The sequence below is a fragment of the Diabrotica undecimpunctata genome, chromosome 4 (assembly GCF_040954645.1).
Source record: "Diabrotica undecimpunctata isolate CICGRU chromosome 4, icDiaUnde3, whole genome shotgun sequence".
Lineage (NCBI taxonomy): Eukaryota > Metazoa > Arthropoda > Insecta > Coleoptera > Chrysomelidae > Diabrotica > Diabrotica undecimpunctata.
In genome coordinates this window covers 45,921,439-47,043,431 of record NC_092806.1, presented here as the reverse complement: position 1 = coordinate 47,043,431, position 1,121,993 = coordinate 45,921,439, and the positions used below count along the sequence as shown (strand labels likewise).

The window sequence follows — 1,121,993 nt, the reverse complement described above, 5'->3', positions numbered from 1 at the left end:
CAAACTTAGGATACGGTATTGACTGTTGAGGGAAAATGTTTTGGAGAAATAGAAAAGAAATTTTGTGCTGCATTATAAGAATATAATATAAGAATAAGGAAACAATAGCAAAACGTTTTAAAACCAAACCTAAGGGTACGCTTACCATTTAAACAACTAGCATGCTAGGAAAATGGGGGTTAGAGGGGTAAAATGCGAAAACATGGGATTGATTCCAGTTTACTCCAATTAGCCTCTTCTATTCAAATCCGACTCTCACCTTCACGCTGGTGTAAACTATAAACCGTGTAAACCAACTGGTGATCCGGTATCCAACCTGGGGGGAAAATTAGGTCGGGCACTTACGAGAACGGGTGAAATGGGCCTCCGAGAAGGGGGTTTGGCGTTGGGTTAACTACCCAACCCTGTAAAAACCTTTTGTTATGAGAGCTACAAAGAAAGAAACCGGACTGTTTAACCTACGACGAACTCGCAAACGAAATAACGATAATGATTTAAAAATTTGTACGTGGAACGTAAGAAGCCTTTATCAGCCTATTGTAAGCAGCAAGGTCAAACAGTGTAATCGATTTCAAAGCTATTGATAATAGGTTATGTCGAATAAGACTTAAAGGGAAGAAGTTCGCTAATACAGTAGACTCCCTCTATAACGAGAACTGAAATGGCAGACTAATTACCTCGATATAAGCGGATCTCGTTATATCCAACAACAATAATATTGTGCATACATATGAATATGTAGTTTTCTAAAACATTAACTTTCTATAGTGAAGCCATTCGGGGCAATATAAGATGCTAATAAATATTGTTTGAATGGCGTTTTTAAAACAAAGTTGTTTACTTTTATTGTCAATAAAATGCATTAAAACAAAAAAGAGTTGTTTACTTTTACTGTCAATGATATACGTTAAAACAAAAAATCTGTATTCTGTAAATATGTATAAAGCGTATAAAGTTATTTTGTCATTTTTGACTGCTTTAAATTGTCCAGTATTCTATCTATCATATTTTCTAAAGATGTGAAACAGTTTTATGCTTCTTCATTTGCGTTTTGTCTTGGATAAAGTTTCTGACAACCTTTAAAACACTTTCCACATCTTGTCTATTAGGACCCATATTATTAGGTGTGAATGGTCAACCCAATACAATGACACTTGTGAATCATAAATTTTACATTTCCGACGAAAGAATCACAAATTGTAAGAAGTTTATTGCGCGCAGTTAAAAAGGGTATTTATTTATAGCTACGGCCGGGCCAAAACGTAAAAAACACGTTTTTAAATCTTATTTTCACTCGTTATAAGCAAATTTACCTCGCTATAAAGGGTTATAGTTCAATAGAAATTTCACGGGACATCTAATGTACCTCGTTATAAGCGAAACCTCGTAATAACCGTGTTCGTTATAAAGGGAGTATACTGTATTAGCATTATGATCATCCATGCTCCAACGGAAGAAACAGAGGATGATGAAACATGTTCTATGAGGCACTAGACCGAGAGTACGAGGAGTGCCCAAAAAATTACATCAAAATAATAGCAAGAGACTTTATTGCCAAAGTCGGAGAAGAGAATATAAGGTAAATGTACATATTATCGGCACCTTTAGCACGTTAAGCACAATGGAGCTACATTTTAATTAGTTTGGTAACCAAATTACCTGAACAACGTGTATTTAGATTATGGTTTGGGCTAATAAAATCTATCACAATTATACATAAAATATTTATTTTATCCTAAAACAAACTTATATTATTTAAAATATTAATAAAATGAAAAGTGTCCAAAATCCCCATTATCGGCATCATTCTAAATTAAATGCATGCTCTAATCTTCGGCACGAGTTAGATACCCAAGATTTAAATAATTATATAGGGTACCTAAATATTTTGTTAGATAGGTACTATTGAAGTAAATAAATTATTGTAGGTATGTAAATACACTAAATTGAAAATTCAAATAAAATAAGGTATTTTTCAAAAAATAAATATAGAATCTTTAATGTATCTATGAAAACTGAATTAATAAACACACATTATTTTAAGAAGTCTTTGACACAAGGGGCATTTCAGTTCTTCTCATCTTCATCATCATCATCATCTTCAGTTAGACCAAAACAAGCCTCATGATAGTATTTCAAGCAAAAACCACAAAGGCGCATGTCCAGCTGATCGTCAGTGTCACACAATGAACAATACCAAGATTCCTGTAAAGATTTAGATTCTTTTTCTTCTTCAATTCTTCAATTTAGTCTTTGTCCTGCGATTAGAAATTCTTTTATTCAAAGTTTGTGAAAGAGCAACTTTTTTTTCTTTTTGTTTTTTAATTCTTTCTTTTGGATGCGCTTTTCTTTCCGCTACATTTTTAGTCTTCTTGTTTTTTCTTTTCTTCTTTTTTCTTGTAATATCGTTGCCACTGAGGTGAAGTTGCTACGGCAGGTACCTTATCCTTTATCACTTTACGCGTAGCAATATTTTCTTTAGGTGTAGGCCAAAATAAAAATTTTTTAACGGAGTTGGAATAGATTTATCCATAAAATTATTGTCTAAATTCAAACTTGTCTCAGTATTAGAATCTGAATGATTCGGGTTATCTTTTTACCTTGGTTTTCCATTCTCCACCGATGCACGATCTTTTTCCATTCACGTTTTAATGGTCGAAAGACCGCAACATCTAGAGGCTGTAAAATATGTGTTGCGTTTGGACACAGAGCTATTAGAATAATATTATTATTACTACAAAATTCACTTAGGGCTTAAGTGTGATGTACTTAAAAGAGTTTTCGCCAGTCATCCACCCATTTTCAGACTTTCCTATCGCTCAGTGAGCCGATATTTTCTCGATAACTGATTTGGGAATTCTTGTATATTTAAAAACGATCATGGGTGGTAAAATTTGACCGGAGGCACTACAGGTAACCAAAGTTCTCAGACATTCCTTCTCGTCGTTGCTAACAAACGAATAAACTGTTCTATCCCCCTTTCTAACCAACACTTTGTCTCCCTTAGGAGTCAGGAAAAAAGTCGATTCATCACAATTGAATACACGACTAGGATCAAAGGTTATGTTTCGATTGTTTGTACTTTCTAAGAAGGTCCCTACTTCAATAAACCATTGACGAATTCGATTTTCTGTTATATTCTAGCACAAGTTAGGTTTTGGGAAATTCTTGTAGATAGTTCGGAATGCCTTTTTAAAAATAGTTCGTACCATTTACGTCCAGGCCTACCATCCACGAAATTATTAGGCCTATTAAGTTCATTAAGCAATAGCTGAACACTATCCAACAACTGCGTTTTAGTTGCAGGAAATCCACAGGCTGCAATCCGAAATAGCCATGCTACTAGTAGGTTTTCTTCTTCTTCTGTTAGTGTGGTCCCTGTCCAGATTTCTTCTCTAAAGAAGTTCTACCATTTACTTTGTCCTGTAGAGTCGATCTGGGTACCTTATACAACTTGCTAGCTGTTTTAAATGGCATTCCTGACTGAACAGCTACAACAGTTTTGTTTATATCTTCCGCAGAATATTGAATTCGCTTTCTCCTTTCCATTGCTAATTTTTGAATTGTAGTCTAAAACAAAGAATTTCCAATTATCGGCAGTGTTATACTCGGTCAAATTATGGCTATTTCTACTAGAGATACGGGATGCCGAAAATTGGTACAAGGAAACATCGTTTTTTATTGCATATAATGACCAAACATTTGTCCTAGTAAGTTAAAAGATTACGCTAAAATCAGCTTATATACAGTCTAATGCATATAACCAATTATCGGCACTCCAGCCGACGATTGAATCATCTGCTAATATTTACGTACCTATTATCGGCACCCTCAAAATATTGCAAAAAGCTATAGAAAAACAGTTTTTGGCCAACAAATAATCAAAATAAACTATTTCTCAACATATAAAACATAATAAAACGGTTATTCGATATTTTAATCCGGAATTATAGTATTATGTAGCTTACCTGTTTCTTAACATATACAACAAGAAACACTTCCCACAAGAGTTTGGCGCCAACTGACCAATGTATTTTTAAATGTTGTGATTGCAGTCACAGTATAAATAACATTGTTGTCTATACTGTGTTGCAGTTTTCGTCTGACAGTTGGCACATTGTTCATAGTCGTAGATAAAGGTCCTTATAAATTAGTGAAATACTTTCGTCCAACAATCACGCGCAAGAATTCTTATTTTTGTCGATTATGTAGAATTACTGCCGATAATTGGGTCAGTGTCGAAAATAGGAGCGTTTACCTTATTTTCGCCCACCATCGGAAAAGAAATCCTACACGTAGACTCTAATGATAACGGTTTCAGAATCATAAACTTTGCGATGTCTGACACGCTTTCCTCATAAAGATATACATAAAGGAACTTGGAAACCTCCTAATAATGAAACGATTAACCAAATAGATCATAGGTATAACCATCGATGCAAGCCACTGCTTTAACTAATTAGATGTTAGGTCTTTTAGAGGAGCAATATATAGAGGATAGTGATTACTATTTAGTTAAAACACGATTTAAAGAGAGAATGTCCAATTTAAAAAAGGAGATCAGGTGGAGAGAAAAAATCGACATTAATAAACTAAAAGATCCCGACATTGCAAATGTATACAGACAGCAAATAGAAGATCAAATAAGGACAAAAACCTAGAAGAAGAAGATGACATTAACCAACTATGAGCAATTATACGAGATATTGTGTTACAGAAATCGGTTGAAATATTGGACAAAACCAAGTCAGAAAAAAGAAGTCATTGGTTTGATCATGAGTGCGACATGGCCACAAATAGAAAGAACGCAACATATCAAAAAACCATTGACGCAGGTTGTACATGGAGAAAAAAAAGAAGAGTATAGACGTCTTAGAAGAGAGGAAAAACATCTCCATCGACGTAAGAATACGAAGAGAACACTCTCAAAGAAGATACAAAGTTTATTTGACAAAAATAAAATGAGGAAATACTTAAATAATAGCCATCGAGAATTCAAACCACGATTAAAAATTTGTAAAGACACTAACGGTGAAATTCTACATTATAAAAACTCAGTTCTTAACAGATGGGCACAACATTTTTGCGAATATCTAAATATAAACTATATTAAAGGAGGTTACAACGGAGGTTCTCGCATTCGCTGACATTATAGTTATAATGGGCAGAAGTCTGAGAGACATGGTGCAGTGTTTTACAAGGCTTGCGGACGCGGCAAGTGAATTAGGACTTGTGGTAAACGAGGAAAAAACTAAATATATGTTAGTTTCTAAAAAACCCCGAAATATCCAACAGGGAATTCAAATTAACAACCTATCATTGAGCTAGTCAAAGAATTCACATATCTTGGATCGCCAGTAAACCCAACAAACATGACAAGCGACGAAATATAAAGACGCCTAGAATAAAAATATAAAACGTGCAATAAAGCTCAATATATATAAGACCTTTGTTTGGGAAAGTATTTAGTATTTATTTATATATTTTACATTCAATATTTTTATTACTGTACTATAATATGATCTTGATTAATTATATATTCTAACTACGTATTTACTTTAAAAGATTATAATATATTATTTTCTTCTATTTCGGTAAAATCTCATTGTCAAACTGGCTAGCAGATAATCTGTTTTTAAGTTCAAAGAAATACACTGTCTTTGTTATTTTGGGAACTTCGTCGCAACCACAAAAAACGCTGTAAAATATCAAATTTCTGTGACCATTTAGTTGAATTATCGCCATTCAAAAGCGCCATACAATAGAGTTGATTTATGGGTACGCACTTGACTCACTTGCCCTACGGACCAGCTAGCAGGGTGGCCAGAGAGTTTCTGACTATTTTATACCAAGAACTTTTCACTTTCTATCGAGACAGCGAACGAAACACACCCCCAGTTTATCGGTTACGTCCTATCGTGCCTCGGCGTCCCTTTGCGTCGTGACGCGCAGCTACTATTCTACTCCTGCTGCGATTAATACACCAATATTTCAAAGGTAAGTGTTTTTTCTTTGTACAGATAACATCAATGAGTTAAGCCAGCTAATTTTCATATTTAAATGAATTGCTAATTTATTCACAATCAAAATATTGCAATTTTTCTTCATTATTATTCTAATTTCATTTAACCAGCGACCTCTAGGTTTTACACAAAACAACTTTAATAAGACTGATTTTGATATATGGGGCTGAAACGTGGACCTTATCTCAAAATGATGAAAGATTTCTTAGTATTTTTGAGAGAAAAATTCTTAAAAAGATTTTTGGGGCTGTAAATGAAAATGGGCTACAGCGTCGAAGATACAACTTTGAATATATCAGTTATACACCAATCCAAATATTGTGAAATTCGTTAAAGTGCAGAGACTAATATGGACTAGACACATTGCTAGGATGTCAGTTCACAAATACACAAAGAGATTAACATTTTCAAAACCAGAGGGCACAAGAAGCAGAGGAGGACCACGAAGGAGATGGATTGATGATGTGGAAGAAGACCTACAGATTCTAAGGGTCAGAAGATGGAGGGAAGTTGTCAGGAATCGACAGAAATGGCGACTTCTTTGTGAGCAGGCCAAGATCCACAACAGATTGCCGATCCACTTAGGATGCTAGGAAAATGTTTATATAACATGGAGAAACAAGCTATTATTCATTCACTCATATAACATTCACTGCATAGAGTCAAAATATCTTGGGATCACATTGGATCGAGGCAAGATTTTCTTAAGAAACAACAATTCAAAAGTTAACTTGAATAAGTTGGGTAGCTCAACCAACTCTAGTTAGGACCTCAGACCTGGAATTTGTATATTTCTATGAAGGAGTACTAAGCTCCAGTGTGGTCTCGCCCTTGTCTATATTCTATTCACTTGGGGAAAAAAACTAGACAAGTTAGAAGTGTGGCTAAAATAATTAAATGTTCCAATCATATAAACCCATTTGAAGATGGTCTTTTGCTAACCTTCTAAACATTAATCTGTGATTTAAGTTGTTCTAAATAATAACTAGTAGTAGTAAGAGCAGGGTACGGAAACTGTAAAATGAAACCCTCAAGGATCAGTACTTGCCCCAATCCTTTTCAATTAATACATACTTACAGAAGATTTCTCCAAGGTAAATACTTAAGTGGCTGGAGGCTTATCCCAAATATGAATAAAACGGATTCTGCCTGCTTCCATTTGAATAACAAGCAAACAAATATTGAGCCATTTCAATCCATATCCGAAATATCTAGGCATAACCATGGACAGAACACTGTGGTTCAAAAAACAGCTAGAAAATATTGCAGCCAAAATAAACACCTGAAATAATATCATTCAGAAATAATGTGGAACATCCTGAGGAGAAAGTACCACCACCCTCAGAACATAGTTCTCAGGCTGCTAGCCAAATACTGATCTCTAGTACGGTTGAACAGCAGCCATGTAGCAAAGGTCAGCAACAAACTCAATCAAAGCATGAGGATCATCAGTGTATGTATAAAAAGTACTTCTACTCCCTAGCTCTCTATCATCATATATGTCATATTATACATCCTTACATCTGTAGAAAAGAGAACCTCCTAAGGGAATACAGAGAAGTAATTATGAACTGCCAACTATACTTAGGCGCAATAAGAGGCTTAAAGGGAGACTCTAAACCACATTAGAATATCCCATGTGCTATAGCTTGACTCACTATACAAATAGGGACTGAGTCCTACACAATCATGTGAGTATGGAGAACCTAGAATAACCATTTATGCTTAAACATAATTTTACACAATAGTAGAACATTTATGACCAATGTACTTAGGCAAAAACTTCAGATGTAAATAACTTAAACCTTGATACAGCTTTGGAATTGAATCGATTTTTGAGATATATCATTTATAAAAAAAGTCAAATCAATTAAAGTTTTATTTATCCCATGCCAGGCACTCTATATAAAAATTCTCCATCATAATCGTAATAACAATCATTTAATCTATATGTATAACCCTTCTTTATTAACTTCTTTGGAATCACTATCCTCTCTGGATAAATCAAGTGTGAATAGTCCCTTTCAGTTTTTACAGTCAAAGAGGATCCTGCATTATTTGTATATTTGTTTTCTGGAATAACTGAGACATCTTCCTTATTTAATACTACCACATCTTCTTCTTGTTGGTGTGTACTAACATAAATATTTTTCTCTTCTGCACTTAAACCTAATCCTCTGCTTGCTTTTCTTTCAATTGTATCACTTAATTGGGTTAGAGTAATTGGCTTTTTGTCTTTAATGTCTTCCTTTTTAATAGGTAGGTAAGTGTTCTTTTCAAGACTTTCTCTTGATTTCATATTTTTATTAAAATTTACTTTAACAACTTCATTTTTTTCAGTCTCTACTTTGTTTTTTAACCTTTGGTAACCAGTTATTATTTCGGAAAACTCTGACTGAATTTTTGGTCTGTTCACAATTTCTTTTTTCTTGTTGTCCAACTGAACATTAACTTTTCTATTTGTAAATTTCTTTAAATGTTCTACTAAATCTGGAGGCAAATCTATTAATTTGCCTTTTCTAAATTCCTGCCAATTTTTTTCCACTGTGGCATCATGATTTTTCATTTTTGAGTCTGCCTTTGAAAATTTTGCTTTTAGGACTTTCTGAAACAAAAAAAAATAAAATCAGATATTTCTGATAGTAATATAGACGTAAAAAATTGACTATGAAATAAAGAATAGCAAAGAAAATTCTCCCATGTTCCCCTAGCAATAACATAATACAGGTGTCCAATTCTTGTCACTAACAGTGACAAACGAAAAATATAACAGTGAGTGGCAAAAAAATGGCACATTTAATTTACACTGAAATGTGGCAGAGATGACATATATGTAAAAATACAAAAATAATTAGATCAAGGAAATAGAAAAAAATGACAGGTACAGAATAAATGATGATAAAAAATGAGAAATATTTTACAATTTAATATGAAAAATATATTATGCATAATATTGATTATATTTTAAGATTTGAGAAGCAACAAACTATAACTATATTTGATATAAAATGGACTAATTAATGTGACAATGTAAAGATTTGCAGCAGATGTTTACTTTTGTAGAAATTGCAGTACCTATGTAGATCAATATATCAAACTAACATATATTTACTTTAATAACTTCAGGCAAAGCTGGAAAACTCTCTGCTAACTTTTCTATTGTCCACTCCTCAGGATCTGTACTATGAAGTAGCCTCATTTGTTCTTTATCACTCCATGTGAGGAAATTGGGAAATTTCTCTTTAAAATACTTGTTTTTAACTATCATGTATTTAATCTGTTCATTTCTAACTTTTACTTCTTCCATATGTTGTTTATAGCTTTTATGTGCATCCATGAAATCAGTCTCTAGATCATCCAATTCCATGTCTTGATATTCTTGCTGAAACTCCTGAGCCCCCAATACAACTTTTCTTTTGTGAATACCCGGGTCAGTTTTAGCTCTATTAGCTCGGGAATACGTTCTACTAATTGTAGAAGTCAGTGAGCATATGTATTTTGTTGTTAAAGAAATCATGGTTTAATTGTATTTTAAAATCAACAAACAAACCACCTTCTCACTTGTTCTTACTTCTAATTCTAACCTAAAATATGTCAGTTGTCAGTGTAGTGTCAAACAGGCTTCTTCTCCCAATCATGAATGTGTCCGTAGCAGAGATATGTAAAGAGTGCTCTCTTACATATCTCTGGTCCGTAGTCCATGTCTATACGTCCATACCTTAAATTTTAGGGGAGCTATACCATTTTTTAAAAACGTTGCACGTCAGAATTTACCTTAGAGTAGGGAATTCTACTCGTCAAAGGAGAGGTAACGCGCCATCTAGCCTTCAAGCGAAAGTGAAGCCGATTTTACCCGGTCCGCCATTCGTTTGGTGCTCATTTTCGGATTGACACAACTCGTTTTGTTAATTATTTTTGTGCGATTTCTGAGTGAAAAGTAGCAATTTTTTTAACTCTTTAAAATGGTGATGTGTTCGGCTTACGGTTGTAAAAGCAACAACAGAAAGAATGAAGTGGAAGTTACATTTCACGTGTAAATAAATATTTTTGTTATGAGTGCGTAGATGAAAATACACTAAATACTCCTTTATTCTTACATATTGCCTTTTAAACTGTTATTTATTTAAAAAACAACACCTTAATGTACTTAATTACATAACTAAAATTACATGTTTTAGTTATAAATTTCGAAAAATTCACATGTAAACTTAAAAACAGCATAAAGGAGCACCATTTTACCAGTGGTGTATGATTAAATTAATTTATAATGGGATTTATAAAATATATTATTGCAACCACAAAAATGAAATCTTTCTTCTTGTTTAAATGAATAAAAGTTAAAGGAATTTTCCGGTTGTGAAGCTACTATAAAATTTATACAAATTACAAATAATGTTTTTGATATTTTAAACAGTCGTTCAGTAAGAGCAAAACATTTTAAGAAAGCATTATGTGATAGCAATATAGAACAAACAAAAAAGTTTGTACAAGAGGTTATTACGTACTTCTCACATCTTAAATTTGATAATGGACAGTTAGTAACCGATTCGGAAAAAAAAACTGGATTTTTGGGAGTTATCGTCTCTTTAAAAAGTGCTCTTGGGTTGTACGACGACATTGTTGTTCAGAAAAAATTATTACATTACCTTCCTTTGTACAAAGTTAGTCAAGATCACGTTGAACTTTTTTTAGTATAAGATCAAAAGGGTGATGGAATATTTCTACTGCCAGACAATTCACTGCTGCTTATAACAGGTTGTTAGTGCGTAGTGAAATTCGATCTGGTGGTTTAGGAAATTGTGTTCCATTGGACGATATTCCTATTTTAAGTGGTTTATGTCGATTTAAAAAACTTGAGTTGAATATTTGTTCACCTGAAGCTCGATTATTAGAAACATTTTATGAACAATCTTTAGAAACTATTTGGAGCGAACATGACTACATAATGAATTCGACTGTAATTAGTGAGTGTTCCATTCAAATAATTACTTACATAGCAGATTTTGTAGCCCGAAAATTGCAAAGCACAATAAAATGTGTAGATTGTGTAGATGCATTGTCTGGAAGCAAATTAAATTATTTAAACTCATTAATTACAAAAAAAATCAAGGAAGATTAACATATCCGTCCAAAGATGTGATTGCAATTTGCAAAACATCGGAACATTTTTTAAGAATAAACGAGCAAAATTTGCGAAAACCCAATTTTATCTCTATTCTAAAAAATAAAATCATGCTCAACTGCGTTCAATTTGAACAATATTTTTGCAATCTACAAGAACATATTTTAGGGCGTGCTTCAAATCATATATATTTTTTAATTGAAGCAATAATGGATAAATATTTAAATATAAGATTACATTTTATAACAAAAAAACAAAATGAATTTGATAATATTATTCGAAATAAATATAACAAATGAATACTGTTCAGTAGACAATAAATTGATAATTCAAAAAGTTGTTTGCTTCTATCACATCCCCTAATCCCTAATCCTGGTTTATTTCGACCTATGTATAAAAGTCGACAAATTAAAAAAACTGTCATTTTTTAAATCTTTTGTGTACGTCTTGCATATTGTTATGAAAAATTAATAAAAATAGAAAATTAAACTAAAATTATGATTACTATTATTTGGAATTTAATGATGTAGTTTTATATTGTTCTTATTGGCCTAGGTGATACGCCACTGGTACACGTGTTTGGTGCTCACTCGGCTTCACTGTTGTTATCGTTGCCGTCACTCCTTTGACGAGTAGAATTCCCTACTCTAAGGAATTTACATAAAGTGACGTCACTTACATTTATTATTTCCAGAACGTCAACCTTAGAGTTCAAATTTTCCTAACACAGCTAATAATGCGAAACCCATACGGAACTACTCGATCTTTCATAGGCGTCAACATGATATATAATCAGAAAAATGCAATCATTATATTGGGAATTTTAGAATTATATGGATTAAATGACCAAAAACATTTGTTATTATTAATAATATAACTTTTAAGAAATACCTCTTTAAGTGTAATATTTCACAAAATAATAATTTTAATTAAATATATTAGACAATTGTACGCAACTGATACGGGAATACTTCAAATTTTTTGACAGTTCAGCATGCGGCAAAATTGTTTAAAGTGTTGCCGCTTTTTTATAGTAAGAATTTTGTTTGTGTTTTGATTTCTTACACAATTTGATCATAATATATTATATATTAATAAATTGTATTTATAAATACATATTAAATTTAGATTAATAGCTTTAAAAACTAATTATTGTTATGTATTGTGATTGTTAGCATAGCATACTTCGGACATACAGTGAGAAATGAAAATAAATACAGAATCCTACTATTGATATTAGAAGGGAAAATATAAGGAAATGGAGGACCAGGATACCGCCGAATATCCTGGCTTAAGAATTTGAGACAGTGGACAGGTATGACCACCACAGACCTATTTCGAACAGCTGCTAATAAAATACGATGGGCCATAGTGGTAGCCAACATCCATAGAGGATAGGCACTAACAAAAGAAGATTGTGATTGTGCTATACCAAAACAACTATATAAATAGTCTGTAGATAGCTGATAAGCTTTCATATAAGATAGATTATTTTGAATCTGAACAAGGAATAATGGCGGGACGTTTCTCCTATTAATGCTCTAAATTTAGAGGTAAGTTTTGTAGAAAGGATGTCTTCAATTTCTTAAAAATGAAAATAAAACACCAACATGGTTCACACAACTTTATTCCAACTTCATGTCTTCTTGTCGTCTGTCATCTGTCATTACACATTGACAACCTTGACAGAACATCAAATTTAAATTAAAAAAAGGCGGTAACAATAAGAAGCCTACAACTCGGCCAACCGACAACAAGAGCGCCCTCGCTCTTCCATATACAAAAATACAACTATTTGGAAGTACATAAACATGACAAAAATCATAACATTCATAAATATTTGTCATAACATGTCATTTGTTATAAACTGTCATTGAAAGTACATAAACATGAAAAATCTTAACATAAATATTTGTCAACATCTCATCTGTCATAAACAAAAATATAACTACACTGAAAGTACATAAACATGACAAAAATCATAACATTCAGAAATATTTGTCAAACATTATTTCTAATAAACATAAGTTATCATAAAAACCTTTCAGGAATTATTCCTCATAAACGTAATTCATCATAAGTATAAGTTCTTAATTGTAGACATAATGGGTAATAATAGACACTAATTGTTTTGGGCAAATATAAATTGTAGTTGTTAAACATAAAGTAAGTAATTTAGTGTGAACAAAAATGTGAATAAAATAAGAACCATAATATAAAAGATTAAAATACTAAATAAAATCTTAAGTTCTGTATGGATAAAACCCATGTAGAACTAATAATTCGTAGAGGAAGACAGTTTAGTGTGATGATTTCATCCATAATCTGAGATGATCAGCATCAAATACACCTTCGAATGGTTTCTGAGTCACCTGAAACCCCTCAACATCAGAAATTATATATCTGTCATTAGGTAATATTTTCTTAATAATATAAGGTCCCTTAAATTTAGGTAATAGTTTCTTATTTACACCAGGTGTAACATCAATATTAGGTGTCATGACATAATCACCAATATTATAAATTGAAGCTTGTTTATGTCTTGAATCGTAATACAGCTTATTGACTTCTTGGGATTTCTCAATCTTGTCACATGCATTATGTCGTAGTTCGTTAATATCAGATTTGTCTTTGTTAATGGATGACAGAAAATACTTTAAATGATCTTTGACATTACCTACTTGGTTCATTCCAAACAATAGTTTAGAAGGTGTCTGGCCTGTAGTTCGATTAACAGTGTTGTTGACGGCAAATTCAACTTCATTAATTACTTGATCCCAACATTCTGGGCCCTTGGTTAGTTTCGCTATCATTGGTATAATGAACCGGTTGAACCTTTCAATTTGTCCATTGGCTCTTGGTACGCCAGTAGCTACAAGAACATGCTGTATTCCATTGTCTGTTAAAAATTCAGTGAATTGTTTGGATGTAAATGCTGAGCCTCGATCAGTGACTATTTTTAAAGGTTTACTGTAAGTAAAGAAGTATGAGCTTAAATACTTAATAACCTCATTACAATTAGTTGACTTGCAAGCATACAATTTCAAGAATTTGGTAAAGCCATCTACAATTGCAAAAATATGTCTATAACCAGTTCCTTTAGATTTTTCAAGTGGTCCACAATGATCCAAATGTAAAATATTAAATGGTTTGTCTCCTTTTGGTATGTTGTGTAAAAATCCTTCCTTTTTACCACTGTTAGGAGCAAATACAATGCACTTCAAACAATTTGTAATATAAGTTCTTACCTTTTGTCTCATATTAGGAAACCAGTAAGATTCTTTTATGGCTTCACAACATTTATCTAAGCCCACATGTCCTAATTCATCATGGCAACTCCGAATCACATTGTTTTCCATTGATTCAGGTACATAAAATAGTAGTAAATTATTACTTTTTCTATAAAGTATGTCATTGTTCATTTCAAACAACTTATGCTCACTGGATTGTAACGTCTCCTTTAATTTACATATAATATCATCTTGCCCTTGTTTAATAGCTAAATTATGTTCAAAAGTGTTTTCCTCAATTATTAAAATACTTCCAAAGCACCTACTTAAAGCATCAACATGCTTCATGCTTGTCCCACTTCTGTGTTCTATAGTATAATCAAAATTATCAAGAATGAGACTCCATCTCATAATTTTAGGGCTAACATCCTTCTTCTGTAAAGCTGTTGTTACACTATTACAATCTGTCAGTATCTTAAATTTAATTCCATATAAGTATACTCTAAATCGGTTAAGTGTGTTGATAACTGCTTTTAGTTCCAAAATAAAACTATGCTGTTTAGATTCTGCTTGAGTAGTTCTCTGACTGTAAAAGAACACTGGATGAAATTTTTGGTCTGCTTGTTTTTGGAGTAATATCCCACCATAACCACTAGAGCTTGCATCACAATGGATTTGAGTTTCAGCTGTAGGAGAATAGAGAGCTAAAACAGGTTTGGACACTAAAATTTGTTTTAAACTATGAAAACTTTTCATTTGTTCTCTTCCAAATTCAAATGAAACATTCTTTTTTAATAGATCATAAAGTGGTCCAGCAATTATTGAAAAGTTGGAAACAAATTTTCTAAAATATGAAGTAAGGCCTATGAAACTGTGTAATTGTTTAACATTTCGTGGTACTGGGTACTCTTTAATTGCATTAATATGTCTATCACTTGGTCTTATCTCATCACCATTAATTATGTAGCCTAAATGATTTATTTCAGTCATTAAAAAGGAGCATTTGTCAAGACGGAGATTCAATTTGTTTTGAACCAATAAGCAAAATATCTCTTTTAGAATAGATAAGTTCTCTTCAACAGTTTTTGTTGCTATTAATAAGTCATCAATATAAATTAGTAATTTGTTATGTTCCATTAAGTCCTTGAATATAGTATGAATGTATCGCATAAAAACAGATGGTGAATTGCGCAAACCAAATGGCATTTTCAAAAATTCATATTGAGCACTGGGAGTTACAAATGATGTGTATTTAATTGAAGATTCCTCTACATTAACATGATAAAAAGCACTTTTGAGATCCAAAGTTGAAAAATAATGTTTATCTTTAAGTTGACAAAGTTGATCTTCAATTAGTGGGATTGGAAAATTATCCCGTAAAGTGATTTTGTTTAATGAACGATAGTCTACACATAGTCTGAAGTCATGAGTTTTCTTTTTAATTAAAACTATTGGTGAACTATACTCTGAATTACTCTTACGAATAATATCCTTATCTAACAAGTCGTTAATTATTTCTTGTACAGCATTTTTTTCAGCATATGATAACCTACGTGGTTTATAATAAAAAGGAACATGATTTGGATCTACAACAATTTTCATTTCACATTTAGTCATAGGTTCATTAGGTCTTTCTGGATTTACATAATCAGTCATAAAAATATCAACTAACTTTTGTCGATCTAAATTATTTAAATTAGGATTGATATCAATATTAATTTCATTTTTATCTACATAGTCAATATGTAAAATATCATTGTCAATATTTGTATTTTCAATATCTTTAGAAGAAATCTCTACTTGATTCCCTGAAAAAGATACAGTAAGGTTGTTGTTCTGCATAAAATCTCTACCTAACAGACATTTATATGGTATGGTTTCATTCGGTACAACATAAATGAGTAAATCAATAAGTATGTCATTAACTTTCATTTTAAACAACACAGAACCCAAAATTTCTAATCTACTTTGGTTAATACCCTGGAAAGTTTTCTCAGGAATATCAGAAAATTCAAAATTGAAAGATTTTACAGTATCTAAAGTTATTAAGGATATAGCACTGCCTGTATCTACAATAGAATCAATATAAATAGAAATTTTGTCCTTCAAAAGACAAATTGGCAACATATACCCACTTGCATTATGCTGTTCCACAAAAAGTGCAGTGTTGCTTTCTACCTTGACCTTGGGTGGATTCATCCTGGACTCATTCTTGGGGCAGTTATTTCTTTGGTGATCCATTGCTCCACACATATAACATGAACCCTTCTGTCTAGCTGGTTTAGTACATTGAACTGCAGAATGTCCCATCTCATTACAGTTGTAACATCTAATAACTTTGCTTCGTGTAGCTAGATTATTTTTAAAAGTAGTTGGTCTTTGCCAGTCATATTTTGAATGTTCACGTTTTGTATTATAGTTTTCCTTTGCATTAGGTTTCTCTTTTCTATCGCTTATTCTACCTTTTCGAGCACTAACAATTCTTTCATAACTCACGATGTCTTGATACAGGGTGTCTTCATCACGATGCTCTTTTGACATAATAAAATTACTCAATTCCTTACTCCACAAACCAATGGCAATTTGTTCTTTTGTTTCTTCAAATGGCAGTTCAAGTGATTTGCATAGAGAAACTTTCATATGGAAATAAATGGACACATTCTCATTTGGATTTTGAGTACACTCTTGCATCTTTCTCCATAAATCTGTTTTATTTTGTGAAAACAGAAACGTTTTCCGGAAAGCCGTTTTGAATTTGGACCAATCTGTGATTTCTTCATTTCTGCCTATAAACCAGAACTTTGCAGCACCTTCGAGATTGCTTTTGGCTGTTTGGTATATAAATGCATCTGGCCAATTGTGTAGTACCGCTGTAGACTCAATTTGCTTTAACCATACTGCTGCTTGGCTGGAATCACCTTCACCACTAAATTTTTCAATAGTTTTAGATAAATCTGGCATTATATTAAAATTTGGTACAGGATTACTTATTGTTGACATGCTGTTTTGTAGTTGTAACATCTGAAGCATCTGTGCATTCTGTTGAAGCAATGAATTAACAAGATTTACCATATCATCATTCGGATTCACATTATTATTTGTGCCGGGGCTATTTACTTGGGGTGTTAACACAGGTGGTGGTGTACCCGGTAGGTTATTTTCGAGGTTATCCATAACGAAACATAAAAAATATAATTTCCTTCTGTCCTAACAACACAGGGGGAACATAAGTATAACCCCACACCTGATTCTGTAGAAAGGATGTCTTCAATTTCTTAAAAATGAAAATAAAACACCAACATGGTTCACACAACTTTATTCCAACTTCATGTCTTCTTGTCGTCTGTCATCTGTCATTACACATTGACAACCTTGACAGAACATCAAATTTAAATTAAAAAAAGGCGGTAACAATAAGAAGCCTACAGTTTAAAATTTAGAATATTATATAATTTTGTATTAAAATGTTTTTTTATGCATTTTAGTGTGTTGCAGTAATTCTTAAACTAAGTGTATTTACTTTTAATATAATAGTTTGACAAATATTTTATAGTTGACATTTTAAAAATTCCTCACTTACTAACTATTCTGATGTTTTGGCAACGCTGTGGGGTTCTGAAGTCGTAAGCATAGAAAAACCGAACCACACACCGAACCCTGTGTTCGGTTGTTCTCTGTCGTAAGTCGTAAGGTCGTAAATCTTGAATGACGTGCAGTGTATTGTCACTGTCACGTCACAGTATAGACCTAGAATAACAGAGACACATAGAAGCGACACAGCGGTCCAAAAGCGGGTACCATTTTTGTATACGCATGCCCGATTCTGGTTGTATTACTGTCAAAAACACGTGCTTATTCTTTAATTCTGGTTGTATTCGATAGTCCGTAGGCGTCTATGGTAAATACTCGACGCAACAAGTGCATTTGACCATTTATATAATTTATTTATAGTTAAAAGGTTATAGTTATAGTTTATAGTTAAATATATAAGTTTATAGTTATAGTTTATAGTTAAAAGTTTAATTTATATTTAAAATGGCTGGATATATTTGTGCGATTCGCGGATGTTCATCTGTGACAGGAAAAGGAATAAGTTTATTTAGATTTCCTAAGAATAATAACAGGTAATTACTATTGCTTTGTAATTATTATTAGTTATTACTAATTACATAATAGTATTGGTTTGACTTTCGAACAGTAAGCCGACGCCGACGTGTCTGTCCGAGCTATAAAAAAATAAACTTTGGTCTGCCAAGGGATACCTAGTTCAAACTGAAAACATTAAATTTGGTGACAGTGCTTTTTCTTTTATTGAAAGACGCAAGTCTCCGAAGGCTAGGTCAAAAAATCAACAGATGGTGGCCAAATGTCGGCGCGCTCGAAGACAATAACAATACGAATATAGTATTTTTAAGAAATAAAAATATATAGAGGGTTTTATACACGGGAATATTTGATTTAAGAGCGTAGGCGCAAAATTTGGGGCAAATGTTTTTTAAATGTATTCATTTTTTTCGAATCCTGAAAAAACTAATAAGTATTTTTGAAAAATTTAAAAGCAGAATGAAAGACCACATTATTACTGAGGGCCAAAAGTCCCCGAAAACTTTTATAATGTTTATTTTAATAAGTTACAGGGGTGAAAAAAAAGAGAAAATTTAGTGTGATTTTTAATTTCAAATATCTCATTCAAAAAAACTTTTTGTTTATTCTAAGGGACTTTCGGCCCTCGGTAATAATGTAATCTTTCATTCTGTGTTTAAATTTTACAAAAATATTTGTTAGTTTTCTCAGGATTCCAAAAAAATGTTAAAAAGCATTGGCCTGAAATTTTGCGTCTACGCTCTTAAACGAAACAAAGAAATTACTAAAATGCTCAAACTAAAAATTGTTGGAAACATAATTAGACCGATAATTGGGAAAATCTTAAAATTCCAACAGAACAAGACTTCAAAATTGCAAAAACATGGTTGCAAATAAACAAACTTACATTAAATTATGAAAAAACTAAATAGGTACTCATCTACTTTTTGCTATATACAAAAGTTTTCTGCCAATTTTTAATTCGTTAAATATAAATAAAAAAGATCAAATATATGGATCGAAATACATAAAATATTTAGGAGTTTTAAATGGGAATTACAAATAAAAAATATTAAAACTTTATTTGTTGTATATCTCAATATTTAGTGACACTTTTGTGACTTCATCAGGAGAAAACTGAAAATTTATTAAGATTAGATATTGACAAAAGTTAAATATTTCATTACTTACAATATACTTAGAATATACTAATACCATAGAATAACAGTGCTAATACTCTTATAATTGTAAGTAATAAAGTATTATTTATAAATACAGACAAAGTTCTTTGTTTAAAATTTGTTCTGTTAAAAATTTGTAGTGCCAAAGTGTGGATAGAAGCTTGCAGACGAGAAGATTTGTTATTCAAAATGGATTCACTTTATAATAATTATAGGATTTGTGAACTGCATTTTGAAGATAATGTTATTGTAAAAGGAAATAGAAGAAAAACATTGGCGCATGACGCAGTACCTTCAATATTTTCATATAATACGATTCATAACGATAATTAAATGCAATCATTTTTTTTTTCGAATCCTGAGAAAACTAACAAATATTTTTGAAAAATTTAAATACAGAATGAAAGATTACATTATTACCGAGGGCCGAAAGTCCCTTAGAATAAACAAAAAGTTTTTTTGAATGAGATATTTCAAATTAAAAATCACACTAAATTTTCTCTTTTTCTTTCACCCCTGTAACTTATTAAAATAAATATTATAGAAGTTTTCAGGGACTTTCGGCCCTCAGTAATAATGTAGTCTTTCACTCTGCGTTTAAATTTTTCAAAAATACTTATTAGTTTTTTCAGGATTCGGAAAAAATGAATGCATTTAAAAAACATTGGCCCGAAATTTTGCGCCTACGCTCGAAGAATTTATATTGTGTGATATGCCCACTGACTATTAATTTTCTGGTTGTTAGCTGTCATTGGCGGCTTGGCCACGTAACTTCAAAGAGCTGTCGCTTCTCTGTGTTTGGTTTTTCTCTGGTATAGACAACATGTTGTTATTGTTATCTATACTGTGATAGTATAAACAAAGAATATAGACGCTTAAGTTTCTATATTCTTTGGTATAAATGGAGTAGATGTGTTAACCGTTTTTACAACATAGTAAATTTATATTTTCGGAGTTTATTTGCTAGCTATGGAATTTAACAATGAAATTAAGGAAGAGTCTCTTGAATATGACGAAAGACATATAGAAAGCCAGCTATCCACATCAAAAGATCTTGGGTGCTTGAAGAATGAACCAGAATTTAACTTAGGTAATACAATTGGTTAACTAAAAAATGCGATATACTTAATTCATATTTTATTAGCTCTAACAGTAAAAGCTGGTATTAAGGAAGAGTTTGCTGAGGGTCATATAAAATGTATAGAGAGCCTACTACCCACCTGTCTTGATCTGGACTGCTTGAAGAATGAGTCAGATGAATATAACTCAGGTAAGATAAATGATAAGAATATGTAATTTAAACATATTTTTATAGCTTTAATTTTATTAAGATTAAGTACTGACAACACCTATTTTCAATTACTCAATAACTTTTATACTTTGGTTTATCCATGGATTTGTGGAGGAATTTGAGAAAAATATTTTGGATAAATAGGACCAAATTCCACCAGTATGGTTGAAGTATATTGATGAAGTGTTTTGGCCCATGAACTAGAATCACTGAACAAAATTTTGATGGACATATAAAGAGACTATAAGATATATAATTAAAGTCTATAGGAAATCAAATCACATCAACAGATATTTAAATTCATTCAAACCACACCTTAGACCACCACCATTTGTTCAAGGCAACTTAGAATTCTTGTAATTATTAATTTAACACATTGTATTCCTTCACGAATTTCTCGCATTGGTATTCTAGATCAGACTGAGTATACTGAGTAATATTTAAATTATTTCGAGTTATCTTAGACTCCTCTTGGAAAAGTGATATCTGATCTCTTAACTTTTCTATTTCAAATGAGCAACTTCAGATTCTAGAGTATCTTTGCCCTTTCTATGGTCAGTTGTGTGAATTCAATTTCTTTGAGACCTATATCTACTAGTATTTCTCCTAGGACTATGTGATGGGCTTCTAGATGTTGATTTAGATCAACTTCTGACGTCATTGAGGTACGTTGCAGTGGGGAAGGGGGTTCAAAAATCTTCAAAAATTGCGTTACGCAATATTGGAACGCCCCCACATATATATATATATATATATACAGTGCACAGATTCTAAATGTGCTGGTGGGAAATGGCTTCTATGCGCTGTATTATAGTCGATGTATGAGAGAAAGTTTTCAAAATAATGAAATAACAAATAATAATATAAAATTTGTTATTTCATTATTTCGAAAACTTTTTCTCTCATACACCAACTATAATACAACGCATAGAAGCCATCTCCCACCGGCATGTTTAGAATCTGTGCACTGTATATATATATATATATATATATATAATGTTAGGAAAGATTTCTGTGGTTAGTACAATTAAACCTAGAGCTAAGATTAATACTATTATAAAAATAGGGCGTCCGAGGTTTTCTAGACCTCTTTTTCACATTTTTAACCTGTCATTAAAGACAGGGATGTTACCGTTCTACTGGAAAACTAGCCTTATTACCCCAATACTAAAATCATGGCTTACACCTTGAAACGTGGCTTACACCTAGAATCTTAGATGCTGAATTGGGATTGAGTGACTTTAATGTGTATAGACATGACAGGGACCCTCAAACTAGTTCAAAGACTGGTGGTGGTGGTGTTCTTATTGCTGTCCATAAGCACTTTATTCAATGTTGTTGGGCCTATCGATTCCTCTGTGGAACATGTTTTTACACAGGTAATGTGTGGCTCAAAAAAGTTAGTCATTTGTGCAGTGTACTTTCCTCCACGGTCATCTGGGTCAGTATATGAGGAGCATTTAACCTGTATGTTGGACTTAGCGGATAGATTCAGTGATTGTGAATTCTGTATTTGTGGTGACTACAACCTACCTGAGGCATCCTGAGATAATCTTAGTAATGGTGTTACAGTTGAGTGTCCGCATCACTCTCCAGAAAATATTATTTGTACTTGCTACAATTTTCAAAATATGTCTCAAGTAAATGCTTTGCCTAACCTTAATAATAAATTTTTAGATCTAGTTTTATAGAGATGCAGTTGTGTCGATTTCAACTGATATTCTATTGAATACTTCGCAACATCATTCAGCTTATACCATATTGTTACATGCAGCCAATTTAAATTTGTTTCTTAGATGATGTCTTCTATCATGATTTTAAAAAATGTAGTTATCCAGTTTTAAATGAATATTTAACCTCAATTCCTTGGAGCAAGGTATTAGATGAATCAGATATAAATTGCTGCTTAGAAAATTTTTACCATATTTTATATGATGCCATCAATATGTTTGTTCATATCAAACGGTTTAAATCATTAAACTTTCCAGTTTGGTTTTCAATTGAGCTTGTCATACAGAAAAAAATAGCTCACAGGAATTTTAAAGCATCAGGCAACTCATATGAGGAATTTTCGGTGTTAAGAGAAAGATGATATAAATCATTACAAGCAGTATGTTATAAGAACTATTTAGAGAATATTCAATCAAATCTTTCAAGTAATCCCCACTCTTTTTGGAGGTATGTTAGTGCTACACATGGGTCTAGTGCTTATCCTAATGTAATGTCTAATAAAGGTGGGGATGTACTAGCTCAGAATGGTGATGAAATAGTCAATCTATTTGCCAGTTATATTTCAGGTACATATAATGATAGTGAGTATAATGTACCTAATTTTAAATTGGACTATAGTGTGGATTTCCAGATTCTGAAGTTTAGTCTAACTGATGTTTTTGAGGGGATTATGAGTTTAAAAACTACATATTCTACAGGGCCTGATGGTATAAATGCAGCACATATTAAGAACTGTATTTTTCCCCTTTGTAAACCTTTACAACAAATTTTCAATTTATCATTGTCATCATCTGTATTTCCACAATATTGGAAAAATAGTTTTCTTACACCTATCTATAAATCTGGCCATTGTGAGTGTGTTAACAATTGTAGAGGTATAACTATTTAATCAGCAATCCCGAAACTTCTTGATAAATTGGTATCGATAAATCTCACCTGGGCTTGCAGAAACATAATTATTGATGAACAACATGGATTTTCTAACGGGAAGTCAACAGTAACAAACCTTGTCAATTACAAACAATACTTGTTGGGTGCATTTCAGAATAAAATTCAGGTCGACAGCATGTACACTGATTTCTCAAAGGCCTTTGACCAGGTTAATCATAATCTTTTAATCCACAAACTTCATGCATCTAATTGGATTAAAAGTTTTCTGATGGGACGTACACAGCAAGTTCGTATTAATAATTATATTTCAAAAGAATTCCATTGTTATTCTGCTGTACCACAAGGGTCTCATTGTGGTACCTTGTTTTTTAACTTGTTCATTAATGATATTGGTAAGGCTATCAAAAACTTACACTTCCTGCTATTTGCTGATGATATTAAGTTATTTCGTTGTATATATGATAAATCAGATAGAGATCTGCAAGATGATGTAAATAATATATGTTTATGGTCAAAACAAAATGGTTTAAGCTTAAATCCAACTAAATGTTCTTGTATTTCATTTGGTTGTATAAATAATCTAATAGCTAATAAATATGTTCTTAATGATGTACTCTTGGATTCAGTTACTGAGATTAGAGATTTGAGTGTATTATTGGATTGTGCATTGACATTTAGAAGCAATTTTCTTAAAATTTAGGAAACAAGATTTCGTAATCTTGCTTTTATTTATCATAACAGTCATGATCTCTCACCTATTGTATTCAAATTATTGTATTGCTCTCTGGTACGCTCAGGTCTTGAATACTGCTCTGTTGTTTGGTCCCCATTTCATCAAGTATACATCGATGGATTGGAGAGCATTCGGAGGAAGTTTCTAAGATCTTTAGCTTTTAAAGCACATATTAATATAAAAAATACTGAAAATTATTTCATAGATTATTCTATAATAATGGCTCAATTTAACATTGTTATTTTTGTTTAAAATTCTAAACAACGTTATTAATTGTCCCTCGTTATTAGCCAATGTACACTTAAACACAATACATAGAACTCGACACACTGCACTCTTTTATATTCCTTTTCATAGGACTGATTATGCTCATCATTTTCCCTTTTCAAGAATGCTCGGCTCTTGCAATGACCTCCTATTGGATCCTTTCTGCCCAAACATTAATGCTTTCAAAAGGCAACTTAAGAATCTAATTATTGATCTAGATATGTGATTTTTTTTTTAACTTTTGTGATTTGATATACTGTTTTAATGTACAAATTTTAACTGTTTACTTGTTTCTTTGTTATTGTTTTGATGTTTATTGTACATGATCTTTACTGTTTACTATTTGTTGTATTTTATTGTAAATGCTTCTACCATTGAAATAAATAAATAAATAAATCTGGAGATAATTCTCAAGTGAACAATTATCGGGCTATTGGCATTCTAAGTTGTATTCCAAAAGTTTTTGAGAGCCTTGTCTGTGACTATTTGTCAGTAACTTTAAAGGCTGTTTTATCGACCAGCAATTTCCTTATAGAATCTCTTAAAGATGACTTCCAGGTTGATGCTTTATGCATAAAATCACAAGATTTTAATCAATAAGTTGAGGAGTCTGGGTATCCAGGGTGAACTTTTAGAATGGTTGTTATCCTACCTAACTGAAAGAATACAAATAGTATGTGTTCAGGATTTTCAATAGTTTGAGATTAAGGTACTTTCAGGAGTACCACAAGAATCACACCTAGGACCTCTTCTATTCAATAACTATGTTAATGACATTGCCTCCTGTTTCCTCTTTGCTTCTTTCCTAATGTTTGCTGACGATTTAAAATTATATTTGAAAATTGAGAATGATGGAGACTATCAAAAACTACAGTCTGATTTGGATTGGTTGAGCTATTGGTGTGACAGCGACGGAATGGAACTTAATGTTAAAAAGTATCATTGAATGGTTTTTGGTCAGAATAAAACTTCTACAAATCATATCTATACTATTAATGGTTGCCCTTTAGACCCTGTATCTCAAAAAAAATACCTAGGTGTTGTGCTCGATTCCAGCTTATCCTACATCCCCCATATCTCATCTGTTGAGACCACTTTGCTATTTACTTTTCTTCCGGTTCTGGCATTTAAGTCACCTAGTAGAATTACTTCCTTCCTAGTTCCAATACTCTCTACCAGGTCCGTCAATTCGTCGTAAAATTTATCCTTTACCTCGTCCTTTTCATCTTCAGAAGGTGCATATGCGCCCACTACCACTATGTCACGTCCTTTTAGCTTCATCTCAACTTTTATTAGCCTTTTGTTTATTTGTTCCCAGTTCTTAATATTTCGTGACAGCCTTTTCTTTATCAATATACTTACACCTGCTGCTGCTCTTCTGTCTTTTCCTACTCCAGTTTTTGGGCGCTGGAGACTCGCCCTCGGCCTTCTCATTCTGAGATAGGATTTGCTGACTATGTGTTAGTTGTTCTATACTTTGAGACGTTTCTTGGTATTTGTGATACCCACATATCGGCATCAGTGAGTACCCCAAGATCTAAAGTCAGCCGTTTCACCCTCCTCCTTTCTCAACCGGGCTTGGGACCGGCTTTGACAACTTTTCTTCAATGGTCAAAGGATTAAATCAAGGAGACCGGCTGGCACCGACACTATTCAACCTGACTCTTGAATATGTGATAAGACAGCTGAATATAGGAAGAGGTAATCTCCTAACAAATAAATCAATACAGATTGCTGCCTATGCCGATGACATTAGCATTATGTCTCGCAGAACAGAAGAGGCAGCAGAAATATATTCACAATTAAAAACAGGGACAGAAGAGACCGGACTAAAAATAAATATTCAAAAGACAAAAAAAACTAACACAGGCAAGAGCTAGGGGAAATAGACGCACAGTTGAATTAGAGGACTATATTGAAACTATAGCCAAAAAGAGCATAAGGATGCGTAAGATACAAAGGAACGCCACGGAAAAGGTGGGATAAGGTCAGCGCGGGACCGGGACCAGCAAGGTTGGAGGCATAGTTTGGAGGAGGCCAAGGCTCGATTTGTATGCTGTGGTGCTATTGGAAAGAAATAGTTTTTGAGAAATGGAAGAGTATAACTATTGTAATAGTATAAACTAACTGAATATTGTACCTAATCTTATGATAACGTAAAATGTGTGTATTTTTTTTATGAAAACTGTTAAAACTATAAGAATGTATTTTATATGATTTCTTTTCATTAGAATACATTTTGGAATTGTATGTATACTTTGTAATGATTCAATTTTTTGTAATTTGCGTTTATTGTAAGAACTTTTTCTAAGAACTAATTCTTTTGGATATTAGTTTTATTTTTTATTTTTACTTTGTTAGAAAATTTATTTTATATTATATTATTTAGTTTAGTAACTCTGCTTTAGCTCGATATTATTGTATAATAATAATAATAATACTCATTAAATTACCTTTCAAAGGTATAATTGTTTTTTAATACGACTGATAGTTTTTGAAAAAAATATAGTTTAAATTAAAATTTGATTGTTGTGCATGCAAGTTTAATTTGTGTTTATTGAAAGTATATGTTTTATTAAATTTTCGTTAATAGCCATCATTAATAATATTTCAATCGATCAAATTTATCGAAAATCGTCAAATTTAAATTATACCAAATTTAGCGAATTTTAGTTAATAGACACTGGATTTTTAAAATTTTATGTTATATTGCATTACCTTTTTCTTTCAATTAAAAAAATATTCATTTTGTTTTTTATTTTAGGCTTTCTCGAAGAAGAAAACACTTCAGTAACTATGAAATCAATATCGGTACGTTTATGTAATAAAGGACAACACAAGTGCGAGATTTGCTTTAAGCAGTTTTCTCAAAAACATCATCTGAAAGTACATTTGAGAACACACACCGGAGAAAAACCTTACAAGTGCGAAATTTGTGTTAAACAATTTACCTATGCAAATACTTTGAAAGAACATTTGAGAATGCACACTGGAGAAAAACCGCACAAGTGCGAAATTTGTATGAAACAGTTTCCTACAGCAAGTAGATTCAAAAAAACATTTGAGAGTGCACATTGGGGAAAAGCCCTACAGGTGTGAAATTTGTTTTAAGCAGTTTTCTCGAATAGATGTTTTGAAAGGCCATTTGAGAATTCACACTGGTCATTACCGGTGTAAAATTTGTTTTTTGCACCAAAGAACGCCATTTTCTGAAGCTGGCATTCTTAAACGGCATATGAGATTGCACACTGGGGAAAACCTATACAAGTGTGAAATTTGTTTCAAGCAATTCGCAAAAAAAAAGGTATTTAAAAATACATGTGAGAGTGCACACTGGAGAAAAACCTTTCAAGTGCGAAATTTGTTTTAAGCAGTTTACTTATAAAGCTACTTTGGATAAACATATGCAAATTCACACTGGAGAAAAACCTTAACAACGTGAAGTTTGTTTTACACTATTCTTTCAAACAGGCTACTTGAAACAACAAATACTAAAGAAAAATCTTGAAAGTGTCATGCAAATCACTTCTTTCAAAACGGATTCATTTTTTTCTTGATACTTATATTTGTTCGTAATGAAAGAATTTCATCCAGTTTTATTCTCTATTTTCAGAATTCTTAGATGAAAAATTGTATTGGAAAAACAATAAAGCCACTAAAGTAATAAACGTGTTTCATTATATTATATTCCTCAAAAATTGCATACAAAACCTGTCAACTATTAAATACCCGAGAAAACAGTTTTTAGTCATAATAGTGCATATTAGTATGTACAGTAATTATTACCATTGTCTTTACCTCTATCCTAATACGAGGTCGCTTTCCTAATTACATTTCTCCATAAGTTTCTATTTCAGATCATGCCAATATCAATTTCCTTTATCGACATGTCCTGTCTAAGCATCTCCCTCAGGTCTTCCTCTGAGGAACTGGCAAATCGGCATTTCTTCTTATTGTGTGATTAACGTTGAACATGCCCAAACCATCTTACATAATGCTCTCTCATTTTGGTCTGAATCGGTGCCGCTCTTAAGCTTCCCTTTGTAGCGGTTATATTTGCCTACCACATTGGATCACTTATAGGGGGTTGAAACTTGGAACAGAAATTACTGGGCTGGAGATAGGGCAAGCAAACAAACCGAAACGTCTGCGAACGGCTACTCTTGGTTTGGTTGGAGAGCTGGGTCGTAAGTAAATGAATAAAAAGGGGGACTGGACAGGGGTAACTACAAAGGAAGAAAATCAAAAAGTACTTACATAGATTTCCTGGTCAACACAACACAAGAAGGTTCCTAAATTATTTAAATTGGACGCCGTTTACAAGAATCTTTCTGCTGGATGGAAAGAAAGGCTTTTCTTTCCTAACAAAATGTAAAAGGGTTAGAATCTTTTTTAGAGGAAATAATACTACACTTGGTTTAGGGAGAAACATCACATATTTGTTATTACTTCATTATAAACACAAAAACAGTTAATACAAATAAAATTAACTGAATTTAAAAACAACTTACAATGGTACTATCGGTTTACAACAAGCTCTAGACGTTGGTGACAGTATAGGAATTTAAATTTTGGTTGGGCGACATTTTGTAGTGGTTTATCAACATCGAGTTAGAAGCTATGAGCATATTAACGTGTGTATTAAAAACGGCATATGTAGGCGTGGCTAACGATGATACCAATATGGCGGTGGGATCATGGCCGGACTCAATAATATTAAAACTACTATAAAAATATGACTAGTTATTCAGAAGATTTAATCATAATCTAAAAAAGTGCAATACATTTTTAATAAACTATGATTTATTTATCCCGCAGTAAACACTAAAAACACGATATATCATACATAAAGATAAATTAATACAGTCAAATACTATTAATTTATTCTCTGAAGTACGGGCCATTACTTTGTTTACATATTTGTATACTAACTATTAGAACGTTATTCCTGAAGATTTTTTATTAACATTGCTACTGCAACTACGTTGAGAACCAGAAACCATTATTATGCACGATCACAATATATTATTACAGTTTCTATAAAACTAAAAATATTCGAAAAACAACAAACGTAAACAAACATATACGATCTGTCAAAAGTGTTAAAATAATCTTAACAATATGGCCGAAGTGAGGTCGTTTTTAGTCGCGTGATGCCCTCTCCATAGATTCCAACTCGATGGGTTTCAACAACTAAATTTATGGTTATGTACCAAATGTCCGAAGAAGATGCTAACTGTCATATGTCAAGATTGAAATATTAATTAAATTGTAAAATTACTTGCATTTAAAAATATGACAATTAGCCAATCCATAAAATTTATAATTTTATTGATTACAATTTTTCAACTTGTCATGAAAGCAAATTTTTTTTATTTTTAATGAAAAATGTCTATTTTTACTCTACTAGTAAAATTTTACGAAAATGTACGTGGTATCACTGGCTGATGTATCTCCTTTAAGAAATTCTTGGAATTAGAATTGGATTAAAACACTGCAAACAAACACAAATGCGTCTCACTCAAGCTGCAAAATGGTCTGAAATGAGCAGGGAAAACAAATAGACAGGATTCTTTGAAGTTGGGCACTGGATTCGAGCATCGGATTATCTTTTTGCCAGCTTCAAAAACTTGGCCACTCAAGTTCTTGCTTGAAAACAATGTGGACCTCTTAAATTGTTGTAACGCTGTTTTCAGATTTCTCACATTGGACACAATACAACACGTACAACAAATCGGTGATTAATTCAACAAAACTGCCACATTGCCATTGATTAAATTCACCTCTCCACAATAGAAATTTTGCCGGCTTTTTTAGATTACACACGCCGCATCTTTTCCTTTCAAAAGTTCAATTCCAACTTTAACTCGACCTCGCTTGACTCTCTGTCGTACCGGCTCTTGGCCTTCCTAACCTCTCCGATCAGTAACAGGGACTGGTTAATCGAATTTTTTTTTCAGTGGCGCCTTTCACGGGAAATTCTACCTTAACATTGCTTGGCTTTGAAAATTGCAGAAGTTAAAACGTAATAGCAATTATTTAACTACGCAGTAAAAATGCGTAGCAGAAACACACTTTTATACATAACCAGGGGCGTACCAAATAAATCTTATACATTAGATATTCGATAGGTATAAGGAATTTATACATGGTACACCTTACTATGTATAGTCATTCTTAATTTTATTAATTTTTGTCAATCCACTCATTCATCTAAGCATTCTCATTTTCGCCACTTGCATTCTTTGTTCCTCTTCCTTTTTAACTACCTAAAAGTTTCGTAAATAATAGCTGCACTTATGGCAGTTTTATCAAATTATCTCTCCCTAATTTCGTGCCGTGACTATAAAAACATGTCTATTTAGAGATTTGATACACAAACAAAAAACGCAAATTAAAATTTTTTTTAATGTACCTGAACTTGAGTGTCTTACCGTGTTTGAATTGTGTGCAAAAGATGGGGCAGATTGGTTAGATAGTTTTGGGAAATTTATTTTGTTAAAATTAAAAAAAGAGCTAATTTGTAAGGCTGGCCCCAGATAATTTGACTGTATGGATCTCAATAATCCGGGGCTTATTTTCTTTATTAAGAAGTATACTATTAACCTATGAAAAAAAAGTTTAAAAAAATTACATTTATTTGGATGTCCAGTTTTGGTCCGGACGTCCCTGGGCGTACTCCGGGTGGACTAAATATGAACGTCCGTGCTCGGACGTTTTCTGGTCGTCCGACATTTAACAATTATGGAATCAAATAGCAGATATTTCAATAGAATAAAAAATAAAGATAAGATAAATTAAAAATTGTATAGTTTAATATATCTAAAACATGTATTTGTTTTTATTAGTTCGGTATATATGTATAAATTTTGTGTACCTTCATTACTACGTTTTTGTATCTTCTTAAACATCTGAAATATCAAATTCGGAGTATAAGTTGATTAACCTGTACCTACGTTTAATAAAAGATAATTAAAACTTGTTTTATAAAGGATATCTATTTTAAAAAAATAACTGTACCAAAAATCAATAAATTTAAATTAACTTCAAAATTTTATTTATAATTAAATATTACAATAACATAATTTTATCATCTCTTTATAATTACTAAAATTAAATTAGCCAAATTATATAAAAACACTTAAAATTAAAAGTCTTTCCTATACAACTACATTAAATTGTTGCGTGAAGAAGCGGTCTTGACTACGTCATGTGTGACGCAGACCGATTTTGGAACGTTATGTATCATACCTTGTGTTCATTGTACCATGACTAAACAGCACTAGCACTGGTTCTAGTGCCACTAAAACATGGCTGAACGTCTGCGCGTTTATTGTTTCATGGAGAGTGGGCATTCTGATTGTTTCTTATTCGGTGTCCATACTATATTTTCTGTATTTTTAAAATTGGAATAATATATTTAAAATTCAATAAAGTAATTTTATTATTTATTTAATTTTTTATATTTTAAACAAATTCAATAAATTATAATGTTTGCTCCTAACGCCACCTGTTAACGTGTTAACAAAACAAACGTAATTTACTTATGACAATCCTGTAAAATTCAGACCGAATATTAATAATAAAATATAAAAATAATTGATAGTAAATTCAATTATTATATAAACTAAATTATATTGTTACGATAAATATGACTCATATTTAAGCTGTAAACATATTTTTCTAACAAGTATTTTGTAGTAGGTAAATATCCACGGGTCCCCGTCCGATAAAAACCTGTCTGGTTCCATGTCGTTCGAGAAAGTTTAAGAAAGGTCACCATCCAATTCTACGGAACTCCAGAACAACGGGTAATAAATATATATAGAGGGATTTTCATTGTGTTAGTTATTTGTGTTAGGAAAAAGGGTGATTTAGTCCAACGACTAAAGATCGCTTTGGAGGAAGACGGTTTGGACCCGGAAACTTATATATTTGAAGACAAACATGCTGCTGTCATCTCGTCGATTTCGAAACTAGAGAACAAAGTTTCTGGTGACATCGCATCATTAGAGAACAAAGTTTCCGGCGACATCGCTTCTTTAGAAAACAAAGTTTCTAACGAGATTTCTTCTCTGGAAAGCAAAGTTTCTGCTAACATCTCTTCGGAAATCTCTAAAGTCACTTCTGAGATGTCTGCCCTCGAGGATAGAATATCTTCGTTAAAGTTGCTGCCGATAAGTTGGCCTTCGAAGAAAAGATGAAAGAGATGGAAAGGAAGATGGAGGAAACAGGGACAGCAGAGAGAGGAAACAATCCAATTACAGTAAAGACAAAAGAAGACGAGACGAAATGTAGGTTGGAAACACGGCTGAAATTTGAAGGAAGTTGCGGTTCTGTTCATGTTAAAGTCCCAACTTTCGGCGGAAAATCGTCATGGAACAACTACATGAAACAGTTCGAATTAGCTGCAAGAACCATCCATTCGGTCTGAAAAAGAAAAGGCTGTAAACCTGATTATCCTTCTTCGAGGAGATGCCTTAGATTTGCTTCAGACCATAGCCGTAGAGGAGACGGATGATTTCGAACAACTTAAGAAGAGGTTAAATATGCGATATGGCCACGAACATTTGGAGCATGTATATCAGTCGCAGTTTAAAAATCTAAGACAAAAGACAGATGAGGCTCTTCAAGAATATGAGGTAGATATTGCCAGATTAGTAAGATATGCTTATCCAACAGCTCCCGAAGACATGATGGAAAAGTTGGTCGTTCAAACATTTATTGATGGTCTTCGTGATCATGAAATGCAGAGAACACTGCGATTAACTCGTCACAAGACGCTGGTTGATGTCTTATCCGCTGCTCTCGAATACGAGTCAGCTACACAGACCTCTGGCGGGTACAGTAAAGTTAGGACTGTAAAAGAGGAAGGAGATGAAAAGGAGGAGAGGAACTTGACCAGCTCGTTAATATGATGAAAAGTAATACATACAAGAAAACGAAGACCATAAAATCAAGAAACGCATTATCAGGAAAACTAGAACGGGTCGGCTTTAGGGGGGCAGCTTCGACCCGGAACTTTTCCAAAACCCTCTCATACTAATAGCTTCTTTGAAATGTCGTGAAGAAAGTGTATATGTAGATGGAGAAGTAAATGGTAAAAGGCATACGTTGTTGGTGGATACCGGAGCGACCAGAACCATTATACGCCCGACAGTTATAAACAGCCGTAAGAATCTGTTACCAACGAGGTTTGTACCATAGAGAAATCCAGGTACAATTAGGAATTGGAGCAGAAAAGTTCGTCCATAGTGTTACAGTTGCTGACATCGAAGAGGATGTTATATTAGGAATTGACGTAATGAATATGCATGGATTCTAATTGGATTTTAAGAATAAGGTAATCAAAGTTGTTAACCAGGAGGTACTTCTTCATCCACATGATGACAACACTATGCAAGCAGCCGTTAAAGAAGATACAGTCGTGCCTGCGAGAAGTGAAACAGTGTTAGAAAATTTAATAATAAATAAAGATAATAAATTAGATTTATGAAAATGGTTCAATATGTTTAAAAATAATAATTGTATTTATATTTAAATCGTATCTTTTTGTGACAGATATTCTTTTAATTTTTTACTTCTCATTTAATGTCTATGTTTTGTTAGTTATTTTTCATGCAGTTTTTGATTTAAACCTTATATATGATATGATGACTAGAAACGAATTGGTCGAGAGTAGTGAATCAGTGTCAAAAACCGCTATTCCATGACGCTAGCCGTGGCGATGCCATCTTGGGGCGCTAGTTCCGTGACGCTTGCCTCAGAATTTTACTGTAGAAAAAAAAATAATACAACGCCAGTATAGGAGCTTCGCTTCAAAAACCAATGAATTTTATATTGTCACTTTTTCTCTTTTTGGACTTTAAGTCAGCCTATGATAGCATACTAAGAGATATATTATATGAAAGCATTAGTGAACTTAACATTCTCCATAAATTAATAAGACTTGTAAAAACAAATTCAAATACAAGGCGATTTGTCACAAGCATTTGAAACATATGCGGGGTCACGGTAAAGAGATGCGCTGGCGTGTTTTCGCTTCAATATAGTGATACAAAAGACTATAAGAGATGCCGAGTTACATAAATAAGGGAACAATATTTAATAAGTCAACGCAGATTATGGCTCACGCTGACGACTTTGAATTGATCGCACGCGCCACACGACTTAAAAAATGGTTCCCACCTTCTCAACAGGCGCACATAATATGGGTCTTAAAATAAACGAAGAAAAAAACAGTGTTGACATCGATTCCTAATAAGAGAGATAGAACTAGATATGCCGAACAAAACTTTTGTACAATTTTGAGGTAGTAAACAAGTTTACCTACCAGGGTTCCCTAAAAACAAGCGATAATGACTCATTTGAAGAATTAAAAGAAAGGATCCTGCTAGCGAACAAATATTATTTGTACAAGCAACTAAAAAATAGAAATTTAAACCAAAAAATCAAACTGCAATATATAGAACCCTCATCATAGCAACAGTGCTGACATAAGTGTCAGAAACATGAATCATCTCAAAATTTCGAGCTCTACGAGAAGTATAAAGAAATAGTAAATAGTATTGATATAATATCTTTTATAAAAATAGGTAGGCTTAGATGGGGCTAGACATGTGTAAAGAGCAAATGAAAATTACACACCCAGAAGAACCTTATTAGCGGCAGGAGTAGTAAATAGGAGTAGGGTTAAACCAAGACTGAGATGGCGGGATGCAAACTGGCAACGGTTGGCGATGAACAGAAGCGACTGACGAAATATACTTAAGAAGGTAAAGGCTCAATTAGGGCTTTTGTACCACTGATGAAGTATCTAAACACAATCTAAATAGTTATCCTGGAGTATGACTTTTTTGACAGATAATTTAGTGTTTTTATCTACATTACCATCCTAAAACATTTTGCACTCTAAACTGATTCATATTGATAGGACTACTCAGCGAGTCTTAAAGTATGGGCTTTATTGCAGATTTCCCTTTCCTAACTCCATTCAAGCCATGTAGCGAGAATGCATGACTCACGATTGACGAACAAAATTACACATTGGAGGCCCAGAGCAGACAAACGTAGTAGAGGAAGATCACCTACACTTTGGGTTGACGACATCAGGCGTATCACAAAAAATTGACAACAAAGAGCACAAAATCGCAAAGAATGGAGGAATTTAAGGGAGGTCTATGTCCAGCAGTGGACGTGATAAATGAAGGCTGGATGATCGGTCTAAAAGCTCCTGTTTTCCCAAGTTCTTTCTTAGGTTTGGGAATAAGTAAGAGATTTGTTGTTTTCCAAGCTTCTGGGAATTTTTGCTTTCTTAGGAGGTCTTTCATGATTTCTTTCACTCATGGTGCTTTTTTCTCTATGATTATCTTTACAATTTCTGCTAGAACTCTGTTGGGACCAGGTACTCTCGCGGCCTTTAGTGCTTTCCCCACCTCCATCAGCACCATCCCTTCTACATGTAAAGGTGTGAATTTCTTTATCTCTCTCTCTCTCTCTCTCTCTCTCTCTCTCTCTCTCTCTGCGGGAATCGCTCTTATGCCACTTCTCTTGTATTGTTTTGAATATAAGAATTTTGTTAACTATCATACTGGTTCTTCTTTTTGTCTCCAGTGACTTTTTTCTCAGTTAAATGTATCCTCTTCGTACCCCCTCTGTGATATCTGTCCACCAATAGGGCGGTTGCTTATTCTTCTACTTTGTGGGCAACACCTTCAGGTCAGCTGTTTGATTTTTTCGTATCCCTCTTCATAGTTTTTAATGGGATATCCTTCCATTGCTGTGATTTTTTCTTTTAGTTTCTGTCTATTGATGTATTTTGTTCTTCTACCATCGTTAGTTTTCGTTATGTTCTCTTTTATTTTGAATAGGATGTGTCTATGATGGGTAGATATTTCCCCTTCTCGTATATTTCCTTCCGCCGTTTTTCTCCTCATGGTAGTCGTAGCTAGAGTCTGGCTTTCCCCTCTATCAAAGGTTGGTTTGCTGTTAAGGGCCGATAGGTTCATTGAATGGATTACCTCATTCCACATATCTCCTCTGTCATCATTCTTTGGTGCCCCCGATTTCGCATTTACGTCACCCACAATAATCAATCTCTTTTTCCCTCTTGCATGACTGGCTATGTCTTCCACGACTATCTTGGATTGTCTTCGTGTAGTATTCGAGGAGATGTAGGTCGCCACCAGGACGAAAATTCCGAGGTCCATCTCCTCAGGTTCGCTTGTAACATTACTATCACTTTAAATTTTTTTATTGTGGGATTGAATTTAATGGTTAGTTACCCTCACTCCCCCCGCTTTGAGCTGTGACTACTCCATTTTCGTTCAAAAATTTCCTGTGCTTCGTATAGTCGTTTGTGTCCGTTCTATGTTCGCTGTTACATACGCCACAGTAAGGTGTATTTGGGTAATTTTTCGCGTCGTGGCCTTTTTTCTAACAGTTAATTCACTTGTCCCCCTTTTTTTGCCCAAAATGCAGGCATGCGTAACAACTCTTTGGCATGTATTTGGGGGCCACGATTTTGCATAGTACCAAGCCTAATTTGGTCCATTTCTTGCTTATTAGGGTTTGGGCTGCTTTCGCGTTGGCCGTTACTATTACCGTTTGATCCCCGCTGTAACCTGCCTTTCTCTAAAGAAGTATTATTTTCTCTCATTTTTTCCTCTCCATTCTTTTTTTTTTTCATTCTTTTAATGCTCCATTCACCTCTTCGTCATTCATTCATAGTTTTATGTACTTCATAAATGATCAAAGTTTTGTCCGGAAGTCTGGAATTAACTTTCAGTCCCGTTTTGCTCGCTATCTCTTTACTTAGGTGTTTTATTTTATTTCTTTCTCCTCTTAGTTATAATTTAAGATCCCCTTCGCCGTTTATTTTAGAGTTTGAATGTTTACCCCGCTATTTGTAACATCTACCTTATTTCTTACTTTTTGTCCTATTTGTATGTTTTGTCTCCGCATTTTATTAAGATGTTTCCCCATTCTGACTTTCGTTTTAGATTTGGTAGCACCATAGTAACGGTCACCCCCAAATTCTGTAGATAACATTCCAGGACATTTCTGTAATTCTGCCAAGCCATATCTTGTCCAATTATGCAGAACAAGTTCTGATCTTTGTTTTCTCTTACTTTAACTTCCTTTATGGCTTCAGCCAAGTTTATTGCATGGTTATTATTGGATCTTTGTCCCATGTTGACGCTATTTATCTTCTTTCGGCGATTTTAGCTATTCTGTATCCTATTCCAGGCCATTCTGCTCTATATTATATAAACTCCTCCTTTGTAATCCCTTTTTCTAGAGAGGCCATAATTTCTCTCTCAATTTTATTTCTTCCAAAGTCTATATCTTTTACGATATCTCCTTCATTCGCTTGCATCCCCATTTCTTTCTTTTCCAATGGGTTTTTCTTTGTTACCTTGCACAGCTTCTGCATAATATTCTTTATGTCCCCCTTTGTGGATACATATTATTTTTTCATGTCAACTAATGTTCTTGATGTTTCATATATTTTTCTTCTATATCCGTATATTCATACAAAATTCGTAACTATGAATGTATCAAATTAAGTGATGTATTGGTTGCCTATATTCTGGTTAAATATTTTAAAATCTTTAATTCTTGGAATTTATGGTCCAATGAGTCACCCTACCATCATCCATCTATTTAGTCATTGATAATTTTAAACCCAGCTGTCGTTGGTAAGGCCTATCAGACGAATCCCTCGCATTCGAGTGCTGCGCGTTGTTTATTACAACTGTCTTGCGCCGTTTGTTGATATCAAATCCAGTATCCAATTTGCTGAGTTTGATTTTTTATTTACTAGAAATCACAATCTTGTTTTGTGGAAAGTAGAAGTGGATTGTATAAAAAGTGAGTGATTCTGTCGATCGAAGTGTTGTGTAAGGCATAATATTTGTAAATAGAACAAAACAGGTTTGTTTTCCTAATTTTTATTTTTAAAAATAATTTGTTACTTATTCTAACCTCTACCTTAATATTGTTAAATGTTTTTTCGGTTGTTTAACTTAATTACATGAACAGGTTAATTGGTCGTTAAATTATCGATACCTTCCTAAATTTACAATACGAATTTAAATTAAAGAAGGGGCGTTCCGGCAATTGAGTGCACACCCTTCTTTTTAGGGCATCCTGTCTATCTAGGAAAAAATAATAGGTACAGAACTGGTTGTCGTTAAGTTACAAATTAAATTTTTAATGGTATAATTATAATTGTTGCTATATTATTGGTGTAATATTTTAAATGAATAATTATAATTCCAAAACCTTGATCTAGATTAACTTTTTATGTCTTAGTTCTTGAAATTTAATCAAAAACATCATGTGTTTAACAGTCCAGGATAATTTTTCTCTTAATGGTCCTATTTTTATAATAAAATGATGTAATGTTAAATTATTAAAACATTCATGGATCTATTTTTAGAAAAGATTAATCAAAAATTCTTGTGGCAATTCTAAGACTATATAGGTAAATCTATTAAGTCTAATTGGCTTGACCTTTTATAAATACCATTCATAAATGAAAGGAATTAAGCCTTTTACATAAATAAAAGAAAGATACCTCATTTGTATTAAGAAAATGGACAAAATTGAAAATTTAAAATAGACATTATTAAATGGTGTCTATACAAATGAGAATTAATTATAGAATATAAATTATTATATTTTATTTTATTAATGTGATTGAACAGTAAATAGAAGTAAGTGATTTTAAAGAATGGTTAAAGCTAGCAAACCTTTCTTTTTCAGTAAAACTGTAAAAATCTATTCTATCTATCTGATCTTTTAAATTATTTTTTCTTTGTCGAAAATATATTTAAAATGAAAATTATTTAATATGTTTTTCTTCAAATTACCACATTGTATAAATATATATATATATATATATATATATATATATATATATATATATATATATATATATATATATAAAATAAAGTTTATATATATATATATATATATATATATATATATATATATATATATATATATATATATAAATTGACCAAATATATTCTTATAATAAATAGCAATTCAATGGTTACATTCAATTTCCATGTACACACAAAGATTAAGAACAATGGAACCTCTGGTAATCTGGCCTCTACTGCTACTCAGATGCCTCCCTGTAATCTGACAAGACTATAACAATAGGTGAATTACTGAGCTTTAGAATATTTTGAGTCATTTTAGAAACATACAACACCAAAATTCCTAACAATCATAGGTGAAATAAAGTTAATGTTGCACACTTATTTAACTGAAAAAAAAAAATTGTGAATAATGGAAGTATATGGGCAAATCCCCATAGTATTTTTCATTTTCAAAAAAAAACTTAGAATTTTTAAAATAATGGCTCACCTTTTAAATGGGTTTTATTACTTATATTATTATTTAATATATATATATATATATATATATATATATATATATATATATATATATATATATATATACAGGGTGGTCCTTAAGTAATTGTACAAAAAGAAACAGCAGATTCTACACTTAATATGATGACAGCCAACATCTAAATAAGGACACAGCACCTAAAGAAGAAGATGAAGAATCTTTTCTGCAATAAGACATTTAGCAGCCATAATAAAACATTTTGTGATGTTATATTATCATCTTTGAGTTGTTTTAATAAGAATAAACTATGAATTATGCTTATCTACAGCAGGCTAATTATTATTCAGCTGACTTATAAAATGCGATTATCTCGAAAATGGTTGAATTTTAAGGTTACTAGGCATAGTTTCTAAAGCTGTTATTATATATTTCAGTATTGATTTATATGTGATTCATGCTGGGTCAAATGACCCCTTAAATATGTCTCATGTGCTTGTAATCTATAATATCATATCAAGTCTAAACCATGTGCAGAAATCGTAGTAAAAATAACCAGAAATTTTGACTAAACAAAATTATATTGCAATTTATTTTAGTTTTGACAATGTGCTTCTATAGATTGTCTCAAAGTGACTAGTCTGTACAGGGTAAATGCACAACATCGAAGCCATACTACTTCTTTGCAAACTTGTATTAAAATAAACTTCACTTCTTACTACTTAGCCTAATCAATCTTTTGTGTTGAGGGTACCTTAAGTACTAATGCCCACTAACGACCCTGCCTGGCTTCCTTCTGTCATTGGTTCTCAAACATAAACAATATTTACTACAACATACTTGGGTTAAATTAAAATAAAATAGAAATTAAGAAATGCCTTTTATTCATGTCACACAAGCAGTTTGTTTTTAATTCTACAGTATGTGCTAGCGATACAAACCATTTGTTTATAGATTTAAATAAAATCGAATTAAAATCGAAATTAAAATATAACGAAACATTTTATTTATGCATTGTTCCGTTCAAAATTTAAGGCGGAAAGGACTTTTAAAAACCGCACTGTATATGTTCGCAGTAACAAAATGTAGAAATAATCGAAAATAAAACTAATAAATAAGTTAAAAATAAAAGAAGTCATTGTATTTAATTTCGTATTTAAGTAATCGTAATTGTACACCATTATATTTAGTTCCTTTTTCTGTCAATCGCTGTCACATTTAGTTTCTGCTTCACTATCATCATCATCATAATTATCGTCACTGTCATCACTATCTCCGTTATTTATATTTATAATAGTTGGTTCGATATCATCCAACAAATTGTTAATTTCCCACATTTTTTTTCTGTTGCTACTACGTGGTTTACGTAGTTTTTCCATTTCTCTTGTGTAATGACCTGTACGCTGCTGTAATTACATTTCGCATTTCAGCTTCTTTAAAATTCGCGTTGCGTCCAGCTATATACCGTTTCACTTCACTCCAAACCATTTCGATGGGATTGAGTTCACAGTGATAGAGTGGGAGCCTCAGAGCTTTTTGGCAATATCTTCTATTATGTACCTCTCAATATTTTGCTTTGAAGGCCTTGACTAGTCTTCTTCAAAAAATAGGTCCTTTGACAGAAGCCATTCTTGAATATCTTTTTTTAGTGTTGAACTGTTGGGAATTTGTTCTGACTTTCTGCTGTGATAGGAGGCATTGTCCATTACCACAACAGTTTTTTCTGGCAAATTTAGCATTAAGTTATTTTCGAACCAATCTTCGAAGGTTGGTCCATCCATTTCGTCGTGGTAGTCCTCAGTATTTTTCTTTGCCAAAAACGTGAGCTCTGCTCCATCACTCAACTCCACGAGCTGTTGGAGCTTTTAATCTCCCTTTAATCCTGTTGTCAGACCACGAACAAAAGCATTGAGATGAGATGTAATTGTTTTATGAACCCATTCTTTTTTCACACTGTGCCCGATATTTACCCATGATTCATCCAAATACACTATGTTGTATCCATTTGCACGGTATTTACGAATTGCGTGGTTACAGGTTTTTCAATCAAAATTGAATTTCTGCCACGTTTTATAAACACAAAATCCATATCACTCAGCAAGCGATGTAGCGTGGCCCGTGAAAAGTTGGCCAAAGTTTCTTCGACATTTACAACAGTTAATGTGGTGTTTATTGTTGGTGGTCGGTTGTCACGAAAAAATTGATGAACAATTGTACGAATTTGGCCCCTGATACCTTCATCGTACTTGTTGTCACGAGAATTACCAACCTTTCGCTTCTTGGGCCTGCTCTTTGGAGATTGTAATCCAGCAGGTGATGAATATTCATGTCGTATGCGAAACAGTCTTTTCGCAAACACCACTCATTTCTGACACTTTCCTAATTACACTTGATACAGAATCTTTGTTATCCTGGTTAAGATGATAATTAATGATATTCATTAGTATCTGCTTCTCTGTAAGTTTCAGAGCTTTTCCACTTTTCCATTGAACAATTTCCTGCATTTTGCGGTAAAAATTCGGCGTCAAATATAACAATAGCCAACAACAGAAAATAACAATAATTGCCAACAGCAAATCACAACAACAGCCACCAACAAATAAAAACAATAACAAAACAGTAACAGTACATCCAAGATGCTACAAATAATCGTAACTCGAATATGTTTACGCGCTCCGAAGAACAAATAAAGACTAATTAAGGCACTGGATGTATCAAGCTTTTAAACATATTCTGTACAAGAATTACTCTTATTGCTTCTTAATTACTGAATAACAAAGAAGAAAGTATTTGCCGTTGATATCAACCAAAATTACAAATTCCTTACACATTATGGCAGTAATTAGCACCGCAGGGACATAAATAACATTTTAAATTTAGCAGTTAGTAGAAATTACCGGAATTATTTTAAACTTTGAAACAAATGTTTATTTAATGCACATTTTATTATACTACTGCTACTAATAAAAGATAAAAGTTGATAAGTTACTATTAGAAACAAATAATGTATAGTATTATGTAAAATTATTAGCAAACGATATTTGTAAATTACATAAAATTGTACGTGAGGATTTGTTGAGAACTCCTGGTTTATTCCGTTTATTTTGAAAGATAGACAATAGAGAACGCCATCGCTCACTGCATAAAACTGATCACTTTGAGACAAAGTATAGGATGCGATATGTGTATTAACTATTTTTGATTCTTCATTTTAACACCACATTTGAAAGTTAAAATATTAAATAAACTTTTAAATTTTAGAATGTTATAATATTTCTGTAATAAATTAAAAATCTATAATAATATTTATTGTCAAGGATATCGAACAATAAAGAATAGTTTTATGTGGAAACCTTTTCCATGTATGGCAATTGGAAACTAGTGCCGTAGTGTTTACCTACATTCCTTTCGTGAAAAGGCTTGTAAGATATTTATGGAATATTATAGAAGGTCACAGGGGAAACGTAAATATACACAGAACTCTAATTTACGTTTGTTTATAAATGTGGCTTTTCTTTGAAAACAGATTTTTTTGTTAGGAAACATCTAAGGAAAAAATATAGTAGATAATTAAACTACAGTGTATATTTAGATACTGCACCCTAGGTAAATCTTAATTGTGTATCTTTCAATTCAAATACAGTAAAATGTTTTATAAAGAGCGGATCAAATTTACGGATATAAAAGGGGAAGAAGCTGATTTAAAAGTTTAGATTGGATTTAAACGTATACAGGCCATATTGTTGGTAACTAAAATTTAGAAATTAAATTTGTCTGTGTTGTACTTCTTATGTATTTTACCATTTTTTCTTATAAGAACTTGTCAGGTCATCTGACCTTAAAAATAATTCCAACCAAATCTTAATTCTTCTCTAGTGAAGTAGTTTACCAGCACTAGCGATGCCTGTCCATTTATTTTAATTCTTTTAGCGAAGAAGTTCTTCCCTTTAACAGTGTATGAAATATATGTCATAAAATATGTCATCTTAGTGTCAATTAGGGATGCACGCGTGACGGGACTGGCACTTTGTCCCGTTGGACGTCCATGCCCCAAAAATGCTGCACTTTTATTATTATCAGAATGATTATTTGGTAATTAAAGTTATGCAATTATCTGCATGTTTATAGAAATTAAAACTTTCTGTTTTCTGTTTTAATTATTCATATTGATGAAACAATATTGCGATGCACGCCTGGTATGCCAAAAATTGTTTTGTTGTAGGTCCTCCTAATAAAATGTAACGCTACATTACGGCGACACCACCAGATAATGATATCTTTGAATTTAACTGTAAACGTGATAAATAAAAAGAGTTTATTTCCCTTACTTTCTTATGTGTCAGTAATTCAAAAATTAATACCATTCCTAATGCAAGAAGCAGAATGGGATTTACTAAATCCAATAGAAGGTTTTTTTTAAACTGCTAAAAATGATGAGAGAAGTATGTCACGCTTTCCAGTAAGATCATGTACTACTCGACTACTTGGCCAAAAAAATATTAGAAATTAATACTGACCAAAACAACGACGAGTAATTCAATTTGAAAATCTCTTTTATAGCACCAAGAAATATAATTACCAAATACTACAATAAAGCAAATTGGCTATACTGTATTTCTCTAGTAATCTAACCCCGCCAAAAATTGGAAGCTTTCGATTTATCGGAATAAAGACATTAAATAAGAAGTCAAAAAATTAAAAGAATATCTGTCACTAAAAGATAGGATTTCCGCGCTAGTCCACAGTACCACCCTACTGTTCCACTTTTTTTCAGTCGCATAAGCAGTTTGTCAAAAAATATGAATTTTATGAAGAGTAAAGTAGGTGCCTTTATTTTTAACAATATCGACAATCGTTATTAAGAAAATTTGGTTCCAATTAAAAACCAAGGTTTATATTATTCATACAAACCGCAGTTTGTATATAAATTAAGGGAAAAGATTATGATAAAAGGTTCGAATTGTGTGTTAATAGAGGTGTAATTTCTTTTATTTTATAAATTCTAATTAGCGAGTATACGTTTGCTGTCAAAAATTCATTGGTTTTTCAGTGCATCCTAGATTAAATGCCGATGTATAGACAATTTGTAAATTAATAGGAAATTAAAAAAATAAATAAACATAATAAACATCAAAATTACTAATAAAATTTCAACTTTCCATTTAAAATAAGAAAGCATACAGCGATTTTCAGTCTAACCAAAAGTAATAATTAATAAATTACCTTCTTTTACTTACCCCTCCTGGTCTAAATTTTCAGAAATATACAACAATAAAACATTGAAAACTTTAATTCAATTGTTGCGTGATCCTATATCAGCTGTTCCCAACCTTTTTTAGCTTGAGGCACATTATCTTAAAAACTCGTTCAGCCACGGCACACTTATTTTTTTGTAGGTAAATAATCTCTATAATGAGTATAATCATGATGTATTCTTATGTGATTTTTTTACTATGTTACTTTCTTTAAAAATATAATGTAAAACTTTTAATTTAATTACGAAAATTAAGAAAACAAAATTTTAATGCTTTTACAAATATATTAATTTAAAAAGAGACGAGTTGATAATAAAAAATAATGGAGTATAAAACAGAATTCCCCTCTAATTAACCTTCCAGCGGTCGCGACCTTTGTACCAACAAGAATGGTCGCGCGTATTTCCTAGATACGCTTAATGCTAATTAGTTATTTTAAGATGTAGGTAATGAAATATGTATTGTAATATTAATACAAAATATATTCGGTGGAAGATTGATACACTGTATTTCTTAAATTTTTTTATTGAATTTCATTAAAAACAACAACGGTGTCATAAATCCCAGATGTCTCCTAGATATGGCACATTACACATATTATTGTATCGCAGTTTTGCAGTCTTGACAAATATGCTTTGAATGTTCCATACAGATAAATTTCTGACAAATTTCACAGCTGAAGCGCGTGATCCTTGAACGTTTATCATTTTGACAAGGCCTACATCTTCTTTTACTTGCTGTGGCCTCCTCTACTGTCTCGATACCCAATTATGCTTTTCTATTTGAAATTTTTTCTTTGCGCTCATTTTGAAGGGAGTATTGTGTTCTTCGTTGGACGTGTCCTTTCACAAGAGCATTTGAAAGTAGTCGAAGGTATTTTCTTCTAAGTATTTTTTCGTTATTATTGGTGGAATAGATTATATAACTATTGATCGCGGCTACATTTAACATGGAAAAAAATACTACCATCGGCCATCTTCTGGTGTTCCTGGCAACATTGTAAGAAGCACAAAGTTTGTTTACTGTATCTACACCTCCCTTTGCCTTGTTATAGAATGTTATAATCTCGGGTTTCTTTTGGTCACCTGTTTCTGCGTCGATTGCTGCGTCATCATGTTAACTGTTTAAATTCATTGGGAATTTGGTCTTATTTTTTTCATCGTTCCTACAAAGGCAATTTTTTTCTCATCAAATCAAAATCAGAAAACCAGTTGCCAGTGGTCAGTGTTCCCCCCGTATTAAATATAGATGTTGTCAACCTTTTTACCACGTCTCGTGGTTTGTTACTTATGGAGAATCGGCCATCTGGTTGAGTCCCTGCATAAATTTCCATGTTATAAGTGTAAAAGATGCGAGCGTCAAACGTGGCATAAATTTTGATCCCATATTTATTGGGTTTTGGGGATGGGGATGTATTGAATAAAGGAGCATCTTCCACTAAATGCCTCTAGTTTCTCGTCAATTGTAACATTTTTCCCAACCGAGTAGCATTTTTGGCAATTAGACACAAACTCCTCGAAAATATTCCTTATTGGAGCCAAGCGATCCATTCTTTTACGTTCTACTCTCGTAGCTATGCCATTAAAAATAGAAATCTCCAACTCATTACTGTTTTGAAATCATCCATTCTCCATAGTTCTTCAAGGTTAACGAGATTACCATGGCAAATGCCCGCCAAATGAAGCAAGCCCAAAAAGGCTATTATTTCTAGTTTGTCTGTATACCTGGCATCTCTTGGACGACAATAATTAGATCTTACAGAACTTATTTGTGAAGTTCACGATGCTCTCAATCATAGGATCAGTTATGAGGCACTTCCAAAGATCAACGATGTCTGTGAGATTCTTAGCTGGTCCAATGACCCCAGGGAGACGGAGTAATATATTGCGAGGTGGTCGCTTACTTTTTTTGTTTGGATTTTTTTGCCAAATCCATGATTCGAAAACTTTTCCATTTTTCTTTAGATGAGCTAGATAAGCCTCGTTGGAACTGTCATTCGGCATTACTTCCATCACTCAATTCGGACTCAGAATAATTGTCATCACGTTCCGAAACACGTTCTTCTTCGTCTGTATCGCTATCATCCATACGTATATCGTCATCCGACTCAGCAAACATCAAATTTGTAACAGCTTCTATATCAGTGGGATCATTGAGATTGAAAATCTTCTTCTTATCCGCCATTTCTAAAATAAAATAAATATGGAACTAATTGTAACAAATGGTCACGTGTATATGAGAGATACAGACCTCTTATATCAACGTAGAAAGTTTTCAACACAAAAAATGCATGAAATAGTAATATGTTATCAATATTACAATAAGAATAATGTAACTATAACAAAAAAAAACAGATGTTATAAAAACTTACCTAAAAAGTCGTGCGTATATCTGAAATACTTACTTAATCAGTAGACCCATTTGTACCTTTCGGTGTTGGGCCGTTTAAAATACAATTCATTATATTTGACAGTCTTCTGAGGTGTCCTAGCTCTTAACGAACTTTCTCCATTCCTTCCTATTGGATGCCATCTGTGTTGCTTCCTGCCAAGTCTTACCCTTACTTTGCAGTATCTGCGAGATGTCACTGTTCCATTCTTTAATGGGTCTTTCTCTTCTGTTCTTCCCTATTGGTTTGGCGTCCCACACTCTTTTTACTTGTCTATTATTGTCCATCCGGGTTAGATGTCCGAACCATGCCAATTTTTTCTCCTTAATTGACTCGAGTATCGGTTTGATTTTGAGTCTTTCTCTTATTTCTTCATTTGTGATTCTATCAGTTCTTTTTACTCCTATCGTTCTTCTGAGGTATTTCATCTCTGCTGCCTGAATTCTGCTCTGATGTCTTTTGTTTAATATCCAATTCTCTGCTCCATATGTCACTGTAGGTCTATATATTGTTTTGTATATTGTCGTCTTGGTCTTTGTTGATATTTCTTTGTTATTAAGGAATCCTCTATTTAGTGCTTTGAATAGTTTTCCTGTGTTTTCCATTCTGTTGTTAAGATCGTCCTCGATGTCTCCTTTGTTGTTGATTATTGTTCCTAAGTATTTGTATGAATTTGTCTGTATTATTTTTTGTTGGTCTATCATTACTTCTATTTGATCTTCCGTCCCTTGTTTCCTATATCTGAAATACAAATACAAAATTCTCAGCAACGTACTATCCCTTGACAGGTTATTTGTGCACTGGAAGGTTGGTTTAGTAATGGAGTAGGAATAGCGAAAAGCACCCGATCGCAGCGAAGCGTAGGTAATAGATATTATACTAAATCTATTACCCGTGTATCTACCACATACGCGCGACCGTTGCAAGGTTAAAAACAGTGACACCATATCTAATGCGATATTTGTGCTTGTTGACTCTTCATTATTAAAGCCTTTCTAGGACGTATTGTAGACAAGCACACCCTCAAGTCGTCCTCTAAAGATTTTAGCTGTGAACGATTTTTGTTCTTGATGGCGTTCATCGACGAGAAAACAGATTCACAGATATAAGAAGTTTAAGTCAATGTTCATTTTGTGGGATAGGGTTAGGATAGCTTTATTTCGAAAAGGAATGAACAATTTGTACCCATTTAGGATCGTTTGATCCTCTTCAGGCTTGCGTTGAATGTGTTGAGTAGGCAAAAGCAAAACAGTCCGAAAACCCGCTGGGGCGATAGCGTTTTTCTTCTTCTTCCGGTGGAACATCTTGGAGGCTGTTGAGATGGAGTCACTATTCGAATCAGAGGCGAAAGGCTTGTCTGGATTGTGATGTTCTTTCCAGAGAGAGTGTGTGTGTTTTTTGAGCTAGATGCGACAGAGTCGGGTCTCTAGTTACTATTGTTCCTGTGTCATTTTCGAGCTTTCGGCAGATAGAAACGCCTACTTGGCAAATTTCAAATTGATAATTAATTGTGTAATGCTTCATCGTATCTGCATCATTTTAGCTGTGGCATCAAAATCATACATAAAATAATTAAATATTGATTGTTATTTAAGTCTGCTATATTTGAAACCCAAAAAATAGCTTATGCTATCGTAGAAGACTTAAGCGCCGTCTACATTCTCGATCGAAGTTCTTCGGACGAAGTGTCGAAGTGAAGTTAATCGAGGCGAGGTGACTCTACATATTCGTGAAGTCTAGTAAGTAATGTAGTGTGACATTTCGTATTCGAACTTCGGGCTCTTTGACTTGGGCGCGAAAAACCCACACAGAACGGAAGAAGAACGAGGCGAAGCGAAGTCGCCTATATGTCTACACTCTCGTACTCACTGAACTTCGATCAACTTCGCGAGTAGTAGAGTGGCCGCTTTATAGTAATTTAATTTCAGTATGTCATTTTTTCCAATAAATATTGAGCCACTGACACAAGCTAGTTTCAATGAGTAGCGACTGTATCATTTAAGCTGCGAGCCACTGTATGTCATGTTCCCAGGCTTTTCTTCAATCTTGCTTAGCCGTGAATAGTTTGTCGATGGTTGATCTTGCTTCAATAAATCCTGGGCAAATGGGCAATGAAATACAATGACAAGCTTTAAACATTTTGAAAATATTACTTATATTGTGGAAATAAAACTAAAAGCATGAAGTTTGATAATCCTGTAATAGTTATAAAAATCTGGTTCCGTCTAAATTTAGAGATCCCTAAAATAGAGGGTCAGTCAGAGAGATTTCTCTCTATAAATTGAAATAAATAGGAGCTATTCAAAAGATAAGTATTATGAACTAGATTTTAATAATATTGAACAACAGAAACAGTTGGTAAGAATACCTATTCATAACTTTTGTGACGAATCGTTGACGAAAGTATTGTCGGCTTTCACAGAAATTTATTTAGCAAAACAAAAGTAACTTATGTATTCTTGTCTATACATATTCTTATTAATGATATTAGTAATATTTCTTTATAGTAAAAATCCGATGACTCACTCTTTTTAATAAGGATCGAGGTCTAATCGTGTCTTTTTTAAGATTAATTCTTTCAACTTGAATCGGTGTCACCAGTAGACTGTTTCGCAGACTTGTTTATCAAACTATACATACAGACATCTACCATAAAATGATAAAATAGTAAATATTGAATTTAAAAATATTAAACGCAGTGGTGTAGGCAGAGTTTCCGGCTTGTGCAGATAACTGTCTCAGCGTATTTTTTATTGATGAGTCAGTGTGTGGTATGCTGATTAATTTTGTTTGAAGTTGAAAACCATCAACAATCGTATTTATACGTAATTTTTATTGAACATTTTACAATTTCTTATAACAATATGTAGATTGTCCATAGACTGTTTCCCAGAAGGTCGACAAACCATGAAATTTCTGTGTGTTTTAACTCTATGGTCTTTTCCATTTATCCGTGCAGCTACAGTTCTCTTAAATGTAATTTTACTGCATATGTTCGTATGATAAAAAACCAATTATTAATCATCACAGAAAAATATATTTAAGTGCACTATTTTTTTTATCTGATTTTTTCAAATACTTTTTCGTATCTTGTTGATAATTATTAGTCCGGCAGCTGGGTACCTTTCTGTATACATGGAAGGGTCGATAGTTAAAAACTATTCTATCTTATCTAAATTTTTTCACTGAATACAAATACGTAGGTTCTCCATCTCAAAAAGTGGTAGGTACCAAATTTTATAAACATTCTTTTTATAAATAAATTTCCAAATTTGAATATTTTAATTTACGACTAGTCCCATTATAAAGTACGGCTAAAAATGCTGTATATGTTATACAGTGCTAGTCAAAAAAAAGTCTGTTCCCCCTCGTATCTTTTGAACGGTTATTGTTATAATAGTGAAATTTGGAGGGAGGTAACAAACGGGCGTAGGCTTCTTAACTAATCATAACGAGTGACGTAATAGTGACATATGACGTTACAGCGCCACTGTGACAGTTCATTTTAAATAGGACCTTATGGCAAGTGATACCTCGTTTGAAAGGTATTGAAAATACCTATTCAGTCATAATAATTTTGTTTGGGTTTAAGCTCATTTTGATGATTAAATTAAATATATACTAAAATTGTAGCTTCTCATTTAATTATGATTTAATTATGATGTGATCAACATCGGATGATAAGTCTAACTAACCACATTTCGAAGGCATACACCAAGGTTATTTACAACAGAATAAGCAAAAAATGCGAGGATAACATTGGAGATTCGCAGTTTGGGTTTCGGAATTCTCTTGGGACAAGAGAAGCACTTTTTAGTCTGCAGGTACTCATCCAGCGCTGCAGAGATATGAACAAAGACATGCACATATGCTTTATAGACTACGCAAAAGCATTCGATAACGTAAAGCACGAAAAGAGAATTGAAGTTCTCCATAAGATCGGAGTCGACTACAGAGACATTCGAACAATAGCGAGTCTCTATTGGGGTCAAACAGCTAAAATGAAAGTAGGATCTACATTGACCAATAAAATTGAGATCAAGAAAGGGGTACGACAGGGCTGTATCTTGTCTTCTATTCTCTTTAATATATACTCAGAAGAAGTATTTAAGACAGCGCTGGAGGAAAGCACAGAAGGCATAAAGATAAATGGAGAAATAATTAATAACATAAGGTATGCTGATGACACTGTGATTCTAGCAAGTAGCATGGAGGAACTGAGTTGCCTAATGAGTAAAATACAAAAAACAAGTGCACAATACGGACTCAGACTAAATATCACAAAAACCAAATGGATGCTAGTAAGCAAAACCCAACAACCACCACAGCAACTGATATTAGACAATGAAAGAATTGAACACGTGGATTCGTACATCTACTTGGGAACAACAGTTAACTCAAATTGGGATCAAGCGAAGGAAATACGTATAAGAGTAGAAAAGGCAAGAGCATCGTTCACTAGCATGAAGCAAATTTTCACCTCTAAAAGCCTCACCCTACCTCTCAAAATTCGACTTCTGAAATGTTATGTATTCCCGGTTTTGTTATATGGAATGGAGGCGTGGACAATGACCGCAACATTGATGAAAAAAGTAGAGGCCTTCAAAATGTGGGCTTACCGACGTATATTACGTATATCCTGGACTGAGCACGTGACCAACGAAGAGGTACTACGCCGGATAGGTAAAGAGAGAGAGGTAGGAATAAGTATAAAGAAAAGAAAGTTGGAATACTTGGGTCACGTTATGAGACATAATAAATATAGAGTACTACAGCTGATCGTTCAAGGGAAAATAGACAGCAGAAGGGGTCCAGGGAGGAGAAGACACCCGTGGTTCCAAAACTTGCGGCCATAGTTCGGATTGTCATCTGCTGAACTATTCAGATCTGCCGTAAACAAAGTCAGAATAGCCATGTTGATTGCCAACGTTCGGAACGGACAAGGCACATGAAGAAGAAGAAGTTCACCCTGAATTCGTACTCTTTATTCAACTTTTTCAAGAGTTAGTTTTGTTAAATTTACCAACTGATTTCTAAATTGATTCTAAAATTTGTTTCAGGGTTGCAATCTGATGAATTGTAGATTTATCACCTCTGAAATCCCTGGTATTTTCCTACTATCCGTTCTGCATATGGTGCCATACGATGACATAGTAATGTGGAAAATGTTTTATACGCTGGATTTAGCAGCGTAATCCCTCTGTGGTTAGAGTATTCAAAGATATCTCCTTTTTTGTGTATGGTGTAAAGTATTCCAATAGCTTGGTGTAGTTCTCTTCTGTTATATTTAGTTTTCAACGATCAAGCTATGCCTTACTAATGGTTTCACCATATGAGAGGAGTATGCAAGCTTTTTATCTAACATTGTAATAGTGTAATGATATCATCTTATTTGTCTGTTACCACATTTGATGTTATTTTCCTGCGGTTGGTCGCTTTTTCTACTTGCCATGAGTTTTCTATTGACATATCCGCAGTTTCTGCTTCGTCATCGCTTGTTGATGTCATTCTCTTGCTTGCTGGCTATCTCTGTTACTTATATTGGTGTTGTGTGGCGCGTTTTTTTTTATTTATACATTGTTCTTGATTTGGGGGAAATATATTGGTAGAAGTTGTGGGTTGGCGTATTTGCATGTTGTACATACTTGGTGTTTGTGAGGAGTTTTGTGGATAAGCCTTTATATTGTTGATTTGTTTGGAATCTGCATTAGTGGGTAAGAATTTATTTGGTTTGATGATACTGGATTGGTATTGGCTGGCTGTTAACGTTTTGCATTTATGGGCTAAATATATAGTTCTCAAATCCTGGTTCGTTCCCCGTTGGGCACATTATAAATAATTTAGTGAATTGTTTTTAAATTTAAAAAAAATTGATGAGTTTATTGTTTTTAAGTATATTATTAATTAGTTGCTTTTTAATCCCTTGGTGTTAACATTTAACTGTTAATTCGAGAACCGGTCGCACGCTGAAGACCTAGATATGAAGTACAAAAGCTGATTCTCAAGGGAAAAATGGAAGAAGGAAGAAGAGGAGTACACAGAACAATTTTTTCATATGGCGAAGACCGTGAAGCCTTTGTCATGTTGATCGCCAATGACGGATACTTTTGATATGGCAAAAAAAAGAATTTATTTCTGGATTTTTATTGCTTGAATTAGCTCTATAATTCAATAGATAGTTGTATAAAAATATAAATAAATCTAACTTCTCGATCGAATCGGACTGTAGTCCTTTTTGAAAATAGTAATCACATGGGACATCTTTGTGAAAGATACCCTTTTGAAACATAAATCTATTAGGTACGTTACTGTTTTCTTTCTGAAAGGACTCTTCTACTTCAAATAAGTTGAGAAATATACTTCGGTCTTGAAGTTTTTTATATTTTAAAATGTTTTTTTTTATTTACATAAAATTAACTTCTAATCAATCTAGTATGCCTAGATGAAAACAGCATTTTTAAATACAAAAAAAATACATTTATGATTCACTAAATGTCTGACGTGCAGCGGATATCATTTGGCTTTTACCGTATAATAACTTTAGTCTCAGATAGCAAAACGACAGTTTTCCGATTGCTTTTTTTGTTTTATGCAATGTGTAGCGAGGTACCTGTGAGAAATAGATTATCTAATAAATGATATCAACATGCGAGGTACAAGATGGCACAATTATTGATTATTTCTTTGCCGTGATTCGAGTGTGGATTTTTTTTTTCTTCAAATAGTGTGTCATTTGTTAAACTAGATGTCTATTTAAATTAAGAGGTCTGCACGTTGAACTCGATGCTTTCTATCGATCTCACTTCGCAATAACAATTAATTATATACCTAAGCGAACAAAACGTTGTAATTATTGAGTCTGTTCACGTTTCCTCCACATTCTGGACTAGATATTAACTTTTAAATGTCAACCGTGTTTCTGATAGTAAAAACGGAATACAAGTTTTCAATAAAACACCGGAAATTGTTTCCCGAGTTTTTCTTAACTATATTTTTAAAGCCCATTGTGCATTATTGAAGCATGTTCCTAATTTTAAAATAGTATCATTTGTAGAATTAACAGTATTATTATAAAATAACCTATCCTATTTTTTTATGTCTTAGCCTCTATGTTTATAATACCACAGAAAAAAATTCTACAAAACTACCAAATAGGTAAATAAATTTCTTCGTTTCCTACGGTTTGCAGCAGATCGTCATGTTAAATCTTTTGCCTACATGCGCTTAGTGATTGGTTAATTAAGAAAATGAAATATTAAAAATACAAAAGTACATTCTTATCAAGTAAATTAATATAGCTATAAACTTAATGTACACATCTGCTTGATAATTGAATTACATATAACTATATAAATATTTTTACTCATAACATTTATAATTAATTACTACTCTTTCATGATATGGACATCGCTTTTGAAGCTAATCTTCTACAGTGGAGTTGTATTACTTTTTTATAATATACATAGTAAAATGCTGAGGCGAGCGTCGCGAAACTAACGCCAAGAGAAGGCGTCACGAAATTGCGTTTCTTCGTATCGATTCACTACTCATCAATTCGTTCCTAGTCATCCTATAGTTGTTAATAAATTAGTTTCAAACTATACTCAAATTTTATTATTAAACATCTTTTTTTTTCTTCTTGTCCCTCTTTATAAGCAATTCTGCTTGTTCATTGGCGGATTAATACCTCTATGGAAGATTGTCCCCACATCTTTTGCGCGGTCGTCCGATACTTCTTCTGCCGATTGGTGACTTATCTCTTGCTATTTTGACAACACGGGTCACCTCCATTCTGCTTATGAGGTTATTCCATTCTTTTTTTTTTCTATTTTGTGTTCATTCATTTATACATTGTATGTTACATTTTCTTTTAATGTCTTCACTTCTCTTTCGATCTCTCAGCGTATTTCCTGTAATCCTTCTCAGTACTCTCATCTCTGTAGTTTCCAGTAGCCTTTGCGTTGTGTCTGTGTCGGGTCTTGTTTCTGAGGTATATGTCATTATTGGTCTTTATAAATTCTTGACTTCATAGTGTTAATGTGTCTGTTTCGCCATATAGTGTTATTAAGACATACTGCCAGTCTATTTGCTTTTTGTACGTGATCTCTCACTTCTTTGTCCAGGTCTCCATAGCTAGACAGTGTAATTACCAGGTATTTTATTTCCATTACTTGTTCAATATTGATGCCATCAATTTCTATTTTACATCTGGTAGGTTCTTTGCTGACTAATATTGTTTTAGTTTTCTGAGATGAGATTGTCATATTAAATTCTTTTGCTCTTAATATGTTAAATATGTGAACCAGTCTTTGCAGACTACCTTCACCTTGGGCTATCAATATTGCGTCGTCTGCGTAACAGAGTATTTTTATTTCTTTGTTTCCCATTCTGTATCCTCTTTCTTTGTTAACGGTTTTGATGATTTCATCCATGATCAAATTGAAGAGCATGGGGCTCAATGAATCCCCTTGTCTTATTCCGCTGCCTATTTCTATAGGTTCTGTAAGTTGTCCATCTATTCTGACTTCCATTTTGTTGTTTTGGTAGATGTTTTCTATAGTTTTTATAATATTTAGAGGAACTTCCCTATTATACAGAAGATGGATTACATCTTTGAGTCTTACTCTGTCAAACGCTTTCTTTAGGTCAATCAGACACAGAAATGCCGGTCTATTTTACTCTAGTGATTTCTTAGTAATTTGCTTTATAACGAATATTGCATCTGTACTAGAGATGCCACTTTGGAACAGGATCTGTTCTTTTCGAAACAGGTTTTTATTTGGAACAGGTTGGAACAGATATTGATCAATAAGTTTTCCTGTTCCAATATAACAGTTTTTTATCACACAACAGACCAGTGTATTTACAACTACTATCAATCAGAGACCGGTGTTGCATTACTGTGCTGTTATAATATGGTTGTTGCAGTTCCATGCGCATAAAGCATGAATGTAAACTTGCTGGCTTGTGCGGCGTTGTCAATATTAAATATTTTTTAGAAAATATAGTAAAAAATCTAAAATAAATATTAGAAATATATTTCATAACACAAAATATAATAAAACTAAAAAAAAATATAATATAATCATTCTTTGGCAACGATAAAATCTACATCCATATTGATATATATTATTATTATTGCAGATTTATTAATAAGAAAATACTTAAAGTTAATAGGTAAATTCATATCAACTAACAAAAAATTAAGTATACAATTTGTTTAACCATAAAACTATTATATGGATGTGTACTATAGTTATCAAAAAGGAACACAAAAGTAGTAGGCAATAACTTAAATTTTTCCTGGATTAATTAAATGGATTCAGAAAACCTAAAAAAAATTGTTAACATTTATAAACAACAAATATTTTAATTTTTTTGCACTAAGTCTTGTTCGACGTTCATTTAAAAGATTTCCTGCCTTAGAAAATAACCTTTCACAAGGCACAGAGGTAGCTAATGCACAACATCTAGCGCGTACCAAACGACTTAAATACGGGTAATTATGTTCATTTTCTCTCCACCAGTCTAAACGATTTTTACTCCGACTAACGACTTCATCTTCCAAATACCTTTGAAATTCAATTATAGCCCTCGAACTGGAAGTAACTTTGGGTTTAAATTGGGAAACATTTTTATCTAAGGAATCCCACAAACAATATTTTGCTTTATTTTGTTCGGTTTCTGCCAATAGTGAAACGGGATTTGATGATGTGCTAGGTATAGGCTCAGGTTCATGACGTTCACATTGTGCGTTAATAATTTCCGTAAGGGCAGTTATGATTACTTTTTTAACTTTTTCGACGGCATCGCTGTTCTTAAACCCAAAATATTTAAATCTAGGATCCAGTAAGGTGCAAATGGCTAGCGTATCACTATATTCCACATTACCCAACCTGGACAGAAGACCTTTCCTTAAACAGTTTAAAACGTCTTTGGATTGTTCATTAAAATTTTCCACTGACAAATCATCACAGACATTAAGAAGTCCTCTAGTTAATACAATCACTAGCGAGGCTGACATGTAATTTTCACCACTCACACAATTCGTTGCATCAGCAAACGGCTCCAGAATTTGACACAGTTCTTTGAGTATAGTCCACTCCTCTCCTGAAATTGTAGGCAATGAATCGTCTAGGAGACCTAACGTGGAACGAAGACTTTTTTCCAAATCAACAAATCTTTCTACCATATGATAAGTTGAGTTCCATCTTGGATAACCTTTAATGGTATATTCACTCCATTTTTTATTTGTGTATCAAAAAGCATTTTGATAGCTTTATTACTTCTTTTGAAATGCGCTACTATCGTCTTCACTTTTATTAAGATACCCTGAGCCAATTTCAAAGCATCCTGCACCGTTAAGTTAAGGGTGTGAGCAAAACATCCAAAATGTTCCCACCCTGTATTGGCAATTGTCTTTTTAATATTAGCAGCATTGTCGGATACTGCAAGAATAACTTTTTTCTGTAACCCCCAACTATTTGCAACATCGATTAAAGTTTTTGATAAATTGGTTCCCGTATGGCTACCTTCAAACAAGTCACACTCCAAGAGAATACTGCGCATTTGAAATTTATCGTCGATAAAATGGCCCGTGATTGCTATGAAACTTTCATTGTTTGCCGATGTCCAGCAATCTGTAGTAATGCAAACATTTAAAATATTTTGTGCGGCCTTTTAGTTCTATTTAAACACCTTTCATATAAAGCTGGAATTAGAGTTTTAGAAATCGTTTGCCTATTTGGAAGTCTATATGAAGGATTTAAAGATTGTACAAATGTTTTAAAGCCCACATCCTCCACAATACTAAATGGCTGAAAATCCATAGTAAATAATAATAATAAATTCGAATCGATGGACTTTTTTGTTTCAGAAGATAATTTTTTGTTTGAAAAAGATGTAATTCTTTCTTGTGTCATAATTCTACGTTTTTTGATTACGGGCTGTTCAGGTGGTTCAGGTATGTCTCTGGTTGCGGTGGATATACAACTAGCACTTGACTGCTGTGAATCGCAGCTAGTAGTGGTAGTGATGACAACACTGGCACTGTCCACAACGTTTTCTATATTTCCAATGTCACTACTTACACATATAACTGATTTTTGTGGAATGTTCACAGTTGGATGCTTTCTTTCAATATGTTTTTTTAAGTTTGTTATTGATGATTTATACGACATTTGTAACTGACACATATTACACTTCGCAATCGTGTTGTCAACTATGGTAAAAAAGTTCCAAATTGGGCTACTTTTATTGTGCCTTGATACACTTTTCAATAAAGAATTCGAACTCATCATAAAAGAATATTTTACTTAAAAGGAAAATAACACTAGGTATTAAACCGGCAATAAAACTATCTAAAATTTAATTCTACTGCGACTCGCGACAAGACTTAAAACTTTCAAAACATACAACCACAAATACAATGATCTATTGTTAACGCAACAACCTTCCTGGAACAAACCGAACCGGTACTGAAGCAACCCGTAGGCCGTAACACAGTGTTAGAGTTGGAACAGTTTGGAACTGAAGCAGTTTTTTTGAAACAGAAAATTTTTGGAACTGAAACAGGTTGTAACAGTTATTGAAAAACCCCTGTTCCAACCATCCCTAATCTGTACACGATCTTCCACAACGAAAACCCTGTTGTTGATCTGCTAAACTTGTCCTCTGATTTATTAGCACTTGTAAAATTTTAGTTATAAGTTTTAGCGTAGCATTTAACAAGTTTATACCTCTGTAGTTTTCTGGCTGTTTTTTATCTCCTTTTTTGAATAGTAGAATTAGTTCGCTCGTTCTCCATTCTTCTGGTATTTTATTGTGTTTTATAATTTTATTAATTAATGTTGTTAATTAATAATTTAATTTAATTAATAAGTTAATTCGTATGGTGTCCCGTCTTTACCTGCTGCTTTTCTGTTCTTCAGGTTTTCAAGTATTTTCCGAACTTCCTGTACATTTATATTAAGTTCTTCATTTGTGATAATTTCTGGTGTTTCCGGTTCTATCGTCGTTTATTCTTCCTCTGCATAGAGCTTTTTTAGGTAGTTAATCCACGTATCCTTTTGTATGTGTTTTGGTTCTATTAGTTCCTTCACCTCCGTTCTTTGACCTCTTATGAAGCGCCATATTTTCTTTTGCAGACAGTAAAAATCATCATCATGTAATTGTCTTGAAATTATGGAGTTTTTCGCCTTGGGAACGATTTATTTTTATGTATATTTCGTTTATCAAGAATTTCCTTGGCCGAAGCTAAGATATTAGTCTTAATTTTTGCCCAGCTTTCTTCGACTCCATCACTTTCTGAGATATTTGTGTTTCTGCTTTTTTCGGTTATTCTTTTTTGGAATAGGTTTCTTGTGGAGTCATCCTGTAAGCTTTCAACTTTTATCTTTGTGGTGTATTATGGTGTTATGTTTCATTAGGATTTTGCACAATACCAATTTATGATCGCTTCCTATTTCTGCTGATGTTACTGCTCTTACATCCAAAATTTGAGAGGGCTGTAACTCTCTATTCGACAGAATATAGTGTATCATAGATCTTTGTACTCTACTGTTTTCAAAAGTGTATTTTTATTGTTCTTTGTGAGGGAAAAATGTATTATTAATACGTATCTCGTTTATGCTGTAGAGGTCCGTCAGAAGGTCTCCGTTTTCATTTCTGATACTTCCATTATATCGCTGTTTTAGTCCTGGAACTATATCATTGCCAACATGGACGTTAAAATCACCCATAATGATTATATATTCATTATTTGGGGTCTCGTTTATTACAGTCTGAAGGTGTTCGTAGAAGTTTTCCCTTGTGATGGTATGTCTGTTGTCTGTTGTTCTCTGGTGCATAAATTACTATCACATTGAGAGGTTTGACATCGAGTTTAACTTTAACACTTACTATTCTTTCAGAGGTATATTTACATTCTTGTATTTGGTGTAAAAATTTTCTGTGTACTAAACGGGGGAAACTCCTTTGGCTCTGGTTTTTTTAGAAACACCACTGCATATCCTCAGATAGTCATCTAACATAATTTGACCTTTTCCTTTTTTGCTCGTCTCTTGTAGTGCACATAATATGTCAATATTTTTTTTATAAGCTCTTCTGTAATTTCTTTCTCTCTTGTGTTAAGAGACTTTACGTTTCAAGTACCTATGTGAAGTATATTTCCCATTTTCCATAAATTCGTTGTCCTCTTTCTCGCGGTAGTAATGAAATCATTCCTGTTCCGATAATCCTATTTCTATGAGCTGTATGGTTTTAAAGTTTATCAGTAGGGTGCTAATCTGGCTGTAGACCCCCTCTTCCTTTATCCGGGCTTGGGACCGGCAACAATTCTGTCGAGCTACTCGATCCACCCAACAAAACTGCAGGCAGAGTTTATAATAATATTAAAACATCTTTTAGTTTATATAATAATTAAATTTACTAATGATATTTATATTAATATTTTAATATTTCACCTGCCTTTAACGGAGTAAACGTCAGGCGTTTGACGGACTAAAATATTATTTTATTATAACGTACGTATATAATTTGTTTAAAATATAAATAATAAAATTACTTTATTAGATTTCAAAAATATTATTTAAAAATACAGAAAACATTTTAGTGAAGCTTCGCACTAGTCTACAGTACCTCCTCTACTATAACACCTTTTTTTTTCAAATATTTGAATAAAAATTAAAAAATTTTACCAATACGCGAAATTTTCACTTTGGGAGCATTCAAACAATCGTTCAATACTAGAGCCGCCCGTGCTTGAAATTGTTAGTGACGTATAGAAAAAAATTAGGGAATTAGGAGAAAAATTAAGAGAAGTTAACTTTTAAATTTAGAAAAGGTTAAGAAAATTAGATTGCAGAAAATTGATTACATTAAACTGATGTCCAATATTCAGGACACTTTCCTACGTATACTGTGTGGCAGTAGAATCTATGATTCCTGAAGACGCAAAGAAACACGCAAACGAAAATCTTTGATGATTATAGATTTTTCTACTTACGACTTTCTCGTGTTAAAAAATAACTATCGTGAATTGATTCTCATATAAAAAATATTTTGAAGTGAAAACATTCCCACGGGAGCGTAAGGCTTGTATTGATTGATACGTCGTTCATCACGTGTTATAACATGTGCAGATTGATATATATTTTATAACCTAGCCTTCTAAGGGTTTGTTTCTATGATGTATACTGTATGATTTTAGGTTTGGTTAGTGAACATTACAAAAATTTGCGATATTTTGTATCCAGCGTATTTTGATATTCTTAAATTAATATATAAAATTTACATCACGTAGTTTTTTTCACTAGTTAATAAAGAAAATAACTTATTAGGCCTGTAATTACGAAATCTACGTGTTCTCAGTGTTCACATAGTTCCTTCATCGTCTGCATTTTCCTGTTTCTCTTCAGTTAATAAAATCTGCTTGTTTCAGATTGCTTTCTACTTTGTCTAAGTATTTTATCTTCAGTCTACCTTTCCTTTCAATAAGCTTAGTACGTAAAACCATTTTCCTTCGTTGTCAAATTCCATCGATTTTATTGAGCTACCACGTATCATAGTAGAGCGCGAAAATGTTCAAAATGGCGGCTATTTGCCTAATCACAACGCCGAAGTCTGTTACGCCATTCATCAATCGCTGTATGGATGACATCCATAGGCACATTGTCTACAACTTCTACCAGAACTTATTTCAATGACTTTTGATTATGGTTATGTCTTGTACAGACTATCCGCTCTAAAAATAACCGCAATTATTAGTCGAGTAGATTAAGGTCTGGGCTGGCTGACGGCCAATGTTCACTACTAATAAATTCGGATATATAATTTTGAATCATATACAAAATAGTCAAAATGAAACAAATTTTGTTAAAAAAAAATGTTTAATTTATTAATGTTTGTATTTTGAGAACGATTTGAGAACGAAGTGGAAATTGAAACGTTAATATACTTATTTTGTCCTTCAATTGTGGCTTAGTTCCATTAAAATAATATCTACTTTAAAATGCCACAAGAAAATAGCTTCAGAACAATATTAGGTATTCAATTAGATTTTCGGGATTTGGAAGGGAAAATGTTTGAGCTGTATTAGTTTTATTTCGAAAATCGTATATTATGGACCACGTTTCTTTTGCAACACTTCTAGAGCTTCCCAGACGATTTTGATAGTACGCTTTTTTAGCTGTTTTGATAAGTTTTAGATAGGTACTTGTTGATATATTCAATGACAGAGACGTTGGTAATAAATTTCATTATTATATATTATAAATTTCAATAAAATCGCCAAGAAGTTCATTATTTCGTTGCGAAATTTTTTAATATCTATCTAAACTGACTGTTACAAATAAATAAAAATTACAAAGCTTTAACGTAAAAATGAAAACCGTACATATCCAAGGATGAGACCTGTTCAAGTACACCTGATGAAACCCCTACACACACACTTTCAAGTACACCTGACAGGCTTAACTGTTTAGGCGTACCTGTCAAGTGTACCTGATAGTGACTGGCCGACCTTAGACTGAGACCATTTTACGCTTTTCCACGTTGGCCATCAAGTTCTATTACATAATAGTTCGTTGCATTTTCCTGAGAGACTTTTGAAAGCCCACGAGGGCGTAGTATATGCTCCATTGTCTTTATTTCTTCTAAACAGACCAATAATAATATATGCCTGAGAAACAAGACCCAACACAGCCACAACGCAAAGGCTACTGGAAACGGCTGAGATGAGAGTACTGAGAAGAATTACAGAAAATACGCTGAGAGATCGAAAGAGACGTGAATACATAAGAAGAAAATGTAAAGTATAGTATATAAATGAATGGACATAAAATAGAAAAAAAGAATGGAATGGAATTCCTTCTACGAAAGCCGGAGATGTTGGTTTTCGGTAAAATTATAATTCCTGTCAAGAGAAAGTGGTTAGGTTACAAAAACGACCACACTAGCCTTGCCATTTAAGTATCATTTTCGCGTGGCACTCTTCGGCCAATACTCCCACTCTTTTTTTTTCCTTAGCTTGCCTAAGATCAGAATTCCAATTCATTTTCGAGTTGGTTCCTGTGGCACGCCGTTTGTCTCCATCAAACGGCGGTAAGTGTATTTTCAATTCATCCTTATCTATATATCTTCACACAGTGCTTCCTATATTAACTATTTTCTCTTTTGTCAAGCAGACGTCTTCCAATTCGAAGAAACGAAGTCACTTCTGTTTGCCTATCATTCGTCTCTACTGTTTGTCTCTACCGTTCGTCTACGTTTCGTCTCTACTATTTACTACTACCTGTACTGCTACCTGTATTACCTGCTGCTTCTCTTTCTTCCTTTTTGCCTACATTAATTTGAGAGATTGCGGATTGAAACACCGTAATTCGTTACTGTACCTAAATCATCCACGCCTCTTGAGAAGTCCCAATCAGAACGCGTCAAGTGCCTTTATTATTGGGACCGTTCTATGAAAGACGTCATTATCTGTCCCTACTGACTGCCGGCTAAGTATAATGCAGATTATCAAATTTTGAGTACCGACATTTATACCTAAATCGTATAGAAGTTGATTTACGACTTCAGTCCAGTGTACCTTACTTATTTATGGATGTTTACTTTAACTCCAAGCGAACTATTTATCAGTGTAAAACTACAGTATAATATATACGTATAAATTACAAACCATAGATTTGAGGTGATCACGATCAAAAATTTAGTAAATGTTTACGTATTCTCAAGGCATAAAAATTACTTATTTGACGAATATTGACGTAGATACAATTATAATATTCCTTGCTTTTTTTCCTATTCTTGAGAATACTAAGAATGGAGGAGACCCGTGTCGTCAAAATAGCAAGAGATAAGTCACCAATCGGCAGAAGAAGTATCGGACGACCGCGCAAAAGATGGAATCACAACCTTCCATAGAGGTATTAATCCGCCAATGAACAAGCAGAATTGCTTATAAAGAGGAAGAAGAAACAGGGGCTGCTGGAATTACCAGGTCATAACTCATAACCCTGATTAGCCCATCTACGAGAACGTTCGGTTCTATAAAATGACTTTTAATGAAGAAATATTGGCTTTATTTTTGTATCATACTATCATCATCATAAGTGGCTCGACAATCCGTTGTGGATCTTGGCCTGCTCACAAAGAAGTCGCCACTCCTGTCGATTCCTGGAAACTTCCCTCCATCTTCTAACCCCTAGAATCTGTAGGTCTTCTTCCACATCATCAATCCATCTCATTCGTGGTCGTCCTCTGCTTCTTGTGTCCGCTGGTTTTGAAAATGTTAATCCCTTGGTGTATTCGTGATCTGACATCCTAGCAATGTGTCCAGCCCATCTAAGTCTCTGCACTTTAACGAATTTCACAATATCTGGATCGGTGTATAACTGATATAGTTCAAAGTTGTATCTTCGACGCCATAGCCCATTTTCATTTACGGCCCCAAAAATCTTTCTAAGAATTTTTCTCTCAAAAATACCAAGAAGTCTTTTATGATTTTGAGATAAGATCCACGTTTCAGCACCATATATCAAAACTGGTCTTATTAAGGTCCTGTATATATGTATTAAGCTTTAGTGCACGTTTTATATTTTTATTTTTTAGATGTTTCTGGAGGCCGTGAACAGTTCTGTTTGCTATTGCTATGCCTCTTTTTATTTCGTCGCTTGTCGTGTTTGTTGCGTTTACTAGCGATCCAAGATATGTAAATTCTTTGACTTGCTCAAAGGTATGGTTGTTAATTTAAATTCTTTGCTGGACGTTTCGAGGGTTTTTAGAAACCAACATATATTTGGTTTTTTCCTCGTTTACCACAAGTCCTAATTCACTTGCTGCGTCCGCAAGCCTTGTAAAACACTGCACCATGTCTCTCATACTTCTGCCCACTATAACTATATCGTCAGCGAATGCGAGAATTTGCGTCGATCTATTAAAAATAGTTCCATTCATTCTAATATTTAATTGCCTGATTGCCTTTTCCAAGGCAATATTAAAGAGCAGACACGCCAACGCGTCCCCCTGTCTTAGACCATTATTAATGTCAAAGAACGCAGAGTTTTCTCCTTCAATTCTAACGCATGAGCTTACGTTTTTCATTGTTAGTTGGGTCAACTTAACTAACTTAGGTGGGATCCCAAAGTCTATCATTGCATTATATAATGCAGTTCTTTTCACACTGTCATAGGCTGCTTTGAAGTCAATGAAGAGATGGTGTGTTTCTATGTTATATTCTAGTGACTTTTCTAGAATCTGCCTATGTGCCTATCTGCCTATGTGCTTGAATTTGTATCATACTATTATAGTACAAATTTGTAAATGTTTGTTTTTCGGCAGGTGGTTTCTACTTGGCGTTCATTTCTTATTGTATTTTTCTGTAAATGTTTTATATTAACATCTTTACCATAAATCTTTGATTTAAACTAATAACCTTGGGTATAATTTATGCATTTAAAAATTGTTTCTAAAATAGAACGACTCCTCTCACTTTACCCGTCACGACATAAAATATGTTTTATATTATCAATTATTATTCAATTTATTTTTATAACACACAAAGTCTGGTTGTTATAAAATTTAAGGTGAAAGATCTCTCAATAGCTACTAGTCAAAACATTTTGTTGGCGATGTAATAAAACAATGTAACAGGTAAATAGCATTATGCTAACATTAACAAACGCATTCTCCATTTTCTTACCATGAGTCATTAGTTGTTTAAAATTAAAAAAAGGATTTTTTATATAAATTGGAAAATACTGTTAAAAAAACGGTTTTAAAATATGTAAATCATACCTTATATAAGGTTAAGAATACAAGAAATTAATAATGTCTTTCATTTTAGCTTTTTGACATATTTATCTATTTTTGGATGAATATTGTATACACCAGATATGCTCTTTATAGATTTAAGCTGACTTATGATATAATAATCGAATGAAAAACAATAAAGCAGCTGGTGATGACCAAATAGGTATTAAGGCAGTTAAAACAGGAGGAAAGACAGTATTGAAAGCATTGACACAATTATATAACTTATGCCTTTCAAAAGGTTACAGTGGAATAAAACTGTTATAGTAGTCATGCAGCAAAAGGGAGATATAACAGAGCTAAAGAACTATAGACCTATTAGCTTGTTGTCTCAAGTTTATAAGTTGTTTATGAAGATAATAACTGATAGGTTGACATCAAAACTAGACTTCTATCAACCTTGCGAGCAAGCAGGATTTAGAGCCGAATACGGAACAAATGATCATTTGCAAACCAGTAAGCCGTTGATTGAAAAAACCATTGAATATAATGGACCCCTGATACTTGTCTTTGTCGACTTTGAAAAAGCATTTGATACGGTCAATCAAAGTGAAATGCTCCAAGCTCTAACACAATGTAGAATAGATCACCGATACATATCCCTCATCAGTTACATCTATCAGCATGCTACAGCCTGTGTAAGACTTAATGAAGATACTGGGACCTTTCGTATTGAAAGAGGCGTTCGACAAGGAGACAACATTTCTCCTAAATTATTTACAACTTTGCTAGAATACGCTTGTAAAACAATAGGTTGGAACGAAAAGGGCATCAATGTAGATGGAAAATTTTTAAATAACCTTAAATTTGCAGATGATATTGTTCTTATTGCAGAGAGCTTTGATCAGGCACAGATAATGCTCCAAGAACTCCATACTGCCACAAAAAGAGATGGTCTTAAAATAAATTTTTCAAAAACACAATTTATGACAAATTTAGTCCACATCAAAAACATCTCAGTAGAAGACAAAGATAATGAGCCAGTTGACTCCTATAAATATTTGGGCCATGAGATCAGAATAAGTCGAGACAACCAAACAATCGAGCTGAAAAGAAGAATAAATCTCGCTTGGGCTGCATTTGGAAAGTTGAAGTATATTATTAGGTCTAAGATTTCAATGTGTCTGAAAAGAAAAGTATTTAATTAGTGTATTTTGCCAGTGATGACCTACGGCGCAGAAACCCTAACACTCACTACAACAACAGTGAGTAAACTACAAGTTGCTGAAAGGGCAATGGAGAGAATAATGTTAGGGATTTCTCTACGTGATAGAATACCCAGTGCTACTATACGCAAAAGATCAGGAGTAGCAGACGTTATTGAAAGGATAACAACACTTAAGTGGAACTGGGCAGGTCATGTAGCAAGATCAGTTGATGACCGGTGGACAAAAAGAATTTTGGAATGGAGACTCCGAATACAAGCTAACAGAAATAGAGGTCGACCCCCAACGAGATGGACAGATGACATAAAAAGAGTGACTACAAATTGGATTCAGATGGCGCAAAATCGGACCAAGTGGAAAAGCATGCGAGAGGCCTATGTTCAGCAGTGGATGTTAGAGGCTAGTTGATGATGATGATGATGATATAATAAACACATCCAAGCTTATTGAAGTTTTAACATATTTTAGATTTTCAAAAAAGATCATAGAACAGATCAAATGATTAATAAATGAAACAAAGAGCAGACTTATGATATGATAGGGCACATATCCAACAGTGTTGCTATCAATTAAAGTTTGAGACAAAGTATTCGCTATCTACAATTTTCTTAGCGTTTCTGCTTTCGTCTTGAAACAAGCGAAATCTACACTAAGGGCTGTATCTACTACCAAAGACAACTTAACTCTGTAGACATGAAATGACTGAGCTACGAAACATCTAAGGATGGACAAAAGCGCCAAAGCTGGAGTTAAGAAGCTGATACCATTGCAAGCAATCCCACAACGAGTCTTTATTACTGTTTTCCATTTATACCTAATCTTATTCCTAAATTAAAAGGAATTTTCAGCAAATTTGAAAGAGTCAAGATATCAACTAAAAATAGACTAGATTTCTACCAGAAGAAATTTTCTGGTAGAAATATATATGGCCGCATCATATCTCACCAAAATGATTGTAGACTTCTTAAACCTTTATGTGCCCTAGCAGAATACGTTATTCAAAATAACCACATTATGAATTTTCATGATCCAAAAATATTGAACACAGATAATAACAAACATAAACGTACTTTTCTTGAGAAACGTACTTTACTTGAGAAACGAACTTTACTGACTTGGTAATGGCAAGTGCGACCTTGCCGAAACGTCGCCAAAACAATGGTTTTTCTTCTTTTTATGTAGACATGAATCTGTCTGTTTATCAATGTGCCTTGTGTGGCAATGTGCAATGTGGGCAAGTTATCGTTCCATCGTCTTCGTGGTCTTCATACCGATCGTCTTCCTATTGTCGTCTTTAATACCCTATTTATTATCATTCGGCTTATACGATCGTTCCATTCTATTCTTATATTTCTTACACAGTTCTTGATGTTCTCCACCTTGCATCTACGTCGTATATCTGTACTTCTAGCTCTGTCCCATAATGTCTTACCATCAATTTTTCTAAGTGTTTTCATCTCTGCTGTTTTTAACATCCTTTTTGTCCTCTCTGTGTCAGGTCGTGTTTCTGCCGCGTATGTCAATATTGATCTGATGACTGTTCAGTAAAGTCTGCCTTTCATTTCTTTCCCGATATTTTTATTTCTCCATATTGTTTCATTCAGGCAACCTGCAGCTCTGTTTGCTCCATTCAGTTGATCTTCTACTTCAGTTTTGAACTTTCCGTAGCTAGATAATGTGATGTCTAGATATTTAAACTCCATCACTTGTACTATTATCTGACCTTTTTGTCTTTTTTGGAGAAAATATGCATTTTGTCTTTTTTGGAGAAATTAACATGTTCAATTTTCTGGCGGTTTTATTAATTTGGTGCAGCATACATTGTAAATCATCTTCACTTTGAGAGAGTAGTATTGCGTCTTCTGCATAGCATATTATTGTTGTTTTTCTCCCATTTAGTACCCTTTTTTAGTTCTTACTTTTTTATTATTTTATCCATAATCAGGTTGAACAATAGAGGACTCAGTGAATCACCCTGTTTTATATCACTGTCAGCTTCAATAGGGTGAGTTAGTTCTTCTTCTACTTTTACTTTTATTGTGTTGTTTTTTCGATACTTTCCTCTCTCCAAGTGATTTTGTTGCAGCGTTAATTATGTTATTTTTTAGTTTTTGCCTGCTTTCCTTGATGTTATCGTTTTCTAATATTTCATTCCCAGTGATCTTCTCTGATAAATGAAGACAAAACAAAATACATGGTCGTCTCAAAACAAGAACGACGACGAATAAGGCAAAACATTACTATAAATGATCACAACTTCGAAGTGGTTAAAGAATTTAAATATCTAGGAGCAACAATCACAAATGACAACAAATTAGAGCGAGAAGTTGCAACTAGAATAATGGCAGGAAACAGATCTTTCTTTGCAATGCAACATCTAATGAAGTCAAAACTTCTTTCACGAGGTACAAAAATCCGGATATATAAGACCATAATACGACCAGCTGTCGCGTATGGAAGCGAAACATGGACGCTAACAAAAAGAGAAATAAATAAATTGCTGGTGTGGGAACGTAAAATTCTTCGAATGATATATGGCCCTTGCAGAGACAGCGTGACAAACGAATGGAGGGGCAGATACAATAACGAGCTAGAGTCTCTATTCGGAAAAGAAAATCTAGTCAGATATATAAAGGCCAATAGACTCAGATGGGCAGGGCATGTGATACGCAGTAACGACAATCGCCTTATAAACAATGTGTTCTGGAAAAGGCCAGAGGGAAGAAGGTCTGTAGGGCGACCTAGAAAAAGGTGGAAAGATGCAGTCAAAGAAGATCTAGAGAAAATGGGAGTGCGACAATGGAAATTACTGGCACAGGACCGACAAACATGGAAGGCAATAGTAAACGCGGCAAAGACTCACGAAGACTTGTAGCGCCATTGATGATGATGATGATCTTCTCTGATATAGTTACCAGCTGAAGTCCGTTTGAAGAGGTTTACTCTCCGGACAGTGGAACTCACTTAAAGCATGGGTGTATGTTACCTGAAGTAAAATTTAATTAAAATATTAAACATCAAATAATATTAATAACATTATGTACAATCTTTGGTAACTTTAAATATTTTAAAGGGTTTTTACCCTAATATTTTGGTGGCTCAGGCATGGTAACCTGTATTTTTAACCTGATGATGTAACTGTTGTTCCGAAAACGTTCGTGTTTTTGATGTAGCCCTTTTAAGGGTTTTTATAAAATATACCCATTTACAAAGATTAACCTCTTTCTGATATTCTTTTTCTGTATAAGTCCTTCGACTTTGATTTTAGTTTGTGTTGGCGCCGCTCTCTTGGGTGAGAAGTATTTCACAATGATTCTTATTTTACATAATACTAGGCTATGGTCGCTATCTACATTTGCTGATTTGAGGCATCTTACGTCGATTATTTTCGATAGATGTATATCTGTGTTGGTTATAACATAATCGTGTCATAGATCTATGTCCACGGGTGTTATTGAATGTAACGGGTGTTTTTTTTTTTAGAGGTATAGAAATAGAAGTTGGCAACACGTTTTTAAGGGGCGGCCATTTTGACATTTTGACAGCTGTCAGATGATTATTATTTACTTTAGTTTGACATTTCAATATGAATAGACTGACGCCTGAACAACGCTTTCAAATTGTGCAAATTTATTTTGAAAATCATAGTTCTGTTCGGAATACGTATCGCGCACTACGTCCATTTTATGGTATACATACTCGCCCATCAGAGCAATTAATTCGATCAACTGTGGAACGTTTTCGCACCACGTTCACTCTTAATGATAATACGCATCCACAGAGACGTCGTACAGCGCGTACAGAAGATGTTATAGAGGAAGTATAGAGGAAGACCCGAATCAGTCTATACGCCATCGTGCACAGCAGTTGGATATGTGTCCATTCACTTTATGGAAGATTTTGCGAAAAGATCTTGGTTTGCGTGCTTACAAAATTCAACTCGTGCAGGAATTGAAGCCACACGATCACCTAGCAAGGCGTAGATTCGGTGAATGGGCCCAAAACGAAATTGCCGTTGATCCCGACTTTCATAAGCGAATTTTGTTTAGCGACGAAGCTCCCTTTTGGTTAAATGGCTACGTCAACAAACAAAACTGCCGTATTTGGAGTGAAGATAATCCTCAAGTGTATGTTGAGAAACCACTATATCCAGAAAAATTGACTGTTTGGTGTGCTTTGTGGGCTGGTGGAATCATTGGTCCGTACTTCTTCAAAAACAATGCTGGCCAGAACGTTACAGTCAATGGTGACCGCTATAGAGTCATGATTACTGACTTTTTTATTCCTGAATTGAACAACCATAATATGCAGAAGCTGTGGTTTCAGCAAGACGGCGCAACATGTCACACAGCTCGTGCCACAATGGATTTATTGAGGGAAACGTTTGGTAACCGCATAATCTCGCGTTTAGGACCCGTGAATTGGCCTCCAAGGTCGTGCGATTTAACACCGTTAGACTATTTTCTGTGGGGTTATGTGAAGTCGCTAGTCTATGCCAATAAGCCTGAAATGATTGACGAACTGGAAGACAACATTCGCCGCGTTATTGCCGATATACGGCCACAAATAGTGGAAAAAGTCGTCGAAAATTGGGCCTCCAGATTAGACTACGTCAGAGCCAGCCTTAGTGGTCATATGCCAGAAATCATATTTAAAATATAATGTCAAAAAATTATCTTTCAAATAAAGTTAATTTCCTGTTCATATAAAAAATAATCTTTGTTTTATTCCACTTTAAAGTTCTATACCTCTAAAAAAAAACACCCGTAATATTTGTGTTGGTATTTGTGGTCAAAAAATGTGTTGTTTATTCTAAGTTCGTTATTCGTGAAGAAGTTTATCATCAGTTCTCCATTTTCTTAATTCTTAATTCCGGGTATTACTTGATTGCCTATTCGAGCGTTAAAATCCCCAATATCTACTACTCGTTGTAATTCGTCATAAAACGCTTCCCTTGTTGTTTGAGGTTTGTTATTTTCTGAGCCGTATACTCCGATGATGGTCAGGTCTTCCTTCTCCATTCTTATCTTTGCTATTACAATCTTTTCTGATATGTATTGACTATCTTTGATGTGATTTTCGTGTATTAGTAAGGCTACACCTTCTTTGGCCATGTTTTCTTTTACTACTCCAGTATATATTCACCTAATATTGATCGTCCTTTTTTTTTCCTTTTTTGTTTCCTGTAGAGGACAAATGTCTATTTGTTTCTCTTTCAGCACTTGGGTTATTTCTTGGTCCCTTGATCTGAGCGATCTGATATTCCATGGTATTTTTTATACGAAAAAGAAAGTAGGTTAAAATTTATTCTTTGAGAAATGTGTGAATTAATTGGAAAGCCTTTCGTAATTTAATAAATAATTTAATAATCATTTTGTGTTTTATTTACGTTAATTTCTGTCATTTCAAAATTCCAACACTTGTTTTTACTTGACTTCATCAAAATTGGGAATCATTCCCAATCTATTTTATTCCATACTTACACTCGATACATAGAGAATTCGTGAAACGAATCTGCAGATATTTACATAGCTTTGTAGTACGTTCATTTAAAAAAAAAACAATGGTTTTATTCTCGAGAAATTTTAGTGTAAGAAAATTTGCAACTGCAATTAACAAACAAGTACCATGGGAAATGGTACAGTTTCTTAACTGACAGAGATCGCCGTTTCGGAGATTGCACACAAAGAAGTGTTCTTAAAATAGCATCTTATCGTAAGTTCAACATAAACAGATACACTATAAAGTATGAATAAACACTATATTTTTCTTGCATGTAGATAAATAAAACACCAGCTGTCATTTGTAATTAATATTTCAATTTATAAAAGTGGTTATTTCTAAATTGTTAATAATTTATGGTTTTCCGAAAAAAGAATATGTTATTTGTTTTCATGGACGCCGCCATGATTATTTTCAGAGGGGTGCATCTGCTTTTCAGGGGGGTTTATCTCCATATACACCTACTATTAACCAATATAAAATATAGAACTATAACATGTATAGTTATGTACTTTCTTTCCGGGCATGAGTGTGCGATTGCACCTCGCTACCGGCGCCCATTTTTGTAGTGAATATAAAGTGTTACAAAATATGTGCAATTTACTCTTTTAATGCTCTTCTAATCTACTCTTTTAATTATAAACGTATTCTAATTTGTTTCAATGATTTCTGTAGTATTTTTGGTTATATACTTTGATAGTTTATTATGATATACCTCCGTAAGTGCTCATTTTGTATATTCGAATGACCTTTATAAAAGAGCGTATGGAATATATTTGGGAGAATTATCTCTTCTGGAAATCTTCTTAGTTTTTGTGACATACGGATAGATCCAAGATAGATGAAAATGTTAAAACTGACAAGGTGGAAAAACATGAAGCAAAATCTTTGTCTTTTTCGTTGTATATGAGCAATAAATCTTGGTATTTTGAAGTCTCCTTTCCTTTCTTCCTGTTCCTCGCTTGTTCGATTCTTGACAGGATTTCTTTTTTTGGGTTACACTGGCTGTTAATATTTGCCTCCAAATATTTTATGGAAGTTACCTGTATTATGAAGATGTATTATGTTATGGTAAGACAGACCCGGGAGAATTATTAAGGATCAAATAGACTACATTTTAGTAAATAAAAGATTCCGAAACAGTTTTACATCTGTCAAGACTTATCCTGGAGCAGACTTAGAGACAGACCACGTTCCACTGGTAGGAGTATTTCGAGTAAAACTCAAAACAGTGCAGAAAAAGAAAGCACAATCATACAACCTACGTATGCTGAAAGACCTTGATACGAGAATGAGAGTCCAAGCCACGTTAAACGAGTAAGTGACAGCAATTAGAGACGAATCGAAGGAAGAACAAACGATCAAACATATTACAGAAATAGTGCAAAATGTAAAGGATAAACACTTAAAGATAAACACTTGAAGAAAAAATCATGGATGACAGATGAGATCCTGAAATTAATGGACGAGAGAAGAGAAGCCAAAAATGACCCAGACAAATATAAAACCATAAATATATTAATAAGAACGAAAATCAGAGAAGCGAAAGAAAAAGAAGCCAGGGAAAGATGCGAAGAAATTGAGACTCTGCAGTCAAAGTACGATAGTCACAATGTACATAGGAAAGTTAAAGAACTCACAGGGGGACTAAGACGAAGGCAGAAAGGAAATATAACTGATTCTGACGGAAACATCATCTTGGACAAACTGAGTAAAATAAGAATATGGAAAGAATATCTAGAAAAACTATTTGAAGACCAAAGAGATAACACCTTTAAGCTAGAAGAAGAGGTAAATGATGGACCAAGAATATTACAGCAGGAAGTTTACTCCGCAATTACACAGTTAAAGGATGACAAAGCGGCAGGCCCTGATAATATACAAGCAGAACTACTCAAACTAATGGACAACGAATCAATAGCAATAATCGCAAAGATATTTAAGGTGAAGTGGGGTATATGTGATAATGGGGCAATTGTAATAGTGCATTTAAAAATGGCTATTTAAATAATTACGAGTGTGCCACCTATTAGACGGAACCTGAAATATGTTAGTCTAGTGAGCCACCACTAGAAACTACGTAAATCCAAAAACAGATTTTAGTTGAGTAGGGATAGCCGACGAGTGTGTTCGAATTCAACACAGAATTTGTTATACATTTACCCCGTTCGTGAAGTATTATATTATTTTTTCGGTAAGTAAGACTATTATTATATTTTTAATTGACATAGCAGTTTATTCTAGTTTGGGAGAACATTATGGTGTAGGTTATTTAAATAAAAACTTAACATTAACCTCAAATTTTTGTTATAACACATTTGCCCCTTGGAATTTTGTTGTTGGGGTAAATGTATTATTACACATTGGGGCAAATGTGTCATTAGTATATCACATTTACCCCGTTTATATAACTTCTTGAATTTAAAATTTAAACAGTGGTAGGGCAAGTTTTACAAGGTTTATTTTTTGTTATAGATAACATGGTTCGCTGCTACAAAAGAAAAACTTCAAATGAAGGAAAATATTCGGCAGCTGATCTCAACGCTGCAATGTCTGATGTTTTAGCAGGTCGAACATCAATTTATAAGGCCGCAAAATTATACAAAATACCATATGTGACTCTACATTCCCGTGTAAAAGGTAAACGGGGAGCAGTAAAAGCAACTAAAGGACGTCCAACGTCAATTTCTTCTGCTGACGAAGTTAGATTAGCCAATGGTCTAAAAACGATGGAGAAATGGGGATACGGCCTATCAAGAAAAGAAGTATTAGAAATTGTAGGAAACTTTGTAAAGACTAACCATATTGAAACTAATTTTAAGGATGGAGTTCCAGGCGAAGATTGGTTTTTGGGGTTTAAACAGAGGTATAGATTAAGTATTAAAGTTCCACAAAACGTGGAATACTCCCGAAAAAAGGCTCTTGATCCTTTTATAATATACCAATTTTATGATTTATTAAAATCAATAATGGACGAATATGGTCTTCACGACAAACCTGAGAGAATCTGGAATTTGGACGAGAGTAGCTTGTGCATTGACCCCAGGAAGACAAAAGTTGTGGGAGGTATAAATACACCTTCATCGAGAACAATAAGTTCTCCTGGTAAAGAAAATACCACAATTGCTCTTATGTGTAATGCAGCTGGCCAAAAAGCTCCACCATTAATAATTTATAAAGGTTTGCACTTATGGGATCAATGGATAGCTCCACCAGGTACTGATTTTGAGGGTACTGTTTATGCAGCGACAAAAAAAGGTTGGATGGAAGAAGCCGTTTTTAAAAATTACTTCATAAACACTATAATTCCATCACTTCCATCTGAAAGACCAATATTAATTATTTATGATGGACATTCCACTCATATGAATATCGAGACGTTAGAAGCCGCTATGCGAGAACATATTATAATTCTAAAACTGCCACCCCATTCCAGCCACCTTTTACAGCCACTAGACCTGGCTGTTTTTAAATCCTTTAAAGTTAAATGGGATGAAAAACTTGTTGCCTGGCAGCGGCAGCATGTAGGCCAAAAATTACCAAAACAAATATTTTCCCAATTTTTGTGTACAACTTGGAAACAGGTGAACTCCGAAGTAATTATCAACGGCTTTAAAAAAGGCGGAATCATTCCTTTTAATCGTCACGTCATCCCTGAAACATCATTTCCACCCTGCTTGCTTAATAAGTGGAAGATGATAAAACATTCCAGATTATCTATACACGAAAATGGTAATGAAGTATTGGTACCAACTAAAGTAACTCAAGAAGTATTTTATCAAAACAAAGAACCTACGCCTGATGCTCTAATCGAAACTACCACTTCCGATAAAGTAAAAAATATCTCTGGCAAAGTCGACGAACTTGAATCAATTCCATGTACAAGTTTAACTGAAAATAAGAATGTAACATTTGAAGATTTATTGTTATCAACAGTAAAACAACTTCCAAACGCACCAACCAAAAATAAGAAACGGTTATGCCCTGGATCTGAAGTATTGACATCACAACAAGCTATTGATATTTTAAAACAGAAATCTCAACAAAAAGGAAACGGTACTAAAATTCATAAGATAACTAAGGCAAAGAACAAAAAAAGAAATAAACGAGAGTCATTATCATTTAGCAGCAGCGAAGACGATGAGTCAATGTCCCCAATATTCATGGATTCTGATAACACCGACGAATTTCTGGATACACTTTTGGAATCAGAGCCAGAGGTAGAAATAGCTGCAAATGATGACGAGGAAGACAAAGAGAATTTGTATTCAACAAAAAGTGTGAACGTAAATGTCGGATGTTGGGTATTGGTAAAATATTGCCCAAAAAAGATAAACAAGCATTAAATTTACACGACCTCAAGGAAACAAATTTGTATGGCCAATAAATCCTGACATTGATACTGTACAACAACAGGATATTATAAAAGTACTACCAGATCCTATCGTCGACAGACGTGGAATGTACGAATTTCCAGTTACCTTTAAAGGCTTTAACATTCAACATTAACTGAAAGAAAACTTGGAGTGTTTGTTTAATTTTATTATATTTTTATTTCATTTGTTCTGACATTGTTTTCGAAAATTTTAAATTCTTTTGTATTTTTTCAACAAAATAAATTCTAAAAAAACACAAGTAGAGAGCTTGAATTACATTTTTATACAATAACCCCAGACTATCAAATATAATATTTACTACAAAAATGTAAACTTTCTTCACATTTGCCCCGGTCCCTGGGGTAAATGTGATATATTGATATGATTTTAAAAAACATCATGCAACATTAACAACACTAAAGATTATTTAATTTTTTTCTACACAATGAATACAAAACCGTTCAAAATGTATATGATTTTTTTGATAAATTTTTGAAACGTTTCTTTACAGTGTTATAATAATGAAAGTTGAACAATCAAAAAGTAGATTACATTTACCCCACTTTCACCTTAACAACATATACAACTCTGGAGAAATACCAACAGAATGGCTAAAATCTGAGTTTATTACACTTCCAAAAAAACCAGTTACCAAAAAATGCGAAGATTACCGTACTATAAGCCTCATGAGTCATCTCCTAAAATTGTTTCTAAAGATAATTCATAAGAGAATCTACAAGCTGTGTGAAAGTCAAATTTCCCCCAACCAGTTCGGGTTCACAAATGCTGTTGGTACTAGAGAGGCTTTGTTCTCAGTACAAGTCTTATTCCAGAGATGCAAAGACGTCAACTGCGACGTATACGCATGTCTGGTTGATTACGAGAAAGCGTTTGATCGAGTACAGCACGCCAAGATGATGCAAATACTAAAAGAAACGGGGATTAACAACCAAGATCTGAAAATAATTAGAAGTCTCTACTGGAATCACACAGCAAATCTCAGAGTTGAAGGTGAACACACTGACTATGTGAAAATCATGCGTGGAGTGAGACAAGGCTGTATTTTATCTCCTCTAATCTTCAATCTGTACTCTGAAAGAATATTTATCGAAGCTTTGCACGAAACTGAAAAAGGTATTCTACTAAATGGTTGCCGGCTAAACAACATCAGATATGCAGATGACACCATAGTATTTGCGGACAACTTAGAAGACCGACAAGTTCTTATGAACAAAATCACGTATTACAGTCAACAATATGGACTAAATATAAACGTTAAGAAGACAAAGCTTATGATAATTAGCAAGAAAAGAATAACAGAAGGTCAACTCTACGTCAACCAATCCCCTGTAGAAAGAGTGACGCACTACAACTACCTCGGCACCATAATAAATGAAGAATGGACCAACAACCAGGAGATTAGAGCACGCATCGGAAAAGCTAGATCCACCTTCAATCGGATGGGGGCCTTTTTCAAGAGTCACAACCTCTCTCTTGATACAAAAGTAAGAATGCTGCGATGCTACGTCTTCTCTGTCCTTTTTTATGGTGTTGAATCGTGGACCTTGAACGAAGATATGTGCAGAAAACTGGAAGTATTTGAGATGTGGCTATATCGGAGAATGCTTAAGATCCCGTGGACTGACCGAGTCACAAATGAGGAAGTCCTCAGAAGAATGAATAAGAATCGAGAAGTACTGACCACCATCAAATCTCGAAAGTTACAGTTCTTCGGACATATTATGCGAAATGAATCCAGATATACTCTTCTTCAAGCCATCCTGCAAGGAAAAATATTTGGAAAACGAGGTCCAGGAAGAAGAAGAACATCTTGGTTAAAGAACCTCAGAATCTGGTTCAATACAACATCTGTACAACATTCGTAACGGATAAGCACATCAAGAAGAAGAACCTGTATTATTATTCGTCCCTTGGCGTACAAATGTACGTTTGTTGGTATCTTTGAAAATACTCGAATTTTAGTTTTGAACACATTTAGATATAAACCGAACATTTCGCTATGACGAACTACCGCATTTATTATATTTTGTAGTTCTTGTGCGTTGCTTGCTATTATGACGGTATCATCAGCGTACCTGATGTTGTCTAGGCTGATTCCGTTAATCTTGATTCCACCTTGAACCTCGTCTAATGCTTTTTTGAATATAGATTCCGAATACAGATTAAATAATAGTGATGATAAGACGCAACCTTGTCGCACTCCTCGTCAGATTCGTATATCTTCGGATGTTGTTGCTGAGATAATTCGTAAGTCATGTTCGTCAATTCTAGTTGTTCTCAGAATTTCGATCATATTTTGATGGTTAATGCAGTCAAATGCTTTTCGATAATCAATAAAACATGCATATACATCTACATTTATATCTCAGCATCGTTGTGCTAAACACATTTAAGGCAAAAAGAGCTTCTCGTGTTCCCAATCCATTTCGCAATCCGAATTGAGTAAATTTAATAACAGTTACAAAAAGTATTCTGTAACTGTTCATTTTTATTAATATCTCTTGGTTTCTCTTTGTCCACGAATTGTTCCAGCATGTTTTCGTAATTCGTTATCCTTTTCGTAGTCATGTTTTTTGCTAAGATCGTGTGCTAAGAGTGTTTCTGTCCTGTATCTGAGACTTTGTGCTCGGTTCTATGAGCATTTCATTTTTTTTTTTTAACAAGGGCAGGTCGCTGGCTGCTCAAACACTTCTCCTTTATCCGGGCTTGGTACCGCCAACACCGCTGGTGAGTTACTCAGTCAACCCAGCATGTCGTAAAAAGTGTGAAGTATAAATCAAAATCCAATATTAATTTTTTCCTAAAAAATTCATAATATCCGTTGTCACAAACAAGGCAAGTATCTTCTGTACTATTCTTGAATAATACACAAAATTTTAGTCTATTTATTTAGTCAAAGTTTATGTTTAGACAATGAAGGAAAAACGACGAATATACTTTTAGTATAGTCTGGGTTTAAATAAAGTCTTTAGCTGTTTTATAGGTATTTTCGGGATTTTGTAAGTTTATATAAAAGATTCTCCAAACTTATACACTCTTAACAGCACTTGGATATTTTTAGAATGCAGAAAGTATTTTACTTATACAGAGACGTTTCAGGCAAGGGAGTAACTTTCTGTTTAAAGGTACGTTTTGTTTATTTATATGTTGGTAACAAAGGCCCTTATACGGGAGGCTACTGTTTTTTTTTTAATCAGAGATAAAAACAAATATTTATCGTCCAAAATGAATTTATTGTTTTTTTTAAATATCCCCACGAAGACCAGTATTCTTTTGAATTGGTTTTTACTAATTTTTAAAGGATATTTTCCAATATTTACGATGTTACACCTAAGTATACAGTTGAGAAATTGTTTTATCTAGCTGCCGACCGAGAAACATTTCATCAGATTGTTAATACGACGATAGCCAACGCTTGAAAGCAAGCACGGCACACAAAGAAGAATTAGATTATTGACCTTTTCAACCTTAAATTTTATAAATTTTAAATTAAATACTCATATGGTCATAAGTGCTAACATTATATGTGTTGTTCTTCGTGTGGCTGTTTACTTTTGGCAGAAAATGTAGAAATTTATAGAAAAAAAAGTGCCTACAATTGTCCCACCAATGAGGGTCGTTTTCTCTAGAAGATTTGTGTTTTCCTCGAACATTCCTAGATAGATAGATAGATTTAGAGAGGTGGCCTTTTGACCTATTCCACTGCGACCTTTTCGAGACTGTACCTTCCATGTAGCTATTTACCGGTGGATATTCTTCTCCTAATGCAAAGAACCGCACATTTGCCAGACTGTCACACTGACATAAAATGTGCTCTGCTGTTTCTTCTTCGAGGTGACAGAATCTACACAGGTCATCATCTGATAATCCCATCAGCTTCAAATGCATATTCAGCTTACAGTGCCCTGTTAGAAGACCTACTATGGCGGTTTTCCTGTCTTTGCGCTTTATTAGGTCTGCCGTAAATTTTGGCAAATGTTCTGTAATGAACTGTTTCGCATGTCTTTGTCCTGGTGAATTCCTCCACCATTCCAGAGATTTGTGAGCTACCCACTTCCTTGTAGCCGTTCTTGTTACTGACTTTGCAACGCCGCAGAAGGGTTCCGATCCAATGAATGGCATTGATGAGCCTTGTTTGGACATTTCATCTGCTTTTTCATTGCCCTTATGACCCTCGTGCCTCGGTACCCAGGCTACCGTAACCTTGCTACGGTCTGCTAGCTTATTTAGGGCACACACGCAATCCTATACTAGCTTAGAATTGACCTCTACAGAATTGAGTGCCTTAAGCGTTGCCTGACTATCTGTGAAGATGGCAACTGAATAGAACGTTCTTTCCTGTCTTTCTATTTCTTCCACGCAGTGATGGATTGCCGTTATTTCCCATCCTTAGATATATCGCATCCTTAGATAGACTTACCGGGAAATGTATCCCTTAATTTGTCCCTACTATGCCGTCTCCCACACCCTCCGATGTGTTTGTGTATCAGGTAGCAGCAGCTTGTATGAGTACACATTTATTCCAGTCTTCCCTGCCTGGTATCTTAATTGTGAACTTATTGTTAAAGCTATATCTCGTAGCTGTTGCATCGATAGGTTTCCCCATCACAATATCGGCTTTTAGCTCCTCGATTAGCTTTCTGTTGACTTCCAACGATGCAGTAGGAGTTGTTTTTATGGCCCCCGTAATACACAGGCATGCTAGTCTTTGTCTATTACCTAGCAGCCTTATTGCTTCCACTTGCTGCGTCTTTGTCCACCACGTCACCGAGTCATAGGTTATCATGGGTCTAATAACCCTTGTGTATAACCATAGAGTCATTTTTAGATTAAGTCCCCAATTCTTACCGCACATTCTTCTACATCTGCCCAGGGACATAGTAGCTTTCTGTGTGGTTTTCAGAATGTGAGTATTCCATGTAAGCCTATGATCAAAATATATCCCAAGGTATTTTGTTTCTTTGGCAAATGAAATCTCTGTTCTTCCCAGCACCGGTGGTTTTAGGCCTTGTAGTGCTGTTTTTTTGGTGAAGTTGACGATTTGTGTTTTCTGAGCATTGACTGTCAGTCTCTCTTGTTTACACCAGTCGTCAACTATATTTAGGGCTGCTTGCATTCTCTCAGACACCACCTGAGCAAACCTGCCCCTGACAACGATTGCTATATCGTGAGATATATCTATCCGTATCCTGGACAATAAAAGCGTTCTGTGGACAGATTTTTGAGGAAATCATCTACCATGGTTGCTCAAAGTAGAGGGGAGAGAACTCCTCCTTTTGGACAGCCTCCACCTACTTTTGCTTTGATGGTTGTTTTACCCAGAGTGGACATTACTGTCCTATTCTCCAGGGATGCCCTTATCCATCTACATATTACCGCAGGTGCGCTTCGTCTACTCATAACTCCTATCAAAGAGCTGGTGGTAACATTATTAAATGCCCCTTCTATATCTAATAAAACGGCCATTGCTATATCTTTGTCTTCCATTGACTTTGAGATAAGCCTATTTACATCATCCAACGCAGAGTCCGTTGATTTACTAGGTTGGTATGCATATTGACGATTGCTTTAATAGAAAAGAAGATAGGCTTATCGGTCTATATGACTTTGGTGTTAATTTACTACTTTGATACTTTACCTATCTTAGGCAAGTATATGACTTTAACCTTTTTCCATATTTCCGGCACGACCCCCCATGCTAAACTGGCTTTGAGGAGCTTGCATAGGTGTGGTATCAATACCTCTAATCCCATATGCAACAGTATTGGATATATGCCATCTGTTCCTGGAAACTTATTTATAGCCCATCTAATTCTGTTTGGTCTTGTGATTGCTGTGGCTATATCCCAATCTGTAGACCTTGGCCTAGTGAGCCTATGGTGTATGTTGGTTTGCCTATCTCCATCATCTAGAATTGTTGAGCCCGGAAAGTGCGTGTTGTATCAGTTCTCTAAGCCTTTCCTCTTTGGTGTCCGTAAATTTGCCATTAGCTTTCTTTAGGAAAACTACTTCTTTCGTTGTAGCACCATCCTTTGCCAGGACTTTATAGATTCGAGAACATGCCGGGATATCTGTAACCTCCTCGCAAAGCTGGATTTGCCTATTTGTTCTATCTTTAAACATTTCACGCATTATATTAATAGAGTCGGCTCGCTATTCCCAGTCCGAACTGTCTAGTGAATGTAGTAATTATTATTTTTTTGCGAAGTTAGTTACTTTTTGACAGACTAAAAGTGGCTGGAAATTACTATACAACCAAGCACACGTACTCATAGCCAATATTTATAGTAAACAAACGTAAATAAAATAGAGCTTTCCGAATTACCGACAATCAATATTTATTTATTTGCACCATATAATGTATTGATAACAAATAATAAACTTGTTTGGTGTACAAAATAAAAATATTTTAAGGAAATAAATTCATCAAAATTAAGCAATCACCAGTAAATCAGAAAAGGTCTACGGGTGCTTGCGGCATACTTAATTGTTGTTGACGTTTTATTAGGATGGAATCAACATAACTTTGGTTCTATTATCTTACAAAATAAGTATACTTCCCTGTGCAAACAGGATTTAGCAAAGCAAATACATGATACTATAAAAAACAAAGCAAATATTAGCAATTTCCAACAATTTTAACGACAAAATTTTATGGGTTTAGTATACACTTCCCCTATTTGTATTACTTCTTTTTTTTTTTTTTAATGAAAGAGTCTATAATAAAAGTTTATCTAAGCTGTTAAAACTGTGAGATAGAAACTTTTGTGTTATAGGCTTCCAGCAATGAATCTGTCAAAATATGCCCGAACTAAGCGAATGAACATTATCTAAACACCTAAACAGTAATGCTTTAACACTAGTTTTGTTATAATTGTTAGAAAATCCACTTATAAAAAAAGGAAATCAATCATAGACCCGTCAATGGGGTGAGATTGATCATGATGATTTTGTAGCAGTAGCATTTTAGTAAATAGAATATGATCAATTTCAAGACTGACTAATTCGGTCAAACGGTTTTTCGAATTTTTACAAAGAGGTGAGATTGATCATGCGGGGTGAGAATGATCGTACTACGTTTGTTGTCTCTTCTTTATTTATACCAAAAAAAACCAGATTTTTTAGAACTAAAAATGTAATTCAGGACATTTTAAAGAAAAAGAAAATTTGATTTAACATTCTTTTACATTAATTTCTCCGCGAAAATTATACTTTTGTATCTTATCAGAAATCGCCGTAAGTGTAGGATCTGGTAGTACAGCAACTACTTCCTTGAAAGGAACTTCAATTTCGTCTCCTTCTAAAACTCCCTTTACCTTACAGACATAGCGAAATCCCGTCTTTTTCCGAGAACCAGACAAAAATTTCACCAGAAGGAATTTTCCCTTTGCGATTTTGTCTAATATAGGACAAAAGTATTCAATATCCACTTCATCTTTGTTAATATCAGCATCATGTTGCTGTCATCTAATTCAAGATTTTCATTTGCATGATCGTCACTGCACTCCTCAGATGGTTTAGGTTCTGTAACACTTTTGATTTGGTTCAGGTGCTAACAGTGTTCGTTTAGTCGAGATTTTTCAGAGCCGGAATTGTACCTAAAGTCTTTAGGTTAGTAAGAGAGCATCTAATCTCGACTTTATCAATTGCATTGTTCTGAAGCAATTTTCTGGTGGCATTTTAAAGTAATTACTATTTAAATGGGAATAAGCCACAATTAAAAAATTCATTTTAATTCAATTAAAATTCCACTTCGGAAATCGTTCTCAAAATGCAAACATTAGTAGATTAAACAAATTTTACATAAAACATAAAAACATTAAACAAATTTTGTTTTTTTGTTGAAAAAAACAAAATTTGTTTAATTTACTAATGTTTGTATTTTGAGAACGATTTCCGAAGTGGAAATTGAAACGCCAATAAACGTACTTTAACCTTTAATTGTGGCTTATTCCCATTTAAATAGTAATTACTTTATCAATAGCGTCTTGTGGTAGTTTTTCCAAAACTCGATTGGGGTTGAATGGTGCAATGTCACATGTTTCAAAACCAGAAAGTAAATTTCTTTTTATAGCACTTTTCTCTCCGTCTGGATTTTTAGGTGGTAGTTTGTTCATGATTTCAAGTGTTTTCTTTAACAGCTTAGGAAATGCCACAGGTTTTGGAATTTTGCATTTTCCATGAAGTTTTTCTCCAGCTTTCTTCTACCACTTTTGTCCAAAAAACTTTGGAGGAACTTTTTTCTTCATATGCAAAACACAGATTGCCCACCTGTTGTCTTAATCTTCCTTCCATGGTACTTGTTATTTAAAGTTCCGTAGGCCAATCTCTTTTTTCATAGCGACAATCAATTTTTAAATGCGTCGTGCAACGCCTGATTACCTTCTTCTGCATTAAAATTACCATACGTTCTACTGCCTAATTTTTTTGTACGTTCTTCCCATTTTGATTGATATTCTTAAATATGTAACAACAATTATAAATTAATTTCTGAAACGTACGTAACGTGGGCTTAGATTGATCACTTAATCAATGTCACCCCATTCAATATTATCCGCTATCTTAAAAAAGCTGGCGTTAGTTAAAATGCTAGATACTTAAAATTAATATTGCAGAACCATACGAAACAATTTTATAACACTAGAAATAGCGAACTTAATTAATTTACGTTAATTTCAAAGCAACAGAACTTATTTCCAATGTCAATTGCAACGTAACAACAACGTAAACTGCTCACAGCCGAGATCCAAAAAATGGGTGTCAACACTCGCAGAAACAGTTTTACATTGTTGCCGGTTGTATCTACATATATGTGATACAATGGCAAATGATCAGTGTCACCCCGGGAGATCAATCTCGCCCTATTTTACGGTAATTTAAATATTGCTTCCACAACTAACTATGATTATTTTATGAAGAAATTAGACAAAAAAAACATATCAGTGATTTAACGTCTAACTGGGAAACAGATAAGATAAAAATTGGAAACAAATGGGATATACAAAAGAAATAACTGAGGTGTTACATTTACAAATTACACTACTAAAAATTAAATAGATAAATATTCTTTTTTACAAAAGAAATAACTGAGGTGTTACATTTACAAATTACACTACTAAAAATTAAATAGATAAATATTCTTTACACAGAACAATCTGTAATAAAAGACAAAGAAGAAAAAAAGCTTAATGTGTAAAAATTAAAGCAAAACAAGCGTATATGTATATAAAGAGAACTAAAAGAATAGCTAACAAGAAACTTAGATCCCAAAAGTAACAATATGGACGAAATAAATAAGGATACATTAACAAACACTTCGGAGAGCCAAAGAAATAGCAATTGCAAATAAATAAAAAGATAAAAAAATTAACAAATAAAAGAAGGATATTAGTTGGAACAGTAGAAACAACTTCTATAGACATTAATAATTCCATGTAAAATATAAATATTTACCATTCTTTTTTCGGTATGTTGTTTTGTATAAAACTTAGAGGTCGCTGGTTAAATGAATTTAGAAATAATAATGGAGAAAAAATGCAATATTTTGACTGTAAATAAATTAGCGAAAAATAGCAAATACAACTGTGAATAAGTTACGAAATTAACTAGCCTTACTCATTATTGTTGTCTGTACAAAGAATATAGACTCACCTTTTGAAATATTGATGTATTCGTAACAGGCAGAAGAATTGGTCGCGGGGCGTCACGACGCCATCTGAGGCACAGAAGAAAAGAGGTCCCGTGTGGTGATGTGAAAATGAGATAGCCAGCTTAACAATTTTATGAGATTTTATGAAATAACCGGAAACAATACCATGCGGTCCATATGTATGGAATAAATTCATTTTTGGCGTTTTTATGTACTATCTGAAAAAAACCTGAAACAGGTCGATTTTTATTCTTAAATTGACAATTTACAGTATGAAAATATTATCCTCTTCCAGCACCCCCTTTGAATTATAAGCATCCCCTCGAAAATTTTAAATAACAAAGGGGGTCGTGTGTCACCTCGATCGTGTGTGATTTTAGTCTTCTATTCAGAAATATAAAGTTTTTTAAGTTTGGTGCAATCATAACTGAGAAAATTGATTTTTAATAATATGTAAATTTTGATAATGTCTCTATCACAAAACTTTAGGTTGAATGAAGATAATAATGTCACATAATATTTAGAATGTATTTTTCAATGTAATTTTCAATTAAATTAAATGTTCAAAATAACCACCATTCACTTCTTGACAATCGCCGAGGCGATTTTGGAATTCTCGCACAACATTTTGTTCCACGTTCCACGTCTTCCAATCCACCTATAGGGAAAAATATTTACATCAGGAAAAAATCTTCGTAATGTAGGCACTAAAAAGTTAATCAAAAAATCTAGATAAATCTCACCATCAACTGTGCCCTCAAAAAAATAAGGACCAATAATTTTATTGTTAATGATACCAGCCCAAATGTTAATTTTTTTAGGATATTGGAGTCACACACACCCAGTGAGGATTTTCTCTGGGTTTGTTAACCGTTCCGTTTAAATGAAACGTCGCTTCATCAGAAAAAACTATTTTGTTTATGAACTGCAAATCTGCGTTCATTTTGCCCATCATCATTTCACAGAGTTCTTTCCTTCTATCGGGATCATCTTCATTTAACTCCTGAACCAACTGAACTTTGTAAGGGTAGTATTTTTCTTTATGCAAAACTCTCAAAATAGATGATTTACTTACATCATTGACGGCGGTCAGTTTTCGAGTTGTCTTATGCGGATTTTCCTCAATCTCTAGAAGTACATCTAACTTTTTTCATCAGTAAATTTAATATTTCTACCTGGTTTTTCAATATTTTTTACATGTCCAGTATAACGAAACTTCTTTTCAATTTTTCTAACTGTAGACTGCGAAAGTTGTTGACCAGGGTATTTATTATTAAACATTTCACAAACCTTCTTTTGAGTTCTTGTTTTATTACCACAACCAATCATAATTAAAATGTCTATTCTTTGAGTCTCGGACAAATGAGCCATAATTAAATTTATTACGCGCACAATAATATTATACTGACGTCTTTTAGTAACTTTAAATACCTAAATGACAGCAGCCTACTAGATTCATATCAATTGTGTATTTGGCTTTTTGACTAATATTTTATTATCTTCAAAGTTTTTTCTCTAATGTTTAGCAGAACAGATACGAAAATACCTGATTATTTCTAAAGTATATTTTAGTAGACCAGGCAATATTGCTTATTTAAAAGTTAGGATAACGGAAGAAACTAACAAAATAACCCCCGAGGTCATACAAAATGTACGAGAATTCCAAAATCGCCTCGGTTATTGTCAAGAAGTGAATAATGGTGGTCAAGTTGAACATTTAATTTAATTGTAAAAATCAATTTTCTCAGTTATGATTGCACAAACTCAAAAAACTTTATATTGCTGAACAGGGGACTAAAATCCCTTTCTAACAAGGTGCCACACGACCGCCTTTGTTATTTAAAATTTTCGAGGGGGTGCTTATAATTCAAAGGGGGTGCTGGAAGGGGATAATATTTTCATACTGTAAATTGTCAATTTAAAAATAAAAATCGACCTGTTTCAGGTTTTTTTTTAGATAGTACATAATAACGCTAAAAATGAATTTATTCCATACATATGGACCGCATGGTATATTTTAAAGCAAATAAGTTAGAATATACCATTAAATCATAGCATATTATAGTATAGTAAAAGTAAGTAAAAAAAATATAAAAATATGAAAATAAATAACTACATACTTTCCCAAACATTCATTTACAAATTTTGATTTCCCTTATTTTTCCAAATAACCTTTACCAATATGGAGTGTTTTGCTTTTGTTTATGAAATATCATCTTAAAAAACAGATATATTTTTATTGTTTTGTAATTATGGGTAGAATCATAATTCAAACTGTATATATTTTAGAGGTTTGTTTTAAAAATTCTTCATATTTTCAAAAGCAATTATTATAATGCGTTAGAACCCAACCCTGGATTCTTCCAGTATTTGGCAGATGTGTATCTTTTGCGAAGTATGGTGTTTTGTTGTGATTATATACGAGTGAGGCGGCTATAAGATTTACTACAGCGACAGCTATGAATTGCTTCCATATGGTCAATCCTTAGACGAAAGACATAAACCGACATAATGGCAACACTAGTAATCAGTGTTAATTACTGTGTTAGAATAATTATCCCATTCATGTTATGGTCTAAGTTATTTGAAGTATAATGTTAATATATATCATTCAATGTGTGATGGATCTTCATATGGATAAACGGAATAAAATAAATTGTGAGTCATGTAGCCTTTTTATTCACCAATCCTTGCATATAATTTTGAACAACATTAACATGTTGACTGCCAGTGTTGCATATAGGACACACAATAAACTTCTGCGAGAGCCCAGTGTTTCTGATAGGAAACACCAGTTGACTATATATTGTAAGCTGGTGTTTCCTATAGAATACACAGTTTAATACATTTTACATTGGAGACATGTAGTAGTGGCTCCAACAGATACCTCACGCGAATGGGTTGGTGAATAAAAAAATAAAATATTAAATGAAAAACATATTATTTTCAAAAAATAACTAATGATATTTATTAAAGCACGTTAAACAAAATATTTTATTGCATCCGGTGCACATTGTTTGTACTTGAGTTGCAAATTTGATTTTTCCGTCAACCACAGTTTCTTTTTTGCCATACAGTTTGTAGCATTCCGAACACCTTCCTTTAGTTTTTAGTGGTTGATCTCCAATCATTTTTTGAATTAATCATTAACATCAGTTGCGAGTATTTGCAACATAGAACGGATTACCTGTTCCCTAAATTCAGTAATTTTAAGGGACTTCTGCATGCTCAAATCATTATTGTTGTATAGAAAATGTAATGCTGTACTATATGACGCCATTTGGTCGCTCAAATCGATGGAAGACTTTCCTGTATTATAGTCAACTATACACTTGGGCTTGGTAATGTTACTTTCAGAACGTGTAGTCGTTTCTCTCTGGAACAATTCTCTTATACTAATACCATTTTTACTCATGTTGGCAGCAAATTCTTCCTTTTTTAGTTTGGCAGTAACAACATTGTGTGACAAATATGTCCGATTGATTCTGAGTGTACCAACTAAGTGGGTATTTCGGTTCAGCAGACGATATGCCAATGAAAAGCTAGTGTAGTAATTGCCCTTGTATAAAACTCTACCTTCATCCAGAAGATCGTTAGTGAGCTCCATTACTACACTCTCAGCAACGCCCACCTCTACATTTTTTAATCTTCCACAGTATATCGACATATTCCAGGTGTATCTTTTGTCAAAACACAACTTAAAAAAATTTTATGCCATATTTGTGGCGTTTATTGGGTATATACTGTCGGAAGAGCAATCGTCCTTTCCATGGAATCAGATTTTCATCGATACAAATTTTTCTTCTAGGCGTATAAATTTTTCGGAAATTGCTGGTAAACATATTGTTAACGTTTCGTATTTTATATAAGCTGTCATTTTCTGGGGCTTTCGTGTTGTCCGATAAATGAATGAATTCGAATCTATTTCTGGACGTAACATACCTGGCTAGCGATAAATTATATAAATTATCTGTTCGCCAATAGTCGCGAAGAACTGATACTTTCATCAATCCCATCCATCCAACAAGAGCAAGGAATTGATATTTATATTTCTGATTTATCAACTGGTCGCATTGATGAAGTCTTGATCGCTGAGAGATATCTTGACCAGTCGTAAGAATTTGAGTGGCGTAAAGATGTGTTTCATCAACTTTTACACTAATAATGTCGTCATTTAGGAATAGTTCGAAATATTTAAATGGTTCAGCATTGGCAAACATTGCTTTGTATATTTCTTTCAGATCACTTTTGTATTCTGCAATAAATTCAAACTGATTTGGATTATCTTCTGCACATCTGCCAGACTACATTCTTTAGCTGATTTTCAACTAATTCTCTTTCGTTTAAAGCTGTTGATATACATGGTTGATTGTTGTAATCCCTGAAGGTTGAACTAGAAACTGATGGAGGTACTCGTAGAGTCAATTCAGGATCAGAATCTTCGTCGGAATACCCAATCGAATCTGAATCTGATTCGTCTGTCTCACTTGGCATAAAATCAGGATCGTCATGCGAATCGTCACTTGAAAAGTCCATTATTATTATTTGTTCACTACTATAGGTATAACTGTTTTTCTAAATAAGTAACTAAAATGTCTCAATCTATTAACACTAATTTTAGTAAATCACTTCAAATCTGAAACAAGAAGAAATATTTTATTAGCTCATTTTGAAACAATGGAGAATATTTTCAAATTGGAATATTAAAAAGTATTTTCAATATGTTTCGCCATCTGAAACAAAAAAAAGTTAGTCCACAATAATGTCATGGGTCCTATAGGACACATTGGCCCCTACATTTATTTTTTTTTGAACAACTATCTCATAATACACACGCTAAAAATGTCAATCAAAATAAAAAATAATCAAATTTCCAAATTCACGTCGACTTTATAAACACATAAGGAAGTGTTTAAAAAAAAACTATTCAGTAAAAATTAATGTTTTATGTATTAGCTCTGGCAGTCAAGCTCTATTAAAGTGGACTCATTAAATTTAACAAAACTCATAATCTCTTTTCTTATTTTATGATTTCCAGTAAGCAACATTATTGAAGACGTTATTGAGCACTTTTGTACAGCTGTCCGTCGTAAATATGAATATCCGAAAATATGTATATCAGAAAGCTTTTAGTTTTACTTTTTATTAAAGTCTAATCATTTATGAATAGTAAACATAAATTATTCAGTAATCTAAACTTCTCTTCCAAGAGCTTAAAATAAATTGGTGTGAAAATTCGGTGTTCAGAAATAAAGATAATCTCAAAAAAAAAAATGATTTTGTGACCTCACATAAATGCGGCGGCGTATACGAGGACAATAATTATTAATTTGATGTATAGCGTATAACAGACATAGTTACAAGTGTGAGAAAAAATCGACAACCTAGAAAAGGGGAGGGGTAACTAGGCAGAAAATATACGATTAATAGAGTCTAAACAGAAAAATAAACTGGGTAGTAAATTACATGTTAAAATACAACAGAGACCAACAGAAACACCAATCTGAATACTGCTGAAACAGTTGTACATTATAAGACAACTAGTAGACGAAGCTTATGAGGAATGCAAAACGGATGTTAAACACAGAAACAGAGCAAAATAAAGTCTAATGCCGCGACATATTAAGAATGATTCGTATTCATTGCAAAAACAATTTACTGGAAGAAAAGAGATCGAATATCACGGAAAAGTGCATGATATAGAAATTAACACTACGTCCTCGAGTGTTTTTATATTGTTACAATCTGACCCAGAAGATCTAAGATCGAACTATTGAGGCCCAAGACTTCAATAGTTTTCTTCCATTTCTTTCTGTCCCGTGCTAAGTTTTTCCAATTTTGTGCCCTCAACTTTCAGATCTTTTACTGAATCTATCCATTTTCTTCGAGGACGACCTCCTTTTCTTTTCTCACCATTATCTTTGGTTATTTGCATTCACTCGTTATTGGTTCTTTTTCGCAAGACATTCTCCTTATTACTGTTTGTTAGTGTTATTCGTAAGTAATCGAATTGTCCAACAATTTCGAAATTCTAATCTTTAATAGGTTTACTATCCTAAATGTTTCGGATTTCCCCTCATCTTCATATATTTTGTTTTTTCCTCATTTATTTCTAAGTTTCCCTTTCAAATATATTAAAAATTAATTTTAATTCAGCGGGTCTTCTTGTGATTAAGACAAGATCATTCGCATATGCTATACTACACATTGATGTCTGTATGATATATGGAACCTTTATTATAGAACACGCAAAATTTTTTGTTTAAGACTAATTTAAAAAATACAGTTGATAAAGTGTCACTTTGTCGTAAGCGTCTCTCTCCAATGGCAGTACATCCCAAATCGAGCCTTGGCCTTTTCCAAACTATGTCTCCAACCTTGACGGTCTCGCACTGATCTTCTCCAGGTGCTCACGTCTAGCAAATTTTGCGCGTCTGCTGCCACTTCATCCTCTTACCTTTTCCCTGGCCTTCCTTTTGGTCTCACTACATGATAAGCCCATCAAAGTATCTGAAGTTTAACGAATTCTGAGATCTCGTGCCTATTTGAACAGTTGGTAGAGTTCATGGTTTTACCTGTATCTCCATACTCCGTTTTCGTTAATAGGTCCAAATATCTTCCTTGGGACTTTTCGTTCGGAGACTTCCAGCTTTCGTTTTGTGTCTTCTGTCATCACTCATGTCTTGCACCCATAAGACTAGGCGACGAAATGATAATGGAGCGGCTTCTGGGTCAGACAGTAAAACTTTGAAAGATAAAAAAATCTTTTTATACTTTATGTTTAAATGTATGGTCGCTGAATAAACTATTAGGCTAACATCATCGGCCATTGCGACGGCAAACTAAGGAATAAGCTCAAATTATGGGCGGGTGTGTATTTTATAAGCGATCGCAAGACTAATTAAAATATGAGTGGTAATATAGTCTTTATTAGGTACTTGAGGGAAGGAATGTACAGCTTCGTCCGTAGCAAGCAGTTTGTTTCGTGTGGAAAGTTACAATCTTCTAACGTAATCACGCCCAGACAAAGCTAAAGGTATGAGAACGTAATAAAAACAGTCTACGAGTACGTACAATGCTCAACAAAATTTTTATTCAAGAAAATTGAACCGCTACATGGTGTTTGTTCTTTGATTCACACTTCATGTATTATCTAAGTGATTTCTTCTTTCAGCCTTTCGCCCCATTCTTTCAGAAACTCAGCAATGATATAGTTTTCACTAAGAGCTTTCTTAAGTTTTTCATTATCGTTTTGGTCTACTGCTACATCATCTGGTAATTAAATTTGTTGGCTTTGATCTTGATCCTAGCATGTAATATATTTTGGAAATATTTTGCCCATCTTTCTAATTTTTCATCAATTCCACCTAATAGATTTTCCTCTTCATTTCTTCAATATCTTGGTGTAGTATTTGGAACTTGGTGGGTTCGTTTTCGTTTTATTTCTTGGTAGAAGTTCTTGATTTGTTTATTTTTAAAATTATCTTCAATATAGCTCAATCTCTGCACTAAGAGCAATCTTTTTTTGCTTCTATATGGTATTCGTCTCCAGCCCTCTTTTAGCATATGCTTCAGGACTTTCTATATTGTTTTTTCTTATGCTGGTTATTCCGGCTTCCTTTCGGTCTTCAACTGCTCTTTTACAATCTTCATAATACCAGCCTTTTTGTCTTTTTGTCTATTCCTTGGTAATACCTTGTTTTAGAGTTGTTGTCATCTGCTTTATACATCCTCTAACTTTGTTTGGTTTACACATTTTTGTTCAACCTGCTCTTTGAATTTTTTCTTCGAATATTTTCATTCTGTAATAGTACACCGTTATCTCATTTTACTTTTTTACAGTTCGTTTTATTATTTATTGGCGTTTCTTGTTCCATTTTAACTTTGACCAAGAAGAGGGCCGTATTTGTGTCCGCTCCCATATAGGTTCGACTGACACTTTTATGGCACTGATATTAGCATATGGTTTGTTCGATTAATTGTCTGCCCATCTGGTGATTCCAAGTACCTTTATGAATTTTTTTGTAGTCAAAGTAAGTATTTACGTTGATTCTAATGCTTTGTCAGTCCGTTTGTTTTTTGACCCTCCTCCCAAATCATGAGGGAAAAACCAGGAAAAAAACTCATTATACTATCGCGACAGCCTGTTGCATCTCTTTTATATTCTTTGCAAAGATTCCGATGTCCAAATCGAAGAAAAGTATTTGTTTTAAATGTCGAACTTAAACTTCTCTCTTTGTGTGGGTATGTAAGACATTAAAACTTATAATAATACTTAAAGTAATTAAGTTAGTTTTTATAGATATTTCATTGAATGCAACCTATTTTCGTAAATAAATTAAACTCTCAAAGTACACTTGTAAAACTTCGATAAAATCCACTCCCTGATATTGCATTGGTCATTGACCATGTACCTTTATTGTTAATTCACAATTTGATTGCCACAAATTGACCAATTATTGTTAAATTGAAAAACCCTTAGAGACTTTATATCCGTTCACTCAGTTGATATCCGTCCCTTGATTTGTGTTGTGTTGTAGGAGTTTTTTACAACTAAGCTATTAAGAGAATGAAATATATTTAAAAATCTTGGAAAATACAAATATTTCGCAAGCTTCCCTTGTAGATATAATAACACGTAATAAAACAATTAATGTCTGGTGTTAAGATAATTCGTAGAAAATAAACGTATTTTAATTCAATATATGTAAAAAAATTCTATTGTATTGAAAAATTAATAATTGTAACGTAAATTATGTCTATCTCGCCGTCACATATCGATATTTTACTGGAGAGATGAAGAGAGCATTTCATGACTTTTGGAACGGATTCAGGAAATCGTGAATAATAATATATTCTTCTTCTCAACGCCTTATGCCTGTATAAACTTTGAATTTGAACTATTCCACCGTCTTATCAAGCTTTTTATGATTTTGTCTTTTCTCATTAACTTCATTTTTCTTTATTTTTCTCTCTATTTCCACAATATTATCTTATCTCTTTCCATTTCGCCCTCCCCTTCGTTTTTTTCTTTTTCCCAACATAGAATTTGTCATGTTAGTCTATCGGTAATCATTTTTCTCATTTGTCCTTATGAGTCCAATTGTTTCTGTTATATTTTTCTATCATATGTTTAATTACTCTTATATTTTTTATCCTTTGTTCTTTATTCTCTGAAAAAAAGAAGTCAACGAACCAACAAAACGGATTAAAAACGGGAAGCTGGAAGGGAATATGGAATAAAACCAGAAATTATGAAATGGATGAGCGAGGAAGCGATAGACTGGTTCTGGATCATATGTAGTGAAGCATTGAAGCAAAATAAAATATCAAAAGATTGGGAAAATAATTGTATTCTACCAATTTATAAGAAAGAGGACAAAACCAACTGCGAGAACTATACAAGTATCTAAACTGATATGGTTTCTACTACGAGTATTCTTTTGCAAAATATTCGTAGTAGGTGAATAAACTTTATCAGTAGTATCAAAAACCGCACTGATATGAAGGAATTAGATTTTTGGTGAGTGATATTGGTCTGTATATAGAGATCAAGTTTTGCGGTTTCCCTGGTTTTGGTATTATGATAATTTCATCCATCTTCCAAGCATCTGCCACGTGTTTTAGTCGTAATGCTCCGTTTATAATATTCTTCAACTTAATTATAGCTTTTTTTGGTAGTTTTTATGTACAGTAGACTTGCGATTATCCGAGTCTCAGTTAACCGAGGCAAAATTTTGCCTCGGTTTTACTTTTATAGTCGTACTTGTTGAATCACAATATCGAGTAATAAAAAAAGGGTCGATGGTCACAAGTTATATCGGCAGCTGTTATATGGGCAATCCATTGAAAATTGTGGATTATTGATAAGAAGAGAATTGTATGTAAGGTATGCTTTAGGTCAAGCTGATGTCGAGTCTGTATTTTCAGAAATTGGTGACCGCCTTACTTCCAGAAATTTCTGTGTCGTGTTTTTTCTACAACTTCCTGTTCGTTTCTATGTTAATCAGTGTGAATTGAACTACCGATTTGTTTGCTGTCGTTCATATCGTCAAATTAAGTTAGTGTACGGTAAAATTTTTCCTTTTATGTTCTGTTTTGTGTATTTATTCAAGTTTATTAGTTTCGGTTTCATAATTAATTTTTCATAAGTTGATTTTTGTGAGTGTAAGGGAGCATCTTTCTGTGCAATATGAGTGGAAAGCGAAAGAGAGTAGTTGTATCTTTGGAAACAAAAGTGAATGCAATTAAGAGGTTGGACAAGGATGAATCAATAAAGAATGTTGCTTCATATTTAGGTGTCGGAGAAATACTGTTGGAGATTGGAAGCATAAGCGGAATGAAATCGAACAGTGGGTCAACCGAAGTGTGAGTGGTGGTAGTGGATTGGCCCGGAAGACTATGAAGACAGGGGACCATGAACAAACTTATAAGGCGTTGTTCTTGTGGTTTTCACAAATGAGAGGGTTGGGCCAATACTCCAAGCAAAAGCTATTGAATTTCATAAGAAGTTTATGGATGGAGGAGAAAACTTTGGTGATAGTGAAGGATGGATTGACTTATTGAAGAATAAATATGGCATCCGACAATTGAATATTTGCGACGAAAAACTTTCTGCTGACTCAACTGAAATTGAAACATTTTATTTAAAATTACAAGACATTATCCTTAAAGATGGACTAACTTCAAACCAAATATTTAACTGTGATGAGGCAGGTCTTAACTTTAAAATGCTTCTATCGAAAACACTAGCTGCTAAAAATGAAGGAGTTGCACCAGGTTACAAAAAAAGCAAAGAGCAAAGCGAGAGTCACAATCACAATTTATAGCAACCAACGCAATGCATGGATGGACTGTAACACTTTTAAGGATTGGTTTTTTAATGACTTCGCGCCGGTCATTGATGCCTGAATAAACAACAATCTGCCCCGGAAAGTTTTGTTGTTGTTGGACAACGCACGATCCCACCCAGATGCAAGTTAATTGATTAGCAGTGACATACGAGCTGTGTTCCTTCCACCCAATGTGACGTTTCTCATCCAACCCCTAGACCAAGTCGTTATAGAAGCAATAAAGCAATAAAGGAATTATCGGCGGAAGCTTCTTCAGTTACTGCTAACTAAGCTTGCCAAATTTTTTTCGTTTGTATGGTTTTTATGACTTCGCATTCCTTCCCCATCTTCAGCAGAGCATCTTGATTTGTTACTCTTTCTGTCCATGGTATTTTCCACATTCTCCTGTAACACCACATCTCGAATGCCTCAATGTTTTTGATGTTTATCTTTTTCAGTGTCCAGGCTTCCATGCCGTACAGCAGAACGGAGTAAACATAGCACCTTAACATTCTCGTTCTTAAGTTTATATTTATGTCCCGGCTGCATAGGAACTTTTTCATTTTGACAAACGATTGTCTCGCTATCTCTATTCGCCTCTTGATTTCTCTTGTCTGGTCATTAGTATCAGTGAAGCAAACCCCTAAATATTTGTAGGACGTAACTCTTTCAACTGGCTGATTATTTATGGTTAAATTCACATTGGTGTATAGCTTCTTTGTTACAATCATAAATTTAGTCTTTTTGATGTTCAGTTTTAGACTATACTTTTTGGTATGGGTGTTTATGTTTTCCATCAAAAACTGTAAATTTGCTAGGTTATCTGTTACTATTAGTGTGTCATCAGCGTATCGTATATTGTTAATTAACTCTCCGTTAATGTTCATACCAATGTTTTGCTCTAGGAGCGCTTCCTGACATATTGTTTCGCTATATATATTGAATAATAGTGGAAAAAGCGCACAACCCTGACGCACACCTCGACGAATCTCAATTTCTTCGGTTAACTCATTATCAACTTTGATTATTGCTGTTTGTCCCCAGTACAACCTGGATATGATGTTAATGTCGCGACTGTCGATGTTTTTGCTTCTTAGGATTTCATACAGCTTTTGGTGTCTGACTTTATCGAAGGCCTTCTCAAAATCTATGAAACCTACGTAGAGTTCTTGGTTTACATCCAATTTACCAATTTAAAATTGGTTAATTTATATGATAGAGATGGTGGCACAAATGTTATTTATTCTTCAGCATAAGGCGCAAATAAGTCTTCACATTTTAATTTCAAAGGTGAAAGTGAACAGAATACAGAAGGTAGGCCTTTTTATATACCAAAAAAAACTGCCTAGGCAAAATACCATATCCGAAGTTGACTGAGATTAGAACTCTTGGGTGGTCTTGGTTCTTTGGCTAGTATTTAAATATAGTTGCTTGAAGGCGCTTGGTACACGTAATGCAAATTTTAAGATTTTGGCGCTTGGCTCCTTTTCCAGTAACACCCTTCAACTTTGAATCAAATTCATTTATTACACTTACATATTTCTTCAGTTCGTATTTTGTCTGCTCTTGTTTCTGTTCTTTATTGTTCCCTCTAAGTGCCATTATAATACTTTAAAATATGTATCTTCTTCTAGATAAATGTTTCAGAAGTTATTTGTCAGCAACCATTTTCTCCAAATGTTAAAAAATGTTTAATAATGATTTTTAAATTAAATATTAATATTTCATTAAAAATCAATTTATTGTTCGAGAGGCTATGCACTAATAAAACTATGAGCATTCAGATTAAAAATGCATTATAATATTGATTAAGACGTTTTTATTGTTTAATATATTTAGTATAATTGAAATGTGAATATAAACTACCTGTTTTATTAAGTTTTATCATAACATTATATAGCAGTTGACACTGTGTCGGTAACTTTTATAATAAAAACAATTAAAACCAAGGAGGAACTGTGTCACGCAAAGGATATTAATTGTCTCCAGAATTGTAATACGTAATGAAACCTTGAAATTTTTTTCTAAAAATATACTCAATTGAACACGCTAAATATGTAGTTTCCCTATTATAAGCCATACATTAATTGGTGTAATAATCCAATACACTGTTATTATCTCCGATTGATATTGAGCTAAGCCTTAGTGAACAAAGTGAATAGTTCATTGTATATGTAAAGAGTTAACAATTTTCTTCCCATGAATTTCTTGTTGAAGTTTTCGAATTTTTATCGTATGTACTGCTGGTGGGAATGATCTAGATATATCTAAACCAGCCGGTCATCCGATTCGTTTTGGTCCTATGAAAACGATTTAGCTGTTTTAACATTTCCTTGAGTTATCAGTTGCAGAAACCTGCTTTATACCTTTTATTGGAAGGCCTCCACTTTAGGATATTCATCTTCTTGAAAGATCAGGTCATACCATATCTAACCTGGTCTTCCCACCAGTACTTTCGTATTTTTCGACTTTCGAAATTTATTGGTTTCTATTTTGAAATTTTCTTGATGAGTTTATCTTCTATTCTTTTCTACATACATCGGACAGACAAACCGACGAATCCATAACCGTATTTACGAACATTCTATATCTGTCAAACATTCCGATACTACTTCAGCCCTAGCCCAACATATTCAAACAGGCCACAAAATAGATTTCGAAAAAGCAAAAACCATCGCCCCCATCCGCTCCTTAAAATCGAGAATCATTCGTGAAGCTATCGAAATCGAAAAACGGCCTAACAGCTTGAACACGCGCGATGACGCGAAACGATTGCCGGCAACATGGCGACCCCTGCTTCAGCGACCTCCCGCCCACACCGCTCAGGCCACGTCAGTTCAGACCACGTCAGCGCATACCGTTCCCGCGCATACAGCGAGTATAAAAGCAGCCACACAGGGTAAGGCCGGTTGTCACTCGACACTGAGGAGTAGGCAGATTGAGACCTCAGTACCGAGAGACAGTTCTTGCAATACAGAACACGATACTGGTACGTCTCGAGTGAGGGGAGTAGGCAGATTGAGACCCCGAACTCGAACCGAACCGTATCACTCTTGATAATGGCTCCAAAATGGGTACCGAAACGTCGAGTAATAAATTCTCAACGCGGTTCTTCCCGAGAACTGAGTAATTTTCATATATATATATATATATATATATATATATATATATATATATATATATATATATATATACCGGCTAACCTGGCCACGCTTCGCTGTGGGTTAGTTATTTAACAGAGTTAATGATGATAACAACTATTGAATCTGGAAGTTGGTTTCGGTAACGTCAAATTGCGCGCTCAATGAGCTAATTATGATTCAAGTAATTATTCAGTATAACCGGGAAGACACAAATAATTCATGTTTGATCTCAATAAAAGTGCAGAAATTATCTAGAACCTTGATGCATTGTGTATTTAGATGCGGTTTTATTTTACCGTTTCCAATGTTTAGCAAATGTTTGGAAAATATTTACGCCGATAGATCATTTTGTACTTGTACTCTTATCTTGTGTTAACGATTGTGCTAAATATGCATTAATCTCATCCGCATATGTAAAGAGAGAATAACCGGTAATATCTGTCGGAAGTCACCAGACAGTAGTAATACAACATCACCGAGTAGTTTGTCGTTGCCGTTCAAATCTTTCTTACTTCTATTTACTGCTTCGAGTCAATCTTTATGAGACATAGTACATTTATCCCAGATAATAACTGAACTCGTTTGCATTACTGCAACCATTACACTTCTTTTTTTAATGTTACATATTTAATTTGGTTTGCTATGAACGTCTAATGGCAGCTTGAGTACTAAATGTGCTATTCGCTAACCATCTAACAATTTTCGGAATCAACAACTGTAAGTTACCTACATTTGGCGCAACTCAACGACCGTAAATTATCATAAATTATGATTAAAATATATTACAATAATTACGATAAAAATATATATGGAACATTTTATGGATTTAGTACACTCAATTAGGTTTTAACATTCTCAGTAGATTTAAAAATTTAAGTTTATTTAGAATTCTTTTATTAAAATTATAATTGTTAAAATGTATTGAATTAATGCACAAACTTATATTTGTAATGAGAATATAAATCCGAAATCGAATTCAGGATTCAGCCCAAATTTGTGCTTTCGACAAATGAGTTTGAGAAAAGCTGAGAGCTTGCCATGAGTTTGCTCTGAATAAGCCAAAAGGCTGAAATATGCAAATCAGCGAATGGTGGTACGCTGTAACGAAATCAAACGTAAACCGTCTATTTTATTTTTATATTTTTAACTTTATTGCAGAGAAAATGTTGAAAAAACATTTTTTATTGTAAATAAACAAGCTTGAACATTTTAAAAATATTTTTAATTCTAATCATACATAATTCTGTCAAAAATAAAAATATTTTACTATCGAGTAAAAATCACATTTTTCTAAAACATTTCATATACAACTAATAAAAGTTCATATCTGATGGTATTATGGTATAGATCAGTATATTATAACTGTATGGGAAAATAAAACTGCTTTTACCATTTTCCTTATAATTTCATCATATTTTCTCGAGTTTATGTGAAACTAAAGAGGTAGAGTCTTATAAAACATTTTGTATAAGAGTATAATGTAACTGTTGTTTCTTCTTCTTGTTATATATCCAAAATATCTAAGTATATTTTGGTTAATAGTTGTTAATAGTTGTGGTGAGTCTAATTTTCATGTTAAGTTCTTCTAGCATTGTATTATTTGTGTGATGTGCGGTCCATGGTGTGCGCAACATTCTATGATACACCCACATTTCAAATGCCATGATACGCTTCTGTGGATTTGACTTTGTCGATCTGGCTATTGTGATACGTCCACGGATCTCGTTTTCACACCCTCCACTGTTAGTGATATCACCCGAACTTCTGTCTTGTTGCAAAAACCTTATCCAAAATTCTTAGAAGATCAGTGTCTTGTTTTAGTAGAATGTAATTGTGGACGTGGCCCTAGTTCTTTCTATTTCGGGGTAACTGCAATAAATCATAGATTATTTTGAAAATTATTCTACCCACATAAATCCAGGTCATTATAATAGGCATATATTTTAGCTAAACAAGTTCGTAACAATCATCTTCCTTTTGCTAACACTGGTAGAATTAAGCTAATTGAGACTGGTTGATCTTTTCGTTTTATTTTCATAAGTCCTTAAGATAACCCTTACGTTTGTTAACTGGTGACGTGGAGACTGGGCAATACTTACCAATAACCGGACAAGGTTGCAAAATGAAAACGACTTTTTACGGTGCCTTATTCGTTTACTGAATGTTATCGACAATTCGGGTATACTCGTTCCGATTTTGTGCGGCACTGAAAAGTGCATGGGCGTTGAGATTGGTCCATTCCCTTCTATTCTTTAGCCGTGGATATTTCTTTCCCACAATGCCTTTTTTCCTTCAATCTTCCCCTCCCTAATCAATTTTAAAAATTGGCTGCTTTCCTTCGCTTTACTATTTGCAGCAGGTCTCTTTCTCTCCTTATTCGAAGTAATATTTCGGCGTTGGCCGTATATGATTCATCTAGGGAATTTTAAGGATTCTCCAGAACACTTACATTTCGAAGGCCTCAAGGCAATTCATGACGTTACCTTTTATTCTCCTAAGTCCTCAGTCTACACAACAGCACTGAGTAAATGTAGCATTTCACAAAACGGTACTGTACCGTTAAATTGAAACTCTTGTTGATAAATGTTGCTTTTGTCTATTAAAATCTGCTACATATCTCTGTGTCTAGACCAAGGCCCTCAGCTATCCAGCATCCGAGATATATGAACTTGGAGACTTGACGAATATGATTGCTGTTCACGTTTATACACAAATGTATATTCGGTGTTCTGTTCATTTTTAAACCAAATTGTTCTCTTTCTGTAGTTAATCTGTCGATAAGTCGGCTTAATGCTTCCTAGCTGTCGGCTATTATGATTGCATCATCGGCTTAGCAAATATTATTGATAACCTGCCCATTAATCTTTATGTCATTCTTAGTATCTCTCAAAGCTCTTTCAAAAAATGCTTCAGTTTTTTGGCCTTTGGTTGCCTTATCTCTACTCCTGTAGACTTGTTGAATGATGATTCGAGAATGGAAAAATTTAAATGAACTATACCTATCTTGCTATTCAAAAAGTTCACCAATTTGGTGGTGTATCTGTTATGGTTTGGAACGGGATCAGTTGTAACCTCGATGACGCTCAAAGTTATATCGACAACGTTTTGCTGTATACGTTTATTGTCACCGATTTTGTCTTAATGCATGATAACGTAAGGCAACATATCGCTCGCGTTGCCTAACTTGAACTTATGAAGTTGACTACGCTGAATCCCACCCAACTGAAACCCCCTTAAGGGTATATGAAGGCTCATTAAAAGTGTGCCGGGACGGCGAGGCGTGCCACAATAAATGTTAAGGGAGTGTATACATATTATTAAATTACAAATAAACTTGTCAACTTGTAAATCACTTGCAAGATTCTTCTCGATAGACATTTTTCAGTCTTTGTGATACATGTTTTCACTTTGCTTTAGATAGTCACTGATTATGTGAAGCACGCTACTTTTACGTTCCGTGAACCTTTTATTAATATTTTTAAATATTTAACATTGTGTATTTGTCTACAATTTTTTGGGACATACCGTAAATTATTCACTACTTTTACCTCGGCATAATAAGAATAACCACAAGCGTAATTATCTATTTCAGTACATGTAGATATTTATTAGAAAAAACTTCGAAAGTTTCTTCAACCAGTTTGTTATTCTGTTTCACGGTTTACTTTAATTTAATAGCAATTTTATGGGAATAATGAAAGATATCGTTACATTAAAACATTTACAATGAAAGGTATTTTTATTTTTGTTGGTTTACAGTCTATTTAAATTCTTTCTATTTGAGTTGTACCTCTTTATCTGCTAATAAGAATATATTTACCTACATCCAATATAAATTATTATGTTTTAAAAATATTTTATATAGTTATATGGGGTAGCAAAATAAACAAACGATCGAAATTTCAATATTATTGAAACAACTTACAGGGGTAAATCAATTAATAGCGTGTTGATGCACCTCGGTGGGCAACACACTCTTGGATGCACTTGGACTCGCTTCTGATAGTCAATATCCTCCTGGCGTATCTCGCTCAATGCCTTAATTAATCCTTCCCTAAGCGATCCCATAGTTTGAAGAGGATGCTCTAAATTAAGAAATCGCCAAACCATGAATCCATGTCTCACACATGTTCAATTGGGTATCTCGAAGACCAGGGTAAAAGATTGACTCCGGTCTGTTCGAAAAAGTACATAATGACTCTTGTAATGTGTGGCTTTGCTTTATCATTCTGAGAAATTTGATGCTGCATCGTGTAAATGTAGGGTATGCGAATGAGGTTTCAGAATTTACTTTACGTATCGCTGAATTGTCATGTTCCTTCCCATAACCCCAACAGTGCGATATACGTGCCGTTCGACAAAAAACTATGTATTTCGGCTTTCACCACGTTGTCTTCTTACCCTGGCTCGGCCATCAATAATCCTTAAACCGAATCGAGATTCATCACGAAAGACAACCCCATTCCATTCCTGGTTTCAAGTCAATCTTTCTCTGCACAATTCAAGACGATTTCATCGATGTTCAGGGGTAAAAGGTAGCACCTAATGTGGCCGAAATGGAAAAAGGCGAAAAGTGTGAACTCAACGATAAATTGGTCGCATCACAATTGACCTTCCATGTTCTGCAAATCGTTAACCCTTCGTCTGTAACGCCCTGTCTAGTGGACCGAAAAAAAAATTTTTTTTCTGTTCCATCTGGGTTAGTTGCCTCCCATTTTAGGTATTCCCGGAAAGTGGTAGTTTGTATTCAGACAGCTATAAACCGCTGTTAAACTATTATTGTATTTTGAGTATTTGTAGTGATCGGTCCATTGGACGCAGCGTTACAGAAGACGAACATATTTTACGGTTGTGTTGTGCTTAGGCGACGTTTTGTAGAGAAATTTGCATTTCAAAACTTTATTAGTTCATTATGAATTATGAAAAAGAACACGAAAGGTTACAACGTTTATTTGATGATGTTTTAAGTGATGAATTAAGCGATCCAGACGTAGATCCGGAAGACAGTGAGGAAAGCCTTTTAGGGGATAACGTAGAAGAGCAGTTAATTTATAGTGACACGGAAGATGATTTAACTGATAATGAAAATGACATCGAGTACTTTGTTTTATAGCCAAAAATGGATCCAGATGGAAAAAGCATGTTAACGAAAAACCAAATGTTAAAACGCGCCAGCATAATCTTATAGCACATTTACCTGGACCGAAGGGTGATATCAAAAGGGCTAAGGAACCATCTATAATATGGTCATATTTTTTTCTTTTCAAACAATATTTTGGAAAAAATAGTGCAATATACCTTTGAATTTATTGTTTCGAAAAAGTATGATTCCATACAAAATATAATCTACAATACTACGGATCTAACTGAAATTAAAGCTTTCATAGGATTGTTGTATATATCCGGTGCAAATAAAAGTGGCCGTCAAAATTATCAAGATTTGTTTCGCCAATGGCATGTCCATGGAGATTTACCGGTTGACCATGCCTGAACGAAGATTTTAATTCCTTCTTACCGACATTCGTTTTGATAGCAAAATAACTAGAGAAGTAAGAATAGAGATAGCCTTTAGAAAAATTTTTAAAGAATTTGTTTCAAACCTTCCTAAACATTTTCATCCATCAGCATACCTAACATTAGATGAAATATTAACAGGATTCAAAGAGCACTGTCCATTTCGGGTTTACATCCCTAATAAACCAAACAGGTATGGAATTAAGATTTATGCACTAGTTTGTGCTAAGTTGTACTATATTTATAAATTGGAAGTATATCTTGGCAAGCAGCCATTGGGTCCGTTTTATGTAGATAATTCGAACTTATCTTTAGTCAGCCGTATGATTTAGCCAGTTCGTAATTCTAATTGCAATATTACCATGAATAATTTTTTTACAAGTTTAGCTTTAGCGGAAAAGTTATTACAAGAATTTAAACTTACCATTCTTGGAACTATAAGAAAAAATAAACCACAAAGTATCTGCAGAACTAACTTCTCTGAAACGACCAGTACATAGTTATATGTTTGGGTTTCAAGAAAAAGCTACTCTAGTTTCCTACGTACGTAGCGTCGTAATAACAAAAATGTAATATTATTATCCACGATGCATCACGATGACAATATCGATAAAAAGACAGGTAAACCAGAAATGATTGTGGATTATAATCCACATATTATATTATATGTATATATAATAAGACTAAAGGTGGGGTAGATACTGTTGATCAGATGTCTGAGGCATATAATTGTGCAAGATCAACTCGACGTTGGCCTTTGGTCTTATTTTTTGAACTGATGAACCTAGCGGCAATTAACTCTTATATTATTTATAAAATCAATACTCAGTCATCTACGAAGCGGCGTGTATTTCTGGAACTGCTGGGGTATGAATTAGTCCAAGAACACCTTTTGCGAAGAGCCCAGCAAGATAACGTCCCCAAAGCTCTTCGATTGTGGCTAAAGGAAATCATTGGCCTCAACGTCCAAGTTGATCCACTAGATCAAAATAAAACCCATGGAAGATGTAAAGATTGCGAAATAAACAAAAACCGTAAAACTAGGTTTAGGTGTGAAGTTTGCAACGAATTTATCTGTCTAGAACATTCGCATGGACTGTGTGGTGACTGTTTTCATGACCATAATTTAGATGAATAATTTCAGTTTATTCTTGACGGTAGCTTAATGTTAGTATCACTATTTTTTACTTTAAATATTACTCTTTATTAGCAGAAATGTTTTTTTGTTCCTACCTTTATTTTTAATTAGCACTTTTTTTCAACTTCTATTACTAGCAAGATACTAGTTAAAAAACAACCCACAAAAAGTTATTCGTAAACAAAATTTATTGTTAAAGGTTTAAATTTTTCAGTTATTAAAAAATTAAAAAAAGAAATTTTAATGATTAATTTTTCGGTCCGTGGAACCCAGCGTTACAGGAATTTTGGTTTCGAAATAAGTTACCGACGAAGGGTTAATTTGCAGTAGACTTCTGTTGTTCTTCGGCTCCGCTCTGTACCCCCCGATCTTCGTGATTGGCCTTCTAGACGCCATGCCCGATAACATCTTATAACACAGTATCTAAACTTCTGTGAACCCTATTCGCAATTTCCCGAAAAGAAAGTCTGAATTTCCATTCATTTGATGGAAATTTGCTCGTCTTCGTACTCTAAGCAATGTAAACGACTTTCAAAAAAAAAAAAAATAACCGCACACCGCAAAATTTTAATTGGTATTAAACTTAAAAGTTAAAATTTTTAGTGGTTAGCAAATTTAGAAAAAAAAAAACGATTAAAAAACGAAAACCTAAACTGATATGGCTGAAATTCTAATCATTTATTTATTGAAGCGAAGCTTCTATCCTGGTGTTGTATTACTTTTTTTTTCTCTACAGTAAAATGTTGAGGCGAGCGTCGCGGAACTAGCGCCACGAAATGGCATCGTCACGGGTAGCGTCATAGAATAGCGGTTCTTGACATCGATTCACTACTCTCGATCAATTCGTTTCTAGTCATCTAATATTTACTCTTCTTCTTATAGTACCGTGCACCATAGTCCGTCGGCGAAATATCTTAAGGCCAGACGTCTATCTTTTGCGGCATGCAAAAACTCGCCAGTGTTATTTATGCCTGTTCAGTTCTTTATATATCGTAGCCACGACATTTGTTTTTTGCCCTCAATCTTTCGTTGGATAATTAGTTGAGGGATTGAGTACTTTTTTCCTTTCAGGATATGGCCCATATTACTCTAAGCCGGTTTAAATTAAATACTGCATGAAAAATAACTAACAAAATATAGACATTAAATGAGAAGTAAAAAGTTAAAAGAATATCTGTCACTAAAAGATTCGATTCGCAACGATTGTCAAAATTTAATATAAGTCATTAATAATTCTCATTAATTTATTAATTTCATATAAATACAATTATTATTTTTAAACATATTATTTAGTTTATATAATCATTAAATTTACTATCAAATACTATTTATTTATATTTATAATTAATATTTGGTCTGAATTTGACAGGCTTGTCATACGTAAACAACGTATGCTTTGTTAATAGGTTAAAAGGTGGCGTTAGGAGCAAAATAATAATTTATTGAATTTGCTTAAAATATACAAAATAAATATATAATACAATTACTTGATTTAATTTTAAATATATTATTTAAATTTTAAAAATATTTTATTTAGTTTATATTAATAATTAAATTGACTATCAAATGATATTTTTTTTGCAATTATGTATCAGTTTGACTTGTAAAGAGCGTAGGCGCAAAATTTCGGGCCAATGATTTTTAAATGCATTCATTTTTTTCGAATCCTAAAAAAACTAATAGGTATTTTTGAAAAATTTAAACGCAGAATGAAAGAATACATTATTACTGAGGGCCGAAAGTCCCTGAAGACTTCTATAATGTTTATTTTAATAAGTTACAGGGGTGAAAAAAAAAAGAGAAAATTTAGTGCGATTTTTAATTTCAAATATCTTATTCAAAAAAACTTTTTGTTTATTCTAAGGAACTTTCGGCCCTCAGTAATAATGTAATCTTTCATTCTGCGTTTAAATTTTTCAAAAATATTTGTTAGTTTTCTCAGGATTCGAAAAAAATGATTGCATTTAAAAAGCATTTGCCCGAAATTTTGCGCCTACGCTCTTAAAGTGATATAAAAAGAGTTATTAGTAAAACATTTTCATATCATAGACGTATTATATTAACATAGACCGAACATGCTGGTCGCGCGTGCTGACGACACGATCTCTTAGGGTACGGACATACCGAAGATACATGGATGTGTACGGTAGAGGTCGCGGTCGCGTTCGATACATCGATGTCAAAACAAACCTTCATTTTTTTATGAGATCGTACATACCAAGGATAAATTACCCGTTCACTCTCTCGACCTATCATCGCGGTTTACAGCGATGTCGATGCCAGAACAAAATAGTTTGTTTTACATGAGCGAGCTGTTGATCACGTGGTAAAGTACAAGTTTATTGGTGGTTTTTAAAGCACGTGACATTCGCCGGAGATACGGATGGTATGATAAATATACTGAAATGTATCCAGACTCATTCTCATATGAGCATAGAATCTGGTGAGTGGTGTTTCTTAAGCTCTTTAAATAGGTGAAATCGATTTAAAGTATTACAAATGATCCACTACTTTTCACTTAAATACATCCATTCACTGTCGCCACTACTGTTGCTCATGTACATAATGTTATAATGTAAAAAAGCTTTAAAAGCAGTAAAAACTTTACCGGAATACATATCAGTCACCTTGAAACCGCAAAGAACACTGAGAAAGGAAGGTGTCTTCGGTATGTCCTGTCCGTCATCGGTGTAAACCTCGACCGTGACCTCCACCGCGCACATCCATCTATCTTCGGTATGTCCGATCTATCCCTCTCTAGCGCATTGCCACTCCTCACTCTCTCTCTCTCTCCCTACCAAAAAGAGACGCTGCTATACTTACTTGATGTAAGACAGAGACACAACGAAAAAGAAGATGGTGTCATCACTTAGCTCTACAGACTGCTCAGTCTATGTTAATATATACGTATGTTTTATATTTTATTCAGTTACAGCAGAAGAGTCCATTTGTGTACTTAACGGGGGGTGGCCGTTAAGTATACAAAACGTCAAAACTGAGCATAATTTGATATTTTTATTTTTGGAAATGTTTCATAATTTTTTGTACAGGAAACGTAAAACGTTCTTACTAACGAATGCGATAAATCATGTAAAAAGGTTAAAAAAGATACAACTACAAAAACTGTTGCTGAATAGAAATTTGAAAATATTATGAAATTGTAAAGAGAATAGTAAAAACAGCAATTTTGTTGATTAATGTAAAGCTTCGCGCTAGTCTACAGTACCTACCGCCTACTGAACCCTTTTTCGCTTTTCTCAAGATAAGCCTGTATACCAAGCTTTTATTAAAATAAAATAATTTATAATGGGTGTTTGGATTTCTATGTCACTTATATGTCAGTTAAAATAATAGGGGGTATTTAAACAAGTTTAATCGCTGTCTACAGTGATTTTTTGCTTGTTATAAATTAAAATCGTTAAAAAAGTTCGTGTTTTTCCTTTAGTTTTTTATTAAAATTAGTGTGTGTTGTTTTGACCCATCTTATAACATTAAAATGTGAAAACCTTGAATTATCTGTCTTGGACTTTAAAATATACCATTTCTAAGAAAAATTTTCATTTTAATAAGAAAAATGCGGCTAATTAAAAAAAGAACTCACTGTATATTGCCAAAACTTATGTTTATTTCTTTTTTTTTAGATTTAAATGACTGAAACCATGGATCAGGAACAGGTAGTGATGACTCCAAAATGCAAAACCCACAATTCTACCACTCTAATAATAGAAAGACGAAAAATAAATAAAGCGAATGACAAAATGCACGTTGCTGGAGGTGAACATACAGGAATTATTATCAATAAAGAAACAGCATCAGGTATGGTTCTCTAAAAACAATGTTTCTTCTACGTCACATTGTCTATGAATATTGTTTAACAATCTCAAATATATCTAATTCGTCAAGACTAGCTTATGAGGAATTTTTTTATGATTTTAAAAATGGTAATGACACTGAACTTATAACTTTTTGGACTCTATTAATTGGCAGGATTGTTTGACTCACAATGATATTAATGTTTCAACTAATATGTTGTATGAAATTCTTTTACTAGGAATTTTCCAAATACCTTTGGACCTGATGGTGTTCCCAATTTTCTTTTAAAAAAGTGTGTTTGTATTGTACTGTTACCATGCCAGTACATACTTTACTTAATAACTCATTAGTCATCTTTATTTCCTGATGTTTGGAAGGAGAGTTTTGTTGTACCGATATTCAAATGTGGTCAGAAAGAAAACATTGAAAATTGTCGAAGTACATATATGCATTCAGTCTGCAATACCTAAATTATTCGATAGTTTGATAGCTAAACAGCTATCTTGGTTGTGCAGTGGACTTATCTCAGAGTCTTAGCATGGTTTTTGTGCAAAAAAATCTACAGCTACTAATTTAGTTTGTTATCAGTCTGAGCTTATGGAGCAAATCGGAGGCCGGAAACAGGTGGATGCTATATGTACCGATTTTAGTAAAGCATTTGATCTTTTGGATCATTAAATTCTTCTTGCAAAATTGCTTTATGTGGATCAAAAATGCGTTGTCAGGTAGTAGTCAAAGAGTTAAGGTTGCTGGTAATATTTCAGAGTCAATAATAGTCACATCAGGTGTTTCACAGGGAGGACACACGACATCACCTATTTTTTTCAACATATTTGTTAATGATATTGTGAGTTGTTTTTTAGGCAGTCAGTGTTTAATGTTTGCTGATGACTTGAAGTTCTGGAGGGTTATAGATTTTAGAGATCAGTTGTCTTTACAAGCTGATCTTAACCGTTTATATAATTGGAGTAGTAGGAATGGTCTTCATTTAAATGTTAGTAAGTGTTGTTATATCAGATTTACCCGTAAAGTGAGCAGGATTGGTACAACTTATTTCATTGATGAGCAACCTCTTAAGTATAACTCTTCTCTTCATTAAAGATTTAGGAGTTACTTTATATGAAAGCCTTTCCTTGGTGGAGCATATCAACTAATATCCATAAAGGCTTCTAAATTACTTGGATTGTCTCAAGAAATTGTAAATATTTTTCTCTGTGCAACTAGATCAGTTTATTGTTGCATTGTAAGATCCATCTTGTTGGAATATTGTTGTACCCTACTTTCAATGTCATGTTGACACATTAGAAGCCGTTCAACATATATTTTTGAGATATTGTGGATTTAGAACTCAAACTATTGTTCTTAATCATGATTATACTAATATCGAACAACTACTAGAATTACCACCACTTAGTATTAGGCGGGATATTCCAGGTGCTATTTTTGTTTTTAAAATTATAAATAGTTATATTGATTTCCCTTACCTGCTGAATGAAATCAGATTTAAGTCTCTTGTACTTTCATAAGTTTATTATTTCTGTATTATTGTATTTACCATTATTGTCTTTATCCCGTTAATAAATAAATAAATAAATATATTTTCTTGCGATTCTTCATCATTTGGGCACATGTATGTATTTACGTTCATTTTAATGTATATTGGTGATCATTCTTTTCCCTACTTATCTATTTCCATCTATTTTTCCAATATTTCATATGTATGTGTATGTACGTTATTCTCATCATTTTTGTTTTTCTCCCTCTTCCTCCAAGATTTCCTTTTCTCTTAGGTTGTGTGTTTTATTTTGTAATCGTTTTACTACCTTTTCCTCCTGTAATCATTTTCTATACGTTTCTTCTTGTGTATTTTAGAATTATTTTTATTAATCACTTGTTTTTTCATTAATTTTCGAATGACGTATTTGAAATATCTGTTATAGTTCGTTTTTGTGATTTATTCTTCAATGTCTTCCAATCCTGTTTAGCTAAATTGATCAAATAATATTCAATTCTATTTTGGAAGATTTTATGTTCCAATGGAAAAACTCATTATTACGATATTTTTGTAGAATTATATCTGAATTACACTTTTTTATTTGTTTTTAGAAAATGGAGTGTCACCGCCAGCGCAGCTCTCTCTAGAATTCAGAGTATTTCTAGTAAATAAAGAAACAGGTAAACACACTCAAGAATCTCGAACGATAAGGTTTTGGTTCAGAGATACCACAGATAGCCAGGACGAGACCGATGGAGGCCAAGCGGGAGTTGCCCAAGATTTTTTCAGAGAATTGGTCAGCCCCCAAGAATTCCCTAGAGGTAAGTGAATTGTGATGATTTTATTTCAATGTCTATTTAATTTATAATGTCTTGTTCTTATCTTAATTCATTAAAAAGCACAATAACTGATATTAATTTATTTATCACTAAATATACATAATTTATTAAAAAGCGAACGTAACATTTTATCGCGAGCGCGTCTTCAGAATTAACTGTTTTCTATTCTCCAAAAAGTCCTGTTATATATTCACTACTGTTAGACTAGAAACGTCTACGGCCCTCTAGACAGAGCGGCGAATTGTTCTCAGAACCGGTATGGTTAAATCGGCTTGTCTCCAGAAGGTTCGAATTGTTGTTTTTATTACAAAGGGGGACCCATCGTGTGTCAGGTAGGCATTACCTAAAAAATACGTGAATGAATGAAAATATTAGTAATAAATATATTTACGGTTTTGGGTCAGAATTTATCGTAACATTGCCCCCCTCTTAAAAGATTGTTCCTCCTGGAACCTTGTCGGGACTGGAACCGGAACGGTATGCTGGTATCGGCAACTGGACCCTCTTTTACAACTTCCAGTTGTATAAAAATGACAAGGGACGGTTTTTTCTCCGCACCAGTAACTATGCGGATTGCAACAGACTAACACCTGGACTTCGGTGTCTTTAAAGATCTCTTCCACCATATTTCGGATAACCCTCCAATCTAATTGGCGGCACTCCAACTTTGGCATGGCTAACTTTTGCACGTCGGACTCCAGTACGTGCTCTCTCAATTGAAGTAAGGCTTCCCATACATCTCGGTAGGTAGGTTGGTCACGGGCAGTGTCTTTTGTTACCAGGTAGAAAAGGTAACGTGATGCGTCTTGGAGTTTCAAGGTTTTACCGGGAGCTGGCACTTGGCATTGAAGTTCTGCAACTCGACCAAACTTCCTTCGAAAGACGGATGCCAACCCTGGTGCGTCTTTGATACTGGCCGGGATGGTAAGGGCCAGCGAGTAGTCATCGGGGAGCGCGAGTAGATCTTGCTTTTCTTCAGTAGTAACACCATGTCTCGCTTTACCGGTACCTCCATAGGCACCCATGAATTCCTCAAACGTGAGGTCAGACACATCATGGACTTGGTTTACTTCCACTTCTTCATCTACGTTGTGGTCACCTTCGAAAGACGCCAACCGGTTATGGTGTACTATCATCGGCTTTCCCCTCGGAATCTTGCTTATTCGGTAGATGACATCGTTGATTTTCTCCATAATGAGGTATGGACCTTCCCAAAACTGCTGCAATTTGGGAGAACAACCTTTTCGCTTCTTGTGATTATACAGCCATACTTTGTCGTTCTTCTTAAAGCAACCCTTTTCGGCTTGTGTATCGTACCGTTTCTTCATTCTGTCGCTAGCGATCTGAAGGTGGGAACGGACCAACTCATGTACATCGTCCATTCTTCTTCGTAATTCGATCACATAATCTTCACCTGCTACATCTTCTCCAGGTTTACATCCAAACTCGAGATCACAAGGTAGTCGCATTTCGCGTCCGAATAGGACTTTGGCTGGTGTCTGGCCTGTTGATTCGTTAACAGCAGATCTGTAGGCCATTGTGAAGAACGGAAGGTATTGGTCCCAGTCTCGCTGATGATCGGACACCATCTTTGTCAAATACTTGCCAACTGTCCTATTCATTCGTTCTACCATACCATCCGATTGCGGATGATACGCGGTAGTTCTTGTTTTCTTCATGCCTAGTCTATCACATATTCCTTGGAATAGATCGCTTTCGAAGTTCCTGCCTTGGTCACTATGTATCTCCAAAGGCACTCCAAATCGGCTGATATATTCTTGGATCAACTTATCTGCAACGGTGGCGGCCTTCTGGTCGGGAAGTGCGTAAATCTCGACCCACTTAGTGAAGTAATCCATTACTACCAGCATGTATTTGCCTCCATTTTCACTTTCTGGAAATGGCCCAGCGATGTCGCCGGAAACTTTGGCTACATCAGAAGACACTTTCGAAATATCGTCAGAAACTTTGTTCTCTAATGATGCGATATCACCGGAAACTTTAGCTACATCACCAGAAACTTTCGAAATCGACGAGAGGACAGCATCATGCTTGTCTTCAAATATATAAGTTTCCGGATCCAAACCTTCTTCTTTTAAAGCGTTCTTTAGTCGTTGGACTAAATCAGACTTTTTCCCGGTAGAAACTAATTCCCTATCTTCAAGATGCCTTCTTAAATCCGTAACTGTGAGCTCATAAATCGTCGTCATTTTCACAATTTATTTTATATCCCACTTCTGACACCACTGTGATGATTTTATTTCAATGTCTATTTAATTTATAATGTCTTGTTCTTATCTTAATTCATTAAAAAGCACAATAACTGATATTAATTTATTTATCACTAAATATACATATTTATTAAAAAGCGAACGTAACATTTTATCGCGAGCGCGTCTTCAGAATTAACTGTTTTCTATTCTCCAAAAAGTCCTGTTATATATTCACTACTGTTAGATTAAAAACGTCTACGGCCTTCTAGGCAGAGCGGCGAATTGTTCTCAGAACCGGTATGGTTAAATCGGCTTGTCTCCAGAAGGTTCGAATTGTTGTTTTTATTACAAAGGGGGACCCATCGTGTGTCAGGTAGGCATTACCTAAAAAATACGTGAATGAATGAAAATATTAGTAATAAATATATTTACGGTTTTGGGTCAGAATTTATCGTAACAGAATATTAATCGTTATTAATAGATAAACTGTGTCTCTGAGAAAGAAGTAAGGTTGGTGGTTACTTGATTGGTGTTTATTAACGCCTAATATTATATCACATTGATCATAATAGCAAATTTTTTGTTTACTCTAGCTGTTTGCAATTGGCAGCGCATTACAAATGTAAATCTTCACACAGTAGGTAGGGGTGATCGTCAAGCCATAAACAAACCATTGCCGTGATTGAAACCAATAAGGTTTTTCTTGAAAAATTCATGAGTTATCTATAAACATGCTTTTAAAAAAGACCCCATGAAATAAAAAAACTCTTAACATAATGTATATAGTTTGCAAACCTCATGTTTTTATTTGAAACTTTTTTATGGACTTTTTTACTAATTAATTATAAATTATGTAATCCATTTCCCGTTTAAAACCGATTATAATAAAAAAAGTACTTATATCATTTCTGACCCTGCATCTATAGATAAAGCGGTTTTTAAAGAAAGACCATTAAGATTGTCATTAGGATAACTTATTTTTAAATTAAAATGGATTTCATACTCAATTTTTAAGGATAGGTAAGTCAGTTTATTTATAACATTTTAGCAGTTGATGTGTTAAAATGACATTAACTTTTAATTTTGCTTCAGCTTTAAAAATGCGGTTATTCTCTGGGAGAAAAAACTATTGTTTTAAATGTACATCATTCACTTATTTATCAATAACCATCAACAACTTGAAATGTATAGCGACAATTTGCTCCAGTGTGGTGCTGTTAGTGAAAGAACCATTTACATATTTTTAAGTGAAAAATAAACAAGGAAATATTACTGAGTCAAAAAAAAAAGATTAAGGAAGATAATCAATGGAAATGTATTTTCACATAAACGTCCCTCGAAGAAAACTTCACTCGTTTTATTTAAACAAATAACTTGGCCAAGATAAGTTGTAGAAATTACTTTAAAAAATCGGTTTTTGCCATGTAAAAATCACAGGCAATATTAAAGAAGTATCAAAAAAATTAGAACAGGCAGGATATGCGTTTTCTATTTAGATGAAATCTGGATAAAAGAAAATCATACTATTTCAAAAGTATTGGTAGATAAAAATATTACAAGGTCTCGACAAGCTTTCTAAAAGGATATTCAACTGTTTTAAATGCTCCCACAGGAAAAGGCCGAAGATTAATAATCACGCATATTCTCATCGATTGTGGTTTTGTGGAGAATGGTATCGAAATTAACTTAATATTACTACGAAGGAATGAACTCAGGTGTTTTTGATTACAGGATGTGAGAACTTACATGAAGAGTCAAATGATAACTGGTCGAGAATAATAAACTTTGCAAGCACCAAATATATGATAGTAGGAGGAACAAGATTTCCTCATAAAATGATACAGAAAGGAACATGGAACTAATAGATGCAAGGCATTTTTCCGACCTCATGGATGTCAGAAGCTACCGAGGTCCAAACATAGATAGTGACTACTTTCTTGTAATGGCAAAAATCAGAGGAAGAATATAAAACCTAAAGAAGGATAAACATATAAAACAAAACATAATTAATGTTGATAATCTGCGCATTGAAACCGTTGCGAGAGAGTATAGGAGACAAATGGATGAGGAAATAGAGAGCCTGGAAGTGGGAGAAAATGTGGACAAAATGTAAAAACATAATAACTGAGAATGCATCGGAAATATTGGGGGAAACCAAACCAGTAACACAAAACGAATGGTTTGATGAGAGGAGTGCCAAGAAGCAACAGATAACAAAAATAGAGCATACCTAAAGACAAATCAAGCTAGATGCACAAGAAGAATAAAGGAGGAATACCAGACCCTAAGAAGGGAGGAAAAAAGATTACATAGAAGAAAAAAAGGCACTTTAAAGGAAAGTCATTAGAAAACATAGAATTACTAAGAAATCAAAACGAAACTCGAAAGTTCTACAGAAATGTAAACAAAATGAGTAAAGAGTTTAATCCAAGAATAGGGAGCTGTAAGGATGGAGAAGGACATATCCTAAGTGATACGGCCTCAATCTTGGAATTTTTCGACGCAAAATTTAAGGGCCATTAGATCGAAGAAGCAGAATTTATTCAACCTAAACGAAAGACCACCTACCACGGAAGAGGTTGCCCAAGCCCAAAAAGCTTAAACATAATCAATCACCAGGAAGTGATCAAATTTGTAGTGAGCTCTACAAGACTTGTGGCGACGTCTTGCTACAAGCACTACATAAACTTTTACTTCTTGTTTGGCAAAATGAGACGATGCCCTGTGAATGATCTCAAGGCGTGATATGCCCGTTACATAAAAAAGGCGATCAGCTCTAGTGTGACAACTAAAAAGGTATGGTATAACCCTGTTAACAACTGCTTACAAAATACTAGCAAATATTCTCTACAAAAGTCTAAAAGTTTACACAGTTGGCCGGATTGGAAAATACCAGGTCGGATTTACTTTAGAAAAATAAACAATTGACCAGATTCATTCAATAAGACACATCCTCGAGAACACATTAGAATTTAACATTGAAACTCATAACCTGTTCGTCGACTTCAAGGCTGCATTCGACAGTGAGTGAGTTTGGTATACCAGAAAAACTTATCCGATTAACAAGAATGACAATGTATAACTTAAAAGCCATCGTTAGGATACAGGGAAAAAATTCTCGATCCTTTGAGATAGAGGATGTCCTAGCTTGCCTCCTATTTAACATTGTCACACACACGAATTAGAGACGACGGTACTATTTACAATAGATCGATACAAATCTTAACATACGCTGATGACATTGACATAATAGGGCGTAGCAAGCGAGATGTTGGAAAATATTTCCTAAAATTGAAAACGGCAGCGGGTTTGTCATCAACGAAGACAAAACCAAGTACATGTTGGTTATTAAGGATCCTATAGCAAATGAGGAACGGGAAACAGTCTTTGGAAGTTATATCTTTGAACGTGTTGACAGCTTCACATACCTTGGCTCGCTAGTGACTACTACCAACAAAAAAGCGAAGAAATTAAAAGATAATAAACCTTACAAATAGGGTATACTATGGACTCCAAAAACAAGTCAACTCAAGAAGTAACGACAGAAAAACTAAAATTATTATATACAAAACACTGCTGAGGCCGATCCTCACATATGGGGCGGAAACACGGACTCTAACGCAGAAGGATGAAAGACTTCTGGGAATATTCGAGCGTAAGATACTCCGCAAAATATTTGGAGCTATAAACGATTAAGGGCAGTTGCGCAAAAGACGTAATTCAAATTATACCAACTCTTTAAAATGAACCAAATGTCGTAACGTTCATTAAAACACAGCGACTTAGATGAGCTGGACACATAATACGAATGCCTGACAACATTATTGCTAAAAAGCTAACGACAGGAACACTTATAGGAAGAAGCAGAGACCGACCGCGAATTAGGTGGTTAGATGGAGTTGAGATCGATTTAGGAATACTAGAGATCAGAAGAAAAACCGAACAGAATGGCGACGAATCTTAGAGCAGACCAGAATCCATAGAAGAGTGTCGAGCCAAAGATGATGATGATGTTTTTGAGCATTATTTTTCTCAGTTATTGAATTTCCTATTAAATTATGCTGCGTCGTTTTTGATAATCAATATATTACTCAAAATTAGTGGAAAAGTTATTGACGGTTTCAGGGAAAAAATAGATATTATTGACTGGCTCCAACCCAAGGCAATACGGTATGATACCAGTACGTATAAACCTATATTGTTACAAATTGTAAGGCAACATGGATCGTACTTAAAAAAATATGCCATTAACTAAATGGCACAAAGAAAAGGAATAGAGGTATTACCACCTTGTTATTGTCAGATAAATCCAAGAGTTAATATAGGCGCAAGTAAAAGATAAAATTGCCAGACAAAATAAAACTTTTAAATTGAAGGTTGTCCGACAACTGTTATTAAATTCTATAAAAAAAAGTAAAGAAAGTTCACTGGGCCAATGCCGTAAACCACATCAAAAAAGAGGAAGAAAGATTATGAATTCTTTATAATAATGTTGAAGAACTTTTTCATAATCATTCTTATCGGACCGGACAACAAATCTTATTCAGATGAAGAGAGTTCATAATTTCTAAGTTAATTAATAAGCTTTTAATGTATCTACATTGGTTAAATGTTATATATTTAAATAAACATTAATACGATTCATCCGCTTTCACAGATTTTATTTAACATATATAATCGTTCTCCTCTTAAATTTGTCCCTTTTAATGCTTCGATACTGGTCCGTTATTTTTATACTTGTATTAGGTATATAATCGAGGGTTTGTATTGTAATCTATATGTGAATATGGTGATCTTTGAAAAATAATATTTGTAAGTACATTTCAACAGTAATTAATTTTTATTGATTTAACTTTGAGTACTCTTACCTGCTATTTGAAGATGTGTGAAGATTTACATTGTGTAATGAGCTGTCAATTGTAACAAAATAAGCAATAGTAATTTCATTGTAAATCATGATGAAAACTAGAAAAAACTCATGAAAGTGTTGGATCTATAGACAATCACTCAACTGTGTATCCAAGTGTGGAGAAAGCTTCAGAAAAGATCTGAATACATTGGTCAATTTTTACAATACTGACTTTGTTTACTATGGCTAAGTTCATATTTTTAGATTTGCCTTTTCCTATGTAAATTTAGGAAATAATGGGTAAAATAGATTTTTGCCAACTCGCCCAAAACTAATAAAAACTCCATGTTTTGAAGATTGTGTAGTGTCATATTTCTGTTATATTTCAAAGATTTTACTTTTAACTGTATATTATTTTAAAGATATTCTATTTTAGACTACGTTGGTTTTATAAAGAAAATAATGAAATTGATGCAACATAGTTTCAAAAGTATAGTCAAATTAGAAGTAGAATTAAGGCAACTAGAAGAAACAGTAGAAGTTCCTTCACGACCACGTAAGTACCATACATGTCTCAAAATATATGTACATATTTATATTGTTCAACTTTCTTATAGCTCCTGGGTATATTAGAATTGATCTAGATTCCTCCTTTATCGGTAAACATTGGTGTGATTTATTTCTGAATTATCTTAATTTTTTTTAAATATTTTCACTAATAGTTAAAAGTTTTTGGTTTCTATTTAGATGTAATTGGTCTAACAAAATAGCATGGTTGCTTTTAATAAGTATTGTTAGTAAAGTATCAAGTAAAAATCAAAACTATTATGAGAATGATCAAAAAGCTGTAGTCCTCGTAATACAGTGCTTGCAAATGTATATATACCTATAGTTTCTTTTTGGATAAAGAGTCACGAATGCAGTAGATAAAATAGCCATGGCTAAATCGACTTGAGCCGGACATATTGAGGGATGGTAGATGGACTAGAATGGATGGTATATATATATATATATATATATATATATATATATATATATATATATATATATATATATATATATATATTAATGCCACGCTATATACCTTATATGTACTATATGTCTCACGTTGTTTGATTTGATGTGTCATGCTAGGATTCGATCAGTTGTTTATTTTGTATTCAAACAGAGGCCTTCTGTGTACTTCAAACAGAGAAGTCAATAAATTAAAATTTGTCTTCTAGTTAATCTACTTTCATTCATAGTGTCCTATGATATCTCGAATGTTGCTATATATTCATTAATAACGAATATGCTGTGTAGTGCCCTTTTGGTAGTTGACTTGTTTGTTTCTTCTATCTTAATATATTCGTTATATCTTCCCGTTTCATTTGCTATGTCGCATGTTACGATTCGATAAGCTGCTTAGTTTGTGCTCAGCCAGAGGCCTCTTTTAAGTCGATAAATTAAAATTTTGTAATCTATTTTTATCCATAGTGTCCTATGATATCTCGTATGTAACTATATGTTCATTAATAATGAAGATACTGTGTAATGCCCTTTTGGTAGTCCCCTTGTTTGTTTCTTCTATCTTAATATATTCGCTATATCCACCTTTTATTTAACACAACATACGTAGCAATCGGACCAATAACAACGGAAATATGATGGAATGCCCTTTTGGAAATGCCGCCATGTTTTTTTTGTCTCTCTCAACATTATCGCTACCTCCTTTCCTTTCCAATGATGTATAATACGTTACGGTCCGACGAACTATTCTACCCACACTACAAAATGCTCAAAAAATGAGCAGAATAAAAGCGTTTTCTTATGGGATTTTATATAAGACATGAGGCAGAAACGGTATAGCCTCTTTACTTCTAACATAAAGCTTTAAATTATTTTGCTTGATAAATCTTACCTTACAATTACAGTAAACTATATTTTTAGCAATTTTGCGAAAAAATTAATTACTGATGAATGAGTAAAATTTGCGAGTAAGGATATTTACATCATCAGTGTGTAGAATGAATTAGCAATAAATCAACCGTATCGTTTTAAGAACAAAATATGATTAAAATGTCAGTTGGTAGTTCAGATTTCTTTCCTAGGTGGCGCTAGAAGTTATCGTTCCGGACAAACTGCGTGAAGTGTCATCTTAGCCTTTTATATAGATAAATATATGTGGGCAATTATTACAAAAGGCCAACAGCGCCAAGAAATCCCAACAAGACATAGGAAACAAATAAAAAATTTGAAAAAGGTAAATATCTGGGAACAACAATTAATGAAAATAATGAGTATACAGAAGAGATTAAAACAAGGAAAGGACAAGCAAGAAATGCTTTCAACATGCTTTAAATATAAGACTTCTGAGATGCTGTGTCTTTTGCGTATTACTTTATGGGTGGGAGACTTGGTCATTAAAGAAAGACATTTCAGATCGATTGGAAACCTTAGAATTATGGACCTACAGAAGAATATTACGAATAAGTTGTGTGGGCAGAGTCACGAGTTGTTGAGAAGAATTGGAAAAGAGGTTTTAAATACCATTAAAATTAGAAAATTACAGTATCTGGGCCATAGCTTCTTCTTCTTAGAGGATATGGCACATGAATAGAAAGGATACCCAATTAGATGAAGCGAGACTACAGTTTTTAGTTAGAAACATATTAAAATTTATTTTTTAAGTAATATTAAATAAACAATCAACCATGTTTCGCCGTTTTCAGTTGGCACATTTACTTGATACTTATCAATTTAATTTAATCCCAGTTTGTTGCCTTTATAATTGTATCAATACTGCAAAATTTGAATACTTGCTTTACAATTTTTCATTTTAGTTTCAGCGGAAGAGAATTCATTAGGCCATATTGTGGTACTAACCGTAGAAAAAGTTTTAGAAATAATAGAATCGTCATATCCTAATCCGATTACAATTAAAGATATTGCTAGGTAAGGAGTGTTTTGTATATTTTTGATTATTTATTTCAATTAGTATAAAATAAAATGTGTAACTCATCTCTACCTCTTTCCATGTATTATTTATCTAATGTAAGAATATACAGCATTGGCCACCCAAGAGTTCCCTTGATATCTATCAACTGACATCAGCTATAATTATTGAATGAAATGTTTAAAATTATATCTACCAACGCCCACACAATTATAAAGTCGCTGTAAGAAATTACGACAAATATTTTGAGGCCTTTCAGGGATTGCTAGACTACATTCGTTCTTCCAATGAAGCTAAAATGGTATTATAAATCTTGCTTTTTAAACAACCCTGTAGGAGGAAGTCTAGGGAGTTAATCGAGGAATCATACTGACCGTTCCATAGAACCTCTTCTTCCAATCCATTGCCTATCATTAACGTATCACCTCATGTTTATTTTATGAGGAGGTTCTTGTTGGAAAAACAAATCATCTCAGTACCTGTTTTCATTTTCGATTATCTGTCAAAATGGGATCATATGTCCCCTAATAATTCTGGATATGCTTCTCTGTCCAAATTGCAATGGCTTTATATGTATTTTATGGAAAACTCTGGGATTTTCATCAGCCCAATCCTGATGTACAGTACTATTTAGAAAAAAGAACATTTATAAAAAAAACAAATATTAAATAAAGAATTTGGATTACTACTTATGTTCTCAGTAATAATTTCACAAACCTATAGTTGCCTTTCTGGATCATCTTCATTTATTGTCTGTAATAAGTGTACTGTGTAACGTTTCAGTACTAAGTTTCAGATTCTAGAGCTATTTTTTTAGTACTTGAAGTAGGTTCCAATTAATATGACCTAAAATTGCAACTTCTGCTGCTTCAGTCCTAACACGTTTTTCACACTCCCTTTTTTATCAGCTGCTGATCCCGTTTGCTGACTTTATCAACTTGCTTATCTTGATGAAGTCAACAGTTATCCTGCTTTTTTTTATGTATAAAATTTGATGCATGTTAAACTTTTGTTAAATTTTCTTCCGATCGTACTGATCCTACTGTAAAATCTGATAGAGACAACGGCTGGGATGAAGAGGAAGTTGCACAGTGTATATCCCAACTCCAATCCCGTCAAGTGGTCAAAGCTATGGAACATGGTGCATTCACTCGTCAACAATCTCATGATACCCATCAAGTTACTATCGTCAAACAGATGCCAACTGTCGCCAGCTCGAAACAACCCACTATCGCCATAATTACTGCCCAATATTGCGAAAAATTAGCTGTAGATGCCATGATCGAAAATAAGGAGACTTTCGTTAGATATACCACAGTGGGTAAGTTGTTTTGCTTAATATGTTTTGTTTTACGGTTAAAATTTAAGATTTTTGTTTTAAAACATGCCGTAAAGCTTTGATTTTGCTTTTATATTTTTTTGTTTACATCTAAATTGTAATTTTATTCTACCTAAAAGTTGTTAGATCTGAGTTGGATGTTGTATTGTCTATATCATTTACATTACCAGTAACTTAACACCATTTACAAGTTTTGTTCGAATCTGTTCAGCATCCATACTTATATATCCTTAATCAGTATCATCCTTGTTATATATCATATACCAAAGATCAAACTTAATCGTCTTGTCTTAATATTTAATAAATGCTTCAATCTTTTAATGTGTACTGTATTCAATATATTCATTTGGATATTTAGTTCTGAAGTTTAAACTTGTACTGATACTGTTAAATTAGCAGATATCATTTTATATTATTATCAACACCATTATAGAATTCATAATCTATGAAACACAGGCCAATGCAAATTCAGATCAATTCTTAGTCAAAATAAATAGAAGAAAGAAATTCAGTAATTCAAACAAGAACATATATAACCATGCTCTTTATATTCCTCTCGTACCAGAGATTAGAATCATCAAGGCTATTCTACTTTTATTACAGCTGTTCTAGACAGTTCATTTGTGGTACAGCCAAACCACTCTCTTAAGTTTCTCATCCAAAACATTTTTCTACAGCCTAGATTCTCTTGATGTTTTCTTGCATTACATTTTATGAAGGTGAATAAGATTATAGAAGAGAAACTAACAAACCAGACAAAAGTAGACTAAAGGTGTGTCACACATTTTAAAATGTATTAACACTTTCGCTGCAGAACTTTGTTTCAGAATGTTCTCCTGTGCAGAATGAACTTTTGATAGCATATATGGAATACAAGCCCGGTCCAAAGTCCGGATAAAGGAGGTCTACAGCCAGGTTAGCACCCTGCTGATAGACTTTAAAACCATACAGCTCATAGAAACAGGATTATGCATCGGAACAGGAATGATTTCATTACGACGACTAACGGGAGAAAGAGGACAACGAATTTATGGAAAACGAGAAATATACTTCGCATCGGTACTTGGAACGTTAAGTCTCTAAACACAAGAGAGCAGGAAATTACAAAAGTGGTTGTAGAAAAAAATATAGACATATGTGCACCACAAGAGATGAAAAAAGGAAAGGGTCAAATTATGCTAGATGACTATCCGATGATTTACAGTGGTGTTGCGAAAGAAACCAGAGCCAAAGAAGGAGTCGCCGTGTTAGTACACAAATTTTTTTTACACCAAGTACAAGAATGTAAATATACCTCCGAAAGAATAGTAAGTGTAAAAATTAAACTGGATGTCAAACCTCTAAATGTGATAGCAATCTATGCACCAGAGAACAACAGAGATACCACCACAAGGGAAAACTTCTACGAACACCTTCAGACTGTAATAAACGAGACCCCAAATGATGAATATATAATCGTTATGGGTGATTTTAACGCCCGTGTTGGCAATGATATAGTTCCAGGAATAAAACAGCGATATAAGGAAAATATCAGAAATGAAAACAGAGACCTTCTGATGGACCTCTGCAGCATAAACGAAATACATATTAATAATACATTTTTCCCTCACAAAGAACAATACAAATACACTTTTGAAAACAGTAGAGGACAAAGATCTATGATAGACTATATTCTGTCGAATAGAGAGTTACAGCCCTCTCAAATCTTGGATGTAAGAGCACCAACATAAGCAGAAACAGGAAGCGATCATAAATTGGTATTGTGCCAAATCCGAATGAAAACACATATATGTGATAACAAAACACTAGAATACACCACAAAGATAAAAGTCGAATCTGTCGATCTTGTACAGATGTAATATTCATTATTAAGCAAATTACTGAGAAATCACTACAGTATAATAGACCAGCATTTCTGTATCTGATTGACCTAAAGAACGCATTTGACAGAGTAAGACTCAAAGATATCTTCTGTATAATAGAGAAGCTCCCCTAAATATTATAAAACTATCATAAACATCTACCAAAACAGCAAAATGGAAGTCAGAATAGATGGACAACTTACAGAACCTATAGAAATAGGCAGCGGAATAAAACAAGGGGATTCATTGAGCCCCATGCTCTTCAATTTGATCATGGATAAAATCATCAAAAGTGTTAACAAAGGAAGAGGATACAGAATGGGAAACAAAGAAATCAAAATACTTTGTTCCGCAGACGACATAATATTGATAGCACAAGATGAAGATAGTCTGCAAAGATTAATCCACAGATTTAACAAAAGAGCAAAAGAATTTATTATGATAATCTCATCTCAGAACACTAAAACAATAGTAGTCAGCAAAGAACCAACCAGATGTAAAATAGAAATTGATGGCATCAATATTGAATAAGTAATGGAAATAAAATACCTGGGAATTACACTATCTAGCTATGGAGACCTGGACAAAGAAGTGAGAGATCAAGTACAAAAAGCAAATAGACTACTTAATAACACTATATGGAGAGACACTAAGATGAAATCAAGAATTTATAAAGTCAGTGTAAAACAAATAATGACATATGCCTCAGAAACAAGACTCAACACAGCCACAACGCAAAGACTACTGGAAACGGCAGAGATGAGAGTACTGAGAAGAATTACAGAAAATACGCTCGGAGATCTAAAGAGAAGTGAAGACATAAGAAAATGTAATCTACAGTATATAAATGAATGGACACAAAATAGAAAAAAAGAATGGAATAACCACAAAAGCAGAATAGAGGAGACCCATGTCATCAAAATAGCAAGAGATGTCACCAATCGGCAAAAGAAGTATCAGACAACTACGCAAAAGATGGAGTGACAACCTTCCATAGAGGTATTAATCCACCAATGAACAAGCAGAATTGCTTATAAAGACAAAGAAGAAGAAGATATGGAATACACAGATATTGCCAAATGGTGCCATCCACACAGACCAAGAAATAAGAAAGATGACATGTCAGTTTCTACTGCGAAAGTGTTAAACACGGGATACAATGAATGTTTATAAATACTGCCATTTTTTCGTTGTTCTGTAATATTTATTCTTTAAATTATAGAGCTTAATTTTTGCATAATTGATCCAAATTTTGTCATTTTGACTAGTCCATGAATGGTTTTCATATTTTTTTTAATTTACAAATGTTCTACAAAGTAGTAGTAGTAGTAGTTTGTACTAGTGTACAAACACTATGAGGAAAAAATATAAATTTTTCTGCATTATCAATAATATCCTACACAAATACTACCAGCAAATAAATTCAATGTGGTGATTGGAGAAACTACTTTTTAGAAAACCAACTAGGTTGCTGTCTATAAACAATATTTTAGTGATATTATCACTCTTTTAGGTTTTTCTCACAAAATCTACATTGGCAAGTGAAGAAGGTACTTTTACCAGAATAGTTTACAACAAACATATATCTAATTTAATAAACACTAACAATATTCTACAATTATTATTACAATACTTATGACAAGAAAAGGAATCATACAAAATATTTAATTTTGTCAAAAGTAACTTGAAAATAAACTAATAATTTATTTTTCTCTTATAGTTATTGTTTTATTAATTAAAATGATAATTGACTACAGCACTTGTTCGAGTAAACATGTTACGTAGTAACAATTTTTTAACTTAAAATACATTTAAAAAAATATAATTTTAATCCTAAAAACAGAATCATTTATAAAACAGTTTCAATTATCACTCTAGATTTTTCTATGTCACTGTTCTCACTATCCTCGCTACTTGATTCTGTTTCTGTCTCACTACTACTGTCATCATCACTTGAATCTGAAGAATCGTCACTGTCATCACTTGCAACTGAAATCTTCAGATTTTCTAATTTACTTTCTAATGTAAAGCCTTGCTCTATTTCACTTAGATTCAGCCCCAAATCTTCTTTTTTTATTTCCATAGAGTTTATTTCTTTCACAAAATCTCTCCACTTGTTTCTATCCCAATTCATAATATAAATAATATAGTCTTTTATAAACAAATTATTTAAAATATACCTACAACAGTCGCCTCCAAGAAAGATATGATAAATTTGAATAAGACATTTAATAATATACTTTTCATTTAATGTTAGCAGCTTTTTTAGGTCTTCTAATACTTTTAAACTAAGATCAAAGTTTCTAAACAATGGATAGGTAATACTTCTCCTAAATGCTGATATTAGAGCTTCTTTGGGTTGATCAAAAACATCTAGCCAACATAAAGTTGCAGCCAGTTTGACGATTGTCCAACCAGACTCTGAATTAATATCATAATCTGTAGTTCTTCCATCATAACAAAATGCATATAAAATATCTATTAGTCCATGGTAAACATACTTTATTTGCAGATCAGTTAATTTATATTCTATGTTTGGTAAATCTTTTAAAAAATCCAATTCTTTAGTATCAAAAGTAATATCACTGTCTTCTAGTGCATTCCAAGGAGACTTTAATTCTATTAGGCTTATAATTTCTTCGTTTTCTATAAAATCTGCTAAGTAATGACCCATATCAAATTTCCCTTGTTCAAATTGTAACCTCAGCTTTCGCCTGTCTTTTAAATTGACTTCATTAGGATCTATTTCAAAAACATCACTGAATTCAGAACTAACCACTACAAAATTTTTATGTCCCATCAAAGCAAAACCAAATCCTTCGGATAATTCTTCATCGTTATCTAATTTTGCTTCGTTATCGATAACGAGAATCTTTTTGTTATTTTCGTAACTAGTTTCTACTTTACTCACAAGAAATTTTGTTATAAAGTCAAGGTCTTCAAAATGCTCTCCTTGCACAGCCTTGTCGTATGTAAACGAAAATTCGCCTGAATCACATTCGAAAGAGCTTTTGTAATTGTCATTATCCAATAATTTACCTGGCAGGAATAATCTTAAGAAGTAAGGTTTGCAGAAAAATAAAAATACATTGTCCTCTACTTCCACTTGTAATTCTCGTAAGGAGCAATAAGGAGCTCTGATTTGTATTGTCAGGGATTTATCATCTTGAGTTAGCTGGAACCTAGGTGTAATCATTTTGATCAAACATCAAATATATTGAATTTCTTTGTAAAATTAATATAAAAACGTGCAGCTAATAAACAAATTAAAATGTATTTCAAATGTCAGAAACGCCAATGTCAAATTTATATGGTCTGAACACTTTAGTTAAACAGCCACTGGTCGTTTATAAGGAGTAGATAGCTAAGTTTAACAATTGTATTAAATTTATTTTAAATGAACATGTAATCGTATAGGTCCAACGAGTCCTATGGGAGAAGGAAGGCCTAGATTTGGTAAGACAAAAATAATGGTTCATCACCATTTCACTACAACAAGAGGTGTTTTTGTGCACATTTGTTATTGTTTTTCGTTCACTAAATCACGTTGTTGATCATACAGAAAACTGCAAAAATGTTTCACTTGTTTTATTACTCTTCACTTTCACCCTTTGTAAAATATAGGGATGCTTTCTTCACGGGGGGCAATAATATTGCATATTTTATTTTGGTTTTGAGTTAATAGGGTGATTTAAAAATGATCAGGCTACTTGCTATTATATGTACGTATACAAATAAATTCTGTTACAATTTTTTTAAAGTTTCCGTACAGCTGTATTAAAAACAGCTATAATCTGAACTAAAATATGCAATATTTTGCAAATTTATTGTACTTGTCTTATAAACTGTTTGTGTACTTGTTATTATTGCTTCTAAATGTTTACCATTTGTAAGTGTACTGCTTAAGCTACTGTTTTAAGAATATAAACATTGTGTTTAAAATTTAAATACATATTTTACTTAGATGTATCAACCCTTGAGTAGCCGCTAGGATAGTGCGCGTAGTCGATGAGTTCGCGCTGCCGTTTTTGTTTAATTAATTATACGAAGTGTATATATAGAGGGTGTCATAAAAAGATTGATCTTAAATTATACTACGATTTTTAGGACGGAAAATGGGTCGATTTGTTCTAATTTATTTATATGTAAAAGTGCGCCTAGAATAAGTTTCGGGGGTTACAAAATAAAGCCGAATTTTTTAATATTGCTCTAAAATGCAAATAAAGTCAAATCAAAGTAGCAAACATATTTTTTATCGATTTTCCCCTACCCAACTTTTTTGTAGTATAATATTGGATTAAAAACGGGACGTCAAGAAAATGAAGTAGGGGAGATCGGGGTTGGTTGTCATAGATTCGCATATTAATTTTTTTTAAGATTAGTATTACTTGTTTTGAAAAGTGCGCATTACGTTAAGATAAAGTAAACATTACTTCAATATTCCCTTTTTTCGATCTCTAGATGTATTCCAACATACTCATATAAAATAATAAAAGTAGCTCTACAACCTATGTCAATTTACCCCGTGATTGGGGCAAATTGTCATAGCCCTTGGGGTAGGTTGGCATATAGGTATAAAACATAATTACACTTGAAAAAGATGCAAAGGAACAGTAATCAATAATAGGTAGGTATATAAAATAATAGAAGCCGAAAAAATGTAGGTAAATGTATTTAATAAGAAGGTATGAATTCAAACAACTTTAATTTTTTTTTAATTAATAAAATAATTAGAAATCTGTATTTAGAAATACTGTTAGTATTCATCACAATCGTAGTTTTGACATCTATATGGCACAATATTATTATCAGTGCATATGAAGTGTGCTGAAAAGTTGCATTCAATTTATTCGATCCACTGTTCTCCAGGGCGACTATTGGAATGTGGCTCCCTACAAACTAGACAGAAAGCATGATCCTGGTCTGAGTCTTTATCTAAAGATACTGTTAATGGACGCTTCTTCTTTATTTTTCTCTCGAATAAATCTTTTTTGGCATTATCAACCGTCGTTTTGGTTGAACTGGATTCAGAGTTTTTGGGATTCTTTTCTAGCAGTAACTGCTGCCTTCTTCTCCTGTGTTGCCCTTTTTTCCTCTTCTAAAGCTTTTTTGATTGGTGTGTCTGTGAGAATTGCAGTAGAAGGTCTTTTTCTTTCTCATTTGGTATTTGTTTTTCTGTCGCCAGCTTTAGAAAATAGTCTGAAGTTTATCAATAAATTGTTGCTGGAAGTTGATGGAAGGGCAGAGGTACGATCAGAAAATAATTTAGCCGATGTATTGTTAACAGATGATATAGACTTAGTTGCTGATACAGCACGGTAGAATTTAATAGTTGATATTGTAGGAGGAAAAGGATGTGAATTAACCTGATTTGGCGAAGTAACTTAAATCGGCACGAGTGTAGGCAGATCACACTGCTCCAAAGACAGATTTAAAGCAGGTAGAGGATGGTTAATTGGCACAGTAACTTCATTTGGTTCCGGTCGAGATTGATCAATGAGTGCAGTTTGAATTGGTCGATCTGTAGCAAAAGAAGCCATAAACTTCTCAGGAGGGAATGCTGTGCAAATTTTATAAAATGTGTCTTGGTCATCCATCCCGAGGAATTCGCATCACCCATACTGTCAGGTGGACCACTTCTAACAAAGTGCGCTCGATAGTTTTTCTTAGGAAATATAAAATACGGAGGAATTGAATTGCCTAACGCTGAAACAGCAATGGCCAGTGCCACTAGGATATCCCGTTCTGCAGATGTTATTCTGCTAATATGTTTAAATCCTTTACGAGCCACTACTCTATCATTTTTCTGTATATTATATATGTTATATATGCCACTTGCAGTTAATTTCAGTCGGTCTAAAACTGTTTTAAGATTTTTTAAAAATTGTGACACATTGTGTTCGTTAAAACTTGTGGCTCTAGCTTGACTAGTAGCCTCTGGAGTTCTGATGGATAATGTCTGTTGTCGTTTAAAAAACGAAGTAAACTAATTGGGCCCTGCCATTTGGTTTGTAGACCAAGATGTTAGAACCGTAATATTAAGAGTCGTGGCATATTGAAAAGTCAACATTTGAACCTGCTTTGTTGTAAGTCCATAATAAATATCAGGTGCAGTTTTGAGATAGTCACATAAAGCCTCACCGTCTTTCATGTTAAAGATCTAAAACAGTATATCGTAGTTATTACCTAAAAAAATTTGGACTCTTAAAAATATTTATACCTGTCTGTTTTTCTGATATCCTGCATGCAGTACAGATCGAATACCTCCAGGTTCCGTTTGCAGTATATCCGTTTTAATTTTTTTACAATATCGTACAAGAATGCGCACGCCTATATTATAGTCTTGCGAAACAACCTTCAAATTCAACTTGTCGATAATATGAGCACGTACAGTTCGTTCCATAACGTCAGCAGGTGTTTTTCCTCGCTCTGTTTTTCTTTTGTAGGTTCGCATTGTTACGTTTGCAAATAATTAGATAATATAATTAGATAATACTTTTGTTAAAAACAATCGATTTCATAGTAATATACGGGGCAGGTTGGCACAACGTGACAACCTGCTCAGTTCGTTAAGTGCCAACCAACCCTGATGACGGTTTTTCAACTAAAATAGCTAGCACGTGTTTACGAATTCATAAACTGTATATATACTTTCACACCATCATCACAGAAAATAACTTAAATGTTTGTACTCGATTATATTAACGATAAACTTTCAATTAGAAACAAAAAATATATTTATTTAATTTAATAACCTATTAAACACTAAACGCGCGATCTCTATTTTATTTCTTGTTTTCTTAACCTGATGGCACTTATCAGTTATGCGAGTTTCCATATGTTTAAAATATGTATTTTTTCAATTACTGTTTCACCAACAAAACTATCGAATGTCCTTCCGGACTACTGAGGGGTTAAAGTCAAAGAGAGTATTTGTACATTTTTTTAATAATGGGTTGAGATTAAGTTTGAACGTGTACATAAATGTGAATATTGCGCCAATATTTTAAAGATTACATTTCTCACTTTGTATATATTTATGTACAATATGTATATTTCAAAATTTAGATCAAGAAACCTGGATGTATGATTGCAATATGGGACAATGTGGTATATGTTACAATTTTTTATTTTTTAGAAATGGAAATGTGGAATCACTAAGAAATGAAATTATATGACAATATCCGATATATTTATCCTCATAATTTAGTTTACCCATTTTCTAATTATCAAATATAAGATAGCTAATTATGTATTTCATGTTTGAATCATAAATATGCGCACACTAATTTCAACATAATGTTTGTATTATGCTGAAATATTTATTCATCATGGCAGGCATTCTGTTATAGAATTGACCTATATTTCTATTCTTCTATCACACAACACACCTGTTGTCTCTTTCAAAATGTCTTTCTGTGTACTCACTTTCGTCTAAAAGTTAAATCTATGGTTAAATTATAACACAACAATGTCAAGGGCATTTAAATCTAGACGAATATCTACCTTAGGTAAAATGCTAAGAAGAATATACACGTTACAATTATACTACATTTAGACTTTACATAACCAGTTGAGATGAGAACCGAAACTTATAAAACTTAAGAATGTATGTGGGAACCACTTGAGAAGATACGTAATAAACATAAGAACATGCAAGTTTTCTTATGTTTGTGTCTATATAAAAGATAAATAAATGGCCGATAAAATGAAAACAAATGGACTGACTTATCAGTAGAGCGGGAGAATATACAATAGTATAGATCACGCAAGACAAATCGCCAAAACATGTGAAAATCACAAATCAGACTCAAGTAGGCTTGGCCGTAAATAACGTAAGACAGTAGTAGTACCGAGCTGGAAAGCTGGAGAGCCGGCGTGGAAAGACAACTCTTTGAATTAATTAAAAAACGCAAGATTGGTTACCTTGGGCACATATTGAGAGGAGCAAAATATGAAATACCACAGTTAATCCTACAAGGAAAGATCGAAGGTAGGAGAGGAGCCGGCCGCAAACAATTATCCTGGTTAAGGAATATTAAAGAATGGACAGGAATACACAATACAGGCGAGCTGTGTCACGCCGCCAAGAACAGAATTCTAGTAATGAGATAGTCGCCTACGCACTTTGGTGTATGGCATGTTAAGAAGAAGTAGTAGTACAGTTAATGTAGTTTAGTAAAAAAGAGAGATTGCCGGTATAAGCAACCCCCCCCCTTATTGGTCATAGGCTTCGGGCAGATGAGCTGGTAAGTGGCAGGGCACTCCTTTGTCCTAGGGTTGGGAAACTGGCCCTAAAGGCGGATGAGCTAAGACATTAGCCAACGGCTAGTCGAATCATCATGAAATGAGAAGACAGAGTAAGCAGACGTGTATCGAGACCAAGATCCGGCAGGAAAGGATTTTCAGGTCGTCAACCAGCGAAATCCCTACCAGAAAAAGAAAAAAGCAGATCGTCAATTTAAAATTGGAACGTGGAATGTGACTAGCATGTTCGAATCCGGAAAAACACACAATGTAATCCAAGAAATGAAAAGAAATAACATCAATATTTTAGGAATAAGTGATACCCGATGGATAGGAAATGGAAAATGTAAAGTTAGAGACCATACGATATACTATTCGGGTAATAATGACACACAACATCGACATGGCGTGGCATTAATACTGAACAATCAAATCTCACAACACGCCTAGAATTTTCTACCTTTTTCCGAAAGAGTTATGCTACTACAACTAAAAACGAAAGACAGAAAAATAAACATAATTCAAATCTATGCCCCAACGGCCGAAAAAGGTGAAGAAGAGGTGGAATCGTTCTATGAACAAATTCAAGAAGCATTGAGAACTACCAAAGCATGTGACGTCACAATAATAATGGGTGACCTTAACGCCAAAATTGGAAATTGTAGCTCAAGCAACGTAGTGGGAAATTTTGGATTAGGTAATAGAAATCAAAGAGGAGATGATACAATTCTGTCAAGCTAATACAGTAGACTCCCTCTATAACGAGAACTGAAATGGCAGACTAATTACCTCGTTATAAGCGGATCTCGTTATATCCAACAACAATAATACATGCTTACATATGAATATGTAGTTTTCTAAAACATTAACTTTCTATAGTGAAGCCATTCGGAGCAATATAAGATGCTAATAAATATTGTTTGAATGGCGTTTTTAAAACAAAGTTGTTTACTGTTATTGTCAATGAAATGCATTAAAACAAAAAAGAGTTGTTTACTTTTACTGTCAATGGTATACGTTAAAACAAAAAATCTGTATTCTGTAAATATGTATAAAGCGTATAAAGTTATTTTGTCATTTTTGACTGCTTTAAATTGTCCAGTATTCTATCTATCATATTTTCTAAAGATGTGAAACAGTTTTATGCTTCTTCATTTGCGTTTTGTCCTTGGATAAAGTTTCTGACAACCTTTAAAACACGTGTGAATGGTCAACCCAATACAATGACACTTGTGAATCATAAATTTTACATTTCCGACTAAGAATCATAAATTGTAAGAAGTTTATTGCGGGCGGCCCGCAGTTAAAAAGGGTATTTATTTATAGCTACGACCGGGCCAAAACGTAAAAAACACGTTTTTCAATCTTATTTTTTCTCGTTATAAGCAAATTTACCTCGCTATAAAGGGTTAAAGTTCAATAGAAATTTCACGGGACATCTAATGTACCTCGTTATAAGCGAAACCTCGTAATAACCGTGTTCGTTATAAAGGGAGTATACTGTAATATGATTGTTATAAACACGTTCTTTGAATTACCTAATAGACGTTTGTACACGTGGAAATCGCCAAGAAATAATGAACATCAGATAATGAGAAATCAAATAGATTACATAATGATCAAAGAAAGATATCGGAATAGTATTACTGCAGTCAAAACACAACCTGGCGCAGATATAGCATCTAACCACAAAGAAAACGAAAACCATGGTTATCAGTAGAAGTAAAGTCATAACAAGAATACAGATAAAAAATAAAGATATTGAACAAGTGGACAAAATGAAGTACCTAGGAGTCTGTATTGCTGAAGATCTAAATCCGAAATCAGAAATTCGATCAAGAATAGAGCAATCAAGGCAGCTTTTTGAAAATGAAGAAATTTCTGAGTAACCAAAGACTCAATCAGCAAATTCGATATCGGGTGGTCAAATGTTCTATCCATTTATCCATTCTGTTCTTCTTTATAGTGCCGAAGCTAGGACTGTTAATGTTAACAAAATCCACAAGGAAAATAATTCCTGCAGCTGGCTGTATACCACGTATCACAAAAAAGAGGTTAATCTTTGTATATGGGTATATTTTATAAAAACCCTAAAAGGGCTACATTAAAAACACGGACGTTTTCGGAACAACAGTTCCATCATCAGGTTAAAATACCTAAAATAAGTATAGACCATTTAATTAAAGTAAACGTGGTTTTAAATTTTGACTAAGGTTAAAAAAGGCAAAATGGTTATACTTACAGGTTACCATGCCTGAGCCACCAAAATATTTGGGTAAATACCCTTTAAAATATATTGTGTTACCGAAGATAGTATCAACATTATGTACTATCTTCGGTAACATTTTTCTTCCAACATTTTTTATTAATTTCCGTGCTGGTCTCATCTCATCATCTTGTTGATGTGTTCTGTAAAGTTCTGTGTAAAATTCTTCTATTCGTGTCAGTATGTTTTCTCTAGTTGTGATTTCATTTTCGTCTTTTCCCATTAATGATATCATCTGACGTCGTCCTAGTGTCGGTCTGAGGCATTTCATACTCTTATTTTTTTCAATAGTTGTTGTTATTAATTTTTAGTTTTCTTTTCTTTTTTGTTGTCTGATTCCTTTTCTAATCTGCCTATTAAGTTCTCTATATTCGTCGGTTCCCCTTTTGTTAGATTTATTTAAGATCTTCCTTCTTTTTATTTGTTGTAATATTTCTTTGTCTAATTCATTGTATGTTGTTTTTGGTTTTTTCAGTTGCAGAAGGCTTTTATTCACTGTTTCGGTAATAAGGTTATTCAAATCATCAATATGATTGGAGTTTATCTGCTGTATGCTAACTTGATTTAATGCATGCGCTATCTTTTTATTAAATTCACTATTTTTGATTTCTTCAGATGTCCATTTGTATCTTTTTTCATGTATTCTTTTTCTTTCTAGTTTTTTTTTAATTATTAGTTTTGTTCTTATTAGTCTATGATCGCTTCCTAGGTCAAACTGATTTAATACTGATACGTCTTCTACTAGGTTTCTATTCTTCGTTAAGATATAATCTATTTCATTCAGACTTTCAGACTTGAAAGTTTGGACCGTTATCTCCTCACGCTGGTCCAGTGCGGGTTGAGGAGGGAAGGGAAGGATTTGGGTAGGTCTGGGTTAGTGGGTAGGATTTAGGGCTTAGGATCCGTTTCTCTCCCGGAAGAGGATTGGGAGAAAAAACCGAGCTCGCGTGGGCAGGGGCGGCAGGGTGAGCAGGGGCGCATATAATGTTACAAAGAGTTAAATAGAACCATGCATAACGCAATCATCATGCTAATAACTGGATTGCAAACAGATCACTTGGTAGAGCCAATATAAATTAATAGACCAGGCGGTATCTGTTTGGCGTTGGGTAAATCTTATTATGATTTAGTGGTATATGATAGAAAAAAAAATGTTAATTGAAAATTGAAAAAGTTATTCTAGGTATTTCTTTATTAGTGTTAAAAAATTTCCTTAGGCTCCCATATTCAACGGATTTGAATAATTCGAATTTTATGTGAAAGCGTGAATGCCCTTTTATATATAAATTTGTTTTTCAAGTATTCATAACTTTTTTTTGTTAGCTCTGCATAATTTTGAAATTTAGTATTTTTTTTCCAAAATTATTGCAAAATTATTTTGCGAAAACTACTTGATCGATTTTGTAATGTTTTTTATTGCATTAAAAATATTTTCTTGGTAAATTTTAAAAATTCTATGTGGCTTTTAAATACCTGAAAAAGATTATTGATTAAAAGAAAAAAAAGTGCATTTCATAAATGGCTAAACGACATAACCCCAGGAACACGGGGAGAATATGTTACCCTCAGACAACAAGTTAAACAAAGAATAAAGCTCGAGAAAAACGAATACTGGGAGAGAATGTGCAGAGACATAGACAACACGATAGGGTATAACAGATCAACGGAAGCATGGAAAAAAATAAAAAACATCAGAAGTAATAAACGAAGTAAAAATACCATACAGATAATTACATCAAAAGAGTGGACAAAGCATTACACAAAATTATTGCAGGAGAATAGGCCGGAGTATATCTCATACCCTGTGACAATAATAACTGAGGAAGCAGAAATCACAGAGGAAGATATAAATAAAGCACTAAAGAAATCCAAAAACAATAAAGCACCAGGACCAGGGAACATAAAAATGGAACTGCTGAAATATGGAGGCGCAAGGATAGTATCCTTTATACGAATGTTGTTCAATAAAATCGAAGCAGGAGAGAAAATTCCCGATGAGTGGAATTTATCATACATGTCCTCCATTTTCAAAAAAGGTGACAAAAGGTCACCAAATAACTACAGAGGGATCAGTGTAATGCCTTCAATAGCAAGAATCTTTTCATCAGTTATAAAAGAAAAACTAGAACACATGGACCATTATAGCGAAGAACAAGCCGGATTCCGAAAAGCCAGATCATGTTTAGATAATATATTCATTATGAGACAGGTGATTGAAAAGAACAAAGAAAAAAACATTGAAACACATATGACCTTTATCGACTTAGAGAAAGCATACGATAGCGTGCCCAGGAAACAACTATGGGAAGCAATAAGAAGAATGCACGTTAGAGAGAAATGGGTGAATATAACACAAAGACTGTATAAAGAAACACAAGTGCAAATAAAGTTAGGTAATGAAATAACAAAAACAATCACCGCAACAAAAGGCCTCAAACAGGGATGTGATCTCTCACCTATACTTTTTAACATATATATAGATCAGGCTTTGAAAAGATGGTATAGAAAATGCGGAACAATGGGCATACCAGTACAAGAGAATATATTACATTCACTACTTTTCGCAGATGATCAAGTCATTTTTGCACAAGACAGGGAGGATATGGAATATATGATAAGGAAATTAAAGGAAGAATATGAACTTTGGGGACTCAAGATAAATATGTGCAAGACCGAATACTTATGTATTGGACCCGAGGTTGCAGATTTGAACTTAAGTTTAGAAGAAGAGACTATTAAGAGTTGTAAGGCTTTTAAGTATTTAGGGTCAATGATTAGCCGAGATGGTACTTGTATGAAAGATATAGAAATGAAAATAGCACGAGGACAACAAGCCACAAGAGCACTTCATAGAGTGATATGGAACAACACTCTAACCAAAGAAAACAAAAAGAGGATCTTTCAAAGCATAGTGATGAATATTACCCTATATGGAGCGGAAGTATGGCTAATGACAACAACAATACGAAATAAAATAAGAACAGTTGAACTGGACTTTATGAGAAGATCTACAAATCACAAGAGCGGATAGAATAAGAACGGAGGAAATATGGAACAGAATGGAAGTAAAATGCTCAATTACAAAAAAGTTGGAAAACAGAGCCCTGCAGTGGTACGGGCATGTACAAAGAATGCCAGAGCATAGGTGGCCGAAAAGAATATTAAACTGGGACCCGCCGGGAAGAAGACGGAGAGGAAGACCTGCTACAAGATGGAAAACATACGTCGGAAATGCTATGATAGATAGAGACCTCAGAGAAGGTGACTGGGAGAATAGAGTGCTGTGGAGGACGAAAACGGCGAACTCATAATGGGAAAAGCCGAAGAAGAAGAAGAAGAAGAAGGTTTCTGCTTGGCGTTCATTTCTTATCATATTTTTCTGAAAATGTTTTATATTAACATCTTTACCATAAATCTTTGATTTAAACTAATAACCTCGGGTATAATTCATGTATTTAAAAATTGTTTCTAAAATAGAACGACTCCTCTCACTTTACCGGTCACGACATAAAATATGTTTTATATTATCAATTATTATTCAATTTATTTTTATAACACACAAAGTCTGGTTGTTATAAAATTTAAGGTGAAAGATGTCTCAATAGCTGCTAGTCAAAACATTTTGTTGGCGATGTAATAAAACAATGTAACAGGTAAATAGCATTATGCTAACATTAACAAACGCATTTTCCATTTTCTTATCATGAGTCATTAGTTGTTTAAAATTCCCAAATGTATTTTTTATATAAATTGGAAAATACGGTCATAATGGGAAAAGCCGAAGAAGAAGAAGAAGAAAAAGATTATTGAAAAAACATTGATTTTTGACCCTTTTTAAATTGTTTTTGCTGATTTTGCAATAATATTATTTTTTCAATTTGCAATCAAGTGTCAATATTTGACGAAATTTAATTAAAACTTTTTTGTTTTCATAAAATTTAAAAATCTGAAATGCATAGCTTAGCTCGAGGTATAGCAACGAAAAGGAGAAAAAAATGAATTCTTAACAATTTTTTTTTACAAATTGTTTAATAAAAAAATTTAGCCTACCTTTTGAAGTGTCCGCTTAGTGAAATTATCATTTCTAATAATATTTCGAAGCGATTGAAGCCAAAAATATGATCATATACGATTTACTCAAACCAGGGTAGGGTGTTTTAGAACAGATATCACCTGGACTATTAGTAATTCTACTACTTTGACTATATTCGCTTATTAAATAAAATTTCCTTACTTCACTTCCTTGAGATTTTAGTGTAAATAGAAACAAAGATTGTTAGTCATATATATGTAATAGTGATTGGTATACAATATAATATAATAAGGTTTTTTAATATAATGATTGGTATACAATGATGAACTATGTAAATTAATAACTGGATTTTCTATAAATCTGTATACAGACTAAGGTTAACACAGAAAATACTGCTCTAATATTTCTAATTGATACTCTATCTTATAAATTTAAAAACGACTTAATTTTTATCTAAAATATAGCATTAGTTACGATGGTAAAAATAACAATATTTCTACATTAAATCACATTCTTTACAAAACTTAGAAAACGCTAGGAAGCAAAACTTCCAAAAATAACGTAAATGATTTCAACTGGGTTATTATAAAATAAGGTATTTTAGTCTTTGTTTTTAATAATTTATCAACACACGTCATAGTGCTTTAGAATTTGTTGTCAAGATTTGATGGCAGTATAAAAAATTTTATTCTATATTTTTATTTTTATATTGAAATTAAAATAGTAGTGTTCAACAGTATTCAGTTATCTTGTGATTACTTAGAGTTCAGTTTTCTGAAGCTCTAAGAGTATTTTTGCCGAGGGATTAGAAGTGTAATAATCTTTTACTACTATCTACTAGGCTGCAATAATTTCCCTTTCCTATTTTCATACATCTTCCACGATGCGGCTTTTTGGAATACTGCAGAATGGTTCTGGTCCTACAAAAGGAGTACTAGTTCATTATTAAGACTATCAGCAATTTCGTTACCAGTAATTTGCTTATGCCGTGGTACCCGTAACAAAGTAACTTTGTTGTGTTTCGATAGTTGCCTAAGGGGGTGTTTTTAGATCCAAGCTGTTACAGACTCATAAGCCACTCTTGAGTACAAAAATATATTGCTACTAATTCCGCTTGAAATATTGTAGGAATATTGTCAACAGCTATAGAAAGACGTTGCGTTAGTACCATTAACAGCTATTCTACTCCCTCGTGTGTTTTTGACCCGTCAATATAGTTATTTTGTGTTAACTTATACTCGTTAATAACATTCAGTGAGACTTCGAAATCTTTTTTTGCAGTCATAATGTTTGTGGATTGTCTTTGCCTTCGACGCCCTGGTTCCCAGACAATCTCAGCCTTTTTCCGGTCTCACAGTTCATTCCTTTCTCTGATGCAGTCTCACACCAGTCTAGACGTTACTTCTTTCTGACATGTCAGTAGCTTCAGTGCCGCTTGACTGTCTGACTATGTATGAATATGCTCTTTTTCAAGAGAGTTCTCATTATTTCCCCTTGTACATTGCAGTATCGCATAAATCTCCTACAGTATATTCCTACCCCCACACCCTCTCCTGTTTTGGATCCGTCGGTATACCAGATCTTACCTTGCTGGTTGTGGTATTCCTTGTTTCGCCATGCATCCCTGTCTGAAGATGTCCTTCGTCACAGTCCTTGTGATACTCATATTACAGTCACTTCACGCGAAGTTTCAGTGATGGTTTTATTCTGTAGGCTCCCAATCTTGCCCCTCCTTGGATTATTAAATGTAAGGGAAGCAAATCTAGTACAGCCTGCATAGATACTGGTGAAGTAGTGCGCATGGCAACAGTTATCCCCAGACACGCAAGTCTCTGCACTTTGCATAGTTTGGCTTTTATAACTGTTTAAAGTGTCTTAGTTCACCACATAGGTGGATATAGGAAACTGAGCGATCGATCAAACGTATATTAGTTATTAGATAATTTAACAGATATGTAATGTATATTAAAAACAACAATTTAATGGGTATTATAAACAATGTAATTATATTATTTAAAAATATATATATTTTCTGTGTTAGTCTTCTTCTGAAATCATTTTCATTCAAAGGGGGAACTAATAACAATATTTAAAATATACAATTAAGTATTATGTTTTTTCTAAATATTTATTCTTTCAGGCGAATCCAACGTGTACACTCTCGGCAATATAGGAGCACACAGAATCGTGTGCACCAAGTTACCATCTGTCGGTCATACTAGAGAAGCGATGACAGCTGCCGGTAATACAACTACAAGACTCTTAGGAACCTTCCAAAAAGTGGACTACGTATTTTTGGTGGGTGTTGGAGGTGGAGTGCCACATTATACGGATTACAATCGACATGTAAGGCTGGGCGATGTTGTTATATCGTCTCCTGTGAAAAACAAGTACGTATGATATTCTTCAATATTATTATAAGTAATCTATGATGATATTTTTAAAAGTTGATGAGTTGATAATGGTGATCAGTTAACTAGCTTAGCATATGTGTCAAAATGTGAAATATATATTTTAATAATTTTACTACAACACCGAAGATTAATAAATTGTAAGATTTTCTGTTTTTGCGAAATATGGAAATCTATAGTTTACTGTTCAGTTAAATTCAATATGAAAGACTTATAATGCTTTTTATCTAATATTGCCACCTACAAAAAGTAAAAGACCAAGTAAATAAAAGTAATATAATATTAAATCTTAAAGCTTAGCTAACTACGTAGTTTCTGAACTGATTTGCTTTAACTAAAAGAGTGCTTTAATTTAACCCTTTCATTAATGATTTCATTGTAGCTAAATAAAACTGTTTGACTTTGTTAAAAATGACTTTAATGATATTCGTTGATAACTAGAGACAAAGCGATTGATTTTTTTACATTGTTGTATGTCCTTGTATCCTTAGAAAGGACATGGGACATATATGTCCCATTAGTGTTGAATGGTGGGATAAATAAATCCCATCAGTAAAGAAACAAACTTATATTCAAAATAAGAAAAGTACATTACACAAAAAAACATTTCTTCTTATGAACGATGTGGTAAAAAACAATTTTTGCATAGAGGCACATTGCACGCTATACAAATAGTCGTAGTTCGAGTTTCTGATTTATTTTGTGAACATCTAATGCACCTTCTCCTAGTAGGTATTTGTTGTGGCAAATGGTCTCCAACGTTGATCATATGTTTCTGTCGTTTAGATATTCTTTAAGAACGGCCATTTATTCGTCTTTTTACATTTGATTTCGATCTTTCTAATTAAATTAGCGGTTCTGCTAGTGATATCAGAAAATTCAAAAGTGAAAATTTTGTATTATCTTGTTGTACACTATTCTTATGCAAATCCTTGTAAATATTCCAAGAATTTACAATAGCGTACATAACTAATCTATAAAACACTTTCACCAAAACTCCACCATTTTGCAGATTTTCGGTCCATATCATTATGCTAACGTTTTTATTATTATTGTAAAAAATAATTGCTTCTGGACAAGTGAATTCAGCCTTTTCTCCAGTTTTCAGCTTTCTGTTGACAATTTCAACAGTTGTTACCAACAGAAAATTTAGGGTGTTTAGTGGGTTGAACGAAGTGAAAAATCTATCAAAGCATAGACAAACATCTGGTGACCGTATGGTGTTGGCTAGAGTTTCGACAACTCGTTCTCCTAGAGTTCAAGTAGTTGGTGTGGATTCTTTTTCCGAGTAAATATTGAAATCGTATTTATATCCTGTGAAAGAATCACCTTGTTGCAATGTTTTTATACCTCTTTTTACTGGCTTCATAGGAAGATACTACTTCAGGACGGATCTTTCTTTGAACTTCATTGATTCGTCGATGGACTGATCGGAACTCTCAGTCCTCGCCTTTACAAAAGTTTGTTTCAAACAAGAACTTACTTCATCGATGTAGTATGTTTTTGATGTATTACCATTTCTTTCAGGATTATTGTAGTAGGACTTAGATAGCAGGAATAATAAGTGATCTCTTGAAATAGATCTTTTTTTTATGAGGGAATTCGAAAGTGATTCGTTTTTTGTGGCCAGTTTTGTGGTATAGATAGTACTTTATTGTAACACATAACCATAATACCACCAATCGCTGTCATCATTTCTTACATATCTGTTTTTTTCGTGTGTAATTTTATATTTCTGTTCTTTGGAAGTGCTGCTATTCTTTGATTTGTACAGGAAGCAATATGCGTAAATAAACTACGTGGAAATAATTTTAGAAAAATATCAACAGGACGAGAACCTTTATCAATATTGAGTATTGTTATCCCATTTCTCTGAGTAGGAATTTCTTTTTTCGGACAAAAGTTTGTATTGGGTATATTCCATTGTGCAGTCAATTCATTTCTTTCAGAGTCATCTTCAGATATTTCTGCTTTATCAGAACTTTCTTCATCGGAAGCAGTGATGTCCACACGGTCAGGAGTATTCTCAGGTACTTCATCAGAATCTAAGACAGAATCGTCACCAGGTGCATAATCAGATTCTGAGGCAGCATAAGGTTCTTCTAAGGATTTATTTTCATAAATATTTGAGAGGTTTTTAATTTCTTCGAGAAGCTCTTTTTGTGTTAGAAAACGTCTACGTGCCATAGTAAGTCTGCAACCAAACAATACGAATGGGATAAATACGACCCAGCATAAACTACTACTGGGACACCAGAGTCCTGTTTAGAAATCATGGTAAAATTGACGAAAACAATATCAAAAATAAACGATATATATCACTAACTTGTGTTAATCAGCAACTAAATTATATATAATCGGTTAAAAAAACAGAGCAGCCACTTTTTTTACTAAAATTGTGTTATTTATGAGTTGTTGATGTACGTGTTTAACTAACATAAATTTATAGATTACAGACGTAATATGAGGACCCTTAAGCTAGCGGGGACAAATGAGCGGAATCCAATTTCACCCATTTTTCACTAATTTATTACCACCATAATAATTTTTCACCACCAAGCCAACCTTAAGGGGAGCGATTCTGCTGGTTTAAGGTTCAAGCTAGCAGAATTCGGAAAAAAAACTTTTTGCCTATGGCACATTTTTTAACCATTTTTCACTAATTTATTACCACCCTAATAATTTTTCATTACCAAACCACCCTTAAGGGAAGCGATTTTGATGGCTTACGGTTAAAACTAGTAGAATTCCAAAAAAAATATTTATGATATACCACAGTGCCCTGCACAGGTTTTTATGAATTTATTACCACCTTAGTAATTTTTCACCCGTTAACTACACCTTATGGAAAGTCAATATTTCTGATAGATTAAAGTTTAAGAGGAACAATTCTTTTTTTTTAATTCACTCTTTTCTACTTATAACTGAAATAAAAAACTGTTTTTTAAATGTTTACTAAACTTTAACCACCCTGATAATCTTGCACACCTAAACCAATCTTATTTGGAAACGTTCCTGCTAGTTTAATATTTGAGCCAGCGAAATTAGACAAAAATATATTTTTAAAATACCACAGTGTTCTGCTAGGTTTTAACGAATTTTATTACCTAGTAATTTTTCACCCCTCAACTTGCCTCTTATAGAAAGTCAATAATTCGGTTAGGTTAAAATTTAAGGTGAAAAAATATTCTTTTACAATTTCACTCTCCTCTACTTACAACTGAAATAAAAAAGTTTTCTGTTAAGTTTATACTAAACTTTGATCACTATGGTAATTTTTCACCCCTAAACCAATCTTATTTGGAAATGTTCCTGCTAGCTTAATATTCGAGCCAGCGGAATTAATACAAATTATTTTTGAAATACCACAGTGTTCTGCTAGGTTTTTACGAATTTATTACCACCCTAGTAATTTTTCACCCTCAACCCATGTGGAAAGTCAACAATTCTTAGGTTAAAATTTAAGGTCACGAAAAATCTATTTTTACAATTTTACTGTACTCTATCAGTCAATAATTCTGTTAGGTTAAAATTTATGGCGAAATTTTTTTTTATTTTCCACTGTACTCTACTTATAATTGAAATAAAAAAGTCTTCTGGTAAGTTTTTGCTACACTTTCACCACCCTGATAATTTTCCACCACTAAAGCAATTTTATTTGGTAACGTTCCCGCTAGCTAAATATTCGAGCCAGCAGAATTGAAAAAAATATATATTTTTAAAGTACCACAGTGTTTTGATAGGTTTTTACAAATTTATTACCACCCTATTAATTTTTCACTTCTTAACTTCTCCTTGTGGGAAGTCAATATTAAGCTATTAAGCGGAAGCTCGAATATTAAGCTAGCTAATTCAAATAAAAATTTTGAAATACCACATGATTCTGCTCGATTTTTACTAATTTTTCGCCTTTCATCTAACTTGTGGTAGCTTAAGTTAAAATAAAAATAGTAATTTTTAAATACCACTGTGTGCTACAAAGCATTTCCAATTCATTTACCACCTTCACAATTGTTTATCCCTCTATAAGAAGCCAATCATTCTCCTAGGTTAAATTTTGAACTGACAAAACAAAATTATAAAAAGTATTTTTAATATTTTTTTTGTATTGTACTTTTACTTTACAACCTTTTACTATTTTAATATTTTTCACCTAACACACTGGGCATGAATTCCGCACTTTACGTTCTAATTTTGGGGGCGTGAAGTCGTACTTTTTCGCCCGGTATAAAAAAAATGCACGTTTTCACATTTTAAGAGTTAAAAATCAACTATAGCCGTGATCGTGCTTAGATGAATGTGTACTGGTGTTTACTGTTAAAAATTACTTAAAAACTATTGTACTCAGCATACACACTCAGGGACAGTACAGAGGCGCTATATTTGCAATTTATTGCCAAAGTTAAATAATAGTGAAGAGGGCGGTATCAATCTAAAATCCGATTAAGACTGCAGCCCCCACTCCTTGATTGGCGGTACACTTCGCTCAGGTCTATGGATGTACCCGATAAATACGAATCTTTTAATGTTTTAACAATAGGTGGCCAAGGTGTCCCGAGCCTGCCTTACAATTAGGTAATTAATGTAATTAGCATAATAAAATTATTTGAATTTAAATATTTTTTACCTGGTAATTATTTTGTTAAATATAACAATTCCATTGTATTTACTAAACCTCAACTTGATTTCAGTTATTTTATATTCATAAAAGGGACTCATAATTCGATTTCTCTTAGCCATGTACTCACTACTATAATCAGAGTCAATTTTTTAAAACAGTTAAAATTTATAATTTTTGTAATAAAGTATTTTCATATTTTCAATATTTAAACATTTAAAAAATAAATATTAGCTTATTAGCACAGAGTAACATTTCAGAATGTTTTTAATTGGGTAGTTAAAAACAATGACTAAGTTGGTAAAAATATAGTAAAAATCTAGTAGAGCACTTTTGTATTTCCAAAAAGATTTCGCATTTAGCTAGCGTGAATGAGTAGCTTGTTGAATGTTTCCCATTAACTGTGGCTTAGGGGGTCAAAAATTATGAGGGTGGATAAAATTCAGTAAAAACCTGGCAAGCAATTTATATTTTCAGGTACAAGAAGAGTACAGTAAAATTGTAAAAATAGATTTTTTATCACCTTAAATATTAACCCAACGGAATTATTGACTTCTCATATGGAATAGTTAAGGGGTGAATAATAACTAGTGTGGTAATAAATTCATAAAAATCTAGCAGAGCACTATGGTATATCATAAATATTATTTTTGGAATTCTACTAGTTTTAACCGTAAGCCAGCAAAATCGCTCCCATTAAGGGTGGTTTGGTGGTGAAAAATTATTAGGGTGGTAATACATTAGTGAAAAATGGGTGAAAAAATATTACGTAAGTTAAATTGGATTCCGCTCATTTGCCCCGCTAGCTTAAGGGTCCTCGTGATATGTAGGTTGCATACTACTAGGTAATGAGTAATGAATGTCTAAAAATACGGATGCGTTCGAATATCATAGGCTTTGGGGACAAACAGATGCCAGCAGATTTTTTGAAATCCGCTGTGACATACATAATATGTCTCTACAGTAATGAAAGGGTTAAAACCAATAATGAGATTTGGCGTTTTCATCTAAATGAAATTTATTTCATTGCATAAGAATATTCATTGTAATGTACCTTTTTTAGGAACATATATTTCTATTGCGAATCAGCGAAATCGACGGACAAAGGCAACGAATTTGAAATTAAACCCTACAGTCCATCGAACGTCAAACTCCAGGAAATAGCTACACAATTAAAACTGTCGACCGATGCAGATAGTGGACTCACTCCACCTTGGTTAAATTACTTGAGAGACGGCTTAAATATTTTGAGTAATCAAACGGAACCGGACTTCAAAATGCCCGATAGTGAGACTGATAAGTTGTATATGAGTATAGGAGAGAAGGACTTGATAGAGGTTGCGCATCCCGTGCCTCAAGATAATTCTAAAAAAAGGTGAGTAAATTTCTTAACATATTTTATAAATAGCATCGTATTGTTATAAGTGTAATATGAAGCAAATTTATGGAAATTTAATTATTTCAAAAGCTATGAACAAGATATTTATGAAATTAGTTTTATAGGAGTATAGTAGTATAATGTGGCCGATCTTCATATGGTATTTGCAATGTTGTCAGATCTTTTATTTTTCCGATAGTAAAGGAAACTTTTTTTTAATGGATCATTCTGTATATTTTATGACAGATTACCTAAGCAATTTTGAATATTGTTCATATAACTTTACCTATGCTTAACCCTTTAACTGCCATGTGCGTCATATCGACGTTCACCACTTGTGTATTATAACCTGTTCTAATTTAGCCTGGCAATGAAAGGGTTTTGAATGTAAAAGTTTCAGATTTAATTTCATCCGAATAATTAATATTAAAATGATCTCTTTATACCACCGATAACTTGAATGAATGAATCGTAAATCTTTTTATTGAAATTTACAATAGATTTCCAAAATATAATTCATTTACTTTTAAACAAAAAACCATTCCATCTTTAAAACTACGTAAAACATTGTGCAACATGTCTGCCTATTCCTCTTATATTTACAGTTATTCTGTTTTTCAATTATTTAATATTGGTGGGCTTTGTTATGTACATCGTGTTGTATAAATGACCCCGTAAAAATAATATAATATAATCATATCAGGTCACCGTGGGGGCCATTTGATAAAACCAAATCTTCCAGCCAAGTTCTGCTAAATAAGTTATAAGATATAGTTTACAACCCTGCGTGGGTTCTAGCGTCCTCAAGAATTTCTCTCCAGTCCTATCAATCGCCTTCCTCTGCCACGCAGGTATTCCCATAGTTCTCATGTCTTCATCGATGTTATCAAGGAACCTTGTTCTGGGCCTTCGTCTTCTTCTCTGACCAATGGGTTTATCAAGGAGCGTTTTCTAGCTGGGTTATTTTGTTCCGTCCGCATGACATGACGTATCCACCTCAGACGTCCTATCTTAATATGTTTTACGCTATCTGGTTCCTGGTATATTCTATAAAGTTTGAAATTGTATCGTTTTCTCCACAATCCAGTGTCATTCACCAACCAGTCTTAGTACTTTCCTTTCGAAATATCCTAACATGTTTTTATTACTTTTTGTTAGAGTCCAGGTCTCTGACCCATATGTTAGGACTAGGCGTATTTTTAAGTTTTATTTTTGTATTTCTCTTTATAATTATGGATTTACGGAGGAGATTGAGCCCAAAATAACATCTGTTGGCCTTGCAAATTCTGCGGTTTATCTTTGCGGTAGTATTATTTTCAGTGTTAAGGAGCGCACCCAGGTATATAAATTCGTTCACTGCTTTGATGACGTCGTTTTCTATAACAAGTGGTTGTAGGATTTGTGGTTGCGTGCTTATTTTCATATACTTCGTTAGGTTGGTGTTTATTATTAAAGCCATTTTTGTAGCTGATTCTTTTAATGCTACAAACGCCTCTCGTACAGCGTTTTCTGTTGTCCCAACAATATTGATATCATCAGCATAGGCAAGGATTTGCACTGATGTATTATATATTAAATCAATGGTTATGATTTGTGACATACGTATTACTTTTTCCAGAGCCAAATTGAACAGTATACAGGATAGGGTCTCCCTGGCGCAGCCCGTTCTTTTGTTTTAAAAAGTTCAGATAGTTCCACCTTAATTCGTACTATACATTCAACTTGTTCAAGAGTTAGTTTTGTTAAATTTACCGAGTTGTAGGGTACTTTCTAGTCTATAAATATGTGATGAGTATTTATGCCATATTTCAGTGTTTTTTCTAAAATTTGTCTCAGGGTTGCAATCTGATGCATTGTAGATTTACCACCTCTAAAACCAGCCTGGTATTTTCCTACTATCCTTTATGCATATGGTGCCATACGGTGACATAATAATGTGGAAAATATTTTATACGCTGCATTTAGAAGCGTAATTCCTCTGTGGTTAGAGCATTCAAAGATATCTCCTTTTTTGTGTATGGTACAAAGTATTCCAATATTCCAATCATTGTGGAAGGATTTAGGTGTCCATATTTTTTATAAGCTGCTGTAATGCAATTATGGTATCCTGACCATCTTCTTTATATAGTTCAGCTGAGGGATTATCTATTCCGGGTGATTTGTTTCTGGCTAGTTTTTTAACTGCATCTTTAACTTCAAGAATCGTTAGTACTTCTTCTTCCCTCTCGTCTGTTCCCCTTACCCTAATCAGAGCCATTATGCGCATTTAGAACAGTGGACGTGTTGCATAACAGAATTTAATATTTCTTAGGTAACTTAAAAATCGTGAAACATACAGGATTATCCATTTGACAAAACTAAGATCCCGATATGTGACAAGGGAAGATGTGACAATAGCTCAAATACTATGCGAAAATGGGCTATATTTCAAAACCCCTACAAAGTAAAATTCGTAATTATCTTATTCGCCATTTCTGAAGTAACTCAGCGCTTTATACATTTTCTTTATATTATATTAAATCCTACTTTAGTTTGAATTCGAATTGATCTATGTTCATTTTCCTTTTCTCTATAAATATAGTTTGCTTCCAAAAATTTTCTTAATGCACCAGAAATCTTTTTTAACACTTTACTCAGGCCCTCGGTAAATATAACTATCATCCGTAGGGAGTTCAATAATTGAATCAATGCAAGATGAACGAATTTTTCATCTCATCGTTCATCGTCAATAACTGGATGTATGTAGATTGGAATACTTTCGGGACACTAAATACTGAGTAACTTTTAGCGCTGAGCCATTTTGATCAATGTTTTTAACCTATTGGTTTGCTTGTAGTGGAAAAAATTGTAATACCAAAAGGAGAGTTAATTTTACAGAACAATTACAAAAATTAACATACTCTTAACAACCTTTATATACTCTTAAGAATATTAGGTTGACTTACAATTTGATACCTCAGTAAGTGCATCTACTCTAATGTGATTTATGATTCTTTTCGATATCTACAAGAAACTTTGCTGATAAATGATATTCGACGACGGAGAGAATTATTAACCGTTTTATTGCGGCGAACTTGCATACCAGTACATATGTACGTTCTGCATTATCAACATAATCTCGTGTCGCGCCGTCGCGTCAGTACGAATTACTTGTTTATAAGCTTTATGCAAAATTATTAGTTATTGAGTTCTAGCTACGTGTTTTTCAGCGATGTGTAGTATCTGGGTTCAAAATTGATTTTGAACTAATGGAATTTGATAAAAGGCGTGATGTATTCTTCTTCTGGGGACGACATAGCTTCCAGATATAATTTTCAGTTTGAGAGTGAAAAAAGAGTGTGAGATATATTCGATGACGATGAAATTAACAAGCAACATAATTTTTAAATTTGAATGAACCACTCTTACCGAATCTACCCCATAGGCATTTTTAACAAAAATTTACCAGTAAAATTATGCAGAATATTGTTGACAAAACAATCGTTTTTATCAACAGGAGTTTGAGAAAGAAAGTACAGAAAAATCACAAGACTATCACAACAAAAAGTATACTGGAAATAATTTACTATTACAAATAAAATATAAGTACCTATATATTTCACTATTTCTGATTTATTTTTATGATAATGTAAAATTTGATATCAATCCGAGGGTACAACACCTCTCAGAATTTTGGCTAATGTCTACAAGATCGAGAACAACTCAGAGAACAACAAGTGTATTTTTATATTGTTCGCGCATTATCAAAATCATCTGTAGTAGGGGCAATATTGCCTTAGAGACATCCGTACCAGTCAGCGGTAAATGTGCGGTGACTGCGGCATTGAAAAGTTTAATTGATTTTCTTCTAAAGTAGATCTATAAAAGATGAAATCAAATTTTTCGTCCAAATGGAATATTGCAATACCAGTCATAATCCATACAAATAAAGCTAGTTAAATTACTTCTATGTAATGATCGGTTATCACCGATACACGTTAAAATATTGTGTATTTCCCTGAAATGAAAAGTGTCGAATAAACTAGTATAACAAACTGGAGACTGAATTCACATTCGATATTTATCATTAAATCAAATAGCTGAATTGCATGCGCTCTATAATTTCTCCCAGATCCCGAAATCTTCTTAACCCGTGAGGCGAATCAGTGACACTAATCTTTGGGATGACCCAGTTGACCCATTTCATTAAATATAAATAAATAGTTTTTTATATATATTGTATATATTTTAAATCCGCCAAAGTATGATTTAAAATCTTAAATGTAGTTACAATATTTTATTACTTTTTCTGTGTTTCTTTTTTGCTTTCGAATGAAAGATCAACAAAAAAGGTGGAAATCCGAAGATACCATTCTGTAAGACCTGTTGTAAATAGTTTTAGAAACCCACTAAAGACTGTATCTTTTACTACACCTAGAACCATATTGAGAAGGAGAACGTTTATAAGGTGTGACGTAATGAATTATTAAAGTGTACTTGCACATTAAATTTTTATGTTTGTAAATTGTTAAAACCTGTTAATATAAATGTATTGCATTTTAAGTATATTAAAAAAGCTAACTTTAGTGTAAAGGTGAAGTTTAAACAAAAATTAATAATTATGTAAAATATACTGAACTTGTAAATATAAACGTGTATTGTAGGTTGTATAATATAAAGTTTTCCATATGGTACAAACTTAATTAATAACTATGGGAAACTTATTAATTTTATGAAAAAAAGTTATGCTTTATTAAAATATCTGCACATTCTAAAACCCAAAATACAATCAAAGATATTAATTTTTTTCAGTTATATACGTGGTTTGTCAAAAGTATGAATTGTAGATATTGTTAAAAGTATGAATTGTGGATATAGTTCAAACATTCCTGACCATGAGGCTGCGCGAAGGCGGAGTCAAATTCACGTAAAGGCAGAAAGGTCCTATTGTAAGTGGAATTATACAGTGCATAGTACAATGCGTTTCGCATGGAAGTGGGGACTAAACCAAATTTCGTCTACTGCGCCGTGGTCGTGCTTGCACTATCTCTAACTCTTACATAAAATTCATATTTTTTTACTAACCACGTATATGACCGGAAAAATTTAATATCTGATGATTCTATTTTAGGTTTTAGATCATTCTGGACTTTTTTTTAAACAATAACTTTTTTTCATAAAACTAAAAATAAAAAAGTTTCATTTCAAGATTCAGTTTCAAAAGTTATATATATATATATATATATATATATATATATTGGAGTATATACATATATTTGACTACATAAGAGATATAAAAAATCAAGTGTCTAAATGCGGACATACGAAATTAACAGGTTTTAATAATAAAATATTTTTTGAAAGTGTTTGTATTACTTTTGTTTTATTCACACTAGAGGTACGTTACTAACTAAGATCAACGATTCTCTGAGTGTTAAGCAATATATTACAAATTACATTAACATTTAATATTGTTAAGCTATTGTTGAGATATAATTTTTCACTATAATGATCATCATTCATTCCTCCCTTCCCTATAGCCTTCCATCTATTTCGATTTTATGCCTCTTGCGTCCAGTTTTTCTGTCAACGTTTCATATCGTCAGTCGATCGTGTTGATGGCTGACATTTTTTGTCTGACTGTTTTGTTTGTCAGAACTATGGAAATGTACAAAACACCTTATTTTCATCGTTTTTTTCTTTTGTTATACTTACGATAACGCCAATAGCATCTTCGATGTCTGTAACAAAGTGCAGTGTTGATTGCAGCACTGATTTTTAAACATTTACAATCGAATACAGTGAAAAACGTTCAGTACATGGCCACGTGCCCTTAGTTACAAATAATTTATTCCCTTAATATAACGTACCTCTTGATGTTTAAGCTTTTTCAGTACATTTTTTAGTTTTACACTGTGTGATTATGGAAGCACCAATAAATTACCGTGTGGAAGAACAATGAGCACGCTTTTTATTCCACGAAATAAAAAAAGTAAAGCATAACAGAACGAGTATTTAAAAATAAATCTACTGACTGCATTATATGTTTTAGCTGAACTTGTGTATATGAATATTTCATCATTAAGAATGAGGGTGGTTTTTAACAAAAGTCAAAAAGTTTCATTCCGTGTATGAATTGGTATCAATAGACTATTCTAACGTTATTTATGTATGCCCTACGTCTTTAGACTCTCGGGTAGGTACAAATGTATATACGGAAAGCCAGCGAATGGATATTTCCACTTCTCCAGTGGTAGCTGCAAAAAGCGCCACCTATATTGGTAGGATTAACCCTTTGAAGCCTATTTTTATTAAATTAAAAAAAATAGGATTTTTGCGAAATTTATTTATTTTAGTATATTCTTAAAACAAATTCAATCAAAATAAACAATGCTGATCCTGAAGTATATTCTGCGGGATGTGGTATTCTCAAGATAACAGCAGGAACATACGTAACAAAAAATTAAATGAGAAAAAAAACAGGTAGCACTTCTTTCTTCCTATTCTTTATATTGTTTTGCATGGAACGTTGCAAAACAATTTTTGTCATGTTTGAGACAAAGTCCGACATTGCAAGATGAACATGTCCACTGTGTTCTGCTAACATTTGCTGTCGTGCTGCAGTTGGCACATCTCAAAGATGTAGTTCTTTGGGGCATATGAGAAGACTTCGAATGGCGCAGTTTCAAGTGAATATGCCTTTTGAATTTAGTCACTGGTTTCTCTACCGATGATCTTCCCCTTTTTAATTGTTCTGGAGCTCCAATAAGGCCTATAATCACAGAGAGTCGGAATTCTTTTAAATGCATACTTTTGGATTGGCTTCTAAGTTGAAATAGAATGAATGCGTTTACGACGCAAGCATCCCAAAATAAAAAAATATTCTATGCCCCTACTTGTGTGATTTATGCCCCTACTTGTGTGATTTACGATTCACCTCATAAAGACTTTTCAGCGTGTCAAATTTGTCAACATATCCCATATGTTAGTTGTAGAGCACTACCATTTGTAGACATGAAACATCATTCAGAGTAGCGTCTTTTTGTCTTCTCTTTACAACTGTTGGATTTTGGTGATTTGCTAAAAGAATCACACTTCTGCGATCCATTAACTTCGACGCAGATAGTCTATCTGTTGAAATACGGCAATCTGAATCTCCTCGATTCATTTGTTTGCCAGTTTTGAACTCTGGTAAATCCTTTCTTTTTTTTGAACGGTTCCACTTTCGTGAATTCCGTCTGACAATAAAAATCTCTGAAGATCAATACAGTTGAAATAGTTAAAGAACACTGAGTGGTGTTTATTTACAAAGAACCTTGTTAGATCCTGTACGACTCGTTGTCCTAAGATTTTTTCGGTGGATTTTCCCAATTTACCGGTATATATCTGGAACTCGAACATGAATCCGCTTGAATCTGCTCTAACCCATACTTTGTAGCCATGTTTTATAGGTTTATTGGGCATGTACTGTCGGATATTGCTTCGACCTTTGAATCGTATCATAGACTCATCAATCACTTGAATCTCATGTGGATTCTTTTGGCTGCACTGTATTATCAACCAGATGTAAATTGACTAGTAACCAAGCGAATATGTTACGTGACATAGCCGAACTGATGAAAGGGTCTCGTAATTCATCACGTGACGACCAATAATGTCGGTATCTGGGCATTTCCTTTATACCCATTAATAAATTTACTCCAAGAAATGTTTTGACTTCGTCTTCTATAAAGGTGTAAATCCATTTCCTCCTCCGTGTTTTTGAACGTAGTATAGATTGGTTTAAAATCCAATTAGGTGAATTAGATCCTCAGGAAATAGTTCCAAAAACACGTCTGTGGGGTTCTCTGCAGAATTTGGAATGTTTAGACCTGTAGTTTCAATCAATTAATTTTTTTGTGTTATATAACTTTCATTTTGGGTCCAAAATATAAAGTTATCTCGCTTTACTAGCCGTACTGCTAGCGGTACATCGTTTTCACTATGCGATTTCTTGATTATTTGGAGTATTGGTTGTTTCATCTTGATTGTTAATTTGGTCTTCAAACACGATGTCCATATTTTCAATATCAAATACATCCTCATTATTTGGTCGCCGAAATTCATCAACATCCAATTCATCTCCCAAGACGCTTTCAATATCAGAGACAATTGACTCCTGGTCATTTGGAATTTCATCCAATAAGGCGTCAACCTCGTTTTGGGACATATTTTCCAAACGCCTGAAGCTCCACTTTTGATTTTGCATATTGGCAGAATTCATATAGGAAGTGCCCTGTAGTCGTGCCAGAATACCACATAAAAGACAGTAATCTACAAAAAAATTGAAATGTATTCATGCAAATAACAGTACTTAGTGTGAAACAGACTTCAAAAATATCACTTACTCGTAATTTTTGTAATTAATAATAATTGAATAAACAAGAAAACAATTAAAATATGTCGCTCTGTCAACTCCGAATTCCGCTTTAAATGTGTGCTTGACTAATTATGTTATCCAGTCAATGTGATTCAATCAAATCGGTTCTAACTGTTTAGACACTTAGAATGTAATATAGGCAACCAATTTTTCATACTGGTATGACTGGTGGTCATCTCAGCATACTGACAGTCGTCAAAGGGTTAAACGAAAACGACTGTCGTTTTCTATCTTTTACGAAATGTGTAAAAGATTAACATACACATACACATACAATATATAAATAAATGGCGAAAGGAGCACAATTCATCAAACTTTCCGTGTATAAATTGGTATTAATAGAATATTATAAAGATATTTCTGTATGCCCTACGTCTTCAGACAGTCGGGTAGATACAAACTCATACATGGAAAGCCAGCGAATATGTCCTGCTATTTCCACTTCTCCAGTGGTAGCTAGCATCTACCCGACTGTCTGAAGATGCAGGGCATATAGAAATAACGTTATAACAGTCTATTGATACCAGTTGATACACGGAAAGTTTGACGAATTGTGCTCATTTCGCCGTTTATTTATATATTCGGCGCCTCAATTCTCAATTCATCAAAGCCGTAGCAAAGCTTGCTGAAATCTTTAAATCAGTATATATATATATATATATATATATATATATATATATATATATATATATATATATATATATATATATATATATATATATATGCTTCCGTGTTTCGCGTTGAACCGCGTCGATTATCACTGCGCCGAGCTTTCGACATTCTTTCTGACGTCTCTTTCTAATAAGTCGGGTGTGTCGACCACTTGACCTAAATGACCAATAGGAAGGTCAAGTGGTCGATAAACGCGATCCATTAGAAAGAGATGCAGACACTGCTTTGCGTCAGTTTTCTCAGTCGCATTGGGGGAGAGGGTCTGTATTGCAGCTCTCAGTCTATTTGTATTATATGTCTATGGATAAAACTGCTCATAGGCTGACTTATTAATGATGAAAGCGAGAAAAAAATTAAATAATTTCGGTACAAAAAAATTTTAGTGCAAAAATTGGTATGTTTTAATTGTCAGTAGATTTATTTACTTACGATTAAGAATAAAACAATTCGGATGATTAGTAATAATTATTGTTTATTTTAGACTTGATGGCTGTCCTCGCATCCATCTTTCAACAATAGCGTCTGGTCGTCAAGTGGTGAAAGACGATCGACTGCGACAACAATTTGCCAACCAAGTCGGTGCTCTGGCGTTCGATTGCGAGTTCGATACAGTGATAGAATCGATTTTGGGCAACTGTAAAGATAGCTTCTGCATCATAAGAGGAATATCCGATTACAAGGACGGCACTAGAAGGAAAGAATGGCAGCCCTACGCTTCATTGGCAGCTGCCAGTGTTATGAAAGCTATCGTCTGTGGAATGGAGAATTAGTAGTAATAGATTTTTATTTCGTCTACGAGATATTTTGTTATTTATTATAATGATCAAAGAGCAGGTTATTTTAGAAACAAATTAATATATTTCCTAAAGATTTTAATAGTAATTTTAATTTTCTTATTATGTTTTTATTATTATAGACACAAAAACCCATAATTTGCCATGTTTATTCAATTATCATCAACATTCATCCTTCCACTCTTATTTTGGACATAAGCCGTGGGCCACATCTAAGATTTTGTGGTGCTTACATTCTATTATTTAAGATCATAGTGCACCCGTGCTCTGTCAACTATATATGCATCCTTACTCAATTTTATCTTTTTATTTCTGTTATTACGTTAAGGATCTTGTTTATCTTCTCAAATCCGCATTTATAACTTCGTTTCTGAGAAATATCCACATATTTGCCATGAATATAAGTATTTTTTGTCCATACATATATCATAACAACTATAGCACCTTGGTTGAATGTTTCAGGTGTTTAATTGGTGGTAAAGGTGGGTAGGTGACATAAATTGTAGGCATGTTGTAGAAAAGAGTTATTACATTACTATTTTTACTGTATTAAACTACTAACTATATACTATCAAAAAACTAATTCAGCAGAATTGATACTAGCTGTTTTATTTTGTAATTATCCGCATCAACCACCCAATCTTATATTATTATCGATATAAACATTTTGGTTAGTGTATGTGTGTGTGTGTGTATGTTCAGTAAATGTCTTATTACTAAGTAGAATCGGAGTCACTTATTATATTCGAACAACTACGGCACCTCGGACAAGTACCGATTCGTTGAATATAAGAATTTCTCATTTTTTATTAGAAACATTCCCCAGCCAGGTCGGATTCGAAACTGCGACTCACCTAGCTTTCACTATACAGCGCTATCGAGATTGTTGATACATAAAAATTGTTGTACATAAAACATAAACCTTCAGAGTTGCCTAAAAGGTATCGTAGCAACATCTACTAACACGATATCATTCGTAAAGAGCATTTACCAAGGAGCTCCTTCTCTTACCTTCACTGTCGGTATATCCATAACAAGATTAAACGGGTAGGGGCTCAGTGAAGAGGCTTGATGCAAACAAACCGTCACTGTAAAAACTTTCGGTCAATCCGACACTAGTCCTTTGTGTACGTTCACCATACAAATCCTTCACGAGCCTTATATACTTTTCAGGAACCTATATTTCTCGTACATCTCTATAGATCTTGTCTAAGAGCTGTATGGCCTTCTCAAGATTTATAAATACCAAATGTAGCTCTCTTTTCTTCTCGTCGTATTTCTCTATCGACTGTCTCAAAGAAAACAAGGCATCCGTTGTCCTTCTTCCTGGCATAAACTCTTCTCTCTTTTTCCATCTCTCCTACTCATTAAAATCGATCTTAATATCTTATATTTATCACCTATCATGTGTCCCAAATAGTCCCGGTTCCTGTTCTTCTTAACACCTTCTCGTTTGTCACATGGTCAACCCATGAGATACGCATTAGTTTACGCAATGTCTACATTGAGAATGCTTATATGCGATTGATTGGTATAATTTGAGAGACCATGTTTTAGCCTCGTGTGTTATTATGGGCCATATATAACATTTTATCATGCAGACTCTTAAGATTAGAGGAAAAATTTGAAAGTATTTTTGGAATTTGCTAAATCGCCAATATGCCAATCGTGCCATTGCTGTTCTTATTTTTATTTCTACATCAATATGTATTTTTATAGTTATAGTGCATCCAAAGACTTTGAACTTCTCAACTCTTTTCAAAGATTTACTATCTACTAATATTTGGGCCTGCTTATGGTCGTATATTATGATCAAAAACTTTGATCAATTTTGATTTTGAGGCCTAATAGTTTTCCTATTTTGTCGACATCATTCAGAAGTTCTTGTAAATCCTTTAACTTATCTGTATCGGCATAACGTATGTTGTTTATATGTGTTCCGTTTATTTTTTATTCCTTTAAATAGATACTAACAGTACCTAATAATTTTAGAGAGTAATAAAATACTGATATATTTCAGTATTTGAACTTTGCTAAAAATACAACTCTTGATTTATTTGCCACGCATGGCTAGCTTGTAACAGTAGTTGAAACTTGATAGATGCGTGCATCTATCAAAAACTTATGCTTAGAAAATTGGTTATTAGATTTTGTTCCTATAAAAGAATGTCTCGTGTGAACACGCTACGTGAACGTTATGTAAACGTGACATAATATAATTTGTTCGGTAGTTTTAAGGGAATTCCAATGTAATTAACTTTTACGTTTATTAAAATGTTGCAACCCGTGCAAATCTGGCTAACAATTTATGTTCCCTACTTGCACCTCTCAATTTCAACAAATCTCAGAGTGATTCTTTGACGTTTAATATATATATTTCTTCATTTTTTTCATCTACTTGCGGATGCCAAATTGGTAACCATTTCAGTTGATTTGTAATCCTACTCTACTTCTGGTTTAGGACAATATTCTGTTATATTATTTCTGTGCCAGGTTGCCAATATTATTTATCTTCTTACTTGTCCCTGTATAATTAAAATATTTTAAATTATATAAGAACGAATTTTGATGTAAGATATAATATCTCTAAGATTGTCAAAGCAGAATGTACTATTTTTAATCATAATTTTTTTTCCAAAGTTTTATTTGATACTGATAGTTAAATAAGAGAAGATGAAAATAGGAGGCAATATCACTAATGAGATACGCGAAACGCCAATTATGGTAAAGTTTCATTGGCCAGATTTTAAAAGAACCCGTTTTAACGGCATTGTTAGAGTAAATTTGAGCAATGAAACAGTGGTGGGAGCAAGTCTGTCTGAATAGCAGATAACGCTAACTAATTCCTCGCAGATATTTCACAGAATTAATTTCGAGCTTCCAATCGCTTCGCCGATAGGAGGAGTCCGGTAATCCGGGTCGAAAATACGTCATTTGGTCCATTTCAGTATAATTGGCGTTTCCTACATTAGAAATTAAATCTAAGAATCCTCTCTTCATTTATACCATAGAAATTAATACACATTATACCTTAATTTGTATTTTTTTTTAATTAACACATCTTCGTTTATCGATTAAATAAGCTAATAACAATAAAATCGTTGATGTTACCTATTGTAATTTATCTAGTTGTTCACGATCTCTAAATGAAAATTAACGTAGTTAATATATAGCCTAGCATAAGTAACAAAGTCAACGAAAAAGTCTAAAAAAATTACGGAAAAAAATTTAGCGTGGGCACAATGAATATTTTAGAATAACAATGACGATAGAATACTAACTGCCATTATTATATCTATATTTGATTGTTTAGTGTACAGTGATGTGATAGTTAGAAAGAATATCTTTCAATATCGAATAATTATGCTATAGGATCACTGTTCCTCATCAATTCTTCATCTTTCGTAAAGATAATTTGGTGTTATATAGTTAAGTTGACGATATTTCTCCAATGTTTTTTTTATGTTGCTCTTGTGTGGCAAATTCAGAAACGAGTAGCACTTAATGATTTTAATGTGATCCTACAATCGTATATTGGATCTTGGTCTATATCGTTTACTTGCAAAACACCAAGCTATCTAACATGTCAGCACTATTTTATGACTAATATATTTCGACGGTGCTTATATATGGTGCAGAAATGTGGATCATAAGAAAGAAAAATATTGAGAAAAAAGCTTCTTTTCCTCTCTTCTCTTCTTTCTCTTTTTCTTTTGAAATCATGCTAGACACTTCTCTCCGGCACTTGATTTTTAGTACCAAACCATACTATGAAACGCTTCTTTTCTTCTCTTCTCTTCTTTATCTTCTTCTTTTGAAATCAGGCTAGACACTTTTATCCGGCACTTGATTTTTAGATCTTTTTACCAAACCATGCTTATAACCATGTCATTTTGACTTGCTATAAAACTTGTATAACTTATAGTCAAATAAACTTTCTATCCATCTTTTCATTAAACTCTACATGAAGTCCTGTGGTCTTAATACAACTCAGCAACTTTTTTATGGTTAGTTTAAGGATTTCTCCTGACTCAATACTTGTTTTGTCAGTGTATGCCCTCCTCATGTTACTAAGCATTTCATATTTACAAAGAACATATATGGCAGGTTCTTTCTCCATTTCACTGTGGTTCATTGGCTCTTTTCTGGTTGTAGATTTCTTAATGGACACTGACCAATCATCATCTTGACCATCTTCAGCTTCTGTCTGCTTATGCCCTTTAGACTATCTTAAAACCTATACTCGAATCATACGGCAAGTCATACTTCATTTGAAACCTACACGGAAATTTTCTAGTCCTATTTAAAATTATCTGACCAAATGGTGCCCGTAAGCTGTTTTTAATGTTTACGTCCCGAATCCCATAAAAAATTGTGAACAGGATCCAAATAAATTAATAACTTAAGTTTTATGGTTCAGAAAGTAGGTGGCGGCCATTGTTTCTAATTGAAATTAGTATTTTGTGGTTTTGCACTGAAAGTGAAAATAGTGCAGATTCGGCTGACAAAACTAGAAAAGAACTTTTAAATAAGATATATATGATCATATTTAAAATAATTTTACAAGTGACGCCAATCTGTCATTTTAATAATACGTCACTTAAACGTCATAAAAAATATGAAGATGTCTTAGTTCACTTACCCAGAAATTTATGAGTTTATATAAGATTTATGATTCATACAGTTCAAAATATGTTGGGAAATAGTAAAATTGTTATATATCTACAGACAATGTTTAACAGTTCAATATCATTTTCTATGTTGTGTGCCTTGTTAGCTTAGTTGAACATCTGACTGATTTTTTAATTAAAACTCTACAACTTTTACTCTTAACTCTTTAAAGGCCTAAAATATGTTAGAACTTGAACCTATATGTGTATATCATTTTAAACAAGAAGTAGTTTTGAAAAGGAAAATCTCAAATAATGGTGCATTTTAAAAATCGCTGTACACTAAATTGTCATTTTTATTGTAGATGAAAATATATATAAATTAAAAAAATAATTTTTACAGGGTACGTCAGTACCTATCCAGTGATAAGATGCTCTAAATTTTACTTATTTGGAAGATTTTATACATGGCTTAAAGTAGGGTGAAACTTTTTAATCTACATTTTTTAAGCCTTAAAAAGTATCTTGTAGTTTCTCTTATAGTGGAGGTAATAACAGTAAGCGATTTTTTTTAACCACCTTGTACCAACTCTTGCAGAAGAGCTCTGAAGATCTTGAAGAAGTTTGCATGCATGATCTACCCGTCTGCAATAAGGACCGTCATCTGAAATTGTTCAGAAACATTTATGTTGACTTAATTATTTTCCCAATTATTGTTTCTCTTCTCTGCAACAAAGCGGTGAATAGTTTAGGAGAGATGGGGTCTCCTTGTCTAATACTGTTCTCCAAGGGAAATGTGCTTGGGTTGCCATAATACATTCTGCAGCTGTTGTACTATTATAATATATATTCCGAAGAGGAGTTGTATACCTATGATCAATACTGCACTTTGTAAGAGCTCTTAACATGGAGCTATGCTGTACTGACTCAAATGCTTTCTCAAAGTCTACAAATATTATAATGCATGGCTTGTTGTATTCTATAACTTCTCCATCTAGGTCTTTATTACTTGTAGGTGGTCACTCGTTCCAAAGCTAAAGTGTAAATGATTACAGTTATACTAATTTAGTAATCAATCAGACTATGTTATTAATTTTTCCTAACGTGAAGTTTCACCCTAACATCTAATAGTTAAAATTGCTCATCTTATAAAATAATTATACACTACAGAAAAATAGCTCTAGGTTTTAGATATATCACTCAATATGTAGAAGATAAACTAAGAACAAGCATATATTAAAATTGAAGTGTTTTACAGATTCTAAATTTTACGAAAGTTACCAAGACTTAGTGATTTAAGAATGCGAAATGTATCTTTTTAATCAAGACTGTAAACGGTAAATGTTTTTGTTTTCAGTTTTAATTTAATTGTTTTAGTGGATAAGATGTTTTACACCAAATCTGGTCAACCGGTCAAATTTTTTATTTAAAAAGGAAAAACATTTTATAACATAAATATATTGTTTAGTTAATAATATAGTTATTCTCGTATAAATCGGTAGAGAAGATAGTATGAACTAAAATGTTGAATATTACAACAAAAACAACATTATATTGTATATGAGATCCATTATGCTCTATTATCTTACTACTGTGTCTTATGTGTACTTATGTCTTCCCAAAAGTACACAAAATGTCAGTTCGATGGATCAGCGGACTCACATTGATAAGTACAAGGTGTAGTTTAGTAACTGTATGATACGAAGCACACTGCTGTTGGAAATTTTTAATTGAAATTATTGAGTAATCCTATTCAGCCGGTGCGATGGGTGAGTAGTACGGTGAGAGAAACTATCTTGCTAATTCATTGGTACCTACATGAAGGCATTGAGACACTAGAAAACCGGAATATACATACAAGCACAAAATATGTGCATGCAGCTGATCCGACAAATTTATTGTTTCCATGTACTTTTTAGTTGACGAAGACATTTTCTACATTTACTTGATTTGTTTGATTGTATTATTTTTTTCTTTATATTGGACTCATAATTCCGTACTTCTTTGCTAGCTAATCCGATAATTTTACTAAATATTGCCATATCAATTTTTCGAATTAGCTCTAGTTTCTTAATCCTTTACTGGATCCAAATTATATTTAAAAAAATTACCTGGTATAAATCGAGTTACTAGATACATAGCCCAGTCTGGTTATACAAAAATCATCGATTTCACGGCAAAATGTTTCGCAGATATCTGACGCTTTTAAGACATAGATGGGGGTTACTAGATGACGGATAGATAAAAAGATACTCCTAATTTTACCTTGCGTTTTTTTTAAACAATAATTTATGCTCAGAATTTGATTTTTTATCTATAAGTTTTTTCTCTTATAATTTAAATAAACAATATTTATACTATTTTTTTATATCAAGAATATCTTTATTTTCCCGTTTTTTCAATTAAAATTGATAAATAATTTACGGAGATATTTGCAAAAAAGCAGTTTTTTTGCACTAATTTATAAATATACAAACGTTTATTTTGTAAATAATTTCGATGAAAACTCAATATGCATTTAACTTCTGAGATAGTCTAAGTCTTAAAGAATCCTATGAAATTTGCTGAATATGTCTAGCATCATGCATAGGGCAAGCTCAATAGTTTAAATAATTAGCCTCAAGGATAAACAAATTAAATAACTTATAAAATATTTGACTGATCGGGGGAAAATTTCGCACAAATCTAAAAGATGGTAATTCCTTGATGTTTAAATGTATTAATACCATTTTATTTTGTTAATAAAAAAATTAATAAAATTTATAAATTAGTGCAAAAAACTGATTTTTTGCAAATATCTCTGTAAATTATTCATCAATTTTAATTAAAAAAACGGGAAAATAAAGATATTCTTGACATGAAAAAATGACATAAATATTGTTTATTTAAAATATAAGGGAAAAAATTTATAGACAAAAAATCAAATTTTGACCATAAATTATTGCTTAAAAAAAACGCAAGGTAAAACTAGGAGTATCTTTTCATCTATTCATCATCTAGTATCCCCCACCTATGTCTTAAAAGCTTCAGATATCTGCGAAACATTTTTCCACCTTTTTTTTTAACCAGACTGGGCTAACAGTAAAATATGTTTTGTGATACATTTGTCAATTCCAAGTAAAACATCTCATCTATAGTTCAGTATATTATGTTTATTAAAGTATTCCGCTAAAAAAGTGCTATAAAATTGGGGACTGACGTTTTCTAAAAGAGACTAACTGAAATGTTTTTTAACGACACAAAATGAAGCTGATTTTTTTAAGATATTTTGAAACCACTTAAAATATTTGTCTCCGCACAATAAACATAGTTTTAAAACAGCTATAATAGAGGATTCATTCCTTTGTAATGAGAATAAAATGGAAACTTGAAATACAACATTCTGAACTTCATACATGATAGTCTGAAAAGTTCTTGACCTTATTTTAATAGCTATCTTTGGACATCTTCATTTTTCAATAGAATTTTATACAATATCAATTAATTCTATCTATTCAGCAGTATTCCAGTGCCATTATGGATGAAGAGCGGCGACCAGTACAGAAGGTATTCAGTTTTTAGAGTAGATAAAAACCCGAGAGAACCAAATCTTGGGAATAGGGTGGATAAGTTTTAACATCTCATAATCTAAATCCCTATTTGCTCTAATGTCAAAACACTGCATTGTCACTGCATGTCATTGTCAATATATCAGAAAAATTCCTTTATAATAAAAAAACATCGAAGCCTTTACTTTTGCCGTCGATGGCACCATGCTCCACTGCTTGAACTACTGTTTGGTTTCAAGTGCGTTGTGGTGAATCCATGTTTCATCTATTTTAATGTATTTTACGTAAAAAGTCACTTTTTGTTTTTATTAAAACGCGCCAAACACCTTTCATAGAGTATCATGACAGTGCGTTTTTGATACGTTAAAATAACCGACACCCATCTTGCACAAAACTTTTTATTCCTTTATTTTCTATCAGCATGTTCCTTTGATATCGTTGAAATATTAGAAATTTCACACATCCTTTATGCCTCAAAATCTTACCTATGCAGTTTTTAGACATCCATCGGTCGGTGTTAAACATTTTTTTGCTAATTTTATCAGTGCACGTTGCTCGATTTGCAAGAATAGTGGTGAGATCTCTAGGCGAGGTCGAGAACTTATCAGACTGCATTAGTGTAATACTTAAAAGGGCCAAGATTAAAAATGAAAAGAATGTTTATCTGATACCTTGATGTATTTTATTTTAAAAAATTAGGAGGAATGTACATGTGCCTGTGATTTAAGTGTAATAATTATTTAAACATCTAAACAAAAGAATAAACATTTTAGTAAGTCTCTTAAAACCGCATTTAAAAAGTATATATACATTAAGCACTTTGAATATTATAATTAATTATTATTTTAATCTAAGGTTTTTTATGTTACATTTTACAGCTTGCCATACATTTTAAGTTGATTTTTTATACCATATATTTGATTTTATGAATTTTTCACTTTCATATTGTAGTTATTTTAATGTGTACAATACCTTGTAACTATTTATTCGAATTGTTTTTGTATAAAAGAGTAATATATTTATTTGTAGCATATACATTTGTTTTATTTTTTAAACTACAATGCTAAGAAGCAGCAAGTATATGTTTTTATAAAACTACATGGTGTATGAAAAGAAGGCAATTGTATTTGGGCTTGTTTTTTTTTATTAAAAGTAAAATATATTCGCTTTGAAAAAGCGCCAAAAGTTTGGTTCTACAGAAAAGGTTTAAAATTTATTATAATTATGTTCAATAACTGAACATGAGAGGCCGTCTCCGAATTTATCGATAATATTTCCACTTTGAAAATAACAGACGATATTAACTCAACTATGGAGCAGTGTAATCAACTTATCTTAAACGCTGTCCAGAAATTTATTGGTAAATCTAAGTCTGTTAACGGTCGATGTCCTGTACCGTGGTGGAATGAACCTTGTGCTACAGCAATCCGTGAAAGTAAATCAGCCCTAAACCGATACAAAAAGCATAAAACACTCGAATATAAAGTAAAGTTTAAAATGCTAAAAGCAAGCAATGAAAATTAATTTCAATACCCCTCTCCCTGATGTCTGGAACAAAGTTAGAAAAATATCTGGTGTACACTCTTCACACAATTTAAAGGGTTTAAAAGAAAATAATAATTTCATAAAATCAAACAGTGATATTGCAAACATTTTTGGGAGAATCTATCGACAACAGTATACAGCCAATTTTCTTAAAGTCAAAGAATTCGCCGAACAAACTCCCGTACATCCATTAGAAGTTCAAAGTAATTCCTTAAACCATTCTATCTCTTTTCAAGAGATAAACTTAACTCTTCTTAACCTGAAGGATTGTAGTCCCGGACCTGATGATATTCCTTCAGCATTTCTGAAACATCTTCCTGTTTTAGTCATAACGTGTCTCTTAAACATATTTAACATAATTTGGCTCCGCCACCAATGGCCAGATATTTGGTCAAGGGCAGTAGTCATTCCTCTCCTAAAAACTGATAAACCTAAATATGATCCACAATCATACCGACCCATATCTCGGACATCGACAGCGTGCAGATTACTAGAAAATATTTCAACTCTAGGCTCTTATGGGTTTTAGAAAATTCAAATTTCTTAATCTCCGAGCAAAATGGCTTTAGAAAAGATCGGTCAACCACAACCACAATCGGACAACATTTTAGACTTGGAAAGTGAAATACATGAAGCTTGTAACGTTAGGCACCAATTTGTAACGTTCCAACGAACATTCATTGGGTGCCAATTTGTAATCCTTCGAGGCTCAATTTGTAACATCCCAACGTTGAGCTGCTGTTGTCAACTTGTAACCGCAAACCTTAGTTTGCTGCTACAATCCGACTAACATCACTAACAACGTTGGAGTGACAAATCGTTTCCCGTTGGGACCAATTTTTAACGTCATAACCCCTAATGTATCAATTGCAAAATTGCTACATTAGACGTTATACGAAACACTCCCTGGCTAGCTCACTCAGCACGTGAATATGGCCTACTCTGGAGCAACACACACAAACAAGTAAAAAGAAGAAACAATACACAGTTAAATTAACACATGTTTATTAAAATATTAAACAAAAAGGGCAGAAAAATACATGTTTAAATATTATATTGAATTTAAATAAAAATTATTTGACTTCTTGCTACAGTGTTACATTATAGTAAGGAAAAATGCTTGTCACCAAATCCTAGGTTTTATCCTGGTCTTTTCTGTTATGGTTGTTAGCAAGCCATGTTGTGAGTTGTGGATTTTCTTGCCCTGGAGTCAACTCTCCTATTGGAATGATAGTGCCATTCTCAGGCCGGTTGGTCTTCTAGATGTTAATATAAATTGACCCGCACCTGAGAAATGTATCCCGGAGGTTGACTCCTAATTCAGGAGACGACACAACAATTGGTTATTAAAAGGAGTCTTTGTCACTAGCATCACAGAATACTCTAGCATTAAACTAAACAGAGAATAAAGATGGCACCTCTCGTTCCAAAGTAACAGAAATAGAGATGAAAATAAAATTCATTTTTTAGAAACTTGAGTAAAAGATAAAAATGATGATTATTAAGAAAATAGGAAAGGTAGATACTGAAATATATATATATATATAAAGAAGATAGATTTGGACGCCAACTGGTTTTTATACCAAATACCAGTAAAAATGAAAAGAGAATAATGAATCAATTAAGTAACGACATAATTCTGATACAATCTATATCTGAGAAAATATATAGAAAAATAAGAGATACAATGGAGGATATAGAAGAATATGAATTATGACAGAAGATATGGAAATTGGAGAATAGAATTAACGAAATATATTAACATAAGAAAGAAAGCAGGCAATGTAGCAGTTATAACGCTACAAGCTCTTGCTACAAACCAAAAATGCGTTATTGTATTTTTTGATTTAGAACGTGCATTTATTAGAACTACAACATTTTGAGAAAACTTCATAACTGGAATATTCAAGGTCACTCCCTTGTCTTCATCCAAAACTTTTTAAACAACAGATCTTTTCAAGTGAAAATAAATAATATTTTTTCAAATATTTATCGTTTGGAAAATGGTACACCCCAAGTCCGTGCTCAGTCCAACATTATTTCTATTGGCAATAAATGATATAATTAAAAATATTCAAGCACCGCTACAAGCCCGTCATACGCTGACGACCTAGTGGTATCTATTAAAGGCAAAAATATCTCCTTAATGTCCACAATTCTTCCAAACTTTTTAGATACTCTCGAAAATTGGTCGCACCTTACAGGTTTTCAATTTTCAATAGAAAAATCAATAAGAGTTGTATTCTCTTAAAGCTCCTTGCCACAACTCCCAACCCTGAGAATCTATGAGAAACAGCTGGAGTTTAGAGATCATCACAAATTCTTGGATTTAATCTTTGATTCAAAGCTTACATGGAAAGATCACAACTCACAACTTATCCTTTTCTGTAATAAAAGATTAAATGTGCCAAGATCTCTTTGTAACAAAAACTGATGCTCAGACCAATCCACTCTAATTCTTCTGTATAAATCTTTAATACGTTCTAAACTAGATTGTGGAGCAATTTGCCTATTCCACTGCTAATCAATCTCTTCTTAAATCATTAGATGTAATTCATAATAAAAGTCTTAGATTAATAAAAAGGACTTTTCCAACTTCCCCAGTACCCACCATTTATGCTCTTTTAGGAGAACCACCGCTACATCACTGCCGCATGTTCCTCGCAGTTTCACATGCAGCTTGTAATATTTTAAAACCAATATATCAAAATACTTTTACAAATAAATATGTTAACAAATTCCAAGATATTTGCTATACTAAAAAACCATATTACGAAAGAATTAAATCCATACTTCTAAAATCTAAACACTAATTTTCCGGATGTTTTCTCCTCGGATATTAAATATCCTGAGCCTTAGCTGATCGATTTACTAATCTGTGATATATCTCTGGCCTATTTCGATAAATCCAGTACAAACAATTCCCTTATTCGGCTAAATTTCGCAGCCCGCTTAGAAAAGTACCCCGGCTACTATAAAATCTATACAGATGCATCCAAATCCGAAGACGGAGTGGGGGCATCAATCGTTTCCTTAGAAAACAATCTTTTTTTCCGTCTACGTCTAGCCCCACAGCCCCAGTATGCAGTACATATTCAGCTGAGCTCTACGATATAACTATTTCTAGCGTGCTATAAAAATTTTTAACGAGCTTACCTTCACAAAAGCCCTGATCATAACAGATTCCCTTAGCTCTCTAAACTCATTAAAACATATGTTTCCGAAAAATCCTTTTGAAAAGTTACTAAAACACCAGCTGCCCCAAGCTCATCGATATGGAAGAAGAGTTCAATTTTTGTGGGTACCCTCACACGTCGGAATAACGGGAAACTAAGAAGCTGACAGGACTGCACGACAGGCAATTTTAAGCTATTATCCGGAACCCATAGACAAGTGTGTTTCCAGTGACATAAAAGCTTTTTTTAAATATAAAGTGTTGTATTTGTGGCGAAATGAGTAGTTTCGAACTAATTCGAAGCTATAAATGAGTAATGTTTCACAGTGGATTTCATCGTCGCTTAACCGGCGTGAACAAATTGTCCTTGCGCGTCCACGTCTAGGACATACCAAAACACACTCTTACCTTTTTACAAATAATAACCCACCCATATAGGATCAGTGTAACGTTCGATTAACAGTTACAGACCATATTTTTAATAAATTGTGGTAAATATGATCAAGAAAGACATCGTTACAATATCTCGAACTCTCTAGCAGAAGCTCTAGGTCAGGAGTATACCTATAATATATATTTAAGATCTATAAACATTTTCTATAATCTGTAGTTATTAAATTTTGTTATTTATATTTTGTTCCGTCGCTAATAACCTTTTGGTGGATGCGACTTTTTTTTCTAATAAAAAAATAACTGAACATGAGGAGTACGGCCCTGGCAAAAGTTGTAAAGAGTACAAGAGTTGTACGTTTGTCTCGGCTCTTGATATTTTTGTGTTTAATTGCGAATACTAAATTATAAATTACAGTTAAAGTGTAGCAACATTATTTAAGACTGTAAGTTTAAATATTTCTTATTAGTTAAACTTAAAATCGTATTCTAAAGTGGATTTATTAGTTTTTTGAATGGTTCATCGATCGTAAATAATTATAATTTTATCAATAATAAACAACAACCAGTATTATTTTTTGTTGGGACAGAGAGGTACTATTTTTCTGATACTGTGAAAAATAATTAATTGGTATGTCACTATATAGAACGTCTTTTTAAAAAGCAAATCTTACTCCTCAACAGCCTCACAGCAGAAGTTTCCTACTAAAGATCAAGCGATTATTCTTAGTACTATAAATAACGCCCTTCTTCAGGATTATTTAATTCAGCTATGACATTTTAATTAAACGAAAAAATATTTTATTTTTTTCTCGTTTATCCAATAACAGAATATATATATATATATATATATATATATATATATATATATATATATATATATATATCTAAATAGTAAATTCACCCTAGATGAATTTATGAAGAAATATGGTTCTATTGTAGTGCAAGGAGAAATCTTACGAGCTAGTAGACTTATAACGCCAGCAGAAAACACCACCTACAGAATTTTCATGTCAAGATCATCTGACATGTTATACGTGTAAGCAATTACGCCATATTTCAAATAACTGTCCAAACATCAACCGTATACCATCAACCACTCAGGCCCAACTATACCAAATCCTATTTCAACGCTACATTCGCAGTCTTCTATCGATATTGATAGCCAATTACATGAAGTTGGAGTAGGTGATCCAAATATTACACATACTCCAAAACCATCTTCATTTTCTTCTAATCCAGAAATTTTACAACCACCTAATGAAATGAACTACAATTGCCGATGAGAATATTTCCACTAAAACTGAAAAACGGTCTGAAGAAAACAAGCTTCACTTGAAATCACGAAAAATCACCCTGTTTATCCGTGAAAAAAAGCATTGAGATAACATTATCTCCCCTATCAAAAATTTTAATGCAAATACTCAATTATTTATTCCCCCACCCCTATCTCACAAAATGCAAATCAAAAAAATCCAAAAGCATTACACCAACCTCTGATTCTCTTAAATTATTCATGAAAACTCCACATCATTTCTATTAAACTATGATTAACTCATGATGCTAACTAAAAATAGCCAAGGCAGTCAATCACCTATAGAAATTCTCAAGGTATATGTATTCGATTTTCTTGGCCTAATAAATCTGTTAACCATATCTTATCCATACATATCCGACAAAACTACGAAACATCGTTTCACCCGACTGAAAAATAAATTGCAACACTACCTAGGTAACGACATTGCAGATAGTGAATTATCCTCTAATCATAATTTTCAGCTCTATACTACAGTGGAATATTGATGGACTATTCCATCGCCTACCTATATTCCAAATCTTTCAATCAGAATACTCCCCAGTAATAATATACCTACAAGAAACTAATGTTACTCCTTCTAATATCTACTCAACAAAACAATTCAACTGTTTTCGTAAAGATAGAACAAACACCAATCGCGCTAGTGTAGGAGTGGCAATCTTGGTCAAAAATGCAATAAACCATTAACCACTCAAAACAGATCTCGAAACCATTGTGGTAAAAATTTCAGAATACAAGTTAATTACGAAGACATCCGCAAACTTCTTCGGGTGGCATCTCCGCTACGGAGGTTGGTAATCATCATAGCTATTTTAATTTTTGAGGCAGTAGCTCTAAATATTTGTTTTGAGCTGCATCCAAACCATTCTCTCAGGTTCTTGAACCATAAAATTCGTCTTCTTCCAATGCTTCTTCTGCCATCTATTTTTCCTTGCATTATGAGTCGCAGGATGCCATACTTCTCGTCCCGCATCACATGTCCGAGATACTGTAGCTTTCTTTCTTTAATTGTAAGTTCAACTTCCTTCTCTTTACCTATTCTTCTCAGTACTTCATTGTTCGTAACTTTATCTACCCAGGAAACCCTGCATCCAATGATATATTTAATTTCATATGGATGCAGTGTTTCCTTCATGACAGACAATGAAAAAAAAAACGATAACTGATTACTGAGCAAAATGGATTTAGACAGAATCGATCAATGGCTGATAACATTCTGGGACTCGAAAGCGACATTATGGAATCGTTTGCAACTAATAGAAAATGTACCGCGATATTTTTTGACTTAAAAAATGCCTTTAATACTGCCAGGAAACACAGCATTCAAAAAGCTTGACAAAACTTTATAAATAAACTGGAAACATGGTCTCAGAACACTGGCTTTGAATTTTTTACTACAAAAACAAAAGTCATGGTTTTTGCAAAACCGACAAATATAAATACCAAGCCAAAGCTTCCGTTACATGGAAAACCAATAACAGTAGATCCTCATATTAAATTTTTAGGAATGCATTTGGACAACAAACTAACATGGCGAGAACATATAAAGCAATTATAAATTATCAAACAGGAAATGACATAGACGTATAATGAAGTTCCGACCAAAACACAATAGTATTAGTATACAAATCGTTAATCAGGTCTAAACTATTTTATGGATGTATCGCTTATTCCTCTGCCACAAAAACTATTTTAAATTCTCTAGATACAATTCATAATACTGGTCTAAGAATCGTACTACGAGCATTTAGGAGTACACCTATTGAGAGCATATACGCCGAACTTGATGAATTAATCATTATCATTTCCGTCACATGTATTCATTATTTCTCTTTCTTTTTAACTGCACATTAAGTTCCATCCATTAAGGCTGGTCTCATGGTAGTTTTATAGAATTTTCCTTTCAATTTCAATGGAATTTTTCTGTCACAAATCTCCATTCACCTTCAATTTGATCCATCTCGTCATGACTGTACTACATGCATCTTCATATATTTCGCTACTACTCTGTAATATCGATCCTAGATACTTAATACTATTACTTTTCACAATCATTTCACCATCCAAAATGTTCATTTTATTATTCATTATCATTATGTATTTGAAGTGGTAGGTACTGTTTTTGGCCTACTAAGTTTTAAATTTGTTTCTTCAAAACGCTGTCCCCGTTTTGGTACTAAATTCCATTCAGCATTTTCCACGAACATTACATCATCAGCACATATTAAGTACCAGATAATGTTATTCAGTCATTTCTCTGTTATCTGATCCAACATTAACAAGAACAAATAAGAACTAAGCACTGAGCTATGACACAATCCTACTTTCATATGAATATTATCAGTTTCTCCCACACGGTCTTAACGCTAGTTGCTACTCCATTACACATATCTCTCACAATCTTCATTGGGACTGCTTTCTCATTGAGCGCCTATTACAAAACCTCTCGAAGAGCTCTATTATATCCTACTTTCGCTTCCTTTTTAAGAACTAAGTTTGGAAGATCTGTACCCAACCTACATTCTTGCCATTCAATAATTTTCTTATCTTATTTTTTCTTGAACTTCGCACTAGGTCTCTTTATTGTCAAATTTCTTTCTTGAGGTTTTCTAACTATTCAATTGCAGTATCACTTTCAGCCTGTTTGCATTAACTCCTGGACAAAGACCCATGAGTTCTGTTGTTTGTAGCTACTTGCGAATAGAACCGTATTATCTGCAAATCGTAGATTATTATTAAAGACACCGTTCATTTTTTTTCTATTTGGGTTATAATGACTCTTACTAGAGGGTGAGTGACTACTGAGCGGAGATAAAATGCATCTCTGTCTGACACCCTTTCTAATATCAACTTCATTCTCATAGAACAGGTTTCAAAGATGTTAAATAGGGAATGGAGATCAAAACTCGAACAGAGAAAGCAAGAAATGCCTGCAATCACATGAGAAATATACGTTGCAACATGACATTCAATGTGTAGTTACGAATGAGAATGCTACGTTGTTATGTCTTCTATCGTATATTGTATGGCGGTGATGCTTAATCGTCGGAATGTGGTGCTAGCGCCAAATGCTTAAGGTGTATGGGACATTAAACTTTAAGTTAGTAATCTTTACTCAATATACGTTAGACCTATTCTTGAGTTTGCCGGACCAGTGTGGAATCCAGATCTCATTCGCGATAAGATCCTACTTGAAAATGTTCAGCGTAAAGCCACAAGACTGGCATACGGCCGTATAAGACCTAACTATGAAGATAGATTATCCATGGCTCATCTTACGACATTCGAGCAGCGACGTCTTCGAGGTGATCTAATTATGTCCTTCCGTATTTTAAAACATAATTTTGGGAACCTAAGCACCATATTCACTTTGAATTAAGACGAAAGATTAAGAGGCCATCGATACAAATTAAAGAGGGAACAAACTACTGCAAGGTCCAGGGTGAACTTGTTGTCAAATAGAATCTTTAATATCTGGAACAATTTGGATCAAGACACCATATCTGCAACTAATGTTAACATCTTTAAAAATAAACTTGATAGCGGTTTATTTTATTTTTTTTTCTCGGACAGCATTATTTATTTATTGTCTCACAATTCAACTTTTGTATGATATACTTAATTGTTTATGTTTACTTAACTTTATAATTGGTATTAGTTTTATAAGGATGTTTTTTATTTTTGATTTTTGGGCATAATAGGAGCTCGCTCCTCTGCCCTTATTTGTAATATAATAATAATATCGGATTACCAATAATACGCCCTTGGAACGCGCGGGAAAATAACCAGAAATGTTTACATCAGTAAATTTCAGAAAAGCAGAACATTTTGGACACAATAATTATGATAATTAAATGATAAAGATTGTCTACTACACCAAATACTGCATGATAAAATCGAAGGAAGAAGAGATTGGAAGTTCGACAAAAAACATCATAGATAAAAAATCTTAAATTGATAAAATGAATTCAACCAGCACTAAAATAAGATCAAATCATTTTTAATACATAAAGAGTCCAATGGAAAAACCACCTACTAGACAAATAAAATTTTCAGAAGAGCATTTCAAAATAATGTAAATCTACAATTTCCTGAAGATAATGTTAATGATCAACTTTTTAATAGTAACTCTCTGCATTCTTCTTAAAGTGCCCTCTCCTCAATGGAGGTTGGCTACTACAATTTTAAAATCTTCTCTATCTTCAGCTGTTCAAAATTTAGCCCTGTCCATTGTCGGATGTTTCTGAGCCACGATAGTCTTTTCCTTCCTAGGCCTCTCTTTCCCTCGATTTTTCCTTTCACTATAAGTTGGGCATATTGGTACTTATTATTTCTCAGTATGTGGCCTAGGTATGATGTTTTTCTAACTTTTACTGTGTTAAAAAGTTCTCTTTCCTTGCCTATTCTATGCAGCACTTCTTCGTTTGAGGTATGCGATGTCCATGAAATTTTGAGCATTCTCCGGTAGATCCACATTTCAAAGGCCTCCAATTTATTTACGGTTGATGTTTTTAGGGTCCACGTTTCAACTGCATATAGAAGAGTCGACCAGACGTAGCATTTTGATAAACGTAGTCGAAATTCGAGTTTCATTCGAGAATCACAAAGCAGTTTTTTTATTTTTTCGAAAGATTTTCTGGCCTCTTCTATTCTCGATCTTATTTCTAGATCAGGATTTAGGCTGCTATCGATCCAACATCCCAGGTACTTAAATCTATTGACCTGTTCTAAAATGTGCCCATTTATTGTGCAAGGTTGAGGTACGTTTTGGTTTTTTCGGATTGACATCACTTTGGTTTTTTTTAATGTTTATTTTCATACCAAATTGCTCACAGGTCGAGTTGGTCTTGTCGATGAGTCGTTATAGACCTACGTCGGAATCCGCAATTAACACTGTATCATCGGCGTATCTGATACTGTTGATATTTACGCCATTCACCTTGACTCCATCCTTGGAATCCTCCAATGCTTCTTTAAATAGAAACTCGGAGTAAAGATTAAACAGCAGAGGCGACAGAACACATCCTTGTCTAACTCCCCTCCTAATTTCTACTTCTGCGGATGTGGAACCTTCGATCCTAACTCTGGCGTTTTGGTTCCAGTACAAGTTTTTTAAGAATTTGATGTCTTTTCCATCTAAACCGACTTCTTGCAAACGTTCTAATAGTAGGTCGTGTCTTACTCTATCAAATGCTTTTTCGAAGTCTATAAAGCATATAAATATATCTTTCTGTTGGTCGTAGCATTTTTGGGCGAGAACTAGTAAACTGAACAGGGCTTCTCTCGTTCCCATGCCGGCTCTGAATCCAAACTGATCGTCTCCGAGGATTGTTTCGCACTTTCTATAGATACGATTATGTACGTATTAAACTCTCTGCATACTAAACATAAACATTAATTTTTCAGTTTAGAATATTAAAATACTTTATAAATTGATCTGATGACTCCACAAAAAAAAAAACGGGAAAAATACCGAAGATCATTAAACTTTTGTTCAGATAGTAACAACAAATCTGGAACAAAAAGTGAAATATTTGGCAATTATGAAATAAAACCAGAAACTATTCACTAAAATTTATAGGTGGCTTTCATTTATATGTTCTATCTGGGAAGAAAAACTCCTTTTTAAGTAGATTGAATTACTTGAAACTTTTCTTTTGTGGAAATGTTAATACAGATGACACCCATGAAGCATTGTAAAGTTTCCTGAAAACCCGTGTTGGGAATGAACATTTTTTAAATCTTTTTCTTTTCTTTGTCAGCTGTGATTTTGTAGATTTGGTTTAATCACCATCCGATAAATGACATCAAATTTTGTCCAAGCAATATGCTTACAAAACAAAGAATCTGTAAAATGCTAATAAAGTGACCCCGGCACTTTTCTTATTTAAAAGCGGTTTTAATTAAATTGGCTGAAACTGCAGAGAGGTATGCTGATCAAATGTGCTCATTGTCCCAAGACTCAGAAATCAATTGTCGGTTTTAGTTCATTTAAATAATACATATTTGTATATTATGCAGGGTGTTACTATCAGGGAGTGACTATGCATGAAAATATAATGACATTTCGCTATATAAAATGCTTTGTTTTCCGAGATACGGGGTGTCAAAATGTTTTATTTATTGCTCTGACGCCGGTTGAGATACATAAATGAAATTTGGTGAGGTTTAATTCACATTTTTTCCATATAACTAATAATTTTATATTCTATATTGGCGTGCATACGGGTAATGGTCTTAATTTTTCAAAGAAAAAATGGTACGCCACTGAGATACTTCAAATGAAAAATAATTTTTACATTCTTTGTTTAATTTGTGACAAAAAATATTTGAAAAAAAAATTTAACATTTCTTTAATGCATTCTCAAGAACTATCTAATACAATAATATTAAACCAAAACAATAACAGACAGTGCCAGTATTACAATTTTAAATAGGTGCAAAACTACAAAGAATTTTCAAAATTACCCCCGGAAACATGACACAAAATTGAACTCTCAGCCTCATTAGTTGTCATATTTGTACAAATATTCCTGGTGCATTTCTTATTTTTACTTATATAAAAGTGCTTCAGTTAAATTGATTAAAACTTTGCAGAGAGGCAGCCTTGGCCATGATGATCAAAAGTTCTCAGCGCTTCAAGACTCAGAAACCAGTTGTTTCTATTGATTCTGTTATAGAGCTTCAAAATGTTGGTTTTAGTCCAACATTTTTCAAAATCATGAATTTGGAAACGTGCCGTCCTACAATATACAGCATCTGAATGTCAATAAACACGAATATGTCAGAAACATTAAGAAATGTCATTCCGTTACTATATTCGTGTTTATTGAATTTCAGATGCTATATATTATGGGACAGCACATTTCCAAATTCATGATTTTGAAAAGTGTTGGACTAAAACCAACATTTTGAAGCTCTATATTGCAATCAATAGAAACAACTGATTTCTGAGTCTTGAGAACTTTTGATCATCATGACCAAAGCTACCTCTCTGCAAAGTTTCAGTCAATTTAACTGTAGCACTTTTACACAAGTAAGAAATACACCAGGAATATTTGCATGAATACAACAACTAAAATACAACTAAACATTGAATTTTGTGTCACGTTTCAGGGGGTCATTTTGAAAATTTTTTGTAGTTTTATGCATATGCACGCCAATGATAAATATAAAATTCTTAGTTCTATGGAAAAAATCAGCAATGAAGACCTCTAAACCTCATAAAATTGCATTTGCAGATCTCAACCGGTTTCATAACAATAAATAAATCATTAGTTTGAAAGAAAAATTTCAACACACTGTATCTCAGAGAAAGAAGCATTTATAGCACACTGTATATTATACAAAGATGTATGGTTTAAGTGGACTAAAAACTACCATTTTGAACCTATGTAATCCAGAAGCAATTGATTTCAATATAATGCAATGATTTCTAAGTCTTGGGGTAATGAGAACTTTTGATCAGCCTGACCAGACACCTCTTTGCAGTTTTATTCAATTTAACTGAAACCACTTTTACATAAGAAAAGTGCCGGGGTTTCATACAAAAGTAGGGTTGCACCAAAATGAAGTATTTGGAATACTTCAAATAAAATAAAAAGTTTAGATGGTGAAGCAATTGTGAAAGGTAATAGTTTTAAGTACCTAGGATCAGTATTACAGAGTAATGGGAAAATAAATGGAGATGCATGCAGCAAAATTAAGATTGGATGGATAAAGTGGAAGCAAGCAAGTCATGTGTTGTATTTGTTACCTAAACCATAAAACTGCCACAATAACAGCTATGATGTATAGTACTAAATGCTGGGCATTTAAAAAAAGCAATGAATGCTTATTGCAGCAATGAGAACATGTAGATGGATTGGGATGACAAAAAGGATAAAAGTAACAATGGATCCGTTAGTGAAAGTCTAAAGGTGGTGACAAAATGATAGCATAGTATAAGATGGTTATGCCATATTTAACAGCAAAATGATAATCATCCAATATGAAGAATCACTGTGTTGCACATTCATTGAAGGAACAGGAGAGGAAGACCTGGTGGGAGATCCTAAGGTACTATATGTCTATGAAGGGTATTGCTACTGTAATAAACTTACGGAGAAATGTAATTATGAAAGCCAACCCTACATAGTAATAGAAGCAAAGAAAATAATGATCAAGATGGAAAAGAACAAACAAAAACACTTTTAAAGTGAATAAGATATTATGATACAGCCATGTTTCGAAAGGTAGATGGAAATTACCTATACATTAAAAATAAATTTTAAGGATCAAATATTCAATAAACGGATTCAAGAACACAAGGATAGAACAGAAAAAAAACGCAAATTTAACAAAGTATTATGACAGACATGTTAAAGTTACATATGAATTATCAAGGCATAATAAAAATGATTCTATGGAATTTCCAAGAATAGTGAAAAGGACTAAAGATGCCATAAAATGAAAGTTAATAGAACCAAACCCTAATTAGACAATATTAAAAGAGGAGCAATTGCAATTATTAAAGTCATGCAATCATATATTTTGATATACCAGTAAAATTTATAACACATGTACATATGAGATGTTAGAAAATATGTTGTAAAATATATTGAGATGATTAATAATACACAACTAAAACTTTTCGTTGCAACAAAAGTAGTTTAGCCCTGAAAAATTTTTCAATATTGAACATTTACACAAAATTTAAATCGTTAGTCCTAAAACAAATTGTACCAAGCAACAAATCTTGTCTTATATCATTTACAATACGGTATATCTTTTACAAGAAAATAATACCCACAAATGTGACAAATAAAATCTTTACACCAAGATATTTCCACTTTCACATCAGTCATTGAAAACAATGATGTTGATAACTGATGTGAAAACAAAAATATTGATTTTGTGCAATTACAAATGTTAAAAACTGAAATGTCCAATACTAATACATGTGTGTACCTCTGGAAAAAATATATTTTTCCCTAAGTTAATGGCACTGGCAAAAAACACCAGTCTGAAAAATAAGATATATAAATATACACATACTGCCATGTATGTAATATACCTGAAGATTATATGTTATGTACCTATAGAAAAAAATGTTAGATATTTGAAGGTTACCTAAAAAATTAAAAGCAATATTTTTATTGTCAATAACATCTAGTATATTAAAGTCTAGTTTGATATCCTTCAAATATCTGCTATCAATTGGAGGAACAGGGATATCAAACTAAAAATTAACACATCATTAAGCAACAACGTTTATTTCATACATTGTCTTAAAATATAAAAAATTACAATTTACTTCTGACCGCTATGCGTGCTGGATTTACTATCACGCATACTGGCAGACCTACGCCTCTTTAATAACTCACGACGAGCCTTGGATTCCTTCTTACGTTGGGCCAATAGTTTAGCATATGCATCTTCTTGTTCTTTACGTTTAAGACACCTCTTCTTCTTCAAAGCAAGACGATGACGTTTTCTTTGCAAAACAACAGGTGTAATAAGACGTTGGATCTTGGGGGCCTTGGTTCTTAACTTCTTACCTTCTTTTTGGGGTAAAGGTCTCTTTACTACGTACTGACGTACATCATCTTCTTTGCCAAGATTGAAGAGCTTACGGATTCTGGATGCTCTCTTGGGTCCCAGGCGACGTGGGATGGTAGTGTCAGTAAGTCCGGGAATTTCTTGTTCTCCTTTTCTTACAATAACCAGGGCCAAAACGCTGAGATTTCCATCAACAATGCACCCACGAACTGATTTCCTTTTACGTTCACCGGTACGTCTGGGTCTGTAGCAGGAGTGACCTTTTGAAAGTAAAAGTCTGACCCTACCGTTTGTAAGAACACCCTGTTTCATGGGGAATCCTTGTTTATCGTTACCACCAGATATTTTCAATATGTAGCCCTTCCATTCATCACCAAGAGCATCGGCCTCAACTTCTTGACCCATGCGTTTTTCGTAAAAGATACGAATTTTGTGTTCGTCAACAACTTCGAAAAGTTTCTGGCAACCCGTGGCAGGGTATGAAACGTTCAACTTCATATTGACTTATTTTGCACTCAAAAACTACTATTTCAAACTTTACTTTTGGCAAATTACACTAAATACGGGAAAAACTTCTCGTTAGTGTGCACATGGAACTGCCATGTTTCAAAAAGGATATTTCAGAAAATGTCATTATCGACTTGGAAGGAAGTCAGTCTGAAGCGCCACCTATAAATATATATAGAATACTTATATGTGCCGAATATTTTACAATGAATTACAAGAATTACATTAATTACAAGAATAAAGATATTCATATAAAGAAAACGAAAGAGTTCAAATTATTTATGAACGTAATATTTATTTTAAATAGTATAAAGCTATCTAAACATTGAATTTTAAACTGTGGTGACGTCATAACTTATAAATTTCTTGTTGAGCCAATTAACAATTTTTCAATTTATTTTCATTACATTATAATAGAACAGTTCTTTGTTAATGTGCCATAATTATTTATAGTTTTATTTGGTGCTGCAACGAGAAATAGAAATTTTTTTCAGCCCTGGTCAATTATCTGTGTAACATACTTCACATAACATGTAGGCTGAATTATAGATTAAAAGAATTTAAAATCAATGTGGCGATTTAAGTAGCATTACACTAAATTTATAATATGTATAACAATTGGTTATAGTACCATGTATTTATGATGCACGGCTTCGAAAAACAAAATTAGCAATTTTGGAATGAAAAGTTTTTATATTTTATACATAGGGAGTCTTTTTTACGTTTGATTGCAGTTTTAATATCAGCGGAATGTATACTTAATTATTATTATAATTTAAATCTGTTCCTTTGTCACATTTCAAAATTTTCTCAATTATGTTTTTTTTTTGGACAACGACAAATGGTAAAAACTTCCAAGGAAGCTCTACTGGCATAAATATCAAACCGTCAACCAAATAATTTGTTTGGAAGTTTGCTGATTTTTCCCAAGAAAATATTTTATAATCCAACCAATATGAATGTGTAAAAACCCATAAAGCTTTTAATCCCAAATAATTTTTAGATGTCTTAATGCTAAAAGTTTTTTTATTGATTCGTAAATAAGGAGTCTTGAACATGCACAGATGTATTAAAATATTATTCCTTGTAATTTTAACTACTATGTAATTTGATATAAGGTTGAATCACGTTGAATGCTCGAATAATGACTATAGATTTTTCCCAAGAAAATATTTTATAATCCAACCAATATGAATGTGTAAAAACCCATAAAGCTTTTAATCCCAAATAATTTTTAGATGTCTTAATGCTAAAAGTTTTTTTTATTGATTCGTAAATAAGTAGTCTTGAACATGCACAGATGTATTAAAATATTATTCCTTGTAATTTTAACTACTATGTAATTTGATATAAGGTTGAATCACGTTGAATGCTCGAATAATGACTATGGAAGTCTTGGTTGGTTGGTTGATACTAACAGAAGACTATTCTCTCTTGTGATGCCAACCATAATATAGTTTTGCCTTTTGTTAATTTTAAACTGTTTGTCCTTGTGTAGTGTAGTTAGTGTAATGTACAAGTACAATTTTATGTTTATGACATTCTCTGTTGGATAGGCCAAAATTGACGAAATGCCGCTGAAGATGCTCTAGGAAGCGAAAGTACTTGAGCAAGATTTAATTAATAAACCGTGTTCGATATCTGCCTTTCATTTGGTCAAAGTTAATATGTAATTGATTTTTATCTCAAATTTTGCAGAAATTGTCTCCGTCTTTAATGATGATGTAAATGATTTGTTCCCAATTTTTAGAAGTGGTAGAACAAGAAGAGTTGAATAGTGTCCGACATCCGACTGGTATGTTGCTGTCAGTTGTCTTTTTGATTTTCCGGTTTGTTTGAATTTGACAGCTATCAACAATTTTTAACCTTACACTTTTCTTAAAAATATATAACAAAAGTAAATGAATGTGAACTGAAATTTGAACAATGGTTCGTCACAAAAACAGGTAAAAATTATGTATAATCTACTGCCTATTATAAACAATTTTTTTCTAGGTATATAGTTATTGAAATTAATGAAAATGAAGCAGAACCTTCCTCATACTTAAAACTAAAAGAACCATCTCTCTATGCATGTATTCTAAAACAAGTTAAAAAATTACATGGTGACTTTGGCGAAGCTGCTATAAGAGCAGGCTTTGTATCTAAATATTTAAATGAACACACTAGAATAGGAATTATTCGAAGTAGGAGAGGACCACATAAATTTGTAACATCTGTAATTCCGCTTATTCGAGAAATTGAAGACAAACGCGTATTTATTAATATACTGTATGTAGGTGCTACTATTAGAAAATCTTTTCATTTTTTAAGAAACTATCAGCAAAAAAAGTTTGATGAGTATTGTGTTAGTTTAAAAAGTGAAGAAGACAGAAATAAATTGAAAGAAGTTATGTTAAACTTTGAGAGCATTTTAACTAGAATAGGTGTTTAAGTTTCCTGTTTATAAATAAATATACATATAAAATAAAAAATAGGCTTTATTATAAATAATAAAACATAATTTTACAATTAAATATATCAACATTTTAATTTTCTACAGTTTCCTTATGTTATTGTAAAACACAACTCACTTTATTCTGATCTCTATAATGATTGGCATCCTAAAAGAAGAAACAGTTACAAGAGTGCAAAGGGTCACATTCCAACAAAACATAAACAATACAATTATACAAAACTATAGTTGTTAGGTATACAATTTTCAGTTAGGAAAAACCAACTCCAGTTTGATGTTGGGTACTATGCAGTTATGATCATTGATATACATCAGCTTAAACAGGCCCAAGGCTTCAATGGCTTTATGTTTCTAGAGTTTTATACTCATAACAATCTAAAATCTTTTTTTACTGATTCCATCCATTTTCTCCGTGGTCATCCTCTTTTCCTTTTTGTGCCAGCTTCAGTATTTATTAATACTTTGGTGACTCTTCCTTAAATGTATTCTAGCTACTTAGAGCTGAGCCATCTTAGTCTTAGAACTTTCGCAATGTTTGACATTTTTTGTTGTTCATTTATTTGCATTATTTCATTATTTGTCCTTTTTCTCCAGATATGCCCATCTTTTATACCCCATATTATATTCTTCCGAGTATATATCACTTCCATCTTCCTAGCTTCAGTCCTCTGGTTTTGCTATAGATCCAGCTCTTGCTTGCATAAAGCACCATTGGTTGGATAACCTTTGTATATATTCTTCTTTTTGCTCCTCTGGATATTTTCTTTGATCTCAGCATCTTATTTAGAGTTCCAGCAGTTTTACTACATTTAGACAGTCTTCTTTTGATTTCTTGAGTCTCTTAATTTCTATTTGTTAATGTTACTCCCAAATAGTTGAATTGTCCAACTATCTCAAAGTTATGTTCCGTGGTCTGGGGCAAATACTTTCCAAAACTGTCCTAAATGTTCTCTCCTCCCATCTCCATATACTTTGTTGTCACTTCATTTACTTCCAGCTTATACTCCCTGGCTGTTCTTTCGAGTATTTTAAAAATTTCTCTTAATTCTTTTGGTCTTCTTGTTGTTAGGGCAAGGTCGTCCGCATATGCTACACATTGATGACTATGGTAGTAGATTAAGCCTTTAGTGCATATATGGCTTTCCCTTAGAATTCATTCCAATATTAGATTATCTCAGGCCTCTAGTGATATTAAAGCTGTCAGAGACATGACCTTCTATCATAACTTTACTTTTGTTTTTCATTCCAGAGGGATTTAGTTAATTGTATTATTTTATCCTTAAAAGTCAAAATATTTTAATGTTTCTATCAATTTATGTCTGTTTATTATGTCGTATGCTTGTCGAAAATCAATGAATTCATATCAACTAGCCAGGATCTGTTTAATTTTTTTAGTGACAGCTTGAATTCATATCAACTAGCCAGGATCTGTTTTCTTTTTTTTTGATCTTGATTTTTTTGATTTGATCTCTTTAAATCAAATATGGGAATTCTAGTTTGAAAGTTTTTAGATGCCTGTTTATATATTATTCTCATAAATGTCACAGGTAATAACTTTGAGATAATATCAATATTAGTTCATTTTGAATTAGCATAATTTTTGTAGGTGATAAATTTGTAATAAATTATAGTCTTAGTCCAGATTTGGCAATATGAGGTAGATATGCCAGCTTTAGAGAAATTTATTATGACAATGTTGCTTCTACGTAAATATTCTTGCTAATTTTACTAAATCTTGATTTAGTAAAGATAGCAAGAATAACACAGAAAGCACTAAATTAAAACCATATTAAAATAACATTTAAAGCATATTGTAAAGCATAAAATAGAATATAGTTAACTACACTCAAGCAAAATCAAAACTTGAAAGCAAAAAAGATAATGCTTATTTATACCAGGTGATTGGTCAAACTTAATGTACATGTAAAGGTAATTAAAAATACCTCATTATGTTATTCGATTTTATTAGAAGATTTATATAAAATAAAAGTCAGACGAATTTTATTTCATCTAAAAAGTAAGACAATAATCCACATGCAACAATTGAAAATTATTTTCAGCACAAATTTTCATTTCACGCAACATTTAAACCTTGATTTTCCAGTTATTGGTTTGGTTATAGTGGTCCTATTAGCTGGTCTACAATGTCTCTAGACCTGACAGAAAACGAAAAACTGAAGAGAATATAGTTAATAAAAACTCCTGTTTTAAGAAAATTATGTTTATCTTATTTGTCAATTAAGGTAATTAAACATTGAACATCATGTTGGTCCAATTCATCCCAGATTGTCTTAAGCGCCAGAGCTTAACTCAGCCAAGTGGTTAGCATGGGTAACAGTGCGCAAATCCATCTTCCCAGTGTGTCCTATAGATGCCTGATTGGATTAAGATCATGACAAGCTAGACAATGCCGACTTCTTTTAAATATTCATTAAAGATCCGTTATCATCTATATAAATTAAATTGAAACCTGTGAATGATTTAAAAGATACTACTTGCTCATCTAAAATGGTATATTGCTCTCTTCATCTTCAAGAACCAAGTTATCATGGACATTGCAATTTATACTTGCCCAAACCAGAACTGAAACTCATCGATAGTTTATAATTTCGCAATGTTGCATTAAGAAATCAGCCTCCTTGTGTTCCGTATACTTTTGCTAATGTCTAGTGACATTAAAAATAACAAAAGTCTTGCAAAAGTAAGTATGTGATGCTCTAGGGATAGCAGTGGACATAGCTGAATATCTGGATGATGTAACTTTCTTTCTAATCTCTGTAATTAAAGAATTTCTTGCTGCTTATCAGACATAATTTTTTTTAAAATATTTAAATTCATATTCTTTATAAAAAATATCATCAGAAGTGATAAAATAATGTAAAAGTTAATAATTGAACATATATATAAGAGTTTCTATAAAATAAGTGATGGATTCGACCGTTACTTGATGGAAATTCATTTTATGTAACAATAAACCACTGAAAACTTTGTTTTTAAAACTTCCACAAAATAAATATATTAAAAACAATAACAGCCAAAATAAAAAGCACCACAGTGGTGTATACAAACTTAAATCTGGCGACTGCCCAAAAACTTACATCAGTCAAACTGGTAGAAATTTTAACAAACGAATAGCAGAACATAGAAGGGCTTTCAATAATAGAAAACATATTCTAGATACGCACTTCACCTTCTAAATTATAATCATTCTTTTAATGACGAATTTCAAATTCTTCACATACAAAATAAAGGACTTTAGCTATCTTTGTTAGAATCTATGGAAATTAACAAAATAAAAAACACAGACATAATTCTAAATGACCAACTTGAGACAACCAGTTCTCTCCTCCTCAACCTATTTCGTTAAAGACTATACCTTCTGTTAGCTTTCAATCCCCCTTCTGGCCCCTCACCAGCGGAAATTCTCTTTTTCATTTAGACCTAAGTTAGGTCTTTATTCAGAACTTGCTTTCTGGTACATTGCCAATCTCTATATTTTTGGCAGGTCTTCTTAATGGTCGACAGCCAGTGGGGTTGTCTTTCAGAACTACTGTCACCAATATACACTATTGCCCAAAATAAACAGAACTGAAACATAGATGTCTCTTTGTGCGCGCTGACATATTCAAATTAACTAGTATAGACCTGTCAAGTAATCCTTAAACAATTAATTATTAAGGCCTAATTGTTAAAAGTATTTCTCGTGGAGCATTATTTTCGCTCATACGGAATCGGCCGACGTAATAGTGCAAGTCTACAATACGTGTGTGATCAATTCACACAACGGTTTAATAAACGTTCTCCAAGTAATGGTGTAATTTTGAAGGTTGTTAAAAAGTTTAGAAATACGGATAATGTATTGTGCCAACGAAAAGGAAACTCAGGGCGTCCCAGGACAGTTAACAACAACTTTAACCATGAACATGTTTTTAAGCGAATCTTGGAAAGTCCGAAAGCCAACCAGACAAGAACAGGGTTGCATCTTGGCTTAAAACGAACCTCCTTGCAAAGAATCCTAAAGGAGCTGGGTGCATTTTCGTATGTGATTCAGGTACATCAACAATTACATCCCAGGGATTATCACAGTAGAGTGGAATAATGTGCCAGAATTCTTGCACTACAGTATGAAAATCCTGAATTTTTGAAAATTTTTGAAAAAAGCACATTTTCATTTGTCAGGCCATGTAAATCATCGCACAAATCGATTTCTGGGCTTTGCCAGACCAGATGAAGTTTCTTACATAGCGCAAAAGTGAGTGTCTGGTGTGCAGTTTCGGGACACGGAATCATTGATCCATACTTTATCGAAGAAAATGGTAGGCAAGTCACACTTAATCAACAGAGGTATATATAAATTTTAACACGCTTTATTCCTGATCTACGTCAATTTTGTCGTGCACGTAATTTGGCATTTCGAGACCAATTTTTCCAGCAGGATGGGACAACTTACCATCTGCTGTCGCAGTTCGTCAATTTCTTTAGGGACTTTTTCAAACAAATTCATTTCACGATTTTGACTTCCACTATCCTGCACGTTCTCCAGACTTAACATCTCCAGACGCATACATTTAAGGCATGGCTAAAACTGCCGCTTTTAAACGGGCACCACATCAATGAGTTAAAGATGCCTTCTTCGCGGACTTGGGACAACCTTTATTCCATAACATTACGAGAAATCTGGAATATCGGTATGAAGTCTGCCTTGAGAGAGGAGGAGCTCATTTAGAACATATTATAAAGTGTCAATAATATGTATTTTTTAAAATAATTACAAGTTCAGTACTGTTTATTTTGGGCTATACTGTATTTCTATCCATTCTTTTTATATGGTTAAGTATATCGTATAACAGAAATGACGTCCATGTCTCTCCCTTCTACTTGCTCCATTCCGCATGTATTTCTGATCTTTTCATGCTTTACTCTTTAATATATTTATCTAAGGGTCTTGACTCCTATCATTCTTAAGATCTTTATCTTAGCCGATTTAATAGGGTTTTGGTACGATGCTTATCGGCTCTGGTTTCAATATCATCACCATGTACCGCTACAACCCTGAATGGATCTTGGCTGACTGTACTTTATCACCGTTAAGTTGTTTTATTTCTGTTTGTTCTTACTCTATATCATTGTGCGAATACATCGTGATGAGGTCCAAAAATTTTTCTAATTATTTCGTCCACGTTTCGCATCCATATTATTATAGGCCTGACACTGGATTTGTAGATTTTGATGTCTTTGTTAAGTTTTTCGATCTTATAAGCTTATCCATTGCATACATAAATCGGTTTGCAGCCTGGATTCCCTTTTTTATTTTGTCAGTGATTGCCGTAATTATTGCTCCTAGATCTTTAAAACGTTCAAATAATGTCCGTGTATGCTAGCAGCAACTTGGAGCCTTATGCCGTTCGGCAGTTATTTCGGCTGTTCTCACCCATTTGTTTAATAGGAAATTAAAAAGTAGTGGTGATATAGCGTCATCTTGCTTGAGTCCGTTGTTTATTTGAAAACTGGTGGATAATTTATTGTTCACCAGTACTTTATATACTCCACACTCCATACAAACTTTGGTCATCTGAATGAGTTCTTTAGGTATATAGAGTTCCGTCATCGAATTCTATACTTGATTTCTCTCAACGGTATCATATGCCATCCGGAAATCTATGATGAGGATATGTGTATCGGTTTGATAAATTCCTAGCCTTAATGATATTCCCCTCTAGTTAACACATGTTGTTTTGTCTCCTTTTTGTGCTTGAGCATTATGATGTTTTCCTTCTATCTTATTGGAATTTTTCTTTTTGCCATATTAGCGTTATTAGCTGGTATATTTGGTAATGAAGTGCTATCCCATACTTTAGAAATTCTGCTGGTATCTCATCAACCCCTGGTGCTTTGGGTATATATAATATTGTAATATTTTTTCCATTCTATTAATTTTTAATCTTATCAATTAGCTTTCGTTATTCCTTAGTATTGAAACAGAGTTATTCCTATAATTTCCAGATAATGGTTTTTGTCAAAACCAAAATTACTCAACGCGGAGTCAAACCCGGAAAACTACAGAAAGCACATATAGCTCCCGCGGAAATTTCAAGTGTAACAAACTTACCTTCTGTTACGGAAGAAACAACCCCACAACCACAATTTATGTGAATGTGAAATAAAAAGCGTAGAAATCCAGAAATTAGGTAAGATAAAGGGTGTACCGTATGCTAGGAAGAATCAGAATTACTCTGTACCCTGGAAATACTCGGTACAACAAAGCAAAAAAAGATAACTCAGCAAAACTTTTCTATATTAGTGAGAACAATAAACCATTAATGAAACGCTTTTAATAGGTACTACTATATTTATTGCTATATTTTTAACTATATACATGCTTCTTTATCTTATTTTATATCTCATATCATATATCTCAATATAAACATATCAAATTTTTGGATATTAAGGCAAGTTCTTCTTTAGTCACAAAAAGTTGGATGTGGCGAAGAAATAAACATATTCTAAAAAAGGAAAAACCATTAAAAAAGAAGTTTATTTCATTTTAAATATCTTTTAATATAAAGACAATGAAGCGCGGAGTTTGCGGAAATCTTAAGCAGTTTAAAGACTGAAGTGCTTGAAAATTGAAAATGATTGTACATATAGATTTATGGGCAGACATAGTTACATTATTCCAATTTTAGAGAAACACAGATACCCAAACGACACCACCAAAATCTTTTAATAATGTAAAAACAATTAGAACGGACAGACTTACTCACAATTGATTTTATTATTATTATTTTTATTTGGAGTAAGTCTTTCCTTTCTATTTTTTTACCTATAGAAAATCGACTCACATTTATAAACTTCATCATTCTTTTAATATGCGTTGCAGCACATTATTTGTACTAATAAACATTAAATTATATCTTTTCATAATGCTTTTATCATATAAATGCACGTTCACAGATTTTAGAACCGCAATATTATCGAGACAATTATAAGATACCTGAAATTTATAAACCTGTGAGCTGAACGTGATACGATAAACAGAAATATCTTTTTCTCTAGCGCTACAACCCTCTGGGCGTTTTAACCTGATCAACAATTGCATTCAATTTCTGTCTGCCATTAGTGACCTTTTTTCAAATTCGGAACTACCATAATCCTTAGACCATTTTCGACACTCTCTAGCCAACATTTTCTAGGGCGGCATCTTGGTCTATTTTCGGCCGGTCTCCTTTCGGTGATATTTTTTGTATTTCTTTCATTGATTATTCGTAGCAAGTGGCCAAGCCAACAAATTCTATGAGATTTAATAAACTTTACTATATCGGCGTGTTTAATTAACTCGTCGAACTAAAAGGAGGTTGCAAAATTTACAAAAATAAAAAACGTGTTCAGTCAATAAGCTTCAGTAATCAGTAACGCACTATACTACGACAATTTTCAATTAAAGGAATGAGAGACATATTTTATTCGTTCCACATTCTACATGTGCATCGGCGTGGTGTGTTCTGTTTCTTGTAAATATATTTATTAAATAGTCTATATTATTAACTTTAAAATAGAGTTTGAGGTAAGTAAACAACAGAAAAATAGCAGAATAATATGATTGATGTTTATTATTTTTGTAGCATTAAGATGGATACCGTAGAGGGCCCAAGAAATGCACAAAGAAAGCGGAAGTTTATGTCGGTAGAAAAGAAGCAGATTGTCTGTAGAGTGTATGAAAATTTAAAAAATACACTTTGTACAGTGGAAGCTGTAGATCAGTGTTCATTTTTAACGGAACTATTCGTGTCGACAATTAAACGCATTGTATGTGAAAAAAAAAAAAAACCGGTATTGTCCAAGCTCCAAAAGTACATTGTCGTGGTAGAAAAAAATTTAATTGGACGAGTACCAGAAAAATTTTGTAAAAATTCTTTCTTTTTTGAAAATAAAGTGCCCACCCTCGAATCCATTAGGACAAAGATAATGAATGGAGAATGATCTCATTCCAAAAATGACCAAAGGGACGTTAAGGACAATAATAAAATATTTAAAATTTATATATGCCAAACGATCCCGTGAATCTGTCTTAATGGGAAGAGAAGATTTAGTCTCATGACGACGAAGATATCTTCGCCCTATTAGAGAGGTTCGTTCTGACACAAAAAGATTTTTTATTATCGACGAAACGTGGGTAAATGCTGGTCACACAGTATCCAAGATCTGGCAAGATACTACTGTAACGAGTTATCGTCCAGCATTTGTGAACGGTTTATCAACAAGGGTTACGAGGACCAACGGGTAAAGGGCAATTACTGATTGTCGCCCATATGGGTAGTGAGAGTGGCTTTTTAGTCAATGGTGCACTCATTTTTTTTATCTAAACAACGGGGGATTATCACAAAGACATGGACGGCCAACGCTTTGAAAAATGGTTTGAATCCCTTCTTTCACGAGTCAAGCTAACTTCGGTAATAGTGATGGATAACGCTTCTTAACACAGCCGATTAGTAGAACATCTGCCAACTATGGCCACCAGAAAAACAGACATGCAGAGTTGGTTAGGACAAAAAGGAATTCCATGTTCCGAGGACATGGTTAAGGCTGAGTTTATAAGTGTAATTGACAGATATCGCCAGCATGTTGTAGATACAATGGCTCGTGCTAAAGGCGATTTTGAGACTTCCTCCTTACCATTGCGAGTTAAACTCGATAGAATTAATCTGGGCTTAAGTAAAGGGTTACGTATCTCGTGACATATAAAATTTCTGATGTAAAGTTTGTTAGAATTTGCAATGGAACGAAGATTGGGCTAATGTCGTAGCCCATGTGATCAAGGAAGAAAAGAAAATGTAGAGATTTCGACAAAATAATAATAGACTTAAGTGTGACTGGGGATTCCTCTACGGACGAGTCACTGGATTCCGAAAATTCATAAGCATAACTTGGGTAATTATTTTGCAAAGTTTTCTGTTTTTTGAAGTACTAGGCACGCTATAATAACAATACAATTTTACTTTATTTTGTTAGACAACTACAAGATACCTGTCAAAACACACATGATAATTTATTAATTATATCGGCGTTAGATTTAATTTCTACGTAATTACTTATGTGTTTAAATAGATAATTACAATATTATTTTGGCACGCCTTTGCAAAGTTGATAAGGACAATATAGTTTGTTCGCTTTAAGTGCGATGTTGCCAATTAATCACTTTTAATTGAAAATTTTTTAAGTATAGTGGCAACTTTCAAGGCAATGAAGTGCATAATTCATAATAAGAATTGCAGAACTAATTTTATGGCCTGATCTCAACATGGTTAGTACTATAATAGAATCGGCTTCTTCTCATTGCGCCGTCTCCTTTCGAAGGTTGGCGATCCAAATGGCAATTGTAGTTTTGGAAACTGCTGCGCGAAAGATCTCTGCGGATGAGCGGTCGAACCATCTCCTCAGGTCTTTCAGCCACGAGTTCTGGCGTCTTCCTACTGATCTTTTGCCCTGTACTTTTCCTTCCAGTATAACTTGAAGTAATTCATATCTTTCGCCTCTCAACACATGACCAAAGTATTGCATTTTCCTCTCTTTGATTATTCTTAGTAATTCTTTTTGTTTACACATGCGACGAAGTACCTCAACATTAGTAACTCTTTGTACCCATGGAATCCTCAACATTCGTCTGTATATATACATCTCAAGAATACATAGAATCGGCTATGATCGGCTAAAAACTAATTACAAAGTAACCTATGTTCAATAACTATTAATCAAAAAATCCATCTTATGGGTGAGGATCTAATGACCAAATAGTAGACAAAATAAAAAGCAAGGAAGAGCAAAGATGAACCTTATTTGTTACTTACTCTTTGGATGATATTACTGTTAAAGACCTTGTATTCTCAGCATCAGTGAAAGTGCAAAGGTTTCTTGTACATCTTTAAAAATAACTTTTCCATGGATGTTTGGTTTTTCATATTGTTCTTTTTAGATGAACTGATGATGCTTCTTGATTAAGAAGCGAAACGTCTTCAATAAATAGATGAAGTAGCCACCTTCTTTGTCTTTGATTTCTCCACTTTGACACCCACCACTCTTCGAGTGTTCCTTGGTTTATATTGGATTGACGGTCGTACTCCTTTTCTCTCTCTCTCTCTCTCTCTATATATATATATATATATATATATATATATATATATGAGAAAATAATTTAAATTAGGAGTAGTGTATAGTGAATCTGTGTATCGGCGATCAAAGTCTAGCCGCAATGGATGCTAAAAAGCGCGCTTATTCTCAGTAAAGAATCGTATGTATGTAACAAACATAAATACTTGCTATATACTCCAATTTAAGATCGTATTCACGTGGATATGTCTCATGCCGTGAATTAAGGTTACATATAGAAATTCACACTTTTCTGAACGAAGAAAAATATGCCTACTGCAGATACTTTATCGAACCAGACTTTTTACTAAAACTAGCACATTTATGCGCCATATTTAACACACTGAATGTTTTAGCAAGGCACTAACAAATACATATTGCTGTCATCGAAGCTCTCTAAATGATTTGCAAAATACTTTCCGAAAGAAAATGTCGAGAAACCTTAGTAGATTCAAAATTTATTTGTCCAAAAATGAATATCCTACCAACTATAACTTTTCAACTTAAAAAGCTTTAAATTCCCATTCCCTTAGCAACATTTCACCCATCAGCTTGTCTTTGTTTCCTTATTTTTCTTTAATAATAATATATTCTTCTCTATTTAACAGCCTCACATTTCATTATTTTCAATTGTGTGCCTGGACACCGAGGAAGTGTCATTATAGTCGTTTTCAATAAAGGATTGTAGTTTGATACTATGTACTAGGAAGATTATGAAGCACACACCTTGTGCAACACATTTTTGAATATGACTAGGGCGCTGTGACAAAATACCAAGCCTTTAAGTGCAAAAGTTGATGAATCCCTGTTCTAAGTAATACACAAGCATGGATGGATGTAGGAAAATCGAATAAATGTTCTAATGATATAAAATATTTTTACTATTATAAAAATAAGACATTCTTCCTAAAACCTATTAATTCTCCGTTTTCCGCTAAATATGTGACTTTATATCTCGCGTTCTTGGATAATAGATACACATCTCAAATAAAAACTACATAATCATGATTGATTTAAATGAGGTTAATTTTAGTTTTTGATAGAGATTAAAATTTCGAATCGAAAAGAAAACAGCATTCATTGCAAGGCAGAGATGCAAAGAACATTATTAAAAGCTATTTTAAATTACGACAATGCAGTGCAATACTAAATGTTTCAAAAAATGTATATAAACATGTGTATAATAAATTCTTTCAATCAACTTATGCAATTGTACTACTAGTAATGTAATACAAAATATTCTAAATATTTTAAAAACCATAAAATTTTTAAAGTCACCTGGTTTTTTATCTGTAATTCTCTTTTAAATATACTATATAGGGTGAAAATACAAGAAATGAACATACCAGAGGTATGTTTTGAAACTCCTCCAACTCCCGCCCGTTGTTTTGGTATATAGGGTCACTGCCGTGTTGTTACGAACATTAGAGGAGTGAGGGGAGGTTTACTGTTAATTGATCGCTGGAGGGTACGTGTTACACGTAATAGCATTTCAACATGGAATGTAACATATTAGATCGCTTTAATTTATCAAATTTTTCTTTATTAACTATTAATCGTACTTCTAGTTAAAACAATATTCTAATAAGAAACAAAAAGAATTTCTGATTTTAAATATTGACTTCGACTGCCTAATTTAATAACGGTTCAAAATGCTACCTCTATCAGCTTCACAAATTCCTAAACTTTTATCAAATAATCCTCTTTTGTTTCCTATATCAGATTTGAAAACTTCGATAACTTTAAGTGTTATTCCAAGACTAAGATCATAAATTTTGCTATCGATATATCTGCATAGAGAAACATCATTTGGGTCCAAATTTGGGAGCTCGAGATGGCTAATAAATTGTTAGTTTCGTCGGTTTTCGCCGCCAAGAAAAAGTTTCATTGACAAAAGTCAAGAATTAGTCAGGTAGAATTATACGCAGGACAACCGTTATGTTGCAACCAAATATAAGTATCAAAATTTACTTCCGTATGCGTATTATGGTAGTAATAACGACAATATTTTTGTTTTAAATATATTACTAATCACTCTTGAAAGACTTCCAGACCCCCATCTAAACGATCCTCGGGTACAGCCCTTACACTCCTGTGCAATTGTTATCACATGCTTGTAAAGCTAATCTTCCATTGCACCGATTACTTGTCTTCACGATCTTCTTGGTTTACCGCTTTTCTTGGTTGGTGAGGATCCCCTGAACCATTCGGTTTGGCCATAATTAATCATTCATCTTTTCGACATGGCCATACCATTTCAGCCTTTTGCATTGTGTAGTTTTCAGGATGTCGATGTATATACCCATACGCTCTCGTGATTTCAATATTCCTTATTTTATATTTACTAGTAAATACAGTAGTAAAATTCTGGAATGGAGACCTAGACATAATGCTTATCGTAATCGAGGGCGTCCTCCAACAAGGTGGTCAGATGACATCAAGCGCATTCAGCACAACTGGATTCAGGGTGCTCAAGATAGAATGCATTGGAATTATTTACGGGAGGCCTATGTCCAGCAGTGGAATCAAAACGGCTGATGATGATGATGAGTAAATATAAAATCGTAAAGGGGAAATAGAACAGGCAAAGTATTGAATTACAATGTGCGGGAGCGTGTTCAACACCCAAGAAACACGTAAAGTACCTAAGAGTGATATTGCACCAGAATTGAAAATGGAGGGAGCACGTGGGGGAGGTGGCCCGGAAGGCCGCGAATAGTACGGCTGCGTTGGGAAGTGTGATGCCCAACATTGGGGGACCCAAATCCGAAAGGAGGAGGGTCTTACATGGTGTTGTACAGTCGATCGTCCTCTACGCTGCCAGTCTGGAGCGGGGCGGTAAAGATAACGGCCTACAGGAGGCACATGACACAAGTGGACAGAACAAGTCTATTGCGAGTGGCATGGGCCTACAGGACTGTGTCTGCGGCAGCCTTGTGGACCATCACTGGATGTGTTCCGTTGCATGTTTTGGCGGTGGAAAGAAAAGAGCTATATGAGAAAAGAGGCCCAAACCTTACTATGGCCGAGAGAAGACAGGAAAGGGAAAGGTCAATTGAAAGATGGCAAGAAGAATCGAACAACACGGAGGATGTGGTACAGTGGACGAAAAAAATGCTGATCCCGAACATAAGAGATTGGGTGGACTGTGGCCACAGGCGACTGGATTATTTCCTGACGCAGGTGCTCACAGGACATGGGTGTTTTAAGGCCTACCTCTCTAGGTTTGGAAAGATTGACACAGATGAATGCCTATACTGTGGACACTCGGACACTGTGATACATACGATGTTAGATTGCAACAGATGGATAGTAGAAAGGAACAGATTGGAAAGAGAGACAGGTGTGAATTTTGTTACAGTGAGGGAAATGATTGAGAGAATGATTGAAAATCAAGCAGGCTGGACTAGCGTACACAACTATATCCATGCAGTGATCAAGAAAAGGAAGATGAAGAAAGACAAGGTAAAGGTAAGAGGAAAAGATGCTGAAAGTTGAAGCTAGAAAAGTGAGTTAGACTGTATGAGTTAGACTGTGGGAAAGGAGGAAATGCCCGTCTGGGAGTGATGCCGTACTAGGAGCGATGAGGGTCTTCCACGCGCTTCCTGGAACGCGATAGGGAGTCTCCTTGCTGACAGTCTGTACAGCGGCCATTCCGCTTCCGGATCGCTGGATGACAGAGGAGGGTCTGGTTTAGCAGGTAGGCGTTCGGCGTAGACTCGGCGACGAGACGGCATTTTAAAGTACCTCGGGAACTATCGCCGGGAGTACGAAGAACGAATCCTGCACTAAGGTCAGTCAGGCGGCGTCCTGGACTGAGATGTCTTTTGAAGATTCCAGAACCCCCCTCTATAAAGACGAAAAAAAAAAAAAATTATTTCATTATTGCTAAATTATCTTGTTCAACTCTAGTTGCTATTTGTTTTGTATTCTGACCATCGTTTATAACACTGTATAATGATTATTGGAGATGGGTAGGCAAATCAATATTAGGCAGAGCAAGAAACGAGAGAATTCAAGAAATTATGGGCGTTAAACATAGAATAACAGAGGACATCAGAATCAACCAAGATGGTACAGGCACATACAAAGAATGGATGATAGGAGAATCCCAAAAGTATTAAACTGGACCGCAAGACAGACGATAGAAGGGCTGACCGAGATTAAGTTGTGAGAGAAGGAGTCGATAAGGATATAAAAGCGAGAGGAATAGAAGAGTATCTTCTGAACGACTGAGAACAATGGAAAATGGAAATCAGAAAACTAAGAAAAACGTTATAAACTGATATAAAGTGAAAAGCAAGCTCGGCACAATTGGTGAATTCGGTGGGACCTTATTCCGGCTCTGCTGACGAGTTAATGTAGCGGTGTTAGCGATATAAAAGATCTCTTTGTCTATTCCACTTGAAATAAAGTATCAACACTATGTTAAATCATATATGTTCAGTTTTTTACAAGTACGCTCCTTTATTACAAAATATAAAAAGTGGATTATCTGAAATGACAGTTGCTAGGTACTCAGTCAACTTTATGTTATATTTCTTTATATTTTCAGATAGCGGTAAAAATGGTACATCTAAGAAGATCGTTGCCATGTATAATAGTTAATAGTAGCATCTACCGAGTAATTTATTTAATTAGTCAAACATTAGTAAGACAAAAATAAATATTGCACAACAGTAATTGCTTTGCATTGTCCAAATATAAAGTAGCTTCAACCAACCTTAGGTAAAGAGGAAGCAGGAGTATATCAAATTAATTATTTCAAAAAAAGCAAAATGTATATCTTGCCATAGTTAAACCTATTATTTTTACATTACTCGTCTAAACAAGAACGTCAATGTACAACAAACGATAATTACGGTGGAATTTAGTTGCACAAATTTTAAAAGATGCATTTTGACGGTATTTGTTAAATAAATCGTGGCAATGAAACAGTGAGGGACGCAAGTTTGTTCGATAGAACTAACACTTCAAAGATGTCACTGAATGAATCCTGATCTTTCAAACAGTTCGTCGGTTGGAATCATATCAATTAAAAATAGTTTGGTATAATTTTCTTAATTCAAAAATGTTCAATTTGAAGGTTACTTGTGGAATCCAAGTCTTTTTCTAAATGGACTTACTCTAATAAAGTTATATATTTGCATACACAAGGACATAAAATCGTTTGATATACATCTATTTGGATTTTTGTTGGTCTACTCGTATTATGACGTTCTGATATCGGTATAAATTGGTAATGGTTCTCACATCCTGATCATCTATTTCTGTGTTCCTCAATATGTTTCAATATGTCAATTTTTCTGTGTTATATTCTGACTAAGGCTTTCTCAAAGTCCACTAAACGTATAAATACGTTCCAGTTGACATCTCGATACTGTTCGAAATTTGTGTAGTAAATAATGCCTCTTCAGTGCCAAAGTTTTTTCTGAATCCCAGTTGGTTTCCTTTTATTCTATCGTACAATTTTTTGATATGAAATACACTTTTGAAAACAGTAGAGTACAAAGATCTATGATGGACTATAGTCCGTCGAATAGAGAGTTACACTCCTCTCAAATCTTGGATGTAAGAGCACTAACATCAGCAGAAATAGGAAGCAATCATAAAATGGGTTTTGTGCAAAATCTGAATGAAAACACATATATGTGATAACAAAATATCAGAATACACCACAAAGATAAAAGTCAAAAGCTTACAGGATGACTCCACAAGATACCTATTCCAAAAAAGAATAACCGAAAAAAGCAGAAACACATATATCACAGAAAGTGATGAAGTAAAAGAAAGTGGGCAAAAATTAAGTCTAATATCTTAGTCTCTACCAAGGAAGTTTTTGGTGAAAGAAATATAAATAAAAATAAATCGTTCCCAAGGCGAAGAACTCCACGGTTTTGTACAGAAGTGAAGGAAAAATGTAAAGAAGAGAAAAAGCTTACCTGAAATACATGTCAACCAAAACATAAGAGGCATATCATAATTCCAAGACAATTAGAAACAAAACATATGCACTTGTAAGAAAAATAAAAAATGATCACTGGGAACGCTGTTCGAAAGAGGCCAAAGAACCGAGGTAAAGGAAATAATCGAACCAAAACACAGAAAAGGATACGTGGATTGACTACCTAAAAAAGCTCTATGCAGAGGAAGAACAAACGACGCTAGGACCGGAAACACAAGAAATTACCACAAATGAAGAACTTAATATAAATGTACAGGAAGTTCGGAAAATACTTGAAAGGCTGAAGTACAGAAAAGCAGCAGGTGAAGACGGGATACCAAACGAATTATTGAAATATTATGGAGCAGCAATGACAGAACAATTAACAACATTAATTAATAAAATTATAAAATACAATAAGATACCGGAAGAATGGAAAACGAGCGAACTAATTCTACTATTAAAAAAAAAAAGAGATAAAAAACAGCCAGGAAACTATAGAGATACACTTTTTAAATACTACCCTAAAACTTACAACCAAAATTTTACAAGTGCTAATAAATCAGAGGTTTAGCAGATGAACAACAGGGATTTCGTACTGGAAGATCGGGTACTGATGCAATATTTGTTATAAAGCAAATTACTGTGAAATCACTAGAGTATAATAGACCAGCATTTATGTATCTGATTGACCTAAAGAAAGCGTTTGACAGAATAAGGCTTAAAGATGTAATCGATCTTTTGTATAATAGAGTTTTGTATAATATTTGTTTTTCGAAGGATGCTGAAGATCTCTTGGACAGAGCACGTGACCAACAACGAGGTGCTAAGAAGAATGGGTACTGAGAGAGAACTCCTAAATATTGTAAAAAACAGAAAAACGAGTTATCTACGACATATTTACAGAGGAGAAAAATACAATGAAGGATGTAAGAGACTGGACAGGCATGGACACACATTCGATACTAAGAACAGCTCAAGATAGAGAGCAATTTGCTGTAGTTATATCCAACCTTCAGTAATGGAGAAGGCACCTTAAGAAGAAAGTATAATAGAGAAGTTTCCCTAAATATTATAAAAACTATCGAAAACATCTACCAAAACAACAAAATGGAAGTCAGAATAGATGGACAACTTACAGAACCTATAGAAATAGGTAGCGGAGTAAGATACGGGGACTCATTGAACCCCATGTTCTTCAATTTAATCATGGACGAAATCATCAAAAGCGTTAACAAAGAAAGAGGATAAAGAATGGGAAACAAAGAAATAAAAATATTCTGTTACGCAGACGACGCAATATTGATAGCCCAAGATGAAGATACTCTGCAAAGACTGGTCCACAGATTTAACATAAAAGCAAAAGAATTTAATATTACAATCTCATCCCAGAAAACTAAAACAATAGTAGTCAGCAAAGAACAAACCAGATGTAAAATAGAAATTGATGGCATCAGTATTGAACAAGTAATGGAAATAAAACACCTGGAATTACTGTCCAGCTATGGAGACCTGGACAAAGAATTGAGAGATCAATTATAAAAAGCAAATAGACTGGCAGGATGCCTTAACACTATATGGCGAAACAGACACATTAACACTGAGATGAAGTCAAGAATTTATAAAGCCAGTGTAAGACCAATAATGACATATGCATCAGAAACAAGACCCGACACAGCCACAACACAAAGGCTACTGGAAACGACAGAGATGATAGTACTGAGAAGACTACTTATAGGAAATACGCTGAGAGATCGAAAGAGAAGTGAAGACAGAAGAAAATGTAACATACAGTGTATAAATCAATGGAAACAAAATAGAAAAAAAAAAAGAATGGAGTAACCACATAAGCAGAATGGAGGAGACCCGTGTCGTCTAAACACCAAGAGATAAGTCACCAATCATTGTTCATTGAATAATTCTACTAGTACATAAATTGGTTCTCTGTTAGTAGTCTTAAGATTTCTATAGGTGTTTCATTCAGTACCATGCCTTTATCAGTTTTTATACGTGTTAGTGCTTTTTCAATTTCCCCTTTGGCAACTGCAGGTCTATTTCTTTCTCTTGGTTCTATCGTCTCTATTTTTTCGTCAGTTTCAAATAGCTCTTTTATCTATTCTTTCCATCCATTTATTTCTTCTGCACTTCGGATTATTTTGTTATTTTTGTCCATTATGTTTCCAATACTTTTGTTCTTGTATAAACCAGCCGCTGCTTTAATTTTTCTGCATATGTTAAAAAGCTATCATGATGTTTTTCTAATCTTTCTATTTTTGCACATTTTTCTAATAGCCACAAGTAGTTTGTTTCCTCAATTTTTTGTTTCATTACTGTGGGCTACTACTAACAACAATTTTTTTTATTCGCACCATCGAATCACATTAAGTATGAAGTTTATTAATCATTGAATTGATTAATAAAAATGTATTTTTATTTGTAATTGTTATCATAATATAACAGTAATTATTTGTGTTATTAAAGTTCATTGATAACAGCAACAATGAACTAATATGTATCTTCATGGGAAAATTCAAATAAATAAATATCTTAAAACTGCTTTCCTTTTGTGTACGATAGATTTTATATAAACACAAATGTTTATAACACAAATATAATATGCACTTCGTATTATATATTTATAGATATTATCAGTAAAAATGTGACCTGTAGTATAAGACGAAATTAAAAACCTGAAAGAACTTTGTAAATTACGATTTGGTAATATTTTTATTAGTATTGGAGTTTGGAAACGAAATACCTTCTACAGACGATGCGACAACATAAACAGTTTATATATTTTATATGTTGCTACCCACGTTGCTTTGCAAACAGTTGAGCAAAATTGGGAAGAAGTTTTTTATGCCATTTTTAAAAATTATTGAAACCAGATGTTCATTTACTTTGGAATTTGTTGTATATCACAATAAAATATTTAAAAAGAGCCGTGTTTGCACCCGTTTTTCCATCTACTGAAGTGTAGATACCATTTTACATGTCCAAAATATTCTCTTGTGCTTTCTTTAATGCCGGTTCCATGGCTCAGCGGACTGGCAGACACATTTTGGTGTGTGTAATTTTCTAGAATGATTGGAATCACGGGCTAGCTAAAGAAATATTTAAAATCCAGTATCAAATCCAAAGGGTCAGCAGATTGGAATTGGAAGTGATAAGTGAAATCTAGTCGGTCGATAAGTGACTAATAGGTTGAGAGATAGGGTTCGGTAAATACTCATTCATTGATACACATTTGATGGCGTTAAGCAGCTCATATATGAGAATATAGTAGCTTTCCTTAATATACTACCAATATTACTGGTTATGAGCTAATACGTCCATAATTCTTATTCTCTTATGTTTTGTTTGATAGCAAAGGTTCTTCGTCTTCTTCGAAGTTCTCTTCACTTCTAGTCTCAGATTTTTGATTTTGTGTTTATCAATATAATACTTACTTATACAATAATTCAATAATACTTTTTGGTGATGCAGATATTGTGAAGACCATCAAAATAAACCGCCTAAGGTGGGTGGGCCACGTTATGTGGATGGATGAGAGTGATCCCACTAAAATAACTATCTAAACAGGCCGGTCGGAAGAAGAAGAAGGGGGCGACCTAAACTCAGATATCTGGACGATGTACAGGAAGATCTGAGGGAGATTGGAGTGAGGGGCTGGAGAAGACAGACACTCGATAGGGAAGGATGGAAGAATGTTTTGAAGCAGGCCAAGGCTCACGAAGGGCTGTAGCGCCAACTGATGATGATGTTTATCAATAATCTCAACAATGATAATAAGATAATATTTTCGTAAAATATTAGATTCTGCGTTTTTTATAGTAAGTTGTTTATTTATTAGAAGAAGACACTCTCGTTTTGTACTCTGCATGCAAGATATTTTCCAAGAATCGTATGATACCACCACATTTCAAACGCCCACAATTTCTTACTTATAGAACCAGTTCGAGTAAATGCATAAATAAACATATTTGATATCCATGCACGTATGTCACTCTCCAGTCAGTTCAGATTCTAAAACTAAAATATCGGATTTACCAATTGTTCCAATGGAAAAAATATATCTAGCTACCGTCGATGTTTTTGTAAATGCCATACATGCCGTACTGTTCTCGGTGATCATTTTCTGCACACCACGTAATTTATGTATAATTTTTTACGCTGGTGCTGTCTACAAAATTCTATCATTTGTACAGCAAAATCTGTTTAATAATTTGGCCATTTATAATTCCTTTTTCATTTTTGTAGAGCCAGTTTAAAAATAGTTTTTCTTTCTTTATATTAATTTCTGTTTCAATATTTTTGCTTCTAAACATGCGTCTCCTTCAATAAAACTTGTGTATCATATTTTTTATTTTAGGTATATGAATTCCATCAACATATACTTACTTATATCAAGTTTGTGTGTCAGCGAAATGCTCGATAAAAGCATTTTGTTTTTCTTTATTTAATTCCCCCCTCTCACTCAATTGATGGAGCAATAATTTGCTTGGAATTAATCACATTATCGGCATATATTAACGTATACAACATCAGAGGCAGATAAATCGGTGGTCCAAATCGCAACATCTAAATTAATTCTTCTTCTTCTTCTTCCTACTTTATAAATAGGCTTAATGCTTGTTTTACTTCGGTTTTTAGCCTCAATTGACTCTGTCTGACCACCTTTTCCTCGGTCGTCACAATGATTGTCTTCCATTTGGCGATTTGTCTCTTGCTATTCGTACTATTCTATTTTCTGTCATTCTTTCGATGTGTTGATTCCATTCCACTTTTCTTCTTTTGGTCCACGCGTTTATTTCCTCTATACCACATCTCGCTCGTATTTCCTCACTTCTTACTCTGTCTCTTAGAGTTTGGTTTGTTATTTGTCGTAAGACTTTCATTTCTGTTGTTTCCAGTAGTCTTTGTGTTTTCGCCGTATCTGCTCTTGTTTTCGCTGTGTACGTCATTATCGGTCTTATTGTTAATTTATATATCCTGGTTTTAGTTTCCGTTGTGAGGTATTTGTTTCTCCAGATTGTGTTGTTGAGACATCCTGCTGCTGTTTGCCATGTTCACTTGTTTTTGTACTTCTTCTTCCACTTTTCCGTAGCTTGACAGTTATATTCCCAAGTATTCAGTTTCCATCACTTGTTCTATTATTAGCTAAATTAATTAAAATATGAAAAGACCGAACAATAACAAGTAAGCCTAAGATCAGGTTGTCAATGCCCTAATTTTACCCATTGCTACATACGCGGCCAAATTATTTCGGCCACATAACCAGAAGAACGGTGACCATGGAACTATTGGTAGTTGGTTAGAAAAAAAGATTGTAGACCGAGGACCAAGAGGAAGATCTCCAACACGATGGGCAGACCAAATGAAGACTTTGGTTGGAAAATCCTTACATGAAGCCATCCATCCGGCATAGGATCGCAAGCTAAAAATATTTTGAGTGTCACGTCCTGACAAGGGCTCAAGGAATGATGAGTGTAGAATGTAAAATAAACCAATCCCACTCCCACTCCCACACAGAATATAGTCACAATGACATGTTTCAGCTGCTAGAGAATGGCAATTTTGAACTAACAATATTTGTGTACTAACTAACATCTGACAGATACTTCAAAGTACGAGTGGTTCAGGGTCGTATTTTAAATATCTGCCAATGGTGCATTTAAAAACAACTCAATTTATTAAATTATGATACATATTGGAAAGATCTTTAATATCAGTCCTATTATTGATAGATTTTTGATGTTTTTTATGTGAATCATCTCCAATATGCATATTTTGTTGTAGTTTTGTTCTTTTTCCAAAATCTGTACATTTTAAAAATCAAAAGAATGGCAAATTAATAGATTCTTTGTACAAATGTCGGAAATGTTGGCAAAATATGACATCAACGTAAGACATAAATCTTCAAAAAAATCAGGAAAATATTTTTCAAAACTTAAACCCAAGATCCCACAAGACCCAAAGTCAGCACCACTTTTTCATTCCATGTTAAACTATCAACATGTGCAGACATAAAATAAAATTGTGTATTACGCAATGTTTAAATAATTAAAATGCTTATTGAAAATGGCAAATAGCAGAAACGTTTAAGCAATAATTAAGTGTTTCATTTATAACAGACCGACAAACCCAGAAATTAAATATATAGGAAACTAAATAACGGAAAACTATGAAACTGGGTCCTCTTACAGGTCAAGTTGACTATGTTCTTTGGAATTTAAAATCAGTGTTATATTTTATGTTATATTATTGAACCCCAATTTTCATCAAGTAACCACCAACTTTTTAAACACTCATGGATCTGCCTAAATTGTATATAGACTTCATTCAATTAATAATTAAGGCCTTAAAAACAATACCAGATCTGTTAGTGTAAACATATTTTATGGACCTCTTTACCCCTGCTTCCCCTTAAGGCACACGACAGCCAACGAAAACACATGCCTACTTTAAATTAATTCAAAAGAACTAACGTCAAGATGAAAATGGCTATTGACATGGTCTTCAAAAATTTCAAATTTCACTTCATCCTCAAATTGTTTCCTACAAACAGGGCAAATTTTTTCGATTTTATTTGGTTGCCTCGGTGTCGGTGAGCGCTCTTCTTTAACGGAAGTTTGAGTCTGAGTATCAACACCGAATCTAGGGATGTCGTCGGTAGACGTTGCCTGTTCAATATTAGTGTTTTTCCTTTTATCACAGTTCTTACAGGAAAACTTTTCTAAAATATAAAACAAGAAATTAGCTTGTAAATAGTCAAATATGTTATAACCTAAAGATGTTCAAAATAGTTTAACCAATTTAAACATTATGTGCGTTAAAAGGGCTGTCCCAGTAGCTTCCTACGAGCGAACGGTCGAAATGAATACTGCTAGGGCGCTGGTACCTGTCTGTCGTAAGAGGCCACTAATGGGATGAAATAATAGGTATTGAGCCGTCGTTCGAGTTTTGACATCGCAGCAACGAACGCAGGGCGCCATCTGCCCTTCATTCCATACGTAAGTACGTGGTCGTTGTTTGAGACGTCAGTAGCGGCGCTACTATAAGCGAGATGAGTCCATAAGTCGCAGTGGTCAACGGGTTGAGGTCTTATTGACGAGCTCTACATTCCACCTAACCTCTGTAGGAGGTTCTGCAAGTTTAGTACGACCAGCCTCTAGCTGGACGTGCGGTTGTGGGACGTAACTGCAGTAGACTTAGAGAGCCCCACCCCCATCTGGAGACGCACTCGCAGGGGCATTGGTTCTGCCAGAATAGTCTAGACCTCTTTCCGGATGTCTGGCCATACCCTTGCGCTATCCAAAACGGGGCTTATTGGGTCGTCAGCGCTCGAAGGTCAACGAACTTCAGCCCCGGGGAGGGAATCTTCGTTATCCATTTGTGTTAACACGGATTCCTTGATGGGTATGGGGTCTGTCTAAGTATCCGTCTCATAAAAACTTGAATTAAACTTTTGAGCTCTGGGGGGAGAGGAGGGGGATAACCAGCCCCCTGGTGCGGTCGTAACTAAGACTCTTTTAATGATGCAAATATGTGTGTTAAAACTAGAGCTAGTCTTCTGTTATATGAAATCGAAGAAAAAAAAAGTATTTACTTTTCCTGCTTGATAAATTTATTTTATGACTAATGGTCACTTTTTGTAAACTAAATTGGAACATTTTCTTTAAGGTATACAGTAAGCACCAAAACAAATATACCGAAATAATGTTTAATAATAAAAAGTAAAGTTTTTCACTTTTCAGACAAAATATATATTCTGAAATACCTAATTCTTATGTGTTTTACATGTATTTTCATTATGTAACACATCATATAATGAATATTCCATAATTATGACCTACGAAACACATAAATTCTTCGTATTGGGTAATTATTGTTTCAATGTTGAACATGCCCGAACCATCTTAATCTATGCTCTCTCATTTTGACATCAATTGGTGCCACCTCTAGACTTTCCCTAACATGCTGATTCTTAATTTTAAACATTCTCATTTCCGCCACATGCATTCATTGTTCCTCTATATTTTTAATTTTAACTACACAACATTAAGTTCCGTACATCGTAGCTGGTCTTATGGTAGTTTTATAGAATTATCTCTTCAGTTTCAATGAAATCTTTCTGGCACCAAACACACCACTCGCTTCCTTTCAATTCATCTATGCTACCCTAATTCTACTGCAGACATCTCTATCTATTTCCCCATTAGTCTGTAATACAGATCCTAGCTACTTAAAACTATCACTTTTCACAATCATTTCATCATCTACAGTTACCATTTTATTTGTAGCAACTCCTGTTCCAGCTTGTGACATATCTTAATATGGCCCTAACATACACACATGTCCAAAAGTTTTGAATATGTACAAATAATATATCTACGCCTATGGTGGTTTTAAAATTGTTATTAATATTCATTCTAAAGCGTTTTTAAATGAAAATGATAAAAAATTTGAATCGTTATTGTATGATTTTGATCACATTCTGATACACATACGCTGATTAGCGTATTTACACATTTTTTTAGTTTTTGTTTAAATTTGAATTGAGCCGTTTAAAAATGCCTAGAAACGTGATATCTTATTTTGATATACCTAGAGTAATTTCTTTGTTTTAACAGGGCTTTAGTCAAAGTTATAACGCGAATATTCTTGGTGCTACTCAGAGTGCTGTATCGAAAATAAAAAAAAAAATTCCAAGATACAAATGACGTTAAGGATCGTCCCAGAAGTGGTAGAAGTCGATGTACAATAGCAGCACAAGACCGGCAAATACCACTGTAGCTCGTAGAAATCGTCTGGAATTTACAAGTGGTATATCCAGAGAAATTTCTAGGCTTCAAGGACTGAATATTTCATGGCAAACAATAACACGCAGATTAAATGCAGTAAATTTATATCGTAGAAGACCGCTACGTGTTCCTAAACTAACCTACCAACACAAAATAGTAAGGTTGCAATGGGCTAGAGAAATGGTGCATCATGGTCCTAACTGGAATAACGTGATGTTCTCTGATGAGTCAAAAATTGGCTTGGTATCTGATTCGCGAACAACACTGGTTTGGAGGGCCCCATGACGACAAACCCGACTAGAAGCAGCCCAACCGCGTGTCCCATTTGAAGGTGGCAGTATTATGGTTTGGGGTGGTATTATGTGTGGTACACGGACGCCACTGCTGGTTCTATAGAGAAGAGTCACTGGTGCTATGTACATCGAGGAAATTTTAAATCCTATCGTACTTCTATTGCGAGGGGCAGTAGGTGATGAATTTGTGTTTATGCATGACAACGCACCTCCTCATCGAACAGCAGCAGTACAAAATTTTCTGGAAGAAGAAGAAATATCTACATTACAGTGGCCCTTGAATTCCCCCGGCATGAACGTTATTGAACATGCTTGGGACATTCTCAAAACACGCATCAAGAAGCGAAGCAATCCCCCTATTACACTTCGAGAACTAAAAGATGCTGTCCGTGAAGAATAGGAGAGAATTCCGCAAGCCCAGCTCGACCAGTTAATCGGCAGCATGCCAAATCGCCTACAGGCATGCATACAGGCCAATTGAGGACTTACTAATTATTAGTTTTATTAAAAATTATTTTTTTCTATACTAATTTACTTTTAAATGTAAGTTGTACATTGTAAGTTTTTCACTTCAAGAGAATAAATAATTTTTTTGCATATCGTTTATCTGGTTTTGAGATTTATTTAGTATTGTTGAGAATTGAAACAAAATGATGTTTAATTATTGAAAACAGTTTATATATAAAAATCAATAAAAAGATGAAATATTTCAATATTCCAAACTTTTGGACATATGTGTATTTGTTATTTAATAATACAGAGTACGGCTCTGTTTTCAGTACAAAACAAACAACTTGAACCGATACTTTTCTTCACACCTGTATAAATTAGTCTTTTTTTTATTTACACAATACTCGTTTGTCATACTTCTGAGAGGATATTTCTTCTTTGACAGATTTCATTTTAAGACCACGAGCAATAACACTGTTAGTTACGTACCAAGGAGCGTTTACGATAATCCTAAGTACGTTGGACTGGAATCTTTGTAGGATTTCGATATTTGAGTGGTATGCAGTCCCCCACAATTGAATTCTATAGCTCCATATCGGTTATAGGACTACTTTGTAAATTAACAATTTGTTGGTGATTGTTAATTGTTATTTATGACCTAACATCCAGTAAGTTTATTAAGTTTTAAGTCCAGTTGCTTTCTCTTATGTGTTCTCCAAAGTCCAGATGGATTTCAAGATATTTTGTACCTTATCTTTGTTGCAAGAATTGATTATTCAATGCCACAGTTGGACAGGTACCTCTTCGTAGGTTGTAGGTGACATGGATATATTTAATTTCATTTGCTTTAATTCGCCAGGTTTTTAGACAAGAGGCAATAACATCCAAGTAAGTCTGCAAGATTTGAGAAGCAATGAGATCTTTGTAAGATGCCATAACAGCATCATCTGCATATGTTGCAATGGTTATATTTTTACTAGTAGGAAGATCAGTTGTGTAGATGATATAGAGGATCGGACCAAGTACACTCCTCTGAGGCACGCCAGAACTTATTGGGTGTAGAGTTGTGGTTTTGTCTTTATACCTTATTTGAAAATGTCTATTTTAAAGGTAGGATTTGGGGATAAGAAAAATGTTGTTCGGTAAGCTCTTTCTGATTTTGTATAATAGTCCAGTGTGCCAAACTTTGTCGAAGACATGGACGACGACGTCTAAAAATGTAGCATAGCAGTATTATTGATCTTCAAACAATCTATATAATTTTTTTTATTGCTCAGTGAACTTATTCGATTGGGACATGTTTTCCTCTAAATCCAAATTTATGGTTAGGAATTAATTGATTTGATTTCAGAATTGGCATTATTCATACTATTGCTATGTTAACTTTGTCATAGCAGTGAGTAGGCCAATAGGTCTGTAGGATGTTGTTTGCTCAGCAGGTTTTCCTGGCTTAGGGATTAGTATAATTTGGGCTACCTTCCACAAAAGCTGAAAGTATCCCGTCCTTAAAACATTGTATATTTGTGTCAAATACCTCAGTCCCTTGTACAAAAGTTCTTTCAGAATTTTGAAGTCGTAAATTAAGTCGTATCCTTCAGATTTTACTGCATTAATATGAACTGATTTTCTAATTGTATCAATTATATTTTCTTTTTGGGTTCCAGAAGAACATACAATTAAACTGCTGACTCAATAATTAAAATCTCGGCGCATATTAATTGGATCATACTGAAATCAGGATCACGAATAACTCAGAATGATTAGTTTTCTTTAAGATTGTTAATATTTATACCGCTTACTGTTGGTTTTGTGATTAATTTTATTCTTTCTAGTTTCAGATCTAGAACAATTTTTGCGCTAATTAGATTATGGTCACTGCCTGTTTGAAATTTATTTATTACACTAACATATTTTATTGCAGAAATTTGTTGGTTCTTGGTGGTCATTATTAGTGGTTCTATTTGGTGCTACCAAGTCCATTTTCTGTTCGATTTCTTCTTAAAGAATGTATTTGCAATATGCATGTTTTGGAAGTGTGCAAATTGAACCAGTCTCTCTCCCCTTTCATTTCTCTCACTGATCCCATACTTTCCCACGACTTGTTGCTTGCCGTTTCTCTTTCCCACTTTGACATTAAAGTTATGTTACTTTAGAGTTCCTCTATTTTTCCTCCCCCCTCTCTCTCACTATCTCTCTATATATAATATATATATATATATATATATATATATATATATATATATATATATATATATATATATATATATATATATATATATATACTCAGGTGCAAAAAAATTGATCCATTCCTTATTTCTTATTTATTTGAAGTTGTATAATTTTAGAGACATTAAATTACGTATGTAAATTTAGATGTACCCTCGTATACGAGAAATAAAATAATATTTTTAATATTGCTTTTTATATTTCTTAAAACAAATTGGTATTTCAGGTTTTTGTCAAAAAGGGTCTGAAGCAAGTAGATATTTATTGAATGTGGTTTTTAATTCAACAACCATACTATTATAGTGTAGTGATTTTATTTTCAAAACGTGTTATATTTTTATTTAATTATCCTTCCTAAATGTCTCTAACTCCGACAGATTCTACAAGGGCGGTGACTTTAGTTCAAGATGGTCGTAGCCAATATTATGCAGCTGAAATGTTGGGTGTTAGTCGATCTTCGGTTCAAAGAGCAGTTCGGCGTTTTAGCGACACAGGTAACTTCACAAGAAGACCAGGATCAGGTCGTAGAAGGGTAACATCCGAAAGAGATGATCGATTTCTGGTCTCATCATGTTTGAGAAATCGGCATCTAACTTCAGTTGAACTGGCAAATCGTCTGAGCGAAGTGAGAAATGTGGATGTAAGCAGCTCGCCTCGCATGAGCTCGCCTCGCTTTTGCAACAGAACATGAAAACTGGAGTGATGCAGATTGGAGCAATGTATTGTTCTCAGATGAGTCCAGATTTTATCTAAGGTCACCAGACGGCCGAGAAAGGGTTTGGAGAAGACACGGAGAGCGATATTTTCAATGTAATATTGCGGAAAGAATAAGTTATCGGGGGGGCTTCGTTATGGTTTGGGCTGGTATCAGTTCAGAAGCCCATCTCTTTTAGTTATTGTAGATAGAGGTTCTATGACTGCTGCAAGATACAAGTATTTTAGATCAGCATGTGGTACCTTTTGCTCCTTTCATTGGACCTAATTTTATTTTTATGGACGACAACGCGCGTCCTCACCGTGCTAAAATCGTCAACCAATATATAGAGGAGGTGGGAATTGTCCGTATGAACTGGCCAGCTTGCAGTCCCGATATCAATCCCATAGAACATCTATGGGATATGATGGGAAGACGTCTTCAAGCACGAGTACCCCGTCCAAACAACTTGGCTGAACTTACAGCGGCTCTTCAAGAAAGAAATATGGGACCAATTTGATATCCAGAGGTTAATTCCCTCAATGCCTAGACGTGTACAGGCTGTTATAAGGGCCCGAGGGGGAAACACTAGATATTGATTTATTATCAATGTTTTTCTTAATTTCAGAAAGTTTTGAATATTCTTGTATTTTTGAGTTTTGGCGTATGTCTCTATAAATAAATGATTTTTTTGGATAATCTGTAAAAATTATTTTAATCTAACATACTTTTACATATATACCTGATTTAAAACTAATATCTTCAAACGTTTTCTGTTTTCAGCAAATAATACCCATGGATCGATTTTTTTGCACCTGAGTATATATATATATATATATATATATGTAAATTAATGGGAAAATCTCAGTAGTCGGCTGTATACCATCTTTTAAAAACTTATACAGAAGTAAAACACTTCACATTTGTATTTAGGTATAAAACATATGGAACATATGGAAATACGTGCTTGGCGGAGGAAGGCGATGGATAGGGACGACTGGAGAAAAATTCTTGGGGAGGCTAGGACCCACACAGGGTTTTAAAGCCAAAATGATGATGATGATGACATATACCATATACCAAGTAATTAAAACTTTTTAAAAAGTGTCGTCAAAATTTATACAGGAGCATAACGTGACGTTTTCGATCTAGATCAGATCATCCTCAGTGCCTTCTTTTGTAATTGAAGCTAACACTAAAATTGTAGCTGTGAGATCAATATAGGTTTTACATTGTTACAAATTTAAATTCTAATGTGATTCTAGGTCGATGACATTAAAATTTTATCCAATGTATAATATATTATATATAAAATAAAAGATTATACACAAAACTTCAAAAATAAAAAACATAATAGATATCTCTATTGAGGATTATTTATAATCTATTTTAGATTAGAATGTCGTATCTAGAGATGCAATCTTCCCCAATATCTTACAATTTAAACAAATGACACATAACCCTTTAAATACTTTAAATTATTAAAACATGTATTTTAGATAAATAAATATTATATATTTACTTACGTTTTGATAATATTTCCATTTGTTTGACGCTTTTCTGTAAAGCATCTTTCTGCATTAAAACTTCTTCTTTAAGCTGTTTTAATGAATCTAATACTAAGTTCATTTCATCACAAATACCCTCATCCATATTTTCTTCAAAATTAAAACCAAAATCATCTGTAATAATCTCATTTTCTGTGCATTGCATATTATTGATGTCTATACACATTTTTTCAAGTTCAATTTTTTGTTTGGAAAAACTGTCTGTTAGTTTTAAAGAAATGTTTTCAAGTTCCATGCTAATATTTTCGTCGATTTCCAAAGTTTTCTGTGGAGAGTGCTTTACTAATGGTGTGCTTTGTGTGAAGGTTTTGGATCTAAACATTTAGATAAATAAACATATTATTTATTAACAGTTAAAAATGTAATTAAATTAGCAAAATACAAGATTATTTTAATTAACAGATATATTGACAACTGAATAATTTTGAAAAAGGAAGTGTACAGGTTTTCTTATAGAAGCAGTTTTGTGTGATACCACCATTTTAAGGTAAAAATGAAAGAAAAGAACTAAATAATAGCAACAAATTTGAAGATCATTAGATCTTATTTTTCTCCATTAAAGATTTTACATGTTGCGTCTTTATAAGTCATTGTAGGCCAAATTGTTTTCTTCATGCTTGTTCATGGTCGCTGAATTTGTGAGGTGAACAGGACCAAGTAGAAGCTAAGGATGGCCATAATAGAGAGATGAGCGATATTGAGATCTGGAGTTGGTTACCGGATCTCACTGCTATACTTCAGTGGCTGTTGAGGAAGTGTTAACCAATGTGAAGGCTTGCCTTAAATTGCACTGCGAAGCTAAGGGGTTGGTAAGTGACTACTATGCGGACTCTGGGTATAAGGCGCCTTCTAGGTTTCATTAGCTTTGTCTCTGAATGTAGGACTCAGCCGGGAGTGACCGTTCATTTTCTATCACTAGATAAAAACCGACAAAGAACAATTAACTACACAAGGGAGAGGAACAGCATAGTCTCACCTACAAAACCAGGAAATTATGGAACTGGATTTTGTTCCAGGCAAAAAGAAAATACTGAGAAGTAGTTTCTGTAATCATAAAAACAATAATGCAGCTCAACAAGGACCTAAATAGGTAAAGGGGAGGTAAAGTTTAAGTGGCGCAGGTTTTAAGTATTTGTTGCAACAAGGCCTGGACCAGAATAAGTCTCGATAACAGGCCCTGAAGCCCATTTAGAGGCCACAAAAACTAGAAATGGTTGAACCCATAAGGCATAGGATCAAAAAGGGCTCGTTTTAAAGAAAACATCCCAGAGGCGCAGCATAGGAAGAAAGAAATTAGAACGACGGCATTAGAACGAATACCATAACGGTAGAAGAAGCCTTTCGTTGTTTTTCACATGCTTGGGATTTTGTATATCTGCTTGCATGTATTGAAAATATGTCATACGTGGCAGAAAGGACCTGCATATTTAATTAATTCTATTTATTTAGTTTCTCCCATCAATTCCAACAGTCTTTCTATTTTTCATAGTTCTATTAGACAAATAATATAATCAATAGTGCCTTGGGCCAAGTTTAAGAACCCCTCCGCGAGACCTTGTCATGCTCAATCGTGGCTGTTAATTCTTCACGGTGAGCATGACCAAGTGAAAACTAAGGACTTAGATTGGGGTGAAATTGTTAAAGAAATATTCAAATTATACCATTTTAAATGAGATAAATCTATTTATCTAAATCTATATATTTAATTTAAAGAATAAACAAAAATCAAAACCACAAAAATTTATTTATCTAACCTACATAACTGATGGTAAATTATCAGTAATATCAAAATCACAATAAATTATTAATTCTATAAGTAAGCTATTTACTATTTTTCCTAGCAATCTTTTTTGTAATATTATCAATTTAATCAATTAATGATGTTAACCAGAACATTAAAATCAATAAAACTAAATAAAAATCATAAATGTGTGATTTTAGCAATTTTCAATAGAACAAACATGTTTGAGAGAAATTATTCTTAACTGTGTCGTGTTGAGCTTCTAGCGCTATTGCAAATTATCAAACGTCTTTTTATAGGAATACAATCTAGTAAATTAAATAAGTATTGTAGACTATAGAATTTAAAGATTAACATGAACAAGTCAAAGATTATGGAGTCTGCACAAGGGAGTGGAAATATTAAAGTGGAAGTGGAAAATAAATGAAAAAATGGTGAAAGCCATTAATAATTATTGCTATTTGGGAGTGAAAATAACACTGCAGCGATCTTTTAGTGACCACTTGAATGACAAATGACAAGTAGCCAGAGCAGCTATAAACATGGTTGGCGACATGTTTCAGCTAAGACAAACCTTCCACTATCATCTAAGTTGCATGTTGAATATTCTGAGTTAGTGTCCAAACTACATATTAAATTTGGAAACTAACATAAAACATGTGTATCTGTAGGCTTTCTGCCAAAATTTCTTCTTCAGGAAACAATAAGAGCTAACTGTGGTTGAAGAAGTGAATTGGAAAAACTTGGGGGAGAAAGCAAAGTGAAATTTAACACAGAGTGGGAAGATAGGCATTTTTGGGTGGATAAGCTGGAACAGGTGATAGGAGCCATTTGTGCTGGGACAATCATTATATAGATTTAATTGGGCTCAGCGTTGATACGGGTTATATGAATGATGAAGTGTATTTTAATGATATGAGGTGGATATTTAAGATTAGATGTGGTGTATCTCAATGATAGACCTGGTAGAGCTGATGATAGCAAAATGTGTGCTTTGTGTAATGACAGGGTGGTGGAAGATATTCCGCACTTCATGGGGCGATACTTGGTATTACGTGAATAGAGATTAAAGTGGTTCGGAAAAAGTAGATTGATTGATAGATAAATATAACCTTATGTTCGAATATAACCATTAGCCCCATGACATGCTAATATGTAACATTTAATCTATTTTTTTAAGATGTAATTTATATTTATCAAATAATGAGTGACCTTTTCCTCTTTATTAAATCGATTAATACTTAATACTCTTATCATTAAGTGTTCTTGTGTCTGAAGTGGTGGATACAATGAAGTTGTGTTGCAAATAATATTAGAAACATAGGCATTATAAATGTAATTGTTGCTACATAGATAAGAATAAATAATGCAACAATTGCTGTGTGTTTATTAAAATATTTGATAATTTTCCTCTAAAAACTCCACAAATTTGAACAAATACATTACAAATACAAACAATTTTAATGAAAATTTTGATCTTCATTTGAATTTCAACATATTTTATTCTTTACTAAAAATCATTATTTTTTTATTTTTCCTATATTTGAGCCAATGCTTTGAATTTTTATATTTGATTATAGATTTCAGCTCATGTGGAACATTTTACCTAGAATAATTTGTTTGTGATATGTAAGATACACTTTCCATTTGTAAAAAGTTTTTGGGACACACTGTACAACTATCTTATAATGCATAGAAATAATTCCAATGTTCAAATTATATGCTGTACATTATATTGTACTGATCGTTTCTAGAACAATACATCCTTTATTTACAAATGTGTTATTGTCAGTATAAGTAGAAACGAGTCTATTATGACTAACTATGATTGGATGGCAGACAGCAGGTTGGTTGTATTAAGAAAATTAAAAAATCTGTAATTAACAGTTGTCACCTATAAGTGCGTGTATTCAAGAAATATTAAAACATATCAAGTATCAAAAATTATAATGACAAACGGCTATTTATAGTGAAAAAAATATTCATAATTGTCAAAAGCTAGGGGACATATTATCGAATCAATATGTATTATATAGTAGAAAGAGTTAAATATATTCATTCCTTAGTGTTTAGCTGGATGTTGTTTACATATGCATATTATGCAATGAATGATAAGATATTCTATTCATAATAGGGGAACCCCATAAATTTAATCTATATATGACCTTACCTTAATAATGTTGGAGGACTGGTATGTTGATTAAGAGTTTCATTTATTTTATGAAATTGTTCGTTTAAATTTTTATTGACATTTATTAACTTTCCTAATTTATTCCACAGCTCTTGATTTTCCGTTGTCACCATTTTTACACGTTCATTTAATTGGTCCTTTTGTTCTGTTACTTCAGTTAAATGCACTCTAAGTTTATCTAATTCTGATATTGAGATTTCGGTGTCCTCTTTTCTGATAGATTTGGTTCGAAGTATTACATTTTCTTCCTCTAGATGTTGTAGTCTTTGTTGTAAACTTTTGCATCTGTCTCTTAGTGTATGAACTGCTATTTGAATTGCATATTGAGCACCAACTGATTCGTCCATTACTTCTTATATATTATGTTATCGAGACACAAATGTTTTATCCATAAAACTTTATACAAATTAGAACTCGTTATTATTTATTTTGTTGATGTCATTACTTTTATTTTGATTTCACATATTGTAACTGTCAACGTCAATCTGTCAGCCTCTCATATTTTTATCAGCTGTCACCAAGCTGTCACTATGTATGTGTTTGTTGTTTCAATTCTCATTAGATGATAGATTTAGTTATAGCATTTTTCATATAAAATGCTTGCACGTCACAATTTATATAAAGTGACGTCACTTATATTTAAAATTTCCAGAACATTAACCTTAGAGTTCAAATTTTCCTAACACAGCTAATAATACGAAATCCTTACGGAACTGCTCAACCTTTCATAGGCGTCAACATGGTGTAATAATCAGAAAAATGTAATCGTCATTATATTGGAAATTTTAGAATTATATTGATTAAATAAACATAAAAATTTGTTGTTATTAATAATATAAATTTTATACTCTGTTAGTCTAATATTAACTCTGTAATTCTAATATTCCACAAAATAATAATTTTAATTAAATAGATTCGACAATAAATTGTACGCAACTGATACGGGAATACTTCAAATTTTATTGACAGTTCAGTGTGTGGCAAAAGTGTATAAAGTTTTGCCGCTTTTTTAGAGTAAGAATGTTTTGATTTCTTACACAATTTGATCATGATATAATATATATTAATAAATTGTATTTATAAATACATATTAAATTTAGATTAATAGCTTTAAAAAGTAATTATTGTTGTGTATTGTGATTGTGCTATGCCAAAACAAATAAAATAGTTTGTAGAAAGCTGATTAGCTTTCATATAAAGATTATTTTGAACAAGAAATACTGGCTGGACGTTTTTACTATTAAAGCAGTAAAAGAGGTAAGTTTAAAATTTAGAATATATACTTTTGTATTAAAATGTTTTCTTATGTATTTTAGTGTATTGTAGTAGTCTTAAAACTAAAGTAAGAGTAAGTACTAAAGTAAAACTAAACACTACATGATTTTATCATATGAGATTTGTTATGATTCCTCGTTTCTATGATATTTTAAAAAATCGTGTTTACACTGCATGATAAGTTATGACTTATGATATGAGTGACAATGAGTGAGGTTTTATTGATTTTTCTTTTTGTTTATGGTCATAGAGATATTAGACACAGTATAGGTATCAACTATTCGATTTTGAAACCATTATAATGGAAAATAAATCTTTGATTGCATTGGCTTCCCGACTTTTAATAATAATACGCCGCCAACAACTGTGTACAGCGTACAGCAGTAAGAAGAAAAAGATCAGACGCCTTTGGGCTCGCAGGTGGCTTTTACGAAGAAATCGTGGACAAGGTATATCAAATTTAGTGTTGATATTATACCAAATTAAAAATAATTAATAAAGAAACTAAACTAAAATTATGACTAAGAAGGCTATAAAACACTAAACTAAGAATAAAATAAGCTAAATAAATAATAAAAAGAAAAATACGACACAATAGCACACATTAGATAATAGGTTCAATATCAATGCAACAAACAATAAATAAATAAATAAATAAAGAATGTTGTCTCTCGGTAAGGGAATGTTGCTGAATTGACATAAGAATAAGGCGCGATATTTAAATATGTTGGTGTTACCCGTATAATACACACTTTACACTACATGATTTATCATATGATTTGTCATATGATTTGGTCATAAGTGAAATTTACATGTTTACACTGTGTGATTTGTCATATGATTTTATCATAAGCACTGTCATGCGGCTCGTCATAGCTTGTCACAGGAGAATAGGACGGTGCCTATTCCGCATGATAAAATCATATGATTTTCGGTAATAATACGGGTAACACCAACATATTTAAATATCGCGCCTTATTCTTATGTCAATTCAGTAACATTCCCTGAGCCAGAGACAACATTCTTTATTTATTTATTTATTTTTTGTTTGTTGCATCGATATTGAACCTATTATCTAATGTGTGCTATTGTGTCGTATTTTTCTTTTATTATTTATTTAGTTTATTTTATTCTTAGTTTAGTGTTTTATAGTCTTCTTAGTCATAATTTTAGTTCAGTTTCTTTATTAATTATTTTTGATTTGGTATAATATCAACACTAAATTTGATATACCCTGTCCACGATTTCTTTGGAAGAGCCACCTGCAATCCCAAAGGCGTCTGATCTTTTTCTTCTTACTGCTGTACGCTGTACGTAGTTGTTGCCGGCGTATTATTATTAAAAGTCGAGAAGCCAATGCAATCAAAGATTTATTTTCCATTATAATGGTTTCAAAATTTAGTTGATACCTATAAGTACTGTGTCTAATATCTCTATGACCATAAACAAAAAAAAATAAATAAAACCTCACTCATTGTCACTCATATTATAAGTCATAACTTATCATGCAATGTAAACACGATTTTTTAAAACATCGTAGAAACGAGGAATCATAACAAATCTCATATGATATTGTCATATGATAAAATCATGTAGTGTACAGTCTACTTTAATACCGAAAATCATATGATTTTATCATGCGGAATAGGTACCGTCCTATTCTCCTGTGACAAGCTATGACGAGCCGCATGATAGTGCTTATGACAAAATCATATGACAAATCACACAGTGTAAACATGTAAATTTCACTTCATGACCAAATCATATGACAAATCACATGATAAATCATCATCGAGTTAGAATCTATGGAGAGGGCATCACGTGATTAAAAACGGCCTCACTTCGGCCATATTGTTTTGCCACTTTTGACAGATCGTATATGTTTATTTACGTTGGTTGTTTTTCGAATATTTTTAGTTTTATAATACTTTTATAGAAACTGTAATAATATATTGTGATAGTGCATAATAGTGGTTTCTTGTTCTCAACGTAGTTGCAGTGGCAGAAGCAATGTTAATAAAAAATCTTCAGGAATAACGTTCTACAGGTTAGAATACAAATATGTAAACAAAGTAATGGCCCGTACTTCTTTATGTATAATATATCGTGTTTTTAGTGTTTACCGCGGGATAAATAAATCATAGTTTATTAAAAATGTATTGCACTTTTTTAGATTATGGTTAAATCTTCTGAATAATTAGTCATATTTTTATAGTAGTTTTAATATTATTGAGGCCGGCCATGATCCCACCGCCATATTGATATCACAGTTAGCCACGCCTACCTACGCCGTTTTTAGTACATACGTTAATATGCTCATAGCTTCTCTATAGATTCTAACTCGATGTAAATCATGTAGTGTAAAGTGTGGGGTGAGTTTACCGAAAGTACAAGCTGATTATAGCCGCAAATGTCAAACATGGAACAAAAAATTTCGGTATAGCAGTGTTGGCATTTTTTTATAATGTAGATGATGTATGCTTCAAATATAGAAATATAAAGCTTTAGAAAAGTACATTTCGTTTATATTATGTTATGAATTCTGCAATTTTTGATTTATATAAAACAACAATGAGTAAATATTTGTTTCTTTGCAGATTAATTGCAGTTAATTATTAGAAATTTTTTTAGCAATTACCCTTTGATAGATTAGGGGATAGATTTGGCAATCGTCAAACTAGCAGTTGCCAGATTACAACAGATTTTTACAATTAATCTCAAAAGAGACAAATATTTACTCGTTATTGCTTCATATAAATTAAAAATTGCAGAATTAATAAAATAGTATAATCAAAATGTACTTTTTAAAAGCTTTATGTCTTTATATTTGAAGCATACAACATATGCATTATAAAAACATGCCAACACTGCCAAACCGATATATTTTTGACATTTGCGGCTATATTCAGCTTGTACTTTCGGTAAACAGACAGATCCTCGAAAAAACAAGTGAATATAACATCGACACCCATCATCTCTTCATAGACTTTGAAAGCGCATATGACAATATAAACTGAGAATTCTTAATAAAAGCAATGAAAGAATTTAATATACCAACACAACTAATAGAACTGATAAAAGAATCTCTAAAAGTAGAAAGTAGAATCCGGATACAAAATGAATTAACGGAAACAATAGATGTGAAAAAGGGACTACGCCAGGGAGACGCTCTATCATGCATCTTGTTCAACATCGTGCTCGAGAAAATACTGAGGGACACAACAGTCAATACACGAGGAACAATCATTAATAAAAGCGTGCAAATACTAGCATTTGCAGATGATGTTGACATAATCGCAAGATCAAGAAGAGAAATGATAGAGGCATACAACCAAATAGAACGAGCTGCACAAAATAGTGGTCTTAAAATCAATCAGACCAAAACAAAATATATGCAGGTAAGAAAAAACGCAGAAATAAGGCAGCCACAAAATATAACAATAGGAGAATACAACATAGAGGAGGTAAAAAACTTTATATACTTGGGATCCCTAGTCACGTCTGATAATAACGTTACGGAGGAAGTGAAGAGGCGAATATTTATTGCAAATAAATGTTACCATGGCTTAATTAGACACCTAAGATCAGATAACGTCGCAAGAAAGACAAAATGCCAAATATATAAAACCCTAATAAGACCGGTACTCACATATGGCTCAGAAACCTGGGCACTTACTAAAAGAGAGGAAACGTTGTTAGCCACCTTCGAAAGAAAAATCTTGCGACACATATATAAGGGCACAAAAGAAAACGGAATATGGCGAAGACGATACAACTCTGAACTATACAAAATATACCAGGATCCGGATATTATAACATTCATCAAAATAGGACGGCTGCGTTGGATAGGACATGTAGAAAGAATGGAAGAAGGCGAAATACCAAACAAAATATTCAAACAGATGCCAGTAGGAAAAAGAACAAGAGGAAGACCGAAACTGAGATACTTAGAACAAGTAGAAAATGATATAACAACCTTAAAAATAAAAAACTGGAGAAAAAAGCACGAAACAGATCGGAATGGAGAAGAATCCTAGAACAGGCCAAGACCCAAAAAGGGTTGTCGAGCCAGTGATGATGATGATGACTTTCGGTAAACACAACCAAAGTGTGTATAAGTCATCGAGTTAAGAATCTAACTCGATGGTATAAGTGTATTTCATAGATAAAATTACACAGCGTTAGCTAAGGTCAAATCACGTTCGGATTTCGCTCCCATTAGTTTGGTGGCGCTGTTAGTCTCGTTCCTGCGCGGAGGGAGTGTGCTGTGGTCAATTCAAAGTTACGGCGCCATATTTGTATTTGTTTTATTTTTTATAATTTATTTTATAATTTAAATTTTTTTATATAAGAAGTGCAAAAAGGTACAATTTTAGACGATTTTTTATTATGGCATTGAACACATTATATGGAATACCAATGGAAAAACGAAGAAATGAACAAATAAGATGTTAAGTATGTTCCAGATTGCATGGATACTACTAGCAGGCATTACCGTTTTCCAAGTCCACGAAATTATATGAATATGTTTGATAAATGGCTGAGTGCTGTTAAGAGCCCTAAATTGTAAATTTATGCGACTAAAATTGTAGTAAAATGCCTTTTGCAGAATTAGGCTTTTATTCACATAAAACTTGACATAAGAATGACAAAACAATTATTTAAATCACAGAATACACCATCGTTGGGATGGTGTATTCTGTGGTTTATTAAGGTGCCGGATAAAAAGTGGGGAGAGAGTTTCTAGCGCCAAATAAGTTCGGAATCGGGAACTAAAATATTTAGCGGCAAATTCAAAATGTAGGTTCTGAATTTAGGCGGGAAATTAAAAAAGGATATACTGAATTTTAGGCGGGAAATTCAAAATGTTCCGAATTTTATATGGAAAATAAGTATAGTCATAAAATAATAAATAAAAACTTATTCTATGCCAAAATATATTCTCTGTCCAAAAATGTAGTATACACTTATGCAATTTTATATACCATAAATGTATAACATATCAGATAGAGACATATGTTTTGGTACAGGATCAGTTTTTATATATTATTTTATGACTATATCTGTTTTCCATTACATTAAAACATCAACATAAAAACCAGATATTTTTAAAAATTTATTTATTTCTGTAATTTATAAAATTTGAAGAATCACAGAATTATAATATACTATATAGATCTAAGTCATCACTGCCATTGTGGTTGTCTTCACCTGTATCCCTGTATAGGAATCTGTCCACGAAACTAGGTTCCATTATGAACTTAACCATCTATTCACTGCAACCTACAAAATGATATATGGAATTACACACAAGCAAGCAACCAAAATAAGTAAGCCCTACCTGCGGAGACTTGCATGTGTGTGTGTGCGTGTGTGTGCGTGCGTGTGTGCGTGCGTGTGTGCGTGCGTGTGTGTGTGCGTGTGTGCGCGTGCGTGTGTGCGTGGTTGTGCGTGCGTGCGTGCGTGCGTGTGTGTGTGCGTGTGTGAGTGCGTGTGTGTGTGTGTGTGTGTGTGTGTGTGTGTGTGTGAGTGCATGTGTGTATATGTTGGAGCTTTATTATTTATCTAATGTATTTTATACACAAACATATATAAATAAAAAATAAACTATATTTATGTGTAAAATAAAAGTAAAATATGTGTAACTATGTACAATAAAAGGAAAATATGTGACTATGTATAATTAAAGTGAAATATGTAACTATTTAAATAAAAGTAAAATATGTAACTATGTATAATAAAAGTAAAATATGTAACTATGTACTACAATTGGGAGTGAGGCAAGAACACATCATTTCTCCCAAACTGTTCACCCTTGTTCTATAAGACATTTTTAAGAAATTACAATGAAGCAACAAGGGTATAAACATCATTTCTATAAACTTAACAGCACAAGGTAGATACAGATGGAAGCAATTGTGAGAGAGGAGCAGATGGAAAATGTTTGATGATGAAGATATATGAGTCCAGTAAATAGAAAACACAATTTTATTTGTTTACAACAAAATGGAAATACGAGACTGTAAACAGAAATTATTTACAAAAAAAGCACAAATGTTTTGTAAAACATGTATACAATATAAAAAGCATAGGGTATTATATTATTAATGAAGAAGCTTTTCAAAATAGATTGAAGAGAACTATACCATACAAATTGTAGTTTTATAATCTAAATAATTTAATTACATTTATCACCTGTACTTACAAAATTATTTTCTCCTACTTTCATATTTTCTATGAGCAATTAATTTCATAGGATCTATCGTAGTGCATTCTGGTTTACTTTTAAGGAAGTTAATAAATTTCTGGTCTCTGCCATTTACAATTGCCTTTACACTTTTACACCACATATACAAAGTCCTATAAATTTACATATTTCCGTCTTACTGCACTATCATAGTACCCTTTTATTTTGCTCCATTTTAACGATCGTGGAACAATGTTTAATTTTTTTTTACACTTCAAGATGATTACAACAAAGACAAAACAAAATTAAATTTGCAATGGCGTACCAACACCATTATTCATTCTTCATCTTCATTATCTTCACTTCAATTCTTCCACCTTCCACGGCACATGCGTCTCCCGCTATGTCATATTCCCACCTAGAGTGACTGTAGCGCTGCCGCCATTACGTACGAGTGGAATCGTCAAAACAGACTTTCCCGATGTCCTATCTCTCTTGCACTACTATTTTTTATGTACTATGTTTGCTATCAACAAGTCCTCGTAAACACTTTGTCTCAGGACCAGCAACCTCCTGTAGAGTCTTACGTTGCCATGTTATCAATTCCAATTGTAACTTTATCATCATAACATATAAGATCCAATAATGTAACTTAAATTCAAATTAATAATATTTAACGGGTTTTTACCCAAATATTTAGTGGCTCAAAACATGTACACTTAGTAAGTATTAACCACATTTTGTATTAACCTTGGTCAAAAGTTTAAATTTGGTGTTTTCTTTAATTAAAGTGGTTATATACTTTTAGGACACACTGATGATGGAATATAGATTCCGAAAACGTTTTGTGATGTAGCCCGATTGGGTGTTTTAATTATACCTATACCTTTTATAAAGGATTTTTAAATAAATTTTTTAAATAGATGCTTCGTTGTCAGGCAAAACAATGAATATTCTTCCTTAAATTCCATCGAATTAGGAGTACCACAAGGCAGCTTTCTGTATCTGCTGTATACCAGTGATCTCTCTAGTGCTCCAAAGGTTACAGTAGCCATGTAACCCGTGTAACAATTAGATTCCGTAAAAATACTTGTTTATTAGTACAATTAGACAACAACAGTTTACCTCAAGCCAAATATGTAAAATACTTGGGAATCTACCTAGACAGGACCAGGAGACTAACATGGTGTAAACATATATTCACAAAACGCAAACAGTTAGAACTAATGCTAAGCCGTCTATACTGCATCATCGGCAGAAACTCTAACTTGTCCCTTGAGAATAAAATGCTGCTCTAGGAAGCCGTTTTAAAACCAATTTGGACCTAGGGCATCCAGGTCTGGGGAGACGCGTGTAACAGCAATACAAATATAATACAGCGGTTCCAAAACAAGATGGTAAGAATGATTCTTGACGCTCCGTAGTATGTACCTAACTCAGTGATTCAACGAGATATATTTTTGAGATACATTTTGAGTTCGTTAAAGGCTTCTTTGCATTCAGAATTAAAAATAAAAGGTACGTCTTTCTGAAGTAGTTTCGTTTCGGTTTAGAAATTTTGGCAAAATTTGGAATAAATCTTTTGTAGTAACCGGCTAAACCTAAGAATGATTTTATTTCTTTGAAGTTCTTTGGTTCCGGGAAGTTTTTGATGCAAGATATTTTAGCTGGATTTGTTTTTACACCATTTTCTGTTACAAGGTGGCCCAAATATGCTACTTTTTTTCTTAAAAATTCGCACTTGTCTGGCTGTATTTTTAAATTTGCTTTTCATAACCTTTTAAAAACTTCTGTTTTTAAAAGCATCTTTCGTTTTGTATTCCTAAGAGGATGTTGTCCATTACTCTTTGGAAAGTAGATGGGGCATTCATTAGTTCGAATGGCATGCGGACAAATTCGTAATGTCAATTTTCGACGGAAAAGGCCGTTTTCTGGATGTCTTGTGGCTCGATTTCAATCTGGTGAAATCCAGACGCTAAATCTAGTGTTGTGAAGTATTGGCATCTTCCTAGTTGGTCCAATAGTTCTGATATTTGTGGTAGAGGATAACGGTCTTGTAACGAGATACATCAACTCCATCAGTGAGGGAAGTAATAAGTGAATCTAGTATAACATATCGCGACAGAGTATCTGTTCACCCCAATAGGTTCACCAAAGGGTTGTTAAATGCCAGCAAGAAGAAAGAAGGGTGAAAAAATTCAAACCAACAGACTTGCTCAATAGGTTTAAGTAATTAGATATAATGTAAACTTTATATTTTACGTATCATACATATTGTAAATGTTAAAGCTAACCTCATGCAGTTACACTATAAAACAGAGTGCGTAATGAAGCAACCTGTACAAGTCATATCCTTGTTCCCAAAACCGATTATTGTCACTAATTATAGTAATTATTGACAAACTGCCGAATAAAGGAGATATATAAAAAAATCTTGCTAAGGGTGTCGAATATGATATCGCTTATACTATTTTGGCAACTTTAAAACAATACTTCCGGTTGCAACTGTGGAACTAGAAGTTCTAGGTCAAATCTTGTACCTTTAATATCACCTTTGACTTACAAACTTTTACACCTCATTTGTTTTTCGATCTGTTCTAATGATCGAGGAGTTGTGTTCACCCACAGAAAGATGGACGGACAGACAGGCATGAAACCGGAAGCATATATTTGTTCTAGTTTTACCAAAGTCCGTGGAATATTATATCGCTTGTACTATTTCAGGAACTTTAAAACAGAACTTCCCATTGCAACTCTGGAACTAGAAGTCCTAGGTCAAATTTTTCACTTTTAATACCACCTTTGGATTCTAAACTTTTATTTGACACCTGATTTGTCATTCTATCTGTTCTAATAAGGGAGGACTTATGTTGAAGGATGAACAGACTGACATGGATAATTTAAGGTTTTTACATTTTAATGTTGTAAAATGGGTCAAATTTTCAGTTTGTCATTAGTGATTCTGTGTTAATGACAAACTAAAAATCAACGATCCTTCTTCTTCTTCTTGTAGTGTTTATCCGTTTCGGATGTTGGCTAACATCATGGCAATCTGTACTTTGAACACTGTTGCTACGTAAAATTTGTGATTGTTGTGTAGAAACCACGTACGTAGACTTTTTAGCCAGGAACTCCTTCGTGACCGAGAAATATTCGATTTTGGCTGTTTTTATTGTGGTTAACAGCTTTTACTGTATTTGTATTTTTATTAAAACGTCCTGATTAGTAACGTGGCCGGTATAAGATATCTCTAGGATTCAACGATAAAGCCACATTTCGAAAGCCTCAATTTTCTTACAGGTAGCGTCTGTGAGAGTCTACGATTCAACTCTGTACAACAGTATAGGAAAGAAATAACATCGTAGTAACCTGATTTTTATGGGTATTGATAAATTACGACATTTGAATAGCTTAGCCATTTTTTGAAATTCAGATCTTGCTTTCTCTATTCTATATTTGATTTATAGGGAATGGTCCCAATTTTCATTAACATTCGTACCAAGATAGGTGAATTTTTTATACTCTCTCTATTCGTTGACCGTTCAGATTGATTCGTCCAAATTACTCTTCCTTTTTAGAGATTATCATAGATTTTGTTTTCTTAATGTTTAGTAATGTTTTGTTTCTTAAGTCCAGATCTCTCACGTACTTCTGTTATCCTATTTATTAACTCCTGGAGGGCTTCATAATTGTCAGCGAATACCACGGTGTCGTCCGCGTATCTGATCTTATTAGTACTATAATATAGTGTCTATAAATCACAATTCTTATTTACAATTTCATTTTTTTTATCTTGAATTGTTCTTCATCTTCTTCTTTCTCTTTATAAGCAATTCTGCCTGTTCAATGGTGGATTAATACGTCCATGGAAGGTTGTCACTCCATCTTTTGCACGGTCGTTCGATATTTCTTCTGCCGATTGGTGACTTATCTCTTGCTATTTTGACGACACGGGTCTCCTCCATTCTGCTTGGTGGTTATTACATTTTTTTTTCTATTTTGTGTATATTGATTTATAGATTGTACGTTACATTTTCTTCTAATGTCTTCACTACTCTTTCGATCTCTCGGCGTATTTCCTGTAATTCTTCTCAGCACTCTCATCTCTGCCGTTTCCAGTAGCCTTTGAGTTGTGGCTATGTCGGGTCTTGTTTTTGAGCCATATGTTATTATTGGTCTTACACTGGCTTTATAAATTCTTGACTTTATATTAGTGTTAATGTGTCTGTGTCGCCATATGGTATTATTAAGGCATCCTACCAAAATATTTTCTTTTTGTGCTTGATCTCTTACTTCTTTGTCCAGGTTTGCATAGCTAGACAGTGTAATTCACAAGTATTTTATTTCCATTAATTGTTCAATACTGATGCCATCAATTTCTATTTTACATCTGGTTGGTTCTTTGCTGACTACTATTGTTTTAGTTTTCTGAGATGAGATTTTCATATTCAATTCTTTTGCTCTTATGTTAAATCTGTGAACCAGTCTTTGCAGACCCTCTTCATCTTGGGCTATCAATATTGCGTCGTCTGCGTAACAGAGTATTTTGATTTCTTTGTTTCCCATTCTGTAGGTATCTTCTTCCTTTGTTAACGGTTTTGATGATTTGTCCAACTATTCTGACTTCCATTTTGTTGTTTTGGTAGATGTTTTCGATTGTTTTTATAATATTTAGCTGAACTTCTCTATTATACAGAAACTAGATTATATCTTTGTGTCTTACTCTGTCAAACGCTTTCTTTAGGTCAATCAGACACATAAATGCTGGTCTATTATACTCTAGCGATTTCTCAGTAATTTGCTTTATAACGAATATTGCATCTGTACACGATCTTCCACTACGAAAATCCTGTTGTTCATCTGCTAAACTTATCCTCTCTCTGATTTATTAGCACTTGTAAAATTTTAGTTGTGTAGTTTCCTGGCTGTTTTTATCCCCTTTTTTGAATAGTAGAATTAGTTCGCTCGTTCTCCATTCTTCCGGTATTTTATTGTGTTTTATAATTCCTGTACATTTATATTAATTTCTTCATTTACACAACCTATATAAAATTGGCCGGATCCGACCAGCCGCAATCCTGGCTGTGGCCGGAGTCGCAGTAGTGCGCGTTAGCTCTACATCTGCCATTTCAACTTATTAAAGATGTTTAGTAAAATTTAAGAAACTCCAATTGTTTTTCATATTATACTGTCAAGGTAGATACTTAGGTATTTTATAACGTTTGCCTTAGTTATTTGCTTATATATATATCAAATGCGTTCTGAAGCTATTTTCTTGTGGCATCTTAATGCAATTTATTATTTTTATTGGGAATAAGCTCCAATTTTATTTTAAAATAAGTTTATTTGACGTTTCGATTTTCACTTCGGAAGACGTTCTCAAGACTTGGTTATGGTTATGGATATGGTAGATCGGGGCAGGACCCATTTATGAGATCTTCAGATACTTAGACCTCCGGCGACGGTTCCAATGTATTACCTCTATCATACGGAATAGACCCATAAGGACCTAGTCTTCGGTGTTTCTGGGGTCCATGCTATTCCGGGCTCCCATATCTGCAGTAATCAGCAGGGGCTCCAAGTATGAGCCCTTCCTGCCGTTCTGAACGTCTAATCCTTAAGTAACCTTGTGGCCTCACAGAAAGCCACAAGTCTCTTTAAAGATAACTCCATCATTTGGCTTGGTTGCCAATACGCCACGACTGAACCGACCAATTATGAAGGGCACTCCAATCAAAGGTTCGGGTCTCACCGGCCGGGTGAATGAGCCCTGTCGTGCCAGGGCGTCAGCTCGTTCGTTCCCTTCCACGCCTGTGTATATCGGTACCCATACCAAGTTAACCCTATTGGTCAGCGCAACATCGGCAAGTGCTCTCTTGTACTCAAGAATCAGCTTAGAGCTGATTTTAAGCTCTTCAAAAGCCCTCAGCTCTGCTTGACTGTCAAAGCAGATAGAGATAATCTTGACCGAGCAAGTCCTATCTATTATCTCCTGAGCACATACCAGGATAGCAAAGTTCTCGGCCTGAAAACCAGGTGAGCCCGCTTCGACGGACCAGTGCAGGTTCCCGTTTCATCCACTCATCCCGATCAGGAAATTAAAGCAAGAAGAAGGATGAGAACACAAATTGGGGGCTATGCTGTCCTGTAACAGAGAGAGTATAGGACAAGAATCGAGGGCCTGTATCCAGAGACGATAGGGTGATTCAAGACCTCAGGAGTTATTCTCCGGCATTCGGCAATAATGCTTCATCGCAGTTTTTGCGTATTTTCGGGTTAAATGGCATAAACGGTTGATTTAAGATTACATAAAAGGAAAAATCTAAGAGATTGAAATCTGGAGATCTAGTTGGCCATTCTATTGCACCTCTCCGACCAATTGACCGCGCGAAAAAACACTCATCCAAATACTCTCTCCCTTATTATTGTTTTAAAATATTATCTTTTTTTTCCTATTATTTTCTTCTAATACTTTTGCAAGTCGCTTAAATCCTGTCACTTGTAATAATCTATTGAGTTCTTTTATTTAAAAACCTAGACAACAAAATAAAGAATAAAATCTTCGGTCCCCTCTTTACCAAAAATTACCAAAATAAACTATTATTCAGTTCTTCGACTTTATCTTTCTAGATGTCTAGAGTGCAGCGTAATGTAATTATGTCTGGATAAGAGTAAATAATACAACTTAATTAAGTAAGAGTAAGATATCATGACCTGAGTGCTATAAATCAATCCATAAGTAAGTTCTTAAGTCTTAATATGAAACAATTAAAGACAACACAGCAAATGATTGACTAATTTCGTCCACTGCCTGATTCCAAGTTTTATCACCCAGACCAGGAATCCCACCCATTAAGTGACTTTCGAGATGTGTAGAACTTCAACTTTCAGTTAAGGAAGAAACGGATTATATTTATATACTTTTACTTTCCTTATTTAATTTTAACCCTTCACCATTTTTGATTTTAACTTTTGGAATTCATAATTTTTTATTTTACCTTTAGAATTCAACACTTTTTATTGTAAAATTTTGGCCTTCAGTCTTTATTATAAAATTTAGGCAAGGCATTATCTTGTGTAGTATTTTAATAAATTTTTGATTTGTCTTATACTTGTTTTTTATATTTTACTTTGTAAGTATTTACCTCAGATCTCTACTTAAAATATTATAGGGGAAAGAACAATATATCAAGTATATATGTTTAATTTTTCATTCATTGAAGTAATAACATAAATTTAAATAATTTATTTACAATTTAATTTATACAAAAAACAAAACAAAACAATGATATTAGGTATGGTTAGCTTTTCTCCGGTGCTTGCCCTTGGTGTTCAAAGGGCGTCCTCCGTTCACAAGGGGCGCCCCACGGATGGCGCCGTGCAGCTGCTGTCACTGGGTCTCGAAAGTGTCAGAATCTGGACTGCCGTAACCGCTAGAAACGTCATCGCCACGAAGGTGGTGCGATGCTGTGTGGAGTTGTTGAGGGATGGTCTGCTGAATATGGTGTAGTGCGGTAGGTAGTTCACCGAGGCTAGTGGGCTGTCGCAGTTGGCCGTGGGGCTGCAGAACCGTGTCCGAATTCTTCTCGCTGTAACAGGACGGGCTGTTGATCACTCTTTTACCATCATTGAGTGTGGTTGGGTTGCCTCCCGCCGATGGCTGAAAGATACCAACCAACCTCAATTTAGGATATTATGAAATGTTTTACGACAGAGAAAACTATAATTTACAAATATTTAGTAAAATATAACATGAGTTACAGTTTAGTCTGTCGTATATAATTAATTATTATATAGCTAAAAATTATATCATAACGAATTCTTAATCAATATTTTAATAACAAATATACCAATAGTCAAATATACAAGAATAAATAAACAAAAGTTGCACAAACAAATTTTTAAATTAGTAATGCCAGTTTGCACCACAGGACGTGGAATTAGAAAGACAATATGAAAAATCTGACTGATCATAAACATAATAGACCAAGCAAATTAGTTAAATTTTAATTAAAAACATATTATCTAAAGTTCTATGATGGAAAGTGGTAGGTGGTGATATAATACACAAAATAGACATAAATTCAACAGCTAAAAATATCCGAAGGGGGTTAAAAAGTTTTTTTTTTATTCCGGTAAAGTTTGACATCCTATTAAAAAATTTCGAATACGATAACTTTTGTTATACAAGATTTTTAACTTTTCATTTTTTTTTTATTTTTCATTTTTGAAAAATTTATTTAATTTTGAAAATTACTTTAGTATGTTCTATAGTACGAGAGATTCGCGTTTCTTCGAAAAATAAAACAGCCTTTCCTTCAAGGAAAAATTCTCTGTTACTTCTGCTAGTGTTCATTTTCTTCGTTAAAATATCTACTTTTTAGTGAAATTAAAAATTATAGTGGTTTTTATTAAAAAAAATAAATATAATTAAAAAAAACACGAAAAAACCCAAAAGGGTTCAGTAGGCAATACCGTAGACTATCGCGAATTTTTATAAAAATCAACTAAATTGCTGTTTTTACTATTTTCTTTACAATTTCATAATATTTTCAATCGAATTTCTATTCAGCAGCATTTTTTGTAGGTGTAACTTTTTCAAGTTTTGTATATACTTTATAGCATGCGTTAGTAAGATCTTTTTTACGTTTCCTGAACAAAAATTAAGGAACATTTCAAAAATCACAATAACAAATTATGATCAGTTTTGACATTTTGTACAACGGTTACTCCCTCGTTAGGTACACAAATGGACTCTTCCGCTATGATTGTATAAATATGAAAATGTTTTAATACTAATAACTCTTTTTATCGCACTTTATTACAATAGTCTAACTGAAACTGATAATTGCAAAAATCCAACATTGTATTTATATGAAATTATTAAAATATAAATAAACATCATTTGATAGTAAATCTAATTATTATATAAACTAAATAAGATGATTAAAAATAACAAGTTATATTAAAAAAAGTGGAACAGTTGGCGGTACTGTAGAACTGTAGACTAGCGCGAAGCTTCATGCTAAGTTTACTGTATTTTTAAAACTTAAATAATACACTCATGGATAAAAATATCGAATATTTTGGAACTTTTCAATTTTTTTTGTAGTCAATATTATTTCAAAATATTTTTAAATTACTTATGATACTCATATTGAAGGCTGAGTTATTTCACTGTTTTGAAATATTTTAATATTAATTTTGATGTTTATTTCATTCGTCATTCGTACATTTTATCAAAAAAAAAAAACCTTCGCATAAAGCAAAAATCATACTAATTCGGTTATTTTTAGTTTAATTTATTAAATTTAGTTAAATATTGTTTTGATTTAATAATAATTTAAGGTAACAGTTGAAGTTTAAAACAATTATGCCACCAATTCGACACTGCAATGAATCCCAAGTAGCACAAATTGTAATTTTGCACTAGGAAGGATATGCTCAAAAAGATATCGCAGGCGAAGTCAATCTACGGTTTCGAATACTTTAAAAAAGTACCGCGAAAAAGGAAATTTTGTACGAACGCCTAGTCAAGGACGCCCAAGTTGCAAAACTGCAATTATTGACCGATTTTTGGTTGTTAATTCTACACGAAATCGTTCATTGACATTGATGCACCTCCGAAATGAGCTATTAAATATTTGACAGGTTAATGTGAGTTCAGATACAGTTAGACGAAGATTAAAGAAGCACACTAACTTAAAGCCCAGACGCCCCGCCAAAGTTTCACGTCTTCTCCAAAATCATAAATCTCGTCGTTTAGAATTTGAAAGAACACATATTCAGTAAAATATCGACAACTAAAAATGTTCTTTTCACTGATGAGACCAAAATTATGGAAGTCAGATGGTCTGAATTACGTCGACAGAAGTGTTGGAAAACTATTCGCCAGATGCAATTTCGCCCATACCGTTAGTTTTGGAGGTGGTGGCATAATTCTTTGGGAACATAATAGTTGGGAGGTACGCACCGCATTTGTGGAAGTGATTGGACGGATGACTGGTGACTCTTACGTTTAAAACATCCTGGAAGATCATGTTTTGCCATATGTTGGTTACATTGGATATAAAAGATTCATGTTAATGCACGATAATGCTCGACCACATGCCGCTGCCATAGTGAGTGAGCCATAGTGAGCCATTATATTGATAAGGTCCAAATTTGAAGATTGGATTGGCCATCGTTTAGCCCGGATTTAAATCCAATAGAGCACATGTAGGATCACCTAAAACGCCGCATACGAAAAAGAAATCCCATTCCAAATACAATAAACCAGCTACGACTTGCTGCACAGGATGAATGGAATGCAATTTCCCAAGAATATGTCCAAAATTTACTTGCAAGCATGCCGAGAAGGATACAAGCAGTAATAAGAACTAGAGAGGGGCATACTCGTTACTAATTATGTACTTCTTTCACTTAAAAAATCTTATTTAAGCAATTTAAATTAGCATTTAAGTTTGGAGTAAAATAATATAATTTATCTAATACATATTAAGCATTTATTTTTTTTTGCAATTTTCTCCACATCAAAATTTAAAATTGTTTATTAAACATTGTTAAAATAAACTCTGTTTCACAATAAACAACTTGATTGACCAGAATTTATTTTGAAAAAACAAAAATTTGAAAATTCCAAATATTCGATATTTTTGTCCATGAGTGTATATTTAAAATTAAATAAAATTATTTATTATTTATTTATTTTTTATATTTTAAACAAATTCAAATAAATTATTATGCTTCCTCCTAACGCCACCTGTTAACGTATTAACAAAGCATCCTTGTTTACTTAATGGTCAAATTCAGACCAAATTTATTAATAGAATATATAAATAAATATCATTTGATTGTAAATTTAATTATTATATAATATAAATAATATGTTTAAAAATAAATAATTGTATTTATAATAAATTATTAAAACGAGAATTATAATAAAAATTTAAACGAGATAATTTAATGTTGTTATTATTCGGATGACATTTACAATTTTTATTAAATTTTGACATTCGTTACGAATCGAATGTTTTAGTGACATATATTCTTTAATTTTTTACTTCTCATTTAATGTCTATATTTTATTAGTTATTTGTCATTCAGTTTTTAATTTAAACCTACTAAGAGTAAATATATGATGACTAGAAACGAATTGATCGAGAGTAGTGAATCGATGTCAAGAACCGCTATTATATGACGCTATCGGTAACGAAGCCATCTTGTGGCTCTAGTTCGGTGACGCTCGCCTCAGCCTTTACTGTAGAGAAAAAAAAGTAATACAACGCCAGTACAGAAGCTTCGCTTCAAAAATTACTTTTTTCTTTTGAATTTTTGCGAGTTTTTTTTTGATAATTTTTTTTAAATTATAAGAAAATTAAAAAGCTAATTGGACCATTAGATTATGTGGAAAAAAAAATAACTCCCTTTTGTTATTCACCCCCCCCCCCAATAATCCGCGGAACTTTTCAGCTTATTTATGTTTATTTCATGACCACTTTCCATAATAAAACTTTTTTTTGGATAACATTTTTTACTTTTTTGCTAATTTTCCTGGTTTATAAGGAGACTTTAATGTTAGTTTATTTTTGTGTTTTATTAATTGAATTGTGGAAAGGTGGAAAAAATTACTACCTATATGGAATATTAACACCTTATGATATGTTTTACAGATCAGCAATTTTACTATACTAACAATATTCGAGTCAGAGAGAACTGGGAACTTACCATAATTTTCTAAAAAGATTTTCTAAAATAATAAATATTTACTAAAAAAAAGTAGTAGGCAATACAGTATATTAAATTCTTTTTGTTCAACCCATCAAGTAACGATAAAGAAACCGATAAAGATGAAAAATCTGCAACCAGAAACAAATACAATATAAAATATAAACAAACACCATAAATACAGAAAAAAAACAAGGACTAAAACGAACAGGGAGAAGTAAAAGATATGAAAGGTTTTAAAAACCACAAAATAGGTGTGAATTAATCAAAATAAGACATCAGATAACTGGTCTTTCTTGTTTGCACTATGAATATAATAATATGTTGGACACATCTGAGCCCATATTCTGAAGCAAATCTAGATGAACGTCAAAGAGGATTCAAACTGGGTAGTAACAATAGAACAGATCTTTGTATCAAAACAGAACCTTAAAAAATTAGTGTATCTTGACACCTTTTACCTATTGGTAGATTTGGAAATTCTTGTCAAATTGATGAGATTGGTAAAGATGATAATGTCAAGAGTCATGAAAATAGCTACTCAGAAACATTCATGACATGACATGACATGCGAATTGAGACAGGGAAATGAGCTGGCGTGCCGGTTTTAGTCGTGTTATTTAATAATTTGTTTCAAATATTGACTACGTACTCGTAGATGAGTAGGACCTTGCCACACACGCATGAACCATAAATCCAAGATGTTCGCTCCACTTTCCAACACAGTAGAGATTTAATGATCAATGAAAATGAGCTAAGCTTAGGCTATTAACGCATACCATAAAACCTGAAGTATAGGAGACTTATTTGGAAGCATTGTAAAATTCACAAACCTAATGTTCAGTGCAAATCAGCAAAACGGGAGACTAAGCGACCCTGAAATGCTTTCTTCAGAATATCGGTTGTAGCTTGTGCAGTGTGCGCCGTTGTACCGTCCTATTGGAACCCACATATTCTCTACTGCTAATTCATTCAATTGAGGAAAAAAACATTTAGGGATCATGGATATGTAGCGTGGGACGTTCATGGTCGTCGTTTGGCCGGCGGCGTTTTCAAAGAAAAAAAGCCCGATGACTCCTCCAGCGTAAACAGCACACCACGCAGTAACTTTGAGTGGATTTAATGGCTCCTCGTGTATAATACACAGATTTTTTGATTCAGAAATGATAATTTTGTTTATTCACGTAACCGCTAATATGGAAATGAGCCCCATCCCTCATAATAGTTTTCGATGAAAAATCGTCCTCCTCTTTGTTGAGATTCAGGAAAGCTCAAGCGTAGGTTAGGACGCGTTTGGTGGTGAACAACTAACAGCTGATGCAGCGTTTGAACTTTTTAAGGGAACATCTTCAAATAACTCACGAAAAATTTGCGTAGGGACCGCCGGCTAATGCTCAATTGCATAACATGATTTGTCAAAGTTCCGGACACCTCTTCATCTTGGGCAACAACAGCGATATTCTCAGCAGAACGACTGCTCCGGGGGCCAGCCAGCCTTGGAAGCATCTCAGTTTTGAGATGCCACGAAATTCACCTACGCCAACACAGCCGACGAATTGTTGCGCAAAACAATGGAAACATTAATTCCGCGTTCTTGTGAAATAAACCGATTTATGGTTATTGATTTGTATTCTACGTTTGTTTTACTTCACAATGGTCAAAACCAAATTGACATTTGGTGCCATTTGCACAAGCTATAGCGTTTTCAAATAGGGTAATTACTTTTGCCCCACATAGTATATATTTAAATAGTGGGAGGGGATCAATCTGTAGAGATAAAATAAGGGATAGCAAAGGTCAGGTCCCAGTGAAGGAAGTTTAAACGAGACCTCCGACTTATAACATGATCGTTGATCGTGAAAAAGTTCTCCGCAGTATGGAAATGAATGTGAAGTGCTTGTTACAATAAAAAAAATAAATAAAATTAGAATACTTAGATGGAGTATTTTGAACATATTAACAGGAATAATGGGATATATGGTTTACTTCAATTGGTTATTTAAGGGAAAGTTTTTGGTAAGAGAGACCCGAGAAGATGCCGTTTTTGAAAGGGTAAAATCGGCGGCAGTGACAGCTTTGGCTTTTGGTCGTAATAGAAAAGCAGACCAACATGTAGGGCAGGTAGGGCTCCCAAGATAGAGATATTGGTCTATCTAAGAGCAGAACATTTTTAAATAAAATCCTGGTTCTACAAGTTAAAGGATGAGGCCTCGAACTAACTCCTCTATACTGAAAAATATACTCCTCGGAATGTACAAGGACTACAAGGGTTCGAGAACTTAGTAAAAAACGACTATTTTTATACCGGAGTCTAAAAGATAAAAGAGCGCAACAGAGAGTATCTATCTTAATCAAAGCAGTATACAGAAATTTATTACAATCTGTAAAGCTGTTAGTGAACAAATTATCAAAATGAATTTAAATTTATATTGCTATAAAGTAACGACATTGGAAATACAAGACGTGAATTTCGATTCACTTATCCATGACAAATGAAACTATCTGAACAACTTAATAAATAAATAACAAAGAAAGGAAATACTAGAGAACTAATAATACTTGGGAATTGAAACTGCAAAACTGGAAGGAAACAGATAAATAACACCACCAATAACAACGGGAAAAGGCTAATAATATTATGTGAACAAAACGAATTAAAAATTGTTAACGATTTTTTCCAACATCGCTCCATACAAAAGTACACATGTGTACAACATACACAAAGTCTCAAGCCAATTATATATTACAACATAATGGGACAGAAAATAAAGCCTTAAGTCCAAGATGTTAGAATGATTAGAGGTACAACTTGTGGCAGTAACCACTATACCCCAGGATCCAAAATAGCATTTCCAGGAAAAAGAGGTTAAACAGATAAAGAGAAAAAAAAATTAAACTACTATACAAATATAGACTGAATAGGAAACTCAAAGATGGTGACTTCATACATTTCAACAAAGTTGAAAAGTACTATGAATGGATCAAATTATGCATCCATGAATCAGCAAAAGAAGCTTTGAGACAGTATGAATAAAAGGACACAAACCATACTGATGGAACGAAGAAATAGAAAATGATATTGAAAAAAGAGGAAAAATATCAACAACTCCTAAGCTCTCAGGCTCACACGATAAAGAAGCATAGAAAATAGTACAGGCCAGAGTACGAATAAAGATTTTGCAGGAAAAAAAGCTTGAGGGAGAAGCTTTTATTTTGCTTTCCGCTTATTGCGGAAAAATTAATAATAATGTATTGGAAGTTGCAAGGGTACAGAAAGCTGGAAACTAATTAAAACAACTAAAACATTGTTGAAGGTAGAAATGTGATAACAATCCTTGAAATTTACGGTGAATGAGGTAAGACATATATGTAAGGTTATGAAAGACGGAAAAGCCACTGGTCTAGGAAACGTCCATGCGAAACTTAATAAATGTGGACCAGAATGGGTTGAAGCGAAGTATAAAGATATGGAAGCTGAAGAACGTGCCGAAGATTGTGGTTGAGAAAAAGAAAGGGTTTGATCAAGAAGTTCATTCCATCTAAGTGGACGTAAAATAGTCATACAACCATGGCCGCACAAAAGCTGTGGAAGAAACCAATATACATATTGAGATAATTAAAGCAAATAAAAACCTATATCTTCATACTAAGGCCAAAATAAAAGTTAGCCATGGAATAACGCAAGGTTTCGCAGTTACGAAAGGATTAAAGTTAAGACGCTGCCTGTTTCCCACACTTTTCAATGTATACCTAGAGAGGATTTAAAGAACAGGGAAGAGGAAATGCCATGGAATAGGAATCATCCTGAATAACACCGACTTTACACTCTGTGTTATGCAGATGATCAGATAGTGTTGGCACAAGAATATAATATAATTATATGAATAATATATATAAATATATATGATAATCTAGAGTATATAATACGCAAACTTATACAAGAATATAAATATTGGAGTTTATACGTGAATCTTTTGGAAGGATCTACTACAACTTTTTAGTTGTATCTATATCCATCTTCTGATCGACAGCGAGTTGAACAATATGAGAAATATAATAACCTAGGTTTGCAAATTACAAACAACCGTACATTAGACGAAGCTATAAGACATACGAATACTCAGAGTAGGAGTGCTATCTCACAACTAAATAGCGTTCTGTAGACCAAACGATATCCAAAGACAACAAAAAAATACCATATTTGAAAAATTATATATGGCTATAAGCTAAAAATTATATATAAAGTATGGCAAACAACAAAGAAAATGCTGAACATAACCGAAATGGATTTCTGACGGAATTCAGCTTGAAAGTGAAGACGAGAAAGAGTAACAAACGACCGTATAAGAGAAATAATGGGCACAGAACAGGTAATAATAGATGAGTTCATAAAGTAATAGATTGGAACCAAAACAAACACAAAAAAAGATACAACCTCCAGAAAAGATGGGTAGATGATATCCGAAATACAGCAGGAAACAATGGATACTTATTGCTTATGCACACACGCATGCTAAAAGGGCACAGACATTGTTTTATGCCATTAATTTTGAAAAAAGACTTATGTTTAACACCAGCGACATCAACGTTCTAGCTTGTTGAATTTATTAAATTTATTATTCTTAATAGTTATGCAATACGTTCTCGCCTGACTCTCAGATTGTCGTTGTTTTAATTGTTTTCCCATTCCCTCGTGGTCACTAAGAATTATGTCACAAACTAAAACTCAAACAGTGTAAAATGATTGCGTGATCTCTTAACTTAATCTATATATTAAATTATTCATACCTGTAAGTTATTAACTTGTCGCCTGATATGAGCCAAACTGCTTGGATTATACGCCATATTTGCAAAAACTAGTCTTTCCTCGTAATCGTATTCACATAGTATTTTATTTTCACATAAATAAAATCGGTCTCCCACGCAAAACCTAAAAGAAATATATATAAGGTTACAGTAAGTACATGAATAAAATTAAGTTTATGACATTTAAAAATAAAATTAATTTAGTTGATTTTTAACAGTTTAAGTTAACACTTTTTAACACACCGAAATAAGATACAGGCTCTTAAAGAATCACTTAATTTTAAGAACGAGCATGAGTCGAATAAATTCATTAATAACTGTTGAAAACTCTTGTGTCCATATCAGATATTAATTTATGTTTTTCTTCTAACAAGAGTATTTCAAACTGAACTACGAGGTACTAATGATCTAGTGGAAGATCTAATTAACGCAGTATGCCAAATGTCTCTTCCTATCAAAAGTTTTACCCATACAGAAGTCAAGAAAGACATAAGCATTAACTTACGAAAGGCACCAGGTTTTGACTTAATCTAGGGTCAAATGCTAAAAAATTTTCGTCGCAAGACTATTACTTTTTTAATAATTATAATTAACCGTATTCTAAGCTTATCATACTTTGCAAGACTATGAAAATTCGCTGAAATAATCATGACACCAAAGCCAGGAAAACAGCACAATGAAGTAACATCGTATCGACCCATCAGCCTGCTACTTACCGTAAGCAAAGTTCTTGAAAGAGTGCTACCTACTATAAAGAATGTGCGTAGATCATAAATTCCTTACATTACTACTAAAACGTAAGTTTAGTTTTCGAGAAAATCACTCCACTACCCAACAAGTAAATCCAATGATAAATAAAATATTAAAAAGTCTTAAAGAAACGAAATACTACAACGCTTTATTCCCGGACATTCCCCATGCGTTTGACAAAGGATGACACAGAGGCTTGCTCCTACCATACCAGACATACCAGAGTCTAATAATACTACAATCGCTTGTTGACGACGTAGCGATACTAAATGTAGCCGCAGATTCCACACAAGCTTCACAGGATCTGCAACATCACCTAATCACATGATGGGTACATAATTATGACGAACAACGGTAAACAAAGGAAAATCAACCCAAATTATACTTACCAATCAAGAATCTAACCCAAGTAGAATAAGGTGAAACATCATTGGATGTCTACCTTCTTCGCCTAACACATGGAACTCATTTACTTAATACTCTGTAATGATGATGATTGTAAATAAATACTTTTTTTTCTTCAGGTTCCTTCTCCTATCAGAGGTTGGAAATCATCATTGCTATTTTAATTTTATTGGCCGCGCTTCTGAATAATTCTAATGAGCTGCAACCGAACTACTCTCAAATTTTTTAGCCAGGATATTTTGCGTCATTCTGGGTTTCTCTTCCCTTGTACCGTTCCTTGCATAATTACCCCAAGTAATACGTACTTCTTGCCCCTCATTATATGACCCAGATATTGAATCTTTCTAATTTAAACAGTTTTTATGACTTCACATTCTTTCCTCATTCTTTGTAACACCTCTATATTAGTTACTTTTTCAGTCCACGATATTCTGTGGATTCTCCTGTAGTACCACATCTCAAAGGAGTTTAATTTTTTGATTTCAGACTGTTTTATTGTCCACGCTTCCATGCCGTATAGTAAAGTAGAAAAAACGTAACAACGTAGCATTCTTGTGCGGATCTCTAGATTAAGGTTACGGTTGCAAAGTAAGTTCTTCAATTTTATGAACGTGTTTCTTGCCATTTCTATTCTAGATCTGATTTCTTTTGTTTGATCTCCATCTTCGGTTAGCCACGTTCCTAAATATTTATATGTTGTTACTCTTTCGATCGTTGTATCATTGATGATCAGGTTATCTACATTTTGTGTTTTTTTTGAGAATATCATTGATTTCGTTGTCTTGAGATTCATTTGCAGTCCGTATCTTTCACATGCATTGTATACATGTTGGATTATGTACTGTAGATCTTCCATGTCACTTGCAAATATGACCGTATCGTCCGCATATCTAATATTATTAATGCTATTTCCGTTGACCAAAATACCTTCCACAATATCCAATAAAGCTTCTTGAAATATCACTTCACTGTAGACGTTGAAGAGTAGTGAAAGTATGCACCCTTGTCGAACTCCTCTAAGTATACTTACTTCCTCTGTCAGTTCTCCTTCGACTCTTATTCTTGCTTTCTGATTTTGATACAGATTCGATATAATTTGTAGATCTCTACTATCTATGTTTTTGGTCTTAAGAATACTTAAAAGCTTTTCATGTTGTACTCTGTCAAAAGCTTTTTTAAAATTTATGAAGCAAGCATATATGTCCTGATTCATATCCAGACATCGTTGTGTCAGAACATTGACTCCGAATAATGCTTCTCTAGTTCCTAGACCCTTTCTAAAACCCATCTGTGAATCACTTATTTCTCGTTCTAATTTCATGTGGATTCTGTTGTGTATGATTTTAAGGAAGGTTTTCCATGTGTGGCTCTTTAATGAAATTGTCCGATAGTCATTGCAATCTTTAGCATTTGTGATTTTTGAAATCGTTACAAAATTAATTAATATTTAAATGGGAATAAGCCACAATTACAAAAGTTGAGAGAAGCCATTCTTTGGGTATGTGTCCCGTCTTGTATATGGAGTTAAAAAGGTCTACCAAGACATCAATATTATCTTCATCAATTATCTTCAATAATTCAATTGGTATATTATTGAGTCCTAGAGCTTTTCTACCTTTTGTGTGTTTTATGGCATAAATAACTTCCTCTTTCATTATTTCTGGTCCCGTGATTTCTCCGTCAACTTCTAATTGTTCTAGTTTTTGGTCATAAAATAGGTGTTCAATGTATTCTTTCCATCTACGTAATTTGTCTTGCGTTTTAGTTATAGTGGTACCATCTGCATTTGTTAATACCCCGATTGGTTACGATTTCCTGAAATCATTTCTTTAACCTTCTTATGGGTGTTGAAAGTGTCATACCTTGCCGCACATTCCTCAATTTCTTGACATTTAATGGACATCCCTGTTTCTTTAGCTTGTTTTATTTTTTGTTTAATTTGTTTATTAATTTCTTGATATTGAATTTTATTTTTGTTTTTATGTATTCTTCTTTCGTCCATCTTTTCGAGAATTTCTTGTGTCATCCATTCTTGTTTGGCAGCTTTTGTAAATGTTAATGTTTTCCGTCCCACAGTCTCTATTGTGTGCTTTATATTCTTCCATTTTGTTTCAATATCTGTAGTGTTCATATTTTGTTGTTTTATTTCTTGGATACTCTGATTTAATTTATTAAATAAATACACTCATGGAGAAAAAATATTAAATATTTTGGAATCTTTCAATTTTTTTTGTAGTCACTATTATTTCAAAATAATTTTATATTACCGATGTTACTCATATAGCAAACTGATGTACTCAATTTGTTTAAAATATTTTGACGTTTATTCAGCGTTTAGTGTCATTCGTGCATTTTATCATAAAACACCTTCTTCACGTAAAGGAAAAACCATAGTAATTCGGTTATTTTTAGTTTAATTTATTAAGTTTAATTAAAAATTATAACACTAGCAAGAACGACAAGATTTTACGTCGGGAAAATCATGCACCGACGCTATATTTATAATGAGGCGAGTGCAAGATACATCATTAGAATACAACAAACCGGCATATCTATGTTTCGTGGACCTTAAGAAGGCATTTGACCGGGTCAAATTAAAGGACATTATCCACTTATTGTACGCAAGAGAGATACTTCTAAGAATAATCAAAACGATCGAAAATATCTACCAAAACAACACAGTAAAAGTAAAAATAGAAGAAGAAGTAACCAACCTTATTGAAGCTAGCAATGGGATAAGACAGGGAGATTCTCTCAGTCCTATATTGTTTAACCTGATTATGGATAAATAATAAAAAAGTAAGAACTAAAAAGGATACCAAATGGGAGAAAAACAACTTAAAATAATCTCCTATGCAACAACTACTCTCTCAAAGTGAAGACGATTTACAACGTATGCTGCACCAATTTAATATAACGGACAGAAAATTTTACATGTTAATTTCCTCAAAAAAGACAAAATGCATGGTTACAACAGAAAACTTACTAAGATGTAAATTAAAGCTGGAATGTCAGATAATAGAACAAGTGATAGAGTTTAAATATCTAGGAATCACATTATCTAGCTACGGAAAGCTCGAAACTGAAGTCAAAGATCAAGTGAATAGAGCAAACAGAGCCGCAGGTTGCTTGAGAAACAATATGGAGAAATAAAGATATCGGGAAAGAAATAAAAAACAGAATTTACAAAACAGTCATCAAACCAATAATGACATACGCGGCAGAAATACGACCTGACACAGAGAGGACAAAAAGGATGTTAGAGACAGCAGAGATGAAAACGCTTAAAAAAATTGATGGGAAGACACTATTTGATAGAGCTAGAAGTACAGATATATGACGTAGATGCAAGGTAGAGCACATCAAGAACAGGGTGAAAAATAAAAAAAATAGAATGGAACGATCATATAAGCCGAATGACATCAAATAGAGTAGTAAAGACGACAAGAGACGTTTCCCCAATATAAAGACGATCAGTAGGAAGACCTTGAAAATGATGGAACGACAACACACTGGAGGCATATTGAAGAACAGAGTCGTGTATGCATAAAAAGAAGAAGAAGAAAAAGAAGAATTAAGAAAAGCCGTCAAAGTACTATACAATCAATCTATAACAACAGTAAAAACTGAGACACAAATAACAAAAGAGTTTGTAACATCAAAGGGATTGATGCAAGGATGTTGCTTGTACCCCTCTTGTACCTATTTAAAATATACCTCGAAAGCGCTTTAAAAAGATGGAAACAAAAATGAACAAAAATGGGTATATATATATATATATATATATATATATATATATATATATATATGCCCGTATTTAGATGATCAAATAACGTAAACTCAGGATTATGAGGTTTTAAACTGTATGACCTAAAAATTAATTGAATAGTACGATATATAGGGCCTAGAAGTCAATACAAAGAAAACCGAATACTTGTACATTGTAGAGCAACAAAAAGATCTCATACTAGGTGACATACAACTACAAATGTCTAGGTAACAATATTTCCCACTATGGAACATTAGACAAAGCCATAAGAGAAAGAAATACGGCAGGTAGAACAGCCATTTCAATGTTAAACAATATTTTATGAAACCAATCCATAAGAAAAGAAAATAAAACGAGGATATATGAGACTATAGTGAAATTTATCATTCCATGAAGCTGTGAGGTCTGGCAAAACAAAGAATATTGGCAACGCTGAGAACAACGTAAATGGATTTTAGAAAAAGAGAAAGGATTAAAAACAAATACATAAGAGAAATAATGGGAAATAAACAAACGATCACAGATGACTTATCAACAAAACAACTTATCCGGTTCGGACATACACAAACAGTGAATGAACAACGAATATCAAAAGAAATACTAAAATAACAACAAGAAGCAAGAAAAACGAGGTAGACCGAGAACTAGTTGGGGAGAAGGAATAGATAAAGAGGTGAGAAAAAGAAATATAGAAGACGATTTATGGAACGACCGGACGAAGTGGCGATTGGAAGTCGGAAAACAGCGAAGAACGTTATAAACTGTCATGTAGCAGTAGAATATTACATGATAGTATGTTATGGATATATGACACTGGTGGCGACAGAAAATAAAAATGAAAGTAGAAGTTTTTGGATTTTGACATCCAGATACAATTACCAATGTTTAAAAGAAACATTTCATAAATCGCTACGCTCCAGAGCCTTCAATGGCCTCGTAATGTACTAATGACGATATATAAAGAACAATAATAAGAGGAGCCTTAACAATAAAATAAAGGGTAGAACACCAAAAGATAGTAAAGAGGTAGCAAACTTGGAGGATCTACGTGTAATAGCCAGTGTTTTGGGCAGAAATTATAGGAGGTCAAGGTTTAATTTGAGCTGAAGTGCCATTGGAAGTATATTTTTACCTTAAAATATTTGCTTTAATCTCGGACTTAAATAAGTCTATAAAATTTTAGTAGATAAAGTAGTCATAGATATATGCATATGATACCTATAACTAAATGGTAGCACAAAAATGCGTGTTTCAAAATAAGACAAATCGAAGAAAAATTGTTCGCGAACAAAGCACTTAGAAGTAGATGGACGTTTGATTCTTCGAAACAAATAAGACGTTAGACCAACGTACAGGCCTCTATTCTAAATGATACCTTATTTTTTCAGAACTGCTGACGTAGTATATTTATATATCACGACATTGCGAGCTGAAGCAAGTGGATTTTTCAGGAAAACAAAAAAAAACCAAAACAAAAAATTGATGCGCATCTGCTATTTAACATTTATTATGGACCAAATTTCTTTTTAAACTTTTTTTAAACATACATTGCGAGGTTAACGTTTTTGATCGATGCGTTTAAGCATGTTTTGTAGTTCCCTCATCGGAGTGAGAGAAAGTGCTTCGAAAATTGCATCAAACATAAATATAAACGCATATTGATTTAATTGACATTGTTTTAAAAAACAATCAAATTATTTTAGGCGATCGTAATTAAGAAGTATTTTGGACGAATATCGCTTAATACGGAGTAGAGTAAAACTAGATTTTAAATATATACTTTAAATAATCAAACTGTTATATTGTCTATGTTAAAACTACCAGTTAAGCAGTTAAGTGAGTATTGTTTATTCTTTTACGATTACTTACCTATGATTACACTGCTGGCATGCGAAGCACTCTAAATGATACACATTATTTTTTGCCCTCATGACCATTTCAAATGCTGGTATAATTTTATTACACGCTGCACAATATCCTGTTGTACCGAATAATCTACAACAAATAAAAATCATTATGTTTACCGAATGATTATTGGTTAAATTATTATAAATATATAGTTTATTTAATGGATTATACTGTTAAAATTTTTGACGTAAAATTATATGGTTGTAGTTGTTCAGACAGAAATTTTGCCAGTGGTAGTAGAGGCGATCCGATAGACCTAACTATTGGCCGCAATGGTAATCCTACCTTATATATCTTGGGTAGGCCGTAAAGTTTTGGACATCTTGACGACTTGAACAGCGGGTCTTCTTGCATTATCGCAAAGGCGTATTGATCTGGAGACAAGGGTATTAATGACTGAATTAATTTGTGAAGGCGGATGATGAGAGTTGGCATGCCAGTAACGATTGGTTTGGGTGGGTTTTCGATAAGCAGAGTAATGAAAATCTTGGAATTGGTTTTTCTTTACGATAACGTAGAGAAATGCTAGGGATAAATCAGTTTCCACCTCCATCGTGAACTGGATATTAGGATGTGTACCATTCAGATGGGTCTGAAAAGACACCAAAGCATCCCTACCGTGGGACCAAATGACGAATGTATCGTCAACATATCGTAGCCAACATGCGGGTTTGAACATTGATGCGGATAGTGCTCTGGTCTCGAAGTTTTCCATAAAGATATTGGGTATTACTGGAGTTAGTTCCAAGTTGAAGTAATGTAGAACACTCTATAAGTCATCTTCATCCCTTGCTATTAGAATTGCGCCATCTGCATAAGATATTATTTTTATTTTCTTATTTTCCATTTGATATCCTTATTTCATTTTTACTTATTTTATGACCTCATCCAATATGAGGATGAATAATATTATAATTAATAAGACTTCCTATTTAATTCTAGTTGTTATTTCGATGCGATCTCTTGTTTTTACCTAAATCTTTACTTTAGTTTTGTTTCTTATGTATATATGTAATTTCAGTTTTTTGATATCCAATGGTATTCTTGTATTATATGGTAGATCTATAGCGTCTGATAGCCGCTCTCTGTCGAATACCTTTTTTACATTGACGAAGTACACGTAGGCTGATTTTTTAAATTATATTATATAGATTTCTCCATTAATCTACGCTTGTGAAACCTTGATCTGATATATTAAATATTTTTCATAACTTACTCGATAGTACTTTTGTTAGGAGTACTAAAGTAGAATTTTCGAATTGAACTTAACAGATTGATTTCTCTATAACTGATAGGGTCGTTGTTCTTGTTCTTTTCTTGAACAGTGAGATTATAAAACTAGTTCTCTATTTCTAAGGTAACCCTTTGAAATATAAGTTGTTTGAACGATACTGAAGATCTCTTGGACAGAGAACGTGCAACAATGAGGCCCTAAGATGCGTGGAGACATAGAGAGAACTCCTAAACACTGTAAAAAAACAGAAAAACGGGTTATTTATGACATATTTACAGAGGAGAAAAATACAAATTCCTATGACTCATAATGAAAGTGAAAATGGAAGGAAAAAGAAGCCCAGGAAGAAGCAAATGCTGGGGGCTAAAGAATGTAAGGGACTTGACAGTGATTGGCAACCTTCTTTAAGAAGAAGATTCCTTAGGTTAGTCCTAATCTTATGACAAAATGAAACATGATTATTAAATATTGCATTAGTTCTGGTCCGCCATATTATATGAAGAGCTCGTTTGCGCTGCCATCTTTCCCTGTAACCTTTCTATTTCTCAGTTTTATTAAAGCTTTTTTCCACGCCGCTTTCTGTTATTTGCATTAATTATTTTGGTATTATTTCCGGTATTTTACAAGTCACCTTAGTCTCCATTGTTGGGTTCAGGTATTTGTGATAATCTGTCCCACTTACTTTTTCGCCTATCTTTAGTAATATGACTTACGTTTATCAGATTTTTAAGTTCCATTTTTTGCTTTACTATGAATCACCAAATCTCTTTCCACAATCCGTAAAAGTAATACCCTATTTGAATGGAAAACTTTTCCCACTGTTCGGTTTTCCTCTTTCTAGGTTTTTACTAGGCCATGTGTCTCATTGCGAACTCTATTGTGCTTTTCATAGATCTCTTGTGTACTTTTCGATTAATATTCAAAGAAAGCTTCCTTTTTTTCTTATGGTATCTTGTTCTTCTTCTTGTGTCCTATCCGTTTCGGATGTTGGCAACCATCATGGCAATCTGTACTTTGCACACTGCTGCTCTGAAAAGATATGTGGTTGTTGTGTTAAATCATATACGTATATTCTTCAACAACGAAATCATTTGCCTTCCTAGGACTCGTTTTCCTTCTACTTTTTCGTGTAACATTACTTGGAGCAATCCATATTTTTGGTTTGATTCCAGTAAAGATTACTAATAATTCTTAGATCGCAGGTATTTATTCCAATATTTGTTAATATCTCCATCAGCTTGTCGTGATTTACTGTATCCAACACCTTAGGGTAATTAATGAAGCATGCATAAACATTGCAGTTCACGTCCCTAGAAGTTTAAAATAGCACTTGTATGCTAAAGAGCGCCTCTCTCGTACCTCTATCGCATTCCGAAAATCAAATTGTGTACGGCTGATTTTTTCTTCGCACAGTCTATATATCCTTTGATCTATGCTTTTTAGAAATATCTTTAAAATATGGCTCATTATGCTGATGGTTCGGAAATCACTGCAGGATTCGGCTTTTGTTTTCTTTGGTAACGCAATAAACGTCGACTTCACCAGTGGTCTTGCTAGTTCTTATGTAAGAGAAAGTACATAACCTTTGCGTACTCTTAGAAACGTATTTCTTCTACTGTATTTTTATTAATTTAAACTAAAGCAACGTGGTTCCAATACAAATTAGCAATTATTCGAGTATCTCCTCCATCTAGTCCCATCGCCTTGAGCTGATTTTTGTCATTATCTACCGTGTCAAAACCTTTTTCATAGTTATTGCAAGACGTATATTTTATAGCTTTAATATCATATTTAAAGAATCCACCTTATACACCCAGATGGGGTAGGATTTTCAGCAAAATAATTTTGACAGGTTTATCAAATTATGTAATCAGGAAGATTGGAATAATATTTTTTGCTCTTCTGATTTGCTTCAACACTTTCATCACACTCTCATGAAGATTTTCAATTTAGCATTTCAAAAAAAAATTCTTAAATTGAAAAGTAAGAAAACTTGGGTTACTAAAGGAATTAGAATTCCCTGCAAAAACTTAAGATCGTTAAATTACATTAAAAAACATATAATATGCAATCATGAATTTTTTATATATTTCTATAAATATAGGTCCATATATAGGAAGGTTACTAAATTAGCCAAATGTATATCTTTTAAGTAGACTTTACACTACATGATTTTATCATATGACAATATCATATGAGATTTGTTATGATTCCTCGTTTCTATGATGTTTTAAAAAATCGTGTTTAGACTGCATGATAAGTTATGCCTTATGATATGAGTGACAATGAGTGAGGTTTTATTGCTTTTTCTTTTTGTTTATGGTCATAGAGATATTAGACACCGTATAGGTATCAACTATTAGATTTTTAAACTATTATAATGGGAAATAAATCTTTGATTGCATTGGCTTCTCTTCTTCTTCTTCGTGCGACTAGAATTACTCCTGTTTGTTTGCCTCTTATTCTGTTTCAGTCGTTGTTGACTGTACATTATCTTTCCACCTTTTTGGCGGCCTTCCAAAGGGTCTTCTGCTACACGGCTTGTTGTTTTTACAGATGTTCGCTAATCTATCTGGTCCCATTTGTAAGATTTACATGTTCGTTTCAGTTTTTTTTCTTGTTTTTATCCACCTGTTAATATTTTGAATTTTGCATTGTTCGCGTATACTTCTGTTGGTTTGTCTATCTGTTAATTATATGCCCGCTATTGATCTTAATACTTTCATTTCGATATTGTTGATTTGTTGTTTCGTTTTTCTTGTATCGGTCCTTGTCTCCGCTGCATATGTTAGGATTGGTCTTACTGTTGTCTTGTATACTTTCATTTTGCTTTCCGTGGTCAGATATTTGTTTCTCCATATGGTTTCTCGGAGGCAACCACTTACTCTTGCCGCTTTTGATGCTTGCCTTGTAGTCTCTGTTCTTATATCCCTGTCACTAGTGATCTCTATTGGCTTCCCGCCTTTTAATAATAATACGCCGGCAACAACTGCGTACAGCGTACAGCAGTAAGAAGAAAAAGATCAGACGCCTCTGGGCTCGCAGGTGGCTCTTACGAAGAAATAGTGGACAGGGTATATCAAATTTAGTGTTGATATTATACCAAATTAAAAATAATTAATAAAGAAACTAAACTCAAATTATGACTAAGACTATAAAACACTAAACTAAGAATAAAATAAACTAAATAAATAATAAAAGAAAAATACGACACAATAGCACACATTAGATAATAGGTTCAATATCAATGCAACAAACAAAAAATAAATAAATAAATAAAGAATATTGTCTCTCGGTAAGGGAATGATGCTGAATTGACATAAGAATAAGGCGCGATATTTAAATATGTTGGTGTTACCCGTATGATTACCGAAAATCATATGATTTTTGTCATGCGGAATAGGTACCGCATTCTCCTATTCTCCATTCTCCTATTCTCCTGTGACAAGCTATGACGAGCCGCAAGACAGTGCTTATGACAAAATCATATGACAAATCACACAGTGTAAACATGTAAATTTCACTTCATGACAAAATCATATGACAAATCACATGATAAATCATGTAGTGTAAAGTCGACTTTAAATCTAGAATCGGAAATACCAATAATAAACAAAAGGAATCTTGGCGTATAGTTAATAATCTTAGAGCTAAAGTTCCCCAAACTGCTGATATATTCTTAGACCCTAGGGAGCTGAATAAATATTACTACTCGGTAAGTCCAGAACTCGCTGGAAAAATTAATTCTTCTTCGGATCAAATGCATTTTTTAAATGGAGTAAACATTACAAATTCCTTTTATTTTCTTTCCACTAACTCGGCTGAAATAAAAATATTATATAAGGCATTAAAAATCCTATGACTGCAGGTTGGGATGATATCCCATCTAAAGTTTTATCCGTTCTTCCTGATAATGTTCTGAGAATTTTAGCGGAGGCAATTAACACATCTTTTTCAATGGGTCACTTAAGCGACTGTTTAAAATGTGCTAAGGTTATTCCTCTGAATAAAGGTGGTGACCACGATTTACCTGCTAATTATGGTCCTATCTCTTTGTTACCGTCGCTTTCAAAGGTTATAGAAAAATTGGTAAAAATCCAAATGATGACTTTCTTACAAAAACGCAATTTACTTTCTTCCTTAAAAATTCGGTTTCCAGTCATTAAAAAGTACATGATGCCATCTTCGAATTCATGGAAAAACTATACTTGGACTTAAATAACGATTATGTTGCTGCCGCAGTTTTCTGTGATCTATCTAAAGCCTTTGACTGTATCAGTCACAAAATACTTCTTAATAAACTGGAAAGATATGGTTTTAGAGGCAGTGCTCTAAAGTGGTTACATGCATACTTGAAAGACAGATGCCAGTCTGTATCAATCAACGAGCGCTACTCTAGTAATATCGTTATTAATTGTGGAGTACCTCGAGGCTCCGTCTTGGGTCCTATCTTTTTCTTGATATATTTTAATGACATAATTAACCTCGACATTAATGGCCGGTTTACTATATTTGCAGATGACACCACAATTTTATGGCAAAACAAGGACGCTAAGGTACTGAACAAGATTATTAGTAGTGATATGCTAAAAATCTTAGAGTGGTACAAAGCTAATTATTTGACATTAATTTTACAAAAACCAAATTAATTTCTTTTAAGAATGATCTAAACAACATTACTCTGGGCAATGAAGGCATTTGTTCTAACACAGTAAACAAATTTTTAGGTCTATATTGATACTAAACTTAAATTTGAGCTGCACACTGTATTTTTAAGCAAAAATATATCATCGAGTTACTTTGCGGTCAAATCAGTTGCTCACCATTTAGATTTCCAGATTGCAAAAAGTGTTTATGTAGCCCTGATTGAATCTAATTTAAGATACGGTATTGCCTTTTGGAGTAACTGTTTTCTTCATCATTTCAGTAGAAATTTTATGCTACAAAAGAGAGAACTCAGATATAAATGCAAGGTCAAGTTTGGTACATCATGCAGGCCTCTGTTCCGGAAACATGGTATCTTGACACTTCCTTGCATGTATATCCTTGAATTAGCGTGCTTAATTTTTAAAAAACATAAAGAGGATATTCGGACAGATTCCCCATATAACACTCGTCTAAATTATGTCATTCCATTTCCAATTCCCTCTTCTACATTAATTAAAAAATCATTTATTTAAACCGGTAAGAAAATGTTTATTCATGTACCAGTCGATATCAGATCCTCAAGCAATATTTTTGTATTCCGAAGAGCAATTAAGAAGTTTTTATTATCTAAATGTTACTATAGTATAGAGGATTTTTTTGAGGACAGTTGCGCTAATTGATATATTTTTTTAATGTATCTTGTGCCTTGTTTGTACCATATGTTGTGTTTTATACATGTAAACCCATTTTAAACACAATAAATTTCCCTCTCTCTCTCTATTTCTCTCTAAATAGTAACGTGATTAAGTATCAGCCACATTTTGTATTTCACTAATTTTATGCTTAAGGTTAATATTTTTTTCAACTTCTAAATTCCTATGCCTATTTGTAGATATACATCCGTATCCACAGACATGAAAAATTGTTATGATCAGCTTACGACTCATTTACTTACTTTATTTTAATTTTCCATTAGTTTTACTTGCCTGATATACATTTTGTAGCAATGTTTACTTTCGCAACTAAATTGGTTGTGTTACACATTCACGGGGCTAATTACACAACAAATATGTTACGTTATCTTACTACTTTGAAGTTTAACATATCTTGGAACAAATTATTAAACATAACAAATTAATTTACCAAAATAGAATTCGAAATTATCTAAGCACGAGCTATTAAGTTTGCTGAAAATCATGCCCTGAACCTACTTCGCACAAAAATGGTGTCTGACGGCATCACTAATGACTAATTCTCGAAGTTTTGACATCACTTCATACTTGCTGCTTCAGAATGCTCAGGACCAAGATGTGGGAAGATGAAAGAGGAAACATGGATTGTTTTAAAGCCGACATGAATAGAGTCGTGTGTATCTCAACCTGGATTAACTAAACAATATAGTAACACGGCTTTCAAAGAAAAGAATATACAATTTAAGTAAAAATCTACATACACAAATCGTGCTTACCTAAGGTAGTCTCTTTTACATAGTATTAAATTTGCTTTGGTATATAGTGTAGATCCTACTTCGCCTAAACGGCAATCACAGCAACCGCACTTGAGACAGTCTTCGTGCCAAAAAAGGTCCAACGCTTTAAGAAGGAATCTATCGTGAATTCGTTTTCCGCACCCCGCGCACTCGCGCACATTGATACCAGTCGTAGATAACGTATTGGGAGCACTAGACACAGACACAGGGGTAACACCGGTAGGCAGGGATATAGACGATCGTGTAGTTGACACTTGGTTCTCTCCAGATTCTGAAAGTAAAAGTAAATGATAAGTTTATTGTCATTTTGATAAAACAAATACAAGTTTAGTACATACTTAAAAATTATAGATTAAGTCTCAACATTAGATGAATCTAATTTAATCTAACTTAACCATTTTTTTCTCACTAGATTGAAAATTTGCAGTCAGACATCAGATTACATCCTGGTAGTGTTGGCAAAGAATATAAACTCCCGAACCAAAGACTCAAGGTTTTATGTAAGTGAACAAAATAGTTAATTAAGTTGACTCTAAAATTAGTAACAATAGATCTGAAAGGCATAAGCGTCAGAAGGTCACTATTTAGTTCAATCGTGTTAGAGCTGTAGTGTATGTATGCTTTACAGAGTTAAAAAAATATTTGCCACGCTGTAGCACCAAAAACTATGAAAAAATTTACACACACACACATATAATATATTATATATATATATATATATTATATATATATATACCATATATATATATATATATATATATATATATATATATATATACCGTTTGTCCAGTAAACTAACGACGCCATCTAGCAAAGAAGTCTGAACTACCACCATTTGACATTTCAATCATATTTTGTTCTTGAAACGATATTTGTTTAAGGTAGAGTCCCGTCCCCTGACCGGAGACCTTCCAACAAATCCTCTTTTTCCGAAGATCATAATCTTCTCCTTCCTCTTGTCTTCTTCGCTGATGACTTTCCCTATGTTCCCTTCACTGCTGATGTACACCATATCATCGCATTCATAGTTTGTTCCAATTTGCTTTGGCAGACTGTACTGTTTGTGGGGTACCGGACGCTCCCGCCCACATTTTTAACTGAAAGAGATGGGCAGACGTAAACATAATGTTGAGAGGAGAGAAATTATGGAGAGAAGTACAATGTCTGATGTCTGGGGTGATTAAGAAAAAGGAGCAGGAGGAAAGAGGAGGAAATTGAACCAGGGATCTGAAATTTATGGTTATTATTATTTATTAGTTCATGGCCTAACGGAAGTATTTTTTGATTTACGGCAATAGGTATGGTTATTTATAAGTTATTAGTTTTATATAAGTTTTATATAAGCTTTATATAAGATGTTAGTTGCTCATTGAGTGACACCTCTCTGGAACGGTAGTTAAGGTTTTAGCCAGACCACGGTTAATCCGGTACTACCCTGGGGTCTTCTGGCTTAGTATCCTACTCGGCAGAAATATGCCAGGGAGTCTTACTCCGTGACGTTAGATGTCCAAAAAAGATTTCCCTCACCGTTGCCTGCCAATATTTCAAATTACACAACAAACTTAAAACACCCTTAAATATTAAAGTAAGCTCCAATGTAGTGTACTCTCTACCCTGTAATAATTGCAATAGAATATATATTGGGGAAACGTCCACAAATTTGTCCGGAAGGTTAACATCGCACAAGAGTGACATTAATCTGAATAAAGTACAAGCCTGTGCATTAAGTGAACATTCTATTACGATGGGCCACACGCCTAACTATGATCAAGCAGAAATATTGAGAAGGGAATAAATTACAACAAAAGACTGTTTCTAGAAATGTGTTTAATTAAAACTACACAAAACACCTTAAACAAAAGAGAAGACATTGAAAATATTAGTGCTATATAGAAGAAAAGAACAACAACTATATAAATGTTCTTTAAAAGTTACACAAAAAAAGGGATTATTCCAAGTTCAAATAAGATAAAATTTATTGTTTATTTGTGTTTGGTTTTTTTCCCTTCTTAATTACTTATTAACATAAAGTCTGTTGCTTGTTTAATAAATGCAAACGAAACATTTTTACATATTATGTCAAAAATTGCAATGAAGGTGTCCAATATCAAATCTTTAGAATTCATATCCGAAATTGGACAGTATAATTTTATCACCCAGTAGACCGAATGAATCTATTTGTTATTAAATACACACACGTAGTTAATTAGGTTACATACACATTTGGTCAATTATCAATAAATAATTTGGACATCGGTCAAAAGTGCTGACAAAGTTAAACCATTTACATAAATTAAATACACATGTCACGCGAGGTCCGCGAAAATATTGACCCAATTAAAGTTTATATAAAACTAAGATCTCTTGCCTAGAGAGGCAATTCAATCAATATTCACTCAACGAACTTGATAGTCGTCAACGATCAACTTCATCAGTCTCTACTCAAAGTAATCCCGGGTCTACACCCATAGTGTACGTCTCTACAATAAACTCTGCTACTATTATTTGGTGTTTCCATTACAACTGAACGAACATCTTCACTGAGCCAACGAAGGGGATTTGTTCATGGTCCTATCGAGAAACAGAATACTTCAAGGAAGTTTGAGAGAGCCTATACAGTCCACGCCAGCAACACCCTCAGTAGCAGAGAGAGACCACTAGACCCGGGAGAACGAGAGCTATACCAAAGCCGAGAGCCACACTAGAGCCGAGAGCAGTACCAAAGCCGAGAGCCACACTAGAGCCGAGAGCAGTACCAAAGCCGAGAGCCACACTAGAGCCGAGAGCAGTACCAAAGCCGAGAGCCACACTAGAGCCGAGAGCAGTACCAAAGCCGAGAGCCACACTAGAGCCGAGAGCAGTACCAAAGCCGAGAGCCATACTAGAGCCGAGAGCAGTACCAAAGCCGAGAGCCATACTAGTGCCGAGAGCAGTACCAAAGCCGAGAGCCATACTAGAGCCGCAGAGCAGCCAAAGGACAGGACCGATTGCAGAACCCACCAGAAGCGAGGGATCCTCAACGTCTAAGAACACAAAAAACCGTAAGTTTTTGAATAATTACAAAATCTTCCAACTTTTACAATCTTACAATTTAACAAGTTTTTTTTTATTACAATTTAACAATTTAGAACAACAATCTCCACTCTATCAATCGTATAATAATGTACTTTAGAATGTATACCATTTAAATATTACAGAGAATTGATAAAACAAAAAATAAACGTCATTCACAACTATAACTTACTAAACAGTAATTTTGTATGACAATTTGAAAAAAGAAACGTTCATACATATAGCTTGCTTTTAATTTCAATTACTTTATTTCGACAAACTTTACAAATACTTTATTTCGAAAAATTAAAATAATTACGTAGCAAATAATTTCATTTATTTTGATAACAATATATATATGTATATATATCATTATAAGAGTGTGTGGATTACATCTTGACCTACCTCAGTACAAAGAATAGCACAGCAGGCAAGGTCAAACTCATATTTCGCTAAATTGCACATTCCGATAGAAAAGAAAGTGTTATAGAACAGGTATACTTATTTAATAAATAACGTACATTTCGTATTGTCTAATATATTTACCGCTGAATGTAAAAATTTATAAGAATAATCATGGAAAGCATATACGTTAAGCAAGCGGATTTAGGAACAGAAATAACGAAACTCGTTTCAAATACAAAAAAGGATTCCCAATCTCGGAAAAATCAACAATACATCCGGGATAGACAGGAAAAATTAGAAGAATATTGGGCAAAATTTTTAAATAACCACGAAAAGCTGCTAGAAGGGGGTATAACGAAAGAAAAATATTTTGAAACAAAATACTAAGATCAGGTATTTAAGATATACATTGAGGGGAAAACCCTGTTGGAAGAATATGGAAGGGTGCTGAAAAGAGGAAAAGCACCGAAAGTAAAGGAGATACAGATAAGAAAATAAAGAATCGAGGAATTATTACGGCCAGAAAATGAACAAGACTTGCAGGAGGATGAAGAATTGCAGTCAGAGTTAAGAGAATACATGGAAAAGGTGAATACACTAATGATTGAAGCAGCAGTAAATGAGGAACTAGACGCTACAGATAATGGAGAAGTAGAGAGAATAAATCATCTAAAGAGGAAAGTCAGGGAAGTTTTAAAGAAAATAAGGCCAGGAATGCAACGGCCAGAAAGCACACAGAGGAGGGACGGTGTGACATTGCCGCAGGTAAAAATCCCTGTGTATGAAGGCAGATATGAAACGTGGAGAACTTTCCACGATCTGTTTACTAAAGTAATACATGAAAACGACCAGTTATCAAACGCAGAAAAAATGCAGTACCTAAAAACTCAAGTAAGAGGGGAAGCCAACAGAATGATACAACACTTAAACATATCCGAGGCCAACTACGAAGTGGCCTGGAACATGCTAAAAGATAGGTATGAGAACCCAAGGATGATATTGTTTAAATTAATAGACAGGATGCTACTAGCGCAGGAAGTAAAGGAATCTTCTGCTAGAGCATTGAAATCACTACATGACACCTTCCACGAAAGTCTGGAAGCCATTTAGTTAGGAACAGACACGGAAGCGTGGAGCCCATTGATAGCCCGAATTATCATAACGAAATGGGACAATGAAACTAGGAGGCTGTACGAAAACCACATTGGAGACAGTAGAGAGATACCGACGTACAAATCGACACAAACATTCTTACAGCGAAGATTTAAGACACTGGAACTGCTGGAGTCAGAAAAAAGACAAGAGAAGCAAGGAGGATCTCTTAGGAAACCAAGAACACATTGCGTGATATGCAACGGAGATCACGGAGTACCGAACTGCAGAGAATTTCAGGAACTCAATGTAAGAGACCGGAACAGGATGATAAAAGAAAAAGGATTGTGTACAAACTGCCTAGCACATAAAAAAGAAAAACAATGTTATTCACAATATAGGTGCAGACACTGTGGCGGAGACCACCACCATATGTTGCATTATGAAAAAGGAAACACAAGCAACAAAAGAAACTCCAATGGAACGAAAGGAGAACAAACACAAGAAAGAAATGGAAGAGATTCAAACAATAGAAGAAACGGGTACCAAGCTGATAGGTACAGAGGAGGAAATAATAATCCATACAACGCCAGAGAACAAAATAACGGAAGGCGAGAAAATACACAAGATACCAATGGGCCTAGGAATAGCAACGACCAACAAAGAGGGCAGAATTCAGTAAACTGTGCAAGCCATAAGGAAGGTAAAGCATTACTAGCGACAGCTGTGGTACGCATAAGAGATGCGAAAGGAGATTCACACATAATGAGAGCACTAATCGACCAAGGGTCACAATGCGCATTTATAACGGAACAAGCTGCGACGACGCTAGGAACAACAAGGAAGCCCATACAGGCGACCATATCCGGGATAGGCTCGTCAGGAGAAAAAACAGCCAACTGGAGTATGAAACTTATAATCGAAACTCATTACGAAAGTGACTTCGAGATGGAAATAGAAGCACTAGTACTACCGAAGATAACAAGGAATTTACCGGAACAGGATATAATTCTACCGGACTATAACGAGAAAAATGCAATACTGGCAGATCCAAGATATTACAAGGTAGGGAAGATAGACTTACTACTAGGAGTAAAAGAATACAGTTACATATTGACAGAAGGGATGCACAGAATAAGTAATGGACTCCTGAGTCAAAACACCAAACTAGGATGGATAGTTTCGGGAATAGCACGAGAAAGGGAGAATATAAAAGCAGAAGTATGCTGTATGATATCAAGACAAGCAATGGACGTACAAATAAAGAACTTCTGGGAATAAGAAGAAGTAAATCAGGACACAAGTTTCTCAGTGGAAAAACAAGAATGTGAAGAACTGTATCGACAGACTGTAAAAAGGAATGAAGAAGGGAGATACGAAGTAAAAATTCCGTTTAGGGAAGACGTCGCAAAGTTAGGAGAATCTAAACAGCAAGCATTCGCCAGATTGATGCAACTAGAAAGGAAGTTTGCAAAAGACAAACAGTTAGAAGCGAATTACAGACAATTCATGGAAGATTATGAAAACCAAGGTCATATGGTAATAGCAGAAAACCAGGCAGATGGGTACTACTTACCTCATCATCCAGTGAGAAAAGAGGACAGTACTACAACGAAAATAAGAGCCGTGTTTGATGCATCAAGCAAAAGCTCATCGGCAGTAAGCCTGAATGATATTATGCACACAGGGCCGAAATTACAAGATTTGACAAATATACTATTACGATGGAGATCCAATAAGGTAGCATACTCAGCGGATCTGGAAAAAATGTTTAGACAAATCAGAATGGCAGAAGAAGACCAAAAATATCAAAAAAATTTGTGGAGAAAGGACACAAAGGACCACATACAAGAGTATAACTTAACGACGGTGACATACGGCACGGCCGCAGCACTCTTTTTAGCGTTAAGAACAATACAACAATTACAAGAAGACGAAGGAGCGAGGTTCCCGTTGGCATCGAAAATTGTAAAAGAAAACATGTATGTAGACGATATACTAGGAGGAGCTGAGACAGTGCAGGAAGCAGAAACAGCCCAAAAGGAATTAATACAACTGTTCAGAAAAGGAGGTTTCATTCTTAGAAAATGGTTGAGCAACGAAGAAAAAATAATGGAGAACGTACCGGAAGATATGAGGAACGTAGACTCCAAGGCATTCAAACAAGAAGAAGTACGGAAAACGTTAGGAATACACTGGTCACCTAAAGAGGATATAATCACATTCAAAATAGGGATAACGACGGCAAAGAAAATAACGAAAAGACACGTACTGTCAGAAGTAGCAAAACTATACGACCCACTGGGATGGATAGCACCTGTAGTAATTCAGGCGAAAATGTTCATACAGGAATTATGGGAGCAAAAGACCAGTTGGGATAAAGAATTAACTAGCAACCAACAAAGCAGGTGGAATACATACCAGGCGCAATTAGTAAATCTGGAGAAAATAACATTGCCCAGGTGGAACAACTTAAGCAAGATAAACAGAGTAGAACTACATGGATTTGCAGATGCGTCTATGAAAGGATATGGAGCGGTAATCTACTCAAGGGTATTAGGCACAGAAATTAAAACGAATCTAATGATAGCAAAATCGAAAGTCGCACCATTGAAAGGGAAAACGACGTTACCGAGGCTCGAGCTGTGTGCCGCGGTACTACTAGCAAATTTAATGAAGAAAACCCTACAAGCATTGAACAGGGAAAACATTGAGGTATATGCATGGTCGGACTCAACGATAACCCTGGTTTGGATAAAGGGATCATCAAAAAGATGGAAAATGTTCGTCGCCAACAGAGTAGAGGAAATAAGAGGCGTTATAGGACCGAAAAATTGGCATAAGGTAGATACAAAGGAAAATCCAGCGGACATCCTCTCACGTGGAAGTACCGCATCAGAATTATTAGAAGCAGAGCTATGGTGGAAGGGACCAACTTGGCTGACTAGTAACAAAACTTTAACGCAGGAATCAGAAGAAATACCAGAGACAAATGAGGAGGAAGTCAAAACGAAAATAACGGTGCACACGACAACGATAAAGGAGGACATATGCGAGAGATTCTCAAATTTAGAAAGAATGAGAAGAGTACTTTCATATTGTAGGAGATTTGCAGACAAATGCAGAAAAAAGAAAGACAATGGACAAAGTCAGCTTACAGTCCAAGAATTAGAGGAAACGCTATTAAAGGTGATAAAGCACACACAGCACGCCTACTTCAAACAAGAAATAAATAAGCTGGAGAAGAAACAGCAATTAGACAAGAAAAATAAATTAGCGTCATTGGTACCATTCCTGGATAGACAAGGAATTCTAAGAGTCACCGGAAGACTGAGACACACGAATCTAAAGTACGGAGAAAAACATCCGATAATTTTGCCAAAGGATAGTGCATTAACAAAGTTACTTATAACAGATAGTCACGCAAGAAATCTACATAGCGGATTACAACAAACACTACAGTACATAAAAAGGAAATACTGGATAATCAACGGCAGAAGAACCGTGAAAGATCATCTAGCAAAATGTTTAAGGTGCAGGAGGTATAAAAGCCAAGCAGCACAACAATTAATGGGAGATCTACCGAAAGACAGAGTGAACCCGAGTCATCCCTTTACTAACACAGGGATAGATTATGCCGGGCCAATAAAAATAAGTACCACAAGAGGCAGAGGACAGAGGAGCTATAAGGGCTACATCTCAGTATTTGTGTGTCTGTCAACGAAGGCAGTACACCTTGAGGTAGTAAGCGATATGTCTACGGATGCATTCATCGCAGCGTTCAAGAGATTTACGGCACGCAGAGGACAGTGCAACAACGTATACAGCGATAACGGAACCACATTTGTAGGAACAGCAAATTTGTTGAAAAAAGAACATCAAAAAATAGATGACGAGATAAAACAAGGATTACTGGCACTAGGTACCCAGTGGCATGTCATACCTGCATATGCACCACATTTCGGAGGATTATGGGAGAGCGCAGTGCGAATAATGAAATATCATTTGAAAAGAATCATCGGGGAAACAGTTCTAACATATGAAGAATTGAGTACGGTGCTGGCACAAATAGAAGCATGTATGAACTCGAGACCATTATGTGGGTCATCAGAAGACCCTGAAGGGAAAATAGCCCTGACACCAGCTCACTTCCTTATAGGGAGGGAAATTATATCACCAAATCGGGAAGAAGAGCTTACGACTTATTTGAAGATGCCGACGAGGTGGAGATTAGTGGAGAAAATAAAAAGAGACTTCTGGAAAATTTGGAAACAGGAATACCTGCACCAATTACAACAGAGAAATAGATGGCATAAGGCGCACCCTAACATAAAAGAAGAAGAAATAGTTATAATTAAAGAAGAGGATACACCTCCAGGCAGATGGCCATTAGCAAGGGTAACAGAAACACACCCTGGAGCGGAGGGATTAACCAGAGTAGTAACAGTGAGAAAGGCAAACGGGAAACTGACTAAAAGACCCATACATAAGCTAATACGACTGAAAGAAGAGAAACAGGAAAAGCCGAAGAAGGCAGCAGCACTAAGATGGAAGAAAATACTAGTAGCTATAATGTTTTTAACGATGTTAAAACCCATATAGGCAGAACCGTATAAAATATATAATCCGGTACCAGGATTTTTCACAGAAGACCTTGGAGAGGTCGTCATAGACCGGGGAACATTTCGAATAAAGGTGTTACTCGAAAAAGGAAGAATTCGAACAGAGCACCAACTAATAGGAAATATGATACAAGGCGTACGAGAACTGTGTCATGAAATAAAAATCGTGAATTGTAAGGATATAATAGAGAAGTTAGAGGAAGGACAAAGAAAGGCGGAGTCAGTAAGCGAGGGGTTGACAGTAGAAATAAAAGGAAGGGAAAGAAGAGGAATATTAGGAACAATATTAACCTCAGTCTTTGGAGTCAATGACGAAGCCTACAGTAACATTGAAGCATTAGATAATAACCAAAAGGAGCTAATAAAGGGATCACAGCACCAGGCGAAGATAATGTTAGAAACAATAACATCAATCAATCACACAGAGAACAGCATAAACGAGCAAATGAACAAGTTTAACAAAGCACTAATCACAGGTCTACAAGAAATATCTAAAGGACTTAACGAAGTAGAAGACAAAGCACAAAAACTAGAAACCGAATATAGCACGTTACGAATACAAACGATAGCATTACAAGTTATGGACTTCATAAACGAATATACTCAATTTTACGAGGGAATATTAAACCTTCACTATAACCACGGACACTTCATTGATATAGTGAAACCGGGTGAAATAACCAAATTAATAGGGAAAGCAGGGCAGATACTGCCTCAAGGGGTCGAAATACGACGACAACCCATCATAGAAACAGAAGTCAGTCATGACGACAGATATATAACAGTCATCGGATACTTCATAGTGACAGGGAAAAATAAGTACAGCATGCTCAAAGTCACGGCCATACCACTTAACGTTGAGGGGTCGGTGTTGCGCACATTTGTCGCCCCAAGGAATCTACTGGTCGTAGATTATAACACACTGCACTACTTCGAATTGACCGCGGAAGATAGAGAAAGATGCTTACTGTTGACAAAGGCGCAGATAGCGTGCTCACCAACGGCTATAAGAAACATGGATACCCAACCAAACTGCATACTTGAAGAAATTTATGAGCGATCTAAGAATAGCACATGTCCAGTGGTAGCCAGGACAATACAGACAGCTCAATGGAGTAAGATGGGTACTCCCAACCTCTGGCTAGTTATCACGCCAGTCACGATACACATATCCATTATTTGCGATGGAAATCGGAACGAAAGAGTACTGGAACGAGTCACATTCCTGAAGCTTTCACCCAAATGTATCGCCCAAACGAAAAATATTACATTACTCCCTACTAGCAGTGGGGTGGACAGAGCAGTGACGAGTTACCTGAAGTCGCCAATCACTCCCGTGGCCCAACTGGTGGCGAGGACACCCCGCAAGTTTAACACGCCTCTAAACACCTACCTTGACATACCAGGAGGAGAGCTACGTCATGTGTTACTTGAGGAGGAGAGTCTGGAACAAGAAATGACGCATACGCAGTGGCGATCGATTCACGAATCTAATTGGCATTATTTTGTGGCCACCGGGATCATTACTATAATGGTAATAATTGGGATACTCACGTTATGGAAGTACCGTCCTGTTGCACGACTATGTCGTTCAGGGAATCCACAAACTCAGACTAACGAACAGGAAGTACCTGTATTAGTTAGTAATCGGCACAACAATGTACCGTCGACTTCCCAAGTTGACATCCCACTTTCCACATTTTCATCCAATTGCCCTAATTTTAATCTAGAGATAGAGTCGGACATTGATAGCTAGGGTACGGTTGGAAGATTGTTGATTATTCTTAAACTATTTATAATTTATCATGTTTGAATTTTACTATGTTATGTAATACTTATATGTAAACTTTGAGTATTGACACTTGGGCCAGATTGCCCGATTCCGCAGTATGTCCAATATCAAATCTTTAGAATTCATATCCGAAATTGGACAGTATAATTTTATCACCCAGTAGACCGAATGAATCTATTTGTTATTAAATACACACACGTAGTTAATTAGGTTACATACACATTTGGTCAATTATCAATAAATAATTTGGACATCGGTCAAAAGTGCTGACAAAGTTAAACTATTTACATAAATTAAATACACATGTCACGCGAGGTCCGCGAAAATATTGACCCAATTAAAGTTTATATAAAACTAAGATCTCTTGCCTAGAGAGGCAATTCAATCAATATTCACTCAACGAACTTGATAGTCGTCAACGATCAACTTCATCAGTCTCTACTCAAAGTAATCCCGGGTCTACACCCATAGTGTACGTCTCTACAATAAACTCTGCTACTATTATTTGGTGTTTCCATTACAACTGAACGAACATCTTCACTGAGCCAACGAAGGGGATTTGTTCAGAAGGTTTGCATAAACATAGACACTTCCTCTGTCAAACTAACCTTAAATGAATTTAAAAAATAGAAGAGACATGGTAACCATAGTAATAAGTTTTGACTTAAAGAATAAGAAAATTAAATAATATAATGTCAAATGTTAAGTAATTCTGTTAATTTGATAGTACAATCCTCACAAGGGTAAGACTGTTAAAGATACAACAACTTCATTGTCTAATGTAGTTTTTTGTTTTAATTTTTAGTATGTTTTGAGAGAGTTAAATAAACTCGAAAGCTTAACAAACCTTAAAGAGTTTTACTTAAAGGCCAGTATTTGACTACAAACCCAAAATATATATATATATATATATATATATATATATATATATATATATTATATATATATATATATAATTATATATATATATATATATATATATATATATATATGTATATATACATATATAAATATATATATATATATATATATATATATATATATAAATATATATATATTATATATATATATACATCACTAGGCGTTATAGTAATTATAGTAATAGTGAAACAGAAATAGTATTAGTTATATGTAAACCTTTAAGTTAATGATTTTGTAAAATGTTCTTCCTTTTGATTAAACCTCTGTACTAAGATTTTCCATCTTAATGATGCGTATGGAGTATGAATCAAAATGAAACAGATGGTCACATACAACGATCCACATGACCGTATAAAATGCATGCATTATTTAAAGATATTTCAGACAGTTAATTTAAAGTCAATTAACACTTTAATTTCGTTTTATAAATATATTTAACACACTCGTTTGCTTTTAATACTTTTGTCATTAAAGCTTAAACTATTTTAATTAAACCAAAGCAACGGCTAATTTAACTAGACAAATCTCAAAACAGAAAAGAGGCAGCGTTTTCGTCTTCAACCCATCTACCCCACGGTTATTGTTGGTGCATAATAGCTGCTGCCTTATTCCCTTCTGATGATTACATTTTCGCTTTCTCAGATGCGGGTTTCTTAGCTGTATAATTAGAAAAGCTTTATTTTAAAATACATTATACAATACCACTGTAATTTAATTACCAGACTATACCTACTGTAGAAGTCTGCTGAAATATGATGCCTTTAATTTTCTTGATGTTTGCTTTTAGACGCAATCGTGTATTAAGGGTAAATGTATATTACACAACAACGTCATACCATTAGACTGGGATTTTCCATATTTTCGTACAAACCAAAATTATTAGTTATGTGTTCAAAGGGTCTAACCTTTAAAAATTTAAAACCTTTTAAACACGTTTTATGTAAATTATTTTCGTTTAAATACTTCTTCACCTACCTAAATATAGTAATTATATAATAATAATGTAATAATATATTCAAGATGGCTCTGCTGAAGAGCGGTCGTGTTAATGAAGCTGCAGTTAAATGCTGTAAAAAGTGTCAAAAAGTAGCACAAAATGGTCTTACATGCACCAAATGTTAAATATTATCGCATAGTAGTTGTTTAAAGCAATTAAAATACGTTAAATATATTGATGATGAAACAGTGACATGTTGTTAAGAAAGTGTGAGGTTAAATGATCCAACAGATGAAATTTTGGATACCGAATTTGACGATAAGGATCCAAAGTTATTGGAAATCAGGTATCTAAAGAAAATTATAAATCAGAATGAAGTAATCATATCAAATCAGCAAATTACTATAAATACGCTAAAAGAACAATTAGATTTAATTAATGTTATAAAATTAACAAATCAACGCCATCTATACAACAAAATGTGAGTTTAAATACTTATTCAAATAAAAACCTAAATAGTGAACGAACGAAACAATTAATCATTAAAGAATATCCAAATAGCGAAAAAACTGTAACCGCAAAAACAAAAAGCCCAGCTGATGTTAATGATAGTAGTGGAACTATGTCCAGAGAAAAATCACAACACATAGCATGACGGCCCAACCGAAGGTATCCCGATAAGTACCCAAGCAAGCCAGCCGATATGAATTTAACTGTTAGTAGGCTAAATAATACAGAATCACGGAGCCTAAACATTCCAATACCCACTGCTCAGACGTCACCCATAAAACAAGTAAACATAAACATAAAACAAACATAACACCTTAAAGAATTTAATGACAAGAACACAAATATTATTCAAATACAGCAAGTTAGAGCTGCAGTACATTAAGCAGAAATTGTGCAGAAAATGACCGCGATACAGAATTTGGAATCAGTAGATGAAGGAACAGGATGGAGAAGAAAGAACGTCGCAGAAATAAACAATTTGTTATTGGGACAAGCAACAGCAATGACAAAGTAACAACAGTTCCCAAGACCGTATCCTTACATATAACCAGATTAACACCAGACACCAAATTAGAAGATCTAGAATCAATGATAAAACAACATTTTCCAGAAGCAAAATGCAAAAATCATCTATCAAAACATCCAGAGATTTCTGCATCTTTTACGGTAATTATTAATTAGTCAAATTTCAGAAGGGCTGGCCTTTCCGGGGCCGTCTGCTCCCTTCGTTCTCCAAATTATTTGAATTAGCGATGTGTGAATGGCTTCTCAGCTTTTTCTATTCTCAAAATTTATTAAGTCATGTACAGCATGGCTATTTAAAGGGAAAATCAATCGATACTGCTATTTACAATTTTATGGACAAGATTGTGGCCCGTTATGAAAATAAACATCTTTCTCTGGGAATATTTTTAGATCTGTCAGAGGCTTTCGATAGTTTGCACCACTCAATTTTACTGAAGAAATTGGAAAGATATGGTATTAGGGGACTAGCTTATCAGTGGATAAAATCTTACTTTGCTGATGGCACAAACATATTAATCTTAGGATCGTCTTTGAATAATCTTCTAGATATTGCCAAAGAGTCTTTGGAGAAGGCTCAGATGTGGTTCAATATAAACAGACTTAAAGTAAATAAGGAGAAAACAAGTTATATGATTTTCAAAACTACAATAAACAGCAGTATCATACCAAGTAGTGTTAACCCGACAGAAAAAATCCAAAGGCGTAAGATCTGGCTACCTAGCTAGCCACTCAATAGTACTCCTTCGTCCAATCTATTTATTGAAGAAGATTTAATTCAAGTAATTTCTCACCATTAAAGCATAATGGGGTGTTGCACCGTCCTGCTGGAAGCAGACAGTTTTATGCGGTAGGATCGGATCTATTGGATTGGGATATAAGTTAGCCAACTGAGGAAGAACATCGTCTCTTAGCATGCTTAAATATTTTTCCGCTGTCAAATTACTATCTACAAATATAGGACCAATAATATGATCTCTTATAATATCTGCCCAAACATTAAACTTTTGAGGATACTGAGTGTGTGTCTCACGCACCCAATGAGGATTCTCCGCTGACCAATATCTATAGTTTTGTCGGTTTACCTCTCTGTTCAATGTAAATGTTGATTCATCAGAAAAAAGAATTGTGCCAAGAGCTATTTCTATCTATCTATATAAGGATTTTTACAGCTGTCGCCGCCTTCCTTCTTTCAGCCAACGTTTCGAGTCCTTTCTGTTCTGCCATTCTCCATCTCTAAGGTCTCGTCTTTCCATGGCCTCGTCCACTTCATCCCTCCATGATCTTCGGGGTCTACCTCTTTTCCTCCTTCCTATTGGGTTCCAATCCGAAATCTTTGCTATCCACCTTGTATGATCTGTTCTTCGCACATGTCCATACCAAATTAAACGTTTTTCTTCGATGTAGCTGAGTATGTCTTGTTCTACTGCCATTCTTCGTTTTATCTCCTCATTTCTGATGCGATCCATTTTCGTCACTCTGCAGCTTCTTCTCATGAACTCCATTTCAGTTACTGTGATTTTGGACCTGTTTCGTTTATTTATTACCCAATTCTCTGCTCCATAGGTCATTATACTGCATACCAAGGTGTTATAAATTCTCTTCTTTGTATTTCTGGTAATCTGTCTATCCCACAGTACCCCGTTCATTTGTTTAATACATGTTCTTGTCTGTGCTAATCTGCTGGTTATCTCTTGCTCGGTGGTTCCATTTTTTGAAAGTATGAATCCTAAATATTTGAATTTGTCAGTACCGTTAATTTCCCTATTATCGTCCATTTCCAAGTTTCTCACTGGTTCTTGCTCTGTTGTTAAATATTCGGTCTTTTTTAGATTTATTTCCAGTCCATTTTTTGTGTATTCCTTTTTTAATTTTCGGAGCATATAGCACAGCTCTAAGAGCTATTTCATTAGTGTTAATTTTATCCATCGTTCTTTCGCAGAAATATATTCTACGATCTGGATCGTCTACTGTTAGCTCCTACACTAAAGTCAATTTATATCGATGAAGTTTTTCTTCATGGAGACACCTTAGGACAGTTGTGTGACTCACATTATTTTGACGTGCAACTTGACGTGAACTTGACGTTGGATTCTCTGCGACACTTAACAAAATATCCACTTTCACCTCATCTTCAATAAAGTTCGGTTTTCTTTTTAATGGTTTGACATGTCCAAGTTCTCCGAATTGTGCATAAATTTTAGATACAGTACCTTGTGCAATATTAGGCAACTGATTAAATAAGTTTGCTACTTCAACTTGACTTCTACAATTCTCCCCGTAACCGATCATCCTTAAAATCTCAATTCGGTGGGTCTCAGTTGAATATTTCATTTTTATTTCTGCAAGAAATTAGCTTTTAATTAGGAATTTATTATTTTAATGTAAAATGTTAACACACCAACAACTGTTTGATAACAATCCGCATTATTTACCGATTTAGTTTAATTAGCAGACTATCTGGACAGTTTTTACCTATTCATGACAAAAAATGTTAACACGGTTACTAAACAGAAATTTTTCCCAATATACTGACACTTAGAGTAAAAGTGTATTGTCTGTATTTAGCTTATTTAAAATAATACCATAACACGTCATATATTATTAATTTCAAAATTTCACCTTGTATTATTCATTATAGACCCTAGATGATATAGTTCGTTGAAATCAGGCCGTTAAGAGTCTTTTAAAAACATAAAAATATACAGGGTGTTTCATTAAAATAAGGATTATGGACTATGCCAGACTTGCGTGGATCACTCTGTTCATTCAAATTTATGTTTAAAAAGCGCATATTTAAATTTAAAAGTTAAGGTATCTCAACGTTTTTTATTATTTTCTAAAATAAGGACACAAACAATTTTATTCCATAAGTGGTTTCCACACTGTATATTTCTCTACTAAAGTGATTTTATTTCTCTTTAATGATTTTATGAGTAAATCTTTGCAGGTTATAGTTTGGTTCTTTCAAATCTTCTTATTGCTCTTCGATTACAAAAAATAGTAGTTTTTTGTTTTCTTTTCCTTCCTGTCATTTCCTTTACTGCACTGTCTGCAAATTTTGATTTTTTCCTATTCTATACTCATGTCGTTGATGTCTGGAACTCGCGGTAGATGATTACTTATTCTGCTTTGATATGGATCCTTTAGCTTTTTTCTTGGTATAATCATGGTATATTAACTAATGTATGCTTTTTATGTTTGTTACTTTCTGATATTGCCTCTTCAACTGCTGCACACATCAAAGAGAATGCCGTAGAGGAAGTGTGCGTACCTTAATTGCGCTATAATTAGCCTCATTGTGACCTCCGTGGTGTGTTCGAATCAGGATTACAATTATTTTTAGGTCATCTAGAAAGAGGTTTTGTATTTTGTAGTATTGAATAATACACAATTTTGTATTGTTTAGAAGCAGACCCCTTTTTGTGACGATTTGAGTTATTTGAGTATTTTTGAATTGTGTAGTATTCCTGAGAATCCGTATATAGTAGTGTGACGTTCTTATAGGCATATATGTTTCTCTGCATAAAAATGATTAGTTGCCTTGTTTGATGACATGCTCTAGAATACTCGATTTTTAGTAGCAACCAAGATTACAGTTCAGCCTTTATGCAGTCGAACAAGTATTTGCTTAAAGTTTTGTTGTGCCAAAACACTCATTTTCAAAAGCACCAAAAATTCCAATATCAATTATAATCTACTGATATATTATGTCTGAGTACAAAACGGCTAAATAGGACAGGTACTGGACGAAAATCAGCAGTAAGTACAGGGCGACAGATAGAAAAAAGAAAGTCGTAAAAAAGCTTAGTGGAAAGGAGTAGAAGATACTCCTTTAAAGGTGATTCTCATTGATCCAACTCTAGATTATGTATAAATAAATAAGTGAAAAATCTGACACAGTATGTAAAAAACAAGAGCACTATTCATAGAACTTCCTTTTTATTTGGGTTTCTTTAGTAGTAGACCTTTCTATATCAAATAAATGTTTTAATCAATCTTGTATTTATTGTTGATTATTGCTATAAAAAGCAAAGCAGACATATAGAGATAAATATCTCTCAAATATTTGCTTTCTGATATTTTGCTTTAAAATATACAAGTAATTGCTTTAATATCCGAAGTACCACAAAAATAAATAGCGTATATATAGCTAATTAAAACCATCTCACTACTTTTGAGAGAAACTTTTAATAACATCCTCCAATTCAGAAATTAGATTTAATCTCTGTATATTAATTGGCAAACGAGAGGAAGGTAGAAATAGACCAATAGAAATCGACTGAAATTATAAATAAAGTTTAATAAACGGTTTTAATAGCTAAAAAAAAAATAAAAAAAATTGTTCTGCTTCTGTGGCAGTTAAGTTTTTGTAAATATAGTTTTGGAAATAAGCCATTTTATCACTAGAGACCGGAATATATGAAATATATGCACCAAATTGGCGCAAATATGCAATATCTGCAAATATGCAGACATTAATTTCTGTCTTGTTCATAAATTTCGCATTTAAAAATCAATAATTCATATACGGAATTCATATACCACAGATATACGGAACTAATAGCCAATATATATATATAAGGAAGCCAAAACAACAATTAAAGTATATGAAGGAAAAAAATCAATACAAATAAATAGAGGCGTGAGACAGGGTGACACAATATCACCGAAACTTTTCAATCAGGCTCTGGAAGATATTTTTAAAAGATTAGAATGGGAAGAAAAAGGTATAAAAATTTGTGGACAACGCTTGAACCATCTAAGGTACGCTGATGACATCGCATTGATAACCGATAAAAAAGGAGAATTATTTGAAATGGTGAAAGAACTGGACGTAGAAGCTGGAAAGATAGGCCTTAATATGAATTACAGCAAGACCAAAATCATAACAAATACAGATAAAGACATCACAATGTGGATCGGACAAGATGAAATAGAACAAGTTCAGGATTATATATATCTGGGTCAAACTATAAAACTTAACAAAGAAAACCAAACAGCAGAGATTAAAAGACGAGTTAGACTGGCATAGGCGGCATTTGGCAAACTAAGCTACATTCTTAAAAACAAAAGATATCCACAGCATCTTAAGACCAAAGTATACAATCAATGCGTACTCCCTGTTCTCACTTATGGTTCCCAAACGTAGACATTTACAAAAGCAAACATGGACAAAATCATAAAAACCCAAAGAGCAATGGAAAGACAAATGTTGCACATAAGACTAATGGATTAAAAGAGAAACGAGTGGATAAGAGAGAAAACAAAAGTGAGGGATGTTAGACAAGAAGTTGCAAAATTGAAATGGAGATTTGCAGGACACAATATAAGACAAAAAGAAGACCGATGGAACAAAATTCTTATAAGTTGGAGACCGTGGGAATATAACCGAAGCAGAGAAAGGCCCCAAATGAGATGGGCAGATGATATCAAGAAGCACGTGGCTCTAGGTGGATGACCATAGCGACAGACAGAGAAGAATGGAAAAGGATTGGGAGGCCTATGTCCAAAGATGGACCGAAGAAGGCTAATTAGAATTCATATAATTTTAATAATCTAAAATATCTATCTGTTAGTATTTTAAAAGTCATATTTTTGTATAGCTTAAAACTGCAGTATCAACATTTTCAATACTACTTCTATTTATACCCTGAAACTCCATGGATGCACAATCTTTCAATACTCAATACTTATTTATGCAGATTCAATAAAACATAAACCAATAAAACATAAAACATAAACTCAATCCTCAGAAAATCTTTCCAAAACATCCTTAACTTATCATAATTTGATGAAATTTATGCGCCCAAGAATGATGACTGTTGTGGCTCCGCTGTGTCCATAATGACAATGACAGTAAGCTCTGTACGACTACCTAGAAGTGGTAGTATTTACACCGCAGAATTATATGGAATGCTCCAAGCATTGAAGACTTCAATCCATCCTACTTCAAATGAAAGCAAAACAATTGCTATATGTACTGATTTTTTTTCTTGATTCATTCCATAAGATGCATCTTCTTGAAAAATCCACTAGTCTAGGAAATACACACCATCTGTAACCAACTATATTCTGCTTACATAACAGTCATAATGATCTAGACTCTATTTCATGTTGGTATATTGGGAAACGAAAAAGCAGACCAGGCCGCTAAAGCGGCATGTTCTTCTGAATCAGCCTTCAAAGAGGTGCAAACTTATACGGATCTTAAGATATTAATTAAACAAAAAATCCTCAGCTCATAGGCAGACCTGTGGAATAAAACAAAAACTAAGCTGCATGACGGTCAATCCAACTTATCTCGTGTCAATATGTCCTCTATGAACAGGAAAGAAAAATCAGTTCTTCGCCGACTACGAATATGTCATATACGTCTCCCACCTTATGACATCACAAAACCTTCCAGTATGTTACTACTGTAAAACCATCCTTTTAATCAATTAATTAAAAAGACTGCAGTAAGATTGAAATACTATTTTTGACATTTACTTCTTTTAATATATATATATATATATATATATATATATATATATATATATATATATATATATAAAATAACAATATTTTAAGAAATACAGTAATCATACATACTTATAGCAGATAGGCAATTTCACAAAATAGTGTTATAGTTATTAAAAATTTAAAACTAAAATATTATGCTTTTTATCTGTGTATAAATTTGTATAAACCAAATACTTCTTTCAGTATCAACAAAAGTTTTTGGTGCATTTTTAAACTTAATAATGTTTGAGTTTTTGTTTAAAACATATTGCAACTTATTTCCTCCAAATATGTCTACGTTTCCTTTAACCATACGAAAAGATTTCTTAACATGATTCTAATTCTAACTAATTCACTAAGAGTAAAATTTTGTTTTCCAAGTTTTTTATGTCCTCAACAAGAAATTTGAAATGTATGCTAGATTTTTAGGTAAATTAGGTAATCGAACAAGGCGTTTACATTCCTCCAGTGCTGCTTAAATTCTGTTATAAAACTTTTCATTCCTTGAACATACTCCGCATAAAAAAATGCTGCTTGTAACCAAGTGTCCCTGTCTCGTGATAATAGGTAAATGGGGTAATGGAATATTACCCAGACGTTCTTTCTAAAATTAAATTCGTAATGGCGATTGTATAATAGCTTTTTTGACATTATTTATCAAATCATTAACATATGGAACATTTTCATGAATTAAATTGCTATAAAATATCTTTAAGTTCCGTGCTTCCTTTACCATAAAGCTTACATTGTCGCCTAACATTAATAAAACTTTATCTCATGGTATACTTTTCGGTAAAAAAAAGAACGAGACAACTCATCTTGAACAAAACGTGTTATGGTCAAATAGTTGATTTTCTTCAATTGCTTTTAGGTAACATTTAAAGTAATTACAAGAACATTTATTTTTTACATGTTTATGTGAAACCCCTATCATTAGATGCACCATATAGCGCACCCGTGAATCAGTACTTTCGTCAACTATAAAAGAAATCAAGTTATCGGCAACAATTTTTCGAATTTTTTTCATGGTCTCATATCGTAGCAAATCTCGATATATTTTTGAAGTTATACTTCTATACGCGCACTCCACGTTGGAAATTTGTATGGGAGTGAATCTGTGAAATCATTACATATGTAAGATAATGAGTAAGAGAGAGACAGAAGATATATTTTCTCTCTCTTCCTCTCTCGAATATAAAAATGTTCCTTTTGTATTTAATATTATATATATTATATATTGTATATATATATATATATATATATATATATATATATATATATATATATATATATATATATCCTACAAGGGAAGATCGAAGGTAGGAGAGGAGCCGGCCGCAAACAATTATCCTGGTTAAGAAATATTAAAGAATGGACAGGAATACACAATACAGGCGAGCTGTGTCACGCCGCCAAGAACAGAATTCTAGTAATGAGATAGTCGCCTACGCACTTTGGTGTATGGCATGTTAAGAAGAAGAAGATATATATATATATATATTATATATATATATATATATATATATATATATTATATATATATATATATACATATAATATTATATATATAATAAAATATTTATTAATATTATTATTTATGTGATATGTTTTGTATTATTTATTAAATGTTCATAATTATATTAGTCTTTTGTATTTCAAAATAATAATCTCAACAAATCACTGTGTGACCCAGAACTGTCAATTTTGAAATACGTTTGTGTCATGTCCTCGGTAGTATAGTAGTAAGTATCCCCGCCTATCACGCGGGAGACCGGGGTTCGATTCCCAGTCGGGGAGGACTTTTTTATTAATATTATTACATGGTAAATTAAACATATGTGTAAGTAGAAAAGTTATGTATATTATTGTCATTTTTAAATACTTATGAATATTGCATTTTAATTTGTATTGTATTTATATATTGAATTATGTTGCAGTGTATTGTATTGTATTTTTATATTAATAACAATCATTTTCAATAACATTTTCATCAAAATATTGATTCAATCCTTCATTTACTATACTTCTATTACAGGTCAAATGTTGTTTATTAATTGTTAGTAAGTTGTTATTAATTCTGTTTCTCTTTCTGCTATGTCTTACTCATAGCATTACATATGTAATGATTGTGCAGATTGACTCCCAAATAAATTTGTAACGGCGAATGCGTGTATAGAAGTGTAACTTCTACCGGCAGTCCCACTTGACTGCCACACCCGTTTTTTTTCTTAAGGTACTTTTATCGAGAATATTAATTTTACAATATTTCTGAAAAATGAGGTGAAAGTGCCATTGTTCAATTTTGAAATTGGAATTCCCAAAGATAAAAAGGCATCGCAAAGGTTCTGGTTAAAAAGCCGCTGCTCGATTTTTTGGGTCACTAAGCACTGAGCCATTGGATTACGACTGATAAACTTAGCAGCAGCCCTAAATAAAACAGTCCCTAGCACCTATTTTGAACAAAAGAACATACAAAAGGTAACCTAGACCTCAACTGATGGAAGAACAACGAGTCAGATTGATCAAATCTTAATAGATTCAATGCATGGAACAGACATAATTAACTGCAGAAGTTATAGAGGCATAAACATAGTCTCAGATTATTGCCTATACCCTGGCCGCTTTAAACATGGAATCCAAGGTCGCATGATCACTCAATGCAAGCATCGACAGGCGCTCGAAACTAGACCTTATGGGAAACTGTTTACACCCTCATTATTTGTGTCATGATACTATAACTTAAATGTTTTATGTATCATGCTTTGTGTTTCACTTTCGCTGGCTGGTGAATTTTGTGAAAATGTTTAAAATTAATGTAAATCAATAACCTCTAAAAAACGGTATAAATATATTATAGCAACATTGTTAGTTCGTTTTTGTTGAGCGGTGTAAACGTGGGAAAAGCGGTAACATAGGAAGCGGAATATTTAACAGGTGCGTGCCATTCACATGATCATTCCATCTTTTCAGCGGCTCAACTATAGTGATTTCAACATTGAGGACTAGAATTTTAAACATTAGTAGAGAAATTAAAATGAATAGAACAAAAAGATTATGTCCAAAAGCTGAGAGATGCGACAATTGCTGAACGGTACTCGGAAAACATCACCAACATGCTAAGGAATCAGATTGTAAATGAAATAGGCCAGGGAGATATAGACTCCTACTGAACCAGAATAACGAAAGACATTGAAGCAGTAAACCAGTGCCGTAAAAATTATTGGTTCGACGATGAACGCAAGAATGCAACAAAAGAAAAAAATGAAGCCTACCCGACGAACTAGAACAACTGTAGAGAATTACCAGACAAAGAAAAGAGAAGAAAAGAGGATACACAAAAGAAAAAAACGAAATCACTAAAATAAGGAACTTAAATATATAGAAAACCTCTTCTTCTTATGGTGCCCTATCCAATTAGTGGATGTTGGCGACAATTCTGGTATACTCCTCTCGATCTTGTCTGGCTCTAAAAAGTGCATGAGCATCGAGGTTTGTCCAATCCCTTATGCTTTTAAGCCATGAGTATTTCTTTCTTCTGATGCCCCGTTTTATTCTATCTTCCCTTTCATAATAAGCTTTAAGAACTGGTAATTGGAATTTCAAATATTTGACCCAGATAGAAAACCTTAACAGAAATAAAGAATTCAGAGCATTCTATAAGAGAGTTAATATCAAAAGAAAAGAATTCAAGGCAACCACAAGACAATGCAGAAGTCAGAATGGCGACCTATTAACAACAAGGAAAGATGTATTGAATAGATGGGTGGAATACTAAAAAGGCACTTAATATAGAGGAAGAAGAAGAAAACCTGGAAAACGAAAGAGATAAGGTAGGGGTAAAAATGAGAGGGAAGAGGAATCACCAATGATTCTTGAAGTTAAAGATGCAGTTAAAAAACTAGCCAGAAACAAATCACCTGGAATAGATAAGCTCCCAGCTGAACTATATAAAGAAGGTGGCCATGATACCATAATGTCCATGTGGCCATGATACCATGATATCATAATAGTAGTTTATAAAGGAAATATGGATACATAAATCCCTCCCCAATGATTGAAATATTGGAATACTTTGCACCATACATAAAAAATGAGATATCTTTGAATGCTCTAACCACGAGGAATTACGCTTCTAAATGCAGCGAATAAAATATTTTCTACAGTACTATGGCACCATATGCAGAACGGATAGTTTTGATTACGGATATGGGTTTTGGAATGGATAGATGCTGGTTTCAGAGGTGGTAAATCGACAATTCATCAGATTGCAACCCTGAAACAAATTTTACAAAAAACACTGGAATATGGGATTGATACTCATCACATATTTATAGACTACAAAGCAGCCTACGACTCTGTGAATAGAACAGAAATATTCAAAACAATGAAAGAGCTAGGAATAACAAATCAGTTGTTTGTATGAAGTATGAATGCAGGGGGAACTGTCTGAACCTTTTAAAATAAATAACGGACTGCGCCAGGGATACCCTCTCTCCTATATACTGGTCATTCTGATTCTGGAAAAAGTAATACGTATGTCACAAATCACAACCACTGGTTCAATATATAATAAAGCAGTGCAAATCCTTGCCTACGCTGATGATATCAATATTGTTAGGAGAACGGAAAACGATGTACGAGAGGCATATATAGCATTAAAATAATCAGCTACAAAAATGGGTTTAATAATAAACACCAACAAAACGAAGTATATGAAAATAAGCATGCAACTACATATCCCACCATCACTTGTTATAGAAAACGACATCATCGAAGCAGTGAATGAATTTGTATATCTGGGAGCGCTCCTTAACACTGAAAATAATACTACCGCAGAGAAAACCGCAGAATTTGCACGGCCAACAGATGCTATTTTGGGCTCAATCTTCAGCTCCTTCTTAAATCCACAATTATATCGAGAAATACAAAAATTAAACTCTACAAAAGATAGAAGACGACACAACTTCTAACTTTATAGAATATACCAGGAACCAGATATCCTAAAACATATTAAGACAGGACGTCTGAGGTGGATAGGGCATGTAATGTGGATGGAAAACATGACATAGCTAGAAAAACACTCTTTATAGACCCATTGGCCAGAGAAGAACAGAAAGACCCAGAACAAGGTTCCTTGACACATCGATGAAGACATGAAAAATATGAGAATACGTGCTTGGCGGAGGAAGTCGATGGACAGGGACGACTCTAGAGAAATTCTTGAGGAGGCTATGACCCACGTAGGGTTGTAAAGCCAGAATGATGAAGCACTGAGCCATTGTCTCTTTTTATTGGGCAATTTAAAAGTTTGTTTTCACAGTTTTTAAGGTAAGAAAGTATCTTTGCATGCTGATCTATTAAAATTTTTTTGTCAGAAGAAATCTGAAACAAAGAGCCAAAGCTTATTCATACGTTTTTTTATCGAAACATGCGTTGACAATGGCTTGCATTTGTTTTAACATTAAAATAGTTTCTTACAATTTTAGAGCCAGCTCGACAAAATACTTTTCCTCCACCCAGCTTTAATTCAGGACATGGCTGAATCCAAGCAATTCATTTTTACTTCACAATATAAACAAATTAACGAAGTCACGGTTTATGTAATAAAATTACACTATTGCGCTTTTAAAATTTGCCTCAATACACACGTTTACACTGTTTGAAGCGAAAACCATAAATGAAACTAATGTAAATTTCAGAGATTCATACAACTACTTATTCCTAAAAGCTTAACCGACACATCCACCCCATTTGGATTTCGGAAAAACACGTCCCTCTAAAAGTGTTTATGTATGTTTGATTTTGTTTGTATATTAGGGTTGTTAATTGTTTACCAATTTACCTAAAACCTTTGATTACAATACCAAATATACCCAATATGATTAAAAGAAACAGAGTTCTTGAATAATATGGAAAGCCTGGCGAAAACATTAATACATTAAATATTAATAAGACACTTTTAATTTTATTTCATAAGTGGTTTCCACACTGTGTATTTATTCACACACCGCATAATACTTAATTCTATTGTTACATTAAGATTTGTAAGAGGAAAACATAAGACAAACCCAACAGAATACAAACGAGTCAATAAAATCATTAGAAAAAAAGCAGAGAAGCTAGGGAAAACTGGATGTCAACCAAATGCCTAGAACAGTGGTCGCCAACCTCTTCAATGTGTTGAGCTACTTTGTTAATTTTGGAATAAACAGCGAGCTACCCACACGGAAGCCACGTAAATGAAATAATCCACAGTTAATCTATCATTATATGTATTTATTTTACTGTTTAACCGGTAATACATAATACATAGGTACTAATAATAAACTAATAACAAAATAACTAATATTACTAGTACGTACTTGTTCATAGCTACATTCCTACCTATCAAACGAAGGTATTTGAAAAATAAACACAAACTTTTATCCAGCCACAACGGCATGTCACGTATGATTTAAAAATAGTTAATAATAACAACAAAAAAGTGAAGCACTATCATAAACATAAACATTGAAAAATAAAAAAGCACGTTCAATGAGAAGGCTGATACTCAGACTCATCGACAATTTTTTTAATGTTTGCAGTATAATTTGATGTAGCCATTCGAATACAATTATCCAAATGTTCATCTGTAAGTCGATTGCGATATTTGTTCTTAATAAACTTCATATTGGAAAAAGAAGATTCACACAAATAGGTTGGACTGAATAATGCTTTCACTTTGAAGGCAACACGGCATAGAACTGAATATTTGTCTTTACTTACAATAGGCCAGATACATTCAGTACTTGAGACTAACGATTTTAAGGCTAAATCATTTTGAAACTCAATGACTTCCATTTCTGTTGCAGCGATGTCTTCGCCAAAGTTCTGCATAACACAAGCTGCAAACTGCTGGATATCAATTTCCATAAAGGGTGAAACATCAAACTGCGCTACTAAAGCCATTTCATTAAAATCCTTAAAACGATTTTAAAGTTACTCTTCAGGGTAGAAATTATTTCTACATGATATTTGTTGCCATAGGGTTCTAATGGATTTTGAGATATTTTTTTCTGAAAGAATAGGAAAATGCTTGGAATCGCTGTTAATTAGGTTTTGTTCCCAAAACTCCAGCTTTTTGATAAATGCTTTTATATCAGAAATCATTTCCGCTAGTTCTTTGTCTCTCCCCTGAAGCTGCAAATTAAGTTCGTTTAATTACTCTGTAATGTCCACGAGAAAACCAAAATTTCTAAGCCAGATTGAATTTTCTAGTTCCGGAGTCGGTTCATCGCGTTGTTTGAAAAATTAAACTATGCCAGATAGGACATCATTAAAACGTTTCAGCACCCGTCCTCTACTTAACCATCGGACTTCAGAGTGAAGGAGTAGGTCCCCGTATTGACAGTCAACTTCATTGGCCAAGGTTTTGAATAATCTTCTTTGTAACGCTTGAGCTCTAATCTTGTTCACAATTTTTACCACCAGTTTCATAACGTTGTTTAGTTTCAAGAAATTTCCACACAATGCTTGCTGATGGATAATGCAGTGGTAACAGAGAAATTGCGGAAAAGTTTTCTTTTTTTGTGCAATTATCTGGGACACACGGTACGATGCTTCAGTTGCAGCCTTATTGTTGTCGACTGTTCTTAAAAATATTGATTGTTGTCCAATTAACTGTTTTTTTAACTGTTTCAGTTTCTCCTTTCTGGCGGCAGAATGTAGTGGGAATGATTTTTCAAAATTAGAATGTACAGTTTTATGATGTCTCTCAATATTTTCTTTTTTTAGCAACGGAGATCGAAGTATTACATAACAAACACACATTTTTATCTTTAACTTCTGTAAAAAAGTATTGTTCTTCCCATTCCGAATGAAAGTGGTATGTCTTTACCTTCTTACAACTGCTTGCCATAATATTATTTTTGTTGTTCTCTACTAACCCAACCGCTGGACGTTGGTTACGCATTCAGTTTTAAACTAAGCGCAATGTCGCCGCGCCGTGCGTATTTATCCCGTTCAAAGCAATCCAGATCGTTCTCGAACACTAACGCGCTGGTCCGGCTGGTCGGTTCTATAAATAGCCGATTCTAGCTTGACGGCGTCAGGGGCAGATCGCTCACCGCAACGTTGCCGCTGTTTATGTTTAATATTATGACAATTAGATTTTTTTGTGGAATTTTCGGAAGCTTCTCTGATTTTTGCAGTTTGTATTTTTTAAATTAAAATCGTTGTGAGAGCTACCAGAATTGCCTCCGCGAGCTACCGGTAGCTCGCGATCGACAGGTTGGCGACCACTGGCCTAGAAATTGAACAACTTCAAGAAAGATGCGACACCTTTAATGTCCATAAAAAAGTTAAAGAAATGACAGGTAGACACAAAAAGAGACAAGAAACAATATTAAGAAATAATAATAACGAGATAATTATAGGTACAGAAGACAAACTGGTACACTTCTTGACAATGATAGACAATGTTCTAAACCATCCACGGATGATCGAATAAATGAAAAAGGTCCAAAAATAACAAAAGAAGAATTTATTTATGCAGTAAAAGCTCAGAAGTACGGAAAAGTCACCTTTTCCTAAAACCAACATTCGGAACATAACAAAAAAATTCAATAACTCACACTGCGATGACTATAGAATATTAAACATAATGTTTCATGTTCTTAAAACTTTTCTCAGAATCATTCATACACGAATTTACAAGAAGTGTGAGTTTCAGATGAGTGACACTCAATTCGGATTTCGAAATGGATTGGGAACACAAGAACCTCTTCTTGCCTTAAATGAGTTAACACAGCGATGCAGAGACATTAATGTAGATGTATATGCATGATTTATTGATTATCGAAAGCATTTGACTGCGTTAACCATCAAAAGATGATCGAAATTCTGAGAACAACTGGAATTGATGAACAAGATTTGCGAATTATCTCAGAAGTATATTGGCACCAAACGGTAACAATTGAAATAGAGGACACAACATCCGAAGATATACAAATCCGAAGAGAAGAGCGACAAGGTTGCGTCTTATCACCGCTATTATTTAATCTGTATTCGGAATCTATATTCAGAAAAGCATTAGACAAGGTTCGAGCTGGAATCAAGATTAACAAGATTATTTTCAAAGATACCAACAAATGTAAGTACATTTGTATGCCAAGGGACAAATAATAGAACAGGTAATTTCCATGAAATATTTAGGAGCAAATATCAACAGCCAGCGTAACCCAAAAAAGAAATCCTATCAAGAATCGAACAAACGAGGAAAACACTCATGAACATGAAAACATTTTTTACAAGATCAGACCTTAGTCTAAAGCTTAAAATTCGAATGATCAGATCTTACGTTTTCTCTGTTTTGCTGCATGGCTGTGAAAGTTGGACAATGGTCTCTGAAACAGTATCAGAAGATACCTTTGATATGTATATATACAGACGGATGCTGAGAATTCCATGGGTGCAAAAAGTTAACAATGATGAGGTTATTCGGCGCATCAGTAAACAAAAAGAATTACTCAGCATAATCAAAGAGAGAAAAATACAATACTTGGGTGATGTGTTGAGAGAAAGATATGAATTACTCCAAATCATATTGAAAGGTAAAGTGAAGGGCAAAAGATTAGTAGGAAGACACCAGAACTAGTGGCTGAAAGACCTGAGGAGATGGTTTGACCGCTCATTTACAGAAATCTTTCGTTCAGCAGTTTCCAAAGCTACAATTGCCATTTGGATTGTAGATTGGGTAGATTGTAGATTGGGTTTTAGAAACAGTTTTTTCATTTTTTTTTTGTAACAATATTTGTGGTTTAGATATATTTAATTAGCAATTTATTGTTTTTCTTTAATTAAAATTTTTCTTGTCTTTTAATTATTCTTCTTCTTATTGGCCCTTAGGGTCAGTTATGGTAGTGAAAACAGTCAAATAAATAGTGTCTCACGCTAAACCAACTTCTTTTCTGATCCAGTTTTTGATCCATTCTTATCTGAAATATATCTGTAAACAACTTATATCTATTAAAAGTGCGAGGTTATTGTTCTGCAGGAAGATTTTTCCATTTTCTCGTGTTTTTTCAATGATGCGATATAATTTTCGTGTACTACAACTTCTGTATTCGCAGAGACAAGTGGTTGAATGTTAAATAAGTCTGGAAGTCATCTTGCTGAGTGGCGTTTAGCAATTATATCGCCTCTGCATAGGTACACACTAGTTTAATTAAATCGGCAATTGTAATTCGCCAACCGGAATTATCTCATATTGAGATCGCGCGCTTCCACTCCAGACACTCTCCACTTGATCAATTTGCGTTCCGATGAGTTAACGTGCAAAGTCGAATACGCAGAGAATTTGAGTCTGTAAGTTTGATAAAATATACGGTGGTTTTTAACAATATATATATATATATATATATATATATATATATATATATATATATATATATATATATATATATATATATATATATATTGTTAACTGACTGGCAAGAAATTAGTTTTTACGACTACTAGTCAACTCAGATAGAATTTGAATGTTCTATTTTTGGTTTTTGATGAAATATTGTTTTTGTTTTAAATAAAAATGGAGATACGCTTGTTGCGAATTAATATTGTGAAAGCAAAATAGAAATACACATTTTTCTGAAACCAGTTTCTTTATTTTTTAAATGCATATAAACCAGTATCATAAGGATTACACAGCGGTATTTGTAACAGAAAAATAAATGCTTAAAAAATTTTAAATCAGAAAATATAAAATGAAATAAGCACAAGGCTAATTATGAGGTAACTGATCATAAAATAAATGGTAGTCCTGTTGTATACTTTTCTTCAATTGTTGCAAATGCTTATATTTTTCTTTCTTAATGGGAATTCTACCTCTGTATAATGCAGAAAAAGAGTCAAAATCTAAAATTTTTGGATTTGCAGCAACTGGAAGGCAACTGTATATACGTATTTCTGACTATTGGCCGTCTTCAGTACGGTGCAGCCAAGTTAGGAAAGGAGCATGTTAACTTGGCAAAGGATGAGAAAGAATAGTCATAGAGCAAATCAAAGAAGGAGGAGAAACGTTAGTAAATGTGTTGAAAACGATGTTCATTGTTTGTTTTAAAAGAGGCGTAGTGCTCCTTCCAATGGCATAATGCAATAATAACTATAGTGAACAAGAAGGTGACATTCTAAACCTAAAGAACTACAGATCCATTAGTTTGCTCTTCCATACATAAATACAATTCATAAAACGACTTGTGAGCAAACTGGATCGTTTACAATTTATTAAAACGCTAACAAAAAAGTGCACAGAATACAACAAGCCTATCTTTTTTTATATTTGTAGTCTATGAAAAGGCGTTTGATACTATAGATCATCATAAAATGCTTTTAGCATTGGCTGACTGCCGCATTGACTACCAATAGATTGCTTTAATTAAGAGTATTTACGAAACTGGTATAGCTTGTGTCCGACTTCATGAAGATACCAAAAAGATCTGAATAAAACATGGAATTAGACAGGGTGATACTATTTCTCCGAAATTGATGGAACGAGAGGACAATATGGGAATTAATATAAATGGAGAGTATCTGAACCACATAAAATTTGCAAATGACATCGTTATAATATCTAACAGAGTGGATAAATCTACAAAAATGTTGGCTCTAATTGGTCTTAAACCGACATACAAGAGTTAAAAAAAGTGATAAAGAGTCTCATGGAGAAGATAAGCACCATGCTCAACCTTCTTACCACCGTCGTAGCAAAGATGAAGTGATGGCCGACAAACTACAATTTGTGATCTGGAATGCGAGTGGCTTTCCCAAATAGCCATTGTGGCCCAATACAAACATGAACTTAGTATATACTTGGTAAGTCATAAAATTGATCGAATACTAATATCAGAAACGTACTTCACAAAAAAGAACGTCTTAAAAATTCCGTACTATACAGTTTACCATACCATGCATCCTGATAGAACCGCACACAGTGGTACTGCAGTCTTCGTTAAAAACACAATCATACATCATCTCGCAACTTGTCTTGCAAAAGAATACATACAAGCCACAAATATAGTTGGAGAAGACTGGACAGGCTCCATTACTTTCTCTGCGGTTTATTGCCCTCTAAAGCTTAAAATAACAAAAGAAGACTTTAAAGAGTTCTTCGACGAACTAGACAACCGATTAATTTGTGGCGGTGACTATAATGCCAAGCATCAGAGTTGGGGTTCTAGATTAGATATAACCCGAGGAAGAAAGCTGTACAAAGCAATAGACAACAATACTTTAAAAGCAGTAGCAACACGAGAACCAACGTACTCCCTGGTTTTCTGGAATTTGGCATAACTAAACAAATTAACAAGAACTATATGCATGCTGAATCGTGTTATGAACTATATTCCGATCATTCTCTAGTTATTATAACACTAAATAAAAAAATCCTTCACAGGGAAAAACCATGTGTATTACATAATCGAAAAACAAATTGGAACATCTTTAAACATCTAGTGGAGAAGAGATTCCAACTAAACAATCCCCTAAAAACCAACAAAGAGATAGAACATGCTGTAGAATACTTTAACTTAGTCATACAATAAGCTGTCTGGTACTTAACAACAACCAGAAACAATGAAAATAAGAATGAATCCACTTTGATATATATAAGAGACAAAATAATCCAAAAAATGAAACTCAGGAAACAGTGGTAAGCAACTAGATCGCCACAAACAAAAACGCAGCTGAACAAAGAGGAAAACAAAGAAGTATTTTCAAACGAATGACATAATTGTGTGGAAAACAGTTTCTGTATTAAAAACAATATAATCCAAAAAAAACGGGTGTGGCAGTCCAGTGGGACTGTCGGTAGAAGTTATACTTCTATACACGCGTTCGCCGTTACAAATTTATATGGGAGTCAATCTACACAATCATTACATATTTAATGCTATAGGTAAGAGAGAGCAGAAAGAGAAAAAGAATTAGGTATATAGGTATATGGTGCATCGTTTGGTGTATATAAACATTTTACCTGTAATAGGAGTATAGTAAATGAAGGATTGTATCAATATTGCAATGAAAATATATATTTTTATTTTCATATATGTATAAAAGGAGTTGAATGCAAAAAAATTTTTTTACACATACTCTGCAGTAAAATTCATTGTTTATTTTGTTATTAATATAAAAATTACAATACAATACATTGCAACATAATTCAATATAATAATACAATACAAATTAAAATGCAATATTCATAAGTATTTAAAACTGCCAATATACATAACTTACTTTACGAAGATAAAAATAAAAAACCAACAACTCGGATTATGTTGTAAATTTTCATTTTATTTTAAAATTTAGCATTTTTGCGTATATTACATATATTTAATAACATTAACGTGAGGTTTTTAAATATTTCAAAAATAAAAAAGGAAATTCATATTGGAATTCGAACTCACGTACACCAGCGTATGAACCAAACACGTAAAAGATTTGCCAATTAGACATGATACTAAAGGATTTCAAAATTGACAGTTGTCTGTCATACAGTGATTATTTTGAAATACAAAAGCCTAAAATAATTATGAACATTTAATAAATAATACAAAACATATCACATAAATAATAATATTAATATATATTATATATAATATAATAAATATTTATAATATTAAATATATATACAAAAGGAATATTTTTATTCTCGAGAGAGGAAGAGAGAGAAAATATATCTTATGTCTCTCTCTTACTCATTATCTTACATATGTAATGGTTTCACAGATTCACTCCCGTGCAAATTTCCAACGCCGACCGTGCGCATAGAAGTATAACTTCAAAAAATCAGATTTTACACACAAAATTGAAACATATTAATACCATAACCTTTTATATTTTATCCACCCTGTGAATTTAATTACTCACTGCACTAAGTATTGGAAAAAATTTACACCTAAACATAATATATTAAACAAAACGGTAATGCAGGTTGAATAATTCTGCAATTGTGCACCGAGACATCGTACCATGGAGCATCTACATTGGGTTTGTATTTAAACGATTCTGTCAGATACAGAAGAGAGGACACAAAGCTTCAAAATTAATCTCTATCAAGTCTATTATGATGATAATAGCTGGCTACGCTGATTATGCCATTTACATTGTTAAGGTTTCGTATAATCGGAACTGGTCTTCGGTATTATTAAGCGGGACATCTGCCAATATCCATTGCTTAACTTGATATGTCTGCAACTTTGCCTATTATACTAATTTGAATTTAGATAATGGTCGTTGTTTGAATAATTCTACTGGAGATGTTATGAAGGTTAATTAGAATATTTGCCTTAGCTCATTTGAAGTTTTCGTATGGTAAATTAATGTTAAAATGAGAAAATTTCCATCAAGTAACGGTCGAATCCATCAATTATTTAAAATGAGAAAAGTTTTATATTTTACAGACAAATATAAATAAATACGTTATCCTAAACTAACCTGAATATAACCAATTATACGCACTCTAACCAAAGTGATACCTTGAGATTGTTAGTATTTACTCAAGTCGTCAAACACGAAAATACCTAATTTTGGTGAGAATTTCAATTTTGGGACCCCAAAAAAGATGCAAAAACGTTTATTACCTCTACCACCGGTCTTCCTCATAAAAGCACTCAAAGAGGGGGGGGGGGAGACGAAAAAAATCTCAAGAATCTGTAAGCCGTAGAAAAAAATGTTTATTAGCACTTTTTGTGTAGAATGAACCGTTCTTTCAGAAACAACGCTTAAAGCGACCGGCGGTTTATGAATGTCAGATACGCGCGCGAAATACATTTTAAAGAAAATTTGTATCAACTCGACGGTAAAAATTCGATATCTTTTGATCAGACTGTCCTATCTACAAAAATCAAAATGCATTTTTAAGATAAAGAGTGCAGATTTTGTATGCAATTTTTGTATTTTTTTCAAATGAAGGCAGTTTCTATAAATATATTGAATAAATAAACGTTGCACAATTTTTGACATTTTTAAGGATTCTCATGAGATCAATAAAATTTTACTTTCATTGGCCGGTCACTATGGAATCTTCATTACTAGAGTCGAATCTTCGAAACCTTTAGCATGAAATTTCTGTTTTGAGTTTTGCTAACAAATTTGAGGTATTCGAAATATGCCTAAAAACGTTGAATCCCTTTACTGCATCGTATTGTTTAAAAACAACATACTAAAAATAAACATTTATTTTAATAGCAGATAAAGATGACTCAGTTTGTGCATGACGTTGTTCACTAACAATGCAGTATTAATCAGCGTAAGTAGACTAAACAATCATAGATGGTGTTGGTTACCAATAATTTGTCTTCTTAGTTGGGCAGTGTAAACGATTAGACAGTGACACGTACTTCAGATTGTTTTTGTTAGTTTTACCAAAGTAATTTGCGTAAATATATTTTACTTGTTAATAATAAGGTAAGTAAAATGCATGACGTCTTGCGGTATACACTACTGCGCATATTTTTCTCATAATGATGTTTTTTGTTGTTGTTGTTTACAAATAACATGATGCATATCTAGTAAATTTTATCTTTTACATAAAACATCATGAGTTGGAAAGATAAAAGGCCGCTGACTGACAAGGAACTTGCCGATATAATAGATAGGCTTTGGGATAGCGAAGATGGGTTTGATGATGATGATGATGATATTGTCGATCTAGATTTCTTACCTGACGAACAAGTTGGTACATACGATGAGTCTAATAATGAGGATTCTAAACCAGTGAATGAAATTGATGAGAATGCTGTAGACACTAATATAGTTAATAGCACTCTAGAGGAGGAGCCTCCAGAAACTCTGTTTTACTCCAAGGGTAAAGGTATACTTATTTCACAATCAATTTGTGATCAAAAATACTGGATGTTATTTTATTTTTAGACATTATATGGAGCAAACAAATTTGAACTTATCCGAACAGCAACTGAAATTCCAGAATAAGATAGCCTTTTAGACAAAATTGTGGAGGAGTCAAATTTATATGCCATAAAGTAGAATCCTAACAAACCACTGAATATTACACTAAGTGACTTAAGGTAATTTATTGGAATTACAATATTTATGTCCCTTGTTTATTTGCCCAATACAAGGACATATTGGTCAGAAGAAATTGGCTTTGAGGAAATAAAAAGTGCTATGTCACTCAACAGGTATGAAAAAATAAGACAATTTTTACATTTCAATAATAACGAGAATGCCTTATGCCGTGACAATCCAAACTACGATCGAGTTTTACAAATTAGATCAATAATTGACCACCTTAATGAAACATTTTCAAACAGAATTCCATTGGAAAAATATCTGTCCGTCGATGAGCAAATTTGTTCTACCAAACCTAGACACTACATGAAGCAATACGTACCAAACAAGCCCATAGTAAGTTGTAAGTCCATATCTTGTACAAGAATACAATCGTCATATGGGCGGTATTGATTTGTTGGACAGCAATATGGACGGAATAAAATTATTCTATGGAGTAAAAAATGGTTTTTTAGAATATGTTACCATCCCCTGATCTAACCGTTGCTAACAGTTGGATTATTTACAAGAATTTAGCTGACCATAGATCTGGCGTGAAGCCTAAAGTCACACGCACAGTTTAGAACATAACTGGCAGAAGCATTATGCAGGAGAGGAGAGAGATTAACAATTGCAAAAGGGGAAGACCTTTAGCAAGTTAAACTAAGGAGGTGTTACAAATAAAGAAGAGAAAAGGCCCAGCACAGGTTATGCCAGTAAAGGATGTTCGAATGGATAGAATTTACCATTGGCGTATATGGTCCGAGAAACAAATAAGGTGTAAATTTCCAAAGAGCAATGGCTATACACATGTGTTGTGCGAAAAGTGTGGTGTAGCACTTTGCTTCACTAAAACAAAGATCTGTTTTAAACATTTTCATTTTTCCTAAATATCGTTTTAAGTATATCCTTATTTGCATATTGTTGTTCATAAACAACACTTATATTTTTCCAAAATAAAAAAAATAGTTGTTCAGATTTTTTTTTATTATTTCTTCCCACAAAAATAACGAGAATCCAGTCTGCAAACTTTTTTTGTAACGAAAAATAAAAAATCACGCAGTGAAGGGTTAAACTTTCATATTACAAACGATCTAGAATGTTTAAAAAGGCTTTCTTTCGATTACACAAGTAGGTACACAAGTTCGAAACAAGACAACTTTATCTACAAATTTCATTCAATACCGTTATCGTGAAAGCATTTCCCGTGATGTGCGATCGTTTCTAATGTAAAAGTTTAAAATTTGCGTTTTTAGGTATATTTCAAATGCCTCACATTTGTTGCTGTGAAATCTCAAAACTCAAAATCGAACTTTTATGTTATAGGTTTTAACGATTAGGCTCTAACAGTGAGAATTTCACTACAATCGGTTAATAAAGTTAATAAATTTGATTGATCTCACGAGAATTGTAAAAAATGTCAAAATGGACTAATTATGACGAAAGATTGACCAGCTGTCAAATTAACAGCAGTCTAGAATAGGTATACGTTCAAGAAACTGCCAAAATAGTGAAAGTTTCGTTAAAAAAAACGAATTGTAGTGAGCTTGGACTTAAGTAATTTATTATATAGTGCTCCAAAAAGTATAACCTATAGAAACAACATTTGGCTTTTCGGAAAGGACTTTCCTACTATTTTCAAGCTTGTATGAAAATCCACGATTTTCAAAATATATAAACATATTAAAAAATATATAGAAACAAAAACCCAGATAAATACAGAGAACATAAATTAATAAGAAACAAAATAAAAGAGGCTAAGGAAAAGTGGATGATGGAAACATGCATTGGAATAGAGGAATTGCAGAAAAAACATGGTTATTATTATTTAAATAAAAAAGTAAGAGAGTCATCTGGAAAATCACGAACAAATACACCTAACCGGTTAATTAATAAAAACAATAAATAAAACAAGTGACTTTATTAACTGCAGCCATTAGTTTATGTGTTCTCGTATAACGACCTTGGTGTTCTCGTAAGCAGCAGCCTAACTTTGTCCGAACATATTACCTCTGTTTGTAAACGTGCGAACTCCAGACTGTATCTTATTCGGAGGTGTTTTTCGAGAGTTTCAATGCAATCATTCTGTAAACTTTACACTCTTTACGTAAGACCCATACTTGAATACGCTGGACCAACGTTGTATCCTGATTTGGTTCGAGACAAGACTTTGTTGGACAACGTTCAAAGAAAACCCACTCGAATTCCTTTGGGACCGAGAAGACCTTCTTATGCAGAAAGACTTAGTATGGCTAACCCAACTTCTTTAGAATTTCGCCGACAACGTGGAGACTTAATTACAACATTTAAAATATTAAAATTCAATTTTGGAAATCTCGATGAAATGTTTACCATAAATCAAGATGAACGCCTCAGAGGTCATCAGTTTAAACTAAAAAAAGAAAAATTTTCTACATGATCAAGACAGAACTTTCTACCAAATAGAGTTTTTGAGTGCTGGAGTAACCTTAATGATAACATTGTCTTTGCTCCCTCTACCAAATCGTTCAAAAACAGACTTGACCGTTTTATATTATAGTTAAAATATTCTTTTTTTTTTAACCAAAAATTGTAATTTTGTTTTTTTTTATATTTTTGTAATTTACTAGTAGGTTACTAATGAAATTTCTTTGTTTTGGGCATAATAGGGACTTGTCCCTCTGCCCTTGCTTAAGTATAATAATAATAATAAAGTATGGACTAAATACTCGTATATTGAAGATCTTTTTATTAATATCCCAATTGAAATAAAACAACTTCTCAGCAAAATTCAGCTTGTTAGTATGATTTGTAGAGGTCAAATCTCTGACAACTGGACTAAAAGCCTAAGATATAGTTACTTCAATAAAAATCAGACACCTACAGTGGACAGGAGAGCTCGCCAGAATAAATAAACGTTACTAAGCAAGGTAGATAAGGTTCAGATGGATGGGTGGTATGGATAAGGATGCCCGAAAAATCGGAGTGGCAAATTAGGAAGAGACTTAACACCAATGGTGATAATGATGATGATGAAATAAATTAATTCTGATTAATTTTTTTTTTAAATGAACTTTGCGAAAATAAAAGTATTTATTTGATTTAAATTTTAGTTTTTTTTTTTAACTAAGGACGTAAGACCAATGATGATAATGATAATGATGAAATAAAGATTATTGACGAATTAATTCTTTTCCAAAATGACGTTTGCGAAAGTAAAAGTATTTATTTGATCTACATTTAAAATATTTTTAAGCTGGTAAACTGTACTGGTCATTTTTGAAGTTATACTTCTATACGCGCGCTCCACGTTGGAAATTTGTATGGGAGTGAATCTGTGAAATCATTACATATGTAAGATAATGAGTAAGAGAGAGACAGAAGATATATTCTTTCTATCTTCCTCTCTCGAATATAAAAATGTTCCTTTTGTATATATATTTAATATTATATATATTATATACATACATATAATATTATATATATACATAAAATATTATATATATAATAAAATATTTATTAATATTATTATTTATGTGATATGTTTTGTATCATTTTTTAAATGTTCATAATTATATTAGTCTTTTGTATTTCAAAATAATAATCTCAATAAATCACTGTATGACCCAGAACTGTCAATTTTGAAATAACTTTGTGTCATGTCCTCGGTGGTATATAATAGTAGTCAGTATCCCAGCCTGTCACGCGGGAGACCGGGGTTCGATTCCCAGTCGGGGAAGACTTTTTTATTATTATTACACGCTAAATTAAACACATGCGTAAGTAGAAAAGTTATGTATATTATTGTCATTTTTAAATACTTATGAATATTGCATTTTAATATGTATTGTATTATTATATTGAATTATGTTGCACTGTATTCTAGTGTATTTTTTTATGTATATTATTGTCATTTTTAAATACTTATGAATATTGCATTTTAATTTGTATTCTATTATTATATTGAATTATGTTGCAGTGTATTGTATTGTATTTTTATATTAATAACAAAATAAACAATGAATTTTACTGCAGAGTATGTGTAAAAAAATTTTTGCATTCAACTTCTTTCATACATATATGAAAATAAAAATATACATTTTCATCAAAATATTGATTCAATCCTTCATTTACTATCCTCCTATTACAGGTCAAATTTTGTTTATTAATTGTTAGTAAGTTGTTATTAATTTTGTTTCTCTTTCTGCTATGTCTTACCTATAGCATTACATACATATGTAATGATTGTGCAGATTGACTCCCAAATAAATTAGTAACGGTGAACGCGTGTATAGAAGTATAACTTCTACCGGCAGTCCCACTGGACTGCCACACCCGTTTTTGTTTTGTTATTCTAATTAAAATATACGATCACGACATTGTGTTATTGACCATACAACACAATAGCAATCGCTGTGACATGTTACACGTTTCCACCTCTATATTCATTTCACAGTAAGTACGAATTGTCGTAATTGTCATATTGATATTAAAAATTTCAAACGAAGTTCTGAAAGAATAAACAAATAATTAATAAAATGCCTATTCCGTTGTACACCGTCCAAGAAAAAGTGCAACTTGTAACATGGTACTTTCAGGGTTATTCGATACACGAAGTAATTGATTTATTTATTGTTGCCTTCGAAAATAGACCCTCACCAAGTGTTACAACAGTTAAAAATACCATTAAATAACAACAGTTAATAGACCCTCACCAAGTGTTACAACAGTTAAAAATACCATTAAACATTTTCAAACTTCGGGATGTGTAAACAGTTGTAAAAAGTGTCATGAAGGTAATGAACTATGTGTTAGACATGTCGATGAGAAGCGTCAAAACAGGGAAATTGATATTTGTGGTTTTGTGGAAGCTAGTGAACCCTGCAATAGTGTACAAATTGCTAGGGAAGTTAACGTGAATGCGCGAACTGTCCAGCGAGTTCTCAAAAGGAATGAGTATCACTGTTTTAATGAAGTTTTGTGAATTTATATTAGATAAACAAAATGCAAATGTACACTTTTTAAAAAATATTTTATTTTCTGACGAATCTTCATTTTCATTACATAAAAAATACAATCCATCCTTATTCTCGGAAAAATAAGCACCTCAGTGTTGCAGTGTGAACGCAGCATCTGCAAAAGTTCAAAAGTTAAATGTTTGAACTGGGATGTTAGGCGACCATATTGTCGGTTCATTTTTTATCGATGGAAACCTAAACGGGCCCAAATATTTACAACTTTTACAGAATGAGATCATTCCGGCAGTTCGACGCCTTCCCGTTAATTTTCAGGAGGTTTATTTCCAACAGAATGGGTGTTCGGCTCACAACTCTAGAGCAACTATTGACTTCCTCAATCAAACGTTTCCTGATCGACTGATAAGCACAAGTGGTACAATTAAATGGCCCGCTAGATCCTGTGACTTAGCGCCTAATGATTTCTTTTTTTAGGATTTTCTCAAAGAAAACATTTATAGGCATCAGTTTGAAAGGGTCAGAAACCTAGTCGAATTAAGGGCAAAAATACTTCATTTCTCTGCAAGCATTACACCAGCCCTACTTAAAAATATGAGGAGAAATCTGTATGACAGATTTGTTTACTGTTTAGCACTAGGAGGTGGAATATTTGAGTCCTTAATTCATTAATCTGCTTTCCTAATTTTTATTTTTTGTTAGGTACATTTTACAAAGTTTGTAAGTTCTTAATTAGGTAGTATTTTTTATGTTTAAGTTTGGAAGAATTTTACTGCTTTTTTTTTATTTAAAAGTACAAACGATTCATATTCTGATTTTTTTTTCTTCTTTCTTGTCTTATTGTTTTAAGCATTGTCCATAAAATTTGTACAATTTGCAGTGACAATAAAGCATATTACTTATTTCTTTGTTTTGTTATTAAGGCTAAAAAATACCCAAAAAAATAGTTTTAGAGCATTATAATAAATATACTCTAGAGATGGGATTGCAATTAATCTTAATTGCTATGGTCAACAAAACAATGTCGTTATCTGTATACATTTACACTGATGCTATTGTAAAGGCATAGCAAAGCATAAGCATCATTTATTCTTCTTTGATCTTTATAACACGAAGAATCAAGAAACACGCGGCAGTTTCGTCTTGAACTATGCTACTGCTACTGTATCAATTCGACACGTGATTTTTTTGTATGCTCGTCAGCCATAAGTTCTAGTAAATTGGATATCGATAAGTGCTGAAAAGGTCACCAGAAATAGGTGCTAATTACGTGGACTAATTTCTAGCATTTTTATATCCATAATCATAAATATGGTAAATACAAAATAATATTGAAGTTATAAACTTATCTATCTTTTAATATCATATTCTTAAACAACAAAACGTTATAATTTATCACTAAAATAATCTAGAACTTTCAGATGTACCGTTTGAATTACTTCTAAAGTTAAATATTCTAATAGTCACTGCGAAATTTGACAAAAAAATCGATTAAATGGTTCTAAGACTTCTTGTGTTAAGCCATATTACAAAAACTTTGCCTGTAGAGTGCATTAGAGTCCATTAGCAGTATAAGAATGAAATGCAGAGGGAAAGATTATGCGGTCTATAAGATGCAATTAGAGTGACATCAATGAAATATTCACCACTGGCTTGTTGTCACATTTACGTCGGCGCTAATGGTAATGGATCAATCTGGAGGCTGTGTTGTTAATGGTAAAAAAACTTAAATGGACAAGTATACAAGGGTGGTACAGTATGCATTTAAAATATATCTTTACCTATCCGTAACACATTGTTTTAACATCAAGAAAGAACGTTATAAATGAGACACAGTTTTTATTTTAGAATGTAACAATACAACAATGCTTGTTTATCAATAACAAATTAATTCAAAGATATAATATAAGGCGTCTTTTATTTAAGTCTTTCGTTTAAGTGGGAAACATTTTGCGACAGGGTTGGTCTTTATAGTCAAGAAAATGGATATTAATGATCTTTTCTTCTGTTTTTTTTTTATTTTAAACAAATTTCATCATGCTGAAAGATTTGATTGTTCTGGTTGGAAAATTGACATATGAGCCATTGCAAAAATGAGAACGGCGGTTCTTAAAGCTCTATATTATAAACCGGTCGTAATAAAGCTAATTCTTCTATTGTATATCTTATATTTATTCATGATAACCATTTCAGAATTGGGGAGTCTTGTACCAGATTTTACAGGGTATTGTGCATTTGCCGCAAATGAAGTCAGTTTCTATAAGGCTGTAAAATAAATAAATGTTGCCCGATTTTTGCCATTTCTTACGATCAACAAAATTTATCATTTCCATTGACCGATCACTTTCATGATCAAACTTTGTAGCTGAAGTTGTGTAGTTTTGAAAAACGTACTTGTTTAATCAAAAATAAGGAGTTTTAAACGGTTTAGATCGTTTGTAATGTGACAGTTTATATTCAGAGTTTTTTAGGCATATCTCAAATGCCTGCCAAAAGTCAAAATCAAATTTTCATGCTATAGGTCTTGAAGATTGGGATCTTTTTCTTCACGTGCCATATCAGAGTTATCCCACGTTGCCGATCACCATTGCGAAGGCTTCTCGATCTTCTTCCACATGAACTAATTATCCTGCATTTGATTTTTGTTCAGTCACGAATGTCTTTTAACCAAGAAACCTGTTTTCTGCCTACACCTCTACGGCCTTCTATTTTGTATTTAAGGATCAGTTGTAATATCCTATATCGATTTCCCCTCACTATATGTACCAGATAAGACATTTTCCGATATATAACAGTCTTTAGCATTTCTCTATCTTTGTTAACCCTCATTAGGACTTCAAAAATGCACCAACAGACCTGCAAAAATGTTCTTCACATAGAGATTGAAGAGCATAGGAGACAAAATACACTCCTATCGCACCCCTCTTAAATTCTTTTGTGTTATTTGATTTGTTCAGTCTCACTCGTGCTTTTTGATTTCAATAGAGATTCTGCATAACTCATATATTAAAATGAACTACATGTTTATTGAATATAAACATGTAGTAGTAGTATTTTCTAAATAGGTACACAGTACCGATTCGAACTTCGTACAATTAGGACGTTAATAATTTGCTCCGTTTGTACACAGAACCAACCGGTTTTCGATTTATTTGGGTTTTTAGTTTAGGTGTTTGTAAATAAACATATACATTTAAAGTTATACATTTTGTTTTAAAAGACTCCCCTAATGGGGGAGTCTAGTGACCCTAGGACTTGTGCGGGTGTGTTTTTGATAAACAAAGAGATCAGTGCAGTTGAAAACCAAATTCATATTAGTAACGTAGAAATGGACACGGATATAAACTCATTAAAAGGCAATCAAAACATGGGAGAAAAAACTTCTGATAAATCACACACAAACGAAACTCGTCTGTTCAATGTTTTGTCAGATAAGTATAATTTTAATATTGTTCATGTTTATATAGAAAGTATCAACAATGACAATCTAGGACGTTTACATCCCTTATCAATTGGCCATATCCTACATAAAAAATTAAAAGTGCCAAATATAATTGAAATAAAGAGTATTGGTAGAAATAGGATTAAAGTTATATTAAAAAATTTAAAGGATGCAAACGACTTAGTACAAAATTGTAATTTAAAAAATGATAATCTAAGAGCTTATATACCGAATCATCTTTTGGAAGTAAAGGGTGTTGTACGAGGTGTAGATACACAGTTTGATATGGATTACTTGTGTGAAAACATTGAATCGACAGCAAAAGTACTACAAATTAGGAGAATGCACCGCAGAGTAGAAGAAAATAATGAGATAAAATATAAACCTAAACAAATGATTATTGTCACATTCGAAGGAAATATTTGACCTGGACAAATATCTATTAACAGAGTCTTTTTTCCAGTTGAACAGTTTGTTGGTCGTGTAACACAATGTTACAATTGTTTGAAGTTTGGGCATGTATCCAAACAATGTAAAAGCACTTCTTCCTCATGCATTAACTGTGGTTCAGAAAAAAATCAAAATCACAAATGTGAACAAAAAGATAAATTCTGCATACATTGTAAAACCAGTGGACATGTATCTATAGATAAAAAATGCCCTTATTATGACAACCAAAAGAAAATTAAAAACATGTTTAATTATAAAGTTTCATACACTGAAGCAAAATCTTTTAGTGAGTCTTCTTTTGCCGGCTTTACAGGGAATAACAAATTCTCACTTCTGACTAACCTTGATGAAAATTTTCCTTCTTTAACTGCAAATCAACAATCTCGTTCATCCGAACCTATTTGGCCAAGAAAACATCGTTTACAAAATAATATGTCTCTAAGTCAACCTAGTACATCTAGGAATATAGATAATTTTGAAAGCACTAGAAAGAAACGTAAAGCAGGATCTCCTATCACGTTATCTCCCACTCAACCTCCTTTATTTCCTTTTCAATTTGGTCCATCTAAATCACTATCATCCAATCCACATAAAACAAATACTAATGATATCGAATTTATTAAAAATAACTTGTTTAAATCTTTATTTACATATTTTGATAATTTTTTTAATAAAATACAAACTATCGATGATATAAAAAATATAAATAACGAAACTCTTAAGCATGATATTAGTCTAGTATTGGAGGATACTTTTACAAATAAATAATTTTCTTGAAGATTATGCAATGGAATGCACGTTCTGTAATATCTAATAAAAATTCTTTTATCCAATTTTTATCAGAAGAAAATGTAGATATTGTTTTATTGAGCGAAACTTGGTTTAAAAAAAATGTAGCGTACAACTTTAAAGGTTATAATCTCATCCGGAAAGATCGTGATGATGGCTATAGTGGAGTAGCCATTCTAGTTAAAAATACTCTCAATTTTAAAGAAATAAATATCCTTAGCAATTTTAATGATGAAATTCTAGTTTGTGGATGCGCGGTAAATTGTGGAAAAAATTCGATTAATTTTTTATCAATTTATCGAGCACCAAAAACTAAAACTAAAACAGATGATTGGGTTAAAGTTTTTTCTCAAGTAAAAGCTCCCCTTATAATAGGTGGAGACATGAATGCACATAATGTATTATGGGGATCTAAAAAAAGTGATAATATTGGAAAGCAACTAGAGATGGTTGCAGATGATCTAGAGTTAGTAATATTAAATACTGGTGGACCTACATGTTTAAATCGGCCTGGTGCTAATGATTCTATGTTAGATGTTACTTTCAGTTCTTCAGATATTGCAAAAAAAATTACATGGTCTGTTTTCTTAGATACACTTGGTTCGAACCATTACCCTATTTTAATAACAGTTGCCAACGCCTCCCATTCAAATGAAAAAATTTTACCTAAAAGTAAATGGAATATTAAAAAAGCAAACTGGAAACTGTATACAGATGTTGTAGACTCTCTCTTTGAGAATAATATGGAATTTGAAAACACTGGCGAAAAGTATTGCTTTCTTATTAATAGCATAAATGAGGCTGCAGAAAAGGCAATACCTGCTTTTAAACCTTTCACTAGCAAAAATCGTCTTCCGCCTCCATGGTGGGATAATGAATGTAGTAATGTTGTGAATAACAGAAGACAAGCGATTAAATTATATAAGAAATCTCCTACAATGGCCAATTACATACAATGCCAAAAACTTGTATCAGAAGCCAAAATATTTCTAAAAAATAAAGCCAAAAAGAGCTGGATTGATTGGTGCTCAAAGTTGAATAAAAATATACCGTCAGCAAGCTTATGGAATCAAGCTAGAAAATTAAACAGAAAACCAATTTCTTCTATAAAATGTTTTGACGATTCCTTAGAAGAACAATTTTTCGATCAAATTGCTCCACCGTCTGTAAAAAATTGCAAAACTTTTGACTATTCTTCCAATAAGCAATATCATTTTTTGTTGGAATCTTTTAATACATTAGAATTGGAATTTGCCTTAAAAAATCGAAATAGTACTAGTCCAGGTTTAGATAATATTAAATATCCAATGTTACTATATCTTCCCAAAAGTGCCAAAATTTTACTATTGGAAATATTTAATGATATAATCATGAATAATTCAGTAATAGCTCAATTTCAAGATGTAATCATTATCCCCATACTCAAACAAGGGAAAGATCCTAATTCCGTTCACTCATATAGACCTATCTCACTTATGTCTTGTGTACTGAAAACTTTGGAACGGATGATTAAACATAGGTTGGAATGGTGGTTGGATAAAAAGAAGTTACTTCCAGATTTGCAGTTTGGGTACAGAAAGGGCTGTGGTACCATAGATGCACTTGTCACATTGGTAACGGATATTCAGAACTCCTTCTCAAGTAATATTTATTTACCGACAATAGTATTAGATATAGAAGGAGCATATGATAGTGTTTGTCTCGATATTTTAATGGAAAAATTAATAAAAAATTTTCATATACCACCACAATTGGTAAACACTATTCTTAACTTTTATTCGTGCAGAAAAATTTACCTGAGAACAAACAATAATAAACTTATAGGTCCTCGTTATAATAAACAGGGACTACCGCAGGGATCGGTTTTAAGCCCTCTATTGTTTAATATCTATACTGCAGATTTGCATAAGATTTCCATTAAAAATCTCAGCTTTAAAATAATACAGTATGCTGATGACTTTCTTATGTATTCTTCTACCAAAAAATACGATAACTGCATTCAAACTTTAGAAAAAATACATGATAGATCCAAAAATTGGTTCAAACACAATGGGTTTGAAATTGCATCAAGTAAATCAAGTATTACGATTTTCACTCGACATAATATCCCAAAACTAAATCAGATAAAATTGAATGGGTATGATTTTAATTTCAGTTCTTCAATTAAATATTTGGGATTGATTCTCGATCGCAAGTTAACTTGGAAACTTCACGTTGAGTTTATGTTGGATAGATGTAAGAAGGGTCTAAATTTCCTCAAATCAATTACAAAAACATGGTGGGGTGCAGATGTGGAAACTTCTTTGCTTTTCTTCCGATCTTATATTAGATCAATTATCGATTATGGATGCATATTATATGGTTCAGCAAGTAAACATATTCTGAAAACAATAGATGTGTTTCAAAACTCAGCATTGCGTATTTGTTTGGGTGCCATGAAATCGACGCCTATTAATGCTCTACATGTGGAAGCTCTAGAAAATCCTTTGGGCTATAGAAGAGAATACCTCAGTCAAAAGTTTGTTATTAATATACAAAATCGTAACACTACTCTCTACTCAAATATCAGAAAACTGAACGAAGAAGATTTAACTAATCGATATTGGAGACTTAAGAACTCACCTCCACTTTGTGAGGCTTTTAGAAGCCTGACAAATTTTGATTATGACTTCAAATCAGAGGATAATCTTCACATCGAACATTTTTATTCGTGCTTGCAGCCCATTACTGTGATACAACCGAATTACCATGTAAATTCTTCTGTTAGCTCGAATATTTTGAGGTCCTGTTTATCTAGTCTGTCAGACTTTTTAGTTATTTATACGGATGCCTCAAAGTCTATGTTTGGTACTGGGTGTGCTTTCTACATTCCATCAACTAATACAGAAAAACTTTGTCGACTAAATCCTAGTTTTTCAATCTTTAGTGCTGAAGCTGTAGCAATATATGAAGCATTAAGATACTTTGAAAACACTCAGAATACATCTGTTACAATAGTATCTGACTCATTGTCGGTTATGTTAGCAATTGAAACTTTAAGTTTTCCTAGTAACAACTCAAATATATATGTCTTTCAAATTAAAAAACTTGTTTATGACCTTCATAGAAACCGAAGAGTTGTTCATTTTTTGTGGGTTAAAGCACATATAGGTCTTAAATACAACGAACATGTTGACCTATTAGCTAAAAAGGCCATTGACACCGGAACGCAAGCTGATCACCAAATCTGTAGACAAGACGTATTAACAATAATTAAAAATAATATCAATAGTAAATGGAAACAATCTTGGCATATATATAGTACGCAGTCTTCCTCGCAATATGCTTCTATACAGCCTTTAATCCCAAGTGATTATTGGTTTAAAAATTATTCTGTTCCACGAAGGTATATAACATCCATAATTAGAATAAAATTTGGACACGCCTGCTATCCTAGTCATCTGTCCAAACTAAAAATTGTAAATTCAAATTTATGTCCAGACTGTCAAAAAGAAGGTGATCTAGATCACATTTTCTTCGAATGTAAAAAATACACAAAACAAACTGAAGATCTAATAAAAAATTTAGTCAACATCAAAATTTTTCCTCCGTACAATATGTGCTATCTGCTATCTCTAAATATAAGAGCTGTAAATGAGTGTTTGATGGAATTTATTTGCAAAAGTAAGCTTAATATTTAACTGTAATTAGAATCCTAACCTCTGTTTTACCCCATTTGTTATTACCTTTTATCCGTGACCCAATCTAGTTTGTCTTAAAAGCAATGTCTTGATGGGTCCCTAGACGAGAAACGAGTGTCCATGTTTTATCCCTATCCTATCCTTAATAATAATTTTAATGCTTAGAATTTGTAATGCTACTTAAGTTTGAAATTTATATTATCTTTTTATTCTTTCTGGGTAGAAAATTTTCATGTTGTGACTGGCTGTATGGCACTTGCCTATGCCATTAAAACAAAAAAAAAAAAAAAATAGGTACACCATATTTTATAGGTGATTTTTTTTATTTTTAGGTCTATTATTACCCTTGAGTTTTTTTAACGTATAATATGTAGTTTTGTAGTAGTTTTATAATCTACATACAATGAAAGCATGTTATTATAAAATCAAATATACAAAATTCAATGTTTAATTTTGGAGTTTTCACACCCAACCCGTTCTTTAGTGTATCAAAATATCATCCACATTTAGCGGAAGGTTTTAAATGTCCTTGTTGATATCCGGTTTTCCACTTGTTTTTTTTTTTTAGTTTATGATAAATACACCAATAATAATCAATGCTAAGTTCTATTATAAATCCCGTAATCTGCCCGCCTATGATGTAAAGTTTGTGTGAATAACAAATCTAATTAATAGTTTAATGGGTCTGAGTACGAGTTATAGAGATCTAATAATTCAATATCAAGCTGTAAATTGTCATTTATCATAATGTAAACTTTGACTTCGAGGCCTGCAAATTCAATTACTGTCAATCCTTCTAATCTTAATCCGACCTGCAGACCTCTCTTGTTGTAACGCACACACAACGGCTTTCAGATAATATTCGGAATTAATCCGAATCCAATTAGACGGGTTAAAATTGCGAATCGCAGACTTTGACGCTTTGCGGAAATGGATACGTTGCCGTTGGTTAGTGTAGTTAGTTATTTTGTTGTGCGAATAGCTATAGCTGTTTAATCTAAGCGCTTTGTAAGCGCATATGTATCTCATCCAATATCCAAGGCTATTGATAATGCAGACGTGTAAAATTTAATGTTATATATTTGTCAGCATTGCATCAAATTTTATTGTCTCTGTCAATTTATACATGTCAAGGCTTTTATGTACATTTCCAAATACTAAGCCATACTGATAAATTTTACTTTGTAGATAAATGGGTCATTTACTTTCGTTACACAAAGAGACCCAGTTCCATAGCTTCCAGATGACAGAAGCTGCTCTGTATGTTTTTGAAGTTATACTTCTATACGCGCGCTCGACGTTGGAAATTTGCACGGGAGTGAATCGGTGAAATCATTACATATGTAAGAAATGAGTAAGAGAGAGACGGAAGATATATTTTCTCTCTTTCTCTCTCGAGAATAAAAATGTTTCTTATGTATATATATTTAATATTATCTATATAATATTATATATATATATATATATATATATATATATATATATATATATATATATATATATATAATATAATATATATTAATATTATTATTTATGTGATATGTTTTGTATTATTTATTAAATGTTCATAATTATTTTATTATTAGATTTCAAAATAATAATTACAATAAATCACTGTATGACCGAGAACTGTTAATTTTGAAATACGTTAGTGTCATGTCTAATTGGCAAAATTTTTACGTGTTTGGTTCATACGCTGGTATATGTGAGTTCGAATCCCAATATGAATTTCCTTTTTTATTTTTGAAATATTTAAAAACCTCGCGTTAATCTTATTAAATATATGTAATATACGCAAAAATGCTAAATTATAAAATAAAATAAAAATTTACAACATAATCCGAGTTGTTGGTTTTTTTATTTTTATCTTCCACAAACATTTTTTAAGTTATACTTCTATATCCGCGTTCGACGTTGGAAATTTGTATGGGAGTGAATCGGCAAAATCATTATATATGTAAGATATAGGTAAGAGAGAGACAGAACATATATTTTCTCTCTCGAGAATAAAAATATTCCTTTTGTAAATATATTTAATATTTATTAATATTATTATTTTTTTATTAATATTATTATCATGGTAAATTAAACATATGCGTAAGTAAGTTACGTATATTGTCATTTGTAAATACTTAAGAATATTGCATTTTAATTTGTATTGTATTATTATATTGAATTATATTGCAGTGTATTGTATTGTATTTTTATATTAATAACAAAATAAACAATGAATTTTACTGCAGAGTATGTGTAAAAATTTTTTTTTGCATTCAACTCCTTTTATACATATATGGAAATAAAAATATATATTTTCATTAAAATATTAATTCAGTCCTTCATTTACTATACTCCTATTACAGGTCAAATGTTTATATACAGCAAACGATGCACCATATACCTAAATACCTAATTCTTTTTATCTTTCTGCTCTCTCTTACCTATAGCATTACATATGTAATGATTGTGCAGATTGACTCCCATATAAATTTGTAACGGCGAACGCGTGTATAGAAGTATAACTTCTACCGGCAGTCCCACTGGACTGTCACATCAGTTTTTTTTCTGGTTCCTTACATGAAGCTAGGGAATAGGTGGTTACATCCAGTAAAACGCCGCGTGCTAGGCAAAGGCTAATGAAATATGGGTCTCTTCTGACGCTGCTCCATTACAAAAAGGTCTCTGGCTCTCGGAGAAGGTAATGTATAATTATTTTGTATACATTGCAGTCGATATTAATGTAAAGTTTTATTTTTTTAATTGTTATGCTACTTGAATTAAGGTGGATGATGACACAGGCCGACAAAATTAGACCAATATTTGTACCAAGAAATTAGAATATACTTTTCAGAAGGTTTTTGTGTGCTGAATCCGAATCTGAGTTCCAAATTGCCAAATTGGTTCTGGTTTCTGAGATATCCTAACCTAAAAGTGAAAAAAGAGTGGTTTTTGCCATAGACATAGGGCAGTTCTAGGAGAGATAGCGTATCAGGTGAGATGACTTGCTGTTATTATCCCCGCCCCACTCACATTGCTAACATTCTGGCAACCTTGTATGAAAACCTGTATTGAAATTAGTGTTAGTTATCTACGGCGCCGTTCTAAACACGTGTTAAGTTATGTAAATAAGCAAAGATATTTTGTGAATCATTGAAAATTTTATAATGGTATGATAATGCTATATATCTATTGCATATTAAACACTGTAACCTGTTAGATTATTTTTCGATTATTCTAACCTCTTTTCATGGTCACATTCCACCTTAGATTAACGAAACCGTTTCGTTACGTACTTTACGAAACCTTAGATTAACGAAACCGTGGTTTCTTTAAGGTAAAAACGACTGAGCCATCTCTCCTTATAGTTTTAGGTGAGTTGGCTGGTGATTACTGTAGGAAAGATGGCGCATGCTGGTAAATGGTTTTTATATTACTTTTTTATTTTTTACAGACATGCCGACAGAATATGTGTGGAAAGGCAGTGTGTCTAGAGGCAAGTGGACGGAGAAGTAGCTTGTGCAAGCAATTACATTAATTAAAAATGGAGAAATGGGTGTAAACGCAGCCAGTAGTGAAAAGCGTGAATTTGGTCCGACTTCTACTCTTGGAACAAATCATGAAATTAAATTGGTAACTCATATCACAAAGTTACAGAAACATGGCTTTGCTCCTACTCGGACAATGGTAAGATTAATGACATTTGAATTAGCTGAAAAGCTTAAATTAAAGCAAACATTTAATAAGAATAGCCAAAAAGGTAATTATCCTTGATTAGAATCATTTCTACGAAGAAATAAGCAATTTTCAGTAAGACAATCTGAAGGTGTATTAGCTGCCAGAGCTTTAGGAATGAACAACACTGATGTTTCTACTTATTTCACTCTAATTGAAAATATCCTGAATGTAAATTCCTTAATGAATAAACCTGGTTTAATATACAATATTGACGAGATAGGGTTGCAGCTTAATAATATGCTGGAACATGTTATAATTTAGGGTTCAAAAAATGTTGCTTCAGTAACATTCAGAGACACGATTTCAGTAATCGTATGCTGTAACGCTGAGTGATTCTTTATACCACCGGTGTGCATTTTTAAAGGTTAAAATAAAAAGCGGAATTTGAAGAACGAATGCCACCTGATGCAACAGTATTTACGGGTGAAAAATCAGCGTATGTTACCAACGAACATTTTCTGCGATGGCTTAAAGAAAAATTTGTCCCAAAAAAACCGATAGGAATAGTGTTACTACTTTTGGATGGCCACTTTTCATATTGCAGTAGTGTCAAAACATTACAACACGCTTCCGAAAATGGTTTCTTTATTATTTTGCCTTCTAAGCGACACCAGTCAGTTTTTACAGCCCTTTGATAGGGCATTCTTTAGATCGCTAAAACATCTTTAGTTTATTATTAAAAGGTAGTCAGCTGAATGCTCCATAACTGTATAGTTTACACGTTTTTGTATCTTTTTAAATAAAGATTATAACGAAAATGTTCTAAATTTTGCATGCCCTCTCTCCTAGAATTACCCTATAATACAAGATAGACTGAGTATTGCAATACCAGCCCGTTTCCCCAGTGCGACAGAAAAAACTGACGAAAAGTAGTCTCTGCATCTCTTTCCAATTTGCCAGGTTTATCGACCACGTGACCTAAATGACGAATAGGAAGATCACGAGGTCTATAAAACCCGGTTCATTAAACAGATATGCAGGGACTTCTTTGCATTAGTTTTCTCTGTCGCACTGAAGGAACGCGACTGTATGGCAGCAGTCAGTCTATTTGTATTATATGTCTATGGTTTTTGCATTTTTTGGCCGTTTTTAAGGTCATGTAGGATTGTAATATAATTTTTCTGCCAAAAACTGTTATAAACATCTTAAAGTATAAGATTCAATCTTCCATCCATCTCATTAAACGCTATAAGGGAGCTTATTTACTTTATCGTTAGTGACTGTAAAATAAAAGCAGTACCTATTAACGGAATATACAAATTCGTGATGTAAATCCGGCCTTTTAAAAAAATTGAAATTCTTTTGAAAACACATTTAAGTTGGTTAAACTTAATATTACGGCGCGTGTGTATCCTAGCTAGAAATTTATTAGGCTATTTTTTATGTATAAATGGTGTGGTGACATGTTTTAGCTTTTGTTTTAATCAAGCGACGCAATCAGTTCGAGAGCGGTCGTCAATCCTTTATGTTTCAGGTAAGTATTGAGAAATTCATTGGTTATAATATTTGCTTGCAAATTATTACAGAAAGTATTTTTTCACTTACATGCAGTAATTTGTTCATTAGAAATGGTTAATAGTTGTCTTTTTTATAAAACACTTTAGTTTTTTGGCCAAAACAAAGTAGGATTTACAAAAATAGATTAGGCTGGTCTTAGGGCACAATTTTAGTAGCTAATCTAATTCCGGTCCAGTGGGAGGAAAAACTAATCGTAAAATATTTATTGTTTTTAGCTATCGCGGGTTTTCCCGTGACACGTGATCAGCTTATTAACATCGTAGTAGTGCTCATTAAAAATCTAAAGTGAGCCAATCCATTTAAGAATGGAACTTCTGGAAGTGGATGGTACACTGTATCCAGAAATTTAGTGTCTCATTATAAAAGCTATTTTAATAACAGCTGTAAAACTGAATAATCCCTTGTAAATACTCTATTCTTGTATAATTATCACAGCTACCAAAGCTGCCAGGACCGGCATAATAGCCAAGCATAGAACAACTGTATATAGGTACATATAATCAGATCAAATATTATCATTCAAGCATAACGTCAAAAAACTCTTTTTATAAACATACAAATTTCCCATAATTATTGTTATTAATCATTATTTTAAGTCTCAACGAACAAAATGTTTTGTGTGTGTGTGTTTTGTGTTTTATTGGCACTGGTTTTCACACTGGCCAGTCAATTTCATAATGATTTTTTTAGTCTATAACTTATCACTAACTCAGGGGAGTAATGTGTAGTCTCTGTGTTGAGTAAATTTCTTGTTACTTTAGTAAAGTCGACTTCATTGTCTTTACAAAGAGACGCTAATCAGATCTGAACGTCTGAGGTCCCTTCGGTGAGTACCGATTTACTCGTTTTAAAAGGTTCATATTTATTCATGTTGACTTGTTATGTTTAAGTTTTCCGTTTCATGTCTGAAAAAGTTATCAAAAAATGGGAAATTTCTTTATTAATAATTTCACGAAAAAAAATTATTCTTCATTAAAGGTTATGCATCACATAGAAATCATTAATCGATAATCTTATAAAATAATAAGTGGTAGATAGGGAAAATCAAAATTATTAATTAATACTGAAGAGGAAAGTGATTTTAAATTTAGATATGTAAGAAAATGTAATTTTAAAATAAAATCAAAATCCACAAGGAAAATAATTCCTGTAGCTGGCTGTATACCACGTATAACAAAAGAGGTTGGTCTTTGTATGTGGGTATATTTTATTTTATAAAAACCCTTAAAAGGGCAACATTACAAGCACGAACGTTTTCGGAACATCTGTTCCATCATCAGGTTAAAATACAGGTTACCATGCCTGAGCCACCAAAATATTTGGGTAAAAACCCTTTAAAATGAAATGTGTTACCAAAGATTGTACATGGTGTTGATAATATTATATGATGTTTAATATTTTAATTAGATTACATTTCATTTTAAAGGGTTTTTACCCAAATATTTTGGTGGCTCAGGCATGGTAACCTGTATTTTAACCTGATGATGGAACAGTTGTTCCGAAAACGTTCGTGCTTGTAATGTTGCCCTTTTAAGGGTTTTTATAAAATAAAATATACCCACATACAAAGACCAACCTCTTTTAATTTTAAAATGTTTGTAGGTATTAAAAATTGTAATTAAGTTTAGATTCATGGCCTTCTAATAATTAAATAATACATTTAAAGTAAAAAGTAAATAAAAAAATACTTTTGCATTTGTTAATTTTGTATATTGAATAAGGTAAATTAGAAATAAAATTAAAAATTAATGCACCTACTGATACATTATTAAAAGGCCATGAACCTAAATTTAAAAATAATTTTTAATTCCTACAACCAAATTAAAATAACATTTTATGCTGCACCTAAACTTAAAAGCACTTCACTTTTAAGCATAAATCAATATTTTGGTATTTTCGTTTTATACGACTTAAAATTTTATAAATTTGATTATTGATTTCTATGCAATGCAGAAATGTTTATGAAGAATAGTTTTTTTCATGAAATTAATAATAAAGAAATTTCCCATTTGTTGCCAACTTTTTCAGACATACTTTATACCTTACTAACAATTGAAAAACTTCTTCCCTTACATGAAGTATAAAATATAATCATATTTAGCTATATGTATATACCTACATTAATTCATTTTAATTTTCACTTCACCATTCACCATTTTATTATTTCACTTGCAATTTGTTTAACAAAACAAAAATTGTTTATTACTTTCAAAATTTGGATATATTTAATAGAGAATCGACACAGAAAATATAATAATTAATTAATCCTAATACTCCATCAGTTTATGTATTTTTTCCCTTAATTATCTATATATTTATTTAAATTAAATATGTAATGTAAATGACAAATAAAATATAAAATTCGTTAAGCCGGTCCTTTTTACTATTTACCTGAATAGGCAAATCCCTTTATGGCTTCGACTTTATCAGCGGGATACTTTTAAATTCTGCATAAGTCAGTTCTTATAATTGTGAATGAAGTTTACTAACATTTTCTAACAAAATCGCAAAATCTGACAGCTAACCATTCCTTCGTTACAGAGAAAAAGATAAGAAATTAGTTCAAGAAAGTATATGATTATTTTAGTCAAAATGGCATCACATATTGTCTTTAAAGATCCAAGCCGAATATATATTTAACTGCAACGAGACAGCCTTTTTCATGGCTCCACATTACAAACAAGTGTTAGTTAGTAGAGGGTCTAAAACTGTATATAATAGGGCTATTTGTCTGACTGTATTAGCAACCATACTGGCTAGTGGAGATATCCCTTCATCAATAGTTTTGTTTCCCTATACAAGGCTACTAAAACATTTAGTTTCAACTATGCCAATAGGTTGGGGTATCGGATACAATGAAAGTGGATGGATAAATACAGAAACGTTTTATGAGTATATCGCAAACTATTTTAATAAATGGTTGAATGAAAAAAACATTAAGCGATCTGTCGTGTTATTTTTGGATGAACATGTTAGCCATATATCTCTTTCATTGAGCAAATTTTATCATGAAAATAGAATTGTTTTGGTAACACTGGTCCCAAATTCCATACATATGCAGCCGCTTGATGTTGCTATATTTCGATCTGTAAAGCTACATGCCGCAAAATAGTTCAGATTTCTGAACCTATTTTAAAAATAAATCTCTCATAAATTCTGCTGAATCCTATTTTGTCACTCCTCCAAAATTTTCAACGCCATTTAAAAATACATTTTATTTTGCAAGTAGCAGAGAAGAGTAAAAGCTGAAAAAAATTAAAAGAAACCAAAAAAAAAAAACAAAAGCTTGAAGAAAAAGAAAAAAAACACCTAACATGACGAAGAAAAATGCAGAAATTGATGGCAAGAGAACACAAAAAATTAAAATTTCCAAAAGCTATGAAATTAAACCTAAACATTGAGAATGAAGAAAAACAAAAAGGAGAGATAGATGGAGCAAATAAAAGAAAATGAAATTTTAAACAAAAATGTTGGTTCTGGGAGAAAAACAGGTGGAAGAACTAGAAAGCCGAAAGCTAACAATTCTATGGATTTGACGGTGGGCGACTACGAACTAGGTGAGTACGTCATTGTAGTTTACGAGGAGAAATATTTTCCAGGAGTAGTAGAAAAAATAACAGAAGATTCAAAATAAAAGTTATGGAAAAAATAGGTTATCATTATCAAAAAATTGTTTGTTTAATTGCACCGCCTCAGTACATTAAGAAAAGGGGTCTTTTTTCTGTACCTGAGGTAAATAATTTGTAGATCTTTCATAGCTCTTTGCTCTTACATAATAAATGAAAAAAAAAACACTGTTGCTAAGTAACTTATGAAATTCTTTTTTGTTTATGTTCAAAATGTATTACGTATGTACATCGTTTTATTAAAAAAATTGCGTGTACAATTTAAAACAAAAAAAAAGATAATTCTTTTGATATATAGGCCGGAATTAAATCACCATTAGGCCGGAATTACTACTAATTTTTCAACATAGGCCGGAATTAAAGTTTTTTGCATTTTAGTGAAAACCATTTTTTTTGGCGAATAAAAACACATTTTTCATTTTTTTATTAATTATTTTGATAAAGAAAACATCAAGCTATCAAATATACTTTAAATCCATTTTCTCTAATATTTCGTTTCCTTAATATTTACGTCTAAAGTCAAATATTCCTTAACTGGGCCGTTATTAGGTCGGTTTACCTTATTTGTATTACATTTTATTTATTTTAATATTCCTGCTGTTTTGACCTTAAATTGATATTAATTTGAGCAGATCAAAATCTAGCTTAACATTTTTGGTAATCAAAGATACGTCTTATTTACAAGTTTTTTGCTACAGTCATATGATTTGCATTCTGAATGATTTTTATTATCACCTTAGACTGCTTATCTAAATAATAAATTTATTTTCCAGACAACAGTTTGAAGTGATCGATGTTTATACATTAATTAATATAAACTTAATTTCAATTTATAGGCGTACTATACAAAAAAAATTGAAATTATTTAAAGTAATTACATTTTTATGTTTTTTTCTTAATTTGAAGCAAGTTTGTAATTTACTTACGTTTTATATTTTGAAAGTCATTAAATATTTTGATTCAACAAAATTTGCAAAATAAACAAAAGTCAATAGATAACTAAGTGATACATACCTAAGTTAGAGACATAATAGACACATGGTCATGTGTTCAAGAACTCCCTGTAAAATCACTGTAACTCAGTGATTCTCAACCTGTGGGGCGCGGTATTATTAATGGGGGGGGGGGGGCGTGAGCCTATTCGAAAAAAACATCAACAACATTGACTAATTTACTAAAATCAAAGCAAAACTCTTACAAAATAAAAAATAAAATACACATGAACACTGATATAACAGGTATAATTATAAAGAGCACTGAACACTAACACTAAATTATGAACAAGTTTAATAATAAATCAGTGACTTCCTTGAGCTTGTTTTGTAGAGCAAAGTTTATCGAAACGGGGTGTAATATTAGAAATAGACGTTCTCAGTTCTTTTTCTATATTTAGCTGCGATCTATATTTGGTCTTCAAAGCAGCCACCGCAGAAAATCCTGTTTCGCAAAGGTAGGATGTTGAAAACGGCAATATTACACGGAACGCTCTGGTTTTCAGTGCAGAAAACTCATCATTTACTCCTGCCCAAAATTCAAAGAGGGATTTATTATTAAACTGTTTCTTGATTTCATCATTTGCGGTGAAGTCAATGAAGGTTTCTTCTTCGGCAGTAGAGAGCCCTTCCGGTGTAATTTGGAACGGATTTCTAACCCACTCGTAACTAAAAAAAATCTTTTAAAATTTTTAGTCAGCATCGCTAAATGATTTTCAATGGTTACAAAAACAACTTTCACGTGTTGTTCTTCAACCTTGTAAGTTTTAATATATTCATCCACATTTGCAAACATTTCTAGGTTTTTTTGCTTTAAATTTCTGCTCCACAATTCCAATTTTTTACACTCGTAACTTTATCACTCGTATCCAATATTTGTGTATTGGCTCCTTGAAGCTGAATGTTCAAAATATTTAGTTTCTCGAATATGTCAACCAAGTAGCTCAATTTCATCAAAAAAAAACTATCTAGAAACATCTCGGCTTCCGGTCTATTTTCTTCTTCTAGAAAAATAGCGATTTCATGTCTTAATTCAAAAACACGTTGTAAAAATTTCCCACGTGATAACCATCTTGCCTCACAATAAAATAACAATGCTGAATGTAATGTCTTTACAAAGTGCAGAAAAGATTCTGGTTTTCAAAGGTCTTATTTTTATGTAATTAACTACTGTTACAACCGTTGTTAGCACAATATTCAGGCCAGGAGACATTTCTTTGGAAGCCAGAGCTTCTCTGTGGATCATACAGTGTATCCATATACACATTGGAGACTTTTGTTTCACAAGCGCTTGTAGACTATGAAATTTTCCGGACATTGCACGAGCACCATCTGTGCATATTCCGACGCAATTCTTCCACTCTATTTTTGCTTCATTTAAATATTCGTTTAAGATAGCAAATAATGCGAGCGACGTTGCTTCAGTTCTATTGGTTTGCAAAAAAGTAGTTCTTCTACTAATAATATGCCATCACAAAATCGAACGTAGGCAATAAAATGAGCATCTTTATTGCTATCTGTTGCCTCATCAAGCTAAATCGAAAACAGCTTGTCCCGCAACTTCCCGAGTAGATGATCCTGTACATCTTTAGCTATATCACAAATTCGACGGGCAACAGTATCATTTGATAGAGGTATAGACTCCAATTTTTTGGCAAAATTATCTCCAAACATAGTTTCTACAATTTGAATTGCAGCTGGCAAAATAAGCTCTTCACCAATAGTGTGAGGCTTTCTACATCTAGCTATTTGATGGGAGGTTTTATAAGAGGTCAGTAAAGCTTTTTGATTCACAGACAAAGTTTTTTTTAAAAATGATTTTTGTTTTTCATGTGATTTTAATTTTAACTCAAAGAATTCTCGGGGTTGATTAATGCACTCACTATGAAGCGTTTCCAAATGTCTTTTAAGTTTATTTTTGAGCAAATGATACATAGAGGCCTTTCTTCTTCATTTACTTCAGTAAACGTAAACCCAAAATTTAAGTAATCTTGAGAATATTTTCTTGATTTTATTTTTGGAACCACTCTCGCCTGTACACTCTTGTTGATGCTTCACTAGTATCGAATGCTCGCTTACGCCCAGTTAAAAATTTATCCATGATTTTGTATAAATTTAAGTATATTTACCTACTGCTTCGAATATTTTAATACCGTGAACTGCAATGAATACACGCAAACTACAACATAAACATTCACAATAAATTTAACAGGTGCAGAAGGACTGACTGGACTGACTAAATTGACGTGACTAAGGTCTGGGTCTGAGGAGGAGAGAGAACTCGGAACTCGGAACTTCTGGCGAAAAGAGACGATCGGTTCTGGATTGGTGTTTCCACATATCAATAAATTTACTTCCTCTCGGTAATTTGATAATTAAGGTTTACCGGTAAGTTTAGTGCAAGGGCGAATCCAGAGAGACTGGCTAAAAAAATTGACAAATAAATATACTTTAATAACGATAAGGTTTGATTGTCTTTATGGCACTCGAGTGTGTGAAAAGTACCTTAAAAAAATTTCGGTACCACCGAAAAAAGTTCATGTACCACTACCACCCCCCTTGAAAATCGGTCCTGGATTCATATATTTTTATTCTATGAGGGGGCGCGGGGCGCGGTGTAAATAATTACATATATAAAATTGGGTCGCAACTGGTAAAAGGTTGAGAAACGCTGAGTCTGTAACTGTAAAAATAAAAAAGATAAGTTCTGTAATATAATTATGTTAAATATTTGAAATGAAGCTAATCGCAGACCTATTAGTGATTCCATGACAATGAACTATTTAGAATGTTACAAAAACCCCTATAAAAATTTGGACAAACCGTGGGTAAAGTTCTTCTCAGGGCCTTCTTTTAGTGCGTCACAGTTTTTCGATTTCTTTCTAACGCATTAAGTTGGATCTGACTGAAAAAAGCGGAAGTTTCGTAATTAAACAAAAAAATATTGCAGCGTTTCATACATAAGTGGTCTATTCGTAACTTACGTTTAATTCGTTGATATTTCAAATGCGCGCTTTCTATAGCCAATTAATTATGCACGTAATATTTGACGTAAAACTTTATCCACGTTGGCCATCCTTTCGAAGTGTCAAAAACTGAAGTGATCGTTGTCGTTCAGATCAGTAATAAATAGTGATCTGAACAAATATACAAAATAATATCAAATTTTGATATTATTTCACAGCGCTGTGCATTATTTTGAGTTTTTAATTAGGTATTTATTTTTTCATTAAAATATTTTAAAAATGCAACGATATACGGAAAAGGAATAAGTACTGATACTATAATGACTGATAAAGTTTAAGTTGATGGAAGTTGTAAAAAAGCGTCTACCATATAAAGTATTTAAGTAGGTATTAGAATTTATTTAATACATGGCATTTATATATATATATATATATATATATATATATATATATATATATATTTTGTTTTACAGATTGGATAGACTGACCCTTCAATATGACCATCGTGTCTCGATACTGCCTCCATATCATTGTTAATTCAATCCAATAGAGGATGTTTGGTCTGACTGCAAAAGGTATTATGATGCTGATATAACTTCTGCTAGAATTACAAATGAAGCCACAGTATTAAATGTTCATTATTCAATGTTCAATGTAAATTATTATTTTTTAATTCTTAGGTAATAACTTTGTTATAACTTAAGGCCCTACTAGAAAAGTGGAGGAAATATGTTAGGCATGAGGAAAACCTTATTAATGAATATTGGGAGACAGAAACAAGAAAAATTGTTACCCAAATTTTCTTATCTAATATTGTTTAGTAACTAGTGTTGAATTTGAACAAACAGCCCCATCATCTTCCATAATTGAAACAGGCACAATTAGAACTAGCAAAATTTTTAAACCGTTCACATTCGATGTTCAAATAGCATATAAAATTTATTGTTTTAAATTCTAAGCTGCAGCTAGAGCAAATGGCTGGACTAATAAAAAAATGGCAGCTTCACTAGCAGTGTAGAGAGCAACCGTATTACAATTTCTTCTTCAGAATATACCCTAGACCTTCCGCAAACGTTAGTAAACAAGAAGAAAACTGCTTATTAGAAATGGATGTGAACGAGAAAGGAGGAAGATTACAAGATATATAAAAAATTAAATCGAGATGTAAAAAGAGAAGTAGTGAAAAGTAAAAATGAGATGTGGGATCGAATATGTGCAGAGGTGGATAGGTATATGGGTGGAACAAGAGTTGGGTAAGCGTGGAAGATGATAAAGTCTCTCCGGAGGAAAGGAAAGGAAAAATCTAACTTACAGTTAATAGATATAAAACAGTGGAAACACCATTATGAGGTCTTACTGATAGAGGATATATGTAAATTCCAAGAGATCGAAATTAAAGAAATATTCGAACATACACAAATAATTGAGATAACAACCGGAGAGTTAAGCGATGCACTCAAAAGAGGAGAGTTAAGCGATGCCCTCAAAAGAGGAGAGTTAAGAGATGCCCTAAAAATATTGAAAAACGGTAAAGCAGCAGGACCTGCAGATATCCCAATTGAGTTGGGTTGAAATGAGACAAAATATCCATGGTGATTAGCTCCCCAACTCAGTGGGGAGGTTGTACGGTCTAATACTAAAAGAAAGAATAGAATCAGAATACCAAGACATAGAAGAACAAAATGGATTTCGTGCAGGAAAATCGTGCACTGATGGTATATTCATTCTGCAGCAGGTAAACGAAAAACGAAAGGTAAGGGATCTATCTACCCACCTATTGTTTGTAGATTAAGAGAAGGCATAAGTTACGGTACCTTTGAAAAAACTGTTTTAAACATTGACGAAAGTAGGTCTCAGTAGAGAGTATGTGGATGCTATCGCAAATATATACAAAAATGCAAAAAGTGTCGTTAAAGAAGGAAACTTTATACCTGAATCATTTCTAATAACAAAGGGGCTTGAACAAGGATGTTGTCTATATCCGACCTTATTTAAAATATATATTTAATCATCACTAGAGCAGTGGAGGAAACAAGTATCCGGAATGGGAATAGAAATAGGCGGTGGTAAATGTCTAACAACTTTATTTTTCGCAGATGGTCAGGTAGTCCTAGCGAATAATGAAAAAGACATGGACTACATGTTTAGAAAACTAAAGAAAGAATATGAAAAATGGGGCCTCAATATGAATATATCAAGGACAGAGTATTTTAAAATAGGAGATGATGAAGAATATCCAGAGTTAGAAATTAGAAACACAAAGACGTGCAATGAATATAAATATCTCGGATCTATAATATCTAAAGAAGGCATTACCAAAAGAGACATCGCAAACAGAACGCAGCAGGGAAAAAAAGCGGTAAACATTATAAACTCTCTACTATGGTCTAAAGATATTAGACAATAAAGAAATTGACAATCTATCGAACCTTGGTTGAGCCTATTATGACTTATGTGGCAGAAGTTTGACAGATCATGAAAATAGATAGAAAAAGAATAGAAGTCGTAGAAATGGATTTTCTAAGGGGAGTGTGTGGTGTATCCAAAAAAGATCATATCAGGAATGAAGATATTAGAAGGAGGACAAATACTGTATATTCCAGTGTAGACAGAATTGAAACGAGACAACTAGTGTGGTATGGTCACGTGAAGCGAATGAATGAAGATAGATAGCCAAAGAAAGCTTTAAAAGAACATCAAAGAACAAGAAGAGGAACGCCTTCAGTTGCGTGGGAAGAAAATGTACGGCACATAATGAGAGATAGAGCCATCAAAGGAGACGAAATATATAATTATATATATAATAATATATATAATTAAACCCTCCTCATTCAAGCTTTACAACATATGGCCAGCAGCATGAAAGTCCTATATCAAAACATAACGAAAGCCTGCAAGAATTTAAAGTCGATATTAAAAGATTATTGCAATAAAAGCGTTAAAAAGTTTGAATTTCCTGCCAAAATTTTTGTAAAAAATACCATGTTGTAGGCAATAAAATACCTTACAAATTGAAAAAAGGAATAAGTTTCTACGATGATTAGGACCGAAGATATCGCCAAAAAAACGAAACACGTTTTATTTTTCTTGAGGTTATGTTTGGGTTTAGGAATCTAAAAAAGTTTTTGGTCAGATACTCTTTAATATTAAACAACATGGTATTTTTATTTTTGGAATATAGTTGGAGGCTTTTTCACTATCTTAACCGGCTAGACCCTTTATTTCCATTAAATATTATCGTAATAAAGGTGTGATAAAATTAACTTGAGAGATCTTGTACTATTAAATTTCTAACGAAGTAAAAAAGAAAGGGCTCTATAAAGTAAAATTGTGTTGTAAGATATCAAGTGTTGACTGAATAATAATTTCTGAACGCCGTTCCAGATGGGGAATTTTTCTTGATAACGCATCTTTGATTTAAAATGACACTGAATAAAAAGATGCCAGGCAAGGCAATAATACATTAAGTTAGTAAGTTAGTCAATAAAAAATAAAACTTTAATCCTATTTCAGTATTAGATTTTTTAATTATATATTACGCGAATGGTTGATAATATATGCTATAATCACCCTGCGATTATGTCTACTAAAGCATCCTTTGATACTGCCACCATTTAAATTCCATTTTCTATCAAAACGGCGTTGGATATTTTAACAAAATAAGTAATGAGATTAATTAACTTCCTCTTATTATAATTTGCGTAGCTTCCTGCACGCCACTGTTCGTGAAAGCGGTCGTATTAATTAATAAGGAACTCTGCTAATTGCGCTGGGACGATGGTGGCTGCTATCTCTATCTTCCGATTGGTTAGCCAGAAAAGGGACTTCAAATAATTAGTACAATTACCAAACGAACGCATCCTGGAAAGAAAAGAGGATAGCCGGAATTAGAGATTAAGTTTAATCTTGCGTCAGTTTAGATTTTCCGTTTCCACGAAGACTCGTAATTACACGTTTTGAGCTTTGGTTCTTTTATATCAGGTATTAGCATATGAGATTGTTAATGTTTTGTTAATTACAGTGGTGCAATAGAGACCTCTATACTGATTTAATAACTTTACAGAAGATGCTTAAGTGGTATGTAAAACAGTTTCATTAAATTGCTAATATGTCTAAGAAAAACATTAAGTATTGTATGGCTGATTTGTTTAATAGTAACTATAGTAGAAAAAAAAAGATGAAAATAATTTATAAAATAGAGCAATGTGAGACGAAGAAGTAAAAGTATATTAACAAAACAAAAACGAGTAATTCCGGAAGCAGTCTGTGCTAAAGCAAATTGGTTTATTATTAATGGTTTCAGAGTTGTAACCGGAAATACTATTTTAAAGTCACCGAAATAGTACATGCAAGTGATACATAAATCGGGTAAAAAGGCAATACCTTACAAAGAACCAGAAAAAGAAGAGCAACCTATGCCCAACAGAGAAAAGAAAATACGAGAACGGTAATAAATAGAAAATGGAAGAAAATCTCGTAAGCAACTATATAAGGGAAGCGTGTAGATATGTACACAATTTAAGAGAAGGATACAAACCATGAACAAAGCTATGCAGAAATCACATTGAGAGAGACACAGAAAATAGAGAACCCCCGACTACGGAAGAGGTAAAACAAGCAATACAAGCACAGAAGAATAACAATGCTCAAGGCATAGACAACGTACCCTCTGAGCTATATAAATTCGGTGGCGAACACCTAGTCCGACAAATGTATGTGCTTATGAAAAAGATTTTAAATGAGAAAAAGATCCCTAGCGACTGAAAAACCGGCATTTTATGCCCAATCTATAAAAAATGGATAAACTGAAATGAAAGGCCACGGAAAAGGTGGGAGGATGAAGCGGCAATAAACGCGCAAAATTTGCTAGACGTGAGAACGTGGAGAAAATCGGCGCGGGACCAGCAAGGTTGAAGGCATAGTTTGGAGGAGGCCAAAGCTCGATTTGGGCTGTAGCGCCATTGGAGAGAAAGTCTATTATAAAATCAATTGATTTATTGTTAATCATCCATTAACTATTATATAAGTCCTCGGGACTTCTGAGATCTGCCATATTTAAGCTCTCCGCCACAATATAATAGACTTTTTTGAACTTGGTATATCCAGTGGACAGGGAACCTTCAAATAGCAACAGTAAGTTATGCCGAAGCTGCCTTCCGGTGTTAAAGGTTTAATGTGGGACCCGATTCCCTCGTTCCACTTATATTTTTATTTTTAGACTCAGAAGAGTCACTAATTTTTGAGGTGGTTCCTTTTTGTTTCCATCTTTATTTTATTCCTACGAGTTGAAACAAAATGCTGTCAAGTACGGCATAACATCCATGCTGTGATAAGCCTATATTCTTTTAGAGTTTACCAGCCATGCATGAGTACCATACATACTCTAGGCACAATTGTGTTGGGGAGCGCAGTAGCCACAGAACAATTCTCACCTATTATAAGTCACAATGAGGTCCAAAGAGTACGTGAATCTTGAAAGTACGTAAATTATTAAAAACCAACAAGAGGAAAAGCTTGCCAACACTATATAACTGAGCAACAACGAAAAAAATATTACAGGGAGCTACTAACAGAAAGCCGTCCCAATTTTTTAGAAAATACAGTAAGACTAAAACACCAGAACCAAAATCAAATAGATTTATCTATGGAAGAAGTCAACATGATTATTAAGAACATAAAAAATAAGAAATCAACTTTACCTGGAGGAGTAGCACCAGAAATGAATGAATATGGATCCAAAAATTTAGTTCTCTGACTGAAAATATCTACCTGAAGAGTGAACAAATGCTTAAATTACATTAATATTTAAAAAAGTAGACTGAAGAAAATGTGAAACTTACAGGATAATTAGCATAATCTCATCAATGTGCCGATGGTATGACAAAGTTGTTAACAAACGAGAAGAAGATATCAGTGGTAAAATTGGCGAAAACCAAGCAGGGTTTATTGCAGAACGGTCCTGTATCGACCAAATATACACGATGTAATTAATCGAGAAGAAAATAGCAAAAAATAGGGCGTTTATATACTTATTTCATGAAAGCGTATGAATTAGTACTAAAAAGTTGTGTAACGCTATGGGAATCTACATATACCTTAACAGTTGATTAAAGGAGTGAAAAATCTGAATAAATGTAATACAGTATGAGTAAAGATGGGAATGAAATTTCCCAACAGCTTTAAGACAATAATGGGGTTGCTGGCGACCACCTACAAAACAAATTTCCTAAAATAAAAAAAACCTAGAGACAAGTAATTAAAAGGAAAAAACATATATACTTTCATCCTCGTAGACAAAGTGTCTACGAGGACTTGTTTATAGCAACTCGCTTCTATTAACAAGTTCTCGTAGACACTTTGTTTCAGGACTAGTAACCTCCAGTGGAGTCTTACGTTGCCATGTTATCAATTCCAATTGTAACTTAAACATCATAGTAAATAAGATCAAATAATGTAACTTAAATTCAAACTAAAAACATTTAACGGGTTTTTACCCAAGTATTTAGTGGCTCAAACATGTACATCTAGATACACTGATGATGGAATATTAATTCCAAAAACGTTCTGTGATGTAGCCCGATAGGGTGTTTTAATTATTTACGTTTTATAAAGGATTTTTAAATAAATTTTTTGTGATATATGGTATATGGCCCGCTACAGGAACTTAGTTTCCTTGGAAGTATGGCGTAAAACATAAAATATAGCGTACCAAATAAAAACCAGCTTAGTCCAAACATCCAGAGGAAAAACCAATGATGTCACATAAATAAACCGGCAGAGTCAATTATCATTTTTAAGAAACGTCAGTATTATTGTAACCGCAAAAGTGTAAGTTCTTGTTTATTTGTGTGATTATTAATAAACGATTATGACTAATAGTGATACGGAGGGATCCGTTAAGAATGTTGCAGTTATCGACTCATGAAGCTGGACAGTCTTGTAACTGCTTAAGGTTGAAGTGCTTTGAAGCAATTAATAAGGCGCAAAGAAAAGAAAAATTGAGAAATTTTAATGCTCTGCGCTCACGATGAGCAAAATTATTATCTGGCTGGTTTAATTTACCTGTCCTGCATAGTAGGCGTCATCGAAATGAGAATACTGCCAGTTTCCATGATGCAAGTTATGCGTATTGAGTGTGAGTTCGCGATTATGATATTCCGGTGTGTGCCAAAGCTTTTTGTTCCATTGATGGGATTACAAAAAATAAAATAAATTATATAAAGGAAAACATCAAACGAAGTGGTGCAGCTCTTAAGGACAGACGTGAAAAGCATAGTGCAATACATAGGAAGCTGAACGACTTAACAAAAGGTTTGGTATGTGACCACATCAAAAGCTTTAATGGTCACTATAGTCTGAAAGATACAAAAAAGACTTATTTACCAGAAGAGCTCACAATCAGAAAATATTTAACTTCTTTAAGGAAAGTCTCATATGAAACGCACAGAACAATTTTTAATAAGGAATTTAAAATTGCTATTGGATACACCAGAAGTGACACATGCGCAACGTGTGATGAATTTCAAATTAACCTTAAAAATTTGACATACTGATAAACTTAGACAATCAACTGTTATGAACGATTTTCGTAAAACAAAGACTAAAGCGATCTATTATAGCGATATATCTGAAACCAAAAAATCTGCAAAAAAAGCAACAAAAAGGAAACCATCTGCATTGATTTTTAAAAAAATATTTTAATTCCGAAAATTACCACTAACGATGTGTACTATAAATGCCAATTGTCTATGTATGCCTTTAATGTACATGTCCTCTCTTCTGGTCAGTCCATTTTTTATACCTATCATGAAGGAATGGCTAAAAACGGATCAAACGAAGTTGCATCTTTTCTTCTCCATTTTATCAGTAATTACTTACAAGACCATATTAAAGAACTGCAAATCTTATGTAACTCTGCCGGAGGATAAAATAAAAACTTTACTACTTTTCGATTTATTCATTTTGTAGTAAACGACAAAATTCATAATCTGAAACAAATCAATATCACATTTCCTGTAAGAGAACATTTCTCTTTGGAGTGTGACAAAAATGTAGAATTGTGGGATTTCAAGAACCTCTTTGAGGTCCCAGAAGAGTTTAAAGAAGTCAACAGGCATTTTCGTTCCAAAACATCGCCGTTTGTTATAGTGAGTGTGTCACAAAATATGGTACTGATATATTTATAAAAATGCCCATTTAAAACTTAGAGTTTAGAGAAAACAGTGGCATCATCTGATCATAGCCGCCTTATCTACTACGCTTCAACATACAATGGACCAGTACTATCTGGATGAATACGAAAACGCTTTGACCAAAACTCAGCTTTAAGATGTGGAGAATTTTTGCTGCCTATTTCGGTATACTATGGTAAGTTATAAGAAACTTTTATAAAAAAATGAGATTTATTCTTTTTTTTTAATTTTTGCTACAGGTCCTTTACCAATTTCAAAGGCTAAGTTTAACGGCCTAATGAGTCTTATGCGGTTTTGTAGTACAAAAGCAGTGACATTTTTCCAGAACCTGGCTCATCTCTAGCAGTAAGTTTAAGTTATTTATATGTTGATAAATAAATAAACATTAAAAAAATACATTAATCTTCTTTTTTAGGCAGTTCAAAAATAAAAACGACTGGTTTTTGTCTGTTTTAGGTGACATTGCTGCTTTTGTTCTTGCAAAACCGTGAGTGATGCAGATTTTTCTGCAATAAAGCCGACTTTAGTTTTTGTAAACCAAAAAACTGTAGTTATAATACATTATAATAAAGTTAACTTGTGTTTTATGTAAACTACTGTTTATAATCCCTGTTTGAAATAAAAATAATTTGTTTTGAACATAAAAATGCAATTTACTTAGTTGTAAAAAGAAATGACATCTCTGGTTTTTTTTCCTGCACTCTTCAATGATTTTTATACATTAGTGTTTGCTTCTTTCTTAGTTCTATACTTTTTACAACATAAGTTTTACATAAAAGAAAACAGATGTTCATAAGTACGATTAAAACGCAAATAGCGGATAATACTAGAGTTACCCGGATAAAGCTAGAATTATCCAAGCCTAGTGGATAAAGCTGCAACTAGTTTTACCCATTTTCTGGGTTTACCACTAACATATATATATATATATATATATATATATATATATATATATATATATACATATATATGTTAACAAAAAAATTTATTTGATATTGTGTTAATATGCCTACAATTTCACTTATGTTTTTGTCAAAGTTCCTCCTTTCCGTTTTTGATTTCTTTGTAATAATACAGAATTCCAGAACATCTTATATTCTTTACATTTCGCATTATTACGTGTTCAATTTTAATTAAGTTATTGTTATAAAATGTTTCATTCCTTTTTTAATTTCGTGTTAATACTAAACAATTCAAGAGTTGTCTTTATTATTTTGAATACATTTTTTAGGTCCAAAATAACCGTAGCTGAATGTTCCAATTCAATTTATTTTAAGGGTTGCAAATGATTAGCGAAACAGCTTTATCTAAAGAAATAATATTTATAATTAAAACCGTATATGTAAAGCAGCAATCACGCTAATAGGAAGATTCGAGGAACGTGATAATAGTCACAACCGCTTGATGGAAACGATTCCTCAGATAAGTTGACAAGTACATGAAAATGTGAACAGGCGCATTGTCGGCGGTTTGGTGGCATGCCTCCACCACTCAGCATGATTGAGGAAACTTTCACAATGTTTCGCGTTATCAAGTTTTATAAATTGCCTTTGAAAGTCAACCTGGGTCCTCCACTTTGCATAAACCACCGCATCGATTACGCTGGTGCCACGCCACAACGTATTTTCAGATTGTATCCGGCCCGTTTATATTAGAATTTTATATTACTCGCCGACTTTTATAGCGAACGAGGCACACACTTGCATGACTCACATACTCGTGCTCGTTTATTACTCGCCAAACGCTACAATGGTAGTTTTTCTGAGACCCAGTAGTAGCTGCGGGACCAACCGGCGGATTCCCGATGGACCCTTCTAAAGATAAGAATATTTTATATGCCTAAATTTTTATTTTAAAGTAAATTCCAATTATGTTTTTAGTTTTACGGCACATTACTAACGATTGGAAAAAAATAGTACTAAATATAAAAGCATATTTATTTATTTATCGGTACGTGTAATGCGTATTATTAAAAGAAAACAACTGAAGATTTTTTTTACATTTATTTATTATCGTACGAAACATTGGGGTTACAGGCGATAACAATGGAAAAACATATGCATAGGAATGTTTGCTAAAATATTTTTTAACATTCGGTTAAAATGTGTTTTATAATAGTCCAAGCGATGTTTGTTCTAGAATACCCTCATTGTTATTGTGGCTTATTCCCATTTAAATAGTAATTACTTTAACCTTTATGTCTATACCCAGGTACCTGGGTATCCTTGGTAATTGTTTTATCTGAATCATTGACGATAGTATAAATATTTTTATTCGAGCTTCTAGTTATTCCTAAAATTATTTAGAACGAAGAGATTTATAATAAAAACCAAAGAAAAAAAATGCATATAATATATTAAAATTACCTGTCAAAGTTTTTACACCATTACGTCCACACCCGTGGCACCCGGGTAACACTAATGTTTAGTAAATTATGAAGCTCTGTCTAGTTTTTTTTATAATAAAAGTGATATGGAAACGTAAATAAAAGTGACATTTTAAACACATTGTCCACACTTACTTATATTTACTGAGTGTTCGTTACATAGTGGACGATTACAAACATTACATGATTTTCGTGTCTTTCTTAGCCGCTTTTTCGCTAAAGACATACAAATGTAGCAGTTTCCAACAATTTTGAGGCGTCCAGTGGAATCTCGAAGTGGTAATGACTCTGCAGTATTACTTGAATCTGTAGGTAGAGGTTTTCCTAACATACACTCAATTCCTGACCTTGATGAAAAATTTCGGTATACATTTGGTACTTTAGATCTAGCAGAAATTGCAGGCATCACTAGTTGTTTCCCTAAGTCTTGTAGAAAAATTCTACGCTTACTGGTTTCAGTAGAACTCTGTGGATTATTCTCTGTATAAATTATATAGGTTGCTAGGCAAGCTACGTCTAGGATATTGTAAAAGAAGGCTACTGGCCAACGCAAAGTTCTGCGTTTAGTGGAATAATGAGAAACCATTTTGTCCATGTTGTCTACGCCTCCTTTAGTTGTATTATAGAACTGAATTATTTCAGGTTTATTTTTTGGGCCACTTACATTATCGTTGTCATGCATTGTTGACAGCAAGATAACGCTTTTTTTCTTTTTTGGTACATATGAACAAATAGTAACACGATCTGCACTGAATCCGTGTAATGACGATTCAGGCTCACGCTCTGGCGAAGGCAGCATTTCTTGTGGAATATATGGTTTGTTTCTTTTTAAAGTACCAACTAATGATAAATTCCAAGACAACAGGAAACGGGCTAGTGGAAGAGTTGTGAAAAAATTATCCATTGTTATGTTTCGCCCAGAATTTTTGTATCGGTAACACAAATCTTTTACTACGCGTTCACCTTGATTAGTTTCACGTCCAGTCGAATTTTTTCCAGTATAAATTTGTCCAGTAAGTGGATACGAATTATTGGCGTCACAAACCCACCAAACCTTGATGCCATACTTGGCAGGTTTTGCTGGCATATATTGCGTGAAATGTGTCCTACCTCTAAAAGGAAATAACTGTTCATCCACAGTAAGAGAATCCGACGGTACATAGTTACGACGTAAATTATCATTGAAAAGATGGAATATATCTGTAATAGCTGCAGGTTTATCATTTTGCAAACGTTCTGCAAGTGTTTTGTCATTGTCAAACCGTAAGAATCTGCTGATGCTCCAAAAGCGATTTATGCCCATACTTGCTCGGTACAAAGGATGAAAGTCTGTTTTCCATAAATCTTTCGAGTGCTCTGAATTTAAATGCCGTACTCCTGCTGTAATAAGAATACCTAAGTATGCATCAAATTCTTCTGTTGTGAGTGACTTCCAAACATTTCGAGGTTTGTCGGGGTTTTCAACATTATAATTTTCACAAACGCTATTAGCTTTTCGATTGGTTTCGCGTATAATTATGTCACACATTACGTCACTGAAAACACATTTGAATGTATCTCTAATCGAAAGAGTTTTAGTAGAACGTACTGGGCCCGTTTTTTCACGCAAAAGGTTACGTTTCAGTGTTCGACTTGCAGTAAACGGTTTTCGTTGCCAAATCGTTTTATCTTTTGCAACCAGAACATCACTTTGAGAAGAACTTTCTTGAAAATCGTCAAAATATTCATCACTACTATCGTCGCCGTCGGTATCGATTTCAATCTTATTATTGATATCAGTAAAAACGTCCTCTACGTCAGAAGCTTCATCTCCATCCGGTTTGCTTTGCGAAACATAGTCCTCATCTGATTCCTGGTTTTCGATATTTTTGTCTACTTCCTCATCTATATCGTCTATAAATTGTTGCAAGTACTTCTGTTGCTTTTCATACGTCATTCTAAAATTGAATGATCTATGTATAAAACATTGTAAAAATAAACAGTTATAACTTACCTTCTAAATTCGCTAGCACTCACTTCTCTTCTTGCCATTATTACAAGTAATTACAACATAAAACACGCATATAGTCACAAAAATATTAACAACTTGTAAGCACAGTTAAATAAGCACTGATAGCAAACAAAGAAAAATCCCAATTGTCTGTTATTTTCGGAATGTACAAGCGAAGTTTACCGAAACAATGCCGGGTACCTGGGTAGCACGGGTATAGACTCCCGTATCAGGTACTTGGGTATTGACATAACGGTTAAAATTCCACAAGAAAATAGCTTCAGAGCAATATTAAAAACACCCTCACTTGGGGAAATCGTATATAATCCAAGTTTTTACTTAATCGCTTTGAAATATTATTAGAAATGATAATTGAGCACCCTAGAAGCAAAGGGATATAAGTGACAAAAAGTAAATTTTGAGTAAACGCCGTTCAAAGTTGAGCCTTCACTGTAATTGCCATGATTATTTAATGCTAGGTTTTCTTCTCCGATTAAGTAACTGTAGGCATTATTATTATTATTTGTAACAAAAACTCATAATTTGATTGACTTTACTCATTTTGAAGCTATTTCTAGGTTTCTAAGTAGCACTTATACCTCTTTACTTCTAAGAAATGCAGCATAAAGGTAAAAATGTAAATAAATCATAAAGTTTTTATACAAATTTATTCTTCATCATAACACTAATACATACTTGACTTATGATTCGTCAATATCAGTGTCGTAATGTTGATCCAAATCGCCATTTTCGACTTCTGCTTCTTCTGAGTTTGCTAGTTCTCCAACTTGTTGACCATTATGTCGCAGATTTGTGAAGAACTTATGGTAAATTGTAGGTACGTAGTTGAGTAACTGTTGAAGATTTGAATATTTAGCTTGCTTAATGAGAGGCCTTAGTCAATCGGTAATGGCAAGAGATTTGGCAGGACAGAATTTTTGCCAGCTCGAGTGGGTCTCATAGATAGCTCACTAAACTCTTTACCTTCAGTTGTTTTCTTGTAAAACTGGGTGAAAGGTTTGTCCTGCTAAAAATGTAACCATTGCATACTCTGTATTTCGTTTAAGCTCTTCTTGAAGTATGGCGCAAGTGTTTGGAAGTCCAAAAAATCGTCATTTTTCATCTGTACTGTAAAGAACTTTCTACCTGTAGAAAGCGACCAGCTTCATCCAATGTTGATGTACATACAGGTCCTTTTTGGTTCTTTTCTTTTTTAACTTTATCAAACCAAAGTTCTGGTTACACTGATTATAAGAATGGCTACTTATAAACAAGCGATGATCTATTGTTTGAATATTAGTATTTCTTTCAATGTAGAGCCAAAATTTGACTGTCAGCTGACTCTTGTTTTGGTCTCCGCAATTGTCACTAAATGCAAAACCGATGCACCTAGTGGTGTCTACATTGTTAACTCCTCTAGTCTTGATTAGTTTGGAGTTGGGGATTATTTATCTGGGTCCTCTTGAGTTAAAGAGGTAAGGCGCGTCTCACTTTTAACGTTTTGATTCTGGGCCTGAACTAAGGGACGGGATATCACTTAGGGTACTGAACACGACATCAGATATTTTAGACGTCTTGGATGTGCTCAATATGTTGGAAATGGCATTCAGAAAGTCGAAGTTGAAACCAGTATCGGATGGGTAGCACTGGAATTCAGCGGGTTGTACTTCATTAGGGAAAGCTAGATTTTTAGCTTTTGAGCGGCGTATGCCGAGGGGGCGGTAACCTAATAGGTTTTGGTTTACCCTATTATTTGCGTCAATATTTAAACTTGATACGTAGGGTCTAGGATTGGCGTCTGAAGCAGCTTTTCGTACTGCATCAGCTAACAGATCTACACAGGGAATTTCCTCATAGAGGCTGTGCAGATGGCCATCAACATTTTCGCCTGAAAGGGCGAGGGTGCCATAGTAGTACAGATGTGAGGAGACTTCTATATATTTTAGGAGACAAGATGATATTTCCTGACGTCCCCGTGACGCCTGATCTTCGTGCCACATAAAGAAATGGATGCTAGCAAAATCTCAAAATCTCAATTTTGCTAGCATCTTTTAGGTCATGACACTCATCTTTTGCTGTTGTTATGACTTCCGCCTTGTGCAAGTGTAAGTCTTTTTCTCTCTGAGCTAAAGCTTTTTCTTCTACCAAACCGAGATTTACTTTTATCTGAAATTTGTCACAGACGTCTGTACTTGGCCTTTTGACACTAAGGTTGAATTGAGTATTAAAAATATTCCTGTAAAAGCTTTCCTTTACAGGTTCTTCCTGTTTTTCCTCCTTACAGAAATCACAATTAAGTTTGTACAATATTTTCAAATTGATACTCCCGAGGGAGATACCTCCTATTCCAAGTCTTATTTCTAGTGTAGTTACTTGTGTACCTAGGGAATTTATTAATATGCTCTTTTATGATTTCAATTGACCTTTCAGAAATTTTGTTCGGGGGTAATTTCTTTCGTCTTTTATCTATGCATGCCACGCCTGAGGGAACTTTTTTTTTCCTTACGTTCAGTTTTTAGGTTATATACATCCATGTCCTTTAAAGCTTAAAAAAACGAACTCTTCTTAAAAACACTGTAGTTTAATAACAACAAATTAATATTGCTTTAGAAAAGCTATAATATTATTACCCATCCAAAATGATAACAAACTCAACTAACAGTCTCACACAGTGGAACAGGGGTACAAGTGAACTTGTACCTCTTCTCTTCCAAGCCCTACTCGTAGTTGGCTTGGAGGTTAAGTAACGTGCTGCTAGAACGCAGCATCTGTTAGACCCATCGCTTAGATTTCTTTACCTCCAAATAGAATGAAATATTTCCAGTTCGGCGATGCAGTTATCTCAATATTTACAAAAATGTCACTTACCCCCCTTTACTTCTAGGGTCCTCAATTTATTTCAATTTTTTTTTCTCTTTTTCGTTGCTATATCTCAACAGCTATACATTAAAAAAAATTGTAACGACAAACAAGTTTTACAAGTAAATTTTCTATAAGATAAAATTGGTTCCAAGTTAAAAAACAATAATTAATATTGTGAAATGTTTTTTCAAAGTTTTTTCATGTATTTAAGAGCCACATAGAACTTTCAAAATTCACCCCGAAAATCCTTAAAATATAAAAAAAACACTATACACAATTTTAGCACAATCGATTAAGTAGTCGTTGCAAAATAATGTTGCATTCTAAATTAAAAAAAAAATATATTAATTTTCAAACTCATGCAGAGCCAACAAAAAAGTTTAAACACATAAAAGTTTTTTTACGGATAAAATATTATTTAAGCTGTCAATTAAAAGTCGAGTCATTGAAATTATTTGAATACGATAACCTAGGGTTTTTTTTAAACAAATGTACAATTTTTACATTTTTTTTCTAAACTTACGTCGAATGTTCACAAAAGACGTGTATTTTAAGAAAAACATGGTCAATTAGTTCCGAAGTTATGATCGAACAAAGTTGACCGACATTTACAACAATAGTACGAAGGTTTGGGATCTGTTTTTTAAAGAAATACCTTTGTTGAGCAAAATACTTTGTAGATATAATTTTTTACTTTTTTCCTTTTGTGCAACTTGGTTAAAATGTTAATTTAAAATAGGTAAAAGAAATAAAATAAGACTTACTCACAATCAATTTAATTTTACTACCAAAACGACCGCTTTCGCTTTCTACACTTTGCAAAGCATCTTCAGGTCAAACGGTACAAAGTAAATTCAATGCTGAAATTATAAAAAGCCCACATTAGGGTGCTGTCTTATAAAGATAAAGATCAAAATAGGGTTATAGTAATTATGCCAATATTACGTATTGTCTGTGTTTATTAATATGCATAAAATTGATTAAGCAGACAAAGTAAAAACCCACAAATTGGTAAGATATAATCTATTGAATTGTAATAAATTAGTAACAAACAAAATACTACTTACATGCCGGTACAAGAATGTTTAGTTAATGATTCGTGATACATAGTTCAAACTATCCTGTATTGCTGATGATGGGTGATCTTCGGTTAATATTGTAACTGTCTGACAATTATGTGATTGTTTGTTAAATGAAAGTGATGTTTTACATTTCACTTTTCATCATTTCGTTTACTTTTTTATGGACATTAAAGGTGTCGTATCTTTCTTGAAGTTGTTCAATTTCTAGGCATTTAGTTGACATACAGTTTTCTTTAGTTTCTCTGCACTTTTTCTAATGATTTTATTGACTCGTTTGTATTCTATTGAATTTGTTGTATGTTTGTATTCTTGTATAAGTAATGGATTCGACCGTTAGTTGATGGAAATTCATTTTATCTAACAATAAAACATTGAAAACTTTTATTTTCAACACTTCCACAAATTTTATTTTAAACTATTACCACTACAGCTGTTTCGGCCAGAGTGACTTTCTCAAGTCTTCTTATATCTTTGTTATTTTCGTTTTTAGAACATGCCATGTTACTTCAACGTCTGTCTGTAGCAAGTTCTTTAGCATTTGTATTTTCAGGGTTCTTCAGTTGTGAGATGTCAGATTAATGGCGACGATATAAACAAAATTTACAATTGTTCACAATGAAGCGACACAAAAATGGTCATTTAATATCGTAGAGTACGTACCAGTTTAATATTTTGACGTAGACAAAGGACCATGACTGCTTAAAATCAAATATCATTGATATATTAATCCGGTTTAGTATTGATATAATGAATGCCTAAAATAATTATGAAACTAATGGCAGCATTATTTTGCTTTTTCAGTTAATATATTGACCGGGAAAACAATGGATTAAATATTGATAAAAATATATACATTAGAGTTCTACAAATAATAAATAATTACCCAATTTTTCAATGTCATTCCCATTTTGCGCATACTATTGAAAACATTAATGATAGGTACCTAAATCGCAGAGTATTTTTATGATTTCCGGAAATGCATTATAGCGCTGATAGAACACGCTTTCCGAGCCAGAGTGGTTTGAGTTTTCATTTACATAATGGAACAACAACAAATGCATTTTGTATTAACTCCGGAGATTTAATGGTTTTGAGTGGTGCGAGTTTAGATCGCACAGAAAAGGGGAGGTAAAAAACAGAGTGGGCTTTTTAGGAAGATCGTTACAGTTACAGTCAGTTGTTCGGAAAGCAGCGCTAGAAGGTAACACAATATGACTACGTTATACTAAAAGCGGCATATTAAATTCTAGTAAATATGTAGATTGCTCAAATGTATAATGCATTCAATTAATAAATCATAAAAGAACAGAAAATAAAGTATACGAAAGAGTAGAAAATTTGTACAAATATATAAAATACAGATATACAATTATCTTTAAATTTAATCTAAATAAAAGCTTTTTTGCTTTAAATTAAGCCAATATATATTTTTTATCATATGTCAATATTACAGCTTGGATTATATTAAATTGGCCGTGCATCCTAGTGAAGATCCTTACGAAACTACTTCCAAGAACAACAAAATTACTATCCATGATCTAGAATGCCAACATAAGAACAGTTTTCTTTCAGTCTCAGGAGAAAGTGGTAGAAATTATTTTAATTTCGAAGCTGAGGTAACAACTCCAGTTAATTCATACAAAATAAAAAAAAATATACAAGGTACATCGTGTCATTAAAAGAAATAAGTATATCTTTGGAAGAAAGGAAATGCGAGACCGCAGCTTTCCAGAATATAACCTAAGCCTTAAACCAAATTAACAATTAAGTCTCGTGTACTATCATCATCAATATTAACAGTCGTATTCCATCCATTGTCGGATGTAAGCCTCCCTTAGGAGTGTCTATTCATTTCTGTTTGTTGTTTTTTGCTTCCATTCTTGACCAGCCATTCGCTTGATGTCATCAGTCCATCTGTTAGGTCTGCCTCTACTTCTCTTATTTACTCTAGGTCGCCATTCAATAATTTGCTTCGTCCAACGGATGTCTTCCATTTTTTCTATCCTGTACCAAGTTTCATTTTAACATGGCAATATTTGGCATTATGTTTGTTACTTGTGTACTATACAAACTCAGGTCTTTACTGAAAATATGTTAAATATAGATGTATCTGCCGACTTCTGTTAAGTTATTTTTCTTTTTCTTCTTCTTTTTATGTAGACATAACTCTGTCTGTTTTTCAAGTAAGTTGTCGTTCCATCGTTTTCGTGGCCTTCCTACTGATTGTCTTTCTATTGAGAAACCGTCTCTTGCCGCCTTTACTACTCTATTTGTTGTCATTTGGCTTATATGATCGTTCCATTTTACTCTTTTATTTCTTACCCAGTTCTTTATGTTCTCCACCTTGCATCTACCTCTTATATCTGTACTTCTAGCTCTGTCTCAAAGTGTCTTACCATCAATTTTTCTAAGTGTTTTCATCTATGCTGTTTCTAACATCTTTTTGTCCTCTCTGTGCCAGGTCGTGTTTCTGCCGCGTATGTCATTATTGGTTTGATGACTGTTTTGTAAATTTTGCCTTTCATTCCTTTCCCGATATTTTTATTATTACATATTGTTTTATTCAGGCAGCCTACGGCTCTGCTTGCTCTTTTCACTTGATCTTCCACTTCAGTTTCGAGTTTTCTGTAGCTAGATAATGTGATGCCGAGATATTTAAACTCCATCACTTGTTCTATTATCTGATTTTCCAGCTCCAATTTACATCTTGGTAAATTTGTTGTTAAACCATGCATTTTGTCTTTTTTGGGGAAATTAACATGTTAAATTTTCAGCATACACTGTAAATCGTCTTCACTTTGAGAAAGTAGTATTGAGTCATCTGCATAGCAGATTATTTTAAGTTGTTTTTCTCCCATTTTATATCCTTTTTTAGTTTTTAAGTTAAGTTAAAATGTCCTTATGATCTGAAGATAAGGTGTTTCCTAGAGATCTCAAAATCGGTAGCTACAATACACTGAACATATTGTGAGTAAAAACTATCTTATAATTTTTTATCTTTGTATACTATAGTGGAACTATAACGCATAGTGGAACTGAAATGGAACTGGGTAGGTCATGTAGCGAGAATGTGTAACTCACGATGGACGAGCAAAATTACAGATTGGAGGCCAAGAGCAGACAAACGTAGTAGAGGAAGACCACCTACACGTTGGGCTGACAACATCAGGCGTATCACCAAAAATTGGCAACATAAAGCACAAAATCGCAAAGAATGAAGGAATTTAAGGGAGGCCTACGTCAAGCAGTGGACGTGATAAATGAAAGCTGGATGATGATGATGATGATGATGATGATGATGATGATGATGATGATGATGATGAGTAATTTTAAATTCTATTCTAGTCTATTAGCATGAATAGTTTTGGCCAAATTATCACTTCACGTATGATAAGATAATGATAAAGAAGTACGTGGAAGAGAGGACAAACATCGCTTCCTCTTAGCTTACACCCGATCTACCTTCGGTCTAAGATTGTTATCGAACGGGAATAGTGATGTGAATTAAGGATTCGCATTTGACAAGTATCTATGTAAAATATATAGGAATTGACTATATCTGTTTTTTTATATATTTTGCAATAATACAGTAAATGATTAAGCAGAGTGCAAGAGTATCACTTGTGGTGTAAAAGATGTGCAGGTTGCAGGAGTCAAGAGAATGTGGTTTGTGAGTTCGACTAAGAAATATGTCTCCAATAACGGGGACAAAGTACGGGGAAGAGAGGACAAACATCGCTTCCTAGTAGCTTACACCCGATCTACCTTCGGTCTAAGATTGTTATCGAACGGGAATAGTGATGCGAATTAAGGATTCGCATTTGACAAGTATCTATGTAAAATATATAGGAATTATCTATATCTGTTTTTTTATATATTTTGCAATAATACAGTAAATCATTAAGCAGAGTGCAAGAGTATCACTTGTGGTTTAAAAGATAGGCAGGTTGCAGGAGTCAAGAGGAGGAATGTGGTTTGTGAATTCAACTAAGAAATATGTATCCAATAACTGTGAACAATATTGCATTCTTGTACTTGTAACTTCATTTTCTTTCTGTATTATTATCTAGTTGCTGACCATGGAAATACATACATTTTGGACGACTGGACGAATTATAAGTTGAAGAATGGTATAAGTGAGTTGTTAGGAAACACTTTGAAAAAACGAGGTCGATACTGCTGCTTATCATTACTCGTCTCCATACCATTATTGGATCGCAGTTAGAGGTGTAAGCTTCCTGAACACATCTTACACGTTATTCATTTCCAAATTACTTTCGTATTTACCGATCAATACAACTTAACCTAATCATTAGACTTTTACAAATAGGCAAAAAAGTGAAAAATAAGCGCATAAATATGCAATAATTTATCGAAAAATTATGCATTAAGTATGCATACTGTCAATGGAAGCATCTATTTAATAATGGTATATTAATTGTTTATTTTAATAATTAGAAAATAATATAAATAAATTTAAAAACTAAGTAGGTAATTCTAATGTACTAATTAATTGTAATGAAAGTAATAAACAAGTAAAATACTATTTCTTAGAATTATGGAAACAATAAATTACCAAATTTTTTTCAAAATTTTCAAAAAAAAAATTATGGCTTCCACCAGTGTACATATACCTATTTGTAACTTAAGAAACTTCTTTTCCAACGGATATAATGAAAGCATATTTTAAATTCACAAAATATTTGGTTCTAAATCTATTTTTTTACAAAAATTATCAAGAAGAACGTTAGCTACCTCAGTAAGTTTCTGAGAGCCATTGCTTTTTTGAATTATTATTTCAAGTCTTTTAAAAATATCTTGTTCAGTGTCTCCTTTAACATTTTGACAAGCTGATCTAATTTCTTTTATTAAGGCTATGCTTTCTACCAAGACCAACTTTGATAATTGTAATTGAGTAATAGTTTTTTGAAGCAAACTTAAATTTGATTTAATGAATGAAAGTTGCTGCTGAAAAACGTTGTTTTTAAAAATTTGTTTAGCATCTAGCAGATATTGAAAACTTTCATCCGTTAAAGCGTCAATTATATTTTTTAAATCTATAAAAAAGTCTGAATAGAAAAAAGCGGTTTCTAACCATATTCCCGTCGTGTTAGAACGGTTTCTGGTGGAAGTGAAATATTTGAAAGCATTTCTTTATAAAGTTAAATTCTTATAGTAGATTTTAGGAATAATTTTTTATGCTCGATGTCAGGGAGCTTACAAAAGCAAACTTTTTTCTAATTTCTTCTGCAATTCTGTTTATTTCATGTGCTAAACAAGTAACGTGTAATAAGTTGGAGCACCATTGGATAAAAAAAGCAATAATTTATGGCTAGGCTAGGCTAGGCTAGGCTTTGTTGTGTATGGCTAGCATACACAACAAATTAACTGCGCTGGTACATGTCTGTTAAACACGGGTTCTCATACTTACTTTAATATTTCTATCTGTTCCTTCTCCAATATTGATTTAAGCTTTAACGTCTCATAATTAGCTCCTATATTAACATGGCTTACATCTGATGGTCTCCACGACAGCAATCATTTTCCAATCTTTATAGCTAACTCAGATACATAAAATTGTAAGAACACAACTCAGGGCTCGTATATCAAACGCTAAGAAGGGCCAGAGCACAAAATCTACTAAATATAATACTGATGTGCTAAAATCTGAAGACGCTAGGGATAACTACAGGAACATTTTAAATGAAGAGCTGACAAGAATTGACGAAAATATAAGTATAGAAGAACACTGGAATAAATACAAGGAAGCTATCCATACAGCGGCTAAAGGTTTTTTAAAACCTAATCAGGCTAAAATAAACGAAGATTGGTTTGACGAAGAATGTAGATCCATTAACCAACAGAAAAATGAAGCGTATAAGAGACTTCAGCAGCGCAGAACGAGATCAAACCTGGAAGAATATGAAAATCTTAGACGAAAAGAAAAAAGAACGTTTAGAAGGAAAAATAAAGAGCCATACGAAAACGCTCTAAACGAGATTGTTAACCACCTCAATAGAAAAGACTCGCGAAAATTCTACCAGAAGATAAACAGCTGCAGAAAAGAATTTAAACCCAGAATAACAGCATGTAAAGACAGAGATGGTTCCATAATTAGTGACAAAGAACAGATACTAAACAGGTGGGCGAATAATTTTGAAGAACTGCTTAGCGATAGACGTGAAGAAAACCAAATAGAAATTACTTTGCCTGAAATGGATGAAAACGCTCAAGAGCCGCCCCCCATCGAAGAAGAAATTAGAGAAGCCATTTCAGAACTGAATAATAACAAAGGTCCCGGTTTGGACAATCTTCCTGCCGAACTCTTTAAAAATGGTGGTGACACCCTTTTTAAACACATGCATAAATTAATAACCAAAATCTGGCAACGGAAGGAAACGCCCGCGGACTGAAAATTAGGTGTAATGCACCCTCTTCACAAAAAGGGAAATATGATGGTGTGTGATAATTATAGGGGCATCACCCTACTTAACGTGGCAAATAAAGTATTGTCCAACGTATTGTACAGAAGATTGATCCCCTATGATGAACAAATAGTTGGGAACTACCAGTGCGGTTTCCGACCCAATAAATCAACAACGGATCAAATCTTCACAGTCAGGCAGATTCTTGAGAAAACGCTTGAGTTCGGCATACGACTCAGTCAACAGACAAATCTTCTACAGGCTATGGTGGAATTTCAAATGCCGCTTCATCTTATTCAACTAACGGAACTTACACTCACAGGCGTAGAGAGTGTAGTCAGAATCCAAAACGACTTTTCAAGACCCTTCCATTGTAAAAATGAGACAGGAAGATGGACTGTCGTGTCTCTTATTTAACCTTGCACTAGAAAAAGTAATTCTAGAGTGCCATATTAATACGAATGGCACCATCTTTAATAAATCTGTACAAGTGGTCGGATATGCAGATGACATAGACATTATTGCTAGGTCCACAGAATCTCTGATCGAAGCATTTCGATCACTAAGGGCGTCTGCACTGAGAATGGGATTTAAAATAAACGCACAGAAAACCAAGTATATGTATTGTACTAGATCAGGCAACCAGATACCTAGACTATTAATTGATGATATGGAACTGGAAGGTGTGAACACCTTCGTCTACCTGGGCTCGCTGCTGACCAAAGACAACAATATCAGCGAAGAAGTTAAAAGAAGAATAGTGCTTGCCAATAAGTGCTATTATGGCTTGAGAAAACAGATGGCCCCAAAACTATCCAGAAAAATTAAAGTTGCTATATATAAAACACTAATAAGGCCAGTGTTAACATACAGGTCAGAAACGTGGTCACTTACACAGAACGACCAAGAATTGCTTAAACGTTTCGAGAGAAAAATTCTAAGAAAAATATATGAAGGAATCCAAGAACAGGGTTTGTGGCGTAGACGCTACAACTTTGAGTTATATAGAAGTTTTGGGGAACCTGACGTTGTAAAATTAGCACGCCTTCGATGGATAGGACATGTAATTAGGCGAGATGAAGATGCAACGATCAGAAAAATTTGCGACCGAAGAGGACCAGTATGAAGACGAGCCAGAGAAAGACCAAAACTTAGGTATCAAGATAACATAGAGGATGATCTAAAATACATCGGAATTAAAGCATTGAGAAGAGTTGCCAGAGACAGGGGCGAATGGAAGATTGTTCTGAAGAAGGCTTTGGCTCATAACGAGCTGTAATGCCACTGATGATGATGATACATCAAATTCTCAAATATACACAAAAGGTTTTTGGCGATTAAAAAATTGTAATTGGTCTAATTATATTAGTGAAGCTGACCATTTCTACCTAACCTCACTCTAACTGACAACACTGATATGGACGTCACCCAATTCGCAAACACCATCCGCCTTGCTGCTGAGGCACATATCGGGAAATCAGTCATTTTAGCTGAACGAAAAAGTGCCTCATCAAGGAAATCCTATTGCGAAGATGCTGTGCGGCAGCAAAAATCTACTCTAAAAATTAACAGCAGAAACAAATGTGAGGAGAATCTTATTGCACTAAAAAGAGCAAGAGCCAAATCTAGAAACACTATTAAATTAAGTAAGAAAACTTCATGGAGATAATATATCTCCTCTATAAATAAAAATACTAGCCCAAGCCAAGCTTGAAAAAAAATTGACAAATACAGGGCAAAAAAAAATATTCTTAAAATCTCGAATCCCGTTTTTAATCAAAAGGTTATAATGGGCAATCAAGGGATATACAAGATTCTGGCAGAAAGTTTCGCAACAAATCTGGACCTAACCCTAACCTAACTTCTTCTCTTCCTTTACCCTTCCTAAAATCTGCACTCAAATCCTATAAAATAAAGCTGCTGTCACTGATGACCTTCCCTACATACTTTTACAGAAATTGTCGTCTCTACATCAATATAAACTTCTCTAGATATAAAATAAAATATGGCTTTTCCACAAATAATCTAAGAAATGGCGAACGTTAATAGTATTATCAATAATAAAAATAAATTTCCTGCCTCTGCCTCTGATTATTATAGACCTATGCCTCTTACCTGTACCATGTGTAAACTAATTTAAAAAATTATCAATAAACGTTTTATCTGGTATCTTGACAAACATTATTCTGAAAGAACAATCTGTCTTTCGATGACACAGATCTACTCGCTACAATCTTGTCCATTTTTAGAGTGACATCGCCATGTCATAAATAAAAGGTATGAAGTAACGGCTGCCTTTATTGATATAAAAAAAATCATTAGACACGATTAGTTGACAAGTTATTGCATAATATCACCGGAAATATTATTAATTTCATAACAAATTTTTTGTCTCAAAGGACCTTCAAAGGTTTTGTAAATGGTGTCTTCTCTTCTGTTTATATGCAAACCGATTATACTCCTTAAGGTTCGGTATTAAGTCCTACTTTGTTTAACCTCTCCGTAAGTAATATTTGTCTTAATTTATCTTCTCCTACCATATAGGTATGTAGCTGATTTAATATCATAATGTCACAGTCTTTCAGCATCCACTAGTTCTAAAACTATGCAAGCAGCAATAAACATAATAATCAATAGGACTTACTATCTGGGACTAACTTTATCCCTAGTAAAAACCAAAATTATTAAATTTAGCAAACGGCCTCCAATGACGTTCTTTCCGTAGTTAATCATTGTAAAACCACACCCTCCCCAATAATAAACCCTATATTTCCTATATTACCACCATAACAAACGACATTAAATTTACACTCACAAATCCCATCCGCTACCTTCCAATTCCTCCTTGGATTAGGCACTCCTTTCAAACTAAATCATAATTAACAAAATAAATACGAAACACCTAAAGAACACATGATAAAAGAATTTTTTGAAATTATACACAATACCTAATCACTTTGATCAAGTATTATACACCGATGCTTTCAAAAATTTGTGGGGCATTTGCCGTTCAGCCACCCCTAAAAACAATCCCATTTGTACTTATTTTATTCCTCTTTTGTGCAGCGGACATACTGTAGAATTGTATAGTATACTACAGGCTATTAAGCATATTAACCTCTCGAACAAAAATGTTGCCATTTGTACAGACTTTCTAGCTTCCATATTATGCATTCAGGAATTATTTACCGATCATCCCCTTGGACAAAATATTTATTACCCTTACCACCAACTTTCTACATTAAACACTAAGATTACCTTTATATGGATTCCGTCTCACATTGGTATACCTGGCAATCCAAGTATCCTATAGGTCACACCAAACTAACGCACAGCTTCCTGATGACATCAGATGTTCAGCCTATCTGTCAAAACTGCCAGTGCCAACTAACAGTGAAATACATTCTTACCGAATACCATCAATACAGTGAAATAAGACGACAGCTATATATCAAACCGCAGTTAGGCGATATTCTTAGTGATCCCAACTAGATAGACAATTTTTTAGAAAAATATTATTGTATCATAAACTTTAAAATATGTTTATATGGCATAACTTAATACTACTATACCTCTTGCAATTTGGTTTGTAATCGCCCCCGTGCAAGTGTCCATAGTTGCCGAGCACGTAAATGTAAATAAAAAAAAATAGAAAAATTCTTGAAAAGCTTTTTATTTCTAATATTGTATTAGATATTATCATCATAATCATTTTTTATTATAATATTAAAGATATCTAATAATTTAAAGGCGAGTTAATATACAAGTATATTATCGACGGTCCCATTCTAATACCCCGTATCTACAAAAAAATCAAATTTTAGGTTTTCGCGCCATAATGATAAAGAAGGAATGTTCTGGACTCTGTTTACAAAATCTAGAATCTAAAATAAAATTGCAAGATCTTCGAATATCATGTTTCTATACGCCGTTTCTTCTACAGTCATTTGGCTCCGTGTAATAACCCGTATTCTATTCTATTAGTTTCTTATGCATGTTGCTAGGTTATGGTCAAATTGGTGTAAAAACGTGATTTTTCTTTGACGAAGGCATCATTTATGGTAAGTAACTGCTTTTTGTTTGTTTTTAAAGGTGATTTAATGCAAAAGCATCAAGAAATTATTTAATATTAATAAGAAAATATAACATTTCTTCAATTAAAGACGATACAGGTTATTACTTAAACCCCTTTATAAATAATTGTTTGTTACGGGTTATTAAAATGCTGTTTTTTTATTTTCAGAATCAAAGCGTATCACGTGGAAAAAAATTAGTTATGATCACTATGAACACTGAAACTTTAGAAAGTAATAAACAATTTATTTTATCTACAAATTACAACATTAACTGCAATCAAGATGATAGTGAACTAGCCAGAAACAAATCTTTTCATACATACCCTAATAAATCGTTAAATAATCCGACAAATAGTAATAATAATAGTCATATGGAGTACTCTGTTCTACATGTTCCAAGATGATTTTTGTCAGGAGCTTACGACAGATAATGTGGGCGAAAAAACTTACAGTGTGGTAGATCCAGTATTTTACAATGACCAAAATATCTTACATGACCAAGCACAGGAAAATATACAAATTGAAATCATCGATCAACGTTATGATTTTAGTCCAGATAAAATCGATGAAATCACTAATAAGCATAATACGAAGATACTGGAAAAATCCAATAACAACAGTGGTGAATATTTAGTTATAAAAGACCAAAATCTAGAAGGAAACTATTCACTGGAAATTAATATGGATCTGTACACCATACACGACCACAGGAATGCCAAGGGGAATTAAACTATCAAGGTTAACATACTATTTTCTTCTTCTTCTTATTTTTACTTTACAAATAGGCTCAATGCCTATTTTACTTCGGTTTTAGCCTCAATTGACGTTGTCTGACCATCTTTTCCTCGCTCGTCTCAATGAACTTCTTTCATTTGGCGATTTGTCTCTTGTTATTCGTACTATTTTATCATATTCATACAATTTTATTATGTAAAAATGTAAGCTTATTTTGTCTTTTGTTGTTGCAGATGACATAAATAAAATAGAAGATACTGAAGGACACCAGTGACTTAGAAGAAAGTGAAAATGCAGTGATCAAGTCTCCCATTATTAAAAAAAGAAGAAAAGGGTTCAACCCAGGAAGTTGGAAAAGAAGTGTGACAAAAAATAAAAGAATTTTCCGCGAACAATACATCGACTATCAAAGATAGAGTACCGGTGAAGTAAAAGCAGGAATTTTAAGACCGCAAAGAGAATTATCACAAACATGCGAATCAGAGGCCCGCAAGAAAGCAAAAAATAGACATTATTCGGAATTTTCAGAAAACGAACGTCAATTAATATTTAATAATTTTTGGAAACATATAAATTAGAGTGAAAAGAAAATATACGCTACTTCGAATATTGCATATTTACCGAAGACAGGAAGTTCAGTTGGCGAAGTATCTAGAAGACAAGGCACTTATTACTACTATTTAAGGAATAACGACAATCTCAAATTGAGAGTATGCAACAAGATGTATTTGAGTACACTTGGTCTCAAAGAAGATATGGTACACGATTGGTTAAAAGGAATGGAACTCGGGCTTAATTCATTCTCGTATGCCCTTAACCAAAGATGCATTTCAAATAGTAACAAATTAAAAAGAGAAAATATTATTGAATTTTCTAACAACTTAGCGAAGGTGCCTTCGCATTATTGTAGAAGAGAAACCTCAAAGTTGTATTTGGAGCCGTTTTTCCAGACCAAACAGGATATATATCGAGAGTATAGAAAATATTGCGAAGATAACATGAAAGTTAATTTGATAGTCAGCTATACATTATTTGATAACATTTTTTCTGATATGAATATCTCACTGTACAAACCACGTAAAGATCTGTTGTGGTTACGAAACGAAAAACGTTGAAGAAAATTTGTACCATATACATCTTGAGAAAAAAATGCAGCAAGAAAAGAAAAAGACGCAGACAAGCAGCTAGCCATTCAAGGTTCTATCTACGATTTTTGCATGGACATGCAAGCAGTTAAAATATGTCCAGTTATTACTAAGTAAGTTTTATTACAAAACAAAACTCGCTGTCCATAATTTTACGATTTATAATTTGGCATCGCACGAATGTACAATGGTGGGATGAGTCAGAAGGTGATTTATCTGCTTCCAGCTTTACAACTTTTATATTAAACTTTATTCAAGAGAAGTACGATATTAAGATAGTTTTATATTCTGATGGATGTTGTTACCAAAATAGGAATTGTGTGCTTTCTAATGCCTTGCTAAATTATTCAATTCAGAAAGGTGTCACGATAGAGCAAAAATGTTTAAAAAAAGGGCACACTCAAATAGAGTGTGACTCTGTCCACTCCGTGATAGAACGAAGACTGAAAAACCGTTTCATTGTACTGCCAAGTGATTATGTACGACTTACAAAAGAAGCAAGAAAAAACTCAATACCGTTGGAAGTTTTCTTTGTAACTCATGAGTTTTTCAAGGATTTCTCAAATTCAAAATCATGGATTTACAAGAACATTCGTTCAGGCAAGAAATCAAATGATCCCACTGTCACGGATTTGAGACACTTGAAATATGACCACCGCGAAAAAAATATTCAATATAAGATTGATTTTGGTCATGAACTGCAACCACTACTAGCCAGAACTCTAAAGTATCCCAAAAGTGTTATCTATGACTCACTAAATAAAGATCGACTTCGCATCAAACAAAAAAAGTGGCAATATTTGCAAGAAATAAAGGATTGTCATGCATTTTATGACAATTTACCCCACTCCCCATAAATTGGGAAATAGTTCAGTTTATAAGTATTATTAAACATTAATTTTTTATTTAACTGGTTGCAATTTTTTCTTGTACTCATTATATTTTTACTGTGGCATTTTCATATTATTATTATTTTTTATTAATAATTAAAAACATTGTTTATTTATTTGTTAGTTTTTTTATCAGTTTCATCCCCATTATCAAACATCTACCATTTAAGTAAGTTCATAATACTACCCATTTAACCAATTTCGATTGATCACTGCAATACTCCCGTATCTCATTTTTTTTTTGTACCTAATCACTTTAAATAGCCTGTATTTGCTGTATAATAATAAATATATAAAAAAATTTAAAAACAAAGGATGGTTGACTTTCAGTACAATCCAAATAAGTAAAATTAAAAATTATTTTTAATTTGGACCTGTATTAACTTGTAGAAACAGAAAAATGTTTCTCCTGTAAACTTACGCTTAACTCACTTACGGGGTATTAGAATGAGACCCTCGTTATATTAGAGTTATCTATTTATAGTTTAGTTAAGAGCCTTTTAAACAAAAATGAGACTATTTCGATTATAAGTAAGGGCTATTTCAATGAATGCGTAATCGGATCACTACACGAGTTGTGTAATATATTTAGTCTACAACTAAGTTTCCAAAGAAAAAAATCACAAAACTGAAATTTCTCTCCTCTTGAGTGAGAAAGACTAACAATCTTCATCGACTACATCTCAACAACGATAATACCTATAAACAGGAGTGAATGTATTGAATGTGTTGTGTATGGACTGCAACAAAGTATAGCAAATTTCTCTTTTAGTTTTTTCTTTTAACTATCATTCAAAAATATAAGATAAGACGACCAAAGTAGACTACTTGTAAATTAAATATAAGCTATCAGAATAATTTTCAACTTTAACAAAATTTCTACGAAACAATTGATGGATTCGACCGTTACTTGATGGAAATTCATTTTATGTAACAATAAAACACTGAAAACTTTGTTTTCAAAACTTCCACAAAGTTTACTTTAAACTTTTATCACTACAGCTGTTTCGGCTGATTGCCTTTCTCAAGTGACCTATTTTTGGCATGCGTTAACACTTTATAGTCTCTAATAAAATAGGTTGAGGACAAACAGTTCTCCTCTCCTCAACCTATTTCATTAGAGACTATGAAGTGTAAACGCATGCCAAAAATAGATCACTTGAGAAAGGCAATCAGCCGAAACAGCTGTAGTGATAAGATTTTGAAATAAACTTTGTGGAAGTTTTGAAAACAAAGTTTTCAGTGTTTTATTGTTACATTCTACGAAAACGTTAAGCAGTACAGAATTTCCAAAATTGATGCACGAATCCACGTATGAGATTAACAGTTATATTATGAACTTCTTACTTACTTAACAGTATATTATTTTTTATATCATGGAATATCAAATTATGAAAATTATGGTAAAATGAACAAAATAGCTTATTTTCAATTCTAGTTACCGGACTCCTCCGACCGGTAACTTTTGCCTACGCCCGGTGAAACGAAAGCTCGGCGTTTTCTATGTGGCACATGTATGTTACTTTGTGTTACTGCTATTGACACAAACATAAGCTCATCATTATTTGATTGTGACGATTTACTTAACCAATGCCGTTATATAAATCCTCTTAAAATCTGTGCATCGAAACTTTACCACAATTGGCATTTGTTATACGCATCTAAAGTTTTAAAAATTATATTGTACTTACCAGTATCATTTTCCGTACTATGCATAGTCGTCAAAATTCTGACCAGATTTAAATGTGTCGAACAAATGTTAAACACCTCATTCTCGATCCGTCCCTGAAAAAAAAAATACTTCATGAAAATATCGACAAAATATCAGAAAGTGAGTATTTGTTTTATTGTTTACAATTATATATTAAAAAATTGCTCTCATAAATAATGACAGATCTTGTTAAAATAAGTGGAGTTAATATTAAAGGACACACATTTAATTCTGGCCAACCACTTTGGTTTCGCAAAAAAACCTTGGACGGTTTAAAAACATAAAAATAACTTTAAACTTCAGTCATGGTTTTAACTTGTAAAGTCAAAGCTTAATTGAAGGTAAACTCAGATTATAGGAAAAATATCTAAACCTACAAATAATAGTAAAGTAGAATATAAGAACAAACCTATTGTTTGCAAAGAGTTTTTGGTACTTTTCTTGAAGTTGACCAGAGTTGTAATGTAAAAAACCTATTCCATTCTTTTCTATTTCTTATCAAAGTTAATTAGCCCAAAACGTTCCTATTAAACGAAACTAACTAATCACTGTTGTTAGGCATAAACCAAAATCATAAACTAAACTTTTTATCCTGTTTTTCTTTCTCATTTAATGATCATTGTCGATTTAAAATTGTAAGGCTAAAGCTTTGGGACTTCAGTGAGTTTATTACAACCAAAGCAAAACGTCGACATTTTACAAATCCAGATGGCTGATACATGGAAACAGTTTACATTATGTCGATCATATACAATTTTTGGGAATGTTTTTTGACGAAAGACTATTATAGACTTAACACAGATATGAAGACCTCCAATGTCATGGCAGACAACGTCCTGTATCGAACCAGGTGGAGAGGGCTGATCAAAGCTGCGGATCCTGCAATAGTGCGAGCCTATCACTAGGAAGATGATATAGTTATTTGTAAATTTTCTTCAATATATTATAGTTATTCTTCTTTTAAGCTGATGAATAATATATGAATTTTAATTGTTTATTGAGTGGTAAGATCACTACTCTGGAACGGTGGTTAAATTTTTAGCCAGAACATGGTTAATCCGGCACTACCCTGGCGTCTTCTATCCTGATACTCGGCCGAAAGATGCCAGGGTGTCTTGCTCCGTGACTTTAGATGTCTAAAAAATATTTATCCCACCGCTGCCTGCCAGAATTCAATGGATACCTTCTTAGGCTCTTACTGAACTCTGGAAAGATAGCAATTAAAAAATAAAAAAAAGTACATATTGCACATTAAAAAATATTGCCAAACTAGTCAAATTTATTGCGACCTTTGTACGACAACAATTGAGAGTCTGATTTTAAAATCCTTATTCACATTTCCAAATCACTTATTCCATATATTCACCATGATATACTCTATGATACAAACGTAATTATGGATGAATAGTTTTCTGTCAAGAACAAAGTATTGGCTTAACTCGAAAATATACAGAATACAACATTAATAATAACTGCAGGTTCTTTTCACATCAGCCGCATGGAAAGTTTACAAAACTTTTCTGCGAACTACCTTTAAAAATCAGAAGAAAAGTTCGTTAGCTTATATGCAGAGAACATTGACAATTACTGAATCCTTGAGTGAATTATATACAATAAAACAACTATATACAAATAATTTCATCAAATAAAATATCAATTACACCTTCTAAACAATCCAAAACAGCAAGTTTCATGTGGTCAATATCTCATATCTGATACTGGTCTATAATAAAACGAAAAAAGCTTATAATACATACATAGCTTATAACTAAGTCTATCTTAAGTGGCAGTGATTACAGTGTCGGTTTCTGATTTTAAGTCTTTCGTTAAACAAAAAGTGCTAAGTGAATAGAAAAATAAATTACATCAAACACAATCATGTATACAACTGTTAGGACTATAAAAAAATTTATGGTGTGAGATAAACACTGATCGCTAGTTATTCATTGAAATAGCTCGTTTGCCTCTATAGCACAGCAGACTAACTCATAGTTACCTTATCTCTAAATCAAATTACCCTTTACATGACTGTTATAACTGTCGTATATACTAACACACATCTACATTGGTAGATTGTCCTAAATGTATTAATGAAAGACACGTACACTCAATACAAGATAATATAAAAGAAGTTTTAAGATCTAATTGTAATTTTTTTTATTATTTTTTATTTATTAATTGACATTAATATTCTAAATAAATGATTGTAAATCAATTCAGAAAAGTTTATTTCAGTTTATAAAACAACACAAAATTTAATTATCTATTTATATTATTATTATTAATAAACTTAAAATAAATATTTAATAACCTTTAATTTGTATATTGTATTACATATCCACTTACTTGCTAAATTGTAATTTACTTAATTGTGTATAACGTGTAATAGGCAAGCGGTTTACCCCTCAAAAGACGCTTAGAAACAGAATATACCGACTAAAATTCTTTTTGCATTTCTAATGCACCAAACGTTTTTTATTCGATTCTATATATTTTTCCAAGATGAAATGTATTTTTTTTAAATTTTTACAAGTGGGCCGGCAATTGTTATTAACAAATAACTAATACAAAAAAGCAATTTCACCGAATTGCTTCGGAATCAATTTTTTTAGGGGTATCTCATCAAAATAAACACTTTTTCTCTCTTGATTATTTTTCGAAAAATGCTTCCTTTTCGAGTTATTTGCATTTTTTTGTTGAAAAAATGCCTTAATTACTGATTTTTGAGATTTTTTTTCTAAAAAACTACTAAATGAATTGCAATTCTACAAATAGCTTTATAATCTTTAAACCGTCGAGTATAAGTTAGAATATTTTGACAAGGATAATTTTTTTTTATCTTGCTAAAAACGTGGACTCAAATATTTCGAATATGCCTTTCGAGCAGTCTAGCGCTGTGTACAGCGGTTGCGGCGATACAGGCGTGCGGCACGTAGAAATATTTGTTTAAATTTAAAAAAATAATTCAATACAAATATTACGTACAATTTATTAAAAAAAAAGATATTTCTAATTATTTTTATATAGACATATTATAATTAAAACAATTAAAATTATTTTTTTAAAATGCTATAATAATGTAATTTTCCTTTTAATATACGTGGTGACTATATTATTGAATGTTTTATTACAGTGAAATACATTAAGCAATATATAATTAATTTTCATTGAAAAATATAATAAAATTAAAATATAATATTAATTATACATCGTTTTCATTGTCAATAATTTGAAAATTTTTGTCAACAGCAACAGGATTTCCATCTAATAAGCTGATTTCATTGTCTTCAATAGAGTCGTCTTTAACATTTTTACAATTCTCTGGTGTACATGCACATACTGCGCAGCATTCTAAATTATAGGAAATACAATTACAATTTTTCGTAGAACATTTTCTGGTACATGAGCGGAAATACTTTTGTAACATATCTAAACTAGTTTCGCCTTCAAAATAATTAAAATCGAAACAATTATTTTCCATTGTCCAACCATGGGTTAATGGATCAAGAGATGAAGTAATATTGTTTTTTGTTTGAATCCATTCATTTATTTGTCACTTTGCTCTTAAGTAATGTTGTAATAATGCTGGTTTCGAAGGTGGTAATTTTTCATTAGATGCATTTTTTTTAGCGCCTACAGCACCTCAACCGCTGTACACGCTTAGCGGGATACTCTCGAAAGGCATATTCGAAATATTTGGGTCCACGTTTTTAACGAGATAGAAACCATTTATCCTTGTCAAAATATTCTAACTTGTACTTGACGGTTTAAAGATTATAAAACTATTTGTAAAATTGCAATTCATTCAGTAGTTTTTTAGAAAAAAAATCCCAAAAATCACTAATTACGGCATTTTTTCAACAAAAAAAATGCAAATAACTCAAAAAGGAAGCATTATTCGAAAAATTATCAAGAGAGAAAAAGTGTTTATTTTGATGAGATACACCTAAAAAAATTGATTCCGAAACAATTCGGTGAAATTGCTTTTTTGTATAAGTTATTTGTTAATAACAATTGTAAAACCCGTAAAGCCCACTTGTAAAAATTAAAAAAAAAAAATACATTTTATCTTGGAAAAATATATAGAATCGAATAAAAAAGGTTTGGTGCATTAGAAATGCAAAAAGAATTTTAGTCGGTTGATGCTCTGCTTATAGGGGTAAACCGCTCGCCTATAATACTCAATTTTTAATTCAACTCAATTCTTAATTAAGTTTTTATAATATCCTCCCTCCAATAACTATCAGTAGTTGATACAGTTTTAAAAATAAAAATTGTAAAATTGTGTCACTATTTTGACAGCCACTTTCCTGGGACGAATTTATTTTAAAATAGTTTATCTTCTACTACCCTTTTTTGTGGCGAATTTTTTTTATTTAGTGAAATAAGTGTAGCTTTTTTAATTTTTTTGTCGTTAACTGTGTTCAAAACTATAGTGGTTATATCTATCTTCACTTGTATATCTAATTTTTATGAAATCTTCGTTTTCAATCGAAATTTTTGTGCATTTATTCTAATATTTCGTGATGTTTTTAGGTGTAAGAAAAACATAAATTTTGTTTGAACACTTTTGTTCCTTTTGTCTATTGATAGGTTTATTCTGAGGTAGGTTTTACTGTTTTTAAAAACTTCACGTATATGTTCGAAAAAATGACCGGTGTACTAAGTGCAATGGGCGGAAGTATCGGTGTAAATGCAGATGCAAATATGCAGATGGATAAGGGCATCCCTGGAGAATAGGACAGTAATGTCCACTCTGGGTAAAGCAACCATCAAAGCAAAAGTAGGTGGAGGCTGTCCACAAGGAGGAGTTCTGTTCCCTCTACTTTGGGCAACCTTGGTAGATGATCTCCTCAGAAATCTGTCCACACAAGGCTTTTATTGTCTAGGATATGCTGACGATATAGCAATCGTTGTCAGGGGCAGGTTTGCTCAGATAGTGTCTGAGAGAATGCAAGCAGCCCTAAATATAGTTGACGACTAGTGTAAACAAGAGAGACTGATAGTCAATGCTCAGAAAACACAAATTGTCAACTTCACCAAAAAAAAAAACAGCACTACAAGGCCTAAAACCACCGGTGCTGGGAAGAACAGAGATTTCATTTGCCAAAGAAACAAAATACCTTGGGGTATATTTTGATCATAGGCTTACATGGAATACTCACATTCTAAAAACCACACAGAAAGCTACTATGTCCTTGGGCAGATGTAGAAGAATGTGCGGTAAGAATGGGGGACTTATCCCCAAAATGACTCTATGGTTATATACAAGGGTTATTAGACCCATGATAGTGGGAGTGGGAAGTGGGAGCAATAAGGCTGCTAGGTAATACACAAAGGCTAGCATGCTTGTGTATTACGGGGGCCTTAAAAACAACTCCTACTGCATCGCTGGAAATCCTGTTGAATCTACCACCACTTCATATCTTTATACAGGGCGAAGCCAGATCCGTGATGGACAGATTAATCCATAGTCAGTGACATATAAGCCAGATGCATGGTACTGACAACATAAAGCTAATCGTGGAGCTAAAAGCCGATATTGTGATGGGGAAACCTATCGATGCAACAGTTACGAGATATAGCTTTAACAATAAGTTCACAATTAAGATACCAGGCAGGGAAGACTGGAATAAAGGTATACCCATACAAGCTGCTGCTACCTGGTACACGGATGACTCAAAAACATCGGAGGGCGTGGGAGCCGGCATACTAGGGACAAATCAAGGGATAGATTTCTCGGTAAGTCTATCTAAGGATGTGACAGTTTTCCAGGCGGAAATAACTGCAATCCATCACTTCTTTATGTGCCGTCTTCTACCGAGGGTTGGCGACCATCAAACGATAGGTTTCTCTGTTTTGTGCCGCATGTATTATGTTCGCGGCTTCTGGTATTTGAAACCATTCTCTCAAATTTCTCAGCCAGGATTTCTTCTTTCTACCCAAACCTCTTCTACCTTTAATCTTGCCTTCCACGATAAGCTGTAGCAGACTGTACTTATCATTACGGAACACATGGCCTAGGTATGACGCTTTCCTCCTTTTAACAGTTGTTAACAATTCCATCTCTTTACCCATTCGTCTTAATACCTCTGTTAACGTCCACCCTTCAACTCCGTAAAGTAGCGTAGAGAGCACGTAGCATTTCGTGGCGCGCCATCGGAGGTTAAGGCTTAGGTGGCGGTTGCTTAAGAGCTTTCTCATTTTGATGAATTTGGATCTTGCTATTTCAATTCGGATTTTAATCTCTACATCTGGGTCCCACTTATCATTTACTGTATATCCCAGATATTTAAATCGATGTACTCTTTTAATACGTTCGGCTTCAATATTCAGGTCGATATGTTGAATGTTCTTTTTACCGATCACCATAAATTTAGTTTTCTTTCTATTGATTTTCAGTCCAAATTGGTTGCCAATTGTATTTACTCTATTTAACATCATCTGTAAATCTTCGATATTATCGGCCAGTATAACAGTATCATCTGCATATCGAAAATTACTTATTGGTACGCAATTAATGTCCATTCTTCATGTGGACTGTTTGATTCCAATATAGATTTTTTATAAATCAATCCATCACTGCGTGGAAGAAATAGAAAGGCAGGAAAGAAGGTTCTGTTCAGTTGCCATCTTCACAGATAGTCAGGCAGCGCTTAAGGCACTCAAGAGTTGACCAGCTTAGAATTGACCTCTGTAGAGGTCAATTCTAAGCTGGTATGGGATTGCGTGTGTGCCCTAAATAAACTAGGAGACCGTAGCAAGGTTACGGTAGCCTGGGTACCGGGGAACGAGGGTCATAAGGGCAATGAAAAAGCAGATGAAATGGCCAAACAAGGCTCATCACTGCCATTTATTGGACCGGAACCCTTCTGGGTAGTTGCTAATTCAGTAACAAGAACGGCTACAAGGAAGTGAGTAGCTCACAAATCTCTGGAATGGTGGAGGAATTCACCAGGACAAAGACAGGCGAAACAGTTCATTACAGAACATTCGCCAAAATTTACGGCAGACCTAATAAGCAAAGACAGGAAAACAGTCAAGGTCATAGTAGGTCTTCTAACAGGGCACTGTAAGCTGAATAGGCACTTGAAGCTGATGGGATTATCAGATGATGACCTGTGCAGATTTTGTCACCTCGAAGAAGAAACAGCAGAGCACATTTTATATCAGTGTGACAGTCTGGCAAATGTGCGGTTCTTTGCATTAGGAGAAGAAAATCCACCGGCAAATAGCTACATGGAAGGTACAGTCTCGAAGCTACTAGACTTTATAAAAAGGGTCAGGCTAGAGAATGTTATCTAGGACTAGAGGACCACAATAGATCTGAAAAGGTCGCAGTGGAATAGGCCGAAAGGCCACCTCTCTTAATCTAATCTAATCTAAATCGGTGTAAATGGTACTCTCTAATCGGTTGGACGATCTGAAAATGAAGTCATGGAATTCTGACGGGCTAAGACACAAAATTAACACTCTGGACGAGTTTGCCAACAGACTTAAACTAGACATCATAGTTTTAGAAGAAACTAAGATAACGGAAAAAAAGCGGACTATAATGTCTACAGAAATGACTACAGGGCTAATTCAGGAGGCACAGTCATACCAGTGAAAAAAGGAAAAATACATGAGATAGTCTGGTCAATATACAAATCACCATAGTATGGATCAAAACGGGAAACGACATGCTGAAAATCATTTCATCTAATATAAGACCGAACGATACGCTCTTTAGTAAGGACCTGAATGTCATTTTGGACAAGGAGGAGCTCACCATCATTATTGGAGACCTGAACGTGAGATCACCCAACTGGTTCGACAGAACCACAAATCGTAACGTGAGACAGTTGTGTGGCTATCTTGAAGAAAAACGGAACACCACAGTAGTAGAGCCCATAGAAATTACGGAGATAGACTTCCCACATATTAAGTCATAGCAATTCTACAAAACGTGGGTCAACAAAACGAAATATAATCAATTAACTAGGGAGACTCAACACACAACCCAATTGTATTGACCCTAGGAGCAGTAGAAACAAACTACAAACAACCCTACAAGAAAAAAGGACAAGTTGGCCAAACTACAAAAGAATAGTAAGCGAAACCATCATAGCAATACCAGCTAGAAATACAAAAGAAAAACTAGAAGATTATGTCCTAAAACTAGAAAGAACAATACAAAATGCTATCGATGCCAGCATCAAGGAAGAAAAAACACCCACAACAAAAGAAAGGTTCAGAGAAATCAGTAATGAGCTAAAAGAACTGATAAGAAAAAACAGGAAAATAAGATGAGCCAACAGAACAAGCAACCAAGAAGATAAAAGAATTGCTAACGAACTGAACAGTCAAAAGTCCAAAAAATGAATTATAAAGGATTTATAAAAGACGTAATAATAAATATTCCATTATAAAGTCCACTCATAATCATAAGTGATTTTAATTCTAAGATAGAAGATATAAGAAACGATAACATCCAAATATAAGTTAGGTATTAGAAATAACAGAGGAGAACGTTTAGTAGTTTTTGAAACATAAAACAACATGGTCATTGCAAATACCATGTTCAAGCATTATGCCTGCTCGCTGTCTATCGATGTAAACCAGCCCAAATGGACTATATAAAATCCAAATCGACTACATATTGATTAGAACCGCATAAAAATATGTTTTGCAAACATTAAAGTAAGACCAGGAGCAAAATGTGGATTTGATAGTAAGTTGGACTTGCTACAAGCTGAAGTTAAAAAACAACAGCTAGCGAACAAACTAGCATTTTATAGACACAAGACAGACAGTCTAGAAGAAATGTGAAAAGTATTCAGAAATGTAATAAAATTCTTTATAAAAAAGAAAATCATTAAGAAGAAGCACTGGATGGTAGGCACAACTCTGCAACTTCTTAAATAGCAAGGATGATTAAAATCTCTTATACATCAGAACAACAAAAAATAGAATTGTTTAGGGTAAACAGAAAAATAAAAAGAGCATACAGAGAGTACAAAAATAAATACATAAATATAGAATGCGAAGAACTGGAGAGGCATGTAAACCGTTATGACTTCCATGAGCTTTACAACAAGGACCGATATCTAGCTAGATAATTTATCCCAATCATACAAACAGTAATGAATGAAAACCAGCATATTATAAATGACGATAAAGGGACTGCGGTGGTATAAAAAAAATACTGTGAAACACTGTATGCAGATGAGCCTCAGAAGACAAATCATGACGAGTTCCCTGCAGCGAGGGAACCAAATATTCTAAAGGAAGAGAAAAGAGAAGAGAATTAAATCGCTAGAGTTGAAAATCTCCTGGCTCAGACCAGATCACAGCAAAGGTTTTAAAATTAGTACCTGAAATGTAAATGTTATGCACCTGATCTGCAAAAAAGTTGGGGAAGCGAGGTTTTTTTAATGAAAGGACAAAAGAGAAAACATCTTTAATGTAAGGCAGCTTATCAAATCAACTCGTGAATTTATTACATCTATGCTTCTATGTTTTGTGGATTACACAAAGGCCTTCGATAAAGTACAATCGCCTCACCTGTGATCAATACTAGAGGAGATAAGGACACCCGTATGTTTAATTTAGCTGATAATTTTTCGACTGTTCTAACAACCATTCAAATTTTGTCATTTTGTGTCATGTGGAACAATTTCACCCAATCATGTCAACATTAGACTGATAATTGCATTCAGTGCAATTTTCAATCCCTATGACAACACGATCGAGTTTGACAACTTCATCCAAATAAATTTCAAAATGTCACGTTTCGGCAATGAGAATTATGATAATTAAATTTTAATAATTGTACTTTCACTAACTGTGCTTTTAATAAATAAATGTTTCGTTATGATTTTTTTTTTTCGAAAAATTATCCGCCGAATATCCCTCAAACATTGATGAATGCCTCATAATTTCATGACAAATTTGTCAAGCTCGTTGCTTGGTAACAGTTTTTACCAAGGAACGAGCTTTCGATTGTCATGAAATTATCTCGTCTGTTATCAATGTCCTAGGGATATTACTACTGATAATAGGTCTATACGAAAATATTAAGTGCACAGTAAAAATTAACAACACACATTCCGATACTTTTAGAACAGAAACCGGTGTCAGGCAAAGCTGCATAATCTCTTTAACTCTGTGTAATATCTACAGCGAATACATTATACGAAAGGTATTAGACGGATAAAGGGGTGGGATATCGGTTGGAGGACAGAAAATCAGTAACGTAAAATATGATGTAAAATAATTGGGCCACATACTTCGAAATGATAAATACTCTCTTCTACCCGTCATTATGCAAGTAACAATAGAAGGAAGAAAACGCCTGGGAAAAAAAGAAGAAATCTTGCCTAAGCAATATCAGAGATTAGACTAACCTCATCGTTGAACAGATATTTCACGTTGTAAAAGATAGAGAAGCGTTTAAAAAAGTGATCGCCAACCTTCGTTAGAAGAGACGGTATAATAAGAAGAAGATATGAAGATGATACATTAATAATCGCTTTAAAACAAGAAGAAATGGAATACATAGTTAGGCGTCTGGAGGAGCAAAGCAAAAAATTTGGGCTACAGCTAAATAGAAATAAGACTAAAATCATAATAGTAGACAGAACAAAGAACAATCTTCAATACATTAAAGAAATTAAGGGCTTTAAAGTCGTAAATAAACTTTATATACCTAGGGTCTCTCATCACAAACGAAGGAGGATGTGACGGAGAGATACGTAGAAGGCATACTACTGTAAGAACAGTTATCATGAAATTGGTAACAAATTGGAAAAATTCGACCATAATACTACACACCAAAGTATGGTAGGTAAGAGCACTAATTTTTTCCATAGCCACATATGCATCCGAAACGTGAACCCACAAAAAAAAGCAAATAAAAATAAAAGACAGGAGTGAATTTACCGTCACATGTTAAGAATATCCAAGGTTAAACATTGAACACTCAAGATAACTCACTTAACAAATAAAACAGAGATATTTGGCATATTTAGGAACTGTTAATCAAGGACAGATTAGGAGGAGAACAGGTAATAGAAGGGAATTGTGAAAAAATTATAAAATTTTTATGGTGTTTTTAATGAAAAAAAAATCTCTTCCTCCAGTATATTACTTAGAATTCTTCAATATTTTAATTTTAAAAGTGTAAGAGAATAATTGCCAATGTACTAATAATAACGTCTAATTAAACAAAAAGAAGAAGAACGAGAAGAATTATATGAGATTTAAATAGTTTATGTGATATAAGAATACAATATCAGTTCTTTCGGTACATCATATTTTTCTTCTCGAATTTATTTTTTAGGTTATGTTAATAAAAACAACTGGATGCCTTATTTACATTTCAAATCAGTACAGCACTCCGCACTTATTTGTGAATCGAAATATTTTAGCCTCCTTCACTGTAATCATCCACCATTAGTTCTGCCTTCAGCGCTTGCTCTACCTAGGTGTCAATTTGTTCTAATAGATGGTGGATGAAAAACGCCAGTGCTCGAGAAGCTCTCTAACGACCCCTCATTAAAACTACCCTAGTATTATATTTTAAAAAAGCATCAATTTTCACGAAAGCTTTATTATACTCTCACTTCAGCCAACTAATTAAACTTTATTATGCCACATAAAGCAAATTATTTACCGGTAATAGTTACTGCCGAAGTTTGTGCCATTAAGGCAATTCTGGTTTATTTTTTCCAATTAGTCGGAGTTGCTTGTGGTATTTGAAAATTGTATTTTAGTTAAGTTCATTTCACTTGCACATAATTTTGTTAAAAATTGCTTAAAAAATCTTCAAACTTTTTATAACCGCTACGGCAACTTTTAATATCCATTTATACTAGGAAAGTTTATGGTCTAATTAACTTAATTAGAGTTTTCTGGTTAAGCTTTTCATATGATCTAATATCTTAATGAGATCATTTAATTAATTTTTTCTGTATATCTAAAGTGCAGTTACTTAGTGCCTCTGTGCCGTTATGTCTTTGTCTCTAATAAAATTCTTAATATTTTTATCACGTTTTTAATCTTAAACTTTTTTGTAAATCCTTTGGATCTCAGTGACTAATATTGTCACTAATAATTTAGTTAAAGTATACCGTGTCCATGTTATTTTAAGGGTTTGTTCGTGGCGCATGTTTGTCTGTTGTACATATTCTTCTTTTTTTTTTAAGTTCCATCTTCTATCGAAGGTTTTAAGTCATCATGGCTATGAGGACCTTGTTGAGTGCCGCTCTAAATAGTTCTGCACTACTGCATTCAAACCAATCCCCTTAAGTTCTCAAGCCACTATATTCTTCGTCTTTCCACATTTCGCTTTCCATGAATTATACCTTGCATAATAAGCTGCAATAATGGGTATCTTTGCCCTCTCATAACATGGCCTAAATACTCAAGTTTTCTTCTTTTGATCTCTCTCTCTTTCTTTTGTCGTTTATCCACTACTGAGGATCGTGATTTCTTCCAATATTCCCACAATTTTTCTTCATTGGTCTTTATCTTCAGCCATTCTGAGAGCTTTACATAATGAGTTTCTAGTTGAATTCTTAATTTTGTTGGACCATCTAGTTGGTGATCGTTCTCTCCGGAACGTTTCTCAGAAACAATTAATCTCTATAAACTATCGTCACCTCTGCGAACCACGTGACCGAAAAATTGCAGAATATGTTGCAGACATATTGTGGACAGCCTTTTTTAATCTCGAGTTGATTTAGAATGGAAACGTTTATCCTATGAGCTGTCTAAGGTATGCGCAGCATTGTTCTCCAGCACCACATCTGAAAGCATCAATTTTTTGGCGCTCGCGTCCGCGAAGAGTTCAAGTCTCTGCCCGTATAGAAATATTGAGAATACAAGGGCATTCACCAGTCTCTTTTTATTATTTTGAGAGATAGTCTTTCCAAACTTTAATTAGGCGACTCATCGTATTTTTTGTCGTACCAAATTGTTTCCGAACTTCTGCTTCACAGTTACCATCGTTACTAACACTAGACTCGAGATATACAAAACTGTCCGCTATCTGGTAGTCCTGAGACATGTAAGTCAGTTGAATAGTGTGGAATCTGTTGACCACCGTTATTTTCGTCTTAGCTGTATTGATTTTCACACTAACTTTATTGCTTTCGTACTCAACTCTTCGCAGGAGATCAAAAATGTCTTGCTTATTTGCTCCTATAAGTGTAGTGTCATCAGCAAATCTTAAATTTGAGATTTTCCTACCAGCCACTGTTACACCACCAGCCCATCCATTTAAAGCCATTATCATATGTTACCCATAAATGTTAAATAAGTCAAGTGACAACACGCATCCTTGTCTAACACCTCTCTCGGTCTTGAATTGGTTTGAGAACTTCTGATCTAGTCGTACTGTTGCTATATTGGACTGGCACAGATTTTTAATAAGGGTCACCAGGTGAATTGGTGTGCCCATTTCTATTAAAATGGATCACAGAATAATTCAGCTTACACAATCAAATGCCTTTTGGTAGTGAACGAAGCAAATAATTATAGGTACTTGAGATTCTCTAAACTTTTCAGTGAGTTGTCTCAGGTTCAGGATTTTTTTTCCGTGTACCTTTACTCTTTACAAGCCCCGCTTGTTCCTGAGGTATTCGGTAATGTAGATAGGTTTTTAATCTATTTTTGATGATATGCAACAAGATTTTACTAGCATATGTTATTAGTGACAGCGTGCGGTAATTTTCACATCTAGTAGTAGTTCCTTTTTTGTGTAGCGGGATATAAATTGAGGTAAACCAACCAGATCGCCATTTTTCTAAATTCTAAACAGCGACACAGATAGAATGGATGACATGTAATCCTTTGTTACCTAGTAACTGTAGTATTTCACCTGGTATTAAGTCAATGCCTGGGGATTTATTTCTTTTTAGCGATTTAATTGCATCTTTGACTTCAGGGAGTAAGACAGTAGGTTCTCTAGGGTAGTCAGAGGGCCATTGATTTTCTGCTGGTAGTTCGTTATTTTTATATAGCTTGTCAAAATAGTTTCGCCATGTTTCCAATATTTAGTCAGTATCAGTTTTTAGATTACCTTCCTTATCTATTACAGACCACGTTTAAGATTTGAATATTCTGGTAAGTAGTTTGATCTTCTGAAATAAATCCCTTGGTTCATTTGGACAGCTATGTTCCTCTATCTAACTGAATATTTTAGAGATGTAATCAGCATAGTCTTTGCGGCACTGTTTTTTGCGTTGAATCACAGTCCACATATTGTCGGATACTGTCTTTTGATAGTCAATATTACTTTAGCCTTATTTTCTATTCTTTTAGTAATTTCTGCGTTTGACATTATTTGTCCATGATATTCGGATATTTGACAGGATTCTTCTGTAACACCAAAATTCAAAGACGCCCAACTTATTTAGATGCACTTGTTTTAATGTTCATGCTTCCAAGCCATAAAGAAGAGTAGTGAATACGTAACATCGAAGCATTATTAGGCGTAGTCCTCATCTTATATCCCGACGACGAAGAAACTTTTTAAGTTTAACGAATAATGCAAATGCTATTTTAATACGTATCTTAATTTCTTTGGTTTGGTCTACATTTGATGATATCCATATTCCTAAATATTTGTGGATATGCACACTTTCAATTACAATATCCCCAACAAATAATTGGATGTTTGCATCTCCTGATTTAGTCATGATCATGCATTTATTTTTTTTTTCAAATTCATCCTTAGTCCGTATTTATTACAGTATTTAATAAGTCGTTGTAATACGTTCTGTAAATCATTGTTGTTACTTCATTATTACTGTATCGTCTGCAAAACGCAAGTTATTCAAAACTTCTCAAGCAAGCAACCCTGGCGGACTTCTCTCTGTATTTTGATATCTCGGGTGTCCTGAATGTGAACTCTCACCTTGGCAGTTTAATTCCAATATAGATTAGATATAATTTTCATATCACGATTTTATTTTTGCTTTTTAATATTTACAAGCTTTTTTTACATATTATGTCAAGATAATGTCAGAAAGGCACATCAGGAGTCTTGAGATAGATGTGTATCCAATATTGCATCCAAACCACATACATGGAAGATAGAAGGTAGCTTACAAAATTATGTGGCAACTTAATAAACAAGAAAACGACACTGCACAGTTTAACATAATAGACAAAGATATATGAATATATCATTACCGAGAATAATGTACAAAACAAGTAGAGGAAAAATACAAAAAACAAAAAATGAACAGAACAATGAAAACTTATCAACAGACTCGAACTGTACTGAAACACCATACACAGGAGATAAGATTTCGCTAGATAAATGACAAGAAGTCTTAAAATAAATAAAAAATCGGAAAGCAGCTGTACCTGACACCATAAACCTTCTTCTTCTTCTTGATGTGCTTATCCGTTACGAATGTTGGCGATCATCATGACAATCTGTATCTTATCTGCAGCAGCCCGCGAAAGCTGCACAGATGTTGTATTAAACCAGATTCTGAGGTTCTTTAACCAAGATGTTCTTCTTCTTCCTGGACCTCGTTTTCCAAATATTTTTCCTTACAGGATGGCTTGAAGGAGAGCATATCTGGATTCATTTCGCATAATATGTCCGAAGAATTGTAACTTTCGAGATTTGATTGTGGTCAGTATCTTTCGGTTCTTATTTATTCTTCTGAGGACCTCCCCATTTGTGACAGTCAGTCCACGGGATCTTAACTATTCTCCGTTGTAGCCACATCTCAAATGCTTCCAGTTTACTGCACATATCTCCGTTTAAGGTCCACGATTCAACACCATAAAAAAGGACAGAGAAGACGTAGCATCGCAGCATTCTTACTTTTGTATCAAGAGAGAGGTAGTGACTCTTAAAGAAGGCCCCCATCCGATTGAAGGTGGATCTAGCTTTTTCGATGCGTGCTCTAATCTCCTGGTTGTCGGTCCATTCTTCATTTATTATAGTGCCGAGGTAGTTGTAGTACGTCACGCTTTCTACAGGGGATTGGTTGACGTAGAGTTGACCTTCTGTTATCCTTTTCTTGCTACTTATCATAAGCTTTGTCTTCTTAACGTTTATATTGAGTCCATATTGTTGACTGTAATACGTGATTTTGTTCATAAGAACTTTTAGGTCTTCTAAGTTGTCCGCAAATACTATGGTGTCATCTGCATATCTGATGTTGTTTAGCCGGTAACTATTTAGTAGAATACTTTTTACAGTTTCGTGCAAAGCTTCAATAAATATTCTTTCAGAGTACAGTATGAAGATTAGATGAGACAAACTACAGCCTTGCCTCACTCCACGCATGATTTTCACACAGTCAGTGTATTCACCTTCAACTCTGAGATTTGCTGTCTGATTCCAATATAGATTTCTAATTATTTTCAGATCTTGGTTGTTAATTCCTGGTTCTTTTAGTATTTGCATCATCTTGGCGTGCTGTACTCGATAACCATAAACTCAGAACTTATAAAATATGGTGGGCTACTATTAGAAGTGAGAATACTAAAGCTGTTAAACGAATGCTGGAAACAGAGAAAAGTTCCAGATGAATAGAAGATGGCAGAGACATGACTCTGTCTGTTTTTCAATGTGCCTCCAGTAAGTTGTCATTTCATCGTTTTCGTGGTCTTTCTACTGATCGTCTTTCTATTGGGGAACCATCTCTTGCCGTCTTTACTACTCTATTTTTTATCATTCGGCTTATATGATCGGTCCATTCTACTCTTCTATTTCTTACCTAGTTCTTGATATTCTCCACCTTGCATCTACGTCGTATATCTGTACTTCTAGCTCTGTCTTATAGTGTCTTACCACCAATTTTTTATCTGTGCTGTTTCTATCATCCTTTTTATCCCCTCTGGATCAGGTTGTGTTTCTGCCGCGTTTGGAATTTAATATATATAAATATTTCTGAAGAGGTAAAATACCTCGTTCCTTTCTGGACAGTCCAAGAGGTGACTGAGATTACTAAAGTGGAGGTTATTTATGCATAATAAATTGATAAAAACTAATAAATTTCTTAATGTTAGATTAGGTTGGGTTTAATATAAATGGGCGCTTATTCATACTTCCACTCATTCTAAGAGGTCTATTGTAGTTTATGCCTAGGTTTAAGTTGTCTTTTCAGCTTATACTTTCTAACATAGTCTATTATGACCTTTGATGGCATTTCTAAGAAGTCATCTTCAGTTAATAATGCTCAAATGTATTGAGCCTAATCCTAGTCAACCCTGGGCATTACACACAAAAGTGTTTCGCCGTCTCGACTTTAGTTTGACAAAATCTGCAATTCGCACTTTCTGTTAGTCCCATTTTATTCATGTGACCCTTGAGGCGACAGTGTCTTGTTGGAAGACCTACTATAATTCGAAGATCAATACTATTTGTATCTAGTAGATCTTTGAATCTGTTCTTCGGAGGTTCATGTACAAAGGCCTACGAATATTTAAGATGCGCTTGTTCGTATCTGTGGTTACGTTTCATCCGTTCCACCCAGTCTAATATCGTTATTTTGACTAATGCTTATTTATTGCTATGCGAACGAACGTTTCTAGTCAAATTAATGTTTCTTTTACCCCTTCGTTAGCAAGTACGCCCACTTTTATGCTTCCTTAAATATCAGTATGTTCAGGCACCCAGAGTAAGCTTACTTTGTTACTTTTTGCGATCCGAATCAGCTTCTACTGACAATTCCAAACTAGTTTGGCGCCAATTCGATTCCAGTGCATTTTATAGATTTTTTCCTGCAGTTAATCTTTATCAGTTCCTGCAAGCCCATCTCTCTAGCATACATTACCGCTTGGAATATAGTAAAGTGACTATCTAGGCTTTCACTAAGGCTTAAACTTGTTTTCCGTTCCTATACTTCAGCTCCGACTCCTTAATCGCTTTAAGAGTCATCTGTATACCAGCATTACTTTCTAGGTGTAAATCAAATATCAATTTGAAACCAGTTGAAGCAAATGAATGACAAGAATCTTTATATTTTCATCCCCGGAGGAATGCTAACATCGATATTTAAGTGTCGTCCAAAAAAGACAAATTTAAAAGGATGCTAAGTCTACCAAACAACTAGTCACACACGCTAAAAACCCTCTTAAGAATCAGACCGACCAGAATACGCTCTGAACTAGAATTGGGAATTAGTGACACGCAGTTGAGCTTCCATAACAGTGTGGCTATAAGAAAAGCGGTATTGGCTTTTAAGAGTCTACTTTTCACGAATTTAAATTTATCGTACATACGACTAAAGTTCAAAATGAAATAGGCAGCGTAACCGATTTGGAAAATAAAATTTAACAAAGATCGTAAATCAGACGGAGAACACATTATGTCAACCGCTAAATAATTTTACACTGAAAAAACTGATATCTACATAAATGTAGTTAAATACATGCGGAAACACGGTAAACATACTGCAAGATTAAAAAGCTTAGAAAAAAGAAGACATTCTAGTTTTTAAATGTAGACGAAAATCATGGAATTCAATTATACAAAAATATGGTAATTACCTTCCTATTTACATTAAAAATATTGACTAATTTTGTAGGCTATTTCTTTCACCAAATTTGTGTTTTCCGCAAACATTTATGTACTGCACTAGTTTTGTATTTTTAATTTTAGTTTTAGAAATAAAATATAATAATTAATTAATAATCAAGCATATCGACGGCCACTCCACGATTTACCTTTCTGTAAAAACCATACTACAAAACAACAATTTTGCTTACACTAAAAAAAGGAAAAATTAAGGTTTGACTTTAAAGTTATAGGAGCACAAGATGAGAAAACAAATATATTGTGCATTACTTCACTTGGCACACCAGATAGAAAAACCTTTTCATTACGAGATGAATTTCAGCCAGCAAATTTACACAAAGAAGTGTGCAAAACACAGGTATGTAAAAGAATAAAAGACTCTAAAAGAATAAAGAAAAAAAAATCAATTTAGAAAAGTGGGAATAACCTTAACAGAAGGATTATCACAAACACACTTAGATGAATATTCCTTGAGAATTAATATTTAAAAGAATTGATAGAGAGTGATAGTGAACCCATATCAAATGTTCAAGTTGACACAATACAAAAACTATTGGAAAAACTGATGAAAAGTAGATGGAAAGGGTGGTCTCCAATTCGATAGGCTTACACATTTAAATACCAAACTGGCTCGTTATTAAAATATGAAATAAAAAAGGAAAAGTTACTATTGCATGTGAGTAAATCCATTGACACAAGCACATTAAATGGTTTAATAGTTATGCGTCTACCAAATAATGTGGCGGATAAAATTGATAGAAGAATCAATTAAATCTAAACTATAAATTTAATAAAAAAGAAAAACTATTTAAAAATTTTTCAATCTACTTGCTATCTCCTTCTGCAGAACTATTCAATTCTTTCCACAATGCCGGTATCCAACTCACGAAACCACACCATATCTTGAGACAAACGACTGTTTCCTTCGATGACCAAATTATAACTGACTTCTCCGGTTCTCATGATCGGCTCACAAATTCCCATTTAAAAACGACCGTCCAATCAAACGCTCAAATTGTGTTTACCATGATTTTGGAAAAGCCTAATTTCGGTTTCAGAGAAAAACTAAATAGCTTACTTTAAAATTGGTTTTGTCAATACACAATTTATACATATTTCAAAAGATTAGAATATGGTCATTTAATACTTGATTATAAAAACAATGAAAAGATTAACTTATAGGTAAAATGTCTTCTAATTCTAAACAAAGGTTTTTTGATAATTTTGTTTGAAACGGAAAAAAATTTCTATTCTTATCTACACTAAATCTTATCTTAAATTACTATATACAATTTGTTTATATTGATATCTTAAAATTTAATTTCGATGGATTTTTTTATTTATTTTTCTTTGGTTGGGAAAGAAGAAACATAACAATATATATATATATATATATATATATATATATATATATATATATATATATATATATATATATAATAGTACTTGATATATCAGGTTTTGTCGTCTGGAAATAAAACAATTATATTTTTAGTTCACTTAATACTTTGCCAAGTGATTGTTGGCTTCATCAGAAGTGCAAGAGGTGGAGCCTGAGTTGTCTGGCGAGGCTGTGACGCTAAAATAACGTAAGAACACTCTATGGATACCGATTGAACCGCGGAAGGTTTGACGAATTTGTGCTCCAACAACATATATACACTATACATATTTGGCTTTTTATCTCATCAAAGCAATAGCATGCATTTGGTAAAAATTTTAATCTTTTGCACATTTCGTATAGCCCTGAAGACAGAAATCAATAATATTAAAATTTTTGTTCATGGCCATCAATGCAATGACACCTCTGTACTCTAACCACTTAAGTGGGAAATCTTCTGGAGACTTAAGTTGGACCTTCCGGGAATTGAATTTTTATCAGCCTGATGTGTCTGACAAGGCGAGGATATTAAAATAACATTATGACGCTCTATTGATACCGATTCAGTGAACATGGAAGGTTTGATGAATTTATGCTGAGAGAGCTGAGCAAATTACAAAATCTGCTGAACATGTTGGACCAAAAATAAACGTTGATAAAACCAAAAACGTTGAAAAAATTATTGTAATAAAAGCCAGGTAGAAGAATTATATAAAAATTTAAATGTGTTTAAATACTATTTCAGCTTCAAATACTTGAGTATCCAGGTATGCGACAATAGCTCAATCAAAGTCCTACTAAAATATCTAAAATTTTGCAATAGTAGATTAAAAATAAAAGTTAAATGGGTATTAGTAATATTTACAGTACTCTATTTGATAAAAACATGGATTAACAACAAAGTGCCCAAAATTTATGGAATATATGACACGATAGCGAAGATAAAAGATACCAGGCTTAGCTGGGCAAGTTACAGGGAAGAATGTCTCGAATGCGATCAGTTAAGAAACTCTACTGGGATCTCCAGGACGTAGAAGATTTTGAGAAAGACTTCGTTTTCCTGAAGATAAAGGATATGATAAACAGTAGACCAATATCGTTCTGCTTGGAGACAGATAGTTATTCAGACTCAGGCAGACCCTATCTGTAGAGCCGTAAAGTAAGTAACAAGTGTTAAATATCTATATAATATGTGGAAGTAGTAATTTAAATTTCAGGCACAATTATTAATTTCAGTTAAATTAAGTTAGTCAGTTAATTTCAGTTATAACAAAATATTTCTATTTCTTAAATTGATATTCCGCTTTGAAATTTAGCGAAGCACCTATAGCACTTCTTGTACTACTGTATAATCCAAAAATAGTACTTGCTTTTATCTAACGAGGTGTATTTTTATAAAAATCTAATAAAATTTTGTTTACTGAAAGTGTAACTAGAAGCACAACTGAACGTCGGCCCTGTTGAAAATTTTTCCAGTCTAAATAAATTCGAGTAGATGAAAGGCGGAAAAAAAGGGCATAAGGATATAAGGATACCAGCTAGAATATACATTTAAAACCAGGGATGAGCTTGTTAGTCTTTAGCACGATTCGTTAGCTGTTAAAGCCGCGAGCTGCAACTTCGAAAGAATATTTGCTAACAACTTCACAATTTATTTTCTGTAATTTTGCTCTACTCTGATTGCAACATTTTTGTCGCTTAATTTAGCTTGAATTTTCTCACAACACGATGGCTTAAGTTTTATTTTTAAAGATAAATTGTATTATTCAACATACACTGAATATAAGTACGGGTACATTAAGCCATTTTTTTCACTTTTTGTTAGCCTGCACATTCAGAACCAGAATAATAATTAAAAATTAAATTAAGTTAATATGTGGTAGTAGACTTATTTTGGTAATACAGTAGAATCCGGTGATAACGAGGGCCAAGGGACCGGTGACTTTGTATCGTACTAACCGGAAGTCGTTCTGAAGAGAATGACAAATTTAAATTTTTTTTGCGACATAATATTTTCATATTAATGTTTACATGACACGTCACAAAAAAGACATTCAAATCAAAATATTTATTTATTTCACATAACCTAATAGGAATGAAAAGAAATGAAAAATAGTTTCACATAAACTACATATATTGTATAATATAACTAAAAATGAAATATCTAGTGAAAAAAATCTGTAATTTTTTATTGTTTTTGATTTCTGTAGTAATAAGTACGGACTGCATTATGCAAACAATACTTTTAATAAAACATAAGACTTTTCATATTGTCGTCATTAAAATTAGAGTGCACAAACACATTCAGAACTTCTGCAGCTTTGAGAGCTTCTTTCACTTTACACTCAAAGAGGTACAATTTTCTTCCAGGCCGTCATCTGTATTATCGTCGCTATCTTGGCTGTTGACGATAATATTTTGTAGACCATTTTCGTCAGTAGGCTCCTCACACGTTGCTAGATCATCATCAATAGCAGAATATTGTTCATGTTCTTCATTTGCTACAGGTAGTATTTTATTCAGAGCTCTCGCCCAGAGAGACAAGGAAACCTGATCATCATCATCGTTATCGGCATCCACTGGGACTATCTCGAACAAATCCAGCATATTTATTACTGTTGGAAATCGTCGCTGCCGTAAGCTTGTTCCAGGCATCCTAAATCATTAGAATGGCATCCAGTATTGTGATATTCGGAAACTTGGCAATGGTGTTTTCAATAGTAATACCACTAATGATTTAATTTTCGCGATAAGTCTGTCGATTTACTTCTAAACGAAACTGAGTTGCTTGAAAACAACACGAGTCCGTAGGTCTCCACGGACTCCACGGTCTACAATAATTTTTTTGGCAAACGTCAAACTTTGCTTTGCGATCGGTATCCATGGTTATGTCGTTGAAAACACGAAGCTGATAGACCAATCAGAATTGAAAGAAAGTTGGTGTTTTCGCGATAACACAAGCTGTCTTTGGTTTGTGATTGGTCAGATTATGTGAAAATTTTAAGATGAGTGAAATAGTCACTTGCATCAAGACTGACGACAATTTTCAGAACCAGATTTTTACGAAAGTTTAATTTTAACGCTCAAATTATTCCTTGGTCCATAGGTTGCAGCACAGATGTTGTGTTAGTAGGCAGGAAAGTGCGAGTTATGGTTTTCAAGTAATTGATTGAGGGATGAGCTGGAAAATTGTCAACCAGAAGCAGGATTTTTTTCTTATTTTTAGTCAGTTCACGGTCCAAATCGCATACCCATTTGATAAAAATATCAGATGCCATCTAGGCCTTGTGATTGCTTTCAAAATTTACGAGCAGAGATTGTACATTTTTTAAAACATCTTGGGTTCTTTGATTTGCCGATAATTAACAACTTTTTTTTTTAAGGTACCACTCATGTTAGCTGCAACCATCACACTTATTCTCTCTTTAAAAAGTTGAATTTTCCCGAGAATTTTTCCCCTCTAAATTTTAATGTTTTATCTTTCGTTAGTTTATAGAATAATCCAGTTTCGTCTGCGTTACATACTTAGTTGTCACTAAATTTTTCGCGCAACTTAGGCCAAACTTTGGTTAGCCATTCGGTCACATCGTTCTGCTCAACTGACAAAGACGCTCCAGCAATTTTTCCGGCGGTTATATTGTATCTACTCTTAAAACGGTTAATCCAACTTGCCGAACAATTAAAATTAAAAATGTTTAGCTCTTTAGTAAAAAAATTTGCCTTTTGTTGAAGAATAGGCCCATTTACAGTATTTCTTGATTACGTTGCAGCTTAAACCATTCTAAAAGTGCACAATCAACTTGTTTTTAAAACGACTACCTCACACGTTTCGGTTTTAAAACATTCGCATTAAATAAAGGTTCTATCTTGTGTTTATTTCTCTTAATTGTCGATATTGTTGAACGATTCACACCATATTCCTTTGCAATAGTAACATTTGACTCGCCAGCTTCTAAACGTTGTTTATAAACACTTTTTTCTGCAATGGAAAAACATTTTCGTTTTCTAGAAGCCATTTTTGTATGCGTAATCACTAATCGTCTGCAAGTTACTGCCGAATAATAAGCAGTCATATTCAAATCAGCGACGTTGTGGAAAAGGAGGTGCGCGGGGCGAAAACAGTTTCTTCTATCTAATTAGTCTTCTTCGGTCCATCTTTGGACATAGGCCTCTCCAAATCCTTTTCCATTCTTCTCTGTCTGTCGCTACAGTCATCCACCTAGAGCCCACGTGCTTCTTGATATCATCTGCCCATCTCATTTGGGGCCTTCCTCTGCTTCGTTTATATTCCCACGGTCTCCAACTTATAAGAATTTTGTTCCATCGGTCTTCTTTTTGTCTTATATTGTGTCCGGTAAATCTCCATTTCAATTTTGCACCCTCTTGTCTAACATCCCTTACTTTTGTATTCTCTCTTATACACTCGTTTCTCTTTTTATCCATTAGTCTTATGTGCAACATTTGTTTTTCCATTGCTTTTTGGGTTTTTATGATTTTGTCCATGTTTGCTTTTGTAAATGTCCACGTTTGAAAACCATAAGTGAGAACAGGGAGTACACATTGATTGTATGCTTTGGTCTTAAGATGCTGTGGATGTCTTTTGTTTTTAAGAATGTAGCTTAGTTGCCAAATGCCGCCCATACCAGTCTAACTCGTCTTTTTTATCTCTGCTGTTTGGTTTTATTTGTTAAGTTTTATAGTTTGACCCAGATATATATATATATATATATATATATATATATATATATATATATATATATATATATATATATATATATATATATATATCATCATCATCATCATCATTCAATCTTCGCTTATCCACTGCTGGACATAGATCTCCCTCATAATTTTCCATCTATTTCGATCTTGTGCCTCTTGCATCCAATTCCTATGACAACGTTTTAGATCGTCAGTCCAACGTGTTGGTCTCCATTCCAGTATCCGCTTTGTCCATCTATTGTCTGTCATTCGAGCCACGTGACCTGCCCAGTTACATTTTAGTGTTGCTACTCTCTCTACTGCATCAGCCACTCCTGTTCTTTGTCGTAGCTGGCGATTTGGGATCTTGTCTCGTAGTGAAACGCCCAACATAGCACGCTCCATCGCCCTTTGACACACACGGATCTTTTGAACTGTTTATATATATATATATATATATATATATATATATAATCCTTATATATAATCCGTATATAGGAGGATATATATATATATATATATATATATATATATATATATATATATAATCCTGAATCCTATTCTATTTCATCTTGTCCGATCCTCATTGTGATGTCTTCATCCGTATTTGTTATGATTTTGGTCTTGCTGTAATTCATATTAAGGCCTATCTTTCCAGCTTCTACGTCCAGTTCTTTTATCATTTCAAATAATTCTTCTTTTTTATCGGTTATCAATGCGAAGTCATCAGCGTACCTTAGATGGTTCAAGCGTTGTCCACAAATTTTTATACCTTTTTCTTCCCATTCTAATCTTTTAAAAATATCTTCCAGAGCCTGATTGAAAAGTTTCGGCGATAATGTGTCACGCTGTCTCACGCCTCTATTTATTTGTATTGATTTTGTTCCTTCATATACTTTAATTGTTGTTTTGGCTTTCTTATATATATTGTCTATTAGTTCCGTATATCTGTGGTCAATTCTGCTGTTAATCAAAGAACTTTTTACTGCCCAATGTTCGACACTGTCGAAAGCCTTTTCGAAATCTATGAGCGCTATATATAGAGGAATGTGGTATTCATTTGCTCGTTCTATAAGTATTTTCATACTTGGTAAATGGTCACTTGTGTTGAATCCCTTTCTAAAACCAGCTTGTTTTTTCGACTGGTATCCGTCGAATTTTGTCGTCAATCTATTGATTAAAATTTTTGTTAGGAGTTTATACATTGCATTGACGAGTATTATAGAACGGTAGTTTTTTATATCTGCTTTATCCTCTTTCTTGTGTAGGATAATGGTTACGGATTCCTTCCAGTTGTTTGGGATTCTTTTTTCTTTTAATATCTTGGTAAAAAGGGAATGTAGAGTATTAATTCTGAACTGTTCCGCGCTGCAATAAACAAAGTAAAGATAGCCGTGATGATCGCCAACATCCGGAACGGATAGGCACTTTAAGAAGAAGAAGAAGAGTATTAATTACTACTTTTCCACCACATTTTAGCATCTCTGCAGTTATTCCATCTTTTCCAGGCGATTTGTTGTTTTTCATTTCTTTCAATGCCTTTTTATTTCTGATTTGCTTATTTCTGGCTGTAGCTCTGAGTTGACATTTTTTATTTTAGCCTTAAGTTGGTTTTTAATTTCTTCTGGTGGTTCCTTTTTTGTTTTATATAATTCTGAGTAGAAATGGTGGATTATATTTATGATGTCATCTTTAATGTTTGTTTCTACTCCGTTTACGTCTTTTATTTTGTTTATTTCATACTTACCTAATTTCAGTCTTAAGCATTTCATATTTTTGTTGTTCTGTATTACTTCTTCTATTTTTATTTCTTGTTCTTTTCTCTTATTATCTCTTATTTTTATCATTCTGCTTATTGTTTTATTAATTTCTACATATTCTATAAATTTCCTTTTTCCTTCTTCGTTCAGCTTCCTTCTTTTATCCATAAGCTTCTTTGTTTCTGTTGATATATAGTTGTTTTTTTTATATCCTTTTTTTCTATTTTTTTCCTGATGTAATCATCGTTGCTGTAAGTATGTTGTCTATTTCTTCTATATCTTTATCATCACTGTCTAATTTTTGGATAAGTTGTTCTTTTAATAGGTCTTTGTATATCTCTTTATATTGCCCTAGTTTGTTTCTATCTACTAGATCCCAGTTTCTAATTATTTCCTTTTTTTTTGTGTAAGCATAAAATTGTTTCAGGAAGTAATAGCTGGACGGAACTTAAGACGACGATGCTAAAAATGAAAATGGAATTGAGTTTAGTGACATGGAATATCTGAAGATGAAGCACTCGCAACTTAAAGAACTTTACAAAGTAGTTATGGCTCTGCAGAAAATGCGATAGACCAGAACCGGAACTCTTAATAAGAGAACCGATTCCATATATTACGTATTATAATTTTAAAGCTGTAATGAAAGTCAAGATCCAGATGAGGTGGGATTTATTGTAATACAAAGAACCAAAGGCCTTTTTATTGACTTTAAAGCCTACAGTCAAAGCCTATTTACCTTAAAATTCAAATTCTTTAATTATATCCGTAAAGCCATTTTATCGTTGCTTCCCAAAGACAGGAAAAGATTAATTTTCACGTTGAGAAAGCCTATGAATAACTGTTCTGATGAGCTTTATTAAAGCGAAATACGTATCAACAGATACATAAACTATTTTTGCGTGAAAGGAAATCTTGACTGTCTTTTTAATTTTATTATTATCTTTAATTATAGTTTGATCAGTGCGCATGCCCTGACTGATGACAAACCGGAATAAATAAAAGAACAGTACTTCGAAAATGTAGAGCAAACCTACAGAATGTGTCCTAGAAATGACACTAAGGTAATGCTATAATTAGAGAGAATGCATGAAAGAAAGGGCGAGAGGAGAGTTTTCATTCCCACGATAGAAAGGCATACCCTATACAAAATCAGTAAAGATAATGGATTATGACCGATAAACTCGGCAGTAGCACTAAACGTGACAGTCATTAGCACCTATTTTAAACACAAAAATATACACATATCCCCTGATGAAAGAACAATCAGTCAGATTGATCCCATCTTAATAGATTCAAGATACGGAACAACCATAATGAACTGCAGAAGTTATAGAGGCAGAAACATAGACTGAGACCATTGCCTAATGACCTCAACATTAAGCGCTAGAATTTCTAACGTCAGAAAAGAAAATATACTGGCTAGAAAGTAATGGAATGTTCAGAAGCTGAGAAGTGCAACAGGTAAGGAATCAAAATGTAAACGAAGAAGACCAGAAAGATGTAGATTCCTACTGAATCAAAATAAAGAAAGATATTGAAGCAGCAGTAGAAGATGAGGTAGGATGAAATAGGATCAGAAACTTTTGCCCGCAAAAAATCATTGGTTTAAAGATCAGTGCAAGAATGTAACAAGAACAAAATGGAGCCTACAGAAAAATACTTAACCAACAAACTACGAAAATTCTAGATAATTACCAGAAAAGATAAGAAAGGAAAAGAGGATACACAAAAGAAGAAAACGAAATTACTTAAATAAGGAACTTAAGTATATAGAAAACCTTAACAGAGAGAAATGATTCAGAGGATTCTATAAGAAATTTAACACACATAGTAAAAAATTCAAGGCAACTACAAAACAATGCAGAAGTTTGAGTAGTAACCTATTAACAACAACAAAAAATGTATTGAAAGTTCCGAAATCAATTTTCTTAAAACAAGAGGCTATCTGGTCTATTATTGGTGATAGAAACTTTTTTTTTTGAATTGTATCTCTTGAAGCAATTATAATCTGTTTGCAAAGTGCTATAATGTTTAGGATGTGCTTCAGCTCTAAATTTTTATAAAAATAATTGGACAATATTTTTTATATAATAAATAAGGGCTAAAAATATTTTTTAGTTTTTGTTTTACATTAATTGAATGAAATATAAGTCCTTAGGAAAAGAATGAGCATTACATTAGCTCTCAGCCATTTTTTTTGAACAAATTATAGCCTTTTACTTTTTTGTCCAGGGATGAAAAAATTATCATATCATAGCAACAAATGGATCGATACGGTTTTACAAAATTTTATTTTGTTGGAGATTGAAAGGGCTTTAATCTAATATATTAAAAATTATTATACAAGTGCCATATTTTTACAAAAAGTATGGCCACTTTCATAAAGCACTTTGTGCGCTAATTATGCAATAACAGTTGATCGAAATTTGTTAAACGGTCGATCTTCCAGTAAAACGAAAATCACTAGAAATTTATCGGGAAATGAGAATAGTAGTCGCTAGTTAAATGGCTCGTTATTGGAGATTTGACAGCATTGTAATCACTATCGACGAATGGCTATCATATCTGTCAGAAACAAAGATTTGTTTGAACCATTTTATCAGTGAGCCACTATAACAAACGAACAAATGTGGCAAAATTTTGAAATCCTGGATGTTCTAGAACTATTAGAAATAACAAAGAATAGAACTACGCATGAATCAGTCGACGTCATTCAATTAGATGAACCATTAATGTAAAAGGATTGGAATAAATACCGAATAACACTAAAACTTATTATAAGGAGCAGAAAATTTCTGACGTTAAAAAAATAGTGATTGACTTATGCCGAGAATTAAATGTGACTGAATCAATGATGATAATGATTATGATCGAGTAATAAATACATGCTCAATTTGTTTTATTGTAATATGTTTGGATATAAATAAAATATAACGATATGGATACTACACAAAGTCAATTGGATGGCAACAATCAACTTAACAATAATAATTGATCCAGTTATTCGTTAATTTTAAAACAAACTAATGAACTTGAATATAGCGATTCATCACATCCAATTAATCTGAAATGGATTAGGGAAAATAAAGCAAAATTAAATGATGCATTACAAGCTATTGGATGGAATCCGCAACGAATTAATTGAATAAAATCCGGCAATTTGCTGGAACGGCTCTGGTTTTAACAATTACACCAGCCAGACCAGCTTTTGTTTGAAAATACAACAGTGTGCTGTGTTGCGATGCTATTCATTTATCATGCTACTAATTAGCCCGCCTGAGTTGCTAGTGTCGATTACCAAACAAGCGAAAATCTAACTACCATAGGCGCACAACGAACGTTTTATAAAATCTACCATAATGGACACTACTAAGAGCATCACTATATTAAAGATTTTCTGTTTTTACACTTTTCTGTTATTATTAAAAGTTTTTATTCTTCAACGACCATCTTTGAAACACTATTTGCTATACTAATATTAAGAAATTAACTTATATAATATAGATGGATAAAGATTAATCTATCAGGTGACTTAAAACTCTTTCAATACAAACTATATTGATTATATTTCTTGTAAAAATACGAATCTTATTTTGAACAAAATAACTACTGATAGTGAAGCTGTAGTCTAAAAAAACCAAATGGAATAAATTACAAGAATATTGCAGATTAAAAAAATCCTGAAACACATCAATTTATATTTTGTTGCATAAGAATCTTATCTCTTGATACTATATAGAGTTAAGCCAAGGTCTCACATAACGTGGAGCAGTATCCTTCATTAGTAAAGAGAAATAGAAAATATATATTAGAAAAAGAGAAAATCTAAAGACAGGAACCAAAACTTCGCGGAATACCATTTTCCTCTTAATATTTGTGTTTTACGATCTCTGGAATAGAGCAAACCTCTCTATTTATAGTTGACGCGCGCAGTTCCGTAGTTTTAGGTAAATCAACACGGTTCAAAATAAGGTCGGAAGCTCATGCACCGCATGTGCTTATCCCTCCAAACCTTTTAATGCGACTGGGGACAGGTACGGTCAGTGTCGTGGTAATTTTACTACGGGGTAGTCTAACGAAGTTGTGTTGGAATTTTTATCATTGTATAAATTACCCAACCTATCAAAAACTAAACAAAACCCTCGACCATCGGAATGGTCCGTCCATATGTTGGGGTAGATCGAGCGAATTTATGAAAAAGCAAATATTTACTAATTTCACAGTAACTTTGGGTAACAACCGTGTTTTCTTTTCTTTTCTCTATTTAACATGTGGCTGTTTCAAACTGGAATATCTGCATTATGTTTATTTTTTCGACTTTTACCGAATACCGAATAGGAACTGAATCTGCTAGAGATTCATATTGAGCCCCTATCTACTTAATATAATCACTATCAAAAAAGAAATTAATTACACATATTTAGGTAGATGTCAAGTTTAGAGATGTTGAGGCGAACGTCAGAGAAGAAACCGTAAGCTAAGAAAATGCAGAATGTTTTAAGTATACAGTAAGGCAAAGCAAAAACATTTCTGGTTTCGAGACCAAATCAAACACCTACAAGAAAACTCTAAGATCTATCATGACATGTAAAAAAAAAGACTGCATAGAAGAATAGAACTGAAATACTTCGCACAAAAGTTTGAGACAAGACACTCCTAGACAGAGAATGAAATATAATGAAATATCTGAGCAACAAAGGGAAACAGAGTGATATAGACACATTGAGGAAGTTAATAGGACACAAGCTTGTAATCCGCAAAAGAGACAGAGCGATGGCTTAAGCACAAATGAGCAGACGTAAGAAAATAAAATATACTTCTTCTTCATCAGGTTTTTCCTTTTTAGGGGTCGATGTTTCTTACTCTTAGTCGCCACGCATTCTTGTTCATCGGGTCTTCTTCACCTAAACCTTTCTCTCTTAAGTCCTCTGTCATACAGTCCTTTTAGCTTCTCCTCGGTTTTCCTCTACCTCTTCTTCCATCAACTTTTTACAGCTCAATCCTTCTTCTCACATAGTTTTCATCTTTACGTCTGACATGCCCAAACCATTGCAGTCTTTGTTCTTGAATCTTTTTTGAGAATGTAGTCACACCGGCTTTTTCCCTAATCAAGTGATTTCTGATTCTGTCCCTATTAGTCTTACCCAACATCCATCGTAACATTTTCATTTCAGCTATCTCCATCTTCTTTTCCTGGATCTTCTTTACAGACCACACTTCACCGCCGTACACCAAAGCAGGTCTCACCTTACTCATGTATATCTTTCCTTTCAGCCCTTCACCGATTTTTCGATCACAAAGTACTCCGCTCATTCGCTTCCAGCTAAACCAAACAGCCTGTATCCTGTGGAAAATTTCTCGATCCAGTGTTCCATTTTCCGTAATGTAGGAACTAATGTATTTAAATTCTCCTACTCGTTCTAGTTTTACCCAGAGCAATTCTACGTCTTCAATCATTCTTCTTTCTTCCAACCACATATACCATCTCCAACACTCCAACTTCTCCAATTTTTCATATTTTTATCTTATATTTTTCCCTTCAAATTAAGAGTGTTATCAATTTGCAACCAGAAATTTACCCCTTTACTACTACTTTTATCTCCTGAAATGTGACAAAAAACTATTTTGGAAGTTTTGTCACTAATCACCCCACTGTTTCTATTTACCCCAGTTTACGGTATATTAAAAAATATACTAGAACCTTCTGCCTGTTTGTTATTTCTGTTTTAGATTTAAATATAGGTTGCTATTGCAAGACTTCGAATTTGCGAAGTCCTTTTCAACTTCGTTGGTCAATCAGCTATCATTAACATTTTTTATCTTAGAAGACAAATAGGTAAGAATTGGTATGAGGGTAAACTTAATGCAACGCTTGGTCTGTTCCCGGCTAACTACGTATAGGTAAGTCATACCATAACATAATGTTTTACTCCTCGTCACCTGTATGCTCTTAATTTATTTAAATAATTTTTAAATCTTTTTTTTTATATAGAGCGTACATAAAGTCCTTGATATTCCAGTTTCTGACGGTTTATGATAAAATTTCCAGTCAATCAAGTTATTTATAAAAAAACATGTTTATAACAGAGAACAAGGTGTACAGATTACTGTCCCTACGATGTACCATTTACGTAACCAATTTAATTACATACAAGTGTAAAATTGGAAAACGAAGAGAAGATTCAAAATATACAGAATTTCTCAACACGTACTCTGTAAAAACGGAATGATGTATTATATCCTGTAGCATGCAGCCACAGAACAAAATTACATAAAATATAAAATGTAAGGACTGCTGTCGGTCAATCCGACAGCAGTCGGATTGCTGTCAAATGCTTTTTAAATATCTCCAAAAAAAGAAGTCCATGGGTGTAAGATCTGAAGATCGCGCCACTTAATATCGCCCGTTCCACTGATAACTCGATTTAGGAAAGTATTGCCAGTCCAGACATTAACTTTTTGAGAAGGTTAAGTTCGGTAAACAGTTCGGTAAAGAGTTTCGTGCTGGTTTTCCTGCGCCCAATACCTCATAATGGAAGGATTGTCTTTCCTAAATAAAATGTTTATTTACTGATGATGATTACCACCATAAAACCATTTTATTATTTGAAAATTTTTATGCGGGCGTATAAACAGACATATAAAATAACTTAGAAATCTACGCTTTTATTGTTTTAAAAAACCACTGTATAATGACAATTTATTGGCGACGGGGCAACGGAGGTTCGTGGGAAGTCGACGGCGTGCGGTGTTGCCATTTATAGTATGTATATCTAATTTAAAACTTAACGCACTATATGTCGACACATATTTAGTTTCAATATTTCGAAAAGGGCACTTTGTACCAAATTCTAGTTAGGGTAAAAATTAAAAAAATAATTATATACACCCACAAGCACAAAATTGTAATCTAACAGACTGAAAAGGTTGTTATAACGTTCATGACTGAAAGGGTTAAACGTATCTTGTACATCAATAGTTAATATTTTTGTCTCAACTGCGATACATGAGTGGAAATTATACATAATGTACATATTAGTGACGCTAATATAAACTTCTTGTCTAAAATTTGTTTAAATATGTATAAACACACCAGATCTCCAATAATTCTACTGTGCAGCTAGTCTTCAATATAATCTAAATAAAAGATACGGTTTATAATTTAATAGCAGCGATACCTCCGACTATGTTACAAAGGCCGTTATGGATTTAACGAAGGTAGAAGCTAATTAGCGAGGACAAATATCCCGGAGCACACCTACCCGTCTCCACTGTCTTTAAGAGTACGTTTGTAATTAATTTCTACTGTTAATTATTATTCAGATTAATTAGCCGTTAATTAATCGGTCAATAGAGGAGAATACTTTTCCAAGAAATGTTCGAAGGTAGAAATTGGAAATTTTAACAAGATGGGTCTCGTTTGCATAATGCTCCTAAATATGATATTGAAGTTAAGTCTTCATTAGGTTATGAATAAAGGTTTAAGATGAAGATTTTCAACTTTTTTCAACATCTAGTCGTAGCAGATTTAAAACAATAAAAACGAAAAATTCAAAGAATGGAAATGTTATTATTAATTTTATTATACACTGTATTCATTTGAAAAGGAAGTACCCTAAATATTTCGGAAATGCGACATCGTAGAAAAGATGCTGAGACAGCTCAATTTTTAAATTTAAATTTAGTTTTGCTTTTTTTGTATATTGGGAACTGTGATGACGTTATTTCCGAAATGGAAATATAAACTTCAAAATAGACTTATTTTAAATGGTTGCTTTTTATATGGGTCTGCTACAAATACTAGACTTAAAAAATTAGACCAAAACCAGTACAAAGCTCTGGTTTGGTTTTAGGTGCACTTAAATCCACACATACTGAAAATATATTAGCCGAATGTATGGAACCTCCATTACATTTAAGACTTCTTTTTTTAGCTGAAAAGTTTATCCTTAAAAATGTCAAGGTAATAATCAAACCTACCTATTGGAAAAAATATCCGACATATCTGTGTCTAACTTAGTTGACAAATGGGGCATAACAAAAATTCTCCAACTTTAGCTATAGCATTTCCTAACGTTTCTTCCTATTTAGAAATACCTGCTGAAACTAATTTCTTCCAATCTAATTTTAATATTCTTTATTCCCAAACCAAAGTTTATTTCCCTACTTTTAATGATAACAACGCCATTCAATCAACTTTAGAAACAACTTGCCAAATTTGATAAGCCATATAGGATTTTCACAGATGGGTCAAAATCCATTTTAGGAGTTGGTTGTGCGGTATATGTCCAAAAAAATCAAGAACACATTAGGTTTAGATTAAACCAACAATGTTCTATTTATTCCGCAGAACTGTTTGCAATATATCAAGCTCTGGAATGGACTATTGAGAAGAAAATGTCTGATCAACAAATAGTTTAAATCCAAATAGTCAAATCCTGTCGAATTCAAAATCAGCGTTGTCTGCTTTAGATAATTCGCATAATCATATATACAAAAACAGTATTATCGTCAAAATTTTAGAAAATTAACTAAAGCTACTTAAAAGAAATAATTCAGTCTCCTTCATTTGGGTAAAGGGACATGCTGGTATTTCGGGTAACACCACAGCAGATTATTTTGCCAAAGAAAGCGACTTGAAAAGGATTAGAAATTCGTTGGCTCAATAAAAGTGATTTAGTCTCGCTGCGTAAACAAGAATTAAAAGAAAACTGGGAAATTGAATGGAATGCTTTCTGTAACAGAAGTCTTTTTACTGCAAGAAGTCATCTTAATAGAAGAGTATATTCAAGTTTTGTTAAACTTTGTCTAACAAGGTTTGTTAGATGCCTTGTTAATCATGCTACTGTGAAAGCATATCTTCATAGATTTAATTTAAGTAACACAGAACTCTGCGATTGTACTGGTAACACTGACGATATCAATCATTGGATGTTCGGGTGCGTACATAATGATGCTGCTATTAAGTATCTATTGGAAAATCTGATAAAAGAACAAATACCTCTTCCTCAGAGTCAATCTTCTATTTTATATATCTCTCGTCGTAATAGGGGCTTAACCAATTTTTTTGGGAATATTTAAAAAGGATTAAAAGAAAAATTTAGGATGAAATGTTTAATGTGAATGTATAAATCTAACTTTGTTCCCTCTGTCTATCCTTGTGTTATATATTTACCTCCTAGCCGTTGCCTGTCTTGTGTTGTAATAAAGTCGCTATGATAGGCACCTTAGCGTGAAAAATATCCCTATATTATTATGTAATCCCTTGTTGGTTTTAAATATTTACTTAGTTGGTTAGGGCCCTGAAAGTAACGAATGAAAGTATGGTTGTTTACCAATCTACTGATTTTTGTGATGATTAAAATATATTTTTAACTTACCTCTAGGCGAAGTACTATTTTGTTAATAAATGCAATAGGTCAATAAATCATTAACAATTTCAAGTAAACAAATATATTATCGTGGCTGAATGGATCAAGTTATCCAAAGCCATAAATTAAATAAAAAAAAAAAACTAATTTTAAAGTAAAATTGTAAGTTATTTCCAATAAACATAGTAAACTCAATTTAAAAAATAATCAATTACAACTATTAAGTACTTGTTTACTTTCTGTATCATTGGAACTGGACCAAGAATATCCATTGCCAGTCGTTCAAAAGACTCTCTGGAAAAAATATATTGTGCCATTTTAACACAACTTCTTGTTCTAGGGACATTTCTACCGTTACATAAATCACATTTCTTACACCAATCTTCTACATCTCGGTGACAATTGATCCAGTAAAATGCATCTCGAACTCTAGCCAGTGTTGTTTTGACACCAAAATGTCCTCCAGAAAGGCTGCTATAAAGTTCTTGTAACACTCTTTTAATGTGTGATGAGTGGGTTTGGCAGCACCACTTGGTGAACTGTACGTATTCCATCGTAGTCTTGCATCAGTACGCCTTTATAGTTTCAATGCATTTGCTTATTTCCCGCCAAATAATTCTTACTTCATTTTTACACCATTCTCGTATACCTTTTAAGTCATTATTAAGGTTTTCCAGAAAAGTATATTCGTTATCTTCATCCTGTTTAATTATGGTCCTTCGGAGACTGACATCTTAGAATTCTTGTAATTGTTAATTCTGCAAAGTTTTCACCTATTCTCCTAACTTTTATATTTTATTTTTACTAGTCGCTAGTTGTTCCTTCAAATGTGCAACTTCTAATTCCAGAGTATCTTTTTCACTTCTGTAGTCACTTCTAGTAGGACTATGTGACGGGCTCCTGGATGTCGATCTAGGCGACATTTTGACCTCATTATTTGGGACATCATTATCTTCTGTCTTTGCCTAAGATTGGCTTCTAGACTTTTAGAGTTTTATTAAGGATTCTGCAGTATGTTCAACATCTGGGATAAAATAAGTTAATGTTTATCTGCGGTTGTGACTTATTCATTTTCTCGAAATCTTTTAATTTCTTTTAGTTTAATTTTACACCTGGGCTGAGATAAATGCTTCATCTAGCATTTTATAATGTTGAAATCAAAGAGCTTGTTGCATTTCAACATCCTGTAGTCTACCTATTAATGCTTGTATACCAATTTTTTCCAAAAAATCTTTAGGTGCCTGTAAGTTTGCGAAATACAATAATTTTGTAAAATCGTCAAGCTTTCGTTATTGATATATCGAACTTTTAGCTGTCTTTGGAAAATTTGCTTTAGATTCTGCTGGCTATATCTTGTCTCTAAAGCTTGAACGAGAGAAGTATAATTGTCTGCCTGTCCTCGAAACGATACTACCAAGAAAGCTGCCATTTATTTCTCAGTTCAGCTGTTTGTTCTTGCTGCAGCTTCGAATTAAAAACGATAAGTTTCCCATGCTGTCTGGTCATCGAATGTGGGTGGTTTTTAAATTTTGCTAGTTCTAATTATTGTGACTGGTTTAACTATGGAAGATGATGAAGTTGCATGTTCAGACCTGACATTAGTTACTGAAACAATATTAGATAACGAAGCTTGCATATTAATTTTCCTTTCCAACTCAACTAATTGTCTTTTTAAATTAAATTTTAAATAGTTTTGTTGTTGTTTCATTTTATTTTATAAATCAATTTTCATATTGTCTGTTGTTCTTCTAATCTATCTATTCTACTACTAATTTGACTTACCTCTAACTAAAAATTTTCGTGAAGTTGAGAAAAACCATTCAAACTTCTACTTCTACTTTTCTACGTCTCTTTTCCTCTTCTTGTCCTTCACTACTCTTGTCTGTACTCTGTCTACTCTTCTCCTTCACCGCCCTACGCTTCTTCTTTTCCTCTTGCTCTTCTTGCCTATGCTTCTCTTCATCTTCTTGTCTAAGCTTTTTCTCTTGCCTACACTTCTCCATTTCCTCTTCCATTTTTAAAAACCACGAGGGATGTCTGGACATATCCATTTCTTAACTAAAATCTGTAGATCTTGTATTTACCATTAAAAATTACTTAATATGTCTTTAATCCCACCGCTGTCACCAATGTTATAATTCTTGAAAATAACTTTTATACAACACCAACAATATTGAAATACATGTTTCCAGTAACTTAATGGCAACTATAAACTTCAAAACACTACTTTTCCAAACTTAATAACATCTGTTTATATACATTTTCTGACGTTTTTGAATATTCTAGAATTTTAATACTTCTTCTTTTTCATCAAGGGACTTTTTCTATTTGCGATAAATAAATCTTACCGAACTTTCGTAACAAACTCTCTCTCTCTCTCTCTCTCTCTCTCTCTATATATATATATATATATATATATATATATATATATATATATATATAATATATATATTTATATATATCTTTATATATAAAAATCGTGTGTCACGGTGGTTAAACAACTACTTGTGCTAATATTCAAAAACCACTGAACCGATTGCAATAAAATTTTGTAAGAGTATATGTGTATACGGTCCATCTAATTTACAAACCGTTGCACGTCATTATCTACGTCAGAGATCGAAGTTGACATAGTTGCCAAAGTATAAAAAAGTCCTGAATCCATTTTAAATCAAATAGGTCACATAATTATTATTATACTCTTTACAACGACTATTTAAATTCTTACGTGACATTTTTGAAATAAAACACACTAATTTGGTTCTAAAAAGAACAGATTTTATTAAATAAGTAAAAATATAAAACAAGAGGTATTCACTTTAAAATTTAAAATAATAAAGTACAAAAAGTGTCGACACCGCAACTGTCAAATAAGTGTTACCAATTTATGCCAAAATTTCACCTTTGTTCGATTACAGTTACAGTGTGTTCCGAACAAATGTTCTTCATAAAAACGCTTTATAATGCATTTATACAAATTAAATGAAACATATTGTTGTCTATTTCTTTAAGTTAACATTAATAGAAATCTTTAAATATTAGTTCTACTCGTATATAATAAAATATGTCTAGTGGCTGTAATGCCAGTGTACTCGGCAAAGTGATTCTAAAAAAAGCACACATACCGCCTAAATATTTCGTGTTGGTATCATGTGACGCCACGGGCTATGACGCCGATGACGTGCAACGGTTTGTAAATTAGATGGACTGTATATAACTAGGAGATAGAATATTTTTTATCTTGACGAATTTTTTTTTAATTGTAAATTTAAAATGTTTTATACGACTTCACCTCTACAGTTTTAGTTCATTATTGATCCATATAGTTCTAAAAGATCATAAAATGACGTTTAACAAAAGTCATTTAATGTTTTCATAACTTTTTTTTATCATAAATCGAGAACGACTGAATCGATTTGGCTAATTTATATATTTAAAGTAAAATTGTAAGGAAAATAGTAGAAGCAACGGTTTTATTTTTCCATTCAAACAGTTACATTATACGCTTATACAAAATGTTTTATACGACTCTACCGATAGTAATAGTTCATTTAAACATAAAATGATGTTTAACAAACTTCACATCTATTTACTTTTCACTCAAACTCGAAAAAATATGACGAAATTGTAAGAAAAATAGTAAAATAGTTTTATTTTCCCATACAAACAGTTATATATACTGATCTATACCATATATCATCGGATATCAACTTTTATTTATTAAAAAAATGTGATTTTTACTCAAGAGTAAAATATTTTTAGTTTTAACAGAATTATTTATGTTTAGAATTACAAATATTTTTAAAATGTTCAACATTGTTTATTTACAATAAAAAAACAATTTTTTTACATTTTCTCCACAATAAAGTTAAAAAATGTTAAAATCTATTTAAATATACTAAGTCCATAAAATTTTTCATATATTTTTATCGTATGTATGAAGAAATTAAGCTTCCATTATCTATTAAAAGGTATATTTTAATATGTATTATATATAATGATTCATATATAAATAAATGAATTTCATTATTTATTGAAAATAGACCAACACTGTTTTGTGATTTTATTATTTGTTCATTTGATCAATACATTATATTATGGTGTAAATAAATAAATTTTGATTGGCGGTAATTAGTTTTACTATACACAAAACATATTATGGTGATGGCCCAAAAGCTATTTTATAAATAGTAACCTTTTTATTTGTAGTACAAATCTATAGACGATTATACAATTTCACAAATATAAACATTAAACCTTTGATTTATTGTTTCACGCAGTATTATTTTACATGCGTTAGTAAATAAGTGTAAGTTTACAGGCACTTCCAGTTTGTCAAAATGTAAAAACTTCATAAAAAAAATTGCTAAATTTACAAGAGTTAGACTGGAATTAGTGAACTGAGCAGACAAACTATTTTAATTCTATTATCATTCTGTTATTTTCCTTGCTAATTTTTGGGTTACGTTTATTGTGATAAAATTCTATAAAATATAAGAATAATATAAAAAAACAGGTAGGGTTTTTATTCAATTATTTTTTTAAATTGTATTAAAGCATATCAAGTAACATTTTTAGTAAAATGCCCCAAAGAAAATCAAACCTCAACAATGCATGTAGCCAAGCTACAAAACGTAAACGATTTCCGATGGCTAAGATCGGGCGAACAAAAATACTCAAATAAATGAAGATCAGAGAATGAAATCAGGAGAGATCCGACAAGAGAACCAAAGAGTTTGGAAATAGGTTTTTCAGATTGATTTTATTTCTTTTGCATCACTGGATGATCATCACTGGATGCATCACAGATTTGTTCGGGGTTTGTATCACTCTCTTAAATTGCGTATATATTTATACGCTTTCCTTATATCATGGCTTTGGATATTTTCTTCCATTTTCTGTATATTACCGTTCTTGTATTTTCTTTTCCCTGTTTGACATATTTTATCGGCCCTCCATCTTGCATCTCTCTGTTATGTAGTTTGAACCCATCCAGAATATGTAACGGCACACGTTTGGTCATTAAAAGTATCACCAGAAATATTTTTGAAGCAAGCATTTTGACTGGAAGATTTGAAAGAGAAATCGTCCTGTTGCCATGTATCCCAATGGCTTATATACCCTTATATACCACAATATCATTCAAAAGGCTACAATTCCCTATTCGATAACCATTCGCGATAACCATTAACAAATCTCAAGGTGAGACAATATCCGTTAGCGGTTTGGATTTAGACAATCCATGTTTCTCACGTGGTCAGTTGTGTGTTGCATACATACTCACGTGTTGGTAACCCATCAAGTTATTTAAATTAGCAAAAAATAAATTAACGAAAAATATTGTGCAGCAATTAGCGGTTAATTGAATGTTAATTAATAGGTATAATTTAGAATATTATAATTATTTGGAGTAAAAATCAAACTATTCATACCTCCTTTATGGAACTTAATTTATTTAAAAATTGGCAATGAAAATTTTTATATATAAACTTAAAAATGAAAATTTTTTGGTGGATTATGTTCAATTGCTAATATCATAAATTTTATTTTTTGACGCTAACCTCTGATGGCTCTTAGGTATGGATTTTATGATATTTACTTATCTTGTTTCAAGTCTGTCTACACTGGAATATACAGTATTTGTCCTCCTTTTAATATCTTCATTCCTGATATGATATTTTTTGGATACACCACACGCTCTAATTATAAAATCCATTTCTAATACTTCTATTCTTTTTCTATATTTTTTCGTAATCTGCCAAACTTCTGCCCCATAAGTCATAATAGGCTCTACCTAGGTTCGATAGATTGTCAATTTCATTTCTTGTCTAATATCTTTAGACCATAGTAAAGAGTTTAGAGTGTTTACCGCTTTTTTTTCCTGCTGCGTTCTGTTTTCGATATCTCTTTTGGTAGTGCCTCCTTTAGATATTATAGATCCGAGATATTTATATTCATTGCATGTTTTTGTGTTTCTAATTTCTAACTTTGGATCTTCTTCATCATTTCCTATTTTAAGATACTCTGTCTTTGACATATTTAGTTTCTTTAGTTTTCTAAACATGTAGTGCATGTCTTCCTCATCATTCGCTACGACTACCTGATCATCTGCGAAAAATAAAGACATTGTTAGACATTGTTGTTAGACATTTACCACCGACTATGTCTATTCCCATTCCTGATACTTGTTTCCTAAACTGCTCTAGCGATGATTAAATATATATTTTAAATACGGTCGGAGATAGACAACATTCTTGTTTAAGCCCCTTTGTTATTTGAAATGATTCAGATATAAAATTTCCTTCTTTAACGACACTTCTTACATTTTTATATATATTTGCGATAGCATCCACATACTCTCTACTTACTTTCGTCAATGTTTGAAACAGTTTTTTCAAAGGTACCGTATCGTATGCCTTTTCTAAATCTATAAACAATAGGTGGTTAGATAGATTCCTTGCCTTCCGTTTTTCGATTACCTGCTGCAGAACAAATATACCATCAGTGCACGATCTTCCTGCACGAAATCCATTTTGTTCTTCTATGTCTTCGTATTCTGATTTTATTCTTTCTTTTATTATTCGACTTTTATTAACCTCCCCACTGAGCTGATAACAGTTATTCCACTATAATTAGAGAATTTGCGTTTATCCTCTTTCTTGAATATAGAGCTGATGTATCCAACATTCCAATTATCAGGGATATTTTGTCCTTTTAAGCATTTGTTAAATAGTTGAACCAACATCTCATGTAATATTTTTGATCCATACTTTACCAACTCAATTTGTATGTCTCCAGGTCCTGCTGCTTAGCGTAGCATTATTTATATATTTTTAATTTATGATCAAAGAGTAAAACCGCGACGAAACGCAAATACATATTTACAAAAACATGAATATATTGGAGTCGTAAACACAAAACACCGTAATAATATACAGATCGACAACTAACAGATACGATAAAGCATTAATATATAACGCGAGTGGTCTAATTTGGAATTTGCAGATGGTGCGCATTTGCATCACAGTCAATGATCATCATGTGCAATCTCACTCTAGCTGTTCCATCTCACTTGATCGTTCAGGATCATCGTATGAAAGTTCTGCTAATCCGAGAATTATCTTCTTTATACTTTCTCTACTTGTGATCTTCAGCTTTACCTTTACCTGCAGAAGATGAAAAGCTTTACCTTTTGATCTTCCGGAAAGTCCTCCTGTTCATATTTAAGTTTTTCAACAGATTTCGACATGGTGAGTTTAAAATTTAATTACATGTTCATAATTTAAGTTAGTAGTAGTAGTAGTTCATAATATTTAGTAAAATATAAATCTATCAGATGTCGCTATTGCGTCCATAACGAAGCCATTTTATTGTTGCTTCCTAATAAGACAGAGAAGATTATTTTTCACGTTAAGAACGGCTATAAATAACTATTCTGATGAGACTTATTAAGTCGAAATACGTATCAACAGATACATAGACGCTTTGTACGTGAAATCAAATCTTTTCTGTCTTTTTCATTTTTAAAATATAAATACTTACTAAATATCATATTAATATGGGCTTAAGCCACAATTGATTGTGATGAAAATTACATTTTTAAATAATGTTTTAGGTTTCGATTAAGTAAGACAGTAAGATCTCACTGTCTGTTTATTAAAATCTTCCGAAAATCTAACCCAAAACGTCATGATCATATCAAAACTAGTGCCAATTTTCAGAGGTTTAAACAAAAGTAAACCTAGCATTCCAGTACTGTAAATTAATAATCATTCTGTAGTTATGCAAGGAAGGGGTGATTCTAATTATATAAGAGTAAATTAAACAATTGACAGAATAATAAGGAACTAACAAGAACAAAAATATTAGTGGAAATAAAAAAAATACGAAACAAGTGTTGAAGTTTTGTGTTGAAAATATTAGGACAAATGTTTAACGTTAGAAAAAGTATTCAATAAAAAGTATTTCTTATTGCATTAGGTTTTGTTAAGAATTGTAAATGCAAGTAAAATTAAAAGCAATGGCAAAAATCAGAGACCATAATAAAGGGAGGAGGAATCAGTGAAATACGAGAAAGAGAGAAAATATTAGATATATGAGATTTAAAAGAAATAACAAGAAGATGATTAGAGAAATAAGAAAGATAAGATAAGTAATCAAAAAACCAACAGATAGAAGAAAAATAAGGAAAATTGATATTCATTTAGTAGAAGTTGGATAGAGAATTGCAAGCATAGAAGTCGACACTCTTCATAATTATAATACGACACATAAAAATAAAACTTGGAAACTGTAATATATGATTAAATTTGATTTAAGATGACTGTACACTTATTAAAACTTAGTCAACTTTAAGGCAATATTTATTTAATTCAATTAATTAAACACATTTATCGTTTCATTTTCAGAAGAAACAAGATTTAAAAAAACAAAGGAAAAGATGATCGAAAATAAAAACTAATATTATTGTTAATGGACATTACCTCTGTTCGAGTATACTTTTACACACTATTATGCATAGATAATTAATTTTTATATTGTTTTTGGTATGCTGTTCCCATTTCTTCTACGGAAATAACGATATGTGGGATAAATCAACTCTTAAATGTTCGATTGGAGTTAAATCGGAACTGCACGCTGGCCATTCCATAATCTGAAATTCGACTAAAATGTGATCCTGGAGAGTTCTATAGTAGCGGCTTTGCACTATCATGCATGAAAATAAAGTTTTCTCCAATAAATATACCTAAATAAGTATACCATTGGTGATGAAAGTAAAGTCTGTTCGTTCATCCATTGAAATGGCCCCTCAGATCATGCATGAAACAATTGTCACTATAACTGATGCGATCAATGCAGCCCTCTTTAAACCTCTCTTTATCATTATGATGCTACAGCCCTGTAAAGGTTTATTCGCCATTCTGCTCTGTTCCTTGCTTGGATTTTCCAGTAGTTTTCCAGTAAATTTTGGGCTAATAAATTTCTTCTTTTGATTTTTCTTCTTACTATCTACTCACCAACATTTATGTTTTTTATGTCATTTATGTTAGAATATCACGGATTAATTAATACGTTTAAACTTTATTTAGAAAAATTGATAGTAAAACCCTATGGAACAAAGCTAGAAGTACATATATACGACGTAGATGCAAGGTGGAGAACATCAAGAACTGGGTAAGAAATAGAGCAATAGAATGGACCGATCATGATCAAAATCAACTAAAAGAACTGGAGAGACACAAATAGTAACCAGAATAGAAAAGAACCTAGATTATAAATCGTTAAAAACAGAGCTGGAAGATCCTTGGTGATCAGGACCAAATACTAGAAAGGTAAACAAAAAAAGGTTAAGGAAAGGCTAAATATAAAAAGTGAGACAGGATTGCAAGTAGCAAAAATTCAAATCGAAGACATTAAAGACAAATGAGAAAAAGAAAATATCTCAACAGAGGAAGAAATTATCAAAGCAACAAAAAATTGAAACAAAAAGTAAAGCTCTGGGAGCAGATAGCATTAGTTCTGGTATCTGGGAGGTTTTAAAGCATGGCGCAAAAAAACTGACTATTGTGTATGCAATCTGGCAGAACTGATTTGAAATCAGGTAACAATACCAAACAAGTGGAACGGAGGTATATTGTACCTATTTATAATCAAATATTGGCCTACATTCTATATGATTGACTATACGTATATTGTGAAAACATAACAGGTAAATACCAATGTCGGTTTTGTGAATAAAAATCAACGATTCATCAAATATTCATTCTAATTCAAGCTTTGGAAAAAATATATGAGCAAGGAATTGATACTCACCATTTGTTTGTAGATTTTAGATATGAATATAATTATGTAGAAATATATGCACTAAACAAAACCATAATAGTAAAGTAAAATTGATCAAATAAAAGCCATCCTCTCAACAATTGAATATAAGAATAGAGTACAGAACGGGTATCAATAATTTTTCAGATACAGATAGGACTTTGACAAAGAAATAGCTTGTACTGCCTTCAACATTGCCATAGAAAAAGCTATTAGAGAATATGGAATAAAAACAAGAAGAATAGACGTATACTGATGGCATGGCCATTTATAGCAATAATAAAAGGCAAACCTGGTGCAATTGTTCACAAAAAGACTTAAGAGTGTTAAGAGTACGAATTTGGAAAATTGCGAAGAATAGGAAGAAATAGAAAGTGATCCTGGAACAGGCCTAGAGCCAATGATGACGATGATAATGTACATAGATATAAGGGGCCTAAAGTTTTATGTTGAATCCAAACGACTAAGTGTAGAGGTGCTGTACTAGCTGTATTTTATCTTCGTGGTTTATCAGGGACTTCAAAGCGGTTACCTAAAATACTTTAATTTTTGTAGTGGTCATTGAAACCACATCATCCTACATCAAAGGCAGATACACTCACCTTGGAGTTACATAGGTCAGTGTTGTATCCTGTATTAATACGTAATTAACTTATAAAACCCTAATTAGGACAAAAATGTTGCACTGCTTATACTAACAATTTTTTAAAGGTTTCGTTACATCAAGTCCGTATGCGTAATAACTTCTACATGCGTTTCTTGTTATTTTCGGCTGCTACACTTCGTATACAGCATTAACTAGTGATCACTTTTCTAGTTTTATGTTAAACTACCATATAATTTTTAAAAAATTATAATAAAATTAAAAATTGTTAAGTGAGTTGACATTTATGCATATGTAACATTACTACAAATTGAATTATACTCAGTATAGATAAATTAAATACACGAAATACGAAAAGAGAAATAATACAATTCATCAAGATAAATATAAAACCAATGGAAATACAAATATAGTCTTATTTCCCTATTAAACTAATATTATAGTCACTTACGAGTAAGTATACGGATTAAATGTTTTATAAACATTAAAGAAATTTTTATCAGTATTTAACAACACGATAGTATCCACCAAATCTCTACCCTAAAAATAGTGCGTCAACCGAAATAAATAATGTACACACATATAAGGATTACTCTATAAGCTTTTACTCCTACCCCTAAACCCATCTCTGCATTAAAGCTTGGCGTGGAATCGCAACTTCACCTAAGTGTGTTTTAAAAGCTTTTCTGACATCTTGACCGAAGCGGACACTTTCGAGACATGGAACGGCTTTCATCTTTGCTGACTCCAACTCCGTCTAGCTGAACTTTTAAGTGACAGCTAGCTGTGTACACTAAAATCTAAGAGAAAACCCGAGAAAACTCTCGGGAAATTTACAAGGCCCGACTTTTGACACGCTTTCGATTTTAAGTAGGCTGACCGTTTCTGACAATACACTTTGCATCAGCCTCCTAAGATGCTCTTATATCATAGGCGGTGTCATGCCTAATAGTTGCGGGAGAATTACTACCTAAGAAGAACAAAGTGCTAAATATTTTGGGAACATTTAACTAATATTTTTATCTCAAACATACGGGGGTATTTTTTATATTCAGTCCATCTTTTTATGGGCCCACTCTTCCTCCTTTCTGTTGTTAATTTAGTTTTTTGCTTAGTAAGGCAACTTTGTCCATTCTTTTCAGATGCTGTTTCCATTTTGTTCTATATTCTTTTATAATCGCATTGATTAAGTAGATATTCAGTTTTTGTCTAAGCCCTCATTTCTATGCCAATAAAATCTTTTAATGTTTGTACTAAATCTGATTACAGCTGATGTTGAAATTTTGTGCTTTGTTTGAATGAGAAAGTGCTTGAGAAAGTTTGAATTAAAATTGAATACCTAAGTACCAGTCTTGTCCATAATATTGACAAGGTAAATGTAGCAGATTATTTAAATAAATACTGGAAGCAGAAAATTGGCATCTCTCTTGTCTTACCTTACCCACTTTATTTACCATTTAATAACATTGCTAAATCAAGGGAAATAATTAAAATGCCGTCTAAGATTTGGTACAGTTGTTTAGTACAGAAAAATGGTTTTACTTGCGCCATCTACGACCAAACTTCACAAATTTTCACTCATTTTACCAAGAGAATTAATTATTTAATTAATTAATTATTCTAAACAGTGTATATACTTTTCTACAATTATAAATTCTCCCATATATAAGCGGGAATACGTGAATAAACAACAAACGTATGCTGTAGTAAATTAGTGCATAAGTTATTTATATTACGTTCGTTTTTTCAACATTACTATTTTATTATTTTTAAAAAGGTCGTGAAAATCGTAAAAGTCTAAAAATTAAAATAATAAAAGGAACAACAGACTGTATAGAGACGAGTATCTTACACAGTTATTTTGAATAAGCCACAGTGCATTATTAATGGAGAAATTTTGTCAACGGCAATTAAGTCTCAATATGCCTACTCCTCAGAGAGTAGGCATATTGAGTAGGCAGCACGACGAAATAAAAAGTCGCATAGCAATAGTAAACAGAACTGTTCACGGTCTCCAGAAACATTTAAAAAATAAAAATATAAAACGTGCAGTAAAGCTTAATATATACAAGACCTTAATAAGACCGGTTTTGATATATGGGGCTGAAACGTGGACCTTATCTCAAAATGATGAAAGACTTCTTGGTATTTTTAAGAGAAAAATTCTTAGAAAGATTGTTGAGGTCGTAAATGAAAACGGGCTATGGCTTCGAAGATACAACTTTGTACTATATCAGTTATACACCGATCCAGATATTGTGAAATTCGTTAAAGTGCAGAGACTTAGATGAGCTGGACACATTACTAGGATGTCAGATCAAGAATACACGAAGAGATTAACATTTTCAAAACCAGAGGGCACAAGAAGCAGAGGACGATCACGAATGAGATGTATTGATGATGTGGCAGAAGACCGACAGATTCTAAGGATTAGAAGATGGAAGGAAGTTCCGAAGTTCCGAGGTTTCGAAGCCAAGATCCTGGCCTGCTCATTTATATATATATATATATATATATATATATATATATATATACATCATCATCATCATCATTAACAGCTATTCCATCCATAGTCGGATGTAAGCTCTCTGAGGTATCGCCTGTTTAACTTTGCAAATGGATGATTGTTAAAAAATCGTAAAATAAAAAAAAATAGATAATAAAATTATTTTATTCAATGTTAAAAATATTATTTAAAGTTTAAATATACAGAACACATTGTATGAATCTTCGCGCTAGCCTATAGTACCCCCACTGTACAACTTTTTTTTATTCGGTTTTTTTTTCGTAAGGTTTCAAGATATTTGTCTTCTGCCCAAATCCCTTCTATCTTTTATTCTATTTTGTCTTGGATTATGAGCCACAAGATGTCTTATTTTATAACGCCTTCATACCTTAATTCCCTATGTATTCTTTTATTGTGTTTTCAATTTTGCATACATCTGGCATTGTGGTAATTCAATTTTGAACATGAAGTTCAAATGCATTCCATATTGAAGCTGACCAAGGTATACGGATAATTCCGACGTCGTCTAAATATTATTTGATGAGTCTAGCACATGGGACCACACGTTATCGTCCATAAAAATAAAATAATATCCTATTAATGGCACATAAGGCACATGCTCATATCTAAAATGGTTGTTATGTATCTTGCTTCTGTTATATAACCTTAATCTTCTGTCGTCCACAAGAACAAAGTTAGTACGGGCATCGAAACATATACCAGCCCAAATCATAACTGGGCTTCCTCGATAAGTTATTCTGTCGGCAATATTGCATTGAACAAATCATTCTTATTTTGTGTATTCAAACAAAATCTGGACTCATCCTAAAAATTATACATGACTCTCCAATTGGCATAATTCCAATTTTTGTTCGTGTTCCCTTGCAAAGTAAGTCGAAATCTGCGATGTTCCACAGATAGCTGTGAACATAGGGCTGATCTGAATAATAAATTTGCTCGAATTTTCTCTTAAAGACGGAGAAACCAAAAATCGAACATAGCTTGCAGATCTTACTCTCCTACAGCCTGATCCTGATCTTCCGGTATTGTTGCCATTTTGATTGAATTACTAGATGACTATTTAAACAGCATACCGACGTATACCAAGCACCCGCGCGAAATAATATTAGCTACGACCATCTTGCACTAACACCACGGCTCTTGCAACCTCAGTTAGTGTGAATGTCATTTTAATACAATTAAAAATTCTAAATTAAAAACGTTGATTGAATTTAGAATTTTTAAATTGAACTGAAATTAATTTCTTGCTACTTATCGAACTTAAAATTTTGAGAAAAACATAAATTTCTATTGTTTAATTCCGTGAAAATGTCACAAAAAATTTAAATATAATGCATAGAAATTAATAATTGTACTTATATGAGGGTTTCTCTAATGCCATATAACAAGTTCTAAGTTTTAAAACTCGCGATAAATATATGTCATGGATCGAATTTGTAACTGTAGCATTCAAGCTGATCTCATGTTTTTATACTGGGCACAGCAAAACTATATTCCATTTTTAGGCATCTGCCCTTCTTCCCATACTATTGCTATAACTGTGTAAATTTTGGTTATTAAGAAGCTGCGGCAATCAATGGAAAGTACGACTATTAATATAAAAATAATAAAAACTTTCAAAGTATATAATCTACCCATAACTAAAATAAAAACTGGGATACAAGAAATAACTACAAGGTTTGTAACGTCAAAGAGATTGAAGCAAGGATGTTTTTCTGTCTGCCAGTTTATTTAAAATATACCTCGAATGCGATTTAAAAAGATGAAAACATATATGTACAACAATTGGGATACCATTCACTAACACCATGATATATACGGCCAAATTTGCAGACGATCTAGTAATATTGGCTCAAGATTGTGACAATTTAAGCTATATAGCCTGAAAATTAATTGAGTATGATATATGTAATCTAGAAGTCAATATAAAGAAAACCAATTACTTTTGCGTTAGATAAGGCAACAAAAAGATCTCGTATTAGACGATAGAACCACGATAAAGCACTGCACCGACTACAAATATCTGGGTTTCAATATTTCGCACGATGAGATAAAAAGAGAAAGAAATACAGTAGGTAGAAAAGCTATTACAATAATAAACAGTATTTTATGGGAATAATATATCAGCAAAAAAAATAAAAAGAGGAGCAGTGATGTTTAAGGAGAGTCTTACATCGGATGGTCAAATGAAGCAAAGTACCTCGGGTCGCCATGGTCAAGGGATTCACACGTTCACATCTCATGTTACAAAAACAGTACAGAAGACAAAAATGGCACAAGCCAAACTGCGCGAAGAAGCAAATTAATATTCAGAACAAAGACAAGGCTCATTAACAGCATCATACTGCCTATCCTGACATAGCTATCTCTCGCATGGAGACAGACTTGCAAGACGAACAGAAAAAAGATTCAAGCTATCCACAACGGAGCACTACGAGAAGCATCCAAAGTCCCTCGATAGGTAGTAGAAAGATTTCTTTTCAGAGACATCCCACAGATCGGAGTATTAGACCAGATGGACTACAAAGTAGAACAAAAGTCGCCGAACTAATATACCATGCCAACCATATCTTACAAGAGTTTATAATATATAAAGTCTTTAACCGATGGAAATACAGAAAACCTTAACAGCAACTGCTTAGCAATGACTAATAAAATATAGCATGTAAGTAGCTCTGAAACGCTCGACTAACTCCCACCCTCAGCCTATCCTTATCCTAAACACCCTAAAAAAATCATAAAAAACACATAAAGGTCTATATAATCTAATCATAAAAAATAACAAAAATATAATACAAAAATGGCAGATGCCAACAAAAAAAATACTAACTAAATATTTAAAAACCAGGCTAGAGTGTCTATTTTCTCATACAAGTGTTGAGACTGGAGTCTGTTCAGTGGAAAGGCTCTGGTAGATCTGAAGAAGCTCGATGCTTGGATAAAACAAAATAAGGATAAGACAAAACACATAAACACGACAAAAAAAAAGAAGACCATGGGACTAAAGCACCTCACGCTGTCCTGGACTTAACGCGGAGAAGACGTCAAGTGGGAGTTTCGTTTCCCAAGACTCCCACCCAATCACTGTTATGATAGTAGCCTCTCATACTGGATCAGTGTGCTATGAAGGGGGTTATTGAGAACATTGGGGTGTTTCGGATGATTCGTTCTTAATCTACCTGGATCAATTTTCCTTCTTTTAATGAATTGTATGCCAAAATGCTCCTACGGATATGTAAGTCTCATTCAGGTCGGGTATTACAATTGAGTGTGTGTGTTCTATAGTAAAAAGTATCACTCTATACAGCTGTGAGATATTACAACAGGAAGGAAGAATATTGGCAACGCTGAAAGCAAAGAAAATGGATTTTTGGAAAAGAGGGGCAGAAAGATCTAGAAGAGAAAGAATTAAAAACGAATGAATTAGAGAAATAATGAAAATCAAATAAACGATCACAGATGACTTATGAGCCAAACAACTTATCTGGTTCGGACATACACAAAGAATGGATTAACAACGAATACTAAAGGAAATAGTATAATCGCAGCCAGAATTAAAGAGAAAACGAAGTAGACCGAAAACGAAAATGGAGAGATTAAATAGATAAAGAAGAGAGAGAAAGATATATAGAAGAGGAACCTATGGAACGACCAGCGAAGTGGCGATGTGGCGATTAGCAGTCTAAAATGGCGGAGAACATTATAAATCAACGTATATATTACTAATATTATCAACATAATAGTAGTATTATGTTTTTAAGTGATCTCTTCCCTATTTGTAGAGTTCTGCGTGAATTTCATCATTTCCTGGAATTTTGCTGTTCTCTAGTTTCCTGCAAGGTCGGTGGATCGACTTCAATTCAAATTCAGATTAGAAATAAGGATAATTGTCCCTTTATTAGCTATTTTATCTGCTTCGTTTTCCTGCATATATTTAATCTCGGTTTAAATTATTTTCTTTTACTTTGATCTTTCTCTAAACGTTCCTTGACTCCTTTCTGATTTCTGAGGGTTTGATGAGGCTAAATTTATCAATATGTGATTGATAGTAGTCTTCTTTACCAGTCATACAATTTAAGTAACCAATAAAAATTTTCTAATAGAAGCAGATTCCAGTTCTTCAAAAAATTAGTCCTTTTTTCTTCTGTCTTTTCTTCATACATTCTATGTAAATATTTTTACATAATTTTCCATGATTCAGATCTTGGGTCGTTTCCATAAGCTCTGTCCGGTATATTTAGCTTAAGATTTATTAATAAATTTTTTACGGAATAAGGGTGCTGGCCTCATGCCCAACCCCCAACCTGTAGGACCAGGGTCTTCTGTTAGAGTTGCTGTCCCTTAATCTGTCTGGGTTCGCTGGCGATATTTTATTTCCCACCTTGGTTGTTCCCTAGGTTGTTCCCCTATCCTCCACCAGGGAACGTGTCGGATGGAGATAGACAACTCTACACGGAAATGTCATTTTGTCAAATGATAATAATTGTCTTATAACAGCACTCAAACACGTGATCAGATTGCGTTTATTTGCTTACCGAAGTGTCAAATATCTACTTGTGCAAAGTATGTTTTTATTATTTTATGCAAAAAATTGTAGGTGGTCTAGATGCTATAATGTCGAGACCCTCTTGAGACGATCTTACTTGTTAGAGGATTCATACAGATTGAACGAATTTAAAACGGAACATACGAAATCAATGTATTTCGGCTCAACTCCGCTCTAGGTGGTTGGCCAACAAAAGGTTGTCAAATAATTATATTATAAAAATCCAATACTTCAGCGGGCTACTGGATTCGGAACTCATTCAAGAACAAGTCAAAACTCCACCCAAATAGGTTGCCTAGCATCTCTGAAAAAACTAGACTTAAAAAGCAGTTATTATGCTGTCAATCCACTTATCGCTTCCTTATAGTCCAAGAGATAGGGCCGAATTTATAATGTTAACTATTAAATATTTTTGGTATAACAAATAGTAATTTTACTTATTTTTTATTACAATAAAAAGGTTTTTAAATTTACATTGCATAAATAATGATTGTTCAGATATAAGAAAAATTTGATTTATTATTACATTATTAATCAAATACAAAATATATTATTTCTATTTATCAATAGGTAAAATTCAATTTGTAGAATTCCTTTAACATTTTATAAATAATTATTAATAAAAATCAATTTAATAGTGGAATTATCAATTTTTTAAGTTTTGAAATTTACTTTGTAGGTATTTTCAATATTTTTTTGACGTGACAAATTAGGTTGTGGCTCGGAGTCATTCATGAAAAAGTGTAACGCCCGCTCACGTCTGTTACAGTGAGTCACCGAACGAGAGAGAGGCCCGCCGGACCGGCGAATGCCTTGCGTCTCTCTCCCACTCAAACATGATCGGTCCGCTGCGCGCGCAGCACTAGAGAATTAGGCACGTTGAATCGGTGCGTGCTTCCGTGCTTGTGTCTCTGTCTTTCTCGAGCGTTCTTGGCGTTCAAGACACATTACAGCAGAAACACTTCCTTTCATTTCATATTTCTCCTATCATCGTCCTATCCTCAACAAAATCACTCAAATAGAAATTAGTTAAGTTTAAGTTTACATGTACAATGTTTTAGTAAACAAAATATATTTCTATAGTTAAAATTTGTGCAATTCTTATTTTCATTCAATTCCTTGTTCCTATTGTGCAATTTAATAATATTTATCAATAAATATTCTACCGAGAAAAAGACGTTGTCACGTAAAATCTTCGCTCGTAAAACCGACTTTACAGGCAACCGATTTTTTTTTAACTTTCAAATTGATTGAATTTTTTTTCATTAGTTAATTATAATTTTACAAATTCTGTTTGGACATTAATTTTGCATCATTATTATTTTAAAATATTAAAATAATAATGATGCGCGTTCATTTAGATCAGTAATTCTAGACGCATGCGCTAAATGTAATAAGTATCAAGATGCTTTTATTCAACTTCGATTTGACTGACTTCGATTGTAATGAAGTTTTTGAAACCTTAGTCACTTATATGGAACAGGACTGACGAGAACAATTCCAAAAAGAAAAGTAAACGGTGTCAGATTTTTACTATTTAACCGGCAGTATAAGTTGCATGATGTGAACGAGCCTTAAAAAAAAACTAAAAAATTTCGATGCTTCAAGCTTACCACCATGTCAAGATGAATTACACCAACATCTACTGCGAGCTCATTATATTTCAAATATTTGGACAAATGCTCATAAAAAAGTACTAACAGAATTGATTGTTGAAGAACATGGTTGGAAGTTTGAAGATGAAACATATAAATTCAAATGGTTTAGTGGACCTCAGATGCCAGAATCAGTTCGAGAAGTAGTGATTGAAAATGAAGCAGATAATGAATGTGATATTATTGAAAGTGAAAGTGACGAAGATGATGAATGTGATAACATCAATGAGAGTGAGAAAAATGACGAAGTTTTTCTAAATTTTTTTTTCTTATCGGAAAAATCGTTTGAAAATTTTTGGAAAAAAATCATGGTATAACTTACAGAAAATTGAAAGGATTCTACAAATTAGATTTTACCTCAAAAAATTACGAAAATTTTCATTTACGGAAATTTTTTTGGAAAATTTTGAGGAAAACTCTACTTGACGCTTCTCAGAATAGTAACAGCAGTGAGCATACAAATTTTCAAATCAATCGGTATAAAAATATCATAATAAAATCAGTTTGAAAATTGTTACCGAGACCTAAAATGCGCAGGCAAGTGGTACATTTGACCCCGTTTTGTGGCTCTCTGTACCAACCCAGCTGTCCGCCCTTTTGGATTTAGAGTTTTTAGGGGCTAAATAATAAGCCATGAAAATGGCGGACATATTACTTATCGTTAATTTTTCCCCAAAAAATTGCAACTTCACCCCTGTCCGCCACCCCTTATGTATCCACTCTCGCGTCCGCCCTTTGGGATTTCGTCTATTTATACCAAGATCTTACTCTGGGCAAATTTTCAGCCATATTATCGATCGTTAATTTTTCCGAAAAAAATTTCAACTTCATCCCTGTATAGCCACCCCCTGTACCACGAGGGACGTCCGCCTGTAAGGCAAAGTCTTAACCCAGTTACAATGAATATATTCCAATAGAGAAATGTCATATTACTGATCAGTTCAAAATTTCGGCTCTATCTCTCCGACTATTAGGCAAACTCCTCTTTCCTTTAAAGGAGACAGATAGTTGAACGATATTTTATACAATGTCTATCACCGGGTATGTATTTATTTTTGTCCAAGTTTTATATTGGTCCACTATTTCAAATGCAGTTCAAACAGACATATATTAAATTGTATGTTCCGTTTTAAATTGGTTCAATCTGTATATTCGACACTGTATACTTCTCTGATTGTTAATAAACTTTAGCAGGCATGACAAAACTACACATTTATCTACTTCTAAAATTTATGAAAATCGCGGAAGACTAAAACTAGAACAAAAATAATTGTTTTTTTTTGTAATTTGATAATAAATCAGTTCTTTATTTAAATTTTAACAGTTTATTTAGAAAGAGTCTCAAAATGTTTACATAAATAATTTTCTTAAAATGGTTCGTTCATCTCCTGACCTCTTAAAAGATCCGCCTGCGCCTCTGGCCGCGCACCACCTTATTCACAGACTTGTCCATTGAAAGGTTTTCACGATGCTTTTAAAGTTAATTTCATTAAAAGTGGTAGTGATTCATGGACGTTGAAGGAACCGAGATTTTAGATCAATGTTCTGGCGAAGTACACATTAGGCCGAGTTTACATATTAACGCTAAGTGCGAAGTGCTGTAAGCGCTATTAGTATTGTTTGGATTGGCAGAAATGATATAGAGGGTTCGGTCAATAATTCAAGCGGGATGAATCGGAAACTTTAGATTAGTGAAATAAGTCTAATGGAAGGGTTGATATATTTTTATATAACGAATTATATATATATGATTCTTTTTAAAAGGTTTTTGACAGTAATTAAAAATTGATATTAAATTTTTCATTGGGAGATTAAAAATATGCAATTAAAAAAGTAATTATTTATTAGGTATACACTTTGTAGTCAATAATAAGATAGTTTTGGAATTTGTAAAAAAAGTATTTGATTTAATTTTTATATTTAAATTCTAATTATTGATTGCATTCAGTATAATTGCAATTAGTGTAATGTCCACTTCTAAAACGTAGGCCTTCAAATGAGTCATAGGCGTGATCTCTTAAGTTATCCTATAATTTAGCTGTCCCAATGAATTTTACCAAGAAGCATGTAAGTAGCGGATAATTGATTTTTTATTTAGCGTTATGGTATATTAAGAACTCATAATTAACAGCATTATTTTTATAAAATAAAAAACGTTAAATGGAGCATTACAAATGAAAATCTAATATATTAATAAAATCTAAAACATTTTCGGTCGCATTTAGGAATTTCATCTTCTTAGTTTTTCTTGATGTTCTGTCAATATATTACCCTCCTTATCTCTTTACTTCTTTTGTTTAAATTCCTTTTTGCTTTTGTTCATTTTCTCATAAAATTTTCTCGTCTCTATTGGCTTACTTAGATTTTGTAGTTCTTGAAGTTCTTTGTTCATATTTTCTCTCTTCTTTCTGCGGTGAATTTTTTTTTCCTCCTTGCGTAGTTACTTATATTTCTCCTCTGCTTGTCGGATTCTGTGCCCCTGCTGCATTATTAAACATTCTCTGTTTTTTTCTCTCTGTTATAATCTGACATTCTGCGTCAAAAAAGTCATTCGTTCTTGTTCTTCTTTGTTTACCTTTCATGCCTATTGATTCTTTAGCTGCTTCTTTTATGATTTTTCTGCACTCTTTCCACTCTTCATTTATGTTTTCATGTTTTAGTCTGTTTTCTAGTTTGATGTTTATATTTTGTTTATATTCTTTAGTTTTGTTTGTATTTTTAGAGTCCTTCTACATTGAATCGTTCCTGTTTATAACCCCTTTCCTTTTTTAAATGTTTAAAAATTCTGGCCCTTACCCTACTTTCGACCCAGTAGTGATCAGAATCCGCATTTGATCCTCTTCTGGTGTGGACGTTTATTATATTCGATTGGTGTTTTGAGTCTACAATAAAATGATCTATCATATTTACTGTAAGTCCGTCTGGTGATTTCCAGGTGCCTTTGTGTATACCTTTTCGAGTGAAGTTAAAATTATACAATCGATTACAAAGAAAATTACTATTTTACTATTATTTTTACTATACTATAATATTTACTATATTTTTAATTTACTAATTTACCACGAAAAAGAAGTCATTTTTGAAATCTTCTTCTTTTTTTCTTCCTCTTTATAAGCAATACTGCTTGTTCATTTGTTCATTGGCGGATTAATACCTCTGTGGAAGGTTGTCACTCCATCTTTTGCGCGGTCGTCCGATATTTCTTCTGCCGATTGGTGACTTATCTCTTGGTGTTTTGACGACACGGGTCTCCTCCTATGTGGTTGTTCCATTCTTTTTTTCTATTTTGTGTCCATTCATTTATACAATGTACGTTACATTTTCTTCTCATATCTTTACTTCTCTTTCGATCTCCCAGCGTATTTCCTCTACAGCCCATTATGTATCCTTTTCCTTTGTTAACTCAATGAATCCCCTTGTATATTCTGACTTCCATTTTGTTGTTTTGGTAGATGTTTTCGATAGTTTTTATAATATTTAGGAAAAATTCTCTATTATACTGAAGATGGATTACATCCTTGAGTCTTACTCTGACAAACGCTTTTTTAGGTCAATCAGACACAGAAATGCTGGTCTATTATACTTTAGTGATTTCTCAGAAATTTGCTTTATAACAAATATTGCATCGGTACATGATTTTTGACTACGAAAACCCTGTTGTTCATCTGCTAAACTTATCCTTTGATTTATAAGCACTTGTAGTTTTCTGGCTGTATTTTATCTCCTTTTTTGAATAGTAGAATTAGTTCGCTCCTTCTCCATTCTTCTCCACTCAATGTTGTTAATTTTTCTGTCATTACTGCTCCACAATTTTTCAGAAACTCGTTTGGTATCCCGTTTTTACCTGCTGCTTTTCTGTTCTTCAGTTTTTCAAGTATTTTCCGAACTTGTACATTTATATAAAGTTCTTTAGTTGTGGTAATTTCTGGTGCTTCCGGTTCTAGCGTCGTTGGTTCTTCCTCTGCATAGAGCTTCTTTAGGTAGTCAATCCACGTAAAATTTTCTATGTGTTTTGGTTCTATTAGTTCCTGTATCTCCGTATTTTGACCTCTTATGAAGCGCCATATTTCATTTTGAAGACCGTAAAAATCATGTTCCATTTCTTTTGAAAAGCTTCTTATTTTTCTTATGAGAGCATATGTTCCGTTTCTAATTGTCTTTGTGTACAAAACCATGGAGTTCTTCGCCTTGGGAATGATTTATTTTCATTTATATTTCTTTCACCAAGAACTTTCTTGGCCGAGGCTAAGATATTAGACCTAATTTTTGCCAAGCTTTCTTCGACTCCATGACTTTTTGTGATATATTTGTTTCTGCTCTTTTTGGTTAATCCTTTTTGGAGTAGGTATTTTGTGGAGTCATCCTGTAAGCTTTCGACTTTTACTTTGTGGTGTATTCTGGTGTTATCACATATATGTGTTTTTATTCGGATTTTGTACAATACCAATTTATTATCGCTTCATATTTCTGCTGGTGTTAGTGCTCTTACATCCAAGATTTGAGATGGCTGCAACTCTCTATTCTACAAAATATAGTCAGATCTTCCTTCCGGTTCCATTACTTTGTTTTTTTTTTCAATTTATGTACTTACGGCCTATAAAAGCCTGAAGAATTTTCTGAATTTTCGCAGAATCTAAATGATTTTCTGTCTACACTCTCTCTCGAGAGTCCTTCTCATCACCCCGACTTTTTCATCTATGGTGTAGACAATTTCATTTTCACCGTGTAGTGGATACAAATAAAGACCCCGAATACAAGCTAATAAAAACAGACGAGCGGTAGACCACCGACGAGATGGATTCAGACGGCGCAAAATCGGACTAAGTGGAAACACATGCGAGAGGACTATGTTCAGCAGTGGAAGTTGAAGGCTTGATGATTATGTTAATTTTTTTAATAAATCTACAAAATATAAGTACCCGTTTTTGAATGTGGCTACAAAGATTCCAGCCATTGTGAAGGGAATGTGGTAGTCAGATATAAATGATTAAAGCGTTTAACCACTACACCCATATTATCTTTATCAATGAGATTTTCAATTTTTATTGCAGACTTTAACTTGAGTAATATGTTAATTATTTTCTTTTCATGCGGTGGATTCACCATAACTAATTTATTTTCTGTTTTTATTTAAATTTTAACTGAAAACTCAATAAAAACGTTTCATTTAGACACAAAACAAGACACTCTAAACATGGAAAAGGTTAAATAATTATAAATGCCCCAACACGGAAACTTATTAGACAAATATCTGTTGGACATCAGCGCTTATGATCAAAAGCTGCGTTTGTATTTACGTAATTTTGAAACAAACTGACATTTTCTCAAAATATTTTAAAACAAAATTAGATAACTTACGAGTATTTCAAATAAAATACGTCATTCCTAGGAGACTAAATATATGAACGACAAAGGTACCTCAAAATTTTATAAAATTAGACTCATGGGAGTTTAATTTTTATTTGATGAATAATAAATAGCTTTAATATCCAATAAACATTCTATCGTTGATGTACTAAGCTTTATAGTTTCTAGTACAATTTATACGCTATCGCGCTTCTGGTGTTTTCCCTTATCTTGGAGAATATATAAATAGATAATACAAATATATATATACATTTAGAATTTTATTTACGGAACATAGGATTTTTAATACAATTACTAAGATTCCCGGATTTGCAATTAACCAGTGTAAATTTCTATATAACGTCGCGATGTTTTATAACTAATTTATTTGTTCCACTGGATTGCCTCTCCTCTTTTGTGCAGATAATAAATAATGTTTTATTAACATCAATTTTGTTTGTGTTCATTGGGTATTATTTGAATTATTAAATTTATATTTAAATAGATTTATTATTCCAAGTATTGTTTATAATTTCAAATTAAAAGGAATGTATTAAGTATTAATATTTTATTTTTGAAATTCCTTTTTATTTTTATTTTTAGAAGTCTACTTTTTTTTTAACCCGATTTGGCAATAAAACATAACCATTTTTTTTTAGTTAAATAATATTTGTAGTTTCATATCTACTTTTATAAATACGTACGTTTTCGGGAAATTGACATGCATTCTAGCTGTGTTCCCTTTTTACACTTACACTGGCAGCATCGCGGCATGAATTGAGACTCCAGTCGAACAAATAAATTAATTATAAAACATCGCGACGTTGTATTGAAATTTACACTGGTTAATTGCAAATCAGAGGATCTGAGTTATTGTATTAAAAATCCTATGTTCCGTAAAATTTTTCCCAAATCTGTATATTATATATATATATATATATATATATATATATATATATATATATATATATATAGTTGCCGCAGGTATTTCTTATCTAAATAAAAAAATGCCACTACTGCCATAAATAGCATACATTAAATTTTTAAAATTGTCTATGTATTAAAATTGTAATTTTTTTTATTTACATAAGGTACCTCGACAACTATGGTCATTGATACAAAATTATAAATTATAATTAAAAGTCATCGGTTAAATAAAAATTATGCCACCTTTTAGAATATAATTTTTATTCAAGTTATTGTCACATTCTAATGACGCATTATTATTTCTTGAAAGTGTATTGTGACAATGAGTGAAGAATGAAATTTACACCCGATACCTTTTAGTTTGTGTTATTATTTTCTTGTCTGATGCCACATCGAAGGAAAACCGAATTGACAATTTTCCAGGCGGTTTAGCCCTCTCTCTCACGGAAAATAGAGGGCTTGGCACGGAAAATAGGTTTCAGTCGGGAAAGTCGCGGATAACGAAATAAAGACTTATTGACGGTGTTATTTTAAATTTAACCATTTTCAACATGTTATTTGCTTCTTATTTAGATTTACATTTAGATATCCAGTCGAGCTTGTAGTTATACGTTTTGCAAAGCGGATTGAAAAATTTCTAGATATTATGTAGGATTTTTCGGTGCAGAATACCTGCCAGGCGACTAAAGAAGCCCATTTCCAAAATAAAATAGAATGCATTCTTTACGTTTCGAGTCTACAATGGAGCTGCTCACTTGTGTCAATCATTCGAGAAATTGCATATTACGTGTTCGGTATCATACGGGTTGAAGTTTACAAATAATTTTGATGCATTTAAATGGTTTTACAATACTGTTATCCACACAATTGCTTTAATCTATTTCGTTTGTAGAGAAACATTTTAGTTCATTTTAAATAAATTAATTTTTTGATCTTTTCTTTGGTCCTCATTTATCCTTGAACGTATTCTTATATTTTTTCACAGTGGTGGTATTACGTTTTTTTAAGAGAATGCTTCGTTTAAAAGGTTGGTAATCAAGACTTTTTAAGTAGCTGATAATTATCACAAATATATATATATATATATATATATATATATATATATATATATATATATATATATAATGTGTTACTCTATTTATTTAAGGTCTCAATTCATTATTTCATCACGAAAACTATAAATTTATTAGAATTATTGGATTTTAACAAAGTAAATATTTAAATTTTTACTCTTTTAGTTGTAAGTAATAAAATATTCACTTTGTTAAAATCTAATAATTCTAATAAATTTACAGTTTTTTCCCGAATAAATCACAAAATCGAAATATTGAGACAAAACAACAAGTTTATTCTTACTGACCAATTTACCAATAGTACATATGTGTACCCCGGAGGTAAAGGACACTGTCCATTTTTATCGAAATTTAGATTATTGCACTTTTGAATATAACTTTTCTGGCTCTACACATAGGTAAACCATAATATGTCCAGAGACAATTTTACGGCAAGTTACCGACTTTTTAATCAATACCAAGTCTATTTCCAGTCAGAGGTAAACAACACCATGTGGACTTGGTGTTGTTTACCTCTACTATATGTGTGCACCGTCATTTACCATCCGGACATAGTGTTATGTACCCTTGTACACTTCCCGTTATATAAAAATGGTACACTTTTTTCCCAATGTTCCAGTGTTCAGACCAGAGATATATAAGAGAGCCTCTCTTACATATCTCTGGTTCAGACTGGAGACAATGGTTCGTGAAACAATTCATTGTTGCCATCACAGATAATGGAATTGCACTAAATCTAAATAAAAAAATAACGTTCAAAAATGTGTTGAGATAAATATTATTTTTATTATTAACAACAAAAAACGGTATCTAATAAATTTAATAACCAGAGAGACGGTTAAGTTAATGTCCAGAATGTTTGAAGAATTTTTTAATAATGGAGATATGATAAAATACTATTATTTCATCAGTTTCGAATTATAATACATATATTTAAATTCCACACTTGTTCACTGTAAAAGTTATTCGTTTTGTATTAATTTCAAATTAAATTTTTAATTTTTCCAGTGTGTTTAATTTATTCTAGTATGCCAGAACTCAATACAGTTTTGTGTTACACTTTACGAGAAACGAATGACAGCTCTCGATTTGAAATTAAACATAATAATTTAAAGTCATGTCTACGTTTTTTATTTTTTAAAATTATTTTTGAATTAAAATATTTTCATAAATTATAATAAAACACGATTCAAGTCCTTCTTTTAGCTGGTTTGATATAATATATTCGTTATAAGAAAGAAGTGGACTAAAATAATAATTTGTTTGGAGATGAAAATTCGGATATTGATAAAATCTATGCGCCTCTAAGTGGAGAAAGCTCAGAATCGGACGACAATGATATGAGACGTATAAATAAACCAGCGAAAACAAAGGTAAAAGAGAAAGCTATTATTACTCCTACGATTAGTGGGGCAATAAAAAAAATCTTGTTCAGGACGACTTATCTCTAAGCAGTGATGCAGGCAATTTCAATGAACATAATGAAGTTATTTTAGAAGAAGAGAAAAGTGTTAAAAGAAAGGTACAAAATGTAGCTAAGTGCAAACAAAAAGGTAAAAAACGTGTAGTAAATGAACAAAATTGGGCCTGTAATGTTCGCAAACGAAAAATAGCTGGTGGGAAAGAGTACCTCAGTAAAAGAGGCAAAGACATGCCTGCAAAAATGTTAAAGCCTTCTTGCATGTGACGCATGAAATGCTCTAAAAGATTGCCAGAATACGAAAGACAAAAAATTTTCTACTCATGCTGGACTGAGACAAACGTTTCAGATCTTAAAAAGCAATTTATCTTCTCATGTATCGACATCCAACCTACTCTTCGTTCAAGAAAAAAAGATCTAAATTCTACCAAATCTAAAAATAATACACTACACTACCATTTTACAGTGAACAATCAGCTATTGAAGGTGTGCAAGGTTATGTTTTTTAAAACACACTTTGTATATCTAATTTAGTAGTAGTAAATATGTTGATAAAAATTGAGCAAGGAGGATTAATAAAAGCTGATCAAAGAGGTAGACACACGCCAACCAGGAAAACTCCTACCCAAACCATAAATAGTATACATCAACATATTAATTCATTCCCAAAATACGAGAGTCATTATTCCAGAGAAAGGAGTAAGAGGGATTATCTGGGCACAGAACTTACAATAGAAAAGATGTATCAACTGTACATTGATAAATGCAATGAAAGACATGTAGATCCAAAGCTCAGAGCAAAAAAGTGGTTGTACGCAGATATTTTTAATAAAGACTTCAAGTTGTCGTTTAAATCGCCTGGAAGAGACATTTGCGATACATGCAGTACATTCACCGCTCAATTAAAAAATAATCTTACTGCAGATGAACTAACCAGTGTACAGGCGGATCATGATGCTCACCTAAGTGAATCTAAAACTCGGTATAACTTAAAATAATTGGACTTTATAATAGCTAAAGAGTCACCAAAATACAAAGTACTATCTGGTGATTTGCAAAAATGTTTTCCTTCACCACTAACAAACAATTGTATTAGTTTCTACAAAAGGAAGCTTTGGACATTAAATTTTACATTACATGATGCCAGTGATTCTTCTGTACAATGTATAATGTGGGACGAATCGAAAGGGGCTCGAGGTGCAAATGAAATTGCCTCGTCAATTTTGAAATGGGCTGACAATACAATTCCAGGTAGTCAAGTAGAGGACATCACTCTTTGGACCGATAACTGCTATGGACAAAATAAAAATATAAGTATTATAATGTGCTATTTTTGGATACTGCAAATAAAGACGATCACTCAAAAGTTTTTACTGAAAGGGCACACACATATGAAAGTAGACACTGTTCATGCTTTAATCGAAAGAAAAAGAAAGAAAGTCTCCAATTTGGCCATTTTAACACCATGGGACTGGCAACAACTAGTTAGGCAAACATTAGGTAAATACACAGTGCACAATATGGGACTTGCAGATTTCAAAAACTTCAAAACGCTGTTTGATAAGAAATTGTCATCTAATCCTCCTTTTGTAAGTAGAAAAAAAAAATGTTAATAAAGACCCTGTTCTACTGTCAACATGTGTTTTCCTACAAGTTCAACAACAACATATTGGAAAGTTATTTTATAAGACCGATTTCAATAATCAAAATATGTATGAAGGATATCATGGACTTCATGAGATATCGAAGACAGCAAGTAACGTTTACAGCCCCATTAAATCAAGTCTCAGTAATCCCATTACCAATCACAAAACAAAAGTACAATGACTTAATTGCACTACTGCCTTTTGTACCGTCAGTTTGTCATGCGTTTTATCAAAATTTAACACACAGCGATGTAGCCACAAACGATTACCCCCAAGAAGATGAAGATGATATGGAGCATCTTTAACAATTTTGAAACTTGTCGTCTATAATTTTACTTAATTATTATAACATTATAATATTTACCTCTAATAAAATAATAGTATAGGCTGTTTAATGTGTTTGTATTGTTTATTTCGTAAAGACCTTAACATGCAATGTCACATTATTTAAAAAAGTTGTTAGAGGTAAACAACACTATGTCCAACTACACATTTTTAAAAAAAATTTAAATAATGAACGGTAAACCTCAGGTATATAACACTTAATGGAATGAAAAAGGATTATACACACCACAATAATAATATATTAATCTTGGTTAAATATAAGAAACATGTGAGTATTTACTGATTACAAATTTAAAAATTTTTAAAACTGCTCTCCTGAAAAAGTAAGAAAATGGACATAGTGTCCTTTACCCTTTACCTCCGAGGTACCGAATATATATATATATATATATATATATATATATATATATATATATATATATATATTTATATATATACATATATATATATATATATATATATATATATATATATATATATATATATTGTTATGATCCGAAAATGTAGAAAAGTTAAAATGACAGAGAAAAGGGAGAATAATCCAAATTTATAAAAAATTGTTATTTCCACATGCAGATAAAACTAGAGAAATGAATTATATTCATATTAGATAGTACTAGTTTGACAATATGTATTGGTAGCAAAAGTGATGGAAAACCGGCTATCTGTTGCTCAATGATTTGACTAAACAAAAAAATAAGTGATTAACACTGTGGCACCATTCTATTGTGCCTTGTATTGAATTTAAAACATTTAGGAAATTTGTAGAAAGCTATTTATTGAGGTCCATTGTTATTTTGTTTATCGAACACAAAATTGGGAAAGTGGACAGTCAATTTTGAGAATAAGGAGAAATCATTTCAAGATTTCTGGCAGCCAAAAGAGATGCAAAGAATTGTTTTTGTTGAATTTTCATACTATTCTTTAATACATCAAAAATTCTTTAATACCTATAATTGACTAGTGATTTTGCCTGTCATCCAGCGACGGGGGATCCAATTAATTGCATCTACAATCACTCCACTTAATTTTTTCTGTCTTCCTCCTATTTAAGGCTAGGACGACAACAAAATCATATTTTAATCTGTTTTAAAACTTTCATAACAAATTAGTCACTTTTGGAGAGTCGCTGAACTTTTTGCGTAATGAACCTTATAAATCGACCTACATATAATTTACGCTACCCGCGTAATTTTAGTTTGGCAATTTATTTGTTGGAAAAGCTCGAGTTTTGTATTATATTTTTTACCTATCACCAAATTTACAGCCAATTTTTTAGGATCTAAAAAAATTTTAAAAGAATTAAAAAAAAAAATTTAAAATAATAAACTTCTTGCATGAAAGGGTCTCACCTCCAGATAAATATTGCCCTATCTGATAGATAGTTATCTGAAGGATAGACATTTATTTATAAAATAAAATGTACCCGTCTTTTCACGTCTAATTATGTTGCGGTTACTTATCTGTAAGATAAATGTAAAATTTATTTCGGAACACAACCATAGTTAATTAATTGTCAAAGAAATCTCAATAATGTTTTAATATTTTTTTTAATTATACAATTTGTGGTATCAGGAATAAATTAAATTATGTAAAGAAGACTTTAATAAACAACTGCAAACAAAGATGGCAACGTTTATACAACCAAAGTACAACTGGAATAAACTTTAGAGCTTGCCAACCACTAATACCCAATGAGAGATGGTTCAAATATGAGACAAATAGGTTATTTATAAAAACAATAAACAGAATAAGATCAAACCACGCACTCACTCCTGCATACAAACACAGCATAGGTATTACTGATAACCCCTATTGCTCCTGTGGTAAAGTGGGAGATCTGCAGCACTTTATATTGGAGTGTGGACAGTACAAACAAAGTATCAAAATGATGTATGAAAAACTAATTGAGCTAAATTGTTCATTGCCTGTCAATTTAAATACCATTATTTTTTCAAATAATAAACAGATATTAAAATGTATCTACGAATACATAACATCCTATAAATTTAAATTATAACTAGTTTTAGGTATTCAAATCAAAACTTGTAAATATGTCAAAAATTGAATGTGTATACCAACATATTACTTCCTGTAAAATTATATTATAAATAGGCTTAGGTAATAAAATCAAAAATTGTAATTACCACAAATAGTCTGGCTAATTGGCTATGCCAAAGCCATTATACAATAAAAAAAAAAATAAAGGATAAAAAAAGAATATATGTTTAATGATTCTTTTCAGGTTTTTCCATACCACTATAATATTTTATAAAGTTAGCTTAAACATCTTCAACTTCAAAAAGTTTTTTAATGTCTTCAGTTAGCAATTCATCTTCAAAATTGTCTTAATTTTGATCTCTCGCTAAGTTATACTCTTAGAATATTGCTGTAGATTAGAACGGTTGAATCTTTTCAATCTTACAGCTACTTTCACTGAATGAGATAGTACTTAAACCTTCTCTTCAAGACATAAAAAGTTATGTTACATATCTCGTTTTAATATGAAATTCATTATAGAAATTGGATTGTTTAGCGGACTTCTTAAAAATGGCTTTTCCATTTCTATTTCTATTATCTCCATTTAAACTTCTTATCAAAAATACAGATTATTTATTCCTACCTGGTGGGTACCTAGAAAAACATATCCAAGAAGTATTATATAATTGTCAGCACTTAAAATCAATATTCTATATATTATATAGAAGATTTATTGAACTTTTTAAAAATTTCCTACTACATTCTGGATATTTTGTATAATTACTCTTTTTTTATGTATAATTGAATGTATTTTATTATTATTAAAAAAATCTGACAATCGAGGTACTACGTGGATATTTTTTATTCTGGTCTATCCAGATATTTATTATGAAAAACGGTTTATTTTAACAATGTTTATGAACAATTATAAGTTTTTATGATGAGAAAATTGCAAGAAAAAATAATTCTTAATGTTTGGTCAATAAAGTTATTTTACTCTAAACTTAAATGCTAATTTAAATTACTTAAACAAGTCTTTTTTAACTGAAAGAAGTGTATGATCAGTAACGAGTATTTCCCCCTCTAGCTCTTAATACTGCTTGCAGCCTTCTCGGCATGCTTACAAGTAAATTTTGGACATATGCTTGGGAAATTGCATTCCATTCATCCTGTGCAACAAGCCTGTGCAAGGTGCTCTATTGTATTTCTAACGGGATTTCTTTATCGTATGCGGCGTTTTAGCTGATCCACATCTGCTTTATTGACTTTAAATCCAGCCTAAATGGTGGCCAATCCAATTTTTGAATTTGGACCTCATCAAAATAATTACTTACTATAGCAGCGGTTTATGGTCGAGCATTATCATGTGCATTAACATGAATCTGTCATATCCAATGTAACCAACATATAACAGAACATGATCTTGCAGGATGTTTTAAACGTAAGAGTCACCAGTCATCCATCCAATCACTTCCACAAGTGCGATACATCCCTCCCAACTAATACCTCCCCAAAGCATTATGCCACCACTTCCAAAATTGAAGGTCTGGGCGATATTGCAAGTGGTGAATCATTCTTCAACTCTTATGTAGACATAGTTTTGACCATCTGGCTTCCATAAAAGGTTTCTTTTCTCATCAGTGAAAAGAACATTTTTTCAGTTGTCGATATTTCACTGAATATGTGTTCTTGCAAATTCTAAACGAGGAGCCTTATGATTTTAGAGAAGACGTGGAACTTTGGCAGTGTGTCTGATCTTTCAGTTTGCTTCTTTTAATCTTCGTCTAATTATTTTTGAACTACACTTGTTTAACATTGAGTAGCTTATTTCTGAAGTGCGTCGATGTTAATGAGCGATTTCGTGTAGAATTAAAAACCGAAAATGGCCATCAGTTGCGATTGTGCACCTTGAACGTCATTGTCTAGGACTTCAAACAAAATTTCCTGTCTCGTTATACCTTTATAATGGATTCGAAACTGTAGATTGACTTCTCCTGAGACGTCGTGCGATATCTTTTTGTGTATATCCTTCCGCGTACAAAATTACAATCCTTGCCTGGGCTTCATCGCAGTGTCGAATTGGTGTCATACTTGTTTTCAACTTAGTTAAATCAAAACAATATTTAATGGTTCTTCCTTTACGTGAAGAAGATTTTTTATAATAAAATGCACGAATGATACTAAACGCTGAATAAACGTCAAAATATTTGAAACCAATTGAGTAAATCAGCCTATTATATGAGTAACAACAGTAATCTAAAATTATTTTGAAATAACAGTGAACACAAAAAAAATTGAAAAATTTCAAAATATTCGATATTTTTGTCCATGAGTGTAGCACCAATATGTCTTGAAAAAGGTTAATTAATCCATTTTTTAATTGTCAATGAAAATGTTAAATGAAAATATTAAATCGCTTAACTAAAGAAATGAAAATACGTATACACCTACTTTTATAATAATTTATTAACAACTATTTACAATATTTTCTCAGAATAAAGATCACTGTCGGTTTACTTAAACTTAATCTTTTAAAAAATCTTTATCATTACAAAAATTAAAATGTTTAAACATAATAACGAACTACAATTAATTAATACAATTTATTTTCCAGATAACTTTTTATTCAGTACTTTATTTGGCAAATAAATATTTTATATTTAATATGTCAGATAATTTTAATTTATTTTATCTGGCAGTTTATCTATTCAGATTTCTTTCCTAGGTGACGCTAGAATTTTAAATCTAAACTAATATAAACCTTTAAATTATTTTGTATTAAATGGTACCTTAAAAATATTAATATTATTTATTAATTATATTAATATGTAATTAATATTTTTTTTATTATTAATTAAACGTATTATTTTAAAAACAAAACATGATTGACTCATAGCTTGAAATTTCAGTAGTTTAGATTTCTTTGTTCAGAAGGCGTTAGGATTTTAAATCTAAACTAACATAAAGCTTTAAATTATTTTGTTTTCAATTCTACCTTAAAAATATTATTAAAATTATTTAATAATTATATTAATATGTTATTAATACAGTATTATTAATTAAACGTGTCGTTTCAAGAACAAAATATGATTGAAATGTCAAATTGTCGTAGTTAAGATTTTCCTCCTAGATGGCGTCGTTTACTGACTAAACGGTGTGACTTGTCATCATAGTCTTTTATGTAGATAGATGCCTCAAAGAATAGAACGCTATGTGATAAATACCTTCAGAGTCACTGTTTGAGCAAGTAGGTACAGTTGTTTAAATAATTGGTCTCCGATATAAACAAATTCAATAATTTATAGACTATTTGGTCGATCTGGCCGAAATTTAGCACCTTTCAATAACTCAATAGTTGCCAAAATTTCAAGTAGATATTTTGTAATATAAATAGAAATAAACAGCAATAAACTTCTACTTGCTATGGTAGAATTTCGCATTCCGTTTGATCTTGTCCGGTTAACTGAACTTACACTCACAGGTGCAGAGAGCATGGTAAAAATCCAAAACGATCTCTCAAGACCCTTCCATTGCAAAAATGGACTAAGACAGGGTGATGGACTATCGTGTCTCTTATTTAACCTGGCATTAGAAAAAATAATTCGAGAGTCGCAGATTACTACGAATAGTACTATCTTTAACAAATCAGTACAAATTGTCGGATACGCAGATGACATAGACATCATAGGTAGGTCCACAGAATCTCTGACTGAAGCATTTCGGTCGTTAAGAGCATCTGCACACAGAATGGGACTAAATATAAATGTTCAAAAGACCAAATATATGTGTTGCACTAGGTTAAGCAACCCGACACCTACACGAATAATAATTGATGACCTAGAACTGGAAGGTGTTGACACCTTCATATACTTAGGGTCGCTGCTAACCAAAGATAACAACGTCAGTGAAGAAATCAAAAGAAGAATAGTGCTCGCCAATAAGTGTTACTATGGCTTAAGAAGACAGATGGCCTCAAAAATGCCTAGACTGACTGTATACAAAACACTAATAAGATCAGTGCTAACATATGGTTCAGAAACTTGGGCACTAACACAGAATGACCAAGAATTGCTCAAACGTTTTGAGTGAAAAATACTAAGACGAATATATGGAGCCATAAAAGAACAAGGTTTGTGGCGCAGGTGTTTCAATTTTGAGTTGTATAGAAGATTTGGAGAACCTGACTTTGTAAAATTCATTACGGTAACACGCCTCAGATGGATAGGTCATGTAATCAGACGAGAGGAAGATGCCATAGTCAGAAAAGTTTTTGACCGAAGAGGGCCGATCGGACAACGAAGAAGAGGAAGACCAAGACTTAGATACCAAGACAACCTAGAAAATGATTTGAAGTCTATCGGAATTAGAGCATGGAGAAGAGTTGCCAGAGACAGGGGCGAATGGAGGATTGTTCTGAGGAAGGCTTTGGCTCATAAAGAGCTGTAACGCCACTGATGATGATATTTTGTAATATGTAAAAAACAAAATTATTTACATTTATAAATTACTGCAAAATAAGGCTTTTTGAAATTATCTTGTTGCATAAATTGTTTATGTATTTTAATTAAGAAACTAACAAAATTAAAGAACATTTTAAGATTTAAAACTTTAAACCATTTTTCTCTAAAAGGAATAAGAAACCTTTTATAGATAAAAATTAATTCTTTCACAAAGCAAAATTAGGTGTATATCTTCATGGATCTGTCATCAGATACCCCTCATATATGTCTTTTAGAACCATCAAATATTTGTATAAAATCTTTTTCAGTTTTATTTTTTTTTACTGGCCCAGATGTTCTATTGAAGAATTTACATTTCCGGCTTATTTAACCTTACAATAAATACAACAAAGGTACTTGTAAGTTGCTATGTTTAATGATTGTCAGAATATTTTAATTTGAGGAGTTATTTCCAGGTGCTCTATAAGAAACGAAATAAATACTAAAAGTTGTATAATATTCGGGAAAACTTCAAGAACTTCAGAAAGTAGACGGTAATTAAGTGAAATAAATTATACAGTCCACTTTTACGTTTTCTGTCAACATAATTAAAACAAATATTTATTATGCATTTAGTCACAAAAAGCTATTCATTTGCTACGGCTGGTACAAAGTAGAGGGAAAGGAAATTAATAAAGTAAATTGCTTCTGGAAAAAAGATGCAATTAAGGAAATTGTTATTTAAGCGTACTAAACCTATTAGAGTTGAACTTCTTTTAGTTGCAATAAGTCAATTAAATTTTTAATTAAGAGTCCATGTTAGTGGCAATGCGTATAGGAAAATTTTTAATTGGATTTATCACCAGCTTAAGTTGATACACAGATAGGGTCTATCTATATATATTAGAAATATACTGAAATTGATTATATTTGTTTAATTACTAAGAAATATTTTAAAGCTAAACTAAAGAAATTACCGGTAAACAGATTCGATTCCCTTATTCAACTTTTAAAAATGTAATTTAGATTGGTACAAACTTTGTCGCAAAGATAGATAAAAACAGATATAGACTAGAATGTTTTTTACAGAAAACGCTCTTTATAGTCGAGTTACTTTGTATGTATTTAATTTTATCTTTAAAATCAATTAGAAATTTTGTAATACCAAAGACGAGTGATATTAAGCTTACTTTTATGATCGGTTGCATTAAGTAGGCTTTTAAAGTTTAAAGCTGGCATCAATTCTATTGGAGAGAGGCTGTATATTTTCAGTACGGCGTGAAAAAATCAGAATTCTTATCAGAATCAGAATTCTTAGATGTTACGTCTTTAGTGTACTCCTCTATGGAGTAGAAAGCTGAAGCCTTATAGAAGATGTCACAAAACAATTAGAGGCATTTTAAATGTGGTGGTACCGAAGTACGTTGAGGGTCTCATATATACACCACACCAGTAACATAACTATTCTGCAGACGGTAGAAAAAATTATTAACACCGTAAAGAACAGAAAATTGGCTTACTTCGGCCACATCATGCGTAATAATAAATACCAACTTCTACAGATGATTCTACAAGGCAAGATTGAGGATAAGAGAGGCCCTGGACGTAGACGTGTATCCTGGCTGACCAATCTTAGTGCACTGGTCTAACGTCAACTGATCTATTTTAAGCTTCTGTGAATAGAATGAGATGGGCCAATGTGGTCGCCAACATCTCTAGAAGATAAGCACATTTAGAAGAAGTGAAAAAATCTGTCTTGTATAAGTGGTATATTCGGACGGTTTAGCAAATCTGGCATTATTAGGCTGCATAAAAAGAAAATATACAGATGAAAGAGTTCTCTTACTGACACAAATGCTATTAAAACCAAGAGTCTCAAGTAATGTTTAAAAACTAAGTTTTGAGCGATTTGTAATGTTGAAATGTCATTTTAATCAAAGAAAACTTTTAAATAAAACCGATAAGCAGGCAAATACAGCTCTAACTACACAACATTAAAGAAATTAAATAAAGATATCCACCTGTTTATCCAAAAAGAGGTAGGAGAAAACAATACAAGAGAAATAAATAAAATATTTTAAGAAATCAAAAGTTTAAAAGTTTTAAGGCGAAATACGAACAACATAGACAATAAAAATATATACAAAATAATAAAAAAAAAAGATGAAAACATTACTATGGATAGAACTAAAATCCTTTTGGTTGTCGAATCCTTTTATCGCGAAATGCATGAGACCACCGACGAAAGGCAGGATCAGCTCCTGCCTAAAATCACAAACCAGGGATCAGAATTATTGCCAGAAATAACTCCATACAAAATCAAAACGGCACTTTTAGAAATAAAAATAACAAATCCCCTGGCGATGACGAAGTAGTAATCGAAGCGATCAAACTAGGTAGAAATAAAATTATCCAGGCTTTGGTCAAGCTTTTTACTGAATGCATTTACCAAGGAAAAACTCCTTTCCAATGGAACCATGCAGTCATTATTTTATTACACAAGCAAGGAGACATAACAGATCTAAAAAACTACCATCCTATCAGTTTGCTTTCATACATTTTAAAAGTTTCCAAAAAGTTTCTAAAAGCCGCAGTCGCAACCTGGGTATGGGTAGTTTTCCTCATTTATGGCGGTTATGGGCGCACCAACTATGTCCTTTCTGATACAGTTTAAGGTCTTCCAGATATGTCGTGGATGGTTAAATCAATCGAGTTTTAAGACTGGATCAATTACATTTCGTACATCGGTGGGGAACTTTCACTTCAGAGTGTTTGCCATTTGGAGTTGATGTTGAAGTTATTTAATGTCAGCCAAGAATAAGCTTATTTCAGATAGTTATTTTTTGAGCTGTTGTTATGAGGTAATTTTTGAATGATAGAGTTCTGTCTAAGATTACCCAGATACATTTTGGATACCGTTGAAATGTGTTATTCATTTGGACCTGTGTTTGCCTTATTGTTATCAAGGTGAAAGCAGCTGAGTTTAGTTTTATTCAGGTTTGGTATTAAACAATATTCTTCTAGTTCCATGACCGCTGTCGATCTTTGAATATCATGTTATTAATATCAAGCTATTTTAAAAGTTTATAACAGCAGCTAAGAAGTACTGTAGGGTAGTTTTTGACTGTGTCTTCTTTTAATCGGTATAGCACAGCCATTATTTTACTGTCTTTAAAAGCTTTTGGCCATAATCCAGATGTCAAAATGTTCGAATAAAAACCAGGATGTATTTTGTCAGCTGCAGTTAATTATTCAGTAGTAAACTCGCGAGGGAATTCTGTGTCGGTACTGTCTGGCGTATAGGCGCGGTTTTTCTATATATGGCGTGGTTTTTGTATACCATTTATCACACAAGGCTCTAGATAAAGCTACTATCCTGCTGGCTATCTGATCTTGTGATAGGTATATAATGGGTTTCTCGGAGGGTTAGTTACTTCCAACTAGAGTTATTAGTAGGCTTCGGGATTTTCTGCTAGATCTTTGCAAGTTCATTTTCGCTGTTGCTTTTACTCATTTATTTCTCCGAGCTTCGTCCAGTGCTTGTACAAGGTCGTTGGCTATATCTGGATCACCGTTCTCTATATAGTGGTTATAAAGTTTTTCACATTCTATATGCTATCACGAGATGTATTCTTTACAGTACCTTATTGCCAAACATTTTTTTGCAGTTGAGATTATAACACCTGCAAAACTGTCATAATTTTCAGGTGTTGCCGGGAGCTATCTTACAACTTTGTCTAATTAATTTGCCAGAATATTAATGATACTCTATTTTATTTGACAATATTGTAAATATGACTTCCGATTAAGTAGTGTTCAAAATATCTAAATTTCCGAGTTTTCGGAATCTCTGAAAAGATTTTCTGTAGGTTTTTATAGCAGTCTTACTCTTCAATCCCTTCTTTTTTTGTAGCATTTTGATTTCCCTTCGTATGTATTAAAACATCAAAAAATATTCTCAATCTTTTTGCGTCGTTGAAATCGATAATATAAACATTTTTAGTTTGTTTGTATAACACAGATTGGTATTCTTTTGAATATGATTCCGCTAAATATTGCGCATCAAATAAATATCCACTTAGGTTGTCGAGAAAAGTATGCGGGGAGGCGAATAATGTCACTCTACGATCAATTGCCAAAGCGTTTGGTTCATTGTTTAGTCCGGATTTTCTTCAAATTCGATATTGTTTTTCGTTATTCGTTTTTTTTTGTTGTCATCGGAAAATAGTGAAGTGCAGTTCGTGAGGAGAGACTTTTGGATTTGGAAAGAGATAGCTTTCGACGTGTAGTCTTCAAAAGCCGGCAATTTTTTTAAGTTGAGAGGTGAATTTGGGTTCAAAATACTATTTGGCAGTTTCTGTTGAGTTAATCACCGATTGATTGTGTTGTGCCCTATGTGGGAAATTTGTAAGACGGCGTTTCCAACCATTTGAGAGGTCCACATGGGTTAAAGAAGAAATTGAGTGGCCGAGTTTTAAAGGTTAAAGTTTGTTGTCATTCAGGATAATTCGAAGCCCGAAACAGTGTCCAACTTCCCAAAAATTGTCCATTTGTATTCCATGATAGCTCCAGATCAATTCCAGTTTGTGTGGGACACAGTTGTGATTGTTTGCAGTGTTTTTGATTCAATTCCAATCCCAAAAACTTTTTTAAAGGAAATACATCAGCCAGTGCTACCAGGTACTTTTTATTAAAATTATTTAAAGTAAAAATAAACAATTTTTCATTATTAAAAATTTTGCTTTAATTAAAAACTAAAAAATTGTAAATAAATAATATTATAAGAGTTATGGATTAGCTAATTGTCATATTAGTCTTCTTTTAAATATAATTAATATTAATACTTAATATTTCAAAAAGGTTTGATATTTCATTTTGACATATGACAGTTAGTATTATCCTTTTCTGACATTTGGTAGATAACCATAAATTTGATATCTGTTTTGTTCAAATGTAAGCCGTATGTAAGCTCCGTTAAAAAATCTACATAGATTTTATTTTTAATAATAATTTAAATTCCTACAAGTATCGCCCAACGTCTGAAGCTTGTTGTAAATCGTTACAACTGTCGCAACTGTAAGGTTTGTTAACAAATTTTGTTAATATTACTTTTAATAACTGCTGATGAGAAGTAATAATAAATATGTAATGTTTCTCTCTAAACCAGGAGTTGTAGAATTATTTCCTTTAAAAAGATTTTCACCTTTTAATATGTTTTATAACAGAAAAGCCTTTCTTTCTATCCAGCAAGATAATTCTTTTAAACGAAGTCCACATTCAAATAGTTTAGGAACCCTCTTGTCTTTTGTTGCCCAGTAAATCTTTAATTGTTTTTTTGTTTTCTTTCTTTGTAGTTACCCCTTCCAGTTCCTTCATTATTCAATTACTTACGACCCATCTCTCCAACCAAAACAAGAGTGGCCGTTCGGAAACGTTTCGGTTTCGGCTCGTATACCGATAATTTATTTATATGCCGAACTTACCGTTTAATTTTAAACGTTGACAATTTTCCGTGCTTTCGGTTTTTGCAATAATAATAAAGAAAATCACAAAGCCAGTCGCTGGAAGATTGCGGAATTACCTTTGCATTTTTCGCACATGGATAAATATTGGCGTGTCAGAAAAATGTCATCATATATATATGTATATATATATATATATATATATATATATATATATATATATATTACCAAAAAGTAGTATAGGTTTTGAAACTGAAACATATTATATTAAACTGTCCATAAAATTAAATACTGAAACAATCAAAATTCAAGCAAACGATCAATAGACACAATAAAAAATTTTGGTTTTGGTATGATTGCGAACTTAAATAACACTTTTTGAAGAAATAGCAAAGCTATTTTCTTAATGCAGCGATTTTATTTAACATTCTACGGCACTGAGAGATCTTTTATTAGGGCGGTGTACAAGATCGCAATTATTACACTCTCACCATTTCAATTATAACTTCAAATTACTTTTCAGGATTCTTTAATGAGACTTGGAAACATCTGCACGATTTCTATATAACAGAAAAAACTTATGTTCGGTTCTATCTTCGTTGTCTTCTAATATAAAAAGAAGGAAAGAAAATCGTCCGGATCACATTACCGTGTATCAGAATTTTACGGTGGAAATTATTAATATTGTATTTAAATGGTTCAAAAGTTATAATCTAAAGCATGGGACTATTTTTTCATTTTATCGTTCTTTTTTGCAAAGCCCCATGAGTCATATATACCTGTTACTGAATTAGTACTAAAATGCACAATTTACATGTACCATTATATACATTGCGGCCGGATGACAAAATTTTTGAAAATCCCAGCGACAGGTCAATTTTTGATTAAAGGGAGACAGATTTTTCTGATATTAATGAATAACAATCTAAGAAATGATAAAAACGAAGTGAGAAATTTGCGTACAAATAAATTGAACCAACCGATATAAGCATTTAAAGTTCATGTAGTTGTGTTTATATAATGTATACATATCTTCCATTAACAAGTTGGAAGCCTTCGAAATGTGGACCTTGCGAAGAATGTTCCGCATACCATGGACAGATAGGGTGAGAAACGAGGAAGTCGTAAGAAGAGCAAATACTGAGAGAGAATTGCTCAGCTTGATCAAGGCACGAAAGATTGGATACCTGGGCCATATCCTGAGAGGGGAAAAATACGCAATCCCTCAACTAATTATCCAAGGAAAGATTGAGGGCAAGAGAGGAGTAGGTCGCAAACAAATGTCGTGGCTGCGGAATATAAAGAACTGGACAGGCGTAACTAACACTGGCGAACTTTTGCATGCCGCAAAAGACAGACGTCTGACCTTAAGATAATTCGCCAACGAACTATAGGTGCACGGCACCATAAGAAGAAGATACACCAGATAGAATTATTTCATTTTTGCGTCCGTACATGAACACACAGTTTGTAGGAAAATACTACCTCTTATGATACGCACAGTTAATAAAGAAAATATACAAAACATTTTGTGTGAAAATATATGAAATATTTGCTCAGTAGTGAAAGTGTAAAATCAAAGATAGAACAAATAAGTATTTTTGAAGTGTGTAAAATTGATTTACTAGCTGAGCGCTTTCGGCTTAAAAAGCCATCCTTAGAGCCATGGTCAAGTTTTAAAAAGCACCACTACTTAATCCCATTTTGGTAGAAAAATCACAGTTTTCCTTTATAAAGGTTAAGTGACTTATTTGAAAAACGCATAAGAGACAAAACATTGAACGCCACAAAAAACACATTATAAAATTTGTTTATGGTACTGGTGTAAGAACCCCACCATTTAGGTTTCCAAACCCATTTCCTTGGACATGGCATGGAAAGACATGGAAAAAGCCTTAAACAAAGTAATACTACAGCATACATGGAGCAAAAACATTAACACTTACCAGAAAAGTAATAAATAAGATTTAAGTGGCACAGAGAGCAATAAAGAGGTCAATGTTGAATATATCGCTCAGAGAGTCTCAAATAAAATATTTAGGAGAAAAACTGGTGTTACGGATGACATTAAAAGAATCACACCGCTAAAAAGGAACTAGGCAGGACATGTTACCAGAGTGAAAGATGGAAGATGAACCAAGAAAATTATAGAATGGAGACCTAGACACGATGTTTATCGTAATCGAGAACGTCCTCCAAGGAGGTGGTCAGACGACATCAAGCGCATCCAGCACAACTGGATTCAGGATGCTCAAGATCAGATGGAATATAATTCTTTACGGGACGGCTATGTTTAGTAGTGGTCTTAAATAGCTAATGATGATGATGTGCGATTGAATCTTCTGCATGCGAAATGCTGTATACAGCATTTTCCATGCTATGGAATGCCTGACGAGCCTACAGTCTGTAGTCAACTCCCCGATGTATAGGCAGGATTACAAGGTATATAAATGTAGGTACTTATATTCTCATGATTCGCTCCTGGTGGGTGATGCTGACCTTCACAATTTACTCTTTTTCAACTTGTCTTTGATAAATTGCCTTTAATCTTTCCTATCGGCCTCTCTTGCCCAAGTATTGTTTTTTCAACCCTGAATGGCGGCTATTAGGATTTTCAAGGAAGATACGTTACTAGTTTTTATCCATTATATATATATATATATATATATATATATATATAAATATATATATATATATATATATATATATATATATATATATATATTAGAAATGATTATTTCGACCAAAAAATAATTTATAAATACGTTTAAATTATCGGGTAAAGTGGTCTGTAATCAAAATCTTTCTTTTTTCTTAATTACTCAATATTTCGCCATTTATTTAAAAGCTTCCTCAGGAGTAAACTAAAAACAATTTGAACATTACAAAAAATGGCGTACAAATACATTTTAAAACACTCACAGAATTTAAAAGATTTCGCAAATAAAAACTGACATTGAAGTATTTGAAATATTGAATGTCAAGACTGATAACTACAAAAGTAGATTATTTCTTGAAATGTATTACATTAACAAAAATAAAAACACTTTAAATTATAAAACGGACACTGGACAGTTAAGTAACATATATTGTAACATATTGAACAAAATTTATAAATATTAAAAATAGCCAACATTCATCTTAATAACAACTAACCTTAATAATTCATCAAATAAATATTATTCTTCTAACTTTTCTGTTATTGTTATTTTTATTTTTACATTTGAAATAATTTTAATTTTTTATCGTATAGCTGCAACGAACGTGCTTAAGACAATTTAATCTTGACATTGAATATTTCAAATACTTCAATGTCAGTTTTTATTTGCGAAATCTTTTAAATTCTATGAGTGTTTTAAAATGTATTTGTACGCCATTTTTTGTAATGTTCAAATTGTTTTTAGTTTACTCCTGAGGAAGCTTTTAAATAAATGGCGAAATATTGAGTAATTAAGAAAAAAGAAAGATTTTGATTACATACCACTTTACCCGATAATTTGAACGTATATATATATTTATATATATATATATATATATATATATATATATATATATATATATATATAGCTTTATGGAGTTTCTTGAACCATATACTATATTAATATAAATGTAGTATTTCTTGGGTTTAGGTTCAAAAGTAATATTAAATTTGGAACTAGACTTTATTGTTTCATTGAAATCAACGTTTCGGCAGGTAATCCTAGCGTTTGTGAATACTCTAAAATGTACAAGATTAAGAACAAAAAGTTATTGTAAAATATATAAAAAAAACTTATGAAAACGTAAAGCGGGACACTGACATTAATAAATTGACTGAAGTAAAAATTAATATTAATGACAGTTAACATTTAACAAGGAAATGGAGACGACTTTAACAAATATTCGCGAAGTGAAACCAGTTTTGATGTGACCGCCATGTTTTGGTGCCTGTACGTTGTCCATTAATACCTCTCGCAGGGTTACCTTCTCTACTGATTTTTAAGTAGATCTACTGATTTCAACTTCAATTTACCGATTTACTGAAACACTATACTGGTCTACTAAAAAATATGTAATGATAAAATCATGTTGTCAATATGTCAGTCTTCAATTATAAATTTTGAAAAACATCTATTTATTATTATATTCATTATTTTCAATCTACTGAAGAAATAAAATACGATTACGCGTATTTGCGTACGCAAATTTTCGACATTTGTTCAGAAAATACATTAATGTATGGTAAGAATATAGTCTTTGTTTGAATAAGTGACATTACTGTTATTATTGCTAGATATTGTTTGGTTTTGTACTGGATGGATATAGGAATTATATTGATTACTGATAATGCAACTTCTTTTTTTAATTATATGGTTGTAAAATTCTGCTAAATAATTTTTTTTTTCTAAAATATCTTTCTATCTAAGATTTGATGACTGATCTAATAAAATCAGAAACTACAAATGTCTTTAAGAAAATGAAAAATAATAGAGCTCGAGGTGAAGATAACATAGTGGCGGAAGAAATAGTACATGGAGGAAGAAAAACCAAATGAAAAAATTAAACTAGCCTTCAACTTTTGTCTTCATAACGCCCATAGCCTAACAAAATTAAACAACGCCATAATTAGTTTACAAGAACAGAAAAAAAAACACTGTAGACCTATTAACTTAGAGAACAGACAGGTTTCCGAAAAGGTTAAAAAGCTAACTACCATCTGCATAGCATGAAAACCCTTATACAGAAATACAGTGAAATACAAAAGGCCTCTAGAACTAGGATTGATTTATTTTTTGATTTTCATAAAGCTTTTGATAAAACATTTATTAGACTAAAATAATGGTTTATTACCATTAAATTTAGTACCCAACCAATATTAAAAACATAAAAATACGAATATGTCTTGGATGGGCAGCAAAATGGAAAACTACGTGAAATATTTAAAAATAATCTACTCATATGTCTGAAAAGAAAAATGTATGATCAGTGCATTTTATCAGTACTAACATGCAGAGCAGCAATAGTCACCCTAACAAAACCTTCAGTCACTAAGCTAAAACTGACACAGACGAAAATGGAATGGTTTAGGCTAGGAATAACTGTACGACACATAATTAAATACAGCTATATACGAAAAAGAACAAAGGTGACTAAAAGATTGAGACAATTAAAGATGGTCGATGGACAATGAGACAATTGGAATGGAGACCACGTAAGGAGAAATAAAGCTTAGGTGATATCACCAGCAAGATGAACTGACGACGTAAAGAACATGAATAAAAATTAGATGAGAGCTGCGCATAATACATAGATGAAGTTAGAAACAAAGGGAGCAGATCTTTGTTCAACAGTACACCTTCGATACTGGATGATGATGATATATGGGATTACTTCTTTACGTACTTTTAAATTATTTAGCTCAATTTTTTTCACAGTTACATATTATTTACCTCTGAACTGAAACAGAAATGTGTCTATTATCATAGATATACAGAAATATATTATTTCAGAAATTTATCGATCTTCTTACCAACCTCCTTTCTTGGAGCAATCTGCGTTCAATATAAGTATTTTTTTTTGTAAAGCAAAATTAACTTCAGCAGAAGAACTACAAATACTTATTACCTTAAATAAACAAGTGCAGAATTGGCCTTGTCCTTAACAGCTGTACCGAAAAAAGAAAATTCTCTGTATTGTATGTTCTGTCCGATAAAATAGCTTTGTAAATGAGGCGTAAAATAAGCTGTTTTTGGGGGATGCTTTAGTCTGATTCACCGTTCAAAACCCTTCGAACAATCAGCAAAGGGATACTTTTAATACTTTTGAACCAATTGCAATCTAATCAGAAACCTTGAAAGTAACTGAAAGAATCTTAAAAAGCAATTTATTTTAAGTATCAAGGTAAATTGAATTCCCTTTTCGGATTTTTTTTTATTATTTTGTAGCGTCTAGTCAGTTAGGAAATGCATGTATGCGTATGGTACAGTATGTCCGAAAAGTTTCTTTACAAAAAGCAATTTCAAAGTTTATAAGTTACAATGAGTATATAAGTTTCCGACATCGATTTATATTAAAAATACTACAGCTTAACAATCTCAAAATGACTAAAGCCTCATTTAATTTTATTAAGTTATATTAATATACAGTCGACTCTCGTTAATTCGAAACTCGAGGGACTCTTAATATTACGAATTATTGAGTGTTTTAAATATCAAATGGTTCGAAATTTGTGAAAGAAAATAAATAAAACTTCGAACTATTAAGTGTTGATCAATTATTATTTATTAACTGCTATTCTATAACGGTGACAAAAGTTTAGAGGTATATTCGTGTACATACATGTATGTATTCATAATGTGAATTAACCAATCTTTCGAAAGAACTATATTATATTGGTTTGCTTCAAAGCACATTGCTGCTGCTCAGACTGCTTCATGTTTTTTAAGAGAAAAAGTGCCTGAAATGCTTTTTCATCACGCTCGTTTTGTAGACAGAAGGTTTGTAAGGTATCGAATGAGGATCTTGCTTCCTTAACTGACACCTCTGCCAAAGGTTCTGAAGGATCATATTCATCTTCATTGTTACATTTTTTATTCTTATCTGTTACAGATAAAATTTCGCCATCGGTTAGTGAACCTGAGCCAGCAACATCTTCATCCATTTGAACAAAGTCAGAAAAACTCACACAGCTGATGTCAACTAATGGTTCTATTGCCGGTTCTTCATCATCCATAAGTATTGGAAGATTTTCCTGATCTTCTTTTAAGAAACCAGATTTTTTGAAGCAGTTGGGAATTGTTAGGGGTGTTACACCTCTCCATGCCATGTCAATCAGTAAAATAGCTGTCTGAACCGTGATATTTGCAGTTAGCTGCTTGTCGAGAGATTCTAAATCCCTTGGTCCAATGGTTGCAATTTGGAAGTTGTATTTGGCGGAAAGAAGTAGAGTTCCACGTTGGACAACGTAGAAGGACTGTTGTGGACAGTGTAATTGTCTAAAAATAGTAAAATTTTTCGCTTTTGTCGTTTCATGTCCCCAGTAACTGGTAAAAGCCAATTGGTAGAAAGTTCTATCGTCATCCAAGCTTTTTTGTTAGCACGATAATCCGTAGGAAACGATTTCACACCTTTGAAACATCGCGGTTTCATTACTTTTCCTATCACTAAGATTTAAGTTTTTTGGATTCATCCATATTTACTCCAAGTAAAACTGTCAACCTATCTTTACTATGTTTTTCCCCATGACATTTTTCATCTTTAAAAGTAAGCGTCTTGTCCGGTAAACATTTGAAAAATAGGCCAGTTTCATCAGTATTAAAAATGTCTTGGGCATTATAGTTTTCCATCAAGGTCTTCAATTTATCGTGCTAATCTAAGCAAAACTGCATCATTAATACTTCAACTTTCCCCAGAAACTTTTTTAAACACAACTCTTTTTTTAAACATTTCTCTTTTTGAAATTTGTAAGCCACCATTCACTTGTTGCAATGTTTTTGATGCTTAGAGTAGACGCAAACACTTTTGCTTTTTCCTTTAATAAATTTCTGCTAATAAACACGTTTTGTCCTTTATACTTTCTTAGTCAAAAGAGCAGACTTTCTTCCAGGTGAGGAAATTCACCTTTAGTAGTTCTTTTCCGTACTCCAGTAGTTTGAGCAGCATTAATATACGTCTTGTGCTTTATTATGGTTGAGAGAGTACTCAGAGGAATCTTAAATTCTTTTGCAACATCACTTTTCTTCTCACCTTCCTCTACTTTTTGGAAAACTTCTTCTTTTCAGCAACCGTCAAACATTTATACTTTCTAGGGCTCACGACTAACAAAATGGAGATATCCAGGATTGGCTAATATACCTGTTGAATACAAAGCATGTGGTGTTCGTGTGTATCAAGGTATAAAAATGCTTACTAAAAGCTTAAAACTTGTATTTTAAAGAAGATCTTCTCGGAATTGAATCATTCCATCATCAGTTCACTAAAAGAGAGAGTAAAAATACCAATATTAAAAACACGTAAGTTGAAATTTAAATGTATAGAAAGAACACGTTGGTTTTTTACTACTTACATAAAAAGTTGTTAAAAAAACATTGTTTGGCCACAGAAAAACACTGGAAGGACATCAGTAACAAATACAATCCTCATGGAATTTACAAAGGTAAATGCAATAGACCGTTAACTTCGCTAATTAATAAAAACTAAAAATGGGGGCATCTAACATCACCCCCCGGAGCTGGTGAGATTTTGTCGATTTACATTACCTCTGATCTATGCTGGAGTCTAGAGTTAACTGATAGAAAGATGGTATGAAAAATCAGTCAATACCCGTCAACGTCAAGTGGAATGATGTAGTAGGAGCAAAAGTCATTGTGCTTCCGTTTATGAATAGGCCGTTTTTAGTGAAGGATTGTCTTTAATGTGTAGTAGGATCAATAGCAATTTTTGGTATGTTAAAAAGGGGGGGGGAGAATGTCAAACAATGAGTGACTGTGATGTAATTAAATTTGGTGTAACAGGGTAAGACAAAATTTAAATTAAATCATTATCAAAAGTGAAAAAAGGATGTTATTACCTAATTATTTCATTGTATGAAGTAAGTAGAGATAAAAGTTGATTTGAAAATTATGGAAGATGAATCGAGGAAAAAGAAATAGGAGATATGAACGTTAAGATGTAAGCTGGGGATACTGAAATTGACTGTGATAAGAAAATGATAGATGTAATGTGAGTATTTATAAGAAAACCTGTGTGATTAGTTAGGATGGAGATTATTTGAGAGGATCGGAAATTGGATATTGGAATAAGGATGTTACTGTATTAATGGTGACAAGAATAGTGTTAAGTATGACAGAATATATAGGGCGATAATTAAGCTATGGGAAAAGAGAAAGCAATGTAGAAGTAAGTAAAACTGGATGTGTAGTTAAAAGGAAGAAAGCTGGATTAGGAGAATAATTGTCGATGTAGTGGGACGCAGTCTCTATTTAGGTTGGTGTGATGATTAACACAATTGGGACTATTTTTCTTTTCCTTGACGATCTCCAAATCCTCAAAAAGGTCCAGTTTGAGATAATCTCTACCTGGGATGTTATGAAGAAGAGAAATATCATCTGGTATCTTGATTGTGTGATTGTGATATTTAAGATGATGGAAAAACTAAGAAGTATTCTCTAACTTAGAATGTTAATTGGCCCTGGTTACCAGAGATCCACAAGTTCTACCAATATAAGTGGCATCACAGTCAGAACATTGAAGTTTATAAACTCCACTGCATTTGCTGAAGTCAATAGAGTCCTTACTATTACATATTGATCTACTCACTTTAAACAATAAAGTGAGTAAACCAAGTAAACAATAAAGTGAGTAGATCAATATGCAATAGTAAGGACTCTATTGACTTCAGCAAACACAGTCACTCATTGTTTGACATTCTCCCCCCTTTTTAACATACCAAAAATTGCTATTGATCCTACTACACATTAAACACAATTCTTAACTAAAAACGGCCTATTCATAAACGGAAGCACAATGACTTTTGCTCCTGCTACATCATTCCACTCGACGTTGACGGGTATTGACTGATTTTTCATACCATCTTTCTATCAGTTAACCCTAGACTCCAGCATACATCAGAGGTAATGTAAGTCGACAAAATCTCACCAGCTCCGGGGCGTCATGTTAGATGCCCCCATTTTTAGTTTTTATTAATTAGCGAAGTTAAAGGTCTATTGCATTTACCTTTGTAAATTCGATGAGGATTGTTTTTGTTACTGATGTCCTTCCAGTGTTTTTCTGTGGCAAAACAATGTTTTTTTAACAACTTTTTATATTAGTAAAAAACCAACGTGTTCTTTCTATACATTTAAATTTCAACTTACGTTTTTTTTAATATTGGTATTTTTACTCTCTCTATTAGTAAACTGATGATGGAATGATTCAATTCCGAAAAGATCTTCTTTAAAATAAAAGTTTTAAGCTTTTAATAAGCATTTTTTATACCTTGATACACACGAACACCACATGCTTTGTAATAACTACATAATAACTATACAAACCAATTCCTAAGAAGTATGTGTCAAATATGTAGTCAAATTAATCATAACAACAACAAAGGCGAACTGTACTCACTACAATCTTTCCGTCTCTTTCTCTCTGCAACTTTGAATTATCGAGTGTTGGACGCCGATGAGTTTTAACTAACGCGTCTTTTTGTTATATAGCAATGATATTTTTGTTCGAATTACCAAGAGCATAAAAATGTGTTGATTTAGTTCGAAATATAAAGAGATTTTGTAGGGAACTAGTGATAACTTTGAATTATAGAGAGGTCCGAATTATCGCAGATCGACGTAGAATTAGGCTTATTCAGTAAAAAAAACTTGATTTTTGTGAAAAGTTACTCTACTTGTATTTACTACTACTAAAAATTTCTATAGTTTTTACTGTATTCCATTACTTAATCGCAGTCTCAATCTTGCAAGTTTCTTCTTTTCATTATTTGAATCACATTTTTAATCTTCAAACATCTTTGACATCCTCCTCTCTTTCTTCTTCTGATCATAAGCCATTGTGTAATTTTGTGTATCCAGTTTCCTGATGGGCTTTTTTGACATGGCCAAACTTGTTTTTTCATCTATATGATAGATAGGTTATAACGGAATTAATATCTACATATCTGTTAATCTAAGCCATGATCTCACTTTTTTGAAGGATAAAATTCTTTTCTCTCAAATAGCTACGGTATCAAAAGTTTGAGCCTAACGAGAACTCTTTCCGTGTTATCAAACCATATGTGATATAGTATGCTGGAATATCTTCCTTAAGAATACTATCAGGGACATATTGATAACAAGGGAAATGGTTGGTTTGAAGAAAATCCAGTCCTTAAGCAATCTTTTGATGGAGTATCTTTGCTGCTGAGTTCTTTATATTCAGTTGCATCAAAACCTGGCAGAACCCACATGATGATCTTTGTCGATACATTTTAGGTAATTTTTGATTAGAATAACCTGATTCTGAATGGCGAGTAGAAAATCTTTTGTTTCGGGAAATTTAAGTATGCTCATGCAGGTGTTAATTTTGTTTAAGAGTTTTCATATTTTTCTCGTACAATCTACTGAATGTGTGGATAACTGAGATGAAGTGGTAGTTTTTGCAGTCTACCTTATTTCCTTTTTTATGGATCGGTGTCATTCATCCTTATGCATAGCATATGTATAGCATATTAACAATCTTTTATGTTGCATTTTTCAAAAGTTCAGTGGGGATTCCTTCTGGTTCAAAGGCTCTTTTATCTTTCATAGATTTATAAGGTTAGCAATTAGAACGTCTTCGATGTTTATTTCTAGTCCATGGATTTGGTTTCTTCTGGGTGTGTGCAAAGCACAGATTTAGGCTGAATTCTGAATTTGATTTCTGATTTATATTTTCATTAGTATATGTCGCTGCAGCGTCTGTTTGTAAATATTTTTTAAAAATTTCGTTTTATAGGAGAGGGAAGGTTTTATTTCGTGAGATATTGCCGTGAGTTCACTCTGATAAAGCCAAGAAGGAGAAATATGCATATCTGCGAGTGGTGGTACGCTGTAACGAAATCAAACCCGAAACTGTCTTATTTCATTTTTAGAAATTGTTGCATTTACAAGGTATTTTATAAATGCAGTTTTTTATCTTTCTTCTGTGATGTTGGGTTTGGTTTTAGACAGCATAGATCTCAGTCTATTGTTTTGAATTTTGCTGTGATGTACTTATTTCCTATTGTTTTCAATTTTTCTGATAAGCACTTTGCATAAATATGACCTTGTTGTCATCTTTGAATCCCTTAATGTGACTGTCTCTACATTGTTTGTAGCGTTTTGTTGTTTCCTTTCTTCAATTTTGTGAACAAAACTTTCAACAGTCAATTTTGGAGAGTCGCAAAACTTTTTGCGTAAAGTCGTCTTATAAAATTGACCTACGTATTAAACCAGGGCAATTTTAGTTTGGCAATTTATTTGTTGTGGAAGCTCGAGTTTTGTATTATAGTTTTTAACGATCACCAAATTCGCAGACAATTTTTGTGGATCAACAAAATTTTCAAAAGAATTAAAAATTAAATTTTCAAATTAATAAACTTCTTGCATGAACGGGCAGGTCTTTTTACCTCCAAGTAAATATTATCCTATCTGACAGATAGTTATCTGAAGGATAGACATTTATTTATAAAATAAAATGTTCCCGTCTTTTCACGTCAAATTATGTTGCGGTTACTTATCTGTAAGATAAATGTAAAATTTATTTCGGAACACACCAATATTTAATTAATTGTTAAAGAAATCACAATAATATTTTAATATCTCTTTTGATTATACAATTTGTGGTGACAGGAATAAATTAAATTACATACAGAAAAATTTAATACCGAATAAAAAAAGAATACATGTTTAATGATTCTTTTCAGGTTTTTCACAACACTAAAAATAAGGTTAGCTCAAAGATCTTCAACTTCAAAAAGTTTAGTAATGTCTTTATTTAGCAATTCATTTTCAAAATTGTCTTAATTTTGATCGCTCGCTAGGTTATACTCGTAGAATATTGCTGTAGATTAGAATGTTGAATCTTTTTAACCTTACAGCGATTTCCACTGGATGAAATAGTACCTAAACTTTCTCTTCCATACTTATCTTCTAATACGAAATTCATTATAGAAATTGGATTGTTAAGTTGACTTCTTAAAAATGGCTTTACTTTATAATCAGAATCTCCTTGTAAGAACCCATTTCTATTATCTCCATTTAAACTTCTTATCAAGAATACAGAGTTATTTATTCCTACCTGAGAAGTACCTAAAAAAACATATCCGAGAAGTACCATGAAATTGTCAGAATTTAAAATCAATATTCCATATATTATATAAAAAAATTAATTGAAAGTTTTGAAAATTTCCTACTATACTCTGGATATTTTGTATACTTACCCTAAGACTTTTTTATATATAATTGAATGTATATTTTATAATTATTATGCGCATATTTTTCATTTTGGAATCTGATACTACTATTATTGAATCAATAGCACCAATATCTCTAGACTTTTCTAAAGACTTTTTTATATATAATTGAATGTATATTTTATAATTATTATGCGCATATTTTTCATTTTGGAATCTGATACTACTATTATTGAATCAATAGCACCAATATCTCTAGAAAAAGATTAATTAAACCATTTTTTAATTAAGTTAATGAAAATATGTATACACCTATTTACTTTTATAATTATTTATTAACAACTATTTACAATATTTTCTCAGAATATAGATCACTGTCGGTTTACTTAATCTTAACCTTTTAAAAAAGTCTTTTTATTACAAAAATGAAAATGTTCAATTCTGCATCAAATATTATATTCTCGCACTAAGTTTATAAACATTAAACATCATACTGATCATACTTTCCGATTTCATTAAATCTTTTAATATCCATGTATCTAACCTACACTAAACAACAATATTTAGGTTATATTGTTGATTTCGCGTTAACCTACAATATAATAAAGCACTACAATAACACAAGTTATTTTACAGATAACTTTGTAATCAGTACTTTATTTGACAAATAAATATTTTATATTTTATATGTCAGATAATTTAAATTTATTTTATCTGTCAGTTTATCTGTTCAGATTCAAAAACAAAATATGATTGACTGATAGGTTAAACTGCCAGTAGTTCAGATTACTTTGTTAAGATGGCGTTAGGTTTTTAAATCTAAACTAACATAAATCTTAAATTATTTTTTATTAAATTCTACCTTATAATTATTATTAAAATTAATTATTAATTATATTAATATGTAATTAATACAGTATTATTAATTAAACGTATCGTTTCAAAAACAAAATATGATTGAGATGTCAAATGGTGGTAGTTTAGATTTCTTTCCTAGATGGCGTCGTTAGTTTACTGGACAAACGGTGTGACCTGTCATCATACCCTTTTATATAGATAGATGATTTAATAATTTCGTTTTTGATGTTTACGTTGTGATTTGAGTAGTAATTTAAATATCTATTGTAATGTAATGTATTGTAAGTAAGTGGGTTTTCTGTAAACTTTGGTAGCATATCTTGTGTCTTCTTTTGTGATTAATACATCCAGAAAAGAAAGTGAATTGTTGTTTTTTTTCCATGGCGAATTTGAGTGATTCTTCCTTATTGTTGATGTCCATCAAGAATTTATTCAAGGCTTCTGGCCCGTAAGGCCAAATGGACATATATATACATAATTAACAACACATAATCTATCTACAGGGTGTTTCAGAAAAAGGTAACTCCGTCTCTAAGGTAGGTAAAAAACTGAAAAATAATTGTTTGCTTAGTAAAAAATTTTTGTAACGCCATCCGTTTTCAAGACACAGGGCGTTGAAGAAAAAAAAAATTTACGCATTTTTTACGATTTTGCCGAAACTACTGGCAACATTGTAATGAAATTTATGTTTTGGAAGCTGATACATCCCATGAATTTGTTTTTATATCTGATTCTCATAGAGGGCTCTAGTTACACGGATCGTACTAAGTATTAGTCAATATAACTTTTTTAAGAGTATAATTATGAATCAAAATTTCAAGCAAACTTAAACATCATCCAATTTTACACGAAAAAGGTACTCTTGATAAAACTAGATACTGGGTACCGTTTTCGGAATATTTTCATTTGAAAATTATCAAGTAATAATTGATGCTGGTATAAAATAGTTAGTAATTAAATAAAACTGACAAGAAGAAAATTAAATTATTGACTAAGAACATAAAATAAAATTCAATTACAGTAAGTGTTCAAAATGCCCTCCGTTTTCGCAAATACACAAGTCTATTCTTTTTTCTAAAGATTCCATTAACCTTCTAAACGGTAGGTGATCAGCTATGATGTCATTAAATTGACGTTGAACTCTTTCTTCCAATTCTTGGCGTGAATTTACCTCTGTAGCATAGACTTTTTCCTTAATATATGACCAAACTGCGTAGTCTAAAGGGTTAAAATCGCATGACCGAAGAGGCCAATGAATCGGAGCTTCTGCACCTCTACCAATCCATCGATTCGGAAAATGATTACTCAACCAATTACGACACCTTCTATCAAAGTGTGGTGGAGCTCCATCGTGCATAAAAAATAGAGATCTTCGCTCGTTTAGCGTTAAATCTTCTAATATCTCGAATAAGGAATTGTTTAAAAAATCAAGATACATATCACCATTTAAATTTCCAGGTAGAATATGATAATCTATTAATTTGTTACCTAAAGTTGTTGCCCAAACATTAACTTTAAATGAGTGTTGGTAGTGTGATACCCTTTTGACTCGTGGATTCTCATCACACCAGTAGTGTGCATTATGGGAGTTAAACATACCTTGTCGCGTAAAGGTGGCCTCGTCCGTAAAAAGAATGCATTTTAAAAAATTTGGATTGTGGGCTGTCCTTTGTTGCAATGTTTCACAAAAATCCACTCTAACCGGTAGATCATCTGGCAATAGCTCTTGGACTTGTCTGTAATGATAAGGATGTAATTGCTGTTCTTTCAGTATCCGCCAAGTACTTGAAGAAGAAGTATTTGTTTGTCTTGCTATATTCCTTACGCTAACTGTTGGATCTTGATCAAGTAAATTTAAAATATTATTTTCTTTATTAATTGTTCTTGTTGTTCTTGGTCTACCAGAATTTATTTTATTTGGTCTCACATTCCCAGTTTCTCGACAACGTCGTTCAACGGCTCTAAATGTTTTTTTACTTGGTAAGTTTCTTCTAGGAAACTTTTCTGCATAACGTGTCACAGCTGCACTAGAACATCCTAAACATTCGCCTAAGGTTAATAACATGTCAGTGTATTCAACATTTGAGTACATTTTGATTTGATTTTACAAATAACAAGGTTTCAAAACTCTAATTATTGTTGATTTATCGTCATAACAATCAATAAATGTCAGATGTCCATGGCACACTTGGAGAAAATAGTGGTATACCTATTAGAACTTTTCCATTACTACCAGCATCAATTATTACTTCATAATTTTCAAATCAAAATATTCCGAAAACGGTACACAGTATCGAGTTTTACCAAGAGTACCATTTTCGTGTAAAATTGAATGACGTTTAAGTTTACTTGAAATTTTGATTAATAATTATACTCTTAAAAAAGTTATATTGACTAATACTTAGTACGATCCGTGCAACTAGCGCCCTCTATGAGAATCAGATATAAAAACAAATTCATGGGATGTATCAGCTTCCAAAACATATTCGTATAAAATTCATTACAATGTTGCCAGTAGTTTCGGCAAAATCGTAAAAAATGCGTAAAATTTTTTTTTCTTCAACGCCCTGTATCTTGAAAATGGATGGCGTTACAAAAATTTTTTACTAAGCAAACCCCAATTATTTTTCAGTTTTTTACCTACTTTAGAGACGGGGTTACCTTTTTTTGAAACACCCTGTATATATTTAAATATTTTATATAATTGTTTATAAAATCATTATCTAGTTGAAAATAGGTGTTGTCAGTGCAAAGTGTTAATACTATCGTGATAGCTGATACCTTCAGTTTGAATTTTTTTTCGTCAACCAAAAGAAGGCTATTGCCTACAAGATCGGGACCAAGTAAGCCAACCGTCGGTTTTAAAAAACATAACCCAACTTAAAAACTTTTTTGAAAATGATTTACGGAGTCGAAATCGCAACGTCAAACGTTATTTAAAAATGTAATTTTCATTACAATCAAATGTGGCTTAACTCACTATAAACATAATATTTAAGTAAATTACCACTTGTAATTTTACTAAGTGACTGTAGAAAAAATATGTATGTATTTACAGTACACATTGATATTACTGCTCTTAGTAATTACCGGCTAATTGTTACCCTTCAGCAATGAGTACTCTGTGCTTTAAGTACATAAATATCTAGTATGGTCTATTTGTTATATCTTTTGTGGTAAACAATGTAACATATAGTTTTTATTTCACAAATATTCGCAAAATTAGAATACAATATAAAATAAAAACATTTTTACCCAATATATACTAAATACTAATAATTACCCAGGAATAACTTTAACACATAATTACCCTATGATTACTAAAGCTCATTCAGTTGATTGCAGAAAAGAAAAGCAACAGACAGAAAAGCCCGAACTCATCTCGCGTAATATATGAGAGTTTTCTGTTCTCATTTCCCACAGGACACTTATGGCAGCTAATGCCAACTAAGTGCTCTTCCGCAGATTGCTGTACATCCTCTAAATATTTCATTCCCGAGCCGGAGAGACAGAGATACAGTCCGATGTGATCGATCTTGAAAATTGGATGGCCGAAGATCAGATACACCATGGTGTAGTGCTGGCCAGACTTTATTTAATTTACTCGGAGTGACGTATGAGCTTTAGCTGAAATGAGTTCAGTTCTGAACGAATAGATGGGTCAGAGACGGAGTTAACTTGCGAATGTGCCATGCTCTAAGAAATACTACGAAAAATACGTTAGAAGTAAACATTCTTACTTTAGTTAGTTTTATTGTATTTTTTTAGTATTACAGCTTCAACAATATGAATTTTTTGCTCCAAAACATGCATGCAAATAGACAGAAACATGTTTACTTAATTCTGTTTGAATAAAAACAGTATGTTATTATTATTTTTTTAATTTTTCAATATAAAACTTTGCTTAAGGTTACTTACTAATGTTTGTTTATAAGAAGAAAAACGGCATTTCAACATCATAACAGCTAACTGAATTGTAGTCAGTGCCTTAATGATCGTTTGGAAACCTTAATGTTCTTGTAAGGTTATATCAAACTTGCAAATTATTTTGTTAAATTTTTTAGGATTAATATTTTATTATACAGATTATTTACTAAATCGACGCTTTCACTTAACACGTTAGCTGCGTTCAGAGATATTCAAAAACTTAGGTTGACTGATATATTTAAAAACTTACGTGATTTTTTGCCATAATACGCAAGGGTTTATACAGTCAGGACTGTTTATATCCAAAAATAAAAGATATTCGATTTGTGCAGGAGCAGGAGTGAGATAAATCTTTCCTGACCCAAACTGAAGCTATAATAGAAGTAAAAAGGTTTGTTTTAACATTTATTATTTAAAATCTGACCAAATATTTTAATTATACTGCAATATTAAAATAACTTTTAAAATTAGCATAAAATTATTTCTTCTATCAGTAAACATATTTTGTAATGTGCTTCATTGAAGCAAAATGAACAGAATGAAGTTCCCAGTATTTTTGAACTTTTTAACTTTTTATCGACCTCATGTTTCTTCTCGAAATTGTGTAACATTATGTACAATGTATTTTGTTTCTACGGGAAAGAACTGAAGAAGAAGGTGTAAGGATTGGAGGGAGCATCATTAATAACATAAGATTTGCAGACAATACCGCAATCTTAGTAGAAAATATAGAAGATTTACAAATTGTTATAAAAATCATTAACAGAGAAAGCAAAAAGGTGAAACTAACAATGAATAGAGATAAAACCAAATACATGGTGATCTCGAAAACCCATGTTGACAACATACATCTCACATTGGAAGGTACACTGTTACAGAGGGTCGACAAGTATAAATACCTCGGAGCAATTATAAACTTACAGTTAGATCAAGATGAGAGGATAAAGGTCAGAATTGCAATAGCTCGTAAAGAATTTACAAAATACAAGTCAATGTTTACAAATAAGAAATTGAGTATGGTTATCAGATTGGGGTTCGTTGACTGTTATGTAGGATCACAACTGCTATATGGGGTAGAAGCTTAGACTCTGAAAGCCCAATTCGTAAAAAAAATTAAGGCATTCGAAATGTGGCTATATAGGCGTATTATAAAAATCCCTTGGACTGAAAAAGTCTCAAAAAAAGAAGTGTTAAGAGGAATTGGATATGGCAGAAAGCTTATGAACACAATTAAAATAAGAAAAACATCTTATCTGGGTCACATACTTTGAAAAGATAAATACTCTCTTCTGCACATCATCAAGCAAGGAACAGTAGAGGGAAAAAAGAAGAAATTTTGGCTGAGGAATATCAGAGATTGTACTAATCCCAGTGTTGAATAGATATTTCACGTTGCAAAAGATAGTGAAGCGTTTAAAAAAGTTATCGCCATCAAAACTGAGGAGAAAGTATTTATAGTAAAGCATTATTTTACTTATACGAAAATAATCGGAATATTAGTCCAAATTAGTCCAAGTGCCTGAAAAATACCGACAAGTGTTAGCCAAGGCGGCCTTTAGTTAAAAGGTAATGTTAGCTATTGAGAAGTTTCATAACACTGGTAGCGCAACGACTCTTTCGGTCATCTAAAAACATTCTTACCAACACTAATGAAGGCCACGTTCTCAATCTGATCTTAGTTTTCAAAATGAAACCTTCGACATACTGCGTACAAACTGAATATCAGTTTAACATCCACATGTCGACTGTTTAAATCTCTTGGTAGTTATATTTGACCTATTCAAATTGGAAAAAAGACTAAAAATTACAAACAAACGTACAAGAGAAGTGTTTAGTGTTGAGTCTAGTGTACGAAGATCCCGAGAAAGTCATATTCACCGTAACATTTATATCAATATACAAACAACTCGATTACTTTGATTTGAACACCCAGATGTCATTGTAAAGAAACCGTCCCACAGTAAACGAGTTACGATATGGTGTCTGCACCAGAGCGACACAGCGTCTAAACTTGGGATTAATGGTCCTTATTTTGTTGAAAGTGAGAACAAACATGCAGTTACTATTAACCAAGAGCGTTAAAGAGAGATTATTATTACATATTTTGTACACAATTTTTGTCGCTCACGAAATATGCACAGGCAGTGGTTTCAACGTGTCTTTCAACTAGTCTTACTTCACGAATATTTTAAAAATAGAATAATTTCTCCTTGAACAGGTTTTGAATACCCAACTCTGAATCAGTATTTAACTAAGACATTTTGCCTGCAGAAATTGCAGAACTACGACAAAAGATAACATGTCTTTAACAATTGCAACAACCACCCTTTCTAAATATATTGGATAATCTGCAGAATCGTTCTGAAGCTTGTTAGAGCTGCAATGGTGTAAATTTTGAAAATGTAAATTATGCAAATTAAAAAATAAATACAATGTTCATTTTTAGTACCTACTGTTTATTTTGACTGATAATGTACATAATTACGTAAAGTACTATGTCGAAATAATGTATAAGCAATATGTTGACATCTACTAATCGTATCTAGAACAATGAATGTTTAGGATTAACGATAATGAAGCTGTTTCAGAAATCAAAGCTTGCAACAAGCGTATCTACCTTAAGTTAGCATCTTTGGATTGTTACTTTATTTACTCTAAATTTTCGATATACCTTAATAATAATATATAACCATATTTTGAAGATACTACGTATTTTTTTAGTAGAAAAAAAAATATAACACCTTTTAAAAAACTCAAAGAAATTTGCAATAAATTAAATATGTGAACAAATAAATAGAATATTATAATAAACGTACAAAGAGAGAGAGTAATTCAAATAACTATTTTGTTTGTAATATATGAGATTTCGAAAAATCTTTTGACGAATAAACCGAAAATTCTGCATTGTAGCCTTTATTTTAATTCTTGATACCCAAATCAGGCTGAACTTTGAAAATATTTTGACTGACAGAATTAAGTTTAAAGCTATCATTCTGTGATAAAACTTTTGGGCGTTGGTAGACAGTTATGGTAAAGTTGGTATACGGTTTTTTTTAACTGAAAGGATATTTATTTTATCTAAGCACTTTGGATCGGGATAAACATTAAGACCTAAATATTATCTATGAATTATACTGGCTCTAAAATGCAATAATCAAAATTTCAACGATCTATATCTAAAGTGGTATTATAAAGAAGGTACATACAACACGGATATGAGGTTACGTCTCCTCCGGAGTAACCTCAACTATGAAATAGTGTTTAACGATTCTCTTGACCAGTGGTCTTAGACTAAGTTTCTAAGTTTCTTAGACTGGAAATCCCTTTTGACAAAAAAATTAGTTGGCAACCCCTTTGTCTTGTCATTCCCAGTTCATTCGCCATTTAATAACATTGCCAAATCAAGGTGAAGATCTAATATGCCGTTATTAAACAATTTGATATAGTTGTTTAATATAGAAAAAAGTTTTCACTTGTGTCATCTATACGTTTTCCTTCCATATTAAACCATTAGAAGGCGCTACATTAGTGCCTAGATTTTTTTAGAACTTTACATTCGTCTTTATATGTAGGAAAAGGTAATTAAATAAGAAACATTGCGTTGTCCTGCTGTAGTAACGTTGTGCATAAGTTATTTGTATTACTTTCGTTTGTTCTTCACTATTTCATTAAACATGGGTACATTTTTAGAAAGATCGTTAGGATCATTGAAAATTGCACATAATTCGCTCTACAGATAGATAAATTTACAAACCTTTCCAACTGTGCCCAGTTTATAATACACTCTTTTCAACATCCAGAAGCTCTTGCCTCAAAATCTTTACTTTCCGAAATTTATTGCGTTTTAAAAAATGGCGTTAAAGGAAAATCGTTTTCAGAAAAATTTTTGAAGATATTGATTTTTTATATTTAAATCCCCTTTACCACGCGGAAATAAGATGCTGTTCAAGGAGTTTTCAGTTAAGAAACTTTTGATGTATTTGAAAGATGATAACTCGTAATATTTTGTATTATCAAATTTCCTTTAGCTTTTCAGCGAGCTTTTCTTACCAATTTATTTGAACACCTAAATACTCTGAATTTATAAGAAAATTAAATTATGGAAGATTTCAATTGAAAAAAAGAATTGGAAAAGAAGAAAACAATTTGTTTCTTTCCATTGCGTCCAAGATCTCATGGCATAATTAGCCAAGTATAATAATAGAAGATAAATTTTGAGTTTTTACAGATCTGCAAGCTACTTTGGACAATATAAATCAACAGCTATGTGAATATTTCCCCAAAGAATTTCAAACCAGCCATGACAAGTACAGATGGATACTAAATCCTTTTTTGGACAATTTTTTAAACAAGCGGAAATTTCAACAAAAATGAAAGAAAAACTTACTGAAATATCAAGTGATGGAGTGTTAAAACTATAATATTTTTATCAAGAAGCGATAGTCCATGTAAACAAAGAGGCGTGGTCTATTGTCTCTGGGCAAAGAGGACTGGATTTGTTTTGTTTAGTGTCAGTCGAGTAGCCGCATGTAACTTTTTTCTTAACGTTTTTTTCTACATTACAATGAGATTTTGTTCGAATAAATGAACTATTTGTGTATATAATTAGTTTTTTAGTTTATTTAGACTTTTCAAGGTTCTGCGTTCTAATCTGTAATTTAAGTTATCCCAAAAAAGCGATCAAAAATACGTTCTTCTAGTAGCACGGAAAGAAGTGTTATTTATACTGTTTAAACATCGACAATAGAATCGAATCCGGAAGCTTTGGTATTGGAAGTAGTGAAAGAGACAGTTTTTTCTTGTGGAGTATGTGAAGCTTCTGTGTAGAGATTTGTTAAAGAGCAAAATACCGGAACATTTTCTTCTCCGAATAATACTAAACCTAGCAAAATTTAATTCGACAAAATTGCTAATACCCATAAATCTGCCATACATTGCACCATTTTTTTTTAAACGAAGTACTCACGATACAGAAAGTTCTTTAAGCAGTTAACGAGGACGAAAGCTTGCCAAATTTTAAAAGCTCTACATTTTATAAACTTCTCAAATCACTTGATTTTAAATACGTAAGGAGGGGCAGTCAATAGTGCTTTGTTAGATCGAGACGATATCATTTTGTAGAGACAAAATTTCTTAAAATCCATAAACAAATTTCGGGAACAAAATAAAAAAAAATATGATTAAGAGGAAACATGAGTAAATTCAAGACACACAAAATCCCATGTGTGCGTTGACGAAACGGTCAAATTTTCAAGGCAGGCGTTTTTGTCTGGTCTGGTCAACAGGTTTTAATAATCCATCGGGCAAGGCAAAATACTTATTATTACACATATTGGAAGTGAAGCAGGTCTTGTAGAAATTGGTTTATGGATTTTTGAATAAAAAAGGGCGGAAATTATCATGGAGAGCTGAACGGTGGTTTGCAAGTACATTGCTCCATGTTAAAGATAACTGTGTAATAGTTCTGGATAATGCCTCCTATCATTCTTGAAAAATTCAAAAAGTACCTATTATATCATGGAACAAACAGCAAGTAAAAAACTGGCTTCACTCAAAAGATATTGTCGACAATTTGTTAAAAGTGGAACTTTTGCAATTAGTAGCCCAACTTAAGATAGACTTTAATAAATATGTCGTAGACTAAATGGCAAGAGCACAAAATAGAACTGTCTTGCGTTTACCACCTTATCATACTGAGCTTAATCCTGTTAAGCTCATCTGGGCTGATACTAAAAATTTTGTTGCTGCCAACAAAACTTTTAAATTAGTAGATATAAGAAACCTCTTCGATGAAGCCCTAAACAACATCACCCCGGAAACATGGAAAAATTATGGGGAGCATGTTAAAAATACAGTAGAAAAATAGTTCTGGGAACTCAATAATATTATGGAGGTCATAGTGCACAGTGGAACCACTGATTATAGAAGTTGCTGCTAATAGTGAGAGTGATAGTTCACACAAAGTAAGAATACCTTAAATTTTTTGTATTTTTTAAAACAAATTATCAACAATCAAGAATTAACCACACACAGTAAGTACTGCGATAAATTTGGGATGACGTTTTAATTTATTCTTCTGAAATTGAGATATTTGAGATCACTTAGTGCTATAAGATGAATTTTGGTTAAGCTCTGATAAATATATAGCTTAAGAAACTTTCTCACAAATTTTGTTAACTCTAAAATGAATAATATAGACGCTCTATATATATATATAAAAAAATGTTGTCTATATTATAATCCAACTTACAAGGCTGCCAGAATGTATTGATACGATTATTTTACTCTAAAATTAAAAATTTTGTCTTTATATTAATAAAACCGTTTTTATAAATATAAATACAGTAAATAATTTCGAATCAGTATTTCAAAATTTATTAAATTTTATTGCAGCAGCTTCAAATGATTACTTGACATCGCCACGGAAATTTTATTAATAATCTGTAAAATTTTATACGACCTAAATTTATGCTTTTCTTTTTATCTGGGTCTATTTTACACATCTACAACTGCATAATTTTCGATTATTCTCTGACTTAAGTTGATTCTGAAACTTTTATGGCGTTTCTATTGACGTGACAACGTCTTAAATTAGGTTGTGGCTCGGAGTCATTCATGAAAAAGTGTAACGCCCGCTCACGTCTGTTACAGTGAGTCACCGAACGAGAGAGAGGCCCGCCGGACCGGCGAATGCCTTGCGTCTCTCTCCCACTCAAACATGATCGGTCCGCTGCGCGCGCAGCACTAGAGAATTAGGCGCGTTGAATCGGTGCGTGCTTCCGTGCTTGTGTCTCTGTCTTTCTCGAGCGTTCTTGGCGTTCAAGACACATTACAGCAGAAACACTTCCTTTCATTTCATATTTCTCCTATCATCGTCCTATCCTCAACAAAATCACTCAAATAGAAATTTGTTAAGTTTAAGTTTACATGTACAATGTTTTAGTAAACAAAATATATTTCTATAGTTAAAATTTGTGCAATTCTTATTTTCATTCAATTCCTTGTTCCTATTGTGCAATTTAATAATATTCATATCAATAAATATTCTACCGAGAAAAAGACGTTGTCACGTAAAATCTTCGCCCGTAAAACCGACTTTACAGGCAACCGATTTTTTTTTTATAATATTTTCTGTCAACTTGGCGATTTCCCTTTTCTCCTCACTGGATTTTCTTTTGTATTTTAAAGGTTCTGTCACAATAAAGTCGCTCACTAAACATTTTTCATTTACAAACGAAACCCTATATATCAAGTCCTAACATATGGTTCAGAAACCTGGACTTTAACAAAAAGCAATGAAAACATGTTAGGATGTTTCGAAAGAAAAATACTAAGGCGCATCTATGGAGCGGTAAATGAAAATGGTGTCTGGAGAAGACGATACAACTTCGAACTCTATAGGATATACCAGGAACCAGATATCGTAAAACACATAAAGATAGGACGTCTGAGGTGGGTAGGCCATGTAATGCGGATGGAGCAAACCGACCCAGCTAGAAAAACGCTCCTTGATAGACCTATTGGTCAAAGAAGAAGAGGAAGACCCAGAACAAGATTCCTAGATAACATAGACCAAGATATGAGAAATATGGAAATACGTGCTTGGCGGAGGAAGGCGATGGATAGGGACGACTGGAGAAAAATTCTTGGGGAGGCTAGGACCCACACAGGGTTGTAAAGCCAAAATGATACCCTATATATCATTATAATTTTCTTTGAATGTTTGTATGTTAATAAATATCTCTGTTTATTATTATTTTATTAATAAATCCTTAAATTCATGTTCCATTTTAAATATGAACGTTTAATCAACTAAATTTCACATTATATAAAATTTTTAGAATAATAATAAACACTTTAATAATTAAACTTTAATCTTTGTATAGATATATTTATTTTCAATAATATCCCGAATTGGCGAGTGGAGTTTTCAAATGTTTGGTTTCTTTTACGACAACTTATTTATGCGATGTGAATTCCCGTATTTATCCCAAAAATGTTTGGGTATATGACTAAGAGCCCAGATTCGAAAAGATAATTTTCGAAAAATAAGTACATACGTCACATTAATATGTATTTCTTTACATTGTAATGTATTCTAATTTAAAGTGGTTAATTACTATTTATGTCTTACTAGGTAGTGTCCGTTTTATGTTCCTAAATAAACGACAACAATATTTTGGTTAATTATCCTCAGCTGTTTATCGCGATCCCCCAAAAGTTAGCGAACCACACTTTGAGAACCGTTGCTCTTACAAAAAAAAAGCGAATAATGATCATTAGCATAATAATAACACCATAGTATTTGCGGACAACTTAGAAGACCTACAAGTTCTTATGAACAAAATCACGTATTACAGTCAACAATATGGACTCAATATAAACGTTAAGAAGACAAAGCTTACGATAATTAGCAAGAAAAGGATAACAGAAGGTCAACTCTACGTCAACCAATCCCCTGTAGAAAGAGTGACGCACTACAACTACCTCGACACCATAATAAATGAAGAATGGACCAACAACGAGGAGATTATAGCACGCATTGGAAAAGCTAGATCCACCTTCAATCGGGTGGGTTCCTTCTTCAAGAGTCACAACCTCTCTCTTGATACAAAAGTAAGAATGCTGCGATGCTACGTTTTCTCTGTCCTTTTTTATGGTCTTGAATCGTGGACCTTGAACGAAGATATGTGCAGAAAACTGGAAATATTTGAGATGTGGTTATATCGGAGAATACTTGAGATCCCATGGACTGACCGAGTCACAAATGAGGAGGTCCTCAGACGAATAAATAAGAACCGAGAGGTACTGACCACCATCAAATCTCGAAAGTTACAATTCTTCGGACATATTATGCGAAATTAATCCAGATATGCTCTCCTTTAAGCCATCCTGCAAGGAAAAATATTTGGAAAACGAGGTCCAGGAAGAAGAAGAACATCTTGGTTAACGAACCTCAGAATCTGGTTCAATACAACAACTCTGTAGTTTTTCCGCGCTGCTGCAGATAAGATGATAAGATAAAGATTGCCATGAAGATCGCCAACATTCGTAACGGATAGGCACATCCAGAAGAAGAAAAAGTATAATAATATTCCATTTGCTGATGATACCGTAATAATAACCGGTATAGGATTGAAGCTTACAGTATTGTCAAATATCCCAGGGTAATCTCGGGATACGTGAGAAATAAATAGAGCGGTTGTTATATCTGAAATACTGAAATACTAAATTACAATCGTTCACCAATAGAGCCTAGCCACAGATAACAATGGGCGAATCGTAAAAACCTGCAAAACTTTTATCAGCATCAGACCACTTTTTTTTATCTCGATTTTCATCTATAAATTATTATGTATAGGTTATTTTTATACAATTAGTTACAACAAATTGGTACAAAAAATATTAAGAAATCAAATGGGGGAGAAGAAACCGAATTTATACAAATATCAGATCCGCCCCTGTTCAAACCTTCGCTGCACCAACTCGAACTTCGCTTTTCACATAAATTGGTTGCGGCTTTTCGCCATAGTCTCACTTTAAATAATTAAATGTCAAAGTATAGTAATCCCATAATGAACAGGAGTGCCGTGATCCTTGTTTCGGGTAATGTTTGGATTCGTGTCTGCGTTTCACATCGAAGGAGACAGCAAGCCAGCCAGCGGCCCGATCACTTTCGGGATCAACTTGCTGACAAATACAGCCGCCTTATCCGTACACCCCGGCCGTTTAGCCGCCGAATATTTCAAACAGTGGTTCAGCGAAAGTGAAACAAAACGTATCAAAGGCAGTAGGGTGTGTAGGCAGCATCCGTATTTCTTGTAGTCTTTTCTTTCTAGGTCACTTATGCCCTGATATCTACTGATTTTAGATATACTTAGATATCAATGTCTTTCAAGCTATTTTAATTAATAGTTATTTGTTTGATTATTAGTTTCGCCCACGTCTGTAATATTTAATTATTTTCCCTGTAGATTCTGAACGATCTATCATACGCTATTTGATTTGTCTATTCAGTACGACCAATCTGAATATAATACAAATATAGCTTTTAAGTATGGAATGCCTCAATTATCTTGGAAACTGGAAAACATGATTTAGATCAATTTTGGTTTGTGAGGGTTTTGTAATACAGTCTTTTGGTATTTTGTATACAGTATTTACATTGTAATCGACTTTCTCATAAACATTGTTATTTCAAATATATATATATATATATATATATATATATATATATATATATATATATAAATATATATATATATACAACTTTTTTCGCCTCTATTTGCTTTTTTATTTCTTAGGACTAACATGCTGTCTGTTTCTTTACTTTTTTCACAAATATTTTTGCCATTTCTTTATTTTTTTAAATATATGCTTTTATCGTCTCTTTTATAATTGGTTTTTCCTTTTCTGTATTAGCATTTTTCTTCTTTTTTATTTCTTCTCGTATCTTTGCTACCATGTAATAGTCGCCGCCTATTTTGGGTCCTCTGTGTACTTTTGTATCAATTGTTTTTCATTTATTATTGCCTTCAACTAGTATGTAATCAATTAGCGATTTTTCATTTCGATTTTTTACTTTTCTAGCATACATGTGGATTTCCTATTTATTTAGGTATTGTGTGTTATCATGCGCATAGTGAGATAAAGCTGACTTCCGTTGCAGCCAAATACTGTTGTTTTGTGGTGTTGTTATTCTCTTAAAGATTCAAACAACGAAATTACTAAATTGAAAAATCAAAGGAAAACCTACTTATATTTGGAAACAACGAAATCAACTCTGGTATAAAACTCTTTTCCACTAAATTTAAGTACGCCGGACCATTTAAGTTTTCTTCAAAAGAAGAGTTCAATTTTTTGTCCTCTAAAATTCCAGCCCATAGATTGAGCTTTTCAGAATACTGGGTGTAATATTCACGGATCCGACGAAAGCGATGCTTCGGAGAGATGGTGAACTCTGGCTGATTATAGCCTTGACACAATATGGTCATATTTTCATAGACGGTCCACCAGAGATTATCCAGTAGAGGACTCAGAAATGAGTAACTCTTCTAAATCCACAATAAAAAATATAGATATTCTTTTGAGCTGACAAACTGGTCTTAAATGAACACTTTTCAGGGCAACATAATACTATGTAATATACGATAGAATACACTGAAGCCAAATTTACAAAGGAATCAAGAATCTCGATATCTCTGTTAACATTCACAAAAATATCGCTTGAAGAGACCAAAATGACAAGACAGAATTCCAGGTTTTGTTATAAAGTGAGAAGTACGATAAGGAGACCCTATCTACAACTTGTCTTAATATTGTATTGTATATTGTATTGTATATTTTCCCTTTTCAGGGCCCACTCTTCCTTACTCTCCTTTGTCACTCACTTCCGTCCATAGTATCTTCTTCACCTAAACCTTTTTCCCTCAAGTCATTTGAGTCTTTTCATCTTCTCCTCGGTTTCCTTTACTTCTCTTTACATTAATTTCTAACAGCTTTATCCATCATCCCGTTTTTATTTCTACATATTACGTAACCAAACCATTACAGTCTGTGTTTTTAAATCTTTCTTGAGACTGTAGTCACCCTTGTAGTTTCTCTGATCAAGTCTTTCCTGATTCAGTTCCTTCTAGTCTTACCTAACATTCATGGAGTGTCACGAGTCACTAACTCAAGCTTCGGATGGTAATACCATCATCCTGAGGTGGGTTAGACACAATAGAAATAAAGGTAACCGCATTACTGACCAATTGGCTAAAAAAGCGGCAGGCCTAAGACTCTTAGGACCTGGGGATCTATTTGGTTGGTCAACTACAACAATCGCGGAAATTGTCAAATGTCACTCCCATATGCAAACCGTAAAAAGATGGGAAGAAGGGCAAGGATGTAGACTTGCCAGGGTAACACTAAGTAACCTTGAAGAGTCAGCATCACAGAAGTACTTGGGAATAACCAGAAAAACCTACGTTTGACAGTTGGTTTTTTAACTGGTCGTTATCAACTAAGTAAACATCTCCACACACTGGGGCTAGCAGACACTCCTCTAGGACTATAAGAAGTCTGAACGAGAAGACGAAACTGTAGAGCATGTCCTATGTGAATGCCCGGAGTTATCGTTAATATGAGAGTACGCGTTCGGCGAGTCCTGGCCCACACCTGGCCACATAAGCGAGATGTCACCTTCTGGAAATGGCAGGTTAGACAATGAGCTAAGAGCGACAGCTCCTTGGGAGTATGCACAATGGGTCAATTGTGGCCTAAGTGCTGTGGAACTTAACTCGCCCTCCCTACTCTACAGATACAGATACACCCAACATCCATAGTAATATTTTCATTTTAGCTTCCTCAATCTTTTCTTCTTGAATCTTCTTTACAGGTCACACTTCACCGCCGTACACCAATACAGGCCTCACCACACTCTTGTTTATTTTTCATTCATCTTTTCACCGATTTTTCGATCACAGAGTACCCTTTCCATTCGATTTCAGTTAAGTCAACCAGCCTGTATCCTGTGAGCAATTTCTCTATCTAATGTTCCATTTTCCGTTATGCAGGAACCAAAGTATTTAAGTTATCCTACTCGTCCTAGTTTTTCTTCAAGCAATTCGATGTTTTCAACCATTCTTGTTACTCCCAACCACATATACTTCGTTTTCGACTTGATAGCCTTAAGTTCCCCCATTAAATAGCCCTTTTCCAACCTTTCAACTTCTTCAACACTTAAAATTCTCTCATCTACTGATGAAAAGCCTTGATGCAAATCAACCGTCACTGGAAAACTTTCAATCAATCCGACATAAGTCCTTACTTTGATGTACACTACCTTATACATATTCTTCATGAGCCTTACGTACTACTCAAAAATATATATAGCTCTTGTCTAATAGCAAACTTAGCTCCCTTTTATTCTCTTCGTATTTCTCTATCAACTGTCTCAAAGCAAATAAGGCATCCGTTGTCCTCCTTCCTGGCATAAACTCAAACTGTTCTACTCCTAATGATGCCTCATCCCTTAACCCTTGCTGTACAGTTCTCTCCCAAATTTTCCCATCACACTCTCTCTCCTTGCATCAGGCATTCCTTCTTCCTCATATATCCTACTCATCACTTTTCACAATACATTAACCCTTTTCGTCTACTAGAACCTTTCAAACCTCCGCAGGTATTCCATCAGGTCCTACTGCCTTACCATTCTTCATCGTATTTAACGCCTCTACAACCTTATCTCTAGCGTTTACGATAACCTGCTCCCACTAGCGAGATTGAGGAAGGAGCCAAAGGAAGTAATTAGGAGACTGAAAATTTGCTACAAAACAGAGAAGACTGGAAATAAACGACGAGAAAAATAAATACATGTTGACAATGACGTTTAAGTAACTAATTGTAACATCAGAGCTACTTTGGTCACAACATACTAAAAAATGAAAATTATAAATTGATGCGATTGGTTATACAAAGGAAAGTGAAAGGAAAAAGAGGACCGGGAAGACGACGCACGTCCTGGTTGGAAAATTTAAAGCATTGGAGTGGAAAAACAACAATAGAACTCTTTAGAACTGCTGCAGACAGAGTAAAATGGGCCGTGGTGATCGCCAATATCTTTAAAAGATAAGGCACACGAAGAAGAAGAAGATCAGGAAGAAATAATTACAGGTCTATATTTAAACTAGGAATTAATATAAAACAGTAGCCGTGAAAGCCTCAACTACTTAGTTAAATCAATAATTAAACTGGTGATAATTAAAAAAACAGTAGTTTTGAGTGTTTTCTTTTTAATAAACTCGTACATTTTTATTACATACAGAGTAAATTTAACTCCAATTTTCTTGTGTTTGTATTTGTTTTAACGTTAATTTTTATAAAAATTAAATAAGCAGTTTTATCATATACCATATATCGACAGTTTTAAATATGTTTATGTTGACTTAATTTCGAACATATTTTAATCCCCCTGTATACGACTTCCAATCAATTTTATTAAGAAATTTTACGATAATGTAATAAAGTCCCATTTTAATAAAGATGAAACCGTTGTTTCGGCGATTTGTGGCTGGTGGCGCTATGCTCCAACCACAGAGGCACCCAGTTCGAAGTCAGAGTAATTGAATACAAGTACATTAGAAGAAAAAAGGGTATCAAAAGAATGAAAACGATAATGGTAAAAGCTTATATGGATTACGAAGGGGAAAAAGCGTACACACGACGAGAGTGCCTCGCCTGGTTTCAACATAAAAGGCTTTCCATTTGGAATCACCGAAGATCTCGGTTTGCTCTTACATAAATGGCTCTACTTATTGCATTAGTTTAGTCAGTGTCGCCTGTATCGTTGTAGATTCGCACTTCTCTAAACTTTCAGAATCGTATATATCGGGAATAAGTCAGCAGTGTGACGAGTACGACACATTTTACATAAAAACAAAGGAAATGGTTTCAAATTGTTCAGTCAGATATGTTTTCTATTCAGTAGTACACATATTTTACTTCGAAATATAACAATATTTTAAAACAGCTAATAATAGAGCTAGAATTATACAAGATATAATAATTATTAATTACTATTTAACTGGGAATAAGCCACAATTAAAGGTTAAAATACGTTTATTGACGTTTCAATTTCCACTTCGGAAATCGTTCTCAAAATACAAACATTAGTAAATTAAACAAATTTTGTTTTTGTTACTTAGTGAAAAATTCTTCTAATAATTTAATTTTATCTGACTCATCTATATTGACAATTCAGACATACAGTATACATTTTAAAGTAGACGACTTTAAAATGATATTGCCAATATTGTTGAGTTGCGTTCCTGGGACGACTTTACTTATAAGATAGTTCATTCGATTACATGAAATCAACTTTAACTTGAGAATATCCGTCAGAAAAGATCATAACATGTAATTCGTCTTTAAAAAGACAAATACATGCCATGATGACAGTAAAATTCTCCTGTTAGTGATTCCATAGTAAATTATGAGGGAAAAACCAGGAAAAAAACCTCATAATACTATCCCGACATGGTAAGTATTTGATCTTGCATTTAGTTTACCTTCAATAAATACCAAATTCCGATTTTATATGTTTGTTATTTAAAAAATATATAAATGATGTATTCTCTATATGTTATTGACTTACCAATACTGGTATTTTCTTTTTAATAACTTCCTCTTTCAATATGGGTAACCAGATCCTACTACATTCTGCCGAGGAATTCGCGACACAATTGGTCTCATTTAGCATAATTAGAGCCGCTTCTTTGATTTTTCTCTTTTTACCATCCGTTTCTTTTAGGACTATATTTGAATCATTCCATTGAACCCTATGTTCATTATCCCATGCATGTTTACATATTTGAGATCTATCAAATTCTCTATTTTTAATATAGGATTGATGTTCACTTATTCTAACATTTAATGGCCTTGATGTTTCACCTAAATAAAACTGATCGCATTCACAAGGTATTTTATAAATGCAATTCTTTGTCCTTTCTTGTTCATTGTTAGGTTTGGTTTTGGACAAAATAGATCTCAACGTGTTTGTTGTTTTGAATGTTGTTGAAATGTTGAATTTATTTCCTATCCTTTTAAGCTTTTCCGATAATCCTTTTATATATGGTATTGTTATTTTCCTCGTATTATCCCTTGTATATGCTGTAGGATCTCGTTCTAAGTTGTTTTGTTCTATTCGATCGATTGTTGAAAATTCCTTATTTATAAACGATAAAGGATAATCATTTTTTAATAAAACAGATGTTAACAAATGTTTCTCCTTTAAGAACGAATTTTCGTTAGAACAAGTAATTTTGGCTCTATCGTATAAGGATTTAATGATTCCCTTTTTTATATTAATATTGTGATTTGATTTGAAATTTAAATATCTGTTGGTGTGTGTTGGTTTTCTATACACCTGAGTTTCGTATCCAGTATCGTTCTTAGAGATTAAAACATCCAGAAAAGGTAATGTGTTATTATATTCCTTTTCCATGGTAAATGTTATTGTCTCTTCTTTATCGTTTATATAATTTAGGAATGTGTCCAACAACTCTGATCCATGAGGCCATATTGAGAACACATCATCTACATATCTCCACCATACTGAGGGTTTTAAATTTTGTTTAGAAATAATATTTGTTTCAAAATCTTCCATAAATATATCGGCTAATAATGGAGATAAACTAGAGCCCATTGCTAGTCCAAAACTTTGTTTGTAGAATTCATTATTTAGTTGAAAATATGTATTATCAGTACATACTGTTATTAACTCCATTATAGCTGATATATTTAGTCTTGTTCTAGTTGCCAATGTATCATCACTCTCTAATTTTGTCTTGACTATATTTAAAGTCTTATCTAATGGCACATTCGTAAATAAACTATTTATGTCAAAACTTACTAAAGTATTATTTGAATTAAATTCAATATTTGATAATTTATTTAAAAAATGTTGTGTATTTTTTATAAATGAGTCATTTTTATTTGCAATTGGTTTTAAAATATTTAATAAAAATTTTGATAGTTCACTACAAGGAGAATTCATGGTACTACAAATGGGTCTAAGTGGTATATTTGTTTTATGAACTTTCGGTACTCCATAAAAATGAGGGGTCTTACTGTAATGAGGTGTAATTAATCTTCTCTGATAACTGGGTAAACAATCTTTAAACTTGAATAAAGTTCTATATATTTTGTTTTCCAAAGGTTTTGTTGGATCCTTTGTTAATTTTGTGTAAGGTCCGTTTATTATTAGATCTTTAATTTTGTTTTCATATTGAATTCTATCCATTACCACAGTTGCATTCCCCTTGTCTGCTGGTAGGATGATTATGGAGTCGTCATTTTTTAAAGTTCTTATAGACTTTAGTTCCTCTTTGCTTATGTTTTGTTCAATTTTAGTAGACTTTTTCAATTCAAGCTTACATAATACTCTGTATTCTTCCTTTTCATGGGTTGATAAACATTGAGATATTTTTTTTTTTTTATAAATAAGGAATTTTCAACAATCGATCGAATAGAACAAAACAACTTAGAACGAGATCCTACAGCATATACAAGGGATAATACGAGGAAAATAACAATACCATATATAAAAGGATTATCGGAAAAGCTTAAAAGGATAGGAAATAAATTCAACATTTCAACAACATTCAAAACAACAAACACGTTGAGATCTATTTTGTCCAAAACCAAACCTAACAATGAACAAGAAAGGACAAAGAATTGCATTTATAAAATACCTTGTGAATGCGATCAGTTTTATTTAGGTGAAACATCAAGGCCATTAAATGTTAGAATAAGTGAACATCAATCCTATATTAAAAATAGAGAATTTGATAGATCTCAAATATGTAAACATGCATGGGATAATGAACATAGGGTTCAATGGAATGATTCAAATATAGTCCTAAAAGAAACGGATGGTAAAAAGAGAAAAATCAAAGAAGCGGCTCTAATTATGCTAAATGAGACCAATTGTGTCGCGAATTCCTCGGCAGAATGTAGTAGGATCTGGTTACCCATATTGAAAGAGGAAGTTATTAAAAAGAAAATACCAGTATTGGTAAGTCAATAACATATAGAGAATACATCATTTATATATTTTTTAAATAACAAACATATAAAATCGGAATTTGGTATTTATTGAAGGTAAACTAAATGCAAGATCAAATACTTACCATGTCGGGATAGTATTATGAGGTTTTTTTCCTGGTTTTTCCCTCATAATTTACTATGGAATCACTAACAGGAGAATTTTACTGTCATCATGGCATGTATTTGTCTTTTTAAAGACGAATTACATGTTATGATCTTTTCTGACGGATATTCTCAAGTTAAAGTTGATTTCATGTAATCGAATGAACTATCTTATAAGTAAAGTCGTCCCAGGAACGCAACTCAACAATATTGGCAATATCATTTTAAAGTCGTCTACTTTAAAATGTATACTGTATGTCTGAATTGTCAATATAGATGAGTCAGATAAAATTAAATTATTAGAAGAATTTTTCACTAAGTAACAAAAACAAAATTTGTTTAATTTACTAATGTTTGTATTTTGAGAACGATTTCCGAAGTGGAAATTGAAACGTCAATAAACGTATTTTAACCTTTAATTGTGGCTTATTCCCAGTTAAATAGTAATTAATTTAAAATGCCACAAGAAAATAGCTTCAGAACAATAATAATTATTGTATACAAATTATTTTTTACGATATTTCCCAGTCTTCGGCAATCACTTTAAATTATTGTACCACAATGTATTTGGTGTAATCAGTGTATTTTTAATTCTGTATTTTATTTTTTTTTGTACGTCTTTTTTTTCATTTCCTTTGAGAGATTTTTGTTGTTGTTTACTCACTCTTTTAGGGCGTAAACTCTATACAGAGTGAGTTTTATGTATAAACCCATTTATCTAAGAAATAACTTGCACGATTTATACCTATTTTGGTTTGTAAGGTGTTTACATTGTTGTCACATTTGTTATTTTTCTCTAAATGTAATGAATTTTGTCGTTTTAAAAAGCCCTATAGTATATTGTTTTCTTTTTGAAATTCTTTAGGAGTTATAGCTACATTTATATTATAGCCGCCTAAATTAAATTGATATATTAAAATGGCCAAGATTGCAATACTAACAACTTTGACGTTTAAAAAATGGTTATAATTAAAAGTTACAATGGATCGTTTATCTTAAAAATAACAAGATTCTAATGATATTAGGATAAGGTAAGATGCATTGCAGTAAACAAGAAACATTTAATATATTTAATAAAAATTTATTAGAATTTCCGCTAGAACTGGAAACACCAGAAATTACCATAAATGAAGAACTTAATATAAATGTACAAGAGATTTACAAATTCCGTAAACTACTTGAAAAGCTGAAGAACAGAAAAGCAACAGGTAAAGATGGGATACCAAACGAATTACTGAAATATTGTGGAGGAGCAATGACAGAAAAATTAACAACATTAATTAATAAAATTATAAAACACAATAAAATACCAGAAGATGGAGAAAGAGCGAACCAATTCTGCTATTCAAAAAAGGAGATAAAAAACAGCCAAAAAACTACAAAGGCATAAACTTATTAAATAGTACAATAAAACTTAAAACAACTAATATTTTACAGGTACTAATAAATCAAAGGATAAGTTTAGCAGATGAAAAACAGGGTTTTTGTAGTGGAAGATCGTGTACAGCTGCAATATTCGTTATAAAGCAAATTACTGAGAGATTACTAGAATTACTAGACTAGCTAGATTAGAATATAATAGACCAGCATTTCTGTGTCTGACTGATCTAAAGAAAGCGTTTGACAGACTAAGACTCAAAGATGTTACCCATCTTATGTATAATAGAAAAGTTTCCCTAAATATTATAAAAACTATCGAAAGTATCTACTATAACAACAAAAATGGAAGTCAGAATAGATGAACAACTTACAGAACCTATAGAAATAGGCAGCGGAATAAGACAAGGGGACTCATTGAGCCCCATGCTCTTTAATTTAATCATGGATGAAATCATCAAAAGCGTTAACAAAGGAAGAGGATACAGAATGGGAAACAAAGAAATAAAAATACTCTGTTACGCAGACGACGCAATATTGATAGTTTAAAATGAAAATAGTCTACAAAGACTGGTCCACAAATTTAACATAAGAGCAAAAGAATTTGATATGAATATCTCATCTCAGAAAACTAAAACAATAGTCCACTAAAAAACTAAGTTCCTGTAGCTTGCTGTATACCATGTATCACAAATTTTTTTATTTCAAATCCTTTAAAAAATCTATATAATAAAATACCCAAACGGGCTATACTACAAATATATTACAGAACGTTTTCGGAATGTAAATTCCATCATCAGTGTAACCTTAAGTTTACAATATATGTAGTTGAGCTTGCTATAATGTTTACAGATCTCCTTTTTTAGAATATTTAGTTGGAAGGTGTTCTTTAAGTTGACTGGAACATTTCCTGGAGTTTTGATTTTACAAAAAGTAGGGAAGACCTGGTTGTTAATACACTGAAATTTACATGGAATTTACATTCCGAAAACGTTCTGTAATGTATTTGTGATATAGCCCGTTTGGGTATTTTATTATATACCTTTTATAAAGGATTTGCAATAAAAAAATTTGTGATACATGGTATACAGCCAGCTACAGGAACTTAGTTTCCTGGTGGATTTTAATTTGACGGTATAGTCAACTTGGCTTTTCAGTACATGAGCTTAGCCACTGAAGATGCACGTTGAAGCTGGATATTTGGTTCATCTCCAAGTGTATTAACAACCAGGTCTTCCCTACTTTTTGTAAAATCAAAACACCAGAAAATGTTCCAGTCAAGTTAAACAACACCTTCCAACTAAAAATTGTAAAAAAGGAGATCTGTAAACATTATAGCAAGCTCAACTACATAGATTGTTAACTTAAAGGTACACTGATGATGAAATTTACATTCCAAAAACGTTCTGTAATATATTTGTGATATAGCCCGTTTGGGTATTTTATTATATACCTTTTATAAAGGATTTGAAATAAAAAATTTTGTGATACATGGTATACAGCCAGCTACAGGAACTTAGTCTCCTAGTGGAATTTAATTTGACGGTATGGTCAACTTGGCTCTTCAGTACATGTGCTTAGCCACTAAAAGATGCACGTTGAAGCTGGATATTTGGTTCATCTTCCAGTGTATTAACAACCAGGTCTTCCCTACTTTTTGTCAAATCAAAACTCCAAGAAATGTTCCAGTCAACTTAAAGAACACTTTCCAACTAAAAATTCTAAAAAAGAAGATCTGTAAACACTATATAGCAAGCTCAACTACATAGATTGTAAACTTAAGATTAAACTGATGATGGAATTTACATTCAGAAAACGTTCTGTAATGTATTTGTGATATAGCCCGTTTGGGTATTTTATTATATACCTGTTATAAAGGATTTGAAATAAAAATTTTTGTAAAACAATAGTAGTCAACAAAGAACCAACCAGATGCAAAATAAAAATTGATATCATCAGTATTGAACAAGTAATGGAAATAAAATACCTGGGAATTACACTGTCCGGCTATGGAGACCTGGACAAAGAAGTGAGAGATTAAGTACAAAAAGCAAGTAGACTGGCAGGATGCCTTAATAATACTATATGGCCAAACAGACACATTAATACTGAGATGAAGTCAAGAATTTATAAAGCCAGTGTAAGACCAATAATGACATATGCCTCAGAAACAATACCCGACACAGCCACAACACAAAGGCTTCTGAAAACGGCAGAGATGAGAGTACTGAGAAGAATTACAGGAAATACAGAATGGAGAAGACCCGTGTAGTCAAAATAGCAAGAGATAATTCACCAATCGGCAAAAGAAGTATCGGAAGACCGCGCAAAATATGGAGTGACAACCTTCCATTGAGGTATTTATCCGCCAATTGAACAAGCAGAATTGCTTGTAAAGAGGAAGAAGAAGAAGAAGAAGAATTTATATCCTGAACGAAATCCAATAACCGTATATTAATCGAACAAATGCAGTTAAAGATTTATTTAAATGATATGTTTAAAAATGAATTACTAAAAATTAAATGATAAAAAATGAAATGAATTTATAAAAACACATATCTTTAGATGTTTGTATCATGTAAGAAGACAATCCACAAATATACAAGATACAAGGAACTTGATATTTCGTAAAAATCTGTAATGAGAATTTAACGTGGTAATAAAATTAATCCATAAGGTTGGCTCAAGAGTTATCAGATAACGATTTTGATATATGTGAAGAGTTTATACATTAAACTCTAAACTATTAAACACTAAAGTATATTAATGAAAACGTAAATCGTCCTAATTGTAGATACTGTTCCCGTTACGATCCTCCTTATATCCCTGAATACCACACCAAGTATCCATTAAAATTTATTGTATGGGCTGAAATAATAAGCGACAAGAAAATTGGACCTTTTTTGTAAGCGAAACTTTATTCTATACTTACGTTGTATTACTTTTTTTCTCTACAGTAAAATACTAAGGCGAGCGTCACGGAACAAGATGGCATATGATGTGTTCACGGGTAGCGTCATAGAATAGCGGTTCTTGACATCGATTCACTACTCTCCATCAATTCGTTTCTAGTCATTATTGCAAAGAAATATCTTCATTTTCATAAAAGCAGTTTTAGTAATTGTTTTTCTTTGTTTTATTTCTATGTCTTGAGGTAGGTCCATTATGACAGTTCCCAAATATGTCATTTTGTGAATTTTTTTAAGTTATACTCCATTTTATGAATAAGATCAAGCAGAATTTGGAGACCTTCGATATTTTCTGACAGTATTACTGTATCTAATTACATTAAGTCAGCGTCAGCGTATCTAATTACATTAAGTAGTTTACCGTTGATTTTAATTCCATATGGCTATCACTCAAGTGCCTTTTTAAATAGCTGGTCCGAGTAAACATTGAACAATGTTGGGGATAAAATGTAACCTTGTCTGACTTCTCGTTGTATGAAGATTTCGTCAGTGTAATTGCCAATTTTTACGACAGAAATTTGATTCCAGTACCGATTGTTAATGACACATAATCTACCAACAAAATATGCGTATCCTGCAATAATTTCCGGACCATCAGCTTAATGAGCCACATTTTACAGTTATTTCCAAAAATCATATATCAAAGTTAGACTATGCAATGAAAAAATCAGCCGTACACAATTTGGTTTTCGGAACGCAGTGGGTACGAGAGAGGCTCTCTTTATCATGCAAGTGCTATGTCAATGATAGATAGATGTAAATTGCGTTATTTATGTATGCTTTATTGGTTTCCATAAAGCGTTCGATACAGTAAAACGCGCTGATGGAGATATTGATATATTGGAATAGACACCTGTGATATAAGCATTATTAGCAATCTTTACTGGAATCAAACATGGTCTATCCGTACAGAGGCAGGAAAATCCGATAATATCAAAATCAAACGTGGAATCCGACAGGGATATACACTATTACCCTTGCTATTTAACATATACACTTTCAGGAAATCTTTCAAGAAGCAATAGAGGATGTTAAATCAATAACATCAGATACGCAGATGACATGGTGGTCATAAATCAGTACCCAAAAAATCATATTACTACGATGTTAAATCTTTCCTATACTATTGTACGGAGTTGAGTTGTGGACTTGTGAGTTTTTTGTAATCGCGATATCAATATATCGCTCCGAATAAGAATGCTTATTATATTTTCTCTCTTATATTTTCTCTACCCTTTTGTATGGGGTTAAAGCTTGGATACTTAAAAAATCCAACATTAAAAACCTAGAAGCTTTCGAAATGTGTTACCAACGTATTTACGTATTTTGAAAATATCATGGATGGATCGCAAAACAAACGAACAAGTTCTCGAACAACTAGGAAAACAATGCGAAGTTTTAAATTCCATAAAAATCAGGAAATTGGAACACTTCGGGCACATCATGAGAGGCGAAAAATACGAACTACTAAGGAATATAATGCAGGGTAAAATCAAAGACAGAAGAAGCGTAGGAAGACGTGAAATCTCGTGGCTACGCAATCTCCGTGAATGGTTTGGATGCAGTTCAATTAAACTATTACGTTACGCGCGTAACAAACAAAATTATAATTGCCAGAATGATTTTCAATCTCCGATAGAAGCGGAATTTGAAGAAGAAGAAGAGTTGTGGACTCTCACAAACGCTACCTGTAGGAAAATTGAGGCTTTCGAAATGTGGCTCTATCGTCGAATCCTGAAGATATCCTATACCGGCAACGTTACTAACCAGGACGTTTTATTAAGAATGCAAAAAGGAAAAGAGTTGTTAACCACACTAAAAACAGTTAAAATCGAATAACTCGATCACATCATGAGGAACAGCGAAAGATATGGGTTGCTGCAATTAATTCTACAAGGAAAAGTAAAAGGAAAACGAGGACCAGGAAGGCGGAGGATTTCCCAGCTGAAAAATCTACGTACTTGGTTCAACACAACAACCACGAATCTTTTTAGAGCAGCAGTTTGCACAATACAGATTGACATGATAGTCGCCAACATCCGTAACTAATAGGCTCTACAAGAAGAAGAGGGTGAACCATTGAGAATAGGAAGGATAGTAGTAAAGCAGCATATTAGTTAAGTTAGCAGGTTAATCTTATGATTAGGTGCAATATTAATTTAATAATAATAAAAAATATTAATATTTAAAAATGACAAGAATACACATACACAAAATTACAAATCTATATAAGTTTTATCTCACTTATATAAGCGATTCAGCAAAATTATAACAAATCGTCCAACACGATTTTATCAATCGATGGAAGAAGCCTGGTTCAAAAATCACTTCAACACCATCAATCACCAACATGCGATATGAATTTTAATAGAAAATTTACATAATATAACGTACTTATTTCCTTAGACTATAGTTATAATTAAAAATAGTTAATATCAGATTTAAAAGAAAACCACACTCTCGGGATTAGTAAAAGAAATTTTCCTGTTAACACTAAACAAAACCAAGAAATCAAACAGAACGAACAAATAAAGGCAAAACAGTAACCACCATGTAAATTATATTATATAAAAGTCCACAATATTGGACAACTGCAGAAAAAGGACCAAACGAGAAACTTCATAAAATTACCTGTAGGAACTAAAGAAAAAACACAACAGGAATTATTGACCACAGAAGCAGAGAGGATGCAAATGAAAAACAAACATTCATTTTAGGCGAAAAGATATCCTGAGAAATTTATCAAATACAAAGAATAGATAAGGAAGTTAAAATGCCTTAAAAAAGAAAAAATGAGTCTTGGGAAATTTCAATCAATACACAGTGTGGTAGGAAGAACACAATTTATAGAAGTATGGATTTGTATTCAAAGGATAAAAACCAATAAAAAGCAAAACTGAGGTGTTTATATCATTCGAAGAACATCGAATCAATGACGATGATCACTAGTTAAATCAAAAAAACTGCTACTAGGATTAAATATGAATTACAGCATAATAAAAACAATGAGAATTTCTAGTTAGGATCAAGCAATAGAAAACGTCATTCACTTTCTTATGAGATCGCACCTACCAAGGATGTATCATCCGTTCACCCTCGCGAACTATCATCGCGGTTTACAGCGATGTCGATACCAGAACAAAATACTTTGTTTTACATCGCGATGGTGCTACTGATCGCGTGGTAAATTACAAGTTTACTGGTGGTTTTCAAACACGTGACATTCGCCGGAGATACGGATGGTATGATAAATATACTGAAATGTATCCAGACTCTGTCTGAGTGGTGTTTCTTAAGCTCTTTAAATAGGTAATGTCCGTACACTTAGGGAATTACAGAGAACCGTAGAACAAACAATTCTCAGGACTTTACTAGGCTACAGAAGAAGAAAAAAGAGGTTAGAAGCAAATCCAAAATCACAGATGTATTAGAACTGACAATATGAAATAGTGTTTACCGGACAGGTGAAAGAACAATATAAAAATAAATGAGCCATAAAGAAACATAATGATTTTCATAGAATTTTCTATTTGAATTATTGAGAAGTGTATATTAATCACAAAAATTTAAGTCACAAGAAACCTTTTGTAAGGGAAAAAGGACAGGTTTATTTTTAAAATTATACAGGTAAAAGAAAAACTTTTACGTATCCCCTGTATTGCGGAGAGGCAGGGAAAAATTGGTTATTAGGTCTATTTAATGGAATTATAGAAGTTGGACAAACGTCAAATGAATGGAGAAGCATATTAGTACCTATTTACAAAAACCAGGCGCCCTGAGGAGACCTAATAAGGTTTAAATACGTATAAGTGGATGGCAGGAGCCCTGTATTGAAATCAAATCTCAAATGTCTTTCTGCTTTATTTATTTACTCATGTTCGTGAGTACTAGAAATTAATTCGCGAAGGATATTTGCCTTGGTGGATCGACAGGTCATAAAATGCAAATTGTAGATTCCCCATGTCGGCTAATTCATCAATCTGACTGCTTTATATATTGTAGAAAGCGCAATAGACAAATATCTGAATTTTAGTTGTTAGAAGTAAGAAATCTTCGGATTTCTATTTATGATTGTTAATAATTTATTAGTTTGTACTATACTGCTTAGATTACTTACAATGTGAGTGTTTTGGATATGTTTGGTGACATGGAACCAGCAGAGCTCTAGTTTCATCACTCTTGTGCCAATCTCTGTAAGTCTTACTAGTGATGAAAGAGCACTATATATAAAGCAACTTACAGTATTTTAAAATCAGAACGTATTGATGGCGAGTCTGATTATCTAGGAACACTATATTATGTTCCGATCTTATTTTAGCAGCTTTTTCCTTTATTCGTTTCATGTTACTTTACTTTCTTTCGGCCTCTTTTTATTATTATTTTCTGTGTGTGTGTGTGTGTGTGTGTGTGTGTGTTTGCCTTCCTTTTCTTTTTTCCTAAAGCCTCTTAATGCCGAGACTGTTTAGCAATCGGTGATGTTGGTTTTCTTAATATATTTAATTCATTTACGTTTCGTAAGAGCAACGCCTATTTTTCTTTGTCAGTTAACCTCAATAGCTCTTCAATTGCGATTTTATTTAATCATATTTTGTTACATTTTATGTAAACAAATGTGTTTTACATTTAATAATTATTTTTTGTGATAGTTCGATCTCATTTTCCTTCTCTTTATGTGCATAGTGGATATTAATAATTATAGAACCTAAAGCATTGTTGCTATGATTTATTTTATCGTTCGTTATTCGTCTTCTTTACTGGAAATAGTCTAAAACTTATATGTAATAATATATGATACATTGAAAGCATGATAATTCTAATTGGTATTTTCGAATAAATTTTCAATGATTTAATTAATAAAGGTAGCTATCATATTGAAAATTGTAAAAAACCGCTCACGACGGTTCTATTATACTAGCTTTCGGATGAACTTTTGTTTAGAGTTTGCTTTTCTCTAAACAAAAAATGCAGAATACTTAATCAGCATATTTTCCATAACATATTCAAAAAAATTCGAGTTACACATATAGATATCAGCTACTTTCATATTTTTTCAAGATCAGGGGGAACTCCGAACCTTTTTGAGAAAAAATAATCAAAACCGGACATTTTAAGATGTGTTCGGGGCTATCTCTTCAACATAAATGTCCTTTATTGCTTCTTTTATGAACATCCCTCTGCAGTCAAATTTAATTCAAAATGTCACATTGAAATTGGATAAAGTAAAAAATAACGGACTACATTGTGTTTCATCGTTCTCTTTTATATTGCCTTGTGCACTGGACGTTACATCGTATTATATTAGTATACGAATATTTTAAGCGCATCTGGACAATGCGAGTAATGAATAAAAGGCAACAATTTTTTTCTCGATGAAGTTGTGTAATTAGAATATGTACTAGACGATAACTTTACGATAAGTAATCTTTTTTTTTTTAACTTTTTATTCAATTTCCATCTTTTTAAGTGTATAGCTTAATTTGATACATTAGATGGAGGGTTCTGTATAATAATATAATATATCAGTTGAATTTGCAGAAAACTTTTCACATTTCGAATATTTTTTGCACTGGTTTATTTTTTTGTATTCGCGTGAAAAGGGGGTGCAAATTTTGTACCCCGAAACTACTCACGAAAATAAGCATATTAAGGTTGTCTTTCAAATCATCACGATCTTTACTAGTAATGTACTCAAACATCTACATGTTTTATCATTATTAATCTATTCGCTACCTAACACTGGTCGTCCACAATGCTTCTGGAACCTAAAAGTGTGATTCGAATGTCCTTCAGTATGAGGTAGCATCATAGAAGCTTCTTCATAGATATCATAGATACTTGAACTGGGAGATAGCAAAACATTTTCATTTATGTGACGACGAGGAGACAGCCCCATTTGCGCCTGCATAACATAGACTTACCAGAGCTGACTGGACCTTTGTCTGACGTTTGTGAAGACCACCCAGGCGAAGTAGATACAATCAAAAAGATTATGGCTTTCTGTGAGGCCGCAAGCTCTATTAAAGGATTAAATATCTCGGATATAAATAAAATGTGTTATGACTCTTTGTTCCTGTTGATCATAAGGTATAATACAAGTCTCAGAATACCTAGGTTTCCAGGCGTTCCAAAGACTGGGTCATCACAGGCATAGTCCGACGAGAAAGAAGAAGAAGGTGATACAAGAAGGCGAAACAATGGACCCACCTCAAAGGACTTAATATCTAAAAGGATCACTATCACCAACACTGGTCTAATGAGAAGACTTACGAACTTTTTTTGATTTAATGATGTAAACAATTTGACTGATTTCATGAATGACTTGATTTGCAGAATGCAACTTAATGAGTTCTTAGTTTTGAAAACCCTCTTAGTAGTATATGTGGGAACAGAACTATTCATTACTCACATGTCAATGATTGTGGTATCAGTATATACGTCAGTTATATACTAACGTAAAAATTAATTTTTGCAGTGTTTCCACTGATCGTCTTCCTATTGGAGAACTGTCTCCCGCAGTCTTTACTACTCTATTTGTTGTTATTCGGCTTACATGATCGTTCCATTCTACTTTTCTATTTCTTACCAAGTTCTTGATGTTCTTTATTTTTTATCTCTGTCGTATTGCTGTACTTCTAGCTCTGCCTTACAGTGTCTGTCTACAGATAGTGCGATGTAGCCAGCCGGTAGCCGCCAGATAGTGTGATGCCTAGATGTTTAAACTCCATCATTTGTTCTATTATCTGACCCTCTTGCTCTAATTTATATCTTAATTGATTTACTGTTAAAACCGTGCATTTTGTGTTTTTTCCTACTTTTTTTTTTATTATTTTATACATTGCTAGCTTCAACTGGGTTAGTTAGTTCTTCTTCTAGTTTTATTTTTATTTTGTTGTTCTGGTAGATCTTTTCGATTGTTTTAAATATACCTAGAGGTATCTTTTTTGCTTACAATAATTGGATAATGTTCTTTAATTTAATCCTATCAAATGCCGTCCACAAAACAGAAATATACCGGTTTGTTGTATTCTAATGATTTCTCTTGCACTTGCCTCCTTATAAATATAGCGTGGGTGCATGATCTACCAGACCTAAAACCTTGTTGTTCTTCTGCTAGTGTTATAATTTTATTCAGTTTCTTTGTTATCACTGTAATTCTGCACATCTACTAATATGAGAGAAGTTCTATTGGCCAAACTGAAATTGCAAATAGCACTTCGATATTTAGCTACTGGTGACTCTTTTAAAAGTTCAGAATACTAATTTAGAGTCCCAAAATCATCCACAAATTTATAGAAGAAGTTTGTGATATTACATACATCTACATTATTAGTTTTATCTTCGTCAGTGACTGCATTGCTTTTCCATGCATGGCCTTCACTCTTGTTCGTATTTTCACTGTCTTTCCTTTTGCATAATCATGGAAAATATTATATTTTTATACTATTTTACTAAAATTAAATTAAATGAACTTATTTATCGTTTTCTTTTAGATTTGGCAGATAATCATATGGAGATGCAGCGGTAGGATGGGTTCAAGTAAAACACAAAAAAACGAGATGTCTCTCTCTGGGAGTTACCGAAGAGAGGAAGCATAGCTTCCTTATAGTCTAAGCAAGGAGCGATGGTTTTAGTTTACTTTGATTCGTTTTATTCTATTTTATTTTTTATCTATTCGATTCGATAATCGATTCAATTCAACAATCAATTCGATTCGATAATCGATTCGATTCGATAATCAATTCGATTCGATAATCCGTTCAATTTGATTCGATAATCGATTCCATTCGATTCGATATCAATTCGATTCAATAATTAATTTGATAATCGATTCGATATCTATATTCAATTCGATAATCGATTCGATAATTATATTCAATTCGATAATCGATTCAATAATTAATTTGATGTTTGATTCGATTCTATTCTATAATCGATTCGATTCTGTAATAAATTCGATAATCGATTCGATTTAATTCGATAATCGATTCGATTCGATAGTTTATTCGATTCAATGAAATAATCGATTCGATAATCGATCAAATAATCGATTCGATAATCGATTCAATAATCTATTCGATAATCGATTCGATAATCGATTTGATAATCGGTTTGATAATTGATTCGATGTTTGATTCCATTCGATTTGATAATATATTTGATTCGATAATCAATTCCATTCGATAATCGACTCGATTCGATAATTGGTTCAAGTCGATAATTGATTCGAATCGATATTTTATTCGATTCGATTTGATTATATTCTAATCGATTCGATTCGATTAGATTGTATATTATTTTATTTTATATAATATGTAAAAAAATTCTTAAAGTGTGGCGTATTTCCATCAAAAATAGTATTTTATTTCACTGTATTTTTTTATTTTATTTTATTAATAAACCCGCATGGCACTGCCTTTACTACTTTATGTAGTGTGTGGTCGTGCGTAGTGTGTGGTCGCGCGACGTGTCGTTACAGTCGTTACAGTGTGAACTGTACTGGAGGAGCAAAAATAATACCTGCTGTAAGTTGAGAATTAATGAAGAAACCGAGGAAGTACTCGATCTAAAGTGTTATGATTGTGCTGCTTCATTAGGTAAGTACTTTTATAAACAGATATTAATTTTTAATACTTCAAATTAAGAGCATTCTTCAAACCTAATAATTTCTGATCGGAGACAAACAACAGCTGAACTAAAGACTATGCTGCCTTTTGCAGACATTTATTTAATCTATTTTAATTCTTATAATAAAATAAGTAACCACTTTAAACTCAGTTTCTTATCGACTGGTAATCTAATAAATATTTTATTGGGGGTTTTAATAGTTGTACTTTTACGCAATGGTACTAAACAATACTTATAGTATTTACGTTTATTTTCTATTCAAAAACTGTATTAAACACCAGGATAAACAAAATGGTGTAGTTTTATACTAGACAGGAGACCTGTCATTATAGAAACATACTTTATGACGTCATCAATGTTCGCGTGCTTTCTCGTTCGTTTGAAATGATTTAAATACACAGAAGATTTTAAATTTAAATTTCCAAAATGTTATGAGTTTTTGAGGCGTGAAATTTTGGAAATCTTAATTTTAAGCAAAACTGAACATTATTACGTAATAAAACCAAAATATGCAAGTTTTTTATTATCTGTAATAAAGACCTTAGACTAGAACTAAGTAAGCGCTCTGAAATGTTACGTGTTTTTCATAGTATATAATGGATTTGAAAACTGTACACTGAAGCATGAACATATAAATAAGCTACAGTGATGTGAAAGTTGTGTTACAGAAGGATGCTTAGAATAGCATGGACACAGAAGAAAACTAACATGGAAATATTGCTAGAAATGAGCAAAGAATACGAAATAATAAACACAATGAAAATAAGAAAGTTACAATATATGAGACCGTAAAAAGGGGACAGTGATATGAAATACTAAGACTGACAATACAGGGAAAGATAAGAGGAGGAAGAAGTGTGGGAAGAAGAAGAGAGACATAGGTAAACAATTTAAGAGATTAGTTTAAATCTGTTCAATAGAACTCTTCAGAGCAAGGGTGGATAGGGTAAAGATAGCGATGACGATATCCAATCTCCGATTTCGAGACGCCACTTAAATAAGATAACAAATATAGATAGTTGTTACTATTAGGGTTTAATAATATAAACTAGTATAAACTTACCTAAAACATAAAATCTAGTACAAGTTGAAAATCTAAAAAAAAAAAAGAAATATATTACTATTATACGAAATTGTATATACGCTACAGTGGTTCTACCTCACAAAACATTTATTTAGCCATTATTAGACTATAAACGAAACACGATATATATATTTAGCAGTTTTATAAAAAATTAGCAATATTAAATTCACCGATATGACGTTGCGATGTTTCTATTAGATATCTACCACAACTACGATATTATTTGTAAATATGTAAAATTTTGACGTTTCAATTTACTATTCGCAATTGGTTCTTAAAATAGAAATTAAAGAAATACAAATATTTACCTTAAAAATGTATTTTTAATTAAAATATACAGTATATAATAAATATAATATAATATTATAATATAATAAATACAGTAGATAACATAGAAATGCTTCAAGAAAATAGTTTTAGAACCATATGCTTCTATTAGAGACCTGAACTAATTTTTGTTTTGTTTTTTATTACAATAACAACCAAAGACTATTTTTAATTATTATCCTCTACAAAAAAAAACATGTGTATTTTCCATTAAAAGCTGAAAAATATTTGCTAACTTTACATTAGATAAAAATGTATGACTTGATATTAAAATTTTAAAAATACCTAAATAAAAAACTATCAGTTAACTAGGTCCATTAATAAGTGAAATTACAAAAAACTTAAATATAAAATAAATTTATGTATATATAAATATATATATATATATATATATATATATATATATAAACTTAAAACTAAGACTAATACTATTACAGGGATTAATATTAAATTACACAGTATTTCGGGTTGAACCGCGTCGATTATCTTTGCCCCGAGCTTTCGACATCCTCTTCGATGTTTTCTTCAGGGCTTCCGAGGTCTGAGTCTCCCGAGATACCGGACACCACTACACTGATCACTATCTAATGCATTACGGAGTACTGAGAATGAATAAAACGAGAAAAAGGCATTTTAGTCTGTGCAAATTTTTTACCATTATCTGCCGAATTTTTTGAGTAACATGTGACACATCTTCTTCTGGCCGAACTTTGTATTTCCTCTATATAGTGACCTTCACGAGCATGTAGCATCTGTTGCTCTGGATTAGTTAGTCTAGAGAAATCTACCAGTTGACAAACCAACTCTTCATTGAAAGATGTTACTGTTGGTTACTTTTTATTAAATTATATAGGCGTTGACAAGAGCTGACCCTAGAAGGAGCTCAATTGTTATTTTACGATACCATTTCACTGATTTTCGTAATGCTGTAGAATAAGACTTTAGGTGGGCGGATAAATCTATAAATCCTTTGCTCTTATTGTAGTCGACAACAGAAACGGGCTTTTCAACTATTCCTCTCCTTTGATGGACGTCTATCATTTCAGCAGTATGCTTTGTACTCAGCACTTCGCGTTTGTCGTTCTACTTAGTTACTACTACACCTGTGTTACTTTCTATCCCAATAATCTCTCCTTTCTTTAAGTTTGCACCTGTCACTTCTTTCGGATTAAGTTTTCTGTTTTGCCTCAAAGTTCCCACCAAATTTGTATTTTTGTTTAGCAACCTATGTGCTAGTATATATATATATATATATATATATATATATATATATATATATATATATATATATATATATATATATATAATGTCGTTTTACAACGTTCTTCGACGTCTTCCGATTTCCAATCTCCATCTCATTCTATCGTTCCATAGATCGTCCTCCAGTTCTCTTTCTCTGATTTCTTTATCAACTCCTTCTCTCCAACTTCTTCTAGGCCTTCCTGGTCTTCGCCTACCTCTTGGTTGCCATTCAAGAATTTGTCTTGGTATTCTATTCTCCGGCATTCTCCTTACGTGTCCGTACCATCTGAGTTGTGTCGTTTTGATGTCATCAACAATATTATGTGTAACCCCCATGATTTCTCGGACTCTCTCGTTTGTTATTCTGTCGCGTCTGGAGATTCCCGCCGAGCGGCGCCAGAAGTCCATTTCTATTGCTCTAAGCATTTTCTCTGTTTGTGCTAATATAACCCTAGTATAAAATTTGTTTGTGTAGATAGTACGTCCAACATCTAATATATTATACTAAACGAAATACAACACTATCCGGAACTGACATATTTTTAGTTTTATCATTACCACAATAAATTTGTAGATCATAAGTATAACCTCCATCCAAACAGAGCTTGTATATTTTCACCCCGAATTTATGTCTCTTGTTTTTGATATACTGCCTAAATGACAGTCAGCCTTAAACAGAACTACAGTTTTATCAATGCAGAGTTTTTCCCTCGGCATTACCACTTTTTGAAAATTTGATACCAACTTCTTCAATAGGGGTGATAGTTTATACAGTCGAAGTTATTTGTCACTATTTTCATTGTCACTAAAGTGTAAATTGGCAAGTAAAAATTCAAAATGATTACGCGACATAAGACACTTTACTTTGCTTTTGTATAAAGGATTTTTGACCAATAGAACTTTGGCAATCTTTGCAATCGCATCCAGACAAGAATTTAGATTCTTACACAATCCACTCAATAATATCGTCGTTCACAAATACTTAAAAATAGTCGAGGGGAGTTTTATCATAGACCTCAAAGAACTCAGCTTTTACCCGAGTTTTGAACACTGAATGTAATATTTTTTTGTAATAAGTTCTGACCATCTACATTGTTCCATATATAGGGTTTGTTATGATCAATCACAATGTCATCGTCTTCTAAAGAGCTTTTATCATCTGGCAGTCGATATTAGGAAATAACATTTTCACTGGTATCGTTTACTGGTCTTAAGTTTTGTGATTGTGAAGGTAAATCTTGTAATTACTTTGTATTTTTTGTCTATTGCTTTCCGGAACACCTTGGTTTGACGAAGAACTACTTACTTTGTCATCACTATCAACTTCAAATTTTTTATCACGAATACTGTCATCACTCTCTTCGTCGGAAAAAATCCCTTCCACTAGCTTTTGCAAACGCTTTTGCTCGTTTTGATATGACATATTGAGAACCGATAATACACACTACAACCTATAAATTTAATTTAATAAATAAGTTACGACATGTTCAATCTTGTATTATACGAGAAGCAAGTGTGTATCACATGGCTCCAGGAATCCTAGTTATTTGTGGCTACGAGATGTACACGTACTTCTCAATAAAATGGTTTTAAAAAACAATAAAAATGTAAGATTTTGTACTCAAACTAAAGTATAACTATTTAAAATGCATAAACAATTACTGTAAATGTGTTTAATATTTTGGCGGTGGTAAATAAACGTAGTATTATTATAATAGTAAATACTAAATATAATGAAATGATGTAATTTTTACATTATTATCATAATTTTCCTACGCCTATTATATAAATATATTTGTATTTTTGTTATACGTATAAAATTTATTTTAAAACAAATTACACCGTATGTACTTATATGGAATTAATTACGTAAAGGATAAAGTTTCTGTTGGTCTTAGTATATTATACTTTATTAATTTGATATCCCTATCTATGTTGAGGCTACTTAAGATTTCATCCAAGAAGTTTACAGAGGATAACAAAACTTTTAGTGTTTACCAATCTGGAACCTGACTAATCTCACGTTATAACGATTATTTTGTACTTTATGTTTGGGGATAAAGGACATTAATACTGTAGAATGCAATTTCCTTATGTGTACCCACTAATACCCTTCTTAGCACAATACAAAATGTTTCGTTTAAAATTACACTCACGCTATCAAAAAATTAAATGTGTTAAATAAAGACAAACTTTAATTTAGAGTTTACAACTTTCTTACAAAAATAATGTTTATTTGGTACAAAAAACATATTTTTATAACTTCTGCACTGTTTCTTTTTCTACTTGCTAGGGATGTTATCGTTTTTATTGCATCATTCAACATAAGATTTAATTAAGTATTTTATTTTTCCAAATTCGCTTTTATTTTCATTTACTTGATCACCATTAAAATTTAATGTGAGATCTTTAGGATTTATACTATTCTGAAATGTTGTTTTGTCGACTTTTTTAATTCTGTCGTTTTGAATAGTTGTTTTTATTATCTGGTTGTCTTTCAGAGTTTTTTGTCATCGCAGGTTATGTTACTTTTATCTACTACCGAGATTATTTCGAGATCTATGAATTTTATTGCATACTTATCTCTACAAATTAGTCCAAGTTGTGAGGCCGCTTCCTTAGGAAAAATGTTTCCGATTTGGGTTCCTGTTAAAAAATATCCCCTTTAAACAAATCTGGAGGGTACTGGTCGAATTTGGACAGAAATTGTTAAAACAATTGTTTCAAACAAATGTGAAGAATCACCTTTTTTACCCCAGAAAATATTTTTTTTAGATTGCATGGGTTACACAAAAATAACAAAAGTCTCTTGTTAGTTTTCACTAAATTTGATAGTGTTTGAGTTATAAGCGGTTTAAAATCTGAAAAATTGCTAAAAGACGTATCTTGAAGACGAGGCTTGAAAACTATGTAAATTATTATTAACCTATTATATATATATATATATATATATATATATATATATATATATATATATATATATATATATATATATATATATATTATTGTGATATTTAAAGTCTTGGTGCGCCAAGCAATAATTAGCTAATTAATTTGTTTTAATAATTAATATTATTTAAATGATATGATTATGACTCTATCACAATTTTTAATTCTTTTATCTCAGGGTTCAATTCGTGCTTCTATATCTATGCTATTACATGTGAAAGGTAAGGTCCAGAGAATACCGGAACAATAAAAAACACATATGATCTAACACTATATATTGAAATAAAAATAATAAAATAATTCACACTCAAAAGTTTTCAATAAACAAATCTCATATAAGGATTCTCAAAATTTTGTTCTCCGTACGTGAACAATCAAAAATTAATGGTACAAACAATATTAATTGAAATCTCAAAATCCCAAACTATTCTAACTCTCCTAATCCAAATATTTATATCCTTTCTAAATTACGTGTAAAAATTGTGTTATCAATAAAAGAAAAAACTGCAGAAAACAAAATTATCTCTCTCTGATGATGAGTGGTCCAAATCCTTGTTCCTTGTAGATTATATTATCTCCTCTCAACCGCTCCCTATGTAATCAGCAATCTTACATCAGATTGTTGCAAGTATATCGTCCTTAATGATCTCCTTCAAAAGCACAAATCATTCAAATTATGATAGCCTTTCTCCTCTCGATAAACTGAATCTCTCGTTGGCCCGAGTGAAAAATTGACTCTTGGAATATCTTCTCTTTACGATAAACTGAATCTCTCGTTGGCCTGAACAGTAACTCTTGGAATATAAGTAGAGAAATATGACTTACAATATTTTGTTGTTTCAGCTTCTGTCAGATACACTAACTCCACAAAAACTCACTAACATTCAACACTACTGCTTGCTACATTTCGGGAACCGACAGAGAACAAACACTGTTCTTTCTTGAAGACTTGGAAACCAACTACCCTATCTTTTCTCTCTCCTCAATCTCGCTAAACTTTCTCCCACACACTTATCCCACCTTTTTCAATCTCCGCCAATCACAACTCGTTACAATTCCCCCATTTCTTCATTTCGATAACAAACAAATTTTTACCTATAATTATAAATTTCCTAAAACTTATTTACAAATAATATTTTTCTATAAATCTTAAAAACTAACAAAAACCTCTTTCTATAATCCCTTCTATTGTCTTTAATCACTGCATTAATGGATTTTGAAAAACCCCGTTCAATTCTTTGGCTTTCACTTAAACTTATGCGGGTCACTTAAGTATAACAAAGAAATGATTGATGTAAAGCTTACATTTTGTTTGGTACAGGTAATTCAAGGATTTAATAACTTTCCTTCTCCGAAATGTTTGTTGGATATTATCCTACTTATCTGAATTATTTTAATGTATTTGAATTTTGAAATATTTTTAAACAAACCAATATTTTTCTCGATTTTACATATCATAACAAATCCCCGCCATTTGATCTGCCGAAAACTCTTTGTTAAATTTTAAAAATGACAAAAGTTTTCTAGGATCAAATTATTTCACTATGTTATTAAAATCTACTTATGATACTGACAAATGTCGTGAATGTTAAAATACCCCGTATATTGCCTGTCTTTATACGGGATTGGATATATTTTCGTTTTAAATTTTTCCAAGTATTTTCCCTTAAAAGAAAGTTCATAATTTTTAACCACTTGATTTACTTTATTAACCAAATCTCCATGGTTTCCTAAAATCTTCTCTATTTCCTTCTCCATGTTTTTTCCACAATTTATTTTTCTTTCATCCACCTTTTGTTCACATGTGTTCACTGTCCATAATACTTCTTCACAAAATTCTGGATTCTCGTCCATCAGTGCCATTTTTTCTTCTGTTTTCTTTTTATCCTCTAATTCCCTTTGGTATTCCGAGCACCATGTTTCTATTCCTTTCACTTCTCTGATGATACCTTTTTTTTCTTCCTGCTTCCATTCTGTTTTATCGTCGGTTGCCAACAATTCTTCTGTACCTTCTATTTCCTGTTTTTCTCTGGTCTCCATCTTATTTTCCTGCTTTCTTTTCGAACTCTTCTTCTTTTTCTTCCTTCTCTTTTTCTTTTCTGTTAGATCTTGTTCTTGTACTTTCGGTTTATCCTCTACAGTCATATCGATTTCTTCGCGTTTTTCCTGTGCATTGATCCTTCCAGAATTTGTTTTCCTATCTGTTTGCTTTTCTTCTCCTGTGTTGTCTGGTTCTGCTCTGATTTCCAGTTTATTTTCCGAAAAATTGATGGTGATATCTTTTTTTCTCAATTCATCAATTCCCGCTATCATATCATGATTTAAGTCTTCAATCACCACACATTTCATAATATGGGATTTGTTTCCCACTCTTATCTGTACTCCCAAACCTTCGTTTACTGTCGTCAAATTTTTATTGTTTGCACCCACTAAATCAACCCTAGGAATCTTATACACAAATCTGTCCAAATTTAATTCTTTTACTAGTTTTTTATTGATTAGCGATATCTCCGAGCCAGAATCAATCACAATTTTAATTGCTTTATGTTTTATAAATGCATCTAAAAATATTAGATTAGAATTAGAGATTTGTCTTTCGTTTCCTATTGCTACATGATTCATCTCCCTTCTATTTTGTTGTTGGAAGCTCTGGTTATTTCTATCATCCCTTTGTTCGTTAGTATTCCTATTCGGAGTATTTTGTGCATCTCTATTCCTGTTGTGATTTTCATATGTTCTATGTTGTGTGTCATTCCTGTTATCGTAATTTTGTTGTCTATTGTAATTATTGTAATTTCTCGGCCTATATTCGTTTGTTGATCTGGGATGTCGGTTTCTCTGGTCATAATTTGATGAATACCTTCTTTCCGGTCCATTATATTGGTCATGTTGTCTTCTATTTCTCATTTCTTTTCTTTTCGCTTCTTTTAATTGAAGGAATTGGCACAAACTATCAATATCTTGATAGTTTCTCAAAATCACGTGATCTTCCAACGTTTCCTCAAAATGTCTGCTGATCATTTCTACCAGCTGTTCGGTAGAATATTTGTATTCTAGATATTTTGAATTGTTATATATCTGCAAAGCATATCTTTCTTCAGATATTCCCATTTTTTCGTGATATTTTCCATTCTGTAGCTCTTGGTTGATTTCTCTCTGTTTATTTTTCCCCCAGAAATAGTTGAGAAATTTATTTTCAAAATCTGTCCAATTTTCAAACTCATCTTCCTTGCTTTCATACCATAACGCTGCTCCTTCTTTCAAATGGTTTCTAATTGTTTCTTTGCAATCGTCAAAATATCTAATATGTTGTAATTTGGTTTTCAGATTTTTAACAAACGGTACTGGGTGTGTTTTCCGAATATCCCCGCCAAATTGTATTTTCGCCTCGCTTGTTCCATGGATGATAACTTCTTTTCTCTCTACCCCTCTTAGTTCAATTTCTGCCATTTGTTTTTCATTTTGCTTTAATCTTCTTTCTATTTCCTTCCTGTCTTCTTGTAGCGCCATTTCAAATTTTTCTTCTAACTGTTCTAATTCTTTTTTTTTTGTACAGTCTTAATATCTTTCATTTTAGTTTCTATTTCTTCTCTCTGCATCTCTAGTTTCCTCTCTGTTTCTTCTCTGACTTTTTCTAAACAGACTTTTACCTCATTTTCATATTTGTCAAAACGCTTTTCCATTTTTCTATCATTTTCTTCTAATTTTTGTTCTATTGCTAGCCTTGTTTCCCGTTGGTTTTCTTCCATTTTTAGTGATGTTACAATTTGGTTTTTCTCTATTGTTTGTGTCTGTATTTGCATCATTTCTAATAATTTTTCCAGCATCCCTGTTTCTTTTCTTTCCTCCATTATTGTAGCATTTCCTTCATTAACCGATCCTTCATCAATAATTGTTTCCTCTTCTCTGTTATCCTCCTTCCTTTCTTGCATTTTGCTTTGACTCCTTGTGGTCGACATGTTGTTACTTTTTGTTATTGTTTTTGTCCCCGCCAAATGTGAAATTTTACAACACTCTATATGTTTCAGAACACGACAATATTTCTCCCCAAATGTATTAAATTTTCACGACAAATATCAAATATGCAATCAGTAAAATTCAAATAATTCAAAATAAATATCAAATGTATGATTGGTAAAGAAAATAAAATCAAATAATTCAATAGCAGTAAATATCCACTAACTACGATCAATCAATAAATCAAATTTATATTCCCTGGAAAAATTGTCAAAATACTTTCAAATTCAAATTCCCTCAATGTTATATGTTTTTATCTCTGGATTACCTGTACTTATTCCAGATCTCTTTCCCTTCCTTCAAATGTAAAGCTGCGATATTTTCAAGCCCCACGTTTTGGAAGCCAGTTATTGTGATATTTAAAGTCTTGGTGCGCCAAGCAATAATTAGCTAATTAATTTTTGATTAATTAAAATTATTTAAATGATATGATTATGACTCTATCATAATTTTTAATTCTTTTATCTCAGGGTTAAATTCGTGCTTCAATATCTATGCTATTACATGTGAAAGATAAGGTCCAGAGAATACCGGAATAATAAAAACACATATGATCTAACACTATATATTGAAATAAAAATAATGAAATAATTCACACTCAAAAGTTTTCAATAAACAAATCTCATATAAGGATTCTCAAAATTTTGTTCTCCGTACGTGAACAATCAAAAATTAATGGTACAAACAATATTAATTGAAATCTCAAAATCCCAAACTATTCTAACTCTCCTAATCCAAATATTTATATCCTTTCTAAATTACGTGTAAAAATTGTGTTATCAATAAAAGAAAAAACTGCAGAAAACAAAATTATCTCTCTCTGATGATGAGTGGTCCAAATCCTTGTTCCTTGTAGATTATATTATCTCCTCTCAACCGCTCCCTATGTAATCAGCAATCTTACATCAGATTGTTGCAAGTATATCGTCCTTAATGATCTCCTTCAAAAGCACAAATCATTCAAATTATGATAGCCTTTCTCCTCTCGATAAACTGAATCTCTCGTTGGCCCGAGTGAAAAATTGACTCTTGGAATATCTTCTCTTTACGATAAACTGAATCTCTCGTTGGCCTGAACAGTGACTCTTGGAATATAAGTAGAGAAATATGACTTACAATATTTTGTTGTTTCAGCTTCTGTCAGATACACTAACTCCACAAAAACTCACTAACATTCAACACTACTGCTTGCTACATTTCGGGAACCGACAGAGAACAAACACTGTTCTTTCTTGAAGACTTGGAAACCAACTACCCTATCTTTTCTCTCTCCTCAATCTCGCTAAACTTTCTCCCACACACTTATCCCACCTTTTTTCAATCTCCGCCAATCACAACTCGTCACAATTCCCCCATTTCTTCATTTCGATAACAAACAAATTTTTACCTATAATTATAAATTTCCTAAAACTTATTTACAAATAATATTTTTCTATAAATCTTAAAAACTAACAAAAACCTCTTTCTATAATCCCTTCTATTGTCTTTAATCACTGCATTAATGGATTTTGAAAAACCCCGTTCAATTCTTTGGCTTTCACTTAAACTTATGCGGGTCACTTAAGTATAACAAAGAAATGATTGATGTAAAGCTTACATTTTGTTTGGTACAGGTAATTCAAGGATTTAATAACTTTCCTTCTCCGAAATGTTTGTTGGATATTATCCTACTTATCTGAATTATTTTAATGTATTTGAATTTTGAAATATTTTTAAACAAACCAATATTTTTCTCGATTTTACATATCATAACAAATCCCCGCCATTTGATCTGCCGAAAACTCTTTGTTAAATTTTAAAAATGACAAAAGTTTTCTAGGATCAAATTATTTCACTATGTTATTAAAATCTACTTATGATACTGACAAATGTCGTGAATGTTAAAATACCCCGTATATTGCCTGTCTTTATACGGGATTGGATATATTTTCGTTTTAAATTTTTCCAAGTATTTTCCCTTAAAAGAAAGTTCATAATTTTTAACCACTTGATTTACTTTATTAACCAAATCTCCATGGTTTCCTAAAATCTTCTCTATTTCCTTCTCCATGTTTTTTCCACAATTTATTTTTCTTTCATCCACCTTTTGTTCACATGTGTTCACTGTCCATAATACTTCTTCACAAAATTCTGGATTCTCGTCCATCAGTGCCATTTTTTCTTCTGTTTTCTTTTTATCCTCTAATTCCCTTTGGTATTCCGAGCACCATGTTTCTATTCCTTTCACTTCTCTGATGATACCTTTTTTTTCTTCCTGCTTCCATTCTGTTTTATCGTCGGTTGCCAACAATTCTTCTGTACCTTCTATTTCATGTTTTTCTCTGGTCTCCATCTTATTTTCCTGCTTTCTTTTCGAACTCTTCTTCTTTTTCTTCCTTCTCTTTTTCTTTTCTGTTAGATCTTGTTCTTGTACTTTCGGTTTATCCTCTACAGTCATATCGATTTCTTCGCGTTTTTCCTGTGCATTGATCCTTCCAGAATTTGTTTTCCTATCTGTTTGCTTTTCTTCTCCTGTGTTGTCTGGTTCTGCTCTGATTTCCAGTTTATTTTCCGAAAAATTGATGGTGATATCTTTTTTTCTCAATTCATCAATTCCCGCTATCATATCATGATTTAAGTCTTCAATCACCACACATTTCATAATATGGGATTTGTTTCCCACTCTTATCTGTACTCCCAAACCTTCGTTTACTGTCGTCAAATTTTTATTGTTTGCACCCACTAAATCAACCCTAGGAATCTTATACACAAATCTGTCCAAATTTAATTCTTTTACTAGTTTTTTATTGATTAGCGATATCTCCGAGCCAGAATCAATCACAATTTTAATTGCTTTATGTTTTATAAATGCATCTAAAAATATTAGATTAGAATTAGAGATTTGTCTTTCGTTTCCTATTGCTACATGATTCATCTCCCTTCTATTTTGTTGTTGGAAGCTCTGGTTATTTCTATCATCCCTTTGTTCGTTAGTATTCCTATTCGGAGTATTTTGTGCATCTCTATTCCTGTTGTGATTTTCATATGTTCTATGTTGTGTGTCATTCCTGTTATCGTAATTTTGTTGTCTATTGTAATTATTGTAATTTCTCGGCCTATATTCGTTTGTTGATCTGGGATGTCGGTTTCTCTGGTCATAATTTGATGAATACCTTCTTTCCGGTCCATTATATTGGTCATGTTGTCTTCTATTTCTCATTTCTTTTCTTTTCGCTTCTTTTAATTGAAGGAATTGGCACAAACTATCAATATCTTGATAGTTTCTCAAAATCACGTGATCTTCCAACGTTTCCTCAAAATGTCTGCTGATCATTTCTACCAGCTGTTCGGTAGAATATTTGTATTCTAGATATTTTGAATTGTTATATATCTGCAAAGCATATCTTTCTTCAGATATTCCCATTTTTTCGTGATATTTTCCATTCTGTAGCTCTTGGTTGATTTCTCTCTGTTTATTTTTCCCCCAGAAATAGTTGAGAAATTTATTTTCAAAATCTGTCCAATTTTCAAACTCATCTTCCTTGCTTTCATACCATAACGCTGCTCCTTCTTTCAAATGGTTTCTAATTGTTTCTTTGCAATCGTCAAAATATCTAATATGTTGTAATTTGGTTTTCAGATTTTTAACAAACGGTACTGGGTGTGTTTTCCGAATATCCCCGCCAAATTGTATTTTCGCCTCGCTTGTTCCATGGATGATAACTTCTTTTCTCTCTACCCCTCTTAGTTCAATTTCTGCCATTTGTTTTTCATTTTGCTTTAATCTTCTTTCTATTTCCTTCCTGTCTTCTTGTAGCGCCATTTCAAATTTTTCTTCTAACTGTTCTAATTCTTTTTTTTTTGTACAGTCTTAATATCTTTCATTTTAGTTTCTATTTCTTCTCTCTGCATCTCTAGTTTCCTCTCTGTTTCTTCTCTGACTTTTTCTAAACAGACTTTTACCTCATTTTCATATTTGTCAAAACGCTTTTCCATTTTTCTATCATTTTCTTCTAATTTTTGTTCTATTGCTAGCCTTGTTTCCCGTTGGTTTTCTTCCATTTTTAGTGATGTTACAATTTGGTTTTTCTCTATTGTTTGTGTCTGTATTTGCATCATTTCTAATAATTTTTCCAGCATCCCTGTTTCTTTTCTTTCCTCCATTATTGTAGCATTTCCTTCATTAACCGATCCTTCATCAATAATTGTTTCCTCTTCTCTGTTATCCTCCTTCCTTTCTTGCATTTTGCTTTGACTCCTTGTGGTCGACATGTTGTTACTTTTTGTTATTGTTTTTGTCCCCGCCAAATGTGAAATTTTACAACACTCTATATGTTTCAGAACACGACAATATTTCTCCCCAAATGTATTAAATTTTCACGACAAATATCAAATATGCAATCAGTAAAATTCAAATAATTCAAAATAAATATCAAATGTATGATTGGTAAAGAAAATAAAATCAAATAATTCAATAGCAGTAAATATCCACTAACTACGATCAATCAATAAATCAAATTTATATTCCCTGGAAAAATTGTCAAAATACTTTCAAATTCAAATTCCCTCAATGTTATATGTTTTTATCTCTGGATTACCTGTACTTATTCCAGATCTCTTTCCCTTCCTTCAAATGTAAAGCTGCGATATTTTCAAGCCCCACGTTTTGGAAGCCAGTTATTGTGATATTTAAAGTCTTGGTGCGCCAAGCAATAATTAGCTAATTAATTTTTGATTAATTAAAATTATTTAAATGATATGATTATGACTCTATCATAATTTTTAATTCTTTTATCTCAGGGTTAAATTCGTGCTTCAATATCTATGCTATTACATGTGAAAGATAAGGTCCAGAGAATACCGGAATAATAAAAACACATATGATCTAACACTATATATTGAAATAAAAATAATGAAATAATTCACACTCAAAAGTTTTCAATAAACAAATCTCATATAAGGATTCTCAAAATTTTGTTCTCCGTACGTGAACAATCAAAAATTAATGGTACAAACAATATTAATTGAAATCTCAAAATCCCAAACTATTCTAACTCTCCTAATCCAAATATTTATATCCTTTCTAAATTACGTGTAAAAATTGTGTTATCAATAAAAGAAAAAACTGCAGAAAACAAAATTATCTCTCTCTGATGATGAGTGGTCCAAATCCTTGTTCCTTGTAGATTATATTATCTCCTCTCAACCGCTCCCTATGTAATCAGCAATCTTACATCAGATTGTTGCAAGTATATCGTCCTTAATGATCTCCTTCAAAAGCACAAATCATTCAAATTATGATAGCCTTTCTCCTCTCGATAAACTGAATCTCTCGTTGGCCCGAGTGAAAAATTGACTCTTGGAATATCTTCTCTTTACGATAAACTGAATCTCTCGTTGGCCTGAACAGTGACTCTTGGAATATAAGTAGAGAAATATGACTTACAATATTTTGTTGTTTCAGCTTCTGTCAGATACACTAACTCCACAAAAACTCACTAACATTCAACACTACTGCTTGCTACATTTCGGGAACCGACAGAGAACAAACACTGTTCTTTCTTGAAGACTTGGAAACCAACTACCCTATCTTTTCTCTCTCCTCAATCTCGCTAAACTTTCTCCCACACACTTATCCCACCTTTTTTCAATCTCCGCCAATCACAACTCGTCACAATTCCCCCATTTCTTCATTTCGATAACAAACAAATTTTTACCTATAATTATAAATTTCCTAAAACTTATTTACAAATAATATTTTTCTATAAATCTTAAAAACTAACAAAAACCTCTTTCTATAATCCCTTCTATTGTCTTTAATCACTGCATTAATGGATTTTGAAAAACCCCGTTCAATTCTTTGGCTTTCACTTAAACTTATGCGGGTCACTTAAGTATAACAAAGAAATGATTGATGTAAAGCTTACATTTTGTTTGGTACAGGTAATTCAAGGATTTAATAACTTTCCTTCTCCGAAATGTTTGTTGGATATTATCCTACTTATCTGAATTATTTTAATGTATTTGAATTTTGAAATATTTTTAAACAAACCAATATTTTTCTCGATTTTACATATCATAACAATATATATATATATATATATATTATTTATTATTTTTAAGGTTGCAAAGTGCCCAAACTGAAGTTTAAATATTCATTTTCAAGATTCTAAACAGTAATCGGGGCTTATTTCAATATAAAGCAGTATTTTTTATTGTTAATTATGCGCGTCACTCGATTTTAAGCCGTCGCGGCGCCCTACACTTTATGGTGAGTATTTGTGAATTGAAGACATATGTTATTTAGACCTCGCTTAGGCGATGCGCCTCTTCAAGGTAAGGGCTCCCTGGCCAGGGAACAGAAGTGGTAAGAGCAGCCGTCAGTCTACGATTGCGAGTTTGCGTGTGTTTGGAGTAGAGGTTGACGAGTGGTGGTGCTTAGAAGCAGTAGTCAGTCAGGGGTTTGTTGATGTTGTTTAGTGGTGCGTATTGGTGTTAGTAGAGGAGGTGTTGGTCTATGAGTCATGCAGTTTGGAGGAGGTACCTTAGTATATTACTAGCTATATGTTGGGAACGGCTCTTTTCGGTAGAACATTTTTGGCATGTAGATAGTTAGTATCTACGGTATCTTAGGGGAGTCGCTTCTAGGATGTTGAAGTACTCATCAGGAAGTTTGTTTCCAGCCAAGTTAAGAAGTTTGGCCGGAAGGAAGGGAACTTTTCTAACGGGATGCCTGGTGAGTATGTGTTCTAGAAGGTGGCAAGAAATTTTGAGGACCTCTTTGGCTCTGATGTTGGAGCTGGTTATAGTAAGCAGTGTGTATCTTTTGCCGAGAGTTCGGATGCTGCTCTCGATTGTTGGGATGTTTGCCAGTTGGTGTATGATTGCTGACGGGAAATCAGCTCGCCTTCTCATGATCTTTCTCAAGATCTTTCTTTCAGTGGCCATAATGGCGTTTAGTTGGCGGTTGTTCGGTAGGCATAAAAGAATCGCCCTGTACTCAATAATTGGTCTGATGTACGTTTTATAACGAACTAGTGAATTAAAATGGCGATTAACAATCTCGAACAATAATCCGCTCACGCGTTAAAATATTTCAATTGTTAATCGCCCTTATTAATACACTTGTTGGTTAAATAACTATTTATTTGCCCATACATTTAGTTATGAGCACTTTTTTTGCAAAAGAATATTTATAATTTTTATTTTTGGTAATATTTATTGTAGGGAATAATAAATATCCACCATTAGTCGTTTCCTAGACATATCGGCTGTATCTTACTGTACATATTTAAAGAACTTCAAATTGCACTATGAAAGTGCGTCCCTTCTAAGTTGGGTGGAGAATGGAATGCGTGAGAAATATAATGATCCATTAAAATCCGTTCTCCAATATAGTCTCTGGTGAGTCGACTGTGCTTTCCAATAACCATCAGTTACGTAATATTGCTCTGAACGAGACCACAAAATAGGCAAGACCAGAGTTCTGGCATTTTTAATATGCCTGTATTTTTCACTTCATGTTCAATAAATTTGCTCCATATCCTTAGTTATTTGTTAATGGCTTTGCTTGTCCTAGTAGACGATAGAAGGGGAATTACGTACTTCCGTAGTTATTTATTGCCCTTCCCGTTTTTATTACGTTTGAATTAAGTAAAAAATCTTCGGCCTATATACGTATGAATAATATGGCTGTTTTAAGGATTAAGAATTCTTTTAGTATGTATATTATTAATGTACCTTCTAGTTTCTTAATTTTTAATGAAATTATTATTTTAACTCTCCCATAATCTTCTGTTGTTTCATTTTATAGTATGCTAAAGATCGTATTAATTTTAACTGAATTCATAATTTCTTATTAATCTCAGTGGAGTAACTATAGGGTGGCAGTACTGGCAAAATGCCATGCAGCCCCGGCCTGAAAGAACCCCCGACCAGAGAGGCTGTAAGATCACAAATAACCTAATATTTTTAGAAAAAAATTTAGTAAAAAATATAAATTTTATTTAAGTAATTAAAATCTCTGCCTTGTGGTTATCAGCGCGAGGACTGGTTGGATTGAGTAGCTCGGAAGTCGCGTTCATGCCAACAGCCGGTCCCAAGCCCGGATAAAAGAGGAGGGTTGACGGGCCAGATTAGCAACCTACCCAGTGTAAAAGAAAACAAGGCTCAGAGAACCGATATAAAGCCTCGGAACCAGACGGAACCTAAGATGACGAAACACGCAAAGAAAAGGAAAACGAGAAGGAAAAATAAGCCCACAATCAGATTAGCAACATGGAACATTACGTCTTTCAACAACAAAGACCAAGAGATAATAGAAGAACTGATAAATAAAATCATATACATTTATACAATTCAAGAAACCAAGAAGAAAGGTAAAGGCCAAAGAGACTATAACCAATATTTTCTAGAATACAGTGAAATGAAGAAAGAAGAACGAGCACAAGCAGGCGTAAATATACTTGTCCATAAAAAATTTAAAAACAACATAAATAGCTGCGTTATATCTCCAAAAGAATAATACATATGAACATCACAATAAACTACCAAAAATTAAATGTCATATCTATCTATAGCCCCGAGGACTGCAAACCTAAGGAGGAACGAGACGCCTACGAACAATTGCAAACTATCCTGGATGAAATACCTCATGAAGAACCCTTAATTCTTATGGGTGACTTTAGTACACGAATCGAAAATGAAATAGTTCCAAGAGTAAAACAAAGATTTAATGAAAACCATGTCAAAGCAAATGGAGAACTCATGGCTAATCTCTGTGCTTTTAACGAACTGAAAATCAATAATACATTTTCCGACCATAAGCTCCAGTATAAATACACATTTGAAAACTTCAGGGGCACAAATTTAAGATTGATTTTATATTCACTAATAGAAAAATCCACCCAAAGCAGATTCTAGATATCCAATTTTTAAACTCAGCAGACGCAGGGAGTGAACACAAACTAGTACTAGCAAAAATAAGACTGAAACTAACACGAAAACATTTTCTACAGGAAATAACCAAGGAAAAATTCAATGTAGAATCACTGTGGAACGACTCTACAAGAGAAATGTACCAAAGGAGGCTAGCACAGAAGATACAGCTGAAACAATTAGATGATATTGAAGATATAAACGCGAGCTGGGAAAAAATTAGGAACAACATTGTAGAAGCAGCATAGAAGCTCTAGAAAAACGCACAGTTACACTAAACAAAAGAAACAACAACAATACACTATGGTTTAGAAAAGATATAAAAGAGAAATATAAAGAGAAACGACACGAAGTACAAAACAACAAATACTTTAGAATCCCGGGACACCTATAGAAGAATACGAAATGAAACAAAGCAGTTGGTAAGAGGAACAAAAAATGAACACTGGGAACAGTTTACAAAAAGGACGGAAAGCGACTTATACGGTACACAAAAACAAATATGGTTATTCATAAGAAACCAACGGAAAGAAATTGCAGAATTGAAGGAATACAATAACATACCAGCAAACGAATGGGAAAGATACCTAACGAAACTCTTTAAAGGAAAGGAAAATAATGATCAACACAATAACGTACCTGAATTAAGACACGAAATAAAAATCAGTTTTTAGGAAGTACAAATAGCCATAAATTCACTCAAAAATAGAAAGTTAGCAGGACCAGACGGAATAACCAACGAGTTTCTAAAACACGGAGGAGAAAGTATAACCCTAGAGATGACAAAACTTATACAAAAACTAATATTGCACTGCAAGATACGTAAATGTCATGGTTACAAAATGGGGAACAAAGAAATCCAAATATTATGTTAAGCAGACAACGCCGCATTAATCGCCGAGACCTAAGACGATCTCCAAAGATTAATACACATCTTCAACAGCCAAAAAATACAATATGATAATATCAGCAGAAAAAACCAAATGTATGACATCTAAATACCCACTACGATGTAAAATCGATATTTATGAGAAAATAATAAAGCAGAAAGCAAGGAGACGTTGAAGAAGAAGTATGACAACAAAGCTTAAAAGCAAATAAAGCGGCGGGATCTCTTAATGACACAATCTGAAAGAACAAAAACCTAAAACAAGATACAAAAACAAGAATCTATAAAGCAGCAATTGGACCTATAATAACGTACACGGCGGAGCCAAGACCCGACACATCTAAAATGAAACGACTACTAGAAACAACAGAAACAACAACGGAAACAGGAGTGGAACGAACACATTAGTAGAATGACAGAGGATAAGATAGTACGAATAGCGCGAGATAATTCACCAAATGGACGAAGAAGTATTGGTAGACCAAGAAAAGATAATGCGGTAATTTAAACGATTTAGGGGGCTAATATTGAAGAAGAAACAGTCTTTAAAGCCTACATACAAGAAGGAAGAAGAAGAAAAAGGAAATCAAATAAAGCTAAACACAACCAAAACAATAATAATAGATGAGTCTGGTGGAAAACTTGAACGTACATGGCTATCTTATTTCTTAATACTTAAGAAGACGTATTGCAATCATGTTGGTTATTTGCAAATCAGGCATCTAAAAAAATACAAAATATTTAGATAGAAGGCTATGACGGCTGAAAACACATCGTAGACGCCATACAAAGACACGAGACATTGAAAATTTAGCTGGATTCTTGTCTTAGACCTGCCACTCACGTTTTAACGACGCAGTACGATTTTGTCGAACGCAATTGCAGTACAATAATGTTAAAAATCGGATGGAAACACACGTACCGATTTTCAGTACGGTTTTTTTTTAAATCAGAAATATGTCAGATAAAGATATACTTTTAGTGGCTCTTGCTCTTTGTATAACCGAAAATAAACGAAAAAACACAAGAAACGTGGATGGTGATGCAAAGATTGGTTACTGAAAAGACATAAGTACAGTCACGTACGTTTATAAGAAGAGTTGCGATTATATCCAGATGATTGAAGAAATTACCTTCGTAGGTAAACGTATCTAAACATAATATAAAAATATCAAGAGCCGAGACAAAGGTAATTTTTACAGTTTTTCTCAGGGCCCTACACCATGGAAAAAGATTGATAGACGTAAGTAATAAAATTACACGTAGAATTATATATGAATATTTCCAACATCAAACTAACCACAAAAATATACGTGGAATCAGGAAACACATAGTCAGTTATAGAATATGCTATATTCAAACAAACTACTTCTCTAGAAGTAACAGACGTGAAGGCAAGCAAAAAGCCAAGCTGTGACAGTCACCACTTTTACTACGTACTAAATGATATTTTTGGGAAAACAACCATTAGGTGGATGCGGCTTTGCCTTTAACTAAAAAAATTAAAGAGGAGAAAAAGAACTGTATCAAAAATATTTTGGTAGAAATGATATAGAAAAAAAATAGACTACAAAAGAAGACAAAAAGTGGTAAGAAATCAATATGTGACAATAAAAACGAAACCTGGAAGAGAAATGATATAACAATATATCCATATAGGGGCGAAAGGGACATGGAATAAAGAAGGTTTGAAAATATTAAAGAGCTTAAAGCCTAACAGAATCATCATCAAACTTTATGCGTCCACTGCTGACCATAGGTCTCCCTCAGCTCTTTCCATCTATCTCTATCCTGTGCGGCCGGCATTCAGCTGCTGCTAACACGTTTCAGGTCGTCAGTCTATCTGGTTGGTGGGCGTGCTCTGCTCCGTAGTGCTTCTTGTCTTGGTCTCCACTCGACAATAAGTTTTGTCCATCGGTTGTCTGATAATCTGGCGATGTATCCTGCCCAATTCCATTTTAGCGACGCATCTTTTTGATGGCGTCGGTTGTTTTTGTTCTGCAACGTATTTCTTCTTTTGGGATTCGGTCTCTTCGAGAGACACCTAACATCTGGCGCTCCATAGCCCTCTTATTCACTACCTTTTCGTAAGTGTTATGTTTCCGCTCTATAAGTGAGTACAGGTAACATACATTGGCCAAAAATTTTACTTTTGAGGCATATGGATAGGTCCTATTTAAATCATCATCATGGCATCCACACTCCTAGCGGAGTGATGGCCGCCCTCTAAGGGCTCTTCCGATTGATTTGTCGCCGGGATTCAGTCCATATTATCATTTTAGTTTTAAAATTGGTTGTGTGGTTGGCGTCTGCTACAATATTTCTCCATTCTTTCCTGTTTTTGCTTATGGTTTAACAAACTCTAACTCCCATTTTATTAGGGTCCGCAATTATCTAGTTCTCCCATCTCGTCATCGGTGTTCCTCGTGGTCTGACTGATACTGGTCTTCATTTAGTGATTTTCTTGATAACTTCTTTTGGATTTTTCCTTTTTAGATGTTTCATCCATTCAAGTCTATGTGCCTTGATAAATTTGACGACGTCTTTTCATTTCAAAATATATGTTACTTCTTTGTTCATTAGTCCAGTACCTTTTGTACAGTATAATTATTATAAATTTTCTTGAGCATATTTTTGTTTTAATATTAATTAAATTTTTAATATTTTGATTTTTAATTTTTTCTTTAATATCTTTTATGTTGTCTCTTTTCTTTGTTCTCTTATCGATCATTCTCTTAATTTAAAACTTCTAGTTTTCGTTAATATTTTTTCTTGGTTTCCATACTTAACTGATATATATTTGGATACTTCCTCAATAAATAAAAGTTTCCCTTTTTGTAAAAGTTAAAGAACTACTTCTTTTTGATACAGACATAATTATTAACAATTAACGATTTTACATACATTAACATAGAACAGGAAAAATAAGATTATTTCCACTAAAATAAAGCAAAATTGATAGAAACACAATTACCAACCTACTAATTTAAACACCAAGTCTACTTTTAATAATGAAAAGAGCTGTAGTATTATTAAACTGAGTGTGGCACTAAAGTGTACTTTAGTCTAAAGTGAACACTAGTTAAGGTTTAGTTTAGGTTGTCATTATGAAATCGGGCTTTAATTGTTATTCTATATACTTCTCATTTTAAAATAATTTCATATAATTATAATGTAGGATTTTTACAATAGTTATCAGTTAAAAAATTGTATTAAAGTGTGACAAAAAGAGTTATTAGTAAAACATTTTAAGTTAAACTTTTATATTTATACTTTGGAAGAGATTTCTAAATCAGGACATATTATACATGGCTTTTTACTAAATAGTAGTCACAGTAAACAATTGGAAGAGTCCATTTACGTGACGAGAGGTGACCGTTATACAACATGTAAACTTGTTTAATTTTTATTAAAATCTATAAAAATAATAAATAAATAATAAAATTACTTTAAAATGAAAAAGACAGAAAAGATTTGATTTCACGTTCAAAGCGTCTATGTATCTATTGATACGTATTTCGACAATAAGTCTTATCAGAATAGTTATTCATAGCCGTTCTTAACGTGAAAAATAATCTTCTCTGTCTTATTAGAAGCAACAATAACATGGCTTCGTTATGGACGCAATAGCGACATCTGATAGAAAAATCGGTAAGATAGTTTCGAAACAAATTCAGATTTCTGCTTTAATCTGGAGCCTTCTAAAAATTGCAAGGCATGACCAGACGATGATAAAGATGTTAAAAGAGACATGGGGAATCTAAATTTGCATTCCACGACATGTCTATTCATCTAGGCAGAAATCCTAACGAATTTGTTTCTCGTACTCATACAGAGTAGATCCGAATAAAATGAAAAAGACAGAAAAGATTTGATTTCACGTTCAAAGCGTCTATGTATCTATTGATACGTATTTCGACTTAATAAGTCTCATCAGAATAGTTATTATTATATAAAGAATAATTACTTTATTTAATTTTAAACATATTATTTACATTTTAAAAATATCGAAAACATAATATAAAGCTTTGTGCTAGTCTACAGTACCGCCTGCTGTACCACTTTTTTTATTTGAATTTATGCTCGTAAAATATTCAAAATCAGCGGAAATGTTTTAAGACATTTAAGGCAAATAATTAACAAATCAATATTAAAAAAAAGGAAAATAAGTCATTCTATTTTACATTTTTTTTATTAACCTCATAAATCTTCTTCTTCTTGTTATTCAGCCTGTATTCGTCCACTGCTGGACATAGGCCTCTTCTATTTGCTTCCATTGAATTCTACTCTTGGCAATTCTCATCCACTGCTTGCTCGCGACTTGTTTGATATCATCTGCCCACCTCTTCTGTGGTCTGCCTACTCCTCGCCTGTTCTCTCTTGGTCTCCAGTTTGTTAATCTCTGTGTCCATTTTTCGCGATTATTTCGGGCAACATGTCCGACCCATTATCACTTGAGCCTTGTTATACGTTCTTCGACATCAGTAATCTTTGTTCTTTCACGAATGTCAATATTTCGAATCCTGTTTCTCAAACTAATTCCTAGCATGGCCCTCTCCAGCGCTCTTTGGGTTGTACTGAGCTGCTCTAAGGTTTTTTTTGTAAAGGCCATGGTCTCCAGTCCATATGTAGTTACAGGCAAAATACATTTGTCATAAACACTACGTTTTAGACAGATTGGTATATCTTTATTCTTCAAGATAAAGAACTTGCCGAAAGCTACCCAAGACAATTGTATGCGTCTTTTTATTTCGGCTATTTGGTTTTCTTTGCCGATTTTAATGGTATGTCCAAGATGTATATAGTGGTCTACATTTTCAAGACTGGCGTTGTCAATAACAATATTAGTTTGTAAATTACTCATTATTTTTGTTTTCTCAAGGTTCATTTTAAGACCTATTTTATTGGACTGCTGATTTAATTCCTTGAGCATATGCTCCAGTTCCTTGATATCTGTGCTACATAATACTATGTCGTCCGCAAACCTCAAATGACTCAGACGTAGGTACACCATCAATGTTTAGACCTTTTTGCTTCTAGTCGAGCTGTTTGAATACATTTTCCAATGCTAAAGTAAAAAGCTTTAGTCAAATAGTATCACCTTGTCTAATACCTTTACCAAGACGCATTTTTTCAGTTTCTCTTCATTGATTTTGATGTGGAATGTGGCCTGTACATAAATGTTTTTAATAAGTGTAGTGTACCGTTAGTCTATTTGAGAATCCTTCAGGGCCGACAAAAAGGACCAAGTTTCAATACTATCGAAAGGCTTGTGAAAGTCAATAAATATTATACATATGTAGAGATACATTATATTCTGTGGTTTTTTCTACCAGTGTTCTGATGGTTTGTAAGTGATCGTTAGTATCAAACCCTTTTCTAAATCCCGCCTGTTCAACCGGTTGATATAAATCAAGTTTTTGTGTTATGGGGTTGGTTATTATTTTTGTTAGCAATTTGTATAAATGTGACAACAAACTTATAGGTCTGTAGTTTTCATTATTAGTAGTTTTATAACTAATATACTAACATTGAAAACCTCATTTAACATCAAATATTTTATATTATTTTGTCATTTATAGAATAAATTGTAAATAATAAACTAATATTATTTTTGAATATAGATAAAAAATATTTTAGTTTCTATTTTATTTTCTTATTTATTTTTAAGAAGATATTTGAAAAAAGGATCCTTCTACAACAGCCTATACTCATTTACAACTGAAACACTCTGTACCATCAATATTTCAGTCTGGACATTGTAGTAATGAATAAAAGCTAATTTTCTAGTTATATTGAATCTGAGGCAATTCACTTGTACGCGATTCCCAAGATTTCAATAAAGAAATATAGGGAGCAATATAACGTCATATATTGAGCAGGATATATGCTGAAAACGTTTCTGAAACACAAGCAGATGCTTTAAATGATTTCGGTACACAATGCTATGGGCGGGTGATATGCAGCCATTCAATTTTAAACTATCCAATTTTTCATTTGGGATTTAATAACGTCAGGTCTTGGCAGTGGCGCATTTTCCCGTTTTTCCGCTATTCCATTTGGGCTCCATCTCGACGGTCACGAGCTCAATATAATATTAAAGAAATGAAATTGATTTGAACGTCTATTGCGAACTGATGTTAGATAAAAGTTTATGATTACTTTTGTGGCCCACTTTGTAATTTCACTCGGCTCCTTTTGGTATTCCAACTTCCGAGAAGATGACAATACGATTTTTAGGCCCTTTTATGTTATTAAATTATTTTAATATTAGATTGTATACAAGAATAATATTATTTATCTTTATCTAATAAATTTTCCAAACTTGGATAAACTTATATATTTTTAAATGTTCTTAATAATTCACTTCTTGAAAAATTTACCGCATCCACCTGAAGAAGATTAACGGGAACACAGTGTAGGTACACAATTCGAATACTTTCAATTTTATAATACAAAAACCTATAAATTTTATATAATTTGCGATATTAACATTATTTAAGTTTGTACCTAAAAGTTTATTGATATTGCTTGGAATATTGTACCTGCTGTGTTTATTTACAAAAAGTGGACAGTCAATTAAAAAACGTTTTACATTATTTATATCGTCACAAATTTTACATTTAGGGGGATTATCTCTATCTCTATCTTTATCTCTATCTTTATCTCTATCTCTATCTCTACCTCTATCTCTATCTTTATCTCTATCTCTATCTCTATCCCTATCTCTATCTCTATCTCTATCTCTATCTCTATCTCTATCTCTATCTCTATCTCTATCTCTATCTCTATCTCTATCTCTATCTCTATCTCTATCTCTATCTCTATCTCTATCTCTATCTCTATCTATATCTCTATATCTACCTCTATCTCTATCCTTATCTCTACCTCTATCTCTATCTCTATCTCTATCTCTATCTCTATCTCTGTCTCTATCTCTATCTCTATCTCTATCTGACAAGTAATGATAGTTTGCGGTTTTCGTTTGCAGAAGAATTCCACTCTTGATTACATTTAGACGTAATTAAATTTCCAATATACGATTTTATATCACCTGCAAGATTTCGAAACTCCGATACATCTGCTTCGATAGTTTCTGAAACTTTACGGGGTGCCTTGGTCTGCTGCTTCGTTTCCATCAATACCAATATGAACCGGGATCCAGATGAAGATTTTTGAGCCTATTTTAGTTCAGATCTGAAATTTTCTTGAGCCTATTTTACTTCAGATCTGTAAAAAGTCGATGAAAACATCGATATTCCATTGGAGTAATGTTATGAATTTATTTGTTTAAAAGGAGAAAAGAAATATTGTACTGAGTTGTGACGAGTCACTATCGGACTCTAAACTTAAAGTACTATTACTTAAAAGTACAGGAATTCCCCGAACTTACGCTAGAGGTAAGACCGAGCGATAACCGCGTAAGTCGAATTCCCTTGAATCGGGGTATAATTTCGTATATGTATGTATATAAATTTTTTGTAATTGGGACCGAAAGTGAAAAAATAGCAATTTACACAATTTTTTTTTAAAAGCATGTAAAAAATATATAAAAAATTAAAAGTTTGGGATTTATCGCTATTGGGACCGCTTATGCATTGACTGAATGCTAAGTTTCAACAATGGGGCATTTTTCATGACAATTTATCCATTGATGAGACAACGCTTTGGCCCACCATTCGGTGAAGCAATTCATCAAATCAAAGCCTGTCCGTTTTGGCTACATCAATTGGATGTTGTGCAGTTCTACTAGTTACTGTTATGCTTTTGATACGTACTGCGGAGCTATGCCTTCATCTAGCGAAGAACAGATGAACCAGAAAAAGTCTAAACTGCCACTAGGATCACAAGTTGTTTTAGATCTATGAGTATTATTACAGTTCCAACTGATCATATAAATATTATGTGAGTGTGACATTAACACAAAAAAATATCAGAGCTATGGGTACAGTTCATAATATTCGTATCAAAAATGTTCTCTTATAGAAGGTAAAGAGATTAACAGAAAAGATCGTGGACATTATGATCATCGCTACGATCAAAAAAGTGCTATATTATTTGTAAGATAGAACAACAGTGCTGTAACCATGGGTACCAATTACGATACCATAGAGCCCCTTGCATAAATGAAGCGTTGGTGTACAAAACAGAAAGAAAAAGTAGCAGTGTCACAATGCAAATTACAAATGAAAATGACAAAATAGATTTGCTACTTTTTCAAAGAAATATTGTCCGCTACTACGGCAGAGCTTTAAAAAAAACGGGTGTGACAGTCCAGTGGGACTGCCGGTAGCAGTTATACTTCTATACACGGGTTCGCCGTTAAAAATTTATATAGGAGTCAATCTTCACAATCATTACATATGTAATGCTATAGGTAAGAGAGAGCAGGAAGAGAAAAATAATTAGTTATATAGGTATATGGTGCATCGTTTGCTGTATATAAACATTTGACCTGTAATAGGAGTATAGTAAATGAAGGATTGTATCAATATTTTAATGAAAATAAAATTCATTGTTTATTTTGTTATTAATATAAAAATTACAATACAATAAATACACTGCAACATAATTCAATATAATAATACAATATAAATTAAAATAAGTATTTAAAACTGCCAATATACATTAACTTACTTTACGAAGATAAAAATAAAAAACCAACAACTCGGATTATGTTGTAAATTTTCATTTTATTTTATTATATTACATATATTTAATAAGATTAACGTGAGGTTTTTAAATATTTCAAAAATAAAAAAGGAAATTCATAATTGGGATTCGAACTCACAACCACCAGCGTATGAACCAAACACGTAAAGGATTTGCCAATTAGACATGACACTAACGGATTTCAAAATTGACAGTTCTCGGTAAAACAGTGATTATTTTGAAATATACAAAAGCCTAAAATAATTATAAACGTTTAATTTTAAATAATACAAAACATATCACATAAATAATAATATTAATACATATTATATTATATATAATATTATATATTTAGTATTATATAATTATTAAATACAAAAGGAACATTTTTATTCTCGAGAGAGGAAGAGAGAGAAAATATATCTTCTGTCTCTCTCTTACTCATTATCTTACATATGTAATGGTTTCACAGATTCACTCTCATGCAAATTTGAAGTATAACTTCAAAAAGTCATAAAAACACGATTCAAATATATCAAATCATCTGGTTCTCTGTCAAAGAGTATACTGGATACTTCTGATAGCCATTTTCCCAAAAGAACCACGAACTCTCGAAGATTTCGCCCATGCTACATGAGAGTTAGATGGATGTGTGAAAAATGCAATGTAACTATGCACTGAGCAGAAAGAGTGTTTTAAAATATTTCACTCATAATTAATTATATGATTTTTATCTATATGTATGTATTTTTATTAAATGTTTCCTTGGTGTGTATGCATTTTTATGTTCAATATTGCTATTGGATTTAAATATTTCCTTGGAATGTATGCATTTTTATGTTTAATATTGCTGTTGGTTATGTATAAATTTGTTTTATATATTTTATACTAATTATTCCATTGTACCTTGTTGGGCCTCTCATTTTTTTTTTCAAAAACCAAATTTAAAAAATGTACTAAAGAATTTAGATATTTTCAGTTTCTCTCTTGGCGGTGGGCATTAATAAGTTTTATACTACAGAGAAATGTTTTGAACTTTAATGCTGACCTCACTATCTCTATGCGTATTTTTATTTCCGATAATAATTGGTCCAGAGTTTCGGTGATCCAATTGCACAAATAGTTATATTTCGACACCTTTCCATTAATGGTTACATAGTAAATAATGCCTCTCTTGTGCCAAAACCTTTTCCAAATACCGGTTGGTTTCCTGTTATTCTATCGTGTAGTTTTTTTGTAGACACATTCATGTATCACTCGCAAGAAGACTTTTAAAACATGGTTCACTAATCTTATCGTTCTATATTTCTCACATTTCATTGCGTTGAGTTTTTGGGTATTCGGATGAACTCAGATATCAGCCATTTTTTCGAAATCTCCCCGGTACAGTAAATTGCATTAAATAATTCTACTAGTATATCAATGTGGTTCTGTGTTAGTAATCTTAATATTTCTGTAGATATTTGATCCGATCCCACGGCTTTATAATTTTTTATTCGTTTTAGTGCTTTTTCCATTTCCCCTTTGGTAATTGTAGGTCCATTTATACCTCCAGGTACTGTGATCTCCATTCTTTCGTCGTCTTCAAGTAGCTCTTTTATAAATTTTTCCCATCAATTTATTTTATCTGCACTTTATATATATATATATATATATATATATATATATATATATATATATATATATATATATATATATATGTTAGAGTTGTCATGTTGCTTTTCTAATCTTTCTATTTCTGCACATTTTTATGATAGCAATAATTCTTTCGCTACTTTGATTTGTTGTTGTTGTTGATTGTTTTATTACGTTTTTGCTTTGCTGTTCGTTTTTATTCTTGTATTTCTCTCTTTCGGATATCAATGACCTTATTTCTTGAGTTATCCATTGTTTGTTTTTAGGAGATGTATCGCCCTCCAGTTGTTGTTGTATAATGTTCCTCAAGTTTTGCTTTAATTCTCTCTTTTTAGATTAATTCTAGGTGTTTTGGTAGCTGTTTTTATTTCCTTGAGTTTGAGTTTCTTGTCTGCTAAAACAAGGTCAAGTCATTTGCTATATCTGCCCTTGGGAAAGCTTTAGTCGATACTATCATGTATCGACTAAAGTGTCAGTCATGATGTAGTCAATCTGGTTTCTTAATATGTTCTCACCGTCATCTCTAGTGCCTTTCCAGGTGTATATTCTACGGGCTGGTAGTTCTACCAAGCTGGTAATGAGTTCGTTGTCCTTGCAAAACTAGCCCTCATTCACAATTACCTTTTCTAGAAGTTGTCTTCTGCGATCAATTCGGTTAGACTCCCCAAATTCGGAGGGTATCTGTTTGATAAGACAGTAGCTGAGGGAATATCATTTATGCTTCGTTTCAACTAAAGCTCTGTATTAATTATTTTTGAGCTATCCTTGGTGTTAGCTTCTTCTTGACTTTTTTCTTTAAGATTGTTCAAATGACTAGCTGTTTCTTTTTCAATAAAAATATGTTTCTTTTATGGGAATGTTGCTACACATTGTGTCATAATTTTAGGAGAGGAAAATTAAAGAGGTTAACCGTTGTTTAGGGTAACTGGATTTGTAATTTATTATAATTTATCGGCACAATAAGAAGTCACGTGTCCAGATTTTCCCCATATTTTTGTAGTTATAACAGGCCACACCTTTTTATTATAAGAATATTCCATATGTTGTATTACACACAGTACAAAGTGTATACTAAAATGAGGAACTATTTTTTCTCTTATCCAAATAACATAAAGTTAAAAAATTATGACTGGCACCTCAATTTGAAACAGGGGAATTGATATAAAAAATTAGTTAATCATTTAGAGACTTGTATTATCGTTTTATGTAATGCAGTAGGAAGCCAATCAATTACCAACTTAATCAACAGTTAAATATTTATGGGCTATCACAAACTTTTCGAACAAGATTGACATTATATTGGAAAAACTCATTACTCCACCAGTAATTCCTAATAAGTATGGAATGGAAGAGTGATATGCCAAGAACGCTTTAATAAAAATTTATGGATTTTTCGAAGTAGATGGATTGCCAATTGAGTAATCCTACAAATATGATTGGTTTAATATTTTTTGAACATAAAATATCAATATATCCCTATCTTTTGTGCAGTAGTTATACAGGATGTTATGCTGCTTTGTTATTATTATAAAAAAAAAGAATGATAATCAATTGATAATTGATTACAATACGATAATTAAACAAAAAAATTAAAAGAATATTTCAGATAACATAATTTACTAGCAAGGTAAAAGAAATCAATACAAACATTAAGAAATACATTCAGGAGACAGCTTCTTAATTACTTGGCGTGTACAGAAGTACAGAAATAATAAAAAATATAAATCGTGTTATTACTCGAATATGAATTAACCACAATTTTCATTAGAAATATATTTATTTTGACGTTTAATTTTGAAAATCGTTTTAATATAGTTTCAGAATCATATATAAACCTTGAAAATGAAGAAGAACTAAAGAATTATGGATTCCAATACCACATCTATTTAAACCAAAAGAACAGGTATACCTTTACAGGTTTAAAAATTCCGAAAAGTTGAGGGATTCTTAATACATTAAAACAAGAAAGAGATAAAGAAAAAAGAAAAAATAAAGAAAGAAAGAATGAAAAAAATAAAAAAGATATATAAGATCTATAAATATAATAAATTTTTTTTATTGTTGAAAAGTTGAGGGATTCTTAATACATTAAAACAAGAAAGAGATAAAGAAAAAAGAAAAAATAAAGAAAGAAAGAATGAAAAAAATAAAAAAGATATATAAGATCTATAAATATAATAAATTTTTTTTTTTTGTGGCATTGACTTTCGTCATTCAGCCAGTCTCGAAAGGTTATAATATATTCCTTAAAAAAGTATACACAGATAAGTACAGATTATTTCTCTCAGACAAATGCACAGCGATATCCCTAAAACGAAATAGACGAATAATTAATAGAAGAACACGTCGAAGGAAAATACAAGGACACTCGCTTCTCGTCTATGGGTCCGTCAAGACATTTATTTTAACAGACAAACAATACTGGACCACGGATAAGGTATTGTTACATATAGGATAAACAAAGGGTACAAGTCTAACCCTGTACACGCTCATGAAAATTTTCATGAACGAGTACCAGATTTATAAAGCTATGCATGTGTCTGACAAAAATTCTATAATTAAATTATATATTGTTACAGAACCTATGGCTAACAAGGACTGTATATTATATGGAGCGTATGTATTGCATTTAGTTAATTTTGTATAAAGGGAGTTTGAATGCTGAATAAATTTAGGACATTCAAAGAAGATGTGATCGAGGTCACCTAGCTTGCCGCAATGTTTGCAACTATCATCATCGATGACTTTAATTTTAAATAAATGGCATGGGTAGCATGCATGTCCAAAGCGTATTCGATTTATAGTAGTAATAATATAATAAAATGGAAAGAATAATAAAAAATTGTTAACGTAGGATATAGTAGTTTTTATTCTTTCTGGCTAGTTTTGTAATTTCAAGCCAGGAGTTTCCCATTTCTTTGCCTTCATCCTAAACTTTTTTTTCTTAGGTCTGCCTATTGTCCATCAGCCTTGAGGATTCCAATCCAGTGCTGTCCTGGTAATAACATCTGCAGATCTACGGAGTGTGTAGTTCAGCTATCTCTAGTTTTTTCACTTTATTTGCTTTATGACATTTTCTTAGTTGGTTTGGTTCTATAAATTTTCATTCGAGATTCGATTAGGCCAAAATATATGAAGAATTTTTTGTAACGCTGTATTGATGAAAACTTGTGGTTGGTGTTTAATGTAAAAGCTGTATTACTATATGGATGTGAAACTTGGAAGCCATCAGCACCCATAGTACACCAACTACAAATTTTTTTAACTACAAACAACTACAAACGTATTTTTTTTAATTTTGTTTTCCTTTGAGTTTTTGAGCTATAAATTTGTGAAAAAATTGCACTTAGGTGGTTTCTGCAATAAATGAGTGTATTCAAGGTAATTTTTTTTTTTAAATTATTATTGAGATTATGTCAAACTATTATAACCTGTTTTGATATCAAAGGTACCTAACAGACATACGTAAGTATAAAAAAGAGTATTTTTAGTATGCCTAAATCGAAAAATACAAGTAGCCTTCACGCTACAGTAGTATGTCTAGATACAAAGATCTGGCCTTAGTCACTTATTCAGCTCCTGTGAAGTCTTCTGGCATTTCCTTGTCAGTCATTGGCCATTGGATGATAGTGTAATAGAAGACTTTATATCCAACAGTGTATTCCATCAACTTTTTTATATTGTTTTTTTTTTGTTGATTGGGAATTAAAAATCTCACTGTGCAAAATCCGATAAATTTTAAAATTTGTTATAGCCTACAAAAATGTTTAGATAAAAGTAGAATATAGACATTTAAAATAACCTTGATAAAATAAAACTAAACATACCTTCCCCAAAGGATAAGCTTTCTCTGTTGGTAGTTCCGAAGGGCTGGCAGTTTTTAGCAATGTAAAGGTAGATGTTATTCCTCCCAGACTTTTCCCGAAGTTTCCTTAGTATAAAGAAACTGTTTGTACTTGGAAACTTTAAATGGTTTTCTTTTACAAACATATAAAACAAAAACTTATTTACCCAGAGCTGCCTTCTGGGCAAGTATATAAAAAACATCCTGTACAAGTATATACGGCAAGGATAAGTTTTGCATCTAGTCGAAGGCTAGTGCGTCCGTGTTGTCATTTTTGTTTTTCCTTGCTCCATCCATAGCTTTGTAAAACATTTTTGCTCGCCTGGAGTGTATTATTTTCTCAGCAAAGCTTCTAAGTACGCGTACGCGAAGTTGTACAGCACCACTAACAACACATTTTTTGATATTTTGTCCCTTAGGTCATTTCTGAAATTGTGTTAAAGATTTTTAATTTCGTTTTAGTTGAGTAAATTTTGGATTTCCTCATTTTATGAAGCATATTGGAGGCATTATGGGTCTTATTAATTCTCTCCCGCACATCACGCTCTGTATCACCGTTACAGTCAATTATGCTGCCCAGATTTACAAATCCCGTCACTCTCTTGTTGATCACAATGTTTGGTGCTAAATCGCATTTCTTTGGTTTTGTTGATATTTATTTTTAAACCAACCTTCTTTGATTTTTCTTGTAATAACATTGCCTCGTACGATGTAATTGTAATTCTCCGATCCCCTTTTGTTTTGCTTACGTACACCCGATTTATTTCTTATAACATACACTCAATAAAAATATACTAATCATTATAAGGCGGTGCATTTATATCGGTTTTTAATATTGTGAACAATTTTTTGTGATTGAATTAAAAATAAAAGCGCATTTCTTTCACAAGATAAAACAAAAAATATACTCTTATTGAAAATAAAAAATAATTCCTAATAAAATAAGAAATAATTCTTTATGCCCTACAGAAATGATTCCAATATTTGACCTTCTACGGCTGAACTGTATCCCAATCTGTCATTATGCGGACATATATAAGAGTTTCTGCTGTAATACAAATGTATACTTGTCTAATTAGGTTTCTTAATTCATCCAAATTTTGAGCTCTATCTAGCCTTAGGATGATCGTAGATGATGATTTTTAACTGTCCCCAAAAAAAGAAGTCCATGGGTGTAAGATCTGAAGATCGCACAGGCCACTTAATATCGCCTGATCCACTGATAACTCGATTCGGGAAATTATTGTTTAAGTACTTCCTACTTATTCGAGCGTTGTGAACTGAACAGCCGTCTTGATGGAACCAAACATTCTCCAGATTTAAATCAGGAAGATTGAGAATAGTGGGAAGAACACGATTCAGTAACAAATCAAGGTATACTACTTTACTATTCAAGTTGTGCCCAAATAAAACATATAAAGAAATAAGAAAGAGAAAAAAAAATTCAATTTGACGAGTGGGCCGATGATGAACTAAACTTTTCAGCTAGTGATAAGATGAAAATCCACACATCCTATATTATAATCAACACTCTGATAAGAGACCTGAATAGATGTCTGGAATCTTATCGACTTATTTATCAAGGTTTTCGTATTATAACAGATTTGCCAAAATTAAACAATGAGGAAATTATTAAAGAAGCTGAAAATCTGATACAAATTTATAAAGACGACCTAGACACATCATTAATACATGAATGCATTCTCTTAAAGGGTCATTTGGACACACAATAAAATCACCAATTGACATATCTAAATATTTAAAAAAGAGTGGATTGAAAGATATTTTCTCTAATTTTGACATTGCTTTGCACATTTATTTGTGCATCCTAGTGGCCAATGTGTCCGCTGAAAGACCATTTTCGAAAATGTCAAGAATTAAAATAATTTCTGATCAATTATAACCCAAGAACGTCTTAACAATTTTGACCATAAAAAATGACGTAACAAAGGCGATAAATTATGACATTATAGATGATTTTGTCAAAGAAAAATCAAGGAAGAAATCTCTCATGACATCGAACTGGAATGACAATTTTTTCTGTTATAGGTATATAAACATCGTAGTTTAAATCCATTTTTATTGTATTCTTAATTAAATAAAAAATTCTGCGTGGAATTTTTTTTCTCCGCAAAAATGGTACATGTTTGAAGGGCGGCTACTAGAGAATTGACATGGGCGTCAATTGACCTAAATGCGGCTCTGCTTACTTCGATATTATTTCCTAATTACCTACATTGTGTACAATGAGATTTCATCAAGAATCAAATCCATTCATCATTCATGTAATAAAAATATTCTCTTATTCAATTAATAAAATATTGCCGTTTGACTCTTTAATTTGCATAATTAAAATGACTGGTTTTCCGCAAATTAAATATTATACGTTAATAAAATAAACATTTTTAAATAAATCATTCGCTTACACAGTGTAATATTACTGAAACGCCAGACGCAGGTGAATTTAATAACGACAATTAGACTAATTAACTAATTAATTAGTTTGTTAGTAACGTCAGTGGATGTAACATATAAATGTAACAGTCTGAGACAGGAGGAGCAGACGTACAGTAATTAAGAGAATGTAACGCAGACTGCTTAATAAATATTTTAGCACTTCGTATAAATGAAAACCATATGCTACAATTATTAATTATGTTATGAAATTAGCATGCCGCGGATTCTACTATTTATAACTCTCGTATTTTGTTTCATTATATTAATATATATGCTAATTTTGATATTAATTAACTTTCGGGAAGATTTATCCAGAACGCTGTTTTTGTTTGGATGACTGCTATTAATTTCCGTAATGTATGTTGTTTTATTGTAGAGAGACATGGACGAATATTTTCACTCAAATATAAAATTAGGTACGTTTTTAAATAATTAAATTGCAGATTAAAGTACAGCGTAAAAATATTTTTTTTTGTCAAACATGTACGGGATACAAATTTCGAGAAAAAAAAATTGCTTTCAATTTTTTACATGATTTTAGTGTCTAATATAAAAGACGATAATATCACTGCCGCGCTATTATTAATATTATAGACTAATTTGTAGGGTAAAGCTGTAGAATGCGAACACATGGAGTTAGTTCCAATTTATTCCACTTAACCTCTTCTAGTCAAATCTTATTCTCACCTTCATACTGATACACCCTGTAAAACTGAGCAACCCAACTGGACATCCAGTATCCAATCTAGTTTGGTGGGGAACTGACGAGAACGGGTGAAATGCTCACCCGAAAAGCGTGTTTAACTTTAGACTAACTATCTAACCCTGTAAAATATCCCATGTTGTGAAAGCTACAACGAAAGAAACCGGAATATTTAACCCCATGACGAACGAGTCGCCTAAGTCAAAGCAGATATCATTGCTTTACAGATGAAGTGGACTCGCTCAGGAATTCTAGAAAAAAAGAACTACAATATTTATTACGGCTAGCACCCTACCTGTCACAAATTTGGTACCGGATTTTTTGTGAGCAGCAGAATTAAAGACAGCGTAATTGACTTCAAAGGTATTGCTCACAGATTATGTCGAACTAGACTAAAAGAAAAGTTTGCTAATGTTATAAGTATTCACGCACCAACCGAAGAAAAAGAGGACCATCAAAAAGACATGTTCTATGAGGCACTCGACCGGGAGTATAATAAGTGCCCAAAAAATGTGGATAAAATAATAGTAGGAGACTTTAACGCCAAAGACAGAATATATTCTCTTCTACCATCGGTAAAAAGAGTCAAGACACAGACCTCAATGACAATGGACTGAGACTAATAAACATAAACGTTATGTGCAGGAGTCAAAAACGAGACTCATAAATGTAATAGGTTAATCAAAAAGATCATATAGTCGTCGACGCTAGACACTGTTCCAACCTTTTAGGCCTATTAACCCAGAAAACAGTGTGTCAATATGGAAAACCAAAAAATTGTCCAAAAAAATACTCCAATGCAATCCAAAAGGCAAGAGGGGCATAGAAAGAACTCGAAAAAGATGGTCAACATATCCTTGTGCGGATATCGGATAGTACTCTTTTACGTTTTCCAGTAAAGGACAGACTACTTCAGGACTTGGCAACACTGCACGTATGCTAGCTACTGTTTCTTTTCTAAGCTTCCCTCTTAGGATAAAATAAGTCTCAATCCTCTACTCCATCTAATCTCATACTGTTCTGTACTCCCCATATATCCTTAGCTTTCCACACCTCGAACGGAATGTCATTAAATATTCCTGACGAAGGGCAGCAACGACCGGCAGTACCAAGATAATGCGCATAGAAAATGATCCTGGACCGGCTTATCATTAAATTTTCATAAACGAAGCTATATCTGCAGAATGGTTTTGATACTGCGATGCAATAAGGCATTGAATTATCATTCCCAAGAAAGTTATGTGTGATGTCTACGATAATGCCTCGGATGTTGTCACGCAGTCCGGATCAAGGAGTGCAAAATTGACCTCTGGCCATGCGAATATTAGTGATCAGTCGGGTGGAAATTTAACTACTGGTCTACAAAAATTCAGAAAATTAATTATTGTTGGTATATGGAATGTACAAAAACTCAAAACAATCACAGGTAAGCTGTCCATTATTGAAAGGGAGGTGGCAAGGTATAACATTAAAATCTCTAGACTAGCTGAAACTCATTTTAGAACACATAATGCCAATTTACTTCTCAGATAGTAAGACAAAGAACTACATAGGTGTTGCCATTCTAGTCTTACCAAGATTACAAAAATCTGCCGTAGAATTCGAATCTGTGAGGGATAGGATATTTCTCGTTAAACTGGAAGGCAAACCTTAATATCACACAAGTTTATGTGCCAACCAGTACAGCAGATGACATACAAGTCAACAAATTCTACAATAAATTGGAAACAAAAATTGCTAACATTCCAAATAAAGTGCTAACCTTAATAGGCGATGACTTTAACGCAAAAGTGGGCAATACTGCACATAATAAAGACCTAAAGAATGAACTGGGAAAGTTCGGCATAGGTCAGAGAAACGAAAGGGGAGACCGCTTAATCAGGTTTGCTATCACAGAACTATTTTATTAGGAATACTCGATTTAAACCCTATGCACGTCGACTTTGTATATAGAGAAGTTCTGGAGATAGGTCTAGAAATCAAACTGATTACATACTCAATAATATTCGCCGGAGATCATCCATTCAAACAGAAAGATTATATCCAGTGGCGATATGCGGATTAGATCATACTTCCCTCGTAGCTAAAGTAAAGCAACTTTACAGATGATCTTATTAAAGCAATTGAGAATAGAAGAAATCTTTGTCAAAATGGTGTAAGAAAAAAATAAGAATGATAGACACACCCATAATGTTACATTGAAGAAGCATGTTACAAATTCCTTGGATCGACCACAGAACATATAATTCAATTTTAAATGAAATAAAGGTCAGCAAACGGTACTCCATCAAAGTCCATCTCCAAAAATTAATATACTTTGGACATGTTATGAGAGCAGACTCATGAAAAGACGTAATATTCAAGAAAAATTTAAAAGGCCAAAGATCACGAGAAAGATCCCAGGCAAGATCAATCGACCAAAGTACAGGAATATGCAAAAGGTCTATGCATGAGTTAAAAGAAATAACCAGAGACAGAGATCTCTGGAGACAAACAATACACGACATCACGATGACCACTATACTCCCTCCGGGGGAGTCAGGACTAAAGAGGGAGAGAATATCCTTGTGAAGATGGAACAGGCAAGGAGTAATTCCTGTAGTGAATGAAGGAAGAGGATATACTATCAATATTCGTGATCGTCAATCGCACATCAAATAAATTCATGAAGGTCGTGCAAAATCAGGAATATCAGAAAACATTAATGCTATGTTACAACTAATAATGTAATATGATATAGGTAACGTGAGATTAAGGTAACCTTAGGTATTAGTTTCTAGGGTGGAACTATCAAATTAGACGTTTAAACAGAAGTGAGGTCAATGACCAAATTTTTACTACAAAGTAACACTAGCTAGCCTTATCCTTCTAAAAATGTTCAAATAACTGGTTTATTTAGCTTATAGACACATTTGGTACTGTACAACTAACCTTTCTTAAAACACATAATACTTAAGATATAGTACAAATAAAACTAATATACTAAAATTAAAGAAAGGTTAATAGATTATTTTTACTCGAACAACTGTGCTACTTTAATGTTTAAAATACACCTGATCTTTGGTACTTCCAAGTACAGGAATGGGTCAAAAATCATATATAAATATACCGTATATTATATACGCATATGCCCAATCTAAAGTTACATTTTTGGTCTTCCTGCATTCGGTGATATAAGAAAAATAAATAAGAGCTGTCATTCTCCGTGGACAACTTGGGGTTGAATGCCCAATTTGTTGATAAATAGAATGGTCCCAATGACATTTGTGAGACTTGTGGGTCTACGGATGTAAAACTCTTTTAAAAAGTTCTGTTTCATCTACCAGTCCTATTGTACATCATGATGGCTGGTGATAATTGGCTATTCCTCGAACTCGAAGCAAATCTGCTGTGGTCTTGAAACTTTAAGCCACGGCTCACTAGCCTACTACACATATCAGCAATCTCCTTAGCACTTTTACAATTTAGTGGTGTCTTCACTAAACAAAAAGACCCCAATGATCTATGCTAAATTATACATTTAGGTGACAATTTTCCTAACTCACTCCTATATAAATTAAATGGAGTTAAGGCATAAGTATTTTAACCAACACTTATTCAACTCAAAAACCAAACTTTTTACAAGTGTGTACATTTGTACAACTCAAACTGACCCAAGGTACTCAATATTTTAACTGAAAACAGTCTCTCCCCCCCCCTACTGATATACGTGGACATAATCTATCGGCTTATTTATTACTTTGCGCACTAATATTTAATTTCAACTTTAAAATCACGCGCTTTCCGAACACTAAGGATTTAGTTTTAATTTTATTAAATGGTTTCATTTTCTTCGTGAACGTCAAACATTAATTGCGATCTTCGCCGTCAAAAGAATCCTTTGAATAATTAAAAATTCATGTCTTGGTGGCATCTTCTGAGGAATAGAAGAAATGCTATGATAAGTAGTTCGATCACGTTCAAAAAAGCAATCTCATAGATATAGATCATACCAGAAAATTTTTTGAAAAATAATAATGTTCAATGATAAATGATTGTTTTGTCATTATTAGGCTCATAATATAGAATATTTCCATCATATACTACATTACTGTTTTAAAGGTCTGAGCCAAGATAATTTTTCTTCTTCTATACTATGCAAAATATAAATTAGAATGAAATTTTATTACCCTGTAACTAGTTTTCTTTAAACTGTTAAGAGTTAAATCTAGATATTTAGCAGTGTATCTATAAACAAATAAACTAAAAGAGGTATACGTGTAACATAAATGGCTTTTTTGTGTAGGAATAATTTGAAGGAGGAAATTGAGGAAAAATCTTTTATATATTTTTCTTTTTCATCTCTTTAGGCCGATCATTTTTCATGCCGTCTCCATCCGATCTAGCCGGACTTGCCTATGCTTGGTCAGACTCGCTATAGGATCTGAGTCCAGTTCAATTAAGATTGTGGAGGCCCAAGGGGACTGACATGGCTTTTGCAGATATATATGATACCCTCTAGTCACTGCGCAATGCCGTATTCTTTCTTAAACTTAAAAGAATATATACAAGCGGGATTTCCTTTTTGGATCTCAATACAAATTTTAAAATTCCTTGTTTGTATATTGCAAATACTTGAGATCGACCAACTTCAAATAAATGATCTAAATCGAAAATAGATTAGTTTATATCAAAAAAAAGATCTTAATATAAAATGACCACTTAATATAAAATTATACTGTATATTTTATATTTATTTTATAAATAATTATTTTTTTCGTTTTTGCTAGACTTTGCGAAAATATAATCGAGATATACTTATAAACAATATAAAACACTTTAAATCAATACAAAGTGCGTTTCTTAAAGGTATAGGTAGAAGGCACTATGTAGAGTAAAACAGTAATTTTTTTCTAAATTCAACCGTTTGACCAAAAAACGAAAATACATTTTGGTATGGAAGACGAAATCTGTCAACTACGTACAGTACGCAAATCTAAACGTAAACAGTCGCAACTTTAGCAAACAGATATTTTGGAACAATCGTGTTTAGTGTCACCGCGAAAATATTTTCGATTTTTGAGTACCATATGTTGATTATTCATGAAGAAGCGCAGTGTAACAGTAATTTAGTTGTCCCAATTTATGTCGGGAATTTATGTATATTGGAATGTCGAAAAACGTAGTTCATAGAACATTAAGGAGACAACTTCTACATCCATACCGCTATCAAAGAGTATAAGATTTACACCAAGGTGATCTTCGTCGAAGATTAACATTTTGTAGGTGGTTTCAGGATAAACTCGTAAGAGAACCTGAATTTCCATCTAAGTGTTATGGATGAAGCATGTTTCACCAGAAACGGTGTGTATAATTTTCATAATTGCCACATACGGGGTGATGAGAACACTTATTTAATACGTATTCAACGAAAATTAAGCATAAATTTATGGGCTTAAATAATTAACAATCGTTCGATAGGACCATATGAATTACCCAGAATACTGATGGAGAGGCCTACTATAATCCCTTGCAAAATGTTGTGCTGGTACTTTTTAAATACGTGCCTTTGCAAACATGCCATAAGAGATGGTTTCTTCATGACAGAGCCCCAGCACATTTCACCAGAGCTGTTAAAAATCGTCGGGATCCTACTTATCCTCGTAGTTGTATTGGTAGGAATAGATCCATTCTGTGGACACCACGAAGTCCCGAATGCAATGTACTGGATTTTTATTTTTGGGGACATCTGAAATCGTTAGTTTCTGATAACTGAGATGAAATCAAAACAGAAGCTGACTAACGGGAACAAATTTTTGATGCTTCAGAAACTATGCGACATAATTTAACTATGGCATTACTAATAATTTTATTCATCGGATCGATGAAAGATGGAGGTCACTTTGAACATTTATTTTAATAATTATTGAGAAGTAAGTACAAATATGTAATTTAATTTTAGTTCATAAGTAAACAAATTACCGGTAGTCCGAGCATAGTGTAAAAAGTAAATTAGAATTATTAAACGTTATCTGTTGTATTTAATATCCACTGTAAACTATGTAATTTAGTTAAAGCCCTCGGCATTCAACACCTTTAAAGATTAATAAATACATAATACTAGTTCAGTTAAAAGATAAAGTGTTTTTTATTGTAAATAACTGACATTTTAACAATTCGTTTTTCCATATTTCCATATTTCAACAGTAAAAGGGCAGCAACAGTTCTGCTTATTTTTCCATGTTAAATCCCATAAGAAATCGCTAAGGTCCATTCTGCTCATTTTTTGATCTTTTCGTTGTGGAGGCGCGACTGCTCATCGGATCGTGACGTGTGAGGTATTGTCTGAAAGGGGAGGAGGTGACGAATACGTTGAAGCAAAAAACAAAGATAGCGGCATTGCCAAAAAGACACTAAGCTTGTAATGTCTAAACGTTCAACAATGTGCAAGGTATCTATGGAAAGGGGAGTTGGTAATGAATATGTTAGAACAAAAAACAAAGATGGCGGCATTGCCAAAATGGCACTATAGGATCCTGGACACACATATAAAAAGCATGGAAAACGGAAAGTCTACCTTGGACAGTGGAGTCCTGTGGTGGACATTTGAGTCAACCTTGGACGAAAATTCAATACAAATTAAATGGGTCAATTCTCTGTTAGACATGATACAGTCTAGATTGGACTCAGCTATTCTAAATAAAATTGCAATCATTACCACGTTCAAAAAGTGTTTTTTTTTTGTTATGAAATAAAATATAAAAATGCTACGTATTTTTTATTAAAAAATATAATAGATCTAACAATTTTAAAATAGTTTCTCTTTGCAGTTCGGCCTTTTTATTTAAACCTAAATTCATTAGTTCAGCAGTTATGTTACGTTTTTTAACCATTTTTTCTTTGTATGATTTTCGTATCGCCATCCCACGTTCAGATATTCCAAAACATTTCAGAAAAACATTACAAATAATTTTTCTTAGTTTCATTAATTACTTTTTAGGAATTAAACCATAGTACTTACTTTAGTAAAAATAGTAATTTATTTAAAACTTCAAAAATGTCACATTATTAAAGCAAAAATAATTATTTTGCAGATATTACGTACAGTCCTCAGATGTCAACAACCTTGAATAGTAAATAGTAAAAATAATATTTTTTTTAAAACTTCAAACTTTAATCCAAAACCTTAATTAATTCAGATAATAGCAAATGTCACATTATTAAAGCAAAAATAATTATTTTGCAGATATTACGTACATTCCTCAGATGTCAACAACCTTGAATAGTAAATGAACAAGGGTGGGATTATGTTAAATACCCTATGTAAGTCACAAAGGAGTTTTTATTTAAAAGCGCTTTCACTGCGTATAACGTTGTGAGATTATTTAATTTTCTAAAAATCAAAATTTACGTATATGGAAAACAATGTAATGTGTTTGAAACTGTTAAATGTAAAAAAAAAATTGTTATAGGACTATTTGGTTAGTATAGTGACAGTGAGTCATAGTACTCACATCATAAATAGTATGTTTCCAAAATGTCACTGATTTTATATTATTCGTTATTGGCTAATCTAAAAACTCTCCAGTAAATCTTTATATCAGAATGGGTAGTTTTTGGTATAAATATAGTTTAGCTATGATGTGTATCTAATGAATATTACATTTTAAGATATTATAACTAAACGAGGTTGTATATATCATTAATGCTTTCAATGTTATCAATGTTTTCCAGCTACGTGTTGCTCTCTTTACGTTATTTATCTTCTTATTCTTCTTCTTCTTCTAGAGTAAAAATTCTCTATGGGTTTTGGCTTGTTCACTAAATGTATTCCAATTAACTCTGCCATTAGACACTTTTAGATCATTCTCGACACTCACAAACACTCAACAAACGCTTTCTAGGACGGTTCCGTGGTGTAATTTCGACCAGTCTCCATTTAGTATACTTTTTATAATTCTTTCATTATTCAGTGGAAGCAAGTGGCCAACCCAACACATCCTATAAGATTTAACAAACTTTACTATATTAGCCCATTTAATTAGCTTGGTAGAAATAAACGGAAGATTTGTTCCATAAATTAAGAAGATCTTTTGCCCTGTACTTTTCCTTCCAGTATAACTTAAAGTTTTTCGTATGTTTCGCCTCTCAACACATGACCCAAGTATTGCATTTTCCTAGAGGGTACTAAGTAGTGTAATTAATTCCAATTCGAAGGACCACTCACTAACATGGGAAATAAGAATATAATTAAATAATACGTAATTTAATGATTAACTTTGTTACTACAACTAGGTTAAGATCTAGCTAAAGTTTCAGCGCAAGGTTTTTATATCTAAACCACCGATAACTGTCCAATTTACACGAGTCCGCGAAACACCACACGAGAGCACTCATCATCATCAATTAGCCTATATTTGTCCACTGCTCAACGTAGGCCTCCCGTAAAATTTTCCACCTATTTCTATCTTGTGCTTCTTGCATCTAGTTTGTGCTTGATATCATCCGTCCATCTAGTCGGTGGTCGTCCTCTGCTTCGATATGCCTCTTGCCTTGGTCGCCATTCCAGAATCTTTCTGGTCCATCTATCATCTGTTAATCTGGCAACATGTCCGGCTCAAGCCCATTTAGCCGAGAGCACGAGAGCACTGTTACAGTTTAAATATGTTACTAATAAAATTGTCACATGAACCAAGGATGTTTCCTACAGTATTAATATACTTAATTAATAATGAACGTTTGTGAAACATGTAGCCTTTAAACTATAAGATATATAACGATAACTAGGTATACTTAATACGCAAAAATCTAAAACTTAAAACCAGAAATGCGTCGACCCTTTGATCGAATACTAAACTGACACTGGCTTATATACGAGAGTTGAAAACTCTGACCAAGACGCGACCAGCTAAGCTGGGATACAATGTGACACTGACTACGTGACTACTTTCAAATTATCACTGCCTCACCTATCAGGGGCCAGGGAAAATTTCTTCGAAATTTCTATTATGTAGCTAAAATCCCTTTTTTTAATGATTGCTTACGGGGGATTTTCTAGGTACCAGTTTTCAATGGTTAAAAACCGCTTTTGAATGCTTTATACCAGCGATTTCTTTGGAATTTGCTCGGAGAAAGTTACCTCGGTAGATCTTGTAAAATTAGAAATTATTTGCTACCAGTGATGTAGCAACACATAGCTTGTTCAAACTCAAAGTTTATGTGGATTCTGTAACCCCAGTACTGTTTCCGAATAGGTCCAATAATCTCCGTGAATACTTTCCTTTCAAAACTTTTTAGGGTACTTTCGTCTTTCTTCAAGAAAGTATATATAGTAGTATACTTTCTTCACGTAGTATTTTAAAAGTTAGTAGTTTGTATGTGCGTAGTTTGCTTATTCTGGTGTTTATTTCTGCACTTACATTATTACTTTACCTTATTATTACATTTTTAAAGCTGTAGAGACCTGGTTGTAACAAGTTTCTATTGTTTCGTCTTGCACTTAACTTAAACATATATTTGATTTTATTCTAATTTATCCTTAATCTTACACCTCACGTCGCCTTCTCAAGATCTTCAACTTTACTTTAATACTGTCTCATTACGACTAAGTATCATTATCTCAACGAAGATATGTGCAGAAAACTGGAAGCATTTGAGATGTGGCTATATCGGAGAATGCTTAAGATCCCGTGGACTGACCGAGTCACAAATGAGGAGATCCTCAGAAGAATGAATAAGAATCGAAAAGTACTGACCACCACCAAATCTCGAAAGTTACAGTTCTTCGAACATATTATGCGAAATGAATCCAGATATACTCTCCTTCAAGCCATCCTGCAAGGAAAAATATTTGGAAAACGAGGTCCAGGAAGAATAAGAACATCTTGGTTAAAGAACCTCAGAATCTGGTTCAATACAACATCTGTGCAGCTTTTCCGCGCTGCTGCAGATAAGATAAAGATTGCCATGATGATCGCCAACATTCGTAACGGATAGGCACATCAAGAAGAAAGAATCATTATCTCATTGGCATATGCAGGTTATTTGTTTGGTCTTGGTTATTAGCTTCCCGCGGATCTCAACTTTGGGTACTGATGCATGTAGCAGAAGGTTAAACTATATCGCTGAGATGTCGTCTCCTTGTCTTATTTATCTCAAACTTGTGAGTCTTCATATTTTGTATTATTACAGTTGCTTTGGTGTCAGTGATGGTCTGCTAGGGTTTTAAACCCTAGGTATTAAAACGACAAATATTCTTAAATTATAATAAAAATAATTCATAATTAATATAAAGAGAAATATTTTTATTATTGAAATATCCATTTACCAGAGTTAAATGTCCGTATTGGTAGCCGTTGACAGTGGCTTCTGTACATAAACAAAAACATCCACTAACATTGAAAAGACACAAGTATTTGGATATTTATAGGTATAAATACGGTGCATATTTAATTGTACAATTATTGTAGTATTACTGTGTATTAAGTTAGGCCAGTTAGGCTATGAATCACGCTAGCGAATAGCTTTGTTATTGTTTACATTGATGTTACTAATTTGTAATTTTAAATGTCCAGTTCAACAGATTCTGCAGAGGAAGTTACTCCAAAAATACGATCAAAAATACGTTCTTTTAATAGTACGGAAAAAAGTGTTATTTATAATGTTTATAAATTGTCAACACAATTGCATCCGGAAGCTTTGGTATCGGAAGTTGTGAAACTGACAGCTTTTTCTTGTGGAGTAAGTGAAGCTTCTGTGTACAGAATTTTTGGAGCAGAAGAATACCGGTACATTTTCTTCCCTGAAAAAGACTTAACCCAGAAAAGCTATATTAAACAAAACTATATTCAACAAAATTAAAGATACCTATAAATCTGCCATGCGACGAATTGTGCACCAATTTTTTTTTTAACGAAATAGTCATTATACAGAAAGTTATTTTAGCTGTTAACGAGGACGAAAGCTTGCAGAATGTTAAAAACACTACATATAAACTTCTCAAATTAATTGATTTTAAATACGTATGGAGAGTCGGAAATAGTACTTTGTTAGATCTAGACAATATTATTTGGTGGACGTGAAATTTCTTAAAATCCATAAAAAAATTTTGGGAACAAAATAAAAAAATGTATTATTTAGATAAAACATGGAAACAGACACACAAAAGCCCATGTGTGGTTTGACGAAACGATCAAATCTTTAAAGCAGGCGTTTTGTCTGGTCTTTCAACATGTTTTAAAAATTCATCGGGCAAGGGCGTAATACTTTTTATTACACACATTGGGAATAAAACAGGTTTTGTAGAAATTAGTTTATGGATGTTTGAATAAAAAAAACGGAGATTATTACGAAGAGATAAACGCGTTGGGTTTCGAAAGGTGGTTTGCAAGTAGATTGCTCCGTTTAGAAGATAACTGTGTGATAGTTCTTAACTGTAAGATTCTCGAAAAAATGAAAAGGTACCTACTAAAGACACTTTAATAAATATGTCGTAGACAAAATGGCAACAGCACAAAATAAAACTGTCTTGCGTTTACTACCGTATCATTGTGGGCTCCATAGAATTGATGCTAAAAATTTTATTGCTTTTATATTCGCAGGCAATAACATTTTCACCCCGAAAAAATGGAAAAACTGTGTAGAGCATGCTAAAAATACAGTAGAATAAAGTTCTAGGAACTCGATAATATTATGGAGGTCATAGTGGAACCACTGAATATAGAAGTTGCTGTTAATAGTGAGAGTGACGGTTGCAGTTCTTCACTGGAGTAAGAATATTTTAAACTGTTTGTATTTAAAAAAAAAAAGTGTAAAGTACTGAGATAAATTTGAGATGACATTTTGATTTATTCTTCTGAAATTGAGATATTCTATACAAATTTCTGTTCGGGGATTTTGTCATACTTTCATATTATAGTTTTCACAAAACAATTTAAAAATTAACATTATTTGTAATAGTTATAACAGAACAATAACTCATTTATATCGAAAATAATGATGTTACTAGTTGTTTTGTCTGGGAACGGAGTATTCTGGTATAACAGGTCAATTTAATGGAACAGCCAAATCATATATTATATAATATTTATTACCTGTTTTCAGTGAGTCCATGGGAGTCTTTTGTCCCATTTATATAATATTAATATTATATTCACTTAACTCTTTTTATGGTAACATAAAGTTGGCACATTTAAACCGTATTTTGTGACTAAGACTCTTCTATTTAATGCCATTCTACATACACAGAGATATAGTGGCTTGTCAAATGAAATGAAGTTTCATATCTCGTGTATTATGATTTTTTTTCTGTTTTTTGCTTAAACGCCGCGTTCGGCATTTGGTGCATGCGTGTTGTATACGTACATTTACTAGGAAGAAACTCAGCCCTATCATGGAAATCCACCGTGCTTAAGTTTCGTTAGAAGCAGTTAAATTAGATCTGCAATGTGTGAAAGTAATTAATATTTATCTTAATACCAGTAAGGTTTAATAATAAATACATGGCAAGTGTGCAACAATATGTAAAAATGTGAGCTTCCCATACAATCCCGATGAGATTCTAAGAATTGGGTAAGAAACAAAATAGTACAATGGAACGATCATATAAGCCGAATGACAACAAATAGAGTAGTAAATACGGCAAGAGACGGTTCCTCAATAGGAAGACGATCAGTAGAAAGACCAAGAAAACGATGGAATGACAACTTACTGGAGGCACATTGAAAAACCGACAGAGTCCTGTCTACATAAAATGGAGAAGAAGAAGAAGTAGGATAAATATATTTGACTGGTGTGGACAAATTATATTATTCTACTCGTATATAATGACTAGTCAACCATGTAAAATATTTAGCTAAGGATGAACTGAGATTTAATGTATGACGAAGAGTAAATTAAGATATCGAACTTTAAAATTGTGTAAAAGAACTAAAATAAATCCATAATCTTCTTTTTATTTAATCATTGTCTTATTTTATGAGACTAATTTAGCGAGGTTGTCCGCACAGAATAAATCCACTTCATTTATACTCCTTGGCGCAGAATGTAGTGACCTCATCCAAAAGGCTCAGCATCGAAGCCTTGCATAAACAAGGGATTACTATTTAATGTGAGTCGAAGTTAAGTTAAAAACACATGAAAAATAACCATCGTAAGTAGAAATCCATTTTCGTTGGTTTTATGTGAGATTATACGAGTAGAACGATATACGAAGTTAACATTTTTTTAGCTGTCATACGATGGGATTTATTTCAAATCAGGCTAATACTCGAATGAATGTGTATGTTATGGAAATCCCCGGCCCAAATTGTATTCGTTTAATATTATCCACATATTTTTGAAATATATATATACATTTGTGTGTCGTGCTATGAGCTTGTAAATTATACATATAGGTTATAATATAATAGGAAAAATCCCGTAGTTTGTAATGTGTATGTATTGTAATTAATGATCTTGACTAATTTGTTTGTTTTTTAAATTGACACTGCGGCATTTGGATACATTTTAGAAAGAGAGCATAAATACATATTTATGGCGGAAAGATAAATAACAAAAACCTCGTAAACTATTTATTGTAGTCAGGAAACCTATTAAAGAGTAATAACGTAATAACAAAAACAGTAAAGCAAAGAAACCAAAGATATAATTTAATCAATAAATAAGTAGTAATAATTATAGATTAGCTCAGCTACTCTAGCAGGCCCGTGGTTTGATTTCCCTATTTTTCTGCGTTCCTCTTTATTTGTCATCTGGTATTCATCTCATATTTTCCCTGCCAACACTACTTTGGTATAATCAAGCTCATAGTATACTTATTATGGACCACTTGCTTTGTATCGTTATGTAAGTAGACTTATAATACCGTTATACCATCTAAATATACTCAATATAAACTTACTCCTTATCTATCTTTTCTTCTTCGTAAGGATATAGTGGCATCATGTAAATTGTTTGACTATTTCTGTCCAATTATCTCTCTCCTGTGGCTGTTGTTTTGCTTCGCAGAATAAGTAACCAGTCATGTCCTTTATTTGGTTCGGCCATCGTACTGAAGATCTTCCTCTGGATCTTTTACCCGCTATGTTACCTTTAGCTATCATTCGCTCCATGCCTTCTCTTCTTCTAGTTATATGTCCATAATATCTCTATCTATGTGATGAATCTAGTTTTTATGTTAAGTTCTGCTAAAATTGAGTTATTTGTACGGTGGGCGGTCCATGGTATGCGCAACATTCTACAGTAGACCCACATTTCAAATGCCATTATATGCTTTGAACCGGCTTTTTTATTGTCCAAATTTCTGAAGCATAGGAGGCGATAGGAAATATCAATGCTCAAACAAGGCGTAATTTTCTGTTTTTTTTTTGTGATGTCACTGTTCTTCCAAATTTTTGTAAGTTTGGCTGTTGCCGATCTGGCCATTGTGATGCGTAGGCGGATCTCGTCTTCGCACCCTCCACTGTTAGTAGTAACGGAGCCTAAGTAATTAAATTGCCTGACCACTTCGTAACCTGCCATCTTTCTTATTTCTGCTTGGTTGTTTCTGCTTCTATTGATGATCATCACTTTGGTTTTCTGCATATTTATTTCCAAAACATATTCCGTACTCACCTTGCCTAGCCTATTCATAATTTGTTCCAGTTCTTCTGGTGATGACGCCAATATAACAATGTCATCAGCATAACGTACGTTTTTGATTTTTCTTCCTCCTATCATTGGCCCACCTTGCCATTCCTCAAAAACTTGACGCACAATATGTTCACTATATATATCGAATAGAATAGGGGATATTATGCATCCCTGTCGAACTCCAGATTTTAATTTGAAGTTTTTCAAAACCACATTATTAACTCTTACATTAGCAGTATTATTTACATATAGTTTTTGTAATAAATAGATTAGATGCTCTGGCGTACCCATTTCTCTAAGTATATGCCACATTTTATCCCATTTTACGGTATCGAAGGCCTTGGAATAGTCAAAAAAGCAATATAAACTTAATATTGGCATATTTTACACTTTTTATAACCTAATAACAACTGTAACATTTTTTTTTTCAGTGGTTAACTAATCTTAATCGAGTACTTGACGATGGGCTTGAAATTATATAGCCCAAAGCCGGTCTCTCAAGGTACAATAAAACCAATTGTTAGAAATCTTGTTTTTTTCTTTTTTTTTGTCTTTTTTTAACATGTTTCAATAAAACAGTGAAAACTTTTGTTTTCAACACTTTCACAAAATTTATTTTAAATTATTATCACTACAGCTATTTAGGCCAGAGTGCCTTTCTCAAGTGATCTATTTTTGGTATGTGTTTACACTTTATAGTCTTTAACTGAATAAGTTGAGGAGAGGGGAACTGTTTGTCTCAAGTTGGTCATTCAGAATTATGTCTATATTTTTTAATTGGTTGATTTCCATAGATTCTAATAAAGATAGCTTATGGCCTTTACTTTGAATGTGAAGAATTTGAAATTCATCATTACAAGAATCATGATGGTCTAGAAGCTAAAGTGCGTAAGTAGAATCTGTTTTTCTTTTATTGAAAGCCCTTTTATGTTCTGCGATGCGTTTGATAAAAGTTCTACTAGTTTGACCGATGTAAGTTTTTATGCAGTCGCCACATTTAAGATACCGCTGTGTAATGGTTTTTCTTTTGGCTCTTGTTGTTCTTAATATATTTGCCTAAGTTGTTGTTTGTTCTGAAAGCTGGTGTTATTCCTTTCTTTTTTATGTGTTGATTTATGGCCATTTTTGTTGATATCTTGGCTGAATATGTAATCGAGCAGAAGGTACTGGGTTTTTTCTCTGGTAGTGGAAATACTAATTTCAGGCCTTTCTGGTATAGTTTTTGATTAAAAATTTTATTTATTGTGTGTTCGTTGTACCCATTGTTTTCTGCTATTTGCTTAATGATATTAGTTCTATCTCGAAGTTATTTTTTGACATGGGAATTTCTATTAATCTATGTAACATGCTATGGTAGGCAGCAAATTTATGTTGTGTAGGATGGGATGATAAATTGTGTATAGTCGTGTCAGTAGGGGTAGGTTTATGAAATACGGAGAACTCATGTTTGTTTTTAAGTCTGATAATTTTTAAATCTAGAAAATTTATGGATTGATTCTGTTCTGTTTCTATTGTGAATTCAATATGACTATGGAGTGAATTAATATACGATAAGAATTGGTCAAGTTGTCTGTTAGTTCCTGTAAAACATACCAGTACATCGTCTAAGTATCTCCACCAATACAAAAACTGTTTGAATATGAGATGTTTCGAAATCTTTTTTTCTAGATGGTCCATAAAAATATATGATAGCAATGGGCTTAGAGGATTACCCATTATAAGTCCTGCACTGTTATTTGTATATATTTGATTATTAAATTCAAAGTAGTCTTGGATTATGCAAATTTCAAGAAGATGTAAAATTTGAGACAAAATGATTGGATTTGTAATTTAGATCTGTATGATCTAAAAGGTCTTTTACTAGAACAAAAGTTTCTATAGCAGAAATACTAGGAAAAATAGTTTCTGACGTCAAAAAAAATTAATTTTGAGTTGTTAGGTAATTGAAAATGTTTTATTTTATTAACTAGTTCTATTGTATTTTTTACGGTAAATTGAGTTGAAAATTTAATGAGTTCTAAAATAATCTCTAACAGATTTTTTTATAGTTTATAGGACGGAGCTGTATAAAACGAAACAACAGGTCTTATTGGTTGATCAGGTTTATGTAGTTTAATAAAGGAGTATAATTTAGGAGGCTGTGGGTTCATGATGTTGAGGTATTTCTGATCTATTGAATTTAATATTGATTTGTTGGATCTTTGTTTATTGTTTCAATACTTTGATTATTTAACAATTCTATTGTTTTGCTATTATATTCTATTTGATCTACAGCAATAGTAGTGTTACATTTGTCTGCTTTGGTGAACACTATGTTGTTTTCTATTGATTTATTTTTAATTGAAATGACAATACTTATTTTTAAAATGGACTCCAACAGTTTATGATTTATGTTGTAAGTTTGATTTCTCATTAGAGATTTAGACAAGATCATAAATTAATACGCAAATCTAGTTTATTTAGCTAAAATTGATCTGAACATAGATAGTTAAGTCGGATTAAACTAAATGATAATATTACATAAGAATAATATCGTTACCAATAAAAGGAAATAAATTACTTTATTTTTTTTTAATATAAGTCTATACAATATTTTAAATTGGGAAGATGTAGTCAATGATGCCTAAGGAATTCTACATTTCTGCTGCTAAAAATATCATTACTATCGAGGTAAATTGAAAATGAAATTGATTAGTAGATAGGTATTACATTACTGCGATATGCTATATAATGTATATCCCTCTTTTTCTTTCATTTCTTCGTCGCGGCTGGAAAATGCAATTCCTCGCACATTCGTTTCTCTCTCCGCCATCCTCTCACCTTTTCAACGGCTCGGACAGTTGAAAGATTTCCAATAAACGCGGTACCCAATTTCCTCGTAGACGATATCCGCATTTTCTAGCCAGTGTCGACGCTGAAGATTTATTTATTAAAGGGGTGAGCCGTAAGCCGTTCTCGTAGTCAAGCGCGATATATTAAGTCGGCATGACATAGTGGATAAAATGTTATGATTAAAACAGAGGGGAGAAAGCTATCTGCAGCTGGTTACTGATAAGCACACATACTTTTTTATGACTTTACATCAGTATCTAATATTTATTAAGAAAGATCCTAAAATGAACTACAAACATACCAAAATAGATGTCCCAAAGGGAAAAATGACAAAGATTTGGCATTAATATAAACAACAACAATAATTTCTACCTATCTGTATGTTAAAGATATGTATGTAACAATAAACAACTTGTCCCGACGTTATTCGAACCATATTTCTAAAACACATTTCTAATTTAGTTAATTTATTTGGAACATATTATTTTATTTTATTTTATATGGATAAAACAGCGCTAGGGTGCCCCAAGGAAACGTCCTAAGACCTATAATATACCTTATATTCACTGCTGACCTACCAACAAATACAAATATCACCACAGCTACTTTTGCGGATGATACGGCAATACTATCATCTAAAAAATCCCAAATAGCATTAGAAATCCTAATATAATAATAACTTAAATAAAATGCAACAATAGATGACAAAATGGAGAGTCAAATAAAATAAAAATAAATCACTCTATCTAACATTACCACGCGTAGGGAAACATGTCTAACTGTAACCTTAAACGATAAAGAAATTTGACAAGATGATGAAGTCAAATATCTAGGTATGTACTTGGCTAGCAGATTAAACTGGGGGAAGCATATACCTACTAAGCGAAAACAACTAGGTCATAAGTTGAGGAACATGTATTGGTTATTAGAAGGAAAATTAAAACTATCAACTGAAAGTAAAATATTAATCTACAAATCCATCCTGAAACCAATTTGGACTTAAGAACTAGAATTATGGGGAACCGCCGCACATTCCAATATTGAAATAATACTAGGAGTTCCATAGTTCATACCCAACGAAGTCATCCATCAAGACGCCGGATTAACATACGTCGAGGTTAGGTTGTCAAAACAAACAAAATATTGCTGCTTTATTTTTTTTTTAATTAAAAGTTCTGAAAGCCTATTAAAAATAATATTGTGCGTATTATTTAATTCGGTTATTGCTTTTTATATTTCATAAATAATAGACCGCAAAAAGCCGAGGATTGCTTAAATATTTTAAGATAAAATTTTGAGGTTATAATAATGTATAATTGTAGCGCTTGTTCCCAAGATCTCGGTACTAATGAAAAGCAAATAATTGCATGCGACAGTTGCCGTTCAAGGAGACACATTACAGAAAAATCCTCTTGCTTGTCCACATTCGAGGTACGGGCAATAATTTTGCAGAAACGTCTACTTATGTACTTTTGCGCTACCTATCGTGATGCATTTATGTATTCCTATGTTTGTGCGAAGATTTACCAAGCTGGAAGAAGAAATCGCCAGTCTCAAAGAAAAGATTACATTAAGAGAAAATAGCAATTCACAGACAACAGCCAATTCTGTTGTTTATGAAGTACAACAACGTATAGATACAGCTCCAAATCTTATGAACTATAAAATTCCTGAATATAACTATAACGTATTAGCTGATCACATGAGCTATGACAAATCTCAAGTATGTCAGGTCTTTCGTTTACTTGGCTTACAGCAGGAGCAATCCACCATTTCACATGTTATCCGAGTTGGCAAAGTGTCAAGTTACAATCAAACTAGACGAGTTAAAGTTATATGTAATGTTATGTTAATGTTAACACGGTGAAATTGGCTCTTAAGTCTAGTAATAAACTTCGAAATATTGTTTATAGAATCTCTAAGGATCAAACTAAGATGGAGCAAGACGCTTACAAAGCAGCTAAAAAGGAACTAGATGAAAGAAAATAAATGAAAGAAAAGAAAATTAATTTGTAAATCACATTCTAATATAATATGTGTTAGATCGCCTATTTTGCCACAAGTACAATTTCGAGTATTTGATAAGCCGATTCCATGCATGTAAGATCGCGTAAGAGCATGATTTGCTCTCAGCCGATTAATGATCTTTATAAAATGTCGATTGCATTCTGTGTAGAACCATCTTCTTGAGAGTATCCTAGTGTTACAATGATAAAAGTTTAAGCCAGTCTTACATTCTCTGTAATGTAAATGCCAATCATTTTTAAGTTTCTGTCTACTAACGGTGTCAAAATCTGTCGCTGGAATTAAATTTTTGTTTACTTTTTCTCCAAACATATATGCTGATTTAGCCAAATTGTCAACGATCTCATTGCCTTTTATTTCCGAATGGCCCTTGATCCATGTAATTATTACATTTAATCCTAATTGTATAGTTTCATAAAGAATTGTAAGAATTTTCAGTTCAATGTGGTTTATGTGTTTGACAATTTGAATGTTGTTAAATCTGTCGACCACGCTTTTACTGTCATTAAATATAACGTAGTTGCTAGTCTTATTCAGTACTACATACTGAAGAGCAAACATTATTGCCATCATGTCTGCTGTGTATGTTTCTGCCCGTTCCATTTGCATCTTTTGACCCATCAGTAAAAATGTACTGATAATTTGTCCATTTCTCTTTCATAATTATATCAAACATATTTGGGAGTAAATGTGAGTTTAAGTAACATATCCTAACCTTTCTAGAAAATTTAATAACCCTTCGCATTTGAAATTAACAAAAAACCGATCTAAGTCACTAAAAACCTCGAATAAAAATAAGTACTGTATGAAAAAGCGATCCGTGCGTTGTACGAAAAACTGATCGAAGTCCATAATAACTGTCAAGCAGATTTTGATGTTTGTTTTCAAGATTTCGTAGTTAGTGGATGTCGGTACATGTGCTCTGGAAATATAAGTGGGTTAGTGTTAGTATATATACGATAGTAATACTGAATCAATAAATAAATCGCGTAAACGAAAATCTTTCGATGCAGCTAAGAAAATTAGAAACCACACTTATGAAATTGGTGAATCATGAAACTGTAACAGATTCAAGTGTTTTGACGTAATTATTGATATGCAGAAACGTGATTTTAGAAAAGAACAGCAGTTTACGGAAATGCAAGGTTGTCAAACAGCTTTTATTAATTTACATGGAATTACAAATCGAAGACTGATGACCCTGAAAAAATATCTCAAAGATAAAGGAGGTGTATGTCATGATAAAAGAGGAAAGCACACAAACCGTCCTCCCAAGGTTACTGAAGAAATTTTGGGTAAAATCCATAGTCATATCTCCAGCTTTAAAGGGCGAAAGTCACATTACAGTCTAAACAATACGAGAAGAGTATATATCTTCCAGAAATACTAAACATTACAAAAATCTATGTTTGTACATGAGAACCTGCCACATAAAACAGTGAGCTACGAAACTTACAGAAATATTTTTCTGAAAGATTTTAATATTGGTTTTGGATAATATCATTACGTGGAACAGAACAAGAAGGTAAATTATTATTAGAAATGAGAAAAATAGAAACTGTTGACAAGTTACATAAGCTAACACAAGCTTTTTATAATATAAAACGGACAGAAAAGAAAACAGCGAGAAAACGCACGGATTACGAAGCAATTACTATGGATTTTGCAAACAACTTGCCAACGCCTAACATATCAAATAGTAATGTATGTTATAAGAGACAACTTACTTTTGTGAGCTCTAACGTACATGTATTATCTACGAATTGATATGTTTTTTACACATATCCACAAACCATCGCAAAAAAGATGCTAATGATGTTATGTCTATACTATATCATTTTTGTATAAAAATTCTTACTCTACAAGTAAGACACCTTCGCATATTTTGCGACTCATGTGCTGGTCAAAATAAAAATTATACATTAATTAGATTCTTACACCACTTAATTCATATAAAGAAACGGTTTGACTCTATCCGTGTCTTATTTTCAATGAGAGGGTACTCATACTTGGAATGCGGTAAGGATTTTGAATTGATTAATCAAAAAGCTAGAGTGGAAGTTTCTGAGTAGTGGAATAACGTGTAATTGGTTGCGATCAAGAAATCTTCTTTGTTTGGACAAAACTTCTCTCCAAATTCTTTAAGAAAACTTGCCCCTTTCCAACTAGACAAGTCCGAGATCTACAGTACTCTATAAACCATCCTCGTATGGTTGCAGTAAAACAGATTGCCTACAATACAGCATTAACACATTTTGTTCTAGTACCTGCAAACTCAAAAAGTTCTTCAAATGTTGAGCCTGAACAACTTTATAGTGGATTAATACCAATACCTATCTTAAAGTATAAGCAGCTCCAAAAAATTAAAAGATTCATCTCAGAGGAATTACAATCATTTTATGGTAATTTGATAGTAAGTTGAAGTAAACCCAATAGATGATGAATTTGATGTAAGTATAATTTGCAAATGGCGAAGGGTTATAATTTTTCCAAATTTCATGGGAGTACATAAAAATCTATGTACTGCAAAATTACATGTGTGTATTACAGTACACTAACTCTTCTTTTTTTGATCAAATAAAAGGCATACATCGAGCACAGTTTAATTTAATCTTGCCCAAGTACTTTCGATCCCTAGATCATCTTCAGGGACATTTCGTCAATTGCGGCCTATCCGACAAGAATAAAATGTCATAAACATATAATTGCACAACACACTACACACTACACAGAATGGCTGAGCCATTCTGTCTCCGGCTTCAGTACGCAATGTAGCTATTTTTCAATAATTTTAAAGTGTTTGTTTGTCCTTGTGTAGTGTAGTGGGTTGTACAATTATATGTTTATGACATTTTATTCTTGTCGGTTAGGCCGCAATTGACGAAATGCCCCTGAAGATGATCTAGGGATCGAAAATACTTGGGCAAGATTAAATTAAACTGTGCTCGATATATGCCTTTTATTTGATCAAAGTTCATTTATCCGAGCATTCAACCTTATATTTATTAACTCTTCTTTTATTTGCAGGCACTGTTTTTGTTAATACTACTAATATATACAGTGGGTTTTGATAAAAAAATCGTTTTCGTTTTTGTCATCACCACTCCTTTACAACGTTTTTAATCTTTAGTTAGGAATCTCTTAAAACTATACTAAGTGACATAGAAATCCGAACACCCAGTCTAAATGATTTTATTTTAATAAAATTTTGTATAAGTACTTAATGAAGCATAATAAGTAAATGATTAAAATTTCAAAATGATGGCATTGCTTTAAAACCCTTTTACCTTTAATAATGTGTGGATGCACCCCGATGTGTTACGCATTCTCCAACGCGCCTAGGCATGCTTCTGATTAGGTGGTCAATGTCCTCTTGTGTTATCTCATTCCAGGCAACCACCAACTTCTCTCGAAGTGCTTGTAGAGTCTGAGGAGGACGTTGCAAATTGAGCAATCTCCTACCCATCATATCCCACACGTGCTCAATTGGGGATAAGTCGGGAGATCTTGGTGGCCATGCTAACAATGTGACATCATTATGTTAAAAGAAGTCTATTGTGACTCTTGCAACATGTGGTCGGGCATTATCTTGTTGGAAAGTTGGATTTGCCAGGGTGTCAAGATTGGGTAAAAGGTGGGGTTCTAGAACTTCTTGGATATAACGCTGCGCGTTCATGTTACCTCTAATGAAGATTAAAGGTGACCTGGAACCATAAGCTATAGCACCCCAAACCATAACTCCAACAGTGTGATGAACATGTCTTTCAACAAAATACTGTGGATTCCTCCTTTCACCACGTCGCCTTCTAACCCTCGCTCGACCATCGTGCATGCCTAAACAAAATCGAGACTCGTCACTAAAGACAATACTGTTCCATTCCTGATTCCAGAGTGACCGTTCTCTGCACCACTGAAGGCGATTACGGCGGTGTTCTGGAGTTAAAGGGAGGACCCAGTGTGGTCGGTATGAAAACAGGCCAAAACTTCTCATTCGTCGGTAAACACTTCGCATGCCAATAGGTCTTCCGTGTTCTGCAAACCATTCATTTGCAATGGAGCTGGTAGTGGAGAAACGGTCTCTTAAGGCCAATAATCTTAGGCGGCGATCTTCACGGTCTGTTGTTCTACGGCGGCGTCCAGTGCCCCTTGCTCTTTGCGTACGGCCTTCTTGAAGCCATGCCTGACAACACCTAACCACGGTGTCTACACTTCTTTGCACTCTAACTGCAACTTCCCGAAAAGAAAGTCCAGCTTCCCGAAGTCCCACTATACGGCCCATATCAAACTCACTAAGTTGACGAAATCGTACAGGTCTCCGTACTCTAGGCATCGTAACCAATCGTAAAGAATGTCAAGAACCACAATCCGCCAAATTTGGATCTTTACTGCGGCTGAAATATTCATTTTTAGATTGTTAGTGAATTTAAAAACAAAAAGTATAAAAACCGGAATCTCCAACTGATAAGGCCAAAAACTTTATCACTTGTTTTTTTCAGTAAGATAAATAAATTACCCCAAATTTTATTGAAATAAAATCATTTAAACTGGGTGTTCGGATTTCTATGTCACTTAATATATTTAAATGTGACTTAGATCTTTTTTCCCCTGTACTCTTCGTCTGGATAGGAGTCGTTGACGATGATCTATTTGCACCTGTGAAATTGCCTGCTCGTATAAATAGTGCTGATTATTAACAATTCCTGCACAATGTTTTACCTTATTTTGTTAGATGACGTGCGTTTAAATATTGTTGTTAACTAAGCGTAAGGACAAATTTAAGCATAGAGACTAATGGTCATCACATCACGAGTATCTTTTGTGACTATCTATCATGGTTATTAGTTCTTTTGTGTTAGTTTCGTTCCATCGTAACAAATACTTTGTTTTTAACAACCTTTAAATAAAATTTTGTTCCAATTTGATTTTTTGCTTCTTTTCCCAAACTTTTTTTATGAATTGTGTGGAGTATTTATTTAAACAAAAGATAATTTATAAAATTAATTAAGGTACCTATTAATTAAAAAAAAATTGAAAAATGCCTGAAAATTTTATAATCTAGTATCACGAATGCTTAAAAGTTAAAGACAAAAAAGATATGCGTTAAAATAACCGTTGACCTACCCAAAACGGACGCCTATGACCGGTACTAGAAATTCGCAATTAATGGCGTCGATTCAACTATGGAGGATGAATAATCATACCAGTTTTCGTTTTTTTTAATAGAAGCGTTTTGGATGATTTAAAAAAAAACGAATTACAAGGCGCCATATTCAAAGAGCTCTAACTCCTTTAGGAAGCATTTTCGGACTAGGTGAATTTAAAAAAAAATGTCTTAAAATTATCTGAGGAATCTCAGGTCTTCGTTTGTCAGGAGAGTTTCTGGACACCCTGTATATAAACTTTTATGTAAAAGAATGTATCAATATCTTTTTTCAAAATTAACGGATATTGTATTAAATTTTAATTAGCTAAATCAACTTGAAGGACTGTTTATGGTATTGGGATGAGATCCTTGAGGTATTACGCCTAGATGTCATTAAATCAAGCAGCCAGCCGGTCCTAACTAATGTGTTTTCGCGTTCCAATGTAAATTTCCAAACATGCAACTTCGGATAATGGTTGTTTGTAATTGGGTTGAATTACGTTTTGTTTGCGATATTAATGTTGATGTAAATGTGTGAGTTCCATGGGGAAAGGCCCGTAATATCGTTGTATAAGTGTAATTATAATTAGAGCCAGAGGGATGTTGACAGTACAGATACCACAGGCACCTAAGTAACGTCATTCATTACCGGATTCAGGCTCGTATTATCCGACATTATATTAAATCGCACCAAGAATTCTAAGTGTGTCAGTAATTAATGCACTACCACTACATATACGTCGTTAACATTCTTGGGTCAGTGGCTAAATTTTAGTGGTACGTATTTTAGTAATTACATAGTGTCCCATGAAATTGAAAATTCTTTTTTAAACTATTTGTAATAAAGCCAGAAAATTTATCTGAGTTATAATCAAAAGAGTTATATTATGTAGTCATCGAAAGAAAATCGTAATTTTAGAAGACCATTAAATCACTTATTTATATGGCTCGTTAGTACCATAGTCACTATGCTGAATAACGTGACATTTATTGTTTGATATTTTTAACGTAAAGTTTGGTCCGGCGTTTATATTAAACAAATATTTTTTTAAAAATTAAGTTAAAATGGTATTCGATATAGCAATTATTAACGAATATTACTTTTACATAAAAATATTTACACAATGTGGAAACCACTTATGGAATAAAATTGTTTGTGTCCTTATTTTAGAAAATAATAAAAAACGTTAAGATACTTTAACTTTTAAATTTAAATGTGCGCTTTTTAAATATAAATTTGAATGTACAGGGTGATCCACGCAAGTCTGGCATAGTCCATAATCTGTATTTTAAATGAAACACCCTGTATATTTTTGTTTTTAAAAGCTCCTTAATAGCCTGATGTCAACCAACTACACTATGTATCAACGTATATTATGAATAATACAAGGTAAAATTTTGAAATTAATTATAATTTTCTTCAAGACAATTAATTCATATAACACCGGAGGTAATTGATTGGATTACATTAAAATAAATGCTCAAAATGTTCTCCACCTTTTTGTTGGCAATAACACAGTCTCCTATAAAACTCGTAAGTTTGTTTAAAGTTTGAGGTGAAATATTTCGTATTTCTGAAGTTATCCTTTCTTTGAGGTTTTCAATGTTGTGTTGCATATATACTTTGTTCTTGAGATAACCCCACAGAAAAAAATCCAAAGGCGTAAAATCTGGCGACTTAGCTGGCCACTTAATAGTACCCCTTCGTCCAATCCATTTATTGAAGAAGATTTCATTCAAGTAATTTTTCACCATTAAAGCATAATGGGGTGTTGCACCGTCGCCGTCGTGCTGGAACCAGACAGTTTCATGCGGTAGGGTCGGATCTATTGGATTGAGATATAAGTTAGCCAACTGAGGAAGAACATCGTCTCTTAGCATGCTTAAATATTTTTCCGCTGTTCAATGTAAATGTTGATTCACCAGAAAAAAGAATTGTGTTAAAGAGCTATTGCATTTGTGTTAATTTTATCCATCATTTTTTCGCAGAAATCCATTCTACGATCTGGATCGTCTTCTGTTAGCTCCTGCACAAAATTCAATTTATATGGATGAAGTTTTTCTTCATGGAGACACCTTAGGACAGTTGTGTAACTCACATTATTATGACGTGCAATTTGACGTGAACTTGACGTTGGATTCTCTGCGATACTTAACAAATTATCCGTTTTCACTCCATCTTCAATGAAGTTCGGGTTTCTTTTTAATGATGTGACATGTCCAAGTTCTCTGAATTATGCATAAATTTTAGACACAGTACCTTGTGCAATATTAGGCAACTGAGGATACATCTGATTAAATAAGTTTGCTACTTCAACTTGACTTCTACAATTCTCCCCGTAACCGATTATCATTAAAATCTCAATTCGGTGGGTCTCAATTAAATATTTCATTTTTATTTCTGCAAGAAATTAGCTTTTAATAATGAATTTATTATTTTAATGTGAAATTTCAACACACCAATAACTGATTGATAAAAATCAGCATTATTTACCGATTTAGTTTAATTAGCAGACTATCTAGACAGTTTTTACCTATTCATGACAAAAAATGTTAACACGATTACTAAACAGAATTTTCCCCAATATACTCACACTTAGAGTAGAAGTGTATTGTCTGTATTTAGCTTATTTAAAATAATACCATAACACGTGATAAATTATTAATTTCAAAATTTCACCTTGTATTATTCATTATATACCCTAGATGATATAGTTCGTTGAAATCAGGTTGTTAAGAATCTTTTAAAAACATAAAAATCTACAGGGTGTTTCATTAAAAATAAGGATTATGGACTATGCCAGACTTGCGTGGATCACCCTGTACATTTAAATTTATGTTTAAAAAGAGCACATTTCAATTTAAAAGTTAACGTGTCCCAGAGTTTTTTATTATTTTCTATAATAAGGACACAATTTTATTCCATAAGTGGTTTTCACACTGTATAACTCTTAAAAACAGTTTTATTTATTATTCATCCATTCACAACCTTTATTGCAGAGAAGAGTTATAATCTAAAATCCCACTGAATGTATATAGTAATTAATTTTTGAGCAAAAATTGTATTTCTTTCATTCATTTTTTAAATAAAATACGCTGCTGATGACGTATATGCACATTTTTATATCAAATTAAAGTTATTTTTTTTTAATATAATGGTATAAGGTTACCTGGGAAAATGGTCGCAAATTAGGGTTGCAAGCTTAGTTAAAAATGTGAGGTATCAAAGGTAAAGTAAAAGACAGCTAGTGCGCAAGGCTACTGGTTTGAAGTGTCAGTAGTGTGAGTTTTTAAAGCATGTGTCGATAGATACATATTATCACTTGTCAAACCAGTATCCTTAAACGCTAACTCTAAATTACCAACAAAGCAACAAATTAGTGTTGCTGTAGAAGAAGTTGGACATGAATTAACGAGAAATGCAGTTCAAAAAGCTATTTTTAAAAAGGAAGGCAATGAGAACATTATACGTGCGTTCGACGAAACCTGGCAAAAACGAGTTTACAAGTCACTAAATGGTGTTATGAGTGTCACTAGTATTGACACAGGCAAGGTGATTGATGTTAAGTGTATGTCTAAACATTGCAATATTTGCAAAAGTAATCCACTGATGCACGGTGTCCCAGACAAATGTGGAATAAACTATTCCGAAGTATCAGGGGTGTTCGTTAAATTGGATATGGTGACTCGAAGGATTATCAGGCATTAGCTGCATAAAAACCCTACAAAGATGACATTGAGTTTAACAGACTTAAATGAGTTGGGCATATCCAAAAACGGATGGGTGCAAGATTACGAAAGCTTGTCAAAAGATGCCAAAAAAAAATTGTAGACGGAAAAGGAGTTATAGGTGCTGAAAGTAGAGACTGATAAAGTAATCGAACACCTGCAATCATACTATACAAATGCGATTAGAAAAAATACGCACCGTAAATGACTCGATGCAAAAAGCTGTATGAGTCATTTACGTTCAATGTTTGTCATCAAATCAAAACCCTCAACACGGATTATGCCCAAAAGGGGATTCCAGTTGGTGTAAATATAAGAAATTAAATGAATCAAGAGCTTTATATAAAAATTAACATAGTTTGTTATAAGCAGTTATCTTCTTCTTCTTCTATTTCCATGACCGTTATCGATCGTTGGATATTATGTTGTCTACCATATTCGCTATCGTGACTGTATTGACAGCAGCTCTAAATAGTAATGTAGTCGATTTTCCATAACATTGCCTTAGATTTTTCAGCCATGATGTTTTTCTTCTACCAGGACCATGTTTACGTAAAAAGTTATAAAATTTATTAAGCCAGGTTGTAGGATTCCAGGTACCGGCTGTGGTAACCGCAGAGCTACTTAATCCATCCCGCAATCACCGCAGGTAGTGTTTACCAAGAGGTAAAGGAAGGAGAGGATAGAATACCGAACAAACTCCTAAAGTACAGAGGACCAGATCTGATCAAACAACTATTAAAACTAATTCAAAAAATATTACAACAAAACAAAATTCCTTAAGAATGGAGATCAAGCATCCTAATATATCTCTTTAAAAAGGGAGACAAATCGGACCCGGAAAATTACAGAGGAATTATTTTATTAAACAAAACACTAAAATTTACAACCAAACAAATAACAAATAAAGTGAATTAAATTGTAACTAGCAGAAGAAAAACAAGGTTTTAGATTAGAATACAAAAATCCGGCATATCCATGTTTCGGTGACCTTAAAAGGCATTTGACAGAGTCAAATTAAAAAACGTTATCCACTTATTGTACGCAAGAGAGATACCTCTAGGAGTAATCAAAACGATCTTAAATATCTACCAAAACAACACAATAAAAGTAGAAGTAGAAGAAGAACTAACTGAGCTAATTGAAGATGGTATTGGCATAAGACAGGGAGATTCTTTGAGTCATATATTGTTTAACCTGATCATGGAAGAAATAATAAAAAAGTAAGCACCAAAAAAAGGTTACCAAATAGTAGGCAAACGACGCAATACTTCTCTCTCAAAGTGAAGAAGATTTACAGCGTATGCTGCACCAATTTAATATAACCGCCAGAAAATTGAACGTGTTATGTTCCCCAAAAAAGATAAAATGGATGGTTATAACATCAAATTTATTAAGATGTAAATTAGAGCTGGAAGGTCAGATAATAGAACAGGTGATGGAGTTTAAATATCTAGGCATCACATTATCTAGCTACGGAAAGCTCGAAACTAAAGTGGAAGATGAAGTGAATAGAGCAAACAGAATAGAGTAAATATCGGAAAAGAAATGATGATTAAAACGAGGCATAATTTACAAAACAGTCATCAGACTAATATTGACATACGCGTAGAAAACACGACCTGACACAGAGGTAACAAAAAAAGATGTTAGAAACAGCAGAGATGAAAGAAATAGAAGAGTAGAATGAAACGATCATATAAGCCGAACGACAACAAATAGGGTAATAAAGACAGCATTGAACGGTTCCCCAATAGGAAGACGATCAGAAGGAAGACCACGAAAACGATGTAATGAGAACGTACTGGAGGCACATTGAAAAACAGATAGTCATGTCTACATAAAAATAATTAGAAGATAAAGAAGTTTTTAGGGACGTTTCAAATAAAAACCTATTGTCAAAGTGTCTTCACAGAAGGACACAAAATCCTAATGAAATCTTCAATAATGCAATTTGAAGTAGCATACTAAAAAGGATTTTTGTTGGCCAAAATAATCTTAAGTTACGAGAGAAGGTAGGTAGTAAGAAGTACGTAGAATCTACTAAGATTCACACATTCCTTGTGGCAGATATGCATAATGATCACAATCCAGTTATAATGGATTTTAGATTTTTAAACAGATTTCTGAATGATAAAAGACAACAAGAGATATAAAAAAATACTTAAGCCTGACTTTAAATAGAACATTAAGTTTTAGGGAGCAGTTAATCAAAGTTTCTAGAAAAATAAGGCACGGGAAACAACATAATTTAGAATCTCGTGGGGCTCGACATGGGAAGCATCGTTATTCTCAGTTAGGTCTTCATTTGTAACTCTCGTTATCTCATTTGTTGATCATTTCGTACCAGTATGACTTAAAAGAAGCCATATAACCAGAAACATCTTGAATATAACCTAAATCCAATAGATTAATTAAAAGAAAAGGATATAAATGATTTTTAAAAAATGATAGATAAGAACCATTATAAGTACTGCGATGAAAAAAACCCATACGAAGCCTAAACCAAAAACATAAAAACTTGAAGACAGAAATACAACCAATGATTAAGGAAATAAGCTGCATGGATCGAAATTCAGTAGAATATAAAGAACTTAATAAGGCAATAAAAAAAAACCAGACAAGACATCAGGGACAACAATTCTCAAATATTCTCAAATCTGCTCAAAATACAAATTTTGTTCCCAAGCGCGACAACCCTCCAAATGTTCCTCACGCGAGACCTATAGAAGAGTTTTGGATTGTTTTGAGTCGCATAGTGTAAGAAGAATTGTAAGCTAAGGCGAAGAATTTTGCAAAAATTTCGTGAGATCCACTTAGAAACAGTCCAAAGGCTTATTGCACATACAAGACCAAATTTACGTGCCATCGAAGATCACGGACCTCTTCCTGTTCTATCTTCTTCTTTATGTGCCGTCTTCTACCAAAGGTTGGCGACCATCAAACGATAGGTTTCTCTGTTTTGTGCCGCATGTATTATGTTCGCAGCTTCTGGTATTTGAAACCATTCTCTCAAATTTCTCAGCCAGGATTTCTTCTTTCCGCCCAAACCTCTTCTACCTTCAATCTTGCCTCCCACGATAAGATGTAGCAGACTGTACTTATCATTATGGAACACATGGCTCAGGTATGAAGCTTTCCTCCTTTTAACATATGTTAACAATTCCATCTCTTTACCCATTCGTCTTAATGCCTCTCTGTTGGCCATTCTGTCTGTCCAAGGTTTTCTCAATATGCGTCGATACAGCCATATTTCTAGAGCCGCTAACTTCTTTATAGTTGCTGCTGTTAACGTCCACCCTTCAACTCCGTAAAGTAGCGTAGAGAGTACGTAGCATTTCGTGGCGCGCCATCGAAGGTTAACGCTTAGGTGGCGGTTCCTTAAGAGCTTTCTCATTTTGATGAATTTGGATCTTGCTATTTCAATTCGGATCTTAATCTCTACATCTGGGTCCCACTTATCATTTACTGTATATCCCAGATATTTAAATCGGTGAATTCTTTCAATACGTTCGGCTTCAATATTCAGGTCGATATGTTGAATATTCTTTTTACTGATCACCATAAATTTAGTTTTCTTTCTATTGATCTTCAGTCCAAATTGGTTGCCAGTTGTATTTACTCTATTTAGCATCATCTGTAAATCTTCGATGTTATCGGCCAGTATAACAGTATCATCTGCATATCGAAAATTACTTATTGGTACGCCATTATTCTTGATGCCCTCGTTGTACTCTTCCTGTTCTATAAAACTACATTATAAACCTTAAATATATAGACTTAATTTCCGTTATTTAGTTAATAAAATAAACTTAATTTACAATTAAAAAATAGATATTTATTTTTTCCGAAAACTTTAGGGACATGCGCTAGTACTAGTACCTAGGATCAGTATGACAGAGTAATAGGGAAATAGGGAAATAGATGGAGATGCATGCAGGAGTATTAGAGTCGAATGGATGAAGTGTAACTTGTTATCCCTTTTATTCTTATTTTAATTTTTTTTTCTGCCAAATTTTAACACATTAGAACATACACCGATTTTAGATTCCAATAGGCTATATTGATGAATATTTTTTAATCTATTTAATTGGATAAAATTAATTCACAATGCCAAGAACGTTTTGTTTATGTCATCAGTAAACGTCGAACGTTTAAATTAATCAAGTATATGAACTTCTTAACATTAAATAATCTAAAGATTATATTAACATTACCTCTATTTACACACCAGGTTATTTAATTGTTTGATTTTCTTAATTTCTTGAAACACGCTTAAGGCTGCATTTAGGCCCCATTAAAGAAAAAAAATCCTTAATTAAAAACTCTGACAAAGCAAAAACTTGTGTAGTAAACCAAGACACCCCGAAAACAACCTTAATCTCTCTTTGAAAATTTAATTTAAATATTAAAAATTCAAAGTCTCGCATGTTAATTAAATTGGGTAGAGAAAGAAGGGCTAATGAAACGTCAGGACCCAGGAGTGAGTGATTAATTGCTGGATTTTAAAAAGCTGCCGGTGGGTAAGACAAAGACTTTGGTTTGGCAAAGGGGAACATCATGAAGACAAAAACAATGCAATTGGGAACAATTCAAAATTTCAAAAAAATTTTTAGAAACTTAATCCTTGTTACGGATCTTCTTTGAAAGCTCGATTATTTGAACTTTAAATACATTATTTTTGGTATAATGGTATCACTTATAAAATATTGTGTTTTTGGCCTCAACGTATAGCTTAGGATATGAAAATCTTAAATATGTTGCCTGTGTGAGTTCAGTTCAAATAGTTAAAAAGAAATAAGAAAAAGACTTACTCACAATCAATTTAATATACCACGAACGACTGTTTCGCATACTATAATTTGTTATGCATGTTCAGGTCAACGGTACATGGTAAACTAAATGCTGAAAATATAATAACGGGTATTACGGTGCTGTCTGGTACAAAATGTATAGCAATTATGCCAATGTTATATGTGTGCGTTTATTAAATATAAATTTAAATAAATTAAATAAAAAATGAAGTGAAAAATGATTTATTAAAATTAAAATTAAATAAATTATTATTAAATGTTTGAGAAAACATAATTTAAAAATTTGTTATGGTAAACTGGTGACAGGTGATCATCGGTTTTACTGCAACTATTTAAAGACTAAAGGGATAGTTCTTGGGGGGAATAGATATTAAAAACTAAGCTAGGAATATAGGTATTATGTAAATTGGTTGTTGAAAATTAAATGTGATGTTATATTATTTAAAAGTTATTTATATTTATTCAAGAAGTGTATTTTAAAATATGTGTTATTTATTTGGGTGTACAATTACTCCAAATTGTATTTATCGAGTTAAATAAAGATCCAATTTTGGTCTATATTTGGGTAGAAAGAAATTGTTGTGATGTGAATTTCAAAAATTAAAATTAAAAAACATTTAACGACGAATAAAACACATTTAAAAGGCAAAACAGACATTTAACTGAAAAATAGGGGTATCCCACTTCATACAAGTGATGTAGTAATACAAAGTACCCCCTTTATTTGAATGTTTTAGATGAGTTGAACCCATGATATTTTGAGTCATCTACGATGCGATCACGATAAGGTCTCTTTTTCGAGCTGGGAAACCTAGTGTCTTATATATATATATATATATATATATATATATATATATACATCGGTTTAAAACGTTCTCCTACGTCTTCCGATACCCAGTTGCCACTCCTCTCGATTCATCCATAAGTCTTCTTCTATGTCTCTGTCTTTCATTTCTCTATTGATGCCTTCTCTCCAACTAAGGCAGGGTCTTTCTCTTTTTTTTCTACCGTAAAGGGCCCACATTAAGACTTGTTTTGGGAGACGTTCTTCAGACATTCTCTGTACATGACCGTACCATCTGAGTTGTTGGGTACTAATATCGTCTACTATTGTATGTTTTACTTTCATAATTTCTCTTATTCTGTTGTTCGTTACTCTTTATAGTCTAGATTTTCCAGCTGAACGTCTCCAGTAATCCATTTCCGTTGTCTCAAGTTTTCTCTTGTATCTCCCCTTTATTTGCCATACTTCACTACTGTAGGTAATTATACTTTTAATGATTGTGTTATATATCTTGTGCTTGTTATTATTAGAGATTGATCCCAAAGAATATTATTGAGAAAGGAAATTGCTTTTCTTGCTTGGTTGTTTTTCTCCTCAATTGTGTCGTCCCTTTTTGTTGCCTTCTTTGGGATGATCATACCTAAATATTTATATGTGTTGCAATGTTTGATAACTTCTCCATCTTCCAATATGAGGTCCTGTTGTTTAGCGCCGATATACATAATATACTCGGTTTTTTGGATATTGATTTCAAGTCCCCATTTTTTATACTCCTCGAATAATTTTCGAGTCATATACTCAATATCTTCATAATCTTGTGCTATCACTAGTTGATCATCTGCAAATGACAAAGTGTATATGCTGTTGTTGTTAATCGACATTTACATATTTCTACATTTGCGCTTCCACAGTTTTAGAGCTTGTTCTAGATAAATTTTAAATAATGTCGGAGAGAGATAGCAGCCCTGCTTAAGGCCTTTATTCGGTTGGAATCCACTTGACAGATTATTTCCAACCTGTACCTTTGAGTTCCTTTGTCGCATTTATTAAATTCATGCTTATGTTTGTTTTCTCTAACGCTTCCCATAATTTATAATGTGGTACGCTAACATAAGCCTTTCGTAGGTCTACATACAATAAATGTACTTCTTGATTAACGGCTATTTTCTTTTCAATAATCTGTGTACTGCAAAACAAATGGTCAACAGTAGATCTACCTGCCCTAAATCCTGCCTGTTCCTCAGCCTCTAAGTCTTTCTATTCGCTTTCTATTCTGTTTTTAATTACTTTTCCGTATATTTTACTGATCGAGTTTGTCACGGCAAAACCTCTGTTATTGTCACATTAAACCTAGTGTCTTAATAATTAAAATGTTTGCTACCCTTATTACGCAATTTAAGCCCATCTGACCGAATTATGTGGCCAGTTCACTGATAAAGATTTGGTAGGATCGAAAACGTTCTAAAAATTAATAAATCCTATACTATATTACAAAGCAAAAGAAGATAGTGTAAGTTTTCTCAGATCCCTGTCAACTATTCCAATTATTTTTAGATACTCAAATAGCCTATCATGTTGAACCCGAACATGAGTATATGATCGACATTAATTAAACCAATCAATTTACAAGAATATACCCCTTCTGAACTCCCCACAAACGGAAGTGTATGACGCTCCTAGTAGAATTGGGAAGACATTCCTCATATCATTAATTTTGTCCACTCTTCGTGCAAGATCAAACATTGCAGTGGCAGTTTCTTCTTCTAGCATAACGAGCGAACAATTTTGGCGTCTTCGAACAAAGATAAAGACGCCAAATCGTTCTTGAGGAATTGTGAAAAATACTAGTGAAACCAACTAGCGCTTCCAGAAATAGTATAATAAGAACTAGAGACTCTGAAGAACTGGTAAAAAAACACTAGTACGAGCAAATAGACAAGATAGAAATTCTAATGAATCGACTATGGATAATCCAACTTCATCTGGTAAATGAGCACGGTGTAAATTTTGTTGCAGAAGTGATAATAAGACCAATATTTTACGTTGTATATGTCATAAACATATTTAGAATACTCATTATATATATTTTAGATGTATAGAAGTTTGAAATGGATTAAAACAAAGATGATTTTTATACATTGACATGAAATTGACTTTATTAGAAAGATAATCTTCTGGCAATATAATTTAAATATGTTTTCTGACATATGACCGACATGGCTGGCTCTGATGCCATTCTGGTGGTTCAATTTTCGATCACTTTTTCCAATATTTGTCGCCTCATATCTGCAATAATGCTGCGAATGTTATCCTTCAAGTGATCAATCGTTATATGCTTATCGACGTAGACTAGCACCTACACATATTTCCACATAAAATAGTTTACAACTTTACGACTTATTAAAACAAAAAGCTTACCGTTACCGGTTACCATTGACTGTAACGTTCTGGTCAGCATCGTTTTTGAAGGAGTACGATCCAATAATTTCTCCAGACCATAAAGCACAACCAAACAGTTAGTTTTTCTGGATGTAATGGGTTCTCAATATCTCTCAATCTTAACTCTAAATAGGGAAGTTTTGTTTGTTGACGTAGCCATTGAACCAAAAGTGAGCTTCATCGCTAAACAAAATTCGATTACGAAAATTGGAATCAACGGCAATCTCGTTTTTTACCCACTCAACGAATCTACGAATCTACGTCTTGCTAGGTGATGATATACCTTCAATTCTTACATGAGTTGGATTTTGTCAGCACGCGAAGCAAGATTTTTCCGCAAAATCTATCATAAAGTGGATGGACACGTATCCAATTGTTGTGCACGATGGCAGATAGACTGATTCGGGTCTTTCTGAATGCTACGCTCTACAGCAGCAACAACTTCATCTGGTTCTTCCATGATTAATCAAATTACTTGCTCTGATAGTCTATTATGTTGACCATAAAATGAACGTAGTGCGCGATACGTATTTCGAACAGAACCACAATTTTCCAAATAAATTTGTACAATTTAAAAGCGTTGTTAAGGCGTCAAGTCTATTTATGCTGTAATGCCAAACCCAACTTAACATGAATCACTTGACAGCTGTCAAAATGACCGACAGTTAAAAAAGTGTTACCAGCTTACATTTCTATACCTCTAAAGAAAACACCCGTTACAGATTACAGTCCCAATTAAAAAAAACTATTTCCATTTTTTTTGCTAAACTGGTTTAGAAAGGAAAAATCCTGGCTAAAAACTTAAAACAGTGGTTCCAAATACCATAAGCTACAAACATAATACATGCGGCACAAAACAGAGAAACATATCGTTTGAGTGGCGCTAACCTTCGGTAAAAGGCGAAAGGCGGCACATAGAGAATAAGAATCGGATTTAATTTACTTTAAAAACATTTTGTTCAATTCTATTATCTTATTTTATATTAATTAAGACGCGCTAACCGTGGTTGGGTGTTATTAGGCAGAACAACACATTTGTGTTATTGTCTCGAATGGGACAGTAGGATTAATTATTATTTTCGAACTCCCCACAATCAAAACATAATATATAGTTTTTGTAGTTTATCGATATTTTTATTTTTTATTTCGCTTATATATTAGAAAAATTGTAAATTCAAATTTTGCCATCTACATATTTTACTTCATAAAATAAAAAAATGTTGAAAAAGTTAATTAAATTTTTAGTGATGTAAACAGTACGATATAATTATGAGCTATGTATTGGTCTGAAAGTCGAAGCTTTATTCTAAAGGTATCATGTTCTTCATAGATATTATTTCCATAGATAATTCAAAAAGGAAGATAATAATAAATTGATTTTGAAAGTATTTTATTTTTTGTTAGTAATTATTTGATCCGTTAGGTAATTAACATTGTTTAAAACCACGAACAGTAATTGCTTTTAACACTGATCATTTTCAAATGACGTGAAAACTTGTCATTAAAGATATTCATCAAATTATATCATAAGCAAATATATCTTAATATAAATGTGATATATTAAAAACTCGAAAAAATAGAAATGTAAATCAAAAAGACAGAACGCTTTTCGTTACTAACAAAAATCAGTATTAATGGCGACATAGGGCGATAGAAGGAACGCGAAGATAATTCCTATGAGACTAGGTGAGCTCTTTATTTCAGTTATCCGCTTGTTAGGGTGTCACATAGCGGTCTCTTGCAAAGTGCTGCTAATGGCCGCTGATAAATGGCCCTCTTGCGGGATTTCTCCTTTCCCCGATTCGAGCTTGGAGCGAGATATACTTGACTAGACATGATGCATTTAGATATTTTGTGAATGACTTACCTAAACTTAAAAAGAAAACATTCCTCATTGAAAGTTTCTTTGAGGAAAGGTTTAGTTAAAAATATAAAAGGATCTGGCACGTCAGATGTAGTATCTAATAAAAACTATGGCACAGCGCTGGAAGATGTAAAAGAAAACTAACAAATGATAAAAATACCAGGCCAGAACAACATAATAAATGGATTTCTCAGATATAAATGAAAGTGTCTGGTTATAAAATTTTATATTCTTTATCTATTATGAACTTCTTAATATTCCCAATACTCACATACGGATGTGAATCTTGGAGCCTACGACAAGGGGAAAGAAGAAAAATAGATTCCATGTTCTGTTGTAGAAGAATGTTTCGAATTCCGTGGACCGACCACAGGACAATTAATTCAACGTTAAATAAGTTAAAGGTCGGCAAACGGCTTTCTAGTAAAGTTCATCTCCAACAATTAAAATAATTTGGACATGACGTTATGAGAGCAGACATAGAAAACATGGAAATACTTTATTATCTATTATTATCCAAGGAAAGGTAGAACTCCGAAGATCACGAGAAACATTTCCAACAAGATGAATCAACCAAATTATTGGAATATTTAAAAGACCCATAAAAGACAGATACCTTTGGAGATGAACAATATATGACCATGATGCATAATGTATCGTGACCACTACACTCTCTACAGAGAGCCAGGACTGAGGAGAAAGGTGAACTTCTTGCTTATATAATAATTCAGGTTACTAGAACTACTTGAGGAATTGATCTATATAAAACCTACATTTGTAATGCAACTCCTACTTACTTTCCATGCCCAGATCACTTCTGTAGACTGGATACTGCCAATGTTCTGTATAGTCCGATCTTTTTAAGTTTAACCTACACCGTGACTTGCCAGTTCTGAGTCTATTTAGAGACCTCCATATGGTGTAGGGTAATTGATGGCCTATAGCTATCTTTTCTAATGATGTTAAAGCACCAGCTATCGATGCTTCTTTCCAAAGCTGTAGCCACTTTCCTTCTGACGTTTGAGGAGCAATTTCGATTAATGGGTATAAGTTAAATGAACGTAAGTTTTAATCACCCGGATAGCGTTAACAAATGACCAGTGTAAGTAGAGCGATTCCAAACTAGAGCTGAATATTCTGCTGCAGAGAAACAGAAATCCATAGCTGATGTTCTTAGCACACTTGGCTAACCTCCCTTACTTTTTCCAGTTAGTTTACGTATTCTGTTTTTTCTTGACGAGAATTTTACCACCGAGCATTATGGTTCTATACAGTTCTCTAATAATCATGTTTAGATTTTTCTGGCATGATGGTTATTCAGATGATAGGGACAGACTTAATTTTTCCCTGGGTTTGGTCTGAGCGATTTTTTTGTAGTATGCTGCTAGTTCTTCCAGCGTAGCAGACAATTTAGTTTCTACGTTTTTAAAATCTCTCCCCTTTGTAGCCATCGCCGTATCAGAGTGACACTATAAAGAAAAGGTGCAGGCACGCTTCCTTCAGTAGAGTGACATAAAATCGATTATTCTGAAGAATGCATCTCAGCAGGTACATCAATCTAAAGTCCTTGGTCATTTCATACGCTTTTGACAATTTTTAGAGGTTAGCTATGTCATATTCGCAAATAAATCAATATAAACTGCCTCCGTTATTTTCCTTTCGTTAAAGCCATTCTCGATGTACTGTACAATAATCAGAATTTGGCTGCAGCAAGACTTTCCAGATCTGAATCCAGCTTGCTCTGGTATTAGCTTCTCATCTAGGATAGTGGAGATTCTGTTGAGTATTACCTCTTCTTCTTCTTCTTCTTTTTATATTGACATGACTCTGTCTGTTTTTCAATGTGCCTCCAGTAAGTTTTCGTGGTCTTCCTACTGATCGTCTTCCTATTGGAGAACCGTCTCTTGCCGTCTTTACTACTCTATTTGCTGTCATTTTGCTTATATAATCGTTCCATTCTACTCTTCTATTTCTTACCCAGTTCTTGATGTTCTTCACCTTGCATCTACGTCGTATATCTGTACTTCTTGCTCTGTCACATAGTGTTTTACCACCATTTTTTTTAAGTGTTTTCATCTCTGCTGTTTCTAACATCCTTTTTGTCCTGTCTATATCAGGTCTTGTTTCTGCCGAGTATGTAATTATTGGTCTGATGACTGTTTTGTAAATTCTGCCTTTCGTTTCTTTCCCGATATTTTTATTCCTCCATATTGTTTTATTCAGGCAGCCTGCGTCTCTCTTTGCTCTATTCCCTTGATCTTCCACTTCAGTTTTGAGCTTTCCGTAGCTAGATAATGCGAGCCTAGATATTTAAAGTCCATCACTTGTTCTATTATCTGACCTTCTAGCTCCAATTTACATCTTAGTAAAATTTGCTGTAGTAACCATGCATTTTGTCTTTTTTGGGGAAATTAACATGTTAAATTTTCTGGCGGTTATATTAAATCTGGTGCAGCATACGTTGTAAATCATCTTCACTTTGAGAGAGAAGTATTGCGTCGTCTGCCTAGCAGATTATTTTCAGTTGTTTTTCTCCCATTTGGTATCCTTTTTTAGTTCTTACTTTTTTTAATATTTAATCCATAATCAGGTTGAACAATAGAGGACTCAGGGAATCTCCCTGTCTTATCCCATTGCCAGCTTCAATAGGGTTGGTTAGTTCTTCTTCTACTTTTACTTTTATTGTGTTGTTTTGCTAGATATTTTCGATCGTTTTGATTATTCCTAGAGGTATCTCTCTTGCGTACAGTAAGAGGATAACGTCTTTTAATTTGACCCGGTCAAATGCCTTCTTAAGGTCCACGAAACATAGATATGCCGGTTTGTTGTATTCTAATGATTTCTCTGGCACTTGCCTCATTATATATTATGCGTCGGTGCATGATCTTCCCGACCTAAAACCGTGTTATTTTTCTGCTTGTGCTATAATTTCATTCTGTTTATTTGTTATCACTTTGGTTGTTAATTTTAGTGTTGTGTTTAATAAATTAATTCCTCTGTAATTTTCCGGGTTCGATTTGTTTCCCTTTTTGAAGAGAGGTATTAGGATGCTTGATCTCCATTCTTGAGGAATTCTGTTTTGTACTATTATTTTTTGGATTAGTTTTAATAGTTGTTTGGTTAGATCTGGTCATCCGTGCTTTAGGAGTTCGTTCGGTATTCTGTCCTTTCCTAGTGATTTTCTATTTTTTAATTTCCTTAATGCTTCCTTTACCTCTTCCTCCTCAATATTTATTTCTTCGTTTGTCGTCAACTCTGGTGTTAATAGTTCATTATCGGCAATTTTAGCAAATGGGGATCGAAAGTAGTCTACCCTTTTTTCCTTCTGAATGTGTTTCGTTTTTATTAGTTCGTTCATCTCTTTTCTTTGTCCTCTGATCATTCTCCAAATTTATTTTTGTGTTCCGTAGAAGTCGCGTTCCATCTGTTCAGATTATCATCTGTAAGGAGTATTACCAGTTCAAACATTTTGAGTGGCAAAGCAATAAAATTGGTCGGAAATTTTTGGTTTTTGGTGGGTGCTTTACCTGGTTTCAGTTCAACCACTTTTGATTTGCGCTACAGCTTAGGTATTTTTAAAGCTCCCACTCATAAATTTATTATTCCTATTTAGAGCCAATTTATTGTTTCTTTTACAAAAATTTTATTTTTGTTAAGAGTTATAACAGGCTGGATACCACCAGGTAAAGCAGACCTAAACTGAGATGGCGATAACAAGTGGATGAAGACTTAAGGAGTATGGAAATTAGAAATATTTAAAGGACAATTAAAGAGAGAGAAGAGTGTAGAAAAGTAGTGGAAACAGGCGAAGTCACACCAGAAACTATAAAACCAAACCCAGAATGGGATGATCCCCCACACAAAAAGCATCTTCAAGCGAAAACGGCTTCAGATTCTTCGGAAGCGTATAGCTTGTATATATAAGAGCCAATTTATTGTTTCTGTTACAAAATTTTTAATCAGTTTCGTTCTAATATCATGAAGCCTACTGCTTTCACATCTTTAATTACAGAAATGACTCCTAGAACTTTTTCATAGGGAAAAGTATTGTTATATCCATTATTTTCGTTGCTTATACTACGTTGTAACATTGGCTTATTTTGTTTTTCAGGCGTTTTTATGTTCAGTAAGAGGTGGTGTACAATCTAATCCGATGTTTTTTTGTTAAGTCCTGTTCTTGTTTTGTAGGATCGTTGGTAAGATTTTTTGGCAATTTTCAATCACGATAGCTATTTTGTGTAGTGTCTAATTTGTCCAGCAAGCAGCAAAATACTCCATCTTTCAGTTTATGAATGAGATATTGCTTTAATTAGCTCTGAATACGGAGCTCTATTAACTAAATATGAAGAAATAATATGACACTTACCATTCGTAATAAACAAGCTATTCGAAAAGCTCATAAAACAATGATTAATTGGGATTTATAACCAGATAAACAGATACCTTCTTCAACTCTATTCAAAACTAGCCATGCAAAATTTGAACCGTTCAATAACTTACGTTTTAAATATACTTTTTTGTTTTAACACTGGCTTCTATAATAATAAACTATAATTATTGATAATATTGTTTATTTATTTAATAAATGTAATCAAATTTAAAGCTAATATTCAAATTAACGACCGTTTGCGGAAGTGCGAAAATCATTTTTCTGTGCGAATTTTTAATTTGGAAGCAAAGTTGTGGATCGAAATAAAATCGACCGACCGTTTATTCCACGACTTAATCTACATCTAAAAGATCAAAATAAACTGGAAATTAATAATTATTTTCAAGTGAAAAAATTTGATTACCGAAAGTTAACCAAAACATGTATTTATACTATTTTTTTACGCTGACCCCGAATCCTCGTTTAAGGGCTATACCGTTTTTATTAATTTTCTCAAAATAGCAAGTGACTTTTTCCGTTTTGATGATTTTTGCCGTAATAACTTTAAGTGCTTCATGGGAATCCGTTCTCAAATTTTCTCTATTACTATTAATATAGTTAGTCTATATATATATATATATATATATATATATATATATATATATATATATATATATTGTTATGATTCATTTTATCCGCCAAAGATAATTAAAATTACTAAATAGACCATCTAAATTAAATTTTCAAGATATCCTGGAGAGTTGTTATGCTATGTAAAAATACAAAATAATATTGGTGTGCTCTTAATATTTCAAAGTATAAAATATTATAAGTCAAATAATTCACCTAATAAACTATAAAAGATATTTCGAAGAAATGAAAGTCCATTATCTTTGGATTACCTGTAGTAAACAAATTTTAAGATATGCATAAATTATTTTCTTTGTAAAATATATATTCGAGTGACGTGAGGTAGCTTAAGTGAAATAATGGAACAATGAAAGTGGATTTTCCAAATAGACTTGTACGCCGATACGGTGAATAAGACAATAGAATCGAAATATTTAAAATGTATAATTCTCCGTTAGTTTTTAAGAATTTGTAAAACCGATTAGCATGTTAACAGTTTTTAGGAAATTTATAATTGTAGGTAAAATTGTTTGTTATCTAAATGGTAGATGAGAATACGTATGACGAACTTTGATTGGCAAAGAGTGGAAAAAGTGAAAAAGTGGGAGATTTATGTAGGAAGAAGAGTTTAGCTAGATTTTAGAGGTAAAAAAGATAATCAGTTGTTTTCCAAGGGTGCAAGGCGAACAGTCGTTGTTCTTTGGCGGTTCCCAAGTGATAGTAAGCATTAGAAGTGAATGTTTGTGAGTTTTCGTGGACTAAGTGTATCCTGACGGAAGCTGATCCAGTAAAATATTGTAAGTCATACTTTTCTACTTATATATTCCAAGAGTCACTGTTCAGGCCGGAACGAGAGATTCAGTTTATCGAGAGGAGAAGAGGCTAGCGTCTTTTGAACGATACGTGCATCTGAAGGAGATCATTGAAGACGAGAGGCTCGCAATAATTTGTTGTAAGATTGCTGATTACCTAGGGAACTGCGAAGAATAGATAGTGTAGGCTACAAGGAACAAGGATTTGGACAACTCATCATCAGAGAGATAATTTTTTTACCAGTCGTCAATTTTTCTTTATCAACAAAGTTTTTTTTTAATTGCTTCAGAAAAGATAGAAATATTTATCAGGAGATATAGAACAACAATTTTGATTTGAAATTTTAATTTATATAGTATATAACATTAATTTTTGAAGGTTCACGTACGTAAAACAAAATTTTGATAATCATTGTATGAGATATTTTTTGTTTAAGATATTTGAGTGTGAAATTTATTACAATATATAATTTTGTATCATATATGTTTATTATTCCGGTATTCCATCAAACCTTACCTATCATATGTAAAGCATAGATATTGAAGCACGAATATAACCCTGAGATAAGAGAATTAAATAGTGTGATAAAATCATAATTGCATCATTTAAATAAGTTTAATTGATTAATTAATTAGCTAATTAATTGCTTGGCGCCCTCTGACTTTTAATATCACATTAACACTTTTAATATCACATTAATATATATATATATATATATATATATATATATATATATATATATATACAGTGATGAGTGCCTTAAGAACCGGCAAAATAATGCAAAAGATAGAAAACATAACACGTTGTGAAATAAAAAGAGACGAAAGTAGTAGAGGTGGGAAATTATCGATAGAAACCTCTAATTTACATTAAATTACATTAGGACTATCGATAGTTTCCCACCTTTAGACGTTAGCTTATGAGCTAGTTGACTTCAGTCATAATATTACAAGTATGACGTCGAATATTTACATTTTTTAAATTTCGCATAAAGTAAAAACTGATTGAAGGCAATAAAGCAAATGTAAGTAAACAGTTTAATTAGTAGTAATTTGATAATTAATTCGGTGTTGACGAATACAGAATAACAAGCTATGATAATTCTGTATTGAGAAGAGTGTATGCGACGTCTCAAATCATAGTTTATTATTGATCAATACTTTAATTTTGGATAAAAAAATACTACTTAAACTGTTTTTACTTACATAACGTGATACGTATTACTATGACTGAAGTCAACCAGCTCATAAGCTAACGTCTAAAGGTGGGAAATTTTCGATAATTCTAATGTAATGTAAAGTAAATTATAGGTTAATATCGATAATTTCTCACCTCTACTACTTTCATCTTTTTTTATTTCACAACGTATTATGTTTTCTATCTTTTGCGTTATTTTGCCGGTTCTTAAGGCACTCATCCCTGTATATATACATATCTGAATCTGAAAGTAGGAATGTTTTATTTTCTTTTAATTATACTTCAACAGGTTTACTAAGTACGTATATGTATATAAATACAATTTCTTTAGAGACCTTAATAAAATTTTATTATAAATAACAATTATAATTCCTGCCTTTAAATGTGTCATATTTATTTCGTTGTTGCTTATTTTAATTATATTTGTTCCTGACACACGTAAAGTACCTATGTGTAAATGGTAGTATTTCTGCTGAAGTCATATTCCATCGCAAATCGTCTAGGGAGATGATCGTGAAACATTTCGAGAACCCTTAATATCAAAAACAGCGTTCCAAAGTGTCACGTGCTTCAAACAATATCCTTTAAGGGAGATTTATAGCTATCTCTACTTCGAATTTATACAAGTTTTATCATAAGGGTATGTTTTCGATGGTCTCTGTCCAATATCTTAGAGGAACGTGGATGAACAGTAGCGTATTTTTGGGAGTTACACAGAGAATAATTGAATACTTTACTCGAGTCCGCGTGTGAGCAGGGGACATTGGTTTTATTGAGATTCACGGTATCATATCCATATAAAGAAGAGAAGTCCTAAAAAATATTTCGTCTGTATTGGATAAACCTAATATTTTTAACATACTATATTCTACAAAATAAACAATAACAATTAAGTATTTTGAAAATTGCGCAAGGTATACGTTTAAATTATGCACCACAGGGAAACAAAAATAACGAATTTGGAAATCATTAAGCATATTTATAAAAATCGGTTGCAAAATAATAAAAATATGCAGTTTTCTAATATTTTCTGTGTGAAATTAATCCTTCGTCAAACCCAAATGCAGTCAACATGTGGCTCTAAATAGTTGATACTTGAAACCTGCTCTGTTTAAAATTATTCTGCTACTAAAATGTTCACGGAGTAATTCACGGAGTAGTTCGGGTGTGTGACACGTTATATGTGTTATTTAAATCTCTCACAAACACTATATATCTGGTATATATGAATGTCCGTACCGCCCGTCGTTGACAGTAACTGGACATTGGCACAATATCATCCTCAACAAAATGGACCAATTATCTCGAATCAGAAATCGATTTACTTGTGGATTCATGAGCTATATTTGACTTGCAATGATTTTCAAGAAATTGGAATCTTTATTCACTGTGCTTAGTAAGTATCCACTGCAAATCTCTTTTACCCGTTTGTCCGCAATATTAAGTAATTGAAGCACCACTGATTGCTGCATTAATAAGCTGTTGCCGATATATTTTGAGCTGTTTTGATATTTGTGCTGTTATTATAATAAAGTTAGTTTTTTTCTAATTTGTTTTATTTACTAGGTAAATTAATTATTTGATATACTGTAAAGACACATTATGAAAATGCTAATATCTTCTTCTGCTACTACTACTCCTTTTATTGCTTTTAATTATATTGGAATAATCATTCTACTTTTCTAGGTTGATCTATGCTTCTTATTTATCTTTTCTTTGTCCCATATATTTCTCATTTCTACGTCAAACGTGACCAAACCATTGCAGTCTTTATTCTAGATAATATAGTCACCCTAACTCTTTCCCTAACCACGTCGTTCCTCATCTTGTCCCTTCTGATCTTTCCAGGCCACACTTTACCGCCGTACCCAACGCAGGCGTTACCATACTTTTATATAACTTTCCTTTCAGCCCTTTCCCGATTTTTCGATCACAGAGTACCCCACTCATACGCTTCTAGTTAAACCAACTAGTCTGTATCCTGTGAGCAATTTCTCGTTCTAGTGTTCCGTTGTTCATTGCATAAGTATTTAAATTCTCTTATTTGTCCTCATTTTTTGCTAAGCAATTCGATATTCCCATCGATTCCTGTTCCTCCGCTAACCTTAAGTCCTCCCTCTGAAATTACCTTCTCCAATCCTCCAACTTTTCTTCCAACATTTCTTTGCTTTCCCCCTTAACACGATATCATCCGTAAAGAGCATTAACAAAGGAGCCCCCTACGTTACATTATGTGTCAATACATCCGTAACAAGGTTAAACAGTTTAACAAACTATATGCTAAAGCTTCGAATTATAATAAATATTGTGACTATAAGCACACAAAACAAAAATCTAGCGAAATCAGACTATTTAAAGACTAGAGACTTCTCTGGGAATATGTTAGAACGCATAAGGAGAACTCGAGCTAGTCTGGCCTAGAATGAGTTATTCTTAGTAAATTTTAGGAATAAGAATAATGATGGGATGCAAGATATGTTGAGTTAAAAATAAATGTATGCAATTAAAAACAATACATATATTGTTAAACAATATTAGCAAAATCAATATGGTACAAAATTAATAAATTTTATTACCTATAAATGACAAGGTAGTTTTATACAAAGAGAAAAAATATAAAAAATTAAGCTTGACAGGTTAAAGCTAAGATAAGCTAAACCTAAGTACTCCTTACAAGCTTAATGCAACTATTAAATTAAACAATTTTATTAAATTAGAATGATAAAGGAAAATAAAAAATGTAAGTATTTAATATAAAAATATGATGCAAAGGCAGATATTAAATCATCATTATTATGGCTTTACAACCCTGCGTGGGTCCAAGCATATTCCCATACTTCTCATGTCTTCATTAATGTTATCAATGAACCTTGTTCTGGGTCTTCCTCTTCTTCTCTGACCAATGGGTCTATCAAGAAGCGTTTTTCTAGCTGGGTCATTTTGTTCCATCCGCATTACATGCCCTATCCACCTCAGACGTCCTATCTTAATATGGTTTACGATATCGGTAGATATTAAATTGTCTCTCAAAAAAAAAATTGAAGATGAAGAAACATTACTGAAGTGTACTCCATGTAATTATAAACTAACCTCGAGATACAAATCCAAGGGATGGTAAAGTTAAAACTTCCGGCTACAAACAGCTATTCCATATTATAAGTCACGCATTTAATTGTAAGTTTTCGGGTTACTTGACAAAGTTGCATTTTGCTGTGGACTATCAAGGACCTGAAAAGAGCATGGCAGAAAGGTCATCTCTGTATAAGTTTTTGGAATATTAAAATAGTCAAAGTACAAGTGTGTGTTTGTATTACGGGCACAAATCCAGCATTTGGCGACGAGGATAATAATAAAGTCAAGTTCCTATTTACGGTAGGGGTTATACAGAGAGGTGTTTTATTACTTATTGAAGTCCATCATCAGCAAATATGGCGCTGATAGGTAATATAGAAGCTTTTAATGGTATTCCAGAGGAATTTGAATCCTATATAGAAAGATTAGAACATTTGTTCATTTTTAATGTTGTAAAATAAAACATAAAGGTTTCAATGTTAATCACACTGGCAGGTACGAGTCTTTTTCATGTGTTAAAAACCTTAGTGGTCCCACAGAAACCAATCGACTACGTTCGAAGAAGTGAAAGGTAAATTGATTAAACATTTTTCTCCACCTGTTTCCGAAATCTACGAACGTTTTGTTTTCAATCGTTGTGAACGAAACCATGATCAATTTGTCTCTGATTACAGTGTAGAGCTAAGGAAGTTAGCAAATTCCTGTAATTTTGGACAGTTTCTATAAGAGGCTCTAAGGGATAGGTTTGTTTGTGGAATTAGGGACGAAGGAATATAAAAGAAGTTGCTACGTAAGATATGATAACCATTTCAGGGTGCTTGTCAGTCAACCTTGACCTCAGAAGTAGCACAGAAATAAGTGAAATTGTTGTTCGAGGGAGGTAAAATAAATGTATTAAATAAAGACAAGCAAATAAATCCAAAGTTTAGATCAAATTTTGGCACAGATCAAACCTAAAAAGGGTAATAATTGCAGTCATAATAAATCAGCAGATTTCAAACAAATTGAATGTTTTTTAGTAGGTTAGAAAGTATTAGTAGGAAGACCTAGGTCCTTATATAACAGATAAGTGGCAGAAGGGTAGTATAATAAAATGTTTAAGTCCAATGACATATTTGGTTCAAGTCAATGATAGCAATGATAGCATGTTTACAAACATGCAAACAGTATTAGGAAATTTTTAACTGCTACAAATCTAGAACAACCAAATATTTCACTGACTACAAACCACCTGTTAAGACCTTCAATAGTTAAGTAAAAATGTAATTCTGAAATTGTCGATCCTACAAGTTCCCAAATGACTCCTGTTAAAATGAAGGAAACGAGTTCTAATCCAGAAGAGATTTTACAATTTGGTAAAACCACAGATCATTCAATACCTTTAAAAAGTATTAATCCTACAGGTATTTAATTGAGTAATCGTATACATTGTCAACGACAAAGGTTATATTTGTAAACTTTGAATTATAGGTAATGAGGGAAATGATGTTTATTTAATTGTAAGTTTTCGGGTTACTTGACAACGTTGCATTGGGCTGTGGACTGTCACGGACCTGTAAAGACCATCGCAGAAAGGTCATCTCTATATAAGTTATTGTAATAATAAAATAGTCAAAGTACAAGTGTGTATTTGTATTAAGAGTACAAATCCAACAATAAGTTAGGAAGCTATACCATTTTATACCATGTTATGAAGCAACACGTGGTCTATACTCTATCAAAGAAAAAAACACTAGCTATGGCACACAAAAAGGACTGTTCCAGACTATATTCCATTATTCCATACGATTTTTCTATTTAAACAATTCACCAGGAATTTCGGAAAAGTGAGACAACAAAATCAAGAAAAATGAAATCTCTGAGAACTGTCAATACACAGAACTAAATATCTTCCATTAGTGAAACCTAAAACAGGCCTAATAGCTATTCAACTATTTATACATGAATGTATAGACCTTTAACATAATTCAATGCGTTAATCCTTTTAAGATGTAACAATATGTAAGGACTCAGTAAAGATCCTTAATGAAAACCAACCGTTACTGAAAAACTTTGGTTTGGTTTGGTGTACGTTCCCTCATGCATATCCTTCACGAGTCTTACGTACTTTCCGGAAGCTATTTCTCTCTCATACAGCTCCATGTCTCTTGTCTAGGAACTGTGTTCTACGAATTCTCAAGATTTATAAATACCAAATGCGGCTCTATTTTTTTCACGTCGTATTTCGCTATCAATTGTCTCAAAGCAAACAATTGTCTTCCTTTCTATCATAAACCTAAACTGTTCTCCTATCGATGTCTTTCTCCTTATACTTCGTTCTATAGGTCTCTCTAAAATGTTTTCATTTTTGAAAACGATTTCCGGATTGGAAGTCGATACGTCAAAAACAAACGTAAAATGTAAATTGTATTACGATCAGTTGTGATTTAATTCCATATAAATACATTGTTTAACTTAAACATACCAGAAGGAAAAAGTTTCAGAATATTAGTTTTTTTTTTATTTTTGAGGAACTTCATATTGGTGGTTGATATTCGAAAATGTAACTCAGTGTATTGCTGTTTTTATTAGACGGTCACTAATAAACATCATCACTTATGTCTAACAATCTAAGATGCCACTACGTTCACAACGTAGGTATTTAAACTCAAATGTTTGCATACATTTAAGAATAGGAGAATACATTTATAACAAGCTCTCGGTTACAAAGAGGCCCCAAATAGTTTTAGTTGAATTGATAGTAATTAATTTTTTAGACAAAAATTTCGTTCATTTATTTTTTAAACAAAATGCTCTGCTCATGACATATATAAATGTTTTTTATATCAAATTAAAGATATTTTTTTATGTCAAGGTTGTCTGAGAAATACTGGTCACAAATTAGGGTTGCCAGCTGTTAAAAACGCGAGGTATCAAAGATAAAATACAAGTGAGCTAGAATGAGCAACACCAGTGGTTTGACATTGCGAGTGTCAGTTGTGTGACTTTTTACAGCTACTGCGCAAGCGTCGATATGTAGTGTTGATAATATACATAACATAAACATATAATTAAAATGCAAACTTTACTTTAATCAACGTAATAATATATAGCTTTAAACTTTAGAATAATCTGACATTTGCCATTATTGTCAAACCAGTGACGTTGCTCGCTAACTATATTTTGCTTTATCTTTGATACCTCGCCCGTTTAACAGCTGGCAACCCTAATTTATTACCATTTTTCTCAGGCAACCTTATATCATCGTATTAAAAAAATTAGCTCTAATTTGATATAAAAAACATGCTTAAACGTCATGAGCAGCATAATTTATTAAAAAAAAATGAACAAAATTTTTGTTCAAATAAAACTGTTTGCGGCCAATTTTTAACTGGCAACTTGTTATCAATGTATTCTCCCATTTTTAAATGCATGTAAAGAATCTGAGTTTAATTAACCACGTAATAAACGCTGTGATTTTGCAGAGGGATCTCGTACTATAAGTTTAAGGATTGATATTTTGTCATTATAATTATTTTTTTTTTGATATTAAAATATCATACAAGCTTTTCCTTTTCTTTTTCTTATAATAAAGTTGGTTAATAAAAATATTTAATCATTTCTCCAAATCTTTCCCTTTGAGTGATATTTTAATAAAATTACCATTAGGTTTTTCTGAAATAAATACAACAGTTACAAAGTATTGTGTATCGCAGATTCAATATTATTTTCTTGCGTTGCGTTTGAGATAATGTCACGCGAAGGGTCAAACACCCTTGTTAAAACACTTTTTGCTTCAGCAGGTAAGACGGCGTAAATTCCAGATCTCCTAATGATATTAACTTAATAAACCGTTAAAATTGCGTATTTTTTTATGAAATCTTTTAAACTACCCTTCTTGATAACTAGTTTTAATAAAAGGTAGAAGAACGAACAAAAGATTTTATAAAATAATAACCATATCTAATATTTATTATTGACATCGAATAATCTGGAAACTAGACAAATTTTAGAATTGTTTATAAAAATATTTAATATTTCATTTTGTTTTTTTTTTTCTTTTCCAGAAATTCAATAAGTTGTGATTAAATCTGTGACGTAGTAGTCTGTCCTGAGATCGAGATGACCAGCTTCTCATCTGCTAAATTTGGTTAGAATTGGTTTTTGTATATAGCAGAACAACAAAAGATGTAATTTTCATTATAAGGCAGCTGATGAAAAAATACAGGAATAAAGAGACAAACGCTCATATGGTATTCATTGGTCTTGAGAAAGCATGCGATGGAGTTTCTCAAAAGATTCTGTGGTAGGCACTCAATAAGAAAGGAGTTCCCGCTGAATATGTAAAGAAAGTAACAGACATGTATGAGGGAGCAACAACTAGTCTTAGAAGAGTTGTGTGAAAGATTGATAAATTTCATGTGAAAGAAGAAATACATCAGGGTTCGGCGCTTAGTCCATATTTATTCTCATTAGTGTTGGATCAGATAACAGCAAAACTACACAGTAACATTCCCTGGTACCTAATATATGCTAATGATGTAGTGTTAATACAAAATATTGAAAGGGATTTAGAAGAAAACCTGGAACAATCGAGGCAAGCTCTTGATAAAAAAAATTAAAACTTAATAGGACAAAAACAAAATAATTGAAATGTTTATTTAAATATGGAATTACTACAAATAAAATCATAATTTTGGATGGAATGATGGTAAAAATTAATAGTTTTAAGTACCAAGGATCGGTATTACACAATAATGGAAAGAAGATGGAGATGCATATAGTAGAATTGGAAACTGAAGGGAAAATTCTATAAAACTACCATAACACCAGGAACGATGTACGGAACTATATGCTGGGCAGTTAAAAAGAACGAGTGACAACGAATACATGTGGTGGAAATGAGAATGCTTAGATGGATAAGGGGTAACAAAAAATTTCAAATGAAATATTTTTTTTGAAGTTATATAGTAGAATTGGAAACTGAAGGGAAAATTCTATAAAACTACCATAACACCAGGAACGATGTACGGAACTATATGCTGGGCAATTAAAAAGAACGAGTGACAACGAATACATGTGGTGGAAATGAGAATGCTTAGATGGATAAGGGGTAACAAAAAATTTCAAATGAAATATTTTTTTTGAAGTTATACTTCTATACGCGCGCTCCACGTTGGAAATTTGTATGGGAGTGAATCTGTGAAACCATTACATATGTAAGATAATGAGTAAGAGAGAGACAGAAGATATATTTTCTCTCTCTTCCTCTCTCGAATATAAAAATGTTCCTTTTGTATATATAATTTATTATATTATATATAATATATAAAGATAGATATACATATAATATTATACATATAATAAAATATTTATTAATATTATTATTTATGTGATATGTTTTGTATTATTTATTAAATGTTCATAATTATATTATTCTTTTGTATTTCAAAATATTAATCTCAATAAATCACTGTATGATCCAGAACTGTCAATTTTTAAATACATTTGTGTTATGTCCTCGGTAGTGTAGTAGTCAGTATCCCCGCCCGTCACGCGGGAGACCGGGGTTCGATTCCCAGTCGGGGAGGACTTTTTATTAATATTATTACATTATTGTCATTTTTAAATACTTATGGATATTGCATTTTAATTTGTATTTTATTATTATATATGGAATTATGTTGCACTGTATTGTAGTGTATTTTTTTATGTGTATTATTGTCATTTTTAAATACTTATGAATATTGCAGTTTAATTTGTATTGTAATATTATATTAATAACAAAATAAACAATGAATTTTACTGCAGAGTATGTGTAAAAAAAATTTGCATTCAACTCCTTTCATAAATATATGAAAATAAAAATATACATTTTCATAAAAATATTGATTCAATCCTTGTTAGTAAGTTGTTATTATTTCTGTTTCTCTTTCTGCTATGTCTTACCTATAGAATTACATATGTAATGATTGTGCAGATTGACTCCCAAATAAATTTGTAACGGCGAATGCGTGTATAGAAGTGTAACTTCCACCGGCAGTCCCACTGGACTGCCACACCCGTTTTTTATTTGTGTTTGCTTATTTAATAAGTGCCAACGAAAAATCTTAACATATTATGCCAAAATGTGCGATGAATGTGCATAAGAATAGGCACTTCCTCTGTCAAACTAATCTAAAATGCACATAAAAAAACTTCTCTAGAAGATAGGCACATTTAGAAGAAGTTCTGCACTCACTGCGTATACAGCCCCTTTTGGTATCTTTTATATTCGTTTTTATAATTACATTTGGTCGCCCTTTTAGCATCTATTTTCTATTACTTCACAATTTTCATTACTCATAGTAGTCTGTTCTGGTTTTGTATCTGTCATTAAATTATATTGGTCAATGGTCAGTAATGTCTACAATAGCCTTTACAACCAGCCCAGTTTTAACATTAATATAAATAATAATTATTTTAAATGGGCTGTCCGGAAAAAATACGTCCAAGTACATCCAAATATTCAATCTGACCCTCGCGTAGCAGCCTACGCTTTCACTTGAAAAAAAATAATAATTTACATTTAAATAGAGTTTAGATATACCTGGTATAACTTAAGCCAATCCATAAAAATATCGTTTTCCACTGAGATTTCAGTTTTTCATATCCGGTTGATTTTCAATTCACCTTTCTTTCCATCTTTATATTTTTTATCGGTGGCTCAATCAGGGCAATTTTTCACGACGCTCGGGCCGAATCTATCAAGAAAATAATTCGAATAAATATCGAATTTCTTGATGGGGTGAGGGTTCGACGTCCAATTCTATTATAGCGTCATGTCTTATCTAAATTAGATCGCTAACAGAATGAAACGAATCCATATTTTTTATTTAATTTTTGCTAATTTACATCCTAAAATTGAAAACGTATAGTTCCTATAACAATATTTGTTACGGGGAGATAAATCACTTATAAATCCCCCATACACTTTTAATATTAAAGCAAGAGAATTCAGAGCAGACATACTTCGTTTCTTTTCAATATGTTTATATGGTTTTAATCACTTTCAGACTTTTTTGCAGTTGAAATCACCAAAAATATTCAAAATATAATAAAACTTTTTTTTATTAACCACATCAACAATTGAGGTTATTAGCGGGAGGACAAAATACAATAATTATAATAATTGCAATATCAAATTACAAAGTAAATTATAATTTCAGTTGTGTTGATATCAATTAAAAAATTAAAGTTATATAATATTAAGATCTATAAAAACCTAAAAAAAATTAAATTAATTTGTTAAGAAAAATGATGTCATTTAGACAGTTACTTAAATTTTTAAAATTACAATTAGATCCTAAAACTTGTGATATATTGTCAGATATTGAGTGTTTGTATCTTTTTTTAGTGTATTTAGGACAATCTACTACTAAACGAGCGACTTTTACGTATAGCTGACAATCAATACTTGTTTCACACCATGAATTTCTATCGTGTGTATGTGTAGAAATGATTGTCATCATCATCATTGGCTTTTACAACTCTTCGTGAGTTTTTGCCGCGTTTACTATTGCCTTCCATTGATTCCGATCCTGTGCTATTATTTCCCATGGCCTTACTTCCATCTTCTCCAGGTCTTCCCTGACTGCGTCTTTCCACCTTTTTCTAGGCCTTCCTGTCGATCTTCTACCATCTGGTCTTTCCCAAAACACATTGCTAATCAGTCTGTCGTCATCACTCCGTACCACGTGGCCCGCCCATCTTAATCTATCGGCTTTTATGTATCTTACGAGGTTTCCTTTCCCGAAGAGAGTCTCTATTTCATTGTTGTATCTGCTCCTCCATTCATTTGTCACGCTGTCCCTGCAAGGACCATATATAATTCGCAGGATTTTGCGTTCCCATACTAATAGCTTATTGATTTCTTTCTTTCTCAATGTCCATGTTTCACTTCCATATGTCACTGCTGGTCGTATTATGGTTTTGTACATTTGAATTTTGGCACGCCTTGAGAGAAGCTTTGACCTCATTAGATGTTGAATGGCAAAGAATGATTTATTCCCCGCCTGTATTCGTATTTCAACCTCCCGTTCTCCTGTGTTTTCACTGGTAATTGTTGCTCCTAGGTATTTGAATTCTTTGACCACCTCAAAATTATGATCGTTTATGGTAATGTTTTGTTGCTACGTTGCCTACGCTTAGTGTTGCTTCTTCAAAGTTCGATACTATATCCTTAACTTCCAGTGTTGTCTGTGCTACTGCATCTACATCATCTGCAAATGCGAGAATAATCTTTGCTCCTCTGGCAGTTATGTCTGGTTTGACTCTGGTATAGATTTTTCGCATTGCATATTCCAATGCTAGGTTAAATAGTACTGGGGACAGCGGGTCTCCTTGTCTGAGTCCGGTGCTTATGCCGAAAGCCTTTGAAGTTTTGCCTCCTATTCTAATTTGTGCAAAGGAATTGTTGACACATATTCGCGCAATCATGGTCAGCTTCTTTGGTACGCCTAACTCCATCATTGCACTCCACAGTTTTAAGCGATCTATAGAATCATATGCTTGTTTGAAATCTATGAAGATCTGGTGTACTTCTTTATTATATTCCCAATACTTTTCTAGCATTTGTCTGATAGTAAATATTTGGTCGATTGTTGATCTTCCAGGCCTAAAGCCGCATTGGTAATCGCCAATAATTTCCTCTGTATATGGCAGTAATCGTTTTAGTACAACTGAAGCTAATATCTTATATGTAGTACCAATTAGTGAGATTCCCCTGTAGTTGCCACATGTATCCTTTCTGCCTTTTTTATGTGTTGGCACGATAATACAGCCACTCCATTCTTTTGGCATTATTTCTTGTTCCCAGGCTTCTTTCATTAATTGGTGTATTTTAGTTCTAAGTTCATGCCCTCCTTTTTTAATCAGTTCTGCATCAATATTGTCTAGTCCCGGGGATTTGTCATTTTTTAGGGTTTCTATCGCTGTGATAATTTCTTCCAGGCTTGGCGGGGGTACTTCTATCTCGGCCGTTTGGTACTCACAATTTGCTTTATTTCCATCCGCGTCTACCTGGACATTTAGAAGACTTTCAAAGTATTCAGCCCATCTTTCGATTATTTTATTTTCAGCTGTAATCATTTGCTCATTTTTATCTCTCACAAAGTTCGGTGTTCTTATATATGCACCTTTCTTATGTTGTCTTAGTTCTTTGTAGAATTTTTTATTTTGCTTGCTTCTGTGTTCACGTTCTACTTTTTCAATTTGTTGTTGTAAATGTTGTCTCTTTTTTCTCCTTACTGTTCTTCTGGCTAAGGCTCTCTCTCTATTGTATTGTTCACGATTTTCATCCGTCGGGTTTGCTAGGTAGTCGATTCTTCTTTTGTTTGCTTCTTTTAAGGTATCCTCGCATTCTTCATCAAACCATTTATTTCTTTTTGCTTTTCTCTTCCGACCTATACACTTCTCTGCTGTTTCTGTAATGATCGTTTTAATGGAGTGCCATTTCTGGTCTATATTTTCTCTTTCATTTTCTTTCGTTTCCAACACCTGGAATCTGTTTCTCAATTCTAGTTGGTATTGTCTCTTTCCCTCTTCTTCTTCCAATTTAGACACATTCCATCTTTCGATCTTCATCTGTTTGTCTGTGGTTTGTGTTGAGATTCTAGTTCTGAGCTTGGCTTTTACTAGGAAATGGTCTGTATCACTATCTGGTCCCCGTCTAGTTCTTACGTCTATTATACTACTGGAATGCCTCCCATCAATTAATACGTGATCAATTTGGTTCCTCGTTCTTTCATCATTTGATCTCCATGTTACCTTATATATGTTTTTCTTGGCAAATTGGGTGCTTTTGATAATCATGTTGCACCCTGCTGCAACCCTCCTTGTAGAAATGATTGTGACTGGTGCTATTCATTTTCCCACAGACTTAACACTTAGCCATGAGTTATTCTGCTGTGTGCTATACGCAAACTACCGATTTTAACGTATAGCTGACAGTCAATACTTATTTCACACCATAAATTTCTGTCGTGTGTATGTGTAGAAACGATTGTGACTGGTGCCATTCATTTTCCCACACACTTAGCACTTTTTGTTTAAAGAAACACTTAAAATTAGAGGTCGAACTGTATTTACTAACACCGACGACGCTCTTTCTATTGCTTCACGTGCATGATGATCAGCTTTTTCGTTGCCTTGCAAACCAGTATGAGATGGGATACAAATGAAACTACCTGATGTTTTCCTTCGTTTGGAAGATATAGCTGTTCTTGTATTACATAGCCTTAAGAGTTTATTCCAAGATATCCCTATATTGGAATATGACAATTAAAATCGCCTACAATTATTATTCTTGGAGTTGGAATCTGATCCAATAAATATGAAAGATCTGTTTCTGTAATTATCTGGTTTGGAGGTATATATTACATATTGCATCTACAATCACTTCACGTATTTTTTTTGTCTTTCGCCTATTTAGGGCTAGGACGACAACAGAATAATATTTTAATACAACTTTCATAACAAATAAGTCACTTTTAGAGAGTCGCTGATAGTCGAAGATACCAGGCAGGGAAGACTGGAATAAAGGTGTACCCATACAAGCTGCTGCTACCTGGTACACGGATGGCTCAAAAACATCGGAGGGTGTGGGAGCCGGCATAGTAGGGACAAATCAAGGGATAGATTTCCTGGTAAGTCTATCTAAGGATGTGACAATTTTCCAGGCGGAAATAACTGCAATCCATCACTGCGTGGAAGAAACAGAAAGGCAGGAAAGAACGTTCTGTTCAGTTGCCATCTTCACAGATAGTCAGGCAGCGCTTAAAGCACTCAATTCTGTAGAGGTCAATTCTAAGCTAGTATGGGATTGCGTGTGTGCCCTAAATAAACTAGGAGACCGTAGCAAGGTTACGGTAGCCTGGGTACCGGGGCACGAGGGTCATAAGGGCAATGAAAAAGCAGATGAAATGGCCAAACAAGGCTCATCATTGCCATTCATTGGACCGGAACCCTTCTGCGGAGTTGCTAAATCAGTAACAAGAACGGCTACAAGGAAGTGGGTAGCTCACAAATCTCTGGAATGGTGGAGGAATTCACCAGGACAAAGACAGGCGAAACAGTTCATTACAGAACATTCGAAAAAATTTACGACAGACCTAATAAGCAAAGACAGGAAAACAGTCAAGGTCATAGTAGGTCTTCTAACAGGGCACTGTAAGCTGAATAGGCACTTGAAGCTGATGGGATTATCAGATGATGACCTGTGCAGATTCTGTCACCTCGAAGAAGAAACAGCAGAGCACATTTTATGTCAGTGTGACAGTCTGGCAAATGTGCGGTTCTTTGCATTAGGAGAAGAAAATCCACCGGCAAATAGCTACATGGAAGGTACAGTCTCGAAGCTACTAGACTTTATAAATAGGGTCAGGCTAGAGAATGTTATCTAGGACTAGAGGGCCACAATAGATCTGAAAAGGTCGCAGTGGAATAGGCCGAAAGGCCACCTCTCTTAATCTAATCTAGAGAGTCGCTGAACTTTTTGCGTAAAGTCGTCTTATGAAATCGACCTACGTATAAAACCAGCGTAATTCTAGTTTGGCAATTTATTTTTTAGGAAAGCTCGAGTTTTGTATTATATTTTTTACCGATCATTAAATTTGCAGCCAATTTTTTAGGATCAACAAAATTTTTAAAAGAATTAAAAATTAAGTTTTTAAAATAATAAACTTCTTGCATGAAAGGGCCAGTCTTTTTACCTCCAGATAAATATTATCCTATCTGACAGATAGTTATCGGAAGGATAGACATCTATTTATAAAATAAAATGTACCCATCTTTTCACGTCAAATTATGTTGCGGTTACTTATTTGTAAGATAAATGTAAAATTTATTTCGAAACACACCAATATTTAATTAATTGTCAAAGAAGTCACAATAGTATTCTAATATTTTTTTTGATTGTACAATTTGTGGTGGCAGGAATAAATTAAATTATGTAAAGAAAAATTTTATAATGAATAAAACATATTTTATGTTTAATGATTCTTCTCAGTTTTTCCATAACACTAAAATATTATAGATAACATAACACTTAAATAAAATATTATATAAGGTTAGCTCAAACATCTTCAACTTCAAAAATTTCAGTAATATCTTCATTTAGCAATTCATCTTTAAAATTGTCTTAATTTCGATCTCTCACTAGGTTATACTCATAGAATGCTGTATGCATCCTGCTAGATAACAAACGAGGCTCTGACGTCCGAGTGATTGCCGGTATAAGCAATCCCCCAGTTACCTACCAACGGCTTCGGGCGGATGAGTTGGTAAGTGGTAGGGCACTCTTTTATCCTAGAGTTGGGAAACTGGCCCTAAAGACGGATGAACCGAGATCTAGGTCAAAATGCGTAAGGATGTAGAAAGCAAGGAGAAACCGCTACATTAAAGATCCATATGGATATCTCTTGTACATCTATCATGGCTACAGCTTTGAGAGTGAAGACTACTCATCATGTATATCGGAGTGCAAAATCCGGCAGGGGAGGAATAACAACACAGAATCACGGGGCCTCCCAGGTCGTTAGCAAGCGAAACCCCTAAGTAAAAGGAAAGGATGCGCCTAGAAAATTTAAACAGTATATTAAAATATACACCTGGAACGTTAAGACCATGTACGAAGCAGGCAAAATTTATAATGCCATCCATGAAATGGAAAGACTGAATATCGATATAACGAGCATCAGTGAAATGCGATGGCCTGACGCCGGAAAATGTCAAATAGACGAGCACCAAGTATATGAGAAATACAGAAGGTCAACATAAGCATGGCGTCGGAATAATTTTAAATAAACAAATAAACAAATACGTTACGAATTTTGTTCCAATATCCTAGAGAATCATGCTCATTCAATTGGATTTATTCCCAGCAAAAACCAACATAATCCAAATATACGCACCCACAGCAGACAAATCAAACGAAATAATAGAGGCTTTTTACTACGATTTAAGTCCTAAGTAAGTTAAAAACCAATGAAGTAACGCTAGTTACAGGTGACTTTATTGCCAAAATCGGTAAGGGTAGTTATGGTGAAGTAGTAGGTTCATGGGGTCTGGGTGAACGAAATGAGAGAGGAGAACGCCTACTCACATTTGCTACGGAAGAAAAGTTGGTAATCACCAATACACTCTTCAAATTACCACACAGAAGGTTGTACACATGGCGCTCACCCGGTGATACGCCAGAAAACATCACAAGAAACCAGATTGACTATATTTTAATAAATGAAAGATTCAAAAACTCAATACCATCAGTAAAAACCTACCCTGGTGCAGATATTAAGTCAGACCATAACCCACTTGTCACTAAGTTTCGTCTGATATTTCGCCAAGATATTTTTTGTAAGCAAGTTAGAAAAGATTTCACATCTTAAAATTTTAAATATTTTATGTTGGAAGAAATCAAATAATCTTATAAATAGATTTAAAATACTTTAATAGTTTCTCTCTAAATGTTTCTCATTAAATTCACTTGTGGCTTAATCCCACATAAATACTTTCCCAATTTTCCCAGTCCTATTTTTTTATATATCGCTTACATATTAGCTTTCTATTTTTTTACCATTTTTTTTTACTAAAAATAGTTATAGTTGGCGCTCATCTTTTCTTACAACTAAATATTCTGTTCAATTTACATTGTAGTTCAGGAAATGAAGCTCGAAAAAAGTTAAAACCTCGCAATTTTTCGTCCTGCATGGATTGAGTTGAAATTTTAACAAAAGGTAGGTGCTAGCCCAAGGATCAAAATCTATATCGAACCGAAGTGTGCTGAAGGGTTTTAGGGGTGAAAACTACCCCTAACTGTCAAAAATTATAAAATAACTTATTAAACCTGAATATGGGTAAGATTTGGTTTGAATTAGTTAAATAATGATTATTTTATACTTTTGAATAGAGTTTCATCATATTTCAACCCTTAAAAAGCAACCCTTGTTAGAGATTAATGTAAAAAAATTACTAATTCTAAAAAAATTATTTCGCCTTGGATCGATTTGGATAAAAATTTGGATTTAAGCTCAACTCACCCTTTGCTTTATAGTTTATGTCATGCCGATGAACCCTGATTGTTCTTAGGGGTGAAAACTACCCCTAATTTTCAAAAATTGTAAAATAACATTACAAATCTTAAGATGAGTGAAATTGGTTTGGATTAGTTAAATAGTGATTTTTTTATACTTTAAAATACAATTTCATAAATTTTCAACCCTTAAAAATCAATTGTTATGAGTGCTATAGGTGAAAACAATTTTTTGCCAAAATTTTGCAACTTTTCAACTTTTGAAAATCACCATTTACAACATTGCAGTTTTTATAAACTAATTTAATAGATATAAATTGAAAAAAGTAGAATTAAATACAAAAAAATTTATCAACATAAAAAGGCACCATATATTCTTATACATTTACATAAGTAGTTGAAAATATTTACATTTATAGGTAAAACAATTATAATATTAATTTTATTCGTCATCAATTACATCTTCATCGTGATCTATGTCATCCTCATCTTCTTCAATTATTGGTGGACTATTATTGCACCCTTCACCTGAGCACCCAGAACAAGTAGAGTTACAGTATAAACCAACTTTTCTGCACCCACATGAAACGCCGCATCCTTTTTTCCATTGGCAAAAAATAATTTTCAAAAGTTCATCGGGTGCAGGTTGTTTGTTCATGCGTACGGGTAGTAACAAACCATCTTTGGAATACCATCCCCAATCTGTTGCTCTGATATTTTCATTGCCAAGCCACTGTTGAATTTGGTAAACGAGGGAGAAAAGCTTCCAAATCTTTTATTTTTTTTTAACTTGGTAAGCTGCGTGTCTTTAACAGTTCCGTACAACATTATTGCACAGTATCTGCCAGCATCTAAAATATCTTCAAGCTTAGCAGTACTACTGTAAAAAATTTCGGCATGTTCCCTCATGTCCGGTCTTTTTTGAAGAATATCAAAAATTTTTTTTTACCTTTATTGTAAAAAGCCGATACAGTATCACAGCCAGTAAAAGCATGGGAAAAAGCTATTAATTTTGAACTATCTGGGTAATATACACTCACAAACGTAGACATATGAGCAGATGTTTTATTCTGTTGTATGGGATTTCAAAATAAAAACGCTTAAAATTTCGAATGTATAACGCCCCACTACCTAATATACCGGTTTTGTAGATTATTATGCTCCGAAATGTACTGTACTATACTAATGGAATTTTCCGGAAAAAAAAATTAATTGGTTTTTTTAAAGTAATTTCCTTCATTTTTAACGATAGAGTGTTTCTTTAAAATCGATTTTGTAAAGGTTTTTAAGAGCTACAAGGATCTGTGAATTAAATCTTTTTGGAACCCTTGGTTTTTAAATGGGGTGAGTTTAAAGGGCTCGAAAAAGATGGTGCTTGATCGTATATCGATGCTTTAAACGGTTATATCTCGCCAAATATTTATTGTACAACAAATCTAAATAAAGGAAAATTTTAGTCATTAAAAAAGCTACAATTTAGTATATTTTTATTTTTTTCATATATTCTGTATTTTCGGGGATATTTAAAAAAAGAAGGATAAAAAATATGAAATTGTAAATCGTTTCTCGCTTTAAGCTGTACTTTTTCTAAAACTAAGCATTTTAAATGGGTCAAACTTCTTGGACGTATTAACAATACATGTACAAAGAGAATCGCAGAAGGGTGAAGATCGATTTTAATTATGGGGGTGGTTAGAGGGTCGTTTTCATCAATTTTCTCGTAAAAAAAATGAGGTATTGACCTTATTTTCATCATAACTCACTCAATTTTTGAGCTAGAGTCTTTTTTTTATGATAGGTTCATTTATGCTCTTTAAAAAAGGTTCTATGAGTTTTCTTCCAAAAATGCATCATTTTCCCGATATTTGACTTTGAATCTTTCAAATTTGGCATTTGAAGAAACCCGCTGAACATTGATAGGCCGTATTTCGGTTCCTATTATATCGCAAAACATTTTAAAAAATGAATTGTATTTGTCTTTTTAAAAGCTACAAATTTGTTCTCCACAATTTTTTTTGATAAAATGCACCATTTTCGAGTTAAAAACGTCGATTTTTTCGTCTAAAAGTTGTTACTTTCAATCGCGAATAACTTGAAAAATATCAGTTTTACAAGAAAAATGTATAAATGTATAATGTTTTTTGTTTAGAATCACTTTTTTAATCGAAACCTGTAGTTAAAACGTAAAAAAAAAAATTTCACCCCCGAGATGGGGTCGCAACCACCCCCAAGGCTTTGGCGCACTTTCGTTCGATATAGATTTTGATCCTTAGACAATTACCTACCTTCTGTTAAAATTTCAAGTCAATCCACGCAGGACGAAAAAATTGCGAGGTGAAATGCCTCATTTCCTGGGCTATTGGTAAAACTGTGAGACCTGTGAACGGGGCTCCTCACTCTCTGATAGACAGTAGAAGCAGGGTTTGGTTTGAGAATATTTAAATGGGCTTGGTTAAATATTTTATTTATCTGGTGCTAATTTATTGATCTAATGGGTTCTTTTGAAGTGACGCAAAATTTTTCCAGAATTTTCAGAATTCTTTTCAGGAAGGAAGTTCAACGTGTAACAAATACTTCAGCCTACTACCAATATCTAAAAAATCAGTAATCAGACGTAATGAATAATTACACCTGAGACTTCGATCAAACTTTTTTTGTTACAAAAATATGAATTAATTTCATATGCTATTTAAAACTCAACAAACTCAACAAATAATAAATTTTAATGTCCAAACTTACAAAAATAAACCTCGTATGTATGTTTGCCATCCACTTAAAAAGGAAATTTTTATCCACTTAGAAAAAAAAAAGGGAAAAAAAGAAGTTTGCATTATGATTGCAATCCTGCCGTAATTTATAAGTATATTTAATTCGATACACACATTGATACAATACACACAATAAAGATCAAAGATGTGCGAGTCAAAAGAGGAGCAGAATGTGGAACGGACCATAGACTACTGACAGCAAAAATGTGCATTAATTGGAAACATAACAAGGCCCCCTCCACAGAAGAACCGTTGAACACTATAAGAGAAAAACAATACAATATAGAACTACTCCAAGAACAATCTATAAGAGAACTATACCAACAACGTCTAGACCAAACATTAATAGAATTCAGATACGGCAACATCGAAGAAATATACGAGCATATAAAGGCGAGTATAAAGCAAGCAGCATTCGAAGCCCTTGGGGAAAAAGAACATATAACAAATAAACAGCACTATTATGAAATAAATGAACCAACAAAAAGAATAATTCAAGAAAAAAAGCAACTATACAGAAAATGGCTGACTACAAACAACGATGAAGTTTATAAAGAATATAGAGAAAAAGATAGAGAAGTGAAAAAACAAATACCACAGCAAAAGAATGAAGAATGGGAAAGAATCTGCTTAAATATTGAAACATATATAGGAGGTACAAGAACTTCGGAGTCATGGAAAGTACTGAGAGGATTGAAACAAAACTCAAAAGAAAAAATTAAATTGGGAAATATACAGGACAAAGAATGGAAGGACTACTACAAGGAACTATTAACAGAACAAAGACCACAATTCATTGAAAAAGAAAACAGGCGAAGACGAAGCAGATTCCCACAATAAGAAATAGAAATAACAGATAGGGAAATGAGAACGGCCATAAAAGCAATCAAAAATAAGAAAGCACGGGACCTGCAGGCATCTCACCTGAGCTTATAAAATACGGATCAAAAAAATTACACCGGATGACACAATGGATATTTCAGAAAGCCATAAATGGAGAACAGCTCCCAAAGGAATGGACGGCGGCATATATGACATCTATATTTAAGAAAGGAGATAGAAAACGATGCGAAAACTACAGAGAAATAAGCGTAATATCATCAATAGGAAGATTATATGGGAAGATACTGCGAGAAAAGATAGAGCAAGCGATAAAAGGCAAAATCGGAGAGGATCAGGCAGGCTTCACGGCAGGAAAATCATGCATAGACCACATATACACACTGGAACAACTGTTGGAAAAGAAAAAAGCAAAAAATAGAGATATACACTTGGCATTTGTGGACCTGAGAAAGGCGTATGACTCTGTACCAAGGTCAGAACTATGGGAGGCAATATACAAATTAGAAATACAGACGGAACTCATAGAAGCTACAAAAGCTCTGTATAAAGAAAATAAAGTGTCCATTAAAATGAGAACAAGAATCATAGGAGACTTCACCACAACAAAAGGGCTCCTGCAGGGTTGTTCCACATCTCCAACACTATTCAAAATATACTTAGAGAAAGCCTTGACTACATGGAAAAGAAAATGCAAAGGCATGAGAGTACCGGTACGGAACGAATACCTATATACATTAAGTTTTGCAGACGATCAAGTAGTGATTGCAGAAGACCATGACGACCTCAGCTACATGATGAAGAAACTACAAGAAGAATATACCAAGGCTGGCCTAGATATTAACCTCGCGAAAACAGAGTACCTATCTACAAGTGAAGAAGACATAGAAGATCTACAGATTGATGATAACGTAACAATCAAAGGAAAGGATAAATTCAAATACCTGGGGTTTATAATCACGAAAAAGGCAACAACAGAGGAAGAAATTACACAAAGATTAGGACAAACAAGAACAGCAATCCGACAACTTAACTCAGTATGGTGGGATAGACACCTAAATATGAAGACAAAAACGCAGATTTATAAAACACCAGTGCGAAGTATTATGACATATGGGGCTGAAAATTGGATCATAAACAAGAAAAACAGCAGTAAGATAGTAGCAACAGAGATGGAATGCCTGCGAAGATGCTGCAGAGTAACAAGAATGGATAGGAGAAGTAATGACGAAATAAAGCAAAGAACATCAATAGAAACAGACATACTAACATAAATAGAACAAAAAAGACTAAAGTGGTATGGACATGTAAGAAGAACTAGCGACAGCAGATGGATAAAGAGAATAACCGAATGGAGCCCCATAGGAAGGAGAAAAAGAGGACGACCCCGAAAATCCTGGAGGAACGAAGTAGACGACGCCATGAGTAAGAGGGGACTAAACGATGGAGAATGGAACAACAGAGAGAGATGGAAACGGTTGAGCGAGGGAAGGCAGTGAATACTGTAGAATCCCTAAATATATATATATATATATATATATATATATATTTAATTCGAGTTTAAAAAAATATAGTTTTTGGAGCTATGTATGAGATTAATTTTCATTACGTGTCAAAAAAATCTAACAAACATCGTATATATCGGAGCTCTTATAAACAAATCAATTGTCGAAATAAATAATGCTAAACAATAAATACATTTTAACGAATAACCGCTGAAAAATTCTATTAAATTGATTCGTGGTTTAACGTTTTACAATTGTTTAAGAACTTACAAAACTGGTCAATTGTGTTCCATTTCAATTTGAAGTCGCATACACACATCTCTTATCGCAAGTTCTAATTTCATCCCTTATTGTTTTATCGAGCATTGTTCTAAGAGTTTTCATTTCTGGTGCTCTTATCAAGTGTGTTGTTCCATTTATGCTCCTGCTGTTTCCGCTGCATATGTTGTGACAGGTCTTATCACTGCTTTATATTCCATTACAACCCTGTCTGTCGATATATATGTACGTATGTTTGTCTACCTATACAAACACTCCTAAGTTTACATCAATTTCAATGGTACATTGTTAACTAGTCCTGTATTTTTTGCTGAAATAATGGAATTTTGCAAGATATGTTTGTGTAAATAAAATACTAAGGGGAGGATTATTTTCAAAATGTATATGTAAATCCCAATTTATATAGATACTTACTACAAGACTGATGAAATAGGAGTTATTACTTAATTATATTATTATATAGGAGTTATTACTTATTTAATTATATTATACAGCGCAACAAGAACTTCATTGAATGAAAAAAATTGAATATAAAATAGGAAAATAGCAGATGTTACATCTAAAGAGTATTATTGACATTTTTTCGAAAAAAACACTTAATGCATGGCAGTGATGTATACTTTTTATACAGGGTGGTCCTTAAGTAATTGTACAAAAAGAAACAGTAGATTCTACACCTTAAAATATTACGATTTAAGCCAAATTGCTTTAATAAAATGTTGATATTAAGAAAGATACAGGGTGTTAAAATTCAATTTTAAAATTTTATTTTTCGCTATAACTTTCATGTTTGTAAACATTTATGTATAAAAATTTACAACTGGGTACTTTTAAATATGAGAAGTTATAATTTGACGCACAATTTGATGTAAATCATAGAGGGCGCCACATATGCTACATATGTAGTATAAATTTGTACTTAACTTTTTTGCTCTTTAAGTTACCTGTATTTGGGACAAAAAATAATAAAGATATATTATTGTAACAAAAAAAAGGTATACTTGTTAATAACTTCAAAACTCAACAATTTTTGAGATAATCGCATTTTACAAATCCGCTGCATAATTCTGATTTAAGGCAATTACTCCAGACAACGAAGGAAAAATAGACAAAAACATTATTACTTCTGAATTTTGGTATAAAATACCTTAAACTAAAGTTATAGTTAACGAAATATTAAATAAAATAAATATATCAGCAGGATAATTAATAATAGCATTTGACAAAATAACAGAATAATAGGATTTTACGTCAAACATTTTACATTTTATGTTAAATTAAAGTCATAATCAAAACATTTTGTTTACAAACCAAATTAAGAAATAGTTAAACTAAATAACATAACTTTTTGTCAAAGTAAGTGTTCGATATGTCCACCATTTTCTTTAATTCGTTTGTCAATATATTCCATAAAAGATCGTCTTATATTAAATAGCATCGTTGGTTCTAAAGAAACTGCTGCAGTATTTATTTCTTCCGATGGTTGGTTGCGAATGTTTATGGGATTCTTATACACACGTTGTTTTATTGCGCCCCATACACTAAAATGAAGCGGATTAAATTCTGGCCTACGTGGTGGCTATAATGTATAATGGATGAATATATTCTTTTGGATACATATCCAAATCGTATGGTATATTATGGAACTACATTCTATTTGTCGCAGAGGTTACATAATATATTAAACTGTGATGTATCTCGTTCATTAGTTACTTATATACACACGGAATAACCTATCGATGACATTAATTATGTATATGAATAGATTACAGCTTACGAGTAACTATAACTACATCTCGAACAAATGGACTATTCTGATTTACTAACGAACTAATATTATGCTAAACTAAATTGCCTGTGTGTTTACTATATTTATAACAATATCGGTTATTAGGTCAACAATGATGTTTTTGTAAAAATGCTGAGTCTTTAAGGTTAGATTTGTAGCAAAAGTATTATGAAACTAGACACATATGTGTTATTCAATACCTGTGTCTAGTTTCTATTTGTCCTAATATAAATGGGTAAATAATTTACGTAATAAATAATACGTATTCTTTTCGGATTTTTTATGAATTAAATAATTATACCAATATCTCACCACATTGCCAAGGAATATGACTATCACGACCAATCCAACGTTCAGAAAAGTTGTATTTAAGTATGTTCTAACTGACTTCTCTCTAGAATGTGGTGATGTACCATCTAGCATAAACCACAAATTTTGGGTTTTCAGCATTTTACAATAGAGAAAAAGTAATACAACGTCATTATAGAAACTTAGAAACTTAAGAAGCGATAGAAAAGGAAAATTGTAAACATGATGACGGCCAACGTCTGAATACGGACACGGCATCTAAAGAAGAAGATGAAGAATCTTTTCTTCAATAAGACATTTAGCACCCATAACAAAGCATTTCGTGATGTAACATTATCATCTTTGAGTTGTTTTAATAAGAATAAACTATAAATTATGCTTATCTACAGTTATTCAGTGCTTTACCGCACAAATATCAAACTAAGAATTATTATGCAGCTGACTTATAAAATGCGATTATCTCGACAAGGGTTGAATTTTCAAGTTACTAACAAGTATACCTTTTCTTTGTAGAAATAATGTATCTTTAATATTTTTTAACACAAATAAAACTAACTTAAAGAACAAAAAAGTTAAGCGCAAATGTATGCCAAACATGTGGCATATGTGGCACCCTCTATTAGTTAAATTAAAGTATGTATAAAATTATAATTTATTCTAGTCAAAAGCATCCAACTGTAAATTTTTGTCCAAAAATATTTACAAACGTAAAAGTTACAGCGAAAAATAAAATTTTAAATTTCTTCTTTATCACCCTGTATCTTTCTTAATATCAACATTTTATTAAAGCAAGTTGGCTTAAATCATAATATTTTAAAGTGCAGAATCTACGGTTTTTGTTTGTACAATTACTTAAGGACCACCCTGTATATATTGGTGAGGCAATACTGAATTCTATAAACAAAATTTTGGTCTAGCAATGGGCTCTAGTTTATCTGCATTATTAGCCGATATATTTATGTAAGATTTTGAAACAAATATTATTTCTAAACAAAATTTAAAACCCACAGTATGGTGGAGAAATGTAGACGATGTATTCTCGATATGGCCTCATGGATCAAAGTTGTTGGACACATTCCTGAATGATATAACGTTGATTTAACGGGTTTTTTTTGACGGATATTCTCAAGTTAAAGTTGATTTCATGTAATCGAATGAACTATCTTACAAGTAAAGTCTTCCGAGGAACGTAACTCAACAATATTGGCAATATCATTTTAAAGTCGTCTACTTTATGTATGTCTGAATTGTCAATATAAATCAGTCACATAACTTTTTAAAACAAGGACAGAACAAGCATAGAGAAAGAACTTAACATTAAGAAATGAAGAAGGCGTCCTCCTAGAAGTAGAAAAACCCAGCCCTGGAACATATCCACCTTAACTTAGAGAAAATTGAAGAATAACCGGATATTGTATTGTATAACCATTGTTATACCAACTGTTATCTCACATACCAGCAAGATAATGCTACAAATCATTAATAAGAGGCATGAAAACCTTCCATTAAAAATAATGAAGAGCAGTCCAGATTTTCCAAAGGTAGAGGTACATGAGACTACTTTCTCAATTGTTCTTCTTCTTCCTTACCTATTTACTTTTCAGGGGCGCTGTTCCTTACTCTTTTTCGGCACTCGTTCATCGTGTCTTCTTTATTTACCTTTTTTTCTCAATCCTCTGCTACAAAGTCCTTTCATCTTCGCCTTGGTTTTCCTCTACCTCTCTTTCCCTCAACTACTAACACCGTTATATCCTTCGTTTCACATACTTCTCATTTCTGTGGCCCAACGTACAAAATAATTGCAGCCTTTGTTCTTAAACTTTTTTAAGACTGTAGTCACCCTTGCTCTTTCGCTAATCACGTATTTGCTGATCTTGTCCCTTCTAGACTTATGCGGACTTTACTGTAATTTTCATTTTAGCTTCCAATATTTAGTTTCCTGAACTTTCTTTATATGCCACACTTCACCGTCTTACGCCTCACCAAACCCTTGTATATCATTCCTTTCAGCCCTTTCATGATTTTTTGATCACAGAGTACCTCGCTCATTCGCTTCCTGTTAAACTAACCAGCCTGCATGTTGTGGAAATTTTTCGATCTAGTGCCCCATTTTCTGTTATGTAGAAGCCAAGGTATGTAAATGGTCTCTATTTACATATAAAGGCCATATCTCAATTTTACATATATTTTCTTCTGGTTCCTTACCGCTCCTAGCTAAGAACCGGCAAAAAATCTTCATCATCAATTTATACAGCGCAAATCACCCCTAAGTTTCGTTCATTAACTGAACACGTACGAAGAATGGGTGGTTTTAGTTGGTAGTCAGGATAACCGGAAGATATCCGTTTGCAGGACCTCCTCTAGTCAGGGGCAAATGGGCTCGGATGTTTTTCTCTGTCCTGAATTCAACACACACCTGGTGTTTAGAACATTTCCACCCTCATCAAAAAAAAGGACCTCATCTTGATCAGGTTTTTACTGAAGACTGTTGCTTATGGTCGGTGACGATTGATTTATACGGTCCATGGTGGTTCACTGACGTAGCATTCAGATGAGAGCTATTGGGAAGATCCTTGGCTACTGGAACTGAATTGGTGGACAGAACAGACGATGTTTTATTTTGATTAAGAAAAAGTCTTCTTTTTAATATGATTATTATGACTGAGGTTGCTTACTATGATTTAGCAGACCTCTCCTCTCTCCATAATTGAACCGTCACCGACTATAAACAATTAAACATTAAGCATTAATCAGTGAACATTAAAACCCTCATGTATAATTCAGTACGGTAATCAAAGCTCGGTATACTCAAACTCAACGAGGTTTAACCTAGGTATAAGATGGGTAAGTTTGATATTAATTTTTCTAGTAATATTAATCTTAGCTGTAGGTTCAATTGTACTAATCGTGGACGCGGGAACCATTCTTCATTAAAGAAATATCAGCTGTCACACACAGCATCTATCAATCAACTATTTGAGTACTCAAAAATAATTCAAATTAAATTAAATTCAAAAGTTAAGATTAAATTGCGTGGACAATGATTTGCGTAGAACGAAAAATGTGTGAATGTATTTAAAAAACCATCCAAAATGGAAGATCGCAAAGGAAAATATTTTTAAAAGCAGTTTTGTTATTTTAACATTTGGTAAACTACTTTTTTCATTCTTAAGCTCAAAATATACGAGTAGATAATATCCTTCGTAGTAGGTTACTAATTTGGAGGTTCTTGAAGTATCGGTTAAAAATTTACTCCTTTAATGTCGCAGCCATAAACATGTGTAAACGACAAAATTGTTGACCAAAAATAACAGTAAAAGATCTCGTTCATTTTTCTCATATTTATTAAATCTACTCATTTTCGCCTCGTAGGTATTTGAAGCAAGTATCATACCTATTACAACCAAAAAGCTTTCCATCCAAACTCTTTTATAACGGACTGAAAACTTTTCTTGGTACATACAGGACTACTTCTCTCATTCAATTAAAGCAAACCAACGTAAAGTTTTCAAATTTAAGGAAATAGTTTTATTACGGGACTTTCTTATGTCACTAAAACTTTAATCTACTTTGGGTTTAATTTCGCTTCTAATTTCGTTCTACTAGTCTCATCATTTGGACAAATACTAAAAGTGTCATTTTAAATAAAATTATTCCGCTTTTAAGATACTTTTAATGAAATTTTTAGAAGATTTAATAATTACATTAATATCAGTTCTCGCTATCAATCTTATATAAATGTATGGATATCGTTAAATATAATAGAGCATCGTATTATAATAAATATACCGAAAACGAAACAAATCGAATATTTTCGACAATTTTTTTGTGAAAAAAATACAAAAGCTCGTTAATTGTTTTTATACAGAAGCATCCTTTAAATAATATTCTCAACTGTCATACCTACTTTTCCGCCTCCCTCCATCACTATCACCAATGCAACATAAATATGGAAAGGACTAAGTTGGACACAGCATTGACAGGTAAACATATGCTAAAACAGCTAAGACCAAATAAACAGTAGCTATCACATTCTTCAACACAGCAGAAAAACAAAAAAACTCAAAAAAATGGTCAACCAACTTGCTGAAAAAATCCAGGAGAGTTAAGAATCAATCTAAATATACTAGACGAGCTCATAAATAGACTGGAAGTGGATATAATAGCCTTTCAGAAAATTAAACTCTTCCAAAATATGGCTGATAAACCAAAACTAAACTTATAAATAGCATCATACTACCCACAGTAAATTATGGAGAGATACCCACAGAGAGATACCCACCATGTGTCTCGTATGGGGACAAACGTGCAACAGCAAAAAAAAGATCCACACAGCGCACAACAGATGTTTAAGAGACGTTGCAGAAGTAGCCGTTACGTGGCTGAATGCTTTCTGAGACAGGCAACAAATCAGGATAATAGACACAATGGAAGGGAAAGTACTAGTAAAATTCGCTAAACCACATTCTGCAAAAGATAGTAGAGTATGATATATTTGCAACTACTTGGTAATGTATTAATACTATACTGCACTGTCGCTCTATGCAACCGAAGACCTTATCTTAGATGATTATACGCTGACTTTCCTTCAAAAAGATTATAAAAACAGTCTTGGGAACAAAAAACCTTAAAAATACTAATAATGACGACATCTGCTACAAAAAAATACTACTAAAAAAAACCAAGAACAGAATAACAGTTGTCCACACACACAGAGCGCTGAGTCGCCTGGCATATGTCTACCAGGCTAGACGTAGCGGGCACTAAGCATAGCTCGGAATAGGGACTAGGTGTCCATGATCAACAAAAATATGACAAGTCAAATGACGACAACTACAGTATACTACCTCAGACTGTCTTGGTTTTATATGCAGAAAAACGGCGTTATTATAAAGTTCCATTTACCAGCCAGCATTGAAAAGGGAGTTTTATCATAAATTCGGCAGTGTAACTGTCCGTTACGTAAAGTTTTTATTTTGGCATCTTTTTGTTAAAATAATGCTGTTCCCTATTTCAAACTATGATACTCCATTCATAGATATGTGCTCACACCAGCAACCCTTTCATCATTTGGCTACTTATAGGTTTAACAAGTATATATACGTAAATCTATGAATTTGAGATATTGTTAAATAAGCGTCTGGCCTAATACATCGAAATGTTACACATACGCCACCATTCGCTCCCGGACTATAAGGAATCGAATGACCCGGGTTTGTCGCGCCGCTTTTCATTGACATATAGTTTGGAGAAAATCATCTAGATGCGTGAAGTTTCTGGGTATCCGAGAAGATTTGATGGTTGTTTAAGATAAAAGGAGGATTGTTTATTGTTTGACGTAAATAAATAATTAATTAAGCGTATTGCAAAATTTACTCGCAACACGCTTTGTATTTTATGTTCGCTTCTGTTGCTTGTAATGGTTGTAAAGTCTTGTATTTCATGCATGAAGAGATTATATTTTTAAGTTGGTTAAAGAAGAATGGAGCATTGCGTTGGGTTAGAGGTGTTACAATAAAAACAAAGTTATCCACGGAGGGTTCACAAGTGGTTCGCTTGGATGATGCTTCAAATTAAAATCATTCCTGAACATTTATGTTTCTATTTTAGTAATACTTCTTTAATACAGACTTTAAAAAGTGATGGAGTGGAGAGGAATAAACTGAACAGTTTATTTTTTATTTTTATTTTTGAGATGGAGTTTTAATGAAGCTTTTTGAGAGAATTTATGAGTCTGATTGATGGGTGCGTTTTCCATTTTTTAGTTTGCTAATAGCAGTTTTTACCATTTCTACAACTATTTTCACCTGTTCTCCTACAATATTAACCAATGTTTCTTACTGAATATATTGTGGTCCTCTTTTAGTTAATAGGTTTTGTAGTGTTGTAACTACTATTTTTCTGATATGTTTTAAAATACTTTTTCTGTACTAATTGAACTCTGTTTATGAATCGACTTGCTTCTGTGCACCTTCTTCCTTCAATATATCCATCTATTTCCTGACGTTTTATATTTCAGATCTCATTTTTTAGGTGATTTATTTATTATTATTCTTTTTATAATTATTTGATCGTTCGTTTATCGGAAATTAATTACACAAGGAATAATAAAAGTTGATCCAACTCTGGAGCATATCCCAGTCCTGCTCGACTGGATTACGGCTTGTTGACATAACGGGAAGGTGATATTTTTCCTTATCAAACCAATCGCGTACTGTTACATATTTGTATGGCCTTACAATATCACTCATATAATATAACGCTAATCAAAAACTGCAGCAGTGGCGAATATGTTGATACTGACTCAAGGTGTCTCCCACAAAAACAGAAATAGTTCGATGGTAAAACATTATGTCAGCTTTATATTTTAAAATTTGCTGTAAACCGAGCAACCCAACTGGAGATCCGGTATCCAACCCGGGTGAAAAGTTATGTCGGGAACTGACGAGAGCGGATGAAATATCCCTCCGAAAAGGGGGTTTGACATTGGGATAACTACCCAATCTTGTAAAAAACCGTAAAAAAACGTAAATTTTGTTATGAGAACTATAAAAAAAGAAAAATAAGGATAATGATTTAAAAATTTGCACGTGGAACGTAAGAAGCCGTTATCAGCCTGGAGCTGGTTCTGCTTATACAAGAAATGAATAAAGCTAAAGCAGATACCATTGATTTACAGGAAATGAGGTGGACTAGCTCAGGCATCCTGGAAAAAAATAACTGCAATATTTACTACAGTGGACATCCTACCCGACACAAATTTGGTACCGGATTTATTGTAAGCAGCTAGGTCAAACATAGTGTAATTGATTTCAAAGCTATTGATCATAGGATATATCGAATAAGACTTAAATGGAAGTTCGCTAATATTAGCGTGATTAGCATCCATGCTCCAACGGCACTATAGACACTTATAGACCGAGAATACGATATGACATCAAAATAATAGACAGATTCTAGAAAAGTGACTAGAAAATAATATGGATACACACCATCTCTTCGTCGACTTCAAAGTAGCTTATGACAGTGTGAAAAGAACTGCATTATGTAATGCAGTGTGATAGATTTTGGGATCCCACCTAAGTTAGTTAAGTTAACTCAACTAACAATCCAAAACGTAAGCTAATGCGTTAGAATTGAAGGAGAAAACTCTACGTTCTTTGCCTAAGTTAAATATTATGTTTATACAGGATTAGGCCACAATTGATTCTAGTTAAAATTACATTTTTTGAAAATGTAATTTTCATTACAATCAATTGTGACTTAATCCCATATAAACATAATATTTAATCTATTTTGCCTTCATAATATACTTAATTGAATGATTAATTTTCATGACATCTTGATTTAAATGCAACCAGTTTATAAATCGAATGGTGGCGATTTAAAATAAGTAGTAGTAAAGTAAGTTTTTTGTTAAAAAGGAAATAAGAGTCGTGTTCCAAAGACATAGTTCTGTGGCGTTATGGCAAAAGTTGATATGTCCAAATTGCTATTTGTTGGCAAATGATAAGAAGAATTTGTCCAGTTTATATAAAATTATAGCACTCGAACGTGTGAACCAAATGGTGTTAGTCAAAAATATAATATGGACAGCAATATGTGTACAGCTCATAGTTACAAATAAAATTTATTAGTTAGGAGGGGGAAAATCGGAGGGAGAAAAAGCATATCAATTTTTTCCATCTTTTTTTTACTTTTGGTAAGACATATCAAAGAAAGGAGATTGATAAAAATTTCAAAATTATTTGCAAACTTAAAAAAAGAAATATGTATTGTATTGGTATATCGTTCTAATAAATAGTATAAAAGATAAATAATTACAAATAATTATTCATTATGACTATCATCAGAAAAAAAGCAATCCTCAATTTTGGCGGCTTGATTAGACGTTCCAAGACTTTGGTAAAAATGGTGACACTCTTAATGCATCAATGGTAACAAACTTAACAAATCGGCTTTCTTCTTAGGGTTAATTGACAACGGACTGTCATAACATCCTAGTAGATTTAAATTGGTAACATTTGCTGGTCTTCCTCTTTTACTTCTTCTTAAATCCAAGATCTTGAAGTCTGCATTTTCATCTACACTAACTTTAATTTTAATAATTCCAAATGATTCTTCGCATCCAATCGATCTTATTTTTGATCAATTGATTTTAATCCTTTCATTATTTGTAGTTCTTTTAATTAAAACATCATTTAAAAACTTGGAAAATGAAAAAAATCTGTTTATGTTAATTCATGAACTCGAAACGGCTTTGTACCACGAATTGTTCTAACAAATCGATACCAGTCACGAAGAATCATTATGGGAACTTCTGTTAGTTTTTTTATCTTTCTATTTTTTAGTGTAATCGACATCATGACCAGGAAGTAGGAATTTTTGATCTATCACTTTGATATCCAGTAAAGTTGCTACTACGTAACTCATTACTATGCTCATATTAATATTGCGGTTTTGTCCGTCGCAAGTCTCAGAATAGGTTATTACGTGTGACACATTAGAAGATAAACTGCACAGCTTTTTAAATAAACAAGACGCAATATCTTCTGAGCCTCTTTTTGCAATACCTTCACTTTTTGCCACATAAAACAATCGGTTATGCTTGCACTGCAATTTCTAACTATTAAGTTATAAGTCGACAGTAAACGTTTATAGAAAGAAACCTTTGCTCTGTCAAAGATGGTGTATTTACACTTGCTGCTTGGGCGGACTAAGGCCTAGCCAATCTAGGCACCTGCCTAGGGCCCGTAATTTTTGGGGCCCGAAAATTAGGTTTTTAATTTTTATAATAATTAATTATGCCGAATTGTTGCTTGATAAAGTCTACAAGTGTGAACGAACGTTCCCGTGCTTATGCATCCACACCCGCAAGTGTCGATATCGATGTATGTAAACGCGATAGAGTCTCGCGCCTATCGAATTTAAAAAGTAAAACGTAGCTATTTAAATCAGTCTCCTGAACGTTACGTATTGTGTCTTACGTGAGTTTTGATTGAAAATTGTGCAACTAAAACTTAAGTCCTAGCCTTGATTTCAAATAAATTGTTTTGGATTCATAGTTAATAATTTGTGAAACTCCTACGTTCAAGCAAAAGTAAGTTTAAAAGTAAGCAAAAAATACAAAAAGAGGTGGTTCTTATCTTCAAGCTATCAAGAAATATATTGCTGCAAATTACAAAGTAGATGTGGAAAAAGTTGCACCGTTCATCAAAAAATATTTAAAAGCTGCAGTTGCTTACTGGATCTTTGGATCTTCAAGTTAGTGTCTATCTCATAGTGTTCTAGATCTACAAGGCCTAGTCCAGGAGAAACAACTAAAACGAAAAAAAAAACTGCCAAAAATCTGTAAAGAAAGTGACTAAGGCTAAAGAAGCAGCACCAAAGACAAAGAAAAAGCCGAGCAAGGCGAAGAAAGTTGAGAAGAAATCAGTTCCTAAAACTGCGTCATCTTCATCCCCAGTTCCGACTTTCACAGAGGCTAAAGTAAAAACACTAACCAAAGAGAAGAAATCCAATAATGGCAGTACTACAAAGAAACCAAAGGCACTTAAGCCAAAAACCGCCAAGGCTACCGCAAGTTCACTAAAAAGCTAGAAGAGCTGCTGCTAGAAAAAGTAACGGGACTAAGTTTTTATGAAAGTATTACATTATTTAATCAAAATAATATATAATGTAAAATACCACAAATTGTGATTGTGATATTAAGTAAAATAAATTTAATTGAAGATGATTTTCTTTTTTTAATATATAGTGTTTTAAATGAGCTCCTATAAAAATTTACGTGGCTGTGAAAAAACAAAATGAGAAGCATGTCGAGATAAAGTGGCGCAAAACAAATGGAGATGGAGAAAAGAGACAATAATCGTCATCATTTTCACAGATTTCACCTGTTTAAACTCCAGAAACATCATTTGTGTCCGAAACTATTCTGCAAAAAGACCAGCAGGAAAAACTAAGTAATTCCGATTGTGAATATGCAATAATAGATAATATAAATTTAAAATCGACTTAAATGAACTAAGAGTTTTGTAAATGACATTGGATTATGGTCAGATACTTAACAGACGCCATGCGTCCACTAAAATTAATAAATGAATCTTTCGAATCATCTTCTATTCGATGTAACGAACGGTCAAAACAAATCACAAAAAAATTAACTATTGCCTCCTTCTGAACAATCAATAGCGAGGAAATAGTTAAATAAGATTGGTTGGATTATAATGAAATCAACAACTTACTGTACTATTAGGTCTGTAAAGTATTTTCCAAGCAAACAACGCTAATGAGAAAACGGACGAATGATTGGAAAAATGTACATAAAAAATTATCAGGACATGGAAACCCTACTGACCACATTATCTGCTGTAATTAACATTAAATTGAAAACAATTTTCATGATAGTGATGATGGTGGTATGAAAAAGAGTAGTGAATGGTATGAAAAAGATTTAAATCTAGCAGATCTGAAAAATGAAGTAACAATTTAAGACTTTTATAACTAAAGAAAATATTATTTGGCCTGTATCCATGTAGTCATTTATTAGGAAAAATAATATTGCAGCAATATATTACTGCGGTATGCAGATGATACAATAGTGTTTTCCAATACCATAGAAGGGCTGCAATACTGAATGAACAAAATAACGGAAACAAGTAGAAAATATGGACTGGATATAAGCACCAGCAAAACCAAGCTAATGATCATCAGCAAGGAAAACATAACTGGAGCAAATCTGTATGTGAACCAAATGAGAATTAAACGTGTCTTACAATACAACTATTTGGGAACCATAATTAATGAGTCGTGGGACAATACCAAAGAGATTAAATGTTGCATCGGAAAGACAAAAAGTGCATTCTTGACTATGAGTTATGTGTTCAAGAGCCATGACCTCACCCTAGACACAAGAATAAGGCTCCTTAAATGTTATGTGTACTCAGTGCTTCTGTACGGAGTAGAAACGTGGACATTGAAGGCGGAAACTCTATCAAAACTTCAGGCTTTTGAGCTATGGTCATACAGAAGGATCATGAAGATACCATGGACAGACAAAGTCACCAATGAAGAAGTACTGCGAAGGATGAACACAACTGCGGATTTGGTCAACATCGTGAAGAGCCGTAAGCTGCAGTACTTGGGACATATAATGAGAAATAAAGGCAGATACGAGCTACTTCAATGCTTTTTGCAAGCTAAAATTGAAGGAAAAAGTGCCCCAGGACGAAGAAGAATATCCTGGCTTGCTAACCTGAGAGCATGGTATAGAAAGACCTCAACACAGCTATTTCGTATAGAAACCAACAAAGTCATCATAGCCAACATGATCGCCAACGTTCGGAATGGACAGGTACCCTAAGAAGAAGAATATTGCAACTTTCCCAAATTTAAACACAATTCCTATAATAACGTTTTAGATCGTCAGTCCAACGTGTTGGTGGACGACCTCTGCTTCGGTAGGCATCATCTCTTGGTCTCCATTCCAGTATCCGCTTTGTCCATCTATTATCTGTCATTTGAGCCACGTGACCTGTCCAGTTCCATTTCAGTGTTGCTACTCTCTCTACTGCATCAGTCACTCCTGTTCTTTGTCGTAGCTGGCGATTTGGGATCCATCGCCCTTTGACACACACGGATCTTTTGAACTGTTTTCCTTGTCATAGTCAACGTTTCCGCACCGTAAGTTAACACTGGCAAAACACACTGATTAAACGTTTTTCTTTTAAGGCATATTGGTATATCAGACGATTTGAAAATATGGTTCAGCTTGCCGAAGGCTGCCCAAGTCAGTCTTATACGACGGAGAAGCTCAACGGTTTGGTTATCTTTTCCTATGCAGATCTCATGGCCTAGGTATTTATAGGCCATTACCTGGTCTGTGGATCTTGTTCCTACGCATATATCTTCGCTGACTACAAGATTTGTCATCATCTGGGTTTTAGATATATTTATTTTCATAATCACTAATAACTATCATAAATAACTATCATAAAATAACTATGATAAATATAATAATCATACTATATGCTTTGAAACCAAACTACCAAACGCAAAATATGTGTCATGACAGAAAAATAGGCCCGAAATTACAATGTCGTCTAGGACCCAATTTAGCCTTAGTCCTCCACTGCTTGCTGCAAATAAAACACAAGAACACGTTTTTTAGATGAGATTGCAGCAGCAGCTTTATCAGTTCGTTTGTTGAGTAACCCATATCAGCGGCTTCTTTGTGTTGATTATACTCTACAGCAGTTTTCTTGCCATTGCTTTTTTATTGCTTCAATTTCATAGTAAAAATATCACACGTTTTACAGGTGTCAACATGTGTGCCTCTTAAATTTATATCCTGTTGCTTTAAAAACGTTTTTAAACACATCTTAAGATCCAGGTTTATAACCACTGCTTTCACGATTTTTTATATATTCATCGAACACTTTTTTAATGTTGAGATTGCTAGGAACGTATAAATCGTTTATCTTTCAATTTATTGGTAAGGCCCCCATGCACACTTCAACTTGTTGTCCAACCATGTCTCTCAATTTGGTTGATCAACTCGAAAGCTAGTTGCCCAACACAGTTGGACAACATCAGTAGAAGTACTCGCATCAACAATGTCGGATGAAGAAGAAATTTTATTATGTACAATTATTATTGCTTCGTGCATAGAAAGTGAGAAGAAACGTAGGAAAAGAAAAATATGGACAAAAGAGTGGCTGCAAAAACGTTCCAAATTTTCACATACAAATTTGTTAACAGAATTGAAAGTTACAGCACCGAAAGATTACTTCAATTTCCTCAGAATGAATGATATCATTTATCAGGAATTGCTTGAAATGATAAAGCCTGCGATTATTAAACAAGATACCATAATGAGAGAAGCAAACCCAGTAAATGAACGGCTCTCTACTACATTAAGGTTTCTAGCTACAGATCAGTCGTTTGAGGACTTGAAGTTCCTGACGGCCATCGCACCTCAGACAATTGGGAAAATACTTATGGAAACCTGTGAAGCAATAATTTGTGCGCTTAAAAGAAAAGGCATTATTAAGGTAAGATATATTTATAGAATCACTTTTATAATAATAAATAATTAATATTTAGATACTTTTCACCCGAATGAATTTACCTTTACGGAAGTCACTTTCGACTGAAGATGACCGGGAGCGGTCGAAAGTGACTTCCGTAAAGGTAAATTCATTCGTGTGAAAAGTATCTAAATATTAATTAGTTCAAAACGCGATTAAGGTGGAATGAAAGTGAGCAAAGTCGTACTAACGTGTTGCTATTTGCATAACCTTCTTATTAAAAAGAACAGACCAACATATCTTCTTGGAAGTGCTGATATAGAAAACGTAAGGATGGGAGAAGTTCAATGTGGCTCATGGAGATCGGAAAGGTAACACTTATTACCCCTCGAGCCAACACGAAGTAGAAATCCGCAAAATAACGCTAAAACAATAAGGAAAAATTTTTGTACATACTTCAACACTCCTGGAGCAGTTCCATGGCAATGAAAATGGTAGGACCAAGCTGTTCCACAAAGGAATAATGAAGACCAAGGCAATTTTTTTTAATGATAATAATTAACGCAATGCATATTTATTTTATATTAGTTTAGAATAAAAATTTTAAGAATAACTGAGTTTAACTTATAAATGTTCATGCTTCAATTTAATAAACAATATTATTGATATTGTGAGTCTTGCATTAATTGTGTAAAACTATAATACCCGCCACTTTCCACATTCCTGGTGGCTTCTGAAGTAACAACATCCGCATTATTTGATGGTTGCCGTGGAGGAGAATATGAGCTTACTGAAAGTGATGGCGTTGGGGTTGGTGTATAGCAATTTACCACATTTAGGCTCAGACGATTTAATTGACCTAACACCAAAATTTCATCTATCGCTTTTTTTGCGAACAGTTTTTGTTCTTCAGTGAGCTTTCTATATGACACTGTCCAAGATTCTGCATATGTTGTAGCTTCGTCTTTTTCGTTCAACCTTTTTGTTTTCAACGCATCCAAATGGTCAACTGCTTTCTTCAAGAAGTCTTCCTTATCGTTTTTCCCAATTCTCTTTCTCTTCATGAGCTCTGTGTTTTCCTATAAAAGAATACCCCGTAATCAGTTATATCAGAACGCAATACAATGATTTTTAAATTTTTGTATTTCATAAAATATTGTATTACAAATTGTAGTTATATTAATATTGTAAATTATGCTCACCTCAGAGTCATCATTGCATTCATCATCATCGTTGGGAAAGGTCGATATTCCGGGTAATTGTAATTCTTGATCCCTCAAAAATTCTAAATGGTCAAAATACCACAAGGTAGGCTCGTACACATCTTCCTCCCTGCTCCAGATTTTTCACTTTTTAATTTTTTCTTAAGCTCCCGTCGGTAGCACGTTCGCATGTTAGTTAACCGTTTCTTCATTGAATCAAGTGTCGCATCGGGTTCAACTGTTTTAAAATTAATTTGTAACTCGTCCCAGCCCTTGTTTCTCGCGCCTTTATTTTTGTATACATCTGATTTTATTTTCCACAGCTGCGGTAGACTGCGATATTTCTCAATCACATTTACCCATGCTTCATTGTTCGGTACGGTAACCATCGCAATAGTTTATCATAAACACTGGAAATAAACAGTACAAACTTGACACAAATTACAACGACGAGTCTTGATCTACTGAGCAGGTGCACAACAACAAGACGAACCACAGAGTAAGTAAACTAGAGACGAACGAACTGATGTTGAAACCCAGGTTGACCAACATGCCCACACACACTCCAACTGTTTCGTCCAACATTAGGCTCCGCCCACTAAAATCAAAGACGGTTTGATTTCTTCAACTCGGTTGTTTAACTTATTCTTGAGTCACTCAACCTGTCCACTCACAGTTCAATCTCACCATCAACACAACCAAGTTGGACAACAAGTTGAAGTGTGTATGGGGGCCTGTAGGCTCGTGATGTCCACAACTGTCTGCTGGTGGAAACCCATTAGGACATTTTTTTTAGGAATAGGAATTTTTTAAAGTAAAACATGCTTATTTTATAATAAAACAAGGAAAATAATAACATAACCCAATAGTAAGATTGTAAACAACGTCCAAAGTTATAAATTATCTTCATCGATGATCATGCAATATCGATTTTGAATGATCGATCGTTCAATGTTACTGTCAATACCAAAGAGCTTCTACCGCACTACTCGTTAGACAATTCACAATAAGCAAGTGAATTGTGATTGCCTAAATGTCGATGTCGTATCTAATCGTAAGGAAAAATTGATATGTCTACATATTATCTTTTGCCATCATCTAACTTTTACTGGCATTTTTTTATGTGTGGGCATTACTTAATATGTAACATATTATGTTCTGGCTACTTAAACTTTTTTAAATTTTGACATATAACAACTCCTCTTTTCACTTAGGCACATATCTAGTTATGCCACCTATTTAAACATCCTTTTTAGAGTAGATATCAAATGAAAACTGAAAACACGATTTTTTGGACATATAAACTTCTGCCATAATACCACAGATTTGTCATTTGCTAGATTTTAAAGAAATTGGGCATGCATTTATGAATGGAGGGAGCATATTAAATAAAATTAACGTTAAAATCCACAAGGAATCTACGTTCCTGTAGTTGGCTGCATACCATAATTAAAAAATTTATTAAAATCCTTTGTAAAAGGTATATATTTAAAAACTCAAACGGGCTATGTTAGACAAAACGTTTTCGGAATCCATATTCCATCATCAGTGTCTAGGAGTACATGAATGTAGCCACTAAATAAAACCTTTAACGGGTTTTTACCCATATATTTAGTGGCTACATTCATGAACTCCTAGACACTGATGATGGAATATGGATTCCGAAAACGTTTTTTTTAACATAGCCCGTTTGGGTTTTTAAATATATACCTTTTACAAAGGATTTTAATAAATTTTTTAAAATAAACGTTGTTGATCACCTAATGAAATACTTATATTAATTTAACTATAATGTTTTTGCTATTAGAACATTAACATTTAATTATAACGAAATATATGAATATCAAAAATCAGTTACATATGTTTGCTTTGGAACAGATACTATTGAAATGTGAACATTGATGCATATTAAAACAAATACTCTCTGAATAACTCGCATAAAAAACAATCGAAATGTTTGTTTTATGACGCCTACTGAATAATAGATACGAGCTGTTTATTTGAAATGCAGCTTTAATTAACAATATTTAAATTTCAATCGAGTGTTTTTATTTGATGCATTCTTACAATGTAAAAATTGAACAGGAATATCCAATGTCAATATGAAAGCGGCAGTTTTGCTTTTAATTAAATTAATACAAACGAATTGATTTGTTTATATCCTACGTATATTGTGAGCGCGGTTGGTTATTAAAAACTTTAATTAATCTGGTTGTGTTTCAATTGGTTTAGCACCATGACGTATTCACTCTAGCCTCAAACTCGTACTTTTTTATTTTTGCCAACTTCCAATTGTTGGTATGATGAAATTAAAAAGTCCTTGTTTTGATTTCCTGCTTTTTTAATTGGCATCGTTTCGTTAGGTGTATGTGCCGGCTTTTGAGGTACTTAATTGACAGTTACCCCTTCAGGCAAAATTAAATTAAACCCAACGAACTGAGCTTAATATAAAGACATATTAAACCATTTAATTTAACATACTATTTTGTATAATATTTTTACATTCCTTGAAAGTCATTTATATTTTTAATAATGGATATAAGTTAATTAATTACGCCAAATGCGTCAACAGTCGTGAATTGCAATGACATTCTCTTCGGCTAGCCTAAGAAAATATGAAAATAATAACATTGTAGTGTGTTTGATCTTGTTAACTTCATCTTAAAGTATTAACGTTAAAAATTACCTAATAAATTGTATCTTTTTGTTGTAAATATTCTAAAAATCGGACAACCAAGAAGTCAACTTGTCGGCATATTGGAAAGAGTTATGCGTGTCGGATCAATAAATGACCTATCTATTAAATGGTCTATCATTAAATTAAAATATTTGGAGATGGTGCCAATCAGAAGGTGTTTCTAGACCTTCCAATGGCAAATACACTAACGGTAAGACTGCTACCCCCAAATTTTTCATTAACAAAAAGATAAGAAAATACCGGTATGCCAGAAGTCGTTTATTAATGTCTTAAGAATCAATGAATAATTTCAAGATTGACCAAAAAGCGTGCCCCGGAAAAAGAAAGGAGGTGACAAAAAAAGCAAGAAATTCCTTGATAAGAAATAAAGTGTTCATTGTCACATTTTTGACTATCATACATAACATCACAGTCTCTTTCTTCATCATCATCTAAGATTTCAAATTTTAACCCAAAAATTTCGTTATATTTTCAATTGTTTGATCTTCATTCAAATTTGCATTGCAGCTCACTTCAATTTTTCTCGTCCTAAAATCCCAAAGCCTATTATTTGATAAATATCCATTATATCTAACAAACATTAATTTTCTTGATTTTGAATCAAACTTTTCAGGGAACTGATGGTATCAACATGTAAGCTGTACTGCCAAAATCTTTGACACGCTTTAGATCTGGTTTTCGTCCAAACCACTTTTCATATGCAGTCATGTTTTGTACTTGACTTGAAGCTGTTTTATTAAGAACATAATATACAGCTTTAGTCCACAATTCTTGTAACACATTTTTGTTGATAAGCATAGTCTTCGCACTTTCAATAATTGTCTTTAACTGCCTCTCACTGCTGCTATTTTGTTAAGGTGTATATGGAGCTGAACATTTATGTAATATACCATTTTTCTGATAAAAACCTGAAAGTCACTATTGATAAATTCTTCTTTACTTTGGTCACTTCTTCAAATGTTGATCTTATTACCAGTTTGATTTTCGATGAGTATTTTAAAATCCTTAAACTTGTTGAGAACATCTGACTTGTTAGAAAATAAACACTGCAGTAACCACTACAATTATCTTTAAATAAAACAAAATATTTTGATCCACGGAGAGGAAATGTTTACTGGTCCACATACATTTGTGTGAATCATTTCACTTGGTTTATTTGATCTGCTTCTTGTAAGACTTTTATGGGATTTTTTTGATTGATTCTCATACTGGAATGTCTCACAAAAAAATTCTTTTTTGTCTTCAACGCTCATATTTTCTACTAAATTTGTTGTTTTCCTGATTGTACTGAAGTTATCATGCCTCAGGCGATCATGCCATAACTTTATTGATGGTTGGCAAGCTAAATTACATTCTTCAATAGGCTTAACTCTAAATTGCACGATCCACAAATTGTCTGTACGAACTTATCAATACGAGAATCAACGTATTTATCAATAATTGATAATTACGCATATTATTAGTCAATACGAAATTGACACCTGCTTTTGTGAGAGTGATAGGAAAAGTTTTTATCTGTCATAGCTCCCACTGAAAATAAGCTTTGACTTAGTTCAGGAATGTAGAGAACATTATTTATAGTACGATCACCTTGGACAAATGTTGTATTTCAATGACACCTTTACCTTCTGCAGAGATCAACTTGTTGTTTGCTATTCTAACATACATAAGTTAAGGTAGAGATTCAAATTATGAAAACAACAATTTTTCAGCAGTCATGTGTTGGCTTGTTCTTGAGTCACATATCCACTCAATTTTATTTCCACCGAAGTGGGTATATGGAAGAAATAGCACATAATGTAAGCTAGATTACTTTCTCATGATCTATTTTTATCTTTATTTTTGGAATGATGTATTCTCTTTTTACACTCTCTAACCCAATGTCCCTTTTGTTTGAAATAATTACAAGTGGTATTCTTCTTCAAGTACTGTATATATTTTTTTCACTTTACTTTGTAAAGCTTTTACTTGTAAAGCAATACGGGATCTTTCAGAGTCATCATTATTCATTCTAGTTTCGACTTTAGGCAATCTTGTTGGTAATTTTCAAAAGTTTGCTTATTCTAGCTACGGCGTCCCAGGCAGTACGAAAGGCATTAAATCTAGGTGGTAAACTATTGAAACAAATAGCACTATTACTAATAGTGTCTGTAACATCTTTTAACTGTCTAACTAATAGCTCTATTCTTGATATATGCTCTGCAACCTTTGTATTCTCATACATTTTATATTTTATTTTATTATATGTATAAAAAAAATTATCTGTGCCTTTGAATTTTTATTATCCCATACTTTCCACTCACTGCTAGTTTGTTCTTCGAGTTCTGTAACTGCTCCATTCACAACTAAAAGAATCTTCTTTGCTTTAAAAAAAATAGTTACACGAAATTTCCATAGCTGAAAATTTGAGCCATCAAACTTTGTGATATTTCCAGAATCAATTTTCACAGCTGAGGCCATTGTTTGCACTGCACTAAATGTTTATTTTATAATTGATACGACTCGAAAGTACCAAAAATAAACACGGGGGCAATCTACAACTTGAACGTGAGAACTAAACTTTTTATCCGAACCCGACACGCTACTTTTTAAATCTTAAAATACGGTGTCTGTGTCCATAACCTGGACTGATGAATAAAACAAACCTACGATAGATTAGTAAAAAGTTTATTAAATAATAAACCTAAAAATATTAACAAAACGATGTGCGAACATCTAACAGTTTGGATAAAGTCCAGGATTCGAGGTTCACCCTGGGCACCAGGTAGCTCGACGAATAACGTTGTTATCGTATTTGTATTCAGCGACCTCTAAAACCTCCGAGCAAGAAAATTGAACTCTTTCCTGTAGATATTTTGCGAGTTGCAAATTTTTCATTTTCTTATCACTTTGGAAATGCATTTTCCTTATGCACAAAATGAAATTTTCATTTTAATACCATGAATTTTGTTCACAAACTTTTCTAACACTATGCCTAATCGAATACAAAAAGTTGCATAGCGATCCACCTTGCTGCGAAAAATCGGCTTGGTGCTTCGTTGTCTCACCTAATTAGTTTCAGTACAGGCACTAATACGCTGCACTAAGAAACGCCTGATTTAATGAAATATAGTCTGGAGTTTTTGATAATTTCAGATCTGAATAATGTTTCAATACATTGATTATCCCTTTTCGACCCACTGAGACATTCTTGACCGCTTCGGACCACTTTTGGCGATTTTAGTCTACTTCCGTGCGTTCATTCTGTTTTCGGGTGTGTAATAGTAAATCCAGGTTTTATCAACAGTTACCAATCGACACAAAAAGTCCGACGAATTGCGCTCCATAAGGTGGAAACACAGCGGAGAAGTAGTCACACGATCATGGTCAATGGTCAACAAACATGGCAACCATCAGCAGGATATTTTTTTCGGTATAACTGCATCGAAGGGTCGTCTAGTACGTGGCTACTCCAATGTAGATTTTGTAACATTATAAACGTCACAAGTTTGTTATTTTTCTTTTAATAAATATTTTACTTAAATTTCTTTTAATTTTATTTATCTTTTATTTTACTATTTTTATTTTAAAAATAGTTGGCGCTCAACTTTTCATTCAACTGTTTAATCAGCTAAATATCCTATTTAATCTTTATTTTTTATTTTCAATATTCATTTATTTCAGTTATAATTCCTTTATTTAGACCCGATTATGTTGTGTGAGATAGAACGTATATAAATGTATATGCCTCACTTCAATAGAAAGTATCTGTCGGTTGACTACTCTTTGACTTCTGTCATGTTACCTGTACTTCAAAATAAAAAGGAGATAATTTTTTGTAAGTATCCTTCATCTATAAAAAGACATGCTTAAGTTAAAAACTCATTTTATATCGTTAAATCTTCTTTGGGGTAAGTATTTACATTTCTAGTTAATCATTTTTTTTATATCTGCCTTTTTATAATTTCATTTTTTATACATACAAAACCTCTTCCGCACATGTTTCTGTTAACAATAAAATTCGTCTCATATGCAGTTAGTATCCCTAATATAATTTAACTAATTTGTTTAATAATAATTATATTTATTTTATCCTTGCCAACTTGCTATTTTCTATTTAATATTGTAATTATGTTCAATCTCCGTATGGCAAGGAAATATTTTAAATATATGCAGTTGCTAATACAAGGTTCATTTTTTTCGTTTTTGGCCTTATTAATTTTTCTTGTCTACCTTTTGGTGAGACGTATCGAAACCACATAGGTGGAACTTCCTGAGCCTCGGTAAAGACTCTTCACAGAACATGGTCGACCATGCAATAACAACTGAGGCTGCTATTCAGAACTCAATGACCACATGAAAATACAAACATGAAAGTATCTAGATTCGGCTACATCAGCAACTAACCACTACATTCTGCAATCCTGTCTAACTACTTGAAGACAACATCAGAAGCCAGAAGTATCATTTTATGTTCTGTAAAGCTATAAGCAATATTTGCTCTGTTGATTTTAATTTAATGTTAAAATGTCAATTTTTATATTTATTTATGTACAATAAATATGATTAGTTAATTAATTAGTTTATTTGTCCTAGCTCATTTTTCATATTTACTTCTAAGATAAGACGTTCTAACACCTAAGCTAAACGATGCCTAACAATTGGCTCCCAAAGAAAATTGTGAGTTTTATTGTTGTACATGGGCTCCCAACTTTCGGAGGTAGTTATATTGTTACCCATAGGCACCTACCGTTTCTAATGAGTCGTTCAATGTTTAGGCATTAGCCCCAACGTCTAAAACTTATATCTTGTAGGTTACAATTTTAAAGACCTAACCCTACGAAATTCACGGAACCAAAATTTGACAGTCTGGTCTGAATGTGCATTATTCCCACAATATTTATCCAGATTTTCTTTTTGTTTCCATCGCCAATTTATTTCTCAAATAATAATGTAATGGAAGATCGAAAATCGTTTTTCTCCATATGCGTCATTTTTACAAGCACGTCAACTTTATGCAGTTGTCAAAAGTATACCAATGGCTCCATCGCACTAAAATTTGACATATATGTCTAAAAAAAAGTTAGACTTTCTAGAATTATTGTTTATAGATCTCGGAGTCCTAATCGGCGATAGAGGTTGCTTATCAGATTACCTATTATGTAGTATACCCATAGACCTATACTTATAGTACCTGAGCAGTCTGTAGAACTAAGTAAAGACATAACCTTTTTTTTCGTTGTTCATTGTGTCTCTGTCTTGTTTGTCCATAGCTATAAAACTATGAACAAGTTAACGAACATTTAGTCTAATAAGCTATCTTCTTAAAGTATTTTTGAACATCATGTACAGAAGACTAAATTAAGAAACACAACTGAGCTGGTTGCTGTTTGGTTTTAGGAAAGCACTAGATATGAGAGATACCCTATTCGCTATCCAACGTTGCAGAGATTTCCATACATATACATGTATGAATTACAAAAAGGCATTTGAATGTGTTAAATATAAAACATTAATAGAAATTCTTAAAAGAATAGGTGTACCTGATCCAGGGCTTCAAATCATTATAAATCTGTATTGGAATCAGTCAGTAAAACTAAATGTATATAAGGAATTATCAGAAACTGTGGAGGTTAAACGCGGAGTACGAGAAGGGTTGTATGTTGTCGCCCTCATTATTTAATATATACTCCAAGGAATTTTTTGTTGGAGGCACTAATAAGAAATCTAAATACATGAGGATCAGCGAAGATAACTCACCAACCAAAAGATTAGAAATAAACACTGTCTACTGGAAAGAAATGAGGTGTAGAATTAAAAAAGCCAGAAATGCCTTCATACGGATGCAGAAATTATTCAAGAGTTGAGACTTTAACCTTAATACCAAAATATGGTTACTTCGATGCTACATATTTTCCGAAGCATAAGCAGGAAGACTGACAGAGGGATCAGTTAAGAAGTTTTAGACATTTGAAGTATGGCTGTATAGACGTATTTTGAGAACATCTTGGGTGGACTATGTTTCGATTGGAGAAGTAAGTCGTAAAATGAATACACAACCTAAAATATTAACTACTTTAAAGGCACGAAAATTGGGATATATTATGAGAAACAATGAACGCTATGGCATGTTACAGCTGATCTTGCAGAGAAAAGTAATGGGAAAATGAGGTCCCGGGAACAGACGTATCTCTTGGCTTAAAAATTTACGCAACATGTTTATATGACAACTACTGGACTTTTTTAAGAAGAGATGGACAAGGTAGAAGGGGTACTCTGCCATAATTATTGCTAATACCCGAAACGGATAGGTACCGAAAGAAGAAGGGATATCATCGATTGAGTGGCAATCAATGATTAGATGACAGTATCTTGTTTGTGGATCTTCTTCTTATGGTGCCTATCCGTTACGTGTGTTGGACACTAACATGGCTATTTCTGACTTTGTTGACTGCTGCCCTGAAAAGTCCTCTAGTGGTTAAGTTAAACCATTTTCTCAGGTTATGCAGCCAGGATATTCTTTTTCGTCCTGGACCTCTTTTCCCATGCACTTTACCTTGATGTATGGTCCGAAGTAGGTTGTATTGTTGTTCATTGTGCATTATATGGCCCAGGTATTATAGTTTGCGACGTTTTATGGTTATAACTTTATGGTTATGGCTCTTTACCCATTCTGTGTAGTACTTCTTCGTGGGTAACTCTGTCTATCCAGGAAATCCTCAACATGCGTCTATAGCACCACATCTCAAATGCTTCGAGTCTCTTCAGTGATGCTTCAGTTAAGGTCCATGACTCCACGTCATATAAAAGAACGGAGAATACGTAGAATTTTAGTAAACGATCTTTTATTTCCAATTTTATATCGTGGCTGTTAAAGATTTTTTTCATTTTGACGAAAGCTGATCTTGCCTTCTCGATCCTTATCTTAATTTCCGTCGATTGGTCCCACTGTTCATTTAAGTTTGCACCCAGATAACAAAAGTTGGTGATTTGTGTTATAGGTTGTTGGTTAACTAGTAATTCACCAGTTGGTATCCTATTTTTGCTTATAACCATGTATTTGGTTTTTTTGATGTTAAAATCAAGCCCAAACCTGCTACTTCCTTCTGCCACACTGGAGACAAGTGTCTGCAGACCTTTAAGACTGTTTACAAAAATGACAGTATCATCAGCGTATCTTATGTTGTTCAATCGTTCTCCTTTTATAAGTATTCCCTCGTCTATGTCCGTTAGCGCTAGGTTCATAATGTGCTCTGAATATGCATCCCTGTCGCACACCTCTTTTTATCTTTATGTCGTCTGTTAACTGATCCCCAACTCTAACAGCTGCAGTTTGTTCGTAATAGATATTGTTTATTATACGGCGTTTATTATAAATTGAATTTAATATTTTCATCAGTTCGTCATGTTTTATTCTATCGAACGCTTTCTGGTAATCAACAAAACATAAATATATATCACAATTCACGTCTCTACATCTTTGAAAGATACATGTTTGTGGATACATATTTGTAAATTGTTTTTTAATTTTTAGGCATGTCCCCACTTATTGGCTAGCTTAGAAATGCCAAAGCTATTTTAAATATTTATCCCGCAATGATAAATTTCCCATTAATTTATATAATGACTTTTTGAAACATATTCCAAAATTCAATCTTTTATTATAATAAAAAACGGAATAATTACGTAACAAAATAAAATATCGAAAGCTCCCATCACCCCAACTCTATAACCCTATAATGTAATTTCACGGATGTTAGTCGTCTACCCAAGAAAAGGGATTAAATATCTTAACTAAATTAAAAATATCGATTGGCTTCACTTTATATTTTTATGAGATTAATTTTCAAATTATCATGAAGCCAAGGGATTTCAAGACTTACTTCTGCTTCACGGTTCGCTACTATTATCTTCGAAGTGTCACAGATAAATTGCAAAGAGGAAAAATAAACGAAACACCATAACTGTAAATAACGTTGTGTGTGACATTTTTAATGGATTAAAATTTGTATTGGATTATGGATTTAGGATGTAAATATTATTTTTGGATATTACAAATTTGTTGTAATTAGCATAGTTGTTCTTTTAATGTATACGTTTCTTTCTTTGGGTACATGCTTCTTAATGATGTATTGGGTGGTATAACGTTTCTTAATCCATAAGTGCGGAATGATTGACTGTTAGGGTCAGCGCATCCTTTTGTTTATTCGACTGTAGTTCGTTTTCCAGTTGTTTTACAATCTGTTTTTACTTGTCCCCATCGGAAATCTGCCCTTTCGCACTCTGCTGTTGTATTTTTTCTTCAGGTCTTCTCCCTTTCCTTCTTCTTTTTGACAGATACACCAATCACTGTCTAGTTACATTAGTTTGATCCTTCGTGAACGGGCGACCAATCCATTTTCATTTTTAATTTTTAATCGAGTTATGGTTTTCTGTTTGGTTTTGTACTCCACAGTTGGAGAACAAAACCACAGATTGAAACCACAGATTTTTTATTTTCAGTTATGTGAAGCTTTTCAATAACTTGTTTAAACTTACACAAAGCGCAAAAGTCTAAGGATATTTTAATAATTTGACAATACCAATGACAGAAATTTCATGACCATATAAATTTGCTTATACTATAATTGTTGATACAGACACTCACTTCTTATCAAAAAAAAATGTAAAACTGATAGCAATGCGTGTTTTAGAATGTTTTTTATAAGGCACAAAAAAATCGACATTTTGATGTTTTGTTTATTTTTAATTTTAGTCACTTTATACCATTCTTGCTTAATAGGTGAGTTAAAGATATTGTCCTTTTACCATGCAACGACAACGCTTAACGTTAGACGAGATGCATAGAGCCGTGGGTCTCCTTCAAGCTGGTATGCGACAAACTCAAGTTGCTGACCAGCTGGGTGTATCCCAAAGCGTCGTAAGTCGTTTGTCACGTCGGTTTAGAGACACTGGTAGTCCAGCCGAGCAACATCCAGGACGTGGTCGCTCTACAACTGTCACTCAAGACCGATATTTAATTTTAAATGCAAGAAGGCAGCCAACAATCACAGCACCCGAGCTGGTTAATGAATTACAGCTTGCACATAATGTAACAATTAGCAGCAGTACTGTGAGGAATCGTCTCCATGAAGCCAATCTTGGTAGTCGGCGACCACTGAGATGTCCACCTCTATCTAGCGACAATCGCGCTGCAAGATTAACCTGGTGTCAAGAGTTTCAGAATTGGACTGACAATGACTGGACCACAGTTTTGTTTAGTGACGAGTTTAGATATGGATTTCATCCATATTCTCGTCGGACAAGAGTTTGGAGACGACCCGGAAATGGAGAACGATTACGACATCTTCAAGAAGTGTATGCATACAGAGGTAGTACATTAATGGTATGGGGCGGAATCATGATTGACGAAAGAACTGACCTCATTTTCCCACGTGGCTTTATCACAAGTCAGCAATATTTGGACACTATTCTTGGAGCTGTTGTGCGCCCGTTTGCTGCTGCTCTTGGAGAAAATTCTTACTTTATGCATGATAACACTCGACCGCATTTTGCACATATTGTAACAAACTGGTTGGATAACGAGGGTATTGATGTATTGCCGTGGCCAGCACAATCACCGGACTTGAATCCCATTGAGCATGTATGGGACATGCTCCAACGAAGAATTACTGCACATATGGGCAATATCTACAATGAGTTTCAATTAAAAGAGCTTCTGAGAGAACAATGGACACAACTACCTCAAGCAGACATTAACAATGTAATTCGGAGCATGAACAGTAGATGTAGAGCTGTGATAAACCAACGTGGTGGCCATATTTTATTTTAATTTTATATTTCGTATTTTTGACATTTTATGGTGGTATGTGAAACATTGGTGATTTGCAATATATTTTTTTTGCTCAAATTTTCTGTTTTTTTTTGCAATTTATGGTTTTTGACATATTAAACAACAATTTAAACTACAAATTTTGTATTACTTTTTTTAAGTTGATTACAGATAAACAAAATACGTCTATTTATAAAAATATCCCTAGACTTTTGCGTTGTGTGTATTTAGATTCTAGATTGGTTTTTCAGTAATTTTGGCTTTTTCTGGCTTCAATATAATTTTTATTCATGTTTGACTATTGTTGAAGTTAATAGATATATACTTGCCAACGTAAACGAAACAGAGGCATTATCAGGAACTGCAACAAAATTTTTGAAAAACACAGCGACATTCGATTTTTGATTAAAGGGGGAACCATTTTTCCAGTATTTTGGATTATTTTACTTTCAGCCTAAAGCCAAAGTAAAAATCACTCCAACATTTTTTAATAGCGATTTAAAGCCCTTGTAGTTCCATTGCAAGCCATTATACATTATTCTTTAAATTTTTAAATTCGGTCCAATACTTTTGTTTAATTTTAAAAATACACATTTTAAAATTAATATTTTTTGCTGATTACTTATTTCTTACTGCACCAAACGTTGAAACTGATCGTCAACATGAAATTTGATCGTCAACAATTGTTAACAATTCATTGACCTAAATCTTCTAAAGATGCGGATGGTGTTCTGTTAGTTTTAGTTTTTAGATGTCCCCAAAAAGAGAAATCCAAAGGAGACAAATCTGGTGACCGAGGTGACCATTATATGCTGCCTCTTCTTCCAATTTGGAAATCATGGAAAATATTGGTATAAATATTCACAAACAAGTAAAGCATAATGCGAAGAAGCACCATCCTGTTGAAAAATCAAATAATCTTCATCATATTGTTAATCGTTTTCAATAATATCAGTCAAGGTAAAATTTCTTAATTCAAAAGAAGAATTTATATTAAATAAAAGATATTTTTCTCCATCTAGAAAAGTATGCTTTTTCCAAGAGAAGATTCAACTTCAATAAATCGGAAAAATTTCGGCAATTTATATAAAATATAGTTTACATAAATGCAGGGTGTCCAGAAACTCTCCTGACAAACGAAGACCAGAGATTCCTCAGATAATTTTAAGACAATTTAACCCAATTCACCTAGTTCGAAAATGCTTCTTATGGGAGCTAGAGCTCTTTGAAGATGGCTGCTTGGAATTTGTTTTTTTTTTAATACCTCCATAACGCTTCTATTTAGAAAAACTAAAACTGGTACGATTATTTATCCTCCAAAGTTGAATCGATTCCATTATTTGCTAATTTCTAGTACCGGTCCCAAAACGGACGCCTATGAACGGTACTAGAAATTCGTAATTAATGGAATCGATTCATGTCTGAAGGATACATAATCGTACTAGTTTTTATTTTTCTAAAGAGGGCTTCTGGAGGTATTCAAAAAAATTACTTATAAGACGCTATCTTCAAAGAGCTTTAGCTCCCTTAGGAGCTCATTTTCGTATTAGGTGAATTGGGTTCAATCGTCTTAAAATTATCTGACGAATCTCCTGTTTTCGTTTGTCAGGAGAGTTTCTGGACACCTTGTATATGTATATTTACATGTTTTTTTTATTTCGTCTCTAATTTTAAAAGATATTGAGGCTTTTTTCTACGAAAAGGCTACGAATTTCAGTATGAAAAAAAACAGCTTGTTTGTGGTTAATAGTAGAGAATGTGAGAGAGAAAGGAGAAGACGAACTAATTTAGAAGTGTACCAATTTTATGCTAACTCTACAATAACAAAAGTAGGGAAAAAACGTAGACTAGAATGGCTCGGACATCTAGAAAGAATGCAAGGTAATAGACAAGTCAAGAACATTGGTTGGAGAGTACCTGAGGGCAAAAAGAAGAGAGGAAGACGAAGAAAGAAATGGAGAGATGTAGTGATGGAAGATGTCAGAGAGGGGGGATCAGAGATTGAAATCTGACAGCTAAGAACAGAAAACGTTGGAAATTATTCATCCAGCAATAGGCCTAAAGGGCCTGTGAACGCTACACATACAGTAAAATACTGAGACGAGTGTCATGGAACTAGCGCCACAAGACAGCGTCCTCACGTTTTTTTTTTATACATATGTGCCCTGATATGTTAAAATTAGCCTCTTTTATTACCATTTCCAATACTACATTAAATAACAATGATGACAAGAGATCTTCTTGTCGTACTCCTTCTCTCATTTCAAATTGTTCTGTTAATTTATTATTTACCTTCACTTGTTTTTTGTTTTTTGGTAGTTTGTGTATTTTGGTAGTTTGTGCAAGAGACATACCTCTAGGAATAATCAAAACGATCGAAAATATCTACCAAAACAACACAATAAAAGTAAAAGTAGAAGAAGAACTAACCGACCCTATTGAAGCTGGCAATGGGATAAGACAGGGAGATTCCCTAAGTCCTCTATTGTTCAACCTGATTATGGACCAAATAATAAAAAGAGCAAGAACTAAAAAAGGATACCAAATGGGAAAAAAACAACTTAAAATAATCTGCTATGTAGACGACGCAATACTACTCTCTCAAAGTGAAGATGATTTACAACGTATGCTGCACCAATTTAATATAACCGCCAGAAAATTTAACATGTTAATTTCCCCAACAAAGACAAAATGCATGGTTATAACAACAAATTTATTAAGATGTAAATTGGAGCTGGAAGGTCAGATAATAGAACAAGTGATGGAGTTTAAATATCTAGGCATCACATTATCTAGATACGGAAAGCTCGAAACCGAAGTGGAAGATCAAGTGAATAGAGCAAATAGAGCCGCAGGCTGCCTAAACGAAACAATATGGAGAAATAAAAATATCGGGAAAGAAACGAAAGGCAGAATTTACAAAACAGTCATCAGACCAATAATGACATACGCGGCAGAAACAAGACCTGACACAGAGAGAACAAAAAGGATGTTAGAAACAGCAGAGATAAAAACACTTAGAAAAATTGATGGTAAGACACTATGGGACAGAGTTAGAAGTACAGATATACGACATAGATGCAAGGTGGAGAACATTAAAAACTGGGTAAGAAATAAAAGAGTAGAATGGAACGATCATATAAGCCGAATGACAACAAATAGAGTAGTAAAGACGGCAAGAGACGGTTCCCCAATAGGAAGACGATCAGTAGGAAGACCACGCAAACTATGGAATGACAACTTACTGGAGGCACATTGAAAAACAGACAGTCATGTCTATATAAAAAGAAGAAGAAGAAGTGTATTTTGTGTGTCTAAAATTTTAACATTTCTGCAGTTATAGAATCACTTCCAGGACATTTGTTGTTTTTTAGATACTTAATAATAATTTCAACTTCATTTACGGATGGCGCTAGATTTTCCTTACAGTAGTTTTGCGTATTTATTGTTAATTATGTGTATTCTTCATTATTGTGACCGATGTCTTTCATTTTCCCTTCTTTATCTGCAGTAGGCTGCGATTTATATTCCCTTTCTTGATTGTTAATGGTTTGATATAAATTTCTAATTAGATCATTTTTACAGTTGTCTTCTATATCTTTCAACTTTCAAACTTCCTCTTTTTGATTCGTAATGTTGCACTTCTTTTTCTTTTTTGCTATATGTAAAGTGTTTCCACTTCTTTTGTTTTTATTCTTAAATTTTCCAATCGTAGCTTGTTGTTGCGTTTCTTTATTTCTAATTTACATTCACCGTCGATTTTGTTGTTTCTTAATAGACTTGCTAGTGTTATCTGTTACTACTTTCACAATAGTTTTAATTATGTCCCATGTTTGTTCTACATTGTCTACTACTTCTGATTGACTACCGCTCTAAATAGTTCTGCACTACTGCATTTCAACCATTCTCTCAAGTTCTTAAGCCATCCTCTCATTTCGCTTTCCTCGAATTTTACCTTGCAATAATGAGTATATTTGCCCTCTCATCACATGGCCTAAGCACTCAAGTTTTCTTCTTTTGATAGTAAATTATATTTCAGTTTCATTTTCTACTGTTCTAGTAACTTCTGCGTTTGAAATTCTTTAAGTCCACGATGTTTGTAGGATTCTTCTGTAACACCAAAATTCAAAAGCAGCCAACTTATTCAGATGCACTTGCATCCTTAAGCGTAGTCCTAACCTTATATCCCGGCAACAAAAAAATTTTTTAAGTTTAACGAATGATGCACGTGCTATTTCAATACTTGTCTTAATTTATTTGGTTTGGTCTACATTTGATGTTATCCACGTTTCCGAGTATTTGTAGGTATTTACAGTCTCAATTACAGTATCTTCAACAATCAATTGGATGTTTGCATCTGCTGATTTAGTCATATTCATGCATTTAGTTTTTTTTTATTTATCCTTAATCCGTATTCATGGCAGCATTCATTAGGAGTTGCATTACGTTCTGTAAATCATTGTTGTTATGCGTCTTTATTACTGTATCGTCTGAAAAACGCAAGTTATTCCAAACTTCTTCGTTGATGGATATATCTGTTGCGTAACAACAACATTTAATATTTTTATTCAATTTTGTATCATATCATCAAATCACACTGTATATTAGTTTTAAGGTTTAGATTTGTAAAATTCAGTTGTACCATCTAATAATCCTAAAGTCATCAAAGAATCATAACAATTAAACGATCCTTCGTAATTTCCAAATTATCGGTTTGAGTCATTCGAAAAATCCCAACAGAAAGGGAAGTTGAAAAATAACCAATGAATGGAGAGTTGAAGGTAATGTAAATGTAAACAGATCCTTTATATACGTCGAGTGTCAGAAAGGCGATATCTTAATTTTAAGAAACCGTGATGAGCCGAGTGGGATTCAAGAGGGCGAGTTGACGTCAGTTCGAATCCAGCATTGGGTGAGCTCCAAGCTCTTGTTCGCGCTAGCCGCACTTCAGAAAGTTTAAGACAGTCGGAATATTAATAATTTTACTCAGTTCGTATCCATATTGCATCACCGACAAGTTATCTAGGTTTTTTTTCTGCACATAAATTCAGGATGACTAAATTTCGTATATCATCTGTCGTAAGCAAGTTATCGGCATCCAAAATACGTTGTGGTAATTGTTTAAATAGACTTGTTAAAACGTTCTTTGCGAAATTTTTATTTGTCCCAGTTTTCTGGGTGGTCATTCAAAAAAGTATAGAAAAGTGAACCTATTTCCCTACGGACAAAACTTGTTCCCTAAGGGAAAAACCAGCGATCTATGACGCGAAACAAAGGCATCGGGACAAGGTGTAAGGACAAACACACCTGCATCTTTTCACAACACCTTTTAATAAATCTAAGAGCGCTTCTTTAAATACCGCTTCACTGTAGACATTTCTTGTTGAGTGTGAACTTATATTTCTTTTTTTCTTCTTTTGTTTGGAACATGACTACCCTGTTTATTTTACATTTTTCTCTGTTTTTGTCTCTATTTATGGGCATTATCTGTTTCATTTTGATTCCCACTAAAAAGATAAACAGAGTTACTGTTTTTTTAATTTTAAAAAGATACAAGGAATTCCTGATGTGCTGCTTATGTTTAGTTTTAAAACGTCGATATAAATTTTGGCAATATATCACTGTAATTGTGAATTTGTTTCTGAATCAACACACGTAAACTTATCGCTACCATACTTCTAAATTTGATTGTATAAAAACTGTACCTAAGTGTTTGTTTTGATGGTCCCGGTTGAATTGCGTCACAAACTTCATCTGTACTATTTCATGTAAGTTTCAACCAACGTTTTATTTTGGCACATAATGTAGCCTATAATAAATTATGCGGGTAGCGGGTAGGAACTCCTTTTGGACAGTCTTATCAGGGAAAGTGAATCAATCCCTGCCTTCCGCAGATTCCAGGTGTTTCCTGGCCCGAGAAACTAGTACCTGTTAAGGGTCATGGATGGTCATGGATGAAGACCACAACGGCATCCAGGGCGGACAAGAAGGTCTTCACAACGGTCTGAAAGGCGGAGGTAGCAGCCCCATGGTTTTAGGGTTTATATAAAATCGAACCTAGAAAGCGGCAGCTGGTCTTTCAGTATTTGTATTGAGCGGAAGTCATGTAGGCCAGAACGGTCAATACATAACAGTACCCGGTGCGGTGGTAACAGCGTGTACACAGCGGTGTAGAAAGCCAAGGGAATGACTACTACACTATTTTTCCCAGGTTTATCAATATGGTTGAGGAATTAAATGATGGCCCCGAGTACGGACGCCTCTTAAATGAGGCAGGGGTGCGAAGAATCTCCCGCTTGGCCAAATTTGATATCGAAAAAAGCTGTAGAATAGGCACATGGAATGTGCGGAGTTTATATGAACCGGAAAAACACACAATGCCATAAACGAGATGAGAAGACTGCAAATATCAATTCTGGGTATTAGTGAAATGCGATGGCCCGGATCTGGCCAATGCCATGTGGATGATCATGAAGTGTATTATGCAGAAGAAAACAGTAATTATCATCGTAATGGTGTAAGATTCATAGTCTCAAAGGAGGTTAGCAAATGTGTCAGAGCGATATGCCAGGTATCTGAACGGGTCATAATGATTCAGTTGAACGCGAAACCCAGAAATATAAATTTAAAGTGTATGCACCGACAGCGGAAAGTGAACTTGAAAAGTTCTACGCCGATATAAAGACTGTTACTGACCAACTCAAGACTAGATATCTTACCATTCTGATGGGTGACCTTAATGCTAAGATAGGAAAAGGCAGACAAAGTAACATTATTGGATGTTATGGACTGAGCGATAGAAATGAAAGAGGAGATTATTTCGCAGATTTTTGCAAATAACATAATCTATGTATAATGAACACCTTTTTCAAACTACCTAAACGGAGATTATATACATGGAAATCTCCAGCAGACACTCCCCGTAATATCGTCAGAAACCAAATTGTCTACATAATAATCAGTGAGCGTTACAAAAATGCAGTAAAGTCTGTAAAAACTTTTCCTGGTGCCGATGTTCCATCTGATCTCAATCTGTTGTTAGCCGAAATAAAATTAAAACTTAAACGGATAAAGCAATAACGATTCTATAACAAATTTGATATGGATTTTATTAGAAACAATAGCCAGATGATTGCAAACAATTTAGAGAGCAATTTTGAGAATTATGAACAACAAGAATCCATCGAGGATCATTGGAACCAAATCAAAACGATTATAAGCAACTCAACTCCAAACTTAAAAGAGAGCAGTCAAAAAAAGCAACAGTGGATGAACGATGAGATTTTGAACTTGATGGAAAAAAGACGCAATTTTAAGAACCAAAACGTCGAAATGTATAAAGTAATTAATAAAGAGATAAGGACTAAAATAAGAGCTGCAAAACAAACATACTTCGAAAACAAATGTTTAGAACTTGAAGAATTACAAGGAAAACATGATTCATTTAATATGTATAAAAAAATAAAAGAACTGACAGGTTAGAACAAAAAACAGGCAAATAACATCGTTGATAGAGACGGAAAACTGATTATCACTAATTTGCATAAAATAGACAGATGGAAAGAGTATATTGAGGAACTGTTTAGTGATGAAAGGCCCGAGCTTGAAATTAACGAAGTAGTTACAGGACCTGACATAACTATGGACGAAATTGAACAAGCAATACGATTAGCAAAGACCCGAAAAGCGACGGGACCAGATGAAATACCGAGTGAAATAATAAAGCTCTTCGAAAGTTCAGGTAAAATGTCTCTCCTTCATCTGTTTAATAAAATTTATGAAACTGGCTATATACCAACGGATTGGCGGCTGTCGACTTTTGTGACGATACCTAAAAAAGCAAATGCAAAAAGATGTAGTGACTACCGAACCATCAGCTTGATGAGTCATGTTTTAAAGATATTTCTTCGAATTTTGCACTCTAGGATGTACCAAAAAATAGAACAACAACTTGGTGACACACAGTTTGGATTCCGCAATAACCTTGGAACAAGAGAAGCACTATTTAGTATTCAGGTTATGGTACAGAGATGCAGAGATGTCGGACATCCAGTTTATATGTGTTTTATTGACTTTGAGAAGGCCTTTGATCGAGTAAAACATACTGAAATGATAGCCATTCTTCAGCAGGTAGGTATTGATGATAAAGACCTACGCATTATTAAAAATCTTTATTGGCATCAACGCGCAAACATCAGGATTGACCGGGACACTTCTGAAGAGCTTCAAATACGGAGAGGAGTAAGGCAGGGCTGCATTTTGTCCCCGCTACTATTTAACATCTATTCTGAGTTTGTTTTCAATAAAGCAGTGGATAATGTTCAATGTGATATAAAAATGAATGGCGTCAATATTAATAATTTGAGATATGCGGATGACACAGTGTTAATTGCAAGCAATTACGAAGAACTTCAACATCTAATTAATAGGATTACCACAACGTGTGATGAATATGGCCTTAAGCTAAACACTGCAAAGACAAAGGTGATGGTCGTCAGTAAAACGCCAATACAACCGGAAGTGGTAACAGCTTATGGTGAACAACTGGAGAGAACTAACAGTATCACTTATCTTCGTTGTAATCTAAATGAGAACTGGGACATGCGCAAAGAAATTAGAATACGGATAGAAAAGGCCAGAGCTGCATTCTTTAAGATGAAGAAACTGTTATGTGGAAACAATATGACTTTAAATCTGAAAATTAGATTAATGAGATGTTATGTGTTCTCTACTCTTTTGTATGGTGTCGAAGGTTGGACTTTGACGGATACACTTCTCAAGAAACTGGAAGCCTTTGAAATCTGGGTGTATCGGAGAATCCTACGAATAAGTTGGGTGGATAGAGTTCGTAACGAAGTTGTTTTGAACTTGAAATATGAATAACTTGAATATTTTGGCCATGTTATGCGCCACCCAGAGAGATATAATATACTCTATTTAATAATACAAGGCAAGGTAGACGGAAGAAGAGAGCCAGATCAAAGAAAAACGTCATGGCTTAGAAACCTAAGAGATTGGTTTAACAGATCCTCTGCATCTCTTTTCCGAGCTGCCGTCAACAAAATTACTATAACCAATTTGATAGCCAACGCTCGATAATCGAGCTCGGCACATGAAGAAGAAGGAGATAATAAATTATTAACCGTTAACTGTAGTTACCAGTTAATGCAATGTCACAAACCACTACTTGTCACAACTAAATGTAGATCAGTAACTGATTGTGTGCCACCCACTAGCCATCAGTGAATAGACAAATAAATTTTTCTATAAGTTACTGAACAGCTCGATCTCGTCGTAATCCGGGTCGTGAACATGCTTGAACAATATTTTAACTTTATACTCAGGTCATTGCTTAGTCTGGAGTTCGGTCACATCTCGTTATATTGTTTTACAATGTATACTAATATATAATTTTAATACTGCTTCAGATCATACAATTAACATTGCTGTAGTTTGAAGCTGTAAAGTGGCACAAATAAACCTATACTCTGTTTTTTAACCAGGAGGAGTAAACTAAAAAGACAGATTCACACCCAAGAAAGTTACTAGAAAAGTCACCAAATACATCTTCTTTTTTTGTTGATTATCTCGGCCTTGCGGTAATCCAGTAATCAGTATCGGACACCTTCACACGTTGATTCTAACATAACTTTGATTGTTTATGTTTGAATAATAATGTTTCGAATTAACTTCCAATATATATTATTTAGTATTTCTAATTACAATAAAAAAATGTTGGACTGTTATGAAGAAGTTGAAGAATTTTTAGAGTTTATTTATCACATTGTAGAAGAAAATCGTCCGGAACGTATACGAAAGCGATATATTCGTGATAAAATGATATCTAAAATCCAATGGAATTTTACAATAATATTACTGTTCCTGTCTGCTTATATTCTAATACAAGCTAAAGTAATGTGCTAATAAAATTAGCACATTACTTTAGTAAGTCTTGATTTTAACAATAACTATTCTGCAAAACTAACCTGTTGCCTGTTTTATTTTTGCTACCGTGGCTGTTATTTTTATTCCAGAATTATCAATTTTGATTTGTTTATACATGGTTATAATGTTGTTTATGAAACAATGTAACATTGTTTCTCATTGGAAGATAAATGACCCAAATCTACACGACGTTTTTTAAGTGGAGAGGAATAATTACCACTAGTACTTGGCATCGAATCCATATTTTTATCTTAATAAGACTAATATATCGCTAAATAGTTCTGAAAAGAACTGTTTTTTATATAAATACAAACGAAATATCCAAAAATGTAAGGAATAACGCAGACAACACAAAAAATTGTCGATATAAATTTTGAATTTTAAAATTTCACAAATGTCATTAGTGTCAAAATATCATAATTTAGTGGAGTAAACTTGCCTGCGGTTGGACCAATTACAAACAAGCATTACGGCGTGGAAAATTTGAATTACTCCTTCTGGTTAAAAAACAGACCATAGTACCTATTAAAACATCAAACTACTTGATATTTCGTGATAGGCCCGCCGAGTATTACATTTTTGCATTATTAAATATGCACTTGCTTTAAATATTGACTAAGTACAGAGAAATAAGCCAGTAAAATGGACACTCTTTCAAATTAAATACTTGATAACAATATTAGTTGATCTTGGATTCTTTCTCCATTAAATATACTGTATCAATATACTGAACGTCGGCGAAACATTATGTAAGATTGCCTCCAAACTATTTCAGATAAATTCATCAGTTTTCTAAACATTCCCCTTAACAACACCTATACAGAAGACATTATATTGACGATATCTTACCACTAAAACAGCTCTCGTGACTTTAGTTAATAAATTTTTCCGAAAATTTTAGATACTCCAGCTTCCAGCAGTATGAATACAGATCGATCCACTTCGTCACTTAATAATTCGCATAAATTTAACGAAAAGAAGTGATTTCTTGACCAGAAGAATATCATTTGTAGTAACGTGCTGGTTTCAGTGCAATCATTCATGGCGGCGTTCCACAACCACCCTCTGTGCACGTCACTGCAACAAATTAATGAACAGATCGGCTCCGTCTCGGCGAGCGCCAAGCAATTCAAAATGTCGAACAAACGCATCGACTTGATTGAATGCAATCCCCAAATAAAATTCAGTTTTGTATTTGAACCATCCGAAAAATTTCAACTTTTAATACGTCATATATGGAGCTCTTTTCGCGCCCAGGCCAAAAGTTCGATTATCAATAAATGATGACTGCCAAAGAATTAGTCTCAATTAAAATGTTACCGTATACGTTCTTGTTCTTCAAATTTATAAAAACTGTTGTTCCGTCGTTTTGACGTCTTAATAACTGACGTCTTTCATAAAATAAATTCTAGTTCAGTTCTTACTACCTACTCTGTCTTCCATCACTAAGTTTAATAAAGGAACGATTGTATATTTTTCTGCACAATTACCTTTTGAATTTTAAAGAAAATATTTATAGTTAAAGTAGATAAAATATTATATTTATTTTCGTTCTTGCCCCTTAATACGAGTATATTTAACCCTCCGTTCATCGGGTGTGGTCTGTGAGTCTACGACAAAATAAAAATTTTGGATAATGCTCTCATTTTATTTTTTTAAATTTCTACCTTTTCAGTACCTTCCTAGAAACTAAATACCATTCGTTTTTTTTATACAAAACTGTTTTTAAAATTTCTAAATAGCTGCTGCATAGCCGTTTGTCCTGACTGACCCCACTCGGTCAAATGTGTAACAATATTTGCACTGCTTCTTAGTTGTATTTTTCTTGCAATCTTGTTTCACTTGGCCAGAAATAACACAAATTAAAAATAGGTAGATATATTCTTCAGTTTTTGCATTTAGCAACGATATGACTGCCGTATCATATATACCAAAGAAAGGAAAAAATGTAATTGCTGTTTCCACTGTGCACAAAGATGATCGGATTGATCAGAAAAAACCAGAAATAATTACTCTTTATAATTCCACAAAGAGTGGAGTAGATGTTGTAGACAGAATGATCACATCATATAATGTTTCCAGAAATACGAAACGTTGGCCAATGGTAGTAGTTTATAATCTCCTTAATCTCGCAGCAATTAATGCATTTGTAATTTACAAAGGCAACAATCCAGATGGAGAATTTTCCAAAACGCAAAGATTATTCCAAAAAAACCTAGGTATGGAATTGGTACAGGAGAGTATACGACGGAGAGCAGTTGACACGCATTTGACAAAAGCTGTGCGTGCTTCGGCCTTGAGACTCTCAGGCATTGAGGTCGACGTTGTACCAGAGTTCCAGCCAGGTAAGAGAGGAAATTGTAAATATTGCAAAAGACGCATTACTCGCTTTTTTTGCAAAATTTGCAAATCCTGGCTATGTATGGACCACATAATGGCATGCTGCAAAGATTGCTTAGAAAATTTGGCCACCAAAGTTTGACCACTGTAGTTTGTGTCCACAATTTAATTTTTTAGTTTAAGTATATATGTTTTTGTAGTACTTTGTTTCTAATTAAAGTTTTAAATGTTTTTTTTTTGTTTTTTTTTTTCATTATTTAGTCGCTGTTCACAAAATTGAAAAAATATGCGTTGAAATTGTAAACATTTTTAAAATTTACGTAACACAACTTAAAAAAATTTAGGAATTGTTTCTGTAATAAACATTCTACAGTAAATGATTTGTTTAAAACACGTTGATGCGAAATTAGCAATAAAATGTATGCTGTTGCTCGGGGGGCGGTATTTCATTTTCAACTCAAATATTCAGTTTACTGTTACGAGAGTTCCGTAAGTTTTTTTCATATAGAAAAACTCCTGCTTGACGAAAAAGAAAAAGTATTAAAAATATATAATGTTTGAAACGTCATTGAAAAATCCCGAAATGTCTCGTAAGGTCTGCAACATCAGAAAATGTATATAAACACAGAAACTTGACTGTTCAATGGAGAAGGGGGCACTTTTTAACGTAGAATGGATTTGAACAATTCAAATTTCCCTCTTATAAGCTCCGCAATATTAGTAATTTTTCTTATACGGTGTTGGCTACATTTACACTACTAGTGCGAAGTTGCATGAGCGATTGTTGTGTTTACAAACGTAACAGCGAAAGTAAGGTTTTCGGTATTTAAACGCATCTGTGTGTAATTTTGGTTGTAAGGATAATACAAGCAAAATATTCGGAACTGGGTGGTGTTGCTGCTAGCCTGCAATTTGCAGGGATTTTCCAAGGTATGTGTTCGATATTTAACCTCGTAATTCTAACACCAAATTTTTAACTTACTTAAATTTAAAATATGTAGTTGCGGGGCAAATTTGAATAACAGGAATAGGGCACTTTTTTTATTTTTAGGCTCTGAGATGGTACGTACATACCAAATAAAACGTGCAGAAGGGCCTCCAAATGAAGATGATATTTAAAATGCCATAAAAACGTATGCTGCTGCAACGTATGGAATTAAACATACGACATTATTTTATAGAATAAAAAGGAAACACGAACGAGAAGGGACAGAACAAAATGGTGTAGTTTATAATGGTCTGTCGAATTATGCAAGTTTGTATTCTACTGGTCAAGTTTTTAACAAAACTGAAGAAGACCTTTTAGTTATATGTATATTAAAATCTTCAAAAATAAATTACGGTTTAACATACACCCAAATCAGAATTTTGGCTTATGCTTATGCAAAAAGACTGAACAAACCTATATGCACCAGTAAATGGGATGCCAATAAAACTGCTGGTATAGACTGGCTGCAGTGATTGAAAAACAGGCACCAAAATTTGGCATTGAGGAAACCCGAAAACACCAGCCTTAGCCGAGATACCAGTTTTACAAAAAAAAATGTTGGAACATTTTTTGGCAATTATAAACGTGCTCTTTCAACCCACGACTTCACACCTAAAGGAATCTATAACTTGACGAATCTGATATCAGCACTGTCCTGCAAACAACAAAAATTGTAACGCAAAAGGGAATCAAACAAGTTGAACAGATAGTTTCAGCAGAAAGAGGCACCCTGATCACTATGTGTGGGATAATTAATGCATTAGAAAATGCTGTGCCTCCGGTTTACATATTTCCAAGAGCCCGTTTTCATGATACAATGTTGAATGGAGCTCCCTTGGGAAGCCTGGGTTTGGCAAATTCGCCACGTTCTGATAAGTCGATCCCAGGTAGGGAAATAATAACCAAAGAATAATGTCAGAAGGCCACCTAGATCAACATTCAGAAGCCCGTCACATAGTCGTAGTAGAAATACTAGTAGATATAGGTCTCTAAGAAATCAATATTTATCCCACGCCTGACCTTAGATATTCAAAAACATGTTTGCACTTTTTGAAAGTAATCTGTCACTTTTTATCCTCTTTTTTGTATCAGTTTTTCAGTGAATAGCGCATAGTCCTGGTCCTCTAGGTATTCTAAAAACTTTACTTCTTCATCACCTTTCTCTTGGTTTTCTCCTTGGCATTTTCTTAGAAAGTCTTTATTCGTTAGATGCTGTTAAAAAAGTCATTTTTTTTCCCAATTTCTTCCAGTTCTTGGCACTACTTATGTAACTTTCTCTCTTTAGCTTCTTTTATTTTCTTTTTAATCAATCGATCGGTTCCATTACATTAATTAATTGGATTTTCTGTTTTGAATGATTTTCCAGGACCTACAGCTACTTTACAATACGAATCACATCAGACAACTCAAGACAATTAAACCATTTGAATTACTGCAGTGAAGTGATATCTCAAAAGCAAAGAATAGGGAGGTAGTATATCAGGAGGGGTTAACTCTACATAGTTTCAGACTCCAGCTGTTTATTCAAATTAAACAACAGCCTTACATCAAATTAATAGAAAAGAGATTCACTAAAGAGATTTGAAAGAAGTTAAGAAAACGGATATCTACATCAACGTCTAGAAGTTTATCAATCAAACTATACCTGAATATTGAAAAATTTCATATTCATAGTGTGTTCAGATTAATTAGGCTAGATGCGCAAGAAGAGCAAAAGATGAATTACCGGACCATAAGAAGGGAAGAAAAAAGATTACATAGAAAAAAAGGCAATTTGAAGAAAAGCAGTTAGAAAACATACAAAGGCTAAGAAATCAAGACTAAACTCAAATGTTCTTCAGAAATGTAAACAAAATAAGTAAAGAGTTTAAGTCAAGAATAGGGAGCTGTACGGATGGAGAAGGAAATATCCTAAGTGATACGGCCTCAATCTTGAACCGATGGGTTAAATTTTTTGACGCAAAATTTAACGGCAATTATATCGACGAAGCAGATAACACCGTAGCAGATCGAAATGATTGGAATCTATTTAATCCAAATGAAAAACCACCTACCACTGAAGACATTGCCCAAGCCATTAAAATGCTTAAAAATAATAAAGCACCAGGAACTGATGAAATTTGTAGTGAGCTCTATAAGAATGGTGGCGAAGCCCTTCTACAGGAACTGCATAAACTTTTACTTTTTGTATGACTGACAAAATCAGACCATATCCTGTGAATGGTCTTAAAACGTGATATGCCCTTTACATAAAAAGGCGATCAGCTCTAGTGTGACAATTTCTTCTTAAGGTACCCTCTTCATTACTGAAGGTTGGCTATAACTACAGCAAATTTCTCTCTATTTTGAGCTGTTCTTAGTATCGAATGTGTGTCCATGCCTGTCCAGTCTCTTACATTTTTCAGCAAGGAGCATTTTCTTCTTCCTGGACCTCTTCTTCCTTCCACTATCCCTTCATTATCAGTCGTAGGAAGTTGTATTTTTCTTCTCTGTAAATATGTCCTAGATAACTCGTTTTTCTGGTTTTTACAATATTTAGGAGTTCTCTCTCAGTCCCCATTCTTCTCAGCACCTCGTTGGTCACGTGCTCTGTCCAAGAGATCTTCAGCATCCTTCGAAAAACATTTGATCCCAATATAGGTTTTTAATAAGTGCCACCGTGTTATGGTCTATACCATGTTGTATTAGGGTTTCTATGAGTTTTGTGTGTTTTACTCGATCAAACGCGTTTTCGTAGTCGATAAAACAGAGAAACACGTCTTTTCGTTAATCTCGGCATTTTTGTAGTAATATCTGAAGGCCTCCCTCGTACCAAGCCCCATACGAAATCCAAATTGATTGTCGCTCAGATTTCTTTAGCATTCTCTGTATATACGTTGATGTACAATTTTGAGTAAAATTTTTAGAAAATGGTTTATCAGGCTAATTAATCTGAACTGTGAGCATATATTTGCTTTATTTTTCTTTCGTATAGGTATAAATGTCGATCCAAGCCAGTCTTCTGGGAAAATTCCAGTGGTATATATTTTGTTAAATAGTAGTGTTAAGGACTGAAGATTTTCTTCATTGTTAAGTTTTATCATCTCTACATAGACAAGACAACTACAGGGTTAAACCCTGTTAACAAAATACTCACGCAAATATTCTCTACGAAAAGCTACAAGCTACAGATACTTTAGTATTAGTGTAAATTTTTTTATTGATAGTGCTAATTTAAACAACTTCTGTGAATAATAGTATAAGTAGAGGTAATTTAGACTTAAAAACTTTGTTATTGCACCTTGTTCATTCTGTTTTCTGTTTAATTTTATAGGTAAGTATATTTTTGATCATTTATTTTAATAAATATACCTAATGAATAAATATAATAGCCCATAGTAATATGAAACAATTAATTTTAAGGACGGTTTCGTAATGATATTAAGTTGATTTAAAATTTATTTTATTATTACATTAAATATTTACATAAATGATGACAGAGAACGTTATTGATTATTATTTAAACATGGCTTGTTAATTTATTTTACTAATATTTAGTGATGATAGGGTGACCATTGCTCCTATAGTAGAAGTGATTGTATATTTCAAATTTACATTGTTCTATAGCGAAATATATGCTTGTACTCTAAAAATGTGTTATATGGTTACGCCAAAATGACCTTTTATTGTTATAAACTAATAAAGTGTAAAAAGTAAATCACTAATAACATGATCTTTTTGATATTCCTTTGAGCCTTTCCAGAAAAAGAACAAAAAAAATCATTTGAGTGTGGAAATTAAAGAAGTTAAAAGAGATCGAAAACACAGTAGGAAATAATGTTGGTGTTTGTGTTAGCAGCGTATTGAAAGTACAAACGGGGTACAAAACTACTCACATTCTGACTGCACCAAAAACAAATCAAAACCGCAATAGCGAATTGAACGATGTTTTGAAGATTTTAACAGAGGTGCTTTAAGGAGGACTATCGAGTTCTTTTTTAAAAATGATATTCCTAAAGTAAGTAAAATTTTAATCCAAATCAATGATGAGTCAGACTTGTTAAATTTCAAACGTGCTACCTTTTATAAATTATAAAAATAATTAAAATTTAAATTTCAAAAGAGTAACAGAAATAGCATATTAACAGAGGGAGACGACATTACGATATGGAGGAGGGAAAAAAATTAAGGAGTGCGAGAAACAAGGAAAAAGTGTATTATTTGGATGAGACATGGGTCAGTACAGGTCATAATCAGTCAAAAGTATGGTGTGACTCTTCAGTTACTTCATCAAGTCCAGCGGTTTTAAACGGGGTTTCTGTAGGTCCCAAAAATCTTTCAGGTAATTATATGTAGAGTACTTTATTACAGTTATAATAAGTTATTTTAAATTGTAATAAAAAGTAAACGGCTTATTGTGTGTGGCATTGAAAGTGAAGACGGGTTTGTGCCAGGAACATTTGTAGACGTTTGAATCGAAAAAAGTGGGACACCAGAAAGTAAAGTGGTGGAACTTAAAAAATAAGGATTTGGCAATAGTATTTAAGAGTAGAGTGCTGGAAGAGCTTGAGGGGAAAAAACGGTCAATGACTGGTGGTAAACCAATAGTACAACTGTGGTGCAAGCGAAAGAGCAAGTGCTAGGTGGTGGAACGATGAGGTGCAACAGAAGTTTTAAGAGAATAAAGAGGCTAGAAAGAGATATGACAGGTCTAAAAGAGAGGAAGATAAGGTTATATATACAAGGTGACAAAGAGGGAAGCAAAACGCGCTATAGCTACTGCTAAGAAAAGATTGTCTTCACAGCTGTATGAAGAGTTGGAAACACCCGATGGAAGGTTATAAAGTATTATTAAAGCAAGGGACAAGTCATCAAAGGACTTGACTATCTGACTTGATTAAAAGTGCGGATGGAAGAGTGTTAAAAACCAATGTTGAAATAAAGCAAAGATGGTATGAGTACTTTAGTAATTTGCTAAATGAAGAACAGCAAATGAGAGACAGAGAAGGCAGGATCCCAAATGAGAATGTAATACCGGGGATAGCGAGAGATGAAGTTGTCGAAGCGATAAATAGAACGAAGAACAATAAGGTGCAGTAGGACCTAATGGAATACTTGTGCAGGATTGGAAGGCTTAGGAGAGGAAGGGATTGATATTTTGTGGTAAATGATGAGTAGGATATATGAGGAATAACGAATATCCAATGCATGGAAAGAGAGTGCTATGTGATCATTGTATAAAGATAAAGGGGACATTAACGTCTGTAATAACTATAAAGGAATAAAGTTAATGTCGCAGATAATGGAAATTTGAAAGAGAACTATTAAGCAAAAGTTAAGGAGAGAGAGATCGATAGGAGACGAACAATTTGGGTTTGGAAGCCAGGAAGGTGGACAGCGGATGCCTTGTTTGTGTTACAAACAGACAGTTAATATAGAATTACGATGAGAAGAAAATAGAGCTACATTTGGTATTTATAGATCTTAAGAAGTCATAGAATACCGTTTTTAGACAAGAGCTATGAAGATTGAAGATGTATGAGAGAGAAATGGGTTCCTGTGAAGTACGTAAGGCTTGTGAAGGATATGTATAACTCTTCACTGAGTCTTTACCTGTCTAATGTTATTTTTAATGTACTGAAAGAGAAAGTAAGGGAGGGAGCTTCTTGGTTAATACTCTTTACTGATGATGTCGTGTTAGAACATGAGAACAAAGAAATGTTGGAGAAGTTGGAGTGTTAGAGAAGGGCTTTTGAAGAGGGAGGACTTAAGGTTAGCAGGTAAGCATGTAGTTGGGCGGAAGAGGAATGGTTAAGGACGTAGAACTAACGGAAAATGGGACACTAAATCGAGAAATTCTCCACAGGAAATAGGCTGGTTGGTTTAATTGGAAGCGATTGAGCGGGTTACTTTGTGATAGAAAAACGGAGAATTGCTAAAAGAAAAGATATTTAATAGTATGCTGAGACCTGCGTTGGTGTACGGCGGAGAAGTGTGACCTATTCAGAAGATCTAGGAAAAGATGGGGGTAGCTGAAATAAAAATGTTACGGTGGATGTTGAGTAAGACTAGAAGGGACAGGATCAGAAACGACTTGATTAAGAAAAGATCCGAGGTGAGTACATAATCTCAAAAAAGATTCAAGAACAAAGTATGTTGTGGTTTGGTCATGTCAGACGTAGGGATGAAAACCATTTGGGACGAAGGATAGAGCTGTTAGAACTTGATAGAAGAAGAGGTAGAGAAAACCCAGAAGAAGATGGAAGGACTGTGTGACAGAGGACTTAAGAGAGAAAGGTTTAGGTGAAGAAGACCCGATAGATAGAAATTAGTGGCGAAGAAGAGTAAAGAACAACGACCCCTGAAAAGGAAAAAGCTGAGGAAGAAGAAGATTAAGCTTAAATATTAAGGATCAAACAAATCCAGTAATCTTTAAAGAAGAACTGTACCTTATCTAGAACCAAAACCGGTACAAAAACTGGTTTAAAATCTTTAGCGATGCATCAAAAACCGAACAGGGGGTTGGTGAAACTATTATTACATTAACCGGCCCCTTAAAATTTGGCCTTCCCACTTATTCTACCATATACTTATCAAAACTTTTTGCATTGTTTAAAGCCCTACAATACATTAGTATCAAAAACATCTCCTATAGTGTCATTCTTTTCGACTGTCTCAGTGCCATTAAATATTGAAAAATCTCTTCGCAAAACTTCCTATAGAGAAAATAATAAAATTGGAACTTCAGAAAGCCCATCACAAACTAAGAACAGTAAACTTTTTGTGGATACCTTCCCACATGGGTATCGAAGGCAATGATTAGCAGATGTAAGTACTCACGATGCTGTCGGTAACGACGATCACAGAAAGCTACTATGTCCCTGGGCAAATGTAGAAGAATGTGCGGTAAGAATTGGAGACTTAACTCAAAAATGACTCTATGGTTATACACAAGAGTTATTAAATCAATGATAACCTATGGCTCGGTGACGTAGTGGTCAAGGACGCACCAATTGGGAGCAATAAAGTTGCTAGGTAATATACAGGCACATGCCTGTGTATGTATTACGGGTGCCATAAAACAATTCCTACAGCAGCGTTGGAAGTCCTGCTGAATCTACCATCACTTCATATCTTTAAACAGGGCGAAGCCAGATCAGTGATGCATAGATTAATCCATAGTCAGCGACATATAAGCCACATGCATGGTGCTGACAACAAAAAGCTAAAGGAGCTATAAGCCGATATTGTAACCTATGGGGTAACCTATCGATGCAAAAGCTATGAGATATAGCTTTAACAAACAACAAAGTTCACAATTAAGATACCAGGCAGAAAAGACTGGAATGAAGGTGTACCCATACAAGCTGCTTCTACTTGGTACACGGATGGCTCAAAAACATCGGAGGGTGTGGGAGCCGGAATAGTAGGGACAAATCAAGGGATACATTTCTCGGTAAGTCTCTCTAAGGATGTGACAGTTTTCCAGGCGGAAATAACGGCAATCGATCGCTGTGTGGAAGAAATAGAAAGGCAGGAAAGAACGTTCCGTTTAGTTGCCATCTTCATATATAGTCAGGCAGCACTTAAGGCACTCAATTCTGTAGAGATCAATTCTAAGCTAGTATGGGATTGTGTGTGTGTGTCCCAAATAAACTAGGAGAACGTAGCAAGGTTACGGTAGCCTGGGTACCGGGGCACGAGGGTAATAAGGGCAATGAAAAAGCAGATGACATAGCCAAACAAAGCTCATCAATTCCATTCATTGGACCGGAACCCTTCTGCAACTTGGCAAAGACAGTAACAAGAATGGCTACAAGGAACTGGGTAGCTCACAAATCTTTGGAATGGTGGAGGAATTCACCAGGATAAATACAGGCGAAACAGTTCATTACAGAACATTCGCCAAAATTTACGGCAGACATAATAAGCAAAGACAGGAAAACAATCAAAGCCATAGTACGTCTTCTAATAGGGTACTGTAAGCTGAATAGGCACTTGAAGCTGATGGGATTATCAGATGATGACCTGTGCAGACTCTGTCACCTCGAAGAAAAAACAGCAGAGCACACTCTATGTCAGTGTATCAGTCTGTCAAATGTCCGATTAATGCATTCAAAGAAGAAAATCCACCGACAAATAGCTACATGGAAGGTACAGTCTTGAAGCTATTAGAATTTTTAAAATGAGTCAAGCTTGAGAATGTTATCTAGGATTAGACGACCACAATGGATCTGAAAAGATCGCAGTGGAATAGGCCAAAAGGCCACCTCTCTAAATCTATCTATCTATCGGTAACGACGAATCAGAGGTCGAATATTTGAGTGTGGCAAGTGATTTAAAAGCCATTTTTTAAAATAAAGTGTTAAGCGGGAGTGGCAAAATTCGGTTTCGAAGCTAATAAAACAGATTAAGAGTAGCATTTCACCGTGGCAACTAACCGCAATAAACAGAGCATTTTAAGTAATCCTAACACGATTCAGTCTGAGCCATAGTAGGTATACATACGCACACCTATTCTCAAACAGTGAAGCTCTAAAGTGTTCAATTTGTAACGTAGTAGATAGTATAGACCATTTCCCAATTAACTATCCTAAATATGCCTTTGCAAGACGAGTGTATGGAATTTCGAATAACAAATAGGGTATCCATCTATCCAGTATGACAATGTTGTATAAAATTTAATCATGTAAGTACTGTTAAACATTTTAAATTATTATAAATAGTTTAAATTTATTCAGTTTGACTCTTGACTGATATTATGACAACTTTCTCACAACTCACAGAATATGGCCGGAGATGGATATCAAATTTTTGCCATACTATTGCAGATTTTTCTCTAAGTAGGGCTAACCTGAATATGTATTACCTTTTATTATAATTTTATTTTAATTTGTATCCTAACTGCTTTAGCGCAAGCAATTTTTAATATTATTGGTTGGTACTCACTGGATCCGATTCTGTCTAATGTTAATCGTAATGTTTATTAATAATTTATTCATAATATAAAAAATCTCCTGTTCCAGATATTTAACGGTATAAATGTTTATAAATATATCTGAAAAAATTTAAAGTTAATTCCTACAGTTACTAAAAATAATGCACGTGAATATTTGTGTGTTAGTAATACAAAGAAACATTTATTTTTTAATAATCGCTAGGCTTAAAGAATAAAGTATGTTGATTTAACTAGCAGGCCCTTATTAAGATCTCGTAACTTTCCGTTATTGACCCACGCCAAACAGAAGCATCCGGTCTAACACTAGGCCTTTCCTATTACAGCACTTTATCCATCTTTGATCGACTGTCGGCAACATTTTAAAGGTAAAAGGCTTTTCACGTCGGGCTTTTCTCATTAGGGTAACAGCCCAGTTGGCTCGTTAGCCGACATAGACAGAGGCAACCGCATGCCATTTCATTAGCGCTAACAAGCATTCCACTGGACACTAGCCACTCACACTCTGCTGTTTCTTAGTCAGTTGTTGAAGGTTCGGTCCGCTTGATAATTTGCACTTTGTGGTTCAAAGGGGAAGTTCACTTAGGGATTCTGGATAATTGCAACAATGCCCTACGATTAATTTGTAGGTATTTATTTTTTAGGCAATTAGAGGATATCGCTGTATCTCCTTATTTACACTAATTGATAGATTTAAAAGACAGTTGATGAAATTTTATTATACAGTGCCTGTATAAAGTTTGCTATGAACTATAAACCTTAATATATTTTAAGAAGTGAACTAAAGTACATTAGTTCAATTAATAAAATTTACCTTTATTCTAAGTTTGTGACTGGATTCAGTAACGTAATCATTCAAATTAGTTGTTATATATTGTTAAAATATCCTAGTATTATCATAATTTAAAAGAATATATATCATTAAACAAATTAAAACCTCATTTGAAAAATATTTTTAAGTTCTTTTAAATGATATCTACAAAATTCAAAATTTCTACTTTATCATCCGTTATGCCTTTAGTGAGTCTTAACCTTCCTTAGTTTCATGCGTCATACTGTTCTGTCCTGAGCTGGGAATTTTGCAGTTGGTAGCACCGAATTGTCCAGCATCTTACGTCATTTCATCTGTCCATCTTGGTTTTGGTTTATCAATTTTTTTTGTTAGCTACCGGTTGCACATTTGAGATTCTTTTTATTATATTTGATTCTAGTGCTCGGGCTATATGTCGTGTCTCTTATAGACGGTTTTGTTTAATGATAGTAATAATCTTTTGTTTAGAAAACTTGTGCTTGTATATGGTTTGTAGCTTAAAATTGTATATACGCTTCCTATGTCCGTGTTAACAAAACTTAAATTATTAAATAGTAATGTAAACTAAGATATAAGCGGTTCACCCATCTTGGAAAGATTTTGACAAGATAAAAGTGAAAAAGTCATTCTTTGAAACATAAACACAAAAGTTCCTATCACATGTTATTAATAGCTGGAATACTTCTCTAATTGAAAAAAGTACACTCCCATAATAAAAAAATTTTTATTTGTAAATACTAATCTATAAACGACAAAAAGATTACAAAAATAAACATTTGAACATTTATTTTAATTAACACAGTTTTATTTTGTTGATAAACTGCATTTGTAGAATGTTTTACTTAAGTTAAAATTAATAGTGGTTATGCATGATTGTTTAGTAACTTTCAGTGGAAGTTAAAATTAAATCAAAACAACGCAGCAAAAAAGTAATCACCAAATTTACTAAACTACTGTTACGATAAATATGACTCATGCCTAAACTGTAAACATATTATTCTAATAAGTATTTTTCTAGTAGTTTCTCCTACGATAAAACCGGTCTTCTTTCCATACCATTCGAGAAGGGTCAGCACAGGTCGCCGTCCAGTCGAGGGATTCCAGAATAACGGCTGTTTTATATATATATATATATTTATATATATATATATATATATATATATATATATATATATATATATATATATATATATATATATATATATATATATATGGAGGATTTCATTGAAAACAGTCAGCCTGAATAAGGGTATTGAGTCGTCGAATTGTAACGCGGAAATAAATTAGTGAAAATAAATATTGTAAATAAATAATATAAATTAAAATAGTTCTGTTCTAGTTTTTAGTGATAAGTGTAATATTGTATATATAAATTAAATAAAGACTTTAATAAACTAAGTGTTAGAATATTTTATAATAAATAAAGTTAATAAATTAGACTAATAAACGCAGTTCACTACTCCAGTCGTCAGAGACGAAAATCTCACTCCACCTCTAAAAATCATACGAACAAGCTAAATTTTTCTGGGAATGTCAATTTTGAGACTCGAAACAGATGCAAAAAGGTTTGCCACTCCTACTACTGGAATTTCCCCTAAAATCACCCCTCGTAGGGGGGCGAAAAACATAAAACATTGATTTACCAAGAATCTGTACGCCGTAGAAAAGACTATTTCAAGAGATAATTTCGAACAAACATGTTTATTAGCTCTTTTTGTGTAGAATGAACCGTTCTTTCAGAAACAACACTTGAAGCGACCGGCTATTTTGAATGTTAGTTACGCGCGAAAATCATTTTTTTTTTAATAAAATTTGGATAAACACTAAAAAAATAAAAATGCCTTTTAAAGGTGAAGAGTACAGCTTTTGTACTTAATTTTTACATTTTGTCACAAATGTAGTCAGTTTGTTTAAAGTTGCTAAATAAATAATCGTTGCGCGATTTTTGCCATTTTTTACGATTCTCATGAGATTATAAAAGTTATCACCTCCATTGCAATGCCTCTCTTTTAATTATGCAGTGTTTTGTACTTTAAAGGATCCTGTAATAAAGGCAGCTGTCATCTTACAGTTTCAATAAGTCTCTAATGTCATATTGGTAGATTGACATAACGAAATTGCTGTATGTATTTGTTATTACGGTTTCAAATAATAACGATGAAGTTTCATCATATCAGATGCGAAAATATGTCAATGGGGCGGTTTGGAGAATCTCTTTATTTTCCATATACAAATGGCATCCCACTGTAGTTAATTTAGCTGTTCACCTGGTAAATGGAGAACGACTTTATTTCACGACAGAAACGCCAACGCAAATAGCTGAAACGATAACCAACGAGAACGTTGAAATGATACCTTTTCTTAAAGGGAGACTTGACAACATATTTATATTGTTAGGAAGATTTTAAGTCAGAACTAATTTATTAAAATAAAATAAAATAGAATAAAATAGTAGGTATCAAGTAGATATCAATTTCTAAAGTTTCAAGGGCAATTGTGGACCACATAAGGAAAAAGATTGATGAAACTTTGGATGTAGTCTCAGGGCGCAAACAAAAATGTGGTCCAAAAAAAATTACAATACCACGAGGCGAAAGAAAAATTCGCAATATTGTTTTGAAGAATAGAAAACAATCAGGATTTTAACGAAAATAATACAGGAGTCTGGCGTCAACATTTCACCAATGACAGCTCATTGGAGAATAAAGGATCTGTAATTTTCAAACTATCGCCCTGCAAAAAAGCTTTTGATTACACTAGCCATGAAGAAAAAAAGGATTCAATGAGTCACTGGGATCACAAAGATTGGATCATTGATGATTGGAAGCAGGTAAATAACATTAATATTACATTGTTTTCCTTTACATAATCTACAATTGATAAATCAAAAAGATACAAAGAAGTCGTGATATCATAAGCAGTCAAGAAACTGGTACACTAACATTGTTGAGGAAACAGTGCGACAGGATCAGTACTTAAGGGTAACACAAACAGAAATGCTTTCCAGGTCCAAGAGTGGTTCCAAAATGAGAGTTTTACGTTTATGCATGATTCAGCGCCATGTTACAAGGCAATAACATGCTTCGCTGACAACAATACTGGGTTGGCAATTCGTCAAACTTAAATTCAATAAAATGGTTGAAAGCTAATAAATAGACTTAGGCAAATATGCAAATAAAAAAGTATGAAATATGCGCATAAATGTGCAGTATTTTATGCAAAATATGCCTATTTATCTAGAAAATATGCACGTAATAAAAAATAATTACAATATTTTTTTATTTACAAAAATACTTACAATATTATAAATACATAACATATACAATTATTTTAACATAAAAATATTATTTTGAATTTTGGTAACAATAGATTATCAAATGATGTTCAAAATTTTCTAATAAAAACTTATGGATGGCTTCCATCTGATAGAAAAACTTCTTTCGACATCAACTGATGTAACTGGGGCATTATTCACATTTACTATAATAGATGGTTCTAGATTAAGCGGTTCGGAAAATGTCCCAGCTAGTACTTGAACCACACCAGAAAGAACCTGGTGACCACTATTTTTTTCCATGGTTACTTTAAATTTTTAAAAAATTTCCTTTCCAATAGTACCTTTAACGTTTTGACACAATGACTCAAATTCTTTTATTAAAACTGTACTCTCTAACAATGATAATTTGGGGGATTCTAATTGAGTTATAGTTTTCTGGACAAAACTATAATTTGATTTTATGAATGACAGTTGCTGTTGGAGGATGTTATTTTGGAAGGCTTGCTTAGCTTCCAATAAATATTGGCAACTATTATCCGTTAAGAGGTTAATTATTTTTTTTTTTAAATCAACAAAATGATCAGCATAAAAATTAGCTGCTTCCAACCATGTTCCCCAACGTATTAAAAGGGGTTGCGGTGGCAGTGGAACAGCAGGAAGCATATCTCTGTAACATTGTATTCTTACAGGTGATTTCAGGAATACCTTTTTGACGCTCGCTATTAAACTGTTAACTAGTGGAAATTTTTTTCTTACTTCCTCCGCATCTCTGTTTATTCCATCCGCTAAACAAGTGAGATGTATTAAGTTTGGATAAAATATTTTTAAATTTTGTCCTGCTTTCACCATATATGGTGCGGCATCAGATAAAATAAGCAATAATTTATCATTAGGCACAGCAGTAGGAAGAAAAAAGTTTGCTAATGCTTCTTGTAGAAACCGTGATATTGTTAGAGCGTTGGTTTTTTCCACTTGCCTACAGGAAATTAAATACGATTTTGGAAATGTTTCATCGCTAAGTACACCAATCAATAAGTACACAATGTATCTTCTTGACGACTCAGTGGTCTCGTCCACACATATGTAAAAGTAATTATTACCTATTTCGGCTTTTATGTTGTGGAACTGAGGAGTATAACAAATTGACATTATTTCTCTTTAGAGTTCGTTCACTGGGAATGTTTTGTTTGCAATATTTTTTTAAAAAAGAACTAAAGTTTTCATTAGTTAATTTTGAAAGCGGTATATTAGAAGATACTAATGCACGACTCAAGTCGTCGTTAAAAGTTCCTTGTTCGGTTTGTTTTTTGGAACTTAACTGAAAGCACTTGAACACTGAAGGTTGATATTTTTCACCGGATGTGGTTTTTACTTTTTTAGCTAAATGTTTCGCGGTTCTGACATGCTGATCTATTTGAATTTTTTTTTTTTCAGATGAAATCTAAAAACGAATATAAATATTCTATAGTTGTACCCATTTTTAAAATCTAAAATTATAGAAATAAACTAAAAATTAACCGTTTTGCATAACAATTAAAATATTTAAATTAAATTAAATAAAAATCGGTGTAGTAATCTTAAAAATGTCAAGAAATGACTGTGCAGAACCCCCAAATATTTACAAGAGGCTCTTGGTCATTTCTCTTTACATTTAAAGAAAAAATACTGTGAGCATAAATTAAAAGCACTTAATTAATTAAGTCCAATATATGATATGTTTTTGTTTTTAGCAAAATTAAAGCAAACTATGCTATTGTTAGAAAAAAAATGTTAGCGACCTTTCAGTAGACTATTGAATGATTTGAATTTTAAATAGGTATCCTATTTTTTATAGCAAGGAGTTTAAAAAATGCTTGAAAACAGAAAAAATACATCGATTTATTGCGAACTAGCCTTGTGTCGGTACTTTTCTTAAACATAATCTCTAATTTTAAAATCTTTGTTTGTACCACCGTGTAAATTTTTAAAATAAAATAAAAAATTATACGTATGTACTTACGGTTTTGCCACAACATGAGCAATAAACTTTATCCATATCCATAGATAGCTCTTTGTAAGGTTTTATCCAAGTTGAAACATTGCTTATTTTCGGCATTTTCAAAGCACCATAATTATTCACAATTAGAAATACACGTTGTTTACGCCTCCAATTATACAATAAAAGTGAAACCAAGTGAAACTGACCGTCAAAATTAAAATTTTTACCTAGAGACATAAATTGGCAAACACAAACCCTTAATTTCAGGACAAAACGTGACAAAACTATAAGCCGCTGTCTTTTATTAGTTACTATACCAAGAATTTGAATACCAAGTGATACTAAAACAAAATTAAATATTGGCATTTTCATCTGTAAGTTTGAATATAAAAATATATAGTTAACACCAAATTTTCAAATTATATGCACTTTATGCTCACTTCTATTAAAAAATGCAAAATTTGACATTTTTGCATTTTTTATGCATTATATGCAAAATATGCAATTTGCATATTTGCCTAAGTCTACTAATGAAGAAAGAAATAACTAATAAAATTATATCCTTAAAGCATTGAGCGATCGAGCCTTTAATGGAAGTATGGCACAGGAATGACACAATGTAACAAAACTGCCAGAAATGTATAGAAAGTATTTCAAGAAGCAAGAAGATACCAGGCACTCATTACTGCGAAGAGTGAAATTACCAAGTATTAGGCTTAAGGCGTAATTTTAAGTGTTTTCATGTAATCATAGGTTCCTTTTTTAAGATTCATAAACTTTATATGCTGCTAAATAACAATAAAATAATATGTACAAAAGTACATACTATTTGAACAAAAAGTTCAATTTTACGGGATGGCTATAATAATTTGATCACCAACTGTATGTTTTTAACTATCTTTGAAACCGACAAGAATAAAGTCGTCTCTTTGACTGCACTTTGATTGGTTTTTTTTATTTGTTCTCATAAGAGTATATTCAAGATAAGAAATTTAAATGATTTTTGTTATATTGTTTCATTTATATATTATTGATGGTGTTATTGCCTCTGTAATGCGAATTACTTGTATATTTTCATACGTTTGCTTACTGTGACATTTAGTCCGTATAATGTTTAATGAATAAACAAATACTGTCAAAAATTTCGTCATATAGAGAACGTACGTGATTTTTTTGTGTACGTAGTAGTTACATCAAACCGTAATATAAAAAATGAGAAAAGTTTTCAGTAAAGTACGTGACACACACAAATGCCCTGGAATTTAGTCGAATTAAAATTCAGCTGATAACAGCGGTTTTTAAATCCCCATAATAAATCACCTGATGTTTTTAACAAGGATCATCCAACCCACTGCTTCCAAATTGTCATTATCTTCTCGTTACAGTGTATGTTGGATACATTTTTTGGACGTTTTACAAATGTAGGTAGCTAATGGTCCAGCTCTGAAAATTAGCATATATCTTCCCGACAAGATAAGCCAACTAATCTTTTAACGCTACCTATTCACTGCTGTTTCCAGTACAGCGTTAGTCGCTTTATCAACGAATGTTTTCATAACTCTTTCAACGTAGAAAATCATCCATGTATAGTTGGAGATAAAACTTTTATATACGTTTTTATGGAAAAATGGTTGAACGGAAAAAAAACAGTGGCAAGATTAGTGATAAGTTCGTTACTACAAAAAACACAATCATTTAAAATTATTACAAAGGAAACTAACATATTTTAGACGGTAATAAACTTATTATATATGGATAGATATTACAGAATGGGAATGGTAAAAAGTAAATATTATTCACGAAAAAGATATAAGTACTTTATGAAAAAAAAAATTGCACAGAAAAGAACAAGAAAAAATATCAATATTAAGACCGGCACAGCAACTAAAACTAGTAAAGCAAATTGAATTAAATAAAACCATCGCCCAATAACTTTTAAATACTAGCATCGAAATATCAGTAACGAAAGTGGACAAAAACAAAAATATAGTGTCAAATACTTAGATATAAATGTATCACAACGCAGCAGAATCTTACTATTAGAAAATAAAAGAAATACCACAGAATATAAAATGCAATCAGAAGACTTAATAAAATAGGATCTGAGAAATCAGAAAGGCAAACGCATAAAATCATAGTCAGAGAAAACTAATGAAAAAATGAGTAAAAATTGGAAGATTGGCGAATGGATTTAGTGTCCGATTAAATGCACGATCAAATACTTACCATGTCGGGATAGTATTATGAGGTTTTTTTCCTGGTTTTTCCCTCATAATTTACTATGGAATCACTAACAGGGGAATTTTACTGTCATCATGGTATGTATTTGCCTTTTTAAAGACGAATTACATGTTATGATCTTTTCTGATGGATATTCTCAAGTTAAAGTTGATTTCATGTAATCGAATGAACTATCTTCTAAGTAAAGTCGTCCCAGGAACGCAACTCAACAATATTGGAAATATCATTTTAAAGTCGTCTACTTTAAAATGTATAATGTATGTCTGAATTGTCGATATAGATGAGTCAGATAAAATTAAATTATTAGAAGAATTTTTCACTAAGTAACAAAAAACAAAATTTGTTTAATTTACACTGTTTGTATTTTGAGAACGATTTCCGAAGTCGAAATTGAAACGTCAATAAACGTATTTTAACCTTTAATTGTGGCTTATTCCCATTTGAATAGTAATTAATTTAAAATGCCACAAGAAAATAGCTTCAGAACAATATTAAGTTAATATCTGTTTTATAATACTTTTCCTGGAATTAATCACGTAATACACCCCATGTAATAAAAAAATAGTGTCATCCTAACGCCCAAAAGTCGTTCCTATCCTTAAATCCGTAAAGACCAATATCTTTACCAAAAAACCAATTTGTCTACAAGAGGTGTTTTAAACTCTAGACGCTTCAACAATACTAGTTGTAGCTTTGCTTAGGAATAACTGTTTAGCAGCACTATTCTTGGATATTGAAGGAGCATATAAATCTATTTGTTTGTCTACTTTAAAATACAAAATGGTAAGTTTCTTTCTAATGCCAATTGCTTTCGTGAACACAATTATCGGTTTCTATACAGACAGTGTAATCTACGCCAGAGATCATAATAACAAGCTAATAGGACCTCGATATACCTATTACGGTATACCACAAGGCTCAGTATTATTGCTAATGTTTGTCAATCTAGTATATAGGAGATAAGTCAATTCTCACAATCTTATGTAATTTTTTTATTGTAAGTATGTAGTAGAATTTCTAGGCTACCGGTTTCGAGGCTTACAATACATGCCTCATCATCAGGTCACAGTACATAGGTCTTTGTTTTAACAAAAACTAGAAACTAAAGAAAAAGAAGAAGCATGGGAAGACCTCAAAAAAGATGGGTAGATGGCATAAGAACAGTGGCAGGCAAACAGTGGATTAGATTGGCGCAAGATAGAGAAAGATGGAAGCAATTAGGAGAGACCTACATTCAGGAGTGGATGGAAAATGGTTGATAAAGAAGAGAAGCTAAAAAACCAAAAGATGAAACAAAGAATGAAAACCTAATACAAAAAATTAAAATCAAAATTAAAACATTCAAGCAATTAACTGTAACCTTAACTAAGTAAGAGAGTTGGTACTATTGGTACTATATATACTGTTAATTAAATGATAACTGTAAAAATTAGTTTAGTGAAAATTAATTTTTACGGTTTTCAGTATTTTTTGTATGAAGTGTTCATTCTTTGTTTCACGTTGTTGTTTTTAGCTTTTAGTAAAACAAGCTATTGTAGCCAGATGATGAGGCATATATTGGAAGCCTCAAAACCGGTAACCTAGAAATTCTACTACAATAAAAAACTTACCTAAGATTGTGAGGATTGATTTATCTCCTATACACTAGTATTATGTACTCACACTGTAGCATGTTAAATTTCTTTTGAATTTCTCGAATTTAAAACTTATTACGAGCCTATATTTTCAGTACTATGTCGGTATATTATTAATTTTTATCGCTTCGAATACGTGTAGGTGTTTGTACTTAAGTCTCCCTTCTCGTAATAAATTATGTTTGGGGTTAGCATATACGTTTTCTTTTAAACCACTTCATTCAAGTATTAATCTCACGTAATCCCTCTCAAAATTAATTTGATTAGTTTTGGCTCATAATTTAGTTAAAGCGTTATTATTTTCTCAATAGAACAAATATTTTGAATTAAACTACACTTTAATTAGCTCGGGGTTAACTTATAAAAAAACCAAAATACAATTTTAGTTCTCAGTTATTAGTTGTTATTGGTATATCAATATGCATTCAGACGTGCATATTTGTAGTTAAGTTATGATCGAGAAACTCACAATTTTGTGAGTCCGACTGGTAATTCATTTGTTGCCGCTAGCATTCACAGATAGTATTTAGCCTTTTGTCAATTTCGACGCCAAACTGCCTTTATCAATATTTTTGCCGAGGAGGCAAAGATATTTAGAATATGTTTAGGTATATTTATTATTATTTATATTTAGAATATGTTTCTTTATGAGGACAGTGACTGTGTCATAATGTACCTAATTAATACCTTAATTAACTTCCAGACCATTTTTGAGTATTACTTAAGTAATTTCCCTATTATTTTTTTATATAGCTTCGGCAGTTTGCCATACAGCCAGTTACATGATCTTTTAATCTCATTAGGCGCGTAAAAAGTTTTTGAATTATTTGCAATCGAATAGACTAAAATAGATAAATTTAAAGTTGGGAAATCGGTACAACAATTAATGAAAAGAAAAAATATATATATTTATATATATATATATATATATATATATATATATATATATATATATGTATATATATATATAATATATATATATATGTATATATATATATATATATATACATACACATATATATCCATAACCACATACAATTAACATGGGTCACTCGCTTCACGTCCAGGGGCCCATCAGGACATTATAATATATAGCATCCGCATATATAGCATACACAAAGGTAAAAAGTAAAGTAAATTTTTTTTAACTAAAGAAAAATATTACATTTGGTCAAAAAATCGATTATGCAATCGTAAATTAATCTATTTTGAGTCGCTAGGGCAGATAAAACGTTAAACGGAGATTTACCGGTAATATGAACTATATTATTATATAATAAGGTGGATTCCAAATTATATTTGGCACAACCAAAAATTACATGATCTAGGTCGCCTTCTATTCCACATTCCACACAGTTTTTACTCTCAATTACATGAATTCTTGCAAGATGATCAGGAAAACAAGCATGTCCAAATTTTAGCCTAGATATGGTTGTTATATAACGCCTAGGGACATTATAAGTTATATGCCAATGTGAAACAGGGACAGTTGTGTGTAAAGAAGTGTATCTATTTGGGTTGGTAAAGACCATAGATCACTCCATTTATATTTCAAGACTGCCTTGCGTGTAGCAACAAAATCGGAAATACTGAGTAGATATTCTGTGATATCCACTAAATACTTAAATACTTAATTTGGCTAGTTGGTTCACATGTTCATTATGTTTATATCCACTGTGTGCTTTGGCCCATATAAATATCACATTTTTTTTATTTTCTTTAAAGTGTTTCACTAATTTTTTAATTAATATTATGTAGGGATTGGAGTATGTGGTTGGAAAAAAGGTTGGTTAATGGCTGTGAAAACTGACATGGAATCTGAAATTCCTTATTATTAGGCCGCCGATTATATGTAAGTTACATATTTTTACAAATATTACATAATTATAGATTTTTTGAAAAAAGTGCATATTTAAGTGGTGAATACCAATATTTACATATTTTCGTCACTTTACTCTGCAATATAAAACCCCAAACCCATTAAGATGTAAGTATGCAGGCCCTATTCGTTTATTTCTAGGTACTATTTATCGGAGCTCTTAACAATTCTTAATCTCCGCAAATTGAGTTGACCGATTTGGATGTGGGGCCTGGCATTAACCAGAAATAATCATAAAATGAACTATTATTTATTTTTCATTTAAAATTTGAGTAGACTTACAGCTCCCGGAACGAATCGTGGCCGATGACAAACGCTGTCGTCGATCGTACACCGACCTAAACTTTATCAGACAATATTGCTTTCCTGGACTTCAATTCAGCGCTGCTTTTAGTTGAGTGTAAACGTGTTAATGTGTAACGTGTAAATAAATTGTTAAGAAAATGTCCAAAGTGAAATTTAATGTGCTGTGGATTAAACCGTACGCAGAACTTCAAATGCAAGGTAAAAATGTGTTCTGCACGGCATGGTCAAAAATTGTAAGCAACTTTTAATGAAACAAAAGCTTGTATTTCGTTTATTTTTAATTAGCATATTTATTAATCATACATCACTCTAAATATTTATTTAATTTCTCTTTGCTTTAGATTAAAGTCGATACAAAATTTCACGTGCATCAGCATGTCAAAAGAGCCGAACATAGTGCAAACATAAAAATGATTAGAAATGGGGGAAAGTCGGCAATCATTGAAAAACTGTTTTAATTCGGGTTCATTAAGCAACGATAAAACACAATTTAAAGAAGATCTGTGCAAGGCAATTGTAGCTTCTAACATTCCATTAAAAAAATTGGATAACGTTAATCTAAGATCGTTTTTGGAAAAAAAATTGCAAGTTTATTTTCCCGGAGGAATCCACGTTGAGGAAATCAAGTGTCGACTCTATATATAAATCAACAATGATTCAAATACGGGAAATACGTGATAAGTACTTTTATGTTATTGTGGACGAAACTACAGACTATCTCCCTAACCTGTATTAACTCGATGGGAGACTTGGCTAAGTGCAACTATTTTTTACGCTGAAAATGATGATAGAATAAAGTACGTAATAAACGACATATCAGACACTTCACAGGCTCTCATATATACTATATATGAGAGTACTTTTTCGAAATCAATAAAGCATGTGTAGACATCATAATATCTATCTCGACCTTTTTTTATCAAAACTTCAGCTCAACATCATCATTGTTTTTCTCAAGTTTTCTGTATATGCGAGAATGAATAACATTAAAAAGAATTTTAAGTGCATGGCTCATTACGCTTATCATCCTGGAATCGAAGCATCTGACACAGCACTTTTTCTTAGGAAGAGGAATGGACTAACCAGCATGTAGGCAATTCACCGGTTTTATAAATTTTATAAAGTAGACTTCTTAAAAGTTTGAGGTAGTCATCTTCAGATAGTTTTAGTATATTTGCAGGTATGTTATCCAGCCGATGCTTTATTATTCTTAAGTCAAGGACATAAGCGTGTGCTTATACGAGGAACAGTTGTTATATTCCTCGAATAATTCTTCCATGTACTCCCTTATCTTTCAAGTAGTCATCTTTTTGCGCAAAGCAGTTTTTTGTGTTTGCCAAGTATTGAGTTACTTCTGAGCAACTTATTTTCTCCTATTACGGCCTCTTGATTTTCTTATGTAGATGTAAATGTGTCATATTTCTGTTCCAGAGATTATATTTTAATCCATTGATTTTGAATATTGTACGATTCCTTCATAATTAAATAAATTTTTATTTTATTTCACATATCTGCCACACTTATTTATGTTTTCTTAATACCTCTATTGTGCTAAAAATCGCCAATTATATGTAACAAAGAAAACTTCAAAAATAAACATCGACGGTACATTTGCTTTAAATCAAGTAAATTATAACACCAAAACTATTAATTTTAAAAAACAGATAAATATCAAATAGTTTTTTAAAAATCACACAGAAAAATTTAATCAAGCTATAAAATCAGCACTTAATAATTAACCCATCCGAAAAATTTAAATATTTAATTGTAAACCCAAGTCCTCCAAAACTTTATTCCTTAATTAAATTGCACGAAGACAATTATTCACTTAGACTAGTAGTTTCTTTTGACACAACCTCACCAGTAAAACTTTCAAGGTATTAATTAAAGTTATAAAAAACTATTGTAGTTTTAGTCGAAATATAGCATAAAAAATGCGCACCAATTAATAAAGCAAAATACGTTCAGTCAATTACCTACTAATTTCTTTTTTACTAATTTTATATATGGCCAACGCACGATAATCGAGCATGGCACAGAAAAAAGAAGAGTAACATCTTAATCCCTCTTACATTGTAATATAATATTCTAAATGTTTCAATTGTCGTCGGTTATACACTTGGAAGTCACCAGTAGATACTAAAGAGAACATGGAAAATGGGAAGATGATAATACCATGATATCAACATAAATGGAGAGAAGCTTAGTCATTTGAGATTTGCAGATGACATCGTCCTTATAGCCAATCGTATGGATGATGTAATAATATTGGTTGAAAAATTATATCACGCTTATTTGGAGGTCGGACTAAAAACTAATATGAACAAGACGCAAATAATGACTAATCTGGTGCTAAATCGAAATATTGCTGTTGATGGAAGGGATATTGTGCAGACTACATCGTATAAGTACTTAGGACATGAAATTTGGTTGGGCAGAGATAACCAAACATGTGAGCTCCCACGTCGCACAGGATTAGCCTGGGCAGCGTTTGGTAAATTAATTAATGTGTGTTACCTGTACTCACTTATGGATCGGAAATATTAACACTCACAAAAAGGTAGTGAATAAGATTCTCGTGACTCAGAGAGCTATAAAGCGCCAGATGTTGGGTGTCTCTCTGAAGGACCGAATCGCAAACGAAGAATAACGTCGTGGAACAAAAACAACAGACGCCATCGAAAAAATTGCGTTGCTAAAATGGAATTGACAGGACACGTCGCCAGATTATCAGACAAACGATGAACAAAACTCGTATTGAGTGGAGACCAAGACAAGAAGCAATACGCCCAAGACAAGAGGACGCCCACCAACTAGATGGTTTGGCGACTTGAAGCATGTTAGCAATAACTGGATGCAAGCCGCACAAGACAGAGACAGATAGAAAGAGCTGAGGGAGACCTATGTCCAGCAGTGAAAGCGTACAGGTTGATGACGATGATTACTGAAAAATGCCGAAATTCAATCAAGATCTACCCTTCAGATCATAACTTACTAATCAGTGACATCAAACTCAAACTTAAAAAAGTAAAAAACGGCAAGAACCAACTAACCGAATAAACAATGACTGTGTTCGAGATTTGTGTTCGTGATAGCCAAGAAATCATACACGAGATAGAAAAAAAGTTCGAAAAATTGAAAGAAACACATAACATCGAAGACCACTAGAATTAGATCAAAACCATCAAGCAAGAAACAATCAAAAAGTATAAAATTAATAATAATCGCAAACAACAATGGATAAAAAAAATGTAAAAACACTGACGAATACAACAAAATCTATAAAGAAATCAGAAGGAAAATCCGGGATGCAAAAGAAAATGACACAGCAGCAAATGTATTAAAATAGAAGAACTGCAGAAAAATAATAGCACAAAATAATAATAATATGTACAAAAAATGCATGAAATAACTGGACTATATAAGTTAACTTCAACTAGTTTACTTAATCATCAACATCACTGGCTCGACAACCCTTTTTGGGTCTTGGCTTGTTCCAGGATTCTTCTCCATTCTGATCTGTTTCGTGCTTTTTTTCTCCAGTTTTTTATTTTTAAGGTTGTTATATCATTTTCTATTTGTTCTAAGTATCTCAGCTTCGGTCTTCCTCTTGTTCTTTTTTCTACTGGCATCTGTTTGAATATTTTGTTTGGTATTTCGCCTTCTTCCGTTCTTTCTACATGTCCTATCCAACGCGGCCGTCCTATTTTAATGAATGTTATAATATCCGGATCCTGGTATATTTTGTATAGTTCAGAGTTGTATCTTCTTCGCCATATTCCGTTTTCTTTTGTACCCTTATACATGTGTCGCAAGATTTTTCTTTCGAAGGTGGCTAACAACGTTTCCTCTCTTTTAGTGAGTGTCCAGGTTTCTGAGCCGTATGTGCGTACCGGTCTTATTAGGGTTTTATATATTTGGCATTTTGTTTTTCTTGCGACGTTATCTGATCTTAGTTGCCTAATTAAGCCATGGTAACATTTATTTGCAATAAATATTCGCCTCTTCACTTCCTCCGCAATGGTATTATCAGACGTGACTAGGGATCCCAAGTATATGAAATTTTTTGTGGCTGCCTTATTTCTGCGTTTTTTCTTATGCCTCTATCATTTCTCTTCTTGATCTTGCGATTATATCAACATCATCTGCAAATGCTAGTATTTGCACGCTTTTATTAATGATTGTTCTTCGTGTATTGACTGTTGTGTCCCTCAGTATTTTTTCGAGTACGATATTGAACAAGATGCATGATAGAGCGTCTCCCTGGCATAGTCCCTTTTTCACATCTATTGTTTCCGTTAATTCATTTTGTATCCGGATTCTAAATATCAGTTGTGTTGTAGTTGTGTTGATAAAAGAATCTCTAAAAGTAGAAAGCTTTTCCTTACCCTTAAATAAAATGAAATTTATTAAAAACAATTCGTACTAATTTTTTCAACTATATAACTTACTTTATAAGTACCAAATCCTAATTTGTGGGCCTTTCGGTGACATGTTCATCTAGAAACGTATCTTCCAATAACGTCACTCCATAAAACGCTTAACTCCATATAATTTACTCGTCGATTTTATCACTATAATGCGTCTTAATGCCTTTCGATCTGCTTCGGTTATTTAACTTTTGCGTACATTTCTAGGTTTTGTGACGACCGAATCTGTAGTTTTGTATCTTCTGACTATATTTCTTACACTATATCCTGGCAATTGCAACATATTCGCGATTTTCGAATTGGATTTTCCACAACTAAAAAATCTAATAATGATTGAACAAATTTTCTCATCTATAACGTTACCTCGACCTATTGTATAATCCACAAACGGCAAAAACCTTTACAATACAACAAATTTGACATTAACTGACAATATTATTGTTTTGATGTCATTTTTCTAATTCTAATTTTACCTATTAGGTATAGTAGGACATACATTAGATATGATGAGTCTCTGGGCTGGGGTTATAAGTCTTCTTACTTCAATCTGGTTACCATCAATATTTATATATTTGTGGGAACTAAGAAATTGATCAACTACATATTTAGAGGAGAGGTAGATGCAGATGCGGTTGTTTGCTATTTTGGATGCCCAAACAACATTTTTGGGCTGTACTATTGATCCAACAGCTTTTACATATTCGAAAACTTTTATTCCTTGTATGGTTGAAAGTATAATACCTTGGTCTTTTGAAGGATATTTGAAACTGTTTAATGCATGGGAGTAAGATACATGTGACGTAGTGGGTATATTTCGTGAGGTAGTAGCTGATTCCGGTTCATCCATCTTCCCGCTGAGAATTTACGCACATTGGCACAGAGGATCTGAAGCCGGACCTGGCCACTTAATAAAATTGAACAGCAGCCTAGCCTAATTACTTGTTAGAAGAAAGAACCAGCAAAAAGTTGTTGTCGATAATCGATAAGTTGAATTGAAATCGATAAAATATTTTGCCTTTTAAACTTCTGATTTTAAGGTTATTAATAATGCAGTTTTGTACTCACAGAATTCTACGATTTTCAGTGCACTGTCACGTTTAACTTTAAGTTGCAAACAGTATAAAAATGTTTAATAAATTATTTTGAACAACAGCGAAATAATGGCCCTTTTTTACCATTGAATGCTATGAGAAACGTAATTTAAAGAATTTTATATATAATTTTGTATTACAATGTTTTATTATGTATTTTAGCGTGTTGCAGCGGCCTTAACAGCATTTTATCTACTTTTAGTATTATTTCTCAAGCTGTTAAAAATAATGAACTTTTAAAATCACCTTATAAAAAACGGTGTCACAAAAAGAAAAAACTAATACACAAGAGTTGAATGCTAGTGGTATCCGCGATGTTATTTACGACATGTAAAAATCAAGTAATAGTGTCACATAACAAAAGTAACGGATTTATTTAGTGCCTCAGTATTGGTGGTTTAAATTTTAAATGTATTTACAATTATACATTTTTATGTGATCTTTTATAATACTATGGATTAAACTTATCTTGTTTGTCACCTTATTGAAAAGTGAAAAAAAAATATTTTAAAAATGTGATTATTTTCTTCATTTTAAAAATCAAATTGACTAGTGTATTCCTTAATATTTGACATTTTGAAAATTCCTTACTGTTAACTATTCTGACATTTTGGCAACGCTGTGGGGTTCTGACGTCGTAAATCTTGAATGACGTGTATTTTTTTTTATATAAAAAATTCTATAGCCAGCGATCGTCATAAGCTAATAAATAAATTAAAATGTTTTTAAAGAGTTTAAAATTTTACCAAAATAGCTTAGAAAATTACATTCGTTTAAATTCAAGATAACCCCAAAAAATAAAGTCGCGATTTCAAACCAACGTGGAGTATTATATATTTTCACCATTTCCATTTTAAAAATACATTAGATGTGTGAGCCAAAGAGTAACTTTAAAAATTTCATACAGACTGCTTCTCGTTTTGCAAATCCGGTACTGATGAGTCTAAATTGTTCGAAATTCAAGCATGAAATAGCGGGCAAACAAGGAGCGAGCGGTGGAAAAGTTTTCCGAATACGTACGCACGCAGAGAGCTCTTGATTGCTGAATAATACGGGCCACAAAGCTATCTGAAAAGGTTCGTTATCGCTATGAATGACATTTTTAGTGACGTAGTCGTGACAATACTCACTTCGTTAATGTTAACAAGTACTTGATTAACTCAAGGATTCACTCTCAACCAGTGCAGTGTGTAAAGAATATTATAAATTCAAGTACAGCTCGGTGCTTTAGTGTGCATCAGAACGGAATGATGAAAAAATTACTCCTTTTTATATTTTCCGGATGCAACAAAAAGATTTGCTCATTCAACGTAAAACTTTGATACTTTTAACATACTGGTAACATTTAAATCAAAAGATCTATTAGGTATACTGTGTAGATTCTTCTTCTCTCTTCTTCTTAGTCGTTAACCTGATGCAGGTATCGTGATATCATGAAGCTATTAGCTAAATTTCCCAATGTTTCTCCACGTTTTTCTATCTTCTGCCATTCTAGCACATTCTGACAATGGAGCGCCAATGGTAGCAACAATATGGCCCGTGTATCGTGTGGGAGATCTACCTCTATTTCTTTTGCCTTCTACTTTTCCCTGGATGGTAAGTTTTTCAAGACCATTTCTTCGAAGCACATGTCCAAAATAGCTTATTATTTGTTCTGATATTTGTGTTCTTTTGTCTTTTCTTTATGTTTAGCTGGTCCAGTATGGATTCAGCATTCGTATCCGGCAGTACATCTCAAATACATCTATGTTCTTTTTGTCTTTCTCAGTAAGGGTCCAGCATTCCGATACATAAGTAAAAACTGGAAAAACTAGACTTCTTACTAGTCTCATTTTTGTATCGGTAGTTATTTCATGGCTTTTCCAAATTTTTGTTAATTTTGCCATAGCGCTTTTTGCGATTGCTGACCGCACCTTTATTTCTTCAGTACAGCCTCCTTTGTTGGTTATTAATGAGCCCAGATACACAAATTTATCTACAACGGCGATATTGTTTATCATGACCAGATGATTTTGATTGTTGTTAGCTCTGTCAATTATCATGATTCTCGTTTTATCTCTGTTTATTTTAAGGTCCATCGTTAAGCTTACGTCTTCTATCCGTTGTAGCAGGTGAATCAATTCAGCTTCAGAACTAGCGAGGATAGTAGTATCATCTGCATATCTCAAGTTGCAAATCTTCTTCCCGCCAATGGTGATGCCACCGTTCCAGTCCTCAGTAGCTTTCCGCATTATCCATTCACCGTAGATGTTAAATAGAATTGGGCTTAGTATGCAGCCTTGTCTCACGCCCTTTGTGACCCTGAAACTATCGGTTAGTTCCCCATTTATTCTAACTCTGGCATAATTATTATTGTACAGGCTTTTAATTAGCAGTATCAGATGATTGGAGACTCTCATTTCAGACAAAACCTGCCACATTTTACTCCAAAATAAAGTACTTTTAGGAGTCTGGATTACTAAATTCGAAATCAGGAATTCGATCAAAAATAGAGCAATTAAAAGCAGCCTTTTTGAAGATGAGAAAATTTCTGAGTCACCAAAGTCTCAATCTGCAAATCCGATATCGTATGGTAAAATGTATATTCACTCTATTCTTGTTTATGAAACTGTACACCCTGTATATTAAAACATTTTGGAAAATATTTTTTTAATGTGAAGAGTTATAATAAGATCTCATAGATCTAAAGTTAATAATTGTAATTGTATTTACACTTTTAATAAGAAAAAGGTAAAAGATAGAGAAGTGAAAAAACAAATAACACAACAAAAGAATGAGGAATGGGAAAGAACCTGCTTAAATATTGAAACATACATGCGAAAACGATGCGACAACTACAGAGGAATAAGTGTAATATTATCAGTAGGAAGATTATATGGAAAGATACTGCGAGAAAAGATAGAGCAAGCAATAAAAGATAAAATCGAGGAGGATCAGGCAGGCTTCACGGCAGGAAGATCATGCATAGACCACATATACACACTGGAACAACTGTTGGAGAAGAAAAAAGCAAAAAATAGAGATATACATTTGGCATTTGTGGACCTGAGAAAGGCGTATGACTCTGTACCAAGGTCATAACTATGGGAGGCAATGTACAAATTAGAAATACAGACGGAACTCATAGAAGCTACAAAAGCTCTGTATAAAGAAAATAAAGTGTCCATTAAAATAAGAACAAGAATCATAGGAGACTTTACCACAACAAAAGGCTCCTGCAGGGTTCTTCCACATCTCCAACCCTATTCAAAATATACTTAGAGAAAGCCTTGACTACATGGAAAAGAAAATCCAAAGGCATGGGAGTACCGATACGGAACGAATATCTATATACGTTAATAATACGTTATACGTTATATATATATACGTTAAGCTTTGTAGACGATCAAGTAGTTATTGCATAAGACCAAGACGACCTCAGCTACATGATGAAGAAACTACAAAAAGAATATACCAAGGCTGGCCTAGATATTAACCTCGCGAAAACAGAGTACCTATGTACAAGTGAAAAAGACATAGAAGATCTACAGATTGATGACAACGTAACAATCAAAGGAAAGGATAAATTCAAATACTTGGGGTTTATAATCACGAAAAAGGCAACAACAGAGGAAGAAATTACACAAAGATTAGGACAAGCAGGAACAGCTATCCGACAACTTATCTCAATATGGTGGGATAGACACCTAAATATGAAGACAAAAACACGGATTTATAAAACATTAGTGCGAAGTATTATGATATATGGGGCTGAAAATTGGATCATAAACAAGAAAAACAGCAGTAAGATAGTAGCAACAGAGACGGAATGCCTGCGAAGATGCTGCAAAGTAACAAGAATGGATAGGAGAAGTAATGACGAAATAAAGCAAAGAACATCAATAGAAACAGACATACTAACATATATAGAACAAAAAAGACTAAAGTGGTATGGACATGTAAGAAGAACTAGCGACAGCAGATGGATAAAGAGAATAACCGAATGGAGCCTTATAGGAAGGAGGAAAAGAGGACGACCCCGAAAATCCTGGAGGAACGAAGTAGACGACGCCATGAGTAAGGGAGGTCTAAACGATGGAGAATGGGACAACAGAGAGAGATGGAAACAGTTGAGCGAGGGAAGGCAGTGAATACTGTAGAATCCCAGAATATATATACATTAAACCTTAAAATCAGATTAATACGCTGCTACATATCTTTTACATTGCTGTATGGCCTGGAGAGCTAAACCCTTGAAGACACATTAATAAAACAATTAGAGGCATTTGAGATGAATTTTACGGATTGTAATGTATAAGTTGGATTGATCGAATAAGAAATGAAATAGTTTTATACCGAATAAAAAAGAGCACAGAAATAACAAAAATAATAAAAAAAAAACGTAAGTTACAATAATTCGGCCATGTAATGATACAGAGAAGTATAAGCTTCTACACCTCATAATACAGGGCACGATCACCAGAAGAAGAGGTCTAGACTGAAAAATAATATCCTAGATCCGAAATCTCCGAGAATGGTATCAAGAGACATCCGCTAATCTATTTCGGGTTGCCGTAAACAAAGTTAATATAGCCAATATGATCGACAACATTCGATAATCGGACAGAGTACTGAAAGAACAAAAAGATCTAAATAAATAATATTATTGTTTTGCTTTTTAAAAATTTTGCTACAACAATTATTGAATATTATTAAGATGATAGGTGTTCATCTATCTGTATACTACTATCTACATATAATAAAATGCGTTTACAAGAATATCTGCTGGAGAAATACTGAAAAAAACTTTAATTAGTTTTAATTTTTAAATTTATAATCACAATATATTAAAATAAGTAACAAAAGTTAAAAAAAAAAGAGTAAAAAAGGTAGGGTAAGAGAAAGAAAATAAAAACGAAAAGAAAAAAGAATAATAGTATATTATCATACTGTCGGTTTAAAAAGGTGGCAACAACTGCAAAATAAAAAATGATCATACAGTTACTATGTTACTATTTCCATACATTATAATATTTTGTTTATAAATATTTTATCTATATTTCTTTAAACTAAATAGTAAGTTTACTTCTGTATAAGCTTTCGATTCTAAAATATGGTGCATAAAGTAAACTAAAGAATAATATTTAGTTTAAACTGTTAACAATCCATCTAAAAAAGTTAATTTATGTAGTATAGATCATAAAACATGACTTAATAATATAATCGATGAAATTTTTATGAGATAACAACACATTTTTAATACAACAGGTTTAAAAATAAATTCAATAAAATAGTGTGGCACTAAAGGTGTCTATGCAATATTAGATTTATGTAATTAACTTAAGATATCTGTTACCGCTCAATGAATGGACTTATGAAGGGATAAATTCTGTAGTGAACCCTTATAATCTTTTAAATCAATGGGATTATCAAAAAGGATATAGACCGTAGGTGTATGTTTATTATCTCAACAATAATCATTTAAGTTGAAATCACGAAATGTCTTGCGTTATGTACTATGGGTATATACGGGTTGGCCACTTAAAAGGGTCTACTTACTCTGATATTTGGAAATATTCATTAGATTTTGTAAAAATTCTAAAAAGGTCGATTTTTATTCCAAAGGGGTCATCTTTCAACGACACAGACATCTGTTATTTGTCAACCCCTACCTTCCAGTACCACAAACACTTAATTTTAAATAGGGACTAGACCATGTGTGACATATCATTAGACAAGTATTTTGCTGGATAATTCAGGCATTCACATCAAAAACTACAATGAAAGAAATTTGTAAAATGTCTAGTTATTTGAAGTGTTATTGGTAGTGTTTAATAAAGATAGTAAATAAGCATTTTTTTTAATTTGTTCGAAATGATCTACTCTGTTGCAGAATGGGTCGAAATTATCGATATATTCGAGTTGTTGATACTAGTTAATACTAATACTAATATCACAAAAATTAAAGAATTTTTTATGTAACAGTGATATTTATATTCATTTGAACAATATACAAAATAAGTGACAGTTTTTAGTACCTTAGGAAATAACGCGATTGTTCGCCAATAAGCGCTGCGCTCAGTCGCCATTTTCTTCTCATTTAATTATATTTTATTAGTATATTCAATGATTAACAAAACTTAGTCGGTTGCTGGTTGTTTAAAAATTTTGTTAGTGATAAATAACACAAATGTTTTAAAAAACTTTTTATTAATAAAATAATACATTAGAAAAAATTGTATAACATAAAAGAAATGTAAACACTTTATTCACTCTCATAGCATTTATTGTAGCATATTTTACATATTGTAATTATATGTTCACCACAATCTGCACACCTTGAAGTGGTTTTTTTTATTTTTGAAGTAAAAGTAACTTCGAGGACAGTAAAAACATTTGACTTTATTTTTAGATTCTGCAGTTGTTACTGAAGTTTCTTCATCAGCAAGACCTTGGCGTCTTTTTTAAAGTCGTAATAATATTGACATTGTTGGTATTGATGCACGACTTATCAGGTGGGGTCTGTTGAGATCTGTACTAATTTCTCTTAGATATTTACGGCGTTCTAATTTAGCATTAGTATTGCTATAATAAATTACCTGACTATTTATTCCTGCAATATTCATCAATGAAAAAAAGACTGTAAGTGACCATCGGCAACTTATTCGAGAAACGAAGTTATTACATTTCATCTGGTTCACAACACCCACTACCCCTTTGTTGTAAAGTTTTCACCCGAACATTTTTTTTTCTTGGAAACATATGATAGTAAAAGACAATCTTTACCATAAACAAAAATGCTGCTGTTTAGTGGTCTTCCTTTTGAAGCTACAAAAAGAGGAGGAATTTGTGGTTTATTATTTCTCAGGGTTCCTACTAGAGTTATCCTGTAATTATGTAGCAAGTCAGTAGCCAGTGAAATGGACGTAAACCAATTGTCGCAAGTAATGTTGCGTCCAGTATTGGTAATTGGTTCTATCATACGTTTAACCACACTGCTAGGACTATTATCTATCTCAAAGGTGCCTTCTGGCTTCTTTCCAGCATATATTTCCAACTTTGCTGTATAAAAAGTTCGCGAATCGAAAAGTGCGAACATTTTTATCAAATATTTTGCCGGCTTACTGGATATATATTGACGAAAGCTACATTTTCCCCGAAAACCTTCAAGCATCTTGTCAATGCAGCAATACATTCCAACTGTATAGCAAGCCATGCACTTTTCTCTAAAAACTCGTCGAAAACTTTTCTAATGGGTACAAGTTTGTCATGCTTTCGTTGTTCTGCTCTGGACTGGATATCGTCAAAGCGTAGTACACGAAGGAGGATATAGAATCGCTTCCTTGACATAACTGTCCGATAACTGTCAGATTTACATAAGAAGCTTTGAAAATACCCTAAGCCAAATAGTGCTCTAATTTCTAATAGAGTAAACGGGTTGCGCATTTTTACTAAATACGTATTGGTATGTTGCATATTTTCGTTTATCATTTTGTCAAAGAAAAACAATTTCCAGCATTCGATTGGTGTTAGCATATTTTTCGCTATTTTTTTTACACCTAGTAGACGAGTAACTATGTTACGCCTACGTGTGCGCCTACTTTTTTTGCTGTAAATGAACAGTCCATTTTGTTATACCATCTTTTCTAAGATAAACTGGATCACCGTTATGACAAACAGAAGCCACATCATTGTCATCAGAATCTGCTGACAATTCAACGTCTGTATTATGACCTAAATTTTCACACTGGTCTATATCACTGTCTTCTTCATCTTGTAAACCAGGTTTATTTTCATTCTCCTCGGCTTCAACCACGCTACACTGAGTCTGAATACCGGTTGTTTTGTGAATACTTTAGTAGCCTTAAAAATAATTCCAACTGAATGCTGCGCCTCACCAAGCTAACAATAACGAGTTCATTAAAAGTCATTCACCGTTTTTTGATTTAAAATTGGACAGTAAACCTCCGTAAAAATTTAGAAAATTCAGAAAATAGAAGAATTTGACGAAATTTTGGATCATCATCCTTCCTCATTCCATCACGGCAATATTGTGACCAATTGTCATTTTTGAAATTATTCTACTAGTTCTACTACTACTTGAATGATTTATATTTTAATGTTATGCAGCTACTGATATTTATATACCTGGTATGCCCACAGAAGCGGGACGATCGAATATTTCGCCAAATGTATATAGGATAAAACCACTAAAAAACACCTGTTTAATATTTTTTAAAAATCTATTGACTGACACAAAACACAACCTCCCTCCCTCACCCCTGTGGGTGAGGCTGTGGGATCTTTGAAATGTGAGAAGTGGGACAACTGGAAAAGGTATGTTGGAACCAGCAGTATTACTAAAGACAGCGAGTTTTAAACCAGTTTTTTGAAAGAGGCAAAGTCAACTTATCACATACAAAATTGAACAAGCTCATTCTCAAATAGACTGTTAAAAATAGCTGGTATAAAAACTTACACAAAAAAAACCTTCTATGACCAATAGGAACGAAGTTAGGGACTATTTTTTAAAAAATCATATCTCCATTGTTTATAAACATCAAGCAGTAAAATTTGTACAAATTTTAAATGAAAATTTAACTCTATATTGAAACTCTATATTGATACAATGCATCCAATTTTTGAAACTTACAGTCCTTCGAAACGAAGGTACTTTCGAAAGATTGACATAGGGAAGTGGAGGGGATAACTGTTTCAGCTCCGTTTTTTTTTTCGAGATCGGAACTTCAAATTGAAACACGTAGGAAAAATTTACATTATCCTGGCTTCGATTACAGCTAGAAGCCTCTTTTTTTTCTGGGGTAGCTCGTCGAAATATGAATAACTACATAGTTTTCACTGACCGGGAAATATGAGAAATCCCGGAAAATCAACATATATTTTTTTTCATTTTATATCAATGATGTTATAATAGTTATATATTTTATAAATTAAATTTCAGGTAATTTTTTCCACATTATATTAATATATTCCTTGTATTTTATTTTGTTAATAAAAAAATTAATAAAATTTATCGTCACCTAGTAATCCCCACCTATGTCTTTAAAGCTTCAGATATCTGTGAAAAAATTTTCGATCTTTTTTTTAACCAGACTGGGCTAATACTTTATGTAAGAACTAGACTACAATATTAGTCAATTAGACTGTGAAAAAACAACATCAGTAGCTTGTGCTGGACATGTAAGAAGAGAAACGAAAGCAATATATCAGAGAATACCAGAAAAAATTTAATAATGTATGTGAAAAGATGAGAAAGGAGGTTTTCAGAGCAAAAGTGGTAGAAAAATGGGCTGGGGTATAAAATGAAGTCCAAATACAATTTGGAAAAATATTGCTAGTGTTGTTAAAAATACTCTCTAATCTATATTACAAGATCTCTTTTAAAAATTGAAGATATTTTGAACAAATTTAAATACTTGGACGACCCTCAGAAAAGAAATTTGAGGAAACAAACCTAGTATTAGTCAAACGAAGTCCAAGAAAAATATATATATATATATATATAGAAGAGGAAATTATATAAAGGGTGACAGAGTCATATAAAGTGTACAATAAACTTTATAGCGGAAAGGGTGAAAGCAAGATAAATATAATTTTCAAACATATGGCAACAAAAGTACTAAAATACTACACTGTCCCACAAAACTTTTACTTTTGTTGAATTGCCTTTATAATAATTAAATAGATTTAATACAATACAAGTTGCCTTTGTTAATTCGTATTTTTTTAAGTTTGTCATTTTTATGGCTGAAAAGAAAGTTTTTGTTAAGGTGCTCTCGATAAATCTAATATTTACTTATAAAATATTGCTTTTGAATTTTGTTGTATTCCTTTCTGGTATATTATTGGTTACTTTTTCGGGGAAAAAAAGTATATATAATAACAAATGATTATTTTTAATAAGACCAGATCATGTAGCTAGCAAAGATTTCGAGAAACTAGTTCTTAGTCAAGGAGACCTGGACAGCGAAGACCAAGGGCAACAATTGCCGTGGAAGATCGGTTCCTTAGACTTTAATTGCTTGAAGAATGGAGAGTTACTGCTACAGCTTTGAATAGGAGACTGAAAGATGTTCATGGCACTATAGCTTCAGTTATCTGATACAGGCCATTTATTGAACGCAGCTCATTGATGACAATGCTTGGAATTCTTCCATGCTTATGCAGATTGGAATATCGAAGATTGGAGAAATTTTTTGTTAACAGACTACTCTCATTTGAAGAGATATTCACTAAATGGTAAACAAACATTGTGGAGTAGGCATGCAAAATACTATGCTCAATATTGCTTCGCTCGTAGAGTACACTTTGGTATTGAAGGTATTCCTTTCTTTGGAAGCATATACAGATTTTGTTATGTTAGGGGGAGGTGACCGCACTGCTGATTAATGATTAGGGAACGCCTTATATGCATTTTAAGATTAAAATTTTTCTCCTTATTCAGGATAATGCTCAGCCGCACATAGTCAGGGTAACAGTGGAATACTTTACAGATGTTGCTACCCTGTCCTTTTAGAAATCCAGACCTTAACGCCATAGAGCATTTGCGGGACAACTTAAAGGAAAAGGAAAAAGTAGTTAGTCAAAATTACGGTGAGTTTAAAACTGCGGTAGCGTTAAAACAGGCGCTCTTCGATCCAGTCTGTGCTAGAAAGAATAAGAGCTATTATTTGAACACGGTGAGGAAATGCTCGTTTTTAATACCTATACTTTAGAATTATTATTTTATGATTTCAATTTGAAATCTTACTATGAACAAAAAAAATATAAATTTTTATTTATTGTTAAATTAATCAATATTTTTGAACTTATTTTATATTTGTGGTTTTTTATTGAATATACATTAAATTTTTTTAATTGATTAAAACTTTTTAGCTTTACTTAAAACAAACTTAGTATCCAATTAATTATGTGCGGCGGTGCCGCACGAAAATATGCCAAAAAGGGATGAAAAACATAGTTTTACAATTTATTAAACAAAATAATTTAACAGAAATCCAGTTAAATTAACGAAAAAAGTAACAGCAATGGTCATCAAAAGAACAACCGAAAAGTAAAGAAAGATAAAGCAATTAGACCAGCCTATATCCCTGGATCAGTATGGACTTCGTTAGGAGATAAGGGAAAAAGGTTGATAACAAGTTTGTTTAATAGAACTATGGAAGTGGTTTATGAGAAATGTAGAAGCATTATATGTAGTACCTATATATCTGAGTATATACATATTTATATCTGAAAATTAGTTTTTATGCAAGATAGATTTAGACAGATAAACAAGAGATGCAATTTTCATTATAAGGCAGCTGATAAAAAAATATAGGAACAAAGAAACAAATCCTCATGTCGTAGTTATTATTCTTGAAAAAGGATAAGATAGCCTTCCTCAAAAGATTCTGTGATGAGCGCTCAATAAAAAAGGACATTAGTGTTAGGACAGATATGGGAAAAACTGATAAATTTCATGTCAAAATAGGATTTCATCTGGGTCAGTGTTTATTCTAATATATTCTTATTATTTTGGATTAGGTAACAGGGAAACTACGAGGTAACATTCCCTGGTTATTAATGTATGCTGATGATGTAACCTTATTAGGAAATAATGAAAGAGATTTAAAACGAAAATGTAAGAGTGGAAACAAAGTCTTAAATAAAAAGGTTCAAACTTACTGGAACAAAAACAGTGTATCTAGAATGTTCATTTACATATGGAGTTACTACTACAAATCAGATGATAACTTTGGATGTGAAATGATTGTGAAAAGTAATGGTTTTAAATAACTAGTTGTTTGTCACAGAAAGATTCCAATGAAAATTCCAAAGAAAAATTCTATAAAATAAAAACCACTAATACATGTGCCGGAAATAAGAATTCTTAGATGAATAAGTGGAGTGAGAATAAATGATAAAATTAAAAATGGATACATTAGCCAAGTATCAATTGATCTTAACTTGAGGTATAATAGGATAAGATGGCTATGGCATGTATAACGTTTAAATGAAAGTCACAATGATAATACGAAGAATTGCTGAGTTGAAAGATCCTGGAAGAAGATCGAAGAAGACGTTATAGGAGACGCTTAGTGAAGACATGTTTGTGATGTATATATGATATATATATATATATATATATATATATATATATATATATAAATAAGGATAACTCGAAGAGTGGTGGGTTTTTTGGTCAAAAGGTGGAGAAAAAAGACAAAGAACTTTACTAGACTACTTCATCTATTTATTTGAACACGTTTCGCTCTCTAATCAGAAAGCATCATCAGTTCATCTAAAAAGCACAATATGAAAAACCAAACATCCATTAAAAAGTCAATATAAATGTGTTACCTTAAAAAGAGATGTAGCAGTCAATGGTGTAAAATGTTAAGAAGCTTAAGATATTAGACATTAAATACTTAGGTTGTATAAACAATCAATTGAAACTAAATACAGTTTACAATTTAATTCAAACATATCACACCAAAAGATCATGTGCTTATAGTACATGTAGGTAATTTAAAAAGTAACAAGATCATAAGATCACACTTTTAACAGTATGATATTAATTTATTTTATTTTTACTTTAGGTAACATTATTGAAAAGATTAAAAGTTTATTATAGTAATATTATAAAATGTGTAATGAAGTTACCACAAAAGCTTCCAATGCATACAGCAGACACCCAGCAAATGGGAGCACATTTCAGATTCCCATAGATATCACGTGAAAAGGCAGTGTCCTTAGTCCTTGAAGTCAAAACATGACACACAACAAGGCGAGTTACCAACCGCTAATGCAAGAAGGCGGTAAGTTTAAAAAATATATGAAAAAGTAGGTGAAAACCTTGTCTGTATGAACCATTAAATGAAAGAAAAAGATGTTTAAAAACACCATCTTCCCTTCAGGGAATGGTTTGGAGAAAAAGAACAAACAAGTGAGGTCAATCACTATATATCATATAAGTGTCTAAGTTATTACTGGCTAGTCAGTTACAGGTGCAGATTTAATTCCAACAGTCCAAGGTTCATAATAATGTGGAACAGAGAAATTAATGAGAATTCTATGAATCAAATTAATTTAAAATTTTATTAAACTATTTCATCAAAAATTATTTTTTCATCGGCAAATACTTATTTTTTACATACTTTTTAAATTACATGTACTATAACCACATGGTCTTTTGCTGTGCTTTGTTTGAATCAAATTGTAAACTGTACTTAGTTTCAATTGATTGTTTATACAACCTAAGTATTTAATGTCTAATATCTTAAGCTTCTTTACATTTTACACCATTGACTGCTACATCTCTTTTTAAGGTAACACATTTATATTGACTTTTCTATGGATGTTTTCGTTTTCATATTGTGCTTTTTAGATGAACTGATGATGCTTTCTGATTAGAGAGCGAAACGTCTTCAAATTAATAGAAGAAGTAGCCTACTTCTTTGTCTTTTTTCTCCACCTTTTGACCGAAAAACCCACCACTCTTCGAGTGATCCTTATTTATATTGGATTAACGGTCGTACTCCTTTTTTCGATATATATATATATATATATATATATATATATATATATATATATATATATATATATATATAAATATATATATATATATATATATATATATATATATATACATTATTAAGCGATCTGGAATTGCCAAGTAGGTGTCACAATTTTTTACGATTTTTCCTCACTTTTTAATTTTTTTAATTTTTTATGGAGACGATCTTGAAGTAATAAAGACGTTTTAAATTTTATTGTTGAAACGTTTTGTCTTTTACCTATCCTTTTATTAATAAGTGGTAAACGTTTGATATATGATCCGGTTAGGTTTTCAAAATAAATGTTTCTATATTTTGTCTATGCTTATGTTTTGGTCTTCTTTATTTTGCGCTTTAGTTCTTAATTTATAAATAATAAAGTTGATATATTTATTTTTTATTAGAATAGTAACTTTATTTACACTTGTTTTCCAAGATTTTTCTGGAACTTCTTTTATTTAATATTACACATCATATTTAGTGACTTCAATATTAGAAAATCTAATCAATTTAATTATTCGTGCTTTTTCAATTACAATTTTGATAAAGTTGTCCATAACATTTGTAAATATGAAGATAATATTCTATTCTTACAAAATATTTAAAGTAAATAATTATATTATTTAGTAATTTTATTAATCGTAAAAGTCAAAAATTACTTCTATAAGTACTTCATTGGAACATGTTTATTATTATTATATTGTTACAAGTTTGTAATGTTTTGGCCAAGATGCTCTTTCTTATATTTACAAACAAGTAAGGTAGTAAAACTTGTTACAGTAGTATTACGTGACAATATCTCATACTAATGTGTAAAAACTTACCCTTGAAAAAGGCCATTCACATTTTAACAGAGGAAATTAAACATTCTCCTGCGACCTGCGAACACGTTGTCCTCTCAATATTTATCACAGTATCACAACTACACTCTAAACCAGCTCGCGATAAACTGACTGTTCGTTCTTTGATGCCGAAGACTTGTCAGTGCGTCGGTCACTTCGCCAATGAAGAACTTTTAGACCGTCGACGTCGGATGCGCACAAAACGACGTCGAGCGTCCCAACGCCGGCTGGCTGCTCTCTCTCCACACAACGGCATCGTAATTTTAAAGCGATACAGGTAGCTGATATGCGATTTAATTAACTTTTTAGGAACTAATCTCTCCTTTTCGAGAGCCAATTGAAAAAGTCTGTTATTTTTAATTTTACACCGGCGAACAGAGAATAAATTATGGATGTTGCTGCAAAAATATTGATTTTCACATATTTGCTAATAATTTACTAACCAGTAAAATTATTACCACTATTCTCTTTGCCTTTATCTATACGGTGTCGGCGTTCCTGATAAGTTTCTGTCTTAGGCCATACCAATATTAATTCCATTCTGAAACATGTCTTGTCACAGAGTCTCTCACTTATTTTCTTTAAGTTTTTGAATCGAAGCTTCTAAACTGGAGTAGTATTAATTTCTCTTTATAATAACATGCTGAGGCGAGCGTCACGGAAGTAGCGCCACTATAGATTGTCTCAATGTGACTAGTCTGTACAGGGTAAATGCACAACATCGATGCTATACTTCTTTGCAAACTTAAAATAAACGTCAGTTCTTACTACTTAGCCTAATCCATCTTTTATGTTGAGGGTAGCTTAAGTACTAATGCCCACTAACGACCCTATCTGACTTCCTTCTCTCAGTGGTTCTCAAACAATAACTAATATTTGCTACAACATACTTGAGTTAAATTAAAATAAAATAGAAATTAAGAAATGCCCTTTATTTATGTCACACAAGCAGTTTGTTTTTAATTCTACAGTATGTGCTAGCGATACAAACCATTTGTTTATAGATTTAAATAAAATCGGATAAAATAAAACTATAATATAAAAAAACATTTTATTTATGTATTTTTTCGTTCAAAAGTTACGGGGGGAAGGACTTTTAAAAACCGCACTGTATATGTTGGCAGTAACAAAACGTAGAAATATCCGAAAATAAAACTAATAGATAAGTTGAAAATAAAAGAAGTCATTGTATTTAATTTCGTATGTAAGTAATCGTAATTGTACACCATTATATTTAGTTTCTTTTTCTGTCAATCGCTGTTACATTTAGTTTCTGCTTCACTATCATCATTATCATTATTATCGTCACTGTCATCACTATCTCCGTTATGTAATGTGTGCTGTAATTAAATTTCGCATTTCAGCTTCTTTAAAATTCGCGTTGGGTCCAGCTATATACCGTTTCACTTCACTCCAAACCATTTCGATGGGATTGAGTTCACAGTGATAGGGTGACAGAAGCCATTCTTGAATATCTTTTTTTAGTGTTGAACTGTTGGGAATTTGTTCTGACTTTCTGCTGTGATATGAGGCATTGCCCATTACCACAACAGTTTTTTCTGGCAAATTTAGCATTAAGTAATTTTCGAACCAATCTTCGAAGATCGGTCCATCCATTTTGTCGTGGTAGTCCTGAGTATTTTTCTTTGCCAAAAACGTAAGCTCTGCTCCATCAACAAATCCACTGGTAGATCCTGCGTGCAATAAAACGAACCGTGCACCACGAGCTGTTGGAGCTTTTAATCCTGTTGTCAGACCGCGAACAAAAGCATCGCGATGAGATGTAATTGTTTTATAAACCCATTCTTTTTTCACACTGTACCCGATATTTACCCATGATTTATCCAAATACACTATGTTGTATCCTTCTACACGGTATTTACGAATTGCGCGAAAATAGCGATGACGCCACGAGATGATTTCTGGTTTTTCAATCATAATTGAATTTCTGCCACGTTTTATAAACACAAAATCCATATCACTCAGCAAGCAATGTAGCGTGGCCCGTGAAAAGTTGGGCAAAGTTTCTTCGACATTTACAACTGCTAATATGGTGTTTATTGTTAGTGGTATGTTGTCACGAAAAAATTGATAAAATATTCTACGAATTTTGCCCCTGACAACTTCATCGTACTTGTTGTCACGAGAATTAATAACCTTTCGCTTCTTGGGCCTGCTCTTTGGAGATTGTAATCCAGGTGATAAATATTCCTGACGTGTGCGAAACAGAGTTTTTTCGCAAACACCACTCATTTCTGACACTTTCCTAATTACACTTGAAAAAGAATCGTTGTTATCCTGATTAAGATGATAATTAATAATATTCATTAGTATCTGCTTCTCTGAAAGTTTCAGAGCTTTTCCACGTTTCCATTGAACAATTTCCTCCAGTTTGCGGTAAAAATTCGGCGTCAAATATAACAATAGCCAACAATAAAAAATAACAATAATTGCCAACAGACACCAACAAATAATAACAATAACAAAACAGTAACAGTACATCCAAGATGGTACAAATAATCGTAACTCGAATATGTTTACGCGCTCCGAAGAACAAATAAAGACTAATTAAGGCCCTGGATGTATCAAGATTTTAAACATATTCTGTACAAGAATTACTCTAATTGCTTCTTAATTACTGAATAACTTAGAAGAAAGTATTTGCAGTTGATATCAACCAAAATTACAAAATCCTTACACATTATGGCAGTAATTAGCACCGCAGGGAGATAAATAACATTTTAAATTTGGCAGTTAGTAGAAATTACCGAAATTATTTTAAACTTTAAAACAAATGTTTATTTAATGCACATTTTATTATACTACTGCTACTAATAAAAGATAAAACATGATAAGTTACTATTAGAAATAAATAGTGTATAGTATTATGTAAAATTATTAGCAAACGATATTTGTAAATTACATAAAATTGTACGTGAGGATTTGTTGAGAACTCCTGGTTTATTCCGTTTATTTTGAAAGATAGACAATAGAGAACGCCATCGCTCACTGCATAAAACTGGCAACGTCTTGGCGAAATTCCCATAAGGTTAGCATTGGATATCTTACCCTGTACAGACTAGTCACTTTGAGACAAAGTATCATATGTCATAATTATTGTCAATATTTGTGGTTATTTGCACTTTTGCAAAATGACAATAAAATTTTTTCAAAATGAAAATAGATGGAGAATATGACAGAAGTTTTCAGCAGTTTAATTTATTTTTATTCTGTATATTATACCTCCACCTACCAATTTCTATCATACAAATTAATATAAACTTTTTTAATTAAAATCGATCTAATTTTCCTGGGCTATAAATAGTAACATAGAAAATAATAATGCAAAAGATAACTTGACCAAAAAAGATGTCTAATGTGATGATTGTAATTAATAAATAATATGTTTTACATTACTTATCACTTATTAGAATTATAATTAGTTTAGATTCACTTATTGTAATATAGCGTAGTCATATTTTACCGATTTATATTACAACCTGTATACTCAGTTTATAATGACTGGATGTTAGCTGTAATTACAGTTCCTTTTTAAAATTGGCTAAAAAGAAACAATTTCCTTCATTCGTGATTATTTCATCGATAAGAAGGCGAGCTGATGAACACATTTTAAAACCTTAATACTTTTCCGATTAATTTCCAAGTAAATAAGGTCGAAACGTCGTTAATGTGCACAAATTTGGTTCAATAAAACCCATTTGATTTTATTCGAATCAAATGAGTATATACTGTGAGTTTATCTGTTCTATTGAACAATTTATGTTTTTTTAAACAAAGAACACAGTTGTAAAATAATAAAATATACACAATAAGCGGTATTTTACACAATACACGGTGTTTGGGAAAGTATGTACTATTTCTTTTCATATTTTTACTATTAATATTTCTGTTACGGTACTGTAATGTGATCTAAATTCAATACTGTATCCTAACGACTTTTGTTAAATATATTGTTTCCTGTTAAATTGCTAAACTGGTTGTCTCATGTATTATGTTAAGTGCGGAGAATTTGACTTCCTTTGTATTCTGTGTCACAAATATGCACACAAGTGTACGGTTTCGTATTACTGTCTCTATTAACTTAAATTATCGCATTCTAAATCACAATACAATAGGGTGATTTATTGATGTACCCTCTTCCACCCAACGGCCAGAGGTTCTTTTCTGACCTGCAATCTCACAACACTTCATCTCAAGACATCGAACGAGAAAGACCTAGTGCGTGATAGGTTCTTCGCCATCGAGCGCCGGCCGGCGCCACGACGCAGTACCAACGAGATTTCCTTTGCTACGACATCAATATTTCAAAGGGTAAGTCTATATTCTTTGTACAAACATCAATAATGAGTAAGACCAGTTAATTTCTTAATTTATTGACAGTTATATTTGCTATTTTTCGCTAATTGATTTACAAACAAATTATTTCATTTTTTTTCGTTATTATTATTTATCGAATATCATTTAACCAGCGACCTCATTAAGTTTTATACAAAACATTTGGCCACTTCGAGCTCGGATGATAAATAATAATTTTTTTTGACTTTGATTCAATTAATTTCATTGTGTTTCAATTAATTCATTTTAATTGTTTTTTTTTCTTTTCAATTTAACTTTAAATCGGTCCTTCGGCATTATTTTTAAACTTAATTTACATAATTGAATTGGATCATATTTACACAGCAATTTTTAAATTTATTTCTATTTTTATAATGCATAATTTCAGTAGGTAAAATACTTTTATATATATTTTGATTAATATCATACATTAATTATACATATATATTATATTTACGATTTATTGTGTTTTATTGTGATTTATTTACATATTTACATTATTTTTGTGTTGATTTTTATGAATTATTTTTGTTCTACTTGTACAATACTTTCCAACTCATTCTGTAGGTCTTGTTTGTTAACTTAAACACATTTCTTTCGATTTTCTTTGTAATACTTATCTTTAGTTACTTACCTTTTATCGATATTCTCACTTGTTTGCAATTGATTTTGTTTAAAACCGTTCACTTCTTTAAATCTAGATATTCTCTTCGTGTTGATTTGTTATTTTATGTTTGCATTGTCCTCTCTTTCGTGCTTGTATCTTACAATGCTCAACAAAATGAACAAATCCAACTTTTCGCGCCATTCTCGGCATTCTCTAGATTCAAGGAGGCCTATGAAACGCATTCAAGTATCAAAACCACACGCCTTCATTATTATTCGTAGCCAGGGTAGATTTTCATAAATCTCACAACCTTGTTTCGATTGAATTTATTGTCTTCTTCTACTCACTTTCGATTATCGCTGTCTTATTTCAATATTTCGATCAAATCTCCGTTACTTGTGGTTTCGTTAGTGCCACAAAGCACTCTAAGGTAACTAATCAAGGTGTTAAATGTGTCTTGTGTTCCGGTTCTTATCAGTCATATAGATGTTTGTATTTTTTGTGACTAAACGGCTTCAAGAACTTTTTTCGTTGGTTAATCCACATACTTCTTGTGTACGTGGCCTGATTCCACCTCATTCGAAACGACGAATTGCACGGTTTGCGAATCACGGTCTCGCTTTTGCTTCGTTTGTTAACCAACGCTCAAATTTATCTTGTTCCTTTAGACAATCACTTCTTTAAATACTAACATTTCTAATTTGCATCACAAACACATTTAATGTCCTCGTCTATTTCGTGCTTTGTGTTCTGGTTCTCACTATTCATGTAAATGTTTGTATTTTTTGGGACTAAATGGCTTCAAGAACTTTTCTCGTGGGTTAATCCACATCATTCTTGTGTACGTGGCCTGATTCCACCTCATTCGAAACGACGAATTGCACGGTTAGCGAATCACGGTCTCGAGTTTTGCTTCGTTTGTTAACCAACGCTCGAATTTATCTTGTTCCTTTAGACAATCACTTCTTCAAATACTAACATTTCTATTTTGCTACACAACCACATTTAATGTCCTCGTCTATTTCTTTCCACATAGTTGATACTGATCAAATATGTTTTCGTATCTTTCTTATAATTCGTATCCTGCTAGATACAGGCTCCACAGCCAATTTTATTTCCGTGATCTACCAAATCACGCATTTTTGTAATCAGATCTTATAGAAATACTCATAGGGGTTGAATTGGTTTTTCGTTTCGTAAATTCTGGTCAAAATTCTCGGCGAACCAAATCATCCTGTGGTCTTAGAAATCATTTTCAATTATGTTCTATAAGGGCGAGTCTCTACGACTTATTCTATATTTTATTTCACCTCTTTCGTTACTTCTATGTATACAAACATAGATATTTTCTACAAAGGTTTTGGGAAGTCGAAAAGAGTAGGCACCTGTTAGTTTTGTCCCAACACGACGAAGCTCGTGAAGGATATTTCTCAGTTGTTAATTTTTCGAAAACTAACAGGCCGATTTTCTGTTATTCCACCGTTTTTACAACCCAATCCTCTTTATTTATCTTTTTCTCTTGTTTATATTCGCTACTTATTCTTTATTCTTATGCATATCTTCATTTTGTATGCTAGAGAATCGCATTAGGAAACTTCCGAATCTCAAAGAGACATATGTTGCATTCGTGGAAGATTTTGTTACTTCTCAACATATGATGCCGGTTTCTGGCAGCCTTAATGCTGGCTGATCTAGTCACTTTTGTCAAAGGGTTGTTCGTCCGATCTTCCGATATTTCGATTCCGATATCGACGATTGCGCTCTCTTGAGCTAATTTTTCTACCCCAAATTGGCAATCGTATTAAACACATACAAGAACTGATACCACACTTTACTCGGCATCAAATGCCTTCTAATCAACACCTCTCTGATTGTGTTAGTCGTGTTTTATCACTGGCACAATTATTAGAATTTTCACGAAACTGGCATTTTCCTACCGTGGAACTCGTCGAAATATCATTACGCCGAGATTTCGACGCTATTCTTCTTCTTGTCTTTTCGCACCTCACGGAATTTTTATAGGAAAAGGGGCCAACGGTATTGTGTATGACACAGTCTTTCTAGTTTAGTCGATCGAAAAATTCTACTGATTCGACGCTATTCTTTTCTAATTAAGGGCATTGTACGCGTTGTTAATCTGAGCACAGTGTCAGATGACATCCAACAATGTTCTGTGGTCAAAATATGACCGCCGCTTATTTGTCAACTTATATTTTATTCTTACTTAGTTCTTTATTAGTATATCGATCTTTCATGTCTATTCTTTACACTTTTCCTTTCAGCTGTTCTTAAAAACATTCGTTTTTGGCGCGGGAGAATGTTTGGGAAAGTATGTACTATTTCTTTTCATATTTTTACTATTAATATTTCTGTTACGGTACTGTAATGTGATCTAAATTCAATACTGTATCCTAACGACTTTTGTTAAATATATTGTTTCCTGTTAAATTGCTAAACTGGTTGTCTCATGTATTATGTTAAGTGCGGAGAATTTGACTTCCTTTGTATTCTGTGTCACAAATATGCACACAAGTGTACGGTTTCGTATTACTGTCTCTATTAACTTAAATTATCGCATTCTAAATCACAATACAATAGGGTGATTTATTGATGTACCCTCTTCCACCCAACGGCCAGAGGTTCTTTTCTGACCTGCAATCTCACAACACTTCATCTCAAGACATCGAACGAGAAAGACCTAGTGCGTGATAGGTTCTTCGCCATCGAGCGCCGGCCGGCGCCACGACGCAGTACCAACGAGATTTCCTTTGCTACGACATCAATATTTCAAAGGGTAAGTCTATATTCTTTGTACAAACATCAATAATGAGTAAGACCAGTTAATTTCTTAATTTATTGACAGTTATATTTGCTATTTTTCGCTAATTGATTTACAAACAAATTATTTCATTTTTTTCCGTTATTATTATTTATCGAATATCATTTAACCAGCGACCTCATTAAGTTTTATACAAAACACACGGTGTTTAAAGAGTGTACCAACGTGTATGTGTTAAACGCATTCAAAGGCAGACTTGTTTCATTCCTTGTTGCATGGGTTATAAGTTATGTAAGGTAATATTTAGTATGCTGTGCGTGTATATGAATATGTATTTGAGTTCATGTACACAAGATAAAAAATCGAGTTACATACTTTAATACATAATTATATATTATAATATTTAAGGAAATAGCAATAAATACCGGAAATATGACATTTTAAAATTATAAAATAGGAGCAGAACAATAATGTATATATATATATATATATATATATATATATATATATATATATATATATATATATATATAAAATGTTCGGAAAGATTTCCGCGGTTAGTACAATTAAACTTAGAGCTAAGATTAATATTATTATAAAAATTAATATTAAACTCACCAGTCTTCCGGGTTGAACCGCGTCGATATCCATTTTGCCGAGCTTTCGACATCCTCTCTGATGTCTTCTTCAGGGCTTCCGAGGTCTCAGTCTCCCGAGCCCCCAGACACTACTACACTCACTAGTCACTTCTAGTTCACTCACTAGTTCACTACACTAGTTCTAGTTCACTCACTAGTAGTGAACTAGTGAGTGAACTAGAAGTGACTAGTGAGTGTAGTAGTGTCTGGGGGCTCGGGAGACTGAGACCTCGGAAGCCCTGAAGAAGACATCAGAGAGGATGTCGAAAGCTCGGCAAAATGGATATCGACGCGGTTCAACCCGGAAGACTGGTGAGTTTAATATTAATTTTTATAATAATATTAATCTTAGCTCTAAGTTTAATATATATATATATATATATATATATATATCATCATTCAATCTTCGCTTATCCACTGCTGGACATAATCTCCCTCATAGTTTTCCATCTATTTCGATCTTGTGCCTCTTGCATCCAATTCCTATGACAACGTTTTAGATCGTCAATAATGTATATATATATATATATATATATATATATTATTGTGATATTTAAAGTCTTGGTGCGCCAAGCAATAATTAGCTAATTAATTTTTTTGATTAATTAAAATTATTTAAATGATATGATTATGACTTTATCACAATTTTTAATTCTTTTATCTCAGGGTTAAATTCGTGCTTCAATATCTATGCTATTACATGTGAAAGGTAAGGTCCAGAGAATACCGGAATAATAAAAAACACATATGATCTAACACTATATATTGAAATAAAAATAATGAAATAATTCACACTCAAACGTTTTCAATAAACAAACCTCATATAAGGATTCTCAAAATTTTGTTCTCCGTACGTGAACAATCAAAATTTATGGTACAAACAATATTAATTGAAATCTCAAAATCCCAAACTATTCTAACTCTCCTAATCAAAATATTTATATCCTTTCTAAATTACGTGTAAAAATTGTGTTATCAATAAAAGAAAAAAAACTGCAGAAAACAAAAATATCTCTCTCTGATGATGAGTGGTCCAAATCCTTGTTCCTTGTAGACTGTATTATCTCCTCTCAACCGCTCCCTATGTAATCAGCAATCTTACACAGATTGTTGCAAGTATATCGTCCTTAATGATCTCCTTCAAAAGCACAAATCATTCAAATTATGATAGCCTTTCTCCTCTCGATAAACTGAATCTCTCGTTGGCCCGAGTGAAAAATGACTCTTGGAATATCTTCTCTTTACGATAAACTGAATCTCTCGTTGGCCTGAACAGTGACTCTTGGAATATAAGTAGAGAAATATGACTTACAATATTTTGCTGCTTCAGCTTCTGTCAGATACACTAACTCCACAAAAATTCACTAACATTCAACACTACTGCTTGCTACATTTCAGGAACCGCCAGAGAACAATCACTGTTCCTCTTACAGACTTGGAAACCAACTGATCTATCTTTTCTCTCTCCTCAATCTCGCTAAACTTTTTCCTACATACTTATCCCACCTTTTTCAATCTCCGCCAATCAAAACTCGTCACAATTCCCCCATTTTTTCATTTCGATAACAAACAAATTTTTACCTATAATTATAAATTTCCTAAAACTTATTTACAAATAATATTTTTCTATAATTCTTAAAAACTAACCAAAAACCTCTTTCTATAATCCCTTCTATTGTCTTTAATCACTGCATTAATGTATTTCAATTGTCTTTGGGATTTCACTTAAAATTATGCGGGTCACTCAAGTATAACAAAGAAATAATTTATGCAAAGCTTACATTTTGTTTAGTACAGGTAATTCAAGAAATTAATAACTCTCCTTCTTCGAAATGTTTGTTGGATATTATCCTACTTATCTGAATTATTTTAATGTTTTTTGAACTTTGAAATATTTTAAACAAACCAATATTTTTCTCGATTTTACATATCATAACAAATCCCCGCCATTTGATCTGCCGAAAACTCTTTGTTAAATTTTAAAATTGACAAAAGTTTTCTAGGATCAAATTATTTCACTATGTTATTAAAATCTACTTATGATACTGACAAATGTCGTGAATGTTAAAATACCCCGTATATTGCCTGTCTTTATACGGGATTGGATATATTTTCGTTTTAAATTTTTCCAAGTATTTTCCCTTAAAAGAAAGTTCATAATTTTTTACCACTTGATTTACTTTATTAACAAAATCTCCATGGTTTCCTAAAATCTTCTCTATTTCCTTCTCCATGTTTTTTCCACAATTTATTTTTCTTTCATCCACCTTTTGTTCACATGTGTTCACTGTCCATAATACTTCTTCACAAAATTCTGGATTCTCGTCCATCAGTGCCATTTTTTCTTCTGTTTTCTTTTTATCCTCTAATTCCCTTTGGTATTCCAAGCACCATGTTTCTATTCCTTTCATTTCTCTGATGATACCTTCTTTTTCTTCCTGCTTCCATTCTGTTTTATCGTCGGTTGCCAACAATTCTTCTGTACCTTCTATTTCCTGTTTTTTTCTGGTCTCCATCTTATTTTCCTGCTTTCTTTTCGAACTCTTCTTCTTTTTCTTCCTTCTCTTTTTCTTTTCTGTTAGATCTTGTTCTAGTACTTTCGGTTTATCCTCTACAGTCATATCGATTTCTTTGCGTTTTTCCTGTGCATTGATCCTTCCAGAATTTGTTTTCCTATCTGTTTGCTTTTCTTCTCCTGTGTTGTCTGGTTCTGCTCTGATTTCCAGTTTATTTTCCGAAAAATTTATGGTGATATCTTTTTTCCTCAATTCATCATTCCCGCTATCATATCATGATTTAAATCTTCAATCACCACACATTTCATAATATGGAATTTGTTTCCCACTCTTATCTGTACTCCCAAGCCTTCGTTTACTGTCGTCAAATTTTTATTGTTTGCACCCACTAAATCAACCCTAGGAATCTTATACACAAATCTGTCCAAATTTAATTCTTTTACTAGTTTTTTATTGATTAGCGATATCTCCGATCCAGAATCAATCACAATTTTAATCGCTTTATGTTTTATAAATGCATCTAAAAATATTAGATTAGAATTAGAAATTTGTCTGTCGTTTCCTATTGCTACATGATTCATCTCCCTTCTATTTTGTTGTTGGAAGCTCTGGTTATTTCTATCGTCCCTTTGTTCGTTAGTATTCCTATTCGGAGGATTTTGTGCATCTCTATTCCTGTTGTGATTTTCATATGTTCTCTGTTGTGTGTCATTCCTGTTATCGTAATTTTGTTGTCTATTGTAATTATTGTAATTTCTCGGCCTATATTCGTTTGTTGGTCTGGGATGTCGGTTTCTCTGGTCATAATTTGATGAATACCTTCTTTCCGGTCCATTATATTGGTCATGTTGTCTTCTATTTCTCATTTCTTTTCTTTTCGCTTCTTTTAATTGAAGGAATTGGCACAAACTATCAATATCTTGATAGTTTCTCAAAATCACGTGATCTTCCAACGTTTCCTCAAAATGTCTGCTGATCATTTCTACCAGCTGTTCGGTAGAATATTTGTATTCTAGATATTTTGAATTGTTATATATCTGCAAAGCATATCTTTCCTCAGATATTCCCATTTTTTCGTGATATTTTCCATTCTGTAGCTCTTGGTTGATTTCTCTCTGTTTATTTTTCCCCCAGAAATAGTTGAGAAATTTATTTTCAAAATCTGTCCAATTTTCAAACTCATCTTCCTTGCTTTCATACCATAATGCTGCTCCTTCTTTTAAATGGTTTCTAATTGTTTCTTTGCAATCGTCAAAATATCTAATATGTTGTAATTTGGTTTTCAAATTTTTAACAAACGGTACTGGGTGTGTTTTCCGAATATCCCCGCCAAACTGTATTTTTATGTCACCCGGACTTTGGATGAGTACTTCTCTCCTGTCTCCCATCTCTCGTTGTTTTCTGATATCCTCAATTTGTTTTTCTATTTCTTTCTTGTCTTCTTGTAGCGCCATTTCAAATTTTTCTTCCAACTGTTCTATTTCCTTTTTCTGGAAATTTCGTATCTCCTTCATTGTATCTTGGATATCTTTAATCTCTGTCTCTTGTTTTGCATTCTTTAGGGTTATTTCTTCTATCTGTTGTATTAGTTCTTTCTTTATCCCCTCAACACATCCTTTAATTTCCTGTTCATAGTTTTCCAAACGCTGCTCTATATTCCTGTTATTTAGTTCTATTGCTTGCCTTGTTTCCCGTTGGTTTTCTTCCATTGTTTGTTTTGTTTCATCCATTTTTTGTGATGTTTCTTGTTGATTTCTATCCATTTTATCCATTTTTTGTGACTGGAGTTGCATTAGTTGTAATATTTTATCTATTCCTGATAATTCTTTTTTCTCCTCAACTATTGTAACATTTCCTTCATTATCCGATCCTTCTTCAACAATTGTTTCCTCTTCTCTGTTATCCTCCTTCCTTTCTTGCATTTTGCTTTGACTCCTTGTGGTCGACATGTTGTTTCTTTTCGTTACTGTTTTTGTCCCCGCCAAATGTGAAATTTTACAACACTCTATATGTTTCAGAACACGACAATATTTCTCCCCAAATGTATTAAATTTTCACGACAAATATCAAATATGCAATCAGTAAAATTCAAATAATTCAAAATAAATATCAAATGTACGATTGGTAAAGAAAATAAAATCAAATAATTCAATAGCAGTAAATATCCACTAACTACGATCAATCAATAAATCAAATTTGTATTCCCTGGAAAAATTGTCAAAATACTTTCAAATTCAAATTCCCTCAATGTTATATGTTTTTATCTCTGGATCACCTGTACTTATTCCAGATCTCTTTCCCTTCCTTCAAATGTAAAGCTGCGATATTTTTAAGCCCCACGTTTTGGAAGCCAGTTATTGTGATATTTAAAGTCTTGGTGCGCCAAGCAATAATTAGCTAATTAATTTTTTTGATTAATTAAAATTATTTAAATGATATGATTATGACTTTATCACAATTTTTAATTCTTTTATCTCAGGGTTAAATTCGTGCTTCAATATCTATGCTATTACATGTGAAAGGTAAGGTCCAGAGAATACCGGAATAATAAAAAACACATATGATCTAACACTATATATTGAAATAAAAATAATGAAATAATTCACACTCAAACGTTTTCAATAAACAAACCTCATATAAGGATTCTCAAAATTTTGTTCTCCGTACGTGAACAATCAAAATTTATGGTACAAACAATATTAATTGAAATCTCAAAATCCCAAACTATTCTAACTCTCCTAATCAAAATATTTATATCCTTTCTAAATTACGTGTAAAAATTGTGTTATCAATAAAAGAAAAAAAACTGCAGAAAACAAAAATATCTCTCTCTGATGATGAGTGGTCCAAATCCTTGTTCCTTGTAGACTGTATTATCTCCTCTCAACCGCTCCCTATGTAATCAGCAATCTTACACAGATTGTTGCAAGTATATCGTCCTTAATGATCTCCTTCAAAAGCACAAATCATTCAAATTATGATAGCCTTTCTCCTCTCGATAAACTGAATCTCTCGTTGGCCCGAGTGAAAAATGACTCTTGGAATATCTTCTCTTTACGATAAACTGAATCTCTCGTTGGCCTGAACAGTGACTCTTGGAATATAAGTAGAGAAATATGACTTACAATATTTTGCTGCTTCAGCTTCTGTCAGATACACTAACTCCACAAAAATTCACTAACATTCAACACTACTGCTTGCTACATTTCAGGAACCGCCAGAGAACAATCACTGTTCCTCTTACAGACTTGGAAACCAACTGATCTATCTTTTCTCTCTCCTCAATCTCGCTAAACTTTTTCCTACATACTTATCCCACCTTTTTCAATCTCCGCCAATCAAAACTCGTCACAATTCCCCCATTTTTTCATTTCGATAACAAACAAATTTTTACCTATAATTATAAATTTCCTAAAACTTATTTACAAATAATATTTTTCTATAATTCTTAAAAACTAACCAAAAACCTCTTTCTATAATCCCTTCTATTGTCTTTAATCACTGCATTAATGTATTTCAATTGTCTTTGGGATTTCACTTAAAATTATGCGGGTCACTCAAGTATAACAAAGAAATAATTTATGCAAAGCTTACATTTTGTTTAGTACAGGTAATTCAAGAAATTAATAACTCTCCTTCTTCGAAATGTTTGTTGGATATTATCCTACTTATCTGAATTATTTTAATGTTTTTTGAACTTTGAAATATTTTAAACAAACCAATATTTTTCTCGATTTTACATATCATAACAAATCCCCGCCATTTGATCTGCCGAAAACTCTTTGTTAAATTTTAAAATTGACAAAAGTTTTCTAGGATCAAATTATTTCACTATGTTATTAAAATCTACTTATGATACTGACAAATGTCGTGAATGTTAAAATACCCCGTATATTGCCTGTCTTTATACGGGATTGGATATATTTTCGTTTTAAATTTTTCCAAGTATTTTCCCTTAAAAGAAAGTTCATAATTTTTTACCACTTGATTTACTTTATTAACAAAATCTCCATGGTTTCCTAAAATCTTCTCTATTTCCTTCTCCATGTTTTTTCCACAATTTATTTTTCTTTCATCCACCTTTTGTTCACATGTGTTCACTGTCCATAATACTTCTTCACAAAATTCTGGATTCTCGTCCATCAGTGCCATTTTTTCTTCTGTTTTCTTTTTATCCTCTAATTCCCTTTGGTATTCCAAGCACCATGTTTCTATTCCTTTCATTTCTCTGATGATACCTTCTTTTTCTTCCTGCTTCCATTCTGTTTTATCGTCGGTTGCCAACAATTCTTCTGTACCTTCTATTTCCTGTTTTTTTCTGGTCTCCATCTTATTTTCCTGCTTTCTTTTCGAACTCTTCTTCTTTTTCTTCCTTCTCTTTTTCTTTTCTGTTAGATCTTGTTCTAGTACTTTCGGTTTATCCTCTACAGTCATATCGATTTCTTTGCGTTTTTCCTGTGCATTGATCCTTCCAGAATTTGTTTTCCTATCTGTTTGCTTTTCTTCTCCTGTGTTGTCTGGTTCTGCTCTGATTTCCAGTTTATTTTCCGAAAAATTTATGGTGATATCTTTTTTCCTCAATTCATCAATTCCCGCTATCATATCATGATTTAAATCTTCAATCACCACACATTTCATAATATGGAATTTGTTTCCCACTCTTATCTGTACTCCCAAGCCTTCGTTTACTGTCGTCAAATTTTTATTGTTTGCACCCACTAAATCAACCCTAGGAATCTTATACACAAATCTGTCCAAATTTAATTCTTTTACTAGTTTTTTATTGATTAGCGATATCTCCGATCCAGAATCAATCACAATTTTAATCGCTTTATGTTTTATAAATGCATCTAAAAATATTAGATTAGAATTAGAAATTTGTCTGTCGTTTCCTATTGCTACATGATTCATCTCCCTTCTATTTTGTTGTTGGAAGCTCTGGTTATTTCTATCGTCCCTTTGTTCGTTAGTATTCCTATTCGGAGGATTTTGTGCATCTCTATTCCTGTTGTGATTTTCATATGTTCTCTGTTGTGTGTCATTCCTGTTATCGTAATTTTGTTGTCTATTGTAATTATTGTAATTTCTCGGCCTATATTCGTTTGTTGGTCTGGGATGTCGGTTTCTCTGGTCATAATTTGATGAATACCTTCTTTCCGGTCCATTATATTGGTCATGTTGTCTTCTATTTCTCATTTCTTTTCTTTTCGCTTCTTTTAATTGAAGGAATTGGCACAAACTATCAATATCTTGATAGTTTCTCAAAATCACGTGATCTTCCAACGTTTCCTCAAAATGTCTGCTGATCATTTCTACCAGCTGTTCGGTAGAATATTTGTATTCTAGATATTTTGAATTGTTATATATCTGCAAAGCATATCTTTCCTCAGATATTCCCATTTTTTCGTGATATTTTCCATTCTGTAGCTCTTGGTTGATTTCTCTCTGTTTATTTTTCCCCCAGAAATAGTTGAGAAATTTATTTTCAAAATCTGTCCAATTTTCAAACTCATCTTCCTTGCTTTCATACCATAATGCTGCTCCTTCTTTTAAATGGTTTCTAATTGTTTCTTTGCAATCGTCAAAATATCTAATATGTTGTAATTTGGTTTTCAAATTTTTAACAAACGGTACTGGGTGTGTTTTCCGAATATCCCCGCCAAACTGTATTTTTATGTCACCCGGACTTTGGATGAGTACTTCTCTCCTGTCTCCCATCTCTCGTTGTTTTCTGATATCCTCAATTTGTTTTTCTATTTCTTTCTTGTCTTCTTGTAGCGCCATTTCAAATTTTTCTTCCAACTGTTCTATTTCCTTTTTCTGGAAATTTCGTATCTCCTTCATTGTATCTTGGATATCTTTAATCTCTGTCTCTTGTTTTGCATTCTTTAGGGTTATTTCTTCTATCTGTTGTATTAGTTCTTTCTTTATCCCCTCAACACATCCTTTAATTTCCTGTTCATAGTTTTCCAAACGCTGCTCTATATTCCTGTTATTTAGTTCTATTGCTTGCCTTGTTTCCCGTTGGTTTTCTTCCATTGTTTGTTTTGTTTCATCCATTTTTTGTGATGTTTCTTGTTGATTTCTATCCATTTTATCCATTTTTTGTGACTGGAGTTGCATTAGTTGTAATATTTTATCTATTCCTGATAATTCTTTTTTCTCCTCAACTATTGTAACATTTCCTTCATTATCCGATCCTTCTTCAACAATTGTTTCCTCTTCTCTGTTATCCTCCTTCCTTTCTTGCATTTTGCTTTGACTCCTTGTGGTCGACATGTTGTTTCTTTTCGTTACTGTTTTTGTCCCCGCCAAATGTGAAATTTTACAACACTCTATATGTTTCAGAACACGACAATATTTCTCCCCAAATGTATTAAATTTTCACGACAAATATCAAATATGCAATCAGTAAAATTCAAATAATTCAAAATAAATATCAAATGTACGATTGGTAAAGAAAATAAAATCAAATAATTCAATAGCAGTAAATATCCACTAACTACGATCAATCAATAAATCAAATTTGTATTCCCTGGAAAAATTGTCAAAATACTTTCAAATTCAAATTCCCTCAATGTTATATGTTTTTATCTCTGGATCACCTGTACTTATTCCAGATCTCTTTCCCTTCCTTCAAATGTAAAGCTGCGATATTTTTAAGCCCCACGTTTTGGAAGCCAGTTATTGTGATATTTAAAGTCTTGGTGCGCCAAGCAATAATTAGCTAATTAATTTTTTTGATTAATTAAAATTATTTAAATGATATGATTATGACTTTATCACAATTTTTAATTCTTTTATCTCAGGGTTAAATTCGTGCTTCAATATCTATGCTATTACATGTGAAAGGTAAGGTCCAGAGAATACCGGAATAATAAAAAACACATATGATCTAACACTATATATTGAAATAAAAATAATGAAATAATTCACACTCAAACGTTTTGAATAAACAAACCTCATATAAGGATTCTCAAAATTTTGTTCTCCGTACGTGAACAATCAAAATTTATGGTACAAACAATATTAATTGAAATCTCAAAATCCCAAACTATTCTAACTCTCCTAATCAAAATATTTATATCCTTTCTAAATTACGTGTAAAAATTGTGTTATCAATAAAAGAAAAAAAACTGCAGAAAACAAAAATATCTCTCTCTGATGATGAGTGGTCCAAATCCTTGTTCCTTGTAGACTGTATTATCTCCTCTCAACCGCTCCCTATGTAATCAGCAATCTTACACAGATTGTTGCAAGTATATCGTCCTTAATGATCTCCTTCAAAAGCACAAATCATTCAAATTATGATAGCCTTTCTCCTCTCGATAAACTGAATCTCTCGTTGGCCCGAGTGAAAAATGACTCTTGGAATATCTTCTCTTTACGATAAACTGAATCTCTCGTTGGCCTGAACAGTGACTCTTGGAATATAAGTAGAGAAATATGACTTACAATATTTTGCTGCTTCAGCTTCTGTCAGATACACTAACTCCACAAAAATTCACTAACATTCAACACTACTGCTTGCTACATTTCAGGAACCGCCAGAGAACAATCACTGTTCCTCTTACAGACTTGGAAACCAACTGATCTATCTTTTCTCTCTCCTCAATCTCGCTAAACTTTTTCCTACATACTTATCCCACCTTTTTCAATCTCCGCCAATCAAAACTCGTCACAATTCCCCCATTTTTTCATTTCGATAACAAACAAATTTTTACCTATAATTATAAATTTCCTAAAACTTATTTACAAATAATATTTTTCTATAATTCTTAAAAACTAACCAAAAACCTCTTTCTATAATCCCTTCTATTGTCTTTAATCACTGCATTAATGTATTTCAATTGTCTTTGGGATTTCACTTAAAATTATGCGGGTCACTCAAGTATAACAAAGAAATAATTTATGCAAAGCTTACATTTTGTTTAGTACAGGTAATTCAAGAAATTAATAACTCTCCTTCTTCGAAATGTTTGTTGGATATTATCCTACTTATCTGAATTATTTTAATGTTTTTTGAACTTTGAAATATTTTAAACAAACCAATATTTTTCTCGATTTTACATATCATAACAAAATATATATATATATATATATATATATATATATATATATATATATATATATATATATATATATATATATATATATATATATATCGGGTATGTGCAAGTCTTTCAGAAAAAAATTGTCTTAACTATAACTATTACAATATTTTACCAAATTGTTTTTACTGCTCAGAAGAAGATATAACATTGCAGAACATCCACTAAACTGCTTACCGTAACTTTGCCATAAATGTTTTTTCTGTTTAATATCTGTTCTTGTTTGTATATGTTTAAGTTATGTTTTATATTCCTTTTTTTAACACTATGTATGTTTTTTTCTGACTTGCTACAAACAATATTTGTATCTGTTATGTAGTTAAATAAATACTCTACTCTACTCTACTCATATTTCAAGCATACATATTTCTCAAAATGTTCACATTATTCATTGCGAACTTCTGTTTTATTCAATGACTGTCAAAGAACCTCTCAAAACTGAATCATAAATTAATTGAAAAATACCCGTTTTAAAACTAATATTGATATTAAGATAAAATACAGACACAAAATATCAAGAAGGCGTAAAATTTCGATATGGCTGCGTACGATTTACTTTTTGAGATCGACTCCCTGACTGATTTTCCAGATATTTTCTCTAAATATAACGCACCGGTCTTGCAAAATATCTCATTTAAATAATTAAAAATAAATAAGGGAAAAATTAAAATGGAAGTAATGAAATAAAAGGAAACACAAAAGTTCCATTTAAGAAAACGGTCATAACTTGGTCCTTAAAAATTCTACCTGCAGGGGTCTAATTGAAAATAAAGAAGCAATAAATATACTTTCTCACTACTAATTAATTCTGAGCAACACTTAATTTTAAAAGTCCAAGCAATGTCATACAGTGAATCTTAATTCCTGGAGCGGTGCTAAATTTATGAGAATTAATTAAATTTTAATTTTCTACTCTTGGCGGACTCTCGCCGCTATTAGAGAGGCGGTTTGTGTTTACTCCACTGCAAAGTAGAGATGTGTCCGGTACGTGGATGATCTCATTTCCAGGAGCGTAAACCTCCAACAGTATATACGTATATGTAATACAAATCCACTAATACTCTGCTTTTCCTACTAAATATATTACACATCATCAATTGCATAATTATAACTCCAACCAGTCTTTTTACAAGCGTGATTATTTTATCTAAGTATGCGAATTATATCAAAAAGTTTAACCCTTAACTACCATGGCCAAAAATAGTAACATTTGTACCATGGTAGGGTCAAATTTGACCCCCCCTTTGTTTTTTGTATCAAAAAATATTTTTTTTTAACTTGTTTTATTTTAAATTATTTTGTTTACAGCTACTTTTACATTTATATAAAAATAAACGAATTTGGTTAATTAGATATAACTTTATTTAAAAAAAACTTTTGTATTCAGTCAAATTAACATAGCTATGCACTTTCTCGAATTATAAGAAAAATAATAACAATGTGCAGTTTTTTTATATCCAATGGTGAAATCGAGGTATCATAGCTCCTACCTAAAATAAAAAAAAATCGATTTAGATTTCGTATCTCAAAAATGACAAGCATGATTTTACCTTAATTTTCAACACAGCTTATGCATAACGTCTGTATGCGGGAATGATTTTTTGCAAATAAAATCTCGACATTTATCGCACGATGAGCTTTCTTTCTTTTGGTTTTTGGAATATGGACATATTTTACACCTTCCCCTCTTTTTTCGTCGTTGTGGCTCTGGATTTGCGGCAGGCATTGGTTCCTGAAGTCCGGAAACTTTAAAAATGGCACTACGAATTTCTCTCGGTAAACAAGTTTGCTGAGCTCTACGAGTTAAATGGGCCTTAATAAGTTCTTGACCTAAAGTGATTAGAAACAATCTTCTTTCCATTATTTGATTTTGCTGAACTTCATTAAAAATTACGTTAGCATTTAATCCTGCAATGTCCAAAATTCGAAACCATATTACTTGAGGCCATCTACGAGTTCTTCTGCCAGTTTTATAGCATGCAAATTTCTTATCCAATGAATCCACCCCACCTTTTGTCTCGTAAAAATTTATAATCTCTGGCTTTCCATTAACCATTGTATTGAAATGATGCATAGTTGACACTAACAACACTGCACGATTTTTCTTAGGAACAAAAGATACAAGGCTCTCGCTTCCTGTAAAACCAAATAAGGCAGAATTAGGTGGCCTGTTTTTTTGGGGTTGAAATTCAGCAGGAACCTCTCTTTTATTTCTTTTTAGAGTTCCAACATATGAAATTTTATGGCTTCTCAGTTCTTTTATGAGCTCCATGGACGAAAACCAATTCTGCTGTTATATTTCTATTTGTACCAGAAATTGGTGGAATAAGTGTCAAAACATCTAGAGTGGGGATGGATAACTTTTTTGGATTTGCTCTGCGTGTATCTTTTTCAGTATATATAAAACCATTTAGCAAATAATGTGTCTTAGAGTCTACTAAACACTGCATTTTCAGACCGTATTTGTTTGGCTTATTTTTGAGATACATCCTGAATTGGCACCTTCCTCTAAATGCAACAAGCATTTCATCTATTGTGAGATATTCACCACAGCTATAATTGGACTGGCAATTAATTATACACATATTAAAAATTATGGATATAGCTGCCAGTTTATCTCCGTGGGCAATACGTTCGTGTCTAGTCGCTGGGTCGTCAAAACAAAGGCTTCCAAGCAAAAAATAAAATCGGTTTAGTGACATGGTTGTTCGAAATATATCACGGCCAGTACCATTCGTATCAAATAAAGACCTTAAATCTTCATTATTGGATTTAAATACCCCAGCTAAATATAATAAGCCTAAGAAGGCCTTTAATTCAATTATGTCAAGATGATTGATATATTAACACGATAAATTGTGTAAATTATATTTAGAAGCCATATTAGTTATTTGTTCATTGGTTTTCTCAAGAATTCCTTGCAATATATCGTGGCTAATAATACATTCCCAAGCATCAACTGGTTTCTCTGGCATACTAGCTCGAGCTTTTCCAATAACACCAGGTAAATGACTAATTAAATTTTGCTTACGTGTACGAGAAAAGGTGGGAGAAGTTTTAGACCACTTGTACCTATTTTTGCCATAAAACACATCCCTTGAGTCAGCTATATCACTTTCTTCACCCGAATATTCACTACCAGTTTTGGAATTAATAATTTGCCAATTTTTTTCGTCATCATCGTCCCATTCCTCTTCACTGTCTGTTTCGTGATCACTGTGTTCACTAGCCTAGTCTAAAAACTAGCACTAGAAACACTTATACCATAAGCGGGTCAAAATTGACCCTATGCGTGCCTAACTCTGCAGTAGTAACAGATAAACTAACGGAATTTTCGTAGATCGATAAATCACCTACCGGTCGAAGATTAGCAGAAAGTGCGCAATGCTCAATCTATGTTTCGGTAGCGAAACTTGGCATTAAAAACGCGGGGGGTCAATTTTGACCCCGCCATGTTACTTAAGGGTTAAGTCAAAGGTATGTTGTTTATGTTATAATTAGGGTAAGTTAAATTGATTAGTTAAAACATTAATATGCATCTATTAATTATTCATCCCTCTTTAATTATGCAAGGGAAGATACAAGAGAAGAGAAACCCAGGACGACGCAAAATATTCTGGCAAGAAATTTGAGAGAGTGGTTCGGTTGCAGCTCATTAGAATTATTCAGAAGCGCGGCCAATAAAACTAAAATAGCGATGATGATTTCCAACCTCCGATAGGAGAAGGAACCTGAAGAAAAAGAAGAAGAATTATTCATCTAAATCGTGTTAGCGATATAGGCACTAACCAATTTTCCGCAGCAAAATGAATCACTGTGAAACTTTTTGTATTCGATTCGGGAAAGTGTCAGGAAAGTTTGTGAACAAATCTATGCTGATAAAATGATAATTGCATTTTGTGCATAAGAAAAATGCAATTTCAAAGTGCAGAGAAAATTTGCCATTAAGGAAGTATCGACAGGAATAAGTTTAATATTGTTGACGATGGTCCTCGAGCTACCGCAGGATAGACCTCGTCTATTGGAGTACAGTAATACCTCTTCAACCGCGAGGGTTGCGTTCCGAGGAGAAACGCGCGGTTGGTGAAACCACCGGTGAAACTGTGGTTGGCGAGGGATCCACGATCTAAAGAAAAATATGAAATATAATCCCAATTAGGATACGTATATTAGTACATTATGTAGATATACGATGAAATAATTAAATAAGCAGTTAGACAGTCATATTTAATAAAAATGTATACCTATGTGTACATATTACGAGTACAGTATGCTTTAAAAACTACATTTTTTAAAATATGATAAGATGGCTGGATCCTAATTTTCTTCTTAATCTTCTTTTATATTTTCGCTTATATGTACGGTACCAATAAGCCTTCTAAGCCATTCTAGAAATCAAACTGCTTTCCATAGAAGAATCTACGTGAAAAACCATATTTTGAAGTTTTTGAGCAGACGATAATATCGTGTTGAGTGAGAGACGTGGTGGCCGTCTCGACTTTTACTTCTTGGGATTTTGACGTTATGTAAAGAAACTCCTTTTTTTTAATCTTTTGAACCATCCTTTACTCCCTTGTAAACTAGAATATTCGTTGTCAGCCTTTAGATTGTCGTAAAGACGAAGAGCCTTTGTTCTTAGATCCAAAGGGCCAGCGCTTTTTTCAGTTTTTCCAAGGTTTGAGATCGTGATAAACAAGTTACTTTGTTGCTTGAACTAGTGCCATAAAAAACACTGAAACGAACGGTTTTCTCATTCTTTAATAGTCATTGCGGTAGATTTACTCACTTTAAACTTATTTGCCGCAGTTCTACATGATTCTTCTACAGCTAAACATTCTAACAACTAAATTTTTTGTTATCTAAACTCATTACACATCGTTTCTTTTTAACAAAATCTTTATTATTTCTTTCAGACAAAGACATTTTTTAGTATAAAAACTATGTACGTTAAAACGAGAATTGTAAATTTCTGTTACCCTACGCGAAATACGAAGAAGTACATTATAATATGTACATATATGTGAAATGCCTACTACATAATGTGACGCAAAGGAGTTATTTCATCCAATGCCAGTGAATTACCGCGAAGACTGTATAGAGTGGAGCATTCGTCAAAGTCGATTTGGCGGATATCGAAACCGCGGATAAGCGAAACCGCGGTTGATGAGTCCGCGGATAACGAGGAATTACTGTATGTAAATTTCATTCTTAATCAATCGACAGTCCCGACTCTTGGATTTTAGAGGTCGCTCAATACAAATATGGTAACGAGAGTGGTCCTCGAGCTACGCGGTGCACCGGTGGACATCGTCTCCTGGAGTTTTATGTTTTTTTTTTTTTTCGAAATCAGTTAAAAGTGATTACTCGGGGGGTTTTGAGGTCGATAAATAATTATATATTGACAACAATCATACTGGAGCTACTTGGAAAACAGTGTTGACCTCTTCTCATTGAGTTTTATGTTAATTTTATTCGAAATCAGTCAAAAGTCATTACTTAGGGGGTTTTAGGGGTTTCTATACACGAATATTATGACGGCGATAATGTCCCAGGTATCTGGTATCTAGCGTGGACCTCGTCTTCTGAAGTTTTTTTGTTAATTTGTTACTTAAGATTTTTATGAAAGTCTTGTATAAAATATTAGTTACAATATGATTTCTTCATCATCATCATCATCTTGGTGCTACAACCCTTAGAGGGCCTCGACCTTCTCAAGCTTTCTACGCCATTCTATTCTGTCCCTCGCTTGCATTCTCCAGTTGCCGACTCCGATCTTCTCGGCATCTTGTGTTACCCCGTCCATCCACCTGAGCTTTGGTCTACCCCGTCTTCTCATTCCCACGGGTTGCGCTGTTAGAATCTTTTTTATCATGTTTGACTCAGGGGCCCGGGCTACATGTCCTGCCTACTGCAGGCGGTTTCGCTTAATTATAGTGGTAATATCTTTACCACCAAACGTATGCTTGTAGATATTCTGCAGTTCAAAGTTATATCTACGCCTCCATATTCCGTTCTCACAGACCGCTCCGAATATCTTGCGTAGCACCTTTCTTTCAAAAATGGATAGAGCGGATTCATCTGTTTTCGTTAGCGTCCATGCCTCTGATCCATATGTGAGAATGGGGACTATCAGTGTTCTATACAGCCTTAATACGAGTTTTTTGAGACGATGAGACGAGTTTTTTGAGACGATGAATATGATTTCTTAATTAATATAAATACAAAAAAAAATTTACTAAGTAAAAAAGATTATTAACAAATAATCGTATCACTCAAATTTATTTCTTCCTCATCTTCTCTTGTATCAAATAATTGAGTTTCTTCATAGTTTTCCATATTCGTGCAATTTTAACCCAGTACAAATCTTACGTACCTAATTGCATATATATGAATGTTTTTACAGAGGGGCCTGGTGGGTAATATTTATTGGTGACTGAGCTCGGCACTTTTTATGTGTTTATTATCATTAAAGATTTTTCAAAAAAAAAAAATATGAATTTATGCAAATAAATTTTTATTTTAATCAAATAATACAAACAGTTTTTATTAGTTATACAGAATAATAGTGAATGTCAAACAAACATAACAAACAATAAAACTTATTACATACATCAGATGAAAATTTTAATTTTGGTCCCTTCTTCTGCACGGTATTTCTGCCTTCTTCAGTGCTTTTTTTCGCATAACGTAATACACATTTTCGACGATCTTTTGAAGCAACTTCATGTAAAATATGCTTTTTGTTTTCATTTTTCGGCACCTTTCTCACATTCGCTTCATGGATTTGTAACGTACTAAAAGCAATGTTTTGTCTAAAATTTGTAATTGATATTTTTTTTTTGTTTTGTTTTTTATTGTTTTGTATAGTATGAAAGCTTTTACTGTAGCTGAGCTAAGTAATATTTCAAAGCCAAGTTTTTTATACCGCTTGTAACGTAATATTTTGCCTACCACATAGGGTATTACTAGGGGGTTGAAAGTTGGGGACAGAAACTATTAAGAGTGGAGATAGGGCAAGCAAAATAAACGAAACTGTGCGAACGGTACTCAGGGTTTGTTTGGAGAGCTGGATCGTTTATAAGTTGAATGGCAAGGGGGTTGGTATGGGGCAACTACAAAAAAATGAAACAAAGGGGGTTCTTACATAAGTCTCTTGGAACAAACGGACAAAAAAAACAACAGGGAGGACCTCTAGCAATTTAAAATGGACGCAGCGTTGAGGTGCCGAATTGTAACGATTACAACAACTAGTTGTAACTATTGAAATAATTATTAAAAATACAAAAATGGTTAGGAGACTTTTCTAAAATAAAAAGGCAAAATGGTCCAGAGAAATAAATCAAACATTTATTGTGTCTTACCACAAACAGTTACAAAAATACAGATGGCACAAAAAACACTATTAATAGTTACAGAGATTTATACCAGAAATAACAAAGAAAACTTAAATGGCATTATCCTTTTACAAACTAGGGAGATGCTACAAAAACTTACAAATGTTACTGGGTTATAAACTGTGGCAGATGAAAAATTATTACAAGTAAATAATTATCTTTTTAAATAAAACTATTCATAAAGATTAACCTTTTCTAAAAACAAAACAAGCTAATGTCAAAAATGATAAAACTAGCTTTCATAAAATCTACAATATTAACTATCAAAATTTTATTTTGTTATGAAAGCAATTAATATAAAAAAAATATCTGTTATGACTTTAAAATTTAACACAAAAAGTTACCTGAACCTCACTAAATCTCACTCTGCACAACGTCTGGGGTCGGGAACTAGATCCATTGAAACCTTTGGGGGCAGAAACTGGATTGAAAAACTCTGAACATGAACAAATTTATCTCCAAACTGCCAAAAAGCCTGGGACGACAACCAGGGAGAAAACAAAACGAGGATGGAAACAACGACTCTTCCAAACCTTACTTAAACTGCAAATGAACCATCAAGCTGATCAAACTGCTACACATTTTCCATGAAAAGGAAGAAGACAGGAAACAATACAAATTCGAAGAAACATTTTTGACTAACACTATAAGCGACTCTAACCGACAGCCGCCTTAGCGAGAGTGAACAATTATATTTAAAATTCATTCGCACAATCTTGGTATAAACAAAACACTTACAACGGTAACGGGAACGCAAAATATCCTAAAAGAGGCTATGATCAAAGAATACCGAGAAAATACGCATCTTGTGAAATATAAACAAACTATAAAATGGTTTACATTAACTTCGGCGACGTAAAAAGAACGAAATACTATTTGGGTTTTAACTCGTACGATAGGAACAGAGAAACATGGAAAATATTCTTCGTCATTTTAATACATATATGAGGCGATTTCAATTTAATACATATACGAGAGGATTTCAAAATATATATCAAGGAACATGCAAATGCTACATGCTTGATTCCTTTACGAAAAGGGGAAGAATATGACTTCAACTGATCGGATACAGAGATCTATGAATGACTTACATGCGTTATAGTCAACTATACGAGATTGTTTTTCGATGTCTGTTCCTCTTCGTGTATATATAGTGGTTGTGCCATGAATATTGCTTGGACAAATAACGTCACGTTTATCGTGTCATTTTAAAACAACCACTTCTGTATTACTTTCCTTTTTGCAAATTTCTCCTTTATTTAATTTTTGGGCCTCTACACCTTTTTTGTGTTGTTTTTTCTACTTTTCCTTAAAGTACCGACAAGATGTGTTTACGCTTTTGTAGTTCATGAGTCAATGCGTCACTAGTGTAGTATTTGTCTGTATATAAAATGCGCCCGTGGTCTAAACTATAGCGGTACAGTAGCAGATATATCTGAATTTTTATCTTCTTCTTCTTCTTCCTTTTTATAAGCAATTCTGCTTGTTTATTTGCAGATTAATACCTCTATGGAAGGTTGTTACTCCATCTTCTGCGCGGTCGGCCGATACTTCTTTTGCCGACTGGTTTGCCGTTAGCTTCTGGCTATGGAAGATTTGAAGGGAAATTTAAGATAACTACTACAAAAAATTTCGAAGCAGTCAGTTATCCACCTACAAAGGTTCCATTCGCCATAAAAGATGCTCTAAAAAACGAGCTTGACAGGCTAGTGCAGAGGAAAGCCATAGTAAAAGTGGATGAAATAGACCCTCGTGCCAGCATAAACCGTATGGTAATTGTTGAAAAAAGTAATGGTACATTGAGATTATGTCTAGATCCACAAAACCTTAACGGTCAAATTGTACGAAAACTACAACCAGTCAAGACCATTGAAGAAGTGTGCTCCAATATGATCGGAAAAAAAATATTCACTGTATTTGATTTGGCTGAAGGGTACCACCACTTAGAATTAGACGAGAACTTTTGGTATCTACAGATATGTGGTTCTGCCTTATGGACTTTCAAACTCCCAAGACTTATTCCAGGAACAAGTTGAAAGAAATTTTGGAGACTTAGAAAATGACCAAATCTTTCATGACGACATGATAGTAGTGGGCTGAGATAAAGAGGAACATGATAAAGCAGTTGCACAAGTGATAAAAAGAGCTAAAGAAACCGGCGCCAAATTCAATAAAGAAAAATTCCAATACTGCCAGAGGCAAGTAAAATTTATGGGACAAGTATTCTCAGAGAAAGGTATGGAAATAGACCCAGATAGAGTTGAATCTCTTGCAGCAAAACGGAATCCAAGGAAGCAGCAGTGCTAAGAACAACGATGATCAACGACGATTGGACGCATACTAAGATAAGGGAAGAACAAGGGAGAGATCTAGTTATACAAAAAATTCGAAAATGGAAAGAGGAAATCGGTCGACCACCTTGACAAGACCTCCTCTAATATCAATCCTATGCTCAGTAGTTAAGACGTATTGGGCCCAGTGGGACTCATTTATCATGGAAGATAGCTTGCTCAAACGAGTACTGAGTACAGTACAGTACAGAGTACAGTACAGAGAAGAGAAGACAGTTGGTGATCCCAAAGAGCAGAATAGCTGAAGTACTTCGTTAGTTACACGACAGTCCATCAGGATGGTATTTCGGTGTAAAGAAAACCATTCAGCAAATTTGGAAACGGTTTTATTGGATGAACAGTTCCGACGACGTAAAGGACTGGTGTAAGAAATGTACTATTTCGGGCCTCACCGAAAAAGGAGAGCTCCTATGAGACAATATAATGTTGGACGCCCGTTTGAAAGAATAGTTCTGGTCATCGCTGGGCCATTTCCAGAAAGTAAAAATGGAGGCAAGTACATGTTGGTAGTAATGGATTACTTCACTAAGTGGGTCGAAATTTACGCACTTCCAGACCAGACGGCCGCCACCGTTGCAGGTAAGTTGATCCAAGAATATATCAGCCGATTTGGAGTGCCTTTGGAGATCCATAGTGACCAAGGAAGGAACTTCGAAAACGATCTATTTCAAGGAATATCTGATAGACTAGGCATGAAGAAAACAAGAACTACAGCGTAAAATTTTTTTCATCGATTTTTAAGTTAGTGATGTCATTTATAAAGACAACGAAAAGTAGAGGACCCAATACTGAACCTTGTGATACTTCACATACAATGCTTTTGTGACTAGAGTCAGTATCATTTGCTCTAACTAGTTGTTTCCTATTCCTCAAATAAGATTGAAACCAATTCAAAGAAATACCTCGAATTCCTCAGAAATTTAGTGTTTTCATCAAAATGTGGTAATTTACATAATCAAAATGTTTGGCGTAGTCACAAAAAACAGTGGCAGTGTAAACATTATTGTTTAGTTCTTGATAGACCTCATATAATACAAAAAACATAGCATCACTGGTACATTTATTAGATAAAAAGCCGAACTGATTTTGTCAGTTACTGTGAACTGAAACAATAAAATGTTGTTTTACAATCATTAATTAGTGTGTCCAGGACTTTCAACACATTTTTTGGGAGATTTAAGAAATTTTTTATGGATAGTCCATCAGTACTACAGGAAGATTTGCTTTTGATACTACTGATTGTTTGGAGATCACTTCAGATTTTTTAACTGGCCTTATTAAGAATGAATTCGAGACCTTTTTTGAATTGGGAAAATAGGATATTGTTGTGGCAAAATAGTTGATGTTATATTTTTACTCACATTAAAGAAGCATTCATTTAGATTTTCAGGGCTTAGAAGAGAAAAGGTTTGAGCTGTGTTAGTTTCATTTCGAAGATCGTTTATTATGGACCAAGTTTCTCTTGCAACATTTTTAGAGCTTTCCAGATAATTTTGATAGTACATTTTTTAGCTGTCTTAATAAGTTTTGGGTAGGTTCCTCTGACCTTGGAGATATATTCAGTGACAAAGACGTTAGTGTAAATTTCTTGATGTACAGTAGTGAACGCATATTCTTGGCTGATATGCGGATACCTATGGTAGTCCAGGGTTTGTGATGTTTTAATTTAATTGTAATTAAAGGAATAACTTATTGCAAATACAGACAAGCCTATATAAAAATCACTGAAGTTATAGTCCACGTCCACAAAAAGAAAGTGCCACCCATAAGTCAATCATCAATTTTGGAATTTACAAAAGTTCTGAGCGAAAAAAAATACTACCTAAACGTTGAGTTTTTCGAGGATGGTTTGTTAAGAGTGTTAAACATTGTCTATACTGCTTCATGATCAGATACTCCTGCATTAATAATTATAGAGCGTACATCAAGGGGTAAAAAATTTGAGGCAATTTAATGAATTATGGTAGATGTTGTTTTAGTAATTCTTGTAGGAGAATTAACGTGCATTGTGAAACCATACGATTCGAATATATTCACCAAGGATAAGTGGGTAGCACAAGCAACAACTAATATTCAAGTCACCGCATAGAATTTTTCTGCGTTTATTGTGCAGGTCGTCTAACAAATTTAGCAGGTCCTAAAAAGATAGTTCCGTGGAAGAATCATCATCATCAGTGGCATTACAGCTCGTTATGAGCCAAAGCCTTCTTCAGAACAATCTTCCATTCGCCCCTGTCTCTGGTAACTCTTCTCCATGCTTTAACTCCGATGCATTTTAGATCATCCTCTGTTATCTTGATATCTAAGTTTTGGTCTTCCCCTGGCTCGTCTTCCCACTGGTCCTCTTCGGTCGAAAATGTTTCTCATCGTTGCATCTTCATCTCGCCTAATTACATGTCCTATCCATCGCGCGCGCCACAAACCCTGTTCTTGGACTCCTCCATATATTTTCCTTAGAATTTTTCTCTCGAGACGTTTAAGCAATTCTTGGTCATTCTGTGTAAGTGACAAAGTTTCTGACCCGTATGTTAACACTGGCCTTATTAGTGTTTTATATATGGTAAATCTAATTTTTCTGGGTAGATTTGGGGCCATCTGTTTCCTCAAGCCATAATAGCACTTATTGGCAAGCACTATTCTTCTTTTAATTTCTTCGCTGACATTGTTGTCTTTGGTCAGCAGCGAGCCCAGGTAGACGAAGGTGTCCACACCTTCCAGTTCCAGATCATCAATTAATAGTCTAGGTATCTGATTGCCTGATCTAGTTCAATACATATACTTGGTTTTCTGTGCGTTTATTTTTAATCCCATTCTCAGTGTAGACGCCCTTAGTGATCGAAATGCTTCGATCAGAGATTCTGTGGACCTAGCAATAATGTCTATGTCATCTGCATATCCGACCACTTGTACAGATTTCTTAAAGATGGTGCCATTCGTATTAATATGGCACTCTCGAATTACTTTTTCTCGTACAAGGTTAAATAAGAGACACGACCGTCCATCTCCCTGTCTCAGTCCATTTTTACAATGGAACGGTCTTGAAAAGTCGTTTTGTGAGTGTAAGTTCCGTTAGTTAAACAAGAAATTCCACCATAGTCTGTAGGAGATTTGTCTGTTGACTCAGTCGTATGTCGAACTCAAGCGTTTTCTCAAGAATCTGCCTGACTGTGAAGATTTGATCCGTTGTTGATTTATTGGGTCGGAAACCGCACTGGTAGTTCCCAACTATTTGTTCAGTATAGGGGATTAATCTTCTGTACAATACGTTGGACAATACTTTATATGCCACGTTAAGTAGGGTGATGCCTCTATAATTATCATACACCATCATATCTCCCTTTTTATGAAGAGAGTGCATTACACCAAATTTCCAGTCTTATATTGGTTATCATTATAAAAAGTGGGCTTTTATTTGCATTTTAATTGTAAGCAGAATCTTTATATTGGAATAATTAATAGAGAAAGAGTAATAAATAAATAGGGTAAATAAATCGTATCGTAAGTTTAAATTCCCGTTAGAAGTGGTTTCAAGCGTGAAGTGATTTTGTCAAATAATTTATAAACAAATAATAAATTTTTGGCGAAAATATATATAAAAAAAAGACATAGTACTTTTAAAGTTTATTATAGAGTGTATAAACATTTGCAAACAAGTGTTAGTGCGTTAATTGTTCGGTATTTGGTAAAAACTGTTGTTTAAATACTTTGAAAACGCAATTTCACAACCAATATTTATTTAAAAACAGTACAAATTCGCATGAATTGGTTCGGTAATGCTACTAAAGTATATACAGACCGGAAGAAAAACCGATGAAAAACTAGAAGAAATTTTTAAAAGGCCGAAAGAAAATTCAACGAAACCTCAGAAATGTTAAAACTTAAGTCAGATGAGATATATACAAAAACCGATGGAAAACTCGAAAATCTTTAAAGTAAGTGCGAAGAAGTTTCTCGAACACTTAATAAACTACAGAAAAATGTAGACAAAAGAGGCGTTATTGGGCATCCACGTTCTCACCAGAGATATTAAGATCTAACTGTTGATGTAGATACCTACTTTGCTGACTACGAGAAAGCATTTTTGACATTATTAAAGACTGGAATTAAATCTTTATTTTTAATGACATAGGTTTGGATGGACGAGACATTAGGATAATGGCCTGCTTGTCCTGTCGGGCAGTTTTTCCTAATCTTACAGCTAATATTACAATTAAGGGTCAGAGGTACGAAGAATTTTCTAGTATGAGGGGAGTTCGTAAGGAATAAGCTAATTATCTAAAACAAATTTCATATTAAAAGGGATTTTCACCAACGTGCATTTTCAAATGTCTTTTCAAATTACATTTCCTAGTAAATTGCTTAAAACAAATTTATCATTCAAAGGATTTTTTACCAGTATGTCTTTTCAAATGACTTTTCAAATAAGATTTTTGAACAAATTGCTTGAAACAAATTTTGCACTCAAAAGATTTTTCACCAGTGTGCGTCATCAAATGAATTTTCAACCCACTTAAATAAGAAAAGCGCTTTAAACAAATTTCACATTCAAAAATTTTTTCACCAGTATGTGTTTTCAAATGACTTGTCAAATTATATTTTTGAACAAATTTCTTAAAACAAATTTCACATTTAAAAGGTTTTTCATCAGAGTGTATCCTCATATGTCTTTTCAAATCATTTACTTGAATAAAGTGCTTAAAACAAATTTCACATTTAAAAGGTTTTTCACCATTGTGAATTTTCAAATGACTTTTCAAAGTACGGTTGTGAGCAAATTGCTTAAAACAAATTTCACATTTAAAAGGTTTTTCACCAGTGTGTATCCTCATATGATCCTTCAAATGACATGTTTGAAAGAAGTGCTTAAAACAAATTTCACATTTAAAATGCTCTTCACCAGTATGCATTTTCAAATGACTTTTCAACTGACATTTATGAGTAAATTGCTTAAAACAAATTTCACATTCAAAGCGTTTTTCACCAGTGTGCATTTTCAAATGACTTTTCAAATTACATTTTTGAGCAAATTGCTTAAAACAAATTTCACATTTAAAAGGTTTTTCACCAGTGTGTGTTCTCATATGTTTTTTCAAATCATTTGCTTGAATGAAGTGCTTTAAACAAATTTCACATTTAAAAGGTTTGTCACCAGTATGTATCCTCAAATGTATTTTTAAATATCTAGTTTTGGAAAAAGATTTGGAGCAAATCTCACATTTGATTAGGTTTTCTGTAGTGTCCTGCTGGATATATTTTTCATTGTTAGAAAAATCTTCAGGTAATGTTTTCTGAATTTTATCCCCCCTCCGTGAAAGGCCTAAAATAAAAACAGAAACATAAACATTCAAGTTTTATACATCATCAAAAATACGAGTATTACAGTCAATGAATTTTTTGATCTTGATTTGAATAGTTTTTACATAAAAAGCAAACCCAATATTTCACAAAGAGCGTTCCACAATCGGTTTATTGAGGGAATAATTTGGTGAGAACATATTTTCTCATTTTGAATTTGAGAATATAACCTAATGTCTATGTGCAAATTCCCTAAACAAATTTCACGTTTAAATAGTTTTTCACGAGTATGCATCCAAAATTTTATTCATTTTCACATGAAAAGATTTTTCACCAGTATGCATCCTCTAGAGAGCAGTAACGTTACTGTTGACCTCAACTGTGAATATGTTGCGACAATTTATAGCAAAATTTTCCATTAGTCATCGCTAAATCTGTACGCATCTAGAACGTGTGTTTACTTATTCAGTGGTATTCAATATTTTTCTAGAAATTACTTATATTTTGGTTATCATTACAAATAAGTGGGCTTTTATTTACATTCCAATTGTAAGCAGTATCTTTATATTGGATTAATTAATAGAGGAAGAGTAATAAATAAATAAGGTAAATAAATCGTATTGTAAGTTTAAATTTCCGTGAGAAGTGGTTTCAAGCGTGAAGTGATTTTGTAAAATAATTTATAAACAAATAATAAATTTTTGGCGAAAATATAAATAAAAAAGACATAAGTAGTACTTTTAAAGTTTATTATAGAGTGTATAAACATTTGCAAACAAGTGTTAGTGCGTTAATTGTTCGGTATTTGGTAAAAACTGTTGTTTAAATACTTTGAAAACGCAATTTCACAAACAATATTTATTTAAAAACAGTACAAATTCGAATTTATTGGTTCGGTAATGCAGCTAAAACATATAAAAACCGGAAGAAAAACCGTTGAAAAACTATAAGAAATTTTTAAAAGACTGAAAGAAAATTCAACGAAACCTCAGAAATGTTAAAACTTAAGTCAGATGAGATATATACAAAAACCGATGGAAAACTCGAAAATCTTTCAAGTAAGTGCGAAGAAGTTTGTCGAACAGTTAATAAACTACAGAAAAATGTAGACAAGAGAGGCGTTATTTGGTATCCAGGTTCTCACCAGAAATATTAAGATCTAACCAAAGAATATAGACGCTTATCGTCTAGCCAAAAGAACCAAAGAATATAGACGCTAAGCGTCTATCTTCTTTGATCTAACTGTTGATGTAGATACCTACTTTGCTGACTACGAGAAAGAATTTTTGACATTGTTAAAGACTGGAAGTAAATCTTTATTTTTAATGACATAGGTCTGGATCATGGTACAATGAATACACAAGGTATGATACATAATGTTCCAAAATCGGTTCGCTTTCGCGCATGACGTAGTCAAGATCGCTTATTCCCGCAACATTTGAATGCAGTTGTATAGGAAAGACTTTTAATTTTAAGTTTTTTTATATAATTTGGCTAATTTAATTATAGTAATTATAAAGAGATGATACAATTATGATATTATAATATTTATCCTTTATAAAACATAGATATCCTTTATAAGGCAAGTTTTAATTATCTTTTATTACACGTAGGTACAGGTTAATTAACTTATACTCCAGAGTTCGATATTTCAGATGTTTAAAAAGATACAGAAAAGTGGTAATGGAGGTACACAAAATTTGTACGTATATATACCTACTGAACTAAACACAAAATCAAAATATATAATGACAAAGTCAACTTTATTTATATCGAATGAGCTAGCTGGCCATCGAATATGAGTGTAGTGAGGGCACACAATATTGCACAACATTTAAAATGACATTTTTGTAATATTCACACATAAAATTATCTTGGTATTGTTTATAATAATGATAACATTGTATATTTTAATAATGATAACATGATTTAACAAAGAAAAATATGTTATTTTGGAAGATGCTAAATTGATTTCCTCCGAAACAGTTCTTATTGCAAATTGCATAGCAGGCTGAGGCTAATTTCTTACTTAACAAATCGATATGAAAAAATCATTAAGGTTTCATGACTAATAATTAATAAAAATAAAGATTTAGACTTACGTCGTTGACCTAGAAGTAGTAAAAAGCTGCTCAACATACTTTTTGGACTCTCTGTGTTCGCCTCCTTGTACGCGTTTCTTTTGGTTGGTTAAAAGGGTAGCCGATGTTGATTTAGGCAAATAAAGACTAGGTACTGCCTCAGGTTTGAGTTTTAGACCCTTTTTAGAAACGTAATTTAAAAGTTCCTGTTGTAGATTTCTTTGGTAATCTTCAGTTTTAAAATGTGTATAACAAATTCTTGCAGTATTACAATTAAAATTATCCTATCTACAACAAGATATAATCCACAGTTTTCTGGTCACGCTATCTTTAGGAAATGTATGAAACCTAAAGATTTTATCTTCATTGTCACTATTGCAACAAGCAATTGCACAGCGTACTTTGAAAAAGGTACAAAACCAGATATACAATGGCAAATAACTATTATATACTATACAGTATAAATAAATAGTAACTAAACACCATTTGTATAAAGACACAGTCATATATAAGCATATATCAAAATTATTTTTCTATTATAAAATAGATGACTCAGTCAGTATTAAGATACTTTAAAATATATTTATTATCTCATAACTTGCAATTTGCAATAGTCACCATTGATAACCGATATTATTGTTGAACTTTTGTTTTTATACAAGCTTTCTGTCTTGCCGCTGTAAAGTCGTCTGAAGTCGATATTTATTGTGTTTTGCGTTTGAACTAATTTGTGTCTTATTTTCATATTATTATATTGTTTAATAAGTAAATTTTGCATATAATAATCGGTAGGTTATAGTAATGTGTATATTTTTTATTTTACTAAATTTCATTATAACTCATCTAAAAAACCATATTGAATTGTAAAACAGATTTTTCTATATTGTACTCTATTTTGTTTTTATTTCAGTAAAACTGCTTGGAAGTGAGTGACAGTGAATCAGAATAAGCAAATCTACTACTATTTACCTATTCACAGTATTTCCTCTGCAGAAAATTTTTAAATTTCAAGGGATTTGCATACAAAAAGAGTACTTATATTATTACTATATGTATGAAAACAAAAAAAAATTTTGCCTGAATCTCTAAGAGAAGTAAAGGTTTTACGCTACTGAAAATATATTTTTTATTCAATTATAACCAAAACAAAACATTTAAAAAAAAATTAGATCACTTTTTAACCATAATTTCAAAATTAATGTGTACGTTAAGCTGTAATAATGGGTTCGAGGTGGTTCAGGCGATCTTAACTACGTCACACTCCTGGGCCAGCTGTCAAATGTCATGCGCAATATCATACCTTGTGTATTCATTGTACCATGGGTCTGGATGGACGAGACATTAGGAGAATGGCCTGCTTGTCCTGTCGGACAGCTGACAGCTAATATTAGAATTAAAGGTAAGAGGTACGAAGAATTTCCTAGTATGATAGGAGTTCATAAAGAATAAGCATATTGTCTAAAACAAATTTCATATTAAAAATGTTTTTCACCAACGTGCATGTCTTTTCAAATTACATTTCCGAGTAAATTACTTAAAACAAATTTCTCATTCAAAGGATTTTTCACCAGTGTGTCTTTTCAAATGTCTTTTCAAATTAGATTTTTGAACAAACGGCTTTAAACAAATTTCACACTTATAAGGTTTTTCACCAGTGTGCGTCATCAAATGATTTTTTAACCCACTTAAATTAGAGAAGTGCTTAAAACAAATTTCACATTTAAAATGCTCTTCACCAGTATGCATTTTCAAATGACTTTTCAACTGACATTTATGAGTAAATTGCTTAAAACAAATTTCACATTCAAAGCGTTTTTCACCAGTGTGCATTTTCAAATGACTTTTCAAATTACATTTTTGAGCAAATTGCTTAAAACATATTTCACATTTAAAAGGTTTTTCACCAGTGTGTGTTCTCATATGTTTTTTCAAATCATTTGCTTGAATGAAGTGCTTTAAACAAATTTCACATTTAAAAGGTTTGTCACCAGTATGTATCCTCAAATGTATTTTTAAATATCTAGTTTTGGAAAAAGATTTGGAGCAAATCTCACATTTGATTAGGTTTTCTGTAGTGTCCTGCTGGATATATTTTTCATTGTTAGAAAAATCTTCAGGTAATGTTTTCTGAATTTTATCCCCCCTCCGTGAAAGGCCTAAAATAAAAACAGAAACATAAACATTCAAGTTTTATACATCATCAAAAATACGAGTATTACAGTCAATGAATTTTTTGATCTTGATTTGAATAGTTTTTACATAAAAAGCAAACCCAATATTTCACAAAGAGCGTTCCACAATCGGTTTATTGAGGGAATAATTTGGTGAGAACATATTTTCTCATTTTGAATTTGAGAATATAACCTAATGTCTATGTGCAAATTCCCTAAACAAATTTCACGTTTAAATAGTTTTTCACGAGTATGCATCCAAAATTTTATTCATTTTCACATGAAAAGATTTTTCACCAGTATGCATCCTCTAGAGAGCAGTAACGTTACTGTTGACCTCAACTGTGAATATGTTGCGACAATTTATAGCAAAATTTTCCATTAGTCATCGCTAAATCTGTACGCATCTAGAACGTATGTTTACTTATTCAGTGGTATTCAATATTTTTCTAGAAATTACTTATATTTTGGTTATCATTACAAATAAGTGGGCTTTTATTTACATTCCAATTGTAAGCAGTATCTTTATATTGGATTAATTAATAGAGGAAGAGTAATAAATAAATAAGGTAAATAAATCGTATTGTAAGTTTAAATTTCCGTGAGAAGTGGTTTCAAGCGTGAAGTGATTTTGTAAAATAATTTATAAACAAATAATAAATTTTTGGCGAAAATATAAATAAAAAAGACATAGTACTTTTAAAGTTTATTATAGAGTGTATAAACATTTGCAAACAAGTGTTAATGCGTTAATTGTTCGGTATTTGGTAAAAACTGTTGTTTAAATACTTTGAAAACGCAATTTCACAAACAATATTTATTTAAAAACAGTACAAATTCGAATTTATTGGTTCGGTAATGCAGCTAAAACATATAAAAACCGGAAGAAAAACCGTTGAAAAACTATAAGAAATTTTTAAAAGACTGAAAGAAAATTCAACGAAACCTCAGAAATGTTAAAACTTAAGTCAGATGAGATATATACAAAAACCGATGGAAAACTCGAAAATCTTTCAAGTAAGTGCGAAGAAGTTTGTCGAACAGTTAATAAACTACAGAAAAATGTAGACAAGAGAGGCGTTATTTGGTATCCAGGTTCTCACCAGAAATATTAAGATCTAACCAAAGAATATAGACGCTTATCGTCTAGCCAAAAGAACCAAAGAATATAGACGCTAAGCGTCTATCTTCTTTGATCTAACTGTTGATGTAGATACCTACTTTGCTGACTACGAGAAAGAATTTTTGACATTGTTAAAGACTGGAAGTAAATCTTTATTTTTAATGACATAGGTCTGGATCATGGTACAATGAATACACAAGGTATGATACATAATGTTCCAAAATCGGTTCGCTTTCGCGCATGACGTAGTCAAGATCGCTTATTCCCGCAACATTTGAATGCAGTTGTATAGGAAAGACTTTTAATTTTAAGTTTTTTTATATAATTTGGCTAATTTAATTATAGTAATTATAAAGAGATGATACAATTATGATATTATAATATTTATCCTTTATAAAACATAGATATCCTTTATAAGACAAGTTTTAATTATCTTTTATTACACGTAGGTACAGGTTAATTAACTTATACTCCAGAGTTCGATATTTCAGATGTTTAAAAAGATACAGAAAAGTGGTAATGGAGGTACACAAAATTTGTACGTATATATACCTACTGAACTAAACACAAAATCAAAATATATAATGACAAAGTCAACTTTATTTATATCGAATGAGCTAGCTGGCCATCGAATATGAGTGTAGTGAGGGCACACAATATTGCACAACATTTAAAATGACATTTTTGTAATATTCACACATAAAATTATCTTGGTATTGTTTATAATAATGATAACATTGTATATTTTAATAATGATAACATGATTTAACAAAGAAAAATATGTTATTTTGGAAGATGCTAAATTGATTTCCTCCGAAACAGTTCTTATTGCAAATTGCATAGCAGGCTGAGGCTAATTTCTTACTTAACAAATCGATATGAAAAAATCATTAAGGTTTCATGACTAATAATTAATAAAAATAAAGATTTAGACTTACGTCGTTGACCTAGAAGTAGTAAAAAGCTGCTCAACATACTTTTTGGACTCTCTGTGTTCGCCTCCTTGTACGCGTTTCTTTTGGTTGGTTAAAAGGGTAGCCGATGTTGATTTAGGCAAATAAAGACTAGGTACTGCCTCAGGTTTGAGTTTTAGACCCTTTTTAGAAACGTAATTTAAAAGTTCCTGTTGTAGATTTCTTTGGTAATCTTCAGTTTTAAAATGTGTATAACAAATTCTTGCAGTATTACAATTAAAATTATCCTATCTACAACAAGATATAATCCACAGTTTTCTGGTCACGCTATCTTTAGGAAATGTATGAAACCTAAAGATTTTATCTTCATTGTCACTATTGCAACAAGCAATTGCACAGCGTACTTTGAAAAAGGTACAAAACCAGATATACAATGGCAAATAACTACTATATACTATACAGTATAAATAAATAGTAACTAAACACCATTTGTATAAAGACACAGTCATATATAAGCATATATCAAAATTATTTTTCTATTATAAAATAGATGACTCAGTCAGTATTAAGATACTTTAAAATATATTTATTATCTCATAACTTGCAATTTGCAATAGTCACCATTGATAACCGATATTATTGTTGAACTTTTGTTTTTATACAAGCTTTCTGTCTTGCCGCTGTAAAGTCGTCTGAAGTCGATATTTATTGTGTTTTGCGTTTGAACTAATTTGTGTCTTATTTTCATATTATTATATTGTTTAATAAGTAAATTTTGCATATAATAATGGGTAGGTTATAGTAATGTGTATATTTTTTATTTTACTAAATTTCATTATAACTCATCTAAAAAACCATATTGAATTGTAAAACAGATTTTTCTATATTGTACTCTATTTTGTTTTTATTTCAGTAAAACTGCTTGGAAGTGAGTGACAGTGAATCAGAATAAGCAAATCTACTACTATTTACCTATTCACAGTATTTCCTCTGCAGAAAATTTTTAAATTTCAAGGGATTTGCATACAAAAAGAGTACTTATATTATTACTATATGTATGAAAACAAAAAAAAATTTTGCCTGAATCTCTAAGAGAAGTAAAGGTTTTACGCTACTGAAAATATATTTTTTATTCAATTATAACCAAAACAAAACATTTAAAAAAAATTAGATCACTTTTTAACCATAATTTCAAAATTAATGTGTACGTTAAGCTGTAATAATGGGTTCGAGGTGGTTCAGGCGATCTTAACTACGTCACACTCCTGGGCCAGCTGTCAAATGTCATGCGCAATATCATACCTTGTGTATTCATTGTACCATGGGTCTGGATGGACGAGACATTAGGAGAATGGCCTGCTTGTCCTGTCGGACAGCTGACAGCTAATATTAGAATTAAAGGTAAGAGGTACGAAGAATTTCCTAGTATGATAGGAGTTCATAAAGAATAAGCATATTGTCTAAAACAAATTTCATATTAAAAATGTTTTTCACCAACGTGCATGTCTTTTCAAATTACATTTCCGAGTAAATTACTTAAAACAAATTTCTCATTCAAAGGATTTTTCACCAGTGTGTCTTTTCAAATGTCTTTTCAAATTAGATTTTTGAACAAACGGCTTTAAACAAATTTCACACTTATAAGGTTTTTCACCAGTGTGCGTCATCAAATGATTTTTCAACCCACTTAAATTAGAGAAGTGCTTAGAACAAATTTCACATTCAAAGGTTTTTGAATTACCACCAGTATGTCTCTTCAAATGACTTTTCAAATGAGATTTTTGAACAAACTGCTTAAAACAAATTTCACATTTAAAAAGGTTTTCACCAGTGTGAATTTTCAAATGACTTTTCAACTGCCATTTATGAGTTAATTGCTTAAAACAAATTTCACATTTGAAATGCTCTTCACCAGTATGCATTTTCAAATGACTTTTTAAATGACATTTATGAGTAAATTGCTTAAAACAAATTTCACATTCAAATGGTTTTTCACCAGTGTGCGTTTTCAAATGACTTTCCAAATTATATTTTTGAGCAAATTGCTTAAAACAAATTTCACATTTAAAAGGTTTTTCACCAGTGTGCGTCCTTAAATGTTTTTTCAAAACACCTGCTTGAATGAAGTGCTTAAAACAAATTTCACATTCAAAAGGTTTTTCCCCAGTATGTCTTTTCAAATGACTTTTCAAATTAGATTTTTGAACAAATTGCTTAAAACAAATTTCACATTTAAAAGGTTTTTCACCAGAGTGTATCCTCGTATGTCTTTTCAAATCACTTGTTTGAATGAAATGCTTAAAACAAATTTCACATTTGAAATGCTCTTCACCAGTATGCATTTTCAAATGACTTTTCAAATGACATTTATGATTAAATTGCTTAAAACAAATTTCACATGAAAAGGGTTTTTCACCAGTGTGCATTTTCAAATGACTTTTCACATTATATTTTCGAGAAAATTGCTTAAAACAAATTTCACATTTAAAAGGTTTTTCACCGGTGTGTGTCTTCAAATGTATTTTCAAATGACTCGCTTGGACGAAGTGCTTAAAACAAATTTCACATTCAAACAACTTTTCATCAGTATGTTTTTTCAAATGACTTTTCAAATTAGATTTTTGAACAAATTGCTTAAAACAAATTTCACATTTAAAAGGTTTATCACCAGTATGTATCCTCAAATGTTTTTTTAAATAACTTGTTTGGGAAAAAGATTTGGAGCAAATCTCACATTTGACTAGATTTTCTGTAGTGTCCTGCTGGATATATTTTTCATTGTTAGAAAAATCTTCAGGTAATGTTTTCTGAATTTTATCCTTCTTACGTGAAAGACCTAAAATAAAAACAGAAACATAAACCTTCAAATTTTATACATCATCGACAATACGATTATTATAGTCAAAGAATTTTTTAGATCTTGATTTGAATAGTTTTTATATGAATAATTTTAACAAGCAAACTCAATATTTCACAAAGCGCGTGCCACTAATGGTTTATTTAAGGAATAATGTGGTGGGAACATATTTTCTCATTTTGAATATGATAATTTAACCTTTATTTATTTGTTTTTACGCAAATAAAATATTAATTTATCCTGTCCGACAGGACAAGCAGGCTATTATCCTATCCTAATGTCCCGTCTATCCAATTTAAAATAGAGATTAACTTCCCGTCTTTTACAGTGTCAAAAATGATTTCTCGTAGTCGACAAAGCAGGTATAGGTCGTCCCAAACCCTTCTTTCAGTGCGTCATAGTTGATCGAATTCTCTCTAACACATTAAGCTAGAAGTGATCGAAAAAAAACGTGAGTCTGTGATTATTTTACATAGAACTTAGAAAATTATTTATCGTAAAGCTAATTCTACTTACGGATGTATAATTGGTTGGAGTTTAGAATAAGCTAAATGGATATCCAATCAATGATGCGCATAAATATAATTTGACGCAGATTGTCTCGATCGTGACAGTACTTTCACAATGTCAACTGATAAAATGATAATTGTCATTCCAGGTTAGTATTATCAGACATTTTACAGTGAAAATTTAATTTTGTGTTTATTGTCATAAAAATATTTTAAATATGCCGAGATATATCGAGAAAGAACAAAGACTAATATTAAAATTATTAAATTATTTTCAATTAGAGAAAGAGGGATTACGATCCTGCAACTGTCAAATTTAACTAAAATATCATGCAATAATTCTCGACATTCTTAAAATCCTATATGACCCTGAAGCTATTTTCTTGTGGCATTTTAAATTAATTACTATTTAAATGGAAATAAGCCACAATTAAAGGTTAAAATACGTTTATTGACGTTTCAATTTCCACTTCGGTAAACGTATTTTAACCTTTAATTGTGGCTTATTTCCATTTAAATAGTAATTAATCCTATATGACGTCAAAATTAGTGACGCACTGAAAGAAGGGTTTGGGACAGACTGTATGTATATGTATACATATATATATATATATATATATATATATATATATATATATATATATATATATATATTAGACCTAGAGCTAAGATTAATACTATTACCGGAATTAATATTAAACTCAACAACACAGCCGCGTCGATTATCATTGCACTAAGCTTTCGACATCCTGTTCGATGTCTTCTTCAGGGCTTCCAAGGTCTCAGTCTCCCGAGCCCCCAGACACTACTACATTGATCACTAGTCAATGCATTACTGGTGCTGAAATTAGAAGACGGGTCATTTATACCGTCGATGGTGACTTTGTTTGAGTGGAGGTTGGCGTGGGGGTTAGCGTGGGGATTGGTGCGGGGTTTGGCGCGAACATTTCTGATAGTAGAACAATCTGACTCTTTTATTGAGAGAATTTGGCCTTTTTTCAATTTCTATTGCTTCTCGGATAATTCTTGGTTTATAGAAGCGGATGAGGGCTATGGTTCTGGAGTTTTCAAAATCAATTTTGTGACCTGTATGAAGATGTTGTTGACTTAGAGCTTAAATAGAGTGGGAATTGCGAACAGAAATGGAATGTTCATAAATCATATTTTGGATTCTACGATTTGTTTGGCCTATATAAGATCGAGGGCAGTCAACACAAGTTCATTTGGAATGTTGTCTTTGATTGATCGGACAAAAGATGAAAGTTTTTGTTGGAGGGTAAATATTGTCTTTATTCCTTTTGATTTTAGAACTTTCAAACAAATACTGCATATATTATGGTGGAGAGGACCACTTCCACGAGAATTCTCCTTGTCTTTGTCCCCGGACCTCCTATGTTTGGCATGATCTTTGTTAGCGCTATTTTTATCTGATCGGCTTTTGTTGCAGCATATATTTTGTGTTTACCGAAGCTTTGTTTGTTGTCCCGCCAAGATATTTGACTGTCTTGACAGATAGGATACTTTCTCCTAACAAAGCGAAGGATATTTATACTCTCTCGTTCTTAAGCCCTTAAAGTTTATGGCCTTCTACTTCTGTATGGCTAACAATCTACAAGAAATCTTCAATATGTCATCTTTAGTTATATTAATGTTCCTGTCTAAAATAATTGCTCACCAAGTTCTGCAGGTATGGGGGAATTTCCATTTCTTCTAATAGTCTGATGATTTGCCTCAGCTCCTTGGTGAATGCGTTCTTCATTTCCAGGAAGATTACCACCATCCACCTACCCCTTCATACTTATTTCTCTTTTACTAACCTGTTTATAGCATCTATGCCAGATCTGCTTTTTTGGCAAAATATATAGAGCAATTTTGATATCAATGATCATAATATATGACTGTGGTTTTATTTTAAAATTCTATTTCTCTAAAAATATGCACATCATAAGAGTTAATAAATTCTGGTTTACAAAAAGGATATTGGACTGACAGACAAAAAGAATATGGACTACCAAAGTCTGACGTCACAATGGGCGGGACTTAGAAAATCTTTCCAAACATTTCTAATTCCTGTTTATTTGGCCAATAAGAAGTTGAAAATATTGGTTTTTTAATTATGTGAAGAGTGAGTAAGGACTTTTGGTTATGAACATTCATTATGTGCGATTGGTATTATTTATTGTTCGTGAATTTGTAAGGTAAGAATATCAAAGTATTAAGATACTTGACGTAAGTGAAACAGTTTAAACTTAAAATTAGTTATTTATATCATTGTTCTATTATAGCAGAGCTCTGAAAATGGCTTTGTAAGGCGAAAACGCTCAGCTAAGGATTAAATTGTTTACACACTTCAAAAATACCACACCTTTTTCCATTATTTCATTAAGATATTTACTCTAAAAGTTAAAGATTATTATTATAAGGTTATCTAATGTTTGATTAAATCTTTAATTCTTTTTTTACTGTATTTCAAGATATTTTGTTGTTGTTTTTATCTACTAAAGTCGTCAGAGATGAAAATGCCACTGAACCTCTAAAAATTATATGAACAACAAGAATCTGTACGCGGTAGAAAAAAATGTTTCAAATAAAATATGCAGCTGAGATAATTTTAAACAAAAATGCTTATTAGCACTTTTTTAGTAGAATGAACCGTTCTCTCAAAAACAACGGTTGAAGCAAAATTTATAATTTATATTTATATGAGGCGCATAGTGCAAGAGTGGCCTAACTAAAAAAAAAAATGATATTTGAGTTAATAACACCAAGTGTTAGTATTTGTAATAATCTATCATGTGCAATAGTGGCACACATCGATTTGATTAAAATGCCGGTAGAGGAATGATCAAGGTCACTTTGGTGTATTATGATTTGTTGACAAACGGTCGTGCAGTAATAGCCCAACGTTCATGCCTGTCGATGTGTTTCAGTTTCTCGTTCGTGTGCACTAGTGGCATCGAGTTAGAATCTATGGAGAGGGCATCACGTATCTAAAAACGACCTCACTTCGGCCATATCGTTAAGATTGTTTTGACACTTTTGACAGATCGTATATATTTGTTTACGTTTGTTGTTTTTCGAATATTTTTAGTTTTATAATGCTTTTATAGAAACTGTAATATTATGTTGTGATAGTGCATAATAATGGTTTCTTGTTCTCAACGTAGTTGCGGTAGCAGAAGCAATGTTAATAAAAAATCTTCAGGAATAACGTTCTACATGTTAGTATACAAATATGTATACAAAGTAATGGCCCGTACTTCAGAGAATAAATTAATAGTATTTGACTGTATTAATTTATCTTTATGTATAATATATCGTGTTTTTAGTGTTTACCGCGGGATAAATAAATCATAGTTTATTAAAAATGAATTGCACTTTTTTAGATTATGATTAAATCTTCTGAATAACTACTCATATTTTTATAGTATTTTTATATTATTGAGTCCGACCATGATCCCACCGCCATATTGGTATCATCGTTAGCCACGCCTACCTACGCCGTTTTTAATACACACGTTAATATGCTCATAGCTTCTCCATAGATTCTAACTCGATGACTAGTGGCCTATCTCTTAACCTTAAAATTATTATTTGATTTTTAACAGCTCGTGTACGCTTTAATTTAGTTATTTGGAAGTTGTTATGGATATTCCATCCACATTAGGTAAATATATAATTCACATAACTTTCCTAAGTAAATATTAAAAAGTCGATATATTGTATTAAGATGTTAAAAAGTATATATTAATACACGCCTGAATTATTGTAACTTATCTCTTTAAGGCAAAAGCAATAATACTTTTGATGACAGTGATGTCTCTAGTATTGATGAGCCATATGCAAATTCAGGTTCCAGTTACCATCCTTCTGATATGGAAGAATCATCAAATGAAAAAAGTACAGGTATTTTATTATTATTATAATCATTTGCAAGAAACTAATATACTTTGTTTTAGGTGAAAATAAAAATGTATTGGTGACTGATCAGAATTTACAAAGCAATTTTCAGTATAACGATATTGCGAATCCTGGAGAAATTCTAAGAAATAAGAAACGTGGTGCTCGCCGAAAATTTGCAGATAAAAATCAATGGCAACGTAATATAAGAAAAAAATTACGAAATATTGGACGTGAGTTTACAAACTCTAAGGGTAATGTAGTTGCTGCAAAACAGTTTGATGCATCAGACTGTCGCTGTTTTAAAGAACTCCATAAACTCATTACTCTTATTAAACAGCGTGAAACTATGTTTAAAGATTTTTATGAACTCCCTAATTATGATTTGCAGACATCTTACTTATGTGGCCAAATCAAACTTACTTCAAAATTAACCAATACTGCTCAAAGTGACTCCAGAAAATACACACGACAATATTATTTGACATGGCTAGATATTCCAGTTTGCAAGGAGTTTTTTTTTTAAATCTTGAGTTTCAGATGGTCGATTTACACGTGCTTTGCGTAATAAAGTGCGAGATGGTACACCTTCTAAGGATAAAAGAGGAAAAAAGACCCTCATAATAAAACAAGTCAGGAGAAACTTGACAATATTTTTCATTTTATTTCGAGGTTCCCAAAATATCAGTCACATTATTCTAGAAAAAAAAAATCCCAATCTTTGTTATTGAGCTCCCACTTTAAATCTGTCAACTATCTATTCCTTGTACAAACAAGAAACAATTGATCCTGCTTCACAATTTTTTTGTAGGGACATTTTCAGAAAAAAAAATTAATTCAACTTTTCATGCGCCTGTATCTAACAGTTGTAGATGTGAAGAATTTGAACAAACAATAAAAACAGAAACTTCTGAAGTTACTTTGGCAACTTTAAAGTTAGAAAAAGAATTGCATCTTCTAAAGGCAGAGGAAAGTCCTCTTGAGGACCTCAAGAGATTGGATCTTGTATACAGCATTATGTCAAAAACTACGTTAACACCTCAAAATTAATTATGTATAGTGACCAATGCGGAAGGCAGAATAGGAACATTAAAATGTGTCTATTTTGTAATTAAATTATACAAAATAAGATATCAAAAGTGCAGCAAATTGACCATAAATTTTTGGTGTCGGGGCATTCATATTTAGCCTGTGACCGAGACTTTAAGATCATAGAGAACAACAAGAAAACTTTTAATGATATTTATGTACCCGGAGATTGGACCAGAGTGATTAAGACAACCAAAAAACAAAAACCATGCACAGTAGTAGAAATGACCAGCAACGAGTTCGTGACTAGTGCTCCATTAGAGAAAATCATTACTAATCGTAAAAAGACTGTCGAGGGTGAATCGGTCAACTGGTTAAAAATGCAATGGTTGCGATACTCTTTAACTGAACCACTACAATTGTATTATAAAGAATCTAACAATCCGGAGGTTATTTTTAAACAAATAGACATTACGAAGCGAAATACATCTACGTTTATTGGAAAACTTCCACTTTTATACCCAAAAGGCAGAGACATTGAAGCAGCTAAATTTAGCAATTTACGAGATTTGTTAGTGTATGTACCAACTTATTTACATAACTTTTATAACAATCTAAATGTTAAAAATTTAGATCAACGTATACAAAATAATGATGATGGAAAACATAATGTGTTTTACGACATGGAAGATTCCGAACAAATGGCGGAATAAATGTTTATCAAAAAAAAAATTAGTTAAGGGCATTGTTTTGGCTTTTGTTTATTTTTAGTATACAAGTATGGCAAAAATATATTTATGTAAAAACGCACTTTATTTTTTTTTTTGTATAATGTTAAGATGTTAACATTGAAAACTAAGGTTAATAATTCTTGGAGAAACAGAGAGCGGTCAAATTGAATAAAACTTAAATCGTCTTTTACTCAAAATCAGTTTCTACCAGTTAAGCCACTCTTCCACTACGCGCCTCATATAAACTAAAATTTATATCAACTTGACTGTAAAAATTCGATATCTTTTGATCAGTATCCTAACGACAAAAATCAAAATGCTTTTTAAAGGCGAAGAAAGCAGCTTTCGTATGCAATTTTTGAATTTTGCCGCAAATGAAGTCAGTTTCTATAAAGGTGTTAAATAAATAAACGTTTAGCGATTTTTCAATATTAGATACCAGTTTTGAAAACATATAGCGTGAAATTTCGGTTTTGAGTTTTAGCAACAAATGTGAGACATTTTAAATATGTCTAAAAAACGCTAAATTTAAACTTTCAGATTAGAAACGATCTAAAACGTTTAAAACTGGTTCTTTTTGATTACACAAGTACGTTTTTCGAAACGACACAAGCTACAAATTACACATAGTACCCTTTTCGTGGAAGCATTTCCCGTGACGTGCGATTGTTTGTGATGTGAATGTTTAAATTCAGCGTTTTTTGGATATATTTCAAATGCCTCATATTTGCTGCCAAAACTTAAAACCGAAATTTTGGGCTATATGCTTTGAAGATTGGGCTCTAATAACAAAAATTCCATAGTGACTGGTCAATGGAAGTAATAAATGTTATTGATCTTATGAGAATCGTAAAGAATGGTAAAAATCGCTAAACGTTTATTTATTTAAAACGTTTAAAGAAAATGACTTCATTTTCAACAATATACAAACATTTTAGAAGAAATCTGCACTTTTAACTTTTAAAAAGCATTTTGATTTCTTTCAATAGGACAATCTTATCAAAAGATATCGAACCTTTACTGTTGAGTTGATACAAATGCTATTTAAATTTGATTTTCGCTTCAAGCGTTGTTTATAAGATTCGATTCATTCTACACAAAAAGTGCTTATAAACATTTTTGTTCAAAATTATTTCAGCTACATTTGTTTCTACGGTGTAGATTCTTGGTAAATTGATTTTTTCCATTTTTCCCCACCTACGAGGGGGAGTTTTAAGGGGAAGCCTTGGGGTAAAAGTGGTAAACTTTTTTGCATCTTTGTTGGGGTTCCAAAAATTAACATTCTCTGCAAAATTCAGCTTGTTCGTATGACTTTTAGAGGTAAAATTTCTGACGACTGGACTATATCAGGATTATTATTTCAATATAAATCAATAAATCATTTAATTTATTTACGAAGTTGAAAAATACTTATTTAAATTAATGTTTTATTCTTTTTAGCTGCCAGTGATTTTATCCAACAAAAGACTAAATATATTATGTCCTTTCTCGTTGATAACATTTTATCACAAAGTCAGTTCGGCTTTTTATCAAATAAATGTACCAGCGATGCTATGTTTTCTGTACTACATGAGGTCTATCAAGTACTAAACAATAATCTTTATACTGCCAGTGTTTTTGTGACTATGCCAAAGCTTCTGATTGTGTAAATCATAAAATTTTGATCAAAAAACTAAATTTCTACGGAATTCGAGGTATTTCTTTGAATTGGTTCCAATCTTAAGGTGGGTACACATATGCGAGCCAAACGGTATACGTACCGTACGCGTACAGATCCTTGAAAAATATTCTACATCGTACTGATCGCATACTTATCTCGATCCATGGAAAGCGACAAACCAACAACGAACACACATGTGCGAAATGATTCATTTTATTTATAATTTGTACTGATTTATGTTTCTGTTTTTGCTTGTTTAACAAAAATAAAAATCTGTACAATAATGAGTTTACTGTTTTCTCACGTCTCTAGGGACACGTCATATTCATTTAATTTGTAATTAGGGTATTTATTACGTCACGTTTCTAGCTTCATGTTCACAGAACTTCACGCCGAAAAATATTCACTAAATTTAAACTGTTTTTTATATCACAAGCTATTTCAAAGTAGTACAAAATTTAAACCAATTAAACTAAAAACCGCGAACTCAACGTCAAAATGCGTACACATTTTGGATACGTAGGGGAGACTGGTGTCATTTGTAACAACAGTGATATTGGCGCAATCATTTGAAATAAATCAAAACGCACTAATATGCATAGACGGATATCTGCCTCACACCACCGACTGTAGTTTCAGAGTTGGCCGTAACCTACTGCACAAGTTAGAGTCACTTGTTTCTATCATCATCATAAAAGTAAATTTTAGTTGCGACACAAATTGTTGATTTTACCGTTCAAACCTCAACTTGGAAATATTTTAAGGTAAGGCCAATCTTTTTTAACATCTTTACCTCCGTTTACTGTAGCTAACTTTTTCTATGAGGGGCATAATATATACAAAAATCATCTTTCTTATTTATAGGTTAACTTGGTGTCGATTGTAACACACACTGCGGTGTCGTTTTTAACATGTTACAATTTACACCTATTATACTATTATTTAATAGAGTTTAATTATTTTCTATGGAATATTTTGGTCATGTGATGAGAGGGAAAAAGTACCGATTGCTCCAGTTAATTATCCAAGGAAAGATTCAGGGCAAACGAAGCGTGGGGAGACGACGTATATCTTGGCTACGCAATTTAAGAGACTGGTTCCAGTGCACATTTAACCAATTATTGGGGTTAACACCAATAGTTATTTAAGACGAAGCAGCTAGGAAGGAAATAGATACTAACCAATCTATTAGAAAAGTGACTAAAGATTATGATATGTGTCACGATTCTTTATATCGCTATGTTAAATCGTTAGCTGAAAACTCACAATCTCTGGTTGGACACAATCCTCACAACAGAGTATTTAATGACGAAATGGAGTTACAGCTTGCTAAATACTGCGAAACTGCTGTATATTTGTATTTCGGACTTACCACAAAAGATTTACGCAAGTTAGCTTTTCAATTTGCAAAGTGTAACAGACTGCCCTGCCCAGAAAAATTGGACACGACTAAACGTGCAAGTGAAGATTGGCTTATTGCATTCATGCGACGAAATTCAAATTTAAGTCTTTGTACACCTCAAGCCTACTAGCCCTTCACGAGCAATGAATTTTAGTAAAGAAAATGTAAACTTTTTTAATAAATTGTCAACTAATTTAGACAGATATAATTTTGAGCCTTACAAGTTATCCAAAGTTATAGCTAGAAAAAAAAACTAAGCAAGTGGGGAATACCATACCTCCAATGTTCGTCTTCACACGGTTACGTTTTCAAGACCACTTTATTAGAGATGGACCAGTTGAGTGTATAGGAACTGGAAATAAGTCTGGATGGATGCAAGATAATGAATTTCTTGTTATTACGAAACACGTAAAATCAAGTGAAGCCAATAAAGTGCTTGTATTGCTAGACAACCACTAGTCTCATATTTCAATTTCTCTGATTGAATTTTGGAGAGCTAATTTCATTACTCCACTTTCATTTCTGCCGCACACTTCACATAGGCTTAAACCTTTAGATAATAAATCAGTGGATGAAAAACAATGCTGAAAAAAGAATGACTATACGATTGGTCTTCAATTATGAGAACATCATTTCCTTTGACCACTATGCCTGTCAATATTCTTGCTGGTTTCTCCTGCACTGGTATTTGGCCTGTCAATCAAGATATTTTCCAACGATAGTGATTTTACTGCATCAACTCATAGACCGTAACTCATAGACCTCTATATGAAGAAACCATAGAAATTAATCAACCTGAACCACCTACAGTTCAAGACAACAGTCACTTGAAAAGTCAACCGGGTCCATCCACTACCTTGTCACCTAAAATACACACTATTCCGTCAGCCAAGCCTAATAATCCAGCTGTATTTATTTCGCCTCCAGATATTAAGCCACTGCCGGAAGCATATCTAACCAAACTCAAAAAAGAAGGAAGAACGAGACGAAAGACAGCTATATTCTGACTGATACACCAGAGAAGATGTTGATTGAAGAAGAAAATTCGAAGAAAAGGGACACCTTCAAGCGTAAAGTTCAGGTTGAACATAATCTAAAGACAAAATCTTTGCAATTAAAGAAAAATATCAAAAAGAGAAAAGCACCCCTGAAAGCAACCGAAAAAGAGTCTTCCAATGAGGAAGTTTTGTGCTTGGTATGCGGTGGTCCATATTCATCAAGCTCCGAAGATTGGTGGTTAGTACAATGTCGAGAATGTAAGCACGTTTCCCATTTAAACTGTACAAATAAAAGCCCATTATACATTTGCTTTAATTGTAAATCTGACTGTGATTAGTGTTTTCTCTTTAAAAATATGTTACCAGAATTTGTTATTGTTTTTATTTCTAACGCTTACACATATTCTTTTCTGTCATTGTAGTATTAAATATATTTTTTACTACTTCCTATTTAATTTATTTACTCTATGGGTTAATTTCTCTAACAATCAACACCAGCAATCATTTCTGTAATACTTAACCAGCTTTTGAGCCAAAGATACTGTGTAATAGACTCCCTAGTATAGGCTAGAATAAATTAAAAATTTCAAACACTTCAACTGACTCAAAAAAACAATTTGTGAGATTTGTAACAACCCACACCAGTCTCCCCCACACACATGAAAGGCACAATCGAAAATGTTAAATCAACACAGCATTTGCTTGTTTAACAAAAATAAAAATATGTACAATAATCAGTTTACTGTTTTCTCACGTCTCTCTAGGAAGGAACACGTCATTCGCACAATGTCGATTTGATAAGACTTTAGATAAGACAATAAAAATGTTCGCTGCGTCTAGTAAGCGCCGTCCAAACTGAAAGACGAGCTTCCTTTGAAGTCGTGGAATAAACCGCAACAATTTGGTTCGCGACGAGTCACGATGAAACAGTACGCAAGCGGTTTTTTCTGCCGTACACATTAACGAATATAGCGTTCGCATACCGTATGCATACCGTTTGGCTCGCATATGTGTACCCGCCTTTACCTGAGGAATAAGAAACAACTAGTTCGAGCAAATGATACTGACTCTAGTCACAAAAGCATTGTATGTGGAGTACCACAAGGTTCAGTACTGGGTCCTCTACCTATCTAAACTAGTTCTATGTCATCATCAGTGTGGTTGCAATATGTTACCATTTGACGTGGAATTAATTAAGGTGATAATTTTTCGACTGTTCTAACAACCATTCAAATTTCGTCATTTTGTGTCATGTGGAACAATTTCACCCAATCATGTCAACATTAGACTGATAATTGCATTCAGTGCAATTTTCAATCCCTATGACAACACGATCGAGTTTGACAACTTCATCCAAATAAATTTCAAAATGTCACGTTTAAAATCTAATGTTAACTTAAATTTTAATAATTGTACTTTCACTAACTGTACTTTTAATAAATAAATGTTTCGTTATGATTTTTTTTTTTTCGAAAAATTATCCGCCGAATATCCCTCGGGCATTGATGAATGCCTCATAATTTCATGACAAATTTCTCAAGCTCGTTGCTTGGTAACAGCACTCAGCCTTCGGCTTCGTGCTGTTACCAAGGAACGAGCTTTCGATTGTCATGAAATTATCTCGTCTGTTATCAATGTCCTAGGAATATTACTACTGAAAATTTATTCACATTTATATAGTTTCATTGTTCGTGTCGCACATTTGAAAGAGTTTTGTGAAACTGCAAACGTTGAATACCAGAAAATTCTTGGTTATGGGAAAACTCGCTATTTGGACATGTTCACACGCGTGCAATCAATGTTACGAGATTATGATGGATTAAAGGCCTATTTTCTGGAAACTTCAAACAGCAAAAAATTACTAAAGGATTTTTTTCAAGGGCCCATGTTCGAAAGTTTGGTTGTTGTGCTGTTTGGTTCGGCTCGCTACCGAGCCGAATTTGAATGAAGTCGAGGCAACGAATAAATTCATGGCAGAGAATAATTGGATTAGCGTAGAAGAAAACAATGTTGAATTATTTGACAAGTTCGGATATGTAAAGAAATTTGTGACCAGTGATAAAATTACAGCTTGGAACGAAAATCACACAAAACTACATCAACGCTGGATCGAATGCTTCCAACACTTCGAAAAGAATCACGTTCCGTACAAACGCTTTACACGAGTTATTGAATTCACCTTTTGTTTACCAGCTACTTCTGCGAACGTCGAGTGCGTTTTTTCATTGATTACAAAAATATGGACAGCCGAAAAATCGCAACTTGGCATTGAAACCTTAAAAAATATTTTGTTATAAACGTTGCAAAAGACAGAGAAACTTTCAGAAATGTGTCGCCAACCTCCGTTTATGGAGACGGCATAGGAAGAAGAAGATGTTGCAGTACAGTCAAAATCGTTTACAACGACACCGGCTATAACGTACAATCGGATATAACAAACAAAATAGTAGGTCCCATAGAATGACATACAAAAAACGCATTTATATTGCTTATAATGAACAAATCGGTTAGAGCAAACGTATTTCTTGGAACACTAGCAGTTAAAATATTGGTTACAGCGTACAATTTCAAGTACATATCTGTACATCAGATGAAAGGAAAACGCGTTCAGTCATCAAATCACAGTGACATTGAAAGTGCTTTACTCGATTGGTTCAAACAACAACGGGCAATCAATGTACCCGTGAGTGGGCCGATGCTTCAGGTAAAGGCTGACGCTTTCGCTGTGATTTTGAAGATGGATTTTAAGTGTAATGCTTCCTGGGTTCAACGTTTCCGAGCTCGCCACAATATTGTCCATGGAAAAATTTCAGGTGAGTCAGCAGTGTTTGACAGATTAATTACAAATGACTGGGTTGAAAATGTGTGGCCTACACTCAGGTCCGGCTATAACGATGATGAAATTTTTAATGCCGACGAGATGGGGATATTGATGAGTTTAGACTGACACCTGATCACATGTTTAAGTTTAAAGGGGAGAAATGTTCCGGTGATAAACTCTCAAAAGAGCGAGTTACAGTTCTTGTTGCAGCCAACATGTCCGGTTTCATAAAAGGATGCTTTTTGTGATAGGAAAAAGTAAAATGCCGCGTTGTTTTAAAAACGTGAAAAATCTCCCTGTTGATTACGATTTCAATAAAAAAGCCTGGATGACGTCGGCTATTTTTGAAAAGACTTTAATAAAATGGAACTGTGAACTTTTACAACAAAAGAAACACATAATTTTAATTGTCGACAACTGTCCGCCCCACCCCCCAGTTGACAGGTTAAAACAAATTAAACTCGTTTTTCTGCCCACAAATTGTACGTCCGTACTGCAGCCCATGGACCAAGGAGTTATAAGAAGTCTTAAAGTATGATTTCGGAAAAAATTGGTGTACAAAATCATCGAAAAGAGAGAGAATAACGACGATACGAAAATCAGTATTCTTGAGGCTATACTAATGATATCAAAGGCATGGGAATCTATGCGGAAGGAAACGATCATCAACTGTTTTCGTTTTTCCCGCCTAACTAACGACTTACAACCATCAGGAATCGCATACAACGATATTGCACAAACGCATTTGCAGGATGCCGTGTCCCTTCTCAGTTCTGACTGCTCTGCAGATGACTATATACGAGTGGATGACGAAATAAGTACGAGCAAAGAACTGTCAGATATTGACATCGTACTGAGTCACCAAACTAGTGACAAAGTACTAATGAGGCTGATGAAAAATTGGAAGATTTCAGAAAAATCCCTACTGTTGCTGAAGCGTATGCTGATTGTTCCACCATAAGAGCATTTATTCAGACTGCTGAAACTTCCCAGAGTGTGAAAGAATCATTATCAATTGTTTCCACATCAATTGAAAAAATGTTTTTTCAGAAGTTCAAGGAAGGCGACAAACAACAATTACAGACTTTTTTCATTAAATATTCAGGTAAAATGTTGTATTAACATATTTTGTAATACATAAATGTATGTATTTTTCTTTGTCTTTTTAAAAATAAATAGTATGTGTATGCCTACATTTTTATGATACAAAGATTTTGAAAAGCCGTTATATTATGAGTACCTATACTTTATTGACTACTTACCTATACTTATTTCAATACATAAATTTATAATTTAGATTTACGTAAGTACAATAAATACATATGTTAAATGTAAATATGTTATTATAACATATTATAAGTATAGATAAAGTAACACATTTTTGCGTCATAAACCTAGGTACAACGAACTGACTGTTCCTACCAGTGTGATATCGTTTATAGCAACCTGTTAATTATAACCGATAGAACCGCTTACAGAGTACACTGGCTACAGCGTACAAAAACCACCAGTCCCCTGAAGTTCGTTATAAACGATTTTGACTGTAGTTAATAAGAAATTTTAAGATATTTTGGATGAAGATATTTGAGTATTCTCAAGAATTGCACGATCTACCTTACTTATTTACAAGATTTTTTATGAATACTATTAATTTATTTTCTGAAGTACGGACCATTACTATGTTTACATATTTGTATACTAACCAGTGGAACGTTATTCCTGAAGATTTTTTATTAACATTGCCTCTGCTACTGTAACTACGTTGAGAACAAGAAACCATTATTATGCACTATCACAATATAATATTACAGTTTTTATTAAAGTATTATAAAACTAAAAATATTAAAAAAACAACAAACGTACACAATCCGTCAAAACGATCATAACAATATGGCCGAAGTGAGGTCGTTTTTAGTCACATGATGCCCTCTCCATAGATTCTAACTCGATGGTTGATAGATATATAATAATATACATATTATCACTTGTCAAACCAGTGTCGTTGCGTCCTAACTCTATTTTACTTTATCTGTGATACGTTTTTACAGCTGGAAACCCATTTTCGATGATTTTTCTCAGGCAAACGTAAATATAACATTTATTTCCCTTATACACACATGCTCTCCTCCGGTTATGATTTCGGACCTAAAGGGAGACAAATCGGACCCGGAAAATTACAGAGGAATTAATTTATTAAACACAACACTAAAATTAACAACCAAAAAACAAATAAACTGAATGAAATTATAACACTAGCAGAAGATCACCGACGCTATATTTATAATGAGGCAAGTGCAAGAGAAATCATTAGAATACAACAAACCGGCATATCTATGTTTCGTGGACCTTAAGAAGGCATTTGACCGGGTCAAATTAAAAGACGTTATCCACTTACTGTACGCAAGAGAGATACCTCTAGGAATAATCAAAACAAAAAATATCTACCAAAACAACACAATAAAAATAAAAGTAGAAGAAGAACTAATCGACCCTATTGAAGCTGGCAATGGGATAAGACAGGGAGATTCCCTGAGTCCTCTATTGTTCAACCTCATTATAGATGAAATAATAAAAAAGTAAAAACTAAAAAAGGATACCAAATGGGAGAGAAGCAACTTAAAATAATCTGCTAGCAGACGACGCAACACTACTCTCTCAAAGTGAAGATGATTTACAACGTATGCTGCACCAATTTAATATAACCGCCAGAAAATTTAACATGTTAATTTCATGCACGTAACATGCATGGTTACAATCCAATTGACTAAGATGTAAATTTGAGCTGGAAGGTCAGATAATAGAACAAGTGATAGAGTTTAAATATCTAGGTATCACATTATCTAGCTACGGAAAGCTTGAAACTGAAGAGGAAGATCAAGTGAACAGAGCAAACAGAGCCGCAGGCTGCCTGAATGAAACAATATGGAGAAATAAAAATATCGGGAAAGAAACGAAAGGCAGAATTTACAAAACAGTCATCAGACCAATAATGACATACGCGGCAGAAACAAGGCCTGACACAGAGAGGACAAAAAGGATGTTCGAAACAGCAGAGATGAAAACACTTCAAACCAAACTTTCGCCACAAAATTTATGATAAGACACTATGCGACAGAGCTAGAAGTACAGATATACGATGTAGATGCAAGGTGGAGAACATCAAGAACTGGATAAGAAATACAAGAGTAGAATGAAACGATCATATAAGCCGAATGACAACAAATAGAGTAGTAAAGACGGCAAGACACAATTCCCCAATAGGAAGACGATCAGTAGGAAGACCACGAAAACTTACTGGAGGTACAATGAAAAATAGACAAGAGTCATGTCTATATAAAAAGAAAAAGAAGAAGAATAACTTTAACTAAACAGAGCCATCATCCCATTCACCCATCTATTTTGTTGGTTCCCAATATTATGTTAACACACAATAGTATTTAATTAACTCTCTCCATCCACCTTATGTTGATGAACTTATAACTTACACACCTTATATTTCTCGGGTACCAAATGTTGTTTTTTAATCGTTAATCTCTTATCTATTCCAATCTAAACTTTGTTCACTGAATCTGTTTACACAGCGTAAATTTTCACTATAATGTTTCTTTTCATAAACCTATATCAATAAATAGCAGTGTTTGTCAATTTTCTTCTTCTCTGCATTTTAAAAAACCCCATGTAAATTTACAAATCGTAACAATATTTATTCAGTAACTCCAAAAACCACCGAGTAATAATATTAAACTCATTTCCGTCAATTATTTCCGATTTACAAATTTATTATTTTTCATCACTTCGAAATGCACATTGGAAATGCATTTTCCTTGTTCAATAATACAACTTTTATTTCCACATCATCATTTTTGTTCACACAATTTCCTGACAATCTTACAAATCGAATGCAATAAGTATCATTGAGATCCATCCAACTGCCAAAATTTGGCTTTTTACTGCTTCATTCTCTCGCCTAACAAGACAGAGGTTAATCGCTATTTTGAGTGATAGAGATCTGAATGACGGGACGGGACATAAGAATAATAGCCGGTTTGTCCTGGAATCGCACAAACGACATGGGAATTAAAAGTCAAACGTACAAAGAATTTCCTATTATGAGAAAAGTTAGTACGGAAAAAGCAAATTGTCTAAAACAAATTTTACATTAAACAGGTTTTTTAGTAACATGTATTCTCAAATGATTTTTTAAACTCTGTCCATGCGCCAATGGCCTAAAACAAATTTCACATTCAAAGGGCTTTTCACCAGTGTGTGTTTTCATATGGGTTTTCAAATTACATTTTTGAGTAAATTGCTTAAAACAAATATCGCATTCAAACGGCTTTTCGCCAGTGTGCATTTGCAAATGACTTTTCAAATTAGATGCTTGAGCAATTTGCTTAAAACAAATTTCACATTTAAAAGGTTTTTCACCAGTATGTGTCCTCAAATGTTTTTTCAAATCACTTGGTTGAAGGAAGTGTTTAAAACAAATTTCACATTTGAAAGGTTTTTCACCAATGTGTGTATTCAAATGTCTTTTCAAAGTACCTGCTCGTGCAAATCGTTTACAACAAATTTCACATTTAAAAGCTTTTTCACCAGTGTGGATTTTAAAATGTCTTTTCAAATTACGTGCGTGCGCAAATTGCTTAAAACAAATTTCACATTCAAAAGCTTTGTCGCAACTGTGCATAGGTAAATGATTTTTTAAATCACTTGTTTGGGAAAAAGGCTTGGAGCAAATCTTGCATGTGAATAGTTTTTCTGTAGAGTTCTGATAGACATTTTTTTCATTACTAGAAAAATTTTCCGGTAATGTTTTCTGAATTATATTCTCCCTCCGGGAAAGACCTAAAAGAGAAACAGAAACATAAAAATTCAATTTTTTTACATCATTCACAATATTACATGTGGATAAAAACTGTTGAGAGCCTAAACTTCCAAACATCGAGCAGAAAAGCTTGGATATTACTACGAAAACTGGGAAGCCCTTTCCCCGCGCAAAGACAACCTATAACTGTTAATCACTTCAGATATAGTAACTAGATCCAGAGTGCCAAAAGATCTCTCACGATTAACATCAAACGAGATCTTAAATCCCTTAAGCTAGAGCCATGGAAACAGAATACTCCAGCTCAAGCACGTACCAAGATATTTCAAATGCCTCAAGCACTGTTTCTCCTAAATTCAAGAGCTGTCTGTATCATATAAGCTAGTAGAACTGCTAATCTGTAACAGAATAAGCAAGTGACTCTTCGAGATCATTCCTGTTGAACAAGCTGGGTTAAGACTCAGACGCATCTGTGCAGACCATGTCCTATCACTCACCACCCACATCGAGCTAGGACTTCAAGGGAAACTCAAAACGTCAGCTGCATTTATTGGCTTATCAACATCCTATGGTATAGTTATTTCTCCACTCTTCTTGTACATTTCAGACATGCCAGGAACAAGATCAAGAAAATTTAGCTATGCAGATGACTGGGTGCTTGTAATAAGGTGTCACCCTATCGAAAAGTCAGAGAAAATCTCAGGATATTTTCAAACAAAACAAAAGTCTCTTGCTTTCTCTTAAATAATAAACTTGCGAAACGAGAGCTCAACACACAATTTGGAAACACCAGAGTCGCCCACAATTAAATACCAAACTACCTAGGCGTGACACTTGATAGAACTTTATCCTTTAGACGACATCTAACAAAAACTGCAGAAAATTAAAATAAGAAACATCGTTCAAAAACTATGCGGCACGACCTGGGGAGGATCTGCTTCTACTCAGGACTCGTCTGCTTTGGGTCTTGTTTATTTATCAGCAGAGTTTTGTGCTTCAGTTTGGCTAAATGGCGCTCACGTACATAGAATAGGTACTTAACTAAAAAATAACATTATGAGAATGATTGCTGGTGTTATTAAACCAACTCCCATATATTGACTACTTGTTTTTGAGGTACATACCACCTCCTCAACTTGGACGAATAAATGACCTAGCAAATTAGTAAAAACAAAGATATCGAGGACGCCAATCATAGTCGACTCTGTTCAAGACGACCACCAACAAAAACTGCAAAGATACCTGTGGAAAATATGTTTAACACCGCCAAGTGAACTCAAAAATTGGTCGTACATCTAAATAATGAAATGCCATGCATAACACATAAGCCTGTGGGTTTTGAATTACCACGCAAAACATGGTCTATGCTAAACAAAGTCCGAACACAACATGGGAGATGCGCATATTATTTACACAAATGGGGTAAGCACAGTAAGCAGTTAAAACGACACTTATAGAAATAAAAAAGAACAAATCCCCTGGCGAAGACGGAGTAGTGATCGAGGCGATTAAACTAAGTGGAAATAAATTTATCCAGGTTCTGGCCAAACTTTTTACTGAATGCATCTACCAAGGAAAAACCCTTTCTCAATGGAACAATCTAGTCATTGTTTTATAACGCAAGAAAGGTGACATAACAGACCTAAAAACGGCTGCCCTATCAGTTTGTTATCACACATATATAAACTTTTCTGAAAAATTTTCAAAAAAACATACTGGAGGCTAAGTTAAACTTATATCAACCCAGTGAACAAACTGATTTAAATTGGGTTACAGCACTAACGACCACTTACTAGTGATAAAGAACCTGTTAAAAAAGTCTGCAAAATACAACAAATCACTGACACTGATATTCGTGGACTATGAGAAACATTCGATACTTCTTCAGCCTGTTTGTATCCACTCCTTGACAAAGGCCTCCCAACTTTTCCACTCAGGGAAGAGTTCTCCACTCTTGTCTGCTTCGCACGTCCTCTTTTCGTATATGTTCTCTAGGAGAAACTTCTAACATAGCTCATTCGATAACCCTCTGTGTTGTTCTTAATCTGTTGGCTGATAACTCTGTAAGTGTCACGATATATGTTTCATAGGTCATAACTGATACAATACAACTGTTGAATACCCTTTTCTTTAAATTTATTGCCATCTTTTTGTTTTTCAACACTGAATCTTCCTACTACCGCCCAAGTCATTCGGATTCTTCTAGTTACCTCTGACGTTTGATTCTGTTTACAGAGTTTGATCGTGTGACCTAGGTACAAATACTCTTCGACATTTTCGATTTCACTTTCATCTAAGTCTATTGTGACATTTTGATTTGACATCACTTTTGTTGTGACCAGAAACAAAATTGAATGATTCGATACTATAAAGCAGAAAATGTTAAAAGCATTGACAGAATGCCGTATAGACCATCTAATCCATCATGCCGTCTAATTTATAAAAAGCCAAAATCTGATTTTAGTTCTCAGTTGCCAGTTATTATTTGTATCAATATGCATTCAGACGTGCATATTTTTAGTTTAGTTATTGAGAAACTCAAATTTTTCTGGTTATTCACTATTCGTCTTTAATTAATTGCGATAGTAACAGATTCTTTTTTTGTTTATTTATAGAGTCCGGCAATTCACCTGTTGCCGCCAGTATTCACACACAAACACCTTCTGTCATGTCGACGCCAACCGCCCTTATCAATATGTTTGCTAAAAAGGCAAAGATATTGTATTTCTACATCTAGAGGGCCACCTGTTTTTCTCCAGGCCAACGGCCAAGGTCAACGAATTATTGTGAGTGAAATACTTTATACTGAAAAGACAGTAACTTATATCATTTTTTTGTTGAGTTTTTTTTTGTTTAGTATGTTACTAAGTCTAACATTATAATATTGTAACGTTAATTGAACAATGGCCAATGATATTCGTTCAGACTGTAGTCAAATATTCATTTGACTTTCAATTTTTTTGTTATGAGATATTAAAATTTTAATTAAAGAATTTCCGTATTGTTTATTATTTACTCAATAAACAATGTTTATTGTTTATTTTTTTAACAATTGATGTTTGTTTGAAAGTTTAATAAACATTATTTTTTATTGTGACTTATTATTTTATGTCTCAGTAGAGAAGATATAAATTATGTAAATTTTGTTGAAAAAGATAATATAATAATTCTTCTAAAGTATTTTATCGAATATATATATATATATATATATATATATATATATATATATATATATATATATATATATATATATATATAACCTTTTCTTACAACTTATGGTTAAATATGATCCAATAGTAATGTTTGAAAATTTATAAAAAATTATATCTCGCTTCCTTGGAGGTCTGACAAAATATTAACATAGCAGGACGCAAATAATGACTAATCTGGTGCTAACTTGGGACATGAAATTTGCTTGAGCAGCGACAATTAGACATGTGAGCTCCACGTCGCATAGGATTAGCCTGCGCAGGCTATAGAAGACCTATCCATATATCTAAAAAGGAAAATCTTTGACCAGTGTATGTTACCAGTGTATATTACTCACTTATGGATCATTAACACTCACAAAAATAGTAGCAAACAGGAGACTATGGTGCGCTAGATCTTGGGTGTCTGAGAGATCGAATCTCAAACGAAGAAGTACGACATAGAACAAAAACAGACTTTATCAAAAAAATCACTTCGCTAAAATGGAATTGGGCAGGACACGTCGCCGAATTATTAGACAACCGATGGACAAAATTGTCGAATGGAGGCCAAGACAAGAAGCACTACCGAGCAGAGGGCGCCCACCAAAACCAGATGAACTGACTACTCGAAGTGTATTAGCAGTAGCTGGATCCAGGCCGCACATGATACAGACAGCCGGAGAGAGCTGAGGGAGACATATGCCTAGCAGTGGACGCTTACAGGTCGATAATGATCATTGTGTTATCTCCATTTGGCGATTGCGGAGAAGTACAAAGGATAGCAGGCATCACTAAAAATTGTACTAAACGATCACATGATGGTAGGCGAGAAGATTTCATGTTAGCGACACCAGCATCGATAGGACATCTAAATAACTTAGATGTTTTTTGTAACTGTTTATCTCATGTCATATCTGTTTATGTCATATCAATCGACTCAAAATTATTTTGCGAAAGTACGTCTCCTGTTTCAATCTAAAAAGTGTAAATATACAAATATTTTGTGTAAAATCATTAACCTTATAACTGAGTTTTAAGAAAATTTTGTTTTCTGGTGAATTGAATGACTTATTACCTACAAATAAATAATGCAACATTTAGAGAGGGGGTCAGAATTTGACTTATTGAAATCGACTCGCACCGACTAAACGCGTTCGGTTAACATCGTACGCATCAATTTCCATAGCAACCCACTAATACATCAGTCACTTAAACTTCAGCTACATTAAAAATGGATACTACATCCGTCAAAACAGCTCAAGCAGTAGCATTATTAAGAGAAGGCCTGAGCCAGAGGGCCGTGGTAAATCGATTAAATCTAAAAAAATATGCTGTGTCCCGAGTGTACTGTCGGTGCCAAGATACTGCTGATTATGTCCGCCAACAAGGAGGAGGCCGTAAACGAATAACAACGGAGAGAGATGATCAATTTCTTGTATCGAAATCCCTGAGAAATCGACATTTGACTGGTGCTAATCTCAAAGAAGAGGTTAGAGAGGTCCGAGTTGTGGTTATCAGCGTTTGGACAGTCAGAAGGCTATGGCTATGGTTCGTGCCCCTCCAATTGAAAAATTGGCAGGACCCTGGTCTACCTGGCCTTTCAGCATACGACCGCAAGCGTCTCCACTGCCCCTACGAATCCGACACCAAAATGAGGGTGGCGCGATGCATAACGCGTCGCGGGGCTTCACCCTCCCCGTAGTACCTGTGTTGCGATTACGCACACCCATCCGTTAGTCCCTCCCAAGGGCAGACAGGTGACGCAGGCAGAGGAATTTCCACCTCGCACGTAGACAGGTCGCCGCCGAGGATCTCTCCTCTACCACTCTTAAATCTCTAGGTGGGTACGTGCCGAGACACTGGCACCCCTAATGGTGGTGTAAGGCCAAAAGAGGTACGTACGGGCTCAGCTCGTTCAACCTCACCTGGTTCTCTTGGAATGAGAGTATAGTGGTCCCACGAGAGTCTCGTCTCGGATACTAGGAGTGTAGACCGGTGACCGCGACGCCTAAGCGCCTGGAGTGCGTTTCTACAGACCCGACACCTCAAGCGACGGCTTTCCACCTCTCGATTTCTACCCATTAGTCGCCTCTTACGACAGGCAGGGCTTTCTGGCCTCGGTCGTATTCTTATCTCCGCGGGCCGAACGGAGAGTCAGAAGGAGACAAAAGGCAGCCAACCTGACACCAAAAGGGCAGCTACGGGTCCCAAGCTAACTGCAGCCCAGAAGCAAAGGCGATTATTATTTATAGAAAGTAGGATCTGTCTGCATAGCAACGACAAGAGGCGTCAAGTCTATAGAAGGCCGGAAGAGTGATATGCTCAATGTCGTATACGAGAAATTGTGTGTTATGGAGGCGGTTTTTGTATGTTTTGGGCAGGCAGTTCCATGGATGGGAAAACCGAGTTAGTTTTCGTGCCTGGTGAAGGACGTGGAGGATGTTTAAGGCGGATCGTTACATCAGAGATATTTTGGAGGAACATTTGTTTCCATACGCAGGATTTATTGGTGATGCCTTTATTTTAATGAACGATAAAGAACGGTGTCATACCGCACCAGTCACCACCACCTATCTGACTAAGATCACTATTCGCTCCGTGCGTGACCATGGTAGGGGTACTTTGAAACGATGCCAGCGTGCGTAGCGGCGAAATATGACAAAATTAGACATACTTTTTTACGCATAAATTTTATCAAAAATGTGTGCAAATACATATTGCGTATTTAATTGTGCTAATAATAGCAAAAATAGTAAGTGTAGTTTTTATAGGTTCCCAAAGATTACATATAAATTAGAGAAAAGAAAAAGATGGATCCGTGCTATTAATATGACAAAGTAAATATCACGTAACTTCATTTTTATGCAATTGACATAGGAAAAATTTAAATAATTTACCTTATTCAAGCTAACTGCAGAGTGCCTGATGACTTTAGCTTTTATATTATAACTTTTACTATTACTGTTTTTAAATATATGCTCTTTCACGTGAAAAACTTGATTTGCTAGTACTAGATTTTTCCGTTTGTGGTTGAAAAGATATATTATGATGAATTTTGAGAAACCCAGTTTTTAATACATTTATTTTGTACATAAACTAAAGAAATATAATTAAAAGTTAATTATTAATAATTGTCAATTTCGCATGTATTTAAAAATGTCAAACATATGTCATATGTTTAACCTGAAAATTGGTAGGTCCAAAACTGTCAGATGAAGGCGGTAGGTGTCGCGTCAGTCACGCACGGAGCGAATACCCACAATAAATTGACCTGCGCTGAGCCCATATATAAATCCAATAGAACATGTTTGGGATGAGCTTACACGAAGGGTCCGGGGTAGAAATCATGCACCAAGGAGAATAATGGAATTGAGAGATCAGCTTAATGATGAATGGAAAGCAATGCCTCAAGAATTTATAAGAAGTAATAAGTGTAATTAGTAGTGTGATTAGGAGTAGGGGTGATAATATGAAATACTGAAAAATAAAGAAATTCATTTTGTAATTGATGATTTATTTCTCTGTTCTAACGTCTTTCTTGCGTTAGTTCCAATGATGAATATTTTTAGGGAACTGTTTGTATTGCATATTGTTTTATAATGCGTTTTCCAAATAATGCAATAGCAGTTTTTGTAAGTTCAATAATAAAGTTATTGTTTGCACATAACATATTTTTATTTTCATACTCTATTTCATACAACATAAACCCACCGCGGCCATAATGACTAAGTCCGTCGCTGTGGTCTGACACCAACCTGATCGGCAACACATTCAATTTCATTCTACGTTCAGTTCTTTTGTTAATTTCGTTATCGTATGTATTAGTGTCGACCATCGCGTCGTGTTTTTGTGACTGCAATTAAGTATTTTTATGTGATGAACGAAAATAACGTATGAGAAATTTCAACAGACGTGTCTGAATATCAACCAAGTGACTCAGATTCAGCTAGTTCTGATGAGCCAATATCCCCAAAGAAACGTCAAAGGATATTGAATTCACGTTTTAAGACACAAGATATGACTTTGAAATCAACCAGTTCTTAACAACTGAGAGCAGAAGAGTTTCGTTTAAGAGAAATTTGATAGACATCCAATGTAGCAGAAGCGGATCTGTCAGAACAGTATTTTTTCCTGATAATGTTCAACAGATTTCAAAAACAAATGACAATACATGTGGTATTGAATAGTATATCGAGGATGTTATTGAGCAAAATACAGTCTTTCTCAAATCGACGACGATAATAATACGACTAATGTAGAAATGTTACAATCAACCGAGTGGGGACCTGTTACCAGAAATGGTTTGAAAAACTTCGTATTTTCAGAGGAAATGCCAGGGATCCGTAGTTCTATATATGATAAATATAATAATATGACTCCATACGACTTTTATAAACTTGCGAACTACTAACTTTTACAAACGAAACTAATCAATATGCCGTGCAGCAAAAGGTTCAAGGTAAATGTAGATCACGCATACAATCATAAAAAGATACAACACCAGAATAAATGGAAAAGTTTTTGGTGCTAATAATGTTGATGGGACTTTTTCCTCTTCCTACAATTTCTTCATAATGATCCAAAAAGTTCTAGGCTACAAGCCAATGGGACATTTTTAAGTTGACCCAGCATGAGTGTAGGTAACTACACAGATAAGGTAAACTTACCACTCAAGGGTAGGGACATTTTGGTTAAACATATTTGTACATTTATAACTTAGTTAGGTAATACAAAAATAATGACCTGCAACCTAATGCCGCACAAAAATACTGGTACTAGCAGGGACAACCTTTGATTTTTCAGACAATTTTGACCCCATTTTCGACCATTTGATTTAGTACGGTAATCATACAGATAGTTTCGAATCGTCATTTAGATTACTTTTTTGCAGCGTCGGACATATCGGCTGCTACAGTGGTGAGGAATCTAGGGCGCAACCCCTGATTCGTTGAGGCCATTGAAAAATGTACAGCATCAATTTCAAATGATTACTTGATGCATAAAAGATTTTTGGCAACTATGCGGCCTAAAAGTTATGGTTCTTGCAAATGTTTATAAACAGTTATCTGTATTTGGGAATAGAATTGTTGTTCTTTTTGGTAAGATAATTATTTATTGTATGGTAGTCACTTTTTGACAAAATATAACTAAAAACTATCAAACTAATTCATAGCCGGTTATAATATATGGTAAAAATAAAAAAATTGAAAAAAAAAACAACAAACAAATATGTTTAAAAAAAACAAAAAACAAAAATTTGAAAATTGAACATAGTTTTAAAGTACCCTGTGGTGTATGTTATGTTATATTTTAAATACTGTGTCTTTTATCATTTATTTAAAAGTAAACAAATGAAAAAAAAAACAATGTCCTATATTTTTAACTGATGGATTTTGCACAGCTGATATAGTCTATTCTATTGAAATGTTACATGTTTTAGGAGTTAATGTGCATTTTTTAAAGGACGTAATTTTATTCTTTTGACGTATTGGGAGGGTAAGTATAAGCTTAAGTTCAAGTTTGTGGGGTCCCCACCTTTGTCCTGTGGCCGCCATATATCCTGTATCTTGTAAACTAGCAACCCTACAGAAAATTATATTAAATATTAGTTGTAGCAAACTACATTGTCTAAATCTTTATTCTTATTACTTTTTATTATAAAATGGAAAATAAATAAGTTATGGACAAAAAAACTAAAAACTTTTGAAACAAATTTTCTTTTGGGCTTTATAACTTTTTTTGTAGTAATTTTACAAAAAAATGCGTTTTTGAAAGAATAATTTTTACTAAAAAATTGTTTAATTTCATTAATTTCTCTGGATTCCATAGAGCTCTGAAGTTAACGGGCTTCTTGAACACTCGCCCTCTGCTCTGTATCTCGTAAATTAGCAATCCTACAGAAAATTTTGTTACATTGTTTGTAGCAAATTAAATTGTCTACAACTTTATTACTATTTTTAATGTAAAATGGAAAATAAAAAAGTTAACAAAAATAACTAAAAATTTTTGAAAATCTTTTTTGTGTCTTTATAACTTTTTTAATCATTTTATGATACAATTACATCGGAGCAATATTATAAAGGGTTTTTCAATGAATCATTTTGACTACAAATAAGTTCATTATTTTTTCTGGGTTTTACAGCACTCCGAAATTGAATATATGCAATCTGTTATGTCAAAGTTATGTCAATCAGATAAGAGACAGATTTCTAATTGCTACCACAAAAATGCCACAGAAATGGGAAGGAAGCTTGCAAAAAATATAATGAATAAAACAAAATACCACTGCGATATATACACTTGTACAAGCACTTGTGTCTTGATTGCTTTTTTGAAATGCATTCTTCACAGTTAAAACAATAGAAGGCTAATATTTTTTCTATTTATTATTTGTTCAAATTTGTGAGTTCACTAAGTATTCATAAATAATTAACAATTGTGTTTTTTGTTAATTCAGTTAATAAAATGCCTAATTTAATAAAAGTAAAACTAAAAAAAGTTAATGTATTTTTACTGTGGCCATGATGAACAACTTAAGCCACCGGCATCAAAACCAACCATGATAAAATATTGCTGAAAGCATCCTTCAAAACTCCCCATATATTTTGATTGGGTCTGGTGGACTAAAACAATGTACTGCAGCCTGAAACATGAAAAAAAGTGGTGGACAATATCGACCCATCACGGCCCGCAGACAAAAAAATTTACAACCTTAGTGGTGGACATCTTTAAGCCATCATGTCCACTCTTAACACTCTATGTGTTAAAATTCTCTCTAAAAACGCACTCTACTCAACATAAGAATTGAAGGGACCTGATTATATTTACCACTTTATTTTAACAACAAATTTACCTTTTCATTTGCTAATCATAATACAAATATTTAAATCTGCACTAGGTAAGGTTCCTAAAAAAACCTTTTTGGAAATAATTTGTATAATTTTTTCATGAAAAAAGACATGATTCACATTGATGTCAGTTCTATTCCCCGTGGGATATCTATAAGAAAGATTTATTGGATCATGCATCATGAAATAACATTTCTTTGTATGAATAGTTTTTAAAAAGACTTGTCTTTCTAGTTGGGTAAATGTTGTAGAACATTTTAATCTAGACTTGACACAGAGAGACTGCTGAAGCTATCTATCTATCACATGCAAAATTAGTGATAAAATCACAAAAATGTCGCTATTGAATAAAAAAAAGTTTACTTATGGTTACAAATTCTAAATGTCTACTAAAACTTACTATTTCTGGTAATTTCACTGGAACTATCTGAGTCCAATTTTTTGCTGTTCCTTATTTCAAATTGATTTTCGCTATGATTTACAATTAACTGACATTCCTCTAGTTCTTCCTTTATTTCAACCTTAAAATCTTGAAATTCACTAATGTAGGATGATTCACTAGGTTCATTTTTTACCAAACAGTTTCTCACTGTGATATTTTCTGAACAAGACTCACTCAGTACATGTTCTTCTGTATATGTGTTTTTAAGAGTACATTCCTCTATTTCTAATTTAACATATTCTTTAACCGAATCTTCTTCATCTTTACTGCATATTAATACTTCCTGGTTTCTATAATCTTGAAAACTTTCATTGCACTCCATTTCGAATTTGAACACTAAAGGATTAAAAACAAACCACAGTATTGCTTTATAGCTCGGTGGCAATATACTGTGACTAAATGACTAAACTGACTAACTGGTCAACAGGTCAACTTCCAACTTCCAACCTTAAATTATGATATTAAAAACATTTTTCACTTTCACCTTTAAAATTTGTTTCCTTCTCGGTCCTGGTGAAGATAGACTCAAACATGACTCAAATGAGTTTGAAAACACGGTATGATATTGCACATGACATTTGACAGATGGCCCAGGAGCATGGTACAATGAATACAGAAGGTATGATATTGCGCATGACATTTGACAGCTGGCCCAGGAGTGTGACGTAGTCAAGACCGCTCGAACCACCTCGAACCCATATTAATACTATCTATTTTGTACTATGATTTATTATGTACTTATAGCTATTTTGAAATTATGGTCAAAAAATGATCAAATTTTTTTTTAAATGTTTTGTTTTGGTTATAATTGAATAAAAAATATATTTTCAGTAGCATAAAACCTTTACTTTTTCTAGGGATTCAGGCGAAATATTTATTTTTGTTTTCATACATATACTAATAATATAAGCTTTTTTTCTGTATGCAAATCCTTTAAAATTTAAAAATTTTCTGCAAAGAAAATACTGTGAATAGGTAAATAGTAGTAGATTTGCGTATTCTGTTTCATTGTCACTCATTTCCCAGCAGTTTTCTGCTGGGAATTCATTCAAATGTTGCGGGAATAAGCGTTCTTGACTACGTCATGCGCGAAAGCGAACCGATTTTGGAACATTATGTATCATACCTTGTGTATTCATTGTACCATGGGTTTGTATTCTTGTGTACTCTGGTGACGTAACTCAAGCGTCCCCACCCCAGTCGGAAGAGGCAACCGTAGTAAGTCTACGAACCGTGGTTTTTTTTTTTGAAATTATGGTCAAAAAATGATCTAATTTTTTTTTAAATGTTTTGTTTTGGTTATAATTGAATGAAAAATATATTTTCAGTGGCGCAAAACCTTTACTTTTCCTAGGGATTCAGGCGAAATATTTATTTTTGTTTTCATACATATACTAATAATATAGGTAAGTACTATTTTTGTATGCAAATCCGTTGAAATTTAAAAATTTTCTGCAGAGTAAATACTGTGAATAGGTAAATAGTAGTAGATTTGCTTATTCTGATTCACTGTCACTCACTTCCAAACAGTCTTACTGAAATAAAAACAAAATAGATTACAATAAAGAAAAATCTGTTTTATAATTCAATACCTATGGTATTTTAGATGAGTTATATTGAAATTTAGTAAAATAAAAAATATACACATTACTATAACCTACCGATTATTATATGCAAAATTTACTTATCAAACAATATAATAATATGAAAAGACACAAATTAGTTGAAACGCAAAACACAATAAATATCGACTTCAGACGACTTTACACCGGCAAGACAGAAAGCTTGTATAAAAACAAAAGTTCAACAATAATATCGGTTTTCAAATTGTAAGTTATGAGATAATAAATATATTTTAAAGTAACTAAATACTGACTGAGTCATATATTTTATAATAGAAAATTAATTTAGATATATGCTTACATATGTGTCTTTATACAAATACCCACTTCGCAAGGGATTAAAAAATTTGATGGGTAAAACCGGCGGCCGTATCCTAGACGAGCGCGTAAAAAATTACCAGTAAGGCGCGCCTGCGTCTGAGACTTGTGTGTACTTGTGGTGTTTAGTTACTGTTTTTTTATTTATAGTGTATAGTATTTTTTTTTTTGTGAAACTAAAAGTTTTTATTGGCCATTGTATATCTGGTTTTGTACCTTTTTCAAAGTGCGCTGTGCAATTGCTTGTTGCAATAGTGACAATGCAGATAAAATCTTTAGGTTTGATACATTTCCTAAAGATAGTGTGACCAGAAAACTGTGGATTATATCTTGTTGTAGATGGGATAATCTTAATTGTAATACTGCAAGAATTTGTTCTAAACATTTTAAAACTGAAGATTACCAAAGAAATCTACAATAGGAACGTTTAAATTACGTTTCTAAAAGGGTCTAAAACTCAAACCTGAGGCAGTACTTAGTCTTTATTTGCCTAAATCAAAATCGGCTACCCTTTTAACCAACCAAAAGAAACGCGTACAAAGAGCCGAACACAGAGAGTCCAAAAAGTATGTTGAGCAGCTTCTTACTACTTGTAGGTCAACGACGTAAGTCTAAATCTTTATTTTTACTAATTATTTGTCTTTATCTAATTATTTATCTTTACTAATCGATATTTTCATATCGATTGGTTAAGTAAGAAACTAGCCTCAGCCTGCTATGCAATTTGCAATAAGAACTGTTTCGGAGGAAATCAATTTAGCATCTTCCAAAATAACATATTTTTCTTTGTTAAATAATGTTATCATTATTAAAATATATAATGTTATCATTATTATAAACAATACCAATATAGCTACACCAGCTAGCTCATTCGATATAAATACAGTTGAATTTATCATTATTTATTTTGATTTTGTGTTTAGTTCAGTAGGTATATACGTAAAAATTTTGTGTACCTTCATTACCACCTTTTTGTGTCTTTTTAAACATCTGAAATATCGAACTCTGTAGTATAAGGTAATTAACCTGTAGCTACGTGTAATAAAAGATAATTAAAACTTGTTTTATAAAGGATATCTATGTTAACAAAATAACTGTACCAAAAATCAATAAACTTAAATTAACTTCAAAATTTTATTTATGAATAAATATTATAATAACATAATTTTATCATCTCTTTATAATTACTATAATTAAATTAGCCAAATTATATAAAAAAAACTTAAAATTAAAAGTCTTTCCTATACAACTACATTCAAATGTTGCGGGCATCGAGTTAGAATCTATGGAGAAGCTATGAGCATATTAACGTATGTACTAAAAACGGCGTAGGTAGGCGTAGCTAACTGTGATATCAATATGGCGGTGGGATCATGGCCGAACTCATAATATTAAAACTACTATAAAAATATGATTAGTTATTCAGAAGATTTAATCATAATCTAAAAAAGTGCAATACATTTTTAATAAACTATGATTTATTTATCCCGCGGTAAACACTAAAAACACGATATATTATACATAAAGATAAATTAATACAGTCAAATACTATTAATTTATTCTCTGAAGTACGGGCCATTACTTTGTTTACATATTTGTATACTAACCTGTAGAACGTTATTCCTGAAGATTTTTTATTAACATTGCTTCTGCCACTGCAACTACGTTGAGAACAAGAAACCATTATTATGCACTATCACAATATATTATTACAGTTTCTATAAAAGTATTATAAAACTAAAAATATTCGAAAAACAACAAACGTAAATAAACATATACGATCTGTCAAAAGTGGCAAAACAATATGGCCGAAGTGAGGACGTTTTTAGTCACGTGATGCCCTCTCCATAGATTCTAACTCGATGGTTGCGGGAATAAGCGTTCTTGACTACGTCATGAGCGCAAGCGAACCGTTTTTAGAACATTATGTATCATACCTTGTCCTTGTGTATTCATATGGCTCACTAGAGGTCACCATTCTAGTTGAGATCGGTATCGATACCTGTCTCAAGTCGCAAGTATCAGTATCTCGATACAAATCTCATAGTGTATTTGGCTGTCTCAGTATTAAAAAGTATCGCTGTTTGTATCACTGTCGTGAAACTTTGATACCGCGTGCAAGCAAATGAAATTTGTCTTAAAGTATATGTTGATTTTTTTTGCATCGTTCTTCTTAAAGTATATACAATTTTGATTTTCAATATGACAGATCGTGAGTTTTGGGAGAAATTTCTTAATTTACCTATACAAATTATATCCATGTCTATGAAACTTAAAGTGCAAAGAATACTCAAATAGACAACTTAGGCAATAACAATTTTGTTAAAAAAATACAAAGGAAAGTATATTAATAGTGATCGCAATTTTTTCATGAAAAAAGTACACAGCTTTCGTTGCGCCTTTAGACGAGAATTTAAAAAAGTTGTAACATCCTTAAGAAGTAGTACTATGACATTTTAAGCTTTATTGCCGATTCTGAAATGCGTAGAGAGACAATAATAAGTTTTAGATATGAATAGTTGGAGGAAGCATTTGGTTCGTGCACTTAATTAATTCTTGCAGTAAATGTGTCACAGTATATATTTGTTTCTGTCTCGTAACCATTGCTTTGTCCATATTCTTTTTTATCGTATTTTCTTTTTTAAAATATTTGACAACGTAACTGCTACTGCAATAAGCACGGGTGGCGGTGGAAACACTGTTTCTACATGTGAATTGAGGAAAATTTTAATTCAAATGGTCGTAAGTTGAATTTCTCTTTAAACAGTGGTTTAAAGTGATTTTCTTAAATAATTCAGCATAAGCAAATCATTAATTGTGGGCAAAATATAAATAAAAAAGACATAAGTAGGAGTAAAGTTTATTATAGACTGTATAAACATTTGCAAACAACTGTTAGTGGCGTTAATTGCTCGGTATTCGGTAATATTTATTTAACCAACAAGTGTATTAATAAGGGCAATTAACAATTGATATGTTCGAGATTGTTAATCGCCATTTTAATTCACGAGTTCGTTACAAAACTTTTCCGTCGACCGTACTTTTCAGAAATAAAGATATCTTAGTTTAAATTTTTATTTACTTAACGATAAACAACAATTTTTCAGCTTTCATTAACTTTATTCAAAGTTTAATTTTCCTTAGTGGTAGTTTTATAATTGTAAACATTAATATTCGAAATAGTACAATTACTGAAATTAAAGGAAGGTATTGATAAATGATTATCTGCTGTATAGCATTTTGACAAATTTATATTTAAGTCTACTTGGACCTCTGTAAATTCTGTGATAGAAGAAGCGGTGGTGCTGAAGGAAGTACTTTGACAAGGTTTAGTGGTATTTTGTCCCAAAAGATTTTCAGCTGTCTCAAGTTTATTATGCATAGAATTATCTATATAACCTTTTGCCATGATACTATAACTAACAAGATAAGTCAACGCGCATGTCCTTGCATCTCTCTCGCACACTTGTGACGTAAGCCCGAGACAACTTTAATGATGCCAAGTTAAATGCTCTATCTGTTGCTATCCTGTGTGCTTCAAAACGTAGTGAATAATATTTTTATTTATTCATTGATGTAGTAAAGACTTTGTATATTATATTGTTATATAAATTTTGTGGTGAAAACATTCAGTTTCCTGTGTTAATTATCATCTAATTTATTTATCGTAAGCAACTTCCTCTCGACTATCTGTAGCTACAGTCAACAACATTTTATTAATTCGAATATAAAAGACCTGGAATGGGATGGATTGGAAAATTTAGCCGGTTTCATTGCATTAAAGTTACAAAACAAATAAATACTTGGATATATTCCGGACGCTAACGATAAATCGTTTACTTGGGTAAACCACGTTTCTGAGGGTGGTTTACTCAAACCAACACTGGAATTTGTAACTAAATGTAGTGAACTGGAACATATTTTTCGTAGTTATAATGGCGACACATTAAAAATAACAAAAAATTATTCAAAAAACTTAATAGAAGCTGCAAAATATGTAAATGTTAGCGAAGATGTAAAGTTACTTTTTTTAGATGTAAAATGTATTTTAAAATACGAATTCTAAATAAAAATATTAAAGATAATTACAATATCCGCAAAAGAAAAATCACAAAGATTGTAAAATCAATGTCTAAATGATATTCATAAAGTCTCAATTATGACCCGCTTTTCCTTTACGGTTCAAATTCTTTACATTTTACCTGCCTTTTATATTTAATTTTTGTTTTGTAGCAATATTTATTTTGTTTGTAATACACACAATCAAATCGTAGATTCATATATTTCTTTAATTAATTTTACAAATTACTTCTTAATTTTCAAACCACGGTTTCACAGAAAGTAACTAGTTATGACTTCTTAGTGCATGATATGGCATCAAGGTATACTTACCGTTAACAGTTTATAGTCAGTTCGCTATATTTACGCGGGTTTCGGATTAACAAAATTATGCTAATGACTCATTGATAACCAGTTGCAGTAAACGACTTCCCAGAAAATTAGGTAAAAACTGCATTAATGGTCATATTTTAAAATACATTAAAATAACATTAGGGTAGGTATAAATTTGTTACAATATTGCAGTTGAATTGATTCTTTGCCAGTGTTGACATTGTATGTTTGGTGGAAATATTTAAAAATGCCTAGACGTGTGTTAGATGTAGATAGTCTAATTTGTAGTGTACATAAGTATTTCACGGATGAAAAAGAAAATGGCGGTCCTTTAAAATCGGTAATGTCTGTTCAACAACGCGTATGTGATGCTCTAGGAATTAGTGAAACCAAACTAAGAGGAGTATTACAAAATCGCAATAATGAACGGCCGAAAGAAGATCACCGAAAAACTCGCCTATCATTGAAAACGAAAGATATTCCAGATGGAAAAAATTTGAAATTCGTGATACCATTTATCGAATGTGAGCCAACAAGGAACATGTGACCTTAAATACAATTCTCTCGGAATTAAAAGATAGAAAATTTGACGAAATTGACAGAACAAGTATATGGCAAGTGATACATAATTTGGGTTTTAAATTTCAAAAGGAGGATAACAGAAAAGCCCTTTGTGAAAGAAGTTCTGTTGTGCATAAAAGAATTAACTGTCTAAGAAAATATTCTAAATTAAAAGAAGGAAGTGCAAATTTTATATATTTAGACGAAACATGGATATTTTCTAGGGGTGCAACCAAGAGAATATGGCAAGATGATAACGTAAAGTCTATCAAACATACTGATGGAGAAGAAAAGCGACACATAATTTTACATGCAGGAGGGAAATCGGGTTTTATAGAAGGTGCTGATTTAATATTTTCATCTAAATCAAAATCAAGTGACTATCACGATAATATGAACACAGAAATGTTTGTAAAATGGTTACATGAAAAACTTCTCCCAGGTTTAAGTGAGCCCAGCGTAATTATGTTAGACAATGCACCTTACCATTCTGAAGTATTAAACAAAAGTCCAACGAATTCTTGGACTGTTAATAAAATTAAAGAATGGTTGACAAAGGAACATATACCATTTACACAACATATTTTAAAATCAGAATTATTACTCTTGGCAAATATCCACACAAAACCAAAAACCTTTGTTGTAGATCAGATTATTGAAAGTTACGGTCATCAAGTTTTACGTCTGCCACCGTATCATTGCCAGTTTAATCCCATCGAATATATATGGGGAATAGCAAAACAATATTATGACAACCATATTGGGCCTAACGGTTATAGCGACGACGCAGTTCGGGAAACTTGGCGAAAGGCACTTTCAATTGTAACTCCAGAAGTGTGGTGCAACTGTATATTCAAGTGCGAGAAACTAATAGAAGATTGGTGGACTGGTGAAAATAAAATAAACGAAATAAGTCAACTCATAATAACAATTAATGGTGATGACAGTGATGATGATGACGATTATGATATTTTTGATGATAATGACTGATTTTCATTTTTGTTGGCAAGTTAAATTTTTTTATTTTTCATTAGAAATTCTCTCCATGGAACAAATATACATAGACCATATTTTCTGTGTGAAGTGTAACATAAAACTATTATTAGATTTATATTAGTCACATTAGACTCCATTAATGAAGTAATTCTCCTTATTATACTGTCAATTATATAAAAGATTTTTCATTATTATTTAATTAAAAAAAGTTATGGATTATTTTTCATATCATTTGACCAGTTGATATTTCCCCAAAGAGCAGGTAATTAAAACTGGGTACTTGCCATATGATGCATCGTTAAAATAAGATACACACAAGTCCCCTGGCTTTGTCTCGCTGTGACGTCATGCGCAAAGTCGATTAAAATTAGAACGGCAAGTGAGCATATCTTGTTTGTTATAGTATCATGACCTTCTGCTACAGCAGTCGATTTCCAGCCATCTAGTCTTTTAATAGTTGAAAAGTCTGCACCACTGTCATACAGTATTTAGGCAGAGGAACGTCTAAAACAATGCCCAGTGTAGAGATGCGGGTGCTCTAATTTTAAGAATTTAGCAATAAGGGAAGGAATTTTGGAAAACGTATACCTACGCCAACTGGCTGTGTCAAACATTTGTTATTTTTATAAAAAATGAAAAATCGTTTATGTGGTGTGTGTACCGGTTTTAAAGAAATATAGTTTTTGATCGCATTGAGAATGGAATTTGCTTCGTTATCTACTATGGTAAATATTATATTTGTGTGTGTTTTTGATACTTTTATTGTGACAAGAAACTTTGACCCCAAGTCTTGAACGTTATTTGTTTTTAATTTCAATAGTTCGTCCTTTCTTAACGCACCAGCCACTCCGAAAATCAATGCAACCTACAAAATGAAATGTTATGAAATACGAGTATTAAATATATAAACTTAATTTACTGGTTTACCTTTATCATTAGAAACACGTCGTTAGCAGCATCAGAGATGAATTTCTGGACTTGTTCTTTTTCAAGTTTTTTTTATTTCTTTGGTACATAACCTGTTCTTTTTTCTTAATAAACATAATTAACTTATTATATTTAGATATATCAATGTTTGATTTTAAACTTAAGGTTGATTTTAGTATCGAATATTTGGGCCATAAACTTGCTATTAGTCCTTTTTCGACAATGTTTGAAAAATAAGTCAACAATACAAATTCTGAATCTCGTATTATTTTTCTCTCGTCACACAATGCAATAAATTCAGCGTATTATTTTTCGTACAACACTCTGCTTTTTCAGGCAGTAAACTTGAAGATATTTCATTTGCAGTTTCTGCTACTTCTGGTGGAGTTAAATTAAACTCTTCGTCAATATCCATCTTTTGATTTCTCAAATACACAGAATTTTAAACAATAAAGTAAATATTGACATAAAATGACAGGTAGTACTAACAGCGGCTACTTCATTTTAATTTTTTTAGTGGGAATATAAATAGGTATATGTTTGGTTGCCTACACCACAGGTCACTGCCAATCACAGAGCGTTTAATTAATTTATGCAAGCAATGTATGTTGTGTTGCCTATAATGAAATCGTTCATTAATAGAAAATCATTCATTAATAGGGGTAATTAATCAATGATTTTGAGGGTATTAAAATTGATCATAAATGGACGGTCGACGGAAAAAACTATTAAAAGACTTTGAAAATGCAATTTCACAAACACTATTTACTTAAAAACAGTACAAATTCGCATTTATTGGTTCGGCGATGCTACTCAAAAATATAAAAACTTAAAGAAGTTTCTCGAAAGACCGATGAGAAACTAGAAGATAATTTTAAAAACACCGAAGGGAAATTCAACGAAAGTTCAGAAATAATAAAAGTAAAGTTAGAGGAAGTGTATACAAAGACCTATAAAAAATTAGAAAATGTTTCCAGTACGTGCGAACAAGTTTCTCGAACAGTTAATAACTACAGAACAATTAAGACAAGAGAGGCGTTATTTGGCATCCAGGTTCTTATCAGAGATGTCGACATATAAATGTTGATGTATATAGAGGAGAGGTAGGTACAGTGAGACGGTCGGAACACTGAGACAAACTCTTTAGGGCTTACTACGTTCAGTATTATCCGACAGAACTAAACGAACATGTCTATTACCACCTTGAAGTGAAGCAAACAAGAATTTTTATGAAACAATGAGACAACACAGCAGATGGAACAGTGAGACGCGTCTCACTGTTCCTTTACTGCCTCACTGTTTCGTTATAGATGTATAAGCCAGATCATTTGCAAAATATTTTCTCTTACAGAAAGAAAATGCCAAGAAAAAATAAAACAAATCGGAAGATTCTCTGAAGATCTGATGAGACAGACTATTAAATTAGTACAAGGTGGCACCTCTATACGGCAAGCAGCATGAATGAAGGGACTATCATTCCAAACAGTCCACAGATATGTAAAAAACATCAACAAGACGAGAACGTCCATTTATGCCATAATTACAAAGTAAAACAAATTTTTACTATCTAACAGGAGAACGACTTGTGCGAATATATAATTAAATGTTCTAAAATGTTTTATGGTCTATCAAGAGAAGATACCCGAAAACTGTCATATGAAGCCGCAGCCTACAATAATATAGTGGTTCCAGCAAACTGGCATACATCAAAAATTGCTTCACTTGCCTGGATGAAAGGATTTCAGAAACGTCATTCCAGTAATTTATCCCTCCGGACTCCAGAAGATTGTAGTCTTGCAAGGGCAACCGGTTTCAATAGATTTAACGTTGAAATGTTTTTCAATAAACTTAAAACTGTCTTAAAGCGTTTTCCGGTTTTTGGAGATAATAGTCGCATCTATAATTTAGATGAGACATTAATCGTTACCGTTCAAAAGTCCCAAAAAGTGTTTGCAGAAAGAGGTATACGAGAGGTTAGTAATACTACAAGTGGCGAACGTGGAACGCTCGTAACAACATGCTGTATTATTGGAGCATCTGGAGCAACTGTTCCTCCTGCTCTGGTATTTCCGAGAGTACACTTTAAAGATTTTATGATAAACAGGTCGCCCCCTGGAACTTTAGGACTAGCCTCAAAAACAGGTTGGATGAATATTTTATTAAGCACACTCGTAGTACTAGAGAAAACCCTTCTTTAGTGCTAATGGATAATCATCAAAGTCATTTATCGATTGAGGCAATCGATTTATGTAAAAATAATGGCGTTACAATCCTAACTATACCGCCACACTGTACGAACATATTACAGCCGTTGGACGTAGGCTTATTAAAACCATTTCAAACTTTCTATAATGCTACAGTAGATGCATGGATGACGAACCATCCAGGTCAGACATTTACAATTTTTAACGTAGCAGTCTGTGTGGGCCAGCATATCCACGAGCAATGACGCCAGTTAACATTAGAGTTTTTCGAAAAACCGGAATATTTCTATTTGATCTGCATGTCTTCACTGAAGAAGATTTTTTGTCAACTTTTGTGACAGACAGGACACTTGTTGCAGTTGAAGCTGCTGCTGAAAATATAAATGAATCTCTAGATGTAGAAAATCCAGGTCCAAATGATACTGATACCACGAAAACCTTTGTTAGCCCAACAGTTTTTAAGGGTTATCCTAAAGCTCCGACAAGAAAATCTAGGGAGGGCAACAAAAAACACAAAGGAAAGACGATGATACCCCGAAAAAAACGGAACTGATTAAATCTAAAGAAAAAACACCGAAACAGAAAAAAGTAACTAGGCGCGTATTAGATAGAGCAAGTTGAAAATGAGTTGAAATTACAAGATTCCAGTGGAGGATAGGATTTTATTGGTGAAGATCCCGAACCAATTTGTTTCGAAGATCTTGATCGCTGTCCCAATAATGGGAATTATGTGCGTGTTGAATTTAACTCTAAGCAAAAGACATACTATGTAGGCAAAATCTTGTCTAAAATAAAAGAAAATGATTTTGAAATATCGTTTTTAAGAATAAGCGCTAAATGTGAAAACAGGATCTTTTTTCCAAAAATAATGTTAATTGTTGCGTCTCAGTGTTCTCACATTGAAAGGTACACTGACATTTAGTAATTTTTAGTTTTAATATTTTTGAGGTGTTAACTTTAGTTTTTATCAAAAAACGAAATGATTTTTCAGTTCTTCTTTATATACCAAATGTAGAGGCACAATATAAGTTTAAAGTAACATTAAAATTTTTGCGTGTCAGTGTTCCTACCACTCCCCTACCTGCTTTGTCGACTATGAGAAAACATTTTGACACTGTTAAAGACGACAAGTGAATCGATGTTTTTAATGACATAGGTCTGAATGGACAGAACACTAGGATAATAGCAGGAATCTAGGAGCTAGTTGTCATGGAATCGGACACCTGACATTAGGATTAAAGGTCAGACCTTACGAACTATTTTCTATTATGATAGGATTTCGTAAGGAATAATCAAATTTATCATAATGACGGTATTAGATTTTTGTTTTGATGCAGGGCAGCGACAGCCGCTTGTACGTATTTCGACCTCTTTAGGTCTCCTCAGAACGGTATAGCCACTCCTACCACTTCCACATGAACGGCATGTGGAATGCAATTTGAGATTCCCTTGCCGAGTAATTTATCCAGCTGTTTGTTTCGCAAGTTTTAAGAAACACAGTGGTAAAAATTTGAATTCGGTTTCGCTAGGTAGAAATCGTTTGATTTCTCTTTTTGTTAATAATCAAATTGTTTAAAACAAATTTTATATTAAAAGGGTTTTTCGCCTTTATGTATTTCCAATCATCAATATGTATTTTCAAATCGCTTTTCAAATTATATTTTCGAGCAAATTACTTAAAACAAATTTCACATTCAAAGGAAAGGGTTTTTCACCAGTGTGAATTTTCAAATTAAACTTTTGAGCAAATTGCTTAAAACAAATTTCATACTCAGCAGGATTTTCAATTGGATGTATTCTCAAATGAATTTTTAAAATATGTCCATCTACAAATTGTCTAAAACCAATTTCACATTAAAAGGATTTTTCACCAGTATGTGTTTTCAAATGGCGTTTCAAATGACCTTTTTCAGTAAATTGCTTAAAACAAATTTCACATTCAAAGGGTTTTTCACCAATGTGCATTTTCAAATGAGTTTTTAAATAATATTTTCGAGCAAATTGCTTAAAACAAATTTCACATTCAAAGGGTTTTTCACCAGTGTGAATTTTCAAATGACTTTTCAAATTCCATTTGTTAGCAAATTGCTTAAAACAAATATCACATTTAAAAGCTTTTTCACCAGTGTGTGTCCTTAAATGTGTTTTAAAATTACTCGCTTTAAAGAAGTGTTTAAAACAAATTTCACATTTAAAAGGGTTTATAATTGCATGTATTCTCAAGTGACTTTTTAAAATATATCCATGTGTAAAGGGTCTAAAACAAATTTCACATTCAAAAGGCTTTTCACCGGTGAGCATTTCGAAATGACTTTTGAGACTACATTTTTGAGTTAATTTCTTTAAAAAAATTTCACATTCAAAGGGTTTTTCACCAGGATGAATTTTCAAATGACTTTTTAAATTAGATTTTTGAGCAACTCGCTTGAAACAAATTTCACATTTAAAAGGTGTTTCACCTTTGAGGGCGGTGTGTGCCCTCGAGTGTTTTTTTAAATCACTTGCTTGAAAGAATTTCTTAAAACAAATTTCACATTCAAAAGGTTTTTCAGTTGTATGTATTCTCAAATGACTTTTTAAAATGTGTCCATGTGCAAATTGTCTAAAACAAATTTCACATTCAAAGGGTTTTTCGTCAGTGTGAATTTTCAAATGAGTGTTCAAATTACATTTTTGAGTAAATTGCTTAAAACAAATTTCACATTTAAAAGGTTTTTCACCAGTGTGTGTCCTCAAATGTTTTTTCAAATCACCTGCTCGAAGGAAGAGCTTAAAACAAATTTCACATCCAAAAGGTTTTTCACCAGTGTGCATTTTCAAATGACTTTTCAAATTAATTTTTAGAGTAAATTTCTTAAAACAGATTTGACATTTAAAAGGTTTTCCACCAGTATGTATCCTTAAATGTTTTTTTAAATCACTTGTTCGAGAAAAAGACTTGGAGCAAATATCACATTTACGTAGTTTTTCTGTAGAGTGCTGCTGGATATGCGTTTCATTGTTAGAAAAATCTTCAGGTAATGTTTTCTGAATTACATCCTCCCTCCACGAAAGATCTAAAATAAAAATAGTAACATAAACATTGAAATTTTAATAACATTCAATTTTTTACACCATCCACGATATTGCAGTCATTGAATTTTAGATATTGATTTGAATAGTCTTCACATGAGTAGTTTCAACAAGCAAGCCCAATATTTCACAGAATGTATGCCAAAATTTACCCTTGATTTATCTGTTTTCACCCAAATTAGAATATTTTTTTGTATAACAAAATTACAACTACTACTCAAAGTAATCTAATAATAGTAACAGTAAAGTAATAATAGCTGGCAAAAGTTCTACAGCAGCAGCAGTTCTCAACACCGCCAAAATCGCATAAAATAACTCAAAAAAAAATTAAAAGAGAATTTTCGTTATAAGTTCAGTAGGTGAATATAAAACTTGAATACGGGAGCATAACCGAAACGCTGCTCAAGCGGGTAACGCTGATTGTGAAATTGCGGAGTAGTCGCAAATCGCGTTTAGTAGGTATTTGAGTTAATTAGTAAGTAATGGATAAATGGTTAAAGAGCCCGTAGAAACTGTAGAAGAATGTTCTGTTTAAGAAACAAGTGATTTACCATGTACTTCAAGTATGGTTACAAACGATTTAAACTTAAATCGTAAAAAACAAAAAGTCGGTACTAGACGATATAATTCAAATTATTTACAAATGCGATTTTCTTTTGTCGATGTTAACGAAGACCCACGGCCGCAATGTGTAATATGTTTTAAGGTCTTTGAAACACATAACCTATCAGAAAAACCGCTAGATTTTTTTAAATGAAAGAAGTTAAACTACTTAAAGGTAAACAGAAGATAATAGTTGCGTTTTCTTCAAGTAACGAAAATATTAAGCTAATTTTTTTATTACTTATTTTACCATTAATTGAAGACTTATTTTACCAGCTGCCAAAGACATTTTGTAACGTTATATTTTGCCTACCTCAGGATAAGAACATAGGGGTAGAATTGGGGACAGAAACTAATGGGGGTCAGGAGAGGGCAAGCAAAATAAATCGAAACGTATGCGAACGGCACTCAGGGGTTAGCTGGAGAGCTGGGGTCGTGAATAAGTGAACGACAAGGGTTCGGATTTGGGCAGCTACAAAAAAAATGAAATAAAGGGGTACTTACATAAATCTTGTGGACAAAATGAAACAAGATATGGCAGACAAGGTTACCTCTAGCTATTTTAATTCGGACGCCGCTTCGAAGAAAACTTCCTGCTGGAAAAAGAAAGAAAATTTCTTCTTCCCTAAAATCAAGAATACATACAAGGGTTGGGAGACTTTTCTAAATAAAAACAAAAAAATGGATCAGAAAAACAAATCAAACGTTTATTTTTGTCTCAAACAAACAGTTATCAAAAATACAGATTGCACAAGAAGCATACTAAATAACATAATAACAAATTTAACAAAAACTTACGTGCTTATCTGTTTACAAAGGAGATTGCTACAAAAATCTTCAAAATGGTTCCTAGGTTATCTTATTAATATGGCCAAAGTATTTTTTTTGCCTTGAAAATGGACGAAAGTACCGATGTAACAAATTTTGCCCAGATCGTCACAGTCTAATGTCGCCTTTTACACGGAAATGAAAATACAGAAGAATTCTTATTTGCGAATCGCTTCCTTGTACGAGAACATTAGTAGAAATACTTAATAAAGTGAATGGTTTGGCTGAACTGCGCGGGGGTATGTTCAGAGATAATGCACGTGAAATGACAGGAAAACAGAGCCGTTGTAGCAGTTGCACAGGAATGTGTCTTTCTTCACTGTAGCAGACACAGACAAACTTTGGCAGCTAGAGATTCCAGATGAATTAAGGCAGGTCCTGAACGACGTGTTAAAACATTAAATTTTATTAAATCAAGATCTTTGAATACAAGACTATTTATGCTTTTGTGTTCCGAAACGTAAATCTGGATTATTCGAGCTTAATTCCGAAGTTCAAATTTACTGACGAAATTTTGTTACGCCAATTAGCAGCATATCTCAGTGATATAGTTGTGATATAGTTACCAGGCTAAACGATTTGAATTTGGGTTTACAAGGCAAAGATACAACTCGCTTTGTTATTATTGATAAGGTTGGATCGTTTATAAAGAAGCTCGAACTTGTAAACACAAGTTCTGAAAATAACTTACTCCACTATTTTCCACCGCTTTGTTACAGATAATAAAATTAATATTAATGTTAAGTTATTGCTACGTTGTTAGATTCACTGTGATAAATAATCAAGCAATTTAATGAGTACAGATCAACAGAAATATCTGAAACCGCCTTGGTAAGACCGAGGGAGAACTTTGATTACAGGACGTTGTCAGATTAATCGGGTTTAAAGGTTTTTCAGTTTTTTATTTGTTAAAAATTGATAACAATTCTATAGTGCTGTTGTGAATTTATTAATTGTTATGTCTTTAATTTATAATGTCTTTACTAATTTATTATATTGTTCCTACTTTAATTTATTAAAAGGCACGATGATTTATATAAGTTTATTTATCACTACATATACAATAATTTATTAGTAGGCGAGCGTAACAATAATATCGCGAGCGCGACTCTTCTTTATTAACTGTCCCTTCCAAATAAAATGTCCTTTATATATGCCATTGCCTTTACGCTAGAATCATCGAACAGCCTTCTCGATTAGCGGCGAAATTATAACGGTAAGGCAAACGGGTATTTTTACATCGGCTCGACCGTTTCTGGAAGGTCCCTTCAGGTAAATTTCTGCCGGCTAATAGAATACTCTCGTAAAATCTAAAAACAGAACAGCATTAGTCATAATATTTACGGTTATTTTAGGCCAGGATAATTATCGTAACATTGCCCCCCTCTTAAAAGATGGTTCCTCCTGGAACCTTGTCGGGACTGGAACCGGAACTGTATGCTGGTATCGGCAACTGGACCCTCTTTTACAACTTCCAGTTGTATAAAAATGACAAGGGACGGTTTTCTCTCCGCACCAGTAACTATGCGGATTGCAACAGACTAACACCTGGACTTCGGTGTCTTTAAAGATCTCCTCCACCATATTTCGGATAACCCTCCAATCTAATTGGCGGCACTCCAACTTTGGCATGGCTAACTTTTGCACGTCGGACTCTAGTACGTGCTCTCTCAATTGAAGTAAGGCTTCCCACACATCTCGGTAGGTAGGTTGGTCACGGGCAGTGTCTTTTGTTACCAGGTAGAAAAGGTAACGTGATGCATCTTGGAGTTTCAAGGTTTTACCGGGAGCTGGCACCTGGCATTGAAGTTCTGCAACTCGACCAAACTTCCTTCGAAAGACGGATGCCAACCCTGGTGCGTCTTTGATACTGGCCGGGATGGTAAGGGCCAGCGAGTAGTCATCGGGGAGCGCGAGTAGATCTTGCTTTTCTTCAGTGGTAACACCATGTCTTGCCTTACCGGTACCTCCATAGGCACCCATGAATTCCTCAAACGTGAGGTCAGACACGTCTTGGACTTGGTTTACTTCCACTTCTTCATCTACGTCGTGGTCACCTTCGAAAGACGCCAGCCGGTTATGGTGTACTATCATCGGTTTTCCCCTCGGAATCTTGCTTATTCGGTAGATGACATCGTTGATCTTCTCCATGATGAGGTATGGACCTTCCCAAAACTGCTGCAATTTGGGAGAACAACCTTTTCGCTTCTTGGGATTATACAGCCATACTTTGTCGTTCTTCTTAAAGCAACCCTTTTCGGCTTGTGTATCGTACCGTTTCTTCATTCGGTCGCTAGCGATCTGAAGGTGGGAACGGACCAACTCATGTACATCGTCCATTCTTCTTCGTAATTCGATCACATAATCTTCACCTGCTACATCTTCTCCAGGTCGACACCCAAATTCTAGATCACAAGGTAGTCGCATTTCGCGTCCGAATAGGACTCTGGCTGGTGTCTGGCCCGTTGATTCGTTAACAGCAGATCTGTAGGCCATTGTGAAGAACGGAAGGTATTGGTCCCAGTCTCGCTGATGATCGGACACCATCTTTGTCAAATACTTGCCAACTGTCCTATTCATTCGTTCTACCATACCATCCGATTGCGGATGATACGCGGTAGTTCTTGTTTTCTTCATGCCTAGTCTATCACATATTCCTTGGAATAGATCACTTTCAAAGTTCCTGCCTTGGTCACTATGGATCTCCAAAGGCACTCCAAATCGGCTGATATATTCTTGGATCAACTTATCTGCAACGGTGGCGGCCTTCTGGTCTGGAAGTGCATAAATCTCGACCCACTTAGTGAAGTAATCCATTACTACCAACATGTACTTGCCCCCATTTTCACTTTCTGGAAATGGCCCTGCAATGTCCAAAGCTATTCTTTCAAACGGGCTTCCAACATTATATTGTCTCATAGGAGCTCTCCTTTTCCGGTGAGGCCCGTTACTCGTAGCACAAATAGTACATTTCTTACACCAGTCTTTTACGTCGTCGGAACTGTTCATCCAATAAAACCGTTCCCGAATTCGCTGAAGGGTTTTCCTTGCACCAAAATGCCCTCCCGATGGACTGTCGTGTAACTGACGAAGTACTTCGGCTATTCTGCTCTTTGGGATCACCAACTGTCTTCTTTTCTCTGAACCGTCATCATTTTCCAGGACTCGTTTGAGCAAGCCATCTTCGATGATAAATGAGTCCCACTGGGCCCAATACGTCTTAACTACTGAGCATAGGTTTGATATTTCCTGCCAAGGTGGTCGACGGTTTTCCTCTTTCCATTTTCGGATTTTCTGTATAACTGGATCTCTCTCTTGTTCTTCCCTTATCTTAGTAGGCGTCCAGTCGTCGTTGACAATCGTCGTTCTTAGCACTGCTGCTTCCTTGGATTCCGTTTTGTTGCAGTGGGAACACTCTGCGGGGCATGGCCTTCTGGAAAGAGAATCAGCATTTCTGTGGCTAACTCCGGCTCGGTGCTCAATCTTAAAATCGTATTCTTGGAGTCGTTCGATCCACCTGGCTATCTGACCCTCTGGATTCTTAAACTGCATCAACCACTTAAGGGCGGCATGGTCGGTTCGGATTAAAAACTTCCTTCCATAGAGGTATTGATAGAAGTGCTCTACTGATTTCACTACTGCCAGAAGTTCTCTTCTCGTGACGCAATAATTCCGCTCAGGTTTTGAAAGGACTTTACTAAAATATCCGAGGACTCGTTCCTGTCCTCCTTGAATCTAAGACAGCACTCCTCCAATTCCCACGTTACTTGCATCCGTATCTAAGATGAACTCTCCTTCTGGCAGTGGATACCCCAAAATTGGTGCTGTTATTAAATGCTTTTTCAACGTTTCAAAGGCATTTTGGCAGTCTATATCCCAGCGGTATTCTCTTGCTTCCTCTGTAAGTCGCGTTAATGGCTTAGCGATATCTGCAAACTTCTTAATAAACCTCCGGTAGTAAGTACATAGTCCAAGAAAACTTCTCACTTGATGTTTGTCAGTTGGTTTTGGCCATTTCTTAATGGAATCGATTTTTCCCTTATCCACGGCCACTCCTTCTTTACTGACTATATGACCCAGATAATTGACTTTACCTTGAAATAGCACTTCTTGGGGGTTTAGCATCAATTGGGCAGCTTTAAGTCGATTAAAAACGTTTTCTAAATTCCTCAAATGATCTTCGAATGTCTCCCCCAAGACGATTATGTCATCTAAATAAACCAGGCATGTTTTCCAAGATAACCCTCTCAACACATTTTCCATAAGCCTCTCAAATGTCGCAGGAGCATTACAAAGTCCAAATGGCATAACGTTGAATTGCCACAATCCAGATCCTGTGGTGAAGGCTGTCTTTTCTTTATCGACTGGGTCCATTTCTACCTGCCAGTATCCAGACTTCAAATCTAAAGTAGAAAACAATTTACTTCCAGCCAATGTGTCCAATGTGTCATCGATCCGAGGCAGAGGATAACTATCTTTCTTGGTAACGTTGTTCAGCAAACGGTAATCCACACAGAACCTCGTCGTTCCGTCTTTCTTCTTAACCAGGACCACCGGAGAGACCCATGGACTCGTAGAAGGTTCTATCACCCCGTCTTTCTTCATTTCCTGAACAATCGTTTCAGCTTCCTCTCTCTTCGCCTGTGGTAATCGTCGAGCTGTTTGACGAATTGGCTTAGCATTACCAGTATCAATTTTATGCTTAACAACGGTAGTTCTTCCCGTCTTTCCTCCTTTCGGTACGAAAATATCACGATACTGCCGAAGAAATTCCCTTAATTTCCTTTTCTCCATCTGATTTAGAGACTGTCCTGCAACTGCAACCATTTGGTCGAATTTGTCGTTGGAATTATCAGATGTTGTCGCCTGACGAATTATGGATGTCACAGGTACACAAGTTCCTACTTTTGTCTCTTTCTTTATGGTCACTGGGTAGTCGTTGACATTGATAAGTCTCACAGGAATTTCTTTAGCCGAAGTCACCAATTCCTTTCCAATTATGATTCCACGGCCAACCTCATCGTCGTGGTTCCAAGGCTCCATCATAACAGGTCTCCCTTCGTCTACAATTCCCTGTAGTCGCGCTACTATGATCGTTTCGCTTCTCGCAGGCACGACTGTATCTTCTGTAATGGCTGCTTGCACAGTGTTGTCATTATGTGGATGGAGAAATACCTCCTCGTTGCCAACTTTGATTACCTTATTCTTAAAATCCAATTGGAATCCATGCATATTCATTACGTCCATTCCTAATATAACATCCTCTTCGATGTCAGCAACTATAACAGTATGGACAAACTTTTCTGCCCCAATTCCCAATTGTACCTGGATTTCTCCATGAATGTTGGCATTTTCACCTGTAGCGGTCCGAAGTCGTAACCTCGTTGGTAACAGTTTCTTTCGGCTGTTTATAACTGTCGGGCGTATAATGGTTCTGGTCGCTCCGGTATCCACCAACAACGTATGCTTTTTACCATTTATGTCTCCATCTACATATACACTATCTTCACGACATTTCAAAGAAGCTATTAGTATGAGAGGGTCTTTGGAAAAGTTTTGGGTCGAAGCTGCCCCCCTAAGGCTGACCCGTTCTAGTTTTCCTGATGGTGAGTTTCTTGATTTGCGTCGTACCTAGGGTGCTTACAGGAGCTTCGTACGTGTCCTATTTCGCCACAATTCCAGCATCTGATGGTCTTCGTTTTCTTGTATGTCATGCTTTTCATCATATTAACGAGCTGGTCAAGTTTATCTTCATCTCCTTCCTCTTTTACAGTCCTAACTTTACTGTACCCGCCAGAGGCCTGCGTAGCTGACTCGTATTCGAGGGCGGCGGATAGGACATCAACCAGCGTCTTGTGACGAGCTAATCGCAGTGTTCTCTGCATTTCATGATCACGAAGACCATCAATAAATGTTTGAACGGCCAATTTTTCCATCATGTCTTCGGGAGCTGTTGGATAAGCATATCGTACTAATCTGGCAATATCTACCTCATATTCTTGAAGAGCCTCATCTTTCTTCTGTCTACGATTTTTAAGCTGTGACTGATATACATGCTCCAAATGTTCGTGGCCATATCGCATATTTAACCTCTTCTTCAGTTGTTCGAAATCATCGGTCTCCTCTACGGCTATGGTCTGAAGCACATCTAAGGCATCTCCTCGAAGAGCGATAGTCAGGTTTACAGCCTTTTCTTTTTCAGACCATCCATTTGCTCTTGCGGCTGATTCGAACTGTTTCATGTAGTTGTTCCATGATGATTTTCCGTCGAAAGTTGGGACTTTAACATGAATAGAACCTCCACTTCCTTCAAATTTCGGCCGTGTCTCCAACTTAAATTTCGTCTCGTCTTCTTTTATCTCCACTGTAATCGGATTGTTACCTCTCTCTGCTGTCCCTGTTTCTTCCATCTTCCTTTCCATCTCTTTAATCTTTTCTTCGAAGGCCAACTTATCGGCAGCAACTTGGTTTTTTAGCGAAGACACTCTATCGTCAAGAGCAGATATTTCAGAAGTGACTTTAGAGATGTTAGCAGAAACTTTGCTTTCCAGAGAAGAAATCTCGTTAGAAACTTTGCTTTCTAAAGAAGCGATGTCGCCGGATACTTTGTTCTCCAATGATGCGATGTCGCCGGAAACTTTGGCTACATCAGAAGACACTTTCGAAATATCGTCGGAAACTTTGTTCTCTAATGATGCGATGTCGCCGGAAACTTTGGCTACATCAGAAGAAACTTTCGAAATCGACGAGAGGACAGCATCTTCAAATATATAAGTCTCTGGATCTAGTCCTTCTTCTAGCAAAGCGTTCTTTAGTCGTTGGACTAACTCAGCCTTTTTTCCGGTAGAAGCTAATTCTCTGTCTTCAAGATGTCTTCTTAAATTAGTCACTGTCAGCTCATAAATCGTAGCCATTTTCACAATTTATTTTATATTCACTTGTATTATTATTATAAGTCTAATTTATGTTCGATCTCACTCTGACACCATTTGTTGTGAATTTATTAATTGTTATGTCTTTAATTTATAATGTCTTTACTAATTTATTATATTGTTCCTACTTTAATTTATTAAAAGGCACGATGATTTATATAAGTTTATTTATCACTACATATACAATAATTTATTAGTAGGCGAGCGTAACAATAATATCGCGAGCGCGACTCTTCTTTATTAACTGTCCCTTCCAAATAAAATGTCCTTTATATATGCCATTGCCTTTACGCTAGAATCATCGAACAGCCTTCTCGATTAGCGGCGAAATTATAACGGTAAGGCAAACGGGTATTTTTACATCGGCTCGACCGTTTCTGGAAGGTCCCTTCAGGTAAATTTCTGCCGGCTAATAGAATACTCTCGTAAAATCTAAAAACAGAACAGCATTAGTCATAATATTTACGGTTATTTTAGGCCAGGATAATTATCGTAACAGTGCTTTTACATTTTTATTTTTAGTCGAAATATTAGACGTAATAAGTAACAGTGTATATCTGCCTGCGTAATATACCTTGGTCACATCCATCTAATTTAATTTTGGACGATTTTTCGTGTCGTTTCTTGGGTGCTTGAAGTTCAGAGCTTTGTCTATTCTGAATGTCACGAACTTCTTTCGCCATTTTGTTACACGGGATAAACTGACACCTGCAAACATGTATCCGTTTAATTTGTTTGATTTAATTATTTGAAATGTTATACAAAAATAAATCTTTGTACCTATATTTTGTCGGTAGTCGAAAATATTCAGAACACTTGTGAACACAAAACAAATATAAAATAATTGATATAATTATTTCTTTGCTACATATGTTTAAACATACAATGAACTTACCTGTCAAAGCAGCTACCCGTTCTTGTATCCTATGTAACTCGATAAGTAGTGTTTTTCCTTCTGCTTCCTCTTGCGAAAATTTTAAAACATGGTGTATAAAACGTAATTTCACGCGATTGTGCAAAAAAAATAATAAATGTATTCTTAATAAACAACTGTTCGACGATTTTATCTGGCAATATCGCAAAGTCACGATTTCTTGAACAATGGTTTTTAAATGGATGTTTAAGTACTCTTTGCAACAACGCGTTCAACTGAAGTCTCCTCTGCTTGATTTGCTACATGAGCGATCTTCGCAGTTTCAAATATTTCTGTACATTTGTATTTCACCGAAAATTATTTGGAATTTGAATGGATACAAAATCCTTTTCTTTTTGAGTCGTCGACGCAGGTTTTAAGTGCAATTGAACAAGAAAAACTGATTGAGTTGTCGTGTGATGGTGAATTAAATTAGATTTTAAACAATGGGTCCTTGGTGAATTTTGGGCAAGAATTTTGATTTCCCTTCTCTTGCAAAACGCGCTTTAAAATACTTAATACCCTTTTAGATAACATAACTGTTCGAGAATGGATTTTCCACAATGCTAAATATTAAGAACTTACGCAGAAACAAACTTGTAAAGCCTGATCTCCAATTATATCTGAGTACCTAATGCCGAACCAGGTATTAATAAGTTATGTGGAAATACTAAAGCACAACCTTCTAACTAATTAATATTTTATTCTAACTAAGCATATAAAATCTAAAAATATAACCTCAAAAACATTTACCTACTCTTGAATTTTATTTTATCCATTCCTTAAAATTTCAGTATATAAATTATAGTTCGTTAGATTACCTATATACATAGGCATTTCAATTAAGTGGTATCTACCAAAAATAATAAAAAAATGTGGTACATGACTCAAAAAGGGATCTAGAGCAATTTTGATATCAATTATCACAATAAACGGTTGCGTTCACCGGAACCCAGTGCTTTCAAGCGGCTTACGATTATTTATGACAGCCGCAGGCGTTAACTAACTTATCACCAGCTGATTAAGTGGCTGATTAAGCGGTCACCATTTTATTAATCGTAGATTTTGTTACGCTGAAACGCTTGGTTTCCACCAAAAAATGTTATTTTTTGAATTTGTAATGAAGGTATATAGTGAAATTGAATATACCTACATACAACAATGTGCTATATAAAATAATAGAACGTGAAGTAATTCAAAATTTATTAGTATATACAAATATATATTGTTCAATAGTGAATTTATTTGTACTTTCTATAAGATTAGGAATATTTTTAAAAATATAATAGAAAATTCCAATTTAATGGAGGTTTAGTTATTTGTTCTTCTTTAATTGTTGACCACTGAGCTTATGCCTTACAGCTTCACGAGCAACAAATAATACCAATCGCACAGAATGAATGTTCCTAACCAGAAGTTACAAACAAATACAAAACGATCACGATGATGAGGATTGTTTTTGACGAATTATAAACTCAAGACCACAATACTGACACTGGGGAAGAATTTGAAGAAAATAGTTCCAATGAAAATCTCGAAGAAAATGGCCCTGTTTACAGAATTCCATATTTTCTCGGAAAAGATAAGTGTATCAGATCAGAAAATATTTTAACGCGAGTGTCTACCATGACAGGAGTTGCAAAATAAAAAACAGAAGCCCTTAACATTTGGAATTTATGAATTTAACGAGAGTTTATGAAGTTTTATTTTGGAGAAATTTTTGACATCTTTACTGCTCACCTACCACATAATTACTGAATGTCCCATTTTACAACGGTAGACAAAATTTTGTTAGGATTTCGTGGTAAATGTGAGTTTTGGGTTTATATGCCCAACAAACGACGGATATATGACATAAAAGTATATGCTCTTGTAGACGCGAAAATGTTTTATAACTCGTCAATGGCAGTATACGTTGGTAAGCAGCCGAATGCACCTTATGAAAAAAATACTGCTAACATTGCCTTGCTTCCTGGTTTGTGCGAACCTATAAGAGGCACCAAACATAATGTTACCATGGACAATTTTTTTACCGCTACAATGACAAAAAAAAGAGAGACCCCACCGGAGTTTGTGAACATTCGTCGACCAGTAAAAACAAGTAAGTTCAGCTTCCAAAAGAATTTAACTCTTGTATCCTATATTCCACGAAGTAATAAAAAAATTTTATCAACTGGTGCTCTAGACTGATGCCACTTGCGTCTCAGTTTTCTTTTTTCGGTATCATTTCTCTGATTTCTTTCGGGTAGTTATTTCCTTTTATTCTTTCGACACTGTTCGTGCTGTTGTTCCAAGCAGCTTGTACATTTTTATTGAGTAATTCTACTTCTGCCTCTAGTTGATCAACGGTTCTTAATGGAACCGGGAGGTTAATCTTCTCTTGAAGGTCTATCTGGAAACTTTTCCAGTCAGTATTTTGTTAACAAGTCTAGGGGGGCTTTCTTTTTTGATAACAGTGTCACTGAGTGTGAGAATAATTGGAGAATGGTCCGAGTTCATATCCAATGCCTCTTCTATCACTATATAATTTGTTGAAATATTTCTGACTACAAAGAAGTCGATAACGTCTGGGATTTTATTTGTGTCAGTATATTGGCTTTCCCGTTGATATTGCGTCGCATTTTATATATTTCATTGCTTCCAAAAATTCTTTCCCTTTGATGGTAGTCATTCGTAACCCCCAATGCTTATGTTTTGCATTGAAGTCTCCTCCAAGGATAAATCTATGTCCTTGACTGGTCAGGAAATCTACATATTGATTTTTTTTGATGGCATGTCTTGGCGGACTGTAAACCGCTGTGACGATTACCTCATAGTTTTTACATTTAATTTTTACTGATGTGGCCTGAAATTCTTTAGTTCTGTATCCCATTTATATATATGTGCTTCATTGATTTTGAAAAGGCATTTGATCGCGTTCAGCATACCAGACTAATTACCGCCTTGCAGAGCATCCAACTAGATGAGAAAGACATCAAACTTATTGCCAAACTTTACTGGAACCAAACAGCCATTATTAATACCAACAACAGAGAATCAAAGCCAATCAGTATTGAACGAGGCGTAAGACAAGGCTGTATACTATCTCCCACTCTCTTTAACGTGTATTCTGAGAATCTATTTAGGGAAGCTTTAAAAGATCAAAAAGGAATTATCATAGGAGGAGAAATAATTAACAATATACGGTACGCCGACGATACTGTGATTCTAGCTGAAAACATCGACGATCTGCAGGAGCTAATCAATAGAGTTGACATGGAATGCACAAATTGGGGACTGTCGATAAATATCGATAAAACTAAATACATGGTGACCAGTAAAGTGGATATCGGCGCAACCCAACTGATATTAAACCAACAACCGCTGCAGAGAGTTCAGAGATTCAAATACCTTGGATGTTGGATTACCCAAAATCTAGATCCATCCTTCGAAATTCGATGTAGAATTGAACAGGCAAGAAACTCATTTCAAAAATTCAAGCCTCTATTATCCAATAACTCATAAAATTTGGAAATCCGTGAAAACTTTACAAGATGTTACGTGTGGTCTGTACTTTTGTATGGATGTGAAACTTGGACTTTAAACGCCGATATCATGAATAAAATCGAGGCGTTTGAGATGTGGTTGTATCGAAGGATACTAAAAATTCCATGGACTAGCAGAACCAGAAACGAAGAAGTTCTTCGAAGAATGGGACATCAACGAACTCTATTAAATATTATTAAGAGGCGTAAACTAGAATATCTTGGACATATAATCAGAGGACCAAGATATGAGTTCCTTCGGCTAATTCTCAACGGTAAAATCGAAGGAAAGAAATGGATAGGACGGAAGAAACTCTCTTGGTTGAGGAATTTGCGGCAGTGGACAGGTTTGACAGCGGACCAATTGCTACACGTAGCGCAAGACCGAGATCAGTATAAAAATATTATAAGCATGGTAGTCGCCGACGTTCCGTAGGGATATGGCACTCTAAGAAGAAGAAGTATCCCATTTCCTGATAGTGCATAATATTTTCTTTGATTATTACTGCACTACCTCCTTTGGCTGCATTATCAGGGTGAGTAGTATGATAAGTTTTATCACCCCTAAATCTAATATATGACTCATTCGTAAAATGGGTTTCAGAAATGAGGCATATGTCTATTTATTCTATATCTAGTATCGCTTGTAGTTCTTGCTGATGTTTCAAGATGCCATTTGCATTCCATTCTACTATTCGTAAACTACCCGCCATTACCAAGTCTTTTAGGTATAGCTCTTTTGGTGCTATATTCTATTCTGGTTATACGCTCGTCCAGGTTAGTTAATCTCTAATATTTTCTGTAGTGTTTGTTCTATTTTCAGATCTATTTGACTACTGTAGTTTTCTTCGTTACTTTTACCAGCTGCTACCATGCTATAAGTTCTTGTTTTGGATTTTCCCTTTTCCACAGAGGACACATTTAGGTTTTGCGTCCTTGGGTTTCTCACATTTGGCTGTTAGGTGTTTTCCTGTGCAGCTGACACACCTTGGTTCTTACGCACAGTAACTTTGTATGTGTCCATATGCCTGACAGTTTTTACATTGAGGTACCAATTGTGATTTTATTAGCGGAAGTATTTGTAGTTTTACGCTCATGATATTTGAGATCTCATAGATTCTGTTAATATTTTCGTCATTTCTGAATACCAACATAAACATATTTAGTGGTTGCTTTGTTTTGTATTTCAATTTCGGTATGACATCTATTATCTTGAATCCTTTATTACTTAAATCGTTCATGATCGAATCTTTACTGGCTGAATGATGTAACTTATTGACCATAACTTTAATGGGTTGGCTTTGCTTATTTTCATACGTATGCCATGGATAATTTGACTAATTCATGTAACTCATTCATGTCTGACTAATTCATGTAATTGATTAATTGCATATACTATAGCTAAAGCTTCTCGCTCTGCGGTACTATAGTTACGTTCAGCCGCTGTGAGTAAGCAACTTGCATACTCTATCGGCTTTTCATTTTCTTCCTCCCCCTGGAGGAGACATGCGCCAAGTGCATACGAACTTCCGTCTGTTTTTAGTATAAAAGAGTTTGTAAAAGTTGCTTATTGCAGAATAGGAGCTTGCGTAAGCAATCTTTTAAGAGTTTCATAAGCCTGGTTTTGTGCCGGTCCCCAAACAAAAGCTACATTCTTCTTAGTTAAGTCTGAAGGAGGTTTGGATATACCTGCCAAATTTGGCACAAAACGTCGAAACCAACTACAAGTTTGTAAAAATGATAAAACATGTTTAACATTGCGTGGTATAGGCATGTCAGCAATTGCTGATATCTTCCCAGGATCAGGAGCGATCCCATTGGGCGTCAGAAGGTGCGCTAAATACTTGCTTGACAGAAGAGCGCACAAAAGTACATTTCGCCCTATTTACACACAATTTAAATACTTGCAATCTTTAAAACACATTAGTTAGATCGTTAATATGATTTTCAAACGAACTAGATAGAATAATATCATCTAAATATTATGCCTAAAAAGGCATACGATTAAATCTAAAAATACCAAAAGGAGTAATAAAAGAAGTTTTATCTCGATCTGGTGGACGAACACTCATTTGATGATAACCACTTTTCAAATCTAGTGTTGTCATAAATAGTGTCTGTGTTGTCGCATGCAACAGATCGTCCATCCTCGGCAGAGGATACCTATCTGGTACAGTTGTTTTGTTGAGGCGTCTGTAATCGACGCACATGCGAAAAGTACCGTCTTTTTTAGGAACGTGCACAGAAGGTGCAGCATAAGGCGAGTCAGATTCATCAATGATTTCCATTTTCAATAAATGATGGATTTCATTTTTGAGTATTTCTGCTTTCTGAGGAGTTGTCCTATAAGGAGGCACAGCGATTGGAATATCACTGGTTAAATTAATACAATGTTCAGCAAATGGTGTAGGTTTATTATGTTCCATAAAAACACCACTGTACTGATTTATCAAGCATTATAAAGTACTACACTCAGAAGTATTTAATTGTGGGGCTTCGTCCTGTCATAAAGTGAGTTTAAGAAGGTTAATTGAAGCATCGCAGGAGTTAGGTTCCTGTAATAATTTATGTTGAACATTAGGAGAATCAGCAAATGAGAATTTCATTTGAGGGATATTAATATGTAATAATATCAGCATTTTTTAAGAAGTCTATGCCAAGAAGAGTTTTAGCTGATGTGTGCTCAGGAAATGCAACAAAAGTTGTATGTATGGATCTATCTAATAGGAGAACCAAACATTCAAAAATATGAGCTGTTACTGTGCGGCTTACACCGTCAGCAAGCACCAAACTCATTTCCTTGGAAACATAGTGTAGACCTTTGTTTAAAAAATGATTGTATAGCTTAATTCTAGCTATTTATTTAGCTCCAGTATCAACATATGCGCAACCACTCAAACCTAAGACACTTATTGGTAAGAGGGCGATTATTCAAATTGTTAGTTTCTGCTAAAAGAAGCTAGCAGAAGCAGAATACTCTCCTGTAGGATTTTGTGAATTGGCTTTCGTCATTGTTCAAGATGTAACAGACAACCAAATATCACTAAATATCTATCAGCTATATGCAATAAAAATTATTTTATTGTAAAACTAAAATGGTTACATAAGCAATAAGTTATTTTATTGAAAAAAGGTATATAATTATGCGCAATAAATTATTTTATTGATAATGGGATATAATTATATGCAATAAAAAGATTTTATTGAAAGAGTCATATAATTATATACGCAATAAAAGTTATTTTATTGAAAAAGTTGTATAATTATACACAATAAAAGTTATTTTATTGAAAAAGTTGTATAATTATACGCAATAAAAGTTATTTTAGTGAAAAAGTTGTATAATTATACGCAATAAAAGTTATTTTATTGAAAAAGTTGTATAATTATATATTTTAGTTGAAAGTCCGAACAAATTGGATAAAATTTTACATTTGGCAAAAAAAAATTTGAAGAACTACGAAATTATGTTAGACATAGGCAACACTGCGTAGAACGACCAACAACAACAAATATTCGCTAGAATAATCGAAATGAATCGATTTCCGTACTATCATGATCACGTCGATGCAAAATCGATATGCCGGCATGGGCAGGCCAAAACCGCGCGAAATGGACGGTGCCATGTCGTGAAAGTAGGGTTAATGACTCAAAAAAAATACTTACAGCGAAATCTACGGTATTAAAAGCTTACGAAAGTTTTTAATACCTAACACTTACGAAATAATGTTTATTCTCGGTCCCACGTTGGGCGCCAGGTTTAAGGGGATGGTTACGATTGGGATGTGATTTTTGAGAAATAAGGGATCATTTCGTAATAACTTTACTGTAAATAGATTGCAACGCAGAGGTTGAGGTAAATAACCATAAAACACATTACTTGATGCGGTGTAATCCGATTAAAATAAAACAATAGACTAAATTAATAAAAAAAAACAACATTATGTAGATACACACATGTGCATTGCTGGATAGACAATATGACAATGGCGGATGTCGATATGACAGCCGTTGACAGCATTCTACGTCAAAATGGGTAACAGGGTTGCCAAGTATAATTTTTGTTACAATACCAATTTACGGAAATTCTTTTATTTTATTTTTTTTTTAATTGTAAATATGAAATGAACAACATTTTTTATGATGTATGGAATTATTTTTACAGTTTATTTATATATTTTATGTTGCTTACTATTTAGTTAATTGTTTGATATTCAAAAAATGCTGACAACTAAATATTGGAACAAGAGGTTTTTAACAAATTAAAATAAAAATTAGTAAGGCGTAACATCGCTCTTAGTTTGAATAAAATTCAGGGGTAAAATTATCCCATATTTCTTGCAATTTAGCACGTAGTTGTGGCAAAGTACGCTGAGGGTTATTTCTTATGCGTTGTTTTATTTTGTGCCAAAGTATCTTTATTGGATTAAGATCTGGGCTGCTAGAAGGATGTGACAAAACTTTAATGTCATGTTCTCCCATCCATTTTTTGGTACATTTAGCCGTATGGCATGAGGCTCCGTCCTGCTAAAAGGTAAAATCTCCGGAAGGATATAACTTTGCCGCGCTTGGTAGAAACGAATGTTCAGAATGTCTTGATATTTGGCTGTTTGAATGCTTCCGTTTTTTCGCGAATCACACGCTTTCGATAATCTCCCATATAGACATCAAATTTGCTTTCGTCGCTATAGATAAGTTTGTCCCAGTTATGTTTGTTCTACAAAAGTTTTGATTTAGCCCAAACGTAAATGTACCCCAAATGATTCCGTTTTTGAGTTTCCGTCAACAATGGTTTTTCTTTGACCTACGCGAATAAATCAAAAAATAGAAAATTTAAGTCGCAAAGAAGAACTTATCAAACATACCTTATAAAACTAAGACCGCTTTTGTGGATATATTTGTGACAGATTTCTCTGGAAACATTCATCCCAGTTTCTCTATTCCTTCTAGCAGTTACTTCTCGTAGACGTATTCTAATCAAATGCATTACACTCCTTTGAGAAACAGCTTTTGGACGGCCTGAGCTTTTGCCGCGAACATCAATCTTGGCAGTTTCACCATACTTCTTAATTATATTAAACACAGTAGTTGTTGCTACAATCGTTTGAATTCATTGAAAATTTCACGCATTGTTTTCCCTTTATGATACTGATGAATAATAATTTCTCGAACTTTTGGATCAGTAGGTTTTCCACGTGCCATTATTATATATCTTGCTAGTAATATCATTGACGGTTGTCTTTATTCATACTCAAATGACGCGTGACAATTATTGTTGACAACGCATTACCTACTCGTATTTTTGATTTCAATGCCTTCTTTGCACCAGGTTGAAAAATGTAAGGATAGTGAGGAAACGCAAATAAATGTTCCAATATTTAGTTGTCAGCAGTTTACAATTTTTAAACGATTAACTTTGGAGGAAAGTCTTACTGAACTAAAAGAGCGATAATTGAATTTCCCATAAAATACACTGCTTGCTGCAAAAAAGCGATAAATCTTTTAAATAGCATTTCACCTATCTAACGCACTTCCAACGAATTAAAATCGGATTATTTGGGCAGCATTAAGAATTTTTTTTAATAAACAATTTTTTGACATAAACAAATAGAGTATCTAGGTAATTATTAGTATAAATTGGATTCAAGAACGGCGTTGGAAAAGACTCGGAATGACGCTTCCTTAACAAAAAAAAGTTGAATTACGAGCAGTGATTCCTGAGATACAGCCAGTCAAAGTTCACCAGGATTTGTGACGAAGTTATAAACAATAAGATGATATCCTTTGAATCATGTCTGTAGGTAAATACCTTGTTCGTTTTTGGTCTTGAAAGAATATATTTTCTTCAAAATGTCCTGACGCCGTTCTTCCGTAATTTTATCCCAGTATTTCATCTTGCAGCTAAAATATAACCTAATTCAACATAACTTGCCTATGTATATTAGTTACAACTATTTACCTGCATGGTTTTTCTTACACGTACTATATTGCCTTTGTAATTAATATACTTTGCTCCGGAAAGTATTGCATTTTTAATTCTCTTGATTTTATACTCGTCAGCGTGTACTCCTTTTATCTTCTTCCGTTTACCACTTTCACTATCACTCATTTTTGCTACTAAAATACGAATGTAAAGCAAGAATATTGTTTTAGCATGGACAGAGGAGAAACAAACAAAAGTTAGGTTAGAGGTTGTATGTATTCTGTCAAATTGGTAGATGAACGTTTATTTGTGAAACATATTAAGTCATCGACTTAACCCTTTCGATACTGTTGCCATAAAAGTAAGATTTTCATTTGCAGCTTTGATGAGCGAGCGCCGTACTATTACGCAAATTAATCTCCATCGTTCAGGTTCTGTCACCGTACATTTTTAAATATTTACATCCTTGAAGAGCTATAATCGTAAGAGTACGTTCTACATTGTCCATCCTGCTTACTAGTATCGTCCATGTACGTTACGATCCACAAATACACCATACTGATGCCGTACATACACGGCATCACATCACCCATCCTAGCGCCATACTTTCTAAATACCGTTTTTTTTTGAAGTTTTACGAAAAAAATTCCACTACTACGATAAAACGAATATAAACAAACTGCCGACAAACGAAAAACGATTCAACCACTTAAATATAAAGATTATAAACTACTGAGTGGCCGTCTCGATCGCGAAGTGCAAAATTTTCCCGGCGCCGTATATGAGCAACGCGCAACCGATACTTGGCCCATAGCGAAAGGGTTAATATCTTTCATAAATAGACTGAATGAAATACGGTCTGTTAGTGAGGGACCTGTAATCAGCAAATGATGCGGCTACCTGTAAACATTGGTTTTCTGTCAAAATATCAATTTCTGGAAATGGGTGACTTAATGTTTCATAAATAACTGATTCATATATTATATTAAAAAAAACGGTGGGTATTGCTCGTGAAAAATACCAAAACCACTAGGTTGAAGAAAATTAAATTTCAAAGTTCAAAATCTGTACACGTAAAAAAAATGTACTTTCTCGACTTCCACTAAAGTAATTTTCTTTTTTTAATCCGCTATCGAAGAATTCGAATCGAATTCGAAGAGACAAACCTAAATAACGCATTACCGAATTCCAAAGATGCTTTAATTTTGTTATAAATAAATTTATTTATAACAAAATAAATATAGTTTAAAATAAATCTACATAGTTTAATTTCCGTATTTCAAGAAACATTTACTTTATATTCGAAAGTTTCTTCATCATAAACATAAGAACTCCGAACGGGGAAATAATTTTTTATTTGTACGTATTAATTGCAATGAAATGGCTTCGCTTTAAATCGTTTCTTTTTGAATATCTGATAATCCATTTAACGCTATAGGAATTTGATTTTAATTTCGAACGCGAAAACAAAGTATTTTTTATAATAAAGATCTTGAAACTATTATTAATAGCAGTGGGGAGATGTTTGACCGTCAAAATTGCGTTGTTGTTTGGGAATTGAGATCAAGTACCGATTAAGCTTCCAAATGGGACGGTAGTATTGGTATTCTTGCAGATTCTAAGACCTTAGAACCAACAATTTTTGAATTTAGTTCAATAACAGTTGAGTAAAAATTTCTTCTTCCTTTGCTTGTCGAAGTATGGCAGAGTATACCTTTGTTTTTTTAATTGCTGAGAAACATGGTTTGGATATTATTGGGAAAGCTTTTGTTCTATTTAAAGAACCTAGCAAGTCTACAGTGGAAGAAAGTTAAGGAAACCAAATATAATTTTTATCCTGCAAATGCATATTAAATAACTGCTGAATATTTCAAAAGATGGTGATCTGTACAGGAGAAAAACGCCTGTTATATTTTATATTTGTCTTCAACATTTTTTGTTTCCAATGTCGTGCAATCTTACTGCTTTTTTAAAGGGGTACAATCCGTAATCTTTTTATATTTTGTTTTTTTTTATCACTTTTTTATATAACATTACATTTTTGTATGTAGATTAAATACTAAAAACTACATATATCATGATATAATGGCTCTAGTAAATTTTCAATTTAAATTGATTTCAAATCACATTCAATTTTTAAATCATGTGTTTACCAGGCCATTGAGAAAAATTTGTATTTAACTATATATAACGATGTACAAGGGTATTAATTTATGATGGCATTGCTGTTTGTAAGATCTAAGTTAATATGTCCAATTTTTTTATGTTTTTTATTGATAATAAATATGGCTTGTACATTATAACAATATTGTATTGTTTTTAATTTTTCTAACAATCTTCTTTTCTCTTGTATCACGAATAAATATTTGATAACATATTTACTAAGCTCACATACGAGGTAAGTGTGATAAATACTTTTTATTTGTCTATGCATGTATTTTGGTTATTGATTTTTGTATTTATATATATATATATATATATATATATATATATATATATATATATATAGGTATAGGTATTTTGGTTTTGCGGATTTTTTATTCCTCACAAAAGAAACAAAGTGGCGCCATCCTTTTTGGCAAATCTTTTGTTGTAACTTATTTTCTGTCCTTTATGCCAATTTTTTTGTTCTTTTTTAACTTGTTTTCTTTGTACTGTTTATCTCATGTTTTTAGTTTAGACCTAGTACCTACCATCTACCTAATTTTTCTTCTGTTTCTGAGCAAGTAAGAATGATCCAAAGAACCACGCCCACATCTCTCCCGATTCTGACCAATGCGGTCTCGTTCATTTTATGTGCCTCAAATTATCCAATGTTTGTAATGCTACAATGCTATAGACTTTTTATAGATAAACTTACCAAACGTGTACCTTTTAAGGCTCTAAATACAAATAACCTTACTAGAAAGCTGTATAATTATATAAACAATCTTTGTTTAAACAAATTTAATAAAAAACATATCATTTTTTTATGATACATCAATAAAAATGAATTTCAGAACAATATAATTTTATGTTATTAGATTTTATTTATGGAATTGAATTAAAAATTATTATTTATCTCATATTCAAAGTATTTTTTTTTCAATTTTGCAGTTTCATTCTTGATTTGCAGTTCCAGATATATGGTTTTTTAATAGTATGTTTTCTCAAATGACTTTTTAAAATATGTGCATGTGCAAATTGCCTAAAACAAATTTCACATTCAAGGGACTTTTATTCACCAGTATGTATTTTTAAATGGGTTTTCAAATTACCTTTTTTAGTAAATTGCTTAAGACAAATTTCACATTCAAAGGGTTTTTCACCAGTATGTCTTATCCAATGACTTTTCAAATTAGATCTTTGAGCAAATTGCTTAAAACAAATTTCACATTTAAAAGGTTTTTCACCCGTGTGTGTCCTCATATGTTTTTTCAAATCATTTGCTTGAATGAAGTGCTTAAAACAAATTTGACATTTAAAAGGTTTTTCGCCAATGTGCATTTTCAAATGACATTTCAAACTAAACGCTCGAGCAAATTGCTTAAAACAAATTTCACAATTTAAAAGCTTTTCACCAGTATGTATTTTCATATGACTTTTCAAATGGCATTTATGAGTAAACTGCTTAAAACAAATTTCGCATTTAAAGTGTTTTTCCCCAGTGTGCATTTTCAAATGACTTTTCACATTATATTTTCGAGCAAATTGCTTAAAACAAATTTCACATTTAAAAGGTTTTTCACCAGTGTGTGTCCTCAAATGTATTTTCAAATGACTCGCTTGAAAGAAGTGCTTAAAACAAATTTCACATTCAAACAACTTTTCACCAGTATGAATTTTCAAATGGCTTTTTAAATTACGTTTTTGACTAAATTGCTTAAAACAAATTCCACACTCAAAGGGCTGTTCACCAGTGTGCATTTTTAAATGACTTTTTAAATTGCATTTTTGAGTGAATTGCTTAAAACAAATTTCACATTTAAAAGGTTTTTCACCAGTATGTATCGTCAAATGTTTTTTTAAATAACTTATTCGGGAAAAATACTTTAAGCAAATCTCACATTTGACTAGATTTTCTGTAGAGTCCGGCTGGATATATTTTTCATTGTTAGAAATATCTTCAGGTAATGTGTTTTGAATTTTATCCTCCCTCCGTGAAAGACCTAAAATAAAAACAACATTCAAATTTTATACATCATCAACAATACAGGTAATATAGTCAATGAATTTTTTAGATCTGGATTTGAATAGTTTTTACATGAATAATTTCAACAAGAATTTTGATTTTTAAGGCTTTTAATTTTATGTTGCACTCTAATTGATAGCAGTATATTTATAATGGATTAATTAACCCTTCAGTAGTCGCTAGGAATTTTTGAAAATTAGTAGTCGCGCGCGGTCAAAACGACCGTTTGGTCTTTTACGTCTTAGTTTGTGTTAATAAAAGTATTTGGAACAAGTTTAAGTAAAACACGATTTTATTAAGGTTTAATAAGTAGAGTAACATTTTATAAAATAATATAAAAAGTAAACTAATGTTAAAAACACTGGACAGAAAATTAAAAAAACTATTTTCTACTCCCATAAAAAAAAGGAAACTTTTAGTTAATCCGAATAAGTTCAGTTTGGCACTCTTCGCATACTGCACGTGTATGTTCTCTGCATAAAAACTTTTTACATTTACAGCAGGAAACAGTCGTTTTACGGTCGCAAAAGTGGCATCTACCATGTACTCCTTTATTCGTTGGAGTGCCGTCTGTGTTAGGAATATTACATATGGCCTTAATAGATCTCTATTTAAATTGTCTACTGTTGCTCGGACCGTAGATGTTCATCCATAAGAGAAAATGCTAAATGCTTCAAAAATTTTCTTCTAAGCATTTTATTATCAGCAAGGTTCTAACTTGCATGAATCACTAGCGAATTAATGCCTGCGATATTTAGTATGGTGTTAAAAATTACCATGGGCCAACGTCTTGTTTTTCGCAAAACATCATAAGAGAAGCATAGCTAATCAACGACGTCAACCCCGCCTTTTGTTTTGTTATAAAACGTCAGAATTTCTGGTTTATAATGTTCAAATGTTTATCTATAGCGTCGTCAGCATGTAGACTTAATACAAGCAATACAACTTTCTTCTTTTTGGAGATATACGACACTAAGGTACATGTATCGCTAAAGGCGAACATACTTGATTTTAGAGGACGAGATCCTTGAAGTAATTCAGGGGGCAGTTCCCTTTTGTTCTTTCTAATAGTCCACACAACAGTCAATCCAAATTCTTTTTTTAAAACATCTATTAGAGGAATGCTAATGAACCAATTATCTAGAGTAATATTGCGCCTGGATTCTTTATTTGCGCACACATTCTTTTTACAACTTCTTTCGGGGAATTGTCTACAGTAAATGGGCCATCTAGTTGACGACCCACACAAACCTCCATATTTATGGTATAATACATTTCAGCATCACATAAACTAAAAATTTTGAGCCCATACTTTAAGAGTTTACTTGGAATATATTGTATCCAAGGGCAATTCCCTAAAAATCCAGGAAGCATTTCATCGCATGTTAAATTTTGCGAAGAGTATTGTATATCCCGATTTACACTTTTCTACGAATTTGTCAAAAAATACTCGGATGGCGGCCATCCTATCCAGTCTCCTACGTTCTTCAGGATCGACCTTATCATCAAATCTAATGCATCTTAGAAGAAACCGAAATCTTCTGTATTCAGGCGATGGGCTTTATATGTCCCTGCCAAATATAAAAGGCCTACAAGAGCGCGAATTTCAGATTGATTTTTAAGCTTTGCATCCCTCTCCTTAGATAAATTGCTTGCTATACTTTCAATGTATTTATTAGTGGAACAGTCTACAACCAATGTATTTATTAGTCTACAATTATGTAAATCATGTCCTCATCTATGAAATAACTCCATATTTCATAAATGTCTTTCAACTTTTTCGTAAATCTATTAGGCCCAGGTGATTGTTTTACTAAATTAGGCTTGCTCATACGTACCCTTTTGTTTTTTCTTTGATGTTTTCTCCACACTGTACCATCTTTTCCCCTAAAAACACTTTCTTCTTGTACATTATTCAGTAAAACTTCTCCTATTTCCTCTAAATCCTGTTCTTGTTCGCTTTCCGACCTCTCATCAATAACTTCCGGATTTACTTCATTCTCGTCATCGTCGTCGTCATATTCTATATCAAGCGGTTCTTCTTCCATGAGGGCTTGAAGTCTCCTTTGTTCCTTCTCATAGTCCATTCTAAAAATAAAGCCAAACAAGTTATATATAAAAGTTTGCTGTAGCTTAAATTTAAAAAAAATTAATATTTGATTCTCAATAATAGAACAAAGAAATTATGAAATATCGTAATAGTAATTTGCTGCAAAATAATTTAAAATTTGATGACTAATTACATAGTAAAAGAAAGAGAGGTATATTCAAAACGTTACTAAACAATAAGACAAAAGTATAATAGTATATTATTTAAAAAAAACTAACGTTTATACATACCTTAAGGTGATAAGAAACACAATAAAACGATTTATAAAAACTTTTTAGCTGACTAGACGCGCGCGGAAATTATGACCTTTGCGCTGTAACTATTAATCAACAAACCTCCCGCTACTCTGATTTAGTACTGAGGCTCCTTGTATCGAATGAGTAAGCTACTGAAGGCCGTGGTTGCCAAATGTAATTTTTTTCCGAAATATTAGCAATTGTTAATACGTGCGGTCTTTTTGACCATGTAGCGACTAGTTAAGGGTTAATAGAGGAAGAGTAATAATTAAATAGGGTAAATAAATCGTATCGTAAGTTTAAATTCCCGTTAGAAGTGGTTTCAAGCGTGAAGTGATTTTGTCAAAAAATTTATAATAAATAATAAATTTTTGGCGTATATATATATATATATATATATATATATATATATATATATATATATATATATATATATAAAACACATAGTACTTTTAAAGTTTATTCCAGAGTGTATAAACATTTGCAAACAACTGTTAGGGCGTTAATTGTTCGGTATTCGGTAAAAACTGTTGTTTAAATACTTTGAAAACGCAATTTCACAAACAATATTTATTTAAAAACAGTACAAATTCGCATGTATTGGTTCGGTGATACTACTAAAATATATAAAGTCCGGAAGAAAAACCGATGAAAAACTAGAAGAAATTTTTAAAAGACAGAACGAAAATTCAACGAAACTTCAGAAATGTTAAAACTTAAATCAGATGAGGTATATACAAAGACCGGTGGAAAACTCGAAAATTTTCAAGTGCGAAGAAGTTTCTCGAACAGTTGATCAACTACAGAAAAATGTAGGCACGAGAGGCGTTATTGTCGTTACCTGCTTTGCTGTATACGAGAAAGCATTTTTCACATTGTTAAAGACTGAAAGTAAATCTTTATTTTTAATGACAGGTCTGGATGGACGAGACATTAGGATAATGACCTGCTGGTCCTGTCGGGCAGTTTCTCCTAATATTACAGCTAATATTAGAATTAAAGGTAAGAGGTACGAAGAATTTCCTAGTATGAGGGGAGTTCGTAAGGAATAAGCAAATTGTCTAAAACAAATTTCATATTAAAAGGGATTTTCTCCAACGTGCATTTTCAAACGTCTTTTCAAATTACATTTCCGAGTAAATTGCTTAAAACAAATTTCTCATTCAAAGGATTTTTTACCAGTATGTCTTTTCAAATTAGATTTGTGAACAAATTGCTTAAAACAAGTTTCGCACTTAAAAGGTTTTTCACCAGTGTGCGTCATCAAATGATTTTTCAACCCATTAAAATAAGAAAAGTGCTTTAAACAAATGTCACATTTAAAGATATTTTCACCAGTATGTGTTTTCAAATGACTTATCAAATTAGATTTTTGAACAAATTTCTTAAAACAAATTTCACATTTAAAGGGTTTTTCATCAGTGTGAATTTTCAAATGACTTTTCAAAATATGTTTGTGAGCAAATTGCTTAAAACAAATGTTACATTTTAAAGTTTTTTCATCAGTGTGTATCCTCAAATGTTTTTTCAAATACCCTGCTCGAAGGAAGACTTTAAAATAAATTTCACATCCAAAAGGTTTTTCATCAGTGTGAATTTTCAAATGACTTTTCAAATTAGATTTTAGAGCAAATTGCTTAAAACAAATGTTACATTTTAAAGTTTTTTCATCAGTGTGTATCCTCAAATGTTTTTTCAAATACCCTGCTCGAAGGAAGACTTTAAAATAAATTTCACATCCAAAAGGTTTTTCATCAGTGTGAATTTTCAAATGACTTTTCAAATTAGATTTTAGAGCAAATTGCATAAAACAAATTTCACATTTAAAAGGTTTTTCGCCAGAGTGTATCCTTATATGTCTTTTCAAATCATTTGCTTGAATGAAGTGCTTAAAACAAATTTCACATTTAAAATGCTCTTCACCAGTATGCATTTTCAAATGACTTTTCAAATAACATTTATGAGTAAATTGCTTAAAACAAATTTCATATTCAAAGGGTTTTTCACCAGTGTGCATTTTCAAATGACTTTTCAACTGACATTTTTGAGCAAATTGCTTAAAACAAATATCACATTTAAACGGTTTTTCACCAGTGTGTGTCCTCATATGTTTTTTTAAATCATTTGCTGAATGAAGTGCTTAAAACAAATTTCACATTTAAAAGGTTTGTCACCAGTATGTATCCTCAAATGTATTTTTAAATAACTTGTTTTGGAAAAAGAATTGGAGCAAATCTCACATTTGATGAGGTTTTCTTTAGAGTCCTGCTGGATATATTTTTCATTGTTAGAAAAATCTTCAGGTAATGTTTTCTGAATTTTATCTCCCCTCCGTGAAAGGCCTAAAATAAAAACAGAAACATAAACATTCAAATTTTCTACATCATCAACAATACGAGTATTATAGTCAATGAATTTTTTAGATCTTGATTTGAATAGTTTTTACATGAAAAGCAAACCCAATATTTCACAAAGGGCGTTCCACAATCGGTTTATTGAGCGAATAATTTGGTGAGAACATATTTTCTCATTTTGAATTTGATAATTTAACCTTTATTTATCTGTTTTAATCCAATTAAAATATTAAATTCGACAGGACAAGCAAGCTATTATCCTAATGCCCGTCCATCCAGACCTATTTCATTCAAAATAGAGATTACCTTGCTTGTCAAAAATGCTTTCTCTTAGTCGACAATTCAGATATATATATATATATATATATATATATATATATATATATATATATATATATATATATATATATATATATATATGCATTGCTGAAATGAAAATCGTTTATTATATTTGGAGCTAAAGAGATCTAAGCGATAAGACTAACAGATGCTTCTTTCTTGCGGCAAGTTACAAGCCAACGATGAGTAGGGCTTGGAACAGAAGAGTCAAACTTTATTATGATTCCTGTAAGTAGGAAAAACAGGAAGAACCTGTAAGTGAAAGCTTTTACAGAAATATTTTTATTACTCAGTTCAACCTTAGTTTCAAAAGGCCAAGTACAGACATCTGTGATAAATTTGAAAAATTTCAGATAAAAATAAATCATAGTTTGGAAGAAAAAAAAGCGTAAGAACAGCAAAAAATGAGTGTCGTGACAAAATGCTAGCAAAGTTGTGATCATCTTCGACTTGCAAAAAACTATGCCAACTCCTAGTGTGTCAACTTCTAAAGCATATTATTTAAGGCGACTATGGATGTATAACTTAAGGATCCATAACCTACAGACTGGAACGGCCCATTTCTTTATGTGACACGAAGGCCAGGCGTCACGTGGATGTCAGGAAATATCATCTCGTCTCCTCAAATATCTCAGAAGCCTTGTCCCATCTGTAAAACACATAACTGCATTTAACGCTAATTGTGGAGACCAAAAATAAGAGCCATCTGAAAGTCAAATTTTGGCTATACATTGTCAGAAACACTAATATTCAAACAGCAGATCATCGCTTTTTTATAAGTGGCCATTGTTATGAGTGTGACCAAGACTGTGGTTTGATAGAGTTAAAAAAGAAAAGAACCAAAAAGAACCTTTATATACCTCAACATTGGATGGAGCTGATTACTTCTACAAGTAGAAAGTTCTTTACAGTTTAGATGCAAAATGACGATTTTTGAAGTTATACTTCTATACGCGCGTTCGACGTTTGAAATTTGTACGGGAGTAAATCGACAAAATCATTACATATGTAAGATATAGGTAAGAGAGAGACAGAACATATATTTTCTCTCTCTTTATCTGTCTAGAATGTATCACTGAGAACTGTCAATTATTTTGAAATACATTACTGTTATGTTAAATTGGCAAATTTTTGCGTGTTTTGTTCATACGCTGGTATATGTGAGTTCGAATCCCAACACGAATTTAGTTTTTATTTTTGAAATATTTAAAATCCCCATGTTAATCTTATTAAATATATGTAATGTACGCAAAAATGCAAAATTTTAAAATAAAATGAAAATTTACAACATATTCCGAGTTTAATTATTTATTATTTAAGTATTTATGGTCATAGCAAAAGCAAGCCGCACTGGAAACTGTAGTCGTTTAAATTCAAATGATACATCAGTCGGAATCATTGGGATGCGTGGTATCAAAACGTCTTCTCCTTTATACTTTCCTTTCAGTATAGTTGCTTCTACCACGTTGTTCAATAATTTTTTTATCGCTAACCGTGTGCCGTTTCAAAGACGCGGTTGGTTAATATTTCTCAACATTATAACTACCGATCCAACCTTTAATTGAAGATTGTGAGGTGGCAATCCTGGTAAATCCAGCAAGTTTAAAAATTCAGGCGGATAGTTGACGACATCATCTTGGTTAGTAGCAGAGCTGAAAGTATCTTTAGTAAAAAGATAAAAAAAGTATCTAAGATACTAAAAGTATCTTAGATACTTTTATTTAAGATACTTTTTGGTTCATTTAAAAGTTACTTTTACTTTAGATACTTCTTAAAAGTATCTAGTATCTTTTATCTTTAAAAGTATCTTTAGATACTAAAAGTATCTTAGATACAAAAAAGTATCTTAGATACAAAAAAGTATCTTAGATACTTACTCAGGACCTGAGAAATAGATACTTTTTATGATCCGACAAGCTTCGACCTGTCGCGCCGGCCGTAGCGGGAGAGACGATGTGTATTGTTCTTTGCATCCCGCCCGCCGGCCCGCAGCATTATCCGTTTATCTCGTTGGGTGTGACTCGTTGGAATTCCATGTTCGATGCTCTGAACCAGATTCTTAAGTCTAAAGAAAAACTGGAATCTCTATACGAAAAATTAAATTTTGCAAAACAAGATCGGCTCAGAGATACCGATCTAAATTATTTAGCAGAATTATGCCAAATACTAAAACCGTTTGCTTTGGCACTTGACATTCTTCAAGGCGAACAAAATATGTACTACGGTTTCCTTCCACCATCAATCGTAAGCTTGTTTGTTAAAATTGGAAAGCTTAAAACCAATAAGTTTAAATATGTGGAACCTATTTTGAACGCTCTGACAGTATCTTTAAACTCCAGATTTGAAAAACTTCTTAAGTTGACTAACCAATCTGCAATAATTGCTGCAGTTATTAATCCTTTATTTAAAACACGTTAGCTTACTGCATTTCGAGGAATCAGGAATATCGAAAATGACCTTAGTGAAATTAAGGATTTGGTAATTACAGAAGCTATAAAAATTATTAAGGAAAATGAGGAACAATTAAAACAATTTGATGTAAGTACAAATAACATTACTGCTGTAATGAAAAGTAACAAAATGCAAAACGACTTCTTTGAATTTGATATTAACTCCGAATACTCCGATCTTCAAACGCAAAACGAAAACACTGGCTATACTGATTTAGATTATAAACGACAAGCTGAGCTGCAACTATTACAATATTTGGCCGATTCTGAAACCAACATACAAATGTTAAAAAAATATAATATTATAGAACAATTATTTAAAAAGTTCAATACGCCATTACCTTCCTCTGCAGCTGTTGAAAGAATGTTTTCTTTTGCAACTTTTATTAATTCACCCCGACGTCATGCCTTGTCTGATCATACTTTTGAAAATTTAGTTTTACTAAAAGCTAGTGGTTATACTAACTAGTTATTAGCTACCAAAATGTTACTATTTTTTATATCCTATCCTATTTTGTTTAAAAATTTAATTATGTTGAATGTTCTGTTTTTAATGCATAATGCATCTTATGCTGTTTTTAACACACGAATTTATGTTTATTTTATATTGTTTTGAAAATTTAATGTTGGATTTTTGTTTTCAATACATAGTTATTAGTTTGTAATGACTTAACGTCTTTTATTTCTTATCTACTCCAAAGCCCAAAGTATACCATTTCAAAGTACCTGCTGGCTTAAACTAAAATTGTATGATAATTTAAAGGGTTAAAATGATGTTTTTAAAACAAAAGTATCGACAATCTACTGTAGAGTAGTAGAGTACCGAGTACCTTTATATTATACCCTAAAAGTATCTTAGTTACTACAAAAGTATCTAAGTATCTTAGATACTAGAAAAGCATCTAAGTATCTTTGATACATAAAAGTATCTTACATACTTAAAAGTATCTTAGATACTTAAAAGTATCTTAGATACTAAAAGTATCTTAGATACTTAAAAGTATCTAAGATATTTTTACTCTAAATACTTTTCCGGTATTTTGTATCTTTAGATACTTTCACAAAAAAGTATCTTAGATACTTAGTATCTTAAGATACTTTTTGCCTCAAGTATCTTAAAAGTATCTAGATACTTTTAAAAAGTATCTTTTACAGCTCTGGTTAGTAGCCGAATCAACTGATTTATATATCCTCAATTCGCCTGTAATTTGTTCTTAAATTTTGAAATTTAATTCATTTATATCTATGTTTTTTGCAGCCAATATAGCCCGTTCGCTAAACCAATCATGGTTTCTGTAATTTTGAGCAACATCTGGAAACATCTTTTGAATAAATTCATCTTTTGATCGAGTTAACTGACAAAAACTTTAAGGAAAGTTAATGCAACCAGTCAAGGTGTCTATAGGAAATTTGCAATTACCAATGTCAATGAGTTGTTTAGAGAATATGTCTCCAGATTGGTCATTTTGCAACTCGAGACGCATATTCTTGCTTAAGTGTAATACCTTGACATGTTTCCACAAATTGGAGGACTTTAAACATGCATTGAGTTCATCAGCTGGCGTTGATCGTGGAATCACTGGCAATGTTTGACGAAAATCTCCTGCTAATAAAATCATTGCACCACCAAATGGGTTATGATTGCTCCGTAGATCTTGTAAGGTTTTATCTAAAGCCTCCAAAGATTTATGTGCCATCGTGCATTCATCACAAACAATCAATTCACATTGCTGGCAAAACCTTTGCCATTGCAGAGTTCTTCGAAATGTTGCAGGTTGGAGTTTCGTTGCTTTGCATGTTTAATGGCAATTTTATTGCTGAATGGGCTGTTCGACCACCTTTAAGCAAAGTTGCTGCGATTCCCGACGAAGCGAGTGCAAGTGCAATTTTATTTTGTGAGCGAATTGTTGCTAATATCAATGAAATCAAAAAAATTTTCCTGTACCACCAGCTGCATATAAAAAGTAAATCCCTCCTGTCTTATCATTTATTACTTTCATAAGCGTATCAAATACATACATACTTCTGTTGTTCATTTAATAGTGGAAAATTTGTTTAAATTAATTCTTTCAAAGTGTTGAGATCATACTGTTTTTCTCGGTGCAACTCTTGGATGGACGCCCCAAACGACGTCATTTGAAAGCATTTGTTATATTGTTGGATATTTGACAAAAAGTGTAGAGAATCTGGTCCTATTCCTGAAACCAATGAGTACAATGGCTCTGGTGGTGGATCCAATGGTAACAATTTCACTTTCCCATTTGCGCAACACAATCCATTGGCTTAATTTTTGTATTTCAATGCCTTACATTGAGAGCAAACCAAATTCAAAGATCTAATAGTAACACATTGGTAGTTACTGTAGTCAATTGACAAATCGTAATTGAAAGCAGCGAGATTATTAGTTGAATCTCTCGCTCTCGCTTTTTGGTCGTCACGTTCTTGTACAGTATGATTAGATCGGTAATTAGTTTGGTTTGTAGCATTTCGGGTTCTTCTACCTAAATTACTTCGTCTTATAGGAGAATATACTTGATAATTATTATTCACAGGTATTAAAACACTTTGCACAAAACACGATATAAAATAATCAATCAAAAATAAATCGAAGAAAACTGGAAAATTTGTTTCGTTTAGTTGAAAAAAGAAAACTGAGTAGATAAGGTAACAGAAAATCCAAGAAAAACAACACGTGTGTGTACACCAATGTACACCGGCAAATTGACAGGTTGTTCTTGTCTGTGAAATTTGTCTACTTTGTCTTTGTTGTTGTATGTGTATAGAGTATATTAAATTAATAATAAATTAATTATTAAAGATAATAAACCCTTTTTAACGTGGTTTGTTTGACAGATGCAACGACGTGAAAACTGATGCAATTTATGTCGCGTGCCGAAACTAAAACAAAAGAAAGAATATTGCGAGGCCAATAAAATCTATAGCTCTTACATTTTTTGAATTTTTAATCTGGTCAGGTTCACGATATTATCACTTTTGTATGAACGCATTAGATACATACATTTGATTGAATTTGAACTTTGTGCAGAGTCAATAAAGTGCAAATTGACTCTACATTTAGTTAGAAAATATTTGTTTGGGAAAAAAGGGCAGTTTTAGGGTTTCCCTGGAAATTATTCGAATTTTTTTCGCCGTAAAAACCATCCTTAGACTTCAATGAACATATTAAAAAAAGAATTGTTAAGATCGGTTCATCTGTTGTTAAGTTATGCGCTTACCAACACATTTTGCGATTCATTTTTATAATATAGATTATCATGGTAATTAAACATATGCGTAAGTAAGTTATGTATATTGCATTTTAATTTGTATTGTATTATTATATTGAATTATGTTGTAGTGTATTGTATTGTATTTTTATATTAATAACAAAATAAACACTGAATTTTACTGCAGAGTATGTGTAAAAAATTGTTTTTTCATTAACTCCTTTCATACATATATGAAAATAAAAATATACATTTTCATCAAAATATTGATTCAATCCTTCTTTTACTATACTCCTATTACAGGTCAAATGTTGATTATATACAGTAAACGATGCACCATATACTTATATACCTAATTATGTTTCTGTTTCTGCTCTGTCTTACCTATAGCATTACATATGTAATGATTGTGCAGATTGACTTCCATATAAATTTGTAACGGCGAACGCGTGTATAGAAGTATAACTTCTACAGGCAGTCCCACTGGACTGCCACACCCGTTTTTTAGACTTTCAAACACTTACGCCGTACTTCAAAAAGAGCGTAAGTGGAATACAGAGCATGCAATAGTTACATTTTTAATAGGATAAACCTTAAACCCTGTTTTACGATAAAACAGCTGGAGGTATCATATAAGAGTTTAGAGAGCTATCGATGAAACCCAGTCGAGCTGGCAAAAACTCTGCACTTCTGCGCCAGATCTCTTGCCACTACCGATTGACAAAAGGCCTCTCATTAAGCAAGCTAAATAATCAAATCTTCAACAGTTACTCAACTACGTACCTCCAATTTACCGTGCGTTTTTGATAAATCTGTGACATGATGGTCAACAAAGACACTGATGTCAATATGTATTATGGTGAATGATGAAGTTATGGTGAAGAATAAATTTGTACCAAAAAAAAATTATGACCTTTTTAAATTCTTTACCTTTATGTTGCATTTCTTAGAAGTAAAGGGTACAAGCAACATAAAAATAGCTCTAAAATAAGTAAAGTCAATAAAATTACGATTTTTTGTTACCAATAATAATAATAATGAGAAGAAAAATTAGCATTAAAAAATCATGGAAATTACAGTGATGAACGGCAGTTACTGAAAATTTACTTTTTGTCACTTATAATCCTATACTTCTAGGGTCCTCATGTGTCCGTAAAGTATGGAACAAATTATTTTTTAGCTAAACAGACCATTTTAAGAAATAATCCTAAAACACGTCGATTTTTTATTTTAATTTACCGTATTTTAAAATAATATTCCAATATACAGGGTGAATTACTTTCGAGTAATAGCGTCACCGTCATTTTTTTTATGGAGCACTCCCATTTTGTCTCAATTTTCGGATTACTCTAACTGAGCTGATTCCAAAAATGTATCACATGTTGATTCAAATTGGTACAGGGTGGACAAAAATACAATAGTTTTGTGTGTGTTTATAAAGTAACGCGTTAGTTAAATTAACAATATTATCAAAAATATTGTCAAAAATCGACGTGTTTCAGGATTATTTCTTAAAATGCTCTTTTTAGCTAAAAAAGAATTTGTTCCATACTTTACGGACACAGTGTATATATATACACTATATATATATATATATATATATATATATATATATATATATATATATATATATATATATATATATATATATATCTATATATATATATATATATATATATATATATATATATATATATATATATATATATATATAAACACTTCTTCTTACATCAATAAACTTTCAAATCTTGTTAACACTCCAGACTACAAACCAATTCCTAATAATCCAACAACCTATCTGGAGAAAACAACAAAAGCCATTATCAATAAAACCTCTCTTCCTGTTGACATCAAAAAATCTCTAATTCCTCGTGAAAAGTCTTCAAGAACACCTCGAATATATGGCCTCCCCAAAATTCACAAACCCGATATTCCTCTACGTCCCATTGTCAGTGCATACAACTGCCCTACACAACCATTGGCCAAGTATTTGGCCAAAACTCTACAACCTTTCGCCGAAAATGCTTCATCCTTCGTCAAAAACTCTTTTCATTTCATCGAACTTCTTAAACAATACCCTATATCACCGTCAGACATTCTAGTAAGTTTCGATATTGTCTCACTTTTTACAAACATTCCTATAGATGAAACTCTAAACATTCTGAAAACTAAGTACAGTATCCAACAAGACCACTTATCTCTCATTAAACATTGTATGTCCAACACCTATTTCATCTTCCAAAATCAATTCTACAGACAAATAAATGGTGCCCCAATGGGCTCCCCTCTATCTCCAGTGATTGCCAATATCTTTATGGATGACTTCGAGACCCGAGCACTATCCACATCAATGCTCAAACCCACATATTGGCTACGATATGTTGACGATACATTCGTCATTTGGCCCCATGGCAGGGATGCTTTGGTGTCTTTCCAAACCCATCTGAATGGTATACATCCTAGTATCCAGTTCACGATGGAGGTGGAAACTGATTCATCCCTACCGTTTCTCGATGTTTTCATAAAGAAACACCAATCCCAAGGTTTTCATTACTCTGTCTATCGAAAACCTACACATACCAATCGTTACTTGCATGCCAACTCTCACCACCCACCTTCACAAATTAATTCAGTCATTAATACCCTTGTATCCAGATCAATACGCCTTTCCGATGATACAAGTAGATCCGCTGAGCTTTCTTGTTTAAAACAAGCCCTCATCCAAAACGGCTACCGCGAAAATCACATCAATAGGAGCATCCACAGACATCAATCTCCCACTCAATCTCAATCCAAAGACTCAGACCCTTATCATACGAAAGCGTTTCTTCCTTACATCAAAGGTGTCACTGACAAAATCGACAAAATTCTTAAACCAAGAGGAATAAAAACAATATTTACCCCCCAACAAAAACTTTCATCTCTTGTCCGATCAATCAAAGACAATATTCCAAATGAACAGCACGGAGTTTATGAAATTCCTTGTGCAGACTGTCCCCGATCCTATATAGGCCAAACAAATCGTAGAATTCAAAATAGGATTTATGAACATTCCATTTCTGTTCGCAATTCCGATTCAATTTCAGCTCTCGGTCAACACCATCTTCATACAGGTCACAAAATTGATTTCGAAAACTCCAGAACCATAGCCCCCATCCGCTTTTATAAACCAAGAATTATCCGAGAAGCCATAGAAATAGAAAAAAGACCAAATTGCCTTAATAAAAGAGATGACGCCATACGGTTACCTTCTACATGGAGACCTCTCATAAACAAAATATCGCTCCCTCCATCTTCGAATCAAAATCCCACTGTCGAAAATGTTCGCGCCAATCCCCACCCTAACCCCCACCTAGGCCACGTCACCATCGACGGTATAAATGAACCGTCCCCTGGTCCCAGTCGTAGTAGTGAACTAGTGAGTGAACTAGAAGTGACTAGTGAGTGTAGTAGTGTCTGGGGGCTCGGGAGACTGAGACCTCGGAAGCCCTGAAGAAGACATCAGAGAGGATGTCGAAAGCTCGGCAAAATGGATATCGACGCGGTTCAACCCGGAAGACTGGTGAGTTTAATATTAATTTTTATAATAATATTAATCTTAGCTCTAAGTTTAATATATATATATATATATATATATATATATATATATATATATATATATATATATATATATATCATTTACATCTCCGATGAGTACCTGGATAACAGGATGTCAAATAACGCCTCTCTTGTCTACATTTTTCTGCAGCTTATCAAATGTTTGAGAAACTTCTTTGCGCTTAGTAGGAATAGAATTTTCGAACTTTGGGTTGGTTGGAAATTTAGATGCTGAAAAATAAGACCTTTTTGAGTAAACAAATTTTGCATTTACCGTGCTGTGAAACTTCTTAACGAGCCTACACTCTCAAAAGCCCTTATCATAACAGATTACCTTAGCTCTCTAAATTCATTAAAACACATTTTTCCGAAACATCCTTTTGAAAAGTTGCTAAAATACCAGCTTTCCCAAGCTCATGAACATGGAAGAAGCGTCCAATTTTTATGGGTTCCCTCACACGTCGGAATAACAGGAAATGAAGAAGCTGACAGGATTGCACGAGAGGCAATTTTAAGTGATTTGTCGGAGCCGATAGACAAGTGTGTTTCCAGTGACTTAGAAGCTTATTTTAAAAATAAAGTGTTGTGTTTGTGGCGAAATGAGTGGTTTCAAACTAATTCCAATTTAAATAAAATCAAAAATAATGTGTCTCAGTGGTTTCCATCGTCGCGCAATAGACGAGAACAAATTGCGGTTACGCGTTTACGTCTAGGACATACCAGATTAACGCACTCCTACCTTTTCACAAAGAAAAATCCACCTATATGTGATCAGTGTAACGTCCGATTAACAGTCGAACACTTTTTAACAATTTGTGGTAAATATGACCAAGAAAGACAGCGCTACAAGATCCCAAACGCTCTACCAGAGGCTCTAGGTCAAAACTGTTCCTGTGACAATATAGTGAATTATCTCAGATCCATAAACATTTTGTATAATCTGTAGGTGTTTAACTTTGTTATTTATATTTTGTTCCGTCGCTAATAACCTTTTGGTGGATCGACATCTTTTTCTAATAAAAAAATTTTGCATTCAAAGGTGTTTCACCAGTGCGTCTTTTCAAATACTATTTTCGAGCAATCTGTTTACAACAAATTTCACATTGAAAGGGTTTTCACACGTATGTCTTTTAAAATTGTTTTTTAAATTACACTTTTGACTAAATTTCACATTAAAAAAGGTTTTTCAATTGCATGTATTCTTAAATGACTTTTTAAAACATGTCCATGTGCAAATTCCCTAAACAAATTTCACGATTCAAAGAGTTTTTTACGAGTATATATTTTTAAAATAATTTTAAAATAACATTTTTTTAGCAAATTCTTTAAAACAAATATCACATCACATTGAAAGGGCTTTTCACCAATATGAATTTTATTCATATTGGAAATTGCTTAAAACAAATTTCACATGAAAAGTATCTAGAACATGTGTTTACTTATTCAGTGGCATTCAATATTTTTCTAGAAATTACTTATATATTGGTTATCATTATAAATAAGTGGGCTTTTAATTTTATGTTGCATTTTAATTGTAAGCAGTATATTTATAATGGATTAATTAATAGAGGAAGAGTAATAATTAAATAGGGTAAATAAATCGTATCGTAAGTTTAAATTTCCGTTAGAAGTGGTTTCAAGCGTGAAGTGATTTTGTAAAATAATTTATAAAAAAATATTAAATTTTTGGCGAAAATATAAATAAAAAAAAAACATAGTACTTTTAAAGTTTATTCCAGAGTGTATAAACATTTGCAAACAACTGTTACTGTGGCGCACCCAGGGGGGGTTTTGGGGGTTAAACCCCCCCCCCCCAGGGCATATAAAGTAAACAATATATAAAGAATAGTAGAAAAATGTAACTTGTCTTTCACACACAATACAAAAAATCCAAAACGCTGATTAATTACCACTTTAAATATGTAGAACACAATAATTATTTTATAAATACGCAATAATTAATAATATTTTTCATTATATTTAGATATAGATACCTAATATCAGGCCTATAAAAAATTAGACAGAACGAGTCTGTTGCGAGTAGCATGCGCCTACAGGACTGTATCTGCGGCGGCCTTGTGGACTATCACGGGTTGTGTTCCTCTGCATGTGTTAGAGCAGTAGAAAAGAAAAGAGACATCTCTATGGGAGAAGAAAGCATTTGACAGCTACAAAAGAAAGGGAAAGATCAATGGAAAAATGGCAAGAAGAGTGGAACAACAAGGAAGATGTTGCTCAGTGGACAAAGATGCTGATCCCGAGCCTAAGGGACTGGGTAGATTGTCTGTTTTAGGGCGTATCTTCATAGATTCAGAAAGACAGATGCAGATAAATGCCTATACTGCGAATATTCCGACACTGTTACTCACACAATGCTGGAGTGTAATAGATGTACAGTGGAGAGAAACAGAATGTATAAAGAATAGGTATGAACCCTGTGACTGTAAGAGATGATCGTAAAGATGACGGGAAATACGGAGGGATGGAATAGTGTTCACAATTACATCCAAGCAGTCATTAAAAAGAAAGAAGAAGAAGAGAAATACCAACCGGGCTAATGACAGAGATAAGATCTAATTACTATTTTAATGGGAATAAGTCGCAATTGAAGGTTAAAGTAAGTTTATTGACGTTTGAATTTTTGATCTTTGATCTTGCACTGATAACTTGTTTATACTCCAACAATTAATATAAAAAAGAATAGCCGTTGGTACAGAAGTACATCTAGCCTTCATCGACCTAGAAAAGGCGTATACTACAGTTCCAAGACTTAAATTGTGGCAAGCTTAACAACAACTCGACATTAGTCCATACCTTTTAGGAATAATCACAGAAGTATACAGGGATAACACTACTTACCTAAAAATCGGATATAGACTATCAGAGCCAATAAAAGAAACTAAAGGACTAAAACAAGGATGCAGTATGTCACCCTTACTGTTTAATTTATATATTGAGGCAGCCCTCCAAAATTGGAAAAACCACTGCCAGGGAATGGGAATCCCCATAGGAAATGACGTACTGTTCTCCCTAAACTTTGCGGATGACCAAGTAATCCTAGCTCAAGATTCTTATGATCTAGAATTTATGATAAAGTGTCTATAGAGAGAATATTTAAAATGGGGGTTACAAGTCAGCATGAAGAAAACAGAATATTTACTTAATTATCAGTTCAGATGGAAGGTTTGAAGTGTTGATAGACGAGGACGTGGAAATCAAAAAAGTGAAAAAATTTAAATATTTAGATCCACTCATTGCTAAGAACGGCTTGGGAGAAACCGAAATTAAACACGAAGTAATCAGGGACGTAAAATTGTAGGATGTCTGAACTCCTTATGGTGGGATCACCACATTTCCAAAAGGAACAAAAAAAGAACTGGGCAAACCATGGTTGAATCAGTTCTTTGTTCTATGGCTCTGAATATGGACAATTAATGCAGACCTGAAGAGAAGATTTTTGACAGTTGAAATGGATTATTTGAGAAGAAGTGCTAGAATATCAAGGCAGGAAAGGAAGACTAACAAATCTATAAGAAATAACATGAATACTACAGAAACGGTCATTGACAGAATAGAAAGAAAGGTTCAAAATGGTTTGGACATCAATTGAGAATGTCTGACAAACGTTGGCCCCAAAAACTTCACAAATCGAAGCCCCCTGGAAGAAAAAAATGAGGTAGACCTCGACGCTATTGAAATGAAGGAATTAGAAGAGCGATGGAATCGACAGGTTTGGAGGAGGAGCATGCCTTGCACCGGGAGGATTCCCGGAGGAGAACGGGAATACGGTGATAGCCGTCTTCAAAATGTATTGTATTTACAAGTTCGATTATTGTCAAACATCAATAACCTTATTTTAACCTTCAATTTTGGCTTATTCCCATTAAAATAGTAATTACTTTAAAATGCCACAAGAAAATAGCTTCAGAACAATAGATAAGATCTAGATAAGAGAAGGGAGTGTTCCAAAAATGTCGTCAGCCTTACAGTGGCCATCCCACTTTCGGAGTACGGTACGTGCGACAGTCAACTGCGCATAAGTAAGAGAGGGTGGTTTTAGTTGGTAGGTAGGATAATAGATACCTGAATCTTTGGAACTGCTATCTTTAGTACTTTAAATTAAACTAAAACCCAAATTGTAAGGACTCAACATGGAGGTAGCATAAAAAAATTTCAAACCCCCCCCCCTAAGACAAATTCTGGGTGCGCCACTGAACTGTTAGTGCGTTAATTGTTCGGTATTCGGTGTAAAAACTGTTTAAATACTTTGAAAACGCAATTTCACAAACAATATTTATTTAAAAACGGTACAAATGCGCATGTATTGGTTCGGTGATGCCGCTAAAATATATAAAAACCTGAAGAAAAACCGATGAAAAATTAGAAGAAATTTTTAAAAGACTTAAAAACTTAAAAGACATAAAACTTAGTCAGATGAGGTATATACAAAGACTGATGGAAAACTCGAAAATCTTTCAAGTAAGTGCGAAAAAGTTTCTCGAACAGTTGATGAACTACAGAAAAATGCAGACAAGAAAGGCGTTATTTCGCAACAAGGTTCTCACCAGAGATATTAGGATCCAACTGTTGATGTAGATACCTGCTTTGCTGACTATGAGAAAGCATTTTTGACATTGTTAAAGACTGGAAGTCTACTTATTTTTAATGACATAGGTCTGGATGGACGAGACATTAGGATAATGGCCTGCTTGTCCTGTCGGGCAGTTTCTCCTAATATTATAGCTAATATTAGAATTATAGGTCAGAGATACGAAGAATTTCCTAGTATGAGAGGAATTCGTAAGGAATAAGCAAATCGTCTAAAACAAATTTCATATTAAAAGGGATTTTCACCAACGTGCATTTTCAAATTACATTTCCGAGTAAATTGCTTAAAATAAATTTCTCATTCAAAGGATTTTTCACCAGTGTGTCTTTTCAAATGACTTTTCAAATTAGATTTTTGAACAAATTGCTTAAAACAAATTTCGCACTTAAAAGGTTTTTCACCAGTGTGCGTCATCAAATGATTTTTCAACCCACTTAAATTAGAAAAGTGCTTTAAACAAATTTCACATTCAAAGATTTTTTCACCAGTATGTGTTTTCAAATGGCTTGTCAAATTAGATTTTTGAACAAATTTCTTAAAACAAATTTCACATTTAAAAGGATTTTCATCAGAGTGTATCCTCATATGTCTTTTCAAATCATTTGTTAGAATGAAGTGCTTAAAACAAATTTCACATTCAAAAGGTTTTTTATCAGTGTGACTTTTCAAATGACTTTTCAAATTACATTTTTGAGAAAATTGCTTAAAACAAATTTCACATTTAAAAGGTTTTTCATCAGAGTGTATCCTCATATGTATTTTCAAATCATTTGCTTGAATGAAGTGCTTAAAACAAATTTCACATTCAAAGGGTTTTTCATCAGTGTGAATTTTTAAATGACTTTCCAAATTACATTTTTGAGCAAATTGCTTAAAACAAATTTCACATTTAAAAGGTTTTTCACCAGAGTGTATCCTCATATGTCTTTTCAAATCATTTGCTTGAATGAAGTGCTTAAAACAAAATTCGCATTTAAAAGGTTTTTCACCAGTGTGTATCCTCATATGTCTTTTCAAATCATTTGCTTGAATGAAGTGCTTAAAACAAATTTCACATTCAAAGGGTTTTTCATCAGTGTGAATTCTCAAATGACTTTTCAAATTACATTTCTGAGCAAATTGCTCATTTGCTCATCAATTTCACATTTAAAAGGTTTTTCACCAGTGTGTGTTCTCAAATGTTTTTTCAAGTTACCTGCTCGAAGGAAGAGCTTAAAACAAATTTTACATCCAAAAGGTTTTTCACCAGTGTGAATTTTCAAATGTTTATTCAAATTATAATTTTGAGTAAATTGCTTAAAACAAATTTCACATTTAAAAGGTTTGTCACCAGTATGTATCCTCAAATGCTTTTTTAAATAATTTGTTTGGGAAAAAGATTTGGAGCAAATCTCACATTTGACTAGGTTTTTTGTAGAGTCCTGCTGGATATATTTTTCATTGTTAGAAAAATCTTTAGGTAACGTTTTCTGAATTTTATCACCCCTCCGTGAAAGGCCTAAAATAAAACCAGAAACATAAACATTCAAATTTTATACATCATAAACAATAAGAGTATTACAGTCAATGAATTTTTTAGATTTTGATTTCAATACAATCAATTTTACATGAAAAGCAAACCCAATATTTTACAAAGAGCGATCCACAATCGGTTTATTGAGGGAATAATTTGGTGAGAACATATTTTCTCATTTTGAATTTGATAATTTAACCTTTATTAATCTGTTTTAATCCAATTAAAATAATAACTTCGATAGGACAAGCAAGCTATTATTATAATGTCCTGTCCATCCAGACATGTTTCATTCAAAATAGTGATTAACTTAGTGCCAAAAATGCTTTCTCTTATGCTATAATTTCACTATTTGGGAGAGTGATTCATCGTTTAAACGCTGAATATCCTCAAATTTAAATGTACACAGCGGCCCTCGAAAACTACCCGTTTTCTCAATTGCAATTTGCGTTTTCTCATAATAAATTACACAATATGTAAGTAGTACGTTTATTTGTGCTTCTCTATAGTAGACTTGACCAGAAGTTGTCGTACAGTGTAGCCAATTCTTGTTCACAAGTAGTAATGATGGTCATACAAAACCTGTATTCTTCCACACAGCTATTATTACCGTCATAAAAATACCAAAAAACATGATTTTTTCAATAGTAAAAATTAAGCACAAAATTGTAATTAAATAAATATTATTTATATGTTCCGTTTCGTTACATTAAAATTTATAAAATAAAAATCGATATTTTAAAACATTATTTTTCAATCGTTTGGCAACTTTGGAATTAGCGACGGAACTCCGTTTCAATTCCGAGACACAGAAAGCCGTAAAACTGGTTTTTGCCGAGCAAGTGCCCATCAATAATCGTTCATATACATTGGCGTTTCTGAGGGTAGTGCATGTGTTGCATTTTGTGAATATATTTTATGCGATAAGTTTGTGTTATTGATAATACGAGTGTTATAGTTTGTCGTTTTATAGTAAATTTTTAGTTATATTCTGTGATTTGGTTTGAGTTTTATTTTAGTTGGACGAAAAATCGAGTTGTTCCAAGAGAAGACAGCAAAATACTGATGTTGATTCCAAAAATGAAAAGCCGCAAAAGAGACGGAAAATGTTAACGTCCGAAGAGAAGGTAATGATACGAAACGTTTATGAAGGAATTGTCGGCAGAAAAATGGCATTAAATGTTAGCCAAGCGGTCGACATTTGTAGCAGTTTAACATAAGTATCATAACATAACACTGAAAAATATTTCTCAAGAGCTCGAAAACGATGACTCCTTACCCAAGATATCTCGTAGATTCTTAATCAGGACCATGCGCGAAATGAACTTTCGATATGTAAAACTCAGAAAAAGTATGCTATTAGAAAAAAATAAAATTGTGTAGAGAAGAAAATATTTAGAATACGCAAAATTCGCAGCACTGGACGCAAAATATGTTATTTGGATGAAACCTGGATTAACGAAGGTCATACAGTTGGAAAAGTTTGGCAAGATTTAAATGTCAAAAGTAAACGCGAAGCACTTATAGAAGGCTGGTCTACAGGATTAAAAGCTCCATCAGGAAAGGGACGGCGTTTAATCATCACCCATATAGGAAGTGATACAGGGTACCTTGATGATGATGATATTTAGTATGGTGAAAAAAATTACCATGGGCCAACGTCTTGTTTTCGGGAAACGTCATAAGAGGAGCATAGCTGATCAACGACGTCAACCCCGCCTTTTGTTTTGTTATAAAACGTCAGAATTTCTGGTTTATAATGTTCAAATGTTTCTCTATCTATAGCGTCGTCATCATGTAGACTAGAAACAAGCTATATAACTTTCTTCTTTTTGGGGATATACGACACTAAGGTACATGTAACGCTAAAGGCGGATAGTTGACGACATCATCTTGGTTAGTAGCTGAATCAACTGATTTATATATCCTCAATTCGCCTGTAATTTATTCTTAAATTTTGAAATTTAATTCATTTATATCTATGTTTTTTTGCAGCCAATATAGCCCGTTCGCTAAACCAATCATGGTTTCTGTAATTTTGAGCAACATCTGGAAACACCTTTTGAATAAATTCATCTTTTGATCGAGTTAACTGACAAAAACTTTAAGGAAAGTTAATGCAACCAGTCAAGGTGTCTATAGGAAATTTGCCATTACCAATGTCAATGAGTTGTTTAGAGAATATGTCTCCAGATTGGTTATTTTGCAACTCGAGACGCATATTCTTGCTTAAGTGTAATACCTTGACATGTTTCCACAAATTGGAGGACTTTAAACATGCATTGAGTTCATTAGCTGGCGTTGATCGTGGAATCACTGGCAATGTTTGACGAAAATCTCCTGCTAATAAAATCATTGCACCACCAAATGGGTTATGATTGCTCCGTAGATCTTGTAAGGTTTTATCTAAAGCCTCCAAAAATTTATGTGCCATCGTGCATTCATCCCAAACAATCATATTTTTCATACCATTCACATTGCTGCAAAACCTTTGCCTTTGCAGAGTTCTTCGAAATGTTGCAGGTTGGAGTTTCGTTGCTTTGCATGTTTAATGGCAATTTTAGTGCTGAATGGGCTGTTCGACCACCTTTAAGCAAAGTTGCTGCGATTCCCGACGAAGCGAGTGCAAGTGCAATTTTATTTTGTGAGCGAATTGTTGCTAATATCAATGAAATCAAAAAAGTTTTCCTGTACCACCAGCTGCATATAAAAAGTAAATCCCTCCTGTCTTATCATTTATTACTTTCATAAGTGTATCAAATACATACTTCTGTTGTTCATTTAATAGTGGAAGATTTGTTTAAATTAATTCTTTCAAAGTGTTGAGATCATACTGTTTTTCTCGGTGCAACTCTTGGATGGACGCCCCAAACGACGTCATTTGAAAGCATTTGTTATATTGTTGGATATTTGACAAAAAGTGTAGAGAATCTGGTCCTATTCCTGAAACCAATGAGTACAATGGCTCTGGTGGTGAATCCAATGGTATCAGTTTCACTTTCCCATTTGCGCAACACAATCCATTGGCTTAATTTTTGTATTTAAATGCCTTACATTGAGAGCAAACCAAATTCAAAGATCTAATAGTAACACATTGGTAGTTACTCTAGTCAATTGACAAATCGTAATTGAAAGCAGCTCGATTCAAACTTGCGCGATTATTAGTTGAATCTCTCGCTCTCGCTTCCCGCGTTCGTGATATACGAATTCTTTCACGTTCATTTCGGTCGTTACGTTCTTGTGCAGTATGATATCGGTATTTAGTTTGGTTTGTAGCATTTCGGGTTCTTCTACCTAAATTACTTCGTCTTATAGGAGGCATATCGAATATACTTAATAATTATTAATCACAGGTATTAAAACACTTTGCACAAAACACGATATTAAACAATCAATCAAAAATAAATCGAAGAAAACTGGAAAATTTGTTTCGTTTATCAAGTTGAAAAAAGAAAACTGAGTAGATAAGGTAACAGAAAATCCAAAAAAAACAACACGTGTGTGTACACCAATGTACACCGGCAAATTGACAGGTTGTTCTTGTCTGTGAAATCTCTACTTTGTCGTTGTTGTTATATAATTATATACTGATTGAAATATCAATATTGACTTATATAATTTAAATAATAAATTAATTATTAAAGATAATAAACGCTTTTTAACGTGGTTTGTTTGACAGATGCAACGACGTGAAAACTGATGCAATTTATGTCGCGTGCCGAAACTAAAACAAAAGAAAGAATATTGCGAGGCCAATAAAATCTATAGCTCTTACATTTTTTGAATTTTTAATCTGGTCAGGTTCACGATATTATCACTTTTGTATGAACGCATTAGATACATACATTTGATTGAATTTGAACTTTGTGCAGAGTCAATAAAGTGCAAATTGACTCTTCGACATTAGGAACCCACCTACATTGTTTAGACAACAGTGAATGCTTGTAATTTAATATAAACTTTATTGAATTTTTCTCGCCGTAAAAATCATCCTTAGACTTCAATGAACATATTAAAAAAAGAATTGTTAAGATTGGTTCATGTGTTGTTAAGTTATGCGCTTACCAACACATTTTGCGATTCATTTTTATAATATAGATTATCATGGTAAATTAAACATATGCAAAACATATATGTAAGTTATGTATATTGCATTTTAATTTGTCTTGTATTATTATATTGAATTATGTTGCAGTGTATTGTATTGTACTTTTATATTAATAACAAAATAAACAATGAATTTTACTGCAGAGTATGTGTAAAAAATTGTTTTTTCATTCAACTCCTTTCATACATGTATGAAAATAAAAATATACATTTTCATCAAAATATTGATTCAATCCTTCATTTACTATACTCCTATTACAGGTCAAATGTTGTTTATATACAGTAAACGATGCACCATATACTTATATACCCAATTCTGTTTCTGTTTCTGCTCTCTCTTACCTATAGCATTACATATGTAATGATTGTGCAGATTGACTTCCATATAAATTTGTAACGGCGAACACGTGTATAGAAGTATAACTACTACAGGCAGTCCCACTGGACTGCCACACCCGTTTTTTTAGACTTTCAAACACTTACGCCATACTTCAAGATGAGCGTAAGTGGAATACAGAGCATGCAATAGTTACATTTTTAATAGGACAAACCTTACACCCTGTTTTACGATAAAACAGCTGGAGGTATCGTATAAGAGTTTAGAGAGCTATCGATGAAACCCAGTCGAGCTGGCAAAAACTCTGCACTTCTGCGCCAGATCTCTTGCCACTACCGATTGACAAAAGGCCTCTCATTAAGCAAGCTAAATAATCAAATCTTCAACAGTTACTCAACTACGTACCTCCAATTTACCGTGCGTTTTTGATAAATCTGTGACATGATGGTCAAAACGACACTGATGTCAATATGTATTATGGTGAATGATGAAGTTATGGTGAAGAATAAATTTGTACCAAAAAAAAATTATGACCTTTTTAAATTCTTTACCTTTATGTTGCATTCCTTAGAAGTAAAGGGTACAAGCAACATAAAAATAGCTCCAAAAGTCAATAAAATTACGATTTTTTGTTACCAATAATAATAATAATGAGAAGAAAAACTAGCATTAAAAAATCATGGAAATTACAGTGATGAACGGCAGTTACTGAAAATTTACTTTTTGTCACTTATAATCCTATACTTCTAGGGTCCTCATGTGTCCGTAAAGTATGGAACAAATTATTTTTTAGCTAAACAGACCATTTTAAGAAATAATCCTAAAACACGTCAATTTTTGCTTTTAATTTACCGTATTTTTAAAATAATATTCCAATATACAGGGTGAATTACTTTCGAGTAATAGCGTCACCGTAATTTTTTTTTATGGAGCACTCCCCATTTTGTCTCAATTTTCGGATTACTCTAACTGAGCTGATTCCAAAAATGTATCACATATTGATTCAAATTGGTACATGGTGGACAAAAATACAATAGTTTTGTGTGTGTTTATAAAGTAACGCGTTAGTTAAATTAACAATATTATCAAAAATATTGTCAAAAATCGACGTGTTTCAGGATTATTTCTTAAAATGCTCTTTTTAGCTAAAAAAGAATTTGTTCCATACTTTACGGACACAGTATATATATATATATATATATATATATATATATATATATATATATATATATATATATATATATATATATATATATATATATATATATACTGTGTCCGTAAAGTATGGAACAAATTCTTTTTTAGCTAAAAAGAGCATTTTAAGAAATAATCCTGAAACACGTCGATTTTTGACAATATTTTTGATAATATTGTTAATTTAACTAACGCGTTACTTTATAAACACACACAAAACTATTGTATTTTTGTCCACCATGTACCAATTTGAATCAATATGTGATACATTTTTGGAATCAGCTCAGTTAGAGTAATCCGAAAATTGAGACAAAATGGGAGTGCTCCATAAAAAAAAATTACGGTGACGCTATTACTCGAAAGTAATTCACCCTGTATATTGGAATATTATTTTAAAAATACGGTAAATTAAAAGCAAAAATTGACGTGTTTTAGGATTATTTCTTAAAATGGTCTGTTTAGCTAAAAAATAATTTGTTCCATACTTTACGGACACATGAGGACCCTAGAAGTATAGGATTATAAGTGACAAAAAGTAAATTTTCAGTAACTGCCGTTCATCACTGTAATTTCCATGATTTTTTAATGCTAGTTTTTCTTCTCATTATTATTATTATTGGTAACAAAAAATCGTAATTTTATTGACTTTTGGAGCTATTTTTATGTTGCTTGTACCCTTTACTTCTAAGGAATGCAACATAAAGGTAAAGAATTTAAAAAGGTCATAATTTTTTTTTTGGTACAAATTTATTCTTCACCATAACTTCATCATTCACCTTAATACATATTGACATCAGTGTCGTTTTGACCATCATGTCACAGATTTATCAAAAACGCACGGTAAATTGGAGGTACGTAGTTGAGTAACTGTTGAAGATTTGATTATTTAGCTTGCTTAATGAGAGGCCTTTTGTCAATCGGTAGTGGCAAGAGATCTGGCGCAGAAGTGCAGAGTTTTTGCCAGCTCGACTGGGTTTCATCGATAGCTCTCTAAACTCTTATACGATACCTCCAGCTGTTTTATCGTAAAACAGGGTGTAAGGTTTGTCCTATTAAAAATGTAACTATTGCATGCTCTGTATTCCACTTACGCTCATCTTGAAGTATGGCGTAAGTGTTTGAAAGTCTAAAAAAAACGGGGTGTGGCAGTCCAGTGGGACTGCCTGTAGTAGTTATACTTCTATACACGTGTTCGCCGTTACAAATTTATATGGAAGTCAATCTGCACAATCATTACATATGTAATGCTATAGGTAAGAGAGAGCAGAAACAGAAACAGAATTGGGTATATAAGTATATGGTGCATCGTTTACTGTATATAAACAACATTTGACCTGTAATAGGAGTATAGTAAATGAAGGATTGAATCAATATTTTGATGAAAATGTATATTTTTATTTTCATACATGTATGAAAGGAGTTGAATGAAAAAAACAATTTTTTACACATACTCTGCAGTAAAATTCATTGTTTATTTTGTTATTAATATAAAAGTACAATACAATACACTGCAACATAATTCAATATAATAATACAAGACAAATTAAAATGCAATATACATAACTTACATATATGTTTTGCATATGTTTAATTTACCATGATAATCTATATTATAAAAATGAATCGCAAAATGTGTTGGTAAGCGCATAACTTAACAACACATGAACCAATCTTAACAATTCTTTTTTTAATATGTTCATTGAAGTCTAAGGATGATTTTTACGGCGAGAAAAATTCAATAAAGTTTATATTAAATTACAAGCATTCACTGTTGTCTAAACAATGTAGGTGGGTTCCTAATGTCGAAGAGTCAATTTGCACTTTATTGACTCTGCACAAAGTTCAAATTCAATCAAATGTATGTATCTAATGCGTTCATACAAAAGTGATAATATCGTGAACCTGACCAGATTAAAATTCAAAAAATGTAAGAGCTATAGATTTTATTGGCCTCGCAATATTCTTTCTTTTGTTTTAGTTTCGGCACGCGACATAAATTGCATCAGTTTTCACGTCGTTGCATCTGTCAAACAAACCACGTTAAAAAGCGTTTTATTATCTTTAATAATTAATTTATTATTTAAATTATATAAGTCAATATTGATATTTCAATCAGTATATAATTATATAACAACAACGACAAAGTAGAGATTTCACAGACAAGAACAACCTGTCAATTTCCCGGTGTACATTGGTGTACACACACGTGTTGTTTTTCTTGGATTTTCTGTTACCTTATCTACTCAGTTTTCTTTTTTCAACTTGATAAACGAAACAAATTTTCCAGTTTTCTTCGATTTATTTTTGATTGATTGTTTAATATCGTGTTTTGTGCAAAGTGTTTTAATACCTGTGATTAATAATTATTAAGTATATTCGATATGCCTCCTATAAGACGAAGTAATTTAGGTAGAAGAACCCGAAATGCTACAAACCAAACTAAATACCGATATCATACTGCACAAGAACGTAACGACCGAAATGAACGTGAAAGAATTCGTATATCACGAACGCGGGAAGCGAGAGCGAGAGATTCAACTAATAATCGCGCAAGTTTGAATCGAGCTGCTTTCAATTACGATTTGTCAATTGACTAGAGTAACTACCAATGTGTTACTATTAGATCTTTGAATTTGGTTTGCTCTCAATGTAAGGCATTTAAATACAAAAATTAAGCCAATGGATTGTGTTGCGCAAATGGGGAAAGTGAAACTGATACCATTGGATCCACCACCAGAGCCATTGTACTCATTGGTTTCAGGAATAGGACCAGATTCTCTACACTTTTTGTCAAATATCCAACAATATAACAAATGCTTTCAAATGACGTCGTTTGGGGCGTCCATCCAAGAGTTGCACCGAGAAAAACAGTATGATCTCAACACTTTAAAAGAATTAATTTAAACAAATCTTCCACTATTAAATGAACAACAGAAGTATGTATTTGATACACTTATGAAAGTAATAAATGATAAGACAGGAGGGATTTACTTTTTATATGCAGCTGGTGGTACAGGAAAACTTTTTTGATTTCATTGATATTAGCAACAATTCGCTCACAAAATAAAATTGCACTTGCACTCGCTTCGTCGGGAATCGCAGCAACTTTGCTTAAAGGTGGTCGAACAGCCCATTCAGCACTAAAATTGCCATTAAACATGCAAAGCAACGAAACTCCAACCTGCAACATTTCGAAGAACTCTGCAAAGGCAAAGGTTTTGCAGCAATGTGAATGGTATGAAAAATATGATTGTTTGGGATGAATGCACGATGGCACATAAATTTTTGGAGGCTTTAGATAAAACCTTACAAGATCTACGGAGCAATCATAACCCATTTGGTGGTGCAATGATTTTATTAGCAGGAGATTTTCGTCAAACATTGCCAGTGATTCCACGATCAACGCCAGCTAATGAACTCAATGCATGTTTAAAGTCCTCCAATTTGTGGAAACATGTCAAGGTATTACACTTAAGCAAGAATATGCGTCTCGAGTTGCAAAATAACCAATCTGGAGACATATTCTCTAAACAACTCATTGACATTGGTAATGGCAAATTTCCTATAGACACCTTGACTGGTTGCATTAACTTTCCTTAAAGTTTTTGTCAGTTAACTCGATCAAAAGATGAATTTATTCAAAAGGTGTTTCCAGATGTTGCTCAAAATTACAGAAACCATGATTGGTTTAGCGAACGGGCTATATTGGCTGCAAAAAAACATAGATATAAATGAATTAAATTTCAAAATTTAAGAATAAATTACAGGCGAATTGAGGATATATAAATCAGTTGATTCAGCTACTAACCAAGATGATGTCGTCAACTATCCGCCTTTAGCGTTATTACAAGTAACGCGTTAGTTAAATTAACAATATTATCAAAAATATTGTCAAAAAATCGACGTGTTTCAGGATTATTTCTTAAAATGCTCTTTTTAGCTAAAAAAGAATTTGTTCCATACTTTACGGACACAGTATATATATATATATATATATATATATATATATATATATATATATATATATATATATATATATATATATATATATATCATTTACATCTCCGATGAGTACCTGGATAACAGGATGTCAAATAACGCCTCTCTTGTCTACATTTTTCTGCAGCTTATCAAATGTTTGAGAAACTTCTTTGCGCTTAGTAGGAATAGAATTTTCGAACTTTGGGTTGGTTGGAAATTTAGATACTCAAAAATAAGACCTTTTTGAGTAAACAAATTTTTGCAACAACGTGCATTTTCAAATGTCTTTTCAAATTACATTTCCGAGTAAATTGCTTAAAACAAATTTCTCATTCAAAGGATTTTTCACCAGTGTGTCTTTTCAAATGACTTTTCAAATTAGATTTTTGAACAAATTGCTTAAAACAAATTTCGCACTTAAAAGGTTTTTCACCAGTGTGTGTCATCAAATGATTTTTCAACCCACTTAAATTAGAAAAGTGCTTTAAAACAAATTTCACATTCAAAGATTTTTTCACCAGTATGTGTTTTCAAATGACTTGTCAAATTAGATTTTTGAACAAATTTCTTAAAACAAATTTCACATTTAAAAGGATTTTCATCAGAGTGTATCCTCATATGTCTTTTCAAATCATTTGTTAGAATGAAGTGCTTAAAACAAATTTCACATTCAAAGGGTTTTTTATCAGTGTGAATTTTCAAATGACTTTTCAAATTACATTTTGAGAAAATTGCTTAAAACAAATTTCACATTTAAAAAGGTTTTTCATCAGAGTGTATCCTCATATGTATTTTCAAATCATTTGCTTGAATGAAGTGCTTAAAACAAATTTTACATTCAAAGGGTTTTTCATCAGTGTGAATTTTTAAATGACTTTCCAAATTACATTTTTGAGCAAATTGCTTAAAACAAATTTCACATTTAAAAGGTTTTTCACCAGAGTGTATCCTCATATGTCTTTTCAAATCAATTGCTTGAATGAAGTGTTTAAAACAAATTTCACATTCAAAGGGTTTTTCATCAGTGTGAATTCTCAAATGACTTTTTAAATTACATTTTTGAGCAAATTGCTTAAAGCAAATTTCACATTTAAAAGGTTTTTCACCAGTGTGTGTCCTCAAATGTTTTTTCAAGTTACCTGCTCGAAGGAAGAGCTTAAAAACAAATTTTACATCCAAAAGGTTTTTCACCAGTGTGAATTTTCAAATGTTTATTTAAATTATAATTTTGAGTAAATTGCTTAAAACAAATTTCACATTTAAAAGGTTTGTCACCAGTATGTATCCTCAAATGCTTTTTTAAATAATTTGTTTGGGAAAAACATTTGGAGCAAATCTCACATTTGACTAGGTTTTCTGTAGAGTCCTGCTGGATATATTTTTCATTGTTAGAAAAATCTTTAGGTAACGTTTTCTGAATTTTATCACCCCTCCGTAAAAGGCCTAAAATAAAACCAGAAACATAAACATTCAAATGTTATACATCATAACAACAGTATTACAGTCAATGAATTTTTTAGATTTTGATTTCAATAGTTTTTACATGAAAAGCAAACCCAATATTTTACAAAGAGCGTTCCACAATCGGTTTATTGAGGGAATAATTTGGTGAAAACATATTTTCCTCATTTTGAATTTGATAATTTAACCTTTATTAATCTGTTTTAATCCAATTAAAATAATAACTTCGATAGGACAAGCAAGCTATTATTATAATGTCCTGTCCATCCCGACATATTTCATTCAAAATAGTGATTAACTTAGTGCCAAAAATGCTTTCTCTTATGCTATAATTTCACTATTTGGGAGAGTGATTCATCGTTTAAACGCTTAATATCCTCAAATTTAAATGTACACAGCGGCCCTCGAAAACTACCCGTTTTCCCTCAATTGCAATTTGCGTTTTCTCATAATAAATTACACAATATGTAAGTAGTACATTTATTTGTGCTTCTCTATAGTAGACTTGACCAGAAGTTGTCGTACAGTGTAGCCAATTCTTGTTCACAAGTAGTAATTATGGTCATACAAAACACAGCTATTATTACCGTCATAAAAATACCAAAAAACATGATTTTTTCAATAGTAAAAATTAAGCACAAAATTGTAATTAAATAAATATTATTTATATGTTCCGTTTCGTTACATTAAAATTTATAAAATAAAAATCGATATTTTAAAACATTATTTTTCAATCGTTTGGCAACTTTGGAATTAGCGACGGAACTCCTGTTTCAATTCCGACACACAGAAAGCCGTAAAACTGGTTTTTGCCGAGCAAGTGCCCATCAACAATCGTTCATATACATTGGCGTTTCTGGGGGTAGTGCATGTGTTGCATTTTGTGAATATATTTTATGCGATAAGTTTCTGTTATTGATAATACGAGTGTTATAGTTTGTCGTTTTATAGTAAATTTTTAGTTATATTCTGTGATTTGGTTTGAGTTTTATTGGAGTTGGACGAAAAATCGAGTTGTTCCAAGAGAAGACAGCAAAATACTGATGTTGATTCCAAAAATGAAAAGCCGCAAAAGAGACGGAAAATGTTAACGTCCGAAGAGAAGGTAATGATACGAAACGTTTATGAAGGAATTATCGGCAGAAAAATGGCATTAAATGTTAGCCAAGCGGTCGACATTTGTAGCAGTTTAACATAAGTATCCGTTAGCTGTATTTATCGTGTACTTAAAAATACATCGGAAAATAAAAAGCAAGAAAAAGGTAAAACTAGAGGTAGGAAAAGTATTATTTTGGATGATGAGACAAGGAATATTATACGTCGAAAAATTCATTCATTTTATTTTGTGAAATTCCAAATTCCAACACTGAAAAATATTTCTCAAGAGCTCGAAAACGATGACTCCTTAACCAAGATATCTCGTAGATTCTTAATCAGGACCATGCGCGAAATGAACTTTCGATATGTAAAACTCAACAGAAAAAGTATGCTATTAGAAAAAAAATAAAATTATTGTGTGGAGAAGAAAATATTTTGAAGAAATACGCAAAATTCGCAGCACTGGACGCAAAATATGTTATTTGGATGAAACCTGGATTAACGAAGGTCATACAGTTGGAAAAGTTTGGCAAGATTTAAATGTCGAAAGTAAACGCGAAGCACTTATAGAAGGCTGGTCTACAGGATTAAAAGCTCCATAAGGAAAGGGACGGCGTTTAATCATCATCCATATAGGAAGTGATACAGGGTACCTTGATGATGGTTTTTTTCAATTTGAGTCGAAAAAAACAGGTGATTATGAAAGAAATTGAAAGGGAGGATTCAAGAACGGCTTAAAATTTAGCTACTTGACATTGCACGGTTAGGGAAAAGTGAATATCTTAAACATGCTGTAGATGAAACTGCAAAAGATTATGGTGTCAAAGTTCTGCGTCTACTACCTTATCATTGCGAACTTAATCCCATTGAACTTATCTGGGCGCAAGTGAAAGGAGAAGTAGCACGCAATAACAAAACGTTCAAATTAAACAAAGTTAAGGAACTTTTGATTCAAGCAATCCTCCATGTAACTCCAAAGAAATGGGCTAAATGTATAGACCACATAGAGCCAATTATAATTACACCAGGTGGTGAAGATAATGACAGCGATAGCAGCACTGCATCTTCAGATTTAGACAGCGAATAATATTTTCTAATAGTTTAATAAGAACATCAGCATAAAAAAAAACAAAAACAAAAAAAACGAGAAGAACATAGTAAGTGTGTAAAATAGAATAGTACAATGTTTTGTTACATCAAACATTTTTATTTTGTTTTTATAGAATAGAATTTTATTTTGTTTACATATTTGTATACATACTTATATATATATATATATATATATATATATATATATATATATATATATATATATATGTATTTTGGCAAAAGAAAAGAACCATTCAAAACGTGTTTTCTTGGAAATGTGTTCCATAAAATCTAGTACATCTTGCATCAATAAAAAGTCAGACATAAATAAACTGAGCAACATTTATTGTTACTTACTGGAAAAACATCCAAAATAAAATTAATATCTACCTGTACCCACACAAATTACACTTATATGCATAACATTTCTTAAAAAGAATGTATTTCTTAAAATGTAATTTTCTTAAGAAATAAATTTCTTTTTTTTTCTTTTTTTAAGAAGTAAATTTCTTAAGAATGTATTTCTTAAAGCATGTATTTCTTAAAAAGAAATATAATATTAAGTACACCTAATTACTTTTTAATCATAGGATTTTTTCTTTTTGTTCTCTATGTGTCAGAGTTAAAACACACCAGTAAAAGATGACAAACTAAATTTTTACTATCTGTACCTAAATTTTAAAGAATTTTAAAATGTATTTTGTCCACTATTTTATATTTTATATGTGTGTTAATAATGTTGAGTGTCTATGCTTTTATAAATAATCTCAACGACTAGTAAGTTGCACTGAAGATTTGTGATATTTTATAAATATTTACATTTTTTTTCTTATTACAGTGTCTTGAAAAAGGAATAAAACCATTCCGAAAGCTAGACAAAAAGTCATAAGAGTGTTTCATTAAAATCCCGGCCAATTTTCTGACTGCAACCCTAATAAACTGTGTTGTTTGTTTATATTGACAGTCACTAATATCCAGTAATTCTTATATATATATATATATATATATATATATATATATATATATATATATATACATATATTGTCGTTGTTAAATTAGTACTTGTTACATTTTTCTGCAGTTTATCAAATGTTGGAGAAACTTGTTTGCACTTGGTAGCAAAAATTTTCATATTCATATTTTCATATACAAGGTCTTATTTGCTCACAAATAAGACCTTTTTCAGTAAACAAAATTTGCATTCAAAGGTGTTTTACCCTTGTATCTTTTCAAATACTATTTTCGAGCAATCTATTTACATTAAATTTCACATTCAAAAGGTTTTCACCCGTATGTCTTTTCAAATGGTTTTTTAAATTACATTTTTGACTAAATTTCCCATTAAAAAAGGTTTTTCAATTGCATGTATTCCCAAATGACTTTTTAAAACATGTCCATGTGTAAATTCCCTAAACAAATGTCACATTCAAAGAGTTTTTCACGACTGTGTATTTTTAAAAGAATTTTAAACCAACATTTTTTAGCAAATTCTTTAAAACAAATATCACATCACATTCAAAGGGCTATTCGCCAATATGAACTTTATTTATATTGGAAATCGCTTGAAACAAATTTCACATGAAAAAATTTTTCACCATTATGCATCCTCTAGAGAGCGGTAACGTCACTGTTGACCCCAACTGCAAATATCTTGCGACAATTTATAGTTACATTTTCGATTAGTCATCGCTAAATCTGTACGCATCTAGAATGTGTTTACTTATTCAGTGGCATTCAATATTTTTCTAGAAATTACTTATATATTGGTTATCATTCTAAATAAGTGGGCTTTTATTTGTATTTTAATTGTAAGCAGAATCTTTATATTGGATTTAAACTGTTTAAATACTTTGAAAACGCAATTTCACAAACAATATTTATTTAAAAGCGGTACAAATGCGAATGTATTGTTTCGGTGATGCTGCTAAAATATATAAAAACCGATGAAAAATAAGAAGAAATTTTTAAAAGACCGAAATCAAATTCAACGAAACCTCACAAATGTTAAAACTTAAGTCAGATGAGTTATATATAAAAACCGATGGAAAATTCGAAAATTTTTCCAGTAAGTGCGAAGAAGTTTCTCGAACAGTTAAACAGATAAATTACAGAAAAATTTAAAAAAGAGAGGCGTTATTTGGCATCCAGGTTCTCACCAGAGATCTAAATGTTGATGTAAATACCTGCTTTGTTGACTACGAGAAAGCATTTTTGACATTGTTAAAGACTGGAAGTGAATCTTTATTTTTAATGACGTACGTCTGCATGGACGAGACATTAGGATAATGACCTGCTTGTCCTGTCGGACAGTTTCTTCTAATCTGACGGCTAATATTAGAATTAAAGGTCAGAAGTACGAAGAATTTCCTAGTATGAGAGGAGTTCGTAAGAAATAAGCAAATTGTCTAAAACAAATTTCATAATAAAAGGGTTTTTCACCAACTTGCATGTCTTTTCAAATTACATTTCCGAGTAAATTGCTTAAAACAAATTTCTCATTCAAAGGATTTTTCACCAGTATGTCTTTTCAAATGTCTTTTCAAATTAGATTTATGAACAAACTGCTTAAAACAAATTTCACACTTGAAAGGTTTTTCACCAGAGTGCGCCTTCAAATGATTTTTCAACCCACTTAAATTAGAAAAGTGCTTAGAACAAATTTCACATTCAAAGGTTTTTGAATAACCATCAGTATGTCTTTTCAAATGATTTTTCAATTGAGATTTTTGAACAAATGGCTGAAAACAAATTTCACATTTAAAAGGTTTTTCGCCAGTGTGAATTCTCAAATGACTTTTTAACTGCCATTTATAAGTTAATTGCTTAAAACAAATTTCACATTTAAAAGGTTTTTCGTCAGAGTGTATCCTCATATGTCTTTCCAAATGATATTTATTAGTAAATTGCTTAAAACAAATTTCACAGTCAAAGAGTTTTTCACCAGTGTGCATTTTCAAATGACTTTCCAAATTATATTTTTGAGCAAATTCCTTAAAACAAAATTCACATTTAAAAGGTTTTTCACCAGTGTGTGTCCTCAAATGTTTTTTTAAATCACCTGCTAGAACAAAGAGCTTAAAACAAATTTCACATCCATAAGGTTTTTCACCAGTATGTCTTTTCAAATGAATTTTCAAATTAGATTTTCGATCAAATTGCTTAAAACAAATTTCACATCCAAAAGGTTTTTGACCAGTATGTTTTTTCAAATGGCTTTTCAAATGGCTTTTCAAATGGCTTTTCAAATTACGTTTGTAAGCAAATTGCTTAAAACAAATTTCACACTTAAAAGGTTTTTCACCAGTGTGTGTCCTCAAATGTTCTTTTAAATCACCTGCTCGAAAAAAGAGCTTAAAACAAATGTCACATCCAAAAGGTTTTTGACCAGTGTGTCTTTTCAAATGGCTTTTCAAACTACGTTTTTGACTAAATTGCTTAAAACAAATTTCACATTCAAAGGGTTGTTGACCAGTGTGCGTTTTTAAATGGTTTTTCAAATTACATTTTTGAGCACATTGCTTAAAACAAATTTCACATTTAAAAGGTTTTTCACAAGTATGTATCATCAAATGTTTTTTAAATATCTTTTTTGGGAGAAATACTTGGAGCAAATCTCACATTTAACTAGGTTTTCTGTAGTGTCCTGCTGGATATATTTTTCCTTGTTAGAAAAATCTTCAGGTAATATTTTCTGAATTTTATCCTCCTTTCGTGAAAGGCCTAAAATAAAAACAGAAACATAAGCATTCAAATTTTATACATCATCAACAATACGAGTATTATAGTCAATGATTTTTTTAGATCTTGAATTGAATAGTTTTTACATGTATAATTTCAACAAGCAAACCCCCAATATTTCACAAAGGGCGTGCTACTAATGGTTTATTTAGAGAATAATTTAGTGGGAACATATTTTCTCATTTTGAATTTGATAACTTAACCTTTATTTATCTGTTTTAACGCAATTAAAATATTAACTCATCCTGTCCAAGCAGGTTATTATCCTATCCTAATGTCCCGTCTATCCAGACCTATGTCATTCAAAATAGAGATTAACTTCCCGTCTTTTACAGTGTCAAAAATGATTTCTCGTAGTCGACAAAGCCGGTATATATATATATATATATATATATATATATATATATATATATATATATATATATATATATATATATATATATATATATATATATATATATATATATATATATATATATATATATATATATATATATATATATATATATATATATATATATATGTTTGTTTTGAGGTTTCCGCGGGAGCTATATGTGCTGTCACTATTTTTCCGGGTTTGACTCCGCGTTGTAAAATGCTGGTTTTCTTGAAAACCATTGTTTTGGCGACGTTTCGGCAAGGTCTCACTTGCCATTCTCAAGCCTGGTGGATACTGGTCTAGACCAGTACTAATCGACTAACGACGAGAAGTAGATCCACCAGGCTTGAGAATGGCAAGTGAGACCTTGCCGAAACGTCGCCAAAACAATGGTTTTCAAGAAAACCAGCATTTTACAACGCGGAGTCAAACCCGGAAAAATAGTGACAGCATATATATATATATATATATATATATATATATATATATATATATATATATATATATATATATATATATATATATATATATATATATTTATATATATATATATATATATATATATATATTTATATATATATATATATTTATATATATATATATATATATATATATATATATATATATATATATATATATATATATATATATATATATATATTACCTAGAGCTAAGATTAATACTATTACAGGAATTAATATTAAACTCAACAGTCTTCCGGGTTGAACCGCGTTGATTATCATTGCGCAGAGCTTTCGACATCCTGTTGGATGTCGACTTCAGGGCTTCCGAGGTCTCAGTCTCCCGAGCCCCCAAACACTACTACATTGATCACTAGTCAATGCATTACTGGTGCTGGAATTAGAGGACTGGTCATTTATACCGTCGATGGTGACGTTGTTTGAGTGGAGGTTGGCGTGGGGGTTAGCGTAGGGCGTGGTACGTGGTTTGGCGCGAAAATTTCTGACAGTAAATCAGTCTGACTCTTTTATTGAGAGAATTTGGCCTTTTTTCAATTTCTATTGCTTCTCGGATAATTCTTGGTTTATAGAAGCGAATGGGGGCTATGGTCCGGAAGTTTTCAAAATCAATTTTGTGACCTGTATGAAGATGGTGTTGACCTAGCTAGAGCTTAAATAGAGTTGGAAATGCGAACAGAAATAGAATGTTCATAAAACATATTTTGGATTCTACGATTTGTTGGGCCTATATAAGATGGGGCAGTCTGCACAAGGAATTTCACAAACTCTGTGCTGTTCATTTGGAATGTTGTCTTTGATTGATCGGACAAGAGATGAAGGTTTTTGTTGGAGGGTTAATATTGTCTTTATTCCTCTTGATTTTAGAACTTTCAAACAAATGCTGCGTATATTATGGAGATGACCACTTCCATTAGGATTCTCCTTCAGGTAGGATACTTTCTCCTAACAAAGCGAAGGATATTTATACTCTCTCGTTCTTGGGCCCTTAAAGATTATGGCCTTCTACTTCTGTATGACTAACAATGTACAGGAAATCTTCATTGTGTCATCTTTAGTTATATTAATGTTTCTGTCTAAAATAATTGCTCACCAAGTTCTACAGGTATGGGGATTATTCCATTTCTTCTAATAATATGATGATTTGCCTCAGCTCGTTGTTGAATGCGTTCTTAATTTCCAGGAAGATTACCACCATCCACCTACCCCTGCATGCTTATTTCTCCTTTACTAACCTATTTATGGCACCTATGCAAGATCTGCCTTTTTGGCAATATTAATGATTATAATATATGACTGATGTTTTATTTTAAAATTCTATATCTCTAAAAATATGCACATCATAAGGGTGAATAAATTCTGGTTCACAAAAAGTATATTAATACAATGGACTACCACAGTCTGACGTCACAATGGCCGGGGCTTACAAACCAACTTCCAAACATTTCTAATTCCTGTTTATTTGGCCCATAAGGCGTTGAAAATATTGGTTTTTTTTAATTGTTTGAAGAGTGAGTAACGACTTTTGGTTACGAACATTCATTATGTGCGATTGGTATTATTTATTGTTCGTGAATTTGTAAGGTAAGAATATCAAAGTTTTAAGATACTTGACGTAAGTGAAACAGTGTAAGCTTAAAATAAGTTATTTATATCATTGTTCTATTCTCTCTTCATACTCCCCTTTTTCCATTTTTTCATTAAGATATTTACTCTAAAAGTTCAAGATTATTATTATAAGGTTATGTATTGTTTGATTAAAACTTTAATTCTTTCAAATTTTTATATTGAAAATTGAGCCTAGGAAAAATAATTGAAATTTTCAATAATCAGGTTATGTTAATAATTTTTGGCTAACTTTTAAATAGTATTTTTTTATGTTTTTTTTCGTTGTTTTGAATGACCAAGGCAGAATTTTCAATTTCTGAGCGGAAAGCATCGAAAAATAAAAAAAAAACCGTTTTTTACTCATTTATTTGCGCATATCCTCAAAACTCAATTGGTAATTGAACATTTTCAACATGTTCTCTGTTAAATAAATACTCGTGAATAAGGAACAAACCTGTCTATGGTTGACAGCACGATTGATGTATGTTAATGTCAACGGTTTTCAAGATGGAATTGTAATGTAACCACTTTTAATTATGTATTTTATGTATCACGTTTATTTGAGTTAGTATTACAATAAAATATCAACACATTCTTTTATTTTATATTCATCAATATAACATTGGTTATAGGCCCAGAAGTACAAAGAGTGTGTTGATTAAGAAAAGATAAAAACGTGAAAAGAGGCTAGTAAAGGCACGTGGTTGTAAAAGTTCAAAAAATGGAGAAGTCAACTGAAAACAAATATGGCATAATACCTTTTAATGGAAACAGTTTTGACAACTGGAAATTTAGGTTGTTTTCAGTATTAAAGGCCCTGGAATGTTGTGAAGCTTTGAAGCCGGTTCCCGCGGTTGATAGAAATGATGAATGGCATAAGAAAAATAATAAAGCATGCATGGTAATTATTCAAAGTATTGCTGACTCGCATTTGGAATACATCAAAGAAGTGGAAATAGCTCATGATATGATAAAGAAACTGGAAGGAATTTTTGATAAAAAAGGTACGTGTTCTAAGTTCTATTTATTAAAAGAATTAACAACGTTAAAATACACCAATGACATAGATATTCAGGATCATTTCTCAAGATGTGATCGACTGTTCAGAGAACTCAAAAATCTGGGAAGTAAATTTGATGAATCTGATATGTCTTATTTCCTATTATTGTCAATGCCACAAGAGTTTGAAAATGTAGTCACAGCCATAAGAACTTTATCAGAAGATGATTTAAAAGTAGAATTTGTGAAAAGTAGGTTGTTGGAATTTCATTCCAATAAAAATTCAAGAAGCACAAAAGTTTTGCCTTCATCTTTTAGTGCAACAGAAAAGCAAGTAAAATGCTTTAAGTGTGGAAAAATTGGGCATGTGAAGAGTGTATGTGGCATTAAATGTTTCAACTGTGGTAAGATGGGACACAGAGCAAGTCAATGTTTAGTCAAAAAGCAGAATGTGAATGACAAACAAAAAATTGGAAACAGGGCAAATTATGCTATGAATGAATGTAATGGAGAAGAGGATAATGCTGTTGCTTTCTGTGCAACATCTGAAAGTGTAGACGGTTTAATCTTAGAGTGGTATGCAGACTCGGGAGCTACACATCATTATATAAACAATGAAGAGGTACTGATAAACAAGAAAAGATTTGCAGAGAGAAGAGAAATACAACTGGCAGAAAAAGGAAAAAGTATGGAGGCAACATGCATAGGTGATTTACAAGTGACAAGTGTGGTGGAAAATAGAAATGTGAAAATTACTTTAAAAGATGTATTTTGTGTACCAAAATTAAGAGCAAATTTGTTGTCTATACCTACCATTGAAAAGGCAGGATTTGAAGTTGTATGTAATGACGGTAAGATCTTTATAAAAAAAGATAATAATGTTTTTGTAATAGGTAAACGTCTTAATAATTTATATAAAATTATATTTAAAATCAATGTTGAATCTAATATTGAATCTGCAAATTTAGCACTAAATATAGATATTTGGCACAAAAGGTATGGTCATTTGAATTATGGTTCTATTTCAAAAATTAAAAATTTAAATATAGTTAATGGTTTAGAGTTTACCAAATCAAAGGTTGATAAAATTTGTGATGTTTGTGTACAATCGAAACAAAAATGTTTTTCATATAATTCGAAAATATCCAGAAGTACTAGAGTTCTTGAATTAGTTCATACAGATGTATGTGGTCCAATCACACCAACATCACGTAATGGTTATAAGTATTTCATAACGTTTGTTGATGATTTTTCTAGGTTTGTCATGGTATATACTGTAAAAGGAAAGGACGAAGTTTACAATTGTTTTAAAGATTATACAGCGAAAGTGACATCATTATTTTGTAATAAACCTATCTCAAAATTAAAATGTGACAATGGAGGTGAGTATTCTTCTAATGCAATTTTAAAGTTTTGCTCAGAAAAGGGAATTCAAATATCATACACTCCACCGTACACTCCCCAAATGAATGGAGTTGCAGAACGTATGAATCAAACATTAATGGATAGAGCAAGATGTATGATAAAAGAGGCAGGAATAAATAAATGTTTTTGGGAAGATGCAGTTCTCATGGCAGCATATATCAACAACAGAACGCAATCTTGCTTAATACAGAATAAAAGTCCTTTTGAATTGTGGCTTGGTAAAAAGCCAAATGTCTCTAATATGCGAATTTTTGGCTGCATAGCATTGTAACGATGCTTTGATCGTTTAACAGTTCGAACCGTGGGAGTGTCAATATTTGCGCATCCACTTCTACAACGTGACGTCGAAGTGGGAATCAGAACGGCTATTTAAGGCGTGTGAATAGCGGAATTAGACAGTCTTGTAGCTAGCGCTCTAGGCTCCCTGACTCGCCGGTGTAGTGAACCTGCGAGCCATTTCGGACAGAGACATTTCCGTATTGAGGATCATACTCTGTCCCTAACCAAGCGGAACCCATCGATATTGCGTATTGAGCATTACCGTGGATCTGCACAGAACCAACCGGGACGGAGAGATTTCCGTATTGAGGATCGTACTCTCTGTCCTTAGCCAGGCGGAACCCGTCGGCATTGTGTATTGAACATTGCCGTGGGTCTGCACAGCTAAATATTTTGTTTGCGAGCATATTCGGAGCTTTCGCTGATTTGAAGCGAAAACGAGTATAAATCTGCGCGCGATCGATTTCCCCCATTTTGTTTCTTTTTAATACTAATTAATTTCTTTTCTTTTATAGACATTCGCCGGGGACTTCGTTCATCGTGGGATCCAGTATACAACGTAGAATTCCTTTTTATTTTTATTTATTGTGTATACTAAATTAATAGATTTATTTTTATTTCAAACCTGTGTTTTACTGAGTCTGTCGCCCCGAAAGAGCTACCCATCACAGCATATGCCAGAGTACCAGATGCTTTGAGAAAGAAACTTGACGATAAAGGAGTGATGTGCCGATTTATTGGTTATACAGAAAATGGTTATAAGTTATGGCAAAAACAAGAAAACAAGTTAATTCACAGTAGAAATGTAGTATTTGATGAAAATAATTTTATGAATAAAAAGGAAAAAGATCTGAGAAGAAACAGAGAAAAAGAAGATGAAGAAAATTATGATATACAAGAAAATAAAATCGAAGAAAGAGGAATGCAAACTGAAGCTGGAGATGAAGACAGAAAGTCTGATAGTGAAGAAGATAATAAAAATGATAATGAAGGAGTGCCTTCTGGAAGTACCCAAAATGGCAGACCACGAAGAGTAAGAAAATTACCTGGAAAATATGACATTTATGAATTAGATGCAGCAAAGTGTGATGAAGAATTAGATATAAGCTGTTTGGCACTACTTAGTGAACTAACAAATGCACCTAAGTCTTACTCAGAAGCAAAAGAAAGTTCAGAATGGAGTTCATGGAAACAGGCAATTGAAGATGAGTTGGATGCACTGAAAAATAATAATACTTGGGAATTAGTTGAGAAGACATGTAATCAAAAGGTAATTAGTAATAGGTGGGTTTTTCGGTTAAAGGAAAATGATGTTGGTAAGCCTGTTTATAAAGCCCGATTAGTTGCACGAGGCTTTGAACAAAGTCATTTTAATGATTTTTCACAAATACATGCTCCTGTAGCAAAGTTGTCTACATTAAGAATAATATTGTCTATCTGTAATCATTATAATTTACTATTGTTACAATTAGATGTGAAAAATGCTTTTCTGAATAGTTCTCTGAAAGAAAAAACCTTTATGAAAATACCTGAAGGTCTTAGAGTTTCGAAAAATGATCAAAATAAAGTATGTTTATTGAATAGGGCAATATATGGTCTCAAGCAATCCCCAAAAGCATGGAATGAGAAATTTAATGAATTTATGCTACTGTTAAATTTTAAACATTCAAAAACAGACTACTGTTTATATAGTTTTATTAATAAGGATATAAGATGTTACTTGCTGCTTTATGTAGATGACATTTTGATGGCTTGTAATAATGATGTATTTTTGAATTATTTGAAAACAAAATTGTGTGAATCTTTTAAAATGAATAAAATAAGCAGTCAGTTTAACTTTTTGGGAATAAGAATTGACAGAGATTTTGAAAATAGGATCATAACTCTTGACCAAATACCTGCAATTGAAAATCTTGTCAAACGATATAATGTTGAAGACAGTAAAAATTTTAAAACACCAATTGAAAAGAATTTGAATTTACTGAGAAATACTGATTGTAATCTTAGTACCAATTTACCATACAAAGAACTGTTAGGTAGTTTTATGTATATAATGATGGGTACTAGACCTGATATTTGTTTCAGCATTAGTTATTTTGGGAGATTTCAAGATAGTGCTACTAATGAACATTTTAAGCATTTGTTAAGAGTACTGAAATATTTGAAATCTACTATTAATTTTAGGTTGTATTTTTATCATTTAGAAGATACTTCTTGTTTTGATTTAGTTGGTTATACTGATGCTGATTGGGCTAATGACATAAATGATAGAAAATCCATTAGTGGATATTGTTTTAAACTTTTTAATAATCTAATCTCATGGTCTTCCAAAAAGCAAAGTTTGGTAACTTTATCAAGTACAGAATCTGAGTTTGTGGCAGTATGTGCAGCTTCATGTGAATTACTTTATATAAAAAACTTACTGTTGGATTTGGAAATTAAATTATTATTACCAATCACAATATTTGAAGACAATCAAAGTGCTATCAAACTGCTACAAAACTTTGAAAACAATAAAAGGTGTAACACATTGAAGTAAAATTACATTTTGTTTTGGATCTGGTAGCACAGGGTATTATGAAGGTTGAATATATTTGTTCAAATGAGCAACTTGGAGATATATTTACAAAGTCTCTGTGCTATGAGAAATTTAATTATTTTGTAAATAAGTTAGGTTTGAGGGTTTAAATTTAGTTTTGTATACTAACAGGTTTGAGGGAGGGTGTTAAATAAATACTCGTGAATAAGGAACAAACCTGTCTATGGTTGACAGCACGATTGATGTATGTTAATGTCAACGGTTTTCAAGATGGAATTGTAATGTAACCACTTTTAATTATGTATTTTATGTATCACGTTTATTTGAGTGTATTACAATAAAATATCAACACATTCTTTTATTTTCTATTCATCAATATAACATTCTCCTCTGACCTCGGATGTGAATCCTGGAACCTGAGAAAATCGTAAAGAAGAAAGATAGACGCCACTGAAATGTTCTATGGGAAACGAATATTACGAATTCCTTGGATAGGACCGACCGTAGAACAAATAATTCAATTTTAAGAGAGATCAAAGTTAGCCAACGACTTTTCAGTAAAGTATGTCTCCAACAATTACTTTCAGTAAAGTACGTCCAAAGTACTTTGGACATCTTTGAGAGCAAACACAGAAAACATGGAGAGACTCGTTATACAAGGAAAGGTGGAAGGCCCAAATAGCGAGGAAGATCTCCCACAAAATGGATCGATCAAATTACAGGAATATGCAAAAGACACTATGCATGAGTTAAAAGAAATGACCAGAGACAGAGATCTTTGGAGATGGACAATACACGACATCACGTCAATCACTACACTCCCTCCGGGATTGGATGAAGAGGGAGAATGAGACAAACCAGGGGTTCCACAATAAAAGTAACTACTAAAAAGGGTTCCAATTAATCAAAAAGATTAAGAAACCCTGATCTAGAAGAAACGGTCCGGAAAATAATTCGAGATACGATGTCGCAGAAACGCAAGCCCAGATGTTGTAATTGGGGAGACATCGGTCACGTTTGCCGCAATTTCAAGAGACCAACATAACATTCGGAAAACTAGAGCGTGTATATGTAAAGGAGCAATAGGCTCGAGAAATAAAGCCCCTGTAGTTACTGTTAACTAAACGTCTTCAGGTAAAATTCCTTATAGCCTAAGATCCCACTGCAGGATCACTATACATTCATAAAGTAATTAATCAAACTCACATTTTTACATATATTTAAAATTATGAGAATACGTTGATAATGGGTTGCCAATCAAAAAGTGGCCGCAAATATTTTTAATTCAATTGCAAAAATTTTATTTCGTTTATTTTTTAAATAAAATGATATAAGTTTACTTGAGAAAAAATTGTTTAAAACTGCCAGCTGTGAAAAACGCGAGATATCAAAGATAAAATAAAAGACAGCTAGCTCGCAACGCTACTGGTTTGAAGTGTCAGTTGTGTGAGATTTTGTAAGTATGCGTTGATAGATATATTATAATATAGGTACATATTATCACTTGTCAAACCAGTGTCGTTGCGCCTTAACTCTATTTTACTTTATCCGTGATACCTCTCGTTCTTACAGCAGGCAACCTTATATTATCATATTATATAACGTTTATTTCCCTTATACACACATGCTCTCCTCAGGTTATGGTTTAGGACCTCTGGAGATCTGTATCTTATCCAGTCTTTTCTCTTCCCACGTTAATAATAAACCATCACATATTATAACTAAGACAAAATGTGAAGAAAAGAAGAAAGCCTTTTTTACAATACAGAACACAACAAACACAACATGCATACAACCACTATAAACGAATCAGAAATGAAACAAATACTTTAGTTAGACAAATAAAAAGGGAACACTGGCAGAGCTTCTCAAACAGATGGACCAAGACTTCTACGGAACACAAAAAGAAATAGGGAGAATGATGAGAGGACAAAGAAAAGAGATAAACGAATTAACACATTCAGAAGGAAACATGGGTAGATACCGAAGGGTAGAATACTGAACGAACTCCTAAAGTACAGAGGACCAGATCTGACCAAACAACTATTAAATCTAATCCAAAAAATAATAGATCAGAACAGAATTCCTCAAGAATGAAGATCAAGCATCCTAATACCTCTCTTCAAAAAGGGAGACAAATTGGACCCGGAAAATTACAGATGAATTAATTTGTAATGTAGTTTGTAATAAAGCAAAGTTATAACAAATAAACTAAAGATACCTCTCGGAATAATCAAAACGAAAATATCTACCAAAACAACACAATAAAAATAAAAGTAGAGGAAGAACTAACCGACCCTATTGAAGCTGGCAATGGGATAAGACAGGGAGATTCCCCGAGTCCTCTATTATTGTTCAACCTGATTATGGATGAAATAATAAAAAAGTAAGAACTAAAAAAGGATACCAAATGGGAGAAAAACAACTTAAAATAATCTGCTATCCAGACTATGCAACACTATTCCCTCAAAGTGCAGATGATTTACAACATATGCTGCACCAATTTAATATAACTGTCAGAAAATTTAACATGTTAATTTCCCCAAAAAAGACAAAATGCATGGTTACAACAGCCAATTTACTAAGATGTAAATTGGAGCTGGAAGGTCAGATAATAGAACATATCTAGGGATGGTTCCTAGTTGGAATATCTAGGGATCACATTATCTAGCTACGGAAAGCTTGGAACTGAAGTGGAAGATCAAGTGAACAGAGCAAACAGAGCTGCAGGCTGCCTGAATGAAACAATATGGAGAAATAAATATAAAGGGAAAGAAACGAAAGGCAGAATTTACAAAACAGTCATCAGACCAATACCAGTTAGTTCTGATGAGTCAATATCCCCAAAGAAACGTCAAAGGATATTAAATTCACGCTTTAAAACACAAGATATGACTTTGAAATCCACCAGTTCTCAACAACCGATAGCAGAAGAGTTTCGTTTAAGAGAAATTGAATAGACATCTAATGTAGCAGAAGCGGATCTGTCAGAACAGTATTTTTTCCTGATAATATACAGATTTCGAACCCAAATGACAATATATGTGATATTGAATAGTATATCGAGGATGTTATTGAGCAAAATACAGTTCTCGAATCAACGACGATAATAATACAACTAATGTAGAAATGTTACAATCAACCAAGTGAGGACCTGTTACCAGAAATGATTTGAAAAACTTTGTATTTTCAGAGGAAATGCCAGGGATCCGTAGTTCTATATAATGATAAATATAATAATATGACTCCATACGACTTTTATAAACTTGAGATTACTAATGAAAATTGAACTATTTACAAACGAAACTAATCAATATGCCGCGCAGCAAAAGGTTCAAGGTAAATGTAGATCACGCATACAATCATAAAAAGATACAACACCAGAATAAATGGAAAAGTTTTTGGGGATCTAATTACTGATCCAAAAAGTTCTAGGCTACAAGCCCATGGGACATTTTTAAGTTGACCCAGCATGAATGTAGGTGACTACACAGATAAGGTAAACTTACCACTCTAGGAACATTTTGGTCAAACATATTTGTACAGCATTTATAACTTAAGTAGGTAATACAAAAATAATGACCTGCGACCTATTGCCCTACAAAAATATTGGTACCAGTAGCAGGGACAACTTTTGATTTTTCAGACAATTTTGACCCCATTTTCGGCCATTTGATTCAGTACGGTAATCATACAGATAGTTTCGAATCGTCATTTAGATTACTTTTTTGCAGCATTGGACATATCGGCTGGTAGAGTGGTGAGGAATCTAAAGCACAACCCCTGATTTTAACCTCCATTCGTTGAGGTCATTGAAAAATGTACAGCATCAGTTTCAAATGATTACTTGATGCATAAAAAATTTTTGGCAACTATGCCGTCTAAAAGTTATGGTTCTTGCAAATTTTTATAAATAGTTATCAGTATTTGGAAATAGGATTGTTGTTTTTTTGGTAAGATAATTATTTATTGTACGGTACTTTTTGACAAAATATAACTAAAAACTATCAAACTAATTCATAGCCTGTTATAATAAATGGTACAAAAAAAAACAAAAAACAAAAATCAAAAATTTGAAAATTGAATGTAGTTTTAAAGTACCCTGTGGTGTATGTTATGTTATATTTTAAATACTGTGTCATTTATTAGTTATTTAAAGTAAACAAATGAAAAAAAAAACAATGACATATATTTTTAACTGATGGATTTTGCACAGCTGATATAGTCTATTGAAATGTTACATTTTTTAGGATGCAATTTTATTCTTTTGACATGTTGGGAGGATAAGTATAAGCTTAAGATCAAGTTTGTGGGGTCCCCACCTTTGTCCTGTGGCCGCCATATATCCTGTATCTCGTAAACTAGCAACCCTACAGAAAATTATATTAAATATTAGTTGTAGCAAACTACATTGTCTAAAACTTTATTCTTAGTACTTTTTATTATAAAATGGAAAATAAATAAGTTATGGACAAAAAAACTAAAAACTTTGGAACAAATTTTCTTTTGGGCCTTATAACTTTTTTTGTAGTAATTTTACAAAAAAAAATGACATCAGGGCAATAGTATAGAGCGTTTTTGAAAAAATAATTTTTACTACAAAATTGTTTAATTTCATTAATTTCTCTGGTTTTAAAGCGCTCCGAAGTTGATCGGGTTCTTGAATACTCGCCAACTTGGAATATGGGGCAGAAAGAATTTTCGCTCTGTATCTCGTAAATTAGTAATCCTACAGAAAATTTTGTTACATTATTTGTAGCAAATTAAATTGTCTACAACTTTATTCCTATTACTTTTTAATGTAAAATGGAAAATAAAAAGTTAAAAAAAAATAACTAAAAATTTTTAAAAATTTTTTTTTTGTGTCCTTATAACTTTTTTTTAATCATTTTACGATACAATTACATCAGAGCAATATTATATAGGGTTTTTTAATGAATAATTTTCACTACAAATATTATGTAGTGTATACAATATATATATATATATATATATATATATATATATATATATATATATATATATATATATATATATATATATATATATATATATATATATATATATATGTATATATTATGCCACCCGGAGTAAAAACCAACCATAGTAAAATATTGCTAAAAGCATTCTTCAAAACTCCCCATATATTTTGATTGGGTCTAGTGGACTAACCCAATGTACCGTGGCCTGAAATGTGAAAAAAAAGTGGTGGAGAATATCGACCCACCACAGCCCCAGACAAAAAAATTTATGACCTAAGTGGTGGACATGTTTGACCCATCATGACACTCTAGGTGTTAAAATTCTCTCTAAAAACGCACTCTAAAACATATTATTCAATTTTTTTGTTAATTTTTTAAATATAAAAACCATAACTTTATTACAACATAGAAATTGAAGAGACTTGATTATATTTACCACTTTATTTTTAACAACAAATTTACCTTTTCATTTGCTAATTATAATACAAATATTTTTATCTGCACTAGGTAAGGTTGCTAAAAAATGTATCATGACAAACATTTCTTTATATGAATAGATTTTAAAAAGACAGTTGGGTAAATGTTGTAGAACATTTTAATCTAGACTTGTCACAGCGAGATTGGTGAAGCTATCTATCTACCACATGCAAGATTGGTAATAAAATCACAAAAACGTCGCTATTGAATAATAAAAAGTTTAACTAAAGGTTAGAAATTCAAAATGTCTACTAAAACTTACTATTTCTGGTAATTTCACTTGAACTATCTGAGTCCAATTTTTTGCTATTCCTTATTTCAAACTGATTTTCGCTATGATTTACTATAAACTGACATTCCTCTACTTCTTCCTTTATTTCAACCTTAAAATCTTGAAATTCACTAATGTAGGATGATTCACTAGGTTCATCTTTTACCAAACAGTTTCTCACTGTGACATTTTCTGAACAAGACTCAGGTTCAGGTTCGTTCGGTTCTTCCGTATATATGTTTTTAAGAGTACATTCCTCTATTTCTAATTTAACATATTCTTTAAGCGAATCTTCTTCATCTTTACTGCATATTAATACTGCCTGGTTTCTATAATCTTTAAAACTTTCATTGCACTCCATTTCGAATTTGAACACTAAAACAGTAAAAATAAACCACAGTATATTGCTGTGAGCAAACTGTTCCAACTTCCAACATTAAATTATGAAAAGAAACATTTTTCACTTTCTTTCACCCCTGGTCCGCTTCGCTTCATCAACTGAGTTTGACAGAAGGAAATACTTAGCAGTGTTGAAATTTACATTACAAATGAAACATATGCAATCAAAAGCAATAAAATATTTAACAATTAATAGTTTAGAATTACCAAAATAGAAAAAATTAAATACTTTTAAATCAGTTTTTAAAAGTAAATAGTAAAATGTCAGTATAAATAATAAAGTTATAAAGACATTAGTTGCAATCTGGCAACTGGTAGTTTGAGAGGCCATTGCCAAATCTATAATCTATGGGCTAACCATCGAGCAAAAAGATAAAAGAGGGAATGTAAAGGTAGTGGGGGCAAAAATATTGTTAGACAGGAAGTGCCATCAAAGAAGATAGACGCTTATAAGCGTCTATATTCTTTGGTGCCATCTTGAGAGGCCACATTAAACAAGGAAAGAGAGGCCACATTAAACAAGGAAAGAGAGGCCACATTAAACAAGGAAAGAGAGACTCTTTCCTTGTTTAAGAAATCAAATTTAGTTGGGTTATGTTATTGCTGATGTTATTGTTTGTCCCAACTGTCACATGAAAGATTATTTGTATTTTCTATTGAAGTTTTTTAACAATTGTTTTACATTTTAGACTATTATTGTTATTATTTAATTAAAACTTTATTGTGTTCTAGTGTTAAAAAAAGTATTTTAAGTGTATTATGTATTAATATTATGTAATATTAATATTATCTAATATAACAAATAAATAGATAAATTAGAACCCCTACACCACTGTATGATTATTGTGAAGTGTCATGAAATTTAAATTTGGCGCATTCGCATTTCCGGATATGTCCGCCATCAGAGGCCACTTTTTTGGTCTCCTTTTCATAACGATTAGATTCCCTCTTTTGTCTTTTTGCTCGATGGGGCTAACATATCAAAAGGCAATTGCCAAAAAAAATTTCTAATAATTAACTGCAATTAATATTAAGAGAATATTAAACAATTTGTGTTTTATATAATTAATAAAATTGCAGAATCCATAAAATAATATAATAAAAATATACTTTTAAAATATCTGTCTTTGTATTTGAAGCAAATAACATATACATTCTAAGGACATGGCAACAATGCCAACGCAATACTTCGTGCTGTGAAACTTCTTCTCTTTTTCTTCTTCAAGTGCCATCTCCGCGGCGGAGGTCGGCAATCATCATAGCTATTCGGAATTTGGAGACGGCTGCTCTAAAAAGTTCATTTCGCACCTCGGCAACAATACTGTCATAAGTCAAAAATAACCATTTTGAGAAAATGGGGTACGAAGATTACCCTTACTATCTAACATTCGATTATTTCTATAAAATGAATGATAATGTTGGTATTTTTACTTCAATAAGATTAATTTAGGTTGTTTTAACAATTAGTGTTCTGTATTGTAGAAATTTGAAACTAACATAATTAATTATTAACAAATGTGTCACTGTTGCTGATCATAGTAGTTAGAAATTGCACAGAAATTTCGATTCAACGTGAAAATTGTGATAGGTTACAATCAGTAGCGCACCTAGAATTTGCCTCTGGGGGGGGGTTTTGGTTGGTCACCAAAATTTTTTTTATGATGTTACCTCCATTTTGAGTCCTTAAAATGTGTAAGTAGCAGTGTCGGAATAAGGTCCGGGGGTTGGTTAACCCCCAAACCCCCCCCCCCTCGGTGCGCCACTGGTCACAATAATTGTTAAGACATTTTAATATACTTTTTATTTAAAAAGTACCACACTAACGTAATTACATGAGAACAACTTAAAATAAATCTGCTTATTACCTGTTACAAAATAATCGTTAGAAACATCTACCTATTTAGATTTTTAACATTAATTTTACAGTAACTACTGGTTTTTGACGCCTTTCTTTGAAGACTGTTGCATGTTGTTCTTGTACAAACTGAGAGGAAGGTCTATTTTGCATCCTAAAGATCGATAAAAGTCATGGTATTTTAAAATTATATGATTTTTGTTGCATAAAAAGCTCAACGCATCTAATTTATTTTGGGTAAGTTTCAGTGGTGTATTATATAACTGTTTTAATTCAAAATTATCATGAGTTAAGCAAATAGAATTTCTGCTGTTTGTTTTCCGAATTGAAATTTTTTTGAAGCTGCTATGACTGTAAGAAGTTTTGTAATAAACGGTAAACAGTTCATCTTTAAATACTTTTAATGTTACAATATCGGACCACAAAACTTTTTCTCCATCGGAATTTAAAATAAAATTCGTTCCCATTTTCTCCTGCAAATGTGTTATATCAAAAAAATCTGTAAAGTTCATTTCTGTAATTTTGTATGGAGTACCAGTTTTTTTTTTGCATTAGAAATTACAGGAATCCACTGTGAAGGAGTGTAAATGGGACCAGATCTTAGCACACGTTTCTTCTGGTTCTCAATCAGGGAGTGCATGTTGTCCCCCTTCATTTTGCTTATGGCCGACAACCAAAAACTTCAAAGTGATAGAAGGAATATCGAGTTTGCTTACTGTATAAAGAAGTAACGATGTTATAAATTTGTTTTTGTTTTGACCATAGCAATTGTCGCAGTATAACACAACAGGAAGGCCTTTAGAGCATTTATTTTTAAGAAATGAGTATAAACATGATCCTATCTCGTTAGATCCACGGTTACCATTTTTTTCGTGCCAAACGTAACAAAAACCATTCAATGTTCCTAAATCAAATATAGGTAGTAAAGTTATACGTACTTAACTTTGATTTATAGTAAAAGGAGTTGATGTCCCCACAAGGTGTCTGGAGAACTGCCTGTAAATCAAAACAGACAGTAATACACTCACCTGCTTTGCTTCTTTGCTTATCTTCATCTTTTTCAGTACGTGACAGATCTTTTTCCTTTAAATGACGATCATAATTTTCCTGTAAATGGACCTTACTCTTCGCATTTTTATACTCTTCACACATACCGCACTAATCTTTTTTAGGATGGAAAAATGAGATATTAAATTCATTTCTAAAAATTCGTGAAAACATGGTGACATTCCCAAAAGTTTTATATTCTTCCATACAACTTGTTTTATAATCTCTATAGATGTCAGCTAATGTTTTTCCTCCATCTATAAACTCCCCGCTTGTTTGGGCACGAAGGTAATGAGATTCAATACGTGGTATTGAATTAATATGCTTTCTAATTCCTTCCTTTATGTCATCGGAGACTTTTATCTGACGCCCATGCTTTCCCCTTTTATCGTTTTCTAAAATTCCATCTTTTGTCTTGTCTACTACTATACGTACCATACGATCTGATATTTCTAAGGTTTTTACAAAATATTTCTTGCAAACTCTAATTTTCTCGTTATTAACGTCAAAATAGAATGCATTGTTATTTTTTCCTGATTATTCTGTATCGTCCTAGTGTGTGGTATAGAAGACATTTGTTTTAATATGTAACTTCTCTGCTTATGTAGGTCACCTATTTCCCAATATCGTTTAAAGATATTGTTTCCATTTTCCTCACTGATTTTATTTCTACATTGAAATTTACAGTTTTGTTCGCAAGATCCCAATATTTTGCGCTCTTCTCTTTTCTTGTGTCTCGAGTTAATGTGCTCAACACCACTGTTAAACTTTTCCTTTCGTACATTTCTGACCCATTTTGCAGGATCACATTGTCTCTTCCTTTTATTTTTGAAGTCTTCAGAAATGTTGATCTGGTCTTCATTGATATTTTTTTCAGATCTTGAAGTAACATCTGAAGTACTTTGACTTTCTTCTTCAAAGTTCCAAGTAGGGTCATGTACTTCTTCATGATTTTCTGATTGGCCCCCCGAAGAATTATTGTCGTTTTCTTGAGAGTTGCAATGGGTATAAATTATTTCCTCATTGATTTCCGGTTCAGCTTCAGTAACACTGATACTTTCTCTAACATTAATTTCCTTTAGTTCCTGGCAATCATTATTTATTTCAAGAGTGCCACGAGATTCCAAATTACAAGCGGATTGTAATATCTGTAACAAAAATATCGACGTGATATTAGTTTTTTAAATAAAATATCTATTACTTACAATATTTTCTTGAAGCAATTCTACTTCATCTTCGAATAAACAGTGCTGAATCAGAGTTGTGGTAAGCGAACTTTTATCATCATTGTCCATACCTCTACCTGATAGTTCCGTCTAAAATACATAACAGTAAATTACTATTATTTTTAACCAATATTTTAGGTTAGGATTTTTACCTGTTGAATTTGTTGATCAGATATTCCTCCTTGTCCCTCGTGTTCCAATATCTGTAACAAAAATTATCGACGGTATATTAGATTTCTTTTTAACTAAAATAGTTATTACTTACAATATTTTCTTGAAGAAATTCTACTTCATCTTCGAATAAACAGTCCTGCATCAGAGCTGTGGTAAACAAACTTTTATCATTATTGTCGAGACTTCTATCTGATAATTCCGTCTAAAATACGTAGGTAATAGTAAATTAATATTAATTTTTAACTAATTTTTAGGTTATAATTTTTACCTGTTGAATTTGTTGTTCAAATATTTCTCTTTGTCCACTTTTAAAACAAACAGCTTTTGTAGCAGCAAGTTTTAAGATATATTTTGAACGATCAGTCATTTTCAACGATAAATTCACAAAAAACACGTTTATAACTAACTAAAAACACACCACAACCGTGGCTCTCAGAACAATGCGACAGTGTTGTGCTGTCAAGACCTACTATTAGTAAATAATAGTAAACTCCATTCGCTTAGCTCGGACAAATTTTGACAGATTCATTGTCGGAAACCTACAACACAACAATTCCTACTTCTCAGTATTAATAGCTCAAGTATCCTGCTATTACAGACTTCTTTCTTTAAAAAAAGAAGAATTATTCTATATAGTTGAAGTGTATACTAAACCCATCAAATTTTGGGTAGTATATATTTAAAAAATATATATTTAGTTGTTATAATTTAACATAACTATTTATTATATGGTGCAGATAAATAAATATTGATTGTCGGTAATTCGCAAAGTTCTATTTTATTTACTATTTAGTTTGTTTACTATTAATATTGGCTATAAGTACGGGTGCTTGGTTGTATAGTAATTTCCAGCCACTTTTAGTCCGTCAAAAAGTAACTAATTCGCAAAAAAATAATTACTAAATTCACTAGACAGTTCGGACTGGGATTAGCGAACCGAGTTTAGTATAGCGTACTTAATGTGAAAAAAATTATATCTAAATATTACCGCAACACTGTCTTAAGTGAGTTGTTACACTGTTGCTGAATAGAGTTCTACAAAAATAGTTATGGCTATAATCGTTCTATAATAGACATAAGTCGCCATCTACCGCTTATATGACAAAATATCTTTTCGACAGTGATGATGACGAAAGTTTAACAAAATAGTTGTCTGCACGTCTGAGTTTAAGTTCACGTTTGTTGTTGTCTCTATAGTATCATTAGTTCGTTTATTTGTTTAGTTTTTATTTTTAAGTATAGGTATAAGGACAATATTATTTATAGAGACTTATTATTTAGTTATTTGTGTACATAAACACTTGTGAAGTGTGTTTTCTTAGCCGTGATATCAAGGTTTGTCTAACAATTATATGTAGTTTTGTACGTTATAATAATGATATATTTTTTAGATGAGTTTTAGATGAGATAAGTATAATATAGCTTGAAGGACTAATCATTTTTTGTATTTTAATCTGATAATAAATTATTTATATTACCTATTTGTTTTTTTTGCCTACCACTAGATATGATAAGAATGCTGCAAATTCCAGGAAAAACATAATAAGTAAGTTCCTACATATTTAGTATTTTTGCTTTTGAACTTTTTCTACTGTTTTTTTTGGGTTTTTGTGCGAAATAAACTGTTATCTCCATTTAAAACACACAATATTATCAATATAATCAATTCTATTTTTTGTCATCGGACTATTGATTTTAGAAAAAAGAATTGATATAATTACCTACTAATATAAGAACCACTTAACATCCCTATACCCAAAAAAATCCCAAAATATATTGCAAAACCTAAGTTCTTGAACCTTTTATTAGCATTGAAGCTTATGGCAATTTTAAAAGTGTCGTATGGGTGACGTATTCCCGCCTTTAAAAAGCGAGCATTTGATTGGTTTATAGTTACGAGACAACCTACTTAACATTGGAGACAACCTACTTAACATCTACTAATATTGCATTTGATGCACCAAACAAAAAATACACTGAATTTCGACTTGTGACAGTGTTGCTGCCGATGTGCGATTTGATGTAGTACAGTTAGTGAAAGTACAATTATTAAAATTTAAGTTTACATTCTCATTGCCGAAACGTGACATTTTGAAATTTATTTGGATGAAGTTGTCAAACTCGATCGTGTTGTCATAGGGATTGAAAATTGCACTGAATGCAATTATCAGTCTAATGTTGACATGATTGGGTGAAATTGTTCCACATGACACAAAATGACGAAATTTGAATGGTTGTTAGAACAGTCGAAAAATTATCACAAAAATGGTTGCGTTCACCGGAACCCAGTGCATTCAAGCGGCTTACGATTATTTATGGCAGGCGCAGGCGTTCACTAACTATCAGCAGCTAATTAGGCAGACGCCATTTTATTAATCGTAGACTTTGTTAAGCTGAAACGCTTGGTTTCCGCTGAAAAATGTTATTTTTTGAATTTTTAATGAAGGCATATACCGAAATTGTATATACATAAATACAACAATGTGCTACTTATATGAAATAATACAACGTGAAGAAATTCAAAATTTATTAGAAGGCACCTAAAGTGTACCACTCTCTCAGGTTACGCAGCCATGACTTTCTACCTCTCCCTATGCTTCTCTTTCGTTGCATAATCAGTTGGAGCACAGTGTATTTCTCTCCACGGGTAGTATGTCCGAGATATTCCAATTTTCTTGTCTTAATTGTATTTAAAATTTCCATTTCTTTAATCATCCTTCTGTGAAACTTCATTGACGGCTAATTTGAAGCTATCTTCACCGGGAACAAATGTGAAAAATGTCCATTATGAACTAAACTAAACTGAAGTTAATAGTTAGATTACCTATATAGGCATTTTAATTAAGTGGTATCTACCAAAAATAAACTCCTGGACAAAATTAACGCACCACTCATATTTTTCTCAATAATCTTTATTTATTGACAATTTACTGTACGGAAAGTTGCCTATGGACCTTGTTTGACAGTGACAGTTGTTCATGTAAGCTAATAATAGCCTTGTTTTAACAATAATTTGTATTAAACTTCGTTTTAGACTAAAAGTGAGTTAAACTTTTCATAAAAAGTGCCGATTAAAGCAAAGTGATTGTGAGAAACAAGCTTTTTATTGTGATATTTTTCATCACATGCATGTTTGGAAGTTCATTTGCATAAAAATCAAATAAAAAAATGAACCGCCAAAGAAATTTGTCAATGGAGGAGGCAGTGCGAGCATCGACTCTCCTAGATGAAGGATATTTAATGCGATACGTTGCAGGTTTGTTAGGAAGACATCATTCCAGCATCAGTCGCAAGATGAGGCGATATAATGAAACAGGGTCGTACTATCGAAGACCAGGGCAAGGGCGAAAACGTTGCACTAATCATTGATGATCGTTTTTTGAGACAACGTGCTCTCAGTCACCAGCAATTTGCTAAAAAATGAACTAGCAGGTGTTCGAAATGTCGCCATATCGTCTCGAGAACAGTTAGAAGACGTTTACATGAAGCAGAATTGAGCAACAGGAAACCGGTCAAAAAACCCTTGCTTACCAGAGAACACAGGGTTCAGAGATTGAATTTTGCAAAATTTCATCAAAATTGGACCATCGATGATTGGAAACGAGTTCTTTTCTCAGACGAGACTAGAGTAAGCCTAAAAGCTCCAGATGGTCGTGAGCGTGTCTGGCGAAAGCGAGGAGAAAGGTTTGCCAGCTGCAACATCTCTCCTAAAGTACCTTTTAGTGGTGGCTCTAAAATGTTTTGGGGAGGAATTTGTTTTGAAGCTCGTACGGAGTTGGTCCCCATATGTACGAGTCTATGAATGCTCATTATTACTTAGATAACATTATTGTCAAACATGTAATGCCTTTTGCTCCGTTTCTTGGACCTAATTTTTTATTCATGCAAGACAACGCTCGTCCTCATGTGGCTCGACAGGTTATTGGCTACCTAAATCATGTTGATATTCCATTATTAGAGTGACCACCTAACAGTCCGGACATGAATTCTATAGAGCATATATGAGACTATCTCAAAAAAAAAAGATTCGAAGTTATAGACCCCCTATTGCCAATCACAACCAATTCATTGAGGCCGTTATTGAAGAATGGGAGAATGTTCCGCAAGCTTTTGTTGAACATTTGATGTCAAGCATGCCTCGATGCATAAATGCAGTCATAAGAAGTAGAGGAGGGCCTACCCGGTATTAGTGTTGACCCAGATGCATTTTATTGTGTTACTTTACTGATTTTTTTTCATTAAAAGTGAAACTGGAACAAACCATGAAGTGGAAATATCCAGGAGTGGCTAGTATACCTGTTGAATACAAAGCACGTGGTGTTCGTGTGTATTAAGGTATAAAAAAAATTGCTTATTACAAGCTTAAATTTTTATTTTAAGAAGATCTTTTCGGAATTAAATCATTCCATCATCAGTTAACTAAAAGAGAGAGTAAAAATACCAATATTAAAAAACACAAGTTAAAATTTAAATATATAGAAATAACACGTTGGTTTTTTACTACTTACATAAAAAGTTGTTAAAAAACATTGTATGGCCACTTAAAAAACTTTCGAAGGACATCCGTATTAAAATATAATCCTCATGGTTTTATCAAGGTAAATGCAATAGACTTAACTTATTGATTATTAAAACTGAAGATGGGGGCATCTTACATGACCCCCTGTATCTGGTGAAGTTTTTTCGACTTACATTACCTCTGATCTGTTCTGGAGTCTTGGGCTAACTGATATAAAGATGGTATGAAAAATCAGTTAGTACCCATCAATGTCAAGTGGAATGATGTAGTAGGAGCAAAAGTCATTGTGCTTAAGTTTGTGAATAGGCAGTTTTTAGTGAAGTATTGTGTTTTGTGTGTAGTAAATTCAATAGCAATTTTTGGTATTTTAAAAGGTGGTAGAATGTAAAACAATGAGTGACTGTGATGTAAAATCAATTTGGTATACCAGGGTAAGGCAAAATTTAAGTTAGGTAGTTGAAATTAATAAATCATTTGGAAGCGGTAAAGAAAAGGTTATTACCTAATTGTTTCCTTGTATGAAGTAGATATAAATAAAAGTTGGTTTGAAATTTGTGGAAGATGAATCGAAGAAAAAGAAAAAGAAATAAAGGAAAAGAGAAAGGAAATGAAGTAGGAGATGAATGTAAAGATGTAAGCTGGGATACTGAAACTGATTGTGATAAGAGATTGATAGATGTGGTGTGCGTATTTATAAGAAAATCTGTGTGATTAGTCAGATGGTAGTTATTGGAGTGGATGGGAAATGGGATATTGGAAAAGTGATGTTAGTGTATTAATGGTGACAAGAATAGAGTTAAGTATGGCGGATTAAATAAGGTGATATTAAGATATGGGAAATTAGAAAGAAATGTAGAAGTAAGTAAAACTGGATGTGTAGTTAACAGAAAGAAAGTTAGATCAGGAAAATAATTGTCGATGAAGTGGAACAAAGTCTCTATTGATGCTGGTGTGACGATTAACACAATTGGGACTGTTTTTCTTTTCCTTGACTATTTCCAAATCCTCAAAAAGGTCAAGTTTGAGATAATCTCTACCTGGGATGTTATGAAGAAGAGAAATATCATCTGGTACCTTGATTGTGTGATTGTGATATTTGAGATGATGGGAGAAAGAAGAAGTGTTATCTAACTTAGAATGTTCAATGGCCCTGGTTACTAGAGATCTACAAGTTCTACCAATATAAGTGGCATCACAGTCAGAACATTGAAGTTTATAAACCCCACTGCGTTTGCTGAAGTCAATAGAGTCCTTACTATTGCATAATGATCTACTCAATTTATTGTTTACTTTAAAGGAAATCTTAATATTTTCAACAGAATTCAGGATAGTGTTTTTGATTGATTCGGAAAGTGTTGGACAGTGAAATGGTAATGAGAAGTAAGATGGGGAATCTGAAGTAATGTTATGGTAAGCTGATTGTTGAAGCAATTTACGTTTCTTTTTATAAATGAGTTTATGGATGATATCTGGGTTGTAGCCATTATTGAAAGCAATCTGTTTGATTATGTTTAGTTCTTGGATGTAGTTAGTGTTGGATAATGGAATGGTTTCTAAACGATGAATGAAGCTGTTGAATGCAGATAATTTGTGTGAAATGGGATGGTTAGAATTGAAATGTATGACATGATCTGTTTGTGTGGGTTTTCTGTAGATGCTATAATCAAAGACATTATTAATTCTATTGATGGAAAGGTCTAAAAAATTGATGGAGAAGTTAGATTCTAATTCCATAGTGAATTTGATATTGGGGTGAATATTATTGATAGTGTTTAATAAGGAAAAGGCTGTATTTGAGTTACCTCTAATGAAAACTAAGCAATCATCAACGTAACGGAACCAGTGTAGAATTGTATTGTTAGTCATGATTTGAGTGGATTCTAGATGATTCATGAAGAGGTCAGCTAAAAAAGGGGAAAGACAACTTCCCATGGCCAAGCCATCAGGTTGTTTATAAAAAATATTATTGAAAGAAAAATAATCTTGTGATAAACAAAAGGCAAGTATTTCTATTATTGGTGTGATGACTGAGGGATTAGTTGATTTAGATGTGAGAAGGTCCTGGACTAACTGAATAGTTTCAAGTTTAGGTACAGAAGTAAAGAGATTGCTAACATCAAATGAAAGCATAGTCATATCTGGTAGGAGTTTTATGTGATTGAGTTTGGATATAAGTTGGGATGAGTTTTTGATAGAAAAAGTGGGAGAAAAACCTGTTATGTCCTTGATTACCCTGAGTATGAATTTAGAGATTATGGAGACCGGGGTGTTGATGAAACTGACTACTGGACGGATTGGAATGCCCTCTTTGTGGATTTTTGGAAGACCATACAGTCTAGGAATTAATGGGTTACTAGGGATTTTGTAATATGGTGCATGAAAATCAGTGAAAAAAGTAGAATATTTCTTTAAAAATGCTTTTTGTTTATTAATGAATCTGTTAAGTGGGTCATGTGGAAGTACTATGAAGCCATTATTATTCAAAAAGGTGGAAACTTTGTTGATGTATTCAGTGTGGTCTAGAATTACTAAGCAATTTCCTTTATCTGATTTGGATATTATTAGATTATGGTTTTTTATTTTCTTTTTTATTGAATTTAAAGTTTTTAAACTATTATGATGTGGATGATGAACATGTGAATTGGAAGTTAAGTTTTTGTATGCAGCATGAAGTTTTTTGAAACAATTATTTCTAATGACATTTTTTTGTTGTAAAGAAATTGAAAGTTTTTCTATGATTATGTCTATTTCTATGGAAAGTTCTTGTAGGTCTATTTCAGAGATGTCTGTGGGAATAGAAAATTGGAGGCCATGATTCAAGAGTTCTAATTCATCTTGTGAGAAATTTATATTAGATAAATTTTTGATTCTAGGGTGAAATTTGAAGTTAGAAAATTTGGATCTATTATTAGAAGAATTGGTGGACACTAAATGTGACTTCTGTTGAATGAGATTGTGAAGTTTATTATTAAGTTTGAAAAATTTAACTGAAGCACAATGGTTAACTTTGTCCTGTACATCATGCAAAAAAGAGGTTAAGTCTAGATTATCAAAATGTTGTAAAAGTCTATTGTACATTACCTTCATATTACAATTGATGTTATCTAACTTGGAATAATGTTTGCCTATTTCTTTCCTGAGGAGTTTGGTTTGTAGTTGATTAACATATGTACTGGGTACATTTTTTGATGTTTTAACTCTAGCGAATACAGGAACTACATTATTATTAATACATTGATGAATAAACCATATGTCCAACTCTAATTGTTTCCTCCTTGTAGCCAGACGAATGTATTGGTTAGCCCAAATGACCATATCGTCAATTTAAAATTAAAAGTGAAACTGGAACAAACCATGAAGTGGAAATATCCAGGAGTGGCTAGTATACCTGTTGAATACAAAGCACGTGGTGTTCGTGTGTATTAAGGTATAAAAAAAATTGCTTATTACAAGCTTAAATTTTTATTTTAAGAAGATCTTTTCGGAATTAAATCATTCCATCATCAGTTAACTAAAAGAGAGAGTAAAAATACCAATATTAAAAAACACAAGTTAAAATTTAAATATATAGAAATAACACGTTGGTTTTTTACTACTTACATAAAAAGTTGTTAAAAAACATTGTATGGCCACTTAAAAAACTTTCGAAGGACATCCGTATTAAAATATAATCCTCATGGTTTTATCAAGGTAAATGCAATAGACTTAACTTATTGATTATTAAAACTGAAGATGGGGGCATCTTACATGACCCCCTGTATCTGGTGAAGTTTTTTCGACTTACATTACCTCTGATCTGTTCTGGAGTCTTGGGCTAACTGATATAAAGATGGTATGAAAAATCAGTTAGTACCCATCAATGTCAAGTGGAATGATGTAGTAGGAGCAAAAGTCATTGTGCTTAAGTTTGTGAATAGGCAGTTTTTAGTGAAGTATTGTGTTTTGTGTGTAGTAAATTCAATAGCAATTTTTGGTATTTTAAAAGGTGGTAGAATGTAAAACAATGAGTGACTGTGATGTAAAATCAATTTGGTATACCAGGGTAAGGCAAAATTTAAGTTAGGTAGTTGAAATTAATAAATCATTTGGAAGCGGTAAAGAAAAGGTTATTACCTAATTGTTTCCTTGTATGAAGTAGATATAAATAAAAGTTGGTTTGAAATTTGTGGAAGATGAATCGAAGAAAAAGAAAAAGAAATAAAGGAAAAGAGAAAGGAAATGAAGTAGGAGATGAATGTAAAGATGTAAGCTGGGGATACTGAAACTGATTGTGATAAGAGATTGATAGATGTGGTGTGCGTATTTATAAGAAAATCTGTGTGATTAGTCAGATGGTAGTTATTGGAGTGGATGGGAAATGGGATATTGGAAAAGTGATGTTAGTGTATTAATGGTGACAAGAATAGAGTTAAGTATGGCGGATTAAATAAGGTGATATTAAGATATGGGAAATTAGAAAGAAATGTAGAAGTAAGTAAAACTGGATGTGTAGTTAACAGAAAGAAAGTTAGATCAGGAAAATAATTGTCGATGAAGTGGAACAAAGTCTCTATTGATGCTGGTGTGACGATTAACACAATTGGGACTGTTTTTCTTTTCCTTGACTATTTCCAAATCCTCAAAAAGGTCAAGTTTGAGATAATCTCTACCTGGGATGTTATGAAGAAGAGAAATATCATCTGGTACCTTGATTGTGTGATTGTGATATTTGAGATGATGGGAGAAAGAAGAAGTGTTATCTAACTTAGAATGTTCAATGGCCCTGGTTACTAGAGATCTACAAGTTCTACCAATATAAGTGGCATCACAGTCAGAACATTGAAGTTTATAAACCCCACTGCGTTTGCTGAAGTCAATAGAGTCCTTACTATTGCATAATGATCTACTCAATTTATTGTTTACTTTAAAGGAAATCTTAATATTTTCTTTATTCTTTACTTTAAAGGAAATCTTAATAGATCCAAATTTTCTAACTTCAAATTTCACCCTAGAATCAAAAATTTATCTAATATAAATTTCTCACAAGATGAATTAGAACTCTTGAATCATGGCCTCCAATTTTCTATTCCCACAGACATCTCTGAAATAGACCTACAAGAACTTTCCATAGAAATAGACATAATCATAGAAAAACTTTCAATTTCTTTACAACAAAAAAATGTCATTAGAAATAATTGTTTCAAAAAACTTCATGCTGCATACAAAAACTTAACTTCCAATTCACATGTTCATCATCCACATCATAATAGTTTAAAAACTTTAAATTCAATAAAAAAGAAAATAAAAAACCATAATCTAATAATATCCAAATCAGATAAAGGAAATTGCTTAGTAATTCTAGACCACACTGAATACATCAACAAAGTTTCCACCTTTTTGAATAATAATGGCTTCATAGTACTTCCACATGACCCACTTAACAGATTCATTAATAAACAAAAAGCATTTTTAAAGAAATATTCTACTTTTTTCACTGATTTTCATGCACCATATTACAAAATCCCTAGTAACCCATTAATTCCTAGACTGTATGGTCTTCCAAAAATCCACAAAGAGGGCATTCCAATCCGTCCAGTAGTCAGTTTCATCAACACCCCGGTCTCCATAATCTCTAAATTCATACTCAGGGTAATCAAGGACATAACAGGTTTTTCTCCCACTTTTTCTATCAAAAACTCATCCCAACTTATATCCAAACTCAATCACATAAAACTCCTACCAGATATGACTATGCTTTCATTTGATGTTAGCAATCTCTTTACTTCTGTACCTAAACTTGAAACTATTCAGTTAGTCCAGGACCTTCTCACATCTAAATCAACTAATCCCTCAGTCATCACACCAATAATAGAAATACTTGCCTTTTGTTTATCACAAGATTATTTTTCTTTCAATAATATTTTTTATAAACAACCTGATGGCTTGGCCATGGGAAGTTGTCTTTCCCCTTTTTTAGCTGACCTCTTCATGAATCATCTAGAATCCACTCAAATCATGACTAACAATACAATTCTACACTGGTTCCGTTACGTTGATGATTGCTTAGTTTTCATTAGAGGTAACTCAAATACAGCCTTTTCCTTATTAAACACTATCAATAATATTCACCCCAATATCAAATTCACTATGGAATTAGAATCTAACTTCTCCATCAATTTTTTAGACCTTTCCATCAATAGAATTAATAATGTCTTTGATTATAGCATCTACAGAAAACCCACACAAACAGATCATGTCATACATTTCAATTCTAACCATCCCATTTCACACAAATTATCTGCATTCAACAGCTTCATTCATCGTTTAGAAACCATTCCATTATCCAACACTAACTACATCCAAGAACTAAACATAATCAAACAGATTGCTTTCAATAATGGCTACAACCCAGATATCATCCATAAACTCATTTATAAAAAGAAACGTAAATTGCTTCAACAATCAGCTTACCATAACATTACTTCAGATTCCCCATCTTACTTCTCATTACCATTTCACTGTCCAACACTTTCCGAATCAATCAAAAACACTATCCTGAATTCTGTTGAAAATATTAAGATTTCCTTTAAAGTAAACAATAAATTGAGTAGATCATTATGCAATAGTAAGGACTCTATTGACTTCAGCAAACGCAGTGGGGTTTATAAACTTCAATGTTCTGACTGTGATGCCACTTATATTGGTAGAACTTGTAGATCTCTAGTAACCAGGGCCATTGAACATTCTAAGTTAGATAACACTTCTTCTTTCTCCCATCATCTCAAATATCACAATCACACAATCAAGGTACCAGATGATATTTCTCTTCTTCATAACATCCCAGGTAGAGATTATCTCAAACTTGACCTTTTTGAGGATTTGGAAATAGTCAAGGAAAAGAAAAACAGTCCCAATTGTGTTAATCGTCACACCAGCATCAATAGAGACTTTGTTCCACTTCATCGACAATTATTTTCCTGATCTAACTTTCTTTCTGTTAACTACACATCCAGTTTTACTTACTTCTACATTTCTTTCTAATTTCCCATATCTTAATATCACCTTATTTAATCCGCCATACTTAACTCTATTCTTGTCACCATTAATACACTAACATCACTTTTCCAATATCCCATTTCCCATCCACTCCAATAACTACCATCTGACTAATCACACAGATTTTCTTATAAATACGCACACCACATCTATCAATCTCTTATCACAATCAGTTTCAGTATCCCCAGCTTACATCTTTACATTCATCTCCTACTTCATTTCCTTTCTCTTTTCCTTTATTTCTTTTTCTTTTTCTTCGATTCATCTTCCACAAATTTCAAACCAACTTTTATTTATATCTACTTCATACAAGGAAACAATTAGGTAATAACCTTTTCTTTACCGCTTCCAAATGATTTATTAATTTCAACTACCTAACTTAAATTTTGCCTTACCCTGGTATACCAAATTGATTTTACATCACAGTCACTCATTGTTTTACATTCTACCACCTTTTAAAATACCAAAAATTGCTATTGAATTTACTACACACAAAACACAATACTTCACTAAAAACTGCCTATTCACAAACTTAAGCACAATGACTTTTGCTCCTACTACATCATTCCACTTGACATTGATGGGTACTAACTGATTTTTCATACCATCTTTATATCAGTTAGCCCAAGACTCCAGAACAGATCAGAGGTAATGTAAGTCGAAAAAACTTCACCAGATACAGGGGGTCATGTAAGATGCCCCCATCTTCAGTTTTAATAATCAATAAGTTAAGTCTATTGCATTTACCTTGATAAAACCATGAGGATTATATTTTAATACGGATGTCCTTCGAAAGTTTTTTAAGTGGCCATACAATGTTTTTTAACAACTTTTTATGTAAGTAGTAAAAAACCAACGTGTTATTTCTATATATTTAAATTTTAACTTGTGTTTTTTAATATTGGTATTTTTACTCTCTCTTTTAGTTAACTGATGATGGAATGATTTAATTCCGAAAAGATCTTCTTAAAATAAAAATTTAAGCTTGTAATAAGCAATTTTTTTTATACCTTAATACACACGAACACCACGTGCTTTGTATTCAACAGGTATACTAGCCACTCCTGGATATTTCCACTTCATGGTTTGTTCCAGTTTCACTTTTAATTTTAAATTGACGATATGGTCATTTGGGCTAACCAATACATTCGTCTGGCTACAAGGAGGAAACAATTAGAGTTGGACATATGGTTTATTCATCAATGTATTAATAATAATGTAGTTCCTGTATTCGCTAGAGTTAAAACATCAAAAAATGTACCCAGTACATATGTTAATCAACTACAAACCAAACTCCTCAGGAAAGAAATAGGCAAACATTATTCCAAGTTAGATAACATCAATTGTAATATGAAGGTAATGTACAATAGACTTTTACAACATTTTGATAATCTAGACTTAACCTCTTTTTTGCATGATGTACAGGACAAAGTTAACCATTGTGCTTCAGTTAAATTTTTCAAACTTAATAATAAACTTCACAATCTCATTCAACAGAAGTCACATTTAGTGTCCACCAATTCTTCTAATAATAGATCCAAATTTTCTAACTTCAAATTTCACCCTAGAATCAAAAATTTATCTAATATAAATTTCTCACAAGATGAATTAGAACTCTTGAATCATGGCCTCCAATTTTCTATTCCCACAGACATCTCTGAAATAGACCTACAAGAACTTTCCATAGAAATAGACATAATCATAGAAAAACTTTCAATTTCTTTACAACAAAAAAATGTCATTAGAAATAATTGTTTCAAAAAACTTCATGCTGCATACAAAAACTTAACTTCCAATTCACATGTTCATCATCCACATCATAATAGTTTAAAAACTTTAAATTCAATAAAAAAGAAAATAAAAAACCATAATCTAATAATATCCAAATCAGATAAAGGAAATTGCTTAGTAATTCTAGACCACACTGAATACATCAACAAAGTTTCCACCTTTTTGAATAATAATGGCTTCATAGTACTTCCACATGACCCACTTAACAGATTCATTAATAAACAAAAAGCATTTTTAAAGAAATATTCTACTTTTTTCACTGATTTTCATGCACCATATTACAAAATCCCTAGTAACCCATTAATTCCTAGACTGTATGGTCTTCCAAAAATCCACAAAGAGGGCATTCCAATCCGTCCAGTAGTCAGTTTCATCAACACCCCGGTCTCCATAATCTCTAAATTCATACTCAGGGTAATCAAGGACATAACAGGTTTTTCTCCCACTTTTTCTATCAAAAACTCATCCCAACTTATATCCAAACTCAATCACATAAAACTCCTACCAGATATGACTATGCTTTCATTTGATGTTAGCAATCTCTTTACTTCTGTACCTAAACTTGAAACTATTCAGTTAGTCCAGGACCTTCTCACATCTAAATCAACTAATCCCTCAGTCATCACACCAATAATAGAAATACTTGCCTTTTGTTTATCACAAGATTATTTTTCTTTCAATAATATTTTTTATAAACAACCTGATGGCTTGGCCATGGGAAGTTGTCTTTCCCCTTTTTTAGCTGACCTCTTCATGAATCATCTAGAATCCACTCAAATCATGACTAACAATACAATTCTACACTGGTTCCGTTACGTTGATGATTGCTTAGTTTTCATTAGAGGTAACTCAAATACAGCCTTTTCCTTATTAAACACTATCAATAATATTCACCCCAATATCAAATTCACTATGGAATTAGAATCTAACTTCTCCATCAATTTTTTAGACCTTTCCATCAATAGAATTAATAATGTCTTTGATTATAGCATCTACAGAAAACCCACACAAACAGATCATGTCATACATTTCAATTCTAACCATCCCATTTCACACAAATTATCTGCATTCAACAGCTTCATTCATCGTTTAGAAACCATTCCATTATCCAACACTAACTACATCCAAGAACTAAACATAATCAAACAGATTGCTTTCAATAATGGCTACAACCCAGATATCATCCATAAACTCATTTATAAAAAGAAACGTAAATTGCTTCAACAATCAGCTTACCATAACATTACTTCAGATTCCCCATCTTACTTCTCATTACCATTTCACTGTCCAACACTTTCCGAATCAATCAAAAACACTATCCTGAATTCTGTTGAAAATATTAAGATTTCCTTTAAAGTAAACAATAAATTGAGTAGATCATTATGCAATAGTAAGGACTCTATTGACTTCAGCAAACGCAGTGGGGTTTATAAACTTCAATGTTCTGACTGTGATGCCACTTATATTGGTAGAACTTGTAGATCTCTAGTAACCAGGGCCATTGAACATTCTAAGTTAGATAACACTTCTTCTTTCTCCCATCATCTCAAATATCACAATCACACAATCAAGGTACCAGATGATATTTCTCTTCTTCATAACATCCCAGGTAGAGATTATCTCAAACTTGACCTTTTTGAGGATTTGGAAATAGTCAAGGAAAAGAAAAACAGTCCCAATTGTGTTAATCGTCACACCAGCATCAATAGAGACTTTGTTCCACTTCATCGACAATTATTTTCCTGATCTAACTTTCTTTCTGTTAACTACACATCCAGTTTTACTTACTTCTACATTTCTTTCTAATTTCCCATATCTTAATATCACCTTATTTAATCCGCCATACTTAACTCTATTCTTGTCACCATTAATACACTAACATCACTTTTCCAATATCCCATTTCCCATCCACTCCAATAACTACCATCTGACTAATCACACAGATTTTCTTATAAATACGCACACCACATCTATCAATCTCTTATCACAATCAGTTTCAGTATCCCCAGCTTACATCTTTACATTCATCTCCTACTTCATTTCCTTTCTCTTTTCCTTTATTTCTTTTTCTTTTTCTTCGATTCATCTTCCACAAATTTCAAACCAACTTTTATTTATATCTACTTCATACAAGGAAACAATTAGGTAATAACCTTTTCTTTACCGCTTCCAAATGATTTATTAATTTCAACTACCTAACTTAAATTTTGCCTTACCCTGGTATACCAAATTGATTTTACATCACAGTCACTCATTGTTTTACATTCTACCACCTTTTAAAATACCAAAAATTGCTATTGAATTTACTACACACAAAACACAATACTTCACTAAAAACTGCCTATTCACAAACTTAAGCACAATGACTTTTGCTCCTACTACATCATTCCACTTGACATTGATGGGTACTAACTGATTTTTCATACCATCTTTATATCAGTTAGCCCAAGACTCCAGAACAGATCAGAGGTAATGTAAGTCGAAAAAACTTCACCAGATACAGGGGGTCATGTAAGATGCCCCCATCTTCAGTTTTAATAATCAATAAGTTAAGTCTATTGCATTTACCTTGATAAAACCATGAGGATTATATTTTAATACGGATGTCCTTCGAAAGTTTTTTAAGTGGCCATACAATGTTTTTTAACAACTTTTTATGTAAGTAGTAAAAAACCAACGTGTTATTTCTATATATTTAAATTTTAACTTGTGTTTTTTAATATTGGTATTTTTACTCTCTCTTTTAGTTAACTGATGATGGAATGATTTAATTCCGAAAAGATCTTCTTAAAATAAAAATTTAAGCTTGTAATAAGCAATTTTTTTTATACCTTAATACACACGAACACCACGTGCTTTGTATTCAACAGGTATACTAGCCACTCCTGGATATTTCCACTTCATGGTTTGTTCCAGTTTCACTTTTAATTTTAAATTGACGATATGGTCATTTGGGCTAACCAATACATTCGTCTGGCTACAAGGAGGAAACAATTAGAGTTGGACATATGGTTTATTCATCAATGTATTAATAATAATGTAGTTCCTGTATTCGCTAGAGTTAAAACATCAAAAAATGTACCCAGTACATATGTTAATCAACTACAAACCAAACTCCTCAGGAAAGAAATAGGCAAACATTATTCCAAGTTAGATAACATCAATTGTAATATGAAGGTAATGTACAATAGACTTTTACAACATTTTGATAATCTAGACTTAACCTCTTTTTTGCATGATGTACAGGACAAAGTTAACCATTGTGCTTCAGTTAAATTTTTCAAACTTAATAATAAACTTCACAATCTCATTCAACAGAAGTCACATTTAGTGTCCACCAATTCTTCTAATAATAGATCCAAATTTTCTAACTTCAAATTTCACCCTAGAATCAAAAATTTATCTAATATAAATTTCTCACAAGATGAATTAGAACTCTTGAATCATGGCCTCCAATTTTCTATTCCCACAGACATCTCTGAAATAGACCTACAAGAACTTTCCATAGAAATAGACATAATCATAGAAAAACTTTCAATTTCTTTACAACAAAAAAATGTCATTAGAAATAATTGTTTCAAAAAACTTCATGCTGCATACAAAAACTTAACTTCCAATTCACATGTTCATCATCCACATCATAATAGTTTAAAAACTTTAAATTCAATAAAAAAGAAAATAAAAAACCATAATCTAATAATATCCAAATCAGATAAAGGAAATTGCTTAGTAATTCTAGACCACACTGAATACATCAACAAAGTTTCCACCTTTTTGAATAATAATGGCTTCATAGTACTTCCACATGACCCACTTAACAGATTCATTAATAAACAAAAAGCATTTTTAAAGAAATATTCTACTTTTTTCACTGATTTTCATGCACCATATTACAAAATCCCTAGTAACCCATTAATTCCTAGACTGTATGGTCTTCCAAAAATCCACAAAGAGGGCATTCCAATCCGTCCAGTAGTCAGTTTCATCAACACCCCGGTCTCCATAATCTCTAAATTCATACTCAGGGTAATCAAGGACATAACAGGTTTTTCTCCCACTTTTTCTATCAAAAACTCATCCCAACTTATATCCAAACTCAATCACATAAAACTCCTACCAGATATGACTATGCTTTCATTTGATGTTAGCAATCTCTTTACTTCTGTACCTAAACTTGAAACTATTCAGTTAGTCCAGGACCTTCTCACATCTAAATCAACTAATCCCTCAGTCATCACACCAATAATAGAAATACTTGCCTTTTGTTTATCACAAGATTATTTTTCTTTCAATAATATTTTTTATAAACAACCTGATGGCTTGGCCATGGGAAGTTGTCTTTCCCCTTTTTTAGCTGACCTCTTCATGAATCATCTAGAATCCACTCAAATCATGACTAACAATACAATTCTACACTGGTTCCGTTACGTTGATGATTGCTTAGTTTTCATTAGAGGTAACTCAAATACAGCCTTTTCCTTATTAAACACTATCAATAATATTCACCCCAATATCAAATTCACTATGGAATTAGAATCTAACTTCTCCATCAATTTTTTAGACCTTTCCATCAATAGAATTAATAATGTCTTTGATTATAGCATCTACAGAAAACCCACACAAACAGATCATGTCATACATTTCAATTCTAACCATCCCATTTCACACAAATTATCTGCATTCAACAGCTTCATTCATCGTTTAGAAACCATTCCATTATCCAACACTAACTACATCCAAGAACTAAACATAATCAAACAGATTGCTTTCAATAATGGCTACAACCCAGATATCATCCATAAACTCATTTATAAAAAGAAACGTAAATTGCTTCAACAATCAGCTTACCATAACATTACTTCAGATTCCCCATCTTACTTCTCATTACCATTTCACTGTCCAACACTTTCCGAATCAATCAAAAACACTATCCTGAATTCTGTTGAAAATATTAAGATTTCCTTTAAAGTAAACAATAAATTGAGTAGATCATTATGCAATAGTAAGGACTCTATTGACTTCAGCAAACGCAGTGGGGTTTATAAACTTCAATGTTCTGACTGTGATGCCACTTATATTGGTAGAACTTGTAGATCTCTAGTAACCAGGGCCATTGAACATTCTAAGTTAGATAACACTTCTTCTTTCTCCCATCATCTCAAATATCACAATCACACAATCAAGGTACCAGATGATATTTCTCTTCTTCATAACATCCCAGGTAGAGATTATCTCAAACTTGACCTTTTTGAGGATTTGGAAATAGTCAAGGAAAAGAAAAACAGTCCCAATTGTGTTAATCGTCACACCAGCATCAATAGAGACTTTGTTCCACTTCATCGACAATTATTTTCCTGATCTAACTTTCTTTCTGTTAACTACACATCCAGTTTTACTTACTTCTACATTTCTTTCTAATTTCCCATATCTTAATATCACCTTATTTAATCCGCCATACTTAACTCTATTCTTGTCACCATTAATACACTAACATCACTTTTCCAATATCCCATTTCCCATCCACTCCAATAACTACCATCTGACTAATCACACAGATTTTCTTATAAATACGCACACCACATCTATCAATCTCTTATCACAATCAGTTTCAGTATCCCCAGCTTACATCTTTACATTCATCTCCTACTTCATTTCCTTTCTCTTTTCCTTTATTTCTTTTTCTTTTTCTTCGATTCATCTTCCACAAATTTCAAACCAACTTTTATTTATATCTACTTCATACAAGGAAACAATTAGGTAATAACCTTTTCTTTACCGCTTCCAAATGATTTATTAATTTCAACTACCTAACTTAAATTTTGCCTTACCCTGGTATACCAAATTGATTTTACATCACAGTCACTCATTGTTTTACATTCTACCACCTTTTAAAATACCAAAAATTGCTATTGAATTTACTACACACAAAACACAATACTTCACTAAAAACTGCCTATTCACAAACTTAAGCACAATGACTTTTGCTCCTACTACATCATTCCACTTGACATTGATGGGTACTAACTGATTTTTCATACCATCTTTATATCAGTTAACCCAAGACTCCAGAACAGATCAGAGGTAATGTAAGTCGAAAAAACTTCACCAGATACAGGGGGTCATGTAAGATGCCCCCATCTTCAGTTTTAATAATCAATAAGTTAAGTCTATTGCATTTACCTTGATAAAACCATGAGGATTATATTTTAATACGGATGTCCTTCGAAAGTTTTTTAAGTGACCATACAATGTTTTTTAACAACTTTTTATGTAAGTAGTAAAAAACCAACGTGTTATTTCTATATATTTAAATTTTAACTTGTGTTTTTTAATATTGGTATTTTTACTCTCTCTTTTAGTTAACTGATGATGGAATGATTTAATTCCGAAAAGATCTTCTTAAAATAAAAATTTAAGCTTGTAATAAGCAATTTTTTTTATACCTTAATACACACGAACACCACGTGCTTTGATTTTTTTTCGTTTTGCAATTTGGAGTTATGCTAGCTTATTTACGCATTTCCGGCAAAAACAAATTTTTTAAAAAACAATAAGGCCAATTAAGGTCATGATAAAGTCATGTTGGACTTATTTGTAGGTGTTGATTATTATTTCAATGTAACTTAGTTTTATTTTGTGTTCATATTGTAAATATTTAGATTAATTAAAATGGTGCGTTAATTTTGTCCAGGAGTTTAATAAAAAAAATTGTGGTACATGACTCAAAAAGGGATCTAGAGCAATTTTGATATCAATTATCAGTAGTAATATCCCTAGGACATTGATAACAGACGAGATAATTTCATGACAATCGAAAGCTCGTTCCTTGGTTACCAAACAGCGAGCTTGAGAAATTTGTCATGAAATTATGAGGCATTCATCAATGTCCGAGGGATATTCGGCGGATAATTTTTCGAAAAAAAAAAATCATAACGAAACATTTATTTAATAAAAGTACAGTTAGTGAAAGTACAATTATTAAAATTTAAGTTTACATTCTCATTGCCGAAACGTGACATTTTGAAATTTATTTGGATGAAGTTGTCAAACTCGATCGTGTTGTCATAGGGATTGAAAATTGCACTGAATGCAATTATCAGTCTAATGTTGACATGATTGGGTGAAATTGTTCCACATGACACAAAATGACGAAATTTGAATGGTTGTTAGAACAGTCGAAAAATTATCACAAAAATGGTTGCGTTCACCGGAACCCAGTGCATTCAAGCGGCTTACGATTATTTATGGCAGGCGCAGGCGTTCACTAACTATCAGCAGCTAATTAGGCAGACGCCATTTTATTAATCGTAGACTTTGTTAAGCTGAAACGCTTGGTTTCCGCTGAAAAATGTTATTTTTTGAATTTTTAATGAAGGCATATACCGAAATTGTATATACATAAATACAACAATGTGCTACTTATATGAAATAATACAACGTGAAGAAATTCAAAATTTATTAGAAGGCACCTAAAGTGTACCACTCTCTCAGGTTACGCAGCCATGACTTTCTACCTCTCCCTATGCTTCTCTTTCGTTGCATAATCAGTTGGAGCGCAGTGTATTTCTCTCCACGGGTAGTATGTCCGAGATATTCCAATTTTCTTGTCTTAATTGTATTTAAAATTTCCATTTCTTTATTCATCCTTCTGTGAAACTTCATTGACGGCTAATTTGAAGCTATCTTCACCGGGAACAAATGTGAAAAATGTCCATTATGAACTAAACTAAACTGAAGTTAATAGTTAGATTACCTACATAGGCATTTTAATTAAGTGGTATCTACCAAAAATAATAAAAAAAAATTGTGGTACATGACTCAAAAAGGGATCTAGAGCAATTTTGATATCAATTATCAGTAGTAATATCCCTAGGACATTGATAACAGACGAGATAATTTCATGACAATCGAAAGCTCGTTCCTTGGTTACCAAACAGCGAGCTTGAGAAATTTGTCATGAAATTATGAGGCATTCATCAATGTCCGAGGGATATTCGGCGGATAATTTTTCGAAAAAAAAAAATCATAACGAAACATTTATTTAATAAAAGTACAGTTAGTGAAAGTACAATTATTAAAATTTAAGTTTACATTCTCATTGCCGAAACGTGACATTTTGAAATTTATTTGGATGAAGTTGTCAAACTCGATCGTGTTGTCATAGGGATTGAAAATTGCACTGAATGGAATTATCAGTCTAATGTTGACATGATTGGGTGAAATTGTTCCACATGACACAAAATGACGAAATTTGAATGGTTGTTAAAACAGTCGAAAAATTATCACAAAAATGGTTGCGTTCACCGGAACCCAGTGCATTCAAGCGGCTTACGATTATTTATGGCAGGCGCAGGCGTTCACTACCTATCAGCAGCTAATAAGGCAGACGCCATTTTATTAATCGTAGACTTTGTTAAGCTGAAACGCTTGGTTTCCGCTGAAAAATGTCATTTTTTGAATTTTTAATGAAGGCATATACCGAAATTGTATATACATAAATACAACAATGTGCTATATAAAATAATACAACGTGAAGAAATTCAAATTTATTAGAAGGCACCTAAAGTGTATACTTACTTAAATATATATTGTTCAATAGTGAATTTATTTGTACTTTCTTTTAGATTAAGAATATTTTAAAAAATATAATAGAAAATTCCAATTTAATGGAGGTTTCGTTATTCTTTAATTGCTGACCACTAAGCTTATGCTTTACAGCTGTATTTAAAATTTTGTTTTTGTCTACTAACAACCACTGGAATAAATAGTCGTTCACCAAACCAGCAAGTGTTAAATAAGCGCTTGGTATACCAAGCGTACAGAGATTAATTCCGGTAAACGCATCCAATGACTGCGATGTTCGATTAAATCGAAATTTGAAGTTTTTACGCCGGATTTATTGGAAATTATTGTCAAAAATATCAATAAATATATTTAAGAGTACCACCAGGCCTATAAAACGGCTCGCCCGATAGGCTTAACTAAGCTAAAGGCATATCTGGGATTACTGTACATAGCAGCTGCGAACAACAGTAACCACCAAAATATTGCTGACATTTTTAGAATCAATGGGATGTCAATGGAGATATACCGATTGACAATTTGCCTAGATTTAGGTTTCTATTAAGAAATTTGCGTTTTGATGATAAAACTACTCGAAAAGAGCGCCAAAAACGTGATAAACTAGCTGCAATAAGAGAAATTTTTGACATCTTTACTGCTCACCTACCAAGTAATTATTCAATGTCCCATTTTACAATGGTAGAAGAAATGCTGTTAGGATTTCGTGATAAATGTGAGTTTTGGATTTATATGCCCAACAAACGACGGAAATATGACATTTAAGTAGGTATATGCTCTTGTAGACGCGAAAATCTTTTATATCTCGTCAATGGCAGTATACGTCGCGTCGGTAAGCAGCCAAATGAACCTTATGAAAAAATACTGCTAACATTGCCTTGCTTGTGCCTCCTGAATTGTGCGAACCTATAAGAGGCACCAAACGTAATGTTACCGTGGACAATTTTTTTACCGCTGTAAATGTGGCAACTAAACTTCTAAATGATTACCAGCTAACAATAATAGGTACAATGACAAAAAAAAGAGAGACCCCACCGGAGTTTGTGAACATTCGTCGACCAGTAATAACAAATATGTTCAGCTTCCAAAAGAATTTAACTCTTGTATCCTATATTCCGCAAAGGAATAAAAATGTTTTACTACTGAAATGATAAAGCAAAACCTACGATATAAGGTTTAATCAACATAAATTGTACACATAATGTTAACAAAAACAATAGAAATTAATATGACAGTGACTTCTGTCAAACACTGACAGCATAAAGTTGCCTACAATATTCGAAGTCTACAGCCAAAGCAATACCAAGGAGGTTAATATCACATCATTCTCCCACACTATAATCTTCCAAATACCGTGGCAAATGACGGAATTCTTTCAGATCTTCTAGGTAGTGCTGAAGGAGGCGATAAGCTCTGTTCAGAACTCATTGGGGGTTCTTCAAGAAGTAATGAATCCGGTGGAGGGAGAGATGTAGATGTATCTGCAAGGGCTGCATGTTTTGCGTGGTTGTATTGGACGAGGAATCATTAAGACTCGAATGTAACTCATGTGGGTTACGAACACTGATTCTTGACCTGGTACATCTATTATTTTCCCTTCACTTCGTCCACACGGAGTCAGATGACGATTAGACACTGTGGTCTCCCGTCCGTCTTTCAGTATAACAAAAGAGTATTCAGGATTTGCCTCTATTATCTCCACTTCCTCTACGATAGGCTGGTACTTGTTCTTCCGATCGAACCTTTTCATCAAGGCATGTCCAGATTCTGCTAGCCATGACGGTATTGTATTCCCATTTGGATATCGACGTGTGTGCACAAACATCCTTTCATGCGGCGTACAGTTAGTTGCGGTACACAACAGTGAACGAATGGAATGCAGCACGACAGGTAGGTATTGTTCCCAAGTCTCAATAGGTGCTTCATGTGATTCACAGGCCAGTTGAATAGCTTTCCAGACAGTAGAATTCAACTTCTCCACTTGATCATTTCCTTGAGGATTATAAGCAGTAGTTCTACTTGTTGCGATTCCTCTGGAGTTGAGAAACTCTTTGACTTCAGCTGATAGAAATTAAGTTCCTTTATCCGAATGAATGTATGCAAGCATTCCAAACATCATCAATAAGTTATTTAAATTCTTGATTACTGTTTTGGCACTAATGTCACTGCATGGGAAATGGGAATCTGGAATACTCATCTATTACCGTAAGAATATAACGATTATTGGTATTCGAAGGCACTGGTCCTTTAAAGTCAATACTAAGGCGTACGAAGGGAGATGTGGCTTTTATAAGCTTTGGAAAAAGCCCCTCATTCTTAAAGTACCTCGGCTTAATTTTAGCACATACCCCACAGTCACGAGTCATAGTCTTGACTTCATTGAGAAAGGCAAATTCTTTGATTTTATCAAATGAAACATACGTGTTACCCCTGGATGACAAAGTGCAGTGTGAAGTGACTTGAGTTTTGATGCACCTACCGCCGTGGTAGTAGCTCAAGCAGATGCGCGATAAAGCATCCGCTGCTTGGTTGTCTTTTCCTGGTCGATACACAATGTCATATTTAAAAGGTGCCAATTCAAGTCGCCATCTTTGTATTTTCTCATTTTTAATCTTGCTGGAATGCTTCGTGTTGAACATAAATATTACAAACTTTTGATCAGTAATGATTGTGAAAGGCTTTCCTATAAGAAAATGGAGCCACTTCTTTAGATATTCAACAATAGCGTATGCTTCTTTCTCCACAGTAGAATGGTTCAGCTCACTGGAGTTAAGTGATCTTGAAAAGAAAGCAACGGGTCTGGAATCCTGACTCAAGGTAGCAGCAATTGAGTGTTCTAAAGCAACAGTTTCAACAACAAATAGCATATTTTCGTTGATAGCGTGAACAGGTGAGCTTGCAACTATAGATTTCAGATTTTCAAAACAAGATAAAGAATCTTTGTTCAATGGAAAATTGTTGACGTGAGCTAATGTGTGGACCCTTTCGGAAAATTTGGGAATCTATTTTGAATAATGGGCAAACATACCTAATACCCTTCTGAGAGATGCAGTATCATTCTGTGGAGGCATTTTTTATAAGGGTTGTAGTCTGCTAGCATCAGGTTTTATGACATGGTTTGGTCCTATAGTATAACCAAGTAAGTTTATTACTGTTTGATTGAATTTGCTCTTGGTTTTGTTTAGTGTCGAGCCATATTTGTCTGTGACCTTCAGAAAGTCCTCAAGATTTTTGTCATGTTCTAAATTCGTCTTACCACAAATAGTTATGTCATCAAGGTAGACATATATCCCTTCAAGGTTTTCTGTGCGTATGAGCCAGTCGATTGTTCTTTTGAAACTGGCTACACCATTGGTAACACCAAACGGAATTCGACAAAATTGGTACAGTTTTCCAGCAACTTCAAAAGCTGTGTACATCTTTTCATGTAGAAATATTGGAACCTGATGGTATGGATAGGCATCAAGTTGAGTGAATCGATTAATTGTTTGAGAATAATCAATGACAAGCCGCTTCTTGTGAGTTTCATTTTTGGTGATAAGCACTTGCGCTCTCCAAGGGGACTGACTTTCTTCAATAATGCCATCATTTAAAAGCTTCTTTACCTCATTTTTAATAAAAATCTGATCTTCAGCACTATGCTTGAGCGATTTTACTGCGATAGGTTTACAATTTGAAGTCAGGTTACAAAATAAAGGAACTGCAGGTACTGAGGCTTCAACTACACTACATACCTTGAATACTTCTTAAGGTCCTCCAAATTCAAACTCTAGACTTGAGTGGTTAGATAGAACATCATGACCAATTATAATATCAGCACAGAGATTTTTAACTATAAGTAAATTAATGTTGTCGTAGGAGTGGTCACCAATTTTAATATTTTGAGTTGTCACGTCTTTAACTTCAGAGGTGTGTGATAATGAGGCCATAAAAACAGTCTGAGGACAAGGCTTCCTAAGGAGTTTGCACAGGTTAGCAAAGTCTTCATTTAAAACTGACAGAGCTACCAGTATCTATAAGGACATCAGCACGAAGGCCTTTTATAGATGCAGGCACTATAGCTTTTTTCAATGAAGCAGGAGTAGCAGCAATAATGCAGGCTGTGCAGTTATCATAGCCTTCAAATACGTTGGCAGATGCACTAGTGCTCTTGGAGCGGCAAACCTTTGCAAAGTGTCCCTTTTTATTACAGGATTTGCAGATGGATTCCCGAGCTGAACAGTTCTTCCTTGAATGTATTGGCCCACCACAGAAAAAACATTTGTGTCCTGACCTAGAAGAGTTAGTAGAATTGGTAGCAGCTGTCACAGTGACACATTCAGAATTTGTTGGAGAGCTCTGAGACTCAAATTGATAGTTACCAGGTAGCGCACTAAGTGTCGAATGTTGATTTGAATAAACCTGATAGTTGAGTTCTGCCATTTCCATTGAAATAGCTATATTGTAAGTTTCTTCTGAAGTTAGTGTTAAACTCTCTAACAATCTAACATTTTTATTAGTATCAGCATCTACAGCAGTAAAATTGCAGTCTTTTGCTAACTGTTTTAAAGACTGCATGTAAGAATCGATAGACTCATCTGTCTGTTGTCGTCTAGTAGTTAGTATGTGACGAGCATGAATAGTATTGTTTGGTTTGATGTATATTTTGTCAAGAGTTTGAATGGATTCGTTGTAAGTGTTACAATCGCTTATATATGTATACAGGGTGAGTCACGCTCAACGGGACGGAGCCTACCGGGGAAACGGCTAAAGATATTAAAAATTTCTTTTGCAGGAATACGTAGGTTAGTACCGGCTACAAATTAAAATTTGTGAGATATATACAGGGTGTCCCAATTTGGCGTAATGATATAAACTTATACTTTTTTAAATGGAACAACATATATTTCACTTTAATTTTGAATTCTACTGAACAAAATAATGTTACTTTATTCAACATTCCCTATACCTATTTTTGACCGGTTTGGGTTTTTCTGAAAATGTACTATTCGCGAAATTAATTAATTACACAATATCGCATGAATTTTAATTAACGCCTTTTTGTCAGTTAATTGTCAAGTGTCCATGCTTTACATCAGAATAATTACCATTTGAAACTAATCTACAGAGTGTTCGCAATCTGAAGTGTCAATGCTGTACCATATTTTGTATAATTACTTTCTTAACTTAAATGGGACACCCTGTATTTTACTTTAATTTTGAATTCTAATTAAAAAAATAATATTACTTTATTAAACAATCCCTATACCTATCTTTGAGAATTTTCGATTTATTTGCGTTTTTTTGAAAATGCACTATGTATTCTTGAAATTAATTAATTTTTATCACTTTATTACATAAAGTTCTACTCTAACTTAAACAAAAACCCTGTATTTGAATGTTGTAACAATTATTATAATCAAACTATTATAAAATTTTATATTAATATCTAGTATATTCAAATATATTTGCATTATGTTACCTGGAACATTAAATGTCATTAATTACATAGCTCGTTATTATAAAGAATGCCATGAAAAAACAAAAGGTACCTAGCTGTCAAACTAATTGTCAAACTATTAACTGTATTGCTTTCAATTAAATAGAAATGGCAGATTATTCAATTGAAGACCGAGTAAATATGATTTTAATACTGGGTGAATGTGATCAAAACAGTTTGTTAGCATCAAGAGTCTATGCTGAGAGATTTCCCTTAAAACGTCATCCTCGTAAAGAAGTATTTGACAGAGTCTTAACAAGGTTTCGTGAAACTGGCAGTGTTGTTTATACTAAACGAAAATTAATAAATCCGATAACTGAAGATGAAAATACCGAATTAGAAGTTATTCAATCAGTTATTGAAAATCCAAATACAAGTACAAGGACGATGGCCAGGAAGATTGAAGTAAGCCAAACTAGTATATGCAGAATTCTTAAAAAATATCAATATCACCCATACCATATTCAAATGCATCAGCATTTGTATGGAACTGATTTTGAACGTAGGTTAGAATTTTGTTTATGGTTTCTAGACAAAACGGGAGCAGATCAACATTTTTTTGATAAAATTTTGTTCACTGATGAATCTACTTTCCATAATAATGGACTCGTGAACCGACATAACTTTCACTATTATAATACGGAAAATCAACATGAATATAGATGTACTGATCGACAAAACCGATGGTCTCTTAATGTATATGGTGGAATAATAGGAGAACATGTGATAGGACCGTATTTTTTTAATGGCCATTTAAATGGACAAAAGTTTTTAAGATTTCTACGAAGAGACTTTTGGATACTTTTGCAAAATATCCCTTTAAATATTAGAAGAACAATGTTTCTGCAGCTAGACGGTGCTCCAGCACATTACACGCGTAACGTTAGAGAATATTTAGACAGAAAATTTCCCAGAAAGTGGATAGGTAGGGGTGGTGCTGTCAATTGGCCCCCTAGATCACCTGGGTTAACATCAATGGACTTTTTTTTGGGGGGATATATTAAAAGTTTGGTTTATCAAACTCCACCTACAACCGCTGAAGACATGAAAACGCGTATTCGTAATGCGTTTGCAACAGTTACTCCAGAAATGCTAAGAAGAGTAAAACAAAATTTTGAACACAGAGTGAGGTTATGTATTGAAGAAAATGGACACCATTTTGAACATTTAATGTAAATTAATTTTTTTCTAGTGTGTTTTGTTTAACTTTATGTAATAAAGTGTAATTAATTAATTTCAAGAATAGTGCATTTTCAAAAAAACCCAAATTAATCGAAAATTATAAAGGATAGGTATAGGGATTGTTTAATAAAGTAATATTATTTTTTTGATTATAATTCAAAATTAAAGTAAAATACAGGGTGTCCCATTTAAGTTAAGAAAGTAATTACACAAACTATTATACAGCATTGACACTTCGTATTGCGAACATTCTATAGATTAATTTCAATTGGTAATTATTCTGATGTAAAGCATGGACACTTGAAAATTAATTGACAAAAAGGCGTTAATTATAATTGATGCGATATTGTGTAATTAATTAATTTCGCGAATAGTACATTTTCAAAAAAACCCAAATAAATCGAAACCGGTCAAAAATAGGTATAGGGAATGTTGAATAAAGTAACATTGTTTTATTCAGTAGAATTCAAAATTAAAGTGAAATATAGGTTATTCCATTTAAAAAAGTATAAGTTTATATCATTACGCCAAATTAGGACACCCTGTATATATCTCACAAATTTTAATTTGTAGCCGGTACTGACCTACGTATTCCTACAAAAGGAATTTTTAATATCTTTAGCCATTTCCCCGGTAGGCTCCGTCCCGTTGAGCGTGACTCACCCTGTATACTCGTGGCGAAATATGATTTATTAACAGTTGTAGCTTAGTATCATTAATATCTAGGGGTGGTAAAGCAGCACCATCAGCAAAAACAACGGGAGTGACAATATGGGCAGCTAAAAAGTTCATAAAAGTTCTTTTCCAATGGTCCCATTCCTTTGCTGTTGATTTCAAAGATGGATCCCCGTCGAACCTCTCGGTTCGGGAATACCTTATCCGCTAATAAAGTAATCCGTTAATTTTCTGTTAATGCGCATGAGCAGAATAACGTATAACCAAATAATATAAGAGAGTTTTTAAGCCCCTTATTTCAGTAACGTTAAACGTTATACGTTATTCTGCTCATGCGTATTAACAGAAAAATAACGGATTACTTTATTAGCGGATAAGGTATTCCCCGGAGATATGTAAGACAGGGGATATGACATACGGTGAAATAGATGGGATCGGTTCGCCATATTGGTGAGTATCTGACAGATTGTTGTTTGTGTCAAGTAGTTCTGTGCATAGAAATTTAATTTTAAAAATATTTTGAGCTTATTTTTGTACGGTTTTTACGTTTATTTAAAGTGAAACTATTATGACATCGTGTTCTTTTATTTTGTGTCCAAATAACACTCGTAATAATAAGAAAATCTCCACTGGAATATCTTTTCATATATTAGTATGAAATTGTAAACAGTGTACAGGGCGGTATTACTTCCGTTTTTAGTGATGCCGCGTGTAAAAAGAACATGTAATCTTTTTAATTTGGTTTATGTGGTTGTAGATTTCCTAAAGATGTTGAAAGGAGAAATGCCTGGATACAGTTCGTAAATAGTGTGGGAACTGGGAACCTTCAAAATTTAGTAAATTGGACATTATAATTATAATTACACCTGGACATTACACAGTATACAACTTTAATTGTACATTTCACTTGCTTTCATTTGAAAATAAATAAGTTTGTATAGGTGTGAACAAAGAGATTTTAACTAGAAGGTTCTTGATATTTTGTATAAAGTACTAGTTAATAATATGTACTATTTGACATTTTTTTTTGATGTAATAACAGCAGTTTTTTACGTTTAAAAATATGATTTATGCTTTCTTTATAATAAAGCTACTTTATTTGTGTACAAAATGAAGTTTCAGTCAGCTTATAAAAAAATTTTGGTGCATGTTGAACTGAAAAATAAATTTAGTGGTAACTCGGAACAACTTTTTATTTTCATTTATTGATAAAAAAAAATAAAAAAGGATTGCAATATCCATCTGAAAGTGTAATTGATATATGCTTTATGGCTGAGACAATTTTAAAAGAAATCCCTTCTCCAACTTGTATGAGTACCAACGATTTAGTTACAAAAGTTTTACGGAGGTACATAAACAAAGACATCTTTTTAAATTTACTTAGTCATAGCATTGATCAACAATTCTCAGATAATCACAGAATACTCCTAATAAAGGCTGTAGCAAGCCGCTATATTGATATTAGGATGTTCTATATGTGCAAGAGTAAGACTGACAAATCTCTCAGTATGAGACCTCTTATTAATAAGTATTATTTAGTGGACACTTTAGTGGAATTCAAATTGTTAAAAAAAAATAAAAATATTGTTTACAAATTCTTGTAAACATTGTTAACATCAATATAATAAAGCTCTTTCATTTTTCTAATTTTTATTCGAGGGCTCGATATACCATCATACTGTGGGCTAGTTTTTGTACCAGCTTTATACGTAGGATGAGTGTCTCAAACTTTATATGTTACGGAAAATAAACGAAAAGCCGGTGAATATCGACAATCGCCTGTTGAGTTAGTTATTGTTGACAGTTGCAACAGCTAAAAAGTAGTATTTTCAACCGTTTAAAATATCCCGCGACTTTGACACTAGCTATAATATCCCTTATCATAGGCTCGCATTACTGGAAAAGGGATCTTTATATGCAGATATAACAATTCCATAGAAACCACAATAAGTTAAAAAAGGATAAAGAACACGGCAAGTCTTTGATACAATTCTTTAACTACCTACCTATACACAATAACTAATTTTTTAATTTTTTATATAAATATATAAAATAATTATATATAAATATATAATTTACATTAATAGTACATGGAACTAACATATCTAAATGTATATAAACTTATGTAAGTGCACTTGCTTATTGTTGTTTTTTACTTGTATGTAAATATTATAATTTTAAAACCATATCATTGACTGGTTTTGTACATTTTTTTTAAACTTTATGTATGTAATAAATTTTATATTTATTACTAAAGTGTACTTGAAGACTACTAAAAATGAAAGTAATTTTATTCCAAATAACTATTATTAATCTAACTTAATGCTTATTCCCAAACTAAACAGTAAATTGTAAATACAGTTTGAATTAATTTGAATCCGGACCTGCCCGTCGCCATATTGGAGAGTACATCCTGTCAAATTAAGTGGTCCCATTTAGTAGATACAGAAATATCGTTTGTGTCATATCCCCTCTCTTACATATCTCTGGTATTCCCTTATTTAGGTAAAGATAAGGTTAAGGTTAACGTTATTAAGGGATTACGTGTTTGTAATGTTGTCAAATGCCACATATCTAAATCGTAAAAAAACGAAAAAAAAAGTCATATGAGCTAAATGTCATATGATTTGGAATACGTAAGGACCGAGTTAGTCGAGGAATATCCCTTTTTTTAAATCGAAAATTTAATTCACCATAATTGTCTTTAAATGTTTCCATCACAAAATGTGGTCTTGATGCAAAAGGTATTACAGGATCAAAAATATTGTGAAGAATTAAGACTCTTATCAAATTGTGATCTATTAGTTCTCCGTGTTTTCGTCGTCTTAATATATTTTCAATATATTCTTTCAATATGGCAAATACTTCAAATAAAATAGGTTATTGAGCTGTCGTTTTATAGGTTACTTTTGTCAAATGTCAATTAACGTTAATTTGTGTTAGCGTAATTTCTGAAAGCATTTCAAAAACGATTTTAAGTAAAAACGATATCCCTTATTTCCTACTCAATGCGTATGACAAGTATAACGTTTTACGTACATCAAAAAGTACAGGGCCTAAAAACTCTCTATTGACGCTTATATTCTTTGGTATAACGTTACTGAAATAAGGGGTTTAAAAACTCTCTAATATGGCAGTGACAGTGACTTCTGTCAAACACTGACAGCATAAAGTTGCCTACAATATTCGAAGTCTATAGCCAAAGCAATAGCAAGAAGGTTAATATCACATCAGATACCAAATCTGTATTACCACAGTATAAATACAGTATTATGTTTATTATAGTCATGAAAGCTATATCATACAAAAACAACTAGGTTGAACAAAATTGAATGTCAAAGCTCAAAATCTGTATACTTACTTAAAAAAATTGTATTTTCTAGACTTCCAATGAAGCAATTTTCTTTTTTAATCCGCTATAATTCGAAGAGAAACCTAAATAACGCATTACCAAATCCCAAAGATGCTTTAACTTTGTTATAAATAAACTTATTTATAACAAAATAAATATAGTTTTAAATAAATCTATATAGTTTAACTTTCGTATTTCAAAATCCATTTACTTTTGTTCGACCCTGTATAAGGTTTCTAAATTCTGCGTGTTTCACTTATATATTCGAAAGTTACTCTATCATAAACATAAGAACTTCGCGGGGAGATTATTTATTTGTACGTATTAATTGCACTGAAATGGCTTCGCCTTAAATCGTTTCGCAGATTGCTTAAAACAAATTTCACATTTAAAAGGTTTTTCACCAGTGTGTATCCTCAAATGTATTTTCAAATGACTCGCTTAAAAGAAGTGCTTAAAACAAATTTCACATTCAAACAACTTTTCATCAGTATGTAGTTTCAAATGGCTTTTCAAATTTCGTTTTTGACTAAATTGCTTAAAACAAATTTCACATTCAAAGGGCGGTTCACCAGTGTGCATTTTTAAATGACATTTTTGGGTAAATTGCTTAAAACAAATTTCACATTTAAAAGGTTTTCACCAGTATGTATAGTCAAATGTTTGACGTCAAACAAATGTTCGTCAAAATTTTGACTATTCTCCCTCCGTGAAAGACTTAAAATAAAAACAGAAACATAAACATTCAAATTTTATACATCATCAACAATACGAGTATTATAGTCAATGAATTTTTTAGATCTTGATTTGAATAGTTTTTACATGAATAATTTCAACAAGAAAACCCAATATTTCACAAAGGGCGCTACAATCGGTTTATTGAGGAAATAATTTGGTAATATTTAATTTGGTAACATAATTTAACCTATATCAAAGGTTAAAGTTTCTAAAACGCAAATTTTCTAAAACAAATTTCTCAATAAAAGCCCAGTAAGCACAAGTACGTACATAAGACAAACTAAATATGTACTGATGAGACATAAAGTATGTACAATGTACCTACTTTGCTGTACGAAGTACGTACTTAATACGTACATTTTCCAATTTATGGTACATACCTAATACGTATTGAAGGTACGTACCTATAGTCCATCTAATTTACATACCGTTGCACGTCATTATCATTGACAGAGATCGAAGTTGACATAGTTGTCAAAGTATAAAAAAATCCTGAATCCATTTTAAATCAAATAGGTCACAATTATTGCAAAAGTGGATTATATAACAAAAAAAATTAATATTTAATGTAAATAAATAGAAACAAAACAAAAGTTAAAAAATAATCTTGTTAAAAACAATTTGATCAGCTTGTATCTTGTATGCGTCGTATAAAGATGTAAAATGGAATACTTAAACAAAAACAACACTTTTTTCATTACTTATTAACATTAATCAACACCGCAACTGTCAAATAAGTGTTACCAATTTATGCTAAAATATCACCTTCGTTCGATTAGTTACAGTGTGTTCCGAACAAATATTCTTCATAAAAACGCTTTATAATGCATTTATACAAATTAAATGAAACATTGTGTATTTCTTTAAGTTAACAATAATAGAAATCTTTTATTATTTCTACGCGTATATAATAAAATATGTCTAGTGGCTGTAATGCCAGTGTACTTGGCAAAGTGATTCTAAAAAAGAACACACCTACCGCCTAAATATTTCGTGTTGGTATCATGTAGCCTCACGGACTATGACGCGGATGACGTGCAACGGTTTGTAAATTAGATGAAGTATAGTACATATTGAAGGTATGTACCTAGTATACACTACATATACATATTATGTACATACTGTACACTTATGATGATTTATGTAAATAAAAGTAAATATAGGTGAATATATCTTTATTATTCATATTTGAAGTACAAAAACAAGCAAAACTTATAAATCTTAAAGTTTACCAAATGGTTTTGTTTTAAACATACTTCCTCACCCACAAAATACATTTTTCAGTATGACTATATAAGTTAAAAAACACTCGACTGAATAAGATAACAGGAAACCACACTATAAGCACGAACACCAAAAATAAGTAAACAAAATCTAAATGAAACTGTCTTGCAATGAATTATCACATCAAAACTGTACTCGAGGTGGAAAATTCCTAAGCAAACAAATTAGGTTAGGTTAACATAACCTAACATAATAAATATGTTTAGCTCTTCTTTCTCACGGTACATATTTAAGACGTAATAGTACGTACTCTTCTGTACGTACTGGTATGTACCGCAGTGTACGTACTTAAAACGTACATTTTACATCATGAACATACAGTACCAAAATTGTACGCACTCAAAACGTACTGTGTTGTTTGAGAGGGTTTTTCACCAGTATGTATTTTCAGATAGCTTTTCAAATGGCTTTTTTAAGTAAACAAATTTCGCATTCAAAGATTCACCAGTGCGCCTTTTCAAATAATATTTTTGAGCAATCTGCTAAAACAAATTTCACATTGAAAAGATTTTTCACCAGTATGCATCCTCTAGAGAGTAGTAACGTCACTGTTGACCTCAACTGTGAATATGTTGTGACAATTTATAGTTAAATTTTCGATTACTTAGTAATCGCTAAATCTGTACGCATCTAGAACATGTGTTTACTTATTCAGCGGTATTCAATATTTTTATAGAAATTACTTATATATTGGTTATCATTATAAATAAGTGGGCTTTTAATTTTATGTTGCATTATAATTGTAAGCAGTATATTTATAATGGATTAATTAACAGAGGAAGAGTAATAAATAAATAAATCGTATCGTAAGTTTAAATTCCCGTTAGAAGTGGTTTCAGGCATGAAGTGAGTTTGTAAAATAATTTATAAACAAATAATAAATTTTTGGCGGAAATATAAATAAAAAAGACATAGTACTTTTAAAGTTTATTCCAGAGTGTTTAAACATTTGGAAACAACTGTTAGTGCGTTAATTGTTCGATATTCGGTAAAAACTGTTTAAATACTTTGAAAACGCAATTTCACAAACAATATTTATTTAAAAACAGTACAAATTATTATAAAATATATAAAAACCGGAAGAAAAACCAATGAAAAACTAGAAGAAATTTTTAAAAGACCGAAAGAAAATTCAACGAAACCTCAGAAATGTTAAAACTTAAGTCAGATGAGGTATATACAAAGACCGATGGAAAACTCAAAAATCTTTCAAGTAAGTGCGAAGAAGTTTCTCGAACACTTAATAAACTACAGAAACATGTAGACAATAGAGGCGTTATTTGGTATCCAGGTTTTCACCAGAAATATTAAGATCTAAATGTTAATGTAGATACCTGCTTTTCTGACTACGAGAAAGTATGTTTGACATTGTTAAAGACTGGAAGTAAATCTTTATTTTTAATGATAGGTCTGGATGGACGAGACATTAGGATAATGGCCTGTTTGTCCTGTCGGACAGTTTCCCTTAATCTGACAGCTAAAATTAGAATTAAAGGTCAGAGGTACGAAGAATTTCCTAGTATGAGGGGAGTTCGTAAGGAATAAGCAAATTGTTTAAAACACATTTTATATTAAAAGGGATTTTCGCAAACGTGCATTTTCATGTCTTTTCAAATTACATTTCCGAGTAAATTGCTTAAAACAAATTTCTCATTCAAAGGATTTTTCACCAGTATGTCTTTTCAAATGACTTTTCAAATTAGATTTTTGAATAAATTGCTTAAAACAAATTTCGCACTTAAAAGGTTTTTCACCAGTGTGCGTCATCAAATGATTTTTCAACCCACCTAAATCAGAAAAGTGCTTTAAACAAATTTCACATTCAAAGTTTTTTTTACCAGTATGTGTTTTCAAATGACTTTTCAAATTAGATTTTTGAACATATTGCTTAAAACAAATTTCACATTTAAAAGGTTTTTCACCAGTGTGCAATTTCAAATGTTTATTCAAATTAGATGTTTGAGTAAATTGCTTAAAACAAATTTCACATTTAAAAGGTTTTTCACCAGAGTGTAACCTCATATGTCTTTTCAAATCATTTGCTTGAATGAACTGATTAAAACAAGATTCACATTTAAAAGGTTTTTCATCGGAGTGTATCCTCATATGTCTTTTCAAATCATTTGCTTGAATGAAGTGCTTAAAACAAATTTTACATTCAAAGGGTTTTTCATCAATGTGAATTTTCAAATGACTTTTCAAATTACATTTGTGAGTAAATTGCTTAAAACAAATTTCACATTTAAAAGGTTTTTCGCCAGAGTGTATCCTCATATGTCTTTTCAAATCATTTGCTTGAATGAAGTGCTTAAAACAAATTTCACATTCAAAGGGTTTTTCATCAGTGTGAATTTTTAAATGACTTTTCAAATTACATTTTTGAGCAAATTGCTTAAAACAAATTTCACATTTAAAAGGTTTTTCACCTGTGTGTGTCTTCAAATGTTTTTTCAAATAACCTGCTCGAAGGAAGAGCTTAAAACAAATTTCACATCCAAAAGGTTTTTCACCAGTATGTATCCTCAAATGTTTTTTTAAATAACTTGTTTGGGAAAAAGATTTGGAGCAAATCTCACATTTGACTAGGTTTTCTGTAGAGTCCTGCTGGACATATTTTTCATTTTTAAAAAAATTTTCAGGTGTTTTCTGAATTTTATCCCCCCTCCACGAAAGGCCTAAAATAAAAACAGAAACATAAACATTCAAATTTTATACATCATCAACAATACGAGTATTACAATCAATGAATTTTTTAGATCTTGATTTGAACAGTTTTTACATAAAAAGCAAACCCAATACTTCGCAAAGGGCGTTCCACAGTCGGTTTATTGAGGGAATAATCTGGTGAGAACATATTTTCTCATTTTGAATTTGATAATTTAACCTTTATTTATCTGTTTTAATCCAATTGAAATATTAACCGACAGGACAAGCAAGCTATTATCTTACTGATCCGTCTATCCACACCTATTTCATTCATAATAGAGATTAACTTAGTGTCAAAAATGCTTTCTCTTAGTCGACAATTTTTAAATGAATACTTATCATTATCAGATGACATATACTGACTCGATGTTTCGAAACGATAAACTTTTAATGTATCGAAACATTGAAACAGTTCTGTGACTCAACTCATTGCTTCGAAACATCGACTCACTAGCCAACACTAATAACTGCATTTAGCGCTAACTGTGGAGACCAAAAAAAGAGTCATCTGACAGTCAAACTTTGGCTATACATTGTCAGAAACACTAATATTCAAACAGTAGATCATCGCTTTTTTATAAGTCTCCATTGTTATAATGAGTGTGACCAAGACTGGTTTGATAGAGTTAAAAAAAGAACCAAAAAGAACCTTTATGACCTTAACATTGGATGGAGCTGATAACTTCTACAAGTAGAAAGTTCTTTACAGTTCAGACGGAAAATGACGATTTTTTAGACATTCAAACGCTTACGCCATACTTCAAGAGGAGCGTAAGTGAAATACAGAGCATGCAATAGTTACATTTTTAATAGGACAAACCTTTAATCCTGTTTTACGATAAAACAGCTGGAGGTATCATAGAAGAGTTTAGAGAGCTATCCCAATCGAGCTGGCAAAAACTCTGCCCTTCTGCCAGATCTCTTGCCACTACCGATTAACAAAAGGCCTGTCGTTAAGCAAGCTAAATATTCCATTCTTTAACAGTTACTCAACTACGTACCTCCAATTTACCGTGCGTTTTTGATAAATCTGTGATAAGATGGTCAACAACGACACTGATGTCAATATGTATTAAAGTTATGGTGAAGAATAAATTTGTACAAAAACATTATGACCTTTTTGAATTCTTTACCTTTATGTTGCATTTCTTAGAAGTAAAAGGGTACAAATTCAGCAACATAAAAATAGCTCCAAAATAAGTAAAGTCAATAAAATTATGATTTTTTGTTACCAATAATAATAATAATGCCTTCTTCTTCTTCTTTTGGCATCATAACCCTAGATGGGTCTTTGCCTGTCTGGCTACGTCCTTCCATTCAGATCTCTCTTGTGCCCTTCTTCTCCATTGTCTTATGTTCATTGTTTTCAGGTCGTCTTCCACGTCATCCAACCATCTCGTTCTGGGCCTTCCTTTTTTTCGCCTTCCTATGGGCTTCCATTGTAACATTTTCTTTGTTGTTTTTGCATCGTTTTGTCTCTGCACATGTCCCAGCCATGACAGTCTTTGACTTTTCACAAATCTTACAATGTCATAACCTTCATTTAACTCATTAACCTTGTCGTTTCTCCTGATTCTCCATGTGCCATCTTCCTCTTGTACCGGGCCATATACTTTCTTCAATATTTTTCTCTCGAATGTCCTGAGTTGGGCTTCATCTTTTTTCGTCATTACCCAAGTTTCACATCCATAGGTTACTACGGGTCTAATCAGTGTTCTGTAGATAGTCATTTTGGTTCTTTTGTCTAATAATTTCGATGACATCAATCTTTTAATGCCTACTCAATAATAATGCCTACAGTTACTAAACTGGAGAAGAAAAACTAGCATTAAAAAATCATGGAAATTACAGTGATGAACGGCATTTACTCAAAATTTACTTTTTGTCACTTAGAACCCTTTACTTCTATTGTCCTCAAACATATATATATATATATATATATATATATATATATATATATATATATATATATATATATATGAAAATATATGAAATATTATATTATATTATAGTCAAGTCAAGTCAAATTTATTGATCACATGCGACATTATACAAAGTACATGTATGAGACAAGTCAAAGTTACAGAAATACATCTTAAAAGTATATAAATTAATAAACACGATAAAACATACTTAAAAGTTATTTTTAGAATATGGCTCTAGCTCACAAACGTATTGATGTACACACCTCCGAAAGTTTGGCTGATGTAAATTCATTCTTATATCTATTGGTAATTTGTTAAAGAAACTTATGGCTGCATAATGTGTGCTACTTTCCAACAAAACAGAACGATGTTGTGGAAGCATAAAGTGATTGTCTCTGAATCTTGTTGAATAAACTTGGTTAAATTGAAATTTATTAAATTCATAAATTTTGCTATGTAAATACATTATACACGAAAATATATACAGACCGGGAATTGTAAGAATATTGTTTTGTCTAAAGATGCCTCTACAAGAATCTCTAAATCATAAGATTTATTGTCGCTCTTGCTGTTTATAAATTCACCAATTTTATTTATATAGGTAATCACTTGTGGATTTGCAACATTCACTGGTACTTTTAACGTCACAATTATGTCGATTAGTTCATTTTTCTTTAATTTATTTAACTCGGTCGTTAACATGGTTGTATCACACGCCGCCATCTTTTCAAAAGATAGATTTTAAGGTTATATGAAAATTATTAAGTTCTCGGGATGAACCACATTGAGAATTGAAAACTCGACGTTTCGGCACCCATTTTGGAGCCATTATCAAGAGTGATACGGTTACGTTCGAGTTCGAGGTCTCAATCTGCCTACTCCCCTCACTCGTGACGTACCAGTATCGTGTTCTGTATAAATACAAGAAACGTCAAACGGCACTGAGGTCTCAATCTGCCTACTCCTCAGTGCCGAGTGATGACTGGTCTTGCCCTGTGTGGCTGCTTTTATACTCTCAGTATGCGCGGGAACGGTATGCGCTAACGTGATATGAGCTGACGTGGCCTGAGTGGTGCGGGAAGATATAGAATGTTCGTAAATACTCTTACGAATTCGTCAGTTTGTCTGTCCTATGTATGTACGTGGGCAACTGGAACAAGGTATCCCGTAGACACCATGGTCTTTATTGGGGATTTGGTCTTTTACTTATCTGACGAGATTGGACAACTTGGAGTGAGTAGTGAAGATGGTTTTGATGTTTAGAAGAAGAAGAGTTCTACTGATCTTGTCAGTGACACGTTTAATAAAAGGTAGAAAGATTTTGGGTTGATCCGGCGACAAGGTTTCTTTTTTTGATGGAGTGGGGTTTAGGTATTTTTGAATGCTCTTATTTATTTGGGTTTTGTGGTAGCCGTTTTGTAAGAGTGTTTGCCTTATTGAATTGATTTCTGATGACCTATGATTGTTGTCGCTAAGTCTTATGGAACGAGAAATGAGAGTGTTGACAACTGAATTGAGTTGGGCGGGGTGATGATGTGACTGGGCATTAAGATAACGGTTTGTATGAGTGGGTTTCCGGTACACGGAATAAGCAAAACTGTGAGGTTTTCTGAATAAAAACATCAAGGAATGGCAAAGATGCTTCAGACTCAACTTCCATCGTGAATTGAATACTAGGATATATTCCATTCAGGTGGGAGAGGAAGAGATCTAATGTGTCTTTACCATGGGGCCAAATGACAAAGGTGTCATCAACGTACCGTAACCAGCAGGTGGGTTTGATATTTGATAAGGACAGGGCTGCTGTTTCGAAATGTTCCATGAAAATATCAGCTATTATGGGAGAGAGCGGGGATCCCATTGGGCACCTTTGATTTGACGATAGAAATGATTTTGGAATGAAAAGTATGTATTTGACATGCAGTGTTTTATAAGAGATAGTGTGTCTTGGGGGATTTGATGTTTAGAGTCCAAGATGGAAATGGTTTCATTGATGGGAATGTTGGTGAACAAAGAAACAATGTCAAGACTAACTAGTATATCTGAGGGTGAAATAGAAATGTTTTTTAGAAGATCAATAAAATGAAAAGAGTTTTTGACAAAGGAAGAAGTTTTTTCGGCTAATGGTTGTAAGGATAAAGCGAGATGTTTTGCCAATTTCTGAGTGGGGCAGTTGTATGCACTGACGATGTCTTTGGAATTAGGGATAATTTTTCTCTGGGTATTCCTCTTTTAATTCCAACTGAGAAAATTATTTGTCAAACCAATTTGTCAAAAATACATACAACTATACAATATTTAAACAAAAAAAAGGTATACCTGTTAATAACTTCAAAACTCACCAGTTTTCGAGATAATCGCATTTTAAAAATCAGCAGCATAATTCTGATTTAAGGCAATTATTCCAGGCAACGAAGGAAAAATAGACAAAAACATTAATAAATCTAAATTTTGGTATAAAATACCTTTAACTAAAGTTAATAGTTAACGAAATATTAAATAAAATAAATACAGTCTATATGTCCACCCTTTTCTTTAACTCATTTGTCAATATATTCCATAAAAGATCGTCTCATATTAAATAGCATCCTTCGTTCTAAAGAAACTGCTCAGTATTTATTTCTGCCCATAGTTTATGGCATAAGCGAATTAAATTCTGGGCTACGTGGTGGCTATAATGTATAATGGATAAATATATTCTTTTGGATACATATCCAAATCTGATGGTATATTATGGAACTACATCTTATTTATCGCAGAGGTTAAATAATGTATTAAACTGTGATGTATCTCATTCATAGGTTACTTATATACACACGGAATAACCTATCGATGACATTACTTTTATATGATTACGTTACAGCTTACGAGTAACTACAATTATATATCGAACAAATGGACTATTATGATTATCTAACGAACTAATATTATGCTGAACTAAATTGCCTGTGTGTTTACCATATGTATAACAATATCAGTTATTAGGACAACGATGATGTTTTTGTAAAAATGTTGAGTCTTTAAGGTTAGATTTGTAGCAAAAGTATTATGAAACAAGACACATATTGTTATTCAACATGTGTTATTCAATACCTGTGCTTTAGTTTTTAATTGTCCTAATAAAAATGGGTAAACAATTTACGTAATGAATAATAAGTATTCTTTTGGGATTTTTTATAAATTAAATAATTATATCAATATATCACCACATTGCCAAGGAATATAACTGCCACGACCAATCCAACGTTCAGAAAAGTTATATTTAAGTATATTCTCACTGCGTTCTCTCTAGAATGTGGTGGTGCACCATCTTACATAAACCACATATTTTGGGTTTTCAGCATTTTACAATAGGGAAAAAGTAATACAACGTCAGTAGGTATATAAACTTAAGAAGTGATAGAAAAGGGAAATTGTAAACATGATGACGGCCAACGTCTGAATACGGACACGGCACTTAAAGAAGAAGATGAAGAATATTTTCTTCAATAAGACATTTAGCAGCCATAACAAAAATTTTTAAATGTTACATTATCATCTTTGAGTTGTTTTAATAAGAATAAACTATGAATTATGCTTCTCTACAGGTATTCAGTGCTTTACCGCACAAATATCACAACTAAGAATTATTATACAGCTTTACTGTCTACTCCTCAGTGTCGAGTTTGTTACATTTGACAAATCACATTATTTCTCACAAAAGTGATTGTAGAATTAAAAAACCATCTTGTGCTTTAGCAGAGCATGTAATCGGCAAAGACCATATTATGGATTTTGACAACATTAAAATTTTGTGTTAATGAAAGTAATAACTTGAAAAGGACTTTTTTAGAAATGCTTTGTCTTAGCAGAAGTGATAATAATTTAAACAAAAGATCAGAAATTCAAAATCTAAGCAAAATTTATAATTATATTATTTCTCTATAGTTTATATATAAGACCAGTAAAATATCACATTTTAATTTAATTTTACATATACTTGTTACACTTTGTCAGGCATCTATCAATGATAAATAAATCTTCTTTTTTATTACTAAATAAAAAAAAATTTAAACAAAATTTTAATTTTTGGCAATATAATCGTCAAAAATGAAAATTTTAAGGTGGCATTCATGACATTGAGGCTTATTTGTAATTGGTCGCTATTCTAACTTATTTATAAATTCAATTGTTTTTGTGTTGAAAAGTTTTTCAAAATCATATTACAAAATTTAAGAGAAACATTTATTAGATAGGCAAAAAATTTTTAGAATAGTTTTTTGAAATATGTTTAGCAGCATAAATTTGTTAACAAAACTAATTTTATTTGGTGAGTTAATATAATTTTTTTTCTAGTTCCACTTTGTAAGATATTTTGTATTTTTTAGCAGCTCTTGAAAATGATTGTAAACACAATTGAAAGCTCGAGATAAAAAATAGTTACCTAATAGACCTTACTGACTCCAACCTATCCAAAACATGACACTTAGTAGGAATAGAATTTGCGAATTTTGGGTTGGTTGAAAATAGGTGGTTGCTCAAAAATAAGACCTTTTTGAGTAAACAAATTTTACATGCAAAGGTTTTTCACCAGTGCGTCTTTTCAAATACTATTTTCGAGCAATCTGTTTAAAACAAATTTCACATTCAAAGGGTTTTCAGCAGTATGTCTTTTCAAATGGTTTTTTAAATTACATTTTTGACTAAATTTCATATTAAAAAAGGTTTTCCAACTGCAAGTATTCTCAAATGACTTTTTAAAACGTGTCCATGTGCAAATTCCCTAAACAAATTTCACATTCAAATAGTTTTTCACCAGTATGTATTTTTAAAATAATTTGAAAATAACATTTTTTGACCAAACTCTTTAAAACAAATATCACATAACATTCAAAGGGCTTTTCACCAATATGAATTTTATTCATATTGGAAATCGCTTAAAACAAATTTCACATGAAAAGATTTTTCACCAGTATGCATCCTCTAGAGAGCAGTAACGTCACTGTTGACCTCAACTGTGAATATGTTGCGACAATTTCTAGTTAAATTTTCGATTAGTCATCCCTAAATCTGTACGCATCTATAACATGTGTTTACTTATTCAGCAGTATTCAATATTTATCTAGAAATTACTTATATATTGGTTATCATTATAAATAAGTGGGCTTTTAATTTTATGTTGCATTCTAATTGTAAGCGGTATCTTTATATTGGATTAATTAATAGAGGAAGAGTAATAAATAAATAGGGTAAATAAATCGTATCGTAAGTTTAAATTCCCGTTAGAAGTGGTTTCAAGAGTGAAGTGATTTTTAAAATAATTTATAAATAAATAATAAATTTTTGGCGAAAATATAAATAAAAAAAGACACAGTACTTTTAAAGTTTATTCCAGAGTGTATAAACATTTGCAAACAACTGTTAGTGCGTTAATTGTTCGGTATTCGGTAAAAACTGTTTAAATACTTTGAAAACGCAATTTCACAAACAATATTTATTTAAAAACAGTACAAATTCGCATGCATTGATTCGGTCATGCTGCTAAAATATATAAAAAACGGAAGAAAAACCGATGAAAAACTAGAAGAAATTTTTAAAAGACCGAAAGGAAATTCAAGAAACCTCAGAAATGTTAAAACTTAAGTCAGATGAGGTATATACAAAGACCGATGGAAAACTCAAAAATCTTTCAAGTAAGTGCGAAGAAGTTTCTCGAACACTTAATAAACTACAGAAAAATGTAGACAACAGAGGCGTTATTTGGCATCCAAGTTCTCACCAGAGATATCCGACTGTTAATGTAGACACCTGCTTTGCTGACTACGAAAAAGCATGTTTGACATTGTTAAAGACTGAAAGTAAATCGTTATTTTTAATGACATAGGTATGTATGGAGGAGACATTAGGATAGTGGCCTGCTTGTCCTGTCGTACAGTTTCTTCTAATCTGGTTTTTCACCAACGTGCATTTTCAAATGTCTTTTCAAATTACATTTCCGAGTAAATTGCTTAAAACAAATTTCTCATGCAAAGGATTTTTCACCAGTATGTCTTTTCGAATGACGTTTCAAATTAGATTTTTGAACAAATTGCTTAAAACAAGTTTCGCACTTAAAAGGTTTTTCACCAGTGTGCGTCATCAAATGATTTTTCAACCCACTTAAATTAGAAAAGTGCTTAAAACAAATTTCACATTCAAAGGTTTTTGAATTACCATCAGTATGTCCAGTGTGTATTTTCAAATGACTTTCCAAATTATATTTTCGAGCAAATTGCTTAAAACAAATTTCACATTTAAAAGGTTTTTCACCAGTGTGTGTCCTCAAATGTTTTTTTAATTCACCTGCTCGAATAAAGAGCTTAAAACAAATTTCACATCCAAAAGGTTTTTCACCAGTATGTCTTTTCAAATGACTTTTCAAATAATATTTTTGAGAAAATTGCTTAAAACAAATTTTACATTTAAAAGGTTTTTCATCAGAGTGTATCCTCATATGTTTTTTCAAATTATTTGCTTGAATGAAGTGCTTAAAACAAATTTCACATTCAAAGGGTTTTTCATCAGTGTGAATTTTCAAATGACTTTTCAAATTAAATTTTTGAGTAAATTGCTTAAAACAAATTTCACATTTAAAAGGTTTGTCACCAGAGTGTATCCTAGTATGTCTTTTCAGATCATGTGCTTGAATGAAGTGCTTAAAACAAATTTCACATTTAAAAGGTTTTTCACCAGTGTGAACTTTCAAATGATTTTTTAAATGCCATTTATTAGTTAATTGCTTAAAACAAATTTCACATTCAAAGGGTTTTTCATCAGTGTGAATTTTCAAATGACTTTTCAAATTACATTTTTGAGCAAATTGCTTAAAACAAATTTCACATTTAAAAGGTTTTTCACCAGTGTGTGTCCTCAAATGTTTTTTCAAATCACCTGCTCGAAGGAAGAGCTTACAACAAATTTTACAACCAAAAGGTTTTTCACCAGTATGTATCCTCAAATGTTTTTTTAAATTACTTGTTTGGGAAAAAGATTTGGAGCAAATCTCACATTTGACTAGGTTTTCTGTAGAGTCCTGCTGGATATATTTTTCATTGTTATAAATATCTTCAGGTAATGTTTTCTGAATTTTATCCCCCCTCCGTGAAAGGCCTAAAATAAAAACAGAAACATAAACATTCAAATTTTATACGTCATCAACAATACGAGTATTACAGTCAATGAATTTTTTAGATCTTGATTTGAATAGTTCTTACATGAATAATTTCAAGAAGCAAACCCAATCTTTCGCAAAGGGTATGCCACAATCGGTTTATTGAGGAAATAATTTGGTGAGAAAATATTTTATCATTTTGAATTTGATAATGTTACGATAATTATCATGGCCTGAAATAACTAAATATTATGACTAATTCTGTTTTGTTGTAGAAATTTCGACGAAGGATGTAGATAAATCATCCGATTCAGGTAATGCCTACCTGACACACGATGGGTCCCCCTTTGTTATAAAAACAACGATTCGAACCTTCTGGACACGAGCCGATGTATATACCAGTTTTGAGAGACCATTTCGCCGCTCTGTCTAGTCGAGAGGGCCGTCGACTTTTCGAGTCTAACGGTACTGAGTATATAACAGGACATTTTATTTGGAAGAGGTCAGTTGATTTTGAAGACGCGTTCGCGGTTTTAATTGTTACGCTCGGCTATATAAATTATGTATTATTCTTTAAATAAATTAATATAAATGATTGTGCTTTTTAATGAATTAAGATAAGAACAAGACATTATAAATTAAAGAATTCACAACAAAATATAAATAATTATAAATAAATAAAAGACTTAACAATAATTTAACCTTTATTTATCTCTTTTAGTCAAATTAAAATATTAACTTCGACAGGACAAGCAAGCTATTATCTTACTGATCCGTCCACCGTCCATTCAGACCTATTTCATTCAAAATAGAGATTAACTTACGTGTCAAAAATGCTTTCTCTTAATGGACAAATATATATTCCCGCGGAAATTTCAAGTGTCTCAATTGTTTCAATTTCAATATATATATATATATATATATATATATATATATATATATATATATATATATATATATATTCCACTTGAAATTTCCACGGGAGTTATATGTGCTTTCTGTAGTTTACCGGGTTTGACTCCGCGTTGAATAATTTTGGTTTTGATAAAAACCATTATTTTGACAACGCGACGTTTCAGCAAGGTCGCACTTGCCATTGTCAAGTCAGGTTGTAGATTTTTCATCAGTGTGCATCCTCTAAAGAGCAGTAACGTCACTGTTGACCTCAACTGTGAATATGTTGCGACAATTTATAGCTAATTATATATTATATTAAAGCTAATAGCCAAAGCTATTATAGCTAATTATATTAAAGCAATTTATAGCTTCAATTATTCATCGCTAAATTTGTACGCATCTAGAACATGTGTTTAATTATTCAGTGGCATTCAATATTTTTCTAGAAATTACTTATATATTGGTTATCATTATAAATAAGTGGGCTTTTATTTGCATTCTAATTGTAAGCAGTATCTTTATATTGGATTAATTAATAGAGGAGTGGCATTCAATATTTTTCTAGAAATTACTGATATATTGGTTATCATTATAAATAAGTGGGCTTTTATTTGCATTCTAATTGTAAGCAGTATCTTTATATTGGATTAATTAATAGAGGAAGAGTAATAAATAAATAGGGTAAATAAATCGTTACGTAAGTTTAAATTCCCGTTATAGTCGGACAATTTTCAATTAAAGGTGACTAATCTACAAATTGAACTAAACGGTAGCGGCAACCGTGTAAAATATCAGCATTAAATTCTTACCGGGGTCATTTTTATTGTGTATGCTTCGCCCATGTAAATAAGTGAAAAAGTAAGATAGTCCCATAAAAATTTGCCCCCGTAACAATATAAATTGGTGCGATTCACGAGTGTATAGTGAGAAAAGTTCATTGAATAGTTTGAAACATCGGTAAACGTATCAATATTTTGCTGGTCTACATATATTTACGTTCTTAGAAAGAATGGGAATGAGAGAAATTTGATATTTTAGTTTATTCGTTATACATTAAATATGTGTATAGGCGTAGTGTGCTCTATTTATTGGGAATATATTTATTAAATAGACTTTATTATTAACTTTAAAATAGTTTTGAGGTAAGTAAACTAAACTTGTGGCAAGTTTATTTTTTATATAGTATTAACCCATTAACGGCCGCTCAATATACAAAGAGAAATTTGACAATTAATTTATTAGATTGGAATAAAAACGCATAAGTTAAGACTAATTTATAACCAAAAAGATTTTTTTTGCATTTTCAAGGAAAACAGTACAACTTTTAGTAAAGGAACATATTGTATCTTAAATGTAAATTAAATTTCAAGGTGAACATTTTCGAAACATTCGGGGTGTAGTTGCATTCTACACCTTTTACCTAAATAAATAGTATTACTTTTGCATATCCTACATTCTTGCACTATCGTCTCTTTTTGTAATGTGGCCAATATTGTCGAATCTGGTTTCATCTGGTAAAGCAAATTTAGATTGACGTCCATGTACTAAGTTTGACACTGATGTAGCGGTTTCTTCTCTATTATAAATATAAATCTATGTCGGCTCATGCTTTCTTTTGTAATGTGCACTTCTTTATCCTCATCCTTTGACCAATGTATATCAACTTGAAGCAGAGTGTGAACGAGATAATATACATATGCTAATATATTTTTTTTTAAATCTATGTTATTCATTTCAAAATCGTGACGGTTATTCTGCGATATATAAATATTTGTAAAATATGGAATGCTCTCAATTACTTTTTTATCAAAAAAGAGTGAAAAAACTTCAATATATGCCTTGCCTCCATCGTTGGCTTTTATATTGTCTAAATATCAATCAGACTGATATTGAATTGCTACTGAGCACGAAGGAATATCTGTTGTTACAATGTGAGACAAATTTGGATTTACTATTTTTGCCTGGTTTTTTCTTTGCACGTTTTATCTGTGGTTCAGAGGAATATCATAATCAGAATCGTCAGAATTCCCAATCACTTGTATTTCATATGTACCTGCAATATCCGATTTTATTGATTCTTCACAAATAATATTATCATCAATGTATTCTACATCAGAAACTTTCTAATCTAGTCTCGGCGGCAAATAAACCACATTAAGTGAGTCAGCATTTTCACAATCTGAGTCTTCTTCTAACAAAGCTATTACCTAACTCTTTAGTAGTTAGTGCCATCTTCATTTCATATTTCGAAAATTTACTGAAATAAACAAATGCACTACTATATACACGTAGTCACAATATAATAGTTTAGTTTACTTCATTTTAATATATAAACAAATAAACACAATGAAAGTTTAAATTAAGAATAACAAATACAACGTTTACAGCACACAGCAATTCTATAAATAGAAAATGATGTGTAATGACGAGATCGTATGTTAAAATTTCAGATTGTTTAGTCTAATGAAAAAAATAAGTATTTTACAAAGTTTTCTGTTTTTTGAAGTTGTGTATTAGGTACTCTCTAATAAGAATAAAATTTTACTTTAATTTGTTAGACAACTATAAGATACCTGTCAAAAGACACATGAAAATTTAATAATTAAATTGGTCTTAGATTTAATTTTTACGTAATTACTTATGTGTTTAAATAAATAATTAAATCAGTTCAAATCAAGTTAAAACGAAACAAACATAACGTTTATAGCAGACAGCAATTCTATAAATAGAGAATCAAGTGCAACGACGAGATCGTATGTTAAAATTTCAAATTGTTTCGTCTGATGAAAAAATAAGTATTTTGCAAAGATTTTTGTTTTTTGAAGTACTGCATTAGGTACTCTATAATAACAATAAAATTTTACTTTATTTTGTTAGACAACTATAAGATACCTCTTAAAAGACACATGATAATTTAATAATTCATTACAAGTAGCCGATTTAGGGCAAGTTAACTTAAGAGGCCGAGCAATCAGAGTCAATGTCAACAATAAGCAGAGCAATCCTTCTGTGAAAGCTCCTCCACACTTTGCTCTACCTGTGCGACAATTTTTAAACGAAACTTTTCCCGCTCGTTAGATAGGTAGAAGAGGACAGATGATGGATTGGCCACCTAGGTCACCGGATTTAACACCCCTAGACTTCTTCTTATGGGGTATTTAAAAACAAAAATGTATGCTACTCAACCATAAACTCTGGATGATTTACGACAAAAATAATAGAGGATGAAAAGTCGACAATTAAGTGCAGACGTGGTAACCAATGTCAGAGAAGAATTTAAAATAGATTGTACTATTGTATGAAAGTGAATGGCAGTCATTTTGAACAATTATTATAAACACTTTTGGTAGTGAAATGTTCATTCTAAACGTTTGTAATAAAATTGTTAAAAAAAATAATTATTTTCAATCCAGTTTTTTTGATTTTGTATTTATTTTTCTCATAAACTAATTATTGTCAAGATGCCAAGAAAAAAGTAAGCGCCAGAAATAATATCCGCAAACTAACAAAGACAAAATGGGGAGCACAACCACACACTCTCCGTACTTCTGCAAGGCATTATGTTTTTCTGCCGTCGAGTTTGGGGCACCAGTGTGGGAAAACTCTGCTCATGCTAAAAACGTCGATGTTGCGTTAAACGAAACGGTTCGTATAATATCTGGTTCCCTGAAACCGACACCTATCAAAGAGGTCTACCCTATAGTTGAATCGCTCCACCTGCTATCAGAAGACAGGTCACGTCAGAGATAGAACGAAAGCAGCAGGAGACGGATCGAAGACACACCTTGTATGACCACCAAGTTCAGTCAAGTAGACTAAGATCTCGGAAAAGTTTTCTGAAAAAATCACGATCTCTTCCCGAAGAGCCAAAGACGCACCGAATACCCCTATGGCAAGCGACAGCCACAACATTTGCCCCCTCAGAGGAAATGGCTGCTGGACACAATTTGCCGTATCCCACATGGAAAGCGCTAAGCAGACTAAGAACTGGAGTTTCACGTTATGCTAGTAACCTGAAGAAAGGGGGATACCAGGAGGACGATACCAGCGACTGTGGCGCAGTTCAGAATAGTCACCATCTACTATCATGCACAGAAATAAAAGAGACATGCACAGAAGACGACCTATTTTTAGCGAATTACAGGGCCAACTGTTGGAAATACAAAATTTAAAGCTGTAAAGAGGAGAGTTCAAATATCAAATAAAAAAGGTGGAAGTAATTTAAAAAAAAATTAAGGGATAATATGGAGGGTGAGAGGGTGCCTTTCCCAGAAAGCTTAAATATGACATAATGTCTCTCCCTTCAAATAGTAATTGACGTGTTTTCCTAAAAATTAGAAGTTAAAAAGTTATTTAAGGTGGATATGTTTACCTGAAACGCAGTGTATATTATACATCATTGTTTACTTCTGACAGACCCGTCAAAGTCACACTAAATATTAAATTAATAATAAAATATAAATAAATATCATTTCATAGTAAATTTAACTTATTAGTAAATAAATTTTTGTTAAAAAATGAATACGCCAGTATAAATAGTAGTGACGTTTTCATGTCGTCACGGATAGTCACGACACGAAATAATTTGTATTGTATTTTACTATAGAGAAAAAATAATGCAACGCCAGTATAAAAGCTTCGTTTCCATAACAATATTAAAGTCAATGAATTTTTTAGGTCGTGACTTCAATAGTCTTGATATGAGTAGTTCTAACAATAAAGCCCAATATTTCACAAAAAAGCATGCCACAATCGACTTATTTAGGGAATAATTTAGTGAGAACATCTAGCAATAAAACGCTAAGAATTACCTTAAGAATATGATTATTGCGTTATTATGTTTTTAACATTCTACTATGTGAAATGGAAGTATCGACTATCACTAAAACAATGTGTAAGAAAATTGAGGCTTTCGAGATGTTGGCGTATCGCAAAAAGTTGAGGATATTGTGTATGGACATAGTGACGAATGAAGCAGTTTTACAGCATCCAAACCAAAAGGAGAAAATTATAGTACACTTGGTTATTTAAAATTGTATCAATGTAAACTCTACACCAAATGAGAGAAATGTATTTTGGATTTGGTTTTTTCCAGCTATATGGAACTGAATGTTGTAAAAACGTGTAATCTTCTCTTGAATTTAAGTCTACTTTATATTCAAGTCTGCTTCTAATGGGCAAGAAATGGCTAACTTTTTTAAGGACTTGTCAAACTGACAAACTGTCTATAACTCTGAGGTTAATAATATCGCCATTAATAGCAATGTTCGGACAAATTATATTGTTTCTGAAATTACTTTCATTGATATTTTTAATCGAATAAGTTCTCTTTCAAATATGATTACCTAATTTTCATTTAATAAAAGTGTGTTTGCATTTTTATCATGCCAGTACATACTTTATTTGATAGCTCATTACAGTCACCTTTATTCCTGATGTTTGGAAGCTGATGAGAGTTTTGAAAAGCTATCTAGATGTGCAGTGGGCTTATCTCAGAGTCTCAGCATGGTTTTTATGCAAAAAAAACTCTACAGCTACTAATTTAGTTTGCTATTAATCTGAGCTTATGAAGTCAATCAAAGGTTGAAACAAGGTGGATGCTATATATACTGATTACAATAAAGCATTTTATCATGTTGATTATCAAATTCTTCTTGAAAAATTGCTTTCTGTGAGACTTCATGCTCGGTTTGTTGAATGGGTCAAAAGTTCGCTATCAGGTAGTAGTCAAAGAGTTAAGGTGGATGATAATCTTTCAGAGTAAATAATGGTCACCTCATGTGTTCCACAGGGAGGACACACATCCCTTATTTATTTTTAACAATTGTTAATGATATTGTAAGCTGTTTTTTTAGTAGTCGGTATTTAATATTCGCTGTTGACTGGAAATTCTGGATAGCTGTGGATGACTTTAGAGATTAATTGTCTTTACAAGATTATCTTGATCGTTTATTTAATTGGAGAAGTAGGAATGATCTTCCTGTTGTTGTGTTGTTATATCAGTTTTGTAACGTAAGCAAACTATTTTACTTATGTACACAAATAATCTAGGCCCTTTTGCTCGTGTCAGGAAGAGTTTGGGTGTGGTTCATTCAAAAATCATATACAAGCTGTTTGTACTTTATCTTCAAAATAAAAATGAATTGGACACCACCGTTTAATAGTTTACCCTAATAAGGATTAGGGTCAAGCGGTTAAGCAGTCAAGAGGTTAAGCTTACCTCGTCAAAAGACCACTCAAACATAATTTCGTCCTGTATGCTGGACGTTCAGAGACAGGAAAGAGAGATTAATTGCCGGGAAGTTACGAACAACGCTCGGATTTTGAGATCAAAGTCAGAGCTATTAGGAACTACAGTTGGATCTTTGAGGTAATTTAGATGCACTCGGCATATAGATGGCATCAGCAACATTGATTTGAATATATACTAGGAATTATTATAATAAATTTTTTAAACTTTGAAAATAATTTGAAACTTTTGAAAAGGTTACAGTTTTACTCAAAAGGTGAACACAATTGGTATAATTTATTTCATTGATGAGCTAGAAGGAGGAATTACTTTTAGATGAAAGGTTTTCCTTAGTGGAGCATTTCAACTTAATATTCATAAAAGCTTATAAACCACTTGAGCTAGTCACTATAAATTATATATTATTTTTGTATTAATGCAACTAAACTTGAATGCAAAATAATCGACTCAAAATTATTTTGCAAAAGTATGTCTCATGTTTCAATCTACAAATATTTATTTGTACAATTTAGTGTACAATCATTAACCTTATAATTGAGTTTTAAGAAAATTTTGTTTTCTGGTGAATTGGATGACTTATTACATACAAATAAATAATGCAACATTTAGAGAGGATTCAGAATTTGACTTGTTGAAATTGACTCGCACCGACTTAATGCATTCAATTAACATCATATGCATCAATTTCCATAGCAACCCACTAATACATCAGTCACTTAAACTTCAACTACATTAAAAATGGATACTATTACATCCGTCAAAACAGCTCAAGCAGTAGCATTATTGAGAGAGCCAGAGGGCCCTAGTAAATCGACTAAATTTAAACCAATCTGCTGTGCCCCGAGTGTACTGTCGGTGCCAAGATACTGATTTAGATGTTGTAGAACATTTTAATCTAGACTTGTCACAGCTAGATTGCTAAAGCTATCTATCTACCACATGCAAAATTAGTGATAAAATCACAAAAATGTCGCTATTGAATAAAAAAAGGTTTACTTATGGTTACAAATTCAAAATGTCTACTAAAACTTACTATTTCTTGTAATTTCACTTGAACTATCTGGGTCCAATTTTTTGCTATCAGTTATTTCAAATTTATTTTCGCTATGATTTACTATTAACTGACATTCCTCTAGTTCTTCCTTTATTTCAACCTTAAAATCTTGAAATTCACTAATGTAGGATGATTCACTAGGTTCATATTTTACCAAACAGTTTCTCACTGTGATATTTTCTGAACAAGACTCAGTCAGTACCGATTCTTCTGTATATGTGTTTTTAATAGTACATTCCTCTATTTCTAATTTAACATATTTTTTAAGCGAATCTTCTTCATCTTTACTGCATATTAATACTGCCTGGTTTCTATAATTTTGAAAACTTTCATTGCACTCCATTTCGAATTTGAACACTAAAACAGTAAAAATAAACAACCATATATTGCTTTATAGCTCGGTGGCAATATACTGTGACTAAATGACTAAACTGTTCAACTTCCAAGTTCCAACATTAAATGATTAAATTATGAAAAACATTTTTCGGGCATTTCGCATTTTAAGGCACTCTAACCTAACCAAATATATTTCCTCATGGCACCGCGTCACAGTGTTGCCGTATTTATTTTAGTAAAATATGTATATGAACGTTACAAATATAAAGTTACTTTTACGAAATAATAATTTGTTATGAGAAGCTACAAATTTTAAATAAGTATAAAACTTGCCATATTTTTTTTGTAAAATGTATACGAAGGTTTAAAATATAAGTTACTTTTACGAAATTATAATTTGTGTTATGAGAAGCTACAAGTTTTAAATAAGTATAAAACAAATATTATATACGGTAATTTAATTAATACTATTAATTTTTTATATCATTGTAATCAATTTTATTGTATATGCATTTGATTATCTTTAATTTAACTAAAATCTATGAATTTTTATATAATTTCAATGCATTTCTATTATATACGGTAATTTAATTAATACTATTAATTTTGTATATCATTGTAATCAATTTTATTGTATATGCATTTGATTATCTTTAATTTAACTAAAATCTATGAATTTTTATATAATTTCAATGCATTTCCTATTAATTTTTATATGCATTTCTTTAATATTATGTGAGAGTATGAAAAACTGGAGACTTGGCAACTCTGACACCATTTAAGAGTATGTTAACTGTCATATAAAAGCTTGGCTAGGTTAGAGTGCCTTGCGAAATGACGAGAGCTTAATTTCCCGACTCAGCACCCCCCACTACTGTTTATATGTGCAAGTATTTAACGAATGGCGGGAAGTTTGAAATATATGGTAACAATTAGTGCCGGTTGTTCGACCGCTAATCAAAACTTGATTGTAATCAAATATTGCAAATATTTAATTACAAGCAAATACGTCACAGCAGCTGTCAAAATTGCTTATTATTATTATTGATTTGTAAATAAAAACATGAAATTAACATCAGAAAGAGATAAGTTTAATTATGGTTTATTTTAAATTAAAACGCAAAATAATAAAATTGAATAAATCCAAACGTCATTAAATAAATCAGTCAAGATAACCTCAAAATGTAACGTATTTGATTTTAATTAAATATTTGAGTTCTCATTAGCGTTCGAACAATCGACCCTTATTGTATTAAATTTCTGTCTTTTTTTATTCCTATACATACTTTAGTAACAAAATCTAGATTTTTTACAGAATTAATTATAAATACTACTTTAATTTTTTAATAATAATTTTTATTTAGAAAGCTGTAAAAAATTACTCCTGTTACATTTAAACAGTCATTTCATTAATTATTTCAGTTCATCAAAAAACTTCTTGCGATTTTATTTTTAAGTGGTGGTAGGTTAGCAATAAAGGTATTGTGTAGAATAAGGGATGGTCGAATTTGCTTCCTTTCTCAAATACAGGCCATTGAAGTTTCCAAAAATTTAGATTTTTTTGTAATATCTCTTTAGCGCATTAGAATATTCAAATGAAATTTGGTGTACACAACCTATAGAATGAATTGCCACTACACGTATAAGAACCGTGTAATAATCTAAATAAGTTACGTAGATTCGGGATATGTCGTTTATAATTTAAAGAAAAATTTCAGTTGGCCTCTGTAATATGTAATTTCTAAGATTTTTTGTAAGTAAATTCCATTTAAAACAACCTCTCGACTTTTCTTTATATCTCCTACAACAAAACTTGTAGTAGCTGTACAATCCATAAATAATGCTTACCAAATTGCATAAGAATATTCTAAAGTGTGTATGTGTTAAATATTACAAAAAAATCTAAATGTTTGCCAACTTCTAAGCCCTATGTATAAGAAATTAAGCACAATTCTTCCACAATTAATTAGACGAAATACCATTCTTTTTTGATAAACTATCACCTATAAAAAATATCACAAGAGTGTAAACACCCTATATAATATCAAAGAATATAGACGCTAGACGTCTATATTCTTTGATAATATACAGGGTATACAATGTACCATAACATTTTACAGTTGTTTCCAATTTAGGGAAAGGTGAAATAAATACAAGATGCATGTAGTATATAACAATTATTTTAATTTTTATTTAAATAGTACGGTCAGTGTACTATTTCTTTATTTATTTATTTAATACACGGGATAACCCCATTAACAGTTTAAATTACAATATACAATATCACAGTTAGGATTCAAAACTTGAAATTACTATATAAAATCAATATTAAAAAGTTTTAAAAAATGAGACTAAAAATCTTACATACTAAAATAAAACAAAGTATAACAAGAATAAAATTTAACTGAGTTAAAGTTATATTGAAAGTATCAAAATCGCGATCATTTAATAGCCCCATGTATCTATCCAATGAGTTGTGAATACCATAGGTTGTTCTGTGGAAAGGAATATTGAAAACATTGTGGTAACGTAGAGCTTGATGGTGAACATTAAAGTTAATCTGGCTTAACAGGTTCGGACGATCAATAAATCCATGTATGATCTTATAATCTATTCTCTTCAAGTGTTCTCCAATGTTATCATAAACACTTTGTACAATTCTGAAAAATACTACATTTTACTTCTGCTACTAATGCAATAATAAACAAATAAAATTCATGGCAATTACATCATCTTATAATATTAAAATATATTTGCTTACTTTTTAGGTGGAATTCCAACAAGCAATTTAGAAGCAATTTTTTCTCTTTCTTGCTTTGGGAGTCTAATTTTTCCAAGCTCAATTTCATGCCCATAGTGTGTTTTTTGGAAATTCACAGTTATTTTATCATTGGCGCTGACAATTTTTATTTGGCTAGTGCATAATGAATCCATATGGCATAAACCTTGAGACTTACAATTACGCTTGTATTGCTTATTTAATACTTGCTTTCCATCATGAGCTACAAAGAAAAAAAAATTTAATTATAAATAATTATAGTATCCATCTAATAAGATGTTATCATATGTTAAGTATCTTACTTACATGTTTTGCTACGATTGCAATTAAAGTATGTAATATTTTTATCTTGCTTGTATTTAGATACAACATAGAAGCTGCAGGATGTTTCTTCCATTGATCGTTTCCAAATAATAAATTCTTAAACAAAAAAAAAATTAAATTAGGAAATGTCAAAATTTTCCTTGCTGAAAGGAATTATCACAATCAAGTTCCAAACACTTAAAACCCCATACATTTTTAGCATAAGATATGCGTTCAACCTGTTTAAAATGAATTTGTGTGACGTGTCTATTTAAAGTAAATTGTCTTGAAAAAACTTTATCACAATATTTACACGTTACAGGCATTTTAAAAAAAAATAATAAGACACCAAATATAAACATAAGAAATCAAATCATAAAGTTAGGTTAAGTCCAAACAAATCCATAAATGTCAAACTGTTCCGTTCCCAAAAGCTTAGGTGGTGGGGGGTGCCTAGTCGGGAAAATAAGCTCTCGTTGCGAACGGCCCCATTTTTCACTTTCACAACATTTGTTCACGGTTCCGGTTCCGGTGAAGATAGCCTCAAATGAGTTTGAGTTTGACAGAACGAAATGACGAAATATTGTTAATTGGCAGTGTTGAAATTTACATTTCAAATGTAACATATGAAATCAAAAGCAATAAGATATTTACAATTAAGAGTTTAGAATTACCAAAATAGAAAAAGTAAATATTTTTAAATTGGTTTTTACAAGTAAATAGTAAAATGTCATTATAAATAATAAAAAATAAAGTCACAAAGACATCTGTTGCAATCTGGCAACTGGTGGTTTGAGCTTGAGGGTTCTGACTCTGACCTTACTCTATTGCCAAATCTATCTGCTTACCTATCAAAAGGCAATTACTATTTAAATGGGAATAAGCCACAATTAAAGGTTAAAATACGTTTATTGACGTTTCAATTTCCACTTCGGAAATCGTTCTCAAAATACAAACATTAGTAAATTGTAAATTATAAATAAATTTACTAATGTTTGTATTTTGAGAACGATTTCCGAAGTGGAAATTGAAACGTCAATAAACGTATTTTAACCTTTAATTGTGGCTTATTCCCATTTAAATAGTAATTAATTTAAAATGCCACAAGAAAATAGCTTCAGAACAATAATATCAAAAGGCAATTATAAAAAAAAATTTCTAATAATTAACTGCAATTAATAACAAAATAATATTAAACAATTTGTGTTTTATATAATTCATAAAATTGCAGAATCCATAAAGTAATATAATAAAAATGTACTTTTAAAATACCATCCCTCTGTTTGTATTTGAAGCATATGTATAACATTTACATTATAAGGACATGGCAACACTGCCAACGCAATATTTATGCTGACTTTCAATAAATATGAAATATCGCACTGAAAAAATAGTTACATGCAGGGCCGGCTTTTGTTGACATTCTTAATGGAGTAATTATTTTTGATTTACAAAAGGTTGCAAATACATCGCACAACGCAAAGTAATGGTGAAGATCGTATTGATGGAACCATAGATGAAAATACTTTTTTGTTTATCCTGATGTTGGCATTGATAGACCAATAATACACCGATTCCTTCTCCTGTGTTGATACAAGATATATTTGTTCGTCGTGGAATTTTCTAATAAATTATATTTCGTAATATTGTTGTGAAATTTATTTATGTCTTTATTTAATTTATAATGTCTTTATTAAAAGGTTCTTATTTTAATTTATTAAAAAGCACAATAATTTATATTAATTTATTTAACGAACAATACATAATTTATATAGGCGAGCGTAACATTTAAATCGCGAACGCGTCTTCAAAATCAACTGTTCCCCCCCCCCCCCAAATAAAATGTCCTGTTAATATATGCCAGTGCCGTTAGCTCGAACCATCGACAGCCTTCTCGACTAGAGGCGAAATTATAACGGTAAAGGCAAACGAGTATTTCCACATCGGTTCGACCGTTTCTGGAAGGTCCGTTCAGGTAAATAGAAGCCTCTCGTAAAATCTAAAACATAAGCATGTGAATAAAAACATGTTTACAGGTTAAAACTATGACTCATATTTTTACGTAACAATATAATCGAAAAATAAAGTCATTGTAACTGCCACGGAAATTTCACAAACTCTGAAAGTTCCAATTCTCTTTGGGTGACAAATGTTTGTGGTCGATAATAAGAAACTTTATGTTGAAATCGATTGTTAATGTCCTGGAAACCTATCAAAATTACATTTTTCCTTTATAGTCGAAAATCGGAGTAAACGAATAAAAAACCAAAAAGTATTGTACGAGTATATTTCTATAAATATAAAAATGTAATAACCTAAAGAATAATTAAAAAAGTATTACGAATTATTACAAGAGAGCATTAGGAAGATAAAAAGAATTTATATTATTGTCATTACACCATGATTCGGATATACATAGTAAATCCAGACTTTCAGTTTTAAGTAATAATTCGATACAATTTATTTTGTTTACAATAGATTCATACAGAGTTAATACATAGTTGTTTACATACATATTTTGTTTACAATAGATTCATACAGGATTTGTAGTTGATTGGTATTGCCTTTAAAATTATTTGTAGTATCTAGTTTGCCTAGGCCGGATTTGTAACAATTATTTCTGGTTTTGTTGTTAACTCCGGTTAGTACAATTCTTGTACTTAAAGTCAAAACGACGAACCATTGAACCTTCAGGCCAGATGCTGGGATTGAGAACTTCATTTTTATAATCCAATGGATATAAAACTTTAAAGCTTGCTTGGTACTCCGTAACCTTTAACTTCTTGCAGTAGAAATGTATATTTGGAGCATTTACCTTTAAATAATTGGTCAAAGCTTCCGTTGTCTGTTGTGTAAATATATTATGGTGATATGATAGAGAGACAGGTAAAGGATTTCAAGCTGTTCAATATCCAAAAACTCTTTCAAATGGCGGAATTTTAGTAGCCATTTTTATTCTTATTTTTTCTTATACTATTTTTTATTTGTAATTCCCATTTAAAACTCAGAAATATTTTATGTACTCCAATCCATATATTTGATCTTATTTACTTATATTTAACGAATTAAAAATTGGCAGACAACTTTTGTATATAGCAAAAAGTAGATGAGTATTTAGTTTTTTCATAATTTAATGTAAGTTTGTTTATTCGCAACCATGTTTTTATAATTTTGAAGTCTTGTTCTGTTGTAATTTTGAAGCATGTTTAAAATTTCTTTAAATTATTCCCCTTAGAAAATTACTTTCACGCCGCCTATGTCTATATATTTTGTTAAAAGCCTTAAAAATATCCCAACAGCATCGAGCGATTTGTTATGCTTTTTTTTAACAATGAAATATTTCACCAAATGTTCCCTGTTCTTGTTATCTATCCTTTGCTAAATAGAAATCATTCCTAGTAACAAAGCAATCAGTACCTATTGTGAAATACCCTGTCTACCGTCTCAGAAAAGCAGAGGAGTTGGTTTTCGGTGAAAGTATAATTTCTGTCGGGAGATAGCGGTTAGGTTACAAAAATGACCACACTAGCCTTACTATTTAAATATCATTTTTGGGTGGCACTCTTCAGCCAATACTCCCACTCATTTTTTTATCCTTGCTTGGCTAAGAACAGAATTCGAATTCATTTTCAAGTTGGTTCCTGTGGCAAGCGGTTTGTCTCCATCAAACGGCGGTAAGTGTATTTTCAATTCACCCTTATCTATATATATGTATGTATATATATATATATATATATATATATATATATATATATATATATATATATATATATATAAGTTATAGTGAATAACCAGAAGTGTATGCAAATAGTTGTAGGACATTGCCCAAGCCGCGTCTACTGTTTCAACATATCTCCGGTTAGCTAGAATTACATTTTTATCATTCTGTGTTGTTATGCATGTAAATATTAATTTTATAGTTTAGTTTAGAATCTGTTCTCTTCAATGAAACTTGTCTTTGTAAAAATTGTTTAAATAAATCTTTTTAAAAATCGATATACCGAGTGTTCCAAGTTTAGTGGCGCAGTCAGTAGGATAGATAAAACGGGCTTTAGTGAATATAAATCCCGGTTCGTATTAACGATTTAATAATCTATCGAACTAATAAATAACTGGAACCGCGAATAAAGACTCTTAGTTGGGTGAATTGAGTAGCCTGACTTGAAGAATAGTGTAAAGGAAAATTCGAGTGAATATTGAAGTTCCTGTGAAGGTCCTGTTCCTGCCGTGTCAACGTGGACTCAGAGCATAGATGGGCTGGAAACTATTCTTACTGTAAGTACCTTTATTTATGTCGTATAGAGAGCAAGAATTTTTCATTAATTCAGATAGTTCAAGTAATTCTGACTCAGATTCTGACTCAAACAACAATACATTATCATTTAAAACTAAACCAAATACTTCTAATATTTTTCCTAAAATTATTTTATCAAAATCCAAATTAACTATGGCTTTACCTCAACTAAAAAAAGAATATCTGGACATGATCCCAGAATTCCATGGAGATGTTGCGTTACTTCCACGCTTCATAGATATTTGCCAAAAATTAGTCAATAAATTCTATAATATAACCGACCCAACCGATTTTCAAAATGAATATTTGACTTCTAGCATTTTAGCAAAAATTAAAAGTGATGCCGCCATAAATATTTCCTCATGTAGTATAAGAACTTGGGAAAATTTAAAAGATGATCTATTAAACACTTATGCAGATAAGAGAGACGTATATACACTTAGTATAGAAATCACACACCTTAAACAAGGCAATGACTCGCCATTTGAATTTTTCCAAAAAATACAGCATCTCTTAAATCTCCAAATATCTTTGTTGCAAACTCGTTCTAATATTAACGAACAAGAGATACTTGGTAGTTATTTCAGAAACTTAGCTTTAAGAGTATTGCTACGTGGTCTTAAGGAACCCTTGGGTACTTTTATGCGTACCAAAAACCCTATTGATATGAACACAGCTTTAAACGTTTTAACAAATGATTTTCAAATTTATATGGGACAAAGTAATTCCACTAAAAATCAAAACCCCTCATCATCAAGTAATTTTTCGCATAAAAACAAATCAAACTCATCTAATTATGTTCCATCAAATAAATTTAACTTCCAACCTAATTACCAAAGAAATCATAATTATTCTCAATCCCCAAAAAGTCACTATCAAAACATACAAACCCGAACTTTTAATAACAATAATCAAAACCAACCTGGCAGTAGCAGAGATAATAACATTTTTAGACCAAATCAAAACCGAAATTTTCCAAACCCAACTCCGATGACTATTTCAACAACTAATACTTCCAGACCGAACCAAAATTATCAAAACCGATATAAACCTCGTAATCAAACCTATTTTTCAAACCAACCACAAAATATAATTCCAGAAGAACTACATAATATAGACGAGATAAATATTTCTGAAGATAATGACCATTTTTTAGAGCAACTTGCCTCGGACCAAATAGAATAGAATTATTAAATTTAACAAATAAAGAAAGTGCACTACCGTATATAATTTTTCCTGAAAATAATCTGAAAGTTTTAATTGATACCGGTAGTACTAAATCTTTTGTTGTTCCAAATGTAGCGGAAAAATATTTCAAAAATTCCATTTTTCGGAAACCCTTTCAAGTTTCAACAGCACTAGGCATGACCCAACAAAATTTTTGTACTGTAATTCCTACTTCTAAAATATTTGAAACCAAAAATCCTATGAAATTAAATTACTGTATATTTAAATTTCATGACTACTTTGATTGTTTATTAGGATTAGACAATCTTAAGAAACTTAATGCCAAAATAGACCTTACAAATAATGTCTTAATTACAAAGAATAGTCAAATTAAAATTCTTTATCATAATATTAACAAGGAAAGCATGAATTGCATAGTAGTGCCTCCTAGAACCGAACAAATTATTTCGGTAGACATAAAAAATGTCAATAATGGTGATGTAATAATTCCATATACCAAAATTGGGAATTTAGAAATCCCACAATGTTTAACAAAAGTTCAAAATAATAAAGCCATTTGCAGTATTTTGAACTCTTCTGAGAATGCCTGTAAAATTACTTTCACTTCACCTATCGAAGCTGAAAGATTCTCAGAAAACTATAGCACAGTTTACCCTAATTTAAATAATATATATGCAGACAAATTTAAATTCGATATTTCCAAAGTTCGTACCGAACACATGAATATCGAGGAACGGGAAAAAATATTAAAGCTAATCAAAGAATTTTCAGATATATTTCATGTAACAGGCAATATGCTATCCTTTACGAGTAAAGTAAAACATAATATTAAAACAGTTAACGATATACCTATCTACTCGAAGTCCTATAGATATCCTGAAATCTATAGAAAAGAGGTACAGAACCAGATTCAAAGTATGTTGGATCAAAATATTATCCGTCCCTCAGACTCACCATGGTCATCCCCAATTTGGGTAGTTCCAAAAAAGTTGGACAACTCCCAAGTACCTAAATATAGGATCGTAGTGGACTATAGAAAATTAAATGAAATTACTTTAGGAGATCGATATCCCCTACCTAATATTTCCGATTTACTTGACAAACTAGGTCGCTGTCAGTATTTCACAACTTTGGATCTTGCTTCGGGATTTCATCAAATAGAAATGGCCGAAGAAGATATAAATAAAACAGCTTTTAACACCGAAAACGGTCACTACGAATTCCTTAGAATGCCCTTTGGATTGCGTAACGCCCCGGCGACCTTCCAAAGAGTAATGGACAATATACTTCGAGGAATACAAAATGAAAAGTGTCTTGTGTACTTGGACGATATTATAGTGTTTAGTACTAGTCTCCAAGAACACCTTACAAATCTAAAAGAAGTTTTTAAGAGATTAAGAGAGTCAAATTTTAAAATTCAGATTGATAAATCCGAATTTTTAAGAAAAGAGGTTGCATATCTGGGACACATCGTTACACCAGATGGTGTAAAACCCAATCCCGAAAAAATTAAAGCTATAGTAAACTTTCCTATTCCAAAAAATACTAAACAACTAAAAGGTTTCTTAGGATTATTGGGATACTATAGAAAGTTTATAAAAGATTTTTCAAAATTAACTAAACCTTTAACTTCTCGTCTCAAAAAAGATGCAATCATAAATGTAAACGATTCAGATTATTCTCAGTGCTTTGAAATGTGTAAAAATCTTCTTATTAATGACCCAATACTGCAGTATCCCGATTTTTCGAAACCATTTAACTTAACCACAGATGCAAGCAACTTTGCTTTAGGAGCTGTATTGAGCCAAGGAAAAATCGGATCTGATTTACCTATAGCGTTTGCTAGTCGAACTCTAAATAAAAGCGAAACCAACTACTCAACAATTGAGAAGGAACTTCTTGCAATTGTTTGGGCAGTAAAATACTTTCGCCCTTATCTTTTTGGTCGTAAGTTTACAATTGTAACTGACCACAAGCCATTACAATGGCTATTTTCTTTAAAGGACCCTAACTCAAAATTAGTTAGATGGCGCCTTAAATTAGAGGAATATGATTACAATATCATATACAAAAAGGGTGCATTAAACACTAATAGTGATTTTCTATCCAGGATAGAATTAAACGTAAATGAAACAAATGATGCACAACTAAATACCGAAGAAGAAATTGATTACATAATAAATTTTGACGAAGAACTTCTTAATACTCCAAAAAATGATATAGAAAACGAATCACTCATAGTTGAATGCGACGAAAGAAATGAAGACCCAGATGACGAAAATAACACAATACACACAAATCAGGAAAATCCAACTATCGGCATCCCTATTGCAGAATATGCCGTAAATGTAGGAAAAAACCAAATAATAATTTCCGAAGTAAACTTCGAACCAGCAACACCCAGTATTATTAAATTATTTAATAATAAGTTAAGGATTCTAGTGCAATTTTCGAAAAACAATTTCGAAAAAGATGTCATAAAATTCGTCAAAGAATATATTGTTCCAAGAACAAAATATCATTTATATTTTGAAAATCCTATATACGAAAAGTTTAGCGTAGTTCTCCAAAAATTCTTTAAAAATTCCCAAATATCCTTCATTAACTGTTTAAAAAAACTTATCGATGTTTCCCTCGATGAAATAAAAGAAATAATTAAAAACTACCATGAAGGAAAACAAAACCATAGAGGATTGGATGAGACCGAGTCACGTATAAAAAATATATATTATTGGCCCAATCAAATGGCTTCGATTCAAACCTATATAAATGAGTGCGAAATCTGTCAACTAAATACGACAGAAAACCAATCAAACCATTTTATAATGTTACACCCACAGCAATCAAACCCTTCCAAATATTACATCTCGATACAATTACATTAGAAAATACTAAATTTCTAACGTTAATCGATTCATTTTCCAAATATGGCCAACTCTACAAATTAAACTCCGCCCAAGGAATAGAAGTTGTAAACGCCCTAATAAAGTACTTCTCTCATCATAATACACCCGACCAAATAATCTCGGACAATGGTACCGAACTTAAAAATTCTCTTGTCCAAGAACTTCTTTCTATTCATAAAATCAAGATTCATTTTATATCTTCCCAACACCCAGAATCTAATGGAATTGCCGAAAGATTTCATAGCACAATTATCGAACATATTAGATTATTTAATAACCGCGACGAATTTAAGGATGAACCAATAAAACAAAAAGTCAATTACGCCCTATTGGCTTATAATAGTAGTATATATTCAGTGACTAAATTAAAACCTTACGAAATAATAAATGGACATTTAGAAAATACTTCTATATTCGACTTAGATCTTGAAAAGCAACTTAATAATAATTATATAATAAACCATAAAGAAAAAATGAAGTTACTTTACTCAGAAATAAATAAAAGTATACAACAAAATAAAGAAAAAATAATTGGAAAAGCAAACTTAAATCGTGAAGAATTACCTGAAATAATTCCCCCCGAGATATTTGTACGTAACAAACAAATTAAAGGAAAAACAAAAAAAATATATCAAAAGGAAGAAATAAAAAATATCAATCGTGAAAGAAAAACAGCCAAAATCATTACTCGACATAAAAATACAACTGAAGACATACACATATCTAATATTAAACGTCCTAAACGAAAACCTTATAATTTTATTGCAGGTGCATCGCAGTCGGACATGCAGCGATCAACATAAAGGATATTAGCAACAATATTATTCTACCCATTAATCTTGGACCTGCCAAAAACAAAAAGCAAGTCATACTTTTATCCATTTTTATGATCTTAATCCATTATTAGACGAATACAATAATCTAAATATTCAATACAGTCATCTTAAAACTAATATTTCGAACGATACCTTTTTTAGATCAGAAACCGAAAATTTTATTAATTTAATTCAGTATGTTAAGAATAGTATAAATGATAAGTTAGATAATTTTAATATTCATTCTACTAGTATAAGAAACAAAAGAGGGTTGATAAATGGTCTTGGATCGATAGCTAAAGCTATTACTGGTAACTTAGATTCGCAGGACGGGGAACGTATAAATTCAATGTTAGAACATTTAAAGGAAAACCAAATTAATTTACAAAATCAACTTCAAATGCAATACTCCGTAAGCCACGAAATAATTAAAAATTTTAATCAAACTGTAGTCGACATTCAAAATAACGAATTAAATCTTAAGTCTAAAATACTAGAAATCAAAGATATTATTAACTTTCAAGGAAATCTTGAAAATGTCGTCTATTTAAAAGATTTGTTCAATGAAATGCTAATTATTTTTAATTCAATACTAAATGTTTTAGAAAACATCGAAAACTCCCTCACATTCTGTAAACTTAAAACCTTACACCCAAGTATTATAAAATCCCGAGACTTACTATTAGAAATAAGAAAAATCTCTTCCCATTACCAATCCCAACTTCCTTTTGAAGTCAAATATGAAAATATATTAAATTTTGAATCTCTATTAGAAGTTAACTGTAAAATAGACAAAAATAAAATAACTTATTTTCTTTCTATACCTATTGATTTTGAATTAGAATTTGAACTTTTTTATTTACTACCTACTCCAACAGAACATGAATCAGAATTTTTAACAATAATTCCAAACACAAAATTTTTGCTGAAATCTAAAAATATAATAAAACCTCTAAACGACATATGTACTAAAGGTAAAATATTCCAATGCCCTGGTCACCTTCAAAACAATAATAATTTTAAATGCGAAGAACAAATAATAACCAATGGAAATTCTTCTGAATGCCAATATATCGAAGTTGAAATTTCAAAAAATCATATAGAAATCATCCCAGAAGTAAACCAATTTTTAGCTATATTTCCTTCGCCAGAAAAATTAACTATAAATTGTCCACAAGGAACAGAGATTAAAACATTAACCGGAATATATCTTAGATATAGAAAATTCGAACTGCAAAATAACATTTAGAAATCAAGAATTGGTCTTTTTAGAAAAAACATATGGACAACCACTTATAATAAACAAACCAAAAATTCAATTTAATCCCACAAAAATTGTACCAATGAAAATTAACCTTAAGTCACTGGAACTTAAAGAAGTGCATACCAATGGACCATTTCCTATTCCGACGATATATACAAAATTCCACATTCCAAGCGTATGGACTATTCTACTGTATATTGGTATTATCCTATCTTTATTATATTTTATTTACAAAAGAAAACAACAGAGGAAAGCAACAAGAACATCAAAACAAAAAGAAAACAAAATTCAACTTCCTGAAAGAGCTTCATTTTAAGGGGAAAGGAGTTATAGTGAATAACCAGCAGTGTATGCAAATAGTTGTAGGACATTGCCCAAGCCGCGTCTACTGTTTAAACATATCTCCGGTTAGCTAGAATTACATTTTTATCATTCTGTGTTGTTATGCATGTAAATATTAATTTTATAGTTTAGTTTAGAATCTGTTCTCTTCAATGAAACTTGTCTTTGTAAAAATTGTTTAAATAAATCTTTTTAAAAATCGATATACCGAGTGTTCCAAGTTTAGTTATATATATATATATATATATATATATATATATATATATATATATATACATATCTTCACATATTGATTCCTATATTAACTATTTTCTCTTTTGTCAAACAGGCGTCTTCCAATTCGAAGGAACAAAGTCACTTCTGTTTGCCTTTCATTCATCTCTACCTTCATTCGTCTCTGTTGTTCGACGCCTTCATTCGCCTCTACGATCATTCGTCTCTTCATTTATCTCTACTACTTACTACTACCTGTGCTGTTCCTGTCTGGCTGCTTCTCTTTTCGTCTGCCTAAATCAATTTGAGAGATTATGGATTGACGACCGTAATTCGTTACCGTACCGGCAGTCCCAAGTACCTGTTGCGAGGACAACGTGTCAAGTGCCTTTATTGAGAGCGTTCTATAAACGAACGTCACTACCTGTGTCCACCTGTTGCCTACTGTATTGTGAGTGTCGACAATTTTTACCTAAATCGTATAGAAGTGATTTACGACTTATTCAGTTCAGTTACTTTGTCTATTTATAGATGTTTACTTTAACTTCAACCGAACGAATTATCAGTATAGGTAAACTTACGATATAATATATACGTATAAATTACGAACCATTTGTTTTATATTAATGTAGGTTATATTTATGATAAATGTTATGCATAGATTTGAGGTGATCACGTTCAAAATATAGTAAATGTTTACGTATTCTCAAGGCATAATAATATCTTATTTAACGAATATTGACAATTATAATATTCCTTGCTTTTTTTTCTATTCTGGAGAATACTACATTATTCAGAATTATTTTTCAAAAAAGATACTTTTTGTTGTATTCGATAATAAATTGTGCAATCACTTATCTCGTGTCATTTAACTGTGTAGTAAAAATTGTTATAGTGCATTTTTTTGACTACTATACCTCAATATAACTTTGTTGACGAACTATTTGCCTTTTATTTTTTTGTTATGATATCAATTTATATTTTTGTGCACGGTGTATCTCTTTCAGGCATTTTTATTGATTTATATTATTATTTGTTTTATCATATAAATAGTGTATATGTGTCGAAATATTAAGTGTTTACCGCACAATCATAATACCTTTTCTCCCACGGTTTACTTTATTCTCGCGTGATTATCTTAACTGTACCTTACCTTTCTTGTTATCTTATTCTATATGTCTTAAGGTTTCCTTGTTCCTCTAAAAATAGGGTGGTGCCCAAATATTTCCCTTCTCTTATCTTCTAACTTCTCTTCTCTTTATCTTCTAACTTCTCGCCCCTTTATCTTCAGTACTTCTCTAACTGATTCTTTATATTTGAGCTGTAATAAGAGCCCCGACCAAGATACCTCTATAAGACTGAAGCCCGAGCCTAGTACCTTTCTTTGTGTAATTTCTAAAAGAAATAGCACTGACACCAAATTTAATGTTTTCATTTTGAACTATCCCTTGGCAGACCAAAGTTTATTTTTTTATTGCTCCACTTAACGAGAGCTCGGATGGGCACGTCGGCGTCGGCTTACTGTTCGAAAGTCAAACTAATACTATTATATAATAACTAATAATAATTACAAAACAATAGTAATTACCTATTATTATTCTTAGGAAATCTAAATAAAATTCCTTTTCCTATCACAGATAAACTTCCGCGAAACGCACAAACGTAACCAGACATTTTAAATATAAATTAAACTTTTAACTATAAACTAATATATTTAACTTATATACTTTAACTATAACTATAAACTTTTAACTATAAATAAATTATATAAATGGTCAAATGCACTTATTGAGTCGAGTATTTACCACAGACGCCTACGAACTATCGTAAAACAACCAGAGTTAAAGAATAAGCACGTGTTGATGACAGCTAAGAAGTAACACCAGAATTGGGCATGCGTATATAAAAATGGTACACGTTTTAGAACGGTTGTGTCGCTTCTCTGTGTTCATAGTTCTCTGGTATATCTAATCAGTTGGAGCAAGGTGTATTTCCCTCCACGTGTAATATGTCCGAGATATTCCAATTTTCTTGTTTTAATTGTATTTAAAATTTCTATTTCTTTATTCATCCTTCTGTGAAACTTAATTGACGGCTAATTTGAAGCACCGGGAGCAAATGTGAAAAATGTCCATTATGAATATTGTCTAGATACTTTAGTCACAGTATATTGCTAAAGAATTCTCTATTAAGCAATATACTGTGCTTTAGTAAACTAATCACCCCTGTGATAAGTCTTTAAATATTTTTTTTGCAGATCCTCCACATTTGATTTAACTTGCCCGAAATCATGTAATTGATCATGGTTTTGTTATTGACAATAAAATAATCAACAATGATTACTTTGAAGCGCTACTAAATATATTGAATTCAGAATTGACAATTGCGCATAAATTGACACTAGATCATCTCTGATGGCTCTATGAGTCATGATGTTTAAAAGGCTCTCTGAGTCAAAGAGACCTGTAGTTTAATTATTGTTAAATTCTGTAGCAAAAGCTATTAGCTATACTGGAGAAAATGGACTCATGCCAAAAGATAGTTACTGGAACACGAAATGCATATGGTACAGATTTAGATAAGCAGGCACGTCTACTATATTATATTCGCCTAACAGAAAAGTAGAATATAAACACTAGGGACGCGTGATATATTCATTCCCGATATGTAGAGATGCTGAAGAGGTATCTACTTATTACAAAATCACTTATACTGTAACTGATTATATACAAAAGCGTATCAAAAGTAACAAGTAGAAACTCACAAGTAACGACAATCTACACCTCTAAACAAAGACGCATAATTTGCAGTTTTAACAGATATGGATTCAGTAATTCTTACGAATCACATTTATGTCTGTTGAATTTAATTATATAAATATAATTTTTACTTTTAATAGCTCTATACATGTGTGTGTTGGTATAATTATAGTGTTGTTTTATAATTGTAGTGTTATTTAAATAAACTTAGAACTGTGAACATTTTTAAGGTGTTTGCTGTTTTCTCTCAACTTAAGTAAATTTAATATTATTTTGACTCTATTATAAGAATTATTATGATGATAAAAGGGTTGCAAGTGTGAGTCTATAATTGAACAGATATATTAAAAAGGTCAATACTCACAATATAATATTTACTTTCAAAGTTTTACAGAAGCGATCGGTTTCGGGCCTTACAATATTTGCCTCATCCTCAGGCCCAGCAAAGAGTTTGTTTTGTTAAAAACGAATAATATAGATATCGCCAATAAGAAGTTTTCCGCTTACATTCAGGGTACTGTCTGTCTTCATATTTTCCTTATGACAGTATCATTGTAGTGAGGTGATATGTTGATCATTATATATGTATGTAAATAAAAGGTCTTACAAGGTAACGACCTTTAGGTCTTTACCTTGTAAGAACCTGTGACAAAAACAACAAAAAAAGGACATCATACTGTATAATATGTGATTTTCCATCTTCCACAAGTTTTTAAACTATATACAGTCCGGATGTGGCAGCTTATACTGTATGTGTATTTGTCTTTAACTACTTTTAATTTTATTACAAATCAGAAGATAATCCTACCTTTTTAATGATAAAAAAACTTTGACAACAAAAACTAGAACATCCAAGAAGTATTTTAAGGATCAAAGACAACAACCTTTAGCAACAGTTACACAGTTAGAACACATTAATGCTCAACCATAGAACTGATATAAAAAATTATGTAGCAGCTAAAAATACAACTTTTAAGTTTGCCGACATGAAAAATTTATTTGATGAAGCTCCATCCACCATAACTCCGCAAAAATGGAAAAATTGTGTACAGCATGTTACCCAAAAGGTGGAACCAAAACTGTGGGAGTTAGATAACTTAGTAGAAGCCAGTGTAGATTCAATTATAATAAACCCTGACGATGATAGTACATCTAGTTCCTCAGAATAATATTTTGCACTAAGTTTAAGTATTTGTGGATTAGGCCTACCGGGGAAACCACATAAAAAAACGCACCATTATCACTCTACCTCTATGGTGGTGTGGAAATGAGTTCTCTTCTTCTTGATGTGCCTATCGGTGACGAATGTTGGCGATCATCATGGCAATCTTCACCTTATCTCTCACAGCGCGGAAAAGCTGCATAGATGTTGTGTTGAACCAGGTTCTGAGGTTCTTCAACCAGGACGTTCTTCTTCCTGGAACCCGTTGTCCAAATATTTTTCCTAGCAGGATGGCTTGTAGAAGGGTATATCTGGATTCATTTCGCATAATGTGTCCAAAGTACTGTAACTTTCGAGATTTGATGGTGGTCAGTACATCTCGGTTCTTCTTCATTCTTCTGAGGACCTCCTCATTGGTGACTCGGTCAGTCCAAGGGATTTTAAGTATTCTCCGATATAGCCACATCTTAAATCCTTCTAATTTTCTGCACATATCTTCGTTCAAGGTCCACGATTCAACACCATAAAAAAAACAGAGAAGACGTAGCATCGCAGCATTCTTACTTTTATACCAAGAGAGAGGTTGTGGCTCTTGAAGAAGGCCCCCATCCGGTTGAAGCGGTTGAAGGTGGATCTAGCTTTTGATGTGGAAATGAGTAGCAATGATAAATAAAAGATACGAAATTATTCGAAATTACATAAACAAAATGGAATATTTTAAAAATGAAAAACTGTAACCCATTTTACTCATTGTACCTATGTAGTTTTCCAGTACTTATTTTTCGTAATTCGATATTACTTATATGTAATAGTAAAAAGTTTTTTTTCATCATTTTCAAAGAAAACCTTTCGTTTTACATCCGCAAAGTATGTTCGTTTGTGCGTTGTCGCCTATGCAATACTTGGGGACGATGTATCGATGGATTCACATATAGTTTTGTCTCCTGAATCAAAATCTGAAAACGGCATTTTGATATCTCGAACCATCTTCGACATAACCGGCATCAAAGTCAAAAATAGCCACGTCACAATTCTTCTAAATATACATTCGTTTCTGCTGACACAAATAAATGTCAAATCGAAATCGAAACGTCGACTTAATAAATTTTATTTATTAATGTTAATGTAATGTTAAATGTATAAGTCTATCTACCCAATAATATATGTATAAGTATTTTCCCTAGCTGTTACACAAGAAGAGGTCTCTTTTTATATCATTAATGATAATATTATTACTTATTTCCAAATATTGGTCTTAAAGCGTAAAATGTATAAAAAAACTCTCTATTTTTTGCCTTTTGATTAATACCACAATTAACTAATGATGTGTGAATGACAGTTTACAAAAACTAATATTTAAGTATACTTCTTTGGAAGATTAAACATTGATGACTATTATTTTAACAGTAATCCTAAAAATTATAAATTAATTAACTTCAAATTCAGATGTTATAGACTGCTAGAATTTTAATACAACCCTGTACAATTATTATATAAACATCAGGTTTTGCGTGTTCTGTGCATGCATTTGTTGACCGCTACTTTTCTGTTAAATGAATTTAGTTTAGATGAAATGTCAGAAATGGTCAATTCTAGAGAACTTTTTTCTTATATTCGACGAATGGGTGGTGCAAATGATCATCCTTCGCCAATAGAATTTAAATGTTAATTAAGGTGGTATATTTTAGAAAAATATTCGGCGGCGATATTTACAGAATGTCGCAATACTGTTGAAACTAGTGAATCTGGCGTAAGAAGATATTTGCTTGACACAAAAAATGCTGTCTAATTTGGTAGAAAAAACTAAAGGTTCGAAAGAATCTCAGTCTGAAGAGGACAAAATAATTCAAAATACATTTATAGAAGTTCACTACTTGGAGGAGAATCATATAATTAACGATGACATTTTGAAAGTCGCAGACAATTATGAGGTGAAAGAAAAAATTAATCTGGACTCTTTAAAGTATATTGCTGGTTTTGTTGTAACAAATTCAAACATAAATATAGTTTAGGCAACCCTACAAAATTATGACATATATGGAACCAGATTGGCTACAGACAATCTCTAGAGGTTCTCTTTTGTAATTGTAATTTGTAAAATGTAATTTTTATTACAATCAATTGTGATTTAATCCCATATATATATATATATATATATATATATATATATATATATATATATATATATATATATATATATATATATATATCCGGTATTTTAGGCGTCACGCCCTTCCGGTACGGATCTATGGAGGAGTATCACCGAGCCACAAGCCCTTATCTCTTGCCGTACTGCTCCACCATAGGCCGATCAGACACCAGCATATTCTAGTCTAAGCCTCAGATTCATCTAGAATCTTAAACTGCTGCGTTAGACTTTTTGTTTTTCTGTACACCGAGCTGGGGACCGAACCCACGTCCACTGAACCACTCGCAGTGAAGCGAATGAGAAGCCGGCCTCCCAGCCCGCTTGGCTATCTGACCGACAATCCCATATAAATACAATATTTAATTATTGGTTAACTAATATTTTAAATGAATGGTCATCAGTGGTACTATAGCACATTATGAGCCAAAGCCTTCTATCTATAATCCTTTCAGTATTCGACAGTTTGTTATGTCATTAAGGTACCTATGTCTTGTTCCTACCCTGATTCGTCGTCCGACGCATCCTTTTTAGTTAAAAACTTTTCTATTTTAATTTTAATCGTGTAACCTTAATATATTTTCAATCAGGTTCTCTGAAATGTCTATACAAATGAATGTTACAACTCCTGCGCCACAATATTCGCTCTTTCACTTCTCCACATATTACTTACAATAATTTCACACTCCAAATGCTTAAAAATGTTTGATATATCAGATGGTATTACTTGCTGTGATCCCAAAATTCATGTTTTAAAAATTTTCCTTAAGTATGCGTTTTCAAATGCTTCTTCAAATAAATTTTATGAATAAATTTCCTACAACAAATTTCACACGTAAATGGCTTTTCACCAGTGTGCATTTTCAAATGGCTTTTTAAATTGGTAGATTGAGTAAATTTTTTAAAACAAATTTCACATTCAAAGGGCTTTTCACCAGTATGTGTTCTCAAATGACTTTTTAAAGAACATCTCTGAGCAAATTGCCGTGAACAAATATGACATTCAAAGGGCTTTTCACCAGTGTGGGTCCTCAAATGATTTTTCAATCCACCTGCTCGAAAAAAGTTTTTAGAGCAAATTTCACATTCGAAAAGTTTTTCACCAGTATGAATTACCAAATGTCTCTTTAAACTCTGGGCTTCAGTAAATTGTTTAAAACATATTTCACATTTAAAAGGTTTTTCACCAGTATGAGTTCTCAAATGTCTTTTCAAATCACTAGCGTTAATAAAGTTCTTAAAACAAATTTCACATTTGTAATTTGTTTCTCCACTATGCGTTTTCAAATGTCTGTTTAAATCACACGCTCGTGAAAACTTTTTACAACAAACTTGACACTCACACATTTTGTTTCCAGTCTGAATACTCAAATGTGTCTTCAGAGTAGTTGCATTAGAAAATATTTCAAAACAAACTTCGCACTTGTAAAACTTTTCATTGTGAGCATTCAAATGATGTGTCTCCTGACTGTGTGAAGCTTCACATTCAAAAGGTTTTTCACCAGTGTGTATTTTCATATGTCTTTTAAAACTACCTTTTAGAGCAAATTGTTTAAAACATATTTCACATTTAAAAGATTTTTCACCAGTATGAGTTTTCATATGTCTTTTCAAATCATGGACTCTAACAAAGTTCTTAAAACAAATTTCACACTCGAAATTTTTTTTTCCAGTATGAACACTCATATGATTCGTTAAAGTATCAGCACAAGTAAACTTTTTAAAGCAAATTTCACACTTGAAAGATTTTACTTCAATGTATGTGTTCAAATGATTTATCAAGTCACGTTTATCATTAAAATTACTAGAACAAATTACACATTTTAAAGAATTTTCACCAGTATGTATTTCCAAATGATTTTTCAATTTCCATTCTTGGGTAAATTTCGTAAAACAAATATCACATTCAAAAGGTTCGCCACCAGTGTACATTGTTAATTGCTGTTTTAAATGACTTATTTCAGAACTGTGCTTAAAACAAATATCACATTTTAGTTTACCATGGTGACATTTTTCTTCATAGTCCTGACGCATATATTGTTCCTTAATTTGTATTATCTTCTTCTGCGGATGACCTAAAATAAAAAGAGAACCATAATTTTTTTATTTTTTATGCAACCACATGCTATTACAGTAGCAACAGCAAACAGAACTCTCTATGGTCTCCAGCAATATCTGAGAAATAAAAACCTAAAGCTTGCAGTAAGGCTCAACATTTACAAGACCTTAATAAGATCTGTTTCGATATATAGGGCTGGAACATAAACTTTATTCCAAAACGACGAGACTACTTGGTATCTTAGAGAGAAAAATACTTCGAGAGATTTTTTGGCACTAAATGAAAATGAGCTATGGGGTCGAAGATATAACTTTGAATTATACTAGCTATACACAGATCCAAATATTGTATCATTCATTATAGTGCAGAAGCGAAGATGGACTGGACTTATTGCTGGGATGTCAGATAATGAGTACATGAAGAAATTGACATTCTTAAACCCAAAGAGCAGAAGAATTAGGGAACGACCGCGATTTATTGATAACGTAGAAAATGATTTAAGATTCTAAGAGTAAGAAGATGGAGGGAAGTTGCTAGTAATCGACGGGAGTGAGGATTTTTCTGCAAGCCAAGCTCAACAAAGCATTGTCGAGCCAATTAGGATGATGACAATATTACAGTCCAATTTTTTTATCATTGTCGTTTTCAAAAAAGTTAACAATTGTGAACAATTCGTTCACGCATTGAACAAGCACGAACTGCATTCGTCAAAATGAAAAAACTGTTGACAGCGACGCATTTTTATGACTTTAGATGTTAAGTGTTTCCCTTACTCCTATACTGTGTGAAAAGCTGGACATTAAATAAGGATACCTCAAAACAAAATAGAGGCCTTTGAAATGTGGGTCTACAGACGTGTTCTCAGAGTGTACTAAACGGATAGTCACAAGCCAGGAAGTGCTAGAGATAGTGAATATTGAAGGTGAAATTATATTTACTATAAAGAAGAGAAAACTTGAGTTTCTTGGCCACGTCTCTAGAGGAACAATATATGAGTTCCTGCAGACGAATTTCTTGGCTGTGAAATATTCGTGAATAGTTCAAAATGACATTGGTCGAATTATTCCGTACAGTAGTTTTGAAAGTGCAAATTGCCATGTTGATTAACAACCTCCACAGGAGACGCTGAATGCAAGAAGAATGTTTTTAAGTTGAATCACTTTTACGTGAGTAGTTCCAATAAGAAAGTTTCATATGTCACACAATGCATGTCATAATCAATTTATTGACGAAACTATTTGGCAGCATACATTTGCACATTTTATATTTGAGAATTGTGGAACTGCAATGTGCGGGGGCGTATCTAACATCCAAGAAACAGGTACGGTGGAAGTGGCGATACAGTATTGTGTCTGCGGCAGCCTTCTGGGCCATCACTTGTTTTCGGTTGCATGTATTGGTAGTGGAAAGAAAAGACTATATAGAGAAGATACCTATTGATAAATAAGTGCGTACCAAATTGATGCAACTAAACTGTAAAACAACACAAATAACACAAAATGCAAACAACCAAACAATGTAAGGATATAATACTACTGCCGAATAACGTATCGAAATACTAAACGTAAACAGAAAACGCAGAGCTAGAACTAGAAAAATATTGTTCTAAAATTCGCAAAATTGCAATTCTCAAACCGTTCAAATATTTCAAGTCACGTACAAAGCATTATAGTTTATAGTCGTCATCATAAAAGGTCGGGACACCGGAAAGGATTAAGTTTATGTTTATGGGAATAGCAGATAGCAGATATGAGATGATAGTTGCCGAAATGCCGAATATGCCTATTTAAAAATTTGCATTCTTAAATTTAAACTTACAGGTTTTATTAGTTAATGTTTTTATGTTTATGTTTTTAAGATTTCCAGGCACTGCTTAAAAAACGTTGCCTCTGCATGCGTAAAATAATATAAAATAACACATTTTTACATATATTAGACGATAAGATGGGGCCCCTGATATATTGGGACCCTCCAGCAAGCTTCATGCCGCGGGGGCCTCTGTTAGCTGATGATGTTCGGTATCTTCGAAAACCGATAAATTATTGTCAAAAGAAACAAATCTAGAAAAATCTTCGTCCGTCATTTTATCGAGTTTTGGGTTTTCCTCATAAAGGCTGATTTATAAATTTTACGTTGGCGTTCGCCGTTGACCTTGGCGCTGGCTATCATTATACCGCATTTATAAACTTTCGGTTGGCGTTGGCGTTAAAGATCATTTCTAACGTTACATTTTTTATTTGGTTTTATTAATTTTTGCTTGAAAATTAATACAATGGAAAATGAAAATGCTCGGCCTTTGTTAGGTGCAGTGGCACTTATACACGATACTTTGTATTCGAGCAGCAATGAGCCTTCTAAATAAAAGACAACGTCAATACAAACGGAGGCCCATTAACCAGAACAGAAAGACAAGAGGTAATTTTAATTATTATACAAATATAAAAAACTGGGATACATAGCAGTTTTTTAAATATACCAAGATGCGGGTTTCAGTATTTGAAAAATTACTGCAAATGGCAAAACCAAAAATAAATGTAAACTATCGCTTTGATGGAATTTCTAATATATATGAAATATAGAGCAAGCGGGGTACAAACTTACTTTGGTAACCTGTCCATCAGGGTCTCAGATGTGAACGTATCGATGGCCTAATTTGACCTTGGGGGTGTACAAGAAGTGATCAACAATGACCAGAGGGTTGTAAGAACTCTTCGCTGGATCTCTTCTTCTTTCCCGAAGAAGTCATCGACAATGACCAGAAGGTGGTCGCTATCTCTAGATCTCTTCTTCTCAGCCGAAGAATTCTCACCTTACTTGCATATTTGACACCTGTCTCTGCTTTGTCTTACATGTCATGAAGAAGTAAAAGAAGAGGTCGACAATAACCAGAAGGAGTATCTTGAGTGGAACGGACCACCTAGTATGTCGAGTGCAAAACTCATCGCTTATCGTTTCATCTCCTTTCTTTTCGTTAAATTTGTAAAGAATGATCGAAATAAATTTGTATTGAAACTTGGAAAGTTTTTAGGTGTTGGTGAGTCAAAAAATAAATTGTTTGTGTACGGACTTGCGTAGTCGTATCTGTCTAGCCTAGCCTAGCCGATCTCATTTTTATTCTTGAAACTTGTAGAAATTGTAATCCGAGAGGTTTCATTTAGGTATATATTTTTTCTAGTGCTGTATCATTTCATATTTATCATCTTGGATTACTTTATCTCTACATGTTTTACATTTACTTAAGGAACATAAAGAAAAAATAACAACGTAACAAATATAAAAGTTTAGTTATACAAGATTTAATTCATAATATTGGTAAATAGCTATGTCGTTCCATAAGTTTGTTTTAACGTCGATCCAATACGACCACGACACGTACCTTGCGCAAATGAATGCGTCTCTGTGTTCATCTGACAAAAATCTTCTTTAATTTTAAGTACTCCCATACCAGAAGCTGGTAAAGGTAGGTGGATTAAGGACTGAAATAAAAAAAATCAATAATCAATAAGAAATTAATATTTCTTACCAGTGTACCTTTTTATGAATCAGGCATAACAATACAATGTAGTTTTAGTGTCCTTGTGAACTTCTAAGGATCTTTCACAAAAACAAAAAAAATTCTTACAATCAAAACATGGTATTGTTCCATACATTTTGTTATCCCAGAAGATTGTAGGTAGAGTTTGAGTTATGGTTCTTTCCGTCTTAAATCTTAAGTTTACAAATCGTTTTTGGTCTATAAAAACTCCTCACATTTATTTAATTGGGACTAAAATAAAGAGGAGCTTTATTTCAGTCGTCATAAAAGTTATGAAAATATTTATTATTGTTTTTGTGTGTATTTTGTGTATTTTGTTATTATAGTCCATTTCCATCATATTGATAGCACATTATGTATGCAAATCCCTAAACTGTTGATACGGGTGACTCAATGAAAAATAGATATTTGTCAACAAGTTTACAGAAGTATATAGGAAAACAATTTTAAATTGAGTATGACCACCAGGTATAAAGGTTGAAGCAGAATAGAATACAATAGTTTTGAGGGTTACTAATCCCTAAATAAAGTTGCCAGTGTCGGAGTGATGGAGATTAACAGGTACTAATGAATTTGCAAGAAATGTAAGATGTTTATTTTATTGGTTATATATAAAATAATTTGTGGCCGTAACAGGGGCCGATTTGTAAAAAAAAATGAATATTATTTTAATCAAATTCCATTTCAGATTCACTGCTTTCTTCAGAATCTAAGGAATCTTCAACTCCAATGTTAATTATTACCGGTTCCAGCATTGCATCGGTCATATTATCCAAATTCCACGTTTTATTTTCTTCCTTGTGAGCATGACTCACAGCACAGCAACAGCATTTTTCCAATTTTCTGGAGTTACTTTTGATAAGGAATGTTCTAATAATTGTTGTAAGTCTTCTAATTTAAAAGTTTTGTTGTTGCGTCCGACTTCACCCTTTACTTGAGACCATATATTTTCTATCGGATTCAGATCACAGTGGTATGGGGGTAAACGTAAAATAATTACATCACGGTTTAATGCCATTTCATCAATTATATATTTTTTATAAGCTGCTTTATGTTGCCTTACAATAGGTAATAATTCCTTTTTTGTCGAATTCTCCTTGTACTCAATTGCGTGTTTATCCAACCATTCGATTATCTCTCCTTTTTTCCATGCCGTTGTTGGCAATTTTTCTGCTAGTCTTGAATGGTAACTAGCATTATCCATGACTATGACAGAATTTTTTGGAATTAAATCCAACATTTGCTCAAAATATTCTTCAAAAACGTCAGCAGTCATTTCCTCGTGGTAATCTTTGGTTGATTTTGAGTCATAACTTAATAATCCACCATTGACAAAACCGTATTCGTTTCCAATATGGGTTATTATGAGTCTGCGTCCTTTTCCAACGGGAATATTGTTTATTCCAGTAGATACACCTTCGATGAATGCCTGACAGGAACTTTTCACATTTGTATCAACCCATAGATATGGTACAGTATGACCTTCATTTAGCCAAGTCTCGTCCAAATAAAAAATTGTTTTCCCTTCTTCTCGGTATTTTTTAATAGTTCTTAGATAATCTCGTCTCCAACATACAATGTAATCTTTTTCAATTAAAACGGATTTTCTTCCATTCTTTTGCCAACGAAATCCCATCCCTCTCAATAGTCCCCATAATTTCTTGTTGCTTATGATTGGTAACTCTTCGTTTTCTCTAATTAATGTTTGGATTTTGTCCAATGTTGGAAATTCTTTGTTAAAAAAAAATGAGTGTGTCAGGCGATAACTTGTATAGAAAACAATAATCACCTTTAAATTACTGTTTACATTAATTTATTTCGTGAAACATTGAATTCTCTCGGTAATCACCCGGGTATAATTAACAATAATCGTGTGGCATATATACCGACGTTTTTTACGCACAAAAAAGGTACAGTGAGATTAGTGGACACTTATTTTACAGAAGATTTTTTAAAAGATAATGAATTGTTGACGGCATCTTAAAATATTAATTTTTTTTATTTATTTCAAAACAAGTATAGGGTGACGCCTATGGTTTTTTGACCTGTTGAGGATTTGCATACATAATTTGCTATCAATATGATGGAAAAGGACTATAGTGTGTTAAATAAGAATATCACAAAAAATTGTATTTTTATTTTTATTAAAAAAAAAAGATTGCTTCAAGAGATATAGTTAAAATACAGTTGAACAAAAAACATTTGAACTACATTGGTTAGATAATTATAATTAACAATTACGGTCATGCATAATTATACAATAAGCTGTTGTGTTAGCTGATATATTATTTGTTTATATTTCTTGTCTCATATCGACACTTCCTGATTTAATTGATTCATTTTGTCTGCTGCAATCAATAACAAATATCAGAGCAACAGCACAGAATTATAACAGATTCTATAATTGTAATTGTATAACAGATTTGTAATAGTACGACGGTTGAAATTGTGCATGCATTTCATATGCAATGACATAAAGTCTTTTATTAAAGTTCGAGTTCAAATTGTCATACGGGTACATTTCAGAATTTAGAAATAGTTTTAAGTTTGTAACATTACAATGATCAAAATAGCTGGCATCCTCTTTTATTGCATTATTTTAAGCAGTTTGTAATACAAACAAAACAACAGTCTCTCTAGTAGACTAGTAGTTTTTACATTCCAGTTAAATTTCATTGTCTGAGGTAGTAGAGGAATTTCATGATATTCCCAGCTTCTAAATTGGATCCATTTTCTATAAATTTATATAAACGTAACTTTTCTGAATCGGACACTTGAATATGAGACATTTTCCATATGAATTTAAATAATTCAACTTTTGGTTTCAGTTCAGTTTATCTTGTAGACATCACTGCATTTAAATCTATTGAACATCTTATCAATACGAATTCTTGGCGTATGTTAATAAGAACTTTGTAAAATACACTACTAACCATAGTATAATACATCAAAATCTGCAAAACTTATTATCAAAGTATACAAATTTCTCTCAAATTTATACAGATGCTTCAAAATCAACAGATGGCGTGGGAGCAGCAGTTATATCCTCTAATATGTGTCAAAAATATAAGTTGCCAATACACTATAGTACTCTTAATACAGAATTATATGCCATATACGAGGCACTCGCATATATTATATCCTCACCAAATCAGAAATATATAATTTTGACTGATTCACTAAACTCACTACAATCTATAGGAAGAATATACCCAGAGAATCATATTCTTGAAAACATAAAACACAATCTGATAGTGATAGAAAATTGTAATAAGGAGGTAATCTTTATTTGGATCCCATCACATAATGGTATTAGAGGTAATGAAGAAGCAGATAAGTGTGCGCGTGAAGCCGTCAATTCAGCTGACTCTATTATTGTGAAATACGTGATAGCTAGTGATGTTTCAAGTGTTATCAAATCGCGGATCCTAAGTGAGTGGCAAAACCGGTGGGAATTTTCAGTGTCCAATCTTCGGAATATTAAACCGGACATTAAACCATGGAGATGTTTCCCCACTAAAAGAAGGGATCAAGTGACAATAACTCGTCTTAGATTAGGTCATACCAGTGCCACGCACAAGTTCTTAATTACTAAAGAATCCGAACCAAAATGTGAGCAGTGTAACGTTAAACTCTCGGTGAAACATGTTGTAGACTGTCCAATTTTCTCCACAGCAAGAATCGATTATGGTATCTCAACAAACTTAGAGAAAGCACTTGGTGCAAATTGTTCATTCACAAACATGTTAAACTACTTAAAAAGCTATTAATTTTGTTAATATATAATATATTTAATATTTCAAATCTGATTCTCCCTAATAACCTTCGGGTTGATGCGAATTTGTAAATAAAAAAAAAACTTTGTAAAATCCTTCAAAAAATCCAAGTACAAATTTGAGTGGAATACAAACATTAAAATTTCCTGATTTGTCAGCAACTGTTGGTGTGTCAGTAATACTCCAGCCTATGCTGTTGTATCGATTAAATTCAGTTTGTGTGAACGAAGCATAGTTTTCCATTGTCGTTGTTATACCTAAATTTCTCACTCTATCTATTGCACAGCCTCCGATTTCATATCGAATTTCATCAAATAAATACATCAAACCATTATTAACAAAGTGCAAAGTATTACTTTCTTTCCCATCATTCGTTAAACGTCCTTCAATATACAGATAACTCTCAGAAGGTAGGGTGTATATATCTTGAGTCTGAATTGGTATTCTTATCTCATCCCAATGATTAAAAGTTGTGTTGGTATAGGGTAAATGACTGTGCATTTCTCGACTCACAACTGAATTGTCAATCAACACACAATCTGCAATATTTAAAATGTTAAAACTCATATTTACTCTTCTTACAAGTACATCTCAAGAAAATTCTAAGTATTCTAGTATTAAAAAAGAACTTTATTCTACACCAAGTGTTTCTTCTTGTGCTTTTCTTTTTCTCCGTCACTGTCCTTGTTGTGTTTAACTTTAAATCCTAGTGAGGTTAAAAAGACTTTGTTTTCTGTTGTCAACGGCTTGAGCGTCTGCTTATCACTAACATTTTTATCAAAACTCTTAATATTATATACACTGTCCACACCTGGATTAAATTTGTTACAGCTGTATATTAAAACCATTATTTATAGTTTTTTAAATGCAGTCTTAACGTAATAACTTCTCGTGTAAAATTAACAAGATTTTTTTTGGAGGGTTAACAGGAGTTGAAATGTCTATATACTTACATATTCTCATCAATTTGGTAGGTGTCTTGGAGAATACGATTCTTTGTCTAAATGTTTCATGAAACTGTGTGTGTTCCAGTTTGATTTCTGGTCAAGGTTTATTGCAAGGTATTAGACAGTTTCTTTTTGCTGTAGCTAATGATTAGTAGTTATTCTTGTAGTCTTTTTGAAGTTATACTTCTTTACGCGCGCTCCACATTGGTAATTTGTACGGGAGTGAATCGGTGAAATCATTACATATGTAAGATAATGAGTAAGAGAGAGACAGAAGATATATTTTCTCTCTCTTCATCTCTCGAGAATAAAAATGTTCCTTTTGTATTTATATTTAATATTATATATATTCTATATATAATATTATATATATACTATAATATTTATTAATATTATTATTTATGTGATGTTTTGTATTATTTATTAAATGTTCATAATTATTTTAGTCTTTTGTATTTCAAAATAATAATCTCAATAAATCACTATATGACCGAGAACTGTCAATTTTGAAATACGTTTGTGTCATGTCTAATTGGCAAATATTTTACGTGTTTGGTTCATACGCTGGTGTATGTGAGTTCGAATCCCAATATGAATTCCCTTTTTCATTTTTGAAATATTTAAAAACCCCACGTTATTTTTATTAAATGTATGTAATATACGCAAAAATGCTAAATTTTAAAATAAAATGAAAATTTACAACATAATTCGAGTTGTTGGTCTTATTATGTTTTTGATTGTACTTCTATACGCGCGTTCGACGTTGGAAATTTGTGTGTATTCGTATATAGTGAGTAAATCGGCAAAATCATTACATATATGTAAGATACATATAGGTAAAAGAGAGACAGAAGATATATTTTCTCTCTCTTTCTCTCTCGAGAATAAAAATGTTTCTTTTGTATCATATTTAATATTTATTAATATTGTTATTTTTTTATTAATATTATTCTCATGGTAAATTAAACATATTAATAAGTTATGTATATTGTCATTTTTAAATACTTATGAATATTGCATTTTAATTTGTATTGTATTATAATATTGAATTATGTGGCAGTGTATTGTATTGTATTTTTATATTAATAACAAAATTAACAATGCATTTTACTGCAGAGTACCTATGTGTAAAATTTTTTTTTTGCATTCAACTCCTTTTATACATATATGAAAATAAAAATATATATTTTCATTAAAATATTGATTCAATCCTTCATTTACTTACTATACTCCTATTATAGGTCAAATGTTTATATACAGCAAACGATTCACCATATACCTGTATACCTAATTCTTTTTCTCTTTCTGCTCTCTCTTACCTATAGCATTACATATGTAATGATTGTGCAGATTGACTCCCATATAAATTTGTAACGACGAACGCGTGTATAGATAGAAGAATAACTTCTACCGGCAGTCCCACTGGACTGCCACATCCGTTTTTTTTATTAATGTATTGAAGATCAGCCAATACTCACAATTTTGATTAGTTTTATTGTTGTTGAATTTTTAGGCTACCGTTTAATTTATTTATATCAATTTTTTGTTGTTAAATTTTTTAATCATTTTACAGTTCTCATTTAATTAACATTATATAGTATCAACTTTCTTACTTAATTAAGCTTATAGTGTAGCATTTAAAAATTCTTTGGATATGTATTGAAATCCCCTCGTATTTGTTAAAATATCAAAGAATATTTTAGTGTATTTCATTTCCCATTCGTACGTATTAAACCACCGAAATTCTTCCAATTCATCTTTACGTCGCCGAAGTTAATGTAAACCATTTCATAGTTTGTTTATATTTCGCAAGATGCGTATTTTGTCGGTATTCTTTGATCGAAGCCTCTTTTATGATATTCTGCATTTCAAATAAATATTCCAGTTTATATGTTTTGTTTATGCTAAGTTAAGCGAATGAATTTAAAAGATTATTAGATCACTCTCGGTAAAGCCTGTCGCTGTTAAAGGCGTGTTTAGTTTTGTTGAGAGTCCGAATTTAGCATCAAATTCGTAATTTTTTTTCGTTTTTAGCAGTTTTACAACAGTTTTTGAAGATGGCCTCATGTTGCCATTGTGCTGTGCCTGTTCCAGTCTTTGAAGGAGACGAGTTTTCAAGGTTTGTGTTCCAGCCGGTGCTGGTTTCCGCCCTCATCTTCTTAACCCTGGTCGTCATCCCGGACCTGCCCCCAGTATAATTCCAGCATGATTCCAGTTCCCGACCCCAGACATGCAGAGTGAAATTTAAGGTAACTTTTTGTGTTAAATTTTACCGTAAAAGTCAAGATAGACATTTTTTTTAAATAATAATTGCTTTCATTATTTAAAAAGATAATTTTTTTATTTGCCACAGTTTATAGTCCAGTAACATTTATAAGTTTTTGTAGCATCTCCCGAGTTTGTAAATAAATAGAACACATGTAAGTTTTTCTTTGTTATTTTTATATTTACCTTTGTGACTGTCTTTATATATTATATGTATTTTTGAAACTGTTTGTGGTGAGACACAATAAATGTTTAATTTTTTGTAAACCATTTTGTTTGTTTATCTTGACTAACTCTCTAACCCTTTTTTTAGTTTCATTTGAAAAGATATATTTTTTATGTTTAATAATTATTTCAATAGTTAGAACTACCTGTTGTAATGGTTATAATTTGGCACCTTGAAGCGGCGTCCTTTTTAAATTGCTAGAGGTATTTCCTGTTTTCTTTTGTTTTGTTTGCCCCAAGAGATTCACATTAGTAACCCTTTGTTTCATTTTTTGTAGTTGCCCCAATCCGACCACTTGCCATTTACTTATCCACGACCCCAGCTCTCCAAATAAACCCTGAGTGCCGTTCGCACTAGTATCGATTATTTTGCTTGCCCTATCTCCGCCCCAATAATGTCTGTCCCCAATTTTCTACCCCTTATAGTAATACCCCATGTGGTAGGCAAAATAATTCGTTACAATAGTTGTTGGCATGATTTAATTTAATTTTGATTTTAATTCTTGTTTTGTATTAGGTGTTCATTCTTTGTTTCATGTTGTTTTTAGCTTATAGTTTTTGTTAGAACAAAGACCTATGTACTGTGGCCTTATGTTGGGGTATATAAATATTGTAAGCCTCGATACCGGTAGCCCAAATTTCAACAACAATAAAAAACTACTTAAAATTGTGAGTATTGACTTATCTCCTATACATTAGTATTATGGACTCACATTGGGAACCTTTTCATCATTTGTTTTTTTTTTCCTGATTATAATAGCGGTTTCACTATGAGCCGTCCGTCTGGTATTGTAGGTTATGTAGTTTGGTATTTTAATGTAGCTTCTACTTGTAAAATAAGTCTTTGATATTACCATTACATCAATGGCATGCCCAATAATAATGTGTCAGTCCATTGGCTGTATGTTACAGTCATTTTAGGAGGTTTAACATTGATGACATTTTTCTCCATAAGTATTGACTTCAGTTCGAACATTATTAGAATATTTTGAGATATACCATCCTGAGGTTGTTGTTTACTAACATTTGTGAATAGATTATGTCTGTGTTGATACTCTTTTCAATGTTCTGGTAGATTCTAAAACCTGCATATAACTGGTTGTCTCATTAGATTTCTCAGTAAATTGTTGGGATGTTCTGTTAATCTGTCTTCATATTTTCAAGCAAAGTTACTAATTTTTTTACTATTGGTTTTTGGAGGTCATACCTGATAATATTATTTGTTACATACCACAGAGCATTTATGATAATCCGAAGAACTTTTGGCTGGTCTCTCTTTAATATTGGAGTTTGATGCAGTTTTCTGAAGTTTTATTCTGTAACTCCAGATAGGTTTTAGGATTACTTTGTAAAGATCTACTCTTTTATTTAATGAGATTGATTGCCCAGAAGTGCATGTATAAGACAAGACAAGTCAAGGAGACGTAATATCGCCAAATTTTTTCAACCCACCCCTAGAAGATGTCTTCAAAACTACAAATTGGTTAACCTATGGCATTAACATTAATGGCAACAAGTTAAACCACCTCAGATTCTCTGACGACATAGTGATTATAACGAGCACATTCGAGGAACTGCAAATTATGATGAGGGAACTAGCAGCCAGCTCCCAATACGTCGGCCTAAAAATGAATGTAAAAAAAAACAAAAATAATGACAAACACAGATGACCCCAGACGTATAACTATAAATGGCAGTGAGATAGAACAAATCCAGGAATATATCTACCTAAGCCAAATCCTGAAACTTGACAAAGAGAACCAAAGTGCGGAAATTACTAGAAGAGCAAGACTAGCATGGGCGGGATTTGGAAAACTTAGTTGGATACTTAAGAACCGCAAAATACCCCAATACTTGAGGAGCAAAGTGTTCAACCAATGCATCCTTCCTATCATGGCATATGGATGTCAAACCTGGACCCTAACCAAGGCAAACATGAATAAACTAGCCACAGATAAAAAGAGGAACGACTGGGTAAGATCCAAAACAAAAGTCGAGGACATAACAACAAAAATTGCCAAACTTAAATGGAGCTTCGCGGGCCACACTGCTAGACAAAAAGACCAACGTTGGAATACTACAATACAACATTGGAGACCTTACGAAAGTAAACGACCAAGAGGAAGACCACAGATGAGATTGGTTGAAGACATCAAAAGAATAGCCGGAACATATTGGATATATGTTGCTCAGGATAGAGACCAATGGAAGGAGTTGGGAGAGGCCTATGTCCAAACAAGGATGCCAGAAGGCTAAGAAGAAGAAGAAGAAACATGTATAAATTTAAATATAATATTTATTTTTTTATTAAAACATCCTGCATATTTATCAATCCACAAGCTACTATTAGAACAGGATCTATGAGAGGAATTAAATTATGGTCCACACAAGCATGAGGAAGTAACATGTGAAACTTTCTAAACCTATTTATTACCTGTTCAATATGTATCCTTGATGTTATGATAATACTTAATTTTTAGTGCAGGGTGTAAACTTTGAGGGGGGTACATTTTTTAGCTTATAGCAAACATAAGTCTTTAAGTCAGCCATCACTGCCTTGTTAGGAGGTACACTCTAAGTAATTACAATCTTGTACTATCATAACATCAGTAGGTGTTCCACCATATCCGCCAGAGATAAAATTGACCAAACCATCTGACATACATGAAATTAAATATTTTAAGGTGTTACATTTTTTGTACTCTGACCAAGTAAGTGATTAATGGGGTGCATCTGATGGCTTTTCAAATCTGAATTTCTACGCAATCAATGATAGAAATGATATTTGCATATCTACTTCTAAAAGATAGGATAAATTTTTATAAATGTCTGGTGTTGCCCACACAATCAAGTCTTTCAGTTTTGATGCAATAAGAGATATTCTTGCAGAAAAGATTCTAGTGATAATACTTTGTGAATGTCCAAATTGTAATGCCAATATGCTTAAGGACTCATTTAATTTAATTTTCTTAAGGGTTATTAATATATGTATGGTAGGAAGCAGGATATTATCACTTAAAAGTTTTATTAAGTGATACAATTGTTTAGTTAATCCAAGCAACCTTTTTGGCTCTTTTTCAATAGTAGTTAGCATGCTACTACACATTACATTTGTAAAACCTTCCTCATGTTCTGAACTAAACCATTCATCATCCTCTGAAATATCTTGCACTGAGCTTAACTCAGATATGCAAGTTGGTTCATAATCAGCAGATGCTACAGAAGAATTAGATGATATAGAAGTATCAGCTGGGTTATCTGTAAATAATTTTCTTTTTAAAACAGATAGTTTTATTGGTGAAGTTCCTATATTGTTCATTAAAACAGAAAGCAGTGACAGTGATCCATTTTCCTTTTCAGTAGGTATATATACAGTTACACTTTTACTTCTACAATTCGGTATTGACTTGCACAGACTTGTCACTATGTAATTTATCTTTAATAAGAGAAGTGCTGTGCCCAACTTGATTATTACCGCATAGTTCATTATAGAAAGTACCGGGTCCAATTTGATTAATATCGTAGACATTTATATAGGAAGTACTAGGACTTCCTTCGTAATTATTTCATTGTGGAGGTTCACCAATTTCTTAATTACTACTTCGGATAGCCAACTCTGAAAGGGCTTCATTTACCAGTGTTAATCTTTGCCTTTTGACTACACACATTCTCTCAGCTGGTAGTGACACATCCATTTTTGACACTAAAAGAAATGGTTCACAACTCCTTTCTTCAATTATAGGTTACGTTTTTCTCCTTGCTGCTTCATTATGGTATATTCAATATAATTTACTGTATCTTCATTAACCTAAAATAAATATTCAATAAACAAAAATTCGTAAAATTACTAAAGTTTTTATAGAAAGTTTTACAGAACATTTTTAAAGTAGATTAGGTTAAGTTTATACCACATTTCTTAATATATAATAGTTAATGCAAAACTTACTTCTGATTAATTTACACTAAGTTGAATATAAAATGATCTTCACAACAATATAAACATGACATTGGAGATACATTATCTTCATTTTACACCACTGTTTTCATACTTTCGCACTGTTTTCAATATGAAAAACCAATTTATCTGGTGTAGTTCTAATAGTGTTTTTACACTGGGGTACCATACAATACTTGTAAAAAGGTTTTTTTGCTTCGTTCATGATTTCAAAGCTGACATTATGTGTAAGTATGATGAAGTAACTAAAACCCTTACATTGGTAAACAAACAGACATGACAAATGATGTCACTTAAAGAGCGTACTACATGATAGCGTTTGAATAGCTCAATATTTATTCAAACTTTTTAGTTTCATTTTGAAAAATACTTTTAATGTTTTTAAGTCTATTTATATTTTTTTCTGTTATAAAGACCTAAATTATTAATTTAAGACAGAAAAAATGCATATTCCCTGTTATGAAAGCATTAAAAGTTATGAATTTTCATTATATTTGAATTATTTATTGAGTATCATCATGATGGAATCTTTGAATTACAAAAATCAGCTATTGCTACTTGCTAATAAACTTGATTGCAATTCAATGTTAGCTCAAAACCAACAACTAAGAGAGGTCCAATTACACAGTATTTACATACCAACATAAAAAAAATTGAGTCTAAATATTCATTTACAACTTGATAATTACATTTTTAAAAATCATGATAGAAGACATCATATTTAAGAAACAAATTCAAATTGGCTGCATGTAATAATATAGTATAAGCTGAATAATGTTGCGAAGTATTCAATAGAGTATCAGTTGAAATCGACAAAACTGCATCCCTCTGAGTACAGAAAACTAGATCTAAAAATTTATTATTAAGGTTAGTCAAAGCATTTACTTGTAACATATTTTGAAAATTGTAGCAAGTACAAATAATATTTGCTGGAGAGTGATGCACACACTCCGCTGTAACACCATTAGTAAGATTATCCCACAATGCCTCAGGTAGGTTGTGGTCACCACAAAAATACATAATTTACAATCACTGAATCTATCTGCTAAGTCCAACATACAGGTGAAATGCTCCTTATATATAGACCCAGATGACCATGGAGGAAATTACACAGCAGCAATGACTAACTTTTTAGTACCACACATTACCTGTGTAAAAACATGTTCCACAGAGAAATCTATAGGCATAATTATCATTGAATGAAGGCACTTATGGACAGCAATAAGAACACCACCACCATGAGTCTTTGAACTAGTTTGAGTGTCCCTGTCAGGTCTATACACATTAAAGTCACTCAATCCCAATTCAGCATCTAAGATTCTAGATGTAAGCCATGTTTCAATAATAATAATAACATAAAAAAGAGACTCGCAGCATGTCTGAAATTCTGAAGTTTGGTGCACATACTTTAAACATTCTAAAAATATAAGCTCAATGATCGTTTTTTGAATTATTGGATTTACTGACAATGATTTTGGGTACCCCATTAAAGTACCAACAGGGACCAACACCATAGTGGGCCAGAAGTGATGAGGAAAAAACAATGCTATTTGCCAAACACCTAGCTCAAGTATTTACTCCCAACAACCTGCATTTTGAGGTTAGTTTTAGATGTTTTTATCTAAACATCTAAAATTTTAAGTTGGGCCTTAAAAGTTCATATTGTAAGTTGATAAGAAAAGCACAATACATTCTTTCATTAATTAACAATAATAAACACATCTTTGCTATTACATTCCTTAAAATCCTACATAATAAAGCTTTAATATATGTTAAAAAATCTACAGTAAGAAATCCATAATTTCTACTAAAACTTACTATTTCTGTTAACTTCATTTGAACTATTTGTCTCCAATTTTTTTATATTCGTCTTCTTAAATTTATTTTGGCTGTGATTTACGTTACTTTCCTCCAGTTCTTCCTTTATTTCAACCTTAACATTTTGTATTGCAATAATATAAGATGTTTTACTAGTTTCGTCTTTTACTGAATGGTTTTCTAGTGTAATATTGGTAATATTCTCTGTATAAGACTCTGCTAATAGAGGTTCTTCTGTATATTTGTTTTCAAGGGTATGTTCCTCTACTTCTAATTTAACATCTTGCTTAAGGAAATCTTTATCTTCACTGCAAGTTAATACTAAATGGTTTAAAGAATCTTTAAAACCTACACTGAGCTCCATTTCGAATTTAAAGAATTTAATTCTTATTCTTAACTAAAACAGTTCCAATTTACTCACTATTCACTATTTATAAATAATAAACGTCATATCATATGATCATAATAAACCAAATAAACATAACATAGCAAATAGGCAACGAATATAGACGCAGATGCATATGCGTCTATGTTCATTGGTATCATGCAATGACATATATATAATAAATATTTATGTATAAAAAAATTATATTTATAAAAAATTTGCTGAAATGTTTTTAATAAATCAACAGAAAATAAAAGAAAAGAAAACACACTATGCAGGAAAAAAGTTGAACCAATTTAATAATTTTTGATAAAATTTTTTATTTTTTTTGCAACGATTTTCCGACAGGCGAATAATTGTAAAATGCTCGAAACATAGAAACTCTATTAATTCCGCAAACTTCCAATGGTTGGCTTTGAGATTTGTTTATTGTCATTTTAGAAGCCAAAAACACGGGAAACTGTAGAGGTGTTAAGACTTCGTCCTAACTGTATTCATTTATTTTATTTTAAACGTGGGTAGGAAACGCGGAACTGCAAACCCGACTCTGGATTCTTCGCGACAGTTAGAAGAGGGTCCGGCCTTAGATTAAAGAAACCATCGTTAATCTAAGGGTCCGTCCGGGACGAGGAGACGAAATGACCGCCAAATTACTACGCGTGAAAAGGGACGAGTGAGAGACAGACCTCCAACGCAAAATGACTTTCATTTCTCAGACACTCAACACATTTTACTGTTTTTTTTTTGTGTAGGTAATCCAATTTTATTTGTATAAAAAGAGAAATCAAACGATTTCTACTTAGCGAAACCTGTTCTGCTATTTCTACTGTTCTGCTGTGTTTATTTGTATAGTTGAATAAACACGATAAAAATATTTTGTGCTTAAAAATCCAGGGAAACATCCCAAACAAAAGGCTTAAAATCAAATGGCATGTTCGTTGAAATCATCATTACAGGAGATCAAGAAACCATATTCTTTGTACTATTCATTCGCCTTTTCATAGTCAGTCTTGTTCCATTGCACAGACGAGGTTGATTATTGTTAGGCAGTATAATGACAACTGATACTATTTTTAATTGTAAATTGTTGGCCAGGCAATTGCAATGGATTTAAAATGTCACACAATCACACTAATTTCGCTATTGAAAAATAGGGGTTGGTTATAGAAGGGTGAAAATTTTTTTACCAAATGTTTGGGATGTGTTTACAGTTTTTGACTGTTGGTTGTTGCAGTGCTCGCGGTTATTAATTTATTCTTTGAGTAATAGTTACAGTTTTTAGTGCAATATTAGTATACTAAGATGAACCTTACATCACATATTTCCAAACTTACATTAAAACGAAATAAATAAGCATTAACAAAGTTGTTTTAGTTGCGAAATTGATTATTGTATCTTTTTTGGTTTAATTGAGGTAAAATTCTTTTATAATTTTTATAGCTTCTCCCGTATAGTTTACTATTTAACATATTATTGAAAAGTGGTCCATATATGCACTGTTATTCACTGTTTTATCGTCGATTGAAATATTATAGGGGTATCCAATTTCAATCAACGGTTTTATGTAGCTAGCAGCGTAGCAGCATAACCTGAAAAATTTACATGGGTAGGTACATAGGTATAAATTACCGACACTATTTTTTTTGTGAAAGTCCCAACTTTCGACGGAAAATCGTCATGGAACAACTACATGAATCAGCTGCAAGAGCGAATGGATGGTCTGAAAAAGAAAAGACTGTAAACCTGACTATCGCCCTTCGAGGAGATGCCTTAGATGTGCTTCAGACCATAGCCGTAGAGGAGACGGATGATTTCGAGCAAATGAAGAAGAGGTTAAATATGTGATATGGCCACGAACATTTGGAGCATGTATATTAGTCGCAGCTTAAAAATCGAAGACAGAAGAAAGATAAAGCTCTTCAAGAATATGAGGTAGATATTGCCAGATTAGTACGATATGCTTATCCAACAGCTCCCGAAGACATGATGGAAAAATTGGTCTATCAAACGTTTATTGATGGTCTTCGTGATCATGAAATGCAGAGAACAGTGCGACTAGCTCGTCACAAGACGCTGATTGATGTCTTATCCGCCGCCCTCGAATACGAGTCAACTACACAGGCCACAGGTTACCTATAACGTTCAAGTTGCTCTTATTATATTATTTTTAGTGTATGTTTTGTTACTTTTCAAATAAAACATAATTTTTTTGTAGACTTTTATTTCAAAAATAAGACGCGAATCCGCGTCCGTTAGCATTTGGTGTGAAAATTTAAAATGTGGTGCTAAGGGCGATGATCCGCGACCTTTTGACATTTGCTCGCAAATGTGGCATATAATGTCTAAAACATCATATAAAATACCAACAATCAACTCTTATCACTGTTTGTTGAAACAAAGTTCCTAGCACCTGGCATGTTCCTATTAGGTTACGTACGCAGTAAACCTGTTAAAGAGCTAAGATTAATACTATTACAGGAACAGTCTTTCGGGTTGAACCGCGTCATCCGAGGTTCCGACATCCTCTTCGAAAATAAGCATGTTTTTCAATTGTTTATAAATATTAAAATAAACAATAAAAATATTTAAAACATATTTCATAATGAGAGTTTTTATGTAGTTAGTATATTTGTGAAAGATGGGCACAATCGGTTAATTAGTTTTTAAACAATTATATTTGTTTATCCGATTCGAGAGTAGATAAGGGAAATAAAACAACAAATTTTCAAATGTTAACACTTTATTCAAAGTTTTTTAAACAACATGACGTTAACATAATCTACGTTTATATAGTGACAAGGTCTCTTATCACAATAGATGAGACTACACATCTATATTTTTACTTCCTAAAAATAATAAAATAACGTAAAAACAATATGATAGTACTCCCATCTGAACGAAGTCAATATCATACCTAAAACGTTGATAAGGACTTTATCACAGCTTGACAAGCGTTACTAGTATCAAAATCTCTAATTATAATGAACCAAAATCTCTCAATTTGTCGTATTCAATAAATTTATTATAGCGAATTATTTGCATTATGAAAATTATTTATGTAATATTTGATTTGTCAAGTAACATTTTAAGAGAACAGTTACACTTGCGAAATGTAGAAAAATAGTTATCAAACTTTGTTTTGTACTTCATGGTATATTAATTTATTTATTTAGTAATGTTGAACATCAATATTACTTTAATGAATATTAGTTCATTGTCTTATAATACAGACATGTTACGATACGAGTGGTATAACTTAGCAATATCCTTTTTACACATGCGTAGACGTAATGAAGTAAAATCGTTTCATATTTTAGTTATCATCGAAGAAAACTTCAGTATAGACCAATATAATTTTGAGGTAGTAAATAAGTTTACATATTTGGGTTCTCTCATAACAAACGATAATGACACATCTGTAGAAGTAACACGGAGGGTACTACTAGCAAACAAATGTTATTTTGGACTAAGCAAGCAGCTAAAAAACAGAAATTTAAGCCAGAAAACCAAACTAATAATATATAGAACACTCATCCTACCAGTGCTGACATATGGGTCAGAAACATGGACCATCTCCAAAACAGACGCAAATCTTCTGCTCGTCTTCGAAAGGAAGATACTAAGAAGAATAATGGGCGCATTCTGTGAGAATGGTATTTGAAGAAGGCGATATAATTTCGAATTGTACGAGAAGTATAAAAAAATAGTAAATGGTAGGGATGTAATATCCTTCATAAAAATAGGTAGGCTTAGATGGGCTGGACATGTGTCAAGAGCAAATGAAAATTACCTACCCAGACGAACTCTATTATCGGTCCCAGTGGGAAATAGGAGTAGAGGCAGACCACGACTGAGATGGAGGGACGGTGTGGACGAGGACGCAAGGAAAATCGGCGCGGCAAATTGGCAACGGTTGGCGATGAACAGAAACGACTGGCGAAATAGACTGGGGAAGGTCAAGGCTCAACTAGAGCTGTAGCACCACTGATGATGATGATTTTAGTTATCATGCGATATATAGAACTATTTTAACAAATGAAGTATATAATATGGCAACAGACATTTGTAGAATTTTCACTTTTGCACTGAACTACAGAGTAGTATTGTTGAATGAATTTAAGATGTAATAAACGATATAAAATGAGGAAGGCGCCCAGAAATCAACATTTAAAATCTAGAAAAGTTATAATTTTTTCAGAAAATCACGTAAGATGATGATAATAGATCTACTATACTAAAAGTTTTAGTAGAATATTATCCTTGATTGCATGAGAGTGATATTTGGAAGTCATATCTGGTAAGGACTAGTTAGAATACTGGACCGGAATTCCTACCATGAATTTACACAATTAGGATCATCAAAATGAAAAATTGTGATAAAGACAAAGAAAAAATATCTCTTGGAAAAAACTGAGTTATTACTTCATATTGTCTGTTATTTTAATACTAACATCAAAAGGTTGTAAATATAACCTAAGAAAGTAATTCCCCCAATGATTCTATACACAAAAAGTTTACACTCCTAAAAAACCCAGTTTTTGTATGAATACTCTAACCCAAAACTCGCAACATTTTTAATACGTGGATTTTTAAGCAAGATTAACTGTTGTTATCTTAAAATGCTCTTTTCGTGAACTAAGCCATTTTATTCAAATTATTGTTTCGCATTTGCTTATTAAAACCTATTTAACAAACTATATAAGTGGTTTCTGGTGTGTAATGCAGTGTAACATGGAAAACATATTCATAAAAAATGATTAAAACTTACGAACAAGATAAAAGTTGTCAGGTGTTTCATCATTTAAAACATTTCTTAGTTTATATATCTAATGATTAAAAATACAGAGAGCTGTTTAGTGAATATCAGAAAAGTGCTTTACGTATTAAAAATATGTTAGATAGTTCTTTACAGTACATGATATTATCCATGTCCTTCTTGTGGAAGGATACAATAGCAGTGCTGGTACTGATCCTATTCGTTATATATGTATTCTAAAGTATGTTGATAAGTCAAAAATCCAGTCTATCAATTTCCGTATTGACATACATTTTAAACAATTGAATACGTATTAAACTTTCTATATTTTATTTGCTGGATAACAAATGATCTTTTTCATAAAGCTAAAATACGAGCACAAATGAAAAATTTTAATCTGAATATCTTGAATCTAAGATACATGATTGGACCACCAAAATTTAACATTGAAAAATATGACTAACATTATATTACTAGTTGTTCCTATATGGGAATAACTGAAGATCTCGTCGCAGAAAAGGTATTCCCGATCAACAATTCATAAGAAGTATTCATTATTTATGTCGTAAACGAATAAAAATAAAGTAATAATTAGCTTTAGCAATGTAAACACTACCTTAAGAAAATAAAAAATAATACTGTTTTGGTTCTTTTAGAAGATAATATCGACCATTGCTCTAGATGGATTTAAAGCTGAAGTACTGACACACATCTAACACAAATTACTTATAACGTCAGATTATTCAAGAAACAACTCTCATTTCAAATTTTACAATTTTTCCACTTTTAACTATTTTTTTATATTTCGTTATCTAATCATTTTAATAATCAAAAAATAGTTTTCAATTCATACCAATATGGCATACTCTAATTTTTTTTTTATTATTCACCACACTGATAACGAAAACTTTTTCTTCAAAAATACGAAAAATTTAACTCCGATAATATATTCTGAATAAAACCTATACCTTAAAATTAGTTTGAAGTGAATTTCTCCTTACGGTTATGGTAAACTATGGCACTTCTAACGACCTATAACATTTAGTTTATTCATTTACACTGTATATATTTTATAGCTATGCTAGATGTCCGACTGCTACTGAGTAATTTTCTTCTTGCCAGAAATTATTATATTACTGATTAAAAATTATACACGAAAAAAGATTATAAGTTTATATAAGATGAAAAATATTAAATTGTTATCAGGGCAGTAAAAAACTTTTGACAACGCTACTTGATGTGATCATGAGTTAGCCCAGTCGTCATTTGTATAAAAATAACTTTTCCCTTGGACCTTACATTTTGAAGACATTTTGGAAATGTTAGAACTATGAACAGAATATCTGAGGTTAAAAAGTTGTCGAAAACTCAGGAAAACTTTGAGAACAAAAAATGGACGTTACAAACTCCTATTTTTTAATCTTGTATCCTGAATATCCCAGAAAGAATCATATCTTTGATAAAAAATGACACCAATAAAATTGTTCGCAATTTTTCCCGCTACAAATTACCATCTGCAATGAACAAATACCTTTTTTTAGCGATTAGAAATGAACATTTTCGAAAAAAAAATTGTTTAAATAATCTTTTGCAGGGTAATCGTAGTTTTTGAAAATTTGAAGTTATTCCCATAACAACGACATAAAACAAAATGCCTTTCTGTTTTTATAGCACTTCACCACTCTTCGAAAAAATAAAAAAATTTCAAAACATTACTGCATGGAAAGGTTTTTTGATACTATTCACCCCAATTTTGTTACAAAAAGCAAACAAGCTTTCGAACAAATTTTGAAAAATGAAAATCGGGCTTACGATGCGATTAGGGATTTTTTTTTCTTTCTCAATTTTTCTCTTTATTCAAATTTAATTTTACGATTAGAATTACATAAAAAATTTTAAATTGCTGAAATTTAAAAAAAAATTATTGTATAAATGACCGTAGAAAATAAAATACTCGTTTGTTTTTTGAAAAAATGGATAAAACCGAACAATATTGTAAAAAAATTCCTCAGGTTTGCATGGTTAACCGATTTTAACCCTTTAAATGACGAGTCATTAAAAACTGCAAAAAAAACAGAAGTATCCGTCAAAAACACGTTATTGGGGTATCTTTATCATTTTATTTTGCGAAAACAAAATATAATACTGTGTTTTGAGAGAAAAAAACATGTTCCCAAAATGGGAACGTTGGCATTTATAGGTCACAACTATATAAAAAAGTGACATCATTACGGTAAAAATATATTGTACTTCTTACATAACAACAAAACTCAAAAAATTTAAATTAAAACAATCAACCTAATGTTACGAATAACCTTGTTAGCAAACTGTATGCTATTTATCAAAACAAAAATTTTTATGTAGACCGCTTTTCACATTTAGTACATTCTAAGTGTATTTATTTCTTTCCATCTTCCTTATGATGTACTTCTAGAAATATGATTTATTTCATCAAATCGTATATCTGCATATGCATATCTTCTGCAGTACACCAGTAATTATCCTCAGAAGGAACATGATGATATGTGCATAAGTAACCCCAAAAACTGATGAAGTTCTTTCTCAGAAACAATAGTTGTGAATATTTTTATCTATTCCGTAGGAAAGGAACTTTGAATAACAGTGTTTCGCTATTGTCAACGTTCCCATCTTGGGAACAATGCATGCTGAACGTAATATTAAAAATAAACTACAGTTCGATACATATATACTCTCAGCAAATATATATATATATATATATATATATATATATATATATATATATATATATATATATATATACAAACAACACAGTTTATTAGGGTTGCAGTCAGAAAATTGGCCGGGATGTTAATGAAACACTCTTATGACTTTTCGTCTAGCTTTCGGAATCGTTTTGTTCCTTTTTCAAGACTCTATAATAAGAAAAAAGTGTAAATATTTATAAAAAATATCACAAATCTTCAGTGCAACTTACTAGTCGTTGAGATTATTTACAAAAGCATAGACACTCAACATTAATAACAACACACATAAAATATAAAATAGTGGACAAAATACATTTAAAATTCTTTAAAATTTAGGTAAAAGTAGTAAAAATTTTGTTGTCATCTTTTACTAGTGTGTTTTAACTCTGGCACATAGAGAACAAAAAGAAAAAATCCTATGATTAAACAGTAATTAGGTGTATTTAATATCATGTTTCTTTTTAAGAAATACTAGAGGAAAAAGGAACAAAACGATTCCGAAAGCTAGACGAAAAGTCATAAGAGTGTTTCATTAACATCCCGGCCAATTTTCTGACTGCAACCCTAATAAACTGTGTTGTTTGTTTATATTGACAGTCACTAATATCCAGTAATTCTTATATATATATATATATATAAATCTCAGCAAACTATAGACCAAAAAAGCAAATGACATGAATGTGGACGTTATTTTAAGCGGTTTTTAGGTGAATCCTGTTAGCAAAAAAACATCTCAGCTAACAGAAAGTAAGAATGAATACAGAAAACATATTTATTACAATATTTGTAAATATTTCGATACTATCTGAATCCAACATATTTTTTATCGTGTTAACAAAATGTAAACGTTGGCGTTTAAAAGGTTAATTTTTAAAATTAGGTTTGAAACATTGTTTAGTGTACGTAAAAAATCAGTGATAAGAAAGAATTTCTCACACAGTGAAGTTGTCGAATTTTCCATATATTGCTGGATTCCAAAATTTTTATGCGAAACCAGAACAAGGTTATCGCAATTTCTTTATGATTTTTGATTTCGTTATTTTTACAATTATATCGTTTTACATCATTGCAGCAGTCAAAAACTGTTTTTTTGCGGTATGAACGTTTTTCCCCACCTTACTGTCGTTTTCATAGAGTGGAGTCGAAAACCATAACTCCAGCCTATACTAAGTCTTACTGAAGTTCTTAGTTTAGTTTTTAATTTAGTTTCCCTTATTAAGAAAACTTCATCTCCTTTGATGTCATTCTCTCCCTTCCACATTTTCGTTGTCTTTCGCATTAATCGTCCCAGTATCTCAATGTTATCCTCAAACTCATGTTTACATGTTTACTTATTAAGAAAACTTCATCTCCTTTGATGCCATTCTCTCCCTTCCACATTTTCGTTGTCTTTCGCATCAATCGTCCCAGTATCTCAATGTTATCCTCAAACTCATGTTTACAGCTGCTAATAACTTACATCACACGCCTTGGTAGTATATCTGATAGTCATTGATGTGTGTTCACTCAAAAGTAGCGTTATTGCGCGTTTTGGGAGTAATTCAAAAATAAAATGCAGGTAAAGCCTTAGTTCAGATTATTTCAGAAAAAACACAATTCTAAAAAAAACAACAAATATTCAACAAGTCTGTAACTGTCATTCCGCACTGACTCCCAATAGTCGTCACTATTTTATGTGTCATTACTCAATCAACAAAATCACGTATTATAGTCCTATGGACTCAATATATACGTTAAGAAGACAAAGCTTATGATAATTAGCAAGAAAAGGATAACGGAAGGTCAACTCTACGTCAACCAATTCCCTGTAGAAAGAGTGACGCACTACAACTACCTCTGCACCATAATAAATGAAGAATGGACCAACAACCAGGAGATTAGAGCACGCATCGGAAAAGCTAGATCCACCTTCAATCGGATGGGGGCCTTCTTCAAGAGTCACAACCTCTCTCTTAATACAAAAGTAAGAATGCTGCGATGCTACGTCTTCTCTGTCCCTTTTTATGGTGTTGAATCGTGGACATTGAACGAAGATATGTGCAGAAAACTGGAAGCATTTCAGATGTGGCTATATCGCAGAATACTTAAGATCCCGTGGACTGACCGAGTCACAAATGAGGAGATCCTCAGAAGAATGAATAAGAACCGAGAGGTACTGACCACCATCAAATCTCGAAAGTTACAATTCTTCGGACATATGCGAAATGAATCCAGATATGCTCTCCTTCAAGCCATCCTGCAAGGAAAATATTTGGGAAACGGGATCCAGGAAGAAGAAGAACATCTTGGTTAAAGAACCTCCGAATCTGGTTCAATACAACATCTGTGCAGCTTTTCCGCGCTGCTGCAGATAAGATAAAGATTGCCATGATGATCGCTAACATTCGTAACGGATAGGCACATCAAGAAGAAGACGAATTACTCAATGGACTACCTAAGTCTGACGTCACAATAGGCGGGGATTTTAAAAATCTTTCCAAACATTTCTAATTTGTATTTGTTCCATCAGAAGTTGGAAATATTGGTTTTTTAAAATTGTTTGAAGAATAAAAAAGGACTTTTGGTTATGAACATTGATTCTGTGCGATTGGTATTATTTGTTGTTTGTGAATTTGCAAGGTAAGGTTTTTTGTTGTTTTTATCAGGATTATTTCTAAATAAATCAATAAATCATTGAATTTACTTACGAAGTCGAAAAATATTCAAATTAATGTTTTATTCTTTTTTCGCTGCCAGTGATTTTATTCTGTAAAAGACTAAAGATATTAATTTTCTCGAAGTTTAAGTTGAAATATAACATTCCGTGGAAATCTTTCTATCAAATTGCCCTAATGAATATTTTAAAAAACTGTTTTTTTATGTTGTAATAGTTTTTGAGTTTATTTTTTTTTAAAGGTTTTTAACATCCCCGCCTATTGTGACCTCAGAGCTTAGGTAGTCCATGACTGCCAGAACTTACTGTAACATGATAGTGATTGCCAACTGTTAAATGAATAATATTGAATCGTGTCCAGTAGTTTTACATGGATTTAACTATTTTATTTTTTACATTGCTTCTACTGGGAAAAACGCTTTTAAAGCGAGCGCATTTAGAAAGTACTCAGATTCAGTATCTATTCAGATACATGCCTGTTTTCTATTAGGTTTGTGGTAAAGCAACTAGTTAGGGTGACATTCAGCATTACTTTTCTAATTGCAGTGATAAATATTGCCATGATGATGACCTTTGTTATTCTTATATAATATTATTAGCTTAGAAGAATAAAAATATTCTAATAGATATTCACCTCGTTTGTTGGTGTCTATACTGCTTCACACATTGTTGTGGACATTTGCGAACGTCCAATTATTATGTTGAAACATGGCATTTCAGTAAACTTTCTACGCATACTTCTATTTTTAAATTTATATTTTTCAGTTGGGTAATAAGCTGCAAATTGTTCCGGCAGAAGTACCGCCTGATTTACCACCACTTTCACCTTCTTCGAACAAGGAAGAAATTGATCGTCTTCAGTTCCAAATCTTCTAAGTCTTCTATTCTAATAATTAAAACATCTTCTCATAGCGCCGTGCATTACCATCACTTCCACCTTCTTCGAAGAAGGAAGAAATTGATTGTCTTCAGTTCCAAATCTTGTAAGTCTTCTATTCTAAAAATTAAAAATCTTCTCATAGCGCCGTGCACCTTTTAGTGCGTTGGCGAATTATCTTCTATATAGATAAATATAGATATAGTCTATCTATAATTATTTTATTAATCATTAATGAAAAAAAAGCTAGTGCTACTTGATAATAAAAAGTAATATTTACTTTATTCATATTCAGCTTTTTTATCTTCTTAATCGTTTTAACCTGCCTTCGCTTGCCTCTTTTTCTCCTCTATTTTCTCTTCTTTGCTTCCTTTCCTCCCTTTCTTTTCTTCTCTTCTTCATCATTTCGTCTATTGGTGAACTTCTGGTTCATTGTCGTTTTTGCACATTTCTTCTCATCTTCCGGAGCTTCACATGGAAGCGAAGCTTTAATATTAATTATTTCGGTGTTTAGAGAAGGTGGAAGTAGTGTTCAGGCAGTACTTCCGCCGGAACAATTTGCAGCTTATTGCCCACCTAAAAGATATATATTTAGAAATTAAAAAAAAAAAATAGAAGTACGCATAAAAAGTTTACTGTATATGCGACAACAGATCTATTGGATGTGATGTAAATTCCCACAATAATGTGTGGAGCAATATAAATATTTGTCTTCTTGTAAATATAATACTATATAAGAATAACAAAGGTAATAAATCCATATTTACTAAACATTTTTATGAAAAAATCCTTTATAAAGGTATATTGATTTAGAAGAACTTTTACAATCTCAGAAAATTGTCTAACTAAATCGTTTATCTTCAGGCTGCTACTAAGTATGTATGTTTAAAGCCACTATATTTATTATTTAAAGTTTTAACTATATTCACTTCATGGCAACGGAAGCTCTCAACCAGGGTTACTTCGGACCTCTTTCGGACTTCGTTTAGAGACCAGTAACCATGGTTGAGAGCTTACACTGCCATGAAGTGAATCTACTTAAAATTTTAACACCCTACATAATTATCAGCAACAAAGTAATCTAATATCAATTAAATAACATTTTAAGGGTTTTCATTCATATATTTAGTGGCTTTAAGCATGTTTACCTAATACCAGCACTGAAGATGGACTATTTAGTACAAAAGCATTCTGTGATTTGCCCCGAAAGGAGGCTCTTAAATAAACATACCTTTTATAAAAGATTTTTTAATAAAAAATGTGATAATATATGGTATAAAACTGCCAACAGGAAATTAATTTTTTCCTTGTAGATTCCATATGTATCACTGCAAATAGAAGTAGTGCTGAAAGTCGCTCTAACTAATTGTTTTATCAAAAATCTAATACCAAACTGACATGCTTCTAATTAGGCCCCAACATCGGATCAGAGGGTCCATCTTTTCACATCGACTAACAAAACAACAATAACCAAGACATCGAATACTTCTTAAATGCGCTCTCTATAAAAGCCCTTTTCCCAATAGAAGCATTACAAGAAATAAAATAGTAAAGTCCATGTAAAGCCCCTGGACACGATTCAGTATTAGTCATTGGCAACACGATTCAATATTAGTCAGTTGGCAGCAAGTCATTTAACCATCGATATAATATACTAAGGAGGGACTATGTTGACATTTTTACATGTAGATGACCACCGATGGAAGTGGCGTCATATTATCGGCTACAATGTCCGACGTAAAATTGACAGGTGCTTAATGTGAATATAGTTATCCCCAATATTTGGTAATAATCTCTGATATTCTGAAATATTGTTTTAAATAATAAATAATAATATAATAATAATTAGTAAATCAATAAATTCGTTATTTTTAATATTTTGCATCCAGTTAGATCAGTGGCGTGCGAAACGCAACTACATACCTGTAAAATATACGTTTTATGTGATAAAAATACTATTTTTTTAACTTTAGAATGTTACACCCCATTATATCTTTGATTCAAATGTAAATAACAACGAAATTAATAATTACTGTACATATATATCGGCTGTCCCATTGCAAAACACAGTAATGTGTTTAATGCAATCTACTCACCAAAACGATAGGATGCTGCCCCGTGAGACGATGCTAGCATGTGGTACGCGAACTAAAAATATAGTTTCTTCGGAACGTTCGTGTTAAAGAAGGTAAAATATTTCTAAAACATATTATAATTATTATTGTATCGTCAATAAATTTACTATTTACTTTATATTGTATTAGGTTAATAGTACTGAGACAGAAATAATCAACGAAGTGAATCATCAAGGGGAAAAGAAAAAAATGAAAGGAATAAGGAAAAACATCCTATGAGAGCCGTGTGTGAAGGTAAATGTGGTAGGATGTGCAAAAAAAAATAACAGAAGAACAATTAATATCGGAACAATATCTGGATGGAGTACTGGAATTTAGCGTACACGAGTAGACGAAAGTGGTTGTACAAACAAATAAAGCTGGTTCCTGTTAAACGTAGAACTCAGTCAGCAAAACGTAAGAGGTGTAAATCAATGCATTACACTTTACCGCTAGAAAATTCTACTGACAGAGGCATGCAGACATACTTTTTTGAATACCTTAGGGTATACCAATGATTCTGTAATAACCGAATTAGTAGCAGTAATTAAAAAAGGACCTTGTGGAGATTAGATCAAGGAACGTAGAGGCTGCTGCCGTAAGCAATCAAATCGAGAAATAATAAAGGACCATATTGAGTCATTTAAGTCATCAGTGAGTCATTATCGTAGAAAAATGCCCCTAATGTTAGGTATTTACCGAGAGAGTTGACATATAAGAAAATGGTTGAGGAGTTTGTAACACAACATCCGTCTGTTTGTAAAAATCGAAGTATATCGCCAAGTTTTAAAGGAAATGAATATTTCACTTTGCCAACCCAAATCGGATATCTGTGAAGAGTGCAAAATGTTAAAGAACACGTTGAAAAATAAAGAAGATGATAAAATTCAAGATCAGCTAAATTCCCACCGTACTAAAGTAGAAAAGGCAAATCTAGAATATAAAAAAGACTATCAAAATAGCAAGTTCGACGAAACGTATATACTCTATGGATTTACAAAAAGTGATTATTTTGCCTATTATGTCTCAAAGTAACAGCAATTTTTACTAGCCGACTTGTATTCAACCTTACGTTTGCTACTTTAAGTAAACAATCTAAAAATAACAGCTTCTGTGTATTCTGGCACGAAGCTTTACGTGGAGGTCAGACTGAGTCGATTGTAGACACTTTATTAGAAGTAATGAGAAAATAAAGAGATGTCTCTCATTTTGTATTTTGGGCAGATAACTGTACATCCCAGAATAAAAATTGGATTCTACATACTTCCTTGATAACTGAAGTCAATCGTTCTTCCGGACCACAGGAAATCGTTATAAGATATCTTCCAAAGGGCCATACATACATGTCTGCTGATGTAAAAATAGCAATATCGAGCAAAAAATACTAAGAAACAGAAATACCTATGATTTTCAGGAACTGACTGAACTTGTGAATAGCTCTAGAAAAAATGTAGAGGTACTTGAGTTAAAAGAGTTTCACTTGTGGCAAAATAAAAAAAGGACAACAACTACAAAACTACAGGATCCTTTAAAGGGTTTTCTATTACAAAATCTGGTAGAAGTTCTTTTTACACGAGGAAGTAATTGTAGAAAATATAAAACAGAGTTTCAGGACGATTATCAGGAATTAGATTTTTTACAAAAAAAACACTGTCCAAGCACGTTTACGCCCAAAACTTTTAAATATTCGTGGAATCTCAAGCGACAAAAAGGCACTCATTTTGAAAAACCTAGTACCATTGATGCCGGAAAACCAAGATAAATTCATACATAGATTCTAATATTTAAATAAAATATATCGGTTCTTTTGCATATTTCGTTTCTATTGTTTAGTTTTCTGCTGTGACCAAACCGATGTATTTGTCTAGTTCGTTCCTTTTGTCATTTTAGTAATATTATTTGGTTTTGTTTTAAGTACATATTGTTTTTTTTTCTAATGTTAGTTCCTAATTTTTAATCACAGTTTTTACATTGGTACATTTAAATTTTATATTATGATTTTTTTAAAATAAATATTGATTTATCGTATAGTTTTAATTTATTTTTGCAAAACACAATAACAGCACTTACTGTTCTGCAAAATGGAGTCTTCTTTAAGTATGTATTAATTACAAAACACAGCAAAGGCAATTACTGTGTTTTGTTATGGAAAAATGGATTTTAATTTTTTTTTAAATCTATGCAAAATTAGTTTTCACTTGTGATCTCTACTTCTAAGGCAGATTATTCTCTTCAATAATATTTAAAAAAACGTAAATAGAGGTTGTCTAACACACCGTCAAGTTTGTGTTTGAATTTATTTAATAATTTTTTACGACTTGTACATTTTATAAAAATCAAATTTTCTCCATTGTTAAAAAAATGCAATTACTGTTTTTTGCCATGGGATAGCCGATATGTAATAAAAGAATTTTTTTCGTATACCACTGATATTACGGAAACAATATTCGGCCATTATTATCGAATACTTTGGACGCAAATATTTATTCATAGGTTCCATCCTTAGTATATTACATCGATCCATATAACAATTGGATTATAATCTAGTACGCATATAAAATGAAAGAAATATAGGAAGTAGAATGACTAAAAGACAGTAGCATGATAAACTTGCTACGCGTAATTTTATTTTTTTTATTTCTAAATTTGGTGGACAATAAGCTGCAAATTGTTCCTTCTCTAAACACAGAAATAATTAATATTAAAGCTTCGCTTCCAACGGAAGATGAGCTGAAATGTGCAGAAATGACAATGAACCAGAAGTTCACCAAAAGGAAGGAAAGGAAGCAAAGACGAGAAAATAGAGGAGAAAAAGAGGCAGGCGAAGGTAGGTTGAAACGATTAAAAAACGGAAAATATGATTTAAAGTAATTATTACTTTTTTCGGTCTACATTTTTCTATTTAAGATTTTATAATCAATCTCTAGAATTTAAGTATTTATAGTGCTTGATAAAATCACAGAAAAGGATATATCTGATACACACGATAATAAGCCTTAATGACAACTTCCTTAGAACAAGTAGTAGGTTAATTAAATGCCCTACACCCGACTATACACTTAACCGATAGATAAATAACAAAAAAAAAAAGAGGCCTACCAGAACCCCTCGCAGATGTGAAACATCGAAATTAGTTGGTAGAACAAATGTGGATAAAAGGATAGTTTCTTAAAACAAATAAATGTGATATAATAACAGATTAAAAAATTAGCAAATTCTTTATTAAAAAATATATATTGATTTAGTATCATTCATAAATGTCAGTTGTATCGTTAGTAACTTCGATGATAGTAATATTCGATACTGCCTCTAATGGTATTACTATCAAAAGTCGATGTATTTTATAATAACATTCGATATATTAAAGGTTAGGCATACGAGGTCTACGCTAAGCTGAGATGACGAAGAGTGCAGAGGAAGAGTGGTGAAGAGAGCCGAAAAATGCGGCCAGACGGCCTAACTGCCGCATTAAATGTTTCACATCAAAAGCATTTTTACTACTACTAATCTGTAGCTTTTATTAATATTTATTTCGGAAACATGACTTAAAAATTCTTCAATATTTAATAGAATCATCGAAAGTGCAGTCGGACATATACCTAGTATTCTGACACCACCACCTAATATTTGGTTTCGCAAATACAAAATGAACAAAAAACAACATAACAAAAACATTAATAGTAACGCATCTAGTAGATAAATAAGAAAAACATTTCTCCAACAAGAAAAATTTATATACACTCCGTACACCAGTATTGTTCATTCCAAACGGTAAACTATGATTTTTCAATCGATTTGATAATGTCAATAGACGACAGCTTGTAATTATTTTGCAGGTGTTCATTTCGCCAATTCTAGTTCAGCTACACTTTAATGCTTTCCAAAATAATTTGTGGGTGTCACACTTATACATGGCTATCCAAACTTGTTTAACGGGGCTGCTAAATATCTTTTAACTAAAATTGAGAAACGTCAATTAATTCTGAATATTTACCTAAAGATTAAGAGAACTATAAAAAATGACATCGGTGTACTTAAACGCAAGTATCTAACCGTCTAGACCAACCTGAATCCGTAATTAGTTCAGTGTCCACTGGGCGCAGTGTCCACTGGGCGAACGCGCTCGCGAGGCAAATGCTTGGTATGTGTGAACGTGCCTCGGGTTGTGCGCGTGCTTAAAGGCACCTCAGTGTGCGCTGTTTGTTCAGTGTGGACGGAAGTTTGTTACTAGTAGCTAGAAGCGAACTTGCACGTGAAGCATGCTATCGTTTCAATGTAAATATGTGTACCTCTAAGTCATTAATCAGACGCATATAAACACAGATATTTATATGCAAACCTTACAGTATTAAGCGTATTCAGCTCTGTATATTTGAATGTTGAGAAGAAAATGGGAATTCTTACAAATTTTGAAAGAACTGAATAAGTATCTTCATATACTTCTTGCTGATCAAGAAATGCATAGTTCGTCGACGTAGTTTTTCGAGATTAACTTCCTCAGAGTATTTTGCAAATTACACAATAAGGTTTACAAGGTTTTTCCTATGAAACGACATTACTAAAAGCCACGTATAAAATTACACCTAGAAAGTAGTAAGAGTGCCTCGTGACCTTCCGTTTACTACATAAAAGTATCGACTTATGTAGTTACAAAATCGCCGGTCTATACAATTTAGTACAGATGTGTAAGTGGTAAAATTGTACTAAGCTTTCTTAACAAGTACTCTACACGTTTGGATTGGTCCCTTTAATGCTTGCGTTAATGTACAGATTGTCATTTTGAAAAACATTAACAACATGAAATAGAACTTCAAATTGTAGTAGTAAAAATATTAAAATGAAAACACAACTTAAATATTTATATAAAAACACCTACAAGAAATTGTATTGATTATAGAAAACTTTTTCATTTAAGTTGACTTTATTCTTCCTATTTATTTCACTTTTCGCTAGTGATAAATCGTCAGTGATCTTCAGTACATTTCACCAGATAAAATAAAGGTTCTATCACCGTAGACTTTCCCAATTTTAGTTAACAAAATGGTTTTATCATATACTAAGCAACGAAATTGGAAAAACATATTTGGGACACCACTTTTCTGTGCGGTTACTGTGATAAACAAACTTCAACATGGATGCGTTTAAGATATGTGTGGTTTCAACCCATTTTAATTGTACAAATATCATTGCTTTTATCCTACAAGGGACTTTCCACAGTAATTTGGAATATTTTTTAATTAAAGACCAAAAGTTCCTATAAAAGGTTTATCGTTAATGGGAAACGGGGTACTGATTTATTTTTGGTAATAAACGAATTTTGACTACGTGAAATTTATTGATACGCCATTTAATGCAAAATTAATTTTAATAAATAATAACAAAAACGATTGATATTAGAAGTGTTCTCTGAAGTTTTGACTGATTCTTCAGTGTTACCATTTTTCCTTATTCGGTGATTAAATGATAAAATATAACTTCATTTACTACAAAATAAATTTTTAACTCTTACGAGGTAGCTCTTGGAATTAGAAGGTTATAGATTGTGGCAATCGTATAGGAATATCATTATTGTTGCAAATTTTATCCAACGCTTCGACACGTCAACTTTAGAACTTAATTGTATAAATAATAAAGGGTGAAATTTTTTAATAATTTATATAATTTAATTTTTTTTTATTTAATTTTTTTAGAGTAGATATCAAGTTCTTTGAGTAAATTTAAGAACTAAATAAATCCTGATACGTTCACAGATCAGAGAAAAAAAAATCAAAAAATATCTATAAAACGACTAAAATTAAACTAAATCGATAACTCTTGTTATCTGCCAATTCTGTTACTTGTAAAATTGTTGGCTTTTTGACGTTGTAGGTACATTGAAATATCAAACTTCTAATAATTGAAAATTAAGTCATAATAATAATGAAATATTTAAATGAGACTCCTCGAATTGAAATTTGAATGCTATTCGGTTATGCGATAATGGCAAAAGTCGAATGAAAATGGCAAACTTATTTAAATCTATTTATAGCCTATTTAATTATAGTATCCTCAGCTGCATACTTCATTCAGAAGATGTCTAAAATCAATGCACAGTTAAGAGAACTTCAGCAACTCAAACCATTAAAAAATAAAACTGCTAAAGGTGCATTAGACTTATATCCTCAAAACAATATCGTTTGAGCTGGTATTATGTGATCAAATTATTGATACTATTTTTATAGAAGGAAATTTGACATCTGAAAAATATTTGAGCATGTTTTAAGACGAAGTTGTTCTTTTTTTGGCAAACTGATCGAAGCATACTGAATGAAAATATTTGGTTTTAAAAGCACGGGACAACACCACATTATGCTGGCATTATAAAGAGATTTAAATGAAATATTTTCCAATGGATGAATTTGTCGAAGACTGGCCATTTAAATCACCAGATTTTACAGAATTGGATTTTTATGTTGAGTTATCTTAAGAGTAAAGTATGTAACGCACAAAGTACGTACATAGTAAAATGTATATATACACAACCCACTAGCATCGCAGATAACAGAGAAAGTTAAAGAGGAGTTTTAAAACAGAGTGTTATAATAAATTCTATGAAATATTTTTTGTATTTAGTTATTAAATGATGAATACTTTCAAAATTTCACCCTATATTATTCGCGTTGACTATAAATATATATCTTAGTCACCTTTTCAATGAACTACCCATTTCGAATATCTAGGAGTCGTTAAACATCCATCTCAAATTATTATAATACTTTTTCTGGGCTACTGGTCTCTATAGAATTAGTTTAAAACGATTCGACTATGTTTTAAATATCACGGTTTGAGTTTACAATTAAAATGAGTTGAATTACACTAGGCATAGACAGTAAAAGTAATTTTTGATGTAACATACCTTCTTAAATGTTTTTTAACTTGTATCTTTATCACCCACAATTTTTTCATAGACATATTTAAAATATTGTATTTCTATTTTAATTAACGTATGAGAATATTCATGAAAATTTTTACAAAAAGCCTGAAAAAGCGGAATTGACCCATATAACTGAATGAATAACTAAGCTTGTACATAGTGTAGACAGTAATCGAACATTAACTAAACGTTACATCGCGAAGTATTTATACCAACAACACAAATTATTGCCTGTACGCAAAATATATTCACAAAACATTTTCCCAACAATGAAAAAAGAATCGATTCATAATGCTCATGACTACGACCACAAGCTTTCTCATGTTCAGAGATGGATAATTCCACGCAGAGTGAGCAAACCTAAAAACCCGACCTTCTTCGATTTATCCGAAAATTTGACAAACTTATTTTTTATCGTAAAAAATAACTAATGCAAATTTTCAGCTCTATCTTCTATTAATTAGAAGCCTTACATGAAGCCCTTAAATTTTTAGCAAAATCGGAGATTTATGTTGAATTCGTTTTTAACACAACATTGCTTTGGAATGTATAAGAAAGATTCTTAGCCAAAAACAGTTTTAGGACGTCTTTATCATGCGCAGTCTTTACTGCGCATGATCAGAACATCCTAGAAGAGTTTGGGGGCGATAAAGAAACATATACTCCGTTCACTGAACCTAGTCCTAATAATTGTCTAGTAAATTTAGAAATTATTTTTTTGCTTCGTTGGTCAAATTTGAACTTCAATTGGAAGTTCTATAAAACCAAGCGCACAAGCTTATAGCAAATATTAATTGTAATATAGAATAAAAAAAAATAAAGGTTTACATGTTTATTTTTTAAACTTTTTCGTCGTTTATACATTAGTATTTACAAATCGAAAGTAATTAATCAAAATCAATGAATATATGCACTTTCTTTCTGATGATTATTTTCCTTTTTCAATTAAAGAAGTCAGCAACAGTAAGTTTACTTCATCTATTAATAAGGTGTGGCTTGTTTTTTAAGTTTACTACAACTAATCTGTCAAAATATTCCCAAACTGAGTGAACCGACTATACCTCTGTGTTTTATGTCAACCGCCAAAAAGGATTTTAAAAAATTATTGTCATTTTTAGTAATTACACTTTTAAGGGAAATAATAAACATTATGTAAAAAATAATATGAGATGTGTGCTCCAAAGCACAAAATAATAAATCAATCAGAATGCCTACTCTGCTTGTCAAGATAAGGTCGCGATAAGTATAAATAAGTACGCTTGTCAAGATTTTAGTTGAAGAATAGATTAAATTATTCAAATTTACTAAATTATTAATCTCTACAAATTTAAATGAAGTTTCTGTCCTAGCTTGTCACAAGTTTTTCAATCAGAGTCTGTGTTTCCGTTTAAAATATGGCGATCGCGTGCTGACACACTTCAAAGGCGACATCTGAGAGTGGGCATTCTGATTGTTATTAATTCTGTGTCCAAAGAATTAAAATTTCTACTGTAAAAATTGTTTAATATAAAAAAATACAAAAGGTTGTAAAATTCTCAAAAAACTTGTGTTTTGGTAATTATAGATTTTTAAATAAAAACCATCAAGTGTGTTAAAATAATATTAAAAATAAACTTTATAGAATAATTTTCTAGAAAATCCGAATCTCAGCTAAGCAAATATTGAGAAACCCAGGAAAAACGCGGACACACAAATTTTTTTATGTTTTTTACGTTTAGTTAATCCCTGTAATGTTTTAACGCCGTTCCAATTGGATTAATCTGAAAGTACATATTTTAACAAACAATTTGCGTGTTTGTCAATTTAAACTAGAGGGTCATTTGTCCATAGCAATTTGAAACTGCTGGCACAATTTCTACTTTTTCGTAAGTTTTTTTTACGATGAATAGTAAGTTTCAAGAGTATTTCAAATAAATCGAGTATCGGGATCTCAACTTTGCTTTGGCGTGTGATTACTCGTATACGATGTTGTTAAAATTTACATGACATGATATGCTAGTAGCCACTGCGATATCGCGTCTTGCATTCTTGATCCGTGTCATATTCGCCATTCGTACTCACTCATTTTCTCAATTATTTTCTTAATTTTTTTAGTTATCAATTGTTATATATATATATATATATATATATATATATATATATATATATATATATATATATTAAGAGTTGGGAATTGGATGTGCGAATATACAATAGAAATTAAAGTTTATCTATCTTGCAGATCAGATAGGGCACATTTAAATAAAAAAATATTGTTGTATTCTGATTTTTTTATAATTTCCATAAATATTCTCGAGTTCTAAAAATTATGAGTTTCTATGTACAATATAGTAGCGTAAATGTACTTTTTACAAACACTTAACAGATAGTTTTTCTTAGATAGTATTGTACAAAACTATATAAATACATAATATATTACATAATTCGCAAACTTATAAAAAATAAACAAAATCTTAAGTAAATATTGTCTTTTCAATAGTTCTCTAAGGAAATCGGAATGCAAAGCAGATATGTTGAAATCAACGATTAGAATTAAGGCTGTTTTCCTATGCATTTTGAATTGCTTATGACATAAATAATGATTTTAATTATCAAAAATATTTTCATGAACAAACTTCTGATGTATTGTTCGTCAAAAGCTGTTAAAATAAAATATACATGCAGTAACGTGTTAGACCATTAAATCGTACGTAATAATATTGTTCAGGCAGTCTATATTATGATAAGTGAGAGAAATCACTATTTAAAGATAATTACAATTCCATTTAACTCATTATGCTGGTCACATATTGACCCATCTAGAAAAACGCTCCTTGATAGACCCATTGGTCAGGGAAAAAGAGGAAAACCCAGAACAAGGTTCCTTGATAACATCGATGAAGACATGAGAAATATGGGAATACGTGCTTGGCGGAGGAAGGCGATGGATAGGAACGACTGAAGAGAAATTCTTGAGGAGGCTAGAAGCCTCTCCACGCAGGGTTGTAAAGCCAGAATGATGATGACTGTTAAAAAATCATACATAGTATGTTCACTTTTAAGACAAGTCGAAGGTAAAGACAGCGGAGCGGAGGGTGTCATTCTCATTCAATGAGTAATATTTATGGTTATGTATGAACTGTTCACGTAATTCCAGCTGGTAATGTTTTGATTGTACTTGTCTTGGAATTTAAAAAAAGTATTTTAATAATTAATGGATATTCTTCCTGCGAAGAATTATCCCATAAATCTCTAGAACTTAGTATTATATCATTTTTATCACGGTTTATATATTCCAAATTTAAGACGGAGTTTTTAAGTAGCCAAGGCTTCAAGTTCCGTATCTGTTTCTTCATTTTAACACAAAAATGCATATTCGATTAATAGATGGTCTACACGTTCCCTAAAGGCCTTTTCTTGGTTTACTATTTGACCAGCATAAAATGCACATTAGTTTAATAAGTGGTCCGGTCCACATTTCAAAAGGTTTTAAATGCTTCCCTAATTTAGATTGACAAAAAAACGTAGATCACCATCACCTAATGATGGAAAAATGAATACAATCATAAATCATTAATCATACATTTCAAAAGTATTTTTTCCTAATTAAGTTAATTAAAAATGATTTACCATGTTCAAATATAGGTCACATATATAACTATTATTTTATTGAACTCAACTTAATAAGCTTAAAAATAAGAATGTGCGTTTTCGGCAGTATACTTTGTCCAAAATATTTTAGACATCTTATAATATCGATATGAGTCACAAGAATCACATTTTGTCGACTTTGTGTAATCTGGATCAACTCTGTGTGTATGTAATATGTAATAGTAATTTTCTACATGATACTTATTTTTCCGTATCACTCTAGTCATCGCCTTAATTTACGTCAAGACTCACTCTTCAACAACTAGACTCAACGACTATTATAAAAATGCTTACGAACATCAAGACACCCTGTGGCCCTATTCAAAAAGTACGATCCGCATGATCTAGAGATAAATAGGGGAACAGAAGTTCGATATAGTAACTAGTGCTTTGAATTTTTCCGACGATAGTTTACTATTACAAAATATGGTCAAACTTCTTAAAATGTAGTTCATTTCTTGACACAGTAAGAACTCCCGCATTAACCCTTTACTTCCAGGATAACGCGATAATATGACCGGACTTTTACCGGACAGTATTGCTTGGACTATAATGAATGTGTATACGTACTACACTGATACCGGTGCGCTGGCAACTTCCGATTTGGTGTAACAAATTGCTGACAACGACGTTGGATTATTGTTGTATGTAGATGTTAACGGACGTATCGTTTATTTTTAGAAACTGATTATCGTCTTAGAAACTGATTATCAGTCTCTATCATTCTTTGGAATTAATAATGGAGAACATCGACATGGAGATCTTAAATTATTTTATCGGGATTGGGTCTTTGACCAAACAACTATTAAAACTAATCCAAAAAATAATAGAACAAAACAGAATTCCTCAAGAATGGAGATCAAGTATCCTAATACCTCTCTTCAAAAAGGGAAACCAATCGGACCCGGAAAATTACAGAGGAATTAATTTATTAAACACAACACTAAAATTAACAACCAAAGTGATAACAAATAAACTGAAATTATAACACTGGCAGAAGAACAACAAGGTTTCAGGTCGGGAAGACCATGCACCGACGCTATATTAATAATGAGGCAAGTGCAAGAGAAATCATTAGAATACAACAAACCGGTATATATATATATATATATATATATATATATATATATATATATATATATATATATATATATATATATGTTTCGTGGACCTTAAGAAGGCATTTGACCGGGTCAAATTAAAGGACGTTATCCAATTATTGTACAGAAGAGAGATACCTCTAGGAATAATCAAAACGATCGAAAATATTTACCAAAACAACACAAAAGTAAAAGTGGAAGAGGAACTAACCTATTGAAGCTCGCAATAGGATAAGACAGAGAGCCTGTATTGTTCAATCTGATTATGGATGAAATAATAAAAAAAGTAAGAACTAAAAAAGGATACCAAATTGGAGAAAAACAACTTCAAATTTTCTGCTATGCAGACGAAGCAATACCTCTCTCTCAATGTGAAGACGATTTACAACGTATGCTGCACCAATTTAATAAAACCGCCAGAAAATTTAACATGTTAATTTCCTCAAGAAAGACAAAATTCATGGTTACAACAGCAAATTTACTAAGATATAAGTTGGAGCTTGAAGGTCAGATAATAGAACAATTGATGGAGTTTAAATATCTAGGCATCATATTATCTAGCCAGGGGAAAGCTCGAAACTGAAGTGAAAGATCAAATGAATAGAACAAACAGAGCCACAGGCTGCCTGAATGAAACAATATGGAGAAATAAAAATATGGACAAAGCAATCAAAGGCAGAATTTACAAAACAGTCATCAGACCAATAATGACATATGCGGCAGAAACTCGACCTGGTACAGAGAGGATAAAAACGATGTTAGAAACAGCAGAGATGAAAACACTTTTCACTTTGAGAAAAATGTTTAGACGATGGAACGACAAATTACTGGAGGTACATTGAAAAACAGACGGAGTTATGTCTAAATAAAAAGAAGAAGAAGGATCGAGTCTTATCTAAACGGGTTAAAGACCTACCGGACCCAACTTAAAAAAACGGCATTCGAAATCAACATCAACCACATACATCTTACTTGTTTACAAGAATGTCAGGTTACTAAAAGTACATTGTCTTGTGACAAAATGGACGTCTACATGTAGCCTGAGTATTTTATAGTCAAATGGTCTATAAACTAGTCCTCTATTGAATACTGATAGTAGTTACTTTCACGCACAGCATTCATTTTTAATATGAATTCTCATTTAACTAAAATTTGGTAAAACCTTAACTTCCCATGTCTAACTACCAAGGTTAAAATATTGATATTAGTTACTGCTTTTATAGACTTATACATAATACCGTTTTTCACTTTAATATAAAGCAAATATTTACATCAAATAATACTCCAAGATTCAAAATTATAGATATGCTTCAGTAATTAACGTCACTAGCTACAATACAGGTAGGTCTTGAGAGTTGAGTCTAAGTTTTACGAGTACCGTTAAGTAAGGACGCGTATCATTTAGTATTTTATTTCAGACTGCCTTTTCTACAAACTCATAATTTTATTATGTACAAAAACAGATACATATTTACACATCTTGCTTTTATGTTTACCAAACATAGTATAAAATACTATTTTCAAGTTGTATTTTATATTTTACATTTATATTTTATTTGTCATTCCACAAATATAAACGAGTTCAACAGTTGACAGAATTTACCGGCTTTAAGCCGGTCAAATTTAGTACAGAAACTTATATAAAAAATAGAAGTTGACAATCTGTGAAGAAAGTTAACTAGTAGTACGAAGTTAAATAAAAAAATAAATCAAATATCCTCTATATTTATCTTAAAAGAGAAAAAGTGACAAGAAAAATGTCTGAACTGACATCTCAAAACTGAAGAACCCTGAAAGAAAAAAAGAAATAAAATATCAGGGTTGAGAAAAAATAGAAAAGATAGAGAATTTGATACAGGCAGATGTTGAAGTAACATGTCCTGCTCTAAAAACTAAAATAACAAAAATAGAAGAAAACATGGGGTTAAAAAAACAGCAGAAAATAAAAATAGATAACGCAAGAGATCATGGACCTCATGAGCTTAAGACGAAAACATAAGAAAACCCAATATAATATTAAGAGAAGCTAAAGAAAACCGTATGTCAACAATATGTATAGGAAAGATGACACCTGTAATGTTCGTAAGAGAGTGAAAGAAATAATAGGTAGACACAGAAAAAGACTAGAAACAATATTAAGAAATACATAATAATGACGAAATACCTAAAAGCACAGAAGACAAAGTGCACCGATGGAAAGAATACTTTGACGACATAGACCTTGTGCTCCACCATCCACAGATAATCTAATAAATAAAAAAGGTCCAAAAATAACCAAAGAAGTTATTCACGCAATAAAAGCTCAGAAAAATGGAAAAGCCACCGGTCTAGACAATATAAATGTACTTAAATTAATTGCAGACAACGAATATAAAAGTCTAGAATTGATAAAACATATACGACACAGGTAAAACATCAACAGACTGGCTAAAATCAACCTTCGTAACATTATCAAAAAACCCATCTCAAATGCGATGACTATCGAATATTAAGCTTGATGTCTCACATTTGCAAAACTTTTCTCAGAATCATTTATACACGAAATTACAAGAAGTGTGAGTTTCAGATGTGTGACGCTCAATTCGGATTTCGAAATGGACTGGGAACACGAGAAGCTCTTTTTGCCATAAATGTGTTAAGACAACGATGCAGAGACATGAATGTTAATGTATATTATGTAATTTTAATAAATTATCGAAAAGCATTTGATTGCGTTATATCACAAGATGATCGAAATTCTGAGAACAAATGAAATTGACGAACAAGACTTGCGAACTATATTGGCACAAAACCGCAACAATCGAAATATGATTACAACATCCGATGAGGAGTGCGACTTTTATTACCGCTATTATTTAATCTGCATTCGGCGTCTATATTCATAGAAGCATTAGGCAAAGTCCAAGATGGAATCAGAATCAAACTCAAGAACTACAAAAAATATAATAAATTCGGTAGTTCGTCATAGCGGAGTGTTCGGTTTAAATCTAAATGTTTCCATAAATAAAACGCTAGTATCTTAAAAGATACCAATAAACATAAATTTGTATGTAACGATGAGGTATGCCCAAAGAGAGGAAAATATAATACTTGGGGTGAAAGATATGAACTACTCTGATTCATATTGGAAAGTACAGGACAAACAGTAGGAAGACACCAGAACTCGTGTCTGAAAGACCTGAGAATATGGTCATACCTCTTATCTACAAAAATCTTTTATGCAGCAGTTTTCAAAGCTACCATTGCCATTTGGATCGCCAACCCCTTCGAAAGAAGACGGTGCAATAAGATATTATATCGAGTGCTATCGGTAACAAATTTGGTGTCAAATCCAATAAGGTTTTTACTTGGGCACTTTTCACGATTCTGTGACTTTCAAGAGTTAATCTGTAGACATGATGAAAGACGAACAAACACAAATATGGGGGTTTTTATTAAATCATAAATAATACTTATTATTTGTGCCACATATTTGTATTTCGGTATTTGTGTATTAAGATAATACTTTCAGTATGTTATTTAAAATAAACGTAATTAACTATATCTATAATTTAAATCAACCTGTTTGCTTGTCAGTCGCTTTAGAAGTTTACAATTTTTCCACTATAGTTTTAAAAAAATAAATATTTCATGTTATATAGCTCATAATATATTGTGAATATTTCCAATGCTCTAAACGTTTTCTTAGACAAAAGCCAGTTTTCTTACGTTAATAAATGATAATGCAACACATAATTTTGTTAAATAATCAGTTTTTAAAATTTAAAAATCTCTCTATTTAATATGCTAACTAACAAATACTTGTATTGTATTTATGTCTGTAAACTAACTGAGTTTAGAAGTGCAAAAAGTAGCCTTTCATTTTAAAGATACCTATAGTCAACAAACAGTGGTATACTAATAAGATTGTTTTCTAATACATCTACATTTGTACGGAATAAGTCTTAAAAATATATTCGCTTTCTATGGAGAACTCTAGTTGATGTTTTGTCTCATAATTATAAAAATGAATGCCTAAAAAGATTTAGTTTATTTTTTAAACGTCCTTGAAAATAGACAACAAATGATTGATTCTCTCTGACTGGTAAAATAATACATTTTATATTGATAAAAAAAAGTCTGAGACAGAGTTGGTGTACTATGTGTGAGCTACATCTAAATAGGAATCTTTCTGGTTGTATTCCGCTTTGTGCATAGTATTAAAAGATATTGAGCCATACAAACCAGCACCGGATACAGCGGGTAGCTCTTTAACTTTTAAATTATATTTTTCATTATTTGAATCTATTCGAATACTATCGCTGCCAAGTTTTATTTCCTTATCAATTGAAGATGCAGAGACCTTACCACTACTACCTGGTATTAACCTGATATCGGAAGAACTTTTTAAAGTGTATTTGAAAAATTCGTATGTCGACCAACATATCGCTGTCGCTGGCATTTGGAACATCACTCTTGCTTGGATACCTAAAACAAAAATTATTAAAACAGCTGAAACAAGACATTCAAAACCACCAGACTTGTTTCAATGTTAGAAATTTATAATTTTCGATGTTAAATACACAAGAATTTTTAACTGTCAGAACGAGCAGTTCCAAGCAATGGAAGATAAAACAATATCTTCCAACTTTTTATGTCCTGAACCTCACCCGCTCTATGTTGAAAGTTACCTTTCCATCTAGTTTGCAACCTTCTCCAATTTATTATACTTTCTGGGACACAAATCCATCATGCTACTTGTTTACTTATCGTTCTTAACTTTTGCAATTAATTTAATTATTGTAGATACTTCCTCTCAAGATTTGCGATGAAATATACTTGCATTATTGTAAAAAACTTCGGTACTTTGTGTGTATTGCTATTGGAGCTCATTCTTTTAATTGTTTTTGTTTTTTCACTCCTTCTTCCTCTTCTTCTTCAGCCTTAAGTAATCCAACTTTGGACATAGGCCTCTCCCAAATCAATCACCTTTTTCTCACTGTAAATTATTATGTATTATGGTGATGCAGTTATCCTTTCCCTTTATTTTTCGTTTCTTGCTGACCGCATATATAGATTTTGTTCCAGACTCTTATAGATAGATTAAAATCCATTTTAATCAATAAATGCGTTCCTTGTTTCCAACCATAGATAGGATAATAACCTAAACCAAGAATCTTCCTCTTTAACCCGGGTTTAGAATCGGCAACATGATCCTCGACCTATTGAACTCATTCTGTGATCATGCAAGGGAATTGAATAAACGCATATCTTCAATCAACAATTGACAGTAATTCTTTTTAATCAGTTACAAAACATAACGAGTCGACGATCATCCTCCAATGGTAACCAAGCATTTATGATCAATATGCGTTCAATCAATGAACTGAGTATCACTGACACACATTCTGTTTTCAAGTGATCAGCAATTCTCAAATGGCGTCGAATATTTTAGATCACTAAACTGAGTCAAAATGGGTGATGATCGTAGAGAAAAATACGGGTAAAGTCAGACCCCTTATTATCAGTGGTCAGGCCATGCAAGAACCCAAAACCAGTGGCTACACGATATAACAAATAAATATGACATCGACCCCAGTTGGAAGTCATTGTTCGCGTGGTGAGCGCAGCGCTCAGTTGCAATTATTTTTAAGGCTACAAAAGTATTCAGAAAACAACCGACATTCAGACTCAGTTTAATCTCTAATGGTAGTATGTAGGAGGCACTTACATGTAAAAACATTGCCGGCAGCATAAATACCCCACCACTAAATATTTATTTCTTGTTTGGTCATAAGCTGAGCGGCGCGCTCAGTACGCGAACAACGGTGGAAAGAATTTGTTGTGTTTTAGTCGTGCTGTGTGGTGTACGTCACCACGGAGATATAGTTGTACTACCTGCGAGGAGAATGGAAATAAACCTGGTTGTCCTAAAGGTGATCAAGTTTATCTTGGAAAAGATTATATAACAAAATACGCTGTTCATTCACAGCGAAAAACCAGTCGCACCACACGTAGGCGCAACATAGTTACTCGTCTACCAGGTGTAAACCAATTGAATGCTGGAAATTGTTTTTCTCTGACGAAATGATTTGTGCAACATACCAATACGTATTTAATAAAAATGCGCAACCAGTTTTCTCGTGAAAGGGATGCAGTATGTACCAATAGTGATAAAATTAGAGCACTACTTGGTTTGTTGTACTTAGCTGGTATTTTCAAAGCTTCTCATGTAAATCTGGACGATCTTTGGGCTATAAATGGAACAGCTCCTGAATGTTTTCGGACAGTCATGCCAAAGAAGGGATTTTATATGCTCCTTCGTGCACTACGCTTTGACGGTATCCAGTCCAGAGCAGAACGACGAAAGCATGACAAACTTGCGCCCATTAGAAAAGTTTTCGAGGAGTTTTTGGAGAAAAGTGCATGGCTTGCTATACAGTTGGAATGTATTGCTGCATTGACGAGATGCTTGAAGGTTTTCGGGGAAAATGTAGTTTTCGTCAATATATACTCAGTAAGCCGGCAAAATATGGGATAAAAATGTTCGCACTTGTTGATTCGCGAACTTTTTATACAGCAAAGTTGGAAATATATGCTGGAAAAAGCAGCCAGAAGGCCCCTTTGAGATAGATAATAGTGTGGTTAAACGTATGATAGAACCAATTGACTTGCTACATAATTACAGGACAACTCTAGTAGGAACCCTGAGAAAGAATAAACCACAGATTCCTTCTCTTTTTGTAGCTACAAAAGGAAGACCACTAAACCGCAGCATTTTTGGTTATAATAAAGACTGTCTTTTACTATCATACGTCCCCAAGAAAAACAAAAATGTTCGGATTTTATCAACGTTTCATAATGATGACACAATTGATGAAGAAACGGATGAAAACTTTGGTCACTTAAAGTCTTTTTTTCATTGATGATAGTACAGATCCCATCAGACCCCACCTGATAAGTCGTGCATCAATAAAAACATTGCCAATATTATTACCAATTCAAATAAGATGCCAAGTAAGTCTTCCTGATGAAGAAACTTCAGTAGCGACCGCAGAAACTAAAGATAGAGTCAAATGTTTTTACTGTCTTCGAAGTAAAAAATAGAAAAACCACTTCAAGGTGTGCAGATTGTTCAAAACCTATTTGTGGTGAACATATAATTACAAAATGTCAAGTATGCCACAATAAATGCTATGAGAGTGAATAAAGTATTTACATTTCTTTTATGTTATACAATTTTTTCTATATGTATTATTTCATTAATAAAAAGTACACACATTCATGTTATTTATCACTAATAAAATTTTTAAACAACCAGCAACCGACTATCTTCTATCTTCTACGGCACTACAGCCCAAAATAAGCCTTGGCCTCCTTTATTTTTTGCCTCCACCCTTGTCTGTCTGTGGCTGCTCTTCTCCATACACGGACTCCTAAAAGTGCTTGTGCGTCGCTGCTTACTGTGTCTTCCCAGCGCTTTCTTGGCTTTCCAACTGGTCTCTTTCCCTGCATTCTGGCGTTCAGTGCTCGTTTTGGTAGCCTATCCTCTCCCATTCGTATCACATGTCCGGCCCATTGCAATCTTTGTATTCTAATGAAGTCTGACAGGGGTGTTTCCTTATACAGTTGATAGAGCTCGTTGTTATATCGAATTCTGAAGATTCCGTTTTCCCTCACAGGTCCTAGTATTCTCCTCAGTACTTTTCTTTCGAATGTGTCGAGTTTGTTTTTGGATGTTTCTTTCAGGACCCATGCTTCGCTGCCATAACATGCTATTGGCCGAATTAAAGTTTTATAGATTCTCATCTTTGTATTTCGGTGGACACTTTTAGACCGAAATATATGGGAGAGGGCAAAATAAGCTTCGTTTGCCTGCGTTATCCTTTTTCGTATTTCTCCATCCTCTGCTCCATCGGCATATATTTCTACTCCCAGGTATGTAAACTTTCCAACCGTTTCAATGTCATCTTCATGCATAATGTTTTGTGGGATTATATTTCTTCTCGTCTGTACCATTATTTTTGTTTTTTCTGTGTTAATTTCCAGACCTAGCCTTTTCGTTTGTGTTTTTAACTCTGCGTATGCTTCCTGTGCTCCTGTTGATGTTCTACTCATAATATTAATATCATCGGCGTAGGCAGCCAATTGAACCGTTTTATTGGTCAGTAGGTTTTCTCGTCCAGTTTGCATTTGCCTAACCGCATACTCCAGTGCCAGGTTAAACAATGTTGGTGCCAGCCCATCTCCCTGCTTTAGTCCCTGCGAGATTTTGAAAAAGTCTGTCCGGTTGTTTTGTATTCGTACACATGCCTGAGTTTCATCCATTGTGGCTTTAATGAGTCTAATCAGCTTATGTGGTATTGCTAATTCTGCCAATATATAGTATAGTCTGTCCCTTTTGACTGAATCGTATGCCTGTTTGAAGTCTACAAACACGTTGTGAACATCAATGTCGTGTTCCCACGATTTGCTCAAGACCTGCTTGACTGTAAATATTTGATCCATTGTCGATCTTCCCCGTCTGAAGCCCGTCTGATATTCTCCAATAATATTTTCTGCTAGTGGTTGGAGTCGCTGGTTTATAATATACGTGAGGACTTTATACGCTGTACATAGTGGAGAAATTCCACGGTAGTTTTTGCACTGGAGTTTGTCTCCTTTTTTATAGATTGGGCATACTATACTTTTCTTCCATTCGTCGGGTATTTTCTCTTCTTGCCATATTTCTTTGATAAGCGCGTGGATATGACTTAATAGGTGGTTGCCACCTACCTTATACAGTTCTGCTGGAATCTCGTCAACTCCCGGGGCTTTATTGTTTTTCTGGGCCTTAATAGCTTCGAGAACTTCCTCTATGGTTGGAGCTTCTACTTCAACTTCGTTCTCTTCTACATGGTTCGTACCCATTTCATCTTCCATATCTACTTGTGTTCCAAGTAGGGTCTGAAAATAATGCTTCCAGGTTTCTGTGACTTTCTGTTGGTCACTGATTATTTGCCCACTTTCATCTTTGCATAGGCTTGTTTGAGGTTTATATCCACTTTTTATCTTTTTTAGGTATTCGTAAGCTCCTCTAGTTTCGTTTTTTTTTGAAATTTTGTTCCATTTCTTCTATTTGTCCATTTTCATAAGCTCTCTTTTTGTTTCTGCATATCTTGTCTGCTTTCCGTCTTGCGACTTCAAATGATGTTCGTCTTTCCCGTGTTCTTCTTGTTATGTACATTTTGTGCGCTTCGTTTCTTTCTTCTATCGCTTGCCTGCACTCGTCATAAAACCATGTTCCTCTTCTCTTCTTTTTCTTGTTTCCCACGGTGGACGCTGCTGCTGTCAGCACTGCTGTTTTGATATTATTCCATTTGCTCTCTATGGAGTGCAGTTCTTGTGTCCTTAGCTCATTTGTGACTTCTTGCTCGAACTTCTCTCTACATTCCTGAGTCTTCAGTTTTTCCAGGTCTAGTTTGTTTGTTCTTTGTTGTCTTTCGTTTCTTTCTCTGTTAACTCTGCACCTAAATTTGGTTTGCAGTAAAAGATGGTCTGATCCACAGCATGCTCCTCGTCGTGTTCTCACATCAGAGATACTACTGGCTGCCCTTTTGTCTATCATCACATGGTCAATTTGATTGGTTGTGGTTCCATCTGGTGAGATCCACGTCATTTTGTGTATGTCTTTATGTGGGAAGCATGTGGAGCTTATAACCATGTTTTTACTGGTGGCAAAATTTATCAAAAACTCCCCATTCTCGCTTGTTTCATTGTGCAGTGAGTGTTTTCCTGTTGTGCCATAGAACTGCGGTTCCTTGCCTATTTTGGCATTCATATCACCCATTATAACCTTAATGTCATTTTTTGGCGCGTTGTCATATACTATCTCCAGCTGTTGATAGAAGCTTTCCTTTGTATGTTGCTCTTGTTCATCTGTTGGGCAGTAGATGTTTATCATAGTAAGGTTGAAGAAGTGGGTGCGAATTCTTAGTTTGCATATCCTTTCATTCACTGCCTGGAAGTCTATGATTTTTGACTTAAAAACATTATCTACCACAAATGCAACTCCACATTCTTTGATTCCTTGTTCTTTGCCACTATATAGAATTGTGTGCGTTTTGGTGTCCCTGACACCTTTCCCCAGCCATCTTGTCTCCTGAAGAGCAGTGATCATAAGATTATATCTTTTTAGTTCTTGTAGAAGTGCAGTTTGAGCTCCTGGTCTATTTAGCGTCCTCACATTCCAACTTCCAAATGCATAGTCCATGTTTCGTAGCTTTAGTCGTTTCCGAAAGTTCCCCTTGTTCCGAGGCAAATGTTTAGGTTTCATAACAGTGTGTTTTTCCGGGAGTGGGTTGTTAGCCCACTGCCCAACCTTCCTCCTTTACCCGGGCTTAGGACCGGCAATGGTGACTCCTGAGCTACTCAATCCACCCATTAGTCACCACAGGCGGAGACAGCAACCGACTAAGTTTCTTTAATTATTGAATATCCTAATAAAATATAATTAAATGAGAAGAAAATGGCGACTGAGCGCAACGCTCATAGGCGAATAATCGCGTCCTGATAAGATAATAATTTCCTGATAAGCAACAATGACGGGTTAAAAGCTTTCATGAAAAACTACAATATTTACCTCTGAAAAATCCAGAAATTCCTCCATACCGATAGACCGTTCGCATAGCCTCCACCATTCCACTTGTAGCTTGGGTCTGCTGAGTATTCAAAAGTGTTTTACAGACATCTAAGGGTGTAGTGATGGCTGCGGCTACTCCTCCTGCCAGCGCTCCGCTTATCATATGCGCCGTCGGATTATGTACCTGTTCTTTATTGATTATTCTTTGTGATAATTCGTATACCGAAAATTGGATACTCTGGAAAGGTACGTTCATAGTGAGTTGTGTTGTATACGACCTGTAAAATGCTCTGGGTCCTTCTAATTTGTATATATTTATAGCACACCTTAAAGCTGATGTGTATGGAGAATTTATCATTTGCATCCTTTGTTTCACAACTGCAAAAAATAAAATGATTTAGCATAAAAATACAATCCGGCAAAGGTGGAATGGAAATATAGAAAGCGCGTCAAAGTCTCTCCATAACATATTTACTGAATCATAAAACTTCTGTTACAATAAATTTCGGTTGAGTTTACCGAAAGTACAAGCTGAATATAGCCGCAAATGTCAAAAATATTTCGGTTTGGCAGTGTTGGCATGTTTTTATAATGCATATGTGTATGCTTCAAATATAAAGAGATAAAGCTTTTAAAAAGTACATTTTGATTATACTATTTTATGAATTCTGCAGTTTTTAATTTATATGAAGCAGTAACGAGTAAATATTTGTCTCTTTCGAGATTAATTGTAAACATCTATTGTAATCTGGCAACTACTGATTTGAGGATTGCCAAATCTATACCCTAATCTATCAAATTGTAATTGCTAAAAAAATTTCTATTAATTAACTGCAATTAATCTACAAAGAAACAAATATTTACTCATTGTTGTTTTATATAAATCAAAAATTGCAGAATTCATAACATAATATAAACAAAAATGTACTTTTCTAAAGCTTTATCTTTTTATATTTGAAGCATACAGCATCTACATTATAAAAACATGCCAACACTGCTATACCGAAATTTTATGTTCCATGTTTGACATTTGCGGCTATAATCAGCTTGTACTTTCGGTAAACTCAACCTAAATTTCTGTTACACAAAGGTACCAGGTACCAGTTGACTGTTTTTACGACGTTTCAATGACGTAATTATTATAAATTGAAGAGGAGCGCCATTTCGTACCATTTTAAGTGGGACCATATAGCTAATAATATCTTAATTTCTTTTCACCGGCGACTACAAAAATTATCAGTTTCAGCACCTTTTAATATTCATTTCAATTACAAATAATTATCGCAGTTTATTGTCTAAACAATAAAACTTGAATTAAACTTTTTCGGTTTTTGGCCTAAGCTACCTGTTGCCAGTTCTGACATCTAGATAGGGCAATTTTGTTAATAACGTGACTGAATCTCATGAAAAAGCTACGAACAGATTAGTTCAGTTAGCCATAACATTATTAATTTAAGATATATTGTTCAGCAAATAAGATGCCGCTACTGTTTAACTAATGATAATAATTGAAATGAATCATTTAACTTTTGGGTATAAACTGGTAATTTTTCAAATTAGGTATTTATTACTTGCCACACAATACAAATTTAATATTACCTCACAAAATAGCAAACGTCCTCCATTTTTAACAAAGTCAATTAAGGGTTATATAAGCAATGAATAGGTGTCTTAATTTAGTTCCTAGATATTTATTGGTTTCAGTGTTATGATACAGGAAATAAGCTAAGCTTATAAAAAAAAAATCCTGTCCGACAAGGATGGTCCAGGAAAGTCGCAAAACCAACTCTTGGTGGTGTACTGAACTGGTACACCTTAAGAAGACAGCAAGAACAGCTTTTAATAGATCAAAACATACCAAACTCAAATTATCAATAAAACCTCTGAAGAACGTCAGCAGACAAAAACAAAAAGCTGCTTGGAGAAATCAAAGATTTCCGGACAGCTTTCTATAAAAAGTGCTTTTAAAATGTCTACATCGACATATTAACGAAGGAAGATGGAAGCAAAACTTCGAACCTTTGCGAAAGTGCTGAGATCCTGATGAAAACAAAGTTCCCCGGCTCTAGCGCTTCAACAGCACCAAACTGGACGGAAGAAACAATTATACCCGCACGGTTCTTTCGCCGGAACAATGATTAGTGAGCAAATTGTAACTAAGATGGGAAATATCGTGCTTCACACCTTTCAAGTCACCAGGACCTTACGGCATATATCCAGCCCTAGTAAGTACTCCAGTAAATGACCGTTTTGGATTGAAATTTTCCGCGTCATGACAGATTTGCTTGAAAATTTGGATTTAGGCTCATCTTACCCTTACTTTACTTTTGGACTTGAGCCAAGTAAAAAAATGAAACACTTTTCTAGGAAAACTCATCAAAACTTTTTGAAAAAAAAAAAGGTTTATTTTTGTATTTTTGTAGCATCAAAACTAAGCTAGTTATGCTCAAAATAAAATTGGTCCCTTTTTTGGTAAAAACATCGTGAAGATCACCCCCTAATTAGCACCACAAATAAAATTAATAGTTATCGCTTTACAATTTTCTTTATGTATTGTTTATTTAAGCTGTAAGTTTGTCCGGTTCAAAGTGCTTATTTTTGTAAAAATTTGGTATTAAAGTAAAATTTTTTTTTAAATAATTTTAAATAATAAAAAGTATTAGTGATACGCAAAATCTTGAAGAGTAAAAAAATAAGTTATGTTGTTTAATGTTACTTATTAAAAGATTATTTGAATAAATTACCCGCTTTAATTTACAATTATATGATTGTTTTATAATAGAGGTAGTTTTCAGCCCTAAAAAATAAAAAGCCACCGACGGCACAAGTCTAAAACTGAAGTGGAGGGTGAGTAGAACCTAAATCCAAATTTTCATGCAATTCGAGCGTTTGATAAACCCACATTCCCAACCATCTCCTAACTGCTCAATATCAGGAATGTCACTTTGGCCGTGAGCGAATGGATTTTCAGTATGCTCTCTAATAGGAGCGTAGCCACAGGCGATATCACCACTCCTGTGGAAACAGTTCTAGACATCCGGATTGACCAAGTCAGTAGCAACGGGTTCTACACAATAGCTTATGCAGACGACATTGCTGTCCTGCAAAGCGGTAAATTTGAGTACACACTATGTGAAAGTTCTCAGACTAATAGAAACATGGTGCAAGGAACACTCACGGGCTTAATACCCACAACGATTCTAAAATGCAGTCTAAACTTTTCTGAAGAGGTGAATTACCTTGGCATTATGCTTGACATGAAGTTAACATGGAACTCTCACTTAGATGGTAGAGTTAAAAGAGTATCTACTGCCTATGCATGAGCAGTGTCGACGAACGGTCGGATGCATCTGGGGTCTTACGCCCAGGGTGATTGCCTGAATCAACACAACTGTCATTACGCCAATGCTAACTTACAGTGCTATTACTTTTGGGGTACCAAAAGTGCTACAGTCAACAGCGATCAACAAACTAAACCATATTTAGCGGATGGCTTGCCTAAATATATCAGGTTCCATGAAACAAGACGCTGGTGACAATGATGCGACTGAGTTCAGCGGGTGCCAATCTTGATGTAGAAATGAGGCAATTGAAAACTCGTTTCTGGCGGGGAGAGCTGGATTCGCTACCCTGCTACAGACAGACTACGACTCAATTAAACCTACGTTTGTTTTGACAAACCCGACACAATCAAAACAAGACAGCATAGGGAGTCAAACATGGACCAGAAATTTTTAGAATGGAGACCTAGACTCGATACGTATCATAATGGAGGATGTCCTCCAATAAGATGGTCGGACGATATCAAGTGCATTCAGCACAAGCAGAATTTAACATTCGTATGTTCAACAGTGGACTCAAAAAGGCTACTGATGATGATATTTATTTATTTATAATTATCTTTAGTTTTGAATCAGAGTTAACTGTTGCATCTTATGTCGCCCATGATGATGTTCAAAAGAAGTGGAAGTAATTGCACGGAGATATCGGTTCCACTTATTATTATTTCTCTTTTTTATTTTATACATATTTTATGTTTAGACTGGGATTTGTTTAAGGTATAATAATATATTTAATATAGCCCATAATAAATACTACTTATAACAAATCATAATCCGACGCCTATGGGGGTATGAGGGATGAATGTGCATCAGCAGATGTCAAGCGGTCTAATGTGTTTATACGATCCAAGAAGTGTTTTGTTATCTGATACACAAACTTAGATAAAATAGATACAGTAGTTTTGTTAGTTAGTCAGTTAGTTTTAGAGATTAGTGTTTGATTTATTCAGTAGCAAATATTCAGAGAAAATGTGTCACAAATGTGGAGTACGATCTTTGAACAAAAAACGAGCATTAACAACACTAATTAGGCAATTAATTGAATTAAAATAAATTACCCGGTACTAAAGAAATATAACATGCAATTACGATATGGCTTACATGATAATGTAACCTAAAAGGACCAGTATACAGTAAAAATGGTATATGGATAAGTATATCTTGGATGCAAAATTCAATACCTTCAATAAAGAAACACACATATTTATCCATGAATATAAATTTCTTGTAGCAAAAACCCTAAAAACCCCCGAGAAAAAGTAAATTCATGCTATATACTATATACTCTATATAATAACTTAAAACTAAAAATGTATAATAAAAAATATATTGCTATTTGAAATATTTCCAAATAATGTAATGCATTATCTAAATAATACACGGATACTTCTAATTGTGATAGTTTGGACTCGAATTGTGTTTCATACCAGTTTTTAAATTGTACTGAATTGTCAATAAAAGTATGCTTATCTTTTGATATCCTATGCAAACAAATCTAACAAAATAATTGTACTACTATGTACTTGAATTGACTAGATTAAATAATAAATGCTTTTAAAAATAACAAGAACTTATGAAATAATGTCGGTTAAAAAAATCGTCAAATCATGATTTTTGAAGTGTTTGAAAGTGAACATAGGATTTGTTTTAATTCAGAAACTTATCTTAAAAACTATCAGCCATAAGTCATTATCATTTTAAATATTATCAGGTCACATACCCGACAGCTAAGATGAAGATAAAGATAAGAAGTTTGAGATGTAGTGAAATTCGTAGCAAATATTCAGAGAAAATGTGTTACAAACGTGGAGTACGATCTTTGAACAAAAAACTAATTGGGCAATTAACTGAATTAAAATAAATTACCCGGTACTAAGGAAATATAACATGCAATTACGACATGGCTTACATGATAATATAACCTAAAAAGACCACTATAACCTAAAAAAGACCCCTTTTTCTAAAAAGACCACTATACATTAAAAATGGTACATGGATAAGTATATCTTGACTGCAAAATTTTTCGAATGATTTTGTCTATTATTCAGATATCAGTAGGGAATATCCATAAATTACGTCGTAAAGCGTCGTTTACAGTTGAGGCCCTCTCTCATGTCGACGTCGCAATTACAACTGTTTTCAGTAATTTTTTTTTTTAAATTCAATGTTATTTCTGGATTTTTTAAAATTAACTGTAAAACTGTATTTAGGAATGTATCATAAGAGATAGTAAACAATTATATTTATAGAGACAATAGAGACAAATTGAAATACACCAAACGACGTCAGATGTTCACTCATGTCCCATCACTCACGTTCTGTCGTATACCATCGTAACAAGCAAAGTCCCCCCTTCCCCTTCTCTACTACGTAGTTTATGGATGTAGCCTAACACAATTAAAATAGACCCGCTAGTAGCCAATATTCGAAAACCATAGAGAATGTTCAAAAGCAGGATACTTAATGAAAGTAGGTCAAGAAAGAGTCATTTAACACTAGAAGCGCGACCGTTCCAATTTTGACCCATTTCGAAATTCATCTCTGTGCAGTAAATATACTATAGCTTGCTATAGCCTTAAATTTTTATGACATTTTGTGAATTATCTGGTATATTACATACACAAAACTATATATCTACTATGATAACTAATTTTTTCTTTTTTTACGAAAATACCTTAAAGCGCGGATGGGTCATCCTTGACCCAGCTATCTATATTAGTATAAATTATTTACAATTGATACATACTAATTTATATTGGAATAGGGGTTTACTACTTATAACTAATGGCAATAGAATGAGAATGTCGAAATACATAATACCGTCTGAATGGAGGGGATACCATACTTACGTTCGCTAGATCGTCCATCGCATCTAGATCTCGCGTCGATCCGTTCAGTCAAGTTTGAACTAGTGAAGTGGTAGTACGTCTTTTTTTACTTTTATTGACTACATATAAATTATCGTGACCATGAATAATCGGTCTTTGACTCATCAACAAGTTGTTGATGCAATGAATGAGATTTTAGAAGGCGAAGTATTATACTCTTCATCTGATGAAGAGTGGCCACAACCAGCCCAAGTTGATTCTACGTCCGATGACGACACGGAATCGATAGTGCCTCAGTCTGAGAGTAACGTTGTTGAAGGTGTGTTATATGTTCTTATGTGATAAGATGATGAAACTATTTCGTACTTTTATGTATTTTGTCGTTCTGATGTAGAATGTATTTTTTCCTTCAGTGAATAACGACAACCTATCCGCAGAAAGCAGAGGACGTGGTCGACGAAGCAGACGTAGAAGTCGACGTGACAGTAGTCAACCACCGGTCAGAGCAGAAGGATGTAATTATGATGTTCTTTCTCAAATTCCTGTTGGCTCAGAAATTATAGCTCCCGATGGTACACTTTGGAAGATAGAAGCATTGTATAATGCATCTGCTGGTAGAAGAGCACATCAAAACGTGTTCAAAGATATTTCCGGGCCTACACCATATGCCAAACGTCGTGCCGGTGAAACGTGTAACAGTGCTTGGCGACTTCTTATTGACAATAAAATTTTAAAACATATCACCGACTGTACTATTCAAGAAGCACGCCGAGTTCATTCAAACACTTGGTCTCTAACAATAGAAGAGTTAGAAGCATTTATAGCTATAATATATGTACGAGGAGCCATGGGTGCTAAAGGTATAGATTTGGATTCGCTGTGGTCCCAGAAGTGGGGCAATGCTTTTGTAAAAGCGGCAATGTTACGTGACAAATTTCGAAAAATAATGAAATATTTAAGATTCGATGTCAGGTCTACACGATCGCAAAGACTGAAAGACGACAAGTTTGCATTAGTGTCGGAAATTTGGTACAATTTCATTGCAAATTCACAGAGCAGCTACGTTCCAGGACCATACATCACTGTCGATGAGCAACTGTTTCCATCGAAATGTAGGTGTAGGTTTACTGAGTTTATTGCTTCAAAACCCGATAAATATGGTCAAAAATTCTGGATGGCCGTGGACAAAGACACAAACTACATTGTCAACGCCTTTCGGTATTTAGGGAAAGACGAAGCGAGACCAAATAACGGGCGCCTCGGTGATTATGTGGTAAAAATGTTGATGCAACCATATTTAAAAAAAAAGGAAGAAATGTTACGTGTGACAATTTCTTCACGTCACTATCACTGGCTTAATTTTTGAAAGCGAATAGTATTAGTCTCCTTCGTGAAAGCTCGACGTGAAATCCCGGCTTGTGTAAAGTACGCGAAAGAAAATTTATACAGTACAATACTTCTAAAGACAGGTGATATCGCATTAACCGTTTATCAGGCCAAAAGCAACAAAAATGTGGTCATGCTTAGTACAATGCACTCGGGTGTACAAATTGCATCCACTGAGAAAAAGAAACCTGATACTATTAAATTTTATAATGAGACAAAATATGGTGTTGATGTAGTGGACCAAATGGCACGCAAGTATTCAGTGAAAGCATCGTTTAGGCGTTGGCCACTTCACACAATTTACAAATTACTAGACTTAGCTGGAATAAATGCCTGGATCTTATATAAATCATTGAATAAATCGCAACTAAGTCGCAGAAATTATATTCTAAAGCTGGGAGAAGAACTCTCAGAAAAATACGCAGGGACTAGAGCTGCTGTCAAACGAACTGTCATCCCAGATGAAATCGATGAACCTCAAAAAAAAACGAACACGTTGTGAAATCAAATCAGAGTGCTCTGGAAACAAATCATTTGTAAAATGCCACAAGTGTAAAACAACAGTCTGTAAAAAATGCACTTCCACACAATATTTTGTATGTTCATTATGTAGGTAAAAGAGCACTATCTAGTAATGTTTTATATTAGATTTTCACTTTGTTTATTACTATTATTAATTATCAAATAAATATATGATATTTTGTTTTAAGTTTCCTTTTACATTTTCGACGGGTCAAAAATGACCCGTTCGCGCTTATAGGAGTGACAGTAATGTCAGCGCTTCTAGTGTTAAAGAAATATGGTACGGTGTATATCCAAGAATGAAATAAACTGATATATAAAAATAATGATGACTTTAAATATTGGTCACTCTTAGTTTATGAAATAAATGTAATCAATGGAAGGCTTTGTTGATAATATATGAAATGCGTCAGCTAAATCAAGCTTAATAACCTACAGATTACAGAATGATGATAGGAACAATTTTTTTTATGGTTAGACAATCTAAAACTGGGAGGTTTATCTTTGATACGCTGTGACAACTTGGGAATGATCATAAATACATGAACAGCATTATATTGTTACGCCTGATTGGAAGATAGTAAAAGGAAAACACGATAGAAATGTAGCATATCGGACACCTGCAAAATGTTTAGATTCCCAATAATCTTAAATTATTGGAAACCAGTATAATTGTCTCACGAATGTTTGATACAAGGCTTAAAACCTAATACTATGCTATGAAAGACAAACTACAGTGGGGTGTTCTTGCAATCGGGTACTAAAAAGTATCGTCCCTACCATTTCCAACTATCGAATGTGAAAAGTGGTACTTTTCAGTAGAGGAAGATAACTCTTTTTTAGAGGATCCTAAATCAGCGCCTTGACAAATGAAAAAATTTTTATGTTTTTTATATTTAATGTTTAATTCTTGTTAGATTTATAACAAAATTGAACTGCTTACCGTTTTTGCCTTTCCAGAAAATCACATTCGTTACTTTGCTTTTTGTGTTAATCAACGATTTGTTTTGGTCCAATGTTTCAAAATTGCGAATGTGGCATTTTCGACAGTTCATATTGGGTCTAATTTTAACACATTCATATTCTTAATTGAAAAGGAGGAAAATTAAAATAATTTTAATGTTCTTACAAAGTTTATTACAAATAATTTAATTAAACATTTAAGTTGTAGGATAAAATGGGACAATTAATGTAATTAGAAACGTAAAAAACATAAAAGTTAAAAATAATCACAAAAATTTAATTGTGGAACTTCACGTCCTGTAAGTAATATCTCAAGTACTCAGTCATGACCCTCAATTGTTGTAAAATAATGGTAAATTAAAGTTTTAAATTTTGAATTAAACGTTATCATTGTCTTCAGTTGCGTCAGGTTCTGGAAGACAATCTCTGGCAGTACTAGATATTGGTAAAGATTGGTAATATTGGTGGTATGGCCGAGGTATTAAGTTTTGTTCACATAGTGACAAGAGGTTTTTTTTGTTCGCATCCGTGATTGGGAGCCTTTCTTCGTATGCTTTAACGGGGTTTATACTATGTTGTTTGCCTCTTTTTTGTTTGGTTTCAAGAGATAAAAAGTTTCCGTCAATTAGTCTTCATGAAAAGTTTGTTATTTTTATTTTTCCGATACTGGTACCATATACCATCACTATATTTAAAATTAGTATTTCCATTACTTGTTTGGGCTTCATCTTTTACTTCATTTTCTTTTTCATATTGTTTTTGCTTGTTCTTTGGTTTTATTTTATTTTCTAATGCAAATGTCACTCTTCTTTGGTGTTAAAATATAAGAAGTCGTAATGACGTAGGTATGTCACTTCAAACGGGCAAGGCTTAGTTCGTGCAAATCTTATGATTTGTGCCCATCCTTCAAGGAGAATTTTTTGACTTTTTTAAATTTGGGTGACAATTAACAACATATTGACACATGGCAGAAAAAGCAAAGTTTTGCTTTTCCACCGTAGTTGTCGGACATCATTATGACATGTTCAATATCAGGGCAAGACATGATGTATTTAAACATACATGTAGTAATTTCAGTACTATCGCGTTTTCCCTCGGTTTCATTCCATATGAAACACTGGACGCTCCCGTCTCCTAAATTATAAATGGCAAGTTTTCTCGCATAAAAAAAGGTCTCGCAGCTCCTTTAGGCGTTGACAAAACAGATTGTAGATCGAAATTAATTGCTAATATTTTTCTATTCTCCAAAGCCGACTGTCTATCTTCATCCCTTTTTTTCTCGGTGCATCTTTTCTTTCGAGGTGTTTGTGATGGGCTTCGAAGTTTAAAACCTTTTTGTCATCTGTATTACTATCATAAGTGACACAAACTTTGCAAAGGCTTTTTTTCGGCTTGTGAAATTTCATAAATGTGACACATTCGTCATTTTGCGTTGCACAAACATGCCTTTAGTTATATTTATGCAAAACAAAAGTATCGAATATTCCATTTTCGTCAGTTTGACGAATTCAAAATGACAAAATGTTCATATTCGATAGTTTAAACAAAATATTTCCCGCGTTCCTTATCAAGCTACAATTTCGATATTTTGCTACAAGGTGTATCACGCATAATGCAAGGACAAGGCATCGAATCTGAAAAACCCGATTTTTCAAATTCGATAGTTTGAAATGGTAGGTACGATATAACTTGCTTTGATTATTAATAAATTGGATATATTAGAATTATCCATTCAAAGGTATATCCAACGTAAACGTTACATGGGAATTTAATAGTACCCATCGGAGAAACACACACCTTGTTAATTTTGTATTAAAATAATATATATAGGCAACAAAGTGAGATGTTTCACTAATAAATAATATGTGCTTAAACCAGCATAAATGTATAATAATGTATAAAATAAAATAAAAATATACCTTCTGCAGGATTCATAAAACCATCATGGATCAATGTCGCTATACAACCTGATATTGAACTACCTGAAAAATAATTATGTATTAATAAATTATAACATTTAATTGATATGCTTGAAAATAATTTTCAGTTGTCACTAAACACAAATTATTGTATTTTTAAGTATACTATTTTCATATGCAATCTTGTCATTGACGTTTCTAAAAATTACACGAAAACCTTAAGAGCCCGGAGGAACAGTATCCGGTTCGAGTCACTGTATATTACAAATAAAATTTAGATGCCGCATAAATAGGCAAGAGAAAGAACAAACACACACAAGCCGAAAAATTAATCCCGGACAATCTAAAACATTCAAAAATAGAAAAAAAGGGCCGAATAGCTCAGGCAGTAGAGTGTCCGACTATCACGCAGAAGGCCGGGGATCGATTCCTAGGGCTAAAAGAGTGTTAAAAATAAAAAAAAAACATTAACGAAAAGGGCTTTCGTTTGATGAGGAATGTATGCAAGAAATAGACAAAAGAAATGAACTCCGCGTGCGGTAAAGACTGGCAAAATATGTAAAAGAAAGCAGATGAGATATTAAAACAATTAATAGCAAAAATGACGGATGATTTCAATCAGGGTAATACTTGAAAGGGTCTTTTCACAGTACAAATAGATACAAACACATCCCATGCAGTATCGGATACGACATAGATATAGTGCAAATAGATACAAATACATCCCATGCAGTATCGGATACGACATAGATATCTAGCAGATCTTAATAGATTTTCAACAAGCCTAGCAACATAAACAGACACAAGCTATATTTTCTAATATTTGAAGAGTGGCCGAGCTAAGTGATCTAAGTGCCAAAATATAAATTTTGTTTTTTTTTAATCAATATAATCTCTGTTCCTTTGTCAATGTCCCCCTATGAGATCTGCCAATATCAATCTAGTGGTTGAAAACGAAGCCCAAAGATAGAGCCGCCAGTAAGTCCAGCATCATGTTCTTTATTAATTGATCTAAGTACCAGTATGGTTGACGTGTTGTCATTAGAATCTATTGTTATTGTCTATGTATTTGTATTTTAAAGTAAATACAATGGATTCTATACGTTTGGTGATAATAAAACAAAATCAACAAGAAAAAAAAAACACAAGTAAAGCTAGATTGAGTGGAAAACCCTATGTTACACAAAAATGTAAGCTGCAAAAACCTGGAAAAACCGTTCCAAAACATGAAGTTAGTATGAGATTTTTAACAGATATTTCGTTTGAAATTTTAGGCCGCGCCATAGTCTAACTTGTGAATAGCTAACAGCGCTATACGATATTACTACCTAAAACTTTTTTTATTGTTACTTTGGCTTTGTTAATATGATATTATCATGAGATATGAAAATTAAGCTTTTCGACTTCTATCATGGCCTTTACCGTCAAGGATAAATGAGGAGGTATTAAAAAACTTAAGTACACTTTTCATGAAAGACAGATGGTAAAAGATCACATCAATAGCTTCTCGATGGACGACAGCCACTACAGTCGATCAAAAAGTGAAAAAGAAAAAGAATATCTCAGCCCTTCCTTCAATGTCAATAAACTATTAAACGTCATTAAAATAAAACATCTTGACTGCACTACAACATACAAATTCTAGAGAATAGTTTTTTGAAGAATTTTTCGAATCTTTCTTTTAGAAGACCTAGAGTTGATACATGCAAGACTTGTAATTTACTTTTTTTAAAAAGCAAGGACAAAGGGCTCAATGTATCCAGAAAAGCTAAAACTCAGTTGGAATTACACCATAGAAACAGGTAAAGCTCTTAATGTTATTCAAGAAGACAGTACGAGCAGTACTCTTCTAGGTAGCGGTACCTGTATAATTACCATGGATCTACAAAAAGTATTTTCGCTTCCCAAATTGACGCGTGGTAGTATGTATTATAGCCGCCAATTTTCTTGCTACAATTTTGGAATAGACGTGCAAGATACGTCAGATGGGATAATATGTATCAGGCATGAGGAATAACTGGGTCGTGGTGAGAACCATATGACATTATGTCTTCTACAAGCCTTGAATACAGGACAGCTTTCAACTTATAAGCGAAAACTATGTATATATATACATCGGTTTAGAACATCTTTCGACGTTGTCCGATACCTAAACACCATCTCTTCCTATCTTCGCAGTCGTTTTTTGTTAAATTTCTTTCGCTCATGGACTTGTTTACGCCGTGTTGCCATTCTAATCTGGGTCTTCCTCTTTTCCGTCGACCTATCGGTTGCCATTCTACTACTTTTTTGGGGAGTCTTGTTGCTGGCATCAGTTGAACATGCCCATACCACCTTAATTGTTTCTTCTGGAAACTATGTATATGGAGCAAAAACTTTTAGTTTCCGGTCATAGCTTTTCATCTTCAGATAGAGATTTTGCTCTTATCGAGAAACGAGCAAAACATTCCAAGTTTTAATCAGTAAACGATGTAAAAACTGTAATTGCTGCTGCTAGACCTTCCAGGCCTTACGGACTGTTAGATATGGGAGAATGTACTTTTTTTATTTCGATAAAATATCATCAGAATGCAATACATCCAAACTTGGTATTACTTAAGCATTGTATTTACGTGTGACGAAAGAAGAGCCAGAAACAGTATTGTACAAGAAAAATTTCTGTGACTTAATGGGATCGGAGAAGTATGGTGTATTGAAAAAAAGGTGTGAAAGAGGTCTGTCCAAAAGTTAAAGTGGACAGAGCTCTTAGCGTTTCCTGGTGATCAGCAAATAAACAAAAGTAACAAAAAGTCTTTCGCGCCATGCTAGAATTCAATAACCAGGAAAATAGAACATTTTGACCTCTATTTTAGATTTTTAATCATATGCTTCATATATTATTTCTATGGATTTAAATCGTTTTCCTTTTTTTTCTTCATTTATTGTGAAATACTAAGTTGATTGTAATCAAATATTTAATTACAATCAAATACGTCACAGCAGCTGTCAAAATTATTAAAAATTGCTTATTATTATTATTGATTTGCAAATAAAAACATGAAATTAACATCAGAAAGAGTTTAATTATGGTTTATTTTAAATTAAAACCCAAAATAGTAAAATTGAATAAAATAAATCAGTCAACATAACCTCAAAATGTGACGTATTTGATTTTGATTAAATATTTGATTACAATCAAGTTTTGATTACCGTTCGAACAATCGGCCCTTAGTGTATTAACACCGAAAATTTGATATACGTTATTTCCGTACTTGTTAATAAATTGGAATTTTCATGAACAATTATATATTTGCTTTATTTTTTTGGTTGTTCAAGTTTTCTTTAATTTCTGACAATTTTTAATTTTGGCACTTAGATTATGTAGCTCGACCACTCTTCATTTGTTTTGCTTATGGTCTTAGTCTCTCATACGCGATATTTGACAGTATCTTGTAAGCTATATTCAGCAACTTTATTTCCCGATAATTTTTGCATTGAAGTTGATTTCTTTTTGTACCGTTCCTGTGGCAGTTAATTCCACAAGTTCACTATTATGAGTATCCGCCTTTTTTTATAAATTCTGCGATAATGTCCAATCCGGATGACTTGTAATTATTCAGTCTAGTAACTGCTTCTTTTATATTAGCTACTCAAGGACGGTTTATTTCTTTGCTGTCCGTAGTCCGTTTGATACAGATAATTCCATCATATAGTGTATCTTCATTTTCTTCATGAATTCTGTCCATCGTTTTGTTATTTCACGTTGTTGTGTTACGATATCTTTTTCTTTATCTCTGCACATCATTATTTCTTGGTCTTTTCTCCTTTTATTAAGTGGTTGATAGCAGTTTCGGGTTTCTGTTGGTTTATTTAATTTTATCTCTCGATATTTTTTTTTTATTTTCCCTTTCCTTTTTTCTCTCCTTAGAATTCTATATTCTTCTTGAACAGTACGGCATTGATTAGTGATCAGTGTAGTAGTATCTGGGGGCTCGGGAGACTGAGGCCTCAAAAACCCTGAAGAAGACATCGAAGAGGATGTCGAAAGCTCGACGCAATGATAACCGACGCGGTTCAACCCGGAAGTTTGTTGAGTTCAATATTAATTCCTGTAATACTATTAATCTTAGCTCTAGGTTTAATTATACTAACCGCGAAAACCTTTCGGAATAAAGGTTACCATGTTTTATTGCATAAGGGAAACGGTCATTTGCCTTTACATAATTTTTTTAAGCCCTTCTCTCTATTCGGATTGTCAAATATAGGCCTCTTCTAATTCTCGCCATTCACCTCTGTTGTTTGTAAGACGTTTCCACATTGGTCCTGCAGTTCTTTTAATATCGTCGCTCCAGCGTATTTGCGGTCTTCCTCGTGGTCTTTTGGCTTCATATGGCCGCCAGTTTCCTATTTCTTTATTCCATCGGCCATCCTTAAGACGTTCGTTATGTCCAGCCTATTTCTATTTCAGTTTAGCTGCCTGTTCGACAGTTCGGCTGTCGAACCTTTACAAAATATAACTGTACAATAATAAAAAATTCGTCGTGTTAAAAAATGAAATTGTTTCCATACACATATACTCTTAAATAATGATAGATATACGAATAAACAATCCTTTTCAGGAGAGCAAAGTTCATACATTTACTCCATCCCTCATTCTTGCAGTACTTCCCGTGTACTCCTATGTACTGTTCCGAATAGGAGAGAATAATGCTTTCTCGTTTGGTACTTTGCTTTTATCTAAATGGAATCTATGGGAATTATAAATTTTATCCTGGAATTAACTGGCTGGTTTAAATTTTTGTTGCGCATACCAATTCTAAACTGTTTCTAACGGAATACCAATTCATAAATAATTAATAGTCCAACGATCTTTTATATACTTCAATTTTCAGACCTCAGTGATATTTATATTATATGTTCATTCTTCATTAATTGTTCCTTTCCGCAATTTTAAAATTTTAATTTCGTTTTTTTTGCATGATTAGAACAAGTAAAATGATTGTATTTACACTAAGTATCAAATATGTTCGCATTAATATACATATACTTGGCTTTATTTCGAACAATCATAAAGATGTTTTTAATTTTCTTATCAGTTCCTAGAATTTACCTCTCCATTGTATTTCCAATAGATTATATTTTATACAGAATTACATAATGCACTTAGGAATTCTATTGTTTACGTTGATTTTATTAGTTTGTTTATACTGATCACATTAAATGCCATACACTTACGTTCTCAAATGTATCATTTTTGGTACCAAACTTACTTTAGACTAATTGAAAGTTATGTAATTAAATACTCTAAAAGTTAGAAATTATACCAAAAGTAATTACAACTATTTTGTTCATAATGACGGTTTTCCACTAAAAAGACAGTTGAGTTTGAGTTTTGTTTGTTTTCGGTGCTTTTCCACTGGTTTTCAAGAGGACGTCAAAGTACAGTTTTTTCTTATATATGCTTAGAGAAAAATACTTTCTATTCTTGAATGTGTCTGGTCGGTACTGAATTTCTTGGAAAAAATGGATTTCTGTCATGCATGAAACTCATTGCATCATAACCAAACCACTCAGGTGTAAAATTTTGTCTTACGCCATACTTCTTCAGTCAAGAGCCCGTTGCACTATTTCTCCGACTTGGCATTAAATTTGCCGTGGGCTAAGATGACCAAGTTCACCGCATAGCCCAGGATATGATGTCTGCCTAGCTGGTTAGCCGATCCATGACCAGCTGTAATTACTCAAGCAGGTTTGAAATTAGTATCTGCCCCTTAATCTCTTGAAACAATTGCCATATTCTCCAGATTTGACCCCCAGCGATTATCGAATGTTAAAGCATTTACGCGACAATTTTCTTCAGATAATGATGTCATAATATGTGCAATAATATGCGTATCACTGGTTTATAAAATGTCAAAAGTTGCTCACGTGAATGTTTAAAAGCTGTAGTCAGATGACGGCACTTCTCCAGAGTGTTTTTGTGTTGTAATGTCTAGGCGCAGATTTTAAAAACTTTTACAGGCCGTTAGATTTAAAACTCAGAGAGAAAAGTAATAATGAATAACTTGAAAGTTTTAAGTGGCGGTGCTAATTTCGCATAACATAACATAGGTCACTTGGTACGCCGGATAAGGAACCGGAAGTTAGGTCTACTATAAAACCAAAAAGGCTTGGACATTTGGACCGCATTTTAAAAAGACAAACAAACATGATTCAAGGTAAAATATAACGACAAAGGAATTCTGATCATAGAAAAACGTCATGGGTGCAAAATTTCAGAGAATGATATGGCTGCACGAGAAGTGAGGTTATTAGATCAGCGGTAAATAAAGTCAATATTTTATGATAGTCTTGATGATTTCCATCTTTCGGTGGAAACATTCCCTAGAATATTAAGTATTTCTAATCTTTGAAAAATTAAAATTTATGATATATCTATTGTAACCATTTTTCTAGCACATTTTACATATAATGTGTTTGCTATATGCAACACAATTAAAAATGTTTTCCACATATATCGATAAGGGATCTATAAATTATGTATATTTCTGCTTATTTACGTCTAGGACAGTTAAACTACTAACATTCTTGTTATTATTAAATTGTTGATAGTAATTTTACATATAATAAATCAAATAAAGTCTTACTGATTTTCGTTGAATGTGCAATAATTTTTGTTAAAGAACAGGATTTTATATAATTACAAAATAATTAGTCTTCAAACAATAAATGAATACATCATTTCCAACCAGCTATTATACCAAAAGTAAATTAAATTATTCCCTTGACAAAAACTGCTTGTCAATTTCCCAGGTATTTAACCACAACAAAGCATCCAAAATCTACTCACATATATTTTTATACTCTATTGCGCAATATTATATGGTTTATGACCTTGAGAAGAATAATATAGCGACTTAATATTGTATGTTAAAAAACTTGAATCAATCTGGTCTTAGTTAATGTGTTTATGTTAAAAGACACGATATAAAGCGAGAGTGATTTAGACAAGAGAATAATTTTCCAATTATCCAAGACTAAATTTTTTTAGTAGGGGCTACCTCGAATATATATTATTATAAATATCACACAAAAATTATCGCCTTATCAAAGGCTATCAACCTTATCATTTTCTTTACTTGACTAGTACATAACACGGAACTTTTAAAAATGTCTTATGTATATGTTTGTTAACACATTTGAACTCATTGCATTTATATTTATTTTGATTGGTACAACTAATATTTTTAAACATATTATGTAATTAGTATTAGTTATTTAAGAAATTAATTAAATTGACCGTTTCTTGATTCTCTCGTAATGTTCTTAAGTTAACAAAAATAAAAAAGAATTGATAATGACATCTGAAGCTTGGAAATTTTTTTATAGAACATATTCAGTCTCGGGAAAATTATATTTCTCTACAGTAGCTACAGAGGTTCATTAACTTCAAAAACTTTCTGTTTTGCAACGAATGAAACTTATATTTAAGCAGACACGTTACCTAACAGAATTTTTACTACTGGACAGAAAATAATCCACCACTTCATAGTCCAAAGGTCATGGTATGGGCTGTAATGTGCAGTAAATGTCTCATTGGTCCGTACAAGACCAACGGGGCGAACACGCAGTGTGTATTTCTAAATACTGAAAGTTACTGCGAAATGCTGAAAGGTTTTTTTTAGAACAGAAATACAAGAATATCAAAACAAGAGACACTGACACAAAGTGATTTGGCATAGAGTTGGCATTAACTGACCTCCCAGGAGACCTGATCTCAGTCCACTGGCTATCTGAAAAGTAAGGTATACGAGAACAGTGTCAACGAGTTGTTACCTATCTTCGTTCGAGATTAGAAGAATGCTAAAAGACATATTTTTTTCTAAATAAATTTCCAATCCAGTATCCGTAACTACAAAAACCTATTTGGTTTTTTTATACATTGTATTTTATTTAACTATCAAACCTCTCATAAGCTTTTTGGACACCTGTCCTGTAAGCCGTAAGAGACAAATTTATTTTGAAGAGTTCACAACTTTTTGTGAATATATTATGATGAGATTATTTTTGAACATTTCGTAATGTTCAAACGGTTCATGGATGCTTTAACCCGTAACCACAGACGCGCAGTCGATTTGACTCCTTGCATTGTAAGTGCCGAAAGTGCGTAGTGACGAGTTTCGAGGTTTCCCTCCACTCTATGTGGCCGGGCCTGGCAATTAGGCGGCTGTGTTATTTGTGTACTTTACTTTATTCGGATTTTATTATGACTTCAGTTTTCGACGGAATCAAAAAGACTACAGGTCTGTGATCACGTTATATTTCTTGTTTCCATATTTTATAAATTGCTCGGTTTATTTTAGGTTTTAGTAATGGATTTCGATAGTAAAGCTGGTCCATCAAAAAGAATTAGATATGGCGAAGCAAACTATGAAGAAACTGCTGAAATGGGCAGATGAGGTCGATGAAAACGAGAGTGATGCTGATTCAGATTCCGAATTTATTTACAGCGATCACGAAAGCGATTCGGAGCAAGAAATGGAGGATGATTGTGAAAGACTTTCTACTGAAGATGAAGATGTAACAGAAAAAGGTGAGGGTACGCATGAAGTTTCTATAGAAAACTATTTTTACGGAAAAAACCGTTTCAAATGATCGAAGTTACCTGCATATTCAAAAAATACAAGCACTTTGCAAAGCTTTTTAGCTTTTAAAGCTCAAAATTTTCATAAAGCCGATCCAGAAGAAATTTGGAATATTTTTTTTGATAATGGCATTATTTAAATTATTCTTCAATACTTCAATTTACGCCTGGCAAAATTGAGGGAGAAATATCAAAATAAAAATTCAAGTTATATTCGGGATTTAGATCTTATTGAGCTGAAGGCTTTTATTGGAATGCTTTTGCTTACAGCTATCTTCCAATCTAATCACGAAGATATTCGTTCAATTTTTGCGACGGATGGATCGGGCAGAGATATATTCAGATGTGTGATGAACTCAAATCGTTTTGCTGTCATACTCTTATGTTTACGATTCGATGACCCAGAAACTAGACTCTTACGAAAAAAGGATGATCCTTTAGCACCAATCTCCGAGATACTCAATGCTTTCATTCAGAATTCTCAAAGCGTTTACACTCTATAGGTACAAACACATGTATAGATGAAATGTTAATTTCATTCCGAGAACGGTCAAGGTTTAAGATGTACATGCCAGCAAAGCCTTGTAAATATGAGTTGAAAATGATGGCTTTGACAGATGCTAGAACTGGATATCTATATAATGCATATATTTATTGTGGCAAAGATTCAGATGACTTCGATTTGCCAGATAATGAAAAAAAAAAATTCTAAGCCCACGCAAGCCGTTCTCAAACTTGCTAAGCCAATTTTCGGCACAGACAGAAACATAACCGCCGATAATTGGTTTAGTTCCATAGAATTAGTGAATTTACTAAAATCAAAAGGCCTGACATACGTTGGAACATTAAAAAAAAACGTGAAATTCCAGTTGGCTTTTTACAAAAAAAAAAAAAATAAACAAAGATCTGTAGGTTCTACTTTGTACGGTTTTATCAGTGACATTACCTTACTCTCTCACGTTCCGAATAAGCACAAGGCTGTTTTGTTAGTCTCCTCAATGCACCATAATGAAGGAATGTAGGAGAATCTGGCAAACCGGAAATAATCGACTTCTACAATCTAACAAAGGGGGAGTAGATAGCTTAGATGAAAAGTGTAGTGTTTATTTAACGGGTAGAAGAACGCGGCGTTGGCCAATGGTAATTTTTTATAGAATGCTGGATATTTTCACCGTTAATTTTTTTTTGGTCCATCAGTCGTGCCGAGATAATGTGGGTTTCGACTTCAATAAACAACTTGCAATACAGCTAGTAGAACCAGAAATGAGACGTCGTTTTCAAAATATGCACATCAGTCGGGAAGTCAGAATGTGCATTGGTAATGCTAACTAGGAAGAAAAATTTGTGGTCAGAAAATATTGCAAACGTTGTCCAGACAAAAAAAGACGAAAAACAGCATACTTCTGCATAATTTGTAAAATTCCAATATGTATGGATTGCACCAAAAGAGTTTGTGAGGAGTGTGCACAATGAAAAGATACGTTGGGAAAAGCTACTGCACGTTTCTATAATATTATTTTTATGTTAATTTTTAATTAATCTTATTGTTATGTTGTATGTTTTTTAATAAATTTTATCTAAAAACTGCTTGGCAAGTTTTTTTTTAAGTTAAAAATATTGCGAAAAATAATGTATCAAAAGTTTTCAAAAATTGTATTCATTAAACTATATTTAAATATAATATATATTCCCTACTTAAGCAATAAAACATGGATGTAAGCTTAATCTGTGTCCATACATTTTTTTCAGCTATTCAAATATAGGAGTCATTTTGACTCCACGTTTGTGGTAATGTTCTGTTAGTTGGACGTCTGTGGTTAATTTTTAAAACGCATTTTGATACTACTATTATAGACTACTTGTTTAGTATGCACTTTAGTTATGATAGCATTGACAGCATTGAAAAAAAGATTATATGCAACGGTAACGTTTGTGAATATGATTAAATTTTATCCTAAAAATGTACAAGCTAATGTATGATTGAATTTATTCAAGGTCAACTACAACGTAAAAGATGACATATGATTTATATGATTCCATAGAAATTCTGATAAAATATATTTAGCTATATTTGAGTATATGAAACAAGAGTGAATATGAATAATAAGAAACGACTTAGATCATACGTTTTGAGAAGAAATTTATTGTGAAATGTCCACCCCATTTTTTACGTCTGATTTAAAAGCCGGTAAAGAAATCATGGATTTATAGTCACAGATGGATCACAGTCTACTCTTCATAAATAAATTATATTTTCCGGTCAACAAAGGTTTAAGACATCTGCTGAATATTATTTTAAAAGTAGACTCTCAGTCGACGCCGGATCGTCTGTGTAACTGCTTATGGTGCAGCAGCAGATTTTAAAAATATGGCTGGCCCATCGAAAAAAAGTTCGTTTGGGTGATATTCTATTACAGAGGGAATGATAATGGCGACCCACAACATAGAAATGGAGTAGGAATTTTCTTAATATCGGAATTGGAAAAATATGTCCTCAACTTTGTCCCAATAAATGACAGAATAATGCTCTTACAGCTGCGCGACACGCCATTTGATTATACACGTATATGAAACTACTGAAGACAGAAAATATTACAATGAGTAGAAATTCTATATAACAAGCTTAGTACATCGTTAAAATTTAAAATCCAACGAAATCACATACAAGCCCACTCGCATATGAATTGGACCAAAATCAATATGCAACACAATTTAATTTTTCTAAATTAGAATTTATCCAAACTGTTATAAATTAAAGAGTTTCGATTAAACTTCTTTTTTATTATGTGGTTTTGCCAATTAATCAACAAAAGTAGTGTCTGGCTTAAAGTAATTGGACCATTACCCAACCAGTGATAAATGTTTATTTATCCAATAAAATCTCTTACGCCGGCTCCACACATACGGGCCAACGTTGGCCCCAACAACGCTCGTCCAATGTGTGTTGTAGCCAATGTTGGCCCCAACGTTTTTATTACTTGCTCCAACGTTGGAAGTTTTCCGTGGAGTGTCGGTTTTTGCGTACACATCAAAGGGATTGGCGCCACAGACTCGATATCGCATCGCCGCAATACTCAACCCAATGTGTGGATGCCTCACCGAACAGTTGACCCAACGTTGGGTCAATTGTGTTCCCACGTTCAGGGAAGCATCCACACATTGGGTTGAGTATTAGGCGATATCAGTCTGTTCCCTCTAGAGCCAACGTCAACATGTCCGACATGGAAATTGCAGCGGATGCGACTGTCGTGATAATGAGTGCATATGATTATATTTTGCTACAAAAAAGACGAATTTTACGTCATTTTGTCTACAGCGTTACTTAAAGCTACTAGATCTTTAGATATGCCGTATTGGACAACAGCAGACTGAATATATGAGTGTAAACCTGACGTCGAGGCTCTGAATCCCATTTATTGTTTTATTAACTCAATTCCCAAATTTCTTAGCCTTCTGTTTTGGCTATATTCTACAACAAACGTGACTTTAATCCACAGCCGATATATGGAAGAACATATTTTAATAAAAGTTACATGACCACACGACGGTGGTCTATTAGAACAAAATGATCTATATTTCAAAATTAAAAACATATACTTTTGTAAAATATTTAGATATAAGACATTTTTTTGAGTGCCTGAAAGGTACTGAAAAAACAGATATGTATATTGTTATTATTATTGTGTATATGTATGTATGTATATTACTTATGTAAGAAATACTCTTTTGAGCATAAACCCCGTTCTGATAGACCAAGGACGTGTATCGGAGTGTTAATCCTGAACAAATCAACGGAGATGGGTCAGGTGGCCGAAGATCGATTTTTACAATTGTAAAATGTAAAATTCTTTTTACAAATGTAAATTGTAAATTTGTTTTTTAATGCCGTCATGGAATGGAAATTTTCTTGGATAAAGTAATTTTTATTAAAAAAAAAAAAAAATGCTGTGTAAAATGGCAGCATAAGCGTTTTAAAAGAAAAAAGAAGACGAGGACTCTTTTTATAAATTGTGGCTTGTCATTTTTTTATTTTCTTTTGCTTTGCTAGATAGTGCAAAATTAGGTACCTAAATTTATGCAGGATGCGAAAATTACGCGCCAACAACTAAATTATGCGCAAATAGCATTACTATACGCCGATTGGAACACTGCTGTAGCACCAATGTGTGGTCGGCATCAACGGCAACACCAGTATTGGCGCCAATCCCTTTGACGTGTACGTAAAAACCAACAGTCCACGGAAAACTCCCAACGTTGGAGTAAGTCATAAAAACGTTGACGCCAAGATTGACTGCAACACAGTTTTGTTGGTACACACATTGAACGAACGCTGTTGGGACCAACGTTGGCCCCCGTGTGTGAAGCTGGCGTAAATGCAGAATAGAGAAAGCCAAACTTGCATTAAATCGCATTCGAAGCGTAATATGTTGTATGTAACTAGATACTCAGGCAAGAATTCGAGTCCTATGCTGCTACGTTTTCAGTACTGGTATATGGTACGGAGACATAAACTTTTACAGAATCAACATGTAAACATTTAGAGGGTTTAGAGATGTGAAACTTTTGCTGCGTGCTAAAAATATAGTATCTGTATTGTTCGAAAGTTCCGTAAGATTTATCCCACATAGAAAAAGTCTCTTGACGAAAAAGAAGAAGTATTTCGAGAACATTAAATGTCTAGTGCAGTTTGGAACGTCAGAAAATATAATAAACAGATGTTTGTGACAGTTTAAAGTAGTGTTATTTGAGTTTTGAATGAAAACACATATATGTGATAACAAAACACCAGAATACACCACAAAGATAAAAGTCGAAAGCTTACAGGATGACTCCACAAGATACCTATTCCAAAAAAGAATAATCGAAAAAAGCAGAAACACATATATCACAGAAAGTGATGGGAGTCGGAGAAAGCTGGGTAAAAATTAAGTCTAATATCTTAGCCTCGGCCAAGAAAGTTCTTGGTGAAAGAAATATAAATAAAAATAAATCGTTCCCAAAGCGAAGAACTCAATGGTTTTGTACAGAAGTGAAGGAAAAATGTAAAGAAAAGAAAAAAGCTTAGCTGAAATACATGTCAACTAAAACACAAGAGGCATACCATAATTACAAGATAATTAGAAACGAAACACATGCACTCGTAAGTAAATAAAAAATTATCACTGGGAACGCTTTTCGAAAGAAATGGAACATGATTTTTGCGGTCTGCAAAAAGGAAATATGGCGCTTAATAAGAGATAAAAGAACAGAGGTAAAGGAACTAATATAACCCAAAAAACCTAGAAAAATATACGTGGATTGACTACCTAAAAAAGCTCTATGCAGAGAACTTAATATAAATGTACAGGAAGTTCGGAAAATACTTAAAACCCTAAAGAACAGAAAAGGAGCAGGTACAGATGGGTTACCAAAACAATTATTGAAATATTCTGGAGCAGCAATGCTCCAGAATGCTAAAGATGCTAAAGCAAGCGTTTGACAGAGTAAGACTCAAAAATGTAATCCACCTTCTGTATAATAGAGAAGTTCCCCAAAATATTATAAAAACTATCGAAAACATCTACCAAAGCAACAAAATCGAAGTCAGAATAGATGAACAACTTACAGAACCTAGATCATGCATGAAATCATCAAAAGCGTTAACAAAGGAAGAGGATACATAATTGGAAACAAAGAAATAAAAATTCTGTTACGCAAACGACGCAATATTGATAGCCCAAGATGAAGATAGTCTGCAAAGACTGGTCCACAGATTTAACATAAGAACAAAAGAATTTAATATGACAATCTCATCTCAGAAAACTAAAACAATAGTACATAGTCAGCAAAGAACCAACAAGATGTAAAATAGAAATTGATGACATCAGCATTGAACAAGTAATGAAAATAAAATACCTAAGAATTACACTGTCTAGCTATGGAGACCTGGACAAAGAAGTGAGAGATCAAGTACAAAAAGCAAATAGATTGGCAGGATGCCTTAATAACACTATATGGCGAAACAGACACATTCACACTTAGATGAAGTCAAGAATTTATAGAGCCACTGTAAGGCCAATAATGACGTATGCCTCAGAAACAAGACCCGACACAGCCATAACGCAAAGGCTACTGGAAACGGCTAAGATGAGAGTACTGAGAAGAATTACAGGAAATACGATGAGAGATCGAAAGAGAAGTGAAGATATTAGAAGAAAATGTAACGTATAGTGTATCAATGAATGAACACGAAATATAAAAAAAGAATGGAATAACCACATAAGCAGAATACAGGAGACCCCTGTCGTCAAAATAGCAAGAGATAAGTCACCAATCGGCAGAAGAAGTATCTGACGACCGCGCAAAAGATGGAGTGACAACCTTCCATAGAGGTATGAGGTATTAATCCGCTAATGAACAAGCAGAATTGCTTATAAAGAGGAAGAAGAAAAAGAAGTATTTGAGTTTTTAAAGTTTATAGTTGTCATTTAATTATTATAAACAAATATTGTAATATTGTTGGTGTTCCGAATAAAGTTGAAATCAAAGAAGGAACATTATTATCTGACAAATGCACCCCAGAGAGCACTGTCGTGCCTGACAGTATTTCGACCCAACTCCTGGGAATAAAATGGATACAGGACGAAAAGAAATAGCCCAAAAAGGGTCTCAAAATTGAGTTATTATTCTGAATCTATAAATAAAAATGCGGAGTAAACGAATAGAGGCGACCACGGTTGCGAATTCTGTCTCTGTTCATAGGTCCCGATGATTCTAATCAGTGTCCTACAGACAAACCTTCAGCACATTAAGGCATGTTCTGTAGAATTTACTGTTGCTCCCTAGGACTTCTATAATAATTACTGGAAGATGTACCAAAGTCAACTGGCTATAGTATGGACAGAATACAGTGTATTTGGACAGAACTGAAAGTTAGACATGCTATAAAACCAGTTAATTTGAATATTTTGAGCTTCTTAAAAATATAAAATACATTTTAAAAATAGTAATTCAAAGAAAGATCTAGTATAAACGAGGACATGATAGATAAAAAATCCTACTGTTTATGAATTAATCTTAGGTATTGGAGCGTAATGACAAATAACATCATGTTCAAATAAACGATCAAAAGATTATCTGGATCCACGCAATAGAAAACATCCATAGAGGATAGACTCTGAAAGAATATGTTAAAAATTGCTCAAATCAAGAAACGCAAACGCAAAAAAGGGATGATAAGCTTCTAATGTGATGTATGCTTTTAGAAGCTGTCTCTCAAGTTACCAGAAAACAATAAAGTTTTCTGGTAGTGTCTTTATGTAACGACATCTGTGTCATACGCATTTAAACTAATAAAATATTTGCAGACTTATTTTGGTAAGAAATTTAATCCATTTCATCGCCGTAAATAAATAATAATATTACCAAGAAACTAGTTTTATCATACCACTAAGACCACAGATAATACAACAATAATAATATATCGAATCGTACAAAAACTTACAAGAAAAATATATTTTTTTCACAAGAAGACAACAAACCTTCGTTATTATTTACCGAAAACACTTAAGGAACATTTTACTTAATTTTCTCTCGAGTTTATTGAGTTTACAGTTTTCAAGTAAGCTAAATGACATAAAAATCAGAACACCGATTATAAGTTGTTTTATTTTAATAAAATTTGGTATACAGGCTTATTTTGGCAAAAGCAATGATTTTCATTATGAAATATGAATTTCAGCCATATTAGTTTTGGTTTTCCTTTCTTATTCATTTTTTTTTCTAAATTTGCTAACCATTAACAATTTTAACTTTTCAAGTAGCATCGATAGTACCGATTAAAATTTAGTGGTGTGTGGTTCTTGGTCCATCAACTGAGCGAGTTTCATAGGGGGAGGATACAACTGTGTTTCAATTCAAACTGAATTTCTTGCTTAGGTGGCCTGCATTGATGAAGTCATCATGCAGACTCAAAGCAAAGAGAATCAACATTTACACAGATAGCCAAGCGGCTATTCTAGGAGTAAAGAACCCACTCATCAAATCAAAACTGGTTAGAAACTGCAAAGATCTCCTGAATAAACTGGCAAAAGGTAATAAAGTGTTTTTAATATGGGTGCCGGGTCATGAAGAGGTGCATGGGAATGAACGAACAGATTTTTCGGCAAAACAAAGATCGAGAGAAACCATTGTAGGTCCAGAACCATTCTGTGGTATCTCCAAAGATGATACAAAAAAACAAGGTTCGGAAGTGTCTGATAAGGAACGAACAAAAGAAATGGAGAGCCATTCAAGGGCAAACCCAGCCTAAGAAAATAATCATGTATATTGATAAAAAAATCAGTCTTTATGCTTTAATAACTTTTACTATGTCTTCTCTTTCGGTTATATTTCTTATTTCATGGTTTATTAGTCTTTTTTATTCTCCTTGTTCTGTCTTTTTTGGCCCGTGTATTCTTCTCATAATTTTTCTTTCAATTATTCTTAGTTTTCTTCATCTTTTTTAGTAAGACACATTACTTCCGCTCCGTATGCTGTTACCGGTCTAATTACCCGGCCTTCAACCACGGTTGCAAGTTTTTGTTTAGTTTATTATTACTTGATCTTTTTTGAGTATACGTTTTATAAATAATAAAGGGTAAAAATCACTAGTAGTGAAGATAGTGCACCTCTTACACACCTCATAAACTTCCGAAGTATGTTGTGGACTTTATTAGAGACAAATATAAGTGTTTTAGTTGTTCTTCTTCTTCTTCTTCCTCTTTATAAGCAATTCTACTTGTTCATTGGTGGATTAATACCTCTATGGAAGGTTGTCACTCCATCTTTTGCGCGGTCGTTCGATACTTCTTCTGCCGATTGGTGAATCTCTTGCTATTTTGACGACACGGGTCTCCTTTATTCTGCTTATGTGGTTATTCCATTCTTTCTTTCTATTATGTGTCCATTCATTTATACACTGTACGTTATATTTTCTTCTAATGTCTTCAGTTCTCTTCAATATTGCTTCGTCTGCGTAACAGAGTATTTTGATTTCTTTGTTTCCCATTATGTATCCTCATCCTTTGTTAACGCTTTTGATGATTTCATCCATGATCAAATTGAAATGCATGAGGCTCAATGAATCCCCTTGTCTTATTCCGCTGCCTATTTCTATAGGCTCTGTAAGTTGTCCATCTATTCTGACTTCCATTTTGTTGTTTTGGTAAATGTTTTCGATAGTTTTTATAATATTTAGGGGATCTTCTCTAGTATACAGAAGATGGATTACATCTTTGAGTCTTACTCTGTAAAACGCATTCTTTAAGTCCGTCAATCAGACACAGAAATGCTGATCTATTATACTCTAGTGATTTCTCAGTAATTTGCTTTATAACGAATATTGCATCTGTACACGATCTTCCACTACGGAAACCCTGTTGTTCATCTGCTAAACTCATCCTCTGATTTATTAGTACTTGTACAATTATCGTTGTAAGTTTTAGCGTAGTATTTAACAAGTTTATACCTCTGTAGTTTTCTGGCTGTTTTTTTTTTATTTCCTTTTTTGAATAGTAGAATTAGTTCGCTCGTTCTCCATTCTTCCGGTAATTTATTGTGTTTTATAATTTTATTAATTAATGTTGTTAATTGTTCTGTCATTGCTGCTCCACAATATTTCAGTAACTCGTTTGGCATCCCGTCTTTACCTGCTGCTTTTCTGTTCTTCAGGTTTTCAAGTTTTTTTCCGAACTTCCTGTACATTTATATAAAGTTCTTCAATTGTGGTAATTTCGGGTGTTTCCGGTTCTAGCGTCGTTTGTTCTTCCTCTGCTATAGCTTTTTTGTAGGTAGTTAATCTACGTATACTTTTCTATGTGTTTTGGTTATATTAGTCCCTTTACCTCCGTTCTTTGACCTCTTATGAAGCGCCATATTTCCTTTTGCAGGCCGTAAAAAAACTGTTTTAGTTGTAGTGCTAAAAGGATTGCAGAATTTGTTGACTTTAAAAATTTTGTATTGTTAAATTTTTGCATCCATTACATACCAAAATACTTGTCAGTTTGTATTGCCATGAACAAAGTTTTGGAGCAGTTTGATCCTTTAAAACTTTTTTTATTGTTGCGGTGACAGTAGTAACGATGTTTTAGCCGTTGAAACATATTTTAATTAAATTACAGAATCCCGTATGTTTAAAATTCTTTGCCATAAACTGACAGAAATGGTCAAAGAATAATAATTAAAGAAATCTTTGTCAAGAGAATGAATAAGAAGTATTACGGGAGAAAGAGAAAAACAGAAAATACAGTAAAAGAAAGAGTTTTCCACCAATTTAGTAGACAAATGTAACGAAACCAGTTTATGCTCTAGGCCCACAACAAAATTGAAATACCTACCTAGCCGAAACTCAAGTCGTTGTTTTGGGATATTCTAAAATCATACAGATGTTTTACCAAAAATGAAATAAAATGTGTCAACTAAATTTTTAAAATAGTGATTTTTTTATCTATAAGGTTCCGTTCCGTTGCATGTGTCGCACCCTGTATATAAACCACATATGAATAAAATAAACAATCCTTTAAAACGAAGCCGGTAGTTCACATTTTTGTTAAAATTAGTTTCGCATTATTTTGTGTCGTGCATGGTATTTTCTGTATATAATGTCGCGTAATATTTACCAGAAACGTGATGTTTATGCTTACCTACAAATCCATAAAACCCTTACATGGAAACAGTTAAAGAAATAGTATGTGGTTGACAACCAAGACGTGAAAGAATTTATAAGATTTTATAAAACATACGTTTCGAGACAATAGACTTAACGCCACGTTCTCGCCGGATAAAAAAGTGTTAAGTTAAAACTTAACGTTGGCGCTTGTAAAATCTGATCCATGTGTAGATTTCATCTTTTCCTTTTCTGTTCCTTTTTTATTTTTTAGTGGTTCGGTGCTCGACACATCCGGTTATACAGTTGCCTGGTGGTCCGGTTTGGGAGACCTGAGTTTTAATGTTGGCACCTTTTAAAACCTGATACCTATGTTTGTTCATAATGGACGTTTAAAAATCACTTATATCTTATATTTCTATTTTGCTGCAAGTGCAAAGGGACGTGAAATTTCAACGTCTCTTTACAGCAAAATCGAAATACAGTGGTACCTCGACATACGAGTGTAATTCGTTCCGTAATTTTGCTCGTATGGCAAAGCAATTTTCCCCATTGAAATGTCAATAATTCGTTCCAGTCCACAAAAAAACACGTTAGTTATTTTTTTTAAGTGTTTTTTAAATAAGAAAAATGTATTTAAAAGAAGAAACATTTTTATAAGTAACAAAAAATACATAAATATTCTGTAAAAACATAAGAAAAAGTGAAGTGCTTGCGGAGGCGTTTAATTTTCGTCAGTGGTCTTCGCTTTTTTCGTCACACTTTGCTCATTTTCATCTGCAGATCGTTTAAAAAAACTGTCCAAGGAGGTTTTTCTTCCTCCCTTTCAGAACATTGCGGAAATGTGTTAGGCAAGTTTCGTTGAACAACACCGATGCACGACCAGTTGTAACTTTTTCGGCGTGATTTTTATCCACGAACTCTGCAACTTTCTCCCACATTCCCAGGATCTCCTTTATATCTCTTGTGGAGACAACGTCTTCCAATTCTGGCTCCTCTTCAAAACTAATTTTTCGTTGAACCACCGTATGCTACTGCGAATGTGGTTCGTCTAACTCCTCGGTTGTCAGCTGCTGAGACTGTTCCTCGACAAGTTCGTTCACATCTCTTTCATCCACCTCCAGACCCATGGATTTTCCAAGAGAAACAATCTCATCTACCACTGGCACTTCGGGTTCCAGTCATTCGCAGGTCCTTTCATCTACAGCCTCATGCCACAGCTTCTTCCATGTAAAGGTTAAGGTTCTTGTTGTAACACCTAGCCTATTCAATAATTCTTAGGCATATTACTATGTTAAAGTGGTCCTTCCAGAACTCTCGAAGGGTAAGGTCTGTGTTCTCCGTCACCCCAAAGCAGCGCCGAAAAATGTGCTTGGTATACAACTTCTTAAAATTAGAAATCACTTGCTGATCCATGCACTGCAAGATAGGAGTGGTGTTGACTGGCAACAGAAGGGGGAAACACCAGGTTTATCCACTCCACAAAGAATTTCCCGGTGACCCACGCCTTTGGATTTGCCCTCCACATAACTGGCAGTTTTTCTTTTAAAATCTTATGTGACTTAAAGGCTCTGGGATTTTCTGAATGGTACACTAGAAGAAGTTTGATTTTACAGTCGCCACTCGCATTGGTGCAAAGTAGTAGAGTTAATCTATCCTTTATAGGTTTGTGACCTGGCATCGGCTTCTCCTCTGCCGTTATGAAGTCCTATTCGGCATCTTTTTCCAGAAAAGCCCTGTCTCGTCACAGTTGAAGACTGGCTGGGAGATGTATCCTTTGGCTTCTATCAGTTTGGAGAACGTTTTAATGTAAACCTCAGCTGCTTTCACATCCGAACTTACTGCCTCACCAGCCTGACGACGGAGTGAATGCTGGTCCTTTTTCTAAAGTTGTAAACCAGCTCCGACTGGCTTTAAACGAGTCTTCCTATTCATCATTTGTGGAAGAGTGTGGAATCTGTTTCAGTAAATCTTCGTAAATCGCTCGTGCCTTCTCACATAATTTCACGTTTTAGTTCAATAAACATAATCTTCTTCGAGCCCATGGTTGTAAAAATAAATGTAATACTGTAATGTACAAAAAGCACAAAACGCGAACCCAACTTATCAACAATACTTCGAAAATGAGGGAAACAAGCAAAGCAGACAGACTGAGGTCTATAGTAAAAAATTTACACAGTGAAAATTACACCGACATCGAGAGTGCAATATGGTTAATATTTGTCGGTTCAAGTAATAGTCACGTACAGACCCGTAAAATGATCTTTATGGCGAGGCCGTAAAGATCTGTTACTAGTTTTACCTTTTATTTACAAAGCAAATTAGAAGGTCAAATAAGAGGTATGAATTTGAATAAAAACCGATTCCTATAACTCAAATCTTGCTCTCATCTCAAAGCAAAATATCGCTCGTTCCGCGGCTCGTATCTCAAAACACTCGTATATTAGGGCGCTCGTATATCGAGGTACCACTGTATAAGATATAAGTGATTTTAAATCATCCATTATGAAGAAACATATGGATCAGATTTTAAAAGCGCCAACGTTAAAACTGTTGTAATATTGGTATGACTCGTGGTTGAACCTTATTCTTCACATAAGATTGGGATCTTCACAACTTTACCTCCCTATGGATATCTTTTACATTTTCTTTAAGCTCTTTTTTATGTGACCATTTCTTCCTTCATCATCGGCCCTGACCCTACCTTCCACTGGGGTTGATTACCCAATCTCCGGTAAGGTTGCTTAGGTTTGCCGGGGTTCACCCGTGAACCCCGGGTAATTACACCGGTGATAACATACGGAGCGGAAGTAATGTGTCTTACGAAAAAAGATGAAGAAAACTAAGAATAATTGAAAGAAAAATTATGAAAAGAATACACGGACCAATAAAGACAAAACAAAGAGAATAAAAAAGACTAATGAACCATGAAATAAGAAATATAAATTTATAATATATAAACTAAGAATATAAGAAGGGGAAACAGTAAAATTTAGCATAAATATTGAGATGGTTTGAACACATGCAAAGAAGAGAAGATGCACTATATGCCTGGGAATGCATGCCCTACCCCCTAGTAGTACTACTACTTCACTCCACCCAAACCCAATCAATTTTTTTCTAGTCTTATCGAGTTTTAGATCGCTCCGGTCGGCTACCGAGGTAACTAAACAGTTTGCAAGGTGGGCAACCGATTGTCCGGCACACACAAAACACACTGTGCATTGTGCGAAGAGCCGGAAGAGGCAATTCGAGAGGTTTCAAAAAAGAAAGGTAAACTAGGGAGAAACGCCACCCCTACTAATGCAGCAACACTGCAGAAAGGTTTCTCGGGTGCCCTCTTTCCCAATCCATTCAAGATCAAAAAACAAGTAAAGCCTCCACAACGTTATGTCTACGATTGGGGAGTGGTGGAGGTGGCTTGGTGGGTCAGGGAGGTACCGTCTCCACAACGCATGACCTTTTTGATCTTCGAACATGCGAACACCTTACTTCGGGAATCTAAAAGTATTTTATTTACTTACTCAAAGTAAATCCCAATTACAGTCCCCTGTAATTGGGATTTACTTTGTAAGTGTGATGATTAAAAAAAATATATTAAAATATTTGGGGTAAAATAATATAAATAAATTTGGGGTAAAATGTACCGACTAATGAAAACCGGTAGAAGATAAGGTATTTTCAATAGATTTATAGTGGTAGCATCACAGCTCATGATGTCTATTCCAAGATTGTTGTTTGGATTTATATCTGAAATTGATTTCCTTATGTTATTTATCTGTCTTTTTCGGGACTAAATTTGGTAGATTCATTACATGTAAACATAAATTTCGTTTTTTTTTGTTGGTTTATATACTAATTTTGCATTTCTTCCCAGTTACTCTGAGTTTGTTTAGCAGTAGGCATAACAAAGGGTTTATAATATTGTATTTAATATATAAATAATTTTATCTAGGAGTCACGTAATAATAAAACAATGGTATTGGATTATTAAAAATAAATATCTGTGTAATACATTACTATTATTTATAATTAAAATTTTGTGCTAATAAACCCTGTGATATAATAATATTTAAAAATTTACAAATGATAATAAAACTGATATAAAAAGATTATTGGTTATAACTGATATAAAAGGATTATTGACTAAGAAATTTATCGATTCTAGAACAATGTTTTATTTTGAATAATTCATGATTCACGAGATTTAATGATAATTAAAATAATTTTACACCACACTAAACACTAAAACTTTTATTAGTTAACAATAATTCTAATCTAGTGTCAATTAATTGTTTACAGGAAATGATAAGAAACATACATAGGTCATTACACTATAAAATGAGAAGGACATTGTCGATTTGTTTGTCAAGCAAGCCTCAATCAAAGAAAATGTTAGAACCTTACATTGGTTAGAAATTACAACATCTTAGAACCAAAAAGAAATAAGACAAATGCCTGTAAATCCCTGATATTAATAAATAATAAACTTAATATTTATGTCGATATGTTCATCGCTGTAATATTTCTTAAGATACAGATCGCAAACTATGCCTCTATCTCTTTGGGGGCATTCCTTGCATGGTTTTTCTAACTGGCTTTTCCTCTAGCGCAATTCTCGGTCGCCTATCTTCCTTCATTCTTATCACGTGACGTCGTTTTTGTGCAATGACGTATAATAAATATACCCAGCAGCCGCCTATGCTTGATATATAATCGGGTCTCTTGGACACCCTAAGACCTATCTTGGGTATGTGTTTGGAGATATGTTCATTACTTCAATGGTGTGCTCGTTTATTTTATGCCTTTATTGACTATTACCACACCAGCTGCGACCACAAACAAACATACAAGACACTTATATGGCATTGATATTTTACTAAAATATCAAATAGACACTCAAAAATTTAAAATAAAATTTGCTTTTCACATGAAATATGCAAACCCAACCGTCAACTTCGTAAAAAATCGTGAACTTTTCGAGCAACTTCGTATCAAAACAGTAAACAATAACAAAGGCAATCATGTTTGTGACACTTTATAACCAGAAAATGCAGAGATGGACACAATATAGAGTACAGCTTTTTGAAGACAAAGAGATAACAGAGGCACAAAAAAATTTAAAGATGATACTGGGCCTGACATTATACGAGAAGAAATCGAATATGCAATGAAGCAAGCTAAAAGTGGTAAATCTCCCGTACCAGATGAAGTTCCCATAGAATTACTCAAAGCTGTGGATACTGAATCTATTGACTTTTTTTTATCTATTGTCACATCTTGAAATTATTTTTAAAAGTAATTCACAATAGAATACATAACAAATTAGATGAAGGCATATGTAATACACAAACGGGATTTAGGAAAGATCTGGGAACGCCTTTCGCAGAGCTGCCTAGATATGAATCAGGAAGTATATACCTGTTTCATTGATTTTGAGAAGGCATTTGAGAGAGTGCAACATAATCAGCTTAAAGAAATTTTGATAAATAAAAGCATAGGACACTGGAGACATTAGAATTATATGTAACCTCCATTGGAATCTAGATATAAAACTCAAGTCGAAGATGACTTGAGGAATCTAGGAGTCAGAAATTGGAAAGCCAGAGCAAAAGATAGAGGGGAATGGAGACTAATTCTTGAACAGCCCAAAACCCACACAGGGTTGTAGAGCCAAAGATGATGATGAAAAAATATAATACAAACTCGAGCTTTCCCAACAAATGAATTGCCAAAGTAGAATAACTCTGGATTTTTTATGTAGATCGATTTCATAAGATGACTTTACGCAAAAGTTCAGCGATTCTCCAAAAGTGACTTAATTGTTATGAAAGTTGTACAACAGACTAAAATATCATTTTGTTTACATCCTAGCCTTAAATAGGAGGGAATCGGAAAAATTTGTATGGAGTGACTGTAGATGGCAATTGATTGGATCCCTCCCCGTCGCAAAAACTGTTGAATGCAAGAATGCAGGGGAAGAGACCTATTGGAAGACTGAGAAAGCGATGGGAGGATGATGTAGATGAGGACGCCAGAAATCTTCTTGGCAGTCGATCGTGGAGGAGCATGGCTACAGACCTTAGCGAATGGTGACGTTTGCTGAGGGAGGCCAGAGCTCGAATTAGGCTGTAGAGCCATGGCATAGATGAAACTAATTATCAATTTGCATAAAATTGGATTGTGGGTTGTCCCCAGGTTACCTGAAGTTAGGACATTGACATCTAGTATTCGCGTTGGTGTGATGAATCTATTGGTGATTGTGAAGTCAATCATTGATTTCTGAAGTTGCTAAATCTGTTGGTCATTTCTTTACTCGCACAGATCTCAAACAGAAATTTTCCGTAATCATTACAAACATGTTCATGCTATCCGAGGCTTTATTTCGGTTTTGTGATGCCTTGCTGTTTTTCCCTTGGGGGGTTGCATCTGAGACCTTCTTCTAATACCTGGACTTGAGTGACAACACATATGATGAGCTATTAAATCTGTTCAACAACAGTGTAGACAGAAAAAATAAAGATACTCGAAAATGAATAAATAAATAATAGTAAGTGAATCAAATAGGCCTAGTAAGGTGTGTATCCACGGTCCAAAAGTCCAATGTAATTCAAAACTATCAAATTCCCACATGTTTTACATTCAAATCAGATAATTTTAATTCAATTTCTTTTCCAACCTATCTCATAACAATCACATTGAAATATAAAGTTTCATAAACAGATGAATGTAAAGGTGGGTACACATATGCGAGCCCAACGGTATACGTACAGTACGCGTACAGATCCTTGAAAAATATTCTACATCGTACTAATCGCATACTTATCTCGATCCATGGAAAGCGACAAACCAACAACGAACACACATGTGCGAAATGATTCATTTTATTTATAATTTGGGTACTGATTTATGTTCCTGTTTTTGCTTGTTTAACAAAAATAAAATTATGTACAGTAATCATCGACGTATAAATAAAGATTTTATCTTTATTTATACGTCCATGACAATAATCAGTTTACTGTTTTCTCACGTCTCTCTAGGAAGGAACACGTCATTCACACAATGTCGATTTGATGACACAATAAAAATGTTCGCTGCGTCTAGTAAGCGCCGTCCAAACTGAAAGCCGAGCTTCCTTTGAAGTCGTGAAATAAACCGCAACAATTTGGTTCGCGACGAGTCACGATGAAACAGTACGCAAGCGGTTTTTTCTGCCGTACACATTAACAAATATAGCGTTCACAAACGGTTCGCGAACAGTTCTGCTCGCAAATGTGTACCCGCCTTAAGACACACTATTCCGTCAGCCAAGCCTAATAATCCAGCTGTATTTATTTCGCCTCCAGATATTAAGCCACTGCCGGAAGCATATCTAACCAAACTCAAAAAAGAAGGAAGAACGAGACGAAAGACAGCTATATTCTGACTGATACACCAGAGAAGATGTTGATTGAAGAAGAAAATTCGAAGAAAAGGGACACCTTCAAGCGTAAAGTTCAGGTTGAACATAATCTAAAGACAAAATCTTTGCAATTAAAGAAAAATATCAAAAAGAGAAAAGCACCCCTGAAAGCAACCGAAAAAGAGTCTTCCAATGAGGAAGTTTTGTGCTTGGTATGCGGTGGTCCATATTCATCAAGCTCCGAAGATTGGTGGTTAGTACAATGTCGAGAATGTAAGCACGTTTCCCATTTAAACTGTACAAACAAAAGCCCATTATACATTTGCTTTAATTGTAAATCTGACTGTGATTAGTGTTTTCTCTTTAAAAATATGTTACCAGAATTTGTTATTGTTTTTATTTCTAACGCTTACACATATTCTTTTCTGTCATTGTAGTATTAAATATATTTTTTACTACTTCCTATTTAATTTATTTACTCTATGGGTTAATTTCTCTAACAATCAACACCAGCAATCATTTCTGTAATACTTAACCAGCTTTTGAGCCAAAGATACTGTGTAATAGACTCCCTAGTATAGGCTAGAATAAATTAAAAATTTCAAACACTTCAACTGACTCAAAAAAACAATTTGTGAGATTTGTAACAACCCACACCAGTCTCCCCCACACACATGAAAGGCACAATCGAAAATGTTAAATCAAAACAGCATTTGCTTGTTTAACAAAAATAAAAATATGTACAATAATCAGTTTACTGTTTTCTCACGTCTCTCTAGGAAGGAACACGTCATTCGCACAATGTCGATTTGATAAGACTTTAGATAAGACAATAAAAATGTTCGCTGCGTCTAGTAAGCGCCGTCCAAACTGAAAGACGAGCTTCCTTTGAAGTCGTGGAATAAACCGCAACAATTTGGTTCGCGACGAGTCACGATGAAACAGTACGCAAGCGGTTTTTTCTGCCGTACACATTAACGAATATAGCGTTCGCATACCGTATGCATACCGTTTGGCTCGCATATGTGTACCCGCCTTTACCTGAGGAATAAGAAACAACTAGTTCGAGCAAATGATACTGACTCTAGTCACAAAAGCATTGTATGTGGAGTACCACAAGGTTCAGTACTGGGTCCTCTACCTATCTAAACTAGTTCTATGTCATCATCAGTGTGGTTGCAATATGTTACCATTTGACGTGGAATTAATTAAGGTGATAATTTTTCGACTGTTCTAACAACCATTCAAATTTCGTCATTTTGTGTCATGTGGAACAATTTCACCCAATCATGTCAACATTAGACTGATAATTGCATTCAGTGCAATTTTCAATCCCTATGACAACACGATCGAGTTTGACAACTTCATCCAAATAAATTTCAAAATGTCACGTTTAAAATCTAATGTTAACTTAAATTTTAATAATTGTACTTTCACTAACTGTACTTTTAATAAATAAATGTTTCGTTATGATTTTTTTTTTCGAAAAATTATCCGCCGAATATCCCTCGGGCATTGATGAATGCCTCATAATTTCATGACAAATTTCTCAAGCTCGTTGCTTGGTAACAGCACTCAACCTTCGGCTTCGTGCTGTTACCAAGGAACGAGCTTTCGATTGTCATGAAATTATCTCGTCTGTTATCAATGTCCTAGGAATATTACTACTGAAAATTTATTCACATTTATATAGTTTCATTGTTCGTGTCGCACATTTGAAAGAGTTTTGTGAAACTGCAAACGTTGAATACCAGACAATTCTTGGTTATGGGAAAACTCGCTATTTGGACATGTTCACACGCGTGCAATCAATGTTACGAGATTATGATGGATTAAAGGCCTATTTTCTGGAAACTTCAAACAGCAAAAAATTACTAAAGGATTTTTTTCAAGGGCCCATGTTCGAAAGTTTGGTTGTTGTGCTGTTTGGTTCGGCTCGCTACCGAGCCGAATTTGAATGAAGTCGAGTCGTACGAATGTACTCGTAATTCAAATGATAAATTAGTTATTTGGTGTATAAAAAACAGAATCACACAAAACATTATTAAACTTAATCCTCAAAACTGTCTAGTTTGGGATTCAGAAAATTTTCAAGTGAATGTTGAGGATTAAATACTTAAAAACGTGTCATTTTTTGATGCAGCTTATGGACTACACACAATATTCCTCTTCGAAAATGCGAGTAGTCGTAAACTGAAGATGGCCAGTAAAAAAAAGTCAATGGTGCTTTTTGTAACTAAATTGATACCTAATTTTTTGAAGTCTAAAGTTCTAAATTGGAGTGGGTCAATGCGAACGAAAACAACTACTGCTTCTACGGGAACATACACCTTGGATGATAATAAAAAAATTTGCCATCAATTAAAGGAAATTGAACTACTCAACAAAAATTCAGCCACAACATGCTTATGACTGCTTTAACGTTAATGCAATAGCTTAGATATCAATAAGCGATTAGCGATTAAATCTTGCGAAATATGAATTATTCAAAATAAAAGATTGTTCTAAAATCGACAAATTTCTATGTCAATAATCCTTTTATAACGGTAGAATGTTATCTTAAGTACTATTATCATTTGTACATTTTTAAATATTTCACAGGGTTTATTAGCACAAACTTTTAACTATAAATAGAGTATTATAAAAATATTTATTTTTCTTAATTCAATACCATTGTTATATACGTGACTCCTAGATAAAATTCTTTATATATTAAATATAATATATCAACTTTAATTGGAAACTTGGGAAGAAATACAACATTAATAAAATCATGTTATATCATGAGCTGTGATGCTAACTCTACCGATCTATTGAAAATACCTTAATTTCTACTGGTTTTCAATACTCGCTACATTATACCATAAAATTTGAATGTTTTAAGGCCCTTCCGTAAGACTAGTAAAGCTCTACTTATTTAGCCATTTCCAAAAAGAGCAGAAAGTGGGCTGACCATACGAAAATCTGTTTAATGAACTCATACTAGAATCACATCATCTACCCTTTCCAACCTTTCTTCTATTTGCCAAATTTTTCTTTTAGCTCTTTTATCCAGCATTTTTATTGCCTCATTTTCGTCTTTAGTTTCTCCCTTAAATCTTCTTTCGCGGTCTAGATGTCACGTATGAGACATCTATATCCCAGGACTGTGGTGGCTGTAGTCAGCCGCCAAGATACTGGCATTTTAAACCGGAACACACGATTCGATTCTCGGCAATAACGACACACACATTATATGTATATACACTGCGAGTCACGAAAAAGAGGCCACCTAAAATTTTTGCCATTTTTTAATTTTTACGAATCATGCCACAAAGTGATTGTCATTAGATGTTTGTGTAATGTTTAAGAATATGTCGTATGCAATCACTTTTTAAATAACAAATGTCAAAAAATAACTTCTTCCAAAATAATGATTTTATTGAAAAATAAAAAAAAATTAACATTGTACATTTTTCTCTGTTTTCTTTAGAAAATTACAATTAAGTCGTGATTACTAATACTGTGTATCACCACCTCTATTGTGAATTACACCCCTCATTCGATTTGGCATTGAATTGATCAAATTCTGAATGTCGTTTTGAGGAAAAGCTTCCCATTCTTCCATGAGCGCCAACCGAAGCTGCTCACGACTTATTGGAGCAGGTATTCTGTTTCTTACCCTTCGTTTGAGTAGGTCCCAAGCATGTTCAATCGGGTTCAAATCTGGACTTTGAGCCGGCCAGTTCATTTTTGGCACATTGACAGTTTCCAGATATTGCGTTACTATCCTGGCTACGTGTGGCTGCATAAAAATAAAGTTTTCGCCAACAAACCCAGCAAAAGGCATTACATGCTCGTCTAGAATTTCGGTAATGTACCGGTGTGCATTCAACGCTCCTCTATAATAAATACGAGATCAGTACGGCCCTCGAATGAAATGCCTGCCCAAAACATTACCGAACCTCCTCCAAAAGCAACACGTACTCGTCGAACACAAGCAGCATATCGTTCTCCACGTCTTCTGTATGTTTTGATGTGGCCATCTGAGCCATAAAGAACCATCCTGGACTCACCACTAAACAAAACATTTTTCCAATCTTCTATCGTCCACAGCTCGTGGTCTCTAGCAAACTGTAGTCGGCGTTGTCGATGTGCTGCAGTTAACAAAGGTCCTGTTGCTGGACAACAAGCACTTAGACCAAATTTCCTCAACCTTCTCACGGTATAAGTGCTTAAAGACCACCCGTGAGCATTTTAAAAACGGTTTTGGATTGATCTAGCCGTAAAGAACCGATTTTGCAAAGAAGTGTGTTGTAAAGAACGGTCTTCTCTGGCCGTCGTAATTCTTCTCGGGCCTGATCCTGGTCGTCGTTCGTGAGATCCAGTCTCTACGAATCGTTGGTAAGTTTTTTGGACCATACAACGACTGACTCCAAGCTGTCTGGCCACTTCTCTTTGACTCATTTTATTACCAATCAAAGTAACAATGTGAACAGATCTAGCAAATTTCTCAGCCATAGTTTTTAATTTAAAAATTGCACAAGTTTACTCTTCGAACAACTGTACACTAGTGAAAGGTTTTTGAAAAACAATAAAATAGCCATATTCCAAGAAAAATAAGGTACAAACAACACGTGCATTATCAGAAGTCGTAAAACTGATATCAATTCTGCAAACTTATTACCCTTAATTGACCTGTCGCCACCGTTTGTCGGTGCCTAAAAGACGCTTAAAGTGTTTCTGCATTGTGGGAATTTAGTTACAATAGAATAAATTGTAATTGTTATAAACCATACTATATTTAATATAAAATTAGTGTTTCTTGAGTTTAGGTTCAATAAGTAATATTAAATTTGGAACTAGATTTTATTGTCCATTGAAATCAACGTTTCGGCGGAAAACCCTTTCCTTTGTCAAGATTCTAAAATGTACAAGATTAAGAACAAAAAGTTATTGTAAAATATGTTAAAAACTTACCAAAACGTAAAACAAGACACTGACATTAATGAATTGACAGAAATAAAAATTGATATCTGATATCTCATGGTTTACTGTCATTAATATATAATTGTTTTTATATGGGCGTATCGTTGGTGTTTTCGAAAAAGGTAAATATTATGACTTTAAGAGTACTTTATGGTGTTGTATTTATTATTATTTAAATCAGATTGAAATATATTTTATTTCTGTGATTTCTTGTACAAAAAAGATACACAGAACCTAAATAAAATATATTTCAATCTGATTTAAATAATAATAAATATAACACCATAAAAAGCTCTTAAAGCCATAACATATCCCCACTTTACATTTTTCGAAAACATCAATGATACGCCCTTATAAAAATAATTATACACTAACGACAGTAAACCATGAGATATCAGATATCAACCTTTACTTGTCAATTCATTAATGTCAGTGTCCCGTTTTACGTTTTGGTAAGTTTTTAACATATTTTACAATAACTTTTTGTTCCTAAACTTGTACATTTTAGAATCTTGACAAAGACAAGGGTTTCCTGCCGAAAATTTGATTTCAATGGACAATAAAATCTGGTTCCAAATTTAATATTTCTTTTTCTCTTTTATTAATTCCTTTATCTCGTCAGAGACAGCCAAGGACATTCTGATTTTTTGCACCCACTTTCTGTTCTTAGTACCTCCTCTACAACCTTAGCACTCTTTAGATTAAGATATCTTTATTCTATGTTATTAAGTTACATTCTTTAATTCGTTTAATAATTAATCATTATTCTTGTTTGGAGTAGGTCTTTGATACTGTCTTGTTTTAGGAGAAATAGTTGATCTTATATTTTTTCCAATATCTGCAGAAGCATTATTCTGTTCTGCAGCACTCATTGCATTTGATATATATTTAGGAATATATGATACGTAAGAAATTTCAAATCATGAATGGCGTATCAGTTTAATCATGCTATATTTGACACTAAGCAATACATTGTAATTCTTTGAAAGAATCGGTTTCAACCAACCAGAAAGTATTTTGATACCCTATCATATCTCAACTAATATTTTGGAAGTTTAGTAATTTTACTTAAATTTTTGTTTAAATGAAATGATATTTTTTTCAACGATCTCTATTGATCAAAACAGTTGTCTGTATCAGGAATAAATTTATAAGAAACTTTATCAAAAGAAATAATATGTACACCACTTAGTATTGGGTATAGTAAGTCTGATTGAAAAATATTTTCTATAAGTAGTTATGCCTGACGATATATCATTGACTTTTGATTTCTCTTAATCTGTGATAATACTTGACTCAAAGAATATTTTGGTGCCAATCTGATTAAAAATAACAAGATAAAATATTTCGAAACATATTTCTAATCTGGAAGCTAAACCCTTTGATATTTACCGGCCAGTTATGACAGGTCTTCATGTGCAACATGTGTGCAGGTGACATATCCGATGTGAAGGATATATAGTTAGACAATTATAAATAATCATATACTGGATGTAATTAGAAAATCATGAAAACTATCCTATTTTCACGATAAAGCATTGAATATTTACTGCTCTACGTAGGACTTCCCTACTTTAATTAAATCCACTACTAGACACAAGGCTACTCTCGATAAACCATTGAACTTTTGCTGTTTGATACAAAGCTACCATTCTTTATTTGCCAAAAGCAGCATCCTTTGGTCTTTACTACCTAGTTGATGTGCCAGATGTACCAGCTGTGCTGTGGCCACATCAATATATATATATATATATATATATATATATATATATATATATATATATATATATATATATATATATATATATATATATATATATATATATATATATATAATATAGTGATAAAACTGTAACGAAGATATATACACAAAATCACAAATATCACTGTAGAGAAATTGCTTCACATTTTACTACATTTATAAATGGATTTCTTCAGAAAATGTAACATAGAAAAAGCTGTTATATCAGGAAGGCAGTGTGAAAGAGCAATTATGTAGATTAAAAGGTTTATTACAATTTAAATATGATGAAAGTATGAAAGGGGACCAGATTTTAAATATAAGGGGAACTGTAATTCAAAAATAAATTGAAAAAGTTCCCTTCTGCGTCAATAAAACCAGACTAAATACGAATCCTGTTGAAACCATCAACATAACTTGATAATGTTTAACCACTTTTGGGCGCGTGGACCTACTATTATAGACCATTATTACTTAAATTAATGGAATGCGCCCAATTCTTGGAGGTGATTACGAGTGGCTTTCAGTAACTGTTCAGTATGTCTAGACATATAGTATGAATTTATTGTCGCTTGCGAATAGAAGAGCTCTTCAAAATTATTAGTGAGTTATTAAGACTTTTGCCCATGTAACTAACCACTAAGTTTTTCTTTATTGGTTTATGTATTTTTTACTGTATATATATATATATATATATATATATATATATATATATATATATATATATATATATATATATATAGGGTGTCCCAGACTAATTTACCCACACTATATCTCTTAAACGAATAGAGATTTTCGAATGGGACAAAAAGTGATCTATTCTACTTGTAATACAGTTTAATATAGCGAAGAAAAAGTGATCCCCTAAATATTCATCCCTTAGTTACAACCCCTAACTTAAATTTTTTAATAGCACCCTGTACATTTTTTTATAGTTTTGGATGTGGTCTTCTATCGTCTATTTAACCGATTTTTTTTAAATAAAATGGGTTTGTAAGGTATCAAGAAAATATCAGTTTATTTTTTATTTTTGTTAAATTAATCAAGATAGCCTTAAAAATAGAATAGAAAAGAATTATGCTTTATTGTCACTGAAATTAGATAAATCGTCAATATTACAAAATAAAAGAATGAAAGTAAAACGAAAACAATTTATTGCAAACTTTAAATAAATTGCAAATTGAACATACTACCCGTACAAATAAAATACAACCTTAGGAACAATACAACTTAAAAGGAACAATAAAAATAAATGCAATAAAAATTACATGAAAAAATAAATCAAAAGAATGCCAATAGATTTTTTTGAACCAGTCTTATGAAAGGCCTTGGATTGAGACAATTATTAAACAAACATTTTTCAAGAGTTCAAAATTCTACAAAAATCATAGCCCTATTGATAATGAAGTTAGCAAAATATAAGATATTCAATTTGAAAAAGATAAGAAAATTCTAAAGTAATCTACACAGAATTTATGAAAATAATAAATCTAAAATGATTGCCATCTTAATGTTTGGTTATGGTCATCATATAAAAAATTGTTGGTAAACTGTAAACAGTCATTCATTGTTAATAGGAAAAAAATTAAAGTATTTATGACAAACAAATTAGTCATAACAAAATTAAGAAACAACATGATATACACCTTAACCTTAAAATGAAATTTACATTGAATATTTTGCTAAGGAATAATCATACAATCTATCCAGATTCCGAACAAAAGGAATATGCAGGGAAACCAACTAAAATACCTGGCATATTGCAGTACAAATACCTTGTTAACATAAAAAGGTGATGACATGTCTCTAATATTAAATACTAATATAAGTTAGAAAAACTAATAGTATTAGGACTGTCCGTCCTGATATAACTTTAACAATTATTGTACGATTATTCTTATAATTACTCTTTTCCCGACGCTCAATCCGGCTTCCGACGTCATCGGTCTACTTTTGATAACCTTGTTCTTCTTCTAACACACATTTCTCAAGCAATCAACACACAACATGATGTCGTAGCAACTATATTTGACATTGACGGGGCATTTGATACAATCTCCAGAAAAGCAATAATTGACAAACTCTCCTATTATAATTTAAATGGTAATATTCTCCCATTTCTAAAAAACTTTCTAATCGAAGAACCTTTAAAGTCCTTGCCAATGGTAAACTTTCTCAATCTCTTCCTCAAAATCAGGGTGTCCCTCAAGGATCTGTATTAAGTTAAATCTATTCATTCTTGCAATCAACGAAATTTGCCGGTCCTTTCCTGCTTCTATCAAATATGACCTAATCATTTACTGCCATGGTAAATCTGTCCCCACCACATGTAAACTTATACAAAGTGCAGTAAATCTACTTCAAGATAGATCTAATGAACCAATATTATCGCTCTCTGAGAGCAAAAGCAAATTAATCAAATTTTTCAGAAGAACCTTCATTCCCTTACCCCAAATTTTATTCAACAATTCTCCACTATCTGTTGTTAATCAATGTAAAATTCTCGGTTTGATATTTGACTTCAGATTAAATTGAAAGAATGACATCTATGAACTTAAAACCAATTGTTTTAAAAGGCTGAACATTCTTAAAACCCTCCATCTTCAATGGGGTGTTGATGAAACTATTTTATTAAGAATCTACAGAGCCCACATCGAATCTAAGCTCGACTACGATAGCTTTATCTACCTCTCGATCCGACATAGATTCATTAAACTCTGTTCACAATAGCGTGCTCTGTTTATGTCTAGGTGCTTTTCGCTTTAGTCCTATCGAGAGCATGTAGCGTGAATCCAATGAACCTCCTCTCACTTTAAGATGACAATCTCTTCTACTTTCGTATGCTGCATCAACATCCGCAAATCCCTTTAATCCCGTCCATTTCCTAATTACCACAATGCCATCTTTTTCAAATAACAATAACCAACACCTTATCATAAAACCTAAACATCAATTAATTTCTCCACTACTTAAAAATATTGACCTCCCTCTGACTAGTCCATTTCCCCTACCTTTACTTCCCCCTTGGCTAATAATCTTCCTTCAGATACCTCACCCACCATCTTTAACAAACATGAATCTTCTAACATTCTTATACAGAAAGCATTTTTAGAAATTATAAAAAAAAATCATGATATAATTCTCTATACCGATACTTCTAAAACTACCACTGGTGTTAGCTCTATAGTAACCACTAAACATGAACTTATTATATAAGATCATCTCGGTTACCCTTAACATGCAGCGTTTACACAGGTAAACTACATAGTATTCTGTTGGCTTTTAAATGCATCTCCCATTAAAACAGACATATTGCCATTTGTTCAGATTCCCTTTCATCTATCCATTTAGTCAATAGAATTTTTACTGACTAACCATTAGTTCAAAACATTCATGACATATACCAAAATCTCTCTGCTCACAATGTGACAGTCTTTCTCATATGGCTGGCTTCTCATACTGGAATTACTGATAATGAAACAGCAGATCATTTTGCCAAAGAAGATACCAACCATAGCACTGGAGTAACCCCAATTCAACTAGCTAATCATTGGTCATCTCTCCCTGAACCTCCTAACTAGAAGAGAAGCATTGATTATTAGAAGACTCTGAATCAACCACACAAACTTACCCATGGTTTCTTGATGTCCTCAGTAACTCGTCAAACTTGCCACCATTGAAATGTTTACCTGACTGTAAAAAACATACTCACAGACTGCAAACAATTCACCAACCTGTATAAAGCACTGGACTTGAAACCTACTCTTAAGAAAATGCTCAACAACCCTACAGAGATCACAAAAACTACACAGTTTCTAAAAACCGCTAAAATCTACCACAAGATTTAACCTAATAAACATTAGTTAAAGTGATATAATTATTATTTGTTCCCATTATTTATTATATATTTAATATTATTGTTCCTGTGCCAATGGTCATAATTGTCGAGGTACTTTATGTAAAAAAATAAATGACTCATTATTAAAGGTAGCCAAATTAAAAGCTATATACATATAATAAAAACTATATTATAAAAATATATTTTAAAAGTATCCATAAAATTGTAAAAACTAGATAATTGAAATAACTTACCACAAATTAACATGTCATATCTTGAAGCGTTGAAATACTGTGCAAAGATATTCTTCGTAAATTCATAACTACTAAAATACAAAGCGTGTGAAGGTCCAGCTCCAACTACCATCGCTGACATACCTCGAATTGGCCTCAAAATACCTTCATGTCGAATCATCCTTAACAGTGTTTCACCAATACCTTCAGTTCCTGAAGTTGCTAAGGACTGCATTCGTGTCTAAAAATAAGTATATCAACATTACAATAAATTATATAAATAGAGAATTTATTGTTTACAATAAACAATGCACCTAAAATGTATGTAAAATCCGAGAACTACATAAACATAAATGACATTAACGTAATTTCATAATATTTTCCAGTACGATTTGTAGATCCTAACCGTAGTATCCTGGGTTTGGAAATTAATGCCCAGAAATGATGATATAATACTAAATATTACTGTTAAAATAATGTTGCCCTTGAATTGAAATTTTTGATTGAATATCATTATAGTTCCCTAGAAGTATTTTTTATTGTCTCTCCTTGTAGATCTTTTCTACTGCCAGATGTCAGAAATTACAGAAATTTCACAAATAGGAAAGTAAGACTTTCTCATTGTCTACCAATGTAGCTCTATAATAAATTGTCAAAAGCCTCAAAAGTCCACTGCTGAACATAGGCCTCTTCTCGTGTTTCCAACCCCATCTATCTTGGGGCACTCTCATCCAGTTTTTATTTTGTCTTCTTAAATTGTCAGGCCATTGTGTAGGTGGTCGACTGATGCTTCTTTTGTCTTTAAATTGTCATAATACCTTGTTGGATTTGTTTTTTTTTTATATAGTAGGAACACATCAATTTCAGCCACAATTGATTCACTATTTATGGAGAATTGTAATCTTGTTCATTATGATGTTTTGATTTCAACCAAAATAAAAGAACAAACTGGTCAATATGAAGAAAGTTTTTTTTTTTTAAATTATAACTTTAAAAGTTTTATTGAATATTATAGCTTAAACAATAGGAATGATTTATATTGTTTTAAAGATATGAATTTAACAGTCGAATATTTGTATAATACTCTATGCCAAGGTATTTACCTATTTGCTTCATACAAAACAGTCAAATGATGATATTAATTTTATATGTGGAATGTAAATGATAAATATACACTGTATATTCAGAGCCTATAAAACTAATAATCAGGCCCATAGTAAGTTATGGGAGTGAAACATGGATCATAATACAGAAATCAAAAGAACAGTGGTAGATCGAGATCTTTGGAAAAGCTATCTGAAGAATGCCAAGGCCCCTACTTGGGCTGTAGTGCCATTGGATGGATGGATTGATAAAAACTAGGATCAAACAAGACTACCTGATGTTTATTGCTGGGTTCTCACCGTAAAATTCCTAATGCTGAACGTTACAATGATTATATCCATTTTATAGGACATGATATATCCCTCTGGACGTGTTAGCCACCCTGGAGTGAGATTATTGTGCTAGGGTCATAAAATTATAGTAAATTTGACAAAATTATAGTAGATGAGAAAAAATTTGAGTTTTTACTGGTACACAAGCAATATAAACACAGAATATCGAGTATATAGTTCACAATCAAGGTTATATACATTTTTTAAATTTTATTTGGAGTTTTCAGTAGTTCGTAGATGTTTACATGGATCAATGGACTACCTAAGCTCTGATGTCACAATGGGCATTTCCAAACATTTCTAATTTGTGTGTATTTGTCACATACGAAGTTGGAAATATTGGTTTTTTAATTGTTTGAAGAAAAAATCAAGACTTTTAGTTATGAACATTTACTCTGTGAGATTGGTATTATTTGTTGTTCGTGAATTTGTGAAGTAAAAATTACAAAGGATTAAGATGTTTACTATGAATGTACATATTTTAAGGTTATGTTACGGTTTGATTAAAATTTAATTATTTTTTACTGTATTTCAAGGTATTTTGTTGTTGTTTTTATCGGAGTTATTTCAAAATTAATCAATAAATCATTAAATTTATTTACGAAGTTAAAAAATATTTAAATTAGGTAATGTTTTAATCTTTTTTGAGGGCTAGTGGTTTTATCCCCTAAAAGACTAAATACATATATTCGTTTTCTTGTAGTTTAAATAGTTAATAGTAGTTTTGTTGTCATTACTGAAAAATTAAGCAATACTGGATACCTCCAACACCTGTTTACTAGCCATTATATGCCCAGATCTAAAAAATGAACTCAAAAACTATTACAACATTAAAAAAACATTGTTTTAAACACTCATTATGGCAATTTGATAGAAAGGTTTCCACAGAATGTTATATTACAACTTAAACTAAGAGAAAACGAATATCTTTAGAATCTAAAAAAAAAACAATAATTTAGATATTTTTCAACTTCGTAAATAAATTCAATGATTTATTGATTTATTTTGAAATAACCCTGATAAAAACAACAACAAAATACCCTGAAATAACATAACCTTAAAATATGAACATTCGTAGTAAATATCTTAAGTAATATACTTTGATATTCTTACCTCACAAATTCACATACAACAAATAATACCAATCGCACAGAATGAATGTTCATAACCAAAAGTCCTTATTTATTCTTCAAACAATTTAAAAAACCAATATTTCCAACTTCTTATGGGACAAATACACACAAATTAGAAATGTTTGGAAAGGTTTTTAAATACTCCGCCCATTGTGACGTCAGACATGTCTGACGTCACTGACTGTACTAAATGTACTTACTATAGCAACAGTCATAATTTCTGCAGGGAATAAATAATATTTTGAAATTAATTATGGAAAATTTGTTTTTTTCCTGTCTAAAAAATTATAGTGGGGTTTCTGAAAACTATAGTGGGTTTAACGATTATTGTAAAAGCATAAAAAGGAGTGTAATTATAGTATATCTAAGTCCCCTAATAGTGTACTAAGTTTCCTAAATATATCACTTAACCAGATGATTACCCCCAATACTACTTACATTCTCCTTCAACACCTTCATGACAGCGACACCATAGACACACACACACAATAAATGTTTGTTCTTGTTCCTTATGCTATATGCTGACAGCACATAGTATAAAGTGTGCCCTTCACAGCACACTCACACTCCCACCTTTAATTTATCTGTGGTGCCCTCACGACGGTGAGGGACGCCGACAGTGTTGCCGATGTCACGATAAGAAATTATGTTAGACAGCTGCTAAAATTATCAGATTTTGCCAAAAATTATGTTAAAATTTTTGCAAAATTATGTTAAAATTTTTGCAAAATTATGTTAAAAATTTTTATCTTGGTAGTTTCTGAAGGTAATAAAAATACATTAAAAAAATTATTTTATTCAACTTGTTAATTAAAAAAAACATGAACAAAATATATTTAATATCAAATAGGTACTATAATAAAACTAATTTACATATGGAACGCTTTCAAATAAAATTGCCTTATTCTCATCTTGTGAAGATGAAGAGTTCATGTGATTAAAATAATTTAACATTTTTTTGTCTCTTTGTAAATCCATTTACTGTTTGGGTACATAATTTATTTCGAATTTTAGTTTTTATTAAATTGACCTTAGAAAATATTCGCTGACAGGTCGCATTTGAATGTGGACAAACAAGGATATCTAAAATAAAATGTGAAAGATTTTTGAATTTCTGCACTGCTGCAGTTATCAGTTGATGCACCAACTTTGTACCAGTACTTATCTACTTCAAATTCTTTTTTAATATTCTCTGGAATTTCTAAAAATACAAGCGCCATTCATCGTCAATCTTTTGTATTAATTCATGGTCATTATTATTTACAATTCTAGGAAATGCACATATAATATCATATATAGAATTAGGTTTTTCAATCGATTTTGGATCAAAAGTTGCAATATGTAATAATAAGTGACTTCTAAAATCAAATCGTTTTTTAATTTCTAAGCAACTCACAATTAAAAATTGAAGACACCTAGTATAAAAGTCAGTTTTCTTCTCTTAACTGAGTTTTCCAATATTTTGTAAATTTAGAAATTGCTTTGAATTTTCTGGATTTATCTCTGCTAAAGCAGATTAATGAACATAATTGGGATTTAAATAACTTAATAACAATGTTTTATAAGTTTCTGAAACTTTTTTAAAAACAACCGTAATTACTACCTACCTACCTACTAATTACTAAATATTTTGGTATAAAAAATAACTTATATATTCTATAAGAATATTTTTCTAACATTTTATTTACCCTTTTGGATTTGGACGAAATCGACTTTGTAGAAATTTCACCTTTTTCGAAATTTTTGGGACTTTTCATTTTTCCTTTTTTTGCTTAATTAGTCTTAGGTGTGATAATTAATAACTTTCTCTTCAGATTCTTAGTTCTAAGACTAATTATCACTTTTATTGTAGATTCTTAGTGTTAGTTAACATTTATTTGCATTTGTTTTAAAAAGGTATTTCCCCCTCTAGCTTGTGGGTATATACGGCCTATATGTCCACGGACCGTGACCCTTACCCGGGCGATGTAGGGATCTTTCAAATAAGACTTACTGTACTTTCCCGGGCTACATATAAGAATCAGAGTTATGTTAGGCAATTCTACATACAGAAAATTATTATTGTCAGCTTTTATTTTGATTTTAAATCTTATAATAGGCCAATGTATTATGTCCAAATTATCGACATGATTCCCACAGGCATACGCATAAAATTATGTTAAAATTATCAATTATGTTAAAAAAATATTTATTATCAGAATGCCATAAAAATTATGTTAAAATCTGATAATTATGTACAAATCGGCAACTCTGGACGCCGAGGTCCTGTACATGTCATGATCTAAATGTTTTATAGAAATCTTTCTTGATTCTCTCAACATTCGAAAGGTGTATTTGCACATTTGCACTATTAGCCAACAGATGTCGATAGTTCAAAGAGCGCCTTGTGTAGAACTTCGCGGCAAATCGCATAGCAACCAAAATGACCTTCGGCACCCAGGGGGTGACCCTAACCGTAATATAATAATAATTGTGATTCTAACATGGTACGTACCGCGAGGTCTTGCGATCTTTTCAAGTTTTTTGTTATAATTGCAGCAGTATTGTATTAATCTTTGAAGATAAGTCATTAGTACCTATATATATCTTTATAGCTTATAGAGAAAACTACACTACTGTTTTAACAAAAACACATTAAAATTACTATAATGTTTCAGTTTATTTTACAATCTAAACCATTTTAGACACAGATATTTTTCTATTGATTTATAATTGAATACTATATTTGTAAGACACAAGGTAGAATATATATAAAATGTAGATATATGTGTGGTAAGATGTTTTAGATTGTAAAATAAACTTTTAATTAAAAGGAAGAAGACAGTTCAGATTTGAGTAAATTAGTTTACGGATTTAAACTTTTAATTGTTCATTTCATTGCACTGTGCATTTTATACAAATTTTGTTCCAGTGTTTCAAAAATAAGTAAACGAGCGACAAAAATATTAAAACTAGCTCTTAAAACTGAAAAACCTTCTCAGCCAAAAGTCATTGCACAGAAACTAGTAGATTATGACGATTCACCTGATAATAATCCATTACAAGAGCAAAATGGTAATTATTTTGGAATTGTCACAAGAGTACTCATGAGGAAACAGTAAATCGAGACAATTATATCAGGGAAGATGTGTTGGAAGAAGAAATTGAATATGACCCCTCTGAGAATACTGATATGTGTGAAGAAACTAATATCTAAGTATCAAGTAACAATGATGAAGAGCCATTTTCTAGTGACGATCTATAACAGATAGAAACTACATGCCACCTTCTGAAGAAAAGTCAATTTCTGAATCGGAATCAGATTTATTTTCTGCTTCAGATGCAGAGGAACAATATAACCAATACTCTGATCAAAATGTCACTGACATTCAAAGTCCTATGGGACAAACAATCTGACCTATGGGGGTCTATTTTTCCGAAACTCGACTGGTTTGTAACAAATTGTATACAAAAATTAAATGTTAATATGGAAAATATAAAAGAACTGCTAGACGCTTACAGGATTTTTTTAACCGAGGATGTTTTGGAACTGATTGTTAGAGAAACTAATATGTATGCAATCCAAAAATTAGATATTTCCTAGAAAAATAAGAAAAGAGTTTAATGGAATGATCAATATTTTTGTAGATATTGAATCAGCATATGATAATGTATTATTAGACATTATCTACGAAAAAATGGGATTCTTTCAAGCTTTGACCTCACATATCAGATTACTATATTCCGATAGAACAGTCAATAAATATAAATCATGAAATATTGGGCCCTAAAACGACCAATATTAGGTTACCACAAGGAAGTATACTAAGCTCTGTACTATTTATGATATATTTTTGTATTATTATATATTTATCAAATTTTGTAAAAACCTATTTTATGTATTAAATTAAGTTTATAACCTACGCTTTTTTCCCATTGTATAAAGCCTTAAGTCAATCCGAGTCCACCTGTCAAGTCTAAATGCTCTGATCAACTCCTGAGCGTCAAATTGTATGCTAGTCTAATATCCCAAATTATATTAGAAAAAAAAGATGATGAAAATGAATGATAACACATTAAAATGGGGAAGATAATTTTAAAAAACACAACAAAAGGAAATAATTCAAAATAGGATGAATATGTTATTAGAGAAATAAAATTTTTTATAAAATTAGATATATAGAAAATATTTCTTTGTAAAATTAGAACAGGATTATGATTAGATACCTACCTAAATAAACAAGAAGAAAGCAAAGAACATTCCTTTAGAGCAGCCGCATAAAAAAATACAAAATAATTCCATAAAAGTAAGGTAAGTAAGTTAATTGGGCGATTGCCTGTTGATAAATAAATAAAAGTAAGATGGCGAATGGACATTGACTCTGAAGCCAAAAATGCTCAAACACACACACACACACACACACACAATGGAATGATCTGATAAAAATGAAATTTTATCACTTTTCGCAATAATTTTAAAAATGGCCTTAGTTCCGTTGTCGATGTTTAGTGCTTATTGGAGTAGAGATGAAGTGTTTCATAATGCATTTGTAAGTTCCATCATGCCCCATGATACATTTTTAACATTGTTCAGATATCTACATTTTTCCAATAACACTGTTGATATAGGTTGATATAGTGAAAATAGGCTCTGCAAAGTAAAACCATTCCCTGATATACTGATGGAAAGCTTTAAGTCCGTCTTGACACCTGGTCAAGAGATTATAATAGATGAAAGCATGATTCCTTGGAGGGGCAGATTATTATTCAAACAATACATTCCGAATAAAATACAAATATGGAATCAAACTATACTAATTATGTACAGTAGATGGGTATATGCACAATACAATAGTTTATGCAGGTAAAAACTGCGATCCAGTTAATATTAGCAGTAACAGTCATTCAGAAGGCATTGTACTAAAATGAATTTTTAAGTTTAGACCAGAAGGAGGACAGAACCTTGTACGCTGATAATTTCTATTCCAGCATTCCCTTAGTGAAGAAATCGTATTAAAGAAATATTAAATACTGCAGAACACTTCGATCTAATAGAAACGGGATTCCAAAATCTTTTGAAAGAAAGATGAAGAAATCTGAGGTGTATTGAGAAGAGAGTGAGAATTTAAGAATAATAAAGTGGACAGATAAAAGACAAGTTTTGATGGTCACATCTGATGTCTCACATAAGGCAGACAGCCTTGCAGAAACTGGTAATAAAGATAGAAAAGGTAATGAAATAAAATAACCAAAATGTATTACTGATTACAAAAAACCTAAAAGGTGTGGATATAAGTGATTAAATGTCCTCCTATTTGACAGTTTTGAGGAAATCACTAAAATGGTATCTAAAGCTTTGTTTTCGAGTTGCTTTTTGGAATGTGTGATTTAAATGCATGGCTGGTTTTTCAATTAGCCACAGGAAAAAAGTTGTCCATAATTTAATTTAGAAGGCAATTAGGTCAGTCATTAGTTGCTACGGATACTGTAGATAAAATAAATAACAAAACACAAAAACGAAAAATTCATATATTTGTAAAACCAGAGGATAAAGCAAGCAAACTACACTTACAGAAATCACTTTCAAGTCTAGAAGTGCATAAGAAAGTCAGAAAAGTAATCAGCTACTGCACTGATCATACAGGTTAGCCAGGATACTGTTTACCTTGTTTCAATGAAAACCATATAATTTAATTTTTAATGCATATTGGTTAATTTTTTCCAGGTATTTCTTTTATAAATAAAATACTCATCCTTTCTTTTAAAAATTAGTATTTTTTTATTATATTTATTTCCTGATAAAACCTTGTATTTAATATAGAATTCATCATCATCATCATTGGCTCCACAACCCATGGTGGGTCTTGTCCTGCTCAAGGAGAAGTCTCCATTCTCTCCTATTCTTCGTCTTGGCTTTCCAGTTTTGTACTCCCATAATATAGAATTGTTGTCATTTATTTCACATATTAGATTTTAAGAATATTTCTTTATAAGAAAAAAGTTTAAAAAATGGCACTATGCCAGAGGCCCGAATTATACATGAATAAAATCTTGATACAGTATGCCCGGGCCTGAATTAATAATAGTTTCAGTGAAAATACTCATCCATTGTGAATGTGTTAAAATCTGGTGTTTTTTCAACTCTGGAAGGTTAATCCTGAGACAGCCAATATCTGTAATTACAGATATATTCAGTTTCTCTCTCTCTCTCTCTCTCTCTCTGGTGGCATCCCTTATAATGTGTTATGTTAGGCATTTTTGCATTTCTTAACCAATAATGTAAGGTGTTTAATCTGCTAGTTTATCAGAATGACCTAAGAAGTTAAATGCTTTTGTAAATGGTTCACAAACTTATTGCATTTGAAAGAATAAATCTCTCCTTACTTTTAGTAAAATTAAAACTGCTATGGGACTTAATAATAATTTAGTATGTTTTTTGGTCTCATTATGTCCTGCAGTGGAGAATTATCATTTAGATCCATTGTTATGTTTTACACTGATACTTTCCCTAGTTGAATATGAGTTGTATGTTTCGTCTCTATATTATACTTTGTTATAGACTAATTTCTTGAATGCTTTTTAATGGGAATAGACCTAAACTTGATTTGTTTCCATTACAATTTACACTAAATTCAAATAAATAGTCAAACAGTTGTGATAGCACAAACCCTGTATGTTTTATTTTTTTCATACTTGTGGGCATTTTAAGATTTTGCTTTATATTAATTGTATTTTATTTGTTTATTTTCATTGCAATTATATAGTCTAATAGGAATAGAGAAGGCTTCTCAATGTTTGGATTTTTGAGATCTACTTCTCTTTTGATTTCTTCTATACAGAGTTCCACGTTAAGAAAATAACATTAGGCTTATGGAGATCAGTGTTGCCAAAACTCTCAGGCATGTGGTTTACTAGATTGTCGATATATTTTTTGAATTTCCATTTTCAATTAACATTTAACTGTAAAGAATAACAACTGAAGAACCACAAAGCCTTATTATCATTATGTAGTCTCAGAGAACGACATAAAATCGCTGACATACACACAGCATATTATTTTAAGTTGCAATTAGTAATTAGATATATGCATTCCAAGCGGTCCGTTTATTTGCTATTAAATCATTAATGGCCGGCAAAGTGCATGATTTAACTAAGCAATATTTTCTACTGATTTCTATGATTCATGGTATATGATATTCTTACCGAAAAACAAATAAACTGTCGTTACTATAATTAAAATAAGATAAAATAAAATTATCTTTTGTAAATACTCTTTATTTAATTAAAATCATTTTCCCTACTTTTCATCTCTTGTTTCTAATGGGCACTTTTGGTCAATTACAGTAAAAAACATTAATTTAATTCATGTCTGTGAAAACGAAAATACAAATTATACAACCCTGAATCGTGCTTGTGTTCATCGTGGCATCGCTGCGCTTCTATCGTCCATAAGAAATACATGGCCCTATCTCCGCAATGTTATTTTCTTAACGTGAAACGCTCTATAGCTATAATATAACTTAATCTAACCACAGCTCTAGATTTTTTTACGGTTTCAACAGCTTAATGATTTTGTGCATGTGGTTAAATTTTTAAATTAGTGTCAGTCTATATTTTCTTTTTTTTTAGGTCTATTAACTCATTCCTTGTAGTTTAACATTTTTCAATATTTTCAGGTACACCCATTACCTCAATTTATTTTTAAAATATTTAAATATCATTTATTTTTTGTTAATAGTTTCCTTAATTTGGGAGTGTCAACATGATTTACTATTTTTATTGTAAATGTTTATATGTCATTATAACAGTTTTAGGTCTTAAAATATGTCAACAATGCTTAAAAACTATCAATATATATAATTATTGACTTGTATTTAGTTTTTTTTACTGTAAAATTGTATTGCTCTTTTTCAATTGTCAAATATAGTAGTTTTATGTTGTGCAAAAGAAGTATGTATTAATATTTTTTAATAATATGCACCCTTCTATGAAGTGTCCAAACACTTTTTAATATTTACAAATAATAATAGCAATAAAAACACAGATCAGGAATAATGAAACTGTAGATGTTTTAAATTCCTATGTAACATTTAAGAAATGAAAATAAAAAAATTAATCTCACAAACAAAATAACTGTTTTTGGTGAAATATTTTTTTATTTTTATTATATAAATTTACAATCACCTTCAGAAATAAAAATTAAGGTTTTTCTTTTAATTTTGGCACAATGCCACAATAATAGCATTAAATGAACTAATTTTTTATTAGATATAAATATGTCTTATGAATGGTCAAATTTTCATCATATCAACAATAAATATGTACTTTAAAGTAACAAATGCATTATCAAATGATATCAAAAATATAAAACAGAACATTAGATTTAAACTCTAACCTAACATATGACATAACTCTAACCCTAAAATCTGACATTAGAAAGTAGAAATAAATTTATTACAAATTTGTAAATAAAATAATAGATTTTAAGATGTTACATATTAAAATATGCATACAAAAAATGTTTTGACCTTATTTTTATATTATGCAATAATTATCAAGAGCAGTTTAAAAAGAAAGCACACTGCTTATTAAAATTGTACCAGTTAAGACTTAACAGGTAGCAATATATTTTATTTTTCAACCATAAAAATATAAACCATGGCAGTTCATGGTCAATCATATGAATTATGCATGGAAAATGATTTAACTACATATTCCTAGAAATTGAATTAATATAATTTATCAATTTTAATTGCTAAGTTCTGGTATTTACAGCGTAAGACTGTTAACTTCTCTACAATACTAGAGGAAACAACACCGGGTACATAATAAACTATTTCCGTAAATGATTTCCTTAAATTTTTCTAAATTGAGTCAAATGGTATTCAAAACCCATACTTATTCGGGTTAAGTGGCCCATCTGTGCATATAATATAAATAACAGAAGATTCAACAGGATACTAACCTTGACTGAATCGAGGGGGTACATAACACAGTGCTCCATAATACCAGCTATCGCGCCAGCTATCATATGGGATGATACATTATCGGTGGGAAGCGTTTCGTAATCTCCAGGATTCATCTTTTTGAAATAAGTTGAAAACGGTAAAGTAAGAAAAGGGAAAATTTAGCGGTTAGTGACGTTGTCACAAAAATTTAATGATGTTATGTTTAACCAATAAAAATATTTTTACATTTAAACAATTTCCACCATTGAACCCTTCATTCACAACTGCACTGTCATTAATGTCATGTGGTAGTCGTGGAGTGGAAACTAAACTGAATTGAGGTTATGTGGCTTCTGCGTTTTATTTTATGGGTTCTAGGCAAATTCATTTATATGACTATTTCTAAACCGGTTGTAACCGACCGTAATAGCGATACCTGCCAATATAATGTTAATGTTTAATGGTCATGAATATTGCCTGTAAATTTAATTTTAACTTAAATTTCAATAAAATTTTCCCTTTGTTGCTATATAGTTAATACATTATTGAAATAATGCTATCTTTGGTCCAGAATTTGGAAATATTGGGCTCTACAAACCATTTTAATTGTGTTCTGAAGCTATTTTCTTGTGACATTTTAAAATAATTACTATTTAAATGGGAATAAGCCACAATTAAAAGTTAAATTACGTTTATTGACGTTTCAATTTCCATTGTGGCTTATTCCCATTTAAATAGTAATTACCATTTTAATTGATTATGTTTTTATAAGCGCTCATGTTTTAAAACTGTTGTGTTAATGTGTTAATTTTATAAAACAATAAGAATATAATTTTTTTTTATTCATTATTTTCCTTTGTTTTGGTTATTGGTTATCTCGTTATCTGGTTTTCTGTGATATGCCTTACATTTTTGACAGATGACAACTTTTTCAATATATGAAAGTAAGTAGTGTAGTAGTGGCAACACTGAATCTAATTATTGTTTTCATATTGAATTTGTGATTTTGTGAGCAACTGTGCGAGAGAAATGTATATATCTTATCAGAGAATTTTGTTTTGGATAAAATTTTCAAAAATATTTGATTTCTAATATTTAAAACGATTGAATTATATGCATCATGGAAGTTCAGATTGAAACTGCCGTTAGAGTTTGTCCTTTGGAATATAACAATGGAGAAATGGTCTGTGTTCAAACCAATTCCATCAATAATACCATTCAACTTAATAATCAAGTGTATCCTGTAAATTATGCTTTGCCAACTAATGCTTGTCAAAGTTCAATCTTCTCTACAGCTGTTATGCCAATGGTAAATCTTTTACTGGAAGGTTGTGATGTCTCCATAGTTACTTTTGGTCAAACTGGAACAGGAAAAAGTTATACTCTATTTGGACCTGGTTTTCATTTTGCAGCAAGTGAGGCCGAACACGGTATAATACCCAGATTTATAAGAGAAGTATTCACCAAAGTTGGACAATATAGAGATAGAAGTTATTCAATTCACATAACTTGGTCTCAGATTTTTGGGGAGACAGTTCAAGATTTGATAGGTGGTTCCAGTGTGGAGTGTATGGGAATTTTAGATGCATTTAGGCATATTCAGATAGGATTGTCCAATTTGACACCAAAAGGGGCACATTCATTATTTACCTTAACTTTGGAACAGCAGTGGGTGATTGATTCAACTGTTCAACATAGGATAGCCACAGCTAGTTTTGCAGGTATCTAGATGTGTGAAATAATAATTTATTAATAATTTAAAATATATACATACACTTATTATTATAATAAGAGAGTAATGCTTAATCTAGAATAGGTCATAGGTTAAGGCTAATATTGGGTAGTGTTTTATCAGGAATTAATCCTTATCCTTTAACTTTCACCACTGTACTTTCTGGTGTCCTACTTGCTTTCCTTTCCGCCTCACCTTTATCTCTGTACCCACTATCACTGGTAGGTGTTGACATGCTACACACTCACCTTTTATCACTTTACAGTTTGTAACCTCTTTTAACTGACTTATTCTACATATAAAAGCACAAAATCTATTTGACTTTCCCTTCGCTTGCTACTATAGTTAAGATACTGATCTTCAGTCTTCATAAAGAACATATTTCCATGAACTCTTTCTATTCCTGCTCTTTATGTACCAATATCGTGTATCTGGAAGAAGACCGGAAGACCCTTACAACTCAAAATTTGTCATTTTTAAGATTTCTATCACAAACAACTTAAAAACGCATTATCTTTAATCTAGAAGAGTGTTATCAGTTTGGTTAAACTACTTCTCAAAAGATGTCGAGATGTTACACATGCACTTTTTAAAAATAGCATTTCGCTTCTTGAGAATATTGCTGCAATTCAGTTTACCACCAGCTCTGAAATAAAAAACAACGTCTGTGCTGATCAAGACTGTTACATTTGTAATAGTGCTAATTGTTAAGTGTTTTTCCCAGGAAAACTGTTACAATTGTATTTATAGCCCAGATTTTTTTCCGGTAAGTAGAATTTAGTTTATTATTTATCTACAAGAGTACTACATTTCAACATATAACTTGCATAAAGAAAAACATGAAATAATGTTGTTAGGTTATGAAAAAAAAAAAGAAAAATTTCGACTTGCAACGCTTTTGAATAGAAACATAGATTAAATTGTGTTTTATTTCAAAATGTAATGTTTTTCTTAATATACTTTCCCTTAAAATTGCATTATTTTCGTGGAGGAATAAAAGTACATTTTGGAATAAAACAGTTTTGCAGTCTTATGATTTAGATTCACTTTGTTTTCTAATATTGTGTGTGTTTTTCTTTTAAAGTAATTTTATTCTATTATAGTCTAGAAAGCCTAATTTTTTTACATTTTCATTTTTGTCTCAACACTCTTATTACTATATTATGTAGTATCTACCTCCTTCTATTATGTACGATCTTTCTACCTACCTCTATGAATATTTTGTTTGTAGATTAAAATGGCTGAAAAGTATGAAAATCGCACATTTTAAACATGATAAACAATATTCAAGATGAAACCCACACAGAAATTGTTTCATCAAGGAAATCAGACCAGATCGGGTGACTTGCAAGGTAAAATATGCCGGTAATTAATTACCATAATGTCTAAATTATGTCTGAATTTTTAGAAAAAGAAACCTTTCAATCTGAAGATACACAAATCCACCACCAGGATTGGCATAGCCCCTTTCAAAATTCTGTTTCTTTGCAAGGTAACAAAAAAAAATCATTTTTAACATTAAAATTCTTATTTTTAATTTATATTTTAGAAAACTCATTTCCATCTTCAGCAAGTGGTTCATCATCATGCTCCTCATCGTGTTCATCTGATTCATCATCGACGTCATCCTCAATTGAATTTGGGGAACGTGATCAGTATGGATCAGATGACAGTGTAAAGGACCCTAACTATACTATTTCGCCAAATAATTCAAATACATTGAACCAAGTGGATGAGAACATTCAACCAAAGAAAATAAGAAAAGTAACGAATCAGAGTGAAACAGTACAAATAGGTCAAAGAAAGAAGAGAAATGTATTATTGTGGAAAAAACTCAAGCAAAAATATTAAGGAGTAAAGAACAAGCTTACGTTTCAATACAAATAAAAAAGAATGAAGATGGGACAAAAACCAAAATGGAACGAGAACGCGCAAAAAAATCCATTCAGTTGCTGTGTAATGAAAAATGCCGCCACAAATGTTATGCTAAAATTTCAGAGGAAAACACTTACAGATTTTTAATGAATATTATAGTCTCGGGGATATTAATAAGCAGAGGGAATACATTTCATCTAATATGACATCGTTTCATCCAAAATATAAATACAGTAATGTTGATCAGCCCAGAAATCCCAACAATGCCTTCTATTTTATTATATCAGAAACAAAAGTCTGGGTTTGCAAAAAATTTTTTATGGCAAGTAGCCGTAAATAATAGAACAATTCAGACAGTATTGAAAAAACAAAAAAATTATGAAACAGGTAAAGTCATTGAAATAGACAAAAGAGGGAAGCACAACAATCTTAAGAGGGTAAACAAACAAAGAAATTAAAAACTCAATCAGAAATCACATTAGTTCCATACCTCGAATAGACAGTCACTACTGCCAATCTCGGACATCGAAGGAATATATAGAAGGGGGAAAAGTTTAATGGACCTTCATAGAGATTATGTAAATTTAGGCCAGGTAAAAAATGAGGAATATATAAATTATCAACTATGTATACAGTAAGATATTAATGAAGAACACAATCGTTTCATTTACCGAAAACAGATCAATTCAAGCTGTGCCTTGAATACCAAAACGCAACAGACGAAGAAAAGAACAAAATAGAAGATAAATATAATCTGCATATCAAAGAAAAAGAACTTAGCAGATTAGAGAAAGAGAAAGATAAACAAAATAAAATGGGTAATGTTAAGGTTTTAGTGTATGATCTACAAAAGGTGTCCGACGGGACACGCCAATTTCTTTTACTACGTTTCGAAAGTCAATGTGTTTAACAATTTTTGATATAAAAGAAACTGAAGGAACTTGTTACTTATGGCATGACGGCCAGGGATTAAGAGGATGCAATAAAATTGGAACTTGTGTGTTCAAATATTTACTAAATTTCATGCAAGAAACTGCTGCAGAAAACCCAGACATAATTTTTTACTCGGATAATTGTTCTGGGCAAAATAAAAATAAATTTATTTTAGCCCTTGACATCTATGCAATGAATACAGTAGATATTAATTCAATAACACACAAATTCTTCATTAAAGGCCATACTTAAAACTAGGGTGATAGTGTTCACGCCCGAATTGAGTCTGAAATTACCAAATATAAAAAAGCGAATCCAATTATGCTATCATAAGAAGTGCGAAAAAACAGTCAAAATCCTATAAGGTTAATGAACTTTGTTTCAAAGATATGCTTGATATAAAAAAACTTTCTTCCGACTTGTATGTAAATTCATGAAATGTTAGATTTAATGATTTAAAAGTCATTAGAGTAGAAAAAACAAACCAAACATTTTATTCTACAAATTCAGCTATGACGAAAATTATATGGAAACCGAAATAATTAGTGAAAGAAAAATGATAAATTTTGACAATATTACATTACAAAACGCTTATTCCAAAAAACCTGCAATTTCTGATCTAAAGAGAAAAGGGTTATTAGACTTGATTGAGAAAAAAAGTGCGTACCACTGTATTATTTAGACTTTTTTTAGAATTTGTAAAAACAGGCAATATTGGCACTGTGTGTATGTTCTATTGCATTGGTTTGAAAAATGTTTTTTTAAATATCGCTATTGTCGTAACACAGTATGTTTTATTTGTTTGCCTTTGTCTTAATAGGCAGGTGGCTATGTATCTTTTATTTTTATATTACAGGGTATAGTGTTTTAGTTCCAAATTAATACTAAGTCAAACCATGTAGTTAGAGAGACTTTTCAGTTTAAATTTAGATTTGACCATTTATTATTTGTTACTCTTTGGCTAGAAAATAAAACGTTCTAAAATTTAACTTTGTTTTCTGTTTTCTGTGGAAGAGAGTTACGTGGCTTTTGTGGCTTATTTCCATGTTTTAAGTGTTTCTGTACTTACCATTTTATAGAAACTTGTTAGATATTTTACTATGAAATAGCAGTATAAATTGTAAGTAGTTTTATAATAATTATAATCGGAACTCAATTTTAGTTACATTTACATATTTAGAAAAAAAATATATTCAAGAGGGATACAACTACCTGTTTTTACAAAAACAATAGTGATAAATAAAATAGAAGTGAGAAGTTCACAAATTTAAAAATAAAAAAAATTTATAGAAAAATTATCTTTAATCAGCTCTCCTGAAAATGTATACTTTTTGAGTTGTAACAGTCTTCTTCCGCACGCACGATATGTCCATTCAAATACCGTCCAATAAAACACTTTTCATCTACAGGAATCTCGAGCAACTCGCAATCAAGGGCACTCCAAAATTCTTCCTTTTCCTGTTCTTCATATCCTGCCTGTGGGGCTTATACAGATAACGACATTGTTTTGTTGACCATAGGAATTAAGATTTATTGCAATCCCATCTCTAGAGTATATTTATTATAATGCCCTAAAACTAATTTTTTGGTTATTTTTTAGCCTTAATAGCAATTCAAATAAATAAGTAAGTAAATAAGTAATATGCTTTATTGTCACTGAAAATTGTACAAATTTTATGGACAAAGCTTATAACAATAAGACAAGAAAGAAGAAAAAAAAAACAGAATATGAATCGTTTGTACTTTTAAATAAAAAAAAAACAATAAAATTCTTCCAAACTTAAACATAAAAAATACTACCTAATTAAGAACGTACAAACTTCGTAAAATGTACCTAACAAAAAATAAAAATTAGGAAAGCAGATTAATGAATTAAGGGCTCAAATATTCCACCTCCTTGTGCTAAACAGTAACCAAATCTGTCATACAGATTTCTCCTCATATTTTGGAGTAGGGCTGGTGTAATGCTTGCAGAGAAATGAAGTATTTTTGCCCTTAATTCGACTAGGTTTGTGACCCTTTTAAACTGATGCCTATAAATGTTTTCTTTGAGAAAACTCCAAAAAAAAAATCGTTAGGCGCTAAGTCACAGGATCTAGCGGGCCATTTAATTGTACCACGTATACTTATCAGTTGATCAGGAAACGTTTGATTGAGGAAGTCAATAGTTGCTCGAGAGTTGTGAGCAGAACACCCATCCTGTTGGAAATAAACCTCCTGAAAATTAACGGGAAGGCGCTGAACTGCCGGAATGATCTCATTCTGTAAAAGTTGTAAATATTTGGGCCCGTTTAGGTTTCCATTGATGAAAAATGGACCGACAATACGATCGCCTAACATCCCAGTCCAAACATTTAACTTTTGCGGATGCTGCGTTCGCACTGCAACACCGAGGTGCCTATTTTTCCGAGAATAATACCTTGCAACGGATGGATTGTTTTTTATGTAATGAAAATGAAGATTCGTCAGAAAATAAAATATTTTTTAAAAAGTGTACATTTTCATTCTGTTTATCTAACATTAATTCACAAAACTCCATCCGCCTAAAGTTATCTTCCAGAAACAGTTCTTGTGTTGGTTGTATCTTAAAACAGTGATACCCATTCCTTTTGAGAACTCGCTGGACAGTTCGAGCATTCACGTTAACTTCCCTAGCAATTTGTACACTATTGCAGGGTTCACTAGCTTCCACAAAAGCACAAATATCAATATCCCTATTTTGATGCTCCTCATCGACAGGTCTAACACGTGGTTCATTACCTTCATGACACTTTTTACAACTGTTTACACATCCCGAAGTTTGAAAATGTTTAATGGTATTTTTAACTGTTGTAAAACTTGGTGAGGGTCTATTTTCGAAGGCAACAATAAATAAATCAATTACTTCGCGTATCGAATGACCCTGAAAGTACCATGTTACAAGTTGCACTTTTTCTTGGACGATATACAACGTAATAGGCATTTTATTAATTATTTGTTTATTCTTTCACAACTTTGTTTGAAATTTTTAATGTCAATGTGACAATTACGACAATTCGTACCTACCTACTGTGAAATGAATATAGAGTGGAAACGTTTAACATGTCACAGCTATTGCCATTGTGTTGTATGGTCAATAAAACAATGTCGTGATCTGTATATGATGTTTACGTTGGTATTGCCTGTATTCAATTGGACACTTATTATTCGATCACTTCTTCTGGTTACCCTTACAAGATATTCCTTCCATTCATTGTTAAAATAATAACTACTCTATTTCTGCTGTGACTGTTCGAAGTACTATATATTAACTTGCATCCATCTTCAAGATATCCAGACATATTACCTTTCCAATGAGTTTCCTGCACACAAAGTACACCTATATATATATATATATACTTCTCCTCTGCATAAATTCGGCGAGCTCTCTTCTTTTACCTATCATGCTTCAGATGTTGAGAATTGCAACTCTCAGGACTAAAGGGTAGCCCCAAATTTAACAATCATATTGTGCTTAATGATTATTATTAGTGTTGCATAATTATCTTTAATTTATTGTATTCACCAAACTCTGACTGAATTGTCTATTAAATTTAGTAAATCATTTTATGCCGTATTGCTGAAATTTTGACTTCTATTGGAAGTTACTGTACAACCGAGCACAAATGCCCATAGCCAATGGTAATTGTATCTTAAAATAAAAAAAAATTCTCATACAATTTATCAGCAAAGTAAAATTACATCAATTAAACAATAAACCAAAGGTTTTATTTTTTAAATTGTATAGTTGTTTGAAATTTTGTAGTATTTACAAATGGAAAGTATTTAATTAAAATTAGTGAATATATACTTTCATTATTCATGATTATTATTATTTTTCCAATTAAAGAAGTCTGCAAAAGTAAGTTTATTTCTACTATTAATGTGGCGGTAGGCATTTTTATGTTGTTTGCTCCCAAAAATCAGTATCAAAATATTTCCAAGCTTAGTGAATCGACTATATCAAATTTGTATAGCATGAATTTTTTTGCAGATCTCTCCGGCAGTGAAAAAGTAATGGTATATGGTAGCAATGGCATCATGCAAACTTTGCCTGTAGATCCAGGATTAAGAGCTCTTCAACAATGCGTTGTAACATTGTCTGAGCCTTATGCTAATCAATTCAATATAGAACATGTGCCTTTTAACCAATCAGTGTTAACTACATTACTAAGAGATTCATTTGGAGGACGTGCTAAGACTTTAGTAATATGTTGTATATCTCCTTTAATTCAAGACTTTTCGGAAACTTTGTACTCTCTACAATTGGCACTTAGATGTAGACTTATAAAAAACTTTGTAACTGTCAATTCTTATGTTACGTATGAAACAATCCAGGATAGTTTAGATGTGTTTGGGTTGCAATTTGCTGCCAACCAATTATTTAAATTAGTTTCAAATGCTGAAGAATTATTTCAAAAGCTGGTACTAAATGGTGGCCTAAATCAAACTGAAGTGGACCAGATTTCACAATGGTTAACTTTAAAACAAGAATGCGAGGAATGCCTAAGTGAAAATTCAGAACCACATAGATCTTTAGAAAGAATTGAAGAGGAAATTGAAGATAGTTCTGAAAGTGTGCTTAGTGAAAGCGAGAGTGTGCTCGAGGAAGAAGAATCTCAAACTTTATTTGAAAAATTAGATGGATTAATGGATAATTTTAGAATAGCCACAGATCATATTATTACAGAATGTAACAATACTGACAACAATAGTTCTGATGATACTAAAGATACACCAAATAGTTCCAGTAATACTTACCATTCAAAGGGAGCAAGATGTAGAAGAGGTAGTGTTCATTCTGTAGGTAAGCTCACATTTTTCTTTTTAATAGCAGTTGTAGTTCTATTTATACACACAATTGTCTTGTTTAATGTAATGTTTCGAGGACTCCTAGCGTACCATTGATTTAAGCAAGTCTACCTTACACAGATACATTGAAACTAATGAGATGCAACATAATGATGACGTATATATATATATATATATATATATATATATATATATATATATATAAAAAGTTAGTATTTCTTGGGTTTAGGTTCAATAAGTAATATTAAATTTGGAACTAGATTTTATTGTCCATTGAAATCAACGTTTCGGCAGGAAACCCTTGCCTTTCTCAAGATTCTAAAATGTACAAGATTAGGAACAAAAAGTTATTGTAAAATATATTGTCAAATATATAAAAAACTTATCAAAACGTAAAACGGGACACTGCCATTAATGAATTGACAAGTAAAAATTGATAACTGATATCTCATGGTTTACTGTCATTAGTGTATAATTATTTTTATATGGGCTTATCGTTGATGTTTTCGAAAAAGGTTAAAGTGGAGATATGTTATGGCTTTAAGAGTTTTTTATGGTGTTATATTTATTATTATTTAAATCAGATTGAAATATATTTTATTTAGGTTCTGTGTATCTTTTTCGACATTGATTGCGTTGGTATTTCTTTTTATTTCTATTGATTCGTATATGTTCCTCTTCTTTTTGTTTTGTTCAGTTTTTTAAATTTTGATGTTTTCGAAGTAAAATTTATGCTTCTCTATACAGGGTGAAATTTTTTCTCTGTACAAAACGAACAAATTTTTTAAAGCAGGACCTGATTTCTTTCTAGTTTGTATAAATTATTTGATTAGGTGACAGTAGTGTAAAGTTTGGTCAACATATGAGACACATCGAACTTACCATTCAAAAGTTATGACGAATAGAAATTTCAGTCAAAATTCACAACTCACCCTGTATATTATTAAACAATGGGAGCAGACACTTTTTAATGGTCATTTGTCATTCCCCATAGAAGCCTCCATACGAGGTAGGAGTATATACAATTCCTCATGACTCACCCTGTATATCTTTAAAAATGTAATAAAAGGCAATTGAATGTATCATTATTAAGTATATATTAAATATTTATTACCATGTATGCGATCATAATATATTTATGTCTTCCGTATGTCTAATACAATTTTGCCATTGTTCTGCCTTTATTTGTTCTAGGATGCATGTTTATCATAAAAAATTTTTGGCTATACCCCAAACTAACTCAATTGCATTATAGTGGCAATGGTAGGGCGGAAGTCGAAGAACTTCATGGCCATATTTAAGAGCCATTTGGTTAGTAACAAATTTCTTTTGAATTTTGTGTTCTCCACACCTTTGAAGTAAATCGACTTTTAAAAATATGTCACTGTGATAAATTTTCTTTTCTGTCAACCACAACTTTATTTCTTCTTTTGTCCAGCTACTTGAAGGAAATCTCTCTTCTACTCTTGAGTGGTAGGATGCATTATCCAACACTATTGTGGATGGTCCCTCCAATTTTTTTAAAAATTTTCTTCAAACGATTCTTCAAAAATATTTGCATCTTTACATCTTTGCAAAAGAATACAAATTTGCATTTGTATTCTTTGTGGACGAAAAAATTAAACTAACGTAAGCCTCATCATTTCCAGCATGAAGTATAATGTAGCGTTTACCATTACCGGAACGACTAGAAGAATAACATTTCATGGTGCTATCTTGCCAGGATGATTTTGACATATTTCCTTTAGCGAAAATCCAAGTTTCATCTAAAAATACAACTTGCCTCGGACTAGCAGACGTTTTATTGTTCATGTACTTTCTTAAAAAATGCCACCGTTTTGAAATAACATTAGAGAGTTCACACAATACTTGTCTATTATTTGTCTTTTTATATCGAAAACCTAAATGTTTCAGCTCTCTTCACACAAACTTGTTAAACTAATATCACACAGTTCCTTGTCTTTTATTTTTGTAACACAGTACTAATTGTTACATGTTCTTTGGCTTTATCCATATTATATATAATATTTTTAATTGCAAGTTTAATTGACTGGTGCAAATCTAAAGTTTTTGGATGTCGACGATTTCTCTTGCTTACTTTATTTATTTCATCCTCACTTATGTTATTAATTCTTCGGAATATCCTCTCTGAGATACCGCAAGCATCACATGTGCGTTTCTGAACTGCCATAACAGATATCAATGGACCCATATTATTTTTTTCCAAGTTGAAATAACTTTGGACTTTTAGAACTAAACGCCGTTCTTCTGGAGATAACACTCTACGTTTTGACTGTATTTTATTTTCTTCCAAATTACTCATTTTTGCTTTAAAGTACCGCTTCACTACACTACTGTAAAGAATAGGTACTTATATACAACTACTACACCCTAAAAAGGACGAGGGTTGTACAACAGACGAAACAATCGAACACAAATTATTTAACAGCCAATGCTAAACAACCATAAACACTGCATCGATTGTGATTGCAAAAACCGTTCGCATGTCTTAAATAAGAGTTTTGCTGATTATGTATTTTGTTAAATTATTAAATAACACCAATACAACCCACGACCATCAATTAATTTTTAACGATAAACAGAAGAGAAATATGATGACGTTTGAATTTGATCTACTTTGTCGATGAGTGTCGTTAACAGAAAGATATTTTTAAACAGCATGAATCATTTTTCAATGATTGTGTGGATTTAAGAAATACATTACTAAACAAATTTTTAAAGCGAGTATAAAGGAGATTACAATTATTATGACACATGGTAGTCCTTATTTTTCAAATAATGTGTTCTTGTAAAGGCATAACTTTACTACAGTATATGATACGTCAGAAGAAATTAAAAAAAAATTAACATGTAATAAATTCACTGTTTAAATAAATATTCCGTACTCGTACTATTGCAATAAAATATTAAAACCAATAAACGATAACTTGTTGAGCAGTGCTGATTAAAACAACAGAGTAGTAAAATGTTATTCATAAAGGTAGTGTAAGGTTACCAGCATTTAATTGCAAAGCGGTCTTCTTAGGTGGAATATATTATACCTATCTTTGACTGTTTCGGAAATATTAAGTAAAATGCAAAAATTCACATTTAGAAAAGAAAATTATCTATTTGCCGAAAGTCGCTACAACATATTCAAAAACTTCTAAATAATACAAATCTAAACAATAATGTCAATGTAAGAGATGTTCAGAATGCTCCCCACGAACGTCTTGGCAACACCCTAACCGTGAATAGAAATTTCTTCTAACGTTACTCAACATCTCAGATGTGATCGATCTAATCGCAAACGTTATTCGTCTTCGTAAGTCAGCTAAGTCAGTGGGTTTGTATACAATACTTTTTACATATCTCCATAAGAAAAAGTCTAATGGCGTCAAATCGGGGGATCGTGGTGGCCATTCCATCGATCCCCGTCTCCCTATCCACCGATTTGAAAATATTTGATGGTAGTGGGGTGGTGCTCCATCTTGTTGAAACCATATCATATTCGCCGGAACTTGTGGGTTTCCTGGATCAGGATACAAGTTGGCCAACGTTGGCACTACATTATTTTGTAGCAATGCTAAATAATTGTCTCCATTCAAATTGCCATCTATGAAAAAGGGACCTATGATCTGATCTTCAATAATTCCTGTCCACACGTTAACCTTCTCAGGGTATTGAGTATTGCCTTCACTCATCCAGTGAGGACCAATAGCGGCAATTTTGCTGATTAGCATGACCGTGAAGAGTAAAGGTGCACTCATCAGAAAAAAAAACATGTTCTAATTGGATCACATTGCCGTCTAACATTGCCATCATGTGTTCACAAAAATACGTTATCCTGTCAAAATCATCTTCCATGAGCTCCTGAGTGTGTATAATTTTATAGGGATGCATTTTGTTTTCTTGTAATATTCGAATAACCGATGAATAGCTAATATCGAGTACTGGGGCTGCTTTTCGAACAGATGTATGTGTGTGTTCCTCAACCTCAATCATAACAGCCAATTTGGTATCATCACTTATTGCATTGGCAGCATTGCTTACCTTCCTAACATGGCCCAGCTCGTGGAATTGCTTCTCTGTTTTACTAATTGTCCCTTGAGATATGTGCGGCAAATCAGCAAATGCTTCGTGCAATAAACGAGCTACTTCCATTTGCGTCCGTGTCTTATTTCTATAGCCAATCATCTGTATAATTGTAATTTTGTGTATTTCTGTTAAATGAACCATTTTCTGCCTTGCGGTTAATGAAATTCAAACGACTATAGCACTGACGACTACTTCTGTCATGGAACAATAAAACATTGGCGTTTTAAACCAAAGTAAAGATTTTTTTGTGTTTTTTTTTAACATATCAATAAAAAGGAATTCTTAAATAGTTTTTGCTTACTTTATCATTACCAAGACCTAAATGGGCAAGAATGATTAAGACAGTAGTAGCGACTTTCGACATATAAATAATTTTCTTTCCTAAAGGTCGTGGCATATTATCATGCACGTTGCGTTTCCAGCACAAAGCGTTTAGTTTCCAAAAAATATAATTTAAATCGTTTTAAATATGAACAACGCACACTGACAATTAATCACGGAAGTGATAAATAATTAGGACTTTTGTACGGAAGTGATACCTCTTCTTTTTAAAAATACTTTTTGGTTTGATATGTATGGCTTCGTTAAATGTAGTATTTTGTTTTTTAACTGAAGGTGAAATTAAATTTAAAACATATTTAAACTGAATCCTATTCATTCTAAAATATCCATAATATTTTTCATCGTCATCACTTAATTCTCTGTATAAAGTCCAGTATTCACATTCCTTCTTCCTTTCTCTTAGCATTGGATGTACTTCAAACCTTCTTTTTAACACAGTTTTTTATTCTTTATCGTTAAGTAGAAGATCAATTGCACATAATTTTTGTCGAGAAAAGCGAGATCAAACTATACGTGCACGATAATATGCCGCGACCTTAAATGTGAATTTTTGCATTTTACTTAATATTTCCGAAACAATTGAAGGTAGGTATAGGACATTGTATTCAAAAAATGTCTAAAATGATCTGAATCTAAAAATTAATTAATATATAGGGTGTTTTATTTAAAATAAGCAAGTTGGTATTGGCCACCGTTATCTGATACACCCCGTATTAAAAGTTTTTATGGAAAAAAATGCGCAACTATAAATACTAATCGACGTGTTCGACCGTTTTTTTCGAATACTCCCTCATTTATTTATTAGCTAATTTATTCCATTTGGCTGACACACAGTATATATGTGAAAAACTTTTTCTAAAAATCGTTTGCCATTAAGTATTATGATATTTTCATAAAAATGTAAAACTATTTCATATTAATTTACTTTTAACAATTAAAGTGAAAATAATAATTAGTATACAATACTGTTATCGAGAGGATATTAGGATTCTTATATTCTTGTGAGCTGCAAAATTACTTTATGAATTAGGTCAAATAATATACTGTATATAATTTTTGGATTTATATCACCTATTTGATTTTTAATTATCAATTTATATATATTTCTAAATAATTCGAAAATATAGATAAAGATTCTAGGTAATTAATTATACCTATAATTATCTTCTTATAAACGTAATATTGATTAATATTAAATTTATAAAAAAAGTTAGTGGAAGAATCGAACACTGATTATCCAGGTCTGATAGCAGAAACAATAACACGTCGCTGCCACGACTTGTTATATCAAGCATTTAAGTTCTTGTGTTTGGAGATTGTTTGGTAGTAGAGTTCAAATTTCTTTAAAATATTTGAGGTTTTATTTATTTATCGTATGACATACAATAAGAACACATATTTAAAAAGCAATATAAAACATTACATGGAGTATTACAAACGAACATCTAATGCATTAATATAGTCTAAAACATTTTCGGTCGCATTCAGGAACTCGTCAAAAACTCCAGGGAACCGCCTTCGGGGGCATTCTCCAACAATGTGACGGACGGTCTGTCGTTGCGCACCACAGTCACACTCCGGAGTAAGGGCTTTTCCCCATTTATGTAAGCTGTCAGCACATCTACCGCTTCTTGTTCTTATTCTGTTTAACGTTGTCCATGTACTCCGGGTCAGTTCAAAGCCTGGCGGTTTCTGATCGATACAGGCCATTTGCTGTGCTTCCTGTGGTGAGTCGCGCTCCCATTGTCTTCTCCAAGCGTTGGTGAGGTCGAAATGTTCCTGATGTAAGGAGGTGGCCCTTAACATGACAGGATATCTGTTTCGATATCACGCCTATCATGGTGGATGGGTAGTTGATGGTTAGACTGGATTTTTCGATATTCTCTGAGAAGGGAGTGACTTCTTCGTAGTTTCGGCGGTGGAATGTGACTCAGGATGGGAAGTCAATAGTTGGGTGTTGGTCTAATTGTACCTGAAATCATTCGCATTGTCTGGTTTAATTGGTTGTCAATAATCTTCGTGTGTTTGCTATTGAGCCATACTGGGGAAGCATATTCAGCTGTCGAGTATACAAGTCCGATAGCAGATGATCTGAGTACGGAGGCTGAGGACCCCCATGTGGTACCACATAGCTTTTGGATTATATTATTTCGCGTTTTCAGTTTTGCTGCCGTTCTTTGTAGGTGTTCTTTAAAACTTCAACTTTAAAAGTTCTGTCAAGAGTCACTCCAAGATATTGTGGTGTTGAGTTATGAGTTAGTAGTCTGTCTTCAAAGTGAACGGACAGTTTTTTGTTGGCTTGGGCATTATTTAGATGGAAACAGCACACTTCGGTTTTCGTCGCATTAGGCCGTAGCCTCCATTTGCGAAAGTATTCTCCCATAATGGCAAGGTCATCTGTTAGTATTGTTTCTGTAACTGCCATGTTATTATGTCTTGCTGCAATGGCCCAGTCGTCAGCGTAGCCAAATTTCTGCGAATTTGTCCTAGGTAGGTCCGCGATGTATAAATTAAACAGTAAGGGTGCCAAAACAGATCCCTGTGGCAGTCCATTGCTGAGCTTCATTTGGACACTTTTTGAGTTGCCCATTGTGACTTGGAAAGGTCTGTCGGTGGGCATGCTATCAATGAGTCTAGTTATCTTTTGACACGGGATGGCACGGATTAGTTTGCAGATTAGTCCTTGTCTCCAAACGGTGTCGTATGCAGCTGATAGGTCAATGAAAGCAACGGATGTTTTTTGCTTTCTTTGAAAACCTGCTTCAATATGTGTTGTTAGGGATAGGATCTGATCTGTGCAGCTGCGGTTAGGCTGCAGCTGAACCCTGCTTGCTCAATAGGTATCAATTCAAATATGTTATTACTACTTCTGTTGTAGATCAATCGTTCCAACAGTTTATAGACACAGCTCAGCAGTGCAATCGGTCGGTAGTTTTGAGGCTGATCATTTGCCTTTCCCGGTTTTAATATGGCTATAATGGAGGCCCTTTTTAGTGAGTGGGGGATTTCCCCTGATTTTATCATATCTGTATAGAAATCAACCAGCCATTTCCTAGCATATTTGCCACAGTGGAGTAAAAATTCTGGATGAATTTTATCGAAGCAGGGTGCCTTTCCAGACTTAACTTCTGATATTGCTGAGTTAATTTCTTCTAGAGTAAACGCTTCAGAGTATTGAGATGTAAGTGGGCATTCAGACTTCAGTATTTTTAGTTCTTGCTTTACTTTGGTGGTGTGGTCACGATCTCTAGGTGCTCTTGAGGTAGCTACAATGTGGGAGGCCACTCTGTTGGGAACTATTGGTACTTTATCTCTAGTTGTGTGTCTGCTACTACCAAGTTTTCTAAGTAAGGACCATGCTTTTCTGCTTGATTTACTAAAGTCTAGTTTTTCCACAGTTTCCATCCATTTTTGTCGTCTGGCTGCATCCAAACTGTGCAGTAGTTCGTCCGCAATTTCTCGGTCTTGGCTTTCGTTGTATTTTTGATATAATTTCTCACATTTTTCATCCCATCCTGGGACATACTCTTTACGATATCCCCAGGGTATAGTTTTCTTCGCTGTAGAGATAACCGCGCCAACAAATCTCATGTAGTTTTCACGTGTTGGGGTTATCCATCCCAAACATTTGTCCAATCTCTCAGTAAAAGTTGTCCAGTCTGCTTTTTTAAAGTTCCACCTAGGTCGAGGAAAAGATGTTATTATTGGTATTTTGATGCCAACTTCTATTACAACTGGTCTATGTTGGCTATGTGGAAAATCTGGGAGTACTGTACGTGAAGTTGCCAGGGGTTGATTGTTTTCATTTGTGGAGACAAAGCATAGGTCTGGGTTGTATTCTCGTTTCCAGGCTGCAGATCGAAAAGTTCCCTGATCTTTAGCGTCAAAGACTAAATAAGTGTCAACCTCTTCGCTCCAGTTTAGCAAAGCCTCGCCGTTTTGATCACTTTGCCTATACTTCCAGAGTTCATGGTGACTGTTGAAATCTCCCACATAAACTGAGGGGTGTGGGTGGGCGTGAATAACATGCGGAGGCCACAGGACTGCCGGGGGTTTATAGATATTGCTGATAGTAATTTCGCCAATTTGTATGGTAACCGTATGAATGTTATTTATGTCTGATGTAGCATACGTGTGCATTTTCTATTTTGTTTCGAACATAGGTTGCTACTCCATAAGCTGGATGGTAAGTTGCACCCAATAAATCATAGCCATGAATTCTTCCTCTAGCGAGAATTTGTTCTTCGTTTTCTACATGTGTTTCCTGAATTGCGACCACGTCGATATTATTTTCAATGAGAACCTTTTGAAGGTACTCACACTTACTTCTACTAATACCTTCTATATTTAAATGGCAGATTCGAACGCTTGGTCCGAGTTCTTTTGTCGCTTGGTCCTGAGAAGATCCGTTTAAATTGTTAGTTGTAGGCATATCTATTATCTTATCGTGATGTGTTCTTGCCAGGAGATCTAGAGAGTCTAGATTATCTGGCTGCCTATAGTGCTAGTTCATTTAGCATTACCCAGGGTGCACGTGTAGTATTCTACTACGGACGCGAACTAGCTTTACACCCCATATTTGAGGTCATTTCTAAAGATGTAAGGAGTTGAAAAATGAAAAAAAAAAAATCTTTTTTTAGTACACCAAAAGTGTACTAGTATCTTAAAAAAGGGCGGACAGTAACAGATTAAAATAAAATAATTATCATAATTAAAATACACCAATATGTTTTAAAATATTGTTTTTGTCCAGGGAGTCCTTTGGTGTGTTGGCAAATCGTATCTTGAATATAATTATTTGTTTCTAATTTATTATTTATAATTTGTTAATATTTTTTTAATTGTTATTTATAGATCTTTGGAGCATATCAAATTCCATTAAAGTACCTGAGGAAGATACTGTGCCAGAAGACCCAAAATCAAATGAATTAACCCATGAGTCCAAGAAGAAAGTACTGAAGCAAATAAATGCCGCTATACAAGGCTATCAAAAACAAACCAATGATTTAGAACAGACAATCAAAGTGAAACAGAATTTAATGCAACAGTTGTTGCAGCATAAAGAAACCCAATCTCATGCATTCGTGAAAATTGACCAAAAATACCAAATACTCAAGAAAGACTGTGAAAATATAGAGTCCAAAATGTTACAAGCTCAAAGTCAAAAAAATCATTATTTAGAAGAACAATATAAATCAGAATTGGAACAGCTAGAAACTAAATTAAATAATGTCAAAAGTCTGAAAGATCATATTGCCGAAGAAGGAAAAAAATTGATGGAGCTAAAAGGAAGTCTAGAAGCATCAAAAAAGCAACTGGAAAAATTAAAGAAATACAAGAAAAAAGAAGAGAAAAGGAGGCAGAATTATGAGGTACAAATTCGAGATGAAGCTAGCAGAATTAGTAAGTCTAAGGATAGTTCGAGTAGTGAAAAGAAAAGTAACGAAAGTTTACAAGATATGCAACTTGTTCTGTGTTCAAACAAAGTGACAAATAATTCAGGTAGGTTTAGTTCATTCTTTTTCTTCTGAAAAATTAGTTTATCTTTACAGTACAGTGAATCTATATCAGTGATCTAACTAAAAGATAAAATATCAGACTAACTGCATTGAAAATCATCCCAATTAGCTAAAATCTAAAAAGAAAACTTAATTTAAGACATTGTACTCTAAGTACATCTCTTTAACTTTTAATTGTAACCTTAATTATCAAATAACGTATATTGTATTCATAATATATTGTTTATATACACTGTTTGCAATTCATTGGCAAACAATTTGTCATTTGCATAGCCACTTTACTTCCGTAGGTCTGCAATAACATCTGGTAATTATTTTGTCAATAATCAACACAACATTTTAGATGCATCCGGTACAAAAGAATCAAAGAAACTTTTGCTTTTACTGAGTAAATGCTTTTTTCCAAGTCGCCTCATCAGCTTCGGAAGTTATTATTATCCAGATTTAGCCATACGGCTCACACTCCGTCTAAGGGGAAAATTCACTCATCCCAGATACCTACGGTATCAAAAGGATTGAGCTCTGGTGGGACTCTTTCCATGTTATCGAGTCCTAAGTGACTTGGTATGTCGGTGTATCTCCCAAAAATTTTCGTACGCATCTGGACGTCGAAAGTAACACAGCTTTCTGCATAATCTTATATAGATGTTCATTTAGACCCAGCCCTTTTATGTTTTCTAGGAGGCTCTTTGGGATGACTCCAGTGGTAGAAAGAATAATAGGTATCGTCTGGGTACTTTCCATTCTCCATTGTCTCCTGATTTGTATTTTTAGATCTCTGTACTTGGCGATCTTTTCGTTGTATTTAACACGTAAATTATTGGTGTTGGGTATCGCCACATCAATAAGTGTTGTTTGCCTAGTAATTTTATTAACTAGTATGAGATCGGGTCTATTATGGGCCACTGGTTGGTCTGTAAGCACAGTGCGGTCCCAGTACAGCTTGTAGTTGTCATTTTCAAGCATTCTATCAGGGACGTATTGATAATAAGGAAGATGGTCGGTTTGAATAAGTCCCAGTTTGTCAGCTAGTTCTTGGTGGATAATCTTTCCTACTGAGTCATGACGTTCTTTATAATCAGTACCGACAAATGCCTGGCAGCCACCGGTAAGATGTTGGATGGTTTCTTGGGCTTGGCATCCATATCGGCATTTGTCATTTTGGACTTGAGGATCTTTAACAATATATTTAAGGTAATTTTTAGTTGGAATAACCTGATCCTGAATGGCAAGTAGGAAACCCTCAGTCTCGGGAAACATCTTTCCTGATGTCAACCAATAGTTCGACGCTGTATTGTCGACATCTTCTTGGATGATCTCATTAAGATGTCGCCCATGCAGAGGTTTACTCATCCAGGTGCGCATTTTGTCTTGTTTAGTCAGGTGGTTTATGCGCATTTCTTGTTCCCTCAGTTTAAGCGGCGTCGTATCATCTACTGCGCAAATTGCTCGATGTAAAGTAGATGTCTCAGCCTGTACCTGAAAATAAGTTCTTAAATTAGCAATTTGTTTATCCAATTGCTCACCTATATCCAAAAGTCCTCTTCCCCCTATATCATTATTATTATATTATATTATTATTATTATTATTATTATTATATTACAAATAAGGGCAGAGGAGCGAGCTCCTATTATGCCCAAAAATCAAAAATAAAAAACATCCTTATAAAACTAATACCAATTATAAAGTTAAGTAAACATAAACAATTAAGTATATCATAAAAAAGTTGAATGGTGAGGCAATAAATAAATAAATAAATAATGCTGTCAAAGAAAAAAAATCCTATAAATAAAATAAACCACTATCAAGTTTATTTTTAAAGATGTTAACACTAGTTGCCGATATGGTGTCTTGATCCAAATTGTTCCAGATATTAAAGATTCTATTTGGCAAGAAGTTCACCCTGGACCTTGCAGTAGTTTGTTCCCTTTTCAATTTGTATCGATGGCCTCTTAATCTTTCGTCTTGATTCAAAGTGAATATGGCGCTTAGGTTCCCAAAGTTATGTTTTAAAATACGGAAGGACATAATTAGATCACCTCGAAGACGTCGCTGCTCGAATGTCGTAAGATGAGCCATGGATAATCTATCTTCATAGTTAGGTCTTACACGACCGTATGCCAGTCTTGTAGCTTTACGCTGAACATTTTCAAGTAGGATCTTATCGCGAATGAGATCTGGATTCCACACTGGTCCGGCAAACTCAAGAATAGGTCTAACGTATATTGAGTAAAGTTTACTAACAGAAGTTAGAGATATACGTGTAAAACATTTACGGATCAAAAACAGTTTCGAGTTTGTACGTTTACACACCGACACTATGTGATCAGACCAATTTAAGTCACTATTAATTATCACTCCGAGATCATTGTGGGAGGTTACCGAGTTTAAGGGATGTCCATTAATAAAGTACGGTAGTGATGGGTTATTTTTGCCGATATGTAAAACAACGCATTTTTCAATGTTAAGCGGAAGTAACCATTTTGAGGACCATTTGAATATTGCGTCAAGATCTTGTTGAAGAACATGTTGGTTAATAGTTGGATTCACATATAATTTCGTGTCATCAGCGTAAATGGAAACCTTACTGGATGAGCGGAAGATCACTAGTGTAGACACAAAATAGTAGCGGTCCAAGTACTGATCCTTGTGGGACTCCACTCTTGACTGGCTTATCTTAGTTAAGGTTTTGGTGGACAACCCGTGTAAACCATAGTTTATCGGCAATATAACGTTATTTTAAGTTTATTATAAGTTATTTTTAAAGTCTTAGATATACTTTTCGTTTTCTCCAACGACCTTAACTAGAAGTAAAATTAGAATCTTCATGCTGCAATTATGTATTCAGTCTGAGGACTTCTAATTCCTAAATGTTGGAGTGAATCATCTAACATTTATATATTCTTAAAATTCTATATCATATTGTAACCTTTATCCAAAATGCAAGCTTTTTATATTTACATCTTGTATATATTTGTATAATTGGATGGTGTTATGCAAAAAACAGTTAAACCACAAAACATTAAAAATTGAATTACCCTTATCACATGGTATATTTGATTATTTAAATTATGCAAAAATGATATAAGCCACGTCAGCATTTAAAAGAGTGATACAGTTGAAATTTTAACCCACAATCTCTGAATATTCAACTTACTATTTCGCAAAAAACGTTTAACCCTCAATTGAAGCTAAAAACTACTCAATGCACAGTCAGCTATTTTTAAATTTATTTTGCAATAAACACTCAATCCCGTATCAACCCACATTGGCGTCATAACAGTTAAACAGCAGATTAGAGAATCGTCGTTATCTTCTATTATTTGGTTAATGGTTTTATAATATTAAACTTAAATATTATAGATATATAAAAAAGATCCTCAACGAAATGAAGAGTGGTAAAACCTTTCTACAGTTGTAATAATAATTTGCCTAATTTTCTTGACAAAATAATAATGGCTCGTTTAGGATCTACAAATGATGATCTTTTAAATTTAATTATCATTTACGCTGAGTGTAACAGGATAGTATAAGTAAAAGGCTAGTGTAGTAAGCTAGTGTAAGTAAAAGGATCCACGTCGATAATAAACACTTACAGATAGATACCTGGGATATTTTGCAGCTAATCCAAATTCATCCTTACTTTAATGTGAGCAATTATTACAGGTATCGACTCGAACAATTAACAGAATTTTAAAAAACATCATTGGACCCTTTATTCGTATACACTAGCTCAACATTTACATCCTGGAGATTATGTAAGACGTGTAGCATTTTGTGGATGGGTTTTAATGAAATGACAAGATCAAGATTTTACAAAAAAATTATTTGGTGTGGTGAATCGAAGTTAACAAAAAGTGGTATGTTTAACCGCCATAACAGTCACTTCCGGAGTGACAAAAATCCTCGGCTCACGTGGGATAGTAAATTTCAAGCATTCTTTTCGTTCAATGTTTTTTGTGCTATGAAAAATAATAAGATAGTCGCTCTCATGATTTATGACGAAAATTTAAACAGATAGCGTTACTGCAACATTTTACGGTAAGTAATTGTACCAGCACTGTACACTTTACATAATAAGGGTAATGAGGCTTGGTTTCAACAAGATGGAGCACCGGCTCACAATATTCGAGGCGTCGGCACATTGCTTGATAAAATATTTAGCGATAGCTAATAAAGATCCGTTTCTCTGGTCAGCAAGATCCCGTTGTCACCGTTAGATTAATATATTTGGAAATATGTTAAAAATAATTTGTTCTCTGAACCTGTCACTACTGAGTAAGCTGTAATAAATAAAGTCCTTCAAGTTCTTTACAAGATAGATAAAGAATCAATATCAAGAGCTAGTAATGAAAATCTGATTAAAAGAGTTCATAAATGATTGGATGTTGTTATAACATTTTGAACATTTATTACATTAATAAGCTAGTGCTTATTTTCTTTGATAGCATCTTTTCAATTGTTTAATGTTTAAGTTAAAATATGAAAGTTGTAAATTAACATAGTCTACGAAAAAAAATTTTTTGTGACAAAAATGTATAAAGTTAATTTATTTGAAAACTGCAAGAGATAAGTATAGGAAATACTAATACAGATCCGTAGTCAAAAACATATTTTTCTAAAATAATGAATCACATACAGGGTGTCTAATTTGAAAAAAAGGAAGCAGACGAAAATTTAGGTAGGTTTTATGCGAATTTTGACAGCACCCTATATAATGAAAAAGGCAACTTTACACTGTAAACGATAATGCTATATCTGGTTAATAAGTTCATAACGAATTTAAACTTTTATTCAAATTACATTAGCATGAGAGGATATTATATACATGGTAGAAATAACTTTCATATAAAAATCATTATAACTTAAAAATCGATTCACAATAGGTATAGGGAAATATTAACACAAAATGTTCAGAATAACGTGAATATTTCCAAAATTAAAAAATATATAGGGTGTCCTATTTAAAAAAAACGAAGTTTTAACCAACGTCCGGTATAACCGGAACTAGCAAATAGATGAAAATATTTTCATTAAATAGGTAATAAAATAACGATCTCAATTTTAACAAAATTAGTAAAAATCCGAAAAATTTTTACTTGCCGAAACTAAAATTCAAATATTTGTCTACTGCGCTTTCTACAATATATAAAGCAGACATATTGATGAATTGACCGACAAGGGGAATCTACATTTGCATTCGATGACCTGTCGTCCACTATGGCAAATATCCTTCGCGAATTAGTTTCTAATCCTCAGAAAATGAGTAAATAAATAAAGCAGAAAGACGTTTGAGATTTAATTTCAATGCAGGGCCACTGCCACCTACTTATATGTATTTCGACCTTTCTAGGTCTCCTTAGAGCGATATATGCAGGAGCTCTTAATTGAAAATAAATCTCTCCATCACGTCTTTCTGCGGTTTTAATTTTATTTATTATTAGTTTTTTTGTTTTTAAAATTACTACTTTGCAGATATTTGCAACTTGGCTGTGCCTGTTACTAGTGAGGAATTGGAATGTCTCAGACACGAAATACGAAATTTAAGAAAAACCAGAGATTTCCTCTTAGACCAGAAACTCAAAATGGATATAAAATCACAAAATAAAAAGATAATGAACGAATTTGAAGAGCGAAAATTATTCCAATACGAAGAAGCAATCGAGGCCATAGACTTAGCGATTGAGTACAAAAACGAAATTATTTGCGGTCATATTCCAGTCAGTGAGAGGGCACTAGAAAGAGTTGAAGAACAGGGAGACAAATTATTGATGGATAGACTGATGAAATTAAGCGAGAGTGAAATGAGGGTGTTGTTACATAAATATTTCCAAAAGGTAAGAATATTTTTCGTTAAATTAAATTACAAATAGTGATCTATCCAAGTGTTAACTTTAATATCCTTTCAGTATTTCCTACTAACACCATATATTTTAAACATTAGGAAATATGTTCTTGGAACTTTCCTGTTAATAGAGCCCCCATAAGAGCCCACCTGCCAAAAAAGTAGTTGTTAGTCATCATACATATCTGCAACCTGTACAATTTTCTCATTCTCACTGGAAATTATATTCTTATCCAATGTTGCTACCACAAAATCTGTATCGAAATACTGTAATGGTTTCTCAAAGTACTATATATATATATATATATATATATATATATATATATATATATATTTTATTCTTCATTTTTCTATATGTTGCCTTGTAATGAAAATTACTTGTATAAATTTGGACTAATTTTTGAAATTCGAATATAATACTTTAGATATTTTTGTCATCCATGCCTGTTCATTCTGATTGAATAACATGGATAAAAGCAATGATAAAGGCCCCGACAGATGAGACTTTCTGAGTAACGCTACCTGGGTCGGGTGACCCTATCATCAAGGCCATCACATTTAAATTGGACGTTCACAAGAGGAGCAGACGATTGTGGCACCTAGTTAGTGCCAAGCAGGAAGCTACCCCTTACAGTTTGATATTTTACCCTATAAAAATCGTGTTAAGTTACCAATAGTAATTTAGTAAGTTAATAATTCTTTCCAGGTACCAAATGTTATCTTTCAACATAAAGGATCTCGTTACCACAACTGACTAAATACTGTTACACACATACATTCATACCCTGAATTTTAACCTTTGTTTCATATCAGTTCAGGTAAATATCTCAAGTATTGGTCAGACCATAAATATTCAATGAAACTTAATTTAGTTAAAGAAATGAAAAATCGTGTCCTTAAAATCAGCGATACCGCTTTCCATAAAAAAATCTAAAAATCCTTTATAACCTATTCATTGAAAACTCATACCCAAGTATACTACTAAAGAAAATTTTGTTTAACACTCCACAAAATTTAACTATTCATTTGAGAAACGTGGAAAATATGTCTTTATCACAAGATAGGATTGGACCTGTAGATCCTTTACCAAAACAAACCACAATTAGATATGTATCTCTTCCATAAATTAAAAAAAAATTTCATGAATTAATAATATCAAAATTGCATATAAAACGGTACTAACAGTTAATAAAGTTTTTTCTAAACTTGAAAGACCAATCCAGACTCTAACCAGACCAGTCCTTAACGGATGTTGTTTATTGTATACCGTGCGAATCATGTTAACAAGTATACTATACAGTGTAGGTAAAAGTTTATGGTCGGTATGGTAGAATTTAACAGGATATCTAACACAGATATAAAATCATATTTTCAGCGAATCGACAAAGAAAACAAATATATTTCCCCTTGGTCTCACCTCCCCATTTTTTAGACACGCCCATTAACGAACGTCTTGCGAATTTCCGATCCAGCTTAGCTTATACGCGACAGGGTTGCCTTATTACATATTTGAATTAAAACATTGAATTGATTTAAAAAATTGGCGATGAGTGGTGCGGTTATATTGCCATTCAAAACTTGATGATATTAAAAATGAAACATTAATTGACACAAATACTGGTCCAAAATTTCTAAAATCCATGAAAAATTTACAGATTCGCATTTTTATTTGACGAAATTGTAACCCAATTTTGAATAATAAAAGATAATTTTGGCAACATCGCCATTCGTCGAGACGAGAGAAGCCACCTGTCGACAGCTATGTATTTCTTTTTGGAGGTAACTTTGTAAGTGTGAAGATAAGAAATAATTATGCCGACTGTTTATACAACAGAAGAACGGGTACAAATAATAAAATGGTACTTTGGGGGCAATTCAGTACAAGAAACTATCAATTTATTTATTATGACTTTTGAAAATACGCCAATACCTATAGAAAAAACTGTATTAGCCATTATTCATGAATTTGAAAAGTTTGGCTGTACTAATGGTAGGTGTATAAAATGTTGCCCATCAGATCAACCTCGCGAAAAGAAAATTTCTCAAGAACGAGAAATTAGAGAAATTCAAGTTTGTGCATTGGCTGAAGCGACGCCCTGTTTAAGTAAACAAATTTCCGATGAAGTTGATTTGAATGCAAAAACAGTGAGGAATATTTTGAAAAGAAACAACTACCATTGTTATAAAGTGCAGACAACTCAAGAAATATTTCCTGATGATAAATTTAAACGGATGCAATTTTGTGAAATTATGATGGAGAAATGCAATGCAAATAATAATTTTTAAAAAAATATTTTGTTTACAGATGAGTCCTCCTTCACAATTCACAAGAAACATAATTAGTCTGTGCGAGTGTGTCTGTGCGTACGCAGTATCCACAAAAGTTGTATGTTTGGACTGGAATTTTGGGAGACCATATTATTGGTCCTTTTTTCATTGAAGGCAATTTAAACGCAGTCAAATATCTCCAATTACTGCAAAATCAAATTATTCCTGCACTTCAACGTCTTCAAATTAACTTCAACGAAATTTGGTTTCAACAAGACGGCTGTCCTGCACATAATGCAAAAGTCATTAAAGACTATTTATCGTTAATTTTTGCTGAACGTGTCATTAGTACAGACGGTACAATAAAATGGCCCCCTCGGTCACCTGAGTTAGCTCCTCTAGATTTTTATTTTTGGGGGATGCTAAAAACAAAATTGTACAGGCATGAGTTCGAGCGAGCCACCAACTTGGAGGAACTAAAGGAAAAGATAATCCAACTTAGCCAAAACATATCGGCAGATGAACTCAACGCCATGAGGAATGCTTTGTATAATAGATTTGGTTACTGTTTGTTACAACTTGGTGGTCTGTTTGAACATTTAATTACCTAAGAATTTGGTTTAGAATTTCTAATTGTTTGGAGTTATTTTTAATTTAAACAGTAGTGTTGGAATTATTCTTTATTTGATTTCATTTTTATAGAACAAATTTTATACTAATTTTATTTTTTTTTTGTTTTATTTTTATAGAACTAATTCTTATTTTCACACTTAATACCTCCAAAAAATCTAAACGAAAATAGTTTCAAAGATATTATTTGGAAAATACCAAATAATATCTTATTTTTAATTAAAAGACGTAAATTTTTCGTCCAGTTTAAATTTAATACAATACACCTGCTCACTCATAATGCTTTACTAATACTGACCTACTGGACTGTGTTTATTTATTATACTTTATGAAAGAACAACTTACTACCGTGATTACGCATGAAATATCACTAGTCCTGTTCTGTAGAGATGAGCGTTGAATCACCGAACTGTTTTATTTAACCGTTTATTTGTCGTTAACGAATCTACGTTTTCTCATGAAATCTTTATTGATAATTCGTTAAAGGATTTATTTATTTTAAATATTCAATTAAGAAGTCTTTTTCTTAGTTAAAATCATTTACCTAGTACAAGCGTAATAATTGTATTTTCAAAAAATGCACATTTGTAGAAGATGCAGCTTTTATGCCCGACTTTCTGAATTTTGCAATGATCGATTATTTTTAATTTGAAATATTAACACATTGGAGCCCCCGATTCACGTTTTATATAATTCAGCAAACTAAATTTTTATTTGGAGTTGGTGTTTTGTCTAACGTAAATGTGAATTTATTCTGTGAGTACTAAATATTTACTTTATTAACTAATCGTGTGTTTAACATGTCTGCGCGTAAAGATGTTAGTATTTTATGGCATCACTTTGAGAAAGACATTAACAGTGAGAAGGCTGTATGCAAATTTTGCAAAGAAAAACTTAGTTATAAATCAACTACAACAAATTTGAAAAGCTGTTGAAAGTATTTCAGTATTTTTCTTTGATTCAAGAAAGCATGTTTGTTTATGTACTCGCTTAAATATTTTAATTATTAGTTTTTCAACTTGTTACTTGTTTACGAAAAGCAGTTCAGTTTCATTAACGATAAAAACGTCAACGACTCACCTCTACTGTTTTTCTCGTTAGAGACACAGTTTGTAGTTCAACGTCTTTATTTTAGAGCTCGACGTTGCCAAATAATTTTGTAAGAAGGTTTTTTATTGTGGTTTGATATTTCAATTTATTATTTTAATTGCGAATAAGGCACAATGTGACTTTAAAATAAGCTTATTTTGATGTTTAGATTTCCAATTCAGAAATCGTACTTAAAATACGAAACATTAATAAATTTTATTTACATAAAACGATTTCCGAAGTGGAAATCAAAATGTTAAATTAAACTTATTGTAAAGAAAAATTGTGGCAAATTTAAAATAAAAAACAGTAAGCTGCCATTTAAATCAATTCGCCCAAATTTGATTATCTTAGAATGTTGTTAAAATGCTAAAAAGACAACAGGTCAAATAAAACCAATAAGTTTGGCAATGTTGAACTTCTCCTCTTTTCTTAGTTCCACTAATGCTATTTCGTCGATATAATGGGCTGACCTAATATACCTCTCTCTTTTTAAATAGGTGTTTCTCACTCCATCTCACGTAAGATACATACCGACCATAAAGTTTTACCTACACTGTATGGTCAAACATCAAGATGCCTTAAAGACCGCATTACATCCCACAAGTCTGATAATAGACTACATCCTGAAAGAAGTACATTGGGTGAACATGCATTTAAAAATGGGCATCGGATAAATTACAATAACATCGAAGTAGTAGAACAGGAAAGTAACATCACCAAAAGACTTTTTCTTGAAATGTCCTACATTTGCCAAAATAACAATGCAATGAATCATAGAACGGATATTGATCATCTAAATGAAATGTTGTATTTGTTACTACATACTAGATAAATACAACAATAACACAAACAATAATTTATCAATTGACATTTAAGAAATATAAACAATCACAATCAATTGTAACGTTTTTAGAATTATGTCCTTATTTCTTAATGTTAATTTAATAAGCTTTGTGTTAAAACTCTTCTCAAACGTGTCTTGTGTAATCGTCTGCCACCAGAACTTCTTTGATCTAGCACTCGGTCATTCTGCTTGCAAGAACTTACAAATTTCTTTTATAAATCGGTTAAACAATGTAATAATTATTTGATTTTTGTTTTTAGGTCGTAGATTTAAGAAGCAGTAGCAAGAAACTTGAACTGCAAGTAATAGAATTCGAAAATCAGAACGAGAATCTAGCATGCCGCTTACAAAATCTGAGCCACACTCTTCAACAAGTGCGACTTGAAGGAGAACGAAGAATGGTTTTAATGCAACAGCAGCATGAGGACAAGATTCACATAGTATTAAGGCATCTTGCGAACGATGGCACAGCAGATTCAGATCAAGTAATTCCTAGAGGCATCGGAAGCAAAGTGATACCAAGAACAGTCGGTAACGGTAGCAAGCAAGTTGGTAAAAGTAGTAGTTTGATAACAAGAATTACAAGTATAGCTAGACATGAAATTGTACCTAGACAGTTGCAATCTGTGATTCCAGCGCCACAGGCGAAGATTACCAGACAAAAGAACAAGTTAATAATCCAGCAGACCACAAAATAGATGGAATAATTTGCAAAATTTGATTTTGACATTAAAGTAGATGAAATTTAAATGAAAATGGTAGTAGTAGAGGTCAGATTTGTATAGATGATTTTGGCTTGTAGATGACGTAAAACGCCGTATTAAGGAGATTACTATTGGAATTTAATCAGTATTACTAAGATAATAAGCATTAGATTTGTTAAAGAATATATTTTAGCTAGTACAGGATTCCTATATTAGAGTCAAACGAAAATTAAAACTCTTACACCGATGAAAGTATAAATCGGAAACTGAATTCAGGATTCCGCCCAAATCTGTGTTTTCTAAACGTGGTAAAACAAAACGACGATGACGAATGCACCGAAATGCATTGGCATGGTTATTTATAATTTGTATCTACGTCATACCAATTCGTCTAGGTAGAAACCCCTTCGTGAAAACGATTTCCTAATATTCTATACTAGAGTAAAAAGTAAAATAAAAATAAAATAGACAGTCAAGGGCAATCGTTTGTACTTTTCCTCAATCGCAAAGTGGACATCGCTGTTTATCCATTTGTATAAAGAATATGCGTTGTGTTGTGTGAGTTGATTGTGTCTTTTCAATGCCGTAGGCCACACATGTCCATTGCGTGACCAATCCTACTCCCACTCGTCTCCTCTTTTATCTCCGATCATACACCAATATTGTATTCTACTATTCGTATTCTAGCTGCGAGTCGTTTGGCGTTCAAGTTTTCCGCGCTGTTCTTGTCTTAAAACAGAGATTACGGCACCTTCATTATAAATTCCTTTTTTCTCTTTGTTTACTACACCTTAAGTTTTTAAAATTTGTTTATTCAAATGTAATAGAAAAAGATTTTGTATGGAAGCAACATATACAATAAAAATGTTTAAAAAAATTTCAATTTATAAAATAGTTTTACTTATTTTACATGCAGGCGGTAAAATTATCACAAAAACCTCTGTTTTGTTTGTAAGCTGACCTAAAAGCAGAATATTAAAAATATAAAGTCTAATTGAACAAGTATCTTATCTAATGCAGTACTGCAAAATAATAATAATACTGTCTTACATTAAAAATACTGCCAAACGGTGTCTGGGAGTGATAGCTTTCTCTTCCTTTTAGTTCAGACGAGACTTTTTAATCTCTGGGACTTGGTCGTAAGACTTTTATACCATACCTTGTTTTTTTTTTTCATTATTTATTCATTTCATATATTCATTTCATTTTTTTTTTCATAATAAAGTGGCCTGTGGCCTCGACGAAGGCAAACAGTTTTCTTATTGGTAGTTTTAGGATCTCTTCTGGTTAAATCCTCAGTTGACTAGTGAATTCATGCCTCATATCGCTTCAATTTAAGTTTCAATTCATTGAACGTGTACAGCGGCATTATGACGTATTAAAAAAAATTAGTCTCGTCATCCAAAGATGAGGTAAAACTGTAACAAACTCTATTTCTGTGTTCTTTTTTTCCAAGCATCATGTACCCAACACTGCTCTAATTAGATCATCATCCAAACGAATAGCCATAATAGCTAAATCACGGTTATTGACATCTTTTTCAACATTACGCGCAGATTACCTTCCACGATGGACTGACAATATAGACTAATGTAAAATCAGAAATGAGTAGGAAGCAAGCATTACATGTGGCTCATTATTTCCGATCCCGCACAGACCAGATTTTTGTAGCAACATCGGACCGGAGTATGATCGGAACGCTACATGATAGGTGTGTCCTAGCCTTAATGTACAGCATTTCATTATTTTGCTGTTAAACAGGCCATTCACGTTTCGATTTTTAGTCCGACTAGTGGTCCAACTTCCGCAGTTGGATCTGAAATCGGACCGTGAGTGGGCTGGTTGATTTAGTTGGACAACTATTGGTACGAGTCGGAACATCTAGAGGGACGACTTGAAGGTCCGACTGGCGACGAAGTGGAAGCGTGAATTTGGAAATCGGATCACAGATCGGATCGAAAATTTCCTCAGTCAGTTGACCTTCGGCGCCTGTTACGTATGAGATTTCTATGAATTACTCTACGCAAAGATCCCTAGTTCGCAGATATTTAATAGAAAATAAACTTTCAAACGCACGAAAATTACCCCTATTAAAATACACAATGCTTTATCATCATCTACTTTTTGTTAGGGCAAATAATTTTCCTTTCTGTAGATCTATTTCGGACACTCCCACATAGGTACAATTTCCAACACTCCGGATTGGCTACAGAGAATTATCAGCAAACAACGAAAATTAAATCATAGTTGTACTGAAATTAGAAGTAACTGTTTCTTTATATTGTTCTGAAGTTATTTTCTTGTGGCATCTTATGCAAATGTACTATTTTAATTGGAAATAAGCCTGAATATTATTTAGAAATTAAATTTATTTGACGTTTCGACTTCAACTTCGGAATATTTTGATAATGATTTTTGAAGTGGAAGTCCAAACGTCAAATACATTTAATTTCTAACTCATTGTGGCTTATTCCCATTTAAAATAGTAAATTTACTACAAGATCACTTTGTAACTGATATTTCTTCCCTGTATACAATTTGCTTACATCAGCTCCAAACAAAATCTCAATTGGTGCTGTCTGTCCGACAAAGCTGAGCAAAGATCCCTAGTTCGCAAATAAATTTAATATAAAAATAAATAAATAGTTTTACAGCTGAACTTCAGATCCTCAAATGACCTTCCAGTGGCCAGAAATCGTAAAGTTGCTACAAGGCGTTGTTCAGTACTGACACATTCACGCATGATGGTATCTTTTTTGGAAATGAGTAGACCAATTTTTCCAGCAACAGCGAAAAAGTGAAGTGGTCCATTCTGAGGTAGTTTTTGTAATCATTCTCATCAATGACATTGAGCAATTTCGTGTAACAATAGTTCACACGGTCAACAAATAATTTCTTCGTCCAACATTTTTTTTTCTTTTTTTCAAATGATAGGGATAACAAGCACAATGCTGCCATTTTCGTCCTCCTAATTATATTTTGCGTAGTGTTTATTCGATACATTTTTTGGTTAAGCGATGTACACCGTCGTGAAAACAAACTAGAACTGAAGTTGGACCGCTAGTTGGATAGCAAGTCGGAGCGTAAGTGGAGACGAATATCCAACTAGTAGTCCTACTAAGTGGGACCGCAAGTTGGAACGTGAATGCCCAGCTTTAGGACCATCTTGTGCATTTGCCAATTGTAAATGAAGTAATAGTTTTGAGACAGTAAGCCAAGTCCATTGAATAGCTTGGCATAAATTCGTTTTCCGTTATGTGCATTTTCATGGCTTCATTGATAGGGATGTTCGGATATAGTGATAAAAATCCAAACTGGCTACGATCATCGTATCATGACATCGTAGTACAATGTCATCTTGCTCTAAATATAGTTTTGATATTATTTCAATCAGGTGTTTTTCACTAGTAGTTGTTGGTTGGCGGCTAGATGTTTTCCAGTTTGTTTACATGGGAATTAAAATCACTATCTATGGGTGTAAGTGCTGTATTTTTGACAAATAGTACAGCTCGGGACATCTGCTGCATTTGTCTCGGGGGATAAGGCTTTTTTTAACTCTCTAGAGTAGCAGATGTTTACAAATTATTTGTTTAGTGGTTTTCTTCAAGTATCTGATCAGATTTTCCTTTGTTAGGGCTTCTAGTTCGGATTTTCGTAAAGATCGTGCATTTTGGTGGTTTTTATTTAAGATACTGTAGCCTTTCTCTGGTCAACTGGGATTACTATGTCCTTATTGTTTTTTTAGTGATTTTAGTGCTCTTTTTCGACGAATACTATTAATTTTTGGAAGTGTGGTTTTTCTTAACATTTTTGCTCTCTTGTCGAATTACTTCTCTCTCTCTCTCTCTCTCTCTCTCTCTCTCTCCAATGGCGCTACAGCCCAAATTGAGCCGTGGCCTGCTCCAAACTATGCCGGTTCCTCGTCGATCGTCTCCAGATTCTCACGTCTAGCAAATTTTGCGCGTCCGCTGCCACTTCATTCTCCCATTTTTTCCGTGGCCTTCCTTTTGGTATTGCGCCCTGCGTTTTAATATCTAGGGCTCTTTTTGGCAATCTTCCAGTCTCCATTCTCACTACATGACCAGCCCATCGAAGTTTCTGAAGTTTTACGAATTCTGAGATCGGTGCCTCTTTAAACAGTTAGTAAAGTTCATGGTTGTTGTACCTGGATCTCCATACTCCGTTTTCGTTAATAGGTCCAAATATCTTTCTTAGGACTTTTCTTTCAAAGACTTCCAGCTTTCTTTTTGTATCTTCTGTCATCACCCATCTCTCGCATCCATAACATACTATTGGTCTGAGAATGGTTTTGTAGACCTGATTTTCGATCTCCAGTGTGTGTTTTTGGAGCGGAACGCATGAGCGAGTGAAAAGTAAGCTTTGTTTTCCTTTACTATTCTTCGAATTACTTCTGCAGTTGTTTAATTGACGCTGTATAAGACAGCTTCCATACCTGCAACGATATCGTTTTTTGATATTTTTCTTGAGGTTATATCAAAGCTGAATACTCAAAAATTGTACTAATATGGGATCCTGTATTAGAGTTATATTACTATTACTCATTTCAACGAATTATGGATTATGTCGTTCTTGGATAACATAAATAGCAAGCGAATAAGTAAGATGTTAGGAATTTCTGAGTAAGTTAAAAACATTTACATTTGATTGTATACTGAATTTCATATGTATTTATTAATTCCATATTTTATAGTAAAGTTTGTACTAAATTCTGAACAAGCACTGCATTAGACATTATCGGTTTAAATTTAAACTTTCATGCATTTAGAATTTTTTTTTTGGTAAAATATCATAACATCATTGCACTTAAAGTAGATATCAGAAGGATATAGATTATTTAGTTGCATATATTTCAACAAAAACCAAATCTTTTGCAAACATCATCCAACGATGATGACTCACAACTGCTTTTGTTCATTTAACCAACACACAAAATTTACAGCGTTTTAACATTGGCATCTTGGATCATTTATTGGGTCTAAATAGACTTGGGTAGTGGCATTGCTTGTTCTTGATCAGTTACTGACGATACTATAGTCATTGGCCTAAGACTGAAAAATGGGCAAAATAAAATGGTACAATCATTTTAATTAATTCTTATATTACATTGATAAAAATTCAGTAGATATACATGATTTTTTATCGGAAATGCAAATAAGAAAATTAAATCAGGCAAAAGAGGAAAAACGTTTTTTTTAATTGCCTGTCATATTTTTATCGAATCGATTAAATTAATATCCTTACAAAACGTTAAGGTCAATAGTATGTGAATTTTATTTTTGACAATAAAAATTAATGAAGTATATTCATTATATACTGGAACAACACATTCTAAAGTATAAACCAAATGTACGTGAACAATTGAAATAAAACTACAGCTATACAGGCAATACTAGTACATATTATATCGTACAGTGGTTGTAAGAATTTTATTGTGTGCAGAGAGATTATTCAGATACGGAAAAAACTTATGGTTAGTATTATAAAATTAGCAAGAGATACCTAGCATTATGTTTTTTTAAGTTACCAGACAGAGATCAAAATTATATTTCCTTCTAGTCTCCCGATTTAAACTTGAATGTTTCCGATCGAATTTAACAGTTGTTAGTATTATAAATGTATAGACAAAGACAATAGAACAGAACAGATGGAGATAGAAGTAGAAGAGGATATGGTTTTAAAGATATTAAAAGAGGAAATTAAAACGGCATTAAAAAACAGCAAAAATGGTAAAGCAGTAGGTCCAGACCAAATTCCTATAGAAACCTTAAAATGCATAAATGATGAAACCTTAGACATTATAGTAGACTTATTTTAATTCAGTATACAAAACAGGACACATACCGAAACAATGGTTACTCTCCACCTTTTGTGCTATCCCTAAAAATACAAACGCTAAATATTGCAGTGTATACAGAACAATATCACTAATAAGTCACATTCACAAATTATTCCTGAAAATAATACATGGTCGTATAAATAAAAAACTGGAAGAAGGAATAGATGATAGTCAGTTTGGGTTCAGAAAAGGACTAGGAACCAGAGAAGCGTTATTTGCTTTTAATGTGTTAGCTCAAAGATGCATGGATATGAATGTTGATGTGCATGTTTGTTACGTTGATTTAGAAAAAGCATTTGACAAAGTAAGACTTGAAAAATTAGTCCAAATTCTAAAGACAAAAAACATAGACCATAGGGACTTACAAATAATAACAAACCTCTACTGGAATCAAAGAGCACAAATCGTAATAGATAACGAACCCAGTAGACAGGGATGTATTATGTCCTCATTACTATTTAATGCATATAGTGAAGCCATTTTTGAAGAAGCATTACTATCTCAAAGTGAAGGAATAATAATTAACGGAAGATCTATTAACAACATAAGATATGCAGATGACATCGTGATTATGGCAAGCTCTGCTGAACAACTCCAATTACTGCTAAACAAAACAAACAGTTTCTGTGAAAAATATGGACTAAAAATGAATATAAAAAAGACCAAATACATGATAATAACAAAGAAAACAAATATACCAACAAACATACATTTGGGAAATGTACCGATAGAAAGGGTTGATAAATACAAATACCTAGGAACCTGGATTTCAAACAATAATGATCAAACAACCGAAATAAGAGCAAGGATAGAAATAGCAAGAAATGAGTTTGTAAAAATTAAAACTATTATCTGCAACAAAGATCTTAGATTAGAATTTTCGATACTGCAATATGGACTTGAAAGCTGGACATTAAAGCAAGAACACATAAATAAGTTACAGTCCTTTGAAATGTGGTGTTACAGGAGGATGCTTAGAATAGCATGGACACAGAAGAAAACTAACACGGAAGTATTGCGAGAAATGGGCAAAGAATGCGAAATAATAAACACAATAAAAATAAGAAAGTTACAATATCTGGGACACGTATGTGTCCCAGACACTAGACAGCGATATGAACTGCTAAGGCTGATAATACAGGGAAAGGTAAGAGGAAGGAGTATAGGAAGAAGGAGAGTGTCATGGTTGAAGAATTTAAGGGACTGGTTTAAATGTAGTTTTATAGAACTATTCAGAGCAGCAGTAGATAGAGTAAAGATAGTGATGATGATATCCAACCTCCGATCGGGAGACGGCACTTAAAGAAGAAGTATTATAAAATTAGCAAGAGACATGTGCTGAGAGGCGAAAGATATGAATTACTTCAAGTTATACTGGAAGGAAAAGTACAGGGCAAAAGATCAGTACGAAGACGCCAGAACTCGTGGCTGAAAGACCTGAGGAGATGGTTCGACCGCTCATCCGCAGAGATCTTTCGCGCAGCAGTTTCCAAAACTACAATTGCCATTTGGATCGCCAACCTTCGAAAGGAGACGGCGCAATGAGAAGAAGAAGAAGCAAGAGATACTTAGCATTATGTTTTTTTCACTTATTAGACAGAGATCAAAATCATATTTCCTGCTAGCCTCCCGATTGAAACTCGAATGTTTTCGATCGAATTTAACACTGTTTAAAATATCATCCTGCGTTGCCAGGTGTGCGTTAATTATTGTTATACACGATAATTTTAACTATATACCATAATAGTAAAATATACGATAATTTCAGTTGGTACTAGGTCATCCTCGTGTAACCTAATATACAAACGTTGAAATGAAAGCAAACAAATTATGCAATTAAATAAATTTTTCCAAAAGCGATAAACTAGTTATCATAAATTTGCTTAGCGAAATGATAACAATGTATAAAGATCTATTGCTTACTTACATGGACCTACAATATGTGAGATAAATTAATGTTGAAACAATTGATCCTCAAAATATTACAAAATGTGGCAACATTAACAACATGTATCTAAGAATTCGGGTGACACAAATTATTAATGATTTAGATGATGAATTGAAACAGGATTTTTACGAAATATGCAAATGATGCAAAAGTTTGATGACTAATGGAGCAAAGCAATACTAGGATATTCCAATAGAATTTGAAAATCTGGATGAATTCTATTTTAAAGTAGATCAAATAAATAATTTGAAATTTATAAATCATTTCGACTTAAATTCAAATACATTTTCAAAAGTAAATGTAATAAAGACGAAGTGTAGGAACCGCTTTGTAACTGACACTTTATATGGCATTATGCATTCATCCCAATCAGTTTATCTTCAAAATGGTTGTGTCAATTTTACACCCTCATAAATAATAGTTAAAACTATAAATACAATCAATTTATACAATAAAAAAGCTGATTAGAAACTGCAAGAAGTTGAGTTCACATTAATTAAATAATGAATATTTTTTACTTGTGAGTTTTTTTCTTTTAAACAATTTGTTTATTTATCTTCGTTTGTTTCTTTTACAAAAAATTAAATATATTATTTTTTCTACCTTGTTAATTTCTTTTTCAATAGAATATAAGTAAGTACGATAATGAGTACTATAAAATACGATCATTTGAACAACGGCATATGTATTTCTGACTTCGATGACCTGGCAACGCTGCTTGTACTTCGAAACGAATGGACTAATTAAGCTCCCACGACAAAATGGCGGGTTTTTAAAAACCTTTCCAAACATATCTAACTTGTGTATATTTGTTTCACAAGACGTTGGAAATATTGGTTTTTTTAATTGTTTGTGGGATAAATAAGGACATTTGGTTATGAAAATTTATTCTGAGCGATTGGTATTATTTGTTGTTCGTGAATTTGTGTGGTAAGAATATTAAAGTATTAAGATATTTATTATAAATGTTCATATTTTAAAGTTATGTTATTGTTTGATTAAAACTTTAATTATTTTTTACTATATTTCAAGGTATTTTGTTGTTGTTTTTATCGGGGTTATTTCAAAATTAATTAATAAATTATTGAATTTATTTACGAAGTTAAAAAATATTTAAATTAATTCTTTTTTAAGTGCTAGTGATTTTATACCCTAAAAGACTAAATATATTGGTGTTATCGTAGTTTAAATAGTTAATAGTAATTAGTAATACTGAATATCTTCAACACATGTTTACTAGCCATTATATGCTCAGATCTAAAAAATAAACTCAAAAACTATTACAACATCCAAAAAACATTTTTTTAAACACTCATTGCAATTTGATAGAAAGGTTTCCACATAATGTTATATTACAACTTAAACTACGAGAAAACAAATATATTTAGTCTTTTACAGGATAAAATTGGCCAAAAATGAATAAAACATTAATTTAAATACTTTTCAACTTCGTAAATAAATTCAATGATTTATTGATTTATTTTGAAATAACCCTGATAAAAATAACTTGAAATGCATTAAAAAAATAATAAATTCTTAATCAAACAATAACATAACCTTCAAATTTGAACATTCATCGTAAATATCTTAATACTTTGATATTCTTACCTCACAAACTCACGAACAGCAAATAATATCAATCGCACAGAATGAATGTTCACAACCAAATCTCCTTATTTATTCTTCAAACAATTAAAAAAAAAATTCCAACTTCGTATGGGACAAATACACACAAATTAGAAATGTTTGGAAAGGTTTTTAAAACCCCAGCCCATTGTGACGTCAGACTTAGGAAGTCTATTGGTTTGGTGGGATCCGCCTACTAGTAACGCTATATCGTTTTATATGTTTCTCTCAATTCTTTCCACGTTGAAAGTTATGTATAAGAAATGTAATTTTCTTTTGTAGTAAAGATGTAACGAGTTTGCGAAAGTGTTTGCTAACAAAATAGTAATGTAGCAAGCATCGATTTCTCTTGTTATCAAAGAGGATCATTTAAAAACATTTTTAAGGATATTGATTTAATCTACAATAAGCTCTTTATAACAGTGTATAATAATTTTTGTGATACTTTCGTTGTAAATATATCAAATAAAAATAACTAGTTTTTATTATATATACGTATTAACAAAGGGTTAAAATCAAAAGGAAAATACTTTAAGGACAAAAGGTTATATACGACAGTATAAATAGGAAATTCAAATACCTACTTAAATTAATTATTTCTGTGCACCGCATTGATGGCATTTCTACGCTGTACAATACAACCAACTTGGAAAAACCAGTAACAGTAATGTACAGATTGTACAGAATATACATGTATGTACATATCGCACGAGGAAGTTGTTCAAGCGCTTCAAAAAATAAATAAAGGTAAAGTAGTTGGACCAGATGATATCAATGGGGAAGTGTGTATAAATCACATTAAAACAGTACTTATAAATAAGAAGTACATTTTTAAAATTCGGCCATGGCTCTCAGTCAGCATTTGCCATTGTGTACATATATCTACCAAGCGCCATTATGAAAATTGATATTGTTTTCACCTATTTTACATTAAAATGTGAAAACCTTAAATTATCCATATCCGTCCGTAAACACAACTCTTATTATTATTATATCAGATAGAATGACAAATGAGGTGTCGAAATGAGAGCTTATAACCCAAAGATGGTATTATAAGTAAGAAATTTGGACTCTGACTTCCGGTTTCAGAGTTCCAACCGGAAGTACTATTTTAACGTCGCCGAAATAGTATAAGTAATATATTATTCGATGCTTCTTAGCGACAAGAATAAATATCTACTTCCGGTTTCATGCCTGTCCGTGAACAGAACTCCCTGTTATTAGAACAGATATAATAAGGTGTCGAATAAGAGATTATAACCCAAAGATCGTATTAAGGTGAGAAATTTGATCTCTTATTTCCGGTTCGGAAGTTGCAATTGGAAGTATTGTTTTAAAGTCACCGAAATAGTACAAGTGATATATTATTCGATGCGCCTTAACAAGACGGGAACAAATATATACTATCTATATCACTTCCTGTTAAACAGTTGTTACAGGAAGTTTGGCAGATATGATGGCATTTGTCAATGTTAAGTACGAGAATTCTAAAGATAATTCATAAGAGAATCTACAAGCTGTGTGGAAGTCAAATTTCCCCCAACCAGTTCGGGTTCACAAATGCTGTTGGTACTAGAGAGGCTTTGTTCTCAGTACAAGTCTTATTCCAGAGATGCAGAGACGTCAACTGCGACGTATAAGCATGTCTGGTTGATTACGAGAAAGCGTTTGATCGAGTACAGCACGCCAAGATGATGCAAATACTAAAAGAAGCAGGAATTAACAACCAAGATCTGAAAATAATTAGAAATCTTTACTGGAATCAGACAGCAAATCTCAGAGTTGAAGGTGAACACACTAACTATGTGAAAATCATGCGTGGAGTGAGGCCAGGCTATATTTTGTCTCCTCTAATCTTCAATCTGTACTCTGAAAGAATATTTATCGAAGCTTTACACGAAACTGAAAAAGGTATTCTACTAAATGGTTACCGGCTAAACATCAGATATGCAGATGACACCATAGTATTTGCGGACAACTTAGAAGACCTATAAGCTCTTATGAACAAAATCACGTATCACGGTCAACAATATGGACTCAATATAAACGTCAAGAAGACAAAGCTTATTATCATAAGCAAGAAAAGGATAACAGAAGGTCAACTCTACGTCAACCAACCCCCTGTAGAAAGAGTGACGCAATACAACTACCTATAGCAGATATGATATGATATGACTTATCATTAGTGAAATCGTATCTTAATCAACGCAAAGTTAGACGAAGAGTTCAAATATCGACTTTAGGTTCTACTCACGGTCACGTTATGTGAAAACCAAGGACTTACAGAGTCCAATTGCTTGTTTACTTTTCATTATGAGCAGTTCAGTTAAAATATCTTCGATTAAGAATCCAGTGAAATATGTGTTGTGACTGGTTTTCTTATTGTTGAAGGGGTGAAAGCGACTGAAAATCATCAAGAGATCACCAAGAAAACCATGGGGACGGAGTGGGATTTAGAGCATTTAAAGTGGGCGGCATAAACATTGTATTGTCAGCATATAATTTGTCGATCTGATGTTGTTGACAAGAATTCCATTGATTCACGTTCCAATGCTTTACAGAAAATATATTCAGATTATAATTTGAATATCATTGGTGAGAGAATACACCCCTGTCGTACACTCTTCTGAATACTTATTTTGTCTGACAGGGAATCTTTGAGTTTTATTCTTGTCGTTTGACCCCAGTGTAATCTTGATATTTTTTAAATATCTTGATAATCAATGTTTAATTTTTTTAAGATTGTCTTGTATCATGGCAATCTTTATCTCCTCTGCAGCAGCGCGGAAAAGCTGCACAGATGTTGTATTGAACCAGATCCTGAGGTTTTTTAACCTAGATGTTCTTCTTCCTGGACCTCGTTTTCCAAATATTTTTCCTTGCAGGATGGCTTGAAGGAGAGCATATCTGAATTCATTTCGCATATGTCCGAAGAATTGTAACTTTCGAGATTTGATGGTGGTCAGTACCTCTCGGTTCTTATTCATTCTTCTGAGGACCTCCTCATTTGTGACTCGGTCAGTCCACGAGATCGTAAGCATTCTCCGATATAGCCACATCTCAAATACTTTCAGTTTTCTGCACATATCTTCGTCCAAGGTCCACGATTCAACACCATAAAAAAGGCCAGAGAAGACGTAGCATCGCAGCATTGTTACTTTTGTATTAAGAGAGAGGTTGTGACTCTTGAAGAAGGCCTCGATCCGATTGAAGGTGGAGATCTAGCTTTTTCGATGCGTGCTCTAATCTCCTGGTTGTTGGTCATTCTTCATTTATTATGGGGCCGAGGTAGTTGTATTGCGTCACTCTTTCTACAGGGGATTGGTTGACGTTGAGTTGACTTTCTGTTATCCTTTTCTTGCTTATGATAATAAGCTTTGTTTTCTTGACGTTTATATTGAGTCCATATTGTTGACCGCGATACGTGATTTTGTTCATAAGAGATTGTAGGTCTTCTAAGTTGTCCGCAAATACTATGGTGCCATCTGCATATCTGATGTTTAGCCGGTAACCATTTAGTAGAATACCTTTTTCAGTTTCGTGCAAAGCTTCGATAAATATTCTTTCAGAGTACAGATTGATTAGAGGAGACAAAATATAGCCTTGCCTCACTCCACGCATGATTTTCACATAGTTAGTGTGTTCACCTTCAACTCTGAGATTTGCTGTCTGATTCCAGTAAATATTTCTAATTATTTTGAGATCTTTGTTGTTAATTCCTGCTTCTTTTAGTATTTTCATCATATTGGCGTGCAGCACTCGACCAAACGCTTTCTCGTAATCAACCAGATATGCATATACGTCGCAGTTGACGTCTCTGCATCTCTGGAATAAAACTTGTTCTGAGAACAAAGCCTCTCTAGTACCAACAGCATTTGTGAACTCGAACTGGTTGGGGGAAATTTGACTTTCACATAGCTTGTAGATTCTCTTATGAATTATCTTTAGAATTCTCGTACTTAACATTAACAAATGTCTAAGTGTAGTCAATGGAACAGACAAGTATCTTGGTTGATATCTGTGCCGGTATATTAAAGGCAAACTTTGATGTTGATGATGTTTCACTTTCACATTTGTTATAAATTCTAATCATCACAGTTGGTATGACGGGACTTCTTTGGAATCGTGACAAAGGTGGAGATGAATAAAGTCTTTTGGAATTATTCCAGTTATAGGGTTGGGATAAAGTATAGAATCAATTAAATATATTTGAAACAAAAAAGACACTATTCATGAAACTTTAAACTTAAATACAATAACGCATCTGGCTCCACCTATTTTGTTACTACACTACTTCTGGTTTCACCGGAAATATCATCAACTTATTTAATTTAAATGGGGCTGTATATTTTTGCAGATTTTAAAACAACTTCATATTCCTAATTGATACATACCAATTTTGATAAAAAAAATTTTCTTAAAACGAGAAATGAATCACTTTATAGTTAAACAATGAGTAATTTTAAAAATCACTTTAAATATTCAAAATGTTCGCCTTCACCTCCTGTGTGCACCTCCACAATGTGCAAGTCAATTATTATTAAATTCGTAAGTCACTCTTTCCAATACTCATCCACATATTAGTTCACATTCATCAATAAAATTCTTTGTTTCAAATCCTGCAAACATGTTGATCGCCTAATGCAAAACCGTGATTTTAGGTAACCCCAAAGAAAAGAATCTAATGGATTAAGGCCCGGAGAAAGAGGAGGCCACTCTATGGATGCCCTACGTCCAACCCATTCATTCCACCTTGTCGAAGCCAAAAATTTTGTGATAACTGGCTATTCTGTTTAAGTGCCGGAATAATTTGATTATTTCAACTACTCTCAACATATTTGATTTAAATGGGACAGCCATTTGAACATTTGAAGTGACTTTTTTAAATTATTATTCTCACTGTTCTTGGGAAATAAATGTACCTATTTTTCAATTGTAAAGTGATTTGTTTTAACAAATTTGTTCTACCAAACTTGGTATATCTAAATTAAGTTGAGGGAATTTCAATTAAAACCGGAAGCGGAGTAGTAGCAAAAAATGTGGCATTCGATGAGTTATGTGTCATTGTTCTTGCATGCAAAGTTTCCTAAATATCGTCTTTTTTGTTTCCAAGATACTTGGTTCCATATTTTAACCCAACTCTGTATACAATTGAACACGTCCACCAAAACTGTTATAGATTTAGGATTGGTATTGCTAAATAATAAACAGATTGTAATAAAGCTATTTATTTTACACATATTTATAAATATTTTACATTCTCGTTTGAGGTAAATTCAACTAAGTATAAAGTTCACATCCAAGTGGCTGTTGAGTTTTGGAAACTCAAAAATATTCAAAGCGTATTAAATCAAATATATAAAACTTTGATATATCTAAATTTTTTAAATTTGAGACATTTTTACTTAAAATAATTACAGTGTCCAGGTTTTAGAGAGAACAATGAAGCAAAAAAAATCTTACGCAAGGTACGATAACAGAACATAAAATTTATATTACTTGGAATTACGAGCCATGTATTTAAAATTCGGACTCGTATCAGAATTTTTCGTGTCCATAAATTTGCCGGAATAACGCAAATCGGCACTACGGAAACATTAGACCATATTTACGTTTCAGTGTGGGAAGTTAAAATGCCTCCAATTAACGACCTACACTCATAAATAAAGATTTAATAAAAACATCAACGAAACAGTAAAAGGGAACATATGCCCGTAACTTAATCGGATTCAATCACTTCAAATTGAAGATATCATCTGATTATTTGGTTTGGAATAATTAAGCCACCTTAAGTACAGTCTCGATCTAGCTCCCAAGAATTAACACGTTTCTACATTTGAGATATAGTATCTAACTGGTTGCTGCCACGAGGACAATATACTAAGTGGACATTTAAAAAAAAGGCTGACCTCTATGAGAGTAGGATTCAAAAGCTGACTATACTAGCACAGAAACCAAAATTTGAACTTACTGCGGAAGCCAAGCCTTAGCAATAAATAATTTCAATATTCAGTAGCATTGCAATTGCGAACGATTTGTGTTGTGCTTAAAATATTTGAATATTATTTTCAAGGAATTTTATCGAAAAAGGACTGAGACAAACGTAGTGTTATTAAAGAATAGGGTCGATAAATAATATTAAACGTGTATAATTATTTTAAAAATACGAGAAATGAAATACGCTGTTAATAGTAAAAAATAAAACCGCTGAAGCAACAGGTAATGTATTTAATATTAATTGTTTGATATTTAAACCTGTAAATTGATGATAATTTATTATTTATAAAGATCAACAGGCCTTGAAGGTATACGGCTAAAAATACTTTTGTTTTAATTATTTTAATTCCATTTACTTTTTTTATTCCAGTTTTCAATGTTACTTCTTTGTCAATCTTCCCATACGCTGCTCTCCTACCTCTTTTTTGGTATACTTTTCCTTCTCTTTTGTAATGGCTTTATTGAGGGTACCATTTTCGACATATTTATTTTCCCATTCTTTCGATGTGATAATTATCGTGTTTTCTGCGCTTTTATTATAGTCGTTATTTTTGGCTCCTTACATAACTGTTCTATTTCCTTATTATTTCTTCCCCACTGACCTACTAGTTCCACACTTTATATTTTTCTCTACCATCTTTCTATAACTTTTTCTTCTTCAAGTATCGTCTCCTAATCTGAGGTTGGATCACCACTATCTTTATTCTATCTACCACTGCTAGTAACTACATTTAAACCAGTCTCTTCAATTTTTTAACAGTGAGATTCTCCTTTAATACATCCTCCTCGCCTTATATTTCCCTGTATTATTTCTGAGAATTTCATATCGCTCTCCCCTCATTACATGTCCCAGATATTACAACTTTCTTATTTTTATTGTGTTTATTTTACAAACGTGTTTTTGCTATTTCTATCCTGGTTCTTATTTGATCATTATTTTCTGTGATCCAGGTTACCAGAGATTTGTATTTCGCTGGCGTATGTAGCTGTGGGTTTTCTTTTATTTTGTCATATATGTGATCATCCACAATTTCATGGTTTTTTCCATTACTACTCAATAACTGGTATATAAAACATGGTTTTTATTTACCAGTTCTGTAAAATAATTTTATCGATTTCTTCCAAAATCCGAATATCCCTTCGTCATTTTTCATATATGGGTTTCTTCGTAGAAAGCTTACCTGTTTCTACATGTTCAGTCTGTTTCAAATTTGGATTCCTACAATACGAGCCCTAACAACTAAATGTTCGGACAAACGAAAATTTGTTGAAAACGATCATCTTCACAACTGCTTATTAAACCAAAGAACGATATTAATAATACATTAAACTCTATCATTAATAACAAAATATTGAAATGGTTCGGTCTCTATAAACTTTGGATTGCAGCATTGGCGGCAGAATAAACGAAAATGTTGCAGAAATTACTACTTTAATATGAGATTACATCGTCACGCGCCTTTACAACCGCTGCAATTTTGTCTGGCATTGTTCGTACTAATGATTTACTCAACTCATAGTCGAAACTATCCCATAATTTACCTAATTTACTCTTCAAATCGTCGACGGTTCTCTGAGGATCATTACGCAATTTCTGTTTCATCTTATGCCACAATGTCTCAATATAATTAAGGTATAGTCTCCAAACTTTTTTTTTTAGTTGTCTAAGCTGGAAAGCATGCAACACTGTTCTGCTGAAATATAAAATTCGAGTCCGGGTAGAGATCGTGGAGCACTTGGTACAAGACTATTTTTCAAAATTTCTTGAAACTTTAATTGCTGCGTTTATTGTGCCTTCTACCACCTTGTATCTTCCTACACGAGCTGATGACACGCATCCCCAAATCATAATCCTTTGGGAAATTTCACAGTTCTTTTGAGGCAATCTTTATGCAATGCTTCATTTTTACTTCTGATAACCCGTTCTATATATGTATATTTTTACTAGTTTATTTTGAAAGCTCTATATTTTCTGCGGCTTTCAAAAGTTTACTATTTGTTTTTTTAATTGACTTCGCTGAAATTATTTTTTTTTTCGAGTTACAACCATACCTTTTATTTGCATCCTTTTATTTTAAACTATCTAATGTATATCCTAATCGTAGTGGGGGTTTCTATAAAATCTGTAGAATCATCTACTTTTACCTGTCTTACATTATTCTAGTATTTGCGTTTTAATCCTCTGTAGACTAGCGAGCAAAAAAAATCGACTCGCTCGATGAATTGCAGTTTATGTTTAGTAATTTTATGCTGTGCTACTTTAAATTAAAAAAACTAATGCAAAAAAATATTGTCTATTATATAACTTCCAAAAATAATTGTTTTATGGAAATTGGCAACGTATGGTAAAATTTGCCTCCTTCTGTGTGGCATAGGGAATGTAGCAAATATTGTAACGGGCATATTCTACGCAATGTAGACGTCTATGAATTTGCCGGTGGTCGTCTCAGTCGCTTTTCAAACGTTGACGTGTGTGTACACTTCGAAGTGCAGTAAGTGAGTATTTTACAAATGGATACTTCACCAGTGAAGTCGGCCCAAGTAATTGCATTATTACAAGAGGGCTATAGTCAGAAGACCGTCGCCCTTCACCTACTTATGACGCAGTCTGCAGTCTCAAGGGCTTACTGTCGATACCAGGTGACCGATAGCTACATAGGCGATGGCTTCATGATAAAGCTCGATGTTATACAGCGATAATTACGGAAGATTATCTGGCCAATACCAATCTAAGAACAACTGACTGGCCTCCATTACGTCTGGATATAAATCTTATCGAGCATCTTTGGGATGAGCTCAAACGGAGGGAGAGGAGGAAATACTTGTTTTATGTTTTGGAAATGTTTTATGTTAATTTACTTTTATATTCATTAAGTAATGACTTTCATATGTTTTCTCACATACAATATTAAGTAACTTTATAAATATTGGTGTCATTGTAATAAAAATTACTTCTGTTCACAATCTTTTACTTCTAATTTTACATATATGTAGATAGACACTTGCCAAACAGCGTACTCAAAAAATACAACTTATTTTACTTTTGAGTCGATTTTTTTGATCGCAAGTGTAGTTCTCAAAATATCAAACTCTCGAACTTAATTTTCTCGGTAAGAGTTTTTTGATAATTTCTCGATGATCAGTGCATCAGCCGTTTCTTGTTTAATATACATAGCAAGTATATATTTGTGCGTTATTTTTTTACTATTAGAAATATTGGTAGCTTAAAAGTATCTAGTACACAGAAAAAAAAAAGATTTATTAGATTTAGAGACATACATTTATTTCCTTTTTTCTGATGTCCACAGTTGATGGCGCATGTGTATTCGCGTCTACTTCGTATTAGAAATATGACTAAGGGCCACGTTTTTCTGTCTTCGGACTTGTCTTCAGCATGCCACTATCTGATGAGATTTCAAGTGGATAGAAACATCTCAAACTATGGCAGGAGCACAGACTTTTAGTCAGCAATGACAGGGGATTGATGCCGTTTAGATACGTAATATCGCGCCTCTCTATTGTGAACCATCTAACTTGTGATCTTCCTACCTGGCAATTGTCCTCATTTGATATCAAATCCCCGAATCTATCATGAGGCGTCAAAGCACCAGAATATTTTTTTAATATCGCAAACTAATGTTACTTTTATCCACGTCCCTGAAAGTTGCGAAAGGTATTAGCAAGACTAATAGTAAGTATTAACTATATATAAGTTGCCAAATGATGTAGATTTTATCTGAACTGTTATTTTGGCACACAACAAATTTTATGAAGAGTTGAGTTGGAAATAACGTATTTTTATGAATCATATATACATGTCTGATACAATGGTGTAGATCTATAAAGACATATTTGTTCTTCAGAACAGAGAAATTCTGAAGTTATGTATAATTGGGGTAAAGTATGTGATAAAAAATTAGATTTAAATACTTAACCTAGTAGAATCTAAAATACTGACTGGAGATATAACCAATTATTTACTTTCTTCACATAAAACACATTTCTATTTACACGTTCCTGTTCTCACTTACATCTTTAAAGTCGTTTTAAGTAAAACAAACTTCAGTCTTTTCACTTTCACTTGCACAATGCGTTAAGGAATATTTAAAATATAAATAAGTACGATGATGGCAACATATTTACTGCATTTTCGACACTTCAAACCTAGTATTAACAAGTTCTTCATCTGAATCTAAAATAGGAAGTGCAGGATCACTTTTGACATTTTCTTCCAACCACTTGAGATCATCATCTATTGAAGTTCTTTGAGAAGAATTATTTTTAGGGTGGTGGACTCGGACTTTTACCCCATAAGCATCGTTTACAAGCTGTTCTTCCTCATCGGCATCATCACCAGTATCCAAAAGAGGAACAAAAGCATATCTTTGATTATTATTTGTTGGCCTCCATAAGATCATTATGACTAATAATAACAACGAAAAGAGGATGTGCCAATATGCTTCCTCTACCCAAATATCTTTCCACACAACCAAGCAATCGACAAAATGATGGACTTTGATACAATATAACATGAAGAACACTGAAGCCAATACAGAAAAAATCAAAGTGTTGGTAAAGTGGCGGTAAAGGCTTAGTTTAGTTTCATTTCGTCTTAATCTCAAAGTTCTGGTAGTGTTAACTAATGCTGAAAATATCCACCAGCAGATGGCAGAATCCAACACGGCAAGTGGTACAGATGCTACTAAAATATCTTTGCTAGGATTACTTTTTTCTTTAGTTATTCTTAAATATGCTTCAGAGGCAGCTAAAAAGAAGTAAAGAAGGCCAACCCCTACGACTCTATGTAATGTAGCTCCTAATCTAGGTTTAACAATACCAAAACCTAAACTAACTATCACTACAAGAATACGAGCTAAAGTTCTTTTAGCACAAGATATCCATTCCGCAAATATCATTGTTCCTTCAGCTCTGATTCCTGAGTTATTAATGTTTTGGTATTCTGCATAAAAAGTTGCCTTTTCCAACATTCCCAATAATATTACGCCTCCAATCCAGAACTGAACTCTTAAAAGATCTCTCCATTGCGAAAACGATAGAGTAAGCCATATTAAGCCCAATATTACATAATAAACACACATAAAACCATAAAAAGGTAATAATGGCCACTCAGCAGCTGAAAGATACCCATAATCGTTTTTCATTTCAATATGAACTCCAACACTATATTCGGACATGTTTGAACTAGAAACTTTTAAAGCTAGTACATAGACACCATCATGAGTTACTGTATGAATTGGTTGTTTGTCACTGTGTTTTTCTGATACTGATGGCGTAGCTGGATTTTCTCTAAGGAAAATGTTGTCATTGCAGTCGTATTTTTCACTAGTATGATATATTTTCGAAGAATTCCTAAATTCAGGATTCGGCGAAGATATTTCCTAAAAAATAAAAAAACACATTGAACTTATATAGGTTTTCCCAAACAAAAAAGTTTTATATATATATATATATATATATATATATATATATATATATATATATATATATATATATATATATATATATATATATGAAAGTAAATGATAGCATTTCAATACGAATTCCACCATTGTTCCATACATGTTTCGAGTTATTCAACTCCTCACCAGGAACACTTGTGACAAAAAGAAGAAGAAATGACAGTTGACGGAAGAAAAAGAAGAATTGACAGTTGAAACGACAACTGACAGTTGGCAGTTGTCATCTGCGAACTTGTGACGTCAGTAGGCATGACAGCGGTGAACATAAAAAGATACGGCTTTTTCCGAGAAATTTACCCATGCCCAATCGACCCAACATTTGCCTCCACAAGTGTTCCTGATGAGGAGTTGAATAACTCGAAACACGGGTAGAACAATGGTGGAATTCGAATTGAAATGAAATCTTTTACGTTCATTTAAACGTATTTTCTCTACATAAACAGTGAAAAAATAGTGTTTTTAAGGGTAAACTGTAGATGCATGTCTGAGTGAAAGGCTATTCCTAGCATTGTCACTCGGCATTTAACATAGATAAGAGGGTCATTTAATATTGGTCAAAATAGTGTATGCGTCACATTCTTGAAATTATTGTCGGTTGTAAATATTCGTAATATGTATTAGTCACTTCTGAGTAGCCAATAAGCAATAAACGAAATTTTGTCACGTCAAAAGAAAAAACTTCTTGATAGAAAATGCTTAAACGTAAGCGTGTTGTCCTTTCTATGGAAGATATATACGATATTAATAAACTGTTAGAGGAAGGTGAATCTGTAACCAAGTTATCCAATGAGTACAAAGTTGGTAAATCTACCATTACGGATATAAAAAAGACGAGCATAAGTAACTTTATATCCCAGCTTGATTCTTCTAATGGATCCACAAGTCGTAAAACTATGAAATTTGTCTCAAACACGGATTTAAATGATGCTGTATATAAGTGGTTTACTCAACAAAGATCCCAGGGAGAACCTATTTCTGGTCCGATTCTGTGTGAAATAGCAGTTCAATTTAATGAAAAACTCGGAGGTTCGTCAAATTTTCAAGCAAGCACATGCTGGTTAAAACGATTTAAGTCGAGACATGGCATTCGTGAGCCTCAAATGCAAGGAGAAAAACTATTTGCTGATTCAAAATAAGCCTAAGTGAATTACTGAAGGAAGAAAATTACGCACTCGAAAACGTTTGCAATGCAGACGAAACTGGGCTCAATTGGAAAGCTTTGCCAAGAAAAATTCTTGCGTCACGGCGTGAATTAGCAGCACCTGGACCTAAAATAAGAAGGATCGTATCACTGCCTTAGCTTGTGCTAATGCTACTGGCAGCCACCGATTGCCCATTCTTGTTAACGGTAACTCCGGCTTTGATATTATTGAGTGCGCTTTGGAAAATTTCTTCAGAATATAAGTTAAACAAAAGTGGAGATAAAACACATCCCTGTCTAAATCCTCTACAGCAGCGGTCCGCAACCTTTTTGATATTGCGACCCCAAAATTAAAAAAATGGTTATGAGCGACCCCAGAAAAATCAGTAAATTAACAAGTGCAAAGGTGGGTTCACGACGAAATTAAGGTAAACTTCAATTATCCTCCATGTTGTACTTAGCTGTTTTTATTTCGGAAATTATGTTGAAGATTATTTATTTTGGATAGTAATATTAGAGTAAACTATGCATTTAACATAATATTATTTATGATGGCATTAAATGAGACAAGCAATTATTTTTACATTTTATTTTTTTAAAAAATAGGTACATATACGTAAGTTTACAAACTAATGTGAACATTGTGCTTGCACACTTGCAGTCAGTATATTAATTCTTGGTGATATATTATCAGAAAGAGATACCCTCAAATCAGGTTCTATGTTAAGTCTGGAGCGATATTTTGTTTTTATAGCAGTCAATGTGGAGAAAGCTGTCTCGCACAGGTATGTATGTAGATGCGAATGGCAGCAATTTCAGCAGAGATGTTTTGTATAACAGTGGATATTCCTTTTCCATCATTATCCAGAACTTGGATAGATCCGTGGTTTTGAAAATATATCGAAGGCTTTCATCATACAATAAATCGATCAGCTGCTCCTTTTCTTTTAAGTTCATCTTCACAGTGTTAAGATCACAAGTGAATGGATTAATTATCCATTGGTCGCCGTGTGACGTATCTGGGAATCGTATTATGAAGTCTTGCTTAAGGCTTGTAAGATGCATGATGATTTTGGTTTTAATTTTTTCTTCGAGTTTTATATTGTTTTCTTCAGAAAATTTCATTCAAACATCTCGTAGTTTTCAGCACTGATTTCGTCTATCCACAAACTTATTTTCCTACAAAAAGCTTTTATTTTGTTAGCCAAAATCAATACATTTGTACTCTTCCCTTGCAACGATTGATTTAAATCATTAAGTTTTTCAAAAATGTCCGAAAGATAGCCAACTGTTGCCAGCTAATTTCCATTCAAGAAATATTCCGCTAGCTTTGGTTCCCGTTCAAGTAGAAATATTCTGATTTCATCTTTGAGATCAAATACACGTTGGAGTATTTTTCCACGCGTTAACCACCTGACCTCCGTATGTAACAGTAGATTTTCGTATTTTGATCCCAATTCGCGACACATTATTTTGAAAAGGCGATTGTTCAATGCGTGAGCTTTAATAAAATTTATTATTGTTACGACTTGTTTCAACACTTTATTTACATCTGGTTGCAATTGTTTTGCTGTGAGAGCTTCACGGTGAATCATACAGTGAATAAAGCCTACGTGAGGTGCAATCTCAGTTACTTTTGCTTTAAATCCTATTCGGCAGCCGGTCAATGCAGTTGCGCCGTCTGTACACACAGATACACAATATTCTCACTTTATATCATGGATTTCAAAAAAGGTATTAACTGCATTAAAAATTGCTTCAACGGTTGTTCTTCCTTCTAATCCTTGACAAAATAACAAATCTTCGCATATGTCGTTTTCATATCGGTATCGGATAAATATCAGAAGTTGAGCTACATTAGCTACATCAGTGCTTTCATCCAGCTGAATAGCATAATAGGGACTCCCTTTCACGCGGTCTATAAGTTGTATTTTGATATTATCAGCAAGTAGATTGATACGACGATGAACAGTGTCACTTGATAGTGGAATTTTTTTCAGTACATTGGCATACTTTTCTCCTTGCATGATCGAAACCATTTTCATTGCAGCTGGTAAAATGAGCGTCTCGCCAATGTTGTGGGATTTATTAGTTTTGGCAATCAAAAAGGCAACCTCGAAAGATGCTTGTAATGCTTTTTGGTTAACTGTTGCGTATTTTGAAAATTAACCTGCTTTGACGTTAGTTTGTTGGTATGTCGTTTAAAATAAAATTCATCTTATACTTTAACTGTGAATCATTAGTTTCTAGGTTCCGGCTTCATGCTCTCGTTTGCCAAAAACCTCCAAACAAACAACTCACTATGGACGTTGTTCAAAATTAAACACTGTACATTTAAAACCAAACTGGGTGTATGATTCTTTAAAAATGCGTTGACGCTTCCCAGTTCTCTCCGATGTAGCTGTTGATTGTTTAGTTGAAGTTGAAGCGTCACTCTCAGTATCGATGTGTACAATAGATGTGGCTGTTGAACGTGAAATGGCTCTACAATCATCGCTGTTATGACTAATACTTATAGTAGTGGAACTAGATGTTGCTCTGCTTTCATCGATAGTAATAACACTATTAGTACTTGAAGTGGCGGCATTGTTTTCACGACTCATATTACTCGTAACAGTAGTTGTCATTGTAGAATCTGAGGCGACATTGTTGTCAAGAACTATATGTTTAATTCTTTTGTGTTGTGATGATGGCAGGACTTCCGCCACCTGCATCTTTAGATGTGCGTTTTATTAGCCACTTATCCATTGTTAACTGCAATAATAAATACGTATTAAATTATGGTTTTGATATTCAACCCACGCGTCCAACATGGCCGCGCCGCGATGATGCCTCACTTTATTTTCTTTTATTTATTTATTTACTTAACGGATATACCATTTTTACCATCTAAGTATGAATACACAGTTACTTACCATGTGCATGGTTATCCACGAGAACATTAATCTTCTAAAAAAGCTTTCTAGAAATCAATTTAGTACCTATAAATATAGAGGCTTGTATTTGCAATTGACAAAGCTGCGATGCGTACGCACATACGAATAGAACTGACTGAACAGACAGACTGGCTGCCGGCTCGCCGGAGTGGCTAAACTGAACGAAGAAAGAGTGATCCGCGGTGTTGGCGCGGGCCCGGGAGCGGGCAGGTTGTGACGGGCGGGACTGGACAGGACGTACAGTGGTAAGTCATAATTATTTTCGATTCTCTCCGTTTTAAGGACATTGTGTAATTGTGTAAGTAAAGAGAGGTTATATTTTACGCATAAACCTTAATAAAATTCGATAAGTACAGGACCTTGTTGACTTTTTTGACGACCCCATAAAGATCTTTCGCGAGCCCAGGGTTGCAGACCGCTGCTCTACAGAACTTTATTTAATTGATGGAGGTTGTTAATAAACTGCATGTGAATATTTTTTTGTCTAAATATTACTTATAAGCATGTATGCTTGTGTAGTAATTTCCAAACACTGCTAGTAAAAATTTACCCAACATAGCAAAAAATAACTACTAAATTTACTAGACATTTGAGACTGGGATCAGTCAACCAAGTATATAATTAACAAATATAGTAAACTGTCCACTGACGTTCATCAGCCTTTCACTGAATCATAAGTTTTTCAGAAACTAAAATTTTAAAATAACAACCAAACTATTGGGAAATATGATAACAAAAAAAAAACAAGAAAACTAAAAGTTCATTTAAAAAAAATGGCATAAAAAGTTCATGAAGTGAACTAGGACCAGTTAATAATCAATTGATCAATCACAAATTATACACCTAGGATTCAGAAATTAAAACATAAAAAGATCATTGACAGGAGCCAGACAAAGTAGTTGTCAATGCTTGCCTCATGCTTTAAAACTTGCTTATAACAAATTTATTAGTAATATTTGCATAGCAGATAACTGAAGAAAATTTTGGATAAGTTAAAGGTTCAATATGTAAATAATTATGGCCAAGTTGCTATTAATATTAAACACTATAATCAACCTAGGGACTACCTATGTTTGTATTGAATAATTATCAGTATTACTATAAAAGTCTAGATAAGAATATTTATTGCTTTTACATTCTTATAATGTTATAACATTCAGTGTTCAGTTGTGTACAAACCTGTCTAATTTCTGAAAGAGCATCTCGTATATCCCAACAAGCAGACTGTATAATCGCTAGGCTTATGTCAATTTTGGAATCATGAAATTTTGAATCACAATTAACTAAAAGAAAATTAATTTTGTTTAAAGGAACATTTACTTATCAAAAAACTTACTTCCTACTGTTATTTCAGCTCCTTTATATAAACTTTTTGATAGATATAAACTACTAGCCCCCTAAAACAAATAAAAATGATAATGTGGCAAAAACACATAAAATATTTTTACTTACCGCTGTTAAATTCTCGTTCCATTTGCCTTCATTTGGAAAAGCATTTACTGTGGCCATGAACAAAATAATAAAAATTAACGAAGAAATTGACTTCTTCAACATTTTATAATTTTTTCTCAAAGTTCCAATATTTTAAAAATAATTTATTATCACACATTAGAAACGTCTACTTCCCAATGTGTTGACATATGCCGACTGTCAGTGTCAATTTTCCAGTGTGTGTTTTAGCGTCTACAACCATGAAATTTACAGATCATTTAATAACATTTAAAGTATTTTTACAGAATAATCTGTGGTATTTTGTACAACTGGGTTTTCTAGTAATACATAAATTTCTTGATCATTTTTTTTATAAAACCAAAAATAAATTATAAACGTCAGCGGTAAACTAATATATTTTTAAATATATTTAATTTTGGAATATAAAATCACGGATTTAAAGGAAACACTTAATGAACTTTATAAAACCAATCTTATTGATTAATTTATATTTTTTTATACGAATCTAAAAAATATATTTTATAAGTAACAAATAATGGGGTGAACACTAGAGGACAGCATCCTTGGGTCATTCTTATTTGATTTCTAATTTTTATCTCTAAACAAATTATATATTTCGCAAGTTTAATAGATTGGTTTTGTACAAAAAAAGGAATTCTTTGTTGCATGTAAAAATTTATTTTTATTAATAAAACAATTTCCCCTATCACCCCATTCGACACTCACCTATCACATCACTGTAAAACATCTGTAAAAGCTGTGTGAGCTCATGGTGTGAGCTCTATATCTCTGTGTGTGAGCCATCGAGTTAGAATCTAGCCATAAAAGTTGACGTTGACATGAAACTCACTAGCTGTCAGACTAACTGTTTATGTTGATTGTTGATAAAATGAAATATGAATATGAAAGGGTGAATGGATAGTAAAGTAAAATAAAGTAGGAAGCAAAGTTTATAATTCTTTTAAAATAATTACCACATAAATATTATCTAGTTTCGTGCTGAAGATAAATAAATTACCATGCGTTTTATCATTAAATCCTTAAAATAAGTGAAAACCTGACATGTTAAAATATTTCCCAAGAGTCTCTCCAAAGAAATGGTTACTCTGTTAAGTGAAATTCATTTCTGGACAACACAAGAAGATATTGTTCTTAAAACTACAGATTATGGTTCTTTCAAGTAAGATCTTTGTTATTAAAAAAGCTAGTAAATAATGTCCTACTTATTTATAGTGTTAAAGCAAATCTGAACTTTTTATTTACTAACACCCATAGAGCAGTTGCTAAGTTGACTTCAATCAATTTAATGCATAAATTAAAAAATGGTAATATATAGAAACACAAATCGATTTATAAAGATTACAACAACTTCCTGTATCAGTAAATTTAACTGGTACACATTAGGCTTCATCTTGTGATATTAACAGTGATATGACCAATTTTCTCAGATTAAACAAAATAAATATTGTTTAAGTAAATTAATCCTTTTAATATCCTAATAATAATAAAACCTTTTATCTTCAGATCAAATGGGTCAAATAAAATGGAGAAATTAGACAAATTATCGATACTAAAACATACTTGAATCTGACCCCGAAAAGACATTAGAAAACATTCAAAATATACAATTTAGTTTAGTACTTTAACACTTTTACTGCGGAATTTTATTATAGAATCATCCCTTGTGCATCATGAATTTTTTATAGAATATGCAATGCAGATAACACCACATGAAGTATATATATATATATATATATATATATATATATATATATATATATATATATATATATATATATATATATGTATATATATATATATATATATATATATATATATATGTATATATATATATATATATATATATATATATATATATATATATATATATATCTAGCACTTCAAATTGCAGTGAGATTCTCTTCAACTAAAATTATATGTAATAATTGTTTTCATTGTACATGCTGTATTATATACTTACAATAAAAAGTTCAAAAAAGTATGCTATTGAAGCATTTGAGCTATTTTTTGCCTTGGGCTCCCTCTTACAATTTCTACCTAAGCATAGGCTTCTTATTTCTCTTCTTGTACTTTTTATGCTATTCAATATATTTGAAAAGATTTCCTTATCACACAGTTCGTTCATCCTTCTATCAAATTTAGAAATCTTCTATTTCATAAATTGAAGCTGTTTCTGCTTTGACAAAACAAGACAAGAACAAGAAAATTATTGCAAAATATACCAACTTTATGGTAGAAGTATATTTAAATATGTCTAGTGTTGGAAAGTTGACCATGTAATGGCTTATTGCAACAAATAAATCATGCAATCATGAAGCAACTGAAAACTTTCCTAGGAAGGCTTAGAAAACCTATTTACAAAGACAAAAAACATAAGAAGAAAATGAAATCCCCTCTATTTTAATAATGAAGTTCTGATTGTACCTACACAATAGGTACATTTAATGTACAGAGATAATATTTTAAGAACAATAAAAAGGCTCAAACCTAATCCATCTAAGCTATACAAATAATGGTTCCAGAAATATGAAAAAAAAAGAAGTAAAATCAAATTGCAAATAATATAAATATTAATTATCCCTAAAAATTGCAGAGAAAATCGGTGTCTTTAAGTTACTCTTCAAGGATGTGCCCAAATTCTAATGGGCTTAGGAATCTGTTTGAATAATTGAATTCCTTTAGGCAATAAACATTGACCTAATGCTGTCTTCACAAAGGCTGTCTGGATGTGAATAATAGTCCATTGGTTATAGTCATGAACTTAATTTACTATTGTCTTCTTCTTTAAGTTCCATCTTCTATCGAAGGTTGGAAATCATCATGGCTATGCGGACTCTGTTGACTACCGCTCTAAAAAGTTCTGCACTACTGCATTCAAACCATTCCCTTAAGTTTTTAAGCCAGGATATTCTTCGTCTTTCCACATTTCGCTTTCCTCAGATTTTGCCTTCCATAATAAACTGACTACTATTGTAGTCAGTGTCAAATTGGAATTAACTTCTTGATTTAGAATTATATGTATATGGACACAAACCTGATATATGTATATATATTGAATGCCGAAACATGGGCCCCAAGGCAGATGAAAACCTTCTCCACATATTTTAATGAAGAATCCTGAGAGAAATATTCAGTGACATCTATGAAAACTGTATTTGGAGGAGAAGGTACAACTATGAGAAATACCACAAATACAATGAGATATCCAGTGATAATAATGTTGTATCTCTCATAGAAATAGGAAGACTAAGATGGGCAAGTCATCTAGAAAGCTCACAACATAACAACGCTCCTAGACAAATCCTTATCTCAGAGCTTAAGGGAAGTGGACGAAGATATCAGCCAAAACTTAGATGGAAGGATGGTGTAGACGAATATGCTAGAAAAATAGGTGACGCATAGGGTTGGAAATTCATAGGGTTCACTGGTGAAATTGACTTAAGAATGTCGAAACTACTATAGGGCTGTAGCATCATTGATGATAATGAGTAATGTGATAATGTGCTGCTCCCTTGAAAGCCTATCATCAATGCAAGCCTAAGTACTTAAGACAAATGTTTTATTAGCTATAGAGAGTGTAATTTCATGGAATTCTTTATCCTTTTAGATTACCATATATTTGGATTTAGGTACCAATATTTAGTATTAACTTTTGATAATTTAACCAATTTTGTATTAGGAATAAATCATTCTCTATTATTTGTTAATTTGTGAAAGATTTTTAGCAAAATAAATAAACATGTTTTATTCAGATATCAGAAGATTGGTTTTGTAGTAACACAGGCTTCTTATTTACTTCTTAACTAGTTTTTGCAAATGCAAAAGGAAAGCAAATTGACATTGAAATTTTAATTAAATCGTTTTTTGACTATAACTATAAATAGTATAGTAACACCTGATGTCATTTATTGTGTTCATTCCTTAATATGTAGATCATCATTATCATCATTCTGGCGTTACAACCCTGCATGGATCCTAGCCTTCACAAGAATTTCTCTCCAGTCATCCCTATACATCACCTTTCTCCGCCAAGCATGTATTCCCATATTTCTCATATCTTCATCAATGTTATCAAGGAACCTTGTACTGGGTCTTTCTCTTCTTCTCTGACAAATGGGTCTATCAAGGAGCATTGTTCTAGCTGGGTCATTTTGTTCCATCCGCATTACATGCTCTATCCACCTTAGATATCCTTCTTAATATGTTTTATGATATCAGGTTCCTGATATATTCTATAAAGTTCGAAGTTGTATCGTCTTCTCCACACTCCATTGTCATTCACTGCTCCATAGATTCGCATTAGTACTTTTCTTTTGAAACATATTAACATGTTTTCATTATTTTTTGTTAGAGTCCAGGACTCTGAACCATATGTTAGGACTGGGCGTATTATTGTTTTGTAAAGTTTTATTTTTGTATTTCTCGATATAATTGTGAATTTAAGGAGGAGATTGAGGCCAAAATAGCATCTGTTGGCCATGCAAATTCTGCGGTTTATCTCTGCAGTAGTATTATTTTCAGTGTTAAGGAGCTCTCCCAGATATACACATTTGTTCGCTGCTTCAATGATATCGTTTTCTATAACAAAGGGTTGCGTGTCTATTATCATATACTTCGTTTTGTTGGTGTTTATTATTAAACCCGTTTTTGTAGCTGATTCTTTTAACGCTACATAGTCATAGTCATCTTTATTGATCCTTTAAGACATTCAAAATAAATGTATAGGATACGTCACTACAGAATTTGGTATAAAAACATTAATGTGTACAATACAACATTCACAGTGTAAAAAAAATTGATAAAACATAAAATATATAAAATAACTTTTTTACAAGTAAACTATGAAGCTATTGCAGTTTGTCCTCAAGATATTCATTTATAGAATAATATGCTTTTCTTAAGAGTAAATCTTTAACATTTTTTTTTAAATTTAGAGATAAGTGGTATTTCTTTCACAGTTTTTGGCAAATGATTGTATAAGGTCAGTCCCATATATCTGAAGCAATTTTGAAATTTGGATGTTCTGTGTTTAGGAACTCGTAAAGATTCAGCACTTCTTGTATTGTAGTAGTGATTGTCTGAATTTACTGGAAATGTATTGATTTCCTCTTTGACATAAAGTAAACATTTATAGATATATAGGCAGTAGAAAGTTAAAATTTGATGTTTAATAAAAACTGGTTTACAAGACTGTTGATAATCCAAATTAAAAATTTTACGGATAATTTTTTTTTGGTTAATGAACACTTTGTTACTATCTACTGAGTTCCCCCACAAAATTACATTGTAGCACATGTGGCTGTAAGCAAGGCTATAATAAACGTTCATTAATGCCGAGATGGGTAGTGTGTTTTTAATTCTAGATATAGCATAAAAAGCTTTATTCAATTTCATGTTCACTGAATTCACTTGCTCTGACCATTTGAGATTACAATCAATGAATACACCCAAAAACTTTGTAGAGTGAGTGGAAGATAACATATTGTTTCTATCTTGGATGGTTAAGATATAGTCATATTTAGATGAGTTGTATGAATGAAAATAAATAATTTGTGTCTTGTCAATGTTTAATATTAGTCTGTTGGTATTACACCAGCGTATAAAGCAGTCAACAACAGTCTTCATTGTCATTTTTAATTCCTCTAGTGTATGTGCAGAGACTATTAACGAGGTATCATCAGCAAACATTGATATTATAAGTGCCCTTATGTGATCTGGTAGGTCATTAATAAAAATTAGGAATAATAATGGTCCAAGCACGGATCCCTGTGGTACTCCTTTATTTGTTGTGTATGGTTCTGAGCTTGATTCTTTCATCTTAACAACACTCTTCCTGTCACTTAAGAAATTTATTATCCATTCTAGAAATATCCCTCTAAAACCAATGTTATATAATTTATTACGAATAAATGTTATGTCTAAGCAGTCAAAAGCACGTGATAGATCAAAAAATAGTCCTGCCACGTGGTTTCTACTATCTAATTCATCATAAATACGCTCAAACAAGCTGCATGCAGCCGTGAGTGTTGACTTTGTTGATCTAAAGCCGTGTTGGGTTGGAGTTAATAAATTGTATTCTTCTATAAAATTTAACATTCTGTTGTATACAATCTTCTCTATTACTTTTGAAATTATGCTAAGGACAGATACTGGTCTATAATTTGAAATATCATGAGGGTCATTCTTTTTGAAGATTGGAATAACTTTTGCCATTTTAAATATGGATGGAAATTGGCTGGTTGTTATTGAGAGATTAACTAAATGGGTTAAAGGAATCGATATATGATCACTTATCAGTTTTATTATTTTTACAGATATGTTATCAATACCAGTACTAGGCTTATTTTTTAGTTGGTCGATTGTATTTTTTATTTCAATTGGAGTTACGGGTAAAAAGAAAAATGTTTTGTTACACATTTTTGAGGTAGTACAAGAAGAAGGTAAGGATGTGCCAAAATGAGTTTGAAGATTGTATTCTGTAATTGTAGCAAAATATGAGGCAAACGAATTAGCAATATCACAAGACTTGGTAATAATTTTATTATCATAATGTAGAATAATATCAGACCTGTTCTTTTGCCTACCAGTTTCACTGTTTACTAAATTCCAAATTGTTTTTGGTATATTGTAAGATTGATTAATTAAGTCACTATGAAAGTTTTTTTTAGTATTTATTAATAGAGAATTATATTCTTTTTTTGCCTGTTTATAGGTATCTTGAGACTCGAGACTCCCTATATTTTTTGCTATCCAGTGTAGATTTTTTAGTTTTTCACTAGCGTGTCTTACCTCATTTGTTACCCATGTAGCCTTATTTGTTTTGTGTGCTTTATACCGTGTTTTTATTGGACAATATAAATTTAGATTGTAATCTAAAATGCTAACAAATGAATTTGTGGCATATTCAGCATTCAATTGTGAATAAACTTCATCAAAAACTGTAGAAGAAATCCCTGCTTTAAACATCAGCATATTTTCATCTGACATATCCCTGTAACTGATGGGTTTTTTATCTTTTTTCGATATTTTATTGGCTTGCAAATTTACACTAAGTGAAAATACTTTATGGTCACTGAAGTGACCCTCGAACACATTTGATTTATAAAGATGTGGTTCGATATTTGTCAATATGTAATCCAATTTTGTAGATGATGTTTTACCTACTTTATCTACGAAAACTCTTGTAGGAGCGTCAGATGTGACTCTCAGATTATAACTTACTAAAAACTCGTTAAAAGATTGCTTATTATTAGACATGACAAGATAATCAATGTTTAGATCCCCACAAATATAAATATCATGATATGACTTACTGCATAGCTCCAATATATTATGTAATTTACACAGAAAACTCTGAACTTCTCCTGATGGCGAACGATAAACACTAATAACACAAATTTTCCTATTGGCTATAAACAGAGAAATCGCACAGCACTCACACACCATTTCTTCACTAAAGTTAGAGACATCTAATGTTTTGAATTTAATATCAGTTTTGATGTAGATGATGGATCCTCCATGGATATGGAACTTTCGACAAAAATAAGAGGCGATGTTGTATCCATTCAGGGTCATAAATTGGATGTTTTCTTCAGTACACCAATGTTCTGATAGACAAATTATATCAGGTGTTTCCTGCAATGTTAAGACTTCAAGTTTGAGTAACTTATTTGTCAAAGATTGAGCATTTAGTTGCAATATTTTTAAACAACTGTCTGGTGATGATAAAAGTAACGTTTCTCTTGGATTTACTTGACTAAAAAAGAGTCTGGTCTATCTTCTCCAGTTGACAGACCTCTATTATGATGCTCTCGATCTAAGAATCTTCTTCCTAATCTAAAGTTAAATCGTTCAATGCCAATTTTTTTCGGCCAAAAAGCAGGATTGTAAATTTCTTCCCTTAAGTCAGGTAGTACACCTATCATAAAACATTGATTATCCCTTCTTTTATGGTCAGTTGGTAACAATTTTACTTGTATATTCTCACAGTTTGTCTTAGTTATTATGAAACTCTTGATGTGGTCCTCATTTACACTATCCGGAACTTTTGAGATGAATAGCCACAATTTTTTGTCTGGTTTTTCGGATTTTCCATGAAAATCCTTATCACCAATTCCAGTTCCCATTATTTTCTTGCGTCTTGTTGTCACAATCTGATATCCTTCATCGTCGGCTTTATTCTCTGAACTCCCTGTTGAGATATGATTAAGATTTATTTTTGTGCTTTCCTCATTCTCAACAACTAAATTTGTAATGTAGTCACATGTTTGTTTGGTTTGAATTTCCATTAATTGTGCATTTAATTTGTTTGCAGTAATTTTTTAAATGCCCTGTAGATTGGAATTCCTTTCAACATGTTTGGTGTTTTTATCATTAAAATTTTTATTTGAGTCAGATTCATTGTTTGTTTTGTATTTAGAATTAGTCAACTGGACACTGGCCGTCTTATCTTCATTACCTTGAGTTTTTATTAAACCCTCATTAACAGTTGAGTTGGGTTTTTGTGAGATTCTGGTTCTGGTTATTTCTGATTTCAATAAATTTAATTTTTCTAGCAAGTGTTCATTATTTGATTTTAATAGATTATTGTTATTTAATAATAAATTGTACTTATCATCTTTTTCAGCTAACAGCTTTTTTAACCACTGATTTTCTAACGCTATGGCACTAAATGATTCGATGGGTTGTCCATCACTATTTTGGCAACAAATTACACGTGAATCTCCTATCTTGAAGAATTTCACTTTGTTTTTCACAGCACATGAGATGTGATAACTATTTCCACATACTATACAAACGAGTATTTTATTAGGCTTAGTTTGACAACATTTAAATGTATTCTCTTCAAAATCTACCTCTTTTACTACAGAGAGAGGTGACGGCACATTTTTACTTTCCGCCATCTTGGATGTATAATGACATACATACGCCTCTTGTATAGCGTTTTCTGTTCTCCCAACAATATTGATATCATCAGAATAGGCCAGAATTTGCAGCAATTTATTATATATTGAACCAATGGTTGTGATTTGTGACATACATATTACTTTTTCCAGAGCCAGATTGAACAGTATACAGGAGATAGGGTCTCCCTGGCGCAGCCATTATTTGTTTTAAAGGGTGCAGGGTTGCAATCTGATGAATTGTGGATGTACCACGTCTGAAACCAGCCTGGTATTTTCCTAGTATCCGTTCTGCATATGGTGCCCTGTCCTGTGGTGACATTGTATTGTGGAAAATATTTTATATGCTGCATTTAGAAGCGTAATTCCTCTATGGTTAGAGTATTCAAAGATAGCTCCTTTTTTGTGTATGGTACAAAGTATTCTAATCATTGGGGAGGGATTCTTTTATAAGCTGCCATTATGGTATCATGGCCACCTTCTTTATATAGTTAAACTGGGAGATTATCTATTCCAGGTGATTTGTTTCTGGCTAGTTTTTTAACTGCATCTTTAACTTCAAGAATAATTGGTGGTAATATGTAGATTGTAGTTTTAAAACAGAATTTTGAAGTATCGTAAGTTATAGTCATACTCATACTAATACATTGTGGTACACTGTTGAATTTTCGATAAAAAACCCTTTGATTTGAACTAACTTTTATCCCCCTGTTCCATTTAATTTTTTTCATTATGATGACATCAAAATGCCTTTTTTTATAGAAACTGTCTATTGTAAACCAGCTGTACTACAGATAGTTGGATAATTGTACATATTCCATTACTTCACGATACCCATTCCAGGATTATTGAACCCTGTACCAGCTTGTATATAGAGGATGGGTACCATATTTTTTGTAGTCACTCTATTTTGTAGGTATTCTCTAAAAAGTGTTTGCCGCCTGCGATCTAATAACTTGCAGTGACGCACGATATGGTTGAGTGTTTCAGGTCCTCTGCTGTAGAGTCTGCAGCATAAGTTTCCATGAAACAGTTCCATTATAAGCAGGTGACCCTTTACTGGCGCATGACCAGTAATTAAGCCTGTTATAACTCCTGCTGATTCCTGCTTGTTTTCCGCGGTGCTGCAGTCCTATTATCACATATCCCTTCAATATACATTTTGCCATGTGCCAGAACGAGTATATTTTTGAAGTGAGAATTATGTTGCTATCGGATCAAGGCTTTTTTCCGCTCGCAGACGACGCTTTGTGGCACTCCCTCAACAGGATCCGCTGCATCACATACACAGCGACACAACGCCTCCGCTGACGTCACAGACTTCTACTTCTTTGCTTACAGACTGTTAAAAATACTTTGGAAAAGGCTTATATATATATATATATATATATATATATATATATATACAGCTCTTTGATTTATATATCTCCTCTTTATTTTATATTACTCTATATTGCTGTGTTAACTTTTATATTTGTATAAATTTTTAATTCAAATAAAATGTACATTTTGTGTGCACTTTTTTAGATATTATACAAAAAGGGATGGCACCGAAACTCTCAATGGCCAAAGTAAAAAACAATATTGTGATCAGCGTGGACTCCACTGGTATCTTCCCAATAAACGTCCGCATAGGCTAAAGGACAAATTGAAAGAATTAGAGGATTATCTGATACATAATCGTGTTGTTTCTTTCATTTTTGAAGATAGCAAAATTTTATTATTACTTTCAACTGGACTTTTAGTTACTTTGACATTGAATAATAAAACGGGAGATTTGACCAATATACTATTTGACAAGCAGTTAGCTTCAAAACTTCAAGCAAACATTATTTGTGATGGTAAGTAATGCATATTCCGCAAAAACATGTCATTCATACAGGAATTCGTTACCTTTTACATGTTTTTTTTGCAATTTCTAGCATTTAGTTTCCAAAAAGTACTTTCACTTTTTTTGCTTATCACTTTTACTGCTGTTCACAGTACTGCAGTGGTTCCTTGTAGGAAAAATCTACCATGTAACCGCTGGCAGACAGTGTCTGCTTCCGTGTTTCACTGAGGGCACGGTAGTTTTGCCTAGTGTATTTTATAGCTTACACAGTAACAAGGGTATATGAAAAATCGGATTCAGGATCGCGAATAATATCCTTCTCTAGACTTTAGTGCCTTGATGCACAAACCTCGTAATATGAAATGATAATTCAAAATCTGCTTGTTATTTTATTATTTATCTATCATATATATATATATATATATATATATATATATATATATATATATATATATATATATATATATATATTAGATAAATACGTTAGATATTATTTTGTATGGGATTAAAACCCAATTGATTGTAATGAGAATTACATTTTATATTTGTTTCTACGATCATTCATAATTTTTATTTCAGAATTTTTGAAAACGATTTCCGGATTTGAAAGCAAATTTAAAATGTATTTCTCATTACAATAAATTGTGGTTTAATCAGAAGAAAACAGTTTCATAATCTTTTTAGATAAATATCTGTTTTATTAATTTCTTCCTTTTAGGAACAATTTTTGGGAATCAAGTAATATGTATTTGTAACGATGGCCATTTATTGGGATATGGAGGGCCTTGGAAGGAGGGATGGGTGTTAGAAGGTGGACCTAGAAGGAGGCTAAACTATTACGGAGAATGGCTCGTGGTATGGGGTAAAGCAGGAGCAGAACATCCCCAGCCATGGAGTCCTTTGGCAAAAGACCACCAAAGAGCAAATTTACACCTATATTGGATTGGCGCCAGAGATCCTGAGTTATTATCGTATAAAAAGACTGATGGGGAACCCTTAGAAGTGATTGTCAGTAAATTTAGAAGTAGGACTTTAATTCTGATAGAACAGAAAGTAACTCAAAGAGGTACATATTTTTTAATTTATAACTCGTAGTTTGTAGTTTATTTAACTTTTTTAAATTTGTTTAAAAACTAGGTTCACTTTGCACGTGTATGCAAGAGTTATTGACAGATTTGTGACAATCAAGGTGTTGGTTCATCAAAAAGAAGAGTAGATGTTTCAGTTTTAACAAAGTATAATTTTTTTAACATATTATGTTTCTTTCAGTATCTATGTGTCGGTTGCATAGTATGTCCGCTCTCCAATAAGTATGCAGTAATTGCTCCGGCTACAGATAAACGTTTTTTATTTTCACCTTCATGTTGCCTTTGACTAAATCTTTCTGAGACCAGGTACACAAAATTCCACCTTCCTGGCATTAGCTCTTCTAGGGGAATGCAAGAGTTAGCTCTGTCTATGATCACGGCATTGATGTTATTAAATTGAGCCTTATGTCATGTTTCCTATTAATGATTATGAATCGTAGCGGAAAGTAAATGTAAGAGTTCACGAACACCAGCAAAACGCATTCAATATATGAATCCAGAAACAAGGTAAAGACGAGGAATAAAAAATTAAAAGAAGAATATTGTCAACGTCTCACGAATAAAATGAAAACAGTAATGGATTCGACCGTTAGTTGATGGAAGTTGTCCACTGACATGGAGAAATAGTTAAAAATGGCTCAGGGGTCAGCTTAATTGAGTTTTGTCAACTTTTTGGTTTAAAAATAATGAATACCCAATTCCAACATAATAAAGATATTCATAAATACACTTGGGAACGATCTTCACTCCAACAGTGAAGTCGATCATAGACTTAATAATAATGAGACAGAAATCAAAATTTAAGTGCCAATACTGCAGAGTAAAAAAAGGATCTAACTGTGGGACAGATCACTACTTTCTTTTAGCTAATCTTTTGTGTCCCTTTAAACAATACTACAAACAGAACACCGAAAGTGAGAGAAACATTACTACACAGTACAAAACGGAGAGATATAAATTGCACCTTTTATTCCAACCAAGTATTAAACATCTTTTTCAATCTAGATTAGAAAAGGAACTAAATGAGATGGAAAGAAATATGGATGTAGAACAAGAATACAACAGCCTCAAAACGATAATAAAAAAAATTGCTTATAAGTATTAGGAACAGAGAAAAACGACAAAAAATACTATGAACCACCATGGATGACAGAAAACGTAAAAGAAATGATACAAGAAAAAAACAAAATGTATAAGAAATGGCTAACAAATAAAACATCTAGCAATAGAGTAACATATCAAAGAAAAAACGGAGAAGTGCGCAATCAAATAAAAGAAGCCAAAAGCAATTTCTGGGAACAAAAATGTGTCCAAGGTGAAAATTTAATTGATGGTTCTCAGACTACGGAAGCATGGAGAACTATCACTAATCTAAAAAAAATACCCATAACTTCTTGCAACTTAATTCCTATAATCACTATAAAAATTTACTCCAAGAGTCCAGATCGGAATATATGGGAGAGGAATACAGTGAGGAGAGACAAATAAATAGTAACATTAATACTACCAACAACGAGGTCCGTACTGCGTTAATTAAAATGAAAAAACGGGCGATCTTCAGGACCTGGCAATATAGCTGTAGAGTTACTTAAAGCAGGAGGTCCACTCCTAATAGAACGAATAACTTTTCTAGTAAATCAATGCTGCCAATAAATTAAAGTACCATCTGAATGGAAAACTGCTCACCAAGTGTCCATCTTTAAAAAAGGTAATCTAAAAGATCCTAACTGCTACAGAGGATTAAGTGTCCCACCTACTTTCGGGAGATTGTTTGGAAAGATAATAAATGGAAAAATACAAGATGATGTAGGATATCTAATTAGCGAAGACCAAAGTGGATTTACGCCTGGTAGATCGTGCACTGATAACTTGTTTATACTCCAACAATTAATAGAAAAGCTGCATTTTTAGGTGCACTGATGATGGAACATGGATTCCGAAAACGTTTTGATATGATGTAGCCCGTTTGGGTGTTTAAATTATATACCTTTTATAAAGGATTTTTAATAAAAAAATTTTAATAGAAAAAAGAATAGCGGTTGGTATCGAAGTACATCTAACCTTCATCGACCTAGAAAAGGCGTATGATAGAGTTCCAAGACTTAAATTGTGGCAAGCTTTACAACAACTCGGCATTAGTCCATACCTTTTAGGAATAATCACAGAAGTATACAGGGATAACACTACTTACCTAAAAATCGAAAATAGACTATTAGAGCCAATAAAAGTAACTAAAGGACTAAGACAAGGAAGCAGTATGCCACCCTTGCTGTTTAATTTATATATTGAGGCATCCCTTCAAAATTGGAAAAACCACTGCCAGGGAATGGAAATCCCCATAGGAAATGACGTACTGTTCTCCCTGAACTTTGCGGATGACCAAGTCGTCCTAGCTCAATATTCTTATGATCTAGAATTTATGATAAAGCGTCTATACAGAGAATATGTAAAATGGGGGTTACAAATCAGCATGAAGAAAACAGAATATTTAGTTTTCAATTCAGATGCAAGGTTCGAAGTGTTGACGAGCACGTGGAAATCAAACAAGTGGAAAAATTTAAATATTTAGGGGCGTTAATTGATAAGAACGGCTTGGGAGAAACTGAAGTTAAACACCGAATTAATCAGGGACGTAAAATTGTAGAATGTCTGAACTCCGTATGGCGGGATCGCAACGTTTTCAAAAGGAACAAAAAAAGAATAGGGCAAACCATGGTTGAATCAGTTCTTTGCTATGGCTCTGAAGTATGGACAGACCTGAAGAGAAGATTGTTGGCAGTTGAAATGGATTATTTGAGAAGAAGTGGTAGAACATCAAGGCTGGAAAGGAAGACCAACGAATCTATAAGAAATAACATGAATGCTATAGAAACGGTCATTGACATAATAGAAAGAAGAAATTTAAAATGGTTTGGACACCTATTGAGATTGTCTGACGAACGTTGGCCCCAAAAACTTCACATATGGAAGCACCTTGGAAGAAGAAAAAGAGGTAGACCTCGACGCTCATGGAATGAAGGAATTAGAAGAGCGATGGAATCGAGAGGTTTGGGGGAGGAGCATGCTTTGGACCGGAGCATTGGCGGAGGAGAACGGGAATACGGCGATAGCCGTCTCCAAAATGTATTGTACTTACAAGTTGGATCCTGTAATATATATATATATATATATATATATATATATATATATATATATATATATATATATATATATATATATATATATATATATATTAAAAAATCCTTTAAGTAATTTATTACATTCTACATATTTCAAATCTCAAAACTTACAAATACTTTAGATTTTTAGGACAAGGTAAAAGACTTAATATTTGTCACATTGGCAGCGAAAATGGGTTTATTCCAAATGCCCTTTGGGTATTTGAGTCGAATAAGTCTGGTTTTTATCATGGAGAGATGGTCAGATCCAGAAACAGGACAATCTTTTAAAAATTGGTGAAAATTTCCAATATCTTACTAATATTAGAAGACAAATATATCATTGTTCTTAACAACGCACCGTACCATTCTCGTAAAATAGAGAAAGTGCCAACAACTGTATCTAAAAAAAGCAATAATACCAGTTTTTAGAACAAACAACAACTTAAGCAAATATATTAAGGACAACAAAAGCCAAAAGAAAAAGTGATGTATATAAACTTACATGTGGTGACTGCCCAAAAACTTACATCGGTCAAATTGGTCGAACCTTTAACAAACGTATAGCAGAACACAAAAGGGCTTTCAGTAATAGAAAAACATATTCGGACATTATATCAAAATATAGATATAATTCTGAATGACCAACTTGAAATATTAATTTTACAAATAAAAGACAGATATCGAGCACATTTTTTTATTAAATCTTGCCCAAATACTTTCGCTATCAGAGCATCTTCAGGGGTATTTCGTCAAAAATTGTTGGCTATCCAACACAATGAATGTTATAAAAAATTTAAATACATCTATATAAAAACTAACACTAGACAAATGACATACCGTTTAAAAATTGTTTGGATGCTACATTGTGGACAACGACAGGAGACAGTATTCTGTTTCTGAACTGAAGAAGTTAAAAAAAGAAAGTTCTCATACCTAGACGACATATCTAAGATCATCATCATCATCATTCTGGCTTTACAACCCTGCGTGGGCTCTAGTCTCAATACTTTTTCTCCAGTCGTCCCTATCGATCGCCTTCCTCCGCTAAGAACAGATTCCCATATTTATCATGTCTTCATAGATGTTATCGAGAAACCCTGTTCTAGCTCTTCCCCTTCTTCTCTGACCAATGAGTCTATCAAAGAGTGTTTTTCTAGCTGGGTCAATTTGTTCCATCCGCATTACAAGCCCCAGGTTTTGACTTACCACGCAACACATGGACTATGGTGAACCGAATCAGAACCCAATACGGCAGATGCGATTACATGATGCACAAATGGGGTAAACGACCCTCCCCACTCTGTGACTGCGGACAACCGCAAACCATCTGTCACATTACAGAACAGTGTCCCACAAGATCCTATCAAGGCAGGTCAGAGGATTTCCTAATGGCGACTTCAGAGTCGATAGACTATATATTTTTTGTTACAGTGCAGGTTTCTGAACCATATCAAGTGACCGTACGATTTGTGGTTACGTGCTTATTTTCATGTACTTCGTTTTGTTGGTGTTTATTATTAAACCCATTTTTGTAGTCGATTCTTTTAGTGCTACCTCTCCCACAGCATTTTTCGTTATCCAAACAATATTGATATCATCAGCATAGGCAAGGATTTGCACTGATTGGTTATATATTGAACCGGTGGTTGTGATTTGTGACATGCATATTACTTTTTCCAGAACCCTATTGAATTCTATACAGGAGAGAGGGGCGCAACATCTACATGTCCTCTACATTCAACTATATAATCTAACATATTTAACGAGTTGTTAAAATATGACTGACAAGAAGTATACTTGATGATTGGCATTAAAGTATAACTATACCTTTCCTTAAGAAGGGCCCAAAACGATTAAGTAATTAAAAAACTGTTAACGGTGAAATTAAAATAAATTTCAAATAGAGATAAACAGCAAGGCTTCAGAAGAAAAATATTTATAGAAGATGCAATGTTATTAATTAAACTACTTAAAGAAAAAATCATCGAATATAACAAACCACGCTTCCACACATCTTCCTAGATCTGAGAAAATGCATTCGATGTAGGTCAATTGAAAGACTTTCTGGCTATATTAACGGAAAAACAAATACCCACACCAATTCTTAAAATAATAGACCGCTTAAACAACAGTAACACTACAATAATAAGAATATTACATCCAGAGCCAGATTGAACAGTATTCAGGAGAGAGAGTTTCCCTAGCGCAATTCGATATTTGTTTTACAAGGTTAAGACAGATCCCCTGGATTTGTACTCTACATTCAACTTTAGTTTCAAGGGTTAGTTTTGTTAAACTTAACAACTGATTTTGTAGCCCTAGATCTTCCATTGCTCTGAACATTTCTCTTCTATTTAGAGAGTCGTAGGCTACCTAGTAGTCTATAAATATGTGGTAAGTATCTACGCCGCATTCCAGTGTTTTTTTTCTAAAATTTGTCTCTGCGTTGCAATCTGATGAATTGTCGATTTGCCTCTTCTACGATAAATCACTAAATCAGAGTTAAGAGTGTCTCTGGTCATAAAACCTTTGGCTTTTTGGTTGAATGAGATAAGCAAGGTACTTACAGAATACCGGGGTTGATATCTGCGGTAAGGTAATCAGACGAGGCCCCTTTCACAGAATTGCCACGTATCCTACGCAGGTTAAGAGGATAAATATAAAATGCAACGCCATTTTCAGTAATTAAGAAATCGAAGCATGACGTGTCCTGTGGATTTGTTAGCCATGGGCGTAGCAAAAAAATGGAAGGAACTAATTGGGAGACACTTTGAACATGCTTCAACATAAATAATATCTCACACTCACTTGGTTTTATTTCAATTTAAAGATAAGAAGCCTTTAATTAATTTATTTATATATTAAATTTTTTTAGGTGCTGTATCTGTAGAAGTAAGCAGTTTTGAGTTAGTGGGAGTCAATCTCAAACGAATCTCAGTAACATCTGTACCCCTCCAGACCCAAGTGAGCTGTTCTGCCCTAAGTAAATGTGAGGACAGACTGTTAATATGTTGTATAGATGGTTCCCTAGCATTATTAGATCGCAGTAGAGGCTGCACAAGAACTATTAAAGCTAATTTTATTCCAACTTTGTTAGCTTGGCATCCTGCTGGAGCTGCAGTTGCTATTGCGAACGATAAAGGACAGTTGCAATATTATGATACTGCTTTGTCTTGTATAAAAAGTCAATTTTTAAATGAAGATTGTTTACCAACAGCAGTCGTTAATTTGTCCACTTGCTTTAACTTACAATTTAGTATAGCTTCCATAAATTGGGGCCCCAAGGATCTGATTGTTACTTTTGAACAGGGACCACTTGCTGTAGTTACACATATTAATCAATGTGTAACATTCAAATCTCTCATTCAAAATTATTTAAATTTGGGTAAGATTGATAAAGCGATTAAGTTATTGCTCTCTTGGGAATTTCGAGAGGAAAGTTTTTTTGCTTTACAGAAGATTGTTGCTCACTTGATGAGGCAACCGTTGAATGAAGAAGTTTCCCAACACGTACAGATTGCTTTAGGAAGTTATCATAATAGTCCAGTTCCTATTAGGCCTCAAATTCGACATAAGTATGGAAATCAGGTAAGATAAAATCACCTAACTACAAATTTATTATTCTGAGAGTCAAATCCAACAGTTCATATTTTCTACGTATAATTTGCCTTGAGCATGCTTCTCAATATTTAAAAATATTTAGTCTTTCTTGATTGAACATATTGTTTTTTTGGTTCATTGTTTCCTATAGATTGGTTATTACCAGTACTTCTATTTTTTTTTAGAATGTTTTGCTATTTATTTGAGGAATCTTAGTTGCTGTAATTATTTTGCAAATTTCTCGCCTTATTCATCCTTTTCTGTCCATATGTCGACTTATAACCCAGTCTAAAAATGAAAAAATTATCTATTTCACGGAAAAAAAAATATTATAGGCATCTGATAGCTTATATAATAACTATGTCTCTTAAGTCGTAGCCCAAGGCCAAAGTTCAAACATGTAGTTTTTTGCCGATTGAATTTTTTGATTATATTAGGAGCGAGTTTTGTATTGAGACGGTTAATTTAAATGAACTATTGTGTTATAAACAGACGGTTAATATGACTTTTTCAGTTCAATCCATCAATAATTTGCCTATTATGTGTCTATATAAGCGTGCAAAATTTCAAACAGATCGGTTTGTTAGCGAAGGAGATATTATTCCAGATATCGAAAGTTTAAACACTTATTGCTGCCTACTTAACTACAGTACCAAAATTGTAGCAAGTGATTCATATTTTCAATGTAAACCTTTGCGGGTTTGAGGGGAAAGGAAATTGACGAGTCATAGCCGTGCGGTTTTTATTAAAATCAGGATATAATAATCAGGATTTTAGAACGAATTGATTGTCATAAAAATTATTTTCGTATTTTATAGATGCCTTAGGTGAAGAAAACTAATCCCTGTTAAATATATTTTTTGGGAAAAACCCTTTACAACCGACTATTTTCAAATGAGAGTTAATGACATGGGATTAGAAAAAGAGTCGTCTACTAACTTTTAGCACAGGTTAAACTTAATTACTTAAACAATTCTTGGTACAAAACAGTACTAGTAATAAATGTAACCTTAACTGAATATTTATTTCCATAAAATATAAAGAATATGTTAAAATAAAAACTATATATATATATATATATATATATATATATATATATATATATATACACCGGTATTTAGGCGATAGGCCCTTCCGGTAGGGATCTATGGAGGAGTATCACCGAGCGGCAAGCCCTTATCTCTTGCCGTACTGCTCCACCATAGGCCGATTCTAGACTAAGCCGCAGATTCATTTAGAGTTAGCCTTTTTGTTTTCTGTACACCGAGCTGGAGATCGAACTCACATCCACTGAACCACTCGCAGTGAAGCTAATGAGAACCGGCCGCCCAGCCCGCTTGGCTATCTGACCGACTCAAATAAAAACTAATATATATAATCCAATCTGAGTCATCTATGTCATCTTCAGATTCCTCAGTAGTGTCTTCGCCTAGATCCACAACTATTGGTTTCATGGTACTTTCAATGAAGTTATCAAGATTCCACATATTTTGCTCTTCTTTCTCTACATGCTCAATATATTTTATTATTTTATTTAAGCAGATTTTTTACATAATTGCATGTAAAGTAACATTGTTCCTTGCTACTTCATTATTATTTGAGCCCGTATAAGTTATATCTGGTTTAACTCACAATGGTATGGCGGCCATCGAACTACAATAATTACGCCTCGTTCTCGCGCTATTTCATCTACTACATATTTAATATATTTATCTTTATGATACCGTGCTAAGTTTAGTAACTCGATTTTCAAAATTGGTTCATTGAATTTAATATTTTTTTATTAAGCTAATCCTATCTCTGCTTCTCTTCATTTAGTGATTGCTAACTGTTCTACACGCCGGCAGTGATATGGAGTGTTATCCATAACAATAACAGATCCTGGTTTGATTTTCAACACAATATCTGAAAACCATTTTTCATAATAATCTGTATCCATCTTCTCATGGTAATCTCCAGTCTTTTCAGAAACAAATGTATTTAAACATCCTTTAACAAATCCTGAGTCGCTACCAATATGGCTAATAATAAGGCGTTTTCCCATTTCAGATGGGGTTTTTAAACCTGTCGACAAACCATTTAGGAAAGCTTGTCGTTTGTTTACGACGGATTCACATTTAAATCATTTTGTGACAGTATGTTGTTCATTTAACCATGTTTCATCTGTATGTTTTTTTCCATCTCTTCGAAATTCTGCTATTTGTTTCAGACACTTTCTGCGCTATACAATAATTTATTATTTTTCAATAAGGGTACTATTCATATCCTATCCTGGATGCACCATACAATGACGACGTGGTAAAAGAAAAAGGACTTGCAATGGGAACATAGAAAATCAGAACATTGTAGCGAACATGTGCACTGAGAGTATTATTGAGCATTCTTGACAATCATGACATGGCAGCTCTAAAGGAAATGATGTGGAAGTTGAATGGCATAATGAAATACTTTAGTTATCATTTAAATCAAAATATTTTTGTGGTAAGATTCATTGTTGAAACCAGAAAAAAACAAGTTGTAATATACTTCAAAGCTGTCAATTATCTAATATATGGATTCTTGAATTTTAAAATTCAAAAAAAGTGATGAAAAATAAATTATTTTTGCAAAAAGTGTTTTTAAATAAGCCGTTAAAAAAGTGATGTTTGTTTAATAATAAACAAATAGAAACTTTGTGATTTTTTATCTGCACTTAAAATCTGCGCTTAGAAAAACGGCATGTTTTTCTAAGCGCTGTTTGCATTTAAAACAAATTATTTTATCTTTGTTGATACTGTCAGCTATGTTTACTTTATTTTGAACTTTTTAACGTTGACTTTTGTTTGACAAATTTACCAACAAAGGCATCTCCTGTGGAACTAATCGCGCCATTTGGTTGCATAATAAATAAATTCGATTTGATAGAATCTATAGTAATATCGGTTCCTCCATGTTCCAATGCCATCACCATCGATGCAAATCGGTCTGAAACCACTGCCAAGAGTAAACTTCCTGCCAAAGAGCTTTTTAGTTTAAGTCATGTTCTACCAAGTTTCTGAGATGTTTCGATAACTGGTTTAATATAATCTGAACTTGATGAGCAATTTTCTAATCTTATTGAAATTAAGGAAGGGATATTTTTCTAGTAAATCCTTTGCTTTTGTAGACGTCATTGAGTGTGTTCCATACTATTACTTTCCGTTCAATCTAAACATTTACTTAGGCCTTTAAGTATGAGGAAATTTTCAATGACAAAAGGCCATTCTTCATAGTTTTCACGGCCTTGTAACTTTGGAAAATAGGCAAGATATTTGTTAGACGCTATTTTTGACTCTGTATACATGATCCTGATAACACGAAAAACAGTATATTTACGACAGAAGCAGTAAATCCCAGAACTAGAACGTTAACTTTATCTTTACTAACACCTGAATCCTGGGCCCATAACCTATTAAGTGGAGGGCAAGGGTGTATAGGAAAATAATTACTCGTGGTCACCTTTACATTTATCGCTGGGCATTTACATATTAAAAATTATTTAAAACTAAAGAATGATGACATAATATCAATGATTAAAGATTTGAACTAAAAGGAAACAAAAAATTTATTAAAATCCTTTATAAAAGTTATATGTTAAAAAACCCAATCGGGTGATATCAAAACAACAAAACGTTTTCGGAATCCATATTCCATCATCAGTGTCTAGGAGTACATGTTTTGAGCCACTAAATATCTGGGTAAAAACCCGTTAAAAGCTATTGGTTTAAATTTATTTTACATTATTAGATCTTATATGTTAAGATGTTAGAGTTACCAGTGGATTTGATAACATAACGTACGACTCTACATAAAGTTGCTGGTCCTGAGACAAAGTCTCAGTCAAACAGACAAACTTCATGTAGGTTTTCATAAGAAAAATAAAGTAAAGTACTAAAATGTGGAGAAAAACATGTCTTGATCTGCGGTGAAAATCGATTTGTCACGATTGTCCTAGGATAATATAAAAAATTCAAACCGAAATAAAGCTCATAATAGTCCTCCATATTCGTGCTATAATTAACAATTGATCTATGGTCGATATTCACTTTCTGATGGTTATTATTCGTGTGTATTCACGTATTTTTTTGAGTTGAAATAATGTTTCTCATAAATAAACCGCTCTGTGTTTATGTTTAATATACATAATTCAGTATGGAATCTACAAATTGTGCTGATTGGAGAAATTTGTTTTATTTTTCGTAATAATCACCGCATGTCATTAAAAATTTCATTTCGCGTACAGACTAGAACCATGTACCAGCATTTATACTACGCTGTACATTCTCATAATTTGTCTAATTTTACACATCATAAAATAGTATTAGAATGAATTAGATTTTTATGTTTATTAGTTACTATAAGGAGTATTTTCCAGGTAATTTCTTTAACGAGACGCTTCTTTCATCAATTGGTACGATCAGAAATGTTTGAAACGGCATTTCTCTTGGCAGTTGATGTTGGTCATCATGACTTATTCATGGATCTTCATTACATCGCTGTAAAAGTTGGTGAAACTGAGATGGCAGCTGCCGCTAGGGCACAAGCTTCAGCGCTGTTAAGTAGATGTTCTAGCGAGGGTAAGAGATACTTTAATATAGAATGAGTAGAAATTATGTAGAATATTGAAAAAATATGTATGAAGAAATTGTTAGAAAATTATTTTATTCTAGCATTTAGCTACAAATATATTAAAGGGTTATTAAAGGGGTATCACTTAGGTATAAAGTAATTAATGAAGGAAAGATTTCTCAAGAATGGTACAAGTCCGAAGTCATTCTACTATTCAAGAAAGGAGACAAAGAAAACATCGAGAATTACGGACCGATATCCTTGCTATCACATCTGTATAAATTACTAACTAAAATCATAACCAACCGCCTAACACTTAAGCTCGATTTCTATCAACCTATCGAGCAGGCTGGATTCAGAAAACATTTTAGTACCATAGACCACTTGCACACCGTAAGAACACTGATAGAAAAATGCACCAAGTATAATGTTCCAATTCATATAGCGTTCGTCGATTTCCATAAAGTATTCGATTCCATGGAATTATGGGCAGTGCTTGAATCTCTAGAAAATGCACGTATAGATTCAAGATACACTAATATAATTAAAAACATATGAAAAATGCTACCATGCAGATAAAGCTGGATGAAAGCACAAAAACTAATCCCATAAGACTAAAACGGGGACTAAGAGAAGGAGACACCATCTCTCCCAAACTATTTATCCTTGCTCTAGAAGACATTTTTAAGAAACTAGAATGGAACGACAAGGGTATCAACGTCGACGGATTATACTTAAACCACTTGAGATTCGCAGATGACATAGTTTTATAGCCGATAATATCCAAGAACTAAATGATATGTTACAACAATTAAATGCAGTTTCAGGAGCGGTAGGCTTAAAAATGAACTACAGTAAAACAAAAATACTGAGCCGAGACCAGACAAATATAACAATACAAAATCATACCATAGAAAATGTTGAACATTATGTATGTCTAGGCCATGTCATCAAACTAGGAAAACCGAATCAAGATGCTGAAATTAAAGTAAGAACACAACTGGCATGGGGCGTTTTCGGCAAACTAGCATATATCTTGAAAAACACCTCCATTCCTGTAAACTTAAAGAAAAAGGTTTATAACACATGCATACTACCAGTTTGTACCTACGGCTTGGAAACAGTAGCCCTTACCAAAAAATCTGCTAAAAAATTAGAAACAACGCAAAGAGCAATGGAACGAATCAGGCTTGGAATATCACTGAGAGACAAGATTAGAAACACCGAGATAAGACGTAGAACGAAGATTAGGAATATTGTGCAAGAAATTACAAAAATGAAATGGCGCTGGGCAGGTCACGTAGCCCGATATAATGACAACAGGTGGACACGGAGAATTCTAGAATGGAGCCAAGGACGACAACAAGAAGCATGGTAAGACCTCAAAAAAGATGGGTAGATGACATAAGAGCAGTGGCAGGCAAATAGTGCAACAGGGAGAGACCTACATTCAGGAGTGGATGATATGTATATACATATATGAAAGTTAAACAATATGCCAATTATTTGCATTACGATCGGTATAGCTGTAACTGACAGCTTCCAGAAAAAAAAACGGATATGGTTTTTTTCTGTGTCCTCATGTTGGGTCTTTTATAATAATAATAATACTAAACGCTTATGATAAGTTTTGTCAGTACTTCTATTAAGTGCGGACCCCTGCGAATGATGGATGCTCTCTGTGTATTCACCGATACACAGACGGTAACAGGGACACCTACTGTGGAACAAAAAACTGGTACCTGGCTTAATAGGTATAATGCACACTCATAAAAATGGTGATAAATAATTTATGTTTAGGGTCACTGCTTGAGGATAGCCAGGGCACGTATGGAGCCGGCGTTGAACGTGACAGCATGTGGGACGTCGGTGGCAGGGAGTTAAGAGGGCGAGCCATAAAATCAGCTATAGCCCAACAACAACCACAAGCGGGCCAAACAACGCCAAGAGCTCCACTCGCTGTAGGCGTTGCGCTGGAACATCAGCCGGCGCTCACCCAAGCGAGACGACCGAGGCAACGCTTGAAACGCGTTGTGTCCATGAATGAAAATATTTTGCACTTGTATATTACGTGACAAACCTCGGTCAACAAACTATCGGCTATCGACAACAACGGCCTGTAGATTTCTGTAGAATTCTGTAGGGAGTAGATTATTACTATATAAGAAGCACAACCTGATATACGCTGAACAAACCCACTTAGCAGACCACCGCTACCAAAAATAAACTAGGTGCCCTACCCAATTATGTCGCAGAAGCTAATACATTGGAATATTTGCATTTAATGCATTGCATTTGGTATAGGCATTAAGATCACACCACTAATATCAGAAGGACTGATAACAGAATTGCACCTCTCCGTTTATTCAGGTCATCTAAGCAGATACAAAGTTAGTAACAACCGGAAATTCGACAATACAATTTTTGAGCATTTAGAGAAGACGTTTTATAGGAAACTCAATTGCATTGTAGAAATTTAAAATAAATCGGACTCAGACCAAGAAAAAAAAAACGGGTGTGGCAGTCCAGTGGGACTGCCGGTAGAAGTTATATTTCTATACACGCTTTCGTCGTTACAAATTTATATTGGAGTCAATCTGCACAATCATTACATATGTAATGCTATAGGTAAGAGAGAGCAGAAAGAGGAACAGAATTAGGTATATAAGAATAAGCTGCATCGTTTGCTGTATATAAACATTTGACCTGTAATAGAAGTATAGTAAATGAAAGATTGAATCAATATTTTGATGAAAATGTACATTTTTGTTTTCATATATGTATGAAAGGAGTTGAATCTGCGGTAAAATTCATTGTTTATTTTGTTATTAATATAAAAATACAATACAATACACTGCAACATAATTCAATATAATAATACAATACAAATTAAAATGCAATATTCATAAGTATTTAAAAATGAAAATATACATAACTTACTTACGCATATGTTTAATTTACCATGACAATAATATTAATAAAAAAATAATAAAAATATTAATAAATATTAAATATATTTACAAAAGGAACATTTTATTCTCGAGTGAGAAAGAGAGATATATCTTCTGTCTCTCTCTTACCTATATCTTACATATGTAATGATTTTTCAGATTCACTTCCGTACAAATTTCCAACGTCGAACGCGCGTATAGAAGTATAACTTCAAAAAATGTTTGTGGAAGATAAAAATAAAAAACCAACAACTCGGATTATTTTAAATTTGCAAATTTTCATTTTATTTTAAAATTTCTCATTTTTGCGTATATTACATATATTTAATAAGATTAACGTGGGGTTTTTAAATATTTCAAAAATAAAAAAGGAAATTCATATTGGGATTCGAACTCACATATATCAGCGTATGAACAAAACACGCAAACAATTTGCCAATTAGACATGACAGTAATGTATTTCAAAATTGACAGTTCTCGGTCATACAGTAATTTATTGTAATTATTAGTTTGAATTACAAAAGTCTAAAATATTTATGAACATTTAATAAATAATACAAAACATATCACATCAATAATAATATTAATAAATATTAAATATATTTACAAAAGGAACATTTTTATTCTCGATAGAGAAAGAGAGAGAAAATATATCTTCTGCCTCTCTCTTACTTATATCTTACATATGTAATGAATTTGCCGATTCACTCCCGTACAAATTTCCAATGTCGAACGCGCGTATACAAGTATAACTTCAAAATTTCATGTATTTTGAGGAAATCAACTTTCAACGCCGGCTATACTTAATGTTGATGCTGGATGGACTGAAGATACAACGCAACAACCCAAGTACTATTATCCCTTACTCGGGGAGTAACTGATTTAATACTGAAGGATAAAAATAACACACAAGGTCCAGCCAAATACCGCCCAATTACTTGTCTTCCAACTTTGTACAAATTGGTCATATCTTGTGTATCTAACTACACTGTATTGTACATAATATCATAAATCTAAAAATTAATTTATATATACAATATTTTAATATTTCTTTGTTATCTGTGTGATCCAGTTTTTTCCTTCCCCCTCTAAGTTTCATATTTACCAAGTGATAAGTGACCAAGCGTCCAGCCAAAAAACATCGTAGGCCTCAACAAAAGGATGCCTAAGGATTTCATGGCCTAAGATCAACTTAAAATTGACTCACTCATTTCTAACCAGGCATATACCCAAAAAAAGGAACCTTTTACTGCCTTTGTTGACTACATGAAAGCCATTGATGCAGTGCCGCATGAATTTCTGCAAATACCTTGTGAAAACAATATGAAAACTGAACATATCCTAATCAATCACGGCCTTCCAAGGGGACTCGTTATTCTATGTAGCAACAAATGTTAAAATTGTTCTACAAATTAAAGGTATTCCAAAATTTTGTAAGAATATAATACATTTTTCCCCACCCCTTAAAGTCAGGCCACACGCGTTGCAAGAATGTGTATGACATGTCGCGTTTGATATTTGTCAATATTTGAATTTCCAAAATTTGTATTTTGTGATTTATTGTTTAAAAAACAATAAAGTTGATTAAAAAATGTATTTTCAGTTGAGGAGAAAGTAGTAATAATAAAAATGTTTTATTCAGGCAATAGTGCGCGAATTGTCAGTTCTTTATTTAGCGTATGATATCCCAATAGACCAATTCTAAGTCATTCAACAATTTAAAGGATTTTACAAAATTTTGAAAATACTGGGACCGTGATTTCTAATTGTACTTGTACAAAAAATATTTCTGAGAAATTTAGAAAATCAAAATGAAATAAATGTATTAACAGCAGCTGTAGAAAATCCTAGAATAAGTTCTCGGACCATTGCAGACCAGTTTAATATTCATAATTCCACGGCCTTAAAAATTTTGAAAAGGAATTAATTCCGTTTATATAAATTTCAATGTCATCAAGAATGAGGAAAATTTAAATTCAAAAAATTTTTAGACTTGCTACAAGAAGAGATTTTACCCAGACTTGCAGAAATAGCTCCAGATGAAGAAGAAATTTGGTTTCAAATGGATGGATGTGCTACGCACAATAACTGGAAGGTTAAGGAATTCCTTAAAAACAGCTTTAATAATTGTTTGATTTGACCTGACTGTAATATTAAGTGGCCCCCGAGATCAGAGATCTAGCTCCAAACGATTATTTTATCTGGGGGCATCTAAAATCAAAAATCTATTCTGACCAAGAATTTACAAATATTAAAGCATTAAAAATGCGAATTATTGAAGAATGTGCAAAAATAACGCCACGCGTTCTGGCTAATGTTAGACGAGAATTTTACAATCGAATGGGATACTGCTTAGTACAAAATGGCTTATTGTTTGAACATTTGTTATAGTTTTATGTTTAGAAATTATCATAAATTATTTTTAGGAAGGATTACAGGAAAACTATATTGAAATTCTTTGAATTGTTGTATAACCTGGAATTGAATTGGAGTGTATTATAACATCTTACTTTAAATAAAGATCTGGCATTGCTCGCACTATAGCCTGAATACAACATTATTGCTATTTTTCGTGAACTGAGTACATTTCATTAACTTTATTGCTTTGTAAACAACATAATTTATTGTTTATAAGGTACTATTTATTGTTCACTAGTAGTAGTAGTATTTGTGAAAATTTGCTGTTTATAATTTAATCATAAAATAAAAATATTGACAATTCAAATATTGTCAAATATCAGAAACATCAAAATGACCAAACGCAACATGTCATACACATTCTTATACCGCGTGTGGCTTGATTTTAAGGGGTGGCCTGAAAAATGTATTATATTTTTGCAAAATTTTGGAGTACGCTTAATTTGTACAACAATTTTAACATTTATTTTTAATACAGATTTTAGTCCTCTACAAATAGTTTCTTATGATTTTTGATGTAAAATATTTAGGGAAGCAGGAATTTAACAATTTAGAATTTCCCATTGAGTTTTCTATGGCCCGTTTGGCGATTCACCACCCGGTATAGTCAGAGGAAAGGTTTAGTCCAGAGGATGCGATGTGTAAAATGGTCAAAATATAAAAACCATGAGTGGAAAGGCTATGTGCAAATATCTCGGAGTAAAACAAGCGCGAAAAATTGACAACAAATGAAAACCAAACTAATTTCCGAGTTTATACGAATAGTAAGACAGCTAAATCGCTCATATCTTAAATATTATTATAAAGAAATCAACAACAATTGATTGTAATAAGAACTACATTTTATATTTGTTTTGACGTTTAGATTTCCAATAAGAAAATCGTTTGCAAACAATTTTTAAAATAAAAATTATCAATGACCTTGTAACATAACTTTGCCTGGAAGGAATATTAGGGGATTAAAAGAGAATTGAAGAATTCCAAATGCATGTATGTTCACCTTGCAAACCTGCGCGCTCGGGTGTTTTGAAGAACACGACGGCGAGCTTTGTGATGTGGGTCTATAGATCGAGTATGGGGGATATTTAGATAAACAATAATTGAAAATTAAAACGGACCAATGGATTTGGCATAATTTGGTAGAAAAAGAAAGGAAAACAATAAGGGGCACCACCTTTTCCCTCTTCGAGGGACGAGGAAAACTCGTCACTTGACATATGAGAAGATTGGTTTAAGAAAGATTCTAAAAGAATGACAAATATGCTAAAACTCTTTTTAAAACCAAAATGCATACATAGTCAAACATAACGAGAAACAAACACACTTACCTTGTAAGGTTGCTCCTGTCAGAATTATATTATTATTTTCCAAAAGAAAGGAAGATTATGAGAGATAATTATTATAAATAATTGCTTCTAATTAACAATTTTTATTTCTTATATGGTGAAAAATTCAGCCAAGTAAAAGTTCACATAGAAATACCAAAATATTAACAAAATAGACATAAATCAAACAATGCAAATAACAAATTCAAAGATGTAGATTAGAACAAATATTTCTATAATTATATGGACTAACCTTTATAACTAGCTAAAACAGCACTGTGAATTTCGTTTTAAATTAAATAATACTCAAAATAAATAGTAAAAATAAACAAACATGTTTTGACATTACCTGACGTATTAGCATATCATGATATATGTAGGTATGATAACTTATTATCTAGTAAAATATACCTACAAATATAGCTGAACAAAAAGTATAGTAAGTATCCTTTGATTACTAGAGTTCTGAACTTACAAAATTTTGCTTTGCCCATAAAAAACAAAAACTAGGCACGGCACTGCAATAAATAAATATGGAATAAAAATTAAAAATAAAACCAGGTATATTTCTATCGTTTATCATTAGAAAAGTTAGTATTATTTTAAGTCATTAATTCGAAAAACATGCAACCAAATATGCAAGATTGCTATTAGATTGCATTAAACGTTAATTTTACTTTCTCGTAACATAAATATTGTTACAGTTATTCATAATTGTATATATTTGATTTAATTTAAATAGTTTGAATATATGCAAAACTTATAACTCCTTTATTTATTTTTAGCTTCAAACTGTTCTCGTACATCCTGTTCCCAATGTTCGGAAAGCGAAAGCTCTTCTAGCGAAGATCAAAGTTCTTTTGAAACGCAGAAAGAGCATGAAGAAATACTAACTAAGTCGACGTATGTACCACCTTTGCCGCTCAGCTCTGATAATTGCCTAGCAACGGACTTTAATCAGCCAGATCCGACCACCTATAAACCGATGACTGAAAAACAAAACGTACCTACTTCAGCACATTTGAGTGAATGTTTTAGGTTTAATTACACGCCAAAAGCAACTTTTGTTAAATCGCCACAAGTGCCTAGTAATTTTAGTAAAGTTGGATTAGGTTCTGGTAGTGGCATGCTACCTCCTCCTCTACCATTTACAGCATCTCTATCAAACGTCAATAATATGCCGTATATGCAGAGTACTTCATTCGTCGAAGGATTTAATAATAGTCCTATTGTTAGTAACGCATTTTCTTTAAATGGGAGTGTTTTTAATAATTGCTCCGTGAGCAGTAACTCGTTCATGTCAAATAACAAGTTTTCAACATCCAGCTCAGACTTCACTTCAGCAAACATACCGGTAAATAATACAAAGAAACCATTATCGACTAATAAAGTTGTAGCGCCTCCGTTACCCAAGTTGGTCCCAAACTCTAATACAGAGGACCTTATATCTTTTCCCTCGCAGTATACATCAAATTCGCCATTTTTTGGAATGTCTAATGCAAATAGTAAGAAAAATCAACCGAAAGTTAAGTTCTCTGATACCGTAACAGCTTTCATAGTACCTGAAATAAAAAGACCACAAAGACCAGCTCCTCCTCCTTCTCATGTTACAGATCCTCAGAAGGAATTGGCCGATAGTCTACCATTGTGTCATCCGAATGAAGATTATTTAAAAGATTTTACGCCTGTCAAGAAGGAGGACACCGACGGAGAAGGTGAAAGCGAGCAACCCAAAATTAAGGTTATACATTTTGGGGTCGTATGATTTTATAGGGGTTACAACAAGTTATATTTCACTTGGCCTCGATTTCGACATTTACAAGTTATCGAGCTGAACTGTAACATCAGTAGAACGAGTGAAGTCAGTGGAAATAAAAATGTTTAACATCCACAACAATGGGATTAACAGCTGATTTTTATTTAAATAAAAGCCAATTTCTAATCCACAGCACTAAATACACAGTAATAAGCGTTATTTAGTATTAATTTTATAAACTGTACTTTTGTTACGTTATAAACGTCACATGTTTGTTACTTTTCTTCAAATAATTATTTTATTTAATTTTCTTCTGATTTTATTATCCTTGTGTTGTGTTTTACTATTTTCCTTTTAGAAAATACTCAACTTTATTTTCAACTAAATACTTTGTTTAATTATTATTCTTCAATTTAAATTTTCAATTATTTCAGTTCAATTCTCACTTACCCCCGTATACTAACTTTCATCTAGATACAAAATTTGTTTGTGTGTTGGTATCACGTCACCAATATCACTTCAAACTAATTGAATAGGACTCTTTTATGTATCTTCAAAGTACCCCCTTGTATATTGACGTTTCAATTTCCACTTCGGAAATCGTTCTTATATATTTATAATAATTACCCCCTTGTATATTTAAACAAACATTTTCGTTCAGAAATACATTTTATTTCTGAGTCTTGTTCTTGGATTTTTTATTGGGCTTTTTCTTGTTTCCCTTTTTGGTGGGACTACCCAATTAATACCGTGTGATGTTCACCAAAACAGCTGCTTATTGAAGGGATGTAGCAAGCCAACATCAATGCTACTACTGCTACATCCAACATCAGTGCTGCTACCATTACAGCCAACATCAATGCTGCTGTTACTACAGCCTACATTTATCTACATGTAAAAACTACATTTAACTCTTCTTTATAAGTGATTGTATCTCTATATTAGCCATAAATATATTATTACATTTATTTTATTGGCTAAAGCTTAAGCAATATTATTGGCGTCCAACGTGGGGCAGGGACAAATAAAAATATACTTATGGCTAATACAGAGACACTGCCACTTCTGGAGGAGAGCTGAATGCAGTTTTCACGTGGAGATAATTGTAACAAAAAGTGGACCAAAAAAAGCCCAATAATAAAACCAAGAAGAAGATTGTGAAATAAAATGGATTTATGAACGAAATTTTTTGTTTAAATACACAAAAGAGATACCCCTACTTTGTCACATCAAATTCTTAACGTATCCTCAAAAGTAAAACAAATTATGCAAATAAAGGAATATAAAGTAAAAACTTACCAAAAACTGTTTACTACAAATTAAATTACGAAAAGTAATTACATATCAAGACAAACATGTTCGTTTATAGCCTTTTCTGGAGTGTGGAAGATCTGCCTCTATGACCTTCAAATTTTGGTGGAATCGCTTAACGTGCTGATAACTGACTGTATCAAGATTTTAAGGGAAATTAGCAAGGTGTCTGTGTAAAAAATCAGTTTGAAGCTCTCCAAGAGTTGCCGGACAATTTTGGCATAATTATATACTCGTATATTTCCAGGAAAGTCTTTAAAAATGTTTTTGATTGACGATAAAGCATTCTTTTTCATTTTTGACATGGTTCCGATTTGTCTATTACAAGCTAACGAAGCTCTGAACCATCAAAAACACTGACCATTATCTTTTCACAGGCTAGAAAATGCAGAAATAAGATACCTTAAATAGTCTACCTCAGTTAGCAAACGTTTACCGATTTTCTCCATCAAACTCGGTGTTCTATGCAGAGGTGGGAATGTGATGTTCTTTCTATCGACAACTAGTTGATATTCAGTGTTCGGATGATCAAGTTTCAGATCAGATATTCAGCCAATTCAACTGCACTAATTATTTCTCACGAGCTCTGCTGTCCCACACACACACTCACAAAAAGTAGAAATACTTTGTATATCCACGTTGCTGGTCAAAAATAAAGCGGACCATTTTAAGGTCAACATAAATGATCCATTGTTACATGTAATATAGTGGCAGATCAATGACTCTCTTGATGTCTTCATATTCTTCACAAAAACGAACTGAATGGTCCACCGGAACTGAACCAAATAAATTTTTTCCATTATTGACGAGAACACACTTCAATTTCTGTTTTGACCTAATTATCAACAGCCTCCATTATAGCCTGAAATTCCCAATTCTTCCATTAAACCACGTACATTATGACTGTACACAAATCCACGAGGAAGCTTCATATTCAATTTCAAAAGCTTCAAGCTTGAGACTCATATTCCTGTATTTACAGATGATTTCTATAATTAATTGAAAACTGGCACCGAACTTTCGGCTCAATGAGGCATGTAATTGATGGTAAACTAGGCTATTCTATTTTATATTTGTTTTTCTTTTATGTGACGTTTTCACTATCCAAAAGTAAAAATCATTTGAATGATCTCTGGGCTGCCGACAAATGATTAGTATATTAAAGATAAGTTTACCACGTGTTTCCGTGTATGTACCATGTTCTTTTAGAACGTTGGTTACCATCATAGCTATCTTAATTTTATCCACTGCCACCCTAAATAGCATGCTTGTATCAATACCATACCAATCTCGCAAGTTCTTCAACCATGAGGTCTTTCTTCGTCCTGGACTGCGTTTGATTGCTATTTTACCTTGCATAATATTTTGTAGCAATCTATATTTGGGACTTCTCATTACATGTCTGAAGTACTCCGGCTTTCTCTTCCTGATGCATTTTATAATCTCAGTAGTCTAGCTGAGAAGGTCCACATCAGTAAACTTTACTTACACATTTTATGAGGAGCGTATCATTCGCCTGGGTGCTCGACAAATTAGGACTGTTTATCTTTTGTGTGAGATGATAAAATTTATATAACAAACCGAATCGAGGCTATTGAAGCCGTGACGCTGTATCAGAGGTAGTCATAAGGAAGTTTCAGTTCATCAATAGGAACCAGTTCTATGCACTTTAGTCATAAACACTAAATATACTGTTAACCTTGCATGTAAACAAAAACAGAGTCCATATCGGAATACGCTGCACTATTTTAGTAGTGCAATTTTATACTACCTGATGGTCCGTCTTCATAGATTCGGTCTCTGGTCATTTCAATTATATCATGCATAGGTCTTTTGCAACTTCCTGTGAATGGTCAGTCCATCTCGTTGGAGATCTTCCTCGGGGTCTTCGGCCTTCTACCGTTCCTTAAATGATAAGTCTCTCCATATTGTCTATTCTGGCCTCATGACATATCCAAAATATTTTAATTGTTGTAATTGGATTTTATCGGAGAGTATCTAGAGATTATATAGAAATACTCTCTTCTACACGTCATTATGCAAGGAATAGTAAGGAAGCGAGAAAGCGTTTAAAGAAGTGATCGCCAACTTTCGTTAGAAGACGAGACATTAAGAAGAATCTAGAGATTAAATTTTGAATAAATTTTTTGACAATTGTTTCTGGCTGTATCACAATAGAAAATAGTCTAGTGGTATTTGATCGCACGATCTTTGAGGCCAATTTACGGGTCTAAAACGTGTAATTCTGCGGTCATCAAAAGTTTCCTTCAATAAATCGATTGTGGCACGAGCTGTATGACATGTTGAAACCACAGGTCCTTCATATCAAGGTTATTCAATTCTTGTTCCCTAAACCCCTTTTATCCGCTAGGTTGTAGAATTTTTTGTCGTGTTAGTGTCAATTCACTTTTTGTTCATCCCTCTGGCTTTACCATCTTCAGAGCTATGCTACAATATAATAATATAAGTAATTACTTAAACGAAACACTGTTTTGAACTTACGTCAAATTTTAAAAAATTACACTACAAGAGAGGGATCCTAACACGTTAAATGGTTTGGTTATGGTACGGTTGCAAGACCCATTCATCTCGACAATGCTGAGGTGACATACAGACTGATCAGAACTGAATTCTATGCAGGCACTTAAATGCTTTTTTAAATGACAACTGACAAGTGTCCTAATTAGGAAATTAATATTTTTCAAAAATGTAAAAATGTTAAAAACCTTTAAATTCAGATTGAAAAGTAAAGTGTATCAAACACTGCCTAAATTAAATTACATAAATTTTAACTTGAATGACTATATTGTATGTGTTGAAATTGACTGAAGGTCAATTGATAATTTATCTCTAAAAAGAATAATTCAAATTATACATTTGTGCGGTGTTTTTTAATAAGAAGAAACGATTGTAATTTTTCTATTTCTCAACTGAAATCATATCATTTTCTCAAGTGAAATTAAAATTTGAATTATTGTTTTTATTGATAATTTGTCAGTTGAACCTTAGCCAATTTCACCATATATACAAGTTAACATTTATGTAATTTAACTAAGTCACCCTTGATACTTTTCACTTTTCATTCTGAATTTCAATTTTTTCCACATTTTTATATTTTCTGATAATGTCAATTTCCTAATTATGATACTTATCAGTTGTCATTAAAAAAAAAAACAGTTCAGAGCCAACATATGATTCGGTTTAAATTTTGATAAAAAAGTTTTTTATTTTTTTCCCTCTCCTGTAGCAGTATTTTTTTATTTGACGTTCCAAACACTGTTACATTTAAATAATTACTTACATTAAGTTATTATATTGTATCGTAGCTCTGAAGATGGCTTTATAAGCAGAAGGCACTCAGCTAGAAATTAAATGCTTTACAAATTTTTAAAGTACTTTTCTTCTCAATTCATTCAGAAAAATATCTCTTGTCTGTCTCTGTTTTTTGAATGCCACTTGTTCTTCTAGTTTTTTGGTTTTCAATATTCGCTCTTATTTTAGTATATGCTTTAAATGCCACTTGTGCTAGACATATCGCTCTATAGTTCACCCAGTTGGTTCTGTCCCTTTTATTACAAATTCATTCAATTTAAGAACGAAAAAGTTAGTGATTATCGCCGTATATCGGTCACCATTGAGTAACAATCTGATCAGTATCGTTTTTGAAAAACGACTAATGATTCCACCAGCCCATACAACACCGCACAGTCAGTTTTTCTAGATGTAACGGTGCCTTAACCTACACTTGAGGATGATCTTAATTCCAAACAGGGCAGTTTATTGACGTAGCCATTAAACAGAAACCAGCTTCATCACTAAACAACATTCGTCTATGGAAACCGGGATCAATAGAATCTTGAGCCCATTCACCGCCTTGCGCTCTCCCCCTTGTTCGTTTGGCTTCAATTCTTGCACGAGTCGGATTTTGTAAGCACACAAACCAAGAACTTTTCGCACAAGCTTTCATAAAGTAGAAGGACACAGCTCCAATTCTTGTGCATTTGCTGCGGGTTTCCTCTATGCTAGGTTCTACGGCATAATTTTGAAAAAAAAAAAATAATTTCTTCTGTACACAATTTACTGTCTCTGGGTGTGTTTGTTATTATTTAGAGTAAACGTACTGTGAAAATGTTTAATCGTTATTCGAATTAATTGCTCTGCTGGTCGATTATGTAGACCAGAAAATATACATAGTGCATAATCGTATTTCGAACATAACCATAATGGAACCAACTGGAAGCGTTGTTTCGGCGTCAGTCTATTCATGTTGAAATACCAACCCAAATTAAACATAAATGACTTGATAGCTTTCAAAAAGAATATTGCCAAATTAAACTTATATACCTACCTCAAAAACTCAGCCAGTGAGAGAGTAATAGTGCTCTCTATGATCCATTCTAAATTATCAACTTGTATAGAAAAATTTGACATGGTAGAAGAGAACTAGCCACTAATTAACTATAAAACAGCTCAAAAATAAAAAATTACAGAAGTTGTGTTTCAAATCGTTTCCCAGTGTTATAATTACTTATTAAAACTTCTTCGGTGTATAGATGATTATATTTAGTATACGTGTGATAATAACATATTTATCTATACTCTCACATGACTAATACAGATTAAAAATAACATGAATTTCACATTGCATTGTTGTGTTTTTTGTGTATTATTTATGCCAACTAATTGTTCTCAAGGATTGTTGTATTGGTCGTTATCTTGAATCGTACGTCTAGCGCACTAAGCAACAACTGTACTATTTTTATATAATATCCGTCCAATTCATTAGCATTTAACGTTGGAATTTTATTTATTTTTATAATACTCATTTTATAATAAAGTTTTTATATATAACGTTATTTAATATAACCCGTCTTTATAAACCACAATTGTTGTAAGATTGGAACTCACATATGTTGGATACAACATGGATTGGTGTGGTAAATTGGATAATGAATTCATATATATTACGAAAACTGTTGGTCTCAATATAGACCCCTGAGGATTATCTTTTGCTGCACGTAGCACATTGTTACATCTGTATTCTGTCACTCAAATCGTCTCATAACCATATCTGTTTTTAAGCGAAGTAGCACATTCCTTGGCTGTAAACTTTTAAATTATTAACCAGAAGTTTGGTTCTTTGGTTTACAATGAACCCCACTTCAATTATATATTTATATAACATATTATATTCATATTTATATAATGCATCGCATTTGCTGCAGTGCTAAAAAATCTACTGTATATTTGCTCATGTTTAACGTACACGCTATAAGGTTCGAGTATTACAGGCTCCCAATCTCAGTTCCATTTTTCGACTATAGGACTGCCTACAAAAAAGTGGAAAGATAGAGAGGATCAGGAGAAATAGTGGCACTCAAAAAAATTGAAACAATTGTGACGGCAGCAAACCCTCATAAACCAGAGCTATTTAATACAATTCTGAAAGGCGATAATTTAAACTAAATGTTCACAGAAATTTGATATTTTACAGCGTTTTCTGTGCTTGCGACGTAGTTTCCAAATAACAAAGATTCCAATTTCTTGGAACTTAAAAACAGATTACATGTGTTAGCCAGTTTGACAATGAGATTTTATTGAAAAATAAGTACTTGTAGAAAAATAATAAACTGTAATCTTTTAAAGTAAATAAGTAGATACACTAATAAAGAAGTAAAACTAAAACATGGAATGACAAATAAGCCGCGGACATATTTTGACCACAAGGCATTGTTGGATGCCATCTAAAACTGTGCTCCAATTAACAACGCGTGCAATGCCATTAGTTAAAAAGAATAGCGTCAAATCAGTAGAATTTTTCGACCTACAAAACTAGGAAGACTGTCAAACAGAATACCTTTGGCCTCTTTTCCTATAAGAATTCCGTGGGGTGCGAAAAAAAAAAGAAAAAGAACAGCGTCGAAATCTCGGCGTGGTGTCGCATTTCAGAAGAAAGTCTTCGACGACAGCCGGTGAGTAATGATATTTCGACGAGCTCCACGGTAGGAAATGCCAGTTTGGTGAACATTGTAACAACTGTGCCGGTGATAAAACACGACTAGCATAATCAGAGGGGTTTTGGTTAGAAGGCTATAATGCCGAGTAGAGCGTGGTATCAGTTCTTGCATGTGCTTAATACGATTGGCAATTTGTGGGTAGAAAAGTTAGCTCAAGGGAGCGCAATCGCCGAATCAGACCAAACAAGAAGATCGGACAAAAAACTCTGATATATGTAACTAGATCAGCCAGCAATACGGCTGTCAAGAGCTCCAATCTTGTCGAATCAGAGTAAGCACGAAAATTGGACGAGACTCGTTGACAGATCTTGCGATAGATGGTCTTGTGTAGAAATAACACTAGAAATGTAACACATACAAGTACAGACGTCAGTTGTATCTGTTCAGATGTTTAATCATCCCAGGATATATTGAAGTGCCACAACGGTTGTAGAAGACGTTTGAGACATGGAAAAATAATTTTCCTAACAATGGAAGGTTTCTATTGTCAAACAAACAACATGTCAAAATGTCTGAGCCAAAGCCTTGAAAATAAACGAGGATGGTTGCTAACCAAGGTAAATATGAACAAACTAGCCACAACAGAAAGGCCAATGCTAGGTATACAACTATGAGATAAAAGTCGAGGATATCACAACAAAAAGACCTTTGACCTGTTAATTATCAGAATAAACGTGCTCTTACGAAAATTCATCGATTTTTCGATGAGTTATTGACCAGAATTTGTTATTTAATGGTTATTAAATGAATTGTAAATTAATAACTAGCAATTTATTACATAATACAGTAATCATAATTACAAAATAGTATATATGGGTACATAAAACACATCCTCAAGCTAAAATATTAAATTGAAGTCTTCATAACTCATAAATTGGGGGTGGCAGGTTCCATGGCTGACATGTGAACACCCTTTTCAAATCCTGTCGATTTTCCTATATAACGGCTGCAGAATTGTTTTGATTCATTTTAGTAAGTCGCTAAGAAATGAAAAGCCTTAATATTGTTCTGAAGCTAAATAGTTAAATAGTAATTAATGAAAAGCCTTATTGCGCCTCTCATAATGTATTATTACTATAGTTCTGAAGATGGTTTCTTGTGGCATTGCACTTTTATAAGTAATATAAAAATATGCTGCGAATTAAGCACAACTAAAATTAGAAATATTGCATAGAAATAGTAATATGAAAATAGAATTTTGTATCACACAGATTATGTTTGTCTATTCGTCCATCTGGGTGTCCGGTCCTAGAATAAAAAAAAACTGTAATAGAAAGGGAAGAACTGACAGCGGATTCTGAACATCCTTTAAAGTTATTATGAAAAAATCTGTGAAAACGTAAATACAGTAAAACCTCGATATAACGGAACTCTATTTAAAGGACTTCGGATATAACGGACAAAAAATCCGGTCAAATGTAGAAAAAAAAAAAAAAAAAAACGTACTGTTAATATTATACATGCTTAACACGTGCCATACCACTGTATTTTACAAAAATTTCAATAAAATTTAGCATAAGAGGACACATTTCTAGATATTTTCAAAAATTGGTTTTTCAAAGAATTTGTACCTTCAGTGAGAAAATTTCAAGAGAAAAAATTGGGAATACCGCCAGCAGAGGTGAAATGTTTATTGTTTTTAGACAACGCTCCTGCTCACCTCTCTGAAAATATTCTACGTTCAGAAGATGGGAACTTTAGCTGTATGTTTTTGCCAAAAAATACATTACTTAATCAACTCATGCGTCGTAAGTTTTTAGACGAAGTAATGGTTGTATTGTACGATGGAGATAATGCAGAATATCCAAGAGGACAGCGTAGCTTGCAAAACTTAAGGTCTTACAATTTAAAATCAACCATTTTTAATTTTTTCTGCAGCATGGGAGGAGGTAGAAGAACAAACATTAAAAAATGGTTGAAAGAATTTGTTTGATGGCCAAGATGCATAGATATAGAAGGCTTGGAAGTTACTGATTTCTATAGGACAATACATAATAATGCAGGAGAACATGTAGCTGAGGAAGATGTTTTGCAATGGCTAGAAGTGGATCTAAAGAAGGTGATCCTGGGTATAACATCATGACTGAAAGTGAAATAGCAGATGAAGTTATGAACCTAAAAAGTGAGGATGGAAGTAAAGTTAGCGAAGAAGATGACAAAACAACATTGCCAAAAATAAAATTATCAGAGGTAAGATCGCATCTCGACGCTCTAATAACATTTATTGATTATATTCATCAGATAACGAAGTTCAACTGTATTCTACGCATTTTCGTAATTTTAGAGAGTTGATCATAAAAAAACAGCAAACATCGAAATTGCAAATGAAACTTGATTCCTCTTTTAAAACATGATTACCGACAGTAAGCGCGTCGATATCAACAACAACGTCACTTCACGACGAATGTCCGAAGACAATTAAATAGAATTTTGTTTGTATTTTGTATTTTTTATATATATCTGAATACAGTGTACATATATATTAAAAAAAAGTGTTTTGATTTATTTTAAACATATTTTTATAAAACGGACTTTCGGCTTTAACGGACTATTTCGGCTTTCCCCAAGTAGTCCGTTATATCGAGGTTTTACTGTACTCACTTCCGATTTTGAGAAAACTAATTAAAACGGTGTAGTAGGATTTTAACATTTACGTATTAAAACGCAAAAAAGGCGACTTTATTACAATTAAATGAAATTAAATACAATAAATTAACAAAAATTAAACATTAAATAAAATAAAATAAATACATAAAATAAATACAAGAAATAATGAAAATGTAAATGATGACTAAATTCTATATTATATTTAACAAATTTTGAAAATTACTAAAATCATTAAACCAAATTTTTAAAGAAAAAAATGAAGATTTTTAAAATTTTAAAGAACTTAAATTTGGTGTGTTATTATAAATAATATTAATAATTCAGTAATAAGCAGACGTAAAATTTTATATACCCACATAGTAATAAGGCGCTATAAAAAGTATTGACTTTTGTCGGCACTCCCCAATTGCTACGCGCCGTTTTTTGTAAAATTTAGTGAGTGATTGTAGATGGCAATTGATTAGATCTCCCGTCGCATGCGACGGATAAAATTACTAGTTTGTATAATAAATATTAGACTTTACATTACCTTTACCTTTTAGACAACATTTTCATTTAGCACAGAAACATTTCAATAATAAAAACTCGTTGGGGCACAAATCACAATTTTACTACTAATCTGAATAAAAGCTCCAACTCCGACCAAAATATAACTTTTTTTTTATTTTACGATAATAAAAAAAACCTCTGATGTAACACAAAAACCACTCTTGCATTCACTTTATGAATCATGCCAAAAGTATGACAACAAAGCATTCATAACGAGGGGTCATAAAATTTTATTATAAACAACAATTAAAATTTTATTGATATGACACGATTAGACAACCATTTAGTAATATCACATAGCAATCAATAAAATATTGCAATATTGTAATTCGTATGGCTGATTCAAATAACTCCTACATTGGTGGCTGAAATTTTATGTTTTTTGTTAACTTTTTTCAATATTTTTTTACCGAATATCGATTAAATATTGAAACTACACCCTATACTTATCTACAGTTGTACTGTGAGACACGTTCAATTCTCATTTGGTTCACATATAGATTTGCTCCAGTTATGTTTTCCTTGTCCTTTCCATCCTTCATTTGTCTAAAGGCTGCCGTTCTTTCTTCTGGTAGGATTTCGGGACCTTAATTTTCTTCAATGGTGGGTTCTTGTATTGTTCTAAGGTTGTAGAAAAGTTTCTCCAAGTATTCTTCCCATACTTTTTTTCATCTTCTTTGGTTATGGCAAGATTGCCTTCATCCTCTGTTATTTTTACGTTGTTGCGTTTTGGGAACTTTCCAGCTATTTTCCAGCAAAATTTGTTTAAATCCAATATGATCAGACTTTCCTCTATAGTTCCTGCATTTCTGCATTTTAGCACCGTTGTATTGAGGTTTTCACTTACCTTCAGTCGAACATTGGGATCTTTCAGTTTTCTAACATCATACTTCTTCGACTTAATTGTAACCTTCTTCATTCTGACTTTGAACATACCTACAACTGGTACATGATCAGAATTTATGTCTGCCCCCGGGTCTGTTTTGACAGATGTACAGCTGTTCCTATACTTCTTATTTACTAGCATGTAATCAATCTGATTTCTTACAATCCTTCCCACAGAATCCTGTGGAGATTTCCAGGTGTACAATTTCCTTGGGTGTAGCTTAAACCAGGTGTTAATTATTACTAATTGATTTGCTTCCGCAAAAATCTCCAATGTATCTCCCGGATCGTTCCGGTTTCCTAGTCCAAATGGTCCAACTGCAGGTGATGTTTTGCTGGCCACAACTTTGGCGTTGAAGTCACCCATGACAATTGTTAGGTCTTGCTTTTTCAACCTTTTCACGACTTGATTAATGCTATGTAATAGTTCTTCTACCTCTTCTTCTGTTCCTTCTGTTGTAGGTGCATACACTTGAATTATATTGATGTCGATTGGTCTTGCTTTCAGTTGTATGAGCATCACTCTTGCTGAGATTGGGATGAAGTTGTCAACAGATTTTGCCACTTCTATTGTCAACATAATGCCGACCTTAATTCACGCTTGCGTCATCTGTTCCAGAATAGTAAATGCGGTATTCCCCGATATTTGCGGTTCCTGAACCTGGCCAACGCATTTCGCTTATTCCCAGAATATTTAATTTCATGTGTGCCATTTTTTGTATTGCATTATGGATTTTACCTTCCTGTGCCATGGTTTTTACGTTCCATGTGCCTATTCTGATTTCTTTGCATTTTAATCTTTCTGTTATACTTGTAACTGCTCCTCCTGAAGTCCGATTGAGATGCTTACTCCGGAATTGAATTTCGCTACTACTAGGAATCCAAAGAGAAACAAAAAACAGCTGGATATAGCTGGAAAATTCCGAAAACGCGACTTCCACGACCTTAGAACAATACAGGAAACCACCATTGAAGAAAATTCAGGTCCTGAAATCCTACCAGAAGAAATAACGGCAGCCGTCAGACAAATGAAGGATGGAAAGGCACCGGGACTTGATGAAATTCCTGCAGAACTTCTGAAGCTATTAGATGCAGAACAAATAAAAATAACTGAAATATTTAATGAAATATACAAGGCAGGAAAAATACCAGTAGAGTGGATTAAATCGGAGGTCGTAACATTGCCCAAAAAACAAGGAGCAAAAGTTTGTGAAGACTATAAGACCATAAGCCTAATGAGCCATCTGCTGAAGCTGTTTTTAAAAGTCATCCATAAAATAATTTTGAAAATGAAACAAATGTGTAGGTATTGTTTCAGAAATGTAGAGATGTAAGCTGTGATGTTTTTGCATGCCTGATTGACTACAAGAACATATGGACTGGATATAAACACCAGCACAACCAAGCTAATGATCATCAGCAAGGAAAACATAACTGGAGCAAATCTGTATGTGAACCAAATGAGAATTGAACGTATCTCACAGTAGAACTACTTGGAAACTATAATCAATGAGTCATGTGACAATACCCAAGACATTAAATGTCACATCGGAAAGGCAAAAAGTGCATTCTTAACTATGAGCTCTGTGTAGAGCCATGACCTCATCCTAGAAACAAAAAATATGCTCCTTAAATGTTACGTGTACTCATTGCTTCTGTACGGAGTAGAAACGTGGACATTGATGGCGGAAACTCTATCAAAACT

General features: G+C 32.8%; 21 protein-coding genes and 3 long non-coding RNA genes across 56 annotated transcripts in view; 9 read left to right on the top strand and 15 right to left on the bottom strand.

Moving 5' to 3' along the window:
- Nucleotides 1–7,884: 7,884 nt before the first annotated feature.
- Nucleotides 7,885–9,651, bottom strand: LOC140439495 (uncharacterized). The gene is made up of 2 exons (XM_072529442.1): nt 9,136–9,651; nt 7,885–8,628 (listed from the first exon to the last, which is right to left on the bottom strand). The coding sequence occupies exons 1-2, from the start codon at nt 9,538–9,540 to the stop codon at nt 7,906–7,908; spliced, it is 1,128 nt and encodes a 375-aa protein (XP_072385543.1). The 5' UTR covers nt 9,541–9,651; the 3' UTR covers nt 7,885–7,905.
- A 10,589-nt stretch (nt 9,652–20,240) lies between these two features.
- Nucleotides 20,241–28,220, top strand: LOC140439494 (uncharacterized). Its single transcript, XM_072529441.1, has 3 exons — nt 20,241–20,729; nt 20,784–20,909; nt 27,317–28,220. Exons 1-3 carry the CDS (start codon nt 20,609–20,611, stop codon nt 27,649–27,651), a joined length of 582 nt encoding a protein of 193 aa, XP_072385542.1. The 5' UTR covers nt 20,241–20,608; the 3' UTR covers nt 27,652–28,220.
- A 9,982-nt stretch (nt 28,221–38,202) lies between these two features.
- On the top strand, nt 38,203–159,974 carry LOC140439491 (uncharacterized). Of its 3 annotated transcripts, none has more exons than XM_072529438.1 (10): nt 38,203–38,424; nt 111,355–111,529; nt 113,633–113,842; nt 121,359–121,478; nt 123,745–123,856; nt 124,916–125,178; nt 130,476–130,514; nt 143,745–143,994; nt 149,697–150,008; nt 159,563–159,974. In XM_072529438.1, the coding sequence occupies exons 2-10, from the start codon at nt 111,361–111,363 to the stop codon at nt 159,849–159,851; spliced, it is 1,764 nt and encodes a 587-aa protein (XP_072385539.1). In that variant the 5' UTR covers nt 38,203–38,424; nt 111,355–111,360; the 3' UTR covers nt 159,852–159,974. The 3 variants fall into 3 exon arrangements, with proteins under 3 accessions (XP_072385539.1, XP_072385538.1, XP_072385540.1); XM_072529437.1 differs by having other exon boundaries at nt 38,203–38,487; XM_072529439.1 differs by lacking the exon at nt 130,476–130,514 and having other exon boundaries at nt 38,204–38,487.
- LOC140439492 (protein SHQ1 homolog) lies at nt 128,313–130,351 on the bottom strand. The gene has a single exon (XM_072529440.1). It carries the CDS (start codon nt 130,252–130,254, stop codon nt 128,908–128,910), a length of 1,347 nt encoding a protein of 448 aa, XP_072385541.1. The 5' UTR covers nt 130,255–130,351; the 3' UTR covers nt 128,313–128,907.
- A 23,722-nt stretch (nt 159,975–183,696) lies between the features above and the next one.
- On the bottom strand, nt 183,697–184,632 carry LOC140439490 (small ribosomal subunit protein eS6-like). Its single transcript, XM_072529436.1, has one exon. It carries the CDS (start codon nt 184,497–184,499, stop codon nt 183,753–183,755), a length of 747 nt encoding a protein of 248 aa, XP_072385537.1. The 5' UTR covers nt 184,500–184,632; the 3' UTR covers nt 183,697–183,752.
- Nucleotides 184,633–186,309: 1,677 nt separating this feature from the next.
- Nucleotides 186,310–187,028, top strand: LOC140439489 (uncharacterized). The gene is made up of 2 exons (XR_011950638.1): nt 186,310–186,454; nt 186,504–187,028. It is a non-coding gene; the product is annotated as an uncharacterized lncRNA (long non-coding RNA).
- On the bottom strand, nt 186,971–221,497 carry spn-F (C2H2-type zinc binding domain-containing protein spindle-F). Of its 4 annotated transcripts, none has more exons than XM_072529431.1 (4): nt 220,997–221,497; nt 217,044–217,399; nt 209,539–209,786; nt 186,971–187,111 (listed from the first exon to the last, which is right to left on the bottom strand). In XM_072529431.1, the coding sequence occupies exons 1-4, from the start codon at nt 221,362–221,364 to the stop codon at nt 187,061–187,063; spliced, it is 1,023 nt and encodes a 340-aa protein (XP_072385532.1). In that variant the 5' UTR covers nt 221,365–221,497; the 3' UTR covers nt 186,971–187,060. The 4 variants fall into 4 exon arrangements, with proteins under 4 accessions (XP_072385532.1, XP_072385535.1, XP_072385536.1 ...); XM_072529434.1 differs by lacking the exon at nt 186,971–187,111 and adding an exon at nt 193,277–193,466; XM_072529435.1 differs by lacking the exon at nt 186,971–187,111 and adding an exon at nt 193,297–193,466 and having other exon boundaries at nt 209,514–209,786.
- Nucleotides 221,498–224,093: 2,596 nt separating this feature from the next.
- LOC140439487 (uncharacterized) lies at nt 224,094–478,249 on the top strand. Its single transcript, XR_011950637.1, has 3 exons — nt 224,094–224,339; nt 259,627–259,714; nt 478,009–478,249. It is a non-coding gene; the product is annotated as an uncharacterized lncRNA (long non-coding RNA).
- LOC140439484 (LIM domain only protein 3-like) lies at nt 235,678–666,897 on the bottom strand. 2 transcript variants are annotated; one of them, XM_072529429.1, is made up of 7 exons: nt 666,673–666,897; nt 480,207–480,238; nt 353,236–353,329; nt 259,194–259,485; nt 251,806–251,931; nt 244,995–245,136; nt 235,678–236,139 (listed from the first exon to the last, which is right to left on the bottom strand). In XM_072529429.1, the coding sequence occupies exons 3-7, from the start codon at nt 353,258–353,260 to the stop codon at nt 235,870–235,872; spliced, it is 855 nt and encodes a 284-aa protein (XP_072385530.1). In that variant the 5' UTR covers nt 353,261–353,329; nt 480,207–480,238; nt 666,673–666,897; the 3' UTR covers nt 235,678–235,869. The 2 variants fall into 2 exon arrangements, with proteins under 2 accessions (XP_072385530.1, XP_072385531.1); XM_072529430.1 differs by having other exon boundaries at nt 235,869–236,068.
- On the top strand, nt 311,514–312,662 carry LOC140439486 (uncharacterized). Its single transcript, XR_011950636.1, has 3 exons — nt 311,514–311,622; nt 311,707–311,916; nt 312,376–312,662. It is a non-coding gene; the product is annotated as an uncharacterized lncRNA (long non-coding RNA).
- LOC140438005 (uncharacterized) lies at nt 331,684–334,501 on the bottom strand. Its single transcript, XM_072527726.1, has 3 exons — nt 334,333–334,501; nt 333,778–334,276; nt 331,684–331,767 (listed from the first exon to the last, which is right to left on the bottom strand). Exons 1-3 carry the CDS (start codon nt 334,368–334,370, stop codon nt 331,684–331,686), a joined length of 621 nt encoding a protein of 206 aa, XP_072383827.1. The 5' UTR covers nt 334,371–334,501.
- A 30,954-nt stretch (nt 666,898–697,851) lies between the features above and the next one.
- Nucleotides 697,852–738,804, bottom strand: LOC140439483 (uncharacterized). 7 transcript variants are annotated; one of them, XM_072529424.1, is made up of 5 exons: nt 738,201–738,804; nt 727,479–727,781; nt 709,761–709,862; nt 704,873–704,974; nt 697,852–700,759 (listed from the first exon to the last, which is right to left on the bottom strand). In XM_072529424.1, the coding sequence occupies exons 1-5, from the start codon at nt 738,562–738,564 to the stop codon at nt 699,816–699,818; spliced, it is 1,815 nt and encodes a 604-aa protein (XP_072385525.1). In that variant the 5' UTR covers nt 738,565–738,804; the 3' UTR covers nt 697,852–699,815. The 7 variants fall into 7 exon arrangements, 6 of the variants coding, with proteins under 6 accessions (XP_072385525.1, XP_072385527.1, XP_072385528.1 ...); XR_011950635.1 differs by having other exon boundaries at nt 700,627–700,759; nt 702,840–704,974; XM_072529426.1 differs by lacking the exon at nt 727,479–727,781 and having other exon boundaries at nt 697,855–700,759.
- A 4,254-nt stretch (nt 738,805–743,058) lies between these two features.
- On the bottom strand, nt 743,059–838,539 carry LOC140439481 (uncharacterized). 11 transcript variants are annotated; one of them, XM_072529410.1, is made up of 8 exons: nt 838,408–838,531; nt 826,098–826,481; nt 812,549–812,650; nt 806,624–806,725; nt 795,547–795,648; nt 779,815–779,916; nt 775,104–775,205; nt 743,059–752,318 (listed from the first exon to the last, which is right to left on the bottom strand). In XM_072529410.1, the coding sequence occupies exons 2-8, from the start codon at nt 826,465–826,467 to the stop codon at nt 751,117–751,119; spliced, it is 2,082 nt and encodes a 693-aa protein (XP_072385511.1). In that variant the 5' UTR covers nt 826,468–826,481; nt 838,408–838,531; the 3' UTR covers nt 743,059–751,116. The 11 variants fall into 11 exon arrangements, with proteins under 11 accessions (XP_072385511.1, XP_072385514.1, XP_072385518.1 ...); XM_072529413.1 differs by lacking the exon at nt 812,549–812,650 and having other exon boundaries at nt 826,098–833,561; nt 838,408–838,539; XM_072529417.1 differs by lacking the exons at nt 795,547–795,648; nt 812,549–812,650 and having other exon boundaries at nt 826,098–833,561; nt 838,408–838,539.
- On the bottom strand, nt 835,972–840,246 carry LOC140439480 (uncharacterized). The gene is made up of 2 exons (XM_072529409.1): nt 838,927–840,246; nt 835,972–838,837 (listed from the first exon to the last, which is right to left on the bottom strand). The coding sequence occupies exon 2, from the start codon at nt 838,639–838,641 to the stop codon at nt 836,227–836,229; it is 2,415 nt and encodes an 804-aa protein (XP_072385510.1). The 5' UTR covers nt 838,642–838,837; nt 838,927–840,246; the 3' UTR covers nt 835,972–836,226.
- A 39-nt stretch (nt 840,247–840,285) lies between these two features.
- Nucleotides 840,286–845,905, top strand: LOC140439478 (uncharacterized). Its single transcript, XM_072529408.1, has 2 exons — nt 840,286–843,198; nt 843,288–845,905. Exon 2 carries the CDS (start codon nt 843,484–843,486, stop codon nt 845,896–845,898), a length of 2,415 nt encoding a protein of 804 aa, XP_072385509.1. The 5' UTR covers nt 840,286–843,198; nt 843,288–843,483; the 3' UTR covers nt 845,899–845,905.
- A 10,811-nt stretch (nt 845,906–856,716) lies between these two features.
- Nucleotides 856,717–857,289, bottom strand: LOC140438645 (uncharacterized). Its single transcript, XM_072528300.1, has one exon. It carries the CDS (start codon nt 857,287–857,289, stop codon nt 856,717–856,719), a length of 573 nt encoding a protein of 190 aa, XP_072384401.1.
- Nucleotides 857,290–865,318: 8,029 nt separating this feature from the next.
- On the bottom strand, nt 865,319–885,932 carry LOC140439482 (uncharacterized). Of its 3 annotated transcripts, none has more exons than XR_011950634.1 (4): nt 885,817–885,932; nt 885,383–885,760; nt 870,337–877,201; nt 865,319–868,117 (listed from the first exon to the last, which is right to left on the bottom strand). XR_011950634.1 is itself a non-coding variant. In XM_072529421.1 (4 exons), coding segments are annotated over exons 1-4 (1,506 nt in total). In that variant the 5' UTR covers nt 885,818–885,932; the 3' UTR covers nt 865,319–867,092. The 3 variants fall into 3 exon arrangements, 2 of the variants coding, with proteins under 2 accessions (XP_072385522.1, XP_072385523.1); XM_072529421.1 differs by having other exon boundaries at nt 877,100–877,201; XM_072529422.1 differs by lacking the exon at nt 870,337–877,201.
- Nucleotides 885,933–887,965: 2,033 nt separating this feature from the next.
- LOC140439477 (uncharacterized) lies at nt 887,966–924,962 on the bottom strand. Of its 6 annotated transcripts, none has more exons than XR_011950631.1 (4): nt 889,034–889,574; nt 888,825–888,938; nt 888,501–888,741; nt 887,966–888,399 (listed from the first exon to the last, which is right to left on the bottom strand). XR_011950631.1 is itself a non-coding variant. In XM_072529406.1 (4 exons), the coding sequence occupies exons 1-4, from the start codon at nt 924,852–924,854 to the stop codon at nt 888,078–888,080; spliced, it is 1,041 nt and encodes a 346-aa protein (XP_072385507.1). In that variant the 5' UTR covers nt 924,855–924,962; the 3' UTR covers nt 887,966–888,077. The 6 variants fall into 6 exon arrangements, 4 of the variants coding, with proteins under 4 accessions (XP_072385507.1, XP_072385508.1, XP_072385506.1 ...); XR_011950632.1 differs by having other exon boundaries at nt 889,061–889,574; XM_072529406.1 differs by lacking the exon at nt 889,034–889,574 and adding an exon at nt 924,491–924,962.
- A 2,635-nt stretch (nt 924,963–927,597) lies between these two features.
- On the bottom strand, nt 927,598–1,020,468 carry mfrn (mitochondrial iron transporter mitoferrin). 4 transcript variants are annotated; one of them, XR_011950629.1, is made up of 6 exons: nt 1,020,146–1,020,467; nt 1,008,654–1,008,873; nt 971,204–971,266; nt 960,245–960,622; nt 936,168–954,111; nt 927,598–936,007 (listed from the first exon to the last, which is right to left on the bottom strand). XR_011950629.1 is itself a non-coding variant. In XM_072529401.1 (6 exons), exons 1-6 carry the CDS (start codon nt 1,020,260–1,020,262, stop codon nt 941,917–941,919), a joined length of 930 nt encoding a protein of 309 aa, XP_072385502.1. In that variant the 5' UTR covers nt 1,020,263–1,020,468; the 3' UTR covers nt 927,598–941,916. The 4 variants fall into 4 exon arrangements, 3 of the variants coding, with proteins under 3 accessions (XP_072385502.1, XP_072385503.1, XP_072385501.1); XM_072529401.1 differs by having other exon boundaries at nt 927,598–941,957; nt 954,001–954,111; nt 1,020,146–1,020,468; XM_072529402.1 differs by having other exon boundaries at nt 927,598–941,957; nt 954,012–954,111; nt 1,020,146–1,020,468.
- Nucleotides 1,020,469–1,021,101: 633 nt separating this feature from the next.
- cos (kinesin-like protein costa) lies at nt 1,021,102–1,060,747 on the top strand. Its single transcript, XM_072529399.1, has 5 exons — nt 1,021,102–1,021,849; nt 1,028,681–1,029,493; nt 1,038,793–1,039,440; nt 1,044,934–1,045,295; nt 1,050,398–1,060,747. The coding sequence occupies exons 1-5, from the start codon at nt 1,021,249–1,021,251 to the stop codon at nt 1,050,833–1,050,835; spliced, it is 2,862 nt and encodes a 953-aa protein (XP_072385500.1). The 5' UTR covers nt 1,021,102–1,021,248; the 3' UTR covers nt 1,050,836–1,060,747.
- On the top strand, nt 1,021,865–1,025,814 carry LOC140439476 (uncharacterized). The gene is made up of 4 exons (XM_072529403.1): nt 1,021,865–1,022,626; nt 1,023,092–1,023,212; nt 1,023,269–1,023,352; nt 1,023,410–1,025,814. Exons 2-4 carry the CDS (start codon nt 1,023,152–1,023,154, stop codon nt 1,023,709–1,023,711), a joined length of 447 nt encoding a protein of 148 aa, XP_072385504.1. The 5' UTR covers nt 1,021,865–1,022,626; nt 1,023,092–1,023,151; the 3' UTR covers nt 1,023,712–1,025,814.
- Nucleotides 1,060,748–1,065,484: 4,737 nt separating the features above from the next.
- On the bottom strand, nt 1,065,485–1,077,473 carry LOC140439472 (transmembrane protein 87A). Its single transcript, XM_072529398.1, has 4 exons — nt 1,077,279–1,077,473; nt 1,077,163–1,077,223; nt 1,077,006–1,077,109; nt 1,065,485–1,071,668 (listed from the first exon to the last, which is right to left on the bottom strand). The coding sequence occupies exons 1-4, from the start codon at nt 1,077,378–1,077,380 to the stop codon at nt 1,070,409–1,070,411; spliced, it is 1,527 nt and encodes a 508-aa protein (XP_072385499.1). The 5' UTR covers nt 1,077,381–1,077,473; the 3' UTR covers nt 1,065,485–1,070,408.
- Nucleotides 1,077,474–1,078,149: 676 nt separating this feature from the next.
- Nucleotides 1,078,150–1,111,930, top strand: frtz (WD repeat-containing and planar cell polarity effector protein fritz). The gene is made up of 6 exons (XM_072529397.1): nt 1,078,150–1,078,458; nt 1,087,730–1,088,043; nt 1,088,752–1,089,099; nt 1,095,158–1,095,870; nt 1,100,276–1,100,477; nt 1,107,949–1,111,930. Exons 1-6 carry the CDS (start codon nt 1,078,376–1,078,378, stop codon nt 1,108,926–1,108,928), a joined length of 2,640 nt encoding a protein of 879 aa, XP_072385498.1. The 5' UTR covers nt 1,078,150–1,078,375; the 3' UTR covers nt 1,108,929–1,111,930.
- Nucleotides 1,111,931–1,117,003: 5,073 nt separating this feature from the next.
- The window catches only part of LOC140439470 (uncharacterized), a 21,870-nt gene continuing 16,880 nt past the window's right edge, over nt 1,117,004–1,121,993 (bottom strand). Inside the window, exon 3 of the mRNA XM_072529396.1 lies at nt 1,117,004–1,117,495. Coding sequence (XP_072385497.1) covers nt 1,117,470–1,117,495 — 26 coding nt within the window. The 3' untranslated portion in view covers nt 1,117,004–1,117,469. The remainder of the gene's footprint in view (nt 1,117,496–1,121,993) is intronic.

Coding starts and splice junctions, on each gene's coding strand:
- LOC140439495 (XM_072529442.1), bottom strand. CDS start 9,540: ATGATTTCTTTAACAACAAAATACATATGCTCACTGACTTCTACAATT. Junction 8,629..9,135: donor CTTTGCCTGAAGTTATTAAA/GTAAATATATGT, acceptor TTTTTGTTTCAG/AAAGTCCTAAAAGCAAAATT.
- LOC140439494 (XM_072529441.1), top strand. CDS start 20,609: ATGGAATTTAACAATGAAATTAAGGAAGAGTCTCTTGAATATGACGAA. Junction 20,730..20,783: donor TGAACCAGAATTTAACTTAG/GTAATACAATTG, acceptor ATATTTTATTAG/CTCTAACAGTAAAAGCTGGT. Junction 20,910..27,316: donor GTCAGATGAATATAACTCAG/GTAAGATAAATG, acceptor TTTTTATTTTAG/GCTTTCTCGAAGAAGAAAAC.
- LOC140439491 (XM_072529438.1), top strand. CDS start 111,361: ATGACTGAAACCATGGATCAGGAACAGGTAGTGATGACTCCAAAATGC. Junction 125,179..130,475: donor CGTTAGATATACCACAGTGG/GTAAGTTGTTTT, acceptor GTAATCGTATAG/GTCCAACGAGTCCTATGGGA. Junction 143,995..149,696: donor TCGTCTCCTGTGAAAAACAA/GTACGTATGATA, acceptor TACCTTTTTTAG/GAACATATATTTCTATTGCG.
- LOC140439492 (XM_072529440.1), bottom strand. CDS start 130,254: ATGATTACACCTAGGTTCCAGCTAACTCAAGATGATAAATCCCTGACA.
- LOC140439490 (XM_072529436.1), bottom strand. CDS start 184,499: ATGAAGTTGAACGTTTCATACCCTGCCACGGGTTGCCAGAAACTTTTC.
- spn-F (XM_072529431.1), bottom strand. CDS start 221,364: ATGGACGAATCAGTTGGTGCTCAATATGCAATTCAAATAGCAGTTCAT. Junction 217,400..220,996: donor AGTCCTCCAACATTATTAAG/GTAAGGTCATAT, acceptor CTAAATGTTTAG/ATCCAAAACCTTCACACAAA. Junction 187,112..209,538: donor ATAGCCATTTTCATCTTGAC/GTTAGTTCTTTT, acceptor TTCTTCTTTTAG/GATGCCAATCATTATAGAGA.
- LOC140438005 (XM_072527726.1), bottom strand. CDS start 334,370: ATGGCAAGAAGAGAAGTGAGTGCTAGCGAATTTAGAAG. Junction 334,277..334,332: donor AGTGCTAGCGAATTTAGAAG/GTAAGTTATAAC, acceptor ATTCAATTTTAG/AATGACGTATGAAAAGCAAC. Junction 331,768..333,777: donor ACCCCGACAAACCTCGAAAT/GTTTGGAAGTCA, acceptor TCTTATCTTTAG/AAGGGTCCATCGGGAATCCG.
- LOC140439484 (XM_072529429.1), bottom strand. CDS start 353,260: ATGCATAGTACGGAAAATGATACTG. Junction 251,932..259,193: donor TGTAAAAGAGACTACCTTAG/GTAAGCACGATT, acceptor TATTTGTTGTAG/ATTATTCGGTACAACAGGAT. Junction 245,137..251,805: donor TGCCAGCAGTGTAATCATAG/GTAAGTAATCGT, acceptor TATTTCTTTTAG/GTTTTGCGTGGGAGACCGAT.
- LOC140439483 (XM_072529423.1), bottom strand. CDS start 738,564: ATGGAGTGCAATGAAAGTTTTCAAGATTATAGAAACCAGGAAGTATTA. Junction 727,782..738,200: donor CAGTGAAATTACCAGAAATA/GTAAGTTTTAGT, acceptor TTTCTCTTTTAG/GTCTTTCCCGGAGGGAGAAT. Junction 709,863..727,478: donor TAAACGATTTGCACGAGCAG/GTACTTTGAAAA, acceptor TTTTTATTTTAG/GTCTTTCACGTAAGAAGGAT.
- LOC140439481 (XM_072529410.1), bottom strand. CDS start 826,467: ATGGAGTGCAATGAAAGTTTTAAAGATTATAGAAACCAGGCAGTATTA. Junction 812,651..826,097: donor AAGTGAAATTACCAGAAATA/GTAAGTTTTAGT, acceptor TTTTTATTTTAG/GCCTTTCACGAAAGGAGGAT. Junction 752,319..775,103: donor TACAGAAAATCTAGTCAAAT/GTGAGATTTGCT, acceptor TTTTTATTTTAG/ATCTTTCGTGGAGGGAGGAT.
- LOC140439480 (XM_072529409.1), bottom strand. CDS start 838,641: ATGGTCATTTGGGCTAACCAATACATTCGTCTGGCTACAAGGAGGAAA.
- LOC140439478 (XM_072529408.1), top strand. CDS start 843,484: ATGGTCATTTGGGCTAACCAATACATTCGTCTGGCTACAAGGAGGAAA.
- LOC140438645 (XM_072528300.1), bottom strand. CDS start 857,289: ATGCAGTCTTTAAAACAGTTAGCAAAAGACTGCAATTTTACTGCTGTA.
- LOC140439482 (XM_072529421.1), bottom strand. Junction 877,202..885,382: donor AAGTGAAATTACAAGAAATA/GTAAGTTTTAGT, acceptor TTTTTATTTTAG/GCCTTTCACGGAGGGGGGAT. Junction 868,118..877,099: donor TACAGAAAACCTAGTCAAAT/GTGAGATTTGCT, acceptor TTTTTATTTTAG/GCCTTTCGTGGAGGGGGGAT.
- LOC140439477 (XM_072529404.1), bottom strand. CDS start 924,854: ATGGAGCTCAGTGTAGGTTTTAAAGATTCTTTAAACCATTTAGTATTA. Junction 907,986..924,490: donor AAATGAAGTTAACAGAAATA/GTAAGTTTTAGT, acceptor TTTTTATTTTAG/GTCATCCGCAGAAGAAGATA.
- mfrn (XM_072529400.1), bottom strand. CDS start 1,020,262: ATGAATCCTGGAGATTACGAAACGCTTCCCACCGATAATGTATCATCC. Junction 960,623..971,203: donor TTTTATGAATCCTGCAGAAG/GTATATTTTTAT, acceptor TATTTTTTGCAG/TTGTGAAACAAAGGATGCAA. Junction 954,112..960,244: donor AATTTCTGGATTTTTCAGAG/GTAAATATTGTA, acceptor TTTTTGTTTTAG/GTATCCAAGCAAGAGTGATG.
- cos (XM_072529399.1), top strand. CDS start 1,021,249: ATGGAAGTTCAGATTGAAACTGCCGTTAGAGTTTGTCCTTTGGAATAT. Junction 1,029,494..1,038,792: donor AGGTAGTGTTCATTCTGTAG/GTAAGCTCACAT, acceptor TGTTATTTATAG/ATCTTTGGAGCATATCAAAT. Junction 1,045,296..1,050,397: donor TACATAAATATTTCCAAAAG/GTAAGAATATTT, acceptor TTTTGTTTTTAG/GTCGTAGATTTAAGAAGCAG.
- LOC140439476 (XM_072529403.1), top strand. CDS start 1,023,152: ATGAAACCCACACAGAAATTGTTTCATCAAGGAAATCAGACCAGATCG. Junction 1,023,213..1,023,268: donor CAGATCGGGTGACTTGCAAG/GTAAAATATGCC, acceptor CTGAATTTTTAG/AAAAAGAAACCTTTCAATCT. Junction 1,023,353..1,023,409: donor AAATTCTGTTTCTTTGCAAG/GTAACAAAAAAA, acceptor TTTATATTTTAG/AAAACTCATTTCCATCTTCA.
- LOC140439472 (XM_072529398.1), bottom strand. CDS start 1,077,380: ATGTTGAAGAAGTCAATTTCTTCGTTAATTTTTATTATTTTGTTCATG. Junction 1,077,224..1,077,278: donor GGAACGAGAATTTAACAGCG/GTAAGTAAAAAT, acceptor TATTTGTTTTAG/GGGGCTAGTAGTTTATATCT. Junction 1,071,669..1,077,005: donor CTCTTTCAGAAATTAGACAG/GTTTGTACACAA, acceptor TTTATTTTTTAG/GAAATATCTTCGCCGAATCC.
- frtz (XM_072529397.1), top strand. CDS start 1,078,376: ATGGTTACTCTGTTAAGTGAAATTCATTTCTGGACAACACAAGAAGAT. Junction 1,078,459..1,087,729: donor ACAGATTATGGTTCTTTCAA/GTAAGATCTTTG, acceptor GCACTTTTTTAG/ATATTATACAAAAAGGGATG. Junction 1,089,100..1,095,157: donor ACAGAAAGTAACTCAAAGAG/GTACATATTTTT, acceptor AAATTTTTTTAG/GTGCTGTATCTGTAGAAGTA.